Source organism: Columba livia, chromosome 3 (genome assembly GCF_036013475.1).
Source record: "Columba livia isolate bColLiv1 breed racing homer chromosome 3, bColLiv1.pat.W.v2, whole genome shotgun sequence".
NCBI classification, from domain to species: Eukaryota; Metazoa; Chordata; class Aves; order Columbiformes; family Columbidae; genus Columba; species Columba livia.
In genome coordinates, this window is record NC_088604.1 from 54381978 (window position 1) to 55535410 (window position 1153433).

General features: G+C 37.9%; 5 protein-coding genes and 5 long non-coding RNA genes across 75 annotated transcripts; 6 read left to right on the top strand and 4 right to left on the bottom strand.

The window, feature by feature from the left end:
* Positions 1-42062: 42062 nt before the first annotated feature.
* On the bottom strand, positions 42063-275722 carry TRDN (triadin). 50 transcript variants are annotated; one of them, XM_065056785.1, is made up of 41 exons: positions 275586-275722; positions 241217-241426; positions 234989-235030; positions 228058-228195; positions 226142-226168; positions 211617-211667; positions 204286-204345; positions 201533-201592; positions 200202-200261; positions 197588-197647; positions 196078-196272; positions 191508-191567; positions 176047-176118; positions 164643-164708; positions 163749-163811; positions 144370-144405; positions 141284-141337; positions 126133-126165; positions 125997-126029; positions 124736-124762; positions 118490-118537; positions 115523-115546; positions 113911-113961; positions 113363-113413; positions 113116-113166; positions 112869-112919; positions 104659-104709; positions 100619-100669; positions 100002-100052; positions 90436-90465; positions 77944-77970; positions 76819-76866; positions 71444-71488; positions 70064-70081; positions 68376-68423; positions 67467-67487; positions 63751-63777; positions 62606-62641; positions 62339-62383; positions 61410-61457; positions 42063-44491 (listed from the first exon to the last, which is right to left on the bottom strand). In XM_065056785.1, exons 2-41 carry the CDS (start codon positions 241419-241421, stop codon positions 44349-44351), a joined length of 2307 nt encoding a protein of 768 aa, XP_064912857.1. In that variant the 5' UTR covers positions 241422-241426; positions 275586-275722; the 3' UTR covers positions 42063-44348. The 50 variants fall into 50 exon arrangements, 47 of the variants coding, with proteins under 47 accessions (XP_064912857.1, XP_064912853.1, XP_064912852.1 ...); XM_065056781.1 differs by lacking the exon at positions 275586-275722 and adding an exon at positions 269169-269663; XM_065056780.1 differs by lacking the exon at positions 275586-275722 and adding an exon at positions 262084-262123.
* On the top strand, positions 127892-140417 carry LOC110362600 (uncharacterized). 5 transcript variants are annotated; one of them, XR_002420084.2, is made up of 5 exons: positions 127892-128743; positions 129161-132069; positions 135161-135287; positions 136549-136683; positions 136775-136838. It is a non-coding gene; the product is annotated as an uncharacterized LOC110362600 (long non-coding RNA). The 5 variants fall into 5 exon arrangements; XR_010471342.1 differs by lacking the exons at positions 136549-136683; positions 136775-136838 and adding an exon at positions 137881-140417; XR_010471343.1 differs by lacking the exons at positions 136549-136683; positions 136775-136838 and adding an exon at positions 137881-140417 and having other exon boundaries at positions 132014-132069.
* On the top strand, positions 167016-191843 carry LOC135579048 (uncharacterized). 3 transcript variants are annotated; one of them, XR_010471341.1, is made up of 4 exons: positions 167016-168868; positions 186869-187008; positions 189758-189796; positions 191705-191843. It is a non-coding gene; the product is annotated as an uncharacterized LOC135579048 (long non-coding RNA). The 3 variants fall into 3 exon arrangements; XR_010471340.1 differs by lacking the exon at positions 167016-168868 and adding an exon at positions 184024-185685; XR_010471339.1 differs by lacking the exon at positions 167016-168868 and having other exon boundaries at positions 186656-187008.
* A 31-nt stretch (positions 275723-275753) lies between the features above and the next one.
* On the top strand, positions 275754-288329 carry LOC110362621 (uncharacterized). Its single transcript, XR_010471346.1, has 3 exons — positions 275754-275891; positions 281390-282165; positions 288193-288329. It is a non-coding gene; the product is annotated as an uncharacterized LOC110362621 (long non-coding RNA).
* Positions 288330-300698: 12369 nt separating this feature from the next.
* On the bottom strand, positions 300699-329866 carry LOC135579049 (uncharacterized). Its single transcript, XR_010471347.1, has 3 exons — positions 329708-329866; positions 307590-307812; positions 300699-304776 (listed from the first exon to the last, which is right to left on the bottom strand). It is a non-coding gene; the product is annotated as an uncharacterized LOC135579049 (long non-coding RNA).
* A 790-nt stretch (positions 329867-330656) lies between these two features.
* Positions 330657-878191, top strand: NKAIN2 (sodium/potassium transporting ATPase interacting 2). 2 transcript variants are annotated; one of them, XR_010471338.1, is made up of 8 exons: positions 330657-330915; positions 575559-575696; positions 621742-621822; positions 791632-791832; positions 847807-847867; positions 848219-848397; positions 865962-866043; positions 871543-878191. XR_010471338.1 is itself a non-coding variant. In XM_065056828.1 (7 exons), the coding sequence occupies exons 1-7, from the start codon at positions 330862-330864 to the stop codon at positions 871550-871552; spliced, it is 627 nt and encodes a 208-aa protein (XP_064912900.1). In that variant the 5' UTR covers positions 330657-330861; the 3' UTR covers positions 871553-878191. The 2 variants fall into 2 exon arrangements, 1 of the variants encoding a protein (XP_064912900.1); XM_065056828.1 differs by lacking the exon at positions 848219-848397.
* Positions 878192-906943: 28752 nt separating this feature from the next.
* LOC110362565 (uncharacterized) lies at positions 906944-921984 on the bottom strand. Of its 2 annotated transcripts, none has more exons than XR_010471348.1 (3): positions 914994-921984; positions 911387-911573; positions 906944-909948 (listed from the first exon to the last, which is right to left on the bottom strand). It is a non-coding gene; the product is annotated as an uncharacterized LOC110362565 (long non-coding RNA). The 2 variants fall into 2 exon arrangements; XR_002420017.2 differs by having other exon boundaries at positions 913665-921984.
* Positions 921985-927326: 5342 nt separating this feature from the next.
* RNF217 (ring finger protein 217) lies at positions 927327-992113 on the top strand. 3 transcript variants are annotated; one of them, XM_065056830.1, is made up of 6 exons: positions 927335-928315; positions 960264-960497; positions 967347-967511; positions 974474-974675; positions 980417-980488; positions 982642-992113. In XM_065056830.1, exons 1-6 carry the CDS (start codon positions 927659-927661, stop codon positions 982713-982715), a joined length of 1404 nt encoding a protein of 467 aa, XP_064912902.1. In that variant the 5' UTR covers positions 927335-927658; the 3' UTR covers positions 982716-992113. The 3 variants fall into 3 exon arrangements, with proteins under 3 accessions (XP_064912903.1, XP_064912904.1, XP_064912902.1); XM_065056831.1 differs by lacking the exon at positions 960264-960497 and having other exon boundaries at positions 927327-928315; XM_065056832.1 differs by lacking the exons at positions 974474-974675; positions 980417-980488; positions 982642-992113 and adding an exon at positions 969531-974467 and having other exon boundaries at positions 927328-928315.
* Positions 992114-996921: 4808 nt separating this feature from the next.
* Positions 996922-1080372, top strand: TPD52L1 (TPD52 like 1). Of its 7 annotated transcripts, none has more exons than XM_065056838.1 (8): positions 996922-996945; positions 1033106-1033221; positions 1039304-1039452; positions 1051545-1051646; positions 1058816-1058830; positions 1061511-1061549; positions 1064174-1064234; positions 1068670-1070458. In XM_065056838.1, the coding sequence occupies exons 2-8, from the start codon at positions 1033174-1033176 to the stop codon at positions 1068799-1068801; spliced, it is 546 nt and encodes a 181-aa protein (XP_064912910.1). In that variant the 5' UTR covers positions 996922-996945; positions 1033106-1033173; the 3' UTR covers positions 1068802-1070458. The 7 variants fall into 7 exon arrangements, with proteins under 7 accessions (XP_064912910.1, XP_064912911.1, XP_064912907.1 ...); XM_065056839.1 differs by lacking the exons at positions 996922-996945; positions 1068670-1070458 and adding exons at positions 1014968-1015122; positions 1078818-1080372; XM_065056835.1 differs by lacking the exons at positions 996922-996945; positions 1068670-1070458 and adding exons at positions 1014968-1015122; positions 1075975-1076515.
* HDDC2 (HD domain containing 2) lies at positions 1073057-1083082 on the bottom strand. Its single transcript, XM_065056841.1, has 6 exons — positions 1082783-1083082; positions 1082172-1082293; positions 1080366-1080468; positions 1078006-1078074; positions 1074397-1074535; positions 1073057-1073195 (listed from the first exon to the last, which is right to left on the bottom strand). Exons 1-6 carry the CDS (start codon positions 1082843-1082845, stop codon positions 1073101-1073103), a joined length of 591 nt encoding a protein of 196 aa, XP_064912913.1. The 5' UTR covers positions 1082846-1083082; the 3' UTR covers positions 1073057-1073100.
* Positions 1083083-1153433: the final 70351 nt, after the last annotated feature.

Below are 1153433 nucleotides of genomic sequence, written 5' to 3' on the forward strand. Positions count from 1 at the left end.
TCACCAGTGTTACCTATAGAAGTACCCCGACCACCCCAACCTCTGCTCCACTATTTACGTACTTACAGTGACTTCATTAGCCCACATTCACCTCATCATCACTCTGGAAGCTCATGCTTAGTTGCTCATCATGTGTGGTACTTACTGAGTCCCTGTTCCATATGCAGTATTTAATTTCACAGGCATGGTCCAGAGATTTAAAAAGACTGTTTATATGAGTGGGCCCAGACTGACAAGTTGATGTCTTCATCATCATTATCTGCTGTCCTGGCAATCCACATATTTTACCAGCAGTGATATTGAGTATTATTCAAAAGCATTAATAAAACATTATCGAATTAATCCCTGCAAAAGGATCATCCTATTAGAATATTCCTCACTTCTAAATGACTATCCATTGACAGCTGCATTTGGGCATCTGCCAATTAGTGAGTTTTTAATCCATTTAATGTGTTCTTTAGTGGTTTATAAGAGACTCATGTGGTACTGAATCAAACACCTTATAAAAGGCAAAAGTTACCAATTGCTTTTGTCAAACAAGTTAGACAACTCATTAAAGAAAACCACAGATACAGTCATGTTGGGAACTGAGTTACAGAATCTGAGTCAAAACATCTTCCAAAGAGAAAATTACTTAAATATTTGTTTAGGGCTAATTTCACTGAGGAAATTAAGAACTGGGAGCCTGAACTATAATCCTGGTGCAGTCTACTTGCAGATAATTTCCTGAAAAGTGAAATAATATCAGATTCAGCATTTTAGTGGAAGGGAATCAAGATACCTCCTCTTGCTTATCTCTTGCTGCAGTTTCATTCCTGAATAGCTCACTAGTCAAATTGTTTATCATAGATTGTGTGAGAGGTCTTAGTACACTGTGTTATTGGATAGAAGAAGTTGGGGAACTTGGGTAGCAGTGCAAGCCCTCTGCTCCAGACCTTCTCTTTTTTTTTTAACAAGCACTGGCTCTTCCTTATCTCCTGAAAGAAAGCTGACAACTTCAGAAGAAGGCAATTAACTTTTCTAATGGAAAGAGGTCCAACAGAGGGTGAAGTGTCCAAATTATTCCCTTCTCTCCTTCCTTCCATCTCTGTTTCTCAATGATTAATTTAGATGTCTACCACCCCAGCCCTTGTGCAGCGCATTTTTGGTACCTGAAAGGATGTTTGCATAGACTGTTGTCTACTGACATGCATGTGCTCTGCCTCAACCTATGTCTGGTAAACATAGGTCTCCACTAGCCAAGCTGCCATTTTAGCATGGCACTCTGCTAGAGTCAATACCCTTTTCCTCTTCAGAGGGAGCAACATTGCACTTAACAGCCCTTTCCCTTCCCATCTCTACTGCCAGAAGTGGGGTCTTCAGCTGAATACCAGTCTTTCAGTACATCAAATGCTTTTGTGGCTTGAAGTATTAGCATTTGGTAATAGAAGGAAAAAATCTGCGTTGAAAGTGTAATATGAGCTCATTCAAAATAATAACACATTAAACATTTTTTTTCTTTTTTAATTTGTCTTCGTTCAACAGGTCCCTACAAACTGAGAGCAGTAGCTGCACCAATCTTATAAATATTAATAGGCCAGAAACCATTCTTAGGATGTCCCATACTAATAGTGATATTATGCAAAATAACAGGATGCAAAGAAAATTATGTACACTTTTGCAAACCATAATATTCTGTCTTTCCACATCTATCCAAACATCTGTATCACAATTTTAAAATACCATAATCCCCCTGTATATTGTATCCGTCAGTTTTATGAGCTTTAGGGTAATTTAACTGTGCAGGTGTTGGAAGATTCAGAGTTACTGTCATCAGCCATTCCTTCAGGTAATCATTGTTACTAGAGAAGATGGGAGGAAATTGATTTAAATATAATGATCTTGACAGATTGGAGAATTGGTCTGAAAAAAACTAGGCTGCAGTTCAGTAAGAATGAGAACAAAGACTATAATTAGATCAAAATAACAGTAGCACACAAGATTGGAAAATGGCAACTAGTAGAAGTCGCCAAGAAAAAGATCAAGAGGTGTATTATAATGTATTTGTCCTCAGAGGCCATCACATAGTTCTGATAACCCTTGATAATCCTTGTCACATTTCTCAGTGCTTCTTCTGATTCTACTTTACTAGTTTGTGATATCTCCTGTGTGATTTCTGATATGGGGTGACCAGAACTCCACACAGGATTTGAGACATAAATTCATGAGGGTTTTGTTCAGTGACCTTATGCAGTTTTCTTCCCTTTTCATCTCCTAATAGTTCCACATATTCTAGTTGTTTTTGTGACTACTTTTGAGTACTGGGCTAGCATTTTCAAAAATTTGTCCATAGTATCTCCAAAGTCTAACTTCTGAGTCATAAAATCTCGTTGAAAGCCCGCTGTTGTACACATAGAATTACAATTTCTTCTCTTCAGGGTATTTATTTTGCATTTATTGCGTCTGAATTTCCTCTGGAAACTTTTAATGCTTTATCATGAGATCCTTTTTCAGATATCTTCAGGCAGTTTAGCTGTGGCTAACCTGAATGTGGGAGCTAGTACTGCACCCCAAGTATTAGCCCATCTCTGATTTAGAAGTGGATCTGTATGCTTAAATCCTTTGTTTGCCTATGTTCTCAGCCACTCAGAATATAAGTATGTATGTGTGCAGATACCTGATTTGTGATTACCCAGCTGGCATTTATACACATAAATCACATTCACAAACATCTGTGTTTGCTTGTCACCAAAAATCTGGTCCTCGGTGAACTGAATACCATTCTAGTTAAAAAAATAGCTTCATGCTGCACAAGCACCATGTGTATATAATACAGTCTATGAGTCCCAGGACTGAAAAAGAGCCAGTCATAAACTCTTCATGTTGGTACTATTGGTGTTAAATTCTTCTCATATGTTCAACAGATGGCTGTGGAATAGAGTTTGTTAACTGATGAATGACAAAGACAATGTTATGGCCTTGTGAGACCTTGCACAGTTTTCAGATAAGGCTGAACTAAAAAAAAAAGCAAAAAACAAACTTATAGGCAGTGCTGCTGTGTATGTTTGTGGACAAATGCAATTTCCTTTTGGTTTTGTAACTATGAGAGAATTATTACAGGACCTTTACTCAACATCTTAAAGGTAAGCAGAAAACTGAGAAAATAGTTTTCAAAACGAAGTGTGCCCAATTCAATGTGAGTTAGCTGAATGCCTGATTGCACATCCAATTGGCACATTAAATTTGTCATGGTTTCTTATTCAGTTTGGGTAATTGTGCACGTAAATGAACAGATAGTCATGTAACCTATCATTTCCATAAGTAATTTACATATTTGCATATGCAATTACTTTATTTCTAACCAGAACGCAAATTTGAGCTACCTTAAAGTTCATTAAGAACATGAGCTTTGATCCTTTCAACAGGAAGTGAAGTTCAATGATCCACTGACAAAATGGAGTTCACTTCACAAAAATTGCCAATCTAGATTATGCTAAAATGTTCTCTTGCTGTCCTAGGAAGGAGGAATACCAGCCTGCATCAGCAGGGGTAGGTAACAAGGTCTTAGCTAAATATAAGTAACAAGGATAGATGGAAAAAAGATACAAAAAGATTTGATAAAAAAGGATAGATACAAAACATTATTCTTAGTAACTACTAAGTCACTAAGATTTCTTTCTTTTTTTTTTTTTTTTTAGAAGGAATGAAAATGAGAATAGCTGGTAAACTCATCAAAGTTTTCTATACTATATACCATAGATAGTACATGGGCATGTATGTATTCATGCAAGAAACTTAATTGTATCACTGTTGTGAAGCAACTCTCATAACAGAGATGGGATAATTCATATGACTAGAAGATTAACATAAATCAGTATAGTATGTTCAAGAAGGGCAAACAATGGAAAAGGGAGAAAGTATTACCTTGTATATGCAAGATGACACACTTGCTTGGTGGTTAAAAGTGTAAAGTCTCGGGTTAATAATGAAAGAGAACAGGGAAGAAAAAGTGCAAGTATATTGACTGATCTTGACCATTTGTTCTGAAGATTCAAGATGAAACTTAATGGTGGCACAGATAGGAGTAACTGGCAAACAGAAACAGGATGAAATACGAAATCTTTGAGACAGAATGTGGGATTTATGGTGGACTGCAAGCTGAATATAAGTTAATAAGGTTGTACAGCTGTGAACATCAAGTCTGGGATGTATACTCAGACATGCAGCCCACAGGATTTCTATTCTTCTCAGACCTGTATAGTCAACCTGGATTACTGTGGTCATTACACTTTGAGAAAGATGTGAAGAGAGTCCAGGAGAATCTTTAGAAAAGACGGCCTTGGGGGAAATACTGATAAAACTGGACCTGGGTAAGACATGGAAGAGGAAACAGTTGGGACAAGGTAACAGACTTTAGGTGTACAGAAGTCTGCTACAAAGAATGAGAGGATAAGCTATTTTCCAGGTCTTTGGTAGATAAAGAAACAGAAGTAGGCTCTGTTTTCAACAAGAAAAGATCAAGTTCGATATTAGGAAATACTTCCTACTGTGAGAGTGCTAGTCAAAAATAAAGCTTTGTGGTCCTTGAGCAAATGTCTGCAGAGGTTGTAAAATCTTAATTGCTGGAGATATGAAAAACAGTTTAGCCATATGTCTTTCATGAACAACACAGGGATAATTGATCCCATGAGAGCTGGGCTAACTGATATTCTCAGGGTTGCTCCCAGTTGTTCTTTATATAATTCTGTTATTTTATGGTTGTATTTAAAATTATGTATTTTTAGTAATTACTTAGGCATTTACCATTGTTTAGGCTTTTAGAAAACCAGAATTGAAAGATTTTAATAACTCAGCAGTGTATAGTTTCACAGCTACTTACAGTTCCTGTTCTTCCTCTGGCCTCTTTATTTAGTAGCTGTTTCCAGAAAAACAGTGCCTTAGTGGCTTAATGTACTTGTCCCTTTGGAGGGAGCCTGAGGAGAGGCTGGATGTAATTTCGGTGTCCAAGAGAGAAACAATCATGAAGGCTTTATTCCTCTGAAAGATGGGTAATCCAAACAGTCAGGGCCGTCAGAGTTGGATAATTCTCAAGGTCTCTCAAGAACGAAATGATTCTGATTTTCAGTCTATTTTTGTCATTTCTTATCCCGACTTCATGCTCTGAGTATTTCTGGGATGTAACTGTGGAAATGGTATAAAACCTCCAGACTCTTATGACACACTTCTCAGGGGAGCTCCTTATGACTCTGTGATCCAAAGGGCCAAAAGCTGAGAAGAGGTCCTGGGGAGAGGGCACAAGTACCTCCCCATACAGTCTTCCATCTTTTCTGACATTTCTATACATCAAAGTCATGTGTAATCTCAAACAAAAATCTGGAAAAACACCAAGTTTTAATAAAATAGATATGACATTTTTAATGATGATAATTTGCTTTATTTTTAATAGTTTTGAATATTTTATGAATATTTAATAAAGAAAATAGTGAAGATTCATGGTCACATTTTATAGTCCAGAAAATATCTTGCGGTACATATTAGCTAGTATAACTTTACAGTGGGAATCAAGAGACCTTAACCACCTTCCCCAGTCTTTCCCCACCCTCCCCATACCAGAAGTGGCTGGGTTAGGTGGGCTCTGCTCTTGCTCTGCTTGGATCTGTGCTGTGTTTGCACCTGTCTGGCTTAGATGGGGATGGCTCAGTGGGGGAAATTCCGAACCCCAATAGTAGTACAAAATGTGACCCAGTGGCATGACCCTGAATTGAAGCTAGAAGCCAGGCTTGGAAAAAAGAGGGAAATACTTCAGAGCTTTGAGAATTTACTTAACTATTCACTATTTAATGAAAGGGGAATCTCAGCTTCTCAGGTCAACATATGCCACAATGGTGTGATAGACATGGTATGCACCTTGTTATGCCTTAAAAAACTGTTTTTGCTGCTTCTGACAGGGAGGAAGAGGTAAGTGCTGTGTAGGCAGAATGGTATCTCTTCTTTGAGGCTTACCTATTCTTTGCCTAATGAAGGCACCAGCATTTGAGATAAAGGCATTAACTGGGCTTGCACTAAAGCAGCGTCATAGAGTGATCACTGACCAGCTGGGAGGAAATCAGGAATCACCACCTAACCCTAGACAAGCTGACTACTTTGTGGGACCACTGACTCATTTCTGGAAAAATCTCCTTAATTAACATGAGGAGAGAGTAGGGGGAGGAGATGAGCTGCTCTCTCCTATCTTGCATGCAAATTAAATAAAGTATAAAAAAGTCTCACTCACGATACTACTTGCATGGCACTGAGTGGCACCCACCACCCTGAGAACTACAGAACACATTGCACCCACCACCCTGAGAACTACAGAGAACATCATTGTATCAACCGACCTTTGAAGTGGTGCAATCTTGACTCTCTTCTGATATCTATCTCTTTTTTCCTCTCTCTATCTAACTTTATTCTGGGCACAGAAGGGTGATATCTTTGTGATTTTTGTTGGTCTTGTTAAGTTTTGTGATATAGTTACAAGCTTTTGCCAAGTCACTATTCACTGTAAATCAACTGAGTTTTTAGTAAATTTATGATTTAATTTAACCTCTCAAGTAACTGTTGTTACAGCACAGAGTATTCAAAAGTTAATTCTGCTCTCACCCCACTGAGTGGGATGGGACAAAGGGCCTTTTGTGAAACACAAGAAAAGTGAGAAAGCCCTTACTGTTAAGAATAACAATTTATATCACCTGTGTTTGCATTCCTGTAGGTATAATTCTGAATATATTACATTCAACTCTGATAAAGAAGCCTCTGCTTTGTCTTAAAATGAAGCCTCTGTGGTATTGGGGAAGTGAACTAAATCTGAGTGAAAGCAGCAAACAGAGGTGTCCTGCTCCGACAGAGGCAGTCAGTGAGCATGAGCTGGGATGTGCTGGCAGCTTGTAGGTGTCCACCACCTGGGGATTTGTTCAGGGAGGCTGGCATCCAGGGGACAGGATGGCCAGACATGGCAGGGAGTGTTGAGGAAGGTTATATGTTAGCAGCCTTTGAGTCTGCAGCAGTAGGTTCCCCTAGAAGTGACAAAGAGGAGCTCTGTGCAGGAGTCAGGCAACAGTAGATACCTGTCAGCCTGAGATCTCACCTGAGCTCCTGGAGCCACAGTCTACCGGCCACCATGCTGCATGAAACCTGCTGTGAGGAGCAACTTTTGAGAAGGATATGAGTCAGTGAAAACTAGTGGTGCTGTGCAGAGGTTTGCCATACTGGAGGCTGTTGTGCAGTCAGAGCCAGCAGGCATTAGTAAGATTCCTGGTCTGCTGGGGACTGCCATGCAGCAAAGCTCAGCACAAACCAAGTTCCTCTCCCAGCAGCTCGGCTGGGGCAACAGATTCCTTTGTGAGAGGGGAAGGAAGGACAAACATATTTGCTGTTTATATTGATAATAAAAAAGATCACTGATCTTTGCAAATTCAGACTCAAAGTCACAGCCATATTATTCCAGCTGCTTTTTAAAACTCCAAGGATCTCTGCACTATTAAATAATCAGGCATACATTCACGCAAGCGCTCTTTTCAAAATATGAAACAAAACATACTTATGCTGAAAACTCAGTTGCATAATTTCTGTGAGAGAGATTGTTTTATTTGGTGTGTGAACACTGCCAAAGGCTTGTTTATAGCTATTGGGATTTTCCCTTATAAGTGCATATCTTTCGTGGGCTAAAGTAATTACATTTTAGTGATAATTTTGCTTTCAGAGTGCTGCAGAAGGACAAATATTCAGACCTCAGAGCATATGAAGTGAAATGGTGTCATAGTGGATGCATTTCAGTTTCGCTTGCAGCAATCTTGCTTGTTTAAGGAAGATCTACAGAATGAAATTGTTCTGTGTCTTATGAAAACACATGCAGATGCTGCTTCTAATATTTTAACAAGGACTTTGTTCAGTTGTTATTGCTATGAATTAAGTTTTCTCTCTTGTCTCAATCTCTCATATGTATATGTATTCTTGTGGCCAAACCCTGGGTCATATTTCTTCTCAGTCAAAGAAGAAAAGGCATAGCACAAGACCCCTAAAATTTCTTAATAGTAGGCAGTGAAAAGAAATAGCCCAGAAAGCTGTAGGTAGGTGGTATCTTGAAAATGTCTCTGAATGAACCTTTATATTGTTTTCTATTTCTCTAAGGGGTGTCAGCATCTGTCCAGAATACCTAGAAAATAGTATGATAGACTTAAAGCTTTTTCAGTGAAGATTCTTCCAAGATTGAAGTGAAGCAAGTCACATCTTCCCCTTAAGCAAGTGTATCACTTAACAGTAGCTGATAAGAATTTTTGTACATATTTGTATTACTTATGTAGCTGTAAATGTGATGGCAAGAATGTGAAACAAGACTGTTTCTCTGTAAAAAAATTTCATTGATAGGATGGCTTTATGAGGTCCTTTCCTCCCAATATAACCAAACGTTAGGGTAAATGGAAAAGTCCATTGTCCTTTGTATTATGGCTAAGGAACATAAGTCCTCTCTTTAAATTGTTAGAATATTTTTGTTGGAAGCGACCTACAATGATCATCTAATCCTTGTTGTTAACAGGTTTCCTGCTGTTACCAAGTAGCACATTAGTGATGACAATGCCAGCTACTGGTGCAGGAAGTGTTGGTAAATTTGATGCAAAGGTAGTGAAGCACTGCAACTGGGCACCCGGGAAAGTTTTTCCATCTCTGTTATTGGAAAGTTTCAAAAAATAAGACAGGTAAAAATCTGGCAATAGTTGAGACACATTTTATCTTACCTGCTCAAGATCTCTCCCAGTCTCATCTTCTATTATTTATTGATTTTTATCACATATCTCAAATGGCTTTTTTTAGGGTTTTGTTAGATTGTTTATTCTGTTTTTTTTTTTTTTTTGATTACTTGTTTTTATTATTTATTTTGAACTCATTTCTCCAGTACTGTGAGTATCTAAGCTGTCATTGAAAAAAAAAATTGAAGTCAATTCCTACCGGCAGAGAAAGGCTGAAATAATTGACTTTAAGGTAGCCTGAGGACACAACGCAAGAAGGATTTAACAGTAAAAACCCATTCTTAAAACAAACTCTTCTGTGAACAGTGGAACTGAGGAAGCCTAGTTTCCTGTGGATTCTTGCACAGCATTTCTTGCTGCTCCACCCAACTCCCTACAACTACTCCATGCCCCCTGCCGTGATACCTCTCATTCTCCTACAAGCCCTTTTCAATCTGTCAGAATAGGAACTCCATTTTTCTCACATCAGCAAGAGATACTAATCTTTCTCAAGAATCTTATTTGCTTTACCTGTCTCATTATAATGCTGCTTGGGCAATTGATTCAAAGATGTGGAGGTGATGGCTGCCATCTGCTGCTGCTTTTGGGCAAGATAAACAGAAGCTCCAACATGCCCCTATATTTCCACCACCAAGGGCAACATTGGCCCTCCACCTGCCTGATGGTTTTCATTGCACTTGCAGGAACTTTGTGAGACCTCAGTGCCTCTGTAAAAATTTGATTAATATTAGTTAGTTAGCATGATCACTGAAGTATCAATTAAATTAGATAAAATAAATCTTACAATTGTAATTATAATGTTTTTGGTAAGCTGGCTTGTGATTTTTGAACTGCTGGAATTGCCAGGTCCAAACAAAATGTGTTTTATAATAAATAAATCTACAACCCAGAATCTTACAAGCATTGCCATTGGCTACTTTAAATAAGCATCTCTTGTGGTTTGACCTGAGGTAGCAATATAACCATGATAGCTGCTTGGTCACTCCCCTCTGCTCCCACCCCGTAGAGGGGAGGTAATCAAAACAAAAAGGAGAAACATGGATTGAGATAAACACAGTTTAATAAAGTAACAAAATAACACTAATAGACTACTATTACTACTACTATATTAATATATGAAAATGGAAATAGAATCCAAAATGAAAGATACTCACTGCAATTCCCCACAAACTCTGTCTGCATCAAGCAGCCAGTCCCAGGCAGCACCTGGTCCCAAACAGCTGATCCTGGAGAGTGAAGAGAGAAAAAGGTAGAAAGGCCCAAAGGCCACTGCAAATGGCAGGATGGCAAAAGGCTGAACCAAGGAAAGTCCTGAACAGAACTCCCCAAACAGACCTCTGCCCGGCTCTGACTGAAGCCCAGCTGGAAGATCCTGACTCTCCTGAAATATGGAGCATGATGCTAACAGGATGGAATATTCATACTGATCAGTCTGAACGTCAGTCAAGCTCTGCCTCATCCATGCCCACCTTCCTTGATGCCTCAAACCTGTGGGCAGGGTGCTCAGAACATCCTTGGCTCCCAGAAAACTCTGTCCTGGAGTGTTATCTTCTTGTTCTCAAACTAAATCTAAATAATGACTGTGCTAGCTACAAAAAATGAAAGATTTCTAACTGCATGAAGGAAAATTAACTTGTTTTCAGTCAAACCAGCATAGCATCTTTCTTCTCCAGGAATCTAGCTCTACTCTTTCATTTTAAGCTCAACAATGTGGAGTTGTTCTGGTAAACTAATATATGTTTCCCTGGAAATTGAGAAAACTACAATGAGATCCAAGTCACATAACATAAATTATTTCAGAGATGATAAAAGATGTCCTGTAGGTCTGATTAAGAATTTAATCACTGGGGAGCTGCATGTTCTGATATCAAGAGATGTTTCGGAAATATGCTGGTATGTGTTTACATCACCTGCTTTCAGGGCAAAACAAACTGGTACTGGGTCTTATTAGAATTCCTTTGTTCTATCAGCCGCTATGGATTTTCTTAAAAAATATATCTAGATTATTTTTCCGTTGGACCTAGTGATTATAACACCAAGTATCATTTTCAGGATCTAATAACCTTACTGTAGTTTAGAAAGTGTAGAATTTTGGTTTTGATAACTAAACAGACAAAATACTTTATTAACCTGAAGCACATATATTAAATATTTATTTCCAGCATGAGCTAAATAAATATTATGAAAAGATAACTTTAAATACTCAGAAATAATCCTCAGAAAATTACTCAAAGGTAATTTTGCTGAAGGATATTAATTTAAATATCTTTTAAATTTCTCTACCATGATTTAATATGACGCGAAAGAAACCCCGAAGATTCTACAGCACCAGGAGTTTTTGACTTTGCTGTGTTCATCTAACCTAATTCAATAAGAAGACTAAGTCTGGAAATCATAGTTCTAAGACTTAAAATAAGAGGGCTTTTATACATTTGCTAGTGATCTGTTCTTTTCTGACTGCAGGTATAAAGTAGGAAATGGGCATGAAACAGACCTATCATCAAAGGTCAGCCTGCAAATCACATTTGAAGATTGAGTGTACCGAAAATAACATTTCTCCAATGCTATGATTTTTCTGTAGTTAAAACAGTAGTAAATGACAGTGACTTTGACTTCTGTACACTTATCCCTAATCCTATGTTGTCTTTTTATTCTCAGTAGGATGTGGTTGTCCTCAAGCCAGAAAAAAGCTTTCATTCTTATTCACAGTGAAGTTGGGACTTACTGTCATCACATTCTCTGTCATCTCCTTTTGGACTGCAAAAGTAGAGGGAATCCTGACATGGAGTATGTCACTGAGGCACTCCATAAGTCAATTTTAGGTGGACAAGTTCCAAAACAGACTTTATTCTAGCAAAAAAAAAGTGTAGCCAATAAAGCAGCTAGAAACAGGGTTTATACTATTATTTAGCACTCCGACAACATAAAATACAGATTTGGATATCAGTTGAGGAGATTATTGGGGTACAACAACATATGAATAATGAAGATCCACAACATGCATGCATGTACTCACAAGAAACAAAACCAGAGGCCTCTCACTCCAGGGTACCCACAGGAAAATAATCACTTGCCTGGGTTAGGCAAGGACTCACACTTGCCTGGGTTAGGCCAGGACTCACTGAAGGATGTATCCAGTAAATAACCACTTACCACAGGAGGTGAGGTGCTCTCAATCCTGGGAAGTCTCCTTAGACGGTGTCGCAGTCTAAGGGGAAGGTTCCAGTTCACAGACCCGCTGCTCTGAGAAGACCACTCAAAGGGGGTCTTTCGCGGGGACCCCGTTTTATAGGCTGGTCAGATCTGGCTGTGGGCATTGCAACATAGTCCAGAACTTCTCAGCTACTCTGGGCACCTCCATTGTTAAGGACCCTGTGAACTGACCGAGGGTTCCACCCAGCCTGTCCCCCCAGATGGCTGGAGGTGAAGTCACCCTGTCCCAGGGCAGGGCAGGATGTCACTGTCAGCACCCTGGTACCTGTCGGGACAGGCACAGCGGGGCACAAAAGGTGCTAAAGAGCCATCGTCTGCCCCATTGAAGGCTCTGGATATCAGGAGGATGTACAACTGCCACAGAGTATATGATATTGAATCTTTGGGTTTCATAGAATATAGTATAAAAAGTTGAAGTGTGATATGATATTGCTTTATATGTGTCAAAACCAGTGGTGAGAAAGAAATGTCTCTTTCCCCTGAAAGTGCTGACTTACCTGTTGTCCTTATTTCTATTGCATTTAGACTAAAAATATCTCTCTACAGAAGTGTGTGCATAGATATTGTATAATCTGCTTATTCAAACAAGCATTCTCTTTCATGGTTTTTATCTTTTCTTCACAGTTAGTTATTCCCACCAGAGTCACATGTTGCAGTGGAATAAAGCTGTTGTACAGGTACCTTAGCAGATCTTCTAGGAAGACTGGTGATGTGCAAAGACAAGGTCAGCTGTTTCTTTCTATTGTCTCTTTTCAGTTCTACAGCAGTTGAAAGTATCTGTTCCCCATGGACCTGTGGGGCACAGGCACAGGCTGCACGGGGACGCTGTGCTGGATCTGTCTGGGGGTTTCCATACCTGAGGATTCACAGCCCTGAGCAGCCTGGTCTGACCCAGCGCTGAGCCGGCTGCTACAGGGACCTCCTGAGCTCCTGTCCAGCCTGAGCTGTCCGTGACACTATGGTATGTTAGTTCACTTTACCTTCGCCTACTGTAGTATTCCCACATTCTTTCTGATTTCTGACCACTCTCCTGTGGGTAAAGATGAATTTAGAGTTGAGAACATATTTAGTGCTGCCAGAATTGTCTGTATTAGGAAGGAAAAATCAGTCTGAAATATGTAGAGCCAACAAATCCAGTAGTTCAGTGGTTGAAACTTCCTTTGTGATCCTCTCCAAGTGAACAGTAAGATATCTGTCCTGTCTAGATTGGTCCAATGAAGGTTTTGTTATCGAAGGACAGATGGAATCTGTTTCTCTGGATCAAAAGAGATGGCCACTGGTATGAGGAAAATATCACTCAGAGTTTTTAACTTGAGATCTGAGAAATTAGGAAACTCCAAATATTTATGTGGTAATAAAATGACCCCTAAGTATTTCACTCAGGTAGGTACACCTTTATGAGGATGTCTATGTGGACAGCAGCATGTGGATATTTTCAGCGGACTGTAAAGAAGGTGCTTCTGAAAAGGCCATTGAGGTCTTTACTTTGTGTATTTGGATACCTTTTTTGCCTCTAAATGTTAGGCCTTTCCATGACTTCTTTTCACTGTGGGCTACTGCTACTCATGCAACCACGTGAGAAGTCTTGCCCAGCAATGTCTTTGTCTTACATTTCAAGAAATGTAGCCCTTCTCCTACCAAAAAAACAGAACAAAGAAAGAAAAGTTCGGTTGTATCACTGATGGCATATCAGGAAAAGAAGACATTAGATAGCTAATGATTGCTTAACTCTACTGCACCTAGATTAGAGTAACTGTATGTAACTGTATGTGAGCTATACGAAATCTACCACTTGCATTGGTTTCCTCAGCCATTGAACTGCAGTGTGAGGATATATGATTCTCAGGAAAAATAAATAAATAAATAAAATACATATATATATATATATATATGTATATATATATTATTCATACAGAAAAATTTCAATTACAGTATTTACCAGGATCACTTTTGTACCAGCACTATCAATAGTGGAAGTGGTGTCATGGACAGAGGCAGAGGTAAGAGGTATGTCTGGGTTAGTCAATGAAGATTTGCTCAGCAGACAGTGGAGAAAACTACAGTTCGTGTACTCATTTCGGACTTTTGTTTTATGAATTATACCTGTTCTCTTTGACAATGCAGACAAGTTCTCCATTGATGAGGAAGGGATCCTGCAGTGACTTGCAACAAAGATATCCATTTAGGCAGGCGAATCCCCACTTCCAGCCTTCTTCTCTCAGAGGTTTGTGGGGAACTCTAGAAACTCAAATTTGCTTGCACTGACCATGAGTTATCCTTAAACCCTAACTGTTACTGCAGGTCATGGAGATTTTCTTTGAAATATATTAGCATGCCCTGCCAGCAGTGATTTTTTCCACTTCAGAAAAGTTTGTGCAGATTAAGGAATTTTCTCTGACAAAGACCTTGCAGAAAGATTTCTGGCATTTTACTAATCCCTTTTGTAAGAAAATGTGTCAAATAAAACTCATATATTCAAAAGAGAGTCAGGTTTTTAGGAACAGCTTGCACATACTGTTACTTGTGTGTTCAGTACTTTACATTTGAATTGATGTATGGAGAAGTCAAATGAAAGGCATGGCTAGCCTGGGCTTAGTGCAGAAATATTAATGGCAAAACTGCTCTCTTCTATCTTATTTCCCTCTACAGCAATAATATTATGAGCACTTCTTAATAATTTTCGATATGGGCCTTTTGATTTTACTTCACCACATCAACATATCCTATAGGAACTTTAGAAATGTGTAAATTTTTTGAGGAACGTGGTTCATTAGAGAAGAGGATCCTTTTCATTACAGCAAGATAGGGTTGCTTCATCAGATCAAACCACTAATTTATCATATCTTATAGTCTACCTCTTTCCCTAGCTAATATCTGAGGGCCTAAAAACCAAGGAAAAAATCCTGCAATGCACCTGGGCTATTGGGCAGGAGTCTGGATCTGAGTTCGGTATACACAAGATTTCTGTCTGACCTCTTTTGCAAGATATGTTTTTATATCTAAGATTTTATTATCTGTTACTTTAGGTGCATAATTGCTATAGCAATACAATTTACCCTTTTCTTAAAATAAGTTCATAATATTTTATGCAATGTAAGGTGTTTAAAAATAATCCAGAAATCAATGTGAATCTGCAGGAATTTTAATTAAGCAATAATGGGGCAAACCAGGAATTTGCATATAAAGACAGAAATAAGAAAATACTTCAAATATTATTGTATTGTTCCTTTCCATCATTTTTATTTCTGGTCCTTTATTACATGGTCAGGGTTCTTTGTCTACAGCTATGATCACAGTGGTTTGCTGAATCAAAATAGCAGTTATCTGCTGAAGGGGATGTGAATGCATTCTTTTTATGCTGCTGACCTTTTGTCAAGAACATAAATACATTCTCAAAGACAAAGAGGAATTGAGCTTAACATCACTGTTTCTTTTGTAAACTTTTCAGTTTACTGAAGATTTACATTTTTAATCACTATCGATCCATGTTAAAAAAAATGGTATGCAGATGGAAGGCATGACTTCAACAGGCCCGTTTCTGTAGAAACTGCAGCTACCATACTGCTAATGGATAGCTGATTAATCAGGGAGCTGGCTGGAAACCTACATTTATTTGTTTCCATATCTCCCATGGACTTGCATGACCTTGGGTAAATTACCCCTGCTAAATCCTTGCAGAAACATCTGTCATGTTATGCCTTTCACAACCACTGTGCAATGAGTAGAAAGCCATATAGCCCAGTTTTGTATGACCTTCTTACGGATTTATCATGGTAGGAACAGACCCTGCATTATTTAATGCTACACAGAGCAGGACCAGAGCTGGAATTAGGCTGGGAGGATCATAGGGCAGCTCTAGCTGGACAGAAGCTCTGCAGGTCACGTGGTACTACCTCCTGCACAGAACTGATCTGTAGTCAAAGTTATGTCATTTCACTCAGGAACTGACTTAGCTGGTGAAATTTTGAAAGTCTCTGAGGATGGAGTTTCCACAGCCTCACTGGGCATCTGTTCTGGTGTTTACCATTCTGATAGTGAAATTTTTTTCTGTTGTTGGAATTTGTGACCATTGCACCTCTGAGAAAAACCTGGTTTTGCCTTTTCTGTAGGTTAAGTTCGTGGAAGATTGCAATTAGACTTCACACCTAGCCTTCCCTTCTCCAGGCTGAAAAACCTCAGCCTTTCCTCATGTACTTCAAGACTTAAAATCAGGCCCTCCTCTGTTCTGTTTGTGGGTCATGTCTTGTGTACTGGGGTGGCAAAGCTGGAGACAGGGCACCACATACCTCCTCACAAGTGTCAAGCAGAGCAGAATAAAAATTTTGCCGAGCCCTGATTACTGTGATCCTGTTCATGCAGCACTGCATGCTGTTTGTCTTCATCACAGCAAGGATGCACTGCTGCCTCATGTTTAATCTGTTTCTTACCGTGATGCCCACGTGTTTTCTGCAGAAGCATTACCAAGCCAGCCAGTCACTAGCTGGTACTGTTGCATGTGGCTTATTTATTTATTTATATATCTATATTAAAAATGCAAATAAATAAATAAATAAATAAATAAATAAATGTTTTTTTTTGCCTGCCCTGGGGCACTAAAATTTATATTTGTTGAAGTTTGAAATGCTGCCTGTAACTTTGAGCTATTTTTTGGATCCAGCAAGTGATTCATCCACCTTGTAGTTCGTCCAGCCAGTCCACCTCTCCAAATCTTACCGGTATACTTTTAAACTAGTTTTCTCTATTCCTAGTCCCTTTGTTATAACTGAAGATTTTGCTCCTGAGTGAATGACAGCAAAAACACACAGGGGAAGTTTTCCCTTTTCATTTAGCAATAAAAAGGATTGATTTTTATGTTTGAATACACTATGAAGCAAAAGCTGTTCTGGACAATGTCTACAGCACAAATATTTCAATTTTATTACAGGGAGAGAGGAATCCTGGGTCAAGATGATTAGGGAATAAATAGTGCCCACCTGAGCTAGTGTCAGGTGACACTACCATGGATGGACTATGACAGCTTTGGCTGAGAGGATGACAGTAGCGCTGAGCATCTTCACAAGAGATCTAGTTCTGGGGCCTCTAGGCATCAACATTTTGGTATGTCTTAAATACAGCAGAATAGTTATTCCTCAAGCTACAAGTGGATGCCAAAGATTAATTGTCCCAGTCATTGCATTCATGGTTCACTTACTGCCCTCCCTCTTGTAGGTCAGTTATCATTTTGTGTAGCTTACTGGTTGTACATTAAACTCCCAGAGGGATGATGCTCTCAGCAGGCAGCACATTCAGTTTCCCTGAAGCAGGAATGCCAAAAACATATACATATAGTTCGTTAAGTTTTGTTCTCATTACAGTGGTATTAAGCATATTGACTCCTACTATTATTTATCCTGTTTTCTCTGGAGTCATGTTTTTACTGGGGTCAAGCATTTATATTACTGATGAAATCAATTAATGTTATTGATCAATTTTTCAATGCTATTCCTACTATATATTTAATGCAATAAGAGTTTTGACCTCAAGAATAAGTCAAACAAATTTAAGAGCAATGACCTGTTCAATCTAAATGAAAATTAAATATTTGCTATAAATGAGTAACTTCAACATTATGCATACAATTTTTTGAACATATTTCTATTCTTCTATAATGCAGGAACATTTGGTTTAGAGAGCACAATGAAGTATTTTTTCATCTGGGAAGTGAAGAATTCTGAAGAATCACGTTAGGAGAGGGAAGCAGAACACGTAAAAGCACAACTGCCTGAAGGAAGAGGCAAAAGGAGACAACCATTAAGTAATTGGATTAACCTCTATTTGGCCTTTCGCAGCTGAGTGAGATTTATTTTGAAAACATGGTGTTTGTTTTTCAGGTTTGCACAAAATCTAGAAACCTTTCTCAAAGACTGAAAAAGAAATTGAAGCATGCACCTCAGTAAAAGTGTCTGACTGGGTAATAAAATAATGCATCTTTCAGTAACTTGGAATCTGAAATAAGGTTGTCCTGATAGCCATAACCTGAATAATACACAAATGGAGATATTGTCTTATACACAGCTTCTTTCTGAATTGCAGCTGCAAGGACAATCTGGGGAGGAAAAGAGGAAGAAGGTTTCTCTCATTTTACTTGAAAATGGATTTACTTAGGCAAATATATCTATTTTAAATCAGAATAAAGCATCAAAATCTAAGGCTTTGCAAAATGGAAGTCTATTTTTTTTTTTCCACTTTTTTTTCACTGAGATTAAAAAAATTGGATTGTCCTTCAATTGATCATATTTTTTGACAATTTTGAAAGTTATAAAACCAGGTACTTTCTTCTAAGATCTTAGCCTATTGTATGGATATGTAATAAAAAAATTCTTTAACAAACACACACATTTTGTAGCAGCTCTAGGAAGTGCTTATTTTTCTCACAGCCTCCATCTTAATTTATATGGTCTCTGCATATTTTGCTTGAGGAGAATATCAGCAAGGACATAGTGCGTGTTCCATTCCTGTGGACAAGGTGTATCAGGGTTTCCTTTGTCTGAATACAGGTCTGCTGTGAGAGTGGTCCAGCTCATGACCTTCAGCTGTATCCATCCAAAACACCGAAGCCAGCCACAGCAACTGCATCTGTTACTGAGATGAGGGCGGGTTTGGGGCCAAGTGCTCCCTGGCTGATGTTTGATCTGAATGAGATGAAAGTGGGAAACAGCAGGAACAGATGGCAAAAATAATATTGCTACTTTTGACTCAGAAAAGGCAAGTAGGAATGAAGTTAGTTAACTGCTGATATCAGGGAGCTACTACAGAGGAAGGGATCTGTTTTCCCTCCTTGTCCTTCACCTTCATTTAGTTAAGTAATTGGGCTCATTTCTTCAAGTCACACATTTGGTAGCTATTACTTTCAGCTCAGATTTTGAAATGAATTTTACTAAGGGCTGTACTTTACAACCGTCTGGAGAATGAAAGTGTAAACAGAATTCAAGTCTCCGCTCATTAAGAGCATATCTTTCTGGAGTGCACATGCTAATGTTTCTGTATGTGTACCATCTACACAGTAGGAAGTAAATAGGATTTTGTTTAATTTGTTGGCCTGGGACCAGATTTGCTAAAGTACGTCTTTTCTCCTAAGGCCAACCTGTTATTGCTGTGGTTGAAAGGAGACACTTTCGACCCCTTGCCTCTGAACAGCCCAGTTGCCCACAGAGGACACTGCAGTCAACAGCCTGCCTGGCAGGGTCCTGCCTTCCAGAGGTGAGTGAGGTGATGGACAGATGAAATGAAGGACAACCTCTCTTCCATGCTGCATTGCTGCCCCATGCACTTTCACACGACTCCAAACTCTTAGCACACAGTTACAGCTCCAGAAGTTTTAAAATAGTGTCAGGACAAACAAAGAGGTTGCACAAATACCTTTTCCAAGCATTTGGAGTGTCACAATTTATATGAAACTGGGACAGAAACTGTAATTACTGAGTCCGATGTCCCGATATCATAGGGATACCTACAGCGCAAAATCCTTTTCATAAACACATGAAACCTCATCTTAAAACTAGTTAGAATTTTTTTCCTCTCATGGTATGATCTCTGGAAAGGCTTCTCAGATCCTTATTCAGTTCAGGTTACTGGTGTTGCTTTCTTTCAGTTTCAGTTACGTATGGACAGTTGTTGAGCAGTTGTCCTCAAGATTTCAGTGTCTTCAGAAATCTGAGTGTTAAATACTGAAATAAATTTTGTGCATGCCCGCATCCTTAAGTCTTTTACAGTCCAATCCTCTTCCTTGAGAAAATGCTCATTTCACCACATAAAATGATTTGAATCAAACTGGTGTATTTCACTTAGCCAAATGATTCCAGTGTGGGTTGCCTGGGACAGGACTTCCATGAGAAGTTCTAATTTTGGATCCAAAAGATTATAAAATGGCTCACACCTCCTTTGTGACCTTGCAGATTTACATATAATACTGAGCAAAGTTAGTGAAATCTGCTAATATTTTTCGACTCTGCAGCTTTTCTGATGACAATAGAAAGTGTCACACACTTTGGTTTTATGCCAAAGATCCAGTGCTGTACTAACTGCAGGGTTTTCAAATAACACAAAATGTAAGAGGATCCTAGAGAAAAAACACAGAAGCCAAGTTTAAGATTTAGAACTCCATTCTCAAATTTTGTGTAGAATTTCATCTCAGAAGAAACAAGAGAGTAACAATGAATGTCAGAAATGTTATAACTAGCAGTTTCAGACAATATGGTTTCCTATTGCCAGATCACGAATGAGCCTGAAGGGAATCATACAGACTTGTGTAATCTCTTCCTTTTGTTAGTAATGTGGAGCAGGATCTGAGCTTAAACTGTAAAAAACCCATTTCTTTATCCCTGTGATTACTTATGAAGCAAAAGCAGATGCCACCACCGATGCCTAGAAAGAGATGCACTAAACAATATTTCCTCTACCTGCCTTCATGCTCTGCATGGAAATGGTTTGATGTAGGGAGAACAATAGAGAAATCTCTGTCTTTCTCTTGGTTTCTTGCCTCAGCGTTGATGCATTAGGGAGTGAAAATATGGAGTTTTAGACAAATGTGAGCAAGAAGTTTTTTAACAGACCATTTGCCCAACAGGACCTTAATAAAATTCTCCCCATACAATTTTTAAACTGGAGGTTCTAGTTTAGAGCCTTGTGCATCACATATAGCTCAGATGCCAACATTGACATTTCATAGTCTCCCTCCTCTTTTATGTTTTGGTCTGGAGAAAGAATCACTGATGCACGAAGAGAGTCACTTGGCAGGAATCAAACACTGTTCTCTTTTGCACTCTTGCCCACCCTGTGCCTTCATTTTTCTTCCAGAATACTGCTATTCACATATACCTGTGTTTCTCTTGGGCTAAAGGTATCTTCCTCCCCACCTAAATACCAAGTAGCTGGAAGGTAGAGAATAATCTGCTATCCTGAGCCTTGATACGAGAGGCAGTGGGTCATTTCACCTGCTTTTGCTATTGCTGTGAATAAGGTTGCAAAAAAAGATTCCATAAGAAACTAGGGAGTTGGAGTTTGAGAGTTGATAGCTTGATGTCTTGCAGCAGCATTGAATTGTTTGAAAGCTGAATGATTTATAGACAATTTATGAGTTTTCATGAATCAGGCAGAAAGAGGTGTGTTTTTTTTTTTTTTTTTTTTCCCCCCGGATAATATCATATATATAACAGATTTTGGGAGAGAATAAAAGAGAAGATGATGCTTACTAAAGTCCTAAGAGGGTCTCACTGGACTAAATTTGCTTGGGTTTTTTTCCTTCTCTCATCAGAAAAAAGACTGTACACAGCTGATGTTTCCTTATTTCTCCACTGAATGGAATTTTTTTTTCCAATGTAGCCAGGACATTACTTGTTGAATTATTTATTTTTCAACAGAGGACATGAAGACACAGTGACCCTGGTTTTCACTTGTGAAAAGCTCTTCACGAATAACTGCTTTGAAAGCCAGTGCAGCACATAGGTGATATGCCCTAGGTATGTTTAATTATTTACGTTAACTTTCATCCTTTTTTTTCTCAGCAAGCTTAGCAATTTTAATGGGCGCTTTTAAGGGAGACCATGACAAATGTAGTACCTACTTTTGTTCTCGATAAGATACCGTGTTCTCTCATTTTGAAAATATTTTCTCTAGTTTCAGCAAGTAGAAAAGGACAGACTCATCTCTTAGACTTGGATATTGTTATAGCTAATAACTGAATAATAAATGTTAAGAAAGATGTTCTGAAAATCTCCTAAGATGAAATTGACTTGAAAGATGTGACTAGGGTGAAAGAAATGCTTAAAGAAATGCTTTTCTAGCAATTTATTTCAATGATAACTCTCCTTGCCCCCCGGGAGCTGAAAACCTAATCAAACAAACAAATTTGCGTGATTTTCCAGCAAACAGTAGATAGGTTTTAATAGACTAGGCAATGTGTTCTGGGACAAATGTTAGCTACTGTAATACTTTTAACTTCAAAGCAAAGGTGTATTCCTATTAGGTTACTTTATATTTCAGCACAGATGTGCATGTTAGGAGAAACAATGGTGTCAAAATATGAATCCAGAAGCTGAACCCTTTTCTTTCTTATAGGTGATCAAGTGTTACCAAAAAGAAAGCATAATGTTTGCTTTATAACTTGCTCTTTCATCTACAGGGAACTGGAACAGTACTTTTGCCTAGATAAATTTTTTTTGTGTATGTTCTCATAGCTGCATAATATGGAACAACAATACCTCAATCATTAATCCTAATTCTCGGGCTTTTTCTTTTCTGAATGATTAATTATCAGGTCACAGTCCCTCTGTGAACAACCTTTTACTCTGTAGTCCTCAGTTTCATCCCTCTTTGCTATTTCAGCTTCAAAGATCATCTAGTTCTTTATTGTTCTCCCTGAATTGATAATGTTATTCTTTATTGGGTCTTAAAAAAGTTTCATTATTACAGTCCTAGTTATTTTGTCCTTGGCGATGTTCTTTGGCAATTAAATTAATTTTGCTGAAGAATTTTCTCCTGAACCGTCATTTCTCTAAATGTTCTCTCCAGCCTGGCACACTGATTTCTGACGGGTTATGAAAGCGATTATTTTTTCACACATGAAAGGCAATTATAGTTCCTTTTTAGGTTCCATCAAAGTCCTTTCTACTAGTGCAGTAAAATTTATAAGAAAAAAATTCAAGTCTCCTTAACACTGAAGAGATCAGATGTAAGATCAAGTAAATCTGTTTTCCATTTGGATAAACTGGCTACTGATTTAAATACATCACGTGTTAAACAAGTCCATGATCCTAGGAAATAAATTAGTTTTCAGTCACTAATATCTAGAACTCGAAATTGAAATCCACGGTATGATTTATTCAAATGTTTCATAAGCATATATATGAACTAAGAAATCAATCTAGTACAGTTACAGGAAGCACAATATTTGAGAAATCTTAGAAGGCAGCATGCTACATAGACATTTTACTATTATATAAGTAATGTTGTATATTATACAGGACCTTTCTAAAAAGTAGCAATGATATGCCACATCTGGGAGTGATTTCACAATAAAAATTTAAGTAGCATTACATTAGGAGTGTACAGATTTTGTGCTTTAGCCCTGTTTTTTTGAGATTTATACCGCGTAAAATTACACGATGCTATTAGATCTGTTTTGGATTGCAAAAAAGTTTGTCAGGTTCCAGGAATTATAGATAACACTAAGTTATTTGTTATGTTTCATGAAACTTATTTGATTTGACAGGGGTCTTGAGGAGAAAGTGTGGGGTTTTTGTCTGTGGTTTTTTTTTTTTTTTCTTTTTTAAATCCAAGGGAGGCTATCTTGTTATTTCCAGAGGCTGTAGAAAAAGGGCAGGCAGAAAGAGGGACAGGGAAAAGGTAGAAAGAAGAGGAATCAGAGGATTATTGCCCTCTCAAATGCTGACATTTTCAATATGAGAAATATCATTGTGGGATAAATCAGTTTGGTGAACATGTGCAAATGCTTTCTTTCCAGATGGAAAAAAAAATAGCCTTTTAAACCTTAGATGATGGCTGATCAGCCAGCTTTGCTGATTTTCACAGATTACTTATCACAAAGCATAACATCAATATAACTCTGCTCATATAAATTTCTTCATTCTTAAGTAGAGAACAGGCTTCTGTTCCAGTGATATAAAATTGTACATTGCAAATAACACCACCTCTGTTGGTATTGTTTCTCTTTTGTTCTGTAGACAGACAGAAAATAATTGCTTGTTTTGGACAAATACTGTGCCTCTGATGCTGATTATAAAGTGCCAATGCATTTCATCATTTGTAGATGTTGGATCTGATTTTATCTTTATATGGGGTGATAAAAGTAATTAGTAACTTGACTAGAGTCTGAGGAGTTTTTCTAAAATGACTAAAAATATTTTTCGTTTGAAAACATTGGTCCTTGAATTATGAGATATAGAAACTTTGTTTCTGTAGTTACTTCAATGTTATGTCACTCCCATGATAGCAAAACTCCTTTTTTGAGTTAATTGAGCTAATTGCAGGAGTCGTATCTAAAATTTGCCTTTATTAGAATAATAGCTGATACTGGAATAGACTTTTGAATCCAGTATTCATGTGCTCCTATATAAAAGAAGACTTACTTATTTTGTTAATAATCAAATAGTACTATTTTTATGTACTGTCTTTTCAATGATCTTTAATATGATATCTGAGCTCAGAATGATAACGTAACAGATTTTTAGGTCTAGAGCTTCCTGTGCTGTAATGTGAAATTTTGTTATTTCAGAATCATTTTCTTAAATAACTTAGCAGTTCAACTTTTTTATTTTGTTGACAGACTCCACAAACATTTTTTGAACTGGATTTAAATTTGACCTTGGAATATTTTAAAATTCAAAGTTTATTAAGGAAAAAGTGAAATAAAGAGTCTTCTCCATAGAAGCAGTTCTTGCCAGCACTCAGGACATTAACGTAAATTAGGAAAGACCATCAGAGTTGTTACTTAGTAAGCATGGGACATGTCTGCCATTAGTATTCTAACCAAGAAGTGAGTGCTGTGTTTAACAGTGTAGCGCATATAAGCAATTTTGGACCATTGGTCCAAATAAGTATCTATATACATAGATATATTATGCTTTTCTCCATCACTGGCTTTGTCCGTTCCAGTCTTACACTAGAAGAATTTTCAAAATCTTATAGTTCATTAGAGAAAAATCCATACTAGGCTCTGTGCTCTATTTGAGAAGACATACTATATGGGACATAAAGAGTGCCTCATGTCAAAAAAGGATGAGAGCTCATTATTCAGCTCCTTCAGCATGATTCATGAAGCTTCTGAAAATGAAGGTGGCCTCAATTAAGAAGTGTCTTGATCTGCTTTTTCAGGTCAGATCAACAGCTATAGCAATACAGCTAATGGCTGCATGTCTCTACAAATTGTCAGTCTCTGCTAAATAAGGTGCAGGACAATCATGGGAGGAAAGAGGAGAAATGAGATATTGTTAAAAAGCATCCATCAATGGGAATTGTCTCAAGAAAATGTCCAAAGTGAAAAGCTCCTTTGATAAATGGCAAAATTGTCTTCATTGTCCTAAATTAGAGGGGGGTTGTAATTTATTTGTCTAACAAATTTGACTAACAAAACACCATGTAAAGGTGATATGAATTGTTATAATTTGAAACTGGAAACATACCAAGTGCCCAAAATAAATGGCAGCATGTCAAAGGATAAGGCATTTCCACTTCAATAATGTACGGGAAAGTAGAGGTCAGTCTCCTTAAAGAATTAAGAACTTAAACCATTCTGATCAGAAACATGTCCCATGTCATAGCTCAAGCCAAGACGTATCTGAACTTCATTTAGTACTGTATGATTGTTTTTGACAAAATATTCTAATCCAAAGAGAGCCCTACACAGAAGACAGATAATGTGAAAGTGAGGAGGTAACAGTGATAGTAATAGACTATGTCAGCAAAATTTTCCAGTTTGATGCAGAATAATTACTGAACCACAGGTCAGCAATTTTGATAGATATAGCTTAACCATTAGAAAGCCCTCTGTGAACCAGAGTTCTGTGAGCACTTTTTTTGAGACCAGTTTCTTGTCTGTTCATGTTGCTTTTCTTTATGCAGTTGTGAATTGTTAGGCAAATTTCAACCAGGTTTGTCAGAAGAATTAGTTTGTCAAATGACTTTATTCCAGCAAATGTCACATGATGTGGTTCCTAGGTAGAGGAGCCCATGTTGGTGCTTCTCTTGGTGTAAAAGCACACAGAAATGGGAACAGCAGTAAGCCATCCAAGTGGTGGTTCACATTAGCACATCTTCAACAGGCAGTGTCTTGACCTGCCTCTTACCTTACTGAAAGAAGATGCGTGTGCCAAGCGGTTATGTGGCAAGGGGACCTCATGACATTGTGGGAGTAAACCATAAGGGTTTGGCAGGACATGCTGAGATAGGGGAAGTTAAAGGAATGTGGAAGAGAACTACTATTGTGGATGGACATGGGGGATTCATTAATTCAACTGCTGCAGAACAACACTCACTTTTACATCTTTTATTTATTTTGTCATGATGACATTAGTAATTCTGATCTCCTTTATGATCTCAAACAAATATCTTCACCTTCCTCTTTCTTAGTTTCGCATATGTACAATGATACTAACTTTCCATATCTTGAAAATGCAGAGACGAATTTTAAACAAGATAGTTTTTCTTGTAACTCGTCTGGGTAACCGCGGTCCAGGTAAGTCTAATTAAAATAAGAGCACCATGTACAAGGTCAGTTTTGGCAAGGATGTGTCATTAAACTTTTACATGGAAAGAACTATTTCAGTTATTGTGTTGTTGGACTAGTGAAAAAGAAAGTCTGATGAAAAAAGTGTTCTGGAAAGATTCTTGGCAATGGTGGAGAGATGTAAACCTTTCATATTTGAAAGAAATAATATGCAGTCTGATAGGCTTAAGAATGCAGAAGAGTATGATCAGTACTGGAATAAATGGATAAATTGTGCTGAATATATCAGACATCAACTGTTGATGTAAAATTTAGGAAGTTCCAAAAAGTGTGCAAATAACCATAGTAATGAATCATTAGCATTAATTTTGAAAGGACTGGCCTAGGTTTGCCTAATACTTTTTGACTGTGATCCTTCATTCCTCCACTTCTGTCTTGTAAATTAAGACACAGGTTATACAGTCTAAAAAGGAATAATGTATGTTTCAGCCACTTCCTTGCAGAGCTTGTCTTGATTATTCTTTAGGACAAGTCAGGAACCTAATGCAGGTGTCTAAGTTAGCTAAGTAGTCTGCCTAGGCTACCTCTCTAGTCCATGGAGAGTGATAAACACTTTCCGAAGGTGATTCAGAGCAATCAGAATCAGCTTCTATCTTAAATGGCTACATTAAATGTTACTACATGGATGGAGTAGATATATCCCAGTCTGGATATGTTGGGAGGGAGGCAATTGATGTAGTGTTATATCTTCCTTGCTTGTGCACTAGAAGATATCAAGGGAAAAGATGGTACAGCTGTCACACTGCTTCTCAATATATCTTACTTTTCATGAAGACAAGGTGATCCTGTTGCATTCTGGTTAACGAGAAACCAAAGTGTTCCTGTGACAGAGCAGCATGAGAAGAAATGATCACTCATGATCTTATTTCTTCCCAAGATTCTGTCATGGCTTCTCAGATATGTTGCATGCTATGAACAAGCTTGTTGAAATATACAGAACTTGTTGAGAGTTCTTAGTTAATCTCTTCCACTATGCAAGACTCAATATAGGAACATTACACATTTATATATGCAGGTAATCAATCTTTTTCTGCTTCATGTGAATCTGTTCCATGATACGTTTGTTTTCTGTGAAGCTCACATTAAATTTGTATGGAATTCTAAGGGAGAGTCAACAAAAGCACTTGATATGAATAAGCACAGCTGAGAGCTCTCAGGCTATCCTGAATGTCAAACATTTGGGAGCTTTGAAGCAGGATTTCCCAACAGAAGGGACAAATGCAGACAGGGTTAGCAGTGCTTCTGGGGGCGAAATCTGAAGGCACTTCACTCTATCTGAGAATAACAGGATGAATCAGAAGCCAAACTCATTTCACCTTGGAGTCTGCTAAAGAAGGTGCTTTCCTCATACAAATGAACATTCTTTTCCTGGTACCGTGACAATGTTATCTGTCTTACAGAGAATGCCAGATTTAGTTTTTAGTTTCTTTCTGGCATGTTTTAGTACCAGGAAGAAAAATGTTATTGGTAACATTGCATTGGTATTTGTATAGTCACTCGGTGTCACTTCAGTTGCGGGAACCTAATGAACACAAATAAATGGTGCCAAAGAAGGCCACATTCTTTCTATTTATGATTGCTTGTGATATAATGGAGCACATAAAACAAAATCTCAGCAAAGGTCAGCACACAGAATAGGCAGTGAGGAATATAACTATGATTGTCCAAGTGTCCTGTGTCCAAGTGTCCTGGAAATATCGTACTGATAAATATCCCAGGAGAAATGGGGCTACACACTGATGACTCAGAAATTGACCTGGCTGAGCTCTAAAACCCAGTCAGCTTTAACCATTAGGGAAAGGTGAACCTACATGCAGGGCCAGCATGCACTGATGAACCTTATCTTAATAGCATATACCCTCTCTTAGTAGTATAAACTAATCATCTAGCATTAACAGATCAATCCCAATCCAGATATGTAGCTTTCATTCTAAATCAGCCTCTAATCTGGCAGCACACTATTCAGTGCTAAAAGAGGTGGTCCAACATAGTGCCTGCCCCATAAACCATGGTAGATCCTGAACTGTATAACCAATGTGTTCAACAATGGAATGGGTATCATTACTTGTAGGATTCCCACTAGAAGCTAGGAATTTAGCTACGTATAGAAGATTTGTTAATTATATTAGTACATGTGAAAGTCTTACTAGTGATAATTGGAATAATTATGTCACAGTTATATATCATGAAGACTTCCTTGTTGCAGTGTAACTGGTTGGTTTTGGTTTAGACTTAATATTTTTCTGAGAAACATGAGTTTGCACCAGGTAAAAGGAGGGGTATTGGACCAGATGACCTTCAGAGGTCCCTTCCAACCTTAATCATTCCATGATTCTGTGAATAATCTATCAGTGTACTACTTTAACCTGTATTTTAGCTTATTCAGAGGTGACTCCTGTACAGAAAAAGATGCTTAGGCTCATGATGAAGCAGTAGTTACCATAGGAAACAAAGGAAAAAACCTCAAATATGCACATGCTTAGTAGAGCTTATCAGAAATAAATAGTGCTTCATTAATATAACCTACATAAATTTGGCTTTCCTCAAAATATTTCAACAAAAGTTTGCAACATTTTAAAAAAAAAATGGTGGAAAAAGTGGAGGGGAAACCAAGAGTATGATCCATCCTATCCACCCCTTTAAAAAAGAAATGTGTCCCCTCCTTAAGAGAAGAAAGAGGAAAGAAAAGAGGAGAGGCAAAGTAAAACATTTCCTGAATGCTTAAAAACACTACAGGACTGAAGTAATGTAATGCTGAGCACCAGAATCGTACCATGCACTGAAACATGGGTGAAAACCAAAAATCAGCCCCCTCGTCCATTTTGGAGATCATATCCATCATCAAAAGAAAAAAAAAAGGAAGCCATAGAATGAAAGAAGATTTACATTGTCACTGAAAGAATGAAGGAAGATTTACATTGTTACTGAAAGAATGAAGGAACAGGAAAGATATTTGTGAGGCTGATGAAAAGTCTCACTGTGTTGTCATTTTGCTTAGACCTTTGCCTGAAAAATACTATATTCTTATTTTCACAGGGGAAAGCAAAAAAAGAGTATGTTCACACTATTTCCCCCTCGAAGAACATGTCAACCTCTGAATTCTCTCGGTGTAGTAAATGTAAGCCATTACTGTTACTATTCTGTTCACACAACTACTTTTCCAATCAGCAGTATCTCCATGTGGTGAAGTTGTATTCTCTAGGCTAAACAGACCCAGCTCTTGCAACCTTTCCTCGTAAGAAAGATGGGACCTATATGGAAAGAACTTCTGTAAGGGAATCAGATGTTTCATTCTGAATTATTCCAGTACAAAACCTATTCTTATGGTTATTGATAATCAATAGTAACAAAGTAGGTGTTTTTTTAATGAAAGGTAAAACAGAACTGCACATCCAACATTGCTCACTATACTGGAATTTACACAGTGCTCAGTACATTAACTGTGCATGCTAAAAGCCTAATGTATAATGCCCCAGAGGTTTACTGAAAAGCCACTACCAAAGAGATCCTCCTTTTTCATCAGAACTGCAGGTCTTCAGAACTCAGACAACATTTCTCAAGCAAACACCTGAACAAGAGCAATCTTTTTGTATGGTTCATATAAATATTAGGGAAAAGTAACACATGGATTTCTTGGCAAATTTTTGTAGATAAAGAAAATGATATCACCAAAAGATGTGCATGTTTAGTACCACTTTAGAATTAATTCTTACTTCAATAAAATAGCACAAATAAACACATCCCCTTTTTAACATTACTTCATTGATGAATGACAATGTAGTCCTGGGCTCTTCAAGTTAAAAAGAAATGGTAGTACTGGGGATATAAAAGAAGACCATGAAATCAGTAGTATCATAAATTACAGAAGCAGAAAATTACTGTACACTCCGATCTAATACCCAAGTGGAAGCCAATCAAATGAAACTAGCAAGTGGCAGGTGAAAACAAACTGAAGGCTACGATTCTTCACATAGTGTGCTATTAAACAGAGGAGCACATTGACTCAAAAATATTTTGAATGTTAATGTTTTATAGACTTTAAAACGTGGTGAAACTCATGAAAGAAGAATTTGTTTTAGGTTTCTAATTAGAAAGACAATCCCAGTTCAGGAAACCTATGTCTGTGTGTTGTTGAATTTCCAAGGAAAACATCATTATACAGCTGCTCTATTCTGGTACTGTTTCCCAGGCATCTTCTGCCAACAACAGACATTGGTCTAAACAGAGCAAAAAAATATGTCAGTTTTTCAGTTTCAGTGGAAAAAATGTCTTATCTGGTTAAGTGTTGTGCTATTTTATTGCCCTCAAAGAAACTGTGTGTACTGAGTGACTTATTTCACTTGTGTAGTTAAGTGGTCATGGAGTGAGACAGAAAAATAGAAATTCTTCTGACTTCCCATTGAACATTGTATCTCCCAATCCAGTTGTTTCAGGGAAAGCGCACAGTGAGCAGGACCCTTCTGGTGTACGGAATGCAATGCAGCGTGCTGCAGACTTACCTAAGCTATTTCTAAATATGCTTCTAGGACGCCAAATAACTCACCTAGCTGTGTTATAGACTTCAATACAGTTATAATCTAACAAGTATGCAAAATGGACTTTGACAAGCAACTCCTTTGCTTTCAGTAGTTTCATAACATCGGGTGATGATTCTTCTAATGTGTCATCTTGCCTGTAGGTTGGCCCTAGCTTCATATCTGGAGAACACTTGCAATAGCCAGGGAAACTAACAGGTTTTACCTCAACTCTCTTGATTGACCGAGCCACTCTCACAACATTACAACACTTGATTCTAATCAAATGCAAATATACATAATTGTAATGGTCAGTAATGGAAGCAATTTGGTATATATACTATTTGCACGTATGTAGCTTTCAGTGCTATCACAAAGCTGAACTAGAATTGCACAATACATGTTAATTAACTCCTCAGAACAAGTTCTGTATAATAATACTTCTTATTCACATATTAAAAAAAAAGATACAACAGGATTGTGTATGAGAAATAAATTATTCAGAGTATGAAAAAAGAGATGGCAGCAAAATATGATGTATTTGGTCTGAAGAATTCACTGGAGAGATCTGAAGAGGGATTCGGTGTGATCATAGTGGCAGACATAGTGAATGAAGTTTGAGTGACAATATTCAATACCTAAGAGACTGAAGAAGAAGTGAGAATGTAGAAAGTTAGAATGGGAGAAAACTCACTAGTCAAATTTTGGAATGGTCAGAAAATGCCTAGTTTATTTTGTTGTGGAATAGAGAATATCTTAATAATATGGAAATAAAGACACATGATATCATAGACACCATATTGGAAGGAGAATTTATAGTGGTTTAAATTATAGTGTTGGCTAGGTAGGCCTTTTTTCCTCCATCACAGAAAAAATGAAAAAATTACTTTCAGTTTAATTCTTCAAATTGCTTCTTCTTTCTCTGTTGCCCTTAGAACCATCATGTATTTGGATGTGTCCTTTGGGTCACCGACTACCTCTTTATTAAAACATCCACAAAGAGAAGAAACGAGGCAAAGCCAAATTTTAGAGACAGGATGATGAGAAATTTAAGCCTTGAACTTCACCCAAAAATAGGAGAACTTGTGTGTGACTTCAGCCCTTTCAATGGTGCTGTCATTGAGTGAACTGCAACACAGTTCACCATCAACCCTTCATATACATTCTCCTCTGAACACACTCCATATGTGAAGCATGTATGGAGAGCCAAAACCAAATAAGCATAGTAATGTCTACATATTTAAATTTTATATAACAAAATCTTTTATTTATCTTATGCTAAATTAAGCACACAGAGTAGGCAGAAATTGTATGTCACTTGCCTGCATTTTATTAACTGGTGTTTCATTGGAACTGTTCCTTATCTACAGCACAAAAACATCAAATAAAAATGCATTTTGATTTGTTGAAGAAGTCTTATTAACTTAATTTCTGCTATAATTTATCATTTAAGTGAACATTTCATTAACAAGAGGTTCCGCTTAAATTTGAGAAGAAGCTTCTTCTCAGTAAGCGTGACAGAACACAGGAACAGGCTGCCCAGGGAGGTTGTGGAGTCTCCTACTCTGGAGACATTCAAAATTTGCCTGGATGCCTTCCTCTGTAACCTCATCTGGGTGTTCCTGCTCTGGCAGGGGGATTGGACTAGATGATCTTTCGAGGTCCCTTCCAATCCCTAACATTCTGTGATTCTGTGATTTTATCAAGAAGTTCCAACACTAAAAATAATTAGTAACAGAAATACTTTAACAGTATTTTAACACTATACTTTTAGTATATCTTAAACACTTGGAAAAGGTACCTGCAAGTACAAACTGAAAACCGCAAAATCATGAATAACTGGAATTATCTAGGTTTTACTGCATATTTTGATTATGATTTTTTTCTATGCTAACACATGGGATCTCAGTATTGACTGCTGTATTTTCATCAGTGTCTCTGCAGAGGAATGAATAACTGATTAGAAAATGAGTGGTTTACACCTCTGTAAATGTGAAGCAATTGTAATAAATCAAAGAAAAAAGAAGAACCACAAACTAACAAAATACAAAACAAACCAACCTGTACAAAGAGTATCAGTAAAAAAGAGAAATTTCCCTAAGTTTTTATAAAGTCTCAAAGATTTAATCAATCCTTACGTTCTATGTAGTTCCATGGGTGTGGGGGCAAAGGATACTGTAAAAATATTGTTCAGAGTTTGGACTGAATTATGCTCATGTTGTTTGAATCCCACCTGGCTGATGGCTATGTGCTTTCTTTCAGACTGTTTCTTATGTTCCTTCCATTCTTGAAAAGCAGGAGGGAAATGGAAAGCAGCCCGTTGTTTATAGGACCAGGGACTTAGCAGCCAGCATTGGTGCTTAGGGGTGGCTTTTTCTTGTTTGGGTCTACAGTAACTCTGTTATGAAGGTACATATTTTCAACATCAGTAAGCCCTTGTAGTGTAACTGCCCCACCTCATTTACCACAAAAAAGACAAGCCTACAAGTCCAGTGCTGCTTCCATTTTCATTTACCAGATATAGTTTTGTAAATAGTGTTGGCCTGTGTGAAACATAATTTCTTCACTTGGTGAGAAAAAAAAATGCAATTAGAAAGTCTGGTGGAAACTGACTCCTATGACATGTAAGTGACCTGGATTAAAGAGGAGAGGGAGTAGTAAAAGGGAAATGATACTAATGTACCAAATCTAATGCAAATGCTTCTATTTTGGCAACTAAAACTGACAGAAATTCAGAAAATGCTGCAACACAGTTTTTCCATACATCAGGATTATGGTCATATACTGAAAGTAGGCCCCTTTCCAGCTTTAGTACTAAGCACATAGCGTCATTGTATCACAGGTGAATCTCATACATCTTTAAACTTATGAAAACTAGAGAGACCTCTTAGCTAGTTCAGAATACAGCAAATGAAGAAAGATGTGTTCCTTTCATGAGTGATTCATCCCACTTCTCATGTATTTACTGCAGAATAGGTGAATTGTCATCAGGAGTTAGCAGTCTCTCTTCACTGACTAAAGACCTAACGTTGACTGCACAACTACCTTACACTAGACATCTGACAAACCAGAGACAAAGTTAAGTGGGACAAACCACATTCAAAGTGTCCTTGAGGGACTGAGTTCTGTATTCACTTTGAGCTTTAGCTGTTCTCCTTCTGTATAGCAGCTCATCTTCACTGTGACCTATTAGGAAATCAGAAACACATTCTCCTAGCTTGTTCACAGTTTGATTTATAGATTTATTCTCATCAAGTCTAAAATAATAGAAATATATAATACAACTGGATTTTTTTTTCTCAGAGGTAGAAGTTACACCACTGATTAACTGTCTTTACAAGTGCTTTCTAATATTTAACCAAAACCTTTAAGTATTTCTATTTCTTTATGATAGTTGAAATGTAGGCAGAGAATCTAATCCTGTCTTTATTTCTGTAGTGAGACGAGTGTGCACATTTTCTTCTTTTTATCCTCACACAGTGGAATTTTAGTCAGCAGCCAGAATCACAATTGTTGTAGTACTACACCATATAGAGCAGAAGAGATGATGCCTATTGTGCAGGAGGTTTTTTTTATATATGAATATTTGTTTCACATAGAAAATTTGTATTATTGTTACATGGGTTTACACTTTCGTACAGCACAAGGGTAGAATGTATTAAGCTCAGGGCTGTGATTTGCAAGGAAATGTAATGGTTAAAAAGACTGAGCTGTTTTCTATTCTGTCATGAGTGACTGGCAGAAGCAGGCAATGGAACAAATATTGTTTCACACAATCTTGTAAAAGGCTGAGGCAGGAGTTGTGGGAAAGGAAAAAGCTTTACTGGTGTGATATCAGGCTCTGCACATCTCTTCCAACAGCTTAGAAGCTGCTTCATTTTCTCATGGGATATTAGTGATTTTTTTCTTTAACAAAAAAGAATGGAACTATTATCTAATATTTGTTTCAACGAGTGAAAAAAAAAATCTAAAGATGCCTTTGGACATAATAAAGCAGCAGAAAAGAGCAAAACTAATTAAACTAATTAACAGTTGGCTTTCTGTCAGGCACAGTGATGAGATCTGGGGCCTTCTGTTTTCCTTTCTTGTATTTGTAAGTGTATAATATAAATTATTGCATGTTGATATTGGACAAGGGGATAAATCTCATTGCACTTTTTGTGTAATCCTACATATTTAAGTTTTTAAATTAGTTGACCTCAGAAGTTACTGTTTTGCTTTTGTCAGTTTTCAGGCTAAGAGAAGTATTAACACATTAATGTACACTGGACTCATGACAGTTAAAAAACAGATGACTTTTTAACTGAAATGTCATCATAGTATATAATTGCTAATATATATTATTATGATGTTAATATTAACGTTAAGATCTGTGCCATGCCTTGTGCAAATATATAGCAAATGATGGTTACCAATAATGACAACTAACAGAGCATCCAGCCCAGAAGAGTTCAGGGGCTCTCTGCTTGTGTTCCATGCTTTTAATGAGCTGCGGTTAACTACCCTTGGACAGACAAATTCATGAAGCAAATGACCCTAAGTCTTCACATACGTGATGAGCCCCATCATAAATACTTTTGAGACTGTATCTGGTGGGTGAGGTAATTACTTGCCTGTGACGGGACAGCAGTTTGATCCCCAGGAAGAATCAAGGTTTCCAACATGTCACAGAATCAAACCTTCATTGTCTAGCAATTATCCAGTATATGATCATCAGTTTTCCAAAGAGCACTGGGATCACACTATGGAGAGGCAATTTTTATTTCCCCAGAGGAACTAACACTCGAAGTGGTTTGGAGTGATATTCGTCCATCAACAGCAGATGGTACAGACAGTCTGGTGTACTTGAGTGCATGTCAGACACAGAGAGGGAAGGAAGAGAGAACGCAAGTTTTTTAGATGGCCAGCAGCTTCCACAGCATAGCTGCAGATTTATGCTGGTTAGGTCAATTGATTTGATCAGGGACTGATGTCTACCGATGTTATTATCAAAAAATAATTAAACAAAAACTGGCACTGCCTGCTTGTGGTTTGCAATGGAAATGTGTTGAATTCTCTGTTCATAAAACTAAGCATGGGAACTAACCAGCCAAAGGTAGCTCCTCAGAAATACTTGCAAAATTGAGTGCTGTTGTCCAAGGGAAGAATAGAAAATGCTCAAAGGTCCCAAAATTTAACTCTGTAGCAGTGGCTTTATGGTTTCTTGAGTTTCATAACCTCCAAATAGCTCAGGGCCTCATGTCCCTTGAGCCTTGACTTAGCTCTCATCTGCTTTCATTGTCCTCCTTATTCTCATTTATTCCTGGAGTGGACAGCTCCTTGCAGGTCTGACCTCTCCTCTCAGCTGGAGAGGTAATGAATGAAAGAAGGTCTTCCTCAGTAAGGAAAGATCACACTAGCTCACCTGCACTCATGTTTGTGCCCTCAATCTCTCACTCTCACATGCATGATTTTCCACTCAATAGTTTGCTCCAAGGCATCTTTCTCAAAAGTTTAAAATTGGCTTAATAAAGCAACCACCAGTTTGGACACTTTGGCAGGCTTTCCGTTAAAAGAAAGTCTGTTTTTAAAGTTTAAATTAAATTAAGTCAGTTAGTTTTAATATGCAAACACCACATTTTAATTTATAAACATGCACATTTAATATAATCTACGCTGTTGTCCTAGGTAAGAGTCTTAGTGCTCCAAAATTAAAAGCTTTACAACTTTTCACTTTTACCTCTCCTGGAGAATACCAATGAGGGGGTTTATTTGAATATGTGTCATGCAGGTCTTCATGGTAGGAAAAATCAGATTTTCAGGGTCAAAACCCACAATCATTGGCAGAGCTTCATCAATGAATCACAGTGAAGTGATTTGCTCAGGTCTCTGCCAACTGTGTGTCTTCACAGTAGGCAAAATGCAGTATTAAGAGTCACATGTAACAACAAATTGACATAGCTTCATTAGTGTCAACAGGAGAACACTAAGGTTAACCATTACTAAAATGACAGTAGTTGTGTTTGTGAAAAGATGAGACAGGCTAGAGCTGGAGACTGAGACTTGTAAATACAGATAGTATGGACAAACGACTGTGCTTAATCTACAAACCTTTTGTTAGTCCGTCCAATGTGGACTTCAAACAGTTGTGCTACATTCCAGCTTGAGTTATTGAGCTTGATGTAAAAGGCCACAGGATGAAATATAACGGGCTTATTTCAGCTTTAAATCCCCCAAATTTACAAATGTGTTCTGATAGAGAGTGCTTAGCTCTCTGGATGTGAGTATCCATAGGAGTACAGGTGCTTTGCTGCATCCACACACACAGACATTTCTTCTCATCAGTCTTTGCATGCTGTTTTTGCAATGACTGTGAAAGCTATGTGATCAGATCGTCGATAGGGTGTAGCTCCACTGAATGTACTTTTCAAGTGATTGGTATTTGAGCCATCAACAGGTAAAGATGCCATTCACGGTGTGAAAAGTATTCATTGTTGACATCTCAGAAACCAGCATATACGCAATGCGATTCTGGATTTAATTATCAACTGCTATTTTTTAAAAACAACCTTGAATGTAAAACAAAATACTGGAAAATGTTTCCATACTATTACTCAGCGATCTTAGTAAAAGTATCAAACAGCCTCCCAATTTAATTTAATTTCAATGAAAGAACATACATGGCTTGATTTAAAAAAGAAATACAAAACTTGCTTATACTATTAGTTCCACTACAAGCCTAAAGTACTCATTTCCACACTAAAACTAAGTCTTTGCATCTCAGTGAATGATTTTATTTTTACAGCATATTAATATTAGAGAACAAATGTTAGAGAATTATTTTAGCACTCTAAAAATATGCATATATCTAAACAAAAGCAGGTAGTGGTACATTCTTGGAAGCAAAAGACTGACAATGGTTGCATGCGATAGAAGGCCTTTGTAGTATGAGTCTCAATGTGAAGGGTGAAAGCTGCCAAATAGGGTCATACTCATTGTTACCTGCTTTATTGCTGTTTTTTTTTTTTCTGAGAATTTATAATGTGAACTAAATTGCAGGAACCCTATTTTTTGTAGTGTGCCAATCACTATTGTCCATGATACACTGCCCACAAACAGATGAATCTGTAAAATATCCCTGTGAAAAATGTGAATTTGTCTCCCGTACCTGGATTAGTTTTACAATATTTCTGACTATGATTACATGGACTTATTTATCATTCTCACTAATTGCAACCCACTGGAACTATAGGACATCAGCAGCACTGCTATAAACAGAAAATGCCAGACTGTTTTTTCTTTAAATCATTAAGTTTCAGGCAATTAGAGGCATGCTGTTGGTTTTATTTCCTGGAAGCTGAAGAACCCAGATGTTTCATTTTCATGATATTTAACATTTAATAACCTCATTGTCATTGATACTAATTTTCCAAGTGCATTTTCTGCTTTTGTTTTGAAAACAAATATGTGAAAAAATGTTTTGGTACTTCAATTTTCTCTTCTTTTTTTTTTGGGGGAAGCTTCCAACATGATTAGCTAAATGATCAATCTGTTTAAAAAAGGTGGAATCGGGGTTGGATCCAAATGTCCTTAAAGTCTATGGAATTCTATTAGCTTCTATTGCTTGTGCCCAGAGATGATAAATAAGTTGGCAAGGTATTAATGGGAAAAGCACTCTTGACAATTAACTAAAAAGGAAGAAGATTTGACTGATTTGAACAATTAGGATCTTAAAATCTTCTTAGAAAAAAACAAATATTTTAATTAGTTTTTTTTTTTAATTTTAAAAGAATAATTAATGTTATTTGATTCACCACTCCAGCTTCCTTTTTCTAGTTTACTAATAACATTTATCAGAGAATGTTTTCATTCCAACTGAAATGTCAGTGATAGGTATGCAAGGACAGTATACCTGTGTAATACACTTGTGTATACATATATATGGCAGCAGAACACTATATTCCACACTCTAAAAAATCACCAAGCAGTAGTGATTTATTCAGATTTTCTCAAGCCAAATTTACACCCACTCACATCAAGGTCAAGGAGAGAACAAAAGGACTCAATTGTTTTAGAAAGGATGGTCATATCACTTTGACAGGAAGACACGTTATTTAGAGAGGTACAAGGAAGGTTCTCATCAAGTTGTCTTCATGTTGCCTTTTCTTCATTGAAATGCTACAGCTAAACTCTAATTTAACAGCATGGTGCTCAAGACTCCTATGCATTGTTCATCTTCTGAAAGAAAAAAAAGCACAGGAGGTGGGTTGCACAATAAATGTGCATTTATATCTTTGTCATTCAGCTGGGAAATGCGTTGGAATATTAATGTCAGTAGCTTTATTTCCCAATTTCTTTGACAGGTCCAAAACTGAGAAGATCTTAATTTTGTAATGCCTCTCTGCAGAATAAAAACTCATCTGTTTAAACTGTTTCTGTTTACCCTTCTCCAAAATTACAATTTTTCCATTTGGTTGTTTGGTTTCAAACTTTGCTTTTTCTGCTAGCTGGTGCTTAGAATGGAATAGATGGGATAACAAATATATTTATTATTTCTGAGCGAAATTTAACACACACAAAAAAAGAGAAAATGTTAGAGTTTTAAAAGCAAATGTCACACTTATCAGGAAGAAGCTGCACATTACCTCCACTACTAATCACGTTCAGTGATTTGTGGGTTCAGACACCAGATAATGTTATGTGATAAGATTTCCTAGTGGTGACTGAGAGAAACCCCCAATGTTCAGGATACAGGCATGTTTATTACTACTAGACATTCTGAGAAGAAATTAGGAGATTTCAGGTAAAAAATCTAAAAAGAAGTTTGCCTGTGGACAGACTATCCTCTCTTCTACAGAAAATGAGACCACTTAGGTTTTTCTTAACACAGAACAAGAACCAAACCAAAGAGATCACAGTGGTCATATTGGTCATATGAGCAAGGAGGTATTTTTCCTTTTGAGAACAAGCAACTCATGGAAAGAAACAGGCTTAAATTGTAAAAGCATTTTATCTAGCGAGTATTGGTAAAACAGAACCTCTTCCGTGCCAGGCTCCATATATAGTAAAAGTGATGTCAATATCTTTGCAGAAGAGAACATCACTGAGTAAATTAAATTTCTGAGCTTTTGGACCAGTCAAAATAAAATTGTTTTCTAAAAATTTTACTCATTTCTATCACAATAAAAGACAAGACTGGAAACTGAAGAAAACTCCTGAGAATTATTTACAACAATAACTAACAGAGTTCTTAGGGTGCAAGTACTGCAGACCAGATTGTTGTGTAAAGGATGTATGACAAGCAATGAGCATACACAGAAATTCATAAACCAAGAGAAAAACCGCAAAAGGTCATGCTATTTCCTTTTTTAATTGAAAGGCTAAGACTTCTGCATTGAGAGGTATGCTCTGTGTAAGTAGGTTTTGCCCACAGATGAATAATATGTCTTCTTAACTATTTGACTAATTGGGAATTTCTGGAGAACTTTACTCAGGATAAATGGATGGTATGACCTTTTCAGGTTTATAAATAATACATGCTTCATATTTTCATTTGCCTTTGTGTTTCTTCCTTCTGGACAACTAAAAGGTGGCAGAAATATCACTTCTCAAAGCTGAATCTTTAGCAAATTATTCTTCTTTTATGTATAGTTCCTGCCTAGGAACCCTGATAAGGCATTTGATATTTCCTTTTATTTCATCAGTTATCAGCCCCTCACACCCTCACTTTCTGCTTCACCCAGTGCTATTTTTGTTTTACTTTTACTTCTTTTCTTGGCTTCCAAAATCTTGAATCCTTGGAAAGAAGTGCTACTGGTGGTATGTAACTGTGGGTAGCCATCAGCTGACTGTCTTAAATCCAAAGCAGCTTAAACAACCAGGCTTCTCCCTGAGGGAGTAAGTCTTTCACTAATTTCTCACTATACTGAGTGGGTAATACAGTGGGATACTGAAGTGGAAGGAAAGCATTAAGTAAGATAAGAAAGGGAACCAGCTGCTCTCCTGAATGCCCATGTCCTGGTAGATAAAGACATCCCTCTGCAATTGTGCTTACTGCACTTCATGTATTATGTTGGATTAAAGTGAATTGTCACAGAGTTTTTCTGCAGGGAATTTGGCATCTAAACTAGACTATACTAAGTAGTAAATGGCTGTGTATAAAAAACCTAGCAGTGTAGTTCTGGAGCTGAGGCTCAATGGGATAAATCTTTGTGGTGATGTACAAGTTATGTCTGTTCTGTCTTGTGTTCTAAGTGAACACCCTAGATCACCAAAATAGCTTCTTACACAGACTTTCCAACCTCAGAAATTGTGTCAGCAACTGGAGAGATAGAAGTGAGCCATTGAGAAAAGCTTTCGTTTGCTGGACGGTTTTAAAATGGAAAAATCAGGCTCCATCTGTGACAGGGGTAGGAGTGTGAAACACTGAACGTAAACTGAAGGCTCTGGACCGAGTCCATGGACTGTACTAGCAAGAGTAGGCAGTTCTGGGGTGGGCAACTTACTCTCGGCTGAGCACTGCAAAATTGATCTCATTGGGCTTGGTCAAGTCATAATTTTCAGAGTAGCTGGAAATTCACTGTCCCTGTTGACTTCAGCAGGATTTTAGCGTCTCACAGAAAGGTGCATGTTTTTGAGAAGAAGGTATTAGAGATACTGATCGACCCGCACAGCCAAACTGCTGAGTCACAAACCTGCCACGTGGGAAGTATCACCAAAGTTCATGGGACGAAAGACTCCTGAACCCAATGCAGAGCGGTGCAATTGCAGCTGTACTGACTTCAGGCTGTAGTCTGGTTCATGCACCAGCTCACCTGATTTAGTAATTGCTGACATAGGGAAGCCATAGCTCCTATGGGAGGCAGGTGGAAAAAATCTCACCATTTTTACTCTCTCAGTTTCTTGATGGTCATTTTCTCAGTTCTCTGGACCCCAGAGCAGTCATTGGAGACTGCAGATTTGTCTGTATTGGCTGTGCAGTTGTACTTTAAATGACCACTTCGATGAACATATGTGATTTTGGTACAGATGAAGTCCTACCTTGAATGATGGCAGCAACCATTGAGCTTTGGAATGTCAGAGTGTAATCCACAAAGTCTTCAAAAAGGCTAGCCAAGATAAGCATTGCAAAAATATCATTAGGAATAAATACCATGCTGAATGATTAATTTTCCAGCCTAATTGTAAGAAATGCTGAATCTCTGTATTCACAAGATTTGTATATACTTAGCAGGTATAGAAAACTTACATACGTAAATCCTTTTCCTCCACTTTTGGATTCACAGGAAAACATATCACAGCCACTGAAACTTGGTTTGTATTGTTTATTTTCCAAAATAGATAACAATCAGCATATGATTTTGCAAAATTTAAGGCTAATTTGAGTGAAAACATGAAATCCAACTTTTTTAAAGTTTCCAGGTGAATTTAAAGAGAAAAATGCTTTCCACTTCAAGAGTGCACCTCTTTCTCCCATTCTTCAAGGCAGTGACTGAGTTTGGAAAACAATAAATGACTGATTTTATATCACTTATTCAGTGAAATTAATTGTTAATATTTCCAAAGCCTTCAGATATCTAATTAAAACATTATGGAAATGAGATCTTGAACATATTCTTGACATGTCACAATCAAACGGGAAGAAAGGATTAAGGCTGATAATGAACAAAATTTATTTTGCCAAAAGAAGCTAACCCCCCCCCCATCTTATAGTATATTTAAATTTTGTCCATATTATTTGAATTAGGTAAACTCTCAAATTAAATTAACTGATTTCAGAAAGTTATAATCTCACTTTAAGATCACTTCCACAGTAAAACCCTAGGACAATAACATCCATAATAACATATACAAAACCACAAATTGGAAAGGAAAAAAGTGACTGGAAATATAAAAAGGCCCACTGAAAGAAAATTAAAGATTGTCATTTTACCATGAAATGTTCTCTGTTGACACCTCTGTCTCCAGAGCAGATTTCACAGTGACAGTGGAGGCATTCACACTTCTATCTGCAGTGTGCTCCTATGTGGGAAGACCTGCTCCTAGGGCGGGACATGTTCCTACCTCCTTCCAGAAATCACTGTCTAGACAACTTGTTGCAATGAGAGTTTTTTGCAGCACAAGATCTGTGCAGTATGAGAGCATATTGAGAACAAGAACCCAGTTTGTATAAGGCCATGAACAGTAATCAGAGATTATCAACCTGACCCAGCAGTGCAAAAAGAAATCTTTCTCAGTTGCATTAACCCACCCAAGACTCAGTTGTCCCAAACTCATGCAAGTAAATTATTTGATTAAAGTAAGAATGGGTTGGCACGGAGAGGGGATGAAGGAAGGGGCTGATGTTATCCTTAAATATGCTAAAAATAAAAAAGCAGTATATAGTTACTAGTGTGATGAGAACCTACAAGTAGCTGGGTTGTACAAAGAGCATCATGCTACTTAACCAGCTAGCTATATAAGGTCACTGCAGTACATTTCACAGACTAAATGCAAAAAACATAGTAAGAAAATGCAAACAAATAGCAGCTTGCAAAAATGCATGATTATTTACACTGCCAATGTACAGACAATTCAGATGCCAGTTTTCAGTCTTGTGCCTTCAAATGGATCATATGCCATCCCTTCTTTTTCTCTAAGGCAACATGTTCTTTATTTCTACAGAAATGTACACTCATTGTTCATTGACACATTTTTTATTCACTGATCTGAGTTTGCATTAAACTATCATGTTTACCTATTGGAAAGCTGGGTTACTTTAGTGTTGGCTGGTATATTATCCATTTACTTGGTCTTTTCTAAAAGTCTATGTGATTTACCCACAGAAGAAAAGTAGAAGTATTAAAATTATTGAATCTGTTTCTTGGGACCTTCATGTTGGTTTTCCTCACCTTTGCCTTGTTATTTCACTTTCTCTGCTCACTTTGGGCTTTAGAAAGGAAAGACTTAGTATTTCTCAAACAGGCAAGGCAAACAGACTATGCTTTTGCTGCTTCAAGTTTAACAGAAATATTCATCATTAACATGATTTGTGGAGTCAATGTACTGATAGTATACTGAGGGGCTCAGAGCAAGTGTGAGCTTCAGACCACACTGGTCAATGAGACATAAAAATAGCACCAGTCAGAGAGCACATTTTCATGACTTAGTGAGGCTTTTTCCTGTCATCAGTCTGATTGAACATTAAGAAGAAATGATTCAGGATTGCAGGTAGTCTTGCAATCTTGCTGATATAAGAGCTACATTCAACCTTTCACTCCTGAGATAAGATTAAATGGAAAACAGACTCACTTCAATGCTGAGCAGGTAGCTAAAGAAAAACAAGAAGAGCAAAAGAGGCAGGAAAACACACACACACAATCAGGTCAACACTTTGTTAACATTGCATTTCCACAAGAAATGGGGCACTTTTATGGTTCTACCTTTGTCAAATACAGTTCATTACTGCTTGTTTTGCCTCTGCCCATGGAAACTGTTTCCAGGTACACGTGTCCAAGTGGATCACATTCTTGCAATGAGCAGTACCACTGTAACTACTGTGAACCCCGGCAGAAAAGATAAAGTGCAAAACGTGAGCAACCACAGGACTCAGTCTTTCTACTGCCCTGGTTTCCTTGTCTTTCTCTTGGAAGCCTTTGAGTGAGTCTTTTCTTCCTTGTTTGAAGGGGGATTAGTGGGAAATTGCAGTCCAAATCCATTAGGTCCATTTAGGAAGACACATTGAAAGTAGCGGACAGGAGCTAGGAAAAGAAGGAAGAGGCGGTTAATGTTTATGTCCTCCAAACTGGCGCCACAAGTCTATTCCATGTTCTTTCACACACATTTTCTTTGACAATTTCACACTCAAATCCATCATTTCTCTCAGTGTCATAGTCCTAGATCTCCCAGAATATTTTGGGATAGCTGAATAGAAGCCTCCCAAATTCACATATATATTTTCTGTTTCACAGTCACTTTCAGATACATTGAAGCGTTTCAGAAGGACTCTCACCTAACAGTGATTATGGCATGTTTTATTAGGTTTCAAATTATTATTCTGAAAAGAGGCATAGTAAGTGACAGTATCTCTTTCCCAGTCTTTCACAATCAGGGAGGCTTTCTCCCTTTTGATTTTTGAGCGTTAGTCTGCGTAGTCACACTTCTTTCCATTACATTTTGAAAGAAACACATACTTTCAAGAACACATACTTTAGCACAGATAGAATTGGCCTGATTTGTTAAAAAGGCTGAGGTTGCACTCTGAGATGAATATTGTCAAGATTTTAAAAGATAAGTATTAGTCAGTTATGTGTTTGGGAAAATTATTGGAGGAATGTTAGCATGTGAAACAAGCTAGTTTTCAGGCAATTGATTTTCTGATGCCTTTTTCTTTCCTCCACCATTTATTCCATATCAATAAAAAAAAAAAAAAAAAAGAAAAGAAAGGAAGAAAAAAAGTGGAGGAAGAAAGAAGCTGTTCAACGTGACAGTTCTAATCTGAGATGCTGAGATGGACTCCAGGGCTCAGGGCTCTCTGTGTTATAAAATGAAGTGCAGGGTTTATTAATTGCCTGGCAATGGTGGAACACAGAGTGGTGTGTCAGTAATGTCAGTACATTCAATTCAGTTATATTATCCTCTGTGGTATTCTTGACTGGCACACATAAAGGTTAAGCCTTTGTTATCTAAAAAGCACACTTGAAAATGGAGTTTGAAATCAGATCCTTTTACAAATGACTTACCACTTTTCCACTAAATCTAAGAATGGAAACAATTTTTTCCCCCAAATTTTCAGTATTTCTGATGTTCCTCTGTGAGATGAATCTGAGATTTCCACAGAAAACAGAGACAAAGCAACTCCCATGACCAGAGCTCACAGCCCCAATGTACCCAACCAAGGCTCCTCTCTGAGGCCTGACCAGCCATAGACTAGGTGTATGGTGGATGTGCCATGATGTCCTCTACCATTGGCCATTTTATGGTTGCACTTGGGCAAGACCAGAAAGTTTCTGGGGAATGTTGTATTTTCAACAAATAGACTTATTCCATCCTTGAAGTAAGGTAACTTTTGTGAGTAAAACTAAACTAACAGCAGTATATTGTTATTAAACCTACTATGATTAAAACCAATATTTTCCTACCAAAGTGCTGTGTCAGTTTTCTTAATCAGACCTTAAAAAAAAGCCCAAACACACAACCCTCTCATATTTACTTCCAGGAGGTACTGTTGATAAAGAGAAATAGGAAGAAAGCGGCCAATTAAAAACTCACCTTTCTCTGTTTAAATGGAAATTATTTCTGCCTATTGCTCTTATGAATATAAAAATGAAAATAAAAAAATCAATAACTCTCTCTTCTTTATGAAGGAGTCAAGTAGGGCATCATGCACTTGCTAACCCAAATAAATGTAAATAAATATTTTACTTAATAAAAATGACTAAATTCCCTGTATTTTACATGCAATTAGAAGACAAAAAAATTAGCTATTTTTCTTTACATACATTCACAAGGTCCTGATACATACTGACCTATATAGCTACATACTTTAAAACATTTTAAACATGGTTATATATTGCAAGTATAGCATGCCTGACACTACAGCATTTTCCAGAGGTGTTATATGATCATCATTCTAAAATCACTGGTAGTATTGGTCAATGCAACTATTCTGTTTGACAACCTCACAGTCTATTATTAAAAGCCACTAAACTCACAGAGGGAAAGGGCAAAATTTCAGATTTTTACAACTTGGCCAACAACCACAAACTAATTATGGTGAGCTGTATTACTAAATTCAAAGAAGAGGCGCAGAACATAATAAAAAAAAAATCTAAAATTTATGTGTATTTGGAATGTGTAATGTTATAGGCCACCCTTGATTGTGTTTTTTCTGAGAGACCTGTGATGTTTGTGAAGTGAGCCCTGTTGTTTGACTGATATATACTTATGTGGAGTACATTTTGAAGTGACATTCAAATGTTTACATAGCCTGTTACTTATCATCTGTCTTCAGAAAATATCAGGAAAATATAAGATAAAGGAGAAACTCAGGAGAGATAGGAATGGCAGCAAAGACTTTTATTTTGTTTGTTTGCTTGCTATTTTGTTGCATAAGATTCTAATTCCTTAACTTAATTTGTTACCATATTTAACTACCTGTGGTGAAACTTCCAGTGCTGAAATTAACTGAATGTTGAGCTTCTTTTTTTTTTGGCAAAGCCCAAAAGAACAATATAGGTATATTAAAAAAAAAAAAAAAAAAAAAAAAGAAAAAAATTTCTTGTATTAAAATCGTTTTCTTTAAAAAGTGCCAGTATCCCAGGAGACTAAAGGGGCAATGTTGAGGGCAGAAGACATCTAACCTTTGTGTCAATGGCGATGAGATTAAGATTGGAAGCCATGGTGGAGACCGTGACTGCTCAGGTGAAAACAGTGGTCTGCCATGGCAGGAGACCAACACAAATCTGGCTAAGTGTTTGGGCTGGGTGATTCTTGCGGTTACAAAGACAGAACTATTTTGGTACATTGTATTGTATGTGAGACCTAGTAGATATTGTTATCAGAGTACAAGATTTGGGAAGCAAGGTGCTTTGCTTCCAAATGCAGGAATAGGAAGAAGGCATTTTCAGGTTCTGTATGATATTCAAGCTGTCAAATAAAGTCTTTTTGCCCCTACTCTCTTTGTAGATTGTTTTTTGCTATGTGCTATTTCAGTATTTCACTTTCATGTTGTACTTAGATTGCTTTATCATGCAAACCTGAGCTGCAAAACATGCAGGTGAAAACTTAATTCAAACAAATATCAATATCTTTGGAACTGTATCTGTATCAGAATCTGCAACAGTGTTAAGACACAAGCCATAGCCAGGAGAACAAATTGAATTTTGCCATGCAAATAAGACTACGAATGCATCCCATTCTGTCTTCGTAATTCCCACATTCAATGTGAACACAGAATGTGCCTTTTAAACTGAAGAGGGTTCTCACTTTCAATGTATTGTCTCATATCTTCAGGGCAAATGTTACCAGAAAAAGATGAAGATTAGGAGCAAAACATGTGGTTTAACACTAGATGTCTTTTGTCAGCTTAGCTGAGACAAAAACAGCCTTATATCTGGCTTTATGTTTTTGTTTAGGACATGGATTGTGAGAATGCCTATAATTACTTAAATTTCCTTATGACTATTACAGAGGAAATAAAAAAAGTCAGTGCTGGAAAAAAGTAGATTTTTTTTTTTTAAACAAAATGTTGTTACATAAAGACATCTGACAACTATTTTGTTTCTGAAAAGCTAGAGAAGGGGGTATTTGCTTTTTTGTTTTTCACTTTGTGAAAGGAAAGGGTACTTTTTTTTCTCACAAAAACAGAGAAATCTTTTAAACTATTCTTGATCTTTTAAAACTATTTCTGCCAAGGTGGAAATCCATTTGGAATGAGAATAGCCAAGATGAGTTCCAGGAAGCAGAGAAACACAATCACCCCTGGATTCATGGTTTGTGTAAAGCTGTTCAGGTCTGGTCAAAAGGAAATGCTAACTATGTTCCATAGATATCCAATAAATTATAAAAATATCCCAGTGGCCTTGTGTGTGTTCTAGATCTCAAAGTGACATGCATCTTACACAGAGGGCTGGTTTCAAGCAATGTGAGGAATACTGCAAGAACACTTTCTTGATACTTTCATTTCTTCAGAAGAAAGGAAGAAACCAGCCAAGTGAGGTCCCTTTGGATGGAAACACACCTGTGGTTTATTAGCCTTTTCCTCTAGTATTGTGACATCTGCAAACTGGCTGTGATTGCATTTTATTGCATCATCCATATAATTAATGTAGATGTTAAATAGAATCAATATTGAATCCTGGATTACCCTGTTAGTTCATGGCCTCCAACTAGACTTCCTGCCACAGATAACTACCCTCTGAGCCTGGCAGTTTAACCAGCTTTCATTCCTCCTCACTGTCTGCTCATCCAGCCCATTCTCAGCTTCTCTATAGGGGTCCTATGTGAGACAGTAGTGCCAAAAGCCCTGCTGATGTCAAGGCAGGCAATATACACTGCTCTCCCCTTGTCTACCAAGGCAGTCATTTCATCATAAAAGGTTATCAGGTTGGTCAAGCATGACTTTCTCTTTGTGAATCCATGCTGACTGTTCCTGATGATGTTCTTGTCCTTCATCTTCCTGGAAATGGTCTCCAGGATTAGCTGCTCCATCACCTTCCCAGGGATCGAGGTAAAGCTGACCAGAATATAGCTCCCTGGGTCCTCCTTCCTAGAGACAGAAGAAACATTTCCCTTCTGCCAGTCCTCAGACACCTCTCCCAGTTGCCATTATTGTTCAAAGATTGTTAATTTTGGCTTGAGGATCTAGTTTGACATTTAAAGAACTAGAATGTAAATGACATACTACTTGTTGTTCTCTCTAAGACTACTGAATGGAAAAGGTAACAGGTAAAAGAAAACTAGCTGACACATGTCCCAGTAAGGGACTAGGCACTAGAGAACAAAGACGGTGCCAAAGCCAAAAGATTGTTGGGACAGGTAAACAGTGATTTTCAATATTGATTCATTCCCATATATTCACATACGGCAAAGATACCAGCAGAATTTACTTGGCTGAGAACCAGACTCACAGAAGTCCAGTTACATCTCAGAATCAGATCTTTCAAAGCATGCACATCTATCATATCCCTTGCAGATACTATTATGGTGTCATCCCAAATACATTGATTACTCTGTGTTTCATCCCTGTCACAGGCAGTGAAGAGTTAAATCCATCTGTATATAGCACAAATCATCAATTTATGTGAATCTGTATAGAATATATTAGAACAAATGTATGAGAAAGCTTCATTCTCAGGTTTTAATATTACTTAACGGGTGGTTACAGTTTTTTGCCTTATGGTGGCTTATATTCATTAACAGTCTTTACTTACTGTCTGGGCAGAAAGATTCACACTCAGCCATTTACATTTCCAAGGCATGAGAAATCAGACACTGATAAAGTGACAATCAGATCCAAAACCTCTTCTGGCTGAGAGAAAGATTAAGAAACTGCTGAGAAAGAGACGAATTTTAAATCTGAATACATCACTAGAAGAACCTTCCATACAAAGGGAATAAAGAGGTCCCCAGCCAGATGTCCCTTCCTGTGACGAATTGGATGGGGAAAGATTTTCGTGAAAAGCCCACTCACCAGGACAAATACTATTAGTTATTTGTCCTAAGCATTAAATGAACCTTGTTGTGGAAGAAATACCATAAAATCTCAATGCTAGGTAGGCACCAACTTATTCATTTACATACCACGTATTTCTGCTTTTATAGATCCTTATTAAGCAGTCTATTTTATATATATATATATATTTTTTTTTTTTCTATGCCCAATTAGCTGAAGTAGTTAAGAAAATGGATGAATATGGGGGCTCTCCATCCTTAGAGACATAATGGATCTTAAGAGTCAAGGTGCTGGGATGCTGGAAAAGAGTTTGGCTTCCAATGCATTGATCCAGAATTTCTAAAGGATTATGTGCTCTAGCTCTGCTTAAGCAACATGTCTCCTTTGGGAATTGGCAATTCAGGGGCTAAAGAGGAAAAACAATTTTCATTTCCTCCTTTAGCTGTGGGCAGTCTAGCTATTTAAACTCCAAGGATGTCCAAGGACCTTGTAATATTTTTCATGAATTCTTCTCCTGAGTTAATATAATTCAGTATAATTTTAAAGAAGACTAGTTATACATAGCTTTCTACCATACAAGCTACCAAACTATGATTCAAATGCCTACTTAAGCTATTAATGAGAGATTTATGTAAGGAATTATGATGATCCAAAGAAACAGACAATTTTTTTTTTTAATGATAGCATTTTTTTTTTCCTTTAGTCTTATAAGGGAAAGAGGTAGACAATTCAGAATAATAAAATTTAATAATCCTAAAGAATGTGAAGGTGTTCCTGTTTATGTGTTACAACAGTTAAAGTCCTTTTTCTACAAGGCTCAGATAACTGTTTTTAAGGCAACTCATAAAATAAAATATTCATTAAAAAGCAATAGCTTTTAGCAATTGCAGTTTGGTTATTAGGGGAAAATTACTAAGAATATGTGAGGAAACAATTTTTGTTATTGGTGTTTTGAATTTTGAATCAAATGTCTTAACTTAGAGCCTTTCCTAATAGAATTAAAGAATTCAACAGAGCATAAAAATTCAGGCAATCATAGCATTAGAAACAACTAATTACTAAGCAACTATAAGTAAGACAATGTGTTAACAACTGCAGTCCTTTCTGATGGCTTCTTAGGAATGCGCATACTGTGTTTCGGGTTCGCAATCGAAATTGAACCAGACAAGAACAAAGAAAACTTGTTCCACTGACTGGAGAGCAGATTGTTTTTTTTTAATTACTAAAGGGCAGGGAAGAGAGGCAGTTATATGCCCACTTGCTCTGCTTCTTCCCTATCAAACAATTTGGGTTATTTCTATTAACGTTTCAGTAACATTGCAGTATGACAAACTGATCAGAGAAAGCATATTGGCAGATGCGGAAGGGAAATGGTGTGCAATTCTTGCTAAATATAATGAAATTTTGCCTTCAGACTTTCTAAAACAAGTAAATAAGTCTTTGTGCTTAGTGGCACAGTGTAACTGACATTTAATCAAATCCAATTTCTCTAAATAGCAAAGCTGAATGTTGAGGGCCTATGCAGGAGACCAAACGCTGTTTTCTTAAATTCACAACATGGTCCATGTTTAGATACTGGCTACTCAAGACAACACAGTTTGATTAAAAAATCAGATTTATCTTTTTTGAGAAATCCTTTTAAACTCCTTTCTTACTATCGAGCATGCTGTACAGCCACACTACTGCCATTCTCAAGAAGTACAATGTTTAATGGGAAGGAAGAGGGTGAAGAGGAGCATACTTTGTATGTCCATTACACATAAGCAAGAAATAACACTACCACTTTAAATCAATTTTATATATCTAAAAACATCCCCTTAGAATGACATTTTTCTAGCATTGTATAGACAATGCGTGGACAGTAAAGGGAAAAAAAGCAGTGGTCCCATGATGATACTTCTTTTGCATCTTATTTTGTTTCTTGAATAAGGGAATAAAATTGAGAATGATCAGAAAGTAGCTCTCAAAGCTACTTTTAAAGTGTCTGTGATATAATGCAATTGCTGATTTTTGAAAACATCATCCAAGTTTTCATATCTATTTTAGCAGAGGGTCTCTCAGACAATAAGTTATTTAATCAATTTATTTAATCAAGTTATTTAATAAATACTAAAGGTGTTTCAGTAGCAGTGTTAAATACTACAAAACATTGTTATTACAGCCATGAGTACTCAGATCATGCACATATTCTCCTTAACAACCCTTTTTCAAGCATCATGGGACTTCAAGGCCTGGAGTAGGTAAAATAGTTATACTTCAGAAGAATAAACACAATTTCTCTCAGAAATTCTGCTCAACAGTGAGCAAAAACCACCCAGAAGATTCTTCCATTCCTTATGAGTATCTGTGGTTCTAATTCAGAAATATTGCTAAATACATAAACCAGCCTTTATCAGTGTTTCAATTGGTGGGACAAAAATAGTATCAGTACAAAGTCAGAAATAAATGTCTTTAATAACATTTTCTCAGTATAAAATATGTAAATCTGTTGAATCAATAGTGCTAGAAGGTCACTCTGGCCATATTTAGTGTCATTACAGGAGAAAAATATCACCACAGTACAGAACTAGTTAAAACCAATTATGATTTGTTACCTATCAAAGCCAGAGCTCTTTTTGAAACATAACAACAAAGCTCAGTGAATGAGACCTTTCTAACAAAACCAATTTCTACAATAAAATGTGATATTAATTATTTATTTTAGCTTGATAGGTGATACCTCGCAATCATTTAAGGGAGCAAAAGATTCTGCATTTTGCTAACTGACTCTTGCACTGTCTAGTAAGAAGGCTTAATGGATATATAAGTTGTATGTTTAGAGAAATGTGTTATATTCAGTGTTATGGTCACTGCACACAAACCACGTTACTCTCACAAAAATGTGTGAATATCTCCAAAGTGTGACATTCCTCCAAAATTCATTTAAAAATTCTTTGCGTTAGACAGTAAAACCATGCAAGATACAGATACTTCCAACAAAGCATAGCAATGATCAGAGTACACAGTATTCACAATTTTGCTAGCACTGAGCTTCCAAAGGAGTCCAGTGCTGGCATTATGTGTTTTATTGCTAAAACATGGGAGCAAGCGAATGAATCATTCAAGGAATGCTATTTAAGAGGGACCAAAAAGTAATATGGGCCTGATCCAAAGTGCAGGAAAATCTCTTGGATTTTTTCACAAACTACAGTGGTAATTACATGAGACTACAGTGGCATTTGGTGGGCAGCAATACAGAACTGGATTTTATTCCTACTGCTCAATAAACGAGGACAGTGTCTTGATAGAATGCACTGGGTGCTGATCATGTACCTTAGGAATGTTGACGTGACATGTTCTCTGTTCACTCATTCCTATGGCCAGCATGTTCAATTAATATAATTACAACGTATTGCATTAAAATAATTGCTTCTAATGAACTGTGAGTCACTAAAAGATTGTCTTAAACTTTACATACCAAAACATTTATGCCACAAAAATGTATAAAATCAAATAAGAAGGTAAAAAAAATCAAGAATCTTATTATGTTAGCAAGAATGGATACCAAATGACTGGAAGTTAATGCCAGATATTTATTCAGCTGTGAAGGTATGGGATGGAGAAAAGAAGGGAGGAGGGGGGAAAAGAAAGAGTAGGGAAGGGGAGCAGGGAATAAAACAGTTAAGCAACTAATGAAAGTGAAACTAGTGTTCGAATGGTACAAGTGCTTTGTTCATTTCAGTTGCCATTGTAACTGAAAACTTTTTTAAATACAGGCTTTTTTTTTGGATGCATGTAGCATTATGTATACACATTTATCCTCCTCAGTGAGAACGTTTCTGCTGGGAGTAGCAGCACTTCATGACAAGAAAAACTCAAGTACTTGAACCATGCTACTGACAAACCCTGGTAGGCCCAAATTCATCTTATTTAACATCAGACACTAGAAACATTGCTGTCTGGTTTTAGTTCCAGATCAATGACATAATGCTAGGAGGAGATTCAGATTTTGAAGGGATGAGTAACTCATTGGAGAAGTTCCCCTGTCCTTGACCATGGCACTTGTGGTCCAGATATGCCCTTATTTAAGTGCTTATGATTAAGAGGCTCGGATCTGTGCCCGTGTGCTACTTAAAATGAAAGATACAGCTAAATTATAATGTCTTCCTCACTCTGAATTTGCACATGTCTAGGAGCAAGGAAAAACATAAAGAAACTGTAGGAGTTCAATAGGCTGGCTTCTCTAAAATATTTCACTGCATCTGCTGTCAGTTCTGGTCTCACTAATTGAGAATTACATCACATAATTATGATTTGTCCACTGGTTTTGACTATGCTGATGATAAACTAGACACATGAACTCACTCTAATATCAGGATGCCTATTTTTCAGCTCATAAATGTTTAAAACCAAAATCTATGTTGATAAAATGTAAGACAGTTGCTTTGTCCTTTAAGCAATATCCCCGTTAGAAAAGAAGGGATATGACAGAGGAATTTTTTCCTTAAGTTTAAGAGGGATTTGAAGAAATGGCCATTTATCTGAAACAAAGATAAATCATCTCTGCCTCAGAAAACTGTTGAAGAATTACATTTTGTGTAGAAGTTTGTTTTCATGAGATATGTCACAGAAATACATAATATATACTTCTCTTTTCTTACAGTGTGATTTGAGAAGAGATATCAGTCAAACTGAAGGGCAAAACCAACTTAACAGTGAGAGGCATTAAGATATTAGATATTGATATTTCATTTGTGGCACAATTATTCAGAGGCTTATACTGAGATATATATTTTTTCACTTTACTAGGCACAAGTTCAATCTATATTTATAAATGCATGGAGCCACTTAGTTTAATTTTAGCTAAATGTTTTGACCCAGTTAAGAGGAAGGGAATTAAATCATTGTCCAACAGGCATAACTAACATTACTAATTGGATTAGTTTTGCAAAGTTAGGCAAATCAGATTCTCATTACTGGATCTAAACCAGCATGCTAAATAATGTATTTTTTTCATAGCCTTTTTTTCCATAGGCTGTGACCCTCATATGTTTTTTAGTCAGACCAATTTATCCCTACATTTATATAAAAATGGGTGTTTCTCTAATAATTCATTAGGCAAATCATCTTTAGGCTTAACATGAGAGGCAAACATTTCATAAATTAATTGCAAAAAAACCCAGTTTTTATTACCTCGTTGTCAACTTTGCTCATCTTCCAACTGACTTTTTCACCAAAGATCCTTCTATATTTCTGGGATCTCTCTCTGGACTCCGAGTTTTCCCGTAGTATATTCCCTGGTAGAATTTTGCTCATTGCCTTTTGATGTAAACAACCACTCCAAGTTCAGAGGGTACATTATCAAGTATAATGGGAGAGGTCTAATAATGTCTCCAGTGACAACAGAAAATGTTCCTCCATTATGGACTGCAAAACTCTCCAGATATTAAATTTAGTGCTGTATATGTGCATGAGCCACAGAGCTAGCTGCATACATTACTAGATGTGCCTGATAGTATAAGTCCAGAATTATTTTTAAGTTTTACCCAGTAACCATTTTGAAGTAGTTTATGAAAAGAAGTTTCTGAAGCAGAAACAGATCTTTATACCAAATAGATAAACCTTGTCTATTAGCCTCTAGCACCAAGAACTCTTGTATTAATGGATCTGGAATTGTGCAAATCCAAGAGGAACAGGCAGCTGGTGTTCCAGCCATATTATTCCGTAACTCAGTAGCTCTAGTACCCTCCTGGGAAGTGGAACTTATAAAGTTGAGTCTTTCCAGTGAAGAGGGCTCTGAAAGGGTGTCAGCTAAACCCCTTAAAGAGTACATGGTGACTACATGAGTACAGAGAAAAGATCACCTTTGCCACCATTTTAAAAGCAAAGTAATTACAGCTGCATTTTCTCAGGGGCCTGATATAGCTGATGGGTTAGTTGTACTCAAAGCATGTCAAGCAGTCAGGAATTGTTAATCAAGTTTCTGGACCCAAATGAAGTTTTTGTAGGAACTGGGCACTAGGCCAACAGTTTTCCTAGTTTCAAAACCAGGGATGTAGGGGCCAAAAAATTCTGTGCTTGCGTAGGAATGTAGAAATCTTAAGCTTTACGGAACCTCTTCAGCAGACTGTTTTGGACATTAAAATCTTCTAAAATAATATTTTGGGTCTGACCTTATATTTTTAACAGTGATTTTCACTATTGGTTTACAAGGACTGTCTCTACTCATTGATCTTCAGGATTTATCTCTTCTAGATTTTAAATGAGAGTCTATTGATGAGGTCTGTAAAGTATATTCACAGTTATGGCACAGATAAGCTTTGCATAATAATGAGAAAAAATTCCCAGTGATTTGAAGACTGAGCTAGTAAAGTGCAAGTGCAATTAACACGTAGCTAATATTTAGATGGTACATAGTCACTGAACTGAATCAATCCTTCTTTTGTCACTGTGTTGATAACTGGGAAAACTTATGATTGTTTCTTGGGGAGGTGGACTTCAAACTGCATCCGAATAACTCTCATCATAATGAAAAGCTGATTGAGAATCAATCTCAGTAATTTCTAATCTTGACAACAAAGAAACTCAAGGTAAGCTAATGGAATTACCAAATATAACTAAAGATAAAAAATGAGGTAATTTTAGAGCTAGAGATAGATCCTCTCCTGTGGAAGACACAGCAGGAAGCTAAAGTGCCTCTATATTCTCCCCATGAATTCCTTTGTTTCCAAAGATAAAACTTACCCTTTGGGCATTTAAATAGAATGTCTATAATTCATAATTTAGATTACAATGCCACTATGCTGAGAAGCTATCTATAAGCTTATAATTAGCAGAAAACCTGATGTATTGCTCTAATTTGTGGTGTGTATTTACAGATGTTAAGTTCCAAAACTTATTGCAATTCATAAGAAGTTTTGCAGTGACATTGAATCAGTTTCAGACAAGATCATAAAGCTTTTGTTTTACCTTGCTACCATGATATTACTGTTTATGTACAGTATTCCTCTATGTCTTTAGTTAGACAAGCCTGCCAATATTTAATCTCCAGGTATTTCTTTAAAAGTCAGTTTCAGTATAGTGCAATGACTAACACCAAGTTGTTGGAAAACCTGCATATGCAGCCATGGTCCTCACAATTGTAACAAACATGACATTGAGACATGTATGCGTATCCACAGAATGGAGGCTGTTCCACACAGACTGTCTTTCAAGCTGCCTTAGTGTGCAGCTCATCCTGCTCTCACACTGAGAGCTTGTACTGCAGAGTGATGAGCACCCTGCAAAATCTTACTGAATGAGAATATCCTGCATATACACAAGCCCTGTAAATGAATAAGCACAGATCTTATACAAAAAATTTAGAAACTTGTCAAAGTGCCAGTTCCTTATATTATTTTCCAACCAATGGTACCCTTTCTTATATCCAGAAAATAAAAAGTTAATGCTAGTGATTTATTGCTGGATTCTTGCGAGAAAAAATGATGAATCTTTTATATCGGTTATGTCAAGGATGCTATTACTGTTTTCATTATCACTTTTAGAGACACAGTTGTTACAGTTAATGGTCCCTTCCTTGAGCTATATTTCTATTTTAAGAAAGGACATAATATCTTTTCTCCTCAACATTTTTGTTCAGCTTCTTTGATCTGGTTGCATTCAAGCGGTCATCTTCAGGAGTATGAGTTTATCCAGCTGAAGTTCCTGGAAGAAACTGCTAACAGAATACCAACACTGTCATACATCCGAGACACACAGGCTATCTGGGTGACAAGGAGAGTAGAAAATATAGTATCTGTAGTTCATCACCTGTCTATAGATGAGAGCTACCTGTCCTGCAGTGATGGAGTTCTTGCCTTCTCTTTTCAAATATTGTGAATTATTTTTAAAGTAGTTCAATGCTTCTATTTTATAGAACAGTACCAATATGTTTGTGTTTAATGAAATTGACCAAAATAGCAACATTAGAATATTGAAAAACAGAATATTTTCCTCCAAAGTCTTCAAATGCTTCAGAACCAAGGAAATAATAAAGGCAAGTGGTCTCATTTTCTTTCAAAACAATGATCCAGGGAAAAAAAATATCTTACACATTGCACTGCTAACAAGTTTATGTTCTCCCAGCATTGAGAAAACATCCTTAACAATCTGTCAAAAGATTCTTTCTTGTACCAAATGTCACATTCAATAGAAATTTCTGCTTTTGCAGGTTTGGAAATCACCTTTGAAGTGGAAAATATATTACAGTAAGACAGAAAGTACAAAACAATCAAAAAGCCTTACAATAAGAAACCAATCACCATGTGTTAATAGAGATGTGCAATGAATTAATCTACTGGAGGTGCTGGGGTTTTCCTGTGGTGATCTTTTGAATATCTTTTGCTGATAATATAATGAGATGATTCCTCTTTATGCTAGAAAACACCTGAGAAACTGTATTGCTCTTGATCACCACAGAAGCAGAGGAAAAATCTAGCTGAGAAATGATTTTGTTCATAAAGTGCAAGTATAGTATGTTCATATAAACAGTGTTGGAACTCTGCTTAAAGATAATTTTAGCTTCCCAGAGGTACAACTTCTTTGACTAGGCAGTAAATGTAGAATATCTCATGTCCACGAAAGTTTAAAACCTCAAATAATGTATGAGGGTAGACACGTGAACTACAACACATCTGTCTACACGGAAGTTAGCATGACTAGTTTGTTTCTCTTGACCTTGAGAATAATCCAGACATTTCTCTAATTTAACAAAGAAATTTGTATGGGATTAGTATCAATCTCATTATTCCTCACTTTGCGTGCTCACACAACACAGCCTCTCTTTATTTCTGCCACATTTGAACATTTGTGGGCTTAGATAACAGCACAGTAAAAACGTCAACCTTGTCAACTAACTATATGACAAATGCAACACGTGTTTCCTGTTACAAGGTAATTATGATAAACAAAACCAACTTTTGATTAATTTATATTTTCATACTCTGGTATAAGCCTTGGAACAAACTTGTATAAAAGTATACAGCTGTTCATAAAAAGGGTATGTTAGATAGTCCTCACCACAGAGTTGAATTTGTATACTCCTCAAATTTTACTCCAAGAGTCAAAAAATCTGCTTCTTTGTGCTTGCAAATACATTTGTTATAAGACAGAAGAAAAAAAAAAAGTTCCAAGAATTCAGATTATTTTTTTGGTTGGTTTCAGTCTGGGTACAAGTGTCAATTTTGACATTTAGGACAGCAGAAAAAAAGGGGAGATAATTCTAAGGAACTGCTTGCAGCTCTACAGGGGAGTGAAATTTAGTGTCATAGCACATAACACCACTGTTTATGAAACGTACAGTACTGCTTAGAATTCTGTTTATATGTGGAACATTCTAAACTTGAAGATATATACAGCTTTTAAAATTGCTTATTTTTCTTTATCTGATTGCTTTTCAACAACAGGAAAATAACAGGACTCTGATCAAAACTCTAAGAACACATGAATCTATTCAGCTTTTGAAAGCCAAAATAAGATTTACTGTTTAAATTTTTAGATTAGCTCAGAATGCATAAATCCTTTTCTACTTCCATTTATCAGCAAAAAGTATTAGTATTCAGTGCACTGTGGAAAATGCACAAGCTTCATCTGCAAACAGAGCAAGCAAAAGCTATCAAGTTCCAACTCAAATGTACATCACCTAGGATTTGGTCTCAACTGCTAAATTCTCAGTTTGAGCAAATACAAAAGGACAACATTCACAAAGAGAAATTACTTTGATGGTCTTCTGGAAACCTTTCCTCCATTGTCTGAAAACTAACTTATTATTTTTAGTGAACAAAAATAGTGTGAAAACACTTACACAATAAGTTCTGTTTGCAAAGCTGGTTATGAAGAACTGTTTGCACAGAGCTGCCTATGATCTGGGAAACACCCACTCAGGAAATTGCACAATGATAGTGCACATTTTAAATTAACTGATCCTAACAATTACTGTAAATGGAAGCCACAGTAACACAGTTTTTGAATGAGTCAACTTTGCAGGAGTGTGGTGTGCAGAAGAAAGTCCACTGTCAGGTATGTTTTAGTACATTCCTGGTTCACACTGTATTTGGAAATTTGCTCCATAAAGATAACTATTTTCTCTCCTGGCAAAATCTTTGGTTATTTATTATGATCAACATTACCTGATCTAAATGAATTTCATATTAATAAAATAGTAACAAGTTTTTGTGAGCATAGATTCTATCTTCCACATCTATGAGTCAACAACAGAATCATTAGGATGAATTAAAGGTTATATCTCACTCTAGAACTCTGTATTCCTGATTAAAAAAAAAAAAAGAAAAAAAGCTACGTCATTCTTATATGTAGATGTAGTTGCCCTTGTACAACAAAGTCTCATGAACCATGTGTGCACAGATTTTCATAAAAATACACGTTATCATGTGAATGCTTGATATTGGCATTTAATTTGCATTTTCTCTTACTTGATGTCAGATTGTTTTGTACTCATTTTATATTTATCTACCTTTTCCATTATTATAATTCAAATATTTTAAGTTTATACATATGGATAAAAAGATATTTCTAAATACACAGATACATCTAACTACCCATATATTACGCATTTTATATCAAGTATATAGGACTCTAAAGCATTTAGCTTACAGCAAAAGAGGAAAAAAATCATATACAACAGAACAATCTACATGATTAGAAGTATTTTAAGACAACAAAGTTGCACTGGAAGGATCCATATTAATATTTAGTTCATATTTTATGTGTAAACCACTTACACCTCACAGGTGAGATTAAAGACTTTGATCCTTATCTGCCATGAATCAGTGCAGTTTCCCAGAAGTCATTTGGTTTAATTTATACTAGTGAAGAATCTGGAACATATTTTTATTTTTACCATAAACTAGGAAAAACATGGAGGTAGCCAATAACACAATGCAGGGAGATTTCCTCCTAAGATGTCCTAGCTTTATTCACCTGTTTTGTGTGTGTGAGTGTGGTGAGGCGGAAGGCACACTGTGATGGGAGGCAAGATTTATTAATGTGCGAGAAAATAAATTAAACTTGCTTTTCCTTATGTGGTATTGTTATAGAACAGTTTTTATGTGAGGAGTATATATTTTAAATAATGCCCTGCCAAATTAATTACAGACCACTTGGTTTATAAAGTAAGTAATTGAATAAATGTTTAAGAGTTTAGGAAGGTGGTAAAGCAATACCATTTGAGCAAATCATTCTCCACAGGAACAGTATTTATAGATTTGATGTGTATGGCTTGCCTCACATCTTGTCTCATAGATTAGAATGACAGATGTGAAAAGATCACAAGTGTGATATCCTTTACAAAAAACAACAACATAACCAAAACAAACCAAAACACAAAACCAAAACCAAGAACAATAAAACCAAAACAAAACCAAACCCCAAACAAAGAAACAAAAAAATCCCATGACCAAAAAATAACCAAGAAGGAAAATATTGGCAAGGAAAATTAAGTTCCGTTGCAGTAAAGGAAAATCATGTACCTGATGTCAGGTTGTGATGTTGTGGAACTTCTTTTACTGGTGGCACTCCTAAAGAACAAAACATAGATGATAAATTAATCTTCAGTTTCAGGCCAAAATATTTAAATAAATTTAAATAATTTATTGGAAACAACTCACAGATTGAAATATTTTTATCACCAGATGATCTTTTTTAAGTATGACTTTCCTAGCAAATTAATTAAATATAGAAATTTTATGTCTAGTAAAACCATAAAAGCAACTGTTTTGAGACAGTAGTTTAGCAAACTTGCAGAAGTACAACTAACCGTTATCCTTTGAGGTACCAGGACTTCCATATACAATATTTATATGCAAGTCAATGTCTTTAATTAACGTGGAGAAGACATTTATGTTTTAGACCACTAACTTAACAAATTAGTGTAACTTACTACTATTATTTGTCTTTAGAGCTACAGCAGAAACCGTTTTTCTAGATATTACTGTAGGGAAACAAAGTCAGTGCTGTGTCCAACAGATTAGTCAGTATATATGTGACCATGAAGTAATATATCTTATGTGTGAAAGGTGCCTCTTGTTATCTATGCAATTACACTACAATATGAAGCTGGTGATCTAAAAAACCCCACAAGCTATGGGGATGAACTTTGCACTACCTCATTAGAGAGTGTAACAGCAGACTAACTGAGGATCACAACCCCATGTGTCTGTGGAAGTGGCACCTTGCAGAGAGGCTGGTGCTGGACCAGCCAGGGAGGGTCATCCTTGATATTCATGTGCAAAGGAGCCATCAGGCACCCAATTACTGGGAATTTATGCACAATTTCATCATTTTGGCTTACTTGCACACATTTAGGAAGACTAAAAAAGCGCCTCTTTCCAATCCCATGGAAAAAACCTAATGTTTGCATTTTCACTGCTGTTGGCAGAGATTTTTGTCCCTTTATTACCTTTGCTTTTTTCCTCTTTCAGATGTTTCTTCTCAATTGGTTTTTCTAGAAAGGAAAAAGTAACACAGTTCAAGGTTGGTAAATTGGCTGAATTCTGAATAAATCATTACAAATATTACAAATAGATCATTGCAAATAAAATTCTTTGAAAATGAATATAGATATTTCAGGGGTTGTTTCAAACAGCAATACATGCAAAATTGTAATCTCATACCATTTTTATTGGGATCTTCTACATAAATATGCACACACAGAGTAAATTCCTACCTTCTTTTTCCTTAGCTGTTTTTGTTTTTTTGGTGGCTAGAAAGATTTGCAAGGAAACAACATTAAGTGACAGGCATCAGAAATATGCGGCTCTTAACATAAATATGTTGCACAAAGCTGATCGCCTTAGTAATTTCCCTGGAATAATAACTGTGGTAATGTGTCTCATGGCACATATACAATGTATCTAATATTACAACAGTGGCTGCTACCCTTAGTAGCAGTAGCAGTTCTGGGTATTCTGAACAGTCGTTGAAAATGGAATATTGCTGGTTGCTGGGCAGTTTGGAAACTCCTGATAGAGGTTTCAGGCACTAGAATTCTGTAATTCCCTAACTATTGCCAGAATTTTCTAATTATTTGTTCTCAAAATGTATCAGAGAAGGAACCCTCTGCCTGTTGCCTGAATTTTACCCTCTTTTCAGAGCAATCTCAATCATCTGAAAGAAATAAACAAAAAAACAACAAAACCCCCAACAAAACAATGAGAAAAAAACCCCCAAGAAAACAACACTCCAGGATATCGAGCTAGGTGGACTGTTAGAACCACGAAATGTGACCACTCTGATGTCCTGCAGTAGTAGATTCTGATTTATTTAGTTTATATTTCTCTAATTGTACATTCACTCAGAACATGTGCTTTTTTTTCTTTTCAACATCCTTTTCCACAGAACACAAACACAGACATTTGGTCTGTGACTCCATTCAACAAAGCAGATTGAAATTAAGTAAGGTGTGTTGCTTCAGACGTCTGAGCCCATGTCAGTATTCCCTGTTGAATACAGCAGAAAACTGGCAGGCTGCCTTTGAATTGTTCATTTTCACTTCATATGGCCCAACTAGTTGTAATAACGTTTTTTCAGTGTCTTCTGGTGCATGTGCTATCTGATTAATGCCAGCTTGCTCAGTTCTGATCACCAGTGTCTCGCTCAACGAAACATACTGCAGATGAAGAATGGTCAAAATAATATAATCAGCTGATCAAAACAGTCTGTGGTAGAGAACTGTGTAGCTGCAATGCTGTCAGTTTACCAATGCTGGCTTACATCAGCATGGTTCATTGTTGATGAATAATACATATTAATCAACACTGGTATGTTCATTAATTCCTTCCAGAAGTCACACCATAGAAATGCAATATTTACCTGTTGTTGGGGTTTCACCTGTTGACTCTCCAGGGAGATAATCAGAAATGAAGAGGAAGGGGGGAAGAAAAAGATTATGAGGTTCAGTACTGTGATTTTTTCAAGGCAAGTAACCATTTAAATAGATCTCTTTCATCTGCATTTTTTTCTGCAGGATATTAATTTGCAAAGAAATGTGCCTTAACAATGGGCATGTATACTGAATTTCACACTTAAAGCTAAGAGTTCCACTCTTTGAAGTACTATAATCCAGCATGCAATGTTTCCTGCAAATGCAAACACTGGGCTAACCAAATCTTTCCAGCAAGCAAAGATTTTAAGAGTTCTTTTTAAAATGTGTATTCAAAGTTAGAGCTGACTATGCTATTTTCCAAAAAAATGCATTCAGTTTAATTGTTACCCCTCTTACCCACACATCCCAAACAAAGACCAACACTGACCTTGAAGAGCTGGCATTCACCCCTCTTTAACTGTTTCTCCTGCATTATCAGTTTGCCTTGCCTTTTACGAGTAAAGGCTCTCGAGAGCTGGAAAAATTTTGACTACATCTTTGCATAGCAGCTAGCATAAAAGAAGGGTATATGCCCATGCTATCATAATAACCATCATAATTAATGAAAATTAGTCAATGTGATGGTATAGAAATTCACTGGTATAATTATTCATTTTAAATAAAAGGAATGCGATTATATACTGATTTGGAATCCTAGTATTTTTTACACATTGCTGCTTCATTAGTCCCAGTTTTATTTTCGAACCCAATTTTAAGGGAAGAGAATAACGTCCCTAGCCAGGCAAAACCTTTATTCTTTGAACTTGGAGCTGGATGAAAAGCAAATACATTCACAAAACATTTCAAGGTCTCCTTTGATTGAATTTTCTCTGTATTTTCTCCATGCTGAGTTTTGGCTTCAGATGAACACGAGGTTCTGAAGCTCAGACCAAGGGGAAAATGCTTCAGTCAATGTTTTTTCAACAGGAAGACTGAGAAATTAGGCAAGGTTTTCACTAAAACATCTCAGGAGACTTTCTTTCAGGTCTCCATTCATAGTGAGACTCATAAATGTCAGTGCTCAATACTTAGGTACCACAGGCATCCAGCAAAGGCCAGTTTTGCTGCTGTTAAATGCTATCCTGTTAAAGTCCTTTAATATTTACAGTTCTGCTTATGATCATTCTCACAGTTGCTGAAAGCTGATACGTTACTGCATCATGACCCATGGATTAATCTCTCTTCTCATTTTCATAAGAGAAAAATAAAAAAAAATTGTCTGAGGCACCAAATCTAGGAAAGAGGTTCGTGCTCTTACACCTTAACTGGAGTTCTCCCTCTTGATTGCAAAATATGGTTTGCTATTACTTCTTGCATGAGTAAAATATGCCACCAGCTTTGTCCTCTGTTTAAGGTAGCCTCTCACAATTTGAGAATCTTTAGTCAGTATGCAGGGAGTAAATTCTGAGTTCCATTATACATTCAAACTTTATATAGGATCATTTGCTATCAAAGACTCTCTTGTATGCTAAAACAGAAATAGTGAAAAAAGATTACTTTCGTAATTGCATGGTAATTCACTTAGCAGGTAACTATAAAAATGTATTTGTTGTTAATTTGGGGACTTTTCAAACACAACATTGTGTTTTTGTTTATAACCTGTCATTCATTTAATGATGCAATCTCTCTACTGATTAAAACCTCATTTACTTTTACAGTAAAAATGCACAAGGTGTAATGTATTAATAAATTTGGCCCAGGAGAAGTGTATAGATTTATTTTACATTCCTACTAGACCTGAACTCCAAAATCAGTGAGTGTCTTGTGTCCATGGCTACATCTCATGCTAAATTACATGATAGCTATGGTCATATTATGGCAAGCATCCTGTACATCTGTCTGAGAAATATATGAAATAAAGCAACATATAGCCTTAGAAATAAAGAAGACATCCAACTAAGTTTTCTTCTTCAAGTGGGAAAAACCAATTTAAGTTAGCTCTGGTGCTCAAAATCTTGAGCTAGTTACATTGAAGGATGGTTAGCTCAAAATAGGCAGTGTAAATAGAATTACTTTTATATATGATCATAGGTCTGCTTGTTACTGCTTTCCTTTTTTTTTTTCTTTTATTTTTCTAAAGGCACTGTTAACCTTTATAATGATTTCAAGCAGGACGATATAAGCTCAAGAATGGTACAAATATCCCTCTGCAAAGGTCAAGAGAAAACATCTTGGCTTTTCCTCTTATTCACAATATACCAGGGTAGTATATCTCTTAAAAGAAGCATTGTAGATAGTGATTTTGAGTTAAAATGATCCTTATTGCAGAAAGCATGAGGAATTAGTCACTTAAATCTCATGGTTCTCAATCAGAAGAGAGTGCCATCAGTAAGTCTCAGATAATCAGTGTAGAAGACATAAAACATCAGTGAACAGATCCAGTGAACATAAGACTTAACAAATCTGAATAATGGAATAAAATAGAGGAAAATACACTTAAAACTCTGGCAAAAATGAAAATAAAGCCACCAATAGCTTTACAGGAAGTAATAATTTTTCAATGATGACTTGTAAACTGAACACTGCAATTCAGGATTGCAAGAGATCCTTCAGTGTTGGCACATTCCAGATGCTTCATGTTGCCCTTTCCCCTTGGAGCTAGGTTTCAGAATTATCAGTGTGTCTTCTGACATGATTAAGAGAGAGCATCCATCTTGTCTAACTTCAAGCATCTAATACAGGACACTAATTAAGGAAGTTTAATGGAATCAGTTTGTTGTGCCTCGTTGCCAGCTGGTGAGCTGGGACAGGAAGAGGTCTGTGTCTCATGGGGCCTGGCCTTGGTTTTGGATACTCTTTAAAGATTACTTCGCAACAGAATAACATTTTGTCTTGGTGTGCCAGGCACAGTACAAAAAGAGAAGGCAAAGATCCTGTGCTAAAGAGACTACAACTGATTCACCTGTGAAGGTCCATACTTCAACATTTTCACAATTCAAAGCATATGGTGTCCTTCTGATTGTTGTAGGATGATGATTTGCAGTATGTAATGCGCAATGAGTTGCCGCAATAAGCATAGATCCCAGTCTTTATCTATTCAGAAGTCTTACTGACCTTAACAGGGACAGTATCCAATGACTTCCGTGAAAGTCTTTGTTACGCAAGAAATTCCCCTTGAAACCTCCTTAAAACTCACATGAAATGGAAATATTCTTTACTCTTTTAAAATTTAATTTAGGTTTTTTATAAAGTAGGAAAAAAAAAGATATTGAAAAAAGGCCAAGAATCTGCTTAGTGAATTAGTCATATAAGTAATTTCCAAATGATAAAAGAAGTAATGAAAAAGTTGTCTAATTCAGTTATGCTGCATGCCATTTTGTTATGTTTCATAAACAATATATTTGTATAAAGATAAATGATGTGTCTATGCTCATCTAAAATCACCAGAGCATGAATTATGCTGCTAGCATAATTCACTTTACTTTTATGAAAAGCAAAAGTTGCAAACAGAGTGTGAATGTTACAGCTTCACAATATTAAATTAAAAATGTACTTAGTTTTGGTGTGTTCAGTTGTTACTGAGCAGATTGAATACAAGAGTATCTGTAGTATAAGCAAGAAAATAACATTATCTAATATGACATAATTGAAAAAATACAGACAGACATAACGTGTCTCTGAAAAGAAGGTTTCTAATTTGTAGGAAACAAGACATGACGCGTACTTGCAGTGTTTTTCAGTTTGACTGGAAAGTAAAAAAAAGAAAGAAGAATGGTCAGAGCAGTCAGGTGTAGCATAATACTGTTATGACGCAGAATGGCTTTATTTGTTTTATGTGTTTACTGCATATCAAAACATAATTTTTAGTAATCTCATAGTAATTAATAACAATCTAGTGATGGACAGTAAGAGTAGGGATGTTCTCATCTACACACTATACTTGCTGTGCTAGAATTAAGGATGGATAATACTAACAAGAATGCTAATTTTGCAATTATTTCCTTTGACCTGGAAGCATAGAGAAGACATTTTTTTAAAGCCATGGTTATTGCTTCACAGTGCAACTGAACAGTGCTGCTTCCTAAACCTGCAGGGATTTTGCTCTGTCTTGTGCAAGTGAGGCTGCATAAGAGCTGTGATATGCAGAGACATTTATCATAGACAAGGGATAGTGCCAGGTCATGATCTGGATAGTATATCATATAATACCTGCTATGGAGGAAAATTAAACTGTTGCTGGTCCTGAGAAGTTGACTCATACAGGAAGGCTGTGAAGTCCGAATAAATGGCAGATACCCACAAATAATTAGCAAAATGAGGACATTTAAATTAAGTACTTTCAGAAAATGGTTCAAATTATTTGCTGGCATAACTTCCATGACATTGGTGAAATTACAGAAGCAGAAATATGACCTTTGATATATATATATATGTATCTTCAGAAAATGACAGCCGGCATTGCAAATACGTACTGTGCTACCTTAGCTATGGTATGACATGTCAAGTCCACTCTATACAGCAAAATATATCAAAGGGTCATGATTTTGACATTTGTCATATGCAATTTTATTTTGCAATTTATTTAAATAACAGTTTCAAAAGTAATGAATGCATGAAATGCAGGAGTGCCTACTTGGTTTTGTAGGTGGAACAGCTTTTTCATGTCTGACTGCTTCATGCTCTAGATAAAAGAAATAGTACAACAAAATTGCCATCATGTTTCTAAGTTACATTTTGCATGTATCTTTTTTTTTAATTTTATTTTTTTTAACTAAGAAGGATCACATGTGTATTTTTTTTAGGAATAAACATCAATATTGCCTTGCTTCATGCTGTTGTTTTGGAACAAAAGCCACAGGACTAGTTACTAACAGATTATTCACTGAGGAACATGCCACAAAATCGTAAAGTTCGGTAGTACTGCATATAGCTCCACACATACAGCTACTATTAACTAAAAGTTATGCATATGTCTTAAAAAAGAAGTCAGTTAAGAAGGGCTCCTCTGAATTTCAAAAATGTAATTTGTATCTATTCTCCTTTTTTTTTTTTTTTTAATTTGAAAGGAGAGGCAAACTCAGCAAACGTTCACTCGACCTTTATTTTGTTGAGTCAGACATACTTGAGCTGAATTCCCAAACTCTCAAACACATCCTTTTCCATATGAATAAATTATATCTCACTGTAGAAAAGTAGAGAACTAGCATTGCTTGGTAGGCAATGCTTTTTTTTTTTTTTTCCTTTTTTCTGTTCTCCTTTCTATTTTGTAATTATTACTGGAAAAATAAGAATTCATGTTAACTTGCTGAAAACAGAAAAGATGAAGAAGACTAGTTTTAAAAACAAAGTGTAGCACTACATAGTTTATACAAAACCCACACTTGCTTAAAAAGAACTGAAAAAACCCACACCACAGAACTCATATCATATTAGTAGCTATGCCAAATGCATGCGAATAGGGGCCACAATACTTTTCAGAGGACAGCTGTGCTGGCCTTATTTGTTTTGCACAACTAAAATCCTGGGCATCAGTTTCAGGACACAAATCTGGTCTGTAAAGTAGAAAACATTGAAAAGCTGAGTAGACCATGAAAAAAAGGGCAATATACCTCAGTGCTTCTGCTACTTAGAGGAATAATTGAAATCCTAGCAGCTGTGATTTCAGGTGAAGATATACGCTGGGAAATGCCGAGATGAAGACAAGATAGGAAATTTCAAATAGGAAACAGTTTTATGAAGTGTGAAATAAAACTTATTTCAGTGAAGAGTAATATTTTCCCCATATCTGAGGTTTTTTTGAGTGTGGCATTATTTGGGAATTTAACTGGGTATTATTATTTTTTTTTTAACTTTTGCAATTTACCTTCCATCCTGAAGGTACAAAAGATACGGAGAGTTAGCAAGCAGGCTATGTCGTAAATTAATATATGGACACTTTCTTCTAGATGCTGTTATACTAAAATAATATATGATTAGGAAGGAAATGTGGTGATGTCTTTCTTTTTCTTTTTCTAATTCAGTGGGAGTATTTTTTCAACCCAATTAATTGTTAACAGTGATTTTTAAAAGCGTGTCACTTATGCAAATTTGTGATATGGGAAGCATAGAATGAGCTGAGTACTGTAATGAAATTGGTTGTGTCAAATGGACTTTTAAATAGCAATGACAAGACAACATGTTAAATGAAAGCGATGGAAGGCATGGTGCTTAAAACACTAGAATTTTAAGCAAGGGTGAGTTTCCATAGGTTAAAGACAAAAAAAAGCCACACAAATTCAGCTATTTCACAGAATTTTTTTGATCAAGTTAGGTACCACGTACTTGCTGGTTTTGCCTGGACTGCAGAAGACAAAAGAAGGTAAATTGTAATACATAAAGAGAAAACAGGTTCTACTTATTTTTAAAATATATTTTTTATTTATGTTCAAATACTTTTATGGCAATCAGTTCTCACTTGGTCTTTGTTTCCCCTACTCGTGTAAAGATGGACAGCATTCAGGCCCCTAAAATGTAGATAGGCTCTAACACGTTTAGGCCTTTGCAAGTCCCATTGGCTATCAGCTCTTGCTAAAATAAAGCTGTATTCTGTCATTTAGCACAGTAACACACTTATGTATTCCAGAACCATTTCTCACTGTTTACCAGTGTAAATCAGAAATTGCTCCAGACTGGTCAAGAAATGATTGGAAATTTTGGGGGGGATTCAGCTGATTTGCAACATCAAAACCACTTTGGTCTACACTTTTAGACAGGAGAGCACTAGCCATCTCCAGAGGATAATTCTTAACATTATGTTTGTTTAAGAACTTACAAGTTATTTCTGTAGCGGCTTAAATTGGCCAACTCGAAATACTGCATTTTCAGTTTGATTCCAACAAAGAGGAAGAAGATTTGGCAGGCACATGACTCTAACAATTCTTACAAAAAGTCAAGTCATGATATTTCTGGCAGCTTTTTTTCCAAGTGCTGCCAAATCACAGTTTGAGCCTTCTGATTTTGCTCACAAACCAAGAGTGAAACTTAGCTGACCCTTCAACCAGGTAATTTTGGTGTGAAAATCCTGTCAGTTCAAAGATATGATTTCTTCCTTCTCCAGACTTGTTTGCTATCAGTAGTTGCTATCTCATTAAACTTTCAGGTTAGAAATATATTGAAGTGTTTTGCAGTAATTTCTCAAATCTTATTAACAGAAACATAGAGGGTTTTGAACGAGCTACAGCAATTTATGATCAGATAAAATCTATCAAAACAGTATTTTTATTGGATAAACAGTGCTGTAAAACATCACTCCATAGTAAAATCATAGATTATCATGAGAGTTCTTATAGAAAAAAATACGTGCATGTTCACAATTAGAAACAGAACCATATGATCCTGTACAGAATCTATTCTGCTGCTGCAGAGAAGAAAAGACATACATGAAATATGAACAGAAATGAGGTACTAACTGGCACCATTCAACTTAAAAAAAACTCCAACATTTTGTTCTGTTTTTAGAATCATATCTACAGTTGCATTTCTGTTGGATTTACTCTAAGAAAGTGTTATCAGTCACATATCCATTCAGATACTGGAAAAAAATCACTGCAATGGAAAAATGCTACATTAAATGAGTACTGAATACTGTTTAACACCCCCCCTCCACATCTCCTTTGAACACACTTCCCCCTCATAAATCAGGAGAGAATGATTTGTTCCTACCTGATTTCTCAGTAGGAGTTGTCTTTTGTTGTTTAATTTTCTCCTCTGTATTGTGAAAACAACATTAAAATTGGAAATTTGCACCGTGTTAGCATAGATGCATGTAACTGGAAAAATATTTCTGTACATGATACTATACATATGATTCATAATGACAAAATAAATGCATATCTTTAGCATCACTATCCCCCCTGTAGAGCAGCACATATGCATTATGAGATCTGACTGCATGGTGAGATCATGCTCCATGGATAAAATAAATAACCAGACCTAATGTCTCAGCCATCAGAAAACAGCCACATACCTGGTAGTGGCTTTCAGGCAGGCACTCAGGTAAAAAATGTATTCTAATAATACTATTACGACTTTGTGAATATCGGCTTGCTATGTGTCCAAGTTCACCTGTTTGGTGTTATACAATGCTGAGAACTTCTGCTCAGATACTTCCTAACCACAAATACGTATAGACATATCCACGTGTCTACACTAAGACAAGAAAGGCATGGAGACCCTGAAGCATGTGGTAACTTGCAGAGGAACATCCATCGAGGCCAGGGCCAGTCTGAACAGCAGTTCATAGCACCTGCTGCTGGACAAGTTTATCTAGATCCAGCTGGATATATGTCACAAAATCTTAGGGCAGCACTGAACTTCTGCTTGTCCCATGAGAAAGGCTGCCCAAGTTCACATGCTCTTGAGCTGCCTGGAGGTTTGCTCAGCAGAGTTCTCAGATGACATGGACCTATATCAACGTTAGCCACAAGACCTGAACTGCCTTTCCTCCAAATAGGCTGGTGGATGAAGCTTCAGGCAGAGGGACAGGTGGGACTACACTTTCTGAGCAGGTGGGGTTTGTCTTAACTGCGTGATGGCCCAGCGAGGTGGGAATTGCAATGCTTATTTTCAGATCTCTACTTTGCCCAGTTTGGTTAACATGAACTTAACCCTTCCTAATCCTTTAATAGATCTCTGATTTTCTCTCTTTTGTATACCTGAATTCAAACCTCTATCTTAACCTCTACCTTTCAACATTCACATACATCATTACTGTGGTTCTTAAGTATGTTTAAGGCACATTCAGAACATATTTCCCCTTCCTCTTGCTGACGGAGGCAGTTTACAATCACATGCCTCTGGCCCCTTGCTTTTCCCCAAGACCTCTGTGAGGCATCAGATTGAAACCGACAATGGCTGAGTGGAGGTCAGGTCGGTCAGCGATGTTTCGTCCCCTGAAGCAATTCAGCTCATCTGAGTACTAGTTGGCTAGAAACCCTTCCAGGTACTCTGTTTGTGCATGTACAAAGTTGATTTTCTCCTGAATATGAGCAGTGTTTTCAGTCTGGCAGTCAAACTTGTTCTTAAATGAGATGATAGAGGTGGGTACTGGGAAGGGTGGCTAGAACCACTTGTGAATTATTACATCCCTGGTTTACTAATCACTGTAACTGCACAACCTTGAACAGTCAACATTAAGAACTGCGTCTCTTTTGTGGGGGCTATTTCTCTGCAACACAAATGTCCAGGTTTAGATGTTAAATCTTAATCTGCACTCTGACTAAATAAGTGGATAGTACAGTATTTATAAGAACAGACTGTTGAGTGGTCTCGACATACATGGCATTTCCTTTGAATTTAGCATGTAACTTCCAGATGATTTTTTTTTTTTGTCTGAGGGCAGAGAGCACATTTATCTTCTCTGTTCTGATTTCTTTTTAACTTAGTTCTCTGAAATTCCCAGAGGTTACACTTGCCAAGGAGTCCTAAAAAAACATTTCTCATATGTCAACAGACAGAGAAAGAGCCTCATTGCTGCTCAGTCCATATTTCCTGTCCATAACGCAGCAGAATCCAGCAAAGCTACAGTGCAAGTATGGACATGAAACACAGAGCAATTGTGATTTGGGTTTTGTTTGTTTGGTCTGGGGTTTTTTTTGGTTTGTTTCTGGAAGGAAATCAATACTGATGGGGGAAAATACAGGAATGGATAAAGCTCCACAGTTACTGATCTTTTCTATTCTTTGGAAGTAAAATATAGCCCTGCATTGCTATGCTTTTCAGTTGTCATCTGGTAGGTAGCGACTTAATTTCTCTTCGCTTGTATTAAGTTTAGCGTTTTTCACCCCCTTACTCAGCTATTGGTATTGTCAGCTTCTTATGAAAGCAGTGAATTAAAAAAATCTCATCTCCATTTCATGGCTGTCTGTGAAGCTAGATATGTTTTTTATAGCACAAACAGCAGCCTCAAGATGCAACTTGTTGAGATAAAGTATCTTCTTTCTGCTCTTAGATCAGATTTAGCATATAGCAGTGCATGTAACTAATTTATAGTAGATGGGGGTATTAAGTTTTCCTTGTACCAATACACAAAAAGCCCTAGCATGCTGAGTTTAAACATAGGCCATGTACCATCCACTGCATTAACGAGAAGCAAAACTCAAAAGTTTGGAGCTTCTCAATTTTATGCTGTTATCCCTGCTCCTTTGAACATGAAATAAGATATTTTTTGCTTTTTCTAATTCTCATGAAAATTTACAGTAATATTTGCTCTGTAACTCTCAAAGTCCATCAAATAAGCCTGTGAGTGAATGGCATAATCTGATCCTGATCCATTTAAAAGTGTGGGTGTGATTTCTTTTAAAAATGAATTCATTCTTGAAAACAGAGTGTCATGGACAGGCCTATGGACCTGCTTCATCTGGGAATAAATACAGTAATTCTTTGGTATTCAGTCACCTACCTGTTCTGTAACCTAACCACCCAGTCAGCATTGATCTGCTGACTCCACAGGAAAAAACCCTGACCTGTTTTCTGGGACATCTCTGGGAGGTGATTGTATGGCTTTTTCTCTGAGGTCCTAGCCGTTGGTTGTAGCCAAAAGGAAAACCAAAGGTGCAGATTATCAACAGTTAAGGAGAATACTCTCTGTGAGGAAACACACTTCAAATTTTCAGGAAGCTTCATCAAGTCCTTTCTTTTCACCAGACTCAGTATGAATGAAAGAAGTGAAAAAAAGTTGGTGAGGTAATACATAGTATTTAGCAAGAACAGAAGTAATATTTCCAGTTTTTCATGCACATTTTGTTTAGTGTATCATGAGGAATCTGAAAATAGAAAGAAATTGGATGGCTTCATAAAGCTGCAAAAAGTCCAAAATATGCTTTTGTGAATATTTCAGAAAAAATTCAATTTTTGTTCTGATTTTGAATAAACTCAAAGTTTAAAGTGTGATCTTTCATTGGAGAGAATTTCTTTCCTCTGCAGAGCTCTAGTTTTGCTGCACTACAAGCATTAATATTCATTTTTTCCCTGATGTATCTAATTTAAAAGAAAAAATACAAAGCTCTAAACAGTTCTCTGTCTACTGCAGGGAGTTTCAGAAGACTTACATGAGGAATGAATTCACTTGCTTTACTTGCTCTCACAAACATACAAAAAGCACTCTTTAATTTAAACATTTTTCTACAAGATCAATATATTTTCTAAAATGCTTTAGTTTCTCAGTCTTGTAATACTTTTAAGTCTGATGGCAGGAGGCACTAGAATAATAGTTTGAAGCTTCTCTGAATCAAGCTGAAAAAGGATGCCACTGCTTTATATAGAATGAGGGTTTTGTAATTGCTAACTCAAGAGCACTTGGCATACAGCAGGCAAAACCAATGTTACCACCAGTGCTTGCAGAATAATACTTCCAGTCATCAGCTGAAACTCAGAATAGCCACTACTCTCCAAAACAACCATTAATCACCTCAGAAGAGACATTATATGGCAAAGGAAATTTAGCGAGACTTAAAAATAAATAAATAAGTTAAAAATTTCACCTTCAATCATTTAAATTCCAAGGGCTTTAGTCTGGAATATACTGCACTATAACAGAGTAAGCTCCATACTTGTCCAATGTACTGGTTTGTGACATGATGCTCTGATGTTTGCATATGCCTCACCAAGGAAATTAATTTTTATGCTGCTATCTAGATGAGATCGGGCTGATTGTGCAGCAAGATTGATTTCATTTTGCAGGAAAGGTCAACGGTCACACCATCTGCCCAGTCAACCCACTGTTTGTCCATCGCCGACTCCTCCAAGGATGCACAGAGCTGGATAGGGTGGCTTCCTTGCTAGGGTGTTCCTGCCTTGGATGAGCCCACCCACACCCACCTGCTGGCTGAAACACTCTGCTGGCTGTTAACGTGCAAAAAGTGATCAACCAGGGAAAAAAAAAAAAAGAAAAGAACTAAAACCAAAACAACCAATGAGTTTGGCCTCTGTGTCTTTGAAGGCTGGAGTGAGAAACACTGCTTTTTTTCCTCGTTGACTCAAAGCCAGCAATAAAACTTCACTAAATCAGCTACTCAAGGCTTGCAGGAAAGCTCAGAATGTCCATGGAAATATTTAACTTACAAGTAGAATATTGTATTATAAAAAAAATTGAGAAAAATAGTAAATGCATAGGAGATACTGTTTTCTGTAAAAAAAAAAAAAGAAAAGAGAAAAAAGTGTAATGAAAACAAAGGCTGCCTACTATCGTTGAACACATAAGGTTTTTGTGGTTTATCCAATCACCTATTCATGAGCATTTCATTTTTATGTGAAGTTCAAACAGCAGCACTGACAGCAAAGGTTGATGGGATGTTAATACTTGCTTTTCAATGCCCACTGCAGTTGGTAGGACCACTCAGGAATGATGTCAATGGAGCATCAATAGCTGAGATTTCTATGAGGTTATCCACGTAGTCTTGTTTCTTCACACCAAACCCAACTGCAGATCCCTGAGTGCATTCCTCCTCAAAAAAATATGATGAGGAACAAAGCTCTGTGACCCTTGTCCTCCTCACTGCAGCCAGTTGTCACTGGTTGTTTCTTACAGTTTACCTGAGTGCATACTCAGCCCAGGATTATTATTATTATTATTATTATTATTATTATTATTATTATTATTAATTGTTTAGCTCCTGCTCTGCTGAAATTCAGAAACTGGTGGTTGTCTCTGTGCAGGCTATCATGTTACTGGTGAGATTGTAGCTCATCCTTTTTGGGGACCAGATTCAATTCAATTCCTCTAACCACTGGTTTGCTGAAAGGGCTACGACAGCGTAATTCATAGTATTCCTCTTTGATGCATTGAAGGGCACTAGAGAACTCCTTCCACAAACTCTGGAAAATAGGTTTTGCTAATCCTTTATAACTGTGAAAGGTGAATCCTTTTAGTTAAATTTCATGCTTATTTTTGCTCCTTTCCCAAACTCTGAAAAAGTCCATGACACAAAACAAAAAAACCCACCACTGCCTAGCTCAAGAAAGTCTTCAAGTTTTGCATACTACACATACCCTTATTGAGTGGAACCTGGAGCAACTGGAAATTGAACAACTAAACCTACCTGGTTTAGTCTTAGAGATAGCTTTTTCATGTTTAACATGTTCATGCTCTACAAAAGAGAAGAACCCTGATGTCAGAAGGCTTTTTAATTTTTAGAAGATTTTAAAAATAAGATTCTCATTATTATTTTAAAAGATAACTTTGCATTACATATTCACACTAGACTTCAAAAGATTTTTTTAATAAATATCTTTCTTGATAAAAAGTATTTTATTAATTTTGTCCCTAAAAAATAAAAATTATGCCAAATAAAGTTTTTTACTTTTTAATGTGATTTAATAAATCACATAATTCCATTCTGTGTTTTTTAGAAGTGTCATAGAACTTCTGAATTTATGAACTGCTTATAGTACTAATTTTGATTGCTTTCACTTATCTTCTATATAGAATATTTCTCCCTGATTAACATAAAAACCATTAAAGTGTTTTATTATAACAGAAGTGGGGTTTTCTTATATAGAACAGTAAATATAAATTCAATATAGTGCACAAAGGAAAAATAACTTTCCATATTTCTCTGTTAGCCTGGATCCCATAGGTGTATTGTGATGCAATAACAATCATAAATATTATGCTATATTAAAATATAAGCAGAATGCAATTATGTGCTATTTAAAAACAGTATGCTATCCAAAAAAAGCATTGAGACAGAAAAAAGAAAGCTCTGATTTTTCAAAGGAAAAAAGTTAAAAATATGTTTCATTCTGATTTATAGCAGCTATATTTAAATTGTGTAGCAGGTGAGAGCTGCAGCATACCAAGAGATAAATCTCTCTGTTGCTTGGAACAGAGCCCCAGCCAGACAACTGCATAGACTGGACCCTTCCTTGTCTGTGTCCCCCTTGGTTTTTCTTTTCCAGTGTGAAGCTGCCACAAAGGCAGAGGGCACAGGTGGGTCTTATCTCAGCCCTAATTGGAAAATAGTTTCATTGCAAAGTGGGACCTGTGAAACACACCTGGTGCTGCATTACGGAGAGAGTCATTGAAAACCAGTTTCATAAGTCAAAATTTCCTGTGAGCTTGTGTTGGTGAATCCCATTTTAATCTTCTAAAACCTTGACAACATAAAGAAATACCTTCCTCCTAAAAACTGAAGTAACAATATTCTTTACAACTTAATACTTACTGTGTTCATGAGGTTTCTCTGAGGTAGCTAGAAGTAAAAAAAAAAAAAGGTGGACTTTAATACTTTTGTGACTGTTAATGCAGAAATTAATGCATTTATTCATGATATTTGTAGACACGTAAAATAAATATTCAGTGAAATATATATTAAAATGTACAACAGTTAGCATTGTCTTATAATATCCACCCCAGACACCTAACTAGGACACTTAGTTAAGGAACACAGGCACCCTAAATTCCTCATTTAGCTAATGTGTGATACAAACACCTCTTGGAAGGCTCTGATTCTCCTTGGTGGACTGTGGTTGCCCTCACTAGATGGTGACCATATATCAAACCTAGGGCAGCTACCTTACTAGGTGTCGTGTCCAGTTCAGTGCCCACTAAGAGGCTGAGCAAGTTCAGACCATAAGATGTTCAATACTGGACAAAGCCAGACAAGTAATTTTAGGTCAAGTGAGGAAATGACACGTAGGGCAATCTTAATGTAAATGTCCCTGACAATTGCGCCTGCCCCAGTGAGGCCAGTGAATTTCAGATGGATTCACTGATACTGCAAGGAGCAGAAAGACATATTTGAAAATGCAATTAACATAATGAGGACACATTTAAACAAAAGGACCCAGCATTTCAGTGCCGCAGCTCCTAAACTTTGTGCCATTTGATGTTCCACATCTTCTTCCAGAAAAAAATGGATGAGACGAAACCGAAAACTGAGTTAATACTTTCCCTAAGTGAACATTTCTCAGGTAAAGCAGGAGCTCAGGGAGCCGTGCCCAATGCCATTTTTGGCTCTACAGAAGGAAATGAAATGTCAAGACCTGGCCCACCAGCTGTATTTTTCTTCTTGACTTTTGCAAGGCAGCTGTTGTTTTTAAGAGAATAAAGGCTCTGCTGCCTGCTTGCAGCAGTCTGCTGTGTGAGAGAGCATAATCCCGGAGCAAGATGCAGCAGTGCAGAGGATGAGCTTCCTATGCAGGCCCAGCACCACAAGGAATAATTCTGCTGCTGTGAGCTCCTGGGCTATGATTCACTGAGCTCCCAAGCTCGCACTTGGGGCAAAACCGAACTGCTATGCAAGTGAGTTTTGTTTTTCTTGTTTTCCCTGCAGTAGAAAACTGCTCTCCTTTTATATCCAGTCTCTATTTAATAGAAGTTGTTCTCGCTGTGCATTTAAGAATGTAGCAACCGGAGAAGGTGTGCAGAACAAAGCAAAAATAATGGAACATTTTGGCAGATAACAGAAATTAAAGATAGAAATTAAGCATACATACTTGCTCCTATGTGAAGAATCAGAAACAACAGATAAGCAGGGATGCTATGACAAGGCCACTTTTGTTATCTGTATGTGCTTAATAAAACCTTCTTGTAAACTTAGGCCCCATTGTTTTGCCTAGGTCTGGTTACACAAGTTTAGGAAGGTGTCTGTGTTGCCCTTGTCCATATTTTCTGTGGAGGTATTAATTAGCTGAACTCCTCTAGTGTCAACATCCAGACAGAGCTTGAACAATTAGCTAATTACTATCAGAGTTTTGCCTAAAAACCTATCATTTTTTTTTTTTTTTTTTCCTGGTATAACAGAGAAATTACAGATAAAAACCACTCATAGGTATTTTGATGAAACAATGAAGGTCTTGTAAAGTTAAAATTTTTTACAGGATGTGTTGGCTATTCTAAAACTTATCTATATGTTGTTTGAAAAGAAATGAAGTGAAATTTCAAGATAGTCTTTAGGCCATAAGGATAAACATTTATTTTTGCCAGATTTGCTAGCTATGATTTCAATCCATTCAATATTAATCTTATACTTCTTCTATGCCATATTCTGTCATCAAAGATGTAATTCAAATGAGTTATACAGTAAGTAGAAAGCTGAAAAATGAAACCTCAAGGTCCTTAATTTCATTTTTATGGTATCGCAATTGTCTATAACAGATACCCTGATTTTTAGTCTTCCTAGTGAAAATGATAAGATAAAAGCTAAATGTCAATGACCTAGTCAGACTTTCAAGAATATTCAATGATATATTATATAGTGCTTAACCTGAAGAGTGAGAAGTGAAATGCCGTAGTCTGCTGCTCTCACCCATTTCATATAGTATCTTGCACTGAAAGTAAAGCTTCTCTATTCAAATTTTGTATTTAAATAACATTGCTTTATACAATGCCTAGATAAGCTGTGAAACTCCATTCTGTAAAATATGTGGATGTTGGAAATTTCCAGGATTTAAAAAAGTGACTGGGTAACTTAGAAAAAATCTGCAAAGTGCACTTAAACATGAAGATATGGTTTCTGCCTTAGGAAGTTCTTGAGCTGAGATTGTGGGAGGTCACAAGGCTATATCTGTGTGGCTGTTTTATTCCTGTACTGTTCTCTAGGTGTTTGCTGGTTTGGCCATTGGTGGAGAGAGGATGTTGGATTAAATGAACTCTTGGTCTCATTTCAAACAGCTGTTCTGATGTCATTAACTGACAGGACTCCCTGTTGGGTAAATGTTGTTCATAAAGTTTGAAAATTCGTCCCTAAGTAAGTACTTTGTCTTCTTGTGTGCACTTAAACTATATTAGACAAGGAAAAGGGTCACATTCAGATCTAATGAAAATAGATGGGCTTTTGCTGAAATACTTGAAGCTACATGAAATCTGAACTGTATGAATTAAATTATCTGGTTCTACCCTCAGCAAAAACACTTCGAAATTTCTTTTGTGTCATTCTAAATTAATCTTGGAAACTGGGCTTGGTAACTATCTTGCTGTTTTTCACATTCACTTCAAATTTTCGTTTGCTCTTGCCTGCTATTCTGAATGCCAGAAGGGTATTAATTATATACGGCATATTTTTGTAAATTAGCTACTGATATGAGTTCAGAAAAAGAATCCTCTGGTTTATTGAACCATAAATTGGTGAGACTAAAAGCAGAATGTGCTTTTTGATTATAACATGTCTATTTTCCATCTGGATGGCAGTCATTTGCTGTTCAGACAGCAAATATATTTGTGAATGTGCACACTCAGTAAGAAAAGAATATGTTGTACAAGAAATGGAAGCCATGCCAGAGCTGTTTGTTTTAGTGAAGAAAACCAAAATAATAATACATGCTCTAGCTGAAAAAAATATTTCTAATTGGATAGTTAGATGTTTATTATAAATAAGAAAGTTAATTTCCATTAGTCTAAGTAGAAGCCCAGTTCATCTCTCATTAAAGAGAGCACAGAGACTCTTTAACAGGATTTGGACTGGGCATTAGACCAGCACACCTGTGACATTAATCTGTGACAACACTATAGGCCAAAAGAGGAATCAATATTATCAGGAGTCTTCTGATGGAATTCTCAAGATTTGTATCTTAACTTTCCAGTTAATACATCGTGATGAATGATAAATCTTTGATTTTCTTATTCAAGTTGACCAGGTCTATTCTCTCTGAAAATAAACTTTAGACAAGCTAACAAATGGGCTCTTAGACAAACCAATGGACATTCATCCTTCAGAACTCAGTGGGAATGCTGTAGTCTGCAGAAACTGAAGATACTACATCATTCAGCCCAGTGAATAATGCAATTTTAATTTAAGGTTGAATAAAAAAGTTTTATTCTAGTCAATGCAAGGTTTTTCAGACTGTGGTACAAGTGTGATATCAAAACGTCAACTGGAATAAAACATATTGGGCCAGTTCAAAATGTCTCAGATGACAATAACTTCAGAAAAAAACCTCGGATTATTAGGATTTATCACCCCATTCAAGAGCGGCTCCCTGCCCTTCTGAAGTTATTGTCTGTACTGTTCGTCATTCAAAGGAGAAGCCAAATGTCCCCACAAGATTTCTAGATCAGCAGACCTGATTCCTCATATCTGCCTATGTCCTCCCCAAGTCCTGCTGTCTGGCTGAGCAGCTGGCAGACTGATTTATGCAGAAAAAACAGTTTAATGAGCATATGTCCAAAAAAAATTATTCCTCACAAAACAGATTAGCTGCAGCAAGCTTCCTGTAAAGAGAATGGTACACGCTTGCCCTGACCCCTGCCCTGTGTTATGAAATTGTCTTGACAGTGTACCGACAATAGTTACCCTATGGATGGGTCAAAGTAAAGAAAGCAAGAGGAGCGTGGTGGTGGCTAAGTAGAGGGAGCTAATGTATCGTTATTTTAATGTACATGCTGTGCAAGCCTTGTCCTTACAGAATCTCTTAATTCTCTGCAGCATCCATTTTACATCTCTAGTTTGCTGCTATTTTTTGCCTAGTGTTTTCCAAGATATTTTTTCCAGGTTTCTACAAATTGAGGAAGTATTATCCCACATTAACATGACAAGTACGAAATACCAAGCGATTTCTCTGAGGCTATCTGGAAGTTTTGCAGGGAAGCAGAAAACTTGACCTTCCAGCCATCACTCCACTCATTCTTTAGCAAGGATTGCTCATCTGGGTCTGTGCAGCACCACAGACTTCCTTGCACCACTGTTTCAGCAGGAGTTTTGTAGCTAATAAAGATAATATGATAAATGGTTAAGGAAAATCCTCTTAAAATGCCACGGTTTGCAGTAACTATTAATAACTAACCACTGGTTTTAGAGCCTATTGGGTATTCAGTTGCAACAGACTGATTTTTCTATAGCTGCTTTCCACCAAAAAATACTGTCAGGCTGCTCTCACATTCCTCCTGCCTTATTTCCATTACCAGGTCAGCCTGGTCCAAGATATCTGCCTTCATACAGTTAGCATATTTGTGTCTTTGCTGTTTAGTTTGCCTTATACCTCAGGGCTGCATAGTGAAGAATGAGCTGACTCTTGTTTTTGGGAGATTTTGCTGTTGTTGCCTCAAACAATTTGGATTTTTTTAAGACTTATTTTTAACTGGCAATTCAAGAGTACTTTATGTAACTGGGAAAAACAAAAAGTAGTTCAGAAAGAGGGAGGGAGAAACTTTAGCATGCGGTAAATATAGTAGAAGTAGCAAAGAAGTACAGACATTTCCAACATTTTAAAATGGTTTTTAATGAGAGGAATCGCTTCAACATGAATCTGAGATGCATGCCTGTAGGGAGCATCAGTAATGATCCCAATTTTTCTCTGTTTCCCAGTTTGTCAGTTAAACAATAGAAATGCACTGGGAAATGTAAGTCTTGTTGAAACAGCAATCTTGTATGATAGCCCTGAAAGCTAATGTCTTTAAAGTACTATAAATCCCAGCAGGACAAATCTTCCATCGATGGAGCTGGAAAGAATAAAATTTCAGTCAAATGTAGATGAGGTGCATGTGCTGCATTAAAGCATTTCATCTTTAGGCACGTGTGGCGAAAGACCTGAAGAGCTTCCTCTCAATATCATCCTCCGCTTCTGACGGTTTCATGGGCTCTTCCCTGAAATTGTGGGATGGGAACACATAGATGAGGGAGAGTGTGCTTAAGAAGCTTTCACTTTTAGTAATATCAGTTTTACATTTGCACATAGCTAAGGCAAAACATAGCCAGGCTCAGGCCATGCTTTATTGCGGCACAAATTATTGACTCATAAAAGGTAACTGAGTGAAATAAGACCGACTGAGATATGTAGGATGTTAGAGTGGTGATATTTTTTCTGAATATTCACATTAGTTTATGCCCAAATAGTGGTGTTCACTATTCTGTATAAACAATTACAGCAAAAAGGAACACCTCTTGCAGATATTAATATTCATTAATATTTGAATATTCAGTTTATGTCATAATGCTTGTTATTTGTGAAAGGTGCCAAACTAATGCTCCAGATTCCATGCAAATACTTTGAATACCAACTTCTTTGTTGAACTCCACCTTTACTATGACTGGATGTATGAAAGTATAATCACGGCAGGATATATTTTTACATACGATATTAAATACAAGTAAAATAACCATCAGTAAGACAAGAATAAGACGACTTCATGAAAATATAGAAAAGAATTATTTTGGAGGTGGGATTAGTTGGTATTAGGAGTGGTGAATAATAAAAAATAATTAGCTTTTGAAAAGATGGACTTTTCCCAGTGTGCTACCAAAATTACTCTGGTGATTAAAGGAGAGGACTAATGACTAGCTTCTAGAGGCAGAACATCTTGAATCAACTTTGTTCCTCATGAAATGCTGCTGATCGCTGGTTTTGCTTTAATTACAACTTTGTAAGAGCACACTTCTGAAAATGATGTCTGCATAGATATAACAGGAAATGTAGATTACCACTAGAAGAACTGTTAATTCTGGAGTTGCCTCTGAATAGAATACATCTTTGCACAGAGCAATAAAGTAAGTTTATCCCATGGGGAAATTTTTAGCCAATTAACCATGTGTTATATGGATATCCAGGTGTTTAAGCATATTATGTTGATTGACAGGTGAGAGTGTTGCTTTGCTGACATGATGCCAATATACATTTATTACACCTAACTTATAGTAACAGCACAGTCCACCAATTACACAGATCACTCTTCAGAAATCACAGCTGTTTCATAATAATTAAAATACTAGTTTAACTGTCTCCAGTTGTTGGTAGCAGGGGCTGAATAAATTACTATTGGACTTTAAGGCAAGAAAGAATGATTAACACAAGTTGCAATCATAACTGTAATTGAAATACTATGCTGCATCTATCAATAAGAATTGTATTGCAGGTTTATTGTCACATAAGACACAGAAAAGTATAATCTCAGTTTTACCTTCAGTGGATTGCAAAGGTGTAAGCAACAACAAGGTTTAAATTAAATCCCATTGAAAATAAAATTGTGGGTATATTTTAAAAAATATTGATGCAAGTTGGCATCATTACTTTTACATGCCTTAACTATGAGTACACTGAAAACAAGGTGCTAATTTAATGCTAAGAATCCTAGATTAAATATTTGCATTAGCTCCTCCATCTAAGTATTTTACAATGAAACTGGATATTCAATCAGTTATTAAGATCTAGAAATTACTTGCTGCTTTTTCATACCTTTCTTTCTTTTAGTGTCAGATTCTTAAAAGAGAAAAACTAATTAAAGATTTGGGGAGGGTTGTCAAAATAATTGACTACAAACTATCCTGATATTCATTCCAGTTTGTTTTCCGTTTTTGTTACTAAACCTAATCTATGTTCCTTGTTATAGTCAAGTCACAAATATAAGTATCTCCTGGGGGCAATTCTTTGCATTCTGACAGATACACAAGGCAGATGAAACACTCTTTGCAGATGTTTATTTCTCTCCATTAACTCTAAAGTGAGACTAGGGTGAATAGCTTTAACATAGATTACTAACTTTAGGCATCTAAATTTGTATGTGTTGAAGTTTCTTAATGATTAAATTAATCTGAGGATCTGAAAAAGCTATTTAAATTTCTTAATTCATTGAAAAGTCTTGAGCCCACTGCACTCATCATTCCTCTGCCTACTTTCTACTTCTACTGAATGGGTACTTTGGATGGTGTTTTCTGATCATGTCTTATACTAACTGAAATATCTCCAGCATGGAAAGTACATGAGCCTGGTCCCTCCAGATCTGGCCATCACTTAACAGAGGTTGTACAGATCACTAAGTCTCACATAACCCTGGAAAATGGACACAAATTATTTGTATCCTCCAAGGTATTTGAGACAAGGTAAAGAGAGATGAAACAAACTTCACATAACTGATGTAGACTTTTGCTTGTCAAAGCATTTTCCATATTTTGTGCAAATTCTCAATTCATCAATATTCATTGAAAATGCTGAGGTTTTGTTGCTTCAGCATGGGAAGTCAAAGCTCACCAATGTCTAGCCTATCATCTGTTAAATGAAAAATATATTTTGGAAAGAGTGGATTTACATTGAAAAATACTTTGTCTGTAGACTCACATAAATTGTTCTTTGGTAAAAATGCCTTTTTTAGTTCTTAGTCTGATTCAGGAGACAACGTTAACTACCAGCTCAAAGATCCTGTGGGCTCCATCTTGTGGCTAATTCAATGACTGTTACCTCTTGACAGAGCTGCTTACCTTCAGCTACAGTCAAAACAGCACTGCTACTTTAAACAGAGTAGCAGCATGTGATTGTCTTTATTATTTTCTCGTACATAATAATGAATTTTTGTCACTATTTTAAGAAAATACTTTCAAAGTATTCCTACTATTTTTTTTCCCCTGTTCAGCAGTATATATTCTGTTTGGAGGCTATGTGTTAACACATTGCAATGATCAAATTAGGTAGTCTGCTTTCTTATCTTTTGAGGCATGTTAGAAAACTACATAATTAAGGTGTGGTTCATGTTTCACCAGTGGCATGTGCAGCTGAGCAGAAACCACATGCTGCCATCACCATTTGCTTTATAAACAGGAAGGCTGCCTTCCAGTTTTTCTGGTCAAGTCCAAAGCGAAGCAGTTCTGAAATGCACTACTGTGCAGTTATTTTTCAGTTTGGAAAGCAACTTAATTTTTATATACATTGAAAAGGGATACTGCTGTGCCTTGGCCAGTTTATGTCACACTCTGGATGCAGAGCAGCAGTTTCTAAGCAATGGTTAGAGTACCGTTACCAGAAGTAATTAAAAGAAATTGTCCTTTACTGGATTGGCAAAAATATGTACTTTGGACCTGGAATGTACATGCCTTGCCTGTTTTCTGCATTTGTTTGATATTAACTGCACTCAGACTATATGCAGTTTTTTACACCATGATGCATTTATTGAGAAAAGGTCAAAGAGTGATCTTGCATCCTCTCATGTCAATTTATTGTTGATGAAACTTGTCACATGAATGTGTTTTTTGGCTTTCTAAAAACTATTAAATGAATTTCAGAACAAGCTGCCAGAGCAATAATGCTCAAAATCGGAACAGGAGTCATGTTATTGACGGGCAACTAACTTCTACATCTCACTGGCTTACAAGTACTCATAATGTCTAACTATGGGCAGTCTATATGGGAGATGAGACTCCCAGAAGGCAACTACCCTGAAGTAGATTCACACTCTAACTTGCTCTCAGAAGCACAACAGATCGATCTCTCCCTCTCTCATTTACCAGCTATAGGGAGCCTGGAGAAACTGACTTCATGGCAAGTCAGGTTTGCGATCCACTTTAAACAGTGAGGCAGTTCTTACAGGTATATGTGTGGATGTGTAACCCATAGGGATTACGTGATGGTTAAATCCTGTTTGGGTTACTAGACTCACAGAAGTGACAAATATTCAGGCAGGCTTCCTAAGACTACCCTGGAGAAAGAATTTAGCTTGTTAAGGTTGCTTGCTTGTCATCTGCATCTCAGTCCATGCCCTCTTTAGTCAGAAATCAATAAGGTATGGGAGCTATGAACTGAAATGAGAAATTCCATTTTATGCAAAACTAGAAAACCTTGAAATTTGCTTTAATCTGGCTCCAATTCACATAAGTGGTTTTGTGACTCTAATTATGAAATATTCTTTGAAATATAAAAATACTGTTTGGGTTTGATATATTAACATTTATTTCCTTCAGAAAGGGCATTTAAAACTGAAAAAATGCTGAAGTATTTTGGTATTCAAGCTCTGTTTATTGTTTTCCAGAGGTGCCCTGAAGCTGTTTGGCTTTATCTCAGACCACCAATATGTGAATCCATTGTAATTTACCTGAATCGTTGCTTGCAGTTCTTTGAGTTAAGAGCAAGAGTTAAATATTTTTGTGTACTGACAGCCAGATTTGCTCTTGGGGATTTTAGAAAGAGTCTTCCTCACGCAAAGAGTTGCTACCTCTTGCCCTTTAGGAACTGACAACTTTTTACACATTTCTATGACAGCTTTTCTATTCCACACACGCTGTAATAAGGCATAACATGATGCTGGAAGCTGAAGCCGACTATTTACTAGGACCTGGGTCACGAAATCTTAGAAAGCTAACATTTCAAATAGAAACGGTAAATGCATAAATTTCATGCATAAGTTTTGCCTTAAGTTTCCTGTTAGTATCACTCATATTTGTGGAAATCAGTGAAATACATAAGCTTTCTCTGTCTTAATTTTGTTCTTTTCTGTCTCTTTCAAACTCCTTCATGTCTGATTTATGTTATGTACAGAATGTACCATTAACTGGAAGTGTCATTCCATCTTCTTCTGCTCTGTTTTTGTGATGGCTTGTCACTCTGTATTGCTCATTATTCTTGTTTGTCTAGATGAGGGGTGTGTATTTGAATAAGACAAAATAATTGGAGGAAGCTTTGTATACAGTACAGTGCATATGTGCTGCATGATTCGCATGAGAAATGACAAAGAGGTGTTTGAACTATGCATGCTACTACCACAATATATTTTGGATAATGAGCCAGTCAATTTAGAGCACTGTCTGGCTACTTCTATTATTTTTGCAGCAGGGCAAAAAATACCGTCTCCTTAAGAAAAATCAGCAAACATTGCCCCTTTTTATTGACAGATAGAGGAATACACATGCAGCCTGGAGCAATTTTTGATGAAAACAGAATAAGCATAAATAAATAAAACCTGATGATTTGGGGAGTTCGCTAGTAACATGCAATATTTTCTGCGTGGGGCCTACAGAGAGTGTGAAGCTAGATGAGAAAGCGAAAGGGTGGCATGTTCATTTTTTGGAAGTGCCTTTTAGCTTCTCTCCAACTCTACAGTTTAACGCATATCTACTGAAGACAGTTTTCCTTAGTTACTGGAAAATATAATTGGACTAACATGTTTTCCATTACAATCCCTATCTTCCTTGCTGGCAATGTTGGTTATGATCTCAGGAAAGCAGAGGGAGGTTTAGTCAAAAAAATAAAACAAAATTACGATATCAGAAGAATGACCAAAGCTGACTTTTCAGTTCATATCTCGATGTTTCTGTGAAGTAGATTGGTGGTAACCAGCAGGATGAGGTACATCCTGCCCTGAGCCAGATGTCTGAATGTATCCTACATATACTTGTTGGTAAAATCCTTTCAACAAATTAAGAAATCAGAGGAAACAGCTTTTTAGCATAAAATATCTAAAAAAGAAAATGAAATGGGAAAATTGACCCAACTAAAAAGAATGTTCAGTAAAAATTTATTTTTTTATCAGTTGGGGAAGATTATGGGTAAGGAGGAAAAAATATCCTAAACCATGAAAAATGAACCAAGGGCAAGCAGTAGATGTTTCTAACAAGTTACCTTGATGTTCTTCTGTAAATGAATGGGCTCATAACCTGTGGCAAGGCTGACAGAAGTAGCACCCTTAGCAATTACCTCACTCCTTTCTTTCCATTAAGGATGTAACAGTCCATGTGATGAATTCAAGGCTGTGAACACAGCAGGCGTTTTGATGTATGAAAACCAAAGGCAGTAAGTGTAGCTGCCAGTTTTCTGATTCTTCCTGCTTTGTGTGCTACCTCTCATGCCTCAGTTATTGCAAATTAATCTTTGGACAAAATAACTTGCTTGATAAACACAGTTGGTTTTGATAACCAAAAAGAATTTTATTATTCTGTTCAACCCATTAGGTGAAATTTTGGCTCCACTGGAGTGAATGGGAATTTTGCCATGAACAGCAACACAACCAAGACATCACTCAGGAGCCATTAAAACAGTTGAGACTGTAATTTTTTTTCCAGTTCAGTTAACTATTCTGTATAGGGATAACAGAAAAAAATGGCAAAATTGAAAATGTCTTCATGTATAGACAGCAAAGCCTGGCTCCACTGTTCAACTATGTGAATCAGAATTTCCAGACCTCTTTGAAGGGGCAAAAGGCACTTCCTCCCTGCAAAAATTTAACCCTCTGTGTCAGTACATTTCGGAAGTAAAGAACCATATTTTTGTCGCTGACTCAATGCTAAATCTTAAATAATGCTCTGAAATCTATGGAAAAGTTCTGGAAATGTTCCCATTTTAGTGAGAAAGATATGGCTTATAAATCAATAAAGTTGAACAGATTAAAGAAAAATATCACCTTTGTGCTAAACTTTCTTTTTTCTTGCTGTTGAAATAAAATCAACGAATTTAAAAAAATATTTTGACTCAGCAAATCTTATTCTAAAAGACAACACTGTAAACAGATATTTGGGGTCTGATTAATAGAGTATATTAATCTTTAAGCATTTTAAGTAATGTTTTAGGTTCTGGTTCAGGGCAATTTTTTCTACTAATCTGTTAAAATACCAAAGAACAATTTCAGCAGAGGTTACATGCATGCTCAATACGTATCTGGAAAGAGGAAATTAAATGTGCCTGGGAAAGCGCCTTCTGCAAAGAACAAACAGCCAGGTCAGCATGCATGGTGCACTGCAAGTTTTGTTCTCTTTGACAAATCCCAACGTGGTGACAAAAGCCTTTCATTTTCTTCCCAATCAGACGATGAAGTGTCTGATACCGGGCTGTGTTGGCCTGTGGTAAAAAGGAGCTAACAATGCTGGAAATGACAACTGTGTTATCACAGTAGGAGCAGATAAAGCTAGCTGATGGTAGCACATGAGGTGGTGTATGTCATTGCAATTGTATCAGTGAATGAAAGAAACATTTCTCACAGCAGTCACAGCCTGAAAGACACTTCAACCAAGGGAAAATAATTGTTTTACCTTTCTTCTCCTCCTCCTTTTTCACTGCAGCTGAAATGGAAACAAAAATACTATATTTTCACAACAAAAATTAATAACGTAATAGTAAAAATGTAAACACTTATATATGTGCCTTTTGTCTACATTTTTCAAACCATACATATATAATGCAATATAGGAATAGGTTTTTTTGCCAGATAAAGAAACTGATGATCAGAAAGATGAAGTGTTCCCTCACAGACATCCAGCCCTGCTATTGATGAGAACAAACTCCAGCTTTCTAGATTCTCACACTTAACTTTAGTCACTAAGTCATTGTTCCTCCCAGACATGAATACTGGCAGATAGAGGCACAAAGTGAATATTTCAAAATCATTAATGAAGAAGGAAGATAAACTGGAATGGGAAGGCATGAAGGGGTAAGGAGAGGCTAGAGCATCATCTGTTTTACAGAAATGTGCCTTTTTGCTGTTAAAGCTTGTAGAGTTAAACAAATGCATAAAATCAGAAGTATAAAACCACCCAAAGTCATGTTCAGGTTTCTAAGCCTCTGCCTAGCATGGGGACTTACAAGATTCGATCGTGCAGCAATCCCACCTCCAAATCCCACAATATGAGTTTTGTGGGAAGGAAGATTGGACAGAGACTGGAAGGAAACTGCTCTCTTTTCGCCAGTTTAAACAACCTGGAATTAGTTCCCTGGACCAAGCTGTGCTGTGTGATCAGTATTCAAACTTTGAAGACAGAGTAGAAGTCTCCCAAAAGCTCAGCCTTGTATTTCAATAAAACATGTCATGTACCTGCAATGGGCAATGTGAAAACAAATTAAATTGTGCTAAAAGGTCTGAGATGTCTCAAATGGGAGGGTTACACGGGAAGGTCACACGCATTTGCAGATGACTGCAGCAATCCTGACGGAGCTGAGACCATTTAAAATCTATGCACTACCCGTTCCCCAGCCTACATTTATAGGACTCAGCCTTCTAAAATGTAGCTACAGATGTCACTTCATTTTGAAACATGTCTGCTAGAAGCGGTGGTAGTAAGCCTCTGCCTTAGGTTAGCATTTTGGGGAAAACAAAGACAGAGAAGTTCAAATTCAGAGCTCTTACTTGCCAGAAAAGAGCACCTGGCACCAGGCTGGAACAGACCTGATGTGGCACTGGAACTGGAAACAAGCAGAAGCAGAGCTCTGCTCTTCCTTTGAAGAACATGTCCTGGTGCAGGACAGAAATCAAGGGATCAAATTGGGGAGCAGGCACAGTCTCGGATGTTTGCATTATGGGTTTAGGTGCTGATCTCTGCCTCTTCAGTGTTCTTAAAATGAAAAGTCATTTTGTTTCAAATTGTTAGTACATTTGGATAAAACAGATAAAAAAGGAAAGGGTTAAACCTGAAATTAGTGAAATGTCATCTGTCAATGGCCTGTCACAAAAATAATCCTGATTTTGAAGATATTTCATGGTTTCTACCACTTATTTTCCTTTGAGAATGAAACATTTTTAGTATTTTAAGTATGTGCCAGCAGTAGAAAAAGAGGTTTCATGCCTAGAATTATTGAAAAACAACCTCAAGTTTTCCACGATCTGGTCCTCTTTGCAGTCACTTTGCTTTCCTGGGTGATGTGCATGTCAAAGCTGTGAAGTGCACCTTTCACAAATCTGTTGTTACAGAGGATTTAGCAATTTTTCCCCCAAAAGCTGCTACAGAAGCCTGAGTGGCTTTCAGAAGACACATTGCCACTTGAAGCATATTGGAGGGACTCCCAAATCAAGAGGAACCCCAGATGTCAAAACTCTGGGTAGGCCTTATAAGTGCACTTCTGGGCTCCTCCTGACGTCTGTCCTGCCAGCTGATGGGCCGTGGCTCATCACACCTCTGGTGCTGAGGCAAACACAGACAGAGCAAGATCCAGCTGTGCCTGCCGCTGCACTTATGGCTAGCTAATTTCTGTTATTATGCTATCATATCCTATTGTGACAGCTGTCTGAATTTTCACCTTGGCCACAGTTTTTCCGATGGAATGTACTCAACAAATACTCAACAAATCTTAAGAGACAGAAGAGACCTCATTCTGACTACTGTCGCCAATAGCATTGCTCTGATCAAATCCTGTTATTCAAACTTAAAATGACAAGGAGTTAATGGAAAAGAGCACAAACACCATCCTTTACATTGCTCTTTCAGAAGCTGAGCAACGTGTTTGTACCTGAAATGCAGCAAAAAGATGGATAGATTACCCAAGGAATTTGGCCTACAATTGATAAAAAGCCAGATTACCTGCTGAGAACAAATGTGAGTAATACATTATAGCTGAGCACGGAAGGACATGAAATAGAATAGAATGATGAAATGGGAAATGTGATACTCAGATATGAGAAATGCTCTTGGCTGTGTTCTTTTTTACCTTGATTATTTGGAGATTGAACAAATTCTTAAGCAAAATGTTTTTTTGCACTGTACTGATGGGAGGTATCATGTAGCTCTTGAATTAGGAATTTGTACTTACAAATCTTTTCAAGAACTATATTAACAGCCTTGAATCACAATCTTCCTTTGCTAGACTTATCCAAATCCAATCACACATTTCCAGTTAATATATAGTACAAAGCAAAACATGTTTATCAAGGATGCACATCCCATTTTCAAGGATCATGAATCCAGATCAACAACTACTCTGGAAACCAGAAGTAAGCACCATCATATTTTCTGTTTTGGGAATGGGGAGAAGAAATCATTACAAAGCATGTCTGACCTTGTTCAACATTTTTTCAGTGGGGTGGGAAAATAAAGGTAAATTTCCAGTGATGGAAGTGTGTCAATGTAGCATGTATTTTCATGTAGAAAAAATCAAAAACAAAACCAAACCCCAAATAGCTTGAGGATGATTCTATTATTTTTAACTGGTATCTGAAACTTGAATCTAGATCACCAGCAGACCTTGAACCCCACAGACACTCATGGTTCTGAGGGAATTTTCTGAGTTGTTCAATGAACAGAAACACTTCTGAAATCTTGAAAATGTCTTGAAAACACCAAAAATCTTGAAAACAGTTTCCTATTCAAAAATAGTCTGTCCCGTGTTACTTTATGTCCGAGCATAGCCAACAAATATTTAGTTTGAATACTGTCAAAGAATTGACTTCTCCCACAAATTCTCCTGTTATTTTCTTATAGCAAGCCATTGATTTCCATCCTGATTGATGAAATTTATCTTTCTTTCTAAGTTTACAATAATTTATTATGTAAATCTGGGCTACGAAAACTGCATTTCCATATAGATATGCTTTTGAAGAGCCCTTGACTTTTATTTGTGATTTTCAGTCTTATCTTGATCATACTAATTAATCTCAATGGTAATATGAATCTTTCCTGTTTTTCTTTCTATGAGACTTTTGTTACTATTTCCTAGCCCACTTCAGTGACACATTATTATGTAAGAGTTTTTTGCACAGCACTTCAGACAAGATTCATCTTTCATTTATGCAATGGCCTTAAAACACTATACTCATTTTCTTAATGCATCTGCACTTGGAAGAAAGTTCCTCAGCAGTAATACTTAGTTCCTTTCCTTAATTGACACAGTTAATTTAGAGATAAATTCTTCTTTAATATTTTCCCTCCTGTATACATTATATTCTATTTATTTACAGTAAAATTCTTTGCCATCATTCTGTCCATTCACCTTGTAAATTCAGTATATCGCAGCCCCTACTGACCCTGAATTCTTTAACTAATTTTATGTCATGTAAAAATTTCATGAAATTACTGTGAAATTACTACTTTTTGTGTTAATTAAGAAATACAACATTAGTCCAGACATAGAACCATAAGCAATTATTCTGTAAATGAGCTGCAATATGAAAATTAATCAACTGCTCTCTGCTTCCTAATCAGATATTTATTTCCCTCAATATTGTACCTCTTAGACAGATACTATTTAGTTTCTGCAGTAATTCCTATAATGGAACTTTGAAAAAACCTACTTAAACGATCCCATAAATGTTGTATTCATTACTTTATTAAGATGTTCAAAACATTTATTACTAAGGCATCATTTCCTTCTGCAAAAACTATGGAGGCTAGATCTCTGTGATGTGATTTTCCAGATATTTGGTTTTGTTCTGGCTTTCATTATGATTTCACCAATTTTCCTGACAGATTTTTAAATCTCTGAATAACTCTGGAGTAATTTAAAATATTGTATGTACATTGACACACTTTGAGACAGAGAGTAACTGATTTGCCTAAAGTTGGTGGAAGTTTTGACTAAGTTCTTACATTTATTTTGGTAATAGACCAAGTCATGGTAAGTTATGGTAACACAAGATCAAATGCAGGCTCATCCCGTGTTACGTATTCTGTGAAAACTGTTCATATGCATGCTGTTATGCTGAAGTGAAAACCGACTCATGCAGGCAGCTACAGCAAAGCGCCTGAAATTCACTAAGTTGATATTGCTTTGCCCACCTCACCATAAATTGTCCATCTGTTCATAGCTTGATAAGAAGGTACTCTTTTAAAATATTTAAGAACAGTATATAGTGATATTTCTCTCTTGGGTCTTCCTAACAGATAATTTCTCTCTCTGTTCTGGTCTGAGTTCAGAATTTCTCTTATCTATGTCAAGACAAATTTTAATCACATTAAGAAACCAATTAAAACCAGTATGGTGAGCATCAGAGAGGAGAATTTAGCATTTAAATTGGTTGGAGCATCTGTGTTTAGAATGATTCTTATTCAGCAGCAGGAGACACCTTTCCTGCCTTTTTCCTCCTGTGGTCCAGGTTATAACAAACAGGTTTGGAGAACTGACTTTTCTTATTCAATTATCTTAATACATTTTATTATTAATGGGCTAGGAAGGTGTTGCAGTTGAACTTCCCTGCATAAGCTGACTGTCACTTTTGTCCCAATTTGTAAGGCACAGCTGTCAGATCTGCTAAGAAAAACTTAATTCACTAGATAACTCACCCAAAAGTTTACAGTGTTTTTCTCTTTATAACCAGTAATGCCTTAATGAGAATACACGAGCAACACAAGCGTGCAAGCTGTGCTTCAGATTATCAGGAGTCAGACTATATGGATTATCAGACCCCCTGTAAAGTCACTGGGTAGACGTGATAAGAGAGTGGTTACATGCCTAAGTGAGTCTGCTTTGACTATGTGTGGGGTCTGCTCCAGCCTCTCATCAACAACTAAGGAACAGGAAATACTGACTCCTGGCAGAAGGATGACTTGTCTCATCCCTGTCTGAATCTGTGATACTTGATACCTAAAATGCATGAGGATTAATTCAAGCATGGTCCCAAAGATAGACACACATCTCTGAAAATATCACAAAAGGCCAAAGAGCGGGGCAGAGCTACCCAGGGATTGGATCTCTCTGACGTACCAGAGGGTCAAAGTCTCTCTCTGCCGTTCTCCAGTTTTAGAGTGTCAAATATGGTTTTGGAGAGGAACAGTTTCTCACTAGATCTGTGCAGAAAAGAGTTCAATTGGGCCATTAAATGGCAATAAACCAGGAGGAGTCTGATTCTGTGAGCTGTTGGGAAGCACACTGTCCCAGTCAGAGAAAATCCTGATTTCTGATATCTGATACTATGTAAAACAATATTATGCAACAAGAATTTTGTTTTATTGCATAAGCATGCATAAACAAAAAAGTTATAGATAGAAATTCAGAGGACTTTTCAGAGTGCTATCATGGAGATCTGTGAGTCCTAGCATGTAGCAGTCCCTGCCTTCAGGAAATATTAATACCTTACGTATCAGTGGACGTACTTTCATTTACAAACCTGTTTTGACTACTGAATGTGTATTTCTACATATATGTGCAGATGCACCTTATTCAGCTTGAATATTTTCCTTAGTAAAATAATAAAGAATCAAGTATAAAACCACAAGGACAAAGTTACAGTTGATAGTTTGCCATAAAACTTTCCTAGTTTTTTAATTTATCTAAACTGCTTTTTGGAATTAAAACTTTATCTCCTCCCTTTTGTAATATGATATTAATTCATATTATGCGTATTATTTCTGTTCTTTTTCTCTTATTTGCTTATGTCTACTGAAGCTTTTTTACAGAGAAGGGCTGACTCACAATAGAAATTTTATACCTCCTACTATGACTCAGTCTTGTTTTTTATATATCTGTCATTATCTTAGTATCTGACTTTTAAAGCTTCTATGTTTTCTTGAAGTATTTCTCATCAGCAGTGTTGAGCAATGAGGTTCTATAATGGATGGACCATTTAAACAGGCTGATATTGCAATTTTTATGCACCTAATATATCTACCCTACATTTAGCTTCTCTATAGTCAGGATTTTCTATTGCTATCCAGCTTGTGTGAATTTGACTTTCACATTTCAATAATGTATTTATCTTAAAAAAGGAGTTACACTGTGGTCACTTCTATAATGCAATTTAGAATGGATTTGACAGATCTCGATAAAGTGGTAAGTGCTAATCAAACCACTGCTTTTTCTCAAGGCATTTTTTTTTATTGGCTAGTTTAAACTGAAATGTCAACTAAAGAAGCTCCCTATGTCCTCTCAGTTGGCTTAAAAAAAAGCACCAGTGCTCATAAAGGTGACCTGTTTGCATTTCTTTTCAGGGCAATGGCCACGAAATTTTTGGAACACTTTTTCCTACAGAGGCTTTTCTCAAACTGTCTGCCTGATCTATGTGACATGTCACTCATAATTACTAAGAAAGAGAGGTGTAGTGAAGCACAGCATCCCACATGGATGCTTAAAGCCACTTTGAGCATTGGGGTTACATTCTTCTGACAAAATGTCCATGTCTTGTCATACATATTCAGTGTCACAGAGTTAGTTGTATTTGTTTTTGGAAGTGCTGCATTCCTATGTATCCCAGGAGCTAAGAAATGGCTTATGAAGATCTGTCACATGGAACAGAAAAGACAGAAACAACTTTTAAAAACCTGCAATCATTGAGCTGAATAGCCTTCAGAGTGAGCTTGTATAAGATTTGCTGTGTCATGAACTTTGTTTTCTAGAAAATGACTGAATCCTATTGTAGACACATAGATTGTAGACACTGAGATGTTTCCACTCAAGTTACATTTTTCTGTTGCAGTCTTGCTCCAGGGGCCTTGAAGGATCTGCCGTCCTGCTCAGAACAGCCGCTTTACAGACCTAGCTGAGATACACGAGACTTAAAAATAAGGCAATTGGCCTGATCATGTGTCTAACAGCATCTAATGCAAATATTCTAAGTTCTTATAGAGCCAAATAGAGTCAAAGAGAAATGCTCTCATGGCTGCGAGGTATCAGCTGCTCTCAGTGAGCTGTGCAAAGCACAGAGTACATCCACAGGTGACCTTCTAGGTCATATGCAAGCCACTGGGAAAACAGAAGCGAGTTGTGCTCATCTCACTTGGGAAGCTGGTAAAGGCTGTGCAGACTCAGAACTATTAGCCCCACTAAATTACAGCGTTGGTCATCCAAATATCCTACTGTTACCACAAGAAACAATCAGTTCTAGTTCAGATTTCATCCAAGTCACTGTTCTTTATCAAAATAATCACAGATGTCTCTAATGCGACCCTGTACTGCAGTGTAGTTAAACTCAGCATAGTCTGCACTAAATGTCCAGACCTTGGTTCTTGTGTCTTGACAAGTAGGAAACTGTAAGACTGCAAGACACAGAATCTTTTATGTCTCTTACAGTATTTTAATCTATAGGTAAAAAAAAAAATAGCCCATGTGGAAAAGTTTCATGGGATGTGAAAGTTCACTGGGAACATATCAGATATTTTCTACTGCAATAGAATAAGGAAAATCTTGCATGTGTCCTATCACCCACCATGGGAAGAAGACTTAATTTTATTAAAAAAAAAAAAATAGTGGAGCTAATCACTTTGAAGTATTGAGTTTGTTCTTAAATATACTGAGCATAAACAGCTTTACGTGTAGTCAGTGAAATTCAACAATGTTTAATTAAAGATGTCCTTTCTTGTCAAAGCTCAGTTTAGGAACTTGAAAGGAGCTGTTATTCACCGGTTGTTTCACTGGCTGATCAAACTGAGCTAATTAAGTCATTTTTAAATACTTTTCTGTATACTTGGGCGGGTGTTTGACACTTCACCGAAGGTAATTCGTTATCAGTGCAGCTAAAAAACTCTTACAGACATGTATCACTTCTTTTACTTGATCCTTTGTAATAAATAGTATTTTACTTTTTTTAATCACTGAAATTTAAATAAATCAGTCTTAAATCCAGAAATCTTTATGTAGAGCTGAAGACTAAAATTAGATAAGAAACTCAATGGGAAGCTCAGTAGTCAAATAGTTAAGGGTTTAATCAATGTTTAACTCTTCATTAACCTACCTATGTTTCACAGATGTGTTTGCTAGAACCTAGCAGGAAGTCCATAGGCCTTGCTTGCCTGAAGCTCAAAATGTAAAAGTCAAGTTGTGTTAAACCAATAATCAACAGACAAAAAACCCCAACCCTACTGCAGTACTCCCTGTTTACTAAAATAAACTAAAAGAATTGGTACAACTGGTACAATAGTGTTTCCTTATTTTTCTAATGTCCTTGACCTTGGACTGACAGTCTGGGTTCATCTACTTTAAGTACTTCAAAGAGTTTCAGACTATTTAAGCCCTAGTTCCTTTTGTAGCACTTAAGCCTTCATTTCACTTCAGAAAGATACAACTGTGCAAAGTAGTAGCTGATTTGTACTTTTCTCCTGTATACTACTTACATCCACTGTATGAAGTAGCTGCACTTAAAAACTTGCAAATGTTATCTTTCATGACTTTATCAGAGAAAATATTGCCTCATTATTTCTGGTGTTCCTTAGGGAAAATCTAAAGATAGGAAGCAATATTATTCAATTATCTGAAGTAGTTTTCAAAACTGTCTGAAAGTTTCTAGGATTGACTACCATATTTCCATGGCCCAAATGATTATTATTAGTTACCAAGTTATTATACATTCTTATCCATGTTAAATTATTTACATATTTAACCTGAGAGACTGCTTTGTAATGAGCAAGTGGTATTTAATCAATATGCAAATAGTGTCAAAGTAAAATGAAGTTTTGTTTAAATTTAGTTGGTATGCATAAATAAACCCGAAAGCATTTGGTTAATTATAATTATAGTTTTATCACTGCCTAAAATTGCCTGGTATTTAAGAGGTCATGTACTATAAATTGTAATTGATCTTTATTTCATGACTAGTGATGATATTTCAACGTAAGAAGAGAGAGCAAAGCACAGCCAAATAATGTGTTATAGGAGAAAAGTAAAATGCAATCCAAAATGACAAACTTAAATAGAAAGAATGAGAAAAAAATTCAGAAAGAAGAAAACAAGTCCTCATAATTTTGGGGGCTATAAAGTACTACTGCTACAACTTGCTTGTAGAGCCTCATATGTATCTCCTCTTTATCACGCAGATAAAGAGAATGTCCACCAGCAAAGGATGCCAGTCAAGGATATTTATGGATGGCTAAGTGAAGAAACTAGGATTTTTTTTTTGAGAATGCGTGAATAGTGGATTTATTTTCTCAACTGACTCTTATGCTAAGGCTCAACTTTGGATTATTACCTTTATCCTTTTTTGTAGTTAAAGCCTTGATTTCTTTTCCTTTTGGAGAGTCTGGAAAAAATAAGAAATGCAAAGATGGAAGGAGAAAGTTAGTAATGTAAGTACACACTGTGTTGATCAGTACTATAACAAACTTGCGTAGCACCAGATGAAGCAACATGTGCAAAACAGGTAAGTGTTAAGAATTAGAATTTGTTTGCTTCAATAAAAGGGTCAACTTAAGAATGGAAAGCAAAACAAAAATAATTCCCACTAAATTAACTGGCAAAGTTTCTGCAATTCAAACCATGCAATCATTCCTGTGCAGCTTATCATGTCAGCCTGTCATGTGAATTCAGTAACAGCACGTTTACTAATTCACTGAGAACAGGCCAGCATTTACACTGCAATATTGGCTATACAGGTCAGACAGTCAAAGAACACTACAATAAGGGTGAATTGTATCAGTCACTGCTCCTCTCAACATATCATATCTATTAAGTGAGAAGAAGTTAGGTTTAGCTTCTTTTCAACGAAAGCATGTATTTCAAAATATATCAAAACTGCACTGAAATACCAGCAGACTCTTTCATGAGGACAACTTGTTATTTCCCAACCACATAATGATAAGACGTTACCCTTCTCCTTTAAGGCTGCTGAAGGCTTCACATCTGTTCTTTTACTAGTCTCTAGAAAGAAACATACAACATTTATCACAAATCAGGTTAGAGCATTAGGATGACATTTGAAACAAAAGCAATTCAAACAATTTGATATGTAAACACCAAAAAAAGACAGAATCACAGAGTGGTTTGGGTTGGAAGGGACCTGAAAGACCATCTAGTTCCAACCCCACCTGCCATGGGCAGGGACCCTTTCCAATAGAATAGATTGTTCAAAGCCCCATCCAACCTGACCTTGAACATTTCCAGGGATGGGGCATCCACAACTTCTCTGGGCAGCCTGTTCCAGGGCCTCACCACCCTCACAGTGAAGGATTTCTTCCTAATCTAACCTAAATCTACTGTCTTTCAGTTTAAAGCCATTACCCCTTGTCCTATCCCTACACACCCTTGTGAAAAGTCCCTCTCCAGCTTCCTTGTAGGTCCCCTTTAGATACTGGAAGGCTGATATAAAGTCTCTCAAAGCCTTCGCTTCTCCAGGCTGGACAATCCAAACTCTCCCAACCTGTCTTCATAGCAGAGGTACTCCAGCCCTCTGATCATTTTCGTGGTCCTGCTCTGGACTCATTCTACCAGGTCCGTGTCCCTCCTATGTTGAGGGCTCCAGAGCTGAATGCAGTGATCCAGGTGGGGTCTCATGAGAGCAGAGCAGATGGGGAGAATCATCTCCTTCAACCTACTGGTCATGCTCCTTTTTGTGCAGCCAAGGATATGGTTGGATTTCTGGTCTGGAAGTGCACTGCCAGCTCATGTTTAGCTTCTCATCAACCAACACTGCCAAGTCCTTCTCCTCAGGTCTGCAATCAATCCATTCTCTGCCCAGCCTGTATTTGTGCTTGGGGTTGCTCCAAACCATGTGCAGGATCTAGCACTTGACCCTGTTGAACTTCATGAGGTTTGCACAAGCCCACCCCTCAAGGTGCCTCTGGATGGCATCCCTTTCCTCCAGCATGCTGACCACACCGGACAGCTTGGCAGTATCAGCAAATGTGCTGAGGGTGCACTTGATCCCACTGTCCATGTTGCCAACAAAGATGTTGAGCAGTGCCAGTCCCAATACTGGGCCCTGAGGAACGCCACTCATCAATGTTCTCCACTTGGACATTGAGCCTTTGACAGCAACTCTTTCAGTGAGACCATCCAGCCAATTCCTTTACCCACTGTGTGATCTATCCATCAAATCCATGCCTCTCCAACTTAGAGACAAGGATGTCATGCCCAATAGTGTCAAATGCTTTGAACAAGTCCAGGTAGATGATGCTAGTTCTTCCTTTATCTGCCAATGCTGTAACCCTGTTGTAGAAGGCCAACAAACTTGTCAGGCACAATTTGTCTGCAGCGAAGCCATGCTGGCTGTCACCATTCACTTCCTTAGTTTTCAGGTGCCTTAGCATAGTTTCCAAGAGGATCTGCTCCATTACGTCGCTGGTCACAGAGGTGGGACTAACTGGCCTGTACTTCTCCAGGTCTTCTTTTCTTTCCTTTTTAGAAATGATTATTATATTTCCCCCTTTTTGGTCAGTGGGAACTTCACTGGGCTGCCACGGCTTCTCAAATATGATGGACAGTGGCTTAGCGACTTAATCTGGCAGCTCCCTCAGGACCCGCAGATACATCGCATCAGGACCCATGGACACCTTGAGGTTTCTTAGATGGTCTTGAACATGATTTTCTCCTACAGTGGGTGGTTCTTCATTCTCCCACTTGCTGCCTTTGTCTTCTGTGATTTGAGAAGTGTGGCTAGACCACTTCCTGGCAAAGACTGAGGCAAAAAAGTGGTTGAGTACCTCAACCTTCTTCGTATTCTGGGTAACCATGCCCCCCGTTTCCTCTGGAGAGGGCTCACATTTTCCCTAATCTTCCTTTTGTCACCAATGTACCTATAAAAGTTTTTCTTGTTGCCCTTGAAGTCCCTGGCCAGATCTAACTCTATCAGGGCTTTAGCTTTCCTAACCTGATCCATGGCTGTTTGGACAACTTCTCTGTATTCCTCCCAGGCTACCTGTCCTTATGTCTACCCTCTGTAGGCTTCCTTTGTGTTAGAGTTTGTCCAGGACCTCCTTGTCCATCCACACAGGCCTCCTAGTGGTTTTTTTTCTGACTTCTTCTTTGTTGAGATGCATCACTCCTAAGCTTGGAGGAAGTGATCCTTGAATATTAACCAGCTTTCTTGGGCCCCTCTACACTTCAGTCCTTTATCTCACTGTACTCTACAAAGCAGATCCCATAGGAAATTCTGCTCTCCTGAAATCCAAGGTAGTGAGCTTGCTGTATGCCTTCCTCACTGCCCCAAGGATCTTGAATGCCACCATTTTATAGTCACCTCAGCCAAGGCTGCAAAAATTAAATGGATTTAACAACATAGAAGTAAAGAACAGGACACAACACCAATGTCATTAATTCATCCTTTTAGACCTGGATATGCAAAATAATAAGCCTTCAGTGTGTCGTAGGTTCTTTGAATTTTGAGGAAACTGTTAAGATATCTCTCAAGTAGGCAGTAAAGAATGATAACTTACAAAGAGGAAAGCAATTCTGTAGATCAATTGGCATCAATGGATTTTTCATTTGCTGAACCCAAATAAAAATTAATCTACATTAGTACAATTAAAATACTAACCAAATTGGTTTTGAAAGCCAGAGGCTGATGATGAATTGGGAGGTTTTTTTATTCAGAAGTGACAAAAGGACCAGAACTCCATTATTATTTTAAAATCAAAGAGTCCATATAGGTATTGCGGGTGAACAGGTTTTCACTTCTTGCATATATATAGCCTTTTAAAATCACAAACAAGCTGGGTATAAAATAAAGGCAGTGCTCATCCTTCAAATGTACATTCATATATTTTATGTCACAATGAATAGTCCAAAAACATAATTGTATCTCCATTTTTTCTGCAGCATACGACAAAGTATTAAAGCAGATGAGAAAAACATTTAAATTCTAGTTCTCCCTTTCTTGTACCTGACAAGGTGGAACCCAAGGATAAAAGAAATTCCAGAAGTTAGCTGAGCACAAACAAATCAAAACTATGACCTTGTTGTGGTGCCCAGGTGAGACAGTGACAAAGAGAAGAATCCCGAGCCCCAAGTGGTGCCCTGGTTTCATTCTCTGGGTTATTCACAAGGAATACTTAATTCCTCGAAAAGTATATCATTTTGCTCTATATCTACTCAGTAATCTCCACTATGCTAAGCATTATCTGGACTGTATTGAATACCTCCAGCTTCCAAAAAAATGGAACTTCATCACAATTTGAACTTCAGATGTGCTGTTATAGGTCAGGCACCGTGCACAGTTCCGCTAGTCTTTGCTTTTTCCATGAAATTTTTGAGCTGTTTCAGTACTCTCCAGAAAGACATCAGTGCCAATGAATCATGTAATTCTTTGTATTAGTGTTCAAAACACACCACATTGCAACAAATAGGTTTTTCTCCAAATAAACACTATTGAAAAATTTGTGACCTTTGTGTTCACAGTTTGCAGGCCAACCTCCTGCAACTGAAAAAATGAGAGATGTTTGTGCCCATATTGACAACAATATAGGAAAAAACCCTGACTTATATCAGTCTCTCTTAAACACCTAGATCAGTAAGTAGCCTCAGTCAGTCTCATTCTCAGTCAATCACATTCTTGAGCCACAGCCACAGGGACCAGATTTAGTCTACTTCCCTGCAGGAAAGTACCCACTATGGGATTTAGACAACTCGTTTTTCACAGACTAACATCCAAAGGTGGTATAAAAATACATTTAGTATATTCCCCAGAATGAAAATATCTGCATTTAAAAGAAGCCCGGGCATTTACTAGGGATGCTAGTGGGGATACATACCGCACAAATGTTATCAAAAACAATATCACGGATAAAGTAACCTAACCATGTACCAGGACGGGTTTGGTTTTTCATCCTCATATATTCATACTCAAGACCTGTTTCTAGCACTGAATAGCTCTTCTGATATTAGGTTCTGAATTTCTTAACTTCTGCAATTACCTTTTTCCTTTGATCCCTCTGGATTCTTGGGATTTTTTCCTTTTAGAGAATCTGTAGGGAGATAAAATTTTGAGACTTAGATGATCTTAGTGCTCTCCTACACTAAAACAAAAAAATACAAAATATTTAAAAATTAAGACTGGAATTGTAAATAAAAATGAATGCAAACTTGATCTGTGTTTACATTCTCTCTAGTGACCAACTTATTTTTTTGAGGTGAAATAAAGTTAGTAGCAAATGTAAAAGTAGTATTTACCATAAATACCTCAGTTTGTAGAGACTTCATAGAACAGAGAAATCAGAAAAGAGAAGGGGAAAGTGCAAGTAATGACACACAAGTAATGACACAAGATTAGAAATGTTAGGGCCTTATCCAAAACTTCAAGAAGACAGAAAGGATTATTCTGTTTTCTCTGATGGACTGAAGCCTATTTTTTTGCCTCAGCCCTTCTGGGAGGGTGTGTTCAGGGTCACCAAGCACAGGGATAACACACATTGTGTTGTCTAAATGATTAGTTTATTTTACTTTGAAGCAATAGCCCCTTGACCTCTTAAATGTATGTATCAAGGAATATTAGGAGGGAATTGCTTTTTCCAAAGTTAGGAGGTAATTTGATAGACTTGTGGATGTATTTGGCTTGAGTGAGAGAATATTACAGCTTGCAGGATACTGAGTAGACCCAACTGCAATCCATCTGACAGGATACAGCACCTAAACATCTAGAGAAAACATACCATTTATTTCAAATGAAAGTTAACCAAATCTTCAGTAAAACAGATAAAGCTAAAAGAAAATCCTTTCCAAAATAAGTTTAACCCTTGATCATCCTCCTGGCTGTCGTGGTACCAGGAAGAGATGGCACTCATCCATCTGGCTTTAAGTGTGAATTGTAAAAGAAAAAGTTCACTTCCAAGGTGGCTAAAGCTGTTAGAGAAATCACACCATTCAGGGATAGCTATTTAAATTAGGGGTCTGGTCTTCACCACAGCAGGTGGACTCCTTCAGGGGATTGAGAGAAAACTTCCAGTGTGAAGACTGAAAACTTTGAAGGAGCCTCTGTGTTGACTATATAGGAAGCCTTGAGACAACAGCTACCTGACTTGGCCATTTCACTCTCTGTGCACGTTTGTGATCTCACAGTATCACACAGTATCACAGTATCACAGTATGCTTGGGATTGGAAGGGACCTCAAAAGATCATCTAGCCCAATCCTCCTGCTGGAGCAGGAACGCCTAGGTGAGGTCGCACAGGAACATGTCCAGGCGGGTTTCGAATGTCTCCAGAGAAGGAGACTCCACAACCTCCCTGGGCAGCCTGTTCCAGTGCTCTGTCACCCTCACTGAGAAGAAGTTTTTTCTCGAATTTAAGTGGAATCTCTTGTGTTCCAGCTTGATCCCATTAAACCCTTGTCCTAACATTGTTTGCCACCGAGAAGAGCCTGTCTCTGTCCTCGTGGCACTCACCCTTTATATATTTATAAGCATTAATAAGGTCACCCCTCAGTCTCCTCTTCTCCAAACTAAAGAGACCCAGCTCCCTCAGCCTTTCTTCATAAGGGACATGCTCCTCTCCCTTAATCATCTTTGTTGCCCTACGCTGGACCCTCTCCAGCAGTTCCCTGTCCTTCTGGAACTGAGGGGCCCAGAACTGGACACAATATTCCAGATGGGGTCTCACCAGGGCAGAGTAGAGGAGGAGGACCTCTCTCGATCTACTAACCACCCCCTTTCTAATACACCCCAGGATGCCATTGGCCTTCCTGGCCACAAGGGCACAGTGCTGGCTCATGGTCATCCTGTTGTCCACCAGGACCCCCAGGTCCCTTTCCCCTACACTGCTCTCTAATATGTAATTTCCAAACCTATACGGGAACCTGGGCTTGTTCCTGCCCAGATGCAGGACTCTACACTTGCCCTTGTTAAATTTCATCAGGTTATTCCCCGCCCAACTCTCCAGCCTGTCCAGGTCCTGCTGGATGGCAGCACAGACTTCTGGTGTGTCAGCCACTCCTCCCAGCTTAGTGTCATCAGCAAACTTGCTGATAGTACACTCTCTGCCCTCATCTAAATCGTTAATGAATGTATTGAATAATATTGTCCCCAGTACTGACCCCTGAAGCACTCCACTAGATACTGGCCTCCAACTAGACTCCGCACCATTGACTACCACTCTCTGGCTTCTCTCCTTAAGCCAGTTTGCAACCCACCTCACTAGTCTATTGTCTAGACCACACCTCTTCAACTTAGCTGTGAGGATGCTGTGGGAGACTGTGTCGAAGGCTTTACTGAAGTCAAGGTAGACCACATCCACTGCTCTGCCATCATCCATCCACCTTGTTACATTCTCATAAAAGGCTATGAGGTTGGTCAAACATGACTTACTCTTGGTAAAGCCATGCTGACTGCCCCTAATAACCCTCTTATTCTTGATATGCCTTGAGATGGCACCAAGGATAAGCTGTTCCATTACTTTCCCAGGGACAGAAGTGAGGCTGACCGGTCTGTAATTACCCGGGTCCTCCTTCTTGCCCTTTTTGAAGACTGGAGTGACATTTGCTTTCCTACAATCCTCGGGCACCTCTCCCGTTTCCCAAGACTTGGCAAAGATGATGGAGAGCAGTCCAGCAATGACTTCAGCCAGCTCCCTCAGCACCCGCAGATGCATCCCATCTGGACCCATGGATTTATGGATGTCCAGACTATTTAATTGCTCCTTAACCCAGTCCTCATTGACTAAAGCAAACTGCTCCATTGACCTGACTTCATCCGGGGTCTCAGGGGTACAGGGCTCCCCAGGACAGCCTCCGGCAGAGTAGACAGAGACAAAGAAGGCATTCAGTAATTCTGCCTTCTCTGTATCTTCTGCCACCAGGGCACCCACCCCATTCACCAGTGGGCCTACATTGCCTCTGGTATTAGTTTTATCTGCTATGTATTTGAAAAAGTTCTTTTTGCTGTCCTTGATCCCTCTCGCCAGCTGTAATTCTAAGGAGGCCTTGGCTATCCTAGCTGCCTTCCTACATCCTCTAACAGCAGCCTTATATTCTTCCCAAGTGGCCAGCCCCTGCTTCCATGACCTGTAAACTCTCCTCTTCTGCTTGAGCATACCCAGCAGGTCCCTATTCAACCATGCAGGCCTCCTGGCTCCCTTCCTTGACTTCCTATGTGTGGGGATGCTCTGATCCTGGGCGTGGAAGAAGCAATCTCTGAATGCAATCCAACTATCTCAAAGATCAGCAGTCACTGTTACAGCCACAGCCACAAACCATTGCCTTTGGTTTTGTGGGTTTGGTGGCATATGTCCTTGAGGGCGTTTTTTTTTTTTTTTGTTTGTGTGGGTTTTTTTTTTTGTTTTTGTTTTTTTTTTTTTTTTTTGTCATCCATGTAGCAGGTCTCCTTGAGATTTCCTATGATTTGTAGCTTCTAAAGAAGGTTCAGCACTTTTGACTCTTACAACTTTTGGAAGCAACTATGAATGTAGGACACTTTCCATGGTGCACCGACTTCTTTGCCCTCTGAGCCAAGGCTACTGAGATCAACAGTCCTGCTTCCCTTCCAGGGAGAAGGTTTTCATCTTTGGAAGCTTAAACTGGGACTTACTGAAGACTTTTCAAACTTCTGCTCTTGACTGACAACTTTCCTGCTGGTCACAGAAGAGGAAAAACAAAGTTGACTTAAAGCCAACATTCTCCTTGCTACTTTATTCCTGCATCCTACTCCAGCGGTGAAGCTGCATCAGGTTATGAGGATGGTATAGAAAGATGCAGCAGCAGCAGCAGCATTTTGTTAACTTTTCAGGATAAAACTCTATTTCTCATGCAAATCTCAACAACAAATAAGGAGATGGAAATAGGAGGAAACATCAACTGAACAGACATCGCTTTTTTCTAGGTGAGTCTCACAATATAACTTTCTACTTTTGAAGAAAAAAAATGTGTGTTATAAGTTAAAAAGTTCTACATACAAGATGCAGTTTCATTTTGCTTTTACTTTAAAGCAAGCACAAGCATTGCACAGCAAGTGCAAATCAGTTTCTTTTATGACAATGTGCTATTATGTATATAGCAAAAAAGAAATATACACTGCTGACTTATTTCCCCTACCAATCTGTGCATAAAAATAAATAGGCTTATTATCCTCATGTAACTGACATAAGAAAAGATGCAAAGATATCCCAAAACATGCAAACAAGAGGGAAAAAAGGAGCATTTGTTTGGAAAACAAATCATGGAACACAGTATAGAAGTAAATTTACATTATCTATATAGCACAAATGCTGTCACTTTAATAACTGAGCATAATGTAATTCTAGCAAATTTCTTAGAAAAATTCAATGAGGAGTTATATATAGTATATCATGAACTTTTAGTGCCATTGTTAGAGACTCTGGATGAATGAGCTTCTACTCTGATTAGCTGGGTAAGATATCTACCAAAAAACACATGGCAAATTATACCTTAGAATGTAATTGGCCTCAGATTATTTTGAATATGCTTATGTCAACAGAAAATCAGCTTTTATATTCTTGATGGTAAATGGGCTTTTTTATTCTTCTTTACTTCAGAAAAAAAGCTGAAAAGCTGGTTATAAATTCAGAAGGAGTCCAGAGAAGTCCTTTATCACAAGACAATGGAAGGCATATTCTTCCAGTGTTCTCCTTAATTACTGCCAATAAAATTAGATTTTAAGATCTTAGGTTTTATTCACCTCATAAAATAGATAAGGTAACATTGTGAGGTTATGAACTATAGAACATCCCTGCAGTAACTCTAAATTCAGAGATTTATTTTTCCTGTCTCTGTTTTAAATAAAAACTCCATGCCTCAGTTTATGAAAAATAGCGTGCTTCACAATAAGATTTTTGGTCTGGACATTATCCTTGTTCATCCAAACTTAGCCAATCCTTCAAAGAGAATGAGGTAGGATGATGCCACTTTTATTGCATAAGGTGCCAGGCAAACATTAATCATTACAAATATTTAATATCTCATCTAAAAATGTTCCTTTATTTGATTTTACACGAATAGTAACAAACTCCCGTGATACATAATTAGCATGTGTACGCAGTCTCAAAAATCCTTACTTTCCTGTGTTCTTTAAAATACTTTTTTTGCCAGAAACATCCAATTTAAGAAACAGTTTGTAAGACAGCAAGTTGCAAAGAGTGAAAAGAAAGCCCCAATAACCTGGAAAACTTTTACAGAGGCCCACCGAAGCGGCCTGAAGTTGTGATGGAAAGTGGAAAGAATGGCATGCAAATAAAGCTTTGCTTAATTTATGAGCTACAGTTTGGGCAAATATCGTAAGTGCAATAGGGGATTTACAGTCCTAAATATATATTTATGCAGCAGAGTAATCCAGAAGGCAACGGGAAAAGTACATAGAAAGGCACCAAGCTTTCTAAGGGTTTCCCCCACACAGCTTTGTAAGTTCTTCCTATAGAGTCTTTGCTGCCAATATATTTTGAACTGAGCTATTCAGCTCGCTAATCAGCACCTGTATTTTTAGACACAGACACTGAACTGTGCAAGTTTGATGCCTATTATGGGAAAGAGCGATGCTGCATCAGCAAGTGCTCTCAGGGTCTGAGGAGCCAGGCTTGGCTGGGCTGGACATCAGTGTTGCTGCAGGGGCTCGGGAGCATTTACAGCTGTATTCAGTATCGAGTCATAGGTCAAGATCTTGCTGTTAGCAGCATTAATGCATTGGGCATATGTGGTTTTATTACATGGGGTAAAGAAAGGGGCGTGAAGCTCTAGTGGGTAACACTTTCGGTAATATGTGTGAATTTTTTCCAAGATTTTTGCCTTGTTTTCCTAAAAAGTAGGAAATCTGATATCACGTGGCTTGCATTTGATTCTTAAAATAAATTCCTGACTATCCCTTTCTGAAGGCTGGGTGGAGAAGATCTAACCTCCTCTGCCATGTGAGAAGGACCTGTTAATAACTTTGTGATTGAAGTCACTGACCCATTGAGCATGAGTCCAGGAGATTAAAAGCAGCGCCATGGGAACATTCAGTGAAGGACAACCTACAGAAGCTTGTTCAGGGCTGGCAAACCCCTTTCCATTTGTTCTAAAGAGACTCTTGTTAAAGAGGAAAAAACATTTTGGATCTCCATTCTCTTTATATTTCTTCCTTCCCCAACCCCAAGTAGTCCTTTGAAAGGAGTAGCAGACTGAGCATACCTTCTCCAAGCAGTGGAGGAGGGGGCAGAGGCGTCACTCAAGTGCCTCTTCTCATTTTTCAGCACAACCCCACCAGGGAACAACAGTACAACAGGGCAGGCTGTGGAGAGGACCATGGCACCCCAGGAGAGTTTGGGCATACACTTCTGGTCCAGATTAGGAGTACAATACACATAGAAGAACAATATATGAATGACAGGATTTGAAGAATATTATAATTTAATTTTAATGTGTTCAAAAAGAAGCAAGAAGAGATTGCCCAGTTAAAAAAGAGTGAATGAATACATCTTCCAGGATTTTGAAAATGTATCTAGCAATAAGACTATTCCTCCTTCTCTTTTAGATTTTTAATAAGTTTTTCCATAGTGCTTGAACTAAACTCTTCATTCAGTTCTTTGTTTGAAATAGCATATGCTGACTATAAATTAGAATAAAAATTAATCTATCTATCTATCTGGTAGATCTTTTTGTCATGAAGAACCTAAAGAACACGTTAAATACGACTTAACCATAAATCACTTCTCCTTTCAAATACAGCCATCTCTAGAAAGCAGGGAAACAATAAGATGGGTAAAAATCACCCAGAAAAATAATGGATGAAAAGAAACTCCATTGAGCTAACCATCTACTCTGACTAAATTAAAAAGACGTGGGAAATGTTTGATAAAAACTAAGGAAAAAAAGAAATATCCAGACCAACTCTCAAGGGCAGAGAGGCCCTGCAGAGAGATCTGGACAAACTGGAGAACTGGGCAATCATCAATCACATGAAGTCTAATGAGGGCAAGTGCTGGATTTTGCACCTGGGAGATGGCAACCCTGGCTGTACACACAGACTGGAGAACAAGATGCTGGAAAACAGTTCTGTGGAGAGGCATTTGAGGTTCTGGTTGACGGCAGGTTGAACACAAGCCAACAGTCTGCCCTGGCAATCAAGAGGGCCAACCGTGTCCTGGGGTACATCAAGCACAGCATTGGCAGATGGGCGAGGGAGGTGATTGTCCCGCTCTGCTCTGCACTGGTGCGGCCTCACCCGGAGCACTGTGTGCAGTTCTGGGTGCCATCAGATAAAAAAGATATAAAGCTACTTGAGAGTGTCCAGAAGAGGGCTACTAAGTTGGTGAAAGGTTTGGAGAGGAAACAGCATGAGGAGCAGCTAAAGTCACTTGGTTTGTTCAGCCTGCAGAAGAGGAGACTGAGGGGAGATCTCATCACGGTCTACAGCTTCCTCACAAGAGGAGGAGGAGGGTCAGACTTCGATCTCTTCTCTCTGATGACCAATGACAGAACCCAAGGGAATGGCAGGAAGAAGTGATGGGGTGGGTTTAGATTGGACATTAGGAAAAGTTTCTTCACCCAGAGGGTGATGGAGCACTGGAACAGGCTCCCCAGGGAAGTGTCACGGCCCCAAGCCTGACAGTGTTCAAGAAGAGTCTGGACAACACCCTCAGACACATGTTGTGAACTGAGGACTTGTCATATGCACAGACAGAAGTTGGACTTCATGATCTTTATGGATCCCTTAGAACTCAGGACATTCTATGATTCTTTTAACTCTCATGTTTCAGGTGTTTGGCTGGATGGGTTTTTAACTAGAGCTTTTAGAGACACTAGAAAACCCATTACCCACTCATGCCCATAAAATTTATTCCTATTATGTCCACAGATTTATGCAAACATTCAGTTCAGATTTTGTTGACTGGCTCCTATTAAACACTTCGTGTTGTTCAGAAAAAATAAGTTCTTAAGAAAGTTCTTAACTATTACCCAGAGTGGTTTTGCTACATTTATTTAATTAATTTTGAGATTTCTGAGCATTAGTTGGCTCATCATATTTTATTTATGTCCTTTCCCCACTCTTTTTTTCATGCTATAAATCTTGTGTAAAAATTTAATCAATCAAGTGTTGATTGGTTAAGATTCATCATGGGAAAGATTTACAATTATTATTTTAAAATTAGAATCTTCATTCTACTTCATGTGATTTTCGACAAGTTTGATATTCTATCGTGTGTTCTTACCTTTATCTTTTAAAGATGTAGGATTCTTTCCTTCCTTTTCTTTAGCATGTTCTGAAAAAATAATTTATTAATTTTCAAGCTAGACTGATAAAAAGTTAACATCTAATACCTCTGGGATAATAACTGATTGAATAACTGCTCATTTCTAACTGAGCCATGATACCAATTAATGATTATCTTAAAATTAAAATCTTTATTGTACTTTGTGTGGTTTTCAAAAGGTTTATATTGTGTTGTGTATTCTTACCTTTATCTTTTAAAGACGTAGGATTCTTTCCTTCCTTTTCTTTGGCATGTTCTGTAAAAATAATTTATTCATTTTGAAGCTAGACTGATAAAAGTTTAACATCTAATAACTCTGGGACAATAATTGACTGAATAACTGCTCATTTCTAACTGAGCCATGATACCAATTAATGATCATTTTAAAATTAAGATCTTTATTGTACTTTGTGTGGTCTTCAAAAGGTTTATATTCTATCGTGTATTCTTACCTTTATCTTTTAAAGACGTAGGATTCTTTCCTTCCTTTTCTTTAGCATATTCTGTAAAAATAATTTATTGATTTTGAAGCTAGACTGATAAAAGGTTAACATCTAATACCTCTGGGACAATAATTGACTGAATAACTGGTAATTTTTAACTGAACCATGATATCAATTAAATGTGTAGTACAAAACTTTTTTTCATCAGTTTTAGCACGCTCCTAAAGTGAAACTTTTTTAAGTGTGATGAAAGAACAAAGATCACTCAAGACTTATTTCACTTTGCAACTTGTAATAACAAAGGTTAAGAAGTGTTCCTAAATTCTGAGTTTAGACTTCTAAGTTTTCATACAGATGCTTCACTTAACCAAGGCTCTATTTGCATTTCTGATTCAGGTAAAACCAATTCAGATTTATCATGAATTTACTGAAATAGTATTAAATTCCTGACTGAACCATACCATAAAAACAAAATGGCCAATACAATGCAAGATTTCTTTTCTTTCTTGATGCGCATAGATCTTAGGGTTTTATATAAAAAGGTCCTGCTGTGTTACCTTTATCTTTTGTAGCAGCTGGAGATTTCAATTCTTTCTCTTTTCCAGGATCTGTAAAAGAAATATTCACACATATGACAGTCAAAAGCCATAACTGAGTGAAACTCTGAGATTTAATCATAAGAAGCATCTAGATCATATAACAGAATATAATTATACATTGGAAAAAAAGTAGTGAAAAGCAGTGTTTGGAAGAGTTGTAAGAAATTCGCCTGTTTCCATTCAGAGAGTTCAGTCCACAAAATGTGTTTTATTGACAACTGAGAAACTTACAAAATATGCAAGTTTCAACCTAATATGAGATACACATAGCTTTTCAACTTTCTTAATCAGAAAGGACAGAACTGAGCCTTTTGATTCATCAGATGTGGCTGTGGCTTGCTTCCCTCATCTGGGTTTGTCCATTCTTGCTGACCAACTCCAAGGGTGTCCATATTGAAACAATTATTTTCTAAGGGTCAGATGTGTATCGAACTGAGAGAGCAATAGAATGATGAAGATGAAGATTGCTTTTTATTCTGCCTACAGACAAGTAGTGAAGATTGCTAGGCATAGATACTAGATACCTCTTGAAGCAGATTCTACTTCCTACTGTCTGAGGAAGGGCAGTCCCCTGTAAGAGGCTTAAGAAATAATTTGAACCAGATAGAAAACAAGAATTCTGTTTCAGACAAAATGTGACATCATCACTCTGGGCTGATGAAACAAAGATCTTCAAAGCTTCCTCACCAAAATTAAAAAGATAGATGAGACTGTCACAAAACAGGCTAGTCAGAAAGACCAGAGACTTAGATTTTTAATTATTGCACGTTAATTGAGTGTTTTAACCACTGATTACACTGTTTTACACATGTTATCCGAAAAATACCTATTAACAGTTATTTTCTGGAAAAAAAAAATACAATGTTCTCCATCAGATATGATGCAAAAAGTTCTTTCTATTGAGAAACTTGGCAGCAACTCAGTGCCAGATCATCTTAAAGAACTCTTTTAGAAGACTCTTGGTTTCTACACATAAGAGGCCAAGACTCCTGAAGAGGAAGAGGAGGTTGTATTTAGTAGGTAGATAACGAAACTTGGAGTAGCAAGTGAACAGCCATATTCTGTAGGCCTGAACTTACTGAGGTCTGCTAGACATTCTGCTATAACTTGGCAAAATGACAACCTGAAGCACAAATTCCATGACAAGAGCCTTGTGCTACTTGCTCTGTATTGATTTGCAGTGTTAAGCTCATACTGATATCGGAATACATAACTGAGACCTGCAGTGAGCTGAGCAGGCATGGAGAGAAGACTTTTGCATGTAAAATAATAGATACAGACTTTTAAAATGGGTTTTCTGTGCTGATATTGCACAAGTTTTTTTCTTTTTTCAAGAAAGAATATGCAGCATTTTGATGAAACTTCTTCAGCTTAAACAGACTAGAATTTCTCCATATATCCATTATGACTATTATCAGCTTTGTTGTTTCAGTTCTAGTCTGCCTAATCAACCATAATCTGCAATTCTGACTAGCAGTGGGAGCTTTTGGATGTTCTTTTTCTCTCATTTATACACCTGACATTGCTTTATCAGTTATAGCGAGAAGCAATATATGAAACTATAGCTTACTTCCTTGTTTCATCTTGGATTTATCTGAGGAAAGAGAAGAGAAGCAAAAGTGAAAAGAGAAAACAAAAAGGAAATATTAGAATACACGTTCACATAGGAAATGATTTTAAACACACTCAGCTAATGAAACTTTATTTAAATATATGTTGTCCCTAAGTGCTTGAATATATCTTGGAAGTGATTTCCACTCCATTGTTACTTGACACTGTATGTGAAAAAAAGCTAATGGTTTTCACCTAGTACCTTGTAGGTGTGCAACAAAAGCATGAAAAAATCTCAGTCTCATATGACTAGTTTTAACTGATAGTAATTAACGCTTTTCTTAGTACTATTGGATATCACGAGAAAAAACATTTTCCTTTTCTTCATTTCTTTTAAGTATTAATTCTCAGCTGTCTCAATAACAGGCAGTAACTCCCTAGCAACTGTCTGACACTTGCTCATGCCATTTTTCTAACAAAGAAGGCAAAGAGTTAAAGTACCGCCTTTTTCTAGAGACTTCTAGCAGCTCTCTGCATTCTTGCTCTCCTGTTTACAGTTAAAAATGTTACATGCAACTTTGATTTACTACTAATAAAAGATAAGGATACTGGAATGTTGATATAACCTTTTAGCCCATTTCCAGACCACAGGGATTTGAGGTCAGAGCTGGAGCAGCATGTTTGGTCACTAAAATCTTCAGGTTTAAATCAATGAAGCTACATCCTGATTGCTAAATAAATAGAGCCATCATCACTCCAGATTTTCCCATAAGTCTCCTTTTATTTAGTGTTTTTCTTAAATTCCAAGTCCTAATTTTGGTCAGGTCTAAATCCTTCTATTTTTTTTGACATGCGTCCTGACATACAACAGCTAGCAGAGCCAATGATTTCACTTAGCCCAAAAAGCTCAAAAATCCCTTTCAGTTTAAAAACTATTTCCTGGTCCATTCATACTTTCCTGATTGAGAACAAGTCCCCACTTTTACTCAGATCTTCCAGATACCTAGAATCAGTGAATTAGATACAGTTTTCACTCAAAACATAACTCAGAGCTACTTCCATCACCTTATATTCTACACTTCCATGAGAAGTACAAGTACATGCTAATATTAAAAAGCTTCCTGAAAGATTTTTTGGCTCATTTGTCTTTGAGTGATCAATGTGTTGGCAGCAGCTCCATATACGTAGGGTGCAGAAATGTGAAGCAGAGGCACTTGCTGTCTGAAAGTGTTTATATTCACTTCTGTGCAGCAATGGAACTGAACTGTTGCCAACGCTTAGAAGTAGATGCAGAAATAGTTGTGATAGACATTACACGTTGCTCCTATTCCTTTGACTTGCAGAAACTAGATATCTGCTGGCATGAGGAGATAATGCTGCCACTGCTGACTGCTGTCATGGGAAAGAGTGTGTCCCCTTTTTGAGCTTCCTGGGTATCACAACTGATGATTTAGAAACCCCTGGTCACCGCCAATGATATGAAACTGTGGTTTGTGCTGCTCAGTCTGTGCTCTTTACCTCACATTTAGAATATTTTGCAGATGAAGTCCCATCTAATGGTGGCACATTGTAGCAGGGACAAATCTTACAATAAATATCACCTAATTGCTGCATGAGATAACCAAACAGACGGAAAACAGTGCAGATGACTGAGGAAGCACTTGTATGGCAAAGGAAAATAGTGTGGAGACAACCAGACTAACAATGACTGAAATCTAGGCCAAGGCCCACATAATTATAACATTTTCCATGACAACTAACAAGCAGCTGACAGCTGCTGCAGGGTGGCTGCTCTGCTGGGTCAAGTTGAAGCTGAGAAAGTGGAGAAAAGAAGGGGATAATAGCTCAACTGACCAAAGCTATGTTAGTAAATATGTCATATACTTTATTCTGAAAGTTACTGACAAGTTTGGAAAAACTCCAGTACGGTAAGACTGAAAATGTGGAATTCATCATGAGGGCTCTAATTGCCAGTTTGTGCATGATTAAATACAAAACTTGGTAGACAAATACTTGGTAGTCAGTTATTAACAAAACACAATAGATTAGGATGTGTGTCATATAAAGGAAGCCAGGGCTGATAGTGTTTCCTCCATACCATACTAACCTAAAAATAATATAGATTGCCTTTAACAAGTGTACAAGAAACAGGTATGCTGGATATAATGCTGAAAGTAACAATAATACTAAGTATGAGTATATATAATGGGAAAAGATACATCTTTATCTAGCTACTTTAAGGCTTCAATCCTGTTTATGTTCACCATCATCACTTAGTTGCTTGATTTCTGTTTTAGCCTGGATGTAGACTGTCCCTTGGTGTTCCTGCCTGGTTAGCTTGGGAAACTGTATGCATGTTTTGTGACCTGTTGAACTGTGTGCTATCAACACATGCAGTTCTTGTATCCTTTCTTCTTATGGTGTTCCCACTCCCAGATATTTTCACTCATGCCTCATCTGCACCAGTCCTAAGCTTTTTGCTAAAAACACCTACAAGTTTCATTCTCAAAAGCTTTTGAGTGTTTCTGCAGTGGACCTTCATGACTCTTCATGGGGCTAATGTTTCATTTGGGATAAGGCAGCTCAGCTGACTTTAGGGGGCCTCTGCCCCATTATCTCATTGCAAGTCACTCTTTAAGACTGAAGAGTAAAGGCTGATCCCTGCCCAGGCTAATGAGGCAGGAAGCCTCTCACAAGATCCATGAGACACAAAGTCCCAGCACAGAACCTTTAAGCTTTTATGGGGGTTACAGTTTTGGTGGAGTGGAACAAAGCCAGTTCCTGGTGGAAATTCCCTGTTGCTCTGATAAGCACAGCAGGCTCTGACAATTACTAGCAGAGCAATGGATTTAAAGGTTGTTGTCATCTAGCTGTTTGAAGTTTTTGTTCTGTGCCATTTTCTTTTAAGGGAGTTAATGCTAATATGGTTTGTGTGTTGTTTTATTTTTTTTGTTTGTTTGTTTGCTTGTTTGTTTGTTTTTTTTACCTTGCTCTGCTGCCTTATTTGTTTTTTCTTCCTTCTTTCCTGGTACAGCTGCAAAACAAAGATAAGGTTTAAATAAGACTTCTGGTCAGAAATGTTGCTTCAAGAGACAAAGCTTTCCTTAGATGTTTACAGATTACTTCGTGGCAAATGATTTCAAAGATTTGCACCCATGAGATACCTTTTTGTTTTTTGTCACTGATATATGACTACATAATAAGCATTTTTTTACCCATCTTAAAAAGAAAACAAAACAGGGAACTTTTTTCTTTCAGGAAATATGTAGCATCGTCTTTTTGATCTTGGGGAAACAGAGGTTAACTGTAGTGCATGTCACATAACGGAGAAGAGAGCAAACTAAGAAGGTCTCTAATTTACCCAGTTGTGTGAGGGTTCCCCACACAAGTGTGTTTTTATGTTTGCACCAGAAGAAACCTCCACTCTGAATCTCTGATACAGCAAAATACTTCCACACGTTCTTAATGTTAAGCATGTAGTTAATCTTACTGAGGACAGTGGGCCACAGTGAGACTGTATGTTACAGTCACCTAACTTGGTTCTTGTTAATACTGTGATTTCTGCATACAAGAGAGAAGAGTGAACCAAACCACTAGTACAGGAGGGCTACTAGACCTTTACTGATGCCAGGGGAAGCAGTTGTAACAGCCCAGGTCAGCACGTCTGGACATATCCAACTGATTATTCTCAAACATCAGCTTGCACAGTTCCTAAACTGATTTGCACAGTTTAAGAGACAAGGGACAGAGATTATTTGTTCATGGCTTCACAGTAAGGATTAAATGATCTAAAAGGAGGTGGAGGAATAAATCTCTTCAGACTTTGGTCTCTTAGGAAACATACATAAAAACAGATGTCTTTTATAGTTTCTGACAATTAACATGGCAGGTTTGGCATTGTACAAGATTTCCTGTAGATTACTGAATATATTTAGGACAACATATGTATTTTCTCACAGAACTGAATTATTCAGGGTTAAGTCTTGCAAATATGTAGACATATTTTTTTTAGTTATAAATGGAACTACCAACACTTCACTTTTGTGAAACCTAGCATTTGTAGCCATAATTTATAACTACTATGACAAATAAGAAGGGTTGCTTTAATTTAAAAAGGTGTGCTCTTACAGTGTTTGAGACAAAAAAGTGGCATTAAGAAAATAAGCTTCATTGTCATTGCCTTGTTTAAAAGCGGTGCAAAGAATAAACAATCAGTGTAAATGGCAGGATATAAAGTAGACATTGAAAATTAATTTACGTCAAATGACTGGTAAGTACAGCAATGTCTTTGCAGCTACAGAGTTATCAGCACATAATACCCCCTCAGTTTGTTGTTTCAACCTGTCAAGCACAGAAATATTTTCAACACAATGTTTTATTATGGCAAATCTCAGCTGTAAATTAAGAGCTTGGCTTTTAGAGGGAGAGTCATGTTCTGTTATTATTTATGCTGAGAAATTCAGATACTTCAAAGGACTTATGTAGTGCCTCCAGGTGTGTTTGCTGCTCTTGAAGGGATGTCCTGGTGGTCCTGCTGGGGCCAGGCTTGCAGCCGAAACAGTAGGGAAGCCTTCTGAAGCTGCTGGGCCTGACGGCCCAAGCAGGGCAGCTCAGTTGGTAAGCTGTGGCCTTTCTGCAATGCCTGTAAGGGGGCTGGAGGCCAAAAGAAGGATCTACTGTTCCCAGCAAGAAACCTTTCCTGAGATTCAGTGAAATGTCAAGTATGGACAGATGAACTTCTTCATGTTGAGTGGGGTGGACCAACTCACACATCAATCACTCCTTGACACTTGCTCTTGTTGATCCCAAGATGCTGTGGGGTGAGCGGGTGTTTGTGAGCAAGCTCCATGAAAACAGTGAAATATTGCACCTCTGCACTGCAGTTACCTCAGGTAACTTATTTTATTTAAAATAATCTCCGGTTTGCCTGAAAATAAAGTCTAGGCTGAAAGGATGACTGACTGGATCCACAGAAAAAAAAAATGTGAGTACTCTGTTTCTATCCAAGTACCTAAATTTGTATTCATGTTGCTGGACATAGAGAAAGTCAAAGAGGAACAAAGTCCCTTAACATTTATTTTAGATCTCTGCTGTTGACCTCCATGTTACTTAGGCCTAGATCAGCAGGGCTACTTAAATCAGCAATAAACTGGACACCTACATGCCTAGATGAATCTGGGCATTGAGCCCTGCCACTGAGCAAATCAATATCACGGTGCTTTTAAAAATCTTGCTGAAGTGCTCACCATCTTGAAGAATAAGCTTATTTTAACGTTGAAGAAAGTACATGAAAAGGAGCACCAGAAACTAGACCTGTATGCATTCCAAAATGTGGTTTTTGGGTCTAAAGCTGCAAAAACAGCTATGATAAAAGTAAAATGAATTACTGAGAACTGTTGCTTTCTCCAAAGCATAATTAACCTTTATAGCAAAAACTAAACCAGTTTTGGTTTGTTCAGTTTCTGATAACCAGAATACTCATGGAATAAAACATACAAGTATTTTCTGGATACTGCCCTGAAAGCTAGAAAAACAACATAGCTTTCTGAGAACATCAGGTAACTAGAGTCTTCAAATTCATGTGACAGTTATAGACCATGAGTGCAGTTACGATGAAGGAACCAGCCATCCTTGAGAAGTGTTTAGGCTGCTATTTAAAAATAACAACTAGTACTATTAATAGTATTCTGGCTGTCAGTGCCATCAATAATGCTACAACACTTCTATGAGTGAGTGTTTGTAAAAAAGAACTTGATGAGATAGATCAGAACTTTAGTAAATTTCAGAAACTGCCAAGTAGCATCATCTGGTCATGGCAGAGAAGTATCTGGAAGGACAAACAGGACTTCGCATTATTCCTTCTGCTTTTTGAGAGGGGAAGTGAAGCTACTTTGATAATGCTGAGAGGTCTTTTATCATCAAGGCAATAAACAATGTGTATAAATAGAAAGCCTGTGCACATAGCGCCAGTGATTGGAATAAGACTCCAAAGAAGGTTTTGTTTTGTTTCTGTTAGAACGGGGACAAGTTTTCTGAGTAGGTCAAGATTTCATCCCTTCCACTGAACATTTTTCAAAGTTCTTGACACTTCTGAGTGGCAGCCCAAAAGATCATCTCTTTGTAAAAACTGGTCCCATTGCACATGTTCCCAATTTGAAAAGCCGATCCTTTAGCCATGTGACTTAAGTGACATGGACGCACTATGATTTTCTCCTAGCAGAAGAATATCAGGCACTAAAACCAAAACAAAAAAGCCAAAACAAACCCAAACCCCAGAAAACCCTGCCTGAAATAATACAAAATAGAATGACTGCACATAAAAGTAAAAGTAGAAATTTGTCAGAGTTCCATATTTTCAGTACCTTATAGTTAAAAATATAGATTAATTAAATGGAGTCTGGATTTCCATTTATAATTTCTCATTTCTCAGCAAAATTCTTGACATAATAATTCTTGGCATAATGTATATCAAATGGATGACTTCTATGATAATTGTTTCTCTGATTCCATAATAAGTTCCTTGGAATCAAATGAGAGAGAGTTTAGCAGACATTGTTTTGTGCTGAAAGTAGCCAGGAGAGAAATTCATCAACCAAATATTTCTGCAGTCTCAATAGTTGTAGTCTACAATCAAATTTGTCAGAATATTTTTATCCGGAAAGAGTCAGATTGCATAACTAACATCTACATCAGAAATATGCATTCCAAAATGTCAGTGATTTTAAAGCTATTTTGAAGTGTTTGCTTGGTGTGAAGGAAAGCTAAAAGAAATTGCTCTGACTAGACTAAAGAAAACAAACACTTCATTCACTGAACCCTGAGGTCAGAGGCAGGAGCTCCTCATCGTGACATCACTAATATCAACAAATCATGAACATAAGAAGTGCCTATTATGATTTAGGAACTGTTCTGTTACATGGATGAAAAATATTCCCTGTCATACTGACATTACAGAATCTTTTGCATGAAAGACTACTAGAATTTGTCTATCATAAAAATTTGTATGTAGAAGAAAATAACAGCATTCCTTTGTGATTCTTACTAAGAGGCAAAAGGAACAACTGTAACATTTTCATACAAATATCACTTCCCCCCACCCCCCACCCCGGAATACAGGCTATGTTTGTGTTTCAAAATCAGCAACATAAAATCAAATTTGTTAACTAGTATTAACTTGTTAACAAGTATTTTTTTCAGAAATTAACAGTTACTCCAGAGATAACAGCAGATTTTTTTTTTTTTTAAATAGGTATTGGTGACTGATTGAAAAAATTTTTTTATTTACTTAAATACTGGAGAATAATTTCAAGTTTAACATTAGGCTGACCCTATAGTAAAACTAAGATGGCTGAAACGAACATTTTCAGTTTTGGGACTGCTGTTTCAACAACAGAAATAACAGAAAGATTCTTGTTTTATGTAATAGAAACTCTTAAGGAAGGGTTTGTTTTCATCCTGCAAAATGCTGGAGACACAATGAAGACCTACAAATACAAATTTTTGCTTCTTATCTAAATTAATATGAAATATGGTATTTACTAGACAGATTTGAGGCTACACACAGCAATAAAACATAGAGGTAAAAGCTCTGTTTTTTCAAAAACCCTGTTAGTTCTGTTTGTAGACTTTACAAGTGACCTAGACAAAATAACTTTTAAGAAAAGTTTAAATATAATCTGTAGGAATAATAATTTCAAAAGGTATATGACAATACTTCCTAGTGGTGACCGAATAAATCTTCAAGTTTGCATAAGGGAACTTAATTCTGCAAGAAGCAACTGCTTCACTTCTTTTCAGACCCTGATGGACAGAGGCTGGGCAGAAATGGGTTCACAGATCTTGAAATGTTGCCTTCATATGCATAGTACAGCATTACAGACGAAATAATAATGTATCAAAAAGAAGTGCTTAGAGGCTTCAAGCAACATGGGAAGGCTTTATTCAATCACCCATAGCAGGAAGACTACCTTTATTTTCAGATTTGGCTGTCTAGAACTTAGAACTGTCTAGAACAATCAGCTGCGGAGCAATGACAGCATTATGAATTTAGCCCACGAATCAGGGAACTTAAAAGCGCCCAATAAAGGAAATAATGTATCAGCTTTGATCTCCTTGTATTAATCTCCACAGCTGTGATTCTGCAACGCTTCCTCATGCTCCAGGAGAGCACTCTACTGCCTTGCAATTCAGCCTGGCTACTTGTGACAGTACTTACTGCTTAATGTGAATGAGGCTTCAGAGATGAACTCCGAAGTAAAAGAAGATTCTTGAATGATAGCAGGGTATTAAAAACTGGAAATTCACCTTTCTCTACCTTTGGCTTGTGGTGGACAACTCAGTGACCAAAATCCATAAGTCTGCGTGGTTGATAAATGAAGTCCTATTTGTTTGAAAGTGAATGTTTATAAAACAAGGTGGTCATTGATACAAATAAACATGGACTGAGAGTGAAGCGTGATTTGTAACTTGCCATGCCATATTGCATTTTTGTCCAGGATACAACCGACATTTGTAATGTTCTTGAAGCCAATTCAGAACTAGTGTCTTGCATTGTATATATCTAGAAAGTCAGACACTAACAATTAAATATTTGCTTGGCTTGGATTTAAGCCCTTGAGTTTTCTCACCAGTCCCTGTTGTCTGTGTCTGCAGGAAAGGAACAATCTTTGGATCAGACACTGATGCTCCCACACCTTCCACCTTCTCCTATCAGCAGTTCTGGTAGGAAAGGATGGCAAAAACTGTCTCACTAAGCTCCCTGTAAAACTGCTTGGACCCAGTAAAGAAAACAAGTGTTCAGTCACTGGGTTTGTGCTGTAGCTGGACTGGCAAAAAGAGAAATATTATTCCTTGTGTCATGTGTCCATGGAAGATTGGTTACTTCTCCTTTCTGTCTTTCTGAAAAACCTTATTGTTTAAACTAGGGTTAGAAACTGAGTTTGATATAGTTGGAGAAACAGAGTTTCTTAAGATATGGACAACTCTGGGAAAAGACACCTGTTTTCTAGAGGTGCTTTCACAAAATCACAGAATGGTTAGGGTTGGAAGGGGCCTCTAGAGATCATTCAGTCCAAGCCCTTTGATGTTCCGCAATGTGGGAGTCATTACAATTCAAAAGGTCCACTTAAGTCACACCTATTAGCAGTTTTGTCACAAGAAGCTTTTTCATTAACAGTAGAGTTAAAACCAGCATTCTTTCATTTCAATTTTAAAACCAAATAAATTTACTCACCTTTTGACTTCAGAGTTTCCACAGAGGCTGTAAAATAAAAGAAAATATTCCAGGAAACAAATTTTGCAAATACATAAAGAAATTAAGATTGATCCTAACACCTGTTCCCTTGGTCAATATGGTACCTATCTACGAAGAGCAGACATTCATTTTTTATGCAGACCAAAACTGACACACACATATGTTGCTTGTTTAGATAGTCTCATGGCAGATGACTAATTAAACTGCAGATTAAAAGCAATGGAAAACAAGGTCAATATGTAAGATATATATGGAGCTTCAATAGCTCCCTTATTTTCAAGTAATGCGAGAAGGTGTAAAAATAGGTTTCAGAATAGGCACATGCCAAACATAAGTGGAGGGTATGCAACACAAATCTCCTTTTAACAGTTTTAGTAATTTGGAGAATTTAAGGAGGATTTTTTAGTTTATTGAAAATTTGAAGTAGAGAGCTCTTCTAGTATTGATACAGGGGAAGATCAACTTTCAAGTGTCCTCCTTGAACATATGTTTTCTCAGTTTAATTTGTTTATTCTTCCTCATAATTGCATTAACTTAAACCAAATTAATTGGACTTCCACATTTTCTTTATTCTTCATTCTGAAGCACTGTGATAGGCTTTTATGCTATAGAGGACAGATTCAGTTTTCCATAAATTGACTGTCTCCTGTAGGTATTTTTTGCTCAGAAATTATATTTGAAAAAATAGAGTCATCTGATGAAATGAGTCATCAAGCTTGGCTGTAAAGTGAGCTGAAAATCTTTATGCTCTCCCAAATATGGATAAACTGGAGAAGTAGAATAAGGAAGAGCACCAGTTACAAGAATAAAATGCATGGGTGTTTAGAATAAAACCATAATAAAATAACCTATATTTTTCCTCCTCTGCACACTCTGAAACTCCTATTTTGTGTTTTGTTCTCCATCCATTAATGGTAACGTCCAAGCAGACCCCTTTCCTTGAAAAGATAAACGTTTAAAAAACTGAAATAAAAAACTATCACCCTCATTGTTCTTAACAACACTTGAACAGATCTCAGTTCCATGAGACCAAATGGCTGCATGTCTGCTCCACGGCCATTTATTTGCTCAGGTAACTGACTAAACCAGCAAATCTTTATCTCTGGCTTCACTTTTTTTTTGTTTGCTTGTTTTGGTTTTTGGTTTTTGTTTTTTTGGTCCCTTCACCTAATCCTGTCTCAGCTTAAAATCAAACCAGATAAATGGGACTATAAAACTTACTGTATTTCACAGGTCTTACCATGTACTTTTGTTTCTTTCTTTGATGTTTTGGCTGTAAAAAACAGGTGAACAAAATAAAATATTGACTTCTGACAGGAATTAATTTTAAACATTAGGATACTTGAAAAGTAAGATAAAGAGGGGAGAATATTCACCAATTTCCATCATTTTTTCTTTCTTGTGTGGTTCTGAAAAAGAAAAAAAAATATATTTTCCTCTTGTTATAATATTTTTTTAGTTGCCCTAGACAATAATTTTCATGTTGCTAGCAGTGGTTGGATGTGACACTTTCCTTTGGACTCTGAGTTCATGTGTGCCCTTCCTACTTTCCTGCACATCAAAACAGAACCTTCATAGTTGTCATCAGTGGTTTTCACACTGTGCTAACAGGATCAGATTAGCTGTTAATAATGGACGCTAAAAGATGTAACTGTTATAATAAGGTGTTAAAAGGAAATTCTAGTTAGGTTAAACATTTAACCTAATGTAGGTTAAAAAATCTGCAGTTTTACTTCAGGGTGGTCTAATGGGGGCATGTGAACCAGCTGTATGTGTCTCAGGACACCTGTGGTATGGTCCTTGCCTTTCTTCACTGGGGAGACTGGAGAATAAGCAGAGCATCTGGTCCAGCTGCTGCCACTCCACAGCCATAGGAGAAGGGAAGGGAGGGGTTCCTGACCTTTTTTACAGACATACACACCATGGGGGCAGGGGACAGGGCACACAGGGGACATAGTTCACAGGAGCTAGTCACCAAAACAGGATCTGGAACCTGAAAAGCTTCATCCACCTGAACGCCATACACTCTGGCAAGCCATGAGTGGGATGTACAAATTTTTAATGGTAGTTTGTGTCTCAGCTCTTTCCACCTTGCCAGAAGGTGCTTCAAAAGCCCCTCAGAGAAGGAGTAGGTGGCCTGCCAGGGGAAGAGAGAGAGACGGAATGCGTCTCTCCAAAACTGAGTGTGATCTACTAGCCAGGACTGACATTCACAGTAGCAAAAAAATAGACAAGCTTTTTCTGTCAACAGATGTTTTTTGCAGATGCTTTCAGACAGCATATGGAAAGGCTCTGCGGTACAGGTTTGGATCCTCATAGTAACATAACCTAAATTCGAGAGTATCTGAGCTGACTGATTACAAGATAAAAACAGTTTCTATTAAAATATCTGCTTATTGCTTACTGATATCTGATGATTATATTTTCTCCATGTTTATTATAGGATTTATTTGTATTAATTCTGTGCTATACAGTTGAGGAATAGTAATTTTTAAATTGATTCCACTCTAGAATCAAGATATAAAGTTCCATGTTTAAAGTGATTCTGGATGTTGTATCCTCACTAAAAGCAAGCCTATCCTTAAATTTGGGCTATCCTTGAACGGAATAAACAAAAAGAAACAAGAACTGCCAACAGAAAATTAAATATGCTGATCTATAACATTAATATTAGAAGTATTCACATTAAATATTAATCCATAAACAATATTAATACTGGATGCACAGTGGACATATAAAAGAGGTACACTCCACACAGCTATGAAAACATTTGATGTTAGAGAGGGCAGACTGATATGAAGTATTAAAAAACCCCCACAACTGGAAAGTTTTAAGCAAAATTTAACATAGCTCTATACTCCCACTCCGAGTAAGTTTGTATTGAGCAATGGATAAAGCTGTATCTAAAGTAAAATATTAATTTCTGTCTGAGTGTTTAAATCTATCTGAGAATTATATATATATTAATGAAATATGTAGTTTCTAAAATAAAATTTTGTTCTGAGATCTTGAAAAAGAGGATTTTTATTTTTCTGTTTTTTCTCAAAAATTTTGATTCAGTTGGATCACAATTTAATATGCAATATCTTTCAGCCAAAATGTGTACTTAAAAGCATCAAGACTAGTTGACTGAAATCAGGGACATAGCTTTAATATAGTTATATAAAGCACATTTTAATGTATTTATTATACAACATACATATTTAAAATATTGTAAGTTCTTTAGAGTCACATTGTACACAAGAGGTGAAATTCAATGGGAATGGTTGTGGAACAGATTGGTGTGGTCAAAGAAATGAGCCAGGGATATGATTTTCCTAGCAATACAGATAAGTGATAGTACTAGAGAGTGAATTGGCATTAAATAGTTTATTGACTCAATAAATATTGTATTTTCTTGATGACATCCTACCTAGGGTGGCAACGAAGGTCAGGGAGGAGAAATATAGCAAAAAAGTGAGAGGACAAAAGTTTGGGACTCAATAGTTTGGCTGACTCAACAAGCTTAATCATAACAACAGCTGCAGCTTCAGTTTTGTGTAGCCCAAGTGCTCTTGAGAGTATCCAATTTCATACAGATATTTTAGGACTCATTCCGTGAAATGAGAATTTTGATTGGTTTCATGGGGTTTTCTGTTTTGCTGTTGCTCAGGACAACTTCCTGGAAACTGAAGGAAACGTAATTATGGCTTTAGTGGTTCTGAGGCAATTATTTTTCCCTCTCATTCTCAGATATGCCACATCTCATGAGATCAGGCAACAGTATGACATTAGCAACACTCAGCAAATGTTTTTGCAAGGTATAAAATTTTCCATTTATTTAGTTTTTTTCCTGTTTTTCAAAACTACAAACATTAAGAAAGTTCTATAGAGCTCCTTTTATAACAATTTTGCTTCCATAAGCATATGAAATAAGTCTTTTCCCATGAGGAAAATTAAATAATGTGTACAAGAATTTGACAAGAATTTCTGCAGAAGTCTGACATGGTAAGATCTTTTCCTTTTTTCTTTTTTTTTTCTCTCTCTCTCTCTTTTTTTTTTTTTTTTTTTTTTAATAACGACTAGTTAGTATGACACATGAAAGGATATTGCCAACTGTAGATACACGGATACATTAGGCATTTCCCATGACATTTGTCATTCTTGTTATATTTAACCATTTTTGTATGTATATGAAACTGTACTGTTTGTTTGTTTGTTTGTTTTTCATTCATGAAACTTCTTCTGATAATATTTTATTTTTCTACCATTCATGGACTTGAGATTTGATTTAGTTTGGCATTTCACCATCTTTATAAACTCTGATGCTTTAAACAAATGTTTTTTCTTTTTTATGAAAATTGGCAAAGTTGTGTATAACATGCCCATAAAACCATATAAATGTCTTTTTTGTTTCATTATTAGTGACACACTCCTACATACCCCTGGAGCATGTGGGAAACAGAAGAGAATCTGAATTTGCCTCTGCATCTCTTCCCTAAGTCACACTCTTTTCTAAAGCATGAATAGAGCTGAAAAGCATCTAGGCTGGCAAATTGCAGTGGTGCACTTTAACCTTTACTGTCAAGATGATAAGTCACAAACTGTGACCCTCTGCCATCCACCAGGAGAGAACAGTTGATATCCCACCTTAATTTGTATAGCTGTGTGTGTACATATTTGTGTGTGTGTATACTAATTCAGATAAAGCATTCATGTCCAAAAAACATTAGCAAAAATAAAAATTGTATATGGAATCAGATGGATTGGGAAGTTTAAAGACATGGGATTTCAACTGGGCTTGCTATTCTGCAGCATGCACACATTAAATAAACAACACTGTTCTGTTTGTACTCAGTAGCTGCATAAAAATGGTGTTTTCTGTGCTGTTGTTTACATTTTGCCACAAATATTTTTGTGAAGAATACAGTTGTCATACTCCATGCATTGTCTAGAATACTTAAATCCTTAGAGAGCAGAAAGTTAGCCTGGTCTTACAGTCTTGTATTCTCGGTTTTATAGGCTCTATGCCTGTCATTTTTTTACTCAGGCTTTCATATAATGTTGGTTAATTAAAACGAAATGAGACAGAGTGTTAAAACTCTCCAAGACATCCTTTCATTAAGAATATTGTGAATGTAAGCAGCTACATACAGAAAAGATGGCTTTAGTCCCTCCTGCAGAAGGGAAAGGTTGCAATATGAGCTCAGTCACATTGTTAGAACTGAGATAATGCACATGAAAAAGTTTTGCATCAAACTAGATTTCTCCAGTTCTGCTTCCAAGAAGTACTTGTTCTGCTCTCTTTGACTGTGATTCTACTTACTGCATCAATGTAGAAAAGCTTACTGCCATCATACACTTTGATTTAAAAAGATAGTGAACTGAAAAAATACATTTTTTTCTGGAATAACAACACAGGAAGGAAACCCCTTACTTGGTGAGATCATGACACACATATACCAGCTCCTCTATAAATTAACATGTTTTGAATAGAGTAATAAACAGTTTTTCTGAAGGAATTTTATGAAGAAAAGGAAAGCAGTTGACAGCTCTCTGTATCAGTATCTTTGTATTAGAAGTCTGCTACCATGTTGGGAAGAAAAGAAAATAAAAGAGGCCTGGATGAAATGTAAATTCTTTTAATTCAATCAATTAGGTCTGTAGCTTTTCTTCACAGGCAGAAAATGATGGCATCAAAACTGAAGACAGAAGTCTCAGCACTGAGAAATGTCTCAGGAAAACTGAATAAGGTAGAAGTCACCAAAATAACTTAAGGATTTTTATGCAGAGGATGAAGGTTATTCTGTCCTCTTCGGTGATTTTGTTTAACAAAGTAAATAAATAAATAAATGTTTTCACTAGTCACCTTAGTTTCATTTTAGTACAGCCCATTTCTTGTTTAACACAGCTTCTGCATAATTTTAAATGGATGACTGATGCTCAGAGAGGAAGATAGTGTTAGGATAGACACCATCAAATTGGCCAAGGACCCCGATTTTGGGTGAATGTGACCAGTCTTCACCAAAGGTGAGTTAGACAGTCATGTTTTCAAAATCCTTCCAGATGACCATATATCAGTTTTGTTATCATTACGGGGAAGAGGTTAAACTAGTCACACTTTGGCAAATCCCTCTTTACCTTCTAAAAGAGTCAATAGGTCCTGTCTTTTCCTCAGGAGGTGTACACAGCAACAAAAAAGGTCTTGACATTAAGATAATAGTAAGAGTACATGATCTTCTGTGTTTTGCGGACATACTTAAATAAAGGTTCCTAGAAACCTTCATTCAATTCTAATACACCTTTTCTTACTCACTAGCAAGGTAGATTAAAAAAAAGGAAAAAAGTTGATCAAAATTCATTGAACATAGTTCCTAGGATGTGCATTTTATAACGTGGGTTTATTCTTAGATTTCAGATCCTTCTTTGAAGTTGATGGGATCTGTCCTCCCATACTTGAGTAGGCAGGAAGTCTATAATCTCTTTTTAGAATATCGGGTCGTATTAACTCTGAGGGAAAGCAAGCACCTTCTTTTCACAAGGCTCCAGCACAATTGTAACAAAGCCTAAAGACAAAGCTATCTCTCAGAAAACAGGTAGGTACCTTTTCCTCTCCAGAGCCCAAAATACTCTGTTAGTTTCTGAAAAAGTCAGGAACCAGCATAAGGGGGAAATGGAAAGAATGCAGATCTTTTATGTCTGTGTTACCAGCCTTGCAAAGCTTCTCTCACTCAGAGGAAAAATACTCCCCAAGGACTCAAATCATATGCAAATATATCAGTTGCTCAAGTCAACACTCTTGAAGCACATGCTTATGTAAATTTAGAGTATATTTGATCACTCTTAGGAAAATAACACTTACATCACTTTTGCCACATGACAAGGAGAAGGTGTGGGTCTTCTGGTTTCCCATCAGAAGGAACAGAACCAATACCCAGCGTGGGTGTATTTCTAGACCACACATTTATAATTTCCCATTGGAATAAAAATATTTTTGATTTAGAATCCTTAAAAATAAAAGTAGGTTAATCCTACAATTCTGACTAGGGCACTGCCTGTGTTCAAAACTGATGTACCACCCTTGAAAAAGTCTCCAAAATCCTTACATGTCATGAACAGAACAAATTAATTTCATTAGTCTTAGAATTTCTATTTAAGGCTCAGGTGGTAAAAAAAAGTAATTTATAAACATCTTGTGATTTTTTAATGCAGAGAACAAGTATCTGCTAGTAGATCTTTACATGTGGAAAAACTTAACCTGTATTTCTTTTAAAACAGGGATCTGAGGAGTACTTCTAGCCTTTTGAGAACTAAGATGACTAAGATGTTCAGGTGTAAGTATTTCCAGACAATCCTCAATGAGTAGAAGGATGCTCTGTTGGATTCAGAAAAATCCTGCGTAGAACCACACCTGTTTGAATCAGGAACACGCCTAGGGAGTTATTTCTACAAATTACTGAGCATGAGATCAGGTGTAGCAGTTGTACGCATGCTCATACACCACAGCAAGGTGAAAGAAATTCAGTTTTCTTAATAGTCTCTCACTGTGCGGTAGAATGAGTCATATTACTTCGTAATTGATTTAGGACACGAGCATACCAACTGAGAGTGGTCATATCTTTCATGGCACTCAGTAATTACTACTTGCTCATGCTTTAATTAGCTCACACATCACCTTCTTTTGACAAGGAAAGGACTTCTGCTTCAACCTCTCTAACCCCTTGAGAATATGAGTCTGGAACAGACATTTCAGAAAAGAAAGAAAACTTTGAAGCGTATACCAGTTCTAGGTTTTGCCTGTTATTGGGCAAACGTGATGTGCAGATTAAATTAGCTAATTCAGTAGCAAAAACAATAGATCCTAGAAACTGCTGCAATGAGATCTGAAAGGAATAAATGTAATTTAAACTTAATGAACTTAGAACAGGAGCTCTAACTGTAGTGCCTGACTGGGAGCTGGGTTCTGATGTTGCGTAGCCTGAGTGGGGTAGAATGAGAAAGTGAGCAAAAGATTTGGTATACTTGTTCTCAAAACACAAATGAAAGGATTGTGTGATTAAATACTTTGAAAGGCTTCCTTGACTGCCTTAACCAGGACAAGCAACTTCTTCAGAAGATATTTGCAGAGGCAACATCATGATGGAGGACATTGACAGAAGGTTCTAGGAGAAGTGCACAGCTCAGACAGTCAATAAAATGCTGAGAGGAACCCACTGTATACGTAAAATAAACCCAGCAACCACTGTTTCTGAAATATGTAAATCTCCGAAGTTGAGTACTCCAAGCAGCTGTTACAGAAGAGAAAAACTCATCAGATTATTTGTGGCATTCTCCAGACTAAACTGATATTGTTGGTAATTACTTATTTTGTACTTATGATACTGGACTGCACAGTCACTTTGAGATCTGTAGTTGTTGTAGACCTGTATGATGATGTGAGAAAACTCATATTTAAGAAATATCATAGTGAGGCATACTGTGTTTCCACTTGGTCTCTTTCTAAAACACAGCATTGCCATATTCAAGAACATCATAAATTTTAGATGTTAAATAAATAACCATATACAGTATAGAAAATGTAGTCCATACCACTGCTCCTCTGAAAATCCAGTACCATTTTCATAATGGTCTCAACAACCAAGATGATACTGATTTATCCCCTTTATAGCAAACAAAGGTGGTACCGCCTCCAAAAGACTGTTGCCTGGTAAGGGTATCTTATACATAGAATCATAAAATCATAGAATGATTTCAGTTGGAAAAGACCCTCAAGATCATCGAGTCCAACCATAACCTAACTCTAGCACTAAACCATGTCTCTAAGAACGTCATCTAAATGCCTTTTAAACCCCTCCAGGGATGGTGACTACACCACTTCCCTGGGCAGTCTGTTCCAATGCCTGACAATGCTTTCCATGAAGAATTTTTTCCTAATATCCAATCTAAACCTCCTCTGGCACAACCTGAGGCCATATATCCTCTTGTCCTATCACTTTCTACTTGGGAGATGAGACCAACACCCTCCATGCTACAGCCTCCTTTCAGGTAGGTGTAGACAGCAATAAGGTCTCCCCTCAGCCTCCTTTTTTCCATGCTAAACAGCCCCAGTTCCCTCAACTGCTCCTCATCTGCGCAGTCTGGATTCAGCAAAGCTTAAGCATGTGCTTAAATGCTTTGCTGACTCAAGATAGAATTAAAGATATGTTACATACTTTGCTGAAATTGGGCCCAATTCTTGCCAAAAGTGCACTTAAATCATGAAACAACTTCAAGATTGTGAAAGACTGCCAGCCTCAGAATAATACACCTTAAAATTCCCTTTGCATAAAGAACACTTAATAATCCTTTTTGCTCTCATTTGTATTTAAATAGCATTTAATTTTGACCCTCTTTTATTCTCACTATTTTTACTTTAATCTGTTAAATAATTTCTTTTTTTTGTAGTTAACTTGCTCCCCCTGTCTTGCTCTTAGAGTAATACCATTTCTGTGTTAGCAGTATAACAATACTTCGCTGCATTGCATAGGCTGGACTGTGGCATTTAATAATATCAGGCAATAAAATGAGATATAAGGCTGCATTTTCAGTAGAAGTGTCTTCACAGTTCACTATGGTGTGAAAGGAAGCATAGGAAATTATTTTAACTCTATATGATCCTGAAAGAGAGGATGCTGTAGGGAACATATAAATGCAACAGTAGTATGCCAAGCTATAAGACTGGGCATTTCAACATCAGAGCAAAAGTAGCAAAACTTTGCTGAATTCTAGGGCATTTACTCAAAATATTTTAAAAATTGGTTAATAAAATTGGGTTTCGGATTAGAAAGCTTTGTGTTAAATAAGCTGTTTCACAGTCCATTTAAATAAATCCTGTATATAAAGAATTCAAGACTGTAAAGTAAAACCTTCCTTCTAACACTGGAAAATTCCTCCCCTTAGAGGGCATATATTGTGACACAAGTCAAGAATTCATTTTTCCTTTCTGATTAAGAGTTGGTAATTATCCAGCTTACATAGTCCTGCAGACAATTTAAGATGTCCTGGTCAGACTTGAACAGGGATGAAAGTGTCAGTGAGCTGAAATAATTTGTGGAATTCATCTCCAACCACATAATAGATTCTTGCAGATACTAAGCAGCTGAGTGATGGACTACTGCAATAGCAGCAAGGTTGTAGTTGCTGAGGGTACAGTGCATTCCTTGCAGACCAGGAACAGAGTCAGCTGTGAAGCTTTGCTAAGCCTGGCGGAAGCTCTCTGGGATAAACAGGTGAGGTCCAAGAGCCACTTTCTCCTATGTTGCAGGTTGCTGGAGACTCAGTTTATATAATTTCCACCTAGCGTGCAAAGGCAAACAAGATTGTAACTCTCTCTTTAAAACCAGAAAGAAACTGAATAATTAAAGATTTGATGTTTAACTTCCCAAGGACTCACGGTGGAAGACAGGAAGAGTTATGCTAACTCAGACCGACAAGAAAGACTCTTTGATCCAAAGGGACTACAGAATGATCCTGGATCTAAACCCAAGGACCCTGAGCAGCAGCATTGATATAGGTAAGGTTTCATTATTTTGTTTACTGCTGCATAAACACCTGCTACTTGAGTGAAGATTTATTTCATCTGGAAATAAACTGCAAATACTATCCCTATGCATGCAATAAGTTAGCTCTGCCATTTGTCACTGAAAAGTTAAACTGTAAACCCAGGACATAAACCCTGAGAATGGCTTTGCTTACATTATGAAAAAGTCTGAGGGGATTAACTTCAGGGACTAGAAAACTGAATAGCTTTGAGAAGAATTTTCTTGGTAACACCTGTATCACAGAAATAGATGCAGAGATGCTCTCATGGTTTAACCGAGCTAGCAATATAACCACGATAGCCACTCGCTCACTCTTTCCACTCTCGCCCCCCAAACAGGGGAGAGAATTGAAAGGGAAGGGAGAAACTTAGATTGAGATAAACAGAGCCAAATAAAATAACAAAATACTAATACGTTACAGGTAAATACATATAGAAAATAGAAATAGAATATAAATTAAAATACATTCAATGCAATTCCTCATGAACTCTGTGCACACCAAGCAGCCAGTCCCAGAAAGCAGCAGCTGGTCCCAGCAGCTGATCCCAGAGAAAGAGGAAGAAGACAGAAAGGCCCAGAGGCATCTGTGAAACAGCAGGATGGCAAAAAGACTGAACTAAAGAAGGGCCTGAACAGAACTCCCCTGAACAGGTCTCCAAGAGCAAAGGGAATGCGAGAGAGACCCCAAGATCCCGACTCTCTTTAAATATGAATCATGATGTTAATGGAATGGAATATTGTTGTTGATCAGTCTGGACATCAGTAAAGGTCTGCCCCCTCTATGCGCCCCCCGCCCCCCCCCCACCCCGCCCCAGCTGTGGCCAGAGCACTCAGAATGTCCTTGGATGTCAGACCACAGCAATTAAAAATATTAACTCTGTTCTGGGGTGTTATCTCTTGCTCTCAAACTAAATTCTAACAATGATTGTACTAGCTACAAAAAAGAAAAGTTTCTAACTGCATGGAGAAAATTAACTATTAATGCTAACCAGGGGAAGTGGCTTCTTATGAAGAGAAATTTCAGGGCACATAGAGTCACTTAGACATGATATCCTGAAGAAACTGCAGGATGGTAAACTCTACCAGGTCCATGTCCATGTACAGTGAGAAAGAGAAAGAAACTCTGTTCCTCTCCTGTTCCTCTTTCCAAAAGTTCTTACATGGGGCTGTGTACCACAGAATTTACACTGATTATTTTTATGTCTTTTCTCTTGGGCAATATATCTACCCAAGAAGATAATAATTAGGTCGATAGATGGTATGGTGTCCTGAGTAAAATACATCCCTGATGTGTGACTCGAGAGAGCTACCTGACTGTGAGAAAACTGAAAGAGAATCCATGATGATTTTGCCTCTTCCATTATGTTGGTAAATTATTCAATACATGTGCTGAATTTTACTAATATTTTGTAACATTTACATGGTTTTAACATTTTTTCCATGTTCCTGTGTCCTACAGGTGATCACTAAAAGACAACCAGTGAGCCCAACTCCTTAATAAACTTATCATACATTTCAAAGCATACTTGCTGTCCCATGAACTTTGTGTTATTTCTTCTTTTTTAAGTAGAATAACACTGATTACACCTTGTGGCAAGTACAATGATTCTTCCCTGCTGTCATTTTAGTTGCTTTTGTCCACCTTGAACGAAGAATTAAAATAAGTTCTCTGTTAAGTAAATATTGCCTATTACCAGTAGAACCAGTACCTTTTCCTGCATTATGCAGAGTGATATGAACCATTTCAACTGATCCTGTGACCAGACTTTTCAGTATAGCCTGCATTCTAATGCTCTGTACTCGTAAACTCATTTCATAATTTCTATTTTCTTCTTTTCCTTTCTGCTTCCTACCAACAGTGGAAAAATCAGAGACATAATAAAATACTAATTCTAGCACAACTGACAGCTTCAGTTTGAGCAATTGGATGCAGATGACATCTGCGCACTTGAAGCTGGCTATTCCTCTGTCATACTTATTTTATGCTTTCTGGGTCCAAACTAAATTTCATTGATTTTCAGGGGGAAGTGGTGTTCAAAAAGAGTTTCTCTTATGAACCCAAAGGGAGCAATGAAGAAGATTTTTTTTTTTTTTGCTTGTGTGTGTAGAGGAACATGGGAAAAATTAGGCATTAAAAATCATTCATTAGGCAATTAAGTGACAGCACAAAATCTGTTAAACATGCTGTAGAATTAAATTAAAAAATCCAAGACCATTCCAGGCAAATTCTAAGCTGCAATTAGGATTTAATTTTTGCAGTCTTTAAAACAGTTACATCCAATTTTTAAACCAGACAAATCATCAGGGGAAAGCACTATCACTGGTGCTTAAATAAGGTGCAGGAGCATTGCCTGCAATGTGAGGTTGTCTCAAAAGAGGGACACACAGCTGAACTGTTCCTATCCCTGACCCCAGCTAAGGGAGCTCAGCGGCGCTGCAGCTCCCTTCCTCTTGCCAGGGAGCCCAGTTACCCTTCTGCTAATTCAATTGCAAACACTCCTTGTTTTGTTTAAGCCTGTGCTCCCTTCCCTGCCCCACACTGCCATGTGCTTCCTTTCCTCACAGTGCAAAAACAGACCCAGCAAACTCCCCAAGCTGAGATGTGATGTGTCTGTGTCCTACCACTGTCACCTGGACCACTGACCCAGCACAGCGATGTGGGTGCTCTTCCCAAGTGAGGCTCTGCTGGGATGGGGGTGAAGGAGAGGTTTCCGTCCCAGCCACCTCTCCTGCTGGAGATGGCAGGACGAGGCAGGTGCTCAGCACCTATACACCCAGTTCTGAGAAACCCTCCAGAGGACACACTGCGCCCAGGACACATGGAGTGCCTGAGGAAACAGCTATCGGAATAATCTCCCCAGGAAAGTGGTGGATTCTGCAACATTGGACTCTTGTAAGCTTCACTTGGACAGGGTGCAGGGCCAGGTTGTCTAGACCGTGCTTTTGCCCAGAAAGGTTGGACCAAGTGATCTTTGTGATCTCTTCCAACTTGGTATTCTATTACTCTATGAAATCCTGTGAAAGAAAGCTGCATCCCTCCTCAGGAAAAAGATAAACAGATTTTTGTAAGGCTAGGTGACTCTCAGACCCATCCTGCTGGCACAGCTGTGCAAGTGATGCACTGTGGTGAAAGAAGAGGAAATGGCTGCAGGGTTTGAGGTGGGGACGTCATAAGGCAGTGTGATTGAAGACTACTGGTGTCATGAAATACCTTCAGCTCTGTTTTTTCCCTTCAGAAGATCGTCCCTTGCACATGTCTAAGAACCTATTCTTCTTTAAAGCTAAACACTGCTTTCTCCAGCCCAGTTTCAGATGATTGTCAGACAGGTAATTCCAGTTAGAGAAAACACCATATTTGAAAATATCCACTTTGAAAATCAAGTATCAGAGACTCATTGAGGCTGGTTTCCTAGAGCAGCGCAGAAGCTCTCATAGACTTCCAAATTCCACATTCACTCACTTTGTTTTCTCCATATAAATATAGGGACATAAAAATAATGCAGGGTTTTCTTCATCAGTGACATTAAGACCAGGAACATATGTGATGCAGAAGCACTGGAAGATGACCAGCTGTGCTCTCAGTATGTTCAGTGTGTTAACAGAACTAAACTTTCAGCTTTAGGCATTCTGGGGTACAGGTTGTGGTGTAATATGATATGTGGAAGAAAATGAAATATGAAATTGGATAATTTATTTAATTTACTGTACTAATAGGCAACACTCCAGTTATGATGTTGCCAAACACACACATTTAATGTTTTGCTATGGTGAGTTATTCTCAGGATAGATTAATTTTCAGAGAACAGTGCCATTTGAAACAAAAATGTAAAAGTCAAAGACTACTGTTCTTTATCACTTTTAAGGCAAACTAGGTATTTATAAATGTGTTAGAACAAACTCATTTTATTTTTCCATAAGAAGCCATGCCAGTTTTTTCCTTTTTCTTTATCTTAAGCATATTACTGTCATCACCATTCTTGCCAACAAGCAGACTCATTGGAATATTTTTCAAAAATGAACACAAATATTGGATGCAAGCAGGTGGAATGAATTAATTATAAGCATATGGTTCTAACATAACGATTTCTGCAGTGTACTGTTGAGACATCTAAGGGTCTAGCTATACAACACACTTTGGCAACAAAGCTGCTTTAAGAAATTATCAGTTACATGGATATATATGCTCGTGGAGCCATACTTACTGAAATGATCCAGACCAAACACCCTGCCATGCACACACATTTCTAGGACAGTTTTTAGCTCTAAGCCATGACAATGCTGTGGTTTTCACTGTTCTCCCAGTTGCGTGAGCACAGCTGAACACGGTGTCAAACAAACACAGCAGGCAGAGACTAGGAGCATGGGTGGGGAAATGATGCTTCTTGGGTCAGCTTCACAGAGAACACCATACAGTTATAGAGTGTGCCCTATGGTAGCCTTTCTCAACTGCAATTCCCATCTGCAAGCCCTTTTGTAGTACAGGCAACTGAAGATGTTCCTGGCTTGCACCGACCCTTGACCAATTCCCAGTTTCCCTTACTGATGCAAGTTATTATTCCCTTACTTGATGGAGGCTGTCTCTGAGATAGACCACCAAAAAGGTCTGAATTAGAGAATGACAGCCAAAAACAATAAGGAAAAAGAGCAAAGTAAAGCAGAAAAGAAAATCAGGAAGGGAAGGGAAGGGAAGGGAAGGGAAGGGAAGGGAAGGGAAGGGAAGGGAAGGGAAGGGAAGGGAAAGGGAAAGGGAAAGGGAAAGGGAAGGGAAAGGGAAAGGGAAAGGGAAAGGGAAAGGAAAGGAAAGGAAAGGAAAGGAAAGGAAAGGAAAGGAAAGGAAAGGAAAGGAAAGGAAAGGAAAGGAAAGGAAAGGAAAGGAAAGGAAAGGAAAGGAAAGGAAAGGAAAGGAAAGGAAAGGAAAGGAAAGGAAAGGAAAGGAAAGGAAAGGAAAGAAAAGAAAAGAAAAGAAAAGAAAAGAAAAGAAAAGAAAAGAAAAGAAAAGAAAAGAAAAGAAAAGAAAAGAAAAGAAAAGAAAAGAAAAGAAAAGAAAAGAAAGAAAAGAAAAGAAAAGAAAAGAAAAGAAAAGAAAAGAAAAGAAAAGAAAAAGACTCCCAGATCCACATAGATACATGTAGCCACATACAGTGGGATCAACTGGAGGTAAGAAGCAGCAAATGGAATAGGCTGGCCACTCCAGTTCAGCAGCACAGAGCCTGGTGCATCATTGACAGCCCTTCTCTGGAGTAGAATATTATTAAGTTTTATATTGGTCACATTTTCACATGGGAATTCTCTCCCACTTTGTTGTTGTTGTTGTTGTTGTTGTTGTTCTTGGTAGCTAATCTAACATAGAGTAAAACTACAAATATCCTGAATACTATTGAGTTTCTTAAATTAAGCAGAAATGTGATATGGCATTTTTGAAGATGGATGTGAAGCAGAAGAAAGCAAATCAACCAAAAATAGTAGATATTTACAGTTCAGTCTAAATTCAGGTAAGAATTTGTGTATTCTGTTTAAAAATGTTTGCTTGTATTTTCAGTGCATATTTGTTATTACCCAAGAGTTCTGTTTTTGGAAAACCTACTGTGAGATCAACACTTCAAAAAATCAGATACTGTTTTCAAAGGGCTTGAATATAGCTGCGCATGAATACTCATTTCTGTAAATAATGCTTTTAAAAACAGTCTTTACATTCAGATTCATTTTTTGATCTCAGGCCTTGCAGAATGACCCAGTATGGAACTTCATAGCTGCTATGGGAGGACAAGAAGCAACTATAATGTTAGTGATGAATGCAAGATCTTTTGTTCTTAGAAAAGACTTCACATACAAATTACTGCAATAGTTGAGAGCAGACAAAAAAACCAAAACGGTGGCTTTTGTATAATCCAGCAGATGGTGCTATGATGCAATAAACTGGTTGAAGAGTACAAGCAGTACACTGAATGTGAGTATTTTATTCTTTTACCTGGTTCTGTTGCTTTTTTGATGGCTGGTTTGGCTGCAGGAGCTTTTGCTGCCTCTTAAAAACAAAACAAAGAAAAAAGATAACAAGTTAAACCAATTCCTACAAAGTGTTGTATCTTAAAAAAGCAGAAATCTGAGAAAAGCCTTCTGATGATATACAGTCTATAGCAATTTTTTCACCAAAGCGTTACACAAAGAGATGACCGAAAGACAAAAAGCTGATTGGCCTTCAATATACTCAAAGACATCAACAAAATACCCATCCGAAGGGCTAGTAAACTCTTGCCATTAGGTATTGAATCACTTCTTTCAACATTTTCTGTCTAGTAATTTGATATCTATTGCCAAAGCAGAGCAAAGCAGGTATCCAGGGGTTTGGGCTTGGCCTCGCTGCTCAGGCAGCATCTGTGGATGGAGGGCCTCCACGTTTGATCTTGCAGCTCTGAGACCAAAAGGTCTTGAATGAGCCTACAGCAACTGACGAGGGTTCACTGCTGTAAATTCAGCAGTGGTGCTTCTTAGGATCCCACAGATATTCAAAGTGGCATTCCTTTCCCTTAGCTGGAATCTCTCCCTGAAATGACAAGGTGAAATCAGGCCACTTCTGCAAAGTACATTCGCAGACATCGCTACAACCAGGAATCTCCCTCCATCCTGAGGAATGGAGAAGCATTAGGAGAGCAAATTCATGTTTGATCCCGCACTTAGAAGAGCAACTGCTGGGCTCTCCCAGCAGAGAAACAGAACCTCTCAGGTCACATAACGGTAGTAGTTCTGTTCTTGGCCTTGTCATGAAACATTTGCACCATCCTCTCTTTCCTGGGGTAGGACATTTCCTTGCAGAATGAAGGCTAGGCTTAAATTATGAAGGGTATATGCATCCCCAAGCAGACTCAGCCCTGGCTAGAATAACCTAACTAGTCTACTAATTTATTTACTCTTTATTGGTGTTTAGTTAATCACTTTTATCCTCAGGAACTACTAAAACAGACTGTAGTGGACTAGATGATCTTTTGAGGTCCCTTCCAATCCCAAACATACTGTGATACTGTGATACTTAAACCACAATAATTTAACAAATATTCATAAGCTAAACTCCACTGACTCTCAAACTTTTCTTTTTTTTTTTTTTTAATATCAACTAGAAGATCCTCTAACTTGAAATTCACATTTCCATATTGTTAGAGGAAACTATTAATCATTTTAATCACAACCTGAATTACATAGTGCCAAAAAATGTTAGTTAGTCCTTCACATCTGTCACTGTGTTATTACATATGCACAAAAAAAATATGGCTAAATCAGGAATGTAATTTTGAGTTCTTCCTGCCAGTCTTTTGAGAAATTCATAAAAGATGTATTAGATTGTCTTGTGAAACAGAATGAAAACAAAATATAGTTTGCATATATGGGATTGTTTTGTTTTCATCCATTTAAAAACCTGCAGCAGATAATTATATCCTAACCTAGTTATTATCACAGCATTGCAATTACTTTGGGTGCTTACCCCTCCTTCAGGGAAAGATGTAGAACACTTTGAAGAAGAATTTAGTTAATATTACTTTTCTGACTGCCTATTCTTGCAGAAGAAGGAGGAGATGCAATACAAATATTCTACAAGTGACAAGATGGACTTAGTACAAAACTGTAGAACTCTTGGATATATTCCCTTCTGAGCTCTCAGCTAGAGCTTGCTGGCCAGAGAGACTTTTTTTACATCCTGTTCATAAGATCTGTGAAAACAAATTAAGCTAGGATTCTTTTTGTTCTACCAAGATTTTTATTTTATTTTGAAACGTTTAATTTCTGAGCAACTAAAATAATTTTAACTGAGGAAAAATTTAAAATTAAATATCTTTGACCAAAATATTCTGTAATTTATTTTTTATTTTTTATTTGACTTTTCAATATAATTGACACAAAATTACTAAATGTTTTAAACTTTATTTTCTAAGTATATACCTTTTAGTTTGTAACTCACAAATTATTTCAGTGCTAATGACTCTGCACCTCTATATGAACAAGTTTGAGAGGAAAATTTCACCCTGAAAATTTCACTCGTTGATGGAGGTAGGAAGTTTTGCTGTAACAGCTGCTGGGTAGTTCTCCCATGAGAGGAATCATGTGTCCAAATCAAAAGATCCTTTAAGACCTGCTTGCAAACAGGCAGTTATTTCACTAACAGGTCATTAGTTGTAGAGTAAGTCCATCGAATTTTTTGTTCAATTTTTCTGAAAAATTTGAGTAGAAAACCCACGTGCAAGCTTTTCTTAATTGTCACAAGAAATCTTTCAATAAATTCCTGAAAAACTGAGTGTGGTAGGGGATTATTCTGCTATACAGATCGGAAAATATCATATATGGAGATGGGAGTCAGAGCATTCTTTAATAATGAATTAGCATGAGATTTTGAAGCCTCATATTTTTCCTAATTTTTCTTATATACTATACTGTCAGAACAGAGATCTGAGCAGATGAAATCTTACCAGTGAAACTGTCCCACTATCCTCACCTTATTTAGGCACTGATGCTTGCAAATTTGTAGAAAAGGAAGGCATAAGAGTTCCCTTGTTAACAATGTTTTCAGAGCATTTTTGAGTATTTATGTAGCAGAGCTCAGCCCCTACCTCTCTTCTGACTTAAAAGTTTCGCTGTCATTATGTGAAGTAACTAGATAGGCAAGGCCTTTGTTTTGCATTTGTGAAGATAAATTTGGTGCTTCTCAGCATGTTGGACTTTCGGTCTTCTCAACCCATTTACCAAAATTGCTGCCACTGATAGCACATTCAGCTGAGACTTCACTTGACATTTCCTTCCTCATGAAACCTTTGTTTTTGAAGACATTGATAGAAAAGAGGGGAAGGCAAAACTGTCAGTCACAAAGAGGAGTGTGGAATTAGAAATAGGATAAAATGGGTTTAGAAAGTAAGAGGCAGCTGAAATCTAAACATGTCATTGTTCAATTATAAACTATGTAGCAGTATTTTCAACAGTTCAATAACTATTACTTTGGATTATTGAAATGCACTGTTTGAAACTACATGACATATAAAAGAGTTCATAACCTATGGTACAGTAGTTTCTTACTTTTGGGTTCTTTGGACACAGCAGCTTCTTTTTTATCTGTAAGATAAAAAACACATGCATAAAAACATAGGAAGGATATAGGCAGACAATCTGAACCATCCCTCCAGTCCAGCCCTGAGAAAAGATCCCTGCTTCCTCAGACTTTTCCAATGTTCAATTAAAGTACAAGCTAATAAATTTCAAGCTAATAAATTTCTTTCATGTTTGTGAAAAAAAGAACATATACGACTCTTGCCAAAACTGAACCAATGTGGAATAGTTTATGAACCTGAAGAAACTCAGTCAGTCCTACATATGGACCATGTAAGGGGTAGACAAAATCTGTCCCTGGTTGATTTAAATAAAGTTAAAATAATTTGTCTGTATCAAAACACAGCATGAACACGCAGCCTACCAGAGAGCCTTAACTAATCTGTTCAGTCTCATCTTCAGTTAAGGTGGCATTTTTGTGCCACTTTTTTTGTAGGACTTTTTCCTGATAGCTGAGAGAAGATTTGGAATCCTTATTAAACAGATGTAAGTGAGCATAAATGCTTCTCTCTCCTTGGTGCTATTCTACCTCAGAGCTTTTAGCTGGGTACAAAAATTAGCCATTTTTACAACCATTTTTGGGACCTTATGTACCTTTTTCAGTAGTCTCACCTGCACATCTAAAAAATGGTTCATGGAAGTCCTGCAAGACAGATGTGTAGAGTAGTGGAAGAAGTCACTCTTCTGGTTGCCCATGAGGAAATGAACATCCTCTCTAATAATCTACAGTGTGACTAGAATACAGCAGGATAATGCTTATGTCCACAACATATATGAATGATAAACTAATTGCATTCTAAAAGACTAATATGAGAAATACTTCAGGGCAGAAGCTGCCAAAATAAGCAGCTTGCAAAACCAAGACTATCCCATTACTGATAATAATATAAAGTTGTTTCGGTTTCTGTTGCTCTCTAAATTGCTGTGAAGAAGTTGATATGAGATAAGGTAATGCAAATGACTGCCAAGTAGTCTAATAAAAAGTCTTGAAAAATTCAGAGGAAAATACATTTCTATTTGGGTGATATGTTGCTCTGAACTGAAATGTTTCTAGGTTAATCCCCTGCTTCCACTAACTCTCTGTGAAAGCATGTTTTGCAGGCATTACTTCAAAGTATGATAATTACCACATTTAGATGAAATTAATCATGAGGCAGCTTTCAGTCACGTTATCTGGCTAAGGAGCCTATTAAAGCCTTCAAGAAGAGCCTATTAGTTGCCAGATATGGAAATTTTAAAAGGTGTATATTGCAGCAGGATGAATAATTTATCACAATAATCTTCTATTGCTTGAGGTTATAAAAAAATAAATAAATTGGTAGCATCATTTACAATAACAGACTGGATCTAAATAAAACCCTCAAGTTCTTTATTTCCTTTTTTCATAAGTCATCATTTATCATTACAAGATACTTTAGTATATTTCAATGCTATAATTTATGTTAAAAGAATCAATGTGTTTTTCCAGCATCTGAAACACATAGCATATAGCAAATTCTGAGTAAATAGCTGGACAATTTTTCCAGAAAGAAAAAAATCTTACAATTTTGTTGTTGTTGTTGTATTTTTGTTTTGTTTTGTTTTTTTTTAAGAGCAGAAAAACTACCAATAGCTGATTCCAATAGCATATGTTGATGTGAAAATGTTAATATTTTTATTCTCAGGCTATTCTTTTCAAGCCAAGTGCCTAAAGTTTGATTTCTAAAGCCCTACTTGTGCAACTAGGCTGGAATGATTTACAGAAAATTTTCCAGAAGAGGTTTTGTAGACTTGGTACCATGGAGGTTTCTTTGAAGGTATATAACATTTCCATCACTCACACTTGAGTGAAATAAATGACCTAACTGCAAAGAACTGAACAACTGGTAGATCTCACAGGAGAAAACTGATCAGGACTTCTGATGTCTCTAAATGTAATTACCTGCTATACAGGTTTTTATAGTAATTATGTCTTTTTCTTAAAAAGAACAATAACAAGCTCTCTGACCTGTTGGTGTGTCTGGTTTTTCAGATTAGTTAAGAAGAGGAATTTCCAGAAAAAATTAAGTTTTTTTTCAAACACCAGTGTTAGGTGACATATGAACATTATCCTAAACATATCTTTGCCAGTCAGCATAGGAAGGACACTAGACCTAATCTCTAGAGCTTTAGGCTATTTTCTCTTTAAAACTTTACATCTGAACTCTGGCAACAGGAATGGCAGCTCTATGACACGAGAATGGTGCTCACACTTCTTGGAAGCCATGTAATTTCATTAGGACCCATTTAACACATGAACATCAGTCTGTGCACTCTAGCAGCCTTGACCAGTACTGCGGTCAAAAGCACTGTGACTGTCCTTGGTATCAGTGACAGAGCTATTCAATATCCAACAAGAGGGAATACATTTTATTTTCAAGAAGAGTCGCACTTCTACAACAATGTGAAGCAATTAAAAAAAAAAAACACCAAAAAACCCGAACTTTTAGTAGCCTTACTAAGGGAGATAAAACTTCAAAATCTGACACTTTTCGTAACTTGTTTCCTGATATGAAGCAGTCCATTTTTCAGAAGTTATTGAGGACACATTTGATACTTGGGTCTTCTTAAAGGCCTTATGTAAACCACTCAAATACTGAGCAATCTGAAGTTTTTGGATACCTCTGACCACTCTAGTCATGGGCTTTTTTGCAAACACCTGCAACAGGCTTTAACAGACTATGCACCACAGCTGAAAATTCATCTGTCAGCCACGGAGAACTGTGAAGCACCCTTTTCTTTCTACACTTATTCTCAGGAAACATTTGAAGACAGTTGTATTCTGGTCGGCATTCTCAAAAAGCAAGCATGGTTTTACAAGCTCTCCTCTTCCGAGTTGAATGAACATATTTTTTCTTTTACCCACTCTTGAAAAAGATTAAAGTGCAATAAAACTTTAAAAAATTATTTTATTTAAAAATACCACATATTTAAACAAACATGATCTGACTTTGTTCTTATCTGTACAGGCTAAAAGGATTGATTTTGAATTCAAGCTAGAAATGAGCATTTGGCAGCCAGCACAGATGTATCTCAGTAGAACAGCAAAGCAGTACTTTATTCTTTTGCCTCTTTTTAGCACATAGCTCGATCTTTTCCTCAGGCCTCAATCAGCATTCTTTTGAAGTAAACTAGCAGTACACAGTAACTGCAAATGACATCTAAACTACACATGGGGCAAGGAAAAAAAAAATCCCTCTAAGCTTATATAGCATCTTTCAAGCCAGAGAGTCCCTAGGAGGTTGGTAATAAGCCATTAGACAAGGACGCTCCAACGCTCTGGTACAGAGTGTGGTTGTTTGAGTTTAAACAAACTTCCAAAATGGAATATTTCAAATGTTGCTGTGAAGTGAATTCTAGATCTAGAGTTCACAAAACTTTTACATCTTTTTTTAGCAATGGATTTATAATACAGTGTACATTTGAGAACAGCAGACCTTCAGTAGCTCCATACAACCTATAATTTTTATATATAAAAAGAAGTTCTGGGAAATAAATGGTTTTCAAATTGTACTCTCTTGAAAAGCTTCTCTGTGCTTTTTCTTCCTAGAAATGTCTCACTCAAATATATATACACTTATAAAAATATCTTAACTTCAATGTGTTATTCAGATAAAATTATATTTCAGAGACAATATATTGATAGCTCTGCTAATGATGCACTGTTTAAAATAGCCACCTTAAACCACTTTTACTACTGGAAACATTATTCTACATGTTGGATCTAAAACAACCTATCTCTTTGGAAGCTTACCAAAGAACATGATGGTAATATCAAATTTGCAAACAGAAACTAATTTCGGCATCAGTTGGCAACCAGTGTCTAAGCTGAACAGTAGCTAAGTTCCTAATCAAACATTGTGTAACCCAGTAGCTAAGATTAAGTATATGAAGGATGCAAGAATTCCTCTGTAAAGGCTGATCTGGACTGAGCACAAAGACCCTGGGGAATTACTAGACTCCTCTGAAAGATGATTCACTGAATGAAAAGCTAAACAGAAATTTACAAAGTTAAGCAGTTACTAAAAGAGGAATTCTGATCCTAAATATCAGCTAGCACTGACCATCTTTTAGCTGATGATCATGTAATAGAATGGACTTAATCAGACTCCCCGATTGACTAATGATCTACACAGAACCACAGAAAATGACTTATATGATAAAGATGCCTCACACAGTGTGGCCACATCTCTACCAGCTGACTAAAAGAAGAGTGTTTCTAATAAGACTTACACAAATCTCATGTCATTGCTTGGCTCTTACAATTTATTTTGACGTAGGTTTTCAATTTATTTTGTAATTAAAAATAGGAGAAAAAAAGTGAAGGGAGCAGAAACATGAACAGGAACCTCAAGAATCAAAGAGAATTGTGTTGAAAATCGACATGCTATTTTCCAGTGTCTGTCAGTCAAAATTGTGCTGGTTCTCCAGAAGAGAAAAGGTTTCTGGCTGTTATTACTGACAAGAGCAAAACTGAGATCCTGCTTTGGGAGCTTCGTTCTGTCTTTGCAAATGCAATACAACAGCAGAGCTTTTAAGACAATGCACCTTACAAGTAAGACAGCTAATGTTCCCTTTGCTGCCTTAAGCAAGAGTTCACAAGAGTGGAAATAAAAATTATAGCAAGTGGCATCTGATGGCTGAGAATTTCCATCATGTGAATGAAAAACATAATTAAAGTCGCCTAGAGACCAGTCTCCGTACAGTCTGCTCCCAAGCTAGCAGATGTACTAGAATTTAAAAGCAATTTATTAAGTAGCAAGATTTGCAGTTAATGTGATTTACAGTGGTAAAAGAGGAAAACAACCCCGACAGTTGAGCATTATGAAAAATGAACTGCTATTGAGCATATAGTAATTAAAAAAGCATTTATTTTTTCATTTACTTGGAGTTCTTAAAACTTATTTCCACAAAATAGTATTGATTTCAACTAATAATCCAACATCTTGTGAAGCATTCAATTACAAACTTTCTTTAAGAATTTTTAAATAAGTTGCTTTTTAATTTATACTATTTTTGGTAATTTTACACCAATCCTACGACATTACTGATATAATTGTCATCTTACCACATCTCCAGGCTTTTGGGAGTACTTTTTATTTTGATTTTCATCACTTCTGAAACAACAGATGTCCACATATAAGGACATTTTATGAGTGCCCTTCTACTGTAATGTCTCTTTTTTAGGATCAAGATTTTAAAAATTTCATATTATAGGGAATTAAAACAATATTGTTTCTTCTTTTCAATGGGCATAAAACCTAGGAAGGCTCTATCAAAACTGATCATAGTAATGTAAGATTAATTTTTTAACGTACGTTCCCAAAACCCTGAATTTTGACGTTGGCATTAAAAGAACTGTTCTGAAATACCAACATTTCTTCCACATGGAAAATTCTGTGTTTGGACCAGCACTTGATTTTGTTCCCTGTCTTCATCACTGAGCATGATATTGCCATATGCTCTGTGACAACTCCTGACAAAAGCTCCTCTTGTCTTTCCAAAATATCATTTATTTGTGAGCATCAGAAAGGCATCTGACTGCACCAGCAATGCTGAAGATGTGCACAAGGAAAAGCAAGGTACCACACCACTGCTGCTTCAGAGACCTTCCCTGACCCATTTGATGATAGCAATAAACTCCCCAACCAGAGTTGAACCAGCTTCCTTTGAGAGTAACTTGGGAATAATGGAGAAATTTCTTGGCAGAAGCCAATAAGTCTAGAATCCCAGATTGCAGGTTTTGCTTTTAAATCTCTCCAGCCTGTAGGACACAAAGTGAGGGGAAACTGCAAATGACATTCTTGTTGGGTGAAAATGGGAGGAAGTGGAGCTTCTGGAAGGTAAAATCATGCTTCCTCAAGCGATGTGAGAGTGGACTATAAGAAAAAATTTTAAAAAGACACTGATAAACAATATAGGATATAAAGGTTTCAAGAATTTATGACTATGAAAAACTAGATAACCAACTAATGTTCTTCTGTTGTTGATTACAATAGAAAATTGGTGATAATGCTCTAAAATTTTTTCAGATGATTTTCCATTGAAGTAGGAAAAATATTCAAGCTCTCTGTGAAGGGCACCCTCCTCTGCATCATCTCTATTTTCTCCCCCCTCACAATAGCAGGTTTTTGGATAATTTCTTAATTTTTTTGGTGTGTCCAAGTTCTTTTTGATCACCAGCCCTTGTGTGTGTTGCTTCCCCATTGAACTGTCTCCTCGCACCACTATATCCATCACCATTTACAAAGGAGCTCTATATTTTGCGCAGCCACCGCGTGCCTGCCAGCCCTGAGCAGCACAGCACCAGAGGCAGGTAGTAGCCTAAAGCCCACAGAGCTTTCCAGAAAGTTGTGTGGCAATGTGCGTTGCTGAAATACTAAATGTTACATCAAACAGATTTCCCAAGATCATTTAAAAAGTTCACTCAATAGAGTGAAAAATAAAGCAAGTAGAAACAGATGTGAGCAAACAAGTGATTCAGCTACACTTGTAGTAAGAAACAGCCTGCACTTTGGGAATGGCCAATTTCAACTGCATCAGTGATTCATGGTTCCACTAATTAGTCATTTCTCCTTTCTGCTTTGTAATTGCTGAAATGGATTCAGTCTCTCCCACTGCAGAGCAGGTGGAAACACGTTCCATTGCCTTCTGCATTTATCAGGAGTGATTTAAAAAAGCAGAACTCTGGAGCACAATGTGAGATCACAGTCATCCACACACAGAAAGCTCTAAATGCAGTTAATTGTACAAGCTGCAGTCATTTAGGGAAAAGGTAGTGCTTTTTGTGTAGCAAATGCAGTTAATAATATTAATTCCTGAAATTTAAGAATCAGAACTTTTCCTGGAATAAACTGTCATTGGAATCAGTGTAAATATTATAACTGCTGAAAATTTTCTTCAGTATTTTTGAACTTTTCTTGAAACAGCATGGGGGATATACTCTCTACACTTTTCTTAAGAAAGCTCGGCACCAGTACTTTTTGAATGGTTCGTAAGAAGATTTTTTTTTTTTTCAGTCAGAATAGTCTTTGTTAAGTGTATGTTATGCATCCTTGTAATATATCTTTCTGTACTTCTAAATATATTTCAATTTTTTAGTTTCTCTTGGATACATTGATATACAGATGGCATCTGTAGACATTATCACTAGGATGAAGACATTTTTCATATTTCTGAACATAGATGTAGTCAGCATTCTGACTATGTGAAAGGGAGATCTTGTTCATCCATTCATCCATTCATCTTTATAGGTGACACACTGCTCTTGAGAAAGCAACCTCATGCAGAACCTACTACAATCAAGCTAAAAGTTGATGCACATACAACCACAGCTATGTATGGCTTTTCTGCTTAATAACATCTTTCTATTATCCTAATCATTCGATAATACCTCATCTGACTTAGTCTCTCAGAGTTACGTATAACAAATCCACAAAGTTGGCTCTGCTTCTTGAAAAACAGATCATGAGAGCAAGCATGGCCATTGGGAACATTTACTGAAACGTTAAACAACTGTAACTAAGAGTCAAGTGTAAATGATGCCCTATAAGTCAGGAATACCTCTGGTCTACGGACCTTTCTAGGGGAAAGGCATCCAAGAGACTGAAGTAAACTTTCAAATAAGTGACATGAAAGTCTTCATCAAATATGTGTTCATTAAAACTTAGTAAAAGTTTTCAAAACTTAATTTCAAGGTCAATGGAAAATTTACTTTTCACATGTAAAGTAAAAGAAAATAAAGAAAATCAGCCTAATCCCAAACTCTGAAGATTCATGCTGACTTTATTCAGCTGTAGGTCAAACCTTCAACTTGTCCTTTGAGTAACAGCAGAAAATAGACAGCATTGGGTAGGTATGTCATTGCAACTTGACTGATGTGTCTGTGCATAGATGTTTCACACAGAACAATTATCCTAAATATCAGGCCTGATGACTCAGATGCCCATCTTATTTTGAGTGCGTAGAACTGTTCTTCTTCATTAAAAAGATTAACTTTGTGTTGTTTGAGGCATAGGCATATTCTAATCCTGTTATTTCTGGATGTGACTGGAAAAACAAACATTACATTAATCCCCAGACCAACATAAACAGGGCTGATGCAATAAATTAGATTATTTAATTAAAGCTATGCCACCCAGCTGCTTTCAGAGCACAGGTACTTCATTCTGCATATCTGAAAATCCGAAGGCAAACTGATTGTTTGGTTACCTGTGTGCTCTTTAGACTGAGTATATATCACCTTCAAGCTCCTTTATTTGTAGTATCATATTTCCCCAAACAGTTCTCTACAAGACTAACAATGCAGTGTCAAGAGAGATTGCCTGTCAGACACTAAAATGACCCTCATGCTTTGCTCAAGAAAGATTGTCTTGCCAAATCATCAAAAAGTGAGTTGTAGTACAAGTCTAAGCTTCCTTCCTTTTACGTGTATTTATTGAAGGGTTGACATTTCTAATTTTTCGCCAACCAGATCTTACCACCATCATCCACCATTTGCCTTTTTTACAACACTCCTTGCTTTGTGCAGTCAAAGATGGGAAAGAACAAACACAAAGAAATGCGTCTGGCTTGAGCAATACTCAGCACAGCCTTAAAAGTGGTCAACTCACAATAGCTAACGAAGGGGCCACTGAAAAGTGATTAAAGCTTGTTAATCTGCTGCTAACATTTCATGTACAGAGCAGACACCATAGGCAGTGAATATTCATCTTCTTCTCTTCTAGAGCTTGCTTTGAACAACACATGCAGGTGGGCATGCATGACGAGGGAGACAGAGTTTCCTCTAAAGTCGATTCATACTAAATGAATGAAGAGGTCAGTCTTCTACCTCAGAGTTGCCACACCAGTCGTAATGGATATCCAGTCTTACACTGAACCAGTTTTTACTGTGAGGGGAGGGAGAGACAGGGCAAAGGCAGGAAAAACTGTTTCTAACTCCTTAACTCTTTGCATTTTGCCTTATTTCTAGCTCTCAAACACTGAACCTGAACCATGTCCTGGAAGGGCGTAAGTGTTTGGTTTGGTCTTGGCATAAAAAGTGTTATGATTCCCAACTGAAGTACTCTTTCAACAGGAAGTAAGGGACAACATTTTCAGAAACACCACAGTGACCTTGCAGCCTCTGTCCTTTTTTTCAAAAGTGGAGAGGTGTTTAGGAGCTAAGTTTTCACAGAAAGTCAGTGGAAATGCCTGGCCTACTTTGACATGCTTGTAAATCCCACCAGGTGCCATGCTGCATCTTTAGCACCTAAATGTCTTTGAAACCATGTTGTCAATCACTGCTGAGAATGGAGCATAGATTTCAAAGTCCGCTGAGTACTTTGAAACTTTCAGTGTAGGACATATTTGAGCTGCCTTTTGTCTTGTTTCAGGAGCAGAGTCCCTTAACAACCAGTCACATGGAGACCATGGGAATTGCTTTTCTGCTATGTTTGCATCTCCGCTCTGCTGGATCTTTTGCCTTGTCCCTCACCGTGACACTGTTTTTATTCTTCTTTTTTTAATCTGTTCAGGGAGCTACAATCTGATTTTTACTAAATGGCCCTACCTGTCTCTTGATAATTTCCAACTGGAAAAACAGGTTTTCCTGTTTTCCATGGAAAACTGAATACTTAAAGGATGACTACCAGTCATGTGTTCAGCTTACAAAGGCTTATAAAAATAATGTGGAAAGGAATTTTCATTTTTCCAATGAACACGTAAGACAGTTGTCTCCAGCAGCATTTCTGCACTGACTCTCCACTGCATTCTCTTTTAGCTTATCATATGTAACTCTGAGGATATACCTCCACCATGTTGAAGGCTAGAAGACACCACCAGGATATCTAATCTGACATTTTGTTGTCAGAGACTCCTATATTTCAACTAGCCACCTTTTCAGCTGATGTGTATCTTCCATTAGGTAAACAATCATCTTCTGCAGGCATCAGGGAAAGCAATATCCACCCTATGCTGTGATATTTTATCAGTCTTTGTGTTAAGAAAATGTCCCTCATTTTCAGTCTGGATTCAGGTACCTTCAGCTCCCAGTCGTTCATTCTTATTAAACTTTTTCTAATGGACTAAAGGCAGCTACTCTAACTAGAATTTTTAGTATCCACTATAACAAAGTCACCTCTTTCTGAAGAGTTAAAGAGAATACTTTATTCCTTTCTGTGAACAATATCCTTAATTTGTAAATAAATTGAGTGACTTTTTCCTGTTCTTCCTCCGATTTGGAGCACATACCAACATGCAAGTTCCAGTCTCTCCAGTGGCTTGTACACAGGTGATATGTGGCCATGGTCTGTGTTCCCTGTTGCAAGGTTTATAGTTTCATGGCTGTATGAAAACATACCAACATCAACTTGCCATTCACCATGTCAATTTTAATGGTACTTTCCAGATGTAAATGTAAGTGGCACTATAACATAAGGCAGTAGGGAACTGAGCCCTGAGGATAAAAAGACTATATTTGGGTGTCACAGGAGAATATAACTCTGAATAATGGAATAAAATTAAGCAAGGGAAAATTTAGGCAGACTGGAATGAAGTTCTTCTTAACTGTGAGATCTATTAGCTTGTAGAATAATCTTCCGCGGGAATTGATGGAGGCCTAGTTACTTCAGACATTTAAAACTAAACTGGATAAAACACTTGAAGATACTCTGTAAGGAATTATCCTGCATTGCCAGAGGGAAGGATTAGGTGACCTTGTAGGTCATTTCCATCTCCACTTTCTGTGATTTCGTTGTACAAAGCCTCACAAACAGGAAATTGTTATCAAAGCCAAGAGATACCACTAAACCCTGTCTGTGTCAGAGAAAGAAGACTGAATAACATCACCTGCTGGTAACTGTGCAGGAATCCCAATCCAGCAGTTCTGCAGGTAAATAAATACAACCAGTGCTAAGGGCTGGGTGCATAGCTTGTGTCTGAAAGCAGAAGCCTCTACTAATGCAAAAATGTCAGGAAACAGCAGGTGAGTTATGAATAGGATCCAAGAGAGGAGGAGTAGGAAAGAAAAAAAAATCAGTATGGGCTTGACATGCATAATAGTGTCATGAGCAAGTTATTAGTCAGGAATGAATCAGCCTGCAGTGCAAGAGATGAAACCTGAAGCCCCAGTCAGCCAGGTGGGAAAAACTACATGTTTTTTATAGGTTTTGGTGTGTGGGCATTTATTCAAATAATGATATTACCAACTGAAATCATAGTTAAGATGAGACCAGAACCAGAGTCTTTGCTAAGGATTGCACAAACCCACAGCAAGCCAAGCCATAGCCCCTGCAGAAATGTACAAGTAGATGAACAGCCTCACAGAGAAAGATGTCAAAAGAATACTGATCAGTAATACTCTAGAGAAGGATCACAAAGCCCTAAGGTCCAGACTTGATCTTCCTTTTTCATGTGTGCTTTAACATGATTTGTTCCTAAGTTTGCTCTCAATTCATAATGCACTGTGCTCCCTTAATCATTGCACTTATAGATTCCTTCGTCTGCATGAGGAATTGCTAGGCAACTCATTGCTTATTATTTCTTTTACTTAATTTTTACATTTGCCTCTCCTCCTAATCTCTCTAGACCTAGCTGAAAATAAACATGAATTATAGGTTCCTATACTGGGTCTGGCTGAGATGGAGTTAATTTTTCTCATAGCACACTGTATGGTATTCTGTTTTGCATTTGTGTCTCGAACACTGTTAACACTTACGTGTTTTGGCTGTTGCTAAACAGGGCTTGCACAGCATCAAGGCTTTCTCTTTTTCCTACTCTGCCTGCTTCCACCAAGCTGTAAAGAAATTGGGATGGGGCACCGCTTGGACACCTGACCCAAAGTCACTGAAGGGATATTCCCTACCATTTTAAGTCACGCTTAGCAATAAAAACTGAGGGTAGAAGAGGAACAGGGGGAAGGGTGGCTGTTGCTCGGACTGGCTGGGCATTGGTCTGCTTGTGGGAGATGGTGAGTGATTGCCATTGCATCACTGTTTTTTTCTTCTTTCACTTGCTAAATTGTCTTTGTCTTGACCCACGAGTTTTCTCACTTCTTTCTGTTCTCTCCCCCATCCCAGTTATGAATGGGAAGTGAGTGAGCAGCTGTGTAGGTGTTTAGATGCTGGCGAGGGTCAACCCACTGTCTTTTTTTTTCATTAAAAAAACCCCAAACAAACAGTGAAACAATCAGACAGGGTTCAACCATCCAGAACTCCTGCCTTCTACATGTTGTAGCAGCCACTCTGAAAGCAGGTCTGGCCAATCCCAAATGCACAATAACACATATACATACATCCCAGTTTCTCGCAGTTGCAGTTCTTACCTTTTCCTCCTACTTTGTCTAATAAGCTAGAAGAAAATTAATGAAAAAAACATTTTCTGTCTGTGACCAGCCACTTTCAAAATACCTTGGGCTCTCTTGGTCTGGCTTCACAACTCCATTTTGCCCTTGTAAGCAGCCCAATGGAGACAGCCTCTATACCTCACTGGCCCTTGTAGATCTGACATCGGGGTTCTTCTGAAAGCACCTACCACCCTCCCATCTGCTGGCATCTATCATGCGACATCTATCACATTAATGAACATGAGACACATGGCAGTGCCCAAACTAGGTTCCTGAAAGCTGTCAGTACTTCAGTTATCTCCCAGCTGGAAATACACTCCCGAGAGTGGGCAGGGTAGAGTGAGGAGTTTCAAACCCTGCTCTGGAGAGACAACAAAGATGTCTTCCTAATAATGTGTGCCAGCACAACACATTTGCTCATCACAAAAAATCTGGGATCAACATTCAGATCTCAGATGAAGTGTTCAATCAGTTGCAGATGGATCAGCCCAAAACATTTCAGGCAGTGCATCCACTGATCTAGATCAGTGGGTATACCATGCATGGGCTTTTTTTTAAGTACAAACTTATGTCATAAGGTATATTTTAATTCATTTTTACTTTTCTGTAGTGCTTAAACTACTGTCATTCCAAAATGTTTCTTCTGAGAATGGTGTCACATTTGGATGACATTCTAACATCTTTCTAGCCATGAAAGAAATAAGAAAAGTAGCACAGGGAAATAAGCAATAGACTAGTCATTTAATCGCCAGACTCTTTAAATAGCTGCATTTTAAATCAAAAAAACAAACCCAATCAACCAAAAGCATGTAGAAGAAAAAGGTCACCAGGTGGCAGTAGTTCTTCTCTTATGGTATTGGAAGGATTAGTATCGAGATTGCAAGGGATACTGTTGAACCAAGGAAGTCACAGAATTAAATGGATTTTTTGTTCTTGTTCAAACCAGGAATTTATAAATTATCAGAGGAATTTGTCTTCCTGTCTGTATAGAGCACAATGAGAAAGAACACACTGTGCATAAAACAGTCTTTTCCCTCCTTCTTCTATTAAATCATTTGGGGTTTTTTTTGCGAATTACAAAAACTGGCCTTTAAAGCAAAGAAAGTACAGTTGATGAAAAGGCATCTCTGGTCAACTCAAACAAAGAATCACTGGGACCTGGTAGGTCTTGTTTGCTCTTGCCTGATCACCTCCACTCTGATCTGCCTACCTAGTACTATGACATCACTCCTCCAAAGCATGATGCAACATAGACTTTCCCACCAGCTACATGATCTCACTGGATTCCAGGGTAGTAAGAACAACCTGGTTAACCTGATTCTGTAGCAGTCATAAAGTAATGTTTTCCATTTTTACATCTAAGTTTAACTTTTATTTTTTCATGAATGCGGACTGGGTTTGTTTGATTGTTATGGTGACATCTTTTAAATGTACCTCAGCATTTGTAACTTTTCCTATTCAGGAGACACAGATTTACTTTGACATCTAGAGACACATCACCACTCCCCTCCTCTGCTGACACTGCCTGGTGTGAAACATATAAAATGGAATCATGTATCATAGATATATCTTTGTCACTGTCATATCTTTATCAATTATATGGACAAAAGGATTGAGTGTAGCCCCAGTAAGTTTGCATGTGACACCATGGTTAGGAATGTTGATTTGTTTGTGGGTAGGAAGGCTCTACAGAGGGATCTGCACTGGCTGCATTGATGGGTTGAGGCCAGCTGTATGAGGTTTAACAAGGCCAAGTGCCAGGTCCTGCACTTGGGTCACAACAACCCCAGACAGCCCTACAGGCTTGGGGAAGAGTGGCTGGAAAGATGCTCGGTGGAAAATGCTCTGGGGGTGTTGCCGACACCTGGCTGAACATGAGCTAGCAGTAGTGCCCAGGTGGCCAAAAAGGCCAACAGCATCCTGGCTTGTATCAGGAATAGTGTAGCCAGCAAGACCAAGGAAGGGATCTTCCTCCTGTACTCAGCACTGGTGAGGCCACACCTTGAACACTGTGTTCAGTTTTATGCCCCTCAGTACAAGAAAGACATTGAAGTGCTGAAGAGAGTTCAGAGAAGGGCAACGAACCTGGTGAAGGGTCTGGAGCACAAGTCTTATGAGGACTGGCTGAGGGAACTGGGGCTGCTTAGTCTGGAGAAACGGAAGCTGAGGGGAGACCTTATTACTGTTTAGAACTGTCTGAAGGGAGGATGTAGCATGGGGAGTGTTGTTTTCTTTTCTCAAGTAACAAGTGATATGGTAAGAGGAAATGGCCTCAAATTGCACCAGGGGGTCTTTTCCAACATAAATGACTCTATGATTTTATGACAGATGCAACTGTAACACTGGATGTGCAATCATTGGTCCTTAGTAATGGCTTGGATGCTGTTAGGAGCATGCATGTACTGATACAACAACATACAAGTCAGATCATGTTCCCCAATCTGCACACCAAGACCTTGACTTGTTTTATCTGGGCTTAGCAGAACTGTTCAGGGAAGTAACTGGGTTAAAAATCCTTAAACTCTATGTCACTAAGGGTCAGAGCCTAGGTATTCTTGAAGCCTTGTCAAGCTGATCAGGACTTACGTTTCTAAGCAAAATGTTTGCTTGTAAAACATAATATGCATTGGTTGGTGTCCCTGGTTTTTCATTAGGGAAATAATGATAAAATGTGAAAATTTGGGATCTTTAATCCAGCTAGAATTGCTTTGGCATCCAGAAGATATTTATCATGAGTTCCATGGACAACTGGCCTGGGTGATGCGTCTGATATCTGAGTTTCTCTGCGTTGAAAGTGGAGATAAAGGCATTGACTATCCTTCCAAAGTGGTTCTAACATTTACTATCAAAAAATGCTATGCAAGACCTAGGTATTTTTGTTCCCATTATTATTTGAAATTATGCAGCAATAACAGGAAGGTAAGATCATCAATGATAGCTGAGCAGAGATTTAGTTAGGAAATGGTGTGATGACCCAGACTGGTTATAAGCTCATTTATATCTTACCTTATTTGTTGTGAAAAACAAAACAAAGTGGAAAGGAGTTTGCTGCAAGAAAACTTAAAGGCAAAATCTCTGTTTGAACATCATGAATTTTTAGGAAAGCTGATACAAGAAGAGGCAGAAAAGCTTCAGACCGTTGAGCCTCAAAAAGCGACCACAAAGAAACACTCTGCAAGCAAACTATGAGTGCCTGAAAACATCAGTCTCTACATATTCATTTTCATGGAGGGTTTGGCACCAAAGCTTTGACAGAGGATGGTCCTCTTTCTCAGTCAGACTTCAGGATGGTGCCCTCCGAGTCGATGTGTCCCAGTCACCAGGAGCTTTAGGAGAACCTGGCAGAGGCTTGTCTCTGCTGAAGCTCAGCAAGGCCCTTCATGGGGATTTGGAGATGCAGCTCCTTCTTTAGCCAGAGTAGTGCTGGATAGATTTTTGTAATATGTTTTGAAGTGACTGTGCCAGACCCTTGTGTCTGATGATTATGTTTGTTTAAGCAAGACCTCTGAGTTTGTAACAATGGAGTTATCTATTTTTCAGGACAATTAACACAATGTATTTCTACGAGCTGAAGGTCAGAGGATTAATGTGTTTTTTTCTACAATGCATTTTTAAAAGCTAATTAAGAATCATTCAGTTCACTCTGTACTAAAGACTGAGAACATTTCACATTAGATGACTCTTACTCCTCTGCAGCAGCAGAAAAATAGAGAAAGAGAGAGAGGAAGGGAGGAAGATGGAGGAAGAGTGAGCTGGCATGAAAATAAAAAAAATATCACAGGGATGCAGTTAATGAAGAGTAATAAAAAACTCCATTCTAGTAACACTAGAGATATAATTGTCTCCTGGACAAAAGGGCTAATCTAAAATATTAATCAGCAAAAATATTCAGTGCTTGCAATCACAAGCATTCCTTGTTAGAGGGAGAGAGATGGAGAGAAATAGAGGGAAGAGCTGCTCTCAGAAAATTATTTTAGGAATGTTTTTATCACCTATTGCTTACAGAGCATGTCTTCCTCTCTCTCTTGCACAGCCTTGACAGCCTGTACACAGCACTGTTCCTCTGTGGGGAAAGCCTGGTTAATGGGCATCCTGTCAGAGACGAGTCCTCTGGGAGGAGGTGTGTGGGGGTAAGGAGCAGAGGTGGGACAGGGGCGCCAGGCAGCCAGGCCCTGGAGAGGAGCTGCCTGCTGTCATGGGGAGGTGCGTGGTGGTGAGGAGGCAGCAAGCCCTGCATGCACCTCAGTATCACGGATTGCAAGGGCTGGGGGAAGCAAAATGCAACATGGAGTCAGAGGCATCCAGAGGTAACGTACGTGAAAGCCAGGGAGAGGAGTTTTATTTTCATGTGGTGGCCTCTGCCTAGCCTTTTAATGGGAAAAGGTAAGAAAATTGGAAGCTGTTCCTATGCTCTTGCATTTGGATGCTTATCTATGCTGCTGATTCAAGCGCTCTGAGGCTCATTTGCAGTGTCGGCCCAAAGCATGTAAATACTATCAGACATTGAGGTGCCTCATTTCAAAATTGGGCTATGCACTGCTATTCTGTTGATCAAATGTGGCAATTATTTCAGGCTTAAAACCTTTTAGGGATAACAATATGTGCTGCCAATCAAAGCTAGAAAGTACATGTGCATTCAAAGAGCAAGCTGAATGAGGAATAACAGCAACACGTGTAGCTAGAATATATTATGGATTACCATCCTCTTACAAAAGGGCTAGTATATCCTTCAAAATGCAGCAACCTGCAGAGCTAATAAAAGGGACAGAAATGTGTGAATATCTTCATTTGACTAATTTGTGTCTTCATTGTGGATAAACTGCATCTGAAAACTAAGTGCCATACAGCTGCTTGCTCACTCTCCACCCACAGCAGGGTAAATGTGAGAAAAATCATGGACTGAGATCAGAACAGTTTAATTATTTAAATAAAATATAATAACAATAGCAATAATAGTAATTAAAAGGAAAATAACAAAGAGAGAGAAAAAAACCCCAAGAAATACAAATAATGCCAACGAAAAAAATTATTTACCACCAAAGAACTGATGCTCAGCCAGTCCTTGAGCAGTGACACCCTGGCCAACCTTCCCCCTAGATTTATTGTTGAGCATGATGTCATGTGGTATGGAATATTCCTTTGGTCAATTGGGGTCAGTTATCCCAGCTGTGTCCCCTCTCATTTTTTGTGCACCCCCAGTCCACTCGCTGGTGGGGTGGTGTGAAAAGCAGAAAAGAGCTTGACTCTGTGTAATCCCTGTTCAGCAACAATTAAACATCCCTAAATTATCAACACCATTTCCAGCACAAATAAAAAATGCAGCCCCATGATAGCTACTATGAAAAAAATTAGCTCTATCTCAGCCCAAAGCAGCATATTCTTTCTAGCATTGTTAGGATGACTCACTGGGTTTAGCAACAGCTTGTGAAGATAAACATATTAACAACTTTATGCCGTAGTTCTGCTATAAAATGTAATCTTTTACAATTTTATATTCTCAAGTGAAATACTAGCTAGGAACCAGAAAAAAAATTAGAAAACCTATTTGAATTGTCAGCTTTTTTTTACATCTGTTTTTTTTACATTTAAATATGCAACTTAATGTGGAAAGGAGTATTCCCTTTCATCCCTATCCTTCCCCAGTGTGCCATTCCCTACTATAAAAGACTGAGACATATTTAAATACAGGGCTACCAGGATAATACTGCAATGTATCCCATATCATTCTGTGCAGTTTTATGTCGTACCAAACATAAATTAATATTTTTATATGCATCGAAAACACTTTGATAGGAGAGCGTATGTAGAGCATGTTACGACTCAATGACAAGGAAGCCAGTTGCATATTGAAATTTGCTCATGTAAACCACAATGTTAGTAAACAATGGGATATGTATACTTTCAGTTTTTGATAAAATGCAACAGATTTGAATAATTAGATAACAGAGCACAAGGCTTGCCTTGAGGACATAGTAACTATAGCCCTGAATCTTTCAGTCCTATATTAAAACTTTCTCCATGGTTTTAGACATCAGTCTAGTTTACATCTGAGTACTCAGGTTCATCTGAGTACTTTAAGGCTTGTAGGTTATATAGAAAGTGTCTGACAAAACAGCAAGTAGTACCAATGTTTCTAGGTGTTAAGGTGATGATCAAACAAACAGACTGATCATTTTGTTTCTCCCTGATTTTTATGTGACTTGATTTTAATGAGACAGTTTCACAGATTGCGTCACTTACTGAAGATATGTTTGCATTTGTGGATTAAACATACTTGCAAATTTACTGAAATAACAGTGAAGAAATTTACAATAATTCTAGTACAGAAAAGACAGAAATGTTAATTTTTAATCTTACTGAAAAATTAATATTTTGATGCTAAATAACATGAAACGCCATTTATTAGTTTCAGGACATTGACTAACTTTAAAAAAAAAATAACCTCTCCCAACTTTCTGGGCATGGATAAACCCTCAGTAAGGTAACTGTCTATTTTCTACCACATTAAGTGGCTTGATATGTTGTTGTTTCTGTTTATTACTTAAAATGACCTGAATTTGTGAAATAATTCATGCAAATATTTATGCACTCCGTTCAGTCTCTTCCATGCCATGCACCCATTAAAACTACTTATGCTCTGGGCTGATTTAGTGTGTAGGGTAAACAGTGTTTCTAATGTTTTTGTAAAGATCCCAAGCTCACAGAATTGAAAATTATATATAGTATATACATATACGTATATGCATATATATAATATTAAAATACTGTATATCTAGTGTATAATGGAAACACATTACACACACACACACACATATATATATATGTATATATATATATATATATATATATATAAAAATACACTGTGAGAAGTGATACATATATCTCCAGATTGGATTCTTAAGTGATAATGAATTTCATACACTCCTGTCTCAAATGCTTAAAGCCAGAAAGGGGTTACACTAAATAGTCAGATATCTACTGCAGAGAAAGACAGACTTCGATTTCTTACCTGCTTTCTTAATTTCAGGGACAGTTGTCTTCTCGTGAGCTTTCTCTTTTTTTCCTTCTTTTTCTATGATTTAATTAAATAAAGTAATTTGATATGCTAGAACTCTGAATCACACACTCAAATATGCAGTCAGCCAAATCCTGGTGGGCACATGCTTAAAAAAACGTGGCTTATTTGGGAATTTAGTTCAGATTATTCCCTTATAGCACTTGCACTCAACTAGCCAGGGAGCAATCAGTTGAAAATGAAAATTAATCACTATGCATCAACTATGGATGATTTGGACCTTTAATAATTCATCAAAGGCTGGGCAAAAATCATCAGTGCATGAATGTGGTACCTTTTAGTTTAAGCTCCAGTAGCAATGAAATCATTAAAAAATAATAAATGACATAAATATTTTTCCATGAAAGCAAGACTTTAGTGGATTTTAGATGCTTCCTGGGCATGAATGATACAAAAGGTTATTTGGTTTTGTTACTGCAAGTTTTGATTGTGATTCTATGAAATGAACAAATAAATAAACAAATCTGTCTTGCCTTCAGAAAGTGGTGTACCATGAACTGAGTGGTATCTCCTGTGAGTTTTGTGTATGGAAGTAGTACTATGTCCTGTGATATATAGGGACTCCATTAGATTTTTTAACAAGCCCATAGATGGCCACCAAACAGGACTTTTTATTTGTCACAGAAAGAGTTTAGAAAATATTGGACACCAAACAACTCAGGCATTAGATATTCAAGAGTGGTGACATACAAATAGTGACTAATCAACTAAGGGAGGGTAAATACAGAGCCATAAACCTAGGATTAACCTATGAAAACAAACAGGATTGGAGCCAGGGGTGGGAGTAAAAGCTGAATGAAGCCAATAAGAAACATTTCCAAACCATACCTTTCTTCTTTGTTTCAGTTGCCACCCTGCTTACATCAATCTTCTTCTTCTTCTCCTCTTTTCTCTCTAAAAAAAGAAACAGAAGTTCAGCTGAGTACCTTTATATATATTATATATATACACACACACATATGTATGTATCCATATATATTTGGTATGAGGATTCTTGACTAACTGCGATAGGCTCGAGATTTGATAAACTGGTCATTTATTTAGGAGTTTATTAGCAGCAGGTCAGAAATACAGCTTAATACTCAGAGAGTGAATGTGACACTGAGGATAGAAATGGAAGCAGGTAATTTCTTAAGTGTTATTTCAGGAAATTATATCCATTAACCTGATGTAACTAAGAGTTTATTGTAGTGATTCAGTAACCATGCAGATGTTCTGCTTCTTTTATGAAATCTGACTGAATGGCAGCAAAACTTGCAAGTGGTACTTTGGAATTAAGTGCAGAATGCCATGAAAAACCTGCATATAATATATATCTTTATGACACTTTTTATGAATTGAACCTTTAAAACTGTCATTACAGGACTTCTGTTATTCATGGACAATCGCAGACAAAGCATCGTCTGCAAAGGAACATGACTTGTTCATTTAAAAGCATCTGTCTCTATTTTGTCAGTTAATTGGGCCACAGAAACAAGGAGGCTTTGCTTTTTTTTTTTTTTTTTTTACAAAAAGCTACAACAATTTAATTACTTATTCCATGAATGTTATTAATTAGAAAATTGAGAGTTCGGTAGAGGAAATGAGGAAGCTATAATTCTTATTTTTCCTTCGGGAAATGAATCTGCATTTTGATGTGGAAGAATACAAGTGTACAAGAATAGCTAATCTAAATGCTTTTTTTAACTGCTTATCCACAAAAGCCAAATTTGTTACCTTCAGTTTGTATTGCATGGCTTTGAGTGTTGATGTAGTTAGTGGAACTGTGGTTTTCCTTTTGTGAAGTTTTACTGGTATGAATGTGGATAAGAAAGCAAGTTTTATTACCACACCAACTGGCACAAACACAAGCCCATAAGCCTCTAAGTGAGAGCTTTTTCTTTACCTGAAAAATATTTAAGGTATATGAATATTTTCTGAAGCCAGCAAGTCCAAGAAATAAATGTGCTATTATCCCTTGAATAAATTAACATGGAGATAAAGGAAAAATGAAGAAACTTAGTTTTCACTTCTCCAGTTACCACAATAGACTTCTGCATGAAAAAATAAATACAGACAGGGAATTAAAAAAAAACCCAACTTGAAATACTGCACTGCATGCTTCCTAAACCAAAACAAAATATGGGTATGTTTAATAGAAACATTGTTGTTTTCATAGAGTACATTAATTCCACAGTCTGTCCATGGCAGTTTCATAAATAAAGTTAGTTTGCCTGTCATGATTGCAGTGTATTTACCAATATTCAAGGTCTCCAAAAACTAGACTTCTGCTGATTTTCTGGCAACAGTATTTAGCATTAAGCATCATCTTGAAGTGTTGCAGTTCTTTCTTGTGTTAAATAGATTTGTTCAATGTGTTTCCCTTGCTATTGTCTTGAAAAAATGAAGCAGAAAATCCTTGTATATATTTTACAGAACATTTCTCCCAGTGTTTTGTGTGCTTAATTCTCTCTGCTGAAACCCTGAGCATACTGGACTTCAAGCTACAAATTCCATTGTGTCCTAAGCGTGCTTTATGATACTCTGGTTTCTTAAACACATATAAAGCATCAGAGTAGTGCTCATCCTCCACAAAGTTGTTATAGTGCTCATCCTCCACAAGTTTGTTTGGAGATTCATCTTCTTGTATACTTTAATATTCTTGTTATTGTCCATCTCTAGGGTTCCCAGGAGTCTGTCTCTCTCTCTTTGACATGCTGTTCCAGAGATTCACACTAAGGACTGTGGCTGTCTCCTCAAAATGGAAGGGTGTTCAGCCTCAGGTTACACACTAGCTGCTCCACAGCTCTACTTTCATGTGTTACCTATGACTTCTGAGTGTTTAATTTCCACATGCAATGTACAAATCTTCTGATTTCTAGAATGTGGTTTGTTTGCTTGGTTTGCCCGATTGAACCAAAACTGCTAGTGTGTCAAGTCTATCAATTACTGTCAGAAAAAAATCTTTCTTCTGTCTTCCTTTGACTAACCTTTACTCCTAGTAACTAGGGACTGAAGTGCTGCTGATACTTGTGTGATTTCCATTTTCTCCTGATTTCTGGTGAGCTGCTAACAGCTCCACTCTTCCAGTCAGCTTAATTTTTTGCTTCCTTATACTTCTGGTGCTAGGTGATGCACAGCAATAATTTATAAACCCGAGGTCCTTACAACCAACAAAACTTTCTTTAATCAGAGACCATTTTTGCCTTTGAATTTGTAGCACAAAATTTGTTCCGATTTTCATAACAAGGTTCAGAAGCATATGTGTCTTGAGAGCCATGAGCTGACACATGGAGCTTTGAGAAGTAGAGCTTGTATGGAGGACGTACAGGAAGCAGCAGGAATTTTACTGCAAGTAACCTAAAGAAGAAAGAGACTACATCCCTGGCCACAGAGTTTTTATTGTTAAGTCATTCCACCAATTAATTCCACTGACATAGTTTTCTTCCATCAGGTTCTCAAGTTGCAATCTTCAGAATGTTCAGGCAGCCTAGAGACATCAGTATTAGTTATGAATTTTCTAGACGATGATTACATAGAGGTATAAAAGGACTGTGGCCCCTATTTTCCATTACTGCTGTGTAATGCAAGATGTGCACTCTTGGTCAAGTCTGAGAAAAACAGTCACAGGGCTTGCATTCATATCTCAGCCCCATTGATGTCCCTCACAGCTACTACTGACAAAAATTTATGTAAATGAGAACAATGGACTAGGTAAATGGCTATCCTGGAAAGAGCTTGTTCTTTTTTAAGGAAACAATCCCATTTCTTGAATAAATTTGTATCCTCTCAATTTGAGTAGCTCACATTTATATCGTTGCATATTAAGTGTCTATTTAACACCAGCAAAAATTGTATTTCTGAAGTAGTAAATACAACGGGTTTTCTCCAGATATGTACATAGCTAAATTAAGAGGCAGAGCAAATAATTAAATAGGAACTTATGCAGGTCTTTTGCACTGTAAAATACGAACCCCATCTGTTAATTACAAGTACTGGGTTTCTTTTAGCTAGGAACACTAACAGGACTACAAAGGTCCATGGATCAGCTGTATAAAGAGGGATCAGAATATGCACGAACAGTGAGTTACACAAGGAAACACAAGATGGTTTTGATGATTCAGGGCTGACTGTGATATGGAATTCAAGTCCAATTGGCTATTGAACAATCTATTGTTACTGTTACTGTTTCTTGATAATGTAATTAGTTCTATTTTTTTCACCAGAAGCACTAGTCCTGAACCACTTTTTATGTACAGGGTGTAAGAGATATCCATACAAAAATACCTCAACCTTGAGAGCCTGCAAAGTCTTTACAAGAATGAAATAGGGATATATGCAGTTGATGCTGTACAAGCTGACAGAATCAGTCAGCAACTCAAGCAGTGGACTTTGCATTTAGTCAGGTTTTTTCTGCAGACTCTACACAGAAGCAGAGCTTTTTGTAGAACAAGGAGGAATCAAGCAAGCATGAGAAGTGCAAATTAAAGCAGTGATGTGCTACTGAATGGTAAATTCAGGTAATTCTTTCTTTCCTGGGGGAAAAAAAAAAAAAGCAGCAGAGTAGAATAGTTTTCTTTGGAAGTGACTGGAGCAAAGAACTCCAGCCTTAAAACAAAGAAACATCTGAGATGTAATTATTTATTTCTGAATAAGGGGTGAGGGATGGAGGACACTGGTGGAAATTCAAGGAAGATTCAATGGAGACCAAGAAAGAGGTGTTTCAATCTGAATTGCTTTTACCAGCTCTGACAATGTCTGTTATTTTCATGGGACATCAACTCATTCTTGAACAACAGGGGGAGAGGAGATAACAGAAACATGCTAACAATGAAGCACTTGAAAACAGGCCTCATAAGACCAGTGTGCTATTGTGCCAGCGCTGAGTGGAATCTAAATTTAGGGATCCACATGAGTTACTGCGCATAATGTCATGGGAATGCTGCCCAGGAACTGGAAGAGGAAGGTGTTCTAAGAGTTTCTTTTTTGTATTGCTCCAGATGGTCCATGTGCTTATGGAAACGCTAACTCTGGAAGGAACTGTCAGCTCAACCCACCCCTTTTGAGAAACTGAGGTAAGGAGGGCAGCAAAATACAGCCACAGGTACCTTCTTGTGGAGAGGCATGCGTATAACAAACATTGACTAGTGGTACTGAACACCAGAAGTTTGGAGGTGTTTTGGTTCAGATAAGCCTTCTAACTTTCAGATACTTACATAAGCCTTATCTGCATTTATCTAAAACCCTGTTGTCAGGAAATCTTGGGAGAAAAGCTCTTGTGAGAGACTTTGGAAATTACCTGGCTTTGTGAAATACTACAACAGATTTTCTTGCCTACTGATTCTGGTCCTGACAGCAATGAAGAGCAGCAGACATATGGGTATAGTCATGAAACAGAACAAAATAAACCTTAATTTATGTTTTTCTGATAAACTATAATTCAGCATGAACACAATAACTTCATTCCAGGTAAAACTTCGTTCAATTTTTTGCAAGGATCTCTGTATACCTTAAGCTGTCACAGGCATAATTGTAATAGACTATTCAAAAAAAACCCCAAATATAATTTTTGAAATTATACTTCCTTATTAATTTTGAAGAGATTATGGTTGTTCTTCCTTTGTCTTTGCTAGTGACTGAAATCCTTTCCCTGCTGAACTCAATGAAAGTTTTGCTGTTCATTTCAATGGGACTCAGATATCCTTTTAAATATTAAAATAACTCATTACTTTTGAGTTTATGATGACATTTCTTTCCCCTTTTCATGTTGTTTAGGGTGAAGACTAACAATGACTGCCAAGTTTCAGTTTTAATTCTAAAAAATTTCATACACATTCACACAATAGGGGCCCTGCATGGTTACAAAGAATTTGGAGGAATAAAAACAAAACCAAAACCTAATCAAACAAAAAAAAACAGGGAAATATTTCTGCTTAGTTTTGGATGTCATGGAAACTCATGCTTTTAAAATTTAATCTGAATTTTAAGTAAAAATTTACCTTAACTATCTCTTTGAAAAAAAAATATCTTTATGGGGTATAAATGTCCTTCTCAGTCCAGTTATTTCCTCTGTAAGAAATAATTCTGTCTAGCCTCAGCCAAACTACTGAAGTCAAGAAAATTCAAAGAAATCTAAATATCATTAATCTAAAGTTCATAAGACACAAACACATACGTGCACATGTGCACATGCATACACTGTCACATACCCTCTCTAACTTGCAGGTGTGTCCTTAGGCCAAAATTAAGTGCATTTTTTCCAAAGGTCTGTTTAAACCGCACCATTTCACTTCAGCAGAGTAATGCAATACAATTTGTTCTCATATTGAGCAAGTGAAAGACTAACAGGGCACACAGGTCATTGGAGATATAGTACACGCTGAAGTCCTAGGCAATCTCTCCAGCTCAATTTTGCTTTCTGAAACTGCTTCACTCTTTTCAAATCCCAATCTAAAACAGTATTCGGCAGATTTGAAGATTGCTTATGGAGATATTTTTGAGGTCTGCAGAAAGTATGTAATAACAATAGCATGCTTGAAATTCCTAGTGCTTTCATGTGACCCACAGAAGTGTTTCTCATTTCTTCCTGTTGTGATTATAGGCTCCTTTTTCATGGCTCTGTCGAATTAAGCACCAAACCTGTTTGTTAATAGCATGGAGCCATATGTTGCCCTCACTAAACAACACAGTGGGGAGCAAAGGAGTACAAATACCAGTGTAATGAAGCCAGAGTATGCATGCCAAGGGAAAAGAGAGAGGGCATGCCAGCTTCCATTACAAAACCAGCAATAAAAATTCCATTGGACAATGGTCAATGACAAATATGATGCAAATATGATTATGATGAAGAATTAAATTTCCAGAAGAACACTGACTTCTTCTCTAGCAAGAGCCAAACGAACACAGCTAAGGCAGCAGGGTTAGTCTTCTCCCTCCTTATGACATTCCTACTAGGCAACATGAGTCAACAGCAGCACCAAATGTGTTACCAGTGCTGGGAAGGGTTTTGATGATGTTTTTTGTGGACTATGCTTTAGAGTAAGAATGTTTGAGATTTAGGAAAATGAGATGACCAGGTTACACGTAATCTCTTCTACATGGAATATCTGCATTTGAAAGCCCGAAGAATATTAATCCAAGTAAGTATTTTCCATTTCCAGGTGAATCATACACAAAAGATTATTGCTTTCCTGTAAGAGCTAAAAAACATCTTTTAAAAGTTAAAATAATCTTCAGAGTTATTTAGTTTTGTTTTATTGGATAGATTTGGGTGAATATTTATTTTTAAACGCATAATCTAGTATTGTATATTGGATTATTATTAATAATAATAATGAAAAATGAGTCATGTCTAATCAAAATATACATATCTTTGTACGTAATTTTTCTACATTCTGGTAAGCCTTTCTCCCAATGTCTGTCAAGTTTTTTCTGTCTTAAGCTAGAATAAAAGTAGTACAGAAGAGCATCATGTCATTAAGTAAAATGTCAAGGGCTTTCTGAGACAGTGAAGATTTAGTCTTTTTTCATTACAGCTAAATCATTAGAGTTTACTGCTTAAATGTCTAATCTAAATCATTAAATAACTCACTTTGAAACATTGTGCATATTATTTTAAAGGTTTTACTGTGTTCAGAACAGACTGATGGAGACACAGGATCCATATTTCTCAAAAAAACTTGGTTTTATTCTGTATATACAGTATCCTGTTAAAACTACCTAAACTGTTTCTTCTAATAGACTATATCAAAAGCTAGTCCATTGTATTACGATATTTTTGACATAAACTTTTAAAAATTATTATTATTATTCTGCCTTAGATTCAAATTTATCAGAAAATGGATTTTCATCCAAAAATCTTGTCAGTATAATTAAAAATGTTCTAAATTTGGAAAAAAACTCAAAATTCTACTTTTTGAAAGATTTCTGTTGTGTCTTGAATCACTGTTTTTCACTAGAAAGATTTTTTTTAAGGGTAATTGATTTTGTTGTAGAAAAGAGAAAAGGTTTTTATAGAACAATCTGTTTACAGAAAAGAAGGCCATTGACAGACTGTACAGAGGTATATTGATTTGTACAAGATTTATACACTTCTATAGATCAACGGAGCTTTGTCAAAGTTTGTATTGGCTTTAGTAATTTAGATGTTCTTAGATCCACTAATGTTATATTCATGTACTGAGGTATAGACTAGAAATTCCTCTTAATATAGTCAGTGTACATTTTATACAGCAACAAAAATAGATGTACATTTCTATTTCAATGCCAATTTAGCCTTCGCAGGAGTTTTGGAGGTAGTCAAACATATTTCATAGCAATTCACTTTACTGTATTCTGCAAAATCTATAATTAGAGGATTCAAACAGTGATCTCGGGAAAACAGTTCTTTTTCCCAAAGATCCTCTCAAGACCTAACAGCTATTTTAAATTTTTCTTTTTTACCTCATTAAATATCACAACTACCAGCAAGATGACAACAAACAGCCAGTATACTTCAGTCAAAGGAGTGGGATATTTCAGAACTCATCACAATCCATCAGCAGATTGGAAAGTTATATTAATGGCAATTCAATGATAAATGCTTTCCCACTCAAAGATACAAGCAGAAATTTCTAGGACAATATAACTTGGAAAATCATATTCAGATACAATGTTGTTAAAAGTTTTTTTGTCATATAGCATTCTTCAAAGTGGTATGAAGTATCCTGTTTGAAATCATACATAATATGCATTAAGATGCCTTCCACTTAGAGAAGGATTTTGATACAGGCTTCTCACAAAGGTGCTGTGATCTTGTGAGAAAGCAAAGACGTGCTATTCTGGAAAAATTAATATGAAGCCTTACTATTATAATAACTAACTAAGCCTCTGAGCATAGTTTTGATGTTTCTTGACTTACTGCAGCATCTTCCTGAAAGATTACTCTGCTATGTCAGGGGGCATAACATGGGAGGACTATCAGAAAGAAGAGTCTTTCTCAGGTGAATGGGGAAATGGAGGAAGTGAAAAACTATCTGAGCTGAGCAAAAATGTCAACACCTGAGGGGCATATTCTCAGAGAATCAATGTGCACTGCAGAGCAGTTTTTGGATGTTGGTGGATAACAAAATACAAGAAAGCTATAGTTAAAAGAGGTGAAGAAGACTACAGTCAAGGAAGAAACATGTTAAAGTCAAAGTTCAGATAGTCATGGAGAACAGATCTGTTCAAATTACACCCAGTACCAGTGTCCTCCCTCGATGACAGTATCAATGTGTCAGACATGTTGAGACTGCTGCTTCCAAGTCCCTGTGAAAGCTCCAGAAAAAGGTAACATAAAGGATTTAAAATGAGTTGTTTTACTTCATGGTTGCCCAAACAAGGTTTCCAGTCTTGGAACACAAGTAGAAGTTATTTATCAATGTCTTTTAACAAATTCCCTTTCTCTCTCTCTCTCTCTCGTTTATTGTTACTGGATATTTTGTTTAGTTGTTTACTTCCATTAGTGACCTGCAACTTCAAACTCTTCATTGAACTTTGAATGCAAGATATCAAGTCAGCAGGGCCTTTTGAAAAGAGCTAAACCATCAAGAAATAGGAGAGCAATGATCTGTTCTTTACCTTTCTGACCAGATGAGAACAAAGCATTTTGCTTTCTGACCAGGAGACAACTGAAAAGTTCAATTCACATGAACACTTTTCAATGTAATTCATTGCATACTACTAGAACATACTGTACAAATTGGGATTGTCTTACATAATCACCCCTTCTCTGTAAGATTCACTGTAGAGGTGAAGGAAGAGAAAATGGCAATGACAAAGAGAGAAAAGTTGAGATTTAATACATAATAACAGTATTCTGTTTTTCTAAGGTCTCACAAATTCAGTAGAACATAGTTTTTACAGGGCATTGGATACTATCCAGGAAAAGCTTTCCATTTGAAAGCATCATATAATCTAAAAATGTTCGAGACATCTGGCATATATATTGCCACTATTTTCAAATTATCAGAAATTAAGAATTGTCCAAAATTAGCTAAGCAGGCAGTGGTAAAACAGGGTATCATTGAAAACACCTTAATCTAGAAAAACAGTAAAATATTTTCAGCCTTTTCCAGCTTCATGGTTTTGTATCTAGTGTCTGGATATCACTGAGTCACTGAATAATACTGAGTTGGAAAGCCTAGGGTTTAAATACAGCAGTTTCATATTTTATATGTATATAATCATATATTAATTTCCTATGTGACAACCATTATGTTACTTGTTATGGATTTACTTTTCTTCAGAGCAGATTTTTTCTGTCAAAGGGTGGGCCAGTCCTTCCATGTTATATAAAGTACATTTCTCAACTAACAAATGCTTGCACTTGTTCCTTATTCTGAGAACTTATATTATCTTCAAATATATTTATAATAAGAAGGATCTTCTGTTTCAGTCTGTCCCTTCACCCGATTAGTGATATTTGGTGATATACTAACCATGAAGGTATGTAATCATTAAGAAGTCACAGACAGATATCTCTTCAACTATTCCAGAGGTATGAATTTCCCTGCCTATTCCTCTTTTCTCCTTCTGATATTGTGCCAAATATTCTCATAAATTACTTAATTATTTTCCCAAGAGATGGAATAAAGCTTCAGGGTTTAGGGCTCCTAAAGGCACTCTGGCACATTTTCTTGTATACAGAAACCACACAATAGTGCAATATAAGAATAGCTTTTCATAGCAGCATTTTGCAAGTAATTCCTCCTTCATTTCCTCCAAAACTCTTGCATGAACAGTATTGCGTCCTAGTGACTGGCCTTGAGTCTTAAAGGGAATTTAGTTGTATGATTCCGAGCAGATAATCTGCTCCCCAATTTGTTTGCCAAATGGGTGTCTAATTTACATTCACAATTACCTCAATTGCATGCATAAATGAGTTAATGAAACACACAAATGTTTAACTGGTCATAAATAGTCATTTCTATGTGCAATTGCAGTAATTGCATGCTCCTCATGATTCTGGAAATCAAGAACTTAATGTTAATTTGATGCCAGTTCATGTTGTATAACAGTTATATTTAAAGATTAAGTTTAACACAGAGCAAATGCAGCAGTCTTTTTCTATTATTTTTTTTTTTCCATTAGTGTTAATTGGTGGATAACAGAGTTTAACATTGCCGGAACTTTTTTTTCTGATGAGCAGGGTTCAAATTTTTCTCTAAAATAAGCAGACTGCAAATCTATTTATGTACTACATAATGTCACACTAACCACAGTTTTATACCCCTTTAAACAATGTGTTTATAAAGAAATATTCACTTGAGGTAAAATAGATTTTGGGAAAGATGCAAGTCATGGAACTATTTTTATCCAAATCTACTGATTCACAATAATCACATTAGAAATATCTTATTAATTTAACTCTTTGTTTTAGTCATAAGTTCTGCCAAAATCTGTTTCCAAATGCAGGCAAATCTTGTAGCTCTTGTTACTTATTCTGCTGCCATCGCATCTTTTTTTCTCTTAGATTGTAATTGCTTTCTGGATAGCATAGAAATAAGAACTCTATGAGATACATTACCAATGTGACTGAATGACTTTGAAGTATTTTATGAAAACTACTATAGAATTACAAGAAAAGACTTGCATGTTTTGTACTTTTAAATTGTGAGGTGTAGAGACCATGAACATATATTGTAGTAGGGGTTTTAAGTCATCAGGCAGTGCATTTTAAAATTAAAATTTATATTTCAACTATTTTACTGTTATGATTAGACTGTAAGCAATAGAATTCATTTGCAAGAGTTAGGTTTTAATCTTCTGAAGGTAAGATCTGACTTAGTATTTTTTTTCAGTTGTTTTAACAATAGGAATAGGGTTGATAAATGCAGACACAGAAATATTATGTTCATTATTGCAGATAATACACAGAAACATTACTGAATAACAATAGCTGAAAGACTAATCCAAGGTATATTAAGAGGATAATGTTGATTATGTTTACAGTTAGATGGCAACTTATGGCTGAACACCATCCAAAGCATTTTACAGATTGGGCCTTGATCCTGTAATCTATTTCACTCAGGAAATCCCCTGACCCATCTGTGGGACTACTGTAGGGAATATTTAGGTCTGGTCATGCAAATAGGTTTGTGCCATTCGTGTCCCAGACCTAATTGTTTGGTCAGTTTTGTTATATAGGTTATATTTATAAACAAAATCCATTCAAACAGAGAGTCAAATTAATGAGTAGAGGCCAATAAAATAGGAAAAAACTCAAACTTGCCTTCAATAGCTGGTGGGTTCTTTCTTGGACTATGTTCTAGAAGAAGAGGAGGTGGTACCATTTCCTTATGTCCTGCACATGAGTACACACATTAAGAAACATAGAAAATGTATTCACTAACAGGCTGAGTAGATTCACTGGGAGGCTGAGTTCCCTTCAGAATTGTTCATTTTTAAAATATTACGCTGTGCATAAAAGTTATTATCTTCCAGACACCATAGGAAGGAAATACATTTCTCAACAAATAAAGTAATTAATTTCTTAGAAACACATTTTAAATCAATGAAGTCCAAGTAAATCAAGCATATGCTGAAATGTTCACAGTTCTATTTTTCTTCATTAGACTAAAAAACTCTGAAGAATAATACTATAATAATAAGGTTATATATTCATGATGCCTCTTCTACAGTAAAAGCTTATTTCCTTCTGTCAAACAAATGATCTTCAGTCATTCCCTCAAGTCCACTTATTATGAACTTCTTGAAACGCCAGTAAAAATTATTATGTTTCTCATCCTTCAGGATTATTCTTAATTAGCCAATACCAAACAGGTCATGCACTGTAAACACTGCCATGGTTCTGATTCAAGCTGCTAACTGAAATGCCTCTACTCTCTCAGAGTGTTGAATTGTACTCTCTTATAGTACCAAACTGGGACTTTCTGTACTGTTTTAGCCTATGTGCAGATACCATGCTTCATCCAAACTATTTTTCACTTCATTTCCCCAAAGTTTCATAAACAAATCTATTCTACTCTAACATTACTTATGCTTCTTTTCTGGCTTATAACACCTGTTTGCAGTGTCCTTATTTTCTTTTAATTTATTTCTCTGACATTTATGCTCAGTAACTATCATGTCATTGTCATTTGCAAAGCACAATCTGTTGTAACCTGTGAAATAAAATTAAGTGGATAATTATAAGATCGATTCAGTCACATGCATCAGCATACATTCACTGCACCAGAGTCCACGTGCAATCAGGCTGTTAAATCTCAGCTCCAGCTCCACATCAGAAACTCAAAGCCATGCCTCATGCTTGGTGATATACTCAGAAGAGAAATTAAGATCTTAATGAGCCTCGGAAACTGCAGTATCATACTTAGCCCTCTTGTTTTACAAAGGTATGTATACCCATGGGAAATGCATGAGAAAAACATCATCTTGAAGACAGCAGTGGGATGTGAGCACCACGGTCTTAATGTTATTGCATCTCATCAGTGTATGTATGATTGCAGGTGGATAATTTGCAAAAATGTACTTTAGTTCATCCAGTAATTTGTATAAAATATCACACACAGCCACTCAAAATTGGCTTGCATGCCTGAGCCACTGACAAAATGTTGACACACTGACAAAATCAATGCATTGAATGTACTGTGCAAGAAATGGCAAAAATCTTAGGTTTTACATGCATTGCATATCTTGGCAATAATCACAAGTGGGTATTTACGAATCCCATCACAAGATGACTCTAGCCTCAAAATGAATGGTAGGCAAACTTCAGGAACCCAGACGTGTAACCATGATTTTCCAAACACTTTATGCCTTAAGAAAATAATCTTGAAATTGCAAATTGAGCTAATGAAGTGATGAATACCTTTTGATGCCAATCAGAATAGAAAATTTATATCCACAACCTCTGTCAAGACAGAGAAACTTCATTAATTGAATTCCTAGTTCAGAATGAAAACAAAAACAATACAATATGAAAATTAATTAAGAATGGGTAAATAATCTTAGTCTTTCTGCTAGTTTTGATTAAAGTCCCAGACTACATTTTAGTTGTTTCTTCCTTAAGCTAGATAACCTATTTCTAGATGGGAAAAGTGATGCATTTTACAACTTGGACTAGCCGTTTTGTGAGAAAGAAGAGAAAGGGCAGTGTTTCAGAATGTTGAGCAGATCAGTAATGAAGAAGGATAGTCAATAATTTGGACTGCAGTGTGGTATCTACTGCGTGGGGTAATGATCTAACATCTCTGGGTCAAAGTATAGGCTGGCCCCATTATCTTCCTGTTCTTTGCTGTAGCAGCAGTTTTCAAATGATTGCACCAGTGTTCGTTAGTATAATGCTAGTGCGATACCACTTATTGCTAATGACTTGTCAAGTTCCATTTTATAGTTTTAGAAGTTTTAAGCAAATCATTTATTTCATGCAAATTGACCACATGATCCAATATGAGAGTGTTTTAAGCATGAAAAACTTAATCTTCACAGATCAGAAACTTTCCCTTAGGCCAGATTGTTTGTTCTGAGCAGGTTCCCATCCACTCTGATAAAAAGCTTCTTTAATGTTTCCATGTGCTATTAAATGTCTCTGTATTCACTTTGATGGGAATGCAAAGGACAGTAAGTGAATAAATATTTTATCCATTCTTTTGATGAAATATGTTAAAGGGGATATCTTAAGTCAAATTTCTTTTATTTTCCTTTCTCTATCCTCTGTAAATTATAAAGCACAAGTGTTTTTTTGCAGTACAAAGAACTCTTAAATAGAAATGAGGAATTGGTCTCAGCAGATCAGACCATTAGGATTAATGGTGTCTACTATCTTGACTCCAGCAGTGGCCAGTTGGACAGATATCTATGATGTAAATGAGAGGAAGGCAGGATGTTTTTAATGATCCCAGTGGACAATCAAATTAGTCCATGAATCATGACAAGTCAATTATCCAGATTACCACTATTATTATTGGACATGCAGTTATCTCACTGCTTTAAAAATGCAACCACAGGAGAACACTGAAATTTGTTGTGTTCATATTTATTTGCTTCTCATTCCTAATGCAGACTTTATTTTTCTACTATGAGAGAAGCTGAAAAGGTTCATTTGACTTGATTATTTTTAATTGGGGGTTTGTTGCTCCAAAACACATAGCTGCAAACACAAAAATGTGCATACATTTCTATGCCTAATCTGTCCATGCAGTTGTGATACAGATACCTCCTTCAAAGATGATGTTGTAAACAGCTATCTGACAACAAACTGCAGCCAGTGGAAACCAAAATAGAGAAATGTTTTGACTTTAAGCTCATGAGAATGTGCTCGCCAGGAGAAAAAGTGTCATGTTAAGACATGGGTAGCTTCCTCCACTGTCTGAAAGGAAAGAAATATGCTGCAAAGATGAATAAAAGGTTTAAGACACTAGATGGTAACATTAATACTTCACTGAAAATAAGCTGCAGTCCTCAAGCTCTGTGAAACTTCTGTCATCAGTGTTTATTAAATCACTTGAGATGTCATGAAGAAATTAATTCTGACTTGGTTTATGAATATTTTAGATTATATATTACATGATAAAGAGTACAAGACAAACTTTAATTACCTTACTTTTCTCAATCTAGGAAGTGTCTTTCTACATGTGTCAAAAATGCCATGTCCAGGCATTGAGGTTAAATTGATTTTTATGATAACAGCAAATCATGGGTTTTCTTTCTTCTCTGATCTGCCCAGTTCAATTTGTCTGCAGTGACCTTAATTGACATAGATAAAGTCTCAAAATTTATCTCACTAGATCAGGAGATCATGGGATAAAAGAAAATGCTTCTAAAATGATATAAGATTATTATAAATTTATTATTAATATTATTATTATTATAATTATTATTAAACAACTAAAGGTGTTGTGTATGGCTGAATATTCCAATTGGATATGGGAAAAAATAATGCCACCACAGAAAGTACCATGTGCAAACATTGTTCCTTTGACTTTACACTGCCACGTGTCTATATGCCAGTGATCTAAACAGTGGGAACCCTACAGTCTATCTGTATCAATATTTTGTTACAGTATCTCTCAAATAGCACAGGGAAATGTCTTCAGATAAAATGCATTCTCCCCACATGTGACAACTTTCCCTAATGATAATAGAAATAATTGAATTAAATTAAGTGTGTTCTTTACAGAGTCATTTGTTATGAAAAGTAAGTTCAAATCAAATGTTTTATGAAGCTTGGAACAAGACATGTAAAAGCAGAATGAGGTAAGACTGCCAAATACGTTTTTAGAGGACTGAAATCTTAATGGAGTCCCACTGTTCTGTTCAGGTTTCCAGTTTTGACATGTAAGTTAAAGACAAGCCTCTCCCTTGTTATCAGTTACTCTTCAGACATTAGACTGTCACTATTCTGAGGAAGGATTTCTCCACTTAGAGTGTGTGCATGAAAAACTACCAGCAAATTGTTTTTCATTGAGAAAGAATAGCTGAGGACCAAGAGGTGAGATTGCGTAACTTTTTTGAACAAAGCAAATGCTCATATTGGAGAGGGAATGAATTGAAATATTGGTGCCCCACGTAGGCAACCTCTCTAAGGAACACATCCTAATATGGTGGTTTATGAACACTAGTAAATTAAATGGTACCTGGGAATGTTACTGGGCTCTGGAATTCAGAGTGACCATCCCTGGAGTTTTAAAAGACGCATAGATGAGGTTTTTAGGGACATGGTTTAGAGGTGGATTTGACAGTGTAAGTTTAATGGTTGGACATGATAATCTTAGAGGTCTGTTTCAAACAAAATGGTTTTATGATTTTTTTGAATAGCCTCTGACATTTTTGACCTGCTGCAAGTAGTAATGTCTCAAGCTATTCACTGGCTCAGTTCAGGAGTTAGCAAGGGCCAAGGACTGCTCCCAATGGACAGTCAGGGTGCAGGCAGCCGTTTTTGACCTTGAGGAAGTATAATGAATATAGATCACTCTATGACAGAGAAAAGCTGAGTTGAGTTTGATTTACTAATATAGATATAGTCCACAATTCTTAAAAGTGATAACAAAATAATGTCAAATGGAAAAAAAAATAATAGTTTAAACATGATCTTAATGACCTATTCAGAACTCAGTCTTTGACAGTGGTAGATGGACTTAATGGATAATAAAACGTATATATATTTTTTTTTTTAAGGAGGAGGTCTATCCTAGCAGCTAACACATATTTCAGTTTTTCAATAATACTCATGATCTGTCTCTTTGTTAAATGGATAATTGCCCAACATGCAGTGAAATTCTCCTTTTGCATGATGTTGATATTACCTAAGGAAAAACACTGCTACAGTATATGCAGCAATTACTAGCAATACAATCCTTCAAATTTTCATATTCTGTTATATTGGCTATCAGCCAGTTACTATTATGATGTGTAAGAAAATAAGAAAAGGAGAGATTACATGGATAATGCCCAATCAATCTATATGTTGCTCTTGGGTTTAAAACATGTTACAAATATTACAGATAATATTGGAGCTCTGCAGAGTGACCGAATTACATGGAAAGCATGTAATTGAGAGGTACTCCTCCCTCAACACACAGGTAACATAACTAAGCCTATTCTGAATAACCTAACAGCCTTGGGACGCCATCATAAAGCTAAAAGTGAGAACCAGTAGGTTACCAGTGAATGTATAGGAAGGATGGGTGCAAACTGATAATCTAATTGTTCTTTTGAATGGAGTGGGGTGAAGGATTAAATTTTCATTCTCAAGGTACCAAGCAAGAAGTAACAGCAACTTGATAGCTTATATTTTTAGTATGCAGAGATTTGAGTTCATCCTTTGTTTTTGATGATGCATTCTTATATATATGTATATGCATTTATAACTGTTTAATATAGACTATATATATATATGCACACATGAGCCCGTGTGTACATATGCATGCACATATATACATAAATACATATAGATATTTATTTAGTGATGCTTCTGAACAGAAAATCCTTTTTCTAGCCCTACTTGATTTGGTAACTGAACAGGTGTGAGATTCCACTAACATGAATTCCTGGAGGCTGTGTGAACATCAGTTAGTCAGTACGTTTTCACTCAGCCACCAAACCCAATTAAAGTCACAGCTGGGAATTTGTTTGATATTTTCTTATTTTCCCATGGTTTTGTACCTCACACAATGCAAGTGTGCATAACAAGTGTGCAAATTAGGCAAGAGAGTCATGAGTAGAGCTACAGGTGTGGTTTTTTTTTGTGTTTTAACCTATAAGCTGATGTTATTGGTCCAACCAGTAACAGATGCAATGCATCTTAGCTGCACAACAGAGCTGTGCAGTTAAATCCATTTACAACAGTAAATCTGTTGAGATTTTTTTTCCAGAGATTTTTACCATATTGGGGCTCCAAAATCCATCTTTAACTCAACCCATATCTTGTGAAAGTTATTCTAATTTTTGTGTTCAGAAGACAGAAGTCATAGAGGAGTCAAAAGTTTTAACATCTTTGTCATTTACACATTAAGTAAGAAGTCACACAGCTTTCCCTGATATTAAAAGAAAATAATTGAAAAGAACTGAAAATAATTGAAAATTGAATTATCTCCACTTCCTCCCATTATTTATCATGTGAATTTAGCGGAAAAAAATCCTACATATTATGTTTAGAAATATCAAAAGATGAATCTCAAAGAACTGAGTCCTAGGACAGTAAAAATGATGGGTTGTTGTGTAGAAATGTTGGCTTATTGTAGTTATTGCTACCTTCTGCAGTGCAAAAGAACTGTGAAAACAGATTATAAAATAAAAAGACATATTAATCCTTCCTCCCCCCAAATAACCTTTAATAAATTGGTATCATATACAGTGATCCCTAGCATAATTAACTTGAATATTAGGAGTTGGTATAGATGCATAATTTCCACAATATTAAGTATCCACAGGAAAATAATTAAAACAGAGAAAAGAAAACACTACAATTAAATACTTGCTGCTAACAATTAAACAGAATGAAGGGGACTGATAAGCTATTGTGATGCAAGGCAATAGACACTGACTACGCCATGGGATCACTGTTAGGTAAATTCTGAGTTATTTATATTCGGTTTGTCTGTACGTAGCATCATTTCAATTGTCATTAGTCCAACTGCATCTCAGAAACATTCAGTGCGAATGTCAGAAAAGCTGTCTAGATGTTACTTCAGGAATGCAAAAACCTTATGTTGTCTTCAAGAAAGAGTGCATACACCATGTCTTCCTAAACAAATGCAGCCTAGCATTGATAACATCAAATTAGAGATTCTATAATCTCTTACAACCAGAGATCTTTGTAGATAATGAATACGTTTAATATAAGAATAACTGGAAGTCCAACAGAATCCAAATAGCTATGGTCACGAGCTAAGATTTTTTTCACCTCTCTGAATCTTTTTGTCAGAATGAGAGAAACAAGAAGTTATTCATTGTGTTACCTGTCTTGTTTATACTTGACAGTCACCTAAGAGAGTGAATCTACAACCATTTTTCTGAAGTTAGAATTTCAGTAATGCAGTTTGAAGTTAGAGGAAAAAGAACTGAGTGATTTTATCGGATCAAATATCAGGAGTAGGGCCCAAAAGTGCAGAAATGTTGGCTGCTGATTCCTGTTCATGACTTTCATGGAAAACAGTGAGAGCTAAGTATTAAGTAGGCATTTAGTATCTAATACCTTTGAAGTTTAGGCTCTGTACAATTAAGAAACTCAGTGACATGGTTGTAATATTTTTGGAAATTACAAGGTTATGACATAATGATAATAAAAAAAGAAATATTGAAATTTGAGACTAAAATTTACATAATTTTAAACATATGGTGATGTTATGTTTGATGCAATACTCCTCAGCAGCTGTGGTTTCTACAGTAAGACAGGATACATTGTCTGAATAGTTGCAGCCTGAAACCATCTCAACTAAAGCTTCTGGGTTTGCATAAAGGAGAGGAAAAATTATGAGGAAGACTAGAGTTAAAAAAAAAAAAAAAAGGTAATAATGGAGATGATTATACTTTAAACCAAACACATTTTGGTAACATCTGATTCTTCCTTCCCTTTTCTTTTTCCACAAAAAAAAAAAAGCCTCTTTCCTGTTATTTTTAGGACAAAGAGTTCTGCGAATCACTCTCATGAGTTCCAATGCTCGTGCTCAAGGCCTTGACCATGATTTTTGGGAAGATGACTTAACTTACCATGACTTTCTATTCCACCTATAGACAGATAGAACAGAAATTTTCTAAGAAAAAAAAAAAAAGAATGTTGTAAGAATAGAACAACTAAAAATTTCAAAGCTTATTTTCTATGAATGCAGAAGCTGTAAATACTGGGGCTTTGTTCTAATGCTAAAATTATTGCTTCTTTTGTTTGTCACGTTTGGACAGGAAATACCCTCCATGCTTATTCAAGAAAATATTTCCCTCTACATTTATTCCTTTTTTCTTTCTCTGATTCCCAAAATGTTATGGGAAAGATATTATTGCAATTCATAGTTTTCAGAGTAGCACTGCTGGCTTCTCGGCTGAGCCAACAGTTGCTTCTGATAAAACTATTTGAAATCTCATAGAAAACTTGTCATTTCAAGTCTTTATTTGAGCAAAATCCTGGCTTGTACATTTTTAGCATACTTCTTGAATGTATCTAGGCTATTTCTCAATCAGACATTTAAAAGTTAACTTTTAGACAGTTAAATGTAGATAAGTCACCCGAGGGATCCATTTATAGTCAATGGAGAAAAATTGGTACCTTCAAAGGGTGATTCATCTTTTCTATCTTAGGCATCTTTTTAGGATGAAATTATCCTCTGGAGGCCTTCATTTCAAACCATTGGCTATAAAGACAGCTAAAGGTTAAAGTTTGATAATTAAATTTTGGGTATCTAAGTGAGGTGCAATGAATTGCAAACATCTTATTTTGCAGTTCTATATAAAGATGACAGCATATGCCACCAAAATATTCCAGCGCTAAAATCAAGAGCCATGCATGATTTTTCACACTGTAACTGCCGCCTAGTAACAAAGCACTCCCCCAAACCCAAGCAATTATATGAATGAATATCACATAAAGAGACAGGACTTTGTTGTCAAGCTTAACAAAAAAAGAACCAAACCAACCAACCAATCAAACAAAAAAACCCCACCTTTTTTTTAGGTTTAATATGTGTGGGTATCGAATGCCTTTTGAACTCTATGTGCTGTTTATTCTGTCAGATAATATTGAGTGTATTGAAGGAAAAAGTAAAACAAAAGGTATGAAAGTGAAGTATCAGAAGGACAACATTTCCTGATGAAAAAAAAAGAAATTAGTCCTGACTCTTTTTAGGTATATGTCAGTAAGTTGCTTGTCTTTTTTGACAAAGCAGATAGATGCAGAAAGAAAGTGGATGGCAAAAGAAAGAAGTGCCTGAAGAGGGAATGGTGAAGGGAATGGACCTGCCACAGTGACCTGTCACAGTGGCTGGGGACTGGGTGTAGAAGGAAGTGGCCACAAGCAAGGCGGGGAGAGCACGCATCGCTTAGGCCATGGCTGAACACTGTGCTCTGCATTGCACGTTCTCAGTGCAGAAAAAATGAGGAATTATTGTGCAGCTGGAAATGCTTCATGATGGAATGTATCTTGTCGAAGCATTTGGAGATCCTGTCTATGCTATTCTTATCTGTATGGTATGGTGACCAGATACTGTTTCTGTTGTTAAAACTAAGCTTCATCACTTTCCATCAGAGAGAACACAGGATCTATATTTGGATGCAGAAAGTAACTTCTCTCAGTCCCACAGCGAAGCAACAGGTTTTGCCTTGTTAATGAAAAATTCAGAAGAAAACTGGAAGCTCTTCAGTATATATTTTTCCTTCTTCGTGATGGTTTGGTGTATTCAGCATCAGAAGGTGTTTAAAGGTACATTTGCATAGATCTCATCTGTTTTCCCTTTGATTTAAGTTGAGAGAAACTCATTGCGGTGGACTTCCCTAAGACAGTTTCAGGACTATATTCTAAAGGTAATGTGTTCATTACCTCACTTATAATTTTAGAAATAGATATATTTTAGAGGTATGTAAACCAGGCTTATATAACTAACTGAAGGAGAAGTATGTGGGTTTTCATGTCTCGTCAAAGACAGATGTTCGCTTGCAACCCATATAAGGTTCATTCTTTTGTGAAATGGTTGGCATTTAAGATGTAGTTGATTGGCTTCTTAAATGACCCTTGATTTTGAAACTTGATTACTGAATAATATGAAATAGTATAATATGAAATAGTTATAATATGAAATAGTTATAATAAAACGTAATACAGGTGTGTGAATACTTTCGTTCATCTGGTATCTCTGCATTCATGGATTGGATTGGTTTATTTCCATTAAAATCATGGATTTAGGCTCATTTACACCAGCAAAGGTTTTGGCTTTCTTTTGTATCACATAACTCTGACTCCTCAGGGTGTCTTGCAGTGAAGTATCAAAGAAAAATATCTGTTCCTCTCTGCAGAAGCAGAATACCACACATTCCCTGGGTAGCTGCTTCTGAGAGTGTGAAAGTAATTTGAAATTTTTTTGGCAAAGTTCCAATAAAGTGCCATAAGAGTGTTGACAGATGCAGCTTTGTGTGCCAGCATCTGGCTCTGATTCACAGTGGAATGATATAAACAGGGAATAATGGGTAGCTGTTCTGCCTCTGTGGGATGGTGTCAGGACTGTGTGCTGATAATTTTCCCATTAAAAGATCAATGTCATTTCAGAGTGAGCAAATAGATACAGCTTTTGGGTAAGAGAGGACGAGAACCTCATTAAAACGACATCAGTGGATATCTTCTCACAGTTTTACATAACCTAATAGAAACGTAAAGCAGTGATATTTAGACACCAAATTATAGCTAAAACTACTGCAAGAACTGCACTTTAATACATTTGTTAGAAAATTTTCAATAATTAAACTTTGTTTTCAGTTTCTTGTATTTAAAGTTGCTCTTCATTACTTCTTTCCTTTCAGACTGTTTATAAAGTATTCAGAACTCTACCAGGAGATTACTAAAGGAATAAATGCTTATGTCGTTCACTCATCTCTGTTTATGTTGTCAACAGAAACAAATGTGTCGGCAAGTGTTTCATCATATGAATAACTTTTTTTAAACTGAGGGACAGTTAACTATCAACTTTGAAGATGAATCCAGATGAGTTTCTGCAAATTTTGTGATACAGTACTGCCCTTAGAGGAAGAAGACGTGAGTCCTTAGCTAACTTTCCTGTTTAAAAAATAAAACTGGAAAAGTTTCACAGCTCCCAAACTGTCCCTGTAGCCTTTCACCAAGACAAATATCTGGTGGTTTGCTTCATTTCTACTGTAGGCGAGAGGACTATTTAGTACATGCCATCAGGAAACTTCTCTCCAAAGGAAAAAAAAAATAAAAATCATTAGTATTATCTCTTAAATGTGAAAGCCTATAACTCAGTCCACAGTTTTTCATGATGAATTTCTCCAAACAAGGAGCAAATATTATGTTTCTTTCTTATTTATTATGACTGATTCGTTATTGCACTGCATCAAATATATGCCCGGAGAAACTACACTAGTATCAAAATTGTCTCCATGTAAATGTAATGTTACACCCTGTCATTGATATATCCACAACACATCCTAGTCTTTAACCAAGTACGAGTGACACTTAAAAATAGTTCAAGGGTTTTAAGTGTTTTGCTATCTGAACAGCAGAGGGCAAGTATTTAACTTCAGTGCTACAGCCCACCCACAGCAAATACAGGTATTTTTACTTTCAAAATTAGGCACTTAATACTCTCAGTATTTTTGCACCAATACACTCTGTGATCTTGCAAATTGAGGTACTTTTATACCAGTATGTCCATAAATCTTTTTATATTTTATATGGCAAGTATCATACTGTCGAAGTCTTGGAATTCTCTTACCACGTTGTGAAATAACAATAATCCCGACTCTTCGAATACTTCTTGACAATGGAAGAGACAAGCAATGGAAGAACATTGTAGACGTGATAACCGTCTATGTTTGTCTTTTTTTTTTTTTTTTTTTTTTTTTTAAATGAGCATATGTGCAAAGGGTAAGTCTTTGATGATTTTTTCATGAAAAGGTGGGATGACTGTGACTGTTTCACCCTATGGGATACACTCTTGCTATGTAAATGTGCCAGAAATCCTGATGAATTTCTCTGAGGCATGGATTTTTTCAATAGTATAAAATTAGCAAAATTATCTACATCACTTTGGCTTTCAGACCCTGGCATGGAAATATACAATAAACATAGAGGGTAAATTGATGAAAGGAAATGGTATAGCCACTTTATTTTGCAATCTAGCTATTATTGGAAAGTCATGTGGTGGTATAAGCTGCATAGGATAATTGGATGTTTCAGTGTAAAGATTTTAGATTTCAGGCTATGTTTACAATAATATCACATTTGTGTTCCCACTGTCTTTGTTGTCAATTAGGTAAGCGTAAAGATCATCCTGTAGTGAGTCCAGCATACTGTGAAATATAAATTGTTTAACGAAAACTAGAACACAGTAAAACAACACACATAAAGTAACCTCCAAGTGATTAAAATGAAAACAAAATCTGACCATAAATATACAATATGCCTGTGGGAAATAACGGTGCCATGCTATGACCAAATACCCAAGAGATGCTTATTATTCTCAAATCAGCAGTATGCAACATGCGCAACCACATGCTGAGGTGAGCATGCAGAAATACAGACACGCAAGGATCCACTTGGGTAGATGCAAAATAAAAAAGGCATTTCATTGGAACAACTCCTTGATCTGTCAGAGTAGTTCAGGAAATGTAAATGTAAAGCAAGCTGGTGAACATCGCGGGGAAAGCAGGGGAGGAGTGGTAAAACAGGAGTATGGCACAAGGGGAACAAAATAGAGTAGATCCAGTTAACTTAGAGAAGTACGTGTTACTACATTATCTGACCTCCAATAGTTTGTTCAGATGACTGTGAAAATGTACTAACTGATAGATTCTGCAAAGTTTGTCTGATTAAGCAAACACAGGGATCTGAGTTTTAAGTATTTGATCAGTATAAAATGTCATCTTTAATGGTCTACTTTGCTATAAATTCTTCCAAAACATTTCTATAAACTTAAAATAGCCTGATGCTGTTAATGAATACAAAGTTTTCAATAATACAAATATTTCAAAAATACTGTCAAAGTAGTTGTTATTACTGATGTTCTATATATATAAATATATATGTATATATATATAGTGCCTATGGAATCTAATGAGTGGGACACTGCTCTTATAAATTCAAGAAGACAGAAATTCATATTTGGAGTAAACAATCCTACAAAAATCCAATACATCGACATGAAGAAATTTTCTACAAGATTTTTTTTTTTCTCCTCCTTCACAAATGGCAATATTGGGATTGACAGAACAGGTTCCCGGTTTGAAAGTATTACCATATCAGGGTGACTGCAATTAGAATCTTCAGCTGAATTGCACTCAAATCTCTTGGTTCAGACCATGTAATTTACCATGAAATACATAAACTGATAAAAGAATAAAATATAGCAGATTTTAAAGCTAATTGGATATTAGTGTTATCAAAGGGACTCAGTGTGCTTGTGTTTCCCCATGTTAATCTATTCAAGAAAATGAATTACAGTAATATTTCAGTTCACAAAGGCTGATGTGAAATGAGCACGTTGCCTGAGAAGGCAGCAGGAAACACTAACTGAGCAATGTTTGGTGGCACTCCCCTCAATGATTTCCATAAAGAGCAGACACCTGGGCATACCTGACCTTTGCTTCTCAAAGACAGAGTCTGGATGTTTCAACATTGCCTTTCACAGCTTGTGGGTTGACTAAAGCTTGTTCTGAACACAATGCTTTATTTTGCCTTCCACAAAAATGTATCAGACTCCATCACAACAACCATTCATGCTATTTAACTCCTGATGTCAACAGAAAAATCTCTCGTTTTGCAGGTGGAACAGTGAGTGGACTTTTGGAGATCCTAAGTTAAGGTGCAGTCCTCTTCCTTTTCTCCTACAAATCAGATGTTTTAAACTGCTTTATGATTTATTTCCACTTTCTGGGGCCTCAAGGTGTCACCCTAGCTATTTACCTGAAGGCCAGCTGACCATCCAATGATCACTGAACATTTTTCAGATGTTTAATCTGAGATTTATTAGCACAACTGTATCACAGCATACTGAAATGATGCATGGCAAACATTGGGAGGCAAGAGCAGACAGTCATGTCTTTCGTCATCTGAAACTCAAGTCACTGCAGACTCCCCTCTCTATCTCCCTGTTCCCCTTCATGGTCTTCCAAGTTTCCTTGTAGTTGGAAAGCTCAAAACTGAAAAGTAGTCTTCTCCAAAACATGCTTCCCACAGCATGTCTGCTCTGCCTTACGAGAGGGTCAAACAGGTGAGGGCCTCACCTGAAAAAAAGAGCTCTGACGTTTCAAATCTACTTGCAAATGTCAGGAGAATTACAGGAGAGATCTTGAAGATCTCCATGCAAGTCTTTATGCTGTAATTTATTAGTGGTACAGGTGTGTAAAGCCAGAAACTGGGTGAATCACATCTGATGCAGGGGTATATTTTTTCAATCAGAGTGTAACTGAAGGTCTCTGGAAGGTTTACGCTAACCTTTCTCTCACTCTGAGCCTAGACCAGTCCTTTTGCTTATAACTGTCTGTCTTTAAAACTCCAAATCTTTTTATATATGATATGGCAAGAGTCCAATATTTTGCTCTCTTTTAATGGAGCCCCATATCTCTGCATGTCACTCTCTGAGAACAGGCCACACAAACCTTTTCTCTTCAAAATCCCAGCTTGTTAATTTTCCCTTCTCAAAAATCAGTGTCCTACCTATCTCCATTTTGAGAGTCTCTGTTTCTCAGCTACATCCTGAGGAATTTCTATCTCTGACTGGACCTGGACATGTGAAGAGAGGACCTAAGCCACAAGGTAGAGATAAGAAAACATATCCAGTTCAGAGAAGTACCAGTGGGGAGCTTCTTGAGCAAATAACTAAATAAACAAAGCTTGTGAGGCTTAGTGTGTCCTTAAATAGTCTATCTTTGACACTTTTCATAAATATTGTTGCTTTTAATTCCTAATATTATGTCCTCTCTCTAGTATGTGCTCTTGCACTGGATTTCAGAAGAGTGTCCATTAAATAAGGTCATGGTAAATTGACTCAATATTATGGGATGACAGTCATCATCAGTAGCTCTAGCTTCTTTTTTTTGGCTAAGAATTGTCTGTGTTAGAACAAATGGACATGGAGATGTGGGAAGAGAGAAGAAGTGATGGATCAGCTAAAATATTTTATATACTAGGAACAACAATGGCAATTCTATTTTTGAAGCATTCTGGGGTTAAGGCTTGCTATTTGTGGGGGAAAAAAAAACAATAAATTGTTAACCACAAGCTGCTTCATTTTGCACCTCTGCCAAAAAAGAAAAGCACGGAAAATGTTAGCAATTTCTATAACCTTCCATTGACATGACCTTAATTTTAATTCATGCATTGTAGACAGAAAATTAAAAGCTTTAATAATACAGCCATTAGCTCATATGCTTTATTAAAACTATTTGCACACTCTTTGTTGCACTTGTGAGACCTTTCAACAATACAACGCACACTTTTAATACATAAAGGAGCAGAAACTCTCAGGGAAACAGAAGAATATTAGAACAAAGTTCAATGATGTAGGGAAGTACCTGGATAAAAATCCCCTTGTGCAAACATGTCAATCACATAGCGACAGAATGCATATTGATCTAACAGAGCAAAAAGGAGAAAAAAAGTAATGAAGTAGATTTAAAAGGTTGCTGCTATTTAACAATGATGATAAAGCTTGGCAGTGTAAAGACACATTTCTTACTTATATGTTTGTGTTTTTTTCCTGGCCTTCAAGGAATTCACATGTTCAGGAAGAGATACTTCATTGTCCTGCCTCCCAGCCAAGAACTTCAGAGCTACCAACTCTTCTCCTGGGCTGGCAGGGCACTGTGCACGCCCCAGGTCACCAGTGCACAGCCTTGGTGTTGGCCTATGTCCTGACCTGCAGTGCAAGTACTGTGCAAACTGCTACCTGGCCACAGGTCCCAAAGACTTTTTCTTATTCTTGAAGATCCATTTCAAATGGATCTTCTATATTACAACCATGTAATAGCAAAATTCAATAAAGCTTTACATCACGGTGTTTTCTTAATGTTGTTTTAACAGTATAATCAGTATGTACACTTAGTGAATGGGAACATAAAGAGAACAGTATGTACTTACACTCCTGTAGCGATGAGATTTTCCAGAGAATTTTATCATCTTACTATAGAATTATTTTCCAAAGACTAATCTTTACAAATATTTATGTATGTATATATTAAATCTGTGTATATATATATATATATATATATATATGTATAAAAACTATGCTATCCAGAAGTTGGGGCTTCTGAATACAAGTTAAAGTGATTTCAGAAATGTTTACTCTCTATTGATTTCTCCTGTACATTAGCAGATTTGGAGAGGTTAACAAAAATTTCTAACATTAATAACTGAGTGCCAAAAAAAAAAAAAAGCAATATTATTGCTGGATTCTCCAGTTGGCCAGAAAAAAAGCATGTTGTCCCACTCATCTGTAAGGGACATTAGCTGTGAAAGTCAATGCTGATGACTAAATGTCAGCTCTGGTTAGCTAAGTTAGTTCCCAATTGTCCTTAAGTTAAGCATATTCATCGGTTTGTCCTAGACTGTTCTAGCACAGTTCCTAGCCTACAGAACTTACATCTCTTCCTCTCTCCGCCTCCTGTTGCATCTCTCTCCTACCCACCTACAAAACCCCTTACTTCCTCTTTGCCAACTTCAAAACAAAATTATGCAGACTTTGGAATACTTAAAAATTTTTAAATGGCATAACTGTCATATCTAAATGCAAAATCATGTTCCCAAGGATATAACACTCATTCTTACATAGTTCACTGGAGCATTGATATTAGTTGATGCTGGGACATTTATGTAATTGCTGCTCTGCTATGTTGACTGCCATAGAAGTTATTGGGTGGAGAAAGGCAACTTTCAAATAATGATTTCCTATGCAGTTCCAGAAACTAGGAAAGGGTTTAAAAACTCAGCAAATATCCAATTTTTTCTAGTAGTTGACAGAAGCCCATGCAGTAATTTCTTGTTACTGGGACGGTGAGGGCAGTACTAGTCAGTATTGTTGAACCTGGGGCAAGACTTTCAGGATGTACACAAGGCTGTGGCTATAAACTGCTTTTAAAACCTTTAATGACTATTCATAATAGTTTACACTTTCATATTTAGGAATTCAAATTTATCATTCTGGTTGCCTCCAGCTTTGGATTCCATCCTTAAGGAATCTAAATAACTTGTTTGTAATATTTGCCTGAAGTCTATATGTGCTAATTTTCCAAAAAGAAGTCAGCAGCCTATGTGTGAGGAAACAAGTATGTAGAAATCTGTAGACTCAGTAAGCCCATCTAAAGCCACTGAAGACAGAAGAGTGTTTGCACTGACTTCAACACACTTCCAAAGAGGGCCTCAGTGAGTCACTCTGTATTCATAGTTAAAAAGGACAAATGCTAATTTTTTAGTCCAGAAAAAGAATGGCAAGGGCACAGCTCTTGTCAACAATCTTGAGTTTTCCTTACTCCTCTTTGCCAAAACAAATTGCCTTTATCCATACTGCCCATGGGGAAGAGCCTCTGGACTGTTTTAGGTCATTGTAGGGGAGGCTGCTAGATGGCGAGGGACAAAACTATGCCAGGGGACTCAAACCGTATGGACAATCACATGGCAGAGCATAATCCTATGATAGTTCTGTTTAGGTTATGATATAGACATAGGCTGAGGGTCTGGTAGGTCACACCACTTCACTGATATTACAGTTATCAAATTTTTAAATCCAGTAAAAAGCAAAAAAAAAAGCAGAATATTAATTCTGAATAGCAAAAATATAATTTCCACTGTATATGAAACAATAAGGTGCACGGTAATATCCCATTGAACTTCATGGGAATTCTGCCAATTAGCAAAGATTGAAAATTAAGGAAATTTAAATGAACATGATTTTCTAAATATCTCTTCATGGCTAAAAATTCATTTTAATTTAAATTCTCCTATTAAAAAGAAAATTTCACACCATCGTTTTTACCTTATAACTCTGTAATAGTGGCATAGATAGTCACCCGAGTACTAATAAATCCTGTCAAAGTTTGGGACCGTATTCTTCTTGATAAAAACAGTCATAGATACTTCTGTCATTGGAATTCACCTGAATTACCCTAGGACATATATTTTTTAAAAATTTTAAAAATTTTGAGTAAGGAATGATGCAACATCAGGGACATCATAACAACCCTTCTGTGATTACTGGTTTGTTGTTTTTTTTTTTAACGTTGTTGCAGAAAAGCTGGCAGAACTACTCCCTTGAGTAAGGAAAAGTAAGGACTGCAGGATCAGGAAATCATGGTGAAACCATAGCGACTTCAAAATTATGTTCACCTTGGGTCACAGTGGGACTGAAATATAGAACTGGATTTTCTGAGAGCATCCAGCTGGGCAGCAGCGGCTTGTGGTGGGAAAGAAGGACAGAAGTAAAAAAGGCAGCTTTCACTGGATGTATGTAGTCCTAATCTCCAGTGATAAGGGCAGTTTCAGAGGCTCCTTCCTTCCTCCTGTCCAGCTGCTCATTCCTGCTTTCACCTGACACAGTTCAGTGCACAGTCACTGAGGTCACAATCTAAACCAGACTTGAACAGTGTTAACACTTGATGTTGAGACATAATTTTGCTAATATTTATCAGTCAAAGGGGGGAAAAAATCCACAAAAAGACTCCAAACAAAAAAAAACACCAGCACTTTCTGTTGCTCTCTGTAATCTTTGATCCCTACTTACTTAAAATATTTTGCTGTCAGGGAGAAAAGTGCATCATCTGCACACCGTTGCTTTTTGAGAGCCATATCCTGAAGAGTACGGAGTGCGTCCCACTGTGCACTGAAACTCTGTCAGAGCAAACAAAAACTGAAAGATTTGCATTTCCCAAGAGGAGCTCAGCAATTTGCTGAACTTTCCCCTTGGTCACAGCAATCAGCATGAAAGATGCTGCTTTGATTTTATGCCTCAAAGGCTCCACTTTTTCAAATAAAAACCAAAATAAAGTAGAATACAAATAAATGTTTAAAAATACTGTTTCAGCACACTGTTCATGTCAGAAAGGAGCCTATGTCTCTAAGTCTCTTGAATTTCTAGAAATGTATAATTTAGGGACCTCCTAAGGGATCCAGAGCTGATGGCTATGAAATTCTGAGATAATCTGCCCAGGCAGATTCAGATATCCAGGCAGGGATGGCTGCTTTGATGCTCAGGCATGACAATTTATCTGTGGTTATCGTCTGGAAGGATCAGATAGGTATGCCACACAACAGAGCTGCCTTTATTAATGTCAGAATAATCCTGTGCCTTCAGTGTGGCAATCCATATGGAGAGGCTGGTCCTGTCACCTTCATTCATACAAAAATTGTACCCAACACCATGGAATAGCCCCAGGGAAATCAGGGAGCCAGTTGGCGCAGCTTGGGAGTGGAAGAACCCAGGTTGGCTCTGACAAAGAAGAGCATATATTAACAGTTAACACCTCTGTTTTGGTGTTGATTCATGTTGATTCTTTGTTTTACCACTTAATTTTTTCCTTACACCTGGGTGATGGCACTTCCTTCCTTTTTAGCAGAAATTTAGAAGCTTTTCCCATCAAATTACATCCAGCAAGTATATCATTACGTCATACAATACCCGACAACATGGTAATGCCTCATATAATCTGATGTAATATAAATTACGTTCCATTTCCTCTGCTGCTACTTTCCTTATTGTTACTGAGGACATATGCAGATGTAGAAACAAAGCGTAATCTCCAGCAAGTCATTGGACAGTCTGTGTTTTCCAAAATAACCTTACCAGCAATACACTATATAATATTCTACTGAGCAAGTCTATGAAGACTCAGGCCTATCTGAAGAGAATTGGTCCTTAGTAAAGAAGAATTTAAAATAAAAAGAATTTTAGCCATGACAAATGGAACATTCTCGTTATTTAAATAAAAGATATTTTATTCTTGATACCCTACTTCTGAGATTCATCTAGAATTTATTCGTACTGAAATTTTTCATGGATGGGCTTTGGTCCTTGCCAGCTTTAACTTCATTCTCTCTTATTCTTCCCTACTACCTTTATGAGATCTTCTTTTGTCTCCTCCTGGTTTTGTTTACCTTTCTTTTCCGATTTAGTTATAGTCTGAAGAGCTTTCTCCTCCTTAACTTTCGGTTTGGCCTTTATTAGCCCAACTTCTGTTGTTTTAGTCTCTGCTTGCTTGACCTTCTCAGTCGTCTTTCCTTCTCCTTTTCCATCTTTCACTTCCTTTTTAACTTTTGCTTCCACTTTAGTGCTCTTTACTTTCTTCTCCTCTGCAGGTAATAAACAAAAAGTTTTCAGGGTCATTCTTTCCCCCCAGAATAATACCCAATATAATTTATTTTATCTTGTGATAAGTATTTCTTTATCATTAACAGTCAGATCTGATGAAAGCTGTAATCCCCCAAAACTAGACAGATTCAGACAGAAATATGAGATGCAAGCATGTTTTGTCTTCAGTCATGTACCAAATATTTGGCTGATACTAAGGGCAGTAGGCCATAGCAAATAATATTCAATGTTTGTAATGACATTATGTTAGCTTTTGTGGTATCAACTAGGGAGGCAAAGATTGGTCATGAAGCAAGAAAAAATCAAGGTACTTCCAAGCTAAATCTGAGTAACTTTAGACTTCACAGATGAGAGCTAAACTCTGTTATAACCTTTAAGTGTCATTGATTTAAAGTGTGGCTATTTGTAAGGGTCACTTTTATGCACTGATTCTAGGTCTCTGCCCACGACATTTTGAGTCCTTGGGTCTCCTTTTACAGAAATTCCCCAGGCATAAAGACTAGTCTGAGACTGGCAAGCACAGTGAGAAGGTTTCCCAGCAGAATTACTGAATTGTACTGAATTGTAAATACCAGCGGCTGAAACTACACACAGGTTGTTAAGACCAGGAATGTTCCTTCTGCTCATATGTATCAGCAGCTTTTTCTCATCTGAGACATGGTTGCTGACAATATGTGTGTTTCTAGTTCACTTCATTGGAAAACCCAACAGTAGTTTAAAATGCCACTAATATTAGTTTAATCTAATCTGATGATGATACTTCTGTTTTCTTCATAGCTCTGAAGGTCTCCAACCTTGACACAAAACTTGGATGCTACTAAATGCATGTCTTCTGTAAGACTCCGGACTTCTATTTCTATTGAACCACTGAGCTGACTAGACTGATTTTATATATATGTAAACTTAATAATTTTACCTATTCTAAAATAGAATACAGATATTTTTATAAGACACAATTCCTACTTTTAAAAAAAGTCATGACATGGCTAGTGAATAAAGAATTTCCTTAACCAGCAATAGTGAAAATATGCATGTCAAATCACTTATGGATAAGCCTATTTCTTTTCCAGGGAAATGGTGGTTCATACCTTTAATTTTCATCTTTGAAATTTCAACATATTTTAAAAGGGATCACGCATAGATCTTCTAAAGATATTTCAATTCAGATTTTATTTTAATTTCATTATAGTGTCATATAGCTGTTTTTTATATGCTTCATGCTCTCTGCTCCAATAAAATAAAGTTTATGAATTTTAATGTAAATTCTGGTAAAATTTAGTATAAAAAAACAAATACCTTTGGGAGGAGGTTTCTTTTCAGCTTTTTCATGTCTTTCAGGTTTGTCTTTTTGAATTACTAGAAATGCAAAAATTGTACATTAGGAAAAAAATGACAAAGAATGAGAAAATATTGCTAAAACACAAGAACATCCCTGAAAGTTTCACATTTCTTTGTGATTCATGTTTTTTGATTTGCAAAAATCTTACTTTGCAAATATCTTGCTTCTTTTTCTCAGGTTCAGACACTGGGATAAAAAGCTTAAAAATATGTTTGAGACTCACCTAACCAAAAGACAAGGCATTCCCACAGAGCTGAAGCTTTGTAGGGAATGCTTATATTGCATATTCTGGATGACATGAACTTGCTCTGCTCAAGCTCCAAGCAGATACAGGCTTGATCTTCTTGTGCTCCAGCCAACAGGAAAGCCATGCATCTCTATTTGTCTTACAGAAAGGGGTTTTTCTTAGCTTGAGCTTAGTGTCATACAAACACAGCCCCAAGCGTGGTGCTCACTTCAGAGACCAGCTCAGTGAGCTCATGTCTGCACAGGATACACTGTGTAAACACACACACTGCTGTGTCCCAGAAAGGCTGTCAAGATTTTGTGCAAAGACTTGTATCTTTCCTCTCTTGGCTGCTATCTAGATATATTGGTGGAACAAGAGAGTTAATTACACTTCTTCGAAGTGATAACTACATAAGAGCAACATCCCCTCTAACTGAATTCCAGCCTAGAATTGCTGCCTATATCAGCCATGATTGATATTTGGACTTGTTCCATTTTTTTCTTTTTTTTTTTTTTAAGGTAGCTGTTTCTTGGATTATGTGTTTAAATACCATTCATATCACCAAAACTTTCTGGGGCCTTTAACAGGGGTTGAAGAAGTACCCTAAGTCTTTTTATTGAGTGTAGAGAAAAATCTCCTGACTGTGGAGGAAGTAGCCATGACTTTAAGTACTTCAGTTCCCTGAATTTGGCCTGGACCTGAGTATCCTCGTTTCCTAGGGACTGCAAGTGGTAGAAATGGTCCCTCAGCACAGCTGGGAGCTGATTTAGTCTCGATCAGAGACCAGACAAAAGGGATGTGAGCCTGCAATGTATAGCTCATCACACTGTTGACATCAGTGTGTCTTGGGAAGCGCTGAAGGCAACAAGTGCCGTAGGGACTCACATGGCATAGAAACTATTCAAGAGAGGGTAGCACATCTATATGTCACACTGCAGCAGTGAATCTCCCTAGTTAGAAAGCGGCCAAATTCTTCATAAAATTTACCAGCAGTGACTGGAGTCATAGCTGCTATTAAACACATTGAAGCTCTAGGTGATTATTTGGTTAGCTAGCAGAAGACAAATGGATAAACAGGCTGGTTGCTCATTAGGAATATCTCAGTGATTCTTGGAAGTTATTTGCTTTTCAAATCTACACAGACACATCAGCATTTATTTTCTTCAGATTACTTCAGTGTGATTTCACTCTATTAAAAATCCTACACTTTCAAGCCATACACTGAAAGTAGAAAAAATGACCCAATATCCCTTTTAAATTTAGAGACTGGACAATGGTTACCATTCAAGGCTTTAAGTCTTCATTCCACTTTTTCTCTTTCTTCACTCTTACTTTCTCTTTTACATTTTTCCTTAGAGTAACGTTGCATCCAATAAAGTCTGATTTATACATTGGAATCTATATTGTCTGATAAGATTTAAATTAAGGCTAATTAATTCATGTGTTGCATTATTATCAGATGAATCTGAATGCTGTAACAGACTGATATTAAGATATATTACAAAGGGCTTTTTTTTTTTTCAAGAGTTAACTGAATAAAGTAAGAAGAGACAAGACTGAAATCTAACTTCGTTATAGAAATATCCAGCTTCCAAAAAGTAATGCATGTAACAAAAAAGGAGATAAAGAAAACTTCAGAGCAAAAACATTCAAATGCCAAACAATAATAAATGTTAGACTTTAAAAACTAGCGTAACAGGGCAAGCTGATTGGATTTTTAAATCCTGTTGTCCAAGTCATGGCTAAAGATGGAATTATCCATCAAAAGAATACTAAAAATCATTTCTCATACAAAATATTGCTTCAGAATATATATGATAATTAGAAGATATGTAAATCTTATTCAAAGCCACTTCTGCCATGGAGGACACTATAAATCATTGTATTGAAATGAAAACATTATTGCAAAAAAAATAATGGTAGGAAAATGAAAATCTATTTTTGGTTATGATGGAAGACCCAGATTGAGAGTTAGTAAATACTCTTTCATTAGGTCTGTACCAGACTGAAAACTGATATACAGGAGAAAACTGCCTTTGCAGGCAAATTATTGAATTCTGTTGTGGAGAAAAAGACATCAAGGACTGAAAATGTAACAGATACAGGCTTATTTCTTTAGCTGTGCAAGAATGATTTATAATTACTTCTGTGCATCTAAACAGGAAAACTAAGCAAGAAATATATACTGAGCAGGATTGCACTCAGGGGCTGATCAGGACCTGCTCAAGCAAAAGTGCAAACACCCCCAAAATGTACAGTGACGACTGTAAGAGTTTTGTACTGTTTTGTAATGTCCACACTCTCCCAGACTATACAAGTGTTACAATACTTATCTGCATTACCTTTAGAAGGTGTTTTCTTTTCATGTTTTTCTGGCTTTTCAGGTTTCTCTTTGTGTGTAACTAGAAATAAATAACAACAGCACTAATGGTTATTAAAAACAAAACAACAACAAAAAAAGAGAGAAATGTTGCATTTTAAGTGAGAAAAAAAGAGAAAAAACGTCAAGAAACACAACTAGGCACCATGGCTACCCATGCAAAGAAATCAAAAGATTGATTCTGTTGCTGTTGTCCATGCCAAAACACGATTCAAACTTGCAAAAACTCATCTACCATCCCCGAGGTCCCTGCCATCGCCTGGGGAAAGAATGGCCTTTCTGGCACAACTGTAATTCCATGAATGAAGTTAGTCAAGAAGACTCGTGCTTATTTATGTTGCTTACTAGTTCATTTTGTTTGCTTTGTTCATACTGCCCATTACTGGTGTATTTTGGTTTATCGTTACTTTTGAACTTTCCTGTTTATTACCTTGGATCATTTCTGAAGGATTTTCTGAACTCCAGATAACAACTAACAGTTTTTCCAGCTATGAATGACTAAACACTATAATTAATTACAAATCTAATTGCAATGGCATTATAACTAATGCTCTTCAGGGCTTTTTGTTTGCTTTTAATTTCCACTTTACAAACGGAAATAAAGTACACTGTAGTGACTGAATTTCTGACTCGGGTTTTACAATACACCTGAGTTATACAAGAGTCACTGAGTGGTGGGTAGTCTGGAATATTCTCTTATGTGGGCTCTGTTTTGGCAAATTTTTGCAATTAATGTTTACACAGTAACTTCTCCACAGATGTGCCCATACAGGTACCCTACAGGGAACAGGCATGTGAAAACACTCAGCTGCCTATTTGACTCCAGCATATGAATTTATACTAAGAACACAAAAAGGTATGCATTAGCATTGTTATGTGTTCTCCAGCCTTATGTTATTGTTTCAAAAGAAAGTAGGAATTGTGGAAGATAAAGCAGTGCTAGATAACTATTTATTGCAAGTAACTACTTAAAGAATTAGTTCTGCCCTATTCATCGTCTGTGTAACAACCCTCCTCAGTATGGTATTTAAAACATTTTTTTTTCACATGGCCTGCCTTATTACCTTTGTTTAAAGGCTGTCAGGCGTTTTTCCTGAGTGACTATATTCTCTTAGCAATCATACTTACTGTGAGTGTTGGAAATACTCAGAGATTATGGGGAGATTATACTAATTCAGAGTATAAAGTATATTATATCTCTCTTTCTCAAGAAAAAAAAAATGCAGAAAGAATACAAAATGCTACTCAGTTTGTATGTCTGAAAACCTTTATAGGATTTCATTAAATCATTACCTGTGTGCCTTTCCTTTTTTTCAAGTTTTTCTTGTCTTTCCCGTTTGTCTTTTTGTGTCACTAGGAAAGAAGAAATGTGTTCACGTATATTACAAAAAAAAACAAACCAAACCAAACCAAAAACCAAACCAAACCAAACCAAACCGCCAACCTGTGGAAAAACTTCAGAATAAAAAAATAATTCTACCATGATAAGCCTTAGGAGACAAAATAGCAAATTGTGTCCTCTTGAGCTATTCTATGCATATCTGCACAGCATGCATCGTACTACAGGGAGGTGAGCAGACAACTCTGGCTAACAAGTTACTGTTTACCATCCCAGACATGTCAGGTAACATGCCTCAGCTGTTTACTACAGAAGCAGCATCACTTGCACTGTGATTTTCAGAAAACTGTCAAGGACTAAGGCGGAGCTCACTGTAAATGCTCTTGCCTGCACTAGAAAGAGGACATCACCTGGGACACCCTGTACCCTGTCAGGCAGAGCCTCATAAAAACCTTGAACTCAGCTCTGAGGCATAAGACCGTCACATGCACAAATGACACATCTGTCACTTTCCAGCTGGCTTGAAATGGATAACCAGTAATGGATACGGATAGCTGGTAATGGACACTAGCTGAGATCAGTCCCTGGCAATGATGATCTCAGAGCCACAATTAGATGTCCAGTACGTGCCAAGTAAAAACTAACACTATTACAGTGGTGTTATGCTATCCACTCATCCACACAACACTTTTCACTCACTTTTCTTAGGATTTTACACAACAGTTTTCCAGACAATGGGAAATAAGCATGTGGATTTGAGGGCATGTCAGAAAAATCAGCTGCAAAAGTGCAAGCTGGCTTTCACTTTGACTCCTGTGGAGATTTCATCCCAGTTTAGTAAATCTCCCTTTGTCAAACATGAGAAAATAAGGAAGTTCTTTTACCATACCATGAACTCTGTATCTAACTGGAAGCAAAACAAGAAGGGCAGGGAATATTCAGGCTCTCACATTTTTTTTAGTAATATAGTGATGAAATATATTAGGATGAGTTCCTGACAAAACTGAGTCACTCCTAAGTGACTGAGACTCTTCTACTTATTCTTTATATCATAAGATAACTTTCCTAGAACTTCATCATGGAAGGTGATTAGAAATTAAACTAGGATGTCACTTACTCTCTCCACTATTTAAATCTTGAAAAGGGAATGTATTTAAAGTAGAAGATAAGTAGTTAAAATACAGGGATGCAGTGAAACTTCGGAGTCTCCCAATCACTCTACAATGAAATGGGCCTTAGAAAGACACACATCCGTAGTCATAGTTTAAAAATATTAGGTTCAGTCTGAAAACAATTTTCCTTAGTACTGTGAATATAGACAATCTCTTTACATAGTAGTGTTTCAGTAGCAATTGTAGCAATAGTTCTCTAAATAAAACTAATTAATACATTTACTTTAAGATAAAATAGTTAGGTAAACAGAGTATTAGTAGGAGTTATAGCAAGTTAAGACAGTGTAATAATTCTTTTTCATCAGCTATCTGGGATTGGTTGGGATAATGTTTTCCTGTTCTAAGAAACTTTTAAAAACGTTAAATATTGCTCTTCTATCAAATCAAATTGAAAAGTTCCCCAAATTTTCCACAAAATAAAAGGAGAAGTCTTAATGATACATTCATGTTTCAACATGGAACATTATAGTCTTCGCTCTGTCATTTTTCCAGATCTCAGAAAAAAAATATCTTTTTACTACCATTCCATTTTCTAGTAATAAATATTCATTCTAACAGAAACCTGAACTTATGTGCCTGCCATTAACCTCTAGAGTCAGTCTTGTTAACTCAATGTATTTTGAATTATTTATATAAAATGGAAAAGCTCCAATCAGAAACCATTAGAAAGGCCTAATCAAGGACAAATTCCAAGAAGGTGCACGTTCACTTGGGTTTTAAGATTCGTGCTCGTGGTCTGAAATAAATCAGCAATGGCTGGATATTGGATCTTCCTTTTTGGGGGAGTAATTTATTATGACCATTTGCCCATTCGTTCTTCCAGAATGGGTTTCTTCCTCCTCTTCATTAGTCACGTTTTTATGTAAAGGATGTATTCTCAGAAGGCTTAAAGTGTTTTGACAATAGATATGTTAAAAAAAAACCAATTTTGCCAAAAAATCTCTCACAGGAGGCAGACTGGATGGTGGCTCTTAGAGCCCAGAGCTAATTCATGAGTTGTAGGTAAAGAGGAAACAGCATCCTGATTCTGACTCCTACAACAGGTGGATCTGTAATTTGTTGCTGGCATATATCAACAGCAAGTTAGTAAATCTTCTCTAACACCCTCTCTCCAGTGTCTCTGAAATGAGTCTGGGGAATATCTTTTCTAAGGCAGGTCTCTAAGCAGAATGCCTCCAGGGACTGTGCCTTGTATGGTGCAATTTACTCATTATGTTTTGCTCAGGAGTACTCCCAAAGACAAATATTATGCTTGGATTTGTGCAAGAAGAATAAAAAAGGCACCTATTTATGCTCTGGGGTTATTTACACACAAGTTAATAATACAGTAAATACTTATTCATTAATCTCTGAAAATAATTTTAGCCCTTCTGCAAAGAGATGAATTCAAAGTGCTTTTAAAATGCTCATTCTCCTTCCAGCTGGCTTTCACAACACCTCCTCTATCCTTAAACATAATTGGGATTCACAAGAAGTCTTAGACTGTTTCGAACAACAGGTAAAAAGACAAAGAATATCAAATGCTGAATACATACCCTTTGGGGGTTCCTTCCTCTCAACTTTTTCTTGTTTTTCAGGTTTGTCTCTGTGAATTACTAGAAATAATAATAATAATAATAATAATAATAATAATAATAATAATAATAATAATTTTAAAATACACAATAAATCTATAATCTGGAGGCATTCTGTCCACTTATTTTTTCACCAAAGTGACCAAGGAAAAACATTTGTGAAATCAGATAATGGATTTTAGCTCTGAGTGACAGGTACTAGTTGATGCATAGACCTTGTAATGTCAATACGTAATTCCAGGTCCAATATAAATATTTTTCCTTGAGTAAGCCTTCAGATGTTAGACCGTATTTTTGCAAAATAAGTGATTATTCAGCAACCTTAATCTAATTTAAGGAATCTCTTTTGATCACATTACATAAGCATCCTGACTCTAAGATTTCTGACATAGGGAATTATTTTCAGTCCTTGACTGTACTGCTTTCTACTCTTAACCAAAACTGCTAGGATATTGCTTTCCATGCTCTTTTTTCTTTATTTTTAGCTGCTACTTCAGCCACAGGATAGATAAACAAGAAAGCATCTCTTTTAATCAGAGTCTAACTTCAGAAAGAGAAGCTGTTCAAAACACAACCAACTACACGCCCTGCTAGAAGCAGACAAACACAAATCCTTATGGTCTCTATCGCCCACCCAACATTCAGTCCATGTTTTTGGACATCGTTGTATTCCACATCCTAATGATTTAGACAAAGATGTTCCTTGTTGGCCTCTACTGCTCAAATAATAGAATTTTGCGATTTCAGGGAAAAAAATATTTCTTTTGCAATACTCCAGTTTCTGTCAGCAAGTAAACCACAGAAAATATAACTTTGATTAGAAAACAACTGTGAGCTTTATGTACAAGCATACTGATGTTTTTGCATACATTTGTTTCACTAGCTTTGCAGCAAATGTCATTTCACAGAGATGCAAGAATTTTTTTGTTGTTTAAATATTTCCTCATTAAAAAATAGGTCCATGTCTTTAAGAAAAAATATTCCAAACTTTCAGTAATTTCATTACATCTTGCGTGTGTTTGCATTATCCAAATACATTTCTCATCACAACAGGTAAATTATTGTTGATACAATTAGCAGTACAGTGTAAAGTGATTGAATGGAAATTTTTCAAAGCCTTTAAGGAATGTGCACAGCAATTTACATTAAAAAAAACAGGCTGTGAAGAGCACAGTGGCAGCAGGAATGTATTATTGGATGAATTACGACTGTAGCTCACTCAATTGCTTTAGGACATCTAGCAGCACACCAAGGAAAAGCACACCAAGGAAACCTCGCCCCCTATACTGTGTAGAACTTAGACTGAATATTTTTGCAGAAACTGTAGCATGCTTTTACATCTTCCATTTCTATTAGCAGGTGCCAGCAATTTGGAAAGCACTTTGAGCCAGCGTGTCATGAGTTTTGGACGGGGCAATAGCACAGTTTTGCAAACAATAGTTATGTAATGGTCAATGGAAATGAAACATTGAGCTTCTGCACATTGGACAAAACCCCTTTGCTCTCTGTACCAAAAAATATAGCTTTACTATGCAGAACAGACTGACAAACAGAAAGCTTTTGCTTGGCTACAGAACTTCTAACTTGTGTAATAGAGACTTCTTTTTTTTCTTAATTTATTCTAGTTTGTCTATAGCATTTCTCTATCTCATGCTTTGGAAAAGTAACAAACAAACAAACAAACTACAAGCCTTTAATGACACTAACTGAACTGAGTGTCAGCAGACTTTAAAGTGAACAAAACCCCCCTAATTTAAGGTTCCTTCACACCAAAAATCTTATAAAGGGCTAAAATGCAAGGAAACATTGATATTTGTGGGACTCCAAGCTAAAAACATGGAAAAGGGATCAGCTGGCTCCATCCTGAGAAATAAAAGTAACTTGATATATCTGGGCAGGCAGCCTGGAATGTGAATAAGCAGAGACCAGGCTGGCATAAGCATAAAGTATTTTTCTCTTCCCAGTGATAGGCTGAAGGTGATGTCTGGTGAGTCCAAAAGTTCTACCCTGTGTGTTGATATCCCCATCACTTCAGAGCTTGCTAATCTCAGATTGTAATGTTTACTTTTACCTCTTATGGACTGTGGCTTTTTGGTACAACCTTATCCAGGGAAGATGTTGCCAAAAATTAAAGGGTTCATGTTTCAGGGCTATGATGACTGACCATTTTTGACTCTTTAATCACAGTGCAGTAAGGACAGCAAAGTCCATGGAAGCTTTTGATCTGACAAACTGAAACATGATTTTTCTTTCACATATTAACTCTGATTCCCCCTCCAGAAATGTTTTCATGTTCAACTTCTTATGTAGTCCTAAAGGCTCTGCCACAGAAAATACTCCATCATCTACAGACCTTTTCCAGATTTAGTCTCCTGGATATCTATTTTAAAGGGCTTAATTAATGTTGGTTTTCAATCCCACAGTGCTTAGGTGCAAGCACTAGGTTTTAGAAATAAGCTAGGCTGGCCATACTGGCATGTTTCTGTTAGACAAATAAGAGCTAACAAGATTTCTTTTTTTTTTTTTTAAATGCATATAAAAAAACAAAGAGAAAAAATGTTTTTAAGGCTGCAAAGTCAAGCATTCTTCAGCTGAAAAATGCTGGAACTAAAATTGCTCATTCAACTTTAATTCAACCATTTCATTTGTTTTATGAGATACTTTATGATTAAAAGATCACCTCTTTTCATTTTTAATAGGATGCTGGATTCATCCAGAAAAATAAGAAGAATAACTAGAACTAGTTTTATGACAATTGTGTAAGCTAAAATTTTCCCACAACTTAAAGAAGTTTTCTTGGAGTTCCTTGCAAATACCAAGAAAGCATAAGCTCATAATGAACTGTTATTAGCATTGGAAAAAATATAACACCCCAATCTAATTTTCACTAACCTAGATTTTGGAAACTGCTGAAACATTTTTATACAACTTTGAATGAAAATTCAGCCTGAGGCAAAAAGATGAGCATGAAAAATTTCATCCTCAATGACTGGAGAGTGGTAAATTTATAAATAATCTGAAATAGGAGCTTATAATGGAAAATTTTAGGGCCATTTAACATTGTATTCCAAAATTAAAAATATTAAAATGTTGCTATCTACGTCACATACAATTAAAAAACAAGAAGCATAGCATATATGTGGAACATTTTTCCAAATTTTAATCATCTAAGAGTATATTTGATTTGCATCAAGTGGAAAACATAGGCAAGGGGATGTGATTTAGTTTTTCTTCATTTTGAGACAGAGACATTCCCCATCCCAAAAAAGCGAGTGTAAAAAGAGATGTAATAAGGAGGCACTATTTCCATACTGAGGGGAAGTAAAAATAGTATCCAGTTGAGTAAGTCTTAAGTCTGCTGCTTGGTATAAAGCTAGGTGATGAGTGCAGTAAGCATGAAACAGAGATTGCTTGCTACAGCTAACTGACTAAGTGCTTGTCTACAGAGCAACACTCAGGAAAGCCAAGATAAATGAACCAGTACAATGAAGTTAGAGTGCAGTAGTCAGAGAGCATTAAATCTCTATGTAGATGTTTTCATTCAGAAGTAAAGTAAACTTAGGTGGCTATAAATTAATTCGTCTTGAATGAACACTCAAAATACAAATGAAATGAAATGAAATGAAATGAAATGAAATGAAATGAAATAAAATAAAATAAAATAAAATAAAATAAAATAAAATAAAATAAAATAAAATAAAATTAAAATAAAGGCTTGATCCGGAGAGGGGCACAGGTTTCCAGGTCTGAAACAATAATCTAAGGAAATCCCAGAAATTAATGAGCTGTGGAGACACCTGCAGTCGTTACAAACAACCTCAGTTTCCTGTGGAGGGACAAGAGGCCTATCTCTGAGCTTGGCCAGCCCTTCCCTAACTGGCACCAGTCAAGCACAAGCTGCTCACTGCAGTGCCCAACCCTGCGGTGGGTTTAGCCCTTTGACACCAAACCTAAATGCCTATAAGAGTGAGACAGTGTCTCATGAGGTACATATTTGTACAACTTAAAATTAGATTTAATTGCAGCAGTTAGATAGTGTTACATCCATCTGAATTAAGGTTTAGGTTTGATGGCTACTAGTGGTAGTCAAACTGCTTGTAACATTGGCTTCACCCTAGGCTGTTGTAAATCCATACTGCTAAATAAATACTTGACAGCTGTACCTGAGCCACTGCAGCTACATGTTACCTAAAGTTAACTCAGGTGTATCTGTAGTCATATCTCCAGAAATCGGTGGTAGACAGCCCCTGTGCCGAATGTAAATACACCATTTACATTGCTAATTTGGTCAATTTATTTGGGTTTCTAGTACACTGTGGATTTGTATAGTCCAGTTCTATTTACCTATCCAGCTGTCTCAAATACCTTATCTTTCAGCTACAGCAAATTAAATTATGGGGACACATAATATTTATCTTTATAATCTCGTAATTTATCCATACGCTAAAACAAAGACAGATTTATACTCAATATTTGCATTATAAGTATGGCCCTATTAACAAGTTGTCAGGGGTAGGAGGGACAGATATGTGCTACACATAGTAAATGAAACAGTTTTGAAGGCCTTGGAATTGATTTGTCAAATCAGGCTGAATTCAGAGATACTTTCTGCAAAAAAGAGAGGCTAGTGCTAATTCAGAGGTACAAAAATGTCTGTTCTAAAATCTCTGTGATTTAATCTATGGCTGTCAGAGGTAGCATTTCATCATCACTGTGTCTTCTTCCATTCCTCTACTCCAACATTAATGTATAAATGAAGTGTATTTGGGAAAAACCACACAGTAGATCATCTTCTCCCACTCCTTCTCAATACCTGTTGTAATAAGAGATATTTCCCAGAAATGCAGGTAAATTAATTTCACTGCTAATATCAGTTTTCCATAAAAATCAGAAATTATCAGTTCATTTGGATTATCATTGGACAGAAATTATATGCTAATATCTTTTTTATTTCAATATATTTTATTATTGTTCTTCCTTGTTCCTGAAGTTTTGCATAGTTACATATTATTCATTAAGAGCAATAACAGTTATAACACTTATTTCTTAAACAGCCTTCAGCAGCAGCTCAAAGCCTTGTAAAGTCTGTGTATGTCACAACATGACAAAGTCATAGGACAGCTGCCCCTGCCTGAGCCAGTCCCAACCCTCAGACTCTCTCCTCCAGGCAACTGCTCCAGCCATGGCCATTGTTGTGGCTCCACACTGAACTCACACCAGTTTATTCATGTTTTTTTCTGTACTGGGAAGCCTGAGACTGGATGCAATATCTAGATATGGCTTCATGAGAGCTGAGTACAATTAGTCCCTTTAACTCCACTGACTGATTGAGCTCCTGCTCATGAAGTTCAAGATGCTGTTGGCTCTTGTGAAAGTACTAATAAATCAAATACCAAATTGGAAAGACTATTTTGTAGTGAATTTGTGCTTATATCTACACATAATCATGAAATAATTTAATTTCAGTGTTCTTAAGCATGAACAAATCCTTTGTTGGATCATTTCTCAGAGTTATTTCTTCTTTTCAGGATTAAATTGACTAGGTGCAATAATGGAAATGGACTTTCTCAGTAGCAGTTTATAAAAATATTTAATTAAAAGCAAATTTTAGAGTACAAGTTTGCCTGCCTCTTAATACTGTAAGAATCTTACTTATAATTTCAGCCACTTTCATCTGAGATTTCCATTCAAAGTATCTATTCCTCATAATTTGGTACAATCTTTTAAAGTGAGGCTTATGGATGGAATTAGTTTGTAAATCTTGTGTCTTGGATTCATGGGGTTTGACAATTCAACAAGACAAAATTATTTTTAAAACTCTAGTGCCCTCGTATTTGTGGGTCGAGGACTGAAATTTCTTTGGAGTGTTTGCTTCTACTAAAACATTAATTTTTCCTTTAGATTTTTCCTATTAAAAATAATAAAAGATGGTGTTTACATATGGTTCCTGGGGGCACTTCAGAAGATAGGAGTAAAGTTACCTAAAGATTTTTGTCTTTATCATGCTTTAGCTGGAGGCCAGACAGAATGTTTTCTTTTAATTGTTCCTCTTATGTAGAAGATGCATTTTTGGGTTTAAACATGAAAACAGAAAATAGAAAAAAAAAAATTGTCCTATGCTTCAGTAAGTGATTGTATAATTAAAGACTGCATTATCAGATATACATAAACACAAGAAACTTAGCTAATGACACCTGAATGCTTTTTTTCTGGTGTCTTATAACTTCTTAGCAATCATTTCTGCAACATTAATGTTCTTCTATGTAAAACAGTGCACTTCTGCATAGACAAAACAGTACACAGGAGGCTGTTTTGGTCAAGGCTGCAATTTCATTTGTGTTTTTAGGATACTGTACTTGAAAAGACCTTAACTGGGATCCCTTGCTAATGGATCTGAGTTCATTATTGCCCTGCTAGCATGCTGACACCCTAAAAAATTCATTTTCATGCAACATGATTTATTGAGGAGTTGGGAAACTGTTCTAGGTACTCCAGGTGACCCTGATAAGTACAGAACCAGAAAGCTAGCACTACAGGTGTAAAAAAATATAAAAATATAAAGAGTATATGCAGAAATGAATATAATAGTGTCAGGAAGGATGAATGTATATACACAGTTTTTAATAAGCTTCCTTCTTGTTTTCTCCTGACATTACTAAGCACAGCACTGGTGCATCAGAGAGATGCTCATCAAATTTTATGTAACCTGACCTTTACAGAGGAGGCTTTCTTAGGCAAAAAATCTGCACATATCCCAGGAAACTTTGTTATTTACATGATCTCTGAAAACCAGTCCAAACCAGTTCCTTTGTGGATTTTTGGAAAGTGCCAGTTAGAGGATATTAAACAGTCTGAAAAAGAGTAGATTCTTGAAATAGAGGCTTTTCTTATCTCTAATACACACCTGGCTCACTGTTAACTACAACTTCCTAACTTGAATGGCACCCACTGGCCTATAAATTTGCTTTCTTCCTTGCCCAACACACTTCACGCCTTTTGCACCAAAGGAAGTTCACCAGCACTCTACTTTCTTGCACCTTTGCTACAAAAGAGATTCCTGGATAAGTTTGGGAAGAGGAATCTTATTATGAATATGCATTTACAATATAGCCACACTAACATATAATGACACTACTTGTTAATGCTAGAGTATAGATGAATTTTTGAACATTTGTTGTCTATGCCAGTTGATCTTTGAGTGTTTCTATAATACAACAGTGGCAACACGTAGTCAACAAATACACTGTATATTACATACATGTAGGTAAACAGACCAAAAAAAATAAAGTTACCCTTTGGTGCTGTTCGTTTTTCATGTCTCACCGGTTTCTGTTTATGAATTTCTGAAAACAATGCAATGCAGAGTTATCAACATTAAAATGATTTTCACAAACAACAAAATCAGATGCATTATCAAAATACAAAATAACCAAGTGCTTCATATATTATAACAGAGCTATGGCTTTATCATCTTCATTTTCAGAATTATACACAATAAATTTATATTTATATATACAAAGACAATATATATGGACAAAAATCATAACATTACATTACTTCAATAATTACTCTTTTTAATTGAGCAACAGAGCTACTTTTAAAGTCACAAATAGGTTTTGCTAATCTGTAAAAGCTATACAGTAACATGCATTGGTCATGAATTACAAAAACCCTTCCTTTTACTAAACATTATTCTATATGTATCTTGACTTGCTTACCAGGATTAGTATTTTATGTTTTCCAAATTACCTTTGGAAGAAAAAAAAAATTCTTTTTACTACATTTTCTACATTTTTTAAAGCTCAAATGCTCAATTGGTAGCTCCAACACAGAGCAAAATGTGGACTCAATGCTGTATGCAAATTACAGAGATAAAGTTTCTAGGTTAGGGATTGTTATCTCAAAGAATGACTCATTTTAATCATGCTGTACGCCAACACACTGAGAACTGCAATGTTAGAAGAGGAAGTAGTACAGTATTTCCTGCTCTTGCTGTGCCATCTTTTTCGAACAAAACTCCTCACCTGTGACATTTATACTAAATTACCGTTCTAGAACTCTGTTACTTATTTTTTCCTGCTTTCCTTATTGTGGCAAAACCAGGATAATTACAAAAATGTAAAATGTTGAATTGGAGAAAAAGCAAACAAATTAAAACAAGCTTGCATAACACTGTTTGCATAGAGTGGTAGAAATGTAAGGGTCAAATATTATAGGAGCTCGATAAAGTAATTAAGACAATACAGTGTCTGGTTTATGGTATTGTGCATACATTTCCTGCAGGAGAAAACTGGTATTAGTTGTAGAATCAAATACATCTTTGACAAAAGCACATGGAAATCTCACTAGACTATATGAGAGGTGCTTCTTCATTTTTTAGGGTTAGATTTGATGTGCAGGGTCTAAATAACAAAAACACAGACCCTAGAATTAATTGAACAGAGAAGAAGTTATGCATATAACATCTCAACTGTAAGGAGCTACTTTAGTGGCTATCGAAGACAACTGAAATCTTCCACTTCTACCCTTAGTCATTTGCTCAGAATGTGACAGGATGCACATTGCCAAAGAGATACAGTAGAAAATGGTATTTTCCTTTCCCAGCACTCTCATCATTACATAGGCCCTTGAAAATAAATACAGAACATTTTTACTGGAAAGTATTTGACATCTGAAATAACTGTGTCTGGTTTTTAAGAAACATAACTATTCTATGGCATCAGCCTATGTTATCTTCAGATAGAGAGAACATTATTTCACTGAGATAAAGGGTAATAAAGGCCAAAATAAGTATCACTGTTAGCCACTTACGTATGGCAGCATAACTAAGCTAGTTATATGATGTCATTAAGCTAAAAGATCTTTCTCTTTGGTTTTCATTTATTGTTCTATAAACCTCAAAGGTTGTGATTAGGAAGAAATGATGCCATATTGATTTACTGTATTTCAGCTGAGTCTGGATTATTTTTCTTTCTGCAGCTATGTGAGGATTTTATTTTTTCTATCAAGTCATAGAGCCTAGTTGCTGGATTTTCAAACTTTTTCCATTTCTTCTGCTTATAAGGAAGCATAAACTAGTTTCAGAAGCATAAGCTGTAAAAATGGTGCAAGACAAGAACAGCTGTAGGATTGCTCTCTGAATCTAAACACACCTGAGCAGTTCTCCATGCTGCTGCTCCAGATTGCCTCCAAACCCTGACTTAATGCAGTTAAAGAAAGCTGAGTCACTGCCTCTGCTTGGCAACATACAGCAGAGACATATCTCACCTGGCCCAGGAGATCATCCTACACACAGATACGAATAAGGCCCACTAAGTGATAAATCACATTCTTCAGGCAGAGTCATCTACACAGACACATATGCCTTGCTTGCTTTAGGATGCCTCAGCTCCATTGCATTCCCACCACCTAATATGTGTCTCGCTACAGAAAACAGGCCTCTTTTTATTGAAAAAAATAAGTATAACATAAACTTTTGTGATTTCAAAAAAAATAAGCTTTTAAAGTTACTGTGGTTTTAGGGAATTTCTTTTTGCCAGTTTGACTGCAAAATATGTATAGATCGCTGCCTGGCCATCTCAGTCAGCCTCACACTATATCAGTAAAGCTTGCTTGACACAAGTACTTCAGTAAGATACACGAAAAGATACTTTCTAGACAGCTACACTGAGATTCTTATCTAAAGTGCTGCTGCAATTAGGGTACCACACATCACAAAAAACCCTACACATATTCCTTGAAGTGAAATACATCCTTATAATACTTAAGTGTGTGTGTGTGTATATATGTTTTTATATATTGCAGTGTGTGCCATCATTAGGATCTCTTCACAAGCTCTCCATTGTATCTTGAACCATCATAAAAATTGCAGCCTGGAGCACATAAATTCTGACACACATAAATTCTGACACATCACAACCTAAATTTGCCCAGCACAAATAAATGTAGTCTCTTTATATGCTGATCTTGATCAATTTACAAGACAGAAAATACTGACTCTTTGCTAATTCCAAAATATCTAAAATGAGGAAAACATATTAGGTTATTTGAGACTTTTATTCTGTTCTGAGAGTTTTTATACTCTCTGCTTCATCTTTTATGACAAATAGCTTTAATTTTCCAGTAATCACATCGTATCTTATTGCTGAGTTGTCAGAGCGGCTATAATATCATAGAAGACTTACACGGCCAGTTTAAAGCATGTAATTTATCTCTATCAATATGACACATTGTTAATAAATCCTAAATATTATGAATTTGTGTTTAGAAAAATGACAGAATCAAGAAGCAGCAAGGATAATCTTTGTCACCATGGCAACCATCCCGCATCTTTATGAGACGACAGCACAGTTTATTAAATTATTGTAAGGGAGTATGTACTTTAAAAGCTGTATTTCATTGTTTGTTTTCTTCGGTTATCAAGTAGACATGAAAAATTATCTTTCCCCTTGCGTTTCTTGGGTTTTGAATGGATAAATACTTTATGTCCTTAAATATGGATACTGCTTGACATCAGCTTCTGTAAACCTCAGGTCTTGTGCAGTTATATAGAACATGCAGGGCAATTATTTAAATAACTACCAGAAGGGAAGCTAGTAGTCTCTTCACTGACCATTTCAGGATGCTAAAAGGAGATATATTCAACTATATTGTTAGCAGGCCGTTATATCTATCTACTGTTGACCCAAAGCAGGCCCTCACAATCACCTGAGGATCAGTATTGCAGGCAGCTTTACTGACAATCCCTGCTGAACATGCAGTTTCAGCACTAGCTGCCCCCACCTCTCACCCAGCTAATCGTCATTAACAGCAGTTTACAGTGTCTAAAAACAGCCCAGCACCAGCTGTACACTATGAAGCCCCAGCTCCAGGAAGATCAGGGAGGGAGAAAGAAAATTAGAGTCCCCTGAATCCATGTGACCTAGTGGTGCAGCACCATGCAGGTTTACATCAGCGTGAAATAAGAGGCACAGCTCCTCCTGGAAAAGCACAAGATTCTCCTGGTTCCTGAAACAGGTTTCCCTTCTTTGTCTGCTCTCTTGTTTCTGATCTTGATTTTTTGTTACCGCCTTTTTAACGCAGTAAAATATATAGCATTATTCTTAGCTATTTTAATTGTATTGTATTGTGATTGCACCTATGTGCCTCAGCCCACATAACTTGCTCTAGGTACCACATGGATTCATAGCACAATATAATATCCCATCTCTGTAACACAGGTGTTTAAACTTCAAGAGGGCTACCTTTCTTCTCTTAGTGGGAAAGCATAGCCCAGCATCTTGCTTCACGAGATGATGAAGTGGTGATTGTTAAAAAAGCTACTCAACCTCACCCTCTCCTGAGTTTCCATCTTATGGGTGAAATATGCCTTAAAAAAACCCAACAAACCAAAAAAAGAATATCAATGATATGAGAGGCCAAGTGAGAGAAAAAATAAAGGATTATTGTCCCCATCTGGAACACAAGAATGCTTTACTTAAGGTAAACCAGAAAATCAGGAAAACAATTGGGAATTTAACTCCAATCACTGACAATATTATCTCCTCATGCTTAAAGCCATCCTGTTTCTACTTAAAAACTGTAGTGAGGATGCAACATAAGTTTGATGTATCTACTGTTTTAAAGGTATAATTGAACAGATGGAATTTCACTTGAAATTATAGTACATTGTACTTTATAAGCAAATTTTACCAGTTGGTCATCGTTTTCATAATCTCCTACTGCTAACAACAATACACACCTTCAGTGTCTCGACATTCTTTCTCTTATAAAAAGGAAAATGAGTCCTATTCAGAGTCCTGGTGAACCAGAGGTTAATAATTTGCCATTGAGCAGTCAAAACCCTTACAGCTATTACCAGCAATTTAATGGGGCTACATCCTTGCTAGTTTATCAGGACTAATTGGCAGCAGGCAGCTGATTATCCTGAAGAGTTGGTAGAAATAGATACTGAGGGCAAGGCAAGAGTGAGTGGTGTTAAGAGCTTCAGAAGATGAGAGGGATGTCATTTCTAATGTGTTTCTAGATGCTGTCTGTATGAAGAATTGTAGTCAACCCTCTTGCTGCTGGTATCCTCAGGAGAAATTTGCAATAGTGCAGTTGATGTCTATTTTTAATTTAGATAGTACCAGCTGGTGAGGGTGACAGTTATCCTTGTGGGGCTAGAAGGGGAGTAGAGGAATTTGTGCATTAGAGAAACTTCCAGCTAACTACTAATAAATCATGTAGCTATACTCTAGAGAAAAAAAAAAAAAAAAAATGCAACAAGAAAAAAAAGCGGTGGGGGTGGGGTGGGTGAAGAATAGGAAATATTTAATTGGGGATTCAAATTGGTGTATTATGCTTATATCCAGGAACCGAAGACAGTGTAACAAAAGGCTTTAAGTACTAACATCCAGCGTTGGAAAGTCCGAGTGACACATAAGACTAATTGAGGTGACTTCCCTCTGAGCTTGCTAGTAGCAGTCTTATCCCCATTGTTTTCTTAGACCTTGCCTTTTTCTGAGGATTCGTAGTAATTCAGGTCAGGATACAGAACAATTTTTCCTGCAGTCAGGTGTCTAACATCTTTCTTGAAAGAGGAGATGAATTGCCTCTTACTAGTGAAAATGTTGAATCGTTTGTGCGCTCATCCAGTTTGTGAGATACCAGGCCACAGTGACTTTTAAGTATGGTTTCAAAATTGTTTATCCATCTCTTTGGAAATCACAAGTACGATTTAGAGTGAGAATGAAGGGTTTTGTTTGTTTGTTTGTTTGTTTTCATATTTTGCAGAATTATACAGCATCTCTTTCATTTGTTGTATAAGACTACTTTGGACAAAGGTCACAAAAGAGAATTTCTCATTCTTCTTGGTGAAAAGCCTCTGTTCTGGTGTATATTTACCCAAACCAACATATTTTTCTAAACTAAACATTTCAGTGAAGTGCTTTTGATTAGTCCTAAACATATTCAGCGAAGTTCAGCTACTTCACCTCAGTTGCCTTTATTCCCTCAACCTGGTACTTTGTTTGTCATCACTAAACAACTATTAGAGGTACAGAGAACATGACCCTCAAGTATTTCTGAACAATCTACCTATCTTGAGTAGCATACAGCAAGCAAGTAGGCTTCATGTTCTCCCAAAAATATAGGGATTTAACATGACCTCCCAGGTAAATGTTAAGCATTCTTTATAATGCTGGAACAGGACAAAAATAAATAGATTACATTCCAGTTCAAGCGATACTCAATTGTTTCCACACCATTGTAATTTCACTGGACTGTAATAGGAATTCACTGTGGGTGACCTGCTGACAACTTCATCATCTTGCTGAGGAGTGTTCCCAAGGATGAAGAATTAGCTGTAAACATGGAAGCTGTTACATATATCTCTTAAGATTTGTCTCTTTGAGATAAATCCAAAAGTTGTCCTACATCCTCCACAAAAAAATAAAGAAAATGGTTTTGGCAAATTCCAGCTTGAAAATATCAATTTACTGAGGCAAACAATTTGACACAATGCACAACCATTTTGTCTCTCTTCCTTCTAAAGCCCAGCTGATTTTATGTTTTGGGTTTACTTTTCCCTCTGGTAAGGTTTCCATTTGCAGCAGAAAAGCAATATCTTCTCTTTTCAAGGGAAGGAGGTTACTCGTAATTATCTGTAAGCTGCACTGGCATCGTTCAGGAAGCTGTTATGCAGATTGGTTTAGATGAAGGAATTTTAATGACTGGGCTTTTGAAACAGTTAAAAGTGGAAGAGACTAAAATATCTTCAGCCCTAAAGATTTTTTTATTTTTTTATTTTTTATTTTTTATTTTAAGTATGTAAATATATTAAGACTGGGTTGGGGGGGGGGAGTATTTGTTTGTGGTTTGTTTTGTTTTATGTTTTGTTTTGTTTTATGTTTTGTTTTGTTTTATGTTTTGTTTTGTTTTCATTTCCAGACTGTAGTTCTGTAGCTTGGTTCTGAAACGTAAAAGGATGCTAATTACACCTAGATTAAAACAAAATAATAACCACAAAAAATCCCAGCCTCAATAAATGAGAGATAGAGCCATGTGACCAAAACCAGGTTTTTCTTCTTTTTGTTTTTCATGGAAAGTGAAATTGTCTTGACATGTTTCTCTCTATGGATTCCAGCCAGCAAAAATGTTATTGGACCAGTTTTAAATTATGTTTTTCACAATTAATTTTATCAGAGTCTACATTTAATTGAATGCAATTTTATGCAGACAAGATGCTGACAAAATTATAAATCTCTAAGTAGAGCAAAATGATATACAGTAATATATAGAAAACTCTAATCTTGATTAGTATCAAATAAATCTTTTCCCATATATATGTATTCTATTTTTTTGTTTGGTTGGTTTTGGTTTTGTTGTTTTTTAATTTATTTATTTATTTATTTATTTATTAATGAAAGGAGGAAAAAATAGACTTCTCTGCTCAGATTTAAAAAACATCAACTCTCCACATCCTACCTTAATGTATTAGTCTGCAAATATATATTCCTATAAATTCAGTCACTATAGATACAATTGATTCTTTAGGGGTCTTGCATGCGAGACATACAGTTTGTGTGGGCTGTGAGCATGGGGCCTCACTTGCTATATCCTCTCCTTGGCACAACAGTCACTGTTGGAGGTGGGGTTGAGTTCTCTCGGGAACATGCAGGACCCCCAGTTCTGCTGTTGTGAGTTTAACTGAGTTTTGGATGAGCCCCTCAATTGCCAGGTCAGGCATTTGTCCTGTCTCAGGCACAGCAGCATCCTAGCCAAGGGGTCATCTGTCCAACACTCCCCTCTTCTTTTAAGGTGAAAACCTGCCCAGTAGTCTACAGCTGTGGCACAAATAGAGGTTTCCACCAAGATAGCATGGATAACCTCACTTACAGTTTCCCTGATTTAAGAAGATAGCTTAAAGAGCTGCAAACCTTTGTGCTACTACACTTCTGCCCGGGATTCTTACTAGCCTTTGGCTCAAAGTTCTCTCTGTATCTTTTAAAAGATAGCTGGCAAGTTTGGATTAAAATGTTTCAACTCAGAACTCAATCACTGTTCTTCAATAGGCAAAAGAACTATAACTGAACCTCCCTATTCCCCAGTGGTATGCAGTTTTGTTTCATCTGGACAATTTGGAAAATATTTTCTTTACATTATAAAATGCTATTTTATAGTGGATATGCTATTACTGTATTGATCAGAGTAAGTAAAACAAGATGAGATTGTTAAAAGAACATTAATAACAGAAATGGATGGCACAAAAATGCAAAAAATACATTTCTGGAAAAGCAGTTTGACATCTGAGAATTGTGATTGATTATCAATGATTTTCATCATCTAACAGAGGGTGTACTTTACACAAAGATACGCAAAATGCTTTGTAGTAAAGTGTAGCCTAGGCAAACAGTGAAAGCCTTTTAGAGACATCTATAATAGCAACTCATACACAAAAAAGTGAACATTACCATATGGCAGCATAAAAGAAACTGAATTCAGAAGGGATTACCAGTACAAATAGATATATATTTTAGGGATGAATGGAAATGCATAATTTATTTCTAAGACACTCATGTAACAACCACACAAGCAACTCAGTTTTCAGGTTGCACCTTTGGTACTCTGAATTTCTTCCCTCTACTTCATTTCCAATTTTTTTTTGTTCAAAACTGTTTTCTGAACTTGAATATTACCTCCAGAAAACCCACTTATTTTCTTTATTTTTGTTACTATATAACAAAAGGACTTCTAAATGATATAAGATGATGTTCTAATTTCAGTATTCTGCCCAGAAATAACTAGTTGCCATGTCAGCTAACAATGTGAATTTTCCAGTTATTCTTCTGATATAAACTAAAGTAATAACAAATTATTATTTATATTGTAACTTATAGTTATTTTAAACTTTAGAAAACCCTTATAGTATAGAATTTCAAATGCTAGTGTCTTAATAGGCACTTGGTAGCATTTTAAACCTCCTAAGGTATTCTGGTAGTCATCAGGTATCCTGTAAGGGTGCATGTCTCCCATAGGCCCTGTGTCATTTCTGCCTGTCCCATGCTATACCTGAGATAACATGCATCTCAAATAGCACTAGTCAGCTATGTTTATTCACCTGAATCCTACCCAGTATATTTGTATTGCTGAACAAGGTAGTTGCTTGACAATACTGAGTTAAAAGTAAAACTTCCTAATGTGTATAGGACGTTAAGATAATAGATGAGTGTGACTAATTGACATGTAACTAATCACGTGGAAATTTGGGAAAGAAAAATGTCTTCTTGAAAATTTTGTTATAAAACCAAACTGATTCCAGCAACTTGCTGCCAGGGTTGTTATGCTCCCAAATGTTAATGTACATACTGTCGGTATCCTTGGGTGGATTACAGTCATGCAAGAACTCTGTCCTTGTGGAATTCAGTCACATCATGGCTCCAGGAGTCCCTGAATGGGGCAAAGGTCTAGGGTATAGATAACTGTTCTGGGGAACTATCTCTATATTTTTAAGAGTTCTTGTGTCCTTCCTGAGGCATTTTCAGTGGTCACTCTTGGGCAGCAATAAACACTTTCATCTCATCCACTGAGTCAGCTGACTTTTGGTCTGATCACATATAACCATTCTCATGTGCTTAATAGAGAAAAACAATCTGATACACGTTATAAATTGCAGAACTAAATCCTTAAATGTTTGTCAGCATGTTTTTCCCTACCCTGTCTGAATAACCAAACCAGTTCTTTTTAAGTTTATACAGACTATAATATCAAAACCGCTTTCAAATAGCAAATCCCCTACTTGTCTTCTCTAAGCAGGTTGTTCATACCTCTCCTCTTTCACAGGCAAAGCTGTTGTAGATGTTTGCTTGATCACCCTTAAAAGCAGATGTAGGAAAATGATCTGGTCTGAGAACTTTTCCTTTTGGGAGAATTACGTTTATTGTTGTTAGTGCAGATTAATACCCATATCTGAACAAACAAATAGTCTGTGCTAAATAATTCTGATTGTCTTAACCTTGGGGTGAAAAGCGGGTTAATGGCAGTGTCTGGAGTCAGATATGGGGGAAGTGCACCTTGGTCAGAGATGCTGAGTGTAAATCAGTGAAACCAACTGTGCCCTTAGAAGTCACCACAGCTTTTAAGAAGAATGTGGCATGTATATCTTCAGTATATTAATAACCAGCCTAACATCAGGCAACAATATTCTCATACGAACTGCAGACAGAAGGACTGGGTGTTTTGCTGAAAAGTTTATTTGTAATTAACAAAATTTATTTCAACCTCTAACAGAAATTTCTGTTGTTTTTGGCTTCTTGTTTTAATATTTTTAAATGACATTTTTGTAAAAAAAAAAAATAATAAGATCATTTTATATAACTACTGTATACATCTTTCTATCTCATACATAGGGTAACTTACAGAAATTTAGAGATCCATCCCTACCTCAAGAAAATCAAGTTTCTTTTGATTGTTGGTATAGAATAATCTTATGCCAATAAAAACCTATTTGGTAGTACAGAGATGGTTAACAACATCAAGATGCTGCTTTATTTCTTACTCAGCCTTCTAAGTTTACTGTATTTATTTAAATGAAAATTACTTACATAGTGAGTTACTTTTGTGTGTGTATGAGAGAGAGCACAAGAGACAGCAAGAGAAAAATACAGACAGAACAAGGATTTAATCTAAGCCCAAATGTAAAATCAAGGAAAGATATTTTCAAAAACAATTTCCTAAGCTTCAAAGTATAAAGTAAAAAACCAAATAGTTTTGACCTTAGAATCTTTTTCAAAGGTTTCCAACTACTTACTGCCAAGACCACATACCAGATTAATGTTTCTGAGCCAGAATGCATCAGCTGTTTTGAAGCAGCAGAAGATGCTACTTTAGCATACAAAAACATGGCTATGTGTACATAGCTTGTCAAGTGTACCCTGGATAGCTAACTGAGGAAGCCATGTTCAGATTTTAAATTTTCATTTACTCATACGTAAACTGGCATGAAGTTCCAGAACAGTTTTATAATGACATTTTAGGCCATGGATGACAATACTGAAGTATCTGCACTTGTTTATATTTTACAGATCACTATTTCTGTGCACCAGGTTTCTCAGTTCTTTTCCAAACTAATAACTGATGTTGGTGATGTCCACCAAAAATACTAAATATCTCTCTTTCTCTGTAGCAATAATTTCTAGTACAAAGGACCAAAATATGAGAAAACATATAGCTGTCAAACAATTGAATTTGTCTCTAAAGGTTAAACTAACCATGAAAAAATGAACAAGACTATCAGTCATAAACATTGTTCTAGAAAGAAATCAAGACAAAAACATCTTATGCCTGCAAGAAACAGTTATCAGTTTTCTCAACATCTTTTGTGAAAATGCTCTGCAGTTTTAGCATGTAAAGAATATGCATTTTTAAAGACTGCAAAGTTCAGTGCAGAATAATCTTTCACTACCTCTACCAAAGAACTTGTTCTTAAAAAATATTTTTCTGGACAATATCAAATGTTCACTCTTTTCCAATTATTAAAGATAAATATTTGTGATAAGACTTGGACTGGCAAAAGTAATTGAATAACAAAGACATTTGAGAGATCTTTACATCCTTTCTAAAGGATTCTGAAACTCATAATTAGTCCTGTTGCATGTGCAAGCCCATTGTCATTACTTGTACTTTTATCATCTTTTCTTTCAATTTCCATCTCTAGGAAGGTGATCTTTGATTTCTTTGGGTTTGTAATTATCATTATGCTTTTCTTCTTTCATCATTACAGTGTCCTTACCACTCCCCTTGAACTTTTTCCAGTATGTAATTGTATTATGGAACCAGCAAACTTCTTGTTCTTTTCAGCTACTATAATCCATTCTAAAGTAAATTTGGTGCTAACACTTTAACATTCGTAAAAACTGCTAGTAAATAAAGCAAAAGAGTGAAGGTCTGTCCATACACCAAAAATAGGTATGGAGATTTTTCAAAAGCTCTCAGCCTATTCAGAAATACCACAATAACTGTGGGTTACACCCAACAAAAGTGCTTATAAAGTCAGGCACAGTAACCACAATGCACATTTTCAGAGTGAAATTTGAGATAGGTTTCCTGTAAGTATGTGCAAAAAGTCAAACTGCTCATCTTCTAGAGACAGCAGTAACGTACTGCACAATCTCTTGGGTCATTTATTTTTTGTTTAGGATGTTCAAATGCCACAGGCACAAGAGCCACCTAAAAAAAGATCATTCACAAACCTATAGACAGCAATGCTGTGCAGAGTGGAAGGGACTTTAATATAGAAACAGTCCTTTATGCGAAAACAGAGAATGCTCCAGAACCTAAAAATTTCATTCTCATTTTGTGGATCTAACTACTAACATTTTGATACCCCAAGACTCTTAAAGTAAATTTTTACAGCTGATCTTCCTTTGAGCCCAGCCTTAATGGCAGTCACATGGGAAAAAATCACAGGTACAATGTATTTTTTGTTTAAGAAAGCTTTTCTTTTGGATCTCTTGTTTCTGGACCATAGACTTGACACATTAGGAAAAGCTACTCAAAGAGATCTGCACCTTATTCTCAGAGGAACAGATTGTGATGTTTGTGAGAGCGGTACCTGCACGAGCTCATCTGAGCTCTTGCCTCCCCTCCCAGGGCTTTGCCGCCTGTACTCATGAGCTTTAACCCTGGGAGCGAATTTCAGTGTGCTTAAGCAGAAAAGCTGTTGACTAGACTTTATCACAGAGCTCTCAGAAAACTTTGATATCAGCTTAAACTCCAACAATTCAGCTCCTTGATGTTTACACAATTTTAAGAGAAGTCTGCACAGAGAGACTCTAACAGCTCCAAGGAGCTCACAGCTGCCTGTCACTGAGCAGACGTGCACAGTACTCTGCACTGGCATTTCTAAGGGACTGGTGGCTTAAGTCCACATATATTGTATTTCTGTAGCCTGGAAAAAGAGGTGACAAAATCAAGGCCAGATCCAAGCTGCCAGGATGAAATGGAGACCTCCAGTCATCTGGAGATGACAACAAGTTATTTGAAGATTTGCTATGTGAAAGCTTACGGCTATACCCAGAAAAGGCCTTAGACCACTTTCTTCATCAGGCCTAGTCAAAACAGCTTTTTGCAGGGAGACAAGGATAAGATTCCTTATCCTCTGAAAGACAGAGAGGAATATCTTGAGCACACATCCAGAAAATGGAAAAGCCTACTCAAAATCTGTTTTACTGCATAGACAGATGAACTACGTTTGAATTTGGCACTTTTCACATGTGAGTTATCCTGTAAGATACCAGCTCCAGAGGAATCACCAGCCCTTTGTTCAAGTCCTTCACACCACAGACAGAAGACTTTCTCAGGCATTTATCTCCAGAGCAGGGTTGTGAGCTTTGAATACTGAGGACAACATTAAAAGCTGGCAGTTACATACTCAGCTCCTTTGATGGAAGAGTTTTAAGTCCAAACAGTCACCTCAGTACTTCCAACTGACTTACTTAAGCAACTTCCAGCTTATTTTGATGGCTTCTCTGAATTCTATTTCTACAGCCTTGTGTCCCAATGCAAAATTTAAGGCATGAGTATGTCACTGATTTCCAAAGAAGGCACTGCAATGCTGAGCATGGTCTTGTCCATAAAGCTTTTATGAATTAAGCCTTCCCAGCACTGAAGTGTCTCCACAGTACTCCCTGACTTCCACTCATGTACCCAGCATTCCTTCCAACAACACGCTACAGCTTCAGAGCCTTCGCACCCACTGTAAATTTAACAATCTATTTCTCTCTTTGGGAGAAGAGACAGGGCAATGCTGAGCCTTTTGCGAGTCTTACTGGTTGAGTAAAGACATAAAATGTTTTCCTACACTGTCTATAAGTTTTCTTCAGTCCTAACATAAAGGATCATCTGTAGAAAGATTAATGGTCCTGGTCTTCAAGACTATTAATATCTTGGATACCCTATTGAGACTGACAAAATGTGCCATTAAATAGAATCCTGATCCAGTTCCAATTATCTTCAGAGAAAACTGGATTGTAATCTCAGCACCAGCTGGGGTGATAGATTCTTCAATACAGGCATTTACCTATAGAGAATGTGATGGATACCAAATCCAGATCACATAGAGATGCTTACACATTTTGTTATCATCAAGCTGTGCTCAATTTGGAGAAAAAAAGACAACTTAGTTTTGAAAAGCTTTACATCCTATCACCAATACCTCAATCCTTCTAATACATTTTCATTTTTATTTAATAGAAGTTGAACTTAAGTTTTGTGTTTCAACATAACAATTTTAATATCTGAAAAGGTTTATATTACAAATTGTATTTGTTCTGCTTGCCTTCTTTAAAAATTCAATGCTAAAAAAGTAGGTTTTTTTAAAGATTCAGAACTAGTGCTTATTTTAGTGTTCTGTGTTAACACAAAACAAAATGCTTTTATGACACCTCACCATTATTTCTCAGTAAATATTCTATATTCTTATTTCTTAATATTATTTATATCCAGACAAACACATAACTCATATTGGCATTAATAGAAGTCCCGCATACAGGGCAAAGGTACAGATAATATTTCTGTAATTCTACTGGGGATTTTTATGAATATTTGTTAGATTTTCTGGATAATAATGAAACAGTTAATAATTCTCACAGATCAACTGACAATACAACAAGTACTATTACTCGAGTTTTTTATATAATGTGTTTGTTAAAGCACAACTTACAAGGCTAGTAGACTGACATGTAACTAATGACAGAATCTATATCACATCTTAAAATTTATATCTAGTTCTTAAAATGGTTCAAAAATATTGCCCTCTATAGTAAGGCAACTGACCAACCTTTTTTCATGGAAGGTTCCACTTCACCTAAACCAAAAGAAAGGAACAAACATCAGAGAAGAGATATCATAATTTTTAAAAATCACATTTTTTTGTTACGTTGGATCATTTTCATTAAAACAAAACAAAACAAACCAAACTATTCTTTATATGCTAACCAGCAAGCACTCTATTCTGACATTTTTGATTTTTCATAACATCTCTCTCTTACCATAGAGGATTTCCTCAGTCTAGGGTAGATAAATTCAATGTGCAGTAGTAGCCAAGGCAACATCCAAATCTCTGTTTGTGCTTCTTAATGTTAACTTGTGACTACAATATACAATTTGCTTGATTTTATGCATGTTTCCATGTTTTAAGAAGGGGCCTGGTGGTTACATTTCAGCTCCAAATAATATATGCGGGCTAGCAAGGTTGCAAATCTAGCAACCTTTCCAGTGAAATCCAAGGTAAAAAAATAAGCAATTTCAGCAGAACTATGAGCTGTATGATTGCTGTAGTGTGTTATTCCACTGCTTTGTAGGACACGGAATTGAAAGGATTTAGCCTCAACAACTGTGGTGTGTGTGCAGCCTTAGCTGCACTGACTGCAGTGCTCGATTGTCAGGGACTTCACATGCACTTTTTGTGATATAATGCTGTAAGTTGTCTACTGCCTTTTCACACTCCTGAAAGTTATTAATGAAATCCCACTTGGACTAAAGGGTGGGAGGACTGAGGTTTCCAAACACTTCTCAGTGAGCATTCAGATCTTGAATTTTTGTATATCAGATATTTTATGACCTTTCTTAATTACGTTAACACTTATCCAATCAAGTATTTGAAAACTTGCAGTTCTTTGGGAGCTATGAAGAGGTAAAAATGAACACTTCTCAAATTTTAGCAAGTTCTCCATATTTCACCTTTTCTGTTTCCCAGTCATATGAGAGACGGGCTTTTTGTTGGTTATAAATCACATCTCAGAATAGGATGCCCATTTCACAGACTCACATGTAGCAACCGATCTATTTGTATTTATATATGACTCTGATATAAAAACTCATGACCAAATTTAAAATTTGTTAAAATCTCAATTTTATGAACAAACAGGTAGAAGTCAGTTTCAATACAGGTTGCTTTTTAATTATATTCTGGTATAACCAAATAGAATACAAAATAAACTACTTTGAAATGAAGATGTCACTCCTACTTTCATGGCTTGTCAAAATGATCAATATAATGTGATATGATGATCCACTACTGCTCTGCTTATACCAGGCCACTACTTTTCCTTTATGACAGAAAGATACTTATTTCCAAACTTGAAAGTTTATCAGGTTACTTCCATTAATCAGATAATATTGGATGAAGAATGCTACTATAATGACAGAACTAAAATTTACAGTAAACAGAATTATATGCAATATGCCGTTCGAAAGTCCCTTAGTTCAGCCAAAACACTATTTTTTCATTCCTTTTGTGTATGTGTGTGTGTGTGTTTCAACACATTGTCTTGTCATTGATATATCAAATAAAAAAGTTTTAAGTTTTCTGGTCTCGTATATTTACCAGGATTCTTTAGATTCTCACTGATTAAAAGAAAATAGTTATTAGCATTCTATGAAGCAATATCCTGATGCATATTTTGGTTGTGGCTTTGAAGTCTTGTATAAATTAGTGCTCTTTACTTCAAGATGTACTAATGGTAATATTTAATTCTGACAGCTTTTCTGTAATGGTACATTAAACACGAGATGAAAGCTAACAAAGAGACCAATTTACTGATTAGAATAGCCAGTAGATGCTTTATTAGCAACAACATTCACTTTTCATTTTGTTTGACCTTCTTGTCTGTGAGGTTAAAAGCTGAGTAAGCCAACATAATGCATGTAAAACAGCAGTTAGAGCAGTTACAGAAGTCTTTACTTTATAAATACCTTCATCACCGTCATCATCATCACTCCATACAATGTCAGACAGAAAAGAAATAAAGCCATAAAGCCAATCAGTGGATTCTTCCAGTGTCTGATGGATGATTCTCAGTGGTTCTGTGCTGAGCTTGTTAACAGATCTTCCTGAGTGCAGAGTTTAAGACAAAAGTGTTAAAAAAAAATACTCCTTCAGTGATTAAAGTTAATCTTCATTTTATACAGGACTAATTATGCTACCTCCTTTAACAGAAACAAAGATTGTGAATGTTAATTTTTATTATTCAAGGGTTTGAGGACAGGTCTCCTTCCTGTGCAAGACTGGTATAAACCATATCCTATTATTCTTGCTGTTCACAGAGTGATTAGGAGTTCAGGGAATGATTTGGTCTGAGTTCTGCCTCTTTTTCGTAGGTTTGGTTGGGTAAAGGATAAATATATATTTGATTCTACCTAATATTCAACCTTTTAGATAATCTCTTCCTTTCAGACCACGCATTATTTATTTATTTGTTTGTTTGCGAAATTATTTATTTATTTATCTTCCCTTGGCCCATGTCCTCTGTCTCTTGATGCCTATTTAGGATTCACTACTATCTGTGTCCCACTCCTCATGTCACATCTCCCCTTGAGCCCCCTCCTTTGCACAAGTCCCAGCTGAGGAAGTTGCTGAGCCCTGGCTTAACCACACAGATAGATTGTATCATTGCCATGGTGCACATGTAAAGGATGGGAAGGAGAAAGCTACGTATGCTTTAGGCAGAATAAACCTGAGTCCAGAATGAAGGGGAACACAAAGTCCAAATTGTGACACAGAGACAGCTACTTTCAAGCATTTAGTCTTGTGTATCTGGTTCTTCTCTCACAACTTTTCTTGTGCACATCTGGATACTTAACTAATTATCATCTTAATGCTTCTGTAGGCAAGTAAGACATCAAACAAGGAAGCTGTGCAGTTTAATACGCTCCACCTCCCTGGGACCTCTGATGGAAGCGAGGTGCCTGCTCCCCATTTTATCCACACTGAGGGAGGGCAACCATCCATGGGTAATACAAGTGTCCCCTGAAAGGCTTTTCCAATTTTGATTTCATCAGATTTCTCCCTGCCATGTTTGTGCTCACACAATATTTCAGAGGAGCTTCCCAACCTGTGACAGGGTATTTCTTCTAAAATGCCCAGTCAGAGGTTGGAAGCAGAACTATATTTTCTTGAAATCTGTACCAAACACTTCTTGGGAAGAGGGACAACTCTCATTCAGGCTGTTACTGTCCACTGCACTTGAAATGGCAGGCTGGATGATTGCCCTATCTCTGTGAAGGTTTCCCACAAAAGTAGACAATTGAAGGTAGATCACAAATACGATTTGAGTTGTTGGTCTAGTCTTGTTCCTAGGAGTTTCAGTAGAAATATATACACTGAATTTAACAGTTATCAAGATGGGGACCATATCTCTGTTTACAACTGTCTTTCTGTATGCAAATATTTTAGCAGGAAGTTAAACAGAAGACTTCAGAACTGCTTCTGGTTGCAGTGTTCTGACTAATAAGCCAAATTTTAGCAGCAATCAGAAGCAGTCTCACATGGACTTGCAGGCTACAAAGACAGGCAAAATGCAGGCTTGAAGCAACATCTTTGACAGCAGCACTATGAACAGTTATTTTCTAAAGGTGATTTAATGAAATATAAAGGTAACTTTAATGGAAATATGAATGTATCACTAAATAATTCCTTTTATTTCTAATTAATTAATTGATTAATCTGAAACAGAAAATACCAGGCTGATTTGCTATTATTTTCCATCTGCTTATTGATAAAGTAGACCAAATAAATATTTTGGTTAATGTTTCTTTGAAGATTGTCCTATACATAAATGATAATGAACAACCAGGCATATCAAATAAATTAATCATGTGCCATGATTAAATGACATGATTGCAAAGAAATATGAGTGATGTCTTCATTTAGTATACTGTTGTGTGCATTGTTGTATTCAGAAACCCTGAGCAGTGTAACAGGGAATATTTACTTTGCTGATCATTTATTAATTTGCATTGTCCTCCTGCACTGAGATGTAGAGATTTTATTTTTTCACCTGATTTGCCACAAATGCTCTACTCAAGTGTTTACTAGGAGAATGAATACTTATATTTAGACTAGTAAAAAGTAAATTTGTAAGCCGCCCACTGATATAATTTGTGCTTTATTATAATTTAGAGGTGCTAAGGAGTCCATGTGGATCAATAGAATGGACATGTCCAGGAAGGTTTTAGCACAACTGAGGTTTTGATTCACAAGCAGGGATGGTTTAACTTTAGACAGCTGCCTTGATTTCTGCTCTGGCTATCCACCTACCCTTTACCCGTTGATTGCTTAAGGATGGCTCAGTTGCTTTTACAACCACAGGCTTTTACAGCCGCAGGGACTACAGCTGTAAACTAAACAAGAATTGGTGTCAATTTATTTTAATATACCAGTCTATCAACTAGCAGTTCAAGAACTGCTTCACAGGTAGCAGAGCTGTCCCCCTGGGCAGGCAAGTGAAATGCTCAGAGAAGTGCAAGATCAAGAGCAGAGGAAATTATTCCAACCACCCCAAAGCAAGCCATCTTTGCTGATGAATCAGAGCTCTCAATATCATATCCTGGTCTTTAATCCATAACATCTTCAGAGCAAGCTATAAAAAAAGGGATTAGAAATTGTAAGTGTCCAGAGGCTAAATTCCTCAGTCACATCTACACTAACAGGCCCAAGTTGCAAATCCTGTTTAACATAACTTTAGAAAAAACAGTTTGGGACTATGTAAAGGATACTTCAGTGATATTTGCAAAACTAAGTTTTGTATACAAGCAGATACTGTGAGATGCACTTGTGGTCTTATGCAGGTGACACAGACCTGGAAAGTTGTCTCCTTGTGCATAGATCTATTCCAATTTTGTTGTATTTCCTACACTTTAAAAACATAGTGCTAACAGTAATGATGTGTCCCAAAATGCTTAAGAACACTGCACAAGGTAATGCTGAAGTGAAAATTACTACTGATCAAACCCACGCTTTCAGCTCTGCCCACAACTTTGACAACGCAGGTTCTTTCCCTAGTAGAAGAGAACACATAAGAAATGAAAGAAATAAAGCAATTCAGGGGGTAATGAGTAGAGAGAAAGGTGCTATGTGCCCACATACACGCAAAAGAAGAAAACCATTTCCAGAGGGTTTACGTACTCTTGCTTCAAAAGTGAAGCTAAGAGAATGCAGATTTTCATGAAAAAGTTTGAGCTTGATATTTTGATATAATTTAGATTTTTTTTTTTTTTTTAATTTACAAAAGTCCAGCAAGGGTGCAGTATGATGATTTTTTCAGAATAGTCTTGGATTCAACTCATTCAGACCAAATTAGCTGTCCTCTGCCCACCTTTTATTTTCTTGGCAGACCTTAGAATACAAATTATTTTAAAATTAAGCTCACGATATACTTCTCTTGCTAACTTATGCTATATAGTACATAATTTGTAACTAATCTGTAACTATAAACTATAATTAATATGTGATACACCACGCATCATACATCATGCTGGTAGTAGCAGGGGCAGGATCTTGAATTTAAACTGTAAAGAGGCTGATGAACACAGAGTATTTCTCAGATAGATACAGGCTATAAAGTTCTACCTTTTGTTGAACTTGCAAATGGGGATTGAGCCAATTGCTCCTGTTAGACAATGTAGTAGAAAAACAGTAAGTGACTTAAGTGACTGTTGAAGGAGGAAGGAGGGTGGAGGAAGGAGGGGAAAGGAAGTGAATGGTTACTCAGGAGGTTAAGCTCAGGAGTGAAATACGGAACATGCAATTAATATTGAATACTTCTTGTTGACAGTATGCAATTTCATTTAGTCGCATCTTAAATTCAGATCATCCTGTCTAGTCAAATGTACATGAAAGCCAGGTGTTGAATCCCTGGTGATTTCTAGACTCCCTCAAAAGTCAATGCAGAAAGATATATTGTGACCTTAAGAAAGCAAGTCTGTCTCCATCCTCTGACATTATTTTTATGGTTATATGAATTAAATACTAAAGATGTGCATCCCTTTCCACTGACTAGGGAGTAAAGTAAGCCTGAAAAATTATCATGGGCATGGCACCTTATTTTCATATGACTGTGGTATGTGACGTGGATCTTATTAGTGGTGGTGTTTCGTATTTTAATTCTTTTTGTTATCATATGCTTTAGTTAAGCACTTAGATTTGTAACTTTACATTAATAATTAATTCCAGGTCAATATGACTATTCACCTTGATAAATTACTTGCATTCTGAAACAGCACTGGTGCCATCAGCAATGCTTTACTATAATTTGTTGTTGTTGTTGTGGCCTTTTATTGCTTCATCCAGCATAAGAGATGCTTTTCAGTTCCATAAAAGTTCAGCTCTGCTTGTGCTTGCACTTCCACTGCTATGAGAATAATTAACAATTTTGCCCCTTTTTTTTTTTTCAGTGGGAAATTCAAAATTTTAATTTCAGAACTTTATGGCAAATGCTGAAAATTGGAGGAGTTAAAACTGACAGAGAAAGAACCCCAGTCAAATTGAAGGACTTTGTATACTTCCCTTCAACAAAACCTTATTGTGGGAAAACAACTGAGTTTGGTTGGACAATGTTTGTTAGCTGTTGTAGATAGATATCTGCAAGGAAATTTGTAAGCTTGTTTGTATTTTCTTTACTTAGTACATGCAACTTTGGTTAAAACAATTCTTTAAGAAACAATTTCAGATGTGCTGTAGGTATTAAATGCTTCTGAAAACTCCCTACGTATTTTGTAACTGACTTTCACGATCATTATATCAAAATTAAACCACTATGATTAATTGTAGCTCTCCAGCACTACTGGTACAGAAACAGTAATTTTATTCAAAATGAGAGAACAAGAATTCTGACCAACTAATTTATTCGGTTTTGAACTCTTCTTGGCTACAATTTTCATTCCAATTGATTTGAGAATAGAATTTATACCTTTAATGGTAATTACTAACTCACACTTAACACAGCTTCTTGAAATCAGCCAATGACAGGCCTTCAAAGTCATTCAATCAGCATTAGATAGGTTATTGGGACAGAAAACAATTTTCATAAAATGACAAAGTCACTTCTCTTTCAGTAATACTGTGGTATTTTGCAAACAGAAGAAACCTCCTTCTTTTCACTAGGACTGATAATGGGTCCTTTAACAGTGGTCTTTGGAAATAGGAATTGATTAATCACATGGTATGATTTGTTATAACACCTCAACAAATTTGGTTAAGTATATTTCATGGTTTGTGTCATCTATTCCTGTGAAGTGCACAACAAAAAGTGACTAATTGATTTATCTGTGTAAATCACTTCAGTCATTATTCCAGTCTTAATAACTCTGCCACGAATGTAGTTTCCTATCAATCTTTTTTGCTTGTCAAGTAGTTAAATATATACTCAGAGTTCAACCTATTTTAAAGGTTTTGTGTTTTTAATTTTTTAATGAATTACAGTGAATTATTTAATAATTGTTGGATTTTCATCAATTACATATTTTGACTCCAGTGAATTAAATGTAATTAAGTTACAAATGATAGTAATTATCTGGTGTAAAGATTGATCTATGAGATATAATCTAATTCATTGATACTGACAAGGTAGAGCTGATGAAGACAGAGAATTTCTGTCATGTTTGATAAAATACAAAACCTAACATTAGTTTGTAACAATACAACACATCCTAGTTTTAGTAAAATATTCTCTTACAAATATAGAGAGACCTGTATTTTAATTTGAAAGTCTATGTATTTCTAAGGTTTGTTAGTAATAGTAATTTGTTTCTCCTCTGTGGTCTTCTGAAAAGTAGTATCTAACATATAAAACTCACTATGCACATAAAGCCTTCCATTATTAGTATCCCAATTTATCAGCATAGGTGTCCTTAGGTCTTATCTTCCTGTTTCGTAGACCAATATTTTTGTCATGCTTACAGCACTAAGCTTCAGGACAAAACATGTTGCATACAATTGAATTATAGGCATAAAAATAATAATTTTGAATTATAAGTACATTGAATTGTAAATATAAATATAGTGCTAAAAAAAACCCAGACTCAACGTTACCCAGTAATTTCCATTTTATAGTAACTTAAATTGTGAATATGATGACTACAGTCTGTAGTCTGTAGTCTGTAGTCTTTTCTGGCTCTTTCTAACATCAGCCTTAGAAAATTGTATGGTGGTCAAGTCCATAGAGAAAACCCCACCTGAACGTGGACAAAGGGGTTTTACCCCAAATGAGGACAAAATAGTTATAACTAAAATCTACTTGCCAAAATTCAGAACAAAGTCACAAAGTATCAAGTAATTTGAGGTATTTTTGATATGGCAACACATGTAGACAGGAATTTAGGTTTAGGGTGGGCTTTACATGTAGTTTATATGACTTGATTTTATATTAGCTGACAGGCTTCTGATTTGATGGATCAGACCCTAATCACGCAGTGTTTTCTGAAACAGCCAGACGTGTTATGTAAAAATATGAAGCACTATTTTTTCTCATTCTAAGGATTAAATCCTCCAACTAAGAACACAGATCTTCAGATTAAAAAGGCTGAGCTCCTAAATAATTGTACAATAGCATTTTTAAAGGGCCTTTATGAGGGTAAAATGACTATCTCTCAGACTGACACCATTTCCTGGGAATCGCGTGACTGAGGACATCTCTTAGCTGACAGATATATTTCAAGCACGGTGCGAAAATCAGGAGGAGGCTAATGCAATGAGGTTTACAGCCCCAGCCAGCCCTATTTGGGGGTTAGCAGAGAAGCGGTGCTGCCATGTCCTGGCACCCGGCTGGTGCCCATGCTTTGTTATCTCTGGCCACCCAACCCCACACACACACGCATATTCAGAACACTGCAGGCAGAACGGCTTTACCAGGCGGTAAACAGGGATCATCGCAATGCTGTGAATAGGTGCCTATAGCCGATGAGAACAGGGTGAACCCCAGAAAGGCCAATTAAAAAAAAAATAATAAAAAAAAGGAAGAAACACCATTAGCAATAATGAACATCCTTGGCTGTTGCTTGACTAAAGGCAGCAGTTACGGAGTGAAGTGAGGAGTTATTTCATCTCTGTGGGGCTGCTGTTATGAAGCAGAAATTGGAGTTCATTAAAAAGAAAAACAATACACTGTAGGTATGAGATAATATGGTATGAATCAGAGCAATGTAAAAACATGGTTAAATAAAGCATAAGTATTTTCACAAGTTACAAACATATTCTATTGCTAATAAGAATATATTATATACAGCTGATTCTAATTGAAGAATTTTGATTTCTTCAATAGCAAATAAACAAAGAATTACATTACTGCAATTGTTACTGAAATGAATTACCGGTTCTGTTTGTTTGTTTAAAATTAGAACACAGATACCATTATGGCCTGGAAATTTGGTGTGTGTTTTGTATCCCATGAAGTGCATTTAAGCATGCAAGAATTATTTCTTTTCATAGATCCTTCCATGATCACTGAGTCAGTTTTTGACATTTAATATTTTCAGCTTCATGACCTCATGCAGTTTGATCTAGCACAATTTCTCTTATATATGCTAGATCATTTGGGACCAACAGTACTTGCAGCACAGCACTATTTTGTAGACTGTCATTCTTTTCAGTATAAACTCATTTTCTAGTGATTTTAACTCAGCCGTGAGATTTTCTGCAGAGTGAAACATGGCAAGTGAGATGTCATCTGGGCAGTCCTTTAAAATGGAATTGGATTTAAATCCTTTAATTGTTTTTATCACTATGGAAGACAGTGAAAAAAAAAAAGTTTTGTAGATATTTAGGTACATTAGAGGAAGTCCCATATAATTCAATTAAGAATTTCATTAAGAGCTTTGAAATGGGTAAGCTTGTTTACTCATGCTTCGGATTGACAACTGTAAAGACAGTACAAATTGTATTTCAAAAGACAAGAACACTGTTTTGATACGTTCAGGGTGAGCACAGCGAGGGCCTTTATTTTATACCCTACTCCTCTGTTCTGTGGGAGATTTGTCTAGGGTTTTGCATGTATGAAAAAATTTTTACCAATTATTTCAGTTTGGTGAGACTGTAAAACAGCTTTTGCCTCATGCGACAAAGCTATTTCTTCTGTTAAGTTTGCTAGTGTTTTAAACTAAGCTAGAAGTTCATTCTTTTTCCTGAATAAGTATAAAAGTATTATTAGTTTTAATACTGTCATAAAATACAAAAGTAAATATAATTACACTCTTATTTTTGCAGCCCTTAAAAGTTTCCAGTGAAAACAAGACCAACAGAATGACTGCAGTGTAATGACATACCAGGAGAAAAATGGATGTGTTTATTCCTATTATAATAAAGATCATCTTACAAAACCAAAACAAAACAACAAAACCAACAAAACCAAACACTACACAAAACAAAAAAAATAAAACAGAACAAGTAAGACCCAACCATCCAACAAACAAACCTCAAAATGACACCAAAAACAAAAAAACAACCCCCCCTAGTAGAATAGCTATCTTTTGGTGACTTACGCTTCTCTTAATGACAAAACAAACAGTCTGCACCTAACAGGCTTTGCACCTTACAGTTTTATCATTCAGGACGTGCAGTAGACTGGAACACAAATATCCATATATCAATTATACAGTACAAGTTGTTTGGAGTCCTGTTATTTACCTTCTTGTGTCTTTTTTTCACATTAATATATGGTTCCTAATTTTGTTTGCTTGCTTGTTTTCCTCTACTGGAGAATATTAGTAGGTATATTATCCTGACTACCAAGGGCCAACCAAAAGCTTTCTGTGGCTACAAGACAGTAATAAAGTGACCACAAGCTAAGGCAGGGAAATGGTGACTTTGGACTCTGTTAGTCAGAAGCTGATGTAGAAAACCCCACAATAATTTGGACAAACATTTTGCCACTAATTTAAAAAGGTAAAAAAAAAAAAAAGTATTAAAGAGAACACTTGACTTTAATTCATGTCACTTCTTTTGGAGCTGAGAGCTCTGTGCCTGCACGCCCTTTTGGTCCCCACTCCTGTCATTTCCAGGCATTGCCTCCACAGAGATCTGCCTTTTCTGCAGGTCTCTAAAAAGCCTCTTTATGGTTGAGCAAACTGAATTATCCACAACAAAGAGCCTGCTCTTTTTTCTTTTGTGAAAGCAGTTACAATAAGTTGGCAAGTTCACCACGTTATGTGTGTTTATTTTGTGGATAGTTCTGGGTTTCACAGATCTGGTGAGGTTTCATTAGGTTTGATTTAGTCTGGCCTTTAGGTGATTGGCTAAATCACTATCAATTTACTCTGAATATTGAACACTCTGGAGCTGAAATTAGGGTGGTGTTAATTAGCTGTAATTGGTCACAGAGATGGCAGAGAATTCTGAACACTTTATTAGCCCATTAGCAAACCTGGATTCTTGGGCAATCAATCTTTAGGATGAAAATAATATTAAATTATTTAGTTACATTTACCAATTAAAACATATAATCCAGTTATGTGTACAAGAAATGCATGAAATACATTTGTGAATTATGAGGCCAATTAAGAAGGTGTATTTTCTAGCTTATAGGACAGTAATAATAACAAACTGCTGCAAAGCACATATCAAACCAAAATGAACCTTTTTTCTGTGTTTCTGAAAACTCTGAGAACATATAAGAGATCTTCCAAAGCATTATGTTACTCATCGCATTTTCATACATGCTACATACTTGCATGAGATTCATAGTTTATCTCAGGCTTTTCCAACGTATGTCACCTGCATATCATGTTAGAAATATTTCAGTCATATTTATAGTTGTACAATAAAATGTGATAGGAATGCAAACTTTCATTTCTCTCCTCAAAGGAATGAACATAACACACTCAAGTGAAACACTGCAAAATTTTATTTCCTTCTTCTGGGTATAGATCAGAGACAACCCCAGTGTGGAGGAGTGTGGCACTTTGCCCAACTCTCCCTAGAGTAGACCCAGCTCTGGTCCTTGCTTCCTGCAAACAAGGCAAAGGACTGGCTCTGCAGATAGATGGGCACAGTATGCTATTAAGCCATCCCCCTAGGAATCGCCTGCCCCCAAATCAACAGAATTAATTGTAGGAATGAGTGAGTGAAATCCCGACTACAAAGGCCCACAGATCCACTTCTTATATGTGAAGATGGGAGAATCTGCCCCTCAGTTATCTTCGTGTCTCCACTGAGATCTCTGGCTAGGTGCTTTCTAAGTACCTTATGTGTTTCTAATAGAAATGTCAACAAAATCACATTGTTGATCAGTTGGCATCTCTAAAGTTCATCTAATGCAATCCCTTTTAATGAGAGACTGTTGCCAACGCTGGATCCAGTCAGCTATGGCCACCTGGCCAAGTCTTGAACACTACCAAGGACACAGAAGTTGCAGTCCCTCTAGGCAACCTGTTTCAGGGCTTCACTGCTTGCTGGTAAAGACTTCTCCCACCCACTGTTCAAAATGAACCTCTTGGGCAGCAGCTTCTGGCCAGATCCCCTCTTTATATCACCTCATACAACAAGGACATAAGCTTGGTAACTGTTTGCCCTCTGTCATCTTTAACTGCCTTTTAAAAAGCTGCAGGCTCCTCTTAGGTCACTCCTCAGTTTCCCCTTCTCTAGACTAACAAAGTTCACCTCTTTCAACTTGCCTCATTCATATGCTATGCATACTTTCTAAACTTGAACTTCACGGAACTTCATGTAATGAAATGGGAAAGAAATTAAAAGAACTGACTTATGAAAGGCAAGTGTTTAAGGAAAATAGATACTGAATATTTTGTGTTTATAGATTAAAAACCATAGAGTTGAATGTCATTTCTTTGGCATCTTTCATTTACGTTTAAAAACTAGGAAATAATTTTAATCATGTTTGCAAAACTGAACTTGCAGTCCTGAAAATAAAAATTCACTTATTTTATGCAGTTATGGTTCTTCAAAGAGCAGTGTCAAACCCAAGAAAAAATATCACTAGGTTTTATATTTAAGGAGTCACTTAAAAATATACTCCAAATTCTACACTCTATATGAAAAGATGGCATTACCTCAACTAGAGGCAAAGGGCCAAACTCGCAAAGGGTGAAAATCATTCTACTATCAATAATGCCAGCTGGGTGGTCCTATGTGAATTCTTCAGCTATTTGCATGGAATTTTTATAATCAGTGTGTTACACCTGGAAAATCAGCCTGAGTAGAAACTCAGGAGCTGAAACCTGGGAGTCATGACAACAGCTATGTAGCCATTGTTATACTTATGTAGATGGAGAACACAATCTAATAAGACCTGGTCTGAAGAAGCATAGCAGTTCCTTCTCTTAATGTTTCACCACTGAGACCTGATTTAAATGCTGGCTTAATTAATCACTTAGGAAGAGAAATATCTTTGGGAAGGCAAAGAAACAAGCTCATTATTTCATACGTAAGTATAATCTCTCAGAAGTGTCCACAAAATGTGAACTCACCCTGCAGATTAAATTTTACATGTTTTTTCTTTCTACAGCCTGGTCTGAAAATGTCAGTTTCCACCAGCACCTTCTGGATTTAAGCTCACCTAGCCAAGACAACATGAACATCAAATTTCCATCTGCTTAGAAAGTTTCCTTCCATCTCCAGTATGAATACAGATTCTCATTGCTCAACATTACCCTGACTAGTATATTGAGCATGCATGAACTGACTGCCAGTTCAGGAATCACTTAGTTTAGGAGTTTTGCATGAGTTCTGCTTATTGTAAACATATTAGTAACTTGATTGACTTATTGATTCATAGTCAATATGGGCAATTAAAAGCAGGATATGGTGATTTCTCTCTCTTGGTTTACATCGGTGTTGTAACATTAAATATGTTGCTTTCAAATTCAAATCTGATGCCTGTTTTGGGAGGCTCACTCAAAAGGAGCTTTATGTTTTATTATTACTCAAGTGAATTCTTTCTGAAAACAAAGATAAATGAGAAGAAAAAATTTACGAAAAGTTTGAGTTATGTTTTTTTCACTTTTCAAGCTTCTGTGTCATCCATTGATACAGGGTTGGATGGTTTCTTTCAAGTTCTGTTTACATCTCAAAGCTTTTTAAGTAAATCTTGAGGTCATATTGATAGATAGCCAGACAAAAATCTATGGATTTGTCAGTAAACTCATAACATCCAGGAAATTAACTCTGAAACATCAAGTCAATTTGTTTTGAATTAAAAGGCTGAACTCTGAATTTTGATTCCTAGTTAATTACTGTGACAGATGTGATAACTTGAGACCTAGAGTTCTTATTTATGAAAGAAAAGGGCCTGGTTACCTCACAAAATTTTGCTGTCAAAGTGGCTTGCTGAATGCTATGCACCCTTTACAGACATTGGTAGTTAATTCATTTTATTTCTCATTATATATAATTGCCAGACACAAGCAATAAAAATTAAGTAATTTCTCTTCCCTATTCTTTTCTTCCCATTTCTCAACCATGATCACAGCATTTGTGCTACATACTTGATTTTCATCTTTTCCCTCAGTAAATAATGTATACTCTAAAATTTGATTTTGTTCAGTCAGTTTGCCAAGTCTTAATCTAGGCTAGCATTATTTCTTTATTGAAGGCAAGGGTGTGACAGAGCTCATATGAAGAGTAGACTTTTGTGTTTATGGGGTTTGAAGATTAATTTAGTGTTAACATCTTAAGAAAATATCGTTTTCATATTTCATGTCATTGAACTGTGTAAGCTGATGTCAGAACAGCCATGGCAACTATGAAAGATTTTAAAATATATTTCAGGAAATATGAATTTATATCTAGTTTTATTTTTCTTGAAATAATTTTATATAGAAATTGCAAAACAGAAATTGTACCACACATGAACATATACATATTATTTTATATATACTTGTCAACATACACGTTTTATAGCATGAGGATGGGCTGCAAAATGGAGATATTTAAGTTATAAAGATGTATGAAGGGCAAACTAATATCTTCTGACTTTTCTCACAATAACTCCTCTCTTGTTAAACTCAGCAGAGACACTGTGTTGGCTCCAAGAAGGTGAGAGACATGCAAATTTACTTAAGACACAGTCCTTAATAAATGTTTGAATTTTAATACATAAGACATCAAACAGAATATACTGAATTTTACCTGCAAAGGTTTTGTAATCCACCAAGTCAAACATTACGATAGCTACTGCTGACCAGGTAACAATCAGAGCAACAACAAGAATCCATGCTGCTGGTGAGCTGAACGTTGTCACGAGATCTTCTGTAACTGATTTCTTGCCCACTTTCATGGATGATGAGGGCACAGATCCGTTTTTACCATCTATTATTGTTGTGGTTGTAGACATACGTCCTAGGTAAATAGTCAAAGCAGAGGAATTAGAATGTAACACTTGGTCCGTAAAATCAAGAATATGAATGCTGCTTTGAAATCCTTCCATACTCAGAATATTTTAAATAAATGCAAATATTACACTATTAAAGACACATTCTGGAAGGAGCTTTTCCTGAACTGAAGTCACTTTTAGCAAAGGTAATTTGGGAGCAAACATGGTGAAATAGACACAACTGGCCTTTTTGATTACGATAAACACTTTTTAGTCTACCACAAATAGCTACAGATCTAAGAGAGTGATCAATGAAAGCATAAAATATTACTACTCTCCAAAGGACTGTCTTGTTACGGAATGTAGGCCATATTCTCAGATGATGTGATTAAATATATTTGCGCTGACCAGAATGAAGCTACACCACTCAAGGTTTGGCTGGACTTCTGCTGTCAAGGATGTGTATCAATGGCAACAAGAATGTATATACTTCATTTCATCTAACAGAAACAAAAATTACCTACATGTCCAGTATCCTTATAAGTTGCAAAGAGACTTGTAGCTGATTTTTAAATACCTTTGTTTGTGGCATTTTTTATTTAGTGCAATCCTCTGCTAAGAAACAAGAGTTACAGTTCCAAAACAGACTTAAATCAAGAAAGCATAGGTTACGTACTAGAAAATAGCAGGAAGATGAGCATGTATGTTAACTAAATAAACAGCTGACACACATTAACTGTTTAACAGACAGTTAACAGTGGTGACTTAATCTAATTCTTACTGGGGTATTAAGAAATGTTAAATATGGACATAAACCAAACCTTTGGTAACTGAAACCTGACAACAATCCTTGTATTAGTCTTCCTTACAAAAGAAAGTGATAACATAACAATCTTGGTTGGTATTTGTTTCCCAGTATATACAATGACAAGAGTAAAAATATTCATAACTCTGCAGTCAACATCAGAAGAAGAACACAGTACCTCCTCTTAGCTTAGTTTACAATATCTGCTTGTAAGCTACTGTTAAAATATTAAAAGATATGTTACATACATTTCTAGTCTGGTAGGTGATACCAGCTCTCACAAATTTCAGCAACCCTTGCCCACAGAGATCTGAAATTTCAAGGAATCATGTGATGCTTGGTTTGCTCATACCTTTACTTCTCACCCTGAGAACACCTATCTTCTGTCACAGCTGATACAACCTATAAAGCTGATGATTTGCTAGGATGACAGAGCTAAGGAAAGTGACAGAGATATTCTACACAAGATACACAGGTTTAGTTTCACTTTTCACATAGAAAATGGAAAATATGTAATTGGAAACATCAGTAGATCTGAAGTATAAGGCGGTTGAAGACTTTCAGATATTTGCTATCACAGTGTGTATGTAGCCTCTATTTGAGAATCACTATATCGATGTCCTTAAAGCAACAAATGAAGAATTAGATCCTTGATATTAACCATAGGTACAAATATTTATTCCTGAAAAAAGCCCCACCAACAACAATTGCATAACAAGTCTTCCAGTCTTCATGCTAATGAATATTGATTTTATTTTTCCTGTAAAAAGTGAGACCAATAAAGTGATACTGAAATGACCTTTATGTATCTTACATACATCTTTCTACATCTGTAGAAAAGGGAAGGACAATTCTGGTATCAGAGGTTCCCAAACTCTTAATCTGTCATATCTGTAAAGTGTTCAAAGTCATACCCTGAAATATTCTACATTTCTTTTTATTATTATGTAATGCATTACATTTCTAGCTCCCTTAACTCTACCTGTTAAGCTTGTCTCTGTTCAAGCACCCTGCCACTGATTGGTGCCTTGTTTCAAGCCCCAGAAAGCTTCTCTGCTAAAAAGCAATGTTGTATAAGAAGAACAAGATTGGCATATTATGTTTTTTGTTACTTATTTGAAAGTTAGTCCTATTTATAGAATGTTTATTCTGCTAATGAATAATGTCTATCTACTAAGATAGAATTTATGCTCTTTTTTATATATATTGTAAAAACATCACTGCTTCCATTTCTCCAAACATAAATTTTGAATCAAACATTTCACAGCAGGAAGAAAATCTGACAAGTGACAACCAGCAATAAAGATCTGTTTCCTAAAGTCAAATTCAAAATCAATAGCATTTTGTTATCCTACTGCATGCAAGATGCAAGTGATATGTGCATGCAACAGGTCATAAATGACACATTATGCATTTTTTTCCCTTGGGGATATCAGTCAGAGTTTATGATGTGTAAGAGAGAATAGAAAAGTACTGCTTCATCTTGACAAATCTGATTAATATCACAGCGTATCTCCAAGGACATGCTAATGGCAGATATTTGCACAGTTATAATATAAGCAATTAAAACTCTATGTGTGTAACAGATATAGACATATACATATAATTACCACTCAAAGGATCATTCCTCTAGGTCAGTTGCTGTGCAAAAACAGTTTCTTCCTTCTTATTTAGTATACTTAACTTTTCAAATTCAGACTGCTATGTTCCTTCTTTGGTGAAGATAACATTTTCCCACAATTTATCAATCTGAGTAACACTCCAGAGACAAAACTTAATTATGCTAAAATGTTATTTATTGCATGATTTTGGCTGCTGGTGTGGCCTAGTGAGACTTCCCCTTAAAACCTCAGGATGTCATACAATAAAATCACCATTGTTACATTCATTGAAGTGAGAGTGAACAGCTATTGAAGCAAATTTACATGGAAGTCAAGGTAAGAGAAATGCTGTTATACTGCTAGAGGTTCCCAATGCAGGTATGATTCGGGTGCCAAAGAGGAGTCATCACTGTTGTTATAGCTGCTTTATGGTATCACAGACATGCCCACAGGACTGGCAGGGATAATCTACAGGACATTTACTTCTGAATTGCCTGGAGGAACCCAGACAGTATGTTCTAAACCACCAAAAATAGAAACTAGATTTTTGTGTCACTAGCTACTAATCTAAACAAAATTGGCTGGAGGAGTTTATTTAAGTCTCTTGAGGAATACTGTTTGCTGCTACATAATCTCATATGAGGTGGATTGTATATTGATACCATTCTAATTTCATGACTTCAAGAAGAAGAGACAACCACACCAAGATGATTGCCCTCCTCAATAGAACCACTCTCTTATTGCAGTGCCCATGGTGCCATCTTGATGCTTTCCTGTGCTTGGTCCCTGCTTTGCTGTGTCCAGTTGTTGTGTGCATTGTTGTCCATCTACCAGAGTTAACTTTCTCCCGAAGCCTACAGTGATGCTATTTACACAGGTAGACCAGTAGAGAAAGAGGACATTTACACACGTGCGATGTTTCTATCAATTCAACCAACAACATTTCTCCTCTCTCTTAGAAAAGCGCCAAAGCAGAGGTCCTGCCCAAGAGGTCAGCAAGGCTTTGGGTGCCAAGCGGGAGAATGAGAAAGACAGGCATGTTTGACGTTTCGAAATCAGCTGATGAATATAAATTTTTAATATAAAATTACCATACAATTTTTACTGGAAAAATCGGCAGGGGTCATTCAGCAACTGGTTAAAATCAGATTCCTGGACTTCTCCAGACATCCTTGCCACCGATATGATACACATTTTCTCTCCCAAGACACATTTCACTGTCTGTGTTAGAGACAACGAGAATCCAAGTCAATTTTCTTTAGTATACTCAGATAAATAGTGGACCAGGAGATTCATGAGCAGATCAGTTGTCCCTGCTTTGGAGGAGGCAACATCCGTCACAGGAGTGGAGGGGGCAGCTGAAGGCTGTTACAATTTCAGCCATCCAATTTTAATCCACCACCACATGCCTACTAGAGCCTCCTGGCACTTTGGGTTGTGATTGCTATTGATTTTCAATGAGGATAGGAACTTTAAAAAGTTATTTATACATTTCTATAAAAAGATTACTCTGGGGATATATACCTCTGTCTCCACATCACAATTTCTCATGCACACAGAACTACCCCATCAGGTCACAAATGTCACCTTTACATCAACAGATTGATTTACTAAATTCCACACAGCTAAAACTCTGAGATTCTTACTATTCCTCTGGTTTCAGACTTGTCACTTAGGGTACAATCTGAAGACCCATAAGGTCTCATATGTATAAATAAACCTTGACAATTGGTGACAACTTTGAGGAGAACACTGTGTGAATTTTTCAGAATATAGGGTGAGCTTGTAGTTCTGGTAGCTTAGATAAAATAGCCTTTGTATTTGTAAGCTGAGCTCTCCTTAAGGAACAAAAAGCATGAGTCCGTGCTTAAGGATGGGCATTTGATTTTGCAGTTCAGCAGCTATACTTCCCACTACCTCAGAAGCTAAATAAAAAAGAAAAAAACCAACCAAACAGAACACAACAAAACCCTACTCCATTCAGATTCATGCAAGTGTAAAATAGTAATTTTCTACATTTAAGTTATTTCATAGTTATTTTATGTGTTACAGTCTTCATTCTACCAACAGCATGAAAAAAGCCCAAAACTCAAGTAAAATATCTAATGTGAAATGCCTTTTTAAGTCTGAGCGTACTAAAAGCAGAGGGCTAGTCATGCTACTAAAAGAAAGAGGTCATTCCCTTTTAAATGCTAGGATGATTCAGCTGGGATGTGGGAAGCCTCAGTGCAGTCTGCTCAATATGAGAGAGCTGGTAGATTTTGACTTGTCTGTTCCACTCCCCAGATGAACACTCCAGTAAATAGGCTATAGAGCATTCTGGATTCAGGTCATTAGTGGCTCGTGTTCGACCTATTCCACTTCACTTGGAATATTTAAATACTAATTAAGGGAGCAGAAAAGAGAAAGAATGACTATATAAATCAACACTGTATGTTAAGCACCAGCTCGAGCCTTGGGCTTTAACCTGGTGACCTTGTCAATCCACCACTGTCGCGATCAGACAATAAGGAGGGTACCCTGGAGGAAGACAAGGGACTAGAACCCTTCAGTGAAGGACTGAGCAATCGATATTCAATCATCTGCTACACTTTTTTCAGGACCTGCATATCACCTTTATGAGTCCACAGACTCCTACAGTTCTCACAGCAATCATTCTTTTCCCATTGGAGGAAAATGCTGTCTACCACAAGAAAAGTCTATGCCTATGCCTGTTGTCCCAGTGATGCTGACACCTAACTATAGAGTTGTTCTCTTTTAATTTCTCTGCTGCACCCTTGGTTTATACAAGTGGAAAAGGCAGAATTTCTGCTGTGGTAAATAGCTAGTAGCTTGCAATCGAATAACAGTAGCAATATTATTTCATGAAATTGTCTAATTACTTTTGTTCAGAAAGCTTCTGTTTCATCATAAGTATTTAACCAATTTCTCCGCACTTCACTGGACGCATGCTTTTTTCCTCCTTTATACATTTATATGGGAACAAAATGCTGACCAGAGAGAAGAGAGAATTTCAGGATCCACTGTACACACATGAACAGAGAGCCTCTGCCATCTTATCCAGCCAGCACCAGTAGCCAAGAAATGGAAATGCTGGACAGCGAGTAACAAAATGCAGAACAGCTCAGAGAGCAGATTCCAGCTGTGCAAAACTTCAGTTCTCCTACAAATGTTGACAAACTGTGTGATTACAGTGAATTTTAAACCACTTGTTATGGAGGATTTGTAGTCCTGGTAACCTTCAATAGGTTAGGAAACTAGTTAGATCCATTAATATGGATCATGTTTTCTGTTGGACATACACGGTAATATAAAGGCAAGACTCTTCCTGATACTAACAGAGCAGCAGATGGAAACAAGGAAAGACAACTTAAATAGGCAAATTCAGCTTATCTTTAAAATCTCTGTCTCATTATTATCTGCACCAGGCTCTGTGAGTGGGACAGTGATCTGCAGCTCAGCTCAGAAACGGGTGGTGGGCACCTAGCATAGGTCTTCCGAATATGAACAAGCTTCTGCAAGCTGTTGAGTAGAAATATGACAATTTTAAGGAAAGCTCATCCATTTAGAGCTGCAGCATAAATCTTCTCTTGAGTTAGCTGACATTCAGCTATTTCTTTTCTTTCGTATCATATTACAGTGCCATATGTATAAATGAATGATTGCAACTGGAATAACTAAAAAGGAATAATATATGAAGAGAGTTTCACAACTGATACTAGAATTTACAGACTTTAAAATTCACTGCACACAGTACTGAAGTGTTACTCTACAGTTTATGTAATTACAGTTCAAAGAGAAAAACCTCTCAACATATATCATGTATATATTGGCAAACTTTTCAAAATTAAAATGTAGTCTTGCTGCAGACTAAAGGCTTAGAAAGCTATGACTGGGACTTTCTTTGAAGGAACATTTGCAGACTTATTGGTGACTGATAGTTATAAAAATGTAATATTCTTTATGAAACGTGGAAAATAGGTTTGTAGATTATGCAGCAACTAATTCTACATGACAAAAGAAATAGAACAGAGACTATGGAATACAGAGAGGATGATGCCTGAAAATTAACTGAACAATTGAATTCAGAAAAGGCACTTATAATTACATATCATGCTGTGTACTTTTTTAATTTCCTTTTCTGTTATTATATCTGTATTGGTTTTATTTTTTGATCAATAGAGAACATCTGATAATTTAAAGAAGTAAATTCCATTAATCCTTCCTATTCATTCTCGAAGAAATTATGTATGCCAATCTTTTCATCACATTGATTTCAATGAGAACTTTGTAAAATAAAAGATGCATCCTATCAAGCCATTTAATTATCTAATACAAAGAAAATGTGTACTTCATACAGCATCAGTAAATAATAGTAGTAGCAGTATTACTACTAATAAATACTATGAGGTGGAAGCTAGAAGTTTTTAATGCTGTATTCTATATTCTAAGGTGTGATACACATTTTGGGACTGTAATAATGAATGTTTCTTATGATACAGTACACTGCCATGTGCTATGTGGGAAAAAATAGTGAAGAAAATATTTTAACTTAGACTAATTAAAAAGCTCCATACCTCTATGAACAGAAAATTACTTTCCAATGATGTACGGACAGGTCACAATAGGGATCAGAAAATTGCATGGAAAAAAAAAGGACTTTTGAATACAAAAACATAATCTTTGACTCAATAATTTTCTTTATTTTGTATCCCTAAATGTTGAGCAAATATTCTGGCAGGGTAGGGGTTAAGCATTTAATGTCTGAACTTATACTTCTTCCTCAGCCAGTGGCTGGTGATGAAGTCAAGATAATGCACCAGCTGGACCAATCATCTCACATATTGGTTGTTTTCATGTTCTTGCTGACCTTATTTTCATCATATAAATACCAAATTAATATGAAAATCAAACATATGTTCATCTTTAACAATATTTTATTTCTGTTACGAGTTCTCTGTTGCTCTTTATTTGCAATGCTACTTGGGCAGAAACAGGATCTTTTCACTTTAAGAGCCTGATGTTTATACCCTACTTGCAGTCATAATTCTTCTATTATGATATTACAACAATTTCATGTCAATCTACTGTGAGGATTACGATGATTCTAAATGGGAGGGAGCAACAAGAGAAAATGAACTTCAAAGAAACAAATCTACTATTTTTATGCACATATCCTTTATAACAAAAAAGAAGCAATACAAAATGTATAGGAAGATTTTTTTTCCACATGGAACGATTTTTCAAAACCCACTGTGAAGTGTTAGTAACTCTCAATAAAAGAAATATGGAAAACAGAAACTAAGCTCCAATGTTTTTACATATATTCCTTCCTTTATCTTGCTCTTTCTTATATAATGCATCACATACCTGGTATAAATCACTTTTTGAAATAATTAATCAGGTGCAGCACAGCAGTTCTTAATCATACTTTAAGAATAACAAATCAAAATACCTCCAACCCCGCATTTTCCATTTAGCTACAATTATTTGAATTCATGTATCTGATTTTATTTGTTTCTGAGAACAGCTACAAAGATTAAATATATTTTTGTGTATATAAAAGATTGGTTGTATCTGATGTAACAAGCTGGCATACATGGTGAACTCCTTGCCATGCAGATTCAAATGATTAATTTGGACCATCACTGTATGCAAGGAGTCACAATCCCCTGAGGGCAACCTGGTCTCCACCCTCATGGGAGCCCTCTTGATCAAAAATCTGAGTAGTAGCAACCAGGGCTGATTTGTCTGAAATAGTTCAGAAGGTGGAATGGGATAGAAGGGGAGTCTTCTACTGACAAGAAATTCAATTTGCTCTAGTAACAAGCATAACTGAGAAAAAAAAATCCTCAGAAGATTTTTTAAAAGGAATAAATATATAACTGAGAAAATATCTCTTTGCTCTAAAGAGATTTCCCCTGCAGAGAACAGTGTGAACAAAAATCTTACCAAACACTGTCCCAAACCTCACCAGACAAAAAAAAAAAAAAAAAAAAAAAAAAAAGAAAATATGTTTGCAAACCTAATAGGCAACACCTGCATTTTGGGGAATGAATAATTGGATCCTGTTGAAGAAATACCAATACTAGCTATTATTTGTTCTGGCATAGGCCAAGGTATGAACTGTACTATTAGACATATTACATACAAAAACGAGGAATTCTACCTGTTTGTACAGATGTCTTGAAGCACTCAGAGAACTTCAAGGAAGGGAAGTGGGAACAATTTTCAGTCAGATCCCAATTATACTGTGTTTTAAAATACATTCAGCAGTAAAATAAGTTAACTCATCCTCAACTGACATAGTTCTAACCTTTGACTTCAGAGAGCCCAGTTAGGTCAGCTGATATCTGTTGGATTTAGAAGCTCACATGCCATTGAAATTTCATATGACGAGTCCTATATAACTTGAAAAGTTGAACTTTAGTAATTTGGAGGCAAAGTTCCATCTTTCCTTACATGTTTGCATTTCATAGTCTAGTAGACCATTGGTCAATACTTCAAATTAAGTGGAGGAAAATTTGTCTCCCATACTTTGGCAAGAAAGTGTAAAAAATACCTTTACTTCATTCCAAAATTACTTATAAAGAACATTTTGCCAATACAATCTTTAACCTTCTGTCTCTGTGTGACTCTTTCTTGTGTGCACATGTATTTCAAAGAGATTTTATATTATTGTGATTATTCAAGTAGAACAGACGCAGAAGGGATTAGCATTTAGTTTTTAGGTAAAAGATCCTCCATGTTGTTGAGCCTGCTTGAAATAGTCTTATATGACTATTTTGAACCTTTCTGCAATAATTCATTCCTGAAATGGCTTTGGAAAGGAAAGTAAGGGAAACCCTAAGGACCAGGTTTAAAAGACAACAGGTTTTACTGGGAAATTTTACAGATTATTTTACTTACAGCTCTATCACTTTGTGTAGCGATTTCTTGATAATTTAGAAGACAAGAGGGATTAACAATGATCAACATTGAACAAATTAGTTCTATAAAATCAAAACTACAGGAGGTACAATCGATAAGAAAAGGAAAAAGCCATTTAATGGACTTTAAACCAGTGACCAAACATGGTAAAGGGACGTTGAGCTGCTTCTTTTGCAAAAGGCAGTAGACCACCTGTGGAAGTTAGACATTTTAATTTTTCCTCTTTGAAATAACTCTTCAGTTTGGTATGTTTTTACATTTTCTTTTAGAAATGCTGAGATTTGTTGAAAAACCAGAAGTTTTATTTCTGGCTTCTCAGTATGTAGATGAGATGAGTGTAATTGAATTCTGAACACAAAATATTAAACTGTCAGCACCCTAAAAAATCCATTGTTTGTTTGTTTCCACACCTGAATTTTTTTTTTATTTATCAGTAGTAATACCTTCCTTCTTTGGAAACAAATTGGTACTCTGAAACAGTAAAATGTTTTACTTTCCTGTTCATTTTAGAAATCTGACATTTCTGAAAGAGATGCCAAAGGGATATTTAGATGTACTTGCAAGTTGATATAAGCTCTGAGGTACATCTTATCTTCTAAAATGTCAAAATGAAGGTTGGAGGAAAATGGTTGTCATTTATCTTTAAATAGCATGAAGCCGTCTACAGCTAGAGCACTGTATGCATTCCCTTTGTAATTTGTTCTTGGAAACTCAACTCTACACTTCTCTGCATCCTTCAGAGAGGATTAGAAAAAAACACTGTCTTTATTTTGTTGTTGTTGTTGTTATGAAAAAAACGAAAATAAAATCTGTTCCCATATGAAAAATAATGATAGTCATAATAAATGTTGAGAGAAATTAGTATAAATAGTAGGTTACAAATACCTCTTTCTTCACCCCGGACAAGTGTACCAACATAAAGAAACTCTGTAAAGAAAATTCCATATCTTTACTTCCTCTCTACTATTCTCTCTCCAACAAGCACGTTTAGGAATGATTTATAAAATCATTTGCTTCATTTCATTTATTCCAAGCTAACCTGACCCTCAAGTTAGGGCCAACATTGTATTTCTTAATGGACTGATATCTACAGACTCTCAGAATGAAAGCAGTTCACTATAGACTTCACAACTTACAGTGGAAGCAGTGCCTCACATTGCAAGTCTTCCAAGTCTTCCATATGGAGCTATCCAGTCATTACAGCACTCAAATATGGAGATCACCTTATTTATGCATACGGTTTGAACATATATACCCATAAGTCATACTGAAGAGACCTGACCCCAACTCTCTTACCAGAGACAGAAGAAAAAGGCATTTCTAGCCAAGAAGAATACAAAAATTGCTATATTAAGATTAACCTAGGGGGAAAAAAAAAAAAAAAAAAAGAAAAGAAAAAAGAAAAAAGAAAAAAAAAGTATTAAAAAAGACTTTGCCAAAAAGTGGAGAGACAAATTTCCTTACTTGACAAAAGGAGAAAAATAAAATAAGTGCTCACGTCAAGTCAGTCATCTGTGTCACTGATATGTCTCATCTGTAAATAACAATTTACTATGAAACTATTACAGGTCATTCTTTCTGTGAGAGAGAAAACTGAAAGAGGTCTACTGAAGAAAATTGCTATGTGGCTTGCAAAACAGTATAACCAATTTCATGAGAGATAGGAGTTAGCTATAGTCAATAATAAACAGGAACAGATGAACCAAGGTCTACTGTCAGGGAGTTATTTTCTAATAACTGTGAGAGTACTCCATCTGTATACTTACAGAACAGTTAAAGGCAAATCCACTGTATAAGCACCTAAAATACTAGGAAAACAAGGTTTTCTAAAGCTTACTTCAAAACTTATGGGACAATTAAAATGAACCCCCAAAATGCTTTATGATATACTGTTTGTATTCAGTGTGTGTTCTCATAAGAAAAGAATTCTAGGAAGCAGTGGCAGTCATGATAGAAATGGCTCCTGTGGAGGTCTTGATTTGTTTTCTCCTCTTTCTTGGTCTGAAAGAATCCTTTGGAAAATATCCCTTCGATTTTAGGGCACAAGAGGGCGCTTGAACTGGCACCAAGGACTAGAATTCAGTTTTAAGTAAAAGTTAGGGTGTGTTTTATAATTTACTTTTTGCAGCACTGATTGCAAAAATAGTAATCTGAAGTTAAAGTTTAACCTTGATAGACTGAATTAATATTATAATTCACCTCTGATGAATGGGAATGATCTCAATGGGCAGCTGAGACACAGGGTAGGCTGTCACAGTCGGGACAGCTGATCTTTGTTGGGGGGACATATTCACAATACATCTGTCATCTAAAATGTGTTCTGAGATGTTCAAGAACTGGGAAATCATTACACTATCTTACAAAGGTTTCTTTAATATAAACCACAAATACATATTAGAAGCTACAGATACATCTTAGTAGAAAGCTTTTTTCTTTTAAGAAAGTAGTATTTCTGGAGAAAATGGGATGTTTTTGAGACTACTGAGACCCATTCTAAGTGGCAAAATCTTTGACCAAGTAGGAAGCAATGCTCTCCCTTACTCACAGTCATTTCTGAACTAGCTGCCATCAAGTAGCAATGCCTTAATCCATTTTATTAGGGATTATACCCTGGCTGAGCTTTGGAACCTGTGAAAAACGTGCCAGTTCAAGTCCAGTGAGAAAAAAAACACTACGTAGCATTCATGTACAGGTACAGAGTCTTAGCTATCTTTTCTTCTCTTCCTGTGAAGATATTTTTATGGCACCACATCTACACACTGAAAAGATAAAAAAATGAGATTTAAGATTCCTTGAAGGTTACCCAAGGAAAAAAATATCACTTCAGTAATCATATCCATTCTCTGCATCCTTCCTCCTGTCAGCCCAAATCAATCAACACCCATCACTAGAACAAGGTCGTGACCAGATTTTAGAAATTGTAAGCCATACCAGAGTTTCACCCAGAAATAAATTAAGAACAAATGAGACTCTTAGTGGATCTGCTTTGTACCCATACCTAAGCCCAGAGGACTTCTAATGTCGCTGATTTTCACACTACCACATTCTGATCAAACAAAACCAGAAGAGTTGCTCAAAGCACAATGAATAGACTACAAATTGTTTTAGGGACTCTTGCTTTTGTGAGCTGGAAATTAGGCTTACAAACCCTCCTCATCTAATTTTATCTAAGTGACTGTAGATTGACCTGCAATTTAAATCTTCTTATCACACCTCTTCAAATCTCTGCAGAGTAAATGAGATAAAATAATAAAGACCTCAACTGCCCAAACAGATAGAAGATTCAGAGTGGTCTCTAATTTATCCCAGTGATAAATGTCAAGAAGTGGTTACCCAGCTACATTATTTAGTTTCAGAAATGGAGCCATTCTGTATAATAATTCCTAGAAATATCCAGCGCTAGACAGTGAGATATCAATGTGGCATATAAAATGAAATTTGAGATTATGGCAAAATTGGATTAAAATATTTGCACAAGTAAATATGGTTCCATACCTCTTCACTATTACTCATCTGAAGAAACTATGGAATCCAAATTCAGATTTTAGGGGTCAGCTATGACTTTTTCTTGAAAAAAAATGAATGCATGAAAAGCAAGACTTTGATGTGTGCACCTAAAAAGGTTCTTTGTTTTATTTCCCAGATACAAGTGAAGTTCTAATTTCTACACCAACTCTAACTTGCAATGTCATGTATGATAACCAGGGAAATTTGCATGTGAGACCAAGAAGTACAAGGTTATTTTTCGTGTGTATTGTATTACTGTTATATGGGCAGAATTTGTTTTTTGTTTAGTCTTTTCTGGTGTTTAATAAGGGCATTACACAACTCCTGTGATTTACAAAGAGACAACTGATAAAACTATCAACTGATGAATGTAGCTCAAGACTTGTCTTTTTTCTACAAGATATACTAACTTATTTTCCCATGCAGCAGAGTAAATCCAAATCCCAAATGAATGTATTTTTCAAGTATGTATACCACAACATTATGTATTAATGGCTTTCACTTAAAACAATAATGATATAATTTTAAACCATCTTTTTTTTTTTTTTTTTCCCCACTAAACACAAAATTGCTACTGCTAGTACAGAACAGGTTGCTAATGTTGTGAATATATCTATTTTTTTTTCAGAACTAAGTTGCTGAACCATGAAAGTAAAAATGACTTTTTCCCTACCTTCTTGAAAATGAAAATTTTATCCATATAAAAGCTGTAATGTCTGACGAGGATGTTTTTGCTATAGGATTCAGGTATTAGTAAGGAAAAAAGAATTTTGATCCACGGTTTAATTGTTAAGTGACTCAGAGAAGTGACATCCTAATCTTGAAAAGGATTCATATGAAAGATTTACTTGTAGGCTAACAATGCTTTAAATGTATTCAGTGACTGACAAGGTAAAAATCTTCTTTGAATTCAAAGATACCTAAACCAGAATATGATTTATTTTTAATATCTATCTATATAGAGTATGCCTAAAATACCTCTTTATCCTACTTAAATTAAGCTTCTAAGTATATAACACAAACCAGGAAGAATGCAGTAATGGTAAGACTGAGAGACATGAGACATGTTTGTGAAATCATTTTAACTGTGTAAGATTCCAAATTTTAGAATACAAAGTACACATGTTTAGGCATAGCATAGAGTGTTGCAAAATGATCATTAATTTTAATCCATTCTCATCACATTTTCCTAATCAGTACTAGAATACCAATGGAACAAAATAGTTTAGACATGTCTGAGTTTACCTTTCTGGGCATGTCTCTGCCCTATTAATGGATCAGGTATCCATTTACTTACATTTTTGGAATGTGAATCTTTCTGAACTTCATAGCCTCTATCAGTTCCTGTGTCAGCATTAAAACATTAGAAGCCAAGACAAAATAGGTTTCCACTGTATTTGGTCATGGAAGACTAATTAACATCTAAGTAGACTGCATCAAAACGGTCCTCAAACCTCAGTGATACATCTTAGAACAGAGGAAAACCTTTCCACTGTTTTTAATGGCATAATCAGTCCAAAAATAATTCATAAGGTTAAAGTCTTGCTTCACTGCAGTGTGAAAGGGTTTATTCTGGATTTTTTTAAAAAACGCCATCTCAAGGTGGCCCCTCCATATCGTTATTGCGAACTGGAACAGAAAGTGAGTTCACCAGGGAAAAACTTTGACCTGTCTGGAATGAGAGTTTCCTTATTTCCCTCCATTGATTCTTAATCAAATAATCTTTAGCATCTGCTATAAACATGCACAAAGTCATCGCAAAACCATTCAGCTCTCATTCGCAAGCTATAACACCTCCCTATGTTCTCTGAAATAGCAGATCCATACAGTAGGAGCTCCAGTATTCCAAGCCCACAGTAATAGCAGGTGTTCCAAAGTTTCCACCCAGCTTGCATGAACATCAGACACTTGTAGGACCGCTCTATCACTCCTGGTATTTTGCCCCAATCTCAGTCTTTTGTGCTTTACTCACTGACTCTCCTGGTGGTAGAAAAGGAGAAGAAAAAAGTTGCATATCTATGCCTGAAGTTCAATCATAATGCCTGAAAGGGATTTTATGCATATTTGTCCTGATTTCATCCCACTCTCCTTCATCAAACACCCTTTGTTCCATATCAATGAAATAGAGACAGCAGCTGAAAGGACATTTTTAGCCTGGTATTGCTGTCCAAACTGCCTGTGCTATATTCACAAATCTATGAATGCTCAAACACATCAACAGAAACATTTTCTTATTTATGAAAAAGCTTCACATAGTCTCAGGTCATATTCAAAGCACGCAATTATGTTCCGGGTTTTTTATAGATCCTCAAATCTGGATTTGTTTGCCCCCAGTCTTACAATATTTACCTTCCCCTCAGCTCACACTCTGATGTAAGGCCATTCTATTTTCATTCAAAAGAAAGGAAATGATGCAGCAATTAAGTGGAGAGTGAAAGCCACACTGAAAGTCTGGCAGGAGATGGACCTGAACTTGGGTCTTCTGCTCTAACTTCTGGCTCATTGCTTCTCCATATTCTGTAGTGTTTAAGCTAGATATATCACAGACTTCCTCTGAGTGTAGTTGTTTGTATTCTTTTCCCATCTTTTCAAGCCATTTTTACACATTCAGCTTGTGTATAAAGTTTCTTGAAATCTTTAAATCTTGGATTTTAAGAGTACCAAAGCTACTGCTACTTTCTCATTTCAGGAAACTTTCAAGCAATTCTCTGAAGTTTCTTTAATATTAATACAGCAGTCTCAACTGATAACTTTGTCAAAATAATGAAAAGAGATAGAGATGTCCTCTGCAGATGTAGAAGTTGATAGTCCTTTCTAAATTTTTAAAAAAGCTTTCAAGAGCTAATTAGTTATTCTGTATACATCTTTGCAATATTTTGCTGGCTGTTATATCCTGGTCAAAGGCCTATTCATCATCTAACCTTTCTTTATTAATTTCCTTTTCTATTATATCAATAGACTTCAGCTTCAACTGTAATTAGATAAGTGCTAATAAATAAAAAATGCATACATTCTCATTTATTGAAGATGAACATTTGCATTACAGTTGATATTTCAGCCTCACAGCTTACATTGACTGTATTCTTACGGTCACATAACTGATAATCTTTCACTCACTAACACAATTCATACCCGAAAAGGTACAATACATTCAAAAAGCTATCAAAGTATTATGGTGGAAGACAAGAATAGACACAAAGTGCATCTAAAATAATTGAATGACTAATAATGAATTAGAGAAGTAGGCCGTAAGACATTCTACTACACTTGCTATAACTTTTCTTGGCTTTTAATTTAAGGTAGTGCTTTAATTAAACTTTAAGCCAAGTGTCACAGAGAAACTGTGAAAGACTCTGTAAAGGATGATATTTTTAAAGAACTCTACCTACACACTGCACAGCATTCTGTGTACTCCCCAGAATCTGTGCTTCAGGCTACTTGATTAGTGCAGAAAAGCTAAAGTATGTTTAGGGTTCTTCCATTGTTGGGATCTACAATAAAAGGTTCATACCACCTAACCAGGCAAATAAGACTTAAAGAAGACACCAGTCTTATTTACAGATGAGCCTGTTTCCAAATCTGGATCAACAGTTCATTCCTTCTCATCCTGCTGATCAGGGCAGGAGTGGTATTGTTAGCTTTTAAGGGACATTCATGAGATATCTGTTGTGTGAAAGAGCTGTAATGTTTTCCTTGCCACCAAATGGGCAAGTGCAGGTTAGATGTTCTTCCCTCCACTTCCATATGCTCAGACCTGTCGGACTACAACCTGACAGAGTCCCTTGGGTATACATTTCTCGAAGAGTGCTATTCCCTAGAAAAAACACTACACAAATGGACTTGAAAGACCACTAAACATCAGGAGATTGTTAAAGTCACTGTTCCTGTGATCAAGTGTTGCAAATGTTGATAAAATTCTGCAAGTATAAATAAGGGTAACATACTTCTCCTGGAACAATACTGTCAGGATTTGTGTCATGTGCAGTGTAGTTCTGTTCCAGCTAATACTTCACATCACCTTTAGTCAGGAGCTACTTCTCTGCAGAAAGAAGTATAGATTTAAAAGAGCTTAGATGTATATAGTGGAAATTTGGATAAGTAACTTTTATAGAGAACAAATTCAGACAATACCTTAGGAAGCACACAAGCCATGAAAATGGCATTTGTACAAGAGATTTGTGGAAAATTAACAGTCCATGTGCTGGGAATTTCACATTATTCATGTCTATGTCCAAAAAAGGGTTCGTGAAATGCTGGTTATAAAATCAGTGAAGAACAAACTAATTTATGATTTCCTTATCTTCCCACTTCATTGCCCTAGTGTCTAAGCAAGTTGGAAACACAAAGCAAAACAGACATTTCTGCAACAAAAAGTAAATCAGCAACTTACTAACAGATAAGGACTAAAAATTTATTCTCTTTCAGACAGAACATGTGCTCTTTTTTTCAGCTGATGAGAGACTGCTGTAGTTCTAATTTCATTCAAAACCATTGAAAATATTCTCTCCAATCACTGTGAGAATAAAAGGTAATATTTCTACATTTAATGTATCAGAAAAGTTTGATTCTTCTAATTAAAATAGTGAAAGGCATAAAAGAAGAGGAAAGATTGAAAGCAAACATAGATATGAAGTCTTGACTAGCTGAAAACAAGAGAATATTTTCTAAAACAAGATTCAGAGTTTTCGCAAACTTCATGTAGACAACTTTCATTAAAGACCTAAATAAGTTCATCTATTTTTTGAAGACTTAGAATTATTCAATTAGACAAAGTGAAATTCTCAACAAAAATTTAAAGATAGCAAAGATTGTGTTCACAGTACCAACAATAGTGATTTCAAAGCTATCGACTTGGTAAATTCAATGAGTCAACAAATGTAAAAGAGTTTATAGTAAATTTAAAAAGTGGAACAAAAATAGGATGGAGACAAAGAAAAATGTGGAATGATATCTTCAAGAATATGAGTGCAGAGAGTGTATTCTGTAAAAGCATGAACACGCTAGCTGAGTTTTCATTCACAATAAGTTGAACCAGTGAATTTGTGGGAAGGTTGTTTTCACTTGTTATTCCTTAGGGATAGCTGACAAAGTCATTCATTAATGGAATAAAAGAATCTTTATAAATTAAAGTTATTGTAAGATTCTAGGGTAATGACTGTTACTTGCTACAGAAAATAAGGTGATGAGTCCAATGATGTCCTTACCTCTAGGCAATACCACAGGAAAAAAAAGAAATAAAAAATAGATCCAGTGCCACTTTATAGTTCTGGCAGCCTCTGCAGGTGCAGTATTATTCCTGGTTTTCCACGCTTAGCATGATGCATTGAAGAGTGGATAGCAACCATGTTATAAAACTAACTTAGTCATCTGTATCTCTTTTGTAAAACTGCCTTTAGCACTTCTCAGTGTGAGGTGCATTAGCATATACTGGGCAAAAAAAAAGAAATAATGGCAAATATATTCTTAAAAGAAACTTCCTGCTAATTAGTTTTTAAGACAAAAGCCTGGCCCTCATTGTTTTGCCTGTATAGTTGAAATTATATTGAATTCATTAGCTCGGGCAAAACTGCACAATGACCACTCACGCTTATATCTGCATATGTACATTTAATTCACATTTAATTTTAAGTGTGTGCTCAAGCCTCGTCAATAGTTGTAGCTAACCTTGCAAATCAAAATGTATTTCCTGAAGTTGCATTCTCAAATATTTGTAGCTGTTTTCTCCATAATTTCCAAAGTTACTAAATTCTCTTCTTTCCAGAATAATAGCTGCCTAGTGAAGTTTCCCTTGTGATCTTTCTTACATGAGTTCTGCACAAATCACTAAAAGAAAACAAAAATAATCACAGGAAACCTCTAGTTCAATAGCAACTTGCAGACAAAATATAATAAAGTTGCTGGGTTGAACTAGATGATCTCCAGAGGTCACTTTCAATCCAACCATTCTGTATTACAAAATCTATGGATTTCCAGCTCGTGACAAATGCAGGGAATAGGGATGGAGATCTGTCTCTGGGCAGAGGGCTCCAGTGCACTTGTTTCTGGAAGGGGAAGGAAGAGAGAAAGTAGGCTGGGAAAGAAGAGTTTTGTCTGTTACTGATCTGGAAATTTGTCACTTCGTCTGGTTTACTAACAGCAGACTAGCACACTACATTCTCCAGAGCATTTCAACTGGCTTTTATGTAATCAATACAAAATCACAATGTCTAGAACAAGAGATTTATTTTAGGATAAATGTATCTCACATGGATTAATTCTGCTTCAGCATCTGATAACAGGACTACTTTTGCTGTGAAAAAACTGCTTGTATTTAATCCTGAGTGGACATGCCACTTACCAAAGTGGATAACTTTATCAAATATATTTACAGATTAACAAAATGAAAATGAAAAAAAAAAAATCTTTTTGAGCCCTTTTTTGTTTTGTTTTGTTTTGTTTTGCTTTTTATTTTTAGCAGGAGAAAACCTTATATCCCCAGAATTCACTCTCTACTACCAAAATAACATCTTCATTGTCTTTAGAGGTTGTTACACAATTAAGAGCAGATTACATAGTGGTTTTGCTTTAAGTGATAGAATGTAGTCAAGCCATCTGGTCATGTAGCTGTCCCAGGAAGACAGGGGTGACATTCAACCTCATCATAGATCTTGTGCTATTATTAGTGTTATAAGAATAGTCCTGTAAAAAACCAAACCAAACCAAACAAAAAGTACATTTAAAGGGATGAGTCTAACTTTAGATATCTCCCTGTGAAATGTTAACATTTTTTAATCCTATTATGGATGGTGATACGACAAAAAGTCTGGGAAGAAGAGGGTTTGAAGTTTTCCATTAAAAAAAGAAAAAACAATTGAAATTACATTAAATTGACATTATGATTGTAGTTTAAATATTGGGATTATAAAACTGTGAAAATTATATAGCTTGAACTGTATCATATAGAGGTGATATTGCCTTTATGGGATGTTAAATTCTGGATCATATATCCTCATGTACCAATTCAGTTGACTTCAGGAGGAGTTACATAGATAGACCTGAAGCCAAAATTAAGGTCTACCTGATATAGAAGGAAAAGGTCAAAGCAAAATGAGGATCTTAACATTTGAATAGATGTATTAAATTATGCCTCTAAAACCAGTAAAATAGTAACCACAAAATTATATTTATGATAATTGTGTCAATTGTGAATAACCTCTTAGTGAAGATTGAAACAAGATTTAGCCTTCCTGACATGCACAGAAAACCACAACTTAAATCTATATAATGGAATATAAGAAATAGTTCATTTACATACCAAAGGAGGCTACAAAGGCTTAGATTCATTGTACCTTTGACAATTTGACTCCAGGCAAAGGTACAGAGATACTTTTGAAGTTCCACGAACATAAGCATGTACAGGGAGTAGCAGGTCTTTACTCATTACATATTTGTAAAGGACTTTTTAAAGCTGTCTTTGAATATGGAGAGAGGATGCTTCTCCAGTGAGAAAGTTTTTCTGTGTCTGACATTTTATATTTTCCTTTCTTACGGTAAATGCCTTCACATGGCACCAAGCAGAACTTTTAGGCCAGAGACCAGTTCACACTGTGCTGTAGGACTCAAGTGAGGCTTATTCAGGTCTTAAAGCCACAGCTTTTTCATTCTGATTTCTAAAGGCAAAACTCAGCACTGACCATGATTTTGAGCAACTTAACTGATTTGTCTGAAATTGTAATATAGGTGAGTTTTAGCATAGGCAGTTTTGTTTTGTTTAGCTTCCCTCACATTAAATGACCTCTTTTGTTAGCTCAGTTCTTTTCCTTAAAATCTAGGGAGTCTGAAGAAAAACGTAGCTACTTACTATGTGCTTTACCATATTCTTCCATCTATGTTTTGCATTTAGAGAAGGGACTAGAGTTACATCTCTGGCATACTACCTGCAGTCTTGTCTATTGAATCCTTGGAAGAGGGAGAAAAGAAAAATGAAAACAATTACAGGGCAAAAAAAGTATCAGAGGCTGTGAAGAAAAAGACAGAATGTGGAACAGGGCAGCGTCATCTGATATCTCTTCTACTACCTATTGGTGTCACTTTCTCTACCATCAGTGACATATTTGGTAGCCATGTTGCTTCATAATTTCTGAAATACTTGCTTATATAAGCCAACTGTGCTGTAAACACATATTAGAAATAAAACTAGAAGCTAAAACTTACAAGTCCCTTTTGACAACACACAGCTTAAATATGTTCCCACTCAGGGATCCAAAGTCAATTATCATGTTCCAATGCACCAAAACAAGATTTATATAAAGAAACATGGCTAGGACTAAAATATGAAATAATCATAATTACAATAAAAATCTTTAAAGCTAACAAGAGAATATGACAGTGGAATCACATGGATAAGAACTATAGCTTAAGTGCACAGCTCAAAGTCTTAAGATGCAGTGAATTTACAGTTCAGATCTGCTTATCTACCTCATGTTCCCTGTTACCAGTCTGATCTGCCAACATAAAGGATATTAAATCTTCATGTCTCTGTGAAGTTCTATTTAACCATACCTTTGAATGTGTTTTAAATTAGTGTGAAAGAACTGTAGAAAAAAAAGTTGCTGTTTTACACCTGTCTATACATCTGCAACTACTGAAGACATTTCAGTATTAATCTTAAATAATTCTCCTTTTTAAGCCCCAAACAAATGACGGTGCAGTGAGGAAAGGCAGGGAATATAATTGTTGGTGCTTTTGGAATGACAAACAGAGTTTTCTTTAAATGCTTTAAAAAATACGTATTTGAAAATTTAAATATGAAATTAAGAAAACCTGTGCTAAGGATTACACTTTTACACTACCATGCACTTTTGAACTGCCATGTATAGAAATCACTTAAACAAAAAGCTATGATCTAGCCTTTACAATTGTGAAGAAAGCTAAAGAAATCACCAAGCTATTCAAAATCACTGGCTAAGCAGATGGAGTCAAATTAAGTTAGGCTTTTATTTGAGAATATAACCTGTTTGCAAATGCAAATAATATGTTCTTAATTTCAGTTTATTTTACCATTTGAACTAAATTATTATCTTATTCTATGTCAAGAATTAATTAGATTATTTTTTTTCAAAGCAGAAAATATGTTTTTTTTTTCTCTAACCTTTGAATAAACATTATATTAAAGAAAATGAGCTCTATCAGTCATATATTCTTGTAGGATGCAGTGGCCAGAAACCAAATTATTAATAGCTTTGTATTTGTTTAATTAAACACTTAGCTTCTCAAAACAGACTCTTTTTAAAGTTGACTTTCCCTATACATTCAGTACATTTACAGTACACAAATACGAAATTTTAGAATGCTGGGTTTGTACCATTTTAATTGAATTCCAATTTTCATCTTAATTAAGCTTGACAGCAATCACAAGTAAAAATTAAATTGCTACCTAGTAAAAAAAGAAATGCACCGTTTACCGTTCTTTATTATTGAAAAAAAAAAAAAGACCAAAACCAAAGCAAAAAACACACACAAACCAAAACAAAAACAAACAAAACAAACTAAACCAAAACAACACAAAAAACCCAACCCAAACCAAACCAACAACAACAACAAAAAACAAAACACAAACAAAACAAAAACAATGAAAATACCCCCACATCATGTAAAGACTGCAAATCTGGATAAGTGGTTTAATAATGAGAGATTTAGATTACCCTTCTCTCTGAGAGTAAAAGGCACAATTTTAGTGAGAAAGGTTTTAGTCAGGCATCATACTGGTAACCGGCCAATAGGCATCAGTGTCTCTTTTCCATTCTTTTGGGAAAAAGAATGATAGAAGACACATGCAAAAAAAATTCAAAATGCTGTTTTGAAACACAGGCTTCTTGTTTGATGATTTAACTCATGACTAAAACTGGTGATTTAAAAGGTTTTTCAATAATTATGATTTAAAGCAATCTGCCCTCTACTTCTTTAAATACGATTTAAGCTGGTAAAATGAGCACTGTCCACTAGTTCAATCTTCTTAAACAGAGCAGGAACCAGGGGATATCAGCACCAGTAAGAAAATGAAAGCTTCTCCATTTCTGTAAGCAGTTGACCTGCCTCAAAGAGGTCAACTCTGGTTTATCTGTCCTCAGTGTGTCCTGGACTGAAGCCAAACCTGCATCATGAAATGTGTTTTAAACTAAACCAGTAACTGCTTTCCAGAGCAGAGCAATAAAAGCAGGAGTAATCCACTTCTTACTCAGTGTTTACATTGGAGGGAAGGGATAAAAGTACTCAAAATATTAATAGACAAGATTTTTTTCAAGGATTAGGTACCTCAATGTATAGATTTGGACTTTCAGAAACCTAAGTAGTTTCACAGATTTCGTTTTTAAAATCAGTGGGAACTGATCACCACAATAACTTGAAAACACTACTAGGCTTTTGAACATATTTCTCATTATGTAAGTGACCTTAAAATATGTTTCCAAATAATTTTGAGCACAACGTTCCTTTACAAATATTCAATAAATGATGAGAACTACAGCCCATCTGTTTGCACACAAGCTAAACATGAGTTAACTGCACACACACACTTTTAGTCTGCCACGGACTAGCAACATGATGCATTAGCTTCAATCTCTGGCATATAGGTTTTAACGCTTCTTGCTGTCCACAGCTACCTGAGGGGTTAACTAAGGTAATGATATCTTGGACTATCTCTGTACCAACCGAACATGCATAGATACCATACCAACCGTGAGTAACATTGTACACAAATTCTTAAACCTAAAACTTAAGCTAACAAATTTGGCCTCACGTTTGCATACCTCAACAGGCTATGAGAAAGCATCTAGGCCACAGCCAAGATAACCAGCTCAGTTATCCAGGCCCTCAGGCACAGGAGAATCCAAGTTTTAAGGGATTTCACTGAGAATTTGTAGCTTCTATTCCCCCAAAGTCTTACTTTTTTACAGGCAGTCTGGGTTCTCTGACTTTTTATCACTTCATGTAATTAGGCTGTCAATTTTACTTGGTACTTCTGAACAAGAGCAGACTGATTCCTCCAAAAAATCATTGCCAAAATTGTTGTGTTTTCCTTAGCCCACTGCAAAAGGTATACTATCTGCTTCCTAATCAACACTGAAAATGGAAAAAGACATATTCTAATTTTGCAAATTTGCTTTTTGTAAAAAAATTCTATAGAAACCTCCTAACTCAATGGTTAAATGGCAGTCTAACTAAAGGTTAGGAAACACCTCACATACCTTTTGCCACAGGATGAATCACCTAATCTAATTTATTTATCTATGCCCCTTTTTCGGTTGGTAACACTGGCACCTCTATCAGTGACTCATGAATTACCAGGAGAAACAGCTATTCTGCTCTTGCCTGCTGTGTGACTTTGCTAAACTTTTTCCCAACTGAAGAGTGTTGTTAGCTTCTGGCCATCACACTCATGAAGTTGTTATGATTTTACCCCCTGGCTCTTGTGTGTTATTTCTCATACATTATCAGTTTCATGTATATTAATCTTCAAGCATATAGATCTTGTTAAACCTGTCTTTTGAAACGGTTTACATCTCAAAACTTTTCATAGTCATCAAATAGCCTGAAAAAGGACCGAAATCCATAAGCTAATTTTGATTTTGTCACTGACAAGCTGTGTGTGGCCTCAGGGCCAGCCTGTCTCCTTGCAGCCTGCCCAGAGACAGAGGGAATGTGTAGCTGCACAGCTCTCAGCAGCAAAATAAGGACCAAATTGTGACTCATTGTCACATCTCTATTTGACTCCTGCTTCCTTCTTGCTCCACTGGGGGAATAAGTTGTGGCAGACAAACAGCTGGCACAGAAATCTTGTCTTTCTCCTCTCCTCACCTCCCCGGATTAGATCAGTGCACAGTCTCTGGTGCATTGAGCAGGCAGAGCTGTGTGTCTGTTCTTTCTTCCCTGCATGGGAGGATAAAGTGCCAGTGGCCGGTCATCAGCCTTGCACTGTGACCTGCAATAGATTGGACTAGAAAGGACCAACTGCAGGGCTGCTGCTGGAGCTATTGTGCACATACAAATTAAGCTGTACATTGGTAGAAGACATTTCTCAGAGGTGCCAGGCTTTTTGTATTCATATTTCAACAGTGGCAGCTCTAACTACATCTGCCATTGAGTCCAGTCCAGTCCCCATTTGTAATAATAATAATCATCATAACGATTATGATGATTATTATTATTATTATTTATAATAGTAGTAGTAGCAATAATAGTAATAAATATCCTGAGACTGTTGCAAGGCAGAGTACTTAGTGTCTGTACTGAGTTTTTTTTGTATACAGTTTTAAGGACTTCTGTGTTCTAATAGTACATTTCTGTGGTTGCAATTACATGTAATATGAGGATGCTAAAGATAATCCTTTGGAATCTTCTCCTAAATATTTACCGGCAGGAGATATAGGACCTGCCAACTTTCTAAGGACATTTATAAATTGCCGTCTTCAGAGATCTCCTTTAGTCTTTCACCAGGTATCCTTCACCAGTATTTCTACAACTAACAATTTGTAGCTGTGGAAATGAAGAGACAGTGCATGTGACTTGAGGTACAAGTAGACAGGCCAGGGTCATTGCTTGGTAGCTAAATTTTTAAGCTGCTTAGTCTCATTGTCATTGTGTGATGCTGACCTGAAAGAGTACCCTGCTGGCCCTGTGCATCCGTCTCTGAATACTGACAAGTGGTATTGACAAGGGGTGTCAGGAAAACGTACCTTGGTATGCGCACCAAGAGTATCACTCTGCCGCAGCTGGACCATCTCTGTAAACCAGCAGCCACACTGGCCATGACAGTGTTAAAGCCTGCATTGCTGTTGTGCTCTTTGACGTGTCAGCATGGTACTCCAAAAGGCAAGGAACCTGACAGTCTAAATGATATGTGACTGCCAGTGTAAAATTGAGTTAAGAACACCTACCACAGGGAGCAAGTACTTTAATCCTAATAAAGTGATGAAGACCACAGCAAATCATGGGCTGGGGTATAGAATGAAATGACATAAAATCAAAAGGGAATTATGTGAAGCAAGAGGAATTTTAATTGTTTTTTATTTGTCCAAACTATATGTTGCTGAAGTTTAGATCTGAACTTTCAAACTGCCTTGTGAATGCCAGCAGTGGCCCCAGAGGAAAATAAACTGCAGTGAAACTTTAGCCCCAGGGTGAATTCTTAGTTTTCTGCCATAAGTAAAATTTGCATCTTGTGGATCCAGAGTTTAAAAATAAGCCATTCAACATAAGTCCATTCCAAATATAAGAAAAACAAAACAAAACCTAAACTAAACTAAACTAAACTAAACTAAACTAAACTAATTATATGGCTTATTTACCTGCTATGCAGAAGGTCAGGTTACTGTGTAGCTGATGCCTCTTATCACTTCTCACTAACAAAGTCTATTGTTTTGCACAGGAAAAAAGCACAGAAGAAAGACACACAATATAGCAGCTAAGGAACACCTGTAAAAAGACTATAAAAGCACCATAACAACATACTTAGGCTCTTTGTTTTATTTTTATTTTATTTTACGGTCTTTAGTTTTCTTTCTTTATTAAGCTGCTAATAAATGACTGGAAAGTCACTTCAAGAGTGATTGAAAAGTCTTCTGGTTCTGCTGCTAATCCTGAACTCAAAATCTTTCCTTTTTTCTTTTTTCTACTTGGACACTAATTTATTAAAGCACACAAAATGTAATTTCACAGATTTCCTTGATAGCAGCTACAAAATAACTAATGTTTCCACCAACGTGGTTAAGAATATCCAAATAAACTAGTGCTAGCACTTGGATTAGGACTGTTAGGCTGAGCCACCTGTTTTGGCAGTATTTGCTGCCAGAAGCAAATTATAGATCAGTCCAACTGCTGATTAAAAAATCATATGCACTTGCTCTCCTTGCTGTGGCTAACCAGACATCAGGCAAGGATTGTACAATTTGACATAGTCCTAACATCAAGTCTTTAGAAGACAATGGGCTCAGTCTCTAACAGTGTTTAAAGCAGATCCTCTTACAAATATTAACAATGAAAAGTACAACTTTCATATACTGAAATACCATGTAACCTTGACAAGCAGAACAAAAATAACATTCAGGAAACTGTTTAAAGGCATTTTTTTTGTAGTGTCATTATTAAATTTGGATAAACAGTGGAGTAATTCACACTGAAATAAAAAGTTGGAATGAAATTCAACTAAAATATTCAGTATTAAATTTAAAGAAGGTTGCATTTTAAATATGTCCCCTGTCCCACTGTTGTTGATAAAATAGTTATGCATCTACAATGTTATTTAAATATGAATGGTCGGGAAATATTAAAGTACATGAACTACTCATATTTTAAAATATGTATTTATTGGTTAATACAATCACCTTTCATTCTTGCAGGCATAGCCCTGGCATACTTCTTTCAACACAACTTTTGCTGATTCCTTTAGAAGTTTACCTGAATAAGGATTGCAGATTTGATAGCTTTTACCCTTCAGTAACTTCATGTACAGTTCACACACACTTTGTGCTCCTTGTGGAAAAATCAGGGCCACCAAACTAAGCTACTTTGACTCTGGCAAATCTCTGATTATAAGGGACTACCAAAGCTTTACCTGAGCAAAAGTTCAAGGGTGGAACCAGCTGACATTCAGATGTTCCCATTCTTGTATCACTCTAATGGAGTTGCCTAAGCAGTGCTGTTCTGCAAATGTGACTAATACTATTTTTAGAGATGTACAGAGATCAGTAACTGGTAGAAACTCAGGCTACAGGAGTGAAAAAGAAAAAAACAGGAAAGAAAAGTGGAAAACAATGAAACAAACAAAAAGATCCTACGGTGAAAGTGTTATTTGCTAAGAGCAACAAATCGTATTGGCAGCCTAGGTCAATTACACTGTCAAAGTACATATAATTTTTGGTTAATTATATTGGAAAATAATTACCATACCTTCTGCTGTAATCTCGGCCATGATGATGAAGGTAAGAGATACTCTCTTAAAAAGGTCAAGATCTACCGTGGCAGCTTAGATACTACTTCTGGATTGCTGGCTCTTGCAGGAGCTGCAGAATGAGAAGGAGGGAGGTCCTCTGCTTTTTCTAATTCTGTTCCTTCTTCTTTTGCACCTCTCTGAACTTTCTGTTTCCTCTGCAGACTCCTGTCCTACCACAGCAACTTAAGGCCTTCCAGAGGCAACCCTTAAAGCTCAGTCTGAAGTATCAGCTTCTAACAAAAATAGCCATGCCTCACAGTGAATCTTCAGCATGTTTTTTCTAATATCCTAAGAAACGTGCAGACTACAAATAAAAAAGGAAAAAGGCCCAGCCCTAAACAGGACAGGAATGCATGGAAAAGCAGCAAAAAATAAAGAACCAGGGAAGAACTGTTTAACGCTCCTGCAGCCTCACTAGCATAGTTGCAGTTCTTTGGAGGGTATGTCAGGAAACATGAAATATAGAGTTCAAAGTAACCTTATCCATCCCAGCTCAACTTTATTCTTAGCACAGTCAGTGCTTAGCACATTCTTTCTGGCCTTATTTGGTTTGGGGAGGGTCTTATGAAGCTTACCGCTGACTAAGGGGGAGGGTAAATTTAGGTGATTTTCTCTACTTCAATTCTTAGTTGCAGTTCAGAGCCAATTAAGACAACACTTTAAACCTATGAAATTGGTAACCTCTTCAGTTTGGAATTTTTTTATACTCTTCTGATACGTTGCAATTTTCATACATAGCTATGAAGTTGATCTAAGTATTATAGAATACTGTTAATAATGTAAATAGTAATAGTTTATATGGTCTAAATGCATGAAGGTAATATGCAAAAGTATTAAGCAGATTAGATATTTTCTAGATCTGATTCATGGAAAAAATTAAACAGCTCTGATTTTAAACAAGACTTTGTAAAACTGAAAACAAGTAGGCTTTTAAAACAATGTAGAAGAATAAAAGTATTAGCAATTTAAATAAGAGTAATGATTTAAAAACATGACCAACCTTTTCATTGCATTGCTTTTAATTTCACAGCTGTGGAATTATGTATGTAGGTAAGAGTTTGAAATTAGCAAAAAAGTGGCTTCAAGCCAACATGCCTCTACATAAATGTCATCGTCACATGAAATCAGAAACCACCTTAAACAGTTCTTACTAGGAAACCTATAGTCATGTCCACTACAGGGGCTGGCATTTGCACTTCTCATCTTCCACCCAGGACATGTAAGCACCTGGCTCTATGGAAAAGTATAAGGAAGTGAATCTATTTATCCAGTTCACAAAATGTAGAAGTGAAGGTTCACTGAACAGTTTACAGTCAGTCCTCTATCCCTTTTCTTCTGTAGCTCTACTGACCAAATCTTTTGCCCTGACAAGTTTTGATTACTCGATGCCAAGTAGCCAGTGTTTTTTTGATCATCCCCGTAACACTCCATCTGCTCCTTTAGCCTGTCCCTCAGAAGATCCTCCTCACTAAGGCTGGTGAAAAGAACTTAGGCAAAAGCTTATTCCTTCAGAAATACTTTTTCATTAATACAGAAATGTTCTGTGGAATCCCATTCACATAAACGATACAGATGCCCACAATAGCTTGGCGGTTAGTAAAGAGTACTAGGATGTGTGACACTAAGCCAAAGCCCTTCTCTTTCTTAATTACTTCTTTCTCTTCTGCTAGAACAGTTCCATTTTACATGAACAGCTAAATATTTTGGGTCATCTGTATTTTGACAGCTATACTACTTTCTTGAGATGTGAGAAATATTATCTCAGCTGAATACCTGAAGCACAAAGCTAATCAATATTGTCAAATCAAGATAGCATTACTATCCAAATTGAAAAATAAATAAATACTCAGTTTGTGTATATAAGAAGAAAGAAATGGGGAAAATATTCATGTCTGAATTTTGCTCTTGTTTATGTGGCAAGATCCTGTGATTGTGGACTCTACCCAGATATACATATTTGTGTAACTATGTGTGTATGGTTGTCTGTCCCTCAGCTTCCATCACCTGCCCTGTCATCTCCATGCCTTACTTGCTTTGCTTTTATTTATGCCCACTCTCAGTCATGAGCTGAATTTCTGAAACCAAAATGTAAGAACAGAGAAAGAAGGAGAATCCAACTGGAAATCAATTTTCCTCAACATCAGACCAGTGGCCAGAAAGGGAACTGCTTGGTAGTTTCTGCATCGATTGAATATGCAAAACTTTAATTCTGGGAAGCAAGCTAAAGTTGTCATACGCACAAATATCTTACAACAATTATAGCTCTAGGCAACTGTATTGGAAGTTACACAATTGCTCCCTTTAATAGGGGGCAAAGTCAAGGGAGCTGCGTGTCATATTTACTGGAGATAATCACACCCTTTGCAAAAATACAGAGAACTAAGGTAAGCCAAGTTCTGCTTTTGTGTATGTGCATGTACACTAATTTTGAAAAACAAACATTGCCATCTGAAAATTATACAGAATATCTTCTTCTTTAGGAGTCTAAACAAGGGAAATTGTCAACATTTTGTTCAGGGTTTTTTTGGTTTGGTTAGAAATTTTGTTAAAATCTGACGTTTAGTGCTTGGCTGAAGTTAGGAGTTTCTTCTACACTAGTCTGTGAAATTCACATTATGCAGAAGGCCAGCATAAAATCTGTACAGCTGTTTGTCTGACAAAGTAAACATTAATTCCCTCATCTAGCTCATATATTGAATCTGACCCAGAATGCATTTTGGTAGGAGCCTTTTCCATCTAACCTGGTAGGAAATCTCCTTTTGTCAAATGTCCCTTCTCTCTCTCTGTTCATATTTCAAACAGTAACAAAACCAAATAAAAAAAAAAAATTAAAACTACTTTGGTTCTTGCTAGTGATATCCAAACATGGACACACACACAAATTATCCTCATTTTCTTCCTATCAGATCTCAGGCCCAAAGTGAAAATGATCACGGCTTAAGTTAACAACAGGTACTTCCTTCCCACCCACAGCAGCTACGTGGTAAATGAACTGTCCTGGGATCAGATCTCATAGGCAGTGGTGATGGAGGGAGTTCTAGCAGCAGGTTAAGTGTCCCTCCTCACAGCAGATTCCTGAGATACACAGGCCTGTGTTGAAGAAAATAAATATGCTCTATAGTTGCCTGGATAGGGAAAAAGTAACAAACTTGTAAGGAGGAGGGGAGAAAGAAGTACTACATGCTGGTACAGATGTCTGCATTTAACCATGTGCCTTGATTTCAGATGATGAGTATTTCAGTGAGAATCCTAACTGATAAATCAAAGAAAAGCAATTATTTTAACCTTTTTTTTTTTTTTTTTTAGGAAAATGTCAGAAGTTTACTATTTCATAGACTCTAATACAAACTTCCACTTTTAGATGAAAAGTTGTGTTTTTCATATAATCAAAGTAGGAGTATACCAATATTCTATGAGCTGTTTTCTGGATTGCTTTGCTGATATTATTAAAAAGAGAATAGGGGAAGACAATAGATCACATTGAATAACCAGGTAATGAGAGGAGAGACTTTCATACTGATACAAGGAATCATTTGAGGAATTGAGTAAAACCCTCAGTCAACAAGAAAATGAAGAAGAATTTTTGAGCTTGCCTGCTAACACATTGCTGAGGAATGCTCAGAGTGCAGTCCTACAAAATCAAACTAAGCAAAAGGGTATCTCAGTGCATGCTCAGTAGCACAACAGGGTCAAGGAAAGGAAACGTAACCTTAACTCTCGTATATCTTGTGAATTCTGGGAGTCTGCTGTTGTCAGAAACAGCCAGTAATCAATTGATAAGAACTAAATATAGGATCTAAGTATAATGCTAGGGAGAGAGTGAATGGTACTGAATCCAGTGAATAGTAAAGACTCATGCAGAAGCAATATAGGATGAGAGCGATGTCTGTCACTGAGATTTGACATGCATATGAAGAAAAAAACTAATATTTAATTGAAGCACCATTTGGCTTCCACTGACAGAGACACTTCCACTCCTTTTTTTGTTTGTTTGCTTGTTTGTTTGATTTTTTCTTTAGGAATACAGTTACTTATAGATGCAATTTTCCTTCAATCCCAGTGGTAATACCCTGTGTTTCTGAGCATTAATAATAACACACATTCATATTCTCATGTGTTTGAACTCCTGATCAGTCAGAGATGTGGTTGTGTCATTTTATGGACCATTACACTACTCTGAAGTAATTGTTTTCCATTTGTGATTGATATTTCATGAATAACAATTCCAAGATCTTTTGAATCAGCATGACCAAAGTATAGATTTATTTTGGATACACTAAAGTGCACCCAAAGTACAGAACTAAACAAGACCTAGGTATCATATATGATCTAGGCTAAAGTTTGGTGTATGTTTAAACATTATAATGAATAATTTTTCAATTAGAGAGTTGCATACATAGTACCTTTAAACATCTTCTTCTTTAATATGTAGGAGACAGTTAGCTGAACTCTGTAGTAGATCTGTCCTACATGACAGAAAGTTAAGAAGCCCTGTTTCTGTATGCAGACTGGTCTGTATGCAAATAAGTCCCTGCGGGGGGACAGCTGACAAGCACACTGAGGTCACCTCACCTTGGCATTCTGAGCTCATTAAGCGGCATTTGGTAGTTTAGGTTTCAAATATATGTAGCAAAAGAGCTAAATTGTTCCTGAACTTCATATTCCAGAGCCAGCTCCAAATTTCCACTGATACATTTCAGGTACGTCATCAGATCTTCCTCTTAAAAAAAAGTTCAATAGAAATCAATGTATACAATACCAATTTTTTCCAGATCTGATCATAGTTGAGCATGCTGCCAAAAAGGATGAGAAGGAAGATAATTTTTGACAAAAGTCTGATATGAAAAGACAAAGACAAATGTATGTTCTCATGCCAAATATTTGGGAAAATATATGAGGTTAAACTAACAGTCAAGTATCATCACTGTGTCAGTCCTTTCTGGGATGCTTGAAACTGTCTGCTCAGCCTGATCTTCACAACCAAGGGGAAAGTTCACCTTCTTTTCCATTTAATGGCTTATTCTTCTGCTTGATACATTACATTATGTTTCACGTGTTCTTAGACACTCAGGCTTGACTGGATTTCCCTTAGGCACATAAGAAAGGGATTCCTCTTGTAAGCAACTCCAGTCAAAACCTCAGGAGGCTCATCTGGATTATGCCTCTTTCTTAGCTTTTCTGAGAGCAGACACTCAGGATCAAGGCACAGTGAATTAAAAGCCATTTCCAGGCTAAGCACCATTTGCTTGGAATTGCAACAGTAGTGTGTAAATAGGCTTGGACAACAGAAGGTTATACATCCTAGTCTGCTTTTGCAAGTTTAAGCAGGCCCTTCTGTCCTGGATGTCCCTGTGTATGATACAGTTGCATGTCTAAGAGTGGTCCTGCAGTCAGTGTGAATCTCCTGTGGCATTTTATTAACATGTTTTTCTGTTATTCCCAGGTCCCTGTTATGCATTTACACAGATGGGATAGATATCAACAGTGGTTTAATCATTCTTTGACTCCTGAAATACAAAAGTCTCCAGCTAGAATTAACCCTTTTTGTGTCACAAAGTCAGGCACCCACCCAGCAATACACAAACTTATGATGCAAAATTCTCAAGAAAAATCGACATACATTATTTGTCAGAAGTATCTAGAGAGACAGATATAGAAGAAAGAAAATAAAATATGAAGAAGGCAAAATATTTTGGCAATTATCAGCTATAAGAAAGAAATTCTGTGACAGAAAGCAGATTTATTAAAAAAAAAATGCTTGTTTCAACAACTGCTATAATTTTTCTTTATGTTTCCTCTCTCTTTATAGCCACAGACTTGGATAGATCAAAGTCAGAATTGCAGATGAAGAACCCACTTGATTATTATTATTATAACTATCATTATTTAAAAAGAAGCTTTTTCATTAGGCAATTTAGCTTCTTTACAGAGTGCAAATGGAAGATATGAATTAGCAAATTCAACCTTGTCAGTGTTGACAGCTGCAACTGCACTGAAAAAAGTAAGTCTGAAAATAAAAGATCTTTTAAAAAGACAAATAAATTTTAACATTAATGTCTTTACCACTCATCATAGTGGACATAAACTAATTTTCCCTGAATAGTCTGTTACCATTTGTCACTGTCAATCACACTGTATTCCTGTCCAAGCTCCGACATATGTCCAAAGTCAACTTCCTAGTGCGAACCATAAAAAATATTTGTCCGCAAAGCATTGACTGAAAATAATTGTTATGCCTTCCTTACTCCTCCCCCTGTCTCTCTGAAAAAGCAGAACACAGACAGACAAAACCAGAGGAACACAATGATCCTCAAGTGAGAGTTAAATGATTTCTTTTTCCATATCCACAGCTTAAATGAAAATAAAAGTATTACCCCAGAGACACAGAGCAGAGGATCCTCAGCCACGTCCCCAGAGCTCTGAAGGCAAGACAAGGACATTGGGGACTTTTGCAAGCTCCCGGCTGCATTCCCAGGGCCTGAGGAAACCCTGCAGCTCTGGTGCCACTGGCACAAGCCGCAGCTGCCAAGGAGCTGTTGGCAGCTGTTTCCTGTGGGGTGAAGGGGCCCTGCAGCCAGATTCAGCCACACAGGACGTCAAGCTGTTGTGCCACCGTAAAACAATCCAGACTGGGACACAAGCATTTTCTGCATCAGGGAGATTTGGCCTCCAGTATAAAGGTTTGTGCTTGAGATCAGTTTGTGTGTCTTAGGAATAATTATAACTGTACTTGTGTATTTTAAATCCACAGGCAGTTTTTGAAGTGGGCATTTGTCTACAAAATACTATTTTATATCCCCGGTGCCTTGAAGATTTTCCTGATCACTTGTGGTTCTTCTCCTTTCCTGAGCTACCTGGGCAATTTGGACTTTTGCCCAAATTAATGCCTGCTGAAAGGCTTTGTGAAGCAAACATGACCTGGACATTTTTATTCCACTTCATCTCACAATGATATTATAGTTTATGATGAACAAGGAAAAATTATGTTTCTTTTTACTTAGATAATAAACAACTGAGAGGGGAGGGTTTGTTGTTGTTGTTGTTTGAGAGAAGGTAGCTGGGGTTTTACCTAATCTTTGTGAAAGGCAGATATAACAATACTTCAGTTCCCCACATTTCAGAGTAACAACAACAAAAATTCTATCTGTTCTACAAATAAGAAACAGAGCATGACATTTGGGTAAAGAAACACTTTGGTGTGGCTGCAGTAATAACAGAGGCCAGACAGCATTTAAACTACACAAACACAGGACATGTACTTTTCACATGTCACCAAATTGGAGCTAATGTTCATAATCTTGTTTATGATGTCCCATATACTGCAAAAAAGGTGCCTGACAGAAATTTGAGTGATGCACAGTCCTGAGGTAGGTCATGCACAGAGGCAGAAGGCCAGGAATGGAGAGAGGTGTGTGCCACAAGTAGGACTATGGCCTCAATCCCCCTCCTTTGCTACCTAACCTGACACACCTGCTCTGCAAATGACACCATCCTACTTCCTTTACAGCATTTGTCAAATAAGTCCTTCTTACCCCACTGTCCACATCAGTACATTTTTTTCTTAGTTAAAAAGTGTGGAGGATCAGGCACTTAAAGCCAGTGGTCTTGAATAGTCAGGGTGTTTTTTGAGAGGCTAATTTAAACACACCTGTCACTCTAAAGTACAAGGCAGTTGGAGGATATTAATATTCTCTTGAATTATTTAAAAGATATGACTACTTCCTCACGTACCGTAAGACTGTTATCTGCAAAAATAGCATCTGTGTCAGTCATTGCTGGGTGGTTAGGATTTTGCCACTAGCATTTATCGGTATTTCTGAGTCCTGAGAGCAAAAGATTCCACCAGGTTACCAGCTGTCTTTCACCTTCAGGTGTAAAACCCAACCTACAGACTCCTTCACATTGTTCCTTTTGATCACAGATGAACCAGACAAAGGTGTGGAGTCTCCTTCCTGAGCAGAATCTCATGTAAAAAGATCAAAAATATTTCAGAAATATTTCTGATAAACTATTTATTTCAACCACCAAAGACTGTGGCGTTAATAAGTTAGACAGTCTGGTGTGTTATGTCTTCTTTCAATAAAGTAAAAATTGATCCTACAAATTTTTTGTCTGAGTCCTGAAGAAGAGCGGTAGTATCTAATGCAATAACTCAGGGAACTGAACTGAATACAATCTACTAACTAAGAAATAGTTCTCACAGTTTATGCTAATAAATCCCTTCTGTGGCAGTGGTAATATGGCCAGGTGTGTACAAAACAGAGTCTTCACTTGCACACCAGCAATGAGCCACCAGTGGGAAGAAAAATGAAAGGACATTAAAAAGTATGAAAAGCAATTTTTACTTCCTTTATTTATGGCACAGTGTACCTGTCTCCCATGATCCATGTCTGATGCCAGATGAAGAACATTTGACTATGGAATTTTTTTCTGATTATTATCTGATTCTGTTTGAAGGAGTTTACAAAGGACGCAGTTTCTGCATTCTACTACTTCCAAAAGGAACAGTACCAGTACAGCAAACCATGCACCCCTTTAAAAATGTAATTATCTCAGTGGTTTATCAGGCAGAAGTCATGTTTGAAGTACAAGAGTGTTTCAAGGAAAGTTCTCTTCCTGCTACTGCATGGATAGAAGATACGTTTTATCCCCCATTGCTCATGATCAATTACAGCCCTGTTTTCAGAGTTTCAAAGATCTCAGCTAAAGTAAGTGAGACCTGTGTGAAATTTCAAAAACAGAATGGAAGCTATATATTTATATTGCTTGTATCCCTGCACTGCATACACAACCAATAATTGCAAGCGGAACTATTTAATTGAAAGTGCACCTATGCTATGATCATACTGAAAGACAATCATTTTTTTAGCTTATTCAAAGTGTTGAAGTCGCTTCACCAGTTGTCTTTCATTAAATGCACAACATAGCAAAGAACTTGAGTTAGGTTATGGAAAGAATGTGTGAATGAATAAATTAATAAATAGCAGCTACGTGTTTTAAAGCTTTAGTGTTTTATTATTTGATATTGTCAATGTAAAAGGATGAGTAATATCTGTTACCTTTCTTTTCAAACCTTGCTGTCCTCCTTTATTTAGCTCTAAAATAAGTACACTCCACAGAACTGAAACTTTGTTTCCATAACTGAGAGTCTCATGGCATTAACTCTCAGATTTAAGTTTATTTTTGTAAACTTTGTAAGTAGTTTGTTTTGCACTTTCTTGACAAAATCCTATAGTTCATAAATAGAGTGTTAGCTAGTAGCCCCACAAAGTGGAAGCAGCTTATCTCATCATAGCCACTGATGGGAAGAAAATGAACTTCAGTGTGGAAAATACATTCCCCCAGACACACACATCAAATACATTTCTAGAGAATTTCTAAGAATGTAATTTTCACAGTAATATTACAGTAATAATTTTCATCTAGATCTTGGCTTGATCCTGATGTATTGTATGTAGTCAATGCATAGGCCTCGGTTACTGTCAGGATAGGAATTGTTGTGTTGCTCAAATCTGCCTAAACATCTCTTCAGGGCTTTTGATTTTGCCTGCTGTTGAAATCCAGGCTGAGAGGATGCCTAAAAGTTTCTGCTGGCACTTCTTGGATATTTTCTGGGGCTGTGATGGCTGGCTAGCTGTGGCATTCTGGTCATGTAAATCCCAAGGCAAAATGCTGGAAAATTTTGGGACTGAAGAGCTCAAGCAGGGAGTCAGAGGTGGAAGTATATTCAGCCCCAGCTTGTACAATAGCATTGTTGTGGTTCCTGGGTCTAGGTGTGCTGGAAAGCGCAGGGACTATTGCCACAGCAGAGCTGGAGGAGGCACAGTGGGGATCAAGAGCTGGTCATCTCACTTTCTAGATTTGTGCTAACCTTCACCAGAGGAAGTACTTGAAATAAATACACCTTTGGGACAGTAAACAGATACGAATATGTCAAATAATTTGCAAACTAAAGGTTTTGATCCAAATGCATACCTGTGCTCTGGTCTTGAGCACTATTTTCTACCATATTTTCAGATTAGGCAGCAAATTATTAATATGTCCACAACTCTAAAGAAGAGGCCAACTGCCACGTTTGAATATGTCTCAATTAATAGATATACTTTTTACATTTCCATTAGGGTAATTTCTGTTGTGCCATAGGCATCTAAAATGAAACATTAATATCTAAATTGTTATTTCAAAAAACTTTGCAAGAATCTAGAACCCAGGGTAAGACATTTATACCTGTGATCACCTACTGTGTCTGTTGCTCAACACCAAATAACATAGGGAGTATTTGTCTATCACTATTAAAAAGAAATAAAATAGAACTATTAAAATGTAAACTCACCATGAGAATTTTAAATACTTGGGTACATTTTTATTTAAAAAAACACTTTAAATCTATTTTTCAAGTGATTAGCATTGATTAATCCACCACTAAAAAGATTATTTGCATAATTTTGGGGATATATAATTAACACAGTGATTTGTATGAACACTTTAACATTGAAAGAGTTTTTAAAGGTTCTCCTTTCAAATCAAGCTGCCATTTTTGCATTCACAACCAGTATGGCAAATTTAAATATATATATATGCCTTGCTCCTTATACTGTTCATACTTACATTACAGCGAGAATAAGACAGCATATTTTGAGGCTGTTCACATGAAGCTGCTGGGGATGGAAATACTGTGCCTGAGCCTTCTGACAACCACACAATACAGTGTCATTAAGTTGGAGGAATTTCAATGTTAATTGCAGATTTATTGGTTGTTACAGCAGATGACTGTGGCTTACACTTGATCGCTGCTGAGAGAAAGTCCAGCATTTTGTACCTGTTAAATTCAGAATGAAAGAACCACACTTGGTTGTATAAGAAAGTATGTTTAGAAAGCGTGAACAACAAAATGAAAAACCAAAAGGACGTGATATGCAAGTATATGTAAGATAATGGTAGCACACTTTCTCCTATCTTTTCTGACTTGGAAAAGGCAGAAAAAATACAGAATTTGAAATTTTCTGTGTTATTTACCCACGTCTTTTATGACAATTTAGTGTTCGACCCCTTGTGATCCTAATGGGCCAAGGCAAGCTGATAATAGAAAAAAACGCATCTCCCTTCCTTATTGAATATTTGGCTGCTGGGAAGCTCATACACTAATTTGCAAAGAGAGAATATTCTAAAAACATATCCTATCAAAAAGGGGAGCAAATCTATCACATGAATTCAGCACAGTATAGAACAAAATATCTGGCCATATCTGCCAAGGAATTACCAACAGGATGGCAGAAAAAAAAATATTTGATGTGAGCAGTCTTTCTACCACTGCTAGAAAAATCATTCTGTAGTCAAAATGCCAGGTCATTGGTTAGACCGTATCAATAAATCCCAGCTACTTCAAAGATTAATATCTAATCTATATTCCTTTCCTGGGAAATTTCAAAAGCTTCACCATATTTTGGAGGATCAGAAAGGCTACTATCACTACGCTTCATGACCTGTCAGCAGATGGATTTGCCTTTTTATTGCAAAAACAGGGACACGCATACTTGATTGCAAAGATTTCCTTTAAGAGTTATTTATAAAATGACAGGTTTTTTTCTCTCATTTCCCTCTGGAAAACCTATCATTCAGAATTTTGATCTTTTGTCTTCCAGATTTTCAAACATCACCTGAATCTTTACAATGTCAGACTGATTCTGTCATTGAGTTTGAGATGAAGTTGGTCTCTTCATGATACCTTTATTTCACTATTCTATCGCAAAGTCTTTATTAAAAGTCCCTTGAATTTATCATTTATTCCTTTAGCTTTAGAAATATCTGACACAAAAGAAATACTGGAACAAAATATTCCCCTTGTGTTTCTCATGCAGCTACCCCTGTCCTCTTCTGGCAGTTTGAGTACACTGCAAGGATGACATATAGACCAAAAGAGACTGTCAAGTCATTCTGCCTGATTCTACAGACCTGTGTCATCTGGTCCCATCAGGTTTTGCCCTTACTCGTTTGCAAACACCAGTACCTGTGGTAGTTGACACCTATGAAGACTATCCAACTGCAGCTGTTTTGAGTCTTGCTGCTCCAATGAAAGCCCCCCACTACCCAGACAAGTCTAGTCCTTAACTGTAAAGGAATGAGGTGGATTCCCATGTACACAGGCTAATGAATAACAATTGATTGCTTTGTCTTGCAGGGGTCATCAGAAATAAGCTGTACAATTCCACTTGACATGGTTACTTGGGCAGAGGATGATCAGCACAACACAAAATATCTCCAAGAACATCAATAGTTAGACTAAATCAACTTTTTCTCGGTGGCAGAAGTAATGAATTAATTTCACACCATTCATGCAGTCTCTATCGGCAAAATTCCTGCTACAGACATTTACCACATACAAACAACAGCAGCCACAGACATTTTCTTCCCTTGTGAGTCTCCAGGTACTGTTTCTTACCACATAGAACCTCCACCCATCACTTGGGGCAGGCTTTTTTTTTTAATTCAGATACACACCATCAGGGAATATAACACCAATTACTGATAAAGAGCTTCCTTCTGGATGATCACAGCACCGGATAAGCACCTGACAGCTCCACTGCAGTGTCTTTGTAGTTACACTGTTCTCATACAGAGATCACAGTTTCCTGAATGACTGTAGAGTCTTCAACAATAGTTGGAGATACAAGATTGAATACAAGCAACAGCCAAAATGGGAGGCCACGAAACACCAGCTTCCCCAGTTTCCAGGTTTGTCTCTTTTTGAAAGAAAATTATGTGGCTAGTAATCCCATCCATCCTTTGAGACCTTCACTATTTTCTCATACTTACCTGCTTCCAGCTGATTTGACAACTTGCCTAATTTATGAGACAGTTGCATCAGTGTTTCTTCTCTTTCCATTTTAGTGATTCAGCAAACTCACCTCAATGCTCCTGTCAAATGTCCTTAAGGATCCAAACTCAGAATGTGAGGTGAGGACACCCCTATTTTTCAAATTTGAGCCTAAAGAGGATATTAAAAAACTAAATAAAAGTGAAAGTCAAGAATTAAATTAAGATTTACATAAGAAGGAAAGATTTATCATTCTGAACCAAGTGCTGGAGCACTGGTGATCAGAGATAAGGACTAGAAATATTTCCATGGAAAAGTTTTGCTACCACTAGTGAGCTGTACAAAGTTATTCTGGTCTTTCATTGTAAAAACTTAAATACAGTCTAGTGACAAAACGTATAACACTGCCTATCAGGATCAAACACACGCATGAAACTACTGCTCTCACTGTAAGGAGTTGAAATGTGCCAAGTTTTAACTTCAATGTGGATCAGTAGTGCTATCAATGTACCCATGTCACATTTCATTGCATTTTCTTTGGAAAAAGGGAAAAAACTTTCATTAAAATTGTGGCAAATAGAAATATTCCCTTCAGAAAGTCCTGTGGCTTTGTCTTTTATTTATGCCTAAGGACTCCAGATTCTTACATGTAATTTACCCCTGACTCAAATTATCCTTACGACTCAGAATATACTGAAGACACCTCTGATATTGAGAAAGTTTTTTTTTAAAGTTGTATTAATTATTTTGGTAGTTTGCCTATTGCCAAAATCACTGAAGATTTCAACTTGACATGCATTTTTTTTCACCAAGATAGAATGACTTAATGAATCTATTTACTTCTGCTGCATTTCTTCCTAAAATAAAAATGTGCAAGCTGTCCCTCTCTCTTTCTCTGCTTTAAATATGCCCACACCACTTGGTTGAAACTGTCTTGGGATACCTGAGAACTGAATATAAATAATTCCATTAATTTTCACTGACTAAAGACTAAATCATAGAGTTCTCCTCCACTACTCACATTAGTCTTTGGTGGTTACAAGTTGACCCAACTTATAGATAAAAGATCATTTTAAAAAATTTTTTTCAGTTGTAATGATTAGTGAAACTAAAAGGAACCAAAACGTTACATGGAATAAAAAGGAAAGTTTTAAGGTGAAGGATTAGTTTTTAGCAGTCTCCTGTTAGGTCACTGTTGAGTAGCTCAAAGTGTGTTAACATTTTATTATCTTCGTATTGCTTCAAGCCTAAACCCAGAAGGACAGTGCTTAGTGTTTTGGTAAAAAGATGGGTTTTGCCACCCTGCTACAGAGCCCCCCTTTTCTGTACCTGACCTCTCAGAGAATATGATAGAAGTACAGAGGGAACAATGGAAGCTCTCATCTCCAGCACAGTAGAAAACAGAGAAAATAACATATGAATGTAAAATTTACTCAGGAAAAAAATCAAATGTAACTTTAAGATGTGCTTCACTGGAGCAATATCCAGGGCTAGAATCCTATTTTAAGGTGGAATTTCTAAACTTGCCTATGGAAAGTTATGCCCAGGCAGTTAGCAATAGGACAAGGGGGCATGGGCTTAAACTCTGCCAGGGGAAATTTAGGCTGGATATTAGAAAGAAATTCTTTACAGAGAGAGTGGTCAGGCATTGGAATGGCCTTCCCAGGGAGGTAGTGGACTCGCTGTCCCTGGAGGTTTTTAAACTGAGATTGGACATGGCACTTAGTGCCATGATCTAGTAAACGGACTGGAGTTGGACCAAGGGTTGGACTCGATGATCTCTGAGGTCTTTTCCAACCCAGTCGATTCTGTGATTCTGTGATTCTGTGACAAGGATAGTGCTGGAAAAGCAAGCTGAGAGATTTTATCAAGGCGGCATTGTAAAGTACTAGACTGGTGCTGAAACACTATCCTTCTTATACATGCCCCATTTCTTGAAGAGTCTGGTACTCTTGCATTTGGAGGCTAGTTTTTGTGATCATTCACTAGTGAAAGAAAACACATTTGCATCCTTATGCAAATGGCTTGCGAGAAACTGTGAATCCCAGCTGTTTCTCCCTCGCAAAGGGTGATGTGACTCTCTAGCTGCTGGCTGATCAATTAATTTTAAGTGGAGCGCACCATTTTTCACCATACCTTAGCAGGAGTTAGTTACAGATCAAGAGGAAAAGGCTTTCTCTGACCTCATTAAAGTTTATAGCTGTAGAGCACATCATCAAGCTGTACTCTGCAACCAGGCTTACATGGGTTTAAAGAAAGACTTTGAAGAGGTTAGAAACCATTTATTTCAATATATCTATACTGTCATCATACTTTCTAATCATCAGAGGAAGTAAAGCAGCAGAACCACCAAATGCAGTTCATGGCATTTATTGTTAGAAAAGGGCCCAAGAAAGGAACAAATAAATATAATTTCTTAAAAGTTATTAAAGTCAGATTGTAGTAAAGTGCAGTTTTAGAAAACAGTGGGAGATATCAACAGGAAATGTGATAACAGGGAGCAATGGGAATTCATTTTGGAGGTAAGCGGCTCTATCTTCCATCTGCACTGCCATTAGAGAAAACTATCTTAAAGCTTTTTACTACAGGCATCCCATGCCCAGAGATTCAGTGAACACTGGCTAGGAAAGATGGGTTATAACTTGTAACAGTCAGTAAAAGGTGAAGGGTTTACAGTGATACTGTAAAATAAAATAAAAATACTGTAAATAAAAGAAATAATAATAAAATAAATAATAAAATAAAAATAGTGTAAGACTATCTGAATGTAATTTCTAAAGTCAAGCCTTTTGCATTCTGAATCAGACTGTATTTTTTTTTTTCCACTGGGCATTTCTTATGGTACTTTTAGTTTTTCTAGTAACAAAAGATAACAGCTTGAGTAATAAGAAATTCATTTCTCATGTGTTAGTGACAACCAGATGTTCAGTTCTAGGCAGCTACAAGATAGGAAAGCAATGGCAAACATGAAAAAAACCCATACCCTTAGAACTTCAAGCATTCTGATTCCTCTTGTTCTGCATGAGTGTCGCTATTCTGTGTAGAAACTTTTATGATATATTACTTAGGCAGAAAATAATAGGAAATACCTTCTGCCACAATCACTAAAATATATTAGAAATGTATTTGAGCCTGGCCACTTTGAAAGAGTGATTACTTTTTGAGTATGCAATCACAACAGATATAAAACAGAGAATTTTTATTATTTTTCCCCCAAATAGTATATAAGCATAACAGAACTGCATTCTTCAGCTATTTCTTGCACAGATAATGGTTGATCTATCATTTTTCCTTAGTAACTATAGCTTCACATCTACAAGGACCTTGTCCTTACATTCCAAAGGAGAAGAATCAGTCTAAGGAAAAAGTAAAACATGAAAAAGAGAGGATGAATATTTTGCTATGAATAAGATGAATATCTCTACTAGGTCTTTTCAGTGCTACAAACTCTGAGAATATTTTAGTATTGAACATTTCTTCCATGTTAGATCAAAGTTGTACACATTTTCCATTTGCTGCTCAAGACCAGAATATTGTAGATACGTTAGCCTTAAGTAAGTGACTGCATTTATTCACTCACACGGGAAAAAAGATTGTATCGTTCACTATTTCTTCTCCCTGCCATCTCATTTTGCAGTGCACTGGTACGAAGAGTTTGTTGGTATAGATGGAGTTTTGCCAAAGTGGTCATTATTGGCCATCAGCATCTGGTCTCCTGTCCTGCACACAGGCTGGAGAAAATAAGGGAGGGTTTTCCAACTCCCTCTTGCGGAAAAGTAGCACAGCTTGCAACTGAGCCCTTCACAAAAGACCAGCCTATATTAAACATGTTAAGAGATCCTTGTTGAATGGGAACTCTAGGAAAAAACAGGCATAGGCCATTTATTTCTGTGTTTTGAATGAAGGGTCGGACAAAGTGTAACTTAGAGTGGTAATTCTCAAGTAAGACTGTCAGTACTATGGAATGATGGCAGGTAAATTGGTACTGGGTGTTCCTTGTCAGGCCCATAATGGAAGGAACTAACTTAATTTAAAAAACGGTGTCACCTGACCTCCCCATTGGAATAAGGATCAGTGCTATGGGAGCCTCAGCAAGGAGGATGTATCTTCTCAGCAATTGTATTATGCACTGTAAAAGAACAGCACTAGTATACATGTTCTGAAAGTCTTTCCAATGACTAACTATTACAAATGATACGGAATTAATGACTGAAAGCCAAATTCTGAAGAAGACTGAAAATCTTTGTAGATATCCATGGCACCACTATTTCCAGTTAAATACTGATTTGGGGACTTGTAATAGCTAATAATAAGCCCTTGAATGCCTTTGACACTTCTAGAAGATAGTCAAGAATTATGTCTACCCACCTCCAATGATCCCCACCATAGGTAGTGGGATGGCCCAAATCAATCACATATCTGTCATACCCTGTCTGCCTCTGTCCCCAATGTACCTCAGGACTGAGGTAAAATTCATAAAAAGCCTGTCTCCTTTTTTTCCTTAGTTCTCAAATCACTGGAGTCGTCCTCAGTCTGGACCTGGAGTTTTCATAACCCTTATACATGACTTACAACAGGCTTTACCTCAAAATCACAGAACCAGAGTGGGCGTAAACTCCTGCCAAATAGCCATGATATACTTTTCTTCTTATTTTTCTTGATTTTTTTCATTTAATACATAAAGGAAATAATATTCAGAGAGTGGAACATGCTAATTTTATCATCATTAATTATGTTAGATCAACAGTATTGTGTTATTTTGGATGTATTCATGTATTAACAGTCCTCATGATCAATTAACATTAAATCAGACCAAGTAAAATACAAGGTAAAATAGATATAAATCCTCAAAAGTATACGGAAATGTCTAAATAAGAATGCAAGAAAATAAAATGAAATATAACGTTAAGAAAACTTCCTTAAATTTAAGTATTAAAAAAAAAATTAAAAAATAAAAAAATTAATCAATGACACACAACAGGGACTTTGATTATCCCATGATAATAATTCCTCCAGGCCTTCCCAGCAGTTTTCAGCCAAAGATATAAATAGCATCACAGTAAATGCTAACGGCTGAGTTTCACATTCATTTTCCATGTTATCACTGTACAGATCTTAAGGAATGCATTCCTGACAATATCCATCATTCCTGCCTGTGAAATGAGCAGAATTTCAGGTGGGGATCTGAACAATGGGTTTTAGAAAGAAAAATATTCAGATTTTTTTAACAAATCTTGAAACAGAAGGAGTGGCTGTTATGGAAAATCTCACACCTTCTATTCATATGCAAAGTCTAAAAGTGTATTTTCACCTCTGAATCATATTTATGAGAATACCAGAATTCTTATAATAATAATAATATTTCCATTAGTGTTTGTATTTTGTACCCAGATTACAAAAGAAGATTGTATGGTAGCTGAAAAGAAGATATATTAACAATGTGATAAACAGGAACTCACCAGACTGTCTATAAGCTTTGGGAAATATTGATTCAAGAAGAATTAGTGAGTTTTCAATTAATTTACAAAAACTAATAAGAGGAGGTAAAAGTTTTTAATAGCTGGAAGGAATAGGAAACATTTGCCATCAGATAAACAGACTTCAGAGAGGGTTTAATATACAAATTATCTTTTAGTACTTTTCACCAGTATATATTTCCAAACTCAAATTGTTGCTCTCAATTTAAATAACAAGGTAAGGCAGCCATAAATATATGCTAGGAAGACATAATGACAAATCGGAACTCCTTAGAGGCACAGCTTAGCATGTGGGATCAAACTTGAAGTCTTCTAATTAATATACAATCTCAGTAGCTTTTTTGACAGGGTCCAGTGGTCCTGTTATAATTTTTCAACTTGCATCTCATGCATGGAGATATGAAAGGTAGCCCCACTTCCTTGCTTGAAGTTTCTTCTTTGAGGAAAGTTCCTGGAAGGTACTACTTCTTCCTATTCTAAAATTACAATTTTGTACCAGAACAGAAGTCCACCCAGGAAAAAAAAAAAAAAAAGCTCCTAAATAGCTATATAACATATAATAATAGTATACAACTTATGAAGACACTTTTCATATTGTCAGCCCATGTATAACACTGAACATTCATAACTAACAAAAAATAAAATTTTGAACATTGTAAACTTTGACCATAATTTATATGTATCTTACAGGTTGCTTTTCATTGGTGTTACTCAAAGCTGTGTCATGGGATAACATTACTGACTGCCATATTCAGGCATGAGAAGCAAAACCACAGAAAGGAATGTATACTTACCAATATAATCACTGAACAACAGAATTTGGACTACAAAATGGATTTCTTCGGTTTCAAGTTGTCACACGGTTTCCAGTCATTTCTTTGATCAACTCTACACTCTTAAATAAACATATAATGGAAATAATTTCTCATCTGTGGTTCAGATTATTCAATAAGAACTAGGTGCATTTGATATCTCATTGCAGTGCTAAGCTTGTTGTAGGATCAAATCCACTTACAAATTATTTCCATTTCTGTTTTTCCTCAAAACACACGCTTACTTTCTTTTGTTAGTTTTAAAGAAAAACAATTCAAAAATATTCAGAAAATAATCACAAGAGGAACATAATTTCCTGTTGCAAAGACATCCACTTACCTTCAGTTATTCTTTTTCTATTCTTATAATATGCCAGATGTTAATTTGGCTCACAACACTTGCATACAGTCCTATTGCAACTTTAATCAAGTGATTAAGAGAGCTGTTATTTCATTAGTGCATCATTTTACTGATCATTGTGACACATTAGTCACAGATAAAATGGGTACCAGAGGTGTGCTTCAAAAATTGTGCATTTTGGTTTCAACTGCAACAATTCTGTTGCCTTTCAACCTGCAAAATGTCATTGTTCTGAAGAATCTGGTGTAGCAATTCTTCCATCTCTGTATAAAAAGGCCTTTCATTCTAGGGCAATATCTACTTTCTTTTTCTTTTTTTTTTTTTTTTCCTTCAAGGAAGGAAGGAAAGGTATAAAGCAATACAGATGGGTACTTTATTTTGTTATTTTCAAAGGCCTCTTGACATAATAGAAAGATTTGTTAACAATAATCAGCCAGATACCTTCTCCATCACTGTGGTAAAATTGACCTAACTACATAAAAAGGGACTATGCTACAGTTTTCAGTTTCCTGCATTTGCTGACCAGTGTATGCGAATCACTCAGGGGAATGGATAGGAGGAGCTGAGTATTTTTTTTTTTAACAGGCTCTATTAAGAAATGGACTCCACAGTACTATCAAAGGTTTATAAGAACTAAAGCAATGTTATTAATAGTCAGACTTAAAGTGTTTGTATTATCGATGGCCCATTTTTGGGGCTTTGTGTGAAAAATGGCAGAACTATCCACATAGATAACATAAAGACAATTTGTACAAAATTTAATCCTTTAGTGAATGACACGTACCTCAGATTTTAAAAATTCAAAAATCTGTGGAATCCTTCTTCCCAGACACCTTCAGTTTCATACTATGCCAAAATAGTTTAGCATATAACAAAAAACATTTAGCTATCCACATACAGTCATAATTTTGCCATTTTAGATCATACAGACCAAGAGTTTGAGGCTCGGCAGCCACACAGTTGACTCTGGTGCCCTCAAGGGCCACCCTAGAGCCAGTGTCTCTCACTTCCCCAGAGTGGATCTGTGGTTCCTCCACTGCCTTCCTCTACAGAAATCAGATTCAGCATGAAAATGAATGGGTCACTGAAGAATTCCTTGATATTAATCTTTAAAAGATGTGTTCAAGGAAGAATTTTTAGTAGTCGAAAAGAATACTTTTTCTTTCTGTATGATCAGCTACACAGCTCAGGGACCAGTGGAAAAAGTAACTGAGTTTTCCATCCAAAGTTGGATCTGATCTAAGCTAAAGAGTAGGTCAACTTCCTTCAACAGAGAAACAGGCGTTTTAATTTTGAACCAGCAGGGGGGCCTAATTGAGCAGGTCATTCTTTCTCCTCAGTTTCAACCAGAATTTGTAAGATAAATGGATGTGTAAATAGTCATTCATTCAACCAAGAAAAGATGGCTTTCAGAATTGCTATTAAAGAAGCATTTGACATCCTATTATTAGAGTCTAATTGCTGCACACATTCACAATGCCATAAAATTGTGAAAGGGTATGCTGTTACTTTTTGTTGGCAAGTGTATTGTGATGTAAAATGTGCAGAAGTATAGGGTATGAAAGAGCTATAGTGAAATTCAATTACTGTAGCATACATATAAGCTTTGAGAAAAATGTAAGAGGAACATGCACTTCTGTGTTAGTGACAATCAAAGTACTGGCTGCTTTTCACAAGCAGCTTCCCGTTAAAGTTGGTTTTGTTGTTGTTGTTGTTTTTAAAGTAGAATATCTACTGCTTCCTTAAAGATTACCCAAACAACAAGTCAAAAGCCAAAATAACGAAATGCATTAACAAAAATCACATTCAGTCTCCTGTAAACCTTCCTGCCTCTAAAACAAATGCAGGATAGTCCTGCATTTTATTATAGGTTTCATCAGTAGATGCAGATCCAGAGCTGTGATTAGGACTTGAAAATCTTAGGCTGAAACTCAAAGATGCACTTCAGCTGCAAATATGTAGCAATTATCATAAAATGAAGTTCATTCCACATTTTAGCTAATTACCATGGAAACCTATATTCATTGGCTCCTAATTGGAAACTTTCCAGACCTGGAAAACATTGTAGGCTTAAGACTGCATAATTTCTTATTTAAGCAATTGTACTGTACTTCTGTGTTTGTGACAGTACACCACGGCAATTTTGGCAATAACCCTAGAGAAAATGTTTGGGTTCTTTTTTGAGAAGCCTGTCTTCGCTAGTATTTTTGACACTTTGGTGGGATAAGATTTCTTCATCAAGCTACTTCTACCATTTGTGACATTTGTACCTAAACATCCAGACATAAATATTACAGAAAGCTCACTAACTCCAAGTTAAAAATTAATACGTGAATATTGCTAAAGCCAAATAGTTTAAAAATCCTTATTATATAGCTTTATGAGTTTTTTTAATAGATTTAGGGATAAATTTTCAAACTTTTGTGTCAAACTATCATGTCAACTATCTTTAATGTAATATTTAAAAAAATATTTGCATTGACTTAAGCAGAGATGACACACTGATTTCCATCAATGCATTACCAAATCCATCTTCCAGATGTGAATATGTTCTAATAATAAAAACTGATGAATACATGAAGGTTTCATTAATAGTACTAGAACCCATGCAGACCTTCTGTAAAAATCAGATTATTCAGTTAATGGATTGGTTTTCCATCACCCCTTTACTTTCCTGAATATTTTGATCAAAACCACACAAATAGTCATTTTAAATGCATATTTTTTGTGTGTGTATATATGTATGACCTCAGTCACATAATCTTTATTAAAGACGGCCATGAATTCCAGTTGCGTGGATCATTTCAGAAAGGAGACTTTTAACTACAAGTTCCTAGATGATTGCTTTCTTTTTCAAACTACACAATTACACTCTCTGGCTTTCATTAGTACTGCAGCAAGTAATTTTCCCTACCTTTCAAAATGAAGGGTTCAAGCAAGAAATGTTTTTCTGGAGAGAAACATTCACTGAATTTCTGGGTTAGCTTGTTTGCAAAGTTTCCACCTTTTTTGTTCTCACGAACATGTGCATAACAGTCATGCCACTAGACCAAACTCAAGAGTCTTGCTGCATTATAGAGGTGTTGTCTGAACTAGCTGGTTTTAATCAGTTCTGGTTCAACTGCAACCATACTATTAGATTACAAGATAAATGCTTCCAAGCCTGCTATTAAAAGCAATCTACAAATGCATTTCTTTTATCTATTACTATCTTCAAGAAGTAAAAATGAATCTTTGCTAAGCACTTACAGAAAGGGCACAAAATACTTCAAATTATTTGAGTTACATTTTTTTCCTTTCTGTGGCTGGAAAGATTTAGCATTCCTGTTCCCCTTTCTCCCTGAAACTCACACAAAATATACACAGAGCAAAGGAATATGCAGATACTTACACCCTTATATGTATATATACAGTTGTCACACAGTGGTCATTGAAAATAACGTTTACCTGTAAGTTCCATGGAGTCTGTTATACTGTTAGGTGGCATTAGTCTGTACAAACTGATAGCACTAATTTGGTGGAATGGCATTAATTTGTACAGCCTAATTTTTCTCAATGGAATGCTACTTCATTCTAATTTCTGTTTTCTGCTAAAATATTAATTAAATTATGAGTAAAAAGAACATATTCCTCGAATTTACAAAACTAAAATGAAATGTGATTGTGTATAAAGCCATGATCTTCAGGTGGAGTAGAGTATGTCTATTTGAGTTTCAGATATGTCTTCAAGTACTTAAACTAGGAAATACAAAATCCTTTTTCATTTCCAGAGGGCTAAGATTTCATCTTGCATGTTAACAGGGCAGTGTGCAACAAAGCCGTTGGTTTGGTTGTTCTCTGTGTCAAATCAGCTTTCTGTGTTCAACCTCCCGTGACAGCGGGAAGCATGGAGAATCAATGCAACTGTTCCAGCATCTAGTGAAAACTTTTTTGGATCACTACAAGGAAGGTGTGGAAGTTTATGAAAACATACCTTTACTCTTTTTGTTCTTCAACTCTTGATTTGCACTTAGTCTTTGGCTCACAGGGGAGAAGGAAGGGGTAGACACCACACTCTTTAGTGACCAATGACAGAACCTAAGGGAATGGCAGGAAGATGTGCCAGGGGAGGTTTAGGTTGGACATTAGGAAAAGGTTCTTCACCCAGAGGGTGGTGGAGCACTGGAACAGGCTCCCCAGGGAGGTGTCATGGCCGGACAACACCCTCAGACACCTGGTATGAACTATGGGGTTGTCATATGCAGGTACAGGAGTTGGACTTGATGATCCTTATGGGTCCCTTTCCCTTCCAACTTAGGACATTCTATGATCAGAGCTGCAGTTCTAGATGGTGTTATTTACAGACCAGATTAGAGAAAGTCATTAAGCTTTTAGCCTTGTAACAGAATCCTCCTCTGCTGTTTGGTCTGAGGGATGAGGTCTGATTTCCTCAAATTTAAGTAGTTATATGTTTGCTGCTAGTTACAAAATGAGGATTTTTTGAGTTCATATTCTCTAAAATCCATTCCCATAAGTGGAACTCCAGAAAGCCTGATGGTGTTAAATTAGAGCATACCTATTTTAAACCTGACTGCTCTCTTAATTCTTTCATGCCTGTCAATATATTTTTTTTCTATATGCTTAGCGGGTTGCTCTGTTAGGATGGTAAAGGGAAAGCTGGTATGGCAAAGTGGGAGTTGGGAAATAAGAGGTTTTTTCCACTTCAGCTGTGAAGAAAATGAATGCAAGAAATTAAAATTAGACTTCATTAAATCAAAAAGCAAACCAAAAGAAACTCATTTTAGGCAAAATATTAACAAAAAATATTTATTATTAATTATGTTAATTATTGTTAACATCAGGGTAATAGATATCACTTTGTTAATTTGTATAGAAGTAAATAAAAGTGGTTGTGGTTGCCATCTCTTTCCCAGAAGTGCAATGCTTGAAAGACTCTCCAAGGATGCATATTTATTTACATGTCAGTCTTTAGTGATTCAAACAATAAAGCCCAGACCAGGATATCCCAGGTCAGGCAGAATAAGGGAAGTTTTCAGTTCACATGCTATATGTAACACACTATTTTGCACCAAGGTCTTTTCTATTGATCTAACTGCAGACAAAATGAACAAACCTGGTCTTTATCTTTTTAAAAGCCATCACAAAGACATCATTCCCCACCTTAGGATTTTCTTCCCCTCAAGACCAGCTGAGCAAAAACATGTCTTGGGGCCACTGTTGTCCTGCTGGGAAGTCATCTTCAGAGGGCAATGTTTCTCATTAGATTTTAACTTTTTGCAACCAAATACACCATAAAAAACAACTAAGCAACCAACCAAACCAAAACAAATCCAGTGAACAGTTAACTGAACCAGAAATAATATTTATGAAAGGAAACGGCTCCATGCTTTCCAGTGTATACCTTTCTTTATACATCCTTGTGTTGGTTAATCTTTCTGCGCATAATTGAGTTTATTTTTGTTATGTACATGCCTTCAAATAATGAATCTTGCCTAAAATCAGCATTTTACTTTCTGAAAATCACTTCTGGAGATAAAAAGTTGATGTGTGAACAAGACCTGTGTTCATCTAACTAAGCTAAACTCTTTCTCTGATGACGGACAAAGAGATGCTAAGAGGGAGATTGAATTAAATGTATTTTTTTAAGACAGGAATTAATTTTAAGTCTTATAAGGAAGAGATAAGGGAAGACATACATTAGCAGGATTCTGAAAGCAGAGAGGGCACTATAATTTGAAAACCTTAATATACCCATTTTATAAGGTTAATTTATATCCAGCATGTTATTAAAGTCATTTAACGGCATTCTCTTTCTAAAAAGACTGTTTAGGAGCTTGGATAGCACAATGACAGGTAGTAATAGAAAACCTAGAAAAATATAGTACTGTTGCATTAATTCAAACAGAGTAGGTTGGCTGGGCTTTACAAAGTTGGTCTCATAACCTTTTTACTTTATAATACTGTGAACAGCTAAGTAAAGTTCAGAATCTGAGTTCCACAATAATAAATGCTACACAAAATCTTTTTAACTTTTATTAAAGATAGAGAAATGAAAAGAGAAAACAGTTAAACTTTATGACATATGAGGAAATAATCAGGGCTAATTTTAAACAGCATGTTTTTCTATTACTCTCTGCTTTTACTCTAAAGCTTTTAGAAGCAGACTTCTTACAGGTTTTTCTATGGTAATAGCTGTCCATTTTGGATAAAGAAAAATAACTAAAAGTAGTTTAGATAGCTGATGTTGTTGCAATCTGTGTCCTTCAGAACAAAAGAAGATAAACACAGACAAAAAGAAGATAAAAAGAGCATCAAAGAGAAAGGAAAATGCAGCTGCCGCTTCTCAGCTTCACTTTTGAATTTTGGACTAGAGTTTAACAACATTTTAACTATGATGAAGGCCATGGTGAAGACGGCATACTCCTTCTTTGGGCACGCATGACCCAGGGCAAGTCTCAAGGCCTGAGATGTATCTGGTCACCCCATCAGAGACAAACGTCCTTTACTGCTCACAGCTGTGCTGCCTGAAGAGGTTACTTTTGTCAGCCAGAATAGGATGAAGCCTTTGCTCATTAGTTTTTCTCTGTGTGGTTTGGGAATTCCTCTACCAGCAGCAGACTATTTCAGAACATCTCTTTAGCAATCTCTATGAGATGAAGCTGTGGCTGGAAAAAAGACGGGTCATTTTTTATACAGAAGACTAGAAGAGATGAAAATCAGAAAAAAAAGAGAAAGGAGATAAAAAGATGAGATGGAAAGAGTGGTGGTATTAGGGCTTTATCTCATACTGTGAAGCTGGCATTTGCACTTAGCTGTCTCCATCTCACGTAGTATGTTCAGGGCATTTCTCACAAACTGGCTGTGAAAGTTTTGGGTGTTACAATGGAACCACGAAGATCTTGAGTGAGGGAGCCTGGGGGTGGATCTCAGTTCTTCCAGCAAAGAAACTAGTTATGACAGGAGGAATATCCTGTCCTGTTAGGTTTTTTTATCCACCAAGTGCAGTAATTTTTGGTCCCACACTCTTGTCTGTTAGACATGATCTTAGCATGGTCCTCTGTGGCTAATTTTGTGTTTCTTTTTTTTTTTTTCTTTAAAGAAAATAACAGCTTGACACAGTCAGTACAATACTGGTTTAGCAATCTCTGTGTAAGATAAATTCAGAAAGTCATAGAATTTGCATAGTAAACCAATTTCAATAATTACATTGACAAACCAAAACCATTAATTGAAGAATCCGTGTTTGAAGATCATGCCTTTAATTATAATGAGGTTAAATACTTATGACAAAAGCAAATCCTTCCAATGACATGTGAGTTGGGAAGAGAATGGTAATCCACATTAAGTTCTATGGCTGAAATTTATTATTCTCCATAGGCTGAAACATGCAAGTAAGCTATATCAGAAGTTGCATAATACTGATCTTTTTACCCTTGAGACTGTTGTAAATGTTTATCATTAAGGCAGCCACAGCTAGCCAGTCAGTGTCAATCAAAGCCTGTGAGGCATTTTAAAAATTAGTCCCTATTGACATATAATGTTACATGAATTAAAAGCAAGAGATGGAGCCATTTGTCATTGTAACAGCTAAGTTTCCAATTAACCTATTCAGTTACTATTATTGTATACACCATATCTATGCCATGCATTTTTTATTGCTCAATACATTTTAACTGAATAACACAAATGCTTGAAGGAGCTGACATTAAATAAGAAATCTTTGGGTTCTTTTAATCTACTGTGTGCATGGAAGAAGGAGGAGAATAACATTCCTTATTTTATTCTTAACTTCATTTTGCTTATTTTGTTTCACAGAATCATAGAATGGTTTCAGTTGCAAGGGACCTTTAAGATCATCTAGTTCCAACAAAGGCACCTTCCCATAGACCAGGTTGCTCAAAGCCACATCCAACCTGCCCTTGAACACTTCCAGGGATGGGGCATCCACAGCTTCCCTGCACAGCCTGTTCCAGTGCCTCGCACCTTCATGGAGAAGAATTTCTTGCTTATAACTGATCTAAATCTACCCTCTTTCACTTTAAAGCCATTGCCTCTTGTCCTGTCACATCACCTGTCCTGCCCTTCTAAAAAGTCCCTCTCCAGCTTCCTTGTAGGTCCCCTTTAGGTACTGGAAGGCTGTTAGAAGGTCTCCCTGGAGCCTTCTCTTCTCCAGGCTAACCCCCCCCTCAACTGTCTCAGCCCCAACCCATGTGCAAGACCTTCCATTTGGCCTTGTTGAACTTCAAGAGGTTTGCGTGGGCTCATCTCTCCAGCCTGTTGAGGTCCCTCTGGATGGCATCACTTCTCTCCAGCATGTCGACTGCACCACTCAGCTTGATGTCATCAGCAAACTTGCTGAGCTTGCACTCAATCCCACTGTCCATGTTGTTGACAAAGACACTAAACAGCACTAGTCCCTGAGGAGTGCCACTTGTCACTGGTTTCCACTTGGGCATCGAGCCATTGACTGCAACTCTTTGAGTGCAAGATTCCAGTCAATTCCTTACCCACCAAGTGGTCCATCTGTCAAATCCATGTCTCTCCAATTTAGAGATAAGGATGCCACGCAAAACAGTGTTAAATGCTTTGCACAAGTCCAGGTACTTCATATTTCTTCACACAAAGCAAGACTTATAACAAAAGCCTTTCTAACAACATTTTTGGGGCCTGATTTGGTGATAACGAAAGGTAATAGGGTATTCTTGGCCAGAAAGAATCCAGAGTAGAGATATACAACCCAGTGATGTAGACTAGCTTAAATCTGTTGATGATAACTGAGTTGCTCTCACATTTTACCAGCGAAGTTGAGATTAGAAGCTAATCCATATTTTTCAAACAGTTCCTTGGGTTCACTTCTGCACACCTGTAGTGAACCTAGCTGGAACTGTATTCCTTTGTGGGTCTGTTGGTGTCCCCCAAAATGCATGGTCAATTTTCTTACCATGATATTTGACAAGGAATGAGGGAGCAGAAGGAAAGACAGGATGACATTCTTGCAACTGTATTGCAGCATTTCTCTATTCCCTGGAAAGTCATCACCCAAAGCATAAAGAATCAACTCAGCAGCTGGCTGATAAACTGCAATAATGTAAAACTGATGCTGTGTCAGGAGCTGCTTTTCTTTAATTAGAGTAGGAAACTACTCTTTAATTATTCTGTATTGCTCTAGATTTTAAGTGGTGAAGTATCTTTGTTTATCTCAGTTTCTAAAATGTAGCTCTTTCAAGTATTAATCTAATATTCTCTATCAGAACAGAAATTCTACCAAGATTTTTCTTGAGTTATTTGCATTCGAAATGCTGATTTTTGCATAGCAGTTTTTAAGTATTTTAGACATTGATTTGTCATTTGTTTGGCCTCTTGCACTCAGAGAATATTATAGTTCTATTAAATGACTCTTGGATGATCCTGCATTTTAAAGTGACAAAATGTCATGAAGAAGGAGGTGTTTTCCAAAGAGCAAGAATAAGGAAAACTTAAAATAAAAGAATGTATTTCACATATAATATCAAGTAGTTACACAAATCTGCTAGAGTATGGAAGAATAATCACAAGTAAAAGAGAGAATTGTTAGAAACTCTCTCTTCTAGAAGAGTTCTACTCCAAAGCTTATTACCAGATACTCTGTTTTTAATTTTCAAAAACAGTCAAGAGGTCTTAGATGTTAAAGTCCCACTGGAAGTGCCCTTGAAAGTCCTTCCTAGGACAACCACCTGGAAGGAATTTTGTGCAAGGAGTAATTAGGAACTAGGTTGTACCTGCAAGCTGAGCAGATGCTGAATATACCATCTGTATAGCAACTCTAATTCTGCACAGAATTTAGGCCTGTAATGTCAGCTTTCTTATTAATCCGATTGCCCTCATTCACCACTGTACTTTCCACTGTGTATACTCCATCTACAGGAAGAACACCCATAGACAACTGATTGCATTGTTTTTTAAATTCTTAAAGTTTTTTTTAATTATTAAAAATCTCCCTTTAATGAGAGTTAGGTGATTTACTGAACTAACGGTACTTGTTTCGTTGTAACATCCTGCTACCATTTCTTGACTTGAGGCTGAATATTATATGAACATGGTGGAGCACAGGTACTGCAGGGTATGGACTGGCCAGAAAAGGTAGAAATAAAGGCAGGGAAAAGGGGATTGCAGGGAATGTTAAGACCATGGGAAACTGCAGAGAAATAGGCAGGACAAAAAGAAACAAAAGAATCAATATGAATCAAATTCCTCTGAGGAAGGTGTTTTAAAAGGTTTTTACCTTCACACTAGAGAACTCTCTACTGCTATTAAAATAATGGCAAAATTCCTGAAAAAGTTTACAGGAGATCTTTATTTTCCCAATATAAATCAATAATAAGTGCCTTTAAAATCATGAAGCTGAGAAAAGAGTTGATTGGTCTCTCACAGGGTAAATACAAGAAAGAAGAGCAATTTACAATGAAGAACTGGCATAAAACAAATCAGTGTACATTAGTGAGGAATGAATTCAGGCTGGAAATTAGAAGCTATCTAACCATCTCAAGGCTCAGCATGTGACCCAGAAAAATAATCCATTTCATGTTAGAACATGAGAAATTTTTGAAGGCAGTTCCATGATTATTTTACAGATTTGAAAATGAAAAACAAAAACAATCAAACAACACAAACAAACAAACAAAAACACACACACACACACACACAAAAAAAACAAAAACAAAAACAAGTAAACATTCAAAACCAACCAACCAACCAACCAAAACCAGAAAGCAAACAAACAAAACCCAGAAACAAGAAACCCGCTCCTGTCAACTGTTCAGTTGACCTGCTGTTTATCATCACATACTTAAACTTCAAGCAGCAATTATCTTCTCACTATGTATGTGGACACAGCAAAAAATAATCTGAATCGAATACAGCTAACATAATAGAAATTGTAACAAATAGCATTGAGGTTTAAAGACAGCTATTTAGGCAAAAGATTAAATTATGATAATGTCTTCCATAGACATTTTAAATAAATCTGTCAGAATCAGCTAAGTTCACAATAAGTGAGATAAGGCTATGATCACATTTATTAGATAGAAATGACAAAAGTGAGTAATTTCTGTGAGTGGGGAAAACCAAGATAAAAATAGGAAATAGCTTTTTGGAAAAATGAGAACTTAGAGTTAATTCAAGACAAATATTCTCTGTTTACTTTTTAAGCTAAACACCTTACTTTGCAAGCATCAAATGATCCTAGATGTAGCTCAGGTTTCAGATTTGAATTAAAATATTGGTGCAGTAGAAATTATTACAGCCAAGTAACAAGAATGACATAACGAGAAGCATCTCCTCTTTGAAATGTTTCACTGTGCCTTTACTATTTATCCCAATGCCTTAGGATTCATGTAGAAACAAGGGACTATTATCCTGTGACAATGTTCTGTTCAATTCATATTATCTCTTAATTAAATTAATGTATGCTGTATTGCAGACACTTATTAAAGTAATTGTTTGCATAAAGCAGGGCTATCATAGATATAAACATTCCAGTCATCTTGATATAATTCAGAGATCTTTGCTAATGATTGGAGTAAAAGTCTGGATTTGGTTTGCCCTCTGTGATAATAACTTACTAGAAATAGGGGTAAATTATTATGCAAATTCTTTACTAGGCTTACAAACCCAGTTAAAACTATAGAAGGAAGATTAAAAGAAATATCGTGCAACTGTGAGGCTGGGTGATCCTGTTTTCAGACTCAAATATCTAGGAAATGTTTCAATTCATACAAAGCAAATATATGTAAATGAGTAAGAGTACTACCTCTCTGCCTCAGAACATGATATAATGGATGGTCAGGGACGGCTTCTTCTCTGGAGTCATGAGCCTACATCTTCACAGTGGGCATTAGACTCAAATTCATCAATAGCTTTGAGAATTTCAGCACCACTGTCTGAGATAAATTTAGGTGATTAAGACTAATAATAATGTACATTTCTCTTTAAGGGAAACTTTCTGAAAGAGTCACCTTTTTTATTTTTATTTATTTATTTATTTATTTATTTTTAGAGGGTTCTCCCAACAGCTATTAACTTAGTAATGTAATATTAAGTGAAGAATTGTCATGACATGTTCTTTGACTAGTATTAGTTAACAAAGCAATGATACTATTGTCCTGAACATCACCTTGGATATCTACTATGTAAAATACTTAGGAATCAAAATCAGCCTTTGATTGAACACTTCATTTTCACTGAAATGGACATTAATTGCACAGATTACTGAACCAAACTTGTCATTTATAGTCTTTACTGATATATTCTATGCAGCCTTGATAACAGTCTTAAGCAGATCGCATCTTCAAACATTGGCAAGACTGGATCTAGAAACACACCAGAAGACTATAATTGCTAAATTATATTATAAGGTCATATCCTTGCAATGAGAAAAGAATAATGACAATACGGTTTCCTCATACATAGTTATTGCAGCTTTAGTCATGATGAAGATACAGAATTTCCTTTTATTTATCAACTGCCTTAACATAGCCAAATGTATATTCCTGAAGTTCAAGATTTTGCTGAATGACTCAACTGCCTTTATGATACCGGAAAAAAACCCACAGAATTATGTAAAAATCATGGAATTGGCCCCCAACCCAGGAAGAGATTGGTTGCTATGGCTGCTGCTTGTGAAGGCAGCTGGGCTTTTCCAGCACCTGGTTATTGTAGTATATTAAGTGGCAATCTCCAAGCACCAGAATTAATATATGTATATATGTATATATATATATATATGTATATTTTATTTTTTAAATAAAACCTTCATAGGCAGCTTTAAGAAAAACATTTCCTATTTGAATATGCAATTCTCTACTTTCCTCTTTCTGTAATATTTCAGTTACTGGGCTCAGCCAGATATACTTTATAGGACTTGAGGGACAAATTGTCTCTTTCAGTATTGTAAATTTTATACTCCTGATAAATTCAGGTTGATGCTACGACATTTACTTTCACTTGTAAGGAGAGGTAGGATAATTCATTTATATCTATTCCTCTCAACTGCTGCTTTCTTTTTCTGCCATGAAACTGGAAAGAAAAAAGGAAAAAAAGAGATTATCTGGATTCAGGGTTGCTATATTCTTAATTTTGAAACACATTTTTAATTGCTAACATCAACCTGTATTTGAATAACTTTTGCATACTCTTCTAAAACAGTGTGATCAATTTTTCTTTTGGATGAAAGGATCAATTGCAACTAAAAAATGAAGTAAGCATATCAAAACAAACTTTAATTCACAATTCACTTAGACAAAGCTGATTGTCCTCCTAATTTCTTTTCTCCTGTTCTAGAATTAAAACCAGAAGGTGTTTTGTTTCCTTTGTACATGTCATTATTTATGCTTGTATGATGTCAACTTGCTATACTGCAACAAGAATTTTAATGTTCAGCTATGATGACTTTCAGAGGGAATCAGATGGTTTCAAGACTTAAGTTGTGATTGGAGATATTCCAAATCATTACCTAAATTTACATTCTATTCTGTCTGGAAATGTATTTTTATAACTTCCAGACCTTGCCCTATTTCTTTTGAAGTGAATAGGAATTTTGCATTTGACTTCAGTGTGAAAAGAGCATCCCTGTGGCTTTTAAGGAATGACTGAAAGTCACCGAATCATAGAATCACAGAATAATCGAGGTTGGAAGGGACCTCAAAAGACCATCTGGTCCAGTTTTCTGTGGGAGAGGGAGCCTAGATGAGAACTACTCCGTTCTCCTGACAGCTGCTTAGATATGACTCATTGTCTAAATTTTATATTTTATTTTATTTTAAAATTGAAAGTGTCACAACATCTAGAAAAGACTTGTAGTCTTGCAGAGGATGGATGGTTATGGACATAAGAGTAATGTTGTCGAAGAGAAATATCTTTTATGCACATGTACTGCTGAAACATTTTTTACATTTGAAGCGCAATATAGCAGCCACTAAATTTATGTAGGAGCTCTTTTGTATGACAGGGGTGAAATCCTGCTTCCCTTAATCATCAGGTAGAATCCTTCAGGAGTAGAGGATCTGACTACTAATTCTGCTTTGAAATGGAAAACTTGGAGAGCAGAAGATTTCACCACTTAAAAGAACAAGGTATACGGATATCAGTCATCTTATAATTCAGATGGGTCCCTTGTTGCAAAGGTTGTGCTAAATTTAGGAATGGTTTTGAGCTGAGGAAGAAAACCTATAAAAGTCTGCAGAAAGCCCTAGTTGGGCTGTTGGGCTTTTTTTTTGCTTTTTTTTGCTTGTGAGACTTCTAACATATTTGAAATTAAACAAACGCTTAATTAAGGCCAAAACCCATCAGTTTACAGGACCAAAATATCATTATTTAGGAGAATAATAGAATAATAGTTGCCAGACTTGGCTGATTTGTACTGTGAGTCATAAAGAACAAAAAGAAGAATATTATTCTTTTATTCAGTCACTCTCATGCTGTCTTTCCCTCTCAGCTTAAGAAGCAGAGAGAGTAGGAAAGCAAGCATTCATCTAAAATGAATCTAATGATTATTTTGGCCATAAAGACAGATTAATATTTTTGGCAACTTACATTTTTCCTTCTGCAGCTGGAATTCAGCAGCCCATAGCTGTCTGCCAATGCAGATGCATAATCTAGGCCATTGCCTCACAACTGCTTTTGTGAGTGTCGTTAAAAGAAACACTTTCCAGATAAGTACTGCGAGAATCTTAAACATAGAGTTTGAATAAAAATGGCAGGATTCACTTGTCCAAGCTGGATCAGAGGAAACAGCCGGTTGCACAATTTAGGTATGGAGATATTTCTTCTCAGTTCTAATAAATGCACATAATTCTTTCCTCCCTAACTACCCATAGAGATATAGCTGGTAGTTCTAATTCAGAGGATGCTGTATTGACAAAATCAAGCATTTGTCACAATAACCTATTAATATGAATGCAATCATCATATTATCTGGAGTATGAGAATAATTAAATCACCAGAATGTTTACCTGTTCACAGACCCAAGGCTTTTTCAGCTAATGTCCTGACTTGATAGCTCTCTTTTCAAGTACACTTACAGTGCTGCAATGATACTTTTTTCACCTTTGTAATTTTGCCACTTGCTTGCCCATTTGTTCTGTTCTTCTGTTCCCTCTCCTTCTCTCTCTTTCTGTACACACACACGCGCACGCATACATATGCATATATGTACCTATTTAAGAATATAGTGAGCAATGTCCTCCTATTTGTGACCTGAGTGGAAATGGGTGATTTGTGTGGGATTTGGAGACTGTTATTTACTCAACTGTCTCCTGTGATAGCACTCCCAATAATATTCCTGATGAAACAAAACCATTAAACTCTTAAGTTTCAATAATGTTCTATCCAATGCAATACTTTTATGGTGCTGAGAGAGATCTCCTTCAAATCAGGGCAATTTTGTGGAACTGTCATCTATTACATATAATAAAAATATTTCTGCATTTGGTTTTTCACCTCTGGAGGTCACCTTTTCTTAAAGTATTATACAAGCAGCTTAGAGCAGATTGTTCAGGGCAAAATTTCCAGCCTTTCTGGGAAACTTGCTCCAGTGTTGGATTGCATTCATTCTGTTGTTGTTCTTTCAAATATATACTCAGAATTTCCCCTGTTGTAACTTGTGCCTGTTGTCTCTCTATCGTTGTCTCTCTCAACTATCTCTCTCATTGTTGATTTCCAAGAAAAGCCTGGTTCCTTTTATTCTACCCACCCTCATCAGGTGGTTGAAAATAGCAGTAAGATTCCCTTTAGAAGCCAGTTCTTTCAACCTCCTTTCCTACATCACGTGCTCCAGCCTCTAACCATCACCAGCTGAATTCCAATTAGTTGTTGGGGTTTTTTTGGAACAATGGCATGTTGGAAAATGCAGCATAGTAGAAAGACCTTGACAGTGGAAGTCACAAATTTACTGCTTCTTTTTCTTTCACAAGCTCTGCACCATCCTTCTGTCTGTTCCGGCTTACGTGATGTTTATATTTTAAGTCCAGAAGCAGTCTGTCCTCTGCATAACACAATGCCCAACCCGATACTCCTTCCCAACGTCAAAACAGTTAAGGACCATGTTACAAATAGGTCTGGGAGGGTCTGCAAAATAAATGAGGTTCGTTAAAGCTTCCTAATTAGAGATGGTTTCTTATGGAGTAGCAAAGTTTTTCCTTTGTCATCAATTCACAGCCTTCTGAGGAAATGGCTACAGAAACTATATGGGCTGCACTGATCCGTCATGCCAAGCTTCACCCATTCTACATTAGGTCAGTTCAGGTGCATCTCTATCACAACTGGTGAACCTCTGATTTCTGCACTGTCCAATAGTAATTTTCTGCGGATATGTGGGTTCACATATCTGTGTATCTACCCATGTGTCTATCCCATGGTTTACAGAATTACAGTTAATCTAGAATAAAAAAAATATACAACCTGAAACAATGAATTACTTCTTTGTGGCCATTAATAGTGAAATACGCTGGACATTAGGTGTGAATTAAATACCTGCTCTGTACCAGCTGATGCAAGATAGACCTTGACATCTACTTTGTGGTGCTTTTCATGCTAGAATATTAATTCTGTGTAGACAGAGCATATGAAATGGCAGAGACCTTTTATTCTAAAAACTTAGTCTGTATTCTCTAAAAGCTTCCCTAACTAGTAACTATTTCTGACATCAATTATGGAGAAGAGTCACAATGTTTTAATGGAATACCTTTCTGAAAAAAAAAAAAAAAAAGTTAATTAGATGCATATACTCCTATGCCATTAACAAAAGTATTATAAAAAGAAGACAAAGATGGAAGGAGAAAAGAGCAGAGGAGATGAAGAATTTTTTTTTTAAAAATACCAAGTTAAAACATTTTTGATCTCTAACTGATAATCACCAGAGTTATCAAGAAAGAAGCCAGAAACTCTTCAGTGTGGTATTTGGTAAACCTTAACCATGTGTAACAGCGCTTGTTGGCCAATTTGATGGCTGCATTCATCAAGATCCTTTTTCAAGCAGTATTGTAGTGAACATATTGTAGTCAACATTGTCTTAAGACAAAAAAAAAGAACTATAATGAACCACAATGGTCATCCCTTAATGTTTTTATATTCCTGCCATGAAGACAGATGTGTTCCTTTTGTACTGCCTGCTACATGTATCCCTGAAGCAATAGTCAGATGAGGTTGCTGATGTTCATACATGAATCATAAGCTTGAATCAGAATATTTTGAGTTGACTGAAGCCAAAATGTGTGACTGGAAAATAAAGTTGTTTGTATTACACATTAACAAAAACCTGCAAAAATAACTTGTTAACATGGGCTATATTAAATGCAAACATTAATTGTGTCAAACACAGAATATAAGTTAATAGTTTCTTGGTATTTGAATAAGCACTTAAAAATTATCCCACAGTGGCTGAAAAGAAGCAAGGATATTATCTGCTACATTTACTGGAACTTTCTCTGTAATAGTTACTCTCTTGTGTTTCTGATTATAGAACATTTGAGGGGTTTTGCTGGCATAAGAACACCAAAAGAGTTTCAAGAAAGAATTAGAAGTTTGTGAGCTTTTAACTGCTTATCCTACATGAGAGATATTTTTTTTTCTTTTTCCTTTTATATGCAAAATGTAGCATCTTCAGAGTTACCAAACTGTAAAAGGTATTTTACAAAGGTATATTATTATTTTACAAAGGTATATTATGAGCAATGTGAGATGCTCTGGCATTAGAGAAGCAAGCAATTAGAGAAGTAGTATTACAACAAACCTCTGTACTGAACTGTGGGGTGAAGCCACTTTGACTGTAAATTTCCTTACCATTTTTTTAATCTATTCTTACAATATATTATACCTATTATGCTGATAGAGTTTCTCGGAATGATTCATCCATTCATGTAATTATATCAATGTACGTTATCATAACATTGTCTCTGAACAGATTACATAGTATATATGATGAATTCAGTGTTATAAGATTTCAGAGAAGGTACATTTCTTTATTACTAAATTATTCTAATTAAAGAATAAGGTGTCATATTTGCCAAGGCTGTACAGTCTTGAAATTAAAAACCTTGTCGCGATCAAAATCATCAAGAGATTAGAACTGAAATAGCAATCAAAAATGTCAGCTGAATATGTAGAACTGCATAATTAAAATCTTACTCCCCAAATTGAATCAAATTCACATTCATATGCTGAGATTCTTTCAGTAAGACATGTTTTTATGTCAGTATATTTACCAATGCACTTTTAGATGCAAAAATGTGACTTGTTCCACTAACGAAATAAAATATAACTTGAAAAGGTGGTTAGTTTTTGCAACATCTTTTGTCAAAGTACCATGCATATTAACTTGGACATTTGAGCATAAAAAACCCCTCTCTATTTAATGTGTAAAAAGACTGTTTTAATAGAATATTAACATAGCAAAAAAAAGCCAGTCATCTATGTAAAGGCTCCTGCATTTTTTTTCTTCATCTTTAAGCAGGTGAAAAAAAAAAAAAATCCTCATATTATTTAATTATTTTGTAACTTTGGATTCCCATATGGAATTTAAGAGACCATGGAGAAAACTTAAAAACTGAAAATATTCATCTTCGGTAAAAGAGGAACACAATAATGAATCTTAAGGGACAGAGCCTGTATAAAAAAAACATGGATGAAAAAGTGGGTCAGTACAGGACATTATCTTCCATGTCTATTAGAGGATATTGCCTCAAAACCAAAAAAAAACCCTTCTTCTCATAATTAAATAACCATTAGCTTAAATTCTACAGTAGCTCTGACTACATATAATGCGACCTCCATGTTTATAGAAACAAAACATAGTATAATTACAAAACATAATTAACTATACTAATTAAGCTATAAAATAGTAATAACTCCCAGTAAGCATCTCACTACAGTTTGCTGCTTACCTGAACAGATGACTGCAAAGGAAGGCTAAAAGGACTAGGTGCAGGAGCAAGGGCAAAAGTTCATCCTGCTGCAGAAGTCAATTGATTTAGAAAATCTGCTGGAGTAGTTGGTGAAAATCACTATCAACAAAAAGCATGCGCAGCAGATGGTTGTCCAACAGCCGAAATTTGTGTGTGCAAGGCTGCAACAGCTCCTCTGGTTGCTGGTGGCCTTACCTGCAATCTGAAAGGACAAGAAGGGGTTTGTCTCAAGTTTTGTTAGTCTGATCTCCGAAAGAGCAGCTTAGCCAGCACTGCTCTCAAAGAAGAGCCAAGATGTTACCCGGAGAAACTTCTGGTTAACAGAGAAGAAATAATGGGGTGTTTTCACTTCCAGAGCCCAATACATAAAATTACTTCATAGTGCCTTCATGCAAGAAGAAAGAAACCTGTTGCACTCCCAGACTCAGATCACCATCACGGAACACCCGAATACTTTTGGTTTGGCTCTTATGTCCAAATAGATATTGATTTATTGTGCTAACAATTGTCCTAACATATCTGACCTTCTAAACCATATCAGCTGACAATTGTACAAGATAAATGTATGAGAAGTATTTTCAGGAACAAGCCATATGACAAACAATTTCAACTTAATATTGCTTAGGTGCTTATCAAGTAGAGAGTTGCTTCTTTCTTTTGTTATTTTTTTCTAATAAAGCATTTCTGTCTTAACAAGTAAATAAGCTCCCAATACTTTGCCTTTACTCTCTGTAATAAAAATCTTCACTGAAAGAATTTATCAGAGAGTAAGTAGCAAAGTTTTTAGTGGAATCTCTTCAAGATATTGGCAACACATCACTGGATTCCCCAGGAAAGACAAAAAAAATCTTCTTTACTTGAAAATATATGTTTTAGTGCTAGCTACTATTCTACCTAAAAGATCAACAACCCAGGAGACTACTTTTGATCACTAAGTGTTGCTGCCCAATGTGTCAGTTCCGCAGATGACAATGGGGCAGGTGGAGGGCACTTCTATTCATTTATTTCAAGCGAGTTTTAACTTATTCTTCACATTTTCTTTCACAGAACTTCTCTCCCTTGCCACAGTAACCTACTTCATTCAGTCTGTCTGCCAAACCAGTGAAAAGGAGATGGAATAACTTATATTTGTGAATTATATGCTGGTAATGGTCAGAGGTATTTTACTGTCTGAAGCAGCGTCATTCTTTCGTCTTGTAGGTAGTTTTACCCCTACTGATTAAAGGTTTAAAGGAATGTATGGCGACTCTATCTAAGGCGCAGCTGACACACAGTCAGAAAATACACTGGGGAAATTTTATATTAGTGAGGTTCTGTGAGAGTCGGTCCGAAGATGGAGCAGTATTGAACAGTATCTGAACATCGCCATCAAGAACTTAGAGAACTGAGGCCCTGACAGAAAGAATGCATGGACAAGGATTTGGAGAGAGGCCTGAGGAGAAGCATTGTGTTCCACTGTTTTCTCCGATATGGGGGCTGCTGCTAACATTGGCTGCTGTGTGGACTTTGCCTGCTGCTTCAGCTAAAACCAGCCCCAGCCTCCTGAAGACTATTGTTACGAGGGTCTCTTCGACCCAGGGACAATAGCTGCCATCCAGAAGATGTTTTCTCACCTGCAGTCTCAGTTACACATGTCCCTCACCTGCTCCCTCAAACAATCGCCAATGAAAAGGAGCATGCCCAGAAGTTCACCATGGGTCCTGAGGTCACCCAATGGACCAGAGAAAGACCCCTGAATGCTGGACACGTAAGCGTTGGCAAAAGAAAGCGTGAATCTTTCGAGCCTGCGCAGTACGAGCCTGGGTTGCGAAATCAAGGCAGACACTGGTCTCAAACAATGGGAGCAATGGGGGGTGGAGAAGCATAAAAGATGAGACCAGAATAGACACCGTTGAAGATCTTCCCACCAGAGGATCCCTAACCACGATGGAGGACCAGCAGGACTCCACAGGACCCGGAGACCAGAGGGACGCTTCTGGAACGGGACTGGTGATAAACGCAACCCCATTTCTCATCTTTACTTTTACTTTTCCCCGTTTCTTTTCCCTTTTCTCTTTCTTACTCTCTCTCTATCACGTGCCACTTTACGGGCAAATTAATAAAGTAACACTGCTTGATTGAATTGTATCCCCTCGGCATTTTGGTCGCCTTAATTTTGCACTCTGAGATCAAGGTTAAAAGAACCATCATGAGTCCATCATCGAATGGACCGTGACAGGTTCGAATATCATTTAGAATAAGTAAGCAAAAAAAGCCTTTCATCACAGCCCTGTGATTTCAAATGCAGCTTTTGTATTGTATCTCTATAGCTTGTAACTTATAATGAACAAATTTGTAGCATCTTTTAGAGAAATTTTTGAGCTTTCATCATTTTAGTTGCTCTAGATAATGTTTATAAGAGAAAAAATAGCACAGCTGGTGTCAAACCACAAATAACTCTTCTAGAAGAATCCACACTGTTTAGACAAACGTATTATAAATTTTACCTTTCTCTTTTGACAGATTCATCATCCATCCATAGAGATGTAGAGAGTCCTGCTGACACAGACAAATCAGGACTCGAAGACATTGAGAAGTCTAACAGGATATAGTAATAATAATAATAATGCCATGATTATAATAATATTTCAACTTGTGTATAACATTAATATGAAGTAAACCAGTTTGTTCCAACTTTTGTGGAGATTTTTGGAACATCTTTCTCTCTGTACGAAAGTTTCTTCTTCCAAACTGTGGAAACCAAAGTTCAGAGACACAAAAGGCACAATCTGTCTGATCACCAGAAAGTCTGACCCTCTTCCTGTGGTATATATACCACTTGTATATAGTTTCCTTTTAAATGAACATGTTTTCTAATCTCCACCTTATCAAGACACCTGGGAAATGTAAATATGTGACTAGTTATAATAAAGGAATTTTTATAATTCATTTTTTCTTGGGAAATGTGTCTGTGCATATGTGCACAGCTTTGTGTGTGTAAATAAGGTCAATTTATATTGAAAGAGACCTCTGGAGGTCATCTTGCCCAGCCCTCTTGCTCAAGACAGACATACATTCTCTAATTAAGCTAGAAATATAAAATTATTTATTTATATTAGCATCAGGACAGCTACAAAAAAGACACACATTTGTGATAAAATAATCTAGTAGCTTGCAATTATGTACATTAAGCAACACCACTTTTCAGTTACCTTTCTAACCTATACACGTATCTCTTTACATGCATATATATATATACACACACCACATATAAGGATACAAACACATAACTTGGAAAGACATGAAAGGATGTGTACATATACAAACATAGAGCAGGAATTGCATTTGTAAAAAATAATATGCTTATGTGAAATGTTCTGAAAGCCACAGAGCCTACTAAGAGAGCTAGAAGATGTAAGAAGACCATTTGTCTTTTACTTAGACCAACCTTTTCAAACAGAAGTATCACACGATGGAGCCTGGATACAGGATGTGACATTTTGAGAGCACATCAGTTGCCCTTCATTGCATTCTGTTAGAGCTTAACAAGTCAATGCTAACCTGGGTGACAACTAATTAATACACTACTAATGAGGCTGTAAAAATTGGGGTCCTTAGAGATTTCTGATTGCTAACATCTACTGCTCTTTGGTCATTTTATGGAGAGAAATGTCCCTGAGTGAAAGTTTGAATGTTTCAAAAAGGTTTTCCAGAGCACAGCTTTCTGTGGAAAATAGAAAACAAATTTAGTTAATCATAAAGATATCAGCAAAACATGCAACATTTTGCCTTTGTGTTCATGCAGAAAGAAAATGTGTCTGATGGAGATGTTTGTCTTTATAATAGCTTAATAGAACCAATATTTGGCATATTCAAATACCGATCCACAAACAAATGTGCTGTCACTCTGAAAGCTTTCATATGGTTGCAATTTTCAAATTAGCAAGCTGAAAGTTATCTAAAAGGCAACATATTGTTATACTCTAATGGGCCATTATGGCATAACTTATTTGCTTATTTAGTTATCTGTTCCAGCTTAAATTCAATTTCTCCAGATTTTGTACTCAGAAACCCTAGAGGGCTTTCATAATTTGGCTTCTGCAAGGCTACGTCTTTCTCAAGAATTATACATTTTCTTTTGAATTATATTATAGGAGCATGAACACTACAAGGTTTGGCAATACATCTGAGTAAATGTGACCCATATAGGCATTTTTCTTCCTGTACCTTCACCCCTATTACAAGAACAGTGTAATACAAAGGCTCCCTTGTCATCATATACTCTTGCATACAGTAAAGCAACAAGACTGACCTGAGCCTGTTCAGAGAGAATATATCTGATCTCAGTACATAAGCAGAAGTTGAGTGAACCCAGACTGCAGGCAACTGGCCTGAAAGAAAAACATTGAAGCTCCTATATTAGCTTCATTGATGCTTTACTGACTGAAAGGCATTTATATTCATGATAATTTCCCTGTGATTTCTCTCCTGACTTTTTATTTTCCTAGTTTTAAATCAGAGAACATGAAAAAATGTTGTCTTCTTTATCCCATATACATAACCCTAACTCAATAATCTTATTTTCCCTGACCCAGATTTCAGCTGCCTGCAATGTAGATGTCTATGAAGGAAATAGTCACTCTAAACAAACTGATTTTAATTCAATTGAAAGATTATCTGTCAGTCAACATCTATAACTATTTCCATTGTTATTAACAGGTCTCTGTTGACTGTAGAGGTATTGTATGATGATTTTTCAGAGATATTTTTTTTTTCATATGACTCCCAGAATTATTTTAATTTGCCTAATAATAACCCATTTCTCAGTTTAGTTACATCTGGAAGAAAAAACATTGAAAACATTATTTCATTTTTTTTTTTTTTACTTTTGTCTGAAGGGCTGTTTCTTTAAAGCATTAGATCTTTCACTCTTACTTATCAAAGTGACTTTTTGAATTCTTGTTTATTTTTATTTACAAAATCAGAGTATACACAAGTGAGCATGTAAGGTTCTTATCCATGAAACTCAGAGATAACCACAGCTGTAATATTAGATTCCGGTCTAATTTAAAATGTTTCTTTTCTCTACAAGAATCTAAAATATTAAATTCCATTTTGGAGCTTTAGGCAGAGTCTACTGCAGTCTGTTGTCGATGTGCCCACTTACTGGATTAGGTTCTAGGTATTTAGACTATTTATGAATTCGAGAGAAAAAAGAACTGAATTCTCAGTTAAATTTGGTATTTATATTGGTTAGATTTTCAATACTGCTGAATGATCTGGATGTTCTTATTTCTACATGCATACTTTATAAGATCTTTGACATTTTCTGGTGGCTTTTCTTCCAAAGCTGTCTAAAAGCTTTTATATATTTTTAATATGGAGATGCCTAGAACTGGTCACAGTATTTCAAGTGTAGCCAGGACAGGAGTAATTTTGTCCCCATTAATGCATGCTCTTTACATATATCTTTACATATGTCATTATTCCCCTTCATAGATGCAATATTATAATTGCATATCTGCTTTGCTGCCTACTGACACCCTTCCACCTTTCAAGAAAAAAGAAAATTAGGCTATTATCTTCTATGGATTATCTTGCTCTATATTGTCCTCTAAATGATACTGTGTATTTCCTCAGTGGTATGTACAAAACGTAATGTATTGTCTCCCATACCCTGAATACGCCATTTTTTCTACTTCTTCTGAGCTTTTACTTTAGGAAGAAAAGAAGACTGACTTACCATTGATTCAGTAGGAGTCATCTTACTATCTTTACCTGTTGAAAGCTTAGATAAACTTTTCAATTCACTGTTATATGATTTTTCTCTTACAAAATCATGACATGATTTTATTTCTTTTTCTTTGTTTTAGAAATACTTATACCTACTAAGAAAAAAACTCAACTGTGATTATATTCAAGCTGTTTCCAAATTATTTAGGTAGGGTTTGCGATCCCTAATGTAAAACTGTAGTCAAAATCCATAATAGTGCTTCAGGACAGAGTTGGAGATTTAGACCTCCCTGCTCCCAAGACTATATATTTAATAGTAATAAGATAAAGTATACCAATAGTGTTTGGAGCGAGAACCAGAAGCTGGAAGTATCATCTCTCCAAGACTCTTGTCAATGTCTCATTACAGCTGGTTGTCCCCTTTCTGCCATCTCTTGGCAGAACGGCCCTTTTTTACCATAAGAAACATCTTACTATTATGGTATAACCGGTGATTAGAACAGTTTCCTAGACAACAGAATAGTACACAGCTGTTTCTCCAGGTTAGTCACACAAGATCTAGTAGTTACAAGCTACAGTATGAACTGTGTGATTAACAGGGGAAAAAAAAAGTTATTAATCCATATTATGCAGGTGTTCAATCACATCTTCCTCATTGGCTCACACTTTAAAAGACAACGGTGACCCATTTTATCATTCTACATAAAATTCCTAAAAGATTAATGTCAGAAGAACATTTTTGAATCTCTGTTTCCATCTTTATACACCTGCCAACTGGAGACTGCAGAGAAGTGGCTCTTAGCAAGATTTCAGGTAACCTAGTCTTTGTAGTATTTCCTGTTGACTTCTATTCACAGAAAAGAGCTAAGAAACTATTGCTTATAACTGTATTACATGATTTGTACACAGACCACCTCTTTCAGACCTTTTACTGAGGCTCTTTTTGAAGCCATCAGTGCTCTCAGTACTCTTGGAGGCTGAGCACTGCAAATCGAAACTCTTGATTAGCAGCCCAGGTTGTTCCCCCTGGTTACCAACATTATCACAAAACAGACCCATAAAATCTTCAGACAATAACAGTAAAGCACGACTTTTTAGTATGTTTTCTCACCTCCACTTGCAACTCCCTAAAACCCCCTACACAGGCATGAGTTAATGATTTCTCTGGGGTGCAAATCTGCTGCTTTCTGCTGCACAGCATGCTGAGCCCTGAGGCCTGCAACATGCTGGCTGGTATTGTTTGGAGTATATTGGAGATCCCATCTGGAAAGTGCACTCGGATTTCTTTCACAGGGAAACCAGAGCCTGTGTGGAAGTGTGGGGAGGACAAGAAGAGCTTGGACGAGAGCTGGTGCATGCCCTTCAGGATAACCTGATGTACTCTATGCTTGGGCTTTGTTTTCTGTAAATCAGGACTCCAAGCCTGAGTCATAATGCAGCACTCATGACTTCCATCTCATCATTCATTGCTTTCTGCAAATGGAAACTTTTAAGCTTTTTAATATATATTTCATTTAAGATGGACCTGAGAATTTAAATCCTGGAGGAAGCCCCAGAGGCATCCTTTGTTGTATTGGTATTCTCATTTGCTACTGTTTTCCTTTCCTACATTAAATCCTTTGATCTCATCCAACTACAAGTAATTTATCACACAAAATGCACTGGGTTTCTCTATATCAGGAAACTAAATGCAAATATTTCCCAGTTTGGCACATGTAGCATGTGTTACATCTTGTGACCAACTAACAGCAGCACACTACAAATAAACAAGAAGATAAAATTCCTTGACAATATATCAGTCATCATTTACCACCTCGCTCTCAAGACAGTTTAATATAAAATTGCTCGATAATCACCCTCTTCTTTTTTTTTTAGAATGAATGAGCCACACTGTAAAGTCTTCTTTAAGATAAAATGTACTCCTACACTATTTTCTCATCATGCTTTTTCCTCAAGGAAACGTCTGAGAATCTTGTGAAAAGAGGTTTTGGCCTATTTGAACAAGAGTATGTTTCCTTAATATATCTCTCAGCAACCCACCTGCAAGGCAAGTTTACAGAAGTAATCAAAAGAAGTTTTCACAGCCTATTTGTTCTGTGACTTTGACCTGATCCATCGGAAGATTAAAATTCCCTGTTCCAGACCGCAATTTTTGGAAAAAAACAGAGGACCAGGCATATTATAGGGTGATTTTCTGAGATGTTATAAGTCTTCACATTGCTTCTATTAGGACATGAATAGAAGAAATACTCTTAAAAATAAATATAATGTTTGTAAACATTTATATGGCAGGTCAAATGGAAAAAATATTCTCTGTTATTGAGAGATAATGATTACTTCTTACGACTAAATTTTATAGTGCTGCATTATTTACAAAGCTTTGGGCAGACATTAAAACAGTCATTACCAAGGGGAGGATTCTCCTTTCATTCTGTCTCTGTTCTTTCACATAAAAGAACATATTGTAAATGTAAACACATTTTGAGCTGAATACATACAGTATTTTTAACACTCTTTCTGACATCTTGCTGGCAGATGACTAGCTGTGACACAAAAAATGGTTTTGTGACAATTGTTTTGTGTTTTTTACTGAAACTTTTTTCTGATACATGTGCTGTCAGAATGCACACGCACAACATATTTATGCTCTGTTGACTACCCATATTTAAAACATACCATCTGAATACAGGGCAATGAATGCAGTCAATCTCAAATGTCTACAGATATCAGTTCTGCAAACTGAGGAAATACAGGTAGTTTTTTAACAGTTATGCACTTCGACTCCTCCAGATTTCCATTTTCTCACCTGTGTCTATTTACTTCATTTGTATCAATTAAAAAAAAACAAAAACAAAAAAAAAAAAAACTTGCAAAACTTGCATAGGTTATTATTATAAGCAGGATTAAGATTTTCAACAGAGATACAGGTGAGATACCCCCTTTTAGCACAAACATCCCATAAAGAGCCCCTAAAGATAGTGTGCTTCTTTGAGTTGCTTTTTTTCACTCATTTCTCTGTGCAGCCTTCAAATCCACACACAGTACAGGCTAACTGCAAATGTTAGCCTATACAACCAAGAAGTCACTTTTCCCCTCTGCTGGTTGTTCACCTGAGCTAATCGAAAATCCCACAAACCAAGAAGAAGCAGGTGCTGAGTGCTATCTCTTTGCCGCTGCAGATGGATTAGCTCTGAAACCAAAGTCGTGCTCACCGCCAGTGCGGAGCTGCCCTCTGCTTCCCAGCACTTGAAGGCATCACTCTTAAACAGAAGTTTCAGTTGGCTACAACGTGGTTAAAAATTGTGTGGGCCTGCATGAAAGGAATAATCAAGACAGAAAAAGGGTGGGAGGCTGAGCTCAATTTACATCTGTAAAATGTAAAAAGCAGGTCTCACTCCTCTGCGAAAGCCACAGCCCACAGGGGAGCGGATTATTGCTGTGCAATTGATGTATCCATAAGCCGATTGCATGGTGTGTGGGGTGTATGTGCAAAGATATGAGGGAGAGAAGGGAAGCCTATGGTCTTACGGGCTGACTACATTTCTGGTTAGGTAACAGTTCTTAAAACAGTACCACTATGTTGACTGAGATGGCGGCTGCCATATGTAGCCTGTAAAAAGATCACCTTGAGTGGATCATCCAAGATAAATGCATCAAGGAGAGATAAAGCAGGCAAATTTGGAGAAAAACAAATTCAACTCATTCAAGCCGGTGTTGAGAAAAGATGTAACACTGATCATATTCCTTTGTTCTCGATGATTTACATTATCCTAGTCAGCTCTATCCACTCCTAGGTTCTTGTTTGATGAAATGAAAGTTGCTTCAGTAATATAGTTTGCAGAGGAAATGGAGAACAAGATTGTTTATTCTTATATTATAACTTTGTTACTCTGCATATTTGCAGGAGAAGTTGCTTACTATAAAGAGAAAAATGAAGGTTTATAGCTTGGGTATTCACTTCCGATATTTGTTTTTTTTCACTTACATTTCATTTCCCATCTCATTTTTATATAGTTAAAAAGAAAGCTACAAATAGCATTAAGTCAAAGACTTACTGATAGCAGGGAACTTGGGCAATGTCAAAATCTGCATGACTTAAGTATCTTCATTTCTTCATTGTATTTTCAATATTTTTCAATTGAACTGATATAATGGGAAAATAGTAAAAGTGAGAAGAATTTCTAGTATTGCTGAGCCTTCCCCTGCTTTACCCAGTAGACACAAGTTGAGTGCACAGCTGCGGTGACTTTTTTCCCCAGTGCTGTTCGAGCAATTATCAGAATGCTCTGACTAATGTTTAGGGAGTCAAGAAAAACAAATAACTGGGAAAGAAAGCCCCAGGACTAGCAAAAAGATCACCTTGGTGGTTTCCTGCAGGACTTAGTATTAAATGAATCACAGAGTTCTGAAGAAAGTTTGGGATATAAAAGGATTTTAACAAGTGAAGAAGGAACTTAGTGAAGTGAAGAATGTTCAGTGACAGAAGCAACACAAAAAAGTGAGAGCAAAAAGAAAGTGAGTCAATATGTGTGAAAAGAGCAGTGTCAGGGAGTAAAACAACTGAAGAAAAAGTGGTAAAGAAAAAGAAAAGAATAACAAGAACAGGAATAAAATGTGATTGAAAACTATAGTTTTACTATAGATGGCTTCTTTATGTTAAATCTTCCTAACAAGTAGTGAAAGATTATTCCAGGCCAGTTAAACCTTCTTAGACAAAATAATCTCAAGAAACAGACTGAAGAGGAGATTAGTTTTGTGCTTTTACTGATTATAATGGTAGAAATTGTACTGAACTTTTATCCTCAGAAATAAATGGTCTTTTCTTTTACATTATTTACAATCTCATTCATTATTACCTAACACACTGTTTTTCAAATTTCAATCAACAGGATAAAGGGTTTTTTTAATCATTTCCAGGGGATCGTAGGAGAATTCCGGTAAAATTCGTGTTTGCTGAGAAGTCTTCAAGTCAGCCTACCTTGGTTTGTGGTGGTTCTAGCATGAGTGCAGGGGATAGTAGCAATCAGTATCTGGCTGGATGAGGAAGACATGAGAGGTACCTATGAGAGGTTCAGTGAGGGCATGAGGAATTGGAATGTAGATCAAGAACTTAAATATTGAACAAGAAACAACACATGTGATTTCCTAAGCATGAAACCAGAGATAGGCGATTTGCATCCATGAAGAGAATGAAACAGCTCTCTCAAGGAGGATGGCTCTCTCCAGAGAGGATAGTAAAGAAATACCTCAGACTATCAGTAGAAGGCACAGGGAGAAGGGAGTAACAACAGATCTTAAAGAAAAATTACAAAATGTAGGAACAAATACAAAAAAGACCCAAATTCGGTGGCTGAAGGAGTTGACAAACCTTTCTAATTCAAATCTTACCTCAAGGCAGAACATGAAAAATTGGAAAAAGCATTCATGGAAAGAAAACTGAAAGAGCTGACATCTGCCATAGCTAAATAAAAAATAAAAAAAAAAGAAATTAATAACTTTGAAATACATGGTGAATTTAAGAGCAACTGAAAACATCTGCAATAAATCTTAACAGCATACACAACAAAGGAGCTTAAAGAACACAGTTCTTTAATGTTCTAGCCTTTTTAATGTTCATTTTTTAAATGCCCAAATGTATTAAACATTTTATGATACAGTTTAAGGCTCAATCTCAATTCTCAATTCTCCCTGAAGAATTAAATTTAGATTTAAAGCACAGCTTAGAACAAAAGTATTTCATAAAAGGAACTGGAATTGGTAATATCAGGCTACAATGTTCAGGTGGTTGCTTGTTAAGCTTATGTGTGTCCCAGTGGTTTGTGAAATCCATGTTTCATATTGGAAAAAGTATGTCACAGATTAAAATTAGAGAAAGGCTTAAAGAAAGGGATGCTAATGGGATGAGTGAGAGAGAACAAAACAGGTCCTATATTTCTAAAAATACCGAGAGACTGTTACTTCTAAATAACCAGCTTGTCAGAAACTTCAGAAACTCATTACTATAAAGAAAAAAGAATCATAATTAAAGATTAAGGCTTAATCTACCTTCGTGGCTCTCTGATAGGCTGGTGATAGCAGGTAAGAGGTTTACTTCACAGTTTTTATGATGAGATGATAGGTTTTTTACAGCTTTATTATGGCTAACTTTCACCAAAAGATTAATCCTGTCCTTAGAAATTGTTTGACCTAAACTTTCCTCATTTTACCTGGAGAGAAAAACAAATAAAATCTGAAAATAACAAATACTGTTTGGAGGTTATTATTATAACTAAACTATTATACATTTAGTGGTCTGAAAGGTCAGTATTTTTCCATATATTTTCCAAATATCTTTTAGCACAATAGCATCTTGCTACTATCATCTCAACATACTAAATCTACCTCAAAGCTCTGTGTCAGCTATATAGTAGAGGAAAATCACTATTCAATAAAGATATATGAAAGGATCTTCTTTGAGTAGCACATAAAGACCACAGTATAGTTTGCTGTTATCTGAATGCTGAGAAAAAAATGTAATACTGCCATTTGATAAACTTTTTAAGTCAGTGAGCAATACCTGATCCATTAAAGGCCTTTCCCTACTCTCTGTGGACTGAATTAATCACACAGCTGGAAGCTGTTCCAGCACTTTTTGTACCAGCTTTCCAGGCACAGGAGAGGTGCATCATCACAAGGACCTGGAAATTCAGATGGCAACCTGGAGCGCTGCTTTCCCCCACCTCAAAAGGGCCCTGTGGTCACTGTGCAGAAGGGAAGGTACAGCTCCTGCCTTTGCAGCAATGACCAAGGGCCTCCAGCAACTGAACCTGCTGCCATAGGGCTGAGACAAGGACTACCAGGAACCTCACTCCCACCTGTGTGCTTGCTGTCCCACTCTCTCCCAGATTTTACCACCCACCAAGCCTGCCAAAAAAGAGGGATTTTGAAAACTTGGATCTCTTCACAGCTCTGACTTACAACTTGATTCCATGAGGAGTTGTATAGCATCTTGGAAAGTGGTCAGTCATGGGGGAGGCCTTGGTGAGAGACGAAAGCAGGAACTTCTTCAACTGGTCTCACTACCAACAGAAACATAATGGGAAATTATATACTAAAAGATGTTCAAGGGATGTGAATCACTGGAAAAAAATGCCTGACTGGAGAAATTCCTACTGCCTATCTTTGGCAGCAATCTGCTCTTGCCATCAGGAATCTGCTTTCAGCCCCTTGACAAGCATTGCAATGGGAATGTCTAACTTAGACTGCATATTCTACCAGGCAGCAAGGCACCAGGGTCCTTTTGCAACTCTTGCCTGAGGATGATAAACTAATAACAAAGGGGAAGAGGGGAACAGAGCAGTCATTTAGCAGAAAACCAAGACACTAAGGACAAAATTAATCAAAGCTCCAAGGGGTGTGAAGAAGAAAAATAATCTTTAATTACCTATACTCCAAGGTTAGGAGCTTGGTTAGTAAACAAACAAAAATTGCAATGGTTCTTATATGAGCATGAATTTGTCCTCATTGGTATTACTGAGACTTGATCGGGTGACCTGCATGACCGGCATGTTGAAATCAGGCAGTTATAATCTATTTAGGAAAGATGAACTGTGGAGAAAGAGTGGAAAATGACACTTTGTGTCAAAAATGGCACTACCTCTTTCCAAGTGCTGACAATGTAGAAGCAATCAATATTGAAGGTTTATGAGTGAATGTTTAACTGGCAAAGAGCAAAGTACCAGCTGGGATTTGCTGCATGTTACCATATTGCAGCAAGAAGCCAGGTACTCAGCTGAGTTCCTGTCTATAATGCAGGAAGAATAAGCAGCTGTGTTATCAGAGGGACTTCAGCCTGAGTGACATCTGCTGAGGAACTTCTGATGTCAATGTTAAACCTTTTCTAAAACTTAAAGAAGCTATAGGAGAAAATTTCTAACATATTACTAGGTAAAAACTCATGGTTATATTTATGCAAATTCCTAGGTTTGCTGTTTCCACAGAAAACAAAGTCCAGCCAGCACTGTTTATAAATTGCTTTAAATGGGTTGATTTCAGAGAGCTGACAGCAGTTAACAAAATTAAATGAGGACGGGGTGGGGTGGGGGGATAGGGGAAGACTACCACAATGTAATGAGCATACATTGAAGAAGGAACTGGAGAAAACAGATCAAGGAAACAAAAGTAAAAGAATACACAATCATTTTATAATGCACCTTACCAGATCCAAGTAAATCAAGATGAATCAATTACAAAAGTGAAAAGGCAATAAGACCTGCCATGGCTGTTAAGGTCAATAGGAAGAGAAACTATTTGGACTTTTTAAAAGGTTATTAAAAGCAAATAAAAGGAGAAGAACAATATTGGCTTTGTATGAGCAGATGGGAATCACAGAATAAAGAATAATAACACAAGCAAGCCATGTTTGCTCAGTTCATAGCTCCATTCTGTGTTTAGAAAGGAAAAGGTAGAAATTTTATCAGAAGGTAACATTAAAGTACTTTCCACTCCAGTAGTCATTCCAGAGATTAAAAGGCAGTTACTAACAACATGCATTTCCAAATAAAAAGGTCCAGATTATTTTCATTGAGGAGTTTTAGAAAAACCTGGCAACAAAATTCTCTGGACCATTAATGCTGATTTTCGATAAGAGTTGGAGGACCAGAAAAGCCCCAGAGAAAAGGAGGAAAGCTAATGTTGTGCCAATGTTTTAAAGGGGTAAATGAGATGACCTGAACAATTATATACCTGTCAATCTAACATTGATCCAAAGTGAAATGATGAAACGGCTACTATAAGACTCAATTAATAAAGAATTAAAGGAGGATAATATAATTAATGCTGATCAACATGAGTTTATGAAAAACAAATCTTGTCAAGCTAACTTGATGGTTTTTATTAATGAAATTACAAGTTTGAATGATGATGGTAACTGTGTTCATTTTAAAAGTTTAGACTTTTGTGAGCTCATTTTGATGACCATTTGATTAAGAAAACTAGAATGATGAAAAGTCAATATAGAGCATATTATCTTAGTCAAGATAATATGTCTCAAATTGTAATTTTAAATGGAAAACAACCACTGAATATGTCAATAGCACCTGGTACTATCTACTGTTTTAATTATTTCTATATAAAAAGAAAAAAGAAATTGTTATGAATATAATTTGAAGAAGAAAAATAGGTTCAGTGGCATGTTGCAAAGACGACTGGATACTTTCTACGCAACTTGGGTAACTTGGCAAGCTGAACACAAAGAAACATGGCTGTCTGAGCAGAGTAGAGTGCCAAGTCTCATAGCTAAGAACAGACAAGTAATTCAGTGGGAACACCTGGAGGAGCCTCTCTCAGGAAAGAGAACCAGAAAAGGCCCCCTTATAGGTCATGGGAGATGCATGAGATGGACAGGACCTCTCATCAGGATGTTGTAAACAAAAATGCTACAAGACTTTTTGCATTTGATAATGCCACATTAATTCCCTACTAATATCCTGTATTAACTTCCATTGCCCACATTTCTAGAAAATATTGAACAGCTAGCAAGTATATCAAGAAATGCTAAGGGAATAACTAAAGGAATGGAAAATCTACCGCGTAGTATAAGGCATAGGGAGACCAAGCTCCCTAGCTTATCAGGAGGATTATATATTGAAATAATAAGTTTGCAGACAGAACAAATATTTTAACTTTTTTAATTTCTGAAGGAAACTCTTCAGTGTTGCAGACAGAAGTTGAGCAAGACCAGTTCTTCAAAAATGAGCTTTAGACTAGAATTAAAATGCAAATTTTTAATATTATATCTTCTACTGAACTTATTCCATAATGCTTTGTGAATTCCTTATTTTCAGAAAACTTTAAATCAGCATTTCCCCAAAGTTTAGCTCTATCAGAAATGAGACCAAGGAAGACTTATGACCTGAGTAAACGAAGGGACTCCATTTAACAAATGGAGTTTTATTTACTCAGACCTTACTCTGAGTAACCGAAGGGACTCCATTTCACCTAGAAAGCAATCAAAATGTTATAAACAAACACAGTTAAGATTATTCTTCTCTCTGATTGGTTTTGTGTTCCAAGCCCACCCATGCTCTCTGGAAAATAGAAGGGTTTTCCAAGATGAGTCCAGAAGAGACCACCTGATCTGCTGCATTTCTTCTACATTTCCTTCTTATATTTCAGTCTTCGTGGAGTCCATTTATCTGCCTGTGTGACAAAGCGGGACCACGCTAGGGACGAGCTGCATTCTCTAGCTTGGTATCTCTGCACCAGCTTCCTCCGTTCGCCGGCGGCCGACGGCAGGGGCAGCGCTGCCGGCCGGGGCCGCGGGCAAGGCGGGCGGCGGCGCTCGCTGGCTGCAAATCCGCGCATTCACAAGCACCCACCCGCAAGACCCGGCCAGCTCCGATCCCGGGTGTTGTGTCTCTACATGAGCACAGTGCCCTCTCTTGGCGGGTTGCAGTTTATCAAGAATATCGAGGTTCACTGTGGCTGAGAGCTACTGGAGTTGTTCTGACTGCTCAGGTGGTGACTAGATCTCTCCACAAAGGCAATACAAACGTCCTGTCTGTTTTTGTATTTACTCATCATGTTTCCTCCTTGCAAATGAGCCTTTTTTATTCCCTTTTTCCCAGACGACTTTTTTTTCTCCATTTCTAAGACTGTAATCACACCTTTGTCACAGCTCCATCATAGAAGAAAATATCCTTGTGTTTTTCAAACACCAGGATTTTAGTTTCACTGGTAATCAAAATATTTGCTGAAATCAGACCCATTTATTTTAGAATTAAAATACCTTAAAATATGTTGTTAAATACATAAAATAATAGATAGGATAAAATAAATAGAATATAGAATAGATTGTTAAATAGATAAAATATTTTGTTAAATAAAAACTTAAGAAATGAAAATCAGATTTGACAGCAGTTTATGGAAAAGGCAGTTTTCAAGCATATTAATAGTAGAACGCTTAAAACTATATTGTTAATGGAAATGCATCCATGATTCCACGGCAATGAACTAAATAGAAAAAACAATAGTCACAATGAATAATTTGATCTCCACATCGTCCAATTTTAAAAATGAAAGGAAATTCCAATGCTAGGAAAATGATTTCTCCCTTGTGTTACCTTGCCCTAGGCAAAATGAGAACACATTTATTTTCCAGATGATGTATATAAGAAGCAGAATGTTTAAGCGACTTGTTAAAGGTTACACAAGTTTTCAGGAGACAGATAACAAAACTCTACCGTGTGAATGTCCGAAGTACCTAACATATGAAGTGTTTCAAATCTCTGTGCTCACATCTACTGAAATGTAGGATCAATACTATCCATTTACCTATACAATGCTGTAACATCCAAAAGTGAGAAAACATAGACTAAAAATAAAGTAACAATAGCATTATTACACTCTTTTTTCCCCCAGAAAGGCTAATAAAAGCACAGAAAATTATGGTGCTACTTAAGAAAAACATTGTACATATTATGTCTGCAGAGAGCAGTGGTAAGCCTCTAGGATGATAATTTTGTCCACCCTGCCCATGTGTGTAGCAATACAACACGGTGAGGCATCTCTCCTCCCCTTTGATTCTTCCTGTTTCCCATTCACCCTCTCACTGTGGAGCTGTCTAGGAATTGCCAGAGCTGTTGCATCATTGCTCTCTCTCCAGCCTTGGCAGAGAACAAACTCATCAGTGGGGATGCAGTGACAGCGCTTGGCTGCTATTGTTCTGTGGCCATGGAGTAGGTTTTTGCTACTTGTGGAGTGCTGCAGTTGGTGGCCCAGGAAGGTCAAAGACACCCTTGGGCACTGCTTTGCTGACCTCTGCCTGTATTTAATGGGAGCCCTGTGCTGTATTCCAGAGCAGGAGGTCAGCTGAGCACCTGGCTATAGCATCCTTCAAGATAGGTTCAGCATCCATCCTCATATATAATTTACTATTATTTTCTACTAGCATTCATAATGGCAGGTATGTGATGGCTCCATTTCCTACAAAGTCAGTGTATGACAGAGTGCCAGGGACACATCATTCTCTTCCATCAACTTACTGAGCTTCCCCATTCTATTCTGCTCACAGTTTGAAAATCGGCTTGTCCTTTGCCTGCGCACAAGAAGTTAGAATGCTACTACTGCTACTTCCTCTACTCATTAGCAATAGTAAAATGCCCTGGAAAATTCCCTAACTGGCTAGTATTGCTAGGTAGAAACGATACATCACATTGAAAAAATGATATATCACACCAAAGAAACAGAATGCGTTAAACAAATGGATTATCCTTATTACTTTTATTACTTATATCTCATCTAAATTATGGACATTGATGAATACATAAGTTAAATTTTATTCTAGTCTTCACACCAGTTCCAGTGACCCAATATTTTTGTGAAGAGGGAAAAGGGAGACTGTTTTTTCTCTCCAGTAGCCAGAGTGTATGACATGGCTTCACATCTCCAGTGTAGGAATAATGGGTTTTGCAAACAGGAGCCAAGCACTTTTTCCACTTTGGGGCAGCCAGGATGTATCACTAGGCTTCCTATTTCAGTCCTACATTTCATTCGTGAGACAATGCCCCTCCTAATTTGCCTCACCCTCTGGCTAGTTATTGTCTACTCACTTTTACAAATCTTAAATTCATGCCTCGAAGGGATAATATTGGTCTTCTCATTCAGTTAAAACAAAGACTTGCTTAGAAAATGTACACATTTAAACCCACCTTAATCTTTCAAATATCATTATTTTCAGTAGAAACTGTTTCTTAGTTAAATGGCTTTCAGGCATCAGACTATTATATGACAGATGATTTTGTCACTATGCAAAATGTGAAACCTGTAATCAACTTGTTATGGCATTTCACAAAAGTATGTGACAGTAAAATAAGTAAACTGTCATTTGGGCAATCAAGTCTTGAAATCCGTCAGGAGGAAAAAAAGAGTACCTGACACTCAATCTTCATGGTGGGGATGAGGTTCAAAAAATAATTTAATACTGCTACAGTCTTACAGGTTTGAATAGAATTCTCACTGCATTGTGCTTAAGCCTGCAATAATTTTGTATTATGTTTTAATCATATATTTTCCCCCCTAATTGATTTTTTTCTCCAGATAATGTATATGCACATCACACAGCTAGGTCTGCTCTGTTAACAAGGTGTTGGTTAAATTGAAACAATATTTTCCCTTTGCTATTGATGACAACATTATCAATTACCAGGCTCTCTCAGACTGGTTTTATATTGGAATGGTTGCAGTAGGCAGGAGCCCATGCTGATTTACCATCATCTGCAACAGACTGAGCAGATGGGGTGCTGGTGGTGGGGAAGGGCAAGCTCCTACAAGGCTGGGAATGCTTGGGATGAAGTGTCATCGAAACTACATTGTGGTGACTTTGACGGAGCTCACATAATAGTTTTATTAAAGGAAAGATATATTCAAGCTACAGTTCATGAGCCGCTCGTGGCCCTTTATGCCGGCTCGTTTGGCCTGCGGCTTGTTTTCAGAAGTACTTATTCTCCTCTGTGGCTGCAGGTCTGATACAGCGGGCTGGCAGCTGCAGCACTCTCGAGGCTCCCATCTCCACCAGGCGCCCCCCCAGGCATAGGGAAGGAATAGGTGAGGGACAGGCTTACAACCAATCGGTAAGTCCTGTCAAATCACAGAGAAGGCATTGTGGGCACACAGGCTTTCTGTCATTAGGACATTGAAAAGCGTGCTCTCCACTCCTCCCAAGAAAGCAGACACCGCGAGTGTACAGGCAGTAGCAACAAACTCTTAAAACTGGGACTGTAAAATAAATCTGTAACCTTCTATTTCCAGTCATTGACAACAGTTGCAAATTTTTGAACTGATGTCTTCCCAGACATGAGTTATAGAAATAAGAATAAAATTACACTTGATTATGTGAAGGGAAACAGGGAAAACTACTTTTTTTTTTTTTTTTTTCCATGTGGCCTCTTCGCAGTTACAAAGCAACTGGTGGAACTACTGAAATTTGCAAGTTAATATTTTGCATGAAATAATCTCCAATGACAAGCACCGCACAACCTTGTTTTGCAGAAAACTGGTTTTGTTTTGACAAAGTTATGAACGTTTGGAAATCACTCACTGTGTACACACAACAGGCCTTTTGTTAAGTCTAACTGGGGACCTGCACAACAATATTACTGTATGTACACAGCTGATCTAGACTGGCCTGGGAAGGGGCCTGAGCATTTGACCTAATGACAGCTGAATCTGGTTTTCCTGTGGCTCACCTTGAGTGCTCAGGGAACAGTCTAGTAAGGATTCAGGCATAGTGCTTTAGTCATTGTTCCTCCACCTGCTCTACATAATCACACCATAACTTTTTTTCCTCCACAATATATAATTTGTAGCTTCTCTAATTGCATAGAGCAAGCAAAGACAAGCCTGCAGCAAGCCTAACTGTGGTGAGCCTGTTGGTTACACGGAGGAGGAATCCTCTTTGACATCTCAATGACGGGTTATGACTGGAGACTCTCACAGAGAATCTAAATGTCACTGTTGTCAACAGGATTTAGCAGAGATGGAGGAATACTTCTCTCTTTAAATCTCAGCTTCTGGGAAGGTTCATGCTTGGAAAGACTGGAACAGCAGCAGAGGGAAACAGTGTCAGATGCAGCACCAGAGCTCAAAGGTCAGGGAACAGAGCAGTTCACACAACTGACTTATTTGACTTCATCTGCCTCTGCTGAGGCCTTATTCTGCTCCTAAGAGAGCCCTTACCAAGCAGCTCTGGCCAAAAGCAGAGACAAAATGCAGTCCATGTACATATAGATAGGGAGCAGCATCTGATATTGTGGGACAAAGTGAAAAAGTTTAAGCAACTGCTGGTGAAAACTGCAGGGCACAGACAACCTGGAGAAGCCCAAAGGAAAGAGAGGTTGAATGGATAAGAGTGACACGGAAAAAGGTAGCTTGTGTGGAAAGATAATGATAGACCACGGGAAAGTGGAAAACAGTGGCAGAAAGAGACGCATTGGCTTTGAAGCTTAGGAGAAGGCAAAGAAACAGAGATTCTTACTGAAAAGCTATAGGAAAAGGTGCTGAGAAAATAAAAAGGATCAGGGAGCTCAGGTAAGCTACAGGAGTCCACAGAGATCATTCTTTTGACTCTGTCACTACTGCCTGAGTTTTCCTTAAGAAACCTCCCACTCTAATGAACAACCAGATGCATTACAGGCACAGAACACTAGTGCTAGCTTCCTCTCAAGAGTCTAAATGAGTGTAAGTTTCCTCTTCTTGTGTTAGCTTGCCAGCTTCCAGCCTCAGATAATCAGATACACCATTCTTGCCACTTCACCAGTTTTACCAGGAGACAATCTCTGTTGGTAAACAAAATGTGTTTTCCATTGTTTTTTGGCCACCCTGACTCCTCAGTTGTGCAGGACTCACTATGGTAGAGGAGATCAGTACACAAAAGCTAACATGCCTGGGATGAGACAGAAGTAATTACGCAGCCACTGCAGAGGCTACTGCAACATCATGTCTAGTTCAAATCTAAAGTTCAAACATCCATGATGCCAGCTAATACCTGCACACCAACATCATTTCTGTAAAAGGCTTGAATGGCATGCTGAAGAAGTTAAGAAAGACTATTTGAATTCAGAGGTACCTGAACTTTTCTCTGCAACTTGCTGGACATCTCTACTACCTCTGAACCTCAGCAGCTTCACAGCTTTAACTATTATCAGATACAGCTCTCCCTGGTTGCTGCTTCTTTAGGTCCTAAAGTGAATGTTTTCACTGTGTTTGGTACTCTGCATGGCCAGTGATTTGGCAGGTCAATATGTTTTGTCATATCACAGAAGGTTACAATCAGAAGGATGTCCTTATGGAGTACAGGACAACCAGTGTCACCTTTGTGTGTGTTTAGCTCCCCTGTGGAGTGCTTATTATGTTATAAGGCATTTTAGGAAGCATAACTGTTCATTTGACAGCCTGCCAACTATTTTGGTAAACCAGTCTGAAAAGTGAGAGACAAACTTCATGAGGTTCTAAACATCTAAAGAATATTTGTGCTGCAAACAATCATCCACAAGCACTCAGAAAACCTAGCGATGTTCCTCCAGTTGATAATTGTTAATGCCACTGCTAAAACTACCTCTGTTAATGAGCAGCTAAGCAAAAAAGTGACCTGGTCTGAATGCAATGTCAAGACTGCTGCTGGTGACACAGCATGTAAAAGCTTTGGGAGGCTGATTGACAAATTAAAATTTGATGTACCGTTTCCCACCAACTTTATGTATTCTGGATGCTTTTGATAGAAGAGAAAGGCTGAAGCATGTATACTATGTACAAATGTTCCTCGTGATGATGATGAGCAGAACCAGTTCCCTGAAAACAATTAATATTTTTTCTAAATTTGCCTGATCTCGTCCTTTTCCTGCCCTCACCTGGCAGCTCCCGGCTTCTGCTCCGGATCCTTCTCACTCTTCCAAGTCAGTCTCTCCTGACCTGACCCCGTGTCTTCTCTCTGCTTTGGGTGGGAGGGAGATCGGTGCGGACGGCCGGGTGAGGACTGGCGTGTCCCCGTAGGTGTGCGGGAGCTCTCCCAGGTGCCAGCTGCCGCGGCGGAGGAAGAGCCGGCTGGGTAGGCTTCCCCCTGCACCGCCGGCCGCGGCCCGGCAGGCGGCAGCAGTGCGCCCCGTCACGGGGCTGTAACCGCACCGGCTGCACTCCGCGGGCCCGCGCTCTGCCCCGCTACCTTGCCGGGACTGCAGGCTGTGCCGTGCTCCGCGCCCCTGCCGCCGCCCCCCGCAGAGGGGTTGTGCCTGGGCGGCAAGGGGGGCTGCGGCGGGTGCCGGTTTGCCCGGCGCCGGTGGCGCGGTGCGGGGAACCCCGGGAGGAGTGGGCGCAGAGAGGTGTCCCGCCGAGACAATGGTGTCGGGAAGGGTGAGGATGCCCTCGCCGCGCCCGAGCAGATAAAGCAGCAGCCGCTCAACCCTGCCGCTGCGTCGCTCCTCCGCGACCTCCCGCGGGGGACTCCCCAGGCGAGGTGTTTCCACCGCTGGGGCTGTCTGAGCCCTGTCGGGAGGAAGAGGAGGAGGAGAAAAGAGGGTGGGGAAGCGGCTGTGCCGTGGGCAGGAGGGAAGCCGCTCTCCGAGCGTGAACTGAGCTCAGCAGCACCGCCGCCTGCCTCGCCTGTTTCGCCTCCCCGTCCCTCCCTCCTCCCCTCCTCCCCCCGCCTCCCCCCGCCGCAGACGGCTGCGAGCCCGGATGGTTTGCGAGCGGAGTTGAGGGGGCAAACTTTGAAGCCCAGATGCCTCTGGGGCTGCGCGGCAGAGCGCGGCTGCTCCTGCAGGCACCTGCCGCCGCCCTCCCCCCGGCGCTGCCGCCCTCCGCGGGGGCAGCCGGCCCCGCTGCCGGCGGCCGCCGAGGCGGCGGGCGCTGCGGCCGCGGCTAGGGCGGGCGGCGGGCGCGCCCCCATGCGGGTCCCGGGCTGGGGCGCGCCGGCGGCGGCAGGCGGGAGCCGGGCGGCGGCCGGGCGGTGCTCTCCCGCCGCCTGAGTGGGCGCGGCGCGGGACGGCGGCGCGGGGTGCCCGGAGCCATGGGCTATTGCAGCGGCCGGTGCACGCTGGTGGCGGTGTGCTGCGCGCAGCTGGTGAGTGGCGGCGGGGGCGGCCCGCGGAGGAGGGGGGGAAGGAAGGAGGGAGGGGGCGGTGGGGCGGCTCCCCCGCTGCCCGGAGAGGGAGCCCAGGGAGGCGAGGGGGCTGGGAAGGGGGAGGGCAGCGCCCGTGTTTTGGGCGAGGAGTGGGCGCGGGGGCCGAGATGGAGAAAGGCGTGGAAAATAGGGTGGGAAATAGGGGCTGCGTTACAGGTAGTTTCGCGGAAGCTTTGCCAGGGCGGCTGCGGTGGGCGCACGGCGGAGTTAATAAACTCGGGCAGTTTTCCCAAGCGATGCCTCAAGTTGGTACCTGACTTCCTCTGGCAGGCCGGTGTTTGGCTGGCCTTATGTAAAGCGAGGACGCCGCCGTGTCAGGGGTGATGCATAGATTGCAAACAGTTTGCCACACAGGTGTGTGTATGTGTGAAGTTATTATGCCTGAGCTCTTCTGCAGAGGTGTATCTTTTTGCCTTTTTCCCTTTCAGACTTATTAGGCAGTGTATGTTAACATTGTATGTTAACATTATGTTGTTAAAGAAATAAAACAATTATATGTTTACACTTACCTATAGAGGAGACATGTGGCAGCTCTTGTAAGCTCAGCTACCAGCTAAACTAGGACCAAGTTTGAAAAGTGGGCGCTAAGATACAATAACAAAGAGGCTGCCTAAAAATAGATCTGGTCAGAAAGACTGTTAGACTGTGCAGTTGTATTGTCGCGCTTTAAAACTAACTAGACTTAAGAAACTAAAGAAATGTCTCTTCATCTAATATGTACATGGATTATTGTATTGTTATCAAATCAGATACACAATGTATAGAATTCCTGTGGATTGGAATGCAGTGTCACACAGCTGAAGACCTATCAATGAAGTGTGCCCCGTTTCTTATTTTCATTAGACCAAGTGTTCATGTGCTGACAGAACAGCTGCTGGAAGCACCTTTGTTAAGCAGTTAACCTTATAGAAGGAAGGAAATAATCCATGTTACTCCAACTCTCTACCTCTTACTGAATAGTTTTGCTGAGAAAGTGTTAGTCGGTATCGATAGCAACCAACGTTGTTGCCAATTCCTCTCCTGCAGACAGGTACTAAGAGAACTACAGAAGAAAAAGCCCAGTAGATTTCAAGGACCAAAATCAGTAAAACAGGGCAGAAAAAGGAAGATGTGTTAGCAGATCAGAAATTCAAAATGCCTGTGGTCTTTCTGTTGGTTGTAATCAACCCCTAATCCTTTTGTATTGTGGAAAACATTTTATTTGTATATGCTGTTCTCCATCTAAGTTATCTGATTTTTTTTTTTTTTTTTTTGTAGCTGGATGTATCTTATCAGATGTGATTTATTCATGCACACTGTCTAAAGAAAGAATCTTGAATACAAGTAGTGAATCTTGAGTGGAATGGTAGGAATGTAGCCTTTTGCAGCAATTTGAAAACATAAAATTAATCACTGAAGTTCTTCAGATCTATTTAAGTTTCAGAGGCATACTTTTTTTTGTCTGCAAAGGGAGCAAAAAATTGTTTAAATTGTACTTTTTACAGGTGAAAGATTGAGTTTTGGTGTTTTTGTTTTGTTTGTTTTTTTTTTTACTGCACTTAACGAACAGGAGGTTATGATAACTGTGTAATCTGCTAAGATGTTAAATTATTATTGGTTTTAAAGGCTGTGAAAGAAAATGTGTTTGCTAACTCATGATGACAAAAATACAAACAAAACTCATAGTAAAAACATCAATAGAAATGCCCCATAGCAATGTGTCAGCAGGTGGATGAACAGGTAAGCTGCTATAGAATTGTAGCATTACTGTTTAACAGTGGTTGTAAACTACGTTGTCGAATATGTATATTTTAAAAAGTGAAATTGTATTCTGGACTAGTTTAAGCAAACTTTTAACATATTTTCATAACATAAAAGTAAACTTTATTTTTTCCTGACTAAGAAAAGGATTTGCTGTCAGCAATGCCAACTTCTGAATCCACTTGACCTATGTAATATTATTTAGATGGGTTCAAAGCAGGAATAATCATTTACCTGAGAAAAAGTAGCTGGAAATGAAAAAATTATCTCTTTGCACTTGATTAAAATCACTTGCCATATTCCTTCATGTGCCATATACCATCAGATGGGAATAGGTCATGAGTTTTAAGTCAAGGAGACTTAACTCTCCTAAGCAGGCCTATGGGTTGATTGATCAGTTGTCACTACTTCTTAGGTAAAGGCTACTTAAAGGAGCAAATGCTGTCAAGATTCATCCTCAAATTAGCAGCCATGTTAATGCAGATGCAAATGAAACACAAAGGATGAAGAAGTTATCTGTTATGGAGAAATGGGGGTGGGAAACATTTCTACAATGATAACCATACTTTAAAAAAAATTGCATGAAATTCTTAACATGAAGGTGTTTTATTACTGTTGCCTGGGTTTCAGTTTTAAAAAGATCATGTTTGAAGTAGAAAATATACTTTCATTTGAGGAAAAAGTTGTGTAAAAAGAAAGGTTTCTTCATTTCATTTTATTTTATTTTTTTTAATGAGAATATTTTGTCTGTAAAGCTAGGGTGTGGTGATCTAATTGGTCTTTGTAGGCACTATACAATAAATAATATTGAGGAATACTGCAGTTCAATAACTTGTTTCATATTGCGCATATATAGATGAGGTAGGTGTCAGTGAATGGGCAGAAAAAGATAGTTGTTTCAAATAATGGTACAGGAGTAGAGCTACATCAACTTGAGAGACCCTGCACAAGCAGAATTATTTTCATAAATGCATTTTAAATGCTTATAGCTAAGGCAACATACTCTACCATCAGATTATCGGAAACCTCAAGGAATGTTCCTGCTCTCAAGGGCATACTGATCATTGCTCCCCTGCTTATTAACATATGTATACCTTCCTGTTTGTGCTTTCATTTGTGCTATGGCAAACAACCTTTGACAGCTTATTTTCTTCTGCATTTGTAGCCAATGAGAAGAATTAACAACAGGTAAGAACTAATTTTGCTGATGTTAGGAAAGAGGCATTGCTTTCTGTATACAACGATAATGATCTCAAAATATCTTTTTGTTTCTTTAAGATATGAATTTTGGTGTCCTGTATACTTTGTGCTTCTGAAGAGAAACCCAGGCATTAGGGGCTCTGGTGGTTTTTATGTCAACCATGTTGGCTGCATTGAAAGAGTTCTCTGCTATTGCATTTTGTCCTTTAAACCTCTTTATTTTTGGGTGTCTCCTTTTCTATTAATAGCTTACATCAGTAACACTAATATCTTGCTGCTTAGACTTTTTAATAGCAAGAACAGCAAAGGTGAAACTGTCAAGATTATTGTTGGTTCGGTGCTTTCTAGAAGGCTTCAAGGGCCCCACGGATGCCACTTTGAAACTTTTTATGTGTCCTCTGTCACTACTTGGGAAAGCTCAGAGCAGTGGCAAAACAGCAAAAAGTACTGCACATTTTCAGCTTAGAAGCTCTCTTCCCAAGTGCAGTGATGACAAAGGACAACATTTCATAAGAAAACCTGAAGTCTCCAGAAATCATTGTCTTATTGTTTCTATCCATCAGGAAACGACAGCCACACTCCCAAGGCTAATTAGATAACAGATAATTCAGCCTTTGCACTGGCTTCTCTGTTTCTATCTGAATTTATTTATATAATTCTTCTGTACATTTTGCCTGTACTTTTTTTTTTTTTTTAAGTAAATTGTAATACAGTTCAGATATTCTAGGTAAATATTAAAAACGATATAAAATTTGTAAACATGTATATCAAGACTCAACTAGTGATTCTGGGGTATTCAGTCTGATGTTATAAATAAACATCTTATAAAGGGCACAAACTCCCCAGTTTCAGAAAATCTGTCTGTCACAGGCATCAGTGTATGATGTTTGCATTGTCTTTTCTTCACTAGCACCTCATCGTTTAGGGCATAAGCACGTTGACACACAGCCTGGCTGTATCTCTCTGTGACCTCTTCCAGTGGCTGAAGCCATTGTCCAGATGTGTTATTGTGGCCAAATTGAATGACAAAGGCACCTAGTTGCTTTTGCTAACAGAGGCCAAATCTTCACCTTTGCTTTGAGTTAATGAAAAAAAAAGATCAAAAATGCTAACAGCTTGCATGAAAATATCCTTGTCCTGTGCTTATCCAGGAATAAATAATGCGAATTAAGACAAAATTCATATGCTTTATTTCAAAAACTGTATCAACTGAGGTGATTTCTATACTTACTGTGATGACCATGTCTGCAAACATATATTTAGTTAACTTGTTGCACACAAAGGCACATATTTGATCTGTGGCAAATACAGTGGTAGAACCACTGAAATCCAGGCATTGAACTCCTTACAAATTTGGAAGTAGTGTCTACCATATGTCTTCTGTGTCTTCTTTTGATGTCATCAGAGGTGCCTGTAATCTATATTGCACACACTATGTAAGATTGAAGAATGTCCTGTGCTCTTACAGTTCTCACACGCATTATAAAACAATGGTACATGTAACTACAGAGAACAGAGCTTGGTTCTTAGAGAAAAAAGTCTGCCTCAGTGGTTAGTCCTGTAAATGTTTGTTTTGCCTTTTTAAAGCATAATCAGCAAACATTTTTATGCTCAGACACTTCAGGATTGATGATCATGGCAAGTTCTAGTCTATATCACAAATCTACCTACAAAGTTCAGCAGAGTTTAATACCATTAATATCTTTCCTTGGGGAAAAACTCACTTTTTAACAGTTTGCAGGGTGACTTGTCTCTGCACCTTCGAAGAGTGAGGTTTGCCAGATGAGGCTGAGGCCTCTGTGAGAGCAAAGCAGAGGCATTCACACCAGAGACTCCCTAGAATTAGTTACTTTGCAGTTTTATGTAAAAATGAACGTCTTTCTATTAGTATAGGCTCTCATACCAGGCACATCATCGGGTTGCTTTCCAATAGCACTCCAAATCGCAAAACTACGTAGCAAGTTTATTTTTCTGTGTTTGCTATAGGGAAGCAGCAGTGAAATTTTGCTGTTTGCTTTTAATTGCTGGATTTTGGGAAGGGTTGTTTTTTCTTTTTGAGTGTGTGTTTGATTGTGTTTCATTGTTGCTGTTTCCCATGGTTTTCAATAGCAGCTTTAGGAACAAAGTGTCTGCAATGGAAGATTCTGATGACAAACATGTTCCTGTGTTCTCTGCTAGCAAAAGGGAGATTAAAAAAGTGGGCTTTCATATGGAATGGAAAGTGATGTTGTTACTGTTCTTAACCTGTAGATCTGTAGGTTTATCAGACTAGAAAAGAGAGTTGAAAAAACTGGTTTCTGTGTCTTGGATAGTACTTAAATAGAAGTATTGCCTTTTAAATTGTGACTGTGTCAACAACTTGTGTCTGTGCTTGTTTAAAATTCTGCTCCTTGCTTTGTTTCAATTTTGATAGGAAAGAAAGTGAAAGTCATACTTTCTTTGTATCCAAAAACATTGTGATCCCACTAGTAATGAAAAGGAGACAGTCCTGTGAATGGCAGACTTTCAGCAGATGTGTGTTTGAAAGCTATTGTATAACACTAAGAGGTAGATTTTGAGGTGTTGCTGCAAATATATAAAACAAGGACTTGATCATGAGTTCAGAGAGTTAACATCTTTTGCTGCTAAGAAAGAAATATGTAGCAACCTTTTTAGGTTTCAGTGAGACCTTGGTAGAAAAGTAAACACTCTTTTTCTATTCTGTTTTTGAGATAAAATACTGAAGAACCATAACCAAACTGTTAGTTTTATTTTTTCTCATAACTTGAGGTCAACAACAGTGATGCAGACAAAAAATGGATGTCAGAGGTAACAGTCCGTTATGTCACTTAATTTTTAGTATCATGACTTTCACTGTGACTAGTACAGTACAATTTTTTCATAGAAGTGTGAATGAATAATAATTGTGAATAACCAATCATGCATTTCAAGAAAAGCAGAGTATGTTGTTTTAAGTTACAAATAAAAGATTTCATATCGGCTGAATAACAAGCCTAATTCACTGCTTTTTGAAGCTGAACTCCTTTAGAGTTCAGTGAGCAGACTCAACATTCAGATACTCTGATGATGGGTAGGAGGGAAAAGTTTGAATAGATTGAGAGGAGCTGAATAAAGTACCTGAATATAGTGACCCAGAATATCTAGCTGAGTTACTCTTCTTGTATAGCCATGAGGCAAATCTTTGGCAGTAGGAATTAATTTCCCATTGACAGAGATTTGAGCCAGCACCTTGAATGATGAGCAGCAGGTGACCTTTTTTTTTTTTTTTTTAGTTTCTTTACAAAAAGCTCTGAGTAAGCATTTAAAAAGAAAACACTAAAAACTCCCTGTAGTCAGTGGAAAGAAATCTCTCTGTAGTCAACAGAAAGGAACAGAGATCATTACAGAATGGTTCAAAGCAGAAACACAATGTTTTGAGTTTGTAGTGACTCTACAGTGGGAATGTATACAATGCGAGTGCAGCATATGGGGCTTGTAAACAAGTACTTGGTGTGAAGTGGATTTGTTCCAGGAAAGAGTCTAAATCCTGTTCAGGTCTTCACAATGCTCTGGTGCACCTGATGACATGGGTCTCAACATCTAGTTTCAGCTAGTGTGAAGTTTTGAGAAACTTCCCTGGGCTCAGGGACTGAAGAGATTTGACCAGTGGTCTGCTCTGGAGGCTGATGTCAGTGCCCAGTGAACTATCTGGATATCCCCATACTCTCCAAACTGCCTTTTTGGTCCCATGGTCCACTGGGAGCCCAAAAGGTTATCCAAGGTGCACAGTGCCAAAAGGGACAGCTATGCCCAGTGACAGTTTATAAGAAAAAGTGTGTCAATGGACTTCTCCAAGATTTGCTTATGTTTTTGAATTTAAATGACATTTAGTAGATAATAACAATAGTGACTGTTTTTGCATTTGGGTGGGTATTGATGAGTCTTGATGTCAGAGTATTGATGGTCTGACTGAATCGGGATAATCCCTCCAGGCTCCTCTATGGTCAAAAAAGGGGATAGGTCAGAGTGCCTAATGTTTCCTTCCCTAAACTGCCCTTTAGAGTCTTGTTTTAAGTGAAGCAGTCCTTCAGCTTAAGGAGGCTTTTTGGGAGTTGCAGGGGGAGAAGAAACCACAGATTATTTTTATACTGTTTTGCCATCCATAATGCTTATTATTTGCATTTTCCCCTCTCTTCTATTTTCACTAGTCTGTTTATTGAGGACGATTAGATGTTAAGGACTGTCTGTGATCTACAGGACTGTATATGATCACCAGATTCAGAACTGCTGTTTTGGAAAGGTATTTGTCATTTCATTGACTGCAGAAGGAGAAACTAAGGAACCTGGTTTCACCAGAACAATGTCAGCTTTTTTGCATACTTCCCTGAAGATCCCCTAAAAGAACCCAAACAAACACACATACACAAAGCTCCCAAAACCACCCAAGATAGTGCCTTCCATTTTTCTGTAACTACTCATTGATACTAAAATCAAATTGATAAAACCAATTTATGCTTACTTTAGTATTTAGGTGATTTTATGTAGCTTCTAGCAGGAGTGAGGAAGACAGGGACCACTGTAAATAATGTGTGATCATGAAGAGTATGCTGAAAACATAATAATTTTAAGGGATCAAATAGTTTATTGTAATCCAGATTAATCTTATTTATTTTTTATTATGGTGAGTGAAAGAGAGGGGCTTTTGAGTGCTACGTGACTTGTAAAGTCAAATGGGCACAATATTTGAAATATTTTCTTGCCCCTGTGGCAAATAAACATTTTGCAGTTTGTTATTTTATGCCCTCTTCCCAGATGTGTATGTACCAGCTGGTTGGCATCAGAGAATTGTTTCAGCATTTTATCATTCCATAACCCTCTGATAGAAATGACATTTAGAGGAAAAATTACTGATTTCTGTGTTCAGTAAAAAGTAAACATGCATAGCTAATAGTTCTATTCACCACAGATCATACTTATGCATTTTTAATAAAACCTTGATTTTAATTCATACATAACTTATGAGAAATGTTTATCAGTTCAGGGCTCTGCTGATTCCCTCTTAAATGTTTACATATATCTGGATACCTTGAAAATGTCTTTCATTTGAGGCTCAGCTTTACCTCTTATACACCAACTTGCTTCTGTGCTGCCTGTGAAACGATGTAACATATATAAGAAATGCTGATTATTGTACTGATTGCTAAAATCAGTAAAAGTACCATTTATATGACATCATAAATGAATCTTTGATTTTTCCTATGCTGTTTGAAGTGTTGGCTTTCTAACAACAGGGCTCAGGGTTTTTTTTTCTTTTTTTTCCTGTTTTTTTTTTTTTCTCATTTGGGATGTTAGTCTGGCTACATCTCTAGTGGCAATTCATCAGTTGCATGTAACTGGCAAGTTATTGGTGTGTGTGAATGGGAATAGGAACACACTATCATGTCCTATATTAATACCATAACATTGAGGTCTGGTTTGCTCACCCTTCTTTCCTTATGAAGGAATTCTCATTAGCAGAGTTTTGTACAAAGGCAGTGTATGAGGTTAATTCTGTTATTCTTGAGAGGCATGTCAAAAGGCTGGTGCCTGTCATGTTTATATGTCACATCACCTTTCAGAAGGTAAAAATGAGGGACCATTTGCTGATGGTGAGAGAGAGATAAATGCCTTCTCATATAAGCATGTAATGAATATGCTCTGAGTCCCCTCTGGAGGTGATTGCCTCTTTCCATTGACTAAATAGGGATCTTTGAGTTGCTTCCCAGTAGGGAATGAAACTCCAGCCTCTCTTCTGCATGCACCTTCATTTACTCTGTTATGTAGTTAAGCCTGCTCATCTTCAGTGGTATCTTTGTAGTAGAGAGAATAGACTGTGACACTCTTATTTTGTAGAATTTAGGCAGAATAACCATGAGTGATGCGTAACACTTCTGGATTAGTGAGAGTTGTGCTAGAGGCTGGGAACAAGGGTTAGAGGACTGCCTCTGTTCACCTTGAATAAAATTTACCATCTGAGTGATCCCACAGTATGGAATGAAATTGGTTTACACAAACAAGATAACACTAAGAGACAGAGGGTCTTGAATCTAAGGTACTGACTAATATTTGCCTAAGAAAGCTTAACTGTCTTAGGAAATGATGTAATTCCTTTCCAGGTGACTCACACCATGGGTCAATTTACTAATTAAAAATTCCTTTAGACTTCTTCATAGGTGGACTACTAATTGGCCCTCAAAGAGTATATTCTCATTTGAAGATAAAAAGCTTTTGTGAGGAAAGAAAGATAGATGTTACGATGTCTCTTTAGAACAATGCATGGATCTTTGAAAAGCCATTCTTCAATAATTAAACAAAATGTGAAGTTTGCAAATTTTTGCCATGACCAACAATGGCCCAGCATTTTTCATTATTCTCTGGTCGCAGTCTCTGAGCAGGCTGTTCTATTACAGAGCACAGAAACAAAAGGAGAAAAAAAGCCTGTTGTGTGTCATTGCTGCCATCACAAAGCCACAAATACATTAAACTCAAGATACTGTTCATTGTGCACTTGAGCCATCAGTGACAAAGGTGCTGTGAGTGCCACTGAATATCAGGCAGTCGTATGTCATTACATCACTGTTCCAATTGGCAGAGTAAATGACAGTGTACAAATGAAAACATGAGCAGCTAAAGGAACAAAAAAGAATAAGAGGCTTGTCTGAAAAAAAGAATGGAAAATATGGATGTTATTTTTGCCATTAGCTATAAAATGTTTTTTTCCCTTTTTAAAAAAAAAAAATATTTTTAAATTATTGGCCACACCCATTTCATGCCCCTGAGGCAGTTAAGTTTTTATTTTCTTTGAAACTAACAGCAGTCCCAGGCAGTGACAGCAGCAGCTGGTAACAAACCAGATGATGGCACTGGTAGTGTTAACACGAGACACGGGCTTCAGTGTATCCTGAAAACAGAGTTCGTTGTCTTGGATTTTATCAAACCGGCTTTCCTGAGTGCAGAGCTGTCAGTAAATTTGGTACTTGCACAGGGAAAACCACAACAAACTGGAGCTGGATACAGTATTCAGCAATTTATATTGTAATGCCTGTTTCTAGTGCTGGCAACCTCTCATGATATTTAGCACAATATTTAGAGGGGCTGCTGTCTGGGACGACTTTTTTTTTTTTTTTTTTTTTTCTTCCTTTGTTTTTTTATTTAAATGAAAGCCATCACCCAGGGGTAGGGTTGTAATGGCAGGTACAGAAGAAAGTTGTTGTCCTCAACCTGCTGGAAGAGATGATGTCTGTTTTGCATCGTGCTAAACTGTGCTTTTTTAGACGAGTAATAAAAGTTATTTATGGACACCGATAATGTGGTATCTGTTGTATAATACCACAGATAGGCATAAGGGCAATAACAAAAGGCATCTGGTTTAGTAAGCTCTATCTGCTGCAGAAATGTGCTGCTCTTTGCAAATTGAAATAAAAAAATTTGGGGGGATAATGTGGTGGTTCTTTCTTTTTTTTTTTTTTTTTTTTCTGGTTCCTGGCATTTGCAATCATTCTTGTTTATAAAGACAATTATGTGTGTCCCATGTCAGTATTATATTTGTCATGATAAGTGCTTTATTGCAGGACAGCTGGTCCTCTCTGCCCAAGACAAATAAGTAACTACCACCGGTAGAAGTTATGAGTGTAACCCTCCTCTGCATTACATCAACGGGGCATGCTGGAGCTCTCATGGCTTCAGTTAATTAATGCAGGTGTAAAACCAGGAATGAAGCAGTGATGAAATGGGACTATTCACATGCTTGTTCGGAGTGCAGTGCCTGTAAGGAGGCTTTGAACTTCCAGCAATTATTACTTGGCTTTTGTAGCAGGTGAGTAAGAAAGGTATTGTTCGAATGCACAATGCCTGAGTCTCTTGGATTATGCCAAGTGCCCTCACTAGAAGGCCAGATATGCAGGTCCCCATCAACCTAGAGCAGCCACAATGAATATTGGTGTGCAGGGGATATTTCCAAGTTGTGTTTTATGGTAACTCCTCAGTCTCTCTCTAACCTCAGCAGAATTAAAAATGGGGTTACTGTCATCAGAGTTCACCAAGGCTTCTCAGATGGTGCTTTGGCTGCTGTCACTTCTGCTGAGAACGGGACCAATTTGGAACAAAGAATACAGAAGTGGCACAGTGCCATCCTAACACCGTCAAGAGGTAATATAAACTCAGCTGTGGAGAAAACCATTTGCAATGAACAAGGTTTGTTGGCCATGCCAAACCCATGAATGTGTTTTCAAGAACCACCTCTTGGCATTTTAGCTCTTGTAGTGAGTCACATGTGTATGTTCTTAAGCACTTGCTTCTCTCAGTTCAGATCTGTATAGTGGGCAGTTTAGACTGGCTTAGGGAATGTAAACCCATGCCTCTGTGTACATGCAGATTTATCTTTTGTTGCTGTTTTCTGTTTATTTTTCAAAATTTGAGTAAATTAGAAGTTCTGCAATATTTGGGGTGGCTAATTGGATTTCTGGGTGAAAACAAACCTTCACTTTTCTTGGAATGTGAAAACTATTCTTGAAACTACAGCAACTATTCCATACAGTTTCCTTAGTAATTTAAGACAAGACAGTTATACAAAGCTACAGTGATGAATGGTTTGAACAGTTAATATTTGACATTTCATTTTGTGATTATACCGTTTAAAAGTAACTGGCTTTTGACACACTGCTAGTATGTTTTTATATGAATGAGAATACCCTTTTACGTTTTTGTTTAAGAATAACTGCAATGAAGATCCTTGCTGGTTGGGTGATTGAGAGAGAACTGGGGAATAGCAACAGTCAGTGTTAAAAAAAGATAAACAAAATTGTTATTGATTGACTGAGATATATTAAATCTCTATAAAAGTGAAAACTGGTATTACCAAGAAGTACTAGAAGGGTACTTCAGAACAACTGTCTCTGAGGTAGTTTGGAAGGTATGTCTATTATAACTGGAATATATGTGAGATGTAAACCTTGTGCTTTGACCTCTCCAGATTTTAGGAGAACTTGATTCTAACCTCTGCACCCCAGGCCCACCTGCACAATTTACAACAAGATTTTGTCTGCTCTTGTAGATGTCTCCCTATGTTAGTAATGCCCAGCTCTGAATGGAATTTTGGGCAGACTAAATGAGAGCATGCTCAGTGTCCTCTGCATAAGCTGTGAATGGTGGCATTCAGGGGCCAAGCCATGGTGGCACCGTTCTTACCACAACACACTGATGGCCACTGAGTGGGCTGCATTCTTTTGGTGTTAAATGATTTCACAGAGAATTGCATCAATTTCTCACCTATAAAACCCATCAGGAAGGTGGAGAAGAAGGCTTGTGCTCATGCAGAGGTCTGAGACTCTAGCACTGGGTTGTCTCCGATTTTCTTTAGTGAAGTCTTGTAGCTTAGAGCTTTTACACCATTTATTTTGAAGATGTGACATCTGTTGAGAGGAGTGTGCTGAGGCATGCTTGCTGAGGGAAGGGATGGGTAATCTTCCAGGAGCATTTCCATGTTATCTGTCAACTTGTGTTTGTGAGGAACCTGAATTGATGAATGATGCCCTGCCAGTTCTTTCTTCCTAATTGTGCAGATCTTTCCTAGAGCAGCACGGGTTTGTGCTGCCTCTTATGTAAGGTTCAACCTAGACCCGAGTGATCCATGTGCAATGGTGTGCAATTCATTTCTACTGAAAGTATTGTGCTCTACATCATAGCCACCCTAGAGCTTGTATAAGGTCAGTATGCTAACGCAGCCACCTGAATCCCTTTAGAACATCAAATTTGATAAAGATGAAATGTGCTTAGTGAATATTTTTTAAAAGGTCAAAAAGTAAAGATGATTTATTTACTTCAATTGAAATTCAGCAGGTCTTAGGTTAAGGTGAGGGACAAAGAAAATAAATGTCTAGAATTATGTTATACTTGACAGAATATTGATCGATCATTGTCTCAGCAGGAGATGGTGGTGAGCTGAAAAGTAGTTTTACATATATACATAAATATTTCTGATTGGCACATCTTTTTGTTGCAGTGGTCTACCTAGATTTTCACTCCACACTGCCTCCACACTACTGTTTAAGGAATATTAGACCACCCTCATTTTTGATTAAGTTAGAAAATCCTGTATTTCAGTTAATCTTTCTACAATGTAAGAAAAGAAATACTTGCTTTGACAAGCTTACTGATTTCATGAAAAATGTTTTACACTATCATGGCTTTACTGGATACCCTCCACCATGGGTAGTGCTACCATAGGGAAGGTGGCCTTGGAAAAGGAGAGCAGTTTTCCTAGGCACTTAATAATCACTTAGGGAAGACATGTGTCTATGGAGTTCTAACAAGAGTACTTGTATTTGCAAAATATCATGTAGTTATTTTCTTTTATAATCCCTTTCTTCTTGTGTCTTCTTTAGTATCCCTATGATTACAGAAGTAATATAAGCTCTTTCACTAGCCAGCTGGCATAATCTTGAAGTACGTATTTCTAGTGTGTGTTATTGGAGATCTGTGTCATTTTCTCTGCTTCTTTCTTTATTTGCTGCTATACTTTCCCATCCATGTTAGCACCTGAGAGGAATTCCCACCAGGTACCTCAGTGCCTGAGCTGCCTATCAAGATGATACAGGCAGGCAGGTGCCCCCAGGGGGAGAATTCTCTGCTCTTTGTTAGCATTTAGCTCACTTAGGTGCTCTATATCATGGTCTGGAAGAACCAGTATCTCTACCAACTCAGTACAGAATATCAGGTCCTAAATTAGGTGCCTAGAGTACACAGAATACATATGGTTGCTCTGCCCACATGCGCATCTGGTGTGAATTTCTTTATACTAGGTGTACAGTAGGTTAAAATATGGACAAACTATATATATATATATATATTTATTTATATATATATATATATATATTTTTTTTTTTTTTTTTTTTTTACTTTTTCTACCCTCTATATTTGCTTTCAATGCCTTCATCTTTGTAATCAGCTGTGCAATAGCACAGACAAGCTGTCCTCATTAGGCAGCCAATGATTTGCCTGAACCAACTGTAGGGCTATAGTGTCTTTTGGTGGCATGCTGACAGAGGATCTGGAGAATAAAAGACTCCTTTGCAGGGGCTGTTATCACTTATCCTGGCAGATACACTGCATGATGGAGTGTGCCGCTTCTGAAGCGGGCCAGGTTTAAAGAAAAGTGGAGTGGAAAGGTAGATGCTTACACCACATGCATACACTCTGCCATAACCAGATTTGTTAAACTATAGCATTTCCTGATGGATCTGCACAATACATCAAGGAAAAAAAAAGAGGAAAAAAAGAAAAATATAAAAGAGGCTATTTCTGCAGTCTTGCTTATGTAATAAGATGGATATAATTATAAACAAGAAAGCTGTAAAATAGAGTTAATAAAATCCATCCTTATGAGGACTATTTACCCTCATAATGGTGACTGAGTGTGTGTTTCTCAAGAGCTGACAGGCACTCATGGAGTTTGTGAGAGTGGTTTTCTTTCATATCCTCCTTTTGTCACTGTTCATATCTTTTCACTACTTAGGACCAACTTGTATTACTTTCTTGAAATGTCTTGATAGTGACAGGTAGATTGAGCCACTGCTTAGTTGATACTTGTATTAGCTTGTGTTCTGTTGCTGCTGCTATGAGCATTGTTGCTTATATAGCTATAATGTAAGACATATAAGCAGCAAGAATTGCCTACTAAGTAGCTACTAATAAAGACAGAATATTTCTGGACAGAATTACTCTTTCTAGTTTTTTTCATATGTCATTGAGGCTTAGTGAATCTTCTTGGTTGCAGTTAGTCAGTCAGTGATCTGTTTGGTGCCAAGGTAATGTCTAGCCAAACAAATCCACCTACATTTCATTGGACTATCAACTTTTTTCTTATAGATAACTGTGGTTAAAATTGTGAGGGAATATCCATTCTGTTGCAGCAAAACAGGAGAAAAAGGTGCAGAGAGGCTCCCAAGAAATACTGCACATCTTGGGGAAATGTTTCTTCAGTGAAAGAAAATTCATTGGCAAGAAGTGAATGAAATGACAGTAAGGCTTATTGAATTCAGGATGTGCAGTTAGGAAAGTAAGAACCAGTCTCTGATGTAGTAACAGAACCACCATGAGCTGTGGGGATAAAGGAATGGGAAGGGGGGATGGAAAAGAAAGAAAATGCATCACAGGCGTGACTGATTTGAATTTTGGGAATTTAATTTCACAGGGATGTCCTTCCCCTAGATCAACCATTTTTATACTGCTCTGAAATCCAAGAGGTCAAAATGAATAACAGTTTTTCAGGGATCCATGGGTCAGATGGGATAGAAGGGTTGAAGGAAGCATGCCAGTTTGAAATATTTATTCGATATATGTATACATATACAGGAAATGTATGTGTGCTTATCTAACAGGAGAAAAAAATGGATGTGTTTCAGTGATGTGTAAAGATGTCATATTTGTCATCACATTTGTATTTAAAGGCGTGGTGTCAGGTAGTGAAGGTGTACTGGAGTGCATACATGATCACACTCAATATATCTTGGGGCTGTGGACTTTCAAAGGAAAACTCACATATCTCTATAACTTAAGTTGGAAAACTGGTCTTCTTGGAGAAAAGATTAGTAAATGTAGCTTAGGCACAAGCAGAGTCTTAAACAATATGTTTAATAAAGGGTACGTATAAGCAATGGATTACATGCCCATTTTCAGCTCTGCATTGCAACAAAGGAGACAGCAGCTTAAGCAAATACGCCTGAATGAAGTCATAGCTCTGAATGTGTGTGTACTGTGAGTTTTTAAATTAGAATCCTGGTGAGCTGAATAGAGTCATCTTCTCCTACGCTGCATGGGTGGTACTCAAGACTTTAGGAGAATGGATGATAAATCTGATACTAATGGAAGTGTATTAGAAAGAGATAGGAATTCATCTTGATGCATGTGTCACAGGTGAATTTGTCTTTAGCAGACCTGTGAACTGAGTAAATGACAAATGTTTCGTATTTGTGTCATGAAATTAAATGGGAAAGGTCAGTCATTCTGCCACTTCCTACTATAATTATTAATGCCAGACTGCTAATTTGGGAGAAAGAGGAAGGAGAGCAAAGGAAAAGAAAAAGCAACCTGGGCAGTGAGTAGAGATGGCAAGACCCAGGACCCTGCTGGGAACTCAGAAATGCAGAACTCCTCTTCAAAGCTGTTTTATACTTCAGAAGTGAATACAGATGGAGACCATCTGCTGCTGGATCTTGCTGACCAGGGATCTTGTTGGTTCTGGCCATTATTTGGAGGCACTAGGACAGTGCCCTGGGAAACAGAGTGGTCTCTAGAGACAAGGGGGTTGGACAGAATGTCTCTTGCACACACATGTTACGTATTGCTGACCATCAGAACTGATGTTTCCTTTGGCAGAAATTTCTCTTCATTCCAGTTACCCATGGCTTGCTCGCATGAAAGAGAAGTCAGATGAGTCATTTGAGTGGCCTACATGGAAAAAAAATACTTTTAGCTTACGTGCTCCAGCAGCAAGCAAACACACTTCAAGAATCTAATATGCTTAGATCAGTAATACAAAACTTGTAGCAGTCTGTAGTTTATTTTTAATATATTTAGAAAGTCTACTAACATTCAAGCTTCAGCTCACATTTTATGATAAAGAAATCAGCGTAAATCGAGGACCCTGCATAATGTCAGTGAGACAAGCTTTTATTCATGAATTGTATAAAGGTTGATTTTTAATGCAAAACTAAGCCCACATTAACAAGATACACAATAAAGGAAAAAGTGCATTACATTTGGGCAACTGCAGTATTTTAAAAACTACCCACAGTAAGAGACCTTTTGGCTAAGACAAGGTGGTAGTTTGCATGTTTCTTCTACTTCTGAAACCTGTTCTTTTTTGCCTTTTCGCTCAATTTACAAGAACACCAAATAACTTTCCTTTTCTCTTTATCTTTTCATTTTTATTGTCAAGCAGTACATGCTTTGTAGTTGCTGAATATATTAAAAATTGTGTTATTTTGATTTTATGAGGGGTTAATTCTTACTGATGTGAGCTTTAAACTTTATTTTTTCCTAACTTGATTTTAGTACTCCTTTACAAATATCAGTGTTTGTTTCCTGCAGCTTTTCAATCATCAGAAAAATATTCCATGCAAAATTTAAGCATTTTCTAAAATCCCCTGAAGCTTTACTGGTATGATGTTGATATGCCTAGGCTAAATTGTTTTCCCTTAGTTTGCTATTCTCTGCTTCGTCTTCCAGCTTACTTTAGCTTCTAGTAAGGCCTGAAGACTAATTTGCTGCTTTGGTTACTTGGTAAGCTAAGAAATAGTCAATATCATGAAAGCTGTTTAAATTAATTCCATGGACTTACCTTGGGTCCTCACATAGACTATAGTTGCTTGGTTTCTCTGCAGAGAGCAGGCTTGGCACAAGTACTTCTGGGGAGATGCTGAGGATGGTGAAAGGTTCTCATCTCCCTTCCTGGCTGGGTTTAGGTGTGCACCCACTGCCCACGTTAGACGCCTGTGTGGGCTTAATATCTGTACTTGCCAGCCTGTGCTGGACACAGATACCGAGATTACTCTTTTGGTACCAATGGGAAGCTCGGTCCTTTCTGTCATGATGTATCTGGAGAAGGGCTGTTGTGCTGGCCATTATTCACATAGTGACTTGTTGGTTTGTGCACACAAGAAAAAAGCTTCTATTTGTTGGCTTCTTGAGCAGACTGGGGCTGAAGACTTCATTTCTCAGCCATGTTGAGCAAGAGTACCCTCACCAGCAGCCCAATACTAATGGGAACATCTGTCTATCTCTTGGTCTGGGGCAGGAATAGGACAGAGAAAGGAAAAAGAGACCCGAGCTCCACATATGTGAAACAGAAGAGGTCTCTAAAGAAATGTACCTGGACTCAGCTGACTGGGCTAGTATGTGTTTTCTTTGATAGAATTACCAGATGCATAAACAGTATTAAGAGCAGCCTTGTACTGGAAATTTGTTTAGTGTGCTATTTAGCTGGGTAGAAGTAATGTCAGTTGCTTGCCCAAAGTCATGACATCAATCAGTGGCAACTGGATCTGAAGCCGTAACCCTTGATGCTTTCCCTTTCAGGAGTGATTTTATTTAATTTCTTCTTTAGTAAAGTGGTTCAAAGATTAGTTACAAATCTAGCTAACTAGATTTTGACTCACTGTTGTTACCAAAATTTAGATTCAGACACTGAGACAAAGGCCTCTTTACAAAACAAAGTTGTGTTTAAAACATTAATAAATTCCTAAGAAAATTCCTTATAGAAACTACTTTTATCTCAATACCAAACTGGCTTCTTAAAGCCAGTTTCAACAATAACAAAAAAATAAGTATACTCCTCATTCTTTGTGCCTAGGAGAAATACTGAGCAAGTCTAAATCTGGGCAGCCTGGTAATTGTCATAACATTGCTCTTTTCTGTTCATTCTCTTAGCTCTGCACCCTCCTTGCAGGGCAGGGCTCTACCTGCCACAGGCTGGGTTGTAGTGTCCCCTTCAGGTATGGGATGCCATGTGTGAGGGGCCAAGGGCAGCACACAGAATGCTCCTCACCAGCTTGTGGTCTTCTGCCTTTGAGCATCCCTCTATGACTTTTTTATTTCTTTCAATAGCTCCTTATAGCAATTTCCAGAACAACTAAAGATACTATTATCTTTAAGTTTAGATTTTTTTTTTTTTTTCTGATTCAGCTTTTCTGCATGCTCTTCTCAATGTGCTTAAACCATATTTTGCACATAAAGAATTTTTTTGCTGACCGTTGTCCCGTGTTTTACATCCCTGGTATCCCACAGGCAGAACTGAGCTATTATTTTCCTAATCTGTCCTTCTCTTTGGCTGCACTGTCCTTTGAATGTGGGCAGAGAGTGAGGTGGGGGGGGAAAGAAGGATGTTTTGGTTTATTTGTTGCATATCCATCTGATTACTGTTGCTATGAACTTACTACCATTTGCCAGACAAGAAAAAAACCCCACAGAAAACCACCACCAATAACAAAAAAAAATCCCTTACATTTAAAATGTATTCTTTATGATCTACTGTCTTCAGAAGGACTGTTCTGGTACTGTCAGAAGGATGGTGTGCTTTCTGGGCTTATCAAAGGTCAGTGATGTTTCTTTGTCTCTCCAGTGTCTTTCTGTTTAAGCAAGTGAGCTTTCAACAGACCAATTCTGAGTTTGTGAAAGCAAGACTGAAGTTTTTGAAAGCTGCCCCAGTTTTCAGTCACCCAAATCTGTTAAAATTTAAATATAAAATGGACATGCAAATGCATTTCTGGCAGCTTTTAAAGTCTTAGCTTATGGGAGCTCTGTTGCAATTGCCAAAGTAACAGTCCATGAAAACTGTGTATCAGCCAAGTGACTCAAGGAAATTATTGGTAGCCACCATTATGATTTTGTTTTCATTGGCAAAAACATTAATGTAGTAGCTTTGCTGTCTTTCGTCAGTTTTTCATCCAGACTGCTAGCATTAAAAAGTATGATTACTTCATTGGAAATGTGCAGCTTGCTATAATTCCTGGAATATTCTCTGTTGTATTTTATTTTCTGTGTCTTATTTTTATTTCTCTTATTATTAGCATAAAAATTAATTGGATGATGAAGTTTGGCATTTGTAAAGCTTCAGCTTTGTAAAGCTCCTTATATTTGGCAATACAAAGCTCAATCAGGGATCTTTTCTGGATTTGATTACTTTGTCATACCTTCTAGCTTTTACCTCCCCATTACTTACCTATATTTGCAATTTTAAATTTTGTCAAAAAAGAAGAAATATAGTAGAAATCAATTTCCTGACTACTTTTTCATTTCTCCCTTTTTTCTTCAATGCCATCTCCCAATAAAGTTTTAAAGCATATGTATCTGTCTGACTACCTTTTCTATAGGAAGTGATTAAATGTTATGTTAAATGTAATCTGGAAACAGATGGCCAATTATATGCATGATATCAGATGCTATCTCAATATCTTTAAAATATATCTTTTTATGAATGTTTACTCACATACAAGTTATTCCTTCTTCAAGGAACACTGATAAGTAATACTAGTAGCTAGAATTTATATGTGAGGAAAAATTAATTTAAGAAAGTCTTAAAGTCTGATATTTGTTATATTCAAAGCGTGTTTTCCTTTTGTTTATCTAGCACAGGCACAAGACCAGTTAAACTGACTTTGTGAATAACTGAATTTCATGTTGTGACAAAAATGCAGATGGTGATTATCACTGGGTCTGAAGAAAACAAAAATAGTTATTGTGAAAAAAGACACAGAATATCTTCAGTATTTGAGGACACCTGTTCTATTAGTTTGTATGGCAGTACTGAAATTAAACTACAGCTGCATTCTTCTAGTCACCATATAAAAATATCAGGTAACACAGATCGCTGTCTGACAAAGCTGTCAGATTGGTTCTGGTTTGGGTAAATTATTAAAGGTTACAAACTTTTCAGTGTTCCTAGTCACCAGGAGGAATATAAATATAGGCTGGAAGTGGCTGTCACTGCTGCCATCTCCTTAGGTTGCCATTGAAAAATCTCCTTAATTCTGAAAGCTTTTCCAATAACTGTTTTGAAAGCAAAAGGACCCTGTTACTTTTCTGTTTGTGTTGCCTCATCTTTTGCAGCCTAGAACGTGAAAGATTTATGGGAAACAATAAAGTATTAAGATCTTTAAAGATCTGCTTTTACATATTTGATTTTTTTTTTTTTTTTTTTTTTTTTTTTAAGGAGTGTAGTTTGCTGTCAGTGATAATGCCTGTTGAGATGGAAGTTCAGATGATAGCAGTATTGAAAACAGAGTTGAGAAGATGGCTTGGCTTTGAAGTAAACATCTAGTGAACAAGTCATCATGACTGTTCATCTTGGATATCTGTTGAAATGTCTCAGCTAGTTATTGCTGAACTCTATCATCGTGTAAAATGGCTTTGCTTTACTACAATCTATGTAATTTTTTTATTGACTTGTAGACTTTAACCTTTTGGGGCCAATCCAGAAAAGTATAGATTTCTGTTACTCACAAACACTCTGGCTCTTTTTATATATATATATACTCTTAGAGTGCATTACATTTTCTGACTCTTTTACAATGTTCACCTATCTCATAGCAATATTTTGAGGATGACAATCTGTCTGCATTTCACACCAACAGAAAAGCTGAGATTACTGCATCGTTATTGATTAAGCAGTAATAAATAGTTGTACAGGAGTATGGTGTCAGCTTCATATTCAGCTCAACTGATTTCAAAATGCAAAACTTCCCTCTGAGAAGTTTTTTTTGATGCTGATATAATTTTATTTTCCACGCAGTTGCAGAAATAAATATTATTAGAATGATCAAAGTGAATCACCCATGCTTCCTATTAAAACAAACATTTGGATATGCTCATCACTAAGCTATGTGTGAATTTGGCCTAGTGTATTAACTTGACAAATATTTTATACTGTGAGCCAGGCATGTTTAATCAAGAGCAACAGCCATCAAACCAGTAGCTGTACTGGTAGCTATATTGGTCTGGATTAACAGTTTTGTCTAGGGCTGTATTCAGCCCATCTTTTTCCAGGAATCTCTACAAGGATAGTGTTCAGCTTTTACTGAAACATAAAAATTACTGTTGGTAGAATTAATTTTATTATGCACTTTATTTTGCTTCACCTAATACTATGTATGTATAACCTCAAATATTTTCAGTTTTTCATTTGTTCCTGGACTTTGTCCTACAAAATATAGCATATACTGCAAAAGTTATAATTGATTAATATTGTATTCTTTTCAATTACCACTGTACTTTAAATACCACTTAGATATTCTTAACAAATTATTATACAGTGTTCTTAAAATATTTACTTTTTTCAATGGTTAGACTGGTATTCAGGAAAAATTTACATATGAATTACATTTCTTGCTTGAAAAATGGCAGAATACACAGGACAAAAAGAAGAAAAAAGTGATTCTCTGGATTTGCTTTTTCATCAAAAGTGGCTTTCAAATTTGTCATTGGCAAGTGCTCAGCTTTGCCAAAAAATGTAGGCTTTGGTACTGAAAAGTGGATGTTTTTTCTACAACTTCTTACTTTTTGAAGGTAGAATCACTGTAGAATTTTGTAAACATGGAAAATGCAGATGTTTTTGATAATTATTTTGGATAGATTCTGATTGTTTATATGGGCTGAAATCAGTCATGCTCCAATAAATGTGCATGTGTTTTTGTTTTTGTGGGTTTTTTTAATCCTCCTCTCTATGGTGTAGGGAATACTAGTTCTTTATCACTAGAAAGGAGTGAGATTTCAGGCTCGGTTCCTACACAGTTTTACATGCCTGGACAGCTGCCTAGTGTAGCTCTCTTTTGTGGCTCCTTGTTGTGTGTATGTCCTTGCACTTCATTGCTGCAGGAGTGTCGGTGAAGACTGGAGTGCTCTTGGCTTGATGTAAAGGCTAATGCAGGGTTCCACTGTCTCAGTGTAATTCCTCTAAAGATGCAAAGATTTTTTTATGTGTTTGTTTGTTGTTTTTTTTTTTTTTTTCCCCTAACAAGATTCTGATTTTAAAAAGTAGCCAGAGCTTTTGATACATGAGGATACAAGAATAACAAACTTCTGAAGCAACAATCCAGAATCCTGTCTGATTATTTCTGCTCTTACGTTTTTTTTAAAACCAATTTTTACCACCTACCTTTAGTCTTTATCTTTTTTGAAAGTGCTGAGGGACCTGTGTGATCGTCTGATTAAAGACAGTATCATAATGCATATCTTAATGGTATATCATAAGGTCAGAAGATTAAATCTGCAGAGACTGCCTCTTGACATTTTTCTAAAATTTGCATGCGCATTTTCTCCAAACTTTCTTATATATTTATATATAAATTCTTTTTTTTATTAAGACATGCTACATATATGCACACAAAGAAAAGACACTAAATTCTTCCATTTCAAACGGTATTAACTGCAGAGTCACTGCTAGCTATGCTAGGCTGCTTGTCCCTTATGTCAGTTATTAGTAGTGTCTAGTGTCTGCAGAATGCTATGTGTTGACAGTAGAGAAGCAATGAGTCATGCAAGATGTATGGTTCCTTTGACTCTGTGTCATGCGGGAGTGTCTATCCAGAGGATGCTTCCTGCCAAACCTGGAACTTGACTCTAGAGTTGTAGACATAACTGCTTGCTGAGAACAGATAATAGTAAAGAAGCTCTTTGTCAAAATATCTCAGCTACAGAAATATTTGCTCAAAATAGCAAGATCTTGCCATCGCTGACATGCTATGTTCATTCTTCTGGTTATCAGATAATCTGCTGTTACTGACCTTGTAACCTCTGCTAGGAACCTGGGGGTTGAATGAAAACCTGGGATGGGAAAGAAAGCCTCCATCTTCTGGGGAGGCTTTCTTATTAGTTATGATTCCATTTTCCTGAGTCTTCAGCATCTTCAGGGTCTGGAGTGACACTCAGTGTCTTGCCAACATTCTGGAGGACAGCTGAACTTCAACACCAGCATCTGTGGCATCATGAGATCTACAGGATCCAGACCATGAATCCTGCCTGATACTGCACCAAATGTCTTCCTCCTTCATCTCTTTGTGCTGCACAGGGTGTCATTTTTTCCTTCCCACTTTTATACTAGGTTTGTCCACATCCCATCTGTTCTATCCTTGCAACCGACCTACTCTTTACTCACTTTCCTAATTTGGCCCTCTTAAAATAAAAAGGCAAAGAGCTCCACTCTAAAATATTGTTCAATATTAGAAGTGATAAACTATGACATCTCTCCTAGCATCACATTACCTGAAGTTCACAATCTGGGCCCTGTTTCATGCCTCTATGTACCTGCTCTCGTTTTCCTTCTCTTCCCATTCCCTTCCATCATGATTCTTACCATTCCCTCAGGCCTCCTCCTTTATTTCAGTTCTCCTTCATTTTTCATCTTATAACTTGTTTCCTTCCCAGTTCTTGTTCTGCTTTGTGGGAGTCAGGCTGACTCTTTCTTCATTTGATGCCATTTGGCATAACTCAAAGCAAGAGAAACCAACATTTTACTGAATTGACACAGAAAAAAACTAGAGTGGATTGAAGTCAGGTGGCACTCTCATCTGTCAACCTCTTCTGGATTTTGCTTTTCCACCTCAGAGACATGTCTGAAGCAGGTCCTGAACTTCAGTGTATATAGATGCATCAGGTGGGCTGTATGCTGTAAAGATCCTGGTACTGTGTTTCAAGTGAGGTCTAATGTCACTGCTAGATCATCTGCTAATGGATGGAAATAAAACGTAGCTAGTGAAGAAGAACACATGTCATATGTCCAATTTTTCATCATAAATCTACATTCTTAGAATGGCCAATGCATAATGTCTAACCCAATAACATTATAGCAAATGAAGAAGGTTTGATTGGTGAGTGAAATGGCGATTTGGAAGCAAGAAGAGTCATTTCTGATGTGTGCTTGTCTCTGGCATGTGATTTTCTTAGATATATGAGAAGTGTTACTTTAAAATATGAAACAATTGTGTTCATTTAAGCTGTGAAACTTTGAATTACATGATTAACGTGTGGACAAAAATGTAATTGCTGGCATGTATTTTCATCTGACTTTAAAAACTATTAGGCAACCTTCCAGTACCACATTTTGAAATTAAGATTACTTTGCCACTTTCCAAATAAGTCAAATGTAAAATTGGAAAAAACTTGTAATATATTCTGATAGTTCCTTTGCTGGTTATCCTGGCAGCATGGTTAGTAAAATCACTATGTGATTTTATATCATACAGTCTCAAATAACAACTTCTGAAAGAATGCTTCATTCCTACTCATTCTGAAAATACCTCTGTGTGACTTATTGTACACCTTATCAAAAAACTTCACATAGTTTCTTCTATCAATTCTTTACTGCAAAAAACACTCGTTGCACTAAAGAAATGAGAACAACACTGTATTTTGTAAAATACTGGCAATCAGGCCAACAAGCTCTTTTAATGGACTGGAGTGACAGACATGGCAAGTATTTGTTATTCTCCCTGGCGGTTTCTGAGTCACAGAGGTGAAGGGCTTTAATGCTGCTGAGGCCATGGGAAGTCACAGTGGACGTGTCTGTGGTGGTGGTGAGACATATTATGTGGGGTCCCCACGTATCTGGCTCTTTGCTGATATAGGTAGGATTAAGGTTGGATGATGAAGCAGCTACCTCATCCCTGGAGGTGCTGTTTTCAGAAGAGCCTTGACATTATATGGGACACTGACCTGGCAGCATAGTAGCCCCACAACAGTATTTACCTCTCATTGTTAAAGTGATTGGTTTGGATTCTCGGTGAAAAACACCCTGAGTCCAAAATTTCATCAACAGGCACAAGGTCTGTAGTCACAGTCCCCTCCATGAATCACACGGGGGTTTAAGCAACAATGGAATTGCAGAGCAATTGCCACAGGCAATGCTGCAGCTGTGACAGTGTCTGAATATCACGGGTTCATTAATCACAAAGTTTTTTGTAATGTGATTGTCCCTGATCTGGGGTTGTGTGGTTGCCAGCAAGATCATCAGGATTGCACTTTGACTCCCCATGGAAATAGTCCTTATTTACTGTATAATTAATTAGTAAGTTAAAACTGAATAAAACAAGGCCTGGCATAAAGTTTCATCCTGGTTTTCTTGCAGCCCCTCAGGGCAGTGCTCTCCCTCTCAGTGTTCCCAGCATAATTAAATATCATTCATCCTTTGAAGGGCTTCCCAGGTAGGAAGGAAAGAAAAGAGAATGGTGGGAGCAGGGAGGATGTGGGGGAAATAGAGTGAGCAGAGACCTTAACATGGGGGAAAGAGGGATGTAAGGACAGGATAGAAACAGCATTTGGGGCAGGTGGAGGTGGTTAACACAGGTCCTTGAATTGTAGCTGCGGATCTCAAGTGGTTCAGAAACAAAAGCAAGTTATGGTATCAGCTGATGCATTGTAACATACTCTGCATATTTAAAAAGAATTATCCCTTCAGCTTTACAGTACCTTTTTTGAAAGATATACTTTTAAATGCTAAGAAATTGTTTTAAAGGATGGGGGACCAAGTTTGCAGAAGTAGCCACTGGTTTCAGATAGTTAAATTTTAAATGTATAGCTTGATATACACCAAGGCATAATTCACAGAGGTTTCTAGCCACAACTCCTGTTTACTGTACTTTGAATTTTGTATATGATATTTGTGGAATTTGAACCACAAATTGACTTTGTATGAGACCTGTGAAATTGTTCCTCTGCAAATATACTGGCCCAAAGTGATTTTCCAGTCTCCATATGACCACATTAGGAAAAAATCCTACTAGATTCTGAGTGCAATCTGTGCATTTTATTCAACTCTGAAAGAAAGTGAAAGAAATATACTGCAAGAAGAGCACATGATGCTAATTTGCAACATCAGAAGTTTGTTCTGGTGGAGTTTCCAAGTTCTCATTATGGGACTTTATAGAAGTTAAAAAGTATTCTGTAGTTTATGAAGGAAGTTAGAAACTACAACTTTGCAGTTTTCATCAAGAATCATTGATGATAAAGAGAGTGGAAATTTACTCTTAACTGAAGGCCTATGACTAATTCTGGCTTTTTTTTTCTCTCTCAGCAGGGATAAAAGAGAAGGCAATGGGTGGCACAGGATGTATTGAATTAAAAAGTTAAAAATACAGAAGTGAGTGTAGAATGGCCCTTAGGGTAACAATCAGAAAGCATTCAAAGAACAAGTCTGTTGATGAGTTTCTGTCTAAAAGGTAGGTACCTTGTAGACAGATTAGATAAGGGATCAAATCCTGGGGCTCATGGATTTAAACTTGCTGAGTTTCTAGCCCAGGGGGATTGCCATTCCTTTGGGGATGTGTTTTGCTGCTGTTCTCCAAATACTACCTTTCATAAATTACACTAGTATTAATGGCAGCACATGGCAATCCTGACAAAGATTTGGTAATAATTTTATGGTAACTCACATTTTCTGCAGCTTTGGTGTTGTCAGCTTTCATATGTCAGTTCAAAAGTACCTGATTTTTACTGCGAGTGCAAGCGCTCAGAGCTAAATTATGGCTGGCTGCTGCCGCTGCTGAGGGCAGGAGGGCCACGGAGCAGAACCTGGCTGCTTTTGACCTGAAAACTTGCCGAGCACAATGTCCGCAGGGAGCCGCAGCCAAAGGTCTGTGGGGCCTGAGCCCAGCAGTGCCGCAGCTCAGGCCTATCTGTCTTTGTGCCACGCTGAGCATGATCCAGCGCGGGGGGCAGGAGGGACCCTTCGCTGTTCTCACTGAGTTACCTTATTTCAGTGCTGTGGCCAACCATCAGCCAAACGTTGTACAATTTATTTATGATGCTGCATGTTCATTGGATATGCAGGATAGAGTAGATGTACAGTGAGTCTGTGGAAAAAAAAAAAAAAAAAAAAGGCAAAAATCAGTGAATTGGTAGCTGAACAAAAACCACTCTTATTAGGTTGTCAGCTGTTCTCAGCAGAGACTTTCAGATACATGGCACAGCAGACTCCAGCCAAGTGACCTAGAAAGGCATATGCTTTATCTAGATGTCAGCCTACTTCTCAGGCAATAAAGTATTGCAAGTTAATGGTTGGTGGCTGTGTACTGACCTCTGATGGACCTACCCTGCTGCAAACAGATTTCTGCTCTCGCCTCAACACACGCTCTTAAAGCTCACATGCACAGTGGAGGAATTATTTCACTGGGACAATTTTTATTTGTTGGCCTCTTTCATATCTTTCCATAAAACTGTGGAGGCTGTTGCTGGTTTACCAGCAGGTAGGCTGAGGCTGCGCCTGCTGTGCTGACCAGGGTTATAGCTGCCTGTTTTACTGAAGTGTCTTATCTGTCTATACCCTTCTGTTATCTTCCATACATACCATATGCTCTTTGGCTCATTTACTATCGTATTCTGTGTCTGCATTATGCCAAGTCCTGAGTTCTGACTTGGATTTTACACACTACAAAAATACCACTATTACTATACTATTCCTTCTTCAGGTGCTGTTGTAACTGTCCCCCTGTTTAAAGTTTAATTTCCAAACCACTAATATTTAATGTGTCAAAATAAGGCAAAGTGGAATGTGGATACCATCAGCTCCTACCTCATACAATCACTAACCCTGAGTACTGCTAGTGATAAAAATTGGGAGGAAAATATTCCAGGTATCTTTGGTAGGATATGGATTCTCCTAGCTCACCACTTCTGTTGGTTTCTAAGTACAAGAATTCTTACATCCTTCAGGAGTTCAGACATGGTGGCAAAATCCAGCAGGATCCCTCAGTTACCACAAAAGTAAGGTATTACCAGTCAAAATGCCTCAAGGATGTAGGAATTAGGGCCTGCTTTGCCCCCATCCTATTGTCTGGTGCTCTCAGGATCTCAGTGGGACCCACAGCCTTCTTCATGCAGCCGTTTTGTCTGAAAAATATGATTGTATGCTCAAAGACACATGAGTATTCTGGCAGAAACCCCCTGGAAGTAATATATGCAATTAATTAACTAAAAGCAATATTATAATGAATAAAAACCAAGATGTTGAATTTTCTTTACATGTACATCTCCTAGCTTCATAGTGTGTGTAATGTGAGTATTCATTTAATGTAATTTTTCTTTGTATCTTATTTTTCAGATTTCTTCACCTGCTTCCAGAAAGTTCATAATTCAGAAACATGAGTCCTGCATGTTCATCAGTACCATTGAAAGCTCTCATAATTAAGAGTAGAAGGGTGTTACTGTAAGTGCAGATGTGGCATACATATTGCCAGCAGGTTATTTGAGACACATTAATAGTATCAGTGGTATAGAGCTAATCAGAATTTTCTCTGATGGTTTTGAGGGGAATATATGGTAGCATTTGTAGCTAAGAACACCAGCTGGTGAAACTCACTTTGCTCTCTAAAGAAAGAATATAATCAATAATGTAATATATAATATATAGACCTATAGATGCATAGACACACATACATACCTATGAACACATGGAGCTGGAAAGTTCCAATGTTAAAGATAAAGCAAAAGACAGAGAATAAACTGACATGAATCCACTGTGTAATGATTTAATTGACTGAGCAGAATCTGGCTCATGATTTCTGATCTGACTGAATCACCTACGTCAGGCCTTCAACCCAAGCTCTTTGATCAGCTTATGATGATATTTTCCGCCTCCCCACCCACCCTTACCCTTTTGGATATCAGCAAGACTGTAATATTTTCCTTTAAATTTGACATTTGAGTATTTTCACATCATTTTTGTGCTACAAGAATGGATGTTTTTTTGTGCCCTCACATTTTGGCTTTTTGGATATTTAATTGCCTCCTGACTAGCCTAGCCAGCTTATTCCTAGCAGATTGGTTCCTTATCTGCCAAGAAAGAGGCAATCAAAATTTTGCAGAACTTCTCTGTACAAACTAGATTAACATTACACCAAGCTTAAGCTTTCTGTTTTATAAAAGATTTGCTTCCACAGTCTTTTGCTTCCTTCCCTCCCCGCCTCCTTCTCAATCATTATTTGTGGGACAGACAGGCTTGCTGGAAAAAAAAATAATCCCGTCCTTCATTGCCCTTTTAAGTTAATTCTCTGTTGTCTGTGAATGATTGAGGCAAATAGTACTTATATTAAAATCTGCAGCCCTGTGGGTTCTGACGATTTCAGAAATCTGTTCAATGCACAGTCCTGGGAAACCATCACATTATCCTCCTGGGAATCAACCTTTTCTGGTTTTGTTTACTGTTTTTCTTAGAATGGAAATTTAAACAAGGATCAGATGACTTCCTTAGAAAGTTGGTGATCTCTTTATTAATACACTTATAGCCTTTGGGCTGGACTGCACAGTTCCATTAAAATAGCTGTTCTTCTACCAGGGTCTTAAAAATTTCAGGGATATTCTGTGAAATTTCTAAACTGTGAAGCTGTACAGTCTGAGCAGTACTTGCTGGTTTTTGTTTGTTTGCCTGTGTTTTTTGTTTGTTTTGTTTTGTTTTTGTTTTTTGTTGTTTTTTTCTTTTAAGGTTTCTGATTTTCAGTCTCTTAATCTTTAATACTTTCTTCCTTTGTTTCTTGATTCTTATGTGCTAATGTTTGATTTTCATGTATTTTTTAGGCTTACAGAATCTGTGCTTGTTCTTTCAAATTATTTTAACTGTTCTTCCAAATTGTCTTTTTCTGGATTGTTACATAAACATAGTTCTCCAGTAGAAGTTCACCTTCTCTTATCTCAAACCAGATAGCATGTTGTTTTATTTTTATATCTGAAGCAAGTCTGATTGTTGGCTCTTGTGCTTTTCCCCCTCTTTGTGGTGATATTCCTAGCAGTGGACAAAAATAAAGACTAAAATCAAATCTGTGAGCAGCCTTCCAATGGAAGCATTTTTGTCCTCTGTCCTCACATATTAAATACGAGAACAGATATTACGATTTGCTCTTTTTCGTAGTAACATGCAAAGAGACACTGGAACAAGGGATTATGTTCAGGGTAATATCAATTTCCTGGTTGTTTTGTAACAAGATTAAGAGAAAGGGTAGGGGGAGACCTGTCTGCCTGCTCCCACTGATGACTCATAGCCATGGTTATGGGGAAAGAACATAAAAGGGAGAGAGGCAGCTGAGCAGAACAGCCACCTGCAGTGACTGGTATTGTTAGGAAACTGTTCAGATTTTGGAGACCTTCCCCATGAAGTACAGTTACCAAAGACCAAGGAATTGTCTTCTAAGGTGAGCTCTGGTTTAGGAATTTGCTCTGCAACTCAGGGTTTTGCTGAAAAAGTGTTTCACTTTTACCTTGACTGAACACCCCTTCAGTGACACGGCACAGGAGGACATGACTTGTGTGACTTGTGATTCACAGGGGCTTATCAGCTGCTCAGATGCTGTCCCCTGGTCTGGGCCCCTCTGTTTGACCTGGTCACCCAAAAGCATTGCTCATAAAGAAGCTGGCTTGCCTCAAGGTGACATTTCTACCTCACAAAGGAGCAGAGATCACAGAATCACAGAATGGTTAGGGTTGGAAGGGACCTCTGGAGATCATCTAGTCCAACCCACTTGCTAAAGCAGGTTCACCCAGAGCAGATTGCATGGGAATGTGTCCAGGCGGGTCTTGAATGTCTCCAGTGAAGGAAACTCTCTGGCAGGGATGATAATGGTTATCTCCATCTTATAAACTATTAATATTTCCTTTGGCTTGCGGAAGAGTGAGGTCTGAGTCTTCTGTCTTGCTTGGATAATTATTTTGTGATGGGTCTTGAAGGCAAGTGGCTTGGTCACCTCTTCTCAAGGGTGTATCATAGCTAGCGCTATGCAATCCCATCACATTCCCATAATTGCTTCTTCTCAAAAGGCATGGCTTTTCCATCAGACCAGCGATTGCCAGAAATGGACCAGGTTAACACCTTAGTTATCTATGTTTAATTAAAATAAAATCCTCAAACCTTGTGTGATTTGGAGCATTAAAAACAAATGAGCCAGAAGAGTTAATTACCAAGAGGGGCATGCTTAGAATAAGATGGAAGACTCTGTGTGTGTATACGTTGTTTTTGGTTTTTTATTTTTGTTTCCTTCTCCCCAATGGAGATGTCAAAGAGGTTAAGATGGAGTTTAGGCGTGGATAGGACAAAAGAGGAAAAGGGTAAAGTGTGGATTTTGTCACTGACATTTTAAGTTATGGTCTAGGAGAAAGGTAACTCTGACAAGTTATGAAGTGGTAGCTTCTTGACATAGTGTACTCGATATATTAATTAAAATATATACACTTGTATATTTTGGCCAATAATAAAGTTGGAATGAGAAAACACAAAATTTGGGGCTTTCTCAGTGTTAGATTTTCTATTTGAGGCATTGTGTTTCAGAAAGCGACTATAAAGTGCAATTATAATATCAAGTATATTCTTATGCTAGTTTCCATACTCAACTTATTTGTGCATTCCAAAGTAAATGGTTATCACAGGGAATTCTGTATCAAACTCTTATGTTTTAAGTTTCGTGAGGCTTTTGTCATGTTTTACTTTCAACTCTTAATTATGTCCAGTTGTAATTCATCCTTTGTGTGATGATGCATGAGGATAATCCACTAAGAAGAATATTCTTAAATTAAACTTGAATGGATGGATGGATGATGTTTTCTTGCTTCTCTGTAGGATCACCTATAGGATGTGCATGAAAAGCAAATGAGTTTATCTAAAATGCAGCTAAACCTAATTTAACTAATGTAGTTACTAGCTGCTCCTAACATCTGTGAAAATAATTTAACTCCAGGCTATTTTAATGTCAGGTTACTTTTTGGAACTAATTGTGAACACAGGATAATCATCATATGTCATGTAGAATGAGAAAGCAAGGACAAGGTATACAAGGTAGTCTTGCTTGATAACCTGAAATTACCTGGTCTGCAGTTTTGCTTTGTCAGTTTCTCTATTCATATATTTACATTTTATACAAACAATTGGTGTCTGTGTTTCCTTTGTCTTGGGGTTCCAGGGTGAAAAAGGAAACAAAATATCTTTACATTTGAGGGATAATTTTCTTTTCAAGGGGGCAGAAACTCTGCTAAGGTGGATAACAGCGAAAAGCCAATTTTCTGAAAAGACCATAGTCTCTTGCAAGCAGCCCACAGGAATTCTGGTTCAATTTAGTATGAAGAACACGAACACGAAGCCGAGAGCAATGGTATGTTTGTGGGTGTGTGCACACTTGTCAAACAGCATGGTTGAGTTTTCACTGAACTTTGAATCCAGCACATGGTGGTGGAAAACAGGCTGTGTTGGCCATCTACGAGCATGATTCTTCAGCTAATGAGTGTGTAAATGAGCCCACTGTGTTTGTTTCATGTAAATTATCTAGAAAAAATGATGCAGCTGATGGTGGAAGAGGATCCATAGAACTCACTGTTTAATAACACAAATTGATCAAGAGTGCCTCCTTACTGACAGTCAAACCACTTTCTGAAATAACTGTGATAAATCAAAGTATAAAACCTCTCCTATGTGTTACTTCCAGCCTTCCTGTGCTTGAAGTGTTGGATTTTGTGCAGTTCTGATTTTAAAAGCAATTCTCCAAAAATGACATAACAAGTTTCCATTTTATACAATCTTTTTGCCTCTTTTAAGTGCACAATTTACAAGTAAAGCAGTATTATTATTATTACTTTTAGAATATATATTTTTTAGCCAGCTACCAGTTTACCTGGGACTGAGGACTGAGATTCTGTTAATAGTGCTTAAAGTTATTCAAGATGAATAATGTGTTCAGTCCCTTCACATTTTCATGTTTGTAACAGATCAGAATTAGTAAGCAGTTCTGTCAACTCAGGAAAAGCTCCAGTTTGTGCTCAGGAGGCTTCATAGGGCTAAAGTACAGTTTTCCTTTTCATCTCAGTTGATTACATATTAGTCTAGTGCATGGGAAACATAATAAGAAGCTACACCCTAGTTCTGCAGTGGTATTTCTTTAACATTTCCCTGTGGAAAGTTGTGGCCAGGTAGCTGCTGGGAACTGGGATGCACTGATTGCAGCTGATTCCTACCTGCAAAGGGCATCTAGTGACACGAAACTGCTGGTAGAATGAGTGTGCTGGAGGAGTATAATAAAGAGACTACAGAAAATGGTAGGATGATGCAAAAGACACAGTCAAAACTAAAGTCCTTCTAGGATTCTTGGGGTTGAACTGTGGTGCAGAGTGCAGTTGCTAGAGAGAGCAGTCATGATGCTGAATACTTAAACAGAATGGACTTGTTGAATAAGAACTTTCCAAAAGACAATCAGAGTTTTTAAAGGTATTTAGGTGTCTACCTAATTCTGATTTCAGTAAGAGTTAAATGCTTAAATAACACATCTGACACACATTGACGTCTCTGCTGTCTTGTGGGCTACTATTATCTGCATAGGCATCTACGTGGTAGGAAGTGCTGTGCAAATAAAGATACACTGAAAGAGAATATCCTCATTCATTATAAAAATGACCTTTGGAAAATACATGATGTATTAAAAAAATTGCTGTCAAGGTAATATGACCTACTACACCCACGCTAGACACCAATTTAAACAGAAATCTTGGTTAAATTGCATTTTAATACCAATGTCATTTTATTCCTCCTTCTCCTGTGTATTTATCAAGCAGTGATGTACAACTGACAGTACTACTCAATGGCAGATAATTTTATTGTTATGCATCAGTGTCCTGGCTAAAATTCTACATTATCCATCAGTCTTTGTTGTCAGGTTGTTATAAATCATCCACGATTGCTACAGTGTTTCTTTTATTTTATAGCATGTGGTAGATATGACACAACATCTGATATGATGGTAGACACATGCGTTTGTGCCGTGCATTAAACATCACTACTGTCTGACGGTTTAGTTCACTCAGCATCTGGCATGCAAATGTTACTGGTCAATGTCTTAAATTAATGTGAAGCTATCTTATGTAGGTGTTCATTTGAATGTCATTACATTAATTGGTTTGCCTAGACTTATGGCAACCTATTAAGGCTATTGTAATGTTGCAGAGGAGCAGCGGGTTGAACAGGCTGCTTATAGCCTGTGACTGTAAACATATTACTGAGCGATCACAAAAGATCCGTAGTTCTGGGAGTTCAGATACAAATATACTGTGATCCCTCAAAGTACCTGAATTATTGTAATGCCAAATGACCCATAATTTGACAGTTAGTTGCTGGGAGGAAAAAAAGGGAGAAACATTTTTTTTTTTTTTTATTCACATGGAAATTAAGCTGAATTCTTCCATAAAATGCATTCTTCCCACTCTGTGTGGTAGTACTTGCAAGTTAAAAGGAAATCTTTGATCCTAAACCACAGTTGTTCTTCTAGTAGCTTTTCCCTGATGTTTTCTTAAGGATTTTTCTGAGTTCCTAGAAAACATGAAGTATTCACTTCAGGTAGTAAACAGGCTTTCGTCGTTATTTTAAGAATATAAAGACTGATTTGGTTTAATTAGGATACAAAATATGAAGAAGGGAACTGAAATGCTATTTTGAATTATTCTTGACTCTGAATATTCTGTCACTTTTACTCCGTGAAGTGTGCAAGCATGTAAAAGCAGCATTTTGTCTGATGCAAATTGTTTCCAAATGGTTCTTTGAAGGCATGTGATTGATGACAATCAACTCTAAAATGATGATCTGCCTTGTATGGCTTTCACATATAGAAATGAATGGTTGTTCCCATCCTTAATGGATCCTACTTTTTTCTTCTACTGCATGGTTTACCCATGGACCCGTATGTCAAGCTAATACAAATTCAGTTTCAAGGCATGATCCATCTAAATGACACAATATCTTAAAACTTCAGATTTAAACTTCTACTTAAGACCAGGATTAAACACACCATGTTTGCAGTCAAAGTTTGTGATTGACCAGAGTAGGGCAGCTGTAGCTCTGGTCAGGGACATGTACTTCACAGATAGAGAAGTGAGTCCAAGACACAGATCTCTAAGTTTACAGCCATTGAGGTTCTCCGTTGACAAGCTAGAAGCATTGACCTATTTAATTCTTTCCAAAACTTGGGCCTAAAGCCTCAATATTTGACACATACCTGAATTCTGGAATGGTAGATGCAGGTATTCATCTTACCGTTCTTAATTGCTCATGGCAGAGGATTTCAGAATGACCCTTTTATTTTTTTATTATTGTTATTTATTTATTATAAATGTACCTGATTTAGAATATTAGGCTTAAATATTTAAAATATTCAGTTGACATCTTATTTTGTCTTCCCTGCATATAAATACAGCCTGTAACTGTGAGCTTTTCAGAGTGTGTATTCTGTAGCTGGTAGTCCTTAGTGGCTATAAAGGAGCTGTAATCATGTAAAAAATGTAATTAAAGATTTTTTTTTTTTTTTTTTAGAAAAATACATGTACTTTTTTTTTAGATCATCCATAATGGCTCCAGTGTGTAAACATGTAATTATGGAGATTTCTTAAATGCTTACTATTTACTCAATAGGCCATGAGGGCTGCAGAAGGAGCTCTTTATAGCTTTGCAGATCATTGAACTTATAGACTGCATAATAGCTCCTTTGAAGCCAACATGTGCTATTTGAATGTGGGTGCTGTGTGGAGTCCACATGCTCACATCACGTTTTAAAGAGAGAATAGTAAAATGATCTTATCCTAATAGAAAAAGCAGTTGTTCCACACAATGGGAGACTTCAAATGTTGTTTTGAAGAAGGCAATCCCTTACTGATTTAGGGAGATAGGGCTTGTATTTTTGGTAGGTAATTTGTGACTTTTATTTTTAGGCTGTATGAGCCAGATCAACATTTTTGCAGCTAGTGAATAGCTGAATATAGAGCTTCACGAAAGAAAATGTTGATGTGATTTAACATTTAGGACATGAACAAATAAATTTGTATCTTTAGGAATCTGATGCTGTTAGACTTTCAAGTGCTGGTATGGGAAATTTGCCAAGCTGGGGATCAGGAAGGGCAGGAATGTTATCAAGAGTATATCTCTTCTGCCTGTTGTTACTGTAGTAGTCAAGAGTTTTTTTCCTTCTGTTCAGCTTCCCAATTTTAGTCCTGGAGCTGGTCACTGAGGTTCCTGACATGTAGAGCACTGAGCCTTTGGAGCCATGTCCATGATAAACCTAAATAAGTCTCCTTCCAGGCCAGAGGTGAACAGGGAGAAGGCGGGAACAATTTTCTGCATTAATGGTCAAGAGAAATGCTGTGGAGATAGGCAGAAGCAGCAGAGCATCAAGGGAAAGGACTGTGTTTGAAGCACTTGCCAAACTAGATGGGGAAACTGGCTGGCAATGTGACTCTGGTCTGTGAGAGGGAAGAAAAGCATCCTGCAGGTGGTATGGAGACAAGGGTGGGAGGAATGAAATGCCTTGTTAGTTCCTCAGAAATCATAGTATGATTGTTTCTGTGTTCTAAGAGCTGACAGCAAAGAAGCTATTTCTGCAGTAAGGGGAGAAAATGCACAGTACTGTGAGGACCTCAGTCGTGTTCCTGAGCAATGTGGGAACAGAAGATCAAAGCTTCCATTTTCATGATTTCATTTAACTTCTCTGATATGTAATTAGCTACATCCAGATGCCCGAGAAATTATGTCTGAAGAGTAAAAGTGATACAAATTCTAAGTCTGACAAGACTAATGAGCTAAAAAGCAGCACGTATTCTGATGGCTGAGAAGAGGGTTTTGTTCTTTTCTTCTTTCATGAGAGCTTGTCTTTACCAAGTGCCTCAATTCAAAATCAAACTCCATCTTAAAACAAATCTTTCAGCAAGGGAAAAGAAATTGATAATTTCAATAAGGACATTTTAAATACCTTAATTTAATGTGCAAGTTTAACTAAAAAAAGTTGCTCACGAATGAGAAATGGATGAGTTTGAAGAATAACTGTGTCTAAATATGAATGCTAGCATTCAAGTTGGAGAATTTAATTAAGATAAGAGTTCTTAAACTGCAGCAATCTGTTAAGATATTTGAGATTAGTATATTGTGAATGAAGAGTTTGCTGTAATGTCAACGTGCACGTCAAAGTTAGATATAGCACCATGAATTAGGAATAACAACACTGTCAAATTTTATGTATGTCTTTCATTTTGTTTTTATGATGTAGTGGAAAGATGTTTTGTTAGCTGACTAATTTGTTGATATTGTACTGTATACAAAAGAGCCATTAGATGCACCAGTATAAAAACATTTCCTGTCTCTCATTCACATAAGAGTTTATTAAAAGGCAACATTGTGAATATCTGATTGGTTCCTAATACAGTTTGTAGTTTGTTACTAGTGGCACTAATTGGCATTGACTTGGTAGAGATGAATAATGTTATTTCTCTTCTCAGCCCTTCAACTGGCTTTTCCAGAACATTCAAATCAGTTCACAGGTTGCACTGCTTTTACCTTTTATTGAAACTGTTGCACTGATAAAACAGGCTGTTGCAGTCTAGGGCTCTTCATAACTACACTCTTTTAAAATATGTAACGCAATCATATATGCAAGTGAAATATAAAGAAAAGAGATAAAATAAGGCTACTTCTCCTATACTCAGCTTGTTTTTTTTTTCCCTTCAAATGAATGGAAAATTTCTAGGGTTGAAAGTAAAAGACGTAAAAACAATGACATTTTAGTCATCAGACTTCTATACCTATATCTCACATGGAGAGGTGGGTAGATGATTTCATGTCCTTCGAGATGATGTCTGCATTCTGAAGAGCCCTGGTGCAAAGATTTTTTGGAAAGATGACCACAAGAAACAAAAATCTCCATTTCTCTAGGAACTGGTGTATGAATTGGGGCTATGTATTTAAAGATGACCTATCAAAATAAAACTACTTACAGCTACAATGGAGGAGGAAAAAGTGAGTTGTTCTCTAGAAGTGTCCAGTACAGACATCTATCTTATGCTGAGATAAACTGTCCACAGGATAAACCTATTTGTTTCCACTCACCACAGGCAGCATAATGTTTCTATGTTACCTGTGAAAGTCTTTGTACTTCACTTTCAGTGCATTGTTTATTGAATGTATTGCTCAGAAATCTCCATAATCTTGCATACAGCAACTTTTAGAAATGAATGCTATTGCCATTTGTAAGGCAAACAAAAGAAATCATTGTGTGTTCTGTATAAAGCCTACCGTGTCAATGTGAGCAACATTTCAAAATGCCTTTCAGTAGAACATGCATCAGTAGAAAGTGTATGAAAAGCCTTTCATCCTAGCAACTAATATTTTGCTAATCTGTTGTTTTTTCCCACACCAGTTCTTCCTTGAACTACATGGATAAAATCATACTCTTTTCCCCATCTCCCAACTCTGTTAATCACCTTTTGTTTTGTAAGCAGCTCCAATAAAATAGATAAAGTTGTGTTTCCAATATGATTTAAACCAAACAGTGTTGAGAACTGCTGTTTGGGGATTCTCTATTAAAAAGTACAACAAAAAATAACACCTATAGGAAGATCACATGCAAAGTCCTTGGGCTATGTGTGGTTTCAGTATACTTTTGTTTTTAGAATATATAAACACCAAAACTATCTCTGAATTCTTCAGCTCTGAATTTTTATGTCATTTTACTAAGGAGTATTTTTTCGCAGAGGGAGAGAACTTCTCTAAGTTGTAAAATCTTTAATATTTCAACCTCTAGTTGCAGACGGGTGAAACATCCTTTGTAGTGCACTTCATAATAAAATAGTCAGTGCCATGGGGCAGGTATAGGACTCAGGAAACAAGGGTGGACTGGAAAGCACCAGGAAATCGGACAGCACCTGAAGGAGAGCTGGGGCTGGAGTTCTCCTGGGGACAGGTAGTCATCCCAGGCCATGAGAGCCCACAGGAGAACAGTGAAGGTGTGTAGGTAAAGTTGCACATGTTGAGAGTGATTCAGTCAGACAGATGTGGTGGGGAGAAAAGCTGTCATTAAGCAATGCCACATGGTCAGACTTGTGTAAGCTGATCTCATGTTTTGAGATTCCTTCTTCCTGTTTGTACTTACTCCTGCCTCCACCCTGTTTTCCTTCATGTTTTCTCCTCTTACTAGTGGGGAGTGGAAAATGGATTGGAGGAAATAGTTGGGGAACATCAGTCAGTTCACAGTGAGCTGAGATTCAGCATCTCAGTGCAGTCACTAGACTTTATTCATCTGGAGAACTTTTCTTCCCTGGGTTGTGCACAAAGATTCACTGTGTTGATTTTGTTTCCATTTCTGCCACAAGCCCCACTTCCTTAAAATTGTTTGTGTTTATTGTTATTTTACTTTAGGCACTACCAAGCATTACTTTATTCTTTCTCTGATTCATATTTGCATTTCCAGGCTTACTGATTTTGAAAATGGTAGCATATTAATGAGCTCCAGCTATACATAAGATATGTTTCTCCCTGTTCATGATTTACAAGCCTGTGACTTGCCCATCGTTTCCAGGAAGCTAATGGTATTGTCATCATTTCCTTTTGGGGTATATATGCACATATTGGCATTTCTATCAGCTTACTAAAAACCCAAGACAAAGAAATCTGAACCTGTTCACAGAATAGTGGGATTAAACCCAGTCCCCAGTAAATAATAAAAAAAAATGTAGTCATCCTCTTCAGGTACCTTAAGAGTCTTGAGGGGAAGGACATAAGGTATGGATTGGTTAAAAAAGAGAAAGAATTTGGCTTCCTGTCACATTTAGAAGGCATTTTGAACTGTCATTAATGGTATTAATGGGTTTCATGATCAGTTGCAAAACTAACAATGCAGGTTGCTGCACTGTGGAAAAAAAAACAGTGATTAAGACATTCTAGAAAGGGTTATTCCCTTGTCTAGGCTAGGAATAAAAAAAGAAGAGAGATTTGCTTTTTAAAAATATTTATTTATAAATTATGAACATTATCGAGACTGACAGTTACGTGTCTCAGTTTATGTAAAGGCAGATTGGTTGCTAGTGGGTTCTTATTGCACTTTTGTCACTCTAAGTTTTATTTAGTGGTCCAGATCCTCTGGGTCATTTTAACTCTGATGACAGGAAGGTCTAGGGTACAATATCATCCAAGCTAGTTTTGAATTTCCTGCAATGTGCCCAGCAGCACTGACTAGGCAATAAGTTGTGGTTTGAGAGTACCAGCAATAAATTTGCACAGACATTTTCTGTCAGAATGGTTTTTACACAAAGATAATCTTCATCAGAACCATATAGAAGCACTCAGACTCTCTTACCCAGATACATCTTCGTGGGGTAGCTGGTGTTGAAACACCTCCATAGGAGATTAAACTCTGCTGTGCTTAATTTAAAACTTGGTCTCCCAGGTGTCACAAAGGTGTTCAGATCTCAAGACTATTTGCTCTTCAGTATTCTTGTTGTCTTAGTTTAAGATTTTTTTTTAGTTCCAGTGCTGAATGTAGAAAGATTTTGAAACCTTGATATTTTTGTGGGAGTAAAGTTCTGCTTCTCTCTCCATTCTGCATTTGCCAGCTGGTGCATGGCAGAGTGGTCCCAAAGCCGTACGTGCAACTTGCCAGTACAGATTTCGGCAGTCCTTCCCTTCTCCTGTGCCACCTGGAACATGGGGACAGCGCAGGATCTCTGCCAACACTGTTGTTAGTGCTCTTGAAGAGGCATACAGTTTGTTAACTATGTTTTGAGATTGTTTGACAGTGGAAGGAGTTGTAAACACTACTAAGGGAGAGAAAATTATTTAAAAAAGAAGAAAAAGCAATGGTGTCATCATTCAAATTGACAGGGGAACAGCAATTTGCTTTTGAGCAAGGTACCTAGAATGTTTGTCACATCCTGCCTCAGGAAGGTGACAGTTCAGTTCTACATATGAAGTATTGAGGCATGGAAATATTTTACTAGGCTGCTTTATTTATTGTTGTGTTTTTACGAGCTTTCCAGGGAACTCCCAACCTTGGAGTGGGGAGGGCTTGCAGAATAGTGAGCTTTTGATATAAAAACCTGTGCAGTGTTGCTGAGCAGCACACAGAACTCAGTCTTCAGGTTTTGGCACTTGATAAATTTGTAAACATTCTGATGCAGCATCACTGTTGTGTATTTTTTTTTTCTTGCTTTTTCTTTTTTTTTTCTTTTGGGGTGTGTGTGTGTTTGTTTTGGTTGCTGTTGTTGTTGTTGTTTGGTTCTTTGGTTTTTTTTTAAGTGAATTGTGAAAACAGGATAAAAATCTTAAATGTTATGGGCTTGATCATCCACTAGAAATGTGTAGAAGTGGAAGCATTACAATTAGTAAGTCACATAAATTTGCCACTTATGTTAATTCTGATCTTCATTTTCTTACCAAAATTCCTGTCATTAAGCTCAGATTAGTTTCCTTAGGCTATTTCAAGTAAGACTTGAGTGACTCATAGGCTTTGTAGGGATTCTATACAGGACTTGATATCACCTCCTGCAGAGAATAGAAGTTAGGTAGATAGATGACCTAAACAGGAGCAGATGGAAACAACGTTCAGTAAGTTTTAAGTTGGGTTCTTGGTCTTCGAATTGACAGAGGTGCAGATTATCATATGCACAAGGCAGCTAAGGTAGGAACTGGGTGGATCCTGTGAGAAACAGATGGTTAATTGTACCAGAATGTGTTTCTTTAAGACCCTTTATTCAGTCTCTTGTCTTCTGTTTTCTCTGTTTCCACTCCAAAATACCTACAATAGAGTACATGAAGAAGTCAACAGCTTTTTTTTTTCTTTGTATTTCTGTCACATCAGTCATGAATCTCAGGAATCTATATAAAATAAAAACAAGGCATCATATGATTCCAGTGGAAGATGAAATTTCTTCAATTTTGAAGTTTATGTTCCTTTAATTTGCTAGACCTCTGATCTTTTCAGGTAGCATGCCCAGTGTCTGAAAACACCATCTTCTGCTTTTAGGAAGTTTATTGTACCAGTAGTTAGGTATTTTCTTTTGAAAGAAAAATATTACATTTTAAAATCTTTTAGTCTAAATAAGCTGCCAGTAGTCATAGAAGGGTTTCACCCTCTTCCTCAACTGTCCATATCTGTAATTAGGACTGGGTTTGAAAACTAAATTATTCACTTTGGCATTTGTGTCAAATCATAGGAGTAATAAAGTAAAATAACTTTATCCTGCCAAGAAACTTTGTCTCAGAAACAGTAGGTAGCCAGCAAAGAGGTGGTTAGACTACTGGAACATGGAGTTGGGTGAAATTCTTGAGCCACATAAAATCACATGTGGTAATTGCTGAGCTTAATGCTGCTGTGAGCATTATGGCATGAACCTCAGCAAGAAGGTTGGATGGGTAGTACTGTGTCAGACTCTGGGTCAGGAGGTTAAAAGATCTGTAAGACAAGTATCTCTCTGGAACAAATACAGACTTCTGAGGAAAGCATGGGATTATATGGCCAAACAGCTGACAACTATTATAGAAGACACAATTGGTATGAAACCTGTTCCTTATTACTGATATGGAATGACCTATAAGAAAATGCTGCTCTGTTAAAAAGAAAAATAGGAGCAAACACTTTAAATTGTTATATTACTCAGAGGTAAATGACCTAATGAGATATGATATATATTATGCAAGGAGTTAGAAGTCTCATAACAATTTGTGTAACTTAGCAAGAGAATTTTTCCCAAATGGAAATATTATCCTCTAATCGTTATAAAAAGAAAAAAAAAGTGGGGGGAGGATATGTCCAGGAACTGTGCAACATATCTTAATAGACTATTGCACTGAAGAGGTTACATGGTGTATACTTAGAACAGTTGTACCTAAGTAAATAAAGGCATGGCTTTCTGGCTTACACTCCAGAGATTTTTGTCTATTCTGGATAAATCGTAGATGGTATTTGTGCATTGCTCTAAGCATGAGAGGGACTAAATGTCGTTTCTGGGAAATACTACAACCAGAATGAGACTTTAAGTGAAAAACAGGCTACAAAAACATTTGTAGTAGGAAGATAAGGCAGTGCAACATCTCACCTTATGAAGACAAGAAATGTAGATTTGATAAATACAATTAGTTACTTCTCATTCCCCAAATGAGTGGTCCTTCTGCTAAGTGATAGTACCCCACTGCATTTGCAGGGTCATTTTATACTACCAGGGGATTAAAAAAGGGTCAAATCCTTGATCCATAGAGAGAACACTAAAACAGCAATGTTATTGATTAAGACTACATTTCCTTTTCTCTTGACATCTTTGAAGTAATTGCTTGGAATAGATTTTTTTGAGAGTTCAATAAATTAAATATAACTGCCCTACACCTTAATAACATAAAAGTTATGACACAAACAATAAAATAATAGAAATCACATCTTTTTAATATCTCTCATCATATTATCTAAACACAGCAGTGAAGTGAGAGATAAGGTTAAGATTTGTTAAACATGGAATTGTTCAAAGTATGTTGCATGCATATGCCAAAGAACACACACTCTTCACAGTTTGTAGCGTAAGCATTTTAAGACATGCTGTTGATGTGCCAGTGTTAGGTATGCCAGCCAGGAATGAGGCACTGCTGGACTTGCTACTCACAAACTAAGAACACCTGCTTTGTAATATCTCAGTTAATGATAGTCTTGGCTGAAGCAATCAAAATATTGTGGAGTTTGGGATCCTACTGAGCAGACTGAAGGTTAGTACTAAGACAAAGGTTTAGATTAGAAGAACACATTTCAGCTTGCTCAGAGCTCAGTTGGGAGGGATTCCGTGGGCAACTTCCGTGGAGGATAAAGGAGCTAGCAATTGCTGTGAGTTTTTCAATAACACTCTCCTGGATGCACAAAACTAGTTAGGTAAGAGTAAAACTAGTAAGGTAAGAGAAGTAGGTGAAGGAAGAGACCTCCTTGGCTTAACTATGAGTTCCTGAGTCTGTCAAAACCAAAATAGGCATGTACCAAAGGTAGAAAAGTGGACGAATAACTGTTGGGAACTGCAAGAACATTTCCAGGGAATGCAGAGATGCAGTTAGGAAAGCAGAAACTTTTGAAATTAAATTGGCCAGAGGCATCAAAAACTACAAGAAAGGGTTCTTCAGATGCATAAATAATAAGCTGAAACAGAAGGAAGATACCTTCTGTTAAACAGGAAAGGTGAATTAGTCACCAAGAAGGCTGAAAAGGCGGAAGTTCTCAACACTTTCTTCACTTCTGTCTTTGCAAACACTGTTGTGCCCCAGGCCTTGGGAACAAAAACCCAGGTTGATACAAACACAGACCCACCATTAGTGAAGAAAGGAACTTGACCCCTACAAATTGATGAGCCCTGACGATATCCACTCGAGAATGTTAGAAGAGCTGGCTGATGTCGTTGTGAGGCTGCTCTCCATAATCTTTGAGAAGTTGTAGATGTCAAAGGATGTTCTAGAATACTAGAAGAAGGCTAATGTCACCCCTGTCTACAAGAAGGGCTTAAAGGAAGATCCAGGAAATTATAAGCCCATCGGTCTTGCTTTGATCTCTGGGAAAGTTATGGAACAAATCCTCCTGGGTAATCACAAGTCAAGTGAAACACGTGACTGGGAAAAGCCAGCATGAATTCACTAAGGGCAAATCCTGCTTGACAAACCTGATCACCTATGACAAATAAATCTGCTTGGTTGATGTGGGACGAGCAGTGGACATTGTCTACCTGGATTTCTCCAAGGCTCTTGATATGGTTTCTCACAGCTTCCTCCTAGAGAAACTGATGTGTTACGGTCTAGACAAGTGGTCTTTGTGGTAAGTGGGGAACTCACTGACAGGCCATATCCAGAAGGTTGTGGTACATGGCTTCTTTTCAAACTGGCAACCTGTCATGAGTGGGGTCCTCTAGGGGTCAATATTGGGCCCAACACTTTTTAACATCTTCATAAGTGACCTGAATGATTGGATCAAGTGTACCTTGGAGAAGTTTGCTGATGATGCCAAACTGAGTGGGAAAGTGGGTACTTTGGAAGGGAGAGCCACACTGCAGGAAGACCTGGATAGGTTGTAAGAGTGGGCTAACAAGAAGCTTATGAAGTTCAACAAAGACAAATGTAAGGTCTTGCATCTGGGAAAACATAATCCAGGAGTGCAGCACAGACTGGGATCTACCCAGCTGCGGAGCAGCTCTGTGGAAAGGGACTTGGTGGTCCTGGTGGGCAGCAAGCTCCATATGAGTGAACAGTGGGCTGTTGCAGCAAAGAAAGCCAATGGTCTGTGTTAGCAAGGACATCACTAGCAAAGACAAAGAACTCATTATCCCACTCAGTGCTTGTCAGGCCACACCTGGAATAATGTGTTCAGTTTTGGTCCCTGTTATGAAAACAAACAACAAACAAACAAACAAAACAACAACAAAAAGGGCAGGCCAGAAAGGGTTCATAGAAGGGCCACAAATATGATCAAAGGACTGGGAAGCTGCCATATGAGGAAAGGCTGAGAGCACTGGTTTTGTTCAGCTTTGAGAAAATAAGGCTTAGGGGAGACTTTATCACCATGTTCCAGTATTTAAAGGCTGACTACAAAGAAGATGGAGATTCCCTTTTTACAAGGAATCACATGGAAAAGACGAGGTGTAATGGATACAAGTTACGCCTGGGGAGATTCTGATTGGACACTAGAAAGAAATTTTTCACAATAAGGACAACAAGACATTGGAGTAATTTCCTCAGGGAAGCAGTGGATTTGCCAACATTTTTAAGATTCAGCTGGACAGAGTGCTGAACCATCTTGTCCAAACTGTGATTTTGCCAAGAAAGGTTGGACCAGATGATCCGTGAGGTCCCTTCCAACCTGGTGTTCTATGTTTCTATGATTCTGTTGAACCAGCTGGAAAAGCTCCAACAACCCTTTGCCAGATTGCAAGCTTTACTGTATGGACTTTTCACTGTGAATTTTGGTACATTAAAAGAAAAAATGTTTCTAGTTGGTATTTCAGTAAGAGCTCACTAAATGGGGATAAAGTATGAAACATACAACCGAAGTGTTAAAGGGCATCTTTATATCAATAGCTTTGCCTGCTAACTTCCTGTCAGGAAAAACTGGTGCAGAAATTTTTACAGTTTTGGAGTAAAACCTATTTTTAAAGTAGCTTAGGATTTTTGTTCAATTATTCTGTCAATGATATTAACACAGAGTGTTGATTATGTTTCTTGGTTAATTACTGCTTCAAAATGGGCAAGTGATGAGCATAAAACATCTTTGTACTAAATCCAGAGAGGTGATTTTGCAATAAATGTAATTTTTCAGTGACATAGCAATAGCTTTTCTTTAAAAGCTACTGTAATAAATGCTTTCTGTGGCCTTTCCGTAAATGTCTCTTCTTTTAATTTTTGACAATCTTTTTCAGCAGTGATTTAAACAGAACTTTAACTACCAAGCGGAACTGGTTAAATTGAAACCTCCTGAAGCTGTCTGTGAGTTCATATTTTCTCAGCAAAATACTGTGGTTGAATCCCTACAGATTCTTTAGCTTTCATCCTACTGAAGCGAATAGGAACCATATATTCTGGCTTCCAACAGAAATCACCAGAATATCTCTGTAGCTCCATGCAAACACCTGAAATATTCTCACAGTTTTCTAATACTTACAACAGGACATTAATAATTTTTTTAGTCAGCATCACACTGAAAGTAGCTAAATACAGATTTAGAAATAGAAGCCATTCCACAGCAGTACACCATGTCTCACAAAGTTTCGTTTCTGCCATGCCTTGTTTGACTGTTTTCATACCTGTCAGTACCTTTTCCTTTTCTTTCCCATATGTTAATTCAATAACTTCACTTAAATTTATGTATGGAAGTAAATTTCTACTGTCAATGTTCTCTCCCTATCTACTTCCACCTGTTTGTGGATACATGAATTTGAAAGTTTGACTTTCATAAAATTTTGCTCATAATATGCATTAGCAATCCATTAGCCTTAATCATTTGTTTAGCCCAAAATGGGTTTCCATTAGCACCCTTGTGGAAACTAAAATGGAAAAATGATTTTCTTATGAAAGGCAGAAAAGGAGAAATTCAGAGATATGAGTGCTTTCCTGATCTGTACATCTTTCTGAGCAGCCAGCTGGAAAACAGGACTAAAATTAAAAAAAAAAATCAGGATTGCAGACAACTCATGTTGTTATCCCACAGGACTCTGTTGAGTCTTCATTCTTTGATCCCAAAGTGATTTCTTATAGAATCATAAATAGATATTCATGACATGAAAGATGTATTTGGTAACAAGCCAGTTGCTCTAGTTTAACTCTCTAATAATGTAGCTATTCCTTCACGGTCAATTGCCAAGTGAGTTACGATGGTTGAAGGTGAATCAAGAATTTCCTTTAAGACAACGATTTACCAGTCTTTCAAAGGGTTTGGATTTTTTTTCCTTTTCATTCTCACACACTGCTTTTTTTTGTTTTTTTTTTTTTTTTTGGTCATGTTATGTAAAATGTTTCAGTATCATGGAGTTCACAGTCAAGGAGTGGAAAACATCTACCCTCAGGTATACCGTAGCCTAATGGTTTTCCTTTCTAAGGTCTATTATATCGTGATATCTAACTTTTTCCTTTACCTAATTTCATGTTTTTATTAATCACCAAGCATCCTTTGTCAGAACTAGTCAGTGTACTTAGCCTGTGTACTCCTTTTTCTTTACAAGGTATATTGAATGCATTTGTAGTAGTGCTTCAGTTTGCATCAGGAGTGTGCTTTTGAAGTGAATCTCCTGTTTGTTTTCAACTTCAGAGCTGAGGTTCAGAACGAGGATTTGAACTGAATCCCATTTGGATCAAACTAACCCAGGATTGCCAGGAACAAACCTCACTTGCTGTTGTTACGGAAGCAAACTCAGGCCTTGCGACAGGATTAGGGCTATTTGAAAGTGTAAACCTCTCAAATGTGTGGGCGTCAGGATTTGAGTGCTGTTTGCTCAGCAAATCTGCTCCTGTTAGACTTCACCACATGCTAGTGTAGATGGAGGCATTTAGTCCTGATTCCAGTCACACTACACCTAACAATGTCTTATGCAGAAGGATTTGTTCTTAGAGATTACACCTCTGATAGTTGTGTCTGGATTTCTGAATATCCCAAGTTAACATATATAAAATGTTCTTTTCATTTTCTTGTCTATCTCATAAGTATTTTCAGTTTCTTCTCCGTATTCTTACTACTGTTATCTTTCTTCTGTGCATGTTATAACTCTTCATAGTATTATAGATGCATTAGTTGTAAGGAGGAAGATTGCAGGGCTGTATCATAATATTGTGAAGGATATAGACACTATTGCTTTCCCCTCCTTTAAGTCATTATAAACATTTTTCTCTTTGTCTTTCATGAATATTCTTACCATCTCTACTGTAGGTTAGAACTGGGACTCAATAAAATTGCACTCTAGGTCAGGCTGTACCATGTGCCTTGTGGATGACCTTGACCATATAATTTACTGCCCTGTATGGCTGTTTCTGAATCTCTGAGAGAAAGAAATAATTTTTGCCCAAATTTATTAAGTTTTGAGATCTATAAATCAATGTGCAGACAAAACCTTGATGTCTTAATTACTAGTGATTTTCAGCCACCTTGTTGAACATCTTAGTCTCCTAAAATGTAAGAAGATGTTTTATAGTATCCTGAGCAAATATGCAATATTAAAAGCAAAACCAAAAAAACAGGAAACGTAGGCATCATACTAGACTGTTATATTTGGCTCACTCCTCCCATTTTTATTTCTTTCCTCTTCTGTGAGCATGGATTAGAGATATTATGTAGTAAGAGAGCAGTTCTGATAAGGCTTCAAAGAATAATACCAGACATTAGTATCATACAATAAAACTGTCTGGAAGAGGATTGCTACTTTGCTGAAGGAAATAGAAGTGGTCAGTAGGCTTGCCTCTGTTAGCTCCAAGGGGGAGGAGGAAGTCTGTAGGCAGAAATCAGAAATGGTAGAAACATAATAGGAACATTGTCATCTATGTGAGTGTTTCCTGTGGGTTGTTTTGGTTGGGTTTTTTTGGTTGTTTGTTTGGGTTTTTTTAATGCATACTTTGTAAAGTTAATGACATAATTTAACTTAAGTCCTTGCCTTTATCTCTGTGGTAGAAGGTGGAGCTGACTGAAAATGTTACACAACTTAGACAATGCTAAAACAAAGCAGCTGACGCTGGCAGAAACAAAAATAGTCTTTTTTTTAATTTTCTTTCCATTTTTTTTCCTTTTTTTTCTTTTTTTTTTCTTTTTTCTTTTTTTCTTTTTTTTTTTTTTCCCAGGCAAAATTACTGGTACTGAAATAACATTTCAACAATAAAACATAAAAGTGATACACAGTGGGAGATCATTAAAAAGTATCCTGTCACTTGAATCAGACCATGTATTGTAATGCAGATTATATTGATTTGCTGCAGGTTTCAGATTGAAACTAGAGTTTCCCCCAAGTGAGCACAGGTACTAAGTCTCTTTGAATTATGGTGGCAAGCAGCAAGGTAGTTGGTACAATGTCTCTTACCAAAAACTTGAGATCAGAAGGTTATTAGCAGGAGGTTTTCAGACTTATTTCTGAAAGCTCAATAAATTATTAACAAACTATATTCATACTATTTGCAGGAGTGCTGATGGATAATTTTTTACAAAAACAGCAGAGCTGTGCTGTACCTTTACTCGTGCTGTAAAGTAGGATATTATTCATGTTGTTCTTTTCAAAGATTAAGCGACATTATCTCAGGTAGAGGCAAGATACCCTTTTGCAAGATCTAAATTCAAATCTTCCGCATTATGGCTCCCTGCAATTACCAGGGCTGTAAGAACATTCCTTGTTGTTGCTTTTTGAAAATATCCTAGCTTTATCAGTTTTACCTTTGATAGATACTGTATCTCACATCCTCAAAAGATGTGAGCAGGAATAGGAAAAGCCAGAACAGAAAGGCATATCAAGACTATAGATTAGGCTGCTGAAATTACCCTCTCAAATGATCTGCTGTGACATTTGAAAGTATCAAATGGGATAGCAAACTTCTCAGAGTTAATCTGATCATTCTGTGTCATGCAAAATAGAGTTTTCCTCCCATTTAGGTGCTGTGATCTCTCATTCATGTCGTGCCAGCTGAAGCTCATGGTAGCACAGTCTGTCCCAGTTTCCATGACGATTTACAAAAAGTTCTGTGCAAACATGTACAGTGGCTAATATCCTGCTTTGGGGAGCTAATGGACAAATGGCTAAGTAAATCTGCTGCTGAAGGCCAGTAGCAAGAAGCCCGATTCAGTTACATTAAGGTCTCTTTAGGTTACTATACTAGTATGAAGCAACCTGACAGTCACAGGAACAACCCCTGTGTGCAAGGAGTAGCCTATAGCCGGAGCAGAGAGCGTAGTACTGTCTGAATCTGTTTACAGCCCCTAAACGGAGAGATACATCAAAGACTGAATTTTGGGAAGGGGAGGCAATTAAAGAGAGAATGAATCTAGGGCTGTACTGGCTGCCACTTTTGCAGCTTCTGACAAGGAGGGCTTGGGTGCTGAGGAGGACTGCAAGGAATCACAGTTTCTGAGCTCTCACCAACTTTTCCTGCTGAGAACATGGTCTCAGCCTGTGTCAGAGTGCTGGAGTACAAAGTAGTGGTGATTCAATGCTCATCTTATCTCTTCAGCTCTTTCCTCTCTGGCAAAAATCACATATCTGAGAGCTGGGGCTAGGGCGTGGCATAAGATCAGAATGGCTCAGTGGCTCGCGATGGTACCTTTGAAGATCACAACACCAGTACTAAAATCTAATGTAGATTTTCATCACTTTTCAAAGAAACTTCATTCAATTCCAGTTTTGCCTTGATGTATCATATCAGATCTGCCAGATTGTTTTACACTAGATCTGGCTTTGAAAATATTATTTTACCATTTCTTTCCCTGAAAGACTTTCCAACTGATGCGAAGAACTGTGTTGTGATTTTATTTTTTAGCTTGATTTAGTACTCTGAAACATGCTCTCTCTTTATTCACATATTCTTGCTGTTATAGAATTTAGCCCTTGTAGAAGAATAGCCTTTCAGACTGTGTGTCCGTATTGGAAAAGAGATATGATGTGAGCGTTTACTTTCCTTCCCTAACATTACTCTGTCAGGATGTTCACCTTCCATCTGAAGGAGCCCTCCTTAATCATGAAGAATAGTTCTTTCTCAGAAATCTGTTTCATCTTGGGTATTTTTGCTGTGCCTGTTATGATGGTACAAAGTTGTAGATGTTGGATTTTTCTTGTGGCATTTTCTTTATTGAGTTTTGGACTGAGTCTGCTATCTTGTGTCAGATAAGCTAATGAATATGGAACATGGTGCAGGCAGTTCAAATAATCCTACAACCTTAAGTAGCCAATTTCTGTCAGTTCCTGTCAAAATTATACCTTTTATAACTTTGGAAAGATTTCTTATTCTAAAAATGTAGCTGAGCTGTACCTCCATATTGTGCCAGAACTTCAGCTGAATGTGTGTTCCTTTCTACTAATATGGTGATTTTGCATAATTTGTGGATTTCTAAAGGGAGGGAGGGGAGATGTCAGACCAGGTGCAAGTCTGAAAGCTTTTCAACATTGTAGAATTACTGATTTTTCAGTACAAGTAACTGAACATTGATTGAAATGAAGTCCAAAAGGATTACAGGAAGAACAAAATCTAAATTGCGGACCTTAAGGTAATAGGTTTGTTCTTAAGTGGTGTAAATTTTTGTGGCTATAATGACATCCGTGAGGTTACACCTTCATAAAGCTTTTCAGATGAAAAGCTTTTTCTTTTAGATTATGCAATTTCCTGCAAACACAATGAAGAGAGAACTAATACTATTTGAAAATGAGCATTTGTGATTTTGACTTGTCTTCTTGTGTGTGATATCTTGTGTCTCTGTTTGTTTCACATTGTTTTTATTTTCCCCGATGTTCAATCTCTGCTGGAGGAATATTGTAGCTCTTACCCGCTTTTCAGTAGATCAGTGTCTTTACCAAATGTTAGATATTCAGCACACTGTGGGATCATGCCAAAAGTAATCATTGCCTTTTTCAGTGTTTGGATCCCAGATTTCAATTAATTGCTGTTATGTTATTTATTACTGTCTTTTAGAAGACTTAGTAATACATTTGTACCATAGTGTAGCACTTCTGGAGTAGAGCTAAATTAGTGGCAAATTCATGGAAGAGAGCTAACTGGCAAGAGAGCTAACTGGCAAGAAAAACCACTGAATTTATCAGTTTGAATTACAGCTTAGGAAGGATTGTTCAGTGTGGAGTTCATACATAGCATATTTAGATGTGCCAGTAGAACAAATGGCATTAGGGATTTTTGTTCAGTACTTCTCTGATGTTTAAAAAGGTCAACGTGATCTGCACAGTTACAAGATATAAATTCATTTCTGTAATCAGTGTATTTTTTGTTCTAAGCTCTCACTCCTGGTAGCGTGTAAGTACATTGAGAAAGAAGCTAATTTTTTAAATTCAGGTTTTCCTGCAACATCTTCATGTCATCTGGGATCACATTTGCCATCTGAACTGAGATTCTTTTCACCCAGCAAATGCTAAAATCTAGTCATCTTGCCCTAAGTGACTCACTCTCTCCTTCTATGCAATGAAGAGAAATAGCTACATCAAGTGAGGGCAAATATCTCGCATCCTTACAATGAAATGAAGCACACTTCAGAGGTGCTTATTTCTCTCCATTGATTATGGAAGATCCTAGTCCAGAGCAAAGCTAGTCTTTGATAACCCATCAATGCCTAACTTAGACAGAGCTGATTCTGCTCTTGATTCTTACTTCCAAGTTCATAATGTGTTGCTGAATCTTCTCAGAAGAATTAAACCACACAACCAAATTGCAGTATCTATGCCTGTCTGTCTGTCTGTCTGTCTATCTATCTATCTATCTATCTAAATACTAAAAACCATTCAACCAGGAATTGAAAACCACTTTCTTATCTGGAGGTTAGGCATGTCCCTCATTTGAACTCTTTCATAAAAAATGTATGATTAAGCTCTGTGTTTTGGAAGAAGCCTTCAACAAATTATATTCTTGCATCACATGAGCTGCACCATTTTACTGTAAGAACATGTTACTAAAGTGAAAGAACTGAAAGGAAAGGGTAAACTAAGACCTGAGAACTTAGCACGAGTTAGCTCTTGGGTCAGTTGGTTAGATTCAAGAGATTTAGGGAGCCTTCATAAGCTGGAAACCAACATAATAAAAAGGAAAGACAAAAACAGTCAGTGCAGTCACAGTGACATATTTCACTTACTAATGACCTTCTAATGAAAGATTCTGGAAGAGAGTTTGTCTGTAGTTCTTTTATTCTTTCAGTTTAAAGTGTTAACTGGTTAAATTTTGTGAAATGGTTTTACACTCAACAGAAGTTTTGCTCCTGTGATGACCTGGTGTTTTAAAAGGAATATTTTTAGTTAACAAAGCAAGGGATACAATTTATCAGCTTAGGGCAGAGGTACTAAAGCTGCTTTCTAAAGACAAAGTCTATATTGAGGAAGAAATTAAGCAGCTTTATGTACACTTCTACGTGTTTTTTGAAATGTACAGGTATGAGAAGTATGAAAGACACCTTTACTAGGAGTACTTTTACCTTAGGAGCTGGACTCAATGATCCTTGTTGGAAACTCGTGAAATTTTATGATTCTACTTTCCTAATGTATTCTGATAGTTAAAATTGCTTGACCCTAATAAATCCAGACTTGCTTATTTCTTCACTGACTAAGCTTAAGATGTTATTTTATTTGGGACTCATAAAAAAATCTGCATATTGATTAATGGGTAGGGCATTTTCACAGTTGCTTTCTATAAATAAACAAGGAAATCAGCATTAAAATATGGTAATAGCAGAACAAAAATTTTACAATGACTTATTTTTCTACATTCCATGTCTCTTTTATTGCAGAAATTGTACACCACATTGCTTTTAGTTATATAGACAATGAAGTCTGTTCATTTATGTTTTGAAAGCCATCATTGTGTTTGCTGTTCCACCTCTACTGGAAGAGTGCCCTTCTAGCATTAATCAAAGGAAGTTTTCACACTTTTTTTCATACTGGAATTAGTTCTTCATTTTTTTCACATGCAGAATATGCTTTTAATACTGCCAGAAGCCAACTGGAATAGTGCCCTCACCTTCAATTCCAAAAAAGTAAGAACCTCATTATCACCAGCCCTGCTCCCAGCCTCCCCCCAAAAAAAAAGCTACCACAACCAAAAATGTAGTTGACAACCAAAGAAACAGTCTTGTCAACTTCATTTGTATTTAGAAGGAGTTGATAGAGATCTCTGTGCAGGGTTATGAAATTCTACAACTTTCCTTGTTTTTTTGTTATCTTCTGTACAAATACTTTAGAGTTCATCTTCTCTGTCTTGCCCAAGTTGTAAAGTTGGTGATAGTAGCAAGGTCAACCAGAATTGAGAGTTCAAAAAAAAGAAAAAAAAATTGGGAAAAAAGAAAACAAAACCACAAATGAACTAAGAATAGCAAAGCAATTCAGCATAAGCATATTGACAAACTCTGCATGACATGGGTTGGATTGAAGCTTCATACAATGCTGAAGTATTTCTTGTTTGGTGAGTGGAAGCCATGTCAGTGCTACTTCATTGTCTCAGTTACTAAAAGAGTTCTGAAGTGAAACCCTAATCATAAAAGCAGTGTTAATGTTTTGTGACAGATTTGATGTTGATGAAATGTTTATTTACTTTAGAGGGCACAAAAAGAAGCTGTGTAAGTGGCTATCAGCTAGCCCAAAGGGCTCTAAAGGTACAGCAATCACAGGAAAGCAAGCAAAAGGAGAACACTAGATGGAAAAGACAGAAGGCAGTGTCAGCCTTCCTTCAGTATTTCCTACTCTTCTGTACAGTTCTCTATTGCTTTATTTTTTTTTAACCACTTTTGAGGTCTCCTGTGATATCTTCATGCTCATACCTATGTAGCTTTTTCCAATATTTACTTATTCCTTTGCTTTAGACCTAGAGCTTTGCTTTTAATGTCCCCTGTTGCAGTATAAACAGCAGAGATTGCTCAGTTTTGGGAGAGGACTTCAGGCATGACAACAGGCAGAATTTGAAATCTCTCTTTCAACTGTCTCTTTTATGAAATGCATCACCTATGAAAGAGCTAAAAAAAATAATGATTGGTTTATTCAGAAGAGATATAACTGATTCATAGGCACTCTTCTGTGCCATTCAGAAAGCAGCTGTCAGACCAAATAAAAATACATGATAAAACAAACTCGTCTTTTTAATTGATTTTAATCTAGCTACATCCAGACATAAAATGCTCTCCATTGATGATATGGCAAATAGTGTGAATGCAATTAGTTAGCAATTCAATGTGCCTTCCAGAAAACAGTCTCCAAACTTTCCTGGAAATAACTTTCTTCTGTCATAACGAACAAAATGTTTTTTTGAGATGCATGAAACCACCAGGTTTTAGAATCTCTTCAGATCTGTATTCTGAAAATGTGTATGGTCTTTCTGAAACTAATACAAAAGCTTTGGTGGGTGAGGCAATGGATGCTGGTTTTAAAGGGAAGTAAATAACCATGGTATGTCCTAGCATGTGGACACTTTTCTAAAAACATTTATATACCATGTTTTTATCTTTTGCCAATCAGAGTGCTCCATGATTTTGAGATAGCATTCTCTTTATATTTCTAATTTTGTAGTATTTTATGATGAAAAGGAAAAACGTATTAAAAGTACTCACTTAAAAGAAAACCAAACCACAAGTGGTAATCAGTCCATTAGTGTACTGCATGCCATACCTAAGTGATTCTAGGACATCTTCTGGTAAAAGGGAAAGTCTTCACTGAACTTTTTTGCTTCTGATACTGATAATGATCTCAGATTGATTACACAGTTTATTCTTTTGGCATTGGATTATAGGCTCGTTTTAAGCATCTTCAGCCATATGAAGTCCCTGGCCTCAGTCACTGTGCAACCCTGCAGTAGTTTGCTCTGGATGATCCACAGATTATTTGCTGCACATGTTTTGCTGCACATTATTTGCTGTACGTTCAGGAGGGCAAACATGCCCTTTCTAACATAGAGTAACAAAACTAAGATCAAAAGACCAAAAGCTACAACAGAGAAGATAACAAAGGAAGGTCGAGAATAACTGCCTCTGGTTAGTTCCCTCCTGTTTACCCACCAACCAACCACCTTATTTTCTGTGCCTTGTCATTGCTGACAACATTGTAAGAAACAGCTTCTAATTTCCAAGCTGGTGCATCTGTATTTATATTGTTGGATGACTATTATTACCTGTGTTCCTTTTTTTTCAGTGGAGTCACTTTGGCTAATGGGTGTTATATCGAAGCATGAAGGCAAAATTGTCATTGACCTCTTCTTAGTAGGAGATAGGCTTCTCCCAGGCTCTTACTGAAGAGTCAAAGGAAATTGTTTCCTTTGGAGTTTTTATTTTACTGTGATCGTCTGAAATACTAGTGGCTGATAAAAAGTCTCTACAAAATGATCAGAAATTAGTAGAAATCAGACACACAGTTATTCTCAGCATGTGTAACAATTATGCCCTGGTTTACAGCTGGTTCCCCAGTTCCAGTCAGTTTGTAACAGGCTGCAGCTGATTCCCCTGATAGGGGGCTGGTACAAGGACTTGACTTCTGGTTACCTCATTGTTTTTGTGCCAGGTTGAAGGACCTGTCTTGTTCAGTGTGCTTAGGGGCAGCTTGGCCCTTGAAGTAGCTCTGCTGGTGATGTTTTGTTGATGTCTTTTGGCGTATGTGAAAGTCTGCTCAGTTACTGAGCCTACCTTGGCTGCAAACTGTTTCTTCCCTGCTCTCATCAGGGGGAAATATCTTTGGAATTATTGCTTAATGTCAGTTGACTTGCACTGCAGCATTTGACTGTCTACAGCAACAAGGTTTGAAATCTTTGCTGGAAAAATCTTGAGGCTTGTTTAATCAATGAGCTTTTACAGCAGAGTGAATCTATTTCACTTTCCCAGCACCTGGTGAGTTTTCCTGAGTCCCTGGTTTGTAATACTTTTAAAATCATTTAATGTTGTATTGAACAAACTAGAGACATTTTAGTCTATACCTTTCTACATAGTTGCCATTAATTCCAGTTGTGGTTGTACATGTAAGGGAAGGTAAGACTTCCCTTGGTTCCCTGAATTTATCATTATGGATGAGAAGTGAATGACCCCTATTAATGTGGCAGTATTGCACATTTTTCCTTTTCAAGAAGCTTCTTTGGAAGTAGAGTTACAGGCGTAATATATTATTGTGACTAAGCATAATGAAATATCTCTTTAAGAAAAAATTATTTTTAATTGTCACCTAATGATCCCTGCCTTTAGTTTAAGTCCTCTCTATGGAATAACACGAGATTATTTTTGCCTGAAGGCTGTTTCTATTAGATATATGAAAAATACCTGTAATTTATGTAAGTTAGCCTCTCTCTTTATTAAAGATTTTTGCCTATAGGAGTTTCAGCACTTTTACATACTTCTTAAATGTTTGACATCCCCTGGAAGTCAGAAATAATTTTAAGAAGTTGAAATTGTTTAAATTTTTTTTGAACTGTGGAAAGAATACAGTGCTCATGCTAGGAAAAAAAAAAAGTCTCATTATGACTGTAATGAGGAATATGTTGCTAAGTGGTTCTGTCTCATAAAAGCCAAGAAATGGATAGCCACAATATAACATCTTAACACAAAAGGATGAGTGTAACCAACAGCTTCGTTTCTGACTTTTGAACTGTTGTTGAAAGAAATGAGACACTTTGCACGTTGTGTGTAATGCAGTGTCCTGGGCTGGAAAAATGAAAATATGGAAATGGAAAATATTTTGAGTCTAAAAGCATAAATTTCTTCAAGGTCATTAAAAATGCAGTGCAAAATTGACTGTAGTGACTACACATAGCGTGCATTTTAAGGCTCAAAAGAGTCAAATCTTACTGCATTTTTTTTTCTTTTGAGATGGGATAAAAATAATACCTTTGTTGTTAATAAGTTTGTGTGTTTGTTTGGGGTTTTAAGTGTTTGAATGGCTGGGGGGTGTGATTATTTCCCCTTCCACACCAGTAACAAAAAGAGTACTAATTGTTTTGTGAAGCAGAGCTCCTTCCCTGTCTTGCATGGCACTTAGTGCCCATTTAATGACGTGTTTTTTGTTACCTCTGTGGACTAAGAATGTGTGGAAAGAAGATAAAATAGAAGATATAATTTACATAAGAACTATGCCTGTTCTGCTAATTTTATAAGTTTACACAGATGAAAAACTTCACTTTCTGAGCACAAATGGAATGTTGATTTTATGGGAGTAACTGCTCTAATTGAAGAGACGTGTATTTGATTTTTAGTAGATTTTAGCAGTGTGTATTTATTTTGGATTTATTTGACACATTAAAAAGTGTCCATCCAGGGTTGACATTTGTTGAGAATACAGCTGTACTCTAAGCAATTGTTGATTTTTTTTTTCCATTATTATACAGCTTAGGACTCAGCAATGCCTGTATATAACTTTAAGTACACACTTCAATGGTCTGATGTATAGTACAACTCAGTTACTACATGGCAGTGAGGGAGAATAAAAGGTAAAAGTCACATTCTCTTCTCTTCTCTGTTTGAGTCAATCTGCTAGGGCAAAGAAACCAGAAATTGGATAAATTTTACTGTGTGGATGTGGGACCAGCAGAGCCAGATTTCATTTCACTCTTTTTCAGAACAGTGCCAGAGGAATGTGAAGAGGCATGTGGCAGGAACTCGTCAACCTGCAACTCACCCTATGGCTGTTAAAACATCTGGTGAAAATGAGACCTAACGTGATCTATGAGAGCTTAGGAGCTGATCCTGATCAGGGAGTTGCAAGGAATAGCCTTACCCTTGTCTCAAGCATAGCTCAAATAAGCACGGTGTCACAATATTCAAAGTTAAGAAAATGTGGATCACTTAAATATTTTTTTTTTCTCTTACTTGATTCATTAAGATGAGACTGTGAACTCCGGTTAAATTGATTGATTCTTGAGACCAGTTTTACTGCTTCCACAACCTCTGTTTGAGCAGTGTCACTTAGATTAATGGCCTGCTTAGGGAAAAAAAAAAAAAAGGAGGGGAAAATTTCGTGGTATGATTCTGTGTAGATTTTGCATATTCTCGATGACCTACATAATTCTTTCCACCAGTTTATGCCTTTAATATATATATAAACACTGGGATTTAGGCCTCTTTCTGAGAATGAAACACTGCTAACAAAAGAGTAAATGTACTGCCTCTGTTACAAGTGTCTTGCTGTAGCCATCTGAGGAGGTAAAATGAACTATATGTTCTCTTTAATTATCATTTTTTAGGAGAAGAACACAGGTAGCACTCTCATAAGTCACAACTTAAAATAGTAGCTCAAGTGTAGAAAACTGGCAGCTCCATGTTCACTTCATTCTTTAGATGACATGCCTGAATTCTCACTGGTTTCCTAGTGATCTCTACATAAGAAATCTTATTTAGTGGGGAGAGAAACCCAGTTATTTTTATTAAAAACTCTTTGGTTGAGAAAGTAACTGCACTTCTGCTGTGCATTGTAAACAAAAAAGATTGGTGTCCCCAGGGCTACCTATAGGGGCTCATAATCTGAAAAGTGAGGAATCCATAGGTGAATCTCACTCCTATGGTAATGAAGCCTTCTAGTACATGCTGTCCATAGAGGGGTTGGATCCCAGGCTCTGATCACTTTTAGCCTAGAACAGGTCAAGGATGAAATGGGTAGATTCTCCTGAATAACTGAGCTAAGCACGTAATGTGTTGCAGTGACCGCAGGAGTACAGATAACCAGTCTGTATAGAAAAAATAAATAAACTTACTGTTAAAGAAGGCAGAAGAAAAAACAGGCTCTAGGATTATGCTCTCATTTTACTGAGAAATTTTTGGGTCACAGGATCCTACAGCATATCCATAGTCCTCCTTGACAGAAAGGAACCTCTTTAGGTACCTTCTTGAAAGCGTGATTTTAATACAAAGTTTTACAGGCTTTCAAGAATACATTCATATGTAGCCCTTTGTCAAGGGTTAAGATTGCGGGGTGACAATAAACCCCTGGCAGATGTATTGTTAACCCACTCTCCCCCCGCCACTTCCCCCTTTTTGCCCCTCACTCTCCCCACTTCCCACTCAGGACAGGCGGTCGGGAGGGAAAGAAGGACAGAGAGAAGAGAGTTGGAAAAATTAACAATGTTTTACTAATGCTACTAATAAGAATAGAGAAAATAATCCAAAATATACAAAACCAATCTTGAAAGTCTCAGCAACTGCAGAGCCGGCAACCAAAGTCCTGGATTGGACTCTGCAGCCAACCAGAGCTGGATTCAGTCTCTCACTAGGCCTCAGTTCGCAGGGACAACTAGCAAGGTCCTCTCCTAATGTCGGCCATAAGCAGAAGGGAAAAAGCAAAGGCAAAAGGGATGAGATCCTCGTGATCTCCCACTTTTGTATGAAGTATTCACATGAATGGAGTGTTATACACAGTTGGTCAGTTTCTTGGTCACCAGTTTCTCGTTGCCCCTCTCACGAGATGTCCATCCGTGCTTATCAATAAGTTTTCATTCCATTGCTAGGTTTACCAAAACATGTGTCTGGTTCTCCAGGAAAATGCAGCTTTAGCTGACAGGCAAAATTCACTGAAAGAGAAACTTGTTTTTAACAAAACCAGGACACCCTTTCAAGAAGGAGGAAATAGTACAGGCTGTCTTCAGTTTATAACTTCTTCCAAGTAAGCTGTGACTGAAAGAAGTGTCTTTCAGAGATCCTTTTTTTTTTTTTTTTTTTTTTTAGTATGGGAGTTTCCTGACTGCAGGCTGCATTCCAGTTGATAGGACCCTATTGTATGATTCAACCTATCCTACACGTGTGCACAAACACAAAAGGATATTGAAATTCCAGCACGATACCTAGGAGTTCATTGAAATGACAGTAACTGATACCTCTAAAGTGATAGTGGTAGTAGATTGTGTTAGACTGTCATGTTACCAGGAATGTTTTCTTAGGAATGAACACTGACATAAGAACTCAAACAATACATAACTTGTCTAATAGTACTTTATCACATTAATACTAAGTTTCTTGAAAGTCAGTGCTGAAGTATCTATATACTGCCCTGCTTTTTAACCGCATTCTATCTAAAATCACTTTCATTCCAGGATTATTTTGAGAATTTTCTATAAACCTCCTCAAAGTTAATATTTTTTATTGTTTTTTAACCATTATGTTTCATGGCAGGTGTATGCCACTATGAAATAAAGTAGACAGTAAGGATGTGTAATCATGATAGGAAAGGAGGATATGTTACTCAGTATTGGAAACAATAAAACATGACACTAATGGGGACTATCTTTCCTTTACTGTCTTCTCAGAACAGTGGAGTTTAGTAAGGTGCAACCATGGGTTATTTTGAGGGTTAGTCATGATCTACTCATTCAAAAATGTAATATGCAAAAGGGTTCAGGAAATGGGGCTGGGAGCCCTTCAAGGATTCTAGAGTTACAGAAAGGTCTGAGTGAGAAACAATTGTTTGGCTTTTATAAAACAAAAGTACATTAAAAATAGTGCTGTCCAAAATTGGGATTAAAAAAAAAAAAAAAGAAACAAACCTCTTTTCCACAAAACTAAACTGTTCTAGGTTTAAAGAAAATTACTTCTATAATATCATTTCAATTTTGTGTACTTCTATGCTATAGATTAATTATCTGAAACCCCACTCTCCCCAGTGTTATTTTAAATCAAAGATAGATAGAGTTTTTCAATCCAAGAAACCAGAATCAAAATTCTATCTTTTTTTCTGGAGTTTCAAATGTCAGAACGTGGCTTTAAAGAAATGGCATTTTCTTTATGAAGATGCTATGTAGCAGCCTAGCTAGATTTGGAAACTCTGTATGAATCTGTTCTATGTTCATCTCAAATGACACATTAGACTGACTTTATCAGAAAACTCTGCCTCAGGTATTGGTACAATACTTTCATTTGTTAGAAAGATTAAGAGAACAGGTAACAACTTGACCAGGGAATCTGAGATGCAGAGGAGTACACACTTGATACCAAGAAACAAATCCAGAAAACAAATTAGAGAGATAAGAATGCTTGTACTAGAAATTCTATATCTCTGGGCTTTTTCAGTTTAATAAATATAGACAGATATAACTTCAATGGTATTGATATTAATACATGAAGACAATTGTATTCCAGTGTGTCAAAACTTGAAAGTCATTACCCTGTCCAAATAAGATAGTGACAAGAAAGGAGGAAAAAAAAAAAGTAGTTTTTGAAATACCTTGAAATGTTGAGGAGACTCCAGGCACTGGACTTGTGTTATTCATTTCAGGAAGGAAGTTATTGCCTATGCATCTATTAAAACACAAAATAGAAACAATAGGTTAATTGTTATGTAGGATAAGGATTCAATAGCATAGTAGAAGATGAAACAAAATGAGAGGTTGCCTTAGAAGTCTCATGCTAGTGTCAGTGCTTATTGTCACACGTAGCAGATTAACACAAAACTATTTCTTAGCAGTGTTTCTGCTTGTTTTATTTTCCCCCTTTCCTTCATGAGTTTGTTTTAATCTTTTTTTCCAGTGCTGTGAAGTACTCTTTGTAAGGCTATATCACTTTCCTCTTGACATTATCTGCTGTTGCTGGAAGTTCCTTTGTTTTCATGGAGCCCCATTGTGTAGTGTTTACCTGTAGAAGATATATATTAATCCCCCTCCAGCAAATTTAGCTTTTTACATCCTTGAAAAACTCTCTCTAAAACAGGCAGATGCAAATACTGCAGAGAGATGCCTGTGCAGAAAGAGGAGAGTGGAACCATGCCGCCCCATAGTATAGATTTGGCAGTGGCCATATAGCTGCTACCAAATTTTATACCACAGATGTATTTGTGAAAGTTGTAAATTGGGAAAATAGCTGAGCTCAAGAAGAGGAAAAAGTTCATAATCAACAGTATGAAAGTGATAAAGACACTTCTCTTACTGTCTGATAACTTAGTCTCTGATTCTGATATACTTACTGTGGGAGAGCAGAGGTGGGCAGAGCTTTCATGGAGATCTGGCCACATCTGTTCCTTCAAATAAGCAATGCAAAACCACTAAAGGTGAGTAGCTCTTGAGACAGAGAAAACTCAAGATTTATTGGTTGAGATGGCTTAAGATAAAGGGTTTGACAGCAGATCTCTCTTACCCCTCCCAACCTACTGTGTTTATTGAGTGGATGCTGTCCTGCTGTCATTCCAGCAACTTTCATCAGATTTCTGAGTTGCAATGAAATCTCCATTGCCTATTCTGAGCATCTCTGAAATTATCTTTTTTATCATCAGCTCTGAGGTTTGGTTTTGAGCCTATTCCTTTCTTGTCTTAGGAGTCTCTTAATCTCTTCTTTTACTGGAGGCTCCTAGCTCACTATGTTTCTCACCCATTCTGTTGGCTCCATCCTGCGATCAAATACATCCACTCCAAGACAAGCATCCACTCCTGTCCAGGAGACTGCACACCTGTTCTCAGCAGAGTGTAAGTGGTATAAGTGCTGCCCCTGGTGAAGGCACAAACCAGAATGATGCCTTCCATTAGCCTCCAATCAGCCACCTGAGAAATGGGTTAATGTGGCAGGAGGGGCAGCTGTGCTGTGAGTTTGAGGAGCCTTGGTGGTACCCAGAGTCAAAGTAGTTATAAGGAGAAGAACTGCAAGTGGAGTTATAGCCTGCTGTTGTGCCCAACATTCAGGAAGAGGTGGAGAGACAGAGATAACAACAAGTAATTAAGGAGACAGATATGAAGGTCTGTTTCCTTTTGTAATATATTAACATAGTATCAATTGTTTGTGTTAAAGGCTTTTGGCTGTCATTCCATGCAGATTTATTGAGTGTAGGAGACCAAGCCTCCTGTTCCAGGTAATGGTGAATGATGAATGACTGTTGCCAGGTAAATTTTTCCTCCCTCAGATGACAACAGAAAGGACCAGAATAATGTGTATAGTCTGTCACTTGGTGAAATGACTTTATTAAATAAAGACAGTAGTTCACCTATCTTTTAGCAAGTAACATATAATAAAATAACTTAAAAGAGTCTAAATAAAATGTTTCTCAGCTTGATTGCTGATTATCTAGCTCATTCACACTGATAAAAGCTTGGGAGGAAAAAAAAAAAATCCCTGAAAAAGAGTAGAGCCAACCATCGTAGAATAAAAGATAGCATGATGAAAAAGAAATTTTGAGTGAACAAATTTACAATTGACCAAAGCATAGCTGCCATCTGTCCTTCAAATAAATGAGAATGCAGCTGCTCAATGATGTTACATTAGACTAATGTACCAAGGACTACAAGACTAAATGATGACATCTGAGTCATTTGGCATATATGAAGTAGACATTGAAATAAATCACTGTCCCGGAACAAACATCTCTTTGAAAACAAATGATCCTGGCTCAGCATTTACTCTTGATCAGTTCCTTGTCTCCACCTCTGTTCTATAGTTTCAGTCCCAATTGTGTAGCCACACACCATAAAACAGCACAAGAGTATGTGCCCCACATGGGCTGTGTAGATTAAGTGGCAGCATGATTCACTAAATGGCAAAGGGACTTAGTGAGTTAGTCAAAACCAGTATGAAAGGGAATGGGTCATTTTTAGCCATTTGACAGTTCTGGCTTTGTAAGTAGGTCACAGCATTGGAATATTAATGTAAAACAGTGCACTTAATTACTTGCAACAGCAAGATTGTAAAGAAAGGATTTGAACTACAGCTTCGGTATCTGCATTGAGTTCTATAAGCACAGAAAAGCAGATGATTGATTTCCTTTCTTGTTTTCTATTGTAAAGAAGCCAAAATCATTGCATCCAAAGCCCTTTTTATTTGGCTGTATAGACAGCAGCTATCATTTTATAATGCTTACTCTTAGTGGTTAAGTGGGAGATGTATTGTTGAGTGTATGCCTGTATAGTTTGTTTTGCTGCTACGTGGCTTTCTGAAAAGCAAATGGAAGTAATTTGAGAGAAAAAAAGATGTCACAGAGAGAACCTGGCCTGGACTTCACTCAAAACCACAAACCTTGTTGAGAAGATAAAATCTGTGCTTTGAAAGATCTTGCTTTAAAATGCAAACTTTCTCCCACATTGATGTCACCAATGAAGAGCTTATTTCACAGAGAGTTCTGCCTTTAATTGTAGGGCACTACATCACATTCCAGAAGATAAATGAACATGGAACAAATTTGTACTGGCTCTGTCAATAACTAATCTGACATCAGCAGTTTAGCTCTTGGACAAAGGGACCTTTGCAATCCAGAGAAGATGACAAAAAGGCCTTTTCTTTGTGTTTAATTCAAATGGTAAATTTCTATCAGCTCAAGCACTACGTTATTAATTAAAAAGAAAAAAAAAATATAGGAAAGAAAATAAGCTGATGTTTGCTTCTTTTCCAGAATGTGCACACATGCAGTTTTCCTGAGACCTTTGCAAGGTGCTGTTGGCTAGTTGTGCACTCCTGAGGCTGTTTTATTATTGTTCACCCTTTCTGCAGAAAACAAAATATAGCAACTTATGCCATGACATTTTGTGACATTTCCAGATATGAACATCTGGGAAGTTTAGTGTGACAGTGACAGCAAAGCTGACAATGATTTTTCCAGTGCCACATACAGCCTGGGCATCTGCAGTCTTTGCCTTTTCATTTTATTTTCCTATCCTCTCCCTCCTTCTCCCACCCAGATGCTTAATACAGCTCTTCTCTATTTTGGCCTTGAAGATAGAATAATATCCCACATTTATTTCAAAGCCGTGCATGGAGCATTGTACATCAAGTGCATCACAAAGCAGTTCAGAGCAGAAGGGAAGTGCATTCCAGCTAGCAAGAGGAGGCACAGCTGCACAAGTTGGTCTAATTGCAGACATTGGGTGGGTTTGATCATCAGATGTCTACTCTGCATAAAATGGAAGTTAAACAGCTAAACATTAATTACTTCTATTATTGCATTTATATATTGAGATGAAAGGGAAAAAAAAAAAAAACAAAACAACAACCCACACATCTTAGGTAGTAAGCCAAAGGGATAGAAGGGAAAAAAAACAACAAAAAAAAATGCCAAACAGTGGCTGCATTTAAAATGTAAAATGTCTAGTTTCTATGAGGAAGAGTGCATTGGAGGAAGGTAACATTTTTACAAATGACTCAGACTTCAACACTAACATGGTTAGTTAATAAAATAATGTAAACCAAATCACATTACAACAAAACTTTGTAGAAATGTTATCAGGACTATCTTGAATTAAAATGCCGTTGGTAAACAATGGTACGGGATACTGTAGGGAGCTATAGCTAGCAAAAGACAGGGCTGTGTATGTTTGTGTTGGATTTAAGCAGTGCCTCTCTCAACCTGTGTAAAGGAGGAATTTTTGACGTTGTGAAATTATGATTTACTGTGACCTAATGGTGTGAGGCACAAACACTTAGTCAAGATGTTGTTATGTCAACTTCATTTTGAACTTAAACTATTTATTTACTTTTTCTGGTCTCTCAGACATCTACAGAAACTGTATTTTGCAAGGAACAGTCTTTTTGTTGCTTTGAGAGCCAATAGTAAGTGGCATTAGTGAAAACAAAAATTGCATAACCTGTCTAGTGTGTTGTAGCATTTGCAGCCACAAGACTGTGTGAAAGCCTCAGAAAATTGTAGCAAACAGGCCTTAAAATTACATAGTGCCTTTTAAAGATAATATCAAAGACTAATGACTCAAATAAATACCTCCTTATATTAAAGAATATTTAAATAGATAAATATTTAAATCAGTATCCACCTCAAGTTTTGTGCTGTGAGAACATCTACTTCAGCACAGGGTGACAGCAAAATAGTTTATTTGTAGTTATTTTTGTTTGGATTTATGGCATTCAAACACTGTCCTGTGTTTGGCTGTGTTTAGACATGACGCTGACCTTACAGACATTTTTCCTGCAATAAGCAGCCCTCAAATATCCAGTGTGTTGCTTTTTTTTTAAAAAAAAGTGCTAAGATGAAGAAAAAAAACCCAAAAAAAGGGTAAGGTGCAAGAGAAAAGAAGTTATGTCTATTAGGTAAGCATTTTGTTCATATCCTCTGGGAAAATTTATATTCATTTTTTTCAGAATTGCTTTACTGGGAGAATGGAAACAGCCATGTCAAGTCCAGTCTACCTTTCTGTCTCAGAATGGACAATATTGCTAGAAACACTGTCAGCTGTCCCAAATGGAAAGTTATCTTCCTAGTCTTTATTATCAGAGATTTCCTGAAGCACAATTTTTTTCTTTCTTGAAAAATACTGTATTTTCCCTTCTCTTCTTGAGAAAATCTCTCTAAAATACTTATTTATTAGTATATTCCCTGAAGGCATATGCTAAAGGAGTGTGGTAGCAGAGAGCAAAGACCATAACTTGTCAACAGAAAAGAGAGAATTGGCAGATTGGGCCCACAAAGCAATTCCTTCTCAGACCAGAGAAGCTCCTGGAGGACAAGCAGAGCTGGATGATGTTTCTGTCTGGCATTCTGGCAACTGGCTGCCTGGCCATGAGGCAGCAATGACTTCCAATAACTAGGTGATATTCTACCTTTCCCTAGAAATATATAATGAGTCAGAGAGAATATCTGAGTTTTTTAGACAGCCATTAGCCAGTGGTCATTTCAGCCTGAGACAATTCTGATTGAAATAAAGCAATTTCCTTACCTAACTGAATATATTAAAACAAAGGAGATTATTATAATTTTAACTGGAAAGTGGTGTGATGAATCAGATTCTATGAAAGGTTCCTCTTTTTCCTTTTTCCTCTTTCCATCCTTCTCCTCCCCCAGCTTTCTCTTAATTTGAAACTCTCACAAATCTTTTTGCTTTTCAGGACCTTTGTCTCACTTTGCTTTGCCCCTTTTTATCCTGCTGAAAACTCAAGCAAATTGATAGAGCAAAGCCCAAATACAGTGTCAACAGCCTACAGAGAGGTTTCCTTAGAAGACAGCAGGCAGCAGACTTGTATTTTCTACTTCACAGTATGGGAATACAGCAAATATGACCAGCTGTTCCATGGGGAGTTTTGGCACAGTGAAACCATTTTGTGCAATGATGCTCTGGCCTAACCCCGAACTTTCTTTCTCTCAAGCTCCCTTATGCAGTGTACTGGAGAGCTCAGCTGGCTGGGGATGCAGTGTCCCCCTTCCCCCAACCCTAGCCCCTATGCATTTTCTCTGCAGTTTGAGCCACCTGTGGAGAAGAAATAATCTTTCTATTGCTTTCTGTTGCTTTTGGCCCTTGCACATCAATATCAGCAAACACAAGGTTCGTGTCCCCTTCCTTGATTCGTGGCGGGTTCCCCATGTTGCATCAAATAAAACACATACTCTGCATTTTCAGCTTGGCCAAGTGACCCTGGCCTTTGCTTCCCCCTCTTGTGGCAAGAACATCGAATTCAGTCCTGTTCATTGCAGCTCTGTTTCTTCCATTCCTAGGCATTTCTCCTGAAATTTTCACCTTTGTGAATGGCAAGTACTTTACAACATATCTAGAGATGGTACTTCTCTTACAGCATGTGTTTTCCCATCTGTGTTCATGGCTGGAACCTGTTCGTAGAAGCATTTTTTTTTTTAGTTAAACTCTGACTTAGTTCTCAAATTGTTTCTCAGGGTTTTGTGTGAATATTGCTACACAAACTCGGCTGACTTCTATGTGACTACTATGTTGTAGACTAACTGAGGACTAGTTTTTGCATGTACATTGGTAGAAATTTAAAAAATCCTATTAAATTATTCTTGCATCTGTTACAGTCCCTGGATAGTCCCATAGCAATGTGTGGGTATTATGGGTATCCATGGGTGACCAGGCTGTAATACCATTGGCACAGACATTGTTTGAAATCACTTCAGTTGCCATGTGAGAAGTTACCATCCTAGGAAGTACCCGTGCTGATGGTATGCCAGAAGTGATTCTGAACACAGGAAATGGAATCAAATAAGAAATACCTCAAGCATTCTGGCGCTGGGATCCCAGCTAATCTGTCTCAAATGGACCATGGAAATTTATGGAGTCAACCAAAACATAAAGCAATGTTAGAGGATATTTTGCCATCTTGTGGAGCCTGAAACTGAAAAGGTTCTCTTTGGTTGCAACCCTTTTGCTACACCTTCAGTATGCTGGGCACAGAATTTTACATGACTGCAACCAGTTAGCTAGTTCCTTGTGCCCCACTTGTAAGAGAGATTCACATAGCCTTTCAAATCGTGTTGGTTCTTCCTCCACACCAAAAATAATAAAAACCACACAGAATGGTACTAAAAGTAGGAATTGCATCACATTGCTTAGAAAACTACAAAGATTGCAAAGTATATATTAAGCTAGTGTTGTTAAGTAGCTTGAATATGAGTTTTGAAAACATTTTAGTAAAATATATGTTATGGAAGAACACAGCAATATTACAAAAATCAAGAAAATATTTAAAAAACAAGCAGCGTCAACTTTGTGGGTTTTCAGACCACAGCACAAGTGACAACTGTTAGTTTTGGTTTATGTGCTTGCTCTGTCAATCCATCTATTAGGGGTTTGATCTGTCTTCCTGAGCCCCTGCCTGGGACTGCACACACAGTTACACTCTTTGATTTTCCCTCTGACATGATGCTAGCTTTCAGCCTGAAGCTCAGTATTATTTTATGCCATGTGTTAATTTCTTGCATGAATGCCTTATTTACCTTCATTTAGAGTATGCTGCAGGTGGCAACCGAACAGTGCTTACTGGCGATATTGTTGGTGGCAAAAAACTGAAGGACAGCTCAGGGTCTTGCATAGCTCCAGGGTATCTCCACTGTGAAAGCAATTTGTAGGTGTGATTTGTCATTAAGGAGGACTGGTTTCTTAAATACTGGTGTTGCATAGGACTCACCTCGAGTACTAAGTTTTGCAGGCTTTTCAAAGCAAACAGATCTCACAATTTCTGGTATCCATCCAAAAGCCACTCAAATCAATGGGAAACTTTGCTGGAATTTAAGCCATTATTTGATCAGGCTCTCAGAAGCATTTCTTCTTTTTTGAAAGTGTCCGGTAAGAACAGCTGAACTCTCAGTGCTAAGATAACAAATCTGTGTAGTAATTGAGTAGGGTGTGTTAGTAAATTATCAGTATCAGTAGCTGTTCTAGCTACTTTTTATTTTCCTTCTTGTAAGATACAGATTTGCTGCACCTTGTTCAGTTTTATGAGTATTACAGAAGTTGTATCTGTATGATTTGTATCAGTTTTCTTATAACTCAGGTGTACCGATTTTAGTAGTTGTAGTTACAGTGTGTCTTCAACCAGGGTAGCTAGATATACATATACACTAAGACACTTTCACCCCGTGCAGCCAGCTTTGTAGCAGATCTGTTCAGTACTTTATCATATAGAAGGTTCATTCCTTTTCAGAATTTCTCATTGTTTGTCTTTGTTACTTGGGTAGGTTTTGATTTTTCAAAGAGATCTTCTAGACATTTGCTCTGCATATGTGACTTTTTGATCATCTTGGAGGTTTTGTATCTGTTTTGTTCTGCAACCATTTGATCCTCTGTTAATGATCCTCCAGAAAAATGAAGCTGGCATTTTCAAAGTAGTAGGGTCCACGTTTTTTCAGTGATTTTTAATGGCTAAATATATGGCTAAATTCACTAGGCTCCTTGGGCAAAGTACATGTAATTTTTTATATTTTTCCTTTTCTCCTTCACCATTCTCTTTGATGGCTAATAAAACTGCTTTTCAGTGTTTAAAATATATTCAGCAATAGAGGGATTTTAATACTTATATCTGTGTGTGTTTATGTATGTTTTTGTTATGAGATGATTATTGGAAATAGATATTCACATGTGTATGTATGCATACATATATAATATATATGTGCTTAAGCAATTATTGTGGTAGACTTGAAAAAGAATGTAGCTAGATGTAAAGTGTTTGTTTTTAAGTGTCCATGTCTCGTACTTCTCTTTGCTTCTCATAGCGACACAGAAACAGTTTGCATTTGCCTTGAGGAGGAATGCAGGGGCTGCTTATATTGCAGCTACAAAAAAATTCATATTACTTTTGCATTTCAAGAGCAAATGTCCAGCAAAAGTAAAACCACATGGAAAAACCTTTAAAATTAAGCATATAAAATAATAGCACACTAATACATTTGAGCAGTATAGAACTTGCTGTCATAAGATAACATATGGGTTGAAAGTTCAGCACAATGTCTGTGAACACTTAAGCTTCAGGGCATAAACTAACTTCTAAATTCAGATTTAAGAAGCAACTTTACTTATTGAAAGGTTATTCCATAATTGCCAATTTCATGGTTTCTTGCCCTTTCCTCTGAAGCATTTGATGCTGGTCACTGTCAGAAAGAGGATATTGGACTGGATAAATTGGTCTGAATCACTATGACAAAGGCTGTACTTCTTATTGTGAGGAAATGATCATTTTTGCTTGTATTTTACCAATAAGAGCTCTTCTAACAGGTAGGTGCTAGACTGAGAAACAATCTGTGTTAATAGACTTACATATCATGATGATTTTAGAATGCACATCTTTAAAATGCAAAATTGCAAACTGATCAGGTAGTTTTTATTGGAGAGAAATTAATTAATGCCTTGTACCTTTTTTTTAAAAGAAACATGATTCAGTGTTCTGCTCAATCTAATGGAAGTTCAGAGTTAGCAAGTAATGTACAATACAGGATGGGTGATGTATTTCAGATAAACAGCTTATGACCTTTTCAAACCTGAATATTTTCCCAGATTTCAGACCTTTATTGCAGTAATTTCTGGTGTATAAATTTGGCTTCTAGATGATATTGTAATACAAACAGTAAACTATAATAACAACACTTGTAAATATGATAATTTTATCCAGTTATTTACTCTTTTTTTCTCGTTTCAGTAGTAGTGGCAAAATAGTAGTGAGTGAGAGGAGCAGATATGCTTCATGGGAAAATTTTCTGCAGAAGTTACAGGGTGGGCTTTGGCATTTTTTTTTCAGTTTTCTTCTTCTGTAAAAACTTTCTCCACTAGGTGTCCCAAGTACAAGGAATGTAAGATTCATTACTTTTAGTTTTAAACATTGACCTTTTTTTTCTCAAATCAAGCATTCCTGTTAGGATATATTCGTTGTTCATTTTGCTTACAGTGAAAGGATTTATTGTATTCTAGCCTAAGTGCTTTTATAAAAAGGTTATCAACAGCTAAAATGGTGAGACACAGGATACTTTAGTGATCTTTTTCTTGACTCCTGCCCCATATCCATGCAAAATTGACCTCCAGGACACCACTTCAGTCTCTGAAAACACTTAGCTGCAGGACTCCATAAAGCTGAAACAAATAGCTTTGAAGAATTTTGTTAGGGCTGTATTTAAGACTTAGGAAACAGAAAGATTCAGTCCTTGCTTTAGAGCACAAGATGATCCTTCTGGTACCTCTGTATCAGATAAGTCGTAAAGTTTCTAGAAATTTGTGAGAAAGAGAGCCAAATCACTCCAAATTCTGCACAAAAATATGCACCGAGTCTGTAAATTGTTGGGCATGCTGTGTACTTCTGTGCTGTTGAGAAAAACGCTTCTATTAATGAGGCCTCACTGGAACATGCAAAAATATTTGGCAGGGGCCTTGAATTGTCATTGCAGATTCAAAGGCAGCAGACAAAATATACATATACTATGGGCCATTGTGAGGACAGAACAGAGTGATGCAAACTCCTGCTGAGAGGGAGCCAAGATGATCAGATCTGCTTGGTCATAAAAGTTATTCACTGGCAAGCTTGCAGTTTAGAATGTCAAATTATTAGTTCCTTCTGGCATGTTATGATTTTCCTAATTATAATAAGTTTACAGATTTTGTTGATGAGGTCACCATGGGAGCATAGAAAAGAATTTAAATCCCTAATTGCTGAGGGACAGTTAGCAGCAAGAGCACCTTTACAAACAGCTCTAGATGCTGCAGTTACCACATTATAGTCAATAGAAATAAGTGTGGTAATGAGCCGCTCTTTTCTTGGCTCTGGAGTTCTGACATCCCAGGAGTGGTGTAGTCATCAGAGAAGGATCTTCTGTTTGGATGGTGGGAATTAGTTCTGCATGAAAAAGGGCAATGCCCTTCACACTTTAGAGGATTCCTTTGCTACATTTTTTTTTTTTTTCAGTGTGTATATGACTGCAGAAAAAGGAAACAGAATTTTCTGATAGCTGGTCCATGTACAGGGTAGGAGAACACAGAAAAAAATCTTCTTTGAGACAGCAGAAGACACTAGTGCCTGCTCAAGGTATTTCAAAATACTGTGTTTCTTATTGATTTTATCAAGTAACAATCATTCTGACAAGGCTGATTGTGACAGGGGAGGTTTAGATTGGATATTAGGAAAAAATTCTTCACTGGAAGGGTTGTCAGGTATTGGAACAGGCTTCTCAGGGAAGTGGTTGAAGTTTAAAGGACCTGTAGATGTGGTGCTTAGGGACATGGTTTTATGGTGGACTAATAAATACATCAAATAAAGGGTGTATTTATAGAAACATTTTTTGTCTTTCACAACAGTAGCCAGATTAAGTTCTGGTTGGGCTTTGGCCTTTCTAGTTTTCTCCCTGTGTAACTTCATCACATCCTTATAGGCTGCCTGAGTTGCCTGCCCTTTCTTCCAAAGGTCATAAACACTCTTTTCTTTGCTGAGTTCCAGCCGAAATGATCTGTTCAACCAGGCTGGTCTTCTTCCCCGCTGGCTCATCTTTTGGCATACGGGGACAGCCTACTCCTGCACCTTTAAGATTTCCTTCCTGAGGAATGTCTAGCCTTCCTGGACTCCTTTGCCCTTCAGGACTGCCTCCCAAGGGACTCAGCCAGCCAGCCTCCCAAACAGGTCAAAGTCTGCTCTCTGAAAAGCCAAAATGTCAGCTCTGCTGACCACCCTCCTAACTTCTCCAAGAATAAAAAACTCGATCATTTCATCCTCCATGACCTCCATGACTTCCAACCATCACATCACTCACAAGTCCTTCTCTGTTTCCAAACAACAGGTCCAGCAGCATGCCTTCCCTAGCTGGCTCACTTACCAGCTCTGGGCATGTCTGTTGTACTTACCAGCTCAGTTACTTTTGTTATTCTATTGAATGTGTTTACACTTTGCTTGACTTTGAGAAAAGCGTGATTGTTTTCTGAGCCCTGAGAATCCTTTAGACTTTCACATACAGAGGAGTAAGCATTAACTGATGAAATGTAAATTAACTGCTTGTTTTACCCCAAAGAAGGCATCTTTAGATGAAATATAATCTAAGTATTCTGAATCTGCTTAGTGTTCTGCTGCACTAGTTGGGAGACTTAAATGTTATAATCTTCAGTACTCATCAGAAGCTCTGGGCAAGGAATGAACATTTTATGGCTTATCAATCAGTGGCTGCCAAAGACCTTGCAAAGAAAAAGGAGTTTTGATTGGTAATGTATGCATATCTGAAGAATTCTAGCCCTCTGAACATAATATATCATACTGCCTGAACAGGTGAACAAAATACTAGCTACTACATTAGGAGAAATCTGAAACTGCACCATCTACAGTTATTTAGAAAATCTTTATGGCTGTTCTTTATAAATAGCCTATATAGAACATCTGTGTGAAGAATGACTCTAAAGTACCCCCATGCTAATATGTGACTGTGTCTGCCTAGATCCGGTTTTCAAAATGACTTTCCAATTGTTAATAGCAAAGTTTAAATGTCTCCTTAAAGCCCGTTAATCTGTGGAGCTAACTTTCCAAGCCATTTTCAGCTGCCTGTGTTACATGTGTTCAGATGTTGGTGCTTTGGGGATGGGTTCACTGAGACTGCCTTCAGCCTGGTAGAAAAGCAGGATCTAGTTTCTTTGCATCCAGACAGAGCTTCCTGAACAGCTTTGCCACTATCACTTATAAAATGGAAGTATCAAAATGACAGTGTGTGAGACAGCTGTACCTAGTGTCTGCACAGTGTGGCAGAGAAGGTACACTGCTCATCCTCGCAAGCACCAGCATCAGCTGAGGTTGGGGCAGTCAAGGGAGTTGTGCCTATAACTGAGGGTATTGTACCTTTACTAAGGGGAGCTACTGTCTATTTCGACTCTGCTTGATGGGCAAGTGCTTAATCAATAAGATATCTTTCTGCTTATGGTTCTTTTATATGAGAGAGATGCTCAACTGGTCAGATTTAGTTAGTGTCCGATATCTTCACCCCATTGAACTGACAAAAGGTAGTAAGGTTGTAAGAGAGTATTTGATCCCATATATCTAAAGCAATACGTCCAATATCTGAACTTCTTGTAAAACATTTCTTAATAAAACATCTTTCTAAAGAAATGGCCATTTCAGGAGTGTTCTTCAACACAAAATGTTTTAGATGAGCCTGGTGATTATAGCAGTCATTCTCAAGGTGTAAGGAGCTCTAACTTATGTGTCAGTATGCTAGCCAGAATTTTTAAGAAATTAAACCTTTGTATTAAATTTCAGCATAGAATGCCATGTAATAAACAGAGCAAAAACTATTACTCATTTTCAGCTGATAGGTGATTTACACTATGCAAATCAAGTATCACAGTAGAAAAATGTTCAGACACTTTAAAAAAAATTAATGAAAACTTATGCGTCCATAAATCATCATGTTACAGTTTCATTTCAGCATTTTTATCTTATTCTGATGCATTTCAGAGTTTATAGTCATACCAGGAAGAGCAAACCAGAGAGGTCACTGGGGACTGAAAACTCTTCTAAAGTGTGGACACAGCTATTCAGGAATTCCAGCCCCTGAGGATAGGGCAGCTCATTCCAAGTTTTTCCTTAGGAGTGAAGGGCAGTGCAGCTCAGTATCACATTCAGCAGCTGTTATTCTGGAACTGACCATCCAAGACAAGTGAGATAAAATACCTGCTTTTACAGGGTTGTGAAGACATGATCATTTGGAACAGAGTCAGAAACGTATCAGCTTTCAAGAGAGGTTCATATTTCAAAAAGAAAGCGGGGGGTGGGGGAAGGCTGTGTGGAGGGTTGTAACCTTGTTGAAAAGCTTTTTCTGGAGCAATGCAGTTGTTGTAAAGGCACAGATCTGATATCTTAAGAAATGCAAAGCCAGATGTATGCGCATCTCTGCTTTCACAGTTCTGTTGCCTCAGATTGCAGCTATTGCTTTCAGCAATTGAAGATGCATGTTGGCAATTGAAAATCCGTATGTGACATTCTAGTAAGGAAAGACAAAGCTGTAAAAACATAATGCCATAAATGCACTGACTTGCCTCCAGTGTCCCATTTTCAGCAACAAAAGGAAATAAGTCTTAAAACTGTACATAAAGCTCTCCTGCCGTATATTGCTATTATTCCTGATTCATTAAACACTTTCTTGCTATAATCAAACTTGTGGGAAAATGGCCATAGAACAAATGTGGAAAAATAAAAGCACAATTGTTTGTGCATTATTATTGCTATTAATCAGCACTGTGGGACTTGTACAGTAGTGTGATGTTTCCATAGTATATCTTACATGTTCATAAGCAGTACTTCATCTATGGAAGGTATTACAAACAGGATAGCAATGAGAGAAACCAGAAAAACAACAGTAATTATGTGTAGGCAGGTATTTCAGCTGGGCCTTAGTTTAGTGTAAAAGCATGTTCAGTGTTTTCTGGAACAAACCCCACATTGTGCAAACAAATGGGTATACATACTTGGATGGTCACCCAAAAGATATTTGTGCTGTAAAAGGGCAAAAGGCCAGAAGTTTTGGTAGCTGAGCAGTAAGACTTTTTGGACAAGAACCGTCAGGGTATTGCCAGGCCTCCATGATACCAAGCTTAGGAGCTCCTAAGCTAGTTACACTTGAAGCCCCAGCAGCAGCAGTAGAGGAAGAGGGAGTCCCCTGGCCCAGGAACTAGAAGATCTCTGTAATCTGTAGCTCAAATTCTCCTGAAAAGCAAAGGGGTGAAGTCAAATATTTTAACACTTCTGCCTTTCCTATGCAACATTTTCTGTAGCATCGGGAGATTAAGTGTTCAGAGAGAAACATTTTTCTTTGAGTCAGTAAGCCTGTAACTATAAATTGTAACTGTATGGCTCTTCACTTTGTATAGCAGGGAGGACATCTGATTACAACAGGTGAAGAAAGTAAGAGATTAAAAAGCTTTTCTCGTATTTGGTTTAGGATTAATTTTCCTTTATTAGTTTTTGTGTGGCTTCACCCCATATTAGAATAAGTAATTTGAGGTTGAAGGAGTTAATTAACCTTTGTTCAGTGTCAGCAGAGATTACAACAGAGTTACTGTGTTGCTGCTGTTTGGCAGGTGAACTGCTTCTATAGAGGGCTGTTGCTCAGGGTATTTTGTACAGGTGTTGGTGTAGGTGTTTTGAGTGTCTTCTGCTAGGTGATTATAGAAGAGCTAGTTTGTTCTCCTGAGCTTGGAGAAAAGTAGTGAGGAGAGCTGTGCTAGTGCCCTAAGTACTTTGGTGATTTAGGTTCTCACAGAAACTAGACTGATTACCAGTCTGAATGAAAATCGGTCTAAAAGGTTGTACCATACTTCTGTCACTAAAAGCTCCAACAAACTCAGGTTAGTGAGTTTTAGGGGAGAATGAGAAGGGTGAGATTCTGTATGTATGTAAGGCTAGATTTGAAATGGTGATAATATTGTGATTATAACGGATGTCTCAGTGGCCAAAGGGTTAGAAAAGTTTGAGGTATTTATTCACCTCCGGTAAGGATGAGTGGTTTGCATAGGTGGGTGGATTAAATTAAATTTTATTATGAGTTATTCTTCTGTCCCCCTTCTGCAGTTTTCTCTTATCATCTCAGGTCTGTTAGTCAGCATGTGTGGGAAGATGGCTGGAGTAAGATTGCTTTTCTATCTGGGTGTAGGAGGTTTACCACTGGATGTGGTTATTTTATGAGTCTTTTCTGTGGTAGAAGGTTGATGCACAGGAACAAAGAGGAGCTTGTTGAATCTTAAGGTAAACAGAAGAATAAGGACTTCAGTAGGTGTTATTTTCCAGTGCTATCTTCCCTAAAATCTTGTAGAACTGATTTGTCACAGTGGTATTGTGTTAAAATAAATGCTATCCTGGGGTGAAAAAAACAGTGAAGATCTTGATTAATGACTACTGCTGAGGTTTTAACTTGTCATGAAAGTTGGTCTTTCATTTGTATTACTTCTTATTGACCAAGACTACAGTTGGACTAGCACTCTGATCTCTTGAGGTGTGGAGACATAGTGATCCATAGCTTCCCTTGTGTTGGGAAATCCTGAAACAGGTAATATAATGGTCCTCAGAGTTGCGGTTGCAAGAACTTTGACCCTCCGTCTAGTGGTAGGAAACAGGTGAGTATAAAACAAGAATAATCACTGAAGTATTGTGTTCTTGTGTTCATTACTAAATCTGTATACCCTTAGACAGCAAAGGAAATCATGAATAATCTATGCAAATATCCAAGATTGAAGAGCTGTTTCTCTTGAAACAAAGTATTTATGTATGTGCCTCTCTGTATGTATATATAGCATAAGGTTGTTTTATTTTCTTATATAGGCTTGAAACATGTCTCCCCTGAAGCTAAGGGAAGAAGTTTCTCTGACTAGTAGAATCAAAACTTATGTTGCATGGTCTTTGAATGTTGAAATACTTAAAGTTACCTACATTCACATCAAGGTTTCTGTGTGATTTTCAACATAGGGTTGGGTTGGCATATTTCAAGGGGCAGTTTTGCTTTCAAATAAATAGTTGCATATTTAAAATAATACTATGTTGGTAAATTATAATAAGTGGTTTACCTGTTTTTGCAAACAGCATGACTTTTATGGTGGGAGTTTACTCACTGTGAGAAGTAAGACTAGGCTTTGGATAAGTGTAGACTAGATTTGTTCGGTGACCCAAACGATTTCTACATATAGAAAAATACTTAACAAATTTTTCTACTGTTTTAACATCTGCTAATTTTGGGTGTGCTTTAAAAATAATGTTGAAGCTTCTTTTATACTATAAAACCATTTTTGCTCAATGTGAATTTGTAAATATCATTTTAATGATCTTTGTTTTTTGTAAGTGAACTGAGGAAGGACACAAGACCTTAGTTTCATCAGAAGCAATTTTTTTCTAGGTTATTGGCTGGTTATATTTTCAAGGCTGAGTGAATCATGGATCAGGTTTAAGTGGCAGAGTAGAGAAGAAACATATATAGTTGGACCTAAAATTTCACTTGGGAGCAAAAAGAGTTCAATATAGAATTCCAGCTAGGGAATTCTAGTGTCTGGAAGATGTGACCATGATGTCATTTATTTGATGTAAGATGATAAGATTTTTTTCATTTTTAAGAAATTGCCTGAAGGCTATTGTAATAAAAGCTCTTCTTTTTATAAGGAATCACTGAATGAAATTCCTTGGCCAGTGTTCTGCAGTAGGTAACTCCAGTTAATCGCACTTAAAGCTTGCAAACCCGAAAACATTTTTTCTTCCTTGAGTTCAAGCTAGTAAAAATATCCTTGCTGAGGATTTAGAAAGTGAGCACCTGTGTATGGATTTATGATAGTTTTTACTTTGAGCAGAGAAATGGGAGCGCTTCATTTTGCATTATTGAATGCTATTGACCTAATATCTGCATTGCTGGCAGTCCAGAAGATGATCTAAAGAAGTATTCGTATGGAAAACTAGATAAAGTAAAAATTTCCAGCTTAATAACAAGACTAGAAATGCTGTGGGGTGTGGGGGTGGAGGGTGGGGAAGAGGTCTTTCTTATCAGAGCTTTCAAAACAATGGAATTTATTTCTTTGACAGCACAAAAGATTAACAGAAAATTTTTAATCCTGTATACATAGTCCCAGTGTTAATGCTGGGGCTTTTTTTGTGGGTTTTTTTTTTTGTTTGTTTGTTTTCCCCTAAATTAACTTATTGATAAATGAGGTATCTGAAGTACAAAATATTGTTAGAAAAAATAGCTGTCAAACACTGAGGAGAAGCCGTGGAACAAAAGAAACTTGGACAAGTGTGGTTGGAAAGGTGGTCTTGGTTAAGAACTTTGGTGTTTCTGTCTTGCTTAACGTTGTAAACTTTTTTTGCAGACTTGCTTTTATTTCACAATGTGACCTGTGTTAAAATGGAGAGTGCCATGCTTTGAGAGCTTACTTGTGTATGCTAGAACACAACATTGAAATACTAAGTCTTCATTGTAAGGTGGCTCATTTGCTAGTCAGTCACTCTAATGTAGCTCAGCTGAAATCTACTACTGTAAATCAGTCTCCTATATTTACTTGTCAGATTAGGAGATGCTTTCTTTGTTTTGCTTTATATATAATGGAAATGTTGCGATTTTTTTTGAGAACATTCTGGTTACAGCTATATAACATTTTGTGTGGCTCTGGAGTCAGTGTTCAATTTAAAAGATGTATTACAGCTAAAAGGTATTTAAGATTAAAAGGCTATATTTTGTGGAAGTAAATTACTATAGCACCATTTAAATCCACAGTGGTGTTTACAATATAAAAGAAAGATCTTTGGGGTTTTTTGTACTGCTGGAGACCAAGACTTCAGAAAACTTTATAGCAATACATATTCTGAGTTAAAACTGTATTTTTATAGCTAAATTGCCAAAGTGGGAGGTGCTGAACTCTCCAGATTAATACTGGATCTATAGAACTACAAGAGAAAGAAAGAGAAAAGGGCTTGAAAAATGAGGATGATTAACAGAGCTGTACTTCTTTGCGTGCGTATAATCAGCCTGAGGATACATACCCTTGACAGTATTATTGAGCCCATATTCGCATACATCAGTATTTATCGTCTGTCAGTGGTGAAAGATTAGCTGTAACTGAGAACTGGTATCTTAATAGTGACTCTATTCAAATGGAAGGAAAAACATCTACTCTTCTGTACTGGACCAAGCTTGATGGCAGTGCAGGGGATTTTCCTAACACTGTGGGTGTTGTGGCTGTTTTCTGATTGCTAGATTGTACTCTTTACTCCAATTATTGTTCTCTTCCATAGTGACAAAGTGATTGTATACATAAAGAGGAAAACAGGTAACATTGTTACTACTTTTTACGTTTTGCTTCCTGAGTAGGAACAGCTGAAGATTTGACTGTTGTCAGTGCTCTGCAGATTGGGCTGATGCACCTTCTGGTAGCTGAAACAGGAAAACCCTTGTGCTTTCTAGGGCTAATCGGAGGTGTCAGAAATACTGAAAAACAGATATTTGGATATATTTAATAAGCTAAATTCTAGTTGATATGACCTAGAGCGTAAGACCTATTTGAAAATCTGGAATTTGTGATTTCTTTCTCCTCTCACAAACACTCTGTGTGTGTAATGGAATGGGAGCGTAACAAATCCTCCTTGAGATGGATAGGTAAAATGGTGGAATGAAAGTCTTTCTGATGACAATGTGGTGAAGTGAATGGACATAGCATTAGGGGAGTGGCAGCCAGCAGGAGGAGAGACCAGGGAAGCAAAACTGTGTTCTCTATCGCTTGATTTGAGCTACATCTGCTGGAGTTCTCTGCATTGTCTTGCTCCAACTCCCTCCTCTAGTTAACTGCTGAGTGAGAGGGATCCAAAAGCACGTTAGCTCTTAGGACGAAAAATTTAGACCATTGTAGATTGTTTTATTCAAATCAATGAAATTGCAAACCAGAAAATTTTAAAACTTTTAGTGCTGCTGTATTTCCCAAATTATCTAAACCTCTGTCCTGTCTCTAGAGTTCCCACCTTACCTGCCTTTTCAGAGAGAGTTGAGAAGAACAAGAAGTTGAGAAAATAAAGATGAATGTCCCTGTTTATATGTCAGGTAGTCATGGCCCCAAGCCTGTCAGTATTCAAGAAGAGACTATACAATGTCTTCAGACATATGGTGTGAATTTAGGAGTTGTCATATGCAGGGACAGGAGTTGGACCTGATGATTCTGTGGGTCCCTTCCAGCTCAGGACTTTCTATAATTTGCTATAATTCTATAATTTGCTATATGTTTAAGGTTTTGGGGAAATAGAAGCTTTTTCATGCATAGTGTTTGCCTTTTCTTGGGCTGTTTCTACCAAACAATTCTGTGCTGTTCCTGCTTTCTCTTCTTGGAGAGATGCTTGCAGAAGTATGCCTGAATTAGATCTCTTGCAATCCAACTCTGCTAAACCCTGGCCCTTTTTATAATCAGAACAGAAACAGGCTACTGGAGGAGCCTAGATTAGACATTGAAAGACCCAGAGGTCTGACTCATTCATTATCCTCTAAGACTCAGATTAGTTGGATATTTTGCCAGTATGTCTGGCCATCACGAGTGTAACCAAGAGGTTGAGGGAGTTCTGAAGTGCCATAGAAAGGGTATGTAGAGTAGTGCCAGTGCACTACAAAACCAACTAGGATCTTGACCCTGATTTGAGATACGTGGTCCTGAAAGTGTATTTTGGGAAACATGATCCTGCTGCTATGAATGTGATCCTTGCTCTGAAACAACAAAAGCACACCATGCATTTGGATGCTAATTGTCAGATGGATGCTGGTAGTTAAATTATATGCTGGATGTAGGGCTTTTAGTAAATTACTTGAATAAAACCCAGAATAACTGACCATCTTCCAGTTCTGTCAACCTTGACCTAGATGATAGTACTACCACTGAGACAAAAGGAAATTCGGTAGCAGAACAGTAACTGAGAAGCCAACAGAAGATTGTTTGTGCTTTGTCTTGATCCAGCCAAGTTCATTGTAGAGCTTCCAGTCTATGAAAGTTGTCCTTGTCATACACTGTTCTCTTATGTATTTAAATGCTCTGCAGGACCTTTAGAAAATTTTTGTCCTGGTTCCTACTTGGTAGTTACAAACACAAAGCTCCCTTTGTGTCTTTTGCTGGTATTACACTATAGTCAGCCCATTGCCTAGCTATACAGGAATTCTCTGTCACAGTTAGAGGAAGTTATTGCCAGTAGTGGGCACCAACTATAGCAGATAAAACAGTTTGAAAGAACTGTGGAAAGACTTTGAAGTTTATTGAACAGCCCTAACATCCGCTTTAATTTCTCATATTTGCTTCCTGTAAGCCTCTTGCTGGCTGAGAAAAAGAGGGTATTGTCTCTCATCAACAGCAGGACTGCTTGCCAGGCCTTTGACTCAACAGGAGAATTCTGAGCTTTTGCAAAATTTGCAGTTGAGCAGATGGACAGCACACAGGAGGCCAAAATGACACAAAGGGAGTTCTTAGTTCGTAGAGCACAGTTTGGGGCTGTCTCTAGGTTATCAGCTTTGTGTTTCTGCAAATAAGGCTGGTACAGAGAAAAGAATACAGGACTGACACTGAAAGAAAATAGTCTGAGTGAGAGCACAAAATGTGGGTCAAGACTTCTAAACCTCCTTCATAGTTCTTCAAGCTGGATAGAGAATGTGAAAATTGGAAGACTGATGCAAGAAGCTTCGCAGTCCTTTCTTACTCAGCATACCTTACAGTTAGAAATCATGTATAGAGTTCTTGAATTGTCTTCACCAAAAATGTTGAGGCACGTCATTGTGACCTTGTAAAAGATAGAGGGTTCATTTCTAGTACAACTTTGCTTTGGACTTTCTGAGCAGAAAAAGCGTAATGTACTAGCTATGCAGAATCTGGCTCAGACTTCACACAGTGACCCTTAAAAAGTGATTAATGCAAGAGGATACCCTTTTCTCTTCAGAACTAGGAAGAGAAAAGAAATTGAAGTCATAGGAAAGGGAAGGAGGAAAAAAAAAATTAAGAAACATGCTAAGGCTTAAGAACTCATCCACTTCTCTCCTTCCTCAAAGGCTTCTTCCTTTGTTGAGGAATGCTGAGGCATTGGCAATTGACCCACAGGATTTTAAAGAAACTCAGGACAGACTGTTCCCAAAGGATTTCTTTGATACTGTGGTCAAATAGTCATAAAACTTTTAGAGCTGCAAGGGGGGAAAAAAGAGTAAGCTGAAGAAGGAGAAATACTAATAGTAAAAAAGAGTATGATTCCCATTATGACAAGATTTGTAGATAAATTTGGTGATCCTTGAAGAAAAGCTCAGAAATGTCAACAACGTGGTATTAAAAAACAACACCCAAACATCCACCGATTTTTATTAAAGCATTGCTCTTCTGGTGTAATGTATTAAAAATAAATTAAATAAGGGCTTAATTGACACTATATTAGATCTCTCCACCTGATATTCTTCTGGAAGTCAGACATCAGCAGCAGCCTTGGCAGTGGAGTATTAACCCCACCCTCAGTCATGCAGCTCTGGTAGCTCTAGAAAGTTAAGGTCCATTGGAAAAATATATCTGTTAAAAGGAAAAAAAAAAGTATAATGTAACAATACAAGAATATCTAAAATGTGATCTCTCCTTTCAGGCTCCCCAGGAGGAAAAGCTGCCATGCCTTAGGTCAACATGGAACATCCTTTTCACTCATCAAAAGGAAAGCGTGCCTTTAATGGGATGAGATGGCCCAAGCAGAAATTAATGAGCTTTCTTATAACTTAGAAGACATGCAAAGGAGACTTCTGTCAACGAAATTATTGCCTTCACTGGGGCTGGTGGTTAACCTTGTGCATTTCAAAACCTTAGAATACTTGTGTAATTCTGGAAAATGTTTTTAACTAAGAGGAAATACTAAGTCCAGGAAAACAATGATAATAATTTTCAGGAGGCTTTCTAAGACACAGCTGTTATTCTGGGCTAAGTCTCAACAGGGATCTTAATGTCATGTGAACAACTCGCAATGTTCAAGAGCTCATTTGGGACCACTACTGTGGTGCAGGCAGACCCACTGTGGCAATCCACAATCAACTGACTTATCTTTTGGATGTAGCAGTTATAGAAACAATTCTGACATGTTTCTACAAAAAATGCTGTAAGGAATAGGGAAAGAAGGCTGGAAATTAAATTATCTTCCATTTGCCTTCAACAGGGGTCAAAAAAAGAGGCTGGAGAGATGAGGCAAAGAGTAAGCCTAATGAGAACAGCACTAAAGGGGATAGTGTTTTGGATATTGCCACCAAAATGTTGTGTATACGCATAGACATAGTTGGTATTCAGTTGGTACTTGAGCCAAGCTAGGTATATGTGCATTACCCATTTCTTCCCCCTCATCTTCTGATCACTTAATCAGAGGCTTTTTTGGGGACCCACAGTCATTCCTACATTTTTTCCAGGAAATCTGCCCTTGCATTGGCTAATCTTGATAATATGTATTTTTAAGGACTTGAGTTCAGACGTTTTCCGTACTGTCCAGAAGTATTGTATGCAGTTTACCAGCTAATGTAAGATGGTATGAATTTGACATTACCAGTTCCTGGGTAGTGCCTGCAGCTCAGGTGAGGACACCCCATAAAACTGTCGTACATGGGAGTGCTGGTCTAGTGTGTTTGCACTCCTCATTGTTGGGTATCACTATACACAATGTTTTCCTACTTGCCAGGCTGCTCAAACAACTTTATCACTTGACAAGACCTAGGAATAAAATTGGCCTGCTTAGATGATTTTATTAAACAGTTTTGTTAATGGAACAAAATAATTTCGGGGGGGGAGGGGAGGAGGGGAGCAAAATACAATATTAAGATTGTGTTCAATGATAAAATCATCCTCAGTGGTGCCAGTGCCATGGATAGTTTAAGAAGCTGGGTTATTCACCACTACAACTTTTCTCAGTGTTGATGTCCTCTCAGGACTAATTGCAACTATATTTCTTCTCTTCACACTGTTGGAAAGAAGTATTGGGGCAAGCCAGGGCAATTATTCTGAGCAGGAGTTAACCTAAGCTAGAATAACCTCCTTTGTCTCCTGGTGTCTCTGCCCCTAGTTGGCTATGGCTGAGCTGTGGTGGTGTTGTGCTAAGTTGTTAGACCATTATGATGATGGCAAGGAGTGAAGCTACTAACTTCATGAGCCATCCTCAAGGCTAACACAGATTTTCTAGTTAAGAAACTTGCATGCTTTCATAGCAAGATGATGTAGATGCTCACAAGTTTGTTTTTTGGGACTTTAGACTTTAATATTTAAAGATGTTCTATCCACGCCTCTTTTTTTTTTTTTTTTTTTTTCCTGTCAGCTAAGACTTTTATGTACACAGTCATTTACTACTTCTGGATCCTTCTGAACTGCATAGGACCTGTTACAATCCTCAAGTGAAAAAATTATTGTGTGCGGGAACACTCAATATGTGATAATAGTATCTTTGTAATGTTGATTTTGCCATATAATTCACGTTGTCATCTTCTCTATGTAAGTTTCGGGGGGGGTTTTTTTGTGTTTTTTTTTTCTTTTTTTTTTTCTTTTTCTTGGTTTTAGGAATAATTTTCTAGCAAAACCTAAAAGACCTGCTAAACTTAATGTATAGCCTGTACTCTTCTGTTCATGGAAGGCTGTAGTTTGAATCTCTTGATTATTGCCTCATACAGCTTGATAAATGCAATATATCTATCTCACTGTAATTACAAGTTCATGAGTCTCTTGCTGATTTACCTTTTATGATAACTGTGTGACCATGGTAGAACAGGAGGGAAATGAAGAATGAGAGAGACTCTGTTAGAGAAATTGAATTTGAGATTAGACTTTGGCACTGAGCTGTATGATGTTTAGGCACCAGATTAAGAGGTAGTTATGCAATGGCACAGCATAATTCCTGTTGTTTTCATGTAGTGCAAACTACAGGTAAGTGATGCTAGTTAGGAGAAATATAGGTCTCCTACCCAAAACCTGGGATAAGCAGCTTAAATATAGTCAGCTACAATGATCTGCAAAATAGGTTTCTTAAATTAATATGTTTCTGAGATTGGAATCAGTTATGTTCCCTACTGATGCAGAGTAAAAGGCAGCTGCACACCCAGTTTGGTTTTTATGTTGTCAGGATTAAGCAGATGTTATACTCTGGTCAACAAAACATCTTTTAAGAGCTTCCTTTCCCAATGTCTTTGAGCTGAATCTCCATAAATGTTATGTTTCCGTTTACAGAATGCACTGTTGTATTTCTAAGCCTGTTTCATTCTGAAAAACATGGTAACATGCTTTTGCTGGCCTCTTGATATCACGGTCACATGTTTCTCAAGCAGGTGTTTATATGCTGGAAATGCTCATTTAAATTGATTATCAAATCACTTCTCCTTCACACAATATTATGTACAAGTGTATTACTGTAGCAGAAAATGAATCAACATTTACAAATATACCGAAATACTGTTTCAACATATTGTATTAAATCTTCAACAACAATAATACGCCCCTGTCCACTCCCCCCTTCCGTCCCCAATAGGGGAGAGAACTGAAAGGAAAGGGAGAAGATTGGATTGAGATAAACACAGTTTAATAAAATAACAAAATACTAATACAGTACTAGTAAATATATAATAGAAATACAAAATAAAAGATACTCAAGGCAATTCCTCACAAACTCCCTCCACACCAACAGCCATACCCAGAAAGCAGCACTTGGTCCCAACAGCTGCTTCTGGAGAAAGAAAAGAGGAAAAAAAAAAAAAGGCAGGAAGGCCCAAAGGCCTCTGCCAAATGACAAAAAAAAACTAATTAAATGTCCCGAACAGAACACCCCCAACTCTGACAAAAAAAAAAGCAAAGAAAGAACATGCATGAGAGAGAGAGAGAGAAACTGGAAGATACTGACTCTTTTTAAGTATGAAACATGACACTAATGGGATGGAACACTCTTATTGATCAGTCTGGGTGTGAGTCAAGCTCTGCCCTATCCATTCCCCCCTTCCTTGGTGCCTCACACCTGTGGGCAGAGCATCATCCTTGGCTCTCAGACAAGAGCACTTACAAATATTAACTCTGTCCTGGGGTGTTATCTCTTGTTCTCAAACTAAGTCTGAATAGTGACCATGCTAGCTATGAAAAAGAAAGGTTTCTAACTGCATGAAGAAAGTTAACTAATTTTCAGTCAAACCAGCACAGCAACAGTTATAATTATTCCTAAATAATCTTTGTGCAAGCTTAGTAACATGCTATGGCAATTAAAACAGCCTTTAGGTTTACTAGTTGTGGTTAAGATTCTGTGAACTATGTTTTTGTTCCAAACTTCTGGTTTGTTGCTCACAAATTTCTATAATACTTTGTTGTTTTCTTGTTGTTTTTGGTTGGTTGGCTGGTTTTGTTTGTTTGTTTGTTTTTTTGTTTTGGTTTGGTTTTGTTTTTTTTCCAGTCATCTTTCCTGCCTGAAGGTGGTTGTAGTGCTGTTTTTATTGTGGACTCTTAGCAACAATAACAGTTGTGCCATTTCTGAGTATATGAAAGCTAGGGTAAAAGTCTTTCACCTTCAGCAGCTCTTTGGATAGGTTCTTGAAGCACTCCACCAGCTAACAAGGCTGGAGATAGAAAGCTGAGATAGCTCCTATTGTGGAAAAGTAGATCCCAATTTTGTGGTGAAAACTGGTTTTAGTTTGAGCAAATGAAGAGGAAATTGTAAAAATACATGCTTGCAGTTTTTGTGTATTTTAAATAAACATTTTAATGTGATTTTTATCACAAAATATGCTGAAATAAATGTGGATATTAACCAAAGACTTTACATGAGTAAATCTGGTGGTGTTATATCCCAAATAGCACGCTCAAATACTGAGCAATGGCTGTTTGCATGCAACATTTCAATAGTTCTTATTTTGTCAGTGTCTAAGTTATTGTTTTCAATACATAGCTGTTCCACGTTGACCCTGAATGTAATTGGGCAACTAAAATTTGTACAAGAGGGAAAACTAATAAGTGTTATATCATATCTAATTTTCTATGAGTTTGCATGTGTGTAGCTCTTTCTTATCTAGAAAACAAGCTTTATTTAATTTCTGCGGGCTTCAAATGCAACTTTTTGTTATATTTTTCTCTGGAAAATTATTGCAGCCTTTCATTGGTTTTTACAATATCACTAAATCTTCCTGAATGGTATCTGAAGCTGATGGCAGCAAGGTTGTAAAAATTCACTTCATGTGTCTGATGTGAATTCAGTCCCTGTGGTACTGATCTTAAATGTTTAGCTCTTCGGGATCAAGGGACTTGTAGCAGAAATGTTAGTCAATTGTTGGAACAAATATAGTGATATTAGAAGATAGACACCAATGTTCTGAAAGCTGGTGTGGTTTGTGTCTGGTGGGGGTTTCTTTTTGTTTTGGTTTGGTAGTGTGGTGTTTTGTTTGGTGGTTTTTTTTCTTGTGCAATGCTTTGATAAAAGATGTATTTATGTACTTAAAAATCCATGCTAGGAAAAAAGTCAGATGTTCAAAATCAGGCATAGTTAATGTACTGTGTCTGGGATTCCTGGTCTGTGATCAATGGTCTGTGTTGGTGTGTGTGTTTTTTTATGTTTTTTTGTAGTGTGTGTTTGTTTGTTTGTTTGTTTGTTTGTTTTAAATGGAAATGTGAGAAATTAGTTGGTGAAAGCAGCGTTGTTTGTCTCTGTCCTCAGGGTTATGATTCTGACCTGGGGTTTCTGATAGCACATATGACAACAACTTTTATAAAGAATGCATTGTGTTTCTATTTATCATATGAATATGTGTGAACAAAATCAAATGGTGAAATATCTCTTCATCTATTAACTGGATCTTTTGATTTTTTTTTTGTTGTTTGTTTGTTTTGTTTTGTTTTGTTTCCAGATGTAGGAGAAGGCACAGGGAGTGGGAATGGAGCTGGCCCAAAATATTCTGTAGAAATAGATGGATGTGTTATAAGGCAACATACATCATTGACCTACAATTGAATACCCATTGTCTCTCATTAACTTCAGGAGAAATTGAGACATTTCCAAATGCCAACAGAAATAAATAATATGAATTGGTTGATATAGTATTTTGAAGACTAGAGCACAAACCTGTTAATGAGCTGTAGTGGCTGACTTCTCTAAGAAAGACAAGTTGCTTTAATCAGAAAGGTCATGCATGTCAGATAGCATTATTGTTTCCTGTGTTAGCTTGACTCTACCTCAGTCTGGGGGAATTAAGTTTTCAATGAACATTACTAATAGTTAAGACACATGTCAGGGGATGTGGATGCTTCCGCATCCAGCTCTGCCGAAATTTCCCTTTAGATTTATTGGCATTTCTGTTAAATACTACTTAAATACAGCCAGCTTATATGTGTCACTGAAGCCCCTAGAGTCATGCAAGTGTTAAATTTATAGCATGGAAAATAGCTCCAGGATCAGTGAAGCACAGCTTGTTCCAGCTTGGGTTTGCAGGCTAAAAGCACCTTTATCATTCCCAGGGTTCAAGTGATGTAGTCATATTTCTTAGACATGCCTGAAAGAAAATGGAAGGGTCGTGGCTCAATTAGGTTGAGACTCAATTCATTTGGGAATTATCTGTAGATAACAATTCTCTGTGAGTGGTCAAGTCCTCCTAGAGGTTTTCTACTTATTCAGTGATCTAGGGGGATTACAGAAAAACCTGTTCAGAGGGAGTGTCCCAAAGAAACAGTGTATATACAGACTTGGCTATTTCTGCCCTCCCCGCCCCAGTCCTCATTTTTGTGGATATATAAGCTGTATTATGGCTAGCAATTATTAGTCACTGCAGGGAAAAAAAAAAAAAAGTCATTTTAATATAGGCAAAGACCTTCAGGTCTGTCTTTATTTAGCATAAACCACCAGTTTCTACAAATACATTAAGTCTTCTTGACATACTTTTGTAGTGTATGATGCAACTCTACATCAAATCTACAGTTTGCAGTGGAAAGCTGACTGAGGACTTGTTGAACAAGATTTTCTTTTCACAAGATAGTGGTTATCTGGATTAATTCCATCCTCCTGGATGTTGGAAATGGTTCAGATTTGTTACTTTTTCTTTTTTTTTTCTATTCAGTCAGTCTGATTCTTGTCATCCAAGTCATGCACTAGGATTAAATTCTCTTGATTTTGGTGGTTGTTGCTCCTGCCTGTGACTTATTAGCCAACCTGATGGACTTTTCTGGAACAGGAAATCACAGTTTCAGTTCTAGTATTTCTGGTATCCCTCTCTATCATATTGTTTCCTGACTCCCAAGCATCTTGAACCAACTACGGTAATCCTGAAAGTAGTGTCAAGATATTTTTGTTCTTTACCTAGTGACTGTTGGACACCAGTTTTATCACGGAAAAATCAAATAATAAAAAAACCAAAATGTAAATAGCATTTCACAATAGGATCTCACAAAAAACAGAAAGCTGTATGTAGGATAATCCGAGATAATAATACTTTTTTGGTCATATTTGGGAGTTTTCCTATAGTCATAATTTTATTATTCATGGGTATATAACAAAAAAAAAAGTTTATTTATTATGAGTTGACAAAACTGGTCTTGTACCCAAACTTGAAAATGGTAAAAAAGTGAAATGGGGAAAAAAAACCCCAACCATTCACCAACCTGAAAGTGCTTGAGGAAATGTATCCTGTGAGGTTCCACAGGAATCATCCTAGTATAAGTAGTAGTGTTACTGTCTCAGTGCTGTTGACCTGCAGTGACCTGCACAGAGAGTCCTTTGTCACAGCTTCAGTAGGAAGGAGGATAATTGTCTTGTATATAGATATAGCAGATACATACAATTCACTGGGAGGAAAAATGGGACAGAAAAAATAGGTGAAAATATATTTAGCACATTGTTGCTACTATAAGCATTTTTACTGGACTTTTTTGGTTTTACTCATCAAGATTATTTTTTAATAGTTTTACTGGACAAGCTTCTGCTCTGTGACTCCAGGAAAGGCTGATAAAAGGCAAAATAGGAAATTATTGCTTTCAGAAATCACATGGCAAACTTCTCCATGTTGATTCTTATTGCCTGGGAAAGACTGTGTGCCTTCTTTTTTTATTGTTCTTATACTGGTGATATTTTCTCCACTGATTCACATGGCTGAAAACTGGAGGCTTCCTCTATTTTTGGTTTTTGTTCTTGTTGGTGCTTTGCGGTTTGTGTCTTGTGGTGAGTTGGGTGGTGGTGGTTGTTTTTTGTTATTAAGGTTTATTCTGCTCCTCTACCTTCAAGCATGGTCAAAGTTGGGTATTTTTAACTCAGTTCTTGAAACCTATGTTTTAGAACCCAGTTTGCTGGTACAGAAATAGAGACAAATGTCCAAATACCTGAAAAAATCAAGTTTAGAACTGGGTCAGTGCAACTGCGTAGGAATCTATGTATGCACACCAAGTGCTTATTAGAAATCATACAAATTGATATGGCCTTTACCTGTGGGACCTATTGTGTGTGAGTGAGGTATACATCTAAAAATTACTGAGCTTGCATTCAGTATCCCTTTTAAAATATGAAAGCATTGGTCAGCACTTAATGCCACAATTTCTGCCTGTGCAATGGTTGTGGAGAATACAGTGCTCAGCAAGGTAAGTGTGGGCCAGGAGTACAGCATCTTTCTCCTCAATAAATTTAATATCATACAGGAAGGCCATTACACTTTTCCTGGTGTGATCTGTTTCTTCTGCTTTCATTTGAAGGTATTCCCAAACATGTTTGCATTCACAGCCAAGGTGGTTTTCTACCACTTTAAAAGTCTCTTCTTGTCTGAGCTGTGTGAGGTTCTAATGGAGATCTCTATTGTCTATACAAACTATTTTAATCTCTTTTAATCTGCTTCAAGAAGAATGGGGATGTAGTGTGTAGCCACTGACTACAGAGTGACTTAAATAGACTTTTCAATAAAAAAGAAAGCTCAGCACTACTTTTCCAAGCCAAAACAGATAAAGAAACTAACAATATTAGGAATTACAGGCCAACTGAGAACAGTCGCAGAAACTACAGAAAAACAGGACCAGCGCAAATTTTCATAACTGTGTCAAAGACGCAAAACAAATATTCCTTTTTGGATGACCAAGAGGCAACACAGTCTTTGAATGTGCTACTATCTCAACACAAAAGGCAGCTACAGGATGTGACAATTCTGATTACACTGAAACACAAATACTGTTTTAGCATCTGTCAGCTCACTCCTGTTTGTGATGTGATGAAGGAAAGCTAGGGAATATTTACATCAACAGTACCCAAGTCTATCCTTCCCTAACTGATTCTTTTTTTAATTCCAAAGAAGTGAACAAGTAAAGCCATACCATACCAGCAAGCATGGTTATAGGTTAACTTTTGGAAGGTGAAACTTCGAGTTTTCACTCTGCCGAAGTGTAATTAAAGATTCCCAGTATAAATGCTCTAGATCATGATGAAAGAAGACGAAATAATAAACTTTTTCCTCATGAATGTCTTATGCAAGAGCAGTTTGTCATAAATGCTTAATGAAGGAGAAGATGGAAGATTAGAAATTCTAAAACCTTTCTACCTTTCAGGGAATGCCTTCCAGGGCATGCTATTCAATAGCATTTCAAATCTGGTCTGATTCTCACATTTGCAAGGGAGACGCCAAAATGCCACTGTTCAATTTCTGTAGCTCTGTATTATGGTGAGTCAGAGAAGAGCAAAAGCAGTGTTTTACAAGTTGCCTGAGAACTTCCCTCAGGGCACCTGGGGTGCTACAAGTCAGATTAGACTTGTCCCAGAAATCAAAACCTCATTGAACTTGATAAAAGGTAGTTGTCCTCTCATATCCTCTCTCTTCAGTGCAGCTATTATCAATAACATATGGGTGCTTATTCCAGTGGACTATGACCCCTTATGTCAAAGCTTAAATAGTTACTTTTTAAAATTCTCCTATGTCCTTAACAGTCTACACTGTATGAGCTGTGCTTTATTAAGTAAAAAAGTAATAATAATGATAATTCTGTAAGAAAAAGCCCTACTAATCTGTCAGTCAAGAAGTAGTAAGGTAGGCTATATAAGGTAGGCACTTATATCCCTCTTGTTACCCCTCCTATCCCTCAGACCTGTTCATTGCTGTGTTGGTACAAATGTGGTACTAAGGTTGCTGCTGGAGACCTGAGCATAGGGAGCTCTTAGTGCTTCACTTGCCCTGTAGTGGCATTTTAATAGCCAGGAGTGCCTGTTGGGTTACACTGTAGGCATTCCTAAATGTGATGTGTTTAGTCACTGAAGGTGCAGACCCAAGAAGTTTTGTTAGCAGAATAACTTTTTTCTCTACCTTATGTCTGAAATTTGGAATCTACAAGGTAAAGGATATAATACAAATGCGAAGAGCTTCCTAGTCTTGCTCACGTCTGAGAAAATACTTTGGCTGCAAGGGGGAAAGCTGCTCTTCCAAATAAAATTACTTGGTTTACAGGAGTGCTCAATGCATTAGAGGCAGCAAATTCCAGTTGAAAGTGATATGAATGTTGTCTTATTCTTGTGTTGCTAGAAGGCTTCTTTCATTTTATATAACTGACAGATTTTTTTTCATTGACACTTTCACTTCAGTGATTTCTGTGGAGTAATGTTAATTACATTTCATTAGCTGTTTTTAATTTAAAGACATAATGAAATGGTAATTTACTTACATCTCAGAAAATTCCCTTAGCTTAGTCGCAAAAGAAATAAATATTTGTTGATTTGCCTTAATGAAATATCCCTTTTTCTCTAAGCTATGTCTTGGTATATTTGATAGCAAAAACTATCTTCTGCCACCCACACTTAACACTTTCTCTCTGCAGTGAGATGGTTACATGCTGTTTTCTAGAACAATGGTCAAAATGCCAATTCAGTTTGTGATTATGCGGCTGAATATTGTTCATCGCTCTTCTGCAGGAAAGTCAGCTACCCGAATAATGCCTTCCCTTCATTGCTCTTTGGCAATAGATACTTTTGCCAGTGCTACATATACTGTTAACTGTTATCCTTCAGTTACTCCAAGATGTGACATTCATTGTGCAAGTCTCAAGTGTTTTTTTTTTTGAAGTTCAGTTAGATTTCCCAAACTTCCCTGTAACATCAACTGTATCAAGTTTGTTGTGCTTCCTTTTCCGAAAAGGAAAAGCAGAAAAGGTTTGTGAGTGTGTAAGACATACTCTTAAGGACCCTTTTTTCAAATAAGTGTTTCTCAAACAAAATGATCTATTTCAAGATATTTTCAGCCCATTGTCTCTCTGCAAGTTCTTGTTCTTTTACGATTAAGCACGTCATCAGATGCTTTTGGTTCTTTGAACCATTCTTGCATACAATTTTAGTATATTTTCTTCTGATGTAGTGATTTTAGACATTATAATGGACATGACAGCATTTTCAGCCTTGAGCTTTTACATTCATAGAGTATCATTAAGAACCATTTCCTTTTTATCACTACTTTAAAATTATCTACATTTACCAAGCATTAGCATAAAGTAAAAAGAATTGGATGCTTTTATGCAGTTAAGTACATACAAAATATAAAATCTTAAAAAAAAAAGCTTTCAAACACTTGCATGCTGAAGTAAATTAATTAATTTAGCTTTATTAGTTGTTTGCTGAAAGCACTAGTGAAAGGTAGTGGCTATATATAGCAGGAAAGCCATAACCCCTGAACAAGAGGGGAAGTGCAAGTAACTGTCCCCATGCTTTATTCAGGAGTTCACACCTATTACAGAAAACCCACATGTTGTACTCTTGCCTAGGCTTTCTCCTTTGTTTGCTGGAACCATCTTGCTAAAACACAGTAGGGGACTGAAACGCAATTGAATTTGAGACTTAATATGACTCATTGATTCTCGAATGACAGAAAACAGTAACTTGCTAACAATCCCAAAGCTGTGTAACATGCTTGCTTGTGGCCACTGAAGTTAGGTCGTTTTAGGATGGATGCTATGATTGTGTCTATACTCAAAATATTTCCCCCGTCTTTGGAATAAGAACATGTATCACTTTAAAATGTTTACATATTTTCAGGTGCTGCTTTTGCCAATAACAGTTAGTGGTCAAATGTTTGTGCATGTGTGTCCACAATTCAGGAGACAGGATGCTTGGATGAACATTCCCAATGTGCAGTTTGTACCCACTCACCCTGTCCCAGTAAGCCAGGAATTTGTTGGGCAGACTGCTCTGTGCCAGTAGGTCTTGGTGTCCAGGAACAAGTGGTATGTTGCACTTACTAACACAGATATAGCTGATAAGAATCTATGCATATTTTCTGTTATGTTAGTTAGATGCTCATTATTTTGAGATTGGCTATGATGAAACTAAAACTTGGTGGTCATGTAGAGCCTCAAGGAAAAAAAATGCTGTTGAGGTGTGTTTGATTCCCCTGTCTGCACTGGAGAAGAGAGTGGTATTTTTACATAATTTCAGAAGAAATACACTTTTTTTTTTTTCTTCAGGAGATAATTGGGGAAGCATAGCAGAACAGAAATAGCTCTTTCATAACTGCTATATTTTCTTTAATGCCCTTGAAACACAAGTCTTAATGTCAATTCCAAAATTTTGGTTAGTGTCAGGTAGCTAGTATACTAACTAGGGACTCTCTTTAATACCCAAATAGCAAAATGTCCTGTTTCTTTTTGAGTCTGCTCAAAATTTCTTGATTATTTGTAACCAGGATGAGATGTGACAGCAGACTATGTGAGTTTACCTATCAAAGGCTTGTTGCACCTTTGTTAGTCACCAGCAACAGGCTACCTGACTCTCCTGAGCCTTGCAATCTTCAGTCTCTTGTCAGCTTCTCTGTTACCATGAGGCTATTAAGCAGTAGGTCCTTCAGGTGAACTTTCTGATTGCTTTGTAAAAGTGAACAAACTAACTTTTCGTAATGGTTAAGATTTAATGTTTATCTTGTATAAAGCCTGAATTGTTCCTAGTGAATATACACCTAAAGCAGTGCTCAATGCTTTGTTTTCTGTTCTCTTTTTTTTTCGGGTCACCTGCATTTCTGAATAGTAGATGATGTTTACCTGTGAAATCAAGTGTTGCCACAAATGCAGCTTCTCCTGTAATGTGGCTGTTGTATGCTTGATGTATAATTAAAAATTCATTTACATGCTATACTGTTAAATTAGTCTTTGAAAAGAACAGAAAGATAAGTGCAGAAAAATTCTTTATTCTATTGCATCTCTTGAAGCTATTTTGCCTGAACAATACAGTGCTCCTCTTCTTCCAGATAGCTTGTCTTTTGTTGCATAAGGTGTAATGCTGAGTAAGACTTAATACTGAGAAAGGCAAATAGATTGGTACATAGGAACTTAAATTCCTACTAGGATGATTTAAAAGTACTCTTTTTGCCTTGCCTCTCCAATTATGAGGAATATGACAGCACTTTTTCAGTTTGAAGGGAGATGTCTCTTGGAAAGTTTTATTGCACCTCCCTTTAAATTGAAAGAAAGTTGGAGCCAAGGGTAATGGATGAACCCTATCTGTTAAAAGTAGAAGGCTCCTACTTAAACTTATGAAGGTTTATTAATAGACAGAGGAGTGATATTGCTTAGTTCTTCAGAATCAATGAGAACTTTTATTCAATTGCATAGTCATTTGTCAATCAAGACTACATCTGAAAGTAGTTTTAAGTATATGCACAGGAAAAATATAGTTGTGGGTTAACATAAAGACAATCTAATGAGCAAAGCAAAAGCCACACCTGCAAGTAAAGCAAAATGAAACAAGGGATTCATTCACTAGTTTCCATAGGCAGGTAGGTCTTCAGCCATCTCCAGGAAACAGGATCTCATCACGTGTAACAGTTACTTGGGAAGACAAATGCCATCGCTCTAAATGTCCCCCCTGCTTCCTTCTTCTTCCCCCAACTTTATATACTGAGCATGATGTCATATGGTATGGAATGTCCTTTTGGTCAGTTGAGGTCAACTGTCCTGGCTGTGTCTCTTCACAACTGCTTATGCACCTCCAGCCTACTTGCTGATGGAGCAGAATGACCAATGGAAAAGGCCTTGACTCTGTGTAAAACTCTGCTTAGCAGTAACTAAAACATCCCTGTTATCAACAGTGTTTTCAGCACAAATCCACAACATAGCACCATACTAACTACTAGAAAAAATTAACTCTATCCCAGACTAAATAAGCACATTTAGAAAGATTTGTTTCAATAGGCAAGAGTTGGCTTTCTATGATTAATAATCCTCTGTCTCCTTTGAGAAGCCTATAACAGGTAACAACCAAAACTAAGAATGGGAGATGACTGGTAAACTTAATTAACAAGAACAGCCTCCAATACTGCTACTTTGTCATCAAAACTCAAAGGATTTTTCAGCAGAGCCTCTGACAGACAATGGGTAAAAAACACCTTTCATTCAGAAAGGTTCTTTTTTTTGTCATGATATCCTGGAACTGCCTTCCTTACCTTGCTGGCATAATGTTGTATGTTGCCACTGCAAACCAGCAGCTTTGATGGTAAATGGGCAAGAAGCCCAGTTAAGTCAAAAAAGAAAGATCAAATCATTGTAATACACACGGAATACCCTGATTTGGAGGGATGAAGAAAGTATTTGCTTCTTATCCACTAGTTAGGGTACAGAAACAAAATCTCCAATGTATAAAGAATATTTGACTATAATAAATGTGAATTAATGCTTATATTGATAATGGGAGAGTTCTTGAGACTAAAATGAATTATCTAAAATGTTTCAGGCAAAACATGAAATGAAATGCAGCATATGGCCAGCCATGTGGGAATTTTTCTTGACGCTTTAGGTAAAACCTAGGGTGTCTGTTATTTCTATGCCAGTTTATGCAGCATGGCACCTGACTGTCTTGTAAGTTTAAAATAATTTTAAATAGTTCTCTGAACAAGTTTATTTCTATAGCTTTGCTCACAGGGTGTGTTCTGAGTACAATGAAGTAAAGACAGAGGTAGAGTGAACTCTGTTTCCATGAGTGGTCTCCACAAACCATTATTAAAAAAAATATGTGTAACTGCGTTGCTTTTAAAACGCTTTTATTTAAGGGGAAAAAACAAAGACCTAATTTCAGTTTATATATTTACATCATATCTTAAAATCTGCATAGTAAGATGGGTTTCTTGTATATGTTTTACTGCTGAGGACTAAGAGTTTAGTCACTTTAAAGACTTGAAAGCATTTCAGTTTCTGAGATGTAAATAATGTTAGTTTTTTCATACCCACTATTTAAATAGGTTTAACAACTACACTATCAAAACTGCAGCTACCATGGCATTTAATATCCAGGCTTCACATGACATTTTTATTTTCAGTTCTCTCATAAATTACATTCTATTTATCATCTGCTTCTGCATTTCTAGGGAAAACTGTACAGTTTGGTTCCTTCAAGAAAGAAGACGTGAGTTTTGAGGATTTTTTTTATGTTAATATAGATTCTCTAGTCATCAGTTAGTGCAGGACCTTTTTTTTGTATTTTGTTGTTTGTTTGTGGGGTTTTTTTGGTTTTTTTTTTTGTTTTCCTTTTTTTTTTTGATATCATGAATGAAGCAAGTCTTCCAGTCTTTAAAGAAGTGGAAAACCAGCTTTTAATTAACATGAGGCTGGAATGTTTATAGCAGTTGCTATGTGTTAGTCTCAGTCATTAACAGTTAACCAGATCTAAAATGTGCATCATGTAGATATGCAGTTTGAAATAGATGAAAAAATTTGGAGCAGTCATGAAGTCTGAAGGCACATAAACCAAAACAGAAACCTTTTTTTTAATGGTAGTGTAATTCGTTAACAAAATAATGCTACATCTGCATTTCCTTTATGCTTATTTAGGAGTTATCATCTTGCTAGTTTGTTTTTTTTATCATTTTGTCCACAGCTGGGTAGAATTTGAAAATAGCCATACTACTCTGCAAAATCCACAACAAAGACTTCCGAGAAAACAATAGAATTGATGCTGACATTTGTTTTCCTCTCCAAATGTCATGAAGTTCAATAATATACACCCTGAGAAATCAAGTAGGATTGCATATTGGAGTAAAATAGCAGAATAGATAGTTTCTAAGTCATTAAGGACAGACGCACCAAAAACAAAAAAAAAAAAAAAAAAGAAAAAAGAAAAAAAAGCCTAATTGAGATGGGAACATAAGTGTCCTCTGAATGCAGTAGCTACAACAGCTTTTGAGAGCCTGCTAGTATGTCCAGAATCTAGCAAGCCATTAGCTGAAAGGACAAACACATGCATTTTTAATGTGTATCATTTGCATCCTTCACATCCTGGCCAGCGTTTCTTCCTCTGTGAAAATAGTTTATGAAGCTATTATGGCGTTTTGTTTAAGAACATAATTTCTGCTTGGAGATAAGCCTCTGAATAGATCGAGAACATTTTTGAGGCATTTTTAAGAGGTTGCAGGTAATGGAGTCCAAAGCAGGATCTTCAAAAATATGCAGATAACTGCGTGAGTCTTGCCTTGAAAAGTCTTTCATGACTCACTTTGCAGCTATGTGTGTACATTGTGCTTATTTTTGCTGAATGCCTTTGTCATTGACATAATGTCATTTTAGTGTATTTCGCAGTGGCAGGGTGAGGGGAAAGAAGCGCAACCTTTTTTTTTTTAATATCTCTGAACATCTTTAGAAATGAGAAAACAGCAATATCAGGATTTGACTTTTAATTATCAGTACTTACAGTAGGTTCACACAATGCTCCCCCAGCATGGATAAGTAATTGCTTGCTGCTTCTAAAGTATTTTTTCAACTATATATAGGAGAGAAGAGTTCCCTAGAGCAGCTGATAGGTGATGGTCTCGTTTATATAAACTAACCTGTGCTGCCAAGGTGTTCACTTATGCTGTCAGGTCAGATTTTTAAAAGGGATCAAAACTCAGTGTGATAATCATGTTAATATTTGGTATTGAAATGAACATATCTGAGAATCTTAGCCCGGTTTGAGTTGCAAACTGTCTTGTGATTTGTATAGGTGAGAAGTCTACCAAGTGAGGTGAATGATCTTTCAAAACTAACGAAATGAATGCTCAGGAAGAAGCAAAAATATCTGTATGGCCCAATGAAAAGTTTTACTTAAAAACAATGTTTACCAAATGAAGTTAATCTTAGGAATATTTAAAGATTCTTCACAAGTGAGAACATTCTCTATGTATTTAGTTTAATATTAATAATATAATTATTTTTTATAATAGCAAGGAGTATGAAATTCCACCCTGATAAAGTAAAAATGAATCTCTTAAATATTTTCTTGGAAACTGAGGCCTCTTGCTTTAGCTCTTCATCTTGATCATCTTGAAAAGCAGAGGGGAGTGTTTGCTTTATTTTTTTTAATGCTTTTTTTCACTAGAATGTAAAAGAGAAGGAGAAATCAAACTTGTCCAAATGACAAAACGTAAAATTGCTTTTGATCTGTTCTAATAACAGCTTTCTTTTCCAGGAAATTAAATACTGATTTTAAAAATATGGAATCAGTGAAACCTAGACATATGTGGATGCCTGTATGTTCACTCAAATGACTCGAGTGGTTACTCAGGTGATAAATGAAAAGGAGAATATAAAATATTCCAGGCTGCAAGGTTAAAATATTAATGAATCATGAGTTTCAACATCATGAGGGCTCTAAAAATATCTAGATGTTTTATTCAGGCTCTCTTAAAAGGATTTTATATGGAAAGTCAGTTTCTATCTTGCCTTTGGTGTTCTCAAAGTAAGTATGGACATGCATGCAATCATATACCACCTTTACAAAGCGACTCAAACAAGTAAAGAGTCTCTCCTTGGAGTTCCTGTTCCAAATAGGGTCTTTCATTTTGGAGATGTGCCTAACTGTGGAGACATCCATGGTGTAAAGTGTATTGGGATATGATGAGTTGGATATCTAGGGTTGAAAGTTTTGTTATTACTTTCGGTTTTGCTTTTGCTAGAAGTATGGTAATTGTGAGGGAACAGAGGAATAATGTTAAGGATCTCTGTTGGAAAGAGTTGACAGCCTCTGCAGATTTATACTGAATATGAATTCACAAGCCCACTGCAGATGAGAAGGTGCATTCAGTCAGATTATAAATAGAGTCTAGTTAGCTTTGAAATGCATCCATTTTATTCCAAGCTTCCAGCAAAGTCCTACAGATATGCAGCTCCAGTGAGAGCTCTAAAGTTGGTAATAAAGAGAAAATGACAGGGGTTTTATTTGGAGTCTTCTGACAGCTGTGGAAGGAAAAGAAATCCATACATTGTTGTGGTTATTTTTCCCCCCCTACAAACATTGAAGGAATAGATAAAAAATATCTTTCTGTTCTCAGGAAACAAGTCCTCATTCCAAGAGAAATGTGCTATGTGCCTAGAAATGTATATGGTGCTTGAGCCCTTTTCTTCACTCTGTCCTTTCTCATGCACAGATGCAGTAATCCCATGTGTGCTCCAGAAGAAGCCAGGTGCTGCTCTTGTGGTTTAATAGAGGTGGAAAGGCAAGGCTTTTGCTGGCAGAGCACAGGATATGGACCAACAAGCTGGTACTCACAGGAATGCACTGTTCAGTATAGTACTTCTTGTGATGCCAGCAGTAAAGGCAGTGCTATGTGCTGCCTAGCCTGAATTAATAAGCTTTGTCTTCTAGAGCAGGGGTGTCAAACTCATTTTCACCAGCAGAGTAGCTACATTTATACAGTCCTAAAATTACATTGTGAGGCTGCTGTGGCCCCCAGAAAAAATGAGTTTGACAGCCTCGTCCTACAGGGTGACCAGAATGACTTGGATCCAAGGGCTAGCAGGGTCCCTGTTTGACTAGAGTATCTGTGGAATAGACTGTTGCACAGTGTAGCCCCCTGTCAGGTGGGGCAGGACCAGTGTACCATCCTGAAGGATATATGTTACTCTTTGCATATTAAGGAATAATTCTATGCAGATCACCCCTGGTTACCACCTGAGACAGAAGTACGTTTCTTGAGCCTCTTAAGTGTATATTTTAGTGACTGAATGGACAACATATTAGAATAATACACATCTCAAACATATGGGAAGTTTTGAATTCAGGTAGTCATTTTAAGCTTTTTAGAATGTGACTGAAACAGGCAATCCCTGTCCCATCACCAAACACGACAAAGGCTAATATGTGTGTTTTGTTGCTAAACAAAAACAGAGCACAGCCATATATATCCAAGAGATTTGATGTTGCATCAGGAAACAGATGGCAATTATAAACCAGTGGAGAGCTGAGAGTCTTCAGCTTGCATCAGGAATATGTTGGTCTCTTAATTGTCATCACTTTTGGGCTGTATCAAACCATAAGCTATTATAGAGGGGACATAAGAGTGAAAGTCAATGCAATTAGTGCCTTTACATGGAGTGCAGAGGTCTTCAGCATACCCCTTTGTGCAACTTATTTTCTACATAGGAGATATGATGTGTTTCCTCAACAGCTATATATGAGTTTTGTCTTTGCACGTAGACAAAATGAACATAATACACAGTTTGATATTGCAGATAGTTTGCCAATGGAACAGAGAAAGGATCAGTTTATGCAAATGAGATGGCCAGTGCAGGTCCTTCAGCTGCTGTGCAGGACTTCTAGGCAACAGGTGACCTGGTGTGTTCCTAGGCTGACACTGCTTTGGTTCTTGTGGGCTTTCTACAATGCTGTTGTAGGCACTTAGGTATGAAGTAAAGACAGGAACATCTTTACCCAGTAAAAGCTGAGATTAGTGCTGTTCCTCCTAAGATTTACATACTGTGTAACTGAGGTCAGAAGAGCTATTTGCGCCTCGAGAAGATCTTTTATTATTGCTTCTGTGCTGCTACTGGGTTCCATCATAAAGTAAACTATTTAATTTGCTACATAAACCTTAAATTTTGCAGTTATCGTAGTAATTTTTGATGGAATTCTCAGTCATAGTGCTGCATTCATGTTAGCTTTTGATTTTAAAGGAACTTATATTATTCCCAGTGCCTAAGAGCCCAATTAGGAGCTTGTCTTGGCAGTTTTCACTTGCAACCCTACTTGGTAAGGTATTCTAGAACTGAGCCTGCCAGCCTGGGGATGGCTTCTATTTTTCATGGCAAGTGACTGCCTTCTATCTTTTCTGGAGTTGGATGTGTACATCTCATTGCTAGGAAGTGAACCAGGCCTTTCAAAAGCCAGTGTGGCATGTGATATTGGTGTTAAAATCTATGAGACACATTAGGTCACTTGGCACTGTCCAGACTGCATAGAATATTTAGGCAGAGCCAGGATTCAGCAGGACAGAAAGAATTCTTATGGTCCCTGTTGCATGTCAATAAAGAAGGATTTACCATATACGTGGCTACCAGTCGTCCAGCAGAAATATTTGGGTTGGTCCCACAGTTTGATCTACATCCAACAGATTGTTTTTGTTGTTTTTGTTCATAGTAACTTTTACAGCAAGTGTCTGAAAGATGTGAAAACAATTAAATAAATAAAACCAGTATTGTAATTGGAAATGAATTTTTAAGTATCGGGTTGCTTTTGGCACGATTATAAATTACTTGGTGTTCATAGATTATTTTTTGTTTATCTAAAACAAAAGGCAAAATTTGCAGTTCTCTGGGTCATAAAATCTCATATCACTGTATGAATCCAATTATTAGGCTTGTTAGAAGCAAGCTAACATGAAACATTACAAATCTAATACTGAACAAAACCTAGCAATAATCATCTCTGTTTTTTCACCTCTCACTGTGTTCTAAGCATTTTTCTTGTTGTTTCTCAACCTTCCGGGCACCATTTTCTTCCAAGAAGTCTGATCTCAATTTTCTCTGGGTGTTTATCAGTCTCTGTTGTGGTGCTTGTCTCCCTGCCTGTCTCATTCATAACAGATACCAGTGCTGTGAATTTTTTTAAGGCAACTGCAGTCATTGTAGTTGATGAAATGTTTTGGGGCAATATCAATTCCCTCATGCTAAAGCAATAATAGTGTGTTTGGTTGTCTTATCACAAAACACTGAGAACAAAACCATACTGTTGTTGCAAAATATTCTACCAGTCTGTACACAAGGTCATATTATCTTGAGAGCATGCTTCTTGTGATTATTTTCTGAAATTAATAACCATTTTTTTTACATACTCATTTTTCCAGTGTGACTGTTCTAATGGCATTGTACCACTGCTGAGTGTAGTGTACATTTACATAACAGCCTCTCTTGTTGAGTTTACTTTTCTGGAAGTTAGACAAAATATATTTTTTATATGTAAATTGAGCACATTTGGCCATTGAGACACAATAAGCATAGAGTACAATGATACCACTTTCATAGCCACATTTCAAAGTACAAGTACACTTCAACTTTTTGACCCCTTTGTTCTAATGCTGTAAATAGATGTTAGCTGTTGAATGAGCTTCCATAATGTCATATGCAAAGTTTTTTAATCGAGGACCTAAGAATCTTACTCCATTGAACAAATATAATAATTCTGCAGGAGGACTGAAGCTTTAAGACTCTTTTTTTTTTTTTTTCAGTTTCTGCAATAATTAATTGCAGTGGGCATCAAAGTGTTTCTGTTTTGTAGTTTGTAAGGAGCTCTTCTTGGCTGTCACTCAAAGCAAGTACTGAATCCATATAGCTACATTGCAGTAGCAAATGTGTAACAATGACAGATATTTTCTCTGTCAATATATGTTCGCTTAGCTCTAGAAAACCTCGCCTAGGAAAAAAATCCCCCTATTTTGGGCACCTGCCTTTAGCAGCATGCACAGCAAGACATTGGAAAGGAAGTGGATGTCCAGAGCGGGATGAAGAGTTAAGAATTCTGGTAGTGAGACTTACCAGGATCTTGGGGCTCATACTCATGAACCTTAGACACTTTCCATATCATCCAAATACTGGATGGTGCAAAATCTAATTGCTTTGATTACCTTTAGTATTTATATTCTCAGTGTGTGACTTATGAACAAAATACAACAACAACAAAAAACACCACCTGTAAGCATGGAGTAAGTTGTTTTAAGAGTCTGTATAAGAAACAGAATTTAAATTTAAGCCTGACTTGCAGATACTATGACTACACTTAGCATCTACCATGTATTACTTGTCATGTGTGTATATATATATACATACATCTTCCTTAGGTATGTACTATACTGAGTTTTGTTTGAGTGGTATTTTTAAAATAAGCCTAAAACAGAAACACATATTTTGAAGAAGTTTTTGTTCTTTTACATTTCTCTTCACAAGAATACTTCTGCACCTAGTCCACCCCCACCCAGTATGTGGAATGTGCAGGGCTCATGAGCATTTTTCTTAGGTTATGGATCTTCTTCTGTCCTATTTTCCATCTTTTAAAGATGGAAAACTGAGATGCAGAGAAAGGTTAAGTTGTGGTTCCTCAGCAAAGAAAAATGCATAGTTACATTGCACTGAACTTTGTGAGGTAATGTTGCATGATTTGACTGAGTTGTTATCCATAGTCTAAGTATTATAAACAGCCTTTGTTATGAGGGCTTTAATCTGTTTTTCTCTTTTCTTCGTTCTAGTCATTGACCCCAAACATTCCCTCCAGAACATTATTTATTCCTCCTTTCTTTCTCCTAGGCAAAGTGTAACAGCTTCTGCGGGAAGCTGAAGCCCTCCCAAGGTACCTGATGATAGCAACTCCTAAATTCTCATATGCTTATCTACTCATGAGCATACTTATCTTTAAACATGTTAGTTGGTTAAAATAAGATTTCCTTTCAAGAAGGCTGTTTTTGTGATCTGTCCATTTTATGCTGTTTCTTGTTAATTTTCATCATCTCTTCTCTGCCTTCGCGTCATAACCTGTTGTGATTCCTGTCATTACTGTGACTTGCCAAAGTATGGTATCTCTTCTGTTATCTCCTTTACATGGTTTATGAAAAACTGAGGCAAAGCAAGCAAGAGAAGTTGTCTGATAGGATTTATGTATGAGGAAAAAGCTAGGTAGTCCAATTGTTTCACTAGCTCTTACTTGTGCTCTAATATCAGAGGATAATATAATTGCCCCTTCTGTTAATGTACAATTAACCTGGCTATATTTATTAAAAAAAAATGATTTTGATATTTTTAACCTATAATGATTTTGTATTATAATCATTGAGTTAACTGAGACTATAACAGGAATGCTTGACTAAAGCATGAAGGATGTGTTTGGGATTGTACTTTGTATTCTGAAGTAACAGAAAAAGGAAAAATGAAGAACAGTATAAATATCTGGAAAGTATAACTATTATGTAGCTAGGTAAGTATTCCCTACTGGTTCTTGGAAAGTAAACTTGGTGGTGTAAGGTAACTGTCTATAAAATTTGAGCTGGATCATCATTTTTAATGTGTGTAGACATGGGACATGTTTTACTTCAAAACTGAATATCCTGAAGGTTGTTTGTCAATTTTAGCAAAACAGAGGTTTTGGCCTAAGGGGATGGCATGTAAGCAGCTCAGTCTGAGGTGTCTAAAGTTCTTAATACAAAATCTAAGAAATCCTGAGTAGACATGTGGTAAGAAGCCTCTAGAACAGGTTTTTGTCTGCCCTCCTGGTACTTGCTATTGAGTCTTCATTCCAGAAGACAGTCTGTGCTCCTGTCTCATTTGTGAATTGGCCTGTACAGCATTAATCTCCTTTTGTGCTCTGCTACAGACTTGAGAAATATGCTCACTTGTTGTCTAATTTGGACATAAGCACTATATCAGTGTACTTACTAGGTTAAAGGTCAGGACTTGGGGACCGAGTCATTCTTTCAACCCACATGTCATTGCAATTAGCCCAGAAATATGGAAGATGCTGCCGGAAAGGGCCCAGCTGGGCTTTCCTACACATCTCGGCCAGAGAAGGCTGGTAGAAGGAAAATCTGATTTATTCTGGGAAACATTTTGTGTGGAGTCACTAAAGAAGAGTAATGCAAACCATTTCCCTCTCTCCGCCTCCCACTGTGCTTTCTGTGAAGTTAAGAGCAATAAAACATTTTAAAGCTGTCCTCAGACACCCTCATTTGCCTCACAAAGCTTTTATTGGTAAGTATCTGCTGGCTGATACTGTAGTTTTGCAAGCTGAGTTCAGTGTACCATGGTAGACTGAATAGCATCTTGCATGTACAATATATCACTGAGATACTAGTCAGCCTGTTTCATAAGCTAAAGTGTTTTACTGGTTGATTTCATAGTTCATTAAAGGACTTGCATTTGCTTCCAACAGCTGAGTGGCAAATGAAAACACCACTGGGTTGCAGAGACTATGCTACTAAGTAATTCTAGCCTAACTGGCCATGCCTCTAGTAAGAGAGAAAATCATTAACTGTGACAGCACTGTTATTAATAACATCTCATATCCATGTTAGCCTCCTTGACTTCGACTGCTTTTTTGTATGTATGTTATTTTATGCTATTTTAAATTATTTCCTAAAAAAGTAAAGGGAATGGATTTAATTAATCTCCTTATACAAAGCTCTGATGCTCTGTCTTCCAACAATTATGTCCTCAAATTTTAGACAGAAAATAAAGCTGCATTATTCACTTCTTTCCAAAAGGCATTCTTATGCAAGGCTTGATTTACCCTGATTAACATAGCAATTTACTACACATTTCAGAAAGTGTTGCTAGTATTTTTAGCTTGAAATAGATTTAGACACCTTAGAATTACCTACCGTATTCCATCAACACTGTTCAGACTTCAAATTCTATTTAATTTTAACAGGTACAATGAGATTTAATTTTAAATACTTTTTGATAATTTAATCAATGAAATCAGGGTTAAAGCTACTTTTTATTTTTCTGTATTTTTTTCCTTAGCACTTCCTTGGCCAACTCTTTTAAAATACATTTTAATCTAAGTAGTGTGATTTTTATGAAGTAAATACCATTTTTTCCTTTTCTCTGGAAGTGTTTAGGGTCAAACTCAAATGGTGCAGGCAAAATGTTGACCTCATGATGTTAACTAAAACCAATCAATACAAAAAACTGAAAATATAAGTAACAACCTAAAGTAGGGCTTTTAGCTTTGTTTCTTGGTGAGAATAAGGGGGTTTGGTTTTTATTTTGTTTCCTACCTTGCAAAAAAGTATTCTAGAATGGCTCCCAGAGATCATAAAAATTAGTGTTGCTGATATAAAGTTATAGAATTAAATAGCAGAGGTTTGCGGGTTTTTTCCCTTGTTTTTGTCAATTTGTCTTCTTCGTATAATAGTTACAACAGGCTACTGAGGGCATGGTTACAGTGTTTTGCCAGGGATCTTGCTGTTGTAGTTTAGGTCTATAACATGCTAATAGTTTTTGAAATTTCTTCTGCAGATATGAACTATCTCTGTGTCCATTTTCAAGAACTATCCCTGGAGGTTGTATTGAGTACTCAGGTTATAGTACGGCTCTGAGTCCATTAAGGTTTGGATTTTCTTACACGCTCTCGAGGAAATAGTTTGTTGTGTCCTGGGGTTGCCATCCTTTCTGAAGTTCTCCCTTTCAGACCAACCACTCAAACAAAAAAGCTTGGTAAAAGCAGGTAAGCATAACTGAAGAAAATAGTGCCAGTGAATTATAGCACAACAGAAAAAGCAGCATAAATCCCCTGACCCCTCTCCCCCATACTCCTCAAGAAAGTTGAGAGAGGAAAAAAAGCAAAAAAAAAAACACCCTGCACTCAACAACATGTAAATGTTAGGACAAGTCAGATGTTTGTTATGAGGTTTAAAAGGAACAAAAGAAAGAAGTGGGCATGTCTGAAGTCTTATTTCTTTTTTTTTTTAATTTTTATTTTTATTCCTCTTGAGAGTATAGAAACCTGTCTGTATTATAAACATCCACACAAACTACCATGACTTTGTCCTCTGCTCTTGGTGGTCATTTTCAGAGGGACCAGTCCTTCCATTGGGTGTTTGACTGCCATACAAATGAATTACCCCACTACTCTGTCAGGTAAATACATTTTGTGTGAACAGGGACTAGGGTGGCTTTTAGGACCATGTACAAGAATGCTTCACTTGTCATTGAATCATATCTATAGGAGCATGAGCAGCAGTAATGATTAGGAGCTAAAACAAACCACTTGATCTCTTTGCTTGCTCCCTTAGCATTGGTTTGTTTAGTAATTGCTACTCTGCAAACTTTCATAGGGGCAAAAAGGTGAGATTGACACAGCAGCACTGACTATTTCTGGATGCTAGGTTTTGAAACTGAGCCTGTTGGAAAGCTGGAAATAGGGAAGGAAATTTATCACAGTAATTTATCTTCTTTTAAGTGAAACTTTCAACATTGCTCTATACAGCAGGTTAATCTCTGAATAGTGTATCAGATTTTCTGAGGAAAATACAGTGACAATCAATGAAATAATTTCTGCAGCATAGGAGCTGAAGCACATATCCTAAATGGTTGAATGTAAAAGTAGGGAGGAGGCACTGAAACATGTAGATTGCCATAGGAGTTATATTAGCAGTAGGGTAACTTCAGCCTCATTTTTTTGTTGATGTTTATGCTGTTATGAACAGACTGTGTGAAGCAGAGCTCCACTAACTGTGCTAAGGCTGGATACAGAATGTGCATTTAGTTCCTGGAGTGCTTTTAAGATTAAACAATTGCTTATGAAGTGCCAGACCCAGCTTGACAGGGACAGCAGCCGGTGCTTATGGCAGTAACAAGACCACAATGCTGTAGTGAGATCTGAAAGAGAAGCCAGAAGGAAGCCAGCATCCAACCAGGACATCACAGAAGAAAAATAAAACAGTGAACTGCAGTAACTACTATTGTTTTGAAAAGAAAATAAGACAAATGGAGTCCATCTTGTAGCGATGGGAATCATTGTGTAGTGTAACTAGCTGATGGACCTGCGTAGCTACAATGGTATTGATGCTCAAATGGCTGAAAATGATGGGTAACACATTGTTTCTTAGACGTTTCTTAACCATTTTTTGTTTCTTATTGTTCCCTAAGATGCATATAATGAACTTGATTTTTTTCAGATTAGACATGAAAATATGTTTTAAAAGTATCCAGAGACAGTACCGCCACTGATTGGCATATTCAAAAATCTAGGCAGAATGAGAGATTATGTTCATGTTTGTTGTTAAATGGTTGGTATTGAAAAATAGCTGTTGTGACAGAGTATGGAACATCTTCTCAAGGCATATTTACCTAGACTGCAAGTGTCTTATGCAATTCCTAGTGGCTTCAGTGTGTGCTAGATCGTGCTAGCAGTGAATAAACTCAGAAAAAGATCTGTAAAAGGAAACATGTATTTGTGCCTTTTAAAAGGAAATAAAAAAGTATTTTTAAAAACTACTTCTATGTATTTCTGAACTAATTTTCTTATTCAAACCTCTTAGGTTTTTGCTGTGTGCTTTGTGGTTTGTTTGTGGTGTTGTGTGTTTTGTTTGTGTGTGTGTGTGTTTGTTTGCTTTACTTAGCATTAGGCAGGCTTTAGCATACATGTACTTTAGTAAAGAACTGAAACCCCAACAAACAAACCCTTCAAGAATCATTCCTTTATTTCATTTTTTATTATATAGTGTTTAACTCCTGCTTTAATTAATCTGATTTTATTACTAAGTTGAATGTTAAAAGCAGTATCTGTGGTGTCATCCTGATGTGTTAAATTGCATCTCATAGTTCACTGTCAATATATAAAACTTAAAGCTGTTCCTAGGGTTATTCTGTTTTCTCACATGCTCTCAAAAGAGTCTATCTATACTTAAGAGGTTTTCTTCTAGAGTTCAGTCTGAGCTACCTGCCTAGGAGATAAAGTACATTTCCTTAGGCTCAAAGTCAGTTTCTGATAGACCATAGACAGATCTCATTTCTTAGAGTTTTTTCAACTTAATTTTTCCTAATGTTTCTTCATATCATGATTTTTCTCATTAACTCCTCTCCTAATGGTACCACACCACCTGAGGTGCTTTGACACTTCATTTCTACTTGGGCTGTGTATTCTGGTTCAATGATGCAGGTTGATTCCCATTCATCACTACCACAGTATTATGCCTTTCTTAATAAATCCCCTACTTTCCTAATGTACCAAGTTACTGAAGCCAATTTTGGCCACCTCTTCACATTTCTTAGACTGAGCAGTGACTCTTGAAACCTCTTTTTAGCTTTACAGGGAAGCAGACCTTGCCGCTGCTGCTTTTTTTTATTAACATACAGGCAAACTAGACTGGAAGGGAGCAGCCCAGGTGCCTAAACAGGGGCACTGGATGAATACACGATGTGGTATCTAAGACCTCAGGAGGGGCTGGTCAGGTAGTATATATGATTCATGGGAGATATTTCTGGAGTAGCAGCTGGAGATCACACGGGATACTTCAAAGCATTAAATGCCTGTTTTTAGGCTCTCAAATCCCCACCCAAAATGACTGATGTGAATTAAATTATTATTGCAGTTTTTAAAAAGTACTCTAAACCAAAATATGCACTGTCTTTTTATTCAGTAATTTTAATAGTCATAGTTGCAATGCTTTTTTTAATTGCAATGTATAAAGTTGCCAAAATGTGTATCTGGAGGTGGTCGAGTCTTCTGAAAATCACAAGAAATGTTTGAATAAATATGGCCAAAGCAAAGAAATTAAGGCACAGGGTGACTGCAAAGAGCCCATTTGTTCTACTAAACGTGAAAGAAAAACTTTTAAAGACTGTAATTGTTTCTGAATATGCTGTTGTCCTGCCCTGGATGGGGAAAACTCATTACTAAAATGCACAAACATACGCTTTAAGCCTTACACTATTTTTTTTTTTTTTTTTCTTTTTTCTTTCCTCTCTTCCCTTCTTTGCACTTCCTTCAGCCTGGGGAGTAAAATAGCACTGCACCACTCACAGAAAATTTAATTTTCTGATCTTTGCACTGCCGGACTATTTAATTTCCTGATAGTACCAGAACATAGCCACTTTGAAATTTTGGATTTAATTTGCTTAAAATTGTGGAAGCATTTTTTTTGTAGAAACTAGGCTTTCAGAGCATTTTTTTTCCCCTACAGAAGATCCTCATCTTGAAGGGGGAGGAGTGGGGAAATGAATATCCACTTGTATGAATGCTGGAAATAAAGTAAGGCTGAAGTATAATTTTCTTTTAGTGAAGCAATGAAAATGAGGGATGCTTAAAAAGTGCTAGTGAAGGACCCGCTTATGAAGAAGCTGCAGTACTCAAACAGCACCCAGAAAATTGCCACTTATTCATATTGTGGTGAAACCCATTTGGTTCTATTGGGTAAAAATGTTTTAATGAGCCAAAGACATCATTATTTCAGCTATTGAATAGCCTTGACTCCCACACGCAGCTGCACTGGTATTTGGGTTTGGGCTTGCAGGAATAAGCATCACTGTGGCAAATATCTCCACTTTACCCAGAATGGTTAGAAAGGGGGAGGGTAGAGCCTCGTGTATCTCAGGAAAATAGGTAGGAAAAGATTCCCTGGAGAGTCTGATGCACAGTGCCTTCCTTGTTTGAGGCTTTGTTAAAGAGCACTGTCTATGCTTATGTGTTTTTTCATCTGCTCTGTTCAGTGGAGAGATTACACAAAGAAAAGTGATGCTTTTAATAAGTTCTGTGTCAGTGAAGTGACATTTCTTTGTTGGAAAAAGCCCAGTAACAATAGCAATTAGCTGATACCTCTATAGTAAGTATTTCCATATCCTAGTTTGAAATAAAACAGCACTTAAGGATAAAGCAACTAAAGATAACTCTAGGTGTATTCAGTGCATAGTCTCAATGAGACCAGAGCTCTTTTTCTTTGTTTTTACTATGATTCCAGGCAAAGACATCTGAAGACATTTGGCTAATTTAATTAATGTGGTGTTACCTCACATTTGTCGCATTTAGGAAACACAGGAAGAGCTGTTTGCTGGTGGCTCTATCATTTGCGACAAACACTAGCCCACAAAATAAACAAACATCTATATTATTAACTGCTTGATCAGCAACTCAGTTGGGAATTTTGTTGGGTCATGAATGCTGGCAGGTTGTCGGGGAAACGGGAATAACTTAACCAACTGCTTAGGTTTGAAAGATGAAACCTTTTTACATTTTTGGTGGCTAATAGCTGAACCAGATTTACAAATAGTTGCTGAAATGGAAATCACAGGAATGCCTTTTGGTTCAATACAGACAACTTGGACAACTTAGGTCTTGAGATTTTTGGTAGATGGGTTTCTGTTTTGATTCGTGAGGAACTCCTTGGGGTTTCATTATTCTCCCCTCCTTCACCTTTTCCCTGCTCTAACCTTTCATTAATACTACCTATGCAGATTTCTTGATATCTTGGCAGTTTGCAAGCAATTAAATAGTGCCCAGAAGCTCACTTCAGATTAACTTCCCAAATATGATGAGCCAAAATTCCAAGGTCTTCAGGTGCCACCATTTCTGCTTTACATTTTATTTGAGTCTGGCTACTTTGCCAATCATATGCCCTTCCAGACCAGCAATGGGTCATCCCCTGGCTGGGAGGGGGAGAACCAACTTTGCAACAAGAATGTCTCTGCTCTAAAACTTTGTCTGCTAAAACAATTCATCCCTCTTCACCTGTTTGTTTCTTGGGTCTTACCATGTCTGATAGCACTGCTCAGTAAAAATAAGCAAAGGGGTTTCAGTCATTGAATCATAGGAGTAAGGGTACGTGGTTACTGTAGGTGGTATCAGTCATTTGGCTCTTACTTAGAGAGCAGACAGTATATGACCATCACTGGCTCAAATCAGTATTTGCCAAATGTTAAAGGATCTGTTATGCAGCAACTGGTCTCTTGAAGCTTTTGTTCTAAATAAGAGCAATCTTGACACTGAGCGTTTACTAAGAAGACAGATGTATTTCTCAGGTCTGAGTGGTCTAGATTTCCTTGGACAATCTGCAAGAATAAGAACTATTGGGAAGCCTGCAATCAAAAGGCATGCAATAATATTTGACCATCAACATGGGAAAAAATGAGGTTTTAAAGTATTAGCTGTTGTCAGGATTTCAAATTCAACCATGATATCATTCAACCATTACACAGCAGTCCTGTGGTATCTGAAGCCAGGTTTTCCTGAATCGTCATCATTGTAGCTAAATAACTGTCAAAGTAATTGTTCTCTTCCTCGTTCTTGTATGAAGTGTACCAATCTGATGTTCTCAGGGTGGATAGATGAAAATATGTGGGGAAAGTATGTACATAGTGCTGATCTTTACCATTCAAACGTGCAATAGAGAAAACGATATATTACTCTTATGACTATTCAAGTCACTGCATCTCCTTTTTCACCTATTTGCTGGTTCTCATCCCTTTACTATGATTGAAGTGTCATAGCTTGTCATCAGCATAATTCTGCTGTATTCCTAGGTCTGCTGCCTTAACAAGAGACCAACTCAACTCAGCTAGTTGTCTAGACCCACTTTATACTTAGTGAAAATAAACAAACACTTTGGGAAAGCAGTTTGATGCATCCAACAACATAAATATTTGTCTTTTGTACGAGTCCGCAGTCTTCATGGAAATGCACATTTCTTTCTATTGACAACAAGTGGAGTCTGGACAATCAGCTCAGATATCTGAAGTGTTTAAATCTGTATTTGGGAAGATGAAATGTACCAAATTGAGAAAGGGTAGGTAAAGTTATAGGTTGGTTTTGGATATGAAAATAAACCATTTCTCAATCAGACTTTCTCAGATTCTAAAGCATTTCCCTGCTGGTTAGGAGGCTTGAATAAAAATTATTCTCCAGGTAGCAATCTAGTATTTTGCATGACAGAAATTTCCTTTGGTATGTATTGTGATATATACGTGACTGGATCTAGTTCAAGCTATTTTTCTTTATCTATGCTACACATAGAGTTATATTGTGCACATCCCCAAGAGAAAATGTCGCTTCACTTCTTTTTGTTGTGTTTTTTTGTTTGTTTGGTTGGGTTTTTTTTGTGTTTTTTTGTTTGTTTGGTTTTGTTTTTGCTAAAATTTAGGAATGACTTTCCTTTTATGCAGGATAGCAAGATTAAAAAAAAAAAATTGTTTATATTTTTGTTTGGTTCTTTTATGTGCAAATCTTTTACAAGTGTAACAAAAGTAAAATAAACTCTTTATGTTGCCTTTTAGTGAAATGGGGAAGCAGAACTATACCCCATGGTATTCTGTGTCATCAAATCCATTTATTCTCTATTTCAAAGGAGTATGTGTTGTGGGATTTTTTTTTTTTTTTTAACTGCTAATGAAAGCATTATAAAGATTGGGTTCTGAAGGGGAAAAAAGCTTTCAATTTTTTCCTTTTCATATTCTCTTTGCCATCCAGTTATGGTTCAGAAACACAACCATTTTGCTTGTCAGGACTAAATTCATTTGATGCACTATCAAAGTGCATTCAAATTATCAAAGTCTTATTCTTGCCCTAGAATATGGTATTGAAGTGAGAACACTGATCTACTGGCATTTCATGGATAGCTTGAAAATATCAAGTTAAACTGCAGATGAAATTACTCGTGGTTTCTGCTTGTAGGTGATTACCTACTTTCTTTTTCTGTCATATATTAAAGTATCATTTCCTGGTAGGTTGATTGTTTTCCTTGTTATTGTCTAGTCAAAAGCTTCAATTTGTTATTCTCCATGGTGATCAGTTAAACTGGGAGCACTGAAGCTTTCACAGCTGAAAAGCTGCTTTAGTATCAAATAGTCAGTGAAAGCCACAAAAGTCTTGCATATAATAGTAACTCATAGAAGAATGCACATATATTTATTAGTGAATTTTAATGAGAACTGTTACAGGAAATGAAGATCAGGTTATCAAATGCAGTTTGAATTGTTTGAATTTTGTTTCCTAAGTTGTACTATCACCAAAATATAATACATGTCACTCATACCATGCTGTAACTATGGTGGACCTCTGCAACAAAGTCTGAATTAAAGAGAAGACGGACTAGACTATATATATATATATGTGAGAGTCATAGGATCATAGAATGCCCTGAGTTGGAAGGGATCCACAAGGGTCATCAAGTCCAGCTCCTGTCACTGCATATGACAACCCCAAAATTCACACCATGTGTCTGAGGGCATTGTCCAACCTGTCAGGCACCTGTTCCACTGCTCCACCACCCTCTGGGTGAAGAACCTTTTCCTAATGTCCAACCTAAACCTCCCCTGGCATATCCTCTTGCCAGTCCCTTGGGTTCTGTCATTGATCACCAAAGAGGAGAGTTCGTTGTTGGCCCTTCCTCCTCCCTTTGTGAGGAAGCCGTAGGCTGTGATGAGGTCCTCTCTCTTTCTTCTTCTCCAGGCTGAACAAACCAAGTGACTTCAGCTGCTCCTCATATGGCTTCCTTTCCAAACCCTTCACCAACTTTGTATCCCTCTTCTGGACACCCTCCAGTAGCTTTATATCTGTTTTTATACTGTGGTGCCCAGAGCTGCACACAGTGCTCCAGGTGAGGCTGCACCAGTGCAGAGTGGGACAATCACCTCCCTCAAGAACAGGGAGGCCATCAACTTTTAATGTTGTTCCAAAATCTTCATGATCATCTACTCCCTCAAGTTTTCTATGCTCTACAGATGTATTCCTAAGCAACTAGTATACTACTCCTTGCTATTGTAATATCTCCACAATATCATAAGATATGCCAGCTTGTCTCCAGTAGTGTCTGAAGGGTAAAATGCTTTTGTTTTATGTAAATGAATGACATGCATGACTTCCTTGCCTTTCATATTTTGTTTCTAATGCATAGTCTTTATTATACTAAAGAGGGCAGGTCAATAAAAAGACCAGCTTAAGTAAAAGAGAAAAATGCAGAAGTTGGTCAGTAGCTAATAAGAATTAGTATTTTTCAAAAGCAGATAAACACATATCAATGACTGGGAACTTCAGAGATATCTAGGCATCTTAATGCTGTAATATATTAACTTGTAAAGCAGTTAAGTAGTAGGTTTGTTTTGTTAATTGCTAATGTTTCTGAGCATCTCCCTCTGAACCTCTTGGTGGTTTCAGTTGTTTGGGACATAGGTCCAAAACCAGTGATGTGTTTTACCTCTTTTTCACAAAGTGGCTTGCTGACCATTGAAGTTGGCTTGTATCTCTTAGCAAAAAGGTTATTGTCATGTTAAGTGATATCAAATACTCAGGAGTAGCTGGTAATAGAAAAAAAAAAATAGATGTTTAAAGAAAATATTCAGTAATTAAAAAAACCTGGTTTTATATGCATTATTTGACCCAGCTGGATGGTGCTCCTGGAAGAGTTTTCACATTTATTTCTGTTCTGACATTTGCTGCAAAACAATGAAAAGAGACTATGAAGTACAAATTGATGGTTAGAGGTCTTGCAAGGTCAGTGTGAAAAGCCCGAGGTGTGATTAGCACAAGGATGCTTTGCGTGAAGCATAAAGATCAAATACTAAGCCTAAATTTTGTTTGACAAAGATCAAGACATTTCACAAATGAAGAGGGATAGCGACAAAAAAGGAATGTTTTCTTGTTCCAGCATTTAATAAATGGCTATGAGTGCTTACAATCCACCAAACTTTCTTAGAATGGACAGTATCACTTTTCCAATTTTGAAAAAAAAAGGAATGGTGCTATTAGTTCATGGCTCAAAGGCTGAGTCCTCAACAGCTGGAAGATTTCAAAGGAAACCAATGGCATATGACAAATATTTGGATTAGAGGGACCATTGGTGCCTTGATATGTGTATACTTACTGCAGAAAAAGCTCCCAAGAGCTTTTCTGCTGCATGTGAAATCGCTGAAAATACTTTTATTTCTATTTCATGCTGCCGAGGCAAAACAGAGAAATAAGAGTTTTACCAGTTTTATGAGTTATAATTTCCATATTTATAGATGAAACTCAATAATTAGGTATTTATATCATCTACAGTAATTAATTTTGTCTGTCTAGCATTGTAATATATTCACACTTGACATGTTTAACATCTTTTTCTTATGACTAATTAGCAAAGCAACAATATTCACTTATTTCAGTTTTATGCAGGGAAGCAGCATTATGGTAAAATGGTCATTTATCATTAATATGTGTAGTTGAGGAGGCTGTTTCTTCTTTTTATAATCCTTTCAAATTACATATTACATTATATTAATAACATGTTACTTGGGTATTTTTGCAGTTCTTTTTGTGCAGTTTGCAGTCCATATTCCATGTGATCCGTGGCGCTTGCTGAATGACTTGCTCTTATTGAAACTAATTTGGAGGCTTAAAGGAATCAGAATTTCTGCCATCGTTTGTTTTACTGTGTTCAAGGATAAATAAGTGAATAAAATTGTGCTTTGATGGTTTTCAGTACAAACCCATAAGAAAGTAACTTGTTCCTTGTTTGGAAGTCTATCTAGTTGAGTTCCGTAGCTGCAATGTACATCTAGGTCAATAGCTGAAAATTTTCAGACTGTGCCCCGTAATTCAATTTTTTTTTTTTTTCTTTTGCCACTTTGAGGGTTTTCTCACTTTCTTGTGTAGAAAATACTATAATGTATATGTTAAAGCATTTGATAAGGATTTTTGACTTCCAGTGAGAAAAAGGTTTTCTAGTTTTAAGTGACTTGTTTTCTGGTGATTCATGTATTTTAAATTTCTCTTTCTAGTTCTGAGAGACCTCAGCAACCTTCAGAAACTGAGGTTATATTCTACTGAGCACTTGTTTGCTTTTAGATTCAAATACTTTGTGGTGTTTTGTGTTTGTGTGTGCAGTGGTATTGCTGCTTTGTTTCCCTAGGGTGTGACATTCATATTTGTATTCTGCTGTCTTTAGAAAAGCTTCTGTTAGCCTTCAGTTTGGTCGCAGTGCATACAGCATAACCTCTTAAACGTTTGAGGGGGAGAGCCTCAGAATATCTGAGACCATCTCTGTAGGATACAATATTCCTCCATATCTGCGTTTTCCTCTATAGACAGTCCTTCAGGAAGCTTCTTACATCTGTAATTAGCTATATAATGTTGGAGTCAAAAGTAATGTATTTGGTTTACCATGCCATACAAAATGAAAGTCCTGATTTAGAGCTTGGGGTCATATTCCTTGCCCACACATATTAAATGGCACAGCACTGGCCTGTGGGTTTTCTCTGCTCAACAGAACACAGGGTTTGGTTCATGATGGTGGTTGGTAGTGTTGAGACATGGACTCAATGGAAATACACTACAATACTAATGTTTTCTTGCAAGATTGTCAGAAAGATTAAATAATTTTAGCAACAAATTTCACTCTTTGGGTTCTATCTGTTTGAACACTTATGTAACGAATCAATTTCCACTTTTTCTTATCATACGTGTTTGCCCTTGTGTGAACAATCACTGCAAACTTCAGGCAAAAGAGCTTAATTCTTTATTGATAGAGAACAGGAATGGTAACCTAGTAACCTTTGTCTCATTCAGAGGCTTAAAAATGAGGCTAAGTGGTTCTTTCATGGTGAGTAGAGATTATAGTGTTTCAGCTTTTTTTTTTTTTTTTTAAATTACATTTAACTCACTTTAAAAAAATCAAAATGGATATAATGCAGCTTTCATAAGGACTAAACCACGATCAGGGTTACTACAGCTAAATTTTTTCCCTTTTTACCTGGTTCCCTCCCCCGCCCCCAGTATGTAAGTAGTATTAAAAAATTAACATGTTAGCATTGTCATGAAAATAGAGTGTGTGCCTACGTTCATCTGTCCATCTCATTGTAAATGTGATAGATGACAAAATCCAGCCAGTAAGTGCTCTCATTTACCTAGATATATAGACAGAGAACATAGAATAATGTTGTTGCTACTTCCTGAGATGTTTAATTCTTTCTTGTACGAGTAATTCATGGTTTTCTTGGAACCCTTTTCCAGAGCTTGGGATTTTAGCCAAATCTCATTCAAGACAACAGGATGACTTTAATGGATTTCAATAGCTACACAATCTTTCATCAGTATTACATTTTGGAAGCCCCATCTAACTTTTATTGCCAACAAAATTTTCAATGCAAAAGCTTAAACTACGAATTCTAGCTGTTCCTTGCCTACCAAAAATGTTCTGCCAAAGATGGAGTCCTGTAGTAAAGCAACACTTCTACGAAACGTAATTGGAAAAAGAAAAACAAATGTGTCTCAACATGGTTTTCTGAGAATACATTGGTTTCTAGGTAGAGATCAACATCTTCCAACAATCTCCTCTACCTACCCATTTTGTTGTGTTGTGTTGGAAGAGCTGCTGAGAGACATGAAGAGGGTCATGAGAATAGAAAATCTCATTTGAATACTTGTATGTGTGTGTTTGTTTTTCACTTTGCCCATTGCTTCTTAGACATTGGGTTTTCTTTTTGGAGATTAAATGTTTTGTTCTCTTTTACATTACTAAATGTTTTAGCATCATCTAGTGATGAATTAATAGTATTAGTAGAAATTAATCTGCTAAGTTATAGCAACTCATTATTTTCACTTTGGAGTCGGTACCTGTTTTATTTATGAGTGAAAACCTACAAGCACAGATCATTAGTTGCTTCCTAACAGATCAACAGAAGAATAACTTCACAGATTTAAGAAAATATTTTTTATTTAAGGAACATTTTGGCCACCCATGCATTATCCATCTTATTTAGAAATAGTGAAAGGTTATCCCTCCTCTTCCCCCTGCCCTGATATGTTAGTTACGTTAGGACTGTTACTTTTGCAGTGTGGAAAGCACTCTAAGATTAATAGATTTTCTATTATAGTATAATTCTAAAAGAGATTAGAGAGTTCTAAGAAAATGTCAAAATAATAATTCTAATTTATATACTTGCTGATAAATTTTCTGGGAAAAGTCTCTGTTCATTGGTAAATAACTTGCTTTTTTACACTTGAATGAATAATAGAAGCTGCTGTGAGAGTGAATAAAATTAAACAGAGACATTGTCTAATGCATTGAATATACAGAGCAAAAGTAATTCACGTACTGTAGATCACAAAGAGGATAACCATATGTAGAAAGCAGTAAGAATGCTAAGACCAATAACCTGATTTTACTTTTGAGACAAGTACTGTCATAAAACCTAGCAGACCATAAGTGCATGGACACTGGAAGTATTCAGTTTAAAGCAGTGTGAAGATTCGTTTATGGAAAGTAAAAACCCTTAAGAACCTACTCACCCTTTTCTTGTGCTAGGGCAAGACTGAAGTCTTGTTGAAACAATACCTGGGTAAAATAATCCAATGCTGAACCATAGTAATGTGAATTACTACAAGATAGGGCTAGTGATGTATCAGTAGTTCTACAAGATAGAGACTCAAATTGATTTTCTATATATTAAACAAAGCTAGTAACTTTAGATTCTGCTGATCTTATCCCTGTTTTACTTATTTGTTTGATGACAGGCCAAACAATAGTGAAGAAAAATAGATTATAGTTGTTAGGCAATCTGTATGTCCTTAAAAAAACAATCAACCAAACAAAAACCCCTCACACAAAAACACCATGCCAAAACCACAAACAAAAAACCCACTAAAAATTGTAGGTTTCATTTTTACTGGAAATTGTTATCTTATGATTCTATGATTCTTCAATTCAAATTAGATGTCTAACTTCACTGTAGATTTAATATCATGCTAGGCATTAAAAATACTTTTGGAATGAAGCAAGATCAACTGTAGAATTTGAATAAGAAGTGAGGCAGCAGCCTTACTTCACAGGTTGTGCAGAGCTCTGAGTCCAAAACAAGTAAATATCTGGGAAATGTGCATACTTGAAGGTGTTTTGATGTGGGCTAAGTTGGTTTTTTTTTGTTAATATATGTTTAATGTTTATGTGCTACTGAGTAAGTATTTGTGAATTTACCAGTTTTTAGGAAACTGGGATAATGACAGTGATTAATAGGCTTTCTGTACTTCTAAACCTGTTCGAGTCTACAAAAAGAGAATATAAAGTGGATCTTTAGAAGAGGTACCTCTTCTGAATATATAAGATTATTTTTAAGAAGAAATCGTTTTAATAATTATTAATTCATCAGAAGCAGAAAATAAACAAAGGAAGCTATTTCTGTCAAAGGCATTGAAGATTTTTTTGTCATGTTTGAGTCATATTCTGAAGGGATGATGCTGGTTAGATTTATATCAGCTCTAAAACACAGATTTTTATTTCAGCATGTATATGTAGTGGAACTACAGATTTTACTTTTTACTAATACATTGAATCTACTGGACCAAATAGAAATACAGCAATGACTTCCAGGCCATTAAGTAAGAATAATAAACATATAACAAATATACGCTATTCTGTCCTCGCTTTCTAAGTAGACTGGTTTTGACTGGTATCACCTTGACTGTCCTACAAGCATAGCTGCTGTCTGTCTTTGGATTCTGTACATTGGTAACTTCCGATGAAAATGAACAGCTAAACATTTTTTTTAAATATCCCAGGCTCTTCTTGGTGACAACCAATGATAACACAAGGGGCAATGGGTACAAACTGGAACACAGGAGGTTCCAGTTAAATACGAGAATAAATTTCTTCACGGTGAGGGTAACAGAGCACTGGAACAGGCTGCCCAGGGAGGTTGTGGAGTCTTCTCCTTCTCTGGAGACATTCAAAACCCACATGGACACATTCCTATGTAACCTCATCTAGGTGTTCCTGCTTCAGCGAGGGGATTGGACTAGATGATCTTTTGAGGTCCCTTCCAATCCCTATGATTCTGTGATAAAGGATGTTTGCATATGCATATGGAACAGTTGCTGAGATGGGCTTCTCAGATATTAACACTGATAAACAATGGGTGAGGAGATCAGCATACTGTGTGAAGTGACATGGCAGCTGTGATCAGAAATAAGAAGAGGTAATTTCAAAGATTTTTAAAACCTGAAATGGAGAATATTTAATTCCAGTTTCAAATTTCTATAAACTGCTCAGAATCTTTGAAGGGTAGATGTCAGTAACGTTAGCAATACCAGCAATGCAGGAGTAGCTCTGTGCCTGTAGGGGAATTCTCTCTGGAACAGTGAGCTAACACTTGACTGCATTTTAGTCAATCGCAATATTTCCACTGACTTCAGAGGTTTGTGAATGTAACCCTCTATATCTGCTTTAAACTCTGCATTGGATTAATTTCCAATTTTTCTAATTATCTTAACTTTCTTCATTTTAGAAGAGCAGTTTGCCTTGGACCACATGAGTTAATGGGCTTTTTATGGATCAAATTAACATTTCTTGTCACATAGCTTGCTTGCTGAAAAAGGAAAAGATCTTTCAGGAAGATTGAGATAAGTGTCCATCTAGCTTACTTTCTGGGCAGAAATCACCTACCCTTGGGCACATACAGCTCTTGTAACATTTCCAAACCTTGATTGTTTGGTACATTAAAGCAATGTAGCTTTAGTATTTCCCCGTTTACAAATGTAGGTGTCATGTAGAAATTTACATTTAAATATTGAAAACCTCACATAGCCTCACTAGAAGTTCAACTATGTAGTCAGCAGATCCGTATGGATTCTTACAGAGAACATTGATAGTAGTTCTTCAAATAGAACAAGTTATTTGCTGTGCATTCAGGAAGTGTAGTGGGGTGAAAAGGCAAAGGGACTATAAATATCTATTAAGCCATTTGTGCATGTTAGCAATTCATACAGAAAACCTTTGTGGTCACTTTCTCAGACCATTTTTGTTCCCAGGGTGCCTTGGCTTATTGCATTGTGGGAGGTTTGCTCCCCACCATGCTCAGGTCTGGGTGACAGCACTGCTGACACCCTGGCAAAGCACATTTGTATTCCCCTTGCCTTCACCCAAGGGAATCTCTCTTCTGCAGGTATTGTACTGCTGCAGCTAGGATTGGTCCCTGGGTGTGGCAGGACAAAAGAAAGATCAGAAAGATCCTGCTGCTTGCAACATTTTAATCTATTGAAGACAAAAATACAGAGCACAGAGATGATTTTCCCCTTTTTCTTTCTGTGTAGAATGTGCTACGCCTAAAATAAGCAAATAATAACTGTGTATCATTAATCATTAATAGGCTAGTAGCAAAACACAAGATCAGCTTAATCCTTTTGGACATTGACGAGTGCCTACTGCCACTTTAAATAATGGCATAAAAGGAATCATTGCTACCCAGTATGGATTTACCATAGTAAATGAGTTTGAGTTACTGTATATATTTTGCACTCCACACCCTGTTATCAATAACAGTCCTCAGGCCTCACAAAGGCCAACACAAGCAGGAAAAGAATAATTGCCATTCTACATGGAGCAAGTTTATTGATGAGGTGGACAGAAGTAATATTTTTAGCCTGCTGGGTGTCCATCTGTAAGCAGTTTCCTGGAGCTGCCACTTCTCCTTTCTCTGGAAACTGTTATGGCTTTGTCTGCCCAAGGAAAATAATGAGATCCATCTATCAAACAGAGAACAAACAATAAACTCTATACCTTCCAATTAATTTGTTTTTCACCTCTGTTTACCAATGTGCATTCAGTTAACTATCCATCATATTATATGCATGTAAAGAAGTACATTTTTCAAAAGGTTGAATCTATTAACCCTTTTGCTAGCAGAAGATATCTGCATGCCCTCCAGCTAAACAGGAGACTTGGAAAAAAATCAATCCTTTTGAAGTGCCAGAATCTAACAACACAGAATGTGCTGTAATATCATGCCATCCAATCTTAAGTCTGTATCCTCTGTTATATTAAGTTATAGTCCATAAAAAAAAAATAAAAAAAATCTTTGCATGGAAAAAATAAAGGACATTTCAGTCTGCTGTAATGATTTACTTCAAGGTGTAGTATGTCTATATGAAATGTAGAGATCCCTCAAAAAATATGTTGAGCTGGTACTTGAAGCTGGAGTGGCTTCACACAACATTATGTTTATTTCCTTCCTTTTCCTGTCTGTACTTCCGTCTCTTAGGTGGTTTTCCATTGTTCTTGCACAGGGCTTTTCAAAGAATGTGGGAATGGCTGTGCCAGATGCTGACCAAGCATTGATATGGTAATATGAGAGAGTGGTGTGTTGTTTTTGGTTTTGGTTTTTTTGTGTGGTTCTTTTTGGTGTGGGTTTTTTGTTTTTTGTTTTTTATCCAGAACATTGGTCTGTTATGGGCTTTTGTTTTTCTTGTGTCTACAGTCTTGCCGTTTGTATAAATAAGGAGCACTTGAATCCACGTATTCATCATCTACTTAAACAGGTTTTATGCTATTTCCTTGTGTAAAAGTGTGAGTTCAAATTTTCAGGACACAGATGGTGTATGAAAAAAAAAAAAAAAACAACCAACAAACAAAACAAAACAAAACAAACAAACAAAGAAAACCCCAAAACCCCACAACACTAAGAAGCCAGCTAGACAGAAAAATTAGAACTCTGGCTCTGTACCACCACACATACATGAACACACACAAACAACTGAGGAAATTGGGCTTTAGGAATCTACCTGTTCCTAATATTTCATTAGCTTTTAGTGCCTAAAATGCTTGAACACTGTTTCAAAACAGTGTAGTCAGCCTTCTCAGAATATTTCTGGGGAAATGCCTAGTGCTAGAATAAGACTGATGCTTTAGATCCTGGGAACCTGTCTGGCTGATTATGAATATGAATTATGTTGTATGAATGGCTCAATTACTGTATCATTGCCATTAGCCCCTCTGAAACATAGCAAACTCTTCCCTACTGGAATTTTTGCTTGCTTTTTAAAAAGGAGGGGCCTCAGAACTGGAGTGTAATGAAAGGAAACAAGAAGAGAAGGAGTTAAAGCCACGAAGAAAATGTCTTCCTATGTATTTCTCTCTAAATCAAATAAATTTCTAGCTGCCCTAAGTTAAACAACTGGTAGATGACATTTTATGCAGATAAATCAACGTGTTCCCAATTATAGTTGTATGTACAATATCCAACACGCAATCAGCATTTTAACTAGTATTTTTTAGCAAGCTGCTCTGATCTCACCCACAAATATGTCATAGAGAGAAGCGTGTACATTCTGAGTAAGTGTGAATTAGAGAGGCAGATGTATAATCTGGGAAGACTTCCAGATTCATCTTTCTTAAAAATAGATGTGTTCAGCATTGGCTACACTGATCAGGATTATTCTTTGTGCCACAAACCATCATCAGCATGGTGATAATTCAGAAATAAGCCCAGGCTCACTAAGGCATCACACGTTTGATTAGTCCTGGCCTCAGACATAAGAATTGTTGATTCTTAAAGGAAGGATGTCTGACCTGGTGCTCTGCTTTTGTCTGCCTCGATACTGGATGGCCAAATACTCAACTACTATAAATTGGCACAACTCAGTTCAATTTAAGGCTTAGCTAATGATCTAAGATTATGATCTGGTGGCAATTACAGAGACATAGTGGGACAGCTCACATGACTGGAATGTGGTCATGGATGGCTATGTCCTTCTCAGGAAAGACAGACCAGCAAGGCAAGGTGGTGGAGCTGCTCTTTGCATGAGAGAGCAACTACAATGTGTTGAGTACTGTCCAGGGGCAGACGAGAAGTAAGTTGAGAGTCTGTGGGTGAGAATTAAGGGGCAGGCTGGCAGGGGTGATATGTTGTGGATGTCTATTATAGGACACCAGATCAGGATGAGGAACTTGATGAGGCCTTCTACATGCAGCTGAGAGCAGCCTCACAATTACAGGCCCTGGTTGTCGTGGGGGATTTTATCTTCCCTGATGTGTGCTGGAAGGACTACTTAGCCAGCCAGCCACAGTCCAGGAGGTTCCTCCATTGCATTAATGATAGCTTCCTGATGCAAATGGTGCATGAGCCAACTAGAAAAGGAGCACTGCTGGATTTTATCATCACTAACAAGGAGGGTCTGGTTGAAGCAGTAAAGATTGAGGGCTACCTTGGCTTCAGAGACCATGAAATGGTGAAGTTCAGGATCTCATGGCAGGAACAGAATACCAATCAGGATTGCAACCCTGAACTTCAGCAGGGCCAACTTTGGCCCTTTTCAAGCAATTACTAGGGGAAATCCCATGGGAAAGGGTACTTGAAGGTAAAGGGGCCCAAGTTAGTTGGTTAGCATTCAAGGACTGCTTCTTCCAAGGTCAAGATTAGAGCATCCTAACGCATAGGAAGTCAAGGAAGGGAGCCAGGAGACCTGTCTTGTTAAACAGGGAACTGATGGGCAAACTCAAGTGGAAGAGGAGAGTTTACAGATCATGGAAGGAGGGGCTGTCCACTTGGAGAGAATATAAGGCTGTTGTCCGAGGATGTAGGGAGGCAACTAGGGAAGCTAAGGCCTCCTTAGAAGCAAACCTTGCGAGAGGGGTCAAGGACAACAGAGTTTCTTCAAATACATGGTAGATAAAACTAACATTAGACCCACTGTAGACCCAGTGATGAACGAGGTGGGTGCCCTAGTGACAGAAGATACAGAGAAGGCAGAGTTACTGAATGCCGCCTTTGTCTCTATCTACACTGCCAGAGGCTGTCCTGAGGAGCCCCGTATCCTTGAGGCCCCAGAGGAAGTCAGGACAATGGAGTGGTCAGTTGTGGCCAATGGGACACAGTCTAGTTGGAGGCCTGTATCTAGTGGAGTCCCTCAAGGGTCAGTGCTGGGACCAGTACTATTCAATATATTCATCAGTGACTTGGATGAGGGAATAGAGTGCACTGTCAGCAAGTTTGCTGATGACATGAAGCTGGGAGGAGTGGCTGACACGCCAGAAGGCTGTGCTGCCATCCAGCGGGACCTGGACAGGCTGGAGAGTTGGGCGGGGAAAAATGTAATGAAATATAAAAAGAGCAAGTGTAGAGTCTTGCATCTGGGCAGGAACAACCCCAGGTTCCAGTATAAATTGGGGAATGACCTATCAGAGAGCAGTGTAGGGGAAACGGACCTGGGGGTCTTGGTGGACAACAGGATGACCACGAGCCAGCACTGTGCCCTTGTGGCCAGGAAGGCAAATGGCATCCTGGGGTGTATGAGGAGGGAGGTGGTTAGTAGGTTGAGAGAGGTTCTCCTCCCCCTCTACTTTGCCCTGGTAAGACCGCATCTGGAATATTGTGTCCAGTTCTGGGTCCCTCAGTTCAAGAAGGACAGGGAACTGCTGGAGAGAGTCCAGCACAGAGCCATGAAGATGTTTAAGGGAGTGGAGCATCTCCTTCATGAAGAAAGGCTGAGGGAGCTGGGTCTGTTTGGCTTGGAGGAGACTGAGGGGTGACCTCATCAGTGTTTATAAATATGAAAAAGGTGAGTGTCACAAGGATGGAGCCCATACATACATAAAGAAAGAAATCCAAAAACACAGAACATTTATTAGTCATGGATTTCTTACTAAATACCTGAAATTATGAAAAGTTCCCCTGCACTTCCTTGCATTTTTGGTTTTTGTTTTCCCATCTGGTTGTATGATTTTGGTTTTAACTTCTATCCTTTATTACTTATACATTGCTCATAGCTGTTAATCTGCCTTTTTCTCTGAAAGAGAAAAGAGCAGCAACTATGTATATAAAGCTTCTGTGCAATTGTGGATCCCAATGTAGGGATACAAAATGCTTTCCAGTAGGATCACACTTTTATTTCAGTAGGGCTGAAATAGTTTGAAAATATTGACATACATATACAACTTCACTAAAATATCTCCCATACATTGCAGCATACCCAGAGTCAGGGAATTTTAACATTTGCTACATTTTTTCTAGCAAAATAATCTACCTGTATAAAGGTTGCTAATTACACCAAGTGCGTGATTACTCTAGATTGGCAAAAGGCTATTAAGCTCAACAAGTCTGCTATGTAACAGTGTGTTTTCAAGCAATATGAGGTTCCAAGTAGTCCAGTCCTAAGGTTTCAGTATCAAATGGAGTGATACAATTTACTTAATTACTTGTCTAAATTCTGTTTGAAGTGTGAGTTCTCATAAAACAAAGACTAGAAAGTAAAGGTTGATGAGACTTTTTTCCCATATAGGAGACTACAGCTTGATTAAGTCTTATTAAAAATCTTGTTAAAAAAAATAAAAATATTTTAAGACCTGATTATCCAGTGAAAGATCTGTGAAGAACTTTTATGAAGTCTGTAGAAGATCCATGAATTTATATTTTCCCAGAGTATGGCCTAAATATTATGAAGGCTTAGAATATGACATGGCGAAATGAGAAGAATTCAGCTTAAGATGTTTCTGTAAGATCAACCTGTTTCATACGGTCAGACTCAAAGCTGAAGTGTTCAATAATCTGATTTTTCTCACTATTTATAGTTCACTTCAGACCATAGGCCATCAAGTAAAGACAAGCAGTTTTTTCCTGAGTTACTCTGAACTGACTTTGGTTGACAAGATATTAAAGGTTTTTTGGCACTTAATGCAATTTTACTTATGACATTCTATATCCACTACTCAAAGAGGCAGACTAAACTTGCATGGATCTACTGTCAAGATGCAAGATTGGTGACACTAGATATAGGTTGCCACAAAAAAAAAAAGAATATTTAGTATGTGGGTTTTTTTTTAATTCAAAATGATTTAAAGAAATAGTGCTAAATAGGGCAGAAGTGTTGCACCACTGCCTAGAGACAGTATGAAAAAAGTACAGTATTTGTGTAAAGGTTGTCTGAGGGGAGAAATGCATTAGTCTGAGTAATGTAGGCCCATTTCTGCAAGATTATTATTATCTCTTTGCAGAGACTTTTAATATGCATCATGTGCTTTCCAAAAGAAGGCTTACGTGATAGACTGGAATAGCTGCTTGTCTCCAGGTACTGTAATATTATGTAGTGGTTTTTCTTTCAAGTGCTTCAAATATTTCATAATTGAATAATATGACTGATAAACTTCTGTGAGTAAATGTGTAAAAGGCAGATTTCCAAGCAGAACACAGACCCTTCAAGCTCTGCAGGAGATAAGCTGCCTGGCATCAGTCCACTGCAGCACTTAAGTTTGTATGCAGCTTTGAACACCTAGCAGTCCCATCATCTCACATATTAGGTATCAAATCACTTGCATCAGGGAAACTAGGTGGGAACTTAAGTTTGGTTAACATGCTTAAGTTGTTTGTGAGATTCAAATTGGTTTAAGGAACTAAGCTGAAAGAAGTAATTTCTTTAGGGAGAGAGTTCTGCACTGTGGGAGGGAGATGTGGCCACATCTTGGATCACTTTTCTCTAGAATGAAGTAGAAACTGCCTGTGACTATGAATTGTCATGAGAGCAAGCCTTTGAATACTAAAAATGTGAAAAAGAGTGTAATTTGTTATGAAGAATATTCAGATCTGTTTCAGATTGTATCATTGTATGTTAAGAATAAAACAATGAACAGCCATCTTGAGTTACTATTTCTTTTCAAGTTTTTTTCTTAGAAATAGAAAATATTAATCTGTTGAAGGAATACTTTAGTTAAAAAAAGAGATTGTTCTCTGAAAATGGTATCTTTGATCTCCTTTTTACTGATGTTAACTGCAAAGTTTCACTTAAAGTGAGAACTAGCAAGAGATAAGGGCAGCGATGGCCCACAGCATATTGGCAAGAAACTGAGGAAATCCAACAAATAATAAAATAATCAGATGAAAAGTTTTAATCAGTGAAGAAAAGTTTTCAGCATTTTGTAAGAAGATGTAGATCAGGAGAAAATATGAGTGTTAGGGGGTAGGAACCAGGAGTTCAGGCTTCAGACAAGGTGGGTCAAGGCAGGCGTTGCAAGATGGAAGGCAGCCATTAAACACATAGGAGAAAGTGCTGTGTCTTTGTATTTGTTTATACTATTTTGACTTTGCATGTCAGTTGATACAAATATTTCTGGGAAATAAAATACCAGGTAGATAGTACTTGTGAAGATCAAAAATTATTTTAAGCCTATTAACCTGGTACTATGTATATGAGTGAATTCCATATACTGACCTGATTTATTAATTGTTACAAGCCTGCATAGACATACATCTTAAATCAATTTTAAAACAAAAAAGAAAATCATAATATGCAAGTGTTCACAAAAGGAAGTGCATAGATATGCTACAGAACCTGAAACTCACTTTTCTACTACAACTTTGTCATGCAGACAAGTACTGGTTAACTATATTAAATAATAAAATTAAACAGCAGGACAGCTTTTGTAGCTGTAATTTCATCACCATTTAAGCAGCAGAGGTTATTTTCAAATCAGTCCAAACTGTTACAGGATGATATGCTCATTCTAAGTAAAAGTCACAGGAGAAATCATGAGCTTTAGCAGACAAATGGAAAGGAAGAGGGCATAAGCACACAGACAAAGGAACATGTGTTTCTTTAAGGACATTAGAAGCAGGAAGGCAAAAACAGTTGCTGGCTAGTAGCTCAGCAGTGTCTGAATTTTCTTACTTGCTCATTATACTCTGGAGTAGCCAAATCATTGATCTGGCTCAGTCTTTTCCACAGAGAAACGTAAAGAAAGACATACTTTCTTGCTCTTAGGTGTTTCAGCTAGCAAAAGTGAAGTGCAAACAGACACTGAAGTCTTAAAATGATAATATGTTAACCAGTTTAAGGCTGTAGCTTACTGGTGATGATTCACCAGTGTTTCAAAAGAATTGATCACAAGGAATGAAGTACGTAGGTGCAATAAAAATCAGCCCCTGATGATAGTCTTCTGGCTTGCTTAAATGATCACAAGATTCCACATACTGCATTTTTTTTTTTAAAGAAAGATATTAACAGTTGATCTAGGAGATAAGCTACTTTAAACCTTACTTCAGTGTTTCTGAAAGTGTTAGGAAAAAAACCCATCAAACAAACATAATTTTAATAGGAGGAAAGTTAAGTTATTTCTTAATGGAACTATGATGTATAAAACTTACACTCTTCAGATTAGTTTAAGGTCAGTATATCCTAGCTGCACTAAGAAAATGTATAAATGTATAAAGTGAGTATGATCAATACTTACTGCAATGATTTCTGTCAGGGAGAGCAGAAGTTAAAGCAATTCTGTACTTACAAAAAAATTCATAACTTCCCATGAGAGGGATCAGGTCTAGTTTCTGCAGCTGTTGTCTGCAGATGTTAAAATAAATATTGCTTGTTTTACATGAGCAATATTTGTGTTCTAGAAAGAATTTAGAAATCAAATTTTTCCTTTGGAGATCTTAAGCTTGTCTGCATGCTTAACAGAAGCCAGTGCCCCAGCTATTCCCACCAGGACTTGGGCTCCTGCTGTTTACCTCTTAAGGTAATTAGAGTTTCTCGTGTTTATATCTGAGACCTCAGACACATAAATGAATTTATCCTTGCAACATGCCTGTTGAGATCTGGTGATCCAGACCTGAGCTTACCCCCAAATCATTGTACACATTGACCTGCAGGAGCCCCAGGAGACTAATCCTCCCTTCCTGCACAGAGGAACCATACTTCTGCTCTTGCCTGTCAGGTTTTATGCATGAGAAACAGGGTGAATTTTACCCATAGGGTTTGCCTTTTTACTTCTTTAAAAAAAAGATGAAAACTTGTCACTGAGTGTATTTTAAAGTCATCCTTGTATCCTTTTCTCTAAGGTATATTTTTCCTTTACAAGGTATGTGCTAATAAAAATTTCACTTTGAAAAAATTCTGTAGATGTGAAATGGTGCCAATAATTTCAATGTTGTGTTACAGGGTTTTGAAAAATGAAATAAGATACTCAAAGCAATTAACAAACATCAGATTTCCATTCTAGATGCTGAATGTGATTAGAAACTGTAAATGAATAATACTTCATTCCAGCTGTTCTGGGAGCAGGTTTTCATGCACCATAGCCACACTAAGCATAGCTGTATTTCTGTTTATTTGCACAGCCCATCAAAATAGCATTTTGATTAATGGGCTTTAGTCTGTTAGAGAATTTCAGAGTTATAAACCATGGGAAAGACTAAATCTGTGATATGTGGTAAAAGTTGTAGAGATTCTTTTTGAATCAAAAAGTCTTTAGACAAAATTGATGTTAAGGTTCTATTTAGCAATAATGTTCCAAGGTGCATTTTTATTCTTAGTTTCAAGGAACAGACAGTTTTTATGTGTACAGTGTGTAGTAGGAATTGCAATAGGAGCTAAAGTTTATTGCCTTCCAATTTTCTAGCATAGTGTGTTTTCGCTAATTTAAAAGTTGGAGGGTTTTTTTGTATCACTTCCAACCCTACTAAAGGAAAAAAGAAGATCCTTTGGAAATTGGTTTTTTTTGTTTTTCTTCTTTTTTTCATGGTGAAGGCTCTCTGCCTTTGCTGCCATTACACTGAAGAAGCTGCTTTTATTAGGCAAGTGAGGAATGTAGCAGTCTTGTAAAAGTAAATCATGGACAAGCTCTTGATATTGCCTGAGATATCTCAGATTTTAGTGCTAATCTTATGCGAGCCCTTTTCAGTTCATCCCTAGTCACCATCTAGTGTCAAAGTCATTGTTATTCTTTGTGGCTTTTTTCTTTCCTGTTGATTATGTGATACCTAAACTATCAAAAATTGTTTTCCTGTTTGAAGTAGTGCTGTCTATTTGGAGATGGGGAATTAAAGGTCTTCCAAAGAATTTTTCCCTATGTACTATTTATTCTTGTTAATTGTTTAAATGAGCTTTTGTCTGAATGTGCTTCTAGGGCTTTAATAATTCATGTGCTTGCTTGGAAGCAGCGGCTTCTCCTTTGATCATATATTGTCCATGTGACACTAAGTAATTTCCATATTAACTTTTCCGTTTGCTTATAATAGTTTCATGAATGGCTGTTGTGTTAATTCTCCCCTACCCCCTTCTTTTCTTTTCTTCAGTCCTTCTTTATGCACAGGGGTTAGCTGAGAGCCTATCTTCTAATACACTCTCTTTCTGCTGCTCCAGAAATAAAGCTAGGGCTTCCATTGTGACCTAAGGTAAAGTTTTGTGTCATTAACTGTTTCTTCTCACTGATAGATGCAGTACGCAGAGCATTACAAACTGCTTAGGATATCTGCATCCCTTTATGCTTTGTACAAAGTCTTGATTCTCCATTGAGCTGTTTCCTTTGTCATCTGTTGCATTGCTGCAAATGGGAAAGCTGTACCATTCCAAATGGAAAGAGATTTTTAGCTGTATAAAGTCATAGAAAAAGGGGAATAAAGCCCATCTAGTAAATCATTCTGTCCCTGGAAAGCATCTTATCTTCATCCATCTTAATTGCAAGATCTTAGAAGTCTCTGATGATGGAGAGTATATAACATTTGCAGGCGATCTGTTACAGTAATTCAATGTGTTCATCAGTAGGGCATGCACACGTGCACCTATAGGTATGTGTATGATCATATGTCCAGGTCACTGAAAACTCCCTCACAGCAAGTAAACACCCCTTTGCTACTTGTCCTGTCCATAGTGGACTTGAAGAAGAATTAATTCTCTTGCCTGCAGCAGCTTTTTGCAACTTTTAATTTCTTGTTATATCTCCAATTGACATCTTATGAACTGGCCAGCCCCTCTTCTTTATATCATTTTGTCACAAAGATAGAAGCACTGGAGCATAACGGGGTTTTACATTTCAGATTCTGTGGTGGTGTGCTTTTTTTGGTTGGTTGTGTGTATATACTTTTTTAAAACTATTTTTTTTTGCTCTTTTTCTCTTTTTACAAAAAAATCCCGGATCAGGCCCCCAAAACTGCGCTTTTTTTTTTTCTCATCTCTTTTTGTCTGCATTCCATTTCTGTTAGCAACATTAGTGTGTGCATCTTTGGGGACTATTTTTAATTAACTACTGCTTCACTGAGAGTGAAGGCCCATAACCATTGTGCTTTTGTGGACAGATAGCAAAATGGAGGCTTGTGCTTTAATCTCTCTGCAATAACACAGCTTTGCTAGGAAACAAGGTGATCAGGTGTTGATTATATAATCTCAGATATGTCTTCACATTCTGAATTATTTTAGTACTGTTTCTCTAAAAGCAGTGCTACATTATAATTTCACGTAAAACATTGACATGCTAATTGTAAAATTTGGTTTTAGAAGTAACAACATACAGGTTAATGAGATTCATCAAAGCATTTTATTTTTTTTTTTTTTTAAGATATTCTGCTTGACTTGGCTGCTGTAATTATACTTGCAAAGCTTAGAATTTTAGCACTGAGAATAATTATATATTTCTTGGCATTTATTTATACGTACACACACACATACAATATGGTGTATATTGCTTCATTTTCACATTGAGCCGGACATCTAGTGAGTTTGAAGTGAGGGGAAGCATAACTTGTTTTCTCTTTTCTCCAGAAGTTACTCATGATATTAAATGTAGGCATCTCATCCTGGCACTGTCTGCAGCTGATGTGGCAAATGAGACACCAGGCACTTTCAGGACAAGGGCTTTCTGAGCACATTTGCTCAGATGTGTGTGCTGGTCAGGTCTCTGCTCCTCCTGAGCTGCACCAGTTCCTCTGTGCCCAGGATGGGAGCTGAAAGCCCTGGGCAGAGGGAGGGGGTGTCAGGGGGGCTGGGGAGCCGCGTCTGGGAGGTGGAGGAGCAGAGCACACAGACATCACTGCTATGTTCGTACATCTCGGCACCCAGCTCCCCCCAGATGACATCCTTTCACTGCATGGAGAATTATTCTTCAGAGGTCTGCCTTTCTTCTGCTAATCAACAGACCTGGCTTGATAATGTTCTCTCCTTTTTGCTTTTATCATCACCCGCTTGGCTTATTTTCCTCTAGCATCAAACTCTCTCTAGCTTTTATTAATCTCTCACACAGATGAGTCAAAAGCTGCAATTATTTACAGTGTGTGAGGAGGGAAGGAGTGCATTAATTTATAAATCATTTTAAATTTACTATTCATAAAAGGTGGCGTATGGAGAGCTCTGGCCTCCATCCACTCAGCTTAGCCAGAAAACAACAGAACTGTTAAGTCAGAAGTAGTGCCAACTATCCCTGTCTCCTACAGTAACCTTGTTCTGTAGAGACCACAAGAAAGGTGCGAGGTCTGCCTTTCACTGACTCTGCACAGTTCATGGCTTTCCTGCTGGAAAAGTCAATATCCCTCTCATTCCAGTGTTTGAGAATTTTCCCTGCTAGGGAACTGTGTTGGGACTGCCTTGTTTTGCCTAGATCAGAGAATTGCTTCAGTGTTGCTTTCAGAGTGGTAGTCTGGGGAGTGGTGATCAGAAGATGGACACTGGAATATTGTGTACAGGGTATTAAGGTTGCCAGAGGTCATTCAGCTGGAAATCTAGGGAGAGGGGAAAAAAAAAAAAAAAGAAAAAAAAAAGACATTTTTGTCAGTACATCTTCTTAGACTATGTGCCATTAAATTACAGAAGAATGGAAGAGTAATTTTCTGAGATAAACAATGTGCAAAGAACATGCGCTGAAGGAAGAATACATAAATACTAACAAGGCTTTTCTTAAGATGTGAACCAAAAACACAGTGGCAGGAATGGCTTCCAAAAATGTTTGTTAATGGCTGGTGAAAAAAAAGTTACAAGTGGGCAACTATCCTGTAGCCCAGAGAAGAAAATTAAGACTCTACAGCTCACAAAGTATCCAGTGTGTAAGGAACATGGGTAGACTGAGGTGGATAGCTGTTATCCTACTGGACTTCACATGAAAACCCCAACAGAAGTCAGAGAAAATATATCATAAATGTTCATCAGTCTGGACATATGCAGTATACTTACATCTAGATACTTATGTGGGCTTGAGCAAAAGATCAGTCGTTCATATGACATCCCCATAGAAGATGCCAGAAGCTGGGTGTTGTGATACCCTGTAAAGGCCTGTGCCCTGTTGGCAGCTCTCTTAGACTGGATCGCAGTCCTGGGAGCAGCTGGTGGCAGGGGGTTTTCTGCCAGCCCCACGTCACTACCTGAGCACATGCTGTGTAGTCACGTCAGAACCTTGAAATGCAAAACGCGTGAGAACAGCTCTGGCATTACTCATGCTGGTGATCACTGTGATGCTCTTGCTCCTCCTTCCCACCTCTAGGTCTGTGCCAAAACAAGTTTAAATTATTGCATTTGCTTTGAGGCGATCTCTTCAATGCCACAACACCCTAATCTAGCCTGCTGATACCTACCCAGTTTTTAAAGGAGATTGTTAGTTTCTTCTTTAAATTCAGCCTTCTTTTAAATGAGTCTCTTCTATATCAGCATTTCATGTGGGTGATAGTGAGGGATGGCCAGGGCCATGCTCTGTGGCAGTTAGAGGTAACTTTTAAATTACCTGGATTTGCCACATTTCACCTTTAAAGAGCCAATCAATATGGGTACAGGTTCCATGTTCCAAATTCAGCTGAATTCACTGCAGACAATACTACCACACTGTGGGTTGATGCTGAACTTTTACCACCCTTAGAGTTCTACAGTTTAAAATTAGCTGAGCTGGTTCATCTGTGCCTGCTGATGAAATAAATTAGGTGTGCTGGGCAGATTTCTTCCTGCAGAGTTCTGAGCTGTGGAAAGGACCTCTAGACAGAAGAAGATACACAAACACGAATACTTCTTCACCTTGCAGTCCATATGCACTTATGGTCTCCAACACAATTACATAACTGAGGGATGATATACATTTACACATACAGTTCTGAAACTGGTCCTTTTAATAGTTCCTAGAATACACATGTGAGCTCTCAGGAAAAACACTGTAAAAGGAGGATTGTGAACAAGCAATGCTGAGAGTTACTGGTACCACTTTCACTGAATCAGTTCTATGCAAACAAATTTACATGTTACATTCATTACAAGAACCTCCTTTGCAACTGCACTTTCATAGCTCTCGTGCTCTCTTTCTATCAGCAAGAGAAAAATTTGTAAATAATGCTCTGTAACATGAAGCAGTGGATTCTGTGGGAGTTTTAAGCCTGGAAATCTGATGTGGAAAGGGAGCTTTGCAGCTTAACAGTGCACCACACTTTTGTAAATGGGTCCCCATAGTACTATAGTAGGAAATGAATGACCTGCAGTGGACAGCAGGGGTTTTGCATGAGGTTTAACTACTGCAGCCTGTAACCAGTGGTATTTTTAGAATGCTATTAACCTCAGTGAGAGCACTTGCATACTTTAAGTGCAGGATACTCTTAAATATTTTTCCAGACTAAAGGGGTAGTATGCTTAGCATCTAGTAATTGTAAACATTCTATTAGTGCTAAGGTTATATGAAACTTTTTGTTTGGTTTGAGTCTTCTGAGTTCCAGACTATTTGTTTGTGAGGATGTGCACAGGAAGTCATTTCAGATCTGTGTTTTGGGAATTGTGCATTTGTTTTAGTAATGTGAATGCTGAGGTTCAAAAGGACTCATGTGGAAATGAACAAATAAATGATGGGGGAGTTAAAATATTTTAGTTTTTTTAATTAAAGTGAGAGTTTATGGTGCAAATGTGTAGTTAGAAAACAGCTAATTCTCAGTTGACAAGATTAGAATTTCCACAGAGGAATGTGCATTCCAGGGTGTATTCAACTGTACTATTGCACCATCTTATTTTGTAAATTGAACTAAATTGCTGTCACTGACCATCTTATAAATATGGTTAGAAAACTGGTGTAGTAGTACTATTGTTGCTATTTTATTTTTGTTAGGTGTCAATCGTTGAGTATAACTAAATCTCAGCCATAGTTCCCATCAGAGGCAGTGGAAGGGGGGGAAGGGGAGTTAGTCTTTTGGTGCACACAGGGGCTTAAGGAGTTACTGTGCTACTTTTTATTTTAGCTGGTTCATCTAGATCTGCATGTTATTTGTACCAACATACAATTGGTCTTACAAGTATGTAGTGATGCCAACTGGCAGGAACCTCAGGAGCAAAGCTGGAACACTGCTTTACATTGTAAAGGAATGGGCTCCCAATGGTTTTATAGAATATTTCAAAATCTGACAAGTTGACATATGGAAATATGAATATTTTGTTTTATAACAGCAAACATCAGTTGTACAGAAATGTAATGACAGAAAACCTTAATTATCTATGCTAATAAAAAGCATATTGTAAAATTTAAAGTGTCATGAAATTCAGAGCAAAAAGCTAATTGGCAGCCAACAGTGGAAGCCTAGGTTTTAAAATATTGGACCATAAATTCTGAAGAAAAATTTATGTATACAAAAATCAATTTTCTTACTCTACGGAGTAATACAGAGAGTGTCTTACAAGTCTTGCCCATTAATATTAGTTTCTTAGGAGTTTTCAATTCAGTTAACAGTTATCAATTCTGCTTCCACAATCTAACCATAAATAAATGCAAACAGTAAATTTTCATCATCTAAAGCTATCCAAGTTCTAAAAGAAATTGTTAGAAAGCAACTGCATTATAAAATGACACATTTTTAGTAATATATATATAAGTCAAATAAATGCATGCTCTTTAAAGGTTTTGCTAAATCACCTTGTAATTTTGCTTATGTGAGCAGGTAAACCAAATTAATCTACTCCAGAGTGGATGTTATCCATTAAGACCGATTTAATGTAACAATTCAAAGCTACTAAAGGGGTAGGTGATGCTTCTTTGGCCCACTATCTCAATCTTACACCTGGTGGTTATTCCCCCATGATACAATATGCTTTACTGGGCCCAATTCAGTTCACTAACTTTGTAGAAAATCATATTCTTGAGTTTTCCAGGTCACTATTACTACTTCTAATTTAGCAGCATGAATCAGACTGGGACACAAACTGGGACAGAATGATGACAGGTGGAGGTATAAAAATGGTATGAGCAAGACCACTTCCTATCATAAGCTCATGGTGGCTCAAAATAGGATATATAATACCATTTTGAGCAGAATGGGTGCTCAAACTGCATGGTATGGTCTTTCAACTCTAGATCTTTGCAATTTTCTTTTTCATTTTAGAAGGCAGCTAAAGAATACATAAACCAATATATAAGTAGCCTTTCAATATATAACAAGGTCTCATAAGAAAGATGGAGAGAGACTTTTTACCAAGGTCTGTAGTGACAGAACAAGGGACAGTAGTTTTAAACTGAAGGAGGGTAGGTTTAGATTGGGTGTAAGGATGAAATTTTTTACAATGAGGTAGCAAGACCCTGGAGTTGGTTGCCCAGAGAAGTTTTGGATGCCCCATCATTGGAAGTGTACAACATCAGGTTGGATGGGGCTTTGAGCAAGCTGATCTAGTTGGAGATGTTCATGCCCATGGCAAGGGGTTTGGTCTAGATGATCGTTGAAGTTCTTTTCCAGCCCAAACCATTCTATGATTTTATGAAATTGAAATTTGAGAAGCTGTGGTTTTTTAGTGGGATTTTTTGGTGTGGTTTTGTTTGTTTGTTGTTCATTGTGTGGGGTTTTTCTGTGTGTGTTTTGTTTTGTTTTGGGGAGGGGGTGTTTGGTGTTTGTTTGGTTTTGTTTTGCTTTTGTTTTTTTCATCCCCATTTTTGGTTCTTCAATTCTTTCTCTGCTATTACTGTGTAAGTGTATAACTATAAGCATTGCTGTCTGTGGTACAACACCTTATTGTCTTGAACCGTCCCTGAATTTGAGGTACCAACCTATATTCCCTCCATAGGCTTGCTTGAGCTACTGTTGCTGTTTTGCCCCTCAAGCTGCTGTTTTAATCTGTTGAGTATAAATAGCATTTGAAAGAAAATCTCTTGAGTTTTGAGACTCATTCCTGGGGAATATAAGCTCTGTGTAATACCCCTTCTCCTGGAAGAGTTTCATGAGACACATCTGGCTCATGCAGAACTCAGCTGACTCAGTGACTGGCTGCCACCAGCAGAAGAAATCTGTCTTCCCACTCCTGGCTGAGCTGTCCTACCCTGTGGGCTGTGCTGGTCCCAAAGGGAAAGCAGCAGAAATTTACCCAAGGAAATATGGCAAATTTTGAGGGTGGATGGATACATAGAGTTCAAGCACTTCGTTAAAAAAGAAAAAAAAAATAGTCTCAGTGAACCACAGAATTTGTTTAGGTATAAGGAGGAAAGTGAGGGCAAAAAGGTACATGGAAACCAAGCACAGTGGTTTTCCTTTATACATTAGCTCAACTGCAGGAGATACTACAGCTGAAGAGATGGTCCAGTGGTCTTGTATTTCCAAAGCAGCACTTTGCTAGGTAGTGTGCTTACTATATGGGAGGCAAAGAGAGTCTTGAAGATCCAAGTAATAAGGAAAAAAAGTTCCCTCCTGCAAGTGAAATATTTCCTGCATGTTTACCACTCTGAGGCAATTTAAATGGTTTTTGGTCAGTGTTTGCAGGTACCTATGCTCTCCAGTCTCCCTACTAATGCCTCAGTTGCCTGATCTTTACATTGCTATCTGTGTAGATCTTGTACTTCAGGCAGTAAAAAACCATTCTCTTTCACTGTTGTCTTCTCTCAGTATTGCAGTAGCTACAAGGACTTATTTTGGAGAAAGCATGAGGAAAGAACTGGGAGTATTTGTGTGCTCATTTTCCAACCCTCTGATGATTATCAATTGTTTTAGGCTTACTCATGCAGCCATGTTTTGTATGGGTTGTGCTATCCTATTGTTTAGGGTTTTTTTTTATTTTGTTTTTCTTGCTTGAAAGATTGACCATTCTAGTGAATTATGCCAATTGTTCCATGTTGGGAGACAATGTAGCACAAGTTCTTGTGAAATTTGGGAACTGAAATATCGGCAACAGAGACTCTTGAAGTTGAGATTATGTTCAGAAACAAAGATGGAGTTTGCAATTTTATTTATGTGTGTATATATGTTTGTGCATGCCACATGCATGTGTATGTAAAAATACAGAAATTTTTAAAAATATACACATGAACACAATACATGTATATACAAGGGCACTAAATTGTAACACACCTTAATGTTCTTACAAGGTCAGCAGCTCTAAATATAACCTCCAAATTACTATTGCTTACCTTATGATCTTGCTTTTCAAATAAAACAAAGAAAAGCACATTTAGAATAGAAGGCTACTCTTTTCACAGGAGCTCTGGATGAGAAGCACCTCTGAAATTTAGAGACTAGAATAACTTACTCTTGTCTAATGATAGACTGAATTAGTTTTGTTTAGATATTTGAATTGGAATATCTTAGTCTTCTTTTCTCTCTCCAAGATACATGCTTCATCACATTTTTCAATTAAAAAGAAAGACTCTTGGGCTGAGTTGCTAAATTTCAGCATAAATTTTTATTCTGAAGTTATAAGCTCCTGAAAATAGCAAGGGGGAAGATTATAACTGTCTGACACTACCTTATCTATATAGCTGAGAACAGCATCACTACAATAAAAGAAGATAGCAGTGTCTCCCATTGATTGTTGTTTGATGAATGTAAAGCAATTTACTGGAATGCAATTAGCATTCACAATTGCGTTACCGTAGGGAATTTTTTTATGCTGGCTTTGAATTTAAGATCTATACATTTTCTGGCCATGAGTCACTTCTAAGGAAGCTGGGGTTTTTTGTTTTTGTTTTTGTTTGGTTTTTTTTTTAAATAGGCTTCAGAACTATAATTTGTGGCATGCTGAAAGGAAGTAAACCTAGAATTTTTATACTTAAAATATGCTGAAGGACACATTGTACAGTATATGTACTGTAGAAGATGACTTGGATTTAAATTTGTAATGCTGGGCATTGCTAGAGACTTAGTGTATCAGGGTTTTTATAGCAATAAATAGATCTCTTGAAAAAACAAATGTCTTCTAGATATGGATATTTTAGCGACCTTGAAATAATTTTATGAATGTATGAATTAAGCAGCTTGAAGTAGGTTAAATAAGCAAAGCAATATGCTGAAATAATAAGATCTGTGTACAGTGGCAGGATAACAATACTGCAGGAAGCAACAATGCTACCTTTTCACAAGCATCCAGATCACCAATGAGATACATACATGTGTGCAAGTGCTCAGCTGGACACACCGCTCTGTCTGCACTTTAGAGAGATATAAATTTAGCTATTCATGCATCACACAGAAATTACATAGAGATTTTAGAGAAAATACATACAGATGTATTGATTCACAATCTAAATTTTCTGTGAACAGGTATGTAAACTATTGTCATTGTTACTGGACAAATCTCAGCTGACATGCAGAGGATATAAATGAAAAATGCGTGTATGTTGTATTGAGTTGTCAACATACTCCTGATGATGACACATGAATAAAATTGCTAAAGTAATCTGTATGGTGCTTTTTAATGGTTTCTGTATGTTATGGACCAAGTGCTGCTATCCTAACTCAAAGGTGATCACAGAGAATTATTTCCAAAGAGAAGTAGCTGTAAATGTTTTCAAAATACAGGGTTATTTTAACACACTCCACTAATATTGTCTTGCTATAATGGTATCTAGTGTACCTTAACCACTTCAGAATCTTCTTTTTTATGTATTTGACCTTAGAAGCCTTATTAGGTCCCATTCTCTGTTGCATCTTCTGTACCTTAATCTATGTGAGATCTAGAAAGAAATGCTACTGAATTCCTGGATACTACATTATTTTTCCCATTGGGACATTATCTTCTCAGCTTTCAAAGGTGTGGGGTCTGGTTTGTTGTGTTTTTTGGTTTTGTTTGGTTTTGTTTTTATTTTGTTGTTGTTTATTTTTAAATGAAAACTTTTAAAGAAAGCATGGCAAAATAGGATTGAAAGAGTTTCTGTCTTTACAAATATAGTACAGTACTAGATCCTGTCAGTTCTTTTTTTCTGCTGAAAACTTCCTTTGATTTTAATGGTAACAATGCAATTGTAATGGTAACCTTTTTAACTGGGGTTGACATTAATATTTTAGTGGAGTTAGAGTTGCCTTGCTTAGGAAAAAGAATGCTGTCCACAATCACTGCTGCGATCAGACTGTGCACTGACTGGCATGTCTGCCATCTTACAGAGATACTAGAGACTTTGGAATACATCTTGTGTTGAAAATAAACATGATTTAGGAAGAATCACTAGGGTAGTGATTAATAACCAGTGGATGACTTCATATTTTCCATAATTTCTCTTTGAGGAAAAAGACTAGATACTTTTGCCACATTGACAGAGTCTCAAATTTTCTGTCATTTAAGTTCTGTGAAGATGCAAATCAGCCAAGATGAAACATAAGATGCAAAGAACAAGGTAAAATTGTGACCGTGTGAACAGAAACCTTAATCATTTTCTAAAAATTATAAAAATAGATTTTCTGTTTCCCTAGCTGAAATACCAGAGACTTTATATTGCTGAGTTTAGGGCAGGGTGTTCTCCAAATATAATTATCGCAAACAGTTTTCTTGAAGAGGGAGATTTCTCTTCTTTCTGTATTAAACTCTTTAAGTGACTTCTTTATGCATCTCTTGTTCTCTATCATCTTCCTCAGACCACAAATTGAATTGCTGTTACCTAGGTTTTCTCACCAAGCAGTCCTAAGGCTAAATGCGGGTGTTGGCTTTGTCCTGCATGGGGCAAAATATTTTCTTTAAGACTGTGCTTTCATTTTGTCTTTGTAATGCTGATTGGGCCCTTTCAAATATAATAATTCAAATTCTATTTTAGCTGCTGTTCCTCTGGAACATGTGTGTTTTCTGGACTTCAGCAGGGTTTGGCATGTCATTTAGAAACTGCTGAGACTAAACTGTGTATGTAATACTTGTGATTGAGTGCTGGGTGGTATCTACCCAGTGTCCAGACTGGGAAGGATGCTATGCCACTGCTTTTTTTATTTTATGGGCAGTGACACACTGTGGCTGAGGGAGAGGCTGGCTCAGGAGCCATCACCTGGCACAAAGGCAAGAGTGTGCCAAGCAGTTGTTTTTAAGTTGCTTTGCTCCCATGTGATCAGTGACTCCTGACTCCTGATAACTTTAACTTAACAGAAACCAGTGCACAGCCGGGGATAGGAGCCACAGTTTATTGTGTTATTGATTATCTGATAAGTGTTGTCTTGCCTCTGTGAAGGCAACAGCTCCTGTTTCTTGAAAGGATAGGACTTGTGGCTTCATGTAGAGCCTTCTCTCAGGGCCAAAGACTGGTCTCTTGCCCCATGCAAGCTTGCTGCTCTTGTGGGAGACTGCCTGTCATGAAGGAAAGCAATGGAAGACCAGAAGCATCATTTCATATGGAGTCAGGAATATAAAGATCATATGAAAGGGAATATGAGAAGCAATTACTGCTGTATGTACAGGAAATAAGCAGGAGCTCCTTCATGGATGACTCCAGGAGCTCATAAAATATCTTTCCACTGCCACGTGAGGCATGCATCCTAACTTACCAGGCTTAGCACCACTTTCTCTCCACACACTCAGTGCCCTTCAGGCATTATGTGGAAGGGTCTTTTTGGCTTTTTACATTTTATCTTTTTAAGGCCTTTCGCTAGAGGTGAAGGGTGATAGCTGTTAAGCAGAAATTTTGTGGTGACCTTGATAAGAAGGTCAGTCTGTGCTGGGCCTATGCAAGCTCTGTGCAGTATTCTCATTTCATTTGACCCTGGTTTTAAAATAATTGGAAATTACTTAGGGGAAATAGTGGATTTTGGAGATCTTGCTTCTCTTTATGCTTTCTAATGCTGTCCAAGCAGGAAAGACTGTTGTACAGAGATACTGCAAGGAAGGGAGACCAGAGGTATTTTATGTGGAAGCTGGAAGACTTTCATTTAAGCTAAGCAATGAGTGCCCAAGATATTTCAGTGTGTCTGGGTGTTTTGAGAACAAACTTCAGCAAACACAGTTGGCTTTAATTGAATACGCAAGCAAGCCACTTAAATAATGAACATTGGTAAAAGTTGGAAGATCAGGAATTGCTTACCTTTCTGGGGTTAAAATACCAAATTGTGTATGTTATTTTCACCAGTGTGAAGGGGAGTAGACAGAAGCAGAAGTAAAAGTAAGCTGGAGATACTTTAGTAATGGTAAACTGAAAATATTTAAACCTTCTTTTAATGCAGCTTCTGAAACAAAGGAGGTAGCCCAGCCCCTCTAAAAATATCATTACCACTGTGAAAAGTGGGATTAATTTACAAAAATAAGCAAACTGCTGCATAGATTGGCACTACCCATCACGAGGACAGAGTAAACATTATCAGTTCAGCTCATCAAATCAAAACTGGGATTTGCAAAAGGTACACTGAGGAAGAGATAATGGAAGCTGCAATCACAGTGTTTTGCCCAGAATTGAGTCTTGGGAGTAACTTGGAAGAGCAAACGGAGCTTGGTCTGCCAAAAGCGACGTGTATCTTGAGGTCTCATTTACATCTTTTCCTGATAATGAACTTTACAGAGAGCTATCAAGAACAGAACAAGAGCCAAAAGAACCACCTCAGGATTTATTAATTAAAAGTCCTGAATGGAAACAGTAAATGCAATTTGTTTGAGAAGTATATTCTCACCTCATGTGTGTTCTTCTGTTTGTATCAACTACATTTTGTTTGGTGCTGTTGGGATTACAAAAATATAGTGTTAATTCACTGATGAAAAATAATTTTAGTAACTTGGTGTAAACACGTTTGAAAGATACAAAGCAGAATATTAACAGAAGATGGAGAACAAAGTGGAGTCAGGAAAGTGTTGTCCTTTGAAATCACTCTGTGCTGAAGTCATATCAGTAACTGAAGCAGTGGGAGTTTTTCTCAGGGGAAAAAGTGTCTCAAAATTTAATTTATTTTATGAATGAGATAAATGAACTAAGTGCCACAGTTGATGAAGTTAGGCCATAAATACAGAAATTAGCATATTAAAGTTAGTTGTCCGAACACATAAAAGGGCCACATCTGGGAAGAAAAGTCTGGCCAAGGATCATGGTATATATGTTTTCTGGAGGTGCTTATGAAACCCTTTCAGAGTGGGGAAAAAGATATGGCCATCAGGTGCTATGGAATGAGGACCCCCTAAGAACTGCTCTAAAGGGAGATACCAGTGCCTCTGGATTGGAAAGTCAGGTTCTGTTCAAAGAAAAGGAAGAGAAAATTGCTGCAAAGAAAATTGCTGAGTAGAGGGATAAAACTGAGAATGCATTTAACTCACAAGAAGTAATACGTACTTGGCTGTTAAATAACAAGAAGTTACAGATAGGCAATGTTAGTTGTTAAAATGCTAATTTCCTGAGGATTTTTTGAGAATTCTTATTAGAGCACATTGTCTTCATAAAGGATGGCCTGAAGTTCTCTTTCATTTAAAAACAACGGCAGCATGACCATTTATGTGGTACATGTGAAAGGTAGATGGTCAGATATTCAAAGCTACCTTAAGGATCAGGGAAATTAGAAGTGGCCCTATGGGAAGACTGGACTTCTAATCTGCATTGTGTTCCCCAAATTCACATTTCATTGCATTGTTTTATATGCCATATACAGAGCCTTCTGAAGCCTGAGAAAGAGCAAAGTTAAGGGCTCACTTGGTACTAGTAGCTGTTACAGTCTTCCTCTATTGTGGATTACCTTCTGTACCTCCCTCAGTAAGAAGATAATGCGTTTAGGAAGGCAAATCAAGAATATCTGAATGTCAGAATGCTAACTGCAGCTAAGTAGGATTATTAAATTCATTTACAGAAGCTGAAGTTTCTGCCTTTGAGTTGGGCTATAGCTGAGAAATGTCACCCCTGCCTCCACAATTCTTCACGCTTTATAGCCATAACAACCTGCTAACCTATGTTTTCACTTCTGCAAGGCTGAATGTTACAACACACTGGTGAGCAGAATTACCTGACTGTGACTTTGAGAGTAAAGGGAAATTAATATTGCACTTTATACATTATTCTCCTCTAGATATGAGAGAAATTGTATATAACAGTAAAACGAAGAATGAATCTTTTCATGTTGCATAAATTCCTTGGACACACCATGAAGTTGCAAGATATCTTGACTAACAGCTATTGCTACCAACCATTAGAATTAAAATCTTCTTTATGGACATTGAAGCTGCCATCAGGTCTATTGCATAAGAAGATATCTAAATAATACCAAAAAGAAAATCAACCTGTTATAAAAATGTTTCACCATAAACCACAGATCACAATGGATAACTGTAGATACCAGTCTCTAGATAATCAAGAGACTGGTAAAAACTCCTCATGACACAGGAATGGGAAGGATTGTGTTTGGGAAATGACGATCTGCTTCTCTGTGATACTGAGTAATGCAATCAGCTGTTACTAACCAGAAGATACAAATGGAGTCAAGTCCATTAAAATAAGTTACATGTCTAATTCAAGAGGAAATAATAATCCAAGAACTAATCGTGACATCTCAGCAAAGAGACCAGAGGCTTGGACATGTGCAAAGTGAAATAGCTTTACACAGCAACCAGAAGTGGTATGTTTGCTAGACACCTGTTTCTGTCTTATCCATTCATTAAGAACTCTTAAAAAAGCTGGAGGAATGAACAAATGGATATACTTTCTAGGGAAAAATAATACTCATAAAGTGTTCAAGTGGGAAAAAAAAAAAAAAGGTTGTCTTGTTTCTCTCACTTCAGAAGAGTGAGTTTTGAAGTGGAAGTATAAAGCATATTTTGCTTCAGTCTCATTTTTTTTTCCTTCCTTGATATGGAGCCATTCTCCTTAGACAAAGCAAAAAATAAATTAAAAAAAAAAAACAAACAAAACAAGTGGGAAAAAAAGGCACCAAAACCACAGAGAAACTTCATAAAGAGAGTGATCCAGAACACAGAAAGGACTTCCACAACAGTGATTCTGTCAAAAAAAAAGCATGGTAATATGAAAACCTCATATAACACAGGAACTCTGGATTGAGAGACCAAAGTATTTAATTTGCCTCCAGGAAAAGAAACTGCCACAGGTATGTCTCAAGAGAAGATAATGAACCAGGAAGTATGGCAGGGCAAGTAGAGATCTTCTGACCTCTAAAAAAGAACTACCAAACTTTTGATGTTTGAATATTGGGACACCCAGCTATCAGCATTTTAGTGCTTTTGAGGGTAGCAGATCATGGAATTGTATTTATGTTTTGATACATTTGATATTTTGTAGTTCTTCCTTTGTATCACCATGCATGTTATTCAAGACTGATTCTGTACTGATAAATGATATGATACTGATTTACGTTTTTTCTGAATCAAAGGTCTGATAATGCTGAGTAATTAATCAGAATGATTTGGTTATTTTTTAGTTTTTTAAAGTAGTTTCCTCTATAGCCATCAGCTTTTAGAAAATATTGCTGAAATGTAGTATGATTATATTATTAATATATGGGGAGATTACACTGTTCAGGACAGATTATCCTTTTAAAAGATGGAATTACAACTGCCATCATGCTTAAAATGGGCTGAAATGTAGAAATATGCACACATATTCATATTGTCATTTGCAGAACTTAAAAGGGCCAAAAGAGAAGGTTGCACATCCAAACTATTATTTCTGAAAGGATTGTAGGATGTCTGGAAATGTCCTAACGAATGTTAATGTAAGTAGTGATACTAGAATGATATTGCACCATACGTAAGGGGGAGGCAGTGGCATAGCAGAATGTTGGGGCTGGATTTAGCCTTCAGACATTAGGTGCACCCATGTCTGCAGAGGACATGGAAGGAGACTCAAGGCATGTTCCAAGAAAATGAGCAATTTTTAGGAAATTAGTTACAGAGAGGCTTCCTTGTATTCTTGTGTTTGGATATTAAAACTCGTTAGTAATCACCCTTTCTCTGAAAAAATGACATGTTTCCTAGCTCTTTATAATGAAATATCTGTAAACATGGAAAGAGGCACAAATATAACGATAAACAAAGGCTCTTGAGCGGGATATAGCTTTAGAAACTTTAGGAATGAGGATTGTTAGGAATTAAGGATGACTGAGATAATCTTTGAAGTAGTACTGTTTTGCTCACGGTTCCCAGTGTAAAAGAGTTCCCAGTAACAATAATGAAGTTTTTCCTTGTACCAATATAATCAGTCTGTCATATTAGAACTTCAAAACATGCTTAATCCTCAGTTTGTGTTGGGTTTGGGTTTTGAAGGATTCTTTAAGTATGAAAAGCTCTTCACAACTTCAAAAGTTTCAGGGCTTAATTTTGAATATTATAAGGGTTATTGCTTTTTAATCCAATTTGAACTGTATTTCATATCTTAATAACTCAAAAAACCACGTGCCTTAGTTGTTCTTGATCTGAGCAGTATGAAACATGAAAATGTATGTTTCACTCTCCAATGTTTAGTAAGATTAATCACTGTGTAACAGAGAAAAAAAGGTTAAAGTCCGGGAACTTATGCTTCTTCAGAGCTAAAAAAAAAATAATTTCTATCTTGATTAAAAACTAGAAAATTCTGATTCCTTTGGGGTTTTATACTTCATTAAATGTGACCTGGTTCCACAAGACTGTAAGATCACACCACTTAAGCTGTGTGTGGTGTGGGGGATTTTTGATTGGGTTTTTTTTTTGTTTATGAGTTTGTTTTTGGTTTGTTTTTTTGTTTGTTCTGTTTTTGTTTTGTTTTGCTTTGTTTTTAATATGTTAAAAAAAATATACTGTTGTGTCCCCAGGAAGTGTATGATTTTTATGTGTGTGTGTTTATTCTCTTGAAGAAAATGTTTACTATATGGGCACTTTTCTGGAAGCAAAAGGTTCTATGAAGCTGTTTAGTGATTTAAAATGCTGAAAAATCTCTCATGGGAATGAATGAATGAGTGGCTGATTTGATCAAGCAGGTAAGAGGCAAAAAAATTTACAGGTGTGGTCAATTTGTTTTAAATGCACCCATATCCTCAAGCAGCTCCTACCTAGTTAGTGCCTATTCTTGTCAATTTTCACTATATTATGTGAGAATATCCACATAATTTACAAAAAAATCCTTCTTTTGTAAGAGTAGTATGGGCTTTAATAAGCATTCCATCTGTCAATGTACAGGAAACAGCTCTTAAGGACTCCAATTTTATTTTCTTCCTTTTGGAAAAAGAGTAGGAAGTGATCATATTTTTCAGCAAGCTGCCTTCTATTTAACATCAAATTCACTGGTTCCCATGGGTGCTATTAGATGTACTATCATCATGGCTGCTGTACTATTTGAAATAACAGTGAAGCTACAGTGTATATGTAATAATATGGATATTCCTGGTTTTGTGAGTTCGTGCACATTCATGCTCATCCATGAACATTTTTCAAATATCTGTTCATTTTTTGATCATATTGCTTTCATGGGTAGTCTAGGTTTGGTTTGGAGGACACAAAAAGAAAAAGGAAAACAAAACCAAACCCCGAAACAAGTAAGCATTTATCTAATGGTATTTGCCTGAATAAGTCATTACTCTGTCTATTTGTTAAACTGATTGACAGAGAAATTAAAATGATACGCCAGAGTTGCAGCATTCCCCCTGCCTCTTGTGTCTTACAGCACTCTGCCTTGCATTAGATCATGACGGCTATCATGTAGTCTAGTCTTTGCAAACTCTGCATTCTTTGCATCGTTGCTTGAGTTGTTGTCATGACTTAATTAGACAAATTAGAATACAAAAAGTCATGTACAACTGTGTAGCCCCACCTGCCTGTATATTCAATTAAAAAAAAACCCCGATGACTAGGCAAGCAGCTCATGATAGCCTACATTCAAAGCCGTTTTTTTTAAGTGGAAACTTGCTTTACAGTAATTGTCAAACCAGTTGTCTGTTTACTGTAGAGCATGCTGTATTTTGGTCTATGAATTTACATGTATTTTTTCCTTGATGTTCGTAATTGGGCCGTTGAAACAGGAAGAATGTTCCACCAGTGTTACTTGTGCTCGACATTTCTTCTGAGTTTTTAAACTGTAGCAAAAATAACCTGTATTTAAGATCAACAAAATATTTTTTCCTAAGCAGTATGTGTGGATATTTTCTCATCTAGAACGATATTAAATGTTTGCTTTCAGAGGTTTCCTTGAAGATGGGACATACATAGTTAAGAGGAAAGTGCAGGTGTTAACCATAGCTCCATTGGCCTGAGCTAAGAAAAGTTTTCTTTCTGGATTTCCACTGCATATTTATTTTTGTGGTTATGTAAATTCTTTCAATGAGTTAATAAAAAAGTATGACTTTGCATTGAGTGGATACTGGCCAGCAGTGTGTGAAGTGTATCATAAGGTTTGTATCACGATAAACATGAATTTTCATACTTGTTTAGTACAAAATGTAAGGGTATGAATCCATTTACATCTGCAAGATGAGTGTATAACTATTCTAAATGCTTAGAAAGACAAAGTTCTTCTTAGGCTACTTCAGCATGTGTCATGGACAGCTTTACTTACGTATATAGAATTCTGGATTTTACAAAGGAGTCCTGTAGTTGGCCTTGGAATGGAAGTGCCTGGTTTAGTGTCACAGAGAGCAAGCCCAAAGATAGCAAAAGCCTCCTAAGTCTTCAAAACTGCTCCAATATAGAAAAACAAACTTGTATTTAGGTCATGAGTCATTTGAAGTACTGGCTTCTCATCTCCTGATTGACACCTAATAAAGGCAAAGACTTCCACATCCTTCCTGCTTCCATCTCATTTCCTGGCTGTTTCTGGGCTCCCTTGCTGTCTGACCATTCTCAGGGCTCTTGCTCTTTGCAGCAGCAACACAGCCAGCCTGACACAGCAGGTTACCAGTCTGCTTTCCCTTCTTCTCAACACCACCATATGCTCTTCAGAAGTTTCTTGTAGCTGGATGTGCTGAGTTGCTCTCAGAAAAGAGGTGCTTTCTCTCTCCTGTCAGAAATGTCTGCCTAACCAATGGACGTGGGAACAAAGTGAAAAGATGGCTACCACTGCCTTACTGCATGGTTTTAAACAATATGTAGCTTATCAATTGCTTGTAAATCATGAGCTGGAAATCAAACAAACAAATTCACATTATACCAAATTTTTGTTAGATGCAGTGCAAGTGTTGTTGTTTCATGTGGGAAACCAGCCTAGAGCTATAGACTTTGTACCTTATTATTTGCTTCACGCATCTACTGTTCTTGTTGTTGGCATTCAAAAACTAGTGATGCCTCCCTTGGCCTCCTGTGTTCTGAGAACAGGATGTTTTTTACAGCGGTAACATGATCTTGTTGTCTTTTTATATGTCATGTGTATCTTCTTCAAATATATTGCCTAGTATGTTCATAGACACCATCACAGTCATTAGAGTCTGCTATTTGGTGCAGGGTTTCTGGAAGCAGTTAATTTTGGCCTTATTTCCTATTTAATGTTTAATATGCTGCCTAACTTCTTATTTTAGTTTTTACATCTGCTGTTAAACTTCTTTACTTTTGGATGCTTTACAAACATTTTATTGTAAGTATTATCTGAAAAGTTAATCTACAGCTGATTTATTCTTTAAAGTACGTGAGGTTTTCAAACTCTTGTTTTTCTAGATATAATTCATAATGTTCACAACTGAAAAAGAAAATAATATATTTCTTAAAAAAAGAAAATAAACATGGTGCTTCTTGTCCTGAACAATCTGTACAAGCTGCAGATGAGGAATGGCATCACTCCATAGTCCATTCTCTCAGTTTTGCTGATTTGGTATTATCTTGCATCATACTGGCATTGCACAAGAAGAGGTTGTATTGTAAGGCATACAAGTTGTGATCAAACCAAGTCTGTGCTGATAACTCCAATTCTAGCACACATATTCTGAACTGCACATCTTAGTCTCTCTCACATTTTATTGGTTTGAAAACTGTCTGGTTAATATAATTAGTAAGGTTAATTTGAAATGATAAACATTGTATCATTTAGGCAACTTTTCTATAAACAGGGTTACCTTTGAGGTGTTTCTGGTGGTTGAGGTGGCTGTAGCCATCCCTGACAGCCTGCCTTGCTCAGTTCCTTCCCTGGAGCAGCAACTACACTTCTGCTGTCATCGTCTATGAGGAGGCAGGTTTTTGTGCTGATTGAAGGCCTGTTTTTGCAAAGAAAATGCACTGAAAAATCTGAAAGCTCTTTGTCTCTCTCTGCACCTGGTGTTTTAGATTTCCACTGAGAAAATTGCAACCTTTTTTTGCTATGCTTCCCCCCCCCCTTTTTTTTTTTTTATTTCCCAAAGGCTTAGGCTTTTGAATTTAAATAAAAATCATAGAACCAATTTGCTAGTGTCAGAAAAAAAATTGTAGAGTCTACAAAATATATACATTTGCTATAAACCACCTGTAATTGCATAAATTAAAATAAGTGTTGCTACTAGTAGTTATTCTAGTAAAACAGTCATTTTACTATAGTTAAATTACTATTCTGTATATTTGAGAGTTGTGTTGTCTTTCAATTTAACTCTTTGGCAGATGTTAATGCTTTAATTTTAATCTATATTTAAAGAGTAGTATCTATAAGTAATAACTATAGATTCGTATCTGGCTTCTCTGAGGCTTCGGAGATTAGGTTGGAAGAAGGCATTACTGTACTTTAACGTGCTTCAGTGAAAAAATCTGTGCTCCTTCTGTTTTGACAAGAAAAAAGAAAAAAACCCAAACAAACAAAACCAAAACAATTTAAGGAACTCCAAACCTCTGCTTAATATATATTTCCTTGAAGATCACTGTAAAAGGCTAATTTTCAGCTGACCTATACAATTTTTCTCAGATGTCCTATATTCTTCCTAAAAACTGCATGTACACTCCCTGTGTGGAGTTGCTCCCTGCCTGTGATAATTTAACCTTGGTTTTGTTTTCTCTGTAGCATAAACCTGTGATCCTAGTGAAGTAACTGAGCTGCAGTGAAATCTGTGAACAAGTGGCAGCTCTGAGATCCTCTGTACTTTTCAGCAACTACTCTTACAACTACACTACTGCTTTTGTCACTTATTTAAATTATGTTTCATAGCTTATTTTGGGGAACTTCAGTGTTTTAGTGCTGAGAAAGATTTGCACCTGATCCAGAGGTGGCATTGTACTGATACGATTTAATGAAGCCTCCATTTGGATAAAGAAAATATAATCATGTAATTAGAGCAACAGAATTTCAGCAGTGATAATGTTTTGAAAATAGGGAGAAAAATTCTCTCTCACCCAAAGAGACCAAGTGACCTAAAATGGTAGTGTACATAACTGTCAGAGTATGAAAAGCGTGACATACTAGAGCCATCAAAGAATGGACATTTGAACAGATGAGGAGAAAGAGTAAATGTCACTGAAATAGAACAGATAATGGCTTTTTGCTGCCACATAAATGCTGAGGCCACAAGGTGAAGCAGAAGACATTTCAAAACGGGCAGCATTGATCCTCCGATAACAACCCCATTACCATGATTTTATTTCTGTGACACTGCTTGATTGATACAGAGGTAATAATTTCATTTCCCAGTTGCTGGTACAGTAGAAGGGTATTTCCTTAGTGTACAAAACCCCTTTCTTTGCACAGTCAGAACTCCCACTCCTCTCTCTGTACCAATACGAACATAGCAAAATGTAGCCTGATGACAATATATCTGTATTTTGCTTCAAGGCACCCATCTTTAATTGTGTGTGGTGTTTTTATTACATGTGTTGTCTGATAATCTAGATGCTTCCTGAAGTTTCATAATCCTTCAGTTGCACTGTTAGTAAATTATGGATGTGCATCTAGCAGTATGATAAGTCATAAATACTAAAACTGCTAACAAATATAAAGCAGTCATTTTGTCAAAGCCAAAACCGAGAAGAAATGAAGGACCAGTTTTCAAATGTAGGGAGTTAAAGACCAGAAAATTCACACCGAGCTCTATGAATTCTACTTACTCCAAATGTAGCCTTTAAAAACTTGCGGGTTTTGGATATTATCTTTTTATATATTTTATTTTAAGTCAAAAAATAAGTATTTTCTTTTTAAGAAATGTTATTGTTAATAAAGAAAGCGATAATGCAACACCTAATAAGTATTTAAAAGGAAAAACTGCATTATGTGTGTTTATGTTTTTTATGGAGTGATTAATGACTGTATAGCTGTGATTGTTTGAGGCTGTAAGTGGAGAAAAGCCTGTAAGGAATATCTATTTCATTAGAGCAACTGGTGGAGTTGGAGGAGGGAGACAGACAAGATTCCTGGCGCATAAATGCTTTTCCTGCATATGTTTGTTCTGTCATTCAGGAGTGCAGTTCAGAGATTATAAAAAATGCCATACATCTTTGCCAAAGTGGTTATAGTGTATGTCTTTAAAATTAAGTTCTCTAACTTGTACGAGCATCTTCAAGTTTTGAAGGAGTTCAAAGCATAAAAGACCTTTTTCAGTCTTACAATAATTTATTTCATAATTTGCCTTATCCAAATGACTAGTTGCCATTGTAAGGAAGGGAAAAAAAAAAAAAAGCACTCATGCATTTATTCTGAAGCTCCTGTGCCAGTGGTGGTATGTCTTTAATGTGCTTCTGCACATATTCTAGCTGGTACCTTCTCCTTGTTGTTTGAACAGTAGTAAAGATCAATGTGCACTGAAACAGGACTAGAAGAGAGGTCTCCTGGTTTTCCATCTCATTTCCATCAGTGTAAATCACGTATAATTCTGATTTCTCCAGATGGCATCTCAGGCTTAGTGAAGTCACTCCTAGGTAGCTTGATGGCACAAAATCAGAAGAAATAATGAAAGAATATGACCCTCTAACTTATAGGTGACGTAAGCATACCTAGTTTGTCCACGCTTCCATTATTATAAATAAAGGGCAATTAGACGTCAGTATTTTTTATCTTTTTTTCTCTGTGCAGTGCCAAGTTTAGTTTGTGTTTGTTCAGTGCCATAAAGAATATTGTCAATATTAACCGAGCATGAGATGATTGAAGTTATTTAAGACTTTTGTTCGCTAGATCATTTACAGAGGCAATTAACTGTGAGCATATTTGTTCATGTAGGGTTAGTTCTCATTCATTCTGGACAAACCAGTCAATGAGTAGAAGATTTAACTGTCTGACATGTCCTCTGGTTCAGCTAAAGATTATTATGGCTTTCTACAATAAATGTGCTTCCAACAAAAAATATGCTTCACATTAACTTTTAAATGAATCTGAATTCTTACACCTATGGAATGCAATTCAGTAACAAACGCGGTCCTAAATAAATGTAGATTGTGCAATGGGAGGGAAGAATCTGAAATACCCAAGCTGAATCTATCACAACAAAGTTTAAAAGGCATGTAGCATCCTTTTTTTTCTCCAATTTACATCTTTTAAAAGGGTTTTGCAATGTTTGATGTAGTCAAACATTAACTTAAATTCAGGTCTGTAATTTTTCTTTGGGTGGAATCCTGAATTTATCCCTCATCTAATTCTGATTTTAAATAGGTTCTGCAGCTTGTTTCCCAAGACCACCATGTCCTAAAATGCTCTTTACTTCATTGTTGCCATGACATTTCAGAGGCTGGCATTAAGTCTTTTTGCAGAAGTAAATAGAGTATATTTTATAAAAGGGACTTTATAACAGTTAAGAAGAGTGTATTAAGTGTTCAATGTTGAATGCATTTTCAAAATCCTTGTTGATATTTTGCAGAAATAACTAATATTACAGTTATTTGCAGCATACTCTTAGGAGAATCACTGATTTCCCAAACACTGTTCTGGAGTATTCCTGTTACCATTGCAGACCCTGAATATGATGAAGTACTTGCTGAGGTAGAAGGATTTTTGCAAGGAGGTGAAGCTTTGAACTGCTATCAGGGTGTGTTCTGCATGGCCTTACCAAAGACAGCTGAAAACACATGAAGAAAAAATTAAAACATTTCTGAGTTATACTATATCAAAGGTATTTCTGTTTTAGTACTTTTCAGGGTATTTCTTGCCTGATTTTTAAGACAAATGTTGTGTCTTAGAAGATGACAAGCAAAACATATTCTGCAGAGCATGGTTACTTGTATAGAAAAAAAATGATAAGTACATTGCCAAGAGTACTATTATTTGAGATAACTCTTCTATTATGAGATTTAAATTTTCCCCTGACCCTTAGCTTGTATGCTGCTCAAATCTGTAATAAATTCATGGTGTCTCACTAGTAGAATTGTTTTTGTTTTTTTTCTGAATGTGTCATAGGACCACAGGATTCCAGTTGTGTAGATATTATTCTTCTTATAATGTGGCCTGTTACACTGGCTAAGTGTGCAGGTACAGAGGTTCCTGGTTTTGATGGTATTAGGTTTTTAAGTTAGTATCTGTATAGTTGTGCTAAATGGGTGTATATTTAAATCCAAATAAGTAATGAAGCATCCATATAGTCTTCTTTATAATCTGTATTTAAGATCTCATATACTTCATGAAGGCATGTTTCTGGTTTACTATTTATAGTGGGGTTGAAAACTTATGAATATTCATGGCAGTTAATATGCCTTATATCTGATTATCCTGAAAGAAGTACAGTTCCCATAAATAAATATTCTAACAAGCAAATGAACTGCAATAGATGTGTAATGCGTATCAGAATTATCCAAAGAGCAGTGAAGCAGGCACTTCTAGTGAAAGATAAACTTCTGAATAAAACTTTTTTTTAACATATCTATCATTTTCTGAATAGGAGAGGAATATATCATATAGAGGTGAATATGATTTGTCTAATTAAAAGTTGAACATAGAAAAGTATCACATAAATAGAAAAATTACAGATATTCCCTGAAAAGTCCTGAAAGTGTGTGGTGTGGTGGTTTTAGTTTGATTTGGTTTTCTTTAATCTATGTTCATAGTGATGCCTCTTATGCTTCAGGCTGTATCATAGTTTATATAATAGAGTTGAATGAATTTTGCTTACCTTAATATGCCCTAAATGCAAATACTTGATGCTGTGTGGGGTATAATCTCTGAAAGCATTAAATTGAAAGAAGGTGAATTTTTCAAAGTGTAGTCACAAATAAAATGAGAGGGAACTAAGTACCTGGTTCTCCCATTCTAAAATAGTGTAGAAAGTTGTTTAGGAATAATTTAAACAGCTAGTTTGTAGAAGATTGCAAAAAAAAATAGATCTGGAAAAGCTGAGGAATGCAATTATGTTCTTGTGGGTGTTCTAACTGCTTAAGGTTCTGGTGGTGCACTGCAAATACAACTTAGATATAGTTCCTATAAATGCTTTCAGATCAAACAAACTTGAACTAATGGGAATTGCAAGTTATTTTTATAATCCTTTTAGTGATAACCATGCACACCACACTTAAAATTTCTCTCTTAAAAGAGATGTTTGGAAAAAAATCATGGTTCAATTTTTTCTTCCAGTGAGTTAAATAGATTTATGTTCCTTTTGCTATACTACACTTGGAGGCTTTTTTTTTGGGAGGGGGGGTGGTGGGGGAGAGGAATGGGGTGAGGAAGGAGTGTGGTGCAGGGAGAGGGGAGCTTTTTCGCTTTGTTTCACATCCATTGTATCTCATGAATGAGATTAGCACCAGTGATGCCCATGGCTGAATTCTCACCCCCTGAAAAGGTTTACTGAGGAGGAGCAACGTTATTGTTATTTGTACTGAGTTTGTGGTGGAGTGGACCTTAGCAATTCGTTGCACTTTTCTCCTGAAGGTACTACTAACCGCAAAAAGGAAATTAGAGAGGCGTGGAGCAGGTACCCACCAAAAAAACAGCTGGGTTGGCAGTTCCTGACCTTGCTCTTCTCAAGGAGGTGCTGACAGTGGGACAATCCCAGATATGGTTGCTGCACGCCTCCAGTACCCCTTTTACTCTGGAAAGCAAAGTGCTCCCTTCTTGACTTAGGAACTAAGGGTGCTTGCAGGACATTGGGCTGGGAGTCCTCGTGTCTTTCTCTCTCATTTGACCCAACTTTCTGTAAGGATCAAGCAGACACCATTTCTGAAGCAATCTCTCCAGCATCCCTGGTGGTGCAGGTTGTAACTTCAAAGCCACAATCCAGCCTATTCTGTACGTGTGCTTACAGCTGGGTTGCTCCAGACCACAGCCTTGCAAATGAAATGCTACAGTTTAAATGTGTCCAGGTTATGCTATGGGTTAGAGTGCGTATAGATGAATAAGACACACCAGGGACAGTGCAGTAATACTCAGCATGGATTACTCATAATTAGGATGGGGAGAATGAGTGAACAGCATACTGATTACAGCAACCTGAAATCCCAGCGTTAGTATCCCTTTGAAGTGATTGGCAACTACCAGCTCAGAGTGCTCAGTGGACAGCCTGAGCAAAAGCCATGGATACATTTAAAAATAAGTTTGATGAGTTAGTTTCTGGAAAATCCTTACTACTGTTAACCAGACCTATGATTTTGTGACAAATGATTTTGTGCTATTACCTAGAATGAAGTCTCCTTGAATCTCCTTTACTGTTAGCTTAAGGGAAGTTACCAACTTATATGCTTTTTCCAAATAGTCAGAAAATGAGGAACTAGTACAGTAGGAACCTATTTTAAGAAAATAGTATTTTCTTCCTCCTCAAAGTAGCAAAAGAACTGGTTAATATGGGAGAGAAATCAGCCTTGAAAATAAATAGTTTTCCATGTAAGTTTCAGAAAGGTTTTATAAGAAAGTACTATGCAGAAGTAATCACTAAACTTTGGATACCATTGTAAAGGTCAGTTTCTTAGTTCACATTTTCTGCCGTATTGCTTTTTTTTGTCTCTTCTGTTCAGTTAGCTGTGGGATTATGATAGTTTGGAATGCCTTTTAAAGACTATTGCTACCCTGTTGTCTTTCATTTGATTCTAAAATGTCAACTTATTCACCTGATTAGCTCTATTTCCAGTGTCCGCTATTTTCTAGATGATCATCAAAGTATGTCTTTTTTTGTCTTTTTTTTTTTTTTTCAGGTAGCCCTTCATATTCATACGATAATTTTGTATTTTAATATAGTTTACCATAGTTTTGTGAGGAAAGTGAGACATGTTACAAAACTTGAAATGCAATGCTTTTTAGCTTTTTATACCTGATGAATCTGACTTTTAGCGTAAGACTTTGACATGGTGGTAAGGGCAGTTTATTTTTATTAATGGAGATATTTTTAGGAATCAGGTTCTTCTTCGGTATTTGATCTCTCTTAATAAGGCAATTGTTTGACACAGGTAGAAAAGTTGTGCAGTGCCAGCTCAATGACCACAGGACCTTCAGGGAGAGTCCTCTAGCACCCCATCCTCCCCCATAGACTGTGTCTTTAACACTTACCTGTATTTTTATTGTTAACAGTAAACATCTAATTGTTCTAGCCGCAGTGCCCAAGTATCACTACTGCTGTCACGTCACTACAGTTTCTTTTCAACATTTAGCCCTTAATGACTCATTTCTCTTATTTGTGAAAGGAGGCTATTTTCTCATCCCAACTTGCATTTTCTATTTACTACTTGCTTCCATCTCTTTTAAAACATGTTCACAGTGTTTCTTCATTTTTTGAAGCTGTTGCATGTAATTCTTAGTAATATTAAAGAGTCTTAAACAGGAATGTAAAAAAAAAAAAGGTTTGAATATCATCCTTCTCTTGTTTAAGCTTTGTTGGTGGGGTTTTTTTTTTGGTTGTTGTTTTTTTGGGGGGGTTTTGTTTGTTGAGTTTTTTTTGTTTTTTTTTTTTCCTGGATTGTGTGGGTCTTTTAAGGTATTATTTGCTTCTTGCTTTTTAAAGCTAAATGCAGCTGTCTAATAGACTATGTTCCCTTCTCTTAGCACTTTAATTGGTATTATACCTCCTTGACCTAGAAGAACAAGGGCATTTTTTCTAAAGCAAGCAGATTATATACTTCAGGTTGTGTAGCAACTGATGAGTAACTCCTTTAAAGGAGTTCTGTAGAAAGCACTTTCAAATGACAATATACTGAACTAATAACATCTACATTTTTAGTATGGTATTCTTATGCTGTTGTTAACGATGGAAATCTAATCCCATTGTTAAAGTAAATGTATAATAGTAAAATTTCCTATACCTAAATTTAGATCTAAAACATTTCAAATAATTTCCAAAATATTGTAATAATAGTAGTTATTATTAATCTATTCTTTTCATTAGTTAATTTTGGGTATATTAAGACAGCGAGAGAGAAAATAAAACATATATTTCATTTAAAATAGGGACAAAGACAAGTCAAGCTACAGAGTACAGTTTCTAGAAATTATCAAGGAAAAGCTATTTTGTTGTGGAATTGGGAGTGGAAAGAAATGTAAACCTGTGCTTCTTTAAAGTGTTCAGCTATGTGTATGCAACAAAAGCAATGTTCGTTAATCTCAAAACTTTGATGTGGCTGAATGTCAGAATTCTGAAGTGGTGTTACCATTTCAAACCATCTCTCAAACTCCATGGGGGTGGGGTTGGCAATTAAAGCCCTCTAATATCCCCCTAAGATCTAACCATTAATTCGTCTTTCTTTCTAGAGAGTACCAAGATTCTGCTTCATGCTGCACATTGCACAGATCAGCAGAGTTTATGGTTTCTGTAGCCAGGGACTGGATGTAGGAAAACAAAGGCTTTGGTGACTGGAATAAATTGGCTGCCAGCATGGGACCATAATTGAAGCACAAAGCGAGACAAAGCTCACCTTCCCTCTGCCCAGCAGAGAGTCATTTGCAATGCTCTGTGTCACTGGCACAGGCATGGAAAGAAGATGTCAGCCTCACCTTTTTTAATTAGGTGCTGAAGGCTAAAAATATTCTCCTTGTATGTGATACAAAGACAAGATAAGGTACACACGCTGACTCCCTCATGCTACAAAACTAGTAAGGTTGCATTTGCTGAATGGTAATTCAGTTAAAACCAGGAAAATGTAGCTGCAATGCAAGCTTCAGAAGGGAAAGCCAGAAAGGCCTGTACATTTTACTTGCACACAGAAAAATTCACCTCCCACACACTGAGCCTCTAATAGCAGCAGCGTGTCCTAGTCCAAACCTGCAGACATGCACGGGGGGTCATACAGTTCTCTTGAGCTCCATCCAACTGCAAACCTTTGAGCAAGCTAAACAATACCACAAAGGAAGGAGAGCTATAGTTCTGCTGGCATTCTGTCACCTTTTGAAACTGTAGCTTCTGGTAGCAATTCAGAGACACTTTAAGCTGTGAAATGGCATATGTATTTTGGCAGGAATTAAATTTTCTAAAGAAGATGTAGGACATTGGGCAGCTAGCATTAAAAAAAAAAATCAGCCTTAAATAAAAGACCAAAATAGTCATGCCACAAAAAGTCTGTTGGCAAAAAAACTGTTCACGCTTTCTATTCTTACTGAGTTTTGTCTAGTTTAAAACAATCTCAGCTACTTTGTGTGGAAAAGCGCTACCATGCTTAAACTTGGATGTTGCTCTGTTTGCATTCTACTCAAAGAGAACTTAAATCTAAAGTGTACTAGACAGAGCAAAATATTTAAAAAAACAAAATAGGCTCCCTTCTCCCCAGATATAATGATTCCTATGGGAGACTTAAGTAGAGTTATGAAAAATTGAATGTACTGATGGTGATCTTTTCCTTTTTCTGACATCAGCTGTCTGGCTACATCAGTGTTATCTACTCTGTCAAAAGGATGCTGACGTATGTGATCCTTCAGGTCAGCTTTCAAGTAAAGAAGTGATTACATTAGTTTCAAAGGGTTCTTATCTTTAATATAACTTATTTTATTTGCACACAAACATCAGTGTTTGACCAGAGGTGGCCTATTGGGATGCAAGGCAATAGTTTCCTCTGCTTATCTCAGACCACATTATGTTACATAGTCATGGAGTCTAAAAACAAGAATTAATTCTGTCTTCAGTGTATGTATCCCATCCAGGACAGCTTTTAACCCAGCCAAAAATTACCATATGCCTTCTCTCCAAGGGTAAAATGACTAAGCAATCAAGCAAATAAGAATACCTTTACCTTCATCTGATGTCATCTCCCAGATCAAATGTTACAGTCCAGTGTCCACAAGTTGCCTTTCTCATAGGGATCGCTGCTATCTTCAAGCCCTGATATTATTTTCTACCTTTAATACTGGAAAAAGGAAAATCTCCTGAGAGGAATATGCTGTTCAAGAATAGGAGGAAAACAGTTGTGTTAGCTGTATTTATGCTGATGCTGATCCTGTTGTTGTTGATTCTCATTTTAAAGATTTTTTTTTTTTTTGAAGGGCTGGTGGTGTTTGGAGTTGGATGGATTTGCACTGGAAGGCCCAGTCAAAGTTTACAGCTGAGTAGGAAAAGAAATGTAAAAGTAATCAGATGTCAGAGGTTTCAGAGTAGATCAAAATTTCTTTCTAATAGTTCAGCATTGGTTTATTTGTGTGAATTGCTGTTTCTGTCTGTTTTTATTAACATCTTCAGTGACCTCAAAGCAACATCAGTCTTTTCCATGTACTTAACTAAACACACGGGTTTTTTTCTTACATCATTTCAAGCACAATCATCTGTAAGGTACCTGAATCTACCTATGATGACAAGTTTTAAAGATGTTTTAAAATCTCTTTTTCCAGCATTGATAGTTCCACTCACTCTTCAGAAAGGGACTGTTGTCTTTTTGTCTTTTTTTTTTTTTTTAATTATTTTTATTTCTTTAACAAAGCTGAATGAATTGAATATCATCTACAGATACCCAATCTGCAGGATAGGGGAGTTCCTGAATAAAAGATGGCGTTTGAAAGCTCTGTATCTTTAGTTGATTTTGTAAAGTCACCCATATATATGATGGATCAAGCTCTTCAGAGTGCCTGTACAAGGTTTTCTGATTGTTTATAACTCTCAGCATGCTGTAGTGATATAACCATTTACACAGTTAAGATTCTTGGCTACATCACCTGTATTTCCTTCTGTCATGGAGTCCTTCATCCATAATAATCAAATTGTTTTCTTTCTGATGATCTAAATACTTTTTCTTTTTCCACTCATCCCTTCTTTGACTGGGCAGGTTTTTTTTTTACATCAAAAGTAACAATGTGGTTATAATTTTATGACAAATCAATAATTATGAAGAAAATGTCATTTTTCTCAAAAAACCCCACATTTTATTCAGGATATTTATTTCCATAGGGATTAATAAAAGTACTTATGACTTGAAATGGGTCCTTCGAGAATCAGATATACGTTAATTTAAATAATCTAAAAAGTGGAAGCAGTGTTATCCAAGGGGCTGAAGTGAATAAAGGTGAATTGAGGATGCACAATACCATCTCAATTACTTTTGACAATGAATTTGATGCTAGTTGCTAGATGCTAGATGAATCTGTATCCAGCAGATGACATGAAGTAGATTTCTGTACATCCATCTCAGACGACCATCCCCACTGCACACGCTCTTACTAATAGAAATTCATGCTTATGTAGTGAATACACTGCTGGAAGACCTCTGAGAAGAGGTTTTTTTCTCCTGAGGAAGGCACTCTGTGTCCACATAGCACGCGGGAGGTGCTCTATCCTGGCGTATTACTTAAGCCTTGATTCCACCTGCAGAGAAAGCATTTCAAATGCATTTCAAGGTGCGGTTGAGTTTGTACTACATGACTCCAATACAGATGCAATGCAAGACTTTTCTGTCAGTTTACAAGCAAACAGGATGGTTCCACTTCTGTTAAGTGGGTTATGCAGATGCACCCTGCACAGCATGCATTCCTCCTGCACTACCACTTTCTTTGTCTTCTTGCCAGTCCTGTCAGATAGATCATTATGAATCCCTCTATTTAATTTCTTCCTTTAGAAGATATTATGATTGGCTACAGAACGGAAGTTTTCATATTCCTCTGGCAGCGTAATTCCCAGTTTAACAGGGTTTATTGATAATACGTTGTATTCCAATTTCTCCACATTTTACCACAGAAGTCTATTCAGTGAAGCATCAACAAAAGATGAAGGACAAATTCAGTTTTGGTATGCCAAAGCAAATTTTCCCTACACACATATGTGGATAAAGGATTCTCTTTGGCTTATACAATATTTAGATTGGTATAGCCATGGATGACAACTTGAACATATAAGCATCTTATCTGTGATCAATTCCTTCTACAGCATTCCATAGTTTTCAGAAAAAGCAGTACAATATTATCAAAGATCTAAGTATGTAACTGTCCTCATTCAGTTTGTGGATGAAGTCTTTTAAAGTATGTGTGTTTATGGTGTGTGTTCCATATAAACCTTTTTCAGGGGATAATTCACATTTTGAAGGTATCATTGGGCAGAGGGAGAATCTTGTAGGCATATACATGTTTAATCTGGCGACAAAGTTCATTTTTATCAGGTTTTTTTTTCAACAGGGTGTCTATCCACCATTGGTGATTTCTTTAATGAATGCATTTTAACTATTGCTTCAAATCTTAGGGGATTAGAGTTCTTAAATATTTTAATGTCATTAGCTACCACTTGAAATCTCAGTGTAATTCGAAATAAGATAGTTGTATCAATGTGTTCAGTGTTCTTTTTAGTCACTTATATTTTTCCTGAATGTAAATTTTAAAGGGAGTTCTGCTTCTCTATGCATACATTAGAAGTTTGATGGCTTTCTTCTCAAAACACAGTAACCTTCCTTAAGACAAAGATAGTAACTGCTGGTCGCAATTACTCTGTATAGATTATGTTTAATTCATACATCCTTCCTTTCAGAGTTTTTGTTTTGTTGTGTGGATAGTTTAGAATTTATTCTTGATCTAATCTTTTTTTCTGTGTAGGCCTTTTCAATGCTTTTCTTGAACTGCACAGCATACTGCTGCCCATGATATTTTCTGCTGCTAGTTCCTACATTTGGCAGCATGCAATTTTGTAAGATGATTCATTTCATCGAAGGATTTCAGTCAGTCACCAATGGAGCCTAGGAAGGCTGTGTCTTTGAGGAATCATGATTGCATAATATCCACACCAAGGAGACGTGACTGACAGGAAGAGATACTTACACTGATATATATGTACGTTGATACATTTGATCATCTTCCCAGAGCCTATTTTCAAATTCCACTAGGCTCAAAGATGTTAGTGGTCTTTCTTCAAATAAGTAGAGTAGGAGGGTGAAAATTGTCAAATCATAGAATGGATTGCCTTGAAAGGGGCCTTAAAGATCACTTAGTTCCAAACCCGTGCCATGGACAGGAACAACTAGTCCAGGTTGCTCAAAGCCCCATCTAACCTGACCATTTCTATTACTTCTGCTTTTGTGATCAAATATTGTTTTGCCTGTGATACACCAATTCTCCTCTCAGTGTTTCTCCACTTGAGTTAAAGACACTGTCTGTTGCAATTTTTACCAAAATTGAGGGTCTGGGAGGAGGAGGACAAAACTAGAAAATGTGTTACTCCAGATATTCTCAGTCCTTTCTTTTCCAACTTAGTGTCTATATTTTGGTAAAAAGGATGTTAGAGAAGGTAACAACCTTTTGCCATCTGGGGAGCTTTATTGATATTTTTATTGCAAGTTAAGAGTGCAGAGCAAATTTTGGTTTTAGTCTTCTGGATTCTAATTTGAAAATCTTAGATGCAAACTGATATGATATTTGAAACTGATCATGTTGATGAAAATCATTCATCATCTGACAAAGCTGATCCACTTCTATGCACTTAATGTTTCATTTATGTATTCATTTGTTTTATTTAATTAGCTGTGCTCTTGTACTCATTCCTCTGAAACACTGCAATGTAAAGTTTATGGAAGTGCATTTGACCTTGGAGATATATTTCTAGCCATCCCCTTGTCTTCTGAGAATACAAAATCCATATGATGCTCTCCAAAAAAGTGTTTGTGTTGCCTTGATGCCAAATTAGTTGTCATTATGTTTGACGAAAAGGTGAACAGTTTGAGGCAAAATCTAATTATCATCTCTTGCTGCTTATATTCTTTGTGCAAATTGACCATTTACATTTTTAATAACAATGCAGAAGATCAAAGTACATCTTTGTCAATTTTGCTTATTATTGCCATCTATGCTTGTGTCAAACTCCAGTAATGACAGACTGACTGGCAGAATAGCTAGGGAACTAATTACTTGAAATGGGTTTCATGAAAGCTATTAATAAAGTGTCCTTGTAATTATCACATATGAAAACATGAAAAGAGTGCTGTATTAGAGCACTTTGTTTCTATTGAAAACTTTGTTTCTATTGAAGAATGAACACAACTGAAACTATTTACAAACTTGTAATGAATTTTATATTAAAAATAGTTCATTAAGAAAGTGGACGGCTTACATTTAATGAAGGAAAAATTTCAGCTTTCCAGCTCAAAACATTTAATTTCAAAATGCACTTTAAATGAATTATCAACATTATTCACAAATATCTAAGTCATATAAAGTGTTTGGTTTCAAGTCTTGTTTGATATGAACCAGGTGCTTGAAGAAGCACAACACTTCAAATTGATGCAAAAATAATTCCTCCTTTTTTAAAGCCTACTAATCAAACCAATGTCACTAGAATAGTATTTTAAAGGCTAAGGGTGTTCCTGGAAGAAATGTTGTGGCATTTAAGAATACATTTGATCAATAGTAATATAATTAATATAAAAAAAATGGTAGGAACAGATGTTCATAGGAGACCATTAAACAGGTCTCCAGATTCAGTACCCTAGAACAGTAGATAGACATCAAGCAATTATAGAGTTTGTAACAGTTCACAAAACACCTGCTCCATACAAAACAGACCACAAAGCATTTTCCAGTGTCTTGTATAAATTCCAACTCTTAAAGACCTGAAGGTAAAAAATACTGTGCCACAGAGAAAGACGAGATAAGAGATCAAAGGTATTGCCAGTGTCCTGTCTGCCTCTAGGTGTGCCTGCAGCAGTACTGTCCCCACCATGCAATTGAAAGTTGGACCTTGGAGACAGTTTCTGATTTGACTGAGGCTAAACTTCCGTCCCGTTCTCAAATCTGGAGATCAAAGTTCCTAATTGCATGGTATATACATTGATGAGATAACTGTGAGACCTTATAATCGTGTGTTCTTTCCTTTGTGTATCTAGCCCATTGCACACTCTATGGATTGAAACAAAACATTCCCAGAGTATGAAGATCACTTATAGTCATGCTGTTACTACTAAATATTTGGGAGAAGCAAAAGCACACAATAAAGTTCAGTGCACTTTCAGATTTAAACAAATATTCGTGGACATATTTTCTGTTCTTGACTCAGCTCTGGACAAAAGAAAAATACTTTGACTGACATTGCAAATGATGCATTTGAAACAGTTCAGGGCCAGATTTCTAAGATTACAAGTATTCGTTTGTGCGTCATAGAACTTGAACAAGTTAAACTTCTATTTTCAGTTTACCAAAAACATTTCCAGGAGTGACACTGATAACCAAATTTTTCAGAGGCCAGCAGCTATTTTTTTTCCCTTGAAAATCCTCTCTTGATTGTGGGAGTCTGAAAATGCCAGCAGTGGTGTGTTCCCTGCAGCACCAGCACCTGATGAAGCTTCCAAACAGAATTCAGTTTGAGGGATTTTTATTTGTATAGGTTTTTAAGTAGGCTGTGTCAAAAGATTTCTAGAGTGTATTGTGTTCACAGATGGTTTCATCAACAGCTACATTAGCGATGAGTAGACTTGATATCCTGTTTGGGTGTTCTTTCATGTTAAGACAACATATTCCTTGAGAGGAGTACAGCTGGACCTCTCTGTTTTCATGTAGCTAAGAGAATTTTCAAGCTGAGCATATTTGATGTGAATGGCAAATAGTTAGCTGCCAAGTAATGGAACTTCTGAAATTCCTCAAGCTTGTAACGCATAAATAAGTTTGTAAGTAAAGTAAAAGTAAAATCAGAATTTTCTTGGTAGTATCAGATAAATACTATCCTGAAAGCTGCGCTAATGTCTTTTACATGAAATATATCTGATTGGATTAATTCTTAACATCATAAATGCAACCTTGTAATTTAAATGGATTTTTTTAATGTATATTTTAATGAATGATTGGAAGGCTTATTGGAGGGAGGGAAGTAAAATAGTGTCTCTGAAGCCTCACTGGCTAATCAAATTGCTATGAATAACTTTTGATGGTCTAAGCCGCTACCCCTCGATGATTTCTGTCATCATCATCCAAGACACTGAAAAACTGACACCTTCATAGGTTTTCTTCCAGCTGCTGGGAATGGTCCTGAATGTAAATCCTCCCACCATACCAAATACCTTTCAGTAATGCATAGTGTGCCGAATCTTTGCTCTGTGTACATTTGGCAATTACATTCATTTTATTAAACTGGTATAGACTAACATTGATCCCCACACTTTGGTATCTGTCACAAAAGGAAGACCAAGGGGGAGGAAAAAGCATGTGCCTTTGCTCAGAGGGAGAGATTTGTGCTTGCTCCATGCAGTCCATACAGCAAATGTAGAGAAGTGTTCATACAACTCTCACAGGGATTGCAACAAGAGATGGGACAACACAAAAGTGAATCACAGGTGTGTGTATTGGGAGACTTCTTTCTGCAGCTAAATGTTGTTGAAAATAGCTATTAGTCCCTCTACCTCATCTCCAAATGCCTTTCTTCTTCTTTGAAATAGACCAGTACTATGGTTTGGTGTTTCAGCAAGACAGTAGATAAATGCTAAGTCAAATAACGGTAGTTATAGTCAAGATTTTGAAAACCGAATTTGACACCAAGAATTTCACAGTATCACAGTATCACAGTATGTTTGGGATTGGAAGGGACCTCAAAAGATCATCTAGTCCAATCCCCCTGCTGGAGCAGGAACGCCTAGGTGAGGTCGCACAGGAACATGTCCAGGCGGCTTTTGAATGTCTCCAGAGAAGGAGACTCCACAACCTCCCTGGGCAGACTGTTCCAGTGCTCTGTTACCCTCACTGAGAAGAAGATTTTTCTCAAATTTAAGCGGAACCTCTTGTGTTCCAGCTTGATCCCATTACCCCTTGTCCTATCATTGTTGGCCACCGAGAAGAGCCTGGCTCCATCCTCATGGCACTCACCCTTTATATATTTATAAACATTAATGAGGTCCCCCCTTAGTCTCCTCTTCTCCAAACTAAAGAGCCCCAGCTCCCTCAGCCTTTCTTCATAAGGGAGGTGCTCCACTCCCTTAATCATCTTGGTTGCCCTACGCTGGACCCTCTCCAGCAGTTCCCTGTCCTTCTTGAACTGAGGGGCCCAGAACTGGACACAGAGTGTACTATCAGCAAGTTTGCTGATGACACCAAGCTGGGAGGTGTGGCTGACACACCAGAAGGCTGTGCTGCCATCCAGCGGGACCTGGACAGGCTGGAGAGTTGGGCGGGGAATAACCTGATGAAATTTAACAAGGGAAAGTGTAGAGTCCTGCATCTGGGCAGGAACAACCCCAGGTTCCAGTATAGGTTGGGAAATTACATATTAGAGAGCAGTGTAGGGGAAAGGGACCTGGGGGTCCTGGTGGACAACAGGATGACCATGAGCCAGCACTGTGCCCTTGTGGCCAGGAAGGCCAATGGCATCCTGGGGTGTATTAGAAGGGGAGTGGCTAGTAGATCGAGAGAGGTTCTCCTTCCCCTCTACTCCGCCCTGGTGAGACCACATCTGGAATATTAATTTGATTCAGTTGTTCAAAATAAAGACAAAAAAAAGTAAGTGTGAATGCTGACCAGAAGCAGGAATCATTTGATCCTATGTCCTACACATATTTAGACAATCAACTAAATAATTTTACTCCTAGTTTCTATATTCTACCTTAGATTATTCTGACAGACTGCAGCCTTGTCCTGTTTTGATTATGCATTTGTTCTTATTCTATCCATGGCAGTCTGTGATTTACATCTACTTTTTGTTATATATATGTTCATAATTTTTTGAAAATGTAACTAAGCATATTAAATATATGTGCATGTGTGTATATGTGCAGGTGTGTACATTCAAATTTCTGTGCAAATATAAAAAATGGAAACTTTGGAGGGATCACAGCAGGTTCAAAGTCAGTAACATGAAGTTAAATCTATTGTATTAATATGACATTAAGGTATTTGATCTTTGGAATTTTACTAGCTTAGGCCCAGAGTCACAAAGCTCACTTTCTTTTCCTACCTTTTTTGCTTGTAGTCCCTCAGCTGAGAAATTGGGTATTGAGAGGGCTACAGAAGAGGAATTACCTGTGCTCACTGGAGATACCCATTTAAAATCAGAGATATTTTGTACTGGTAAACAAATGTGAGTTGATTGGCAGCAACAGGGCTTGTAAAGGCTGTTCTTCAGTTTAGACACCATCTTAGTATAAATTGAGGGGTTAGTAGTCTAGGCCTAAACTTAGAAAACAGAGTCTTTGCATTCACACAGTTGTATCAGCTTAAATGGAAGAAAGAAGACACAAACCTGCTTTGCCATCATCTTTGTGACAGCCCTGGGGTTGAAACTTTGAAATGCATAGTTCCCTCTAGTCAATATGGACAGTACATTTCCCAAGAAAGGTTTCAAGAATAAGTTTTCCCTGGTGTACCTAGTTAAATACCTTCCTTTCCATCTTGCTTTGTTGTGCACTGGGCTGCACACCAAATTGGCTGTATTTCAGTGCTGCCAAATGTGTACAGTTTGATAAGCACGTTGTAGCAAATCTTCAGGATGAAAGCCACTATATAAAAGTCAAGTTATTTACCCATTTTAACACATTTTATCCTCCAGAGCTATAAATCCAGCACCATTTGCTAACACAAAATTAAATGCCATAGGACCCTCCAACACTAACACATATAGCAACATCCACATCTGTTCTGGTGGGGAGGCTGAAGGTTGATGAGTCTAGAAGGTGAAGCCTCAGCAATTCAAATGCTTTATTCACACTGGATTTAAAATCACATTAATAGGCCATATCGGGTCTCAGTTCAGAAGTTCTGTCACCCTGAATTCTTTTAAAAGGAGTGTGGACCAAATATGCTCACATAATGTCACCACTCCCAGAAATCAGCTGGAGCAGAAAGCATACAAGGAAGGGCAGAGTAGGATTTCAAGTTTCTTACTGATAAATTCAGCATAGGATAGCATGTTGTTTCTGTTTATTAATATATTTGCTTCATAGAAAATTTATTACTTCTTTTTTGGCAATTAGTTGTGGTTGCCTGAAAACTTGAAAAAATGGCAGAAAGACTCCTTGTTTATTTCCAGGATGGTGATGTATTGTACACCTTATGTTTTATCTTTATTGGTGCTCCATCGTGAATTACTTTTTTTTTTTTTTTGGTCAAACTATTTCCTTCACCTTTCTGTTGCCTAAATTTGTCTTACTACTCTCATGTCCTTTTCTTAGAAGAAACAATCAATAGAAAGTGCTTTTAGCAGTGGCACAGCACAGTGGTTTACTGCAGTGTAAGTGCTGGGTGTTGTCGACACTACTGACCTTCTATATACCGGGATTTTGGTTAAGCAGCAGATATCATGTGGTGCTCCTTTAGTATATGTCCTTATGGTGCCTGAGCATGTCCAACACTGGGCTTTGTTAATACATGCTTGCTTCAGATTCTGAAAGGAGACCTAATGCAGAGTCTTATTTACCCTTTCTAAAATGCTTCTCAAAGAATGTTTGTTCACATACAAAGCATTTCTATTAACAGTAAAATAGTGAGAAAATGGGTCACAAAAATATCACATGTGAAAATACGTTCTATCTTCACTGAATTTTTAGTGTTATTGATAGTGTGACAGGGCATTACTGCTTGTTCCTCATTTAAGACCTGTGGCTATATACTACTCATGTTAAAAAACTTTGGGATACGGTCCATTTCCTGTCCGAGTCAGTACGTGTGAGATTTAAACACCTGTGACCTAAGCTCCGGAGAGAATTTAGTATGAATTCAGAACTATCTATAAGTAATAGTCAATAAATATTTTTTTGCTTGGTAATGGCTCCAGTATTTGTATCCCTGAAGAAGTACAGTTTGGCAGAGAAGAATGGGATCCACATCAAACTACTGTCTCTTGTGTATCTTATTAGCTGTTTATCCACAGCACAGTTAGTCAAATTCTTGGTTTTCTTACAGACACCCAAGAGGACTTCAGAGTCAGGAAAAAAAAGCCTGAAGAGTATAATGTCTGTTTTTAATCTGGTTTGTTTGATTAACTCTGATTTAGATCACGGCTTTCATTACTTGCCTGGGGAAACATTTAGGCATGTGGGCAGCAGGAGGAAGGTGAGGGCAGCCTGTCACAGCACCTGCACTGCTTACACAGGGTCTTTTCCAGTGTTGAAACTCAAGGAGTAAGTCTGGGTTCTCCCACTGTGGTGAAAATCGCATCTTTCTTCTACTCAGTTCATTCTCTGCTGTTATACTTTTGTTTTTAAATTTAGTTTTCTTTTGTATAATTATAGCAGCTAAATATCTTTTGTCTTACTTCAGAATTGTAATGTCTGACTGAAATTAGGAGATGTCAGTCTCCAGATGGTTTAAGATTTTCACAGGCCTAAGTTAAGTTGTAAGAGAAAATTTTTTTTTTAAATATTGTCTTAGAAACACAAAACAGGATGTAGTGTTACTACACCAAATATAATTTTTTGTAAGAAAAATGTAGCTTGTCACAAAGTTGTGAGATAAAGCCTCACAAATTCTAGAGCCCCGTAGGTTAATTTAAGGGACAATAAGGTCCAAAAACAACTTTTATTAAACCGGTGAGAAACAGGGTTTTAGCACTCCAAAAGTGACTTAAATACAGGTTCGGATATCAGTTGAGGAAAATTATTGAGAGACAGCAACTAATACAACAGGCGGTCCACAGTGTGCATGCACATGGCTTCACCCAAAACAATGCCGGAGCCGTCCCTGAGTGCTGGAGAAATACACACTTGCCTAAACACGGTGCAGGATTATTTTTAAAGAGATACACGCACTCGTAGCGAGTACGGGAAGCGTACACTCGCGATTCCGTGAGGGTAAATTTATAATACACCCGCAATCCTGCAAGAGTTAATTTACTTACACGTGTAAGTGTGCACGGAATCCTACACGTGCTTATGTGGAAGCACGGGAGGAAAATACACTCGCGATTGTGCGAGGATTAATTTTACACGCGCTCATATGGAGCGCGGAAAGTTATACGTGCATATGTGCACGAAAAGTATAAATATACTCGCAATCCTGCGAGAAGTTTTACTCACATCTGTGGAGGCGAGGCAAGTGGAGTCCCCATCCCGGGGAGGGGGGCTCTCGGCGGCAGCATCTTGCTCGTGCTCCAAGAGACCCGCGACAATGGGCGGAGTCTCGACGAGAGTCCCGTTTTTATACTGGCTGATCAGATCTGACTGTAGGCATTCTAGAAGCTTCTCTGCACCCCCACACTGTCTGTGGGTGCCCCCGAAGCCTCCCAAAAACATCCCCCCCCGGGCGTAGGCGCCCAGCGGCTCACTGCTGCTCCAGCACTCCCTTCTAATGGCCCTGGCCAGGGTGCTCTGGGGCCAAACAAAAGAAGTTGTTAGCCTCAAGTAGCCGGGAGAGAGCGAGATGTGCCCACTCCTCCATACTGAAGGAGGGAGGGGGAGAGAGGGGGCAGAGAGGGGGAGAGAGGCAGGGGGTTGCATTCTGCCACAATCATGCTTGATATTTTTCATTGCTAAAGTTACCTAGGATTGATGTCTGCAGAGGCAAACAGTAGAAGCGAAGAACCTCAGTGGTAACTAGGGGACTTCAGGGAGGTTCTGCGTTAAAAGCTATAGTTTGTTTCTGGAGCAAAATAAATGACAATGATTCAAATAAAAATGGCTACCTGAAGACATCTTTTAAATACATTTGAGAATCAGTGTAAAGTCATTTGGGATTTTTTTTTTCTAAATTACCTAATATTATCTTTTTGCCTTTTTGCTTCCTGCTTAATGAAGATATCTTGGCTTCAGAAACTTTAGTAAGTTCATTCTGTACAGATATGTGGAGATAAAAAGAATTTGAAAGCACAAGTAAAAGATACACTGATGAAATGCCTAATATATATAAACATAGGAAGTGTTGTTTTGCACTTTGCCTGCTTATTTATTGTTCACAGAGAGAAGTAAAGGTCATATTTTGCTAATGGCATTATAACCTTGGCCTCTGTGGTATCAAAATGTTAAATACTGTAAAGAAATGTTTCTGTGAGAGGAGGATTTTAATTATAATAAATCCTTATGTTTTCATTTCAGCACCAGTCCATTTTCTTTCCATACTGATGTTTTTAGTAATTTATTCATGACCTTTAACTGCTTTTAAGAAATGTAGATTGGGAATTATTGCTCTCCTTGCCATTGGAAGTGCCAAGGCAGGAATGTCTTGAGAAGCTTCAAGGGATTTTATTAATGAGATCCACCTCTAACATTAGAATGAAACATCTGAAGCTGCTGATTTTGCTCATCCTGGTATATAGGTGGGGGATCAATATTTAAAATCACATGGAGATTTTTGAACTAAGATAAAAAAGTGGTCAGACCACATAAGGATATGTCATTCACGATGAATAATCTGGTTTCCTTAGGATTAATTTTCAGCTTTGTGATTCTGACTTTCTTCTCCCTAAAAGCCGAGATAGTAAAATCAAAACAAAAAACAAACAAACAAACAAACAAACCCACAAACAGCTGAGTTTGAAGGCTGAGTAAGAAAAGAAGAAAAAAAAAATTCTCCATACGTATGAATGTATAGGTAGGAGTATTTAATGTGTTGTGTTGGTCTGACTGAAATTGAGTTAATTTTCTTAATGCAGTTACTTTTTTTTTTTTTCTTTTTTAGCTAGCATGGTCATTGTTTGGATTTAGTTAGACAATAGTAAAATAGCACACCAGGGTAGAGTTACTGTTTTCTTCAAGTAACTTTCCAGTGGTTTTGAATTGGAGTTAAGATAATGTAAGAACTCACTGGTATCTTAGCCGTTGTCTGGAAGACCAAGGTGTTTCTGGGCTTCCTATCTACAAATGCAAGGCAGTGAGGAGGGGGGCCGTAGACAGGACAGACCTTGCCTGACATCAAGGCTAATCAAAGAGAATATTCCGTATAATTAGCATCATGCTTTGTATTTTAATTGGAGCTGGCTCGTTAGAACCTGTTCCAGTTCAGCTTCATTCTGGTTGAGGCCATGGGAGGGGGAAGGAAGACTGAGAAGCAAGTGTTCAGTTTGTGGGCCAAGAGAAGAAGGGCAAGCAGTCAGGTCTTCAGAAATTTGAATTTGCATATGGTAAATGCTTCAGCATTTTCACAGGTGTTTAGAGCACATCCACCAAACTCTGCAACAGCTGTGTGCTCCCTACGACTGCAGCTCTCACCACATCTAGGAGTGCTAGGGACATAGGAACTGAAACACTGGGATTTGTGTCCCTAAACCTTCTCTGCAAGCTTCTTGACAGCGTGCATCAGGAAACAACTTTACTAAGGTATTAATGAAGGTACCAAATTGGGTTTATAAAGCTTCTTTGTGATAATGAATTCAGATTAGGGAGAGTAAGACTGCATCTGTGCCTGCAGAAGAGGGAATGGCAGTGGGTGCTTGACTAAAATTTGGAAGTGAAGGTCACAGAGGATGCTTCAACTCAAAAGGGAGACAGAGATCAGGAAGGGCTAAGCAAAACACATGCTATCTCAGACCTTTTGTGCTAGAAAATAAATGTGAAATCTTGACAAAATACGTGTCTTTTGCAAAGAGAATAGCGGAAGTTGGCAATGTCTTGGTTTACTTGGTTCCAGCAGTACATTCTGTTGTGGATCTGTAATATCTAACCAATTTTATGACCTGTACCTCATACTGACTATTTGAATTTGTGAATTTAATATTTTGTTTTTGGAGATGAAAGGAATTATTTTAATTCCTTTATATGAAGTAATTCTGTCATACCAAATATAAGCTCAGATCTCTAATGTTGAACACATTCTAGATCTGGCAATCCTTTTTTTAATATACTTAATAATTAATGCTTTTTTTACATAGTCCATTCTGTTCATTAGATTTTGTATAGACAAATGTAGTTAAGCTTCTTTTTTAACTTTATTTACTCTTATTCTCTACCAACTTACTACTCTGCAGTAAAATAAAATAATATCTTTGAGAAACCTCTTCTTCAACTCACTTCAAATTTTGTGGAATAATTTACTTTGATTCCAGATATAATTTAACACTGAAAGAATAATGCACTTTTAAGAAGGTTTAATTTAGACTTATGATAAACTCAGTTTTAAACTTTTTTAGGAGAATGACTGCTATTGACATATTTTGTTACAGATCCTGAGAAGCTCATGTCCTTCTTTTTTTCTGCAAGCAGCAGAAATATTTTTTCTGGTATAGTGTCTTGTGGCTAGAGTTTCATTTTTGTATCAATAAAAGGTGTATATACAGTGGAACTGGTACATAAAGTTTTGATCTCAGCAGTATAAATTAATAAATGTGCTGTAGAGAGACATTTATTGGCATGTGCTTTATTCCCTAAATATGTGTATGGCTTCCCTCCATTTATGAATCCGTTCACAACGGGATTACCTATGCATCTTTGCTATGGATAAGAAATATATCAGCTCTTCTAGGGAAATCCTTAATATTGTAACAAGTTCTTGAACAGCATCAGGCTTGAACATGTTCTTGAACATGCATCGTGTCACTGAATTGTAGATCTAATTGCAAAATTTGGTTTAAGCTTCCAGATTATTCTACTTGCTAAGTATGCTCAAATTCAAATTTACTAATCTGAATCATTTTTACACAATCAATTTTTACCGTATTATATGCATGACCAGTAGCATTTACCATTAGATGTCTGGTATTTAACATTAGAAGACTTGATGACTAGTTATTTGGTAAATGTGTTCTATTTAGGTTTAAATTTTACATATTAGGGCCTCACTAAAAGAAAATCTCATCAGAAGTTAATTATATGAAAATCAGTGTCCACCAGTTGAATGGAGAGAGAGAACATGGGGTAGTCTGCAAATGGGAAGGAAGGGGACTGAGACATTTCTAGGAGCAGGATAGGGAGCAAATGAGGAAAGGAGGAGCACAGAGCTTTCAGGGCAGGCCTAGTTCTGGCAAGGGATGGATTTTAACGTTTTGGATGATGAATTAGTAAGGGCAGTGATTGAAAGGTATCTGTAATCAAGAGGGAAAAATAGAGAAAATAGGGATAGGTAAAGTGGGCAAGTATTTAACGTGGGTTGAAGAAAATTAAGCAAGCTTAAATGAGTTAGTTTAGACATGAAAAATAATACCTCTGTGGTAAAAGACCTTCTCAGTAGGAAAAAATACCCTGTGCAGAGAATTTGGTATGCTTCCTCTATTAAGCTGGCTGTTTCAACTTGCTCTGTTCCTCAGTATACTGTGTGATATGCGTAGCCTGGAATTCAATGTCTGAAGGAGCGTGGTAAGGTTGGTTGAGTAAAGAAACTTCAAACTGAGTTGATAGTCTTGTGCAGGTCTAGTTTAGTCAAAAAGCAGGACTGAGAAAAGGAGCAAAACTTAGAAATAGAAATAGGAGGGGAACAGTTAGGAAGGGGAAGGGAGGTCAGGCCTGTGAATATCAGGCAGAAGAATCTGTTCCAAAGATGGTCCATGCCTTGGGATGGCCTCTAGGGTTCCTGAGCACAGCCATTCTTCTGCTAGCTGTAAATGTTTCTGTAATAAAAACCTCCAGCAGATTCTGGATTGATGTTCCAATTGGTGGTGACCCAATAGTAACCTGCCCACTTTACTGTTGCTACTTACTCTGCTACCTGAAGTAGAAGAACTATTTGGTAGATCTAAAAGCTTCCCAAATAATAGCTGATGCCAGAACATTGATGTAAAACATCAAATAACGGGGGTTGTTTTTTTGCTTTGCTTTTAAAATCTAGCTAGACAACTAATGATTTGCAGAAATAGCTTAAAAGGACACAACTGAAGTGATGAAAGCAGAGCTTAACGTTTGGAAATGACATTGCTCTGGATGCTTCTGCAACTTTAGCTCCTTCCCCTTCTAACATACTTGTAAAGCTTTTTCTTGTTTACACTTCAAAGAGCAGGATGGTTCTACTCTGGGAATCCATCAATATTGAGTAATGAAAGGAAAGTATTTTTTTTAATCTGACTTCTGCCTCATTTGTTTCAAAAGTAAGAAAGCATAGTCTTTAAGTGGGCAATGGACTGCAGAAGAAAAAATGTCGTTTCAGGATAGAAGCAGTTGCCACTTGCTCTGAGAAAGCTCTAAGCCTGTTGCTGACATCAAGATCCTATCTTATGCCTGACAAATGATTAAAGCAGACTTTATCTGTGCATGATTGTATGTTCCTCATTTTTAAGATTCCTAAGCTAAGATCCAGATTTGCAGTTGTGAAGCTTATACTCTTTCATGGAAAATGGGTTTCAGTGTTTGAATTGCTGCATGTGCTCAGAACCTTGAAAATCAGGTCTTAAATGCCTCATCCTGATCCTCAGGAAATAACAGATGCCTTGACCTTAAACTCTCTGTGCTACAGTTGTAGTAGCCAGTAGGGTAAATGCTGTTGTGAAAATAAATACTGTCGTTTAACTCCAGCCTGCAACTAGGGCCATAATAGCGTCTCAGTCACTCTTCCCCTTCTACAAGTCAGATGGGGGAAAGCATCAAAAGGGAAGAGAGAAAATCATGTGTTGAGATAAGAACAGTTTAATTACACAGCAAACAATAATAATATAGTAATATTAATAATATATATAAAAATAAAATGGATGATGCTCCATGCAGTCACTCACAAAATACTGGTCTTGTGCAGCTGATCCCAGAAGAGAGGAGACCCAGACGGCAGTTTGCGCTCGAACAGTCAGTTCCAGAAAAGAGAGAACCCTAGTCCCAAACAGCCAGGCTCAGCAGGAGAGCAAAAAGTCAAAAGGCTGAAACCTAACTGTGTGTGATGTCAGACCAGCAAAAGGCCAAACTAATACCGAATTTCAAATGGAACAGAACTCCTGAATAAAACTAGCCAAACAAACAACCTGGAAAATTGGATCCAGCTATTTATGGACCACGACGATAAGAGTAGGGAACATGTCATTGACCAGCCTGGATGTCAATCGAGGTGCTGTCACATTTGTTCTCCCTCCTAGCTGCTGGGTACATCTGCAGCTGGAAAGGTGAGAAAAATCCTTGGTCTCCTTGGCAACAGCCAATATATCAGCGAGTTCTTACATGCTTTTCATACTGACTCCAAAACATAGTTTAGCTACTGAAAAGAAACAAGTTAACTATTCTCAGACAAAGCATGGGAAGCATAGTGTGTTGTCACTTTATTCTCATACTGAATCCAAACTAAAAAGCTGTGTTAGCTGCTAAAAAGAGAAGTTTCCAACTGCATGAAGAAAATTAACTTGGACCAACCCAGCACAATAAATTAGTGAACTTTTTGGAAAATATTATGAAACATGGAAAGAAGCACCAGCAAAGTAGCTCTAAGAAAATTAATAACTCTGTGAGGAAATGAAAAACTCTTTCTTTAGAACAGGATGTGAATAGTATGCTGTAGGTAATGCATGGAGCCACATGTTGAACAATGAAGACAAAACAAAATATTGAATTATTACCTAATTAAGTGGGTAGTGCCCCTTGGGGACCCTGATTAAGGTGGAGATTATGCAGGAAAAACTGGTATGCAATTAAAGACATAATCATATTGTATATGCAAAAGGGGCTACGTGAAAGTTGAACAGTCAACCTCTGGAATTGCCTTACAGTTTAGTACTCACCCTTGCGACCATTTTAAAGTTCTTTGGTTAGAATTTTGTTTCATAAAAAGTCATGTGCACATAAATCTGTGTATGTTTCTGCACAAATGCTTATTACATAGATTCTAATTGGGTGGTTACATTCTGTTTCTGTAAAAAACTAGATTTTCCTGTTCAGGCTTTAGTTTTAGCAGACTCTAGAGGCCTAATCCAGGCTTGAATTTTACTATTCAAGCAAGATTATAACAGTCTTTTTACCACAGGTGTTACAGTTATAAATACAGTTTATATATATATAAATATATATATAAATATATATATATATATATAAATACAGTTTATACAGTTATAAATTATTTGGAGTTAGTGTTCAATAAGTTCTGTACTAAGTTTCTTAATGAAATAAGTAGGTTTTCTTAGTGTTTTGATTGTTTAGGTTTTGTCCTGCAACTGGTGGCAACATTGTGTGTACCACACTACCTTTCCCAGACATTTTGAAGTCTCTAGTTTATAGGTTAGTATTATCTCTCGTGCCACCCAACTTGTACAGGTTGAGCTGTGAGATGTCAAGATAAGCCTGCATTCAGTACTGTTGCCATGTTTGCCTGTGGATTCTGCCAAAAAGTGATTCACATGAAGTACAGGATCATCCTGAAAACCACACTGAAAGCTCAGACAGGATTTGAATATAGATTGGCATTCAGCAGAACAGCAGCTGTCTTCAGTTTAAAATAGCGTCAAACAAAGGAAACAGAAAGTCATTCTCCTGTGTGTGCGTCTTCGGGATGTTAGTCTGTCTTTTGCTTTTCTAAGTGCAGTAGAGATAGGAAGAGCTTGACTTGTGCAGGTGATGCATCAGAAAGTGTGAGCACCAATGCTACAAAAAGTAATTTAGAACTGGAAAAAAAAAATCTTTAAATTGCTTCTGCTGGAGGCAGAATTAGCCAGAAAAAGGAGCAACTTGTCTTTACTTTGAAAACATCACCATCCCATCTTTCTCCAACTAGCAACAACTGCCAGTTATTGAACAGCCTGCCAGAAATGTTAGGTAGACTTTCCAACTGAGTCAGTGAAAAGCAAGAAATCTGTATTTCCATATGTTTTCATCCTCATTGTAAGAGAGGACAAAGTTTTGATTTTTAGAAATTGACAAAATCTCTTGCAATGACTACAATCTCCTCTTGACGCAGGTTCTGAAGAACCTGGAATGCTCGTCTGTCTAGAATTGTAACAAACTGAAATTACTGTTTTGCAGAGTATTCTGCAAAGTCTAAATTGGCAAGCTTCAAAGACAGAAAATTGAACTTAAAATTGCAATTAAAATTTTGAAAACAAGATTAACCTTAAAAAATGACATTGTGCTGTAACATAGAAATATGCATCTGAAACAAGAAACTTATTCTGAAATGAAAAATAAGTTCTATTCCAAAAATGAAATTTGATCAAATGGTGTACATTGTTTTAATAAGTTTCAATATTGACAACATGCCTTTATGTGTAGTTTTTTTTTCCAAAATTAAAGATACTGATGGAAAACTGTTCTGTCAAAAATTTTCTAATCCATTCATGTTGTACCATGCTTTTATCTAAACCATAAGAATAAATGTATTTCTTTGATATGGAAATTCATTTCTAAGTAGGAATATGCTCTTTCTAAGCATATAATGCTTTCATTAAAAGTTTTACAAGTTTATAACTTGTGCATGTTGATGTGCCTGAGTATACTTTCCTCATTTCTCTCATTCCTCAAATTGTATGACAAGTTTATAATCTAGAAATATATATGAAGTGCTGTGTTAGCGATGGATGTTCATTTTTCTTGTAAAACAAATGGACTATAATGAAGTAGAAATATACAGAAAAGTATAAGTTTGAGTTCATTCTGATTTGGAATGAAAGAAAAAAAAAATGAGAGAGATATAAATGCCTGCATGCAGAAGCACCACTCGCCATTTCAGATTCACAAGATGAAAAGAATCTGAAAGTGATGTGCTCCATCCAGCCTTGAAGTCTTGAGTTTGTTTGAAAGCATTTGTTTGAAAGCACTTCAGATGTTTTTTGGCATCTTCTGTCTTGTCTTGTTTTCTGCCTACTACAGTGTAACTTCTGGAAGCTCAAGATATTCAGATGAATATCTGAAGCTGGCAGATGGAGTTAGAAAATATGGGTTCTACTTACAATTGACAGAAATTGAATAATCTCCTTGAAACACATTTTCGGTGAACCAGTATTCTCTGGCAGAAGAACATAGATCATAGAACATCCAGTGATATCTTTATTCTATGACACTGCTGTTTTGGCAAAGCTGTCTGCTAAAGCCCTTTTTAACAGCAGGAGAGCTACAACTAGCTAAACATCTCAGTGCTCCAACTTTATCTCCTTGGCTCTGTCAGATGTGTCTGAGTAGAAAAAATAGGGCCATTTTCAGAATGCGTAGTACTGAAAACCAGTGGCAACTGGAAAAGACCTACAGAGATGCACAGCAGTGCCAGATGAGTGATTAGCTCAGTGATTGACGTATGTCATAGTTGACAAGTGAAAGTTAGGGTTCATTGGGAGGTGTAATTTGAGCTAACCATATATGTTGCAGGATTCTAACTGAGCAGTAAAGACGTGGTGTTGTCAGAGATTGTTCAGTGACTGCAGCAGGAATTGAAAACTAAACAGGGTATTGAGATGTTTAAATAGACAGAAAATAGTGCCATGTTACACATAAGTCAATTATAACCACTTGGCTGGGCTATGACAGTTAGTTCTGGTCAAAAAAGATAATTAAGAAAATAGAGTAGGCAGAGGAAGTTAGGCTGAGTAAAAAGACTTCCATATAAATACTCAACATATTATTGTAATTTAGAAAGCATTAAAGAGAATAAATTGTAGAAAAGTGTAAGTAGGTACACACAGTGAAGATAAAGCATGCTCTTATGCTTACCTTTTGTTATTGTACAAAAAAAAAAAAGGATAACTGAAAGAAAATAAAGAACAAAAACGTTCTTTTGCAAAATACAAATTTTGTAAGCGCAGACTATGTGTGAATCTCGTTTTCACAGGCAGGATAGAATTGAGGCCAAGATCTTAACACAGTTTTTAAATGAATTAGGCATTTTCATGCTTCTTTCAACTTTGCATTTTATCAAATAAAGATTTTGTAAGCAATATCCCTTTCTGGCTTAGGAGTTAAGAGGAAACGTCCCCGACAGGCAGATTATTCTGTAACTGTTCATTACTATCCCCAAGGCACCTTGTCATACTTCGTTTGAGACAGGCTACTGGAAGAAACCACTGTTACAACTTGTTGATAAAAGTAGACTGTCCAGTATTTTAGATACAATGTTTTTAATGGCATTAGGCTTGGCTGTATTTAAGCACTTTTCAGACACTGTGACTTAGGCTTCGAGAAACGTTCAGGCATTCCTATAAATTCTTGCCATGCTTTCTATCAAAGATGACTTTCTGCTCTAGCTCATTCTCTGTATATCAGTGATACAGATAGAGAATACAGACAAGAAGCAATTCAGAAAATAAGAAAAAGATTTTTCAGTCAAAGGAAATATGACTCAATATACAGTACAATGGCTTGGCTTTGTAGTCCTTCCCATTTGTGAATCTTCTCCAACTCAAAGTTAATTTTGAAATTTAACAAAGGCTCTTGAATGTTTCCTAAATGAAAAGGTCATTTTTAAAAGGTTGTTGTTTTAGCACTTCTTTTCCTTTAAATTTATGCTGGGAAAATAAAAATATTATTCACCTGAAACATCAAGGCAACCAAAACATTCAAAAACATCATGAAGCATTTAAGATACTTATGATTAATTAGCCAATCTATTAATGACAGTCTGAAGAGTAGTCAGAAATATTTGAAGTGTGCTTAATTAATAGTTTTTATGATCCCCTCCTTTTTTCTTTTTTTTTTTTTTCCTCAGTGTTGTATGCCATTGCAGGCTGTGAAATCAAAGATTTAGAATCTTGCTACACTTTGCACATTGAATTCTGCAGTTGCTGATGTGGACTGCTACATAAGAAACTACTGTGGTCTGTGACCCTTCACAGCAATAATCTCTCCTGTTACATGTATGTACTCAGGAAAATAAGGCCTATACCTTGTTCATGCTTTGATACTAGAAATAGAAAGTAAAATATGGAATGAAATCTTGCCTTCCCGAAATAAGTCAAATGATAGTTTTGTTGGTCACTTCAGTGGAATCAGGATCAGAACAGAGGCACTCTAACCTATTAGCATCTCCCTTATGAGGAAAGGCTGAGGGAGATGGGTCTCTTTAGTTTGTAGGAGACTGAGGGGTGACCTCATTAATGTTTATAAATATATAAAGGGTGAGTGTCACGAGGATGGAGCCAGGCTCTTCTTGGTGACAACCAATGGTAAGACAAGGGGTGGTGGGTTCAAACTGGAACACAAGACGTTCCACTTAAATATGAGAATCAACTTCTTCTCAGTGAGGTTACAGAACACTGGAACAGGCTGCCCAGGGGGTTTATAGAGTCTCCTTCTCTGGGAACATTCAAAACACACCTGGACACATTCCTGTATAACCTCATCTGAGTGTTCCTCCAGTAGGGGGACTGGCCTAGATGATCTTTTGAGGTCCCTTCTAATCCCTAATATTCTGTGATTCTGTAATTAGACTCTTGTCTCTAGCAACAGCCAAGTGTAAAAGCACATAAAATCGGACTAAGCCTGTCATAACATTTCTCTAGAATACCAGCAGCCACGGAGTTACATCTGTTACTTCCATATTTACTATCTCTGATAGTCCTTTTTCCTTTAACTTGTCCAGTCTCCCCTTATATTCATCTAAATTTTTATCATCCACGTACTCCTGAAGAAGTATTCTCACAGCTACACATTGCGTCAACATCTCCCTTGGCTTGCTACCCTCTAGATTTCATTTGATACCCTCTAGTTATTGTATTTGAGAAGATGGTGAATGACATAATGCTTTCTACTATATTACATAATAAAGCAAATCAAACATCTCTTTCTTGCTTTTCTGTGAGGGACAGATTAAAGTGTAGTTCTGAAAGTAAAGATACAAGTTGTCCTGCCGAGTTTTAAGCTGAAATTGTCACTGCAATAGAGAATTCTACCCTATTATTAATTGTAAGATAGACACTGTAAATTCCCTTTATTAAAAAAAAAAAAAAAATCTTAAAGCCTCCAAAGTACTTGTTTTAATTATAATGCAGAGCTTTTCTTTAGGGAGGAATGATAAAATGGAAAGAACATTTATTGAATTACATTGAGCATGGGCAGGAGTTCTGCTGCACCCAGACCCTTAGCATTTGCTACTGCACTACTGTGAGTAACTCTGCTGTCAACATAGTTGTTCTTGCCAATTGCTTACCTGGAGACCCCTCATTTTCCTTATGTTTTACAAAGGCCAAAGGGGCAGATAATGCTCCCTTTGACATTTCATGTGGGTATCCAAGAGAATAAATTTAAGTGTTGAAACACTTTAGATCACCACCTTTAATATCAGGGTCATTGTCTTCAGTTGATATCTTGTGCTAGTGTAAGTAGACCACCAGCTATGGGATCATGGCAGGGGGTGGTAGAACAACGGAGAAGGGAAAGAACAGGCTTGAGACAAAATTAAACAGCAGTGCAATTTCTTCAATGTGTGAGAAATAGCTAAAGGTACCATGCCACAATATTAGAACAGGCCAATATGAACTGCATGCAGATACCCATCCATGCAGAATTCACAAGATGATGTGGGGTTAAGGACTTGAATGTTGTCTCTCGAACAGGAGTCCTTCCACTGACTTTAATGAAAGTTAAATGAGGCTACTCTTCAGCAAGGTGGTTTAGAACAGGCCTAGTTTTCAGGCACATGAGTAATTGACTTCAGAGGGACCTGATACATGTGTAAGTACCTTAGTGAATTGAGACTATATTGAATGATAGGCTGTCTGTTAGGACTAACTAGGACGCGAAGACCATAAAATCTAATGGAAATGGCATTTTCTGCTAAACATGCTGCATTTGATTTCTTCATTTCCATGCAGCAAAATATTCCTTAAAACTCTCTTCTGGTACTCAAATGTATTGTAAGATGGTTAACATTATTTTGACAGAATTAAATATGCTCTTAAAGGTCAAAAGGAAGTAGGTTTCAAAATCAAAACACAAATGATACAGAACCCAGTCCTTGCTACACCAAAAAGGTAAATGTTGAGTTTCATGTCAGGTTGGTTTGAATTGGTAAGAAATGTCAGAAAATATATGCTTTGTAAAAAGTTAGCATGGGGGGGTAGTGTGCTGTTTAGTGACTGTTTTTATGCTTTCTGCACTCACTTTTGTTGTAAAGAAACAATGGAATACAGTATATATAATTATTTAAATAGGCATATTTGCAGTTTTAATTCACTCTTTTGCATGCAAAACAATTATTAGGGGGGAAGAAATAAGCTCTTTATGACTTTAAATTAAAAGTATCAGTTAATATGAAAGAGCAAATTATAATTGTCAAAAGAAATGAAGGTTTTTATTTTGATTTTGCTGGTCTTAAGTTGATTTAAAAATATCAGCTGACTAGTAGCAACTGAATTTAAGAAAGTAAGGGTGATTCTATTATTCTGGTCTGTTTGTTTGTTTTTATTAAGGTGTGGGTTTTTTTTTTTTTTTTTTTGTTTTGTTTTGTTTTGTTTTTTTCTACTGGAAATACTTACAATAGTTGATTTAAAGCGTTGGGACAAGAGGTCTTTCCCTTACCCTGTTCAATTCGTATTTAGTCATTTCATCAAACTGAGAAGCCTTTGGCTACCAGAAGGTATCAATTTCTATTCCCTCTGTTTTTCTCTCTGTCAGGGCACAGTGGTGTATTAGTTTGAACTCTCTGCTTGTGTTTGTACCTGATCCTGTATTAGAGCAGCTCTGATGCTACTCCAAAATGCATGATATTGTAGTGTTTATTACAGAAATTAAAATGCATGAAGCTTAATAGTTTCTAGTTTTACAAGAGTATAATTTTATACAGTGATTCCAGCCTAAAACTTGAAGAACACAGAAGTGATACAAGTCCTCCACATAAATACTTTTGTGAGAAAAAGATGGTGAGTAAGGTGGGGTTCATTCACCATTTATTCAGTTTAAAACAGAAATATCTATTGACTTTAACTTTCATAGGCACTGTGGTGAGTTGACCCTGTCTGGACATCAGCTGCCAATCCAATGCTGCTCTGTCACTCCCCTCTTCAACCGGATGACAGAGAGAAAATATAAAAAAAGGCTCATGGGCTGAGATAAGGACAGGGAGAGATCACTCACCATTAGTTGTCATGGGCAAAACAGACTCAACTTGGGGAAATCAGTTTAATTTATTACCTATCAAATTAGAGTATGATAATGAGGAATAAACCCAAATCTTAAAACCACCTTCCTCCCACTCCTCCCACCTCTCCCTTCTTCCTGGGCTCAGCTTCCTTTCCCTGCCTCCTTCCCCCCGCCCTGAGCAATGCAGGTGGATGAGAGTAGGTGGTGTGGTCAGTTCATCACGTTGTTTCTAGCACTCCTTCTTCCTCAGGGGGAGGACTCTTCACATTCTTCCCCTGATTCAGTGTGGGGTCCCTCCCATGAGACAATTCCCCATGAACTTCTCAACCATGAGATCTTACCACAAGCTGCAGTTCTTCACAAACAGATCCAGCATAGGTTCCTTCCACAGGGTGCAGTCCTTCAGGAAGAGACTGCTCAAGTGTGTGTCACCCACAGGGTCACAAGTCCTGCCAGCAAACCTGCTTCAGCCTGGGTTCCTCTCCCCATGGGGCCATAGGTCCTTCCAGAAGCCTGCTCCAGCATGGGCTCTGCACAGGGTCTCAGACTTTGGGCATCCACCTGCTCTGATGTGGTGTCCGCCACAGGCTGCAGGTGAGTCTCTGCTACCCAATGGACCTCCATGGGCTGCAGAGGACAGCTGGTCTCACCATGCTCTGCACCATGGGCTGCAGGGGAATCTCTGCTCTGGTACCTGGAGCACCCCCTGCCTCTCCATCTTCACTGACCTTGGAGTCTGCAGAGTTGCTCTCGCAAATTCTCACTCTTTGGCTGCAGTTCCACAGCAGCTTTTTCCCCTCCTTACATATGTTGTTACAGAGAGGCTACCACCATCACTAATGTCCTCAGCCTTGGCCAGCAGTGGGTCTGTCTTGGAGCTGTCTGGTATCTGTTGGACATGGGAGAAGCTTCTAGCAGCTTCTCACAGAAGCCACCCCTGTAGCCTCCCCTGCTACCAAAACCTTGTCAAGCAAATCCAATACAGGCAGTTGGTGACTGTAGGTAATGTCCATTTCTGACTTCTTTTACAAAAAGCCTGGAATTAATATATTTATTGTCAGGTCCTGTTTAATAACAGTTTTATATTGTTTTCTATCCATCTGGGCATCTGATTTGACACTATAACCATCATTTGGTATGAGCTTCTTTACTTGTGTTAACTGCGAGTTGTAAAAGATAATGACTTGGAAGTGACAACACATGGCTTACATGGGTAGCACAAGCAATTGTTTTAGCTGGCCATGCGATTCTTTGTATTCTGATTCTTCATGTTCAGAAGATGAATAAATCTTCAAAGTCTTACTCTACAAAGAACCTGATGTATGGTATGTGAGCTCAGCTTTATACATGCTGCACGACCAAATCTGCAACAGCAAAACAAAGATAAAAGCTTTTTTCTCCTGAGCATTTTGTGTTCATAGAGACTAATAGCCAATTAAGAAAAAGGAAATATTTGATAGCTAAAAACAAGTAATATTATCTGTCCCAAGTCAATTTGACATTTAATACGTTTCTCCTCTTCAGCAATTTTACTACAAGGGGCAATTTAAAGAAAGGGACTGAACTGTTTCTATCTTGCATAGTTGTTTATTTCTACATTGATGGTGTTTAGTCATTGCAACTGTGACATTTATTTATGTACATAGATGCTCCAAAATTAAGATTATTCTTTTAAATCATTTAAGGCTATTAAACTGTTGAACTCTTCTTTCCAGAACTATGAGTAAAAAAGAGGGGAAAGGAGTCATACCTTTTTGTATGTGCATATGTTTTGGTAGATTAATGCAGGATTATTGAATTGCTTTGTAAATTCAATAAGAATATCTAACCTGTCAGAAACATATCCAAGTTGTCAGCAACAGTAATGGTGTAGACTCATGAAAAATCAATAACTACTGAAAGTTTTGAGTTTTAGTTAAATAGCTTCTGTGAATCATTGCAAATCCTTGCATGGCCAGTAGTCGTGAGAAGTATTTTTTTGATGGACCAGTGTCCTGAAAGGGAAGTCACTAATTGATCATGTTTTGTAACAGTTACATAATTACTTTAAACTCTTCCTGAGGTATTGTTTTTTTAAGGTATTACATATAAATACAAATCACTTTACAAAGCAAAATCAGTAACCATTTGGTTAGAATAGCTGTAGTTGGTGACAACCAAAAACTGCTCATTTTGAAGTCCATAAGTCTTCAGGCATCTTCACGTCTGACATTACTGTTCCATACTATCTTTTACAGCTAACCACTGGCAAAGAGAAGCTGTCTTTTTACTGAGTGTCCCTTTCAGTTGGTTAATGCGTGATAAATATGACACTGACCTGGGCTATTTATCATGTACTTTTGCCAGTTGAAACAGTAAATGTACCTACTTAAGCACCTCCACATAACATGTCACTGATATTAAGGCATTCATTAAGTACTGATAAATAACTGTTTTTATCGGTAAGGTTTTGAAAATCACTATTTTTAAAATCTTTTTTTATAGCTTACAAAAACATTGTTTGTCACATGAATTCTTACTTTGGTCGAGTGGTAATCCTGAGAATCCTGAGATAATCCTTGCTCTTTTTAGTTAGCTTTTTCTTTTTTTTTCCTGGTTTCAAAAGCTATTACAACCTATCATGATGAATCAAAAAACAAAACAAAACACTAGTAGAATAAAAACACCAGCAGACACAAAATACTTAGACACTGTATTCTGTAAGGAGGATGGCTCACTGCACACTGCTCCTGTTCTTACGCTGTTCTCTTAGCACCAGCCACAGGTTACTGTCCAAACAGGGATAATATGATAGGAAGACCATGGTCTAGGTACAGTGTAATTGTGTCTAGTTATGCTTTGTTTAATGTAGGCCTGAAAAATACCTCAGGGAAATGATTGTAAAGGTCATTAGGGAAAAAGAAAATGACACCTGCTTCCCTTAATGCCCTACAGAAGTCATAATAATTTTTGGCAGAAATTTGTTTTACATGTGAGTGCCTCTAAACAGGAGACTTTCTTGAAATCCCTCCCTGAAATATCTGTCATCTCCATTACCTTTTGTGTATTCTGCAAATATTCTTCAGCTCCTAACCCCTCATTGGACTATAATTGCTAAGTAAGAGATTACAAAAATTAAAATATATCTTTTGCCCTGTGCATATATAGAAATGTTTCTGTTACTGTTCAGTTATGGACTTAAAATTCCCCAGTCACCTTCTTCAGTAGAGATAAAGATGTGACACACTCTGGTTTAGTATTCCGCATTGTCAGCCATCCCTAAAAATGTTCACTACCTAAGATTCATAGTCCTAGTCCTATTCCTAGTCAGATTCCTAGTCCTGCCTCTCCTCAGGCTTTCTTACACAGTCAAAATGGTTTTTAATTGGTTGAAGTCCTCTCAGCTCACGTGGCTTGCATTGGAAAAAATGTTGCATGTGGAGTTCTCTAGTTCAGTAGTTCATGTCTGGTTTACAAAAGCACCTCTGCTGTTTCCCATTACAGACTAAAAAGGAAAATGTACTCAGCTAAATCTCTGTAAATATAATGATTAAGTAATTCATATATATAATCCATGAGTTAGAAATGCTGGCTTCCATCCTGCAAATACAGATGTCCTTTCAGATGGATGCCTTTTGCTAGTTATGCTTCAGTGGTTGCATTCCTGTTGTAAAATAGTTCTTCATCCTGGGACAGTGAAAAAGATGCAGTGCTTCTCTCTCATTTTCTATCCAGTATAAATGTATTATTTTGAGCATATTCTTTTGATTCTATCACTTCTGCTTATTAATGCTGAGTTATGAGAGTAGAGCCTGGGAGCGAGATATTTGCAGCCTGTCTTTGCCACCTGTTACAAAAGGATTTACATGTTCCCTTCTAAATCACTTATTTTGGAAAAGTGGGATTGACAAATATTTGTTTCTCTTTGAATTTTGAAGGACAGATCTTCGTGCATATTCAGCATTACTCTATGGCTTTGTGAGATACAGAATGGCCATGGGACTGTTTCTTCCTGTGCTTAGGAAAATGGTCACCACAGGAGCAATGAAGAGAACACCTTTGGTTCTGCACTAGAGGACTCTTGGAGGTCTTGTTTAGCATGTCTTAAGGAGAGATAGAGTATTAACACCGCCAGAGCTATAATGGTTAAGTCCTCTGCAGTTTTTTGTGGGTCTGCTGATACACACTACCTGATAAAAAATCGTCTCTTGTACCCAGGTCTATATACAGGTCAACCAAAGCTTTATGCCAAGCCCCCAGAGGTCTGTACTATTTTACGGACTGACTTGCTTTCATTTCCTCTGAGGTGCTGAACATTTTTCTCTAATTAGGGAACAGAAGCTTAACTAAAACCAGCAAAACTCTTCTATTTATTTATTTTTTTTATGTATGCTTTGCCAGCATTTGATCAAATCTTTCATTCTTGGTCATGCATGAGCATCCTGTTGGAGCAGGTAGTATATAAACATGGCATGAAAATATTGCCCTTGCTCAAAGAGGTTATGAGACAAGAGATGGCAGGTTGCTACAGACAGATGGGGAAGTGGTTTAAAACAACGAGGCAGAGCTGCTCAGCTGAAGAGGCAGCATTACCCCGCACACCAGCAGCTTAATCACTGTCAGGCAGTGGAAAGTTTCAAGGAAGGATTTACAGGAGGTTAAAGGAGAGTCTGTGGATGCTTGCAGGGAACTTGTATTAGATATTCGAGGCAACTTTGAAGACTTTGTATGTTTGAAAATACAGCTAGTAGCCATGTGTCATAATTGCACCAGGGAAAGAAACTGTGACAAATGAAAAAAAAATAATGTGTATATATATATATATATATATAGGAAAGGAATAGTCAGTATCGTGCTTTGAAAACTGAATGAAGACAAGTCAATTAAATTTTCTGCTTAAATGGGCTGCATAGTGGCACTATGGTCAACTCAGTGCCCTGGGAAAGTGATTTTTGCAAAAACAATAGGCATTTGAAGGATGCAATTGGCTTTGCTAAAGCAAGACTTCAGTGCCTTGCTGGATATCACTTTATTGTTGTGAAGAGGGTTTCTGCTAAATCATGTGCGAAATGTAGGAAAAAATCTGCATACCTTTTTTTTTTTTTTTATGTGTGCAGTTCAAAGAATTGTTCTTTTTTCTGTTTTCTTTAAAATCAAACATTAGTTTTTTTCCTGTGTTACTTAATAACACTAAATTAATGTATTTAGGTTTTCCCTTTATATTTGTAGTCTATTATGACTAAGACTATAACACAGATTTTCTTATCATTCAGCTATTCCTACAAGATCAGCATGAACACCTTCATAGAGTTATTTTCCACATACTTTATAGCAGAAGTATTTTTCTGGCATAACAATTTCCATTGAGGCATGTCTGTGATTTAGGTAAACAATGTGTATTGAATTTAGCAAATTGTTTTGACTGAAAGGGTTTGAAAAAGTGAAAACATGAAAATGAAAACTTCTACAGATCTCTAGGACAAAGTATTCCCATTTCTCATGTCAAAATACTTTTTTTTCTGAAGTTCGTCTTCCTCAATTATTTAAGAAAAAGAAATGAGTTTCAGATTAAAGTAAATGAAATATTTTCTTGACCTGAAGCAACTTTGCCCTATTTTTGGTTGTGCGTTTTTTTTTTTGTTCCATTTGTTTGTTTTTGTTTTGTTTTGTTTTTGTTTGTTTGTTTGTATGTTTTTGTTTGTTGTTTTGTTTTTGTTTTAATTTTAAACAATGTTTTGGCCTAGTTTGTTCATCTGGTCTAATATTTAATCCATTTTTAATTTAAAAATTGAATATAAAGTATATTATTGATCTGTCAAAGATTATAGTGTTATGGAGGCTCAAATTTGTGTTGCATGCAGAATTGTCATGTATGTTGTCTAGATTCCTATTGTATCAAGTGTCTCTGGATACTACACATGAGGACAGATTAGTGTAATAGTTCTCAGATTTTCATATGCTTATTTAGCTTAGGCTTAATGTGCATGCTGGATTTTGGGTGACCTAGAAGTTGTATAAAGCAATGAAAAGCACTTGTATATCAAATACTTATTTTTATCTTCTTGTCTGTCTATCATGCTACCCCCAACAATAAGAGTGCTTCAAAATTTTTAATCTTTAATTCACCACCATATGGAATATGTATTAGCCAAAACTGTCAAAGGAAAAAGTGTAAATTTATTACAGGACTTCTTTTGTAAGCATGAAATGTATTTAAGTAAATCTGGCAAGGATCCACAAATCTATTTTTATAGAACTAAGGGATTTTGTAAATGGTATGAAAAAATTGAAGCAGTAGAGGCTTGAGTACTATTTCTCGTGTGTAGCCCACACGCTAGTCATAAATATGCAAAAAATTTTGCACTCATGATGCCATTCCATCTTACGGCTCTGCAACAAGAAAATAAGGACTGTTCTCTTTGGTTTTAAAACATCCAGATTAATTCCAGATTATTACCTTGTGCTGAATGCTGAATTCTTTGGAATAGCAACATCACCCTCTTTGCTGTTTTTTGCTATCTGCAAAGATGGTTCTGCAACTTCTAAGCAGTGCACATGTATAGAGCTGATGTAGTGGGAATAAGGAATGCCATGTCTGATTCATTAGTTGCAATTACTTATTATTCATTATTTATTTTGATTTATAATGGATAAAAAGAACCTACCCAGGGCCATTTTAGCATGAATGATAAATGGAGTCTTATAAAACGATTAAACTGGCAACTACTGCTTGTCTCTTAAGTGGACAATAATTAATGTAAGATGGAGAAAATTCCAACCAGTGCTTGCCTCTGTCTTTTTTATGCAACTCTAATTACAAAATGTGGCCAATCTTCCACAAAGCTAGGAAGCTTCTGGAAAAATTTTAGCAAATGATGAAGAAACAAATGAAGGCCTTGTGTAAAATCAGGTGCTTTTCTCATCACAGTCAGCAAAACTGATTCTTCAATGTCAGCCGTCAATTCAGTCCAGAGTCTGCAGGGGACTAAAAACCTGTCATGGAAATGTTTGCGTGAAAAACACTCTTGGTGTTGCTCAGGTTATCTGTCAGAAGATCTGGAACATCTTCTACAAGCCGGAAATGTTTTTCATGATACTAATGTAGTACAGCTACACTTCGAAAAATTAAAATTCCCCACCGTGAGCAGGAAAGCACATCAGCTGCTAGGATGTCAAGACATTGTTAAATACAATAGTATTGTACACTAATAAATTAGATGTTTCCTAAAGCAGTTATACTGAAAAGAAATATATATACACACACATGCTAGTATTTTTCAACAACTTATATCAGCATTATACTGGAAAGGGAAAGTATGCCCATAGTTCACATGCTTTCACTGATTCTATTGCTGTTGAACATTTAGGTGCTACATTATCTCAATTTCTGTCTTCCTAGTAATGCTATTGACTTTACTGTCCTTTGTAAAAGAAAGTCTTGGTGCCTAGGAAAGCCTAGCAAATATAAACATAAGCAAACATAATTGGGCTTGCAGTCACCAAGAAAGCAATTCTAAATAACTTCGCTTCAAACATAAAAAGTTTAATTTACCTATCTTTATGCAAGTATTCTTTTTCTCTTAGGAGCAAGAAGAATAACTTGAAAAGGGCTGCCTGCCTGTTCTGTGGCAGGCATATCTTTATGATATGCTTAAAGGAAATCAGCTGTCTGTTGTTGGTTGCAGTGATTTGTAAGCACAGCAGTTCTCTGTATGGTGACCCTCAGTACATATAAATGTGAAACAGGATTTATCCTTGGCAAACAGTCTCCAATGGAGGTAGGCCTCAGTATTTTGTGAAATCATAAGAGCTGGAGGTCTTCATGTCTGTGCCTTGAAGAGAAATGAAATTTAGTGACCAGTCACATGTGAGACACTCCTTTAGTAAGATCTGCACCATGAAGTCAGTCTAGTTGGAGGTAACACTAATATGGGTACTTGTGATCAGGTACAACATATCCATCCCCTGGTGTCTCCCTGAATCTTTCTGTTGCCCAATGTGGTCTTCAAACGAGAGCAGTTGGGGCACCCCTCGCCTCATGGGAACACCACACATCCTTCTTTTCTGGCAGTCACAAAACAAAAAAAGGAGTCTTGTTAATCAGAGTTATCTGTCAATGTCTACACATCACCTATAAGGCAGGCCATGGAACGGACACTACTCAGCCACGTAGGAAGGCAGTAAATCTTAAGCATGCTAGTGAATACATATAATACTAGTTCTGTCAGCTGTAGTGCTAATCAGAGTGCCTGGTTTCCTACAGACTTTTGTCCTTTAATCTCTCAGATCTGTCTTTCATGGCAATAACATCTGTTCCTTCCTGGGTCTATTTGTGACATTCCTGCAGATAAAACATTTTGTAATTAGTCTGCAACTAGATATGTGCAGATTGTCTGGCCCAGCTGCCTTTGGATGCATGTGTGGCTGTTATATTCTGCCTGTCTTCCTCTCAGGGAATTGTATCTCAGGATGTAGCTGTGTCCACAGTTATCTGTTCACCCCCCCTTTTTCTAGTCTCCAGTTTCATAACATCTTTTAAGAATTCAAATTCTCTTTTACCCTTTAAATCTACCTAAAACTGGGACACTGCCTCAAAAGTTATTTGGGAGATGACAGGGAAAGGCAAGAAGAGCGTGTAAGCTTTCTGTTCTGAGACATTTATAAATTAAATCTGTTTCTTAAAAGTCTAATTTCAAATACATATCTGAAATATCTTGAGCTTATATGACAAAATGAGGTAATATTTTTATCTATAGTCAAAAAAAGGAAAATAAGCTGTATTCAGTACATTCACAAATATGTGTAGGATCTACTATATACTATTTAGTCTGCAGCCTTCACAATATTAATACAAAACTATAAGTAAATCTATGAAGCTCACTTTCCCAGCCTGAGTAGCACAGTACTTGAATAATTTTTTAAGCAGTGTCTGGCTTGGATGTTTTTATTACCATGTATTGTCCAACATAGAGGATTTTGATTGACATATACAGGGCCAGGATTTGCACAATTTATGTAAAAGTGAGAGAGCAAGCATGGTGACTTGTGTCCTATAATAATTTTAAAATGGGTGCTCCGACCTCTGCTTTTTTTATATCATCTTGCAATATTTTCACACACTCTGTATTCCAGGACTCCTGTGAGCAAAGGCTGATGCTGTAGACTTCTTCTAAGTCACAGATTTTGCTGTATAAAGAATGTAAACAGGAAAGCTGCTAGATTAATATTGCACGTAACTAAAAGCACAGATTGTAGAGGAGGTAAAGAAAACACTAATGCAGATGAGAATAATTGGCTCTATTTAATACTGGATACACTTTTTCCCCTCTGAATTAAGAGTTAAAATATGCATAGACAACATAACAGATTACTCCCCTCTGTGCCCTGACACTTCATCACTTAATGGATAGATAGGTGGAACTTCAGAAATAAGTTATTACCATTAAAAAAAGAAAAAAATAATCAAGTGTAAGAACTTGATTACCACCGCAAGACTTGTCCTAATATTAAAGTCTGCAGTATGTGCTGCATATAAATGCCTGGTTTGTGTGGTAAAGGGCAAGATGGACGGACAGCTCTGCTACCATTTGCTTACTAATTAACTAGCACTGAAGACAGCCTCGTCATGAGAGAATAGCCATCTCTAGTACAACTAGGAAGCAAATGATTTTGCTGCCTAGACCAAAAGATTAATACAGAAGCAGGCTGGTTGCCACTGGAACAAAAGGAAAGCAGTTCACAGGAGACTATTAGGTGACAAAAGCACTTTTTCATACTGTATCAAGAGTTTGGGAACTATAACGTTACTAGATTTGCAGGTTTTTACTAGTAACCCTAAACTGAATGGACAATGGAAAAGTGAAGCAGGAAGGAAGAGCATAAGCAGACAGTTCTGCCAAGGTCCATTAGTTTTATTCTATATAATAGATTTTTTGCTATTTTTCCAACATCTTATTTAATGCTTCCAACACTCACATTAACTTTTGCCTCTGCCTTCTCTTTAAATGTGTATACTTATATGCAACAGTGAAAATCATCTGGAGAATTACTAGAAAATGAGTGTTTTATGATCAGTTGTGATAATTCTGTTTTGTTTTATTTTATTAGAAAAGCCTTAGCTGAAAATCAGACCAATGCAATTCAGTTGTCCCAGACAGTCTCCTTTTACTTTCCAGGGCTAACACCACATTTGTGTGTGAATACCTGTTTTTAATAAATAATTGAAGCTGCTGATCTTATGCTTTTCAGAAGTGTCATACTAAGATAACTGATATTGGAAGTGTACTGTGAAGCAAGCTTAGATTTTAAGAAGCCAGCTATTATAATAACTTTCAATAGGAATCGTAGCAGTTAAAGGAAATTAGCTATCTCTATTGTTGGTCGCAGTAGTTTAGGAGTGCTGCAGTTATTCATATTATGATTCTCAGTACATATAATTCTATTTCACACTGTTTCTATCCCAACCAGCTGATAAGGCTAAGTAATTGAAAAGGAAATAATACAATATATTTCCATATGCAGGAAATATAAACAATGATTCTGTTTTGAACATCACAAAGTATTAGAAATGATAATATTTTAATTCTGTGACGATGCAGATTGCAAATGACAATTCCTAGAATAACTGCTGGTTTTCTTGTAAGGAGTATGGATCCTTCGTGCAAAGAAGTAAATAATTTTGGTTTGTTTTCTTCCCAAGGGACAAAACAAGTATTTTTAGCCCACAAATATCAATTAGTTATTGACAATATAGTGCCTGGGCCACCCAGTCAGAAACTCACTGCTCCTTACAGAGCAGTTATACCACATGAAGCTGTAGTCATGTTGGGGAACATCTCCACTGACAACAGGGATGTACTGCTAGGCAGCCCTTTCCAGCCTAGTAGGTTTTATTCAGTGGAATTTATGCACAGTTTTCAATGAACCCTTAAAAATTATCTTTAGTACATGTGTAATATTTTGAACTTAATAGGGAAAGGATGAATTTCCTTAGGCTCAAGATGCTAGTTATTTTTATTTCTGTAGCAGTATGGGGAAATTTTTGGCAGTCAGAAAATTATTCACTGACCCTGTCTACACTATAAAGAAGAGGCAAACTGTCTTCTTGTGAACTCTACCCCTTTGCTGTCACAATTAAATATCAGAATATACATATATATATTTATTTTTTTTTAATAGTGGATTTTAACACTTGTAGTGCTATTTACTACTGAGTTATTCCTCTGTTTAACCCTGCTGTGGCTTTGTACAGCTTGTATAAGAGGTCAGTCAAGCTGTGCATCCCAGCCAAAGGGTCTGTGTATGTTTCCTTCTTGTATCTTGACTTCCAAGCAAGGTGGGATTAACAGGAGTATCAGCTATGTGTTTCCAAAGAGAGAAAACTTGTGTTAATCAACCATATAGGAGCCGTGATGTAGTCTGTCCAGATCTCTGATTCTGCAATTAGGGGACCAAAAGAGGGGACCAGTCTCAGAGCATACAGATACATATTAGTCTAGATAGAGCTTTGGAGAATTTTGGCTTAGCCCTTTTAAGGCTGGATATAATCCTGTTAGGCTGGATATTAGAAAGAAATTCTTTGCAGAGAGAGTGGTCAGGCGGAATGGCCTGCCCAGGGAGGTGGTGGACTCACCGTATCTGGAGGTTTTTAAACTGAGATTGGACACGGCAATTAGTGCCATGATCTAGTAAATGGACTGAAGTTGGACCAAGGGTTGGACTTGATGATCTCTAAGGTCTTTTCCAACCCAGTCGATTCTGTGATTCTGTTGTTATTATTTATTACTTTTTAACATTTTTGTTCTGCTCAAAACAAATGTTATAGAATGGCCATAGCAATTAATGGTAATCTGCGATCAAAAATCTCCAGCAATATTTACAGTGGAAGCGTGAACACTCTACTATTATCTTTTACTAAAGCTTATAATTTTTATGTGATTTCTAGGTAGCTAAACTATAAAATGGAAAGCACAGAAGTGCCGCAGGTGCGGGTTACAGGCCATATAAATATTTTCTAACCCCTGAGAAACAACCAAGTGAAGAAGGAAGAAAAATAATCACATAAGAGCCCTATGACTTGAATGAAGAAAAGCTTCCACTCTTGAATACATGTTGTTCATGCAGTTCAGGCATCAAGAAGAGACAATCCAATCCTTTTTAAGTGAGATATCTAGCTCACCACTACAAGCGGAGAGGGCCAATAGTCACTGTTTGGTCATGTCTCCTTGAGCTTTATTTTACATAACCTTCTACTGTGGATGTGCAGATACTTACTACTTTACTACTGCTACTTCTGACCTCCTTCACTGTCTGGGAGAGAGAAGCCCTGCGTGTGAGGAATGGCAGCCTGGGGTCTTGGCCCTATTAATTTCAAGAAAGACTGAACTCATCATCTTACGTGCTAGTCCCTATTGTGAATGAGCATCTGCTTCTCTCTGCACATTATGCTTACACCACAGTGAGTTAGGACCATAGAAATCATTATGGATAGGGGGGCGAGTCATCTCCCTATGTTTGGGGAGTGTAGGACAGGCACTACTGCATTCCAAGTCAGTCCCATGAACAGGAAAGTGCTCTACTTAGCACTGCTTTAGACAAAGAAATAGCACCACAGCAGCAGCCAGTACCTAGCTCAGTGCAAAACTCTTTGCTAGAATTATTGTTCCTCATGCTTCTTCTTGTCTTCTGGCTCTTGACTTCTTCATGCTTGACTTCCCACAGTCTAGCTGAAAGGGGGAGGGTGGAAAACAGATTTCCCCCAAGTCAGAAAGTTGACTATATTGCTGTGGAGCTAGATGAATTTGAGGTACTTAAACAGCAATTTAGATAGGCGGATCTGGTTTGTTAAATGAGCATGGAATGATGGCTTCTCTCCCACACCTGGAAATGCATCTACCTGATCAGGATTACATCTGCTGCCCACATTCTCTCCCTTCTTTGTCAATGATAAGGAGCTCTTGAGTCCTGAGCAGATGGTCTAATACCTTGATAGATTGCTGAATTAATGTCTACCTGAATATTTAATCTGCTTTTCTAACTTCACCAAAGTTTTCTATAATGTCCTGTATTAGAAACAAAATAAACATATTGTCAGGTTAACATTAGATTATTATAATCTAATATTAATTAAAGGCTTGGTTTAGAGAAAATAATAATTAATTTTTAGTAGTTGTATGACACAGTAAACAGTTTTAGTCATAGGACTCTGAGGGGAAAAAAAAATAACATTGATCTTAAGAAAACCAGAAAAAACAATAGTTAGCGGATATTTTAATACAGGGAAACATTTTACTTTTTTTTTTTTTTTTTGGTTATCAGTATACATGAAACACACATAGTAAATATTGTAAATCTCACATAGACTTTTGTGTACTTTCCTCCATATTATTGGATTTCAGATAACTGCTGTACAGGGTTTTGGTTCTTATTTCCTTATATACTTGCCAGGATAGCATACTTGGGAATCAAACATGTGAGTCTATTAGTAATACCAGTGAAGTAAAAAATCAACCAAACAAAAACCAACCAACCAAACCACTAAATTTTTAAAGATATTTAGATAGTCTTTACTTTCACTGTGTGCCAAACAGAGCAAATGGTAGCTTAAACCTGCCCAGTTTCTTTTACACTGATAAAGTTGCACCTGATAATATTGGCAGTAGACTTCCATCATTTTGATGAAAAAGCCTGGCAAATATCATTTTTGGCCGAGACATTAATCTTTATTATTGCAGTCATTCCAAACCATTGTTTCTAGAAATCTGAAAATTGTGTCATCACAATATTTGTCTGGTGATTACAACTCAAAGGAAAATTTGGGGGAACTGACCACTCTATGAGTATATCTGGGTATTGCAGGTGAAGTTTCACACCAAGTGAAAGAAATTTATTGTATTGCATTTATTGCATTTTTTCTTTTTAATTATCTTCGAAAGAAATTAATACAAAAAACCTTCCCTTTAAATTAGTTGAGGTTTTTTGTTTTAAAATTGTACTGAATTATTTTCCTTTAAGCCTGTATGAGAGCTCCAGGAGATAAAAAAAGTGTATAGACCAATCCCATGTAACACATAGGTCAAGTTGCTTAGTACACAGCTGTGAGCGAAGGTGCTTACTAATTCTGGTGAAAATGATAGAAGAACTATAGAGATTAGTGCAAAATAGAACAGAGGCACTGACAGAAATAAATACTGTACTCAGAAAAGACAGCATGAGAAAAAGCCACTGTCTTGGATTCTTATTCATAGGTTAGTCAGATAGTTACAGTAAATATTTCTCATATTCGTCAAACTAAAGTGCTGTGGAGTTTATTTTTAGAGTATTCATGGTTTATTTAGAATTAAGACCTATAATTTCCAGCAGCTGTCGTTCTCATATAAGGATGCCAGTGCTTGTGCCCAAGTGGCAGTCTCATTAACAAAAGCTCTGCTAATTTGCATATCAGCATAAATGTGCTATAAATCGTCTTTTGCTGTAGTCTAGATAACATTTTTAAAGGACTGTTGCTATCTTCAGCAGGGGAGAAAATTCTTAAAGAATGGTCTGTTGGGACCTGTAACCATGGAAACTAGAAAGCCAACTTGCTATAATTTGTTGTAATTTAAAAAAAACTAATACTGATTTCCTTTTACTTCACAAAATATAATGGAATCCCTACAAAAGAATCCATATTAAAAATGTTGTTCTTCTACTTAGTGTTGAAATTCACTAGGACTGTCTTTTGGGAAAATCATGTGTTTTATCTGTAATATTTAAATAAGGGTTTTTTTGAAATGTTAATCAAAAGATTTTACAAAGATGATGCTACCTACAGAGTTAAGTTAGAATATATAGGTCTTGGTCCATCCTAGTATCTAGGAAATATTTGCATAGGGCACTTTTAGTAATACTATAGTGAAAATTCTAGCTGTATGTGCTTACATGTTTCTTTTCACCATTGACGGTGACATATATTTCCATACCATTGTTATTTTTGCACTTCAGGCAGTTATTTTGCACCAGTACCTAAAATCTATATCTAGTACAGCTAGGAAGGATAAAAACTGAAGGCTAGCACTCACAGCAGACATAACTCCCCAAGCACTGTTCAAGAACCTGAATGGGAGGAAGGGATTCCCGCAAATCAACGCCCTTTTGGAAACAAGGAAAGAAAGGCAACAGAAATGTTAAGGCAAGTCTTCTCATATTGGAAGAATGAGTTGCTCTCTTTAATTACATTTTAGATTTAGAGAACTTTATAGTCAAGGATTAGCAACCTTCCTACTTTGGGTTTTAAATAAAATAGTTAATTAGCTCCTAAGAGAGAAAAGGAGTCCCATGAAGTTGGCATTGTTTTATGTTTCCATGACCTCTGAGGATTATGGAGGTTTTGTTTTGGAAGTAAAGGACCATATTGTGGGAAACTGTAACTCGAGGGGATTCCTGCACAAGCTGATTAGAACCTGTGGTGTCTTTGTGCAAAGGTTGACCAAGTGCAGATTTCTAAGAATTAAAGCCCAGATACTGAAAGAAAATGACTTCTGTCAAACACTTGGGCTCTTAGTACTTGCTGAACAAAACATATATTCTCTATGTACCTTTCAATTATAGTAATTGCCTTGTTCAAGTAAAGACATTTTTATATTTTGCTGATACTTCCAAGGCAAGGATCACATTTGCTGTTAATTCTTGAGGGAGAAATTACAGTCTCTTCTTATGCTATGTCTTTCTCTGACATTCTTTGCAAGATCTGCCTCCTGATACAGTTGTGAAATGCCAGTCTGTTTCAGGATCTAATGTTCACAGATCAGTCCAGAGAGTATATATGCACCCCTTAATCCTAATATTTGCAAACTGAATGGAAAAAGCTTTTGAATATGCTGAGTTAAGAAAAGAGTGAATCTCATATCACTATTTGTCACGTCCACATCAGTAATTGATGGCAGTTTCGGAAACCGCCATTAACTTAGAATATCACAAATGAAATGGAGAGTTTTCAATATCAATCAAAATTTCAATATAGGAATATATTAAATAGTTTCTATATTGAAGCCTATCAATTTGAAGAATCATTCAAAAGGCAAGCTGTCTTTTTTGAGAATATATATGCTTTGAAGCATCTTTCTATCCAGAATAAATATGTGATATAAACTCAGGAAGATCATTTTCTATAAAATATATCAGGATTTTATGAGGAAGTCATAATGTAGGAAAACAAAGTGATGCAATTAGTGCAAATCGATCAGTTTGAATCTAGAAGAACTCAGAATATCTTCTACACATATTTCTAATCTTCAAAATCTAGCACTTTCTCGAACACAGTTTCATTTGGGATCTCCTTACAAATGAACTTTGAAGAGTAGTTCAGTCTCATATATGACATTTTGTCAATAAATATCTTTGAAAATCAGTATGACTGTGAGAGAAAAATGCCAGCAGTATTTCTCCTGTAGGTGCATATCTGCCATTCTGCTAAATTCTAGCTCTTCATGGAATTCTTTGAATTCCTGTTTTATTAAGTTATTTTCAGGGAAAAGGCTTTCTTCTATAGTAATTATAATCTTGAGACAGCTCAAAATATTGAACTGGTTTAAAAATAACACTTCCCTAATAAAGTGAGACCTGAGTCAAAGGGTAGTATATCATTATGTAATTAGAAGGTACATAAAAAATTCATATGCACAAGAGATTAGACTTCAAAAGTTCAAATTTAACTTTTGAATCTCTGATTTTTCATGCAAACCCATCTTTTGAAACAATAAATACTAGAAGCTTCATAAACTACTCAAAGTATAGGATTTTCTACAACCAGAGAAGAAAACTTTATTTAAAATGTATTAACTTATGTCTCTACTTTATAATGGACCAGATAAAAATATTTTTAGAGATTAACTTTTACCATGTAAGTATAACATGATTGGGCAGCTGATTGTGAAGTTGTGGCAGGATATACACTTTACTGGCATTGGTAACTAGTCAAGCTGACATCAGTGAGTCCATGCACGCTGTGGACTAATCTGCTGTAAAATTGTGACTGTAATGAAAACAAACTTGTTCACAACAACAATAACAACAACAACAACAAAAACTAAATTGCTATTCATTTAGAACTGTATAAGTTTTTCTGACTCATTCATATCCTCAGGATGTGCCACATATATACTGTTTACTAAGCCATTATCTGATCTGGTGGGAGATCATTAGTGGTTAGGTCATTACAGGCACATATTCTTCGGGGAAATAAATATGGTTCTTCCAGGGAAAAAAAGGGTTTTGTAGTATTGTAGACTAGTTTCTAGAGGACTGTGGTATAATAATATTTTAATACTGTGTTCTGCTTCTGGTGAAATACTGCTGCTCCAAGCGCCATTCTTGCGCTGACTTGGTTGAAAAGTTTTCCCTGGTCTTCAGCAGTCCATTGTCCTTAATTATGTCTTTCAAATGGGACTTATCAAGGTTTTATTATTCCTGGTCTAGGAGATCCATGACATGGCCTTAATATTACATACTCTGAGATATTTAAAGATGCAATAACTACATACCCTCAGTTAGTATTCTACTTGCATATAGAGAGATTCCGTGAATTGTCGTAGCCTCAAATCGCATCTCCTCTGCTACGTAAATGAAGTGTAAAAATGGCTTACAGCTCCTGCAAGATGCACTGCTGTACAAAGAGCTGCTCATAAAATTACTGAATAGAATGAATGGATTAAGAATGTTCATGCTGTTACTTTCAATGGATTAAATCTCTATGCTTTTTATTTCAAGTTAATCAGTACTTTGTATTGCAGGACGAAAAACCAACAAGCCTGTTCACTAAGCCTCAATAGTAGGAATCATTATCATGCCAAAGAACTTTCATCACCATGAATAAACTGCAGAACTTTTAGAGATGCCAAATTGCACTTCCTAAGTATGTACTGTTTCTGTTCTTTTTAAAGTGAACATAGAGGTTTATTAAATGATGTATTCAAAAGTTCAGAGTTGAAAAAGTTTCAAAAATAATCTAAGACATGTTATTCATTCTTTCTAAATTATAGTACACACTCTGTATAATACACCTTAATATACTCCCACACATTATATTAATTTTTGCTGAAGGTGGCTGGATGACAGAATGTTTTTTGTGGGGGTTTTTTATGTTGTCTTTTTTTTTTTTCTTGTTTTGTTTGTTTTTTCTTTTTTAATTGCATGTATTAGTAAAGAAAGAGATTTTGTGTTTGACTTAATGAATGCACAAAATTCCCATACTACTTTGTGTTTTACCCTGTAACATGTAAGCAAGTAAGGAATATTTTTCGTTAAGATGGAAGACACACAAATGTGAAGCCATAATAGAAGCCCTTGTGTGACACTAACTGACATGCTACATTAAGTGCCTCTCATAACTATTATATCTTCTACATATTGTAACTTTTCAGTTGTGATGTGTATTTACAAGCTGTAGGCATTCCTGGAAAAATGTACCTGCTAGTTCTTCCTAATAGAAGTATAACATTGACTGTGCCCTTATTAAAAAAGCATAATAAATTATTTTCTCTAATAAAGGCTCACAAATGCACCACATCAGTATCAAAACCTGAAGAATGATGAACGGTTAATTCTAAACAAGTATCATGTGTCTAAGACCAACTGTATCAAAGTTTGTCAGATCTTTTCAGGGTATTCTTTGTTTTATTCAGACTAATTTTAAAAACAGGTCTGAAGGCTGTTAGGAGTTTTAAGCTGCATTATGTTTATGGCAGCTAAGGTGTTCTGGAGTTGGCACCGTTTCTACTCCACTCATGTGCTGAATCCTCTTTTTCACCCCTCTCTTCTAGAAGGACATGTTTGCCTTGTCAAACACCTTAAGACTAAATCCCTGTTTGGGCACACAAACAGGTGACGTTTCTGCTGTCAGTCTGTATCTTAAGCCACAACATGGAAGACACCATGTAAAATATATACCTACCTCTCCTCATCATAAAAAGGAATTATGTCAAATTACTTTGGATAAAGTTTTGGGGACATTCAACCATCCCTAAACTCTCGTTCAGTTATTACTATCTGCCCTCCCCAGGTGAGTCTTTCCCCCTTAGTCCCTAAAGTGAAATGTTGCTGATAAGAATGCCCAAAGTTACTGTAATAGGTTTTGTAGTGCCAAAACTAACATATTGTTACAGTTTCTAACTATATTGTATTTTATTTAGAATATTTCCTTAGCTTGAAAACTAACCTAGGCTGTAAAAACAAAACAGAACAGAACCTGGGTATTTGCTTGTGCCACACAACCACGTAGTACTAATGTGGGGCATTGGTGATCACCCTTTTAACCCCAGCTTATCCTCAACAAACCTCTGCATGGAAGTATAAAGAGCTGCCAGAAAAGAGAACACATTCTTCTGGCTTAGCGCTCAATGTGCTTCCCCTGGGTTACAGGGAATTTATTTATTGGAAACATGTAGCCTAAGGATACTAATTTTGTCCTGAATGGCCAAACAAGAGACAGTGGGATTTGATTGAAGACCTGATACTTTCAAATCGTGAAAGCCTTGATGTACCTTTTCCTCCTAATCATTAAACACCTGTGTTGTATGAAACACAATAAAGCTCTTGAGATTTTAGTCTTCATCTGTGTTTGATGTAGTATTCTGCTAAACATTTCCATTTTGGATGGGAAATAATGATCACAAGTGGGAAGACGTCATATCTGTTTCTTCTGTCTTCCTAGGCAGTGGCAATGCTTATTTTTTTCCTCTTTCTAATTTTATTTTATTCAAATAATTTTTCTTCTAATGTTCTTTCCCTAGTGCATGTCAAAGGTTACAAGGATAACAAATATTACAGGGTGGATTTTCATCTACTTGATTTTGTCTTGTCTTTCTTAGTTTGTCGTATCTCTGTACAGTTGTTGTTAAATTCATGACAGTTGGGATCCATTAAATTCCCAGATCTCTGGAAGTTCAGCACTACCCTGGAATTCTTTATCACCCTGTCAAAAGTCATAGTTTCATCCTCATTGAAAGCTGTTAAGTCAGGAAGTCAGTCCTGTTTTTCCTGATTTCAGCATCTGTATCTGGGTTCAGGGTAACTCTCAATCCTACTCAACACTTCCCAGAGGTTTTCATGCTTTTACATCTGACAGCATAACAACATAGATAGTTGCTCTCTAACCCACTTCTATCAAAATGAGACAGCATTAACACTAAAGCTGCACTGAACTGAGCCATTCTGGCCAATTTGAGACAACTCACGTCCACAAATCCATGCTGCACTGCGTTTGTTATGAAGGGCAGTGGGGCCTCTATCTCATTAACACAGTTCAGCTCTAGGCAGCATGTAACATCCTATCACAGCCTGAATGATCACAGCTTTTGTAACTTTCCATTTGCATGTGCGCTCAAAAGGTGTCCTTGGACCTAAAGTATGGATTACAGTAGGTGAAGCAATGCTTAAATGTATCACTTCTGCATCAGTTCTTCAGTGACTGGATAGATCTGATGGTTCTTTACCAAAAGACCTAAGCGCATAAGTATTTGAGAACAGGAGCTCAGGAACATCATCCAAAAGCCATTAGGTTCTGGAAGGTCCTGTTTACTTCAGGCTTGACTAGGTCCTTAATAGGACACGCCATTTTGATGCCATGATGTTGATGAGGCAGGAAGAAGCTGAGCTCTTGCAGATTAGTCAGGGTAGATAATGGTCTTTGTGCTTCAAAGCATGTATGCAGTTGCCAGATCAACAGAAGAGGTCAACTAATTTTTTTTTATTATTTTTTTAATTTTTTTTTTTTATTAAATCTTTTGCTAAACGACAAGCTGCCAGAAACAAATAGCCAGTAAAATGACAATGTAGGCTGAGTGGGGGAAAGTTGTTACCACAAGAAGTTTCTCAAAATCTCTATTCTTCAAAAATATTGCAAATACTTTGTAGAATAAGCTGATGTCCATCTTCCAAAAAACTGTTAATATTCTTAAAAGAACTCTTTTTTTGACACTAAACATTAGAGAACGTAAATTTCCTCTTTAGATCTATTTAGCCTAGTGACTATTTAATAAACATTGGATGAATAGCAGCACAAGTAACTGCAGGAGATAGCATTTAAAGTGCAGTCTTATTTATCCAAGAGCAGTAATACTTTCTTCTTGACTCAGGACTTGTCCATGATGCTTGGAGCCACATGGACAATTTATTTAAATTATTTTGTCAAAAGTACTTTCCAGATAATAAAGAAATGCCATTCAGTATACTGTCTTGATATCAATTACTTTGTTTTAAAGCGTTCTTATGCATGCCACCCAATCGAATTAAGCACTTTGCATTCATCCAGGACACTTCCCATGCTTTGCTGTTGTAGTTGCTTGGGTGGCAAGAACTAATCAACCCATGTAACCTTTCCACACTGCTGAACTCAGTAAATGGTCTGTGCAGAACTCCAGCAGATGTGCCTGTTCTCTTCTGATGATGCAAATTATCTTATGGACCATTTTATAACTTCTACTTGTTCAGTTTGTGTTGTAATAGATACACTAATAAACAGACTGTCCAAGTAGTTCATCTCTTTAATTCAAAAGGGTGAAAGGTGTCATGAAAAATAAATTAACTAAAAAGAGGATGAGGCCAAATGCCATGTTTTCAGTGAGAACATGGGAGATTCACTCCTGTGGATGTATACCTTTTTTTTTCTACAGCAACCCTAAATAAGGAATGGAATGTATTCCTTTAAAAATAAAGAACTTTATTTTATATTCTATGAAAATATATTATATTGGTATGACTTACAGTCATGAGCTGTATTCAGATCCCTTTGCTCAATGTCCTGAATTCTATTCTGCTGGTTCTTTTTTGTGGAGTCTCTGAGATATGGATTAAGCTCAGTGTGACCAAAAAAAAATCTTAATAATTTGTAAAAGCAATGGAACGTTGCTTAAAAACAATATATGTAAGATCTATCCAGGACAAGATTTAAACTGTAGGCAGCATGCTTGATTCTATAGTCAAATGAAAGTGTACTTTGCAAGGAAAGAATCACAACATTAGGGAAATTTGAACAGCATATATAAAACAAAGAGATTTATAAGATAGTAGCAGCTAATAAAGAATAAAACAGAAATATGGGAGAAAAACAGACAGTCATCAGCTTCAGAGAATCTCACCTCAAATGTGCCAAGAAAACAACAAGATTATTCAAATTTGCCTGAATCTCCGTCACTCAGAATATTTTATAGTATTTAAAGCAATCTTCTCCTGTTTGAAAACAGAACAAAACAATGTGAATATGTTCCTGAACATTCCAAACACTATTGTTTGAAATAATGTCTTTGAGGATACAGCAAAAATGGATTAGGCATCTCTTAATTAAAGCAAACTTTGGGTGAAATTATGTTTTGACTCTGGGTTTTGTGATAGTAGGGCTGTGGGCCAGGATAGAGATTTGGGGAGCTAGTAGTTCTGACAGCTCTCTAGTAGCTACTGTAAGCTCTGATTCATTCTGCTTTGCCATTAGCGATGTACTTCTATCACTTGACGTTAAAAAAATAGTCCTATAATTGGCAGCACCAATTTTCTGGGGACTGAGAGGGAGGAATTTTAAATACATCTCTTCAGTCTAAAAGGATATTCCATGTTTATTCAGTTTTAACAAAGATACACTTACAGGAGCCTTTATTCTAATGTTGTGGAAGATTAATCTTTTTTTTTTTTTAAATATACTTATTTTTGAGGGTTCAGAATGTTCTCAAGGTGTGAGCTAAGAGCCCACAGCCTTTGTTGCCACCAGGTATTCTGCTTTTGTCAGGTGTGGGAAGTTACAAGGAGGCTGGGGCGAACTCTTTCTAGATTGCTGTAGACCTCTTTAATATTGAATCTATAAAGGTATGTCTCTTGATTTCCGAGAGGGCAATTTTTTTTTTTCATCTTTTAACCCCTAGACTCATGCAGTCTGGTGTCTTAAAGTCAGAGAGTGCAAGGACACACACAGGGCAAAGTCGGTGGGTCTTTCAGTAAAGCCCCATCAGTACTGCATGGTTGAGAGAAACGTTTATCGTAAAGCAGATTCTTGGGTGCTCCTCACCACGCTGGGTGGCTACAGCAGGAGCAGGAGAGAGGAGCTGGCATCCTTTCTCTTTCTCCCAACTGTCAAAATCCTCCTACATCCTTGTGTTTTCACCAGAGCTTTCTACCACATACTCACCCATCACTCGGCCTCTGCAGCATATGTCCTTCTGTGTATTATGGAGTTCTCTTGGCTTAATAAGTCTTTTCATGTTTGAAGCAGCAGTACAAGCTTTTCTACCTTCCTACAACAATTTTGACAGCTGTAAAATTCTATCGACTGCAAGAATACAAAATATAATCCAACTTGAATCAGTGATAATCCCTGTGTGCACAGAGAGAGAAAAAAAAATGCCTGTCCAAATACCAAAATATTTGGTAAAATGATGTGAAGGGACAGTCTGAAGGAAAAAAGTCAAACAGTATAGAGCAAAAAGCTTTTCAGCCTTTAGTCCTATGCTATGCCTTTTAGTCCTTTATTGCTATGTAGCAGTGTAGCTCAAGAATCAGATGATTTGCTCAGGAAAGCAATAACTGGTCTTTCATTTATTTATTTCCATTTATTCTTTTTATGCTTTGAAGAAAAAATAAATAGATAAGAAAATGTGAAGAAAAACATTTTAAAATCAAGAAGTTGACACATTTCTTTGTTAGCATTCCCTTTTTATTACTCTCATGATGTAAATATTTCTATATTTCTTCTAAACTCAGAGCTATATCTAGAAAAAGTTGAATGCGGTGCATCCATATATATCTCAGCTATGAAAATAATAGAAGTGATAGGAGACTGTTCATATGTTGAAGGTTTTTAAGTCCTTTTATGACAGGTTAAAGAGCAAGGGGTCGTGTTTTGTTCTTTCCCCAGAGTTTGCAACTGACTTTATATTGAAACTCTTTATTGGATGAATAGAAAAGTAAAAATAACAAGAGAAAAAGAAATGTCCAAAATTATGATTGTTAGATTACTAGAGTCCCTTGTTACATTCCTGTGGGTAAGGATCCTTACATTATGCTCATCAGCCCACTACACCCAATGACCAGTAAGGAGTCTGTCTTCTTATAATAATGTATGATAGAATAGTTTGGGTTGGAAGGGACCTTCAAAGGTCATCTAGTCCAACTCCCCTGCAATGAGCAGGGACATCTTCAACTAGATCAGGTTGGTCAGAGCCATGTTCAACTTGACCTTGAATGTCTCCAGGGATGGGGCACCTACCACCTCTCTGGGCAACCTGTGCCAGTGTTTCACCACCTTCACTGTAAAAAATTTCTTCCCTATATCTAGTATAAATTTACTCTCCTTTAGTCTAAAACCATTACCCCTTGTCCTGTCATAACACACCCTTCTGAAAAGTTTGTCCCCATCAATCTTATAAGCCTCCTTTAAGTACTGAAAGGCTGCAATACAGCCTCCCTAGAGCCTTCTGTTCCCCAGACTGAACAACCCCAACTCTCTCAATCTGTTTTCAGAAGAGGTGTTTCTATCCCTCCGATCATTTCTGGACCTCCTCTGGACCCCCTCCAACAGGTCCATGTCTATACTGTACTGAGAGCTCCAGAGCTGGACACAGTACTCCAGGTGGGGGTCTCACCAGAGCAGAATAGAGGGGCAGAATCATCTCCCTTGACCTGCTGACCATGCTCCTTTTGATGCAGCCCAGGATATTGTTGGCCTTCTGGGCTGTGAGCAGACATTGCCAGTTCACATCCAGCTTTTCATCCACCAGTACCCTCAAGTCATTCTCCTTGGGGCTGCACTCAATCCCTTCACGCCCCAGCCTGTATTGATACCAGGGTTTGCCCCAGCCCAGGTGCAGGGTCTTGGATTTGAACCTCAACATCCCCATAATGGAAAGGAGCAGGTACAGTCCAAAGGCAGATAAGTGGACAATATGACTCAGAAAATCTTCCTTTAATTCATCACTCCTAGAAAATTATCCCTGTTCCAGAAAATGATCAATGTTAGTTTAAGACCATTATTTTCTCTGAATATGAACCAAGATTAATTTGAATAGGTTATTTGATGGTAAATACCAACATTCTGGGGCCAGTCATGCCAGATATTCTTCTGGGAGTTGCACAAGAATGTGTTTTAAAGATACCAAATTCTGAAACACTAGCTCCATTAAAACTTCTCTTGTCTATATATCATTGTGTTACCTAAATGCACCATACAAACCTTAAGTTTTTACTTACTGTGTATTTAGTGTGATAAACATATCATCTGTTTTTCCAACAATTTTCTAGTGAAATTTGCCTGTAGATCTTGGGTCATAGCAGTCAATGCTATGCAACTTAAAATTTGTCACATTTCATCCAGGTGCAAAATTTTGCATTGTTTCACCTCAAACTTGCACACTCTCAATGAAAACAGAGCTGTTCAGAGAAATGCTGTGAAAAAAACATTATCAGTGAGAAGGTTCACATGGCGAGGATACAGTTTTGCTTGCTGGTAAATTATCTACAGAAGATTTCACTGTTTACCCATTTGTGAGGGATTCCAAATTCAACTCATCTGTTCTGGAGTTGTATTTTGTTGTCAATCACTCTGACACTTGTTATGTGCTACGGAATATCTGCCTGCAGATCACTTATGAGGTCTTCTCCTATGAGCAGTGCCTCTAGTATTTTCTATTTGCAGTCTATGATTAGTATGCTAAATCATATGACAATTTTATTTTATTTAAATTTATATAAAAGCAAAAGATTTGACATTATTTAAATTTCTATAAAAGCAAAAATATATAGCAGTGCTTCTTATTGGCTTGGATAGGAATAAAACTAGGTCAATTAACTACTAGCTATATCATTGGAAAAAATATAATGGCAATAAACTGGTTTGGAAAAGGCTCTTCTGTGAGCTCAACTTTTATCTGTAGTACTACAAAGAATTGCTGTGCAGGTGCCTCATATTAAATCAGGATGAACATTTTAATAACTCCTAGGTTTTTTCTTTTGTTGTCTAGTTTTGCTGGGTTTATTAATTCATTGCTTTTAATATTTTGTAAAGACTCAGTCATGGCCTAGGACCCTTTCTGTAAACACCAAACAAAATGATAGTCTATACCCTTAAAAATTGACAGCATGTTAGGAAACAGTCCCACCAGAGATGAGAGGCAAGGCTGATGAGTATGATAGGTAGCATGTTAACAACCTAGCTGTTACCAATTTTGTGATGACTTCAGAACAAAATTTTATTAAAGGACATAAAGGAGAATAATAAGGTAGTTCTGCATGTGTTTATATAAAAAGTCTTCCAAAATCTGGAAAGCAAAATACTGAGAAAATAAACAGATGTCTTTAAATGTAGTAAATGGATGGAGGCTTGGATCATGAGCTAATCAGTGGTAGATATCAGTCTTTGCACCTGATGTGAGAGGAATGGCCTTGATATTTGTGGCTGATATTTGGGTCAACAGTAAAGACACCAAGTGGAATGGAGTGAAATGGATGCTTCTGAGTAACTCACTGGAAACAAAGATCATTGCAACAGAGATAACAGAGCAAGATCGTGTGCATCCAAGCCAGGAAAAAAGGATGGTACTGTGTCTGAGACTTCAGATGACAGAGGCTTTCTTAATTTTTATATGCATATGTGGGTGGAAAGGCAAAAATATGTAAGGTGTTATGTAGTGACAATCTGCAAGGTTAAAGCTAAGTAAGTACTTAGGTATTAGCAGGATGCTCTCTGATTTAATATCTTAATGATTTGAAATAACTAAATTACATGTTAATGAAATTCATAGATAACGAAAGTTGACAGGAGATGCAAACATATTTAGAAGAGAGAAGGTATCCAAAGATGGGAAGAACTGGTTAGTGAGAAAATATGTAAATGCAAATGTAGTAAAGCAGGATTGTTTACAAAGTGCTGGAGTATTAGGAAAAAAAAAAAGGCACATGATCATTAAAATTTGAATATCTTTAGGTCAAGATATGTGACAGAAGTGTGGAAAAGAATCAAAAATCTAATTTGAGAGATTGTTACAGATTGCCAGTGTTAGATTATAAAAACTTTGGTGTGATATTGTTAGTATTAAAGGAATAAATTTTCTTTAGGAGACTTGATGTTGCCTGATTAAAGAACAACTGCTGTAAATTACACTATGTTATACCTATTTTTACACCACATAGTCAATCTACCAACAAAAGAGTTCTTCGTATTGTACATCAGGAAGTCATTGTATAAGACTTGTATTGTATAACACTCACAACCCTGCTTGTGAGTGTTCCTGAAAGAGATCAGTTTGGTGGTTTATATAATTGATACATAAAATCTATACAAGATTCTTAATTTTAGAAGAGAAAATGTGAACAATTACGTAGACTTTCTAGTGAAACTAAGTGGACTAAACAGTTCTAGAATTTAAAAATTAAGATTTAGAATTTCCTTAACATGAATGCAAACAATACTTGAGCTAAGGGAAAATATTTCAAGTTCACAACATATAAATAAATAACTCTTAAAAAAATAGCTTAAGCAGATAGCTTTTTTTAACTAGTCAGTATGAAAGTTATGTATTAGAATTCAGCACACGGTATGAGTGTGAGAATTGGCGAATAGCAAGCCAAGCTACATTTTACAAAAAGTTATCAAAACAAGAGATCTTCAGCCATGCAAAATTGAGGACTGGGGGAGGGGGTGGAAAAAGGGGGAATAAAAAGGCTCTTTATTCTAGGTACAGGAGGATGTTTAAAATTACTTATTTGCCTCCAAGTTCTAAATGAAAATCTTTTCCAAGCTCTCATTAAAGGCAATGTTAAGGAATCTGGAGAAAATAATCAAAATGAGGACATGGAAATGTGGCTTACTGTTTCACAGGAGAAAAAAAGCTTAAAAAATCTGTGTGATCCAGATGGGGAAGAGTAGATATTCTCTATTCCAGAATTTTGGAAGAACCATTTTTGAAACCACGTTTCTATTAGATAAACCTGTTCCTAGTTAGCTTTTCCCAGGTGATCTCATACACTCAGAGAACAATGCTAAATCCTGTATTTAAAATTTAGAGGGAGATATTAAGTGATTTGGGATAGTGTGCTCATCTTGCTTTAATAGCATGCAGAGATTTAGAAAAATTTTGAACTGAAATTATAATGAAATGTATAAAGGCAATTAGGAATGGGACAAAACATGTTTTTAACTGCAATTTTCCTTTGGTAAATAATTTTCAAGTAAATGACATCCAGTAAAGCTCATATATTTGGACTTCAGTTAAATATTTGATTCAGTGCCAAAAATAAATTAAAAATAGGATTACTACAAGAATTTTAATGTGTTGGAAGTAAATGCCTAAAGGAGAGAAAATCATGGGTGATATTTAAACAGATAAGATGCACTTTGTGGGAAGGGAGTTACTGTGAGAGATTCTGAGCATTGGTTTGTAAGGGTTCTCATTTCATTTTTTCTTTAATGACCTTAGTCCAAAAGGCAGGAGGATGTCATTGGTATTTGTCTATGGTAAATGCTTAGAAGGATTTTGTCAATTCAAAGAAATACTGCTATAGGAAAAAGAAAGAATTTTTAAAAATTAAAGATTCAAATAATAAGAACAGGAACATGGAATTAAATTCATTAGTGTGGTGGATAGTCATAGATTTAGGGACTACTAAAAATTTGTACAATAAACTGGGAGATATTCAGTAGGAGAAGAGGAAAAACAGTTGGATGTATTAGATGACTGAACCATCAAAATCATTCAGACATGAAGAAAGAAAACTCAGTTGAGGAGCTGGCTCAGTGTAAAAATGCTAATATCATTGTGTAAGGAAATATTAAGGCCTGCTCTGTAAAGCTCTGTAAACTGAGGTTACTGGTTCCAAGAAAAAAATGAACTCACGGTGTAACTGGTGACTGAATGTATCCCAAAAGAATCAAGCAAGACAAAAACATAACATAGTAGAAAGATACCAAGAAGCTGAAAAAAACTAAAGCTGAGTGCAGATGATTATTTCCTATAAATCCACTACAAGGATAAATACAGGAAAGGAGAAAACTATGAAGTTAAAAGTAGTCATATCGAGATAATTAATTGGGTATAAACTGTCAGTTCGTTGTTTTAAGCTGGAAATGAGAAGATTTCTAACTACGACAGCTTTGTGTTTAACGCTGTCCATCAGAAATAGAAAACAGGAAACTGTTTTTAAGATAGTACATATTTACTTCACGAAACAAATCACATGGAGTAGCACTATATTAAAGTCACTGAGGCAGAAATTCTTTTCCAATCCAATGTTCCTTTCATAACCAAAGCGAAACATGATACAAGTATCTGAATGATATTTCATTTTCCCTTTCCATTATTATTTTTAATGTTGTGCATAGTGATAGCATTACTTTAAGAGCACTGGAATGTAATATCTAAAAGGATAAAATTCATCTCTTCCTTTTGGCTCTGAAACAGCTCTTTAAGAAAAGCAATGGTAGCTTCATCTCTTATCTCTTGGGACTTTTAAAACCAGACTCAACATGCTGCTGAAGAAAAAACACTGTAGGGAGCAAACTGACAGGGCAAAGAAGAGGCTTAATAAGCAGTTTTCCTCCTCCCTGCTTCCCAGCGTGCCAACCCTTCTGCTGTTGTTGCTCTGGTGGGGCATTTCCAGGTCTGCGCCCAGTGCTGCTGCCCTTCTGAACACAGAGATTAGCAAAGACACGAGCGCAAATGTTCAGTAGTTATTTTCAGATTTAAGTCATTTTCTAATTCACTTTTTTCTTTTAATTACAACAGCCGCTCACCCGTAAATTGTGCATACCCTTTGATTGTTAATGGGAGATTTAATTTTCTGGTTGAATATTCTGTTGAATATTCATTCTGATTGAATATTTGACTTAAAGAAAATAGCAGTTTCTGGAAACTAATAGCATACACCCAAGAACTATCGAGAACAATACAGAACTACAGAAATCTTGTCATTTTCTTTTTTTTTTTTCCACTAAGAAACCAAAAAATGGACAAACTTGTCCATGAAAAATAAGTACATTCAATTTTCTGTGTGAAACTTTACTTGCAAATAAAAGCAAAGCATCTTCTAAGACTTTTCTGAGTGTAATTGGTGCTGCTTTGGAGTTGAGCAGAAAAATCCCCACACTGTCACATCAGAAATATTTGCTTTTACTCTCACAGAGAAAACACTATTCAAACAACAAAATATACCATGACTCTACCCTCCTGGAGTCATTGCCTTTTAGGTAAAGTTACAGTTTCACCAGTTACAACCTGCAAGGAGACCATTCAACATCCACAAAGCTTTTCAGACTTAACGGTGTTTCACCAGAAGTTAAGCAGTCCATAGGCACATTCCATAGTTTTTTTTTTTTTTTTTTTTTCCAGAAACATTTATACTGTGGGGAAAAATTCCGCACCAGGATGGAAAAGGAAGTAAATTATAACCTAACAATATTTCCTATAGTCAGTCCCTTTCCCCAAATTCATACAAAACCTTTATCTCATCAGCCCAAGATTTTACAATACATCTTTTTTATGGTTGAATAGATTAACGAATTAACAATTTGCACTGGGATGACTGAGCTCTCACTTTGAAGGTTCAGTTTTGAAAGAGAAAATAAATCCATTGTGAACTTTTGATAACACTGGTGAGGGGAAGAAGGAAATTTTGTTTCCTGGGTCCAGCGCTGAACCACTGAAATTGCCCAATTTAACTCTCCAGATGTCTTTGTGAATTACTAATCTGGCATAAAATGAAGGCAAAAATTAACTCTTTCTTTTACTGCACCTGTTACAAAGGCAATATTCCTTCCTATTTGAAGAGAGTGTTGCAGTTTTAAGAAAGCTCATATTCTGGACGTGGGTTTCAAGTCTACGCTTTTCTTTACAGAGGTGTAATATCACAATGCTAATTTTTATGTTCTTTCCAGAGCACTGGGGTGTTCATTGAGGTCGATAGGAAATAGTAGAGTTGCTATTATTTAATGGCACCATTTTTAGTAAGACCGAGTTGCTAGGCAAAGTATTGTTCGGTGTACTATAAATTTAACAATAACATATTATTAGATTTGTAAATGGCCTAGAAATACTCCATTTAATAAGTACATCTCATTAGTTGACACACAATTATGTTAATGCAATAGAATTGGCGAGTAATTTAAATGTAATTATAATTTTAGTGCTTAAAAGATAAATCGTACAGAACACGGAACTTGTGCTCATAGAGTATGCCTGAAATACCATTTTACCTTTGAAATTATTTTTTTTCAAATGGAATAGAATAAGAATAATTTTTAAATCAAAATAAAATCGTGCTACTCATTGCTTCAGTTAGGTTGCATGTTTAGACTTGCAAAATTAAGACAATCAGAAAACATATCCATAAATGCTGTTCAGAATAATCATGGCTTTTACTCAAGCATAAGCTAATAATAAATGGTGTATCTGCATTTTTAACCCTACATTAAATCTCTTTTCAAGGTTACTTCAGTATTTGTCTGTCTGTCTATCTATGTATGTTCATGTCTTTCATTTTTATAGAGATAACTTAAGATTAATTCACTGCCATCAATAGTGAGATGAGTTTTGAAAAAAAATAAACAATAATAATTGTGGATTGTTTCATGATTTCACTAGATTCTTGTTGTTTAATATTGGATTTTGTTATGCATTTATTGAGATGTATATTTATTTTTTACCTTTCATGCTTGTTTTGTATTTAAAACTCCTCTCTTCCCTTTTAGAATGTCCTATTTTTTTCCACCTGCATTTTTATCACATACAGTGTGCCTAAGTTTAAGGTGCTGTAATACTGTTATTATTTTTGATGAATGAGTGCATAAATTCTTAACCCTAGCACCAGATGATTATTAGTTGTTTTATCACAGAAATAGATAATTAATTATGGTCAGTCTTCAAGTACCACTTTTATTCACTTTGAACTTTTTGCTAATAGTTCACTACTGAATAGTTTAACTAATTGTTGTTGAATGTGTACAATGATTTTTCATGCTACTTTTCCATAGTATTCTTGTTATTGGGAATACATTCTTTAATATTCTACTTAATTTTTCCTTTCATACCCACAGGCTATTACTCCTCCTTCCTGTCTTCATACATGCTTTTTCTTTTTCATATATTGCTAGCTTGAATGTATTTATAGACTGCAATCATGATTTTTCTTTTTGTGGATTATAAATTTAAGTTTTTCAGTTTTGGCTCATTTTTCTTGTTCTCTTCACTGAATAACATTTTTTTTTCTGTTCCTCTTCATATTTTCTTGTGTTTTTCTATGTCCTCACATCACTAAAGAGCCAAGAATACAAGATTTATGAAGCAAGAGTGAACAAGAGAAAATATACACACATTTATAGTTATGAAGACACACCCTGTGTCAGTGAAGACCTAAAAATTTATTTTTTTTTATGGATGTCATATGATTATGTACCTGCTACGCGTTAGAAATATAATCCCCTGCATACCTGGGATAGAGATATGTTCTCCCTCCATTTTCTGTCTCTTGTTCTCAGGTATCCCATTTCCTAGATCAGGGACTAATAATCATTAGTCTGTTATATGATGAGATGAGGGCTACTGCCAAATCCGCACTTACTTTATCTTTCCTGCTATGTTTTTTACTGGAAGTGGCTGAACTGCTGTAGTTCATGCTGAACTCTGGGGCATTTAATATGCCCTGAACACCATATGCCCATATGACCAGAGACTCCAGGGGATTTAAGCACCTGGTTTGCAAGCCTGAAATGGACTGGACCGAGAGAGAGGCATGGATTCACTCACCTCTGCAAAGGTTATTATGGTACTCAGTATATATCACAGTAGAAATTCAGCTGTCTGGGTGATTTTTTTCAAGGTTTAAACACTTTCAACCTTTCAGACTAATTTTGTTTGTTTGTTTGTTTGCTTGTTTGTTTTTGTTTTTTGTATTCTGTTTTTAGATATAGGGCAAAACCTAATCTAGTCTTTTCGATGCCCAATATTAGCTTCCAGTACACATCAAAACTTTAGGTATGTGTCTCAGGTCTCAGTGTAGTCAAAGTTGACCAGCATCTCTAGCTTCTGGAATGACTACCTGGAATGACTTCCTTACAAAGTAGGTGGCAACAGGCCAATGCCTCTGAAGACCTACAATGTTGGTATGCATGCTTTAGCCTGCCTAATGTGTTTTCTCTGTTTTGGTCATACATCTGATTTAGCCAGATTTAAATTTAGTCTTAAGTTAATTGTCTGCCTCTTATTCATGGTATTTATGAACCCAATAAGAAATGTTAGCTTCTAGCAACTCTCCTTTCATTGTCACCTTTTCTTTGACATCTAGCTTCAGCAGGAGAAGTTCTTACTTTCAGGATACTAGCTAATGCCCCTGTTCCCTTTTAGGGAACACCAAAGGCTCTAGGCAGTTTAGAATGAATGTTGGCTGTTTTCTGGATCAGTGCTTAACCACTAAACTGTTAAGCAAGTGGTAAGCTCCAAATCCAAGTTTTTAAATGGAATTTAAACAAAATTCATGCCTGTCTGCCTGATTCTGGATCATAATGAAGCCTTTGGTAAGGAATGTCATCTCCCCTGCCTTTTGAGGCAATTTTGAGCAAGAAGAGATGAGTAAACAGGGTAAGACAATCTGGTTCCTTTAACTACCTTCAGAATTAGTCTGCTGGAAAGCAGATTTTTTGGAACTGGGTTTGAGGGCCGCATTTGGTTTAAGGCAAAGCAAACTGGCCTTTGCTGCTGAGGCAGCAAAATGGCATCCCAAGCATTTTTCCTCAAAATTCCTCAAGCATCTCTGAATCTGTAGATTTTACTATTTCCCACTAGACAGAACAAAAGAGCAGTTCAAGGGCCCATCTCACAGTTTTGAGAAAGCCGCATCAGCTCTTGCAGTCTTTAGACAACTGGCTATAAAACACAGTGGAAGAATATAAATTTTATTGTTCTGAAATCGTTAGAATAGTAAACAAGGCCTTTCTAATTCAGAAAAAAAAGAAAATTATTTACAATCGTGTGAATCTGTACTATGACAAATGTTTGAAAAATCTAGAAACTTTGGGCAAAATCCTCTTCCTGATGTTAAGGCTGCTCTGGTCTATATTGTTTCAAAAAGTCGTTTGCAGCACATCTTGTTTGGCAAATGGAGACTTCGTCTTGTGTGTGACATTCCTATGCACTTTTTTAAGCAGCAGGGATCTCTGGCTGTCAGAATGGTCTGTAGGCATAAGTGTTTTTCACTGAGGGCACTGGCATCATTCCAGCCATCTGTTCTAGAATAAATTCCATCCTGTATGAGTTTTTAAAATTGGTATGCTTTTTGCTATTTTGGTAATGTTTGACTGAATATTTTATTTGAAAAATGTCCGTCATTAAGCATTGGTCAAGCAGCACAAGCTACAATTCTCCTCAGGAACCCTGGTCTAATTCAGGTTTCATGCTGGAGTAGATGTAAAAATGCAATTTAATAACAAACTTTCACAGAATCAAAATTATATCCAGAATGTATTGTTATGGAGGAGGTAAAAAGAGGGAGACTGCAACACGAGCAATCCAAAACCAATTTAATCATCGCAATGGCTTAGTACAAGCTAATTTAAATGACAGAGCATCTTTTAAGGGATACAAATGAACATTGTACATGAAATTTTGAATTCTGTCTGGGGTGCAAACCTTATCTTGATCTGCTAAGCGTAACTTTCTGAAGTATAAAGCTGTCTCTATAGAATGTCCTTGAAAAGTCACTCAGAAAAAATTTACCATCTTGACAACAGAATATACAGGAAAAAGAAAATTAAAAAGAAAGAAAACAAAGAACTTCTCAATGGAAACTAAGGCTGATGGATGGAACTCAGCTTGGCACAGGGCTAGTTTATATAAAGTGGCAAAGGGAGGAGAAAGGAAATTGCAGTGATATAGCTTGGCAAGTGCCTGTCACTTCAGGACTCTGAACAAGAGGTATTTCTCTCTAGAAGACAGGTTTAAAATGCCTGCTGACATTCTGTAATATTTCTTAAAGCGTTATCATCTTTCCTCATACAATAGTTATAGTCTCAAAACCAGAAGAAAACAACACAAAAAACATAAGGTGCTTTCAGTTCTCTGATGGAACTATAATATACCTATAATTAGTTTGTATGTATACAATATAATGTGATGTATTGGATTTGGCCAATGCTGCCTAAAATTCATGTTTACTTCATATAAGCATTTCTTGTTTTTCTTAATTGCTTACATTAAGTTTCCTAATACATTATTTTCTCTGGAATAATACTGTAAGTTTTGCGAAGTTATGGCTAGACAAAGAGTAAAGACACTGAATTAGTAGCATCATTGAGGGCAAGACTGCAAGGGAATGTAATAGCTATCGTTTTTTTCTCTGATATCCTTGATGGCCACTGTGCACACGTGCCCTGCTGTGCATATGTGACTCAGGACCACCACAGTGCAATCTCATCTTTTCCTCAGGTCTTTGCTGGAAGCCTTGGGAGAGGAGACATATAGAATTTATAGGAAGACTGAGGGTTATTGTTAGTATCTGGACATATTGCTTGACAATCCGAAGGTTATAAAGGACAGGACAACGAGCAAGGCTATTGTGGTAGTGGTGGTTTAAGGATGGCGGTTTAGATGACCTGCCCATCACTGTAGTTGCTCAAATGTAATGTCTACATATCAATCTTTTTGCTCCAGGTCAGAGAAGTCATACTGAAATGCCTAGCTTTCACTGGGGCAGCAGTGTGTCACAAATAAACCTAGGGTGTAAGTGTCAATGCAGCAATGGGCTCAAGGATGTATAAGTTTATCTTCTATGCTTTTTTAGGCCTGCTTTAGAAAACTTCAAGATACGGATGTTTCTGTTACCCTTTTTCAAACCTATGCAGTAAAACAAAGTAGATTTTATGGATTAGGAAGCTATTTCTGAAATGCTTGGCACAGGGCTTACCAAAGCCCTTACCATTGTTATCATTGACACCAAAGCACAATTACACAATGACCTTATCTTAAAAAAGAATATTAAAAAGTTGACTTTTTTACTTTATGCAAAGTATATACCAGAGAAAGAAAACCATAAACCTTTTTTTTTTCCTGAATCCCATATCTGTCAATCACAGGTAGAATTCAGAATTCAAAACTGTTATCACGATGTGTCATTCCAAACCATTAATCCTTTTTTTCACTCTGAGGTGTTTTCTTCATCAGTGAAGGGGAAAAAAAAAAAAAAAGAACATGGTAAAAATCTGTTCTCTTCACAAGAAGATCGAGACAATAGGCTTTCTTCTGTTTCTTCTGTTCCATTTTCAGATGTTAGGTTAATTTTGTTGCTCCATTTTCAGGAACAGCAGAGACAATAACATCCACAGTACGAGAATTACAATTATCCTCATTCTAGCAGTTCTGCTAGTTGTTAGAGAGATCTGTATCTAGAGAAATAAACTATAAATCCTATTCAGAAAATCCTTTTTCCAAAGGAGCTATTTCAAATCCAGAAACTTCAGTCTTTAAAGAAAAGCAGCACAAAATGATCTAATTGTTATACCACAGATTTCTTTTTATCTCAACTCTTTCATCAGTTTGTAAGTTTGGGTTTTTTGTTGTTTGTTTTGTTTTGTAGCAGTACAATTTTCCATGTCTTTTTGTCTTTTCTCCTTGAAAACTAATACTCATTCATAGTTTGACCTTTTGCCAAAGAGCTTTGCCAAAACCCTTTTCTCTCTCTCCTACTTTTTCCAGAGTGATAGCTCCCTGGGAAATGTATTGCTTCTTTCCCAGGCTATCAGGACTAATCCAGTCAGAAGCCCCCACTCCTTCCGAAGACATATGGAAAGTGCTGCAGGCATTTAAACGGGAATGTGCTTCACCCTATTGACAGTTTCTTGGTTTGGTGTGTGGGAATGATCATTGATTTATCTCATTCAGTGTTCTGCCTCTAGCAGTGGCTCATAACACATGATGCCAAACAGGAGATCATATGCATGGCACCTGAACAATTGGGTTATTCTGAGTGAAGTAGGATGAATTGATTCTTTCAACCTGAATGTGTTTTTTTTTTCAATTATTTTCTTAACTGGTGTATCTATGACTGCAGCATGCCTGACAGTCCCTTGTCTGGAGTTCCTTTGTTTGAAATAAAAGAAGAAGACCTGTCCCTTTGTGGTGAAAGCCAGGTACGAGATACAGGATGAGATCCAAACAGAGCCCGTCCTCCATGCAAGGTGCAGAGAGTGGGGCATTCTTGAGTCCTTTGCAATCACAGCATTGGTATGAAAAGCACTTTTGGCCAATTATGTTAGAAAGATCACGAGTGCCTAGTATCGTGTTGAAATTCATTGAAGGTAGTATAGATTAAAGAAAGAGTACATCCAAATCCCTCTTTCTTTGGGATATGTTTAAAGATAAAAGGCTTTATCTGCAATAAAATGTCTTACCAGAACAAAAATACTGTTAGCATGTCTATATTTCAAAATGGTTCAGGATTTTATACAGCAGCACTTAAAAGTATATCCAAAACCAGACTAATAATTCACGAGCAGTGCACATAGTAATCACATATGATTTTTTCTGGTTGCAAGTTGAAGGTTGTTTTATGTTTACCTACAAGTCAGATTTTAATTTTGGCTTTTTTCTGTTATTTAATCTTGTCGTTTGAGGCCTTCAGGAGATAACAAGGTATCACATTTTCAAATGTCAAAGACAGTGGTATTTTTTTTTAGCTGGAGATTTTTTTTTGGGATGTGGGGAGAGACGGGTTCAGGACTTCACTAATTAAAAGTGATTTGTTTTCATGATCTGGATGAAGTGTTTTTGCCAAATGCCTAAGATACCTCTGAGATTCAGGCAGAATTTTGTTGCATCATCCAGGAAATCCTTATCAAAACACAGCCTGGATCTCTGGCGGCACTGGGTGTATGGTTTGATAACTGAGTCCTATTTTCTTGTCTGCACACCAGTTCTTTGTAGCAGAGGGCATTTATAAAGGAAACAGATGGGGAAACATCAGTTATCTTTTGTGCCTTCTGTTTTCTATAAAGGCCAGCAAGACAAGGCAAGCTCAACCAAAATAATTGAAGGCTTCATAGAATAAGTCAGGTAAGCCAGAGGAGAATAGATTCACTACAGCTCCAGTAGCAGTATAGTTCCTGATAAAAAAAAAAAAAAAAGATGATTTTCATGTAAGTTAGTAAAACAACTCAAATTTTGAAAAGCCATAGACCTTATTTTTTGAAGTAATTCTGATCCATGGAATTATTTTATACTAATACAGTCTGTAGTGCTAAGTATACATGGAACTGCTATAAACCAATTCTGAACAGAGTTTATTTAAAAATTGAGAGCCTCAGAGGTGGTGAACCATCACCTGCAGTTTTTATGGACTTCCAAAGAAAAGGTCAATAATTATAAAAATTCTAAGAAAGTTATCTTTAATCAGAGTCATAATCATTAAGAGCAATATTTTTGATCCAATAAATAGCTTCTATAGAGGAAACTCAGGTGTAATGTGTTTACGTTTCTCTTAGTTTTGTGGTGGGTTGACCTTAGCCGGCGTCCAGACACTATCCCTGCTATTCTCACTCCCGTTACTCTAGAGGACAGGGAGAGAAAATAAGATAAAAAAGCTCATGGGGTAAGATGAAGGCAGGGAGATCACTCACCAATTATTATCACAGAGAAAACAGAATCGGTTTGGGGAAAAATTAGCTTAATCTCTTGTCACTTAACATTGATTTTGATCATGAGAAAAAAAAAAAATGTAAACAGTTCCCCCACAACACCTTTTCTCTCAGGCTGAACTTCACTCCTTCATTCCCAGATCCTCTACCTCCTCACCCCACGTGGAGCAGGGAGATGGGGAATAGAGGCTTGGGGTCAGTCCATGATGTCTCCGCTCCACTGCTCCTTCCTCCTCATCCTGTTTCCCTACTCCATCCTGGCCTCTCCAGGGACTGCTCTGTTCAGGCACTCAGAGCTCCTCCTCCTTCCATCCTTCTGGTCTCATCCTGGGGCTTGCAGGGCTGTTTCTCACACTTTTTTCCCCCCACACTCATTGCTCCCACAGCCCTTGCCAACACCTGCACCCATCACAGGTTTACAAGTAAAATGTGAGTTAATTAACAATACAAGAATGAAAATTGTATGTTAGAGGCAGTTTATTTAATCTGAGCTTTGTTCATGGCTGGGATACATGCTTCTAGTAACATTTTCTGTAAAGTGTGTATGTTGGTTTATATTATTTTGACTATGTTGAGATATCTGATGAAGTTCTCCCTCGGACAGTATTACTAGGTTGCCTACTACTGTAATCATATATACCTACAAGTACAGTTATTTTTCATGTTGCCTATATTAATCATCCTAAAGGTAAAAAAGCAGAGAGATAAGAAGCTCAGGTTTGTAAGTCTGTATTAGACATATGAATAAGTAACCTTTTTTGAAGTGCTCAGTGTCAACCAAGTTCAGCTCACTTCCTTGTTTACTGGCTTTAAATAACAGGGAAAGAAAGTTGATTCCCTACCTTATTACTTTCTGTGTCCAGATCTCCATCTTTTTTAATCAATACCTCTCTGTCATTCATTGGTATCACTGTTGCTTTCCATGGCAATGGAATTGTCATATCATAGCTGCCTTAATGCAGTTTATCTATAGACTTGTGATACCAACTGTCTTGTACTGTTTGTGTTTTCTGTTATCTCTAGTCATTTCCATTTGTGGATTCACAACAAGAAGAAAGTGGCATTTTCATGGTTTGGAGGTGTCTTATAATCTTATGTGTAGTAATCTTAGGTGTCTTATAATCTTATAATATGTGTAGTGTAATCTAATTGTAGAAGGCCAAGGAGCCTTGAACTCATAGTTACCTGCATCTCAAGGAAACCATCCAAAGTCCTACCTAGAAGACACAGGGAGAAAACTCCCGTATCCAACCCATTTGCCAATGTCATTGACATAAAAATAAATGGCTCATTCATTTGCTGTGGCCCACAGCAAATAGATTATTTAGGTGTGGAAAGCTTCAAGGTGGAGACTTCATGTATAAGAAGACTTGTAAGCCTGATTAGCAGCAAAGTCTTGTGTGCCTTGCTGCCACTCCTTATTTCACTTATTTCTGCTATTTTCAAAGCAGAACTTGAATTTCTTCTGCTTAGCATAAGCTATACATCATTACCTGGAATTGCTATACTTTACAACTAGTGCCAACTTCACCTTCCATTTTATAACTTAATAAGGTGTAGCTTTTTACTGGCTACCATTCAGTGTTTGTCAGGTGGCTGATGAAGCACTCAGTTGAGTTTTCCATCTGCTGCTCCATTCTTCCTATCCAGACTTCATAGGGCATGCATTTTCTCTTCAAACATTACTCTTTAAGCATGAAAAAGACTTCTTCTATCTTGTGTTCCAGCTTGCATGATGTTGCACTAATCTGCCATGTCGAAAATACACTTAGTGATTTGTTCCTACTACAATGACAGTTGAGTGGGAGCATATCCTGTAGCATTTACCAGATGTGTCACCTCTTGGTGCCATGCCAGATAGTGCTCATCTCATTAAAGGGCTAATTAAAATAAAGAAGCATTCCTATTTTGGGTGCTTTTAAAGCATCAGGAATACTATCACTGTATTATTAATATACCTCACGGTCCTACATTTTTTCATGGCATACCTTATGAGAGTAAGTAATAATACAAATAACAGGTGTTTGTTAGAGACAGATGGATGACTCTTTTATGGTTGTTGACAATGAAAAGAAAGCTCCGTCTAACAGTTGCCTTCAGCGAAAGAAAAGGTTATGTACTTCCGTGGTTAGGGAAGTTATATCCCGATTAGGCCATGTCAGCCATTCTCCATGCTGGAGTATTCAAGTGTTTTGGGGGTGAATTTTTGTAGGTCTCTATTCTTCTTGTTCTTCAGGTCATTATTTTTAAAAAGAAGGTAGTAGTGTTTCATGTTCTTTTGCAAGAGCCTTTACATAAAATGTACAGTAATAGACTTCCAGATTTATTTATTTAGTTAGTTAGTTGGGCTTGCTAATGACCACAGAGGAGGAGACCAATTAAAGGGGAATATCTTTGTGGGATCAGCACAGCAATACTTATCCCAGGACAGACAAAAGTTAGCTGTCCCAAAGGATGGCTAAATCCAAGAGTAGTCTTATTTTATCCACAAATACTGGAGTTGTGCCTCAGCTTTCCCCAACCCCTTTACCGCCCTATATCTTGACATGTAAGTAGAGCGGAGACTTACAAAATTTTTCAAAAGTACTAAACTGCTGTTGTTCAACATCAAGGATATGTAACATGTGCAATGAGATTAAAATGGAAACAAATGGATATGGAGCTGTAAATAAAGGAAGTAATTTCATTTTATACTCTCCTGATTCTTGGTCTTTCCCATTAGCAACTAGAGAGCAGCTTTTGAGAGGACCTGAGAAGTGATTTCTGTCCTGCAGTGTTACTGAAACATAAACAGAGGGTGTCTCTGAAATGGTCGTGTCTAAAAGTCATTTTATAAATAAGTTTAAGCAATATGATTTAGATTATATTGCTTTTGTTCCTGACCCAGTTGAAATCTTAACACTTTCTAAAGTCTGAAGGTATAATATTCTGTGACTTAAGTATATATATTCTTGCATGCTGTCAAATATGATTTGTGATTTTCCAGTAATATCACTGCAATTTAAATTGAAAAAAAAAAAAAAAAAGTTGTAAGCTGCTTCAAACGGAAGATAAAAAAGCCATATTAGAGGAGAACAAAAGATCACCTAAGCACAGAAACTTACCTCAAGCAGCAGCCAGTAATAGTTACCAAGTGAACCGTGCAGGAACCTGTAGAACTTGGCCATTCCTTCAATTCACCCTTTCAGGTTTCAGCAGTCTGTAATTATGAGACTTCTTAAACCAAAGGCAGTGGCCGGACCATCATTTTTAACTGCTAGCAATGGACTAATTTTCCATAAAATTATCTATTTTTTTTCTATCTAAAACATTAAAGCCTGTGGCAATATATTTCCCTGTTTTAATTTCATTTTCTTGGTTTTCATTTTTTTCTCACATCATTTCAGCTGGGTGCCTCTATGTACTAGGAGAAATACAAACACTCATTCCCTACTTATTTCCATTATATCATCACTAATTTTAAAGACCTTTTCATATCTCACAACATCTCTCTCTTTAGTGACTTCAAGAACTTAATCAGTTCAGTTTGTCCTCAGTAGAAATCCTCCACCATTCTGATCATTCCTGTTATATTTCTTCATACTTTTCCAGTTTTACTATGGCTACTACTGCAAGTGTGGTGCTCTTTCCACTAATGTAGTTCTCTGTTTCATTGCTTATGCTTTCCTAATGATTTCTAAAATCTGGGTTTTGCTTGTCATCAGGCCGACATTTGATGCTATCTGGAATAATTTTATAATTTTCTGAGTAGTAATAGTTAATTCAGAACCATGTCTACGTTAAATATTCTTTCTCGGGGAAGTGCTTAATTTTTAATTAATCGGGAATTTCTTTCACCTGCCTCTTTGAAGCCTAGTCATTCAGGGTTTGATATCCTTTGCAGCAATTTGCTGTCAAATTTAATAATGTCTACCTTGCAAATTTGGATAGAAAACTTCAGCATTTCCACACATAAACACTGCTTACAACATGCTTTCTTCAAGTGTTTAGTATTTCCAAAGCTTTATGAGAGAACAGGTATACTGAGAAGGTTCAGTCACGGATTGTTAACATTGTTCAGCAAAAGTAGTGTTGATTCTCCCACAACAAATTATATTCATCAAAATGTTTTCCCAATTTAACCTAATTGTAGTCTGCAATCCAGGAAGATAAGAAACTGGTTGAGTAGCATTTGACCAGATTTATACCTCATCACACTGACTGTTGACAGGACAGGGTATCAGCTGGTTCACTTCTGGTTCCTCATCTCCTTTTACAAGGGTGGAAGAGAGAGTCCAGTGCATAATAATGCTGGAAACTAATATATTTACCTTTAAGGACTTTTCACCTTGCAGATTAAATTGACACATAAAATATTCAGAGATATTTAAATAAAATAGGAACTTAGTAATTAGAATCAATGAAATCTGCAGTTCCAACTGACTTCGTCTTGAAATCAGGATTTGAATACTGCCTAGGTGTAACTCTGAGATTAAAAGATTTTTGTCTGAATCCCATGGGGATTATTCATGGACTATCACCTGCATCAATTAATTTAGTAATAATTATAACTCTTTTAGATAAAATGGATGGATCATATTCAGTTTGTCTCATTTGGGTACCTACACGTAGTCAGATTGGATTTCCCTCTGGAGGCCTTCAGAGACACATTATTTCACCAAGTATAACAGAAATTTTGTGGAGGTTCAATACCTAAAATGCAAACAGAAGTTCAGGTTCTAAATTATGTAGATTGGACCTCACCTCTGCTTTATAAATAAAAGTTGTGACTGGGATAGAACAGCATCTTCTTTCCTAGGAATGTAGTGACATTAGATGTGGAAGCTGCAATGGTTTTAAATCCATGTATGCAGTGAAACCTACTTCTAGGCAGGGGATGAAGGAAGAGACTCGATCACAGTTCAGCAGCATTCACCACAGCAGGGACAGCAGTTTTGCCTAGGGAAGGGCAGGTCTGCAGGAAGCTACCTGAGCTTCTCACAGAGCGAGAACATGGACATCACTTCAGAAATGTCATAGATACTGGCAGTCATTGGCAGGTCTTTGCATAAATCTGCTGGCACTTCGGTTAGTTGCCGCCAATAAGCTGTCTTTACCCTGGCGTTTTAATTTTTGCCATAGTTTTCTTTGTATAGTGAGATAAATTAAGGGAAAATTTGATGACTCCTGTTTTTACTTCATATTTTCCTAGATGTGCACAAACTTTATGTATTCCTTCTTCTCTCCAATGTAGAGCTAACCTGTCAATAACAGGGCATTTTGAATGGGAATTGATCCTTTCTTTCATTGGCTGCAGTAGCAGAACAGCAGGAGTGAAAGAAGTCAGCTCTGCTCTGGTTATTTGCCAGTGAGGTCTGTTGCCTGGATCTTCATTGTAACTGGAATTCTAATCAGTGTGTCATCAGGCTAGAGATAAGCCACAGGGTAAACCATTACCCCAGACAAAACAGTGCCATGCAACACAAAGCAGGAACCAGCTGGTGCAGCATTCATTGCATAAAGGTATATTGCTTTAGGAGAGAAGCAGCACACATGATATTATCACGTTATATTTTCTCAAGTTAAAAATACTCCCTCTAGAGAGGTCACCTATACCACTAAGAAACGTGCAGACATTTGGTGTTATGTAAATGTTATTTTTTCCTGTTGTTTCATTAATAATAGGAGTCTGCTTTGAAAAAGACATTGTAGTTACCCTCAAATAACTGTATTAAAAACTACTGTCTAGCAAGGGTTAGACAGTCAGTAGACATGCATCAATTAAAACACTGATTAATATGATTATGTGAAAAAGCATCACTGTTTGATTTTTTTACTATCTTGAATAAGATAGCACACGGTATAAAATTAAATTGAATACTCTTAGCCTTCCTCTCCTAATCTAATCCACACTAAATTGGTCAGAAACAATTATAAACACCTCTTTTTTGACACATCATGATTGCATAGTTGATTGTTTTTTGTATAATTTGAGGAGGTCATTTGCTAACAAGACATAGCATTTAAAATGGCTAGATTTAAGCAGCTAACCTAAAGTTGTCATTTTTTTTTTTTTTTTTTGTGCTAGGCACTGTAGAAGAATCTGGCTCTGGCAATTTAATTTGCCTTTCATAGTCTATCACAAGCTTCATGATTATTTCTTACAACAAAACGCTCAGTGCAACAAATTAGTAGATTCTGCTATGTTGGTTGGACTGCATTCCAATTCCTGCCTTAATGATGCTGGCTGCCTTCAGCACTGCCAGCACAATAATTATTGCTGAGTTTTCTAGACGTCATCAAACCAGCAAGGTGATCACCCTCTTGGAACAGCTGGTAATAGGAGGTATGGAAAACTGAAAAGATATTGCTGCAACTGTGCTATCATGCCAGCCAAGTGTCACTTGAATGATGGCAGCTGCTGGCAGGGGTAGGGCTCTGCTGGAGGAATAGTTCTAGATTATAGCTTTTGCAGCTTCCAAGGAGAATTGCTGTGGGCACTGAATTAAAGAAAGCAAATTAGAAGATGGGGAAGACAAAGATATGAAGGCAAATGCAGAAAAAGGTATGATAGTTAGTGATGATTAAGCATTTTTTTTCTTACTGTATGTGATTGGCTCTTTTATGAAGCAAAAAACTTCCACAAGCACCATAATGTCAACTATGCAGGTTTGTTAGGCAGCCTTCTCCAGGCTTCATCACATAATTAAGATACCAACTGGTATCAGCAAACTGATGTAATTCTTCTCCAATAAAAAGAAGTATACTAGTATTTATCGGTATTTTACCATATGAAGTACAGAAGCAAACTTAAAAAAAAAAATAAAATAATATTTAACAATATCGTCATCATAAAAATAACCGCTGAGTGACTGCTACTATGATTAAGTGTATATTTTGGATAAACAAATGGACTTAATCCTAGACACTCAACACTAACCTTTATACAAAATAAACACACAGTAAAAATCAGAGTTTATCTTCAAATTAGTTGATGTAAATTATTTTGGGGTAAATCACAGAAACATTATTAACTGCTGTAAACATTTATGCAAATAAGAAGGCCCATTACACTCCTCTTTAGTATCTATATTTCCTTTCCTGTTTCTCCCTTTTGTTTGAATATTTTAATTTTGATCCAACTACATTTTATTTTCTGGAAAATCTACTTGCATGGAAGTGGAATATTTTGACACCATTCTCATCAGTGGGATGTGGTGCCATCTATTAGCACTATGGAATATAGCAAGTATTCATCATGAATGTTTAGTTTTTAGTCAGAACTTGGCATCTATCCTTTTCATTTTCCCTCAAATTTTTAATTTCTCAGTCTTAGCAGACTGGGAGTAGAAATTTGTGAGTCACTATCTCTTAAACTGGAACTTTGTTACGTTACCCAGTTTTTCACTATTTGTTACATTGTAGATTGATAAAGCTTGGCTGCAAATAGATGCTATTTCAAAACAATGTACTTGAGAGAACGAGATATTTGTATGCAGACAAGGATTGGTGTGCTAAAACGAGGTCAACATACAGTATTAGTACATTCTTCATTACAGACTAACTTTTTATTCCTTATATTTGTCATTGGGGCTAGAAAAAAAGGAATGGCCAGTTTGCCTCTTAATTTTCTTATAGCTCTAATGCTGGAAGAGTCAAGAGAATGAGACTGTAATCTCTGCTACTTATATTACAGAGGCTGTGCTTTCCAGTGGCAGGTAATGTGTTTTGTATTTCTTTAAAACAGTAAACTTAGGGTCCTACTCATTTAAACATAGTGTTTCATAAAACCAGAAAAAAAAAATGTATTTTCCTTGAAATGTTTAATGGGATTTTTTTGAGGCAGTGTCTGACTGATTCACTCTAGCTGTCCACAGGGCTTGAAATGGGGACCCCTACCCCCGTTGCCCAATGACTTTGGGTTTTCTTATAATGACTCTGACAACAGAGAGTGTTTCATATGCTTTCTTGTTTTCTTGTAGTCATGTTCCAAAGCGGATTGAATACAAATGGTGAAATATTGAAAATCATCGCAAATTGTTTGGTTCTAATCAATGATTCTTGTGTTTAATCAACAAACTTGAACTAACCTATGAGAATACTCCATTTTCTTTACAAAAAACAAAAACAAAACAAAACAAAAAACAAAACAAAACAAAACAAAAAACAAAACAAAACAAAACAAACAAACAAACAAAAAACAAGCAAAAAAAAACAAACCAAAAAAACAACAAAAAAAGAAACACAACTGTTTGTGGAACTGAGTTGCAGACAGCAATTGGTGTTCTCCAGCCGTGGTTAAATGTTGAGGTGCTGGACCTGGGTCACTGGCCATCTGGATGATGAGATCTGAAACCCTGTGCTTGTCCCTGGCAATCTGGTGCATAGAGCACTTGACAAGTCTGACTCTCAATGTAGCCATGTTGTAGAGAAGATGCATTTCTGCCTTCAGCACTACTTGGAGTTCCCTAAGGACTAATGGCTTTATACACAGGTAATAGGCAAAGTTTAGCAGCTAGAAACTTTTCTGACTATAACTGATGTCAATTATCTCTCTTCCATAAAGTGGTCTGCATAGTTTAAATGTCAGTTTTCAGGGTATACCAAGGCATTAAAATGTAGTAGGTGCTTCACATATTCTATATAAAATAATGACTATTGCAGCCAGAGCATCATTGAGGAGAGATCTCCATAAAGTCAGCCAAGTCAACATCTGCTTATCCAGGTTTAGTTGTGGAATAAGTGACTATAAAGCAAGAATCTCTCTGTGCATTAGAGTTCTGACATGGATTAGTTGTTGTTCTCTCACTTGCTTTGTAGACACTTATATGTTAGAAGTAAAACCACCATAGTGACTCTAGATTGACTCTTTTCACTTGATAGAGTCATCTGACACCAAACGCTTGGGTCTTGTTATCACAAGATTCGGTCCTGATGAAATAGTGAGTGATCCTTGCCAAAACCACTTTAAAATTATTTGTCTAATGAGGTTTCTTATAGGTGTGCCTTTCCTGCTGAGGAGTAGAGACTAATTTTTTGTTGTTGTTAGGAGCTAGTTTTTTTCAGGTAGTGGGCTACATTCTATTTTTGGCTGAAGAAATATACACAGAAGGTAGTTTCACTGCCTCAAGTTAAGATGTCCTAGATACATCCTCTTGTCAACTACATAACAGTATTGTCAAATCTTTGTTGAGTTTACAAATTTAATATACTGTAATTTGAATCACTGTGTAGAAAGTAGTTGTATCTTTGTGAATGAAAGCGAGACCTGTTTTATTATCAAATATTTCCAATAAGACAGAAACAATTTGGAAGTATTAGATAAGGCTAATCTTTCTGAATGCTTGATTTTGCCTCCAGGCTTTACTGCAGGCAAATTCAGATTGTGCAATTATAAAATATTATTAGAATTTAATTTAAAATTGTTTTTATGTTTAGAACTGGCTCAAGGCTTCTCAGTAGTGTCAGTAAAAATGAATTTTGCTACCTTAAAGATGCGGCATTGGAGCCAGGGCTTCAACATTCTTGCTAGAAAAAGAATGTGAAGGAGAGAGAGAAAGGGCTAAATAGAGGTAGGGCAGAGGGGTGGAAGGGAACCCCTGAGACATCGTTCTTGATCTTTCCGTTGTCAGTGGCAGAATGGGAGATGAGGTTGAGCATGTTGGCAGCATTGAAATTTATTCCCACCAGTGGTCACTAACCTGTCTGTCATGATCCTTCCTCTGGCCACGGTCACGGCTGACCTGTCTCTGCAGACCTGACATAAGCAAAATAGGTAGCAAGCCCAAGACCTTGCTCATGACCTACCTGACTTTGTACCAGGTAGTCACATGAAGCTGCCAATGCAGAGCACTGCCTCCAGTAAACGTTAGGTTCCCAGTAAGTTTAAGTGGTTTTGTTAATCTGTGATCCTATTTGAAGCTCACACCAGTGGACTGGCACAGCTCTTGTAGCAGGGCCCTGTACCTGGCGCAGGTGCTGTGTATATATACAAGCAAGTATATTAAACTGTTCTTATATATTCCATCTTCTGTGACTACTGCTTTGGGTTTGGTTTGTTGTTTTGTTTTGTTTTGGTTTTTTTTGGTGAATGGAATTCATGATTTTGAATGTTCCTAAAATCCAAAGGCAGGATTACTAAATGCTTACTATACTCCTAGCTTGGACCTGGCAGATAAGTATTTTGTCTTAAAACATTATGTTGGTTTTAAGGTTAAAATGAACCTCATCATTTGACCCAATTTGTCAGTTTGAGTCTGAACCACTTTTGTGCACATTCAATCCTTATCTTCTTGGTTTAGGTGGAGTGCAAATATGTTTTATTAAAATAATGCACAACTTTTTATTACAAGTATTTGTGAACAGGAAATAAAATACTTTAAAGGGGTTAAAACTCTTAGCACCCCTAAGTTATTCTTACTGAAGTTCATCCTGTAGCTGAAATACTCACTTCATTATATTTGGCCTTATGGGTAAAACACTTTACATAAGATTCATTTTTCAAATGTTCTTTCAGGCATGCAAAAAGATGTGGTTCTGATACTTATCTAGGTCTTGTTACTGTTGGTCAGCCAGAAACAAGAAACTCTGTAGTCTTAAAACGTACATGCATAAACACACACAAAAATTTTGCTGCAACATGCTAAGATTTTTTGATCTAAATTGTAACATGACCTTAAAACCCCAACCTATTTAAACTAGTCACTGGGATTAAGTGTGCAGTTGTATACAAAACTTCGCTCTGAAGATGAATGAACTGTAATACAATACAATTATGGTTTCAAGAGGATTGAAATCTGCTATATCCCACAAATTCTGGATTTTTATTGTTGTTTTAAGTTATTAGGAAATGTGAATTTAGTCTTATCCAGTAAAAAAACCCTGAGACAATTATCTCTACAGCTCTGTGTAGCTATGTAAAATGTTGCCATGAATTCAAGTATTTTCTCTAGGTTTCAAAATTTTGCATGTCTTAAGTGCAATATTTTGGGGTTTTTTGTTTGCTTGCAATAATAATAATTCTAACAAAAGAGTTCCTGTGAGATAACTCTAAAAATAATTTTAGGAAGCTGCATTAAAAATACCAAATAATTGAGTGTAAAATCAGGGACATCCACCCATTTTTTTTTTCCATCAATAGTCACTTCCACGGATATTGGTGTTTGGTAACTTGTATGAGGAAAGTATTTTGCAAAAATAAAACTTGTTAATCAAGTATTTTGCTAGCAATTTCCTCTTTTTTTCTGCCTGCTCACACAGGAGGTGATTCTTTCAGGGAAGTAGTTAGAAGACAGGATTTTGATTTTGTTATTGTTTGAGTCACTGGGTCTCCATGTATGTGTGGTAGAGTCTAAATGTTTTTAAATTGAGAATATAATACCCTTAAGATATAATCAGTGCACAGTAAATCATTTTTATTTAAACTAACTGTCAGCTTCACCATCTCAGTTTTGGCTAGAATCTTTCTTATTTTCCTGTCACGAGTAATAATAACTGAAGTGTTATTTAGATAACAGTTCTGCTTCTCATTACTATGTAACAAAAACCTACTGTAGAAAGCTGATATTTACCAGTTTTTTATTATTACTGTGTTCAGTTAGAGAAGGCAGCAGCTGAGACTCAGAATATACTCTGTACCCGTGGAGAGCCCTGTTGTCCTCAGTAGGTCACAGCAGAAATCCACTTGTACACAATAGGATGCAGAGATGAGGTCCTACACAGCATTTTAAAAAACTGTGATTACCTTCTTATCAAGTGTGGTGAAGGCCTATTCCTTCTCTCAGCAGTATCAAACGGATTAAGGACAGGGGCTTAGTATTATATATGTGATTTCTTTAAAACACCAATGGACAAGTGGAAACTAATTCCTTCTTGATTTTAACTTGAATTACCTGTGCTTGTGATGTTTTTTATTAGATTTGCTGAGAACACCATTGTGTCCACAGCTCTTCACAGAACTTCATTTTAGTTTGGTCTTTTTTCTTCTTAAAAAAAAAAAAAATAAAAAAAAAAAATCTTATTTTCTTTTCCTGCTGTCTTGCAGAAAAGGACTTGACTCACATGCACATGCACACTTGCAGATTTGTAGGTGTATTTTGTATGGATTTGACTTTCAAATTATTATTCTGTTTTTCTGCTGGGTAGCTGTGGAGAATTCCTTGAGTAATGGGGCCTTCTATCTCAGGATGCTATCTGAAATTTTGATGAAAAATTAAATGAACCTCTCTAAGGAATGGCACAAATATATGCATTCTGCCTCAAGATGATGGAAGTTCTGGGGAAGGGTTATCTAGAGAAGTCCTATGTGATGCAGGTAGGCCTTAGCATTAGAATTCTTTCATAAGCCAGAGGCCCAAAGTACTTGTATTTATTAGGCTTTCTATGCCATGGAACCAAGAACTGAAAGTCATTAAAAAGCTGTATGTCTAACTTAAAAACACAAGCAAATGATTAGAAGCTGTGGGCATCTGATGCAACACAATTGAGCTGAGGGGACTTAATGAGTTACTGATTAGAGCTTAATTTCTGTTGCTCATTCTAAGCCTGCACCAGTCATGATATAATCTACAGTTGATTAATTCTCCTTCACTGTGATATAAGCTAATACTCTCTTCTTCCTTTGGAATGAACCAAGAGCCTGTTATCAAGACTCAGCTGGTCAATCCATCAGTTGAGCGTGACCCTGCCCTAGGCCCCAGTGCAACTGGTCCATCTGTGCTGTGTGTGCTGGCCAGAGAACCTGGCTCTTGGGGACTGTAGGTACCCACTTGTGTGTGCACTTTGTTTCATATCTATGCAAAGTTCTGATTCTGTACCATGGTAAAGTAGTCGTGGTTGAGTTTCTTCTCAAGGAGCTTTCCAAGGAAAGGCACTTTGTCATTTTCCAGTTTTGAGTTTGTGTTATAAATCATCTTTTGACTGGTTTCTCCTTTGTAGTTCCTGTCTGAAATTTTAGTCCAATCAAATACTTTAAGAATCATCTCAAAATGGTTTTATTTATCCACTGGAAATTCAATTCTTAGGTCCCTCAAGGTCAGTAACACTGTTAACCTGTTAACAACCAGCCTCTGACAAGAATCTGGAAGTAGTTTGAGCTATTACAGCTTCATAGTATACAGACTATTTTTATCTTGTTTTTAAAACATTTAGCTGAAGTCTGGAAAAAATAATGCAAAATCGTAAAATCGTTCACTGTAATTGCACTTAACTTTTCTATCATTTTATCAATCATTAAATAAGATAATCTGTCTATGATATTTTATATATTTGGAAACCTAAGAAAATGATGTAGCAGAGGTTTATTTTCTGACATTAGGAACTGAATCTCCATAACCCTACATTTAGGGTCCACTCCATTATTAAAGTGGAGTTGAATTAAAACCTATTTTTGTTTTCTTACCATAGTATACATAGTATACTTTTTCATCCAAAGCATCTATTTTTCCTCTTTCCTACTCTCATTTTAAACTCTTGTTTCCAGAAGAAGAAGAAAGAAAATGGATAATTTTTTATTCCTAAAATTTAAAGATTAATATTTCTTTGTCAGTCCTTTCCTTTCTTTCTGTAATGTCCTTGAAACATTGCTATACATTTGAAGCTGGTAGACGTGATTTGGGGAAAGAAGTGCAGTTGTTTAACAAAAAATTGTAAGGTTTTGAAGGAAAGGAAAAAAAAATCACCTTTAAAAATCAGGTCTGTATTTTCTCTGGCTATGTAAGGAAATTGCTGATGATTCTGGCATATGTGGAAGAGGAGGAAGCTACATAATACTGTGTTTTTAATAAATTTTGTTAGTACTTTGTCCTACTTTTCATTTTTTCCCCTTTTAGAAACACAGACCCAATGAGGTTTTTTTTTTAATTAACTGCATGTAGAAAGTCCATATTATTTTTCTGCTTGTGGGTTGTTTTTATTTTTTCTCCACCTTCATCTCTTCAGGAAGTATGAATAAAAATCCATTTCTGACTTATATATTTCACTTTATAAATCTGCAACGCACCTTGCTGTGTTAGTCTGATCTTCTAAGAAACAGTAGCTGCATTTCCACACCATTTTAGCTCTGCACACCCTACCAGAATGCTGCTGTTCCACATATCCAGCAGTTCCCCTACACAGCTGATTCCTTGGAGTGACAGAAGAAAGTGTAATTAGCAAGTCTGCCTATGGCAAACATGAGGTAGATACACAGGGACAGAGGTGCTGCAGACTCATCTCCTGGTTCTAATCGGCTGATATTTACCCACTGCCTCATGTGCCATGTTTTCTGGCAGATTCCCCCCACCAGAAGTTTCATCATGGACACAAAATCTGAGAGTGTGGTTGCTTGGTACTGAAGAAATTGCTAGTCATCCAAAAAAAAAGTAGTACATTGTTGTGTGGGAAGTGATTCACATAGAATTGCCATTTATCCAGCATTGCCCCATAAACAAGATTTGGCAGAACTACTGCATTTTTTACCAAAACAAAACAATACAAAAAACACGACAAGAAACAAACAAACACAAAAAAAAGAAACAAAGACAAAAAAAAACCCCAACAACAAAAGCAAAAGTGCTTGTATGATAGTGCGTTTTCCTTTTAACTTAAAGTTGCAGAAGGAATATTAGCTTTTCTACTTTTTTTTTTTTTGTATAATTAACTACCATGCTGCAATTTTAATCTATAATTAGCATACTTAACTGTATAATTTCCTACTGGTACAATAATTCATGTCATCCCATATATTTTTTTGCTTGCTGAATCCCTACTGTGACTATACTAGGCAGCTCGTACAGATACACTCTTTTTGCTACTGCTTTGCTTTTTTGCTCATTTGTTTTTTTGTTCAGCTGATGGAAATGGGAGCTCTGTACTCAGAGTGAACATTTTCCCTTTGTTACCTGTTTAACAACACTCAAGGTGTAGCAGGTCTTTTGCTGATACCACTAATTGACTTCACACAGACCTACATAGCACTGCTTTATACCACATATTGATCTTTTTTTATATAAATGACTATGTCAGTAGTAAAAGAAATATTTCTTAATTATTAACTTAGAAGCATAGGCAGTCTGAAATTTTATTAAGTTCCTAATGCAGCTTGACCCACCTTTTCTTTCTTCATCACTTTGTCACCATTAGAATACTATGTCTTGGGATTCTGGGAACTCTTCTATGATGTTGTTTTGCTAGGGATAATGGTAAGATACACAAATCAGTGCAATAAGATCTTGCATGGTGTAGGACCAGAATCTCTTTCTGTCAATAAATCTGTGAAATTAAATTATGGGCAAAATACCAAGACTGACTATAAGCTGGGTGCATTGTGTGAAAGGAATCTTTGTTGTAGAGAGGAATTCAGTGGTTGACATGAAACCATGAACTTTCAGATTCAAAATGATGTGGCTGACGAGCTTCGCCAAGGTTATTTGACAATCTCTATCTTAAAGTTCAACATATGTTAGTAACTGCTATATAACATTCTTTACATTTTCAATGGTAGTGTAACTGTAGGTTGTCTTTTTAATGCCAAGTTTTCTTACTTAATTTCAAAAAGAGTGTTGGTGTGGCAGTGGACTGCAGCATGAAAATTGAAAAAGTCTCCCATATCTATATCATGCAAGAACAGTGGTGAACAGTAATTATTCATTTAGTACTTGATCTCAAAAGCCATTATTTTTTAAATGAATGGAGTGTGTGGCAGATAAACCTAATTCAGTTAATCCACAGTGTAATATATACTGAGTAAATAGTCACTTGTCATTTAATGAAACTTTATAAAGAAACAGCCTGTTTTTTCTTTCTTACTTCTGTGTCTGTGACGTTGGCATTATTATGACTATTATGATTATCATTTTTTAAATTATTATTATTTTATTCACATTTTCATAAAACTCATTCATTCAACATTCCACCTAGTGAAATTGTTGGAAAGGTGTCAAAGAAGCTAAATTCACTTCACTATTACACTGACTTCTAATATTCATGTCAATATTTTTTGTCAAAATATACCGTCCTGCCTATGGGTTGGAGTGCAGTGCTATATTGTGACATAATGTCCAAATACCAGCTAAGGGACATCTGTTGTTTGAATTCTGCAACTATTTTTAGTGATACTGTTAGAAAGGCAGTTCTTCTATTTCCTAATCTATCTGCTTGGAATGGTATTGCTTGAAAACAGCCAACAATAGCCTAAGACTGTCTGTTAATTCACCTTTAAAATTAAGTATCTAGAGTATTGGGTAACATCTCATACTTTAGCTCTTGTTTGTGACAGTAGGAGACGGTAAACTACAGTCATTATCAGTAGAACAACGTCAAAATGTTGCATGCATTTGGTTACTAGTAAAAGACCACTGATAGGATAGCTGGAATAAATAGAAGGTGGGAAAATAATGGAAGTAAAGACACAAGACTAGGCTGAAGGATGGTGTTCGTGGGTGGAAGCAATGTAGCTGAGATGATGTCATAAGACTGCCACTTATTTTTAGCACTGATACCCTAGAATGTTATAGCATTTTCTTGTGTATGTAACAAAATTATTTGTGTTTTTCCTCCTGCAAACATACCATCCTAGTGAGCAGTTTAGCATCTCAGTAGAATTACCCACATGAATATTTTAGTTAACTGAATATAACTCAGTAAATTGTCAGTGAGAAATGCAGCTTTCATTAAAACAACAAAGTGAAACATTGCAAACTCATTTCGTTTTAAGGCTGACTGAAGTATTTTTTTGTAACTTAGGACAATTCCCTTGGGTATGAGTAGGAGAATGGCCTTAATATATGTTTTCTGATCTGTTCTAACCTATTTGTTCTTCTGCTTTTTAATCATAGGTTTCTGTGCTCGAGAGGCAGATATTTGACTTCCTTGGTTATCAGTGGGCACCCATCCTGGCAAATTTTATACACATTATTATAGTCATACTTGGCTTATTTGGAACCATCCAGTATAGACCTCGTTACATAACAGGAGTGAGTATTTAATTTTATTTACTTATTTTGATGTGCATGTAAAAAAAAAAAAAAAAAAGGCATTCCAAAATCAAATAGAATTCTTGACTTGGTTTAAATTTCTTCTGTAATATTTTACACTTACTTATTATGCTTTTGAAACACCTGCAATAATTAAGTGGTAAAAACTTGCAAAAGTTGAAAGTCAATATAATCACAAACTACATGACAATATGAACTTTCAAGAAGTGAAGTCAGTTTAAAGAATTACAGCATCCTCAGAATTACAGGGATTTAGAGCTAGAATGGATGCTGGCCATGACTTTCCTAGATACACTGGACCTCCCTAACAGATCCATGTCTTATTGTCATTTCTTATTGCTATCTGCCATCATCGCTGGAGTGTCTATCTTCACGTATATCCATCATAGAAATTATAGTCCAAGTTGAGAATGAAATATGAGATTATAGTAAGAAATGTAGGTTTGATGGTTATAGACTGAGGATTCTAGAATAAAAGTAAGGATTTAGACATTTATATTTTTAACCTACTTCTTCTTCAGCTACCCCTCATACACATATTCAGTATTGCTGTGCTCATGGGTACAATACAATATTAATGCGATCCTCATTTTATACTTTGGGTTTGTTTTTTTCCCCATGTGTAGGTCTATAAAGACAGAATAACAAATCTGAAAGCCATCATTCAGAACACCTTTTGTTAGTAATAGTTTGTGTGACAATATTTCTGTCAAAATTGACTACTAATTTAGTTAAAGCTTGTATACTTTTTAGAGACAAACAGCAGTCAAAAAGATTTGCCCATACACAACCATATTTTAATCTCAAAAGAAAAATAACTCCACTAAATCTGTACCCACTTCTTCAAAGTCTGTTTCCTCATATACTGTTCAGGAGATAAAAAGGTTTTGTTTGTATCCCTGCACTACCATCCATATTGCAGTAGTATGATGGTAACAGTGATACATTAATGTTTCTGTCTGTGTTTCTATCTCTGTGATTTCCTGTATGCAGAAAATGTATATCTGCATATATAATGTCTTTATGAATGCACACAATTTAATATTTTTCAAAACAGAAACTATCAGCATTGAAAAACATATTGCAAGCCTTAAATATTTAGAGGGTTTCCTTCAAGTCGTAACTCTATGAGTCATGTGAATGTGAACTAGAGTTTTCTTCTTCCATTTCTAGCACTTTGACCATTACAAAAGGCTTGAAAACGAAAAACTAAAATTCAAGCCGGTGTCAGTTAAATAAAAAGAGGAAAAGGCTCATCCCAAGACTACTTCAAGGCATAAAAATGAACATAAGCATAAATGCTTAGCTGAGCTAAACAAAAAAATCTAGATGTAAATGGCCTTTTCAACAGGAGTACAGAAAATTACATGCTACAATGAGTGTATTGTGAATGAGGAGGAATAGCAGCCTCATAAATAGGTACCATTCACATGAGTTTCTGGATGATATGAATCGTACCACACCATCCTACCAATTTTCACACATATCTTTTCTTAGAGCTCCCCCTCACCCTCACTGTGTAGCCCATCTGGCATTCTGAGTTTGCCTCCCTGCATCCTCTCATTTAATTGGATAGAGCCAATTTAAGAGCAAATTGTTTCTCTTGCTCAGATTTTATAATAGACCTCTGAATCTGCCATCACAGAATGCCTAGATGAGGAAACAATGAGGAAACTTTCATCCTTCATTTAGCTGGATCAACAGAGGAGTGCTGTGATTTTTTCATTTCTTCTGATGCCCTCACCGGAAAGTATCTAAAGTACGGATGAAGGAAATGGTACTGGTCACTGAAGGGAGAGATAAGGGAACTGAATCCTTTTATTCGGTTCTACTGGGTCCAAAATAGGCACCTTGTTCAATTTGGGCAAAACTCAGTGGTGCCATCTGACATCAAGAGTAGAGAGTTATGAGTTCAAAGGCAAGAAGAAAGAAAACAGCCTTGCCTGGGCCTAACTATCGGGTTTTCAGGTGAGTGGTTGTAAATACTCAGACTTAATAGATTCTGCAAGGGTCAATCTTTCTTGAGTGGACTCTATAAGACCCTTAATCCACAGTCATATTAGTACCTCAAGTATAGCTTGCTTCAACAAGACTATTATACAATAAATTTCCTTTTTGCTGTGCGTGCTTCATAAAGGGTATCACAAAAATGTTCTCCAGAGGTTATGAATCATAGGCTAAAGAGGGCAGGGAAGTTTTAAAGTGAGATTCAAAGAAATGATTCATTGGCTTAAGGAGAAGAGGAAATAAGCTTTAGACAGATGGGACACCACAAGTGAAACTGTGTCCTTGAACTCACAAAAGTTACAGGGAAGTTTGGAAGTGGGTGAGGAGAAAAGATGTTTGTGTGGTTGCAGGCCTTGGAAAATAGCTCAGATTACATGGGATGAAAGAGTTGTGGTAGACAAAGAGGACAGGAAATTGAAGTTTAATATCACCAGAGGGGTTAATCCTAATATAGGATCAGCAAGAACACATTCATTTTTGCTTGTAAACTTAAACCATTAACCAAAAAATGAGCGATTGATGCAAGTTGTGAAACATCTGTTCTGAGGGTGGGATTCAGTGTCTTTTCAAAGATGTATTTTCAAAATATAATAATTAAGTAAACATTTTTTTGTGAAAACAATAATGATAAAAGGACTGTTTAACAGCACTATCCTGAAGCAGAAGGATTTCAGTAGAAGCAAAGGTTAGCTAGTGTAATGACTGAGACGTAAATGTGTTTTTCAGCAGTCCTGTCATAGGATCCATGAGTGCAATTGCCTGAGAGGTAATACCAATGCAAATTATTAGGGGTTCTGGAAAGAAGGGGTAGGGATCTGCCTGAGGGCTCTGTTTCTTCCTATTCCTTCAATAGAGGGATTCCAGCTGTGCTGATCTGCTTAGCACACTTCTTCACTCTACTATGGATCATTAGTTGCCTGACAAATCTAGTGACCTTCTACAATGGAGTAACTGCATCAGCAGACAAGAGAAGAACTATATACGTAATCTACCTAGACTTCTCTAAGGCTTTTGGTATGGTTCCCCCCAGCATTCTGGCTGCTGAAGTGGAGTAATGTGAGTTTGACAGATGGACTGTTATATGGATAAGGAAGTTGCTGGATGGCCACATCCAAAGAGTTATACTCAATGGCTCAATGTCCAAGTGGAAACCAGTAATGAGTGGTGTCCCTCTGGGGTCTGTACTGAGGCTGATAGTATCTAATATCTTCACCAATGCCATAGACAGTGGGATTGAGTGCACCCTCAGCAAGTTTGCAGATGACACCAAGCTGAGTGGTGCAGTTAAATTTCTGGAGGAAAGGGATGCCATCCAGAAGGACCTGGACAGCCTTGAGAAGTGGGCCCATTTGAACCGTGTGAAGTTCAGTAAGGCCCAGTGCAAAGCCCTGCACAGTCCCTGAGATCAATGCAGACTCAAGGGATGAATGGACTGAGAGCAGCCCTGTGGAGAAGGACTTGGGGATACTAGTGGGTGAGAAACTGAACATGAGCTGGCAACGTGCACTTTCAGCCCAAAAAGCCCATCTTATCTCAAGCTGCATAAAAAGAAGTGCGACCAGCAGGCCAAGGGAGCTGATTCTCCTCATATGCTCAACTGTCCTGAGACCACACCTGGACTACTGCATCCAGCTCTGGGGCCCATAATACAAGAAAGACATGGAACTATTACAGCATGGTATAGAGGAGGACCATGAAAACAGTTAGAGATAGCACATCTTTCCTACGAAGACAGGTTGAGACAGCTGGCATTGCTCAGTCTGGAGGAATAAAGGCTCTGGGAAGACCTTATAGTGGCCCTTCAGTATATTATACACAGGGGACTTATAGGAGACATGGAGAAAGACTTTTTACCAGAGCCTATAGTGACAGGATAGGAGACAATAGGTTTAAACTGAAAGGGGGTAGGATTAGACTGAACAGAAGGGAAAACATTTTTACAAGCTATGGATGCCCCATCCATGGAGGTCATGTTGGATGGGGCTTTGAGAAACCTGATCTAGTGAAAGATATCTCTGCCTCCGGCAGGAAGGTTGAACTAGATGATCTCTAATGGTTCCTTCCGACCAAACTGTTCTGTGATTCTGTGCTTCCATGGAAGAAAAAGAATAAGGAAATGCCACTGAATGAGCTGATGTTTTCTGGTTCCTGCATTATGGAAAACCTTGGCAATCTTATTCTACTGTTGTCATAAAATATCTAAAAAGCATTCTCAGAATATATAACAAGGACAAAAAGTCCCATTTGTACTGAATGTCATTCTCTTCTCCAAAAAGAGAAATCTACCTGGCAGATGAAGCATACCTCATGGTTCTCCAGTGCTACAGAGGTAGCATTCTAAAATTAAGTACTTTATTTCTTCACTGCCATGAGAAAAAGATAAAAGAATGTCTAGTGGAGCTTGACAGTGACATAAACAGAGAAAAAGTGAATTATGATACATAAGAATTTGAGGAAAACCATGTCCAGGAAGTAGATTCCACTGTAATTTCCACTGCTTATTTGCACCTTCTAGACCTGTTATATTTACTTCTTCTAGAATCAGTTCTAACAAAAGAGAGAATTTTTGTTCAATTCCGTAGGTTTTATTGAGCAGTCTTATCGAAAAAGCAAGAGTGATAAGAAAGTGAAAAAGTATTTGCACTGAATAAATTTACCTTCAGCATAAAGTGAAGATCCCATACCAATAAGACAGAAAAAAAAATAATCAAGAAGGAATTACCTTGTTTCAAACCTGTGATAGTAGGTGATTGTACAAATAGTTTTCTCATATTGACCAATTAATTGCACAGTTCAAGTGGGCTTTGGTTGTCTGTGAAGCAAAATTATGCAGTGAACAACAACATTACTAACAGTTTCCCATGAATTATTTTATTCTGTTCTATTATTTCCTCCTCTTAAACATGATAGTAACACCCACTAATAATAGTGAACATAATAGGGGCTCATATAGACCACAGTGTACTAGCAGAAGAGTACAAGAAACTCAGTTTGACACAAAGCAAATTTGCGACCTTTAAGAGCAAGAAGAATCTTGTACAGGATAATACCTGGTCACGTTAAGTCTGGGAGAAAAGGGGAGATTATTACTGGTACATTTCTTAACACGTAATTGCTGATATATATTAAAAAAGAGAAAGAGGCAATTACCTTATGTCTGAGCTTCTTGCAGCATCATCAGTCTGCCAAACCATTAGGCCCCACAGAATCTAACTGTGTTAATATATGTCTTTTTAAAGACTAGACATTGTCAATTACTTCAACACCCCTAGTGGGATCTACTTAATGTCTTATATGACAAGTAGCCCTAAGTGTGCCAGATCTGGTTTGGAGTATTTCAGTTGTATATTGCAATTTAGGATCTTCCATGTTTTTAAATGTTTAAAGTAGTACCTGAAACTGTGCAGCAGTTAATCTGTCATATGTACATACCAGACTACCAAACAACACAGAAAACTGTAAAGCCAAGGACAGCAGGGAATCTGCAGTTCTAGACCCATATTCTCCGAGGAAGATTTTTAATTTTAAAGACAGTTTTCTTATAGTTAATGATTTGGCCAGAATTTTTGTTGAGAAAACGTTTCAGGAGACTGTTTTGCTAACTCTTGTAAGAGAACTGGTTTTAAGTTCTTTTTTCCTGATGAAATAGTTACTTATAGTCCAATAAAAGGATTCTTATGCTTAACATTTCTTAATAACTAAGTTCTTCTGAGATTAATTTACCTTATTCACCTAATCTGATTTATTTTCATGATACTTGTTTTATTTAAAACAAAAAAACACATGCACTCAAGCGCAGTTCTTGAAGCCTATGAAGTCAGACTCCTTCCCGAAACTGCTCTTTAAAAAGGGGTTTCTCAGGAAGTATTTTTGTCTCCATTCTGTGACAAATCATGCGGTGCTTCATCCTTAATTGTACTTATGCGATGATTTACTTACGTTGCAACTAAAATTATTCATAGAAGGAGGCAGATATTCATACTGAGTACTTCTATGCTCTCCACCACTTTCCAGAGCAAATCATAATTTGGGAACATAAGCCATAATCTTCTGCATTATCATTTTGAGCTAATGCCCAATGATAGTATAAGTACAATAAAGTAAATAAAGACCTTGAGCATTTTAGTAGCAGCTTTGTCTGCTGGCTTTCACAGGAGACTGTGAATCCAGATACTGATTCTGTTTCAACATGTGCCATTGGCAAGAGGTTTTGTTTGCTAACTTGTCATTCAAGCACACATAATGGTATTCCTCAGTTTGTTCCTTGATTCAGTAGTTTGCAAAGGATAATAATGAATGTGAATATTTATTCCATAGTTTCTATCTCTGTTCTTTTAATATATTGAGTTATTGAATACAATATGGCTAATATTCTACGTAGATTTCTGGTAATTTTAATTGTAAATTAAGCAACAAAATAGCTACATAAATAAATAGATGTTATATAGAATCATAGAATGGTTTGTACCAAAAGGGACCTTAAAGATCATCTTGTTCCAACCCCTCTGCCATGGTCAGGGGTACCTTCCACTAGATCAGGTTGCTCAAAACCTCATCCAACCTGGCCTTGAAGACATCCAGGGTTGGGGCATCCACAGCTTCTCTGGCCAGCCTGTTCCAGTGCCTCACTACCCTGATGGTGAAGAATTTCTTCCTTATATCTAATCTAAATCTACCCTCTTTCATTTTAAAGCCATTAGCCCTTGTCCTATCACTACATGCCCTTGTAAGAAGTCCTTTTTGCAAGCCCACATTAGGTACTGAAGGCTGCTAGAAGATCTCCCAGAAGCCTTATCTTCTCCAGGCTGAACAACACCAACTCTCTCAGGCTGTCTTCATAAGAGAGATGCTCCAGCCTTCTGATGATCTTTGTGGCCCTCCTTGGGACCCTCTCCAGCAGGTCCATGTCCTTCTTCTGTTGGGGACCCCAGAGCTGAACACGGTACTCCAGGTGGGGTCTCACAAGAGGTTATGTTTTGAAGAAGATCAGCCTCTTAAACTCTCATTTCTGGCACAAATGTGTTTGAAAAAACAGAATTTCTTTTCTGTAAATATCACCAATACCAGCAACAGAATGTTGTTCTTTTTTTTTTAGGATATTCTGTCACTATATTTACTAAAATCTTTGCTGAATGAAAACCAGAACACAAACTGAACAAGGCTGAAATAAATCCACTTAAAATTGGAAATGGTAGTTGTAGGAAACTTTTATCATTATCCCTGCTGTTCTCAGTATAAAATTTTGAGGATTTATTGGTTTCAGCCAGGTTGAAAATATTGTAACACAAGTTGATTTGTGGTTTAGTACTTACAGGCCAGATCAAAACCAGAAGTGCACGATCACATAAGTTCTGTTTCCATGTTAGCAGAAAAAATCTGTATCAGTAAAAACTTAAGTAGTGGCTAAAAAGTCAGACATAATCGAAATGTACATATAACCATTGGAAAAGTTGAAACCGAACAAAAAAGAGAGGTGTCTCAATGACGAGCAACAAAAGAGGATGTTGACTGAATAGTAATTTTTCCAAAGAGTAGAATTCCAGAAATCAAGCTCTATATAGCGAGTGTGTACCTTGATCAGGGAGGACAGAATAGCTATTTTATTTAGGAATTGCATGTGTATGAAGAAGCTCTTACACTTGGGAAAGGTAGAAGTGAATGTACTCATCCAGTAGTTTCAAGTCACAGTAATATAAGCACACTACCTTTACATTTTCTGTCAGAAAGATCAAAAAGTTTCAGAAAATACACACTACACAAGATCAAGGAGATGATAGCATCCTACAAAGTGGTCATTATGGAAAGCTCTGTCTACACCTAAATAGAGCAAATGCTTAATGAGGCCACACTTTAACAAAATAGTTCCTCAAGGATTGCTCATTTTATTCTTCAGGCTGTTGATTGAAAATTAGTCACATAGAAAGTTTACCATCAGTTGAAAATAAGTCAGATTAATTTGGTAAAAAATCTGAGTCATCACTTCATAGTGATTACAATAGTAGTGGTCACCATGCCTCAGGAAATATCAAGAAATGAAAATTTGATAATCCTCAACTTGGTGAAAAATGAAGAATAAAATCTTGATCATAGTAGGATCCTCAGAGACTCCCAATTAAAAAGGAGACAAAGTGAATAAGAAACAGCACACTCATATGGCTCCTTAGCAGAGATGGTTAACTAAAATAAACATCTCTGTGAGATTTTGTGTCTCCTGAGGTAAATTAAAAAATAAATTTATTAAAATGATAATACAGCATAGGATTTCACTGAAGTAATTAAAAGATTTGAAAAGCAAAGTACATGATCAAGAGTATGAGGACAAACAAAAAAAGTATCAGATAAAAATATAAAACTGAAAAGAAAACTAGTAAACCTTCAAAAAGTGTGTTGCAGAGGCATTTTTGAGACACTTTAGTAAAGCTCAAAATCATATCATTAATTAAGACTATTACAGTGCTGGAGAATCCACCTTGACCCTGAATTAACCCCAAGTTTCATTCATGGTTTCATTTTCATTATGTCAGATAAATCAATGCTAAATGAAGCACTGGTATTTTATGGTATAGAAATTACTGCATAGGGGCACTTTCATGACATGTTTTCCATGCCATTAATAGCAACATGAATCCTCCTTAGCACTTTCCATGATAATTATTTAATATAATTAACATTCTTTTCATTACAGAATTTATACTAAATAATTTGGTTGAGGGTTGTTTACTCTTTGTCGAAAATCACCTTCTTAAAAAGGTCCTTTGTCCTGATCATTTTTTCAGTCATCCTCTTTCAGATCTTGACAGTGTTTTCTGCAATATCTTCATATTCAGAAATACTTGGAGCAAGAGTATGCTATTACAACTTTTTATCTTAAAAATTCTTATAGAAGATTACTGTTAACAATTTGGATGTCACAGAAGACTGGAGTTTGGGATTCTTTCTATAGTCTGTCCTTTCACTACTGGATGCTACCTCCATAAGAATGACCTTTGTAAACTTTGCTAACTGCTGTTTTATCGGAGAGTTTTGCTCACTTTCGGCAGATGCTGTGAAAAATCAGTAGGGATGTAAGGAGAAGACTGCCCTTTGGACTTTAAACAACATTTGCTGAAAAGGATTTCAATTCACAGGGAGGTATGCTGTTTAATAGAGGGCTTTTGCTCCTGTTGTGTTAAAAGAGTAGATTTTAGTATGTTTTGGTTTTAAATGTGCTTCCATTTATATTTAAAGGGACAGGCTCAGCAGTTTTGAAAGTCATTCAGTTTTGAAACTGAATCTAGCCTACATTATGGTAGGGGTGCAAATGTGAAGGAAGTAGAAATTAGTGAATAGCTAGCTGGTCAGCAGCTTAGCTGTCAGGGTTCAACTAATCCAAATTTTGATTCTAATGTCTTGCACACGTGAAGAACTTGAACAAAGAATAGCTTAAGTATTCCAGTGGTCACAAAGTCAGTCTTTATGTTTACTGGTTAGTTTATGAGTGAAGTATTAAATACCGGTTTAAAACAGATGGTTGGTTGGGTTTGTTTGTTGTTTGTTTTTTTTTTTTTTAATCTGATAATCAGTCCAGAAAGCTAGCCTAGGCTTCAATTACACTGGGCTTTTGACTTTGACTCCTTTTAGAAATATTTTGATAACTTGCAAGAGATCTCAACAGATCTCAAATTCTACTGCCCTTGAGACTCAGTTGAGCCTTGAGCAAATACGTCAGAGAATCCCTTCCCCTATAATGTTATACAGGGTGCCTTCGTCTTGACTATATGGAAGTAGATGAAAGAAGGTAGCCTATAGTAAATTTCTCTGGCTTTTTATGCCTTTTTTCACTCTTGACTTAAAAATTTTCATATTATTTAGAATAAAGACCACACAAAGTAGTTGATTTTGGTTTTCTTTTTCATATAAATTGTCTGAGTAAAGTTTGACTACTTTCATCTGCTCTCTTCACTGGAACATAATGAAGTGTGAGGCACTGAGGTACAAAAGGATTAATCTAAAGGAAATTATGAAAAGGAAATTTCTTCTGTGTTCAGAAAACCTGACCCAACTTCTTCTTAGGAAAGTGTAAAATTTTCTTTCAAGATTAAAGCGTACCCAGACAGTTAGTCTGCCAGCTCTCGGGAAGCACAATGGAAAAAGCTCCCTGTTGATCAGAGAACTAGCCAAGACATAAAAAGGAAGTGATCCCAGTTAAGAGATCCTAAGCCTCTGATTCCCCTAATTTTGTATAGGACATTATTTTTTCAGAAGTCCCCTACTGTTGAAAAACAGAGTTCTAAAGAGAAAAAGTGTACCAGCTCTCTAGAGTTTAATTTTAGATAATTGAGTGAGAAGCTGTCAGACTCCAAGATGCCTTTTAAACAGTAACGTTTTGAAAACACAGTAAACTCATCTTATATGAACATGAAATGTATTAGGTTCTAAGAGCCACAGAATCTTGAAAATTAATTTGGGGTATTTTCAGAAAATATGGTGAAAAACACCCTGGACAAGACTCCAGGATAAAGTTTACTTCAACAACAGCTCTGTGGGGAGTTTTGTTTTCCTTTAGGTTGAGATGGATTCTCAATTTTTCCATTATAAAAAATCATTTTGAAGATACATAGCTAATACTGTTTTGAAAGTGATATATACGTTGAACATTAGAAGATACAAGGTTATAATTTGCATCATATAAGGAAGTACAGCATTGATTTCCAGGAAATTTTATGCAGAACTTTTTCAGTGCATGAAGCTGTGTGATATTTTTAATTTAAATCCTTAATTATTAGTTTCATTGTAATTTTAACTGGTGTAGGACTCAGCTATTAATACATTCATCCTTTCCTAATGCATTTATCTCCTTTCAAGGAATCACATTCACATTTTTAAAGTAGCCATTCAAAACGTCTCTTCCTCAACCATTCCACAGAAAATGAAGATAGTTTTCCAGGGAGTCTCCACTGAAGAGTAGAGTTCATGTAGAACTGCTAATAACATGTAACAAGTATGGTAATTTATTTTCATTCAAATCAGAGGGCTCACTAACAGAATCCCTGAAAAGATGCCAAAACATCCGGTCCCTTTACATTTCATTGTCTCTTTCTTTAGAATAGATCCTCTTGTTTGTTACTATAATGATTAGTGGGTTTTGTTCTACAGGTGGATTGGTTGGTTGGTTGGTTTGTTTGTTTCTTTGTTTTGTAAGAATTAGCAACCCTTTCTGTTAAAATAATGTCTAATTGGCACTTTGTAGTTGAAACACTATAAAAAGCATGGAGAATGAAAAAACTTAGTTGATGTCATCTTTTACAGATATTTGGAGGAAGAGATTAGAGAGAAATTCCATGGGTTTTGCTACTGCTACCTAGACTTCAGTTGAAAGTATTAAAATTTTCTCAAACATCCAATAGCTCTGGCAATCTAGAGATAATTAAAAATTGAGCAAGGATAAGGTAATGTTTCCACTGCTCTGAGATGACCTCTGTAATTTAGTGCCAAATATTTCTATTTACCTGGACTAATCAAAACCCGTCTGAACACCTTCCTATGCAACCTCATCTAGATGCCCTGCTCTGGCAGGGGGATTGGACTAGATGATCTTTCGAGGTCCCTTCCAATCCCAAACATTCTGTGATTCTGTGTAATCTGATTTCCTTTTATTTTTCACCGTTGCTCCTATACCTGTTACTATGGATTTCCACACTGATTATTTAGATTTCTTTTTTTTTAGCTGCCATATATCAATTACTGCTCATATTCGCTTCTTAAGGAGGTTATAACTCTATCTTTTAACCTTGTATGTGTTTATAGCATACATTCCTGGAGTATCTGCCCACCTCAGAGTTTTTAATGTCTATGTCATTGTGTCACACTACTGAAGTAGTGACTCCCCCCACTGCTTTATAAAGTGGGAAATAAAACACTAAAAGACTGAGAAGTTTTCTCAGTACCAGAGGAAAGGTTGTGACAGATGAACAGGTGAATCCACTTTTTCTCAAGTTACAAGCCAGTGCTTTATCCACTGCATCCTGCAAACGCAGAGATACCCAAAGCTCTCTAGGAATAAAGACTGGGATTAGAGCTGCTTAACAGTGTGGAATACTTCTGTAAGAAAAAAAAAAAAAAAAAAAAAAAAAGTAATATTAATAAACCAGTCTTTGGGCAGTATCTCTCACCAAGGGAAAAATCTGCTGATGTCTCAAGCTGTCTTTGTGATAACTCTCTTGTCAGACTCAGTGGCTGTTACAATGGTGGCTGGGACCCGTAGTTGCACTCCTTCTGGGAAAAGATTAATATATTTCAATTAGCAGCTTACACCACAATGAGATAAGCATTAGAAAAGAGCAGGAAACATTTCCTCTAGTCCAAGCTACCTGAGTCTCGTGTTCCTCTGCTCTGCTCCCTCTCCTTACAACAGGCTGCAGGTTCAGAGCTTGTTCTGGAGTGTAGTCACATCATAACAGCTCTGCTGTGGCTCCTCTTTCTGTTCCAGCTCCCTCTGTGCTTCTGTCTGTGTCTTCTATTCTCTTGACCTCAATTCAGGCACTGATCTCTACACATGTGTGTAAAATGGCACTGTGCTGCATGTAGCTAAAATGAAGCTGTTTGTTTTAAATGAAATAAAGTCTGAATAACAGTACTTACCAATATGTTGCACTGAAACCCAGTTGTTGTTTTGTCCAACTGGTTAAGTTTTAGGCAATTTTAGTCATTCCAGTGAAGCTGATTTTAGTCATAGTTGTTTTATATCTCTGCACAGGATGACCTGCCAGTAATTGGAGTGCATCCTTATCTTCCCCCCTCCCCTCGCCTCCCCCAAGAGTTTTTTTTTTTTCTGTGCAATATGATTTATTCTCTTCTTTTCTGACTTTCATCATCACCCTGAGGTTATGCTTCAGGAAAGGTCCATCGAGAATCACACAGAGTTATACTATCCTATTCATATACAAATCACCATTTCCAATTTTGAGAGGAGATGGAGATTATTTCCTTCAGTCATATTCCAGACATGGGTTGTTTTGTTTGTTTGGGGTTTTTTTTTTTGTGTTTTTTTTTTTCCTTTGAAAAAGAACCTACATAAAAGTAATTCTGTAAATCTCCTTATCATAAGTCTCCATTCCAGAACTTCAGAGATGTTTCTCTTTTCCCATCTGTATTTACCTTTTTCAATTTTTAATATTTTCATTATGATTTTCAGTTGCTGAAGCTCCATAAGAAAGGGACACATTACTGGTTTTAAGCTTTCCTGTTGCTATGAGTACCATTATCAATGAAGATACATTTTCTGAATGACACTGAAGAGCAAGATAAACAACGAGAAGGGTTGTAAAATGCACTATTAAGCATGTTCAAAAATTTCCATTGTTCGCTATTTAGCTATCAAGGGCACTATTTATTTGCAGTTTGTTTTTATGGGTTATTGTGTATACTTGGGCATAGATGTTAATGCTACATTCATTCATGTTGGATAAACTTAAGTATAAATAATAACTAAATTTAAAAGAATAAATATCACAGTGAAGGAGCATTTTATGTCCTGTGAACTCAGCAGGTATGATTTGAATTATAAATGCCTCTAAGGACAGAATTTTGCATATCAATATAAACTTTACTTCTAATAAGTCTACTAAAGTAACACTGTAGTTTTACAAGTAAGCACTATGATTCCCTCTGTACTAGTTTGAGTTATCAGTGGTGCTGCTGCTCAGTTTGGTTAGTTTTTTAGCTATTTCCAGTCATACAGTTTGTTAGATGTCTTTAATTATTATTTATTTAATTTATGATCTTCCATAGTTGTTTTAATTGACTTCAGTATCAATTTTGGGTGAGTGCAGACATAACCAACTTTTATTTTCATGTTGTTTTATTCAGCCAATAAGCTATTTAAAGATTCTGTGGTGCTTCTGCTCTGACACCAATAAGTGTTTCGCTTTACTTTATGGGTCAAAAAAAGTTATCATTTAGCTATGCTGGGTTTAGTGTCCAATGAGAAAAATACAGCACTCAGACATAGCCACAGAGCTTTCCAAGTTAATTAAATCACCAGCTTTGGGAAGAGCCTAGATGTTGGTCCTTGGATAATTTTTTTGTTAAAGGATAGCATTGTGTAACTAATGCACAAACAAACACAATTATTGGAGCCATTTTTTCTCTCTTAAATGTTTTGATCCAGTGATAAAGATGAAAATGAAATAATTAATTTTAAGATGGCATCATTTATTTTAACTTTGTGCTGTTAAGCAGTTTGGCATTCTTAGTCTAGATCTAAAGTAATCTTCTTCAAAACTTTTCTATAATATATAAACCACAATAAGTTACTCATAGCTTGTGGCACTGGGCACTCTGCATATTTCACCTTAATTATGCAGCTGCCTGAAGAGCAACTTCCTGTCTGAATTTTAATGTAGGAAGAAGTGTGACAGTGATTTTAATTATGAGTTTGGTTTTATATACATACTCACTACTTCTGCTTTACAAGAAAGAAGCAGCAATCTTCCCTCTTTAGTCTTGTTGAAATACCTGTTCATAGATTTGAAATATTTTGGGCAGAATCTTGGAATTTGTCTTGATGTGGTGTATTCTCTAAAAAATTTAGATAAAATTTCTCTCTTTAGAGACCTAGCATTGTAATAAATTTAATCACTAGAAACATTAATGGTTTTGCCTGCATGTCTTAAGTTGATTGACAGTGCTTTGCCCTCATAAAGATGTCATTGTTAAATTCACATAAATATAGACACAGTGTGAATAAGGAGCTTTTTGTGATATGTGTCTGTTTCTAAGACACGTTGCTGTTTCTGTTTCAGAAGTCTCTTTGAGATGACTTTATTGATGCTGAATTTTTACCATTTGATAACTGAATTCTAGAAAACCTATTCTATAAATGTACAGTTTTATTATGGCCACAAAAAGTCTGAAAACGGGCACCGGTCAGCAGTCTATATTTCAGCTCAAATGCAGATGAGACGAAGAATAAACACAGAAATTACCACAGAAATTCAGTAGCCTATATTTTAGTTTAGTAGGTACAATCTCTAATCAAAGTGCAAAAATGTATAATGTAAAAAAAAATGTGAAATTGAAACAAAATCCAGTTCACTCTGAACTTACAGAAAGTCACAGGATAAAAACAAAAGAATCCACATGTTGTTGACTAAAAAGTGTCAAAAGGACTAACCTAAGAAAAGGCGTACACTGTAGCCAACTCTAAATAAACAATTCCACCCTGGACAATTTACCCATAAAAATGCAGTAGCCATGCTACTGGTTAAGAAAAATTGTTATTATGTATTAATATTATATACATATATTTCTTTTTTTTTGTGTTATGCCTGATGTGAAAAATAGTAATTAATGTAAGGTTGAAGTTATTATAAGTGCAATAATACAACTGCAATGTCTGAAGCACAGCCACTGACATCCTTTTGGACTGGAAGATAAGGCCTGTCTGTTAGATGACATAAAAATCAGGAAAATGAGGTAAAGATGTCTTAGTCCTTATATGCTGTTATTTGGACTCCATTGCACTTCAAAAGATGTGACTGCATATTAGGAGGATTCCTGTACAAACCATATCACTGAGAGTCTGTAGGAACTACAAAGGTCTGATTAAGTTAGGGTAGTATTGCATATGGTCAAGTATAACAATGACTGGAGATTTTAAGTACAATGCTGCCTTCCCCATAAAATTAGTCTTCGTCTCACTGGTGGGAGGGAAGACAGCACACTCAGATTTATCCCTTTCTGTCATCTGGGAAACAGAGGTGTCAAGTAAGCACTGGCAACATTGAAATAAATGAGTATTTTTTTCTTGTCTTCAGAGGAGTTGGGTTTTTCCCAACTGACACAGTCTCCATGTGTCAGCAGACTGATCCTGAGCTCCAGCTGGCACTAACACCCACACTCCACTGGTACCAGGTAGCCACATTGTCCTGGACATCACTCAGTGCCTGGAGAGGCCTCCTGGCAATCCAGTCACTGCTCCACACACTCAGACGAGGCCCCCCAGAATCTCACCTTTTAAAAGAAGAAAACTCCTTTTGTAAAGCACATAGGCTTTCAGACAAGCAGCACAGTTAAAAACAACACAAACTTGCTATGGAGTTACTCAAGGAGAACTGTGGCTTTTCTTAACATTTGCAGTTACACTAGTACACTTTGTGAAAATGTCATATGGACAGGATATTGTTTAAGTTCTCTGAATGTTGAATGAAGCTATATAGATAAGTCAGCCAACCTGATAAGGGTAGTTTGAAAAACTAGAATTGTCCTGTCTTGAAAATTATTCATTTTCAAAAGTTACCCATTGGACATATATTTATCTAAGTGTTTTAACAATTCATCTTTATCCTTCTTAATTTCTTTATAATGAGTGGTTGTGGCTCTCTTCAAAGAGATCAGTTGGTTAAAATACTCAATCTCATTGATTTTTCCAACATTCTTCCTTGATCTGGATACAAAGGGATGGCTGTTCCATACCTGATTTTGTTGTCAGTAAAATGGGACAGCCAAAACATTGCAGCAATGTAAAGCACAAACCAATCATCTGAAAAATGGTTGTGAAGACAACAATTGTGGGATCAGTGAACAGTTCATAAGTTCTTAAAAAGTATTCAAATGACCTTTCAGAAAAAGAAGCTAAAGTCATATAAGATATTTACACTGTAGGCAAATTAAAATGCTAAAAGTAATTAGCTCTACTAACATAGATTTTGCAACCAGTTCTATATTTAAGTGGTACCTTGTCAAGTAGGAGAGAATAAAACCATAAAGAGCAAATTAAAAAAAAATCTTTGTAGAGATGAAGAAGTACAAGCTCAGCAACTTATATGTCTTACTTCCTGTAAAGTATATGAATATTTTCTTAAATTATTTAAAATTATCAGCAGTTCTTTCTTTCTTTCTCTGTAGGAAATTTATGTATACTTAAGCCTCGTGATTTCACAATAGGAACTGTTCCTAAAAGAGAGACTTACAGAAATGTTAAAGTTTTATTGTCTTCAAAGCAAACAAAATAGAATATGGACTTAATCACACCGTATTGTTCTTGACCTTGCTTCTCTGTTGAAAACCTTTATTTAGTAATTAGAAACCTCACTGAATGCTCTCACGTTGCTGTTCATACAACTCATGTCCTCATATTAGATCTTATGTTACTTAATGTATGCTGTGTCTGGACAATAATCAGGGACTCCGCCATCTCTGGGCTCCTGGGCTTAGCTGTGGTGCAAATTCTCTGCACAGTTCCGCTTCTCAAAAATGGAGCCTGTACAGTCCCCCTGCTTATGGACTCATGCTCTAGTTAACGTATCTGTAAATATTATCCCTCCAAGGCTCGACTCTCTGAGAGCTTTGAGTGTCTTCTCGTTTTTCCTAAGTTCCTTTCAATCCTCTATCAGCCTTCATATCTTTGTCTGACTTTGCTAGTAGAACTACCAGGCAAAACAAGTACCTAGGATAAAAGACAGCAATTTTTCAATATCTTTCTGCCTCTATTCTTGTTGTATTTTGGCAATTCAAGTTTTTATTCCTATCTCTACAAAGAAAATGGGATAGGTTGTTTTTTTTTCTTTTTTTTAATTTTTGTTTTGGCTTGGCTGTATCCTTGGCATAATTACTACTTCCTAAAGTCTAAGTTATTGCTTGCTAATTTGCTTTGAGCCCTGTTTAGATAGGGTGGTGTGCATGTTGAACTTGACTGATTTCAGTTCCACATCTGAATGTAGTCTTACACATATATATTCCAGAAAAACCACTAGACTCCCTAAATTTCACATATCCTCAGACCATTAACATGATGCTGATTAGATGAGCTGCAAAATATTGGGTTAGTAATGAGAAATCTGGAGTTGTCCCATCACAGACTCCCAGGGAGTTAAGGGTACACTAAAAACCAGTATGTTAGACTGACATTATTTTTGAACGAGTTGCCTAGTAGTACATAAGTATTTTCAAATTAGTTGAATGGCAAAATGTTCACAAAACACTAACTCAGATGTCCAATATAAATTTTAATATCTAGCAACTAACTAGGTTTAGCCCAATCAATTTGACAATTGGCTTTCACTACCAGTAATGTACATTTTCACAGAAACTGGCATTTGTTAACATTAGTGATCAGCATTAGTCTCATTAGTCTCTCTGTGAAATCCAAGTGGAGATAGAAATTGCTTCAAGCTGCAGTTGACTTTACCAAGTCATCCATGAGTTTACCTCATGATAAAAATAAAGAAGCTCACATGCACTAGCATTTCTTAATTGGTTTGTTGCTATTGCTAGAATCCTAATTTTATTAAAATTTAAATTTGACATGGAAATACGTTTGTTTTGGCAATGAATTTCTTTCTACCAAGATATTTCAAATTTATCTATGTAAGAAGGGTGGTAGCTGAAAGTAGAATAACTCGGTACATTAATGACTGCTCATTTGAGAGATGAAGGAATAAGAATTAAGGTTCAATAGGCTTTGAATTGCTCCTACACGTCCTGTGCTGCCGCTGTAGTATAAAACTATTGTCCATTCTTGTTGTCTTCCGTTTAGTTAACTTTTTAAGCGTTTTTTATTTTTTTCTCCAATACATTTCAAAAACAAACCTGAAATATCAAATCTCATTTTGCATAATGGGAAAGGTATTTTTTGGGCAGCTTTGTTAAGTATCCTGTGGGGGATTTTTTGCTGTTTTGGGTTTCTGTTTTTTTTTTTTTTCAATGAGGTTTAAGACTCACTAACTGTAGCATTTGATGCTTCCCGTCTCATTTAAATATATCAAAGTAGTCGCAGTCAGTTGAATGGGAGGACAGTTTGCATTTCTTTACAGTGTAACCTTTATCATGAGGGAGTACAAAAGTGAGAGAAATGTGAGCCCTCTCCCTGTAGGGGCTGACTCTCAATGAATAATCTATCATCTGTCTCTCCATCTATTTTATGTAATCTATTTGAAGCTCCATGGTGAGTGCTGAATGTTGATGAAAACTGTGTTAAGCCAGTCAGGAATATTCATGAAAATGCTTGTGCGTAGTTTTATGTTTGATTTCTCTGATACTTGGAACTACTTCTACTAATTCATTAGAAAACATTTACACTTATGAACGTTTACTTGAGAAGTCAAATATGAAAATTAGAGGGCTTTTTGTGAATTAGTGTTTTATTAGAATACTATTTGCTTATAACAGTTCCATCAGGACTAGGTAGCTTATCAGTCTAACATAGACAAGGCATGCTGTTTTCCTAGCCAACGGCACATAAAATAGTAATTCAATACTATCATTGTATCTCTATTTTAATTTCTCTGGGCCCAATGAGCAACTTTTTCCTTAAAACAGGGTGAACTCAGAAGTTCCTTTTATGTGACTTAGAAGTAAGGGTTGTTTTCACCCTTTGTTTTTTGTGTGTATGTGTTAGAAGAGTGCCTTTAATTGCTGTATTGTGTCAAGGCCCCATAAAATTGTGAAAACAAAATGAAACATTAGTATCATGCATAATAACAATTAAGCAGGTGGATGTCACTTTAAACAGAGTTACAGAATTAGTTCACAATCAGCACTTATTTGAATCTCCAAATTCTTCTAGAACAATTATTTGGAGGTTTTCCACAGCTCAATAGATGTTTGGTAAAGGTTTTCATTTTACTGGGGAGAAAGAGATGAGACTGTGACCACCTTCTGTATAAAACACCTACAATAGAAAACAGCCTGTAGAAGGAAATAGGAACATGTGCGTGTGAACTGCAAAATACAGACAGCGTCATGATGCCATAAGAAGACCAGTATAGTATAGAATTATACAGACATTATGGTTGGAAGGGACTTCACGAGGTCCCTAGTCCAACCTCCTGCTCAAAGCATGATCACTGAACTAATATCAGGTTGCTCCAGCTGGGTCTTGAAAAACCCCAAGGATTCACATTACTTGGTTTTGATTTTTTATACCAAAAGTAAAAACCCTTTTCAAACTGTTCTAGGTGGTTGAGATTTGCACTGACTCTTCTGAAAAGAGGGTTACTCCCATAGTTTTAAGGATACATTTGTAGCAAGATGGGTAAAGATCTGAATAATACAGACATGCTGAATCCATCTTTATATATGTCCCCTTGAGGCAAGACTGCACTGCTTTCAGTTATACAGCTAATTACATGTGCCAAGAAGACCAGATGACAAGGTGGCATTTAGGTAGTCAGGGCATATAATGATCATGTTATACTGCAGGGAAAACTGATTTCCACTCTTGCAAGGCTTTCCTGCTGTAAAACTTCTAGGAGGAGTAGACTGGTAGGAGAGTGGAGAACGATATTGTTAACAGTTTAACTCTTTGAAGTGTTCCTGAGCTATAGATAAAATATTTATATCTAGGAGAGGGAGAAATGCTATTGATCCATTCCTCATGAAAGGCTTCTTAGTCAACAGTTGTGTGCATGCTGTGGTTGTCATCAGTGAAAATGGAAACGTTTTCATATACTTAACAGATAACAGTTGGAATTGAAATTCTCCTTCTTTCCTTTCATTAATCCAGGGAATAAACTTCATCTTAAACAATAAAGCACTGCATTTCAGCTAGCTAATTGTTTTCAAATGCTTTTTCAATTTTAAGCTTTCTCTCAACATTTATGTAATTCTATGTGTCCTTCCAGAGCAAACACTTGTACAAAAATTCGCTTCAGCTTTTACTAAATGATGAGAGTTTAGCTGTAACTAAATTATATATGAACTCAATTTGATTCTAATAAAAATTGCAGCCAACAAAATGCGAGGCATGACTGAATACTCATAGGGAACTTTTTCTTTAAAATATAAGGACCGTTTTGAAAGCAAAAATGGGTACAGAATATCACCATTTCATTACTTTGCACTGTCTTTAGCAAGTATCACAAATACTGTGAAAAGGTACAAAGGATGTTAACGCTAAAAAAGGTTTATGTTGATGTTAATGCAAGATCTAATTAGAAGTTCTTCATTTCACTTATTCATTAAAATAGTTGAACTAACTATTATTTGATTTTCTGTGAATAGACAGCTGTGTGGAATCATGAGATGCTTGGTGAAACGAAAAAAAGATACTTAGATAACTAAGGAATCAACCTTCCATATGCCTACGTGCACGTTTTAACTTTTCACATATCTATAAATCACTGAACTCAGGAGGACTACTTAGGCATAAAGATAAATATGAACACATTGGGGCAATTGTGGCCATAAATTCAGATACACAATATGATTGACTGAAAAGAGAATTTTCACTGCAGTTTGATATGGACTTAAAACAGAACAGCAAAAACAACCTCTCTTTTTAAATTAAATCAAATTTAAATGCAAATCAACAATGTGAGAGGATTTTCGCTTACTGAGCTTTCTAACCCTCATAAAAAGAACAATGACTTTGCATTTCAGATCTATGGAGGATGTGCACTTGCAACAGGAATTTGAAGACAACTTACCAAATAAATTTATCTGATCAGTCCTGCAAACACACTTTGGAAAATATTTATACAAAGTATCAAATGATTTTACATTGTTCCCTGTATGTTCTCTTCCTTGTAGTATTCTTATAAATGACTTTCAGAAGCATGGAACTTCAAAGCTAAGAGACCAAAGAAACCCCATTATTATAATCATGTACACCTGAATATTTGTTAAAGCAGAATGCAAATCCTACATTCATGTATAATATTCTTAGTTCACTCTATTGATTATTAAGGTGAGTAAAACAGCCATGCACACATAGAATTTCATATGATTTATGAAACAGCCTAAACAACAAAAATATACTGTCTTCACCAAAACTAAACAGAAGATTGAAGTATTACTGTTAAGCTTGGTATGTAGTAGCCAATGCTTCAAGAAGTTGTCTTGTATGATGTAGGAGTCAAACTTTTGAGTAATAACATATTTACATAAATATCTTTTGATAATTATGAAGTAAAAGGTCCAGTTTACAAAATTTTATTTCTATGCATTTGCAATTCTGAAAATGTATTTATCAGCAGTATCACCTGCTTATGCAAGTAATAAATTATATGTTCTCTGGAAAATTGCAGACTAATTTCACACCTTTTAGTTTAACTAGGCTTTCTTGGCAGAATGCTGGGATTTGAATTATCACCCAGTAAAATGCATGGTTTGAAAGTTTGCTGCTGTTAATATCATTATTAATCACTTTTGTTACAGTAATTTCTAAAAGCCAGCAAAGAATGTATTCTGTTATGCTAAACAGCAAACAAATACTACAGTGGTGAGTTAAGGCAGTAACTTGGAGAGAAAAGTTAAAAAGTGAGGAAAGAAGAACTTAGCAATCACAGTGACAAAGGCAAGAGTAATGCTGAACTGAGGAGAGACTTCTTGTGTTTTATGGCAAGGACCCATAGTGGCCATACATCAGGCTCCCATTTTGAAAGGGATCCCCCATTTAGATCCTAGCACCTAATAACTATGTACTAAGTCAGACTGGACTTTTGTTACGGTTTCCTGGGAGTGTCAAACACCTTGGAGGGGCTGGGAATGGGAGCATCACCCCTCGCACATCTTCAGCATGCTGAAAAACACTGCTGGAACAGTGGAGAAAAGCATGGCCATGAAGAGGCTCAGCACAGGGAAGTCTTGAAAAGTCTCAGAGGCTGATGCTCCCTCCCTGGCTCCTTTTTGTAATTGTTAAGTCTGGAAAGTCCCAGTGAAGTTTTACCTCATTTGCCTGGGGAACAGAAACGTATCACTGCAGCTCTGTTTGACCAGTGTCTCCTATTTGAATGGTGCCAGGACACAATTATTATGGGAGAGTTTATTGATTATCTTAAAATAAGCATCTCTTCAGCTTTGTCTCCTTTTCCAACAAGATGACACATTAGATGTCATATAAGTTATTAAATGTGTAGCTTATATCAGATACAGGACATCACAAAAAGATCACACAGTTATCACAGGTCAGCAGATGTGAGGATTTTAAGTCCATGTCTGGATTATAGCCCTGGTATAAATAAGCACAAAGCTATTGCTTTCAGTGGAACTTCACTGAATGTACCAACTAAGAATTTGGTGTTAAGGGCTGAAAGTAGCACTGATTGGATGCTTTTTTCCCCAAAGTAAATGAAAAGAAACAACAACAACAAATCACCAGCATAACTGTAAGAGTAATTGTTTTAGAGTATTAGAGCTGGAAAAGAATCAGTATTTATCTTGTCAAGACCTTTCTCCCTTTCAAAAATCTCATTATATTGCAGATTCAGAACTTAGTTGAAGTCTTGCTTTTTGTTTTTATTACTTGGATTTATTTCTCATGGAAAGAGGCAGCTTGATAGCATTAAAGAATTAAGTCATGTTTTTTATCCACTGAACAGACACAAGCATACTCTAGTCGGCATCTGTGTGAGCATTTGCGTTAAAACCTGCCGAGTAGCTCATCGTAGGCCAATAGGTGAAAGAGTAGTTTAATTACAATATTAATGTATGTAAATTTTCCATGACCAAATATTTCAAGCTTTGGCGTATCTGCCACACATAACCTAATCAAAATAGGTATTTTTACAGCACTCACTACTATAGTTTCTGACTGCCTTACAAAAATATTTTACATTATTATCCTTTTAAAAGAGAGAAAATTAGGTTATATTTCTATAAAGATAACATCTCTCTTCCAGCATAATTTGCTACTTTAGGAATTTTTTTTACCTTCTTTGTTTAATCTTTGCTTTATTTTCTTTTCTTTTTTTTTTTTTTTTTTCTTTTTCTTCTTCTTAGTCTCTTGTTTTTATAGAGGAAATTTCATAGCAAGTGCTGGTAGAGGAATTCAGTTTTCATCAGTATTGTCTGTTAGGTACCCACTACATTTAATAAAAACAAAACCCAAAGTTCATTCTTTAGTAGGATTACACTTAATGTTGCGTTTTCTTTAGCCAGGTATCTCATGCTTAGCAAGTACTTAAATTCCATTGACTCCAATGAACTTTACTTAAAATTAATCATATGTGTTTATATGTATTTTCAAATTAGGATTAAATTAAACATACTAGATTAAAGCATTAGATGTCAGAGAAATGTAGAATATTTCTGCCCATCCAATAGATATTGGCTGATGATGACCCCAGACTTCCTTCATTTATTGCTGTTAACTGAAGTGAAGTCTATTGATCCTGCCACAGAGATAAGTGGTTAGGAAATCTTTGGTTTGTCATGCTGAAATCTTCATAGGTTTGGACCTGGATTTTGAATCCACAGTGAAGTTCTCAAGTACGCTAGGTAAATGTTTAATATTTCTCCACTTTACTTATCACATAGCAAATGTACTGTCAAATGTTAAAGGGGAAAGACAAATGGACATGCAGGCAGAGAGAGTGTAAACATTAGTAAACAGGTTCTGTAGCATCTCCAGTATAGGTCGTTAAGAAATGAGAATTTTCCAGGGAAGTGGTGCTAGCATCATTTCTCTAATATTTAGCCCTTGAAACCTATGAACTGTGAGTCGGGTTTAGTAATTAACACATTTGGGTGGTAAAGGGGAAAATACTGAGGGATAAGAAATTAAACAGAACAAGTGACTGCTTGTGTGGGTGGTGAGAAACAGCAATGTTTCTGCTATGAAGGTAGAAACAGTCGTCATAGATACAGGGAGAGCTGGTTCCAGAGCCAGTTACAACGTCCGCAGAAAGTCAGCCAACATATGACAATATTGCTAAAAGTGAAAGGAAAAAGACAAATATGGGGGGAAAAGCCCAGCATGGTGGAGTTCATAGTCTGCAGTTATCCAGTTTTACTTTCGAGGGTAAATATACCAGGCTTATTGCATCTCGGATTCCCAAGAACTCATGAAGTCTTGATTTTGCTTAGAGCTCTGTCCTCTAGGAACAGATCAGACACCATGAATCTTGGATCCCAAGCTAACACTAGAGCAACAAGTGTTGTAGTTGAAATAACTGCAAACATGTTAAAGCTCTTCAAAAATTCAGATCAACCTTTGCTGGCTCTAGAAAATTTCTGCAGTTTCTGCCAGGAAGTATGAAGAAGTGATGCTGAGGTGGTTACTTCTTTATTATTATTATTATTATTATTATTATTATTATTATTATTATTATTATTATTATTAATAATAATAATAATAATAATAATAATAATAATAATAATAATAATAATAATAATAATAATAAATTTGTGGAATCTTTTGGAAAATAGGGCAATATTTTTTCCGACTCTTTTGCTTGCAAATGGGTCAATAAAGCCATCAAGTCTTCTCAGACACTTGGTCACAAAGCAACAGGAGTTTAAAGATAAGATTATAGATTTTCTGTAAGGAAATCGCAAGAAGAATACAATCAGATATTTTTATATTTAAAAAAAAAAAAAGGGAGGAAAAAAAAATAAGTAGTTACTATGCCAGGGAAAACACTGATGACTACTTACCTGATCATTCTTAGGATAGCAACACAAGGCAGGAAATCTCATACTACTGGGAAATCTCTAAATACGCCAGAAGCAACTGACAAGTGTAAAGCTATTCTTAGAGTACAGCAAAGCTACAAACAAGCTAAAAAAATATTTCAACAATATGCCTGACAACAGAATAAAAAAATTAAAAGCGTGACTTCAGTTGTAAAGTCAACCTTGGACAGAAATTGTGTTAGGCTGATATTCGAATTTTACTGCCTGCTTAGGTGGTGTTTGGCTTACTTGCTGATTATATTTGCTCAGTTTTCATTGCATTATTCAAAATGAATTTGATCTAAACCAAAACTATCTTTATAAATAACATGGAGTAGGAAATTTGTAGTGATATCTATAATTCTTTTTTAATCACAATAACAGAAAAGGAGGATAAAATAGTAATGAAGTAGCACTTATACTGATGATCTAACAGGAGTCATGTAAATGTCATTAGATATATTTTCCCCTTCTGGGTCCCAAATATTTCCGTTAAGAGCAAAAATGAACCCTTATTTGAAAATTTTAGCTAAAATCCCTGTTTGTTATTATTAGAGACAACTCTGGTTTTCTCCTTTAATTCTTACAGTGCTGTATGCATGTTTACAATTTATTAACAGTTTGAAGTTTGTTCTTCTGGCTAGAAAATGCTGATCACAGCTTAAAATGTCATCATAGGAGGGCTCTTAGAGTAAAACAGCATCCCTTTTTCTCCAGAGGCATCTAAATTGGTTGTGCAGCTCTGCCACTTGTGGATAATATGTAACAGGAAGGAATAAAACTGTACATTTTTACACTGGAACAAAATCTCCAACACATTATTTTGTGTTATTTATTATTTTTCTATCTGCAACCCATTTTTTTCTTTGTTTAACCTTAGACTTTTAAGCCCTGATTTCTGATTTTCAGAATTGCAGGGACTACTGCAGAAGACTCTTGTCCATCCATAAATTGCCTTCCTTAGCATTTATCCTGCAATAAGAAAGATCTTATGCAGTTGGGGGGTAGTTAACCTTAAACAAGTACATTTTGAAACTTAGACAACCAATCTTTTACATATGTCTTTCACAACTGATCTTCAGTTCAAGAATCAGAAAGAAGTGTTATTCATATCACATAATAGGTTCCTGTTAGGTATCTATTACTGAAAAGGTTAGAGCAGGTCTACTCTGCATTGTTTGGAAAAGTTTTACCTCTCCCTGAACAACTGTCCTCTTGATAAACTACCATTTAGAAGTACAATGGATGTCATAGCTATTTCCAAATCAAGACTGATTTTCATGGAACTGTTCTTAAATAAATATTTGTCTGTGGAGGCACCAAGACACTTGTAAGATATCTTTAGAAAATACAGATGTGTCGATAATAGTCTTGGTATATTCCAGTTGTAGAACTAAAGAAACCCAAGCCTTCTTTTCTGCTTCCTAATTCCTAAGAATTAATATAAAGTGAGAAAATGAGCCATAATGCTGACTCTTACAGCATTCTGTTAATTACATCTCTGTATCCTAGACATGCTATACTTTATGTATCCAGTTTAGGGTCCATTTCTTACTTGCTTTCTAACATGTAGAGAGCGAAAGAAGCAAACTGATCCTACAAAAGGCTTTGAATTTGCTGGACAATACATTGTATCTTCTCGTTAACTTCCTGATATTTTTTTATGGCTATGTTAAATCCACAAGGTTTGGAATAAGTTGGGTATCAAAAGGCGCACCGGAAGGAGCTGCAGGTTTGTCACACTGAAGAGATATTCTCATGCAATCTGTCACAGCAGTGATTTAAACTTGCTAGCTACAGATCATTTGGAGGAAGAATTCTGAACAGTGCAATCCATGCCATAGTAAAGAATTTAGAGGACTAGCGTGTTAAGACAGAGATTCAAGGCATTCCTGTAGTTAATCAGAGTTTCCCTTATTTTTCTTTCATCAATAAAAATGTTGTGCTGTAGGATCTTTAAGACTTAACTTCTGCAGGTTTATATATAGTAGTCTTTCAGTTTCCACAACAAAATAAGGTATTAAGACAGAAATCCCTGCTGAATCAGAACAATTGTACAGACCAGCTTCTGGCTTCTTTCCAGTGAGAGTTAAGGGATCACGTCTGCAATCTGCACTTAAGACCTTCTATAAGACTTGCCATTTATTAGTTTGAATGTTCTGCAAGAATATCCCATGAGATAACTGAAAAAAGACCCACTTTGTTGCTTCCTAATGCACCTTTGGCAGGCAAAAGCATCAGCACACTTAGAAGAACAGCTCTGGGGTAAATAGGGAATGTGAGTTTAGATATCCCAGCTGCACAGCGGCTTTTCATGATGTTTCATCTGCTTTCTCTGCAGCATTTTGTTCCAAAATTAGTGCCATGGGAATGCCATCATCATAATAGGTTCTCACTTAAACTGAGAGGAGACAAGTTTGCCACAGAATTAGCTCAGGCAAAAGACACTGCAGATGTTGGAGCTGGTGCTCTGTCCTTTTCTCCCCATACATTCACCCCCAGGCAAATATGGCCTCAGGCTGAGTGAGTCAAGCAAGTGTTCAGTAATGGGAAAGTACAGAGATTTTGAAGGATTCCCTAGTTCCTAGGTCTGCCTTTTGCTACTCAGCCCCATTAACACAAAAAACATTTGCATAAGCCCTGAAATCAATCCATGTTGATACTGCTAAGCCAAGATGTTCCAATTCCTTTGGACCACTTCTGTCTGGTGGGGGAAAGCTGTTTTTCTAATTGTATAGCTAGGTCTATATGATGAGTCTATGGGTGTTCTAGATTTCCACCTTTTCATTGTAATGCCAAACTGCTTTGCAGTTACTTCCATTGCTTTTATATGGAATCGTGGTTCTCCAGATTCTTTTATCTTTCTTGACATTTCATTAGTGTTCTGGAACAGAATCCAACTGACATGGAAGTTTTCTTAATCCTCCAGCTCTAATTTCTTGCTGACCACTATTGACCTCATAATGATACTCTGTCATTTTTCTTTTTTTTTTTTTTTTTCCTCTTGGGGTTTTATCTTTATGGCTTTTGTTCTCAAGTGCTTATGTAGGGCACAGATTTTGTCTACATTTCAGAATTGTCTTTTCTTCTGTCAGTGAAATAACCCTTTTTGTGCCTTAGAGATGCGACCATATTCTCTAATGACGTCTTGCAGCTTATGTATTTGAACACTATCTTATTTACCTAACCTTTCATTCACTCTTTTCTCTTTTGAGACTTTTTCTCTAATTCTATTTGCAGTATTAATATTTCTATCTTCCTTACCCTCCTTGCTTTCAAAATTCTCCTGTTTGTTCCTTATATTACTGCTGTTATGGGATGTCTGTAATGAATGAATGAGGGGAAAAGAATTTCTAACAAGAAGAGATGACCAGCAAAAAGCGCTGAGATTTGAGTAACCCACTGAAATTTCTTGTAGACAAAGGGGCAGCAGAGCTTTCCTATGGGACTTGGTTTCTTTTTAAGTATCATCAAAGAATGGAGGCATATCTGCTGAATATTACTGAAATTCTGGCAGTGTATTTACTCAACGTCTGAAGTTCTGAAGCAGGATGGGGAAAAAGAAATTATCAGATTTATTTAATAATTTAAATAATGACAGTCAGGTTTGGCAATAAGTGTTTACACATAAAGTTGTCTAGCATTTTCCATTATGGGACCTTGATATTTAACCACTTTTATGAGTAAGCTACAGTTAAGTCCTTCAAACTAAATTTTTCCTAAGTGTATTTATCGTTTTACAGTTAAAGCAACTCAGCCTTTCTGATCATCTAGATCAATGGAACTAAAAACAAAAAAGTTACTGGATTTTTTTTTAATAGCCTTTACACTAATATATATATATATATATATATGTGTGTTTTTTTTTTTTTTTTTGCAATGTCAATGTGATATTTAACATGGAAAGAAAGAGGGAAGAGGTACCACAGGGCATTGTTTCAGGCTGTCATTTGTCCCCATTGCAAATTCATCTAGCTTTGTTTGAGTGGGCATTGATTTCAAATTAGGGGATGGCAGCAAACTCTAGACAAGAGAGCCAGCGTGCATCTGTCCATCCCACAGCCGAGCCGCGGTGCTGAAGGAGCAGGCTCTGCTCCAGTTGAACACACAGATGAACCCTGGTGGCTGTGCGGGCCCTCACTCTGCCCGTGCCTCTTCTGGCTTGGGCAACTGGCACTTGTGCGGGATGGAAAACAAAAGAGACCATCCTTTCTTTGCACCAGCCGTGTGGAGGAGAGGAAGGAAAACATCGTTCACTGCAAGGAAAGGGAGGAGGACAGAGCACCGGAGCCTTCAGCCCATATAATTGCAGCTGGTGGGGTGTTGCCTCCTGTGATTTTGTTGACTTGCTTGGCACAGGTCTGTTCTGAAAAGCTCAGGGTGTCTAATGGCTCATGCATTGATCAACATCTCTCTGCATTAGTGTCTTAGGGTTTCTTTTTGTTTTCAGTGTTTCCATTAAACAAGCTAGAAGTATTTATGCCTATTTATTAACAGAAGAATTAGCTGGGAGATAAAAGAGCATTATCCTCCTGCTACCATCAGCTCATGTGGAGTACACTGCTCATCACACTTCATTAACTGTGGCTACCAGGCTGCATAACACCCACTACCCACTGTATAAGCACAATTGTGAAAATACCTACACACACTTTTACATGCACTGGAACAAGGAATGCTGCAAATGCAGCACCCAAGACTGAAAAAGCTCCAGAATTGAAGCTGCCTCTGTGACCTTTATTTAGCCACCTGTGTTTTTGAATTATGCTACAGTCTTTAATTGCGTGATCAAAGTGAACATCTCCTTATTAGTGCACAACACGGGTTTCTCTCACTGCTAATGAATAATGTGGTTGCCTTCAGCATCCCAGACTCGTTTGTGGCAGAAATTTCTCAGCGCTAACATGGGACTAGTAACTATTACCCTGCCCAGCCAGTGTCTTAGGAAGGTAATCCAGGCTTAAGATGTACTCAGAAGCTGCAGTAAATTAGCTAGCCTAAGAAAATACAACAAACAACTGAATGCAGATGATATTCAGTAAATAAAGAACAAGGCTGGACTGAGTGATGAAGATAAAAAGAAATCTTGAACAGCAGTGTTCAGTGAATCTCTTCTACGATTCTATGAAAAAGAATTGGATGTTGATGTAAATGACCGTGGCTAACTTCTCATTCTCACTTTTCTTATTTTTTCAGTATTTTACTTGCATTTCCTTTGGATGCTTGGAAGCATCTTTTAAAAGTATTTTATTTTTTCTTTGCATTAAATACATTCTTGTGCTTGGACAGGAAATTATTTTTGAAACATCCAAGCAATGAGGCCAGCAACATATTCTAATTTAATTCAACCATGAAATATAAGCATGAACTTTAGTTTGCATAGTTACACATTTTTCAGTGGTCACAAAGTTATCCTGTTGATCTTAAAGCAACAGCAATTAATAAATCACAGTATTTTCCTACTGAGTGTTTCAGTACTTATTTCCACATACCAGGAGGAGTATGCACTGGATCTAGCACTCTAAAATGGAATTGAAGAGCAAGAGAAACCTGTTCGATTTTCATTATACCTTACAGAATTTGGAATAATTCAGCCTGGTGTCTTCAAAAACCCATTGCTTTTCCAAGCAAAGTTATCAATCTGTCATGCTGTTGTCTCCTGTCATAAAACTGTCATCGCAGTCTCTCTGATGTGGCAGTGCTGGGGGCACTGGTGAAACTTCTTGGCTTGCTGATACTCAGATTTTGCATAGCAAGCTAGGCTGCTGCAATGGAAATCACACGGCCCTTCTGCTACAATGTGGGAGCTACCATGCCTTTCATTACTAATATCATCAAATACCATCTTGACATCTGGATATATTCCCACCCCATTTGAAATATCAGCTGTTTATTCCCTCACTGTTAACCTTTCTGACCTCCTTATAATTTGTTGAGCTATCATCCTTTCAACAATCTGCTATATTCTTTTTTTTTTTTTTTTCTGAAAAGTGCTGGGAAAGGGTTTGCGTAACACTGACTGTTTATCAAAATAATGGGTATACTTTTCCGTCTGAGCTGTGCAAAGGGTCATAATGCCAAGAAAGATCTGTAAGAATTAAAGAACTAGAGGAAAAGCTGGGGAGGAACCTCTGGAAATCATCTCACTCAACAACCCCCTCAAAGCAAAGAAAAGTCTTATGTTTCAGGCAGCTTTGGACCCTACAGTCATGCCATTGGGTTTCCATTTGCTCTGTCTCGTAATATTATTACATCAGAAATTATGCTGTAATTGATTGTGTTAATGATACATGACAAATTTGTATACATCTTGTCAGTTTAATTCCCTCATCATGTAATTTTCAAGAATTTATTTTTAAAGACTTGTTTAATTTAAAACTTAAATAATCTCCTTAAATTCTAATTTGCTGAGTTAGGACTGCTACAAAAAATATGTAGTGTAGCCTTAGCTTAAAATAACCTCTGCGTTGAACAATGGTCGTTGTCTGGTGGTGCATCCATTTTAATTTAATTTTCAACAGTATCCATATATTTTCATGACAGATTTAACAGAACTCTAGGACACTATTCACCAGAGGGTTTTTATTCCTAAATATTTTCTAACAAGTCCCCAGCCTTTGAGTCTTTCATTAATCACCAATTTGTTGAAGAAAATAATCTTCCGAAATTGTAAATGTTTCTTGCTGCAACTATTTTAGCTAGCTGCTTTCAACACATAATCAGTATTTTCTACTTTTTTTTTTTTTGCTTGTTTCATCACAAGCAATAAGTAATGTTACCATGAACCATTTTCTGTTAAAATCCTCTTGAGAATGTAAAAATGACAGACTTTTTTTATGCCTAAAGAAATGATGTGATGACTTTACTAGGAACTGTTCTGTGATTAAAGGTTCACATTCCAAATAGCTGCAACTTCTTCCTTTACCTTTATATGCAGTTCTAATTCTATTCTATTGTAGTCATTAGTTCTGATGCAGTAATGGTCTCCATGGAAGTTTGTGACTCTGACTCACGCACTGAAGGGAAAAATATTTTAAAGATCATATGATTCTTAATTAAAAGAATGACTAAACTACTGATACAAAGTGAAGAAAAAAGTTTGTTTAATTTCTGTGGGAATGGTGTGTCAGCTCTGTAGAACAAACTAGGGCTATTTAGAACATCTCAGCTGTATGTTGCCATATATTAATCTGTCTGAATTCCTCCCGGTGTCATCCATTTACAAAGCTTTCCTTGTTTCAAAACGTGTAAAATAAGGTGTGGTTGTATTTTTTCATGGGGTTTTTGTCCTTTGAATTAGTGACATATAGTGCACTATGCTTACACTATACTCCCAATCTGCCATACTCTCTGAATTTTATCTCATAATGGCTTTGTTCATCAGTGTCTTATCTGTAGATACATCTTGCTTTTCCTTTGACTATCAGTGCCATATCTTCCTTTGTTAAAGAGATATTTAAATGGTTCTGACAAAACCAATCTTCAATGAGTGCAAGAAAAAAAAAAGCACAAAGACGTAGCATATTGGTATCTCTGCAGTAGCATTTCTTTCTACAAAAGAAATGGCACTTTCAGGGCTATACAGGCTAGCCATGTAAATCCTTTATTTGGCACCTCTGTGCACTGAAACTGTCCAACTAGCTGATAAGCGGGCACTATGCCACTGAAGCAGATGGGCAGAGCTGCAGAGAGCCAAAAGACAATGTATGTGCATCAAGTGTGGATGTTGGTGGCAGGCTTCCCAGTCAGTGATGTCTTAACGATTAAATGTCCCGAGTTTTTTGCATCTGCAGTTACAGAGATGCCAGCCTTACTTCTGGGTGGTGTTTGAAAATCTCTTCTATTTTATTTTTGATTTATAAAGAACTTGTTTGAGAATGCTTGATCTGGAAGGAACCTGAGACAAGAAGGTGAACAGTATAGGAAATAGTAGCAATAACCTTTCCCAGTACAAAACAGGCACATGTGCTCACCCAAAAATGAGATGCAAATTTGAGTTCCAGAGGAAGGAGAGTGAAAACATTACTTAGGGTATTTGAGATATGCAGTGGAAAGATGCAACAGGTACTTTCAGAGAAAGAAAATAAAATGCAATCCGATAAATGCAATTACTGTAGTTTTACCAAAAAGAAGGATTTAGAAGTTGCATCATGAAAGAGACTCAAAGACACAAATAATACATGTTAGTCTGTTCTTTGATTGTATCACGTTTAGAGAAATAGCATTTGGCCAGCCTGTGTATATTAAGAGGACTGGACCACAGAATTAGCTGATTACATCAGCAGTTTATTCTCAGAACTGGAAGAACTTATTGCACACAATCCTGTATCAAAAACAGCGTGGTCAGCAGGACAAGGGAAGTGATCCTTCCCCTGTACTCTGCATTGGTGAGGCCACACCTGGAGTATTGTGTTCAGTTCTGGGCCCCTCAGTTCAGGAAAGACATTGAAGTGCTGGAGCGGGTCCAGAGAAGAGCAACACGACTGGTGAAGGGACTTGAACATAAGACCTATGAGGAGAGGCTGAGGGAGCTGGGCTTGTTTAGTCTGGAGAAGAGGAGGCTTAGAGGTGACCTCATCACTCTCTTTAACTACCTGAAGGGAAGTTATAGCCAGGTGGGGATTGGTCTCTTCTCCCAGGCAGTTAGCAATAGGACGAGGGGGCATGGGCTTAAACTCTACCAGGGGAAATTTAGGCTGGATATTAGAAAGAAATTCTTTACAGAGAGAGTGATCAGGCATTGGAATGGCCTGCCCAGGGAGGTAGTGGACTCGCCGTCCCTGGAGGTTTTTAAACTGAGATTGGACATGGCACTTAGTGCCATGATCTAGTAAACGGACTAGAGTTGGACCAAGGGTTGGACTCGATGATCTCTGAGGTCTCTTCCAACCCAGTCGATTCTGTGATTCTGTGATTCTGTGATCTTTTTAGCTAATGATTTTTGATGCAAGTTGAAAGTGAAGGAAAAGATAGTTTCCCTAAGATACTCTAGGAGAATGTTTATCTTTGTTTCCTGAATAATACAGAGCCAAACATGCACACAGACACAGGTATAAATCTTCTTGAGGAAGGCTGTAATTCATACAATGAACAAAGTGTAATGTGTTCTAGTGATTTGAGTGAAGTCAGATGTTGATTGATCAATAAAAGAGGAAGATATTTTTATAATTTTACTTCTTTACAATATATGTAGTCTGGTTTTACTGTGAAATGGTTGTTTTTAGACACACATAGTCGTAAATTTCTCTGAAGAGATTATAAAATGAAGTCCATTATGCATTTTAATGTTTTTAGAAAGAGTGAGGTTTGAGTATCTACTTTTATTTTATTTTTATAGCTGCAGATTTCTTTTTTATCTCATTGAAACATTCAGGATTGAAAAAGTCTGAAAAAAGCCATGTTGTATTAAAACACACTGATATTGCCAAGTCAGGCATTGTTGTCAATCAGATGTATCAGAAGAGAATAAGGGAAGGAGAAGTGTGTGCTTTGTCCTACTCTCTCCCCTCCCTGTGGCTCATTAGCATCACTTGGTGAGTCAGTCACACTCATTTGGGCACAGTGACAGTCTCACAGACATGCACCCCCTACACAAGGAAGTTGCATCTAACCCTGGGATCACCATACAGTTTCATGGTGTTAGTTTTTGTGCCTCTGGAGTTTGGGTCGATCCAGTCCAGCTGTCTTAGCTTCCTAAACAAAATTCATTCTGGCTCCATGGTATGATTTGCACTAAACAGCAGTGCTAGTTGAGGTCCCTTTAAAGACAAACACTCTGCAGATCCTATTTATGTTTTTCATCTCCAAAGAATGGGAAGTGACCTTCGCAGTTGACTGGTACTTTCAGAACAGCCACCAGCTTCCCAAAACACAGATGCCAGCCAGTGACTTTGAAATTCTGTGTGCTCTGTTCCTCATCCCTGAAAGACAAACTCTCCTAGTGCCTTAGCCACCTCCCAGGTTTTTTTTCAAAATTTTGGAGTGGTTTTAGGAATTTTTGAAAACTTGTGCTTTAGAAAATAGTTCAGAGAAAGGGGAGAAAGCATTTGGTGATCCTCATTTATTTTTAGTTTCAGTTAAATCTCATTTGGAATATAAACAGCCAGAACCAAACTCAAATCCCTCAATGAACTCAATGGCCAGACTCCTCATGGCTTTGAAGGTCAAAGTGTCAAGTCAAAATAAAGGGAAGGAAGAAAACAATACCTGGGAAGTTGAATAGAAACCTCTCAAATTATCAAAAAAGATCTTATTGTAAATGGCTCAGTTTTAGCAAGAATTTTGACGTAGTCACTAAGGGAGATGGATTGCCTTTATAAATAGTTGCAGTTGGCACTCAAATACTGAGACATCAATAAAAGAACCTAGATAAATGTCAGTAGAGTTCTGTTCCTAGCAACAGTATCTGTTGATTTTATTTTTTACATTCTGTTAAAAATGAACACTGAAAGAATTCTGAGTTTCCTGATTTGTGTTTTTAATAGGGAATTTAAATGGGTACAGCCGCCAAAAACTCCATTAAAAGAAACTGTTCAATGACTGAATTATAATCAAGATTTTTCTTTATTAGTGTTTCTGAAAAGTCCAGAGGCACCAAGGAAACAGTCAATACAAGTGTAGCTACACCAGTTTGCTGGAGAAGCATGTGAAGAAGCATGAAAGCATAGAGAAGCAGTGATTCCCCACAGAGGGGTTGGGCAGTCAGTGGACCTTGTTGGACCACTCTCAAGAACCGGTACCATCAATGAAGCCTCTCAGGAAGGTGATGGTCCCATTCACATGTTCTGCAGAAAAAAAATTACACAATCTATTCTTGAGCATTTTTCCAAATATTTCTTAACAACTAAGACAGACTTGGACATACAAAACCTTTCTTCCATCTGCCATTTTTGTGCTAAATGTGTGCATTTTTTTTTGCAGTAGGTTCATTGCGTAGTAAAAGTCACCCTCAGGTGAAGCCCTGTATAAAGCAGTAACAGTTTATAGTAGCCAATGATCTTGTCCATGTTCTTTTTGCATTAGTAATTCATTAGTAATACGCTCTGTGGTGCTACAAGTTACAGTGAAATTGTACAGAAACTATTCTTGAAGTTTTCCCCTAAGATTTAATAATGAAAAATATCCATGAATGACAGCTTGAATTTTTGCAAATGCAGTTTCTACACTGATCATTATGTACTAACTTTGAGGAAATCCAGAGTTAAAAATACTTAGTGTCTTCAGAATGGTCTAGAAGGCAGGGTTTGGAAAATATATGTTCAAGTATTTCTAGCTCTTGCATCGAAGAACAAAATTACCTCCAAAATTGCATAATTTTGATTTCTATCTTTCTTCTTTTCTGTGCCAACAATAATATGAATTTAACAGCTGATAAGAACTGCTCAAAAAATAATGCCATTTCAAAGCCTTGAGTTCACTGTTTTAGACAGTGCACAGCATTGATTTCTAGTGCTAATAGCTCTTGAGGTATATCCTGGTAGAATCATGTTATAATTGAAGCAGAAGGGTAGATGCTATTGCCTGACCAGATCAAGTTATGTCTTGAAAAATAAAGATATTACTAGAATTCCTATATAAAGAAAGCATTCTGAACTCTGTTTAACTGAGAATTATCTGTATATCATTTTCCTGTTACTTATGTTTAATTAGTCACTTCTATTTTGAGAGACTTTATGATCTCTTGCACAAACTGGAAAAAAAAAAACAAACAGGAAAGTAACATATTAATAAAAAGAAAAATATCATTTCATCTGTGCATATATGTGTGTATATGTATGTGTCTGCAGCTGGGTACATATGTATCGTGTTGCAGAAGTTGCTGTTATGTTTGAAGTTGCTTCCTGCTGGTAAATGTTTCACAACAAAGATGCGATCAAAAGAAATAGATGAATTGAATGAAAAGTGAAGCCAAACCAATTAAATCTCTACTGCTAAGTCAAAATAACAAAATAAATATGTCCTGTTGAAATTTCTGCCTTACCACTTTTGTTAAAGAATTAATGAGCTTTAACATATGAATGAAGAAGAAACCTACGAAAGAAAGAAAAAAAAGCATTTGAGATGACAAAAACAAATTTTCAAATTTCTCCACTCCTAATTTGTAAGAATTGCAGAAATATTATCTTTTTAAAGTAAACTCTTTTTAAAGTAACTTGTTAGTTATCTAAAGTAAAGTAACTAGTTAGTTCTTGCATTTGAGGATCTGGAATATTTGTAACACCCTGGTGTAACATAGTAGATTGACTGAATAATGTTAAAATGCAAGTTATGTATTTCTGTGTGGTAACTTTTACATTTTGGCCATTCATCCTTATAACATCATTTAAAGAAATCATTATTTATTAAGAAGAGAGTAAGTACACCGAGAAAATGTGTCATTTGGCAGTTGGACACTGAAACAGAATCCGAAAAACTAACAAAGGTGATGCAGTACCCTAGAGCAACTGCCACTTTAGCACTTCTCACAATCTTTTCCACTAAAACCTGAAGAGCTGTAAATCCAAGAAACAGAAAATGAACAAATGAATGATTCAAGCTTAAGCATTAATGGACTATCAGTGTGTGTAGCATACAAGAGACAATAGTTCCCAGAAGATGTCTCTTCAGCAGTCGTTTGGGGATATTTTACACTGGTGATGTTTAAATTGCTTTGTTATTTTTTGTTTATGTGGAAAAAAGGGAGTGCATACCTGCATAGTGCCATGTTACTAGCTCATTTCTGATGTCACTGGTACAAGATTTTTAATGGCCTCTGTGACACTGGGAATTTTGCCTTGGAGGAGTTTAGCTTTCCAAACAGCAAGGGTGGAGTGAGCTGTGTCAGACACTGAGAAATGAACTGAGTCTTGGAAGTGCCTTTTCCCCTCAATTGACTGTAAGGGGAATCTAGGCCCTGCTCAGAGGAGGACGTCTGCATTGCGGACAGCTAAATGTAGGCAGATGGATATGACTCCAGCAGTAATGTGCTCTGTAGAAATCCAGCTTCTCTCATGCAGAAGTAGTCGAAGCTATGTCTCCTGAAAATAAGTAAATCTCTGCTGTGTGTTCTGGGTCCAGCATTATTTTGGCACATGATAAAATGGAAACAAAACAGAAGCCAAAAGGAAAATGTAGCCCTGTAAGTCCCACCCAAACTATAACTCCCCGGCTATGAGTAGACTGAGGGGCAACTGCACATCGTAGCGATGTGCTGGGCTCTGGTCTATCACCTCATCTATTTGTGACCTGACCAGAATGTGCCTCAGCTTTCTTCTTGACTTTTATGCTTATGGATCCTTCCCACACAAATCAAGGGGAAAATACAGTGAATACACTTCCATATAAAATCAGGTCTTATAAATAAGCCCAAGGAAACTGAAAGTTTATACATATCTACTGGGTGTATAGAAGCCTCTGGGAAGAAATTTTAAGCAGCACTTGCTCTAGATCTGCAAGCAGTCATTGCTCAGGAGCAAAACCACAATCCAACAGTAATTTTCTGTTTGGTAGTGACCAGTCCTGATGCACTTGACAGTTCAGCAGCTTTCAGTCAGTTTTGGCAGAGGATGCTAATTATCGAAGTGTAACAAAGAGGAACTAAAATATCAGGTAGAATTTTTACCTGAGCGAGCAAAGGGAAGGAGAAAATATAAATACCTTTGTGACTGATGAAAGGCTGAAGAGCCAAGGACTCACAGTGCCAAAGGGTTAAAAAAATCCTGATAAACACAAGCAGACAAATTAGACTGTCATTGCAATCTGAGACAGAAAAGTCCAACAAATCAAAAATGGATTTTATAAAATCAATTCATATTCACTTAGAAACTCACAAAGATGGACAGTGCTCTGACACTGTGGCCATGATTGACTAAAAAGTAAAAAAGAAGAAAAAAAAAACAGCAAAAAAGGGTCTAAGTCCTAATGATGTGAGGAACGCAGCCAAGCAAAACCAGTGCAAGCTGCATTCTGTGACAACCAACAAACAATGAAAAAAATCTGGAGGATTATGTCATTCCACAAGATCTTCCCAAGAAAGTGAATGAACATTTATTGAAGTTGAACTGGTTGTACAAAGCCCTCTGCTGCCAGGAACATTATTATTTGTTGTAAAGTCTACTGGTTTTGGCCCTTAGCTCTCTCCCATTGAGGCCTGTAGGTAGCTGCTGTGCAGGGAAAACTTTCATGTGGATCATTAAAAGCAGAGCACGGTTGCTCTTTGTATTAGGCTGCTGAGAGAAGCAGTTCTGCTTAAAACAGCTGGTACTCATGTATTCAATAACTCAATCTCTCCTGAGCATGAATTTGGCTCCTGACTTCTCTTTGGAATCAGGCTGTGGTTTCTGATCCTGCTCTGTGCTGGAGGCTTTCTACTGAGGTATGGCTCCTCATGGCTTCTATACCTGGACTCTCCACCATGCTGTGCTGCCCACACCCTCGTCAGCTCTCAGGGGAAAGCCACAGGCAATGAGAACGGAAAGGAAACAGCAAAATGCACAGAGCAGATTAAATAAGAGAATGGTGCCAAGTGAACACATGAAATCACCCTGTAGCCTACTGTCATGGCTATTTCAAATGGACGTCTCCCAGGGGAGTCGAGGTGAGGTCTTTTACTAGTTCCAGGAAGGTGGAAACAAGAGGCAGAATTTTCACATTTTGGTTTGAACAGGCAACCACAGAGGTTATGACAACTAAACCATGTACTTTGCTATTCAGGAATAGCTGCCTCCACCAAATCGTCGTTTCTATTTGAGAGGGGCTTTTTGAAGGTAAGCAGAGCTGTAGGCACCTGAAAGATTAGTTGAATGTTATCATTAAGTTTAATAGTATGGTGGTGCCAAGTATTCAGAATTCCAGTTGGTGTCAAATTTAATGAGGAAAAGGTAAGTTTGCAAATTGTGTTTCTAAGTGGTGTATCTTCATAGACAGGGGAAATCAGGGGGCAATAACTTCAGAAGCAAAGATAATTATAAGAGTGGACAGTTGTTACTGTGTTACTGGAAAGAGCTACTCCTTTCCAGACATGGTGGACTCAATGTAATCTTCAAACAATTCAAGGACTGTTTCGCAGATATCATAAAGAATCACATTTTTAACAACTTTGACAGATGTAGTCACTACTTTTTCTGAATGGTGCATGGAAGAGTCTTGGGGTATATTTTCAGATTTGGAAGAAGCTGAAACTATAATCGTGTACATTTCTAAAAGAAGATAAGTAGCAAATCACTAATCACAATAACAGTTCAATTGCTTTCAATTGCACAAGGTAATATCCTGTAGGTCTGGAGCCCTTGTATCCCTCAGTCAAATGTAATTGTAATTGATTCACATAGCCAAAAATAATTTGGGAGCAAGAGAAATACCATGTAAAGTTCTGTGAAAAAAATGGCCCACTATACTCAAAAGGTGACGTATTTCTCCTTCAGGCAAAGTGACAAGAATATTAGATATGAGTTCTGGTGACTAGGTTTATATCACAGGCAGTAATGTGCTACCTGGACTTTCGGTTCTTGTGCCCTGCTGGTGATTTTCCTGTTGGGCTGTGGAGTTAAGTCTAGTCATTTGATTTCTTTGACCTTCAGTTTCCCTATTAGTAAAATGGAGATAATGCAACTTGGCCAACTTTGAGAGAAGTGTGAAGAGGGATGAATGGATTCTTAGAACTCTTTCAAGTATTTTAATATTTCAGTTTCCCATTCCCCAAGAAAAAAGACATCCTATATTAATTTGCATTGATTCAAAGCAAATTTTCAAACCTGTAACTACACAGTACCAATAAATCATAAAGTACATAATTCTTCTCATAATTCTTTGCAGAGGGTTAAAAATTCATGTTTACTTGTCTATTTTACCATATAATAGCTGTATTTATATAATTTATTTAAACAAGAAAAAAAAGTTTTACTGATTGGCAACAGCTTTGCAAAATAGTAAGCGTAATTTTCAGGTTTTGACTTCCACTTTTACCTCTTTCCAGTGTAGATTTCCATAAAAATAATAAGCTGTCTTGTCATTGCTATGCCTTCTGTCAGCATCTCCTGCTTGGTCAAGTGTGTTTGCATCAAGGTTCTTGTCTTGTTGACATGTGACTGCTGTAGCATTGTGGTGGCTTCTGTCAGATAATGCAGCTGTCTTGAACATATGAGAAAAAATACAGCTATAGCCCTTCGAAGAACTCTCATAAATTGTGTTTCTAATTAGATATATATTATAGAGAGTACCAGAGGGATTTGGTCATTGTCACAGACCTCCAGAGCTGAATTTTGCAACAATTTGTTGGAGCACATAGACAAAAAGAGGCATTTATTACTGCATGTGATCCAGAGATAAGAGATGTGCTATATCTGAAGCATCTGAAATAAGAAGCAGTGGGAAGCACAAGCATCCTTGTATTTCAAGACAATTATACGCAGTGTTTATCCACAGAATCCAGGCAGCAAACAATAAAACATTTCAAAAGGAAGCCATTTAAAACATGCTTTAAAAATATATTTTTAAACCTTATCTGTAGTCAAATAACAGCAGATGCTTGTTGAAAGAATGTATCTAAAAACCAGATAAATTTGTCATTTTTTTGGTGATAGACTGGAGAGCCGAAAAGAGAAATTACACTTATTCAGGTACGCATAAGGCTCTCTGCTGGGATAAGCAGCTCCAAAGGGCCTTGAAATGTTCTGCTGGATGTGTCGTGCACAGGGAGCATTTCGTCAGCTGTTGCCTATGTGCAACGTGACAAGCTGTGCCGTGAACAGTTGATCCAATGAAACGTAGTCAGCAAGGCTGACTTTGACCTTTTCAAGCAATTGCTGGGGGAAATCCCATGGGCAAGACTGCTTGAAGGAAAAGGGGCCCAAAATAGCTGGATTGCATTCAGAGATTGCTTCTTCCACGCTCAGGATCAGAGCATCCCCACATGAAGAAAGTCAAGGAAGGGAGCCAGGAGGCCTGCGTGGTTGAATAGGGATCTGTTGGTTATGCTCAAGCAGAAAAGGAGAGTTTACAGGTCATGGAAGCAGGGGCTGGCCACTTGGGAAGAATATAAGGCTGCTGTTAGAGGATGTAGGAAGGCAGCTAGGATAGCCAAGGCCTCCTTAGAATTACAGCTGGCGAGAGGGGTCAAGGACAGCAAAAAGAACTTTTTCAAATATATAGCAGATAAAACTAATACCAGAGGCAATGTAGGCCCACTGATGAATGGGGTGGGTGCCCTGGTGGCAGAAGATACAGAGAAGGCAGAATTACTGAATGCCTTCTTTGTCTCTGTCTACTCTGCCGGAGGCTGTCCTGGGGAGCCCTGTACCCCTGAGACCCCGGATGAAGCCAGGTCAATGGAGGAGTTTGCTTTAGTCGATGAGGACTGGGTTAGGGAGCAATTAAATAGTCTGGACATCCATAAATCCATGGGTCCAGATGGGATGCATCTGCGGGTGCTGAGGGAGCTGGCTGAAGTCATTGCTGGACCGCTCTCCATCATCTTTGCCAAGTCTTGGGAAATGGGGGAGGTGCCCGAGGATTGGAGGAAAGCAAATGTCACTCCAGTCTTCAAAAAGGGCAAGAAGGAGGACCCGGGTAATTACAGACCGGTCAGCCTCACCTCTGTCCCTGGGAAAGTAATGGAACAGCTTATCCTTGGTGCCATCTCAAGGCATATCAAGGATAAGAGGGTTATTAGGGGCAGTCAGCATGGCTTTACCAAGGGTAAGTCATGCTTGACCAACCTCATAGCCTTTTATGAGAATGTAACAAGGTGGATGGATGATGGCAGAGCGGTGGATGTGGTCTGCCTTGACTTCAGTAAAGCCTTTGACACAGTCTCCCACAGCATTCTCACAGCTAAGTTGAGGAGGTGTGGTCTAGACAATAGAGTAGTGAGGTGGGTTGCAAACTGGATTAAGGAGAGAAGCCAGAGAGTGGTAGTCAATGGTGCGGAGTCTAGTTGGAGGCCAGTATCTAGTGGAGTGCCTCAGGGGTCAGTACTGGGGCCAATATTATTCAATATATTCATTAACGATTTAGACGAGGGAATAGAGTGTACTATCAGCAAGTTTGCTGATGACACTAAGCTGGGAGGAGTGGCTGACAGGCCAGAAGGCTGTGCTGCCATCCAGCAGGACCTGGAGAGGCTGGAGAGTTGGGCGGGGAATAACCTAATGAAATTTAACAAGGTAAAGTGTAGAGTCCTGCATCTGGGCAGGAACAACCCCAGGTTCCAGTATAGGTTGGGAAATTACATATTAGAGAGCAGTGTAGGGGAAAGGGACCTGGGGGTCCTGGTGGACAACAGGATGACCATGAGCCAGCACTGTGCCCTTGTGGCCAGGAAGGCCAATGGCATCCTGGGGTGTATTAGAAGGGGGGTGGCTAGTAGATCGAGAGAGGTCCTCCTTCCCCTCTACTCCGCCCTGGTGAGACCACATCTGGAATATTGTGTCCAGTTCTGGGCCCCTCAGTTCAAGAAGGACAGGGAACTGCTGGAGAGGGTCCAGCGTAGGGCAACGAAGATGGTTAAGGGAGTGGAGCACCTCCCTTATGAAGAAAGGCTGAGGGAGCTGGGGCTCTTTAGTTTGGAGAAGAGGAGACTAAGGGGGGACCTTATTAATGTTTATAAATATATAAAGGGTGAGTGCCATGAGGATGGAGCCAGGCTCTTCTCGGTGGCAAACAATGATAGGACAAGGGGTAATGGGATCAAGCTGGAACACAAGAGGTTCCGCTTAAATTTGAGAAGAAACTTCTTCTCAGTAAGGGTGACAGAACACTGGAACAGGCTACCCAGGGAGGTTGTGGAGTCTCCTTCTCTGGAGACATTCAAAACCCGCCTGGACATGTTCCTGTGCGACCTCACCTAGGCGTTCCTGCTCCAGCAGGGGGATTGGACTAGATGATCTTTTGAGGTCCCTTCCAATCCCAAACATACTGTGATACTGGGATACTGTGATACCTAAAATTACTTCTGTGTAAAAAAAATTTAAACCTTTAAAACTGTGTGAGCTTCCATTAGATTTGTACATCGTCTACTTAGGCTGGTTGGCAATTAATCTACGATTGATTATCTACGAAAAAAAGAAATCGAACAGGGCTAAGTTTTACTCGTGTTGGATATATTCTCACTTTAGATCTCCTGAGAAAGGCCAGAATTGTTTTACTTTTGCAGTATCTAGAAGATTAAGTAGAATATGGCATGTAAAATGATAGACAATCTGATGCAAAACAGTACTTCCAAGAGAAATGCAAGAAGACTCCTACGTAGGTTGTTACTGAATTTAGAGAATGAGATTGTCCTTGATTACAAACAGTTGTTTTTCATATATTTTTTGTAAGGGATGGATAGTGTAGAGTCTAAAGTATTGTCTGCTTTTTTAGAAAGTGATATAATGCAAACGTGTGCAGAGAACAGTGTTTCCTAATTTGAAAAGTAGTTTTAAAAAAATTAATCAGTACAGTATGGAGAAAAGATGACAAAACAGGGTAAGTCTGTAAATACTTGAGATAAATAAGTGGGTGATATAAAAAAAAGGAAATAACCCTCAGGTATAACAGGTAGTGAATAGCATCGTGTGTCTGTCATGTTTCACACGTATGCAGTGCCATGGGTCAGTGGAATGAAATTAGGAAACACTCAGAACTGAGTTGTGAACAGCTAGAAGATAGCTACAACAATCATTAGAAAAGCAGTTGTAGATCCTAAGGTTTATTAGATGACGGAATAATTTGTCAAGGGAAATTCTCAAGCACAAACATTAGGTAGGAGTAGCAACAGCATGTCAAACTTTATTATATGAGATCCTCCAGCATTACGGCAGGGAAATGTGGTTTCCAGTCCTAGCAGATAAGCTTTTGTGAATAGAAAAAAGAAACAAAATAGTGGACAGAAGGAGGGAAAACACGTACTCCATTACTTACATGAGATATGTGAATAGAAATTTGTCAGCCACCAATGAAATGATAATGCTTAAGCATGAGTACTGTAAACCAAAACAAGGCAAAACCAAAACAAAACAGAAGCCCAAAGGAACTGGAAATTTAAAATACAGTCTGTCCCTGAGGGTGCTGAGTAGTTATGAACCATGCTTTGGAATGTCACAAAATATATTGATGGAGGCAGTTGTCATGACCCAAACCCTCCATATTTTGTAGAAATACTTAAAAATAATTTATATAGAGATGTGTATTTTCTTGAGGTTATATATGTATGTTTGGTTCCTTGAGACTAAATCTGAAGTTTTGCAGAATCCAGTGCCTGCTTCAATTAGCCTTTGTTATTTAGTAAGTTGTATTTGAATAGCCATTAGCGTTAACAGCTCTGCACTTCTCATATATAATCGATATTGCGTGCCGCTCTTGATATTGCAGTGTTCCCCATTTGAACAATAATGAGACATCCAGATTAGTCTCAAATTCAAATGTCAGATCTGTCAACTGTTTTCTCAAATGCAGATTTTCTGGTGTGACTGAGGACTTACTAGTTTACTCTAGGGTGTGTCTGTGAAAGGGAAGAATTTATTCTTGATTCTCTTTAATATGTCACATTTTTATTCATACATGTCATATTTATAGTCTGCTTTTGTCTTGGATTGAACTAATGGTCTAAGTTTAGAACTAATGAACTAAGTTTACCTCAGTTGGTAGTGAAATTTTTAATGCGCTATTTCTCTCTTCCTCCCTGCAGTATGCTGTTTGGCTGGTCCTTTGGGTTACATGGAACGTGTTTGTTATCTGCTTCTATTTGGAGGCTGGGGACCTTTCAAAGGTAATTACTATTGGACACATTAGGCCGTCAGCACTGTGTTAACATGCCCTAGTCAAAAGGCTGTGTTGTGTTTTACTCATCCTGTTAGTGTTATAAGAATGATGGTAGTATGATGGAAATTTGGAGTATTCTGGGTATGTTAGAAACATTTAATCTGGGCAGTAATAATCATATACATTCTGATGCCCACAACAATAATGATATATATGTTTTAAAAGAAAACTACCTTGTTTTGCCCCCTCAGTAATTCTGCAATGGAAAGTTCACCTCTATGAGAGATATTAATTAGTGATTTCATGAATACAAAAGATTACCATCCTAAGAGTAAACAATTAGTTTTTGTACCTTTTAGCTTGCTGTTACTTATCTGGATTCCTTTCAAGGGTCTTATAACAAAGCATAGTAATTGTAAGACAAGATCTCTTTCATTAAATTAAAATGTAAACTGAGGTGCCAGAATAGATTGCAGTTTGGCTGTAGCCGTGTTTTTCAGCCTTATGCTTCTGGTAGGAGTGTCATGATCGAACACTTACACACAGTCAAAATCCATAGGAAAAATATGTTTTCCTAAGAAAGACATATTTATAGGGTTTTATTGACACATAACACATAAACTGACAGTTGGTAATGGGCTCAAACCAAGATCCCAAACAAAAACTCATACTTTTTAAGGCATTCACAAAAGGCTGGCAATTTGTGGGATAAAAGATTAGCAGTGATATCAAATTATTTTGTAAAAGTAAAAAGCTTCAACTGAGTCTAAACATTGTTGTCCATGCTGAGTTATGCTCACAGTGCTGTGAACCGACCGTCAAGGAGAATCCCACATGTGAAAGAGATCAGACTCTCTTCTTGACTCAGGTATTTAATTGCTGTTCCTGATTAAAGGGAGTTTAGTCCAACTGTAAATTACAGATGTATTTCTCTGATCTTTTGTGAGTTACTGATACGTTATGATGCAGAAAGTTAAACACAATTACAGGAGGAATAAATGAAGCAAATATACTTGCTTACTTTTATTATCTCTCAAATCACCCCCAAAGTATAAAAAATACTAGCGACTGGGATATTTCATCCCAATATATTCTGTTTCTTCAAAAGACGCTGACTTCAAAAGGATCAGAATTTCATTTCCTGAAGGTGTAAACTCATTTTCTGCAGGTAAAATGTTACACTTTCTGGTTTTTATACCTTCAGACAGGCCCAATCTCATTAAAAGATTGGCAAAAACATAGTAAATAAAAGAACTTACATATATTATTTTTATTTGGTTAAAATACTTTCTGTATTGGTAAGTGTAAACATATACAATAACCCAGCATCTGTTGTACAATTATAGTCAAACCAATCCTTCATCTTTCCACCTGCTTGTTTCAGTCACGTTCATTCCTAAACTTCTAAGTGTTGGGATGCTTGTTGTGTCAGGGGAAGAAAAAGGGCGTGGGAAGAGCGAAAGGAGAAACAGCTGTTAGAGCACTGTGTTTTAAATGGGTGTAAAACCAGCTTAAGAACACTTGTAAGTGCTAGCTGGAATAAAGATGGGCCAGAAACAGTATATAAACTTGGAACTGATTTTTCCTGAAGTCTATGGCTGACTCATTTAGAGTGTTTCCCAACCAACCATATGGTTGAGGCTTATATTTGGATGCAGTTAAAATTTTTATTTGGTCTCTAGAGGTACTATTTGTTCCAGTGAAATGATCTGCCTTGAAATACCCAGTAGAGTATATTCTTTCCACTTCATCTGGTTTTCAGACCAACAGCATTGGGAAAGAGAGGAAGAATGGAGAATGCTCCTAGAAAATTAATTTAAGAAATAGATACAGATAGACTCATTATCTACAAAAGGTCTAATTCATACGTGGGACATCACTCTCCTCTCCCTTTCAACTGTGCATGGTACATCAAAATTTCCCCATGTGACCAAATCTTCTGCAAGACCTAGGGCCTAGAAATATATGTCTAATGGAAAGACACCCAGCTGTTTGGGTGGATAAAACATATCCTCCAGTTCTAGATTATTGAGAGGCTCCAACTGTTTTACAGATGTAGGTTTCTTACAAAGTGGATCATTTTAAGTTTTATGTCGCTCAGTTAAATTCATAACTCTTGAACTGAATCTTCTCTATTATTTATGTTTTCATCTGTGAATAACTGCAACTTCAAATCTGTAGTGGTACTCCTGTGTATCTTTTTTGTGTTTGGAATGGCATGTAGAACCTTGAAAAAAGCTCCAAGTCTGAACTGGTTCTAAATAGAGAATAAAAAATAACCTTTAGGTAAGTACCAGAGGGATGCCTCTGAGGTTGTAAACTGTGAGAGAGGATCCTGCACGGCATGGTTTTAGGAATTGCCTAATAATAGTTCAGCTGGGTATAGTTTATTTTCATATGTATAATTTACAGCTTCCGACCAAATAAAATAAAAGAAAGGCCTTTTTTAAAAGGTTTAGAGAACAGCTTTTTATTCTGTGTGTATGTACATGAATTTTTCCATCATCACCTGCTGATAAAATTAAGAGGAGGTGTTTCAATTTTTAATATACCTTATTACAAAAGGCTTGCTAATTTCATGCTTTTTTATTTTAGTTGTGAGGGCGAAGGTCATGACATTTTTACAGTTTCTCCTTATTACACTGCAAAGACTCAGAAATTTTTAGAACAATGAAGTAATCATCTCTGAAGAGACTGAGGATGCTCAAGGATTATTAGTGAACAGCCATGCAAATCTGTTTGCATTATACACCATTACAATCATATATATCTTGTGGAAAACGGTTTCACACTAAGTATTTTCTCTCCTTGAGACATGGTTGTCTTTGCTGAAACTCTTTCACAGCAAACTGGAATATTTATGGCTTTGTAACAGAGAAGAAGGGCAATCACTCATTCTTAACCTTCGTTGTTATGTGGATCTGTGAATGAATGCCTAGAAAACCCACTTCTCAGACTTACTTTTCAATATTACTCTTCAGTAACATTTAATTAGTCTGTGTGTTGTTCTGCTTACTGGTGAGTGCCATACTCAGAACAAGTAGGACTTTAAGGTTTCAGGAGTGGTAATATTTATTTTGGCCTATGGCTAAGGAAATGTAAGCATAACCTCTTGTCTTGAATTAGACAGATCTCAAGTACACTAGTGGAACAAAAAGGGAAACATAATAGAGAAAATTTAATATTTCATTTTTTTTTTTAAATATATCAAGAAGGGACACAAGGAACTAGATTCAGATGTCTCAGAACAAACAAACAACAAAAAAAGCCCCCCAAACCTGACAAAAAGTTAACAGTCAGTTTAGCACTTTTTACTTTCTTCTTCAGAGAGAACTCCCACTTACTTCTGTGAGATTCAGCTGGAACCTCTGAATAAGGACCCTCAGTAGCAAGAGTGTTGCAAATGCTAATGTAATGAAGAAACAGCACTCTCGCTTCAAGGCATTTAAAAACTTCCCCTAGTGATGTCTAAGGATCCCACAAACAGAACAGAAACAGAATAAGAATTATTGAACTCCCATTTTTACTTTAAAATTGAGTAGACATCCTGCAAAAAATGCATGGCTAAGGTTGCATTGGTCCCATCTCTAGTATGGGGGTGTTGAGATGCTGCTGCTGTCAGTTACTGGGAATCAAGGTGGAGGCTGGACTTGGGGTGCTGGATGAAGGGGACAAGCTGGGGTTCAGAGTCCAAAGCAGCCCTTGCTGCACATGGCCACAGCCTTGTGCCATTACTTTGAGTTCTCTTTGCATGCAACTCTACTTGTTTGACCATATGTTAATACAAGAGTTCTCCTCTCATTGCTGTCTAGCTGAGCTCTGCTATCACTTTGCTGTAGTCCCTATAGCACTATGTGAATTTGACTAAAAATGCTTTTTTTTAAAACTCATTTTAACTGTCAAAATTAACTTAATTTCTATTTCTATGGCGTTCTCAACATGGCTTACTTATAGCTAACAACATATGAAGGTTATATCTGACATATTAAATTATAAGGTTATAATTGTATGTCTTTTGACACAAAAGTTAGGTGTTTGAAAGTCAAACACTCCAGTATCAAGAAATGCCAGAATTTAAGTTGCTTATATAAGAATAATTTAGATCTCTCTGTGCATTTGTTTTTATATAACTTTGAACTATGCAGTCACAACTGTATTTTTTTCTTTTTTTACAATCCTTTCCTTAATCTCTGTACAGTGTGGCCTATTTTAGTGATGAATCAAGTTTGGGAATTGAGAGAGGCTGCCATACTCGATCTTACTCCCAGTATTGCTGCAGACAGAAAAATATAATAAAGGAGTAAGAGAAAAAATAGTGTGCTTTTCTTAGCATGTGTGGCCATTACATGTTTTGTTTTTTCATAATTGGCCATTATGTAATTAATTTCCATGCTTCATACAAGTTACTTCAGCTCCACTCTGAAAACATGTAGAATTTCACAGAATAATACTGTGAAAGCTTATGTACAGCACCTAGGAACCCTAAGCACAGTGTCTATAGCATGTGTGTAGCCCACCATGTGTAGCTAAAGTCAGTTCCTCATGATTTTAAGCGCTCATTTTACAGATCTGAGTTGAAAGCTACAGTTCTTAAAAAGTTGCTATTTGCATTCAAATGAGGTTGATTCCTTTCCTATATTGTCCTAAGCTGCAACAGAGTGAACAAGAAAGAGTAAGAATGATTAAAAAAATGTATTTATTTAAAATTGAAGTGAACTATGATACAAAGAACTGAATGTATTGTAGCTATTAAAATGTAAACAAAAGAAAAATACGTAATCAGGTAATTTTCTGCCAGAAGTTTTAAGGGAAAACAAATGTTTCTGAACATATTTTCTCCTACCAACCCCAAATTTCTGCAAATATAAGATAACTTAGACCCATAAAATCACAGGCTGCATCATGTTGGAAGAGACCTCTCAAGGTCACTTAACCTAGTCTACTGCTCAGAGTAGCACCAATTTCAAAGTTAGATCAAGTTGTTCAGAGTTTTAGCCAGTTGAGTTTTAAAACTTTACAAGGATGGAAATTTCACCATCTCTCTAGTTCTTAACCATTGTGAAAAATTTTTTGCTGATATGCAGTTGAAATTTCCGTTGCTGAAATCTATGACATTGCCTCTTGTCCTTTCACTGTGTACCTCTGAGAAGATTCATGCTCCATCTTTTCCAACACTTCCTCCTTTACTCTTTTGATTGAAGTTTAGTACTTTCTTTTTGTCCTTTCTCTAAAGATTTTTTTTATCCTTTCTGTAAAGTAAAAGAAAAAGGAAGTTGAGATTTCTTTTTTTGTCCTTTCTGCAGTTGAATTCCTATTTCAGACCATAAACAACTTGTTGTACCTCACAAGAAAAAAGCTAATTATCATGTAATAAATAATCAGCTCACTTTTCACAATTTTACATGCTCTTCTGTGGAAATACAATGAAAGCAGAGTAATAAAGAAAAGCGAAATAAATCAAGTAAGTGGGATTTCGCAACTGCCAATGTACACTGTGATTAAAATCAGTGTTTTCATACTCATAGTCATGGTTCATAGTAAAGTAAGGCCAGAAGGGACTTCAGGATATGGCTAGTCCATTCTCCTGCCTCCAGCCAGGCTCAGCAACCAACTAGGACTACAGCAGAGCATCTGATGCAAAAGATCTTCAGGAGGAATTGAGCAGTTTAGAAATCCACCCACAGCTGACGTTCGTGCATTAGTAACTTTTCACCACTGATAAGTTTGTCTTTCCCTTGGTGTCTTGAGATGTTAGTCCAGGATTAGCCAGATATGGCCGAATTTGAGTGGCTGTAGTGCAGTCCATCCCTTCTCTTTTCCGTTTCCACTGAAAGACACTGATGGGAAGAGGAAGAGGCTGCAATGATCGTAGCACTTCCTGTCAATAGACAGAGTAACATCAGCCCTGCATGGCTGGTGGGGATAAATGGAAGAGGTGGGAGGGAACATGGATCCCCAGTTTCCTTCTGCCATTCGTGTTTGTCCCCACCATCTTATCCAACAAACTTATAAAGACCAACTGAAAATAGGCACCTGCTAGTATTTTTCCACTTGAATATCCCAACATTGGCAAGCACACATCCACCTATGTGTCTGACTTTCACATGCCACTGCTTGGATTGATACCTAGTTGCTCTGAAGTGCAGTTGATATCCATATGCAAATTGACTGCAATAATGCAAATTACTTCAGGATATGATTTGCATAGCTTGTCACTCATATGCTTAAAAAACATTCTGGCTATGAGTGCCGAACACTTTATGCAGCTAATATACTCTGATTTTAAAGGGACAGTTTGATACCTAGGTGAAGCTGATGAAAGAAAGAAACAAAAAAAAATGATTTATTCATCTTCAGTGTAACTCAGTGGTAACAAAGCAATGAATTTAACAAGATTGAGCTTACACCAATTACACCTTCATTCCGCATTACTTTTTGTCCATTAGAATACTCATTATATTGCTCAGATTCCACATTTACTAATTATTTTTGTAAGGTGGTGGTCGTTAACAGTTAAATGTCAATGTTACACATAATCTAATAAAGCAACCTGCAGGATGTTTAATTTTGAACATATTACCTTCCATGGATGTTGTTTTAACAGATGTCCTGTTAAGATAACAGAGAAATTAAATTAGTTTTCAAGTCAAAGCATCTGGTTAACTTTGTAGGTAAATGCCTTTGAGCGATAAATCTGACCAGGGTTTTCAGACAAATAGCTATCAAAATGTTTTAAGTAAATGACTTTATTTTTTCACTTCTATTACTCAGGGCAGACTTGACATGCTCGATCATATATCTAACAGATGAAAATTGAAAATGGTGCTGGCAACCAGCAGTGCTAGGTTATTCTGAGCGCAGTTTCATGGGTAGATACTATTAAGCATGCTTATGGCTTCAGATAATTTAGTTTGTAGCAATTTTTAGACCTCAAGATCTTTACCAGCTAGACGATAACTGATTATAAAATTTAAACTGTTTATTACTGTAGACATAGCATATGGTGAAAAACATTTATATAAAAGTGGAATTTTTCATCCCTTTAATGCTGAAGCAAATTGTGATAGGAAATCACAAAGTATACTTAGTTTGTTGATTTTGCCTAAAATACTGTATCATATATAAAATACTAAGTGCCTAAAATGGAAAATCAGAAGATAAATTTATTTCCAGTGAAGCAGATGCTCAGAAGGTCACAGCTACTGAATGCATGTTTGATATGACAACTCTTCTGGGGAGCTGTCTGTGCCTCTCACAGATAGGACTTTTCTTATGTATATAGATCAGTATATAAATCAGACTCAGGAATCAGCTGTGGACCGGGGCTGAAAGGTTATTTACCATAGCTGGAAGCTGGGAAGTTTGCCAAAGCACCCACTCATCTTTTGTGAAAGTATGAAAACACACAAAAATATGTTCTACTTTTAAAAATCAAGTTAAATTTCACTGTCTCATGGTGCCTTCTTTTTGTTTCATAATTTATTCTCTTTGAGTACATATGAAATACTTTAAGATAGTCCTAAACAATTTGTTGTGCTAAATGTAAGTGCAATGGCTAGAAAATACTTTCTTCACATTTATTTTTCCTCTAAATATAAATAAATAATCGGTCTTCTAATTATAATCTATCAGATAAGTTCCATCTTGTGAACCAGGAATGTACCAGAAATTTCAAGGCAATACTAAGCCCGTTCAGATGCCAAGGAAATTTCTAAAGAAAACCATTCTGATCCTTAAGTCACTGAAACTTATGCCAGTGTGTTAATCCAGTAGGAAATAAAAATTCTGCATTGCCTTCATCGTCTTTTCACATATGAATAGGAATCTATTGAACTGGGAAAGCAATGTAAGTTGTGAAGCATTCTACTTTTTTGACCCTATTTAATATTGTCCGCACCCCATAGAACAGTGTGAGTGCAGTGGCATGATCATACTCCTTTCTCACCACTGCTGTGGTAGCAGCGAGTTAAGAGACCATAAGGCTGTGCGCTGAAAATGGCTGCGGTGGCTGATCATTTCTAATAGTGGTTCATCATCTTATTATGCTCTGTAATTGCAGATGCCTGTCTGCTGCAGGGTCCCACTCCCGTGGCCTTGCCAGAGCACCAAAGCACTTGAACATTTGTGGTCTATCTCCAGGCTAAAATACACGGATATATCTTAAGCCACTCCTAGCAGCCACATAAAATATGTTCTTATACAACTTTGCACTGGAGCAGGCGAGTATCTCCTAGAGAAGACACAGATAAAAGCTAAAGAGGGATTAATGTGTTTAAACTGTCACAAATATTTCAAAGTGAATGTCTGCCCTAGTCACAGAGCTGTGCCATGCTTTCTGTACCCCAAGAAAATTTACACTCACTAGAAAAATGTCCTTAAATATTTAAACAAATCTTTCCAGAAATGGTACAATGTAACTATTTGGCATGAAAAACAAATTAATTTCTCCTTCTGTAAAATTGCTACCACAAAACTGTATAATCAATTTTAAATATTAGTAATTTTTTCTCGTCACTTTCTTCTTTTCTTGTTCCAATGAAAGGAATGTTTCCAAAATTGCTACTGAAAGGCAGCAATCTGTGGGATATGGATAAGTGAATTAACTAATGTCAACTTTGATAACTCTGTGGGATTTGATGATGAATTTTTATTAATTGTCCATAATAAACCAGAAAATTTATTCTCTGGCAAAACCTCATTGACTTTAGTGCTGTCACACTGCAGCTGACAGCACACTCTCAGCTTGTTTTGTTTTGATTCCATATGCTCAGAATGAATGACTAGCTATGAAAAATATTTCATCTCCTTTTCTAATAACTCACTAAACTCGGTGATTACCTTCGTGAATTTATCCCCAGAGTGTGAGTTCACTCTAGTGTTGATGTTTTCAAATCTTGCTGCTGCTATTTCAATGACATTTATTTTAAGGGACATCCTATCTATACAGGAGTAGACTGCTGTACTATAGCATTATATCCCACTTATCAGACTACCACAAACACCTGTTTGGGTAGAAATTGGATTCTGTGTTTTGAGGGTAGGATTTGATTGATTAAATGGATTCAGCAAAAGTGTGGTTTATTGTGAGTTTCATTCTAACAGCCTGTTCTTTGGCAGGCCACAGTGTAACTCAGGCTACTTTTCTACCACCCTACAATACTTGGCTAATTCAGCAATAATGAGGTGATCAGTAACATGCTGTGTCTGAGTATCTCACCAGTATCTTTAAACTGCCAATGAACCCTTTTACAGAATAACTGCTGATTGCAATGTAGAGGGAGAGTAAGATCAGAGTGCTCAAAACTATGGGGAAAAAAAAGTTCTTCCTCTACACTAATTGAGACACACCTCACTACTCAGACAAAAAGAAAAAAAGGTGTTAGATTTGTCAGGCTTTTGACCATAGCTTAAAAGTGAAGGGCTCTCTCTATATAAGGGTCCTGTCTATGATTTCCAATCAGATGCACAAAACAATTTCTGTCTTCCTTGTTTTCTCTTTTCTTGACAATTTTATGTTTGTCACTCCCCTCTTTTCCTCCCTCAGCTTATTAAAGCTGAACACTTTTTTTTAATCTTGACTTCGCTCATCGCTGGTCCATTCTTCTGATGCGTAACACATCCAAATCTATTCTAGCTGGTTTGGGCTAAATTGACAAGCTTTATTTTGCTTTGGAAATATGGGGAAACACTGTGTTAGAGTGCAGTTTCATTCATGTATTTCTCTTTAACTGCTGCTAGCAGAATACACTGAAGTTTGTCATTCTGTAATTCACTGCCCATTGTAACCACCTGTACCTGACTTGTAGTGTTCCCACAGGTGTTCCTAAAACCTAAGTACAAGACATCTGTCACAGCAACAGTGATGGAGATTGATTTAGGTGGAGAAGTTAAGCATTTGGAACATATTTGTTTATCTTGAAGTTTGACTTAAGGAAACTTTTTAAAAACCTTTTTTTCCTCGTTAGAATTTCAGTATCATGTTTATATAGATGTGGTTTTTTCTTTAATATGTTGCATATCACATCATAATATAAATTTTAGTGAAACATTGTTAAATACATTGCAGAGATAATATAGATACTACACAGTATAAAAGCTACTTGCATAAGTATTCACATAAGAATAATGTAAAATGTTGTGCAAAGGTTATCCGTGGACATTAGCATCTACTCAACTGCAGTTAATCTTAGGTGTTCAAATGGCTATGCAAGAAATATTGCTATGGGCAATACTGAAAGAAATTCCTCCACTGGAAAAGCTTCTCCTTAAGCCTAGAGAACTAACCACTCACTTTTATTGAGAAACAAACATACGCATACATACATACAGACACACATATCAATGTTTTGTGATTCATTTGACAACACATACATGTCATTTTGTCTCTGATTATTTTTCTTTAATATTGTATTTTTTATTTCTTTATTCTTATAGTCATGATTTCTAAAACAAACAAACAAACAAAACCACACACATTAAAAAAGCGAATGGTGTTCTTAGCTCTTGTTTATTTTACTTTTTTTTTTCTCAGCCGATGCTGTCTTGTGTAATGGGTGCACTGGTTTACGGTGGGCAAAAATATCCCATCTTCTTTTAGTTATTCTGTCTTGAATAGTTCCTGTTCTACTTGCCAAATACTATCAGTGCCTTTGTGAATGGTTTCAATTATTTCAGTCACATAAGAAGTTTCAACTCAGCACAAGGATATACAATATAGCATAATTTGTGTAGAATCAGAAAGCTTTTATGCTTCTGACTGTGCATTTTTCATGGTTGACAAACAATGATGGGGTTCAAAGCATAAGACGTTTCCTAAAACTACAGCTTCTGGCTGTTGAATTTGCCTTCCTGAATTCTGTGGTTTTAATTTTTAATAAAGGAAAAAGTTATGAGCTTAGACAGCTGTTTGGAAGAAGAGGTTACAAGAGTGCTTAGTAACAACAGACTATGATACTATGTAATTAGTTTTTTTTCTCTTCATTAGCATATACAACCTTCTACAGGAATGAGAATATAATGATAATTGCCAGACTCTTGGGCTTTCACACTTGGAAACAGTGTAAAGTACAAATCTGAAGTAATTGGGATTCTTTAAGAAAATGTCTCTCTTCACATAGTGAAAGCAAGGGCTTGTAACAGACTATGGAGACTTAGTTTTGATGTAACATTTCTCCCAAAGCATTTTTGGGATATAATAGTACTTATCGTGATTCAGGTCTCAAAGTGAAAGTTTATATTTTAAAATTCTGGGATATATTGTATGCTGAGTTAATGAATAAACATAAATCTGCATATTGATTTATATTTGCACATTTTTCCCATAATCTAATAGTTATGTACTGAGTACAGAAACACATGAAAATGAGTAAGTGTAGTGACTGATCAGATAATATTTTCATATAATAATTTACATATGTGTGTACAGATTGTATAAATACCATATATATGTGTACATAAGTATTAAGTACCTTAATTATACTCTTAAGATTTATGCATGTTCCTTACAACTGCTTATAATACAGTTACATGAAGGATTTAGTATGTATATAAAGGCAGTGACACGGATATTTCTGCAGTGTCTTGGCTGTACCATTTGAAAGACTTGCAATGGCTGAGTCTCTGACTCCTCAGCAGAACATGCCACTGTGTGCTGCCATCCTCCCATGCTCGTGTGATGTGTGCCTTCCCATGTGTAATTCTTCACACTCTCAGTCCTTATTTTTATGCTCCCTGGTTTTCCTAGACACCTACCTGATGTAGGTGGTGGTGGGCTGAAACAATCTTTGGAGATCCCTGCTTCTTTGCCTAGAGTGCCAACAGAGCAGATACCTGACTTCTAGACAGCTAAACTTAAATGACCTGAATTCAACCCTAAGTACCTACCACCCATTGAATTCATGGTAGTTAAGCACAACGGGATGCCTTCCTGTAACACCAAGCTCCTAATATATTTAAAAATCTGGTGCCATAGAGCCTAAAGTGCATTTAAATTGGAATCTGAGTGCTTATTCTGTTAGTAATTTCTGAAAATGGCATTTGATTTCTAGAAAAAAATTCCTAATGCTTTTTTTTTTTAAATTCTGCATTTATTGATTTGCCTTCAAGAAAAGGAGAAATAATAACAATGGTAGAGTTTTCATTTATAAACATACTGAAAAACTCCTTCATGTTTTCAGTTGGTGTGGCCTAGTTTATTTGGTTCTCCTCCTTCATTGACTATCGTTTTGTTTCAGAGTAAGCTAGTGATCCTGCACATGAAATAAATTGAAAACCTGCCTACCATGTCCATGAAACAATGGGAGTCAGTTTTAAAAACCTTATACAAAAAATGATACCAACATGCAAATTAATAATAAGCCCTTGGGTTTTCAGTTCAGAGCACGGAATAGTTGAATTTCAAAAGCGGAGATCTTTAAAAAGGCAAATGAAGTAAGTGCACGCTTCAAAGCAAAGAGCAATGTCAAGATTTTGTGGCTCTGTATTGATTGGTACTATAGAAGACACTCATAACAAGAAAAATAGAAAGACTGCATGAAAAATTCAAAGCAAAAGATCTGATCTGAAGATTTCCAATACTGAGCAAGGCATATATGTTCAGCCTACTTAAAAATTTAAGGGTATATTTTTATTAATGGCTGTTTCTTTTCTGTAGTATCTTCTTTGTAACGGCCTTCATGGTACATGTTAGATGAGGTAAAAAGGAGAAGAAGGCAAACTGATGAATATGTAAGTCCTTGAGAAAATAAATATTTGATTTTACTTTTTTAGAATTGAATATTAAATTGTAGAAATATGGAACTCTGTATTTTATACATTTTATCACGTGGAACTATGTCAGGTATAAAGTCCTTTGGAGTGAGGATTTACTTTATTGTTAGAATGAAATAGAAAAAAATTAAATAAACAAATTACATATTCATATGTTACTGATGTATTTAGAAAGATATACCCATGAATCCATAAAGTCCTGCCTAGTTGCTCCTCTACTTAGGTAATGCTAAATTACTTATAGTAGGATTATAGAAACATAAAGATAGAAGAGATCTCATAATATTTCTTGCACATATTAATTATTAATAATACTTGAGCTGTCTCTAACACTTGGTTAGCTAAGTGATGCTTTATTAACTAATAAAATGGTTTGCATATCATTACCAAGTAATCTGTTCTGACATGCAGGAAGTTTTTCCTAGTATAAAACAAAATGATTTTACTGAATATTTTTGACCTTTCCTGAACAGGCATGACAAACATTGTTTTGTGATACCATCTACGTGTTAAAAGACATTTATCATGCTGATTCTTCATTTTTTTTCTCTTCTCTAGGCAAAACAGATTTATTTATTTTGTGTTTCCTTATTGCTTATGTTTTCTAGGTCTCTTATTGTTCTCCTCTAGATTCTTCCTATATATGCTGTACATTTTTAGGATGGAGTATAAAGAAAAAAAAAAAAAAAAAAGAGGTATTTCGGCTGATGCCTCACCAGCACCAAGTAAATCAGAAGAATAGGACATCAAGTATTTTATCTATATAGCCGTCATTAAAGCTTTGCTGATTCAGATTATCTGGCTTTTGCACAGACCTACAATGTTGATTCTCATTTCTGAGTCACTGTTACGATCTCCTGTAGTTTTCTTTCCCGTATTTGCCACCTTGTCAAATGTTACTTACTTTCAGTCTGTCTGATTTCTCCTGCCTACAGGAAGCACTTTGCTCTTTTCTTTCTTTAATTCACCTTGTTGTTCTTGGGTCATCTATCTTCAATTTGCTAAGATGATTTGGATTACAGTCCTGCCTGCTGCAGTGTTTTCTATCCTTCTGCATGATATAAACAGTGTTCAATTGTATCACCCAAATCATTCATGAAAACACTGAGTTGAATTTGGAGTGGATACCTTCCACTTCAAATCCCGTCTCAGCTTAACAGCCAAACACTGATAAATACGCTTTGTGAACAGGTTTTAAAACAGCTGTGCAACTGTTTCATGGTGATTTACATCCATTATGCTCTTTCTTAGTTTGCATGTAGCTGACATCACATGGCCAAGTGTCAGAAGCCAGAATAAAATCAAGTATATCCTACCTAATGTTGTGCCTCCCCAAAACTGCTACAGCCAGCTCACCAGTCATAGCTGAAGAAAGCTCATATAAGTATCTTTTTTGTCTTACAATTTCATAAGAACACAGAGATTGATGGAATAACAATTTTGTTACAGAGCCTTGAGAAAGAACACAAACTCAGTATTCTAAAACTGTAAAAGAAAAAAAAAAAAGTCTATCTGTCTATCTGTCCTCCTGATTCTCTGTGGTTGCTCTTTCAGCTTTTTAATTGGATGCACTCCCTTTTTTTTTTAAGGCAGAAAATTCAGGTGAAGCCGATGTATCGTGTTTCTGTTTTATTCCATTGACTAAAATGAGGCCAGGAGCTGACATAGACTCTTCAAGGGCTTTTCAAAGTGTCGAGTCTTATCCCTAAAAGCATGATGATGTCTTGAGAATTCTACACATCAAAAACAATTTCATAATAAAAGAGAAGATTTCAGTTTCATTGATATGGAAATCATGTTATGGAGCATTTAGTGTCTACACTGACACCGTGTAAGGCATGCATAGATATCTTCCCTCCTCACCAAAAAGTTGTTAAATTAGATTTAGTAAAGAAGATGTAGTGGCATTTATTATCAGAAAACATAGGAAAACATATGAGTAATGGTATGAGTTCTGTTTTGGTTTTTGGCTTTCTGAATCTGTACATGAAGAAGTAAACATTTATTAATGTATTAAATATCATTCACTTACTGAACGAGCCAGTTGTTTAATCACAAAAGTAACATCACTTTGTAGTTCAAATCACTTAACTGAACCTTGGGAGATATGAGTACATTTTTCAGCTCTGACACAGATTATCTGTAGATCAGAAATCCTGCTCTCAGTTCTGGCCACTGTAAAATAAAGAAGATTGCAGCTTTCTGCATGAACAGGACAGCACCACAGAGAGGTTAAGCTCAGTATTCCTCAAGCACCTCGCAGTACTGGTAGTGACATCTCACTCTGCTGGTTCACCATGTGTAGTCATGTTCACACTGTGGAATTATTTGAAATCTTGTTCATGGAAATAAGTCCCTTTAAGTTTTCTCATGTGTGCATTGTTCCCTTCCTCAGTGAAATTACATCCTTTGCTAACAAGACAACTAACTAGTCATCAAAGCATTTAATTTTTGTTCTGCTAAATTTTGCAATGGCTATGGTTATAATACTTGTATGTTCAATTTATTTAAAGAATTTTATAGGAAAAAAATGATGTTGTTAGAAATGGTTCTCTTCACCACCTAATGACTGACAGTCAGTTTGGTCCAAAGATTTTTTCTTTTTACTGATTGAATGAGTATGATAGGATTAGAAGAATCTATTTGTCGAGTTTCCAAACTATGGGGCATTTGCTTTCTTTAAGAAGCTGGTGAGAGTAATCTCAAAGATAAGGATCTTGCTTTATTTGCCAGATTAGCCACTTTTACTTCTTCTTTCTGTATAATTAAACTACAACAATAAAAAATGTGCTATCTTGAAAAATCACTGATAAAAAACTAAAGAATTTCAGGGTTTCTAGAAGCTGCATATCTACATTTTTAAAAAATATATTTTCTTGGGTTTTGCTCAGTAATTCACAACAGTCACTGAAAAAAATAATGGTAAGAAATGTATGGCAGAATCCTGGTAATTATTTCTTTTGTCTGGGTTTTTGTTGAACAGATCTGAAAAACAGACCTGAAGAGCAGATCAACAATTCAATCTGTTCTGTATTAACTAAACACAGTTGTAACTGTACCTTCTTTTACTACTTACCATTGGGTTTCATATTATAGAAGCTATATGAACAATATTTTTCTGGAAGCAGTATACTCATCCACATAATTATAGATCAAAACTGCTCAAAATGCCAGTTTAAATGAGTCCTTACATTTATGTTAATTTTTTGTGGCATGGAGGAAATGGGGAAAAGCAGTATGATAAATTGAACAAGTTTCCTTTAGAATTTCAGTGAAAATTTCTTAAAGATTACTCATATAGCTCTTAAATTATATTTACTTTGGGGATAATGCAGGCTAAACATTTGTATAGTATTCTAGGTTCCTAAAACAAATATTCTGGCTTAAATAATGAAAATTAAGTACAACTCATATAAATGAATACTGATGCACTGGAAGTTTCTGTTTGTCGTAATTTAAGATGTCATAATTTGCTATAGAAAAGGTGATTGTCCTTGACAAGCACTATGGAAAATCACTTTGAGTAAGGCACTTTAACAGGCATTCCTATGGCATGAAATGAAGTACAGGTGACACTTTTTTGTAAGAATCTCAGGGGAAAAAAAAAGTCTGATTTATGTTTAGTCATCACTTTACATTTTGAAGTATCTAATATAAATTTGTAAACAATAGGCATAGGAGTAATATAATCCATAGCTGACCAGAGCGATAACTGAAGAAGGAGGCATGAGCAACTGTTATTAGATCAGAGAAGAAGAGAAGGGGATATCCTACTGAAAAAGGAAGAACTTGGGTATGCAGAATGTGATTAAATCCATCTGGTCATCTACCTTATCACAAAGGCCAACACCTCTCTAACAAAAATATTATGGCAGCTTTATAAATGACAAGCACTAGATGATTCATCAGAACTATCATTAAAGGGAAGTCTATCAGAGAAAAGATTATTTTTCAGCCAAGCATGTCCACCACCTACAGCTACCCCTCCAGGAGAAATGAGGGTTTTCTGTGGGAAAGAACAACATACAGAGAGGAATATAATTTCCAGTGGTGCTATAATTTTCTGTCCGTAAAATGCTGCTAATTTCCCTTTTTCTTTATTTTTTTTTCTTTTTCTTTTTAAATACTAAAATATTACTTGATAATCAATAAGCATACAGGAAACAAATGACTTTGTACAGGGGAAGAACTGGCCAATAGATCCTAGAAAGATTTGTGCTAGAGCCTTTGCTCCAGCAGAATATTCAGCCTTGGTCAAGCAAAAGTGATGAGTAAAGTGAGGTGACAAATATCTGTGTATATGGGGAGCTTCATGTTAGTCAAAGTTAAGAGGCTGGGTAGAATTGCAGACTGATCTCGCAATCTTTGTTTTTCACAAAGAAGCACTGATAGGACAATTTGGCCCTGATGATAAATATACAGTGACAGGCTTTAAGTTAGCTGTTACCACTTAGGAAAACGATCTGGTATGTGACTAGCTCTCTGAAAGCATCAGTTCAACACTGAAAAACCAATGTATAGGCCTGCTAGGAAGGGACCAGGTCACCAGGCAAGACATAAAATTCTGCTGCCAAAAAACACGGTGAACCCCAGTATTAACTACTGTGTTCAGTTATGTTTGTGTGTATCAAAACTAATGAACAAAATTTTTGGAGAAGAAGCAACAGGGATGCTGGAATGGTTTTATGAGGGGTGAATGACTGTCACAGCTCCTTGGAGTAAATAATATTTTCCTCCAGTATCTGTTTTACACTTACAGTGTCAGGGCTGTAGTTTTGGCTTAGGCTACAGTTCTCCAGATATTTTGTTTTCAGGAAACGTGACATTTTGATTTGTTGCCCCCTTAAGAACTGCAATGAAAAAAAAAAAAAAAAAAAAAAAAAAAGTCCACAATAAAGAACTCAGGGAAAAAGACAACTGGCCAAAATTATTTAGGAATTTTCTTGTAACTACTTGTTTTTCTTCCTTAGCTGGTGAATCACCCTGCCTACCTTCCCTCCCTCTCCTCTTCTGCTCCAGTAGAGCAGAGAGGAAGAAAACGCAGATAATCCTCTTGGACTGAAATATTTTACACTTGTTTGGTAGGTGATAAATGCTGCATTCCAAGGGGATTAGCACAATAAAACTTCACTAAAGGAGTGAGAGTTTCTGCATGCACAATTCAGAGCCTTGTTGGATCAATGGTAATATCCATATTGTTTTATTTGGGAAAAGCTAATAGAAGAACAACACCGATATGAAGTTATCCAGAAACAATTCTATTATTTTACTGCAGCTACTGTGCTGTGAACACATTCAATTGCTGAGGGTTTGTTTGTTGCTGTTTTTTGTTTGTGTTTGTTTGTTTTCACTAGTTTGTACTAATTTGTTAGCTTCTATTCAGTTACATTTGAACTGATTTAATAAAATGTATTTTGTCTTCTCAGGAAAGGAAGGCAATTTTAGGCAACTTGATGTTCTAACTCAGATGAAACATTTGTAATGATCAGCATTACAACCACCATAAAATCTTAATAAACATATATCCCCATAAATGAAAAGGGTGTAATATTGCAAGTGAAACATTTCTACTTGTAGTACATTCCTATAATTTCTGTAAGCATTTCAGTTTCATTAAAACCAGTCCTTGAAAAGACATGCTGAATTTTCAAGAAAGGCAACTGAAAGAGCATTTTTGCATTTCAGCCCTAAATCTGTAAGGATTTTTAAATGCTGTTGATAATATTCAGATTTGCTTCTTACCTTAGTGAAAACAATGTAATAAGTACAACATACTTAAAATGAGAAATCAATTTGATGATTACAAGCTGCTTTACCTCCCTTCTTCCAGATATGTCGAATTTATGGTTTAAAAAATGCTGTTGTTTGGAATTTCTTCAGTCTACATAGAATAACAAGGCAAATAACCTATTCTAACATTGAATCCAAACAATGTGAAATTTAAAAGACCATACAAAAAAGCAAAGTAAAATTGTTTTCTGATTGCTTGATGTTTAAACACAGAATGTAATCAAAAGTCATATGGAAAATATTAATTTATGGACATTTTATATTTTACTTCATTTTTCCTATTCTGCCATGTAGATTCCCTAGTCATGCCCTAATGCCCAGGCAGAAGACTGCAGTGGAAGGCCAGGAAAAAAGAACCCACCAATCCATCTAATACTAGGTGTTTCTACTACCAGATGGTATCATACAGATGATTTTAAATTGTGAGCTTTATGCTATAGCTGACTGCCTCATCTATGACAAACTTCTGGCTACTCAGGATGGAAATATTGTTTTTCATCCATTTCCCTGAGAGAGATTGAATGCATTATTTTTAAAAAACATGCTTTGAGCACAGTTATCTTTACTATGAAGCAACATTGCAAGATAGTGTCCAGTGAATTGATGCCAACAGTTTGAGGTGTGCTTGCTCCCACTTGAAGATTACTTGTCTCTGTTGTATTTATACAGGTTATTGCTGTAATTGATCTCAATATTAAGTGTTGAGGGGAGGGGGGTATTTACATAATTATATTTTATTTCCCTTTTAAAATGTAGCTTATGCAGTTCTTCCCTCAACAACATAGGACTACAGACTAAGGAAGTGTAGCCACATTCCACCAACCTGTTGATAGGTGTTGTAGCGGAGAAGATTAAGGAGTGATAGTCCAGAATGACAGATAGCATTCAGGCTGGGTATGAAATGATTGCTGGGAAAATTGGTAAACCTTTCCTTGAATATTGAGATACCTTCCCCTCACTAGTCCCATTTGCAGGTTTTGTCTCTAATGACTTACAGTGTGCAAATTGCTCAGACTCAGACTGTATCTACTGTAGCCTTTTTAGGAGAAACCTCAATTTTTTTATAATTTCATTGAAACATTAAGAAAAAATAGTGAAGGCAGAATTAATGAATCATTGAATGTATAACTGTTTTCTGTCTTCAGCCTCTTGACATGAATTGCGCAGCTTAAATGGTAGGCAATGCAAAATAAGTAAATACTAAGCCAGGAGAGGAAAATCCTAATAAGTCACAATACTGTTTTTTTTTTTCTGAAGAAAATGTCTTTTTTTACTATTTGAAATAGCGTACCAGTGATGACTAATTAGACCTTGAATTTAATGTTAAAATATTGTAATTTTTTTTAAGCCATCATATATAAAAAGCCATCAAAAACTGCATTTACAATGCTTGGCTTAGAATAGGTTATTTAATGGCTTTGTTCCAGCTTTCCAGTATATAAATGTATTCGCGATGACAGAAGATAAAATGATGCCTCCTCTCCTGATTTAGGCTATAACATTTAAATGCTGCAGTATCTGGAAAAACTGTCCGCATCTTAGTAATTGATAGTAATTTGTTGGTCTTCTAGGAATATTCTTGACACATGCAAAATAGAGGAATAAAGTATTTCTACAGTAATGTTGCAACGCTAAAAATATCTAAGTATTTCCTGAGAGCTGATTTGATGGTTAACATCAATTTTTTTTCCTTTTCATGGGATGTAGGTTTTTAGGACTTTAGACAAAAATACTTGTAGCAATATAAATGCAGAATGTTGGAAAGTCCATTGAATATATTGCAATGCATATAACATATTTTGTGATTTTTTACTTTCAATTTTGTAATCCTAAAAGTGCGATCATTTTTTTTAACCTAGGATGATAGCCTATAGCCAAAGTTATAACCTAATCACCAGCTTAAAAAGCTGAGGAATGTTCAGTGGAATTAGTCAAAGTTTTCTTAAACAAGTCCTCTAATAAAGAGGTTTACATATTTTGTCTCTTTCCTTAAGACACAGAATTACAGAATCAGAGAATCACAGAAGGGTTCGGGTTGGAAGGGACCTCTGGAAATCTAGTCCAACCCACCTACTAAAGCAGGTTCGCCTAGAGCGGATCGCACAGGAATGTATCCAGGCAGGTCTTGAATGTCTCCAGAGAAGGAGATTCCACAACCTCTCTGGGCAGCCTGTTCCAGTGCTCTGGCACCCTAGAAGTAAAGAAGTTTCTCCTCATATTCAGATGGAGCCTCCTGTGCTTCAGTCTGTACCCGTTGCCCCTCATCCTGTTGTTGGGCACCACTGAAAGAAGTCTGGTCCCATCCTCTTGACAACCACCCTTGAGATATTTATAAACATTGATGAGATCCCCTCTCAGCCTTCTCTTTTCCAGCTGAACAGAACCAGCTCTCTCTGTCTCTCCTCATAAGAAAGGTGCTCTAGTCCCCTAATCATCTTTGTAGCTCTTCACTGGACTCCCTCTAGTAATTCATTTTCCTTCTTAAACTGAGGAGCCAGAACTGTCTGGTCCTGTTTATCATTCCATGACTTTTGTATCAGCTGCAAGTTTTTTTTCTAACATGAGTGTACAGTATCTTCTGGATAAATTAATATTGGATAGTAATCAGTCAAGATATTTGTACTAGCCCAATATAAGTTCCTCTTTGCACAGTTTTTGCCAATTAGCAGATGTTTTCTGAGATATGCCAGTGAACTAGTTTTTCAAATGATTGGTATGTGCTACAAGGAATTTTGCATAGTGCTAATTTTTAATCTGAACGTTGTGCAGACAAATGCCCTTACAGAAGTTTTACTATGTCAACACATTTTCCTCTGTGAACTGAACTTGTCACCTCATCAGAAGTTTTGACAAGATCTATTTTCCATAAAACTGTGCTGAATGGCACTAATTATGCTACCATCCTTTAATTCTTTATTACTTTTATGTTGTATCAGCTTTTCTGTGACTGCACAGAAGTTCAGCTAACCAGACTATAATTATTTGGGTCATCATGTCTACCCTTCACAAAATATGCTACAAGAGATAATAACAGGAATTTTTGTGTTTTATAAACATAGCCTTACATCTCCATGCAGACTGGAAAGTACAGATTTGTGTAGTATATCCTTGGAAAAGGACTCTGATTTGCAGGCCACAGGACAGACTGTCCCACACAGGACAGAGTACCTGCAATACACATGGACAGGCTGATTATTGCTTACTTTCCACATGGCATAGAGTGCCATGTGGAAAGGTGATGCTAGTCTTTCACTGATGATGCTACTGGAAAGGTTACAGCCTTCTTAAACTCTTCTCTGTTCCATTAAGTCACCCCGTATCACATACCATCTTTCAGCGGTATGCTTTTAAAAGCCTATGTCACCATTCAGTATTGTAATCCTGGTCCTGTCTGTTCTGGCAGGACATCGCGGAATACATACCCCAGAGAGACCATGAAGATGGATGAAAATCTCTACATAGAATGCATTGCTTTCAATGATGAAGGATCAGACTGACTTAAATGTATTAAAAAAGGCACCATAGAATATTTATTGATTCTGAATCTTTAATTCCCAGTCTTAATCAGAGCCAGATCCTCAACCAAGGTAAAGCAGTGTGAACAGGCAATGCTCTGTAGAATGCCATGCTGCCACTATGATCTCTACAGCAGCTGAGCAGTCATATTAATTCTGAAACTACATTAACACCGTATTTTGCTTTTACTCCTGTGGAACAGCTACAAGAGTTGCATGGCATTGCCAAAAATTTCTCTGGTCTCTTTAAGTTTTTGCTATGCATTTGTTTCCTTTCTTTTTTTTTTTTAGGTTAATACATCAAGAGCCCTGTGTAGTCACACTAAAGAACAACAAAATAACACACACACACACACACAAAAAGGCACAATTGGAAAAAAAAAACAACAAACCTTCAGAAAAAAAAATAAATGTAATATTTTCATGCCTGGTCTTGCCCCTTCAGTGGTGCGATTTTAGGGGAAAAAAAAGCTTAATTTCTTCACTTTGCAAATCCAGTCTTCTCTTGTGCAGTAAATGAGGTTGGCATATATATAGGGGGTAGTTATGATTTGTAATGTTATTTTCCCAGCTAGTCAGATATACATTTTGTTGCCATCTTGTTCTTGGAAAATAAATGGGGGACAAAGTGTTCTTGAAATGTACCAGCAAATATATTATATTGGAAGTCCTTTTATTTTGAAGTTGTACTGCAATCCACTGAAAATCAACCAAACTCTGTATATACAGGGACTGAAAGTAAGGTAGAATAGCTGTGGCTTCTGTGTGGAAGAAGGAAAGTGTAAACAAAATCCATTTACTTATCCAGATTCTTTAGAAGTGTATCAAAATGTATAAAAGGTATAAATAAATTTGGTACAAGGTAAAATGTGATCTGTATATTATGCCAGAATTGAGGATGTCAACTTGAGCAACTACTAGCGCATGTTCATGCACATGTACACATACAAAGCGTAATAAAATTATTTTTATAGATAAAAATACTGCCAATTAAATATTTTTATTAGAATTCTATGAAATAACATAGAATAACTAATATTTTGTAGTTTGGATTGCACTGCAAGGAACCATTGTCTCTGGTTCAGAATTCTCCAAAGGAGATTTTTTCTTGGGAAACTTCTAAAGCTTATTTATATTAGGAATTGAAGAGGTCACTTTCATTTTTATTTTTTTTTTCTGTAAGTTTGCTAAAATCAAGAAGGAAAAAAATATAAATAAAAAATCCTGCTCATTTAGGAGGCAATATATTTATATTTAATTCCATGTCCTGGGAAAGGCTCAGATGTTGTTCTTTTCAAAATATTATTGTAATTTGTTTGGAAATTCCTTGAAAGAGGTCTAAAAAGTTTCCCTAAGTAAAACCAGTAAATACTAATATAGTAATTTTTCTATTTATCTATCATATTTGTTGATATACATAGTCTTCTGATCTCAAAAAGCATTGATTTATCTGTGATCTGTGAACAGGACATATATTATATTCTGTGAGCAGCATATGTATTATCTGTGATCTAGAACAAAGGAAATGGAAGATGAATTGAGATTGATAAGTTTGAAGCAAAATTTCTCTCCTGCTTAGCTATGGAAACTTGTGATTGTCATCTAAAGAATCCATTTCAGCTTTCTGAATCTGATAACACATTTTTTTCTTTAGCTTATTCATTAAGGGAGTGGAGCACCTCCCTTATGAAGAAAGGCTGAGGGAGCTGGGTCTCTTTAGTTTGGAGAAGAGGAGACTAAGGGGGGACCTCATTAATGTTTATAAATATATAAAGGGTGAGTGCCATGAGGATGGAGCCAGGCTCTTCTCGGTGGCAAACAATGATAGGACAAGGGGTAATGGGATCAAGCTGGAACACAAGAGGTTCCGCTTAAATTTGAGAAAAAACTTCTCAGTGAGGGTGACAGAGCACTGGAACAGGCTGCCCAGGGAGGTTGTGGAGTCTCCTTCTCTGGAGACATTCAAAACCCGCCTGGACATGTTCCCGTGCAACCTCACTTAGGCGTTCCTGCTCCAGCAGGGGGATTGTACTAGATGATCTTTTGAGGTCCCTTCCAATCCCAAACATACTGTGATACTGTGATTATAAGACATCCCAGAAATTCTATTTGTAAATTATAAAATGTCTACAAGTCCTTGAATTTCAACTTTTCACAACGAGTGTATCATACCAGTCAGTCATTAGAGAGGTTCTAAATAATTTACACCTTTAGCTGAGAACTGCTTGCCAGTTGCTCTCTTTGTAGGTTGTGTTTACCTTCCATTGAGAATTAGTCTGCAGTTAGTAGTGTTTATTTCTTAACAGAGCCTGGTAATAGAACTTAGTGTGATGTCTGACTTTGTGGATGTGCTCTTCGCATTTCAAATGGATGGTTTTGTGTTTTGAACACAATTATATAACTTGGAAAGCCAAACACAGTCTCATCCTGGGCAACAAGATAGAACTTGACCCAGTTTGTGTCACATGAAACTATACCTCTCTGTTCCCCATGGAAACTGACTAAATATTACCACTGTACACTATATCTGCTTTTTATATAAGTACTACTAATGTATTAACCTTCCATAATGATCTAATGAAGATGCTAAAGTTTCGTCTGCAAACAGCATCAAAGAACCATGTGTTTGTATCATGATGTTGTGATATGTGAATTTTAGGAGGCTTTTATTTTTGTTATTTAGATTCATTCAGCTTCTTTCTACTATTTTGTCATTTTATTGTGCTGCAGACTTCAGGGATATATAATTAGAAAATCTGTCCTGGTTTAAACAGAGTTCTGGTTATGATTACTGGAACATAAAGCCACCTCACGATCTAAAACTAGGTTCCCAAAATTAGAAGAAACCCTTGGAAAATCACTAATATATCACTTGTGTTTTGAATATCTTTTAATTACAGTGTTCTTGGTGATAGCTTTGAAATCAACTGCAGTTTAGTACTTTGTTGGTACAGAGCCAAATAGTCTCTGTAAATTAAGGCAGGGGAAATAAGACACAAAAATAAAAAGAGTTGTAACAGTCCTCAATACATCTCTGATGAAAGTGCAGGGAGGGAAGAGGAACCATGAGCCTACAATATTTTGCTCACTGAATGACTAGATCTAATATTTGGGAAAGCTGCTTCTCTGTTTAGGTAATACAAAAATGCTAATCTATAGTTCAATAAATGGTTTTCTTAAAAGTTCTTTTTAAAGACAAGCATTTCCTGACTCTGACAATGTTATTAAATTTAATCTACACACTCCACGGGATCACAGATCTCTATAGTGTATGTTTTAAAGCATTTTCTCAGGGACTGTCACAGAATATAAGTTATTTTAGTTTTTAGCTATGGATATTATTCTGATTGTGAGGAAACTAGAACTCCTTCGGAGCTCTATTCATCAAACTCTAGTTGCAGTTATCATGTTGCATTTATCATGTTCGTGTACAATTATTTAGGAAATATTCATCTAGAGGTAGATTAAGCAATTACGCTGTGTATAGTTCTGTTTAAAATTCCTCATAATATCTATGTTTTCAGGCAGACAGCTATAGTGGAAAACAGATACATATTTATTTGTATTTGCTTTCTAGACTGAACATCTAAGGAAAGGTGTTTTATGTCACAGTGCTGTTTCTCAGTCCTTTTTCTTTAATTGTTTCTCAATTCCAAATGAAGGTGAAAACAGAGCATTCTTTATTAAGATTTTTATTCCCATCCTTTTTAACCAAAAGAAAACTAATAAGCAAACAAACCAAAACAAAACAAAAACCCCACAACCAAACAAAACTATTAGCAATGTAGCATAAGCAACAAATACTGAGTTCCTAATTTTAAGGGTTTTGGTACTGTAGTAAGAAGTAGGTGAAAGTGGGGATGCAAAGCTAGCACAAGGAACAGAAAATTAACCATGGGTAAAATATTGTGTGTCAACGCAAAAAAGAGACAGAAGATCCTTGGACATTCTAGATTCTTGTATGTGAGACTAGTTTCTCTTAAGCAGACTATTTTTTCTCAAGTCTAATCTATTTTCATTAGTGGTGGCTGGAAAAACTGATGAAAAGCTGCATTAACAAAACCATTACTTTAAAAGTTACCCCCAAAGTGTTAAAAAAGAGGCCCATAATTGGATTAATTTCCATAAGCTATTGTGCACATATATTTCAAACTAATTCATGTAGTTTTTATAGTTAGACTTGTATTATTCTTTAAAGACCTGAAAAGCAAAAGTCTTGTAACATGTTTGCATTTTCATAGGTAAAACTTAGGACTGCTTTTCCTTGCTGTTTTCCTTTCAGTAGAAATTCAGTGTTTAGAAGACATTTCAGAGATTTGACAGCATTATGACATAATAGGTGTGAAGGAACTGAAACTTAATTAAGATAGCATGCAGTTTTTACTCTGATTTCAATAATATCTGTTTAACTACTTGAGATGGAAGATGAAAGCTAATCATGTCCATATTTAAGGATAGGAAAACAGATCACAGTTTTGAGGGAAGAGAATAAAAGCACAGAGAAAAACAAAAGCAGAGGACATTGCAAATAGGTGGGAAAAATCAGTATATCAACAGGCAGGTTTTTTCTCTGGCACAAAGTTAAGGAATTTTTTCCTTACTTTTATTCCTTTCCATATTTTTATTGCTTTGGGGACCAGTTTCTAGCTGCTGTAATGAATTTTATAATATTTTTCTATGTTTTTGTATCACAGACTGAATTATATTTCAGTTTGAGGAGGCAGAAGGGGAAGTACAAAGAAAGCAGGAGAAAGTGAAACATCCTCAGTGCTCATTTTGAGTGAGAGGTCTTTATTCCTGAGCTTATCTGCTATCCAGTTTCTGAAGAAAATTTTCAGGAATGGAGACATTTTTTTTTTTTTTTTGTTAACTGAGTCTTGGGTAGACTAGGGGAAAGGAATTCAGCTACCTTTAATTTTGCTTTTTATATTCAGTGGATAACAAGGGTAAAGAAAGAACAGTCAGGGTAGGGCAGGGCTCCCTTTTTACAGAGTGATGACCCCATTTTTTAGCTTTTGAGATGCAATTGTTTGAATATGAAATTCCATAACGTATATGCAACTTAATGACTTGAAAACGTTACAGTTCCCGATAGTTTGGGTACCAAGGAAGGTAATTTTTTCATTTGATTTTAATAAGATGACAATCCTACTTAATTGTAATCTCTTTTTCTGAGAGAGCCACAAATATTGCTATTTTTAACAAGCAAGAGAAAATGGAAGGTATTAGAATGAACTTCTTTGGGAACCATCACAAGCCTCAGCAGCTCTTTCTACAAAGATCTTTGACTTTGTTCTTTCTTAATATAAATACAGAGCAACAGGTATTTTGAGGAAATGCACATCCAATAATCCTTTCTAAATAAAACAGCAATAACACTGCCAAAACATGTTACTCCACTGTACATTTGTCTCTCATTTCTGTCTTGCTTACATCAAGTTTATTGGGGAAACACATGGGGTAGCTGTTAGTTGTGTTGCTTGGAGTATGTTCAACATAAGAATCAAAAAGTATGGAAAGGTTAAAATTATGTTTAATTTACTTTTCCATGAAGAATTATTTCTGTAATTTATACATGTAATTTTCCCTTCAGAAGATTAAATCTAGAGAAGTGACCAATTCACAAGGCTAATGATAATTCCTGTCTTAAATACCTGTCTTTATCCAACTATGCATCACCTTTTCATACAGATAGCTTCTTCTATTACATGCACATAGAGAACACATGTACTCTGTATGCTTCCCTTTCAGTCTGTCTTTAAGATATGTGCTCACTGTGCTGCTATCAAAGAAATGATCTACTAAATTGTAACTAGGGGATACGTTATAATCAATATTTATATTGAAAATGTTCAATTCCATATAGGTTTACATATATCTCCAGAAAAAACATGGATAACCATACCATATTTGAAGGGATGCTATTGAATTTTAAAGACTAGCATGCAGGCATTTGGAAAAGGAAGTCCCAATTTATTGTCCTTTTGTGAAGGTACTATTACACCTGAATATGAATAGATGATCATACACAACTTTTACATCAAGCCCACTGCCACATGAGGTATGCCAGTTATAGTTTAGTGCTGGTTATGATCTAAGAGAGTAGCACAGTATTTCTGTTTGTGACATAACTTGTTTATTACACATTATCACATCTCTGCATAGAGTAAGAGCAGTGTCCTCTTGAAGGCTGCCTTCATAAGTATAAATTTTCCTGCAGAACAGTCACTCCTTTGATAAAAAAGAATATATATAGTACTTAGCCTTAATAAGGATACTTTCTTTTTCCTCTCTCATGAACTTTCATTTGCAAGCAATATAGTAATTATGAATTAAAACCCATTATGTATCAGAAACTAATGCATGTTAAGGTACTCTGCTGAAACACCACATGAATAGATTAGAATAGTTGTGCAAACTGCATCCTGATAAGGCAATCCAGATATCTTTGTGAATGGCTTGCCACAGCCACAGTGTTAACAGAACAGGAAGACAAATCAGACATTTCAACTCCCTGACTGTTCCTAGATCTGACAGGAGCTATTCCTTATATCTAAATTACATATTTTAAAAGTGCCCAGTAATCGAATCACACTACATCTAAAAACTTTGGCCTGTCTTTGTAGGAAAATTGCCAACAGTAGTAACAATAGTTACTAATAGTTACTAGTTAATATCACCTCAGAATAGTTTTCAAAACTTGTCCCAAAACACTTCATGTAAGATAGTGTGCTCGTGTTGTTCATTCATTGCTCTACAGTACTCTTTAGGATGACATGTACTAAATCCTCCCAGCCAGCTCAGCAGTTTCCCGCACAAGCAAAATCTTTGGTTTATATCCCAAAATGCTATTTTGCCTTCTCAAATTGCAAGAAGATCCCCAGATATTTCATAACTGCAAGTCTTGTCTGCACTGATTGTGTCTCCCCTGGAAGCTGGCACACTGAGTTACCACATGGTTTCTCAGTATTATGCTGAGATACTGGTCTGCTACTGAACAGAGGGAAGAGTGCCAAATATTGAATCACCAATGCTACTTCCCATAGCACCTGGGATTTTCTTTGGAAAGTTTCCAACCAATTAGTATGCAGGCCAGAATCTGCTTACCTTATGAGATGTGACAAGATCACAACCTGGAGAGACACAGATGGTAAGGCATTCCTATCATCACCAGCATCCACAGGCAAAGATGAACTATTTGCTGTTCAGATCTGCTTCCAAAAAGATTTAATATTTGATGGATATGAGTACATTAAGCAAGGCTGAATCTGGGACTAGATGCAGAACTATATTTGCAGTATATATACTTTATATCTCAGTTTGGATATATGACAGCCCTCATGTCTCAAATATATGTACACAGCAAAGGGGTCCCAAAGGACATTATATTGTTGGCCATCAATTATAGGAAAAACAAACAAACAAACAAACCAAACCAAACAAACAAACAATAACCAAAACAACAACAACAAAAAAAATCAGTCCTGCAAAAGAAAAAAAAAAGACACTGTTTGTGGGTCGATTTCAGTACCTTTCAGTACCAGAACTTGTATATATATATGTGTATATATACACACATATGAATTCAGAGGCTAAAGACCTGAAGGAATCACGGGAAAGACACAGATCAGAAAAAAACATTAACCCAAATCTCCCCTCTGAGACAGCTGAAGTAACAGTGGAGCCCACAGGAGTGGTTCCACTCAGAAGGCAGAGGAGAGATGAGAATAGAGACACCCTATGATAATACGGGAAGCCTAATCACAGGGTCATCAAAGTCATTCCCACTTTTGTTTCCAGCTAAATGGATACCTTATAATTTTACAAATTGGAATAGCTTCCAAGTATGGTTTTACAAGGAGGTAGTGCTGCTAGATCTACCCAAAATTTCAGCAGATGAGACTGACAGACTTGTGTTTCAAAACACTCCATAGCTGACAAAAGGTGGTATTTGTGCGAGTGATGGGAGAGTCTAAATGAGGCAAAGGGATTTAAACCTCTCACATTAATTTTACATTCTCTAATCACTATATTATCAGATACAAAAGAAGAGGCGAAACAAGAATCTCTTTAGTTTTACAGTTGATGTATGATAAGATAAAGTTTTGTTAGGAAATGCTGAAATCTGTTGTTTAAACATGCTTCTCATTTGGTGTCCTGCAAAGATGGATTCTGTGGCAAAGATAAAATGCAACAAGTGAAATGTTACTGTCCAGATTAGGTACTCACAAAGTCAAGGATTTGTACCATCTGCCTCCTCTGTTTTTGAACTCCAGATATTTTTGAATCCCATCTTTTCTGACAGTTGTTTCTTTACAGTCCATTAATCTTTCTAAAATCTCTCTGGATTTTCCTTTTTTTTAAAAAAAAAACAAATATATATATATATATTTTAAAATATATATATATATATATATATATTTTTTTTTTTTTTTTCTCTTTCACAGAAGTAATTTTGCCACTATTCTCTCCCTTCATATCAAGCTGCCTTTCTCATAAAGTTGAATTGCAGTGCTTTGGTTCAGAAATTTTACTGTCCTTTTCAATGATCGCAACTCGTGACCCTCATGGCTCTAATACAATTGATCTGCAGCAACAACCATGAGTCTGCCTTGAAATAATTTACCTGCCTTCTTTTTCTGGTAGCTTTGTTGTCCTTCAGGGCTATAATTTCACCAGCAGTGAAACAGTGCTTATAGTATATGTATTTCTATCTGGAATGTAGATGAAAGGAAAGTCAGTCCGATTAATATGCTAAGAAATTATATTCTTCTGACTCACTTTAGGGTAGGAGCAGACAAGTGTCTAAAGAAAGGCACTTCTTGTTTCTCTTGTGTGTTCTCCAATTCATAAATAAATACAGGGAAGAATATCAGCTACACAGAGGAAGAAAAGCTTCTCATAAAATGTTAAGACAGACTTGCCTGATACTATTGTGCAACAGCCATCATCTCAATCCTCTCTGCAATTATTATACCATTTCACTTTACAAAACCACTGCAATTAACATCTTTAAGCAAAGCCCTTTCAAAATATGCTGTTTCATTCAATTTTTTTGGTATTTTCATTGTATAAAATTCCATCTTAATAACCCTTGAAGGTCAAGCTATTAGCAAGACACACACAAGCTCCCAAAGAGCATGCCTGAAGCACAGTAGAAAATTCATGACACTTAAGTGACTTGGCTATAATTCCTTTTCATCTCAACAGCCCTTAAAACTCTCCACATGAAAACACCAATAACCTTATGACAGTTGCAGGGAAATGTGTTTTCTGGACATTTGTTCACTTGACATTTTTTCTTAACCCAAGGCTAATGTACAATGTCAGCATATTTGAAAAAAGTTAAAAGCAGACAGGGACTTCAAAATTGTAATATTTTTTCATAAGAGCCTTACAGTATTTTAAAAAAACAGCTAACTATGTAGATGCACCAGATTTCCATAGGCATAGTATTTTCTCTGGATAGCCTGGATTTTTATGAACAGAAAATAAAATCCTTTTCCATTTGTATGTCCTTTTTTATGCCCCAAAATGTTATTTCTTACAAATATTTGTTCAGCTGCCTTTCTGAAACTGTTTCTTCCTACAGCCCTGAAGCCTGCATGAGGCTGTGAACTTTATACACTGATTTATATAAGAGGAGAAATTCCATCAGGATTATATTAACAATTTTGTTTCAACAGTGAGATCTGAAATCAAGGCATTTGACCGCAAGTGCCTTAATCTTACAATGTAAAACAAACAAAAAACCAGTAAACCAGACACTTTTATCCATATTCGTTTTCTGCAAATACCACCACTAAGGTTCCAAATACATTCAGGTTTAATCCACTCTTGGTTTAGGTTCATGTCATGGATATAAATTGCCATCTCAATGCCTTTAGCGTTTGATTTTATAAGAAACTTTTTAAAAGCTTCATGAAGTGCTACATAGGGTGCTAATCTTGATCTCCCAGGGGTCTTCATCTTTCATTTTTCATTTACATTTAATTCAGATTTGTCTCAGCTTTTTTTTTTTTTTTTTCTGCATACTGTGTGCACATTCTTCTAGCTGACTAATCCATCAGCTTTGCAAAAATTCCATGTCATTAGTAGAGTTAATGAGGCAAACAAGTGTCCATTGTCTAATGATACATGCACTCTGATACAAAAGTGGATGAAATAATATTTAATTGAGTTTAGTACAGAAAGGTGGGGAAGGTTTCTGCTGCCCAGGTCAGTGTTAAAGTGATGGTAGTCAGTGCCAAGGGAGTAGAAAACAGGTAGCTGATGTCAGTGTTCAGCCATTTAAAATGATTAAGACATATGTATGCTCATCACCTGCTACATTACAAGTATCTGATTCAAACATCTTTCCACTTGTAACTTACTGGTATTAGCATGCCTTCTAAGGGGAACAGGTTGGTGGCTTGTCGCATGAAATTTTTGCTCTTGGAGAACCACTTTTAAGCTAGGCTTTAGGCATGCATTACATTGTGTTGTTAATGTTAACGACTGAATGGTTTCAGTTTTGAGCCATGTTATCTACTGGACTGGCTTTAGTTTATTATTCCATATAGGACGTTTTCCACTGTGAATTTTGCCATAGTCAGTGCAGCTGTTAAGTAGAGAGATCTGTGTGGTCCACTTCCATAGAGCTGCATCTTGCCAAAACAAATGCAGCAAACAGGGAACATGTTAGATCGCACTTCATCATTTTTTAATCCACCTCCTGTCCTGTCACCTACATAGAAAGGTTTACATGCTTGAATACCTACCTGCAGGGAACAAGAAAATAAAATTTCATGTTATAACTTAAAAAGCTAAAAATAATCAGTTGAAGAAAATAACTCATCCTAGAGGACAAAAGAAACCAAAATCCAGTCATTTCAGCTCAGGTCATCTTCTGTGCCCTACTTCCAGGGGCCAAAAGAGACATGTTTCAGTTCAATGTAATGAAACTAAAACACCAGACTCCTAATTTTGATTTGTATTCCTAGACAGTGGTCATCAATTCCGTAAGTGTCCTTGAAGGTGTAATGGGTAAAGTCAGAAGTGTAAGTCATTTGATTTTGTATGCTTATAGGTGTTTCTATGTGTCTCTGTCCTTTGATGCTTCATGTAGAGACTTTGTGGGCCTAGCTTGATAATTTTTACATTTTTAATAGGGATGGCTATTTGCTTAAGGACACCAAGTTCTTCAGTGCTGGAATTAATGAGTAATATTTACATAGTGCATATCAACTCATAGGGGATTTTGAAAGAAGATGAATCTGTAACATAACCAGCTGTCCTGTACTAACTAAATAGCTTCAGCATTATGTAATTCTGATTCTTGGTTACTGTCTTTAATTTTTCTAAACAACAAATTCATAAACCAATTTCAAGATTACAGTAGCATACTTTTAGTATACCCACCCTGTTTTTTTCTTTTGCACTTCATCAAGAATGGAAAGGAAGGTGAGCAGAGGTTTTCTTCTCCAAAGAAGTAGTATTGTTTTATGAAGGATTTCATTATTTTTTTGGTCAGGGTATATATTAAGAGACTTAAAAGTCAAAATAAGAAATTAACTTACCAGGAACTGAAAGCAAATGCAAATTTTGAGTTCACAGGAGTCAAGAGCTTAGATTATTTGCCCAGGAGAAGCAAGTCTCATCAGCATTCCCTCTCTGTCACCGTGTCAAGTGTGTGCGTGTACACATGTATGCATGTGTCTGGCTAGTGGAAGTCACATTCCAATTTTTATGAGAATGTTAAACTTTGCAAGATGCAGTGCTCTCCAACAACAAGATTGACTATGAGTCTTATTTCTACCACCAGCCTCTGTGACTTCATATAAAATTCCAGAATTCTGATAAACTGTCATGGGGAAAAATGATAAAGTGATTTATACTCAATTTCACTGGAAGGCAGAAATGCAGAGGCTGTCAGTCTGGGTCTTCAGAACAAATGAGTTACAGTTCACGAGGCAGCTCAATAAGGCTATCATTTCCCATCAGCTCCTATCACTGACAGCCACAGATTTACCGGATGGGGAAAAGGAAAATGGCTGAGTTTTGGTGCCAGGTGAGTCGACACTATTACTCCATCAACCAGACTTGTGTAGACAAGAGGCTACCATGAATATTTGATAGAAGCTTCTTCCCAGAAGTGCCTGTAGAAAGCAGTAAAACTATTCTTTCATTTGTGCAAAAAAAGCTCTCTGTCTCTCTGTTTGAATCCTGTTGAAAATGTCCATTTGTAAACCGCTAAGGTTTCTCTGATTTATTTTGTGTGTGTGCATTTGTTTCATTCAGCAGTCTGTTTTGTGCCACATGGCTTATTTATAGCCCTTGCAGGATGAAACAAAAGAATTCTCAGTCTGCTGGGATTTCGTATACAATGCATTTGTCACTCTCCATCTCACAAAATGGCAATACAAATACAGCCTCAGAGCCACCTGTGCATGCCCAGAGGAAAGAGGCCTTTGATCTGCCACAATTACAAATCATTAGAAATATGTATGTTCTACTTCCAGGCAGAAAAAAGATTCAGGTCAAAGCTGAAAACTTACTCTGTATATATTCATGTTAAAATAGATCAACATAAATGACTTCTATATTATCCCAGCTTTCTGTTGCACAAAACTTTCCTAGCAATTGTTAGCTTCTGTTCAAAGACCTGCTATGTATGCTACCTGCATTTTCTGAGGATGTTTGCACAGCAGGATTTCTTAGCAGAAATCCAGATTTGCCTTGCTGATATTAAGATGCTAAAACATTTAGGTTTTTTTTTAATCTTAATGATCAGTAATGGATTTGGTCCCTAGATGTCAGCATTAAACATTCTCTTAGTCTGGATTGTTGTGCTACAAGGGTGGGATAATACCTGCAGGTGTTATTGCCCATTTGCTTTTTATGACAGAGATATACTTCCAAAGGAGAATTTAACATGACAGAAACAAGGCTCTGATGTTCTCACTCACACTGATATACCTAATTCTATGTGCATGTCTAAGTTATGAGTCAAACACCTCTACACCTTAATCAGCCATCAGAACTATCTATCCCATAATTACCTACAGAAATGAGATAATCTCCAACCCTTTTCTTGTGACTGTAGCTTAGACAAAATATTTTTAAAATATCTGTTCAGTTTCAGAAAGTCCTTCCATCAACCAGCCACTCAGAAAAAAGTGTTGAAGAGTTTACAAAAAAAAACAGTTATTATCAAATATGGATTCCATTAAAAAAAAGTATAAGCAAAACTAAAACCGAACAAAATCCCCAACCGAACAAAAATCCTCCAAATGAAATATAATTTATATTGTTTCTCAGAATCCTCTAGGACTGTATAAATGTATAAATGTAATTACTCCTACATTTATACAGTCCTAAAATTACATTCGGCCCTTTGGAGGCCACTGCGAGGCTGATGTGTCCCCCGGTGAAAATGAGGTTGACACCTGTGTTCTAGGCCATCTATTCGAGAGAATTTTATCTTTTCTGTTCCATAAATAATTTCTCCCAGATCTACACCTCTTCTCCTTTATAATAAATACATATATAAATGAAAGCATTATATTCGCAGAACAGCCACAGACTGTCTTCACTATGGTTGTTATCTTGAGTTTCCACAGAAAACTTAATTTATTATTTTCATTTCAGAATCTGACAAGGCCATGGCAAGGATATCCAGGCATCACAGCTATGACTAACCTAGCACCAAAAGTGTAATGATATCAGATTTGATTTGAAACAGATGTTCTTTGTCTTACTATGAAAATTTAGAATAACCTTCAAGCTTTCCACAATTAGGGAAAAGTACAGCTAACACATGTGTTTCTAATGTCGATAGTTTCTTACGTGAATTTTTAAACCAGTGCTGTTTTGTTTTGTTTTGCCTAGAAACCAAAAATATTTCCAAAATATTATTTGGGTGGTTTTTTTTTTTCTCACTTGCTTTAATGATTGAAAGCTGTGTACCAGCCCTATTCTTTAATCTTTTCCTCTTAAGCTTCAAGAATCTCAGTAAATACACTTTCTAAAATAGGAAAAAAAAAAAATCAAAGTCAGATGAGATTAATGGGTTTGTCATTTCCTGGCCCATTTTTCATCTAGGAATAATAAATACAATGATGTGGGGTTTTTTATTTGTATTTCTCTCTTCTGGAGATGGAGATGCAGACTGATGAAAACCAAAAGTGTGTCATAAATAGATCAGATCAGACTCTGTGTGAACAGAGTAAGGAAAGCACAGGATGACTGCAGTCATGGAGTCCTCGTGTTGTCATATTTGTCATCTGTCATGTTAAACTCCCAGTGTACATAGCAAAATACACACTAATCTAGTCTGAGAAATCCCAGCATCTATTGCCACATGTTTTTCCGCTCATCTCCTTATTTTCTTGATGTATCTAAATGCAGAAGATAGTGATGTTATGGCAGAGCCTCGAGATTCTCTATGTAGGCAGCTGGAACTCATAGGAATCCCTGCATCACTTCAATTTTTGTCTTTCTTATGTTCACATTGCTGACCATAAAAAGGCTTAACAAATGAGGATACCAGGGCTCCATGACCAAAGCATTGAATACGTACTGGGAGAATTGTATTTTTTCAGAACACCGGATGATTTTTCACAACCTGGAGCACCCTGTATCTCTGTGAATTAATATTATGGGAAAAAAAACAAGTCAAGGACTAGAAAGGAAATGGAGAAGGAGATGAGAAAAGAACAGCAATATGGAAAAAGCAGGAGGAAAGGGGAGGAAATGGACAAAGGGGAAAGGGAGAAATGGAAAGGGAAATGGAAAGGGAAAACCATACATGGCAGAAGGTTTCTCGGTTAGTGGACAGTCCTGGAAGAACCTTGAATTTTCTGACCCTTTAATTATAACCTGAGTTGGGGTTATTGGTCAGGAGATAGCTTTCTTTTAATTTCACTCAAATATTAAATTGACTTTTGTTTCTTGTAACCTCAGCTATGATGCATGAGCTACAAATCATAGATTTATGGAGTTTTCCAAATTTGAGTTGGCTTAGATTTCTCATTTAAGTAAAGCAGCTGTCAAGTTTTATCTTGGTTTCCACTTCCCTAAAGATGTGCCCACCTTGACTGAGAGTGCTAGGAAAGTATTTTTCTCAGACAAAACAGAAGTTAGAGATACCTATCCTTTCTGAACCATTCTTCAAAAAGCTCTGATGACACTTGTTACCCTGTCTATTTGTCATATTTCCTAAATGAACTGTATTCTTCTGTGCTTTTTGTTTCAAACAAAGACTTGCAACGCAAGAGCAAATGAATTTTCAGTTTTAGCCCTTAGTTTACATTTGGAATCTATTTGTATCACAAAAGCGTTATGAAAGCTGGCAAGGGTAACAGTAGAAAAAAAAAAAATCGGGCATGATGAATGTATAGCTGAAGAGTATCACTTGGGCAATTTCCACATTGACTGCCTGTTTGCCTTCCCACAATTTTGTATATTGCCTTGAACAACCTGTTGCATAAGAGTCTCATTCTCTCCTGATTTTACACTCCCAAGGACAAAACAACCAAATATCTAGGCTTTTAAACAAAGTCCGTGAAGAATTAAAGGGTTTGGAGTCAGTGCAACAATACCCTCACTTCTGTACTTACAGCAGTCCTTCTGTACAAATATTGCACATTAAAGTCAACTTCAGGGAGAATAAAGTATTTTGTGAATCACTCATTTGCAGTTTTGCAGGTGACTATCTGCGTGATTATACGATATTATCCCCATTTTATTTTCTAGTAAAACTATAAGAGCTGTTGCAGGAAGAGAGCCTGTGAAAAAAAGATAAGAACTTACTAGAAAGTATTAATTGCTGTCACAGTTATTCATGGATGAATTATATAAATTCTGCTGTAAAACTGGGCTTGTAAGAATTCAGCTGCAGAGACATTTTCAAATGATCTGAAGTTATAAAGCTAGTGCCAGGCAAATTTGGGTATTTGCCAGATTGTGTCACTCTACTTTTCTCATGCAAGTTAACATGGATGCTAGTTTTTTACTGGATGAGAAGGTGTGTATCTTGCACAGGGATCAAATAACTCATTTGCTAGTAGTTGAATCACCTCTCACATTTCTTTATTATATTCTCCATTTTCCAGTAATAGAGTGCTGTTTCTCTATAGCAATTCAAGGTGTATCAGGTGTCAACTTTTCCATTTCTTGAAGGAAAATCATAATAGATACTGTATAAAGAACAAAAGATGGACGTAATCCATGGTCCAGCTAAAGGAGAACCACATTAGGCATGATGTTGCTTTATTTCTTTGAGCCTTAATATTCTGAATTTTCCCATCCTGTTCAAGAATGAGAATAGAACCAACAGTGAGAAAATACTCAAGTGTTTACAAAGTTAATTCAGGAAGTCCTTAGATCTTACTAAATAATCGCTGGTGCCAGTAGAAGCCTTGAATGTTAACTGTCTAATAATAATACATTTAATCTAATTACTCAGAAGGAAACTGCAAAAATTACTGTCATTTAATATATAAGAAAAAAAATTAGGCAACAATTAACAAATGACAGACATTAAAAGCAAGGACATGTCTTGACATGGCTGATTTTTATAAGGGTACCTTCATGCTTATGGCAGAGAGAATTCCAGAGAAAAGGTATTTTTTTGTTCTGTCTTTTCCCCTTCACCAGATAAACAATCCATAAGGAAACTACACAGGACTACATTTATTTAATTTATATTATGTGAAATCTAGCTATGTGTGTACACCACTCCTTAGGCACAGTGTGTTTCTTTTAGCTAGTTTCAGAGGTGCAGAAGTAACAGCAATGTCATCCTGTCTCTGAACGCCTTGTATCCTGTAACACCCAGCCTCCACTGCCCCAAACTCATTGCAAGGCTCGATCAATCACCCATATGTGTAAACATCTCATTCCTCAGGCTCCAATCCACCCAAGCTCTTCCCTCCCTGTGCTCATCCATCCCTCCCTCACTATTGTAGCCCCTGTCCTCATGCCTATTCAGTACACCCAAACTACCCAGACCTTTTCCTCTTCAGCCTTTGTTCCCTGCTGTACAAATCCAAACAATTCCCAGAAAGTGTTGCTTGCTCATCAGCCATATCCTGGAGCTGCCCCAGGGTTAATTCCCTGCTACATTTCTGCTGCCCATCAGTGCTGTTGATATCTTTCAGGTAGCTGCTGGAGTTGTCCTATCCTCCCTATTGCATGTACTGCCATGTCTCCTGTTTTCTTGTCCACGAGAACTCATTCAAACATTTGGGCTGACTCAATGTACATCAATAAATAGCTCAGAGAAAAAAAATGTGGAATGCCTGGGTGTCTTATACAACGCCTGGCAGCAGGCTTCCAAGAGAGGGTGATTCAGACACCAGCAAGGAGGGTAACTGCTGTAATACCAATTATCAGCCACACGTCACTACAGCCTATCTGTCACCTGCTGATGTGAAGTGTGTGCCACCCAGGGCAGTTCTTACTGAGTCAGGGAGAGATCCAGCCCACAGGAACGTTGACTCTTCATTTTACATGGTAGCACTGGGATTACATGGGTGACATGGCAGTCACCTGCCATGGGGGAGATATCAAATTTTCTTTCTGTCCTGGGAAAGTCGACACTAAACATCCAACTATAGTGGAAAGTGATTTGACAGCAATATTCTCTTTAGAGGTAGTAATACTCTTGATCCTTCAAGCACAACCTATTATGCACCATGGAATTCAAGATTAATTAGACTGGAGAGAGTGGAGGTATGGCCCTGTAATTCAGAACGTGGGGCCCAAAAGTCTCAGATGCCCACAGGAAGATCAGGGGATCTGAGGAGCTCTCCCTCCCTCCTTATCTTCAGAAGTCTCAGTGAAAATTGGCAGGATTGTATGAAGTATCTTGATTTCTTCAAATTGATGTTTGCCAGTGGCAAACATTTCATTGGGTGAATTTGCAACCACCTCTCTTTTCCAGTGAGATGTTGAGAAAAATCTGACAAGAGACTAAATTTATGTCAGATTTCTTTTGTAAGTTGAAATCTGTTCAGTTCTGTTGGCAACAAGGGCTAATGATTTGATTGTCACATAGAATTTGCAACAATCCAGTTCCAAAAAGCTGGAAAAATCGCTAACATGCAGCACTTTTTCATCTGCCTAAACGTACAGATAGACAGAGAAAGCACTGAGAAACAGCAAATGCCATTATTTCATCTTTTCTAAAATATATGTTTAAAAATAGACGTTGAAGGTCTCCCTTTTTCCACAAAATGACAGTCACCATTTCTTCTAGTTGTTCACTGACTTGTTGGTATTTAGTGTGACTTATTTCCTTCCCACTTGCATCTAGAAATAGTTCTTTAACCACAATCAAATTATTCTTTTGAGAATAATTTTTAGGTTGTCTTAACTAAATTGATTTCAACAATAGCATAGTGCCTCTGCATATACTTGCCCTTATTATATATACTATCAAGTCTATTGAAGAGCTTACCTGAAACACTTAAACCAGTTCTTGATTGTAGCTCCTAAGTATTTTATAATAAAAAAGCTTTTGGTCTTTAACAATAGAGTAATGGGTTCTTTAGAAGTTTTCACTATTTTTTTAGAAAGCTTGCTATGCATGGTATAATATATATTTTTTAAGCTGTGAAGTACATAGAATTTCAGTACTTTCATAAATATATTATTAATAGTTTCCTTTTTAATTTTATGTTAATGATTTACAATACAAAACTTCAACTGCATTTCAAAACAAATAAAAATATATTTATTTTGTGTCTAAAGCAAGGTTCCCTGAATCTACTGAAGTTCTCATGTAACATTTTTATCATGGTAAATGAGCATTTCACAACAGAAAACATTTCAAAAATCTTGGTATGTTTTAAATTGTTTTTTGTGCATTTTGACTGTGTCATGACATTTTGTGAAATTCTTCCACCTTACTCTGAGCTTTTGATGATCCCTTCTTGTTCCATTTAGACTTTGTTATCCCACATTTTGAAGAAATTAGTAAGGTAGAACAACACTCCTATTTCCATTGAGTTAATTCTGTGTAATTTCTACTGATGTTTTCCAGCTGTCTTTGCAGCTGATGATTGAGGTCTTTATATTAAACCTATGCAGTTTCTTTCTGGTCTGTCTTTTGGTTTTGTATTTGTGTTTTCATACTGGATTTACTAAGCTTTACTACCTTTACTGCTTTCTTCTGTAACTTTGCTTTTCTCTCTTGGATAATCATACTTTTAAAAAAATTTAAGATGTCTTATTGTAAGTCATTCATTCATTTTCTTTAACTTTGTGATTATTATTCAAGACATTTCACTTTTCCTGATTCATGACACTTTTCTCATTAAAGGATAAAATTTGACTACTAATACTTGACAGGGCAATTAATGCAATGCTTTTTGGGAAGATAAACAGTGTTTGTTTAATATGCTTGGCTTGTAGTAGTTGGAATTTTATTTTTCTGATTACATTAGAAAAAAAAAAAAATCCGTGTTAAATATTCAGTGTAACGTCAGAGTTTACTTGTTTTTTTTTTGTTTTCATGACCTGTATCTCACCCTACTCCTTATACAGGAAAACTAAACCGCAAAGTGCATGTTATTGAATTATGTTACAACTTCAGGGTTTGGGGTTTTTCCTCTTATTGTGATTTAAGCTATCAAAGTAGGTGATCTTGTTGCATAGCATGCTGTTCTTTGACTCACATAGCAACTGATCAAATGAAATTATATGAATTTTCATCCCAGTACTATCAGACTATTTCCAAAGTGGTATAAAATGGGCATGTCTGCTCAGAGGAGTTCCAGGAGTTAATTTTGTCCACAGAGGAATCAAACAGAAGCTCACATAAAAGTTGTCCTTTTTTTCTTTCCTTAATTGATGTTACTTTCTCCCCTGCTGGATGGAATAATTTTGTTCAATTCTTGAAGGGAGAAAATAGTTTTGTTTTTTCATTGGAAGTGAGTTGCTTTCCACCACATAAATTCCTTTCCTTGCTTGGTTGATGAGGAATCTCTCCTTCCCCCATCATTTCTGAGGACTGCTGTGGGGAAGGTGAGTCTCCACAAACGTCAAAGCTCATCTGGGTCTGTGAATCCGACATAAGGCAATGGTTAATGCACTGTGGGCAACAAAGAAGCACCAGTCTCATAACACAGTGTGTTTGGGGGGGGGGAGGGGGGAGGGGAAGAGAGACTGGAAGGAAAAAAGTAACATGCTAATCCTTTTATCTCAAATTTTGTAGGTTATAAATATTCTCAGTGTGTCATTGCTCTGTAACTCAGCAATGATAAACATTAATAGAAAGTAGATTCAAAGAAACTGCAGTACCATCTGCTTGTACTTGACTCATTCTAAACCACCTGTAGTAAGTTCCTGTTCTTTAAATTAGGTTTCAAATTGCAAACTGAAAAACATGTCCTGAGCTTAAAAGAGTAGAATTTCTTTCATATTTGGGTCACAAAAATAGGGATCTGAATCATTAAATGGTTCTATCCATACCAGAAGAGGAAAATCAGAATCTTATTATGTACTGTTTCACACCTTAAAGAGCTGAAACCTGAAGCTGAATTTTAGTTAACTGAAAACATCTTTTGAATGTGGAGTAACGAAAAAACAACTGTCAGCACAAATATATGAATCTTTGATAAACTCATCTCTCAGTCCCTATCATGTTCTGCACTCAGTACACACAGAGACTTCCAGGACTTTCACACAAAAATCAAGTATTCATTGCACAGGCTGCATAGATATATCAATTTATTTCACATCACTGAGACCAATAGTTCAAATGCTGAATATTGTAATTTATACTTAGGATAAAACATGCTGTCAGAAAATATCCATCTAGATGGTGAAATCAATTAAGAGAAATATTATTTACCAACAGAATTTTTGTCATGCAAAATACTTTGGAGAAAACATTGGCGGTTTGTTAACAGAAATAAAAAGGGAATGGGGAAAGTATAGTGGAATGAAGTCATAATTGTTCAAAGATGGTTAAAGTTATTGTTATAGTACAGATTGTTAAAAAAAAAATAAAATATTTCCCAGAGTTTCACTCAGCCTTTTGCATCAATAAAGGTATTTACAGAAAAAATATTTTTTAATTCAGTCTACCCACGCTTTTTACCAAAATCACTGTACTTCTTAAATGTCCTTATGGTGTCTGAGAACTTAAGGTGTATATGTTCCACACTGCTTATGCGTTGGAAATCTGCTGCTTAGGAGCACAATGTAAGGCTTCATAGTGGTGTATGAAAAATAGACGTAGCCCAGCTGTAAAGGAAGCAGCTAAAATACATTTTGGTAAAACTGGAAGTGGAAAAGCCAGTTGAAATAATTATATCCCTCAATGTAACCTCAGTTTCTCTGTGCAGTTGTTTTATTGGGATTTCACAAGTTGCCTCTATGTATCTGGATATATTAATTAAACTAAGATCCAGTTATGTTCAGAAGTAGAACTCCTATGTTTAGAGTTTTTCACAAACTATAATATGTATCTTCCTTTATGCTGACATATCCTTTTCATTAATGTACATGAAACCTAAAGTCATTTGGAAAAAACGCTATTATTTTTACCACTTTGCTGATACTTGACTTTGGGAAAGTCATGTAATACTTTGGATGAAAATTTTGAAGAAAGGGTTTCTGAAGTTTGGCTCCTACATATTTCATGACATGTTTCTAGAGCCATTGAGTACAGCTGGTTGTTGTGTTATCATTTTCATCTCTATGAAAAATTTTGACATAAACAATCTGTTTACTAAAATTCACAGGGTGTTCTTCCCAGTGAAGTACTAGAAATACAACTTTTAGAAATTCTGGTTTTAGTTGTAAATTTGGAAAAATTTCCAAGGAATACATTTATGGATACATTTAATGAATATATTTGCCTAATGGAAATTATTTTTCCAATTAGAAGGGTCTGTGGGATTTTTTACCATGTCTCTGCTTTGACCAGTCCAACAGCAATAATTGCTCTCTCTTGGCTAGGTTTTCCTGTCATATGGAAGGAAGTACACAAATAATATCAACATTATGGCTGTGCACTTTACACATGGATAATTTAACATTCTTGCATATTTCAGAATGCTGGCTGCTAGATGGGCTGGTTAAAGGCAAAAAAAAATGAGGACATAATGCAAAAATGCAAAAGCACTCCCTGCCTCTCTGTGTTTCTTAATACAGATTCATAGAATCATAGAATAGTTTGGGTTGCAAGGGACCTTCAAAGGTCATCTAGTCCAACCTCCCTGCAATGAGCAGGGACATCTTCAACCAGATCAGGTTGCTCAGACCCCCATCCAGCCTGGCCTTGAATGTCTCCAGGGATGGGGCATCTACTACCCTTCTGGGCAACCTGTTCCAGCACTTTACCACCCTCATTGTTTAGCCTGAACATCCCCTCTTTTAGTTTAAAACCAGTCTGATCATAACAGGGCCTGCTAAAAAGTCTGTCCCCATCTTTCTTCTAGGCCCCTTTTAAGTACTGGAAGGCTGCAATAACGTCTCCCTGGAGCCTTCTGTTCTCCAGGCTGAACAGCCCCAACTGTCTTAGCCTTTTCTCACAGAAAAAAATATTTATCATAATGAGACTTAATTGGCAAGTCTCAGTCTATGTTCAGCAGAATATCCGAACTGAGACAGCATGGGCATTATTCCTTCCATCTCCAAAGGTCATTTTCCTCAAGTAATTTCCGAGATCAGTAATAAACAATATGGGGATCTAATTAAAAAAAAAAAAAATCTGCATCAGTAGCTATCACACATTTCATTCTTCCCCAAGTTAGGCATTCTAGGCAATTCAGTTAGCAGACAGGACACTTAAGTCAGAAGATATCTCAAAGATATCTAATGTATGACATTAGATATACAGAAATAGAAAAAATATGCTTTATAATATTTACATTCGTGATTAAGATTGTATTAGTGAGTGCTATTGAATATTATAATGACAAATATTTGTATGTTTAGAGAGAATAAATAAAAGCTCACACTATCTTGAATTTTGCAAGCTAGTCTGTCCACTGTATTTCTGGAAAAGCTGTAACCCTGTTCAAACCCTTTCCTGTCTTCTGGAATATTTGAAATCCTATTCCACCACTGATGAAAGAAAATAATAAAATATTATATGCCAGAATGTATTTTTTTTTTTTGTAAACTGGTGGAATGAGAAGGGAATAATCTGCCTCAAAGCACATGAATGCAAAACAGTGCAGTATTTGAATAAATTTATATAATGAAGAATCAATATTTTACTCTTTCACTTGAGATGTAAGATCTGTGCCTTGAAATGTGCTGATTTTGACCTATGAGCAATGGAGTATTTAAACAGTCTCTTCAGTGCGGTAACAACACAATACATTTATATAGCATCTTCCCTTAAAAGAGTCACAAGGGGCCTATCTGTGATCTTTCAGCATGTCAAGCATACTGGCTCTGACTAATTCCTACCATGGTGAAAGAAAAAATGAATGTTGTTTAGGTCTCCTAGACAACAGTCTATGCTTCAACAGTAAACTATGAAACAGGTATACATTTGATTCAAATCTATAATTCAATTGGGAGTGAAAGAACATGAGTATCTGGCATTGTTTGCCTGGAATGCTTCAGATGGACAAATAAAACTCAGCCAGGCTTCAGTATTATTCAGGTCTGATAATATAATTATTTTTTTTCAAAGATATCTAGACAGAAATATTTCTCCTCTGTTATCCTTATAGACAAGTTAATTCCATTAATTTTAGTGTATCTTTCTTTCTTATAACAGTGATGTTTGCTATGTGTAAATTCTATTTTGCTATGTGTAAATTCTATTATAAATGGTCAAATGCATACCATAAACCAACAATAAGTAACACATTTCTTTGTTGCTCTTTAGATATTATTTTTAACAAAATAATTTTTTTCCATGTTTTTAGACCTGTATTTCTCCTAATATGTATTTTAACTTTCCTAATAGATGTCTGCTATCCTCAATTGCCAAACCAGGTGCCATAGCAATATGTATTAGACTGAAATTTTTGTAAGAGGCTGCAGAAAGCCATAGAAGGTAGCAAAGAAGTAATTAGATCAGCAGTGCTTTCCTATATACTGATGATGACATCTTTAAAACCACAATTATGAAACAACCTCAGTATGATTTCTAGCATGTATATTATCATATATAAACATTATTTGGAAGGGTTGATTTGAACAATCTCTGCATGGATTAACGAAGTAAATGAACTGGTTTTCAGCTGCATCAGATTCCAGGTGAAATTTCAATTAGCCGAGCCCAGTTCAGTTAAACATTTTTTCTAGAACTACTCCTTGGGGAAAGTAATCAACCAAAATACTCATTGTAACTGCTCCAGCATTTATACAGCCCTAAAGTTACATTCAGCCCTTTGAAGGCAACTATGAAGCTAATGTGGCCCCCTGTGAAAATGAGTTTGACACCCTTGCTCTAAATGATAAAAAAAGCGAACAGCTTTTTAGTGGTATTTTATCTTGAAAAAATAAACTTTCTATATAAATTCTTGAATTTTAGCAGTGGAAATTGCTCCACTCTGCCTATTAAATAATGCTAAAGTAATATTAAAAAAAAAATGCTTGAGGTCCCCCCCCCCAAATTAAGAAAAAGGCTTTATGATAATTTGCCTCCAAGCTAATATTCTTTTCTCTAGCAGGCAACATAATTAAGTTTTCATTTTTATTCATTCACTGTTTTTAAAATTTGTCATAGCCACAACCACAAAAGTTTAAAAATATTAATTCAAGAATCCATAAAATTTAAATTATGTCTTTTTAAAATTAGATGCGCTTGCCAAGTTATTTTTCATTTTAAATACTGTATGTGAATATATAAGTAGATATGCTGGTTTGTAAATTAAAATGTGACACAGACATTTTAGCAACTAGTCTGAGTAGAAAACAGACCTCTTTTAGTTGTCAGTCTGTATTCTTTCATTTACTTTCAGAAGCAAAAACATGCCATATTTACATGTCTGTGACAATTCTGATGCAAAATAATTAGATAACTGTAATTAACAGGTATCTTTTTTATCTCATTAGAAAACTTGATATATCTTTCTAGAGCAGCTGTTTGGCTGTCAAAATTGGCCAAGTAGCTTTTTCCTGTTGAGAAATGTTTGCAGGAACCATTTTACTGCTGAAAATAGTTTGAAGGTTCTTTCAGCAGTTTCATCTCAATGTTAACTGCGGTGTAGTTATCCATAGGAAATAAAGTAAAATTATTTGGTTTATGGCATTTTCACTGGAAAGTATGTAGTACACTTTAATATGAGGAATGAAAAGACAGAGTGAAAATAAGAGATAAGATTTAAGCTAAGCAAAGACATTGATAGTAAATTACTATTATAGGAATTTTTTAGATGAGATCATTTTAAAGCATATATATAAAAACTGACTCTTTTCATTCCTCACACCAGCTGTCATAATAATGTAATTCTATGGTATTTGGAGGATTTTTTGTAAAATCAGATCTCGAGCTTCTGTGCCATAAGTCCCTGACACAAAGAAAAGAAAAGAAAATCCTTGTAACTTCAGTGGGACTCTCTCCTGGCGTTCTAATACTGAACTGCATTAGGATGGGGAAGGGGTGGGGAATGGTAGAATGTAGGATCAGTGTGTAAATAAGAAGAGTACCTAGCCCAGTGAATTAGGGAATACAAAGGATGACAAGCTGTCAAGTCACTGACAGTTTTTTTTGTTGCCCCTACCCCGTGGGAGAGCCATTGCCTGAGCTGGATCGTACAAATGCCATGCGTTCCTCTACAGTTTCCAAATTTCACAGCAGCACGTCTGGAGTCTGATTGCACAAGAGCAGATCAGTCTGGAAGCTGCTGACTGCTAAATGATGGAAGAATGCACCAGCGAAGAATGACTGGATATATGTGTGCACAAGTTCTCCTCTGAAGCTTCAAAACCTGGTCTATGTCATAAAAAAACATACCAGATGCTCTTACAGTTGAGTGTTAAATGGATGGAGGGGGTTTATTTTCAGTCTCTGGGAGCCAAAAGCTTAAAGCAATACTGGATATTTAGCCACCAAAATGCTATTCAAGGCATTTTTAAGGTAGATGGTTCAGCAGTAGCACAGTCTTCATGCCATATTGGCATGACTTGTGTCAGGTTATGTTTAATGACAGACTGTTAGAAGAACTTTAGAGTACACATGGTTTCAGCACTGACATTTGGCCACAGATGCCGCTGTGAGATCCCAAATTGCCATTGCAAATAGTTGGAGTATTAATGGGGAATTAAATCTCTTCCCAGTAAAAGATGGAAAGAGCATCTTCTTTTATGCTTCCCTGCTATGTCTGAACTACTTTCCTTTCATAATGGCTGCATTTCTGCCAACTGCCTTATCTTTGCAGCCAGGAACTATAAAAGCAAAGTGTCCTTGCCATTTGGGAAAGATGTTGACAGGAGGTAGATGCAATAATCCCTTGCATACTTATGGCATCAATTCTTTCCCAGTAGCATCACATATGAATAAGTGACAAAATGCCAAACGCCATTCTCTGGAATGGGGACATTTAGACGATACTGGAGAGTTTAATCTGGATCTCTAAAACAACAAAACTCAAGTTCTCATTCCTGCATAAGAATGAGCTTAATGGGTATTAAAACCAAATTTATTACTAAACAAAGTAAGTGGGCTACAATAAGGCACCGAAATGAATGTTCACACTTTACAGATAAACTGCGATATGTATGGTGCTTAGGAATGATGTTAAGTTAAAGCATTATATTCAGCAGCAAGTTGGCCATTGAATTTAATGAGAATATAATTTATTTTCTGAGGCTAAGAGGACAGCATGGATCAATCAGTCTTTGGTCCTGAAAGTTAAGCAATGCATTTCAGTTTCATGTTGACTGCAGGAATTCTATTAAAATTTGGGTAAGACTTCCAAGTCTTCCTGTGCCTAATTAAAACAGATCGTAATATCATACTGTCTCCTAACCTATTATGTAGTGAGAGTAAATGCACTTGAAATGATCTGGGTTTTCAGACATTATAGTGTAGACCTGGTGAGAACCATCTATAAAGTGAAAGCTGTGGACAAACGGACAAACGACATTTTCGCAATGCTAAATTTGGGCATGCAATGTGTATGTAACTGTAATGCTTGGCACATCAAGCAGGTGGTAAAAAAGAGATCTGCAAGTGTCAGTATATGGAATATACAAGAGTGATTCATCTAAGTAGCTGAGAGGTCCTGCAACATACTGGTGGTGAAGCAGCTCATGAGTTCTTATGGTTATTGTACTTACAACATTTTAGTATGTCTTTATATCAGTAATAACCTGTTTTACAGGGCTGAGAGTAATGTGAATGAGAACATTTGTAAAGTTATATTGTAATGTAGGAATATAGGTACAGTTTCCATGGAAGTTCTTGAAGCTAGCATATTGTTTGCTAGGAATTATTGGACAGCACATGCTAAACAGTGCCTACTAGCTATTAGGCAATTCAAATATCAATGCAGAGGCAGCTGTTTGAGAAAAATAAAATTATGGTATCCTTAGGTCCCTCAAACTGAAATGTCTGTTGTCCACTGGAAACAAGTTCACTCTCTTATAGGACTTTGTGTAGTTTCTCTTTCTAAATACAGTGTCACAGGGTGTCAGAGTAAAACTCCTCCCTGTTCTTGCTTTCTATGTAGCCTGTGTTGCCTCTAAAATGACTGTAACTTTTCAGTTGAAGAAAGAAACACATATTCAGAAGAGAAGTTTTAGAAATAAAAATGGCAAACATTTCACACTGTGTAGAGGTGTGACATGTTACAAGTAATCTTGGAAGAAATAGAGTAGTGGGCAGAGTGCAGGTGGAGTGTTCAAATCTGCATATATAATTCACACTTAGTGTGGTGGGTGCTATAAAAAGTCAATACATAAACTCAAAGGCAGATGGAATTTATCACATATCTCTGCTGTTTGTCACCTGAATATCACCAGTATGTATAGATGCATCTGTATAACTTAATCTTATTTTCATTCTAAAAACACATACTAAATGCATATTAATTCCTGTACACAGAACTAGAAGTGTTTAGTCTAAATTATGACTAGGATATTGTGTGATTTTACCTGGAGATAAATTGCATAGAGCCAGGACAAAAGGTATATTTTCTGAATATCACGTTTACTCTTCAATGAGAGATCTGTCACATCAGTGCTTCATTTTGGGTAGTTCATTCTGTCAAAATGTACAATCATTACTTAACCTGTAATAAAATGTGACAAGACAACAAAACCTATTAATAGTAGAAATCATTATAGCACCCAAATTAAGTGTATTATGCTTCATTTCCATAGTTAGGCCAGATGCTGATTTCTTTCAAGTAGAGCATTCTGATTTTGCCATTTCTTTGAGATCTGTAGGGTAATCCTAAAAGAATGAAGAAATATTGAGATATCTATGTATGTTCTTGCTATGATAAATAAAAAATGCCCTTAGGGACTTTGATATGATATTGAAAAATGACCTGGTAAAGGGGAACAGCAGGAATTTTAATTACAATATAGAATTTTCAGTTTTCTGAGAAGGACCTTCCTGGTAGTTTAAATTGTAAACACCTGAAAATCCACTGTAAATTGATGTTATATTTACTGTGTAGCAATAACTTTAATATGCTCGCCTTGAAGCCTCAAAAGCAGAATCCTGTGTATTAATACTATGACTTCAGAAAAGTGGGGAGAAAAATAACCATTGATGCTTATTAATATGAAGCCTGCAGAGTATAAGCAAAAGAAATTTACAGAGAAAAACTTGAATGATTCTTACAACAACATCAGCCTAGATTCATTCTGAACTGTTGAGCCAGAAATGTGAGAAAATGAAGTGACTGAAGCCTGTCAGAAAAGAGAAACAGCTAGTGGAGTGATGATATGAATCCACAGACAGAAGCATTGAATCCACTGTCTTCACTGCATTGATTAAAGACAGTTACTATTCAGGTGATTTGAAACCTTTACTGAATCCATGGTGGAGATGAACACAATAAATGTTGTTATTTGTGACTCAGTAGGACTCTGAACTATGAAGCTGATATATTTTTTTTTCTTCAACTAAGTTATATTAGATGGCTCATGGAAAATATATTGTGAATGTTTCTTCCCACAAATACCTTGGTTTATGGTACATATTAGCAATCGGATTAGGTAAGATCTAAAACAAAGTGAAACTTTCCAAATATAGCACTACGTCATTGCTATAGCTTATAGCTTGAGTTCATCTAGTTTGCAGAAAACAGCACATCACATTTAGCCTCATATGAAGATGAATCTGAACTTTGCAGACATCTTATGATCCAAATTGATATCGATGTTTCATGCCAGTTGCGAGAGAAAAATTAGACCTTTTTCTTGACAGAAAAGATTTCAAAATTTGCTCAGTAGTTGAACCTTAAGGGTGTCTAGTTTTTTGTGATAAGACAGCAATTTTTATTACACCCTCATCTTTTTAGCATTTCACTGCTTGAGGACAGATTAACTGACCCAAGTCAGAGACAGCACCCCTGCGATACTCCTGTGGCCCAGATGACTGCCAGGGAGGAGGCATTTACATGGAGCTTTTTCCCTGACTCAGAACTAAATACCTAACTGGGTCTCCCACATTTCAGTCACACCTCCTACATATACAGCCACTAGATGCTGTGAGTAGATCTTCGCAGCACCTTGTGTAGGAACTGCTCCATTTTGAATAGATAGTTCAGGGAAGTTATTTCAAAAGTGAAGTTTGACCTGGTCTGCCTTCTCTTCAATGAAGATAGTCTTCTTGCTATAAAAAATATTATATTAATAATGTTATTAAATGTATTATTCATTCCAGGACCTGTAAAGGTGAGGTAGGTGGAAAATGCACAAACAGCTTAAAGGAGTTATCCAGTATTGGAAGCTTGTCAGGAGTTTGGTGGCTTGAGTGAGATTCAGCAAAAGGCTATAATAAATCTTTCTATTGCCTTATGTGAAATAAGTCCTATAGTTTACAGTATACCACAAAGAATGACTGGGCTATACTGTCAGGAACACACCAGAACAAACCTCTGCTCTGTCACTCATGTCTGCATAGGAGCAGAAATCAGATAGCAATTATTTCTTCCAACTGCTCTTAAATAAAGTTGGCAGCACTTTAAATCCATGTAGTTAAATTAATTCATCATCCTTTTTGTCTCTCAGTCAGTTATAAAATAGAATATAAATTTTGTTCCTTATCCCTCAAAAAAAAAAAAAAGTAAAAGTGAACCAAAAAACCTTCTAATTTCTGTGAAACTGCTTTGAAACATGACTTACAATCGCAGTATTTCACAAAACATCCTCAGCCTGACAAAATCAACAAAACCAAAATAATCTGCTATTTTGCTGTCTTGCTTTTACTGAAAAGCTTTCAAAAATCAGTGGAGAAATCCCTAGTGATTTTACGAGATAACCTCCTTTTAGTAGTCAAAATCTCCACTTTTTCTATATGCTTTATCCTCAGTACTTTTTTGGCATCACTGCAGAAGAGACGCAATGCTTTTAAGAGATATTTGTTGAACTGTTAGAATATGAAGACCGTGTTTTGATCTTGCAATGTGAAGCTATAAAAGTCAATAATTATTCAGGGCTTTGGATGGAAGGAGATTTTGTTTCAAATGACATCAGCTAACAGTACCATATAATTTCAGTAAGCTTTCAGTCTTCATAGGATAAAATTTTTAGTAACTCATCATTGTCTGATGTAAGTTTATTTAATTAAACATGACTGTTTAGAATTAATTAAATTGTGATTAATAAAGTTCTCTCTAGTATTTTGCAGGTTGTTGAGAAATTTTCTTCTTTTACTATTTAAAATTGTATCATTCCAGTTTACTTTATCCATCCTTTCACAAAGCTTTTTAAGTATAGCAGAAAAATGTCAATCCTACTAATGCAAATTCATATATCAGGCATAAAGCCAAAGCAAACTGGCTGTTGCATATTCCTGGTTTAAATCTGGTGCGCCTGAGTGTAATTAAATGCAAATTGTTACTTAAAAGCAAAATACTGATGAAAGAATATCCCTTCGAAGTAGTTTCCCTAGTCACAAAATTTTGTTGTTTTTTACAAGATCTTCAAGATGAAAAACAGCCAAAAAGGGTGCCTGATCAGGGACTGACCTTGCTTTGTCAATTTAAGAAACTCATTAGCACTATGAGTTATTCACATGGTAGCAACAGTTAACATAAACTAGCTTGCTAGCCTTCTCAGTCAGCTAGAATGGCAAGCATGTATTCCAGTGATGCTGTGTATTTTCCAGCAAATACCAATTAACCTTAAGGTGAAATTCAAGGTGTTGGTACATAAACATAACTGTTTAACATCCCATTCCTGCAAGACAGCTTTTCAGTCTCTGCATAGCTGGTTCCCTGTGTCTAGTTACCTGTCCCAGGAGCAGTGAGGTTAGAAGTCACACGGTATTGGCAGTGCTGGATTTGCATTTCTGGAATTGATCCTTGCTGGAGGAGTGTAAGTGTGACTACTTTTAGAACATGGTATAAACTGTGAGTTATGTTCAGGTTTTCTACTTTACATCCCTTGTCACTTAGGTTCCTGAAAATTTCTTTTTCAATTCTTTGATCCTTTCAAGGAGTTACTTCACTTGCTACAGGGCATCACACAGTAAAATATTCCCTCTCAAAAAGAAAAATGCCCCTTGTCATTTTCGTAATGTTTAAATCCTATAAAGATCCCAGTTCATGTAACAGGAGTTTTACAAATGTGTGTCTTAATAATTGCAATAGAGAATCATTAGGATCTGAGCTGCTGTGGAAGTTTAGGAGGAAAATTCCCTGTGAATGCCAAGCAAGGAGAAAGAGCTAATCAGTCACAATACATATAGTGGGAAAAAATTTAACTTTCTTTCACATAAAAGTAAATATTTGATATGATCTGAAGCAGTTACTCCTGGACTTTGAGAGACATGCTTATTATTAGTAAACTCACCCCAACCGCTGTTACAATACTCATGCCTGTGTGTGTGATACCTTGCAATAGCTTAAGTGGGAGAGAATTGAGAGATAAGTGCATTCTGTATCTTCCAAATTTAAACTATAATGAATTTGGTGAAGAAATTTATTTTCACTTCTTTATTTTTATTTGCCTGGTATCAGATATGTGAATGAATGAAAATCTCATTAAATGTGTGTTTTGTCTGGTACTGTGTGTGTGGTTAGGCAATTAATATTACAGCAGAGCAAGTAGACTTATTTCTCCTTGTGAATCTTTCTAGCTTCAGTTAATCAATATTTTAAGGACTTTCTGAACAATAATTTGCATCCAGTTTAATTTTTTTTCTATAGCCTATAATGAACAATTCTTCCATAAATTTTGGTGGTAAAGTTCCGAGTCCATTTAAAGTTCTGGCATTCAAATAACTTGATAGCAATAAATTCCACAACTGAAATGTGTGGAGCATAAAAAAAGTCCTTCAATTTTTTTTAGCTCTCTATCTTATTTAGCATCCCCTGTAGGAGAAATTGTGAAAAAAAAAAAAAATCCTATTCACTTTTTCATCATGTCTGTCATTGCATATAAGTTTATAGCCCTGTCTTCTCCAGGCTGCAGAGTCACAGGCTGTGAACTTCTCCCCTCCACAGTTATAGCTGCTTCTCTTATGGAAGCCATTCCACATGTTTGATCAGCCTTATCCCATTTTATGCTTCTTTTCAAGTTCTTCTTTCAGCTTCATGTATTTGAAGATCAGGTAAGTAGAACTGTGCATATTATCCATAGTAAGGCTGCACCATGGCTTTAAAGTGGCATGGTGCCATTTTTGCTTGTTCTCTATTTCTTTTTAATACTTTTTAGCATTTTATTTGTCTTTTAAGTACGTCTGAGTATTGAGCTGAGATTTTCAAAAGTATCCTTCAAGTGCTCTTTCTATACTAGAAGGACTAGAAGCACCCAAATTAGAAACTGCCTGTGGGTTTTACCAACACTGGATTTCATCTGTTATTTGGTTGCTCAGTTACTCAGCACAGCAATATGATGCAACTTTGTTGCACATCTCTGTTCCGGTTCCGACTCTCCTGATTTTTTTCATTGTAGAAATTATGAAATGCTGTGAAGTGTCAGACATTTGCATATACTGCATGTGTTCACTCTTCTGTGAATGTGATTCAGTTCAGGTGATATGTTTCTATTCAGTTTATCAAGTACTGATTTATTTATCACTCTATTCTAAAACCTATTCTACTGGCATTGCTGTCTAGGACATTTTAGAATCATCCCAAAAGGGGGGAGCACCACTAGAAAGAAAGATCTATAGGCCCTGAAGACTTTTTGACTAATTGAACTCTTACAATGAATCTGAGAAAAAAAGAAAAAAAAAAAAAAAAAAAATTTTTTATTCCATGTTGAATACATTTACAAAGTACTTTCTTGCACTCTCCTTTTTGGTCTGTGTTGTCATGCTTCTGCCTTTAACTTCCCAGATATTTTATTCTTTCTGTTCTTCTGGTCTGGACACAAAGTAAAATATCTGAACGATAACTTTTACTGCTAATAGCTTCTTTTACTTTTTTTGGTCTGCTTAGAATCTTACTGATGAGTGTTTGCTGTTCTGACCAGCATGCTCTTTTGGGGATACACAAAGTCACTAGAATTTATGTAGATTTGGGCAACAGACAGCAAGCCGAGAATAATTCACACAACAGCCCCTGGGTCAATGCACCACAACACTTGCTAATGTAGACACAGACATTGTTTACTCTGAATCTCCCTGCCATTTTTTGAACACTACCCATTATAAAAACAAGCATTTTCTCTTTTAAACTTTTCCTTTTAATTTGTATGTAACAACCATCCTTGATTTCTCTTTTGGAAATTAAATATTACTTGGTGGGTTTTATTTTTTTAATGTGTTTCTTTCAAGGATGCAGATAATGCATTTTTTACTATATTATAAAATGGCTCTTATAGCCATTATGTCTTAAATCAGATTCTCACAGCTATAATATTGAAAACAAAATGCTAAATAGAGTAATTTATAGATATGATTATATATTTACAAATAAGGCTATAAATAGTTGGAAAAAAATAATGTACCTAGCAACGGAATATAGCAAAGACTGAGGATTCAATTTTGAAAATCAGGTATAAAGCCTGCTAAGATGATAGAACACCCTCAAAGAAAAGCATTTTTAATAAAAGCAGTAACACATTCGTCTACTACAGGCAAAATCCTAAATCCATCATAAATATAGCTGCTATTATTATATGACAGAACAGTGAAAAGCAGATGGACCTTATTTGCAATAATGTAGCTGGACTGAAGGTATTTTTCCGCCTCTCTTCTTGAATTAATAATGACAGGTGGTGTTGGAGATAATTTTAACCAGATTATGATGAGCTGTAGTTCAGATTCAAAGACTTTTCTTCCAGCTTCTCATGCTTGGTATATGACTGAACATACTTTTAAATGCAATTCTTCAAAAACATCATTTGAAGATTTGTGTGTGAGAGAGCTAATGAGGTGCTTGGCTTTTTGAAAAGAATTATTTGAAAAACTTAAAAAGGACATATTTCAAAAAAAGGTTCCTCTGACTTTCATGTGAAGATACCTATTTTGATATGAAAATGCTTGTACATAGAACTTCCAAATAGCAGATTCCCCCCTTCTGAAAAAAAGGATCACAAACTAGATGAAGAACAAAAAAGAATCCTGTGCTTACATTAGACCTTTCAAGCTAACAAGGTAGTATATTAATTGCAAGCTGATTGCAAGGTAGTGTGTCTTCCTTTTAAGAAATAAGTAAGTATATACATTTATGTGGTACTTAGCTTACCTCACAGCTCAGTGAGTTACCTTCAAAGCTAGCTCAGCCCTTGAAGAAAATTTCAGTTTCTTAACTTACATTCTTTGAGTTTCACCTTCTGTGCAATTTGTATTTATGCATACAAATGTATGCAGATGTGTGCAAATTACTACATATGTTCAAAATTTCTATAGTTGTTCAACTGCATGTAGTTGATAACTAAAGTGGGGGAAAAAATGATTTGTGAAAGTGTTAATACCCATAACAACCCTATTCAACTGAATAAAGATACGTATTGATGAAATACTAAACAGAGAACCTGTGCTTTTTGTCATTTGTTTGTGCTGAAAAGTTTCATTTTATGAAAAGCAAAGTCTGTTTTCAAACATATTGAACTCAAGATACAAACAAAACAAAAAAATACATTGAGTCCAGCCATGGATTTGTTTTGAATGACATCTGAATTACCAGGCTGCAACAGCTGAAAAAATGGTAGCTGTAGGTATTTAGTCATTTTAAAGGACTTCATTTACTTGGGAAAACAGTATACAGAACACTGGTAACTGAGCAGGTATCTAATCATTGGGTCTGAATAATGATAACTTCTGTGAATGTTTTTTTCTTTTATTCTGCCTGTTGAGGCTTAAATTTGCTGCACTTTAATCCTGCCACCTGAAGTCCCTCCACAAATGTTTGTATCATTGCAAATACATTACAGTAATAATATGGTGCTGCCTGAGTATATGTTTGAATGCATTTTTGTCTTCAAGGAGCTATTCCTGTCCTGAGGGAGAGCTGGTGGCTGATTCCTGGGAGACCAAGGCTGAGACTAAGGTCACGGGCTCCTCCTGTTTTCTATTTGTACATCAAGTTACTTTCTTTGCTAACTGTTGTGCCCAGCTGAATATTCACTCATACCTGCAGCAAGCTTACAATCTGTTTAAAAATGCAGTTTAAGGAGGAACAAGTCACAGGACTAGTGAGTTCTGTTCACCTGGGCTAGGGTTATACATGGACATGACTCTAAAGAATCTTTAGAGGAGTCACAGTACTGTTTGTCCTTCTTAATGTGAGCTCACTGAGACCACTGGAAAATAATTCAGAAAACAAAATGTTTCTGTCAAACCAATTCCCTATCATAAAGAGGATCCATCTAAGGCTCAGTTTTCCTTTAAAACACCTTGATGCATTTGAGGATTGTTCCAATCCAGTATTTTAACTTGTTCTTGGTCTGAAGTGTTTGGTAGATCCTTCTAACATGCTGTTAAGTCTCACTCACGTGCACAGTGCAGCTGCTCTGCACAGTAACCCTTTTGAGAAATGTTCTTTCTTAGTTACTGCCCAAAGTAGCGAGATAATTAGCAATACCAACATGTATCAGCTGCTAAAACTGATAAATTTCCAGGCTACATATTAGCTTAAAATTTCAGCTTTGAATTGGTTATGCTGTTATCTTGATTCAACCAAATGTAATAAATCTAACTAATTTAACTAAACCAGTAAACAAAGTTGTGGAGGTACTTTTATTGCAGTTTAAATGAGGCATTTTTCAATTTAGCATAAATTGGAATCTGTTTAAGCTAAACTGAAATAAACTGCTTTTAAACTGAGTTATACATCCACAATGGAGTTCAACTAATTCACTTTATAAAAGAGCTTAAGTTAATAAACCACAAATCTCTTGTGTGAACAGAACTTTATTCTTCCTGTTCAAAACTGATAAAAGACTGTTAAATAACATTTTTTGCTTTAATAGAAGAGTGTAAAAGGAGTCATATTTGACACCTGGTAATCAGATCACATCTGTACTTTGCTGAAATAGGCTCAGATAGAAAGCAAAGGTATGAAATAAAACTTCAGCTTGGTTAGGATACAACAGTAAGTGTAAACACTAAAAAATGTGGTGTGAGAAAATATAAATAAATGAATCATAACTCTCTGAAAAGCAAGCACTTGTATCATTAGGGGGAGGTAAGAACAAAATGAACAAAATATCTTGGTTCAGAGGCTGGATTCTTTGCTGTAGTGAAGACAGTGGAGTTTTGATGATCTGTTTACATTATCTAATGATTCACCTTCTAATATACTACTAAAATGTGATTTCTTTTATACACAAAACTGAATACAGGCCAACAAAGTTTTTTTATGAAATATGTTTGAGATAAACAGTTATTAATCTTCAAGCATGTACTTCAGTTCTATCAAACTCCTGAGTAGAGAGAGACTTAAGCACATACTTATGGACTTCTTCCAACAGGGACTCTGCACCATTATTTGCTCTAACTATGTAAGTAGAGGTTCTGTGTGTTACAGTGGAGCGTAACTGAAAAGAGAAATTGGTTTTGACTTCAAAATAACAAAGTACCCTGGAAATACTTTTATTTTAGCAGCCTGAGGCATCTCTGTGGATGAGGGGGGTCTGAAGTAGTACAGCTCTGCTGAAAAGAAGAGCACATTCTAACTTGTATAGATGCCATGGATAATACCTATAGAGAAATTGTATTGAAGATCACTTTCATCAGGCTTTGATAGGTTTTCTAGATCTGATTTCACTGAATTCTTCCCCAGCAAAGAGAAGCCACGTTTATGCTAGTCTGCTCAACAGCACCCTTACATGTGCCAAATGCATCTTCTCACAGTGACTCCAGAAAAGGAAAAAGGAAATAAGGGCCTCTACACAAAAAATAACTAACATTTCATGTCTGGAACCATGGAGCGGTTCAGATACCATTTAGCCATTACTTAGATCTGTCTTGAATCCTTCCCTTCAGCAGCTGTGCCCTTGATATTGCCTTGCTGAGCTCTCCAGATCTTCTGGAGCAAAAGCACACTGTTTTCACAAGCCAAGTATGGAAGAGAAAGTGGCGGACACCTTCTCACCAAGAGAAGAGTCTCCCCTTTAAGAGAGGAGCTTGTCCTTGAAGAGGAACGGAGGTGTGGATTGCACAGGGACAACTAAAGGGAGGACTGTGGCCGCATGTTATGATTGTCCTATAAGACTGTGTCAGACAACAGGGAGGAGTAAGGCTGAAGCCACAGATAAGATCACAAAGAAATTTTGGTTGATCGGTCATGAGGAAAAAGAAAAAAAGTCAAGATCCATCTTAAGCAGGTACTGTGTTTCCATAGCAGAAGGCTGACATGGAATGTCTCTTTTTAAACTGTGTGTTTCATTCAGGATAAAATGTTGCCAAAATTCAGTTATTTAAAAATAAATAAGCAGCAGCTTGAATGCAGATAAAGGTACCAAACTCAATTAGGAAGGATTTTTTTTTCCAAATCTGAAAGCAGGCATTATCCTCCTTCGATAGAAAAACACAGCTGTGCAGTGCTGAGATACTAATGCATTCTGCATTCAGCAGATTGTAGGGAAAACAGACATTCTTATTTTGGATACAATTCAAACTTTTAGCACTGTCTTCCAGCTTCTGAGGTCATTTACATCGCTTCATTACAATGCACAGACATTGTTCATACCTTGTTATATGCTGATTGACTACAAGCATTTGCATATTTTTGCACCATGGCTTATAAAGAGGCATTTAATTTCAGAATTTAAAATATTTAGTGACGAGGTGTTTAACTGCCAAATGAAAATTATCATGTCTGTTTCTTATGAGAAAAAATTCAACCAATCCAGTAAGACATTCTCAGTACTCAAGTGTGAGTGTGCAGAAGTATGGTGAACAAAATTCTGTTCTCATTTAAAACAGCATAAAAGTTCAATTATTCATCTGAATCAAAGAATAATCCATGGGATATATTTGATTTTCATTGAAATTAGAATGTGGACTCTAGCATATCAATATGTTAGTGATATGTTAAAATACAAATACAATGGATGGAATCACTATTCATGGGAGGAATAAAGAAAACAGAAGACATACTTTAAGCTTTTTGTCCTTTTTTTAAAATCTTTTTATGATTACTCACATTTCATATTTGTTCTGGTTTGGTTTTGGTGGTGATTTTTTGGTGTGGTTTTTGTTTGTTTGCTTTTTAATTGATGGCTGACTGTTAGACTCTAATATGTACCAAAATGAAAATAGCTTGATTTTCAAAGTCATAAAGCATCTTCTGCTCTCCTTGATTCAGCAGCTTTCATTATTTGACTATGGAGTTACTATAAAAATGAACAAAATCAGATCATAAAAAAGACAGATGCAGCCCTGGGTTATGTCAGGTAGGGTATTTCCACTAAACAGGGAGATATCAAAGCTGTTTTAAAAGCTACGGCTGAATTTTCATACAAAGTACAGGGCATAGTCCCAGTGTTTGCATCAAAGAACCAAGTATTCAAAAGCATCAGATGTAAACAGAAGCTATTTGGATGATCAGAAGTTTGGAGATCTTGCAAGAACTGACTAAAATAGTTCAACTCATTCAGCTGATTTAAGAAAAAAAAATAAGAGAGCAATTGGAGGGTGTTCTCTTTCTGATACCTCTTCCTGCCTCTGTGAATTAGTGTTTTAGAGACTTCCTGACCTGCAGAAAGCTGTTCCATACTACCAGCCATCCTTGTCACTTTATGTGTACTGTCAATAGTATCATAACCTCATGTCTGAGACAAGTGCCCTGAAGTGTCCACACAGTATTAGAGATTTCCATGCATTATGTATTTGTACAGTGGCATAATTATGTTTTCCGTTTTGCCCTCTCTGATGTAGTTTCCTACTTTGTTTATTAGAAAATAATTCAAATATTCTATTTGTCCTTTTATTGTTATTGATGTTTTCAGATCTGTAATCATTTCAAAATCTCATTCCTGACTGGTAATATCTAATTCAGAATCCATATATGAACTTATAGAATTAGAGGTTTTTTTGTTTTTGTTGTTGTTTTGTTTTGTTTTGTTTTTCCTTGTGTGCTTTAGTTGGCACTAAATTTCATTCACATATTATTTATCTAGAAAGCTGACCGGTCCTGGTCCAGGTATACAGTCTACATCTGTGTTATTAGATCTAACAGAATTCAAGCAGGGACTGGAACACTGGCTCAAGCCCATATCCTCACATTTTTTAGCCAGGTCTCTGACACATTTTTTGTCTTGTGCCTACCAATCATTGCCTAGACAACTGACAAGCACTGTGTGGAAAAGAGGGCTGTCAAAAGGCTTTTAAATTAAACTCCTGACAGATACTTGTGTAGTCTGATCTTAAATACTCAATGTTTTTGCAGTCATTTGAATGGAGCTTCCAGATCATGACTGCATAGCTTAGCTTTACAATTAAAAGAGTTTTTACGACACTGAAGGGAAATCTTCTTCTGCTTAAACCTGCTGCTTTTGTCCTGTTCTCATACAGAGGTAATAGACTAGCTGCTCAGCAACAATTGTTACGTGCCTCCTCAGATTTGCTTTCGTGCCGTCTAAAATCTTGAGCTGTTTCCTCAGATTTTCGTGACTGCAGCTCTTCATCTCTGTTCTGCTACAGGCATCTCTGCCAACCCACAGCTTTTTGAGGACTGATGTCCAGAACCAGTTTTTGAAATGCCCCAGTTGAGTCATTGCTAGTGCTGGGATGAGAAAAAGAACATCTTACATGTCTTACAGAGGATAATGCTCCTCTTGTGCTTTTTAATATGGTATTTGCTACTTCTACAGCTGTGTGAGAAAAAAACTTCTATTGTCCTCATGTTTCTAAGGCCTCCAGCAAAAGTAACATCTGTTTTCTTTGCTTCCTTTAAATCTCCCAGCCATTTTAAGTAGAAGCATCTTGCTAAATTCTTGATGTCAAAACAACTATCTGTTGGACGTAATTCACATACAAGTCAACGCTTCCTCTCATTCTGTCTACCTGTCCTTCCTGAGTTAGCTGTAACTGCTGGCATTATTTATTCCAGTCAGTGTCCTGCTGATTCTCAGTTATCTTGTGGTTGACCATACAATGGGATTTACAGTTCACGTGCATGTTTCCTTTACCTCTAACCTCACCGTACAGGTACCCATCAGTGAATTCCTCACTATTCAAGCCTGTGAAGATTAATGTAATCTCACTACCACCATGACCACCACCATGACTTTAGCCTTCTTACCAACAGCCAGTGTTTATACTTACCTGTAGGCTTTTGTTGCTGGTCACCACTACTGGTTTTCATTAAAAGCTGCAATGTGCTGTGATACTCTCAAGGTGAAGATATTCCTCCTCTTTTTCATGACATGACCTCTGTCTCTCCTCACCAGTTCATTGAGCTGTATCCCAGCATCAGAGCAGCCAAAGTATTCTTTTCAACATCATTGCACAATTAGGTGTTCATCTCCACATTCCACTTCCTCCTCACTGTGTGTGTCTTATACTTTCCTAGCACGTAAGGCTAGCCTGAAATCTCAGAAAATGCAACCTGTTATGTGAATTAAATCATCAGATATTCAGGTCCCCATTTGTTAATCTTAGTATAGCCATTTGTAAAATTCAGTGTATAGAGAATAATTGTAACCTATATGAATTTAAGTAAATGCACAGAGCTGACAGAAAGCCCACCCAGATTTTCTCACCACCGTGTAAGACAGATTGTACCAGTGGTTCTTAGAAAATTGCTGTATTTTCCCTAGCCTGAAACTTTTTTCTTCACAGATATTCCGTTACAAAAGCCCTTCAGAAGATGTGCAGAGACAAAACACTTTTATCATCTGTTTTTTGTATGTTTGTTGTATAGGTGATTCCTACCAGTCATTTCCAAGATTTCTGGATGCCAGGACCATAATTTATTTTAAACCGTGTGAACTATCTTAATCAAATGCCTATATTTCATCACAGTGTATAGGCATGCCTTCTTTATTCTGGACTTTGAAAGATAATGAATGATGAATGGAGTTTCTTAATCAGAGGTAATATTAAAATTTCAGCTTTTAATACTTACTCTAGATTATGGACTCATTTCTTTTACTATTTTATCTTAAAGTAGTGCAGTCATAAATGTTTCATCAGACAAGTTTAGAGCATCTTCAAGCTAGCAAAGTATTTTTCTACTTCAGATGACAGCTAAAAGTTTGAAGGATCTCTATGTGTGCTGAGGGCTGTTTTATGTTCCTTTTGCTTCACAGTGCCTTATTTGGGGCCCATTTTTCAGCTACATAAAATTAACATTTTAATCTGGAAGACTTCTAATAATTTTCTTTCATTTCGTCTGAATCATTGTGGTAGAGAGGAGACCATATGCATGTAGGAAGAGTTAGTTCTTTGTAAAATAAGCAACCCCTCTGTGAACTGTTAGCCTAATAACTAATACCACTAATGTTCTGCTATACCTTCCAAATACAAAAGACTACAAACTTTGTTATTATGATAATATTTTTTCTTCAGTGTTTTGATCTTTCTTTGCTTCATGTGATGTTCCACTGCTTGAAAAAATATATTTGTTTAAATATTCGTCTGATGACAAGCAATGATCTGACTTGATGTACAGGCCCTAACAAAGACCATTTCTTTAAGGTAGAAATGACAGTTTTTTCTTGTTGGTTTATTTGTCTCTGGTTTTATTATTATTTTTATTACTATTACATTTAGAACTTTAAGTGTTCTATGCTTTTACATACATGCAATACCAAAACAGATTTTAACATGTTAAATACTTTTTAAAATTTAAAACAAATCTTAAGGGCTAATATCTTATGCTTCATTTAACAGCAAAGCAAAACTAAAACAGTCAAGTTATATGGAATTGAAAAATAGATTTTAAGATGAGCTTGATGAAGGCTCCATAAGAAAGGCTATAAAGCCACCGATCACTAAGCTGCTATAACATAATATATATTGAAAATTACTATTTTCAACATTTTTCCTGAGTTTCCTGTAGAAAACAATTGCTTTTATAAAATTTACTTGTCTAATTTTCTTTATTTTTCAAGTGCACAGTAATACAATCGAAAAACAGATGTTGCTGGATTCATCTTCACACCTCCTATTTTGCATATACTTAAAAACTTGTCTTCTGTGTATTGTCACACATACCACACACAGAGAGACAGAGTCTTTTGGCCTAAGAAAATTTATTTGGACTTCCATAAAGTTTTCTGTCTCTTTTGTGACAGATCATTCAGAATGGTCTTTGTTAAAAATCTGCCTCTTCATGAGAAAGCTTAAAGTAAGTCCTGTATGAAGTTTCACTACAACTTACATCTCATCTTTTAAACTTTAAACTCCAGGGTCCCAGCATTAATTAGCCTCGCAGGGGAAAAGGAGGTTCCCTTCTTTTAAACTAAAATTATTAGGATGCCATATTGTGAATATTGAACTGTCAAAAATTGAATTCTTTCCCTGCTAAGCGTTTAGCCAATCTTGATTAAAATGATAACTGTTTCTGAAGCTTGATGTGTCTTAAATACTGTAAAGGATCTCATGAAGCCATGGCCAAGCAGAGTTAAAATAAATGGGCTCAGAAAGTTATCCTGTGGCAACAGTTATTGTTCTTACGTTGTGCTTATGAGAGTCCTGCTTTGAGATGTTTTAAGTTCTGAACGCCAGCAACTGGCCATGTACACAGAATATTAGAATATTGATTTGAAAACCAGAAGCAGATGTTCACATTAGCTGATTTTTTTTATTTCCCTCTCTACAAAACTTATAAATATGTCAGCAGGTATTCCTGGGCCTCACTTTAGCTTCTGGTAATTCATTTGCCTTGTTTTGCTATTATTTATGTCTACTTGATTGCCAAAATAAAGAGGATGCCCAAGTTAGGTTATGTTTTATTTTTATTTTATTAGCTCCAGCCTTGGTCTCTTGTTCCCTTTTTCTTGCTTAGTGCCATTACAGACAATTCATTTATGAGTACTATCAGTAGTTATGAAAGAGCAATAAAAATGATTGAGGGTCTGGAAGGGACTGATTTATGAGGAAAAGGAGAAGAGCTAAATATGGAGTGCCTGTCTAAATAATGATTCATGGATGACGTACTGAATATCTGTAAGTGTTTTAAGAGGGTAAATGAGAGAGGAAGCAGGTAGGGTGGTTCAAAGAGAAGTAACCAGGAGTGACTGAATGGAAGTAAGTAAAGGAAGGAATTAGGTGTATTTTTCTTTAGAGCCGTATTTTTCTTACAGTGAAACTGCATGCAATAAGAAACAATCTCCCAGGGGTGCTTAAAGCAGTGCTACAACTTGACTGGCTCAAACAGACCATCAAGATGCTTTAAGAAACCACTCTTCATTGAATCAGTAATAACTATAGAGTTTCTTTTGTATATGTATCTCAAAGTGCTCTGCAGCCAATAGTTAACACCTCACAACACCTTTTGTGTCAGGTGAGGAAAAGTGTTAGTGAGCAAAATCAGTCTAGACCAAGATGTTTACAAATTTTGATGTAGATCACTCACAACTTTCATCTTAAATGCTTTAGTTTGAATCACAAAACTGTGAAGAAAGAAATGCTTTGCCTAACTGCCTTGTTAAAGTGCTGAGAAAATCTCAGTCCCTGGTTCCATCCTTTCCTTTATTTTTAGATATTTCACACTATGTCTGTTATTTCCCAGAGGAAGGCCCAGTCACCCATGTATAGAGTTAACAACTATGAAGTTTTTCAGGTGCATTATTCCTATTTTCAGCTGTTAGTTAAGCTGTCCTGCTTCCTAGAAAATTCTTCTGTGTGAACTGCAGAAAGGTACCGACAGTGACTCTGTAGCATGATAACCTTGGCAGTCCTCTGGAAGTTGGACAATATGCATCAGGTTTCCCTAAGTGGAGGAGGGATGGTCACTTCCAAAACCTGGTGAATATTTAATACTCATAATTCCGGTCATATCATATGGATATTCTGAGATTGTGTAAAAGGAGACTAGAGAACTAAAATGTTTCATTCATTCCCAGCAACACTTTATTTTTAATTTCATATGTAATATTGTATTAATTTAGATTTGTAATCTTTTTTCAGTTTGTCAGTTCAGCTTCCAAACAAAAATAAAAATATGACTGACAGCTGCCAATCATATGGAAAAATGCTGCCATTCCCTTATAAGTCCCAAACATCCTTCTACCTGCAAAGCTGGATGACCTAGAAACATTCACCACTCTAAGATCAGTGAAAGAAAGCCAACTGCCAAATATGTCGCAAGAATACTAGTGAGACTAACAGACTAGTGAGAGGGAAACTTTGAATCCTGGGAAGCTGCTTTCCTCTTCTTAGAAGATCCAGCATGCTCTTACTTTTACAGTGAGGAATTAGAAAGACAAGGAGTAGTGACCCCTACTCTGACATTTTATAAGCTTATTTACCTATTAGAGCATCCTGCTTGATTGGTAATGTGCAAATAATGTTGTTCCAATTCAGCCCCTTCATAAGATGCCTTTCTCAGGAGGTGATGAAATGGTATAGGATGTCATCTCTGTAAGAGAACATGGAACAAAACTGCTGAATCAAAGAGTGGCTTGGGTTGAAAAGGATCTCTGGAGGTCATCTGATCCTCCGCTCCTGCTCAAGCAGATCCACCTACAGCCAGTTGCTCAGGACCATGTCTAGGTGACTTTTGAGTATCTCCAAGGATGGAGACTCCACAACCTCTCTGGGCAACCTGTGCCAGTGCTTGGTCACCCTCGCAATTAAAAAGTGTTTCCTGATTTCAGAGGGAACTTCTTGTGTTTCATTCAATTTGTGCTCACAGCACCTAGTCCTGTCCCCAGGCACCACTGAAAAGACCCTGGCTCTGTCCTCCTTACATCCTTCCTTCAGGTATTAATTTATATATGTTGATAAGATCCCTCTGAGCCTTTCCTCCCCTAAGGAAAACAGTCACAGGTCTCTCAGCTTCTCCTCATATAAGAGATACTCCAGGCCCTTAATAATGTTTGTGGACTCTCTCTAGTACGTCCACATTTGCCTTGTGCTGGGGAGCTGAGACCTGGACCCAGCACTCCAGCTGTGGCCCCTCCAATGCTGAGCAGAGTGGAAGAATCACCTCCCTTGATCTGCTGGCACCGCTCTTCCTAATGCAGCCCAGGACACCGTTTGCCGCCTTTGCTATAAGGGCATACTACTGACTTATATTTAACTTGGTGTCCACCATGACCTCCAGGTCCTTTTCTGCAAAGAAACCTTCCAGATGCTCATCCTTCAGCGTATATACTGGTGCCAGGGGTTATCCTTCCTCAGGTGCAGAACTTCACACCTACTTCATTGAACTATGAAGACATCAGAGTAATGATGCTCAGTTTTTAAAGGAAAAAAATATTCCTCTTTTACAACTTCTTTTTACAGTCATCTTCTTCTCAATTCGCAATTTAGATTTGGTCCTTCACCATTCACAAGGAAGTTCTCTTTTCACATTTGGCCTTCTAGTGTATACTCATTCAAATCTTGCAATGGATCCAGCCAGTTTGGAGCAGACAAGACCCAGTTAAGATCTGTGAGCTGCTCGGGAATAAATATGTTTTGTCTGATTTTCAGTTTCTTCAGAGAAAGCTGATATCTGAAGGTCTTTTGATTCTTAGCATGTAGAGGACTATTAACTTTCTCTATGGCTGCTAATTTTGTGTCTTGCAGAAAAGACTTTCCATTAGCTTTCATATTTTTCCTCTTTTACACCAGGCTTCTTGCAAGAACTAGAGGAATTATTATTACCATAGTCTCTAACAGCATCAACAAAACAACTTTCAGGAGAAAAATGTTTTTTATCTTCCAATCCTGAATCTTAAATGCTATTTTGGATTTGTACGGGTTTATGTGTTAATTATAGAACCAAGTAATGCATTAATATTCTTTTTCTAGAATACAGCAGTAGGTGTAGAAGTTGCACCATACATCATCTGTGTTCACAGATAAGTATGACTAATGCAGGGTACATCAAAAAGAAATCTGTCCTGAGGTACTATGCATGAATCACAGATACCATAGTATAATATTACATTAATATTTAGAATAATAATCAGACAAGAAATATCAGACTGCCAAAATTTAATGAGGTCATTTAGTTTAAAAGTGTATTCCCAGTTTGTGTCAAGCTACAGGCCAGTGTTCTATGTGCCTGGTTCTTTTTCTTTCTTTCTTTTACATTCTTTCAAACAACCATGTGTAATGGAGCCATAAATTACCATAGTATTAGTCCATAACATTAATGAGGTAATATGAGCTGTCCGAAGTTTTGTTTTGTAACCATATTGCCTGCATATTGTAGGAATCATTGTAGTGAAAATAAGCATCTTCAATACAGACTGCTTTATACTTGAATGATCATTATTGTATCATTGTAGGTGATAGAGGCAACCTAAAAAATAATAAAAATGTTTCAAAGGTGGCAAAGCCCAGATACTCAAATACTAATAGGCAGGAGATTTACCTTTCAAAAAGTGAGTCACCAAAGATGCATTGATTCTTCCTTCTGCTTGGAATGAAAGTAATGATGAGTTAAACACCACGTGAATTGCTGTCATGGCTTCCTCTCAAATAACAGTCTGGTCCAGTTTCTGAGCTACTCCTGGAAAAAAGGAATGCAGGTTTTAGTAACTTAAATAAAACAGCAGGTTACAAATATAATTCCTGTTCTTTAGGGGTTTAGAGTGCATTTTTTTCCATTTCCTTCTGCAGTACTATAGCTTCTGAAGAAAGGAGGTTAGAATTAGTTGCTTCTTCTGCTCCTGTATATAGATATCTGAAAACAAAAACAAAACCACCCCTTTTCTTTTTTTTTTTTTTTTTTTTCCAAAAAAGATACAAGCCCAAAGTGGTGGACTGCCAGTAAATGAATATAATTCTTTATAATGAGCTGCAGTTACATTATTTTTTTTTTTTCCAGTTTGGTTTGTACCTACCTCTAATGCACAGGAAAAGTAAATACTGCAAAATTCTGGTATTTTGAACTATTAGTGAAAATATTATATAAAGAGGAGATGTAGTTTTATTCAAGAACAAGCTTGCTGAACCACAAATAATCCACTATAAAACAAAAGGCTCTCTAAATGTTAATGTCATCATTCTTTTATACATTCAGTAAACTTGAGGACTGTCAGGCAACAGGGAGCCATGTCAGATTATTCAAGAGATAGTCTCTTGCCATAGAAAGTGATATTTCAGCACAGGATTTGAAATAATAATGGGGAATCTTTTTTTCACTTGTCCGTGTTTGTTTGGCTTTTGTTTTTCTGAGAACTTGTTTATCTGTTAACAGCTTAACCATATGCACAGGGCAACTTAAATTAATTATCCTATTATTTCAGTTGTAAATTATATTCTTTACTGCTCCAGTCTTGGAGCTAGCTGCTAGTCCTGAGTTAGCTGACATTGTTAGCTATTATCTAACACTGCAGACTTGGACAATTTGCTTTAAAAACAAAGTAAGCTAAACAAAGCAAACATACAACCCACAGGAAAAAGGAGGAAGAGGTTTTTTTCTAGAAAGGTTTTCTATTAAGGTCATTAATTACCTCCTAAAATAAATCTTAAAAAGTCACCTTCATGATGTGGTGTTTGTTATCCTTGACATTGGACATGCAAAAACAAGAGGTTAATTCGAAGATTTTTTGTTTAGGATGCTCTGCACTTTGCACAGTATACTAGATACACAGAATCTGATTTTATCATGTAGAAGAAAATGAAATGCATTAGCATTAAGCAAAGTACTTTGTTGATACTTATCTTATTGAAGGAGAGGACTTTGGACTGATGCCAACTTGTTTGGCAATTAATTGTGGTGGTCAAAGACTCTCAACTTCTATATAATGCTTGTGTGTTTTTATCCCCCACAGAGATAACGACTGGGTTGCTAGGAAACTTACTGGAATTTAACAAAGAGTAATGTAGGCATCTCAACTGTGGAAATGATGCACAAGCCAAAAGCTGTGTTACTTAAGGAGCTACTTACCTTAAAGTGCCTGTATTTTTAGTTTACAATGGCTGGACAGGTGCACCTCTCTTTACAGAAACATTTTAACATATTCTGATGTGCTAGAGTGTGTACAAGTGCCTTAATCTAACTCCAAAGTGTAGACTACCCTGCAGCTTGATGGGATCATTTCATTATCAGAAACTCACAAGTGTTCAAATTGTGCCAGTGAAGGAACAAAGAGACCCTACCTGTCTTGCCCGAGTCTGTCTCCAACAAAATAATTCTACAAATTTGACAGCATGCAAACAGAAAGGATGAGGGCCTGTAAGAAAGAGCGCCTTATTTCTGATTCTCTTTGCCTTAGCCCTGAAGGCTATGCTGTCTGCATATTTTTTGCTGCTGTCCCTTCACCTGTGCAGCCTTTCCCCTACAGCTAAAGAAGAGGCAGCTTCAAAAATGTTCTTGTGCCTTCCCCACTCTGAAATAGAGCAGTCCCCAAGATCATTCAGACAACTCCAGGGGCAGGAGCCTCACCCTGATGATGTGGTCTCTTAGATGCTGCCCCCATGTCAGCACCACCCTTACACAGGGTTCAGAAAAGGTTTCTGTTCAAGGATGAACGTGTATGAGGGCAGTGAAGACACTAATATACCTTTCCTCTTACTCTAGAGTGACATTTCCCACCAGGCCACAGCTTTGCTCTGATACATTCTTGTTACTTGCATCTTTACACAGGCATAGTCAAGGTGATAATCTGACTAACTGTTTTGTAGAAAGATCTATGGAAACATTCTGTGTCTTGGTTGAATACTATTGGTTTTATCCTTTTTGAATTATATTAAAATTTTCTGTGAGCTTTCTCTGCTTGGAGTAACCATGGCAGCATAATTACCTTACCTGCTATTTCCTTCTTTCCCCTGTTATCAATATTTTTTCTAGGGGATCATAGGTATATATAAAAATAAAACCCTGCTTTAAAATAGCATTAGGATGCTTTGCTGACATTTATACCCTCCCAGTTTTATGATCACTGAGAGCAGATTAGCTTTTGGAAATGGGAGGGTGACAGCTACCATTTGCACTGGGAAGGCCACTTTAGCATTGTTGAGATCGTAGAAATAGCAGCAAAAACTGATGCCTGATGCTCTTTAGTAGAACAATTTATTCCCATTTCTTGTTGTCAAAATAATACTGACATAAGTTTAAAACAACAAGTCAAAAAGAAGATGAAAACAGACCTTATAGGTTTCAGCCTATGTACCATATTCCTCACAGTCAACATCTGAAATCATAGACATCCAGGTTATTGAAGAGGGGTTCCAAGTGTGTTCGTGAATATACATTTTTTTATTGTTGTTTTAATTACCATTTCAGAGGAAAAAACATTTGTCTAAACTTCAGTCAAAAGTACTTGCTCCACTTATCAAACTGATTTTCCTAGACACTTTGGAAATGCCTTTCTGGAGCTTCAATCACAAGTTTCTTTCTGTGTTTTGGTTATGATTTTTTTTTTTCTTTTTTTTTTTTTTTTTTTTTTATGTGCTGGCTATAAACCTATGTTTTGGTCAGGAACAACTTCTTGTAGAAAAATTATTTATATGGCTAATAAGATTAATCTGAAACAGAGTGGTAGGGGCATGCCCGGAAGGCATTTACCTCTTACCAGAAGAAGTAAATATAATATATAGAGATACTACAATCTATATAAAACTTTGAGAAATTTAGACTGTGGAAGTAATCAGAACAGTGGTTTTGTTATAAGAAAGTAATTACAGAACTGAGATTTGATCAAAAAATTAATGTAGATACCCTCACTATGAGAAAAGAATCAGAAAAGGTGAGAGGGGAGACTTGTGAAATATTGGGGGATTAAATCTGAAAAAATCAGAAAGGTCCTGTGAAAGGTAGGCAGTTTGTATCACACCACCTGATCATGCTGTAATTCAGATTTTATGGTGTAGGAATGTAACTGTTCTAAATATAAAAGCAGTTATCAATATTTGTGAATTTGTCCAATTCTGCATGACTGAGTTGAAAGATGGAGAAAGAATCAAGACATTCTTGTTTTGAAGAGATCTGAACTAGGAAATGCTGCTGCTTTGTGAGACTGAAAGAATTTCTGTTGAACTCAAAAAGCCCAGAAAATTGGTTTCTTTGGATTCTTCAAGATCAAATGTGCCATTGACTGAAATATTGTCTAGTGATGAGCAGAAAATTGATGAGTCTGATGATCCTACAAAAGAGACATTTTTATGTCATCATCTTCATTGAAACATAGTCACAATGTTAATTGATGTTTCTTCTCTAGAGATTTAGGAACATTTTAACATCTGCTATATTCAGGAGTAGTTTTTATTCATTTCTGGCATCCAAAACACTGCAGAGATCAATCTGTGCTATATGACATAAAAACAACCAAAAGGCAAATGCTTCAACTTGATCAAAAAGTTAAAGTTTCCTTTTATATTAATAAATTCAATAGAACAAAATCAGCCTTAAAAACAGTGAATGGAAAGCTTACATTCACAGATTTGCTAATAAATTGGGGAAACAGGAAAAAAATAAGTAGTGAAAAAGGAAGAACTAAGGCTTAGGTCTTGCAAAGCGTGTGACCATCTGAAGCACGTATTGAGCAACAGAAGTACAAAGTGTGACTTAGAAAAAATAATAATTATTCAGGTTCATTTGACTACAAAGGCATCATCAGGCACATCCCTGACTTAAATATTCTTTAGTGTCCAGTGACCCTGCGCATGTCCAGAATTTCCATCATTTGAGGATCCTATTTCCCACCTAAAATCTATTATTTGTATGCCTGTATTCTCTAAAGGGCCTAATCTCTAACCTAATATAAACTGAACTTTTGTGGCAGTCCAGTGGCTAGATTTCTTGTAGAGGAAACAAGTCATCTGGATTCAGTTATTTCCTTCCCATAACAGCATTCAACACTGAAAACAAAAGTCTTGCAACATCTAGAAAGGTACCTTAGTCAACCAACTGTACAGAAATACTTCATAGTAAAAATCTCTCAACAATTTTGAAGCAAAGACTCTGCTGTGAAGAACTCAAGAGAGGAAGTGTATAAAGGAGTGAGTGTAAGTCCACAGACTTATGACTGACACCTTCATTTTATGAGAAAAATATACTATTTCTGTTCCGTTTGTGCGTTTGGTGCTTCAGAGTCACTGACTAAAATATTAAATAACATATCTTAGAGAATGGATCCAAACCCTGATCTCTTTTTTCCTGATGAGCCTCTTACTACTTACTGCACTGCCTAAAGCCCTGTGGATCCAAATTCTTCACTGCAGTAATGCAACTTCAGAAAGATAGCATGAATGTACCTCTAGCCTGGATAGCAAATAGCATAACACGTGGTGCTTTTTCTGAAAACACGAAATTAAGGTTTGACTCCTTCGCACTTTTGTGTTCAAGACCTGAGAGAGGGGGTTGAATACCAAACAGAAAAATTACATAACATAGGAGTGAACATAAGATTGATGTAAGACATTTTTTATATAAGGCTTTCTTTTCTCTTGTTAGCCTGTTCACTGTCTGAGATTTTTAGGTTACATTTCTAGTACTTAGCTCAGTAAGTCCAAATTTCATGTAGCTTCAACATGCTTAAAATTGAAATGCTCAAACACCCAACTTGTAGTCACCTATGTTGTTCGTTAGAGCTATCACTACATAACTCAACAGCTATAGTATTGCCAGATGGTTAATCAGCCATGACATCTGGTCTAAAAATCCATATTGTCATCCATACAGCTAAATGTTCTCACTATTAAAATTATCCTTGCAGAACTCTGTATCCAGGCTGCTAAGGATGCAGTTTGTAAACCCAGGGATTGCAGAATAAGCTCCATGCTAATTTGGCACTACCATTCCATTGGCCACAAGTGCAACCCAGTAGGAGAGATTTGAGAGCAAAGCTGCTGGTGCTGAGGACCTGAGTTGAACACTGTGGAGGTTTCAGGGTCAGATCCTGTGGATTTAATGCCTGCAGCAGTGGGAAGTCATTGGGAGATTCCTAGAATATATCTGGTTTATTTTGCCCAAAAGGGCTCCCATGCAGGATTCCTGGGACTGTTCTGTGGTGTGAAACAAGACACAGCAAGTGAGCTGATCTGCAGTCCTGTCCCAAACTGAAACATTAAATTAGTCTCACTCTTGAAATGTAAATAACCTGGAAAATTGTGGGACTTCAAATCAAAGACTAAAAGGATTCTTAGATCTTGAGTTGGCTACATGAAAACATGTGGCCTTAGAAATGCCGTGGAATGTCTGGTTACCCCTGCAGGCCAGGCAGCTCTGATATGGGCCTGTTGGAGGAGCACCCATCCCTGCAGCAGCAGTTGCACACCAGACAGCAGAACTCTAGCTGGATCAGCACCTGCATTAGAGAAACCCTACCATCCCCTTGGCAAGGCCTTTAGTTTAATATTAAGGCACCAGAATTTAGACACATTTTAGAAATAGGTGTCTTGTGTGCCATGCTATGCAACAGTGCTGTCGGTCTTGTGAAGAGACACACATTGCTGTGGAGCACACAATGGAGTTGGAGCAAGTCTTTTCATCTGAAAGTAGATACCTATCATCTGGTCATTTGAATTACTCCTTAGACTACATTGACTGTATCTCCATTGACTGCAGCAGAGCATTGTAGGCCCATATAATGTGAATGTAGGTACTTATCACACAGACACCTATGTGAGACACAAAGTTAGGTGTCTTAATCTTGCACCGAATTTGCTCCTGGAAATCAGAACATGACTATGCTGAAGTTCCCAAAGAGCTTTATAAGCATCAACAGAACATTCTTGTTCAAGTCATTCACATCAGGATTATTTAGATCAAGATAAACCTTTATAAATGTTGAGTCTTTGTGAAGGACTAGATTTTGAAAGGGCAAATAACTTCAGCAAGAGAATGTCAGTGGCTCAAAATAGACTCAAAAAAGCTGGTTTCCCTTCACAGTGAAAGTAGATTACTTAATGGTCTATGTTATTTGCAGGATGGTGAGTTTTTCATTTACAAGATGAATTTATCTTTAGTTTTGAAATAAATACGGTTATGGGGTGAATGTAGGGTTTTCAGTTCTACAGGATTTTAGTAAGACAGTAATATTTAGAAATTATCGATTTGCAGGGAAATCTTGCAGCCAATGAACAATTCTGCATCTGTTTGGCTGCTGTTATTCATTCCTCTCTTGCAGAAAAGCAGTAACTCATTTCTTCATGTGCTGAGGGGCAGATTGTTCCTCTTCACATGCAACAGACACAGACAGTACCTCACACCTGAGAGGCTGGGGTCATCTTGCTATACTTAAATCACTTCTGTTAGCTTTACGGCTCTTGTTTTACTTCCTTCTTACACATCACTCATCCTGGAAAGTGAAGGACAAGATCTCCCTGATTTACAGATGCAAAAGTCCATCTGTAAGAGGCAAAGAAAAAGTTTTAGAACTGTTGATAGGAAAGGGAGGAAAGACTGGAAGATGGTAAGCAGAGACATCTGTGTTTTAAGAACAAGCTTAACTGTGGGAGAATCCAACTTCAACATGATGTTATTGGAAGGCTAACTGCAGAATGAAGGTGTTTTTTAAAAATGTAGCTGACACAGAAGTGTGGCATTTGAAAAGAAAAACTGTTTCAGAAACAGAAAAAGGAAATGCTTCGGAGGAGATGAAAGTGATAAGGAGGGTAAAATGCTGAAAGTTTTTTGGAAAGGAGGTAGACAAGTCAAAATACAGATGGTGTTATCTGAATAGGAAAAAATCAAATCCACAACACCCGTACCACCCGTACATCTTTTTTGAGGAAAAATGCATCAGTAACTCCCTGGTTGTAAAATTCATAAAGGGTGGGAGAGGGGAAAAAGAAGAAGTGATTTTGTGTGTGCGCATACGCTTTATTTGAGATTATTTTTTTTTAATATGGCTAAAAGTACTTTCTCTTTCTCCTCCAAGTTTGTCCTTTATACTAAAAAACAAAACAAAACCAAACAAAACAACTTTAAGTAACTAAAAGCTCTAAACCAGAAATAAACTATGAAGGATGAATTTTACCTGAACTACTACCTTAACACTTGAAGAAAGGCTGAATATCTTTCAAAAGCTTTGGTTGCCCTCAAGTCTTGATGTAGCACTGTGATCTGATACTTGGAAATCACTTGTAATTTTTATGGAGGATCTGTATTGCTAGAGTGAGAAGCACTCATTGCACTCCCATCAGGGTGTTTGCATTTTTAACATGAAGAGTAGTGTTGTCTCTGCTATTTTTTATGTATGTTGCAAGCTATAACCTATGTCATATCACTAGATCATTGCTGATATAAGTGGCACGGGATTTAGAGAGAAAGAGCCTTCCCTGTTTTCCAGACTTTGTTTTCTAACAAACTAAGAACAAGAAACATTTATTTGAGATAACTTTTTGTTAAAATTGTTTTCAGAGATAAACTAACTTTAGGATTGAGATTATAGTCAAGCAGTCTGGGTTTTCTCATTAATTCTTATACATTTGTTGAAAACTGAAGTTTCAAGGTCCAGACATATTCAGAGAGTTGACTCAAAATTAGCAAATGGTTTTCATTAAGAAAAGGGAAACATCATTTGGTAGTAACATTGTTCAGGTAGTTGTTTTAACTTTTCTCTTTCTGGAACATCTTTTCAGAAGTTTTAATCAACTTTTCAATATGAAACAAAGGCTTTTGATTTAAATCATAATAAAAAGTATAATAATTATTAGGGTTTGATTTTGAATTCCATTTTGGTTACAAAAATTGAAGAAATTACTTTTGTACAAGTTGAACCATGTTTGTACACTTTCTTGATGTTATTGTTTGACCACTGACTGGAGAAGTAGTTTTCAATTTATTTTTGCAATTGAAATCCATGTATAAGATGCACCTCTATTTTTATTATTTCTGTGATGAAACAATAGATAGAATGGTTTCACTGGAAAAAAAATATTTCTTTTTCAGAGTGCAATTACTTCAAGGTATCATTTTTGCACTTTGCATATATAATAGGAATGACTAATACCATTCCTTGCTTTCAAACACTTCATCTGTGCTTGACATGGAGAAAACGTCATTCATTACATGGCTGCTAACACAGTTTCTCTTCATTGACCCCAATTATACAAGCTATCACTGCACAGGCTTAAGAAAGCACTTAGGCGCACACTTGAGTTCCATTAATCGGAGTTGTTGAATGGGGAAAGGCAGACACAGGCTTGAGTGCTTTGCTGAATAGGGTCCATCTTAGGCACTAGCCCTGCCAGCATTAACATCTCGTGTTACAAGAGTAATCTCATTGATTCCAGCAGGGCAGCTCACACAAAAAAAGGTCAAAATTAAGCACACATCTGAATTCTGGACAAATCGGGAGCTTAATGTCTGTCTGTGTGGTTAACTGCAGGTAACTGCAAGCTAGCCTCATCCACAATGCAAAGTGGCCACATACATAGTGTCTCAAATCCTATGATTTGTGGTAAGTCTGGGAGGGTATTGTTAGGCTATTTTATGAGCCACCACTATGTCTGCTGCTTTGGGCCTTCGCACAACATTGCACAACAGCGGTACACATCGCAGATTCAGTTCTGGGACACAGGAGGGGGAGAAGCCCTGGCGACAAAGTTATCCATGCTTCTGCATTAAGCACCTGTATCTCAATCACAGCTTATGAAGAAAATAGAGTAGCTAAGAACATAATTCACATTTGCACAGGTTATGTAGAGCTGGTGGAGGTAGAACATTGGAAATATCTCCCCAGTACTCTCATTGGACAGCATTTCCCCAGTAAGGGATTCCTTTCACTGATATTAGGGGCCAGGGCCAAATAGGTGTTTTATTATGAAATGGAGAAATGGTGATGATGACCAGAGAAAAATGAGAACATTAAACTTATTTTATAGATTTTTTTATTTTTTTTTTTTCCTGCAATATACAGAGGTTTCGGAGAAGATGGAAGCTAAGAGTAAGCATCTGTGGTTAAAAAGATACTTGGGTCTGCACAGAGTATGCACTTTTCAGGTGGGCAAGGAATTTGTAGGGAGACAGTATCTGTAATTCTGCACTAAACCATAAGCCAAATTTACAGTTAGTCATTCACTTTACTTTGATTATTCTATGTTCTTATTGCTGAAGTGGTTTTTACTTTCACATGACAGGCTATTGGATTTAACACAAACATCTAACTCCTGCCATTCTTGATGGAGTCATCCATCCTTGTAGATGGGATTACGCAAAACAGCCTCTCTTCTCTCTTTTGTCACTGTGAAAGCAATGCACTGATGCAGGTGCAGAACTTGTTGCTAAAAATATAACCTGCCGACAAGGAAACAAATGTATAAATTGCCTTTGGCCAGCCATCATTTTCAATTATTTTCCTAAACTGTATTACTTCCTAGGCACATGCTGCAACAATCTTGTACCAGAACAGATAATCCGGCATCATGATTTTTCAGGGGGAAGAAAGGGATTTTAATGAAAATGCCACATTTAATAAGAAAACTCAATAATATTCAGTCCTGGTTGTTCCAGCTGAGATATTAGTGTCTTGCACTTCTTTCTGGAATTCAATAACTGAGAGGGAAAAAGGTAGAGATGGAGAGTTAAAACACACTTGGTGATGTTAGGCACGTAAGGTCACTGGAAATGTTGGTGGAACTGTTGTAACAACACTTGCTCTTTAAAGCCTTTTTTCATTATTTTTCAAATTAGCTATAAGGGAACCCCTCATCTGCCTAAAGGCTAAAAATGATGATGCACTTTCTACTGCTAGGCAGAAGCTGTATCACATGGAGTCCAAGAAAGTTCTGAAACAATTTGGAGTGCAATGTCTTTGTGCTACCATCACCTGGTACACAGGGACAATCACTGAATGCAACTGCCCTTCAAAGCCACAGGCTACAAATGGGGACAACCTGATAGTCAGATATTGAAACAAACACTTTTTGCATTCACCAGCTGTTTTCTGCTTTAAGATGCTCTGTTTGACCTAAAAAGCCTTGTATAGAGACCTGCTGACTAGGACCCATTCTGTGGAGCTATGTGCTTAATGTAAAAAACATGAGCAGACCCACTCACTTTCATGAGACTGTGCTGTGCATAAAATTGAGTGCTTTTAGACCCCAGGAGATGAAGTCCATTATTGTCATATATAATTGTGATCAATAGAGATATTTCAATTAGACACTCGTGTGAATTAGAAGAGCCTCTACTGAGGAGGTATTTGAGAGGGAAGGACTCTTTTTCAGTACGTGCTCCTTACTCCACAATTGCTGAGGTAAGATTACTGCATATGTAGCAAATCCCCACACATCAGGAACAAAACTGGGGCAGCATCTGAAGATGCTTTGACAGAAATTTTAGCATGTGAAGCTTTCAAAATTTACTTATTTTTCCACTGAAGTCATGCTATCTTTTGGTGTCTGCATTTTAAAAAAATTTTCCCAATACTTGGGAAGACCAATTTTTGCTCATTCTTTTTTTTTCACTTTTAATTCTTATTGTGGGATATATTTTAGTACTTGTGTGAATAAAGGAAAAAAGAAATGACTGAAAGTGAGTAAATCTTTTCCTCCCTTTGTCTTTGAGCAAGAGACAAAATTTACAACAGTGTTATTTTTATATATCGCTTTGTTTACAAAAATGTGTCAGTTCAAAAAGAACAAGTCTGAATGTTTTGCAGTGGCCAGTTTTATACTTTCAAAAGGAAGGTCTACAGCTTTTCTTTTGAAATAATTTTTCATATTATACTCTTCAATTCTAAAAGGAAAAATTAAACAATATAAAAAGCCTGGATATTTTATTTCTATAAGCTGCAGTAGTGTGTTTCTTATAAACTGGGAACGAAAAAAACACTTTTAAAAACCAACAGAGTAGCAAGTAAAAAAAGATTCTGTGGGAATGTAGGTTTCTAATTCAGAGCTGAACATGAAACATCACAGTTTATTCAAGCTGAAATGTACAAAATTAGGTAAATGCCCAATGGACCATGCTTCATTCATTTTAAAAAGTTAGCTGCTGGAAAAGGTTATTTGGGTAATGATGATAGCCCTTATCTTTTACAAATACTGTAATAATTAAAGCATTTTCCCAGTTAATGTAAAATCTGGGTTATAAGTCTCTACATCAGATGCCAGGGTTTCAAATCCTGATCTGCTACTTCCATGGAAAATGTCTCTATTAAGCAGGGCACAGAGCAGCTAGGAAAAAAATGGGAAAACCAAAGCTGCACCAAGTATACAAGATTTACAAGGCTAAAAAGAGAGCAAGGAAGCATTTAACTCCTTAGTCAAAAGGTTATCTTGCTCCCTTTGAGGGGGAAAGACCCAGTTCAAGTACTCGTCCCCAGGCTGTTTCATGTATTATTCACTAGAGTTTTATTGCATGAAAAACAAAAACATGGTACATAAATCACTGAGAGACAGAGGAGCTACTTTGAAACAATTGAGGGTGGTTTGTTTCTTTGTGTTTGGGGGTATTGTTTGTCTGGTTGGTTGGTTGGTTGGTTGGTTGGTTTTGGTTTTGGTTTTGGTTTTTAAGGAAGACAGAATACTTGACTGTTCATTAGATTGGCATTGCAGGATGTCATGGCATCTGTGTTGATGTTGCACTTGCTCTCCACTCATTCTGTATTTCAAAGACAGCTATTCTTTGGATGAGCACGCTTTCGCATTTATCTAAAAGGCACACAGTTTTTATGACTGAATCACAGAATAACTCCATTTGGAAGGGACCACCCCCCCTGCTCAAAGCAATATCAAGTATAACAGGTTGCTCAGGACCATGTGTAGATGCCTTTTGAGTATCTCCAAGGATGGTGACCCCACAACCTCTCTGGACAACCTGTGCCAGTGCTTTCACCCTCACAGTGAAAAAGTGTTTCCTGATGTTCAGAGGAAACTTCTTGTGTCTCAGTTTGTGCTCACAGCCTCTCATCCTGTCCCCAAGCACCACTGAAAAGACCCTGGCTCTGTCCTCCTTACACCCTCCCTTCAGGTATTTCTTTATATATGTTGATAAGATTCCTCTGAGCCTTCTCTTCCCTAGGCTGAGCAGACAGATATCTCAGCCTCTCCTCATATAAGAGATATTCCAGCCCCTTAACAATCTTTGTGGCCCTCATGTGATTGCAGATTTCCAAGAGTTTGAAGTAACAAGTCCTCTGGTAGCAGTCAGCCCTTGCTGCAAAGTAACAACTAATGTTTATTTTCTTATTCAGATCTCATTTGTCTCAAAATACAGCCACTGAAAGGTTTTCAGCTTTTCAAGTACAGTACAGTGTTATGGATGTCTCCTCTTGGCTGATGTAGAAATCATATAAGCAGAGAATATCTGATTCTTTTTTTGATTTAAGTCTCTGCTGTATCAAATGCAATGAGTAAATTGACTTGTGGAAATCAAGGATCAAATGGTAGTTCTTGTGACAATGACCAATGACAAGCAGAGTCATCATTGGAGCAAGGCTTCTCTGCCCCTACTGAATTGTTCATACCCAAGTAGCACTGTCACCCTTCTCTGGATTTCATACTCTAGTGTGAGCAGCGATTCAGCTGTCGTGGTTTAATCAGCCCCACCATGACATCAGTCTATTTTTATGAGCTTCAATAAAGATATTTCAAAAACAGATGTAAGAGTCCTCTTCTTGTTATTGTCAACAGTCAAAGTGTATGCAAAAGCATCTTGTTGATGTTGGACATGAGCAACATTCTTGAAATTTGGGTGAAGTACCAATTGCAAGAAAGAATGAGGTTTGGAGGAAAAGGCAAGGCACCAGCCTGTTTGCACAGGGCTAGAAATCTTCCTGTAATTCTATCATTTTTGTAAATAGATCTCATAAATAAAGAAACTACTCAGACTTATAAAGCACAAGTACACTAATGTGATTAGGTAGCACACAATGCATGAAACAAAGTAGAAAGGATCTGTCTAGTAGCACTCACAGCAAGGAAGAGGGGTGATTAGTAGGAAAAGAAAGCAACATGTTGGAACAGAGCAACAGGAAGCATGGAAAGACTCAGCCTACCTGTAAGCTTTATTTCCAAAAAAAATGGAGCAACTTTGCATAAACACAGAAGTTGTGGTAACAAGAATTATATTTCTATTTGTAGCCAGTTTAGCGGACAAGGGTATAGAAATAAGAATATGAAGATAAAGTTCATTACTAGCCATTTCAAAGGGCAGATTAGGAAGTCAGTGAGACAAAGTGGCCAGACATAACTTTCTAAATATCAAATGGCTGGCAAACATTTGAGTGCTGCCACAAGAAAGACGATAGATTGGATATGACCTGTCTTTTAGGGAAAATTGATCTGCATCTGACATCAGGTGCCCACTCTAAAAATAAATCACTCCAAACTCCCTCTGTAGTGAATAGAGAGAAATAAAACTGCTTGCCAGAAGCAGTTCATCTCATCCTAAATTTTTATATGTTTATATTTATATGTCTCTAATATAATTATTAATCTCTATTTTTTTATAGAAAACTTCACCTAGTTTAGATTTAAATGTGAAACTAAAGGGTTGGGTGAAATAAATTTCACCAATAAAGGCTAGAGAGAGTGATACCATTTAAAAAGCTTTTTTGGTTTACTTTGGAACCAGAAATGAGTCTCAGCAAATTATTTATCCCTACAGTGGTCACAAGGTTACGCCTAGGCAATTTCTAATGTGATTGTCAAATCTATTAGTGTTTTTCAGGGTTTGTCAAATCTGTTTGTTAGTTTTTCAAGTACCACCACAGCCCTAGAAAATTTCTCCCAGTTTTCATTACCTTTAACATGAAAAGACTGTTATAATGGAAAAGAAAGACTAAGGATTATTGAACACATATAATCCACTGTACTGCAAGAGTATTTCAGGAATTAATGGCAGTATATTTGCCCCTTCTTATCTGCTTCCCCAGGCACCTGCTGCAGGCCATTGATAGAGACAGGACACAGGACATTCTACCTTTCCAATGTTGCTTCTTAGTTTTCTCTTCTTCTTAAGGCTACGCAGCCTTAAGAATACATATTCTAGGAAGAATACATAGTTAGCTTTTGAGATGTATGGCAGTCAAGATCAATTGTAAGATTTGATACAGCAACTTCCAGAAGGGATTATTTCAAAGAAACAAATTCAGCCACACTGAAGTGACTCCAAAACAAGGGTGACCGAGCTATCCAGGATAAAAGCTGAAAGGTGATAATCCCTGCTGGGGAACAAGATCATCTGGCTAAGCTTCAAGAGCTCAAGCCAGCAGGACAGAAACACTAAGTGTTCAGGCATACAAGGTTCAGTACAGATATCATTAAGATCAGCATGATTAAAAGGAAAATATTCATCCCTTATCCAATGGTGGAAAGAGGGTGAGAAATTATACTAGCCATCCCTTCAAGGCTTCTTGTACTCTGGTTATCCTGGCAGGCCTGGGTGAGTCCAGAATCAACAGCCGTGCTTCTTCTCAAGCACATTGTCAAAGTTTCCCAGGGATGGCCAGGCTCTTAGAGCACGCTATGGTTTGTTCAGATAAAAGAACACAGGAAGTAGATCACAGACCAATAAGCAGCTTTCAGTCATGTCTTGCTTTACTAGCACTGCTTATTTCACCTGTAGGAATTCTCTTTATTTGGGGATTTTTTAATTTTTTTTTTTTTGTTCTGCTTTGCTGTCCTCTATCCTACCATAGCAATACGTATTATGTTTATCTATATCAGAGTTATGGATAAATTATAGGAACAGATAACACTCATGTACTGCAACATACATATATGCACCTAAGCATATATTGCAGTACACTGATGCAATAGATTTTTAATATTTCATGTATCTATAGCATCTGTTATATGTCAATAGAATGTTCATTATTACATGTTTCCAAAACATCTCATCTGTTACAAAAGGTGACACCCATTCTACTGCTGCATTTTGCAACTATGCTATTAGATCAGTGAAAAATTTGATTCCAGTAGATTTGTGGAGTCAACTGCACTGTAACACCTGCCACACTGCAAAGCAGAAGTATTATACTGAACAAATATGACCAAGTAGTAGTCTTTTAGGAAAATACAATATTCTGAGGCCAGTGGAAACATGCAGTAAGTTGATAAGAAATTCCTGAGAAAGAGAAGGTTTATACATGTCTGCCTACAGTGGCACCAAGTGCCAGGGAGCTAAACAGAGCAATCCATATATTTGATTTCAATGAAACACCAGAATATTCTCAAACTGAAATAGAAGAATTATAATGAGTTTGCTAATAGATGGCAAAGGCATAGTGCTAGGAAATAACTGCTAAGATAGTAAGAAAAACGTGAAGTAGATCCTGAAGTGCAACACATGAGACTATAGAATGCAGCACCTTAATGATTTTGATGAAGATTGGAAGGAAGAAAATGGCAAAACTGTAAAGAAAAGGAAACACTGGCCATGCTGAAACTTGCACAACCTTCTAGGAAACAGTGAGAAACTCAAAGTGAAGTTCTGCACTGCACCTAAACAATTTCTCAAAGCGTGAGGAAGACATTATCCTGAGTCCAGTGATCATGTTGACACCTGCCAGTCCATCCAGGAAAAGGTGTCTTTTTGTATGTGAATAAACAAGGTTACCTGGGTAGTTAGGGTTCTCCAAGAGTAAGGACAATGCTGTACGAAAACACAGAAGGGATATTGGAAAAGCTTGACTGTTGCATGTCTGTCAGGAATGACCACAAGGGACAGATTTTCCCATCCCAGATAGTATTATGTAATGTCCATCAGAGGAACCACAGACAGTAAAAAAAAGCTGTTAGGACAATATCGGGCTAAGCAGGGACCCTTTAACAGCAGGGAAGCTAAGAATCTGAGATGAAGGAATGCTGCTTGGTTCAGCCACAATTCAGATAATAAAAGTGAAAGGCATCAGACTAAGCCTCAAGGGCTTCTGCTCATGTGACAACACCACACATTCAAGGATGAAAATAGGGAAAACTTCTAGGCTGGAGGCAATAACACAGCAGATTTGATCAGCATAGCTGAAGAATGGACTTGGTTGTTAAAGGAAAAATAGTTGAGACTGATGATCATTTTGCTAAATTAACTGTATACTTGCATATCTGGTCCCAGTAAGTTCATTAAGAAATTTTAGAGCAGAATACATTTTCAGGAGTGAAAAGAAGAAGAGGGTAAAAAAAGGGGTTGAAGGAAGTGCCCCCAGTCTACATGTTGTAAATGTCTGTAATCATAGGCAATTGCAGTATCCCTTTTAACAGGCTCTGTTGTATCAAGCTTGTGCTTCAGTCTAAAGCATTCTCGTACAATGCAAGCAACAGACATCAAGATAAAGTTGAATACCTTCAGAACATGAGAGCATTGAGGTCTTCTGTCAGCTCCTTGCTTTCTCACAGACAAGCTGTGCTTGTCCAAACTGTCATCTCATACAGGCAGGATGAGGGAATAGCACTAGCAGGGCTGCTCTGGTATGGGGGGGGATGAGCTAGGGGAATGGGAGTGACCACAGCACAGGCAGTGCCCTCAAGGACCAGGGCACAGATCCGCAGCTCTGACCAGGGTCCATGTAGTGGCAGTGACAGGGTTTGTTGACAGTCTTAGATGAGAAGAGACAATGGGTCAGGTCCAGGGACCATCCAGGTGAACAGCAGGACACAGGCAGTCAGGGCTAGAGATGAAGCTTTCTAGTTCATAATCCAGCAAACCCAAGGCTTTGATGTGAGCTGCCCTGCTCCTGGTGTGGGTTCAGTCTCTTGCAATTTATGGTATTTTGCAATAGGACTATGCTAATTACTCCAGAAATGTTTAATTCAATGCTAGTAGTGCTCAGTTTTCTAGATGTACAGGACCACACTCTTGGGATTCAAACTAGTGGCAGACGGTCGTACCATGCTTTACTGAATTTTTTTAACTGTTGAGGATAAATTATTTAGAAACATGTAGTCAATAATTTATCACAAGTCATATGGTATTAAAAGACCAATGTTGGAATTGTGCATCAGAAAGCTTTACTTTCCCAGGGTTAAAGTAGTAGAAAAGTGTGTTTTACTAATACTTAAGAACTGTTCTACAACTGACCAGACCAGGTTCTTATTGATAAAGTGTAACAATACCAGTCACATGGGGTAAGAGCCCTTGATGTATTCTATAGTTTGCAATGTTAAAACCATGGGGTTTAAGTTCTTCGGGATTTTAATACAACAGAGTGACCTTAAATCCTTAAAGCACAGATTTTGTAGTTTTGCATAGTTTTATGGTTGGAACAGGTTAGTGAAGTGAAAATTGGAAAGGTTCCACTTCACAAATGCATTCATTTGTGTAGGCAGAATACACAACCAAAGAGACCTCTTGGGGGGTTGTGGAGCTTGAGTCAGTGGACTCCTCTGATTTTCCCAGAAGAGGGAAGAATTGTGGCATGGGGTGGTACAGTTACCATTCCTGGAAGAAGTAAATGGGAAACTGAGTATTATGCAAAGATGAACGCAAGGGTTTTCTTCTATAAAGCTCCACATTTATCAAATAAAACAGTTACTTATGTCTTGTTGTATAGCAGCCCTGCAAATGGCCCTTTGCATTTGGCTCTAAAAATATTCAGACTCTAAGCGTTTTTCTTATGCTGTACACTGGGGCATCATGCTCCCTTAGCACAGTTTGCACAGAAGTTCATAATGTCTTAATAAAATTTCTCTTTCCTGTTTCTAAAGCATACTCTGAATTGTACATGGAGGCTGGATTGAACACCTTGTTGGAAATTAAGAGCACCTAGCAGCCATTTCTCATTTTGAAAGTGAGATTCTCCACCTGGAACAAATTCTTTCCGATAGGAATTATCACAGATTGTATAAATGACTCTGGGTGAAGTATACTTGCAGATACTAATAGTAACCATAGGCTCTGCTAATGTGCCATAGCACTGAATCAAAAAAAAAAACCAACAACAAAACAACCCAGTGGGACTTAAACAAAGGAATACAAAATTAGCTGAAGCGCCAAGTTGGTCACTTGTTAATGAATCATTTGTTTTCTTATCTGACTGAGCCTCACCTACCTTCCTTTCACCACTAGACATGTTCGCTCTCTTTCTCTTACCTCCCTTCCCAGCTGAAATAGAATTATACTTATGTGCTTAGAAGCTGAAACCATCATGTGCTGCAGCACTAGGGAAAATATCTACGATGTTGTTAAAATATTTATACAGCTGGATTCAGTGAGATGCAGCATCTCCTTTTAAGTTAACAAGCTTCTGTCAACTGCTAGACAGGAAAAAAAAATGAAAGACACCTTTAGAGCCAAACCCCCCTCAGACAATTTTTGTGGTAATCTTATGAACCATGTAATTCAGAACATCATTTAAAACACTGTGCAGTGCCACATACCAAATACAGACCAGAATATGCACATAAGTTCATGCAGAATACACATTTACTATCCTTAAATCTCTGTGCTTGGAAAGATTTTGCTTTAGCTCTAACTCTGTGAAGAAAAAACATATCGAAGAGAACAGGAAAGTAATTTGGTCATTGTCAAGGTGAAACCAAAGTCACTCATTTGTTTCTCTGCATATACATTCTAGCTGGTAAAATCAGAGAAAGCATTTTCCTCATAGCAACAGTCACAGCTGTGCTGCTTTTATGTATCTTAGATCAAGCTATTATGCCAGGAGTAAATTAAAGGTTAATATACAGTATTTGTTCCAGTCAGCCATATCATTATTTTTTCCACTGACAATAACATCTGAAATTACTGATTTGAAATCACTAATTTAGAAAACAGGAAAAATTCTATATGCACAAACACAAGACCTTGCTACTGCCTAGTATTGTTGGCATATTTCAGCATGTACAGACTGCCCGCTCATGTAGAAAACCTAGAAAACATGAGCAGTGGGGACTAGCAAGCCGCAGGGTGAATCAAACTCCCTATATGGTGTGTGCCTGTCTGTCAGATAGGTGCAGGTATGTATATCTCATGGTCTGAGAAACCTAATTTTCTGTGCAAGTGAGCAACTGGGAGGAGACTGCCTTTCCAGGAATGCCCTAGATGAGCCATTGTCCTGCTCTGGTCCCACCACAGGCAGCATTCATGGCCCCTTCCCTCTCTTCCCTCCCTAACGCAGAGTGTGGATATCATAGGCTGTGCAGAACCGCCTTTGCAAGGCCCTGGAAACATCTCATCCCCCAAGGCAGTTTCCTGACAGCCTCTCAGGATTAGCTTTTCATTTTTAACTCCATTGTTCAGCCAATGGGGTCTGGACAGTGTTAGTGCCCAGTGCTGCCCAGTAATTAGTTTGTAGGGAACTTCACCTGTTCCACAGAAGAGACGATACAGAAAGCCAAAGGAAAGTATTTGTGCAAGTTTTCTTCTCTTTTCTTTTGGAAAATGTTTCATATTTTATATGCTAAAGAGTTGTAGAAATTTTAATTTTGGGATTTAGATACAATCTCACAAAGCGGTAATTGTGTTAGCCCCTCCCTGATGTTACTAAAGCAACTATGTATATTTTTTACAATTGTAAGGACAACAAATAAGTGGACACTTAAGAAAATGGTGCTCCTGACAGTTTTACTGCAAACAGTAGTATGACAAAAATGTCAGTTTTATTTTAAAGCCATAAGGGGTCATTTGTGGGGTCAGTGCCCTGGAGCAGACCTGCCAGTTCCGTGACTAATTTGGACGCGAGCTGGGATCTGATTAGGACCGAAACTAAATTAGAAGCAAACAAATAAAATTCCCAGCAACTGAAAAAATTGGTTTTGGCTAGCTCGACTGATAAATAATGACAGGGTCAAGTCAGCTTTATGGATTAATCTGGATCGCTTGGTGAAGCAGGCTCATTTGAAAAATGCAAATAATACCAAATCCAAGGTCATAAATCTAGGAAAAAAAAAGAAGATATAGGTTATTCCTGTGAGATGAGAGAGTATCTTGGATTGCATTGATGATGGAAAGAAATTGGAGAGATTAAGGAAAGTCTCAGACACTGTGGATGTGGGTATAAGCATGACCTGTGGATATAGAACATTGCATTTTTAATCTGTTGTTAGTCTTCTGAATGCAGTTTTACTGCCTATATTTTTAAAAGTATAATGAACAATAGAGGAGTGGGAAAATAGTGATTAGTGAAACAAGGCAAGAAATATAGGAAACTCGTTCATTCTGTTCACAGAAAATACAAACAATCTGGATCATGACCAGAGAATTTCTAACATTTTTTTAATCTAGGAGAAAACAAAGTTGCAGTAAAAACTGATGATTTAAAACTCTAGGCAGGCAAATTTAATGTGTTTATTTATGAAACAAAAGTAATTAACCTTCCCTAAGAACTGGAGGAGTTCTCATCACTCAAAGAGTGAATACTTTTTGAATTATGTATAAAATGCCACTGGACAGCGTCTTTGTACTTGGTGAAAAAGTCTGAAATTCTCTGTCCTGTTCTACAGAAAATGAAATATCACATTAACACTCCCCTCTGCATTTAAAAAACTACATTTCTGATAATCTTGAGCTTTTTCTTCAAGAAGCTCAACACTGCAACTTCCTGAAATCCTGGTGGCATTTAGCATCTCCTACTTCTCCTTACATTCTGTGGGCTAGTGAATAAAATAGTAATCAAATTCCATGGGAGAAGCCTTGATTGTATGCATATGTATAGGGAGATTTTTTTTATGGATGTGTATGAAAAATGACGATATACAGCTTTTCTGAACTGTTACCTAAACCCCTGCATCATTGTTCACTCTGTATATTGTGGTCTAGTCTGCAGCTATCTGTATTCAGAGAGGAAATAATTACATTTACATATGCAAACCAAATCATCTCCTGTAACCTAGGTCTTGGAAGCAAGGTCATTGTATTAAACTGATTGCTTTTAAAAAAATACCCCTAGGAAGAAAAAAAAAAAAAATGGAGAGAGAACAGACTTATCTGAACTTCCATAGTCATTCAATTGCCGCTATATTTAGAAGCATGGATCACAAAGTTTAAGTGTGTTTTACACGGTTAGTTGTGGTGTCTGATTCTAATTGCTTCTAGTATCTTTGGGGATGCTTTTCGTGATGTGAGGCATCACTCATGACAAGCAATAGTGCTAAGATTTTGCCTTTCAACAGCAGAGTCAGCAAGATGAACAACCCATAGCCCACAGTGAATAATACTTTGTCTTTTTGAGACAGCTATTTTGACAAAAGCTGAATCTGAAGCAAGAATTTGGATCATCAAAGGTTTGTTGTTTTCTGTTGTGTTTGTGTTTTGTTGTTGTTGTTGATTCTGTTTGGTTGATTGGTTGGGTTTATTTTTTTGCCAGATTTTACCATGACTTCAGGGGCTGCAAGAAAAAGAACAAAAGAAACTTAGTTTTAAAATACACCATAAATTAGCAAGATTTGTTTATTTATATTTCTTTATAAAAAAATAAACAGGCTTGCTTTGATATTCTTGAGCACAGGGACCCTTGACTTTACACTCTTAACTAAGACATTGAACACAGCAGTGGCCTCAGGCATGTGACATTTTAACTTGTGCTCATTTGATAAAAGTATCAGACTTCAAAAATGTATTTCTTCAGAAATGTTAGTAAATGATTTAATGTTAATGCAATGTTACAGTTTTCATGTTATCTTTATGAAGTTATAACATCATGTCATGCTGTCCTTTATGCATTATAATTTCAAAACTTAAATCCACCCATACATTAAGCAGTCTGACTCACAGCAAGGTGTTCAACTTGACATTTAGAAGAGCATGGATATTTCTATCCCCCATTTTTTCAGCTTGGTGCATAATAATTATGCATTTTAGAGCATTTTTACTCTAATTTATTGCTCTCCTTCTAAGCGATATTGCTCTTGAGTCTCATAGAGTATTTATTTTGTGACAAGTATAATTAATATTTTTTTTCAAAGCGACTCCTTTGTGTATACTCTGTTACATCCGATGTTAATTCTCAGAATTTAATGTAGGTACATTTTTGGGCAACAAAAGATAGCAAACCTCAAGTTCTTGTTTATCTCTTTCTCTACTATACATACAATAAGAAAAGAAATATCTGTGATTCTGTGAAAATTATTGTCATACATAGTGTACATTTTTCAAATGCACATGTATTATAAGATTGACACTATGTGTTTACGAACAATGTAGGCCTGGGCTTCCTGTGTAACTTACAGTGTGAAAAATTCTGATTATCTCTCTTTGTGGACTGTATAGGGGCTCTGTCTTCCTAATTTTGGGAACCTGAGTTAGTCTAAAATAGCCATCAGCATTAAACTTCCAGTCTTTGAACTAGAGGTTCACAAAGTAACAAGATATTTGACTGTGTCCTGTGACTATATATATCGATTTGTTTCATTCAAACTAACAGTGATTTTATTCACAAACATTTGTATAAAGAAGATTTGATTCACCAGAATAGTCAAGGAAAGGGAATGAATCATGAATAGTAGAAAGAATAGATTTATAGGGCATTCACAGCTAGCAGAAGGTATCATGGACCTTTATTAATGCCTCTTTTTTTTGCTTTTATCACAAGAGGCATCAAAAACTGCAGATATTTATAGATAATTCATTAACAAGCAAGACATTTTTCCTGTTTATGATACATAGGTCATCCATTATTGGAGCAGAAGTAATAACATCTGATTTTGATGATTAATCAAAGTGCACAGAGTAAATAGGAAATAATCATACTGACCAGTTTTGAATAAATTCTGCAGGTTAAATACTAGTGCATACAAACTACTACAAATATATAAATACAAAGATTTAATTAACTTGCTCAGGGATAATTTGCAGAATGACTGTACTCATCAAAAAAGTTGTTCTCCGTAGTTAATAAAAGCAATAAATGTTCACTTTTTAATATTCAGTGCAATGCTTGGACAAGCAAAATATTTTCATATACTCAGCCCTCCATGAAGTTGGGAATGTTTTGTTTTATATTGATAGTTAAAAAGAAGGGTGGGGTAGTTTCACTACTTAGAACATAATATTAGTGATAAACTATGTGCAAAGTGCAGAACCCAAAACCAATGGAATATAAATGAGCAAATATGAAGCAAGTTGTTGCATGGGCAGAGTAGCTGGTAAGACTCAATTTCCTGTGATTTTATCCTTTACAGTCATTACTATGGCTATCCTCTGCCCACAATACTCTCCTTTTCCCCTTCAATGGTCCCCATGAGTAACCCTCAGGTTTTCCCCAAATCATCACTACCCTCACTTCAGACCTGTGATAATACCTCAATTTTCCAATTTTAAAAACAAAACCAAAACCAAAACAAAACAAAACAAAACAAAACAGATTTACCTGGTGCTTAGCATCCTGTCACCCTATCTGCTCCCTATCTGGCTGGGCAAGAAATGCCGGTTGCTCTGAGTTGCAATCTATGTTTGCACCGGTTACCTGATCCAGGTACGTGATGCACAGTGAGCCACCAAGCCAGCCTGCAGAAAAAGACTGTAGATACATTTTAAGCTTTCCCTCAGTTAATATAGTAATAGGTTGTCTCTCCTCTTCTCTGTTGCCTTTCTTCATGAAATTTGTACGATTTTAATATCTAGATGTTTCTGTCAGATTTGGTTAAATCTGCCAGCAGGCTCAAAAATTACATGGGAGAAGGAAAGAAGGAATTATATAGTAAGATAGAAAAATAAGATGGGCAGTAGGATGCTGGAAGCTTCTTCTTTTTTTTTTTTTTTTCCCCTTAGAAAACTAATCTAAAGAAGTTCCTGCGATATATCATTAAGTACAGAGCTTTGAATATTTATTTACTGGCTAATTAATACGCAAGATATGGGATTCAGTTTAAGTGAAACACTAGCTGTAACTGAAAATAACAGCTTTCCAAAGACAGATGATGTTGTGCAAGATCTGCGGCAGGTCTCAGCAGGCAGGTGTTTAGTATGAAGTATGAAGAGCCTGCAGAAATGTTAGTAGTAGTTGCCTAAGAAACTCTCATTTAATTTTGGGACTGGTGGGAACTCAAAGTGGATGACACATTTAGCTTCGGTGGTTTCTCACTGCATGGCAGCCAGGAAGCCCAGGAGATACATGAGCAGCCCTGATTATTGAAAGCAAATGTGGACACAATAGATCTGTCAGGTTCTCCGTTTCTGTGCTGAGCCATCTTTTCACACAGTCAGCAAGGTGCCTGACTGTCTCTCCATTATAAATGTCTGGGCATTTCTTGAAGGAAAAAAAATATACCAAAACCAGAAAAACCTCAATATATTCTATTACTGGAAGTGTAACTGAACTTTTATCCTTCTTATAAGAAACCACTTTTTGACTGATGGAAATGCCTACTGGTGTTCACATATAGCATGCAGAGAATGAAGGTTTTTGTACCTGTGATAATACTTTTCAAGTTTCTTACTTTTAGAAGGATAAAAATACAAAACAATATCCTCATCTGTTTACCCTAAAATACTCAAAAACTCTACCTCTTACAAAAAATAAGTTAACCTGATGCTTTTTTAATTAATGACACTAGTTTGTTTTTTTTTTATTAATGACACTGGTTCTTTATGTAAGTATATTGCCTTTATGTAAGTATCATTGACCAAGATTTTATCTGTCAAGTGCTGTAAAAACACATGACAAAAAGATAGTTCCATGCAAAAGTGCTCACTATTTAAAGGAAACAAACAAACAAACAACAAAAAAACCACAAAGGTTAGGGAACATAAGATAACATAAATGTTAGAGGTGGGTAGAGTTAACTTTATTTAGGATTCTTTAACTATGCAGCTGTGTGCTTTCCCAATTTTCCCATATTTCACTTTGTCTTTGGTTAGCTGGTTGCTTTTGTCTAGGTCCTCTAATATTTGTAGATTTAAGACTGCAGTACTGTTGTATTTATTCCATTTGTTTTACAGATATGTATTTACAATCACACTCAATTTTAACAGAAGTGGGAGATGGATTTTGTCCAAAAATAGTATTTTCTTGTGGGTTCTGACTTGTAATTCTTATCCACTCTCAGCCAAGGACCATTTTCTCCTCAGGCACCAATCCTTAATATCTCCCATGCAGAAATACTGCACACTTGCAAGAGAACAGCATATCTAGGAATTAATTTCCCACACACAAGATTTAGTATAAACCCTTTGTACCTTCTCACACTGTGTCCTGAAAGTAAAAAAGCCCATTAACTTCAGAGTGTGGTTCTGTTACACCACCTGCCTCCTCTGCTCCTGCAAGGACTACAGTAAACACAACACTAATAAAGGTGGTAGTTTGTTTTTATCCACCCCAAATTCAGATTTCCATAATCGTGGCTTTTAAACTAGTTTTTCTTCAATGTACAAGGCGTTAATAATTGTGTTTCCACAGAGCTGGATGAAAGGTAAGCTGCAGTACGGGTATCATACAGTGTATTCCAGTGATGATTCCCAGTGCAAGACGCTAAATTTGCTGATAACAAAATGCATTTATCTTCAGTGGCATTTTAGAAAGCTCCACAACCTGCTGTGTATTCTAATGAAACCTGTATCACTACCAATTAGACACCTGTGGAAGAAGTGGGCTATGCAAATGCCTTGTCCCCCAAATGCGATTTTCCCTCTCTCATTAAGCTTTCAAACTAAAATATATCACAGCTAATGGCTAAAGACTTTCCCCTCAAATTTCAGTGTTGCATGTAATGTAGCCAAACATGTCCCAGGGGTTTTAACGAGTTGTGTGACTGCCGAGACTTTGAAAATGGATTTGCATTGCTTCCCACATGCCTGGGCTAACCCTGCACCTGACAACCTTCCTTTCCTTGCAAGCATACACAAACAGAAATGCATTCCCTTCTTCCCTCCATCTCTCTCTCTTCCCATCCTCCATCACTGTGACAAGGTATTTTGGTGGGCTTGGCAAACTGTAGATTATTGTCATTCTTTTCATTTTTGGAGGTCCTTGAGTTCAAATGTGACTGCATGTAAGTCATGCTGGCTGTAAACAAATATTTGTTGGTTATATACACAAGGTAGAGAATAAATAGTGGGTATCTCATTTATGAGGTTATATTTCCATCAAGGGTTTCCAATGATATAATAAACCATGAGAGAAAAGCAAGCATGATTTATGAAGTTGCCACAAGTCCCAAGATAGAACTGCATCTTGGTAATTCACACAGTTTGTTTCATGTGAATCTCAGGACCTCTTTTAAGCCCTGCCTGGGATACAGTCCCCATTTTGCTCTCACAAATGTTGCATTAACCTTTTGTCTGCTCCAGGCTCCTGCTGTTGCTGCCCCATATTCCAATTTGTCTGGCTCCTGCTCTGGTTGCTTTCATCTCCTTCTCCATGGTGCACTCTGCTGAATGTCTTGGCAGGAGCTGTAAGCATAACCCCATATCTTTTAATTACACATGCAAGCATATTTCTGAAAGCAAGCTGTGTGTTCCAGTCAAAATTGGATTATGAGATGCCTAAACAGTTTGTGTTCACAAGTGAGTATAAATATGTGATCATGTCTGAAAACGTGGACAGCACAGATTTGGTAGTAGGCTTTGGATTTCTCCTGTGCGATTTTAGCCATTTCATTTTAAACACTTCTTGAAGAAAAATGTCCCAAGAACAGCTAATCAGAAACTTAAAATCTGCTTTACAAAGGTAGAACAAAGGTGGTGGTCAACCATTTTACCAAACCTTGACCTAGTATCAATTAAACAAGAAGATCCTCTTCACATGTCAGTAGCTGTAACATGTTGCAGAAAAGCTGTCAGGGCTCTGCAGAAAGAAAATGTATGTCTTTCCAAGTTAGACTATTCCAGCCACAAAAGTGGAAGTTACTTCCTTTTTTTTTGTCTATAGTTTATGATGAAGATTTAACATACCTATGACTTAATTTTTTTCACTGGATAATTTCAGTGCAACCAGTGGTAAGAACATCCTCAGTTTGTGTAAATGGCAATGCAAATTAATGTCATTCTATCTTCATCCATATTCTTGTATTCTGAGGTCAGAAAATGGAGGACAGGGTGATTCTGGCAATTAGCTTAACTTCCTATATATAACTTTACATTTCAAGTAATATTCAAAGCTAGAATGAGTTTAAGGCATTATACCACACTTTAGCTGACCCTAAAACAAGTAATGTTGTGGTTTAACCTTGGCAGGCAGCTCAGCCCCCCACAGCTGCTCACTCACTCTCCCCCAGTGGGATGGGAAAGAGAATCAGAAGGGTAAATGTGAGAAAATTCATGGGTTGAGATAAAGACATAGGTAAAGCAAAAGCTGTGCACACAAACAAAGCAAAATAGCAAAATATGAAGAAAATTAACTCCATCCCATCCAAACCCAGTACAAACATGGATCTAAAATATAAGTGGACTCTATGTGTATTTAATTATAAAATATACAGTCCTCTCTAACAGTTATTATTTTTCTAGAAAGGAGGAATAAATCTTTTTTAGCTTTTCATTCAGGTTCTTTTTTGGGTTTTTGCTTTTTATTATCACTATGCTATCAGTAAAAACTTTTCCAGTTCTAGTAGCTTCAAAAAACATGGGCCGAAGATTGGACAGAAGAATTACTCTGATAGAAACATCAGCAGTGTAGTCTTTCTAGCTATCTCAAAAATGGCAAGAAAGTCACACAGTAATGTTAACTGCAAATATTGCCTTTAGCACAGTTCGCTGTAGCTGGCTATAAAGTAGGCATTTACAATGTGAGCTTATCTTTATCACAGAGACCCTTGCCCAAGGGGCATACTCGTGAAAAGACATGTCAAAGGACTATTTAGTGAGCAAGGTTTGCGTTTATTCTCTGGATGGGATTTTTGGTATTTCTTTTGTTAGCTAGCAGTAACACCTGTCTAGGTGACACAAAACATTTGAGTTCGCTTTATTTGCTATTTCTCACAAAACCTCAGAGAATAAAAATGTGCAATTATTCTGAGTCTCAAGAAAATGAAAAATTTTGATACTGCAAGAAACCCTATTTTAACCCTATTTTAACCCACTTACCTGCTTTTACTGATAGTCAGTAAGATTTACTTGAATCATGAACGGACACCATTGTCTGTCTCAAAATAAAATATTAATTGCTCTTGATTAAAATATTTTTCTGTGGTTAACTCAGTGTTGAGGAAGATATATTCCTTTGAAGCTTGTTTTCTATGTAGCCTGCATAAGAGAGCAAGAGAAGTTTATGAGGACAGTTTGGGTGGACTGTTTTTTCTGCTACAATCCTGGCCAAAAATCGAAGGCAGTAAAGGAGAAGATTTAAATTGTGATGTTTCATAGCAACAGCTTTGGCCTCTTTCAGCTGTCAGTGTGGGGTATCTCCAAATTCTAAAAACTGCAAAAAGTTTCCATTTTACCAGTTATTTCTGTAACACTTGGTGTTTTGCTTGAATTCCTGTTTCCAGAGTCAATAATCACCATGCAGATATCCTTCTATCATATGAATACCCTAATGAAGGATCTCAAAAAAATAAATGTTTTAATTACAAACCTCACATTTGTAAAGAAACACAGCTGTATGCAAAAAGATTTAGAAACCAACAAAGAGAAACAATTTTATTTTTAAGTCCTCATATTTTTAAACTTAATCTCAGGATTCTGAGAGACAGGTCCAAGATTTTTATATGTTTGAGTTTGACAGCCAAACCCATGCAAGGGTAAAATTGGGATGGACCCTTTCTCTCACAATTACTATATGTCTTTCTTAAGCCAATACATGTTTCTTCCTGAGAATGTTTATAGTGTGTCAGTAGAAAGGCAGAGTGATTCCCAGTCTTTGTGGAATAATTGTGCTGCACTGTAGGCACTTATGAGAAAGAGATGATCATCCTGGTACAGGAACTTCTCAGCAATTTTTTTTTTTTCTGTTCCTTAATAAGTCTTTCCAGCCTTCTCCCCAAAATACTTAGTCATACACAGGTTAATAGTTGTCTCAAAGTCTTTTTGGGCAATCTGGGGTACTATGAGCTGCTAGCAATCATCAAAACACTAGGTCTTCTCTGCTCATTGAAAAGACTGGCATCTTCAGAAGATTATGAATTTAATCTGCCTTGGATGCCTATTCATTACCCTCTGCAGGCCAGCTGGCTGAGAAGGGAGCTCAGATGAGAGACTGAAATCTGTCCTTTGGATGACTAATATTAGGTGGACTACACCCCAGTCTTTGTTGGTGGCTTTACATAATGATTGCATATTAAGAAGTGTTTGGTGCTGTTCCTCTACAGTTAATACTACTTTATCATTTTTTGTTTTGTTTTATGGAATGACTGAAGGATTGTTTAGACAATATGCTATTGATCTGAAAGAATCACAATCAATAAGCATTATAGCTACTCAGTGACTAGATTATTAGAAAAATAAATTAGGAACTATCATGCTTGCAAATAAACATTGTTTCACATGGTGGGTAGAAAAAATTATATACATGTCATGGCATATTGTTCATTTGCAAACACAGAGAGACCTTTTCTAATGTTATAAATTTCATTTATTGATCAGAGATGATGATAAAGTGGTTTCTTTTGAAGTGCTCTTAGTCTAAGCTCTCTCTTAAATTAAGAATCTATTTTACATTACCACAACCCAACATAAAAACTATGTGCCTGTATATGTACAAGCAAGTCACTTCTCTCTCGTATATTTCAACATAACTAACTTGACAACCCTTTATATTCAGGAAAAAAAAAAAAAAAAAAATCAGTATTCGTCTTTCTCCAGCTGATCTTTGTGTTCAGGTAGAGCAAATATACGGCTTCCTACTGTGGTTCATGCTACAGGCGATTCTGACATTTGCATTTGTACATCATGTGCATTTTGAAATAAAGAAGTGACAGCTTATCTCCATGTTGAAAGCAGGCTTTTGTATTGGTATTCCTCTATAGCTTGTTCTTTTGTTTTGCTTTGCTTTGCTTCCTGTGGAAGAACTCACAATGTGCTTTGAAAAATTATTTCTGTTAGAAAAGTAAAAAAGAAGTATAAATCCCACAGAGAGAAAGTATAATAGTTGGTGTGAAGCAAAATTGTCACAAAGTGCCAGACACTGAGTGGGATACAAGCCTTTGGGTCTGCAACAACAAAAATGCACTGAGGTAGCCATAGATGGCCTACAGGGGAATTTACCCATTCTAAGTACATCCTGCATGTTGTGTTGATTGAGGAATGACAAAGTCTGAAAATACAACTGCTCATCCTTAAACAAAGTGGAAAGAAGTTCTGATGGAGAAATACACAGAATTCAGTAGAAAGAAAGAGGTTTCCAAACTGTGACATGCTCAGCTCTGGTCTCCTTTGTAAATAGCAATAATCAAAAGCATCTGGCTGTCTGTGTGTATGCATTTGCCTTAGTTGGTACTAGGCAAATGCCAAATCACAGATAATCACAAGCAAACAGCTGACAGAATTAGAAGCGGAGAGGGGCAGAGGCATGAGGATGCGTTTGTGGAAAGTGGAGAAAGTATCGTGGATGACACTGATACAAAAAAGGGAGATGTTAGGGAAAAAGGCTTTAAAGACAAAATAATCCCTATGCTGTTATTTGCATGCAGTTAGTTTTAATGCAAAACTGTCTAAAAATTCAATATCTGCAATGTAAAAGTTCGGAAGCCAAATCAATACAAATAATTGCTGCTCAGGTCTTTCTCGGGCTCTAACTGAAGGATGATTTGAATACTGAACCTGTACAGGACACATTGAATGCCTTAGCACAGTTACAGGGAAATAACAGGGCAGAGAATTAGTTAATAAAAGGCCACAATGCTTAAGAGAAAAAGGGTTAAAATTATTAAGTTAACTGATTCCAAATCTTATAATGAGGCAACCTTAAGAGTAAAATTATATATCTGTGGTACAGGAAGGTATTTAGGACAAAACTGTGGTCCGGGGAAGCACAGTGCCTCTCCTGAGTCAACCTGCATGGCTCAAGCCCTTCATCCCATGTCAGACACAGGTGTACAGTGCTGGCAGCATGTCCAGCATTGTCCAGTCTTTTCAGTAAGTGGAGCAGATGGACCACAAGTGTTGTAATGTGCTGAGAGGAGACACTTCGTTTTCCATTCCCTCACCATGGCTGCAGCTGACCCCTGAAATTACAAGTCTCACCAATACAAAAGCAGGATATCTCAAAATTTGTTCTGGAATTGTTGCCTTCCTCATGTTCTCCCACTCCTTTCACATCTGGGTGTGGAGAAGCTTTGTCAGAGTCAGCACACTCTTGACCTTCTTGCATGAGTAAGACAAACCTTTAGCCTTGAAAGGTGCACTAGACTTTTAGTTCCTTTTTCAGCTTGCTCACATCTAGCCAGACAGGTGCATAGCCATCACACTCGTTCCTGCACTCCTAGTAGGAAAACTGGGGAGAAAAGAGAAATTATTCTGCATCAAGCAGCAAATGTTCCATAGTACACCTTTAATATACATTCTCCTACATTAAAGCTTGTTACTTTTGTGCTAATCCCTCTTTCGTGATGCAGGTTAATTGATGCATTTCTTTTCTGTCAGACCCCGGTGACCTGATAGGCAGGTTAAGTTACGTATTTATTTTTTTTCTGGTTAGAGAAGTGTCATGTGCCAGTTCCCAGAGAGAATTCATGAAGCACTATGTTCATTATTGCCTTCAACAGACATTTGCAGACACTCTTTGAAGTAACAGAGATGGAGCTTGAGGCACTAAGAAAACTACACCTTTGCCATGGTCTCAGTGATTATCCACGGACAAGCCAGGAGAGTTATTAATACATTATCAGAGGGCCTGAGAACAGCTCTCACATTGAGCGACAGCAAGCCTACTGCAGTGGTTAAGTTACAACCAAAGAGTGCTTGTAACACGATGGTCACAAAAACATCACAGTATGTATATACCACAAAAGGTTTTCTCTTTCTTTAGGTAGTTTCCACTGCATAAATGCAGGTTTTTTTTATTTTCCTCCCCTTGTTAGCTTAAATCTTAATGTATTAATCTGTGGCACTTATGTATGTATGTACACTTTTTGCTGTAAAATATTCAATATGACTGACAATACTCTCTTAATATTACTTTTGATGTATGATTTTTGAGTCTTTAACTTCAGAAATGTAACACTACATTAGTTCTAGATTTTTTGCATTTAAAGGATAAGGCCTTGTTATGCAATATTTTGCTTGAAAATGATTGAATGTTTGGCTCTTTCAGTAGAATCAATGCAACTTTTTTTAAAGTTTGTTTATTATATTATTATTCTTTTTGAATTAAATTGAGTGTAGCACTCAGAAAATGTTCCACGTCTCTAACCTATAGAATAATACAGGTAGTATCTACTCTCCAGTCTACAAGTCTCCTCCTCCAGATTTTGCGAAAGTACAGGTTCCAGAGTGCAGAGAAGTAATTAATTTCCTCTAATTCTCCATTCCCTGTGCTCATTCATCCAATTCCCACTACTCCCTACAGGGGAGGAGAGGTCGGGAAGTGATTCCTGCTACCTATCTCTGGAACACTGCATCCTTACAAACAGGATTTATCTTTCCTGTGTTGCTGTGAGATAATAAAGTACTATCTCCTGTTTAGGTACTGACACATGAAGGAAAGAGAAGTGGGATTCTTTCGTACTTTTGTTGCTTTGTATTGTTCTTATTTGGTTTTGTTTTGTTTTGCATTGTGTTTGTTTTTTTGGGGAGGCGTTTAGTGTTTTGTTGGGTTTGGTTTGGTTTTGAGGTTGTTTTTTGTTTGTTTTTTTTTTTTTTTCCCAGTTATTAAAACAATTTTACCAAATCTTGGAAATCTGCCTAGATCTTATGCATCTTGGTCCATTGCTCCTATAAGCCATGTCTGGAACCAAAATCCAGGTAAAGGTAGCATTGCGTTTGCTTGCTTAGTTCTTCTTACTTGTACTCCAGTAAAGGAGAATATACTTTAAGAAAACATAAAACAGTGGGAAAACAATTTTCTAATGACTGACTATTACAGAGACCATTAAAATAAGAGTCTGTATGCCAATGCAAACAATATTTTGGATATTGTAGAAGACACTAAATAAAGACATAAAAAATTATATCGGTTAAAGATAGTTTTGCAAATGAAATATACTGCTAGAAGAATTAAACCAAGCCTTCTTTTGTCTGATAGGATGACATCCTGGGGAATCCTGTGAAAATTTCTTTAAATTTCCCTGAAAAGCAGATCTTGCCAATTGAATAAATGGGTTAGAGCTCTGCAGTACTTATTTATAGCAGCAGAACCCAGTCTGTAAACAAGCACTACAACCCATGTCACTTGTTATGTTCTCTGTATTTTACTGTGATTAGGACAAACAGCTAGATCAGTCCTACTGCTTGTATTTACAAAGTAGCCCGATAGATAGTCAATATGGCACTTTTCTGTAAGGTATAAGGACAAACTGTGCAAAGGCGGCTTCTCCCACCTCCTTTTCTCTCCTTTCTGTCATGTTGTTTTCAGCCAAAAAAAAAAAGCACCACATGACCTTTGAGAAATGCCAGGAAAACATTATTTTCTCTGCACAGCTCCAGTTTGTGACCATCAGGTACATCCTTACTCTGAGCCCTGCTCAGCTCTGAGACAGTTCATGCTAAAGGGCCTCTCACTGTTCTCTCGAGGGTGCCATGCACCCCTCCTGACCTCCTCCGACTGCTAAATGTGTCTGGGGGAGTCTCACTAATGAATAGCATTGCACTGCACCATGCACTGGGCTCCCACCATTGCACCTCCTTAGGGTGAGGGAGAAGCAGCAAACAAATGTCAGTCCAATACCTCAGTCTGACTCACAAAGCAATGCAGCCATTGCTCCTGTTTTTTGTGCCCTTTTTTTTCTTTCTTGAATGACCCAGATGCATTATTTCTCAGAAATATCCCAGAAGAGTAGACATTTTAAACACATGTAGTAGGAATAAAATAATCAAAGTATATATGATAGGAATAAATAAAAGAAAATTCAACAGGCTAAAAAACTGCAGCTTTTCTACGTGCATGACTTCATATGCAAATGCCCATGTCTTTAGAATGTGAATTTCAAACTGGAGAAAAAGTTATCTGTGAACAGTTACAGAAGTATAGATTTCAGGTTTTTATGATACCTCAAGTTTTGACAGCTGAATCTTCAAAGTAAAATCTCTTGGGCATAAATTGTGTATCAGGGCTCTGACATAGCATTCAGTAAAAAAAAAAAAAAAAAAGGAGTTGTAATCCATTATCACAACTGCACTTCCTTTTAAATTCCTTGGGCCAATACTCGTTTCTTCACTGTACAATTTCTAGTGTATTTTTACCCCACTGTAATATAGCATTTGTCATTTTGATGTGTCATGTGCCAGAAATGCACATTTTGTCATGCACTTTGTGATAGAAGGAAAGATAATGATTTGATATGATATATAAACTGTTGTACTCACTCTTTATTTGTGCTAAGTAAGGTACTGTCATTCTGTACGTATTTTAATTGTCCCTTAGACAAGCAAAGCAAAATATTTCTTTATCAGCACTTTCAAAATAAAAAAATCCAATAGAAGGCTGGACAGGGTGCAAAGTGTTGCTGTGCTCCCTGTCGAGGAGCCTGAAGGGGGCTGGGTGGCATAAAGAAGGAGCATATTTGCTGGTCAAACCATCCCCACTTAAAATAGATGTAATCAATTAACTTAGCCCTGCCTCGTGCAGCTACAACAAATATTTTACAATGAAGGTGGTAAAGTACTGGAACAGTCTCCCCAGAGAGGTGGTAGATGCCCCATCCCTGGAAACAGTCAATGCCAGGTTGGAAGGGGCTCTGAGCAACCTGATCTAGTTAAAGATTTCCCTGTTCATTGCAGAGGGGTTGGACTAGATGACTTCTAAAGGTTCCCTCTAACCCAAACTATTCTATGTTTCTATGAAATTTTCAGGTTTGGGTTAGGGTGGTCTTGTTTTGAAACTCCTTCCTCTCCTACACAGTCTCCTGTTCACTGTCAGCAATGCCTGCGTTGGCTCCATGTTGTCTTATATTTACTCAAAACAGCACTGGGCTAAGGTTGCTGAAGGCCCGCCTTGATGTTATCCCCAAAGTCACAACAGGCAAAGCACCCTCTCTTCTCCACTGAACAGGGTATGTCCTGGGCCAGCCCTTTGCTGACATCCAGGACCTTCATCCAGCTGCGCCTCACTTGGCTTTTCTGCTGGAGCCCTGCAGACCATCCTGTTGCAGGGTTCAGACATGCCCCAGTGGTCCTGGTGCTCCTCCTGTATTCCCACAGCATCTGAGAAGGAAAGAGCTGGTCTGGGGCCCTCTGTAAAGCAGTGTGACTCCTTTTGCAGGGCAGCAGGGTGCAAAGAGACATGAGGAAGAGAGGACAGAAATAAAAGTCTTCCTCGTCCCAGGCTTATCATGTCCCTTCTGGTCATGGGGATACAGACTAAAGCAAACCAGCAGCTCTGCAGAGTGGTTTTCCCTGCTCTTCAGGGAAAAGTTGGAGGTTAACAGTAATGGGAAAGCAATTTTTGCCTTTCTAGTTGACCAGGGTCTCAGCTGGATTAGGTGGTATAGTAGTATTTTTCCTTGCTTTCTGCAGGCATGTAGACAGTTTAAAATAGGTACAGCCATGACAGTGGTAAAAGAAGATACAAAATGGAAACAAACCACAATACTAACAACAAATAAAAATCATGTTGTGGTTGTGCCAGATACAGCCAGAGAAACAAAGAAGATGTTATTTAGTTAAGTGTTACTTACTTTCTGATGATATGTTTGCTCCCTGCTCTGCATTTTGCAGATCTCTATAGGGTTGAGTGTTGTGGGACTCAGTTGGAGCAGATACGGTGCTTCCTTTGTGACCAGTTGTGCCAGTGACTGGATTTGAGCGCATCAGGCAGATGTTTTATTCACTAAGGCTAAGAAGTCATTTTCTGTAAAGCTGAATATTGAATGATAGGAGCGGTATCTTGGGTTTTTTGGGTTTTATTTTGGGGGGTGCAGGGAGTGCTATTCATTCAATCCATTTAACACATGAGATGCAGGAACTGCTGCATTTTGATAATAGTGCAGGGTAATAGTTGACCATATTAAATTGTATCTCCCTAAATCTTCCAAAGCAAGAAGCACAATTACACTAGAACACTGTGGAAACTCAGTAGGTCTTCTTAGATTTTTTATTCAGTCATGTGCTGTCGAACTATTAAAACCCTGTCCAATGGACATGACATTGCGTGATATACTTCAAAGCCAGACCCTAGGACTTATACACTACCATAAAATGACTTATTTGAGAAAACAGCAATGGTAAAACACAGTTTGCAGACTTTCCGCATGAACATTCCTACACACATCTCTTTGGGCTTGATTCAAGATCCGTGAAAAACCTGTTTTAGTGCTTAGACTTTGTGTGAAGAGCCCTGATTGTAGGAAGGAACAAAGCAGGAAGAACACAGAAAATTAATATGAAAAGAAAGGGTCAACTCATTGCTGTTAGACCAAGTCTCCCTTCCATATAAAAAGGCAGAAATGTTTCATTTGTGACTGATACTGGCACTTAGCAGATTTTAGTGTTTTAAGTTTATGATTTAATTAAAACCAGCAGTATTATCTGGAACTATAGATTTCCCAGAAAAAAAAAAAAAAAGAGAGAGTATATGGTCTTTGCTCTTACTGCACACAAGACAGATAATTTAATCATGGCCCTGTCACCTGCATTTGTCTGTCTACAGGGAAAAACAGTGATACCATCAGCAATTTGTAGCAATTGTAATTCAAGTATGAGTTGAATGAAAGTTCATTTTATTGATTATAGGTATCCAGTGCTCTTACTGTTGCATTGACAGCAGCTTTAACTTTTTGTTGTTATTGCTTGGATTAAAAGGAGGAGTGGGAATAGGTGTAAAAAAAAAAAAAGATCACAGGAATCCCTCATCCCCTCTGCCTACTTCCTTTCGCTTCCCCGGGAAGCAAAAAAATCTATGGCCTCAGCCAGAAGAAAGCAGTGCATCTTTTCTTTCTGTGACACCAAAAGGATCTGAACTACATAGCACCTTTTTAAGCTGCTGTGGTGAGGTCCTATTTATGGTTTCCAGCTATGATGAAAAATCAGACCTCCAAGAGCCTTGGCCCTACAGTGGAGAGCTGAGCAGCACCCAGGGTAATACACGGGCTTTCTCACTGGAGTGGGATTATTGCGTTAGCAGTCACTCAGCAGCAAACTCTTTAAATACCACGTTTTGCTCAAACATGGCTCCTGAGCCTGCTGTGGTATAGCATTAATAGGAGAGGAGACTAGAGAAATCATTTCAATAGATATATCAGATTTATGGAGCAAACACAATGTACTCGATTTTCCTAGCTGATTAAAGATCTTTAAAAAAAAAAAAAAAATCTTTATATGATAACAAATATACTGAGCCAAAAATTACATTAAACCTATACAAATTGTGGAGTCCGGTTCAAATAAAAGGAATTATGCAGGTAATTCTATTAATGGTATTGATAACTCTCAGCATAAATTGCAGTTTTTTCAACAGGAGAAAATGTTTCTGCATTTAGATAGCATTTGGACATCAAATAATGTGCTAGTTTGATGCTTTCAGTTAGAAATACAAGGATAATATTCTGTATGTAATTATGATATACATTTTCAAATAATGCAGGAAGATATTTTTAAGGGATTTTTGGATTTTTTTAATAGAGTGAAAATAGGACCTTTGGTTATCTTGCAGAAAGCCAGAGCGAATCTGGCATAAAAAGTCTTGGGTTTTTTTCTGTCCAAATCATCTGTAACACTTGGAAATTTAAAAATCCCTTATTGAGATGAGTTAATTCATTTTTGTCAAAGAGAAATGAGTTTATGCAGAAGAGGTATTAAGAATTCCTAGATGCAGTTCTTAAAAAAACTATGAATTCTGCACCCAACATCTTATATAGCTGTGAGTTTTGATTATTGCTTATGAGTATTCACAGAACTAGAGCTCTGGCCAAATAGTTAGTAGAGAGACCCTTGTGAACAAATGCTAACATTTGATTAAGTTTGCCTATATGTTTTCCTTTTTGTTAGATCAGAATTCTACCCCATTATGCCTGGAGGAGGGATGGGTTTTCAGAAAATGATGGGGTAGGAAGAAGAACATTCGCTATTTTGTCCAAATATCCTTCAAAAAAGTTGGTTTGTAATTTGCAACTTGTGGATCTGAACTCAAAATTGGAAGGAGCACCTGTGCCTTCATCAACCTTATTGTGACTCTCATAATTTAGCGAATGTTTGCAATTCCAGAAGAAGATGAATGCAGCCATAGTGATGCAGCTGTACCGGGCAGGGTTGCACCTCTCCCACAGCCCACAGCTGGCAAAGTGGCCCACCCTGAGTGCCATGATGCTGCAGCTCAGTGATTAACCAAGTGAGCTGAAACCTTTTCAGATCTCTGCGTGCACTGCAGCTGCGTCTCTGACATAACCTTGGAGGGCCTAGAAGTCCATCTAACAATATCCAGTAGCAAATCTTCAGCTGATTTCTACACAGAGAAGCTCATACCCAGCTTACTTGTGTCTTGGTGCCACATGCTTGTCTCCTGCGCTGGCTCCACTTTGCCTTTTAGACTGTGAACAGTAAAAAACATTAAGCTTGATGGTCGGTTGCCATGGGGAGGTCTAAAGATGCACTCCTCAGCATGATCTGTTTTTCAGTGGTGGATGTCAGGTCTATGCTGGGCAGCAGAGCAGCAAGCAGGAACATTATGTCCTGCCACTGAGGTGCTGAACACTGGGTGATAATGGAGCTCACTGCCCCAGGTGATGCTCCCTACCATAGGGTGTCTCGCTGCATGGATATACCTGCTCAGGTGGTCATTAATACCCATGTTGCTGTGTAGTTTTTTAACCTAGCGAAAACCTACCTTTGTACCTCCCGCTCCCCTAGTTAAGATCTCTTCAGTGCTCCTGCACAGGTTGGTGTTTTGCAGCATTATTTCATGAGGCCTTTGAATTCTAGTCCTGCTATACTTGTTAATTGGCTTGTGTTATGTCTTCAAATACAGTTTTTTAGATTTAGTATGACAGAAAAATTTTGTTGGTCTCTATTGTATGTTAACATGCAGATATTAATAAACCAAGTTTGAAAATTAGTTTCAACATGGTGGTGGAAACATGGTGACACCCGGAAACTCTAGCTGACTGCTGGGAGAAGTGGGCAAAAGCCTGTAGGCACAATGTTCAGGACAAAATTTTCTGGGAAGGCTTACAGGCAGACTGGATACATTCTGGACAGTCTGAAATAACTGAGCTGAAAAGGAGCAAGCAGAAGGGGAAAACAATATGTTATTTATGTTTGTCTCTTAAAACTGACAGGAAAGATCTTTTAAAAATATTATTTGAAGAGGGTTATTTATTTCTGATTATTTTGGGGCAAGTCCATGCCACTGATGTGTGTTTTGATATCTGTTCTTTCTTTTAAACTGTTCAACCTGTTCCAAAGTCAGCAATACATCTGTTTCTGTATTCCTCATGCTTATATACAGTGTGCAATCATTAGTGAAGTCAGTGGCTGATATTTTATGCTCTTCCACACACAAAAGCATGAGAACCTATTTTATAGCTACACATATCTTCTGATTGTTTACTTTACAAAAAGAAAATTTTCACAGAGGCTGACAGATTCAGAAAAAGTACTGAAACTGTTGTTAAAAATTATATTTATTCCACTAGAATTTATGGCACAATTTCATTTTTAAATTACATTTTATTAAAAGCTTTGATAGGAATAAAATATACTATCAATTAGTTTGCAATGTTCGTTTATCTCTAGGGATATTTTATCTTTCAACCCTACTAGGAAGTTTCTAAACACAAGAAAAATGCTGAAGCTGCCCATATCCATATCTGAAGTAGCAAAGGACTTTCAAGACTACCTGTAAGGTGCCTGTTTTATTTCACACTGGGGAGATTATTCACTGCCTCTGAAGATAATGGTGTGCCTTCTCCAGTGAGACCCATCTGTAGAGGCACAACAGGAAAGAAGTTTCTGCATTCCAGATGTTGGATTTCCAGGGGTTCACTCATGATAGGACTGATTCTCTGCTTTCAGGATAGATGAAATTCACTCCTTCAGGCACTCTGTAAACCAAAGTCACCTCCTGCATTTAAATCTACCTTAAGCTCTCAAGTGGGGGTTGTTACTGATATCTTAAGTAACATGCAGGAAGCAATTTTGTTTCATTTATACATAATTGCCTGTCTTCCCAAAGCTCCAAGGAAGACTTTTGTGAAGGTTAAATATGAGGCACAAACTTCAGAGGAAGAAAACAAACATGCTACCCTACCTCCCATGAAGTCCACTTTCAGAGTAACAACTGTGCTGAACTGCACCCACTGCTGAGCAAACACATGCCAAAGCCTCGCTTTTTTCTCTCAGATTTACTTTGTAGTTGTTGGGTTTGGGTTTGGTTTTGTTTTGTTTTGTTTCAGTTGTTTTGCACTCCAAAATTAGAGCAGATTACATGGAAACCAACCCCAACCAAGTCTTGCTATCAAATGTCACGTCAGGGTTTCATCTTATGCTGTAACAAAGGGAATAATTTCTGATGTGCTTTAATATATAATGCTTCATCTGCTCAGAAAATGAGTTAGTCTTATGAAATTTTACAGAAAAAATGTATTTCATTATCTCCTCTCTACTAAGGAATATACTAGGCTCAATAGCTGTAAAGTATATTTAATGCTATTTTAAAAGATAAAAACAGTGTGTGAGGGTTGAAGATCTACATTTAAATCATATTTCAAGCAACCTTAAAGGTGCTGTTTATACAATAAGAGCATAAAATGTTAGCTCATCAAATATGCACAATGTTTTGCATTGTAGAAAGGATGTGGATTGTACTTTTGATTTCCAATCAAGTTAAACCTGCTGTTGGAAAGCACACTGTAGCAGGATACAGTGGGCTCTGTGGAAACATATTTAAAAAATTTATGCTAGTGCTTAAAAGCTCAGTGAATTGGATTTCAGACAAAAACTCAGTGACAAACTCAGCTTCCTCTTACAAAAGTAGAAAGAATCCCTCTTTTTCTGATCACAGATTAAAAGCTATCCTTTTGCCTTTCATGCAGAGTTTCAACCATAGGTTGATAGAGTTGAAGTGGGAGATCCTACACAGGAGGCACAAAGAATGTAATGTAGTGAGAGAGCCTCCATGACTTAACAACTGACGACGTTTTGCCACGTGCACATCAGGGTTTGATAGATTGCAGACCAGCCCCCTCATACCCAGACTCCTTCTGTGCAAACACAGCCAGCCCAGTCAGCAACCCCATGTTATACTATTTTCCTTTCTCATTTCAGTTCATAGCCACATATAAATGGCTTTTTGGACCTTTGAAAGGGCAGGATGTGCACCTCCAAAATTAACTTGTTGTAATCAATCTACCTCATAATATGGTTGGGTTTCTTTTAATCCCTATACTATGAAAAAGAGAAGGGAAAACCCTTCTATCCAGCACCTTGTGGTTTGTTTTTTTTGGTTTGTTTTTTTTCTTTTTTTTTTTTTGGTAAGGCTCGATTAGTAAACTGCAATGCGAATGAGCTTTTCAAATACTAACTTTCCAACCCTTTCCAGTGCTCTAATGAACCATCAGGGACAGATCTTCACAGATAACTTTTTATGGTATTCGCTGTGCTTATAAAAGATATACTAAGAACTTTCCAAATACTGATTCTTCATCCAGCTGAGAATTCTGAGAATTCATGTGTTGGGAAAAATGTTTGTGATAAAGATGAGGCCACTGAGTAACTGCTGGAATTTAATTGAAAAGCATCTCAAGTAACTGTATGTGCAACATAAACCAAACCAAAACAGTTTTGAAGATAACAAAATGTCTAAGGTAAGATAATTTTATTGAACAAATATAATTCCTTAGTAGTAATGCATTTATGTCTTCAGGTTAGAGGATTCTAAAGCCCTTTACAGACTGCATGTACTCTCTTCACTGTATTCATAATAATAGGCAAAAAGTTCTAGATGATAGTCTTAAAATCTAAATGACTCAACAAAGGCCTTTTGTGATACTTTCTCAAAAAGAATCTGGGAAGCTTTATATTGTTACCAAATCCTCCCCGTCAACTTACTGCTAAATTGCTGCCGCTACTGAAGAAATTGGGTTGTTTGTACAACACCCAAAAATATTTTCAGCCATGTTATCTCTGAACAACAATCACAGTGAGTCTACTTTCTAGCCATAAAGTCTATTTTTCCAAAAGTGGCATCTGTCTCCCAAAAGACGCCCATCAGACACTTCAGTTATCATCCTTCAAGTTTCCTCTGGATGAATCTGTCATGCAATTAGGTTACTGATGGGCTGCCATGACAAATAGCTTGCTGCTTGCCTTTTGATGTACTTTTGATTTTGATGCTTTAAGTATTTTCTGCTTCTAAATACTGTCCTCTGGGAGCTGTACCCATTCTATTTTATGTTTTGAATTAAATACTTGCAGCAACGTATTTTATCCAAAGAGCAAACTATAATGTGTCATGTTTTTCCCAAGAGTGAATTTTATTTCGAACAATACTTATTGTATTGTGAAATAGTCTGTAGACTAAAGAGTGTATTTAGTTACTGTTTTTCTCTGGCTTGAGAAAGTTAGCCAATGATTCTCAGACCATTACTAATAATGTACAACTGATTAAATAGGCAGTGAAATACTTCAGTTGGTAAAATAAATGTTCTAATTTTTAAAAAATATCTAGTTATGGGTTTTGTGCAGCCTTCATTTGGCTCTGCTGCCTGTGGCCTACAATACCAGCTTTAATTATTTTATTTTTTCATATTTTTTCTCAAGATCTCTGCCTTATTCTCTGCATAGTGGAATGGATCTGCAGATAAATCACATTAAGCAATGAAAGTGACTGTTGTCTGAAGGACGTCATTTGCTGAAGTTGGAATAGTAAGGCAGGAGCCTGCAAGAGAGGGAGAAACTAAGACAACTATTGCTGCCCTAAAGGACTAGGTTCTAGTCCTGTCTTTACTACCTGACTTTCTGAGTGATGCTACTGTCTGCTTTCCAGCATAACTTTTACCTAATAACGGTATTCTTTTTCTTTTTTTTCCTGTTCTGTTTTTTGTTTTGTTTTGATTTTTTTTTTTTTTGATTGGTTGGTTGGTTTTTGTTGGTTGGTTGGTTGGTTTTTGTTGTTTGTTTTTGTTGTTTTTTCATTGGTTCATTGGTTCAGTTCAGCTTGGGTTGGGTTTTTTTTTTTTTCATTAATTAAGTTTGCAGTGAGTTATCTTTCTAAGGGAAAAATGAATAGAATGCTATAGTAAAGGTGAAATTTCTCTTATTTCAGTAATTTTGTAGTTCAGTTTATCAGCTAGTTCTGACTGCTTTAAGCTGTGTTAGAAGAATACTCACTAAGGAAGCATGATCACCTTTAAACTGAGTAGCTTTATTTCACAAGATCAATGCCAAACAATTATAGAATATACTTCAAATTCCTCACTGATGCAGTGTTCCAATTTCTTCCTTTCTCATTTTTGTTTAGCTTTCCTTACAGTGGTATGGAATAATTCAGGTCAAAGAGAGTTAATTAATTGTTAAAACTATTTCTTTAAATTTCAAACAGTACAAGCTTTTATAAAACTATCTTTAAAACCTTGTGCATAGCTGCTTTTCATTACCATGTTTAATGAATAAATTATGAATGTAGATTTTAATGACATAATTGTAAGGATATTGCTTTTGAATTTTGCAATGCAGCCAGAGGCGAAGAAATAAAATGACCCCTTAAAATAAATATTTGGTACTGCAGGTGGTTAGAGAACTCTTTAACTCTTCTGCACATGAGCAGTAACTTCTCCTATGTTTCATCTATGCAAATGCATAACACAGTTCAGGGTCTGCCCCTAAACAAGGCAACCAATCTACAAATCAATTTGTATTGAGTCTGAGGGGTCCAATTCTAGCTGTATTGTATTATTTTCTCTTAGCCGGTCCTTGTAACTTAGAAAAAAAATTGCCTTAGTGCTAATGAAGCATAATTACTTCCACTTTCTGAACACTACTTTTTTTTTTTTTAAGTTTCTGGGTAGAAATACTAAAACTTAAGAACAGTCTACATTCACACTCTTCATCTAGACAGTTAAAAGCACTTAATTTATTTAGGAATGCAAGTCCTATTAGGTTAGTCCTATTAGTTTTAAATGAAAAGCCCTGATGAGCACAGGGTGGAATAAGTGTTTTAGACCTCTTGATACACTGGAGGTCAAATGTATCAGAATATGTCCATGGCCTAAAAATACTTTGTCAATATCCAAGTTATAAAATAAAAGAAGATAAAAAACTAGTAATAAGAAACATAATAGGGATTAAAATCACAAACTTTATGCAGTTCTGCCTATATTCCAAATTCATCCCACCAGTCTTTCTTAAGTATGGCATATACTACTTCATTTTTCTTCTGCTGTCATCTTTCTATTGCAAGTAAGTAATTAATTCTAAAAAAAATGAGCTTAAATTAAAAGAGTAGATACTGAAATTCAGGAGACAAGCTTTCTAAGTTTTTTCATGCAAAAATTCAACTTCTCTGTGAACTTGTCTTGAACACAGAAGCTGCTGCCTATTTCATCATAGTGTTTACCAATATGCTCAATGTCTTCTGCACGCTTTATATTATTAAAATACTATTACTTTTATGAGATAATAAGGCATAGGTAATTATGGTATATGCTACTTAAAAGATTTCTTTTTCATCTACAAGAAGCTGCAGACTTTATGCATTAAGGATGTTGCCTTTGTACTGCATACTAAGGAAAAGTAGTAGAAATGATACTAACTAGCAAATATAACTGCTTGTTCAAATATTAATATACTCCCCATATAGTCATTATAACTAAAGGAAAAAATTTCTTTTGAGCATTTCATATTCATCAATAGTTCATGAAAGTACATAACAAGTTATGACACATCTAATAAAGATGAAAGGGATGAAAATCCTTGTGAATATTTAATATGGATAATAAAGGACATTAATACAGCTTAATTATATTGATAAATAATTAAAATTACTTTTAAAACTGTGTTTTATTTTTATTTGAAATAGCTTTATGTGGTACTCTCAGAGGAATTAAATACACGACATTATAATGCCAGCTGCTCTACAAGGGGAAGTAAATTTACTCTATCGATTATCTGAGTAAATATGGCCATTTAAAACATTCTTAGGACATTTCAGCCAAGATGATATATCTTTTAAAAATAACCCTTTAAATCCAAAGTTCAGATAAGTATTAAATAACAACGAGAAATCTCAGTGGTCTGTCCTCAGGTTAGATGGCTGATTGGGCTGCCACTCTTATGGCAAATCAATTTCTGTACACATCAGCATACTAAGGAATAATGTAACTGGCTTCCCAGGGGACAGCTGAGTTAAAGGAAAGGTGAGTATTCGAGTCAAAACCAGAGGCTTAAACCAGAGTTCAATACTAAGTCCCTAACTTTACCTCAGTGAATTACTGTACCTTTATTTCCTCAGCAAAATAAGCTAATATTTCACAGGAGCATGAACTACTTAGCAATTCAGGTTTCACACACACACAGAGGTTGAAATTTGTCTTTTTCACCTTTGCTGCACTTTCACAGGGGAGTGCACAGGTGCACCTCCCTTCCTCTCTTTCTTCATCTCTGTCTGCATTCCCTAGCTGGAGCCTGCTGGCTCTTACCTAGAACCATAGAATACCTGAAGTTGGAAGGGTCACATAAGGATCATGGAGTTCAACTCCCTGCTCCTCACAGGACTACCTAAAACTAAACCACAGGACTAAGAGCATTGTCCAGATGCTCCTTGAACTCTGACGGACTTGGCACCACGACCACTTCCCTGGGGAGCCTGTTCCAGTGACTAACAACCCTCTCAGTGAAGAATCTTTTCCTAATGTCCAGTCTGAACTTCCTCTGATGCAGCTTCATTCCAGTGGCTCTTGCCTTATCACTGATCACCAGCGAGAGGAAATCAGCACCTCCCCCTCCACTGCCCCTCTTAAGGAAGCTGTAGATGGTGATAAAGCTACCCCTCAGCCTTCTCTTTTTCAGGCTGAACAATCCAAGTGACCTCGGCTGCTCCTCATAAGTCTTGCCATCAACATCTTTCACCATCTTGATCACCCTCTTCTGGTCACACTCTAACAGTTTGATGTCCTTCTTATGCAGAGGTGCCAGAACTGCACACACCGCCCAAGGTGGGGCTGCACCAGTACAGAGCAGAGTGGGGCAATCACCTCCTTCACCTGGCTGGCAATGCTGTGCTTGATGCATGCCAGGACACGGTTGGCCCCTTTGGCTACCAGGGCACACTGTCAATTCATATTCGACTTGTTATCAACCCACATGCCCAGATCTGTTTCCATGGGTCTGCCCTTCAGCCTGTTGTCCCCAAAATTGTATGTATAACGTGTACTATTGACTATCCTAACTGGTTTGTGCTTACCAGATATGTGAGGTTCTCCGGTGCTGAGAGCTAGGGAAACAGCGATTACAAGCACCTAAATCAGCCAGTGCAGCAAACTTTTACAGGGAAATATATAACATTTGTATTACTTGTATTTCTTAACAGCTCTAGAGACCTTTAGTCTTTCTCTTCAAGGTGCTCTCCTGATCTCAGCAGTGATCAGACCAAAACCTCAGAGTTACTAGTTGTGTCCTGTCCTGTGCATAAAAGAATGACCAGTGTTCACTGACAGGTGACTGTCTTGAACTACCCCTGTTCTCCTATTTGGCAGATCCCTACAGGGAAATACTTTAACTGAAATGCAGAAAACACTATGTCAATAAGGAAACCAACATCTATATTTATATTAATAAAACACTGAAATCCCTGCGTGTTTGTCATAAACTTCACATAGTTACCTTTTGAAATATTTATTAAGTGCACAATACTTTGTGGAGTTGTCTGTACTCTTAAAAATAAATGAATAAATAAATACAATCCATGTCCAAAGCACTGGATACTGACAGGAATTCTGAGCTTTTTGTAGGAGTCAGGGTGCATCTTTGCACCAGCTCAGCAACATCTGTTTTCCAGAGATAGAGTGTGACTGGTGCACTTCTTCCTCCCGAGGAAACATCACCTCCATGGCCTCCCAGCAGAGTAAATTAAGATTTTTCTTTCCCTGTTTTCTTACAGCAGAAGGTAGTTGAATGGTCATGAAGATGAGAGAGAGGGAGAATCTGACTGGCCAATGATCTTACAAGTCATGAAGAACTTAAAGGAAATAAAAACAACAACACAGTTGCCTGGTGAATAACAGTTTCATAGACATCTATAAACTCCCTCTCAAGGGAATGTATTAGAATAAAATAAGACACTGCAGTTAAGGTAAAAGATTTAAGATCAAGGTTTAGTGATTTTATTTCACAAAAGATTTATAAATTAAAAAAAAAAAATGCTTGCATTCAAATTAAGAAGAAAAACATACAAAAAAATGTACCTAGGAAGCACACAAGAAGAGGGGAGCAATAGCTGTCCTTGCATTTAGAAAATTGAAATATTTGATTGAGAAACACTCAAATTTGAAAAGGAGAAAGGTGACAGAGTATGTCCACTTCAGTGAAAGGGGATCATGCACTTTCAGACTCTCAGAAACAGATGACACCCAGAGGTCCCTTCCAACCTCAATCACCTACAAAAAGTTGTCCCCTTGCACAAGAAGACCAAGGTGCCCCATAAGCTAGACCACCTGCTGAGTTGGCCCTGAGGACATGGCTCAGAAACATGCAAGGTGCATGTCCATGATGTAGTTTATCACTTCCTGGCATGTACTGGTTTTGGGTTGAGAGAGAGCCCAGGGCTATATGTGTATTAAGTGTGCAAGTTTGCAGCTTCTCATCCAGCTCCACCTCAATCTCTTCTGCACTTCTCCCCTCACCCTTTTGAATTAGACTCTTCACATCTGTGGGTTTTCTGTAACATTTGTAAATGATTACACAGTCTTCAGTAACCATTTGGGTCGTTCATGTTCTTCTTTTATCCCTTCAGAAAGACCTTTGAGAAGGCCTTGAGATTTTGGTAGAGATAGGATAATTTCAATGGAGTAAAGCCATAATGACAACAGCCAGCATTAAATACCCTGTATTTATAATAGGGATAAGGCATGTGTAATTTGACATTTCTTCAGAAGTCCCTCCTAGCCCTTCACTGACTGCTGCTAATGGAAGTCCTCAGGTTCTTGTCATGCCTGTGCATTTTGCCATTAGTTTCTACATTTGCCTTTTAAGCCTACATAAACTTGTCCTCCAGGTCAATATTCCACAGTAGTGAGTTCCACAGCTTAATTACTCTCTGTGTTACAACATTTTATGTTTGAACGTTTAACTAGCTTTTTTCAGCAAATGCTTCAAGACAAAGTGTCCAGGGGTGTCCCTGTAAAACTACATGATAACGGGGTCGTATCTGTTGATAAGTTTCCTTTCATTTCTGCTCAGACAATCTTCATAGCTTCAAGCCAAATAACAAAACTATTGTGTTTGACATCATATCTTTTCAACTTTGTACTGATATAAAGACTGAGGTTACAATAAAGAAACTTAATTTGTTATTATTTCATTGATGGACCCATGAACAAAACTTGTTAAGTACCATTCAGTATTCAATGCCTTAAAGACAAAATTTTATTTATGTCAAAACATTTTGATTTTTGTGTTGCTAAAGCTCCATCTTAACACATTCATCTAAGATTCAAAAAACCTTAGGATTTTTCCCACTGCCTTCTGTCTTAAAAAAAAATAAATACTTGCTTTTGATGAATTTGCTCAAAATGTAACCATTTAATTATCACAAAAGGGAATCTCCATCTAAGGAATGTTTGGGGTTTGCTCATGCACTTGCATGCCTTTTAAACAATTCAGCTAGATGACACTAACACTACTGCTTATGGGAGAAGTTCAAAATGAAAACATTATATAAATGGATACTGCCAAAGCAATAAGGGAGAGCACTGTCAGTAGAAGTTACATAAATTCAGGACTGAAATTCGATTTTAGTTCTTTGCTAATAATACTCAGCATTACCACACATTAAAGAAGAATGTATTTCTCAGTGCACTGAAATTGAATCCTGTTCTTTAACAAAAATTACTAGATCTTATAAGCAGTTACATTGAATGGTATTAAAACACCTTAATTGACATAGAAACCTCTGTAATTTCTCCTTCTTTTTCTGTTTTATTTTGTGGGGGTTTGAGCCTCTGTATAAGAACTGCATATCATAAAATAGATAAACGAAGCATTGCTTGGGTTGTTCTCTATCATTTAGTGCATTGCAAAGGTCCAGATTTGAAGGAGGCTGAATTTCTTTCATTCCTTTGGCTGAAATTTGGGGTGAACTACGGGCACGTAGAACTCTGAGGGAAGGAGGTCTTTACGAAATGTAATCTCACAGGGGACAGTTAGGAGACTTTTTCAGACCATTCAAACATACCAGTGATTAGGCTTAGCTAAACCCCATGCTTCTAAAAAGAATGAGCAAGTATGACATTTATTTAGATTTGAAACATCTAATATCAAACACATATTGCACAAGATAAAAACCTTGCCTTTCTCTTCTCAAGACTGCTAAAGGTATGTTGCATGTGTGACCCAGGGTCAGAGCCCCAAGATCTCACCTGCCAAGTCAGCTGTCATGGCCAACTTATGCCTGTAGCTTCATCCCCGGCTTGGTCTCTGTTCAAGTGGCACCATTCAGGTTTTTCCCAAGCACAGGCACAGCTGTTGCAAGAAGGGAGTTTTGTGTTTCAAAAGGAGAAGAGGAATTCAAGGTGAAGGCTCAGCTCTTTAACTTGCAACTGGGTGCTGCTTGGTCAGGTGGGAACTTTGGAGGAGGGTTGTTATAAATGTTATACAGTATTCCGATCACTTTATGGTAATAGGCTGAAACTTTACTGTCTTCCTAATACAGTCTACTGGTTTACCTGTTTAAATAATTTTTGTGGAATAACATTCTGTTTGGTTTTGAGCTCTGATATATTTTTTATGTAAAATATTTTTCAAATATAGAGTTTGATATCCTGGGATCTGAGGGATTTTGCAGGTTTTCTTTAAGTTGCATAGTTTAAAGTAAAGTGAGAGTAGTACCTCTGAAAGAGAAGAGTACCTCTGAAACTCAGGGGCTAACATATTCCAATTAAATAAGTTGGTAAGCTACAACTCACCCACTTGTTACCCAGAATGGTAACACATGCTTAAGAAAACAAATCTAGGGTTTAATATCCAATCTAAACAGTCTAAAATATACTTATGAAAATAAAGGTAAAGTTATAACCTTCCCACAATGTGAAAAAATAAAAAAAAAAAAATCTGTGTGCAGTTGCTAGAAGGTGCATGTTGTATGTGAGGATCTTGAAGAGACAAACCACTTGGAGTAGTATCTTATGCAATGCAGTGAATAATTTCCCAGTTATGCTCCCTAAGAGCATTTTTGAGGAATTCTGCTGTGGATTCTGGTGAAAGGGAAGCGTTGCATCACCGGCTGACACACATTGGGATAGCCCTGATCGGAACGTATGGTTATGATTCGAAGCCTTTGCAATATTATCTTACATGTCTGGGATTATATGAATTACTCTTTCATCTCCTTTCCATTTGTTCATTAAATATAGACAAGAAGAAATTTAAAACTACCTTTTGGACAGTTTGTGGCAAAAGATTTCAACACAGACTAAGAGAGAAGATCTGAAAGAGAGGTGCTGAGCAATTAGATTCACCAGCAGACTGTCTTTTTGTTGGTATACAGAAGATAAAAAGCATGTGAAATCTGAAAGTGAGAAAATATGTAGGATTCGGGAACTTGGTGATTAAAAGTTCTCAAGAACATTGGAGGGAAATTGTTAGCTAAAAATTTCAAGACCTGGAAGGAGCTGGAACTAGAAATTAGCCTAAATGGAAATCACGAGGTTTAGATAATTCTGGCCTTTGGGAGTTGGATTGTTTCTTCTCAGTAAAACATTAAAAATCTTTTCACGTCCTTCTGTGCCTAGGGGAAAAAAAAAATCTTCATTTTGAGCTTCCTTTGAATCTGGGAGGTTTCAAATTTTGATTTCAGTTCCAAACTTAACACTGTCAACTGTTTTCCACATGCGAATTGGGTTCTTGGGCTTGACTATACTTTCCCTGAACTTGTTAGACTCAGTGTACTACAGCTGTGTGTAGCTCTGTGCCTGTGTGTGGGGAGGTGCATATGTGTGTTTTAAATAGGTAACTAAAACCTACAAGGGAAAGAGTGCATCTTACAGTAAGATATCTTAACCTGGAATGTCTGTCTCTGTTTGGTGCTGTTACCAGCTACTTCAGTCTTGTATATTTCTTTTTGTGCAAATTAAAATTTAAGTTTAATTATTACTATTTCATGAGCATTTTTTTTTCCATTTACCATTGCGTATTTTCCTTTTTGAGAAAAGCTTAACCTAAGCGAAATGAGTTATAATATTCTACTTTTGTACTTTTACTGAAGATAGCAGAGCAAAGCTTGCAGAGGGCCTTTATCATATGAAATTGAAAAGATGCTGTCAGGATTAAAGCAGTAAAATAAACAGAAATGCTTGTTTCTGTTTTCTCTACATTCACCTAGAAGTAGATGAAGTTCTTCTAAGTCACATAGCCTTAGTCAAAAGTAATATCAGGGTTCCTTTTATTACTTATTTTTTTTCCTTTGAGGAGTCTGTAATCATTTTTCAAACACTCCACTCCTGAATTCTTTTCTGAGACAGGCACACCTTCTCTGTAGTTCTTGAGGGAGCTGAGCCTTCTTCCTCTCCTCACATGTATTATTTATGTGAGTACACAGGAAAGCTGAGAGGAATAAATTGGCAGATCTGCCATTGCACACCATTCAGTAGAAAGGTGACGGTGCACAGCAGCACAAAAAGTGCACCGTAACTTTCTAGATTTTGTTGGGCACTTTGGAATGTTTACCTCTTTATAGGCAAGATGTCTGGCTTCTACCAGCATACCTGGGAATTAACCATGACAATAAATACTTGTAAGACTTGTACACTGCAATAAATGAACCCAACAATATCAAAAATTCAGAGGACACAAGGTTTTCCTTTACTACTTTTAAATACGAAAAAAGTCTAGTGAAGAAAATGCAAAGGTAGACTGTGTTTCAAGTAAGATATTTTGTGCAGGTTATTCATATCTTACATCTTCTCTAGACAGAATTTTCTTTCTGTCTAGTTACTATGTATAAGAGGAGGGGAACAGCTATTTTGGGAGTTTTGCCTACACCAGTTAACTTGGTGACAGGAAAGGTGGGAACAGTAAACTTCTGTGAATGTAGGCCAGCAGCAAGTTGCTAGCTTTCTGCAGAGAAAGAGGAGAACATTAGTCTAATCCCTTCCCTGGGATGTTCCTGGAGTGGAAGAGCACTATAACATGTGCTGGAATAGGCACTTCTGCATGGCTAAAGAGCTGCTTAAGAAACAAATTCAGTCATAGCAGTCCCAAAAAACCTCCTTGATCTAGTCTAACTCTAGGCAACTGCAATTTAAGCCTGCAACTCAGTGCGCTATGCAGCAAGGAAGAAATGTGTATCTGAGCTGAATTACCAACCTGAAGGGGCAGTATGTTTGTAAGCACACCTGTAGAATCTCTGAGTCAAGGAAGAGTGGCTATTATGTGAAAGAAGCATTCTAAAAACTGTAAAAGTCATTGAAAATATAACATTCTAATGAACTTGTAATCGCATAAGAAGTATAAATCTTTGAATGATATTTGCAAAAGGAATTATGCACATGCAGATGAGCTGTGGGAGTCATGGTTCTTCACAAGAGTTTATGGTCTCTTTCACTGTTTTCATTCTTAACTATTACCAAGAGCAGAACAGTGACATTTTATGAAGGAGAGAGAAAGCTTTTATTTTATCACAAATGAACATTTAAAAACAGAAAGTTAGGAGATATATGAGGAAACGTCTAAGAGCATCTCCATTAAACAATTTATGATTTTTAATGGTTGCCTTCTATATCATCTCCTTCAGAGCCTGGGGTTCCATTTAATTCAAGACCACCTCTGCTACACTGTTATTTGCTGATAATCCTTTAATACTATTCATATTCTGAGTGTTGTAGTAACATCCCATCAATCTCTATCAACATGAAGGATGCATTTTTCTTTTGTGCTTTACAAATACATAAAAAATGCAAATGCACACCAATACACCATGATTTTATCTATTTGTTTAAAATAAAACAGACACTGAAAAAAATGGTTTATTTTGATTACCATTTTTGCCACTGTGAGCTTCCCATGTTTTTCTTTAGAGTTTATTCAAATCTTTTCAAGTCATAAACAAGACAGGACAAAACCCCAGAATATCATTTCTGCACCAGCAGATGAACAGAGCAGCACAGTATATTTTAGCTAATCCTTTCTTCTGTCGTCTGCATTTCCTTCTGAATCTGAGCATGAAGTAAAACTGTGGAATGGAAATTTTTGGTTTTACCCTTGGCTACTCTAAAAACGCAGTTTTTCTAGATTGCTGAAAGCAGACAATTAAGATGAAGAAAAGATTAAATTATGATTTGTTTCACTGCTGTATCTAAAGCTATTTGTGATGGAGCAAACTAGAAAGTTACAATCTAAATTTCCTGTTCACAATACACAGTTCTTGTTTCCTGATGTAATGAGTCTATAAAGCTTTCATTTAAAGAGTTGTCAATTAATTTAAAATCACATGTTGGTCTGGGATTTCTTTGAAAACTACTGATGTAAAGGATGCAAGATTTTGCATTGTTTTTTCTAATGATTTTGGGCTTTTGCTCTTTGCAATGTATTTTTTCCTCTGCATAGTCAGTTATTCAGTTGACTTTGCTACCAGTTTGCTATCACTTTTGGTGTAAGTTCTAGCTGGATGTAGGAGAAAGGTTTGTTAACCAGGGCAAGTGGCTCAAGGGATTTAAGTGGGCATCCCAAGTCATTGTTATAGGCTGTGTTCTAATCACTACAATTAAAATTTTCCCGACCTGATTTTTTTTTTCTAACTGCCTGCGTTTTTTTTATATTGGATGAAAAAAAGTGTATGGTCCTTCATGTTACCTCTGGAGAGAGAAAAATCTGCATGAGAGGAGAAAAGAAAGAGAAAATACAGATAAAGTGGAGTCTAGTTGGAGGCCTGTTCAATATACTCACCAATGACTTGGATGAGGGAATAGAGTGCACTGTCAGCAAGTTTGCTGATGACACCAAGCTGGGAGGAGTGGCTGACACGCCAGAAGGCTATGCTGCCATTCAGCAAGACCTGGACAGGCTGGAGAGTTGCATGGTGAGAAATTTAATGAAATATAACAAGGGCAAGTGTAGAGTCTTGCATCTGGGCAGGAACAACACCAGGTTCCAGTATAAGTTGGGGAACGACCTCTTAGGGAGCAGTGAAGGGGAAAGGGACCTGGGGGTCTTGGTGGACAGCAGGATGACCATGAGCCAACACTGTGCCCTTGTGGCCAAGAAGTCCAATGGCAGCCTGGGGTGCATTAAAAGGGGTGTGGTCAGTAGGTTGAGAGAGGTTCTTCTCCCCCTCTACTCTACCCTGGTGAATACTGGGATATTGTGTCCAGTTCTGGGCCTCTCAGTTCAAGAAGGACAGAGAACTGCTGGAGAGAGTCCAGCGCAGAGCCACAAAGATGATGAAGGAAGTGGAGCATCTGCTGCATGAATAAAGGCTGAGGGAGCTGGGTCTCTTTAGCTTGGAGTAGACTGAGGGGTGACCTCTTTAATGTTTATAAATATGTAAAAGGTGAGTGTCACAATGGTGGAGCCAGGCTCTTTTTGGTGACAACCAATGACAAGACAAGGGGCGGGAGGTTCCACTATGAGAAGAAACTTCTTCGCAGTGAGGGTAACAGAACACTGGAACAGGCTGCCCAGTGGGATTGTGGAGTCCTCCTTGTGTAACGTCATCTAGGTGTTCCTGCTCTGGCAGGGGGATTGGACTAGATGATCTTTTGAGGTCCCTTCCAATCCCTAAAAATCTGTGATTCTGTGAGTGTGTCACTTCTCAGTTACTTCACACTGGGAGATTCACCTTCCCTCGTGTCTCCATCTGGCCTGACGATCCAGGTTACCATTTATAAGTCTATGTAGTAAAAGGTACATTTGGAGTATGATTTCTCTGGCCTGTGTTCTATAGGGCAAAGGTCTGTACATATATAAAGGAAGAAAATGTATTTACCCTTACAAAGGACTGTTTTCTTTTAATATAAATGTGTTCCAGACATCTTGCTTAGCTTGGCTTTCCCAGTCCAAAAATGACTACATTTTAGATGTATAAATATAGGAGAGAAAAATCCCACCCTAAGTGCCTAGAAAAGTTAGATGAAAGTAAGCCACCTTAATTTAGTCCCAGTAACTATGCTGAGTAAATAAAGCCTGACTATATAACACTCAGGTGGAATCCAACTGGTGGCAATGCATAAATCTTGTGTTTAAGTCAGTCAGCTTTCTCTTCTTTGACAGCCTCTGGTATTATATTTAACAGAGGATCTAGGATACATTTAATCTCACCTCTGAAATATAATACAGGTCATATCAATCATAGCTTAAAAGTGAGTGTTTGCCTCCACTGGCTGTAAAATAGGACTCTGTAAGGCAGCAGTGAAGGAGGAGCTTAGCATCAAGGTGATAAATGCCTTGCTCCCAGAATGCAGTCCATAGCTTTTGGCTACAGACCAAAGCTACTGTGTATGGGCAAGCATTAAACAGCCTAGAAAAGTTATTTATTCCAATGTTTTGTGTTCTCTTCACCCTCATTCATTCTTTCAAGCTAAGTTATACTCATAATTAATTGGGCTAAAAGCACACTCATGGAAACTTGTAGCTGCTCAGCTGACAGGAGACAGCTTGTTAAGTCACCACAATTCAATTGTCTTTGATCTTACTTCTATAACCTGAAGCTTTGGTTTTCCCCTGCTGCAGGTTTACATCACAAGTAACTTCCCTGAAGGCATTAGATTTATTTCACAGAATAAAACCAACATGAGAAGAGAATCAGGGCCTCAGGCCACCCAGTTTGTACAACAAGAAAAGGGAGATGGGGAATTCATGGATGACATCAGCAATGAGGGTCATGAAACCAAACTTAGAGCTCGAAATACTTATACTAATTAAGAAAGTGGATTGCCGAAGTTGGAGATTGTAATGTAGATAACCACACAGTACAAAACCATTAAAAGTAAATTTTTCTTTTACTAGCGATCTGACTGTTGAACAGTAGCTAAAACCCACAAGAGTCTTGAATCACAAGTGGTTTAACTTAATCAGAGGTACAGGCATATATATCTTCAACAATGGAAATGTACATCTTAGAAAAATCACTTAAGTGAATATGAAGCCTTTAAATACCTAAAGTGAATATTTTCTATCATGTTGTATGTATCTGAGGTATGAACAAGATTTTATTATTCAGTTAAATACATTAAAAAGCAGAAGAAAAACCTACACACCATACTGTTCAACTTTGCAAAACAATTATTCTATTCAGTCAGTAGTTTAAAAACAAACCCATTCCAGAACAGCTGGAAACCTGCAAGTGACATTTATAACAATTGCAAGCAGTAGTTAACATAATGTAGTAAAAGAAAAGATTGACTCTTTTGGCCTTTTTTCCCACATATTTTACTTTTAAATTTATATTTGTTTTATGGTTTTCATGTAATATCTTGCCTATTCTTTTGCCTCCCCTGAAAAGTTCTAATTAGCAATTCTGACTGGCTTTAGTGCACCTGTCACTAGAATTCCCTGCTAATGTGTTTTAACATGCCCAAGGTCTGGTCCAAACAGAGTGCGTTTATAGCAGTATTGCTTGTTTGTTTGTTTCAAATTCAGAATCATCCCTGTAAGTTCAGGTTTCTCTATCAAAACGTTTTGCGTGGTGCATGTTGATATAAGGGTGCTCATAGCTGATGAATTACTTCTAAACATACCTGTAAATAAAGAAACATTTCTATGTGTTTTTTTCTTGGGTTGTTTTGTTTTGATTTTTTTAAAATCTTTACAAGTCACCTCACATGTTTTGCGTTATTTAGGTCAGATATCAGTAAAAAGCAAGGTAAGCTACACCAAAGGGATACTCCTCGATGACTCACGTCTGAAGAAAAGGAAAAGCATCTGGGAGCAAAATGTAAAGGCTCAGTCTGAAATATTCTAGCCTGTTCTTGTTATCTCAGTGAAGACAAATCATTAGACTAACTAATATCAAGCAGGATCACTTCAGACTCATATTCTCAAAATCAGAAATGACCCACTGAAGTGGATTTATTATGCTAATATGTCAAGATTTATCACTGACTGTGAACACTCCTGTTACCATTGCAATAGTATGAATGGATATTTAACTTAAATGACCAGCCAGAAGCTATAAAGTCAGACCAATGAATTAAAATAATTCACTGATGAAAGGCCAAAATGCATCATAGTGGGTGGTCAGCCACCTCATGTATGTTTAGGCAACAAAAATAGTGGGTGTAGAGTTAAGAGCCATATTTACTTAGGCATTCAATGGAGAAGAAAGGCTGAAGCTACTCTGTGGCACAGAAACATCTTCAAAGCCAAGTTTGTGGCCAGATTCAGCAATTGTGAAACCAGTCCTGTAAACGCCTTGGCAGGTCTGGGGAAAATCAAAGTAGCGCTGCATGTCTTACAGTTATATTTATACAGTCCTCAAGTTATATTTACCTGCCACATGGGTAAGCTCCAGACCTCATCCATCTCATCTGCTGTTACCAGGACTTGTATGCAACTGATGTCAGATGATCATAAGGTGCTAGGATTTGTCCTAGGGAAGCCCTGTGCTGCTCACTGCTGAAACACAGGCTGCTCCAAGGCTGCTTGCACAAACAATGTAGGCACAAACTATCAGGTCTTGTGGGTGCCCAGGACTTCAAGCATTCAAACCAGCTGTCTTGGCTGTCTTCTGCACATCTCCATACGTTTTTCTATAGTGTAGTTCTATCACCTAAGTTAACCTCCTATTCTAAGTGTCTCTTTACAGGTTTCAGCCATGCTACAATGACTAGAAATGTGGGGAGACCAGACTTCTAAATTAGTTGCTTGAGCTTGATTTCTTATTGCTGGGCAATGAGAATGTCCACCACCATAATCGTGCTGTCTGATTCCTGGCATCTACTGCAGGGTGCTGTAATGAACTTGTGTAATATTTAAAAGCATTAATTTTACCTGTTGCACACATATACATAGTATTTGAGGGTTTTTTTAAGCCTTGTATTTGAGGAGGAGGATCTATTGAGGTTTTTGTTTGTTTGTTTTCCACTGATTCCTTCTAGACCCTCAAAGAGGCATGCCACACTTCAAGACAGCAGGAGAGTAATATGGGCAGCCCTAAAGCACCATGTCGTAGTACTTTTGTTTCTCCCAAACCCACTTAGATTTCTGCATGCAATTTAGCTTGTCTGAGCAAGAATTGATTAGAGTTTATAGTGCTCCATCCACTTTCTATATGCAGGAATTTTCAGAGGAAAAGATAGCAAATGACAGCATGTTGGAGAGATCAATAAGAAGATGTTTTAGAAATCTTTAGCCTTAAATGGATTAGTACAAACTTAATGTAGTGTTAAAAGACATTGTGAAATCTTAGTGGATTCTTACTTCTCATGTTGCCAAACCAACAGGTTTTAGCTGTTGTGACTTCCCTGTTGTACAATTTTATTTTGCTGCTGGATGTGATCCAATTCCTGTGGCAGTCAGGCGAAATCCAGCCACTAGCAGTGGTTGAACAGTTCTCATGCTGAAAAAAGCAGAGTCATTATTATAGCTGTTATTATGGATTAGCCTATACCTTAACATATAATTTTCTGTCATGTAACAACAACTGATGCCATCCAAAGCTTCTCAACATGTTGGAAGTTACAAGTGATTTTTACAAATTTATATCAATGCAAAATATGGTACTTCATTGATGAGATAATCCCAGTTATTAGCATTAGTAAGGGTAGTCATGTCTGCAAGTTTGTATTTGCTTTTGTGGGGTACAAAGGCACAGAACTCTAACATTATTTAAACAAAAATGAAAATGAAGCCACTATTTGATTTTCTGACTTTGTTTCTTCTTGTGGCCTGTACTAGGAAGAGTGAGACATCATTCAACTTTTAATAAGCCTTTGGTGGTTGGTTTTAGCCATAGAAATAACTCAGAATTTCTTTCCTTGCCTTTTTATTTTTAAATAAATCAATATTAAAATTAAAATAAAAACTAATAACTGAACTTTTTCCTTATAGATTTCAGGATGGTAATCTTTAAAATTATTTTTATTCTCAGCTTAATAATTATGGTTGGGAACTTGTTTCTCGCATCCTTTCATAAACCTGACAGAATAAATTATAGAAACTGCTACCAGTTCAGATTTTACTCTGGACTAAGTTTGTCTGAGCTTGCTCATCCAAAGCAAATCTCCAACTAGTGACAGCTTCAGTCTGTAAGCCTGCGTTTTATTTCTGACATTTTGGGCTTTAAATCTCTCATAACTCACTGAACCTAATCAAAATTATTGTTGATGTATGTAATACTCAGAAAATGAAGGAAAGGTCAATACCATCAATTCAGCTTCAACAGAGGTCATACCAACATCCAAGAGAGATCCTCATGTAAGATATGATGACTCATCTCCTTGAAGAAACCTGCAACATGGTTCATTTCTTGGTTATTATAGAAAGATGTGTTTAGTCATCAAGGTCTGCTGCTGCCAAATAAAGTAAAAGAAAGAGTTGTCTAGCTTTCCATTTTGGGAACAAAGCTGGTTTAGTTGTCCATCGACAGGCATCTGTATACCTGTCTGGTCACAAAGCAGGTGTTGTTTATTCAGGGGTGTGATAGGTCTTACTGAACTCAAAATCATTATTAATTTTATCAATATGGTCATGTTCAGAGCTGGAAAATGCTGTATATGATAAATTCATGAGAGAGCACACAATCCCTCATCAACAGAATCTACAATCTGGTAGATAATAAACATCTAGAGAGTGAAAAAGTAGGGAAAAACTTAATACAACTCTTTGCATTTGGCATAATGCCTTCTTTTCCATTATATCTTCCTCTCTTTTACTGGAAGCTCCTGGGCAAACCTACTGGTTTCAGAAGTTATGACCCAGAGCATACAAAGCCCATCTTCCCAGAGAATAACCTATACAGGGATCCCTTCTACAACACAATGAGCCTCTGGGAAGGAAGGAAACTTCTGAAGGAAGCTTCAAATTCTAGGAATCAAAAGAACTGCTCTCAAAAATGTCATTCTTCTCTGTTTCAAAGTTGCTGTTGGTTACCTGGTGTACCTATAGTCAAGTAAACTGGTTCAGTATGTTGCTTTATTCCATGTCTCTATACAACTCTAAAGGAAAATCTTTTCATCCGAAATTGCAGGACAGACAGATATTTAATAGGAAGGTTATGTAATTTAATATAACAATGCAATGTGTAAGAGTACTAAACATTGTGTGAGTTCTAATCCATAGTGAAGTAATTATATTAAAATTATGAAGTAATTCCTACCAATAAAATAAAACTTTATTTGGAATAAGTAAGGTCTAATCATTTAATATATTTGGATTGTGTTTAAACAAGACAATATGGTATTAGAAGTCTGAAAGTCAAGGCAAGGCATATAGATAATGGAACTGGTGCACAAGCAACACATAGTGAGGAAACACCACGGATCATTTGGTAGTTGGTATTGTGGTCTTGAAAGGCTGCTTCTAAGTGGCCTTTTCACTGCTTGTGGTTTCTGATCATGCTGAGAGCTAGGGATGAGACAGCAGAGACAGGAGAACTGGCTGCAATACTAGCAGTGGGATCCCCAAGCTGAATCTGATCACTTGTGGCACAAGGACGTGGAAATATTGTGCCTGCTTACACAACTGGCAAAGAGAGAAACCTTCTGTTACCTTGTAACATCCACCTGTGGGATTTTCAAAATGGGTAAATATTGCCTAAAATACCTATGATCTCCTCTTTTGTTACACTCTAATGGAATGGAAGTCTGGAATTACTTTGAGTAGTAGTCACTGGATGCAGCTGTCTGATCGAGAGTTGTCCAAGGCAAAGCTAATCAGCTGGAGGTAATCATCTGGGTAGGTGGGATGATTCATCCACTGGACGTGGCAGTCTCTGCTCAGTCCTGACAAATAAGCCTAAACAGCTAGCTTAGTCTAGAAACCTAGCAATGAATCAGCTGAAGAGAGGTGAGATAAATCTTAACCTTCGCACATAAAATTACTCCTACTTGTATGAAGCCATCCTTAGTCACAAAGTGCCTTAAGATGATATATGCCAGGTGGTACCTTTCATTGAAGTAGGTGCAAGGGTTTTTCAAAGCAAGAGTAGTTCAAAGCTGTGCCAAGGGAGGTTTAGACTGGATGTTAGGAAACATTTCTTTACCAAGAGGGTGATCAAACACTGGAACAGCCTTCCTAGAGAGGTGGTCAATGCCCCAAGCCTGTCGGTGTCTAAAAGGCATTTGGCCAATGCCCTTAGCAACATACTTTTGGTCAGCCCTGAACTGGTCAGGCAGTTACACAAGATGATCACTGTAAGTCATTTCCAACTGAAATTCTATTCTATTCTATTCTATTCTATTCTATTCTATTCTATTCTATTCTATTCTATTCTATTCTATTCTATTCTATTCTATTCTATTCTATTCTATTCTTTCTAATTTGCAGTCATCAACTTTTGCTGCTGAAGCCCAGCAGGAAAAGTTCAGGATATTGTTAGCTGATAATTTTTACAGTCTTTAAATGAGATTATCCATGATCATCCCTAAAAGAGTTTTAAATTAGTGCCACAGCTTTTCTAACAAACTGCTCCTGCTCTCCCAGTTTGGAGGAAAATCCTTGGGCAGGCTGAGCCAGCGAGGCCAGACAAGGTTTTTTAAATCCATAAATTGTATTTCTTTTGACCGGTGATCTTAAAATGGGGAGAGATAGTAGTGATTTCTCTGTTCAGATTTGTAGATAATCTCCCCCCAGCAATGAATATATATATATCTATATATATGCATACTAGGTTGGTTTTTATCTGTCATCAGTCTTTCACACCAGCTCTGCCTTCACTGCATTGCTCTGGAATTTTCCCACAGATGTGTCCCACAACCCATCGGGCAACTACCATCATAATTAAGTGAACTTTTATCCTGCTGTTTGTCCTACTCTGTAGTCTGCATCATCTGGCAACATTTGTAGGAAAAAGTCCAGTTCTGCCATTAAATACAGTGTGTTGATAAGACTAAATTTTGGTTGTATGATTTGTCTTGGAAATGCAGGTGAATAAATGAACTGGTGCAAGTGTCCTACAAAAGTAGATAGTTTTAGATTTCAAACGGACTTTTCTGAAATGACCCCGGGGAAAAATATTTGGTGTGGATGCACAAATGAAATCAGATCCCCCAAGATTTTCAGTCCTTTTCACTGTATTCCTTTTTCTCACCTGCTTTGCAGGGTCAAAAAAAGAGTAAGAGCATGAAGTAAAATATGCAATCCATTCTGTAATTTGTTCTGAAAAGCCTTTTTCTTTTTTTAAGCAGGTGCAGAAAAATGGCATGTTTGAATGAAATTTAAAATATCTTGGTATACAAAGGATTTTTTAAATCGTATTTTTTTAAAAATTATTGCTGAATTCTTGCTGCTTTGATAAATCAGCCAAATATTAATTGGTGATGGTGAAAATTGCAGATGAAGGTCTATGTACACCATTAACAGTACAGGCTGAAGTTCTTTCTGTGGGTAGCTGACAAATTTTTCTGTTTGTTCTTCACCAGGAATCTGTTCTTGTGATTTCTTCTTGACAAACTTAAAAGTCTGCCATGCATGTATGTGGGTCAGAAGAAGAGCACCCTTTCTTTTTTATGTTAACATATAGATTGTATAATTCACCTGTGCTTCAACATTTGCAGTGCTATTGCTCCAAGGTTTAAAATAGTTGATTTATAGAACAAAGAGAAGCATTGTTATTCATTTCCAGAAAGTATTAATTTCTGTTGGGATATTGGGCAGCAGCTGAAAGAAAATAAGGCAAGGTATTATGGGTCTCCTATTACAGGGGATTCTGTCTTTTATGATTATGAGTATCTACACGTACTGCAAAGTTTCTATGAACTCTGAAAATGTCTGTGTGGGAAAGGATAAGAACAAGCATTGGAGTGGAGCTGAACTGTCAGCTTAAATAAACCTATTATGTCTTTCTACATTCATTTGTGGAGCTACATAGCACTACTTAGCTTCCACTGAGATATCCAGAAAAAGGTTTTTTATTACAGCTCAAGGTAATTTAATGCAATTCAGGGTGTTTTCTTTAGAGTGATTTGCAACAACCTCCTGCACTTCGAAGTTCTGGAAAACATTAGAGTAGGAATAGTAAAATCTGCTCTTATGTTGAGAAGCTTTATATGTAATATAGCTCTGTCATTTCCATCGTTTCCTAAAGTAAAATACCACCTATATAAGCTACCAGAATGAGCTACAGGTAAAATCTATTTTCAAAGATCAGCTTGATAGTCTTTTGTAAGTTACCAAAGTCATTAAATCTAGACCTGATGTGAGAAAAAGCAACCTTGGAGATAAACAGAGATCCTACCAGTCTGGAGTTATATTGGAGCTCTTTTGATTCCATTACATGCATCACAGACTCCCAGGTGTAGCCCTGCAGAAATCTCTTCTGAAATGAGCCTCAAGGACCATGAAGAGATTGATCATTTGTATAAAATAATGTTCTTTTCCTGGTTTATTCTGTTTGTGCAACCATTGGAAAAATGTTTCCTTTCTTGACAAAAGCATTGCTCACCATCCGACAGGTCTTGTGAAGCCAAGAGAAATATTTTTTTTGCACCAGAAGATAGAATTTATTTTGCACCAGAAGATAGAATTCTTATTAAATATTTTGCCGTTATGTTAAGTAATGTGCTGCGTGCCTCTTGGCTTCTATTTTTTCCCTTGCAAAGGCATATTAATTGTACCTTCTGCTTCAATACGTTTGATACAACCTGATGTGACAAAATGGGGAATTTCATTCTTCTCATTCTTCTGACACTAATTCAGCAGGATGTGTAGACTTATGCCTAACTTTTGCCGGTTCAAAGCATTAGACTACTGGGCAGACTGAGGTCTGATGGAGTCCTAAGTACCTTGCTTATCTGAGCCTCTGAACAGAACACTTTTTTTATAACATAATGGTTTTTAATAGCATAATTCAAGTTTTAGGAATGTGTGGTTTTGATCTTCTCTATTTCTGCGGGAGTCACCACTGGCCATCTGCAGTGGTTAAAGATGGTGGAGAAAGTTGCCAGAAAGTTTCACATTTTAGGAAAATCACTAACAAGTTGGTGTTTTTTGGATGCAGCGAATTCTCTTTCCTTAAATGATACATTTCCTTATGATATTTAGGTGAAACATTTACACATTTGTAAACAAAAATCTAGTGGCAATGAATGTCTACCTGGGATAGCAGAGGTGATGTGCACTGTACTTCCTTTCACGAGTGATATTATTCTCATAAAAATGCTCTCTGGCTCTGTATTAGTTTGAATTTTAATCCTGTCATATTAACAAGCAAAACTCTGACCAGAGGACCAATAAACAAAGTAATGCAGTAATTTTTTACTATAAAAACTCTGATGCTATCAAGAGAAGGGATATCTTGACTCTTAAAAGGTCTCTCAAGCTGTAGAAGGACTAGCGAGCTAATTACAAATCTAGCTGGAGTGAAGACTTATGGACTCAGTCCATAATTGTGCTTAGAATTCATTGTTTTTATTCTGCAAGGATGGTGAACTCAGTGGAATCTGCTGGGATTTCAGGCATTATACTTAGACCATTAAAATAAATCCTTAACACTGTTGCCTAAGATTATTTTTTTCCTGTATAAATCAATTTTGTTCCTCACATAGAGATTTTACTTTAATTATTCAATTGTATCAAACTCTTAATGATGCAGTTTTGTAATGAAATGTATTCTAATGGTTATATGTATTTCAACACAAAGGAATAAAAAATTTGACCTAGATTCAAGGGTGGACATGCTGATATTTTGAACCCAATAGGAAAAATAATGTGTTCAGCTGTTTCCTGGACCAGGGCTTTAGTTGCAGCATAGATGAAGAATAATGGGAGTTGCAAAAGGGAATGAATATTTCTCCCCTACTGCAAAGTGACTGAGAAAATAAAAAGAGAAAAATATCGAACCTCAGAGGTTTTTATAATAAACCTTAGAAGCAAGCTAGGGGATGGATTTAAAATGCTGTGCTTTTAAAATTATTTTTCAAGTTCAAAAAATGATATTTTTTCTGTGTTCATTTTAAACATAATTTTAAAATCAAATTAATGACCTTTTTATGTATAATCAATAGTCCCTGAATATGTAAATTATGCTTTCCAATCAATATATAGGACTAAGCACTAAGGGAGAAATATTATCATAGACAAAAACATCCCTGTATAGCTGAGAAAAAGTGGGGATGAAAATTTATTTTTCTAAATATAACCTCACAGTATTTTTTTTTATTCTTAGTGTGAATTAGTGATTGGTACTGAAGGACAAACAAAAACACAGATTTGAGTTATATAGGTACAAAAATTATACAAAAAGTTAATATCAGTATGAAATATACTAAAATACACTACAATCAACACTCTTCAAGCCTTAAACGGCAAATCAAGAAACCTGCCATATTTATTGATTGATATGGGAGAACTATAGCAAAAGCTTTAAAGTATGAAAATTTTCTTGAGGAATAACATGTAATTGTCAATAAACTAAGTTTAATATCTTTACTTCATCCTGAACAATGCTCCCTTTTGAAATAAACTAATGTAATTTAATCCATTTATCAATCTGATGAAGACATGGATCTTCATAAACATATGAAGAAAAAAAAAATTTACAAAGGATCAGACATATTGACAAAAGTGGGGGAAAATGTGCTTTATGATTTTATTGAATGTGTGGAAATATCAAACCAAAAAACAGAATACATGATAACTTTATATTGTCCCCAAATGCTTTAATAAATGCAAATGTGAGAGAAAGCTTTGAGATATTCTTGAAATACACATCCATGGTTATTTTACAAAGTCTTAAGTTCCCATTCAAAGGCAATTTCCCTAGATAATCAAGGAAAAGCTTTGCCTTTGCTAAGACAACTGTGTAATGCACTTTCTGCACACAGACTGACAAATACATTGAAAAGAACACTAAATTTGTTCTGTTTTCCCTGACCCAGCAGAAAAGTTCAGAGGCTTTTTGATTAAAATGCATATTTGACCTTGTGTTATTAAGTAGGAAAAAAAATGAGTATGTATATATATATATATATATATACACACATATATATAAATAAGTTTTATTTTTATAGTCTTTCTGTTCTTTGGCCTGTCATACAATAAAGAATATTTAAGTCTTACTATCAAACAGCTATAACTACTCTGTCAAGCATTACTTTTCAAACCTGTCAAGCAGTCATTCCTTTTCCATTGCAAAACATCTAACTTTAAGCTTCCTAGCCTTCTTCCCAAACAAAAATTTCAGATAAATATGCAGTAAAATCCCACTTTATAAAGGCCTTCTTACAAACTCCTACTCAAAGGCAAATCCTGAAAGGTGCTCCAATTATTATTTCTGATCAGAAGCTCAGTTAACTGATGTTTCTATACTGAGGTCAAACCAACTTCTGTAAACAATAATTCAGCGAGGAACTGTGAGAAACAGCTATTATTTTGTCCAATTGCTTACCACCTGTCAAGAATTAGAGTGCCGTGGTGTTTTGTTATCAAACTGTCAACATTTGATTAAAAGTTGAATTCTTCAGTTGTAGCACAGGTTGTGTATTTAAGGTGTTGTCTTTCTGTACTGCCACCTCAGCAGTTAACTCTGACATAAAAATGGTATCATTAATAAGCTACTGAAAGTAAGTGAAAGTGACTTTCTCTGGCACTGGATAGTGTTAGAAATTTATATATGAAGCTGCCTAATACATTCCTCTAAGAAATCCAGGTTTTCAGCAGCTTATAACTTTGCCTTAGGTCAACTTTTCATGCTGAAATTTTCCATACTGAAGCTCTCAGCTTCAGGCTTTTCTTTTTCATTTGAGGTGATGGGTGTTAAATTTCATCAGAGGTTCAGATACTTCAAAGAATGAGAGTAGATGGTAGTTTTACCAAAACAAATTCCCAGGTAGGTGTCTGACATGTTCTGGATTATTCATACTTTAGAACAGCATTTTGGCAAGACAAGTCAAAGCTAGTGTTTTCCATTTGAAAGTCAGGTTTGGGAAAATTAGCGGAGTCTTGAAATTTCCTGGTGCACCTGTTTAGTCGATGCTGCCAGGATTTGCCATGGATCCCCTGTAGTGATCTAGGCAACTTGTTCCTGCTCTGGTCTCTCAATGTGTCAACTGCACTGAGCTCACCAGAGCCCTGCCAGGAACAGAGCACATGTCCCAGGAGCAAAGAAGCTTAGGATCAGCAGATCTTTCTCATGTGGCCTAGGACAAATGTGAGTTATGAGTCAGAATTCCCATTTGCATGCTAGTCTGGCTTTTCCAGGAAAAAGTAGATTACAGATGTATACCTTCAACTCTCTTCACAGTTTTATAGAAGCTCGCGTTGACTACTATGTTTTAGGTGGACAGCAAACATTGCTTCTGTATCTTACAAAAAAATACTTAAGAAGTTATGCAAACTCTCTTCTGGAAGATCTGAGGCTGTCATTTCGCCATCTCATAGCAAATTTTCTCCACTTAGCCGGGGAACTGTAAGAAAAAGCATCCTCTTTCAAGAAGATCTTTTCAAGAAATAAACCTGCTAATTCTTAACTGAGAATGTTCTTCTTTTTGCACATCAAATTGTTAGGTAAATATTAGCAAAGAGTCTTTATATACATTTAGTTTTGACTGTCATAATAAGTCGGGTCCATCCAAATGTGTCCCCAGCTGCAGTCAGTTCCAGGTTGGGAAGTTGAAGGGAGTGCCAACACTGCTCCTTCAGGGGCAGAGAGTACCAAACTGCTGAAGATTCTTTCCACAAATAGACAGGGATCTTCTGTTCTGAAGGTCCTTTGTTGCCCTGCAGCCATTTTCCAGTGCCTCTGATCCTATCCTTTCTTTTCTCTATCAAAAAAACACCACCACCAAAAATTAGGTATCAATCTATTTTTTGCACAGACTATGCAGTTACACTAACAACCTTAGCAACACATAAAGAAATTGATATAGTTTTCTGAGAGATTTACGAAGTCATATGACGAAATCAAAATGTTCTACATGGCTGGATCCTGGTGTTTGTTCTAGTTGTCCTCTGAGGAGAAGATACTAGGAAAACCAAGTAAGAATGGATCATTTGCTTCTTGATTCAGCCTCTCTGAGCAATATTGATGACCCCTAAATAACCTTCAAAAGCCCCAAATTCTCTACCCCAGAACATCACTGCCATAACCTTTGTCTCAGGACCCTGTGAGAGAGCACAGTGAATGTGCAAACTGAACTAAAATTATATAGCCACTCTGTTCACAGCTTAAGTACAACAGTTATGGTTCTAGAAGAGAAGGGCAAAGAGCTCTCTTAAAAATCCTGCTTACTTTCACACTTTACATCCTTCAAGTTCTTGCCTTCGGGGACTTGATAAAGTTTTCCAGTATACAGAAAGACATACTTGGCTTTATTTGACTTAATTCTGATTTGTGGTCAACTTCACAACCAAGCTAGAATAAGGTGTGCTATTCCTCATATCAATTGAATACTCAAGCAAAAAAAGTTTCTCACAATACAAAGTCTTTCTGTTTTACCAGTGTGTCGACTATCCACATTGTCTTTTACAACAACAACAACAATAGTCAACCTACACTGTGTTTTCTGAATAATACAGTGAACCCTCAGCTGAATTTTTGGCCGTCTTTGAAGAGGTAGCAGAAGAGGACTGGTAGTGACTAGAGACTGAAATTTGAATCAGCTGGACACCTCCATTTCTGCAGCTTCCCCGTCTAGTTCATTGCAATAAACACATATTTTGAGACACAAAAGTCCCCGGGAGACTTCAGTAATCAAAGTAGAGACTTGAACTCGCTTATTGAAACAAGTTCATAACATCTCCCAGTAATTTTCCAAAATGTTTTTACTCTTATTTGAAAAGGATACTATATGTGGGCAGAGACAATATTAACAGTATTTTTCTAAAGCATAAAGAACTCTTCTAAAAAGCTCAGTAACACACTCCATGTTGAATGTGTTCTGTACTAGCCTAAATTATTGCAAAACCTCCCAAGTTTTTAGTAAAACCATCATTCTCAGGGAAACTAGCAGAAGATCAGAACCAACATGTGTAAGTTCAAGTGTGCTATAAAAAATGTGTGCCTGCAATTTCAGAACTACTGACAGTGAGTTGGAGCAGGGAGGCAGGTTTCTGCATCCACTATAAAAATGGCCAAAGCCTTCTGCTTTGTCCTGCTTGCCCACAACATTTTTAAGGTCTGGTTTTAACAGTTACTCTGAGTAATTAGTGGAGCAGGATTTTCATCTTTGCACAAAGTAGCACATAGGAAAAAAGACTGAAGATCATCTCTAAATATGTTAAAAACAGGAATGTTTTCTCTTGGAAAAAGGAGTACAGCATATTGTAAATGTCAAGTTCAAAGCACTTTTACAGTTTTAGTAAGGCATGCTAAGACGAGTAAATACACAGTATGTCATAGAACATGCAATTTAAATTATTTATATACATTAATAGAGAACAAAAATTTACTTTGCACCCACCTTTTTCCCTTCAAAATAATAGGAAAGGGGAAAAAAAAACACATATCACAGATATGAGTCATGTTGTTTTAGTCACTATTGGAGAACAGCCAGAGATTATAAAGATGAGATCAGTATAAGAGTCTACATTGAATGAAATGGTATTGCTTAGCGGCAGCAGACAGGCTGACTTTGTTACAGCAATTCTGGAGACTTATACTGAGCACGGAACAAGGTAGAACAAAATGGTCATAAAAGCATCCACAGCCATGTTTCAGCTGCATGAAAGCATCAAGCTATAAACAGGGGACTTAGCAGAAACACAGAAAAACAAAGCTCCAGATTTTAGGAAAAAAAAACAAACAAACAAACAACACATTTTTTACTCTTTGTACTAAATACAAGAAACAGACAGATTTCATAATGTCATAGAACACGTTACAGAGAGAAGAAAGAAGCTGTTAAAACACCAGGACATTCTCACCAAGTCTCTGGGGCTAGTATGAAATCATTTGCTGGCTTTATAGTGCTTTGTAGATTTTCATTCACAGTGAAAGTCTGAATTTGCATATAATGATTAACTATTTGAATTCCCTTTTCAGCATGTTATTATTCTATAATTCTTAACTTTTCTAAGAAATTCAAGTGGTCTTTGGTAAACTGTTTGCATCAGAGAGTTCCCTTTGCAAATATATAGTCTTTGCAGGTTGGCACATATTTCCCATATAGAAATACATTTCTCATATAGAAACATATTTCTCATATAGAAACAAGTACCACTAAAATGATAAAAAGGCAATACCAAACCATGTGTCTAGAATATATTCTTTCTGGGTTTCAAAACAATTCTGTGTAGGATAGTTTAAGACATTTCTGAAAAATCCATATTATCCACTAAGCTGAGCACATGGTGCCATTGAAATTTATGTGGTTCATTCCTTAACTTCTGCATGGGACAAAGTCAGCTGGGGTAAAGAATATGACTGTATTATATTGGAAGAACAGATACAAATGAAATATGGAGCAAATGATATAATGAGTTGCTGAGAAGACCAGGTCCAATTCATTATTTTTAGTGTCACTGAAGACTTGCTATTAACATCACTTCTGGATTTCTCTGAGATCAAATTATGAAATGATGTGTTTTATTTTTATTCTTGGAAAGAAGAAACGAGCCACAAGAATGGAAGAGCACCTTGCAATGCAAGACCCTGTACAAATACAGAACAAATTTTAATTCTTAAAATTGTTTAGTATAAGATAATATTTTAATTATTTCAAGGGGGTTTATCCTGTAATGAAAAAGCTGTAAGAAGTGTTTTATAATTTTGTGGTGAAACGTGATTTTAGGCAGTTCTGATGTCATGAATAACTGACACACGTTTTGGTGTAGGCTCTGTATTACTATATCCCATAGCATCTGGGATTTGGAAAATATAACTTCTTTTTAAGATCTAAAAAAAAATCACAGAACTTTTTATTTCCATATTAGGTTTTGGTAAACTCAAAAAACGCCATTAAATTTATTTGAAAAGAATTATTTTCTAAATGCTTCATGTGCAAAGTAAAATAATATTAAATTCTAGCCACTTCTTTGGAAGTAATCAACAGTGTGTGACAAGTTTTCAAGTTGCGAATCTTTGGAGACAATTTTTTAATGCCGTCATTATTCAGCCTTAACAGGCAGATCAACAACTAAAATGCAGCAAAAATCATGTGTATTTTGGCTTGTGAAAAATGTTTGATGTCATTCCATGTATTAATAATTAAAGCACACAACATTAGAGCATTGACTATTTCCTTGCTCGTGGTAAGAGTTTCATTCTCTCTATATATATTTAAATTCTTATGTCCAAGATACGAGGCAGTATGTAGTTGGCCATGAGAATATGAAAGTATGTACAGTGTAAAAGTTCTACAAAGTAACAAGTAAACTCACATGGATATGCTCTGTGCTAAACTATGGATGTATAACTAATTCATTTACAAACACGAAAGACAGTAATGGCCATGACCCTTTCCCCATGATTTCCAATCTTTTCATAAAGTTTTAGACTTCCAACTCTCTTCAACATTATGAGTTGTCTCTTATGATGTGATCTTTTCACATAGAAGCCCAATATAAGTTTGAGGAACCTGTGTATGTAAAGGACTTCTGAAGTTGATTTCACTTTATGCAATATCTGTAGCCTGTCTTATGTCCTAGCATGATGTTTCACTGTGAACCCTCAAATCTTTTTGGCATGTGACTGACTCCAAATAGGATGTCTGTGAGGGACCAGGGCTGTTCAGGAGATGAGACTGACCTTATGAGAGAATACATGCCAGGCACGTGACCCTGCATCCTCCTGCCCCTCAGATCTGCAACAAACCTTGCACTCATGGTTCTTAAACACTTCTAATTGCCAAAGTAACGGGCATCCACAACAACTTTTTCTACAGCAATGGTAGCATCAAATGTCTGGACCCACAGAGACCATTGAACAGCATGTCCAACGCAGCTCAGGGCCACACACAGGGAATAGCCTTTTGAAACAGGGCTAAGTAGGTTGAATACTTGTCCTTTATATGACTCAGAAATATTTTTTTTTTTCTGATCCCTCAGAACCTGTAGTAATTACAGTACATCAGAAAGGCCTGTGGGAGGACCCTTGTCGTGAATACATGAGCTTTGACCCATTTTTGTCTTTTTTCACCCAGTAACAATTGAGATCTTTTAGCAAAATTCTCTTCATTGCAGATTGTGAAATTATACAAGAAAATAAGGACCTTCCCCTAGACTTATTTGTGCATCCTTTCTCCCTAGCATTAAGTAACAATTCATAGGTTTTGAAAATTTTCTGTAGTACTCTCAGTCTTAACTTCCTTCTAATTCTATTGCTACTATTAAGTCTCTGCAAATCTTTAATAAAGTAAGGAAAGATGCTTCTTAGTCTGTGTAGTAGTGCTTCTCCCTTTTTCATAGAACGATTATTTCTTTAGTTTTGGCTTTTAATTATTTCATTAGTACAGGCTTTTTTTTTTTTTTTTTTTTTGCTTTTATCCCTATAGTAGATGTATAATTAATCTTGATCTAATAGCAAAGTTTTGTTCCTTAGTAAAGTACTGTCATCAAATGAGTTACATAGTTAAAATAAAATTACAGAGACAACCCCAGTAAAAATGTTAATAATATGACTCAGTAACTGTTGTGGGTTTTTTTTAGGATTGGTATGATAGAAGAGCAATAAATTTCAGTTCTACGAAAAATAAGCCAAAAAGTATGTTAATTAGCACAATAACTTATCTCTGTTTTTTAGTGTGCTTGTGCCAACGTGCTCTTCAACATCATAGTGAGGAGGATAAGGTTGGTTTTACCTTGACCCCTGGTGGAAATTTGGTACAGAGGATTCTCAGTTTAGAAGGAGACTTCGGGATCTTGAACCTCCTACCATATAGATTGGAAAGGCTCACTTTATTCTCTGAATGCACTCAATTGTATAGAGAAAAAAATGAACAACAGATATACCAAACTTTTAAAATGAGAACTAAGGGAACATTGGATCACATAGACATAATTGCTACATCACACTTCAGCTACAAATGTGCCATGAAGCATTTTATTGCACCTTGCATCCCAGTTCTGCCTGTGAGGTTTGTGCAGAAAGTACTATTCCAGCAGGTTTTGTCATGTAAGTTATTTTTGTGTCAGTAATTTGCTAACACAGTCTCCTTACAGAATGCAGTAGTATTAATCTTAGGAGTAGCACATGAACGTTCCCCAAATGATCACGTTAGTTGGAGCACCTGTATCTGGCCTCTGCCTGCTGCTAGTGCTAAATTTACATCTGACAGAGATGATCTGCCTTTTCATCTCAGGTTTGGTCTGAGAAATGGAGAATTTCTCATTAGTAGACTGCAGCACAAGGATTCTGGCTCCAACAGATCAAAAACTCCAAAGTGACTGACACACAGTTATAAATCTTTATAATATCCATCTTATTGTGGACTTTCCAAATGCACTTATGTACCTTATTTTATAATATATGTTGACATTTGTGGGTGTCTAAGCAGTGGTACTTCTATTGCTAATACTAAACAGGAGAGAACGTCACTAGTTCCAGCTGACCTAACGCGTATTTCTATCAACTGCAAAGCCTTTGTTCCTGTCCACATCCTGGTGACATACAGCCCTTTTAAACATGTTTTAGCAAGTGGCCCTTAAGGAGCACCGATCATGTCTTAAAAGACCTGTACAAAAATGTATCTTATAGTCTATTTCATGTAATGGTGAAATGCGTGACTCCATTTTTAAACATATTTTTATTATTTAGCCAGGGATGTCAGATGTTTTCCTTTGGTAGGTAGAAAGGTAATTAAGATTGAAAGAAATGTTAAAAAAAAGCTAAACAATCATCTCAGTAAATATCTTTGTAAAGCTTGCAACAGCGAGATCAGATCATATGCTTTACCTATGTTATACAACTAATGACACACCTAGATGACATATTTCAAAAATCTGGGCTCCACAGTGATGTTACAGACTGAGTTGGGACCAGCAAGGTGATCAGCATGCAAGGTAGTAGCAAATAAGTAAGCAAACTATGTGCCTAGGTGGGCAATAACTTCATGGACCTGTCATCCAGCACTAATTTCTGAGGTACCCATTACTTCCTGTAAATTCTAGAAAAGGCAACATTCAGCCATGATTCAATGAGTCCACCCATAAATTTGGATTTCTACAACAAAAGCAAAAAAATCTAGAGAAGAGGTAAATATACCTGTGGAAAACCAGATTTCTGACCCATCTTAGAACACATGCTGTAAAATATGGAGATGAAAACATCCAGCTGTATGAGTTCAGAATGTTTCTCTTAGATTTCATGGTTACACCACTGTAACTTGGAAAAACTGTGAAAGTTGTCGGAAGCTATATTTCATTTAATTTTTTATCATCTCCTTTATATTTTTCACCAAAAGTCATGTAATTTTGAAAAAATGCAGATTTTTTAGCAGATGAAGACATGGCAGTAGATGCCTGGTAACATCTATGCATGCCAAAATAAGAACTCTGAGCTATATTTCAATCAAAAAAATGTACATATTTATAAGGAATGATCTAATAATAAAAGACAGATTTAAACAAACAAACAAAGAACAACAAAAAAAACTTGAAATTCCTTTTTAATATTGTTCATGGAGTTTTTTCACAGCTTCACTGAAGTTTTTACTGATGTAACCTAAGTAATTTTTAGGCTGATGTGGTGGAATGCAATTGAGAAAACTGTGTGCCACATGGAGGTTACATTAATAGTTTACATCTTGATAGGGTTACTAAATTTGCCTTGTAAAAATATCTAGTAATGGTAATATCTGGATTGGTAAAATATTGATTATTGTTTTCATTGCCTCTGTTGTGAGGGTTTTCATACACTCAGAACAATGTACAAACACAATTCATTTGGTATTCAGTGCTATTGATGGAACAGAACTGCTCACCAAGAAGGAGGGGTGAGAATTGCTTATGTTGCTGATGCTGCCACATAAGGAAGTTTTTATAATATCTGAGTTTCTATCCCTTTGCCATATTCATTGTTGTGGTTTACTTGGAGGAAGATGAATTTGGGGCTGGAAGCCTGTGGGTTGACAAATGACACTTGTAGCCACAGACTGATAATATATTACATTGAGATGTCATCTGTTACTTTATAAGCAGCATGGAGTATAAAATAGTCTTGATGTAGTAAACATTCCTTTCTCTGAACTGTAAGTGAAGTGCTGTTGAAGAAATCCTACTGCATACTGTACAAAAGAGTTTACAATTATGTATACTTGCAATGATATAGATTTTTCAAGTCATTTGTCAGATTAAAATGCAATGTTGTTGTCTGACATGGGTCTAAATGAGATAACTCACAAGCATACGAAAGACAGTACAGTCAGCTGTGATTTGGTGTTTTATTTTTTTTAAGGAGGGCTTTTCTCTAGAAAAATATTTTGTCAGAAAATGATGAAATAAATTCAGACATTATATTCTCCTTTGGACCCAAGCTAGTTCCTCTTGCATTAGCAAAGGACAATTTAGTTACTCTTATCACCATCTAGCTATTAGTGACAACAATCTGGAAATGTACAGTGTTAAATACTTATGTATTCACTGACATTATCAGAGATGAGGATTTAAAAATTAGTCAAAACTTCCTGTTCAGAATGTACTTTTCTCAAAGCATTTACAGTACCATAAAAGGTGATACAAATTGCATGAAGACTTCCATTTCCAGCACAATCAGGCTTATGAAAAAAAAGAATTCTAATTCCCTAAAATACATTTTGGATCTACTCATTGTTCACCTCTGTTAGTTGTTAATTTATGAAATAGATACATCATTCTCATCTTTGTCTTCTGGATGGAACTTCCAGACTATTGTTAACTAAAGCAAATTCTAATCTTGTATCATCATTAAGCAAAATAAGGGAGAAAGGCAATTTGGTCTAATGGCCCAAAACCAAAGTTGAACAAGAATAGCTCTTCAGTCCTAATTTGGCAAAATCGAGTCACTTCCCTGTCTCAGTTTCTCCACCTGCAATGATTTTACTACTGCCACTATATACCTCATGCTATTCATTAATTCTAAAGTGCTTTGAAAATAGAAAGAGTCAAATGTTGTTATTAAATCACTAAACAAAATAATTAAACTGTCTAAACAGAATTACAAAGAATAATTAGCAATTAAATGGATGTTATTATCTGCGCAGTGTGATGATGAGAGCAGAACTAAGAGAATAAAGAACCCATCTGAATACAGACGAAATAAGCAATAGTGAAAACTTACATAAGTTTCAAGTCATTAGAATGCACCTAAATTACTTCTAAGTACATTTTTGTTTCATATTAAATAATCAGATTTAAGACTTTGAAAATCATTTTCCCTTCTACTTACAAATGAATTTTGTTGTTCAGCTTCAGCTTTACATGATCAAGCAGAAAGTCCTTCCTGAAAGTATCAATGAAATGGAAGCCTCCAGCAATTTCATTAGTGTCAGTCATAGCTAGTTAGTAGTATCAGATGTGTAACATATCCTTAATCTGTGTATTCTTAAAACCAAACATTCCCTTTAGGTATGTGCATTCAGATCTCAGTGGAAGTCACACAGAATTCTATCTGTCAACTCCAGGCAGATAATGACATTTTAGAAATATGTTTTTTACAGTTTATGAGTAGGCAGGTAGATTGTTAAACACCATGTCATTGCAGTGGTTGTATTGAAAGAAGAAGAAAAAAATGAAGATACAACCCGCAACCTGACAGAAAACCCAGGAACTATTTCATTTATTATTCTCTTAAAATGAAAAAAACTAATTCTCTTTGAATAAACAATGGGTATAATTTTCTTCATGAGTGTGGTGACCTCTTTGAATCATAGAATCATAGATTGTCCTGAGTTGGAAGGGACCCACAAGGATCATTGAGTCCAACTCCTGTCCCTGCACAGGACAACCCCAAAATTCATACCGTGTGTCTGAGGGTGTTGTCCAGTCTCTTTTTGAACACTGTCAGGTTTGGGGCTGCGACACCTCCCTGGGGAGCCTGTTCCAGTGCTCCAACACCCTCTGGGGGAAGAACCTTTTCCTAATGTCCAACCTAAACCTTTCCTGGCACATCTTCCTGCCATTCCCTTGGGTTCTGTCATTGGTCACCAAAGAGAAGAGATCAGCACCTGTTCCTCCTCCTCCTCCCCTTGTGAGGAATCTCTAGACCATGATGAGGTCCACCCTCAGTCTCCTCCAGGCTGAACAGATCAAGTGACTTTAGCTGCTCCTCATACGACTTCCTCTCCAAACCCATCATGAACTTTGTTGCCTTCCTCTGGACATTCTCCAGTAGCTTAATATCTTTTTTATACCATGGTTCCTGGAACTGCACACAGTGCTCCAGGCAAGGTCTCGCCAGTGCAGAGTAGATTGGGAACATTGATCATCCTGTTGAAGGTAGTAGTAAAGTATAACATATATATTTACAGAATCAGAGATTATTCCTAGGAAGTCCAATTTGAGAGTGAAACCATGGAATACTTGAATCAGTAAGCTGGGATCTGGGAGGCTGGTTCAGATCCATGCTTTGCCACAGAATTCATCCTTCAAAGTCTCTTAAATCCAGATCTTTCAATGGATTTAAATACCCCTTAAAGTAGACATAGGCATTTAAATGCCATGGGAATCCTGGGCAATTCTCGCTTCCCTACAAAGAAAAATGTGGTAAGATTATTCTTCTACAGAGACAGGAAACTGTGAACATAAGTACAATATCTTGATTTATTCAGACACAACAGTACTACCAATAATAGGTTAAGTTGCAGAATCACATGCTCTTCTCTGTAATATGTGTGAAAATACCAATATTTCTGTACTATCCCAAACCCTAGATACATCAGGGAGCTTTACTGTCAATACAGAGATGCAAAAATGACATGGTTTTCATATAAAGTCAGGGTGCAGAAAATTCAAATGAGCTGCTTTATACAGGCACCAATCTGCTAACTTCTCACCAAAAATTAGGACTGTGGAGAAGGCATCCAATTTGCAGCATGTTTTCTGTTTTAGAAGCTTTTCCAGATTGTTGTCTTTAAACACGTAAAAACAAATGAACAAACAAGCAAAAAACAATAGCAAAACAAAACAAAACAAATAAAAAAACCTAAACCAACAAACAAAAAAGCCAACAACAACAACAAAAAAACAACGTCAGAAAAAAGGTTTCTTTTCTTTACAGTGGAAAGTGCAAGCAATAAAACAGGATATCTCTAGACTGTATTTTTAGCTACGGTAGCTTCAAAAATATTGAGAAGGAAATTATCTGGTCAATAGACCTGGTCACCAGCATGAGATACAAATGTTGTACAAAGCGAAACTTGATGTCATTTCTTAAAACAGAACATTAAAATCTATTGTAGTTGCCCGTCCTAGGACTAACCATGTGAGAGCCCATAAAATGGGGTAATTTCACAGAAACACTTGTGTGACTTGCTGAAAAGTGTCACTTCCACAAGTGATGTAAATACTCCAACGGCTTTCTCTGAGACACTCTAATAAAAGTGATCATTCAATTAAACATCCCAGGGAATCTCAGGAAAGATTTAAATAAAATGTGGACGTTAGCACAAATGTGCAATTACCTACAAAATCCCAAGAAACAAACAAGAAATATTAGTACTTTTTGATCAGAAAAACACATGATTTAATAAGAAATCTTAGATGAATAGCTGTCATAGGAAGTCTTAAATTTTAGCAGATCACCAGTTTCTCGAGACTACTGGAAAACACATAACAGTGAGTTCCACCACTTTTTAAGAGTGTTTAATCAAACTGTGTAGACATCCAATGGGTCTAGCCTGGGTAGTGAGAATCAGCAAGCACACCCAAGGAGTGACTGGGCAGAGACAGGTCAAGGCAGTGGAGGGAATCTCAATGCACTGTCCAATGGAGATAAGCAAAATAAGTGCAGAGCGGGACTAAAAGTGGAAATGCTGGGCTGTGATCCGGGTTGCCAAGCTGCATGCCAGACAAGTGAAGAGCTGTGATCAGAGGTGTATTTTGGGGAAGGCCTGCAGCCATGAGTGAGGTAGCATAGGGGAAAGGCAAGAACTAGAAGTAAGAATAGACTGTTGGAAGCAACCAAAGAAACCTTGTAATGACCTGTAAGAGGCAACCAATGAATTTGCTGAATAGGCCATGTCTCAGGGGCCAGGCCAGCCCTCTAGGAAACTGACTGTCACAGCTGGCTGACAGATGCTGGCAGTTGTCTGATAATGGGTCGGGCACTCAACACAGACTTATTTTCTTTACATATTGAAAGACAGATACTGGCAAGGCTGAATCCTTCTATTATTTGGCTTAGTGACTGCATGAGGTTGACTGGCTTTACTTAGCCAAACTTTTTCAGCCATGATTATACCACATGGGTTTCAGCTGCCCAAATACGCTCCATCATCCAGCCATCTGCCAAAGTTTATTGGATCCTCATGAATTACTTCACCAGTTTCATTTTAAGAGAGGCAGATAAGTGTAAAAAATGTAACTAGTAGGTCTTTGATAAACTTACTGATATTGGCAGAATTGGCTTTGACTAAATGACAGATCTGGGAAGTTGGTAACCTCTAATATACTGTGGAAGTGAGGAGGTCTTCAGACAGACCAGATTCAGTGGGGAAAAAAAAGGTGTTTCTGGAGCCTACTTTAATTGCTGTTTACTTGTTATTAAACTTGATACGATTGACTGAGTTCAATTGACGGATTTCTAAGATTTTTTGAAGGTTTTCAGGTGCATGCAGATAAGCATTTTTAATTTTCATTTACAAAAAGAAAAAAGTCAAAATCACAAAAAAAATGAAAATTTTAAGACAAGTAGAAACAAAATTCTTTATTAAGCTTCTCTCTTGAAAGGCTATCCCTGGAAAGCATTAGGACAAAGTTCATTACAGCTTCAAGAAGCATCAAGAAACAGTAACGTTATACCAATGAATGATCAAATGTACTGACTGAAAGTAGGAAAAAGTCATAGGAACCCATGTCAGCTCAGGTCTTTTGCGCTGTGCCATCCTGTCTAGAATGTGCACACACTGTGAAGTATAAAAGGATGAGCAGAAATAAAAGGATTATTTTTGTCACGTTTATTAGTCACATTCTGGTTTTCTGGATACTGCTCAATAATAAGGGAATTTCTTTTCTATCTCTGTTGTGAGTTACATTATCTCGGATTAATTTCACATGTTTCATAGAATTGTGCCTGAAGAAAGAACTATTACATGAAGTTCTGAACTGAATACTGATGTGGCATTAACAGCCTTTACAAATAAAGCTTAGGGGTTTAGATGACAGAGTAAGCTAGGTCAAGCCACAGCAAACTAAGCCTTTTAGCATTGTGTATGTTCAAGTCAAATTTATTAGTTTATAATGAAAAAAATGACTCAAAAGCTTGGAGGGTAAAAATAAATGAGCACAGCCTCTCAAAGCCAGAAAGATCTAGTTTAAATCCCATAAAAGAACACTAGAAACAACCTGCCAGAGGGATCTAAAAAAAAAAAAAAAAAGTTTAAGAATAGTAGAAACAATAGCAATGCACTTTATGATCTTGATGTACCAGAGGAGACAAGTTTGGAATCAGTATCTTTAAAGAAATGACAAAAAAATAAACCAGCCTATGTGAAAATGTGCAATGACTTTTCTGCAATGATATCTGTAGTATATATAGCTTTTATCCCAATAATTGAGGAACGACCAAGAAAGTCAAACAAATGTTTGCAGGGGTTTGTATGGTAAACACATAAGACTATTCTCAACCTACATCCATCACAAAAATACTTAGGAAGTTGAATGTTTGCATATTTGTTACACAGCTACAATTCATCCCTAATTGTGCATAAACATTTAATATGGTTCTCACATTATGTTCACATCCTACTATTTTCTGGAAAGGTGTGCCTCATGCCTGTGTTCACACAAGGTACAAAGTGATAACTTAATGCTCACCTGTCTATTTGTTGTTGGTGTGGGTTTTTTTGTTTGGTGGGTTGGCTGTTTATTTCTTTGTTCACTAAGTGTCTTGTGATGTAGTTATTTTATGCTATCTGAAATCTGCTTCTTCTGCCTCAGTGGATAGCTGTCATAAAGGGAGGAGAGTGAAAGAGAAATGGCAAGACATTAGGCCTTTTGTTTCCTCCTTACAAAGCATATTGTCTCAAATACATATACAAATTGTTTCAGCCACCCCTTCTACCAAGAAAAGGATGCTAATATACCACATGCCAGAGAAAATGAGTAGAAAATGAAGTATGACCTAAAGTATCATTTTAATTGCAAGGAAGATGCGAGATGGCATTTTGTGTAGTCAGAACCACGACAGCTTTATTTTGTTTGTGTTAAATACTGATAGTAATATAGTCACAGCAATGTGTATCTCTGCTCAAGCCCTTCCATAGCTTCTAAGTAAGTGGCTGAATTATTTTGTGCACCTTCTTAATTAATTTTCTAATGTAAAAATAGTTAAATTAAAGCTAACCAACAAGGCACATACATCTGAGCTGAAAATTCACACTGGATTTCAGTGTCATAAGACAAATTTTTCCTCTTTGGGTGGTTCACTTAGTGTGAGCCCTCATACAACGCCCACACTGAAATAACTCATATGTCAATTTTGTAATGTAATTATCATAATGACTAGAAGATAGATGGGATTCCAGTAGAGATTATAAAACTAAATATTCATTAGACCAATTGAAGTATGGTTGTCTATGAAAACTCAGGGTCTGTATAGGTCAAAATAGAATTAAAGTTTGCTTAATTTTTAATATACAATTTCCTGATTACAGAGGTATCTATGAGATCTACTGAAGATTTCTGAAAATATATATTGCTTATGCAGTATGATGCTAATGGTGTTGAAAGGAGGGCTGAATGGTAAAGATTGTGCTCTGAATTTATCAAATGTGTTGAACCAAACACTACATACCAATGTTTCTCCTTTACAAAGTTTCTACTTTACATAGAGATGACTGGTACTTTTACTTTGTTTTCACTGTAAATATTGCATGTGCAACATATGTATCAGTATGATCTGTTACCTTCCTCTTCTTGGTCAGATTGCAATGTCATTTTACCAGACCTGTAGTTTTCCAGGACAATGTATATTCCTATATTTAAATGATACTAAAGTGAATGAAGCAGAAACAGCAATCCTGTTTTAAAGAGATTTCCCAAAATTAGACAGTTTTATTTTTACTGATCCAATTGTGATGATTTGAACAACATATTAACATCAGGGAGTTTGCTAATAAGTATTTCAATAAGCTTTATACTCTTTCTGCATACTAAACTAAGGAAAGAAGTTCATTATCTTGGTAGATTAATTTGAAATAGAATTCTAACTCAGACACCAGATAAATAAAGATAGCTTTGACTATGATTTGCTGACAATAATATGGTAAGTAACACATTAAAAGATTAAACTTTTCATAGATTCCATGCTGTTCATCCTTTTCTATCAAATTTTAAAAAACCTTTGTACAATGAATGAGAATGTTTCAGATATGCTCTTGCTCAAAGGAAATATTGTTCAGTTTTTATTTAAGGCAAATGAATATGTACTTATATTTTCCTTCTATGGGCAGATTGAGACCAGCACATAGACACTTTATGGTTGATGCTCACTGGTGAATAGCTTCAATGGGCTTTATAGAAAAGTACCTAATTTATACAAGTCTAGATAAAACCATCTCTTTTGCACTCAGAAAGTCATAAGCAAGTGAAAACAGAATTTTGTTTGTCCCAATATAACCTTTATGTATAAACACATGTAACAGAACTGTAGTGGCTGTTACTTTTACAAGATGAATATTAAACACACAACATACACAGCTGGATATACAAAATATTTTTAAATTAACAGAATGTGTATAGGTAGCCAGGTACTCAGATATATGTAACCATATACATTACTATTAGGATACATGATCAGTTATTTTTGGTGCAATTACAGGAAATCAGCAAAAAGTATGCATATACAGATATTTCCTCACCTGGAGCACTGTGTGCACTTCTGGGTGGTACACTATAAAAAAGATACTAAACTACTGGAGAATGTCCAGAAGAGGGCTATGAAGTTGGTGATGGGTTTGGAGAGGAAGTCGTATGAGGAGCGACTAAAGTCAATTGGTTTGTTCAGCCTGGAGAAGAGGAGACTGAGGGGAGAGCTCATCACGGTCTAGAGCTTCCTCACAAGAGGAGGAGGAAGGGTAGCTGCTGATCTCTTCTCGTTGGCAACCAATTACGGAACCCAAGGGAATGGCAGGAAGATGTGCCAGGGGAGGTTTAGGTTGGACATTAGGAAAAGTTTCTTCACCCAGAGGGCTGTGGAGCACTGGAACGGGCTCCCCAGGGAGGTGTCACGGCTCCAAACCTGACAGTGTTCAAGAAGAGACTGGACAGTCCTCAGACACATGGTGTGAATTGTGGGGTTGTCCTGTGCAGGGACAGGAGTTGGACTCGATGATCCTTGTGGGTCCCTTCCAACTCAGGACAATCTATGATTCTGCGATTCTACAATTTCAATATTGCGATGCATTTACATAATCATGAACTTTTCCCTTCCTATAAGTAGACCTTGAATAAGGTTCCCTTCCAGCTTCAGGAATATTAAGAAAAGGAGTAAATAACCCACATTTTTTGTACCTGTTTGAAGTTCAGGCATTTAGATTATAATAGTCATCTAGGCCAGCAGAAAATTGTTATTTTCTGACAAGACACTTCATCACAAGTACCTTTGGTACTTGAAAAACAGGGTTAGCAGTTGCCTTCTAGCAGTACCTGCTCCTCTCCATTGTCCATAGCTTGACCAGGGAGGTAGCTTAGTCTAGATATCTAACTTACAGAAGGTTAAAGTGAGTTTAATCCTGCCCTAACTTTTATTACTATAAACATTACTGTAATTGCTATGCTCATTGGTATCCTACTAGTACGTAAGTTATACAAAATGGAATCATATCTAGTAAAAGCTGTAATTAAGATATAAATAAGAGAAGCCCCAAGAGACTGTAATCTATTTCCTGATGTAGCTTATTGTGCCAAGAGGTGGATATCATTGACATACAACAGGGGTCGTATGTCCACAAATTTCGCTTGTTGTCCTTCCTTACATATAGAGAGAAAGTCAATGTAAATATGTATACACATGCTCACACACGTCTATAGGCAGTGATACATATCTATATGCAAGTATCTCTGCATCGCTTCAGTTTTGAGCGTTTATCTTAAAGACGTTTATTCTTAATGGTGTGGAGACAGACCCAGGCAGATTTTCTGTTCTATTATACAGTGTGAAGACGGCAGCTTAAATAACTTTATGCCATTTCCTAGTAATGGGCAGAGGCCTTCTTATATCTTACTTCTGCAATCTGTAGTTTTGGTGTGAATTGTTAAACAACGTGCAGGGCATGATAAATAAATGAAGCTCTAACTCTGTGAAATATATCCAATAAGTATTCCCTCACTGATAAGATTTTCCATCTCACCTGATCAAAGAATTTACAACATTCCCTTCAAATTTTATCAAAGATTTAGTTCTACCTTATTATAGATCATTTCCATGTTTAACCAAACTGTCTGCTCTGTATGAAAGAGATAATATACCTCTAAGGAAGTAATAACTGGATTTTAATGGGAAATGTAAAGTGTGATTGTTCACTTTGATTCATCATTCAGTGGTAATATCAGCAACTCCATTTCACAGAATTATTTCCAGAGATCCAGTGGAAGTGTTTATAACTATCAAGCAAACACTGCCACTAACAACTGATTTAGAGAGCTGCAATATTGAACAGAATATGGCCCTTGCATGTGGAATAGGAATCATAAACTCTGACCGGCTCATTATCAGGAGGATATATTTTATGTTAGTCCAATGATTAATATCTGGTTTGAAGCTAGAAATAGGAACCTTATCTGCTATTTCAAAAGCATGTCAGTTCTGTGGAGAGATCTAGAGTCACTGGATCTCATACATCCATAGGCCTGTTACATGAGTATTGGCTGATAACTACAACTAGTAGCAAAGGATGTTAAGTAGAGACTGGAATTATTCAGGATAAAGATAACAACAGGTATGATGGCAACTAAGAAGTGAAATAATACTGAGTAGGAAATTAGGACTTAACAGGTATAAAAATAATCATCTGAAAATGGAAACTAGGAAAATTACTTTAAGTTTCTTCCAAAGAAAGCGGAACTTGTACACATGGTTATCAGTCTCACTAACCACAGAGTAAATTAATTACAGTCAGGCTCACCTTTGAAAATCTAGAAGATATCAAGGGTCACTTTGTTTGCAAGCAGATTTAAAGTTTCAAAATCAAGTGATATCATATTTGAATCTTCTGAATAAAACATGAACCAAACATGCTCAATGCTACTACAAGCTGTTTCTGATTCCAAAATTTTTCATTTGTGTTACTGTATTTTAAAAAATTATTTGTAGATTACAGTGAACATTAAGAGAAACTAAGCTTCAGGAGATTATACTGGCTATTTAGGTGGGGACAAAAAATTATGGAACCTGTTCTATCTCTATTTGGCCCATCTAGTAAAAACACCTTATCAAACCTATTGCATTTGATTTTTTAAAGTCCAATGATATCCCAAGTAAAATCTGTTATTTTGTCTCTCTGATTGCTTGAACACCGGTATATAGCATTACTTTTTGCTTACTATTAATATCATCAATTTCTTTGTTTCTGTATTTGAGACTTTTTTATAACTAGGCATTTGTTACTTCCTCTTTTTGTTCACGGCAATTTAAGATTTGTGTTCAAGCTCAGGCTGTGAAAAAAAAATCTCAGGTGCATTAGATTTCCATAATGTCTCCTTTTACTGAGTCTGTAGTTTTCAGTTTGCAAGCCAATTCCTCTTTACAGAACCAGGTAAAAGTTAGTTACCTGCAAAATTTAATACTTTTTTGTTTTTGTTTTTGTTTTTTACTTTTTTGTGGCTACTTAAATCAACTTCATCATGCCAAATATTAATTCCACAGAATGTTTTTATATTGTTACAAATGCACTATATCTCTCTTCTCCTTTTCAGTTCTGGGGTGGGATATCAAATGTTTGTCAGAGAAGTTGGTGCTTAGTTCCAATGGGAAAGTTGAGAGTTCTGGAGTCTTAATCTGGAGCAGTACAGCCATGTCAAATGCTGGCAGAAGTACAGGAACTGACTACAGCACTGTCACAGTTCCTGGAGATCACAGACACTTATCAATCAATCACTTAGTTGATTAACCCAGAAATCAGTTTTCCAGTATCACAAACCCCCAGGAACCTTGTCTCAGAGCCCTCAGATTTCCCAAGCAACGTCGGCTCGTGTCCCCTCCCAACCTCTTTTGCACCCCCAACCTACTCACTGGTGGGGTGGTGTGAGAAATAGAACAGTCCTTGACTCTGTGTAAGCACTGCTCAGCACTAACTAAAACATCCCTGAATTACCAACACTGTTTTCAGCACGAATCAAAACCATAGCCCCATACTAGCTACCAAGAAAAAAAAATAGTTCTATCCCAGCCAAAACCAGCACAATAACCAAAGCTAAAGAAATGCATTCCAGCCATTGCAGGTCATAATCTGTTTCAAGAGTTCCACAGAATTGACTGTGCAGTAATATCAAAAGTTAGCAGCCTAAGAAAGAAGAAATTTTTATAGAAAGTCATTCACTTAAAATTACTTCTATGAACAAGGCTTCCTTTTCTTTCATTAAAATTGCTTGTATCTGTCAGAAAGCTCCAGGGAAAAGTGTTATATTTAAATTCAGTTATGTTTGTGCTTTACATATTTGGTACTTCTAATTATTATATTAAATATATCAAACCTCGGTGGAATGATTGGTGATAAGTGTTACATATTTATAAATATTATGTATTCCCAGAACCATGCTTTCAGTCATTAGAATCATAGATTCACATTGCTGAATGAGTCAGTAGGTCAATTAGACCATGTCCCCAGCCTAAATATGTATGAAAACGTGACAGAAGTTTGTCTATCTTGTTCTTAAATGCCGACATCAATAAATCACACACACTCCCCAGGCAGTCCTTTCCAGTGATTTCCCCCCACATTTGGCTTCAGAAACTTTTTCCCCAAGATCTAATTTGTATCTTCTTTGCAATGTAGTCTAGATCCTGGACCAGTTATGGATGTGTCTCTGTTGTAGGCAGGGAAACAGGCTACTTAGCTCTTTTCGATAGCCAGTTATACTCTCAGTCTTCTCTCTTCCAAGCTAGAAAACCCCAGTTCCTTCTGTCTTTCCTAATAGGTCTTGTTTTCAGACATCTGCTCTTTCTAATTGCTCCCCTCTGGCTACTCTCCAGTCCGTCTGCAGGATTTCTTGAAGTCTTTTGAGTTGAAGCATTGCTTGTTAGCTTAAGCTAACATGAATCACATCAGTGCTGCAGACTGCCCTCCTGTTTGTACAATCGAGAAGACTAACTCCTTTTCTCCAACAATACAAACATGTTGACTTCCATTCTGTTTGTGGACCATGATAGTCACTGTGAACCATTGTGAGAGAGCAATACCCAGGCTGTTGCTATCTGTACTGTGTTTGTATGTTCACTTATTTCAACTTAAGTGTCATAGTTCCCACTTGTCCTTGCTGAGTAGAGCTTTCCAGAAAAAATCTCAGCCTTCTGAAGATGATTTTGAATTCTACTCCTTTCCTCAAATGTGTTTGAAATCTCTTGGTATACAATAAGTCTTTTTTCAATCATTCATGTAATTAATCAAAATATGATAGAATTGGCCCCTCAACAGACCACATCATAGCATCAGTTGATACTTCTTTCCATTGTGACCACGAACTATAGAAACTTCTCTCTGGATATAGTTTTCCTTTTTTTCAGAATGCCTTATGGGGAGGTCAGAACAAAAATAGTTTTGACAATATTGAACTTTGTCTCATGTGACATTCTCTTCAATATGCTGAGGAATCACAGTATGTTTACCAAAATCAGCAGGAAAACTATGCACAGAATCAAAAAGATACCCATGTCACCATCAATATGGAAAGATATATTAATGAATTCAGTGTACATCTTGGAAGCTGTTTCTCTGAATATCTGGTCTCAGTCTAACAAATTTAGTCTCACATGCTGTGATCAGTCACATTAATTTAACAGAATTATCAGCAGTACAAAAAATGAAATAAATTCTGAAATTACCTTGGATTAAGGTGTAAGTGTCTACAGGTTAAAAGACTGAAAAACATGTGAGTGTAGTTTGATGAAGTTTTACAGGGTGCTGTGTGCTCAGCTCAGGTGATAAAATAGTGTGTAATAAATACTGTATTGTAGTGCTGAGGTGCACTAGGCCAGAACCAAAGAGATGGTCATTTCCTAACCTTTGAGGACTAAACTATGTAATCTTTATTTTCAGGCTGAACTGTGCCACTTATCTTGGAGATTAGACCACTCTTTCAGATTCAACAAAAACAAACAAGCAAAGAAACAAACAAACAAACAAAAATTAGGTTGGAAGCATATAGGGCATTACTGCCCTTCTCTGGCCAAATTCAGCTCCCAGTGAAGTCAGAATTGCACTAATGCATATTGAAGAAAACTGCTCTGGTACTAGGAATTCAGGGAAGTTTTAATACCTCCAATGCTTTTTTTTGAAGAAAGAAAGATCAGTAATGTTGATGTAAAAGCTATGTGTCTTTGTGTAAACTAAAGATCCTTTTTACAAGTATTTTATGAGAGTTTTACTCTGAAGAAAGAGGCAGTCCATGTGGTATATTGCCGACACTTCATAGTAAAGTGTTATATAGATACTGCCAAAATGAATTGTTTGTTGAAGTTTATATATTTTTCCATTGGACAGATATACATTTCATTGAAAATAATTTTACTCAGTCTATATTTAATAAACCAGATCTGCTGTGTTTATTCCTTGACCAAAAAAAATGATCTCTACTTCTTTGGATTCACAATGTTTTGCAATATTTTTAAGCATTAGGCAATCAAAGAAGAGCTCTTTGTATCATTCTTCCCTCTGCGACTGTACTACTGTGTATACCAGCTTTCCAATTCAAAGCAATAAAAGCATCGATCTTCTAACATCTTGACAGCAGAGTTCCTCTAATTCTGCATTAGCACTAAACACAAACAAAAAATTTAGTATAAGCAGCCCCAAGAGACGCTTCAACCAGATTTCTGCATTTCCCTGGGCTAAATCAGCTCCTGAAAACTTAATTTAAGAAACTGACACAGACACTGCAGTTAGAATGGTAAATCTACTCCCTGTCAGTGACTTAAATAAAGTTTTCAATCACTGATTCCGTCTACAGAGATAGAGCTCTGTTCTAGTTACTCCTTTCAAGCTACGCCCATTAAAGATCATTGCTCCTTGTGTTTCATCTTAATCCTAGCTGGAAACTGGAGGGTCTTTGGATACAGAGTTGGAGACTGAAGAGTTTTTTTGAGTGAAATTTTAGCTAACCAGCATGAAATGCTTGCAAATAAAATATGCACACCTAACTACTGTGATCATATTATTCAAATGAAATGAATGCAAGAGACAGAGAACACTTGGAAACAAATTTCCTAAATTGTTGAGCACTTTCATGTTTTTACTCCTGGTTACTTGTGATATTTTATTGGCAAGACAGAGAAGAGTCCTAATTGTAGTTCCAACATTAAAGATCTCTACATAATATTTGGTGACAATATTTATGCCACTTCAATGCAACAAAGTATAAGATTAGGAAAATAATGGATTTTTTTTTTTTTTTTTTTTTTACCATCTTAAATTAGGTGTTCTTGTATTATATAAAAGAACACATACATTCTTATATATGCAGGTAGTCCTCTGTGCTTTAGCAGCACTGCCTGCCGCATACTCAACACATAAAAGAGTGACAGGCTATTCATCTATGGATTAATACCTTAAATGGTTTAAATTGCTACAGTTTCTTTTGGAGTACATGAGGTATTTTACTTCATACTAGCTAAAAAAAGCTAGTATGGCATCATAATATTATTCCTCAGGGTGTGATTCTGAAAACTTAATAAAAACCATACATTTACCCAGAGTTATGCAGTGAATCTTTTTAAATGGCTTTAAATTCTTCTTGGAGGCTGCAGTTCACTAAAGTGTTGGGCATCATGATGTCTTAGCAATAGCTCGCAGGAGAAAACAACACACACTTGAAATGTTTGCTAACGTCATTTGTTTATTAACACAGATGACAAAGTTTATTTTTGGTCTGTTTCCATTACACTTGTATTGTCAGAATAGAAGTTTGTTAATAGCTTATTTTTAATTTCTGAATCAAGGAGATTTGAACCTCTACCACCTATACTGGATATGTGGGAGTGCTAACATTTTTCCAATTTCTAAATGCTGCCTACATGCCCCAATAAGTTGAGTTTGGAAAAACGTAATATTTTCTTCTGAAAATGTTGAAACATTTTTTTAGTGTTGTTCACATTATTTTCATTTTGAAAGCTAAAATTAGTTAAAACTGGAAGTAGTCTCATTATTCAAACTTATTTCTGAGGCACAGTGAAGAGAAGGATAAAAAAAAAAAAATCAGTTCTAGAACAGGAGGAACTATGCATCTTGTTTCTTAGAAATACTTCAAATAATTCTCAAATGAAGGAAGCAACCAATATGCAAAACATCTGTAATTTGCTCTGTGTTCCAGATAAGTTAGATCTTATTTCTGTACTTAGATGACAGTAGTGGATAATCAAATTAGCTTTAATAAAACTAATCTGTCACCCATGCTGAGTGACATAATGTCACACCACAAAGAGAGAGAGCAATTTCACCTACTGTTAAATTAATTACTGCATGTGAAGTGAAAAGAGTTGGATTTATGAAACCTGAACATAGCCTTAGGTATTCTAATAATCATCATCACCTGCAAGAACATGAATGAACTCTTTATGAGCTAAAGTTTTTCACAGTCATAAAAAATGTTCCTGTGACAAGTGTCTTTTTCATTTAAAAAATAAATAGAACCTATCAAATAGGAGCTAAAGGTGGTTTTCAAAATCTATGGAGTGAGTACAGCTCAGGCAAAAGGAGCTCCTGCCATGTTTGAGTACCAAAAACTGTGGCAGTTTTTCCTATGTCACGTGATGGAATTGCAGCTGTTCAATCCTTTAAAATTGGTAAACATCACATCTAGAAGTAAAATGTATAAAACTAATGGTCAGAAATGTCCTTGCTATGAATATTTAGCTGTGTTATGTTAGAGACCACTACACACAGGCTTTGTGCGCATCGTGCAGAGTGTGGATTCGTGTGGCTTCACTGATCTGACTTTTGCTATACTGGCCCAAATTTGCAAGCTATATGAATGCTCCACAGCTTCAGATCTGAATCTAATTCTGTGGATGATGACATCTGTCAGCCTGCTCAGTAGTAGAACAAGCTAGAGTGAAAGAGCCTGAAAAAGTCGATGCAGGACATCTATTCCACAAAATTTCTCTAACAGGACATAAGGGCTACATGGAGATGGCTCACACTTTCACTTCTGCCTCTGGGCTTCATTACCACCAGGCTGTGGCTATCTTCCTGCTCAACATCTCATCTAGGTTCCCTAAGCAGCTTTTCAGAGTCCTTCAGGAATATTTAGCCCTCTCTTTCAACTTGGTCCTTTCTATTGACTACAGAGGAATTAAAATCACTTAAATCTGGCTATTTTATTTCATACTGAGAGTGCAAGTTAGGACTAGCTATGCATTTTAAATTGATGTTTTAGCTCATTGCAACCTCCTCACAGAAGTAAACAAAACCCTTTTGAAAATATTCAACTAAGTTACATTTGAATCAGAGTAAGATGTCTTCACATGCTTTGTAGTAATTTCCTGGCTTCTTTTAATTTTTCTGAAATCTTTATGTGTATAAAATCACTGCTGGCTAGAAGTGCTTAGAATATAGACCACTATGTACAACTTATATATCTTTAGCCTGGTATTTAATGAAGCCCTTCTACACAACAATAATTTCATGTTTTCTAACAACGTTGTTTCTGTGGTCTGAGAACTCTGTTCAAGTCTACTTACTGTTTCCTGCGCATGCTGCAGGTGGTAGATTTTTCTAGACCTGAGAGCAGAGGCTGATTTAAACAAACAAACAAAAAATCCTACACTGTAGACTTAAGCTCCACCCTAAGGTCATGGATTATTTGAGTTGTTCAAAGAAAGAGGAAAGAGGAAAGAGGAAAGAGGAAAGAGGAAAGAGGAAAGAAAAGAAAAGAAAAGAAAAGAAAAGAAAAGAAAAGAAAAGAAAAGAAAAGAAAAGAAAAGAAAAGAAAAGAAAAGAAAAGAAAAGAAAAGAAAAGAAAAGAAAAGAAAAGAAAAGAAAAGAAAAGAAAAGAAAAGAAAAGAAAAGAAAAAAGAAAAGAAAAGAAAAGAAAAGAAAAGAAAAAAAGAAAAGAAAAGAAAAGAAAAGAAAAGAAAAGAAAAGAAAAGAAAAGAAAAGAAAAGAAAAGAAAAGAAAAGAAAAGAAAAGAAAAGAAAAGAAAAGAAAAGAAAAGAAAAGAAAAGAAAAGAAAAGAAAAGAAAAGAAAAGAAAAGAAAAGAGAAAAGAAAGAAAAGACACTGTACTCGTGCATTTTGTTTTATGGCACATAACACTATGTAATAACCAACACCAAGGGACACTAGCAAACCATATCAGCTGGAAATTCTTTCTGCACACACTCCATAAATCTACTGATGTTATAGTTCTACACCATAGACTTCTGCATCCTTCCTTACTAAATGTTGGACTGTGCTAAAATTTTGTCTTGGTTAGGGATGATAAAGCAAAGTATTCCTGAAGTGGTCTGGCAACTCAGTAAAACATTTATTCTAGAAAAGGGAACAATTTTAAGGATACTAATTTTACCCTATTACTTTACTCAAGGCCTAGACCTTTTTGTTTGCAGCTGGGAGGACTGTGTTCCCAGCTCACTCAAAGCTCTGCAGTCTTTTGGATATTATCCAAATATAAGATGTCCTTGTGCTTAGAAGGCTTTTATTTAGAATTAAGAGGTTATTTGGATTTGTGTCTGCAAACTCTAAGCATTATTGATCTGTGTATTTGCCTGGATAAACCAAGACAAGAGACATTCCTCCTTTACCATTTAAAAAGAAGAGGAAAAAAAATAAATTAGTCCCCAGAGGTGAAAGAACTTAAACTGCTTTAAAAGCGTTATGCCTTACTCATAAAAATCTAGTACTGATACATTTTGAAAGCATGGAAATCTTGTGTTTACATCTCAAAATAAATAAACAGGGTTTGGGAATCATTCAAGAACAATCACTTAACTTTAGAAAGAGGTCCAAAACCACACTGAGTTTAATACAATCATCAAATTCTCTGCTAGCTTAGTTTTGTGGAACACAGCTTTGGTGTGGGAAAAGAGACCATGTGCCACCACTCTGTTCCCAGCTCTGGACCCTGCCCTAAATCAGACTGCTCAGTCCCACCCCAAAGTAGAAACTTTACTCTCTAAGGTATCCATGGATCATCATCTTCTGGTACAACAATAAGTACACCTTTGTACCTTCAAGTTTAATCTAAATTTGAGATTAGATTTGTCTTTTGGAATGAAAGAAACTATTTTTTTTTGTTGGGTTTGATAAGATCTGGTGATAATCCCATGCCCATCAGTAGGAATAGAATGATGTAGACCACCTGAGACTGGAAAACTACCCATTGTACACCTACACTGACAAAGTTTGGAAGCAAGCTCTTTTCCTCAGGGAATGGCAATATTTCAAAACAGAAGCTTTTCAAAACAAGGTATTAAATTTAATGCAATTTCCTTCAAGAAATTTCCTCAATTCCAGAATGATATTCCTGATTACTCCATAGTGAGAAATAAGAATCCATAGAGTTAGCTCCTACTCTGGGATGCAAGCACCTCTGATCAGCTGCCTATTTCAGTGTATTTTATTATTGCACAATCTTAAATTCTCTAGAAGGTATTTTTTTCAAGAAATTACAAAAATTCTAGTGCTCAGGATTTTCACTATATATGTACAAGAGCCAAATTAAAATTTCTGTGTGATAGCCCAGGGACTGCAACTTCTCAATTCCTGTTATAAGTGTCATTGGGCTACAGGGATGGGCCTAATTCTCTTGTTCTGGGGAAAAAAAAAAAAAAAAAAAGGAAGAAAAAGAAAAAAAAAATTCAAAGGGTGTGGCCCAGAACATTCTTAGCCTAAAAATATTCTGTTAAAATATGAAAAATATTCATGTAATAGTAATAAATATTCTAACCTTGCAATACAAAGTGAAAGTTTATATTTTCTTTTAATGGCATCTTTAATTAAAGAAAGTTGTAGATAGAAACTTTTCGAACAGACATGTTAATGAGAAATGTTGATGCTGCTTAACTGATGAAATTAATATTCTGCAGTTTAGAGGGTATCTTTTTTTTTAATGAGCTGAAACAGAGAAGAAAAAAAATAGTTAGCATTGTCAATGTACGTATTCCATTACTAGAAAAACGTGAAGGTCTTGATTAAGATAATACTGATTGCAGTTCTAACAATTTCATAAGAATATTGATAGGAATCATATCACAGAATAGTAAGTGATGAAGTTTATCCCTGTATAGCAGTACCTATGCTTTTTGAGGACTATTTTATAATATTTTAATTAATATTACAGTTTAATTTTAGAAAAGAAAATCAGGACACCTGAGCCATCTTTTCTTTTCATGCTGGTATCTTTATAAGTAATTAATTGAAATCTTCAGAACTACATTAGAAACCACTTGAGATACATGTAGAATATTTTTAAAAGAATACTGAGAAAAGCTAACAGTCAGACCACTTTTGCTGGTTTTCATGGATGAACTTCAGAAGTAAATCTGTTGGGTGGATTCAGACTGGCTAAATCTCACCTGACTAAAGGCACACATGCAAATCAAATTCCATACCCAATTTGGAATTTTACTGGTACAAAACTGTTCTTTAAGAAGAAAGTAAAGACCAAGATTCTAGGTTAATGAAGAAAAACATTCAAATGAAAGGCAAATAGTCACATAAATACGAAAAAGTGGAGAGACTAAAAATCAGTTCAGATGCAACAGGATTAAAAAATCAGGAATGTTAAATATCTATGATCCCTAAACAATTACACAATAATTGTATATAATTTATATAAACTGTGGATTAAAAAAGAAGGGGAAGGGGAAGGGGAAGGGGAAGGGGAAAGGGAAAGGGAAAGGGAAAGGGAAAGGGAAAGGGAAAGGGAAAGGGAAAGGGAAAGGGAAAGGGAAAGGGAAAGGGAAAGGGAAAGGGAAAGGGAAAGGGAAAGGGAAAGGGAAAGGGAAAGGAAGAAACACAACTGCCAAGCTTTATTTTGACCCTTCAGTGAGAGCAGATTTTTTCTTTAGACAGGAAAAGTTCTGCTTGCATGAGAAAATTTTGCTGCCTGATGCAAGTTAGTTTTAGTGGAAAAGTGAGATAACAGAAGAAATAAAAAAGAAAAAGCCTGTAGAGGCCTCTGTACATGTGAGGCATCCAGAACTACAGATGCTTTCAGACCCTGATCTTTTATCACTGAAACCTTGTGTGATCATTCAGTCTCCAAGCAGCCTGCTCTTGTTAGTTGGAGTTCGAAAAATGAAACAAGTGGTTGTATTTGACAAAACTGTACAGAAGCTGGTCAGTTTTGCACAGATTTCAGCAATTCCTAATTAGAGAAATTGAAGATACTTTTTTTCCCATGACACAGCAAACCACAACCATTGAAGTCAGTACAATATAATTTTCCTGACTCTGCGAGATCTCCAGGACTTTCAAAGAAAATCACCCTGATTCGTTGCTGCCTCTTTTTTTTACTTGGTGCTGTGTTTGAGATCAGCTTCTCTAAGATGCACCTAAAAAAATTCATTGATAGACAAATGTACTGTAATTACGACAAAGATGCATTAATAGGGTACTTATTAATATGTACTAGTAATAATACAGTACACACAGCTATCTTCATTTTGAGCATTGCTGGCCTCCTGCTGCTACTTAATGCAAAGAAAGTTGTACTCATTTCTGGTAACTCTTACAAAGCTTTCTGTTGCCATGTTTTGTCATCAGCTGTTGTCAGCCAGAAAATGTTATGCGCTGTGCAGCTAACGCCAGCAAAAGTTATCTACCATATCAAACACAGGCACAAAACCATCAGAGCTCAACATTTTTTACAAACTAAGCTGAAATAAAATTACAGACTTAGTTTTAAGATGTCTCAGCTTCTAATCTATGAGATCTGAGACTGAGACCTCCAAAGTCTAGCCTTTGTCTAATCCAGCAGGACTTCTCCTGAACACCACAAGTACCAGCAAGTCTTAAGAATGTTAGCAAAGATGTCCTACTAAATATTTTCCTCTTTTTTTCCCCCTCCTTAATGAATAGCAAAATCTACTTTAATGCACCAATTTTCATTAACAGGCTTTACAAATACCAGCAGGATTTGCAAAAGCAGCACGATGATCATCAGTAAAGCTCATACAGATGTATTTCTGTGTCCATGAAGGAAGCAGCTGTTTGTTGAATTTAGGATAATGAAATCTTCCTTGACATACAGACTGTTAACACCACCATATCTGCATGCCCAATGTGTATCAACAGTTCTTGTTAGGTTTCATAGCTTCAAGGCTTATCAGACCATTTGTCTCCATTTCCCTGAACAATCTTTGAGACACAGATGTTAGAAAGAAAACAGATGGAAAATACGCTGGAGAGCACAACAAATCCCCAGCTTCTAGTGTAGACTTTGTCTATGTCCACTAGAACTATATTCTAACAGTCAATAAAGTAAATAACAAGTAGAATTTGTCCCAAAATAGCTCTAAATATTTTCAGTAGAAGAATGTTAATGGCTTACACAGATCTACAAGGAGATTCAAGCCTTTAACAGTTTTCTCACTAAGAAGTAAAACTTTTTCATAACCTGGGTGACATTCATTACTAAACAAGAACTGCTCTGCTTCTGTGGTTGCACACATGGGGACGTGGTTTGAAGGTTATAGGCAAGTTCAAAGCAATACAAATTGATACCCAAGAAGAGAACTGTGTAGTGAATAGGCTCCTTCTGCATTTATTCTTATCCTACACATTTGGGGGACAGGAATTTACAGGGTTTAAGTTAGGTGTTTGCTTGTGGAAATCTGGTTTGATTATCATGCTTATTCCAGCCAAGTTTGACCTGAGCTATGGATGATGTCTAATCTTACCAAAACCGGATTTCAACTTTACTTATTGTTTTGCTTTCTGAAATTGGCCTTGTTTGTTAATTGATTCAAGACGTAAGCACTACATTCCTTGAAAGCCTTCTTTTCTTTCAACCACAATCTTCTTTAAGATTTGAAGTCAGGGTTTTTGGTCGGTTTTATTTGGTTTTAGTAATATGAAGAATTAAGGAGTATATCACTTCTGTGACATGTATCAGGTCTATTGTGTGAGAAGAGGAAACAAAACAGTGTTTTACTGATTATTCAGAGATAGGAATAGAGTATGGATCTGATAAAGATCTGTAATTTTTTACTGGTAAACACTAAAAGACTGGTCTTGAAAAAAACAAGATTACTCAGTCCTAACATCAGCATTCAATTTAGCTGCCCAACGATGGTTTGAGGGCGAGGGAGTTTTCTAAATGTAATAAATAATTTCAGAAAATCATTTTGGGATAAATTCAGGGATGGAAGAAAGATAGACTGTATAAAGTTTTATTTATATATATGTAATTATAAGTACTTTAATCTGTGATTATATTTCTTGTGTAAGTGGGAAATTTACTTGTGCTTTTAACTTATAAAATCTGGGATTACTGCACCCTTTGTAAGCAAACCTAACTGTCTCTAGAGCAATGATGTTCTAACCAAAGAGCCCAGTTTTGACCTTTATGTTTAGTTCCTCCTGATCCATTTTAACTTCATCTGGCAAATGCATAACAAATAGTTCCTGCAAACCAGTTTATCCCTTTCTTTTTCAAGGATTATATTTTTCATCCCTTGTCTGCACTTAAAGTATTTTTAGTCCATCACAATTCTTCTGAAGGTATTGCAAATGATAAAATAGAGCCAGACAATGAGTCTTGTTTGTTCATGCTGCATCTCTTATGGGAGACTAAAAGTAAAGAATTTTCCATGGTAATTAAAATGGCTTAAAGTTCTTCTGACCATAACATGATGGATTCCAATTTTAGTCATCCAGGAATAAATCTATTACTCTAAGCAAAGTTACTCCAAATATACCCATTCTTCAACTTCTTACCCCAGATGAGAAGGCCAGTGTGCTGCTGAGGGGCTGCAACAGCTTTGACTCCAGAAAGAAAAATAGTCTTCTGTCTTGGATGTAAGGTTAAAATGCCCATTTCCAAGAAACATCTGACAGATACTGGAGTAGCAGCTTTGGTAGGGAGAGTTCCAGAGAAATAAGAGGTTTGTTGGGGGTGAAGACTTATAGCCGTAGATAAATGTATCTGTTGCAAAATTTGTATTGTTTATACAAATGTTCACTGTTGATTTTATCACTTTTAAATGCTTGATGTTAGTCGCATGACTAAATTCATGCAAAGCATCATACATTTACTTATACAGCTTATTAGTTGCTGGATTGGGCTGTTGTCAGAATGTAGAGTATTTATCCATCACAAAAATATTTACAGTCTTTCCTGCCATCTGATAGTTAAGTATGGTTATACAGGGTAATCACTGATTTTTTTTTTTTTGGTGTACAAAAGCTCTGAACTTTTGGACAGGAACTACAACTTAAAGAAAAAGCATTCAGCTACACTACAGTGTCAGGTGTAATCACGGATCGACTGACATGTCAGTCATGACATTATCCAAAACCTCTCTGGATGGAGTTACCTTTGCATGAGCTAGGGCATAAAAGGGAAAATAAGTGGGACTGAAAAAAATAGCAGTTTTTGAAAGGAGAGAAATGTGGATGCAACATATCTGCTGCAGAACGACATTCTATTTATTCCTTTTGGAACAGTAAACCTAATTAAATAGTTACATTTTTAAATCTTTATGAGAATCTTAATTATTAATGTCATCAACAGGCTGAAAAAAATGTAGGTTAGGTGTGGGGAGAGTTTGGCTCCACAAAGACATTATTTAAAAGCAATTTTCTTTGCATGACCGAGCACATGTGCACACAGACTAGATAGTCACACTTTACAATGAGGTTGCACTTATAAATAATTTATAAAGGGTTGGTAAACACTGTAGGCTCTTACAGAATCCACAAAGTCCATAGTTTTGTTATGACTATGTATAACACCCTCAGGTAATGTGCAACCAAGTATAATTTATGAAAGTCATATCTGTAGTGTTGTTTATGATGTATATTAATCATTTATTAATCCTTTATAAACTATTTATAAATGCAATCTTAATGGAAAGCACGGCTGACTAGTTACTCCATGGCACTAGCTGCAAGGGAGTTAAAGGTTGCAGGCCTCTATGCCCCTCCTTTTTAACAAGCTAAGCAATCTTTAGATGAGGAACACTCACTAGCTGTTTCCTTACAGACTCCTAGGAAGTTAGAAATCTGAAGGAGGTGTTACAAAGAGGCAATACTTGTAATTAAAACGTCAAAAAAACCTTTGTTTTAAATCTTCTCCAATATTTTAGCAGAACTACCGCAGGTCTGCTTCACAGGGTCCATGAGACAAAACTCCTTGCAGGTGACCCACTCATATTAAAGTCTATGAAATTTTGGTTCCAATGGACTCTTGTAGAGTTTGGTACATCAGACCACCAAAATATGGGTCATATTTCTAGGAAATGAGTGGATGAGCATTGCTGTGTAAATGTGCACATGCGCTAGTACTTGTGGTTTGCACAGGAAAATGGGCAATGTAACAGAAATTACTGCTATAATCTAGGTTACCATAATGTCTAGGAACAGATCATGGCTTGCAGGGTTATTCTCCCTGCCAAGGTACTGCTACTTGCACTTGCTGCAGGCAAGCTCGACTAACTTCTATGTGACAGTGCGGTTTTATCACTGCTCTTTGCTTCTTTATGCGTTCTGTGAAATCTCTTCCTGAGGCATTTGATGCCAGAGTACCATCCCTGCACATTAATTCATCACTTGTTCTTTTGCAGGAAACAGATCTCATTCTGACCTTTAATATCTCAATGCATCGTTCTTGGTGGATGGAGAATGGGCCAGGCTGCACCGTGACCTCAGTAACCCCAGCCCCAGACTGGGCACCAGAGGATCATCGCTATATCACTGTCTCGGGGTGTCTTCTTGAATATCAGTACATAGAAGTGGCTCACAGTTCTCTTCAGATCTTCCTTGCAGTAAGTGTTCACAGATTATATAATTTCCACCACCTTTTCTAGATTTCTTCTTCCAGAAAGTCATTAGCAGAATAGTGGAGTATTGTGCCATTCATTTACAAACCCTGGCTCTAAGTGTTGGTTTTGTAATGAAACTCGGTTGCCTTGCACCTGGTTCAAGACATCTGTACACAAAGAGCTCCAACATACTTGTTTATTGCTGTGAGAACTGCTGACGTGACACACTCTGTTTTCCTGACTGCCATTTTGCCTGTTGACCCTGCCACAAATAATTTATAGCAGGTTACATTAAAATTACACTATAGGATATAAGCTGTGACATAATAAGAAGTTACAGCCATTGCTGTGAAAGCTAAATTAAGTATAAAAGGAAAGCCAAAATGAAGGAGAAACTTAAAATAGTAAAAATAGATGTGCTGATCAGTTCACAGGCTCAAAATTGGTCAATTTTTTTTTTAGTCATATTGGTCAATATGCACTTGGGGTGAATGGGAAAGTTTCTTCTCAGAACAACACAATGCTGTACTTGTTATATGAAAATCAAACCCAGAAATCTTAAATCCTTCTACGAGGAGAATATCCACTGTTACACTGCATAAAATTTATGAGGAAATAAAACAGTTTGTTTGGGGGGAGATTGATAAGTTTTTCAGCCATATTTACCTGTACAAATAAGTTAGCCCTATGTCATCTCTGACCTAGGTGAAAAGATGACATAAACACTGAATTAATTACATTGAATGGAAATCTGCATTTTAATGTTTGCTCTAGTGATATAAACATGTTTATGCCCAGGTGAAGATACATATGACTGCACATAAAACTGTTACTTTATACCTAAATTTGGACCAGTGCCTGGGTGAATTACTCCCTCTATATAAATTTTTTGGTCAGGAGATTCCACTGTTTTGTCCAAAGAGGAACTATACCAGCAAAAGAGAGAGCAACTCTGGTTAGCCATATACAGAAGTTGATGTAAGGCAGTAAGACAGTCAATAATTTGTAATGTGGACCTCAGCTACCCAAAAAGTGAGCAGCTTTTCCATCTGCCTATTCCCCAGCTTTACTGTAAATGACCAAATACCAGGTGAGTTTGGTTCCGTATATTTTTCTGTCAATAGATCTCTGTGTGAGCTCTGTGTGTTAAAGGTTGGTGGCTGATTCACCCGAAAGCCCAGCTGCCTCCCTTAAGGGGAGCCATCCCAAGTTTTCTTTGTGCTTCTCAGCTCACTGTGTTGTAGCAGAGCAAAGGGACCCTGACCAAGTAGGTAGCAAGGCGGTAGATAGGTCTGGAGGACAAAAGCAGCCCTTTCTCCAAATTGTTCATACCTGTAATTTTGACAAGCTATAGCTGGTGCAAAAGAAACAAAGAGAAAAGTGCAACACAATGAGCATGAACAAGTAAATAAGATTAAAATGGCTTTACAATTTTATTCACGAACAATTATTATCATGCAAGCTTAACTCATAGAATCATGGAAATTATTATCATGCAAGCTTAACTCATAGAATCATGGAATCATTTAAGTTGGAAAAGACCCTTAAGGTCATAGAGTCCAACTGTAAACCTAACACTGCCAAGTCCACCACTAAGCCATGTCCCTAAGTGTCACGTCTATACATCTTTTAAATATCTCCAGGGATAGTGACTCAACCAGTTCCCTGGGCAGCCTGTTCCAGTGCTTGATAACCCCTTCAGTGAAGAACTTTTTCCTAATATCCAACCTAAACTTCCCCTGGTCTAACTCAAGACCATTTCCTTTCATCCTATCGCTATTTGGGAGAAAAGACCAACATCCTCCATGCTACAACCTCCTTTCAGGTAGTTGTAGACAGCAATAAGGTCTCCTGTCAGCCTTCTTATCTCCAGGCTAAACAGCCCCAGTTCCCTCAGCTGCTCCTGATTAGATTTCTGCTCCAAACCCTTCACCAGCATTGTCACCTTCCTCTGCACTCTCTCCAGCACCTCAATGCCTTTCCTATAGTGAGGGGCCCAAAACTGAACAGAGTGTTCAAGGTGTAGGCTCACCAGTGCCGAGTACAGTGGAATGATAACTTCCCTACACCTGCTGGCCACACTGCTCCTGATACAAGCCAGGATGCTGTTGGCCTTTTTGGCCACCCGGACACACTGCTGGCTCATGTTTAGCCAGCTGTTGACTACCAGATCCTTTTCCATCAGGCAGCTTTCCAGGCACTCTTCTCCAAGAATTGCATGGGGTTGTTGCGACCCAAGTGCAGGACCCGACACTTGTCCTTGTTGAACCTCATACAACTGGGCCCAGCCCAATGATGCAACCAGTCCAGATCCCTCTGTAGAGCCTTCCTACCCTGAAGTCCTCCAAATAAGATATCCAGGCTTATTTTTCTGTGTTTTTTGTGTGTGTAATGAATGATGAACAAGAAACTCAAGGAATACATAATTCAAGCTCAACTGTGTTCCTGATGTAACAAGGCTTTTTGTGTCTGTGCCTAAACAGAGCTGTGTTTCTAGGTAAGGTCATTCTTTGCATGCCAGGGAAATGGTTCAGGATAACAAATCATCGGTAATTCATTAGCTGTAGCCAACCACAGCTGTGTTTAGATTTCCATTCATGTTACTGTAAGTGTGATTATCATAGGTAAAGAGCTACACAGTATATGCATGGGTCAATTTTCCAGACCTGGTGCTTGCTTCTTTACTGTTTACATCATTTTCACCTTCCCAGTTGAGGGCATGGGGTTCCTTTTCTAATAGAAAGGATAGCATAAATTCATTGTCATGTTAAATGTGGTGAGAAACAGAGGAATTATCTGGTACTGCTCAGTGACATATAACACAAAGTCAGAAAAGCAAATATTGCTTAGTCTTGAGCAAATTAGCTTTCAACAAACCCAAGCCTGAGATCAGATTGGTCTCCAGTTTGTAGAAAGAAATTAATCTTTCTTTTCAATTTTATTTTATGGTCAATTACATAGATCATGCACTTTAAAACCATAAATTGCAACCAACAAATCGGTTACTTGCTTTCTATTTGTATTTCTGTATGTTTGTGACAATGATCAAGTTAATGTTGATGTTTGGCTTTTTCATGGACTGGTGGCACTGCAGCAAATTTTAAGTATGCTTCCTATTGCATACTAATAAAAAGTTACAAGGACATTCAGCTTCACCGAGAACTACTTATATCGGCCTTTGAAAGCATTGTACTGAGTGTTCCTTGTACAGCTTGCCAGTAAACTCACAAAGAATCCAGCTACACGTTAGGCTTCACATAGATGTGGTAATTGCTGTGGATTACTTAGAGGAAATAATATGACGGCTAAGATAAAAGCTATAAACCACCCCATGGTTAATACTTTCTCGAAAGAAAGTCTTAGGGTGGGCTGTGGAATAAAACAAGGACTGCAGACAAAAAAATCTGCTAGGGAGGTGCAGAATTCTCATAGTCTCCAAAACACATACTGGAAACAAACAGCACCAAATTGTGAACTATACAAATGCTGCTGCTAATTTTGTGCAAGTCAACACAGATTTTTGGTTTTTAAGCGTGAAATTTTGGAGAATTTTCACTTTTCCTGCTACTTAAATGAAGTTATATTTAAAGCAAATGGAAGGTTAAATGATCCCAAAGATCAGAAGAGTGCACAGTATGCAGAGTGGTATGGTGTTTATTACATAATACCAGCCTTAGAGACTAAGGAGAGACAGACGTCGTGACGCACAGATATTTCACCAGCTAGTCCTGAGGAGTGGATTTTGCTCAGGGTAAACAAACAACTGAGCAAAGTTGCTAGTTTAGCTCACACTGAAGAAGTAACAGAAAGTTCATTTTACTGGTCTCTCTGCTTTGACGAGTTGAATGCTTATGGTTTAGAAAGTCTTCAAAATGGGGAAAAATTGAGAACTAATGAGTATAAGAAAATGCTCTGACAAAACTAGAATTATCTCAATTTGGGTATTTAGCTTTTATGTATGCAAAGCAGGGCTGGAATAACCTACAGTGATAATAGGGGCTGCAAAGCAACCACAGCAGCTCCTGTGTCCCATGACACGAGCACTTAGTGCATTGGATGACGGTGGTAGAAGACTACAGACTGTTTAGAACCTGTCAGTAAATCAATCCTTGCATCACAGATATTAAAAAAAATACCATATAATGCACTTTTATGTCAGTCTTTTAGCCATTCCTATGTCAGCGCATTACTTCTTCCTCAGCCACTGATCTTTTTTTTCATGTTTATGGAAATCTATCGTGAAAAGCTTCCACTGATTTTTCACTCAGCTATTGTAGTAGTTGCCTCTCTGAAGTGGTACTCATCAAAATCTTAGTGTCACACACCATGCTTCTCAGTTTTACTCAGTGCTCCATACTAATAACTCCCATTTGGTGCTTTTGGGAATGAGCCACATTGCTACCACTTTATGTCTTACCATCTTCTTCCAGAAAGTTAAAAAGAGAGAGGGATTTAGAGTGAAGAAGGGAGAAAGCAGGGGAAGGGAATCTATTTCATTCTTAAGAGCAGCTTTGGAGCCTGCAGTGCTGCAAAATAAACAAACATATTTTTAGGGCACCACCTGCAGCACACAGCTGTATGGAACTGAACAGTGTGTGATTTGTTCTGCTTTGTGTGAAACCCTGGGGTCTGGGAAAACACGTGGGGAAGGTATTTCTATGGAACAATTCCCTCCTTTCCTGCCCTCCCCGATTCTTGGCAAATATCATAGCTGAACCTGTAAAGGTGAGATCTTAGCTTCATTGCACTTTGACAGCAACAATAATTCATTTAATGCTGTGCATTAAATACATAATTAAATACATCATTTCAGCAACAGCTAATTCATTTGTTTTGTATAAAGCTAATCCTCAATGCAACCTATGCTCACATACTGGGCCAAATTCTCCATTCCACTCTCCTCACTCAGGGAAGTCCCATTTACAGAGCTACAGCATCTTGACCACCTGGACCATCCAATGTGCTCTGCAACAACCACAATTCTCCCTGTTCTTCATGCCTATCTTACCAAAATGAACTATCTGGTGATGGTATGACTTGGATACCCATAAGATTCATACATTAACATGTCCTTATGTGCTTAATGGTTATTGATTCTTGCTGCTTACATCAGAGAAGCTATTTCATTTTCAGGACTCCTGGGTTATGAAGGATAGATATACTTAAATTACTGATCTCTGGAGAGAATTGTTCCAGGTAAGGAATGAGGTCAGTGGTTCTAATGGAGATTTGATTTGCTACTGGTTTGTGAAATTTGACTTGCATTCTGTACTGTATTTACAGAGTGAAGGCTGAATGAAAGTTCCCACCCCTGAAAGTTAGGAGATATAGCTACCGCTTCACCATGGGAAAGGCAGTAACATGGGTAGACACAGTGAAGGGAATATTCCTCTGTTAACCCTGGCATGTCATGTCAGTGCTTAAGGTGGTCTTTGTGTATAAATAGTATATGCATCCCAGCTTTTTAGTCACACAGCTGAAAAAGGGTCACCCGCTAGCAGTTTCACAGCCACCTACACCCATCAATGTCTAATTCTAGCTACAGATCCTATGTACAATTTTCTCGATTGGCACTTTTTATTGAACTCTTGTCTTATATCAGAAGGTGAAATCTTTTTAGTTCAGGTCCTGAGCTGTTGTTCAGGTCAGTGGGTTATGTGTCTAGGTCTGCCACAATGTCCTTGGGAAAGTTATTTCATCTCTCTGTGCCTCTTCCCAAGTGCTGCAGCGAGGGAAGCAGGCCTAAATTTTTCGTGTTTGGTTTATAAGACACTGCACCATTTGCACAGATAGTGATCTCTCAGATGTCTCAAAAAGCCTCTAAATGTGGATGGGACCCAGTACAGTAAGGCCTTTTTGATACAAGGAAATTATAATAATAGTAATTGCATTTCATACAGAAATGAAGCTTTGATTCTCTGCATCTTCCTTCTGCCTGTGTTTTATTCTTTGATTATGCATGACCTGCCCCCACTCCCACAAGGCTGTTCTTGCAAAAGTAGACACATTAAAATCCATTTGTAGATCAAAACTCTGAAAACATGCAAATAAGAGATCAGCCTTGGAGATAAGTGTGACAGAATTACATATCTATTTGACAACACAGGATTAAAAGTATTTATTATGCTTGTCTTTTACTCCTCACTTACACACAAGTCTATTGATTTTAGTGGAACTAAGTGCCTGAGTTATGGGAATAAGACTAATGTGAAGGCATCACCTTAGCCAATTTGGGTTTTAGTTATATAGCCTTCGAAAAGATGAACTGTGTAATATTATTCCAGTAAAACGAGCAGGGAAAAAGCATTTCTTATGTACTGTATCTACATTATTGATGGTAACTTACATGCCAAATAAATAAAACTATAAGTAAACTGTTACACAAAAGTATTGACCATTTTCATAGTGATCCTTTCCACTGACTTTTATATGCTGTACATTAGTCTTAATTCCTGTTTGTTCCTTCCTGTAGTTATACTTGAGTATATGGTTCATGCAATCATTAAAATTATTATTTCATGCTTTAAAGTTTGTAATATGTAATTGTCCATCCATACTAGTTACAGTAAATGTATACTATTTGAGGTTCTGCAAAGTCTGTGTCATGCGTAATACCTTTGAATCTCTGATGCTGTCATATTGATTTAAAACATCATGAAGCATTACTGTGTTATTAAGATGCAATAATACAGCTATGCAGTTACAACACCAGCTTCAAAATCTCTGCTGTGTTGCAGACTTAGAGTATGACCTTCCTCAGGGTGCTTAATTCATGACAATTATTGTCCGTACTATACAAACAATGGTTCTTAAATATTTCAGAAAGATATTGCCAGGATAATTCGATTGCAAGGTAATCAAATATTGAAGAAAGGTGGTCCGTGTATATATTTAAGCACTTAGAACAGTAGAATAGCAGTGATGCTCCCTGCTTCTCTCAAGGATTAATAATACTTAGAATAGGGTACTCTCAAAATCCTTAATATTAGCGTAGCACAGGTGACATTAAATAGTCTCATGCCCTGTGGGGAGATGTGAGTAGTGAGTAATCAGGTGCTCTCATAAGAATTTCTTAACCGGACTGTCTATTTGTGCTTTAGACCCACATGTTCCAATAAGTTTCTAACAGTTGTTAACTTAAAAGCCCCCAACAGTGCTGAGGACAGTATGATTGCAAAGCAAAGCAGAATTTCCTGCCTGTTCAAAAGAACTTACCTTCAAAGTACAAAACAAGCCAACCAACCCATACAGACAGAAAAGAGGGGAAAGGCAGGAAAATTGAAAGGGAATACTAGTTTGCAATTTCCGTGCACCTCCTGTTTGACCATTGTCAGCTTCTTTGTAGGTGTGACAGAAAAGCCCTAAAAAAGGATATGAACAAAAATAACAAGTAAATTTTGCATTATCTGGTAGAAATTTCTTCTAAAAGGCAGCAAAAGAGGAAAGTGTGAAAAAGTTTGATATTTATTGAGTGGCTTACAATGAGCTGGCGGTTCATCAGTGGTGCAACCTCATACTGGCAGGAAAGGACAAGCCAAGTGGGACAAGCCACAGATAGCCTGGCAGTTGAAAGGAGTATTTGAATTTCACTGGAAGAAACTAAAGCGAAGAAATGGAGGGATAAAGTAAGCTGTGGAAAATCATCTCTGCAGTAGCATTCCAGATGGTCTCAGTCTAGACTGAGGCATTGGTCAGGAGTAAGGAGAGGACAATGGCACATTTAGAGGCAGGATGATCCTGTGAAGCTGAGATTCACAGAGTGAGAGATCAGGAGGGCATCAACAGGACAGCAGAGGTTGGAGGAGCAGAGAGCTTGTAAAACTCCTGCATTTAAAGCAGGAAAGGGAAACAACGTGTGTGTGTGAGGGGGGAGGAGGAAGAAAAAAAAATATATATATTTTTTTTTTCTTCTTCTTTTTTTTTTTTTTTAATTTGGGAAGACACAGATGACACCTGAGCAGAGGAAAAAAAAAAAACAAACAACTAGCAGTTCCTCCAGAGAGACCCGCAAATGACAGAGCAGAACTAAAAGAAGCGAGCTGTGGGTGTGAAGCATGTGGATGTATCAGCAGGACAGACTGCATGAAAGGAGGATGGGCAACAAAGTGAAGGAGTCATATGAATGCATGAAAAATAAAAGCTGCCTAACTAATGATGTCATTAGGAATGAGGCAAACAGCAAAAGGGTGTTTCTATGGGTCCCAACATAAGCATGAGTGGAATCAAATAAAACGAAAGTCTGCCCTGGCTTGTCCATGTTGAAATTCAAAAAGCAAACAGGCAGGTCTTTTTGTCAGAGCTACAAAGATTCAGGGCAAGGATCTACCTGCGAACTTGTATGTATTAAACGTCTTCATTGAGTTTGGATGGATAATACACATCTTTTAGGAGGTGTCACCAGTTGATGTAGGCTTTGGGTTCTGCTAATGAACCAGCATATCCCATTCCTGTGCTCAAAATACATACAGTGTGATATAAAAAAAAAAAAAAAAAAAAAAAGAAGTAATGATAATGTTGCTAACGCAAAAAGCCAAAGCTGTCGCAAAACATCTGACCCTCAAATGTGGCAGTAAATTAACACTGGATTCATAATTTTCCAGTCCTTACTTCCTTTATGCTGACCAAAAGTAGCACATCTATTTGCAGTAATATGCCTGACACCATTTTCCTTTCTAGCTAACATAAACCTCTTTGGTTGTGCAGGAGGCACTTCTTTCACATAAAAGCCCTCACTCAGAGTTACCCTTGCTAATTTTATTTCCCCACCTCCATTCTGACAGCAGCCTCCACCTCTTCCACACACATACACTCATGCACATACCTCGCACATCAACTGCCTCCCCCTGTGCTTGTAGAGCAGTGAGAATATTTGTAAGTTAGAAAGGAGACCTAATGGGGAAAAATAACATTGTTTAATTAAGGTGGAGTTTCTTTCTCGGGCAACACAATGCTTGAAGGAAAATTGCTTCTTAATGACATAGATTGGTGGTTTAGAAAGACTGCTTTTTCACTGCAGGACTGGGCAAAATCAGTGCAATGGGAAGAAGGTATGAATCATTGTAAAGTGATAATTTAATAACAGTTTTGTGTCATGTTAGCAGAGGAGCAACATCAAGTTCAGGCATCTTTGACATTGCCTCAGAGCACAGCATATTGCTGTTTCTCTGTTTGACAATAATGTTAGAGCATATGTCATTAGTGTTTTGAAGGATTACCATAAGAGATTTCTGTATGCCTATGTGTGTTATCTGTAGTTGTTTCTACCAAATTTTACCTGAATTTCTTCACTACTTCTTGCAGAAAACTGAATTGTACACATCAAAGAATAAACAGTTTTTTAATGAGCAGGGACCTTCATCAGTAGAATTCTACTAATTCATTTCCCTAAAAGCTTCCCTTCTTAATGAGCTGGGCTCATATAAAGCTAAGTTATATGATAATTGTCTGCAAACAAGTTTGCTCTGATTCAGTAGAGAGAAGTCAGCTTTAAATAGAGTTACCTGACCAATACACACAGGCATGTCTCATAGAGGTTTTTTTACCTGATGGAATGAAAGGCAACAGCACCAGCCTGAGCTGAAACTGTAAGAAGCAGTTCTGCTTCTCACAGGTCTTCTTGCACTAGCAAAGGCAAACAGCGAATGTTATTTTTTGGGGCGGGGATTGGAATTGTGATAACCAAGAGCTGAACTCTCATTAGTTTGAGGCCTGAGGAAAGTTTCTTGACAATTTTTTTGACCGTTTCATATGTATTCCTTTACACAGGGGAGTCTGATTCTGGTTGACCCCATAGGATAGATAGTTATACGATACAGAAATGAAATTATGGTACCCTGGGCTTAGTGCCTTATGCGTGTCCTGGGGCTATGTGTGCTGGTGGTGCTGTGCTAACTGGTGATGCTGGCTTGCTGACTTGGTTCCTCCCACAGCTGGGATTTAAATTATTCCTCAATTCTGATATTAGCACAGACCTGCTACCCTTTTTTATGACACTGTCATAGCATAAGAGCAGCATGTGAACACTTTCCAGCTATATGCTGGTCAGAAGCCTTGGACTGGAGTTTTGAAGAATTCTGAACAGGGACTCTAGTCCCTTCAATTTTCATTCTCTACAAGTGGATTTGCATGGAAGAGAAACCGAATTACATGTGCTGTAGATGCAAGAATAATATCAAGAAGAATAGTAGTAACAATAACAAGCACAAACTTACGTAATCATAAGTATTCCATTGCAACATATAATTACAGAAAAAGGAATCCCTCTTCATATTAAGAACTCAGTTGTGTGCCAGGTTCATCAACCCCATTTGTGAGCTGATTCTGAGCTGATTGTGAGCTGATGTTACAATACTGCCTTGTTCTGCTGTATACAAATGTGGCAGATATTATTTTGTCATTTAGCTCCGCACTCCAAAAACAATCTCTGGTTCTGGAAGCAAGAGGACTCTGTTCATGAGTTAAGGTTTGTTATTTTTTTTCCTCATTATAACAGAGGGAGTGATAAAACACAGAACTAACTTCCTCACTTGGTTATGGAGAACAATGTATTTTAAAAAAAATGCAGAAAAGGTCAGTGCTGTTGCAGGTTTTTAGGTAAGGCTTTCAAATTTGTGTTGAAACATATATACTATATGTCATATACTTCATGTTTCATTTTTTTGTGTTGTTAGGACAGCTTTCTGTGCAAATGATGAACCAAGCACGTAAAATTACAGTGCTATCTATGAAAAAGTGGAATTAGTTGTTTTGGAGGTTTAGTCTTGACAATTCTGTTTGAGAAAATCTGGGCTGTTAAATTCACCAAAAATGAACAACATCAGCAACTGCAGCTGAACCTGTGTTGAAGGTACTGTACTCAATGATAGAATCCTAAATTTCTATAATACGTGTAGCTTTTGGTAGAGCTAACTAGCCCACTAGAAATACCAACTATGCCTCGGAAAATGGAAATCTGGGAAGCTTTTAGATGCCACCTACCTTCAGAGTGTGTAAAATAAAAACAGTTATATTACATTATGAATTCTTTAACTTTTTTCCTCATTTTCTAGCAGATGCAGCATAACAAGGATTTTGCCATCCAGAAAATAAGTACCTAGCTTTCTGTGGCAACTGCCTATCCTAGGGCCCTTGGAATCAGTGTCCAATGCAGGCCAAAAAAATGTCAGAAAACTGTTTATGTTCTTTTTGATGACCCAAGTTTCTCCTGCAGTCTCAGAAGTGCTCCGGCAGGGGGATTGGACTAGATGATCTTTCAAGGTGCCTTCCAATCCTTAACATTCTGTGATTCTGTGTGAAGTAGAGCTAACATGGAATTTTCTGAAGAAAAATTATTCTTTTGGAAAATGCATCAGCCCTGAAATGTTTAGTCTTAAAACAACAGTGTCAATGAACTTCATTTAAAGTGTAGGCAAGTGATGATTAACACAGTACCTGGTTCCCTGCTAAATTTCTTAGCCAGCTGCTTTGGCTCTGGACTTTCTTGGTACATTTATACTTGGACAGAACACATCCTAAAAACTGACACATGATAATCTGTAATGTTTAACGTTTGCTATAGTCCCTGTTATGCATTTGCCCCAGACCAGCTATTGCCGTCCCAGGCATTGTCTGGGCATAGGTGCAGGGGCAGCACAAACCAGGAGCATCTGTTGTAGCCAGTTTGGCCTCTACGTCAGAAGACAGCCTCTGAGTTATTTCAATTGCTACTGTGTCTATATACATCCACAACACCATGGCAATTACACACTTAGAGTCTATGTTCTCTAGAGCTGTAGTAATAGCAACACTAACCAGATCTCCAGCTAGTGTTTGAGTCATTCTGTGGTCCCACAGCTTAGTGTCCAGGAATCAAACATGAACTGCTGGGAAAAACAGGTAGGAAAAATCCAGTAGGAAAAATCCTAACTTTCTAGTGTTTATGTAGCACGCAAAACAATGTGCACAGTAGAGAAAGATCCTCTGCAGACACGTCCTAAGGTTTCTCAGTATTCTGACTTCTGCAGTGCTACAATTCTAAGGAGAATGGAGTCTGAGGTAACTTTTTGTCCTAAATTTGCTGAAGGTTCTACCTGAAGCCCAGATTTTAAATGACAGGTAATATTCTTTACTGAAAAATGTCATTGTTCCATCCAACTGAAGAAAATTACTCTCCCTTGAAATCAGAAGTAATCTGTTCTTTGCAAATATTCTCAGTAGACATCAGCCAATTCTCAACACTTCTTCAATAGATGTTATCTTCAGCACCAGTTGGACAGGTAGAGAGAACATTCGTGCACTACTGATGTGTTTGGGGGGCTTTGGAGATGTGGTCCTTAGCAGCACCATTCACTTAAACTGCAGCACTATTGAGATATCAGTTTTTCAATACCCAACTGCTTGAAACTGTTTGGCATAAAGTGATTCATGTTTTCAAAATGAATAAAGTAGATTTTTTTTTTTCCCAGCAGGCAACATTCTTTTTAATCTGCCCTCGAGCTCTCCTAGCTTAGCCTTCATTATTTTCTGAATACAATAAAGGTAATAGCTATTTATTAATGTATACAAATTAATAATGAAATGTTGGGACTTTTCCTCTGCTTTATTTTATTTTTGAATGTCCAGGTTTTCTGCAAACAGACCAGTCATGTGTGCATAGTCACAACCTGAGGAAAAAAATCATCTGCAAAACCATAGAAGCATTTGTCTGCTGGTATTGATTGTTGTAATAGAAGGGAATTCAACATTGACATGACAGAATTTATTTTTCCTTATATGTAGACAGTGATCAAGTGGTGACATCTGGAATCTACCCCAGAGGTTCAAGTCAATAAAATATTAATAGCTGCCATTTGCAGCGAGAAGGGTGTAACAAGAGCACAGCAGAGGAATCTCTGACATTTTTGCACCAATAGTTCTTCCTAACTAGTTAACCATTTCCACTTCCACATACTCTTCTCTTAAAGGTTGGACAAAACAAGGCACAGAAATCAAGGCAATGCCTGTCACTCCCATCTGAAGCACTCACCATTTTACCATGAGATTACCAAGGCTTTCCCTAGTAATTGAATTCAGTGTGTTCAGTCATGACAAGCAGGGAGAGCAGATGGAAGAGAAGGACTGTCGAGCCTTGCTTCAGACAATCCTGTTCTTCCCATTCCTCTCATTCATTAAGTATTAATAGTCATTTATGCATAAGTAGAAATAATGAGGTTTAATGAATCTCCAAAGATCAGCTACTTCATAAAAGCAAATGCCACACTTTTACCAGTTAAAGGCCTCCAAGTCCAACATCAGCAGCAGAGGGAGTTTTTATTTTAAAGCAAATTGCACCCAGTTTCAGTAAATTATCATAGAATGATTACTCAACTTTTATCCAGTCAATGTTATGCCTCCCTTCTGAATTGGTTTATTGTCAGTATGTCTGCTTCAAAACATGTCTTCCCTAGAAAGCACTCCTTCATTCAACTTCTGCCGCTGGAAGCAGGCAACAGCTTGGAGCTAGCAGCTGCTCTTGAACAAAGCAGGTAGAGATGCAGAAAGGCTGCCGAATCTATAACAATAAGCACTTCATGACATAATTACAGTAAATCTCCAGAGTGGTCTGCACATACAAAATGCCATATGTTTTGGGTAGAGGAAATGTGTGTCAGTAAAACTGTAGTATCACATTAGCTTTTTCCATAGTAGTCCTGTTAACATGAAATTGACTTTTTATGTTGAAAACTAGCGTTGACAGAACAGAGGGTAGTATTTGAATGGTCATCTATTTCGACTGGGGGGGTATAATTAATATCCTGAAGGGCAAGAGCAGGTGATTGAAAGGTTTGGGGGGATTTTCCAGTTGTAACTGTGCATAATCTAATAGCTGGTGCATTCATTTAACCTTTCTTTCAGATGGTCTTCTTTCACCACTGCATGTAATAGCTGTTCTGTTTTCTAAATGTCTTCATTTGACTTTGAACAGGTTAATAGGATTTACTGCTTCTGCAGCTTGCCTATACAAAACAGATTGTCAATATGAACAATACTTTGTGGTTTGTCAGGGAATAATAGACTGCTTTCTCCATCCCTGATTCTAGGAAGTGATTTATTTTCCTGAAGATTTAAATACAAATGAGAGAAGGGGGGGGAAGACATTTTTTCCTGTGTGAGTCTAGCATGAGCTGGCACTGCTAAATAGCCATTTGGCATTTGCTGTATCAGCTGGTGGTACTTGCCTCACTTTCAGATGGCAGCCTCCTGATTCTCTTAGAGATGTCGGCAGAAATTTCGCTGCCGCTAGATACCAACTGTACAAAATATGTAACCCAGATACATTTCAAAGATTGCAGTGGACTCTTGCAAACGTTTTCTGTTACACACTGCATGAATTGATTTCGTCTTCAAAAGCATTAATCTCCTAAATCATTGTTTTGTGCACTGTCTGAACCTGCATTTTAGGTTTCAGTGGCTTTGCGTTTTGTAAAAATGTTTCTAAAATCACTGTGTGTCATAAGAAAATGATTTTTCCCCTGGCTGTTAGCTCTTTCTTGCCATGATTATTGCTTCCTGCTGCAATGATCAGAATATAACGATGCAGCAAATTTTACAGGAATGAAAACTGCATGAGCTAAACAAATTGTCATTTTCTAAAGTATCAGGTCCTTTCCAAATGCTGTCTGCATGTTTACACTTTACGAGTTGTGAAGCTCTGACTGACTGAAAGGGGTTAGTGTCATTAAAAATTATTATACTGGTTGTATGTACAACATAGGTAAGCAATATGCGCTGCATTTTCAGTCTCTTTTTGATCTTGCAAATAGTACTGCCAACGGCAGGTTCATTGTGATTATAAGAGCCTAAATATTACCAGAAGTAGCAGCCATTTAATCCTATGATTTTTCAGTATCAGGGACAAACAAAATCCCACCACAGTACATTGTGTTGTGTATCCTGAAATGCTCTTTTTGTGTAGCTGTTCAGCTTCCTTAAGCTTGCTGATTCATTTTAATTAAAACAATCTAGAAGAGGATGAGAAAGAAAAAGAGATGAGAGGAGTTTTTTTTTCCTTGTGTAATTATCCATAAACTAGTAATACCCAACAGATTTATTTACAAAGTCATACGAAGGTATTATCCTTTTGCACACTTACTGAGAATCACCTGGGATGGTGGTAGATGTGTAATCTCAACTTGGATAATAACAACAGTTGATGTATCTCCAGTATAATGAAACTAATCACACCTATTTCCAGACAAGGGAGAGCAACAGATTACAGTTGCCATCAGCAGAGTGAACTAGTGCCCTGCATTTGAGCAGGGTTTAATCTGAGGAGTTTCATCTCAGAACACCTCTGAATTTAGGAATAAACTTTGCAAAGATGCCTTCTTCATTGTGAGCACACTTGATAGCAACAGGCTCTGTTTGATCCACAGCTCCTAAGAGAGCTCGACTCAGCACAGGAAGCTTTGAACAAGTCTCAGGGGGAATCCTGAAGAGGGTATGAAAAGTGATTAGACCATTAACCACCTCGTAGAGTGATTCAGTGGCATTTTTGAGTTGCCTTATGCAGCTGCATAGATCATTCAGGAGCTTCTTTTTTTTCTTCCCTAAACTTCAGGTGTTTAAAAAAACTTCACTGAAATTAAAAAGTAGCACTTTTCCAAAAGGCTTTTAGGAGTATTTTCTGTCCCAAACACAATGCCAGCTGGAAACATGCAAGCAGTGTTTGGAGCACTAAAAGTACAGTAGAATCTAAAAGGATATAGTTGTCATATCAGAACATTCAGCATCTAATACACAGTAGCTTCACGTTTCGTGTCGTTTAAATACTGGGTCAATGCTAAACTGCTGTAAGATTACAGAACCTTAACTCCTGGTTTGTTCACATGAACACAGAGGTTAATTTATCATCATGCCTGAAAAGCTAACTCTTTTTTTAGTTTTATTTTTAATATCTTAGGAAGATCTACAAGAACCTAACATTGTTTTCCACTATCTACCATTACCTTCAAAAATCCATTCCAAAATCCATTTGAAAATGGCTTTTAAGAATCTCTGTGATTACATATGAAAAAAAATTTCGTATGAATCCTAGAATCTAGTATTTTTCTGTACATAGCAGATAACACATCAGAATCTAATGCTGAAATTCAAATAAAATTTTTTTTTCAAAGAATGACTGACAGATTTAAATTTCACGTGAAAAACTTATCAGCTGGAAATGGTAAGTGTCTATATTGTTAAACCATTCAACATTCCTCTTTATGGCTCACCTACTGAATTTTGAAAACGCTACCTTAGTATAGTTAGCATTTTCTTTTTCTAAACTAAAAGTTACTACTAGTGGTGTTTGTTGCAGTTATTTCCTGACTGTTGATGCTGTTGTTGTTGCAATTTGATTTTGTCATGTATAATTATTGTCTCTCAATTTGATCATGTAGGATATCAATTAACTTGCAGAGTAAAATCAGAAACTAAGTGTCATATACTGCCAGATTGTCTTTGTAGAACTGCTGTTGTATGCTATAAATTTATGTTAGTTTACTAAAGGTACCTTAGCATTCCAGATACGTGATATAGCATCTATTGAACATTACTGAGCTTTACGCAAGTTACCAGAATATAGTACATTTGTTTGATTTTTTTTTCACCCTCATTTAACATAAATGGCACTTGTCAAAATTGCAACCTATTAACATAAACTTGGGCATAATTCAGCCAGCCCCCACACACAAAGGCACTTTGGCTGTACTTCATGAAATATGGGGCCTTTGTTTGCTCTCCTTCCTGACAAATGACTGCACTGAAGCTACACAGACAGACAGACTGCAGTGGAAGAGCAGACAGCAATTTGGAACATACATGGCACTGGATTTTTTCAACACCATCTCCATAATAATACACCTGTGACTAAAGCAGGTGATTGGAAGTGAAGCGGATGCATAGAGACAGATGGATTAAGACAGTAGTAATTGTGCTTTCACTTGATTATAATATTAAGAGGCTCCAGGTGATTTCTATTTTTCATAGCGTCACTCATCTCGGCAAATCCCAGCAGGCCTGGGAGCAGAGCAGAGATGCATCCTGCTTTTCACATGAACCTGTTTCCAGCATGAGCACTTAAGAGAGTTCTTCTGTCGAAAAGCAATTAGCTTCTGCAGTCTAGGGTGCCATTTAAAATATCCAGGCTCATGTGTTTCATCATAAAATCGACCTTTTTAATTTTTTATGTCTGAGATTCCCCACTAAAAGTGTAAGCATTAAAAAAATACAACCCTAGAGAAAATACTGAAGGCATATGTAGAATTTATTAAAGGATGTCTGGCCCCGAAGAGCTGCAAATAGCAACTCTATCTGAATATAATAAATATGAAGTATGTAGCAGTGTGTGCTTAATTTTTAAATAATTGGTGTCATTAGGTAGCATAACGATACCGATTACATAAAAACAATAGGAAAGCAATATGTGCTACATCTGCAGACTCACATTTTTCCTCTTGTAATTGCTTTTCCATACAAATAGAGTCTGCTTGTTGATACTTTTGCACAACTGTGTACTAATTATCATAATGTTTCAGAGTTTGGTTTGCTTTTCAGTAGCATTGCCTACCTTGTGAGCAGATATTTGACAAAATTTTGCATCATTTTGGTGTATACACAGACTTTCAAAAGACATTGACATCCAGTATGGGCAAAAAAAATCCCTCTTTTGCCCAGACAACTTGAGTAAAAATATTGCAAACAATAGTAACATCTTCCCTCCCTCTCTGGGAACTATCAAGTTTCCATGGAGACATTAGAGAGTTTCAATAGTTCAAGACAACTCAAGATTTAAAGTACAAATAGATCTAGTATGATTCTGTGTTGTAGTAGGGTAAAGACAGTGCAAAGGAGAGCAAATTCAGAAGGAAGCAAGAATATACATATATACAACATACATACACATTTATGTGTGTGTATCTATACAATGATTTAATAAAATTTAACTTGGCTGACTGCCTCACAGTTACAGTATTACTTAGAAATGAACGAAACAGAGCTCACTCCAGTATATGCAGAAGAGATCTTCAGATGATATGCTGACGAACATAAATATGACACATGAATAAATTGTCAAGATTTCTGTCTTGTGTCACTCTTTTGGCTGTATTCAGCCTTAGACCCAGCCTGAGCTGTCTGGATACTAATTTGTGGAAATTCAGCAAAGACATTGTTATATAGACATTACATAGACATCAGAAGATCTGAGTGGTCCATCAATATCAAAACTCTGCCAATGAATGATTTTCAGAAGAAGCCATAAAGTAACTCCGTTCCAATAACAAATTAACCCGGTAATATTGTACTCTGGTCTGAATGATGGCATGTGAGAAATAGTTTTTGTTTGAGAATGGGCCATCCTTTAAGTAACTGTAAATTGCCTAATTTTCCAGGAGGAAAAATTAAAAAAAATAAAATAAAACCACAAACAAAGCAAAACAACAACAAAACAAACCAAAATCACTAAAACAAACAAACAAAAAACTACAAGAAAACCCATCTATATGGTGTCATTTAACCTCTTGAATGTTCCCTCCTTCTCACCTCTGAAAATTTGCCATGCGGCACACTAGGTCACTTTTCTTTGTTCCTCTGCTCATTGTGGATGCTCTAACTCGTTATACTGTGAGGCCTTTCTCTTTTTACCATTTCTCAAGAGCCTAGTTTTGCACTTCCAAAACTGATTTATACTTGCAACTTTATTTCTGTAACCTATCTCTTGTCTTCCTTGTTCTTCCTGCCAAATGGTGTTATTTTTCTTGCACCTTCTTTTTTGATGTTTGCTGAATCACCCTGAAGCCTTCTGCTTTGCCTTAAAGCTCTTCAAAGATTTGAATTTATGTAAATGTTCTGATGGCAATCACCCTAAACTTCTTCCTAGCTGTGCCACTTATAGTTTGTTTTCTAACAACCCCTCCGCAATTAGCAACTTTTCTCTCTTCCAAAAACCTCTTTGAGACACTCTGTTGCCTTGTTCTTGTGTCACATCCTTCTTCTTCTCAGATTTTACCCTATGCTGTAATTACTGTTTATGTTTGCCTGGTGTTATTTAGACACTAAGTCCTTTGGGGTATAGGATGTCATTTTATCTATGTTTATAACGCACAGTGTAAAATTATTGCCCTTTACAAAGCAATAGTGAGGACACAATTGTTTGACTGATAAATCAATTTGAAGGAATGCTTCCAATGATTAATGAATCTGTCGTATCGACTAGGACACCTGCTAATTATTTTCGAGGTACAGACAAATATAACAGTTGTTAATTATACCAGCCTTAGCCTGTTTAGTGCTCTGGCAAAGTTTTACTGTCATTGCAATGGCAAGGAGTGTCTGAAAGTTACTTCGCCGTCATTTCCTTCTCTTCACAATACCTGCTGTAATAAGAATTTTTTTGTTCCGGATTTTGCTTGTTAATGAGTTATTTAAGCTTAAGTTCCCACAAGCTGCACTGTGAAGAGAAGCAACACAGGCAAAGATGGAGGACTGAAGCAACCAGCAGAAGAAAGCACTGTACTTAGAAAACTAATTTTTCTCTAAGCATGGTAGATTGCAGCTCCCTGAAGCAAAGTCCTTGCTTTCAGAAAACCAATTTCTGGCAGATTGCAGAGGTTATTCCCCTTTGGTTTTCCAGCATCAGTCAGGAGATGGGAATGGAGGACCCTCTCTCAGGGGGCTGGCAGCTTCACACAAAAACAGATGGGACCTGACAGGCTATTTCCAGGAGATGGAGTCTCTGAAGCAGGAAACAGGGATGCCTGAGTGACTATGGGGAAAGCTCCTGATTTTAAACTAGGTGAATCAAGGACTCTTTTGACAGGAGCCAGCAACCTTTCACAGGCTACCAACTGTCCTGTTTGTTATGTGATTCTCTTATCAGTCAACAGTTGTACTCTGAATTGGGGAATGTTTGGCTAGAGTAATGTATGACCTGTACAACGAAAGCTGACTCTACTTGTTTTTGACAAGAACTATTTGTTTTGCTTTGTTAATTTGTGCCCCTCCCTTAATCTCCAGCCTCCATCACATAAAAGACCCACATCACAGATCACATTGTATCTCCTCACCCTGTGCTGTCATTTAAGTTTCACCCACAAGGGACTTGAAGCATCCCACTTTTTCTTATTTCTTATAAATCCTTTAAAACTAAATTTATTTTCTGAAAATACTTGAAACTTAAACAGAGGTCTGCTCATGACAACCTTTGAAATTCTGATCTCTCATCTTGAAAATGTAATTGAGTGTTTGCAGAAGCTTGCACACCATGTCTGTCAGAAAAGAGTTGTCCCTGAGGAGTTAGCTCTGTGCTTCACAGGCATGCAAGCAGGTACTCTTCACCAGCTGCAGGGCAGTCTGCCAGCTCTTTAGCAATTGAAGAGAATAAGCTTCTGCAGGGGAAAAAAAAACAAAACAACAAAAAAAAGGCTAGATGAAAAAGGCTGATGTGTAGATGCTGATCTAGTCTGCTGAACAAAGGTGCTAAGCTTGTATTTACTGAAGAACGATAGATACCTGTATTTCTCCACAGGGCTGTTCAGCTCTTAGATGCTATTTCTACTTAAAACACAGATGTACTGGAAATGCAGATACAGGTTTTGTCCATGGTTTGTGTGCAAGACAATGTGTATAAGCCCTTTCTCAGTGCAGGAAAGGACCAGTAGACAGAGACTAAGGTCTCATATACAAAAGGTGTATGAAAATCCACATCAGAATCAGTGTTCATCTCAAACAATTGCCTTGGAGCAGATGCCTCCCATCCTTGAAAAAAAGATGATGGCAATAAAACCTCACCAACACAGAAAGCAGGAAGCTGAATATGGCCTGATCCCAAGTGGTGAAAGCTATAGCAGAAGATTAAGAGCAATGAGTCCATGTAGCGACTCTGCAGCTTTAAGCCACCTCCTGTCTTCCTGCTCCTCGGCCATGGCAGGGCCCAATATGACTCCTGTGGAGTCAATGCTGATGCTGTGGGTGCCTCTGAGAGCTGTTCTGCGGGTTCCATGAGCCAGCACTGTGCCCTTGTGGCCAGGAAGGCCAATGGCATCCTGGGATGTATTAGAAGGGGGGTGGTTAGTAGATCGAGAGAGGTCCTCCTTCCCCTCTACTCCACCCTGGTGAGACCACATCTGGAATATTGTGTCCAGTTCTGGGCCCCTCAGTTCAAGAAGGACAGGGAACTGCTGGAGAGGGTCCTGCGTAGGGCAATGAAGATGATTAAGGGAGTGGAGCACCTCCCTTATGAAGAAAGGCTAAGGGAGCTGGGTCTCTTTAGTTTGGAGGAGACTAAGGGGGGACCTCATTAATGTTTATAAATATATAGAGGGTGAGTGCCATGAGGATGGAGCCAGGCTCTTCTCGGTGGCGAACAATGATAGGACAAGGGGTAATGGGATCAAGCTGGAACACAAGAGGTTCCGCTTAAATTTGAGAAAAAACTTCTTCTCAGTGAGGGTGACAGAGCAGTGGAACAGGCTGCCCAGGGAGGTTGTGGAGTCTCCTTCTCTGGAGACATTCAAAACCCGCCTGGACATGTTCCTGTGCGACCTCACCTAGGCGTTCCTGCTCCAGCAGGGGGATTGGACTAGATGATCTTTTGAGGTCCCTTCCAATCCCTAACATACTGTGATACTGTGATACAGCACTTGCAAGTGTGTGCCCCATACTCTCATTTACAGCTCAGGGATTCATAGAAGGCACATTGCCCTCGCACCTTACCTGGTTGTTCTTGGAGACCCCTCCCTAATCTCGGTCTTTGACCCAACCAAAAGAAGCTATGATTATGACCGGATATCATTATACTTTGCATAGACATTCAATATGCTTTTGAACACCTTTATGTCCTAACACAGTTATTGCTTGTTGCAATGTTATGAGCAGGTATCTAATACCTTTTACCATGATAAACATGCATTTCAATGAATTTCAAATATGTAGGAAATGAAATCCGGCTTAATGCAAACTTCATGTAAAGTTGGATTTTTGATGCACATCAATGTATTTGTACCTGCACACCTATTCACATAACAAAGATACACAAGTTCATTGAGGTTTAATTAATAGAGTCCTTGCCAATTCCTCTTTAGACCTTTATTATCCCTTTCTTTTCATGCACTTCATTCATCACTTTTTAAAATTAGGCAATTTAGTAACATAATTTGAATCCATAATTGAATTTGCTAGCTACTCTCAGACTTTACAAGTTAATCAAATGGCATAGTTTTAAACACATTTTCAGCACTTGGGGAAAAAACTTGGTGACCAATCAACGCATTTAAAATGGGACACTCATATCTCATTCTCAGCCAGGTTCTGCAATGATTAAACTTTCTCTTGTCACAAATAATAGACTAGACTTTTTCCATTCCCTGATAAAAATTAATAACATCAGGCTATGCAGAAGGATGAATAAAGTATAATTCTAGTTAAAAATGGGAAATGACAAATAAATGAAAAATGCTAAGTGGGGTAGAAGAGAGATGTGTAATTGAGCAACACTAGAACCATATGTCAAATGCCTTCACAGGAGAAGGCAGGAAAGGAAAATCCCATCAGTAGCTCTGTGAAAATGCCAGAGCAACTGCTGCACTTTCTTACCTGAGTGCTGCGGACTCACCAGGGACACCTTACCTGGTCCAGGATTTGACAAGTTAGCATCTCTTTTTATGTGTGCTGTCACCCGGACAATCTTTTTTCCCCCCATTCCCTCTCTCACTAGGCCTAAAAAAAGCTATTCAAATTAAGCTACTAGAAAATAACTCAAGTAAATTAGGCTGGACAGATGTACATCCTATATCAAATTGAAAGCAGATCAGAAATTGGGCTTTTTTTAAGCCCTGATATGTTTGAACTGTTGCTTCTATCAGATTTGCATGGATTTGTGTCATATGTGATTTGAACAGTCTGGCAAACAAATAATGTGTGTGTGTATATGTAGATATAGATAGATAGATAGATAGATAGATAGATAGACAGATAGATAGATAGATATGTGTGCGTGTGTGTGTGTGTGTACCATGACTCTGGGGATGTTGTCTGGAACAGGACAAAATAAATTGTTGGATCTTCATGGAATGGAAATGGAAGGATTTGAAAATCCATGTAATGCCATTAGGAACGTCTTTAGAACCAGCTCACTTTCCTGTCCTCGGCTGTATAACTTTACCAGCAAAAGCAAAGAAATTCAGGCTGTTATATTTAAAAATAAGAAATCTGGACTCTGCTCATGAGAATAACAAGCTATAGCAGCAGAAAACTAATTTTGTGAATGTATTCTATATCTCTTTTAGAAAACTTGGCTTGTGTGGCTGTGTTGATTCTCGGTGCACATGTATACTTTCATTTTAATATTATCCCTTTGCGTTTTCCTTCCTTTTTTGGCTTGTGGGCAAAAACGTTGAGCAAATGGTTCAGTACAAACACCATAATCCTTTGTCCCTCTTCTCAACAGAAGAAACACTGCTCATAGAGCATAAAATATATAACTTTTAGCAACACCAGAAAGTCTTGCAAATGACATCTTGTGGCTTCGCAGCATATTTACTATTATCTTTCTGAACTTTTTTTTAACAACTTTTCTGGGCAGGCCGTAACGCCACCCCAGCTAATGACATGTAGTCAGCACAACTTTACTGGAGACAACAGGCAGTGAGGCCTAGATGGCAGGAAAAACAAAGTGGAAAAGGAGAGGCCAAGTGCTGGCAGGGAAATGAGAGATTTTTTTTCCACTACTTTTACTTCTCTTCCTTTTATTTTTTTTTTCCCTTTGCTGTTGGAATCATCCAAATCCTTTCATGTCACTTCCTCTTCTCTTTCCTCCTATTGCAAATTTAACAGAACAAAACAACACAACAGCTGCCTAACACATGTACACTCGAATCGTCACGTAGTTTATGTGAGAAAGCATTCAGCTTTTCATCAGCTTAAGACTTGTAGGACTGCCTGACTCTCAGAGCATGAACTTCTTTCAGGACTTTGATATGCATTTGATACTTAGATGCAGCAACAGTAGTTGTATTGCTAAACAACTGCTGGTTTAGACTCCCTTCTCTGTGCATGCACCTACATTCATCAGCTACTTCACCTAACTCAGTGTTGCAAACTCGGGAGTTGTGCTGCTGTCTCTTCATCACAAAAGGAAATTAGTAGAGCATCACTGCACAGTGATGTTTCACCGCTTTTTGACATTTCATTGATCTGGAAAAGCCCTAGAATGGTTCCAAATCGCTGTATTATTAGTTTAAATGTTTCTGTATATTTGTATCCTAAATAGAATGTACAATTATATTAGATATAACGAAGAGTACTGTGATTCTTTGTTGCTTGTTTTATTCCATTAAGTAATTAAAATGGAGGCAAAATTACATTTAAATTCTGTTTTTTTAAATTTAGTAGTTATTTTAAAGTCTTTCAGAATAAATAGTGTTCCTGGCACTATTACTCCTGTGTAGCCCATAACAGAAAGAGGCAAACTAGTGAACTGACTTAGTTATATATTTCTGGCTTATTTTCAGTCCTCACTTAGGTTTTTCAATAAAGATTCTAGACATATTGTACCAATTTTTCTTTAAATAGCAAGACAAAAAAAGTCTGAGAGCATTGGTTGTTACAAAAAAGATCATTTAATTCTCTGTGGGTATTAAAGTAAGTTAAATAGTTCGTAGAGCTTCAATTAACAATATTTGGCTAAACGCCAAAGCAAAATTAACAAAGATCTAAAATATAGCTCTCAGACTGATTTTCTTCCTGATAGAATTATACTTTTTAAAATAAGTCCTACCAGACTCTAGCTCCCCAAAACCTGGGCTCATTTCCAAATTTAAGCTTGAAGATTTATTGCATTTCCACCCTCCATTCTGCTTCCCAGGCACTATCTGCTTTTGGCAATTAATATGAACGTTATGGATTTTGATTTGCTTCACTGCAGCATGTGAACTCAATTTCTTTTCATTTATAGCTTTGAAATAGTATAAGCCTCTTTATGGCAGACTTTCACATTGCACTGGTACTGCCTACTGAGCCATCAGAGTCAGCTATGCAGAAGGCATCCCTTTTGTTTCAGTTTAGATACACTCACTTTGTGCTATGTCAAGGCAGGAAGCTAGACAGACAAGCATAATAACTGGGTTGGAAATGGGTCTTTCAGCCACCTGACTAATGACACACATGGGTTTACATGGGTTAGGATGGAAGTGGAGACAGCCCCACAGCTAAAATGGCTACACAACCATTCTAGGGATTAGAGCTTCATTTATTTTTATTGTGCAGAATTGTATTTCTGCAAGGATTCTGACATGTCGCATATGTCAGGTTGCTCCCACCTTCATTTGCTCACACCCTCACTTACATACTCGCAAAGGCATCCAAACAAACCGAATTTTATAACTATCAGCTCTGACCAAGCTTCCACCAGTATCCACCACTGGCTGTTACTGCTGCAGCTCCTCTTGGAAACAGCTGATGTCTTTGCCTGTGACTGGAGCAGATATCAACATCGTATTTGAGCTGATATTATTATAGTAAATCCTGCAGAGGCACATTTCAAACTTGTTCCCTTCTCAGAATTTCTCTGAGGAAGAAAAGTATTCATCAGATACAGAAAGGAAAACCAATTAAATGTGGTTGAGAGCATAGTCATCCCATGTACACAGATGTCTACGAAACTCCTAGGTGGCCTAGAGCCAGCCTGCTCACAACTAGGAGCAGGCTGGAGAGCTCGGCCACCAAGGTAGCTGTTAAAAACTCTCAGGGCTGCAGCAGCATCAGAGTGAAGGGACGATTTGCCATCCCACAACCGAAGGAAGCATCCTCCTGGAATGAGCTGATACAGTTTGACTGACCCACAAGTCCCAATACATGCATCAACTATGACAAAATGAAAATTTCACCCGTTGTCCTTAAAATCAGTCTCTCCTTCCTCTCTGTTGCACTTTTGCATGGGTGGCAGGAGTTGACTCGTGTTGTGTTGCAACATCCTTTGAGAATTTTGAAGATGACAAACATTCTGCCTTCGTTATCAGTGTGTTTCTTATCTTTATTGATCCTAAAAAGACTTTTCAACAGGGTGAACAAAAAGTAACTATGCTTAAGTTAGACTAATGTAGCTGCAACCCTTTGTGCCCTCCCTTGAAAAGAGATCATCAGTACAGTGTTAAGGGAGCTGTGAGAAGGAAATTAGGACTTTTAGAGAAAAAAACACCTCCACCTCACACAACAGAGGGCTATCCAGAGAGCCAAGCTAGTCCCGAGAAGTCTAGTTCAGCAGCTAGACACACTGTGCTCTGCCTGAAATTATATGACTGTGGGAAACCATGTCTTTAACCCAGTGGCAGTGCATTTTAAATTGTGCGGTTTTTTTACATGCAGTCTTACATGCCTGATATATGTAACTAAGAATTTATTGAGACCAATTAAAGATTTAACAGTTTTATCAAACCACAGCAGTTATTATTAGTCTGATTACAATGATACCAATGGTAACAGTCTAGATTATCCAATTAATAGAGGAAAATCTGATTAACAACACAGTTAAAATTATTATGCAAAAGCTTTCTGGTACCTGCCTCTTTCTCTGCTGTTATATTCATCCTTCCAATGTTCTTCTGGGTCTTAAGGCTTTTTAAAATGTTAGTTTCACTTGTACTGTACCACAGTCTGAAAGAATGGTAGCTGGAATGCAGCATCCTTCCTCCTAGACCATCCTGCTATTGAAAAGGCAGCCTTTATAATTTAATACACTGGGAATGTGGAAAGATGATAGAAAGAGTAATGTTTATTCCCAAGATACATTTTTTTCAGAGGTAAAAACTTTTCACAGTGTTTTTCACAGCCTGCTAGGTGAAAAAAAAAATAAAAATCTCCTTTTATCCTATTTTCCTCTGAAGAATGAAAAGCTGGAAAGACAGGAATGAAGAAAGCTGAGGGAAAAAAATAAAATTTAGCACTTATGTGATAATATACATGAAGAAAATTAGACATTCTCGAAAATTAAATATAGATGTTTAAGCATCCTTTCCTCTCTGCCATTAACAAATACAGGTCTGGCAGTAGGAAAGACATCTGAAAATGTAAACTTTATCAAAACACAATAACTGAAATATCATAGATAGTTATCAAAGACATAGCTTATTCTCATATCTAATCTCCCCTTAGATTTGATTACACTAAGTCTTCATCAAGCTTCCTCTCAGTACCGTGCCCTGGCTGCTCTTGTTGATACCACCTGAAAGTTAATGGCTGCTTGTCTTCATAATAGTTTATGGCAAATACTTTTGCACTCAACTCAGCAAAATTGTTACTGTTTACAAGATTTGCCTCCATACTAAGAGCCTGTGGAGCTCTTTGGAAAATATGCAACCTGGTTTGCTTCTTGAATAACTGAACACCTAGGTAGTCAAAAAACCATATGTGTCACTGCAAATATGAATGGTCTGATCCACTGAAAAGCCAGAACTGAAACTGGAGTTACAACATACTTATGTAGTAATTTAAAAAAAAAAAAATAAAATTAAAAAAAAAAATAAGTATTTATGTTTGTTGAGTTGTATTGGGAACAGCTAAATGCAGTCCCTATAGAAACAATGTAAATGTTTATTTTTCAGGACTGTGAGACAGATCTCACCTCCTGTTTAAACAGTCAGTATAACCGGCTCAGTAAGACCTACTAACAAGAAATTAAGACTCTCTCAGCTCTGTACATATTTCAGAATATCCAGACTGCTAGAAAAATGAGTCTTAATGTCCAAGGAAGTGTGAGTAGGAGCCCTGCTGTGAAAATTTTTTTATCATAGGTTGGAGCTGACATTTATAACAGCAGTAAAGCAATTGTTGGAGCTTAATAGCATGATGCATTCTCAGTTACTGCTATGTACACATATCAGCCAAGATAGCCTCCGCTCTCAGCCAGTGTCATCCAATCTAGGTTAGCAGTCAAGAGACAATGATGTGTCATCTTGTCACAGTTTAAAATAATTCTGTGAAACTTAGAGTATCACACGGTTTGTCAAGTGTACTTAATTGAGTCATATCAGCTCAGCCACTGATCAAATTTCTGTGCTAACATAGTGACATAATAGGCAACAACACATGACAGTACAAATTATGAAGAGTCTTAAATGATAGGTAAATAATTTGAACTACAAGAATGGAAGTGCTAAGAGTGCTATACCAAACCTTCAATGCAATGCTCCAGTAGTATCACATCTACTTGCATTTTTGATCTTGTTCATGGTTCTTTTTATGTGCTGATGTGATATACATGAAATTACAAGTTGCAAATGAGCCAATTTGTTTTGTTCTTTTAAAATCTGAATTCACAGTGGTGTGATTTTTGGATAATGCCCATTTTCAATTTACATGTTTCCTATTTAATGAGACACATACCACACAGTGGTAAACTGTGAGCTGGCATTGTTTTTCAGGTTTTATTCAGCTCAATAATAATAATAATAATAATAATAATAATAATCTGGTCTGATTCTCCCCTCCTTGCGTTTTTATTGCCACTGTTTGCTAATTCTCCATGGGGATGACTGGTATATTAAGACTTATCACATTCAGCAGTACAGGGGATTCTTCCTAGATTGCATCTACTCTGAAAGGCACTTGCAAGACCAGAAAGCAACTGCCATCCCTGTGACTTGTTGCTTTTTTGTAAGTTAGGAAAGAAAAAAAGACCTAAAAATTATAACAAAATTTGTATGAGTCCAAAGGATGCCAGGTGTACATCTGAAAGGAATAAATAGTTCCTAAGCTAATATTTTTATCAGTTTACGGAATTCACGATAAGTTACTCTTCATTAATTTCAAGTCAAAGTTGTTCATTCTCAGACAATGTAGTTCAGCTCATGCATGGATATGTGTTACTTGATGTCTGCTGTAGGTGGACTACGTACCTATATATCCAGTCATATGACCTGGATATTTAAATCATTAAAGAAGCTACAGAGACTTTTCTTAATGTGCTGATAAACCAGAGCTGTTGGCAGAGCAGAGTGGAGAAAATGACATTCCTGCTTTTTCCCTGCTGGACTCAAAGTACTTTTCTAACCACAGGAAACTGAGTCTCAGAAAATTTCACTATTTTAGGAGGACTGCCTTTTGGAGCACGGATAAATAATTTGGGAAATTCCCAGGCAATTCTTGTCCTTATTTCAAGAAAACAAATGGTGGGTAATGAGCTCTGTAAATACATTTATACCTACTCTCTTATTGCTAGTAAAGCACTGTTAGTTGCTATCATTTCACCAACAATGTAAAAAAAAAAAAAAAAAAATTTCTATGTCACATCAGAGGATTTCTCACCTTCCAGCTTAATGAGCTACTAAATTATCTGGATGCTCTTTAAGAGCCTTCAGCTAGAGATCTTATAATTCCTCATCATCTCCAAAAACAGACTTTTTTTCTTTCATTTGCTTAGTTTCCTAAGTACAGAACAGAAATCTTATTTTCTGCTGTAAGAAAAGGTTTCTAGGAGCACACACACACCCCATAGATTGTGTTTCTCTCTACTTCTGTAGCCAGGCTCACGTTGAAGAAGTAGTTCTTTTGATCTTTGAACAAGCTATCCTCCTGGAACAGCTGTAGTGTTCTGTTTCTACACTATCAAGTAGGATCAGGTTGTACATCAATTGCATTTATTCCCAGGTTAGCTGTCCACTGGCATAAGTCAAAAAAAAAGAGAGAAAAAAATAAAAAAGAAGCAGAGTAAGTGGCATAAAGGTAAGAGGATTTTTCTACTGGAGTTTTACCTTGAGTATGCACCTTCTAGCGATAACTGAAAAGCACAAGAAATATTTATCTGGTCCAACATCTGGCCTCATGACATCATAGTTTATATTTTTCGTTTGTTTTCCTCTAACAAAAGACTTTTCTGACATTAATAAATTGTTTGGCACAGAAGTCCAACAGCTTTGTGAGATATTCTTTAGTGTTTATCTGTCATTTGGAATCTGCATTTGTTTTTCATTAACTCTTAAGGGAAGTTACTCACAAACTGAAAAATAATTCCAAATTTTACTGGTAGCACCGATTTTATCCTATTTCTTGCACTTTTAAGTATGGTATGTTTATGATAGCTAAAAATATTCCTTCTTTCACCTTTTCTAATAGAGTTTCAGTTGTGGTGTCTACCACAACTTCTCACTCCAACCTGCTAACACAACACTGAGAAAAACCACCGTCAAATTTCACTCGTATTTTATCAATGTGCTAGAATGTCACAGTCTCAGAGATAAATGAATATGAATCATGTTGATAAATTATTATTTTTATCATTCTAAGCAAAAAGATCTAAGGCACTCCAAACCCTCTCTCAACAGAAGTTTAGAGAGGAAATAATCTGCGGTAACAGATTGTGAACAGCTGTTGAACAAGGAAGCAAAGCATGTAATCATGTCAGCACTTAAACAAGTGATGGCTGGCTTAGAATGGAGAAGAGGACAAGACATTCCGAATACCAGGGACAGAAAGACATAGATTACCTTCATAAAATCTTGTGTTCACAAGTGTACTTCAGTACTCTTTAAATGTGATTCATCATCTTAGACAATACTGTAGGATGATAACAATACCTGCTACATTTTTTCTGTACACTTTCAGTTTTTTGCCTCTGAAATTAATTTGTATCTTCATACTCAGTTGTTCAACATTTTCCCTTTTATCTCTTTATCAGGTAGAGCTGAAAACAGTGAAAGGGCATAGCCACTGTGCAAATACTGATGTAATTAAAAAAAAAAAACGGGGATGATAAAAACATACTCTCTTTTTTTTTTTTTTTTCAAAACCAGTAGGATTTGAATTTCTTTCTAATATGAAAATAAATCAGGGAAGAACAATGTTGCTGTTTGCAGACAGATTATCAGATCTTGAATAATATGTTTTCCAAATCAAGTGTTAGTATACAAATATCACTTTATTTAAAATATACTTGTAGCCACTGGTATTCTTTATTAGTACTTATCATATCCATTTTGGTGCATTGCAAGGTGTTGTAGAACTTGTGATAAAATAAATAAATAAAATAAATATTTGCCCCAGGATATTCACGGTGTGAAAAAGATAATTATCAGGGGACAAGTCAAGATTATGTTTGCTGCAGACATTCAGCATTGCATAGATGTTTGATTTGCAGGTTTCCTTCACAGACAGGACAAAGGAAAGAAAACTATTTATTTTCTTTCATTTAGAATTGTATTTATTGCTAAAATCAAAATACTGTCTCTAGAAAATAACATGGAATATTTTTAGAAAATAATTAACTGACACAAACTCAGTGAGCTTCACACTAATTGGCCAATAGTTTCATTCAGTTTGAATCTGTATTCTTCAGCAAATAAAACATGAGAATGAAAACACTGCTGAGCTCTACCACTCGTCCCCACATACAGCTAACAACTTTTTGGTAGTGCTGCTGGAATAACTACACCATCTATTGATGGAGGATCACAAGATCATTTTAGTGTTGAAGTACTGAAGTACTTGAATTCATCTCCCAGAAGTAATAATTCTTCTCCCAGAAGTAATTGGGTCCAGTACGATTCAAGGCTAAAAGAATTCTTTTACTTCCTTCTAGTAAAAGACGACTGTCTCTCACAATTATACTAGCTTTTCAACACATTCGAGAAATGTTGGGTACCAAAACATTTATTTGAGCCTTAACCAATTTACAACTGCTGTAGCATATCGGGATGATTGCAGGCTCATTCATCTACAATTTCATTGGCATCAGTTGTCTAGTAGTGGTGGCAAGCAAAAAGAGGAAGAATTGCATTCTCTCAGTTAACACTTTACAGAACACTGTTTGTGAGTAAACAGATTAAAATATTGATATTCTCCCTGTGCCAGGCTCCAGTCCTGGACAGTGCATTGCTGTAAAGGTAATTTTGTACGTGCTTGTCAGTACAGGGGAACAGTATACATTAGAGATGGAGCATGTTAATAAGCCTATAGAAATCTCTCGAACAATTGGTTTTCTTTTTTTCTAATAGAGTAGATTTGTAGTTGCCATCAGTGACTCTAAAAAACTACAACAATCAGTGACTCAATGAATTAGTATACAATTTATTCTATAGAATCATTTTGAAGTACCAATATGATTTCTGCACTCAACAGCAAACAAGCAAACAAAAAAAACCTTGAATTTCTGCTGTTGCTGCTTTCATTATTACCACTCTTTTCTTAGGACCAGCTCTGGCAGTTAGATCTACTAAGAGACTAATCTAAAGGCAGTGCTTTGACAGAGTAGGGCTAGTCATGTTTGATTAGAGAGATTCAGACTATGTCAAACTAAATGTAAAATCCCTTTACAGACAGTGTAGAGAAAGCTCAGAGGTGATTCAGAACATCAGTCAGATGCCCATTGTCAGAGAGCATGATTAACTATTTGCTGCCTTTGCTCAACTGATGTCTCACCCTATGAGTGCCTGGAGCCTACATTTGCCTGAGCTTTCACCAGCAGAATTCCCTGAACATCTAACATTTTGGTTTTGCTCAGAAGTATCAGTCTTGCACAATTGAGCATTTAGGTAACTGTATTTAGTCTGTGCCCTACCTGACTTTTGATTTTACAGTTAACTGCAGGGGATGTCTGGCTGTGAAACATGGTTCTGATCATCTGCTGACACCACAGTGCCAATCCCAGGCACCTGAGTCATGCAGCTGAGGAACAAATATAAGGGCTGAAAACTGACTCTGCAAAGAGAAAATGGTGGTGTGTTTGCTTCTGACTTCACAATTCCAGAAGGCTGCAATGAGCCTGATGGCAGCCATGCTAGAATCACAAGGTGTGAGCCCAAATCCAACTGGAGTCCAGGGCTGCATCCTGCAGTGGGCACAGAAGCTGCATTCAGATCAAGGGCCAGAACCCAGGACTCTTCCCTCTCCCACCTGCTTAGAAAAATTCCTATTTCAGAAGTGAACAGTAGGAAGGAAAAGGGAAATAAGCTTTTCAATATGTAGTGTTACCAGGGCAGCAAATCTTGGGTTTAAATTGCAATGAGGAGGATAGAGAAGAAGCATAGTTCTTCTATGTTGAACATAGAAGCAAGGAGTTACTGGTACGGATTGACTAAGCTAATCAAAGAATTGCTACCAAGGATGTTTCTATGGCAGTTTTCCACTCCTCCAGCAAAATGTCCGTCAGGAACAATATAGGTAGAGTTGACTCTGCCTTGAGGTTGGAAGAGGCAATAAATGCGCTTCCCACCCGTTTTTCATATGGCCCCAAGTGTTCTTTAAAAATGGGCTATAAGCCCCAGAGGTGGGATCCAGCAAGAAATTCTGCTTATATACACCCTGGTGAAAGAGAAGAAGGAAATTTATGTGATTATCAGAGCAAAAATCTTACATCATCCCATGATAGGGGACAGAACAGAGTTGAGTATAGTGTTTGCCAGCCTTTTTGTTAAACTGTCCTGAAGTTCCTACTATTGCTTCATTAGGAGCTTTCTTCAGGTTCCAACTGTTGGTTTTCCCTTCCACACCAATTTTGGACACAGCATGTGTCTTCAGGACAGTCAGCATTGGGACCTGGACATTTGATGGGTGAAGATACACGGAGCATAATCAGTCTGAACCTTTCTCTTCCTCACTTCTGTCTCCCATTAACTCAGCATAAACAGGGGGCTTGGGTGAGGTACTGCAGACTGAGGGGAGGCAAAGATAACAGAGGGGATTCACAGGGTGGCTGTGGGGAGAGGCCACCTGCAAGACAGATTGTACACCATGTCTGCACTCATTGCTTGAACACAATCTTGCTTGAGGTAAAGAGACAGAAGTAGGTCTGAAGGGTTAAGGAAGATCAGGACAAGAGATTAAGATGAATAGAGCACAATCCAATTTGCAGCACTGCCTCTTTCTTCCCATACTCCCCTTTGACCTGCAGTGCTGACTTGCATTAAAGAAAACATAAAGAAAAGCAATGGCAGTCACAAAAGGGACACTTGCTACTACCACCTCTCCATACTTTCATGTTGTCAAACCTCACTAGTTGACACACCTGGTCTAAAAGAAAATATTGCCTTTCTGCTGAAAACAACTAGGAGTAAGGACCAGAAATGTTTAGAGCTGCTAAGAGAAAATGAGAAAAGTATCTGGGCTGGAACTAATGGAGGGAAGAGTTCCCACCTTTCAAAGGAATATGTTGTCACCCACACTGCTGTGTGATCTCCACACAGCAGCCTGCCCATCATCACAGGAAGGTGGGTAGCTCTCATGGATATTAAGAAAGGGGCTGAAGCTCCTTGTAATTCCAATTGTATGGAACAATCTAGAGCAAATCATACCTGAACTAGTGCCTCTGGTGCAAAACACAGGGTCCCAAGCTCTTGGTGCATTCCACAGCCACCCGCTCCAGTCTTGACAACCCCCAAAACACCACCAGCCATCAGAAAGTAAAGGCACCTTGACATCTTTCTGTCTTTTCCCTCCCTGTGTCTAGTAAACTCCCACCTGAGCTAGATGATATATGCAGAACCACTGTATGGTTATATTCTGGCCTAAATTAGTCATTAGCATGTTGGGGTTAATTTCTAGAGGCAAAACACCTCATTGTCTTCAGTATTCAAAATGAGGGACTTGAAAGGAAAGAAGTGCTTGCTGTGGTACCTTTGAGGGAGGATCTAGGAAAAAGTAATCAAGAGTACAGGCATGGGACATGGGACCTGTGCTGAAGAGAAGATATGATGGTGCTGCAGTGTAGCTATAAAAGGACACAGCATTTTGACAACTGGATTCAGTGCGTACCACATGCACATAAAGGCATCATGGCCTTCTTCTTGGGTATTCACACATTCACTCAAAAATTGCAACGTGACCCATTTATTTGAAAGCACTGCTGCCGTTTAACACTGATTCCAGCTCCAGTGGAGCAATGTTAAGTAATAGAGTGTTGGTTTTAAATGTGCTATGCAGAAAATATGTCCAAGAGATTTATGTATATAACGCCTCTGTACTGCTTTGAACACTTCTTTCCTAAGGGCTCTTATTCACTAAACTGTTTGGTTTTTTGTGCATCACAGACATTCAAAAAACCCCAACACTGCTAGCATGTTTATCAAGTAGGGTGGCCAGATGTTCAGAAACACCAGCAAAGAGTGAGGTTAAATATTTCCCTCAGGGGTTCCTCTTCTGAAAATATTTTATGACTGTGGGTTATTCTGAAGATTATTGAACTGAATTTTCTGTCACTTTCCTGCAGCATCACATAAAGCATAGGGAAACGGAGGCAGAATGACAAACAGGGAAGCTGAAAGATCAAGAAAGGGCAGTTCTTTACATTTTAGAAACACTCTGTCATTTCTGTTAGTATGAAGGACTAGAACCTGAAAGAGAAGCTATATGAATTATAGTTTACCATACAGTATAATGTTATAATGTAAGCTGTCTCTTAAGCTCAATGCTTAACTGAGTTATGGGGTTTAGTTTAATGAGGTTCAGACTAAGTTAAGAAAATATTAAGACAGCTAATGCAAATAAGCACCAATTATTTCAGATGTTCTGTTACAAAATCAGAAAAAGCAAACCAAGGACATGACAGTAGGCCCATGTAGAATCAGAAATTTTGTTTTCCTTTGGGTTTTTTTGTAGTTTGGTGGCTAGTTTTGTATTTTGTGTCTTCACATATGTCTTTTGTATATGACTATATTCTCTCCAGTTCTGTAATTATTCACATTTTCATGATTAGGCATACGGTGATCATTTTGATGTGATATAGACTTTCTCACTGAGAGCAGTTTTAGCTATGGTGAGATAGTTATCCGTTAGGAAACTTCCTTCCTGGTGTTTTACCTTTAAAATGTTTCCAAAATAATTTTATGAGTAAAGAGGTTTCTGATTGTTTTTGATTTTTTTTTCACTCCTGTGCTTTGGGGTTTCTTCCAAGAATGTATTTGCAGTCATAATTAAGAAATGTGTTAAACCTTCTGTCAATTAGCCTAATTGATGTAAAAACCTGATTGGGTCCTGAGAGAAATGAATTTTCCCAGCTGAACCTTATCAGAGAAAAGCTTAGTACAAAATAAGGAAGAAACCAAAACACGCAAGACTGCCAAAAAGAAAAAAAAAAAAGAACAAAAAATAAAACAAACTAACTAAAGAACAACAACAATAACAAAACCAAAAAAAAACCCCACACCACTTGTGATGCTTTAAGATAATGAGAAAGAATACTTCCTGTGTGCAGGCTGCTCTGTAGGTATTTTAAAAAGAAGTCAAGTGGTTTTGAAATGTATAGACCTAATATAAAGCCTCTAAAAATAAAACAGAAATTATGAAGAGATGTTTATGAAATAAAAGATTTATTGGGAAATAATATCAGAATATGGAAAGAATGGGGATTGTAAAAAGGTAGTGGTTAACAGGACAGAAAAGCAATTTGCTTTTTTTGTTTCTCTTTTTTTTTGGTGGGGGGAAATGCCTGTTACAGAATACAGTGAATTCAGAGTGAGTAGAGGGTGTGATGAGAGACGTCTTAGATATATGATGCTATCAGCAGAACTGTGTGTAAACTGGTAAAATCAAGGTAATGATGAGTGCATGAAGCTCAAACATAAATGAGAAAGAGCTGCTGCAAACTCAGGTGTGCATGTGTATGGTAGAAAACTCATAGTTAAATAATAGGCTCAACTACCAGTGTATTTCTAAAATATTCCAGGTTTCCCCTTAGAAGACCTTCTTTTCCTTCAGGTCTGATGAATTAAATGTTGGCTGAGTACCAGGTACTAATGAGTTCCAATTTTGCTGATAGAGAATTTATTTGTACCTGAAATTACACAGAAAAGTAGTCTCTGAGTCAGACTTAGAGCCTGTGTTCTTAAATTCTGCTCTGAGTAGGAGGATGCAGTGACCTGCTGCTAAACTGCTTCATATCACCCTATCTCCCATTCCCCACTTAGAAAGGGAGGTAATAAGTTAGCTGCTACTCTGCTATAACCTTGTGGTAAACTCCTTGGCTTATGTGGATGGAAAAAAAAAAAATAAATTCATTTGAATTATTTATTTTTGTTGACTTGAAGGTGCATGTTGGAAAGACAGTTCGTATTTATCAGTTCTGATGAAGAGCTGGACAATTGGTACTACATACAGACCAGCTTCTACTACGCAGGTTTTACTGTAGGTAATTTGGATCTTACAAGTGGTTCAAGAAGTTGCTATATCATTTTGTGTGTTCAGCTTTCTGCTGATGCACTCTTTCAGTTCCATACAATGCCTGTGTCACATCCATTTACATTTTTCTCCATAGTAAGGACAGAAATATCAAGCAAACACAGCAGGAAACTTTTTTTTTTTTTTAATGCTACTGTATATACTGAGCTTTCCTTGACCCTGTGTTTTAATATTTACCTAACTAGCTACTAAACTAAAGCTGGACATAAAGCCTAGATGACATCAATGTTTAATATTGGTGTGCCATGATACTAGAACCTTTAAAGAGTGATGACTAGATGTTGTCAGGCTGTTTTTCCCATAACATCTTTTTCACCACAGTTAGTCTGAAGAGGAAAATGCATTCCCTGTATATAGGAACTCATTAACTGTAAGAAGCAGGCAGAATGAAGCAACAAGTATGGCCCATCTCTTCACACCAAAATCTGTCCTACTTCTCACACATGTGCACATACATATGTGTGCACACACACATATATCCTCTACAGAAAAACATTTTAAAACAGCAAATATCTAGCAAGTACTTTCACCATTTTTAGATCCTCTATTGAAAAGTGGCAGGGGAAGCAAAAGGCTGTCTGAAAGGACATCTTAGTATCCCTGGAAAAAAAAAGAAGTGGAGGAAATACTACAATTTATACGGAGCACCATCTATTTTATGCACAGTACAAATGAATTAACAGCTCGCAGAGTAAGGTGAATGCAAATGCTGGAGACCTAACTTCCAACCAAGAGGAAAGATACATCCTTACACAGATGCAAAGAAGATCTCAAATGTGGTCAGTGGAAAAATGTGAAAAGAAGCTAGGCCCTTCACCCATCTGACTGGTCCCAGTTGTGTAGCACTTACTTGCACTAGTTTGTATTAGTATTCAGGAGACCATTTATCTCAGCAAGGCTGTCTCCGGAAAGTAAATATTACTGTAAGTGGGGGGATTTGCAGAATAATAGTAATAATAATCATCATACTAATGCTATGTGTTTTGAGTATGTTGGCAACCCTTTGGATCACAGGTGTTGAAAGGCTTAAGTGAGTGTGCTTGTAGGGTACATCTATGTTCATAATAAGAGAGGGCCAGAGAGAGCATTCAGGCATTAGACTCCTGATAAATTACATTACTTATTTTTCAGCTTATGCCCTGCTTCTGTTTTGAGTACTCCCACAAGCAATTTCTATGACAGCACTTGCACACATTTCTGGAAATGATCGGTCCTTACAGAGACCTCTCCCAAAAGACAGGACGGTTAAGACAGCACCATGTTTAGTTCCTTCAGGCTTACGCAGTTTCCCAGTGTTATCCCCAGGTGTTTAGATCCCTCAGGCAGCCCCCCATACCTTCCCGCTACATCCAAGAGACACAACACAATCCTCAGTTCTATGTCCCGTAATAGTTTGCAGAGTTAAGGATAAGATGAAAGGAAGGGAACATCTCAACAAAGACATCGAAATCAAACAAGAATATTTTCTATCTCTTCTCTGCCTTGCCACCTTCACTATAAGAAAAACTTGAATGGGTGTGATATGACACAGCCATTTTATGGTACAGCAACTGTATAGAAGGCAAAAATCTCGCTCTGTTGGGCTGTGACACAGCCCTTATAGTTTCAGATGTTTTGAGCTGAAAAAAAGAGAAGATGGTATTGCCTGAGAGCTGTAAGTCCCACCACATAGGACTCATAGGAGACTCACTTAAGTGCTACACAGCCTGCACACAGCCCCTGTGCTGGAGCATCACCAAAGTGCTATGGACATCAGCCAGCCTATACAATTTGGCCTTGAAGAAAGAGACTGGCCCATGGCCCTTTCCTGTTTCACAACATAGCCACAGCCAGAGTATCTTGCCATGCATCATTAATTACCCAGGTCCCAATAATGTGCTCTAGTTTATTCAGATAAAATACTTCCAGTTCTTTAGGCAGTGCAGTGCCTCTGCCTCATTAGTGTAGTCTTATTCCATGAGCGACTTGATTTATGTCACTGTACAACTCTCTGTCACTGCTATCTCTACAGTTCACTTCTTTTAATACATTTCATGAAGGCCACTTGCTGATGAGGGAGGTCTCCACCAGCGGTGTCCTGCCCCAGTGTACTCGTAGCCTTCAGTCTCTGCACCTGATCTTTTCATAAGGGCAAATGCCTGGCACATGGGTTATATGGTGATTGGTGGAGAGGAGCTGTGTTTGCCTCAGGCAACCTTCTGCCGGCCGTACAATGCTTATTTTGAAATTTCGTCCCTCTGCACATTTCATACTAATCCACAGCCCTCTGTAGAATAGAGGAGTCAGGATGATTATGCTCTGTAAAATATGAAAAACTAAAAGAAAAGGAAGCAGTAAAAGAAGGAGTCAAGGTGACATGTTCCCTCACTCTCTTCTCTTTGCCCTATATTAACACTATATTAACACTCCCAGGTGTTCTTCATCTTCTTTAAATCCTCTACATTTTGTTTCAGAGGTATATTTTAAGATATTATTTTCTTCCTCTTTGGAGATTTCAGTGCAATTCCTGACATAAGGGTTGAAGCTTTTGTGGTGTGCCTTCTTTCCCCATATTTCCATATTAAATATTAAACCAAGGTCTAGAGTAAGTTGGTTACTCCTCTCCTGGGATTCTTTGAATTTAATTCAGCACATACAAATAGCAATGCAAATTACATATCTAGTGAATTAGGTGTAGTAAAAATGGTGTAATATGCAACATGCTACTTATTACTGAATGTGAAAGTTGAAGTTAATTTACTGAAGAAGAAAATAGTAAAGGAAATCATAATACAGTTGAAGGTAATTGTACTCCACTGTACCTAAGTGAGCTACATACTAATTGCAAATGCTTTCCTATCACTATAGGTTTCTCTGCTATTCTTCCACTAAAGCAAAGTGTTCATTTTTCCCCATTTTCAGAATTAATTTCTTTCACAAATACTACTAGATACTAAAATTGTTGTGTACCAATACTGCATGAACCATATTAGAGTCACAACTCATGAAGCCCAAAGAAAATGCTGTTATCTAGCTTGACCTCCTACATTACACAGGACATAAAGATTCCCTGAATTAATTCCTGCCTGAACTACAGTTAAAAATATGTTTAATCTTGATCTTAAAATGCTCCATGATGGAAAGCTCATCACAACTGTTGTTAAGTTTTACCTTCAGCTTTCTTCCTTGTCTACACTTCTCCTTTTCAGTCCAGATGCTTACAATACATTTATCAGAGAAAATGCAGCATCCTGTCATTAGCAATATTTTGCTTCCTATTTTTATGATTTGTGATGAAATATAATCTCCTTTGCTTAGCTAACCTGCTTATCTCCTCCCTACTTCGTGAGCTACTTATATTCCTATCCCTCTAATCATTCTCACGGTTCTTCTTAGAACCTTCTCCATTTTTTCAAAATCCTTTTTGGTGTGCAGACATCAAAAAATGTTTTGAAAACTAGTGTGAGTGGCACCACTGTCAAATACAGACAAAATCTAACGTTCTCATTTAGACTCAGAGTCCCCATATAAATAACCACAGAGCACACTATCTGTTTAAACTCAGTGTGAAATTGGTAATGCACATTGAACTAGTTTCACGATATGAACCACAGGTCTGGAGTCAATACTCCACAGGCACCCCATCTGTGAGCCAGGCTTTCCCACCTCTCTGTGCTCAAACACTTTATTTGTTCGTACTTGGAATAACAAGAGGTTCAGATTGATTTGAAGGAGTGTCAGTTCTCTAGTCTTTGATATTCTAAGTTCATTTGATTTTTAAGACTCTTGCAGGCAATACAGAAACTCTGAACCTCCTACTTTGTTCTGCTAGAGTAGGATTAACCTCAAATCACCATGCTTCAGCTGTCTAAAAGTTAGTATCTAGCCAAATCTAGATAGCATGAGGCTTCTTTCCCAGTTGTGGAGAAAAATAGACAAGATTCATCCCAACTTGATTTAGATTATTTATATGCCTGAAATAGTTGGGAATATTTGTTCACTCTATAGGTGCCTGTCTCTCACCAATGACTACACAGGGCACCATTAGTTTTCACAATCATGGGGGAAAAAGGAAGATAATTTTAATTGTTGTCAATTATATTGGTGATTCTGGAGGGGAAAATTTCAGAAGCGGTTGGAATAATGCTGATCAAGTGAAACTTGAGGGCAAAACTGAGGTCTGACATTTCTATCATGGTCATTCCACTATATCACAAAGGAAAAAGCAAGCAAGAATATTTGGCTTTTAAAAGAAACATCAACACATTGTTATTCCATTAATCCCTCACTAAGCACAGAGCTTGCCTTGATATTACCTTACTGTTTTTGGAAAAGTGTATGATTTGTTACAAAGGTGGTATAACTGGAAAGTATTTCAAAGTTAGTATGTGTACCACAGTCATTAAGTTCAAACAACATGTTACATTAAGGTTAGATCTAAATACTGTTACTGTTCAACACCACAGTGTACTTGTGACTAGATTATGTCTGTCCACATGTAATGTAGTGGGTGACTGGGGTAAAAATGGAATTGATGGAAATAGCACAAGAATTCACTAGATAGATGGCTAATAGAAACTATATGACCATGATTGTTGCTGCCTGATAGCAGAGAACACAGTAGTTGACCTATGTAAGACAAAAAATATTATATTAGAATACAGAACCTTGCCATAATAACATGTCAAAACCAATATCAGTGTGAAGAAGCTATAGATAATGAGAGCCTGTATGTGAAAGATGCAAATGATGACCCTAAACTGATTGAACAAAAATATTATCAGGTAAGAACCTCAGTGGTGAAAGACTGTGCCTGATGAGGCAGCAGCAAGGACAATGAAGCCAACTGCACTTCCTAGTGTACTCAATAAGACCTCAAGATCAAGTAAATCAATATAGGAATGAAGAAAAAATATGCCATCATCAGGACTGTCATATATGGTACTGAAATATAATGACCTAGAAAGAATACTAAAAGGAATTTGGAAGGGTGTGTCCAAAAGAACACAGAGGAGAGTTAGGATGACTCTGTCATATTAAAATCAGATGCTTTAGAAGTCATTATCCAGATTCCATGTTGAAGTTGCATGGGATGGCTTGGCCAAATGATCAGAATGAGGAACAAAAGGATCCCAGAGCAGACTTTTGTGCTAGATGCCATCCTCCAGACAAAATAGATAACTTCATGAATCATGCGATTAACATGTCTCTGAACACCAGTAGAACTTCACATCTGTTTGCTGCCCAGTTCTTTAAAGTCTTCCTTCATAGCTAGATTGCTGCATGCTGAAGATCAGAATGCAATTCAGAGGCAAGCACCAGCTAATCAGGCACATATTAAGCTCAAAGTCTAACACCTTATAGTGGAATTACGCCTTCAGTGGCCATTCTGTGGGTTTTTAATGAGAAACTTGTGACCACCCAGGCTTTCCGGGCACATAAACAGGCACCTGCCTCTGCAAATGTGCTGCTTTCAGTGGAACACCAGGCATCTGATAATGTGAACAAAGAACTGTGAAAGCTGTGAAAAAAAGATTTCTGCTCTCATATGCCCAGAATGAGCTCAGACCTAAGCACACATTTATCTCTTCCCTTCTGATGTCCCGGTTTCCACAGAAAAAACAGTCTAGGCAAACGTGCTAAGCCATGCTTGTCTCAACCAGGTTCCCAGTCATTCAAATGGAGACTAGACAAAATGGTCATTTAGACCCAACCTGTAGCACTTTCGAAAATAAGATGTTTCTGCCCTAAAAAATTTGGGGTTTGAAGTCTGTTGACATTTTTAACTTTAGTTTTAACCTATTTCTTCAGTATAATTAATGTACTGGATCTACTTCAGTTCTTTGGGAAACAGAGACCTGATTATTGGACCTGTGTCAACTCTGGTCTGTCGACATCCAAGTAAAGGATCTCATTCATTTGGATAGCATGTTCATAGGTCAAATCTTGCAAATTGTACCTTTTATTTCTATTAAGGCGTGCTTCCACTCCAGTCCCTGTTCACTAAATGTTTGGATGCTTTGGCATTTGTGGAAAATGTTGGTTTTCAGTCTCAGTTTTCTTTTCCTCCATTTTCTATAACTCTAAATTTATTCTACAATGTCTCTGGCCTTCCAGTGGACTTGCATACCTAATGTGTTATACCTTGTGCTTTTCTGTGTTCATGCTGCAGACCTGTGTTACTGCAAATTGACGATTTATTGCCCACTAATACTGTACTGTACATTTTCCAAGAACTGTGTTTCCTTCTTGAGCATTCAAAAGATAGTGTTTGTGTTTTACTCCACTAAACATGAGTGAAAAATCAAACAGATCTATGAGTTTATGAAAGTTTAGCTCAACTGTAACAAGAACCTTCCACAAAGATAAGGTCGTTTATTTTAAATCTTAGATCAAACAATATATACATATCTTCAGAATTACAATAACCTTCCCAGTGATGTGCATGACATTTAACAAAGTAATAGAGAATAATTGGGATAGAATTGTTAAAATACAATTGTTTCCTCCCCAGCAAAAAGTTTCAGGGTCTATTCACCTGATTAGCTAGGATTATCAAGAATGGTTATGATTTAATTGGCATTTTCTTGACTTTGTCTGTGTGGACAAAAAACAACTATTGCTGTGTAGTCCTTACTATCAGATAGGATAAAATAGATGGCTAAACTGATAGATGCTTATAAAAGATAAAATTTTGTCAAAAGCTCTCAAATCCTGCTTTCAAAATTCATTCATGCACTTCTGCATGTAAAGGTCATCAGTGAGGTCATAAGTTCCTTGGTCAATTTATAAATGGATTCCTGTGTCAGGTTTACTTTATATAAAATACTTGCCATCTCTGCACAATTTTTTTCTCTTATGGAGGTATAAATGTGGAAGAACTTGCTAAACTTTTTGTCTAAATAACAGAGCAGAATTTGATAAAATGAATTGCTAGTTTCTTCCAAATACATGGCCGATAGGAGTAATCACTTTTCACAGTGATTCGTAACAGCAGGACATACATATTTTTGCTTCAATTATCATCTCTGGCAACTTGTCACTGCGGAAGGCAGAAGTCCAAAGTAGCTGGTAAGAGCTGCCCACTAGCTCAGAGCAAAGTTTTTCCACACAGAATCATCAACACTTTTTCAGATTCTGTCTTCACGCCTTCTAACAGAGACCTATTTCAACGTTTATCTAGCAATGCAAAGGTATTCAGGAATTATATTTGCTGAATATGTTACATTTCAGATGATTAAGGTAAAGTTTGGGTGCTCCAGTTGTGAGATACACAATGGCACCAGGAAAGATGAGGATGCTGACACTAACTGGTTAGTGAAGATACCCGGTTTGTCTACTTTTCAGAAACAAATATCCTAGCTCAGTAATGTTGCAATTCCCTAGTAGCTATTGACCTGATAATCATACAGTCATTCCAAATAACTGACTTAACCTCTTTACCAATGGGTTTTGATGAAGCAGAATGTCTTCATGCTCTACCAGAATACATATCTAGACATGGGGACAAACTGTAGTGTCTCTTATTGTGTCAATAGATGGTTTAAGGTGATGTAACAGAGATGTAAAGAAGATGTAAGCAGAGAGTTGTGGACATGTCTCCTAATTTCCAGTATTTTGTTATTCACATTAGATTATGTACTCTGCCATTAGGGTACCAGTGAAAAATGAAGGGCAGCTCAGCATGCCTGTGTACACTCAAGCTCCTGGTTTCTTTTTCCATCTTTGCTAGAAACACTTCCTTCCCCTTTAACAACAGACTTCATGCCTTAAAATACTGGATCATTTTTCTCCAATCAGTTCTCCAGTGCGTTATACTGCAATTAATCATCTTCATCTTTTTTTGGAATATTCTACTGATGCTTCCTAGTAGGTACGACTTTGCTGCTGACTAAGATCATGTATCTGGATATTTGAAAAGGGGCTAAATCACAGACAAAATTCCAGATGAAAGCTATTGATTTTGAAACATGATTAGAACTGTCCTGCAACAAGACATTTTTTGTTCCTTCTTCTGAGAGGTCTGTCTCAATCACTATGCATATTTTCCCTAAAACCCTTATACCACTTTGATTAATTTTTGAAGATATCAATAGAACTTTGCCCAATTACGGTGGATATATAAGAAACCAGGGAAAAAGTTTCTCATTAAATATTATGTGGTTTGGCTTTACACTGTGTTTAGTGTTGTTATGCAGCTGCACATCTTGGCTGTCTTCAAAGATGTCTGTGCAATTTGGACCTGTTGCACAGTGTTGTATTGCATTGTCTCATGTCTCGCCAATTAAATAAACCTTCCTTCCCTTTATTCTGCCAAGACAATGGAACCAGATGAAATAAGATCATACTTCTCAATTTTGGCACTGAGCTGGTGATGTAGGGGAACCAAACATCTAAGAATCATTTCTTCTCTGATGCTCAGTGGGATATAACACTATCATTTATTTTTCAAAGACTTGGTGCATCTGTTCGAGTCAATAACTCAAAATCTCTATCTAACAAAGACTGTCTGACAGAGCTGAGCCTAAGAATTAAAAAAAAAAAAAAAAACTACAAAAATTAAATATAAACAATATTAAAAACAAAGCATTGACACATTGCTGTTATTCTTTGCAGAGTACTCTAATATAATGGATTAGTAACAATGTAGAAGAGAATACATAACTGTAACACTGTTCATGCTTTCTATCCAAAATCTCAAACAATAAGTCATAATGGTGACTGGAAACTTACAGTGCCTTGGTGAAACAGACACTATTTTCTCCATTTTACAAATTTTGTAAGGGCGGGGTGGGGAAAATCATTGCACTGTTTTGAGGCTCGTCACAGGGAGCACCATTCTGCGTCACAGAAGCAGGAGCTTCTGGAGGCAAGAAGAAAGGCAGAGAATTTTCAGGGACAAAGAAGGAAAACAGCTGCTGTACCAGCATGGTTGGTACTGTGTGCACTGCTGCCAGAGCAGAAGGAAAAGGTCTATGGCCTTTTCTCTCATTTCTTGCAGTCCATTACCAGTGTGGAGGCTGGATGGAGATTGTCCTTCTCTGATGGCGCAGAAGCTTCCCCTCACCTATCCTGTAGGGACCAAGGCATCCCAATCTGCCACAGGATCAGTTGCCCTGAGTGACCTGTGCCTGAAACAGGAGATAGAACTGCAGCCCACAAAGCTCACATTTCTCATGAAGACTAACGTGTCAAAGTACTGCTGATGCTTGTGCTCTTCCTACCGGAGGAGCTTCTGCATCAGCATGTTAAATAGCCTCTTACTGAGACCTAGGTAAGAGATGTATGCTAGCTACTGAGATCCATGCAGAGCTTCAGAGCTTCAAGCTGATAATCACTGCTTTAGAGGATGAGAGATGTGCCTGGTTCAGATGAAACATTTAGTTTTAAATGGGCATCTGATGTCTGCCGATGGCAGAGGTCTAATTTAGACTTCCTTGATCACCGTGGCTGGCACACTCCCAGGTACTGCATTACATTAACAAGGTTCATAAACTGTCAGATATAACTCATCCACTTAACTCTCTGCAATGAGGTACTGACTCTGAGGACACGGCCTTTCCGAGAATGTTCTCTCTTCATAATTCGTCATCCCCCCCAAAATGCCTCATGTGATATGAAGTTACTGGAATCTTCAGCTAAAAGGATCAGGTTTTTTTTGGTCACACATAGTGTAGGATTTATTAATATGTCTTCTGCCACCCCAGGCAGTGACTGGGACCTTTGCCATCAAGCTATTACAATTCAGGCAAAGGAGACGACTATTTTCATGCTGAATAAACACAGAAGTGATTCCCTGCCCTTCAGCAGAAGGGCTGTAAGGGGGAAGGTGCCTTTGGCCATGGAATTCAAACTGTCCTTCTGCTTGGAGGCTCTAGAGAGCATGGCTCTTCATACCAGCCTAGGCTGCATGCTGTGATATTCCTTTAAACTCTCCAGTGGTTCTCCTTTTGCAGGAAAGGTCTCACAAAGCACTTTGGCATTTGCTTTTCAAAGCCTGCTTAGCTGATTTTGCTGAATAGAAAAGGTAGCACTGAAACCTATCTTTTATTATAGATTACAAGGGTGGAAAAAGCCTGCAATAGGCTAGTGCTGAGAGGAAAAATAGCATTGAAACATGAACTGAGTTCAGTTGCTTTAAACATTAGATGCCACAGGAAGAGGTTTTATTGACCTTGAAACCCCCCTGACACTTGACGCTATTATACTCTGCATCTAGAGCAAAATGTTTGTGCTAAGCAATGCATTTGCTAGATGTACAGATTCTAGGGAGATGCAATGATGTGGAGCACCCCATGCAGTCTGCTTTGTATTTTCACTGAGATACCTCTCTTTCCTTACTCCAGAGCATGAGGCTTGAGGGAGCTAGTTGGCTAAGTTCATTCTTCCTCACCTTCCTTACATGCATTACCAGAGAGAGAGGCTATCCTATCAGATATCCCACCTTCCCATCTTGTGCACACGCACAGACATCCACAGAGCACAGGAAAACCTCCCCCGACTTAGTCACCTTCTTGGCAGCTCTGTTACTGATGACACTGTCAAAGAGTCTGTCTACTCCTCTGCTGTTTAGTCCACAATTCCCACTGTGCTTGTAAATTACTATTAATGTATTTTAATAATCAATCAAGGTTTAGGTTTTATCACTTCAGGCCCTATTCATCTAGATCACACCCCCTAGAGCTTTTCCTATCAATGTCTTATTTGGTTTTATTTTTCATAAGTTAAAGTAATTAACTTGACTGTTCAGGTTGCTGAAAAGCTGCTTCAGCTGGGCTGTACACTTTGCATACCGTACATCAAACTGCCTTGTCAACATAACCATCACCAGCCATCATAGGAACGTTTCAATCAGAGCATTATTAGGCTGTTACACCATGATCACCACCATGAAGCCAGTGTAGTGCCTAAGCTGTCATGTACCATGAAACTTCCTGATCCTGCGACCACCATCAGAGCCTTCAAATAAACAGCAGTTCATCACAGGGAAAATAAACAGCATCACAGGGAAAGAGTTAGTTGTTACTGGAAAGTCTCACCTCTGGTGAAATGTTTTGGCTCTTGCCATTTATGTGACAGCATTTCTCTAACTTAATCTATCAGGTAATGTTGGAGAATGACAAATTACCTGTGCTTCCTTTCTGAACTTTTATGCTATGGTTTTCATGGTTGACCACAATTCTGAGAAACTGGCAGACACAACAACATATTACTGCCTTTCTCATCCTCTACTCACTCTCCACTGAATGCTTCTGTTTCCCAGATCCGAGGTCCTGGTGTTCACACTCACATCATCGAGGTTCACTTGCCATATGGGTGCCTCAACATGGCAGGGTGGGTTTTCACTGAACAGAAGCACTCGTATGTGTTTGTTTATAAGGCATTCAGAGTTCTCTTGTAGCATCAAAATATTTCCCCCTATACAATCTGCACAAACTTCAAATACACATATTTTTTCCCACTGTCCCTCGAAAGAGTGAGTAGCATTGATAATCAACGGTTTCATTAAATGCAGTTCAATTTAAAATGCTAGGCATTCATTTGGTGGGCTGTGAGCAGTCTGTGGCTTTGTGAGGTCTGTGACATAAAGAACCAGTTTTTCTTATCCTAATCCTATGGCTGTCTGGAAAAGGTGGCACAGAGTCAGACATAATGATAAGAAAAGCTACTGCTGCCAAAGGCAGTCAGATACCAAAGCCAGATGATTAAACCTCCGCAAAGCATTCCCAGAAGAGGGAAAAAAGGTCCAAAGTTTTTTTCCGTAAAAGTTTTCTTGCTATAACACCTTCAGAGCAAAGCCCACATACAGACACATATGCATTTTTGCTTTAATAAACCATTCCTACTATTAACAGAATGACCAGAATGATACATATATTAAAGCTTTTTTGTTGTCATTGTCGTTGTTTCAGCTTCATTCTTTGTTTTGTTGTTTTGCTGTTGCTGACTGGATAGAGGCAGCTGGTTTTCTTTTAAAAATAAATGGGGTGATTTTTCCCAATATACATGGCTCTAATGGCTAAATCCCTTTGATGTGAACAGCAGTCACTGCACACTGTTGACCCCTGTACAACCAGAGCTCTGTTCTAACAATGACAAGTTGGCTTTCAGAGCTACACCATGAGAAGAAACAGAGCAATAGACTTTTCCACTTTCAGGGCTTCCCATAGCCTCAGTTTGATGGAATTAACAAAAGTATGTAACCAAATATATCCTTTAACACTAATCAAGTGAGAAAATGTAAAGCAAAGACAATTCGACAAAAAGGCAAAAGCAAAAACTAGAACTTTGCTAGTTTTTATTGTAACAAGGGTTTTTTGTTTTTGTTTTTTTTTTTAACATTAATGCCTTCAGCCTGCACTGAGAGATGTGCACTTGAGCTGCACCCAGTCCCTGCTGAATGCAGCTGCTGGACAATTTCCCCCTGGCTTCCCAGCCCTATTGTTGCTCTGACCTGTGATCTGGGATCAATGCAAGTCATCCTGCTGTGGCCTCCCTTCTGCCCCTTGAGACACACCTGCATCAGTTTCCTGAGGGAATCCAGCAGAGTCTCAGCTGGGGCATTTCACCTGTGGGGGCAGGGATGCAAAGTTCAGCACTGATCCTGAATCTACGAGATGCTATACAGTTCAGTTCGCACAGAGGTCATCAATAAGAGATCTCTGGTTCCATGTCATACAAGCTGCTAGTCCCTATATTTTGAGTTTTCTTTGATGTCTGGAGGGGAAAACGGACATCCTACTCTTTAGCTGTGAGATTAAGTCATGGAAAAGTGCCAAATATCATGTGGTTATCAAAAGCATCAGTCACACTGAAATACCTAGGAAGAGGGAAGATTTGTAGAAAGTTTTAGGTCAGATTTGCAGAAAAGTCTCATTAAACTTTCAGGAAATTTGGGTCAAGCTGAGTGTCTGTAATACAGCTTCAAAACAGGTATCTCTGGCTTTCTACCTTTATTAAAGGTTTGCACAGCTCTTATCTGACAAGCCACAGTACTGTGATTTCCAGTGCCCTGTGGTCTCTTCAATTCATCAGGTGAAAAAGCTTGCCGGGGAACACACTAAGGGAACAGCTGCCCTGAACAAGACTCTCTAGTACCCAGCAGCATACCAAAGGAAAACATTCTAGCTGGTCTTCATGGTGATCTTCAAGTGCTTTTTCAAAAATAAAATCTCCAAAATATTGAATAGTCCACTGAGAAATAAGAAAGACTTTATGCTAAGCAGCTTCTGAACAGTTGATATAAAAAAGGTTATGATGCACTGGTTGAAATAAATGCAATTTTTATCACACTTCTATTTTCCAAAGTGTCTAGATTTATCTGTATCTATGATTCATGTTTTTACTGTGCCTGCTGGTAAAAAAAAAAAAAAAAAAAAAATAAAGCCTCTGGGGCAATTTTCAGCTTAAGAATGGAAAGAAAAAGAATTTGACAATTACATAGGCTAGGAAATGATGATTTTGGTTTGGTATGGTTTTAAATTTCATGATTACCCATTTGATACTATTGTGGACATGGTAATTTAATGTTGTCTTTTTTTAACAATTATTTTATTTCACGGAATAGAGCTACCTGACCGTACTAATGAATTGTTCTTTCCAGCACAGAGGCAGTTAATTCTGTAAAAAAATTACTGTAAGGCCACACAATCTGCATTCCCCATCAGGAATCTGGCCTGATATCAATAGTTTTTCAATGCTCCTTTTATGATGAAAGATAGTTAAACTTGGAGGAATGACAGAGTTCTCATAATGTTAAATGTAGGCACAAATAAAAGCGCACCTCAACAGAGCAGTTTCTGTGGAACATAGTTTGAGTTTTATATTAAACTCTAGCAATGATGTTACCTTGCCCATGTGGCACTGCTGCAGGCAGGGAAATCATGCTTGAAAAGATTTTTGCAGGGGGCAGCTTTATAACCCACATGACACTGACAATTCTACAGATAATGAGAGAAAGGTCCATGTCTCACCTTTTCTGCTAAATGAGGAGTGTGATTTTTCTCAGAATCAACACACTGGAAGCTTTCTAGATAGTAATTCTCCGGTTCTTCAGTTGCTCATCCTGTATAAACATGTCTCTATATCATATCCATATCTTGCATATATCAGATAGGTAGGTGTGTAACATCACAACTTTGCAATATAAAGTTTCCAGGGCCAAAATTAACCTCCTTGTAATTCTGCATTATTATTGTTTGAACTAGCACTTTTTTTGCTAAGGTCTTAAAACCACAGCGTTTGTATAATCCTGCAAAAACTTAATAATGAAAAGCAAATACACAAGGCTCAGCTGTTTCAGAAGATATTGTAACATCTTTTCATAGGAAAACACAATGGGTTTGTCGGTTTTTAAGTCTAAAGTCCGTTTCTCCTGACAAAGACCAGTTATAGAATAAAACATGTTCATTCAGTGAAGCCAAGACCATATACTATTTCCATAACCCTTAACTCATTCATCTTCATCTTGAGCATTCTCCCCATCATCTTATCCTGCTAGGATCTTACTCACTTTTATTTTCTGTTTCTTTCTTGCTGTCATTCTTTTGTTTCAGGTGTCCAGCTTAATAAAAATTACTGCTAATCATTATCTATATAGATATTGCTTTAAAAGAGGGAAAGGTGGTGGCCTTGACCAGGAATTATGGGTTTTCATATAATAGTCTTTTTCACAAACCTAATGCTATTTGCAATGTAAGAAAACATTAATCTCCATTAAAGAAGTGAGAAAAAATAGTAAGATAGGATTTTGATCAATACTGATTGTGATTAAGTTTGATCACAGTACTTCACATTTTGAGCAAGTCTGAAAGGACACTCACAGAAAACTCAGGATCTGCTAAGGCTCTCTAGCAGTATCACAGGATATCACTGACTTGGGTAGGGAATGTTCTGTCAACTTTTTTGTTTGCCTTGTGTGGCTATAATAAAGCAATAAGATGTATTAACTTGATTCCATAATTAATCTCATTGCCATCTCATTCCATAATTAATCTCTTCAATTAATCTCTTTGGTAGTGCTGTTATATTGCTGATTTATTTTAAGCTTTTTTTTGGCTTCATTTTTTACTTGGCAGAAGGAATTATGGTTTTATCAAGAATAAAAAGTGTTTGAGATCATTATATGTAAAAATGGTCACCAGATGCCATCAAAGTAACACCCAGAGAGCTGGTGCAGAGATGGACAATGAGTCACTTTTAGAAAGAGCAGAGTTCATTTATACTCTCATATGGACTTATCAGGAAAAGTTGTAAAAAGCAGATTTTTTCAAGCTGCAGAAAATGAGGTTCATAAAAGCATGCATGCACTAATCACTATATATATAAATGAGCAGGAGTGTTGTTAATGTTTCCTTCTCCTCTGGAGGCTCATACTACAACATTAAAATGTGAACAGGACAGATGTTGACACCTAATCTCGATGGGTCTGGGATTCAGATCCAATCTTCTGTTTGTTGCACCTATTCCTTTTTATTGCTACATGGTTTGTAAAGGAAAGCTTGGTTAATAAACATTAAGGAAAAAAAAAAAAGTATGCAAAGCAACAAGAATTTTCAAGCTTGATTTCCTAGTTTTAAATTGATTTTCTGACATGGTCCAGCTCCTTCTCTTCTTTACCTCTGAGGACTCATTCCCTTCCTTTTCACATAAGACAAAAATCTTCCTGGGATACTGAATCAGGAAGACTCTATTTAAGCCTCATACTGCACTCAGCACTGCTGCGTTTGAGGTCTTCCCAGGATTATATTAAGTGGTGTGACTAACCTCTATCATTTGGGTTTGCTTTGTTGTTTATTTTTTTCCTCTCACCTTCTTCTCCAGGAGGAGAAGTGTGATCTGTGGAGCATTTTGTTTGGATTTTTTTTCTCTACTTAGGTACATTACAATGTGTTTTTCTTAGAGAAACATGGTCAAAGAAACACATCTTGCACTGTAACAAAGGTGGTAAATTTTGTGAAAGCCCTTCATCCATGTGGAAATTTATTAACGATTTTAACTGACTCATCCTCAAGTAATCTCTGCTGTGTGCATAAATGAGCTGCACCCTTCCTACAAGAAGTCTGAGTCCACCAAAGAGGAAGCATGTTCCTGGTCTCCAGCCCAAAGGTCTCGGTAGTCACCATGGGCTAAGGCCATTTAGCATCCTCAAAATGAACACTGATACTTTCTATGCTGAACCTCAGCTCTCAGTGAATGCCCTCCACTGCTGATGCAATTAGAAGATAAATCTTCAATGCCTGTCACTGGAGCAGAACTAATAAACTGCTTGGTTAAAAAAAAAGATAAAAACTAAAAAACAAATGTGATGTTCAAATTAAAACAAAATTATTATGTGTACCAAGGAGAGAGCTGGATAAATGTGGGAGAAGGGGAGGTTTATTTTATGAACTCTGATTATCTCATGGGAAACAAACTTCCAATTGTATTTAGAACAGAACAATTTCTAGCTTTAAGGCACTCTTTTAATCAGCAAGCTCATCTGATGAAATGCTGTAGGATTTACTTATATATCAAAGGAGTTCCCTAGACATTTAAATGATGTGACTGAATACAATTAAAAGATCAGCTGTAAGCATAGTTCGTGAAACTGTTTGTTTTCTGTGCTTTGTGAGAGAAGTTTAGTTAATAACATGTAAACTTGGGATGTTTTAGCAAGAATTAAAGTATTGAACTGTATCACAAGAAAAGCTTTACTATTGTGATCTACTAGAGATGCAACTATTCAGCTATCTTGGATCTAATGGTCTGTAAAAAGAGAACAGATAAACTCTTAAGCTGGAGTTCACATCCAAGAGTCATTTATGAACAACATTTCTGGGCCTAATTTTTGCTGAGTTAAACCTCATGTAATGTCATTGAAGTCAATAGGGTTATGCAAGACATAGGTCAGGGGAGCAAATTAGCCCTCTGTCTGGAAGCCAAGAAACCAAAGGAAAGAGTGATCCAATACAACAGAGATGAAATGCTGATATTAGCTGAATGCCACTGTTCTTGGTACAGTGTGTTCTTTGTGTCCAGTGGTGAATATTTAATCCTTCCCAGGTGTAAAATCTTCCCAGCAGCACTATGAGGCAGATTTATAATAAATGACAAAATTAATGATTTGGTTCTGTTGTAATGCAGCTTCTGGGCTCCCAACAGGAACTTAAGCTGTTAGCAGACACCATCTATGCTGGCTGAAGTGTGATCTCCAAATCAATTCTTGATCTTTTAAGAAAAGTCTTGGGGCTGGCCTTTTTTTCTTTTTTTTCCTTCAGCCGTCTCTCACCCATACAGATGTTAGAAGACAGCATTCATAGATATGGAGAGCTTTCTGCATAGGAAACTGTCAGAAATACTAAGAAGACCTGTGTAAGAGCTTGAGCAAATCAGGCATGTTCACTGCCTCGAGTACGAAACCACTAGGAAACAGAATGGATTTGTTTGTATTTCATGTATACAAGTAATTTTAAGAGCGCTAAGAACCCAGAATACTTCAATGACTGTTGATGTGCCTGAGATTCACGAAAAAAAACTCTGCAGTAACAGCATTCATAACAATACATGGTCATCTCCTGGATATCACCCTTTTTAATATCTGACCCACTGATTACTTTGACTGAAATTAAGACCATCATTCCCTTCAGTCAGAGATCATGGGTTTTGCACCATGCACACAGAGAGCTCAGTCCTGGCTGAAGCATTTAGGCTTCAGGGAGCTAATTCCCAAAGTCTGCAGTTGGTTTTGCAGCTCGTGAAAATATCTCTGTGGGGTGACCTGTACAGAATAACACTTTTTGACAGCATAGCTCACTTTCCACTACAAAGAGATCAAACAACCTGAATTCTTTTGACGTCCTACCGTGCCAACTTCAGTGATGAGCTAAAGGATAAAAACCAGCTTGTTGGCAATCCATAGAGAAAACTCTGCAGACCTACATGTAAGGGAAGCTGTCTAAAGCATGCAACACGCAGCACATGCTGCTGCTCCAGCCTTTGTTCTGTTGCTTCTGGTATAACTTCTCAGTGATGTCAATGTGGTGGAGAGGCTAGCAGGGGACTCACATGACACTTGACCCATGCCATGTGTGATGTTGGCCATTTGTTCCCTTTTTTTCATTTTTTCAGGGAATAGTGTAAGATAAGCAATCTGCCATGGTACTGGAGAACCGCTCCAGATTTTCATTTTCTTAAATCCTGTTGCTTCTGTTTACAGTTCACTTCTAGGTATGCTCTGAGGAGAGGAATGAAGGGAACGAGATACAAATTTGCCAGCTGCAGCATGAGACACTGTTGTAAACACATCCAGACCTATCGAAAGGGCTAGATATGTCTTGAGGCTCAGGGGTTATTGCAGATACAGAAACAAGCCCCACTAATCCACAGCCCTAATTTCAAGTGATAAAATATCACTTTAAAGCTGGTTTACAAATGCACTGAATTTGTCCCCAGTTTAACTGGCAAGGTTCTGCTAAAACCAGTTCTACTAGAGGGTAGGTTTTGTTGGACAACAAATTTTAATAGAAATAATTACATTTTCAGTGCCTAAAAGTCCATCTGTCCAATGACCCATTTGTTTTTCTGGTTTTCAATAATTAAAAAGAAGGCAATTTGGACACAGAAAATTTTTGATCATTTTTTTGGGAATTTTATTAAAGGGAGTGTTTTTCAAGAAAGACGTAAAATTCCTCTGACTATTTCCAATTAAAATTACCAAACTGTTGTGAAGAATTGTCATTACCTCATCAAACAGAGTCTGGTAATTTTTTTATTTCTGTTTCTGTTGTTGCCTTTCTGAAATGAACTCTTGTTTTTCTATTGTATTTCCTTTATATCTAACACTATTACATTTTGTTTCAGCTGGCGGGCTTCATCTATGCCTGTTATGTTGTGAAATGTATTACTGAAGAAGAGGACAGCTGTAAGTACTAAAGCTTTATTACATCCAAAATTAATTCTTTTTTTTTTAATCACCCCTCCACTGTGCTGCCTCCTACTGATTTCAACCTAAATGCCTTATTACACTGTAGCCAGAACATGCTTTCTGTCCATCCTTCTTGATCTAAAATTTGCAAATGCCTGAAAGACAAAGGAGTCATGAAATGCATTTTTAAAAATACATACTCCTTTCTTCTGAAAAGATCATTGCATTCTTTTTTCCTCAGAGCTTAACTTAGGACATGAAATTAAAAAAAAAAAAAAAAAAAAGGCAAAAATACCAACTGGCAAATACAAGCAGTTTTGTTTTGTTTTGTTTTGTTTCTTATTCCAGATTGTTTTTAACTATCTTCACAGTAATTGGTTACCACTGAGGGTATAGCTCTTCTCTGTTGACTTCTCTGTTGGCTCATAAAGGCACTTCTGGAAAAAAAAAATGCTTTAGATCATTGCAGGACCTTCATTATGAGAGGTGAAACTGCGGAGCTCCTCTTTGTTCCTGCTGCTCCCAAGGTACATTTACAAGGAGCGAAATGATTTCATATAGATGTATGTTTGTGTTTCTTCTGCTTATTTATATCAATAGAAGCCTGTTGAGCAGAATTTGCTCTTATTACATGTTACGGAGCCAAGCCATTTCATTTTTTCTCTAACCTTGATTTTTATAAAAAGGGCCACTGCCGCATTTCAGTGCATCTTGGGATTCATAGTAAAGCACTTTAGAAACAAGTATCAGAACTACATGTAACTTTGATAAAATATACATGAATCTAGAGAAAGCACTGCAACAGGAAGCTAAAGGGTTTTTATTTGATTGAGAGTGCTGCTAGGGCTGGTGGGGGTTCCTTTGTGTGTTCTCCTGCATAGAAAATAGCTGCAACCCTATAATCTATTGGCAATACTGTGCCACTGTGAGACGTCAAGGGGAGATTTAGTGTCAAAATCAAACCAGACTTTGGAGGTCTTTCTGACTACACTCGTTTCAGTTGTCTTTCTGCGGAGGCAAGGAAGGTGTAAGAGTAAAAAGAGTTTGAGACAGGCATGTGGAGCAGGAGTATGTCAAAAATAGGTCTTGTCTTTTTAGGGAAGGACCCAGTCATATGTGTGTTCTACTCTCCTGTTAAGTGCATTCACTATCCAAAGAGGAGGAGGAGAGTGAATACTTGGTCCTCAAATGAAATCTTGGTTCATGTCATTCTGCCCTCTCTTCTAAGGGCTTAAATCTTTTCTTCATTCTTCTGTAATGTTTTAGGGCACAATATAAGTAAGAAGTGAGGAAGGGACTTGTGACTTGGCTCACCAAATAAGCACTCAATCTGGGGCATGTTTGAGAGATTTCTCCTGTGGTCTGTAAAGCAGCATTCCTGGAAGCAAATCACTGCAGCCAATATGGTGTTGTTTGCTGCTCACTGTGGTGGGTGCTTCCTGTTGTTCAGAAGCCACAGGTTGTCATGCTTCCCTGAACCTTTTCTTGCCATCGTCTTGCCTATTTTGAGGCTTTTATTACTTTGTTAGTACACCTCAGCCAGTCCTCCTTTTCCAGCCAAAGATCCATTTTACTCATCTGTGAGCATCTCTCGGAGGTACAGGAGCAAATCTCCACCCAGCACAAGGAAGCCAGTGCAAGCTCAGGAGCCACAAGTGCAAGCTCACCACCTCTGGTGAGCTCTGGAAACGTGGCTGGGGGAAAGAAAAAAAAAAGGCTGAATCATCCTAACGCTGTAATAATGCTCAGAGCAGATTTGACCCCTCAAGGTATTGTAAAATTAAAGCAGCTTTGATTTCTACTGAGAGGATTAATTTAGCAGAGGGTAAGAATTATTCTAGTTCTCTCTCTGCTCAGACATCCACTGTGACATGCACCAAGCGCTCACTGTGACAGCCAAGGGCTACAGTCCTTACAGATACCCCCTGCTCAGGTTAAAGTTTAGATTCTTTTATTTCCATTTAGATATGTTTTCTCTCCTTTTCCCTCCCTTTTGGCAACATATCTATCACTCATGATCTTCTGAGGAGTAGTGTATACTTTACGGATGTCACGTTATTCAGCACTTGTACTCCAGAGGAAGATGCCTCAGCATAGCTTCCTCAGTACATTCACAGATGCTATCATCTCATGCAGACAATTAAGGGAGTGTGAAGGGGAAAGGCTTTCAGGAAAAGTCCCAGAGCCACTACTAAACCTTCCTGTATATTCAAGTCTTTGATCTTGAGGTCACTCCAGATGTGCTAGCTGTGTTTCTTTTTCCATAATCTCCTTTTCTACTTTTTCAGCTCCTCACCCTTGCATACTGCTATGGAGGAAGCTCTGTGGCACAGAGGGATGAAGACACCCCTCCTGTCTGCAGTGCATTCCATCCTCCAGAACTGCAGGACACCTAGCGTAGCAGAAAAAAGCCTTACTCTGCTGCCCACCAATCCCTGTCTAACATCCATACCTGGTCAGGGGTGAGGATGAGTTTGTGCTTGCACACAGTCCAGCAGCTGGCGTCTCCTCATGTTCTATAGAGGTGTTAGCTGTGAAAGATCCTATGGTAAAACCAGTCACCACAGAGCAACTCTCCCATACCACTACCCTGCTTTCCCAGCTTCTGAAGTGATTTGTGAAGAACAAGAGAGGGGTACTGCTGTCTTATTATCCACCCATATATCCACAGACATCACAGGAGAAATCTAGTTTCATGTTTTCAAGACCACTTATGACTGCCAGTCACAGAGGACCATAAAGATGACCATACTGGGTCACACCAAAGGAGCATTTAGCCACAAGTCCTGTCTTATGGGACAAACCCAACAGAAAAAGTGTTTGCTTCTCACAATGGACGTGGTGAACACCTGTACACTCAATCTGCTTTGCAAATGGGCCGTGGGAGAAACAGCAGCCCAGAGGAGGAGCAGAAGAGGCAGAAACACTGAGCCTGGCAGGAGTGGACATCAATGCATGAGACTGGAGAAAAAGTCATGCAACATTCAAGAGCCAAACATGAGCATGGTCCAGATTTTAACCAGAGGAGTATAATGACACTGCTCTGGAGCAGACAAGGTGCCTCATCTTCTGTTGGCACAGAGCCTCAACTGTAGAAATACAATCAAGTTGCTCTTAAGATGCTTCGGCTGAATTAGCTTTGCTCTCAGAGTAATTGGAACAAGCTGAAAGAATTACTATTTCTCCATTCTTTATGCAGATTTTATTAAGAGAACAAATGAGCAAGGGTAGAATTAAGCAAACATTTCGCTAAGATTAACCTGCTCTAACCTCACTAAAGGATTAAGAATGGAACAATAGAGTGATCAAATCAGGGTCATAACTATGGCTAAATCAGCAAGTCTAGAGGTTTTAATTACTCACACACCAAATAAATCCAGTAGCAGGCCACCTAAATCAAAGCACATATCTACACTACCTTTCATGAGAACAATCCACTTTGGGTTAATTCTGCATCACAGATTAAAGAGGAAGCTGCTTTCCTTCTTGGTACAGTCCCAAGCAGCACTGTAATGCTGGCTGCACCAGAGCTCAACTGCAACACCCACCTCCAAGGGTCAGACAAGGATGGCTTCTTTTGTAGGTGCTTTGTCACTCCCAAAGGTCCCTTCTGCATCCTGTCACCTGTGCCTGTGTAAGGAGGAGAAACCCTGAGACTTCAAGTGCCTCAGGTCTCCATCTGGGAAAGACAAGGCAGGACGGGTGCCCAGCAAGGGCTGCTGCAGCCTCAATGCTCTCCTCTTTGCTACTGCCACTGGTATGCCTAAGCCATTGTCATTCTTACCTCATTAGCATTATTAGATGCAGCAATTAAAAATAAAGCATGAAAATGTCAGCAACGATCATTACTTGGAGGCATGCAATGGCTGTAACTTATTGGAGCTCCTCATTTGTTTTCCAAAATCATATTAGGCTTGCATTTTTAAAGCCTCCACATTATTTTTAATAACATTGAAATGTTCGTTTAATGTGCATTTCCTCTCTAGCAATTTGGCTCCCTGCTATAAGCTGTTACTGCCTTACTAAAAGAAAATTCAATGTATTTTTGAAAATGTTATTGAATATACAGATATTTTGTGGAAAACCCTGCAATGTATGCAATAAAGCAACATCCTCCTGGGGCTTTCTGTCTGTAAGCAATTAAAAAAGTAACCTGGGTTAATGAAGTGGGAATTCTGCGTGTCTTGCAGGTTCTGTTGAGGGAAAGGGGATTGGCTTGTTAATAGGGGTACAGCTTTGGCTAGGAAGGAACCCCAGCCTAAAAAAAATCATCAATTCAGTCTGTATCCCACAGTGAAATCCTAATCCAGAAGGCTCCGTTGCAGACCCAGACAGGGAGGAAACAGCATTTACCTACTATAACATAGTGCCAAGGCAATGAGAGAATAAATATGGCCTGACTGTTGCCTGAGTGCCATGAGGTACAACCTTTGCACTATCTCACACTAGCAGGGATCCAACCTGCACATACACTATCTTCTTTTATCTTGGCATTGTTTCCAGGTAAACTGCAAAGCAAAAGAAATTGCAGCTCCATTAAATAGTTTTTTGCTGCATATTCCCTTGAGCCCAGCTTTTGGGATGTCTGGCACAGAAGTAAAGCTCTAGATAAAGCTTTAAATTATTTCACACCTCACATAAAAGCTTCAAGATTCTGTTTGAATTACTGGAAACATTCAGGAAGAAAATACCCCAGATAGAGGATATCTGCCGGTGAGCAATACAACATAGCAATTCTGTGCCAATAAACTCTGTGCCAAATAACAATCCGCTGTGGGATCCTAGGCCTGACCCAGGACATACAAATGTGATGACAAAGATTTTATTTTAAAAGAAAATATTAAATTCATTAGTTGTGAGAAAGGTGAAATTTTGACAAACATATGGGAGATCTAGAAAATCCTTTTATTTTTAGCTCTGTTACAGGCTACCTTCCACCTCTGGGCAGGTTATTTAACCTCTCCATACTTCTGTTTCCTATATTTAAAATGGAAAATAATGACAGGGACAAGCTCACAGGCGTGTTGCTTCATAACTTTGAGCTTCTGGGATGAAAGGCATTATTGAAGTGCAGAATATGTTCAGATATTACTTTATTTCTGTGCCAAATGCTTTTCACAATCTGCTTAGTGAGACACTACAGAGAAATAATACATCGGTTTCCATCCCTGCTTAAAAATCTCTAAAACAAAGACAAAGAGAAACTGGTAGCAAATGTTCAGCTATTATTTCTGCTTCTTTATTTCCTTTCTCATTTTCTGGTGAATATGGCTGCAAATTCTGAACCTACCAGGAGAGGAGAAAGATAGGAAGGAAAAACAAACTAAGGCTGAGGGAGACACCTGAAGATGACAGCAACCATCTTTCTGCATCAAGGCTGGGCTTGAATGCATCTCTGGAGGTTGTTTTCCCAGGTAGCCTGGTAGGTCCCTTCCTCCTGCCAGCTGAAAGGTGACAGCACAGCTGCAGTGTAAGCTGCAGCCCTGCCAACACAGCAGCTCTATCTGTGACACTTGTGTAACATAACACAAGATAAGAGATACCAGATCTATCTAGCCCAATATATCCAACAATGAAGAACTTCTGATGCTTACTTCCATATCTATTTGCCATATAGACATATAAGAACACAGTAAGTTTGTGGTTCCCCAAAAATCTTGACAGTAGTTTGCAGTTCAGGGGCTTCCTTAGCCAGAAGTGGTTTCATATTTCATTGCCCACAATGATATTTTTTTCCTGAAAGTGTACTCCTGTATTAGAATATTTTTGTCAAACATAACCTCCCAAGAGAAGGAGTTCCAGCATCTCAGCTATATTTTTTACTAATTTTGCACCTAGTATTTGTGTAATGTGTCCTGTGTCTTCCTTTGGAAAGCAGTGAACATTCTATCTTCACATTTTCCACCCTCATCTTTTCCATGCTACCACAGGCTTTATGAACTGTCATCAGCTGCCTTCCTTAGGCTATGTGGGAATATTACAGAACTTGTGATAGTTTTTTGGCAGGTGGGAGGTGATTTCCGCATCTTTAATCCCTTTACATCTTTGAAATAACAGAAGTGGAACCTGTCAAAGGAACAGCAGTATCAGGAGGAGAAACACATTTGCATTTTTGGGCCCCTCACTGATGCCACAAGAAGTCAAGGATGGTATTCATATCATATTCCTACAGTCGTATGTAGTTAGGCCTGCAGTTTAAATGAACAATTGAGATTTCCACTACAGTCAATGGAGGCAGAGATATAATTCCAAAGAGCAAGTTGACTTATCAGTGGTGGACACCTCTTTCACAACAGGGTGAATTGCTGGTCTGACTTGTTTGGTTAATGCTAAGGACAGCCTGGGCGCTCTGCAGAGGCAACATAGCAGCAAATAAGTGTAGGAACAAATACAAACTAATATTTAAAATACAGCTGTTCTCCAACTGTTGAACAGGTCATTCATGAATGAGAATTCAATGAACAGGCTACAAAAGCTGAAGCTACAGCTTGTTTTTGCTCAGCTGCATTCTCCAATTTACAGCCTGCAGCTAAATTAGAAGCTTTTTCCATTTACTTGTTTCATTTAGTGTGGTGACTGCTACGTGAGCTAAGTAAATTAAAGAGAGGAAAACAGTGTGTCTTCAGCTGTCAGGATGCTGATGGAAGCATGGAGAAAGAGAAGCCTTTGAAATCCCATGGTACTGCCTCACGCTTGTGGTCCTAAAGAGAGCTGTCTTAAGGAGTCGCGGTGCCACCAGGAACATTTAGAAAATTCCCTGAGATGCCTGTACAGCATCAGTCTTTTGCACGTATCAACAGCTGGATCCTGTGTCATTCTTTCTAGCCATGTCCTGTTTTGAAGGGGACCTTTTGCCAAGCAGAAGGCCAATGCCGAGCATCTCATTCTCACAGGTATGCTGCATCCCACAAGGCATGCCGGCTGGTCAGAAAGCACAGGCTGAAAACGTCTGAGCTGCAGAGTGAGGCTGAAGCGCAGCGGGGAAAGCCTATGGTGGGAAGATATGACAACTGAAACTGGCTGCATCTGAGATGCAAATGGACCTGAGCGGTCCAAGGTGTCACAGGGCTTGGCAGACATTACACAGCTTTGTCTGTGATCATTTGGCACTGCACTGCAGAGAGAGAAACAAACTTAAAGCTCAAAGGAGGTGCAGTTTGTTTAAATAATAGCAAGTAATTAGTCTGAAGACAAAATCAGTGATGGCATATTATAATTACAATTAATTTAAAGGTTAATTTCCTTTGGTGTTAAAATCTTATTTAAAACATTTACCAGGAAAGGAAATTAGGACGTTACTATCTAGATGCATAGAATGCTTCTGGGAATCCATGCCTATTATCACTAGAAAATTAGGTTAGATTCAAAGTGGGAATTTCAGTTCATTTTAGTGTATAATAGTTGGTGGTCAGGGCCTTGAGTCAGAAGGGTTGCTTAGGGTAAACTGTACGATTTGCATTTTCTTTGTTTGTGGGATTAATTGCAAATGTTTCCAACAAAAGGGCTGGGTTTATACATGAACAAGCTTGACATGAAAAGAAAATTGGTTATGGATTGCTGCCTTCGTAACTAATGAAGTTGATGTTCAAGGAATCCCTAGGAGACAGGGCTGTGGTATGAGGCAAATATATAAATAAAGCCACACAGGGAAAAATGGCGGTGTTGCTGGCTCCATCTATGATAATTTCTCTTCTCCCTCACTGTCTTCCCTGCCACTCCCCTTGCATCTATCACCACCTCCTGTGGGGTTTGTCAACGTCAAGTTTAAAAAATGTCTAAATAACATAATGTAGAGCTTGAAGGAAGTAACATTTCCATTCCAGCAGCTTGTCACAATGGAATACCGCTTAATAAAATCAGTGCATTGTAACAGCCAGGGGGACATACTTACCTTGTATCATTTTTTTTTTTTTAACTATTCATAACCCATGTTTCGTCTTTTCAAGAAAGACAAGATGCAGAAGTATTGGAAAAGATCCACACATGTGAAAAGGGAATGAAGAGTTAACGTCTTTTACAAAGAAAGATACATTTCATAGCAAAACATTTTGAAAATATTGCTTGGTTTGGCATTAATTAGTTGTTTCAGGAGAGGAACACAAAGAGGTCCAGATCATGAGACAATTCCCCACACATTGTACCAAACCAGTAGCAGAAATGAGAGAGTAGCTACTGATGGTTCTGAGAACAAAAGCCACAGATTATTTGAAGAGATGCTCAGATTCTTGCCATGGCTAAATAAGACATGGTTTTCCTGGCCATAGAAATATTTTGACATTTAAAAATAAACAAAACTCATATTCAAAATTAGGAAAAATCAGCAAAATCTCAGACTCTCCACAAGCTGAAAATTGTATAGAAAATGGTTTCAGGCAGACTGTCATGTTTGGTTTTGATGTCAGTGAAAGACTTCATTTTGATGTGAGTCATTTATTGCTGTTTGCACTGAACAGGGAGGGCAAGCTTTGGGGCAGGCCCTCCTGTGTTATGCCTGGGGGAGCATCTCCTCCTCCACCCTGATGGATGCAGGGCTGCTGGCCCCTTCCTCACCCCACTTTCCCATCCTCTGATGGTGGCTGGCTGGCTCCTTGGGGGCTCAGCCAAAATGAGCGGGTGTAACAGGGCAGGTCCTTGCCAGTCATACTCAGTCTGGACTGAAAGACAGCTATGTTTCAGAGAATAGTGGCGATGAGGTGCTGTGGGTGGACTAGACTTGTTAACCATTTCCAGTGGCCCTGAAAAGGACACCTGCCCACAGCCTCTTAGTGTCTTCCCTGCTAAGACAGTCAATGTGAGCTCCTTGCAATTTTCTACATGTCTGGAACATAGCTTTATACTAAATTATTTTTATCAGCATGCCTTCTGTTAAAGTTTTCCTTATTCCTTTTTCTTTTACATATCTAGATAGGTCTTCATTAGTATTGGATTGTTAACTTTCATAGATTTGGGCCTTAATTCTCCACTTTGTTGAACCTACTAATGACTCTTATTCTAATTTATTAGTGCGGTGGTCACACTTGGATGCCACTGCCCCTGGCATTTTCTTTTTCCTCCTTTTTTCTTTTTTCCTCTCTTTATCGCTTGCCCCTAGCAACGATCTAGCTAAGAACAATTTTTCCTAATGATTCATTTGATAACTTCTATGATAATTCAGCCTACCCCACATTTTCTTTAATTCTTAGAATTATTTGTCAGTCAAAAATTATTTCAGCACTGTATTTTTTGCTTAGTACTCACACATGAAAATTGGAAAGCAGATTGCTAATATCCAGCAGTGTCCAGGTCTGTTCAGTTTAGGAAAATAATATATTCTTCAGACTACAAATGTTCTCATAGCTGAGTGGAGGTCTTTTACAGACTCTCTTCTGAGCATTGCACAAGCCCCACTGCAAGCTTGGACAAGCCTTGAAAAGCCTTGCAGGAGTCAAGCGGCAGCACCTGGCCACAACCCTATTTCCAGGCTTATAGGCTTGACAGGTGGCTTGCTGCATTTATCAGATATAAAAGGTAGTGCTGAAAATTTCAGGCCAGTATTTCTCATTGCTGCAGCTATGCTCCAGCCTTTTCTTCCTGGTCTCAGGCTCTTGTTCTCACCTGCCCTATTCCTGGTCCCCATTTCTGCCTTTGGCTACCAAAGCCTTGGTCATGCCTCCCAGCACTTGCTTGGTCACTTCTGGCTGCTTTCAATCTGGCTCCTTTCTGCTCAGCCATGACTCTGGTTCCCACCTCCCTGACATGGCTCCTCCGGCTGGCCAGCCCTGCCTTGCTGAGGCATTGCTCCAGGGCATAGTCTTCCTCACCTCCTGCTCTGAGGCTCTGCTCATGACCAGATCCCTGGTCTGCTGGGCAGTCTGAGATGCGTTTTAGATTCTCCGATATCTGAACCCTCAGAATCATTCATCTTGGTGTTTTCTGCTGGGTAGAACCATGAGCTGGGCTCATGTTGAATGCAACATCAGCATTCCTGCTTGGTCCTAATTACAAGGAGTATCAGGCTGAGATCCCTGTCAGAGCCTCTGTAATGGTGATGACACAAGGTGTCACTTACCAGACTTCACAAATCCGCATATCTCCCCAGTACTATGTCTTATCTCAGAAGGGCTGATCAAAGAATTACCCAAGGGATCAGCAGCAACAGAGACACAAGAAGATGCTGCAAGCCTTTATCCAACAAGAAACATGGTAAGAGGAGAAAAATCTGGACAAAAAGCCCCTGAGGAAAAAAAAAAAAATAAACAAACAAACAAAAAAAAAAGGTAATAATTTTGACAATTATAAAAGTAAACAGCATGGAAATAGTGACAGTGGGGCAGAATCTAAGCTGGGAAACTCCACCAAAATTTGTGTAGGGGTTTCCCTTTGTTGCTCTTGTGGACATTGCAGGGCTCAGAAAAGCCATGAGGTTACAGTTTAAGAATCTGAGGTTTTAGTTTTGCCTTGCAAATGGGTGAGCTAAGAGCACACACAGGGGTTACTGGCTATTTGGCAGAAATGCAGTTCATTGCACTGCAAGAACCAGAGTGAAAATCCAAGTCCTTATGCTGTTTCTGAGCCCTCCTGTGCCAGCAGGAAGGACACAGCCTCACGTATTTGCAGATGCCCTCTCTCCCCTTGCTTTGCCAGGGCTTGGCTTTGTCCTGTTTTGTGACTCTAAATCACTGTGCACTCAGCACAAAGACCAATAACATTTGATTATCATTGTAAACAAACTTTATTGGGATTGTATTCAAGGAAACCTCCTCCTGTGTGCTATATTGTGGAACAGCCACGAGGCCATGCTCACAGCATAAAAAGGCAGCAGCACTAAAGTGTTTGGAAGTGTCTTCACCAGACAGCAAGGCAGGTAGCAGGATACTGGCAAAGCTGCAGGAGCAAGGGCGTCCCCATATGTTCTTTTACGGTTTTTTTCCCATATGTTCTTTTACGTTTTTTTCCCATATGTCATTTCCAAAGTTATTAAAACCAAGCTTACATTTCCCCTGCATTTCTTCTGAGTTGGCTGGTTTTTGGATACCAACATCTGTGCACAGCTCTCTCTTGCCTCATATACCTTGCCCTGGCAGTGAAGCTTAATCCCTGCACCTCCCAGGTCTGAGTCCAGAGGACCAAGTCCTTGGCTTCAAGAGCTGGTGTAGATAAGTTTAGGTCATCACATTCCAGGACATGTACACCGCATGTTCTCTCTCTGCTATACCATGTGGGAAAAATGTCCAATCATGACATGCATATGCAAGAAGCATCTGTGTGCACATGCACATACACTTCCCTGGTCATTAGCACTTTTTACATGGTAACATCTTTATAATGGATAATTGTAATTTTTTTAATTATTATTTTAGTGCTTTAGGTTCATGAATTTAGGTTCATTAAGGACTACCATGATGCCGAGCACTGTACAAACATGAACACCAGCCATGTTTCATGGAGCTTGTAATCTATGTATTAGACAACAGGCAACTGGTGGGTACAGACAGAAAGTGATCACAAAGAAACTGAGCAAATATTATTAACTGTGGTAGACAGGAATATAAGGGCATTGGCGACCTAATTATTGCCAAAGGAACTAAGAAGAGTTTTATGGAAAATAATGAGAGAACTGTTTGTTTCTCACAAAGAGAGAAAGAGCTTGGAAATTTTGCTAATATGCAGATCAAGCTGGCAGCATGGGGGCAGAATATATAATTTAGAAATAGAAGGAGGAGAGACTGATGTGAAGTCTCTACAAAAGACTTTAAATGTGACAAGATTTAGCTTCTACTTGATGTAATATAGAAGATGAAGTCAGTAGCAGGATGTGGAGGGGAGTAACCTAGCCAAAGAGATTAGTCTTGCAGCTTTTGTCTCAACTACACATTTGGTGAGTTCAAATAAAAGGAACAATTGTGGTGTTTGACACTGAGAGCCCTGGGTAAATGTTATAGCTGTGTCAACAGATAGAAAAGTCTTCTTCTTCAATATGCAAAAATAATCTTCAGAAATTAAATCATGCACAACCAAACCCAAAGTTTACGTCTAACTTATATCCTCAAGTGACAGGCAGCCTTGAGGATACAAGTGCCATCATTCACTACAAGGCATAGCAGAGAACGTTAGAGAGGAGCAGCTAAGAGTTCTGGTTTTAGCCATGCTGAACTGGAATTGATGTTTAATTATCCATGGGTAAATATCACAGAGAGAAGCTGAGATTTTAGTTTGTATAGAGGGAGCAGAGTGAGCACAAGCCCAGTACTCTGTGACACCTCAGAGACCCAACGACAGCAGAATTTGCATTTGTTAGTGCGACTACCCCATTTACAGGAGGAAAAGTGAAAGGCGAAGGTTATTTCTCATGGGACTCTGACACATGTTGGAGGTAGAACCAGCAAGACAGGAGAGGAATGATGAAAGGAGGAAGGTGAGAACCTGCAGAGGAGAGAGCAGTGAGGCAAAGACTTCAGGAAGAAGAGAGCAGTGGCTGTGTGAAAGGTGGCTGGATGACCACAGAGAGGGTTGTGTGCTCGAGGTTACCAGTATCTAAATTTGCATAGGAAGAGGTAATCTGACTATGGTCCCAGCTGTGTGCAAAGGACAGAATATAAGATCAGCAAAAATCTTCTACAGAAACACAGTAAAGTGTTTGAAAGTGTTTGAAATCATCAGGAGACAAAGTGGGACAAGCAGAGATAAGGGTGGGGGGTTTTTTGTTTTTGTTGTTTGTTTGTTTGTTTTGGTTTTGTCTGTTTGTTTGGTTTTGGTTTGTTTGGTTGGGTTTTTTTTAAAGGAATTTACATGTATTTGTATTTTGAGGGAAATGCAAAAACAAACAAAAAAAAAAAGAGATTAAGAGAAAAACTGTCACTGGGACAAACAAAATTCTACAGGACAAAATTCCTGTGACTATGGTAAGAGAGAATGGGAAATTAACTGTAAAAGAAGTGAAAAGGGCTGGCAAACTGAAGAAAGCAGGAAACTTTGTCAGTTTTTTCATACAAGAAAGGGGAGAGATGGTGTGGAGAGAAACCAGTGGAGATGGGAGAAGGGAAGTGGATGAGGAGGTGATAGGGGTGTCTGGGATAGAACTAATAGATAGAGCTGCAGGGCCCAAGCTGCTTCATCAACGGGATGGACAAACTGAAGGAGAAGAGGAGGAATCAGACTGTCCTGAGTTGGAAGGCACCCACAAGGATCATGGGTCCAACTCCTGTCCCTGCATAGGACAACCCCACGGTTCACACCATGGGTCTGAGGTTGTTGTCCAGTCTCCTCTTGAATACTGTCAGGCTTGGGACCTTGGCTGCCTCCTCTGGGAGCCTGTTCCAGTGAGGCAGTCACAGACCCAAGCCTGACAGAAGTCACCCTCATTACAGAGCTACTACCAAAGACATTTTCGTTTTTCAAAGAGGAGCCACTGGCAGGAAGCAAATGCTATCGTGAAGGCAGGGTTGAGTGCTGGCAGCACATTCACTGCTGTGAGAGGCAGAGCCTCATACATCAAGGGTAGGGGTGAGATAATCAGCAAAACAAACAGTAGTAGCCAAGGAACAAAGTAAGGAGAGGGTTTGAAAACAGTCAAGAAGTCATCCATACTGTAGGTCACAGGTTGGCCAAGTACATGGCTGTTTCCCTAACTTTCCATTTCCTTTTATTTACAAATAAAGCCACTCATCTCCCTTCTCATTCGTAAACTCTATATCCTTTCATATCTAGTCTGCATTGATTTTTCACGCCTACTAAAATCCAAGAAAAGCCATAGCATCAGTCACGTTTCTATACACATGTGCCCTGAATGACTCATTGGGTCAGATCCTAAGCTAATGTAAATTATCATTGCTTCAATTAAGTCACTGAAACTATAAATATATATACAATAGCTGTGGACCTGAATCTTTATGCTTCTGTATTTGTATCTTACAGATTAAAATTTCCATACAGATAACAGTGTCTAGTCTCCTGGTTTCTATTTAATGTTTTTCCTTTTGCTTTCTACAGGAAGATACTATTTTTTTTATTCCATGGTGTTTCCTTTCTCTTTGTCCATCTGTTGGTTTTATCAGTTTGTTTCTTGCTGCTAGTTTTCTAGAGTCCCTTCTCCCATATGTACATCCATGCTCATGAGGTGGTTTTGTGTATTTCAGTTTAATGGTTCCTTTATACACCACAAACTTCTAGAAATTAAAAATGAGAAACCCATTTATGCCTTTCATCCTGTCCTGATGTACAATGGAGACAGTGGGAACTGTAACTGTGAGCAAAGGCTGAAACTTCATATCCCTATGGGTACTTAGTAATAGAAAATTTGTCCCAACTTTGAGCCATATGTCCTGTTCGTGTTACATTGTAACTACAGACATATACCCGATAAGTCCCTTAACTCCAGCAAAGAAAGAATACGCTCTGGCTGTATTTCTTGTAACATATTTTACAAATAAATAATACTGTTATTATGCTATTTTACTCCAGCTAGGAAAACAACTGTCTCAGCACCCAAAATTTCAAAGGAATGGGATTCTGTATTTGTTTGTATATGCATGAGTGATTTTACTAGAGCAAAACACAACAAAAGAGCCCTTTCTGATAAAAGTGACACACAAGATGAATGTACAATAAAATGGTCAAAAATGTGCTTGATAGATGAGGTTAAGGATGGAAACCTCTATAGCAATTCATCTAATGAGCTTTGTTTTATTCATCTCATGTTACTGCTGCGAGGAATGTATCAGTCATATGACTCTTTTGGTGACCTTTCAGGCACATCCAGGATAAAACGCCTGCAGAAAGGGCAGCATTCTACATGCTTTAAGAAAGTAGCTCAGAGTCCACAGGGAGCTTTTAGCACAGTCTGGACATCGCAGACTTTGCAGCGCTGAGAAACTGCCACCATCAAGAAAACTTGCTACAGAGAAATTGCTGAAATCCTTTTGTATTGGAGCTCACTTTGTATTGCTTACCTTCACCTGCCTTTCAAAGTTTGTTGTAAAGTGTAAGAAGTCGTTGTATGCCTACGACAAGGTCACAGCAGTACTCTCTGCCCTACCATCATTGGGATACACACGTGGGAACTTCCACTGTCAGTTGAACTTAGAAATGTCTCTACAAACTTACCTTGCTCACCTCTTGACAATCTGGCTTGTTAACACTCTGTGTTTACTCTGTGCAACAGGACAAAGACACAATGTATGCAGAGATATCCAGCGTGAATCTTCTATGCCCAAACAAACTCGCTTTACTCAAAGAAATCTTTGTCTTAACACGCTGGTTTAGCTTTCTGAAAACAAGCCTAAAATCACCCTTAAGGCCTTTTGCCCAATGGTTGCAAAATAGAGTATCTATGCCTGCAGCCTTCAAATAATGGTTGCATGAAGGGTCTTGGGAAGTACACAACCCAGACAAATGCAAATAAGTAACATCTGTAAAGTGACATGGGTTGACACCATGACACCAGTGAAAAACTCAGTCCAACAGAGGAATTTTCTGACTTGTGTTGTCAGAGGTCAAGAGTGAGGGGCAAAAAACAAAACAAAACAAAACAAAAAAACCACAAACACCTGGGCAAAAGAACAACAAACCATAGCTAAACAGTGTCCATTCTTTTTGCTGAACTTTTTACTTGAATAAGAGGGTTGTTGGGTTTTTTTTTCTGCTAGTCTGGTCCTTCATTCAACAGTGTTCCTATAGTGAATTCTTCATTCTGTGCCTATAAACTTAGTGTGCTTCCAAAGACATGACCTCACTGTAATAAAGTTATCTGATGGTTACAGACAGCAAATAGAAACAAACAAATGGCATTTATGTTGATTTTTAAAAGATTTTGACCAGGGAAGCAGACCAGGGAAGCGCTATCCAGGTGCAGTCATCATAGGTTGTGTGCAGAATTCTTTAAAACTCTATTTAGCTATCAGCCTTCTGGGATGACATTTCAGACTTTGGCTAATTCTGGTCATTATTTTTGTGTAACAGCAAGAATGACAGAGGAGAGAACACTTGTTTCAGATGAAGCCAGAGTGGGAGGGGTATGAGCACTTGTGAAGACAGGATTAGAAGTCAAAATGATCTTGAGAAGTAGCTTGAAATCAAGAAGATGAAGTTCAGTACTGACAAGTTCAAAGGAACTCCATTTGGGAAGAATCAATCAAGTGTCTTCAGATAAAATATGGACTACTTGGCTAGACTAGTTAGTGTCAAAACAGAAAAATAAATATCTGGTTATTAAGTATTTGCATTATGCTGTGGAAAAAAGAAGAAAACAAACAAACAAACAAACAAACCCACACCATCATGTTATGCCAGGTAATGTACAGAAGACCTACATAGCAGTTGTTCCAGTTAGTTCAGATTTGTGCACCACACTGTAAGAAAAACACAAGCACATTGAAGAAGGATCTTCAGGCTTGAAAATTTAGAGGTTTGGAAAACATGGGTTGTGAGAAAAATTTGAAAGAACTAGGTATGCTTAAATCTGCAAAAGACGGATAGCATTAAAATACTTTTTGAAAATGCTTAAAAGTAGTTATGAGAGAAAAAAAAAAGTAACTCATTTGTCTTCATATCCATAGGGAGAAAAGGCCAAAATGTAGAAAAGTAGTTAATTTGGAGGAAATTACATTTCAATTAGACATTACGAAGTTAGGTGCAGGGAAAGACAACACAGATTATAGAACCTCCTTCATTAGAGATGTCAGGGATTAATCTAGTAAAACATCATTCTGGAATAAGAGTATACATAATGGTCCCACAGAACACAGCTAAATTATTTCTGCAGGGGCCATTCTTGTCAGGGAAGAAGGTGGCTGAGAGGTTCCACATGTCTGTAGTTCCAATGGAGACACACTGTACCAGTTCAGTCCAGTGTTTTGGTGGCTTTTTGCTTGCAAAGGAAATGGTGGACAGAGGGGTACAATAATCTGATTCTGTAAGATGTCTGGAATGAGTCTGACTGCATTGATAAGTGTGGCACACATTGTGGGGTACCTTAGTGTTAAATAACTTCATAAATGCAAGATTTAAGGACTTCAAACACTGTGAAGATTCTCAAAACAAGGGTTATAAATTTACATTTTGTGATTTTTAAGTGAACGTTACTTAATTTTAGATCCACAAGAAGCTATCCTCTATCAAAGAACCTTTTCCCTTTTTTTGATTTTAATGTACACAGAGCCAGTCTGTCAGTAGCAGTGCCAAGACCTGTGAAAAATGTGCTTCTATACCTGAACTCTTTGGCCCTTTTCTATCAAAGTCATTTCAAATTCACATCTGCTATGTAAGAGGCGATATTTCAGGGATGAGAGCTGCCCACAAATAATCCTCAAAAGCCAATAGTTGGGTCTGCTGGTGCAAAGGAAGCAAAGGGTGCACTTTTATCTGTGTAAAGAAAGTGTTATAGCAGAGAAACAGGGGTGTCAGGCTCAGATGAGATTGAATTGCCCTGGAAATTGTTTAAAATAAACATGAGAAGACCATTGGGAACTGTCAGTGATGTGAATTAACAAATAACTCCCACCCTACAACCTTCCTGCAGACCTCCAGTGCCTTGAGAGAAATGCTGGTTTCCTTAGATCTGTGCAGCCTCATCTCTGAAGCTCAGATAAATTGTTCCAACCCTCTGTTCGTGCATTTCAACCCGAATGTCAAAGCAGGGAATCAGAGAAACTTCTGTCTCTCAGACAGAGTCAGATCAATACGCTCCTGCCTCTCTATCCCTGAACCACAGTACGACAGCAAGCCAGGCACAGTAATCACCGTCAGAAGCAATGCATTCATGCCAATAAATAAATGGTTTTCAGCCTTTGTAATATCTGAATATCATGGTGGTTTGTACTCCAGGGAGGTGGCCTACTTAAAAAAGAAGGATGTGTGGGTATTTCTCATAGATAGATGGCTGTTATAAATCCCTCATTGTCTTTCTGTGATTTTAAAATTAATTTCATTTTAAAAGGCACTTTGCCTTTCTCTATTTTTTTACACTTTCTCTGCATTTCCACAATTAGTTGGTCTAATTTTAGTGGTTTATTAGGGTGTCTGTCAAAAATAATCTGTGTGCTGGGTGATCCTTGAAGGATAGTGCCTATCACTTCTGAAAAGATGTTGCTAATGAAAACAATTTTCCCCCTTTCAGTTGATTTCATAGGAGGATTTGACTCTTACGGCTATCAAGGTCCACAGAAGACATCTCATTTACAGCTACAGCCCATGTATATGTAAGTACTTAATTTCTGAGATATTCTGCAGAGTAGAAGGCTGATATTAAAAGATCATTAAGCTGAAAGATGACATGGCTTTAAAAATTCAGAATAGGCAGAAGCCTTTTTTGATAGATCACCAACATTGCTCTTCTGATGAATTATAATAATTTCTTAGAGTGGGATATAATGTGTTTAAACAACACCCAGCTCTCACCTGGTTTTCCCCCATTTTCATTCAAGCAGGTTCCACTCATAGGCAATGAGAACTTGGTTTAGTAAAAACTAGTCAGATCTGACAAAACTTTGTTGCAAAAAAAGTGGTTTTCATTAAGATTTATCAAAAGTTCAGCAACTTGCTAATTTGGTGGATGCATTTGGCATTTGTCTTACCAGAGCATCTGTTCCTTCAGGCATCTCTGTACCTCATTTCCAGTCTCCATCTTTTTTTAAAAAAAAAAAAAGTGTAACAACATATGGCTTTTAAAAACAGTTTGAATAGAAGACCGTATTTTACCAAACCAGTAAGTGACAACTCCATCCACTGCCTAGAAGTGCATCATGATGTAGCTGGAGATTAAATGGGTAAACAAATCTCAGCACATAAACACAACTGGAGTACATTCACACCAGAGCTAGCACCCAGCCATAGACCAGTCCAGGAATAATCATCTCCAAATATTTCTTGTACTGATGCCAATCGCAATTCAGATCAGTCCTGACTGCCCAGATAAATCTTACCTCACTGCTGCAGCATTTTGAAATGTGTTTTATTTACCATCACTGACCTACGTGGTAAAAGCACAGCAAAAAAAACCTCACAAAATGGCAACATTTACTTTTTTCCACTGTTTCTCTGCTGAACATCTCTTTTGAGGAAAATAACTGAATACAGGCAAACAACATCCATCCCAACATGCACTTCAAACACCCTTTAATGTAATTTCAGTTATTCTGATTAGTGGAAGCAAGTCTGCTAATATATTAGCAGATTTTTGCATGGGACTGGCGTTTACTCCTTAATCAGTGGTACAATCAATTCTACAGTAGTGCTCAGGATTGGGCCTGTTGGGAGCTTTGTTAGGAGCTTTTTAATAATCTCAAATTACAATAGTGCATATCTCCAATGCCATCTTAACTTCAGCTTCCCATCTGTCTGTGCTAAAGTAAAGATTTTTCACCTGCACTTTTGGTGGCACAGTGCAGTGCATTTAGAAAATGTTATTTCCTTCCTAGTATTATGTGTGACTCATAGGTACTTAGAACAATTCTAATCCTATTTCTTTCTCAGTACACCATACCTTGTCATCAACATATGGAGCCCTCTAGCTGAGATATTATCCCATTCTCTTTATGGTCTCAGTGTTTCTTCCAGAACAGCAGATTGCATTTACTGAGCATCTTCATACTGACTGGAAAGCAAGATAGACCTGTGGAATAAAAGAAGGCAATATTTTTAAGCTAGTAGCTGAGTCAAGAGATATATGATTAATCCATGTAAACTGCATTCCACCTTATTTCAATGCTGCATTCTTGCTGGAGTATAGAAGATTTTGCTGTCTTAACTGTGACACAGAAATCACTATGTGAGTTGACATTTTGTCCAATGTCCCAGCCACAGTCACACAAACACTTTATGTTTCCCCCTGACGGTATAGTATTTGACAAGGTTCTCTAGAATTCCTGTAGTCTGTCCTTAAGAGGCTTTTACAGCATTTAGTAATACCTTTCTGTTATTTACAGCTGAGGTGCACCGGGAATACATGCATATGTATTTACACTACAGTTGCTCCATAAATATGGGCAGACCATTAGGTAGTGGAGTGACAAATTCGAATGTCAAATTAATCATGCCGTGGTTTGATCTGCTTGTAGCACTATTTACAGCAATATTGCATAGTGGAAATCAAAACACAATGATAACAGCAGGCTATGCCTGATGTTTTAAAGCTTTATTTGTTAGGAGGAAGGGTCTGGTTCCCTAGGGATCTTGTTCATCAATGAACACCAGTGTTAGCCTCCACAATATTTAATGAAAAGAAAAAATACAGGACTTCACTCTCTGGCCAATGTCACCTGCACTTTACAATGTTCAACATCTCTAAGGAATGAGTAAAAGATAATAATCATTTAACATACAATGAAGAAAGAGGAGAGGAGAGGAGAGGAGAGGAGAGGAGAGGAGAGGAGAGGAGAGGAGAGGAGAGGAGAGGAGAGGAGAGGAGAGGAGAGGAGAGGAGAGGAGAGGAGAGGAGAGGAGAGGAGAGGAGAGGAGAGGAGAGGAGAGGAGAGGAGAGGAGAGGAGAGGAGAGGAGAGGAGAGGAGAGGAGAGGAGAGGAGAGGAGAGGAGAGGAGAGGAGAGGAGAGGAGAGGAGACTTTCTGCTTTATGGAGCCCATTGCCATATTCTCACTGTTGTCCAAGGGATAATTGTATCCATCCAGGATACAACTATACTCATACATATCCGTATACCTGTATTCATATGACTATTTCCACAACTGCTCAAAATGTCTTTGAATCCATAGGCAGGGGAGGATATATTAAGCACTCTCCTGCCTAATTATTGCAAAAGACTGAGAAAATATAGAGATAGCTAGTTGCCACCTCTGTGTCCTCTCTTGTTCAGGCTCACGTTGGGTGCCATTCTTGTAGAGCTCTGGGTTTATGAGAGAAATAGGAGATAGTTGCCTTTAAATCATCTGGTTACTAGGTGTTTCTAAAGACACAATAGCACCTTTTCATTGTCTGTGGTGTGGTAGTACCAATAGGTGTGCTAGACACTCTATGAAAATGACAGAGAACATATGGCCTCATCTTTCAAGAGTTTACCAAAACAATATCAGCTTCTAATAGTAGTACAGATTCTGACAAAATGCAGATTTCAACACATTTCATTAATGAGCATAGAGAACCCCTCATATATTTACCAGATTGACTAATATACAGAAGTAGTACAAATCTTAAAGGCTTATAGAGCCATGTGGTAGCTCACTGTCATCATCCACATACTGCTTGCTGATGCGAATTGATTTAGTGGATTGCCATGACAGAATTCCATCAACACAAACTTTTATTTCAGTTCCAACTAGACAGATTTACATCCAAGTGATTTAAATCAATTTTAACTGTTTTATACATGCACAGTTTAATTATTATCCTGAAGGAATGCTGGGTTTAGCAATTGCTAACTGTTAAGACACACTGTTTTGCAACCACTTTCCTCCTGTGTGCTAAAGTTAGCACTTCATTTTGTTGATTTGGAGGTTATACTGAGCCTACACAAACTTAAACATACAACTAAATAATTATAGTGATTTATTCAGGTTCCTCATGTTTACATTTTTATTGTGTCAGGACTTTTTTAACTAAAGAATTATTACTTTCTATTTGTGATATCAATCAAGCTCTACTTATAAAATCATTCAAGCTGATTTTAGAGTTCCACACAGTACATTTGTGTGGAACTTCATCAGTTATGCAAAACTACCATAAATGAACAGGATATTTAAGGAAAAAAAAATTGTTCATTTATGAAAAGAAAATGTTCTCTGTAGATAGTGAATTGAGGTGAATATCCCTGGCTACTGTTTCCTTAAATAGTGTAGAATTATTAGATTCGTTCTCACTTTGTTTCTTTCCTCTGTATTTTAGGCTTTGAATTCCAATCACAACTCTCCTTATCATCTCTCCCAATTTCGCATTTAATTGAAATCAGCTCATTTTTTAAAGAGAAAAACATATTCAATTTAAAATTATGTTTTAAATAAAACACTGGTATTTGTGGGAAGAAATCTTACCGTGACATTTATCTACCTGTCATAAATGGGTTTTTTTATTTTTTAAGTGCCAACAGTGTGCTCTATGCTGTACAAGCCAAGAAGCCTAGACAGTCTCTTCAAAATGAATACACTTTTTAAACAGAATGGGACAGAACCGGTACTCATATACCTCCCTGCAGTGTGGCCACAGCTGATGTCCTAAAAAGGAGCTTCTTGGCATTTTGTGCTGGAGATGTCAGTGCTCATTTCCATACCATAGGACAACATCACAATAAGATGGTGGAAATCAATTGTCAAGAGAAAATTCTGCTCTTGGGAAGTGATCCAGGCAGGTGACTAAACAAGGCACTGATTCTGATGCACATGATCAAATACAATTATGGTTGTGGAATAAGACTGCACTGCATGATCACTGCTACAAAAACAGGAGGAAGGAGTGGGGGGGAGAGAGATTTTTCTTTATGTTTTTCACAATAAATTTGTTTGCTCAAGAAAAGAAGTGAAGCAAAAAAGAAGCATGCATGTCTGATGCTGATGCCTAATGCACTGGAGAAATTGCTCAAAAGCAATTTAGCCCCAAAGTAAATCTTGCTTTCCTCATATTCTGTGAAGTCTAAGAATCTTTGCATATTATGTATATATGTATACACAAACACATATACTATGTAAGCATAGAAACACACACACCTATATGTACACAGACCCCTTTATATATGTGTATATATATATATATACACACGCCCACTTAAGTGTATTCTGTTATGCAGGACTATTGGTAAGCATTGCTTTTCACTAGAAGGCACTTACGATAGTTTCTGCACCAAATGTTAGTGGGAATTTGAGTCAATAACTCAGGCACAGGAGGGTGTAGGAGGGATTAATATATTTGCCCTACTACCTGGTCCTGTCTTTTCTCTCTAATGTGTTTGCATATGCATTATACTGGCCATGGTCTCCTAGCGTGAAACTGTAGATGTTTGTCTAGATAATTTCTCATACTGAAGGTACCTACTTTACCGTTCACCTGAAGTATAAATGAATCATAAGCAAGACACAAAAATCAGCACCTGCAGTATAACGACCATGACATTCAGCAAATTCATGCAGTACAAATCTGCTGTGTTATCATCTCATAATGTTTGTGGGATTCAGACATTATTGGCAACATTTTATTTAAATAAAATACCAGCTAAGCCTTGTCTAACCAACCAACAACATCTTGTCTGTTTTAGACTGAAAGCTGGAGTTACAAAACACAGGTTTGGGACAGGAGTCTTCAGGTGTACGGGGCTGTGGTGCTCACACACACACTCTGCTTTGCAAGTGAGCCTTGGGTGACTTTGCCAGGCACTTTGATTCAGCCCTTCTATCTTCACACTCCATCACTTCTTGCTTTTACAAGGACAGCTACATTTCTGATGGATTATTCTAGGTCAGGTCATGGATTATTACAGGTCAGGTCATCTTCCAGTTGACACCTGCACATATAGTTAAAACTATCATTAAATACGAGTCCTGCCTAGAATGGTTTAGAAAACCTGTGCTGACTTCTCTGACAATGTTCCAGAGAGAGCTGAGCAAAGTGATCATGTGAAGAAACATCTTGTCTTTCTGTCCTCTTCATCCCATGTGCTGCTGAACCATTACTGGTCAGTGGAATACATTTGCTTGCAATAGGGCACTAGAGCAGCAAATATATTGTGGATTATACATATATTTCTTTTTCTTTCTTCTAGGTCAAAGTAAACATGGAGACTATTCAACATGGGCTGGAGGACCTGTCACAGAAACTTTCAGGATGGTTCTTCAAAGAGCAAAAAAAATCCACTTTTTGTGCTAAGAAAAAAAAAAAAAAAGGCTGATTGAACATTGAGATAAAAAACAATGGACACCATCAGCCCCTCTTTCTAACAGCTACTAAGGGTGATGCCCCAGACCCTCACCTTGGACCTCCAGCCTCCCAGCACCAGAGGGCCAGAGCAGAGCCGTTGGTGCCACCTTCTGGCTCTTCTCTGACCCAGCCACCGCCAGCACGGCCCATCTGGATTAAAATATGAACCCAGCCCATTCGGTGCTTTTGGAGCCCCCTCTGCACTCCTGACCCCGTTGAGTCTCCTTAGTCAACACAACACTAAGAATACCAGGATGACCTTGCAGCAGAAGTCAATAGACAGCACGTTGTTTGCCCTGAAGGTTGTACAGTTCATACTTGCCTTAACCCAACTGCGTTGCACATCAGAGAAACTCAGTGCAAGCTTTCTGAAGTAACGTCCTTTAGGCTCAACATGCTGCTGCTAATTCTGAACGATTTCTAAGTCAGTGGTTCTCTTTAGTTTCGTTTTGTTTTGTTTTCATGTCAGGGAATAAGGCTCTGTTGCTCCACAGCTCCAGAGCAACCAAGTAGAAAACTGCCAGCTGTCTGAGAAGTGCTTTACTTTTGAGGCTGCACAGTGGTCAAGAAATAAACAATTTATAAGAATTAAAAAAAAAAAAAAAAAAAGACCTTTTGGGGAGTTGAAGTGGGGAGAAGGGGTAACCTAAACTAATAATTAAACCTACTGGAAATAAGCAGCAGAAACAGTGCTTCTTAATCACACTGTTTTTATTTAATGCACTGTAGGTGCTTTTATAGCTATCTCTAAACGTCTTTTACTAACTACAGAGACATCTGCAGATTTCTATCAACAAAGGCCAACTGAATATGTATTAGCTATGTTTACTCTTTTGTATCTACTTTCAACTGAAAATTCTCTGTGAGCTTTTTTTTTTTCTAATTGCACCATAAGGGATCCATATATTTTATTTTTTGGTTTCAGTTAGGGAGGGCAGGGAGGGACTAGCTGAGTTGAAGAAATATTGGAGACTTTTTTGTGGTATATTTGGGGGATCTGTTGTGTGTTAGAATGTGTATTTTATCTTCCTGTATTATTGTGGCTGAAAAAAAAAACTGTGCTGTTACGTAGTTGGCAACAAGATGCCTTTGGGAATATTGCTAGTAGGTCAATGTGTATATGAAATACTCTGAAATCCTAGGAAGATATGTTTTGTTCTACATCTGATCTGTTTTTTCAAGCACTTAGGTGGCTTTCATCAGGAAAAAAAACAATATTTTGCTCAGGCTTTTCAGAAACTTGGATTGTCATTGTTTCTTTGCTCAGACCTTGCATAGGCAAACACAAGCACCCACCACATCTGAGGTGACCACGTAGCTTTTGAGGGCAAGAGGGAAGGTCAGTGCTTGGAAAGGCTCATGCTGCCCCTGAGTGACTCCCTTTTCCTTGCTGGCCAAACCCAGGGACTAGCACAGCTCCCAAGCAACTATGGCCTGTGCCCTCATGCCACTCTTCCATCCCTGTACAAACCAGTGCCCTTTGCTGTGTCTGCATGGATATACAGTGTCACAAGCAACAACTCTGGACAAGGACAGAGGAACAGGCATTCACCAATGAAAACAAGATTTGCGACATGTTCAGGAACTATATTTGTATTTATTTATTCAATGAAATTTATATATATATATATATGTAAGTGTGTGTGTGTGTGTATGTCTATGTATATAAAATAGACAGGAATAACTATTGACAGGTGTTGCATAACCTAGGAATCATCTGATGCAGGGGGTCAAGAGTTCCCAGATCCTGCTGGGGATTTCCTGCGTGGATTAGGCACATCCCCTAGGCCTGATCCCCTAAAGCGTTCATTGCCCATTTGTGTCTCAGATCTAAATTTTCAGACCTGAAATCCTGAGTTCATTATGGGTAGAGCTGCTTTTCACCCCCTGGAAAATCATGCAGCTTCCAAGTACCAGGCTGAAATTTCCCGTAACTTGAAAAATTTTGAAAGTTTCTACTTTTATGTAGTATTAAATACAGCAGATGTATAGTATTAAATGCAATGTAGAGTTTTAAATGGAATGAAAATGTCATAACAGGGTATTTTAGCTTTCCCTGTATACCAGTTAATCAAAATCATATCTCTATAAAAATCTTTTTTTAATGTGAAAAGGAACCATTTTAGGCACCTAAGCAGCAATCCAATTTTCAGAAGATAATTTTTCATACCTTTTGCTGATTTCCCACGGAACAGCGGCTACTGGTAGTTAGCAATTTTAGAAGTCAGACAATTTAATGAAGTGTCTATATGTAGCTTTTAGGCCTGATTTGAATTTAGAAAATTTGGCCTTAATTTCTCTGTGTCTTAGTCTTCCCAGCTATAAAATGGGAATAATATGTGCCTCACAGGCTTTTTGTGAGGTCTGATTTGTTAATGTTTGTAAAGTGCTTAGGAAATAGGAAACATATCTAACTATTAAGGATTACAATATAAATGCGTGTTCATATATTACATATAGACTAGATATACACACACTCACATACACATGGTATACATATATATACACATACATACCTATATGAAGTCGGTATCCATAACCCTGCTTACGTTGCAATTAGAGCACTACCATTAAGAATAAATTAGGACTGTTGACTACTAAACTAAGTGATTAGTGGACAGATCTCTTCTGGAAGCAGTTTAGAGCACAGTAATGTGAGAGTATCTGGATGACATTTTTGATTTGTACAGCTGTATCCTCCTCAAAATCCAGTAAAGAATGTTATTTTTCTAGGCTGGGCTTTTGTTATAAACTTAAATATTCAGAAGGCAAGGGATACAATCCAAATGTGTCTTTTTTTTTTTCTTTTCTTTTTGGCATTTGTTAATTCTGAATGTATTTTTAACAAAAGTGATTTTTTTGACTTACTAGTGTAATTTGCATTTAAAAAAAATAAATGGAAAAAATATAGGTTTCCAAGCTATTCATGCCCCCCTGCTGCTGTTCACAACTTACGGAAACTTAGAATTACTGTTCCCAGCTGAGCAACAATGCAGGATGAAGAATCCTATTACATTTACATGGTGACAATGCTGATCTGTGCCGTGCATGGATGTGACAGCGCTGAATAGAAATTGCCAGGTCATGACATCATTTTAACTCTATCATAGATAGCAGGTATTTTGATTATCACTGACACTAAAAGGCTTCTTCTACAAGGCTGACTGCAACAGACTTTTCACTTAGAAAACAGGGGGGGTTTTGCCCACTCATCAGGAATTTTAAGTTTATGATGGGTTTACAGTTGCCAACAGTGTACAGTATTGCAAAAGTAATCCTTGTTAAGAGGGAGCTATGTAATGTGAATATTTCCACTGCATTAATTTTCTTTTATATGCTGTTTATTGTTCCTTTGCTGAAATGATGAAATCCTGTCATAGGCAATGTCTTTATAGAGTTCACATACATTGACAGCTTGCCTGAGGTCATTTAGTAAAGGCAGAGCAGAACACTACACATTCCAAGATACTTGGCCATGCTCTCCTAACACTATTGCTTAGCAAAAGAGTTCATTAATTATCATCGTTAGGATTTTTTATGCCATAATTATAGCGCAAGTGATACTTTTCAGTCAGGTAAGGAGAAACAATTTGTGCTCCACTTGCTTAAATTAAGTACTGGTTACAATACTCAACTGCCATACAGCATTTTGACAAAGGCAGTGCAGTCTGTATTGATCCCTGGATGTCTCCGGACAGAGGTGGCTATTAACTCAGTGTCTGGAGGTTTTGATCACTTGCATTCTCACCCTCTGTTCGAGCATACTGACATCAGGCAAAGCAAAACTCCATACACCATGAAACCTTCCAGTTTGTAATATTTTTATTTCCAGTCCTCTGTTTTCTTTTTCAATGCAATTACTCATAGGATGAGGATTTTTATCACAAAGGTGAATAGCCCCATGAATAGTCTATGTGTATGTATTGCTTGCTTTCTTTCTACTGATGAGTCCCTTCAACACAGCTGAGACAAAATTGATAGGCTTTTCGAGTTTGTTTTCTATCTAATCCAAATCTGGCTTCTTCCCAGATTGTGTGGGTAGGTGACAGACACTAAAGGTAAGACAGGCTTTATTGAAGAACCAATGCATAATACTGCAGACAACACTGTGTTCACTGCTTCTTGGAGAAAGACGTAGACAGTTGTTATGCTAATCAGTCCACTCCAAGCTATGTGGAATATTAAAGGTAATTACCATGCATAAAAGAAACTGCCCTTTAGACTGCTGTTATGCATTCATGCATAGAAGTGGCACTACACAGAAGGAGTCAGTAAGAGGTGTTTCCTTCCTGTAGTCACTAATATGGTTGAGAAATTTGAGAAATTGTCTCTGGCTGGTCCCATGTCCTGACAAGTCTCTCTGTTCAGACCTTCACCAAGAGGAGCAATTGAAGCCAGTTGGAGTTGTGACCTTTGCATAGCTGAGTTAGAAAGAAAGGTATTGTACCAAATGTGGAGTTTAAAGTAGCATCATACATGCCTTTGTTGCACATCTCTTTCCTTATGTACAAAACAAGGATCCTTTAAAACGCATTCTTCCTTTATCTCTCACAAACCAAGACAGATAATGTCTTTTACAAGCATGTTCCAAATCATGCCAAGATCACTCAAGACTTTTTTCATCAGGTCCTGTCAAACACCATCTTTTCTGCTCTCTTTTGAGTAGAAGACTTAGCTCTTGGGACTTCTAAATGCCACAGTATTATTATTTTAGATAAACAGAAGCACTGTGAAACCTAAGAATTTTTTAAAAAATTGCTTACGATCATCTCCGATTCAAAATTAAATCTCCTGTACAAAAGCCAGACTTCTGCATTCACCAGTGGAAGAGGATCTTTGCTGCCATCTATTACCCAACCACTTTCCTACCTTTGCCTTTGTCCTGCTCAGAAATAGGTTATATAGAGCTAAACATGAGCAAGCATGTTCATATGCAGCTTGTGCTCTTCAACAGTCTTCTGCCACATTGCTATTTTATGCATATTTTGCTTCTTTCTCCCTGTAACCATATTCTTGTCCCACTCTCTTCACCTCTGCCTGAAACTGACACCAGATACCCTCCCCAAATAACATGCTGCTCTTTGTCACATTCGTTGTTTCAAACTGTTCACATGATGATGGTAATGACAGTCATGGAAGACGGTATGCCTGCGGACATGTGCAAAAGTGGAAGAAGGGGAAGCACAAAGGTTACATATGTTCTCTAAAAGCCCCAGACACAGAGAGACACTCAACAGAACGGTAAAGGTTGGCAGTGTTACAGAAGCTGTGAGGTACAGTGAGCCCTAGCAGAAACCATTTTCAATTGTGTGATCACATTTGCTAAAACTAGAATTCAGTGAGTACAAAGAGTCATGAATATGTGGATCCACAAAAGGTATAGGTGAACTAGAAGAAATTTCATAGAAAATTAGTTTATGGACACATTGACTAAATCAGATTCACATTTCAGTCTTTTTTAATTTGTCTCAGATTTTTTTTTCCTCTTGCAAACTTTTGGATGGTTGGTTTCTGTGCGCGCAGCTACTCAGAAAGGAACTCTTCATTCCTAGGAGAACATGCAAGTACGTGCAATTGTATTGATTCACATGGGACTCTCAGTATTCATGCTTCTATGTTCATCTATCCTAAATGTTGGCTCATTTCTCTGCACATACACATATCTATTGTCTGAGTATATTTTACGGTGGGGATGCAAAACCATACGCAGTCTCTCTTATTTTCTATTTAGCTTTTCCTACTTCTTCTCTAAAGAGACCCAAAGCGCTGAGTGTTTATTTTTCAGATGGGCATTCTGTAATTCTGTACATAAAAACTGGAATTTCTGACACAAGCATGGCGCAATCTGTGAACAAAGTAAACAAGACAGTCCTTTCTGCAAAGAGTTTATATGTTAAATAAAGTACATAAATGAGACCATTTCCATTAAAAAATGATCTCACAGTCCCACTCTGCTGTTAAATTTTGATTAATGAAAAAAGTGGGTGCCAAAAAGCTTCAGTAAAAGGAGAGAAGTGGGAAAAAAGGGAACTTGGAGTACAATTGTAAGGTGATATGGTTAGTTTAAGCATGTGCATATGAGAGCTGAGGAAAAGAATGAGCCAATTATATCTCCTAGAGTATCGAAACAATTTATGATAGCTCCATAAAGATGCATTACATGATATCCTACATTTTTAAGGTATCTAAAGCAGTAGCTATGGAAGAAGAACAACATCGAAGGGACTGCAAATTGATGCCATCACAAAAGGTTGATGGATTGATTCAATGAATAAGTAAGTCATTTCTAAGAGTTCTTCAGGGATTTATTTACCAAACACTTAAATTGTTTATTTTGTTCTCTGGGGGGTATGTGTACTGTTATTTTTCTTCATTATTCTTCTTGTTTCATTCATCAATTTTGACAAATATTTTCATGCTGATATGTGGTATGTTATGCATGTAAATTGTCCACATTTAGTGATTTAAAGCAATATACTCAGAGCTTCCAAGAGCCAAGATCTTTTGTTTGTTTCCCTCAGGTCCTGAGAAATACTAGCCATCCATAATTAATATAAAGTCATGTTTCCCATTTAATCTTTGTTTTCCCTGTGTGATCAACATGACAGGGATGTGTGATCAACATGACAGGCATGTATGATCTTGTCTAACACAACATGCGGGTACCTGCTTAAACTTTGGACAGAAACTTACTATGAAAAGCATTTTGAACATAAGATTTGGTCCCATATTTCGTAGTTCAAATCCAGAAAAAACAATGCAAGAGTGTTTTAAGAATGTCAGCAGCTTCAGTATGTTTTCCACAGGATTAAATAACTTTTTTTATTTTAATATTGTCACAATATGTACTTCAAAGTAAATATATGTGTATGTTAAAATTAGGTTGAATCACAGATTGCAAAATGGCAGATGCTGGGCAGGACAGAGGTCTGTGAAGGATGAATAATTGAAACAGAAAGGAAACCATGCTTTGAAAATGCTGAGTCTCATTTGGAGGAATGTTTTTATTTATAACATTAATTCCCGTTTTGTGAATTTTTCTAAACTACAAGTACTGAACATCTAAATTTCTCATATGGTCGTTGCATACATATGTGCGGCATGCGCATGATTTTCAGGCATTTTCAACACCAGCTAAAATCGGACCCCGCTTTTACATGGCTAGAACAACTTCTTAGGAAAAGTAAAAGATCACAGTCCTAGTGACAAGATCCATGACAGTTTGCACTGTGTGGCAGCCTTCCCCAGTGAACTTAGAATACTCCACCCTATCTAATAAACTGGAAGGCATCAGACGGATGAAAAATGGAAGTGCAAAATTTAAAGACTAGTGAAGATGTCAGCAGAATGAGACCATGATATGACTCATTACAATCAAAAAATTGTGGTGCCAGGGTAATGGTGGAGCGACTGGTGAAACCAAGGATCTTATCCTTGTCAGAGCAAACCACAACAGCACAGATGAGAGTCTGAGCCCTATACCAGATACCCCTGGCTGATCTGAAGTAGTAACAGTGCCCCAACGGCAGGAACAATGATGCTGTGCTGCTCCTTTTGTCTGCGAAGACAACCTGGGGTCAAGAAAGGCAGCACATGGTCACATTGTATGTGGTGGTAACACACAGGGAACAATTTCAGAGAACCATATAACATACAACCTGTATCATTTGCCTCTATCTCTCTGTTTTTCTCTGTCCACCAATTTTGTTCTCTTGGAACTGTTTTCCACTGTTTTAAGTAATACAAATAGTTGCTAGAATTCTTGTTCTTAGCTTTGATTTCTATTTTCTTCTTCCTATCAAGTTTGAAAATTACACACTCTAAAAGAAAACAGGCTGTAGTCCTAAAAGCAAATATTAAGTTCTATCCTCAGGTCTGGTTTATAACAGACAGATGGAGCCAGTCACTTCTCAGTGGTGCCCAGTGACAGGACCAGAGGCAATGGGCGCACACTAACGCACAGGAGATTCCCTCTGAATATCAGGAAACACTTTCTTACTGTGAGGGTGACTGAGCACTGGTACAGGTTGCCCAGAGAGGTTGTGGTGTCTCCATCCTTGGAGACAGTCAAACTCCGACTGGATACGATCCTGGGAAACCTGCTGTAGGTGGCCCTGCTTGAGTAGGGGGGGTGGGGACTGAGAGATCACCAGAGGCACTTTCCAGCCTCAGCCATTCTCTGATTCTGTTATTCACATCTCATTTAAGCTTCATTTGTTTCCCAAAGGAAATATCCCTATCATCTCAAAAAAATGCAAATATCTTGCTTGTTGTCCTGAAGGAGTCCCAGAATTAAGCCTTGTGGTGAAAATAAGTTTTTGATGTATTAAAAAAAAACTTTCAGGAAAAACATTAGTTTCTAAAATGTATTGGTTATTATTTTTCCCTTCTTTGGCTGTCCTGCAGTCGGCTACCTAGATGAAATCCCAGGTCCATTAATGTCAGGAGGAATTTTGCTGTTTCTTTCAGTAAAGGATTCAGGATCTAACTCTTTGCAACTAAGATGCAGTAAAATTTGCTTTGCTTGAAAAGCAGAAACCCATGGCAATTACCCCAACTAATTTTTAAATACCTCTACAAATTTTCTGATTTTTTTCCCCTTTCATGCTCAGCGTTTGTGAAATGCATGGTCTGTTGATATAAAAAATTTATCTATACTCATTTGTGCTGACCTACATTACTTGCTCATTGCCACATTTATGCCAGTAAAATCTTTCTGTCATTCCCACTCTTCTGCGTATTTCATTTCATATGAATGAATATCACTCCAGAGGATTAGCACCCTGGGAGACTTTCTGCAAAACACGAGTATTAAGGAGGAATCAAAAGACATTTGCATAGCTATTTGGCCAATGTGATAGTGGGAATCTGCTGCATGACCTCTTTCCCCTTTATAAATAAATGTTAAATATTAGTTGTAACCTACAATTCTCAGACTAAGTATTTCACATCCATCTAGCTTTTTACTCAATTGCATAGAGCTCTTCAGACTTGATAAGTTTTCCATTGAGCAAACTAATTCAGCAGCAGGGAAATTTTTGCACATACACAGAAAGATAAAGCACAACCTCAAAAGATGGGCTAATAATATCTGGTGCTCCTGGAAGTCCAATACTTTTGCCAAAAGCATCACTCAGTCTGCAGTTTCTTCTGCGCAAAATGCCTCTTGTTCATTAATTCACAGCCTGAAATGCAGTTCCTGACAAAATTCTGTTCAAGTGAGGCCCCCAACCTGACAGTCACTGATGTGTACGACCTCATATTCTGCTCCATGAAAGGAAATAGATGAGAAACTAGGATTGCTTCTTCAGGTCTGTTCCCTTGACTTTGTCTTTTTCATGCCTGGATACTTGAGACGCTCGCCCCACAAGAGCCTCAGTTCTCATGGGCATGTTGAGTAATTAAACTGAACCATTGATGAGTGCCAATTAAAATTAGGCAGGGTGACTATGTCCATAGTGATAAAGCACCCAGTGTGTCAGTGGTGCTGTGCCACCTGAGCAGGGCCAGCTCTAGGCACACCTGAAATAGAGAAGCCCTTCAAGCAGGGGCAGCCAGGAAGGGCAGCAAGATTTACCGCCCTGTTCCCTACTTCTGCCAGGGTACCAAACACCCGCACCCTGCACCAATTCCAGCCCCAGCCATCCCCAGAGGTGAGCAACAGTACTGTCCAACAGGCCACATCCTCCTGGCACCAGTGGGACCAGCAAGTCTGGATCTCCAGGAATCTCTTCTCAGGCCTCTGTTTTGACTCGTATCATGCCTTTCTTGTAGGAGGAGCAGTCAGACTTTTGCCTGGCTCCAGCTTTTTATATTTGAGATGACGAAGCACAGCCTGGCACTTGCTGAAGAGTTAGTTCAGTTAGAGGGGGGAGTTTTGGCAAGCAGGGACAACACTCCAAAACTTTTGCATTAGGAAACTTATAGATCAGGTGCACTTCTGAAAAATAAACTTTAGATGAAAAAAGTCACTGTTTGACCTTGAACATATTTAGTCCTCTTTTATGGATGTGAAGACACTTTGTGTCACATGCATAATTATTTATTGTAATTATTTTTATTACTGTTTTTGGTGTACTTATTTACTTTACTTATTTATTATTTAATAATGCCCCATTTCAGTGAGGAAAATTGTACATTTGGAAGTACATTTACCATTTAGTAAAAAACAAAAGAAATCACAGGAAAAAATGACATGAAAGTGGTATACAGCACCAGAGGACTGCCGTGTTAACCACTGGGATCAATCTAAAAAGCCAGCCTCAAGCTCAGACCTACAGACCATTTTCACTGAAAAAAACCCCTCAGTCCTGAAAGCCATCCAAATCACAGCCAGAAGTTCTGTTTAAGTCAGGTTGTGAAACTCTGTTTAACTTGGTTGACTGGTCACTCCCCCGGATCATCTCATAGTCCTATAACCTTTGATGTAGCTTGTTCTCTTAAGGGCTCCAGGCTTGTGAAATGGAAGTTCATCATTCAGTATTTGTCCCTGAATTACTCCTTTTCTGCACTTCATTTCTCATATCTATTGTCCATAACAGAACCTGGAGAAAGAGACCAGGCATTCCTAGAAGGACCTGTTGGCACGTAAAATTGCAGGACTTTCTGGGGAGATACAATGGGTAAGGGTCCCTCAGGCTGAACCTCCTCAAAAGGTACAGGACTGTTTGCAGTTGTAAAGAATGGGCCTCAGCTATCCCCTCAGGTACCTTATTTCTGTAGTGTTTGTGAGGAGAGTTAACCTCAAATCAGAACCCCAGTTTCACTGAAAGTCAGCAGATCTTAAACTCTTCTTGGGTGTTTAGCTTCTTAGGCCTTTTTTTAAAGTCCCACTAATGTTTATTTTCATTTTGAAATTCCTCTGAAATGGAACAGAAGGACCTTTGAAAATCAGTGCTCTGTGATTAGACCCTGTGGACAGATACACTTTGCTCATCAGGCTAAATAAATGCAGTGATTTGATTCAGCTCTCACTTTTCAGGGCTCTACATGTATTACGCTCTGCTAATTTCCCTGAGATTTTTCACAGCTTGTATGGAGGGAGAAACAGAAACTTCATCCACATTTGTGCTGGTATTTTTATTTTTCCACTGGTGACTTCTCTTTGAGTTCCCAGTATAATGGATGTATGTCAGTAATAACAAAAATAGCTGATCTGCAACAGCCCACACACTGTTGACAGTTTGTACAATACTTCATTACCCTCTAGCTCCATCACTTCAGAATCTTTTCCTCTCCCATCTGTCCTAACCAAGTGGGAGAGGCTTTTTGCCAGAAAATGCTTTTTTTAAAGTACATGTCTAGAGGAAAGCGTAACAACTCTGCCTTAAGAAAAATGTTGTTAGCCCCTCCTGTATGTCAGACAGGAAGCTGCTACTAATTATAACTAAGATCCTGTCAGTTATCTGAGTTCTCTGATAATTCTCGTCCTGAAGAAAGTGAGCAAACACATTAACAAGGAGTGTGCCAGCAGCAAGTCACTGTAACTCCCCTCCCAGCTTTCTAAAACCTGCTGCAGGTTTACAGCAGCCACAACTCTGTGCCGCAGCCTGCAGAACACGTGGGGCCGGTGCAGGCAGCCTGATCCAGGCTAGCAGCTGTCTTGAAACAGGCACATCCATAGCAAGCGAGCAGTGAGATAGCTGATGATTTTTTCTGACGTATCTGGAGCATACTGGAGATCTGGACAACAGAGGGAAAAATCTGTCACTCAGGCTCCTTTACCTGAGGATCAAAGTGGGAAACAAACCCTTCCTAGTCCTGCTGTCTTAAGTGAAACAGTGTGTGCATCTAAGTGTCACATCAGCATCCCTGGGGGCTTCAGTATAGCTGGTGATACCCTGCTCTATACAGGATCATAAAGGACAGAAATCTTTCTGCTGAGACATCTGGGTACAGTTAGTGTTTCTGCAGAGCCAAGTCTTCCCCAGGGACCATTCCTGTAAGCCTGGGTACACAGGACACACATGTAAACCAGAAAGGTTTGCTTCACATGAAAAAATAATCTGAGCCGTCTTCATTACTGGGACCTCTCACACCTCTCTGGAAGTGTAAATGGGCCTTCAGGAGAGTGAGATTGTAAAACACACCTATCTGAAGTCTCCTGCACATGCTAAAGGGACACAAAGGGGGCTCAGTGAGAATAAGAACCCAGCCCAACAGTCACCAGGAGGGCAGATTAAGTACCCCATTTCTTCAAATCTTTTCACTATTTTTCATAAGTAACAATAGGTGCAGTAGCTGATGATTTTTTTTTTGCCAAAATACACAACAATGCCTACTCATCTAGGGTTTGAAAGATGGGATTTCTCAAGCCGAACACAACCATGGAACCTTGCTGCTAGGTGCTGGAGCACAGGAACTCTCTTGTCCTTACCATGGTTTGACACAATTCACATTCCTGTATAGAAGGCAAGAAAATTATGGGAGAGGGGGAAAAGTAGCAAAGATTAACAGACAGTGAAGGATAGAATCATAGAACAGAGTCATAGAATCATTTCAGTTGGAAGAGACCCTCAGGATCATCGAGTCCACCATAACCTAACTCTAGCTCTAAACCATGTCCCTAAGGACGTCATGTAAATGTCTTTTAAACACCTCCAGGGATGGTGACTCCACCACTTCCCTGGGCAGCCTATTCTAATGCCTGACAACCCTTTCTGTGAATAATTTTTTCCTAATATACAATCTAAACCTCCTCTAGCACAACTTGAGGCCAGTTCCTCTTGTCCTGTCACTTGCTACTTGAAAGAAGAACCAACACCATGCATGCTACAACCTCCTTTCAGGTAGTTGTAGACAGCAATAAGATCTTCCCTCAGCCTCTTTTTCTCAAGGCTAAACATGCAGTATATTCAGTAAGTGCTTAATGAAAGAATCCCATGGTAACTGCCAGGCTTTGTCTTTTGTGTGCAGCTATCTGCAGAAATGCCACTGATACATGTGTGGTTTGGTGCTGTTAAAGAGAAAATTTGTGAGAAGGTCTGGATTACTCACAGGCTTGGCAACAGGACATAAAGCTAGGGGGGTGGCACACGTACTTGAGCATGGTGTCTTGGAGAAGATGATTTCAAGGTATCAGGCAGTATTTGAAAGAGTCATAGCATGGTACAAAAAGTTAAAACATAAGATAGTGAGATGAAACTGCTTTTAAAACATTTTTTTTCTTTTTCAAAGGAGACTTGCCAACCTTAGTATAATCAAAATTTTAAAAAATAATTTCAAAACCTTCAACACTTCTTATTGTATGTATAGTATTTTCTTTTTCCAAGTAGCAAGTACCATTTAATATCAAGTACCAGGTAATGTAATACCTGTCTGGAGTAAGAGTCCAGGTGTTTTTATTTTCTCACCTTGAACTGCCTAACTTCACACTAACTTCCATCCAGATTAGTAACAAACTTTAGTCTTAATTGCACTGAAAATAGTGGAAACCAAGGGTGTCACATAGGAAGAATTTATCAATCCATGCAATGACAGGCTCAGAACAAAGATCTTCCAAATCCCATTGACTGTGACAGCTGACAGTCTCACTGTCCTTCGTATTGCACTGGCTTCTGGGAGCAGTGATCTGGGATCAAACCAGCCTGAAATAAACGTAACAGGCTTTTGAATTAATAAAGATGTGAAAAGCATGTTGTTATCAGCAACTCAGGCTTGGCACACATTGATAACAACCAAGAAACGCTACTTAGGGGTCGTTTACTCTGCCTCTCTTGAAAAAGTAGTGTTATAGAAACATAACATCATGAATTACTGTAATACAGCTATGAGTTGTCACACTCTGCCATAAACAAAATCTACAGATGCCAGTCCCTTCATTGCTGCAGAGGAACTGCGGTGACATGCATTACGTGGGGATTCGGTGAGTCTCAGTGGAGAGCCTGGGAGTTTGGGGCACTCAGGGAAAATGTTGCTGAGGAATTTGCTCTCTGACAAAGTGTTTCTTTACACATCTATGATGGGTTTGCAGGTCTGAGTCACATCAGTGAGTCACGCTGTCAGCCAGGAGTCGTGCTAGCTGTTGGAGCCAGTGTGATGCTCAGGTCCCAGGGCTTCTCTGCATTTCCCTGCCCCTTGCTCCCTGCTGTTTGCCAATAGCAAGGGATATTCCTAGCCACCAGCTTGGCAGCTCTTGTTACCAGTTCTTGTTGGTTAGTAGAGAAGTGCCCTGGATACAACCAGCATCTTCCATGCACTTTTCCCAATCTGAAAAATAAAATGTTTAACATTATCAGGCCAGCCTGAAATAGCTCCTGAAACAGAAGAAAACATAATGTTAAAGAAAAGACGCTTACTTGAGAAAATATGGAGAAAAGTCAGGGAGATATTTATTGGCTTTGGAAGTGAATACAAAGAAGTTAAATGACAGCACACCTTGAAATTGCTTAATGTACTGGCTGAGTCTTTGGCTGTGTTGTCCGATTTGCTCAGCTGGCAAAGCTGACGTGACAGTTTCACACTCTTCAGAATTAGGGCCTAATTCCTTAGACAGATCACCTCTCTTGGGTATTGTCTTTCCAAATAAGACCCTAAGCTGATGTAAAAAATATGCTGTTGTATCTTCCTATTCACAAAGAATCCCTTGGACTGGAAATGTGCCCTTTCCTTCATCCTGTCACTTGTAATTTTGGTACTTCAATCACAGAATCATAGGATATCCTGCATTGGAAGAAACTGACAAGGATCATCAAGTCCAACTCCTGTAAATGAAAATTGTGATACCAGCTCTGAAGTTTCTTGTTAATGGAATTCTGTCTGCCATAACATAGACCTCTAACAGGCAAAGGAAATTCAGAAACCAAATTACAAACAGTCCTGGCCAACATCCTCTCAGTGTCCCTGCTCTGTCAGGGGCTGGACTAGCCCATCTCCAGTGATACCTGCCCACCTCACCCGTTCAGTGATTCAGTGAAACATCTTCTTGCTGGCAGCAGCAGCAATCCTTGGCAACCAGTAAGTAAAACTATCCATATAAGACAAGTATATAGACCTCGTAAACTCGAGGTCTCTATACTTCTCTGTTACATCAGTTTAAGCAAAATTGTAAAACATGCTGTGCCAGAATCACTGCTTGTAGGAGATTTAAATCTGAACACACCTCAGTACCTGCCTTGAATGCACAAATGGTGATATGGAATAATTCAAGCTTTAAGACAGCAAGGTGTTTGGAGTAAACAGTACCCCAAATCCTGCCTGTGAAATCTGGAGCACTTTATCACAGTGAGTTGCTAGATCTTGAGTTCCTGTGTAGGTTGAATTCTCCTAGACACTCTGAGGACACAGCTGGTGCTGTTCCACTTCTTTCTTCAGAAGGATACCAGGTCATCAACAGCTAAAGAAAGAAGGCAAGTGCTAGGAAGATGTGTGCATGGCAAAGGAAGATCCTTAAAGAACAAAGGAATTTTAGAGAAGGTGGAGAACTAGGTGCGTATTTCTTATCTAGAGAGAGCCTGAGTTGCCTTACCACTTACCCAGATGCAGGTGGACACAACTTTCATTTCAGTTGAAGTGATAGTGAAGTTCACCCCTTCCACAGGTAGCACAGTCTGTTCTGTGAATTTCTGTGTATTGCCAGTAAGTCACCCATGGAGCAAGTAGGCTGTGAGCTGTATTGCCTGTTTTCTCCCAGAGGCAGGTGACTTTCTGGCAGTCACCTTCCACATGTCACAGGGCTTGTAGGTCCAGCACCTGCTGGGCTCATACTGCTACAAGCAGCTCCAAAGCATCTGTGATTTCACCCAGAGAAGAACCCCTTATTTGGCTCCCAAAAACCCAGCCTGGGGTGTTCAGTTTTCTCACTGCAGTGACACTGCCCCTTGTAATCCTGTTTTGGAAGGGATTTTGTATACTGGCATTTTCATCATGAATAGTATTTCTACTTTTTTCCCTCTGTTCACTTAACTGCTTTATTTCATCCTGACTTGAGATTTTAGAAATGAAAAGACACTCTTTTCACAGGTGTTACAGCTCTGTGCTTTCTGCTTGCTGCAGCCTGTGAAGATTAAATGCTTGCCTCCCAAGGTGTGTATTAGCAGCTTAATAAACGAAGTAGCAGTGCTTTTGACCACCTTGAACAGGATCTGAATGCGCTTGCTGATTTGTGTGCACTTCAGGCAGCCCCTGGGATGGTGCGCAATGCCAGTGGCTGGTTCAGCCTCTGCTCGTCTGTGCGTGCCTGCGCGTAATTGAAACACCAGCACTTTGAAATTCTTCAAATGTGCCCTGTGGTTCACTCATTTTGCTGCTTTAGCTGATGAACATCGCCTTTGTGTCACCCTGTCCAGAGATCAGCAATGCATTGTCTATTGGAGCTACTTCAAAAATATTTTTGTATTAATAATCTAGCATCAGGTTAAGAATATCCTCTAGATCAGTTATCCATTGCTCCTGGGCTCTCTAAAGTACATCATCTGTTAGTATAACAGCCTCTGCTTCTGCCTCTAGTAGTTTCCATAATGGAAGTATCTATTAATTCATTAATGCAGATTAGCTTATTCAAATGTTTCGGATGTTGCTATACACATTTTCTTGCCATATGAAAGACAAAGATGCAAATCATCTGCATGTCCTAATGATGTCTAGTCTTTCACACACATTCGGGATTGGTGAAGTATGTTTGATCCTCAGACTTCCCGTAACATCACTGTCAAATCCATAAATCTTTTCAGATGCCTGGAAGGAGTTTTCTTCAGTGTCACTGCTTTCTTTGCTTTCATTTTCCAGGTTAACTTTGTTTTCTTACACTCCAGAAGTCCTGATAGGCCGAGAGAAGCTGGTTTTGGGCAAGCCATCCTGACCTATTCTTTTAAAAAATTCATCACATTTATGCTCTCTATTTTTCCTCAGAATTTCTGCTCCTTTTTTTGCAGACACCAGTACATGTTGCTACAGGAATTTCTCTTCCGGGCTTGTATTTCACTTTGAAGTCTTGCCTTTGTAGGTTTATGATCATGTGTGAAGTCTAGATGGTGCAGAAGCTTAAGATATGTCAAGAATATCCCCTAAGGTTTGTGATCTATTTCAGCTATGCTGCACAGAATGTACTGACATCCAGTGACAGTGGTAAATTCTTTTCTATTTGAGTATAATTTTCCTGTGATAGCTCTACACTCTCAATCCTTATACTCCAAAAGTGTCTCCTGCAAAATACTGCTTTGTCCACTATTTACAGCATATCTACCTTTGCAGTGTTGTGACCTGAATTTCTAGGAACATACCCTGGAACACATCCAGTGACTTTGTTGCTGTCATTTATTGTTGTCATTTATTGTGGTTTAAAAAAGATACAGCCTCTGTGTTCTCAAAGTTCTCGTTAAATTTTCCCAACAAGATGTGCTTTTTGTTTTTTTTTATTTTTGGCCTCATAGCAGGGATCTGTATTAAACTGTGCTAGGTAAACCATCATGATTATTATGGCTTCTGATTTTTCCACCAAGAAGTTGGAGATTTGAAAATGCTTTATTGTTTTCACTTTGTTTGAGCAGATCCAGAGGTATTTTTTTCCAAGGTCTGATCAAAGTAACTCACACGACACCAATTTTTATTTTGCTATGATTCAGTTTTAGATGACACTCCATCTTATGAGGAGTGCTATTAGGTGCTATGTAATATCTCTATATACTCAATTGTCAACAGCAAGGACTTCTATTCTATCTAATATTTCACTGTACCCTTTTTGGAATTGTGCAGCTGCTTTATGAATATACCAGAAGGCATATTCTGTAAAAGCCATCTTCTAGACAGACAAGTGAGTGTACTTCGACTGCTTCTTTATCCAATCTGACACAGTGTCCAGAAACAGAATGTAATTGCTGAGGAGGGCCTGTAATTGATGTCCTCTAGGGTGGTTAGCCTGTAGATAGGCTGATACTCGATTTTGGTAGCTACAGAAGGCACATGCTCACTTATCTCGTGCTAGTATTGGTAATGTCAGCTGCTGAGGTTTCCCTCTTTTTCAGTTATTTGCAGCTGTATGTTGCAGTCCCCCGTCACTAGCGGCAGTCTCTATGTCACCTGCACTAACTACACTTCATCTGGAAGGAGCTGAATCGTTGTAATCTGGGAGGCATCAGGGATCCTTTAAACAAGCCAAGAATAATTGCCTCTATCTTTTCTGATGGAAGACAAGTTCACAGGCATCCCACAGACTATGAAACTGGTATCAGGCTTCCTGAAGCTAAGGTAAATGTTTTTAGGAGTGGCTCTGCTGTCATAGCTGTCACATGGGTGTCAAGATTTTTTCAAATACTTACATCTAAACCTGAATTTCCCCAGTATGTCTTCATGACATTATCAGCCTTGCTGATACAAACTGTATGAATGTTGTGGTTTAGACTCAAGACTCCAAGTTGTTCTGCCTCTTCTGGCAAACCAGTTCAAGTAACAAACAGGTGGCACAAGTACATTTCCACATACTGCATTGCAGCAAAAGTAAAAGTGGCTGTACTGCTGCTAAAATCTGTATCTCTGCTCTGCAAGGATGTGGACTGTATTCTTCTCTGTGCCCATGTTTTGCAGAATGCTTTGCTCTTACACACTTCATGGATATACTTATCTGACAGAACTGGCACACATTTCTTCCTCTATTGCCTCTTCCACCTTCTGTAAAATAACAAATTTGGGTTGCAGATGCCCTGAAATCCTAGACAAATGGTCACTGTGCACACACAGAGTAGCTTTGTCTCTTCCTTAGAGCAAATCCAGAATAACCAAAGTGCATTAAAACCACCGGGCACTTGCTGTCCAATCGATCTGCACATGCACTACAAATCCGAGCAACCAGTTCATGCACAGTCATTGCACAACACGTGCATAATGTGTCAGAAGCTTGCTGTGGATATACTGCATTTGCATGCTTCTTGTCTGGGGACTTTTGATCAGAAAAATATGAGGCCTTTAGCCAATAGTAAATTTATCTGGTCTTGGAACATCAGCTGTTTGGCAAGAAGCCCCACTCAGGGTATTTTTCTTTGAATGATATGGTCTGGAAGACACTACATGTTTCCTGTGATGGTACTCTGCCACATGCTTGCCTCCAACTGCCATTCATAACTTCCTGTTGCTTTCATACTTTTTTTTTTTTTTAAATTTATACATCTGTTTTTTCATTATACAGCTCTCCATCATATACATTTCATGAATTATTCTTATGACCCAGGAAGACATCTTTGGCTTCTCTCCAGTTTTTCTTTGTTCATATGCTCATTGTGTCCTCCCCTGTCTGCAATTGCTCTTTTTTTTGACTTAGAGATGTTTCATCTGGCTACTGGAGTTGTCGCTTTGTTTCTTCTATACATATTTTCCCTTTTAAATTCATCTGATGTCTGAGAAACAATTCTTTCGCATATCTCTTTGATTCTATCTTTTAAATTTTTCCAATAAGTTTTTTTGCATCATCTTTGATTATTTTCTTTCTATTTCCTATAGAAAATATTACCTTGTCTGTATCTGACAAACAGTTGGTCTCCTTTCCCATAGTTCTATTCTGTTCCATCACCAACATTTGTCTTGATGAACTCTGAGTAGACCTTTCTGTCATCACCACCATTGTACTTTTTTCCATCCTAACCATTTTGTTTGGTCATCTCCAAAATTGGCATGAATTTATTTATTTTGTTCTACCACCCCTGCATAAAATACTTTGTCCTACTCCTAAAGTTCTGGTCACGAAGAGCTAATTAGATTATTCTTATATTTTTTAGGGGAAAAAAAATAAACTGTGTCTTCTGACTTATGTAGATGTCACCTTATGTTATTGTCATTCTTCAGTTTTAGTTCCTTCTCCTTGACTGCATTGCCTTTCATTTATGTCAATTTTAGTCTCTGCACTCTTTCAAAACATTTCTGTAAGGAAGTATTATGCTTTGTATTGGTGGATTTCTAGAAAAAATAAAATTACCTGCCTGTGTGCACATGACATTTCCAAAAGATCACAATTTAGTGAAATGAAGGCGTAATTTAACCAGCATTATGAGAAGTCAGTTCTCTTTGAACTGGACTTTTGGTCCCTGACAAATTTCAGTTCATAAATTCAGTGGGAAAGCAGTTCAAACTTTATTTCAAAATGAGTTGTCCTTAGTAAACCTGTCACAGCTACATTGACACTCTGCCGCTAGTTCAAGCAGCAGTTCAGGAGTAGCCTTTGTTCCAGAAATCCATATGAAGCAAATTCCAAACTCATTCAAATCTACTTAATAGGAAACATGAAAGAGTGAGGTGAGCAACTCAATTCTGGAGTATGCTGGTTCCTGTTAGGATGATTTAATGACAGGAAAACAGCTCAGATTTCCCTGTAACTGTGATAAGACAGCCTGTACAGCTGACTGCCAGGTTGCCATCTTTAATGAAGTTGAAAACATGCCGACAATTCAGTAAAGTTTTCTTGGCAGCTGTACAAATGCTGTGGTAACAGATTACAGCTGGATTGTGAGTACTTTTAACATCATGGGGATGAAAGACAGACTGAGAGAAAAGCATGGCAATAAATTAATTTCACAAAAAATAAATATTTTACATTACTCTAAAATTTAGAACTACGATAGCAGAAAAACTAGTCCATGACATATTCCCCTTAGTAGTTTATGTAGCAATTTTAAAGCTATCTTTCTGCCTTTTTTTTTTTCACTAGGTGAAAAAAGTGGACAAATGAACTTCACAGACTGTAACTGGTGAACAGAATGACACACGAAACATTTCCCTGAACGCTTTTTGCATAAATCGTGCCATTATTCTGAGTTCCAGCATAACCCATACTATTCTAATCTTTTTATGGTTGTGTGTTTTGGAGATCCAAAATATTTTGAAAATATGTGCAGAAATTGAGTGAATGTGTTTGTTTGTCTGTTTGTGCATGTGTATGCATGTTGCAGAGGAAAGAGAATGAATGAAGTATTGTAGATGACCCTATCAAGAGGACAATTCGTCTCTCATCTCAGTGTTGTCCAACATCCAGTCAAGTATACAGATCTTTTAAAATGTTAGCAAAATAAAGAAACTTATAGATCCACAGTCTCCATTCTAGCACCTGGCATAATATGTGAAGTAGCTTTCATCTATGGAAAGGCTTAGAACACCTACACCGGTTTCTCCACCACTGCTTTCCTGGTCCCTTGACAATGTCACTGACCAGGATGGAGGTATGGATATCTTCTCCCAGACCACCTCTACCACTGGGGATCTGAGTTGAGGATAGAAGGTGTTCTTAGAAGCAGTTAAATAGCTCTACAAAGAGCATACAGTATGTTTGCCACATGTAGAAGACATCTTTCACTCCAATAGGTAAGAAAAAATGGCCTATGAAAGATTAGTATATATCTCTCTTGTCTAAGCCACTCAGAACAGGTGTCACAACTGTGCATTAGCATTTTCTATAAGTACACCAAAAAAATTCAATGCAGCTGTCCAGTGATTTACACATCATGGTAGCAGGTTTAATCAGGTTTTACCTCAACAATATCATGGCAAATACAGCAGAATCTTTCACTCATTTCTGGGCAGTTACAGTTCAATAAATAATGAAGTAAGTGGTTCTACATATTTCAAAATGTCCTAGATGCCTATCAAGGTCATTGAAATGGAATTCAAACCATATACAGAAAAAAAAAAAAAAAGGAAATCAGGGTAGATTTTGTAACAGAAGATGCTTCCTAGGATGAAGAGAATGGTCAATTTGGAATGTAAGTGCAAGGAGAATACAATACAGAAGGCACTCAGTTAATGCTGTTTATAGAAAAGTTAACAGAATTTTCTGTACTGTATTTCCCATTTTCTGTTTTAAGAGTGCCAATTGTAAAGTATATTTACAGCAGAAAGCTAAATATTCTTCCTTCATCCACCCAAGCTATCAGGCAAATTACTATGCAAGATGAGTTTAAACTTCTGGTATGCTGCTATTTGCTATGAATCATACACAGTCTTACAATCTGACACCTGGTAAACAACTATTTTAAAAACAACATCAGCAGTAAATACATTTAATTCCCAGAAGACCCATTACAATTGTTTTGCTTAGTGTCAAGGAGTTTGATTCACAAAAGAAACGGTGCTTATCTGTAAATTTATTTAGCGGGAGAAGGCAGGCCGCTGTTTCAAGACTTGTTCATCAGTTTGATATCGGATATCGTAGGAGGCAGAAGAGGGTTCTCTTGGGTTTTTCTGAATCAACCATCCACACAGCAAACACATGTGAACACAGGACATGCTGCTTCAGTGCTACCCCACCAGCAGCCCCTGGAGAACCAGCTGCCATAAGCTCTGTGCTGGCAGCAGTAGCCCATGGCTAAAGGAGCCAGGAGCTCAAAGCCACGGGGAACATCCACAGCCACCTCTGTGTCCAGTGTCACCTTGCAAATTGCTTGAGTTATGCTGTTACCTCTGTTCTCCTGGCTAAGGGGAAGGCATTTTGGGCAGGACTTCAGAGCCAAGTTCAAACTTAGGCTGCTGGGTTTACAGTGCAATGCCACGTTTGCTCTGGCACATGCATTTGCAGGTTGCAAAATAACTGGAAAGAGTTTGCTGGTTTTGGGGTAATCCAAAAGCCAACTTACAAATGCACCATGTTCAGATACTTTGCAATTAGTATCTCCTAATATTCTGTCCTGTAACACATTTTCTAACAAGGGCTCCCCTGCTATTTTATACAAGATAACTCTACAGTTTTATACAAGATTACTCTACAGTTTTATACAGTCTTTGGAGTACTCCATGTTTAAACCATTCTGGCATAAATCAGTTGGAAAGGGTTGTCATGTTATGTTGTGGCTCAGGTTAAGTAATGCCAGTCAGTCAGGTCCAAAACAGACCTTTGTCATACCTCTTGTCTCCGCATGATTTCTGAATTTTCATGGCATTTTTCAGGCATCCACAAGCAAACTCGGTCCATGCTGCAAACTGAACAAAGGCTACATAGTTGTGATCTACTAGTACTTCAGCTAATTTGTCTCCCTCACCTCCTGTTTGCCTGCAGAATTGTCTGAAGATGTGTGTACACTTCATGTTTGCAGTTTGTGGTCATCTTTAGTTTGCTTACCTCAGGGAAAAAAAAAAAAAAAAAAAGGCTTAAGCAACTCTGCAGCCTGAGTTTCAATGAAAACTTTTGAATTTATTTGAAAAAAAAAATGGCCAGAGGGGGAGAGATCACAGTTCACAGTTCTAGTCAGGTCCTAAAAAGGTGAGGGTTGGGTGGGAGACATTACTAGATGGACAGCTAGGCAGGCTTGAAAAGCAATTAAACAAGTGGCTAATATCATCCTTCAATTTGGCATCTGCAATGAAGACAGACCCTAAGAACAAGTTTTGTCAGTATTCAGAGAAAGACTTCTTGGGCCCCGTGACATTAGACATTATGTAGTGCCTGAAGGATATAGCTGGAGGCATTGTGATACAAGGGTGACAAGCACATTGCAAAATGTATTGTGTAAGTTTTGTATATTGTCAAAATTTTAATTTGTATTCTTATTTCAGTAAAAAGTTGTTGAGGACCCTGTTTCCCAATGATGATTTGACTCATGACAGCAGGAGCACCACAAGATGCTCAGTGCATCAGGATGAACAACCTGACTGCAACAGCAAAATCAGTCACTTCATAAAAAGCCAAATGTTTTAGACATTTAAAAAATGAGTGTATTGAAAAATGGAATATTCTACCTAGAATATGCCTTGGTCATTTTATGAAATGATTTGTTTTGCAACCGAACTGTCATATTTGTAGCCTGAACTCGTGAGACACTGAAAGCAGCACAGTTTTGCTGCCAGCCATCACCCCTGGATGTCTTTCAGCTGTGGTGCTACCCACGTTCCTGTGTCCTACTGAATTTGTTTTAAATTGCACCCCTGCTTTCCCAGTGTCTTACTCTGAACTGCATTTTGTTCTTTTCCTAGCCTGATCCAACCAAATGATGTTAAAAAACACTAAACTCACACACACACTCCCCCTGTGATCTTCTCCTTTATTTTTGTGAGATTTGAGGTCAAGCTGTTATTACTGTTTGCATTTTTTCTTTGTCTTCCTGGGTGTTTGCATTTATTACCAGTATATACATATTTCAGCAGTATGTATGCTATCAATGCAACCTATTGCTGCATGGAAGATAAAACCTCCTCTGGTACTACAACTTGCAGAACAGATGAGTTGTTACCAGCTCCCATTTCCAGGCCAGGCTGTGTAACAACCTCATGTTTTAACCCTAGAGACTCTCTGTTCCAGAGTTTCAGTCAAGAGATGATTATAACCTTTGCTCCTCACTTTAGATTAGTCACTAAGTTGTTAAATTATATCAGCCCTCAGAATCACCATGAGCCTTTGGCTTTGGTTGGGTTAGATCTATACTTACCATCACCCTTTGTTTATGGGTATTGCAGTCAGCTTTCAATCTGCATGACAAGTTTCCTTTCCCAACTCAGTTTGAACTAATTTTGAGATTACAATTTTGTGCAACACTGTAATTAAGGATAGGAGTGCAATCCAAACATAGAACATCTACAGCTTATGCTTCACTCATAAATGCTGTGATTCTATTTTTAAAAGCAGTTAATGACTGTGGCAAAGTATATTCCTTCCAAACTAAGGCTGCCTATTGCTTGTAGCTCTTTTATACAAAATCAGAAGAGCCAAACCCAGCAAGTATAAGCAAAAGAAGGCATCTCCTGATGCCCTTTTGATCTCCATCATTTATGAGAACACCAGAGTGTCATCCGCATTACAGCCTAATGCAGGAACAGTCCCTAGCACATGCTGTAGCTGGGACGAGGAAAAGATCAGCACTACATGCATTTAGAAAGACCAAAAATGCCTTGCCTTCCCAAAATAGCAGGCAAAATAAAAAAAAAAATGTGAAACTTACACCTTCCATTGAGCTCTTCATTATTTGATTCCGGGTTCTTTTGCACTCAGCATTCTGCCTGTGATCTGACATGCAGTCAGGGTCCAACACTGTCATTAGACTGTCCTAGAGAGCAAAACATATGGGACAGCCTCTTCAGAAAATATAACACCAGCAGCCACTCATAGTATTATGTGTTAATTTAGTTCAGGGGAAAAGTAAAATTAAATTTGCCTCAATAATTCTTCATACACAAAAAGATCTTCCATGGATAAAATAGCTTTGGATCATTAATGGAGTGCTGCATATACAGTTTGCTGAGACAACAACTGGGTCTGTTAACAGACCCAGGCTAAACAGATTAAACAGCACTTTCTATCCTGTGTATTGGACACAAACAGAGGGGTCTGCTCCCATGTGTCTTATCATAACTTCTTTGGGGTTTTGAAATACTTTATCTTGATCCCATCAAAAAATCCTAATCCTGGTCCATAAATGTTTTTTTACAAAGCTAAAAGTATCTTATCAGCTCTCCTCTTGCTTCTCTTCAACAATCACACAGTTACAGAGTGAATGAGACATGCTGCTGAGGGATTAACTACTTTGACCTGATGGAAAAAGCTGCAGAGTTACAGGTGAGATTTTAATACCTGTCTCTTTTCAGAAACCTAGTGATAACATGTCTGCTCACCCTCCTGATAGTGTGTGATAGATTCACTATTATTCACAGGTTCTGTAATTCATGGACTTCCTTCACTGCCACGTTTCCCTTTCCTTTTCCCTATCCCTTTCCCTCACCCTTTCCCTCTTCCTTTCCCTTTCCCTTTTCCCTTTCCCTTTTCCCTTTCCCTTTCCTTTTCCTTTTCCTTTTCCTTTTCCTTTTCCTTTTCCTTTTCCTTTTCCTTTTCCTTTTCCTTTTCCTTTTCCCTTTCCCTTTCCCTTTCCCCCTCTCCTTCTTCACAAGGTATTTTCCAGTATACACCATTAAACTGGAAAATGTAGCCTGCCAATAGCCTCAAATTATTCCTTATAGCTCAGAATAATGCTAAAGAGCTTGATCTGAAATTATGGGTATAAACAAAATCCAAGGAAATCAAGATTGGGTCAGAGCTTTCACAAAGAAACTACCATTGCAGGCTACACTTACAATCTTAATTAGAGTCTTCATGCCTACTAGCTCTTTGTCAGAGCTGCCAGCTTCTTGTTACGTCTTTTGTCCTTTATAACTAAGAAAACTCTGAAAGAGTGGTAGAATCTGTGAAAATATGATCTTAAGCCATATAAAGTACATGGTACTGAGTACTGAAATAGATAGTCTATACTTACTGATCAAATATGTCATAAACAGACATGGTTCTTGCTAACTGCCTAGTGCCATCTATTGATGAAAGAGTAGAAGCTGAAGGCATCTGTTGCAAAATACACGCATTTAACGACCTACAGCTAGACAGCACAGGAGGAGGGAACCAGGTGCAGAGCTTCCACAGCACTTCTGCTGAGTTTGGCCTTTATGACTGTTCCTCTTCCCAGACTTTGAAGATCCTTTGGGAGCTGCAAGAGGCAGGAGCTGTCCCTGTGCTAACCATATGACTTCATATGGTTTCCGTATCCACCCGATTCCTGGTACATTTCTCCCTTATACTCAATGTCAGTATGGAATTGAGGGTTCAGTACTCCCACAGGATCCATGTCAAAGGGCAGGAGGCTTTTCCCACTCCACACAGAAGAAAACTGCAGCCATCTCACTGAGCTTCATTTCTCATTGGGTATTCTCATAGCCAGGAAGGAAACATTACATATATGAATCAGTTCCAGATCAGGAAACCTATTTAAGCCTCTGCACATAAGATAGCTACTGATGGAATTCAAAGGTTCAGTGCTTTTGCTGATACATTCAAGCACAGAGACAAATAATACACCCAGGAGTGCCCCGCTGGCCTCCAGCTCTCTTCCAGAAGGGCACGCATTTCAGCAGCTGATGTGTCATATCTGCCAAACCGTTGCAGACATCTCTAGTGCCATTAGACTCCTGTGCTCAGATAACTGAGTCAAGGCACTAGACAATACCATCCATGGAGTTTTTTGGTTGATTCTTTGTCCCAAATAAGACATCTTGTTCACTCTGTTGAATAACACCCTAAATGCCTCTGACAATAGTGGAAGTGTAGATACCAAGTTCATGTGTAAACATTTGAATTTAGATGCCTTCATCTGGAGCTGAACCTGAGCTCATGTGCCCAAAAACCATTCATCTACTCAATACAATGCCACTAGTTCAACACCTGCATTTAATTCTTTCCTTGACACTGCAGGGTGATTGCTGCCCTGGCTCTGTTCAGAAACAAAAAATACCTTCACTGAATTGTGAAAGCTTCCCATCTGAAAGGTTTTATTTACCTATTTATAATGGAGAAAAAAAGTTTTGAAAAGACAAGCATGAAGGCTGTGGGATTCCTGGTGTACACCTGTAAAACAATATTAGGAGCTATTCAATTCACAGCTCTTCCTTTCTGTCTCAATCACATCTCAGGGCTTGTTTATTGTTGCTGGAGATAGTCATTGACAGCAGAAGGCTATAGACAGCTAAGCAGTGATGACTTTATCTAAGTGGAGAGATCAAAGGACTGGGCTAGATTTTAAACCATAAGTTCCAGAGCAATGAGACAATTTTGCTGTTATGTAAGTCAGCATTCAGGGACTCAAGGCTTTGTGCACTGAAAGGTGTAAACTAGGGGTGAATGTACATGACTGTATTGTTTTAAGCTCTGTAATTTTGTAAAATAAATAATTGTGCAACAACCTTTCTGAAGCAAAGCCTTGAGTCCCTAAATGGCATGACAAATAAGTTAGACCTCTCAGGTAACCACAAGGGCATAGGAGGCAGTGGTCCAGGGCATGATGTGAGAGCAGTGCAAGTGTCCTGTGAGAGAAAGATATCAATAGACATTGAACTGGGAATGCACTCTGAGTGACTAAGAAAGACCCAAACAGTTTAACCTCCCCACTGCAGTATCTAGACCCATGTAGAAAATCAGCATGGAGGCAAGGTAAACCAGACAAGGGCACAGAGCTGAAACTTTTTGCAATAGCCACATCGAGCATCTGCAGAGCGGAAAGAGAACAATGGATGGGCTGTCCTAGTCCTCCACTCACCCAAGTGGTTAAATAGTTATCAGACTCCTTAAAACTGGTCAGATTATTTTGCTGCCAAAACATGCTGTCTCTGAACTTTCCACTCACATAGTTAGGACCTTTCTACTAATTGTAAACCTTAATCTATTCATGGCTATCTTATTCCCACACAATCTGATTGTGCGCAATGATAAACTAGAACAGCTACTTCTTTTCTGAGCTTTTAACTCTGCTTCTGCCTTTGAATCACGTAAGAGACTCTCAGCAGGTATGAGAGTCCCATTGAGCTAGACACCCCACCGGGATCATATATAACAAAACTCTGTCTCCAAGTTTCACTGATGTGTTACACACATTATTATATATTTCCAGACCAGGGTCAAAATGAGCAGTTGCCAAGGCAGAATTAGTCTGGTTAATGAGGCTTTCATTCCAGGAAAATAAAAGTGTTTCCTTGTATCTCTGTTTCCATATAATAGCTGCTTTTGTATAATGATCAGAGTAGGATAAAATATTGTTAGTGATTCAGAAGAACAAAGTAATAAAAGGGCTTGAGTAGCTTGGAGGGAAGAGAACGCACTGAACTTTAAAAGATACTTAATGCATTCATAAATAAGCTAAAATAATATTATATACAGCTCATGTAGACTCTCATATGAAGCACTAAAAAGAGAGCAAAGAGTCATAAGAAAATAAAAACTGAGAAGAACAAAGATATACATTTGCTCTTGTCCCTTCACCCCAAATGGAAAAGATCAGGACGGTGTCCTAAAATTGTACCCCCCATAAGAACTCTATTATACTTATTTGGCAAATTAAAAAGTCTTTAAAATGCTCCTAATGTTATTCTTCATCGCTATGTGCTTTTTTCCTTGCTAATGAATACCATTATATTAATAATGTATAACATATAGAGATATTCTTTTCTTTATATGCATGAATTACTAGTCCAATTGGTCAGAAACATTTAAATGGTACAATGATTTTAGGTTTCCAATGGCTTTTCTCACCAAGCAGTGATTTTTAAAAGCAATAGTTGAAGACCTCCAGCCCCCAAAAACCCAGTGCTTTCACTAAAACTGAAATTTGTCCCCTACCTATTTTTCCTTCAGTCATAGCATAGAAAAAAAGAAGCAAACATTGGGGTAGGAGGGAAAGGAAAAACAGAAGGAACATGATAGGTATTGATGTTGACAGAGGAACCCCTGGGTTCCCATCTCTCCTGTGAGCGCTCTCTGTTCATGTCATTCATGCCTGTATGTTACACAGTATGAAGTCAGTGAGCAGCCCTTGGAGCCAAGAAGGGAAACCATGGGGTTATTCCAACTATTCAGCTAGAATACTGCTCTCTTTGTCTTCTGACTCTTGTGAAGCACTTGTTATTTCATGGGAAGCAGAGTAACTTCAACAGGAGGGATTTAGATTGTTCTCACTGGTACGCTACAACTCCAAAACCTGGGCCAGAAGCTTCTGAAGGGGGGATCTTGTGTCGCATCAGGCAGAAGAGGGCACTATTTTGTGTCCCAGAGAACTTTTTTAGTACTAGATAAATGAAGATGTTCTCTTTTGATTTGATTTTAAGGTAAAAGGGGGATAACCAGCGTACTTCTTCTGCAACCTCACTAGCGATCACCAATCAGATTAGCTTCAATGGGGCAGGCATACGGAGGAGCACCGAGCCTGGGGGTTTCCTGTGGATGATGGATGACATGGAAAATTTAAAACTCCATTCCAGAAAATTCAATAATTTATGTCCAGGTTTTGCTTAAAAATTATTGACTTAAATCCCATTCTCTAAAGTAGTTTTGAATCCAAATACTAGCCAGGACTTCTCTGAGTTTCAGTTGGGATTCCCAGGGTGCACAGTACAGAAAAGGGCTGGGATCTGTGAGGGAGCAGTGGGAGGACCTTTGGTCCAGCATCCTCCTGGCTGGCTGTCCTGCCAGCTACCTGATCAAACTGAGTTTGGGAACACTTTCGCTGTGGCTGTGAACAGCAGAAGTGACAGGGGGTTAGTGACAAGAAGTGACAGGGAGCAACACTGCAGGGGGGAACTCCTAGGTCACAGCAGTTTTCTCCTGGCTGTCAGACCAGCTGTTAGCATCAAATGAGCAATCTGAGCACTGTCCACAGTTTGTCCTTGTTAGCACTTAGGGCCATGCATGGGTCAACAGTAGCAGTCATAAACTGGTTACCAACAACAGGCAGTAAATCACATTTTCATGGCTGCAACAAGGCTTTTCTCTATCTTGGTGCTTTCCTAAACTGAAATGTCACTTTGCAGCTCTTCATATAGATCCACATGTAGTATCAGTGGAGTCACTGTCAGGATGTCGTACACCCAGGATCAACACAGGTTAAGACCCCTCGTTCAAAGCATAGAAGTCCATTCTTTGCAATCACTTCTGCTGCGGCAGCCCTGACAGAATGGTATTGCCCTTCTGCAGCAGTAGGAAATGTGAAAAAAAATCACTACAGCATGGGCTCACTCGTGGTTGTAAACCATATATTGCAAGCTGGGAGAGCTCCAGACCTGAGAAGGCACATGACATCAGCTCTGTGGTCTATATCTGTATGTCACACAGGGAAGCACCTGATGAAAACAGTGGGAAAATAATGCAGTAAATTGGTATGAATTTGGTACAGAAGAGAAGCTTCAGGCAGGGAACAGAAAGCTCACTGGTTATCAGATTGGCACTGTTGTGGTGCCTGGGTTAAGAAAGCCGCAGTGACAGTATTGCCTGAACTGTGTGTGGCAGAGAGGTCAGGTTCCCTAGCAGAGGCAGCTTTTGAGGGAGAGTCATCAGCAGAGTAAATGCAACTATAAAATTAGCTTCAGCTTTTACCCAAGGAATGATAGCTACCTGATTAAAACCCTGGTTTAATCTCTGATTCTACCAGGCAAGTTCTGACTGACATTGAAGCGACACTGAAAAATGAAATCCTGCTCTCAACTAGTTTAATGCCTCCACTGGAGCCTGGAGATGCAGCTTTTCTCCGGCAGGCTTTCAAAGGTGTTTAGAAGCCCCAGGGTGAAGACCGGCATTTAGTAGACAGACAAATAAGCATAAACAGGTTCTAATAAACTCCCTTTGAAAACTAGATACTTAGCCTCTGCAGGCATTTCTGAATAACCCAGCAGGTGCTGATCTGCATCTTTCTAAGTTTTTGAAAAAATGTAGGTGCTTCTGTCTCCTTTTCAGCTGCTCACTTTAACAGCACTCCCTGAACACACTGAGGTGCAATGGCTATAAATTCACTACTAGCTACCAACTGTTCAAACCTGGAACAATGAGCAGACTTTTAAGTTCCTACAAAAGTATGCAAGAAACAAATGTTATAGAGCTGACCAAATTGCTAGATTTCTTGCACTGATGATGAATGTACAGGAGAGGGGGCTGTAGGACCAGATTGATTTTCACTAAAGTAGCCTTGCCAAAGCTCAACACATGACGATGGCTAAAAGATGACAGAAATAATGAGAGAATAGCCTGAAGTTTAATGTCAGCCATTTTCTTAAAACTCTTTCTAAATGGTTTTGTGTTATATGTAGCCATGACATGAACGTTCTTAGTCTTACCTGTATGTTCCAACTGCAGAAATATATTTTACAAAGATTGTTGACCACTTGGTGTGACAGAAACGCCTTCTAGGATTATGAGATCACTGTGACATAAGTGTTGGTGAGTGCACAAGGGGCAGCCAAGCAGAAAACAGGCCCTTGGAATTGCTGAGATAGGTCAGCTTGAAAAATGGGAATTAGAGAGCAATCAGGATAATTTTACATTCATCCGGTGCAGACAGAGTTTAGAGATAAAAAAGAAAAATACTTTTCCTATCTTAATATGTGTGTTCTTGTCACTTTGTTGTCTGCACAAAGTCTGATTTTTTTAAAACTTAATTTGCAAATAGTGTAGCAGTAATGGTTGCATCTCCCAAAAGTTCTAACTTTTTCAAGATTACCCCTGATCTAATGACACTGGCTCAAATACTGTACCATAAGATATCTTTCTGAAAGATATTCTAAAAACTGAATTGAGAAGGTGGCCTCAGCAGATTTAAATACAGGAATCCACTATAAATTCTACCTCAAGTATACAAGAACTAGTAAAAGAAAACTCGTAGCAACATTTACCAGGAGTACCTATCATGACTTTATCGATAATCTGTTGTCCAAAACTGTAACATACATGCTGATGTTTTGTTTCCTACAAGCAGGGTACTTTGTCTTGTTCAGAAACAGTTTCTTTTCTTAAGCGGAGCTTTTGGAGGCTATGTCTTCTGAAGTGCCCAACTTATAGACAATAATGTAGCCTTGGCATCATATTTCAGGTGCCTCTGAGCTAGTATCAGAGTTAAACCACGTATTACACATCTCTTTTGCTAATACTTATGATGTGCTTGGAATCACAGACATTCTGCCTTTAAAATCAGAAAAAACAGAAATGTAGATGTCTTGGAATTGTAATTTTTGCAGATTTGATCACTTTATCTTCTGTGGTAATGAGAAGCTGGTGCTCTTGATTGAAGGGTTTGGCCAACAACTAATTCATGGAAGTGTTTTGGATTTTTTCTACATCAGAGTAAATGTTTGAGGATTGTTTGTATTTTTTCTTAGAGACCAGTAATGACTCATGGTTGCTTTTTATGAGACCATTATATTTTTCAGCCTGTACATACTTACAACTCATGATGCATAATTGTGAGACCATCTGAATAATGGATATTTAGCATCAGTGAAATTCTATGCATGGAAAGGTAGCCCTGCACCTGCAGCAAGTGAAGGAAAGTGGGCTCCTCCTACCCCATCCCTAAACAGGGGCTTAGATGAGAGGGGATGACTTGCCTTCTTGTTGCAAGGTGCTTTCTCTACTGCCAAGTAGTCAAGACTAGACCAGATGCCTCCCTTTTAGGTGATCAATGTTAGATGAAATGAAACCCCTGGTCAGGGCTAAATTAAACATTGTTTGAATTTTAAAATTCCCTGCATTTTTTTTTTTTCTTTTTTGTAACCTAGGTAAACTCTGGCTCTTATTTTCCTCCTAAGCCCTATTATGAGATGAGACAAGCTGTGTCCCTGGAGGTTTGACTAAAGCAGATGCCATGGTTATTTTCATTAAAAAATACAGTGGGAGGAGGAACTATACCCAGCTTTTACACAGCAGGTGACTTATTAGATAGTTCACTCAAGATGTGGGGGATTCACATCAAAGTGAGAAACAGCGAAGCAGGCAGGCAAAGCTGTCATTCCTGACAGCATGATGACTATGAGCACAGCTTTGTTAAACTGCAGTTTCAGTGAGACCAAGTGATCACAGAGTATGACTAAGACAGTCAAACACACCATAAGACAACCAAGGATACAGATCTCTCATTAGTATTTGGTCTTGAACATAACTGAGGATGTTGGAGATGCTGTGAGTTGTGACTTGCCTTTTACATCATGGTGAGTAAATCCCTTAATTCCTCCCTGACTGCACTCCTCAGGTTGCAAAATGGTTTTGCAAATGTGGGACTGTCCTGGCTGTGCTTATAACTGCTTGAAAGAGTAAACTTCTGAGAACTGAAAACAGGACAAGCTGTGGCTCCTTGCCCACCTTTTGCACCACCTCCACACCTCTCGAAACAGACAGCATCACAGATGAAGCTGCAGACTGCTCATCCCAAGGGGCTCCAAATAACAAATGCTGGCTGCCTTGAGCCTGAGCTGGCCAGGGCTCTGTCTGAAGTGGAGGCTTAACAATCTATCTGCGATGGTCTTGTGAACATACCGAATTTTGTTACTCAAGTTCTCTATTCTTTTATGAAGTCTCAGTCATGAAGCCCCAATGTAAACTGTGCACAAAAGGTTTTTGCAGAAAAACTTAAGTAGTCTTACAGTATCCAAAAACAGTGCTGAAATCTCTTGCATACAATCTCCTGGTACTTCATATATGCGATCCCTAACAGATAAACACAAGTTAAGGGAGGCATGATTTCCCACATTAGAGCAGCTGGTAGAGCTGCAGAAAACAAACAAGCTTTCAGGCACAGAAGCCCTTCCTCCCATCTCAGGGAAAGCTTCTGATTCAGAGTAAAGAAAGGCCTGTGTGTCCCAGTCAGAGGCGTCTTTCAGAGCCACAAGGAAGGGTTGTGTGCCCAAAGCCATGGTGCCTTTGCTGCAGCACTGCCCAATAGGTTTTACTGCTGTATCAGTCAGCTTAACAAAAGGCATTGTCTTCAAAATTTGCTGTATCTATATCCCTAGACTATCACAACTACAAGAGTGTTGCTGTTTGTATAAAATAAAATCCTAAATCATCCCACTAACAGGGAGCAATTTGTTCTCCCCTTGGTCACCTTTCATTTTTCAGTGAATGTAACTCTGTCCCCTATTGCCCACGTCTGCATCCACTGGATGCTAAAGGAACATCACAAGAAATTAAAAGTTTCCTTTTGAAAACACCTACCTTCAGTGACTGTGCAGGTTTTGTTTTACTCTCCTTTAAATAGCAGCTGCTGAAAATTTTAAAGGTCTGTTTAACCTTCCGCATTTCTACACAATTCTTGCATTAAGGAGAGGAGGAAAGAAGGAAGGCAGGAAGACAGGAAGGAACAGACAGCACTATGCTACCCATGCTCATGGTTTATTTTGGATAATGCTTGCTGTGTCCAGCTAGCCCATTGTGCTCTTGCCAAAAGTAGTCACAAAAGATTGCTCAGGGAAGAGTAAGAACAAGACAAGTATGTGCAGTGCATACCTCTAATGCTCTTCCAGCCATCAATTATTTCCAGCCTGGGGACTTCCTGGGCTAAATATAGCTTCTACGCATTTAGTATCTCCTCTATGAACTTTTTCAGATCCCTTTTTAACATCTACCTCTTTTGGTTGAGAAGTCAGATCCTCATCTTGCAGTGGAAAGACTCATCTCCTTCCTTTACACGTACAAACACTGAATTTCATCTGCCATTTTGCTGCCAGCTCAGCCGTGTGAAGTCTTTCTGTATCCCACAATTAGCCTTATTACCTTAAACAAATTAGGGTATTCCACAATCTTCCTTTGCCACTGACTGAGCTTGGCTATCTATGAATATGTTGATTGTACAGATCTCTGGATGGATCTGAACTACATTTGTGAAGTCCTCTTACCTTCAGCGACTGTTTCTTCCTAGTTTGCCTCATATTCCTAAACAAGTTTTTTATCTTTTGTCCTCTATGGTTGCCACCTGTCATGTCCCACCCAGAGCTATGAGTGGGTGGAGAGGTGACTCAGGTTTGTAGGTCCCTTTGGTTGAAAAAGATACTTAAGATACTTAAGGTCCATAAACAAAAAGGCTTTTATTTTGCAGCTTCACCTAATCAGCGAGTGATTTGGTGGCAGAAGGATTTACATGATTCAAGTTCAATTGGTAAACACAAAAAATTTGCTGCACATGTGGGGCTGTAAATCTTTTCTTAATATATTAGTCATAAAAAGGAAAGCGAAAGAATAGAAGTATAGGAAAGAAGGAAGAGAGAGAAAGATTTCACCATTCTTATGGCTCTGCTTTATGTATGATGGGGTTCATAATCTCAGATCCAGTGATGTGTGGTGTCCTCCAGTGTCTTATTTGGTCCCTGAGGTGAGATTGATGGGCAGAGTGGTCCTCAGGATGGTGGGTGGGTGCCACCAGCGCTTGCACAAGGTGGGTCTTTATAGTCCTCTGGATTGCCTGCTTGCGTAATCTTTGGTCTTTTGTGCGGGCTTTACTGAGGGGTGATTGCAAAAGAGGGTCCTGAAGGGTCTTGGGCCGTCCTGAAGGGTCTTGGCATTTTCCTTAGGGCCATGCTGGGCCTATCAGAAGAAGGAGCCTACGTGCTCTCCAACATGTCCTCCACCTCCTGTATCATCCATCTGACCTTTGTCTGTGGCTTGATGTTGATATGCAAATCGCAATTGACCCTATCCTGAATGTTGCATCTCCTGCTCCTTGCAATGTCCCATCTCCTGTGGCTGTCTGAACATTTGCCACAATGTTTGAACCATTATCCTTATTAGTCTTTGACACTACCTAGTTACTGTGTTTTAGGTGTTTGGTCTGCTGCTGAATCAGAATATATATGGCAGTCAAAGTCAAGGATACAAGCAGGTATGCAAGCATGAGAGCAAGGTGAGATGACAAGGTTGACATGATCTCCTCTGCTGTCTCTCCCAGCACTTTCAAGGATAACTTCTGCAACTTCTGACTGCACCTAGTTACCTGGAGTCAGAAAAAGAACATTCTAGCTTGACTATTGGAAAAAAAACCTTTAGGGTACGTAGTCCTCCACCTTCTGAGGCTTAAGGAATGACAGTAGCCCAGGTTCACTGAAGGATGCATTCACATAGGAGGTTCCACTCAAATATGAGAAGAAACTTCTTCACAGTGAGAGTGACATAACACTGGAACAGGCTGTCCAGGGACGTTGTGGAGTCTCCTTCTCTGGAGACATCCAAAACCCATCTGGATGCATTCCTGTGTAATCTGATCTAGGTGCTCCTGCTCCGGCGGGGGGACTGGACTAGATGATCTTTCGAAGTCCCTTCCAAAACCTAACATTCTGTGATTCTGTAATCCACAAAGCAGTCCAGCCTGGCCAGCCTGGGTCTGCATCCCGGCACTGCCTCTGCTCACACACATGCTGAGCCACTGAACCTCTTTGTGTGGTCTGCCTGACAGCAGAGAGACCCACTTCCCTGCCATGTACAGCTCTCTCTGGCAACCAGTGATAGAACCTGAGTGAATGGCAGGAAGATGTGCCAGGGATGGTTTAGGTTGGACATTAGGAAAAGGTTCTTCAACACAGAGGGTGATGGAGCACTGGAACAGGCTCCTCAGGGAGGCAGTCACAGCCCCACGCCTGAAGAAGAGATTTGGCAACACCCTCAGACACATGGTGTGAGCTGTGGGGTTGTCATATGCAGGGACAGGAGTTGAATTCGATGATCCTTGTGGGTCTCTTCCAACTCAGGACATTCTACGATTCTGTGAGCTGTGCAGAGATTTCCTGCTCACCAGAGCTGAGCCAGCATGCTCTTCACACCAGGGAAGGGCTATGGCCAGAGTCAGAAGGTACCTTCCCCACACCAACTCAGCACAGACCTGCCTGTGTGGTGGGGTTGCAACAGCTGGACTCCCCCTATCTCCTGGCTTCAGACATACAGCATCTCCCCTCCTCCATCCTGAGCTCTTCTTTATTACTGCTGAGTATCAGCTGACAAAATCTCCCTGCCAGCCAGTTTCAGCAGAGCTGGAAAAGCTCTGGACAATAACATTGTACCTCACTGGCTGGCATCCCACAAGTGTATGCATCTGACTCTAATTTTGTTCCAGGGCAGCTCCTTGTTTTCCTTTCCTTCCTACGCCCAGTCCAAAAGAAAATAAAAGTCATTGGAGCTTATTCTAGCCAGCTGGCCACCTTAAACAGACACCATCCCTGCTTATAGCCCAGATGCATGAATACTTGGAGACCACTCTAAAATTCATGGTTTTTATCTAGATAAAAAACACTGGTTTTTACCTGGCACACTGCCCTGCCCCACTGCCATGAGTGTGTCACCTACTGTCAAATGTTCTGTTGTCCTCATCCTCACCACCCTCCTCTTCCTCCACAGGCCTTTGGCAAGGTAAATTCCTCTTCTCCTGAGCACAACTATTACACTGGGCTTCCTGGGAGTGAGGGAGTCCTCTCAGGAAATCAGTCTTATTCAGGAGATCAAGTACATATAGAAGATATGCAGAGAACATAGAGGATGTGGGGGAGCAGGTTTTGGACTAGTATTTCTTTTTTGGTCCTATAGGCACTGCTGAAACACAGAGCAAAGCCCTTTCCCTGAGATGCATTAAGGATGGCATGCCTCAAAACACTTCATGTAACTCAGGGTTTAAAGCTTCTCCTGGACCAGAGGACAAGACAGGGTGGGCCCGGAAGATCCTTCTGGAGGGGCAACAGGTCCTGGTTTCCCCAGGGGACCCTGTGGTGCTGCTGGAGGGAGCTGAGGGGGACAGATGCTTGGGCAGAGTTTGCTCACATGGCATGGGGACTGACCAGGTGGGCTGGAGCAGAGAAGCATGGCTGTCCCTGCAGCCAAGGGAGGTTTCTTCAGAAGGCCAAAATGGAAATGTGCTAAGCCTAAGGCCTCTCCTATTTCCTTGTTAAATGACCTACTTCAGGTCATTCTAGAGTTGCTCAGCAGCTCTTTTGTCCAAAAACAGCTGGTGTGACTTTTGCACTGCCCTGGGGAGCCTGCAGGGACGTTCCTCTCTGCAGCACAGGGACATCTTCTTCATCTCAGTCTCTGTGGGACAAAAGAACAAAGTTATTTTGGGAACTAAATAACAACAACAGGTTTTGTCTCTTGCCAGAAACAGTGCACAGCATTGTCTCCTGACTTGCTCTTCTGAGGAGAGGACTCACACTCAGAGCCCCAGCCGTCCCATGCTTACCCTGCATGTGAACCCAAGGGAGGTGTTCACAGCCATGTTCTTGACACTGATCAGCTCCAGGACTGGGTATACTTTTAAGAGTGGTACCACATGCAGTCCCCTGCGGTATATATATATCTATATATGTATAATTCTGTGATTCTGTGATAAGAGAGGGATCCCACAGGTCTCTGGTTCTTGAACTTTGAGAGGGGTGGCTAGGTTTGCAAAGTGAGCACTCACCATGTGGAAGTACAGACAGATCCTGAGGAAAACTCATTAAGAACAAACCCTTCAAGACCCAAGTTGCTTCTACCAGTGTCAAGGAAAGCCTCGCAGTGGCAGAGGTCAAGCAGAGCCAGTTATGTAGGTGGCACATTGAGTTATGGGCTGACCTTGGTGAAGGCAAGTGCTTCTCTGTGCTAATAGGACTTGTGTGAATGAGGGTGACAGGAATATCTGGGAGCCACGGCAGCACTGTGAGTCTAGCTGGACAGTTTAATGCAGTGTAAAGATCACAGGACAGACACGGATGCTTGTGCCTGGATAGACATGGGACATGTATGGTGTCATTTACCTACACTCACAAAGCAATTTAAGATTTATTGAGAGATGCTACATTCAAAGTCTTGACAAAACTTTGAATTACAAAACCATTTTCTTTTCATTTCTAAATAAAATAGCAGCACTGCTTAGCAAAGCTATTTCAGGCAATGTACCTAGTGTATACTTAAACTTCGCATAACGCTACCTATTGGACTATTTTAGTAAGTTAAGATAGACTATAGCTATGGTTCTTTCCCATGTTTAAGCAATATAACAATTAAGAATTGTTAATATTCTGTTTCTTCCTTTCCAAACTGAAAGAAACCAAATTAGGACATTTCTACCTGGTAGCAAAGAAAAATAAAATTAAACTACGCTGTTTCCTTCCAGTGATGTAGTGATATTTTTGGTAAAAGTGAAAATAAAAATAAAAATAAAAATAAAAATAAAAATAAAAATAAAAAAGTCAAACGGATTGTTTTGTAAATAAAAACTTAGGTAATCTTGCCTATTTGATAGGTAGCAATAAATAAAAACTACTTGATTTCTCCACATTGAAGTAGACAAAATCCATTTACCCATGTTTCTCTTTGGCTACCCCATGGCTCTCCATTTTAGCCTTATATTCAGTAAATTGTCAGATATTTTCACTAGAGACTCATTTATTCTGATTTTGTGGCTGGAAGCACACCACACAGGAATTTAGGTACTACTACTGAAATTCACTGGGAATGGAAAAACAGACAGAAAACTCAGACTACCCACCGTTAAGTTGCTTCCAAATAATTTGGCAAAAGCATTCCACATTTTCTGTCATTAAATCAACGGAGAGAATCCAAGCATTTTGAAGTTTCAGTCACTGGGGCCCCCCAGTGATGTTATTGCTCCTGGAATGTCATTTGATCGGTTACACCAAACAGGTTGTTTTCTTTGTCCCTGAATGGAGCTTCTCCTTTAAATAAAATAGTAAACAATAATAATCATTACAATTCTTCATAAAACCTTATGAAAAGAAATATTAAGATTTTACTCTCCTGGGTGCTTTGGAGGATGTTTGGCTAAGTGTACAAAATTGCAAGTTTCCCTACAAAGCAGAAAACACACCAGGGCCAAGGGGATACAGAGGACAAACAACTGAAAGTAGACTATCAGATCCTAACTAATACTTCTTTGCAAAAGGCACTTACAGCAGAAAAATAATGATGAAAACCATCCTCCCCCTGTTCAAATCTGTAGAAAATCAGGGGGAAAAACCTTGACTTGTATCTGCAGCAGGAAAAACAAGGTGCGGTACTTGTTGCCTGTGCTGTGTGAGTGGTGATTCAGAAACTGATGTACCAGGGAGGCTCCAGGCTTTCTCCATAGGTATAGACACTGCTGCCTGCTGCTGCATATAGTGTCTCTCCCATTACAGAGCAAATCAGGCAGTAGAGCTTCACCCTGCTCCCAATTCAGATCCTGGCTCCCTCTCCCCTCCATACCTGGGAGGCTGGAGCCTGCCACAGAGGAATGACCCAGAGGCTGATCCCACAGGGCAGGATGGTGCAAAAGTCTCCAGTTAAGACAAACATTTAAGGAAATTTACAGTTGAAGAAAATGATAAAATTCCATTGAAGCAAAAGGACTGAAGAACATTTAAAAATCCCATTAGCTTCAATTAGCATGAAATATGTGATTAAGAGTATGTGCATAATTTTGTGAAGAATTCTTTAATGACCCTTAAATCTACAGCTGTCACTTCAACATTATCTAGAGTGGAACCAGAAATTATTTTCTGGTAATCTGAGGCTAAACTACTTGAAAATTAGACTTTACGATGAGCAAGGGACAATGATTCATATTAGAGATCTACAGTGCTGCCTCTTCCTGTCAGTTAAAACTGAACCTAAATCTTCCCTCGTACACACAAAAACCTTGAGAGTTTTTTATGATTGCCCATTTTTATTACTTTATTTGTAGTTTTTATTTTCTTTTTAAAACTAGATAGAAGTTACCTAATAACTATGTTTTCCCAGATCAAGACTTCATAAAATCGTCTTAAAAATGGATGGTCTCATAAAGTAGCAGTCAAACACGCAGAAGTTGCATTTTTCATAGCTTAAACTGAGGAAATCCATAACAGAAAACCTATGTAGCTCTAAAACATCAGCAGCACGTGGTGCCAGCTCTCATCCCACCACATGTAGGTGTTGGATCTTGCTGTGTCCCATCTAACAGTCCAGAGTCAGCGAAGGTGCTGCTGCCCCCCAGCACTGCTGAGCAAGCTGAGGGCCATGCATGGGGCAGGTGGCCACAGGGACAATGCCCAGAGGTGGGCAGATACAGAGCCCTGGTCCCATGTCCCAGCAGCATGTCAAAAACAGTCCAAATCACAGACAGTCGAGGTCCCGTATATACAAGCGATGTTAGTGAACCTTTTCATAGTGCTGGCTTCTTATTCAAGTTATGTCTTTTCAGAGTGCTCGCTATTCAACATACTTGCTGAAAGTAAATTGTGAGGAGAAAAAAACCCAGATCTTATAATCTTTGGCAACTTCACATTCCATAATTATACTGGATTTTTTTTTCTGTCCTTTAAAATTGTAAGGCAGAACTAGAAATGTAGCTAGTCTTTTTTAATGTCTCATCTTTAAGCTTCATTCACCTTTTGAGGTACAGAAATATCTTAATCAAACAAAATTTTGCGACAAGAAGTTTAAATTTATTGAGTGTTTCAGGGTTTCTCAATAAAATAAGAAAAAACACTAGATTGTTTATATATTTAATATTTCTTGCCTTTCCCCTTGTACTCCTGCTTCTTCTACCTCTTTTTACATCCCACTCTGAAGAAGAGAGGGGGAAAGAGCTGCACTATAGAATGAGATGTCATTAGCATTTTTGGTTCTTACTATTTTTTACTGGTTTTAAGGAGAAAAGTTGCTTTTTCTCCTGAAATATTTATTGCATTCTACAGGTTTCTATTCTATAGGGTTGTACACCTTTATACCATGGAACTCAGACTTGATTGCTCCCTAACAGTATTTACCCTTCTAGTAGTTCTTACCTTAAAAAAAAGATGTCAGGTTTTCAGCCCAAACATCTTTAAGCAGGTAAAAAATGTTTTTGGCATTGGATAACCTCCAGTATTACTAGAAAGAAGAAAAACACTAAAAAAAATATAAGCAAATAATGATTGCACAATCTCTTTGGCATGACAAGGCTTTGACCATTCATTCTTCATGTTTCTAAATTACTGCCATGCTGGAGATGCCAGACTAGGAAATTGGATCTGACTCTCCATATCCTGAGACTGGCAAAGGCAGAACACAGCATCATCATTTGTTCTTGGTAAATTATATTTACTCACAGGAGGCCTGCTGTGTCCGTTCTATGTTATTCTGAAAGACTGTACAAATGGGAGTCACAGACCAAAACATATATGTAGAATTACAGGCCTGGAATAAATAACAAAATCTTTCTATTTAGGTAAACTCTTCTCTGAATATGTTTTAAAATAGGCTCTTGTCCATTGCACAAAATTAAGCATAGTTCTGAGGCATGAAGCAGGATCTAGACCTAAATGTTCCCAAAGCTTAAAATTATTAACATCCCAGCATTGTGGATCAAAACTAATGCTACAATGGAAAAGTACTTCTGTATTTAATCTTGTGGTCTCTGATCAGACCCAGCTCTATACTCACCCAAACTGGCTGCTGGCTGAAGAAGCAGTCAACCCTCAAAGGAGAATATTCGTGGTTTGAAACTCCAGAATGACACTCACATGCATCATGTGTTCTTAACAACCTCTCTGAAGCTTTTACTATAGTAAGCATTTAATAAAAATGCCTTTTTGCATAAGTTTCATGTTGATTTTACACAGGGTCCTATATTTGCTAAAGGTTTCCTTTCTAGTCAATTGATGTGTTTCACCAATGCTTCTGATTACAGATCTCCGTGCTGGTAGGGAAGGGATATATTAGCTGCAGTATTATATATGTAATAAATGCATTTAAAAATAAATGTTAAACCCTTCTTTGTTCATTTTCCTCTGTGCTACAACAAAACCTCTTAGAATGCTTTAGGATTTGAAATGATAATACCCTCTTGTCCATAGAGGAGGATTTTTTCCCCCAGCCCAGAAGAGAACAGAATTAAAGCACTTACAGTTATTCATTGCTTTGGTGCAAAGCTTAAAGATGATCAGTGGAGGAACAAAAAAAAAATGAGTACTACAAGCAAAATCTGCAAAGCAAAAAAATCCACAGCAGATAACAACTTAATCTCTTAATATATGGCAAGATATCAGGAAGGAGAATAATGTCCTGGAAATCTCCACTTTCAAAAACGGAGAAAGAAAATTGTAAAACAAAGAGATCTGTACTGATAAACTCACAGAAGTGGTGATTCAGGAAGCAAATCTGTAGAGGAGCAGAGGCAGGACTTCCAAAAAACAGGAGAACAGGCAACCTACTTGTTTTCCTGCTGAATTCTCTGCAACAGGATTTCCTCATCACATCATGTGGAGCCATGTAAATATGCCCCCTTTGGCTACGTGACAGGAATCATTTCCTCTACTGTGCTTGCAGGGAAGGAAAGCAAAAAAGAGAGGTCAGGATCTTGGGGATTTGTATTAGCAGATAGCACTTAGTCAGGAAAGGGATAAAGATTACAGGGGAAGTGGTGCTATTGGTCTGTAATCCTTTTCTGTCACACATACTTTTTATATTAATCATAAGAAATATGTGGAAAAAAAATCTTTACTATTCTTCACTTTCAGTTTCTAATTGGTGCTTAACACAGGGTATAAAGATTTCAAAATGTACCTAGAACAAGTTCATGAGCTGAAATGCACAAATGTGAAAGTAAAAGTATTTCTGTCAAAGTTTTCAAATGTTTCTGTGTGTATCTCCACCCTGGGGAAAAAAAGAAAAAAAATTTAAAAAGTGTTTTAAAGAATGACAAATTTATTAGCTGTGTTCTCTCTGCTTCACATATTTAAATACTGAATAATAGATTACATAGTCTAGCTTCAGCATTACTGCACATTGTATCAGACAGCCAAGGAGAGTTAAAATGGTTCCTAGGTCATCTTTCCACTTTCTGAACTGAAAGTTCAAGACATCTATTTTCAGCAGTGTAAGAAGTGTGAACCTTGCAAAAATGAAAGCATGGCAACAGCTGCACTGGAATCCTTTAAGTGCTGTAACCCCATTCGCATTTGGATGCAGTTTTGCTCGTTTGAAGGCTTAAGCTGGTTTAGTTTATTCCCAGATAGGAAATGGGAAAGACTGCTTCAATATAAAAGCACCCAACGTATCTACATCCACACTAGGAACTGCATCAATGTAGCTCCGAGGCAGAAAATTGCCCTACAGGCAAAGCTGTTAACCTGGAAGAAGCATATAGATTTCCTTAATGGTCTGTGGCCAAAAAATGCTGTGATTCTCCCCAATAACACTTCTGTGTATCTCAGTGCTCCAGCAGAGCTGGGACCCTAATTCATGTTGATGCTTAACACTGTCACACAGAAAAAGCCTCATGCAGCAGCACCAGGACTAAATGCTCAGGTGACATGAACAACTGCTTTTATCAGGTCTGGTCAACGTGCAGAATTTTCACTGGTTACAAATGGATTCCTAAAAAACAACACCAGGAAGGACTTTTCTAATAGATTTGAATCTTATTTACTACCTATATAATGTGTATAGAATACACATAATGAGTGTTTGACAGAAAGACAACTTATAGAAAAGCATCCATCCTTCAGGACTTTAAGCACTACAAAATCTATTATATACTGGACATGCATGTTGAAACACACCAGTTTACTTTTATTATATTAAGGCGTTTTATTGAAACAAGACTAACACACTCAAGTTAAACTCCTTTATACAACTGCTCCATCCTTATTGTTAGTTACTCACTACCTTTTAGTCACTGTATTTATTTCCACCCTGCTCATGAAATTATTGAGCGATGGCAGGACTTGTACTAATCCCCATCGCACTCTACAACAGCCCCACCTGATGATCCTTTCCTATCAATAGTCACTTCTGAAATTACTTACCAGTTTTTTGTCTATTTTACATGTGTACTACTTCTGTTGCAATGCGATGTGTTTTAAAGAGGAATAATATGCAGCATTAAGATAAACACTTCACCCATTTTTAAATACATGCATACTTGGTGAATGTTAGACATTTTAGACCAATTTCTTGTCCTGTTGCTGCAACTAACAAAGCTGACAAGACACTATCTAGGGGTACGTGATGCTAACATACACTAACTGATTTATTTAAATAAATCTGTCTTGTTTCGGACATAGGTTCATTGGCACTGACTCAGGTTATACCAGTTTACCTTCACTGGCTCTGAACTGCACCAATTTAATTTCACTGATTAAAAATCATGCTGTTAGGGCTGTGTTCAGATCAATTCTTAGCTTACAAAGATCTAACATACACCTTATAGTTGTGTTCTGGAGGAACCACAGATGAATGTTTTCACTGGAAAATAAGAAGTACTCAATAAATGCACTTCATTAGTATTGGCAGCATAAAGAAAGCCTACAGCTGTTTCACATATGAATTGCTTAACCAGTAGTCTTATAGCATTAGATCTTTTCAGACGTGAAAAGTTCACAGGTGATAAAAACTTAAAAGAGAAATCCAATGGCAATGACATGGTTATATGGTGATCTCCCACAGTTTTCCTTATTTTTATGCTGGCTCTTATGGCAGATCGAATCACTCCAAGTAGCAGGTGAACTCACACTAAGTCAAGCGATTGTAAGTAGTCAAATACCTCCTCATCTAATTAACAGAAGGAACACTCTTCACTGTAATTGTATTTGCTATTTTTTTATAAAATCTGCCACTGTTCATGTAAAAGTGAAACTTCTGACTTGGCACGGAAGAGTATGATGGTGAGAATTTTCTCTGTGAGTCTAATTCACATTTGTCTGAGGTGTAAAGTTATACCAATGCTTTTTATCCTGGTGCTCCCAAGCTACATCAAGTGAATTAGTCTCACGTTTTGTCCTCATGAACAGAGATTCACGTAGCAAGAACCCATCACCACTGCCACTTCCCAGCAGACAGACATGAGTGGCCTCTTGGGAAGGCTCCTGTGATAGCTTGGCATTTTTGAGATTTTTGTTTTATGTTGCTGATAAGCACACCAGATCCACAGAACAAACTGCAGGGCTTTCACCACAACCTTGGCTTGCTGGCAGCCTCAGATTCCTCTCTGACAGCCTAAGGATTTTGTTTTCTGTCCAGACAGTATCTTCAAATGTTACATTTTTTCCCCTAGTTATGCTTCCCTATGATAAGAGGTTTATTGATGCACTCTCATTACCCCAGGGATTTTTTCAACTTCTCTTTTTATAATTCCATCTAGGACTTGTTGTACAAACCAAGCAACTAACATTGTCATTAGGGCGAGATGTACTAATGTTACACCTAAAATGGCTACTAAAAACAACTTCTGTACGGAGAGTGCAAACCATTTCTTGCTCACATTTATCAAAGCTGAACTTTTATTTTCTGTAAAAACAGGTTTCTGTTGCAGTCTCTAGATTGCTCTGACTGGCTGCACTTTTTAATATTATCACTTTTGGCCTGTTTTAAAACAAGACATGTTATATAGATAAGGGAATACAGGAAAAGACTTTAAGGAGAAGTTCTTTCAAGGGTGCCAAGTACTACATGCGGAAATACATGATGTTGTGTGCAGACTTCTTACTGATGTATGTACAAATGTATGGGTGTTTTCAGCTGTATACTGTAATTCCTAAAGCAAAATGCATGTCATTTACCAAGAATTTTTTCAACGTATGCAGCAAAGACTTTAAGAACCAGCTTTCAGCTTAACTATAAGGGAGCAAAGAATGCCTCATACAAACAAAAAGTTCATAGCAAAAATAGTGAAATTACCTTCCAAGGAAATAATTTAATCATTTCCTGTTAATTCCTGTCTCTTAGCAGCCCCTCAGAAAAGATATGCCACCTGACACTGTGTATGTGTTGCATCACATACTGGATATATATTGCAGCAAATAAACTGTCAAGTTTGGGTCAAGGCAGTTCACCGCCTGTTCCTATTTTTGATGCTTCTCAATCCCCCGTGCAGTGCACCGTAGTCAAGCTATTTATAGAACAATCAATACAACAATACAACATATAGAATAATCAACAGACCAGTATTTTAATTTTGAAGAATCATAATTCAGCCTCCTTTTCCCATCTGACTGTGAAGATTTTATGAGCACAGCACCACTACCATGAAGCTAGCCTTACAGGCTGGAGAACAAAGGGGATTTGCAAATTAGGGTCAAAGCCATTAAATAAACCTTCATTTTGATGCATGATGGTACAAAACTGGCATAATCTTATTCTGCAAAATGACTTACTGAGTGTAAGGAGACAGTACTTCTCATGGTAGTAATAAAAACAAGTTTATGAAGAGGAATTACAGTATTTTATTCTGGCTTTTATTTCCTTGGTAGCATTGTCACACCTGTCCTGCCAAATATTTGCTTTGGTACTTATCAAGTAAAATCTCACTGGAAATCTGGACACACAATCTGAGCAAGGGAGAATGTTTAGAATCCTGCCTTCTCACACAAAGAGAGTGGGAGACTGAAGGTGAGTGAAGTTGCTGCTGTCAGGTTATACCTGTAAAACCCTCACAGCACTTATGCCCTGCTCGGTAATGATTTCAGCCCAGCAGAGAAACTGTCACAAATACAGGTGTTTTTTTTTTTACTTCTAGCTATAAAATGTGCTACTAATTAGCTATTTTCCTGGATGTTGAAAAGACTGCATTTTGTCTGCATAATAGCAATACGTCCAGGACTCAGCTGAGACCAGGGCATGTGCTGGGCTGCACCGTGCCATAGCTGCAAACGCTTCTTGTCGCATACATCTTATAGTCTAAATAATTGAGACAGGCAAAGGGGAAAAGGGGAAACAGAGATACAGGAGTATCTCGTCCAAAGTCACATGGCTAGTCAGTCACAGAGTTGAGATTAGGAAGGGGGTCCCGGCCCCCCACTCTGGTACCCCTAAGACCCCACTCGGCTCACGAAAGCAGCTCAGTTTGTCACAGCAGCTCCATGCAGAAGTGATAAGTCTCGGCAGAGTCACAGAGCGTGTAATGGGAGCCTCTGCCGATAACAGTGGGTCTTGCTGAATCGTGGAGAGGAGCATAAGGAAGACTTCAAAATCACTCCGAAGTTTGGCTTTAAGAAGTAAAGAAGCATAATTAAAAAATAGCTAATTTGGATAGCTCTGTGTATACCCACTGCCTGATCAGGTTAATTACTTAATTTATTTTCTGAAATCCTTTAAAATTATTAACATTGTAAAAAAAAACCCCTCTAATACAAAATTTAAAAAGTATAATTTGATAATCCTGTAATAAGGGTAGACAATTGTTTTCACAAATGTTCAATCGCTTTTCAGGCCTGAGGCTAAGAAGGAAAAGATAATAATTTGCAAATCAGAGAATTACTCACAAGATTATCGAAAAAGTAGCTGCTAAGTCTTTATTTTACAAAACATTCTATTTGTTTGTCATTCTGCATAGTTAATTAAAACAAAAATAACTATAAAATATATTTGCCCTTCAGCAGAATTTACTCTTGCTGTGCTGTTGTCAGGTAATCCTGTGGCCAGCTACTACTATAAAAACAACTTCAAAGGCATATTAATAAAAATAATGCAGTAATGAAAGATTCTTTCTTTGGGAGAGTCTAAAAATGCTGATGTAGTTTGAAATGGTCCAATGCCTGTACTGCTGCTGACAGTGGTAAATAGCATCAGCTTCCTCAAAATGATGGCATCATATCCAGGCTGTGCATTAAGGCATTTCATTCTAGACTAATGCTGATAAATTATTTGGGTGTTGTCTGCTGTTAAGGAGAAAATCAGTGATTGTGGGATACATGGAGCATAGTTTGATTCAGCTGTGGTTCTGGGACCAACAGCAAACAAACCCACCTGGGAAAGCAATCTCTTGTCATAAGATTCCCAGCTCAGCCTCTCAGTTTTAAACTCAAAAACTTAGAAATATACACTCTGCTCTATGCCAAGTTTGATATTTAAGTACCCTGCTTCACTCAGGTGGTCCTTTGCATTTGCTGAAGATGAATGTGATTCCCAATTTATGAAGCCAGGTGACATCAGGGATGATAATGTGATAAGAAATTTGAGGAAGAATAGAAGATTTGAGTGAGAAGGAAGAAGTCATTTCCATCAGCTTAAGATGCTGGTGATTCTAGCCCTCAATGGGGAACAGGATCCAGAAAGATCAGGAAAAGGAAGATGGTCGTGAGTCCATTTACAAAGCTTTAGCCTAGACACAGAGCTTCATGGTATTTTTAGGAAGAAAAAGATGTGTTAGGAAAAAAAGAGAAAGATATTAAAAATTAGTGATGCAGGCAGAGAATTCAGATAAAAAGTGTCACAGGTGTAAAGGAGGATTTTGAACAAGTGTGTAGGACACACTGCTCCAAAACAAGTGAAGCTTTAGGAAGGATGCATTGAGGTTTTAGGTGCCCTTTAAAAGGTGACTTGAGACACTGATAAGATCTGTTTGGAAAGATCCATAAATTCCAGAAAGCATTTTCTCTCCCTAGCCCAGATGTGAGCATCTATGATCCAAAAGGTTTGATTCATTTAGGCAATGCTGTCTCTACTTAAAGAAACTTAACATATGTTAATATATCTATCTTGTAATTCCAGTGATGTGCCAATGACCATGTCCACCCACAGGTTTCTAAAGAACACATATGCAAAAGCTATTCATTGGAATTTCTAGAGGTACTTTCAAGATACATAGTTATATTTCGAAGGTTGTTTCCATAGTGCTAGATAAAAATATTGGCACAGACTGTTTTCAAAATAAATACTGTAACAATTAAACTAGGCACACAGTCATTCTTCCTGATTTAATTAGGATGTTCGTAAGAAATTATTCTAGGACATGCCTTTTTCTAACCTACACTTTCTGTAAAGCATACATGACTCTTTCACCTCACAAGATGAACGGAAACCCAAGGAGATAACTGTATTTTCATTTTAGCTGCAGAAACATACTGCCTAACTATTAAAACCAAATACTGTCAAAAATACTTTCTTTTGCATACTATAATTTGTATGCTAGGAGGACTTTTCTAGGTGAGTTACATGACTACATCTTCTTTACCACAAAATAAGTTGTGCCCATATATCCCACCTAAATTCAGAACTGTGGATGAAAGAGAAGCTTTAAGAGCTCTGTTCTCCCAGAAAAGAAGTTGCCATTACTGCTGTACCATTGCCACAAACTTTTGTCACAGAAGCTTATAGATATTTTTTGTGAAAACTGCAAAACCAGCATAGCCACCTTATAATTTTTGAAAGCTGGACTATGTCCAGAGTGTAAGTGGTATACGTGGGATGTATTCTGGAGAATGTAAGACAATATATTATATTTGAAGTATACATAATACTGAAAACTACAAATGTTGAGAGGCAAATGTGAGACCTTGGATTTTTATTTCATTTTCAAAATAAATATCAACATCTGGTTAAAGACATTTCATAAAATACTCAGAACACATTTGCAATGGTAGGCAAAACAGAAAATTAATATTTTGAATACTTAAAAAAACCTTAATAGTGAGGTAAAAAACAGTAAAACAGTAAGTTCTGTACCCAATGACCCAATATCATGCTGCTGGTTACTCACTGCTATCTTCAATTTTTCTCAGAGGCAATCAGCATAAGCCCAGAAGAATGAATGTTAATTACTCATCCTAAAAATATTAATTATTTTTTGGAAAAGTAATTTTCATGAAGCCTCAAGAACTGCAGCCTTGGGAAATTGCGTCCTCCTTTTCTAATATATGTGTGTACACACACAGAAATATATAGATACATATATATATAGATATATATATAGCTGATACAGACAGCACAGCCTGATTTAGCTCTGCAGTATTGCTAATAGTATCCAATTGGTTTTTAAATTGTCTATAGAACTTCTTCAGTGATTTTGCACAGTAATGAATTCTGCAGTCTGTTCATATGCTGCATAGCCTAGGACTTTCTTTTGCTGAAGTTTTACATAAGCTTGTGCTCTTTGATTAAAGGAAAGGAAGGGAAGAAAAAAAGGAGCTAAGCCAAAATAAGGGAGGATGGAAATTATCAGGCAATACTTTGTAACATTTTACAAATTAGGAAAAAATTAATTCATTGATGCAATAGCCACCACAACTTAATTGTTCAGTGTGAAGAATAAATGAACAAACAAAGAAACAAACAAAAATAAATAAGTAAATAAATTCAAGCATTACCAGAACTGTTGCAGTCAATTACATTTATTGTTTGAAAATGCAAGTGCCTGTCCTGGATCTCAACTGTGGAATTTAAAAATCAGGCATGAGTAAAAGGACCACCCGTAAGCATATCTATTCAAACCAAACTCTCCAATAGTCTTAACAAAGAAGAAAAAAAATATGGACTTTGCTGCATTCCCAGAGGTAAGTAAATCCAGGCTCTGGGGGACAGCAGTGGACAGAGGTTTCCAAAATGCTTACCCAAACTCATAGCCTTTTATGAGGACATAACCAGGTGGACAGATGATGTCAAAGCAGTGGATGTGGTCTATCTTGATTTCAGTAAAGTATTTGACAGTCTCCCACAGCATCCTCACAGCTAAACTGAGGAAGTGTGGACTGGATGACCAGGCAGTGAGGTGGACTGGGAATTGGCTGAAGAAAAGAAGCCAGAGAGTTGTGGTCAGTGGGGCAGAGTCTAGTTGGAGGCCTTTATCTAGTGGTGTCCCTCAAGGGTCAGTACTGAGGCTGGTATTATTCAATATATTCATCAGTTATTTGAATGAGGGAATAGAGTGCACTGTCAGCAAGTTTGCTGGTGACACCAAGCTGGGAGGAGTGGCTGACAGGCCAGAAGGCTGTGCTGCCATCCAGCGAGACCTGGACAGGCTGGAAAGTTGGGCAGGGAAAAATTGAATTAAATATAACAAGGGAAAGTGTAGAGTCTTACATCTTGGTAGGAACAACCCCAGGTTCCAATATAAGTTGGGGAATGACCTATTAGAGAGCAGCGTAGGCGAAAGGGACCTGGGGGTCCTGGTGGACAGCAGGATGACCACGGGCCAGCACTGTGCCCTTGTGGCCAGGAAGGCCAATGGCATCCTGGGGTGTATTAGAAGGGGGGTGGTTAGTAGGTTGAGAGAGGTTCTCCTTCCCCTCTACTCTGCCCTGGTGAGACCACATCTGGAATACTGTGTCCAGTTCTGGGCCCCTCAGTTCAAGAAGGACAGGGAACTGCTGGAGAGGGTCCAGCGCAGAGCCACAAAGATGATTGAGGGAGTGGAGCATCTGCCTTATGAGGAAAGGCTGAGGGTGCTGGTTCTCTTTAGCCTGGAGAAGAAGAGACTGAGGGGTGACCTTATTAATGTGTATAAATATATAAAGGGTGAGTGCCATGAGGATGGAGCCAGGCTCTTTTCAGTGACAACAAATGATAGAAGGGGCAATGGGTTCAGACTGGAACACAAAAGGTTCCACTTAAATATGAGAAGAAACTTTTTCTCAGTGAGGGTGACAGAACACTGGAACAGGCTGCCCAGCGGGGTTGTGGAGTCTCCTTCTCTGGAGACATTCAAAACCCACCTGGACACCTTCGTGTGTAACCTCATCTAGGTGTTCCTGCTCTGGTAGGGGGATTGGACTAGATGATCTTTTGAGGTCCCTTCCAATCCCTAACATTCTGTGAAAACTGGGGATCCCTCACAGAAAATGAAGGCCCTGCCAGCTCCTTCCTCATACTTCATTTGCAGAGCTCAAGTATGTGAATCTCTGTGGAGTTTGACTTGGCAGTGTATCACAGGGAGACAAGTAATGTTTCAAGCAACTAGACTTAGTTCCACACAACTGTGCTCAAACATGATGAAGTTCTCATGAACCAAACAGTTCAGCAAGAAAAAGGTTTATCTCTGTAGGATAATTTATTTCAATATGTTATCTTATGTAAATCTGGTAGTGCTGCTATATTTTTAATATCTTCCATAAGGTTTGATTTAAAGTCTAGACATGCTCTACAGAGACTGTAAAATGTGTGGATCTAAAATCACATTTTAAAACAAGAAGGTTTTAGCAACAGAGCCATTCTGGATGCAAATCAGACTCATAGTTTCTTAAAACCTGGCCAACAGCCAGCTGAAGATGCATCATGTAAGCTGTTTGGGAACCAGGCATCCAGCCCCGTTTGGGCTCCTGCCTATCGCACACCAAGACCAACCAGCAGTGCACTCAGCAACAGAACAAGCATCCCTCAAACTGTGTGTTCCCTCATCAGATCCTTTTGGGGAATAAGTGAGTGCCATGCAACACACTGCTATATGTTGTCAGATTGTTGGGGGCATGTGGGGACTTTTTGTTTTTAAATTCTTCTTCGTAGTTTTAATACGGATCTGTATGAAGGCAAGGTGGGAAAGGCATGTACAGCAGGTCATGTTATGTTTACCTCAGTTCAATAGTTCTATCGACTATTATATAATTCCATACTTTTCTAATATGCCTGAAATAATCTATCTACAGAATGTGGCAAAGACTTGTTGCAGAGCGCACCTGTGTCAAGAACCCATGCAGCTAGTGGCTCCCTGCAGCAGGGAGTGGCAGGGTCCCCTTGGAGGCTGTCAGGCAAGACCTCACCAGACACGGCTGGTCCCACCATCCCAGACAGGTGGCAGAATGGGGAGCACTGGGAGAAGCTGAGGCCAGCACATCTGCCCACGGTTCATGGTCAGGACAAGCAGGACCCATGGCCGGGCACAGGTCACCAAACTATCCTCAGTCCGTAGTCTGGTAGAGCACGGGCAGTTCTGTAACTCATATTTGCCTAACGCTTCCCCTCAGCTGAGTACGGTTAACATTGCTGTCCTGCATTGCCCAGGACCATTTATCTCCTGCTGTGCTTTTGCATACACATTTCTGAATTAACAGCTGAGCAACATTGCTTGCTCTTTGCAGTGACGCCTTTCCAGGTTTTTTTCTTTAAGCTCCAGCTTCTTCAATGGCAGGTTTGTGGGAAATTCTGATATTTGTTAATTCACTAGAAGTTTTATACTTCATATTTTCAAAGTAAGCTTTGGGAGCATAATCTCTAGAGGCTCAAATAAGTAAAGCTAAAAGCCATGTTGATTAATAGAAATAATTCCTCTATATGATTTTCCTGCAGGGATAACTGCAGTTGGGCACTTCACAAATTCATTCATGCTGACTTTCAGGTCAGCTTGGGTCTCGAAGAAATATAGCATTTGCAAGCTGAAGAGACCCCAAGCCAGCAGATGTTGCAAATTTTCACCCAGAAGAGCCAGTCGTGCCTCCAGTCGTACCGAGGGAGGCTTAGATTGGATACTAGGAAAAAATTTCTTCACAAAAAGGGTTGTTAGGCATTGGAACAGGCTGCCCAGGGAACTGGTTAAGTGGCCATCCCTGGAGGTGTTTAAAAGATGTAGAGATGAGGTTCTTAGGGACATGGGTTAGTGACAGTATTAGGTTGACAGTTAGACTAGATCTTGAGGGTCTCTTTCAACCAAAATGATTCTATGATTTCCAGCCTTCAGTAGAACAAGGCAGGTTCCCCATGTGGCTTTCCAGGAGGCTCGGCTCCTCACCAGAGAGCGCACACACACTTCAGTGCCACGCAGGGCCCCCCAAAGCTGGGCTGGCCCCATCATCCAGTGACCTTGACAGCCAAACTCATGGAGCTGCTACAGGTCCTACAGGGCCTGTGTGAGGCTGAGCTAAAGGGCTCACAGAGGTTGAGCTGACAGCATGCAGACACCCCTCCTATCCCCCACTGTCATCTCCCCATTGCAGACCTCTACCTCCTCTTCTTACTGTAGTTAACCCAGATTCATGTCCTCACATTCTGGTTAATACTCTAGAGAAGGTATGCGTTGGAAAATGCACAGTCCCTGTTAAGTTACACAGTTGCTGCAGGATCACATCCATGACATCTGCCCTTTGTGATGATGCAACTGGTGATGTCAAGGTCTGGAGATACTGTCAAGCAGAGGCACTGGCATATTGGCTGACTCTGAGCAGAACACGCAAATGTTCCTCGTCTAATCACCTTAATTGCAAGAAGCCAAACAATCAGATACCATTTTGGACGTATGTGGATCCACCTGCTTTTACTTATTTAGATTATTTTGAGAATATCACTATATCACCTAATTTCAGTGCGCAGCTCTCACAGCAGCACTGTTTCTGCTCACTACGACCTTGTTTTCTTCAGTGATGTTTTTTTTAATTGGATGGTCACAGTTTGCTCAGAAGACGTTTCTCTCGAACCATACGGGCACTATGAAATTCAAATTGCTGCTTGCTTCCCAACACCCTTTCTTACACCCCTGCCCGTGCTTTCGAGCAGATGACTTCGGGGGATCGGCGGCAAAGCTGCCCGCGCAGGAGGAGAGGCGGGCGCAGGGGAGGAAGTGGTGCATCCCGCCGCAGGTACTGGCACACGGCGGGGAGGACAGAGGGGCGGGGCCGGGCCGCGGCGTGCGGGCAGACCCGCGCTGTTTACGGTTGAATGGGAGGCGAGGCCAAGCCGGGCCGCGCCACAGCGGGGCGGGGCGGGACAGGCGGAGACAGGGGCGGGCGCGCCCGCCCGGCGGGGCGGCCGCCGCAGGCAGGGGGCGGGGACGCGTGGGGAGGGCCGGGGCGGCTGCGGGGCGCGGCCGGGCGTGCTGCCCCGCCGCACCAGGGTCGGCTGCCCGCGTCGTCCCCGGCATGGGGGTCGGGCTCCGGCCGAGACCCGGCGGGTGGCGCTGACTTGAGCGGCACCCGCCGTTCACTCCTCCGCGCCCGCAGCCTCGCAGGGAGGAGGCCGGGCGGCGGCGGCCGGCGCCCGCGGGCGGGCGGGCAGGCGGCGCGGGGCTCAGCGCGGCGGGCCGCGGGGCTCGGGACCCGGAAGCAGAAGCGGGGCCGGGAGGCGGCTGGATGGGAAGAAGCGGCGGCGGCGGCGGGCGGCGATGGGGGAGCAGCAGAGCTCGCTGAGCGCCCCGAGGGCGGCCGCCGCCGCCGCGCCGCCGAGCCCGGCCGGGGACCCGCGGGAGCCGGGCCCGGACGAGCCGTCTCCACTGCGGGAGTTAGCTCCGAGCGGCGGAGCGGCTGGGCCGGGGCGAAGCGGGGAGCCGCCGCCGTCTCCCGCCAGCCCTGGGCGGCGAGGGGCTGAGGAGGAGACGGAGGCGGCGGCCGAGCCGGAGCAGCCGCCGGCCGTGGGGGAGCCGGCGGCCCTGGCGGAGGAGGGGCCGGAGGAGGGCAACGGCCGCCGCCGCCCCCCGCGGCGGCACGTGTACTGCACCGTCTACTGCGTGGAGAACGACCGGCCGGCGGCGGCCCCCGCCTCCTCCGGCGGCGGCCCGGGCGGCGGCGGCCTGGGCGTGGGGCAGCCCCCGGCGCGGCGCGGGGTGGTGGCGGGCAGCGACCCGCTGTCGGCGGGCGGCAGCATCGAGGTGGTGGACTTGTACCTGCTGCCCGAGCCCTTCTCCGGGCTGATCGCGGGGGAGTTCGGGCCGCTGCTGGTGCTGAGTTGCCGAGTGTGCCTGGAGGAGAAGCCCATCAAGCCCCTGTCCTGCTGCAAGAAGGCGGTGTGCGAGGAGTGCCTCAAGCGGTACCTCAGCTCCCAGGTACGGCCCGGCAGATGCCGCTGAGTTGTGCTGAAGGGGGGAAAACTGTTAAAAGGTGCAGAGGCAGCTCCAGCCCGACCTGCAGCCGCTGCTTGTGCGGGTCAGGGGCTTGAGCATCACTGCATGTCCGGCTCCGCGGCTTGTGCGCCCGACGAGTTGGGCTCCGGCTCTGTGCCTTGGCGTAGGAAACCTTTCCCATCCCGTACGGAACACGTTTGGCAGCCGCCTGCGTATGAGCTGCCGATTTAATGACCATTTGTTCCCGAAGTGTTTGTGCGTTGTTACGCAGCCTGTCGGGTTGGTCGCTTTTATGTTTTTAGGCTCTTGCCCATCTTTTAAAGAATTTTCTCTTTGAATTCTCAGTCTCTTGCTGTTACATGGCTGGCGCCAGCTTCCTTTAAAGATGTGTGCAAAGAATGGTAAGGAACGGAGTTTGGGAGCGTTAGCAGCTGCGTCTGAGGCGACTCTTGGAGTTAGGGGCTGGGGATTTTGGTTGCCGTCCTGCAGCCCCTCGCACTGCTCAGCGCTTGTGCATGCGGGTGTCTGGCATGCCCTTGATGCAGCCGCTTGGCCTGTTATTCTGGGAATACATCACGTTTGGTACTATGCCAATTATGTAAGATTAAAATAGTGTGTGTGAGGGGGTGTGTCTGTGTGGCTGTTCGTGAAGAATCGCAGTTACAAAGGTAAACAAGAACATCTGGGGGAGGGGACAACAAAACAAACAGAAAACAACAACAAACAAACAAAAAAAGACAGCTTTTCCATCCCGGGCGCAGATAGCTGCTTGCTGTGCTTAGGTGGGTACTTAGATGTACTCACAAGCTGCTTGTATCTTCTTCACTGTTTTGTCAGTCAGAGCTGCTGTTTCAAAATGAAATCAGCAGCTTGAAAACAAAGCCTTGTCTTTGCTAGTGTTTTTAGTGGCTAGTTTATCATCAGAAAACATTTGTGCATTGTTTCTGCCACTAGTGTAGGCATGTCCTAAACCCAAAGAGCAATGGGAGAAGCATGGGTATGTGGGAAAAACAAAAACACACTCTTTGCTTAACCACCTTTGTGTTTTTATTCAACAGAAACTTTTGGGATGTGCTCAGTAGAGACATGCTTGTTTGGTCATAGAATGAATTTTCACACCCGTTGTGGCAGGGAGCGGTGCTGAGGAAGTCTGTGCTCCCCCTGGGCTGCGTATGTCAGGACGGCATAGGCGGCTACAGCTACCCTCAAGCACTATAAATAGTTGTCAGGCTGTTCTGACCAGGGAACATTTCACTGCTTAGAAATTGCACGTGCTGGCCAAAGTGAAGCATGTGCTTTTCTCTGGTCATTGTTGGCATATATGGCATTTATTAGTGCTGATAGTGTTCATTCTGGCTAATAGTAAGCTTGCTAGCATTTTTATGGATCATTTTTGTTATCTTTACGTAACAGGGAAGGGCTTAGTATGAGATCCGATGGATGGGAGAAATGAAGTCATGTTTTGAATGTGTCCTGTAATACTGAAACCCAGGAACACTTAAAAAGCCTTCTTGAGATTTCATGCACAGAGCCCATAATGCTTTGGTTTGTAGTTAAGTGGTGGACTGGGAACCCACAGGAAGCTTTCAGAGTATGTTACCAGTGCATGTATGTGCCACTGAAGTTGTGTCAGAATGTTATCTTGTTTTGAAGCTGGAAATTGTGAAGTGGTGTGATGTCAGGGTACATTCCTCTGGCTTCTGCAGGTATCCGCACCTTACAGTGGTCTAATGGAAGTTATGTGATTTGGTAGCTAAAGCCATACCAGAGAGCTCTCCTGCCTGGTTCAGGCTGGGCTCTTGGAGGACGATCCAGCAGCTTGGTGGCTGAAACAGCTGGCTGGCCTGGGAACCAGCTGTATGACCCATGAAGTGGGTTTAGCATTGGCCAGCTGTTGGATGTGTGTGCATGGATGCCCTCTTCAAGGAAGCTGTTGCTATTGCTGAGCCCTCTGCAAATCTTATCCCAGCAGCTACTAAAAGGTCTGCTTGGCAGATAACCAAATGGGTGCTTCTGTGAAAAAAAGATGGGCAGGCATATGGATGCAACAGAGGGGGCATCTGCAGCAGGGATACTGATCTTGAGGAGGGAGATTCACAGAGCACTTCTGTGGGCACGTTGTTACAGATGCTGTTATGACGGGGCAGAATTTTAGTTGCTTGATACATTTGTTCAGGGAAAAAGGAAACAAAATATCCTCAAATAACGTCCGATGTGTTCGTCCCCAATCTTCCTTTCTGAAAAGAACAAGAAAGTGATATTTCTTTGAGAAGAACAAGAAGTGATTTATCTTTTTGTTGTGCTGTGGAAGGACCCTGTGACTCATCCTGAGGAGAAAGAGAAAAGGCTTCTCCATGTCACTTATATTAGAGGAGTTTCTAGGAAGGATGAGTGGAAAGGCGGTATAGGGTAGATATGAAGGCTCCTTTCATCATTGAGACTTAGCACTTTTTGTAGCAAAGAAAAAAAAAAATACCAAAAGTTCAAAAGGAGTAAATGTTGAAAAACTGTTTCTGTTTGAAAATTTAAACATTTTCAATTTGGATGCATTCAGCTTGATTTAGGAATGTACCTGAAGTTGAAAAGAAACAAACAATAAAAACACAAACCCCAAAGCAGTAATATGCATTGTTTAGATCTGGTTTACTTGTCAGAGAAGTAACAATCTGTGGCCTTTGTTTGAGAGGACACTGACTGATTCTAAATCTCTGGAGGAGTGGTCTTCCTTGCTGAAAATGTGGAGTATGTTGGCAGAAGTATAATGCTTACAATATTTCATGTTGCTTTTAATGTCCCAGTGAAAAAAGCTGAATTCCTGATGATGGTTTCACTGTGATTTCTGAAATGATGCTTAATGGAATAGCAAAGTAAAATCTCTGTTAATGCATTCTGCCTTCTTCTATGCAAGCATATAACAGCATCAAAACTTCTGCCTTGGAGCCTTTTAGAGATCAGAAAATCAACTGAAGTTTTAGGCATTGCTGAAATGAAGATTATCCAGGTGAAAATGCTCCAACTGCAGAGTTTGTCTGTAGTGTTACCAGCATACTGAAAATGAGGGTAATTCATTTAGGAATGTAGCATCGGAAGGTCCTTAGAGGTCAAATCCAACCTCTCTTATCACTGGCACCTTGCTGCATAATCCCTTTCAAAGATTTAATGGCTGGCGCAGAAGCTTAGCAGGCGAGCCTGGAGCACCCAGGCTGATCTGGAGCCTGACTTTTGGTTAATTGCATAACTTTACCTCTGCCTCAGTTTAGCTGTTCTTTCTCCCAGCCAAATACTTGCAGACCCCTCGGGGCTTTTCAGACTCTGATTGCAGCCAGTTTATCTACCATTTACAAAAAAAAAAAAATTCTGTTATTTTATTCTCTTGGACCCAGAGAAATTGAGAAATTGAGGGAGGGGTAGGTATGGGTGATGGGTTATTGTGAAAGAGGTTGTGACTACTGCACCTCATGACCTGGTGTGGGTCCCTCAGAGCCTGGGCCAAGTCCCAACAAGCCCCGTTTCCAGAAATCAATGCAGCCCGTAGCTCTTCTTTGTTCTTATGCTAATTCACAAACATAAAACTGTTAAGGCTGAGGAGTGTGAACGTTTGAAATATCAGTGCTCTTCCAAGACTCTGGTGCTCACGTAGGTCATCTCCATGGACTCTCAGGTATATGCTAAGTGGGATTAGGGTCAGAAGTGTGGAAGAACCATTTCCCCTTTGTTTGGGAGCTTCGGGCTTCTACACTTGTGCATCCAGAATACAAACTGGGGTCAGGGGAGCGTGGGAGGGTGAGAAGTTTGGAGGAACCAGGGCACTCAGTCTCACAGATGTAATGTTGCATTCACATCTTCGTCACTTCCCATCTTCCTCTCCGTTTAATGTGGCACCAAACCTGGGTTATTCCAGAAGCTGTGCGCACACATAGGTTTGCTAAATGAGTGATTCACTTCCGAACCTCTCCTGGCTGCTTGTATGTCTGAGTCAGAGGGAGTATTTACGCCTGGTTTTGCTTTTTGTCCATTTGTGTGTCTGGAGGGGGGTGGCGTGTGGGGAATGCTTGGAAATTTTCTTTAAAAACAGACAAATAGGGCAGAATTTTGACTTAAGAGAGGGGGGAGTCCTAAAGTTTAATTAGGTTTTTATATTTAATTTATACTAGACTGGTAAAGAGACTACGGTTTATGTGTTTTTTCTCATCTTCCCAGTCTGTAAACCTGACAAGTGCTATTCAGAACATCAGTTTCACTCCACACCTTTCAGCAAGTATTGACTAGAACAAAATAACATTTGCTATTTCTTAACATCTATAAAGTACAGTATGTTCTCTAATAAATATTTGAAGCTGTGTATATATATATATATATATAATTGTATTTAGACTTGTTTAATTTTTCCTATAATGTGGCTGTAAAAGTTTTATAGAAATCTTGGTGATTTGACAGCCTGCTTTTTCTGCATGCAAATCAGGAAACTTGATAATCCAGTTTTGATCCTATGCTCTTTAGTGATGCTTTATTTTGTAAATCTTGTAATTCTCTTGGAGCAGTCATTCTTGTATTAAAGGTCTTTGAGTGAGTTAATTTAAAGAGCATACTATATTCTTGATCAGATATTATGGTGCTTTAATTATAGGAACTCTAATGAGATTAGTGGCCATGAGTAAATCAGAAGGGATTTTGGGGGGCAGGGAGGGGCTGTGTCCAACAGTATTTTGTGTATGGCTGGTTTTGGTGAGACTAAAATCCAGCTGTCCTTTCCTGAGCATGAAATGTGGCGATTGTCTTCTCCCTGCCTGGGACCTGTTACCAGTCTTGTGACTTGAGATCTTGTGTTCAACCCTTTTCTGTGCATGATCTCATTCTGAACCTGAGGAAAAAAGCAGCAGGCTGCTACAGTCAGTATTTTTGTGGGGAATGTGATTATAAAGCCACATAATGAAGGGGAGAATTTAGGCTGTATTGCCTAAAACTCTACCAGCTCAGAACTGGAGGGACTTGACACCTGTGTGCCTCTTCAGGTGTCTGATTGTGTCATGTAAATGATACACCTTCAAAGCTGTAGTCTGGTAGCTGATGAAAACCAGCCAGCAGAAATGTAGGCACCAAGTGCTGAATCATCTGATGGTTAATGATCTGCTTCTGCCCTGAGTCAAACCAGAGCTCAGAAGGGCCACTGTTATTCAGTGGGGGAGAAGTTCTGTTTTTGTGAGGGTTATTAATCCAAAAACATGCTTTAACATCATCTGGCAAGTTGCAAGGATGACTGCAGGCTGGCTACCAGGAGGTGGTGGCAGGGTGAGCAACCACCCTTCAGATGATATTGCAAGAATACAGAAGTTTCCAAAGGTGGAAGAGAGGTGCAGGAGGAGAAGAGAATATATTACCTCCTAGATTACGGGCTTTCTAAACCAAACCAGTCACTTCAGCCACTGTAGGGTGGCTATATTGCTAAGTAGAAGGCGGAAGCAGATAGACCTGGTTCATCATCTGTGAAGAGCCAGTAAGCTGCAGGACCACCTAAACTCCTTCACTGTTGTTTTCAACCAACAGCTTCTGAAAGCCTGTCCTGTTCTCCTGACATGTTGTATACAGTGCCAATGCCAAAATGCTGCTGCATAGCCAGTTGCCCAAGGGTTATTGTCACAGTTCAGGATGATGCCCAAGTGCCTTTAAGATTGTAAGCATTAGTCTTTAAAGTTGACTAGGCATATAGCTGGCTTCCAGTCCCTCTTGAATGCTTGTTGATGGACCCAGTTTGGGCCAAAACTTAAGTTTGGTACAAGGTTTTACACAATCAGGCATTGCTGGGAATGCTTTTAAATTATTTTTAAATAAAACTAGTTTTGAGCAATGCTGAGATACTCTTGTCAACATACCACCACTTTGTGTGGTATGTTTGTTTCCTGTTTGTTCCCTGTGTAAAGTGGCTGCAAGCTTACTTTACACGGATAGCTATGATTTTCTCTTGTTTGGGTAAGTCTGTTGGATGTAGACCTGCAATATGTGGCCATCATTTGTTAGCTGTGCTATTATGGAGGGGAGAGGAAAAAGAGTGTCTGTTCTTCTTACAGCAAAGATTTCTGTGATCTCTGATCTGTAGGATCAGAGATGTTTGGAATAGAAAGGATGGTGTTGCTTTGAACAGTTGCAGGAAGGGTTTTGCTAATGCAGGAAAGCCTGAATTCCTGGGATGAGGATAAATGGTGTTATGAAATGTTTGATGTTGGTAGAAAGGGGTGAGGGTAGATAGTGAGTCCTACAGCGATGCCACAAATTTGTTGGTGTTGATATTAAGGTTGATTTTGAAGGGTAAAAGCTTCCTATGAATGTGAAATTGCAGTGGGAGATGGAGAACTGTTTTTTAGTTCAGATTGAAACCTCATTTTGAAAATGCAGAATTTCTGTGAAGCAGAAGCCCTGCTTGTCAGCTGCCTCCTATAGCCAGCATGTTGCACCTCGCTGGTCTGCTGGTGATGTTGGCACTGGGGACCACAGTATTAGTCATGATGAGATTGTCTGCCGGGTTCCTTCACTCCCACTGCTCCCTCCAGCTGTTACCAGGAGCTTCAGTCCAGGGATTTTAAAGTGAAATGGGTTGAAAACTGAACTGTTGGGTTTTAATTGCCCAAACAAAGAGAAACAAATGTGTTAAATGGGGGTTGGGAAGGCCTTCAGCTCACCTCTGCCCTGTTCCTCTGTTTCTCCACCCAGAACAACCGTTCTTCCAACTGCTGTGGGGCCTCTTGGCCCTCCATTCTTCTCTTTTTTCTTATACAAATATCTTGCTTCCTGCTGTCTAAACCGGCCAGGCTCAAGGAAAGTACATATCTTACATGGCCAGGATGCAAATACGTTGTCAAAATGATTAGGAGTTGTAAGGGTTGTAATTTCTTCAAAAGAATTTAAAATGGTGAAGAAGTGCATTGTTTATCCACCCAGTTACACTGGTTTATCTCTCTGTCACTATACTTTAGCTGCTTGTACTTGTTCCTCTTACCTTTTTTTTTAGTACTTTCTATATAAATTATATTTTTTAAAAAGTCCTTGTCTATAGGATTTTATCAGCGAAGTAATTTTAACTTTTTCTAGTATAGAAAAAGTGACAAATTTATCTAATGATGAAGAGGTTATTTAACTTTTGAGTCCAGTTTTAAATGCTTGAAAAATGTATGGTAAGGCAAATTAATTTTATTTGGAAGTTAATGTGAATGTAAAAATAACAGCATTCCTGTTGAATAGCCAGTTCTTAAATGTATGTTTTCCTGCTATGGCATGCATACATTTATTGTATATTTAAATAAGCATTGTGAGAGCAGTTGCTTAATGGAAGTGAAATAGGAAAAAAATTGGAATTAATACCAAATTCAAGACTTTACTCCTACAGAAGAAAACTTTATGGATTTCAGTGCAGAATGTTGGATGCTTAACAGTAGTTTAAGCTAGTTTTGGAACTGGAACAAAAATGTCTTAGAGTCCACGCTTACCTTAGTAGCTACCTCACTGTTTCAATTTCAATCAGTGTATATTTTCATTGACAAGCTTGTTGGGATGTGCAGTTGCTCCTGTTTATTCACTTAATTGTGAGAAATGCTGTGTACCTCCCAGATTACAATTTCATGAAAAGATAAAGATATTTCTAAAGTTATCCTGCTTTCTTTTCCTTACAAGCTTGCTAGTAGACTGCATAGTGCTGTCATAAAATGGCAAATGTCTCTTTTATAAAGAATATCACATTCAAATTATAAAAATATCTTTATGCTTCCATGGTTTTCTTTCCCTAGTGGTGTTTTTAAGAACAGTACAAACCAGTGGAAAATACAAGGGGCAAAGCTTAGCTTTCTCAAGCTGATTCATGCTGATGCTGCTGTGTGGTGTTTGCTAGCACTGACATCATAGGTACTTCTAGTTTGATTGATTTGGCTCCCTTATCTCATAGGAATGGTCGTGTATCAGCTCAGAGGTGTAGGATGAGGATCTGAACAACTCTGTGCCTTTAGCTTGTAGGAAAGGGATGTCCTATCCAAATTGTTTCAGCTGTGATGTGGCTCTGTGCAGTTGTTCACACAATACAAGGAAGGAAAAAGACCAAGAAGAAGATTGCCAGGATGGGAAGTGCTTGGTGATGTTGTAAGAATTGGTTTGCCCCACAAGGTGGACTTGCTCAGGATAAGCTTTCATAAACCAGAAGGGAATCATGAAGACTGGTGGCCTCCATGTATAAGGTGGATCTTTGGCGTCTGTATGTACCTGCAGCTGAATACTGGCTGGTTATTCTGGTAAATGGTGGTGAGAAAGTGAAATGAGACTAGCTCTGTCTGGTTTCCTATCGGATGGGGGTGGTCAAGGAATAAATCTAACCTTAAAAAAACAATTAACCCTGCCCCAGATTTTAGCAGTTTATAGTATGTAACATTGGTATAGGACTTCCAGGAAAATAATGGGATAGTATTTTAGGGGACTGCTGGAAGACTTCTGCACCTTATAGGCAGCAGAGAGGGGTCGAGTAGGTAGGTGCAGCCTAATGTTGGTGATATGATTGCAGAGGTGCTGTGGGAAGGGCTGCTTTCCTGAACAGGCAAGATGTGCTTCAATGTTGTCAGTACTGTTGCTATTGTATGGGGGCAGAGAAGTGGTGGAGGAGGGTTTCTTAGCACTTTCAGCTATTTTGATGTTGCTTGCCGTGCGAGCGGAGCGTGCTTTGGGGAGAGGACACCATGTGCCTTTCCACTCCAGCGCACCTGTGCAGTGCCAGGTATAATTTGTCTGCTTAGAAGTGCTCCTTTAAAGGCCTTACAGAAGCAAGTATGTAAACTGCTCAGTGCTTTTTCAAGTGCATGTGGAGCTCAGTTGTGCAATAGCTTGGAAATTCTGCTTAGTTAACTTTATGGTATTAGCATAGAGCTTGAAAAGGGGAAGGAATGTGCAACTTAAAAGTTTTTTTGAATGGATGGATCCACAAAAGAGCAAACATGCCCCATATAGTATTTGGACACCAAGTGTCGCATACCAACTACAAAATGTAGATGTTAGACTCCAGGGAGAATTATGGTGGCAGTAGTGCATTTTATTGTGGTGAACTAATCCTACTCAGAGCAGGGCTAGAAAATCAGTTGTAGAACACTGGAGTTCTGCCTAAATGTTGTTGCTGTTAGAGACTTATGGGTATTGATGTATGCACGGCTATCTAAACCTCAAGGCTGAAGTGAAATACATTATTAAAATCTGAAGTATCTTAAAGTATGTACGTATGTATTGTCCCATTTTCCTTACATATGGACTATGGAAATAAAGCAACCTCAGAAGTTTTCACCCATTTGTATAATATAGATTCAGCCTTGCTTGTGTTGTATTTCTCAGGAACACTTAAGAGTAGTTTTCAAACTTCTGAAGAAGTTCATTCTTTCAAGGCATTATCTGGAGTTCTAATTTTATTTTAAATTACTGGCAGCTTCCCAGTCACTAAGATTTAAACCTCTTTATAGCGAGTTGTGACTACTGCTGGTGGACATTACTGAGTGCTTTGCCTCAATAGATGTTTTATGTGAAGGCCTGATTTGCCCTTCTTTTTGTGAGAGTAACTCAGCAAATCCTGGCTGAAGTATCCCAGAGTGTAATGCTTCATGAGGACCTCACCTAAGCCAACACAGATGGACACATATCCCGACAAGGCCAAGCCATCACTTCCAGTAAACTGAGGATCTAAAATTACTTCTAGATCTCATTTGTTTTCTTTCTGTATCAAGAAAAGTAGACCGCTTGTCTGAAACTGAACATTTACAGTCATTTTAGCTTGCATCACTACTCACCCTTCATTCAACTTGGTGTCTCTACTGTTTCTGCAACATCTGATCAACCCACAGAAAAACTAAACTGGGTTAAAATTAACCTTTTACAACCATTCTTTTTTTTTTTTTCTTACCCAGTTCCTAATTGTCTCATGCACAGCATGCAAATGTTTATTCCACTACAACATGGTACTGAATAAATTCTCTATGGCTAAGCAGGGCCATTTATTTTTGTAACTGTGACAGCCTGTCAGTACAAAATGATTGAAAAGGCGGCGTGATGGAAGGGGAAAAAACCTGTCCAAGATGAGTGCATGCAGAGGTTTTCATTGGAGCTTGATGAAATCAAAGCTGCAATTTGGTCCTGTTGCTGCATCATTTCCTCTTTCACAATCCAGATGGCAGTGACAGCTTGTCCAGCACCTGAAGGTGCATCTGCACCCACAGCCCTTGGTCAGGCGTGGTGGCACAGTCCAGAGTGTTTCTCTGAGCTGCTCCCAGCACTGAGGTTCTCAGTCCAGCCAGGGTTGGTACCCACCAGTCCTGTCTCTGCTGCCTGTGGTGGTGTTAAATAAGAAACTTTCAACCAGCTGGGATTTTAAAGCACCCCCAAGTGCTTTATAGCATTGAACAGATAATTCCCAAGGCAGTTTTATAAGTGAAGTTTTTCATGTGAGTATTCTTGCAAATGGGACACCCCTTTTTTTGATCTTGCTTCTTTGAACAGTTTTATTTTGCTGCAGCCAAGCAATTATCATTATTTTCTTGAAAGAAATTTTTCCTGCACCAAAGAGCTCTCAAAAGAAGTTCCTTTCTGCTACTTAGCTAATTGAATAACAAGTGAAAAGAGGCAGAGCTCTAAATGATAGAAAGATTTGGGGGGGGGGGGATTTAGTTGTTGGGAATTTTTGCGAAGACACAAAGTGCCTGAAGACTATTATTAAATGTCATGTTAAAATTGCATGTCATGTTTAAAAATGCACAACAGACCAAGGAATAGCACTGTCATGAAGAACTAGAATGCATTATCTTGAGCTCTTTGCTTAAGGAGAAGGCAATCAAAGCCAATTCATTACTATTCCGAAATCTTATTTTTCACTCTCTTTCTGTAGTTGTCATGTTTAGATTTTTGACCCATACAAATTTTAAGCCTACTTTTTACAAGTATGTTTGTTATGTTTGTTTGGGTTTTAAGCTCTGTGTAATCCACACTTCTAGCAGGTGCTGTGAATGGGCCCTGCCTACAGCTTTCATAAGCTAGAAGCATGTTTCTTAGTGAGAAGCATTAGGATGTTTGGGGTAAGCAAAGAAGACAAGGAGAGGGTCCCCTCTCCTTGCCTCAATAATATACTAGCACCAGAAGGTAAGTTTTCTGATATTACTTTACTATTTAGCTTCTGTATCAAGTTCTGATTTAGGAGAATTTTAAGTTTTATTAGACCTTCTGGTGAAAGGAAAGAGCAAGAGGTTATTTGCTGATTGTTTTCATGTGATGCTTTTCTTTTCTCAAGTAGAAGCCCACCTGACTGTTGGAACATTACCAGGAGGGAGCAAATCTGGAATAATGATAACAGATGATGCAAGAGGCTAGTAATGATACTTGAGAATGCAGTAGGCAGAGGAGAGCAATGAGGCCACTTCATGAGGGGAGGGTTTATTTGGAATCTCAGGCACCAGTGTTTAAGAAAAATGGCATGAACCAAGAAGGACTGCAAGGAGAAAAGTGCTGTTGTGTGGTTGGAGAACCGTTTGTTTTAACATAGTGAGAACTGTGAGGAGAAATGACTACTGTCTCTAAATGCAAGAGAGTGTAAGTTGGGTGAGCACTTCCAAAGAAATTTTGGCATAACGTAAATGTGAATTAAGTTAGACTAGAAATCAGTGTGAGCCTGCCTATTTGGGAAATAAAAGGGATCTCAGAGAGCCCCTCCACTCTCTGTGAATTTGGGAAGAAGGATGCCAGTATCTGAGCAGTTCTCATGGCCAGCACCTTTGATGCCAGCAGTAGGGACTCAATGTGTGGGACCATTATGTGCTGAATTTGGCCCAGCTGGATGGGAAGGACACCCACGCTTCTGAGAGCATGCCCTATTGAGGATAAGTTTAAGTCCAATGAGGAAATAATGGAAGAGTTTTATTGTCTGGCATTAGTTTTTTTTTAACCATTGAACACAGCAAAGTATTTCCTAATGCCGAATGTGTACCTGCAAGCAGTGCACTTCAAGTCATACTTTGTGTTCAGCATTTTTTGGTCTGCAAGGAATCTGAAGTAATATACTTCAGACTGGTTTTAGAAGAAATGGCTTTTAAATAAACTCCAAAATTATAGTTACGAGACTATATTTTTGGTTGGACTGATCTGGCTGAATCAAGAGTCAGATGCCCTCCTCGGTTGGCAGAGAAGGGACTGCATTGCTGTTACCTGGTGCACCCTGGGTTGTAGAGGATGCCTTTGTAAAACAACTCTCCAAGGGAATTCGGTCAGACTGTTGTATAAATAAACTTATGAGAGAAAGAACAATTAGTAAAGTGATTGTTTTAATTTCCATAGATTACTTTTACATGAAAATAATGAACAGAACACATGACTAAGGTACCAAACAAAAGCTATGTAACACTGGAAATCAATATCAGAAATTGAGTGTTTTGGGTGTGGGATTTGTTCTGATTTTTCTTTTTTTGGTGAAATTACAGTTATCATCTGGTTGGAGTTGTTGTAAATTACTGTAAAGTAGTAGCTGTTTTTTGTTGAACTTCCTTGCCTCTCTGTTAGTCTTTAGTTTAGCTCTATGTTTCACTTGACAGGCTGCAGCATCTTTATTCCGGATTTATTTCTTAATGTCCTGTTCTAAGGTTTTTTTCCTTCCAGTTTTTTGTAGTAATATCTGACAAATTTTGTGAAAGGATTTTAGAATCCTCAAAGTACTTATGTTGATTGCTCAAGGTGACTTACTGGGGATTCTGGTGAAATCCATCCTGGCTCTGTGCCTGGCCTGGTGTACATAGAGAGCGCTTTGCTATTGAGAAGTCTGAGATGCAATAAATGTTGAGTTTCTGTACTAATCCTAAAATATACTTGCAAGCTGCCTAAATGAACTTGTTGAGGCTGCTTTGCTCTTCATAGCCACTATAGGCAGAAGTTAGATCCACAGGGAAAATCAAGAAATTTTGCACAGCGCTGGAGGCTGAGTAGCAAAGCACACATGGCCTATGTCTTTTATGTCCTGCATGTGTTTGCACCTTTGAGGACTGTGTAGCATTAAAGGATATTTTTATTTAATTCTTGTTAAGTTAGGTTTATACCAGGCTAAATTGGTCTCCTGCAGGACTTTGGTTTCATGTAGTTTCTCTGAGTTGACCAGTGAAGTCTGGGAATATAAATTTCATGGAAGCATTAATTAATTTAATTTTTGCCTCTGAAATCAGTATCAGACACTAATCTTATCATGACAAATGTACTGCTAGTTTTGAACAAATCTTACACAAACACAAAGACTGATATATGCTCACAGCAACAGGCACTGAAACATTTAAAATGTTTCTGAAAGATGTAAGCTTATGATTTTTAATGGATTATTTCAAATATCGTAAAAGCAAAGAATGGTTTGAGTTAGAAGGAAACTTAAGGATCATCCAGTTTTAACCTCCCTGCCATGGGCAGGGGCACCTTCCACCAGACCAGGTTGCTCAAAACCTCATCCAGCCTGGCCTTGAACACTTCCAGGGATGAGGCATCAACAAGTTTCCTGGGCAGCCTGTTCCACTGTCTTAACACCCTCATGGTGAAGAATTACCTCATAACACCTAATCTAATTCTACCCTCTTTCAGTTTAAAGCCATTACCCCTTGTCCTATCACTACATGCCCTTGTAAAAAGTCCCTCTCCAGCTTGCTTGTAGGTCCCCTTCAGGTACTGGAAGGCTGCCGTAAGGTCTCCCTGGAGCCTTCTCTTCTCCAGGCCAAACAATCCAACTCTCTCAGCTTGTTTTCACAGGAGAGGTGTTCCAGCCCTCTGATCATCTTTGTGGCCCTCCTCTGGGCTTACTCCAATAGGTTCATGCCCTTTTCACTTCTGGGGGCCCCAGAGCTGAATGCAGTGCTCCAAATGTGGTTTCATGAGAAGAGTGTAGAGGGGGAAAATCGCTTCCCTCAGCCTGCTTGGCCACACTTGATGCAGCCCAGGATACGGTTGGCTTTCTGGGCTGCAAGAGAACATCGCTGGGTCATGTTGAGCTTCTCATCAACTAACACCCCCAAGTCTTTCTCAGGGCTACTCTCAACCACTCTCCACCCAGCTTGTATTTGTGCTTGGGACTGCCCCGACCCATGTACAGGACCTTGCTTTTGTCCTTCCTGAAGTTTGCATGGGCCTGCCTCTCAAGCCTGTCAAAGTCCCTCTGGATGGCATCCTTTCTCTCTAGCATGTTGACCACACCACACAACTTGGTGTCATTGGTGAACTTGCTGGGGGTGCACTTGATCCCACTGTCCATGTCACTGACAAAGATGTTGAACAGCGCCAGTCCCTGAGGAACACCACTCGTCACTGATCTCCACTTGGATATCGAGACATTGACTGCAACTCTTTGAGTGTGGTCACCCAGCCAATCCTTACCCACTGAATGGTGCATCCATCAAACCCATGTCTCTCCAATTTGGAGACAAGGATGTTGTGTGGGACAGTGTCAAATGAGTCTAGGTAGGTGACGTCAGTTGCTCTTCCCTTATCTATCAATGTTGTGACCCCTTTGTAGAAGACCGCTGAATTTTTCAGTCACAATTTGCCCTTAGTGAAGCTATGTTGGCTGTCACCAGTCACCTCCTTACTTTCCATGTCATTAGCATAGTTCTGAGAAGGATCGTCTCCGTGATCTTGCTGGGTACAGAGGTGAGACTGACTGGCCTGTAGTTCCCTGGGTCTTCCCAGGGTGGAAAAACTGATGAGAACTATATCTGGAACATATGAAATAATAGTATATCTTGGGTAGTGGCCTATTGAAATGCCTGAAAAATGCAGAAGTGCTGCCCAAAGAGCAAGAAAACAAAGATGAATTAATTGCCTTGTTAATATGTATTTTGAGTGGGTTATAAAACCTTTATTTATAGCAGGAAGTTGAGCTTCTTCAAAAGTTATATGCTTATCTAATGAGTGCTGTGAAGATCCTGGAAGGTGACCTCTGTTCTCACCAGCTTCTAACTTTTGCTCTCTTTCCTTTTCCTGGATGAGCTTCCTTTTCACGGTCAGGAGCTTTTTAAAATGCTATTTCCTTTCCATAGCGGTCCTTTTGCTTATGGTATTTGCAGTCATACTCTGAAAGGCAGAGGTTTATACAACTTAGGGCTAACTTGGCCACATTATATATTATTCATCAATGCCACTAAAGTGAAAGTTTTGTATTGGAAGAAATCAAACATCTGTTGCTGTGTGATTTTTTTAGGGAAAGCAATTGTTATTCGGCCATGGACTCTTATCTCTTTTGTATCTTTGAAGTCTCTTTCTTCCTGATGATGTATAATTGACCAGGAGAGAAAGACCTCTTTTCTGGAGGATCTTTGTAGTCAAATGTCATGTCCTTTTGTCTGTACAGCTGCTTTTGAGCAAGTATGACCTACATAGCAGATTTCTTCAAGAGCTGACCACACTTTGTACTGGTGGTGTCACACTGTAGCTTTAAACTGAGACGCTAAAGCCAAGGTTGAACCTTCAGGACACATCACTCAGAGCTGGCTTAAGAAACTCTTCACCGTTCCTTGCTGTCCTGATGTTCACAGCAGTGAAATGACAGCTGTTTTTTGGGTTTTTTTTTTTTTTTTTTTTGCTTCTTTCCCTCCTTACTGCAGGGTCATAGGAAGTGACGTGGCTTGGAGGAGTTGGGATTTATCTCCTTTCTGGACTAGCTTGTGTGTTACTCAGCAGCAGCATGTGATTTCAGCACACGGATTTTAAAGATCAAGCTCAAGAACCTTGTGCTTCAATAATGCAGATTTTTTGGTAGTAAACTGGATCAGTTGTGAAATTTGAAAGTATAAAATCATAAAAGCTCATTACAAAATGTTTTTTTGAAGACTTCACCTGCCTAAGTAGCAGAAGAGTTATTGATTTTGTTCTCCCTTTTCTTACCTGTCTCTCAAGAGCCAGAAATTAGGAGTAGAGAGTGGAGTAACCATGAGGTTAAGATTTCATTTGTCTGCTTTTCCTCCTTTTTTTCCCCTCTTCTCTTTGAGCATAATTTGGTTGGGGGTGGGAGGGAGGGGGGAAGGAGTTAGTTTTTCTCTAAGGCTGTAGAGTTCTTATCCAGAGTGTTTCACAGGCAACACCTTTATGTATGATGGCACAGGACAGGTTTGCTCAATTACAGCTTCTGTGTTTCAGTTAAACCTGTGTACTGTTCTGGATGTAATCTGGATGTAATAAGAGGTGTTTTGATTCCACATAGGTGATCAAGTGCTAATGCAGGAAGTGACTAATACAGCTGGATGGGTAGGGCTGCACTAATGAGACCAGAAAGAAAATGGGCTTCATTTAAAGAAGAGCAGCTGTTACTATCCAATTGAGAGAACACATCACGTGGCAGTAGGAAAGTTGGTGTTGATTTAGCATACTCTTGCTTTGAACACTTATTAGCATTTTAGAAATGGTATTTTGGGGAGTTTAGGATTTAGAGAAGTTATCTGCATTTTTCGCGTCTTGAGTTGTACAGCAGATATATTAATTGTGCTAACATGTGTTGCAAACGAAAGCAAACAAGAAATTGCTTGTAGCTTTTTTTTTTTTTTAAACTGGTAAAATGCAGAATTAGGATAGCTGATCGGTCTTAGCTGTCCTATAGTGACCACAGTGGAAAAACCTTGGAATAATGCCTTCCTTAAAAATCAGGTTTGCTTCACTTTTGGGGGAAGGGATGGTGGGTTTTGTTATGGTTTCATTTGAAATTAGCTACAAACTCGTAAAATTCTAAAAATGCCTTTTTTGCTCAAAAACTGTAAATTCGGGGGAATGCTACCTAATTGTTGAAATTTCTCTAAACCTGTAAATATTGTATTGAATGGCACTGACTACTGTAACTATACAAATGTCTATGATGATAATTAAGCCTTCATACAACAGTTAAATTGCAGATTATTCCATGGAAGAGGAAATATATACATTTTGCATAGCTTCCTTTCTTCTTTCATGTTTTCTTTTGTTTGGTTGTGTTTGTTTTTGTTTTTTAATGTTTGGACTCCTGCTGTTAGTTTCCTTCTGAACATGCATGCTGTCAGAAATTGTAATAGTGCTAGAATATAGGTAGAATTGCGATGCTTCCATCTTGGTGGCAGTTTGGCAGTAAAATAAAACAGCCCTAGTCTCTTCTTGTGAGCAGTTTCTGCTGGTTGGCTGGGTTTTCTTGCTGTACTGCACTTGAATTTGCAGCTCAATGGGTTTTACTTTCCAAGTGTCAAGTGTCTCTTAGAAGTACTTCTGTTGCATGGTAGCCAGTGCTGCATGTATACAGTTTGTCTAGTCCCATGTGGGACATGAATCCACCATCTTGCATTGTGAGAAATTTATCCACTTTTATAGCTAAGGAGAAAATAATTGAAGTCCCATTTGAATTAATCAAGTACATTTTTTTCTTGAGTAAAAGTATCTTCCATGTATCACAGTTGCGATTTATTGTCTGCTGTTAGAATCAAGCAATCCTAACCCAGATTTCTAATTTTTCTTGGTTTCTTCCAAATGGGAATGTTCGATCCCACTTAAATCTGTGTGGAAAATCCTAGCAAATAGTTGGTTTGGATACTTCAGAGAGACCCACTCATTTTGTCATTCCTGCCAGCAGAGCTGCAGCTCAGGCTGCAGGGATCTGCTTGCTGTGTTTGCTCTGCCTAGGATGAGATCTCTATCCTGCAAGTCTCTCTCTACTAGCTGATCAGCATAAAATATCTGCCTAGTAGTGCTCGTGGTTATTCCCAAAGTCCAGGCATCAGGTGTATTTGCTCTATACATGATGATCACCTTCCAGCTTGCTGACAAAGGGTGTAGAAGCTGATACTCTCCCATACAACAAGTTTTGAGGAGAATTATTACAGCTTACATGGGTCTAGGAGCCATGAGATGAGAGAGAATAATGTAATATGAAGGTAGGAGAACTGCATTGCTGTTGTTGTTTTTTTCTGGCAGTATTTGAGCCTTCCATGGTGATACTGGCCAAGTCCACTAATTCAGACTTCTCACAGCTGACCACTTATTGCAGCCACTTAGTTTGTGAGCTCACCTTTGGCACTCAAAGTCACGAGGAGCTATGCTTTGAGGTAAATCAAGGTGACATTAGGAAAAAGACATTCTTATTTGCAAGACATTCTTATGCTATAATGAGAAATTAATAATTTTCTTCAGAGGTTTGGTGTGCAGAAATAGCGGAGGATGCACATTAAAAAAGGCTTTTATGACCTCTATTTTATCATTCTTCCTGTGTGGTGAAAAACTCGCTAACCTGTTCTTTCTTATTGATTAGTTTTACAAATGAGAAATCAAGTTCAACTGTAATTTGCATTTAGTTTTAAGCATAGCCATTTGTACTTGGGAGATGTAGTACACAAAATGTATATAATATATGGAAATTAAGAAACCACACCAGCACTACTTTTTTACTAATTTAGCTAATGTTTGCTGTTTTCCTGACATACATAATTTTCTCAGACTTTCTCACATATAATATGTTGTTTGTTGTGCAAAACTTGCACAATTATTCTGCATGTGAAAGTGTGAGATGTAACTGATCAGTTGGGGGAATCATTGATCAGTTGGAAGACTCAAGCACTTTTCTATTCCACTTAAACTATATATGTCTTTTCTTCAGATGTCTTTAATTCTTAGTATGCTTACTTTAAAATATTTGTACTGAACATGTATTTGGGTAGAGGTTGGAAGGAGACTCCAGAGACCTCAGTATTAAAAATGGTTTTATAATTAGGATGTCCTGTGCACCCAAATACAACAAAGGATTAATTTTGCCTTTAATAAAAGATGTTTCATTGAATCTAATTGATTCCATAAAATGTTCTGAAACTTTCCCTTGATACTGCTTTATAATTTTTTTGGCAGCAAGTGGCTTGTGGATTCAAGTATAAGCATCCTTTGGCTTCTTCAAATTTGTCATTTTTACCCAAGTGACAGTTTAAAAGGATCATATTCTAACAGGTTTGTTTGGTTTGGTGGGTTTTGTTTGTTTGTTTTTCTTTTTCCTCAATGTTCTTCTAAGTTACTTTACCCTGTTTCCAAATGAAGTTTGACAGAATAATTAGTTTTTTAAATGCTTTTTCAGCTGTTTCAACTATGTCACTTTCGATTTATGTAGGGAATTCACAGTATGGGAGGTAGGAAAGTCGCAGAGTGGCTTTAATTCAGTTAACCACTGAATTTCATCTTAATGTTAGCATCATTAGTTACTTTGTACGAAAAGTTACTAGTAAGTCTGTGTGTTTGTAGTTAATAATGGAGTTGCACAGGCACACGGCAGAACATCAGCTGATCGTACTGGGCAGGGAGGAGCGGCAGGGACTGGCTTGGGGGTGCACTTCTGCCATCTGTCCCCATCCCGGTGGGGGTGAGGGGTTGGGAAGTCACTGCGCCTGATCTCTCGCCACCAGGGAAAGTGCTGAGACTTGTTGTAACAAGTACCAGAGATCTTAGCTGTCAGGGAAAGTCCTTTACTGGGGACTGTCAAGCTGTTTTTCTGTCCTATTGGTGCTGCCAAAAGTTCTCAGCTTTTATGATACTTCTGTTTCAAAAACCTGTAGCATATTGGGGGGGTGGTGAATTAAAAATAGGCACACATGGACAGAAATGCCAAAATTGCTGAATTTACTAGGAAATGAACACAGCCCTGTTTGTTCTTATGCAGTGATGTTTTGACTCTTTTAGAGACTCAGTACAATTTAGAACCTGGTTCTGGTGCAGGATGCCACCCATTTCCCTTGCTGCAGGCAGCATTTTGCTGAAAAGTGCATAACAAACACATCGCTTATCTTGGTGTTTGGGTGTGCTCCCAAAACCACAGAAATCACAAATACAAATATTACTGCCTTTCTTTTGCACAGAAAATCAGTGTGCTTTGAGGCAGCAGTTTCCTGGGCAGTAGCAACAACAGTTCTCAGCGGCAGCTCCTTCTGTTTGGTACAGATGCAAGTTAAAAGGAGACTTTACACATGTAGAGCTATCCCTGGATGAAGGTATGAGGCAGCAGGAGAAGTTCAGACGGTATGCAGCCTCTGTGTGTGTGCTATTAAAGTGAGGGAAATAATTAGGTGGATTCAGAAGATTTTGAAGAGTAGACATTTTTCCCTTTGTATCTCAGGCAAGAGGACATTATGTTCCAGGGAAGAAACTGCAAGAGAGAAAATTATGTGACTTGTGGGAAAGGCAGGGGATGGGATTTCCTAGGAAAAGCTGAATTGGAATTGGGTGCCTCTTCTTTCTTTCTCCTGGATTATTTTTTTTTTCCCCCTTTTCGTCTTCCTCTCCCCATGCAAGCTAGAGCAGCTGTAACTGCTTTTTCCTTTCTGAGGTAAATCATGATACCTAGCCAGGTGTCCGCAGAAGCTTGTATTGGTGCCAAGTGATTGTCAAGGATTGATTAACCATAGAGGGTAATTGCATTTTGCAACAACAAGGTCAGGGGTGTCAAAACTCATTTTCACCAGGGGCCACAGCAGCCTTGTGGTTGCCTTCAAAGGGCCCAAGATAATTTTAGGACTGTATAAATGTAACTACTCCTACGTTTACTCCTACTTTTACTCCTACATCTGTTTGAAGGCAACTGTGAGGCTGATATGGCCCCTGGTGAAAATGAGTTTCACACCCGTGTACTAGGTATTAATAGAAGTATTTGCTCTGGAAGAACTGTTTTGTTTTGTTTTTTAAGAAAAATAAGTACTTATACCATTAAAAATCTGAAGCAAAAATAATATTTTGAGAGGTATCATATTTGAATGGACAGGTCAGTGGTGTTTAACATCGTGTGGTGTGCTTCCAGTTCAGTGCAAATATCAATTAAATATGAAATCAAATGCTTTTGAAAAGTTTTCATCTCCTTGCTAACAGACATTTATTTTTCTTCTCTCTGTCATGAAAGCTGTTGATCCTTTCTTGCAAAATCTGGAGGTGGAGAGATGCGTGTCCTTGTGTACAAGGCCTCTCATGTGTTCTCTGTTATCATGCTTTGCAACAATTCCTTTCTCCTCCTGTGCTGTTTCAGTTGGTACCTTTAAACCTCTCTCCCACTGAGGATTATATAAATTCTTTGGAAATAATTTACTGAAACTAGAATTTCCTCAACTGGTACTGAATTAAACTACTACTAGAGTCTGTGGTTTCAGAAGTGGCAATGGATATAGTTGACTTGCTACTTGCTTCAGCTCACTTCACCTGCCCACCCCTGGTCTCCAAGCTGCAGTCTTTACTGGTGGTGTTCTGAAAACTCTGATGCCTATTGGTAGGAACAAAGCTGGTACTTTAAATGTTCAGCGTGGCAACTCAGTTTCTGGAGCCCTGCAAAAGTTTAGTGCTGGCAGAAGTGAAGTTGCAAGATATCTAACAACCTTTTAATCACTTTACAAACCCTCATAGTCAATAATCCTTGGCGGTTTTGTTGTGTGTTTGTTTTTGGTGGGGGAGGTTTAAACAAGTTTAAAATAATTTGTATATAGATAGGCAGTATGTACAGAGGTGATAGAGAGTCATTTTCGTCCAATTGTAAGCAATTTTTTCCTACCATAGCTGTTTCTAAGTTGGAGTCTCTGAAGGTGATGTCTTTATTCGTGGAACAGAACAATGAAATGTATTTAGTAAAAACTCTTTGCAGTATAAGTCAAGTTAATGAGGTGTCCTGTTCGTTGTATATCTTTTATAATCATTTTATTCTTATAGTCAATGGCTTCACAATGTTTTGTGGCATGTGTGACAGTTGTTAGTAGAGTTCCTCCCTGCTTCTTGATCAGAAGTTGCTGAGGATACCTGTTTACTTAGTTGTTTCATGACAAGTAATGCATTTCTTCATCTTAAAAGTCTAGTTACTTCATAACTCTTCCTGTTGTTTTAGCTTCACAGGTAAGACTCTTGTATCCTTCAGGGAGACAGCTGAGAGCAGAAATAGCACCAACAGAGAAGTGGCAAGTGTGAAGACCATCTGAAGGACCACAGGGTGGGTGTCAGGGCAAGTGCTCAGTGAAGAATTTCTACCCAGGCCGTTGAGCATTTTAGGTGCTTGTACAGAATAGAAAAATACACATTAGTACTCATAAACCTAATAATCACCTAGCTGTGCCAAAAGCTGTGTCTGCTTTCTGAAGAACAGTAATATTAGGACATGTGGAAAACACTGATGCATAGACTCGCATAGAGAAGGGATCGGGTGCAGCCCTCTAGCACTGGTTCTGTAGTTGCCATTAACTGTTTTTACTGAGGGGAGCTGCTGAGCATATTTCATGTTTGTAGCCTCCTAAAGGTAAGCAAAGTTAACATGAAAGTACCTAGTACATGATCTGAAGGTGTAGGTTGACAGGTAAGATGACTGGCAGCCAGCTACGTCTGCAAGGTTCTCTCTCCTTGGCTGTGCATTTCACACTTTTCTCTTGGGTTGCGAGCTAGGGATCATGTGTCACAGGGAGAATAAATTCAACTGCCTGATCGACTGGAAAACTAATTTAAAAACACTTCAGTTTCCTCTGTTAGCCAGCTGAAGCTTCTCTCCTTGCAGCCTCACAATTGCTCTCTGAAGAGAGGGAGAAGGGAAAGCTAGATTGGCTTCTTCCATAATTTTTAGCCACTAGGCAGGGTACAGTCTGAGGTAAGAGCAGTCTTGGCCAACTGCGACCTGATGGGGTGGCTGAAGGGCTTTGATACCTGGACCAGGTGATATATGAGAGGTCTGGCTGGCTCTGCACCCCAGACCTTTCAGGCCCGTGTAGGTGTTTGATCCCATAACTTAGGGATCTTGGCTAAACTCCCAGTAATACAGGGTAAGCCTGCCACAGCATCCATAAAGAGAAGTCTGTGTGGGTAGAAGTAGTCTTTTGTCTTTCTGTTTGAGGCCAATCTCTCTAACCAGCCAAAAAGGATGATTGCAGAGAACTGAATTCAGTGATTACAATAGTTATTTCCACCTTTCTCTTCATACTAAGGCATTGGCTGGGACTGTTGTTATCCTCAAAGGAGCAAAGGTGATTGAAAACAAGAGGCAGCGAAGGGAAGCCTTATATTACCTTGCGGTTTGTTTTTTTTTTTTTCCCCTCCTGAATGCAAGTATTTCTACAGTCTTATCTGATCACAGCAGTATTTTTGCAAGAATCAGATCTCTTCCTGACTGTTAATTCTCAAATTTTAGCATGGAGTCTAACCTGGCGCATTTTGACTTATTCTACCTCTATTCTTCACTTGTGCCTCACAGCAAAAGCAGGTTCTTGGAGCACAATAATGCATGCAACAGGTTTGTCAAATCCATATCACCATTTTGAACTAGTAAAGGGTTTGTAATAAAGGTCATATTATGTTTTTATACTTTTTTTTCAATGTAGATTTACATATATATAAACAGGAGATGAATAAGTAATAGTGGGTTTTGTTTGTTTCTTTTTGTCGTTTTTTTTTTTTTCTTTAAGAGACTTTGGAACAAATGGGAAATTGTAATTTCATCTCTTATGGCAAAACTGATGTGAAAATAAGTATTTTAACAGCCTAATCAGCTGATAGATCTGCCTTTAGGAATGTAAACGAGCTTGCTTTGTGTTTTCTTTGCTTCATGAAAAAGTAGTAAGTGGAATATGTTGTTCTGAACGCAGTTATTGTTTGTTTTTCCTGGTGTAAAAGATCTGTTTTGTCTGCTTCCCCCCTTGTTTTGCTGTTTCTACTGCTTTTGTGATGTTGTAAAGATTCTAGCTGCTCGTGACAAGTAAAGTCTGCAGCAATCGATACGCAAACGCTCTCTGTTAATCAGGGTGAGAGCTGTCTTCCAGCTTCAGTTGGGACCCAATTCTGGCAGACTGACCTGACACACTAACAAACCCAAAATTACAGCCAGAGTTTGATCAGCAGGAGAATTCACTCTGGTAGTTCGGCTGTTAAATTTGCTGCTTACAAACTACTATGCGCTAGACAAGTGCAGCTCTCTACTGGATTAGATTAGTTGTGGGGCAGAATTGTGCTTTCAACTTCCATAGGAGGATTTTTCGTCTGTGCCGTAGTTTTCTGCTGAACTATCTTAGGTCACAGTTTAACTGTTTGATGGTGGGCAATTTGCTCCTAACTGGGGTGATGCTTCTGCTTTGCTTTTCCCATCAGCGTCTTCAGGTATAGATCACAACCACTGCTTAAGCTGTTGCCCCAGACACCTCCCTGGAGAAGGCTGTGCTGTTTGCATGTCTCGGTCTTGTACGTTTGCTCCCTGTTGTGGCTGCATTAAATGTGTATTAAAATGCGGTTTAGACTTACGAAGCATTACGAGAAATAACTTCATAAAGCCATGGAGGTTTAGCACAGAATCTGAGGTTTGTGCAGATGATGATATGTGGGTAGAAGCTTGGAAATCCATTCTGAATTAGCCTTTGCCAGGAAATATTTATTCCTGAAAATGGGTCAGTGTGCACACCCTTCCTCTTATTGCTTAAGCTCTGTAAAAATTATCAATTAGTTTCACTTTGTAGTAGATTTAATAGCATAAATTTTCACCAAAAGCAGCTTTGTTTCTTGTGGATAGATAGTAGTTGTATGAGACAGGTCTCTTTTCAGGAAGGCAGAGTGAAGTAGCTACTTCTAATTAAGTTCTTAGCTATTTGTAACAACTTAATTGCATAAACAAATGTATCGAAGTTAACCTTGTTTGTAAGGGAAGCCAAATGATAGTATTTTAACCTCTCATGTTTCACCTTGAGTCTTACAAGTGAGGTATGTTACTGTCATTCTTGACAATTATCTACCAGCTAAAAAATACTTTTCAGGATTGCTTGTCCCTATGCAATTCTGCTGTTTATTGAATTTACCAAGTAAAGAGGGAACAAATTGGTTTCAAGTCTGACAGTCAAGTGTGAAAACATGGGTTATTAATACATTCACAAGAAAACTTGCCTACAACCTCAGGTGTAGGAAGACAACTAAGTAGTTGTAGGTAGCTTTCTTAAGGAAAGCAGAGCAGTTTAAGAATGGCTATAAAATGCCTGTCCTTTTTTCTATAGGCCAAGGAATGTTGATGATCTGGGTGGTCAAGAGAATAGTTGAGAGATTTATGTTAAAAGTTCTTGCAGTTTTTAAGTCATCACCCACGTCCATGGCAACTCTTTGTTAGGTTTTGTAGCCATCTTCTGGGATGGAATAGTGCGATAGGTGGGAACATGCTCCTCCTCTCCTACCTTCTTCCCTTGATTATGGGAGCTTTTCTTTTATGCTAAATACCACTTTTAGTTGGGAAAATACTAAGCACCATGAAATGTTTCTCTAGGTACAACGGTAAAACATATCAGCAATGGCTGCTGTTGAAACCAAAGGTTTAACTACTGCTGATGATACCAGCTGGGTTTATCTGGGCTTAGTAATACATATTACTGAACAGGTTGTGAAAATGTTTGGTGGTTTGGGCCCTGTTTTATTTGAAAGGGGAATGCTGGTTGGCAAAAGTGAACTCAGGAGCCTTTTCTGGTTTTTGGGTCTGGTTGGGACCCTGCCTACTAAATAGTAGAAGAATAAGCTATTAATCTCTTCTTTTTCAACATAAATAGTTGTAGGATAAACTTCTGCTGTTGTTGTTGATGTTGTCTCCACCTGAAGACTGAAGTGATGTTTTCCAATTAATACTGAGAACACGTTATTTTCACTCTTTTGTAACAGGTTACGAGTGCTAACTTTTTGTCTATCTTTAAGAAAAGCATGGGAAAGGATTTGGTTGTGATGCTAATTATTGTTAATAGTTAACGGTATTATTCCATTGGAATTAATCTGACTCTGGGTTAATCCAGTCTGAACCCAGTGGAGGCTGAAGTTTGGTCAGGACTTTCTGCTGTGAGATGAGGAAACAGCTGTGTACCTTTGTAAGTGTTGCTCCTGAAAGAAAGCAGCACGTACATTAAAAATTATCTGCTCAAGTGACTGAGCACACTTTTTTTAATCTTATTAACTGGAAAGGGAGAGTTGAATGATCTGGATGGGTCCTTTCCTCCCTCCCTTTGTTCTCCCCCTTTCCTCCACTTTTTATTTTGTTTGTTTTACAAGAATCAGATGTCAGAGTTAGCTTGTTTTGGTTCTCTGTTATTTGCCTGTGATGTTTTTATTCTGATGCTGGAAGCGCAACAATCCATTATCTTCTGAAGGTCTTGCTTCTTCACTACTTGTGTTTCCTAATGTGACTAAGCCCCTGCGAGCAGAGCTCACTCACTAAGATAATGGCCACATTATCTTAGCATATCATGATATGCAGATGGTCTCCCTTGCTTCCCTTCTGAAATCCCTTCCCACACCTGCTTGGTTTTAGTATGCTTCTTTGATCCCACTCCTAGGCTGCCTCTTCTTTTCCACCCCAAAAAGGACAGGTACTTTGCTCTGCTGTCCTCTACTCTTCTTTCATGAGCATCTTACATTCACTTTTGGTAAAAGACTCTATCTTCTAAGGAATAGAAAATCACCATACACGTACTTAGATAGCATTGGTAGTTTGCACACCTAGACAAAACACGAAAACTATTGTGCTTTTCCTTTTTCTCTTTAATGAATGCTGAGAGACCTGAGGGTCATATTCCTCCCAGACTGGCAGTTTCTGCCATGCTTCCTCCCAGGTTACCTTCCTCTGCCCCCACACATGCCTCAGGAGGAGAGATGAAGGATTCCTCTATCTTGCATGCTCCAGCACGCCCAGAGGTTGTGAAAGCTTTCTGCCAGCCAATTTCTCAGTCTGACTCTGGTGTGCTTCTTTGTCAGAGAGTGTCCGAGCTCAGCGGGCAGCCGTCCAGGTGTACCAGCCCCACTTTTGTGCAGCTGCAGGACTGTTGCCTCTGCTGTGGGTTTCAGCTCACAGTGGATAACAAAAAACACAGCAGAAAGCATGTAAACTCCAGGTTTGCTGATGCCGCACGCCAGGTTTGATGAGTGCTAGCAGGCAGAAACATGGCTTAATGCAGCATAGTTTTTCTAAATGCATTACTGAGGTAAAAATCTTTTCCTTTTTTGATTAACTTGGTGCTAGCGAAAGTAACAGGAAATGAAGCAGTGGAGGGGGAAGGTTATGCAGGTTGATGATTACTTGTTTACAAGTGTTAATTCTATATTATTCTGTTATTATTCTATTATTGCAGAAATGCAGCAGTCCTACCACAAATGCTATTAAGGAATGGGAAGAATATGTACAAATTTGTTCACTTATTGAGAAAATTTGCAGAAAGGTTTGTCTGTTGTCTTTGATGGAAAAAGAGATGACTATTTCCCTGAATTGATAAAGTGGGCAACTGAAAGTGGAGTATCCACAGTGGGTTTTGAAATATGTAGTTCTATAAGTAATTTTCTGTAAAAGTTATTCCTATGTGAAGAGGACAAATAGAAGCTGAATGTTTCTGTCAATATAAAATCTATGTGAGCATACCTCGTCCTGTGGAAGGAAGGGAAAAGGTATAGAGCTTCATGCCAGCAGTCAAATGACGAAGTAAATGAAGAGGGTTTTAAGAAAAAGGGTTTTGTTGAGTGTAGATGTATTCTGAAGAATCTCTTGCTAGCTTATCCTCACAGTTGTAGATGCGACTATGGAGGAAAGAGTTTGAATGGGAAACAGACACTGTTTTGGGGGCTTGCTCCAGGCTGCGGAGGCCATTTTTGCCAGTTAAGGTTTTGGTTGGTTTCTGGGGCGAAAGTCGCTCTGGTCACTGCCCATGCAGGTGATGCCAGACTCCGCGGTGGTGTGTGGCTGCAGCGGTGGTGTGTGGCTGCAGCGGTGGTGTGTGGCTGCAGCATCCCGCCGCGCCCTGGGGACACGTTTCGTAAGCGCTCTCCCCACAGCTGTCCTCAGGGCATTTCAGATGGAGCTGGAATCCCAGCCTGTGGCTGAGGTTATGACAACTAGATGAACTTTGATAATTTAAATTGATGATGCATTAAAATATGTGTTGTAAAGCGTTCAGAATATATGCTTTTGGAGTAGGAAGGTCAAACCTTTACCTTTGATGTACTGGTGGGCGTTTTTTTGTTTTTGTTTTTTTTTTAATTTTTTGAATCCATTTGTTTCTTCCCTTGTGGACTCTGAAGGTCCTCTAGACCAGACTATCCCTTCACTTGCATCTGTGCATTTCCGAAATACTTTTTTTTAATGCGTAACATCTTTGGTAGTTTATAGGGGAGAATGTGGTGCACTGGCAGAAATAATTGCTCTACAGAAGTGCAGATTAGACTTGGCACTGTTCACTTTTCTTTCAGCACTAGTAGGTAAGAAGTGAGAACAATTTACTGATTTATTTAGCATATGCATCTCTGAACTAAGAATAAAGTTTCTGTTGGAAAACGCTTGTTTATATGTGTCTGTATGTAGAATGGCCCCTTCTGTAAGGAATATGGCCGTAATACAGCCACCCAAGTACCGTCTGCACAGGTTATGTTAAATCCAGCCAAAGTGGCAGGTATAAATCAATGCTTCCAGTGTTTTTTGAACTTTGCTTTCTGTGTAGCTAACAAAGATTTCCTTTAAAAGAAAGCTGGGGGGGCAGAAATAATTTTCCGATTTAAAGTACCATGCCATCTGTTTCTGTTTTCTGTTGCTGATATCACTGTATTTTAGGGCAGTAAGTGGACCTATGCAAAGTCTGGGTCCCATCCCATCCCCCTGCCAAAATATTTTCGAATAAACTGTCAAAAACTTGGGGCGGAGGGGGATAATGAAGGTACATATTGCTCTCCTGATAATTTTAGTGTTATCTTTCTGTAGGATGAAAGTCATGACTGTTTTATCCCCATGAATTGTAAGCAGAGCTGGCCCCTCCTGAGATGCTTCACAGAAGTGAGAACTGGGTGCTGCCTGACATTCACCACTGTACTACAGCTCAGCTGCTTTTAGACGTGTCTGAATTGTTCCTCATGCTGTTAAAATACACCATGCTGTTGTGTATACCAAGAGTTCTTAAGTTCTTAATACAAAGTGGTATTTTGAAATTCAAGGACTTCTTAAAACTTGGGGGTTTGACATTGTGATAAGCTGATACTGAAGGATAAGGCTCTTCAAAACGTCTTAAAAAAAATCAAGGGAAAGAATAAAACCAGTTACTTTGCCCATGTTATAAGAGATTTTCTCTTCTTTTTTCTTTCCCATCCTGTAGCACCTCTAGGGTCTGCAGGCTACCTCTAAAGCTGTATTGCATCAATTGCTGATGCTGGTGCACAAACAAAGATGGACTGTTTTGTAAGACAAGGCTCCATTGAAGTTACTGCTAATAAGCAAACCAGCTCTGTTCACTTCAGTCCTATTCAAAACACAGGAAAAGGATCAATCTTTGCCAAATGTGAAAGGCTGAAACTATTACAGAGGATAAAAATGATTTACATCGAGTGGGTGTAAAACATATTTTCAAAATAAACACTGAAACCACACTTGACTCTTACCACATGTATTAATCATATTCTATGTGGGCATGAAATACAGAAAGTGTTCAGCTTTGTATTGCCTCATTTTATAAATGCAGGTTTGTTCTAACTAGCATTTATTATAAGCAGTACTTCTTAAGTACCAGCTTAGATGACAGATACAATGTGCCTTCTCACTCTGAAGTGTTACTCAGTTATAGCTTACTTTACTCTTAGCAAAAGGACTTGCCTCTTTTAGCATTTCCCTAATGCTTAAAAATACCCTTGAAACCCTGAAGTAGTCCTAGATGGGATTAATTTGACTATTTGGCCTTAAATTGTTCTACCTACACTTTATTTAAACAGAAGTCTGTAATAATCCTTCCAGTAGCGTGATAGCTCTTTATATTTCTGTGGCAAATAGTTTTTCTAGTTTAGCATGTTCTAGTGTTGGATTGATCATGCTCTGTTTAAGCACAGCTCCATGATGTACTGGGTGATTCTTCTGAGAAGAGTCACTCTGATGATGTCATAGTCATAGAATAGTTTGGATTGGAAGGCACTTTCAAAGATCATACATAATATGCCAGAGCTAAATTTTCACATGCTGCTGCAGGTGAATTAGTATCCTACAGGTATAAAATGTGGACATTCCCCAGCGTGTAGTTTGTGGGGTGTTGGTTGTGTTGTTCTGGATTGGTTTGTTGCTTTTTTTAATACCTTTGAGTACATACTCCTACTGTACTTACCACTGGTCCATTTAAAAGCCAAACTGAGTCTAGCCTTATTTGCATGTGGCCTGCTCATCTCTTATAGCTGGAAATGAAATTCGGGGAAGTTCCCTCCTGAGAGCGGCTGTATTGCTGGGGGAGCCGCCTCTCCTCTGGCACAGGCAGCTCTGCTTGCACCCTCCGCTGTGGCTGCACAGGGCACTGCTGCACCAAGTGCTTGTCCAGGTCATCTCTGCCATACTCTGGTCTGGGGTGGGCTGCTACTGTCCTCATCCTGCTTTTCACTCCCTAATATACACCTAACTTCTTTGCTCTGCTTGGGTTTAGCTGCACTGCTGAGAGAACAAAGGCAGTACAATAGGGATCTTTTTGAAGTCAGTGCAAAGCTTGGATTTTTATACCATTTTGTTATGACTGTTCTAATCCCCTGGCTCCTGACTCAGTTAATTATCATTCAGCTAGAGCCCATATGGCTCCATTGCTGAGGCAGCAATGACAGGGTTCTGTTGTGTTGGTTTGTGGATTTTTTTTCCTCCTTTCTTAGCTTAAATACTGCATTAGTGGAGTCTTTGTGTCTTCTGGTACCACTATGCAGCAGTAAGATCTGCATGCAAATCTGAGGTGTACCTACCATATTTAGTGTGTTGTTTGGCAGACTGCCATAATGAACCATGTTAAGGGATAAGCCGTCTAGGGAAATCAAACTTGCCAACCTCGAAGCAGTAATTCCTAGAAAGAGATGCTGGTTACACCATTAAACCCCTTTTTCTCTGCATGGAGATACTTGCTAATGAAGGAATTGGGCTTGTGGTCAGCTTTACTTGCACAGTCGGCACTCGTTCATTCAAGATTACTTGAGGGATACACAAACATGCTCAAGCTGGGTCCTTGCAGACTCTCGAGACCCAGCACAATTTATTAACTCTGGGTCAGTGCCAAGCAAATGCAGCTCTGCTGCTCCCATACCAAGTAGGATCTGGTGTTTTGGCACAGAGTCCGAGCTGTTAAAGCCTGCCAGGCGTGAAGGGTGCAGACCAGGGTGCAGTGCTCTTCTTGGATCCGGGAGCTCTGGAAACATGTGAATATCTGACCATATGGATCAGCTTGGGACCACCAGGGTTCATTAGATCAGCAACGGTTTAATCCCTGTTAAACTTGAGCTTGCTTCTGTATGTGCTTTTGTTTTCATCATCTTTTTAGAGGTTTTTGTTAAGGGTTTTTGGGGGGTTTTGGTGAGTTGTTCTGGGAGAATTTATGATTTTGGTCAGCCGCAGGCTCAGCTAACACTTGGTGCATATGCTGGGTGGTGCGTGAGGAGCTTCCTGGAAGCAGCCTGCAGAGGCACTGAGCTTGCTGACCAGGAACCAGCTCAGGCCTAGTGCTGAGTCAGAGCTGCTAGACTCTGATGATCCTGAATTGACTTTAATTTATCCACGCAGTGATTTCCAGCATGTTTTGCAGTGAAACAATATATAAAAGTTTCCATTGCCTGCTTTCTCGCAGCCATTATGAGCTGTGATAGTGGAGTGCTGACTATTGCACACAAAACATGGAGTTCTGGATGAGTGCCGCTAGTTAGGGCTTTTGTTTTGGTTCGGTGAAGCCATGGTACATACACTGAGACTAGACATTTAATAACTGCATAAGGGTAATTAGCTTTTCTGTTTGGATTTGAACATATCTTCTGGAAAAACTGCAGCGTGTTTGGAGTAAATCAAAATAGTTCTGAGACAATGTACTTGATAGTCTGTGGATTGTTACAGAACTTGAAATTAAGTTTTCTCACAAAATTCAGAAATGCTTGCTTGCTTTTGCCAAGCAAAAGGTCTTACAGCTCTTCTGGGTTTCTCCGTACGCAGGTGCAGCTGGGACAAGCGGATATAAAATGCCCGATCACAGAGTGCAATGAACACCTGGATGAAACAACTGTCCTCTATAACCTGCCCCACGATGACATCATCAAGTACAAATATTTCCTGGAACTCAGCCGCATTGACTCCAGCACCAAGCCATGCCCCCAGTGCAAGCACTTTACAACCTTCCGGAGGAGAGGCCACATTCCTACCCCTGCCAAATTGGAGAACAAATACAAAGTGAGCATGCTTGCCAGGGCTGTGGGTTAGATGGCACCGCAAAAGTAGGACAGCACTTGGTGGGCATCAGTTGAGCTTTCTTGGATCACTGGGGCTGTGTGCAAGCTGTGATTAGGAATATGAATCTGTAGTACATCATTGATTAACCACTTAATTGATTTCTAACAGTTCAAGCAGTTGATCTTCAGTCCTTATTTCTTTGGCAGGTGGTGTGATTTTTGTCCTGAAACCCAATTTAAAGAGTATTTTCTCTCTGACATGCAAACAATGTGATCACGATCAGAAGAGACTAGAGAAGCTCCAGCAGAGATAAGTTTTCCCTGATACTCTGAGCAAATGAATTCTGGGCATTTATGGAGTTAGGCAGTTGACTTGCTCCTTCCTTAGAATGAGATTCTTGGCCTGTTATGCTGCTTGGTTTTAATTTCTTCATCCTCTTACCAAAGGTTATACATTACTCTCGTCTCATCACTCACAATACAGAAAATGAGAAATATGATCCAGTGCGGAGAGGGGGGCTGAGGGAGGGAGGTGGAGAGAAAAAACAACACTTTTCCAGCATTTCTTTTAGTAGATTTGCTTATACTCTGATTTCAATCAAAGACAAAAAGCAAGAGAATACAGTTAGAAGAAGTTTTGAGCTACTGAAGATCCATCTCATTTCCAGAAGATGAAGGTTCTGTCTGCAGCATCATGCTCTGTGTTAAGTTTTCCATCCGGTTATTAGATTCATTGTGGTTAATTTCATGATTAAGCTGGCCTTTCCTGGACAAACCAGTTCTTCTCAGTAGGAGTTTAGATGACTGTTTAGATAGCCCTAATTACACAGCACAAGATTCAACCTAGTATGGAAATTAAAAGGTATAAGGTTCTGTATCCAGTGGGGTTGAAACCTTGGTAAAGCTAACTCTGAGTTGAGCTACTTCTATATATCTGTGCAGTGTGTGAATTACAGGCCACAATGTCTGCTGGACTCATCGTTTTTAGATTTTTGGCACCTTACGTGGAGGTGGAGAAATTTGAAACTGCAGGTAAAATTCCTTCCGCCCACCGCCATTCTTCACACATCCGCTTGGCATTCCCTCAGATGTGGGCAGGCTGTGTGGTCCAGGGCAGATGAGATGTTGCAATGCCTCTGCAGCAGCCTCTCGTAAGGCACCAGGGGCTGTTACTGTCCCACCAACGAGGGTCACAAGTGGTGCAGTTGTTGTGTCATGGGCATGCCAACTCTGAGAGTGTTCCTCAAGGCTCAGAATGGGTCATTCTGCCCACCAGTGCTCTTTTGTGATTTAAAATATTCCCACCACTTCCCTACAAATCATAAACAGAAGGAATTGGGAGGCTCTGTGATGCATTAAATAGTACCAGCAGTTCCCTGGTCCTGTAGTGATGTTTTATGTGTAGCTCTGATCTGCAGAGCTCAAGTCTCCTGGGAACAGACTCTGGCTGAATGTGTCCTTTGAGCTGTGGCCTGGTGTTGCCTGGAAGAATGTCTAGTTGATGCTGGCCGGAAATATAGTTAGGAAAGCAATAGCAAACAGCACAGACGATCATAGCCCAGGGCTTCAACCTGCTCCCTGAACTTGTGTTCTTTTCTGGCATAGGTATAGTTTTAGTGACTTATTTTAAGCTTAGCACAAGAAAGAGTTTTGCTGCAGGGATAAGGATGTAAAAGGAAGACTATATATAACATTGTATATATGTAAGTAATTACATACACATGTAGCTGTGGACCGTTATTATCTCACTTTTCTTGGATTCTCATGTGACTTGTTTGTATGGTAAGTTGTCTGTGCCTTGAATTATAGTCTCTTTGGAGGTACAGACTCATTTTCTTCTGCATATAGCATAGGAGACATCCCACTGGAGACTGGGAGACTTGCATATTCACACAGGAGCATTATAAACAGCAGTTGCACCAGAGGAATTCTGTACCGGCACTGGAAGTGCTGCCTTCAGAAGAACTGAGTCATGCGTAGGGAAATCTGCGCACAAGCCTGCTAGTAGGATGACTGCACACGAGGGCTTAGTGCCAGTACCCTCACTTTCCTATACACTGCAACAGGAAAACATTGTAAAACCCAAGAGTACATTTGAGCAGATACTTTTGGAATGCTACTAATGGCATTCCTAAAATTTGATACACTTCAAAATTATAAATAAACGTAACATCTAAATTTAAAGAGGTAGCAAAGTTATTAGATTAATTTTCCTTACTGCTGGTTTATGTGAGCTAAACTGATCTAAGCCCAGCAGTTCAGTTTGTGGCTGCTGTGTTTCATTTTTGAGAGCAGAGTCTTGGTGTGCTAAGCCTAGAGTGTTAACTGATGCATTTATGTTGAGACAGAAGGAGGGGAAGAAAAAGGAAACTTGCTAGCCAAACCTTTCTTCTTCCATTAGCATGACAGCACAGTAGAGCAGTGTGACTATTTATTTTCCTATATCAAATATTTATATCACAAATGGATCCAACTTTAAATAAGGAGATAACCCTGCCCCCTCTCTTATGACATAAATTGGGAGTGTAAGACCTGGTTGTAGACAAGATCCTAATAAAACTTTAGTCAAAGCTGGTGTACCGAAGTGCAAAAGGAAATTGCCACAAATTGAAAAATTGGTAATTCAGTTCCTATGCATGGAACAGATATGGGTTTCATAAGAATGAATATGTTGACTTGTTCTGTGAGAGTTGTTTTTTGGAGGGGGAGGAGGGTGTCTGTCTGGTTTTTTTTGCTTTCCCCTAAGCCCTGGATTTCACCTGTTAGTTCTTTAGACTTCCATGAAGGAGAAGTTCTTGATTCTTAGAGTGTGTTTCTCCCTCATCAATCTGTGAGGTTCATAATGAAGTTTTCTTGTTCACTTCTGTCAAGAGATATCCATCACATAAAAGAGGGGCTTGAGTGCTTAGCTTTGGAAATGTAAATGTGTTTTTCAATGTGTTTGCTATATGAACTATCTATTGTTAGAACTAGTCAAGAGTTTCTGAAGCTTGGTGCTCTAGAACTAGTAGGAATCTGTACCTGCAAAGACGCTGTGATGGAGTGGATCTGTACAGTTCATATCAGTCACTTCCCCCTCTTTGGGTCAGGTTTTAACCTTGAGTAGCAGGTATCTTCATGGCTAGACATCACTCCAGTCTGCCTTGAGCCTGAACTGCTGCGGACATGGTGCTCTCCCTCTTTTCTCTCAGCTGTTCATTCCTACCAGCTTGCTTTTGCTCATGTTGAAGTTTTGGTGTCACACTGGGAGCTGGATCAAAGATCAGCTCCAATGGGAGACAAGATCTGTTTTGTTGTTGCTTGCATTTTCAGCTGGTACAGTAGAAGGGATTGGTTGGTGATAGAGGAGACAACTGTTTTGGCAGAAGCCCGTATTTATTTTGGAATAAAGTGACCATGTGGCTAGAGATTGTAATTCATGTAATCAGCTGCACAATTAATTCGGCTATTCTATTCTATAGGTAGCAGTCCACTAAGCAGCAGAAAATCGCACTAAGCTTTTTGCAGCTTCAGGCTCCCACAGTATTTTTAATGTGCAGTCATTTTTGCTATTGTCATCTCACATTGACCAGTGTTCCTTATTGCTGTTACCTACCAATTTTAAAAGGTCTTCTTCTGAGAGGGAAGGAAAATGATAGTTAAAATAGCTTGCAGTAAAGAGACTAGCTAAGAAAATGAAAAATGTTAGCCTCAAAGGTCAGTGTTTCAGAAAGCTGAGAACCAAAAGGGTTATTATGAGAAGTTGTATAATCTTTTCTATTTCAAGGGATACTGATCTCCAGAAGGCATAGAAGTTTGTGTGTGTATCCGTCCTGTCAATTCTGATCAACTGAGATGGAAGTCATAAATAAATGGAAAAATGTGAGGAAAAACTTATTTCTAAAACCACTGTATAAATGCTTTGATTTCAGATACAGTTTGTCTGCTTTGCTGGACTATAATGTATTTTACTACTTTAAATTATAGGTAGATAGCATTTCCGTGTCTTCATTATGATTTCATGCACTGATATTGAAGCATAAAGCAAATAGTACTTTTTTGCTGTCAGAAAAGCAGAGAAAGCATGGAATAAGAATCTGAAAGACTGCTCTAAGAGAAGTCAAGTGGCCCTTTCAAAATGTAAAAAATATTTACCAGTGCAGTTTTGTGGAAGGTGCTGTTAGGGCTGGCAGGTGGAAGAGGAAAGTAGGAGCTCCAAACCTGTAATGAAGTTTTCAGTTCCCACTAGTTTACTTCAGTTAGTCAGGGCCATTCATAGTAACAAATATTATTCTGAGCTCATCTGGTTCTAGCCTCATTCTGTATTTCAATACTTGTAGTCAGTGTGCATGTGTAAGATTAAATATATTTCCTGGTGGCTGCTATATTTCTTGCAGTTATATACATGCTATAATAGAAAGATAGAACCCGCAATGTATTTGTGTCAGATTTTCACCCAAAAAACCCCACGAAACTTATGTTTCAAAATATACTGGCATTTTATTTAAGGAAGAAGCTTTAACTTGCCACTTCCCAGATCTGTTGGTTTGTGTTTGTATTTTTTAACATTTGTATTCCATCTCAAATGTCTGAATACTGCAACTGATAAAAACTTTCAGGCTGCGGAACACTTAATTTGGCTACAAACTTCATCTTTGGCGTAACAAATACTGAGTAATACAATGCAATACCTACTACACTCCATCTTCCCAACAGCAGGTCACCATGATGTGCGTTATTGAAAAATGTAAACTTGGGTAAAAAAGAAGGGAAAAAAGATATGGAGATATTGGGCAGGATAACCATTAGTAAATCTGTGTTGTGCATATTGATTTCCAAAGGATTGTGGAAACATGGATCAGTGCTCCATGTTAGTTTGGTTAGTAGCAAGTTTTATCCTATTCTTTAGATTCTTTAGAGGGAATTTTTCTCTTCTCTATTAAGCAGGTTCCATTAAGAGAACTCATCTGGGAAGCAGAGATGCAGGGTCGTGTAAATCCTTAAGTGTAGCATCTGGGCCAGTAGACCAACAAATTAGAGAAAGGGTTATGTTTTGTATTGCCTTGGTTTTATACTTTATCTTGGCGTTAGACATGATTGTGTTTTCATGCAAAAAGTAATAATGCTTGTAATCCATGCATTGCAGCTTTAATGGGTTGTTTCCCTGCAAACAAGTTTCTTTTAGTGTTCTTTCCTACTTTTGTGCAGCCTACCTGGGTCTTCAGTAACTTGACAGAAAGCATAAGCGCAGTTTTCTTCTGTGTGAGGTTTCTCAGTGTGTACCTTAGCAGAAATGTCACTTCGTATAATAGCAATACAAAGCTGTAACTCATACTTGCACTGGGTACAGGATATCAGAATTTCATACGTTGTAATGTTACACTCTCTTAGAGTCTGCCTGATATGAAGGAAACATATGTATTCTAATACTTACGTGCACATACTATATATATATATATATATATATATTTATATTTTTACAAGGACAATGGCTAGTAGAGGGTATTATAACTCACAAAAATGTTAATGCATTATAATAGGAAAATCAGTCAACTTCTTGATGCTGCTTCCCTTCTTTGTACTTTAGCCTTATGCCCAGTCAAAGGATCTTGGAGGGAAAATTGCTGTCTTATGGGTAAGGAGAAAAGTATTAGTTCTCTTGACCATTAACTCCCATTCTTGCACTTGCTGATCTGTAGATGTGGATTGACATAAAGAGGTAAGCTGAAGTGATGCATCGAGCACCTCATCATACAGGCCACCACTGAAGGTAAAATACTTGGTTAACCAGTGCTGTACAGACAGAGGTACATCATTCTATACAAATGAAGCTATGAATGTTATACACGGCTGCAGTGTGAAAAAAACAAACATAACAACAAACACACATTTGCTTTCTCCAGGTGAAGTTAAAGACAACCACTGAAGAATGTGTCAGCTAAGGTCATAAAAATGCTCAGCTTAAGCCATTGTGTCAATTAGATTTTTAATGTGAAACATTAAAGGTGAAAAACTAAATGTCTTGGTCGTGATCCAGGTAGGAGGTCAGTTTTGTATCAGATAAGCAACTGCAATGTGCCTGTATTTATTCTATGACCACAGCAGCTGCCATAGCCTTTTTTTCAAAAACATACCCAGGCTCTGGAGGAGGACCTAATGACAATGGTACCTGTTGGACAAAATTATGTAAAACCCAGGAAGTGGGAAGAATAAATCCTTTCTCAATTTAGGGAGCTTGACTTGTATTTTTTTGATGTTAGGTGTTGTCTGTAGGAAGCGGGTGGTTTGGTGCAGCTTCAACTCACCCTTTCACAATCAAGAGCAAAAGGAGGTAACTGACTTCCAGGTGGTAGTTGTGGCACTTGATTGAGACCCTTGCACTTGGCCCCTTTTTCCCGGGACCATTTCTAATATAAGCTTCCTAACCCATTCTGAGCTCCGTAGAGCCCCTTCAGAAGACCCGTTATTCCCTGGTGATAGCCTTGGCAGTGTTTATAACTAGAAGACTCAGATCCACCACACTGAAAACTGACTCCTGATTTTGAGGTGATCTCGTGTGTGTATTGGAGGCAACTGAATAAGCTTCCTGGATTTTGCCTTTTGGTGTTTGAGCCACACATTGAATTTGGTTTTCGTGCTTTGTTTGATTGGGGCCTTTCCTGACTTTAGAAATTAGTTCTGTGTTTTCTCTCTTTAAAAACAAGAAAAAAAAAAAAGTTAGCTTCAACAACTTCTTGTGTTTTTAAAACAGACATTTCAAAAGATGTTAAACCTTTGCTGGGCAGCTGCTCTGAGCAGTGGTTTTAAAATGGGCTTTCCAGTTGGTTTGACAACCAGCTTGCAAATGTGTGGTGTTCTCTCATTTATACAGATCCAGTGTCCGTCTTGCCAATTTGTCTGGTGTTTCAAGTGCCACTCTCCCTGGCATGAAGGTGTTAACTGCAAAGAGTACAAGAAAGGAGACAAGCTGTTGCGTCACTGGGCCAACGAAATCGAACATGGGCAGAGGAATGCCCAGAAGTGTCCAAAATGCAAGGTGAGCTGCTCTCCTTTGGCGTAGTGACTTCGAACACTTTAGATTTGTATTTAAAGTAAATACTTGTAGGTTCTGCTCAGCATTGGAAATGAAATTCACGTTTGCCATGCAGAATGTTGTCAATGACTTGCTGAAAAAAAACATATCAGATGTTTTACTTGCTTTTTCCTGCACTGATTCTGCAGAATCTCCCCATGTAAAAGAAACATTATGGAAATCATAAGAGGGGGCTTTGATGTATACTTAAACTGAATGTGTTACAAAATTATTCCTAAAATAAAGCTTTAAAGAACTGGAAAGCTTGAGAGAAATATTATGCCCTTTGTCAGGTTTTCCAAAGAGCTTGGCTGGATTCATTTTCTGAGCAAGGCAGAAATTACTCTATCAACAAGTTAACTAAGGGAGACTTTAAGATTTGGCAAAAGCCAAAGCTTTTTTAGGATTAAATGTCAGTTCTTGACAAGCCTTTCTCATTAATTAGTTTAATTTTCAACACTGAAGTGCAGTCCCGCACCCTAAAAATGTCATTAATCTTTTCCAGGATAGGAAATAATTCCCACTATTCAAATGAGATGCAGCAGCCCTGCACACCCCTGCCCTGGCTGCGTTAATGAAGGTGGCCATTATGTTTGTTCACTAATTTTTTCACAGCACTTAATTCCAGCTACTGATAGAGTAGCAAGTCAAAACCTTCATGGTGGGAGACTGTCCTTTTTTGGTTTTTTTTGAAAGGGAGTACCTAATCTGAACCTGTATTGCTTTACATCTACTTCATGGAGAGGAAACCGGAACATTTGGTAGGAAATAAATATTGAATGGGAAGATTTACTTCTAAATGTCTGCAGTATACTTTGTCACACTTTGAGCCTTACCCTGTGCAAATAAGAGAATGTTTATCAGTTTACTAAGTGTCTTATTCTGGTCTTGGGAAAAGAAATGGCTATGATGCCATAGCTCGAAACTGAAAGATTTCAAAACACGGAGAGAAACTCGGAAAGCTCTGAAATCAGCAGTTGGTTGTTTACCCTTCCTCCCATGCACATGTGACATTTGAACAAAGTTTTAACAGCTTGCTGTTTGACAAGAGTTGGTATGTTTGAGCCAGTTCTAAACATGTTCACTTTCTGGGAAGTCTTACAGTGAAATCCTTTTGCAAACTTTATTCCTTTTGGAGTGAGAAGAAGTATCTGTTTTGTTTCTAATTCTTTGACTTGTGTCCAAATTCAGATTTTATGACAGTGTGAATGAGGTAACTATTGAAACAAGTTGTCCAAAAAGAGAAGAAAATGCACCAAGCAAAAAAGTGTGAATGTGGGAAAGCAGGGAGAAGAGAGCTGCTAGGTGGAAGGAGAAAGAAACTAAAACTGCTAACTCTAATATGTTTATCCATAATAAATTTTAGATTTGAAATGCTAAATGTACAGCTTTGTTTGCCATCTTCAAAAGAAAAGGCCAGATGCGTGGAACTTATTCAGGTTAAGTCACTAATTTTGAAGCCTGAAGTTGCATGAGTTTGGCTACTAATTCCAAAAAGACATTAGGTTTATTTTTTTAATTAAAAGAAAATAAAACCTTCTGCATGGTGGGAGGCAGTATGGAAAGTTATGAAACTAGCACAGAAAAAGAACCTTTGTTAACAAGTCCTACCTGGTAATGTGGTATTATAAGTGATTATTGAAGAGGGTGTTATTGTTACCTGATATCTTTTTCTTCAGAGGTGAAAAAAGTTCTTCCTGCCTGCAACCTTTAAAGTGTTTTTATCAATAATGTTGTTTGTTTGTGTTTTAAATCAAATCTGTAACTAGCAAGCAAGCAAAAGAAGCACTTAGCCAGTGGTTAGTGGTACTATTCTTTTTTCTTTTTTAATTGGTTACTGAGTAATTATAAAAATACATCTTATGCAGCATTCTTCATTAAAGTATTAATACATGTATGGGCACGTGGGAATAAACATACCAAGAGTTAATCATTTGGAGTCATGGGTATTGAAGCTAATACTTTCTCTGTCTCTCTCTCCAGCCACCCCCCAAAATCTCTATACAAATAACATTGAAGCAGATGATTATTGTATTTACAAATAAAATAGAGAAAAGAGTGACACAGAAAACAGAGTAGGTAATATACTATTTGATTTTTTTTCCCCCTTCTGTGTTTGCATAGGCAATGTTTCAGGTGACACCAGATTTATATTCTATTTAAAGAACCTCTTTCATATGTTGTTTAAAAATTTGCAGGAGCCAAAATTACTAAATGGATTGAGGAAACATCAAGATTAAATTGTGTCAAGATATTAGTATTAAACCTTTACACTAAAACTGAAGCTAACAGAAATTACAGGTAGAAACTTCAGTAGAGGTAGAATTTCTTTACTGAGATAACTTGTAAAATTACAGGTTATATGATATATGATACTGATAACAATGTAAACTGTGACCATACTTTATAGATATCTTCTGGAAATAATTATATATTCACACAGACACATATACACAGAGACTCTTCAAGTAGCCATACCATGGAGAGGTAGAATGCACAATTATTATCTTGTCTGGGTGTGCAGGAGATCAGAAAATGGGAGCACTCTAATATGAATACTAGCATCACTGTTAAATAAGCTTAAACTTGATTACTTTTTCCTATAGGTGGATACAGTTTTAGTGTACTAAATAGAAATAGCTTATATTTACCTGATCTCTCTGAGATATGCTTACATGAGCAAATAAAAAAGTTATACGCTGTCAAAATACATAATTGTAGGTTCATTTTGTGACTATAGATGAGCATGGAGATACTACAAAATGCTGCCTTTTTAAAACGCTGTCTTTAATTTTGACCTTTTTTTTTTGTTTTAATTGAGCCTTTTCTAAAGTTGTTATACACTGTTTTCAGAAACTCAGCCTAGACCATTTTTCTCATCAAGGCTTGTCCATAAAGGGCTCCATACAGAGGGGGAGCTGGCTAATGAGTGCAAATTTGCTACACCTTATTAGATGCTTTTTCATAAAGTCCGTAGCCTTGTTTGTCTTTCCCCACTCCTATTTTAAGGATTTTTTTACAACTTCTTGTGACAGCAGGTTTGCAGCAAAATGCCTTTTTTCCTCAAGTGTTACAGTAGAGAAAACCAAGGAAGAACTTCATGTTGGTGTTACCTTACTGCAGATTTCAAAACCACCACTGTCTGAGGAAGCACCAAACAGCGGCTCTCGCTTAACTGCCAACAGCAAGGATGTCAATGCACATTGAGGAATATCTACTTCTTTTCTGTTGATTAATATGAGTGTTATCATACAACTCGGGGCATCGTTTTTGAAGGTACTCTGTGAATTATTTCTCGTCCTCTGAAGGGAGGAGAGTCCTTGCTTGTGTATGAACCATTAAGTCTGTGCACCAGGTTTTCTTCAGGACTGGAGGAGAAATGGCCACTCTTAATCTCAGATCTCTTGGAAGTGATTTCCATGGAAGATTTGTGGGAGAGTGCATGTAACATGCAGAGGTGGTAATGTGATGGTCTGAAATAGCCACTATGCTACTTCACTTGTTTCCTTAAGACTCTGAGCTCTGTGTTCTTTGCTGTTGGTGTGTAATTTTCCTGCTGTTCCAAGGCACCGAACCCCGTGTGACCGCAGCTGACTATAGCCAGCTGCATTCCTGGCCCCTGCGTTCCCCCGGCTGCCTGCCACGGCATTGCCTGCGCAGCAGGAACACTTGTGAGATATCTGACCCATTGGTGATGGCTTTCCCATCCTATAGATTCGTCATCCATCTCTGTCAGTAGATTTATCCTGAGGGGAGGGAGGCACGTCCATCTGAACCACAGCTGAAGTTGATCTGGTGAAATGTCATGTCTTGGGCTTGAAAGCAGCTGGACTGAATCATACAAAGTTCATCTGGCATTGTCAGTCTGCATGCATCTGATAGGGAGTCCAATCTCCACATCTAAGATTTGAAGGGTTTTTATTTAATTTTCTTAATCAAGTCTCTCCTCACTATCAAAGGGAAAGTTTTGGTAACAAAAAATATAGGCAAGTAAAATCAGTTATTGCAAATTGGCACCTTTTGAAGATGCTTGTGTATGTGCAGATGAGTGGTCACTAAAAATTAATACTTTTATTTTTAAAGAAGTGAAGATAAAGTACATGTAATTGCAATATGTGTCCATAAGAAAGTAAATCTTATATAGACTTCTTTATGTTTTAAGAGGACACTATGTCTGGAGGGTGTAGAACAGAAAGAAGTAGATTTTGGAGTGACTGGAGTGGTGGCTGGCTAACTGGAGCTTGATTGCTTCTAGGAAAGCGTGGGTAGAAGGGTAGCAGGCAGTGTTCAAAAGGTGGGTATTTCTGAAAGATGTTGAGGGTAGAACGTATAAAGCTATTGCCAGCATGTACTTGAAGTTCTAACCAGCAAAGAAAATTTCTTTTTGAAATAAGTATGTAGTAGTTTTGATATTAGTCTTTGCAGTGAGGGTTTTTATAGGCTCCAGCCTTGTAAAGATTTTCAATTAGGATGGATGGTAACTTAATAGATTGGGTTGGTAATGCGGAGAAGATAGAGGAGAGTTAAATGGTCTTGATTTAAAAAGAAAAAAAACACAGTTATGTTAGTCTCATAAGATCTTGTTCTCTCATTTACATTTTTAAGATGGAGATATGTCACTGAATCAGCAGATAAGGAACAATACTTATAAAATTACAAAGTTATGTATAGTTGTCTGAATTTCAGTCCCCTGAAAAACTAACTGGAATTAAATTTTAAAGTTAATTTGTTATAATACAATAAAGCCCCATGTGCAAACTCCACAATTCAGGATTAAAATTCCTTAATTTCATTTGAAGTTAATCATTTAGGAATCCAATGAAATAAATTATGGTTCTGTGAGTAGGGTCAACAATTTTCCATATAAAAGCTGGAAAGTACAGGCAAAAGTCAAACTAACAATATGCACTGTTTTATTCTGAAGGGAGTAACTTAAGAAGTTATGTTTAAGTTGGTATAGTATTGGGTAGACTTTTTTCCTTTCCACTCTACTTGCAGTAAATGCTTAAATGTGAAAATTTTGAAGTTGAGTATCTAATAAAGTTTACCAACAATGGTATTTTTTTCAGGTGCTTCTGGAAAACAGGGCACCTGTGATATATGTGAGGGAATGACACATTGAACTAAACAGCAGCCTTCCTCAGGGCACATAAGTAACTGCTTGGTCAGTCTACTTGCATCCCTTCTGTGGGATGAATGCAAGTCTCCTACTTGCCCAATAGAGTGTGAGGTTTTATAGCCCAATCCTCTTTTATTTGTATGTGTGTGAATGTCTTTCCCTTCTTATGCATAGAAGAAGCATTTGGAAGTATAGAGATATAAATTCTGAGAGTGCTGTTGTTTGCACAAGGATGTTGGCAGGTGTACTTGGAGCTAGTTTTTAATTACATCTGCCCTGGAATCTTTAACCAAAAGTACTTCAGTTTGTTATGTGTATAAAGTGCCAGTTTCAGTAGGTGTTCAGGTGTGTGAGGGTTCTCAGATGAACCCTGATCAGTACCAGAGCACAAACACGCTTCACCCTCTCAAGAATGTCGGATACCCCAGGAGTCACAAGCATCCCTGAGCTTTCAGCATCACTGGTGCTTGCAGGACTACTGAGCACTGATGCCTTTCTTGTCTTTACCTGTACCTCCCTGCAAAATAAATACATATAGATACGGATAAGAATTTCAGGAAGCATTAATTATTCAACAAGTAAAATTCCAATTGGATGTAAGGGAAAAAAATATTCCCAGGGAGCGTGGTGAGGTGTAGGACAGGTTGCTCAAAGAGACTCTGACATACCTGTACTAGGACATTTTAAACATCTAGTGGGATGAGGCATGGAGCAATCTGATCTGACTTTGAAGTTAGTCCAGCTTGGAGTAAGGGGCTTAAATAGATGACATCCCAGGGTTGCTTCCAACCTCAATTATTAGGTAACTTTATCTTCTGTTCTGTTGTGGAGCATGGTCCCAGGTTGGGAGGGCATTTAGCAATTTTGTGAGCTAGGAAAGTGTGTGTTTGCCACCCTGTTAGCTATAGTTTTAACTGGCAAGGTTTAGAAGTAGTTGTGTAATTGTAGTTGATTTAGTGAAATACTCAGCCCCAACATGACCTTCTCTTGTAAGACTCTCAGAACTATTAACTAAAACTAAAGCCTTACAAAAACTGTGCAAAGTAAGTAAATGTATCGGTTTTGCAGAAGAGTACATGGAAATACAGGTATGGAGTATGAAGTTTTTTCATGCAGGTAAACAGCAGAAAGATGGATGTAGAGCCTAGGCAGCCCAGCTTGATGCTGTACTATGGGCATTATTATGAAAGCTTGGTGTAATTCTTTTACGTGGTTTGTGGAACCTTTCTTAAAAAACAAACAAACAAACAAAAACATTAAACAAACCAACAACCACCACCATATTTTTTTTTCCCAAAACATTAACAGCAGAGCCTTTCTGGCATTTATTACAAAATGGCAAATTTGTGATGGTAATGAGAAAGGGAGCAGGGCCACAGGTGGCGTAAGAGGGAAACCCATCCATGGAGTTCATAGTTCAGAGGTCATAACCATATTTACTGTGCTGCTTTTATTTTTAATAAAGTTTGGTTCTAATGTGTCTAAGTAATTAAAACAAGTTTTCAGTAAGGGCAGGGATCACTCAGATACAAAGAGTCTTTAAATAAAGAAGGAGGATTATATGGGAAGTTATGTTTGGAAATCTGGAAACAACCATAACTCGTATTTGATGCTCTGACACATGCCTTAGAAAATCATTGTCTCCGTACAGCTGCAGTATTAATTAATGCAAATGCTGAGTTAAGCAAGGGGTTGCTTGTGGTGTCTTTTCATCTGAGGCATGGACTGTGCCAGGTAGCGCCCGCTTTCCTGTGCTTAGGAAGGGGGAGAAATGATCTTTTCCTTTTTTCTTCTTCTTCTCTTAAAGATCCACATCCAGAGAACAGAAGGGTGTGACCACATGACTTGTTCACAGTGTAACACGAATTTTTGTTACCGTTGTGGGGAGAGATACCGCCAGCTCCGGTTCTTCGGAGATCACACGTCAAACCTCAGTATCTTTGGATGCAAATACCGCTACCTCCCCGAGAGGCCCCATCTAAGGAGATTAGTGCGAGGCTCTGTCTGTGGTGAGTGGATAAACGTTTCTTGTGGAGAGCCGCACAATGAGGTGATTGGGGTGGGGGGGGGGCAATAAACTATTGGTTTCAAGTCTTGGATGGGCAGCCTGTTGTTTAGTTGTGTAAAAGGTGATTTATTAAATATATTTAAATATTTAGCATTTGCACTCCTTGGACTGTGTAAGTATTGTGTCCTCTTCTGATAGCTTCTGTTTCCAAACCTTTTGCAATTTGTAAGCAAACTGGAAAGAATACTGTCCGTATACATGTTGCTGGCTGTGATTGTAGTTCTAAAAGCATATAGAGGAAATGGATCACAGCAGGAACCTTTTTTTAAATGAACCCCTGTGTCAAGGATCCATTTGAATTGTTGTTTGCATTTGAACCTGATCTGGGTTTGCAAAATCAAATAACTCACATTTACCCATTCTTTTAACTGTTAGCTTTGGTTCTGATAAAATCCAGCTTAAAACAACATACAACGAAATGTATTAATTACTCTCACAGGAATATGATACCAAAAGCTGGACGTTTTTGTTAAAAAAAAGGAACTCCTATTTGCTTTTGAACCAGATATGTGCCTGTCTCAACCTATAGAGCACACAAAAAACCATATAACGAAATAGATTATTACCTTATATGGTATCTTGCATATACATTTAGTTCAGTCATTGTAGTGACTTTACAGCATGTAAAGCTATCTGTAGCATTATAGGAAATTATTGTATTAAGTGTCAAAAGCTGGGGACTTCCTAAGGAGAACAGGACATTTTGTACTTAGAGCATAGAAATTGGAAATGACTTGGGATTCACCTAGGCTGAGGAAATGCTTTGAGCTTATCAATTGGTGATGTTGCACATAAAGGTAAGAGACTGAATGCGTAGAAATAAAAATCAGCAGACCTGCAGTGAAAACAATACTCCTCAGCCAAACATGTTCCAGCTAGAAAACTAGGTGATTTCCATTTTAGAGTAACACAAGAGCTGGCACACAAACTCATAGGCCTGGTAACAACAATGCCAGTCTTGCCACGCTGCGAAGTTGTGGGAGACTCACAAACCTGGAACTCTGGTTTAACAAATGACAGTAAGTCACCCAGGCTCATTAGTTTGATCTCAGGAACTTACGAGGCTTTTGAACAAAGTTAAAAATACAGAAATAAATAGCAAAGTAGATAAAAATTCAGAATTATGGGATATGCCTACTCTGATATGTTTTGTAGAGATAAATTTCAGCATGTGAGAGAATCTAGTCCAGATTAAAGACAATGCTGGCCCATGAGCACATGGGTATAAACTGTTACTAAATAAATTTAGGCCTAAAATTAAATAACCATTTAAAAAGTTTAGTAACTTTTCGGAAGAGCTTTTACTAAAAGTCACAATGGCAAACAGTGTTGTAAGCTGTTTTGAAATGGATCTTGGTATATTTGGTGGAATTAGCATCTGTGATTGCACGGGACTGTGCTCAGAGACATTACCAACTATGTGCTTGCTGCTCATGTGCAAAATCATAGATAACCTTTGTCCAAGATTAAACCTTCTATGGACAATGAGGCTACAAATGTAACACAACATAGATCTGCCAAAAACTATGTTGTTATTATCTTAATTTTTGCAATGGTTTATATGTAAGGTATCTAAATATGCAGTTAGCATGTTTTAATGCCACATAAAAAGTCCAAAATACATATGCATGTACTGTATGTGCATAACTACTATTAAAATTTTCTTTTTTCCTTGTTCATTGTTTTGAAAAGCAATAACATAGCCTTTCTGTTTTAAAAAGAAACAGCTTTTACTAGTAAGAAAGAAAATTAGTTTATTTGCAAACAGCGACTTGGAGGCAATCAAGAAATGTGCAAGTGCATATAAGCTTTAAAGTTTAGTGAGGAAGATGTATATATTCATATTTATAAAAGCACGCATAGAGAAGGTATAAGATATTTTATTTGCATATCCTCTTTGCAAGTGTACTTGTGGTTTGCCTTAATTAGTAAACCAAGAAAGACTGGCAAAGCTCAAAGCCTCAGCTTAAATTCCTTGTAGGGTTTTCTGTTAAAATTTTTTCTCTAGGACTACCTCTGTCATTTGGTGTTACTTTTCACAGGACTCATCATCATTTGAATAGAGACAGAGCTGGCTGAACCTGACAGTGTGTGTAGTAATTGCCCTCATTTTTACAATAGCTTGTTACAGCCAAGTTGTCAACGATTCAAATTATTCTGCATTGGCACTCATGACCTTTAATCCCCATAATCTCTAGAGCTGTAAGTTTTAGTATTGATCCTGATACACTTCACAAATAACTACCAAAAGATTCTAGAACTCTAACAGAACTCAGATGAAAATTTAAAAAAAATAAAAGTTTAGACTATTTACATCAGGTTAGGATTCAAGAATTTGGTTAACTGCTCTTCCTCCATTGGATTAGATTTTGACTATTATTGGCATATGTAAGCCAGTCTAGATTTTCTTTCCCCTGTTTTTTTTCCCCCTTTCCCCCTTTTTTTTTTTTCTCCCCATTTCCTTCACAAACACACATGTGGGTGTGCACATTTGTTTTTTTTTTTTAAGATGGCATTATATTGTTGTAAGATCATCTCTCCTAACATTTTTCTTCCGAGATGGTACAATCCCTGACTGGGATACAATGTCAGTTCGACTTGTGGATTCTGCCATCCTGAATGGTGGAAATTTGTCAAGATCAGCTATCTTTGTAAAACTTCAACAAAATTGTTCTATGCCTGTTAATTAGGCGAGTGTGAAGGTCTGCCTGGCGAGTTTGTCCCCAACAGTGGTCAATTAGAGTTAAAATCTCACTTGCTGTCTGTTTCCAGTAATCATTGCATTAGTCACTTCCTTAGTTAAGGTTTGTATCTGAACCGTTGCTTAATAACTATCGATAGATGTATCCTTCACCATTTTCTCAGTTCACTTTCCACAGTTCTTAAGTTCTTACTTCCACAACATCTCTAGTAGGGGCTGTAGGATTTCACTATGTGCTGTGTGAATAAAGTACTTCCATTCCTCTGTTTCTTTTAATCAATTCCTGATAATGTCACTGGTTACTTCTGTTATGATGAAACTGAGTAAATAAGAATAGCTTACTTACCTTCTCATATCTTCCTTTTATTAGATCCTCCATCACATTCTTCTTTGTCATTATCTTTGCTTTTTGTTGTTGTTGTTTTGTTTTGAACTGGAGGTTCCTGGTCTTAATCGTTTAAGATCAAGTTGAAAATCCAGAAATGTTTAATTCCAGTTAAGGATCACACCTGGGATCAGAGATGTCCTGGTATCTAAAACTGTAAATGTAAACATATTAAGGCTTTATTAGGCAAAAGGGGGCGCATCATCATCAGTAGGTGTTATTGTAGAAGCCTGGATTTTGGTTCTGTTCTGAGAGCCAGCAGAAGATGTTAGAAAGTGGAGATGGTAGCAGAAAAATAGGTTGTGAGAAGCATAGTCTCTAAATTTTATTAACACATGGCAAGAAATAAAGGTTGGAATTCCTGTAGTAAAATGCCTCTGCTAGTTAGCTAAGTAGTGAAAATTAAGAGGACATTATCTTGGCTGTCAGTGGGAGACTGGTGGGGTGTTGCTAGGTACATGTTCTTCTGTGACTTTCTTTTTTATGTGCTTGCAGTGCAGAGGAAATACTGAAGTAAATGTGTTGATTTTGTAGCCTTGTGCAGATTTTTGGCTTGTTGCTGCTGGATCCAGGTGGGTGGGGTGTGTAGAAAGGAAAGAACACTTCATGGCAGGCTGGCATGCTATCATGGTTTCTGTTGGGAAGCGTTTGTGCCTACAATCATAAACTGTTCTGTAATAAAAACCAGGGAAAAGCATTTATGGTTGCATAAATTTAAACATGCTTTTCTTCATACACCAATGGTTTTGTAAAGTTAATAGAAATTACAGGGAGGAGAGTCAAAACTGGGAGCAGAAATGGTGTCTGAATTTGATTACATTTCTCTCCCCCTTTAGCTGGCATTTTTTAGAGAAACTTTGTCCTGTGACCAGTGCAGTAAGGTGAAATTGCTTTTATACTTCAGTCCCAGCAGACTTAGAGATTTCATTCTCATAGTAATTATTTGGCTGCATTGTTGAAGGCAGAATGTTGGGTTATAACTAGAGTTAGTGATGAATTGCACAAAAAGGAAAAACATGTTCAGCTGTCTTAAATGTACTGAAGATACCACTTAAGTACCACCTGAATTCACATGGGCGAATTTTATTCAAAATCAATTGCTAGGTACTTCATGAATACATAACAGGACAGAAGATGTAATGATGCTATTAAAGCAAATGATATTGGTAATTTTTTAAATGCTTTCAATCACTCTTGTTTGGAGTTATTTTGAGGTTTTCCTCATTCTACATTCCTTCTGTCTTCCCTTGAGTAACTTGTTTGACAATCTCTGTGTGTATAGAATGCAGCACAGTGGAGTCCCAAGAAGTTCTACCATTAGGATGCCTAGCAACTATAGTAATACCAATAATGTTTGCCATTTTTTTTCTTCTAGGAATTAGTTTCCCACCCACAACGCTCTTATGAAATTTAAAATCTATCAAAACAGAACGTTAAAAGGACCAATTCATTTAACTGCTGTAAATATTTCCAAAATATCTAATTTTTCCTTCAGACTGCCCAAATTAGTGGCTCGGGTTATGGAGAGGGTTACATCATTATTGAATGAAGTAATCCATTTACTGTAATGTGATACAAGTGACTTGAGAGAGGGAAGGGTAGGGAAGAGAGAGGTAATGAACTCACTTTTTGTTTCTTTATAGAGGTGATCTCTCAAACACATGCTTAACTTAAAAAATTGCTTAATTTCTAACCCCGATCAGGCTGCTGGTGCATCAGTACAAGTGCCTGCCCTGCTGCATTTTTGAGCAGCAGAGACAAGCGACATCTTTGATCCAACCGCTCAACCAGCACAGCCAGGGAGATTCTGCCGTTTAGCTGGAACCATGCAACACAAGAAAACTAACGGGGATTCAAAGTTCAGCTTGAGCTTAAGCGTGTCAGAAGGAAACCTGCCTTCCCGCCATGCATTTCTACAGATCATGAACTCAACAGAAATAAAGAATATGAGCAGGTTTTATTTGTTCTTAGAGTCTTATGCTCTAGCTGGTGTTCTGCACAACCTCGTTGCCTTACTCATGTAGGAGCAGCAACATATCCTTTTAAATGTTGATCCAAAATAGACTTGGCTGTGGTTTGATTTAGACCTAAATCTCAACTGTACATAAGGACTTTACCACAGCCTTTTAAAGCGAGCAGAAGTGTATTTAGAGGTGATGGTCTCATTGCCTTGAACTAACCTAAACTCTCAAAGATGCTGGTTTGCTTGGCATCTTTCCAGGGTGGTTGCTGAACAGTAGCATTCTGGAGAAGCCAAACGATAGTAGCTTTATAGCTATCATGTTCCTGCCGATGCCTGAGGGATTTCAGAATGGAAACAGAAGTAAATGCAAGCTAACTGTTAATGTACAAAATGAGCCGTGCTCAGAGAGTTGTGGTGAGTCAAGAGGGCAAAGAGAAATGTGTGCAGGGAGCTGGCTGGGTGGTGATAGCTCCTGGCTGGATTTGGAGGATGAGTTTATAAATAAGAATCCTGGTAAAGTATTAAAAAAATGAACCAGCTTTTGGAAGTCCAATATCAAAAATATTTGTGGGTGGTTGGAAAGGGAAAAATAAAATGCCTGCTTTGAGTTGTTAAATGAATTTTGCATTTCAGCTGGAAAACTACTCATTACACCCCTAATACTGGTTCTGGGACTGGCACTGGGAGCCATAGCTGTTGTAATAGGTAAGTGTTACATATGTGAATAAGTCTGAGTCTGATTCTGCAGTAACTTTCTGTATGACGTCTCAGTATTTTCATCTTGAAGAGATGGACACAAAGTACAAATTTCATAGATACTGTTTTAGTTAAAGCACATGACTTTTTTCTTAAACATTTGTCGTTAGAGTATTTTCTTCTTACTTGCATTTTAGCTTTATTTTTATTTTACTTGCCTATTAGCTTTATTTTTTTTTTCCCAATTATTTGGTCGTTAAGGCTGTTCTGAACCAAAATTTTTAACTAATGTAGTTAAACTATTCAAAAGGCCAGAATCATTTAAATATAATGCTGGGAGCTGGCTGACTTGGACCCTCCCGTTAATCACCCAAGTGGATCACAATTCTAAGATATTGGCCATGTGCACAGCAAGATTTTTGAGGCAATGGGCATAGTCCCAAGAGCCCTCCAGCCTGAAGATTCAGCAACAACAAAGCAGCAGCAAATTGGGATGAGTCAATCTCAAAATCTGATTCAGTGCATGGGCTGCCAAATTGGATTCCATCACAAAAAAAGGTACTGTGAACTCATTTGATATAGTATCAAAGCTCTGCTAACGTGGTTGTGTTAATGTGGATGTAGTTATTCTAGCAAATCTGCTCTTTGTCGAGCTTAACTGAATTCTTCTGCAGAAATGAAATAAACTGTAGCAATGAATGTATGATTTTTCTCATTTAAGTGCATATTCACTACTTATGTTGGCAGTGATGTGTCAATTGGGGATCATGCTCCTTCACAACTCTTCACTAAGCTACTTACTCCATTGAAAATTTGCAGTGTGTGGCCAGCCCTGAGACATGTTGGAATGTGGCAACTTTATTTTGATGTAGTAGAGCCGAATTATACCAGGATAGTTCATTAATAAGATTGTACTTAGCCAATCAGCATGTAACCAAAATACCCTTTCACCTTTTCTAGAGTACATCTAGCCAAATAAGGAATATTGCTATTAACTTCAATATTTACGCTAAAAATACGTATGTTTTTCCTGCATCAATGTTCTGAGTTGAGTTCACTAAAGATATATGTATCTTTAAATATTTATTCTTTTAGTGGCATTTTTAGGCCAAAAATAAAGACAATCAAGACTACTTAATGCCAGTAAAGTTTATTTTGCTTAGCAATCTGGTATAACCTGTGCTGGAAAAAAAATGCTCTTTTGCTTATATTAAAAATTTTTAATAATAGCATTGATATCCAGTGTGCCACTAAAGTCCCATTCTAGGTATGGCTGGATAAGATTACAATCAAAAAGAGCAGTTCCAAAAACATTGATTATTTATAGGAAAGTTTTGGGTTTGAGGTTATTGCAGTGATATTTACTGCTAACACAACTGTTGAAATAATCTCAGTATCGTAACTGAAAATCATTTTACACAATTTACAAGATTATTGAGCAAAGCAAGAACCCTGGTGACTGTGGTAGTCAATTGCTATATGGTGTTACTATAAGGATGTCTGAAAATCTTGACCATTTCAGTCAGCTGATGGCAAGAGAAAGAGGTAGATGCTTCTCATGTGAGTTTGAAAGAGTATCCCTTATGACAAACTATTTTTCACTTGAACAACTCTGATTTTTTTTTTTTTTCTTACAGCTTCCTTTCTCTCAAAAGACTTTTAAGAATAAACAGTTCCCTGCCCAGGCAAAGATAAACATTTGGTATTACTTCACAATAGATTAGGTTGTTTGTAAAAATAAATAATATTTTAAGAAAAAATAGTAAACGTGTAACATGCTGCCCCTATCACGTGAAGTGGGCTGAAAACTAGTTTAGTTAAATGAGCTTTGGGTCTAGATCTGAGGTTTGTGAAAGTGCTTTTAAAATTTTTAAGTTTGTATCTTGCACAAAAGAGCATGTTTTGGGAATTAATTTGTCAGAGATGTGAGTAGGACTAGCAGGCGATTGTTGAAAGTAAACCAAAAGTGTAGCTTAACTCCTTACCAAAGAGACTGTTGCAAATTAATACTTCTTTCTGCTTGTCCAAATGCTGTGTCTAAATTCCCTTGAGACATGGAAAGCTGCATCTGAATACACTGTGTACAATGAAAAAAAAACACAATGCACACTCAAATGATTGCATTTAATTATGGTTTTCTTCTTATTTTCTTCTTTTGGCAGGTTTATTTGTGTTTCCTATCTATTGCCTTTGTAAAAAGCAGAGGAAAAGGTCACGGACAGGTATGCCCTGGTAAGGATGGACCTTACTCACCTGAACTGAGCTGGTCCTGCAAGGGCTACATGTGCTTTGTGCAACTGAGCAATACAGTGCTGGTGACAGCGTCAAAGCCACCGCCCTGGAAGAAGAAGAACGGGAGATCTCCTGCCATCTTCCCTCAGCCGAAAACACTACTGCAGACCGGAAAGCCTCTTTGCTCTGGTTCACTCTGAACAAGATGGACCCCCTGACTGCTGCTTTTTAAACGTTTTGTTTGGGTTTTTTGTTTTGTTTTTTAATTATTACTTTGGAGGGTTTTTTGAGTCTAAGTTTCTGAACTAGACAATCAAAGTCTGTATTGTAGCCAGAACTCTACTACCGACTTGGCCTGTGAAGAAAGCATTTAACTGCTAACACGTGCTCCGTTTAACTTCAGTGTCGGCCTTTAATGGGGAAATGCTTAGAAGTGTTTGGACTCTTACTGTGTACTGAGCATACTACTTTTGGTATTAAAAACTACTTCTGTAAATAACTTCCATCCCACAGCATTCTGTTCAGCATACCGAAACTCCGGCACATGCCAGAGCACGACAGCTGGTTATCTTCTGAGTCCTCCTGCTAGTGAGCAAGAGTGTAGATTGTCCCCTCCAAACTGCAGTGCCTCGGAGGGAAACATCCTTAGTAGTGAAGCTCTGTCACACTTGAGAATATGCTGATTGGTTTTGCTTTAGTATTTTGTTTATAACAGTGTATTAATAGTGATTGGGGGGATGATGGATTTGTTGGAAGAAAACAGCATTTTGAAACTTGCACAGTACAGAAAGAATGTGAAGGGTGTAGATAAGAAGAGGTGTCAGTGTCCTGTCCCAAGATATCCATGAAACATGATGCAGGATGTACCAGGAAATGCGGTAAAGCTGGAAAAAAAAAGCTGCTCTTTTGTTCTGACTTGGCATATAATACACATGCTACTCACTAGCTGTGTGAAGATTGAATTGACAAAATTTTATAACCTAAACAGCACATTTTGGTTTTTTGTTTGTTTGAAGTAGGCTACAGAACCCTTAGAGCATTCTTATGATGTCTCATGAGGAAAAATCTGTGAATTTTGGTTAAGAGGAGGGATCATGAATTTTTAGGGGACCATTTCATTCTTATTCTCTGCTTCCAGTGTTTCTCTTCCTGCCATGTTACAAATCTGAAGAGAATACCTATCCTTGCTCTTTTTCCTAACTTCAGAGTACCACTGGTTGCCACCAGGCCTCTTTTTCAGCGTATGGCCAAAAGAACAAAGTAATTCAGAGTTACGATTCAGCTACTGAGGTTTTTTTTCACTTTTAGTTATAATCCAAATTTATCATACAAATATAACTTAGAAGAAAAAAATAGAATAAAATTAATTTGTGTAAGCAGAACACTGAAACAGTAAAGAAAGGAACTGAATAAGATAAATATGTACTTTATACTTTAAAAATATAAGCTGATCTTAGAGAAGATTGGATTTGTACTGTTGAAGGTACTTTTTTTTTTTCCCCAGTGTGTGTTTGAAGATACATATATATATTTGTGTGTGTGTGTATATATGGGGAGAGGGGGAAGCAGGGAGATGGGCAACGTCCCAAAGAGTGCATAAACTTCAAAATTTAGGCCTGCAAGTAGCGTATCATTTGAGAGGATGTGTTTTGCACCGCTTTCTTTGAAAATTGTTATTAAATCTGAATCTAGTTGTAGCTTCTAAGTAAACAGTGTTCTGCCCCACCAACTTAGTACTGTTAGAAGACACTCATTTTGACTTCAAAGCCTGGGTGGAAGAAACTGATGAATTCTGTTTACCTGGAAACACAAATATCAACTTACCATAGTTGGCTACTATGCTTGTTTACTGTCAGCTTCTGGTTTTGTTTTCTTGGGTTTTTTTTCTTGTTGAACAGTGTGTGCAAGCACACCGTAGTAGTCAACAAGTACCTAATATTTCCATTTGAATTTAAGGGCATGTTGACCCTGTTGTCCTAACAGTAGAAATAGTACCTAAGATTTGTAAATTAAGCGGGGAGGCAATGACATTTAGAAGTAAAGTTCAAAGCATATTGTCAATGCAAATCCACCCATTAATTAGATTTCTTCTTCTGTGACACATCAGTTTTCTATTTATGTTCTGTCTGAGGTTGGAAGCTGCCTTAAAATCGGTCTTGGTTTTGAGTGTGTTTTCTGAGGCTGTACGTATCAGTTGTCTTTGACTTACTCAGGGATTTTTATTCCTTTCTTTAAATGTCAAATAGAAGATATTTTTGTATTATTTAGAAAAACCTTCAGACCTCAGAGAGTGAGAGAGAGAGATAGAATGGGTTTGCAGTGCAGTCTATAATGTGGTGTCAAACTATTCCACTTGAGAATATTTTAGTACTTGAGATTACCTGTAATTAACTATACAGTTGATTAATTTCTTTTCTGGTTCTTTATAAGTATGTGAGATATTCCTACAGTTTTGTAGCTGTTTTCGCTCTGCCATGTTTGCCATTTTCAGTTTCTGATGGGAATTCACCAAGATCTGAAATTAAAATGCTAGTATAAAGAGCATAAAAGGGAAGATAATAGATCTGTACTTATTGATATTCAGAACACATATCATTGTGGGTGAAGGAAAGGAACACACATCTTGACTCCTACATTATCATTTCATCTAGACCATTTTGATTTTATTGGAACAGATTAAATCAAAGGGAAATTGTTCTTCATTTTCTACACATAGAAAAACGAGGCATCTTTGACCTTGTAAAGTTGAATCTAATCTTGCTTTCTCTGTAGAAAAAAAATAAGAATGACAATAATATGTGCTTTTGCTTTTCTGCAGAAGAGGAAAAAATTTCAAGAACCAGGCAGAACAGGGATATGGAAGTCTTTTCCATCCCTTTAAAAATATCCTCACTTGAATAATGCATAAATACAATTTTTCATCAATATTATACAGCATAACCAACTGAAATATGAGAAGTAGTTTAGTACAAAACTTCATTCAGTAAAATGTTAGCTTTCAAACAGCTTTTCTCGTATCATAGGAAATCTTATATACATCAAAGTCATGTCATCTGTCTTACAAGCATTAATTTATCAGTTTGAAAGAAATGGAATTAACTTTGGCAATTCAAGGATGTTTTTATTTAAACTTTTTTCATAACTGTATGGAAACTATCGGACTGTTCTGCTCCATCTTTATTAGCAGAAAGCTTCAGCAAGCAGCTGAATTTGCCTGCAAAGGCAGATTTTGTGCTACTGTATGCTGATCATCAGGATTGCTTTCACCACATTTAATATTTAAGATTATTTATCCTTGTGAGAAGTTGTTGCTCACCGATATCGGTGTTCAGACTAGGAAATGCTTAAATCCATTCTACACCAGCTTTCTATTCCTGGCTCGCCTGGAAAAGGGTTTGCCCAGGCACTGAGGTATCTTTGCAGGTGTGAGGTGGGAGCTGCGCGTACCTGGTCCTGCTCTCTTTCTCCACTCCAAGTAATTAGTTGTATTTCATTAATTGGGTCAAGTTTCAGGACTTCTCGACCATGTCAGGGGCAGCGTGAGTCTGAGTGCTGCGGACTCTCAGGGCACGGTTAGGTATGTTTGCAGAGCTTAGCCAGGAGCTTGTGACTGGAAAATAATTGTGCTTTTCCTTGTGTCAGATCCCCATTAGCCAGTGAGAAGATGAAACTGAGTAAGAATACAAGCAAGAGGTAGGGCAATTCTAAACAGCCTCATGTTCTAGTTACACACAAAAAAGTCTTCAGTTCTCACCCTCTTTATAATAAACAGCATATTCATATATTTTAAATATTGTTAAAATACAGCGCACTTTGATCTATTATCTTCCTTTGGGGCAGTGCAAGTGTGTAAGTAAGGGAGGATTTTGATGTTACTGATGCCGACTTTGTAACTCTTTGTGGCATGCAACGTTTTTTTTTGTTTTGCTTTAATTTACATCTATCTATTGTTTCTGAAAGTTTGATCAACGTGAAGATTTGCTTTATTAAAAATATTAACCTGCAGGGACTATTGCCAATTTGACTAGCAGATATTTTGGATCACCATCAGGTATTCTTTTTAGCCAAGGGGCTTTCTGCTCTTCCAAAGACTGCCATAGCTCCTACGGTGTTAAGTGGTGTGTGGGTAGGGCAGTAATTCTGTCAGAGGATACAAATTCTTTAGTGTTTGAATGGTTTCTCTTGCCAGTTAGATCTGAGAAACTGTTTCGTATTCAATAGCCAAATAGTTTGTCATGCAGACTCTGAGTTTTTTAAAATTTAGTTGTGGTGGTTTGTTTCTTGAGCAAAGCTTGTGTCATTCATAATGCTTGGTATGATAATTGTGTAGCTCCAAGTTGTGGTAAGAACCATGGGTTACTGTTACTTTTATAAGCTATAGTAGATCTCTGATTTTGCTAATGCGAAGAATCCTTTGGAAACTATTAGAGAGATAATTTCTTAGTTTCTTTTAAGTTTGCAGCTTTATAGTTGGAGCAGGTCAGCATCATTCCTGAGATCAGTCATGGCCTCATTAAACCAGAGAAGTCATACCCATTTTTATGCCAGCGTGAAATTTGGCCCCAAATACTTTGATAAAAAATCTGCAAGTGTGTTGATAGCCATTGTGCAAGAGCTTGCAAATCTGGTTCACTTCTTCAGAAGTGCAAACTACCATGGAGCCCATCCTCTTACTTGCAGAATGATAGTAGAGCTGGTTAATAAAAAGTGCAGGAGAGAGCAGGGAGTAGGGAAGAATTTCCAAACAACGTTTTTATTAAAGGAAATAAATTGTCAGGGAAAGGAATACTAGTTTTCAATATAGTAAAGAGACTTTTGTAATGTTTTGAGTCACCACTCAAGTTAGAAACAACATCCCTAGACAGTGTTAAATAATGTATCTTAAAATTCTCCTCTCTTCAGTGCAACAGATGTGAGCACAGTATAAGAATTGGAATTACACCTGTTCAATGTTTTTTTGACTTAACAGATGAATTTGAAAAAGAGGGCACAAAACATTTAAAAAGTTATGTTGCTGATATATTTGGTGGCTTGTCTTGCTACCATTGTATGAAAAAACAGCTTAGACTTGATTCATCTGCAAGACTAGCGGTGTTTTCACTTAAGTACTAAGCTATAACACAACAGGCCCAAACTTTTTTCTTAATAAAACTAACAAATGCAGCCTGTTGCAGTTACACAGGACTTCCTGGCTCATTCTTCATTGTCATTCTGTGCATAAAGACTCAGGATCTATACATTCTCTCTCCAGTAAGGAATGGAGTGCTCATATTAAGCAATTAATCACTGATGCTCCTCTTAGCCTGACAGTGAAACACCATAAGGGAGGGAAATGAAAACTGATCTTGGAGTGCATGCTCTGGTTTCAAAGGTAAAAATGTGTAGTAAGCTTTGGTTACTTACTCCCTAGTAACAAATAAATACATACATTTCTCAGCAGAATTCCAGCTGTTTGTTTCTAAATATATCTATAAAAAGAGATTAGTTATAAGAGCAATTAGTTTATTTAAAAATGCATATTGTGCAAAAGAAAACCTTTTTGGAGCTTATTTGGCTTATCAAAACTTGAAAAAATATTCTGAAGTGTTTTGGATGGATCCAAGTCAGAAGTGGGAAAAATTATTGTGTAAAAATATTTTATATTTTTAGCATAAACATGGATTTTGCACATACTTGCTTAAACACAGTGGCATGCTAACCCCGTTCAGTGTTTAACTTGTTGAAAACTTGTTAGACTGAAAATAGTATTGTTGCAATTTTAACCTGCAGTCACTGAGCATGATGTTACTAATATGATGCCACATTTACCTCATTTTTAGAAGGAAAATCTACTTACAGAATGCAAACAAGCTGTTGAGATATTTTAAACTTGTCCTATACAAGTGCTGATGCAGTCAAGAAACATTTTCATGCCTTATGCAAGTTCTGGATAAGCAGATGGATCCAGTCTTTAGTCATGGAGTATCTTTTTGGGTAAAAAATGTGCTCTTAAGAGTTCTTCATATCAATTTACATTCTGCTGCTTCATGTCCAGAAATTGCAAGTACAGGGGTAGATCTACATTTCACTGTGTTTACCATCTCATAAGAAAATGTTTACCATATTTCTATTTGTTACACACTTTATTTCTAAGGCTCTCCTTTTCCTTTGAATTTTGTAATTTGAAAATGACTTGTGAAAACAGCTGAAGTTGGACCTGGAAAATGTGGTCTCATGAGAGGTCATTTCAGTAATGCTTTGCTGAGCTATACTAGTTGTATTTTAATTACTTAAATGCAAAATGCTGAAAGGACTTTTAGCTTTTCATTTTTTTAAATGTAATTATACAGCATAGTCATGTTTGTTACATAACTAACCATCTGAATCCAAATAACTTCTTAAGGTATTTATTCTTTTGACTGTGGTAGAGTTGAGAATAATAGGTGCTGAGAAAAAGAAAATATGATCTATGTTTCTGAGGATGTTGTCCAAGCTGAACATTGTCTTAATTCCATGATAATTCAATGAGAAATCTTCCCCTGCCCCATCTCTTTTATATATTTTAAGGTAAAGAATTCCCTTTAAAATAATGTTAATTTAAATGACAGGAAGTCAGGGTAGTGAGATGATCATTTTCATCCTACAGGCTTCTGGCACAACTAGAGTGCCGCCTAAACACTGCAGGTTCATCAAGAAAGTAATTCCTAACTCCACATTTGGGCTACGTACAAACAGGACACATGAGTGATTACAAACTTTCTGTAGTATATTTATTTGATGGCTAAGAAGTTATAAAAACCGTGGTTAGGCAATACCCATGTAATCAATGCTTGAATTCCAGTATTCAGTGTGTTTTGTATAATGAGGAATTTTAAATGTGTAAGTGCCTTATTGCTTGAAACAAATGAAAAGTGTTTGTTTCCCTCCATAAAGCAATATGGGAATTTCTGTTCTGTGTACTCCTATCAACATGTAAAGCCAAAGTAGCCAAATTTTGGTTTGCTCAGAAAGTTGAAAAATGTTACATTAGTGAAAAATTTATCTTTATATGATCTATAAAAGTAATTTGGCATGCCCGTTTTAATTCTGATGATCTTGATCTCATTTTTGAGTTTTCTACCTTGCTGTTTACACACCACATGCCCCACCCCCTGTCTCCTTTCAGACTTCTGCATAAATGCATCTTATATGTGTTGTCAGAACGAGTTGGGTCTTCCAGCATAACCAGATAGGAGTTTTCAGCCACTTAAAGAAATGCAACTTCTTTGGAAAAGAGAATTCAGCTGCAGTTAGGTTAGACCACAGCCCATGGTATGTGTACCCTCAAACAAGCCCTGTTTGCACTAATTGATGAAGCTGGAAGCACTGAGGAGCGAGGTGTGCAAGTGCACTGTAGCCCAGAGCAGTGTAACAGCATTTCAGTGGTATCCAACCTGAACTAATGTATCCTGTTAATATAAGTTGGTAGTTTCTCTAAGGTTTGGGTATCCTGATGGAGTAAACCATCAAACAAGCTTAGTGGAGCAGCTCTGGGATCTCTGCCCAGCCCTCCATTGCATAGTGGAAAGTGTGATATGCAAAAGTAGTTATTGCTCTACCATCTTCAGATGGCTTCAAAATGGATACTGTAGGGTTTGTTTCTTCTGCTGGGATTACTTCCTTTCCCAGAAGACAGTGGAATGTTGCCTTTTAAGATCTACATTTTCTAAAGGACCTGGTTTTTTTTCTTACTAACATTGCTCCCAATTTGTCCATTTATTGGAAGTCAGGTGCCAAGAATAAGATACTTTTCTAAAATGATCTTTAATAATATGAATTGCTGTTAGAAAATATCTTTTAAAAATTATTGAAGTTATAAAGAGGTACTTATCAGAAGGTAATTGAGATAATAATAGGGGGAGTAAGATGAAAAATTATGCTCAGAACATCCATCTGTTGTAGTTTCATAATCATAAAATGGTTTTACTGTGTTCAGTTTCCTCCACTAAGAATTTGTGAAGGAAGGAAAGAACAGAGGGAGAAATGAAGATGAGAAGAGTATCTCTTGGAACCTTCTCCTGAAATTGTGAGTTTTTCAGAACTGTAGAAGAGGCTTTCCCCAGCAGCCCTCTCCCACCCCCCACAAGTTCTTCATTAGTAATATAGCTGTTATTTGCAGTGTTATCTCTTCATGAAGCATCAAATGAAAGCATCTAATCAGGATTCAGCTTGCATATCAGAAGGTTTTGGTGATGGGAGCCATACTGTAATAAAATTATGAGTGAATTATCACTCTTACAGATATCTTTTATTTCAGTATTATCTCCAATGATTAGGCATTAACTAAGTCATTCTGTAACCCATTGAATTGGAGGCACCATGTATCAAAATAATTCTTCAATCTTATGAGTTACTGTTCATTTAAAAAAGTTATTCCCTTAAATTCTTCTCTCTTAAAACCAGCAGGAACACAACCAAATAATGAAGAAGTTTCCCACTATCTTTCTCTTGCAATTAGCTGATAACTGTATTTTTTTTGTTGCATAGTATTGCAACAATGGTCTTCATGCTGTAATAACTTGACAAATACATTCAGTAGTCTCGGGAAATACTTTATTGATAATCCATCTTCAAGTTGGTATTCTAAATGTATGCCAATCACTGTTGAGTGTGCTACCTTTGTGGCTGCTTTAGTTCGTGTCAGTGTTTTGTAAGGATTATTTCTTGCTGCCCTCTTCAGAGTGCCTTTTTAATTTAAGAGGTCTAGAGACGGTTCACTGAAGTCTTCTGTTGAATCTACCGTAGTAATGTCTGATTTTTAAACTCGTCCTGATGAATGTATAACTAAAATCCTGTTCTTTAAAAAGCTATAGTAGACACAGGTTGTATATGCACATGTACATGCATGGATACAAGGGAAGGTGTTCTGCCAATGTTTGTCCTGCTGGACAGGACCTTTTGAAAGTAAGTGAATTTTTTAACAGTTTTATTTTCAAAATATTACCTCACTAGTATTCAGTAGTAGGTATGTCTCTGTACTGCTTCACTTTGCTAAATACAATCATATCCATGGTAGGCAGTTTAATTTAAAAGACTCTGCAATTAATCTGGTTTCCATATAAAGAGTGAAGTTTGTAAGTCAAAACTTACAGTACTTTGTTTCCTTTAAAGGCATTCCTTCCACTTACACTGATATCCCCAGCCCCTGTTACCGACAGACTGAAAAAGTGCTTCCCCATGACGAAATGGAAGAATGCAAGGTAGCATTTGAATGCACTCCACCTGTCTTAGAGTCAATATTGAGAAATAGGAGGGAGGGGGGTTGTGGATTTAATGACTTGTGGGAAGCCATATGCTGTAGAGTTTGTTCACTTGCACAAAAGGGGTTTTACAATGTCATCTAGTAACGTCTACCTAATAAAGTTTTGAAAAAGAAAAATAAAACTTGTCTGAATGTTTAACTCTTTTTGGTTAAATGGTTGTATGTATGAATGATAGTTGACCAGCTCTAAGGAGTCTTGCTTAAATCTATAATCTTTTTTGATTCTTATATAATCCTAAAAAAAAAAAAAAAAAAAAAAAAAACACCAAATGATTTAAAGTTCAGAATCTTTGTGTTCACAAACACTGTATTACAGTTGCATCAGTCTTTGGCTTAATTTTCAGTGTTAAAGTAGCTAAAGGTAAAAAGCCAGTTTACTATGATGAATATTTTAATGTAAAATACCCCCTGCCATGAGGTATCATCTCTGAGCTACTGTTTTCATTTTTAAAAGCATCTTAGTATGTAATACAAAATCTTAGCTTCTCATGAAATGTTGAGATGTTACAATGTTGGCTTAAAATAACCTAGTAGAAAATGAGGAGAAAATACACTGGAATCAAATTTTTTCCCATTCCCTTGCAGAACTATTTCCTAACGCTCCGTCTCTTCTAAAGACCGTGTTTAGAGAAAGCAATCCGTAGCTGTGAACTTCAAATATGTAATCCATTAATTGAACCAGGTGCTTCTTTCCCTGGGAAGGAACTGTTTTCAGTTTCCACACTTTGTGAACTGATAATATTGACAATGTTTTTCTAATATGTCGGGGATTTTTCAGTATTATGCTTCATTATGAAATTGCATTTGCACATTCATGCACGAGCAGACAGGGTAGCAGTTTGTTTCTGTAGGAAATAAAGCTGAAAAGAACAATTCACTGAAGTGAAATACACAGCAAAAATCTTGAGGCCCGTGCTAGGTGCCTCAGGCCAAGGACAAGCGTTTCAGCCCTCTCCCCAGCCCCCTCCAAAACAGTCAAGATTTGCAACCAAATGTCAAGGGCATCATACCAGAGGTTCCTTATCTGCAGGAATTCCAGCATGAAGCCTGCAGCAGTGGAAGGATGGTCAGGAGGCCAAAGAAATTGATATCCCTAGAGCTGAAACTGAAGTTAAAGGCTAACTTCTCACTTGCAATCTCGAACTGTTTGGCAAAAGACAGAAAAGCAGACTTTGGTTATGAACATCGTATTTCTCAAAGTAATTAGGATTAATGTGCTCCACAGAGATTACAGATATATGATAATTTTTAGATGCTTGCCTTTCACATGATTGATATGTGCTTTTGTGTGTAGTTGAAATAGTGATTATAAGAAATAAAGACAGGTGTTTTCCCTAAATCATTAATGCATTTGTGGCTGCTTATAAGAAATTACATTTAACCATTAATAATACAAACAAAGGAACATTCCAACATATTTGAATTTATCATGCATTTCCTTAGTAGTTTGGCTTCAGCAGCAGAATGAGGCACTAATGTGGAATATGTGAAATACCAGCTCATGAGAACAAAAATAGAATTAGCAGCCATGTGGGTAAAGCTGTCCTTTTGGGTAAGTCAACATGGCTTTTATGAAAGAGTCTTGCCTTACCAACTACAAGGATTATTTTTTGGGTCAGCAAGTTATCTTTTTTATATAGGCTATTTGAATTTCTAGAAATCTTTGTTGGAATTCCTTACAGAAGCCTCAAATGAAACTAAGTAGACACAGGCTAAGAAAGAGGATCTCGCATGGACGATGTGGACATTGTGCCATCAGAAGATACGGAACAGTTAGAGTAAATAGCTTTCACAGTGAAAAGAGGAAGTCCGTTGAACTCTGCAGAGATCTGTGCTTGGACTTTGCTCCTGAATGTCTTTGTAAATTATTTGAACAGAGAAAGGTAAGTGATGGAGTAACAAATAATGCTGATGATGGAGAGTTACCCATGACAGTAAAGATGAGAGCTAGTAACAATGATCAAATGAATGGGTTTGGACAATGAACAAAATAGCTTAAGACTTCAACATGGGAATGACATGACTGATACATAAAGGTTACAATGTTTTTAACAAAGGCTTCTATATTTGAGTGATGCAGGAAAGTCAAAATAGTGACCAAGTATTCCTTTATATGAAGAGATGATGAAGCAAGGAACATCAAATGAGGCTAGCGGGAGCTGTAATAAAAAAAAAAAAGGGGGGGGAATCTTTATGCAAACAGGAAAAGACTTGTGGAATCTACTGGCAAAGGATGTTGTAGGTGCTGAAGGCTGAAATGGAAACTGGAGCAGTTTACAGGAGAGAAGTTTGTGTCAGTCGCCAAATGTACAGCTACCCTGTTTGGCTCAGTAAGTCGTTGAGTCAATAACGTTTGGAGGCTGAACAGTAGCAAATGGTAGTATTTTTTGATGTATCTTGCATTGTTCCCCAGACATCTGGTTTTGCTTACTGGATTAGGCTCCATGAAGCATTGTTGTGTCCCAGTATTTTTAGGTCATCCTCTTTGTATTCTTACATTTAAAGGTTACTAGGCATGGAGAATGTCATAGTAGATCCCAGCAGTGATCCATTTTGGATGGATGGGAGATGCTACTTGGCTGTAGAAAACACTACCCCACTTCTCAGGTGGAGATGCTGATAAGAGAGAGACTTGCAAAGCTGAGAAGTGGTGCAAGCCTGTCCACTTTGTGGTGTGCTGTTCTCACCATCACCTAATTTTGTTTTGCCTAATCTGAGCAATGCTCTTGCATTAACCTAATTTCCACCTAACTTATCCACATATCTTCTTTTGGTTGTACTCACAGTCACCTCAGCCTTTCCCAGGCTGTTTTTCCTCCTCCTTACCACTTCCCCTACTGGAATACTGAAGTGAAGTTAAGCTTTGTTTTCATAACCCTGTAAGAGTGATGAACACATTTAAGTCCATGTTCTGTGCTGGCCCAGACTTTTGGTTCTTGACCAACTGGACATAAATAATATTGCTTCTCCCTAGAAACATTTCTGCCTCAATGAGACAGCTGCAGAGTTGGGTGCCCAAAGCCCATTTTTGTGTGCCTTCTGTCTCATGAATTCAATTTTATTTTGTGAAAGATTATTTCTTTTTTTTTCTCTTTTATGCTAAAAAAGGCTGGATAGTCTCCCAAATCTCCTAGCAGAGAGAAGGAAAAGTGCAATAAATCAAAATAAAGTGATAAAGTCAGTTAAGCCTGAAAAGCAGCATTGCATAGTTAAACAGGGCTCTGCTAGAGATACTCTTGCTAATAATTGTACAGCTGTATACTAATTTTGTAATTTTTATTTGTATTATTTTAACATGTGCGTGACATTTAAAGAGTTAACTACATGCTTGCTTTGTAGGTTTTTTTTTTTTGCTTTGGGGTAGGTTGGTTGGTTGGTTGTTTTTTTAAGGGAATCGGTGAGTTAGTGAGGGGTGATATCGAGTCTGAAGCCTCACTGAGGTGGGTTTTAAAAACGATACCTACGATGCGCAGCTCCCTGAGTCACAGTCCCTACACTGCCACAGTGCCTGATGAATAAAGAATCATTTCAGCCTCCACACCTGGCACCTGAGGCACCGTAGCCATCACCCCGGGGCAAGATGGGACCTGCCATCACATGGTCTCTCAGCGTGGTGGGGCTAGGCCGTGCCTCAGGTGTTCCCGCTCCCCAGGGGAGCGTGGTTCATCCTGAAGCTGAGGAACAGCGGGTGCAGCAAATATGGGGGGTTCCAGGCGGAGGGTCACCCTCCCTGGTGGCTGTGTCGCACGGTGGCCTTGGGGCACAGGAGCCGACTGGGCTCATGGCTTCTCTCCTGGGGCCTGCGCATCATGGGGGTGATTGTCCCCAGACAGCCTGTGTCTGTCCCTTCCTGCCTAAACTCCACCATGCACGGTCTTTTAACTCATATCTCGACAAGGTAATGGCAGGCCCAAGCCTTCAGTTCCAAAACTTTGCAGAGCAGGAAAAGTTCGGCTTGCAGAGGGAACAGGGAGAGATGGCGTGTCTGTATGGCAGCACCCTCTCTCCGCCCCAGCCTCAGTGCTAGCGGGCTCCTGACTTCTCACAGCTCTCCCCAAGCCTTCTTAATTTTAACTTTCTTATTTTCAAACAATGTATATTTTAACCTTTCATTTGACCATGTGTTTATTAAAAATATTTTCCAAAATGTAGCTCCATCTTAATTTCATCTGACTTTTATGAGGTGATAGACAAGTCCAAGCTAATAATAAACTGGCAAGTGGCAAACCTTCGCCAAGTCAAACAAACATTAATTCAGCTGAGCTTTCCAATAACGCCTCCAGTGTTTCAGACTTTCGGTGTCTGCTGTTGCCTTTTTCTCAGGTTCCTGTACAACAAGTACTTTATGTCACCACTCTTCTTATGATGTTATTTAAAAAAAAAATAAGTTACTTAGTTGACAGGCAACATATGGACTCTATTTATGTATGCCTTATTAATTCATTGTAATCTCGAATAAGATATTTTGCAGCTGAGAAATGAGCGTAGTGTTATCTTTCCTGTAGCAGTAAAAGGAATCAAGCTAGAGAAAGGCTGACTTCTTGTCTCCCACAAATGAACATTCAAGGACTCAACATGATTGTCAGAATTGAACTTCCTAAGAACCAGCCTATGTGGGGACACCTTGTCAGCCTGATCAGAGGATCAGTGAGGAGCAGCAGCTGCCGAAGCTACTCAGTCAGCTGGCAGCCCAGCAGATGAGGAATGTTCCAAGAACAGTGACTGAATGTGATCTGCAGTAATTGCTTTGGTTGTGGCAACCTGTCCGGAGCTGCCATTTTCCCCAGCTACTTGAGGGATAAGTGTGGGGTACGTGCACGGGGGCCCAGCAGGTCCTGCAGCCCTGGTCTTGGGGTGCTGGCATGGGGTGCCTGCTCCCCCACAGCAGTAGGTCCAGCCAAGTCATAGCAGAGCTCTGCACGCCACATTCTTGCCGCTGGAAAAAGGTATAAAGGTAATATATGTATAAAGGTAAGGTATTAGTGAGTGTTGTATTTTGGACTGACATCTTTTCAGAGCACTACACAGATATGAATAAAAGGGCATCCTTCAGCACAGGGTTTGTCTGCTGTAAAGTTAGCTAACAAGTATTTCCTAAGTTATGACACGTGGATTTTAGAAAAGTACATTTACGTGATGCAGTTTATTGGCTATGTCCATGAACATATTACTGTGGTGCAGAAGCTTTTGCTCTTTTGCATTATATATGCATTTTTGCATATATATATCTTTAATACATAAAAATAAATTCTATATTTCACTGTAATAGTATATATGATATGTCATAATCATGTCATATATATTCATACACAGATAACAGCAAACCAACAGCATTAATGATTGCTTGCTGGTTTGTCATGTTACAGAACAAAAGAATTGCAGTGAAATAATTTTAATTGCCACCTGTTTTCTTGTCCATGTGCACTTCTAGGTTTTTCGATTGTTTGGTTTATTATTATTATTATCATTATTAAATTTGTTTAATTCACTGATTTATCTACATTCCAGTGTGGGAATCTATTTCTTTGCTTCAGTAATTGCCTTTTTATGTAATTATTATCCACCACCTTTAAGATAAGCACAAGGAACTGGGAGATTGTGGATGTGAATGTGTATATTGAAAAGTGAAATGAAAACCAAGAAATGGCTTCAAAGGTGTAAAGACGATGGCAGCACAGGATTAGCAAGAAAGGAAATGACCATTGTGAAGGCACATCTGATGAGAATTATTTGTTGTTTTTTAGGTTAGAGACTGGCCATGTTAGACTGATGTACCTGAAAACCTTAACACAACTCACTGATGAAAAGCAGAGTCCAGCCACTGTTTCTGCCAATTTCTTTGTTTGTTACGGCATACAATATTTAAAATTAGTTGTTCCATGAGCAGAAAGATTAACAAAGTCCGGTTTCTTGTGGATTTATTTTCTGTACCTTTCTACCATAACCTATCTTCATCCTATATGAGCACCCTTCTTCCCATTAAATCCCTCTAGTTTTGCGCTATGTTCCGTAGGTCCTCACCTGATTCCTTCTCCCCCTCTCTAGCTCAGCAAGAAGCAGCACATGCTCGACCTTTTTCTGAAGCACGTAGGTGCCCAATGATGATTTTCTAGAGCTGTGCTGGTTGCCAGACCACTCTTCAGGAGCTGGCAGGCTGGCTGCCCTCCCACCACATAACAGTGACCTGGCGCTTCATTCCTTCTCACTGAAGCACTTGTACTTCAGTTGCTCTGGAGGTAATCTATAATTGGGTGCTGATTTTAAAAAATCATATAGGAGCATGACACCTTCGAGCATCATTACTCTAGGCTACCACACTGTGTGGTGTTATAAGCCTCATTTCTTTAGAATTGAAGGACAAAGTGCAGATTTTCACATGTGCATGTATAAAATTCTATCTTCAGTTTGAGATTTCATTTTTTAACATTAATATTAAAACACAGCAATGGTAATGAGATGATTGAAAGGTCACAGCTGTAGGTTGGATACCACTACTAGCAGGGGGTATGAAAACGTATATGATGAGGAGAAGAGGTACATAGACAAACACAGAATAAAATTTGGAACTAGGAATAGAAATTAAAAGGTACCAGTAGTTTTGACCTGATCTTTCCTGGCTATAGAGACTATTTCTTCGAGCATTGAATATCTATATATCTAGCAAAAATTTCTGGAACTGGAATTTTCTAATCCCTTTGTCCTGCTGTGTGTGTCACCAGGCAAGCAATTGGTAAAGAAGGATATCAAAGAAAAACTGCCAATAAAAATAAATTCCATTGCTTTCAATGTATTATTAAATAAGAAAAGATTTTATTTAGTTTTAAATTTAAAATATGTGACATATAACAAATTAGAAATTGTTTAACAAACTTAACTTTCAATCATCACTGTTGCGCAGATTCAAAAAGCCGTGGATCTCAGCTATGGATCATTTTTGAAACTGCACAAATGTTTCAAAATCACCAGACAAGTTTTTCTCAGTCGTTTGCATTTATTATAATAAATTGTAAGTAGCTCTATTGATTAAGTTTATTCTGTAAATGCTCTAGCTTAAATATTTCAGAGTTGTTTTTGCTGGGTTGTTTTTTTTTAATAGACAGAAACTGTTTTAAAAGCATGCTGTCAAATTCTAGGAGCCTGTTAAAACAGTTTAAAGATACTTCTCTTCCACTAAGTCTAACTGTGTTGTTTTTATCATTCAGTTTATTGTTTGATTTACGTCAGTTAGCAGGGACTTTTAAATGAATAAGGCTTTGATCTGCAAAGACACCTGAGCAGTTGGGCTACCTGTGATATTGTGTTGTATATCTGTGTGCAGGGAAACATCTGTGTACAGCTGTTGTGTACCTGTAATCGTCAAATAACGCTCATAAAGACTATACAAAAGCTGATGTAAAATGCATTAAGGGTCCTTCCTTCACCATTTTTTCCCCTGGAGTATTCCTGTTGTTGTAAACTTAAATACTACAAATAATACTATCGATGTGTATTTTTCAACTTTCTTACAATTACTTTTGTATCATCCTAACAGTTTCCTCTCAAAGATTTTCCTGTGCTGGGGAAAGAGACAATTTCCAGCTATCTTACCTGACCATGTTCAGTGAAGAACTTGCTTTAATTAAAAGAACCAGCCAGAGATAGTAACTAGGGACTTAAGAAACTCAGGACAAAGCAACAGACCAGCATAACTAAAACAGAGCAGTTATGCTGTGATGTTGCAAGTCCTCCGTATGGCCATCCTGTTCTGGCATTAAGTTACTTTATCTTGGAAAAATCCCTGCATTTGTGTTTTTGGAAAACCAGTACAGAAGCAAGTGCTCTTCCACACGTTCATTTCTGGCCTGACAACAGTGAAATGACTAATTGACTATAACTTCACCTGTTGTTTTCCCTGGTAGACAAGTATCCACAAAATTCTGTTTCAGCTGGGGCCATGCAGTCCACTAAAGCCCTTCCCTAGATGGAGGCTAAAATCACTGAGGTAAAGAGTTCACTTTCAAAAGCCCAAATACAGTGCAATATAACTATATATGGAAAAAGTTTTCTTATTCATTCTGGTTATGTTGGCAAAGACACGAAGCCTTAGGAGACAAAGCACTTCATTTTACTAAATCTCTCATGTTCATGCCCGCTTGCTTTATTGAGAGCCCACCGTGCCAGAAAAAGGAAATAATCAAGTGGGTCAAGAGATGTGACATTAAATTTATTGTGTGTTAGTGGTTTACATCATGTTTAAGTAATATTGTATGACATACTCTTCTGTAACCAGGCACTTAATGAATTAGTGCAGGAGTTAACAAAAGTTAAAAATGACCCACTAGAAGAACAGCATGTCAAGCGTATTCGTTATTATAAATCAAACTAAGGCATTTTTATGTGACATTTTGCATGTAACAACAAGGAAAAAAAATGCAGCCATTTCACTGAATAGGAATATTGTACTCTTTCCTTGTGAACAGAAAACTAAATTGGAGTAGTCATAATCCCTGGAGTTCTGTTCAGAAATGCATTGAAATGGAATAGGGTCATTATATGACCAACCTCAGTGGATTTGATGGATGCAAGGCATTTTTGGAAAGGTGCCAAGTACTTGGGAGCCTAGTGTCAGCCTTATCTGTTTGAAGAATGCTGTCCAAATTCATGTTTTAAAGGGAAGGAACTGCTTGAAAAATGGGTAGTAAAAGCATACACCTTTGAAAGGTTTTTTTTTTTGCAAAATAATGGAGCACAATTATGTTTTCAAAATAGATTTTAGCCAGATGCATACTTTGCATTTTATTGCACATGAGTTCAAAGGTAGTTGAAGCTGGAATGACGTCTCTTTTCTGCGTGTAACTGCACCAGAAAGATGTGCTCACCCACCACACGGTTCTGCTGACCCTGCAGAGACTTTTACCAGAGGCAACATGCCACGTCTTGCACGTCCTCACCATGTCACTGCCTCAGCACACAGGCTCCGGCTCTCTGCAGACTTGACCTTGTCCATCACAAACAGAAAATTTTTGCCTGCTTTGCTTCTGGCCTCTGAACACGTTTCTAAGCCAGACAGCCACAGCATAAATTGTGTCTTGAGAAGCCTCACATATCCATTGGTGTCATTTGATATGGGGTGTGCAAACAAAAGCTGCCCCACCTGTAAGTCGTGATGAGCCACAACCAGGTCTGTTTGAGTGATTTGAAATCTAAATTAGTCCCATTCCTACTCACCCTGAAGAACCAGGCTCTTTCTAGAGCAACTCACAGGAGCCAGGAAAGGCTCTTGGGTGGGAGCTGTGTAGCATCAACTGGGAATAAACAAGCATAAGAGTCGAGACCAGCTGAAAATGGCCTAGCATTCTTAAAATGTGGGAAAAAAATGACATATCACTCAATTATTCATTCTAGAAATTGCCTTTGTAGCCAGTATTTTTTAGATTGATGTGTTCAGATGTTATGTCTAAAATTATATTTTAGATAACTGATACAACTCACAATAACAATCTGTTTATGTGTCACATTTTATCAATCTAACTAGCTAAAACTACTTTAGTTGAAATATTTCTGCACATAGTACAGAGGCCGAGAACAATGTTATATAGCCATAATTCAAACTTTTAGCATGTCTGAACATAACTGCTTTCAGCAAGAAGGTGACAGCAGTTTGATGTTGACTCTGTAGAATGCTATCAGGCACTAAGCATGCAAGTTTCCGTCTGAATGCCTTTTTTAATATGGATTTTTTTCTTTTAAGATTTATTAGTTTGACCTGAGAGACAGCAAGGCACATGACTGACTGCTTGCATGGAAACATTCAGCTACAGAGATTAATGAAAATTTCACCGCAAAACACACTAAATATTTTCTTCTGGCCATTATGAACTGAAGCTGGTGGTTTCCATTTGGAACTAAAGCAAAAGGAAAGTGGTTTAAGTATTCTGCAGAAAGCAAGAGGATGTGTTAAGAACCAGATTGAGATTGTAGGTGATAATTTTTTTTTTCCAGTCTCAACAAATTAATTTTTTCATTACCTCCCTCCCCACTCACAATTTGACAATTTAACAGACCACATAGATTTTTATAAACTGATCTCTTCACTGGTCATAAATATCCTCTTCTTTGCTCCCGGAGAGCAACATATTTGCTTCCAATCCTTGGTCACTCACATGTCATTTTTCCTCTAGATTTTCAATTCCTTTTTACCTCTCAGTAGGGAGTGATCAATACTGCACAGCAGACTGTGGATGTTAAGACAGCATAGACAGAATAAAGCGGGAACGGTCACTCCAAGGCAGATTTCTGATCTCACAGGGCTGCAGAGTTAGCCAAGCAATGGCTCACAACCATCTACCCCAATCAATAACTTCTGTAAGCGCTTGTACGAGCAGCTGTGCTTGGTCAGACAGAGTCTGGTAACATGTGACTGAAGTGGTGTAAGAACTTGTTAAGCATCCTCCCAGACTCTGCAGGGTCTTCTTGAAGAGAATTGGTAATTTTGTATTTCGTTGGCCTTACAGATATTTTAAAATGAAATTTCCCAATCATTTATGAACAAATGCAAACATTACTGGACTCAGTATGTCCTCAGGATTGATTGGAAGTTGGGATTAATACTAGATGCCAATATGTGTTGTATGGGAACAGACAGTGAGATGCCAGCCCCTACTCACTGCCTCCATGTCACTCATGACACTTCTGTGTCCCTACTGTATGTATTCAAGTTCAGAGGAGAGTGACGAAGCTGGTGAGGGGCCTGGAGCACAAGTCTGATGAGGAGCAGCTGAGGGAACTGGGGCTGTTTAGCCTGGAGAAGAGGAGGCTGAGGAGAGACCTTATTGCTGTCTGCAACTACCTGAAAGGAGGTTGTAGCATGGAGGGTGTTGGTCTCTGCTCCCAAGTAGCAAGTGATAGGACAAGAGGAAATGGCCTCAAGTTGCACCAGGGGAAGTTCAGATTGGATATTAGGAAAAATTCATTCACAGAAAGGGTTGTGAAGCATTGGAACAGGCTGCCCAGGGATGTGGTTGAGTCACCATCCCTGGAGGTGTTTAAAACATGTGTAAATGAGGCTCTTAGGGACATGGTTTATTGCTAGAGTTACGTTATGGTTGGACACAATGATCTTGAGGGTCTCTTCCAACCAAAATGATTCTTTGATCATTCTGTAAAATTCTACGCATTCTCCCTTGCCTAATGTATTTTCTTAGCTGAGGAGCCCTGGTCTGTGAGGTGCTTACACAATAGAAATTCTTCCAAAGCTTTGACTGTCTTTATTGCTTTTCTCTGTACCTTTTTCCGGTTCTGTCATGTCTTTTTTGAGATGGGTGATACAGTACAGAAGGTAGATGAGATGTGCACATGGTCATTAATATCTAGGAAAATACAGATTTGTATAATGGCTTATTCTTCATGTGTGATTGGGGTGTTTTAACTGCTAATAAGTAAAGAAGTGAAAGCTCTTTGAAAATACCTGCTGTAACATCAAGATCTAAGTTCTGAATCCTAGTTAGTCTGTACTAGATTGAGGTCTGGGCAGGTTGGTTAACACAGTGAAGCGACACGAAAGGTAGGAGGTTGTTTCAGCTTCCTTCTTGATTAGCTGCTTTTTGTCCCTGTGGAAAAGTAAGTAAATTTCTTCTTACACCAGTTTTTTTTTTTTTTTTTAGATTAAATCATTTGTTACTCTCTGTTACCTCAAATATAGATTTTTTTCATTATATAGGCCCATATATATGTTCCGTCTCCTCAATGTTATGATCTGAAGAATATCTCTAGTAGATTAAAACACTTATTTTTTCTGTTTTAGAATCTTGTCTCCAGCAGTAAAGAGCCTTGTCGATTATTGCTTCCAAAAGAGATGCAAGAAAATATGCATTGGGCAGGTGTTAAATAATTTGGCAAGAGGAAAAATCTTCCTTCTGAACACCAATAACTAAAATACTGATATGTGCCCAGATGGGAAAGAGCTTGGGTCCTACTCAGTCCTTTTTCAGAATTCTGGTGTTCTGGTATATTCAATGAGGTTTCAAACCCTGCTTGTCTCTTACCTACAGGGATAACCGATGGTTTGTTATATGATGCAAAATGTTCCCCTTTCACCTATCCACTAACTTCTTATGCAGCCTTCAGACTACAGGGCAGATTTTCTCCAGAAGGAAAGTTCCCTGCTTGTTGTTTTCTCCACCCACATTAGGAAGTTAACTCATTGTAAAAACTTCCAGCCTGCTTATTGACATTATGGATATAGATGTATAGCCAAACTTTCAGACTGAGTGATTTGGTTTGCTTGACGGTTATGTAAAACAGAAAAATAATGAAATAGTGTATTTCTTATATGCAGATTATTTTTCCCTTTAGCCTATATATATACATATGCATTATTACACATTGCATTATTCATTTTTTTATTAAAGTATGTTACTATTTACACATATATGTATGCACATAATTTGACTCTTGTTAGTTATTGATTTTTTTTCAGTCTGATTGCACTACTTTTATATATAGTTAATTCTTACACAGATTTTTTAGCAGCAGCACTGGCAGCAATGCTGTATTGAACTGTACATGCAACTATGATGAGGTGTGTACGCTAACAAATCCTTCTCACCACAGGTGACCTAAGATTAGGACAGCTCTTTTTATCAGCTGAGAATGGATGTTTGTGTGTCAGAGCTCAGTGGAAGCACCACCCTGAACCAGGGATCCCATCCCAGCTAAGCAGGTGGGTGCTAAAAGTGAGAACTGGGTAGGAAAGGTCTTCCCCAGAACAGACAGCACACTTCTTTCAAACAAAAGGCAGAGAGGCAAAGCCCCAGAAATGGAGCTTTTCATTACTACATGCTGTTTTCAGCACAGCAGACGAAAATATAGAGCTAACTGAGCAGCTGAAAGCAAGGGGAGTTTTCCAGGAAAAACCTGCTTTGAAAAGTGCTTGGTGTGCATGTTGGAGTTGGGGAGGCCGCCATGTAATTTTGCAGTTTGATTCTAATTGTGCTCTGACAGGCTTGCATCTTCAAGCTCTTGGGCTGGGGCAGTGACCGAGAACAGTCACTGTTTAATATGGTTTGATTAGGCCTTTATGAAGTAGTTTAAACATACAAAAGTAGCAGATAGATGTTGTGCATTGTATTAGTGAGATTAGTGTGCTAACCTATGTTTTGCAAATACTCAGAGAGCTGCAAAAGTTCTTGGCATTTTTTAATGTGGTTTCTGATACCAACATCCCACCCTGATCTGAAGTTAATCAGGAATATATATAATTGCAGATACATGGCTGAGACACTCCTACCATAGCAGAGACACTTATGCCTTAGCACATATGCTAGAAAGCGCAGTTAAACCCCTTTCCCAAATTGCAGTCAGTCACAAGGCATCTTTCACAGGACTGGTAGGTAATTTCCCATGTGCACAGAAGGGTGCAACACCTAGGCCTGCATCTCAGTGTAACTCTCTTACAGCTAGAGAGCCTCCTAACATCTTCAAGGTGTCCTCAGGACAGGTGTCTTCTGCACTTTCCCTTCTTACATTGTTTTCCTTCTGCACTCACACTCAGCGTAACTTTGGCAGCTTCCCTGTACAAATCTACCTGGATGCATATTTTTGTCCCTGCCTCTGAAGACAAAGTATAGCCAAGGAGGGCACAGGTCCTGATGTGCAAATGCAGGAAGTGGTTCTCCGGTGGGTTGTTCCCTCGGTGCTGTGGCAAAAGGGTGATGACATGGCTTTATCTGAGAAGGGATCAGGCTGCAATCTCCAGTACTTCTCCAGCCCTGGAGTTCCCATGCATCCTGTATGTCATCCTGCCTGACTGCATATGGAAGGCTGACAAAATTCTCATTCTGTGCATGTGGTTGCTCGAGACCTTTTGTAAGAATCAGAGTGTGCAGGTCTCCTCACTTGGCTAGAAACACCAAGCACCAGTGATGCCTCAGGAGCTCAGTGAAGGCTGGACATATGTTCCAGAGGGTAGGGATGGATTCTACTGGCAGGGTATTTCTGAGGCACAAGAGCCCCATGGATGCTGGAACAAGCAGGTAGATGAGTGATAAAAGTTCCTGCAGCTAGATTCACTAGCTCTGTGGGGAGTTATTCCATGCTCTAAGAAGATATCTACAGACTTTGTTAAGCATATAGCCTACAAACTCTGTGGGCTGAAAAGAAGACATGTTCAGGATACCTACTGCAACACACATGTCAGCTCTTAGGGAGACTGTGATGAGTATTCCAGTGAGTTTGTAAAGGCACAGCATGTTGTTCACGTCCATCCTGAAGGAGAGCAAGCCAGTGGAGACCTTTCCTCTGAGGCCTAAAAAGCGCTCTGTGTAAAAGGTTAGGAGTAGCAGCACCTGGGTGGTCTCCTTCCTGAGCTTCTCCAGACAGCAGCCACACTACAGCAAAATGTCACTTTGCCTGTAAATTCTGCCTCCAGCCTCCTAAACACAAGCACATACAAACTCCTTCTCTCACCCCATCTTTGCTGTCTTTGACTACACCCAAGTCCTAAGGACCAAGCATGGATCCCCACCCACACCCTTTCTAATTACCAAGACTGTTCCTCTTCTAATGCTGAATTGTCCTAAGCCCTAGTATTGCTGTCTGTCCCAAATCAAACCAATCCCACCAGTTGCACCGTGCTAACCTAAGCTAAGACCTGCCTGAAAAATCTTGCCCTTGCTCTTGCCTAACTCTGCTCATGGTGGTGCTAATCCATGGGCTCAGAGTCAGCCTTGTTCTGCTGCTGAGTCAACAGTGACTCTTGAGAATGCTGAGGACATGATGCTGAGTTTGGAAAGGAGGTCTCTGCTCTTTGCAGGGGGTTGGAGTAGATGACCTTTGAAGGTCGCTTCTAACCCAAACTATTCTACGATTCTGTGAGGTGACCATGAAGTAGACACAGTGACAGGGACATGTCTGTGGAAAAGGAGCTCATGGGAAACCTGTAGGTGCTCAGCTGTCCTTACCTACTGGGTATAAACACCAGCTGTGGCGGGGGGAACTGCATCTGAGAGGGGGAGGCCAGATGAATCCCTGGCACATTTAAAACACATTTACACATTTAAAACAGTTTCCAGTGCTGAAGTTACAGCAGGTGAACAGTAATGCCTAATCTTCAAATATCCATGATACCAAATGACAAATATATGTTTCCCATGAAAATGAAATAGGATTCAAGCTTCAACTTAAACTGTTTCAGAAGGTGACCTGATTTTGAAGTCTGTTTACAGCTTTGCTTAAGTGTGAAGAACATTTAGCACCATCAAGCGGTAAAACGGTGTACTGCTTATTCGTAGCAGTCTCGAGAATCAAAAAGGGGGCAATTACAAAGCTGCATGTTATAAACGTGCCTAAATGATCTTTTAACGCGTTTTACTGACGTTATTTGAAAACGCTCCTGAGCATTTTTCTAGGAAAAGTACAGGATTTAAATGCTTGTGTTTCCAGAAAATCTAGCTTGGATCAATCATTGTTTCAGCTTGAATATATCGTAGAAATCAACATTGCTATTTTTCAGTTTAGAGTACTGAGGTTGAGTTTATTATACAGGTGATCAACGTGAAAATACTGTTTATTTTAGGATAAAAGCTGATATAGACTATTCTGTTATTCCGTTTTCTTTGTGATGCCTGTAACCTGCATCATTTCTAGGCTTGCTTAACTTTTCCTTGCTGGCCACTGAATGGGCTTGAATGGGGACACAGCCCCTGGTAAAGTCAGTCTGCAAAGGAGACAAGTGTAGGCAGACAAAATCAGCAGAAATGAAATACAGAATTTAAAAGAGTACGATTAATTTGGCTGTAAAATAATAACAACAACAAAGTTCTTTGCTAGGCCAAACCAAATTCTGCAATCTGAAGAGCTTTTAAATTATGCAGTAATCATGCATCATTTCAATTAGTACCAGCCTGGGTACAGACAACACTTAATATATGCATAACTTGATTAAAGAAATAATTGACCTACCTGTGGGGTAAAATGATCTATAATTATCCTGGTTGATTGTTACATAAATGTTTGTAATTTTGTTAGTGTGTGCTTATCAATTAAGGATAAAAAAAGACCTTTTTGTTCTACAAAGAGAAAAAAAACACCCAACCTTTTTGTTATTTAAAAATTTATCTTAATGAGAAGCAGACTCTAGTGGATGAGATCACACAACTGAAGAGAAAGAAGAGACAGGCAGATGAGCTGATCTCTGAGAAGGAAATGGAATTTGTGCCAGGGAGGAATTAAAAGAGCAGCAAACCAACAGAAAATCCTTATGTTACAGTCAAAGGCATTTTTCCTGATATCACTGAATAACTCAACGCATTTACTTGGATTAACTCCTCATGTTTATCTGAGGAGAAATATCTGATGCAGAAAACATTCCTCCATTTTGCTGTGGAAACAGGAGATACAATTCAGCTTATCAGAAAAGGAAATTGTTAAAATTACCGTTTAAATTCCTCTCTTTACATCTACTCTTCAGCCACATAAGCACAATATTTTAGTAACAGATGAGACTTAAATAGCTACTGTTTGTTTGAAATCAGTATTAACAGAGTCTAGGATTCTGATACTGCGAAGTGGAGAGAATTTGCAAACTCTGGTAGGATTCTTGGAAGTCAGAATGCTCAGCATCTTCCTACATCCATAATTCATAATATTACAATTTTCATGTATCTCTTGGACCTTAAAAAAGGGGCAGGAAAATTTGAAGGACCGTTTGTGAGATCTTGACCAAATTTTAGGAAGTTACATGCAGAAAAAAACCTCAAAATTATTTTTTTAATACTGGATACACTTGAATGCAGTAACTTGTCCAGCATCAGGAAAGGACAATGCGCTTAGAGAAAGGCCAGTAATTCCAGCAGTGGGCAGAAGCACACAGAAACCTTCTCTCAGTTTGTCCCAGCGTTAGATCCTAGAATCCCAAATACAAATACAGAGATATATGTGGTATTTAATAAAATTACACTCCTAATGATTAATCAAGACCAAAATATGGAAGCATGCCTGTGTATCATAGAAGAAAGAAAGAAAGAGAGAGAAAGAGAGAGAGGGAGAGGGAAAAAGAGAGAAAGAGAGGGAGGGAGGAAAGGGAGAGAGGGAGGAAAGAAGGGAGGGAACGGGGGGAGAGAGGGACACCCTTCAAAGAACGCTGGGGACAGAGACAAGGGAGAACTGCTGAGTTTTATGAAGCCTACAACAATTCTTTTGTGTAATTTTCTTGTATAGACCTCAGCCACTCATCATGAGAGAATGATTGATAACAGCAGGCTGCTGTCATCCTCCAAAACACAGCACTTGGCAGAGCAGAGGAGGGGTTGCTGCAGGCTTCGTTGTCAGCAGGGAAGATGATCTGGGGAATGGCAACACAGTGCTCTGCAGGCAGAGGTGTCCCAGCTCCACCCAAATAAATGCCCAGACAGCCCCCAAACAGGAGCAGTTTCCCCACAATAACCAACACTGAATCCAAGCTCACACACTTTGCCTTCAGCTCAGCTTTCTGGCTGGGGCTCTCTGTGGCACTGGCTTATAGAATCATAGAATAGTTTGATAGAATAGTTTGCACTGGAGGAGACCTTCAAAGGTCTTCTAGTCCAACCACCCCTTAAATGAGCACGGACATCTTCAACTAGGTCAGGTTGCTCAGAGCAGGCTACACTGAAAGGCAAACTGCTTTTCATGCCTGCCTCAGAAAGCTTTTGTAGGCATCCTCTGAGTAATGGAGTGTTTCATTTCAGGCCTCTGAGAGAAGTCTGCTCTCTAGATCACACATCCTTTGGCTTGACCCACATGTTGTCTTGACTCTCCTTGAATTTAGAATTTGCAACATCAAAGCAGCAAGCAGGTATGCCACTTTATCACATGGATAAACCCATGGCTTAACAAGTGGAACTTGTTTTAAGAAAAATGCAAAAGTGCACAGATATGTCAAAGAGGAGTATGTAGTCAGTGATTTAATTGCATTTATGAATTAGGTGAAAAAATGAGGAACCATTAAAGACTTCCTTGGTTTGTAACCACCCATTATTAAGCAAAAGATGAAATCAGAATGTGCTGCAGATTTTTAATAAGCAAGCTACCTTTTATCCCAGAGTACTGGCATTCCAAATTACCAGTGTGTTTTACAGATAAGCTGACAGTTAACCAAAATTTGAATCCTCATGTTGATGGAGAAAAGTTCTGAAATTGCAGATGGCTGTGCCTGACATGGAACAGAAAATACTTTTACAAATAGCTGCACATGATTTCCTTGTCTACTGAGGAAAGAAGAAGAGAGAAGTTTTGGGAGAGGTTTCATCTTGATACAAGAAAGAAATTTTTTTACAGTGAGATGAATTAATTGCTGGAACAACCACCCCAGGAATGTGGTAAGAGTTCTCATCACTGAAGGTTTTCAAGATGAAATTGGAAAGGCTGCTTCCCCATGAAAGGCTGGACAAGATCATCTTCTGAGGTCCCTTCCAGCCTAGGCTATCCTATGGTTGTATGGCTCCACAGATTAGTGCTTAATTACTGTGGTGGGCTGGCACTGACATATCCCCACCGCAGGCCAGAATATCAGCCAGAGGAGCACATGGTGCCTCTGCTCAAAGGAACATAAGAAAGGATGGCAGTCATGAGGGGTGGGAGGTGCAGGAGAGGACTTCTGGAAGGGAGCATTGTTGGAGACACCACTAGAGATGCACTCTTTGGAGGTGTTGTCATGGTTTTTAACCCAAGCTAGCAATACAACCACGATAACTGCTCACTCATCCCCTCCTGCCCCCTCCCCAGTAGGGGAGAGAATCAAAAAGGAAGGGAGAAACTTGGACTGAGATAAACACAGTTTAATAAAATAACAAAATACTAATACACTACAAGTAAATATATATAAAATAGAAATAAAAGATACTCAAGGCAATTCCAAACAAACTCTGTCCACAACTGAGCAGCCAGTCCCAGCAAGCTGCACCTGGCCCCACAACTGATCCCAGAGAGAGAAAAAGAGAGGAAAAAGGCAGAAAGGCTCAGAGGCATCTGCAAAACAGCAAAAGCCAGACTAAACATCCCACACCAAAAACTCCCCCGGCTCTAACAAAAGAGAGCAAAGCAAAAAAAAAAAAAAAACAAAACACAACACATGCAAGAGAAAGAGCCCAAAAAGCCAGAGAGCAAAAGCAGAAGAAACCGACTCCTTAAATATGCAGCATGACACTAATGGGATGGAACACTCTTATTGATCAGTCTGGATGTCAGTCAAGCTCTGCCCTATCCATTCCCCCCTTCCTTGATGCCTCGCACCTGTGGGCAGAGCTCTCAAAACCTCCTTGGCTCTCATACCTGAGCAATTAAAAATGTTAACTCTGTGCTGGGGTGTTGTCTGCTTGTTCTCAAATGAAGTCCAAATAATGAGCGTGATAGCTATGAAAAACAAACGTTTATAACTGCACAAAGAAAATTAACCCATTTTCAGTCAAACCAGCACAGGTGTGTATTGTATTTTCATTTTCAATATTTCTTTAAAAACTGGAACCCACAATATGCCAAGAATCGAACACGTAGTGTAGAGCATTTAGCAAAGAACTCAGAGACTTCTGAATGGAAGAAAACAAACTGTAATGTCTTCTCTGAACACCTCACAGTGTGGTTTTCCAAAGTCTTAATGAAACAAAAGAAACACGGCATATCCTTGGCCTTTCCACCCACAGCATATTACTAGAAAGTTTTAACCTGCCCATTGCTGGGGCATCTAACTTTTTATCACAGCTAGAATGTTGTACTCACTGAAGCCTGCCATTTTTCTTACAAAATGTGTGGGTGTACATGCTGCAGTTTATCCCACTGCACAATCATTCAGCCTGAAGGACCAACAATTTCCACTGGTATTTCACAGTTCTTAGAATGTTTGCACTTATGTGAATTATTCAGCACAGTTTTTCCTCATTGTTTTCCACAGAAATTTAATAAGAGTTTAGGATACTCAACACCATGCAGAATCCTGCCTTCACCTCTATCTGCAAATGCATGTAGTTACTCCCTACAAGCACACAGAGATCCACTTAAGTCTGACATTGGATTGAATGGTGCCACTTTTGTGTTGGAGGACAAAAAACAAACAGTGTAATGCCATGAACCTAATACATTTATTTGATGCGTTTTACTGTTGTATTTCAAAAATGGTTTAATCTGAAGTATACAGTAACACACAAGTATTTGTTTTATTCTGTTTGACCTCTTAAAAAAACAGCCAACCAAACAAACAAAACCTGTATTTAAGTCTAGCATGATAGGAGGGACAATGACCTTTCCCTGGCAACAACTAAGCTGCTACAACTTGATCAAGATCTTCAAAGACAGAAAACAAAGTCTGAATTTTGCCAGTCTCTTCAGACAGAAAAGTGGAACAACACCTCTCACATTCGATGAGGAATGTCACCAAACCAGTGACGGATGTGGAACAATATGAAAACGGGTCCTGCTGTACTGCAGGTAGAAAATGAATCACCTACTTTGCAATTAAATAACATAATTTCAATGGGATATTAATTTTCTAATCAGATTTACCTTTAAAATGCTGATTTCCTAACTATGTTACAGGAGAATATTAACTCGTAAATGACGGGGTTTTTTTCCTGTGTAACAGGCCGTGAGATGAACATGCTACTACAACTCTCATAAAGATTATAGGTCTGTTTCCTGGAAGATATTTTTGGATGTCTTAACTGCAGAACTAGTTTTGTTGTTTCCCAGTACTTCCTAGATAAAACATTGCTTGGATTTTCTTTACAGAAGAGTGCATTTCTAGTGTGGAAAAATAAGTAACATATGAATGTAAACAATAAATAAAAAACACCATCTAAAATTTGGTAAAATTTTCTGGTTTTCAGTCATTTGAGCAGCATATGCCTTTGTAAGATTTTTAATTATGCTTCCACACAAACAGTGGTGTTAATATTGTTATAACCCTGTAAGTAAATTGGGTGCTCAGTTTTCATTATGCTTCATAAAATTGCTTAGGCTGCTTGAAAAAACCTTTACCTATATTTGAAGAAAAGTACATGTTCTAATTATACTGATAGTTTCACATGTTGAGAGAAATTTCTCAGCTGTTTCATGTGTTTATGGCTGGTCTTGGGTTTGGGTTTTTTCATGTAGAAGTTGATGGCATTTCTGAATTCAAATCTTGTCATGGTAGGATGTCTCTTTATTTGAAATGATCTGAGTACAGGAATTTGTTCTTCTGACAACCTCTGTTATGCTTTTGTAAGTGGTGAATTCCAGCCTAAGGAGATGTCAAATGACAATGAAGAGAGGCTTGCCTAGAAAAAAATAATGGTAATTCACATTTTACAGTAATTCAAATTCAAAACCACCAGCAGTTGCATATTAAAGCAAACATCATTAGATGCATACAAATTAAAGCTGCCTTGGCCTTTATTTTCTAATTTTTTAGAAAAGCAAAGTTGGGAGCTAAGTAAATGTGACATTTTGCTATGTTCTACAATATTTTAAGGAAACGAACTTATTTCCTACCTATAAACATTCTTTTCTCTTTAATCTCACTGCATAACATTTTTCTTTCAGATTTGTTTTTATTCAGCTAAACTGTTAACTGTTTGTATAGCTTCACAATCAAACGTTCAATACTTCCTTCATCTTTATTTCCTCTTGTTTTGTTATTTTTAATATTACAGGCCTCGAGATGTTGTGCATCCTCAGTGAGTCCTGGAAGGCATTCAGTAGTACCTTGTACACAAAATGAACATGAACTGATGGAGGTTATGTTGACATGAGCAAAATCTAGACTAAATCTGCCCTGCACTGTGAACTATGTATACATTGTCACCTCAGCTTCCACTGAATGGTAGGATACAGACCTATGTACTGGAAAAAAAATCCAATTTTACCTAAACTGCTAAATGCACACGACAGCATTCACATCAGGCACCAGACTTCTTCACCGTGCCGCTGTTACCCCAGGTGTACCTGCTTGCTCAGGTGGGAGTTTGCTGCTGTCAGTGCCCTGGGGCTCCTGGCTTCCCCTGGGGAGCAGCCCCAGGTGCTGTCCTTCATCAGGGGACAGCTGTGGCCTGAGGTGGGTGACAGAGAAGTGGCGAAACAACTGTGCAGCTGAGGAAGGCTAGCAAGGGCCAGATTCGGAGCTGAGGATTTGGCCCAGGAAAGGGTTCAGGCTGCAGGAGAGGGCCACTGACACACGGTTTGTCCTGGGGATATCACAGGTTTCTGTGGGGATGTAACATCTCCTACCTTGGCTACTTTTGACCCTTAAGCTGGAAGCTTTGCTTGTACAGTTGCCTCCAAGTTCAAAACTTAAGATTAGATTTTCATATTGTGCAGCACGGTTAAAGCCATGTTCATTAAGGAAACCAAGCAAGAATGGCACTGGCCAAGCAGAGCACTACTGGGAAGATGGAATATGCTCGGCTCCTCTTCCCTTCATTGTTAGAGGAGCCATAGAATCATGCATCCATGGAGTGGGGTTGTGGCTGTGGCTACTCAGCCACCTTGTTTTCAGATGTGAGCACCAGTGACATGAAACTCAATGTGAAGGGTAAAGGAGGTGATATTTGGATGATGGGTGGCTGAGGGAACTGGGGCTGTTTAGCCTGGAGAAAAGGAGGCTGAGGGAGACCTTATAGATAGATGCCAATATGTGTTGTATGGGAACAGACAGTGAGAAGCCAGCCCCTACTCACTGCCTCCATGTCACTCATGACACTTCTGTGTCCCTACTGTATGTATTCAAGTTCAGAGGAGGGTGACGAAGCTGGTGAGGGGCCTGGAGCACAAGTCTGATGAGGAGCAGCTGAGGGAACTGGGGCTGTTTAGCCTGGAGAAAAGAAGGCTGAGGAGAGACCTTATTGCTGTCTGCAGCTACCTGAAAGGAGGTTGTAGCTTGGAGGGTGTTGGCGCCCCTCACCAGAGCCGACCCCACAGCTGAGGCGAAGGGGCGGGGGCGGTCTCAGGTGAGCGGCGCCAGCGCTGCCCGCGCCTGGCCGGCAGGTGGCGCCGGCCGCCCCGCCCGGCTCCCGCGGCGCGGGGGAGGGGAGAGGAGCGGCGGCAGCAGCAGCCGAGTGCCGGCTGTCAGAGCCGCGGGTCCGCGCTGGGCGGCGGCGGCTGGAGGACGGCGGAGCCCCCCGCGCCATGGAGCCGCAGGCACGGGGTGAGTCTCGTCGGGACAGGGCTCTCCGGGGCGGCGCGGGGTCCTTGTCCTTTCCGCTGCCGGGGACTGCCGCTCCCACCCGAGGCAGGGCCGAGCCCACGCGTGGACGGCGTGAGGTGCCCGCGGCGGGGAGAGCCTGATGGCGAGCCCGGGGCACCGCCCGCCCCTCTGGCGAGGGGACCGGTGAGAGGGGCGCGGCGTGAGGTACCTGCGAGAGGCTCCCCGGGACCCCGCTGGCCGTGGCCGCCCCGCGGTGCGGTACGGACCGGCCCGCGGAGCGTCCTCGCCGTGCACCCCGTACCCAGCCGGGCTCCCTTTGGCTTCTTTATTTTACTGCGTGGCTGGGATGTGACGTCTGTTTTCTCCTCCTGCTGGTTTTAAACGTTTCGCGGTCCAGTAGCTGGACCACAACTTTGCGTTAAGCTAATCTGGGGGAGGATTTGGGGTATCTGCAGGTTGTTTAATGTAGTTTCGTGTGCGGTGTCCTGCCCCGGGGCCCGGACGCCCCGGGAAAGCAGCCGCTCCCCGGTGCCTCCCGGGGCAGGAGGGTGCGGGTCCCTGCCGAAATCCCAGCGCTCGTCTCGGAAGGCGACAGGTGTGTCCGGCAGCTGGGACCCCGCGGCTGGGCTGAAGCAGAGCTCTGCACCCAGACCTGCTTGGAGCTGGATGTGCTGAAACACTTCTGCAGTTCCGCAAACACAGCCTTCATTAACCTAAACCGAACGTTTTCGTTATTGCAACAGCTAGGAATAAGTTAGCTGTTCATCTCTGTCTCTAGATAAAGTTTAATTGGCCTCCAAAGAACAGAGGAAACTTTTCATGCAACGTTTAGATGACGTTTTGGTCAACTTAAAGTATTTAGCATACACAGATCTTGCGCACCTTTATGATCTTGCTTCTGTTTTCTGAAGAACCTTATAACTCTGCCACACAGTGCTGAGCAGGTGGTACAGATATTTCTGCAAAAGCAGCGCGTTTAGAAACCATTTTATGTCATCTATTAAACAGGGAGATGAAGTAACAGGGAGACATAGGCTTATTGACATTAACTGACAAAATAGCCTTCCAGAATAGTTAAGAACTGTCTTAAACAAATACACATAAAAGAGGCAAATGTTGATTGCAAATACGGTTGTATGTAAAGGAACATAGTAGGAAACTTGAGTTCATGATGCTTGTGAAGGAGAAAGCCTTTCCAGCAGAAGTGTGGTGTAAGTGTCACCTTAATGGATACATGGCTGAAACTGATTGGCAAAATAAATAGATCTGTGGCTCAGTTCCTGGGGTTTTTAAAAGTCAGTATTAAGATTATAGCATAAGACTGTTATTTAATCGAATTTTCTGAATACATCTGTACAGATACTGTGGGGTTCTTTAAACAGGAGCTTTAACAGTAACTTCATATGGTAAAGGATATGATCATTTTTAGCTTTGTAGAACTAATGGAAAGCAGTTTCTGATTTTAATTAGCTAGATAGTGGTGTAGGTGCATGTGACAGTTTTTTTTACCTTCCCTGACTAGTAAGGTAAGTATGTTCTTAGTATGTGTTAAAAAGTCAAGCCAATAAATATGGTTTGTTAATGTATGTTTTGGTTAGCAACTCTGTTACTGCCATAGGCCTTTAATAAATTCTTCTGGATTAATATCTATTGGTTAGTGAGACGATATGTAAACAATTTGTATTGCTTAATTTTATCTGACTGGGTATTCTTAGCTATTAATTTTTCTGCATGTAATGCAGGAGCTTTTTTTTTTTTTTTAATCTTAAACTTAGTTGACAGAAATACAAATATAGGACTTTGCAGGAAAATACTGAATTCTTAGGTCACTTTTTTCTATTTCTCACCTACGTGTTTTATTCCTACAATTTCTCAGAACAGTCTCCCATTACTTAAAAAATACCATTCTTTGATACACTAGCAGTGCAAGCTGAGATTTTTGTGGTAGGTATTTGCATGCCAGCAAACCTTTGTTCCAAAATGTCCTTCTTCTAGTCTTAATTCAGTGCATGCTACTGCAGTTACAGAGCCTTGCTGGCAAAAAGAATTTAACCTGTATGTGTCTAAAGCACTTGAATTCAATTAAGTACATCTATGCACTGGCCAGAAATAAGAATTTTTCAGTTCCACTCTGCAGCTTGTAGAACATAGTCAGTTATAGGAGGTTACTAACAAAAGAGTCAATTTGCTTGGAGAAAAAAAAAGACAACCAAAAAACCAACCAACCCCAAAACCTCAAGTACCTACTTAAGCAGCAGGATAGATGTGTATACACTTTAATGAGTTATGCATTGCTTCTAAGGAACCTTTAGGTGCCCACAGAGTAATGAACCCTGAAGGGTTTGTACCAGTGTGCTCTGCTGGGGGGTTGCATTCCAATTGAGAAGACAAAGTAAAAGCTATGAATTTGAAAGCACTCTCAATTTTCTCATGTTTAATACTTTAAAGGTTTTCTTTGAAAGGACTTTTATACAGAATTGTGTTGTTTGTGCCATTTTATATTGTCCTGAAGGAAGGCTATGCCTGAGTAGATTAATTTCATGTTTAATAAACACATGCAAGTATAAAATGTAGATTTCTTCAGAGAAGGGAATTTTTTTTTTCAGCATTTTTACTTAGCAGCATGAATCAACTTTACAAATCTTAATGTGACTGTGGACCAAAAAAAAGTATTATTACATGTAACTGTACCAAGGTACTGCATAGAGGTCACAGCTAACATCAGGAATTTCTGTGTGGTTCAAGGCACAACATAACATCTGTCAATACACCAAAGACTATGAAAGTTAAATGCTCTGATATTTATCTTAAAGCAGTAGAGAGAATTCATGGACTGAAACAGAGCTACTGTTATACTTAAGTATATTGAATATGTCTTACAGCATTCATACTAATTGGATGAGACAGTCTACCAGAGAGTAATCATAACTAATGTTAAAAATATTTTCTAAATAAATAACCATAAGTTCAATGTAAACAAATTAATATGGGTAATAAAAATCATAAATGGTACCTTTACATAAATTGTATCTTTAAGCCTCTAGGTGCTTTTATCTTTGATCACTTTTTTCTCTTAATGGTCCCAGAGGTAGCTGAACCCAGGAACACACCAGCTGTACTTATATTAGGTGCTAAAAATTCCATGAGAGGATATTTGTTTTCCTTCCTATGGCCGTCTGTAATTTTTAAAGTGCAAACTTTGGAAGTCTGAAGAACAGTGTTTCTCTCTGAAAGACAGGAAAGTCAGAACTGTGTATTTGCCTCTCATCATAACTCATTCTAGTCCAGGCCCAGATTAACTGACTATCTAGCATAGTCCTGCTTTCTCATTTAAAACTGTGACTATCTGCTAATAATGACAGTACCATGGATGTCCTCATCTGTCTCTCACCTGAGAATCCCATGTAACTTTTAACACTGGAGCTTTGCTCTTCACACATCTCCTTTTGCAATAATTCTTCCTTTTTTCTTGTATCCAGCTATAACTGTACCTCCTTTTTTTTCACTGTTGTATCCTGTCTTGACCAACTTTGGTGTGCAGATTTCTGCTCTTTGCCCTTTTACCTACCCAGATAGTTCAACCAGCTTCTTGCACTTCCAGCCTCTGAAAGGGTTTTTGAGGCATCTCCCTGTCCTAGCAATTCATCTTATAGCTGTTCCTGACAGATGTTCTGCATCCTCTACTAGTTGTGCATTGTAGCCATAACGGCTTGCTGTGGCTATGCATACACCTGTATTGTGGTGAGAGCTGTAGTTGGCTCAGATGTTGGATGATGACTCCTTGAAGCTTGTGTCTTGTCATCCTGCAGCTGCTTTCTTCTCATGTGCTTCATCTGTGATCCTCAAGCCAGTTCCAACTGGCATGTGATGTTACAGAGCTGAGGGGCAGCATCTGGGCACATGCCATTTGGCTGGAGCTTGTGATCAGAAGAAAATCATCAGAAGCCACAGCATTAGCCCAGCAGCCCTCTCCCTGCCACTGTGTCACCTGTCAGCCTGCAGGTAGATGATCTGAGGGCTCCCACGGTGGGAGGCAGCGGTGAGGAGGTCTTGTGTTGCCTATGATATGGCATACAAGACTCGCCAAAACAGGACACTGGCAGCTTGGTCAGCATTCTCTCTCTTTTTCCTCACTCATGTGGTTACTAATACAGATATTAATCTGGATAATAGTCAGTCTCACAGTGGTAGGGTGGGATACAGAGCACACAGAGATGTTACTTCACTGCAGCAGCGGTGTTGTGGCTGATGCACCAAAGCACAGTCATGCTGGAAAGAGCAGCATCTTCCCTAGCTTCATGTTTGGGGTTAGTGGCTTTACTGAAGAACACTGACTGTTTTGTTCTGTGTTCACCTTTCCTCTAAGGGCAGAGTAAAACTAGTGGCTTGGGGCTGATGTAGTGTATTTTTTCTATGAGCAGAAAATCCCTTGGGTAAGTCCATTAGCACACAGGTTGGTCAGCATTGATACACGTAAGAAAATGGGAAGGATGAGGTAAGGGCAGCCTTAGTTTTCTTGCCCAGCAGGAGATGCTAGTTCCTTCCATTGTGAGAAGTACATTTACATTCCCCACCTATCTTTGCAAGGAAAGTGCATGGCCATACGTGCCTCAATGGCTTCACAACCACTCCTTTTAATGAGGGGTTTGTGCTGTCTCCTCACTGCTCTCTGGAGCTCACCATTGCCCCACTATGGAAAGTGGGAGAGAAGACTCTGCAAAGGGTCAGTAGGACAATGGGGTAATTGACCCAGCCAGTGATAACCTGTGTGTTTGACTGAATGGTGGAGGTCTCAGCTGGGTTGTTAATAAGATCACAGGAAGATGAGGTCAAGTTAAAATGGTAGGGTTGTAATTTACAATAGGATTCTTAAATATTTAACAAGAGTGCCCAGCACTGGAGATAGTTGCTGTTTTATCCTTTTTTTTTTTTTATACTAGACAGAGAGAAAATATATGCATGGAATGAATTATTGAGTATATCGGACTTCAAGCAGATAAATGTCTGAGATCAAATGCAGTGCTTCTGTTTTACCCTTTTGAACCTGTACTGCTTTCAACTTGATGACACTTATCACAGAATGAGGTACAGATTGCTGAGGCTGAGAAAATAGTGGTTTCATGCTACATGTGAGAACTGAGAATAGAATACAGTGGGGTTTGGAAAAGAAGTATGAAAGAGATACCTCCTTTAAAATCTAGCGCCAGTCTTATGAGGCATTGTAATGTGGCCAGTTTTACAACCATGGAGATATAATATGCAGAACATGCAAAACCAAACACATCAAACCCTAAAACATGTTTTTGAATTCTTGCTCTATTTTTTCTCCTGTATCATCTTATTTTCACAGGACAGCTGGTATGAGTCCTGCGGTCAGACAGCATGAGGTATTCTGAGTCTGCCCTCAGTCAGTGTTCTCAAGTGCACTAGTGGAAAGATGAGTCTGCTGATGCTGTTCTGATGTGCCTCGCTGACTTGTGCAGTACAGAAATGCGTGGAACTTTTGAGGTGCTTTGCTTAGGCCACGTGCTACTTAAAGGTCAAGGATATGGCACGAGCTTGGCAGAAGATTGCAGAGGGGTTGGAGTATGTTCTGTGTAGCCTTATTTAGAAATCTAGATATTGTTTAGTAGCTTGTCTTAGCGTAGAGTTCTGGAATTTGGGTTCAGAAAGACTGTAGTCAGCGTTTGTTTCAGATAGTGTTTTTGGGGTAAAATTAGGGCTTTATTACTAATCAGAAAATAGCTCTTGGGGTAATATGTAAATATGAGAACTGGGCAGGCTAGTTTTATCTGGTTTTATTTGTATCTCATAGAAATGCACAGCTGCAATGCTGGATTTTAGAAACGTAATCTGCTGTAGTCATATCGCTGCTTTCTAAAGTGGGAAGTTTGGCTTGTCATATATGGAAAATGGTGAGAGAGGACTGACAAATCTGGATTCTAAATAGTAGATGTCACACAGATCTTCTCCAAAATATTAGTTTATTTGTTTAATTCTCTAGGACACAGGTGATGCTGCATAGCCGTTTTTGAAATCCATGAATCAAAAGCATATGATATCTAACTAGGCTATCATCAATATACTTTTGCATCCATGGTGTGGTTAAGTCTCGCAGATGCATAACTGTAAAAGACACAGTCATTTTCCAAGTGTTTGTATTGCTCTTCAGCACTAAGTCTCCTTTTCTTTCCCTTGTGCTGTCTCTCATTTCCTCTCACTTTGTAAAAAGAAGTAGAATGTCAGCAGTGAGGATCTTTCTGCAAATGTTCTTATCTGAAAGTGCAAACAAATTGAAGAATGTGATGTACATGAAGTGATTCTGCTTCAAGCACCACCTTATCATGATGATAAAGGTCTTGTGTGGAGTCTCCCTGTTCTCATTAATTACTTCTGTGCAAGATTTCTTAAACTTTTTGATTATTTTTCACTTATCCCAGTTAAAAGCTGTTGCATTTATAATAATGGCATTGTAAAGTGAATGATCCACTATTGGATCCTTAATGAGATAAGAAAGTTCCCATTGCAAATAGTCACATAAAAAACTAAGAGTTTTGGCATTCTCTCCACACTGTCATGAAGTTTTCTTAAGTAAGACTGGTTGCTGAAAGCCATCTCATTTTTGTAGCTGAAAGCCAGGGCTTTTACAACAACCACATAAGAATAATACAGCAGAAAAATCTATGAAGACAGGTTTACAGAAATATGTGTGTGTGTTTTCTGTGGCCACACACAGTAGCTTCTCTCTCATTTAGTTTGCTCTCCAACTAATGGACTTTCAGATGTCTAAGAACTATGTAGTCAGGGATCCAGTTCTTGGGCAATTTTTACATCTTTGCATTTCTAGTCACTGAAGGACAATCCACGGAGTTTAGAGAAACAGGTGGTGGGTATAAAGATCAGAAGGGGGTCTAACGCCTTGTGTCACCTCCAGGGAAGGGAAGGTAATGCTGTGCCTTCAGCAGTCAGTTCTTTCTGAAGCAAGGAGAGCTGTCCGGAAAAATGCTTGCTTCTGTTTTCTTTTGTTGGTCTTCTGGGGTTTGGTTTTTGTAAAGTTGTCCTGCTATCACCACTAATTTATCTTAGCATGCAGTTATTCTTTCTGTCCACCAAGAACCTAGTCAGTGCAGTGTTTTAAAGGAATGAAAATTCTTAAAATGTGTAATGGAAAGCAGTCATTCTTCAGTTTTGCTGTTCTAATGGCAAAATTAGAATTCTAATGTTTTTGTAAGATAATAGAATTTAAAGTACTTTTAACAACAACAGATTCCTCAAAATGCAAACTGAAGATTCAGCATTTAGTTTAACACAGGAACTGGGGCTCTAGTGGTGCTTTTGGCAAAGAGAGATGTAAAATTATACTCTGAAAACATTTTTTATATTTGTGCAAGCATAAGTGTCTATAGATATGGTATTGGTTTTCCCAGTAAAAAGTGTTTGCAAAAATGTTTTTATAGCAGGCAATGCAGTTTCTTTTCATGTGCTTTCTTATTGAAAGGGCTACTTTTGTTTGTTGTTCAGTGAAGTTGTTATTTGCTTTCCCAAGTCCCAAGGGACCAGATCCAAACTATTTCTTCCTCTTTTGAGAACCATTTTCTCTGATTTTTCTTTCCATTTGTACAGGCTGATTCCCTCTGGGTTTTCCTTTAACTTGTGAAACACCATTCTTCTTTAGCTATCCAAATGCACAAGTTGTCACTCTTTAGTACCTGTGCCACACTTAAAAGTTGTATTTAATGAATGACTAATGAATGCGTAATAATTACAGTTACTAATTTGTGAATTGTACGTAATGTGTGGAAAACATGATTAAATACTATGTATGTTGTGGATTTCCAAGGCTGTATGATTTATATTTTGTAGATATTTATAAATGAAAGCATCAGCTCCCTTCAGCCACCAATGTTTGCTTCTTCACTAAAGAGTTAGGGTGTTTTGTGTTCAGCTGCTTGTTCAGGTGTTCTTTTTTTCACCTGTTTCCTCACCAGGATATTGTCCTGCCACCTGGGTGGAACTAAGGTGGTACAGTTTTGTGGTCACAAAAAGGCTGCTCATAACCATCTTAAAGTTTTAAAATACTTTTGCATAGTTTCCTTGGAATAATTGTTTTCGTTGTGCTTTAGGTGGATTAAGTAATAATTTGTCATGCTGATGTTGGCTGAGGTATTTTAGGTGCTTATCTAATTCCTCTTTCTATGTTTTACACTTTAATTAAAATGTTCTTCACTCCACTGAGTAGGTCATAGATAGGTCACTCTAGGAAATGCTGACAGATTTTTAGAGAATGATGCAGCACAAATGTATTTAGTTAGAATATCTTCTGAAGTCCTCAAATGCTTTATGCTCTTTCCTGGGTTGGTGCATGATAAATTTTCATTTAAAAGTGATCAGAGGTAGTGGTATTTAAACACAACCAGATTTTCCTTAGAGACAAGGAAAATAATGTACATTACAGAGTTAAAGGGGCAATTATGCCAGGAACAGAAGATTATCTTCTGCTCAAAGTATTTTAATAGGCAGATGGCAGCTATTAACTTATTATTGTGGGAGGAAGGAATCAAAGTCATAATCAGGGAGAATGATGTTTGCCATGTAATTAAACTATCTAACCAGTGCTGTACACTGTTATGTGCATATGAGAATACAGAAGAACCAATGAAGCCATGTGGTCTTGCAAGAGTAAAATCTTTAGTCATGTTGTGGGTCAGGTAGCAAAGAAAAGATGATGGAGAAGAAGGAACAGTTACTTCAACAGCCTGACTGATTGGAAAAAAAAAAAATGGCTGCTGTATAATGTCATTCATATAAGCTGAATCACAATGTAGTTTTGAAGATTCTTTGCAGAGTTAAATAACATATTGTCAGGAAACTGGAGGCTAAATACGACAGGTAGAGGAAACAATATATCTCCCCTTGTGGCTTTAAATTCCTTCAAAAATAGAGACGCATAAGAAGTGAGCAATATAGATGAAGTCTAGATTGAGCACAAGGAGTGAAGTATGTAATGATAGTAGTTTGTACCCATTTGAGAGAGGTTTACAAAGATAAGAAGTAGATTTAGACCTAGATCTAGAGTTAGAAGAATGCTTAGTTGTTTCCAGGTCTGCACAGAAACATGGAGCATGACCATGTCCTGAAAGGGGAGCAGCAAAATTCTAGTCATAGTTATGCACTGCACGTGGGGGTCAAAGATGGGAAGAGTAAGAAAGAATCAGATTTTGACAAACTGAACAGGGATGGAGAGGTGAATGGAAATTGTTACTAGAGATGCAAGCATTGGGATACTGGTTTATTTTGGAAAAGTACGTTGTGTTATGTCCATCCTGCAAAAACATCCTCAGAAAAATCTTCTTATGTAAAGTAGAAGAATGAAGAGAAGACAAAGACTGTCATACTCTCCTTTCTAGACCTTCTTAAGGCACTAAAATTACAACAGGCAATGGGTGATATGTATAGGGTAGGGTAGAAGTTTGTCTGATCTTCTTACCACCAATTGTGATCTTCTAATGCAACCTGGAGGGTGTAGTAACTTGTGCCATGTGCCCAGACCCCTTCCTTCCCTTGGCCCGCCATTGCCCGTGCCCAGAGCAGTCTTCAGAGAAGCCGACCCTCTATGGTTCAGGCCTCATCTTCCCTGCTGGTCTTCAAGGAGGAAAAGACCACGCCCTGTCTGTGATGGCTGCCGTTCCAGCTGGTATTTGAGGGTAAATTGGGGACCTCAAAGAGTGAGATAGTACAGGGTGGCTGGGAGTGCGAGTGCCAGCCTCTGTCGCCGATCTGATGAAGAGCTTCCCCTCCTGCGATACTGTCACTTGTGTAACTTGGGCCAAGTGCGGAGGCATGTCTTCTGTCCTCACACCCTACCCAACAGAAGGACAGGCCCAGAAACCTGTTTCTATGGGAACTTCACGGATATCCAGGGCTCAGAACCCCAGATGTCTCCACCCACAGCCTCACTAAGCAAACACATTCTTTGTCATGGCATGCTACAAAACCCTGAGTGGGCAAAGCCACAAACTTAATGATGCCAAAAACTCTGAAGGCCTTAACACGGAGCTTAACATGAAGAGCAGAATAATAAATACCTCATTTCTCAGTTCACGGTGCTGGCAAGATAACCTGGAGGAAATACAAATGAAACTTCGAGTTGAACAGTTTGAGCTAGATGGTGCTATTCTGACTGAGAAGTATTTTGTGTGGCCCATGTCCAGAGAATTAGTGTCACATAAACTCTGGATTTATCAGATCAACCCACTGCAGCAATGCCTTGACTGTCCAGCTGCAAGGCACTGCACTTGCAAGAAACGAGGCGACACAAATCAGACCTGCTCTTCAATATACTTGGAGTATTTGTTTTAACAAAGAAGAAATTGTTTTATCTTAAAGGGCCTCTATGAGGCCTTTGTCTCTGGTAAAATGGATTGTTTTCAAATAATATTAATACAAGTTAGCTTTATTTTTGTTAGTTTACATGGGAATGCATTTGTGTTGCAGGTAGATATATATCTAAGAGAAAGTCAAATTTGTTTAGGGAAGGCTGGAGGAAGTGTATACTCTCAGATGATCTGCCTTGGGAAGGCAAAAGTGAACTGGTGCAGGGTAGCTAGTCTTAATTATGAAGAGATTAAGGGGAATTGCAGGTGGTGCTTAGAAAAACGATGTGTGGGGGGAAGGACACAAGACACCTGCTCTGAGGAGCATATTGATTCACTGCCTCTTCTTGGTGGCCATGAGTTCTTGCATAGTCTAACATAAACATTTAAGGAAAACTCTGAAATCAGGAACTGTGCCTTTATTCCAACTTAGTGAGTGATTTATTATTGTTAATTTATAATTATGATACTGTTTGCAAAGCTTAGTCACAGATCATGGACCTTTTGTGCCAAGCAGTATGCAACAAGACAGTCCTGGTCCTTAACAACTGTAGTCTTTACTCTCCCAATGTGAGAGATTGAGCAGATGTAGGGGAGGATAATTTGTCCCTTCTCTCTCAGCATTCCTAAATGTATATTTTAGTATATATAACAGTGCCGAGACATTTAATCTGCATTAAAGCAATGGGAATTATTACTTTGAGCCTGAGGAGAATAAAGAATCTGTTGTGTATCCAGTTATAATTGTTTCCTGTATATTTTTTCTAGTAAGTTTACAGGAATAGAACTGACACATCTGCCTAACTACAGTAAGATTTCACTCATTTTTTAAATTAGACTTAGACAATATCATTATTGATGTGTTTTGTGATCTAAAGGATACAAATTATAGCTACTTGAATAATTCATTTTTTAATTAAAAATATAATTTTACCACTTCTTGCAGCACAGATACTTTGTTGGAAGTTAATTGATGAGGTTTGTGAGTTTGGTTATACTGCAGTTAGATCGCTGTCTAGTGATATTTTTTTTGCACCTGGCTTTAGAAAAATACAATAAACCTATTCTTTCTTGGGAGAGAGAGGTTATCAAATCCTGCCATTAATTTTCTGTGATTTTGATTCAGTGAAGCAGATGTGTGAGCTTAATTGTACGATTGATGGGATTGCAGTCACTTCTATCAGCTGAGAATGGGACCCAAGGTGCCTGTCTATTCCGAGATTAGAAAAAAGTACCTATGTGTATTTTTAGTGTGAAAGGGTGGATTTAAGACATGTGACTGACAACTTCCACCTCTGACTGCCAGCATTTCCATGTCATAGCTCTTATCTTCCCCTACATCACTTTTTCTCCAGTCTGCTTATGTATGCTTTATCCTTTCATTTGTTTCATGCAGTCTGTTACAGCTTCTGGAGTACCTTATTTGTAGAGAACAAGTCTCTCTTGTGACTCAGTGTCATCCACTTTCTCATTCCCTATTATTCCATCATGACTTCATCTTTTTTCTTTTTTTTTCCTTTTTTTTTTTTTTTTTTTTTTTTCTGTTCTGCCTAAAGAAAGAGAGAGAGATGATAACCCTTCCACTTGTGGCATCTGTTTCTTACCCTTGACCTCACAGAAAGTTGTGCAGAATGATCAATAGAAAGCACAGTAAATGGTACAATACTGTCATTACGTTCAGTATTGACATAATAGAAAGAAGCATCTGCTGTCTTTAAATTGTTACATTTCACAACAATTGCTTTGTATTTCCATAGCTACAGCTTAGAAATCAGTGTCGCCCTTGTCTTCCACAGGCAGGCAGGATTATTATTTTATACAAAGAGGTAGCTATGGGATAAAATGCATAAGACCATGCCTTGTGTTTCTGGATGTTTAAGATAATTATTTTTGTTTGGAAGATCAGTTCTCAGGTTGAGTCTTGGTACCTGCTTTTAGTAAATGATAGGCTTTTTTTTTTTACCACTATTACTATTCTCATTTTTATCCATTGCCCTTCTGTCTTTGGAATGATTATCAAACTCCTTGCCAATGTGCATGGCTTCTCAGTGCGGTGGTCAAGCTGTGAGGTCTGTTTTCTGCCAGTTATTTGTGTGTAGATCCTCTCTACTGCATAGGCCTGACAGCTGTGTCAATGGCTTCTGAGGGAAAAATAACATGAAAAGATCCTCAGTGTATGATTAATTTCTTATTTTACTAAAACAGAGAAAAGAATTAGCACACTAAGACTGGCTGTTCATCCAGGAGCTTCAAATAAAAGTGTTCCTTTGTTTGGAAACCTGCCAATCTCTCTCAGAGCTATGGATGGATTTATTAATGCCCGGTTTTGCAGGGTTAAGAGATGGAATGGAAAGTCTTAGTAAGGTCTGAAATGAGCTGCTCCAGGACGACTGGGGACACTTGTTCTGAGATGTTAGACTATGTCCTAGAGCTCTTGAACACCCAAAAGCTCTACTCCCTCCTTCTCCTTGACACCACCCCTGACCCAAAGCCCAGTGGAGAGAGGAAATGAAGATACTTGTGCATCTGTATCTCTCTTTCAAGGAGTATACTCAGAGAAAACAAGAAGATTGAGCTCCCGTGGTCGCTGGAGGTAGAATCTACCCTTTTTTTTTTTTTACTGTTTACACTTTTGATCTACATGACTTGTATGTCCTGAGTTCTACCCTCTCTGAACCAAGATGAACCCAGCCTCAGGTTTTATTTTCCAATCATAGCTTCAAAATCAACCTTCTTCTCTTCTGATTTCAAAGTCCTCTAGGAGAAAGGCTGGCTGTATGGTAATTTCTAGGCTCAAGCAGTTCAGTTAGAAGCAAACACAGAAGGGAAGATCTTCCTTCAAGTACCTCGTTTTCTAGGTTAAACCTCCTGTAATAATTTTGGAGTGGAAAAAATGTTACTGGAAACCCTTGCAATTTTTAATAGTTTTACTGATCAATTTAGTTATTTACTGTACGTGGTTCTAGTCCCTTTTTTCCCCTTTAATCTCTATGTCTGGCATTAAGACCACATTATAAAGAAGATCAAAGGCACTAATGCAATGTCTGGACAGTTGCTTTGTTCTGTTTACCACTTCATCCCTTTGAAGACTTAATTGCAATTTAAATTTGTAAACAAGTGTTTTCCAATTTTAAATAAACAGTTTTTCTGTTCCTCTCCTATGTTGGTAGATACAATATAACAACACGGCAAAAGAAGCTGTAATGTCATTTTGTTTACTACAATGGTTATACAATTAGAAGATGTTTTCTCACTATTTGGTATGAATGTTAGATAACAAGGTAAGCATGCTATTTTTAAGTGGTTGAGAAACAAAAAATTAGAGCAGTAAAAGGGTCAATGCCTACTGATTTGTTAGAATAAATGATCATCTATACATTTCCCTGAAATTAATGTCAGAGAACGTACATGAGCAAAAACTTGGTGTTCTTGCCTTTAATTTTGCTGTCCTTATGGTTATTTCAACAGATGTCACTGCCAATAGTGTGGGGTGTTTGGTGGGGTATTGTTTGTTTGTTTTTCTTTTAGCAAGGTCAACATACAAAAATGAGCCTGATATGTAATGCTCTAGAATATGAGCCTGAGATGAATACGGAGAAAATACATTAAAAGCACTGGTTTAAAACACCTTTATCCGGTTAAACTTCAGATACATGAATGAGTCTAAAAATCTGTCTTGGATTTCATGATTCTGTTCTTTGATTAATTTTTGTTGGATAATTAGAGATCCTGTAGTTTCTAATTGGCTTGTTTAATTGTCATCTCTACAATTCTACTAGCAAACATAAGCACAGGTAGATATCAATGCTGAAACAGTTTTTTGCGTTAAATCAGATTTAACAGCAGGCCGTAGAACTTAAGTTACTTGTCTCAGCCACAACTACCATGAACTTTGAGAGAAAACTCAAAAATGCCCGTGAAGTGTTTCAGCACACTGGAACTCCTTGTACGGTTGTTGTATTATCTTGTCATATGAATCTTTCAGAAGATCACATTAAATGTGTTCCCTCAGCTATCCACCCCCTACTTTCTCTGTATAAATATCCTCATACAAAGGGTTGTTCGCTGAGTTGTTTCAAGTTGGATCCATCTGTATGACTTGCAGTTCCTAATTACTGATAATCCCACTTTTCGTATTTCCTGCATATTTTACCTAATTATATGTGACAGTAAGTACTAAAACTTGCTTTAAAGTAAAAGCCAAACAGCTCTTTGCACTGCGTTATACCTACTATATGCTTTCCCATGCTTTATGGGAGCTTTTATTTTTTTTCTTTTGAAGTAACGTATGTCCAGACTATCACTAGTCTGCCTGTTTGTGGAAGATAAGTGAGTTACACGTGACTATATTCCTAGTGTCATTTGATGTAGGAATATAAGGTTGCATGAGGCTATGAAGGGACCTTCATATTTTGTCCCCAGACATTTTAGGCTACAAGAAGAGGGGCTGTCTCAAAGACATAATGAGGGAGGTGGGCTGAGTCTTGCATCTGTCTCTGGACAGAGTCCTGTGATGGCCCATCCCAGAGCTACATTTTGATTGAGCTTCTGGGTTGAGTTTGAGTGCAACTGGAAGAAGCGGAGACAAAGGCATGGGCTCTTCAGCTGGCCATGGAGAATGAGGGATGGGAAGTTCATGGAACAGGTTCTGAGATGGCTTCTGCTCCATTGATGCCTCTTGTGTGATTTTTCAGTGGAAGAGAACTGCTGGGCACCAGGTGCAGCAACTCAAATTAAACTTGGGAGAAACAGGATTGACTTAATCTGGATAAAATAGAGGAGGACAAAAAAATAGATGCTATTAAGTGGTGGTGTGTGGGCTCTATGCTCACGTCCTATCTGTTAGTGGCCTGCTTGAATGAAACCTGGAAAACCTGTACTTCAGATGAATACATGGAGGTCAATGCCTAAAATATGGTGCTGTTAGTAAAATATATAAGAGATATAGAACATCACCCAAGCAGTGGGTTCTTGTGATGGCTGGTAATCTATTGGATGAAGCTCCTCTCTCATTCTGGGAAGCTTGCAACACCTAATTTACACCCACCCAACAAGTAAACTGCTATTCTAAATGGGTGAAAAGTTAGTTACTGATGCCACAGCTGGATATTGGTATAATTCTGAAATCATAGCAGCTGTGTATCTGAACAATTTTAATAACCATCACAATTCCAGATTTTCTGATTTTGACCAGATAGAAAAAAGGCATGATCTTAAGTGTTGCTGAGAAGAGTGGGGAAGGGGAGCAGGGAATGCAGCTTGAATGTGATTCCTCCATGAAGAAGCACATACATACTACTCAGGAAAAGGAAGAGCATTGGGAACCTCAGACTTTTTATTTTATATTTTCCTCCTTTTTTTTTTTTTTTCTTTCTTCTTTTACCAAAGATTTTATGTTAATCTTGTTGAAAATATCTCAGCTACTTGTACAACTTCCTTCCCAAAGTGACCAAACCTTCCATAGTACATGACTAATACCTATGCATCTTTAGGCAAAAATACTCTCTCCCCCAGAATGGCTACCTGTGTGTTGCCAGGTTACGTAACTGAGCATCCCATAAAGTGCACTGGAGGGCTGCCTGCACATAAAGCCTGTTCATAACTTGGCAGTAATGATTCGGACTAGGAACTCAGTTGTCTTTGGTGATTTTGGCCCATGTTGTTATAGCTTCCATCTCTATCTAACCATTGTCTAGCAGTTTCTGGCCTCTTCACATAGTCAATCCGAAACTAGTGCTGTCCCTTGAACACAAATTCATTTTAGCTCAAGCATCAGTTGCTTCAAGACCACCTCATCTCACATCTACTCCAAGACTTTCTCCTTAAGAGTTTTTAGCCTTAAGGCTGTTGCCCCTAAGATTGTGTGTGGCATCTCCAAGAGCTGCCCTGCACTGCTGCTCCTCTATCCATCAAAAAAGAGATTGCTTTCAAGACCGTGGGGACTAAGTTTAGCCTGATTTCCATAGCAACACTATTAATCCTCAAACAAATACCAAATAACAAATGTGTTTAGGGGTGGAGGGGTGTTAATAAAGGTGATTTGGGAGTATTTCTACTGAATAAATGTGCTTTTCTTTTGTTGTGACTTGAGCAATCTAGGTTTTCCTGGCAAGCTGGTTTTGGGGTAATAGCTAAGGTATCAAGTACTTCAGTGTGCTTTCATGGTTTTTAATAGGTTTTGTGCGTGATGATGGTGCTCTGTTCTTGAGTACGGTGCCAGGTGGGGTTTCAGCCCCCGTGTTACTGCTCTTTATCTTCCCACTCAGAGGAGGCTGTAATGAACAAGGCTTGTGCTCTGCAGTAAAGCTGGCGGTGTGAATCAAATCAGTTCTGTTCAGTTACATAGGAGGAAACCCAGGTATGCTGGGGCCTCTAGGTGGAAGAAATGACAGAAAGCTGGAGGGAGTTTTGCTTTCTACGTGAAAATATTAAGCACTCAATTTCAAGGTATTGAATACTCCAGACTTGCTGCTTGTAACATCTATTTCCTACTGCCAAAACTTAACAAAGTTAAGGTCTAACTTCTATGTAATAGAGTATAGAGGCCTATTTGGACCTGGTAAAGAGCTTGTACTCTTCTGTATTAAGCAGTATACAGGTGTCAGGAGTCAGCTGAGATGGCCGATTACCTTGCTAAGAACTGAAATATAGGCAAAAGAGTCATCCCAGATTTAGCCTGGAGGAGAATTTTCTGGCACAACAGAAACAGACTGAGAACTTCAAAACAAGTTTCAAAGGACAGAGAATGTTGCAGTTCCAGCCTTTAGTAGCCTCTCATTCTTCATGGTCTGCAAACAACACAATTGAAAACACGAGATAACAGAAAACAATCATTCTTCTCTTTACTGAATGACTGGGATATAGGTTATATTTTGTTTTTTCTGTATATGTTATACCAGGCACACCTAGGTCTTGCAAACATTTATGTGCTTATCTTGGTTATGATACAAACTGATCTTGGCCTTGGACATGCAGAAGAAAGTAACTGGAGATCCCGTCTAGTTGTTCACCCTTCACAGGCTTAGACTGAGCGATCAAGGTACGCTGCCCTCTGACATTCAGGAAATTCAAACAGTAGATGTGGCATCTGCTTCTGCAGACTGGCTACATCTGAAGGTTCTCAGATTACTGCCAGGGATTTTAAAGTGAATTGGACTCACTAATATACTTCCTATATTGCTCAGGTTACTACTGCCGCTATTCACATCAGTGATCTACGTTAACCAGCATTCTGATTTTGAAGAAAAAGATTTCATTTTTATTTTTCTTTTCCTTTTTTTCTTCTGCATTGTTAGAAGCAAGGAAATGGCATATCGGGGCCTGGTGGGGTCCAAGCTGATTGCCTTCTGGGATGAGCAGTGCTTTCACATATTAAATTGCTTCTGTGCAGACATTACCATCTGATACTTCCAATAACTCTTCAGAAGCAAAGAGGAGCAGAATCCAAATGACCTTTAGCAGGAAAAGGTTGTTTTGTTTTTATTTGTTGTTTCTTTTTTGTTTTGTTTTGTTCCTGTCAGGTGAATATTGTATCGTTTTTAGATTTTAGGGGAGATCAGTATCAGAGCTGAAATAATTGGTAATGGTTGTCTTGACCTTTTTACTTTAAGGCCTGTTGGAAACCCAGTCTTTGCATGAAGCAGATGAAGATGTGGTCACTGATGTTGATTTCACCAGTATGATTTCTGAAGAAGAAAAAGAAGAGTTAAAGATTGAGCTAGCCAAGGTAATTAATTTGGATTTCTGTGAGTGTTACTGTTTCTACTTCCTTAAGCTGAAATATATTGTAGGATGAAGTACACGTCATATGAAGGTATGCTCTTCCTTTTCGGTGAAATTATTCTAGGCTGCAATAGTGTGAAGCAATTTACTTCCTTAGATATTTTTTGAAGATAAAATGTGTTCTACTTGGTGATTGTAGAAAGTTAAATATACCTTACAATTCTGGTCAATACGTGTCTTTATTTCTAAACCTTCCTTTAAAAGAATGAAAGATGTTCTTATTAGATCTGTGTTATTGTTGTTACAGTGATTGTAACACCTGATGGAAAAGATTATTTGTATGATGCTCAAAGGAAAAACCGATGGTGATGGTTACAGAAGAGACTGATGATGTTGAGACAGTAATGTCACCACATTTTTGTTTGCTTTGGCACTGTAGTGTTAGGAGAGCATTATATTTTTGTACGCTTAATTGAAGAACTTCAGGAGATGCCATGACACCATGAAGAGGTTTAAAAATAATACTTAATAACAAGGAGATGGGAGGAAAGATACATGAATCATGTGGTCTTTGTATTACAAAGATTAAAGAGATTGTTTAGATTTGGTCTGCAGTAGGAGGGTAGATTCAGTTTTAGTTACTGCTGCTGAATAGTGCAGAAACAGAAGTGAAATTCCAAAATGGAAAATGAGGGAATGGGAAAAAGTGAGGATTTACTTATTTTAAATATGAGACAAATAACAGAAATCACAGCTGTATGAAGAGGGGGAGTTGTTTCTGTCTTAATTGAAATAATGAGTTTTTAAGACAGTAGGTTGGAAACATCACATAGCAAGAACAAAATAACAACCCATTTGAATAGTAGGAAACCCAAAATTTGGGACTTTGAGCATATACTCTCAAAGTGTAAGCTGGCTAGGGAAAAATCATTCCTTTGTAATTGTTCTGTAGTGCTCTGTGAAGGGTTTGCAGCACATAGAATGGGGGCATCCAGAGGACAGTTATTTTGCAGAGATTGATCCCTGTCTTTCATACAACAGAAATGTTCAAATTAACATTAAGTTGCAATATTAAATATTCTAAGAAGTCACATTCTTAATGACTCCCATGTCATTTACCTTCAGTGCTGATTAGGATTTTCAAGTGAAACAAAAATCAAAAGTTTGTTTTTTCACTTTTTTTCCTCAAGCCTTGTGTTTCTGAGTTGCTAGTTAATCTTTACTTCTTTGCTGATCCTGTCACTTCTATAAATAAGAAGGAAGCTAAAACTTTACATGTTCAGTTCATCACACAGCGGTAAGAGTTAGGATGTTCATGATTGGCTTTTTGTTAGGACAGAGGCAATAGGCACAAACTGAAACACGGGACAATTCCTCTGAACATCGGAAAACACATTTTCACCGTGAGAGTGACCAAGCACTGGCACAGGCTGCCCAGAGAGATTCTGGAGTCTCCATCCTTGGGGATTCTCAGAAGCCATCAGGGCACAGTCCTGGGCAACTGGTTGTGCCTGGCCCTGCTTGGGCAGGGGGGCTGGACCCAATGACCTCCAGAGGTCTCTTCCAACCTCAGCCATTCGGTGATTCTCTTCTGTTTTCTGGTGAAAGGGACTTAAAAGGCAGATGGAAACAAGGAAGAAGAAAAGAACTTCCTGCAACCATCTGAGAATTATATGCCTCTCTCAACATAATTAATCTCAAGAGTTTCTGGGCATCTTTCCTGCTTGCTGATTTCAATGGGAGCAGAGAGTTCTCCATGGCCGATGGTAGAAATGCTTTAATCCATGTACCAACACATGACTGAGAGGTTGCCTTTCAAATACTGTGATCTCAGCTGACCTAGAAATTATTTTCTGAATTGCTTGTAGCAGTTTACTGGCATACAGCTTATGCTTAAAAACAAAATAAACCTGATAATTATCCTAAGAAAGGTTTGGAAAACTTGAATTTAGATTGAATAATGTCTAAACTTAAATGAGGCTTATGATTCTCACAAAAGACTAAAAAAAGTGTAAGACCTTGGCTCCATCAGAAAGAAACCTTTGGGGGAATTGGCTACTGTTTCCTTTTGAAAAGCCGTTAGTCTGTACTTTCAAGCCCCCTCTCCTCCTTGAGTGGTGGTTTTGTTTTCTTCCATGTCCTTGTGTGTTAGGTAATACCTGCTTGAGCCTGTTGGAACAAGCACCTTTCTTCTTATTGTTCTGAAAGGTTCAAATCTTCCTTAGTGCTGGAATCACTTAATAGTGGATATAATGGGGAGCCATTGTGAGCACCTGTTGTGCATGTATTTAAACAGAAAAAATATGTTCCATATCTGCGTTGTGTATCTGCCTTCTTCCTCTTCCTCCTTGCCTCCCTGACATTAGGAGGGGGACTAGCACTGCTGTTTTTCTGACAGGTTTCTTGTATGCTGTTTTCCTATTCCTCTGCCAGTACCTTCTTTGTACTGGTAGCTTTTCTGTGTGTGGACTAACTGTTCTTGTAGCCTGGCTAACAGAGCAGGGCTCTGACTCTAATCGAGCCTTGGAATTTCTACAATGCAAATAAAATGAGTAGCTCTTACAGAAACTTCTGATGGTCATTTGAATTAACAGAGGTGTGTCTGACACTTAGGAATAATTGCAGAAAACTTTAGGTAAGGCCAGAAGCTTGTTAGCAGAACAGATTTATTTTTTTTTTCTTTTCCTCCTTTCATCCCTTCTTCCCTCAGTGTGAGGAGCATGGTACAATGACTCCTGAGTCATCACGGGGGCTGAGGTTTTGAGCTATTTAGCTCACTGCTGTCAGTTGTCCTTCCATTATGCTCATCAAAACAGCCATTTACTCCTTGCTGTCTTCCCCCCCATACCTTCAGGCTTTCTAGCTGATGTGCAGGTTCTAAGTTCAGCCATGTGTGTTACTGCACGTTTGTTCTCAGCTTGTGCTGCTTCCACGGATCGCTGCCTTCCTCGCTTCTCCATCTCCAGCCACTTGTTCCTGCCCTGCAAACTGTGCCCACTTGAGCACCTCTCTGCACTGGATCTGAGAACTGATCTGGCTTAAAAATATTCCTTGTTTTTTCCTGTGATGGCTTTTACCTGGTTCAGCAAACAGCCAGGCCAGGGCACTACATATTTGAGTGGTGTAGTGGTAGGGAAAAAGAATGCTTAATCTTTCTTAGAAGAACACATTTGACTGTGCTGGCTTCTGTTTTCTCTGGGGCCCCTTAATGTTTTAATCGCTTACTGCCTTGATCCTTAAACCAAGCATAATAAATACTCAATTCACTATTCAGTTTACCATTCAACCCATTCATCAGTATTATTCCAACCAATAGCTGAATCTTTCCACCTCCACATTAGTACTGTGTGTATCTCAGAATATAGATAATACCAACTGACATAATTTTTTATTAACAATAGTTTGTACAGAATGCTCAGTTTTGTTGAAGTTTGTTTTTATGCACTGTTATATGAGTGTCTACTGGAGAAAGTGGGAAAGGTTATATGTGAGAGAATTACTGCGGTGTTTTTTTTTCAGGCAGGCCACTATCTTAAAAGCATGCTGAAAACAGACAATTTACCCTAAAATAATCAAAACAGTCTGTAGTTGTGTATTTTTTCCTGGGGTCTCACCTTTGTGTGATTTACATGTTACTTATGTAACTCATCATGGGAATTGTAGTGTCTAAGGTGGTTAGCTGTTCTCCTTGCTTTTGCACGTCCCACACAATAATAGAGGAAAGAAACTCTGATTCCTAAGCACACAAAAAAGGGAGAAGGGAACTTTGTATGATGCATCTCTGTTCTCCGGATTCTGTCTCACTTAGAAGGAAAGTGTGACAACTAGAAGCTTGTATTCCAGTTGACTTAAGACCAGTTCCATAATGGAGTCTGCATTTATAACAGTGGACTTTTCAAAAATGCCTAAGCAGGTGATGCCTGATTTCCATGGGAGTTAGGTATGTAACCTACTTAAATGCTTTTCAGGATCCCACTGTAAGTCTCTAATCCTTTCTGCCTACTTCAGTCTTCAATCACTGATGTGTGAGCAATTGAGGGGGGTTTTGTATCTTCCATTATTTTAAAATTATTGAACTCGAGGAGGATTTTGTCAAATAAAAGCCAGACTCTGGTCTCTAAAGAAAATTTGTAACTTCTAATACAGTAAAAAATGTTGTTCATGCTTAAGCCATTGAGCACATGGTTAATTCTTGCTTAGGGCTTTACAGCTTTAGGTGTCTGTTCAACAGAACAGATGGAAAGTAATTTTAATAGATTCCCTCAAATGTTTACATATCCAGGTACCTAAAGATCAGGCTAGTGCTGGCCCATATGGAAAGCATTAATGTTTAAGTACATGTAAGTATATTGGTATTGGTTTAAGTTAAGTTCTTTAGCAGCGTTACTCAGGCAGACTTGTGCGCTAGGGGTTTTGCTGTGGGTGGGAAACAACTAAAGGGAGCTCTGAACTGCCACTCAAGTAATGCTGACATTTGTGATTTCTTCTTTCTGTAAGCATTTAACCATTTATGCTCTCAGAAGAGAAGCTCCTGCTGCCTCTTGACAGCATTTCCTTTGCAGGTTGGGAATATAATGGAGCATAAAGGATATGGAAGGAATAATAATTGTTGTGTATTCTACCAGTGAAGTGTTGGCATCACAGGCATTGGTGAATCCTGGTGTTTACTTCACTCAGGTTTTTGGGTTTTTTTTGCTTTGTGTTCATAGTCTAGCTGCTTAATTCATGATCTGCTTGAAAAATTAAGATAGCATATAGTGAAGAAAGAGAAACTGATAGCTGAGGAGGGTGAGACTTTACCAAGAACAAGGAGCTTTCAGCCAGTTTTACATGGAAGCAGAATGTGTGTGTAAAATAAAAATAATACTGGTATCGATGTGCCAAATATAGCAACTGATTCAGCTGGTGCTGCCTTGTTTCCTGCAGCCCATGGAGTTAAATCATAGGGAGACTGTGGTTCCAGGGAACTTAACGTATGGATGTCAGATACACTACCATATGTTACCCTGTTAGCATATGGAGGAAGGTACACAGTTGGTAAGGAAACTTCTGAAGCTGAAGTGAAAGGCAGCTGCTCTGGTGTCACTTGCCCTCTTTAGCTTCTGTGCCTCTGAGCACTGCTGGTGTACTTGGCTTGGGAGGTTCTAGGGGAGGAACACAAACCCCTGATCCCCGGGGGCTGCAAGGGAGACAGAGGATGCTCAGCCAGGGGCAGGCTGACCCAGCAGCCCCTCCTCTCAGTCCGAGCTTCTGGTCCTTGCCTTGCTAAAACTGCTGGCTTGGTTTGAGTGTTTGAAATCACGTCCGCTGCAGGGAGAATTGTATTCCTCTGTTTGGGCTGAATGGTGTCTTTACAGCTTTGCACAGTTGGGTTAATGACTAGAAGCTCTGAAAAGACAAATATGCTGTGTCTCTTTAATGACTCTATGCTTTGGGTAGGACCTGTTCTTTCATGTTAACAGTCCATCTGCTATATATTTTTATTTTACTGTTTTGAAATATGTATGGCCTAAAATGTATAGATAAAACTCATGTGACAAGAACACGACTTTATGATACTCTCAAGTCATATGTTATAATCTGATTTTTTTTAACTTTCTCCTAAGAATTTGCATCTATTTTTTTTTTCCTGAGTGCAAGACTAAAAAGCTTCAAATATTAAGTTAAAACCCTGTGCATTCAAAGACAGATATCTGCCTGAATTATCCAGTCGTCTTTTGTTCTGCCCATTCCCATTTTATGAGTGAATGGAAAGCTGATACTTGAGTCTCCTAATGCCCTAAGGCAGATCTTGGTCAAGTTGCTCAATAGTCATTTCCTTGCTGGAGAATTCTGTCCCTTATCAGCTGCATGTGTATGATGGTGCACATAGGTGGCATAGTTTGAGACATTCATTTAATGTAATGTCAGCTCTGTTCTAGACATGTCTTTGTGATGTGTCCAAGCACTTGAATCCCTCTAGTCACCTAGGAAAAATGCAAGTTTCTGTGAATGTCATTTAAATCTCTTGACATAGTATGTTTTTGTCGTTCTGTGGGAACAGGCGAACTCCTTTCTCCTTTCTCCTCCCTCTTTGTGTCTCTCAGCTAGAGGATGAAATTTCAACTTTGCGGCAAGTGCTAGCAGCCAAAGAAAAGCACCTGGCTGAAATTAAACAAAAGCTTGGCGTGAGTCTGATGAATGAACTGAAGCAGAACTTCAGCAAAAGCTGGCATGACATGCAGACAACTTCTGCGTAAGTACAGACCTTGCACATATTCATTCTTCTATGTTGTGCAGCATGTTGGGGGTGTTGTCTTGATGAGCCCTGGTATGAAATTTAGCAATTGTAATACCTGCCAAGTGGAGTAGATGGCCGGGACAAACACATCAAGCTCCTGAGAGCAAGGGGACCTGAAAAAAGCCCCTTCCACAGCAGCAACGTTCTTTGCTACTGTGTTGCACTTGATGCTTGCAAAATCACAGCAACTAAAACTGCAGGGGCACTGAGGTGGTTATCTTCCTGTCCCATAACACATTCCTGTAGAGTCTTTAGTGTGGAGACCAAGGACATAGTTAATCTCAATGTATTGTGTTTTTCAACTTCCAAGGGAGGCGATGGAAAAAAAAAAAAATAATAAAAATTATGAAAACATTAACAACTGTTTAAAAAAATTGTACCATCATCTGAATTATAAAGAATACTGGCAGCATCAGTTGATGTGGGACTCTGATTAATTCCTGCTTTTGGTTGTCCAAAAGAAACAAGCTAACAGGAAATGTTGTTGGAATAACTGTACCATCTTTGAGGTTATTGTAAGTTCTACATCTGTCGAGTTTTTTTTTATTTTCCAGCAGTGGGTCCTTAGGCAAGTCCCTGGCACCTCTGACAGCCTTGGTTTACTACTGTGCAGAGTAGGTAAATAGTTCACTGAAACTTGCCTTCTGTAATGTATAAGCAGTTGCCAGAGTGAAAGGTGATGCATAAATGTGAAGAAATGTTACCCCACTGCTGTTGTTCAAATGCTTTTGATTTTTTTTTTTTTTTTTTTGACCCAGAGCAATTATACTGTGGAACTCTGTAGTCTTAAGCCAGTTGCTGACTTCCAGGAGGGTGCCTTTGAAAATGCACCATTTCTTGGATGAGGAAGCAGAGGAGGGAGGTTATTTGGGCTGCGACTTGCTGCCAAGAACTACTGGTGCAAGCCTTTTGTCTCGTATAAGGAAGCAGTTAAAAATATACGTGTGGACATAGTGATAAGACCTATCCTGAATCTGCCACAAAAAACTGTTCAGACCCAGGATTGGCAATGTTACTTGTGAGCTTCAAGCTCTTTTTGCTCAGCTAGGTCCTGTTTCTCATGACACATTATTAACAAGGGCACTGATGCTGGCTCAGTGAGTGTGTCTGGTATATGTTAGGGAAGGATGGTCTTGAGACACCGAGATTTAGAAGAGAGGAGGGGCACAAGATGCCTGAGCTAGTTACTGGGACACACCAGCAAAATTACGAGAAACAGCAGCTTTTATTTTTACTTGAAAATTCCAAGACAGCTTTTCATTTTCCCTTCACAATATTGACATATTCTACAAGGACAGAGACTTAGGAGACTTTATCGGCATGGTAGCTTCTACTTATTTAAGATGAGTTTCAAAACCAGCAAGCCATTAGGTTATGCTTGTCCACAAGTAGTTATATGGAACTGAACTGCAGGAGTCTATTTGTGCCCTTGAAAATCCCAATGTCTGTGGTCCAACTGCTATATAATTGTGGCTGACACTCATGCCACTATGCTGATGCCAGAGCAAATCATGGTAATCTGGCATTTTTCAGAATGGATGAGTTTAATATTAGAGGTGATTCATAGTTCTGTACCAAAATAGCAATGGGGATAGCATTACTCACCAAGATTCTCTGATTTAGTAAGGGTGAAAAGCCTGTTTTAAAAAATAAAAGTTCAAAATATTTACATACCTGTACCTTAGGCTTCTAAATCCACAATTAGTCATTTTAAGTTTTAAAAAAGACCTTTTTTTAAGGAGACAAGTTTTTCTTTCACTCAGTCTCACTGGGTTTTGTAGCTGCTACACTTTTCTGGAAGTTAAAACTACTTTTTTTTTTTTTTTTTTTTAATGGGGAACTTTTCAAAGCCACAGACAGCAATTAAGCACCAAATTTTGGTCCCCTTATTGTTAATAATTTTTGGAGCTCTTCATTTAGGGATGCATTCTTAAAGCGGCCTGAGAGGCAGAGTGGTGGACTTCTCTCAAAAACAGTTCTGCAAAGTATGTCTGATCAACTAGTTAAGACTCATGACCTAACTCACAGGACAGATGCCACCTCTAATTACTAAATGTAAACCCAAGGTTCTGACTATTTTTAAGCATCTTCATTTTAAATTGTTGGCCTTGTGTAGCTTAGGAGTTAGCCTGAGCATGCTTGACATGTACTTTTCAGAAATTGCTATTAAAGGTTTGCTATGATTGAAAAGAAAATAAAAGTTGTAGTTTTAATAGTGAGGAAACCTAGAGCTGGAGGTTGATGGGCTGATGTCCTCCATAGATTGAAGATTATGTCAGGCTCAACACAGAGTTCAGTACAGAGTCTGTTCCCTTGTCACCAATTAATGCTTTAAAGTATGCAAAAGTAATTCTAACTACCTCTAGTAAGACATTGCATTTGGAGCAATAATGTGCAACTTTTTTTGGTATCAGATCAGCTTTTTTTTTCAATCAGTTTTGTTCTTCTCAAAAGAAAACCTGTAATGTTATTTGCGTTTTTCAGCCTGGCATGAAATGCACATGGAAGTCATCCACTTATTATGATGACCAGAATAATAAGGCATTTTTTCAAGTTCCTTGTTCATTTCCTCTTCTGTTCTTCAGTGCACTGATTTTTAGTATAATCTATGTGTTAGGGAAGGCAGGGTGTTCTACTCTAGAGGATATCAGTAATTAGAGAGAAAATTATTGCCTCAAGTTTAATTTGCTTTCACGGTGGTGAGGAATTCAATTGGAATGACTTCCCACACACACCTTTTTCAAGATCAGGTTTGCAGTGAATAGAGGTGGGTGGATATTCAGTTAGCTTCTCGCAGTGCAGGTATTTTATTTATATTTTAAACATAGATAATTCATTCTTCTTTAGATGCTAGAAGCAGAGTAATGTTGGTGGATTTTGAGGTTATTTATTTTAGCTTAAGGAATCATTAAAAATGTCTTTATAGGGATATTTACAAAGACCATAATTGAGCTTGTCTAATTCACATTTTGCTACAAAGAAAAGGCTTTATGTAACCTGAATGCAGGATGTTTGTTTAGTTAAAGCTGTCTGATTGGTCTTGTTTCAGTAAAGTTTCCGTAGCTCTCTCTAGCCTCCTGTACTTCAGATTTTCACTGCATTGTGCATTAAGGTAAGATGATGGCTTCTCTAAAGATTGACCTAGTTTTGTACAGAATTCTGGAATAGTTGAGGTTGGCAGGAATGCCAGAAGACTGTCTAGTCCAGCTCCCCCTCTCAGAGCAGGCTCAGCTAGAGCAGGGTGCTCAGGACTGTGTGCAGTCAGGTTCTGAATATCTCCAAGGATGGAGACTCTACAGCCTCTCTGGGCAACCTGTTCCAATGTTCAGTTACCCTAACTGTTGAAAACCTTTTTCTTTTGTTTAAATATTATTCCATTCAGTTTGCCTCTTGCACTTAGCCTAGATACCACTGAGGAACATCTGCGTCTGGCTTCTCTACTCCCTTCCATCAGGTTATTTGTACACATTGATGACATCCCGCCTTATGCCTTCTCCTGGCTGACCAGACCCACCTTTCTCAGCCTTTCCTCACAGGAGAGATGCTCCAATCCCTTAGTCATCTTTATGGCCCTTTGCTGGACTTGCTCCAGTATGTCCATGTCTGCCCAGTACTGGAGAGAGCAGAACAGGACCTGGCACTCCAGGTGTGCCTTTGACCAGGGCTGAGTAGAGGAGAGGGATCACCTCCCTCAACAGGTACTCACTCTTCCCACTGCAGCCCAGGATGCTGTTGGCCACCTTTGCTGTGAGGGCACATGGCTGACTCATGTTCAACTTACTGTCTACCAGGACCCCAGGTCTTTTTCTGCATGGCTGCTTGCCATCTGGTTGGTCCCCAGTCTCTGCTGGTGCATGGGGTTATTAATTCCAAGGTGCAGGACTCTGCATTTCCCTTTTCTGAACTTGGGACTCCTGTTGCTACATTTTTCCAAACAGTCAAGTTCCTAAGTAATACTATTCTTCAATGCAGTTACAGAATTGCATTGCATTATATATGAACGAGGTTGCAAGGATTACTTTATCGTCCTCACCCATCCCTCACATGGAGCACTAAAAAAATAGATCCACAAGATACCTTGGCCTTTGCTAAGCATACATTTGTAACCATGCTCGGTTTTGTCTGTCCCTCAGCTTTTAAGTTGGTGCTCCTCTGTGTTTCTCTGGGAAAATCCAGTAGGACATCAAAGTATTGCCCTCTTGGGAGACATTTTGGTACTATTGAGTTTCCAAGTAGCAGCTGTATCTGTAAAATTACCCATTAACCTCATTCCAGCCTCATACGTCCCTTCATTCCTTCTTGAAATGTTAGCAACTGTTGGAAGGCATAAGCCTCCTCTGTTCTAAATGGATAATCTTTCAACCCACAGCTGGTATAGTACTCTAACTACAGAGATCACTTCTAGGGAGATGAAACTGGTTGATTTTGCTACTAACCCACCCAAAAAGCAGTACTCCAGACATTCAAACCACTTGTAAACAGCAGTTCTGCCATGGCAAATAAATTATTAGAATAGCTAAAAATTTAAAGAATACTCATTCTCTCCTTGAAGGCTGTAGTAGTAAAATGAAGTTAAATGTTTCAAAGTCCGTAGATGTAGTGATTCCAACCAGGGGATTGGGAAACCTTTGATGTGATAAAAAGTGGACCCATGCAAGAGTGGCATCTGGGATAGGAATCTCACAAAGCTATGTTTTCAAAATGACTTTTCCGCTTTTGCCATCACAGACAAAAAATTTTCACGTGTTGTAGAAATGGAAAAATCTCATTAGTGGCCAGAATCAAGAGAACTGTAAGTCCTAGCTCAGAACAGCATATCTCCTAGACAGTGCCTGGGGCTTTCTCAAGTGGTGGCTCTCTTTGAAAACTTCCTAAAAAGGTTTCAAATATTGCTCTGCTCTCGCATGTGATACTTACTGTGATTTGGGACAAGAGCGTTCAACTTGGACTTGGCCTTTCCATCCAGAGACAGACTAAGGCTCTCTTCATTAACTACCAGTTGAAAACCATGTAAGCAAGCTTACTTCTGCTGATAGGGAACCTGAGGACAATTGCAAGGGTTTCCACAAATAGCAGGAACTTAATGTTTTGTAATTCAGTTTTCTGTCAGGTGATGAGAAAATTGAAAGTAATAACTGCGCTGCATGTGTTTTGAACTTACAGCCTATGCTACCTGCAGTCTTCATTAGTATAACTTTAAATATATAGTACTGTGTTCCAGAGATTAAGAATTTCCTCGAGAAGCCAGATATAATTTGTGGACAACTATGGTCCTACTGTGACTTTCAGGAATTCAGTATACCATGTTCCCACATACATACCTGGTATGAGTGGTAGTAAAAGTAATGTGGGTGTTTTTTCTGTTAATTGCAATGTGTAATCACCTTTTGACGTTTTCTTCTCTAAATTTGCAAGTAAATGTAGCAGTTGCATAAGTGAAGAAGTGCTTTAGCAAGTGCTTTAGCAAGCACATTCCCTGCCTGGGAGCCTGTGCTACGTGGAAATACAGGGAGCCTCTCACTTCCACTGACTTGGTGTCCACCAGGCAATGTTCATGCCTTCTTCAAAGACAATGTTTTGTCAATCTTCTACATGTACCTCTGTCTTTGAACTTGGAAGGATGGCGTCATGGAAAATAAGGTTGCAGAAAGGACTTTGAGAAGTTAACTTAGTCTATTTTCATTATCCCTTTTCTAAAAGACATGTGTCCCTTTGTTTACACCAGAATTTTCAGTTAATCGAAAATTCACAGCAACATCAGGTGATCTGTTCCAGATCACAGAATATAGTATTACAGTTTCTCAGGGAGGAACCCACTGTAATTATGGTGGTGCACCAGAAAATATATACAAGTACATTACAGTTATCTGTATGTATGTATGTATATCCAAGTGTAAGAAGGGGAGGCCTGAGTGTAAATGTCTATCTGAAATGACCAGGATTAAAAATATCCAGGAAAGGTGACAGGAGAAAGGGAAGGTAACAAAAAGGAAAGGGAGAAATGGAAGGAAAAGGAAAAACCTAAATTAAGCAAAGAGGAAGAGAAGAAGGAAAAGAAAAGGAAATTGAGGGACTGAAAGGAAAAGGAAGGGAAAAGGAATGAAGGAAGAGGAAAGAAAAGGAGGAAGAGGAGAAAAAAAAGGGGAAGAAAAGGGAGGCTGGGATATTTTTAATCTGCATGATTTTGTTGATCTAGTTTACAGTGCAGAACCCACAGATACTGTTATTGGCATTGTTTAAGGTGCGATGAACTGTGTTGGCCTGGAATGTCTTAAACTCATCTGTGCTTAAGCCAACATATTGTGTCTTTTTCTGCCTGGAGATTAACTGTACAGCTGCTTGTTCTGCCCTTATGCTATGCTGCATTGTACAAATAGTGCCCTTCACACAATTGTATCCCCAGTTTTCTGAAGGTTTTGAGGATTCCGGTGCAAGACAGCACAGAATATTTGTCACCATTGTCTGGCACTCATAACTCTCTCCAGCCCACTGAACAGTCGACTTTGTGTGCCGCGCACAGATTTCTGGCTGCAGGCAGGTCCCCTGCGACCTGCAGAGGTTTGGTTTCCTCAGCTCTGCCTTTCCTCTCTCTGTGGGAGAGGAACTGCCTGGGGCACGCTTCCTTTGACAGATTTAGGCATATGTACCCAGCCAAGTGGCAGCACAGTCTCAATTAGTTCTTAGCATACCTGGCAAGGGAAGAATGTCTAAAAAAGTACATCTGTCATTTATTTTTGAAGTTGGAATGAATTCCAGATAAGCACTTAAAACAACAACAACCCAACAAAACAAACAAAAAGCGCACAAAAAAACACCTTAGAGTTCACTTGTGGGAAAAATGGCAGTATGAATGTTCTTGGAAGATATTTTATGTCTGTGTTATCTGCCATTCATATGTGCAGTAATTTCAATTGAGAATTAGCATAATTTAGCTAATGCTGGCCCCTGCTTTTCACAGAAAATTGACAGAAAAATGGTTTTCTAGATGAGGGTTTCTCAGAGATCCAGATGCTTTACATTGATCCCAGAAATTCCATTCTTAAGCTGACTTAATGGTTTGAAAACTAAAAAAAAGCAAGCTCCACAGGGCATGGCTTGTGCTACCAGGCTCTGCTCTACTGTATGGTTTTGTTGTTAATTGTTTGCATTTTGTTGCATCTTATGTAAGCTTTATCACAGAAGAGAGTTTCTCAAATGGCTTAATTTTGCCAGCAAGCATTGATGGAGAGGCACAATGCTGAATGAAGATGTACTAATTAGCAATGTACTACTTTTACAGAAGCCAAATTTAAATTCTTTGTAATTTCCTCTAGTAGGTCAAATGTGCAGCTTGCTGTGTAAAATATGAATATTATATTTGTAGCCTCCTTCTGTCAACAGTCCACGTATTGCACCCATGAAGGAAGGTTAGATTTAATTGCCCTGCGAAGGGCAATTCTGTACTGAGTTGAGATCAAATAGCATGCAGTGTGATTATCCATCCTGTCTGACCCTGCAGATGATGGTGGTCATTTAAACACCTCGTTCTCTGACCTCTCTGTGTCTGCTGCCTGGCTATACTTCATATGAAGCACTATTTCCTTTGCACATTGCGTTTTATGGAACAGTATCTTCTTTCATTTGCTTTCACTGGCTGTAAAAAGCAGCTAGTGAGTCCTGGTTGTCATATGATAGTACAACCTAAATGCAGTATATGAAACTTCAGGTGAAAAAGCAGTCAAAATATGCTCCAAATCTACTTTGCCTAATTAGTATGTTACAGTACTGGAGATGTTGAGTTATCTTTAAAGCTTCTTTTAAATGTGTTGGGCATATTATCAGAATGTAACTACAATATCAGCATATTTCATTATAACCTCTAATAACCAGTTCTATAAACAATTGCTTCTGTTAAAAAAATACCCTATTAAAAAATATAATTGGAAGATGATAGATGGAATTCCAGTTAATGCCATAAAAAGTTAATGTTCAAAATGGCACAAGTGAATTTTATTTACAAGTTTACAATTGTGACAACAATTCACATACCCTTTGTTTTCTCTTTCTTGTCTGTGAAATAAGTTATAAATATTTACTGTTAAGTGCTAAGTGAAAAGCATGGGATATGTTAGCCATTACCAGCAATTTTTCTGTGCTAGGGGGTACATTTAGATGGCACAAAAGCAGAGAAGGTATTCCTACTATAACTGCATAAATCAAGTAGCCTGTTTCTACTTTTAGTAATCCTACTGGGCATCTTGCAAAATGCTGTTAAACTTGGGAAGGTTATGGTGACTTTGTATTAGTGAAAGAAAAACATAGAGCCTTATGATTTATTGGTGTGAAAACTGCACACTGTGGGTTGGGTGGAAGACGAAATTTCTTGAATCTCTGCATCCAAAATTCTTGGAGTTTGTTTCTGCTGCAGCATTTCTGCTGTAAGGTGCAGGGTCACAGAATCACAGAATGGTTGGGGTTGGAAGAACCCTCTGGAGATCACCTAGTCCAACCCACCTACTAAAGCAGGTTCACCCAGAGCAGATGCATCCAGGTGGGTTTTGGATGTCTCCAGAGGAGGAGACTCCACAACCTCTCTGGGCAGCCTGTTCCAGACAGAACACCATCAAAGAAGTTTCTCCTCATATTCAGGTAGAACCTCCTTATTTCAGCCAATGGCTGACAGCCTGTTGAGATGCTGTTTGCCACAAGCTGGGTGGTCAGGACTTGCAGTGGCTGCTCAGAGCGTGAAGCTGGGCACGTCTTGCAGGTGACTTCTCATGCTGGAGCAACCGGTGGTGTTAGGAGGACGTATGCCAAACCTACAGCACTTTTTCCCAGGAATAAATGTTATTAGGTCTTACCTGGAATATCCAACTTTATTTCTGCTCTTAAAGGTTTCTGAAAATTATGTAATCCGTTCAGTGCATTAAAACAAAGCTGCAAACTGATGTCACATGAGGATATCAAAATTGTTTGCGCAGATTATTAATGCTGCATATAACTGAGAAGATTCCCAGAGGTCAGAGAGAATATGTTAAAGAGATCATTGTTACTAGGGTGTTTGGCAAGGTCTCAAATGCTGTAAATATGACATAACTATGATGATAAAAGTATCTGAGCCAAAATACTGTGCTGTATGTCAATACAGAGCATAACTAACTACAGTAAGGGAATGTGATCTGTGGAAAGATAATTTATTTATGAAGAAGGTGCAGTGATATGCATAATGGGGGAGAGGCAGGGATGGGGGTGCCTGACTTTTAAGCTATCAGTGAGGTCTGCTGAGATGCAAATTACTGTTTCTTGTTTCTGCTGACAGGTATTGCATGTTGTGATGCATTTTTACTTTTAATTTTTTTGTTGTTGTTGTTCCTTCAAGCTGGTTTTCAGCATTGCTGGAGGGAGGGGGGATTCATGTCAAAGGTCATTTTTGCTGAAGTTGGTGCTGAAAAAGACCAGTTTTATAACAGGCTTAGCTGGATTTACACTGTTATGTAATGTCAAAAGTATTAGGAACATACATCCAGTCTCCATGGGAGAGGAGGATGTTTGGTTTATGGTATTTACAAAGAAAACACAATACTAATTGGAATTCAGACAATTCCCAGAAGGTGTGTTCTGACCAGTGTAATGTTCAGAAATACATTGGAGACTCTAATATTTCTCAATTAAAGGTGAGTCTGTCTGCTGTATGGCATATTTGGGACTATTCTCTTAACAGTTGTACATAGTGTGAAGAATCTGCAACAGAAAAGTAAGGCATGGAGACATTTTATCATAAAACTAAATATGCCTGTGAATAAAATGAACTCCAAGGTATCATTTTCAAAAAATGGCTTGGGAGGATATCTGCAAAGTATTTTACTGTGTATAGTCAAACGGTACATAAATAGGTTCTGCTACCAAGAACATTTTAGACCTAGAAGTGAAGTGTTGGACTTTTTGTCATCAGCAAAATTCCACTTCATGCTGAATGGTTTAGGAAGCTTCCCTGTTAGGAAAGTGTCTAAAGACTTGTATGCAATAATGTAGGCATTTTAAGAAATGCCTATATATATATTATATATATTATATATATTATATATATTATATATATTATATATATTATATATATTATATATATTATATATATTATATATATTTATATAAATAAACCCACGGGCATTATAATTTTTTTATAATATGCAAGACTTATCAAAAAGCTACCTGCTCATAGTTTTAAACTTCATAAATGTAAATTATAAGGTCTCATCCACACCAGTTTATATGAGAGTATGTCCAGTGACAAGAAGACAATGACAGAGCTATTGAATTCATCAAGCTAGAGTATGAGGCCTCAGTGAAATAAGTGTTGCAATCTTTCGGTGTCCAGGAACAGGCCAGCAGGGCTGAGGAGAAAGGAGACCCAGTGAAAACAATCTCTTCAGTCTCCTTTGTATTCTACCAGAAGAAATAAAACAGGTATAACCTACCATAAGTGCTCCTGCCTTCCTTCTGTCACCGTTGCAGTGTTTTAGCCCTTGTCATTCAACATTGTGCATGCGATAGCTTCAGCTTATCTAACTCTGGTTTTCCAGAGATTGGGTACCCTGGTCCGAGTTGGTCCCTGCAGGTGACCTTTCTGGTCAGTGGAAACAGGGACGAGCACCTTCACAGAACGAGCCATTGCACTTGGCAGGTTCAAAACTTGCTAGGTCAGTGGGCTGTGAGATACTTTGTGGCTTAGGAACATAAAAACATTTGTGTGGGGGGAAATGATTTGTTGATTAGAATACCATCTGAAAGAACAGAGCGTTATATGGCATCTGCCTTCTAACCGGTGGTTTGTAAAATACACTCCTCAGCAAAGGGCTCTTGGCAATAGGTACTGCTCAGGCTATAAAGATGTGCAGAATTGCAAATGTTAAACTTCTCTTATTTCCCCTCCTGCCTCCACAAAGTTATATTGTTTTCATATACCTAAAAGCAAGAAGAAAATACTCCATTTCAGGAATTAGGCAGTGGATTTTTGTTATCAATCTCCAGTGCATTTTGGTACAAATTTGCAATCTTACAGAATTTGTTCAAAGGACAATTAGAACTAGCGGAATTGTATTTCTTCATTTTTCACTATAATTTCTTCAGTTATTGTCTGCCAACGCACACCACAGCATCCAAGACTGATTACATTATGCTCTCCTTTTGTTACTAGGTCAGTGCTTCTAATTCTGAGCTTGTTTGCGTCACTGGCAGTATCAGATCATTTACACGGAAGGAAGCCTCTGACACGCTCAGAGTTAGTTTACTCAGCAAAAAAGCATCTGTGCAGAAAAGCTTATTGATTACTCTGAGAATGCAACTTAACTGAAGAGTCTCTGTGGGTCAGAGCATTTATCCTGGATCAGTTAATTTAAATGGTTCTGTGTTTGAATGTATATACTATACGTGAAATGACTTCTAAAAGGTTTCAGTGCTATTTAGAATATGCATTCACTGTCTATATTTTTTCATCTTTCTCTGTCTCTTCCAAAACATTCTTCCTTTAAATAATATTTTAAAAATAAAATTGTAGCATATGGAAACAGATTTGATCAATTTTATCTCATCTGAAATATCAATAAATAATTGTGTAGTGCATCTTTTAAATGTACCTAATATGTATATGCATGGAGCTGTATATGTTCTGATTCTTTTCAGTGTTTTATTCAGCAGATTTTGCTACAGAGTGTCTTCTGCAAAAAAAGCTAATTTAATGTAAATGTGTAGAAGTTGTATCAAGCAGGTATTCAATAAATTGCTGCCTTTTAAACAGCAGCTTGCACTGCCCCACTCAGGGGGTGTTATCTGCAAGGGGGTGAAGAATTGCTCTGGAGAGCATTTTGCTCACATTAGGATTAAACTGCCCTTAGAAAGCTGTGCAGAAGCGAGCATCTTTGTAATTTCTCGTACTACAGCTATTGTGTTTCTTAACCTTTCAGTGGATGGGACCTTAAGATGTGGAAATAAGGGAAAAAGGAATTAATTGCAGGGGATTCTAGCCTCTGTTCTTTAATAATTATCACTATTTCTGTTCTAATTTTTGTTTCTAGTTACAAGAAGACACATGAAACCCTGAGCCATGCAGGACAAAAAGCGACAGCAGCTATCAGCAATGTGGGAACTGCTATCAGCAAGAAGTTCGGAGATATGAGGTACGGGAATCTCCTCCTTCTCTGGTCTTGTTTTCAGGACAAAAAGCATAAGTCCTCTGTTAGCTTTTCTTTTCCTTCTGTATTAGTGTTTTAAAAGTTCAAGTAGTTTGTAGTCAGTGTATTTTACAACATTCATGGTTTCAGCCAGAAAGAAGGAGTAACGATGAATGAAGATAAAGTTCTTACTTGAGTCCTGGTTAAAAAAAAAAAAAGTGAAATTTGAAATCCTTTTGGAATAACTGTTCAAGCTTCAGGAAATGTACAAGTAAAATGGAACAAAAAAAAATGCTGTTAGGTCTTTAGTAAACCCACTTTTATTCATATATGGATCCTGGAGGCCAACATTATCTGAAAAAAAACAAGCCTGCCTTGGATCTGCTTGTGGAGAGATATATCAAAAAACATTTCAGAGTATTTTCATCATTTTTTTTCAAGAGATACAAAGGCAAAGCTTTATTCTGCAGTTGTATTTATAAAATATATATATATATATATATATATATATGAAAAATCCACTTAAATATGAGAGGAAACTTCTTCTCGGTGAGGGTGACAGAGCACTGGAACAGGCTGCCCAGGGAGGTTGTGGAGTCTCCTACTCTGGAGACATTCAAAACCCGCCTGGACATGTTCCTGTGCGACCGCACCTAGGCGTTCCTGCTCCAGCAGGGGGATTGGACTAGATGATCTTTTGAGGTCCCTTCCAATCCCAAACATACTGTGATACTGTGAAAATAACCAGAGTTGAGGTCTGGAGAAGAACTGCCACTTAAGTACAAAATAAATGTCAGGCTTTATATGTTGATGTATCTTTAAAAGTGATGATCTGAACATTCCTCAGAATGAGAGCATAAATGAAGAAATTTGATGCTGTAAACCAGCACTTCAGTTTTCAACTAGGTAGCAGTATTTCAAAACTTATTCTCAGGTGTTTTAGGGAGTTGATTTTTTTTGTGTTGAAATAGACGTGGGTGACTCTACAAGATATTGTTTGAGCTGCGCAATTAGAATCTCATTTATTAGAGACATTTATATGTAGTCACTTCTTATGTCATTTCGTAATGTGTGAGGTAACCATATCCTAAGAATTGTGTGAATCCATTTTACAGTATTTCAAATATATATGTTTGTTGGTTGGTTGAGTTTGTGAGGTTTTCTTGCTTCTTTTCGGTTGTATTATTTTGGGGGAGAGGGCGTGTTAGTGGTTTGTTTTGGTTTTTTTTTTGGTTGGTTGGTTTTAGTTTTTTGGCAAATGGCTGAAGCATAGTTCTTGGTAGCTAAAAAATGTTCTGTTTCCACTTTTAAAAATTTTTAGTCTGACTCTTAAGAAATCTTTAGAGTCCTTCCTTCATACCTACCTCTTACGTACAGCTTGATAAACCCCCTCCAGAAGTCCTACGGTTTTTCTAGATAAAACCATAAAAGGAAGATCATCACTGTATGGTCTGCTTTATAATGTCTTTTTCCACACTGCAGTTTAAAATGGAAATCTTGTCAGTGACTTGCAACCAGGGTATGAACATAAACTAAGAATTGTTTGACTCAGTACAGCAAAAAATCCATAGATAGTATATGCCTAAAAGATAATATAAGCATAAAGAGGCATGCAGTTACATTTTCCTACTACCTTGTTTTTAGCATTCAGCAGTCTGAGAGCTGAAAAATTTCTAAAACAGAGGTTTGAACTTTCATTTAAAAGTATTTGAAGAGTTTTTCTTTATGAATTTATCTTTTTTAAAAAAATTATTTTAACTTGTATAAGCTTTTGAGATACATATAACCTCATGTCTCCTCAGATGAACAGATACTAACAGTTATATGGTAAAGAAGTTTGTGGTTTATTTGTTCATTCCCTATTCTGAGTCTCTCTGTTTTTTCCTTTGATACCTTGTGGCTCTTCTGTGATGAGAAACACTGAGTGTAGTCCTTCTGTCCTTCATGTCACTCATGATTTCCTGTGGTTTTATTGTATTTCCCTTCAGCTCCCTCTTTTCCAGGCTGAGGCTTCAGTTGCATGAGTTGCTTTTGCAAGCCTTTTCCTACCTTTGTTTATTCTTACTGCCTTCCCTGCACTTGTAGTTGTATTGTGTATTTTTGAGAAATGCATGATGTGTGTGCTGCGTGTGGCACAAATGTGTCCTCTGTTTCATTTTCTGTTCTTTTTTAACACTTCCTCCTGCACCGAAGACAAGCCCACTGCTCAGTGACCAGGTCCTGTTGCTGCTTCCATCCTTTGGATCCTGCAGCAGTGACCAAGGAGTGGGTGTTGCAGGCACCTTAGGCACGGGCTCTTCATCACGGAGGGCAGGATGATTCTGGCAATTTGGTGCTTCCCAGGTCCAGTCGCTTGCGCTCTGCATAGGGTGCGAAATTCACTGCCAAGGCAGAAATGGAATAAAGCATGTCTGTCCTTTGGTATTTCCCTTAATTAATCACTGTTGCCAAATTCCTTTGTCTTACCTGTCAGTATCACCCCCCATGCTGATCATGCCTCTGACTAGTGCTGGGGAAGCAGATGGGTGGCATTTATCCCATTAGCTCTTTAGCCAAGGGCTCAAAGCAGAAGCTAAGTCCATAAGCATTTTGATGAATCAAAGAAAGCTACTAGAAACAAGCTTCTTGATTGAAATTATTACCTTGAGCCTGGTTGGGAATTTTTTGGGAAAATATGAACTGCCGGCACTGCCATTTTTTGTGGATGCTTACTGTTTTCAGTTGAGTTCTCAGTGAGGAGGGTTCTCTTGGTGATGAAGCAGCAAGCAGTGTAGCCAGCATCCCGTAGTTACATAAAACATGGTGTGACTTGGGCCTTCTGTATCTGCTGAACATCCTAAATCTGGAATGATGGTCAGTATGCTTCTCTCAGCAACAAAGCTGGCTGAAGATCTTTGCTCCTCTTGGGCGGGTGCAGTTCTGTGTAAACCTTATCACTTAAATAACCTGTTTTTAAAAATCTTCCCCTATCCCACTCCAATCCCCTTTGTTTTTGGGGGAGTAAGCTGTAAGGAGGCATGCATGCTTTGTTTTATTGCTTGCTTGCTTTGTTGCTAATCCAAATAATTTTATTTCAGCGATGGAGAATATGGATTATTACCACCCCCTCCCATAATGCTGATTTAAACACACATCAGACTCTGGCTTAATTCTCTTGGTTAGGCATTAAGGCTGATAGCCACCAATAGCATCCAGATGAAAAATCCCTATTCTGCTTTCATTCAGAGCAGACACTTGAAAAACTGATTTCTGAAATCCAGATGGTCATCATAATTCCCAGTATGTTCAGCAGTCTGGTGTGTTTGGCCTTTACCCCCTGCCTGTGGCAATGGTGATTTTGAAAGGGTTTGTAGGCAGTCTGACTTTAAATATTGAATCCTGCCTTCTTCGTGAAACACAATTCTGTTTTCCAGGTTGCCTTCTATGTCATCTGTACTATGCACCCCATGAAACGCATATGTTTCTGTTCTGAAGATGCAGGGCCTTAATAACCTGAAAGATTTTTCACCTTGGATTATCTCTAGAAATATTTACTAAAATATCATATATCAGAAACAGGCCAGATAGACTCCCCTGAATGTGCTGTTTCGATGTTTTAGATTTCAAGAAGATTAAATATACAAGAAAAAAAGAAGAGAAGCCTCCCTTTGGGGACAGAATGCTTTTGATGCAGCTGCCGTGCTGCTCTTTCATCCCCACTCCAGCTTCCCAAGAGTTTCAACTCTCTAACCCATTTTGTGCATGAATAATCATTAGCATTTTACATTTTCTAGATTCTGTATTAGTTATTAGTGCTTGTAAGGTCTCTTTACAGTTGTAATGCATTCTATTTATCATGTTACTAGGAATACCAGAAATGCATATAAAACCAGTACACCCATACTTCTTTGCTTTGGGTTACAAACCAGGAACTATTAATATAGTTAACAGATTCTTCATCAATAGCTCCTGTGATTAATGATATACTATCAGGGTATTTTGTAGCCCTTCCATCCCAAGCTCAGTGCATCCCCATGCACTTTTGCACACTGGTAAAGTGTGGATATTTTTCAGCAATATTGCTGGACTGCTCTGCAGCTGTCTTTGTGACTCCAAGAGTTTCAGCCCTGCTGGTCGCATTTTTAAAAATAAGTCATAATACTGAGTGGGAAACTTTCTGGGTTTTTTTTTTTTGTTGGTTTTAAAAAAATAAGAAAAAGGAAATTACGTACATTACACTACTACATGCACGCTGTCACAAACATTACTACTATACAAGTACATGCATTTAAAGATTAATCTAACAAAGGCATGCATGCAAATTAGGATTTCAGCAGTTATACTGCTTATACATCCTTCATTCAGCTGTCTCGTACATTTTCTCTTAATTACATGATCACACAGACCCCTTTCAAATTCAGTGCCTGGGACGAGCCAGCTATAAAGATGAATGATGCCTTATTCCTGCCAGGAGCTGGAAGGCACCTGTGGGAAGAGAGAGAAGGCTGCAGGGGGGAGAGCTTGGGGGCACTGCTGGGGCAGCTGAATGTGCCCCTCCGAGATGAGCAGAATCAGCACAGGAGGCATTTGAGGGCCCGGAGGGGTAGAGGAAGGCAAAGTTCTTCCTTCTGGAAAGGGGCAAGGGAAGTTCTGGAAAATACAAAGCAGATACCAGGGGAATGCATTAACCTGTTATTTTCACAGAATGTTAGGGATTGGAAGGGACCTTAAAAGATCATCTAGTCCAATCCCCCTGCTGGAGCATTTTCTAAGTGTTTAGAAGATACCAAGATCGCAAAAGCGTAAAAGGGTTTGTCAAGAACAATTATCTTGAGCTGACAGCACCTGTTGCATAGGACAGAGCAGAGACAGGAGATGTGATAGAGTTTGACTTTGGTAAGACTGTCCATACTGTTTTTGCAGTCCTATAAGTGTACTAGAGAAATACAGTTTAGGTGTTACTGCTTTAGCAGGAAAAGAGCATAGGGAATTGAAAATTAAGAATAGGTCTCAGTAGCTCACCATAATGCAGGATTTTGCTTCCATCTGTCCTGAGTCTGTTAGTCTTTGGCATTTTCCATTACAGGTTTAGATGATGGCATCATGTGTACACTTAAAATCCCCAGATGACTGCAGTGGGATGGAATGCAAGCACTTTCAACAGCAGGATTAGAATTAAAAATTGTATTAAATGATAAAATAAAATTCAGTATAAGAAAGTGTCAGGTACGTTATTGACAGATGGAAAAAAAATCAAAAGCAGAGATCAGGAGCACTGACCAGCCAGCTGGCAGTGGCTTTGCAGATATGGGCCTAGAAAGTGCTAGGCAGGTGGCTCACAAATGCAGCAGGAGTCAACGCAGTGATGCTGTCACTGCTGACACAAACAGAATTCCAGTAAGTGTTACAGAAGTGTTTGTTTGTAAGATTTGGGAAAGAATTGCTCTGCTCAGCTCCCGTGAGCGCTTGGCTGGGGCATTCGGGCCAGTGCAAGGGCAGCGTCCTTGGAAGAGTTTGCCAATGAACTGGAAGGAATGAGGAGGAAAATAGTAGAAAAAAATAAAAAAAAAAAAGCTTCAGAAAATACAGCCAGTGAGAGTGTTTGATGAATGTGGCTGAATAATGAGAGTGAGGATGTAGGAAGTTAATACGAGAGAGCAGGAAAAAAGTTCAGCAGTGAAGCTGACTGTGGGCACAAGTTATTTCTGAAGGCCGTGAAATCTCACTCATTGGAAGTTTTTAGAAGTTAGGCCAATATCTGTTGAAGGTGGCTCAGGTATAATTAATCTGCTTTAGTGCTGTGGGAGTTGATTTTTGCTGCACATTTATTGGTGTGCCTTTTGGGTTTTTTATTGTGGTGGTGGAGTTTTTGCACAGCCTTTTGGTGTACGTTTCCAGGATTACCATGTTCTGGGCGCTTAAAACTGTTGCTGGACTCCCTCAGTTAAATATTGTAGCTATCATGCCCCAAACTACCGTTGTTAAACCTCTGTGTCTCTGATATCCCCTACAAAGGAAACGGAAATATTGTCTTGCTTCTGTCTGTAATTTTATAAGTATTTCTTTTGTTGATGGGTGAAGCAGTTGTTTTCTCCCATTTCTGCTGTCACTTGCCCCTTCATTCATGCTGGTTTTTAGAGCTCTGCAGTAACACAGATTTCCCTGTTTTATGGCTGTACAAGTATCAGTATTAACATGGAGAAGAGGGTGGCTGGTACTGGGAGTCAGCGTGTAGGAAAAGGTGGTACATATGACAACAGTATTACTTAGCTGCTCTAAGCATAAACCCATTAATGTTTCAGAAGCACCGATATACATGATGATGAGCCCTGTAAATAACCCTGAAGAAATCAGTGCTTTTCTTCAGGGCAAGGTGTGCATATTGTGCAGCAAATAACACATCCCACCACACATTGAAACAGGATGGGAAAAATAAATACTGAGGAGATGTTCATTAAGTGTGCAACATCTATCTGGCTCACTGCACGAGGCAGGTGTTCCCTTGAAGTGGTCTGTAATTAAAGACTACATCAATAACACACAGATGAAGGAGAGGCTGTCTGCCTCATCATTTCTCGACTTTAGAACCTTAATGACATCCTTTGAATATTATATATCAGTGTGCCTCTCCCAGTTCTGCTGCCTTAATTAAGTTTCTTGTGAGCTGGAAAACAGGGTCAAAGTGTTTCAAGTATTTTTTTCCAAGACGGAAGAAGTAATTTAGAAAATGTCATTTTAGGAATTAAAAGCCCTGTATTTTTTCCATACCTTTCTCAACTGAGAGATGATTAAGAAATCCAGAGGGAAAAAAAGACATTTTTTGCTGATGTACAATTCTAGTTTGTCTATATTTACTCTTAAATGAGGTTAAGGTAGGATTTTGGGAGGGAAACCAGTTAGCATTGTTTAGATCTCATCTAATGAAGATAACACAAAGTTTAGCAGACAAAATTTCCATTCTTTGTTGCACACAGAATAGGTGACTGCGTAGTGGAAAAGTCAGTGAAAGTTATTGTTTTGAAGGAATCTCAACGGATCCATATTCTAGTGTGAATTCCAGCATCAAAATTTGAATGCAAATGATTGTATTTTTGTCTCGGGGCAGTTTGACATACTACAGATATGTATGTGTGGTGTTGTTGTGTTTTCCTAATACTTTTAACTCTTGCTTTTCTTTCCTCATGCATCCACCACAGATCACATTCAATTGGGTAAGACATGTTATTCTCCTTGAATACTGCTTCTGTATTGGACAGAATTTCTTTTGTGGCATGTAATGCAGTAACCTCTTGCCTTTCAGCATCGTTCTATATGATAAAAACATATGCTACTTAAAAAGCAATGCCTTATTTTTACAGCATGGTCAGTATAATGAGGAAAGAAGTGAACTGTTTGCCTTGCTCTTGAGTAGCTTAGTCTCAAATTCAAATAATAAACACATTCCAAATACGTTGCTCTTGGGAAAACCTATTTATACATAATCACATTCTATCAACCATCTTTTTGTGTCAAAGGTTGGAACATAAAGAGCAAACATTCAGTAAAAGTTCTGTTCAGCCTGCAGAGTTTTAGAAAGATTGTGTAAAGTATTTAATTACCTCCTCTTCAATAAACCAAAAGTATATTAGTCATGAAGTGTACATGGTGGCTCTTTGAAAGTCTTGAGGCCTGGGGAGATTTCCAATAGCAGGCCAAGTTCTTCACATGATTAAAAGGGTTCTTTGTGTTTTGAGCTTGAATTTATTGATGCTGTAAAGCACTTCAGTATATGATGAATTATAAAATAATTTTATGTGTGCTGAACGATTCTACAAGCGGTCTGGCTTTATGTCAGTTCACCCCGTGAGGGGCTGAACAGCCCAAATCCCCAGCAGTCCCTCTGGCCTCGTAGCATGGTCAGTGCACAGGACAGCTGGAGAATAGTTCTGTTCAGCTAAGTAATCCTAACATGAACTCCTACTTCACTGAGAAAGCTTCAAAATGGGGCATAGATTGACATTCCCACCTCACTCTGACGTGAAACCAAAATGTAACGTTTAGCAGCCTTTGTCAGGAAGGATCTCTGTTCTCTGCCTCTGCACTAATCACCATCACAGACACGTGTGTCTTCAAAAAAGCTTAGTGTTTTAGGCTTCTAGTAAAAGAAGACATTGTCACTGTTCCTGTAACTTGCATCCTTACCTCTTTAAAGAAATTAAATTAACTCAGTGAAACGTGCTCTTAGTATTCAGATTGTCTGTCACATGCCATCTCTCAGCTGTGGAAATTTAATTTGGCACAATGTCATCTTCTTACTTAGGCCTTCATATTTGGAATGTTGCTATTAGAAGAGGAGCAGCCTATGCTGAAATACTTCCAAAATCTTATTTTTGCCTATTTGTCTTGTGTTACAAGACTAAAATGGCAAGCATGCTTATTTAATTTCACAAGGGTTGTTAAAGATTTGCTGCACTTGTGAAATGTTTTGGCTACTCTTTTGTAAGTCTTAAAAATTATGGGAAAAATTGAACATGAAACATTTGCATTGTCTGCTGTCAGTTCTTGTCTATCTGAGCTCAGCTGAAGCCTTAAAATATACACAACAACAAACAGTTCATATAAAATCTCTCTGTCCCACCTGCTTGCCAAATAGCTCTTCCTCCCAACTCCCCCCAACATTTCTGAATCTTTAATCTGGAAAAAAAAAATCTTTTGTATGTATATGAACATAATGCTTCTCTGAATTTTTATAGTTTAGAACAAACACGTGCTGTTTATATGAAAGCTTTCATGTTTTAATGCTATAATCATGCTTTGTTTGATTGCAGCCAAATGTTGATGTCCCTTAAAGTAAAGCTCTAGCTGTTCTCAACCAAAGCAGGCTGAAAGTAGCCGTGAACGAATTTTTGAAATAATACATACTCTTGCAGTGTGCAATTTATGTATAATGTTAAGATCTAAATGTACTTATGGGCAGTTTTTACACTTCAAATAAAGAATAGCATTCAAAACAGGCTTGGTGTGTCCCAGCAGCAGGGAACAGGTGAGGCCATTACAGCAGAGTTGGCTTTCATGGCTCAGGTGGGAGGATGGCTAATGTAAGCCAAGTGGTTAGAGTGGGTGGCCATCTGCAGGGTTAAAGGCGTGCTAGAGGATTTGTGGATCTTTGAGGGATGCGGAGGCTCCATCCTTTGCTTGCCAGCCTTCCAATACTCTTGCTGCTGGGAGGTCTGAGGAAAGAAGTCTGGCAAGGAGAGCCATATGAGGGCTGTGGAAACCTGCTTTCTACCATTGGTAAGGTTGAGATGTGAAGGAGGAGGTGAAGCATCCTAGAGATGGAGACAACAACTGCTGCAGCTGAGAGCTGTGTCTCTGGTTGAAGAAACCTCCTGTTTAGGTAGCCTGTTGTGCTATACATACTGGAGGCCAGTGCTGTTTGGGCTGCGTACATTGCACGTATGACGAAGACAAGCAATTGCCTCCTCACCTACTGCCTTGGACCAGCTCTTTGTGTTCACAAACCTGAGGCTCCCAACGCAGAGCTTATCACTGTCACTGCAGGACACGGAGGTCGCTCCCTGTTCCTGTGTCATGTGTTGGGTATCTCTGTAGGTGGCGTGGGTCTGTGCCATTTAAATGGGTATTTCCAGGAGCTGCTTTGCATCATTCTTTTGAGCCCTGCTAAATTGCTGATTGGTTGACATGAGAATGTGGTGCTAAGATCTCCAGTGCTGACACTGAGCTGGGACTCACAAGTGAGTTTGACAAGCTGTTGCCGTCAGATTAAGAATACCAGCACTGTTGAAAATATATGTCTCTATATATTTTTATTTTTAAAAAAATAATTGTTATAATCACGTTGCAAACTGGATCTGACAGCTTTTTTCTTTCTCTTTTGCTTTAATCCCACAGTTACTCTATTCGCCATTCCATAAGCATGCCTGCAATGAGGTAATATGCTACCTGTGTTCTATTTGCTACAGTGTTGTTGAACAGTGTGATGAGGGGGGATTTGCATACTTTCATCCTGATCCTGCAGTTTCTACTTGGATGAATAGTCCCACTTTAATCAGTTTAGGTTATTCATGTAGATAAGGGCTTCAGGACAGGCCGTCTGTGTTATTTTCCTTTTAATTGTATTAACTGTTTAATCTCTTGTACAAGCATTGAATAAACAAAGCAGTTCTGAGAGGTATTTGAGTAGTTGATTGTTATCAGGTTTGTATTACTAAATCTGAAATGCAATTGTTTTGCTGTCTCTAGAACATCATCCAAAGCCCATTAACATCAGAGATGCTTTCCACTCCAGCAGGCTTTGGCTCATGCTCCTATAGAGGGATTTTATATGAGTGCTTTCATATTTTAATGGCTATAATCATGCTTTACTGAATGCAGCCAAATATTGATGTCTGTTCAAGTAAAGCTTTGACTGTTTTCAATAAAATTAGGATCCAGCTTGGTTTTTACCCTCTCAGCCTCTAAATATATGAGTATCCCCACTCCCTGCCAAGCATGTGGGGAAAACAAATGAAACCAATCTCCTAACTATGTGATGGATGCTAATTCATTCAGCTTCAGCAGGTGGATAGCTTAAGGCTATTCACCAGTGTGACCTACGGGTCAAATGTAAGTCATAAAACTCAATTTCTCTCTCCTTTTGACCCTTCTTAGCCTGCAAAAAGTCTGTCACCTATTTAACAGAATCCAAAAGTAAATCTGCATTATTTTTCCAACTGCCTTCCATTTCCCTTTCCTTAAGTTAGAGTCACTTTAACTTAGCCTGATGAGGGATATGATGTAAATGTATTTGCAGAAATAGATGCTATCATGATGCTCCTGGTAAGTTCCTAGGATGTGCAAAGAGGATGAGCTAGAACACTGAAGTTTCAGCAGCCATTGGCTTCATCACTTTGTGAGATGAAGTGCAGGCTCCTGCATGTTTGACTTTCCCACTGGCTGACATGGAGACATCTGCCAGGGTAAAGTGGTTCTGCCTCATTGTTCTGCTCTGAGGGCACCCTCCATTGTGGGTAAAGATCACTGTTATGTTTTATTTCATGTAAGAACAAATGGATGTCATGGTTTTAGTCCATCGTGCCAGCCATGGTAGGAGTTACCACTGCGCTTTCAGGGGTAGTAGTTTCTATAATCTCTTTGTGGATATACCACAATAGACAGGTGAAAAAAAAAAAAAGCTGAAGAACTAGACGCTCAGTTAAGTGACTGCTTCATTATACTGCACTGGGCTTATGGAGATCCTGTCACCTCACTGTTTCTTGTGGTAAAGAAAGTACAAGAGGAACTCTGCTGGACAGCAGTTTCTGAGCTGCAGAGTCTTCCCTAATACTGAAGCACAAACGTGCTGTAATTGAGCTCTCAGTTGTTAAACCAGGAGCAGAGAACCAGAAGAAGGTGTCCTTTACCCATAGTAGATTTGTCCAAGTCCCCTGTGCTGGCTGAGCTGCTGGAGGAGGAGACAAGTTTTTGTGCTCCCTCCAGCTTCCCTGCTTTTAGCTTGTCTTGCTACGTGGGACAGGAATTATCAGCACTGGGTAAGCTGCTGCAAAAAGGAGAGAAGAGACATCCGTCTGGCAACTGAGGGGCAGCTTGAGTACAGATCTCTGTGGGGATCTGTACTCTCACTTTAAAACACCATATGCATTATATTCATATTACATGGCAGATATTAGTTGTGGTCAGTATGTTCTGTTTGCAGGAAGAAATGTAAAAAATTGAATGTATCTAAAATGAGACAGAAACTATGTTTTAAGTTTTGGAGAGAAAGAGAGAAAGGAAGAAAGAACAAACAAGTTTGTCAGACAAACCAGCAAAGCAAATATGTGATTTGCTTTAAGAAGGAAAATCACATCTGTTGCCCTTTTTTTAATATTCTTTTCAGATATGTTCAACTCACAGTTTTCCCCAAAACAGTGTTGTGTTCTGTTGTACAGGCAGTGAAAGGCAGAGAATGGCTTAGCTTTATCAGATGGGCACCCTTGGAACAAGGGTCCATACAGACTTTATCTTTGAAAGCAGCAGAATACACCTGCAGTCACAAAATCATGGAGTGGGGAGTCAGGATTCCTCAAAGGCATTTGGGACCTGCTTCCTACCTAGTTCTAATCTCCTTTATCCTAGCCTCAGGACATTAAACTGTCATCTTTTTAATTATATAGATTATGAACTTGCATAACAGTAAGTTTCATGACAGCAACAAGACAAATGGATGAAGCCATAGAAATGCAGCACTACAGCCCGTGTTCTCTGGTTGTTCTTCTGAGAACATGATAAATGTATCAGAGGGTAGGCAGGCCAGTCACTGTTCGGTTTCAATTACTAGGCAGGTTCTGCTATTACAAATTTGTAGCTCAAAAATACTCATCCAATTACTATAACTGGATTTGACTGACAGTGCACAAGTGACTGTACTCTATCAGTCCATATCCCCATGCTGCCAGCCAGCCTTCATTCTGTCCTAGCCTTGCTGCCTGGTAAGAACTGACCAAATTATGAAGTTACACTGTTACGTTTGCAACTGACTCTTCTTCTTTCCTTCAACTTTCTTTTTCTCCTAGGAATTCCCCAACTTTCAAATCGTTTGAGGAGAAGGTTGAGACCACTGTCACAAGCCTTAAGGTAAAGGTTAGGGGCAGAGTTGCATGGCTGTGTGTGTTAAAGTGTGACAGCTTAGTTGTCCCTATCATTTGAGATGATAGGGACCAGTTGTATTTGCTGTTCCATCAAGAATTTCTCAGACCTGTAGGAGCACTAATGGAAAATGAAGGCAATATGCAGAGAAAGTCTTTCTCTGCTTCGTTACTAATAAACTACTTCCGTTGTCTGCCAAAGCAATAAAGTAGTCTCAGAAATAGCAAAAGTATAGCCATACTACAATGGTAAGCAGAGACATTTCAAGTGTGACCACAGTTGCTGATGCTGTCCAAGGCAGAGCCATATGGAGGTGGAAGGCCAGGCTTTGAAAACAGTGTGGCCTCTTGAGTTTTGTGCTGTGCCCTGCCAGACAGAGGCGGCCGTGTGCCCTGCAGAGTGAACTTCCATCCCTGAGCTCCCCCTCTTTCAGTACTAGAGATGATGTACTCACCGAGTGGCCCTTACTCAGCTGGTGGGAGCTGTTGTGTAACTCAGGTGTGATTCATACTACCTGTGTGCTCTTAGTACTGACCTCGTCTTTCTTTAATGCAGGTGTGTTTCCTCTCAAATTTCCAAGTTTTTTTCTGGATTTAAAATTTCAAAACTGTGTTGACATATTTGCTCTGGGACAGGAATGTCTGATGCCAAAGTTAACAGTTATCACTAATAGAATCATAGAATGGTTTAGGTTGGAAAGGACCTTCAAAGGCTATCTAGTCCAACCCCCCTGCCATGAGCAGGGACATCTTCAACTAAATCCAGTTGCTCAGAGCCCTGTCAAGCCTGGCCTTGAATGTCTCCAGGGATGGGGCATCTACCACCTCTCTGGCCAAAATAAGAGCACTTGTTAAGGCTCTTATTTCACACGACAGAGCATGGCAAATTTGCAGTGAGATAATCTTTGCTGTGTGGTAGGGCACATCCAAGGGAAGAACAAGAGGGTTTGTCTCCCAATAGTTCTTATTCTTCAGATAAACTTAAGTGTGCTCATAAAATGGCATTTTACTTTGCTGTGATAGAAACATCCCAATGCATTTCAAGTACAGCCTGTCAGTGAACAAGGGCCAAGCTGATCACCCCTCATTTTAGGGGGAACTGAAAATACCAGATGAATGCCAAAGGGCATTATGACTTGTAAAGCATTAGAAAGGCAAGAAAATGGCCTTCCACTTGGGGAAGGAGAACATTTCTTGTTATAGAAAATGCAAATTACAGCTAGAGCTGAAGCAGCACGTGCGTAGGGAAGTTCTGTCTTTTCCGTGCCACAGTGAGATTATAAGGCAGATAAAATTTTCCAGTCGGCCTCTTAGGAAAGTAGGCAGCAGAGCGCTTGAGTTATTTTCATGTTTCTAAAGATGCATGTCCATCAAAGAATGAGCAGAGTTACTCTATCATTTTTACCTTTTGAATGCTGACATTTATTCAGTCATAGGCTGTTCTGCCAACTTGAAGTCATGATAGTGTAGGGCAATGTCATCTCTATTACACCATGTCAGAGAAGGAAACATCATCTCAGTTTCCCAGGTGGGGAAGGAAGACTGGGAGCATCCCAAGGAGCTAAAACAGAACACCAACCTCCAGAGCCTCAGCTCAGTGCCTGTTTACACCTTCCTATTAATTCTTTCCACCTTAGCTGCAAATACTTTTTATACTCAGTCTCAATGTAGGAAGAATCATTCATGCAGTGGAGTGTATCAGCTTGCAAGGTCTGAACTCCTGTCTGTTGCAGTCAAGTGTATTGCTTGCTTATCTCTTTACGTTCTTTCTACCCATTCAGACAAGAGATGCAGCTCATTGCAACACATGCCTGAAAAGGATTTTTTTCCGTGTTCTTCACCACTCACAAGTTAAAAGAAACTACAGTGGAGAAGTGCAGCACTTTTTGTACCCATTTGGATGCTAAACCTACTCTCAGGGCTTTCAGTAGTGCTTCTGAACTACTCTAGACACCACACATCCATTCCTTCTACACTTATGGCTAGCCTGTGAGAAGAACAGCCTAAGGCCTTTTGTTTTGCTTTTAAGAGCCTGATCTTATTTTGTTGACTAAGCAAAGGCATTCTTCTAGAGGAGACTGTTTGTCGTGCCAGCTCTTGGCCTGTCATGTTCTGGGTGCTCTTAAATCATCATGTAAGCCATCTCCAGTTAAGCAGGACAAAACAAAAGTCTCGAGTCTAAAATCATCTTCCACATCCCATGCAACCGTCGTTGTCCATCTTTTTTGGCAAACCCACTGGCATTTTCTACAATATTTTTTGTCTGTATTCTCTTTCTTTCATTTCTTTGTGCAAATGGAGAAAGGAAGCTGGAGGCATGGACCTAGGGTGCCACCAACATAGGCTGTGGAAAACTGGGAATGTCGCAGCGCTGTTCTTCCTTTTCCCTGCCACTGTTCCAAGGCTTGGAAGATTTGGAAAACCAGGGGATGGAGGGTTGGGGGGGAGAAATCATAGGCTGTCCCTTCAGTTATAGGATCCTGTTGTTGTTTGAAAAAGTGGAGAACTTCCCGGAGAGGATTCTGAAAAAAAGAAAATCACAGCACTAGCATTATAATATTCTTCCTTCCATATTAGTTGTACATCTTCAGTGGTGCTGCAATGTTTTGTAGTTGAGCAAAACTGATGTTCAAATTTCATACTTTTAGAAGTCAAACTTCAAGTTAGATTTTATTTGCTCTTGGAGTTTGGGTTGCAACTTTCTTAGGGAAGTGTATTAGTTCAGCTTCCCCTGAAAATCAACAGGACCTGGATGCCCAGCTCTCTTTAATGTTCCTGAAAATCAGAACACAGTTGGATTAAATGTTTGCTGTAAACACCGAGGTACTGGGCAGAGGCATTCGGTAAAATTACTTACATCATTCTTGTTTTCGGATGGAAGAGCAGGCAGAAAAGCAAATAGAAAATGAAACTGCATTAATGTTGCTGATTTTGAGGTGTCCAAATTCAGATGCACGTTATCCAAGTCATTTGAAATAGTGCAGGAATAGTCTGCTTTCATAATCGCTCTGATCAGGCCAAATCAGTGTTCTCTTAAGAATTTTAATTGCCAAATAAAAGTAATATGTTTTGCCATGAAAACTTAATAGCAGCTTTACTAGTCAGTGGCTGCCTTTTCACTGCAAGTTTGGGCCTACCAACATGTAACAATACGTGTATTTCATTTTGCTGTTTGCAAAAATCAGTGATGGACCAATACTTCCATAAAGTCAGCACAACCCACTAGACTGGATACAGGTACCTCCTGAGATGGGAGCTCTTAATAACTGTGACTCAAACTGTCTGAGCAAATATTAAGCCTACTTCTACCTTATTTTATAGAACTCTCAAGCCAGGCAAGGTACTGTGCTAGTGGATGAAACAGCAGATTACGTAGGATTAACCCTTTGGAAACTTAGGACACAAAACTCATTTAATTAAAATAATCTTCCTAAGCATTCAGTGGCTGACAGGCTGGACAGAATGCCAGCTTCTCTTTAAGTCCTGCTGCAGTTCTAAGATGGAATAAAAAGTTTTGCCCTATTTTCAGGCTTCAGTCCACTTCCAGTGAGCATATCAGCAAGCCAAGCCATAAAAGAACATTCTCTTACCAAGACAACCCAGTCAAAACAGCTTTGTCACTTTGTGACTTAGTCTTGGTTGTTTCCAAATCTTTCTATGTCTTTGTCAGGAAAACTCTATTTCAGAGATTTAGTCATATTGGGTTTTAATACTTACATTTACAAATACAACAAACTGAAGCATTTTGAAAGTAGATTACCTGTGAGCACATTGTCGTATGTATCATTCATGTAATTTTGTATTTCTTCCCCCCCCCCCGCTTCCCCCCAGGAAAATGCTGTGAGCAGTTTTATATATCAGTCTCTAGAGAGCTACACTACCTACAAGGAGAGAAGCTGCTGGTCTTGTTCTTGGGTTACTGTAGTCCTAGTCTCCGAAATCCAAGTATGGTTTATGTATTTTGAGAGCAGCTGTGTTACCATTGCTGACAGATGGGCCACTTTAGTCAGCAAATGAACCGGTTCATTTTAATACCCATCTCTTATCCAGCCTGCGTAGAACTGGAAAAAACAGTGAAACCAGTGTGAGCTACTCATGTATAAGAACTGCACTAAGTGTAATGGTAGGATCTAGGATCCTGTCGGCATCTATTCATATTTAAGGACTGGTTCCTTTAAGCATATGATAAATGCCACTGGCAGATTTTATGATTGCAGCCTAGAAGTTTAGAAACTGGGGGAAGAAAAAGGGGTTGCTTTATTTGACTGTTTTTATAGCTTTTGTTCTAAGAAAAAAACAACCCCACGTTCTCTGCCTGCTTTGAACAGGTTCCCAGCCCTCGGTGGTCATGGGGTGCAGTGCAAATGGGACTTGCACAGTATGAGCAGAGGAACTTGCTGTTCTTTTTCTTTGCCTCGTTTCAGACCAAGGTTGGTGGGACAAGCCACACAGGGGGCAGTTTTGAAGAAGTTCTCAGTTCCACAGCCCACGCCAGCGCTCAGAGCTCTCTTGCTGGCACCCGGCTCCCCGAGACCGAAGAAGAGCTTCAGTGTTAGACTGCCGGCCGTCCTGAGCCTCCAGGCCTCTCTTCAGAGACTTGCCCAGCCCGTAATTTTTAGACCTCCCTCACCACCTAACTTGCTCAACAAGGTTTTGTCAGCTTTGGAAAACTGCCTCCCTGGCCTTGTGCTGGAGAAGCATTTTCTCTATTTGTTTTTTGGCCATTTTATCATCAGGTACTTTGTAGACCACAGAAAAGACACACAAGTTACTGACTTGTAATGCTCTAAAAATGTTAAGTGACCAAAATAGTTTTCATTTTCATGTAACTTCCCTCCAACAATCTCCCAGTCTCTCTTTCTTATTTCTTTTAGTTTACTGTTTTCTATCTCTTGGTTTCCAACTCCCTTCTCAGTGCCACATGAGACAGATGGACCTAGAGCTGTGCAAAGACTTCTACTGCCAGCAATAGTCCATATACCAGCTGCCTACTGGTCAATACCAGGTGCCCTTAGCTCAGGAGTGTCTGTACATGATTTATTTCCTAATGGAATTAAATCACTTATTGTCACAAACTGGTTTTTCTCCTTCACTGGTACAGTTTGGCATTGCCCTCTGCCCATGAGTCAGCAGGGTCAAGGAGGACAGGAAGAAACACCCAGTCATTCATATAGAAGCTGAACTGATCGCAGCTGCTGATTTGATGATTGTTGTAGCTGGAAAAGCTTCAGTTCCATTGCTTGCTCTCTGTGATTTGGTAAGACTTGACAGTATAAGCTAGTTAATTACAAAAGGAAGAGGAGTGGAGGGAACGCCTAATATTTTTGCCTCCATGTCTTCCCCTCAAAAATAAGGGAAGGTCTGTTTGTGAGCCTCAGTCAACATACAGCCTTAATGGAAAGAATCCAAACCCAACAATTGGCTTAAGATGTGCCACAGGTTAGCGAGCCCACACCTTCAGTCCACATTTGAGAGCTGCTAGTGTAAACCGTGTTATCTTACAATACACAGGATGAGTAGGTACTTCACTTTTGGTGTCCAATTCTGTCGTGCTTCAGTCTAGGATATAACTGCAGCAACTGCATTGTATCTGCTCACTAAGAGCCAGTCATCTCGCAGCTTTGATCCAGCATGTTTTCTTGCATCCTTTTAACATTTTTTTCTAAAAAAAGAGCAGCACACTTGTGACACTGTCTTGCTGTCTAGTGAGCACGTGTCAGCCTGCATGTTGCGTTACTCAGTTCACCAGACTGAGCTGAGAACATCTTTGTCAATAAACAAGATGGAAAAGAGTCTGGCTGCTTGCAATATGGATGCATTTTTTTTTTTAGCATAAGCCAAAGCTTCAGTGTTAGTGAGTTTGACATTACAGACTGCTTAAAATCTTGTGAGAAAACTTGGCTTTAAGTGATTTTTTTCCTGTGTGGCTTCTGTTATAGTTTTTACAAAGTTGGAAGTCCTTTTGTAATGTTCTACTGGACATAAGTTAGCTTTGGATATTTGTATCAAATGCCTCTTTAGTGTGATTTTTAGCATGGAAGCAAATCTAATTAGGTTTTTTTAGTACAGTTTTTTTGTGATGGTTTCCTAGCTTATTTTACATGGTTTTGTGCATAAATGTGAATTTATTTAAATAAATATTAATAGTCAACTTAGTTTGTGTAAATGAAGTTGATACTCTTATTAAAAATAAATTTCTCTCTTAGTCTTTTACATTTTGTGATGTTTTCTTTTTAATTGTGTATTTACCAGTACTACTGTGCATCTCCAAGCCTTGTTGTGTCACAGCAGAGCATCAAGGTAAAGTGCAAAAACATCATCTGCCATTCCTAGTTCTTAAAATCTGTTCAGTCCCTCCTGGATGGCAACTTCCCCATGGGAATGGTGGCCAACATTTTGAAAATTTAGAGGTTTGAATTGAAACAGGTTCAGTAAAAGTGACATGCATGGCAGGAACCATCTTCTAGGTCTAAAACAGTTGACTTTCTTTTTAAGCAGGGCCAGCAGCCAAACCACAATTAAAACATGGAGTCCAAGCATTCTCACCTCCTACAGGACACTAATTTAGACCTCATTTTATTTACATATGTATGTATATACACAGAAAAATGCTTCTGGAATAGCAGTAAATGGCTTTAAATTGCATGCATTAAGAACACAATTTGAAGAGCTTCTCTCAGCTGTTAGTGTAGACAGGTTGGCCAGACAAACTTATCTTCCATGTAAATCCTTACATGTTATTGTCATTCCAGCAGCTGCTGCTACATGTAGTTGCAGGAGAGGGACATGAGGAGATTTCCCCTTGTAGGTCACACGGCCGGGGCCCAGCATTTTCCTACACGTGAACTTTGCACTTCAGTGGTGCGTGAGGAAGTCTGAAGCCCCACAGGCTGCTTGCCAACCTTTATATCAACCTCTCATCATGGCTTCTGATTTCTAGTTGCACTTTCTCCTCCCATCTCTTTCCAACTAACTCCTATTTCTATTAAAAGAGAGTGCCCAAAACTGGCACACAAGTGCACCTGCAGTGAGTAGATGGGGATGTAATTTTACACAAAGTACCTGCTGGATTTCTTTCAAATAGAACCAAACCCCACACAACATGCATTCAAACCACATCTATCTTTCACAGGGTAATATTTACCTTTCTCACACTATTGAACTGTTGCCAGGCTCTGCACTCCAGACCCTGACCCCCTGCAGAACGGCACATCGCCAGCCCATAAAGCTGCCTGCTGCGTTGGACGAACCAACTGTTCCTGCCTGGGTAGCACTTGTGCTCTGTTTCTATCAAACATCTCTTTAAAGTTGCTTTTCTTGCTTGTGAGGTATGTTCCCAGTTCTCTCCCAAGGCATCTGTAGGTCTTGGCATTCAGTACAAAATAAGAGACGATGGTTTGTGCACCTCTCAGTGGAATAAAAATGCTGAAGAATGCTTGGTCCCAGACAAAACTCAGTGGGCCCCACTCCGTCACCTGTGCAGTGTGACAATCAGCCACCAATAACCACTCATTAGTTCCCCATCACTCAGTAAAGTGCAGCTTGTCCTTCCAGGGTCTCCACAGAGCACAGCTGCTGCCTTGTGGCATTCTCTGAGCAAAGCAGGAATCCCACGTCTCACATGGACCAGCACGCTCTGCAAATTTTGGGCACTGTGCTGGACACCCAGCCAAGAGCTCTGTGCCCCGGCCAGAGGCACCAGCCACAGAACCCAGGGCGAGCTTCGGTAAAGGAGACATTTCCTGGAGTCATGGTGGCTGAAGATGGGTGCTCAGCTGAACCACCTGCCTCTAAAGGGGATGACAATCCAATTTAGTTGTATGCTGCCTCATTTGACAGGAGGCTGAAGACAGACAAGTAGCTCCAGGTCTCCAGCATCTGATTTTTCCAGGTGTAAACTTTCATTTTCTCCAGCTGCACAGAAGACAAATCAGTCAGTTGTGCAGACACTGGCCTCATTATGGCATCTACCACCACTACAGCTTTACCTGACAACCATACTTTTATGTTAGCATTATTACTTCCACTAAAAACTGCCACAGCAGAATCAGGGCCAGCATGTGACAGCGCAACCAAGGGAGGGCCGGCTTTACATGGCTGTTTGCATTAGACTGCGCAAGCTCCCACTGTCCCTCCCAATCACAGCTATTCTGTGATTATCAACAGACCATGCAAGAGTCCATAAAATTGCCAGGAGTCAGGAATATTGCCCTTACTGAAGTGTTAGCACCATCCCCTGATACAACGTGAACAGTGGAAATACTGTATGAAACAATAAACGTATTGAGAAAATTTAATTAGTGGCATTACCAGTTTTACCCACCATCATTTCTTAAGGCTTATGCACTCCAAAGAAATCCCATCTTTAAGTCTGACTCTGTCAAGAGCGTCTAGAGAAATATACTCATTGGTCTCGCTTCTGGGTCGCGCAGTGAACGGATGTTTACCCATTTGATACAGAAGGTACTTAAATCTGTGTGTACTTGGAAGTCACAGAACAAAACTGCCTGTCCCCCTCAGTGCATTACATCAACAGCTCAGATTGCAATCAGCTAATTGTTAAACTTACCTGAATTTCCCCAGTGGAGAATCTATGTGTAACTGGGACTACATTAATCAGAGGCTGATTTAAAAAAGAAAAAATTCTAAGGATTTGGTCCTTGCCATAACCTCTGATCTGGCAAGTCACTATTTACCAGCTTCTTTCTAAGAAGTCCCGGGATTCTCAGCAGTTAATGCACAGAAAAAAAACAAACAAACAAACTGCTGACAAAATTAATGAAGTTATGGAAGGAAAAATAATGCACAGAATGTAAACAAAAATATTTATTATAGCTATGGTGTTTAGGAACACGTCAGGAATGTGGATGAGATGTAGCAGCTATTTTTTTATTCCTTTCTGTGTTAATCTGAGATACAAGCTGGACGATTTCTGGGTGAACAAACTTTCCTGCAAAACAAAAGATAGGTAAAGTTAATTAAAAATGCTCTCTCATTTTCCTGTGTGTGAAAGGCTGGCAATGAAAGGTCAGCAGGAATGTTGTTTTAGGCTCAAAATAAATGCCAAATTATTCTTTAAGCACAAGAATACTCCCATTTTACTCCAACTACGGAATAACTCTAAGAGTAGCTACAGCTTTTTCCCCCAAAACTCATAAAAATATTTCATGCTCTATTAAGACACTTAAGAGCTGAAAAAAGGATGCACCCTAACCAGGGCAATCCCGTGCTATGCATCCTGCTACAATAAACCACCCCAGTCACACATGCATGTAGGGTATATGCTGTAAGCTCTGTTGAAACACCAGCTTAGTTTAAGTTACTGAGTTCTAGCATGAGGACAAAGATGTCACTTAGAATATTGAGCCTTCCAGTTATGCTGGTGGTGTTCTTTTTTCCCTTCTTCTGTAATCAAATTATTGCACTTTTCAGAGAGATTATTTCCCTGAGTCACCAAGGTATAAATGGGACTTGTCAAGGACTGTGCCTGGTCATTGCTGGTCCTCTCCCCAAGTTTGCCCCTAGTTTTTTCCCAGGATAGGATGACTTGGAGTCACAGTTCTCTTCTAGTATTCAACCCCCTTGCTAAAATAAAGACTCTAATTTTAGCTAGTTTTCCTTTGCACTGTCAGTTTCTTTCAGAAAAGATGAAAAGTAGTGGAGAGAATAAAAAGTAACACAATTGCACCTAAAACTGAGCTGGTTCTCACATGTACCTTGAGCAGGTCACACAAGAGCACAGCTCATGTAGGGATAACAAATTTTACTTCACTGGTTCATGAAACAAACTACACAGAAACAAGCTGCTGACAGAGCATCAGTGAAGACTGAAGCTTCCTTTATAGCTGCCTGGTAGTACAGGAAGATCCTTAAACATGCAAGTGTAATGAAAGCTGGACCTCTCTCTAGGTAAAAAGTGATGTAAAAGGACCCTGGCATAAATGAAATTCAGGTTCAATACATATAGATAAGCAAAAGGTATTTTCACATTGCAGTAAGTTTCCTCAAAAATATTTAGGGTACTTGAGCAATAAGTAAAAAAACCTAGTTCTTACTTGCTCTATCAGAAAAAAGGCTATACATATATATATATATATATATATATATATATATATATATAATTTAACTTATGAAAGAAAAACATGTCATACCAGCAGTTGAATCGTAAAATTCCTGCAGTCTGCCAGGTGTGTTTTCCAACTCTTCGTACTCAAATGCTTGCAGTATCATCTCACACTGATCCAACTGTTTTACAAACTTGGCTTCTGCAGTACACTGGTTTTCATATTCCTGAACAGATTTGTAGTTATAAGAAAACAATTTTTTTGTTCTGAAACAGAGTATTAAAAGCTTTTTATATATCTAGAATTGTCTTTATTAGTACAAACTGCTCCATAAATATTCATGAGTTATATCTTTCACTCTCTTTCTAAGGCTGCTATTGAGCAAAACCCTTGAAATAAGCACATGCTAAACTTCTATTAAACGTAGTAGGACTTAAGAACACAATTCTTTTGTGTATTCTATTTAAAAAACATACCAAGTGTTTTGACTGAATGGGGGATGATACAGAGACAACCCTACACAACGTACAAGCTAAATAACAGGTCCCATTTATATATATAGATCTTTTTAGGCCTGGCTAAAGCTATGAATTACCACAGTGTGTGCTTATGTATTACCATTACCTGTTTTTAAGACCTATTTCGCACTGTTCTTCACCACTTGCTGTTTTTATAGTTTTCCTTTATATAAAGGGTTGTTCTTTACATTTCTCCTGTCACTCCTTCTTAATCTCTTTGGTCTAATCTGTCTGAGCTGCTTCTGTCTTTATGTCTCTCCCAGGAGATAGGGAGGGGAGTCATTAAAGGGTCCCCTTCAGACCTTAAGTCCTTTAATCTCTCTGCTACCTTTTCCCTCTCTCTAGTCATCCTCAGTATACGTTTGTGAGTCATTCACATTTCCAGTCAACTTGAACAATCTTGCTGTCATTGGCTTCCAGTGATGGCCGCAGATGGGTTTGCCATTTAATCTTCTAGTTTCCAAATCTACTGCATTGTATCTCATGTCTCATCAGCCGGTCTTGACTTCCAAAAACTGCAGAAAAAGGCTTCTTTCAGTGCAGGTTACCACCACCTTGGTATCCTTGGCAGGTCTCACCCCATCCATCACCATCACCATCACTACTAATCAGACCAGAGAGGCTCAAGTGCATACCCGGCCCGTCTGTGCTTTCAGATCCACACAACCCGTGACACACAGCAACTCTGCACACGAGAGCAGCAAAGTGCAAGAGGAGTTCTTCCTGCTGACCAAAGAACGTGGCATCTCCTTCTGCATCTTAAGAAGACAAATGTGGGGGTGGGGGGGGATGTCATTCACAGTGGCAAGATCCTGGATTGCGATTCCAGCACAGTGATGCTCAGATAGGTGTCATGGTCACACTATTAGGAGCCTGTTTGTTCTTATGCTTATTGCTTTACCTTTGAAAGTCAAGAAATCCAGATTTTTATACCCATGACTGATTCATATACTCCTCTATTTGGATTGGAACAATGCTCTGAATTTTCAATTATATTTTGATCATTGTTTTAGTAATCAATTTCAACATTTTTACCTTCCTTTCCTCCTTTCAATCTGAGCTCTGCCTCATCTTTAAATTGTTTAAATACTACTTATTTTATTAAATCTATTTATTTCTACTTTTTTTTTTGTTTTGGCCACCAAAGAGAACAAACTCCTGGCAGCATTACAAAGGAGAACTTCAGAGCAGGAGAACTATGGCTGTTTGCTTGTAAAGGTCTGTCCCACCTTGAGCAGTTAACTGGGAGTACCAACCTGTTACCAGCCTCTTCGTGCCATACAACCCACCAGCTCATATTAACTCAAGAAACATCAGCTATTGTGTGCTCAACTGTGCAAAGTGCTGAAATAAACACTTAGTGTTTCCTCCCAACAAGCGTTTAAGAGTGTGAAATAACAGTAGACTTTGGAAAAAACAGTAACTGGTCTCTCAGACACCATGGTCTGGCTTTTAAAAATTACTCCCATGGTTTTGCTCTTGAAAATAAAAAAAACAAGACAGAGCTGAAGTGTGCAGACTCATTTTAATGATTTTTCAAACTTATTCTAGATTAAGTTGTAATGTAAAAACGTTATCAGGGGTATCTTTCTGCTGCCTTTCCCCCCTACACCACACTTGGCAGAGTGCCCACCAACACAGTCCAAAGCAACAGTGTGTGTAGGGCTGAAAAGCAAAGAGGGGCAGAGGTGAGGGCACCACGGTGCGGGGAGGACTTGCTAAAAGCGCCAACAGATCTCCTCCCAGACACTGTTCAGCTCTGGGCCAAAACTTCCTTCACTCATAAAAAGAAATCAGAGGGAAACGCCTCTGGCTACCTGAGAGCAGAGTATCATACCAAGTGATCAGAGGCTTCTTATTTTCTGTCTTTTTTTCTTTTTTTAATCTTTTTAAGAAGTACCTAGCTGTTCCATTTAAAGTAAGACTAGAGGGACTACATGTGAATATTAGATTTTTAGGTTACACTTGCTGCTATGTGGGTTACACTCATACTGCTGCATTAGCGACTCAATGCCAATAAGTTATCCTGAAGGTAGAAACAAAGAAAAAATGATCAAAAGTATGCATATGTTAAATTATGGTAAATGGGAATGATAAAAAGCTAACATGCTGAAGAACTGCGTACTGAACCAGCTCTTCTACAATCACAGGAGGAGACTGAGGCAAAGAAAAAAAATACATGCAAAAAAAAAGTCCTACAGAACTATTCTCTGTGGTTCTGTGTGATTCTTATCTATCAAAAGCTCCTTTCCCTCAATTATAACAGCTGCCCAGGGGAAAAGGAACCAGTGCTCACTAAACAAATGCACGTTTATTTCCCAGATCTGGTTATATTGGTTAACCCCCTTCACCTTGAATTACAGCACTGAAAAACTATCCCCATTGCCAGTTTCACCACAAAACTACACAGAGAAACAAAAAAAACACCCAAAACCATCCCCACAACAAAACCACACCACAAACAGGATGCTGCAACAAAGGGCAGAAATCGACTGCAAATATCTGGAATTTAAATACAGTCCAAGTGGAAAAGTAAGGATATCAGCATAAAATACAGTTTCGGGTCATAGAGTCCAAGAAACAAGAGATTGTGGATGCACTTGTCCTCATGCAACTGTATGCCAGGAGAAGATAAAGCACAGTAACTATAAACTTGAATTGTTTGGAAATAATTTCGTCATCTCTAGTTTGCAAACATGAAAGAGTGTATCAATTAACAGCACAAGTTCACATCAAAAAGTTAATCACCTGCAAATATAGAAGATACTTTCCAATAGAAACATTTAAGGTACCCAAGACCAGCCAGCAATCTGTGGGGTCTGTAGAAAAGCACTGTGTTAACAGACCACATTTGAAGTTAAAACCAGAAGTTACGACTAAATATTTCAGCCAAGCAGGCTGGATGTAGAAGACAAACTCTTCCTTCAGTTATACAAACCCTGGATGGGTCATCTGAAACTCTGAGAGGTCAAAAACAGAAACTGGTTATTCTACCAAAGTTTGGGGTTTCTTTTTGAAACAGATTCCAAAATGACCTCGATTCATACCATTAGCTTTATCTCCCAAGGGAATTTATCTACTTTTCTTGAGGTCAAAATAAAAAGTTTCATCGGTAAACAGGAAGAGGACAATAGGTCACCCTGAATTTTACCAAATGATTAAAAGAATGTAAGCTTACTTCCCAGAGTCCATAGATTTCTTTTCCAAGGTCTTCTGATAGAAGCTGGGTCAGTTGTTGCATAGCTGACTGAAAAAAAAAAAAGCAGCTATTTCCATATATCCATTTTTTAAGCAAGCACATTTTTATCATTATCTTTTTTGAAGAAATAACTATTTGCTACCAGGTTTGTAGAAACATACACTATACAGGATATTATTCTGAAGTGCACTTGTACATAAATCTGCCAGAGATAGTAGGACCACTCAGTGGAGGATGCTGCTTAAGTGAACTGTTAGAACAGAAAAACAACTTGAAAGTGCATCCAGTATCTTCAAGAGTCCAAAAAGAAGCCCAGAGTAAAACAGACAAGTCAAATGCCAGGGAACTGCCATCAATTACCAGCTCTGCCTTCCAGATTTAACTAGCAAACGCAGCGTTTGAACTTAACAGGTTATAGATGCAGTTCATAAAAGCAGCTTCAAAGACTAACTCTTGGTGTTGGCAGGCAACTGCCCATTACAGTCACTCAGTGGGTACATTTCCACTAGCAGGGCTGCAGCTACTGACTGGCAGGCGGGCAGGCAACACAAACCTTTAAAAATCTAAAATTCCAAAAAACAGAGAAAAAAAAATCAATTTAATACTCTGCAGCAATAAAATGCAGTGCTCCCAGAGTGAGATACCATTTGTTCAATAAAAAAACCTCGGTACAAGGTTTAATGCAATATCAGACTGATGGTATAGCCTGCAAGCAGAAATTACTCTGCGTGCTCTTCGTGCTCTCCCAGCTGATCGGTCTCATTGCTGTGCAATTTCTACTGTTTTCCTAGGAACGCTAAGGGCTGCTTCTGAAACAACCAACATCAGAGCCAAGACAAAGGTTTTGTGCCATGACTGTTTCTCCACTTCAAACACAGGGTATAGTTTCACAATGTGGCTGAAGGGATCAGCTGCTCACCCACACTGAAGCATCAAGGTCTCATTCTTTCGCAGCTCCTTCCAACCCCACAACTCATAAGATTTCAAGTTTAGCAGGCCAAAATGACTTAACTAGAAAAAACAAACAAAACCCAAAAAAAGCCCACAAACCCCAAAGAAAACACTTGGGTTTTCTTTAGATCAAGTTCATTTTCTGCTGCTTTAGGCTTGGTGAGACTAGATGACTACACAAGCAGCAAACTTCAGAACCAGCTCAATGTCAGCTGCAAAGAGGAAAAAAGGAGAACTCTGCAGTGGCAGCAGCGTATTGATAATTCATCTGAAGCCACTTCATGAAACCATTACCCTTGCTGTATTTTTTACAACTAAGTGCTCCAGAGTCAGCCTAAATGTTTAATGCTTGACCCTCCTTCCCACAAAGTCAACATCAAAGTCCTCACTGAGTGAAATGGGAGCAGAAGGAGCTGGAAATTGTTTAAGAAAACTTCTTAACCATACTTAGACATCAAAGTATCTTTTTCATTGCCTAAATACAAATGAGAATTCCCTTTAGCAAAGTTTAAGCCCAATCCTCAGTTGACAAAACAACCTTTGGAGGCTTCCAGGAAACAGGTTTTTATTGTTTAGTGTAAGAAGACACTAGGAAGTGCATTGAAAAAAAATTGCAGTCAGTGAGGACAGTACTTCAAGAATGCTGAATACCCCTTTGATCTTTAACTTCCACTTTCTTAGCAAAGAGCTTACTCCTAGAGTAAGTCATAGACTCCCAACCCCAAGTTTTAAAAAAGGAAGCATAATGGGGGGGGGCGGAAATAATCACTGCTATTTTATTTTTTTTTACACTGTCTGAAGAGCTAATTGTGGCCTCCAAAGAGTTTCTGAGGCACCACGTTGCCCTCTAGCCGTGGCTGAAGGAGTGGTTCACATTTTCTTCAAATACCGCAGCAAACCAGAAATGACTACCAACAGTTTGGCTACGTACAAGACCAAAAGTAAAACAACTCTAGGGACACTGTACTCAAAGGCTTATGACCTGTGCACCTGGGTCTGGAATTCTCTATAAACGGTTTAAAGTCTCTGTCACAACCACATGAACTGGCACCACACAAATGATCCACCGGGAACTGCCAATGCACTTACTTCTTGCTCTGCACCTCTTGGTAGAGCTAGTCAACATGGCTAATTCAGGTTACCAAAAATCCAGCTAGTTCAGGAATAAATGATCAACACGAACATTACTTCAAAAGTTCTCCTTTCTAACTTTGTACCCAGTGATGTTACATATACCAAAATCACGAGCTGAAAACTTCGGTAGCTTGTGGCATCCTTGTCCAGTGCCAATGACAGTATTACGTCGCTTAGAGTGTCTCTTCACCACCCCCAGTACATTAAAAACAGGCAGAACACTGCAGATGTGGCTCTGCACCTTATGTCCCTACCTCTTCTCTCCTGTGTTTCTCCTCTTTCGAGATATTATCTGCAGGAGCAATATCTCCAACAATGCATTCAGCCATATCATGAACCAAAGCTAATCGTATGCATCTGACAAGAAACAAAGACAGAATAATTAGTTTTTCAGCATTTTAAGTTATATCTTGTTATTCATAAAGCTAAGAGACTGCGTAATTCATTCCCCTTATTAAAACAAACAAAACCAACAACAAACACAAAAAACAAAACACCTTACAGGGTGGGATTTTTTAAGTTTTACGGAACATTTTTCACTTCTTTGCTAAGGGAAGTAGTTTCCACCTTGACATGATTTTAATGCCCAATTTCTAGCTACTGCTGCTTGGCATTCAAAAATTATGTACGCAGCTTTTGTATGTTTGGCTTGTGGAGATGTTGTGGTAACTAACTATGTTACACATTTCACATTAATGCTGCAACAGGTGGAAGGTAATCTGACTGGAGCCATCCCCAATTCAATATATAATCTCACACTCAGCAGCTCTGTAGCATATCAATCTACAGCACATACTCAAAAAAGTCCCTGCTATTTCCATCAGCTCCTGAAGGGACAAAGCAAACACAATCTCATACTAGATTTGACAACTCATTCAACACCAGTGCTGCTTTCTCTTCTACGCTGTATGATTTCAGAGGCTCCTTACTGCCGCTAAGTCTGTCAAGCCCTACATGGTCCATGGTTTTGCCTTTGCTGTCTGCTGCTTCCAACTGTGCTTTAACCGAGTGTCTTCAGCTCGCCTACTTATGGCTCAAGAGAAGAGATCAGAGCCTCCAAATTAACAACTTGCCTCAGCACCTGGAATTTAGCACTAAAAGTGTTTAGCTCCTTTCAGCTCTCCAGGTAAACAGCACCCTGCCCAAAGGATGGAAGAAGAACATGAGTGGAAAGGATTTCAAACTCCCTGTGGCAGTTCCACAGCCCCTGATGAGATCCCGAGCCTCCAATAGGGCAGTTGATGGCTCCCAAACACATTTTGTGCCCCACTGTACCTAACCACACCTTGAGTGGTGCTGACAGTCACAACCTCCCCACCCCAGTGCAGGGTGACTTCATCTCCAGCCTGCTGGGGGGACAGGAGGGGTGGGACCCTCAGTCGATTGGCAGGGTCCTCAACAAAGCACGTGCCCAGAGAAACTGAGAAGCTTCTGGACTATGTTGTAATGCCCACAGCCAGGTCTGACCAGGCTATAAAACAGGGCCCCTGCCAAAGACCCCCTTTGAGTGGTTTTCTCAGAGCACAGGGTCTGTGAACTGGAGCCCTTAGATTGGGACACCGCCTAAGGAGACCTTCTGGGATTGAGTACATCTCACATCTTCTTTTGTTGTTTTTTCCTTCTGGATATATCCTCAAGTGAGCCCTTGCCCACCCCGGGCAAGTAATTATTATCTGCTGGGCACCCTCGAGTTAAAGATGCTTCTAGTTTGGGGTTTTTTTGGGTGAGTGAATGCATGCACCCTGTGGATCCTCATTACCCTTATGTGGTCGTACAACAATAATTTCCTCAGCTAGTATCCAAACCTGGTTTTCTCATTGTTTGAGCGCTGAATAATTTGTATAAACCTTGTTTCTAGTTGGCTTATTGGCTATACTTTTTGGCTAGAATAAATCTGCTTGGAGCTTGTTGTCTGCCTAAATTGACTTTGGGGTGCCTCCGTGACACTTTTTCAGCGTGATTTAAAAGCTCTTCCTCAGGACAACAGCTATTTTAAGCATTCTGGTTGCAGCTCTCCCACAACATGAACAGGTGCTCACAATAACCAGAGGCAGTCTCACCTGTCCTTGTTAAGGCTTTTGTCTTCGCTCACCAAAGCCATCATCGCCATCCTGTACATATGATCGGACACGCTCTCCGGCTTTGCCACGTTCCTGTACACCCATCCCGTCCGCGGTACTCTCTGTGTGAGGAGAGCGTCACAGCAACGTGAACGTTCAAACCTTCGGTTTTGGAGAACCTCACTTCAGAGGCGCCACTAAAAAAATGTTGTCCCGCCATGACCTCTGATGCTGCTGGGAGACACCCGCCCCAGAGACTGGCCTACTCCGAGGCTGCGACGGGATCGTTTTGCTGTTCACAGGCAGAGAACGCACCAGCAGCACCGAGCGCCCTTCTCAGCCCGCGCTGCTCACGCCGAGGCGCCGGGACCCCCGTCCTCCCCCGCCCGGCGTCCGGGCCTCCCCGCGGCAGCCCCAGCCCCGCAGGCCTCGGTTCTCCGCCAGCCGCCCCGCTGCCAGGCCGGGCGCCACCACCCGCGTCCCCGCCCTCCCCCCAGCGATCGCTGGGGAAACCCCCGTGAGGGCGCCCCGCCGCCCCGCGGAAAGGCCGCGGGCAGACACCCATCGGCGGCCCCGCTGCCCCGCCGGGCGGGCCTCGCTCCCGCGCTCACCTTCAGCTGCCCCAGCAGCCGCAAGAAGGGCAGCAGCCCGCCGCCGCTCGGCCCCGCCGCCATCCGCGCCTCCTCCTCGCCCTGCCGGCCCGTGCAGCGGCCTTGGGCGGCGCCAAGGGAAGGGGAAGGCGGCAGCCGCGGCCTTCCTGGCGGGTGTGGGGGAAGGTGGTGCCGGGGTATGGTGGACGCGTCATCAGCGATTAATTAACCGCACAGCGCTTCAGTAACAGCGACTCGGGCTGCGGTTGCAAGGAGGAAAGGAGACAGAGCGGCCGGGCTGCTCACGGCGTGACCGCTGCGGGGAGGGGAAGGCGGGCGGCGGGTCCGCTCCTGCGTGCGGGAGTGGGGAGTCGCGGGTGGGAACGAGGGAAAGGCAGGGGCGCAGGTAGGCGTAGCTCATACCTCAGTCAACACTTGAACAAAACGCAAACGAAACCCCAAACAAGAGAAAAATCAAACAAAACCCAAACAAAAACAAACGAACAAACAAAACCACAAAAAAAAAAGGGGGGCAAAAACCACAAAACACTAAACAAAACCAAAAAAAACGACCAAAAAACCCCGCAACAGCAGTAAAGTGTACAAACTCTTGTAATTATTCAGAGAAGAGAGGGGGGTAGTTATTCGAGTTGCTGCACTCCGGCTTCTAAGTTATTTTGGGGACTCCCAAGGTCTGGCTACAGGCACATCTCGTACCTTCTGCAAGTTGAATGAATAATACATTGAATTGCTTTACAATCCGTGGATTTTCAAAATACATTGCATTTCTTTGCTCTTTTAATATTGCCAGCTGAAATAGCGGATAGCAGTTTAAATGTGGCAATGAAATACTCCGGTTTCAGAAAAGAACATCTGCAGTTTGCCAGATACCAGATGGTGAAGCATTGTTATTTTTGCTCGTGTGTATACTCAAAACACACTCCCAAATTCATAATAAAGCCCAGACAGCATTTGGGTGACCATTTTAAAGCTATCTTCTCACAATGAACAAGAAGCATAGACAAGGCGAGATATCCTATGGGGTTGTCCTATGCAGGGACAAGAGTAGAACTTGATGATCCTTGTGGGTCCCTTCCAACTCAGGACATTCTATCATTGCTTCTATCATTAGCTTTATATTGGTGCACAATCGCAAACAGATTGGATGGAAATCACATCTGGATGTTGCACAGTCCAGCCCCCCCCACTGAAAGTAAATCACATCTGTTGTGGTTTTATCTTGACAGCTCTTGAAACCATCCAAAATAAAAATTTCATAGTTTGCCCAGGTTAACTACCTTCCAATTAAATAAACTGTTTCATAATGTCCCCTCTGGACCTCCTGAGCTGCTTCTGCCAATGGTTTCTTGTTGCAAGTCCTACCACTACCAAGGAGAACGTAGCTGACTCCTATTAGTAAACAAGTTGTAGGCTGCTGCTGTGTGGCCCCTTACACTCTGGCTTCTGCTCCCTCCTTGTCTGTGTCACCAGCCATTTAATCATAGGGTGCAATCAGGTTGGCCAAGTGTGATTTGTCTGCCAGAAATCCATGCCAGCTGTTCTTGATTGCTTTCTCTTGCTTTCAGGTCTTTTTCTAACAGAGCTTCATCAGCTTGCTTTCTGTATCTTGCAGTCTCTGTGGCTGCAAACTGAATCTTGGGTTTTCAAATACCTTCTGAACTCAAACAATCATAAAAATAACACAGAGTAATTTAATCATTTGCATTTTAAATAAGATGCTGTATCTACCCGCATTCACAGATTGATTCTCTAATGCACCTAATGTCTCTGTTTCATCCGAACCCTTTGGAGCAGTGAATGCCCTGGAGACCTGAGGTTTCCTGTGGTGTTAGGAAGAACAGAAAGCTGCTGGGTTACAGGAAAGCAACAACATCATTTAACATCGTGGTGGAGAACAATTTCTCAAGCATCAGCTATAAATAATGTCTTGGTGGTGGTTGTTGTTGTTTAACACGGATTTCTTTAAAAGTGTGCACTAACGTATGTACCCATTTATGTGGCATAAAATATATACAAAATATACTTGTATGTAATGCAACCAGTATTCTTTCATATCTGTATTTATGTAATTTTTGTAGTATTTGGAATATATGTATCTATGTAATTAAATTATGGAATTTTTATGTAGTGTAATTTTTGTGATACTTGTAAATTTTGTATTATTTGTATGTATAGAATTCTTCTGCATACACTTTGTATGGTATTTTCACATATTGCTTATTTGCACTAGTTTTTGACCTGGTCATTCTGGGACAATGCTAGAGATATCATTTATGAAGTTTTCCAAGTACTTATCAAATGTATCCTATGTATTAGATGCATAGACTCTCTGTTGTGGCAGTATTCTGACATCGGGCCTGACCAGAGTCAACAGTATGAGAACGAGTGTTGGTGGAAAAATACAAGAAGCCGGGACTGTATACTACTTGATACATCAAAGACAGGGGGATTGATATGGGATTGATACACCAAGGACAGGGGAGTAGCTTGTGGTAGACCAAAAAATGCTTTTATGGCAACAACTTTGCTGGGAACACAAAATATATCGTTTATGTAACAACTAACTTAGCAAATCAGCAAATACTTGAGCAAGCATCATAGCAAGTATAAATGGAGCCCTGAATTTGTAATTAATGTCTCTCTTTGCACCTTAAAGAGAGTCTGTGCCTCGTTCGCTACAAATGGTGCCCTGAACCAGGACTTTCTGAAAGTAAAGGCCGTAAAGGAAGCAGTCATTCCAATAGTGAAGCCAAATCAAACCAGGGCCAGGAAACAGAGCTGGGAAACAGTACTGGGAAACAGAAATCACAGCATGCACCCATCACCAAGAAAAGGTGAGCAATGGGAACCATGGGAGGGAAGTTATCCCTTGAACAAAGACAAAGCCTAGATGTCCTTCAACGTTTATTAAGAAAGCAAAATCAGGACGTAGCAGTAGTCCGATTAGTGACTTTATTAGAATGGATTGCTAATCATGTGCCGGACTTTCCTACAGCTGGTACATTTCAGTTGGAGGCATGGCACAGAGTTGGACGAGAACTATTTGAACAGGCAGCGACTGGAGATAATGCTGCTTGCGAACATTTATCTACTTGGGGGAAAATTATGACTACTTTAAAAACTGGTCAGAAGGAAGTAGTCGTGCAGGTTGCAACTAACTGGGAGCCTTCTGCTCCTCCTTTGCCAGGGAAGGAGGGGGATCCTGTAGCTATATCGGGCAAAAGTGCACTAACCGCAAATGCAGTAGTGGAGAAAGGGCTGTCTGATAATGAAGCCCTCGCTTGTAAGCCACAGCAAATGCTTTTGACAAATGATGGTATGTGGGAGTCACCCAAAAATCCCCTTGATCCTGGCCCAAAGGACTTGGAGCGAAAGCCTGATTTATTCCCCCTGGATGTTACTTTGCAACCGAAAGTGCACACTAATTTAACCATGTGGGATAAATGCAGAGAAGAGGCTTTGAAAGCAGGAGACTGGAAAGTGGTTGCAGCATGCCCTATGATCTATCGTGAACTGCAAACTCCGGGCTTTCAACAGCTACCGTATGATGTTGTAAAAGATTTACAGACATTAGTTAAAGAAAATGGAGTTACTTCGTCATTTGTTATAAATATTTTAGAAGCATTAAGCTCCTCCTACATACTTACTCCGCATGACTGGCGTTCTTCGTTGAAAATGATCTTAACCGCTACTCAGTATACTCTATGGCTATTTGCTTTTCGGGACAACTGTACTATAGAGGCTATTGATAATGTATATCAGCAAAGAGGGATTGATTGCAGTCATTTAGCTGGAGAAGGTGCCCATGCTTTGCCAGAGAATCAAGTTGCATATCCCAGATATTTATATGGTGTAATAGCAAAACTAGCAATGAAATCGGTTCGGAAATTACCAGATATTGGGAGAGATGCCAATACGTCCTTTTCAAAATTCTTGCAAAGACCATGAGAACCTTTTGCGGAGTTTTTAGACCGCTTGCAGACTGCTTTGGAGTGACAAATTGCTAATGATGAAGCTTTTGAGTTGCTACTAAAACAATTGGCTTTTGAGAATGCTAATGCTGATTGTCGGCGTGTGTTACAGGGTGTTAGGAATAAGGAAAGGTGTACTATAGCAGACATGGTGAGAGCACATCAAAACATAGGGACAATTGAACATTTTGCTAGCTGTCTAGCTGCCACTTTAGCAGAACAGTTACAAGTATTGGGAACAAAACTGAGATGGAAATGTTTTTGTTGTGGGCCACTGTGTTATGTAAAGAAGATTGCAGAAAGTATGCACGCCAGACTTCAAAGGCTGTACCTCCTAGAGATTGTCCAAAATGTAGAAAAGGCAGGCACTGGGCTAATGAATGTCATTCAAGGGTTAATGTAAAGGGGGAGCCAATTAACCCTTCCCAGGGAAAGGGGAGGTGGGGGGCGGGACCACATGCCCCAAACAATCAAAGAAATGTGAGTCAACTCATGGCCCGTGATCTCCTTCCCCCAGCAGCTGGAAGCGCAGGGGTGGACTTGGCCGCCAGCCAGTCAGTGACAATAACTACAAATGCTGTAGCCCTTATTCCCACAGGAGTGTGGCGGCCTTTAGGACGTAGTGTGCATGCTTTATTAATAGGTCTATTATCCACCTCCAAATTGAGTTTGTTTGTCTTACCTGAAGTAATTGACTCTGATTATCAAGGTGAAATCAAAATTATGGCATGGACACCTGTGCCACCTTGCTACATCCCTCAAGGTTAACGATTTGCTCAGTTAATATCCTTCTGTAGTGCTACCCCTGCAAGGAAAGGGCACCAAGGTGGTGGTAGCTTTGGAAGCACAGGTCAGCCCCAGATTTTCTGGTCAAAAACTATTCAGGCAGCACAATCCGTGCTTACCTGTTTCATAAATGGTTGGAAGTTTCAGGGTCTCCTAGATACCGATGTTGATGTCTCTATCATTCGCAGCTCTGAATGGCCTACTGAGTGGCCCACTGTCACTCCCGCATCCACTATTATTGGAGTGGGTGGTATTCAACAGCTGCGTCAGAGTGCACGTCTGTTAACTGTGCTTGGACCTGAGGGACAGCATGCACGAGTTGCACCATTTATTGCACCTATACCGTGTACCTTATGGGGTAGGGATGTGTTAGGCCAGTTTGTCGCAGTAGTACACATTGATTTTGAACAGCAAAGGTCTTTTTCATAGGGGTCATTGATCAGCCATTACAAAAATCCATGCAGGATGTATGCAAATTGAAATGGACAACATTGGGTAGATCAATGGCTCCTAAAAAGGGAATGGACAAGGGAACTCAGACTGGGGAAAAGAAAAGGCCTCACTAATGGTTCAAACAGAGACTTTCTAAATACAAGATTACGTTTTTTGTTGTGGAGTTCCTCTTTCTCATAAAAAACAGTTCAGAGTAAGTGCAGGGAATGGCAGTTTTGTAACATTATACATAAAATCATGTAAAATCATCATCTATGCCATGATGAACCATCAATGAAATGCAATATTTAGAACTGTTATCTATCTCCATTTTTTGTCAATCCATCATCAAATAGAAAATTAAAGAACTCAAATAAGGGAAAATTTTCTGTAGTCTTACAGCGCTTAAAATGCTCTAAGGCATTCAGCTGAAAGACACTTTCTGGGAAAACAGAATTGTATAATCGAATCTTATTTAAACTATGAAAGTTATATGGATTTTTTTCTTGTTAAAAACACTTCCTTTCTATTGTACAGCACATACAAATATTCACTAGTATGTGATTAACAGATATGTTCATGCAACATCACACATCATTCTCCCTCACGACAATTTGGTGTCAGAAGTGGGATGGTGGGCATTATTGCTAATTATTTACAGAGGCATGAAGTAAATCCAAGTCATAGATTTTCAGAGGAATGGGCTTATAATAATTTGCAGGATTGGAAAGCTGTGGAGGAGCAACTAACAGCTGCTAGGGGCCATCTGAAGGATGGGAAGGGAAAAGGAATCATCTGTAAAATGCTAGGCACTTGCCTAGAAGCCACTTGTGAGGAATGGGAGACCTGGAATAGAGAAAAACAAGATCTGAGGGAGGTTATAGAAAGTAAGAAGGCCGCTGAATTATTATTATATTTGAAATGTGAGCAGCTGCAGAAACAGCTACAAGAAGAAAGGGAAAGAAACAAAAAAATAGAGGAAAAAATTGGAATGATACTTATGCTGGCTCCTCATCCCCCTAATCTTCTGCAGATCAGAAAAGTTATTGTGTCCCCTGATGAATGGGATGGAAATCTATGGGGTGACCCTGATGATGGTGATTTTGGGGAAGGTGATTCCTTGTCTCTCTCATATCCTCCTGAGTATGAAGCTAGGTCTGTTATTAAGACAGAAGCTGAATTACGAGAAAAGGCATTTAAAAAGTTTGAAGCAGAGTCTTGGGAACTGAGAAATAAGCTGTGGAGAAAGGCACTGGCACTAGGCATTCCTGAAGCCGCAATTCAGAAACAGCCTTCCACTGTTATCTTAGGTCTCATTGAAGCATTCCTGAAGGAGATAGCTGTGAGAAGAAGGAAGGCGTTCCAACTTCTCCAGTGCCTGCTCCAAGAAGGAGTGTTAACCCTTTCCTCCCTCTGAGGGAAGTACCACAGGACACCAATCCAAAAAATCAAGTAAGGTCCAGACAGCAACTGGGCCTGCCTGTCCAGAGGTAGAAGCTTATCAGTGGATAAGTGATGATGACCCATACATTTTAATTCCAGATGTCCCTTGAGGACAGTTGTTGAAATTTTTAATAGACACAGGAGCAAAAATTTTAATACTGACACAACAAGAAACTGAAACCACTGCCGGATTTCTGAAAGTGCATTTGCAGGACCAAGGCTGGACAATTAATCTGACTGAAACGCAGGGTCCTAGTGCTACTGTACTATTTTTAGGAATAGTTTGGCATGGACAGCTTAGAGCAACACCAGATAAGATGCGGCACACAGCCCAGCAGTTTTTCGTACCAGCTGCGGTAAAACAATTACATGCCTTTTTGGGAATTTTAGGGCACTGGAGAACTTTTATCTTCACATCTTCTGTGGAGGATTCCCCTTGTGAAGGGTTAATAGAAGAACGCAATGAGGTTGATACACTTGAATCATAAAACAATGGGCAAGCAGATAATATGACCTCTGCTGAGCTCCATGCTCAAGCTCTAAATATGCATGTAGCTTCTGGACATGGATCAGCTTATACTACACACACATTCAAACCCCTTTGCTATGGTATACCTGTAAAACATGCTCACATCATTGTGCTACTTGTACACAGTTACACTTAAGGGCATTATGTAGGCCATGAGGAAAGATAAAACATGGCCACTGGGCCTCGAATACCTGTTAGATTGATTGTGTGGGCCCTCTGCCCTGGTCTAGGGGTGTGGTAGTATGTATACACTGCTGTGGATACAGTGTCAAGACTAACTACAGGAGAAATGGAATTATTCACACCAATGGATTGTGAAGTGGGACTGCAGACTACTGATCTAGATGTATATCCTTTGCTCATGTCAGATTCTCAAGTCATTGTGTTTCAGGTACCTTCAACAAATACCTGTACTTTATATACAGGAGACAGCATTGGAACAGTGTCATTGGTGTCAAGAATGCAACACTGCATTGAAGTTCTCTCTGAAAAGGTGCAAACCAGAGTTCTCCAAACTGTATGGGTCATTATCTCACATCAGATTATCAGACCCAAAGTAACATCATCAGCTGCAGGAGCTGGAACAATGTGTATGTATTACCGGAAGGTGATTGCACTCCTGTTTTCCTTCCCTGTCACAGGCTGGCTCGATGTACTTTGCGGTCTTGTACAACAAGCATATGCCCTGGACATGTTTCCACAAGACCATTACGTAAATACTTAGATTTATTTTGCCTCTACTGTAACTATTTCATCTGCCTTTTGCATAAAGGGAAGACCAACAGCTGCAGACCTTTTGACAATATGTTTTACCAGCATGACAACCCTGGTAGCTTTATTACAGAATTATACTATGCTAAGGGATTTTGATATTAATGTTTTTTATTATTGTTTTCCATGAGTAGGTAATGGCTGAAAAAGCTCCTTCAATTTTAAAAACATCTGTTGTTTCAACATAACAGATGAATCAGCCAACATGAAAGACAACATTTAACATCTCCAAGACTTTATGCATCAAAAAGAGCAATCTATTCATGATGCCTGGATGAATGGCTCATTTAATTCCAACGGAATGCCTGATTTAAAACATCATTGTACAGATATGTTTATTCCTTTTCCTATATGTGTTTGTTATGTATCTCTATAAATTGCTCTGTGTTACACCTCACAAACACAGGTGAACACCTCTGGCTTTGCTGGCCCCAGCAGAAGCAGTTTCTTGAGTGAGGGGGGTGGAATATATGGGAATGGCGCAAGGATGGCGAGGAGGAACATTGTAAGTACACTCAGGCGACTGAAGCTGGGGTGTAGAAAAGCACATAAACCACAAATAGAACATCTTTGTTTAGATAAGATGCCTGTGAATAATGGTAAAGGCACCTTACCATATATCCTTAAGATTCCTACAGACAAAGATAAAAGCAATGCTACAAAATGCAGAATTAGTGCACAATAGATTTTCCCATATTTCTAATGGCATAATGTGTCCGTCAAACCCTGCCAAGACCAGTCTATTTCATCTTTTTGTCTTGTAGCTTCCCATAAGATGGAAGTACAATATATCATCCTATTGCTGCCGAAGGTACATCATGTCCTGTTGAGACTGAAGTGGAAGACCCTATTCGAATGGCCACTGACCACAACAGGAAGTTTGAATGTGATGCTTTGTCCAGTTGTAATTCTGTTAATTCTAACATTATTGTGCTTGTTACTTGCAATCATTTTGTGTATAAATGACAGGTACACATATAAGCAAAGAATCTCTATTTGTTGTAGGAAATACCCTGATAATACAATTTATAGTGATATTCTATATTACTGAGGCTGTTTGCTTAAACATAAGTTCACATACTTGCTAACAGTATATGTAGATGATATTAGCATTTAAACCGAATAGTTTATCAAACAATTGGACTCTTACCACTGAGCTACAATATGCCACGTATTTATGACATAGAGTCAAGAGGTAACTGCACTACCACTCTATGAGAGAATGAAGTGGGTTGACTGTGGTCAAGGGGGTGGAGTGTGGCAGATGCACTCAATCCCCCTCCCAGCCAAACCAGCAGCAGTTCGGTCCAGGCTCCAGAGGAGGTAAAGGCCTGAGCTGCAGCCAGGCCAAAAACTCCTTCCAGGAGACCCACAAGGAAACAGAACAGCAACTGAACACCGATAATCTGTGGGTGCAGGGAGTCTCATGCAGACTTTTCCTACTGTATGCAATTTGACTACGAGTCGACCACTTCATTCTATAAATACGACAGCCTGAATGAGCCACTGTGAGCTCTCCCTGCTAAATAAGTGAGCTGTATGGCAATGGATTTACTACTCACAGATCAGTGGATGAGCCCAATTGAAGTTCAATATTGATCATTTAGCTCAAGTAGATGCACAACAAATGTAATGAATTGTTTAGAGATATAAGGTTGTGTGATTTTTAGTGTACTCCTTGATTCATGTTACTTGGTAGACTAGATTTGCTAAAATTTTAAGCTGTAAGGTCCTGCTTGTATTTACCAACAGTAACTGCAGACTACACTAAACACCTGGAAGAGAAAGTCCAACTTGTATTTTGATGGGAAAAAGGGGACTGACTGGGAAAACAACGATCCAAGGCTAATGCGGAGACATCACAGACCAGACATCTGGAAAGCGGGCCCTATTTTTGCACTTCACTAAGAAGAAAGAATGTATCCAGACAAAACGCCACCTTCGAGGATATGAACCAAAACCAATGTCTACAGCTGAACAAAACAGAGGCCCATGTGGAGCCAGAGAAAAGGGGTCCAACGGGAAGCAAAGAAAATATTGGTGGTGGTGAAATATTGCTGTTGGACTGGATCTTGGTGTGAGTGGTCTGTAAAGATATAAAAGTTTGTAGTTCTCTATGCTTGGACGGACCTCTGTGTAGGTACCCGGCTTGAGCCAGCCCTTTTGTTATTTTACTCCATTAAATATTTCTCCTGAAAATTTTGCTTCCTGAAAGCCTATTTTGCATGCGATTACGGCTCTCCTCTGAAAGTTTGCCTTTGGAGCTCCAAGCACAGGCTTCAGAGCGAACAGTTATCAGGGGAAGAAGAACCCTGGACATCTGCATTGCGACGGGTATACACGTCGCCTAAGAGATTGCCTCTGGAGCTTCAAAACACAGCCCCTGGAGCCAACAGTCCTCAGGGAGAGAAGATGCCTGAAGGTTTCCTTAGTGAACAAATACACGCGCCTGGAAATAAGGTAAGCGATTTTTGGTTTGGTATGTCTCCCCCATGCAGTAAATAATAGATCAAACCCGTCACCGAACTCTTTAAGGTCACACTTCCCTTTAAGAAATCTAGACGTTGTTCTGCAGCAAGCAGAACCCTAAAATCACTCCCCGTGACAAAGGGTAGCTTGTGATACACCAAAAAATGCTTTTATGGCAGCAACTTTGGTGGGAACACAAAATATGTCGCTTATGTAATGACTAACTTAGCGAATCAGCAAATGCTTGAGCAAGCATCATAGCGAGTGTAAATGCAAGCCTGAATTTGTAATAAATATCTCTCTTTGCACCTTAAAGAGAGTCTGTGCCTCATTTGCTACATCTGTAAACTGAGCTACCATAATATAGTACCAATTTAAACTCTATTAAAATCTATTATTTTATTCTTAACCAAGTAGCCTGAAAATAGAAACAAATTAGGGATGCTCAGCTCTTTGCAATTTTAAGCAGCCTTTATATTTAATTCAGAAAATATAGCAAGGGTTTGTGAGGTCTCCCTACAAAGTATTAAGATAGTGTTAAGGCTTGAATCTCAATCTTTCGTCGGTGTCAGGTGGCTTTTTTCCTCCATCTTTTGCCAGAACAGATGGCAATTCCAAAGGAGAAATACCAAATTAGTGGTTTTGTTTCTGCAGAGTAACTGTTATTTGGTAGCTGGAGATGGCGCTCTCTGCCCACAAATTTTCACTTCGACCACATTTGCTGCTGCGTGATGCCAGACTGAAGTTATGGTTCAATTTCTTTAAGAAATACCTCTGAGGAAAAGGGGGTTGTTTTACATGCTTGGCACAGTAATCTGAAAATCATCTCCACAAATGCCAGATGACTGGGGACAGACCCATTAACTACTCATAAGGTGGATCTTAATCAGGTTTACGTAATGTAACAACAATATTAACATGTAGGGTTTTGAAAATGCTTGTATGTTCTGCCAAACATGGATGCTGCAAACCTTGTGTTGGTAAAATATCTTCAGGCAAAGTAATTAATTGATTTGATTCATTTGAATTGATTGGATTAATTTTATTTCATTCATTTGTTGAAGATGTCCCTGCTCATTGCAGGGGGAGTGGACTAGATGACCTTTGAAGGCCCCTTCCAACCCAAACTATTCTATGATTCTATGATTTGTTACCATATGTCAGGGAAAAAAAAACTTGTGTAGTTCACTGATTTCCAGCAAAATGATTGCGTATCACAGATCCAACAGGCAGGAACAACAGCCCTGATGATGTCCTTAAGGGCAAAAAGATTGAAGAACATCTGCCACACACTGTAAATGGTCATTTTACTTCTCCAGACCATGTTATATCTTTCTTTACCTGAAGCATTCTTAGCAATTTGTTTGTGCAGCCTTCATTAGGGGATGCTGCTGTGAAGGTGGGTAGACACAACCAGTGCCGAGTGTCTATCTGTTAGTGCTTGTAGGCCTCAGTAGCTCTCCTGGTGTTAGTGTAAGAAACCCTGCCACGTCCAACAGGCTGAGTTTAGGGGGGTCATCCAGCTGCCCCCTTCTTCACACCAGCATGAGGGCACCTCAGACGACACCTCACAAACCATCAGTTGTTTACGGAGCAACCCAACAGGCTGTTTTGGTTCTTGTGATCCCACATGCCAGGTGTGGCTGCGATCTGTGGTCTACCCGCAGATGCACAGCGTGGAGGGAGGGGACACATTGCAGAGGAACGCTGCTCCAGCTGCCCTTTCCCAGCGGTCACATGAGGTGCCACACCAAAGCCACCACATCAGAAAAAGTGAGGGAACAAAAACAAAATGGGAAAAGTGAGGAGCTTGTTTCAGTCTGTGGTGAAGCATGTGAGAGCATCAATGGAAGGTATATCTGAAGGCTGAGGTGAAATTACACTTATGCTGGTCTTCCTATAGTCAGCAATATCTGATAGGAATAGCCCCGTACAGTGTAGGTAACCTGTAATACCAAATAGAAAAATGTTCTTCTTGCTGCTGTTGCGTAACATCTTGGGCTTCCAGTGATTAACAAGTGATTTCCTATCAGAACCCTTAGGATTAGCCTACCTAAATTTACCAAATGACAAAAAAAGCAGTTTTACCTTACTTGTGTACTAGATCTGCAGAGCCAGGAGTAGAACTTCAGAACAGCGCATTTAACGAACAAACAAAAAAAAAGTCAATTTAAGAGCAAATCAATCTTACGTGAGCGGAACATTTCTAATGTAAAAAGGCAGCTGAATTAAAGGATTAGGTCACACTGCCTGATTAACATCATTTGATCTTCTGCTATTGAAAAGCAACTGGGCTTCTCAGAGAATGGAAGCATTCAAACTTTAAATGAAACCACAAGCCCGGCTTAGAAAAAAACTGCTAAACTGAAAACAACTTGCCTTGCTTCAGTAATTGTCAGTTTCTCTGCTGCTGGGGGATGCATCCAAATCAGGATTTAGAAATCCTTCACATTTTGATATAACAAAGAAGGGCTGCAAAACAAGGGCATCTCAGACGCTACCTGGGAGAGGCTTACAGCATGTGAGGCTTGCCATGCTTTGCCATATCATATTCATTTATGGTTTAAAGGTGCAAGAAAGACACTCGGAAATCTGTTTTCTCTATAACATATTCACTGTTGGTTTTGCCTTTTTAACTTTTTTTGGGGAATGCCAACAAAGCACACAAAGCTCACTCTGGACTACAAGGCCCACTCAGCATCTGAGCAGTACCCACTAATGACATTTGATAAGAAATCAAGAGACAAAGGGAGTTTTAGTTACATTTGTTATTTTTTTAAACTACATTTGTTTTAAGTTGAATGAGTAACAAACATTTTTAATGAAGGAAATTCCTGTTGAAATTGTAACTCTTCCTTGAGAGCCTCCAAGCAAAAATGTAAGAGATCAGCTTTGATCTGGAATTTTCTAAGGTAAAGCAAGAAGGAAAGAACCTTTATATGATATAATTAAGCCCTTTGTCACTGAAAACACCAAGAACAACAGTAAACCCCACATTAAAAAAAAAATCCTTGGGCTAACCTCTCATATCTTTTCTGTGAAAAAGTTTAGAATGTTTTTACTTATTGTACTTAAATGAGTTTTTAAGGGTTTTTATAGTCCCCTGCCACTGTCAACACTTAGTAAAGTAAATAGCAAGCAGACAGAAATTAAAGAATTTATTTCCTATCTCTAATGACCTGATGATCAGTTTGCTCAAAGAGTTTTTCTGTGCTCTTTGGAGAGTATTAACCAGTATTCACAAGCAGTTGCTTTTTTATTATTATTTGAAAAAATGCTTACTTAAGATTTATGATATTATTTTTGGTCATGGTGTTATTTCAGTTGCTATATATGGAGAAAAGCAATATTTTAAAATACGGAGAAGCTGTGAATATTTTTGTCGTTCCTCCCGATCATGTTTTTAGACACTACGCGTTCATATAACGAGCACACAGATCCTGCTCAAACTACTGCATTTTCAGCAGTCTCCCAAATGCCAACCAAGTCAGGCCCTGCTTAGCTTCCAAAATCAGATGTGATTGGGCATGTCACAATGTAAAGAAAAATAAACCCTGAAAGGCACTCTGAATTATAATAAAAAATCTTTTCTGACATGCAAGAAAGAACAAAATAGAAGTTTTATCACAGTTCTGCTTCCTTTTCAGTTCCCCCACCCACCCTTATTACTGTGAGCAACATTTTCTCAAAATAAAAGCACACTGATTTGTTTGTTATTTTAGGCTGCGAGAGAAGGTCAGACTGGAACGCTGTCCAAATATACGCCGCTAGTCCCATTAAGGACCTATAAGCGTCCTTATCTCCATCCGTTGCAAACCAGTTCATTGTCTTCAGGGAGAGCTCATGATCCTATATAACTCTGTCTATCACTTTTTAGCTGTACGTGCTCACACGGGACCAGAATCTGCTTCATTCCTGTCGGTTCTCACGCAGGGAGAGACACATGTAATTAGCTGCATTAGCCTCGTTCTCCCCTACCACTTGGCTATTATTTGGCCGGCTGGTGAGAGGGCCCGGAAGACCTCCTGACTCTCTGTCACCCGGCGTGTGCTCCGCAGCCGGGGGGCCAGGGTTGTGCTCTGCCAGCCCTGGGGGGCTCAGCCCCGAGGCCAGGGGGCTCGGCTGCAGGGCTGCACGGAGGATGCTGAGGGCAGCACCCACAGCCGCAGCTGGGGGCTGTGCTCCCTCCTCTCTCATATGGCCAATGCAGCTCCTGTGCTGCCTAATTAAAAAAAAAATAAATAAATAAATTCTGCTTGCTATTTTTGTCCAAATATTTGAGCTCCTCAGACATCCCTGGATGAAGCACACCAGCTATTGGCATGCTCTTGCTGATCCAAGGGAAACTTTTATTTTTTCTCCTGCTTTCTAACCTGATATTTGCTTTAATTAGCCATTATTTTGTCTTCCTCTCTGTGAGCCTCTCACTGAATGCATTGTGCCACCCAGCACATTAGTCAATCATCGCAGCTTACAAAGTGCCATACTTTACATCTTGGCTTCAGCAGCATTCATGTGCACTGAGTGGAGACAACATACAGTTTTGAGACGCTGTGTAGATTTAAGCATGCTAGGGCCTGTCTGTCCCTATAGTAAATAGCTTTGCTGACATTTAAGCTGCACATGACTTGATGTTAGGTCAAACAAAAATGTCACAATATAATCACTTTTTAAATAGCTGTTTCCGGCTCAGTTAGTACTGTATAGTTCCAGAAGAGAAAGCACTTACAAGCTGACAGACAGAAAGAGGAACCGTCTGTATAGGATGTTTGCCTAATCCCATCCCTGCCCTTGCCTGTCAGGCTTGGAGGCTTTGTTTGTTTTGTTTTGTTTTGTTTTTTTAAAAAAGTATGCAATTTAATGCCACTGTACTTTTCAGCTGGGCAGACTAAAGAAAACTCATTAATAAGTTCTGGGGAGAGTCTTTTGATGTAGCCATGAGGGGGGTGGGTGGCTCAGGGTGGGGGGCTGCCCTCAGCAGCATTTGGGGCTGATGCTGTGTCTTGGGGCACGATGCTGCTGAGATACTGTTGCTGGAGGAGACATGTAGGTAAAATCCTACTGAGCTCTGACAGCTGAAAATGTGAAGGTTTCCACATACCCTGATCCCACTCCTTAAATTAGGCTCTTCCTCTGAACAGTCTGTGGAGGACATGGACCGTGCAAGACAAGCTTCCTCTCTCAGCCAGCTCAGCTCAGTGTCTCTGTCTCTGTATGGTTTCAGTGAGGCTGTGACACTGAGGCATTCCCATGGGGCACAGCAGTACTCCCTGGGGACCTGGTCCCTGGTCACCCAGATGGGGCAGTGGGTCAGAGCAGCCTGTGGTGAGGCTGAGGTGTGTACGTGGGTTTTCTCTCCACAGCCCAACAGTGGCTGGAGGGAGCACCTGTCCCCCACCACCTGGAAGCATGTCCGAGGCAGCTCCTTCTTACCACTCCCACAGTCCCAAAATTAGCAATATGTGAAACGCTACCTACCTTCAGCTTTTGTCTTTTGCCCCACAAGCCCTCTTGGGGGTTATGAGCAGTTTGTTTTGTGACACTGGATGACTGTAATCAGAAGGTGACAGGTGAAGTTTGCTATCATGGTACAGTTATAGAAAGCAAAGCACGAGTGATCTACAAAGATGAACAACAGTACATGATCTTTTGTGCAGGAGGAACTGTGTTGGAGGAGCCATGGAAACCTGTGAGGGAATAAAGCAGTCATGCAATCAGTGGTTTGGCAAGAAGGAGGAAACCAGTCTTTTTTGACTTCCACTATAGCCTTTTTCGTCCTGATTTGATCTCTGGCTCTATTGTTGCAACCAAGCTGGGAGGCTGAGAAGGTGCTGTAGATGTGACTGAATGCCACCATTGAGTCGAGCAGTCAGGGATCTTTGAGACTGCTCCATCACAGAGGCTGCTGACCCCAGCTTATAGCTTGTCCTTGTAAGTCATTTCTTTTCCTGAGATCAGAACAGTGGCACCAACCTGAAAGTGTCAACATGGGGATTTCCTGCTATGTTGATTTTCCTCAGCATTCTGAAGCAAGGTACGCTCTATATTTTTTAAGTTGAAAAGCAAGCTTATTCCTGCAGAGATATATTTCCAAGCTGCATTTAGACAGTAAGCAGTAAATCTTCACACATTCCTCATTTCACGTGATGGTTACAGTGGGTGGTGGCTACTGTCTAATCTCATAATAATGAACACAATAGATAAACAAAACTCTTCCACACTCAGACTGTGGAAGATAAGCTTTTGCCAAATGCAGTTACAAACTATGGGGCGCTATGAAGAGGAAGCTGGGAAAATATTATAGCCTCCAAGAAGTAGGGCAAGATAATATTTTATTTACAACTACCCAACATTTCTTAACCCAGAGTCACTTTTGTTGCCCTTGAATTTGTATCAACAACTCCTTTTCTTTTAGGCACAGTTTAACAACTGGGAATGACTGCAGTCTTGCTCAGCCACTGCTGTGAAAGCAAGTGGTTGTGTTCAGCCTCAGGGGAGCCACTTTGGGGCTGGTGAAGGGTCCATCCTGGCTAGGAAGAAACAGAGGGATGCAGTATATACAGTGCACAGCAAATTTATGAAAATGACCATGCATTTGAAGTCCAAACAGTTCTCCCTTTTTTAGACCATCTACCAGTACAAAGAATAAAATGGGACTAGGGGAGCCAGCTGTGCGTGAGCTCTTCTGAGACAGCATCAAAAATAGCATGCACTGAAAAAAAGAATGTTGTGATTTGTGATCTTATGTGGTACAGATTTGCTGGCTGAGAAAACTCAGACTGGGGAAAAGAAAAGGCCTCACTAATGGTTCAAACAGAGACTTTCTAAATACAATGTTATGTTTTTTGTTGTGGAGTTCTTCTTTCTCATAAAAAACAGTTCAGAGTAGGGGTGGGGAATGGCAGTTTTGTTACGTTATACATAAAATCATGTAAAATCTATGCCATGATGAACCATCAATGAAATGCAACATTTAGAACTGTTATCTATCTCAATTTTTTGTCAGTTCATCATCAAATAGAAAATTAAAGAACTCAAGTAAGGGAAAATTTTCTGTAGTCTTACAGCACTTAAAAATGCACTAAGCCATTCAGCTGTAAGACACCTTCTGGGAAAACAGAATTGTATAATTGAATCTTATTTAAACTGTGAAAGTTATATGGATTTTTTTTCTTGTTAAAAACACTTCCTTTCTATTGTACAGCACATACAAAATTGACTAGTATGTGATTAACAGACATGTTTGTGCAACATCACACATCATTCTTGTTAATGAAGATACCAGGATCACAGAATGGTTGAAGTTGGAAGGAACCTCTGGAGCTTATCTGATCCAAACCCTTACTCAAAGCAGGAGCAGCTAGGGCAGGTTGCCCAGGACCATGTCCATATGGGTTTTGTCTGTCTCCAAGGATGGACTCCACCACCTCCCTGAGCATCTTCAGTGACAAAATATCATCCCTTTATGCCACCTGTAAAAAGAGAGGATCTTCCCATATGTAGCTGTTTAAGTGGGGGAAAAAAAGACTCACTAGAATGGGAAATAAAAGATGTTAACTCTTCTACTTTTGCTTTGCTGACTCTACGTACTTTAGTTATATGTAAAGATTTATGCAAGGGTTTAATGAAGTGCTTCTGTATATGCACAGTTTTACTGTTTCTTTGCAAGTGGTTCATAAATCCTCAACATTTTATAAAACTAAGACATTCAGCCATGTAGCAGTGAAATTCCCAAGATTTTTCAGTTTTACAAATTGTCTTCTGATGTACCACGTACATCATGTACCGTATTTTCACGTACCGTATTTTTCATATGGGAAATCAAATGTAGTATTATCAACCTGAATATCTGCTATGCAGAAAAATACTGATTTTAAGATACCTGGTTTTTAAACTGAGGTTCTTTATGTGAGGTAAATGTGCTGACGCTTACAGGAACTTCCATTTTTTTTCCCTCCTCCCAAAAATACCACTCATTTGGATACTTGTTTGTTGGTATATTTTGCACTTTAATGCAAATTTACAATCAATTTACAGATTGCGTAGACATACCTAAATAGATGACATGCGTTTTGTGAAGGGTGTATCTCTTACAAGCTTTTTGGCCGAGTACATTGGCAGATGTTATACATGCCTGTCAAGGTGCAGTTCTGTTTCCCCTCTGTGAGAATATGTGCTTTGTTTTTTTATTGTTTTTGCTCGGAGTAAGCTTACTGAATGTTTTCCTAAGCAAAAGAGCAAGGTCGCTGTGAGAGAGAGCTCTGAATGTGAGAGTGGCACAGCATGCATACAAAGTCTCAAGAAAGCATTTCAAGACTGGTGGTAGTTGCAATATCCCAGTGCAAGGCATCCTGATAACCGCTGTGCAAAAGTGTTCCATGGCAGGGCACTGACAGGTCGGTGTGGTGACATTAGGAAAATGACAGCAATGCTTGGATGATGATTCAACATGAAAAACATGCGCTGCTTTGTGGCTATTTCGAGGGTCATTCCAAATAATGCTACAAAAGAGTCACATTATTAAATTGGGGTGAGATTCGTACTTGTCCTGGATAATGTAGTTGGCTGACTTTTGTAAACTAGTTACTGTGCAATTTACAATTCACAATAAAACCTGCCACAATAAAATGTCTGTATATTGGCCTCTTTGTCTAGCTGCTTTTTTTTGGTTAATAGGTTTAATTTTTACAAAGCTTGTCAGTAAGATTCCTGCCGCCTCAAAGTTCTGTATTTTTTTTTTTACTATGTGAACATTTCAATCAAACCAAATATGACAAGTTAAAGAGGTGCAGATGGCTGTCGAGCTGGAGAAGACTGGCCGTCTAATATAACTGGTAGAAAGGGGAGTCTTCTATTTGACTGACTGAAGTTCGACTCTGCTAATTTAGCAATGACTTTTTCCTCAGCCTCAGCTGATGGCTTAAAGTTTTGTACCTTCTCTGGTGTGGACTGTGAGCCTACTAATGGTAAGCATTACATTTATGTTTTTTAAGTTATTCTAAGGGGCAACTGTAAATGCCCCCCCAAAATCCCCGATTTCACAAGTATTTTTGATTTTTTTTACACTGGTGTGCCGGTTATTCATTGTTGTTATTTCACTTTTTCTTGTGAAAATTATAGCATAAAAAGGAAAAAAAAGTAAGTGCAGAAAAGTGAAAGATAAATCCTTGCTTTCTCACAAAGCTTATTTGCCATTATCTAAGGTTTATTTTCTTTTTTTTTTTTTAATTTCAATTTTATTCTTTCTTCACTTTGTTTTCTTTTCAATCTGTTTTTCTTTTTTTTTTTCCTCAATCTTTCTGCCACCCCCCCCCCGCCTTTTTTTTTAACTTTTCCTGTTCCCGCATAACTTAGGTCTTAGCAGCTATGTTATAAGGTAAATGTTTCAGGTGGATACTATTCTGAAAGAAAAAAGTGTTGCACTGTAGAAAAGCTGCAAAACCTAATTTGTCAGCAGGGGATAAAATCTTGGTCTCACCCTTTCCCATTCTTACATCAGGAATGTTTTAGTGTCCGAACTAGGAGGCTAAAGAACGATCAAGAAATAATATTTCACATAATTGAATTTGTTTTTTTGTGGGTTGTTCTTTTGTGGTCATTGTATATCAAGGGCTAGTCTTGGGTTTTAACTTTTCATTAATCAGACTTTTCTTTCATGGCAAATGGCCACAATAGTCAGTTTATAATTGAATTACATCTTTAGATATAACATTACAGCTCCATTTCGTGCAACTTTTTGCTGTGAATTTGTAACTTGCACGTATGAAAAGGGAAGCCTTCCAGGGTAAGCAGCTGACACGGGATCCCGGGTTTCATCGCTGCGAAGCGCCCTCACAGAGCCGCGCGTCCTGCGCGTCGGGAGCCCCTTCGCCTCCGGGGAGCCCTTCGGCCCGGGGAAACGTTTTCTTCACCTCTGAGCGCAGTTGTGAGAAACAGGCTGTGCCGTACCAAATATAGTTTGTTGGCATCAGTTTGAACTTTATTCTGCTCATTTCTTTTCTGTTTTCCGCATGGAAACATTTCAGCAAACCTTTCTGTTGGCTTCTTGGCGCAATATTCCTGAAAAAGCAGTTGATCTTTCATGACGTGCAAAGCCTGGAAGTGGGAGTTTTGAGGAATGGTTGGGAGCAGCACCTCCAGAACTTTGTTTGCAGGCACTTTTCAGACCCAGCAGAGCACAGAAAATGCAACAGTCACTATCCATGATGAACACAGCTCAGATATAGGCTGGACAATACTCACAGCTTGTCTTATAACGTCTGCTGGCCAAAAAATATTCTGGAAAAGACGTTGTGAGCAATTTTCAATAATAAATATCTTTGTGAACAGAAAACATGAAAGACAAATGTGTCGCTTTTAAAATACACTAGTTGGAAATCATATTCAATCAATCAGCCTTGTCAAAAATAGGCTATGAAAATAATTATGAATGTCACTTTTATTTTGGGAACAGTCTTCATTGCTCCAGATATCAGATATTTAAAAAAAAAAATTATAAAGAAGTATCCCAAGCCAAAATCTTCAAAATGCTTCCAGTCCCACTGGAGTTGTACAAGTTTAATTCCATGCTATTCTATTATTACACACAACGTATTTTTCACAAACAAATTAAAACTTTTAAATGCTTTATCCAAAGCATTGCCATATCTTTTTCTTTGCTGATAAGATACCTCTGTTTTAATTTCTCTCTCTTTCGGTTCTTAAAAACAGTTTATGTTCTGAGGAGGATGGACCCTGGGAGCATGTGCTATCTATTGCTGCTATAGCTGGGTGTGAGAACTGGGAAAAATATTTACCTTCGAATCAACAGAGTACTTTGGACTCAGGGATTTCTTTTTATCTTTTAATTAAAATAGGAACATTAGGTCATGATCTAGCATTCAAAAATTAAATAAATCTTTCTGAAAACTTTTTTTTTCTCAATTTTATCTCAGTTTTTCCATCCAAAACTATCTGTTGGAATTGACTTAAATTCTTGCAGATTTTCAACATATGTCTACTTATACTGACAGATAAAATGCATAGGTAAAAAAAATTACTCTAAAATTATTGCTTTTTTTGTTAGAAATGTATCTGTTGCTTCAACAACAGCAATGGTTAAAATTACAGTCAATTTATTACCCAGTCCTATGACACAAACCCCTGTTATCTTTTTAAAGAGGAATATATATGTATATGTTCTGCTGTTTGCTTTTGAATTACCCATTGCTGCTGCTTGATCACAAATTTTAATTATGGAGATAGTCTCCCAGACCCTGCCAGTAATTAATTGCCTTAACTTGTGTTTGCCTTTGTGAAGCCGGCAGTGTGCCTGCAGATAAACAACTAATTAACGCTTCTATGCAAGTGAAATGGATTTCCAGTTATTGCTGTCTCCCTCCTCCCCCTTGTTCTTCACATACATTTTGCTCAACCATTAGGGATGCCTCATGGCTCACCAAACCAGGTATGGCCTCGTCTGTCTGCCTGCACCATTCAGAAAGTGTTTGCTCCAAGCCAGGCTGCTGAGCTGCTGCACCTGCCCTCGTGCTGCTGCCCTGGGAAGAGAAGCCTTTCAAAGGACAAAATGAGCTTTTTATATAAAACAAGGGAATCGTAAAGTGCATTTGGGCAAGAACAGTGGTAGTAGTTTACGATCAGATGTAACACTGCCAAAGAGTCTGTACTGCTGTTAAGAGTCAGTAGAAGTATCCCAGGTCACCAGATTAGCTCAGAAGGCTGAAGGGAAAAAATGTGACCACCAGTATCCAGTGTATATGGGCACAAAGTAGGAAATCCAGAGGAATCTGTAACATGGTGTATTACAAGCAGCAGAGAGGTGCAAACTAGTCCTGTGACCTGCTTATCTGCAGAAAGCTGGGACTGGATCCAGCCACTTTGATCATTCAAGAAAGGAGGGAATGCAGCACCGTGTACAGCTAATTTGGTAGAGTTCACCTAGAGTACAGCTGCAGTCCTAGCACGGGCTGGATGACGTGACCCTGCTGCTGTCTGCCCGTCTGCCCCCTGCCCCATGCTTCCCGCCTTCCCACGAGGTGGGGTTTGGGTCTTCTGAGTTGCTTTAAGGAAAAAATAAATGCCTTGCACTTCTTTTACTCCAAAGAGGGACCCACCTCTTGAGCACAGTAGTTCTCTGTTTCCACCGATGAATCTGGAAATCTTTACAGCATTGCACCAGAGCCAATGCGACTTCGATGCTTTATTTCTCAGAGGCACAGCAAGTATGGAACATTTTACCTTACCGGGGAAAATCCTGACTTGGATTACTGCTTTGGCACTTCCCGACTAGTCTTCTCATGCTGCATCCCAAAGTACTTCACAGAGTAATATATTACATTACCCGCAACCAGTATGACCTCATTAAGATCCACCTATGGCCAAGAATAGCTCCATGTTACTGACAGTTAATTAGTGGTGGTAGTCGTTAACTGAGGAAGTGAGAGCCAGGAAGCTATCCTTTACTCTTTGCGCTGGTGTCATGGGATGGTGCAAAAGCCATCTAAGCAGTCACTGACAGCTGGCTGAAGGGGGGTTAGATGTCTCCAGGAGTTCTCTGGCCCACGAGAGGGGCATGGTGCACATATGGTCACCCTTGCATGCACACTACATGCATGGTCCTGCTTGGGGTTGTCATCTCACCTTCCTGCAAGCATGGCCTCCTGAGTTGCTATCACCTTAAGCTGTGCACAGCTCTGATCTTAAGCCCTGTGTAATCTGTCCGGACGGTTCCCCAGTCCTGCAGCCTAGTGCTCTCTAATTTTGGGCTAAGGCCCACACAGGGATTGTTCTTGGGAATACAGAGACTGGTATGTCCAAGCACACTCAGCACATTAATACAGCACTAGGCAAACCCAGTCAGGCAGTTTGCTGCCATTCTGCGGTCTACAAAAGGAGATTTTCTGGCAATGAAAATCAAATAGTCTATATTCCAGTGTGGAGTGAAAAAAGCATCTCTGCTTGTGCAGCCTGACATTGTTAGTGACCGGCCTTAGTTCTTGCAAGTCTAAGTGACGAACTGTACACTTGCAAGCTGATGGAGAGCTGGAGGAGCCACATGCAGCTCCTTGTGCTCCAGAGGAAAAAAGCCCACACTGCCTCTCTCACTGGAAGTGCTGTGGTGGGTGCTGCTGGCAGCATGCAGAGGAGTGATGCTGCTCACTGTCCCACATGGGGCACAGCCAGTGCCCAGCCCTGCCCTTCCAGCCCAAGGCATCCTTCCCCTGCAAACAGAACTGCAGCTGAGGCATGAGGCAGGTTTTGGTCCATGGGAAAGGCAGGCAGAGAACACAGCATGGATGTGTGTGAGCCTGAATGCAGCTGTCAGTCTCAAGATCTCATAGATACACAGATGTGCTTTGATGGACTTCTTCCTTCATGCTAATGTTCTTGGTCTTTCTGCTCCCTCCTGAGTTTTGACACCTCTTTGACAGCCTACAGGGCTCTTTGGTATCACTCCTTGTTCCATTCAGAGTTCATCCACCTCTCTTAACCCCCTTTACTCTGTCAGCAACCTTCCTCACCCTTCCACAGACCGCAGACACACAGCTCCCTCCTAGAGTGCCTTTTTTTTTTTTTTAACATACAAAAAAATGCCTTCATGCTTTTTCCTCTCCTCCTCTGCTCTATTCCACACCACATATTCTGGAAGTCACCTTCAGACCACACTGGAGTGTTACCTCTATTGCCCAGGGCTGGGATCATGTTACAGCTTTCCTCTTCTCACTAGAGATGTGTGCTCTGATTTGAACTTCTCCAAAGTTCAGGGATGTTTGGAATCTGGGCTTTTGGCTTGGACTCTTCTCGGTGCCTCGTGTCGGCATCTAGGAGTTGACAGAAGTTGTTTGCAGCTGGGGAAGCCAGGCCTACAGGATGCAAGTGACCAAGAATAAAAGAAAAAAAATCCCAGTATGCTAACGAACAAATTAAGACTGTCCCCATTACGAATTGCCGTGGATATGTACCAGCACTTCTTTCTTTCCATCCAAGCCATGGACCAGGCAATGCTCACCTGGGCACTAGAAATCCCAACAAGCAAGGAGATTGTAGAAGGCCAGGCTCACATGCCCTGGCTCGATGGCAAACGCTTTCATATTCTCAATTTTCCTGCAAGGAACCAGGCTAGAAGAAGGTGGTGGAGAAGATTCTCCATGAGATATAACCCCCTTTGGCATGTGGCTGCTTTCCCTTTGCAGTGGCTTTGGGGAGGCTGGGCTGTGGGACAGAAGAGGTGATGAGCAAAACAAGCATTTTTTGCTTTTTTTTTTGTTTTACCAGGGTAGGGTTGGACAGCTCGGCTTTGCCTCCAGGTCAGCACTCAACAGGCAGGGGATGAGGAAGATGAGACTTGCTTCAAAGCCCTCACCAGAGCACAGGCTGTGCTCCCTTCTAGGCAGTGTGATATGACATCTCAGGGCAGCATGGCACCACATCCCTCAGGGTTACACCTGCTGCTGCTGCTTGGGGTCTCAAGCAAGGCTGTGCCAGGCTGTGCTCTCCCCATGCCCTCAGCCCACCCTTTGGGGCCGGGGGCCTGCAGTTTCAGCCAGGTGTCTTTGCAAGCCTCAGTGAGCCTGCCTGGTGTCAAAACAAGCAGAACTGTCATATCGTCTCCTTCTGCCTACAGGAACAAAAAGCTTCCTTTCTGCCCTCTCCTCCTGGCAGAAAACAGACAGCTGAGAGAAGGGCCAGCAAGGGCAGGGAGAACCAGCGGCCCCCGCACTCCTGCTAGAAGGGAGCTGTTGCAGCCCAGGCTATTTTTAACCTGTTTTTGTTGCACGCTGGCAGCCGTGTCCCCTGTTACTTTCTTCCTTCTCTGTGTGTCTTTGCAGCTCCTTCCTGCTACCGTGAGATGTGTGAACTATATATGGTCTGGGAAATCTGCAACAGGCAGTATTTTTAAACCATCCAGGCCTCCGGTTTGCAGGCTGCTGTGACGCAGTTTTACCGACTTTGCAAGTTTCTCATGGGAATGAAGGGTGCCCAGCAGCAGCCTGCAGTGCCGGGCTGGTTATTTTTTGCCTTCCACAATGCAACTCTCAGGGCCTGGCCTGACATCTCAAGACTTGGGAAGTAGCAGACCTTGTGTGTGTGCAGGGGAGGGTTTAAGCCCAGCTGTCGTCACAGTGTGGCTTTCTGAAAGTCAGCTGCAGCCTTGTGAAATGGGGTGACTTTTCTAGCCAGCCAAGCATTGTCAGCAAACCTGGTGGTCTGCAATATAGAGACCACCTCCCTAAACACTCTCCATTCTGCAAAGCACACCTCAGCTCTAAGTCCCTGTTTGTACCCCCGGTGGCAATGGTATTGCTTCATAATATTTGGAAGTTAGAATAATGAACTCATAGAATCATGGACTCATAGAACAGTTTTGGTTGGAAGGGACCTTCAAAGATCATCTAGTCCAATCCCCCTGCAATGAGCAGGGACATCTTCAACTAGATCCGGTTGCTCAGAGCCCCGTCCAGCCTGGCCTGGAATGTTTCCGGCGATGAGGCATCTACCACCTCTCTGGGCAACCTGTGCCAGTGTTTTACTACCCTCACTGTAAGAAAGCACTGCCAAACTCATTTTGGTTTTGTACATCACTCAGTGTCCCAGGATCTGCCCTATAGCCTTCATGCCCCTTGTCTGAAGGCAGTGAGGAGGCTGATGGAGAGTGGTGTGCTGCTCCTGAAAGGCAGTGCCTGCAAAGACTGAGCATCGGACTGGGTCCTTGGGTTTTGTTAATGAAACTGGTGCACAGCAACAGACGTTCCGTGTGTGGTGCAGTGCTCTAGCCAGGCAAAAGTGCTGGGTGCGTGGAGTAAACAAGCAATGCAGAAGGTAATGTCCAGGCCACTGGGAAGCCTGGGAGTAAAAGGTGATCTTGGTGAGACCTGCACCATGCTACTCACACCTTGCCCCTCAAGAAATAAGGCTGATTAAAAGAATCAAGGGGACAAGGAGGAAAGGGGGGGACTGGAAGTCCTATGATAAGCCAAGGACATAAAAATCAGATGGAAGGTGAAGGGGAACAGGTTTACAGTGATGAAACGCTGGTCAACACACATCTGTTGTAGAAATGACTGAACAAAAATACGGGAAGAAATATTTAGGTGTAAATCCTTTGACTAGCTCCATTTGCCTTTGTCTCTTCTTCCACAGCAAAAATTATCCCTGAGCAGAAAGGTGCCGCTGAGGACGAAGTTTCCTTATGTATTTTTCTTCTCGTTGACACCATTTAATTTCTGGTTTGTATTCGACTGAGAGAAAGTAAAATGCTGTTTTGAGCCTCTTTGCTGGAAACATCCTGTCCAAAAACATTCTTTGAGCATTTTCACTGTGAGAAAGGGCAGGAGCCACTTGTATTGTCTACAACATGAACATCCATTTTTCTCATGGTGCTATTTTTTTGTTGAAATTATTTCAGAAGATAAATAATATGTTTCAGTCATTCACAATCTTGTAGATTAAAAATTCTCTTAACCAGATTTTCTTCTTTGAAAAAATGATGTCTCTCCCTGTGTTCTTCTTTTAGTATTTATGATACATATAAACCAAATTACGTAACCGCTATCTGAAGCATCTTGTGTATGACTCAACTACTGTAGAAGAACAGATTTGCCTACAAGCATATAACATATTTGCAAATATATTTGTGTTCCTATATAAATATGTGCTTTTATCTATGATTGTCTTTTGTACTGTCTTTCCTCAGTAAGAATCCTTACTCTGGTAGTGAGGAAGTTTACTCTGTATCTTTGGGATGCAGTCAATTCTCATAGATATCACTGCGCTTTGGACCAGGCCCTTCCAAAAGCTAATTTTACTTGAGATGTTTGATTCTAGCTTCATGAAAGTAACTGCAATCTGTGAAGATTATCTTTTCAGGCTTTAAGGATATACAGAATTTAGGGAATGCTAATCAGTGTTTATAAAGTAATAATTTGACCTCTGCACTGCTCCATTAAATTTATTTTAATTGCTAATAAGGCACAATATTTTAGTCTGCCAAAAAGTAAAGGATCACAGATATCATCAGAAAACCACTGTTTTGGGTACCCTGATACTGTGTAGTATTACAAAGAAGGCTAATTTCTCAGGGCCAGTTGGACCGGTGTAGAGATGCCTCTGTGTTCAGGAAACTGCCTTTCACAGATTATTAACTCCTTGGATTTATAAATGTTTTGGTAAAACAAACAACACTGAGGATGTGAGGATTAAAAGAAAGATGTGTTTAGCACCAATAGGTAAGATAAAGGAGAAATAAATCCTCATGACTCCACGGGTGAGAACCACCCCGAGGGAAAATAAAAGCCCAGAGATGTAAGTAAAGATGCACTCCCATTTAGGAAAGAAAATTCAGGATAAAATTCTGTCAAATGTGGAATATTAGATTAGGTAAAGCCAGGATTTTATTTTGCTTGGTGTCATTTTCCAAGTATATGTTTGCGCATGGAAACTGACTTTTTTTCTTGGTGTGGCACCATATCAAAACTTGGCTCTAATTGTCTTCTTTCTATCAGAGAAGACCTTAGTTTAAGCACACAGATTATTTTGGAGTCTAAATGGTTTTATCATTCCAGAGATACTTTCCCAAGTATTCCCATGACATGCAGTGGTCAGCGGACTTTTAATTTTGCAGATGCCAATTAGAAAACAAGGCCTAAGAGGAAGCTCATTTCTGGGCAGTGAGAACACATCATGGGTGGCCGCAGACGCCACAAAGCCTACGACTTCAGCCACCTGAGAAATTAAATAATGAACCCTGACTGAGGAAGCTAGTGGGCATTACATCATTTACACATAAAAACAAAAAATAGATTTATAGGGCACACGGGTGGCTGTGACATCACCAGCAGCCAATCTAGAAGTCTCAGCTATATCCAACAGATTAAAGCCCTTTAATGTTCACTCTTTGTAAAAGGGGATCCCACAAACCTACCTCTCTGCTTTGAGTTTCTGATTTTCAGTTGTTGCTACGGATTGACTGTGACATATCGACTCTGGGCTGAATTGCCTGAGCTACAGCTGTATGGATTGTGCTTTGCATTGGAGGCATAGGATGTGCGATGGGTGTTTTTCCAAACAAGCATAGCCCTGGAGAGATGAACTGCTGCTGCAATTTTAGTGGGAATTGAGAACTGTCTCAAGGGGTTTCTAGAGATCTGATGTGCTTGAAATATTTTACTGTGGTGGTACTGGCTGTGCAGAAATTGCGATAGAACTGTTCTATTTCAGAAACTATCTCAAAGAATTACTAACCGTTTAAAAAACAATTATCTGGGAAAAAAAGAAAAAGAATTGTGTAATACAAAAGCTTGAGAACTAGTAACTTACAGTAGTGGCTAAGCAACAACTGAGCTGCAGCCAGCAGCGGGGACTGCTGTGGTGCTCCTTTTTGGGAATGGTGAGAGGAAAGCCATAGGACTGGCTTTAAATTAAGAACGAACCATGAGAAGAATCAGGTGATTTTGCAAGAAGTGCAGCGAGGCTGATCAGCCACAAGAACATCTGTTGTCAAAAAGAGGAGGAATGCGGGAGGCAATGGAATCCATGGGACAGTGGTTATTTCTCGGGGCCTGGGCCTCCACCTACACAAAGGCAGCTGTGGGATCTTTCTGTGTGTAATCCATCTCTGCTGCTTTAGACTCTGCAGCTCCTTCCTCATCCCAAAACACACCCATCACCTCAGGGAGTGTGTCAGACCATAACCAGCTCACATCCCTGAAAAAGCACCCTCTGCACACTGACCCTGGGCAGTTCCACTGAAAATATCTCTGAGCTTTCTTTAATTAAATCTTTGATTCAGGCTCAAGCAAGAGGAAACAAACCTTGTCCTGTTCCAGCATTCAGATCCCTCAATGTAAGCCAGATGTCACAGTTGGTTCGTGCAACTGCTCTCAGTGTGGCAGCCGTGACCTCCTGCCACACGTCACAGAAGGACAGCAGTCAGGAACGAGCCCAGTAGTTGTCTCAATGCCTGTTGCTTTCATATTTACTCTCAAAATATGTTTCCTGGTCTTGATATTCTCACTCTTCTCCCTCCTTTCTTTATTTTTTTTCTCCTCTCTCTTCCCTCCTACCTTGAGAATTGGCACACAGTGCATTGCCAAGGAGCAAAGAGAAGGGGAAAAAAAAAAAAAAAGAAAAGAAGAAAAAAAGAAAAGCCTGTGTCCCTTTGTTTGTTTCTAAGGCAACAGGTAGGAGATGCGGAGCACTGGCATCCTCCCAGCTGCACGCCCGCAGTGTCAGGGCTGCTCGGTACCCCATGGGGACTGGTGGTAGGCTGTCTGTCTGTCAGCACGGGCACTGAGGAAATGATGTGAAACAAATAAGCCTTGCTTGTGCTTCCATGTCAGCCCTTTGTGCAGGGCTCCTGCTGCAGTGGACCAGTCCCTGGCTCTGCTTCCTGGGTGACTGGAGACAGCCGAGCTGGCAGACAGGTGAAAAACATGTCTCAGGCAGCCTCAAATACCAGCCTAAAGGCTGAGACACATTAAAACAACAGGGCTTGAAATAAATGACTTCCTCCTCCCAGGGCTACAGCCAGGTCACGCAGGAAGGGGGACAGGATTATCACTTCAGGGAAGAGAAGGCACATTTGACAGTTACAAATTTTACTGAAATAGATAAAAGAGAAGGCTTTTCCTTCTGTTTTTTCCTTCAGTCTCTGAACTTCCTTCACCTGCCTCCATCTGTTGTAAGCAATCATCATGGGAGGACCGGTGAAGCTGGGGTCACAGTCCAGTAAGCGGGGCAGGAGGACACTCAGATGATTGAAATGAATTCAAGATGGGCAATGCTGAACCCAACTGATCTGTGTAGGTACTGCTGAAAGCCATCCTGGGAACCCTCCAGAGCTTTGTGGGTACAGTTAAGGACATGGGCTACAGCAGAAAGAGGCTTGTGTAGAGGCTGGATGACAGGAGCCCACAGGCTGGGTCCTGTCCTTGCCTTGGCAGGAGAGCAACTTGGACATAAAAGGAGTGGCTGACACGCCAGAAGGCTGTGCTGCCATCCAGCGGGACCTGGACAGGCTGGAGAGTTGGGCGAGGAATAACCTCATGAAATTTAACAAGGGAAAGTGTAGAGTCCTGCATCTGGGCAGGAACAACCCCAGGTTCCAGTATAGGTTGGGAAATTACATATTAGAGAGCAGTGTAGGGGAAAGGGACCTGTGGGTCCTGGTGGACAGCAGGATGACCATGAGCCAGCACTGTGCCCTTGTGGCCATGAAGGCCAATGGCATCCTGGGGTGTTTTAGAAGGGGAGTGGTTAGTAGATCAAGAGAGGTCCTCCTTCCCCTCTACTCCACCCTGGTGAGACCCCGTCTGGAATATTGTGTCCAGTTCTGGGCCCCTCAGTTCAAGAAGGACAGGGAACTGCTGGAGAGGGTCCAGCGTAGGGCGACAAAGATGATTAAGGGATTGGAGCACCTCCCTTATAAAGAAAGTCTGAGGGAGCTGAGTCTCTTTAGTTTGGAGGAGACTGAGGGGTGACCTTATTAATGCTTATAAATATATAAAGGGTGAGTGCCACGAGGACGAAGCCAGGCTCTTCTTGGTGTCAAACAATGATAGGACAAGGGGTAATGGGATCAAGCTGGAACACAAGAGATTCCACTTAAATTTGAGAAGAAACTTCTTCTCAGTGAGGGTGACAGAGCACTGGAACAGGCTGCCCAGGGAGGTTGTGGAGTCTCCTTCTCTGGAGACATTCAAAACCCGCCTGGACATGTTCCTGTGCGACCTCACTTAGGCGTTCCTGCTCCAGCAGGGGGATTGGACTAGATGATCTTTTGAGGTCCCTTCCAATCCCAAACATACTGTGATACTGTGAAAATCTCTGTTGGAGTGGCCAGTCAGTAACACTTTTCCTGCCTTTCGAGCAGGTTGTGTCTGGGAAACCTTTTAATGCAGACACTTGGAGCTAGTCTTCTGGCACATACAGGAAGAGGGCAAAGGAGGATGGAAGCTGTAATCAAAAAGTGATGCAGATGTCTGGGATAAGAGCTACGAGGGCTTGGTGCCTTCCCTTGCCTTTCCTTCTCTTGGTGCAGACGTGATCCTGCACTCTGCGATATGGGCTGTGGAACCACCCCAACCCTACAGACTGAGGATGACATTGTGGTCAGTCTTGCTGATTATGACCTTTGTGCTCCAACCCTGACCTGGGTACTTTTGAAGGCTACAGTTTCTTGGAGAGGTTTTACTGAGTGGACCGGCCTCAGTACTGAGCATCCAAGTTGCCATTATCTTTAAAATTAGCAAGATTTGCAGAAGGCTCTGAAGAATTTATTTATGAGATTTTTCTTAACTACTAAGCAGCTGACCTGACTTCATTGCTGTTGCACTAAATTCCAGAAAAATCCCAATCAGTATCCTGAACAATTTTTAACAATAAATTTAACTTTGTCTGGCTTCAGCTGTGTCAGCAGAACTCCTGGTGCCTGAAAGAAAAATAAGTTGTTTGCAGGATCCATGGACAGTGCAGGAATATTATGCCCAGCAGAAGAGAATTGCAATTGTTGAGTAATCTGTGACACCAGAAATGAGTTTCAAAGTGTCAGCTTCTGAGCTTTCAGGAGCTACAGTAGGACCGTTTCTGTAGACAGGGGTGTTGCAAACCTAGAATTATTGTCAGGGAAATGCAGTGGAACTCTGTTGCAAAGAATGACAATTTTTCTTTCCTAGATAAGGATAATTAAATTTAAACATGAGGCTTATAAAACACCTCTTGCTCAGTCTAGATGAGTCTTCCATATGCAATAGTGACTTTTGCAGACAGAGTGGTTTGGGTATTGGTAATGAATAGCAAGGTGCCAGTTCTCTGAGATTGAGTCTGTACTTGTATGTGTGACTATGGCTGTATGTCTGGAAGGCATGAAACATGTGTGAATATGTGCTTGCATCAGGGGACGTTTAATGAAAGCAGTGACAATAACATCAGGAAACAGAAATACCTTCTATTTGATGGTTGCAGAGATCCACCAGCATAGCTGGATGTACCTGCTGTTCTAAGTATTGCCTGTCATGTACATTGTACCCAGGCTAGATTAAACAGATTTCTTTATATCTATATACCTAAATAACCTCACATGAATAGGCAAAACCATCAAGAATTCTTATTACATTTACTTACCATTTGTTATATAGGTAGGCTAGTTAATAAGTAATTCTTGGAGCAGTAAAACTTTGCTTGTTTTAGGAAGTTTACTTGTCTTAGAAAAGTAATGGCTTCTAGTTCTAATTTAACACTATAAAGACATACTTAAAAACTCATTTTGAAATGTTCTTAAGCCAAGTTACTTAGATTTACAAATTAGAAGCAAGTACACAACATGACTTCATTTAAGCTCCGGACAGGATTTAGAAGGTGTCTCGAAAAAGATCATAGACTCAAAGGAACAGTCTGTTGCATACAGAGATCTAGAACTTCAACTCATTGATACAATAATGTAAAATGTTATGAGTTGGGTTTTTTGTTGCTGTTTCTTTTTTACATTTGGAAGAGAATGTGTCCCAGATCTGTTGTACCTCATCTTTATTTATGTCCAAGCATCTTCTATCTTGTAATGTGGCTCCTTTTGAAAGAAGCATGATAAAAGAGAAAATTGAACCTTTCATGCAAAAAGAGTTCTTTAGCTTGTTAGACGCAAAGAACTATAGCTTTTATTTTACTATATGGAGCATGAATACCTCAAAAATCAGTTTATTTTCCAGCACAGAGCTTTCTTATATTCAAGATGTCTTTGTCTCTCTGTTTTTTCACTTTCCATCATAGCATTGTTTTAGGATTTCACATTTTCTAACAAATCTGTGTATTGCAAACACGAAACCCTGTCTACACAAAGTTAAAAGAACAAAACAAAACAAAACAAAAACAACAACAAAAAAACCCCAAAACAAAACACAAAAACACAAACCACAAAAACAATAAGAAAACTACCCAGGATGATATTCTGCCTTTGCAAGATAGATATAGGTAGTTCTGCACCAAACATGATGAGCAGTTACACTATCATAACACCGGGAAAATGTGATGGTTTACCTGGTAAGAGATAAACAGAAATTTGCTCTCTGCCCTAAACAATACTCACCAAAGACACATGGAAAATTCCTGTGCTTACAGCTTGCTCACAGATGAGGTAAAGAGGAATTGAGATCTGTGTTACTCCATTCTTGAGACACAGAGTTTATGTTTTCTGTGGCGGGAAGGGAGGTAATAGCTGACTGTATGACGCCAAACTCAGGAAAACGTTAAAGCATGTCTCAGCTTAAGCACTTGAATAATCACATTACAAGTCAAATGTTCACACAGAACTGCTTTACACTGTCTGGCTCATAATATTCAGTGCTTGGCTGAATGCATAAATGAAAAATAACTTCTCATGCCTCTCCTAAGGGGACCAGAACTTTTCTGTCAAAGAAAATATCATTGGTACATCACGTATCCTTTGGTCACCCAAAAAGCCTGTACTGAGACCTGCTGATTCAAAATGTGGCTTCTTTTTCACAAGGAAGATGATACAAGAGGGCTGCTTAGGTATGCACTGTGCAAGCACCATTGCATTTAGGTCACTGCCTTCACAATGACTGTAATGGAAAAAGACTGTTCCCCAAGGTCTGGGGAGAACAACTGCTTTCTAAGACACTTCCCCTGCAAAGGCTGTTGGAGTGGAGAGTCTCTGGTGTCTTTTTAAGCCAAGCAGGGCTGCTCAAAAACCTGCGAGTGCAGGTGCCTCTCAGCTGCCCAGAAAGGAGTTTGTAGAATCTCTGCTATTTTGGGGGACAGCACTGGGGCTAACACTGAGGACCTTTTGGCAATGCACAGCATCAGCAGCATTACTGAAAGTGCTCGCTGTGGGGCTGTGGAGACTCTATGGCCAGCGTGAAGGTTAGCTCCCTAGGGATGCTCCAGCTAAGGTTGGGATGGGAGCCCTGAGCAACCGTGCCCAAAGGACCAGACCTTTTTTATTTTTTTTTCTCCTGGAGAAGACAAGGCCTCGGAGGCACAGTACACAGCATCACCCAGAAGGATCCAGCCCAAGACCATAAGTGCCCTGAGAACTAAATGGTCTTTTGAGCAAGTGCCTTTGGCAGGAAACTCGCTGGCAAGTACATGGACAAGCAGTCTGCTCCCGAACTGACAACAGGGCTGTCGTCCTGCTTTAGGTTTCACTAGAATAACAGTAACCTTTCAAGTCTTTTAAGAGTTAAAATATTTTCCACATCTCACAAGATGTGGCATTACCTGATGCTGAGGCAGTGGAGACTTGTACCAGATGCAGCAGCAACTTTTGCTTTTAACCCTTCCTGGCCCTTGTGCCTCCACCCAAGTTGAAGGGACCATCTCTGCGAATGAAAGCCCACTTCTGTTTCCATCACTATTTATTACCAGCTGAGCTTTCCCTGAAGAAACAGGGGGAAGGCAAAGCAATTTCAGCTACAATTGGACTTGTTACAGGGATTTTCGGAAACTTGAATGGCTGTTGCTTTACTGTATAAATGGCATCCCATTGCCAGCTTATAAATCACCAGTATTATTATACCTCTCCTTTCAACACTGACTATCCTCTCTGCCTGCTGAAATGAAGACGGAAAAATAGGGGAAGGCACAAATACCATTTTCCAAGGCTGGTTCTCATGTTCTCAGGATTTTGTGCCCAATAGCTTTCTAGTCACTGAGGCATTCAAATGCTGAGCTTTCAAGCCAGTAAACTGAAAAAATAGTCTGCCAGCCCCCTCAGCACAGAAAGAAGTCTGTCCAGCTGGACTGTTTCTACGTATCCTGTCAGGCAGAGAAAGATGCCCACCAATTGTCACCTCCTCCTTTGGCTTCTGAGGAGACTCTGCATAATTCACTGAGTGTGCATAGATGTAGCTGGCACGCACAGCAGTGCGAGCAGCAGGGAAGGAGAGCAGGCACTACCAGAGGAAACAGAGCATAATGAGAGCACAGCTTAGCACCCTCCCACATGTGTGTGTGCACACACTTATGCGCTCACATCGTGAAATATGAGAAAGAAGGGAGAAACCAGAGGGCAGTGAGGCATAGCGGGTGTCCAGGGAGAAGGGGCTTGACTGTTGTGGCTTCTTTTCAACCACAAAGATTTAATGCAATGTTAATCTCTGGTGTTCTTGACAACCCTGATCACAGTCTTCTGATTTCATCTGAATTGGCATTTCCAACACAAATGTCTATTTTCTGTGGGAGAATTAGTTCCACAGGGAAAAAAAAAAGACCCTATATCTCAGCTAGATACTGATTTTTATTCTCCAATTAATTAGACCAGAAAACTGTTTCCACCCTTGAAAGACACAAATGCAAAAAAGCTAAGGGATGGCTAAGGTTGGTTTCAATTCACTCGATTTCTAGCATTTAAGGGGAAACATAAAAGTGACCACCTTGAGTATATTTGAGAAGAGATATTATCTGAAAACAATTAAAAGATTTCAAGTGGATTCTCAACCAGGTGCCTGAGAATCAAATCCTTGGCTACTGATCCCAGCAGCACAGCTAATTTGGCTCAACAGCAGCTGTCAGCAGTCTCCGTGTATGGCCACAACCTGATACCTGGTCCTGTGATTATATTGCATTCCCCCAATTTACCCAGAACTGACTAGAGCCAACACTTAACAAAGTTTGCCAGTGATCCCTGAGTCTTCCACCTTGCCTTGCCATGCAGCCTGTCTCCACCAGCAGTCAGCTTGTGCTGGCAGGTCTGTGCCTTGATGTAGTTGCTGCATTTTGCACAAGGCATAAGTGCTTTTGCTTCAAAAGAGGAAATGTTACACTTTTATGCTTGAAAACACGGGGTGACTGTGGTGGTGTATTTGCAATCGCAAAGACACTTACTCAAAGTATGATCAAAATAATATTTCAGGCTTTTAAATTGTTTTCTAAGGCAATACTATAGTTCTGTAAGTTTGTCGTTGCCATCAAAATAAAGAGAACACTGGGGTCTAATGTAAAGATGGCCAATATGTGGATATGCTGAGCTGTCAGAGGAAATGAGGGAGAATTGACTACTATAATTTTATCTAACCCAAATGCTTTTGTCTGGCTGCTTTTCAGAAAGCATACTTGTAAGGTGGCGAGGCTGAGTGTCTGTCCAGCTGTGACTCTGATTCCCTGCTCTGTCAGAATGCTCATGGAAGTGATTTGGAGCTAAGGAATTACATCTCTACCAAGGGATATACTGCTCTTCTACCCTGCTTTTTAGTATATGACATGGCTCCATGCTCTTAGACAACATCAAATTTCTGCTGTGTGTGAGAACTGATGAGCAAAGTGACACTTCTTATCATCTCTGAAAAGTGACTGGTAGCTGTTTACAAAATCCCAATGAAAAGAGCAAATTATTGAGAATATTATGTGTTAATACCAAAATACTTATGCTTTTCTAAGCTGTAACCTCCTTGTTTTGTCCAAAACCTTTCAAGTAAATCTGGTCCATCCATCAACATGGTTGTCATGCATGGCTGGCAGTGGGATTCCAACTGCTGGAAAATGTGGTGTATGCATGCCAGGTGACAGCTCTCTACATGGTAAAGTTATCACTAAAAAGAGTCATGGAAAAATGCCCAATTATGTAAATATTATCCAGAAAACTGTATTTGTTACAATGTATTTACTGTGTAGATTAGTGTCATTTTAGCATGGCTATGTGAATGGGATTTAAAGCCACATGGAAAAAATGTTCAAACAAGATAGAAAATAGTGACTTTAGAGAACAAATTGGGAGAGTAAAGTTATGATTTCTCCCTGCAAGCTGTGGTTTCTCGTGACCTGCTGGAGCAGCCTAGTAACCTGAAATCTGAAAAAATAATATGCTTACTTGAAATGTGTGTCTGAACACTTGGGGTAAGCTGTCTTTTGTGCCAAGTTTTCTTTCACATACGCTGTATGAGAATTGATTGCCTTTGTGATTTTTATCGTAGCTGAAACAAATGCACATGTTGTTCTTATTTGTATGAATGGCTAATCCATTTTAATATGCTGTTTTGACACATGTACATGACTTTTGCAAGTTAATAGAGGTGACTCACATCTGTCGTGCCTTCCCTTTGGTACATTTTCCTCTATACTGGCTTATATTAAGGCTAACAGGGAAATACATCCTTGTGCCAATGCTAATGACATGGAAATTTTTGAGGCCTGATATGCATCAACTTGGTAAAGTACCAGTAACCCCAACATGCATCCCTTTTGGAATGGCCCTCTACAAAATCACCAGCGTATAAAATTCCTTTAGGCATTTTGTCTTGCTTCCTCAGCTTGACCCAAAATGCCTTCTGCTGGAACTCTGCGTGGGGATTAGGATGAGGACAACTTTCTGGTTGAAGCAATAGTCAATGAGATTTGTGGTGACTACTCAGTATTTTTTCTTGCCACAAGGCAAGGGTCAATAAGGCAAAAAGTGGCAGCTAGGAACATTTCTTTCCTGCTTTATTTGTACGTCTAAACCATTTCTCTGGATATTAACTGTTTTCTCTGAAAATATGACCTAGCAAATCTCCTGTAAATTTGCCCATTAGTAATTCAGAATGAACCAAAGGAAAAGATTCACTCTGCCTCACCTTATGCACCTAATTTTGGTGTCGTTGACAGATTCAGAGCAGGAGGATGAAGTGGGAGCTATGTATCATCAGTGGGAGCAGCATCTGTCATTCTGCTCATTATAGTGGGAGTCTAAGGATAGCCACCTTGGGCAAGACATGGGTTTCTTCTCTAAAGAAGCTGATGACTCTATTGAATTTAAACACATACTCCCAAACTTGTAATCAAGATGTTCTTAGGAGAGGAGGATAATCTTGTGCTGCAAGAGATTGGAGAACATCAAAATAAGAGTAATCAAACATAAGCTTTGGGGGAAAAAAAATTAAAGTCTCCTGTAGAAACTGATTATTTTCCTGAGCCCTGATTGTTTCCATCTGCACTACACCCTGGCTATCCCATGCGATTGTAACTGATTAGCGAGGAGGAGGAAAACAATTTTCCAGAAATATTTTGCTGCACTCATGTAATAAGTACATTCCGGTTCAAAATTACTTTGTATGTGAAAGCCAGGACTTTCTACAGTATTTGTATGAAAAGAGTTATCTAAACAGGGGCTGTGTACAATGTAGTTGCCAAGGTGCTGACCACACGAATACACTGCGACACAGACTTGTCAAGAATGAGATTAGCCTTGTAATTTTGGCCAAATTCCAGAATAAGTAACCAAAGCTGGACAACCTAATTTTATTTCAGTTTCAGCAGGAGATTCTGAGCATGATGCTGCTGCTTTATATTTAAGTAGTTCTCATTATACAAAGCAGATATAGGATATTGCCCTCTTGACATCACATTTACTCTGGCTCTCCAGAAGTAGAAATTACAATTAATCAGACAGGGCAATCATACCGTCACATGGATGTTCTGCCTCTTTCCTCATGCTTCTTAATAGCTAAATCCTCCCAGTCAGGTGAGGGATAGGTCCCTATACCCTCAGCAGACTTCAATCTGGAATACTTTCTAGTGACTTCAGCAAATTATCTGCTTGAAAAGTTGTTGAAAAGAACCAAAGAAAAGTTTGTCCAGGACCATTAGGTCTGAGAAGTAGTATGGAGTGTACTAGTGTACTGAAACTCATAATGATAAAATAGACATTACTAGATCAGAGATTTCCACTGAAATTTTTCCTGGTGCTGTTGGGAAGCACATGGCATCCTGTCTTCTCGCTGCAGGGTAAGTCCTGCAGCAAAGAACACAGATCAAAAAGAGCTAAGTAGCTGTTGCTGCCAATTTGAGATGTTTTTGTCATGGTAGGAGGCACTAGATGTCCACAAGTGAGGTCTGGGATCCTTCAGGCAAAAGATCTGTCCCAAAAGTACACCCTACACATGCCTTTGTGTAAGCAAAAACTTCATGCTAACAGCACATGCTATTAGCACTCTTAGTTCTTTCAAGACAGCTGCTGGATAAATGGAACTGGGCATGAACAAGAGAGGCTCTGCGTTGGTCTCTGATTAGAATCAGTGCCTGAGACAATGCTGGTCTCGCAGAACAGGCATTGGCATGGAGCTGGAATTCCTAGGAGATGGGAATTACTTTTTCTCCCAGGGCTACCACTCCCATTAACTGGAGACATGAGACCCCCTCCTTGCTACAAATTTGACTTCATATCACACTCATTACTCAAGTTTCCTTCATTTAGGCAGTATGACAAGCAACAGAATACTGGCCAAGCATCAAGCAATGGGTATAGCACCCTGCAGCTAGGATTTAGAAGTCACTAGCCAAGTGTCTCTATATAAGCAAAATACTTCTGAAATACGTATCATGCCTTTGCTAATTAGCTACATAGATGACTGCACACATTTCATACATATTCACAGTAACCACTGCACTGCAAAAATAACTAACCACACAAATATCCTCATGGTTGCTATTGGAGCTCTTCCAGCTTGCAGGCATTTTCGGCTAAAGCTGCAGGACTCTTTGAGCTAGCTAGGTTGTAGACCTCTTGTTTTCATTACCTGTCAACAGCCCCAGTACTCAGCACTATTCAGCATCTTTGCTTAAAGCAAAGTGTGGGAGGAAATTCAGTAAACTGGAATAGTGCAAGATTCACTGTTCCATACAGTTCAGTTACACTTCACATTGACAGTGAATTTGCTTACATATGATTCCTAAAAAGTACAGAGGTACAGGGTCACGTGAACCAAAGTGAACAAAAAAACAGGGGTTCCGTTTCAGCATTAATCATGATGTGTCAAAATTTAGCATGAAACTTACCTAAACTCCCTCTGACATGAAACAAGGTATTGGAAAAAGTAAACGGCCTTTTAAATGCAGGTTTTAAAAATTCAGAAATAACCCTAAAAAACAGAGCATGTTATGAGCTTGTATTAAAAAACTTCTGGCTTAGCTGTAAGTATTTCTTAGTATCAGTTCTGTCTACACTCAGCCAAGGCTTTCATTGATATCAGGGGGAATTGTCCTGAAAAATTACTTCACAAAGGCTGTAAAAGCTTTTCAATTTGATTAATTTTTAGTTACCCACCCCCCCCCAAAAAAAAAAAAAAAAAAAAATCTGTTAATTTCAACTTTGCTTCAGTAAACCCTTAGTACTTTTCAATGCTGCTTAAACAGGGATTTCGATCAAAGTGTTTTGTGGAATATGGCTTTTGTTATAGTTAGTAGAGCTGCTAAAATTCCATTCTTTCAGTTTTAAACCTGAAATTTATTTTCAGGCTAATATAACATACAATTTTACTTTACTTTACTTTTATTTTATTTTATTATATTTTATTTTATTTTATTTTATTTTATTTTTTAATTTTATTTTTAAGACCAAACCAAAAAACAATGCAGGCAAAAGTACTGGATTGTAGATTTGAAAAATGTCATAGAGCAGTCCTGTCAGTTCACATTCATTTAATTTCCCACTCATTTTCATTGATATATTTTATTTGTCATTGAGGGTCTATCCACTTTTCCTATTTAATTAAATGGAATATTTTCTTCCAAAATGTTCCATGTGCCAAAAACTAATGAAAGCCAAAGCTTTCTCAGCTATGGACAGACAGAGCCCATTTTTAATGGGACAAATTCACCTTCTGATGGAAATCCAGTATAGCAGCCTTCCAGTAATTAAAGAGGGCCTACAAGAAATATGGGGAGGGACTCTTTATCAGGGATTGTAGTGATAGGATGAGGCGTAATGGTTTTAAACTGAAAGAGGGTAGATTCAGGTTAGGTATAAGGAAGCAAGTCTTCACCATGAGGGTGGTGAGGCACTGGAGCAGGCTGCCCAGAGAAGTTGTCAATGCCCCATCACTAGAAGCGTTCAAGGCCAGATTGGATGGGGCTTTGAGCAACCTGGTCTAGTGGAAGGTGTCTGTTTGGCAGGTAAAATAACTAAGCAAGGGCAAAACAGGAAAGGGTGAAAAATGGCTTCAACAACAAGACAGGACATTTTTTTTTTTTTAAATTGAAACAAAAATGCTTTTTCAGAAAAATATATTTGGAGTACATCTAACAGTCCCTTCAGAAAAAGAGCTGTGATGTGTAGCATGGATGCTGTGACAAGACTGAGAGAAACACTAATTTTATTTTGATTACAACATGATAGTATCAGAAGATGAAAGATAGTGTAACGAAACTGGGATCAGAATCACTGCAGCTGCAAAAATTGCAATAGTTCACATAGCAAATAATGGCCAACACCTTAAGGAGCAAATTCAAATCAAAAACATAAAGCAAACCTGGCAAATCAAGAAACAAGCAAAACATGTTTCCTACATGCAAACAAGAAACACACACATTTTTCCTCACGCGTTTTACCTGGAAGTATTCAAATTTCATCTGCTTCTTTCCAGTATTTGGATAAAATCATCCTGTTCAAAGGTCATCCTGTTCAATGTTTATAGAGTGTTTGCACTGAACAGATGTTCACAACAAATAAATACACAATGAATTTAAATCATCTTTCTCAAACTACTGAGACTTTACTTAGAGGTACCTTACAGTATTTGTTCTCCATTCATGCAGATAATTCTTCAGGAAGAAAAATATAATCAACTTTGAATTTGTAATAAGAAAAATGTGTGAGTGCACACATTCATGCATACACAAACATATTTAACAAGCATTTTAATATTGTTTTAACTATTATTTTCTCTCTTTTTCTCAGAGTAAATATAAAAAAGGAAGACAGCAAATGTTTTCATCTCATTTCACCACCATCTCTCTGATGTCCTCCAAAAGGAGGCCAAAGCCCATTTAGGCTAACATACCTGCAAATAGCTTAGAAATGTATGGGAGATACTGAAACTACCAGTGGTAGAATCATCACACAAACAGATTACAAGAACTAGGAGCCCCCCCTAGGAAGGCTTGTGCTTTCCATGAGACTTCACGCTTGCACCAGCTATCAATGTTAATTTGCCGTTGCAGCAATATAAAAGACGGTGAGAACCCTGTAGACGTGTCGGTCCTAACAAGCTGTAAGGCCACTGGAAGAAGCCAGGGCAGAAAATATATATAAAATGTCCCTCATGTGGACGAAGCTTCTGGGAAGGGAAGCGGCTTGCCTGGGGTGATGTGCAGAACCAAGGGCAGCCAAGCCCAGCTGCAGGCTGGGCCTGTGCTCAGGCCTCAGCCCCATGTTTCTTGCAGAAGCTCCTCAGCTGTGGTTCAGAGACTCTCAGAGACTTTCTGATTCAAGCCGTCTGGATACACATAACAATTTCATTAAACTGTTTCTGTACAGTCTTTTGCTTGTTAGTCTTCCCCCTGGTAGAAGACTATGTTGAAAATAGTATGTTCTATGCTCCACTCCTAAAACAAACAACATGCAGATAAATATGGTGCAAAGCACTTACCACAACTGAAAAATAAACTTCTAACCACAGTGAGGGAGGGGAAAAGAGCTGGGTATTTTGTGGTCCCTGAAGGAAATTGAAATCTGCTTTTTGGTGGAGACATGCTTTAAAAGATGAAACCAACCAAATGGGGAAAATGTCTCTTTTTCTTGGGTATGTGCGTAGCACATAGTAATGGTTACCATAAGTTAAATGGGAAGTACTATTGATATTATTGTCTGTTTGCTATTAAATAAAATCGCTTAAGCTTTGTTCTCTTCTCCAGTGGATTAAAGAAAAACATCATCCTGAATCAAATCTGATCGAGTTGCATTTTAGCATATCGTGCCTTGCTACAACACGCTTCAGACAGTGGCTGCTGCAAAACATTTTGTTTAATGCCTTGTTTATTGTTGTTTTTCTAGAGGAAAAATGGTCCCAAACATAATTTATTTTTCTCCAAAATTCCAATTGTCTGCTATATTTTAAAAGGAAACAGATGATAAGCTTTGTGATTTAAGTGACTTCAAAAGTGAACTGAAATTATTTGCAAAAGAAAGAGAAAGGAAGGGGGAAGGAAGGAAGGAAGGAAGGAAGGAAGGAAGGAAGGAAGGAAGGAAGGAAGGAAGGAAGGAAGGAAGGAAGGAAGGAAGGAAGGAAGGAAGGAAAGAAGGAAGGAAGGAAGAAAGGAAGGAAGGAAGGAAGGAAGGAAGGAGAGGGGCAGAGAGGGGAGGTGAGGAGAGTTTAAGTTAGTTGATGAAGCTAGTGACTTCATTTTTTAAATTAAAATTACTAGGATTTTCTAGGCTAGTGTTTGTATAAACATTCAAAGAGATGTTTGTGTTTGTGTGTACTTCAGAAGTCCCCAAAAGGTTTATAAGAAAATAATTTATATATGTTATTGAAGCAGACATTTTCATGTCTCCACAGACTCTCAGATGATTCATGTCCTTTCCTAATGACAATAATAGAGTAGGCTTTTGGCCACTAGTGAGCAAAGCTGGCTTGGGCTGGTGGCCTGGAGATGAAATGTTTACTGCCAATCTCCTGGGCAACCATCTCCCCCTACAGGCACCTTTAAATAAATCTTCCTTTCCTTATTTCCAAAAGACACTTTGGAAATATGCCATTCGAGGCTATTGAGAATACTTCCAAAAATGCTTTTGTTTAAGACTTGTTTTCATAAGTATTTTGTGTAAGACAGGCAAAGTTTTCTTTTCTTAAATTTTAAGTCACTTGCAGATCTTAACACTGTTTTCTTCCTTTCATTTCTCGATGTCTTATGCCGCAGCCTGTGGAATGGCACTTTGCCCACAAGCAGTCCTGCAAATACTACTTAGACGCACGAATCCCCAGCTCTCATCTCTGCTCCAGACAGGAGCCAAAAATGCACCACATGCTACCAGACAAGCTTCTTCCTCCACGTTGCTTTGCACACTCCAGGTATCTCTGGAAATCTCGTATCAAAACCGAATTCTAAGAGAAAATGAATGATTGAAATATAAAACTGGTCCTGTACTAAATACCATTTTAAATGAAGGAGTATTGGAGTAAATTGCTCCACCCATAGCCCAGCACATATACGCAGTATTTATGTGTAGAAACAGAGAAAATAGAACCTGACACAAAGCTGTGTTCTTGAAGATCAGTCAATAATCTCTATGTTTAATATTCCCAGAAGGCAGTGCATAATGTTCCCATTGGTTTTCAAAGACATGCCCATCTGCTTGCGAAACTGTCATATAAAAACAATGGTTCCAATTCTCAATGCTTTACTCAGGCCTTTATGAAACTAGTTACTGGAATTTTATCTGGGTTAGGAATTCAAAACAGGGCACAACAAATAAGTTATAATTCAAATTTTAATATGATGAAACACTCAGAATGAAAGTTGAATCTAGGATTTTTTATTATTTTTGTAACTTTCAGTGCTGAGAGGAGATTCCCTACCATACTGTTAAATGCTGCACTGTAACACTCACAACATGTAGTTTCTTTCTTTACATCTCCGTATGTGCAGAGTGAGTTTTGTCACTCTACCTTCAGCTTTTTACCAGTTTGTGTCTCTTAAAGATGTGGACGAAGTGCTTAACTAAATGCAGACTCCAGATACCTTGTGTTTTGAATATCAGCTACAATTTTATTAAGTTTGTATTCTGCTAAGAGAAGAACAAAGTGAAGCAGCAAATTCACTTTATATGGGCAATCCATTCACAGCCTTGTCTTCTCTTTGATCTTCTCATCCACAGATGCCTAAGACAGACGACTGTACCTCAGTGTGTCTCTGGCAAAGGCAGCAGCAATGTTCATTCTGCCATGTGCAGCAACCTCATCCCTTGTTCAAGGGGTGAGATACTTCCTCTTTGGGCTCCAACCTTTGAATTGACTTCCAGTGCACTTCTTTTGCCAGTTCAGGACCTGTGGTCTAGTCTCATCACATCGTTGCATCAGGTTTACCCACGGCCACATCGCTGTATACTAGTCGAGCTTGCCTGGGCCAGTGCAGCTCATCAGCCAGTCACGCACATGACAGCTCCACACTTAGAGGGTTTGGATTTGGCTGATGCCTGGAAATCCAAAGAATTTATGTGACTTTCATTGCTGGCAACAACCAGAGCAGACTGCAAACCCTTCATGTCCAATGAAGCCAGTCTCTGGCTTTGAGGATATTTAAACTAAAAAGGAAGGGAAAAGCTACTGCTTTACCCACCCTTTCCTGATGAGATGGATGCAGCCTCCATGGGAAGAGCAGAGACAGTTCTGTTTTCCTAAACATCTGGGTAACCTGGCATGGATTCCTTGAAGCTGAAGGCAGAAAATGCTTCCCAAAGACAGTGGAACTCACTGATTTACTAACCAAGGTTATGAGTGTTGCTGCTGTAACAGGCAAAGGTTCTACTCACCCTGTGGTGAGTAGAAGCTTAGAGGGAACAGGGAGCAAGGAGACTGGCAAGGATGAGCTGAAAGGAAAGGAGCAAACAACATTTACTTTGTTGCTTGTGAGTGATGACCAGGGAGAGCTGTTGTTAAATGGGAACTGATTCTCATGGTCCAGTCTTTCTGGGAAATGTCTTTAGAAAATGCATATTTAGAAAGCAAGCAGTAATCTCCACCAGCATTCTTATATGTCAGAAATGTATGAACAAAATAGCCACGCTTGTGACTTCTTTCTGTCTATAAGAGGAACCATCAACATTTTTGAGGTCCTATCCCAGTTTGGATGCTCCACTCAAGAGGCTATAGGACGTTTATGAGAGCCATCAGCACTCTGGAGCTGGTGATTCTTAGTATTTGAATTGGATTCCTTGCTTTCATCCAAATCCCAGCACTAAAAAGAGAGAAAAAGTATGAGACCTGGAGTGTCAGATTTGTGAGCAAATATCAGAGAATGCAAAGAGCATCAAAGGTAAGACTTTTTCCTCAAGTACGTAAGAGATGCCACAAACAACCCTTGTGCAGAATATCAGGCATTTTTTTTTTTTTTTTACGGCCATTTCAGCAGAAATGTTATCTTAGGATGGTGTTGTGCAAATGCACAAACAGATCCCATTACACAGGGGCACAAACTCAGATCCCACATGCTTTTTGTTGCTGTGGCTCGTTTCCTGAAATTATTAGGTGTCTTTCCCGTACAAATGGAAACACCAGTAGGTAGCAAAGAATTCAATGCCTACGCTAATGTTATGTGTTTCAGATCCAATTTCCAGGGTGATAAAGCAACCAAATCTTTATTTCACGTGCCTTTGTTTCTGATAAATTTTACAACAAACTGTGACAGACTTGGTTGTAGAATGGAGCTCTTCTGTAATAACAGAGTCCTTCGATGAGTCCCTAAAGCATTTCTCTAAGTGATCTAGATAGTACAAACCTGTTTAATGTGTGGTTGTGCTGAGCATTGTCTGTGCTGAATGTTCTGAAATGAGCAAATTAACGTATTGATGATCTAATGCCTCTGATATAAATAATATTGAAATTAGGATGTGTGACATACATGTAAAAAAATAGAGAATAGTTTTTATCATTAACTACATAAGGATAATTTCCAACGTTCAAGGTGACAAATTTCTGAGCAAATTACAGACATTGATCAAGGTCCCAGCTGAATGAGAAGATCTGTCTAACTCAGAGGAAAGGACTCCTGCTAATAAAATAAATTGTGAATGCTGATGAAGGGAGGGAGTAGGAGACAGAAAACAAGGATGCTATGGAGAGTCTGGAACTGTGTTAAAGTGGAGAAGACTGACAAGTTGTTGATCAAGAAAAGAAAGAACAATATGGGAAGAAACTTCAACAGAGAAAGTGTACAGAAATCTCAAATGCTAAGGATGAATGGATGGATTACAGGCAAGTTTTCAATTTGACGAGCCCATTTTCATGAAAGTCAGCATATCTTGAGGTGAAAAAGGAAGAAGTAAAACCAAGGAAAACATGGCTTATAGTTACTGTGAGTATTTTTAGCTACAGTAAGATGACAGTAATACAGAAACACAATAAGGAATTTGAAATTATGAAATTACTAAAATATAACATGCAATGGCAAAGAGCAACAGAATGTATTGGGATACTATCCTTGTAGAAAAGTGATGGATTTTACATTTTAGAGGAGAACCAGGTATTTCATTAGACTGCCTATATATATCATGATCAGATGAGGAGTTGTGCAACCTACGGCTTGTTCCAAGACAGATTTGAAGGGACTAGGGCAATGGCTGTTGGATGGAGTTGTTAGAAATCACGTACTTGATTGCTCAACAATGCAGTTGTAATTAGAAGAGTAAAGACAACTTTATGGAATAAGAAAAAAATTAAGTGTTTTGTTCTCCCCAACGGGATGGTGAGAAATGACGAAGCAGAGCTTGGTGGCCTCCCTGCATTCTTTCTCTCAGGGCATTCATGTATGCTGTATTAGAGGCTTGGTGTGGGACTGCAGAGTCCTTTGGAACATCCTCACAGACCCACCATGGACAGGTGGGTCTCAGAAATAGTGCTGGAAAGAAAAAAGACACCGTTAATTCTGAATAAGAGAGATAGAACCAGTCACATTCACAAATAATATTAGGAACTCCTCTGAATCAGTAACTCAGCGGGGATCTCTAAGAGTGAAAGACAGCTGAACGATATTACATGAGTTGTGCTGGTGGCAAACCATTTCTTCTTTTCCTCAATTGCTTTTCCCTTTTTGAGCAGCATTATAAGTTTTTCAGATTTTGGTAGACAAGGAACAGGTTTGGTTTGGGAGACCCCCCTAGAAGAAAGGAAGACCTAGCAAGGAAAAAAACCCACCATTCTAAAGAACCGTCTTTGTTATTAACCCTCAGAACTTAATAGCCAAACAGTTTCCTTGGCTCCCAATTTAGTTGTTTCTAGCTGTGCAGTGAGTAAAGACACATAAGATTCCTCCTTTATAGAGGGCACTTTTTATTCTTTTTGGCAAGAAGACAAAGGATTGATGAGACAGTAGAAAATGGAAGCTGTAAAATGTAGGGTTTCATTTTAGGTAGAAGGCCAGCAAAAAGAGCAGGGAAATCTGTTTGTCCTAGTTGGACAGATATGGTCAAGACCTCTACAGTAACAGATGCTGAATGCAATTGCTAAGAAGGTTTCTGAGATGGACAGCAGGAAGACGAGTCTTTGTTCTCACCTTGTGTCTAGCCATATCGTTTGTATATTAAAACTATAAGGTTCTGGCTGGCCGGCTTGATCTTCCATCCTCATGCATTTTATTACATGGCTGTGGATTTTTTTGTATGTAGCTTATTGTAGATGGTTGAAGAGAAGACAATGCCAGACACTTCCAGGGGGAAATAGGTTTATCTTACATATCTATTAGCACATTCTCTCTCCACATCCAGTAAGCATAACAAGTTTTTGTTGGGTGGTCAAGGTGAAAAATGGTCTATGATCCAGCACTGCAGGTGCCATGGGTTTACCAGAGAGGTGGGAAGGCAGCTGAGAATCCTTGGAAAGAGAAGGGCGCTCCTGGAGACCTTATGTATCTCCAGACATGAATCATATAATCGTAGAAATACAAAGTTTCAAAGTACCACACGGGATTATCTATGCACTCCCTTTACTCAGAGGTAAGATATCATTTACCAAGACCATCTGAAAGGGAGGTTTATCTTACCTCCTTTCAAAAATCTCCAGTGGAGGAAACCCTCTACCCTCCCTTGGTTTTCTGTGCCACTGTTTCACTATTTCTTTAATAAGAAGTGCTTTTTCCTAACATTTAACTTAGACCCCTTTTACTTAAAATTAATCAGATTATTTCTTGTCCTAAAAGCAGTGGATATAGCAGGCAATTAATTAAAAATGTTTACATACTAGAAAACTGCCATCATGTCCTCCCTCATTTTCATCTGTTCTAGACTAAACAAACTCACTTCCTTTGACCCTTGTATCAGTTCAAATTTCCCTAATCTCAGCTCCTTCTTCCTTCTATTCTTCTTACTACATGCTTCACAAGAGGTAGTGTCCCGGCGTACCTTCATTCCCCTAGGTGAGGCTTGGCCTACCGACATGTCACCAGAGGAAGAAGAGACAATAACCTCTGACATTTTACAAAAAAAAAAAGTTCTAAAGTTACATGCCAGAAGTCTTTCTTCTTTGCAGTAACACTGTTCATCTACAATAAATAAAAACAAAATGGGGGTTGGAATTCTGATGTCCTCCTTTGTCTTGCTGGAGGATGTAAGGATATTAGGAAACTCTCCTCAGATTATGCTATAACTTCATAATAGATATTAGTCACATTAATATTTTATGATTAATCATTAGTCATGAACTAAATTGTAGTGAGAAAATATTTTTATCTCCAGATGGAGACCTATAGTATTTTCTTGAAGTCAGTCAATGTTGTGTTATTCCTTTATATTCTTACAGTGTGCTATACGCCACCACCATAAATGTCCTGTCTGAATTTTCAGTCCTTTTGTCTAGTTTCAGGTTCTCTCCAGCACTACATGTAACATAGTAAAGAGAAATACAGTCAGTATGGCAGTCAAGGAGGGAATGACATGCTGTTTGGACTTTAATTTTCAGAAAGTTCATGTGTCAAAGAGTAAGAAATGGCCACTCGTCTTTCAGAGTAACTAAGCAGAACCATGAAAAAAGAAAAAGGATTTCTACAGAGAAAAGCCCATACAGAGGTTCTTGTCCTTCTGCAGCTCACCAGGCTACTTTTACAAGGGACTTTTTTTACTAGAGGTTTCTCTATTGGAAAAATTCAGGCAATTGTATTCTACCACAGGGAGCAAGTTCAAGAAATAGCTATACTGAAAGATCCTCAAGGAATATTTTTCAGAACATCATCAGGCAGTCTTGTATTGATTACATGACTGTCTCAGCGGAGCATTTTGTGTATTCAAAATAATAACATTCCCTGCAAGTGCAGGGATAATAGTGACAGACATTTTTAAAACAAACTGTTTACCAGAAACAGCCTACGAGAAAAGCACATAATAGACATGACTGCCCCTGAGGCAGTTGCTGTGGATTGAAAGAGACTCAGAAGTTTTTTGTTTTTTGTTTTTTTTATACTGTTCTGCTCCTTTATTACTCAGAATTAAATTGAGACATCCAAGACCAAGCTTGTAACTTTTGGACTTTTTGAGACCTTACAGGACACCTTGTCCTGCTGTTCAATAAAAGATACTTTTGCTGAGTGCTTTGTTTCAGATCACCATGGTTATTATAAAAGTTATTTTACCTATGGCTGTGCTGTTTTAGTTCAAGCTGGTTGTCCAGTCATTGAGCAGCAAAGTCTGGCAAAATGACAGCTCTGAAGAGGCTGGTAGTCACAGGAGCAGAGGAAGAGAGAAGCAACTTTTTTTTGTCTCAATGTGAAAACAGGAAGTGTTTGACCTGCTGCCCTGGCATCTGTGTAGTGTCCATAGGTGTAGTTTTATTTTGGACCTTTTGGATCCAGGAATATGAAAGAGATGGAGGGAGAAAGGGATGAGGAAGAGAAAAATACTCTGAGCAAAGCATCCTACAGCAGGACAGTACCCCAGAAATACCAGAATAGCCTGTTTCAAAAGCAACATATTGAAATCTGCAGGTTGCTCTACATTTACAGCAATCAATGATGGGTCGTGTCCTTAGGACACAGATACAGGGATTTACTTAATGTGTGAATTACAAAATCTCAAACACCACAAATTAACTACCCCTAGAAAGACATCACCAAGATGAAGAGGGGTTTTTATCTGTTGTTCGTGATTAGTTGTGTTGGGGACCTGCAGTGATCTCAGTTTAACTCTGCAGCATTGAAAATTATAACAGTTTAGTTATTATCAGGAATAATAAGGGAGGTGGAAAATGATTCTTCCACAATTCTGAACTCAGGCAAAACCCATGTTAAACAGAGATATTAAACAGGATGGAAGAGGACAATCTGAAATCTGTAAATTATTGAGTCACCTTTAATCCCTCAGATAATTGGTTTTTATCAGAAGCACTTTCTGGAAGCTCGTGTTTGTGACCTGATGCATAAAGGCTTTCACCTAAAAGACATGAAGGTTGACACACTAACGGCAAGGCATTCAAAGAAGGGATATATAGTTTTGTCCTCTGCATAAGTTGCTCTGGAAAACCAAACTTAGGCAGTGTCCTGAGTTGAGTCTTTGTTTTGAAGATGAAGATATTTCCCACATTTTTCTATGTGAGACTTTTATACATGTATCATGATTTTTCTCATAAACATTATTTATTAGTAGCAAAGTTGACTTCTGATGTTCCACTAAAGAAACCATCATATTCGGTAGGAGCCTCATCACCGAAATTCAACTGGGTTTTGCTTGAACCCCACATGTACACCATCCCTGTCTTAACAGACATACACATTTGCATGTAGGATAGCAAAAATGTAAAACTGAGTTTCAATTCTAGACTCAGGTTTCCTTCTGCACTCATGAAATTTGCACCCAAAGGAAACACTGCTGGTCGAACAGTGGGTTAGGCAATTTTGCCTGGGCCACAGACATGTTACACTTACTAAGATTTAAGGTAACATTATTGTGAGTCATTTGACACCAACTGATTCAAAATATGGTATGAAGGGACTACTAAGCTTTCATGCATTTTTAAAATGCAGTTCCTAGCCTTTTCTCTACAAAGAAACACAATGAAAATATAAATTATTCCCCTGGGGAAAGGCATAAACAAAGAAACAGGAATGGAGTATTAATTACAATGGTAACATTAAAAGATAATTAGTGTTTATAAATGAAGGGTGAGGTTTCACAACTGGCTTAGCCCAGTCTATGAACAAACCTCTGCCAAAGCCATGGTTCCTCCTTCACTAACTCCTGTTATACATCTCCCCATGTCCTTTTACTGACAATAATAACATTGGGATCACACACCAACTTGGATCAGCTAGGTAAGCAAAACGAGAGTGAGAATAAAAAAACAAAAATCAAACCTCCTCCCTACTTAGTGGTGCATGAGAGCGAAGGAAAAATTGCAGGAGCAGGAAAGCAGGAAGGTGGAAAAAAATGTCGAACACTTTGAGCAAATAGCTTCAGCTGATATAAATCTAACACCAACAGATTCAAGTGTATTTGTATCAACTGAAGCTGATAAAAATCAGCCATTGTTGTCAAATTACTCCTGCAGCTGATCTGAACCACTGTCTTCATCAGAGCCTTTATTTCACTTGCTTCTATACATTGCAATGTGTTTCGTACCTAACATTGCTGCTTTTCCAAGCTGACTGAGAAAGCAGCACTGGATGATTGGATACTGAAATGAATCTAACTATAGCACAGTAACCATGAGTTATCCAGCCTAATATCTATGTTAGTCATCCAGATCCCCCTGTAGTCAGCAAGGAGGTGAGATAGCCAGTTTCAGGTGTGGTTTTAAGATAGGAGGAATAAATTCCCTCAGGGATACCAGCCCTCTCCATGTATCATGACTCCAATGTGCTTAGATTTGATGTTTTTCAGGACAACATAGGTAAAAAAGTCCAAAATGTTGTGCTCAGATTCCAAATGAGAACTATGTTTTTGGGTTTTGTTTTGTTTTTTGTTTTTGTGATTTTTTTTTTGTTTTTTTTTTTTGTTTTTTTTTGTTGGTTGGTTTGCAGTCTGGTGGTGTTGTTGTTTAAAAACAAGCAAACAAACCCCCAAGCTTGTTAAAAAGAAGCTAGAAGATGCACCTAAGAAATGTGATGGGGATAATAGTGCAGGACTCAATGTTGAAATCTTGCTATTGTTTCCTTGCTTGTCATCTGTTAGATAAGCCTTGAAAAAGGTTAAAGGGAAACTGATATTATTTATTGGCAAAACAAGGCACTTTATTACACACAAGATACTCTTCAAAAAGATTAATTTGTATCTGGGCAAAGAACATACACAATAACATGCGTTCTAACATATTGAATATAAAAACATAAGTAAGCCAAATGAGAGTAAATGCTGAAGGAATCAAAACCAAGACTAAATTCTTCCAGTACATCAGGAAAAAGCAAAATGACCTCTAGAGAGTCCAGAAGAAGTTAAATGCCAGTACTTGATGTGCTGGTCCTCTTCTTCTGAAGACGATACATGAAAACTGGAAAGGAGCAATAAAGAGTAAAAAAGGCGTGAAACATTTTCTACATGAGAAACAACTGAGTAGTAGCAGTAGGAATCTTCAGACCAGAAAAGAGACAACTTGAATGAGATATGATAGATGTCTACAAAATCATGAGTAGCCTGAGGAAGATGCTTAGGAATTAACTTTTTCCTGTCTCTTCCAATATATGAAATAGGAACCATCACACAAAGGCAATAAAATTCAGGTTTGGAGCAAACAAAAGGAGATGGTTCTTCGTACAACATAGATCTATACCTGTTGTTGTCCAAGGAAAATATTCATATGGCCTCAAAGACAGACGGGATGAGTAGTTGGAAGAAAGATCATCAAAAGTTACTAAACAGACCAAAAAAAAATTCTCCTCACCCAAAGTAAGTTGGATATGTCAGAGGACTTAAAGAGGGAAGTATCATACATTCTTGTCCTGTCCTTATTTATCCCTAGTCATCCATTTATGGACTCCATTGGAGAAGGAAAACCACGTAAGAGGGACATCTGCTCTCAACTAGTACAGACATTCCTGTGGCCACTCCTGCATCTCATGCTGATAAAGTGACAGGAAAGCATTACCCAAGAGAGACACCTCATTTTTATGTAACTAAATGAGGTAAATTGAAACCCTCATCTTGTATATGTAAGATGCAGAAATCTGCTCATCTTTTTCTTGTGATTCTTTCTTGGAAAATGACTTGACCCTTCTTCCATTTTCAAGCAGCTCACAGGGTCACAGATCTTGGACAAGTACTAGTACACAGTTCTTCCCAACTACTTTCCTCATATTTTCTTGTTAGGTTGTTTGAGTTGTTTATTTGTTTGCTTATTTGTTTGTTTTTCTTTTTGTCATTGTTTTTGTACTTCTCAAGAGAGTAAGTTTCTGTTTCCAAATTTTCCACACCCGAATGACAAATATTATTTCATCCATCATAATTTTTAACACATAAACCAGTCTAATGCTGTTGGTTTCCTAGCAGCTAAGCCATAAGGATTCTATAATAGCAGCATAGTTTAAGAGGTGTACCTACTTGTTTAAATGTGTTCCTTCTCTGCATGAGGTAAAGTGTATGAGTGTGTGTATGTATACCCACATAGCTCTGAAGGAGAATATAAACTTTAGCTCTTGCAGTAGCAACTTGCAAATGCACAACCGTTGTGTATAAACTGGCAAGGTTCTAGACTGTGAGGTGGCTCTCTCATATGATATATTTTTAAAAGAAATTATACTCAAAATTCTGTATATTCAAGACATTTTGTCACAGGCAGTCTGAACTGAAAGCATTAGCTACTTGAGAGCAGCATCAGAGTCAGGACATGCATCTTTTAGGATAGATTTGTCAACAGCTCCTAAAATCAATTTCTAACCCTGATGGGCTGTAACATGGAAAAGCACTGGTGAATTAACTTGGTACATGTGTGTAGGCAGATGACTGTCACTGTACTTTAAGGAACATGCCAGGTACATCGTGAAGAATATGACATCACTATAAAGGCAAACAAATGAAAAGGGCTTTTCAAGCCACTAAAAAGAATTCCAACTTCACATCATGCTTCAGGTGTTTTTCTTTCATTCATTTTTATGTGTACCCATATGTGCACATTTCATCAGTGCTGGAGGGATTATTTTTGAAAATAGAAGACTGTAACTCCTCAATAAAAGGACATATACTCTCCAGAAAAAAAAAAAAAAAAAAAAAAATCAATCAAACAAACAAACAAACAAAACAAAACAAAACAAAACAAAACAACCAAACAAGCAAAAAAGTGAAAACGTGTGAAGACTTAAGTTGAGATGTCCTGCTTTTCTATCCCAAGCTCCAAACTCCTCTATCTTCCTAAGTCTGTCAGAATTTTACCACAGAGGCAACGGCAGTATAAAGTAACTAGGTGAAGTCAGTAAAAGCCTATGTATACAGATAGTTGACATCAGCAAGAGGTGTCATGATCAAAGTATGTGCAAATAATGTGTATAAGATTGCGCAGACATCTGGCAGAGAGGAATTTTTTACTTACATCCAGTACTGAGACAGACAGTAAGATTGCTGTCTTCAGAGCTATAAAAAAGAACTCATATGGTTATGTGGAATGTGTGGTTGCTCAAGGAAGATATTTCTCAAAGACTGTCAGGAAAGGGAAAACACAACCAGGACTACTTTCGTATTTCCATGTTTAGTGGTTTACAAGAGAGGAATCTGAGGCCTGATATCTATTATAACAGAGGGAGTTTGTAAGTCATGGCATCATCTGGTTTAAAGGCCTCCATCTAGGATCAGACAAAGCAGCATGAGTCTTCACATAATTAAGAGCAACTATCCCACAGAGGGAAGGAAAGCAGGAGAGATTCCATTGAGAAGCCGGACTGACTACAGTACTTCAGAGACATGACTGTAAACAGAAGAAGCAAACCAGAGAACGTTTAACAGGAAAACAGCACCCTGACCCTCTCTGGTTTGAATGTTATCAATCAAGTCTAAATTTAGCTCCTACATGGTCCCAGATGAAAAGGTGGCAGTAGGGGCAAGGAAAGCTTAACGCCTGAGAAGATTTGTATTGCATGGCAAGGAAAACAAGACTAAAGTCAACAAAGGGCAGCCTGCAAAAACAAATAGTCCCGATGAGAACAGCGCTGCCACCAGAAAGCTCATTAGCAGCCAGCAGCAGAACTGTCTCTCCGCTGTTCCTTTGCTGGCTGCCCCCAGCCCAGCCCAGCGCTACCGCAGTGCTTCTGACTCAGCGGCTGCTCCCTTCCAGCGTAACCCCGGAGCACTTGCCAGTGCCCACACAATGCACGCCCACAGCGTGAAGAGTGTTTCCCTGGGGTGGGCTGGGCTGGTCTGTAGTGGGAGGCAGGAGTGGAAAAAGAGCAGGAAATATCTGAGGGTTTTTTTCAAATAATAGTAATATATGCATGCACACATGGTAATTGTCTTTGTTCTAAGATAAACCAGCAGAGGGAAAATGTGGGTGTAAAATGATGAGAATACACACTGCCATGCCCACCAGCAAGCACATGGGATTTCAAAAATCATGTGAATTCCAAAACCAATGTCCTGTCTGTCATCACCTATTCACTGCGGGGGCAGTCACAGCTGTAGGGCAATGAGACGTTCCATTTCCTCCCAGTGCATGGGAAAACACAGCCATGCGTTTGGACAGAGCTGAGATATTGGGTGATCAGTAAGGAGCACAAAATACATTTTATAGCCTTGAGACACAAGGTGTACTTTTCAGAAATCTGCATTTAAGTACCTGAAAATGAGTGGTCTGACAATGTCAGAGCCCATTTATTCAGCAGCTTGAGATTTTGCACCTGTAGGTTTTATATTGGTCACAAGGATCTTTTCTAGAGATGAAGTCACTATCTGCTCCCTCATGAAGAAACCCGCTGGATTGTGTATAGTCTGGAAGAGGTGGCAGAGCGACACCCTATGCATTTGGGGTAAATGCTAGTTCAGACACGTGAAATTGGTGGCAAAGTTCCAGCGAATTCCGCAGAGAAAAGTCTGCTCCAAGGTTGACTCTTTATTTGCTTACCTGTCACCTGTTCTCTCAGGGCGCAGTGGGGAGATGAAGCTTGAGATAAAACTCTTACATTTAAAGCAGCTATATTTATATAACACACTAGTAGACAGCTTCAAGTTTGCTTCATTTTCTGATGTCTGTGTAATTTATTTCTCCACTTAAATGTATGTAAAGTAGAAAGGGTATCCATCAAACTAGAGGACCCATCCACCATATATGCAAGTTCAGAAATAATTTTAAATACACTATAAGAAAAAAGCGACTAAGACTTGAATCCAACCTATTAGAAAATACATTTAAAGTGAAATAGTAAGAATGTAGAACACTCTTCTATATGCATTTTTCATTTTATGAAAGACATAAGCTACAGAAGTACAACACAATTATGCAGCTAGAGTATCTAATATATCCGACAAAAAATAAGAAAGTTTGAGGTTTGAGAATTTGCAATGATACTTACAAATCTATCAACTTGATTTCATAAATCTGCAATCTACAACCAGATCTTCTTAAAGGTACTTTGTACCCTATAGATTGTATGGTTAAATAAGATTCATCCTGACATCATTCATCTTCTTTTGGGTTTTTGGCATTGCCTTCAGTGGCAAGAGGACCTACAGCTGAATTGCATTTTCTTTTGCAAACAGAATGAGGACACTGCAAAACAGGGTGAGGTACCAATTGTGCTGCATATGTTGAGGCAACTTGGAATAAAGAAGAAAGAAAAAAAAATTTACAGTATTAATTAATTTGTATATAAACAAAACTAATTCCTCAGTTCCTCACAAAATTTGGATACTCCTGCTTCAGGTTTAGAACAACAGTTCTGTGAAAATGAATTTAAGCCTCTTCCCCTAAAAAGTTTCAGAAAATAAAAAGAAAATTTGAAACTGACAAGGAAGAAAGTTTGAAAGTTCCCTATGTTGCTGTGAAGAATGTTGGAAAATCACAGACAGTATTAACCCAACATTATTTTCCAGAGGTATTTAAAATAATGTCTCCTTTCAAATCCCATGAGAAACACCCTTATCCTGGTATGTCTAATGGAAAGAATGCTGGCGAAAGCCTTTGAAAAGTCATGCAAGTGGTAAAATGTCCATAGGTAAAAACATTAGGTGAGTCCATACTCATTTTCTGAGCTCTATAGCATGATAACAGGTGGTATTTACCTTCCCAAAATGTGCTCCTCTGACTTGGCAAATAAAATGAGGAGGAGGAAAGACAGTACAGGTTGAGGTTATTTCAGGTTCCACACATGTTCACCCTTGATTGCTCAACAGAGGCTATGAGCAAGCGTCCTGGCTTGTCTCAGTGCTGGTGGCAAACACAGTGACAAATGCAGAAAAGCACCTCTGTTATTTCAGGGCCGTAACCAAGCTCCTGCTGTCCCAGTTTGGCAGCAGACACTGTAAGATGTGGAGTGGAGCAGTGGGAAGCACCTCCCGCAGCTCTACGTGCATGCCATTTCTCGGTGCCCTGGGGCCAGCTTTACATGCCTCCCTGGCTGCAGACCTGAACTGGAATGAAAAAAAAAAAGGCGGCAGAAATGGTAGAAAACCGTGTCAGGCATTCAGGATCTCACACCGTTTTACTGATGTTAACTAGCATTCAGACAGCCTTGCCAACAGAAGTGTCTGAAGATCTGTTTGGGTGAAGGTACACCTCTGCGGGGTTCCGTGTCCAGCTGCAGGAGAAGAGCTGGTGGGTCCTGACCTCCCTCTCCATCCTCCTCCCAAAGGTCCCAATTGCCATCTGAGGCTGCTGGCTGCCCTCAGGAGTGTTTCTTGTATTGAACCCTTGTCACAGGTCAGTTACTTCCCCCAAGTTGTACTTCCCCTAAAAATACCCACGTCTCGTGGCTTCTGCAGTCACATAACTTCATGTCTCCGTTACTCCTTCCCCAGAGGAATGAAGTATGACAAGCTGCTGGCAGTTAAACTGTATTTAAAGACATTTTTATTTCCTGAATCATATTCAGTGTGATGCTTGTTTTAATTATATTTTATGCAGAGTGCTGTAAGATGCATGCATGAAAGCCTGTCCCTAAATAAACATGTCTTTAAAAGTTCTTATTTGTTTTCCTTGACTCAGCTCCTGCTCCTTTCCCAAGGTGCACAAAAGCCGCAATATATGGTCCTTGAGGCCCAACCGCAAAACCCAGACACCACATGATGTCAAACAGCCTCTTCGCGCCACTGCTGTGAGGGATCGGCTGTGCCATGGTGCCTGGGGAACATCCACCCGCTGCACGAATGTCCCCTCTGGGACCTCTGAAATGGGGTGCAAGCAGCTGGCACCGCCTAGGAGATCAACTACTGTGTCTTCTGGAGGTGGAAGTTCTCTCTAAAAGCCGCTCTCAGAGCAGTTGTGGGGGAAAAGAAAAAAGCCCAGCCAAGGAAAGACGCTGTAAACACCCAGCAAGTGGCCACCTCCTGCTCCTGGAAGCCACTGCCAGCCGCAGGGACTGTGCATGCGGGATGCAGGCTCCAACCCTGAGCACAGGTCCTGGTGGAGGTGCCATCGCCCAGCTGTGCCCCACGATGGGGGCTCGGAACCCCTTGGGGCACCCGTGGGCTGGAAGAACGTCACCTGCCACTGTGGCGAGGGCAGGAGCGTCAGGGTCAGCTCGGCAGGGGGGATCAAACAGCAACGGCAAGCGTAGGCTTGCCTGTCAAAGACCTCTTTGAGGCCGATAAAAAAGCAATTCATTTTCTGTTCTTGCTTGGGCCCCGTGGAAGAGGAGAGGCTGAGAACAGGCCTGTGAACAGCCCTGGTTGGAGGGCAGCCAGGGGAGGCCACCCCGCCGGCTTTCACAGGACCTCTCGCTGCCACCAGTCACCCGCAGGCAGCCTCAAGCTCATCTCACGCCGCCCGGCCATGGCGGCCTCCTCCCCCCAGCCCTGCTCCACACGCCCCCGGTGCTGCCTGCGGAGCCGCCCCGTGCTCTGCTCTGCCAAACCAGCTGTCTCCTGACGGGAGAAAATAATCTGGGATCAAGGACAGGAAACTGGATCCGCACACACAGGCAAGATGAGAAACTCATGTTTTGCAGCAACCCCCTTCTGTCAGCACACTTCCCCCTACCCAAAGCGAAATGAAAATAAAACAAATGGGATAAAAGCAGGTACATGCTGCTTTTTTTATTTATTAACTTTTGTATGGAAAAAAAAAAAAAAAAAAAGGAAAAGCCTCCAAGTGCAGTTTTTTCTGGCATCAGTGCCCTCTCCTGCTCTGGTTCTCACGACGGCTCCCGTGCCCTCACCGCAAAAGCACACAGCTGCCCCAGTACCCAGGGGTGGCTGAGTGGTGTGCCATGTCGAAAGCCACCGTGCCGAAAGACACCATACCAAAAGCCACCAGCAAAGGCAGGGGAAGGACAGCAGCTCTGTACAGCCCCAAGCCCCAGCGATCATCTGCCTCTTGCTCCTGCCCCTTGTGCATTTGCGTTTCAACATCTCAGCCACCCTTCACACTGCTGCTGCAGCCCGCGCTGCCGGGAAATATTTTGAGCAACTAAACATGTGGCTTAGGAGAAGAAAATGGCCTTTGATATGTTTCTCAAAAAGAGACAATTAAAGAAAAGCAACCCACAAGCCTTCTGAGCGGGCTGGGCGGCTGGAGAGCGGCTACCAGTTGGTCCTGCACAGAGCCATGGCTGACTGCCGGGAATGAGTGGAACCATTTGGTCCTGCTGCCCTCTGTCCCCACTGCCCTCGGGGGGTTGTTTAACTGGGATGTGCTCGCTGCTCCGGCACCATTGCCCTAGCAACACAACCAAAGTGTTTGTCAACATGCGAGTGATGTGAATGATGGCGCCTTGTCCGAAGAGGTCTGGACTGCGTGTGTGGTTCTTCTTCACAAAAGCTGGTTTCACCACTCGCCCCACAGAGAGTCTGAACGGGAATCTGGGAGCTGGGAGGGAAATTTTCCTGCGAGTCAAAAGCATATTTTTCTCTTAATTGTATAGGAACTGCCCTGGCCTTTTGGAATCAGTGATGTCTAAACTAATAAATAGTACCAGCCTAAAACTGAGGAGAAATAGCTACAATTTCAAAAAGCGTCTGCTATTTTTAGGTAACAGATATTCTGCAGAAGTGCTGGAAGCTCACTATGCCCTGCCAATGGATTGAATAAGCCTTCTGGGGACCTATTTCCTTAAACTGAATTAGGTCTAAGGAAGCTGCTTGTATCTCCTCATTGTCTTGCTGTCACTAGGCTTAAATGGAAACCTGTTTTCATTAGCCATTTTTTCCCAGACTGGATTACATGCCAATACTATCTTTAATGGGAAGGATCAGGGTCATGGCTGAACAATGTTGTGTTCTTTTAATGAACAACATAGGTTTCTGCAGATTACTTTTCACCTCATGATGTTTCCACAAAAAGAAAATCCTTAGTGCTTTTCCTTATGACACTTTCTTCTTCTTCTCTCCTTTTCCTGCTTTGATTCATGTCAAAGTTCATGTTTTCCCATGGCCAACTCATTTGATGCACATCTCTCTCAATTAACAGCATAGTTTCTGTCCATTAAAAAAAAAAAAAAAAAAGGCAAAATTGTTCATAAAAAAAGGCACAAATTCCATTACCTGGCAGAAAAAAAGAAAAAGGACACAATAGATGAACTTTGCAAGAATTCATTGCCTCTGTGAGACATAGCCCAGTCCTTCTTCATTCAGTGAACAAATCTAAAGCAGGAAAATCTAGTGGAAGAAAATAGAACTCAGGGGAAAACAGTCTGACCAGCTGGAAAGATGAAATCTGAAAAGTCCTTATGCAATTTCAACTTAATCCAGGTGGCACCTAAACTTAATGAGACTTTATATCCTGAAACTGCATAGGCACCTGAAAGGTCTGCCATTGGGAATGAACAGAAGTATCTTGCTAGTAACAGAGCTGGCGAGCCAAGTTCCATTAACATCTAAGCCTGAACATGGTCCAGAGATGTGTCTTTCCTTTGTCCGTGTCCTCAGAGATGTTCAATCAAAAGGTGGTTTTGGAGCAGTCTCAAAACTGCTATGAACTGGCTACCTACAAAAAGCAGAATCACTGGGTTTTGGGTTTGGTTTGGTTTGGTTTGGTTTACATCAATCTCTTTAAATAGTAACTTAGCAATTAGATTGCACAGGTAAACTGTGGAGGTCCTGAGCGTGGCTTCAACCTTCCAAATCCCCACTTACTATGAGGCTGTGTTGACTGCCAGACTATAGCTTAGTATGAGAGGGTCTCTCTCTGCCTGTCCTGTTGGTGGTGGATTCAGAGGGCTAGCACAAAATGAGCAATGGGGGAACTCAGCTGCTAGTTCCTGCTCCAAGGAGAGTATTTTACAGAACAGCTCTCACAAGGCAGAAAGCATGGCCTCCCTCCAGTTCCTTCTAGTTGTAGCTGTCGGTAAGGTTGGCATGTTAACTTCAGGCTGTTCCTTGCTTTGGGTGCCATAGGGTGAGAAAACCAAGGTGCTACTCCTAAGTGTTCTGCACTCTAGGCTATTGCTGTGTATGTATGGTGCAGGGAATCTGAGGTGCCACACAGTGATTCTGAATTCTTCTGTGGGGTAGAAAATCTAGGCATTGAGGTGCTCAGATTTTTATGTATGTGATGACAAGACACAGATTTGAAGACCTAGCTGCAGGTGCAGATTAACGTCTCCTGTGAGGGTGGGGAGCCACCAGCATCGCTTGGTGTAGTATGAGCTTGCATCACTCCTCCAATTATGTGCATAAGTCCCTCCTTTTCTGCAGAGAGCCCAAGGACTCCTCTAAGCACCTCTCCAGAAGTTTCTAGTGTCCCTGTAATTTACACTGTAAACTCCCTACAGTGGATCAGAGGGCTGAGCTGAATGCAGAGGGAGAAAGACGGCGAGCAGAGACTGTCAGTAGTATTCCTTGGTAGTCATCAGAGTGCAACATGAGATGCTCCCCATACTGTCCACACTAACATCTATAGACAAGAAACAGAGTTGTAGCCACAGAGGGAGGCATGTTTTATGTGGTATACTTCTGTTTGGAGTATGCTGTTCTGGATGACTTCAGTGCTTTTTCACAAGTAAACGATGCTCTTGTGTTTGTATTAAAATGTTAATTCATCTTTTTTAAGTTTTAAGCCACAGCTTTACAGAAATATGAGAAAGACCTTGCCCCCTGCAGATGTGTATCAATCTACAAAAGATGTAATACGGCTTGCAATGCCAGTAGGGCTGGTATAGGTTCTTTGATGCTTAAGTACAGGAATTTATGAAGTGTATTTAGTGTTCTCCCATGTGGTCTGGTGGAAATAATGTCAAAAGAGTTGAAAATGGGGTTTGGATGTGATAAACATGAGTACAAAAGGAGAGATATGACTCAAATCAAGAAACAAATTTGCTCACTACATGCTCAAGAAACTAATTTATTACGAGTACTCATGAACAACAGCTGAAGATCACTCTCTGATCAGAGAGGTACCTCTGGTAACTCCATACCCTCCTTTTCTGTCAGGGCTTTCAGCTTCTCTGTGTACTGTATTTTTCTGAATGAAACTCTTTTTGTCAGCAAAAGGCTCCATTGCTGTGACATTGTTTCCACTCTCTGTATTTAAAGTCTGAACTTTATTTCTGAAACTACAAATCTGTGATCATCCTTTAAAAAGAAAAAAAAAACAAAAACACACACACATTTTGTTTTCCTTATCTGAATTTCTGCTGCTTTCTCTGAAACATTACCAAGGTCTGTCCCTGTAGCAATCTTTCTTAACCAAGCCACAATTATTCTCTGTGTCAACTGTTGCAATTCTCATTTTAATGGCCTCCTGAAGCCATACTCACCAGACTTTAAAGTGCCCAGAAAACTGGAGTCAGACCACATTATTTACTGAGAGGCTTCATTTCTTCTCTTTACTTGCTTACTGTCCCTCTGCCCAGAAAATTAAAATCAAGTGCTAATTCTTTTAATTCCTTTTTGTCTCACTCTATATTCAACCTTTGGCTTAAGCATAATTCCGTTCTCCTGCCCCAAATTTTACCTTTTTTAACATTCACATGGATCAACCTTCATGAAATACCTACAAGCTGAAGTTAGAAAAGTGGAAAACTTTGCTAGAGTTTTCTGTGAATTTTCCCAGCTGAAGAGGCAGAAGAAGATCCTTAACTTTTGAAGAAAGATTTCCGTTTTGAAAAGGAGGCTACCAAAAAGTCTACATGTTTTCATTCTTTCTGGATTTTCTATGGAAGTCTCAGGAGTAGAATAAATTTAGAAAAACATATCACTGTGATCTCAAGCAGTCCTATGCCTTTCCCTTCCTCCTACTGGCATGGGAATTAGCTCTTTATTTACATCTTCCTTTTATTTTCACACTCCCAGGCTTCTTAGATATCAATATAACTAATTAATGGCTATCCTCAAAAATGCCGCTCATATTTCCTACTTCCAGGAAAAAGTGCTATCTTAACAAGGTTGTATTTCTGTTCTTCCAGGTGGTAGTAAACCTGTATGCAGTAAAATTTGTCTTTCATTTTTCTATCTGCCATCTTAATTCTGTCTTTTTTAGCCTACCTTTTGTCTGTATATACAATAATTGCCATCTCCACTTCTGACCCATGACACAATGAAGGCTGGTGTAATCGAAAGCTGGTGTAATCCATTAAATCACATTCTTTTTCACTAATAGACAGATATTAAAGAGATTGATTTCTGGATCAATCAATACTTCTTAACTATGAGTTTCTGTATGTTCTAATGTTCATGAAATTATGGTGCTAAATTCTTAATCTTGGTTTCATTGCTCCAGCAGTTCTAAGCACATCAACCATATGCGGTTGGAAAACTTTAAAATTAAACATCAGAAGAGTAGGGAGAAGAAAGTTTCCTTTTGCCTCTCAAGAAAATGCATTGTTTAATTCATTCGAATATAAATGGAATGCTCATACTAAGCCACTAGGATGTTCTTAATTTCTTAAAGATGTTTCTTCAAATGACGAAGTGTCATCTGACCCAATAAACCAACACTAGCCTCAGCCTGTAGGTTCACAAAAAATAAGCATTGCCCAACACCCTTCCCACTTCCTTTCCTTTTGGTTTTCTGTATGAATGAATCCCTTTCAAGGGAAATGTTAGAATGATATTTTCAGATCTCCAGACAACATAGGGTCAGACCATAGAATTAACGTATTTTCTTTGTCTTAAGATAGCTTTCTTCTCTAAGTATGAAAAACATTTGGATCAGATCGATTGTTTCCTTTGAGCTCAAGCAGAAAGAGAATTAAGTGGCAGCTTTCTGGTATTATTGTAAGAGACAAATGTTTTCATCTGATCACTTTTTCATTTGTATGTTAATTTGAACACATTCTAAAAATTACTGTTTAGCTTATAAGAAAGGTCACTGTACTTGGAGATTATTCAAAAATATCAGGTGAACTAATAATGTTATTTTATGGAGGCAGTGCAAATGATGTAATATTTTTAAAACTCTCAAAAATATATAACAGATTGATAAAATCATAGAATCATTTCAGTTGGAAGACACCCTCAAGATCATCAAGTCCAACCATAGCCATATACTAGCTTAGATTTTATGTAGAAAAAAAAAAAAAAAACTACAAGAAGAGTTTAAAATACACTTCTCACTGCATTCTCCTGACTGGTTCCACTCCCTTACAGCTTCAGTTAGGGCTAGCTGTGATTTTAGACAATAATATTTACATTTAACCTTCTGGGACTAGATGAGTAGTCTTTCTTAATGATGTGAGAGAGTTAAATTCCTTTGGTACTTCTGTTGTCATGCAACTCTTGTGTTATTTGCCATGGAAATAATGAATGCTCAAATGCATCTGGCAGCTTGCGTAGCTTTTTTATTGGACAAAGGTGCATCACTGAGGAAAATACCCAGGAGCTACTGGCTTTGTGAAACCAAAGGGATTTGTTTGAGAACTTTTGATTAATATAAAAGCTGGTTTTATAGATCTCAAAATATCAGCCCTAATTTTTGTCACATTTGTGTTTTAGTATGTTTGTACCTGATTTAAGTAGATAACAAAAAGGCAAGTGGGCTCCCAAAATCAAGATATCTGTTACATAAACAAAACCCAAGAATGGATGGGGCTCTCCATACTGCAGGGACTCCAGAACAAGGGTGAGTCTTCTTCTCCTGTGCCTTGGCAGACCTCAAAAGGGTCAAAATCACTGTGCAGCCAGAGGTTAGGGGAATCCAACCTTTATTTCACCTCTCTGCTTCCTCTCCAGCCATGGGATGGAGAGGTCTGTGGCTATGTGACTCTTGCAAATGTCTCTGCTTCTGCTACCCTCCTGTGTGCAAGGAGAAATGACAATTTGAATGAGCAGAAACCTGATGGCCAGAATTGTCTTCTTTCAAGAAAAACTTTGTGTCCTCTTCTGCCTCTCTGCTCATGCCTGTGTTGTTCTTTCTGTGGAAGCAGAAAGGAAGGAGATGAGCCATCAGAAGGGGCTGTTCCTTGCCATCTTAGAATTGTCTGATGCCTGAATTGACACCAAGTCACCTCAGTTCCTCAGGAAAACTTGGTGAAAGCTGGCAAAGCTGTGCATGGGGATCTGGCAAAAACATCCATATGAGTAAGAGGTGCCTCCTCCAGACTTTTTCTAGGGCTGAATGGGTCTCATGCTCTCAGTTTTCTGTTTTCATGAGGACCAAATGTTGCTTTAAAAGTGGCAGAGAAATGAACAGCATTTAAAATAAGCCAATTTAAAGCCTGGGCTTTTGTTGAGCTTTCATAATCCACCATTTACTGAAAATATCTCTGTGTGTGAGATCTTTCCCCCTAAGAACATGTGTCCTTCCTGCTTGTTCAGACTCTGATCCTAATCTCACTTGTTTGATGTCATAATCTGTAGTATGGGAATGCAGAGAAATGCCTTCAAAAACCCTCCAGTGCTAATTGAGAGAAGGTGCCTTCTGGGGGTTTTCTGTGTGCAATAGTTTCAGGAATGACTGGAAGAAAGCATATTAATCAATTTTGCAGATGACTTGCAGTGGGAAAAGATCACAAACCACTTAAATGCTGGGAATAATACAGAACACAACTTTCATAAAACAAAGGAAGAATCTAACGTCATTTGGAACATACTGGAAGTCCAGATCACTTCCCATAGCTATTCAGCAAACATTTTTGAAAACATTTGGAAAACCAATATAGATGTGAGAATGAATTGATGACAAAGAAATAAATATTTTTCATGTCTTAGTCTTTGGAAGCACCAAGGAGAAACAGAAGTGCTTTCAGTATCCAATGTTATGCCCTTAAATTCCAGAAAAGACAATACAAAACTAGTGCTGCTATACTACGTCATTATTCTTGCAAACAATATGAGACAATAGCAATCGCATATCCTGTTCGACCATATTGTATTACAAGTGCTGTTTTCTTTATACAGATAGTATAAATGAACGTCTTTAGAGAACCTTTTAATTTCAAATCCCATAGCAAGGTTTACTTCTTCACTTCAGAAGATGACTTTTTCTAACGAACTCAGAACTTGTTTTCCTGATATTCACTACCAATGCTGGTTATGTATACCAATCACTTTCATGTAGTCTTGCAAACTCTGTGTGGCTGCAGAAATGCAAGCATCATGTGGATGTCGCAAAGGACAGCAATTTAAAGTTTACATCAAGTTACATCAAACACCATGTCTTTGTATCAATATGGAAATGTTAGATACATTTGCTAATTTTGCTTGTAATCTGTAAATCACTTTAGATGCTCTCAGCACAATCTTGTCAGCATGCACAGAGTTGTAACAGTCTACACTTAAGTAGCTGCAGCAACAGTATGGGCAAAATATGAGAAAACTGAGAAACTCTTTCAGGCCTCCAGACACTACCATCTGAATGATTTCACATTACCTTTTATATACAAAATATTAAATCTTTAATATAACTTTTTAATGACTTTTTAATAATTTTATATATTTTTTTTTCTGACAGCTCACACTTCAGAAATTCATAAAGAATCATGAAATCTGTGATTGGTCTTATCTGACTATAGAAAAAAGAAAATCTATGTTATATAGTATGCTTTAGACAGGTCTTTTGATTATCGCTGCATTGTCATCTGGGGAAATAAACACAAGAATGAGACTAAAGTGGTCTCATCCTATTATGTGGCCCCTGGTCAAGCCATTTCACATTTGTTTTATTTTCCTGATTTATAAAATAGGGATTAAAAATCTACCTGCCTTAAACTGATATTATAAAGTAATTAATGGATAATGTCTATATGCTGCTTTGAACATCTGAAGAGCAATATGTGAATGATGAGTGTTGTTTTCTCTTTCATTTATTAGTCTATTTATGTCTCACGGTCATTTTTTATGTCCCTTCTCTAAACTCTTCTACAGTAATCTTATATTTCTAATATTAAAATGGCCAAACTTAGCTTTTTGCTTCAATCTCATTGGACCTGGAAAAATAATTCTCTGGGACTATGTTATTATTTCTTTTTATATTTCTTGTGTCATACTGACTGTTCTTTCTTCATTTTATTTTTTCTTCACTGTATTAAAAGTCAGATGAAACCTTTGCCTTATCACACTTATTCCCTTTTCTCCAGATTTCTTCTACTGTCTCTGAATCATTTATTCTTATTTCTTTTCTCACTGTTTATATACAAGAGTTTTCTGAATATACTGTACTCAGGATGGTTTTAAAAAGTTGATTCTAACTTATGCATTTACAAGAATGAGAGAATTTTGTATTCTTATTGTGTAAGATGGTTTTCTTGTAACTTAATTATGGTAAACAAGAAGGGTCAGGCCAAATGAAGAAAGATGGAATGTTTTGTTTTCTAATGAATGTCACACAGACATAGCAGTCTCTCTACTACTGGCTTAAAAGAAGGCAGACGCAATGTTATGAACAACATTGTCTGCAGCAACCTCATTTGCTTAACCTCAGTGCTTCAAAAAGGCAATAAGTTTTTTGGAATGCAAATATTATTGTGAAATAGGAAGGGAAAAAAAAAGAAAGAGGAAAGGAAAAAATATAGGTTACGCATGGCTGCTTTTAATGGAAATAGTATGATGCCATTTCTCTCCCTTTCTTCATGGTTTGAAGTCAGCAATCCCCAGAGAGAAAAATTCTGAAGTTGTAATGAAAAGGGATCATTTCAGAACACATAACAGGCAGTTCCCTCTTCTTTTATGTTCTAGGCAGAGAGAATGTTTCCATTGTATGTGGCTTTTTGATATATGACTTTGAAAAGAATACACAATCTTTCCATGAAAAGGTTGAATATTATTCTCTTTGCTTAGTTCTCATTCCTGAATTACATTGAAATCCCACTCCCTGGTTATTCATAACTTGTTAAAGGTTCCCTGTGAGGCTTAAAATTGTAGCACTCTAGTCTAGTGAAGACATTTTAAAGAAATACCAGGCTAAACAAAATAATGCATTGCAGAATAAACAATATCTGAGACATAGAGGAGGGAGAACCCACCCCGTGCTTCCCTTTTTCTTTCCCTCATGGTGAGTACAGAAAAATTTATGCCAATAAAAGGGTTTGCTTACATTAAATTGTGAGGCTATTTGTTGTTGCAATACATTTCAAGCTCAAAGAATACTTGGGGGCTGAACTTGAGACATTCACACTATGCAGTAATTGCTCCATTTAACAATTAAATCTTAAGCAGTACTATTACTGAATTACTCTTTTGAAGCCTGGCTTGAAAACCAATCCAATAGTCTTATAATGGTCTCTAAAAGAAAACTGGAGCTTCAAGAAATCCATGTTGTAGATCTTTCATTGTTCTTCCTGAGCTGCCAGTGCAGTTTAGCATTCAAAAGTGTAAAGAATTTCTAAGAGTAATTGAACTAAAATTGAATCTCAAGCAAGAAAAGGTGAGGCAAGTATAGCTGTATGTACATAGAAGTGGGGTAACATGGTAACATCTGCAAATATTAGCTGAAATTTTTAATCCTCTTTTAATTAAGTTTCTTAGAAATAGTTTCATATGTTAAAACTTGAAATAACAGTATTCCTGCATGAAAACTTCCAGCTGCCCGATCAGAAGTTTGCTTTGCAAGGGTTATGTTCTACTAATCCTGAAAAGAGGAGTGTTCTGTTCATCCTGCCTGATGTTAGTCTGACAAGAATTTTATTCACCTGTACCCAAATAGGTACTCTCATATCCTTTGCAGAAAGCATTTCCGGGCTCTTTATTTTAAGTGTTTTTTTCAGGATGAGATGACTCTCTCTGTGAATTTTTCTTGCTGTGAACCAGGAAAGGAAGTTTGTTGATCAGTCTAGAGTTTACTAGCTATTATTTCTGTGTCAATTCATGGCAGAATTGTATCCCACCAAATCTCAGACTGGGATTTTGAATATTGTTTACAAACTATTCTGAAGAAACACTGAAAGACTACAGACCTCATAAAAAATCTGAGTATAGCATGAACCCAGTGTTTCATGGCAGGGATATGCATTTCGTTCACAAAGACCAGGGAGCACAGGAAGTCATCGCTGGCAAAAGCTCTAGTCCACAGATTAGATTACTTTTATGAGCACGCTTCTGTTTTAATGGAGGATTTATTGACCTTAGTAGTTTTGTGAGATTTAGATTGTCTTTTAAATTGAGTATGCAAGATTTAAAGTTTTAAATGACATGCCCAGGCAACTTACATCTGCATTAATTATTTCGGGATTTTCCAGCAGTGTTTTGCGGTATTCGTTTTCCATTTCTATAATAAATAAGACAGCATCTGTTACTAAGTGAGACACCATGGGTTTAACTCACCCAGTAAAATTTCATTCAGGGTGACTTCCTAACATTTCAGTGCATGTTGATGAATAATAATCTCATAGTTAGTAAATAGTTTTG

Excerpts from the sequence above, each read along its gene's own strand:
- NKAIN2 (XM_065056828.1), top strand. The coding sequence starts at position 330,862 with ATGGGCTATTGCAGCGGCCGGTGCACGCTGGTGGCGGTGTGCTGCGCG. Across the intron at positions 791,833-847,806 it reads CTCTTCAGATCTTCCTTGCA|CTGGCGGGCTTCATCTATGC; the intron begins GTAAGTGTTCAC and ends ATTTTGTTTCAG. Across the intron at positions 847,868-865,961 it reads TACTGAAGAAGAGGACAGCT|TTGATTTCATAGGAGGATTT; the intron begins GTAAGTACTAAA and ends TCCCCCTTTCAG.
- RNF217 (XM_065056830.1), top strand. The coding sequence starts at position 927,659 with ATGGGGGAGCAGCAGAGCTCGCTGAGCGCCCCGAGGGCGGCCGCCGCC. Across the intron at positions 928,316-960,263 it reads AGCGGTACCTCAGCTCCCAG|GTGCAGCTGGGACAAGCGGA; the intron begins GTACGGCCCGGC and ends CTCCGTACGCAG. Across the intron at positions 974,676-980,416 it reads AGTGCGAGGCTCTGTCTGTG|CTGGAAAACTACTCATTACA; the intron begins GTGAGTGGATAA and ends TTTGCATTTCAG.
- TPD52L1 (XM_065056833.1), top strand. Across the intron at positions 1,061,550-1,064,173 it reads ATAAGCATGCCTGCAATGAG|GAATTCCCCAACTTTCAAAT; the intron begins GTAATATGCTAC and ends TTTTTCTCCTAG. Across the intron at positions 1,064,235-1,068,669 it reads CCACTGTCACAAGCCTTAAG|ACCAAGGTTGGTGGGACAAG; the intron begins GTAAAGGTTAGG and ends GCCTCGTTTCAG.
- TRDN (XM_065056780.1), bottom strand. The coding sequence starts at position 262,108 with ATGGAAGAATATGGTAAAGCACATA. Across the intron at positions 124,763-125,996 it reads GAAAGAAACAAAAGTACATG|CCTCTGTGGAAACTCTGAAG; the intron begins GTAAGACCTGTG and ends TTTATTTTACAG. Across the intron at positions 63,778-67,466 it reads CAAACTGAAAAACACTGCAA|AGTCAACAGGTGAAACCCCA; the intron begins GTACGCGTCATG and ends ATCTCCCTGGAG.
- HDDC2 (XM_065056841.1), bottom strand. The coding sequence starts at position 1,082,845 with ATGGCGGCGGGGCCGAGCGGCGGCGGGCTGCTGCCCTTCTTGCGGCTG. Across the intron at positions 1,082,294-1,082,782 it reads GGCTGCTGGGGCAGCTGAAG|AGAGTACCGCGGACGGGATG; the intron begins GTGAGCGCGGGA and ends CTCCTCACACAG. Across the intron at positions 1,074,536-1,078,005 it reads AAATCTATGGACTCTGGGAA|GAATATGAAAACCAGTGTAC; the intron begins GTAAGCTTACAT and ends AAATCTGTTCAG.